At 42.8% G+C, this 1,063,863-nt stretch overlaps 5 protein-coding genes and 1 long non-coding RNA gene across 14 annotated transcripts in view; 2 read left to right on the top strand and 4 right to left on the bottom strand.

The window, feature by feature from the left end:
• EIF5B (eukaryotic translation initiation factor 5B) overlaps positions 1–56,849 on the top strand; it is a gene marked incomplete in the record, with an annotated part of 92,846 nt that extends 35,997 nt beyond the window's left edge. The window contains 19 exon segments of the mRNA XM_077482719.1: positions 4,782–4,880; positions 6,602–6,691; positions 8,733–8,792; positions 10,907–10,972; positions 14,137–14,432; positions 18,103–18,210; positions 21,141–21,251; positions 21,685–21,752; positions 22,844–22,985; positions 23,101–23,232; positions 23,371–23,553; positions 23,638–23,799; positions 23,913–24,044; positions 24,153–24,284; positions 35,494–35,570; positions 43,095–43,259; positions 44,733–44,871; positions 47,535–47,696; positions 56,152–56,849. Of these exon segments, the coding sequence (XP_077338845.1) occupies positions 4,782–4,880; positions 6,602–6,691; positions 8,733–8,792; positions 10,907–10,972; positions 14,137–14,432; positions 18,103–18,210; positions 21,141–21,251; positions 21,685–21,752; positions 22,844–22,985; positions 23,101–23,232; positions 23,371–23,553; positions 23,638–23,799; positions 23,913–24,044; positions 24,153–24,284; positions 35,494–35,570; positions 43,095–43,259; positions 44,733–44,871; positions 47,535–47,696; positions 56,152–56,259 (2,432 nt within the window).
• A 3,063-nt stretch (positions 56,850–59,912) lies between these two features.
• REV1 (REV1 DNA directed polymerase) lies at positions 59,913–159,844 on the bottom strand. The gene is made up of 23 exons (XM_077482718.1): positions 159,640–159,844; positions 153,529–153,595; positions 152,365–152,497; positions 143,142–143,310; positions 133,925–134,077; positions 131,365–132,032; positions 119,847–119,951; positions 119,388–119,510; positions 118,723–118,894; positions 117,099–117,227; positions 106,070–106,224; positions 104,338–104,457; positions 101,561–101,781; positions 95,785–95,957; positions 94,899–95,001; positions 94,217–94,376; positions 87,299–87,528; positions 78,234–78,458; positions 77,676–77,790; positions 75,811–76,028; positions 66,773–66,920; positions 60,962–61,064; positions 59,913–60,322 (listed from the first exon to the last, which is right to left on the bottom strand). The coding sequence occupies exons 2-23, from the start codon at positions 153,583–153,585 to the stop codon at positions 60,211–60,213; spliced, it is 3,792 nt and encodes a 1,263-aa protein (XP_077338844.1). The 5' UTR covers positions 153,586–153,595; positions 159,640–159,844; the 3' UTR covers positions 59,913–60,210.
• Positions 159,845–185,146: 25,302 nt separating this feature from the next.
• On the bottom strand, positions 185,147–683,656 carry AFF3 (ALF transcription elongation factor 3). Of its 9 annotated transcripts, none has more exons than XM_077482717.1 (20): positions 611,886–612,022; positions 564,782–564,895; positions 512,520–512,640; positions 511,240–512,034; positions 359,125–359,161; positions 344,192–344,243; positions 304,317–304,368; positions 260,484–260,524; positions 240,765–240,936; positions 235,720–236,751; positions 231,204–231,319; positions 229,821–230,007; positions 225,142–225,275; positions 222,188–222,251; positions 217,752–217,888; positions 202,662–202,733; positions 201,178–201,271; positions 199,070–199,119; positions 197,060–197,259; positions 185,147–187,514 (listed from the first exon to the last, which is right to left on the bottom strand). In XM_077482717.1, the coding sequence occupies exons 4-20, from the start codon at positions 511,972–511,974 to the stop codon at positions 187,390–187,392; spliced, it is 3,300 nt and encodes a 1,099-aa protein (XP_077338843.1). In that variant the 5' UTR covers positions 511,975–512,034; positions 512,520–512,640; positions 564,782–564,895; positions 611,886–612,022; the 3' UTR covers positions 185,147–187,389. The 9 variants fall into 9 exon arrangements, with proteins under 9 accessions (XP_077338843.1, XP_077338838.1, XP_077338837.1 ...); XM_077482712.1 differs by having other exon boundaries at positions 512,570–512,640; XM_077482711.1 differs by lacking the exon at positions 564,782–564,895 and adding an exon at positions 568,504–568,556 and having other exon boundaries at positions 512,570–512,640; positions 611,886–612,018.
• An 85,004-nt stretch (positions 683,657–768,660) lies between these two features.
• On the bottom strand, positions 768,661–882,502 carry LONRF2 (LON peptidase N-terminal domain and ring finger 2). The gene is made up of 12 exons (XM_077482707.1): positions 880,715–882,502; positions 808,979–809,097; positions 806,210–806,332; positions 800,556–800,708; positions 797,302–797,527; positions 796,875–796,977; positions 790,471–790,585; positions 787,522–787,643; positions 780,789–780,947; positions 777,438–777,600; positions 776,065–776,214; positions 768,661–775,852 (listed from the first exon to the last, which is right to left on the bottom strand). Exons 1-12 carry the CDS (start codon positions 881,472–881,474, stop codon positions 775,694–775,696), a joined length of 2,352 nt encoding a protein of 783 aa, XP_077338833.1. The 5' UTR covers positions 881,475–882,502; the 3' UTR covers positions 768,661–775,693.
• A 53,169-nt stretch (positions 882,503–935,671) lies between these two features.
• Positions 935,672–943,831, bottom strand: LOC143983245 (transcription factor 15-like). The gene is made up of 2 exons (XM_077482706.1): positions 943,173–943,831; positions 935,672–942,164 (listed from the first exon to the last, which is right to left on the bottom strand). Exons 1-2 carry the CDS (start codon positions 943,719–943,721, stop codon positions 942,132–942,134), a joined length of 582 nt encoding a protein of 193 aa, XP_077338832.1. The 5' UTR covers positions 943,722–943,831; the 3' UTR covers positions 935,672–942,131.
• On the top strand, positions 942,169–947,852 carry LOC143983246 (uncharacterized). Its single transcript, XR_013274587.1, has 3 exons — positions 942,169–942,213; positions 946,121–946,293; positions 946,674–947,852. It is a non-coding gene; the product is annotated as an uncharacterized LOC143983246 (long non-coding RNA).
• The last annotated feature ends 116,011 nt before the right edge of the window (positions 947,853–1,063,863 follow it).

The following is a 1,063,863-nucleotide window of genomic DNA, read 5'->3' as shown; positions in this document are numbered from 1 at the left end:
ACCCAGAATGTACAGGCCGGCAACCTCTGGTAACTGCTGCCAGCTGGTGTCTCCCTACAGACTTGCATGTGGGTGCTAGGCCTGATGGTGTCTACGTTCAAGGTGGTCCTGTTTGCTCAGTTCCATGCAAGACACCCTGCAAAAGGAGATCTTGTTAAAATGGGTCAAATGTCTCTGGACAGTCGGATTCGGCTTAGCCAAGGGAAAAAAAAGGGTCGTTGATCTGGTGGCTTCATTCCCTGGATCTTTGGCAGGGGAAATCCTTTCTCCCTCTGTACTGGACAGTGGTCACCACCGATGCCAGTCTGTCCGAGTGGGGAGGAGTCCTGAGCCTGAGCTCTGTTGCTGGAGGAATCCAGGCTACCTATCAACATCTTGCAACTCCGGGCGATCAGACTCTGTCTGGATCATTGGATGGATCAACTTCAGGGGCTCTCGAAACAGATCCAGTCGGACAATGCCACAGTGGTGGCCTATGTCAACCACCAGGGAGGAACAAGGAGTGTGTTTTGCGGGCCTGGAAGTAGCCAGCATTCTGTGGTGGGCAGAGCGTTTTGTCCCGCCCATCTCCGCCATCCACATTCTGGTGGTGGACAACTAGCAGGCAGATTACCTCAGTCAACAAGAGTTGGACCATCAGGAGGTATTTCAACAGATATGTCTGCGTTGGGGCTCTCCAGAGGTAGATCTGAGGGTCAACAGGAGGAAGGTGCAGAGGTTTGTGGCCAGGTCTTGGAACCCTCTGGCGGATGCCTCAGACGCTCTGGTGGCTCAGTGGAGCCAGTATTGTCTGATCTATGCCCTTCCTCCTGTCAAGCTTCTGCCTCGGCTGTTACGCAGGATCAAGGCCGGAATTCCGGTCATTCTAGTGGCCTCAGATTGGCCTCGTCGTTCCTGGTACGCCAACTTGTTGCATCTGGTTGCAGATCCCAAAGGCCGATCTTCCACCCTGCTTTACCATTGCTGGCTTTAATGGCCTGGCTGTTGAAAGCCAGGTGTTGAAGGATAGAGGCTTACCTGCGTCAGTGATTCCGACACTACTCAAAGCTAGGGAGTCTACTTCCAGGAAGGTATATCTTCGGATGTGTAAAGCGTACATTTCATGGTGGGGTTTCACTTACGTTTCTTTTCGGTGGCTCCGATTTTGAATTTGGCCTTGAGTACTATCAAGGGCCAGGTGTTTGCTTTGGCGGTTTTCTTTCAACGCCCCCTGGCTTTGTATTCCCTGGTGCGTACCTTCATTCAGGGGGTGTGACATGTGGTTCCAACGGTGCGATCTTCCTTGCCACTATGGGACTTGAATCTGGTGCTTTCGGTTCTGAATTTGAAAATATTAAAGAAATTCCCCTGCTCACTCTAGCTATCACTTCTGCTCGCAAGGTGATGAAAATGGCGGAGCTATCCTGTCACACGGCCTACCTGGTGATTCATAAGGACAAGGTAGTTCTTCGTACTTGTCCTTCGTTCCTTTCAAAAGTTGTTTATGATTTTCCATTTAAATGAAGACATTGTGTTGCCTTCCCTGTGTCCCAGGCCGCAAAATCCAAGGGATTGGATGTGGTTTGGGCGATCAGGGTGTATTTGGTGGTCACTGAGTCCTTTCGGAGGTCAGACTCCCTGTTTGTGATCGTGGACAGGCCAAAGAAGGGGTTGTCTGCTTCCTTTGCGACCATTTCTAGATTAATCAGACAGACGGTGACTCAGGACTATTCTGTCAGCGTTCAGGTTCATCTCTTCCCGGTGAAAGCAAACTCTGCTCGGCGCTGAGTGCTTTCTGGGCCTTCCATCATCAGACGTCAGTGACGCAAGTGTGCTAGGCAGCCACCTGGTCATCGGTGCATACTTTAACAATTTTACAAAGTGGATGTGCTGACATCTGTGGATGCCTCTTTTGGCCACAAGGTTCTGCAGGCTGCAGACTTTTCCCTCATGAAGGGGTTTTCTTGCTGTTCAGGTTGGGATCCAGTTCTTATTGAGCTCCAGGTTGTCTGGCTGGCCCATTTTTTTTTTTTTTTTTTTTTGGCTGCCCCACCCCTCATGTTTGGCACTGATTTGGGACATCCCTATGGTTCTGAATAAGGAAGTACTGTGTCTGTCAATGAACGAATGAGAAAATAGGATTTTTGACTTACCGTAAAATCCATTTCTCTGAGTTCATTGACAGACACAGCACCCACCCCTGTATGGAATTTGTGATGTTTCTGACACTGTTGTGACAAAACTGAAGGCCTATAGCAGAGAGGGGGGTGTATATTAGAGGTCGACCGATATGGGTTTTTCTCTGGCCGATGCCGATGCCGATATTTAGAAATCATGGCGGCCGATAGCCGATATATGATGCCGATTTTTTTGGGCCGATATGTTAGGCCGATTTTATTTTACTTATTTATTTTTAATCCCCCTTGATCTAACACACCTTGCCCACTGGGGCATTTTTTAAGGTGCTTTTGGGCTAAAAATAGCGCCTGTAAAGTGCCTGCAAAATGGCTCCCCTGCAGTCTGTGTGAAAGACAGAGTGCTTTCACACTGAGGCGATGCGCTGGCAGGATCTTAAAAAAAAAGTCCTGCAAGCAGCACGTTTGGAGTGGTGTATACCGCTCCTCCACCACTCCTGCCCATTGATATGAATGGGCACCACTGCCGAAGCGCATGCAATGCGATTTGGCAGCGGTGCTTCATGGGCGCATTTAACCTCTTCCTTGGCCGCTAGCTGGGTTATATGTGCCCCACTAGCAGCCAAATAGCACCGCTAAAATGATGGTAAAGAGCCGCTAAAACTTGCGTTTTACCATCAACGCCTGCCCGCTCCAGTGTGAAAGCAGTCTTCATAAGTGATACAGAAAATTTCTTACACTTAAACATTTATTAAACAAAACAAACCTCCAATCAGTTTACTTGTATGTATGATCTAGATAAAAAAAAAAAAACTATATATTAAATAAAAAACAGGTAGTCAAAACTTTTGGACAAAAAAAAAAAAATGGGCTAACTTTACTGTTTTTATTTTATTTTTATTTTTTAAATGGTGTATTTTTTTCCCAAAAAAATGCATTTGACCTCTGTGCAAATGCCGTGTGACATAAAATATTGCAACAACCGCTATTTTATTCCCTAGGATCTCTGCTAAAAATATATATATAATTTTTGGGGGGTCTAAGTGATTTTCTGGCAGAAAATACAGGATTTTTACTTGTAAGCAACAAGTGTCAGAAAAGATTTAGTCTTTAAATGGTTAAACTGAGAACTTTACACACTGAGATGACTTCATTCATTCAAGTGTAAACATTGTATCATTTAGTTCTTTTCTTGGCAGTCTGCCCAGAGAGGAGGAAAGTGTTGCTATGACGACTCAGGCAACTCACACTGACTTCTTACAGAAGTCATTTCAAAGTCCCGCTGTAGAATCGGCTTTTTATCAGCACAATCGGCCGATGCCGATTATTTAAAAAAGGCAAATATCGGCCGATATATCGGTCGACCTATAGTGTATATCACCCAGGACTGTCCAGGGAGTAGCCAAGTCTCTTTGCTGCCTAGTGTCCTACTCCTGTAGGGGGTGATATAACCCTATGGTTCTGAATAAGGAAACGCTGTGTCCGTTAGTGAACTCAGCGAAACAAATTTTACGGTAAATCAATATTAAATCTTATTTTCTTTTAGTTTTGGACAGTGTGCTTTTAGCAGTAGTTTCCATTTATTTGTCATCATAGGGACTATTTGCCCTAACTTCCTGTGTAGTCGCCAAGATAGCAAGCACATTTAACCAATTAGTGACTGCCTGCCCGTACTGCCAATGGGCAGCTCCTGCAGGCAAAGTGATGTACTCGTAGGCCACTGCCTACTTTTGGGTTCAGGGCACGCGCATGTGATTTGTAAATGGTGGGAGCCTCTCAGCAAGTCTAGGCCAATAAATTATGGCTGGAACCTGCCGATCGGCTGTGTACATTAACAGCCCAGAGCTCAGTACACAGGGCAAAGCAGGGATGAGAAACTTGGAGATCAGTTAGTAAAAGCAGCACACTGTACACACGTTACACATAGTTCAGCACATATTTAACCCCTTGATCACCCTAGATGTTAACCCCTTCTTAGCCAGTGTCATTAATAAAGTTCCTCCCAGTGTCCGTTAGTGTCAGATCGCCCACTGCACTATTGCAGTCCCGTTATAAGTTGTTGATCGCCCCATTAGTAGTATAAAAAAAAAGATTCCAGTATTTATACCATAGTTTGTCTACACTATATAACTTTCATGCAAACCAATCAATATACACTTATTGGGATTTTTAAGCAGAATACATTTTGGCCAACATTTATGAAAACATTAGATTTTTTTTTTTGTTTTTTTTTTTTTTTTGTTTTTTTTGGTCTTATTTTGTTTATATTGCAATAAATAAAAAACAGTGGTGAACAAATACCACCAAAAAAAAAAAACTCTGAAAAAAAAAAAAAGATATAAATTTTGTTTGGGTACAGCCTTGCATGACTGAGGAATTGCTAGTCAAATAATGCAGTGGCGAATATCAAAAAATTGCCTGATCATGAGGGGGGTTAAAATCTTACGGAGCTGAAGTGATTAAATCCTTTCAGTAGGGACACAGAGCATTAATACCTTTCCCTACTCTGGCCATACGTTTTTTTTATTTCCCCATTTCCTTGTAGTATTATGTTAAGTATCTACTGTTAACTTCTCAAAATCTTTTCTTTATTCCTATTTCTACAGACCTGGATTCTATAGCAAATGAGGTCCTGTGCTTGTTTTATCCTTACTTTTGTTTTAACAGGTGTTGAAGTGCCATCTAAGGATGCTCTGCCAAGAAAAAAGCCTATTTATGAAGACAAAAAGAAAAAGAAGGCTCAGCAGCAGACACTCAATAAAGAAGGTAATCGTTATTTCTTTAGTTGCCATGTTAGGGCATATATATACACTCACCGGTCACTTTATTAGGGGCACCTTGCTAGTACCATGTTGGACCCCCATTTTGCCTTCAGAACTGCCTTAATTCTTTATGGCATAGATTCAACAAGGTGTTGGAAGCATTCCTCAGAGATTTTGGTCCATATTGATATGATGGCATCACGCAGTTTCTCCAGATTTGTCTGCTGCAGATCCATGATTCAAATCTCCTGTTTCACCACATCCCAAGGGTGCTCTATTGGCTTGAGATCTGGTGACTGTGGACTCTATTGGAGTACAGGGACCTCATTGTCATATTCAAGAAACTAGTGGTGAGATGATTTGAGCTTTGTGACATGCTGCATTATCCTGCTGGAAGTAGCCATCAGAAGATTGGTACATTGTAGTCATAGAGGGATGGACATGGTCAGCAACAATACTCAGGTAGGCCATGGCTTTTAAACAATGCTTACTTGGTACTAAGGGACTCAAAGTATGCCAAGAAAACATCTCCACCATCCCAACTGCCGCTTGCTGGATATTTTCTCTTTTTTTTTTTGCCTATTCCCTGTAAACCCTAGATGTGATTGTGTGTGAAAATCCTAGTAGATCAGCGGTTTTTGAAATACTCTAACCAGACCCTCTGGTGGCTGGTTAGAGTATTTCAACCATGCCACGTTTAAAGTCACTCAAAGCGGAGTTCCACCCAAAAGTGGAACTTTGCGCTTACCTGTGACCCCCCCCCTTCCGGTCCACATTTGGCACCTTTTTCGGGGGGGGGGGGGAGCGAGTACCTGTTGTTTTTTTTTTTTTTTTTCCCCCCACTTCTATCGGCCCCCTCCTCCTTCCACTGCTGCCTGGCCAGTAAGAGAGCATAGCGCGCTTAATGCATGCACAGTAGGGTCCTGGCCGAATACATCAGCTGTGATGCAGAAATTGCTGGATTCCAGGACAGGTAAGTGTCCTAGTATTAAAACTCAGCAGCTACAGTTTTTGTAGTTACTGACTTTTTATTTTTTTTTGGGGGGGGGGGGGGGTGCTGCCATGTGATTGGCTGATTAGCAATTTGTTACTAAGCAATTGAACAGGTGTAACTAATATCGTGGCCGGTTAATGCAGACTGAAGGTGCTAATAGTCTGTCAGAACATACTGGCTCGCCTTCTGCACCCTAAACATAAAAATGTTATGAGACCTCTGATTATGTGGCAATCATTGTTGGCTTACACTCATCAATTCTTGTCAAAGTGTTGTCCAAGTCTCATGTTGTAGACGAGTCAGTTGTGTGTGGTGAATGCAGGTTTTTGTTGAGATGTAAAAATGAATGCAAAGACCTCCAATTGATCAGGAGAGTTGTGTGTGAGAGATAGACACAAATGGTACAATATTAGTACATATAAATAGGCGCAAATAGTAGGTTCACAAGTGATAAATTGATGTGCATAATAGCAATATGTGAAGATCATGAAAAACCACGCTGGTTTTCCATTGCGTTTTTGCCTATCTTGAGCACGCCCTTTCCATTTAGGCTTTTTAAACTTCATTTGTTTTGTCAGTTTCTTCTGCTAGAGCTATTGACAGAGCCTTAAGGTCTGACGCTACTCCAATGTATTTAAGAGTGGATTCCATTTATTTTGTTCACTTCAGTAGTACAGTTTCTTTTTAATTATGAAGAAGATTAGAATGTAAACTGTCTATATTCCGTGCAGAGCCAATGGAAGCAAGCTCTCCAGTTGAAGAAGTTGCTGAATCTCCAGTGCCAGAGAAAGAGGAGACACTGTTGCCAGAAGAGCCTGTTGGTAAGTAGTGCATCATTTTTTCTGGGAAGAGAAAACCAAAAGAGTATCTACCATAGCCTGCTGGTTACTATTTTACCATAAGGTTTTAAAGCGAGAAGCACTACAAAGCATTGCAGCCTTTGAGCAAAAAAGTATTAGATAAACCGCACATTGCTGTAAATCCACTGTAAAGGAGTATGTGGCACTTTTAGTCTCAGCCTGGGGGCATGGCCTCGTTGGAGCCCTTGCTAAGACTGCCGCATACTCCTTTTAGGCTCCATGCACGCTAGTGTAAAAATCGCAGCTTCTACAGGAGTTTTGTGTTTTACCTGTAGAAGCAGCTAAAATTTATCCTATGTGTCCATGCACATTAGGACAATTACAGGCATATTTTGAGATCAGCGTTTAGAGGCAGGGGGAAAAAAAAACCTTCTGTTTTTGCATTTCTGATTGGAGATTTCTGGCAGAAAAAAACCCACAAATCTAAACTCTGTACAAAAAATGCTTTACATGAGCGTTTTTGGGTTTTTTTTGTGCCAAGGGAACTGTCATTTTGTTAAGACCAGTGTGCATGGAGCCTTACAGTGGACTTGCAGTGATGTGCGGTTTATGGGATACTTTTTCTGCTACGTAGTAACATCTGGAGCTGAGACGAGCTGCATTCCCGACCAGCACTCCCAGCAGTTGACGTTGAATGAGGACCCTCTAAGAGCCTGAGCGGCACCTATACTTTTCATTTGATTTCAGCTATTGAGTTCCTTAGTTGCTTGCAGTTGGGTGCCAGGCGTATCCCAGGACCTTCAGCCAGCCTTCATGTGACTTGTGACATTTTTCATTTGTCATTAGTGGAGGACAGCTTGTGATGAGATGCAGGTAGCCGTAGCCTAGCATCAGCCTTGTTCAAGGATGGTAAGATGCTGCAGGGGCCAATCATGTGTATCAGTGATACCCTGCAAATTTGTTTCATACTTTAACTTGCTAGTCTGTTGATTTACCATCCCTAGCCATCCCATAAAGAAACAAAATAAAAACTTCCGCATGTATGAAGTGCATACACCTAGAAGTGTCCTCCTATGCATCTAGTACCTTGCTTTTTACAACTGTATCTCCAGCAGTTAGAGCGATCTGGCAACCGCCCTCCACATTCCTCTGAGCAGTTAGTAGGAATGGCTATTCCACTGGCCAAAAAGAATGTGCAGAAAGCTCGGAAGGAGAAGGCACTCTTGGCCATAAACAGGCAATACCTAAACTTTGCTTGCCAGAATGGCCTGCGATTCTGCTGTAAAAGCAGTCTTTTGGAGTGTGATGATGAGGTATGATGTATAAGCATATTTTTCTGTGTGCCTGCAGCAAGGCGTTTTGTTTCATACCAATTCTGTTTAAATTGACACAAAGCTCAAGCTGTATTTGAATTGAAGGAAAGGTAAATTGAAGTTACCACTTGTCTTCTGGTAAGTTATCTTCTAACTGCTAACAGTGGGCAAATGTTGGAAAAATGTGACTAACCAAAAAATTTATCTTGATTATTGGACTTCAATGATCACTGCAATTTCATCGACATGGATCATTACATCACTTTCTCCTGATTTTACACAGCTCGTAAAGTTTTTTAGATGGGTTATATTAACGGTCTAAAAACTGCGACCCTGGGGCCAGATTCGGTTCTTTGCTTGCCTTTATCCGGCCCTTTGTACACTATTCCGTCCACTGACACCAACAGTGGAGCATCATTCCTGGTGCTGACACTAACAGTGGGGCACTATTCTCCCTACTGACACCATCAAAAGTACACACATCCTTTCCGTTGACACCCAGGGTGGGGCACAAGTCCTTTCCGTTGACACCAATATGGCATTGTTTACTTCCACTGGACAGGGGACATTTTCTACCCCCAATGGCCCTAGTCTGCCCCCCCCTAAAGTCCGAAGGACAGTAAACTGGCTTTTTGTTTAGAAAGTTTGGAGACCCCTAGGTTGTATACTTATGTATAATATGTTTGCTTGTGTGTAAGTAAAGTGTAATGCAATGTTATTTCTGGCTACATCTGAAATATTCTTCACAGACTTTACAGAGACATTTTGTGCGGCTGACATAAATCAGGATAGTGACACAGATAAAGAAGGTATTTTGTTGCAAGCTATTGCATGGCTGTGTTTTTTGCTAAGGTTTTGAAGAGGTTTGCTGTAAGCTTTGCTTGCATTAGTTTACAAGTTTTTAGCCTTTGGCTGCAGTTTAGATATCTTATAGTGCTCTAGTAAGTGAGTGAGTTGCAGTGTGTTCTAAAATTTAGCACACATTTATCTTGCATCTTGGATTCTTTTGATATATTTTTTTGTGTGAAGTTTTTAGAATGACTTTTATATGCTTATTAGAAATGAGTTGGTTCTTTTTCAGGCATTTAATACTTGTCAAATGTAGACAAGTAATCGTTGACAAATCTAGAAAATGATATTCTTAACAATAGACAAATGTTGAAAACTGCATTGTAAAAAAATAAAAAATAAAGTCTCAACATTCGAGTGCCAGTGGCTAATGCAGTTTCATTATTGCAGAATATTTACATTATTTTTTGCAGATTTTTCACATGGACCGCTGTTTTCTATACCACAAATTATATGTAAATAGTGTGACATTATGGATGATTATTGTATAGTCGTTCAGCCGTACTATTCTTGTATTAACTGAAAAAAGTGCCAGTGAATGCTCCATCTTTTACAGATACTACCACTCTTTTCATGCCTGAAAGATAGCAGTTTTATTCTGCGTGCATTATGGTTTTGTTTGATTATAGATTTATTCTGCACAAAGGCTTTTATTTGGACACTCTAGAACATAATGTTTACAGCTTCCATGAATAAAAAGTTTTTAGATTGAAAAAAAGAAAATGGCGCATCAACTTCTAGATGGCGTAATCCTGTTACTGTATGATAATAGTTAAAGGGAACCTATCAGTATTGAAACAAGGGGGCTACTATTAAAGGCTTGCTTATGAATGATGACCCAGAACAAGTATATATGTATACAGTATGCCTGACATTCAGACACCTGATATGCTTCTTTCCGGGTCACCAAGAAGTCAATAAAGGATGATGGCAGCCCAGGTTCATGCACCTTAAAAAAAAAAAAAAGTATGGCTAGAGCTTTTTTGGCTGGGGCTTCAGTGAGCGCTGGAGGGGCAGAAAAGAGAGTGGTGATTGACGGTTACCGCTCTCTGCTCGGTGAAGTTCCCGGCGGGGGACAGCTGGAGCCACATATGTGAGTATTCTTGTTGGTTTTTTTGTTTTTTATTTCACACACTTCCCCTCCAAAGTAACTCCGTGATGGCAGCTCCCACTTATTTTTTTTTTTTCTAGCAGGTTCCTTTTAAAAATCAGGGCCACGTTGTTTTTTCTCCAATGCAGAAGGTAGAACAAATAGAAACGCCAAATATATAATGAGTCAGTTGGCTGTAAAGTAACAAGTTGATACTTCAAATATTTATTTTATTTTATTACGTCTCCACTAACAGAACTGGGGTAAATATAAATGTGATTATAGAAGTAGAGGAAGAAAATGTTTGTTCTTTTACAGGTACCCATTTCTAGATGAAAGGGGGAATAGTTCTGTGTACCTCTTGACGGCCTGTTGGGAAATTGTGTTTTATTTAATTGTTCTCGCACCTAGGGTATAGAGTAAAAAAAGTAAGGGCCCCATACATCCAGTGTATTTGATTAATATCCTGTTAAGAGGTTGGATAAAAAAAAGTATTTACACATCTTTGGTCTCCGCTTAGCAAGTGTAGGCTCTATCCAATACCAATTTTGGGTACCATTTTAGTACTCTTACCGTATTTTTTATTTTTATTTTTCTGACTTTTTAGGGCTTGTGCTTATTTTTTCTTTTAGCACCTGCTTGGTTAAAACTGTTTTGTTGCAGCAGCACTCATCAGTGTTGGCTCGCTATAGACTTTACACACATTATTGTGTGAAAAACTAAGGATTGACCTTATTTACAAAGGGGGAAATATTATACTGTCATGGTATTGAGGAGACTTGCTCTGTCAAGGCAGACTTCATCCTATCTATGTATATTTTTTTTTCATACCAGCGGGTGAGTTAAAAGTAAAAAGGATGTAACTGGCTTTTTTTTTTTGTTTTTTGTTTTTTTTGTTTTTTTGTTTCCCTTTAACTGCTTGGATTGGGGCCAATTCATTTTTATACTATGTTTCTAATTTAATGATATCTTTAAAACCTTTAGAAGCAGAGGAGGATGCTGGCGTGGATGACTGGGAAGCCAGAGTCAGTGATGAAGAAGATGAGAAAGGTCCGTGTTTACCTACAGTAACATTATGATGTTCTAGATAGATTGCTGTGTGTGTCACTGGATATGTAAAATCCGAAAATTTATTTTTACAAGGGTCTTAAAAATATACAGAAGTCTACGATGTGCATGGGGAAACTGATTTAGCCATTCGATATGTAGAATGTCTGAAAGTGTATGTCAAGGCAAAAAAAAAAGAAGAAAAAACATATTTTTCAAGTCTTTGCAACAATGGCACATTTAATTCCCACCCAGCCAATGTACAAAACAGCCAGCTGGAAGCTTTCTGAGTGGACGTACTCATAACTACCTCAGAGCAGGTGCATGCACGTGGCCCTATCCTGTGATGGCTGTGTCCTTTGGATACAGCACATCACGGATTGGGACATGAGCACTGTGATTGGCCCTCCCGATCACACGATGGCTGTGTGTGATCACAGCCATCTTACAGTGTAAACAGGGAGATGTCTCTGTGTTGGCTTTCCCTGCTGAGCTCCTTGCGGGGGGGGGGAGATGCTGCAGCCTGTGACAGCTCTCTGTGCAAATTATGTTTTTAGTGTTAAATTACACACAGACTGCAGCCACACAGTACACCAGGCACCAATGTCCCCGTCCAAGCATCCCATGAACATCTGTCCCAGTGCACAGAAGCATCTGTCCCAGCATACAAAAGCATCCGTCAGTGTACCACTGTCCCACCAATAATTAAGTAAAAAAATTTAGAGCACCCTGGTTCCCTTGTGCTCGTGTGAAAAGGCAAACGCATATGTTGGTCGTGTACACATACATAAACGGCGATCAGCGTGAACATCGGTGTGAGAGCAATAATGCTAGCTTTGGACCTCTTGTGTAACTCTAAACTGGTAAACCAGTAAAGGCTTATAAAGCGTTGCCTACAGAGATTTTTAAATTCCGAAGTTTGTCGCCATGTCACAAGCGCGTGCAATTTTAAAGCGTGACATGTTTGGTATCTATTTACCTGCCGCAACACCATATTTTATATTTTACCAAAAAATGTGGGTATTGTCTGTGTGCACTGAAAATCATTAAATTGTATTTATGCATTTAGTGTGCAAAATTGCGTTCAAAAAAATGATGCGCAAATACCATGTGCCATAAAAATTTACAAAACCCACAATTTTACTCTCTAGGGCCTCTGCTACAAAAATATATATAATGTTTGGGGGTTCTAAGTAATTTTCTAGCAAAAATACAGATTTTTGCTTGTGTCAGGAGAAGCCCTGGTCTTAAAGCGGTTTTGTACCTAAAAATTTAACTTCTTGTTATTAAAAGCACATGATAGCATACTTGCCTAAATGAACCCTGAAAAAAAAAATATTCAGTACTTACCTTATATTTCAGATGTTTATGCTGACTTCCGGGCTGTCCTCCCGTGGGAGTAGGCGTGGTTATCATCCTCGCAATGGTCCCTGGGAAATTTCTAAGCTATTTCCCAAGAATCCATGGGGGACAATGAAATTGCGAAATCTCGTGAGATTTCGGGAGGACGCCGGTCACGTGATGAGGGCGTGTCCGAAATTGCCATTTTTAAAGTGGGCAGACCGCTGTATCTGCCATTACCACCATTGCACACGAGGAAGGAAAACAAATACTGCGCATGCGTGAGATCGGCGCTCTAACGGGCGGTGCATGCTGGTCCATCAGCATGCCCATATCCCGGAAGAGGATGCCTGTGGGCTTCACATGCCCACAGGCAAAATGGAAACGATCGCGATGAAATTTTATAAGTTATCCAAATCGGACAAAACGGACAGATAATCGCGCTGAAAACAAAAGAAGTGAGTGCTATATTTAATACTAGTATTGATTGTCATATTGCCAACAAAAAAAATACTTGCAGACAGTGGAATCCCGCTTTAAGTGGATAATGCCCAAAGGTACTCTTTTGAAGTTGGGCCTCTGTATGTGGCCAGCTGTGAAAAAGTCTCACACAGGGAATTGCAATAGGAGTAGCAGAATGTGTTTTGGGGTATAGTTGCAAGTATGCCTTTACAGGGTGTGACAAATAACTTGTTAATATAAAGTTTTTGTGAAAAAAAACTAATTTTATTTAATTTCTTAATTTTCCAAAGAATTGTGGGAACAAATTACAACCTCAAAAAACTTGCAATGTCTCTTATTAAATACCCTGAACTGTCTACTTTCCAAAAGGGGGTCATTTGGGGTGTATTTGTATTTCACTGGCATATTAGGGCCTCGATAAATTTGATTTTCAATGATTGGCTCCATAGCTTGTAGACTGTATGGCTTTCACACAGACTAAATAATATACATTGATTTGTATTATTTTTACCAAAGAAATGTAGCAGTACAAATTTTGGTCAAAACTTATGATGACCAATTACGTATTTGCAAAAATTTATAAGAAAAACACATGCAAAAAAAAAAAATGTGGTCTTTGCTCATTTTATAGAGCAAGAAATAAAAAGCTCAGTGGTGATTGAATACCACCAAAAGAAATTTTCTATTTGTGCGAAATAAATGATAAAAATGTCATATGGGTACAGTGTTGCATGACTGAGTAATTATCATTCAAAGTACGACAGCACTGGAAGCTGCCTGGTTTTGATCTGACAAGAGGGTATATCTTCTGCACTAAATTCCAATCAACGTGATCAGCACTCCCTGCTAGATTGCAGCACTTCACCTCTTGCCCACCCCTCTCTGTCGCACTGCACTTGCATACATTTTTTTCTTTTACAGATAAAAAATGGGTGCTGCCTCGACTTCCAAGAGCCTGCCCACACACTGTGTGTTGGAAAAGGGCTCTTGAAAGTGTAGTCTGGGGTGTACAACTGCATACTGTGTATACAGAAAGGGCTCTTGGGAGATTTAGTTCTGGCGGTGTCCCTGCTTCAGGCTGCTGCAAGAATTTTACAAGCCTGGTGAGGAGACCAAAGGGAATAATATAAGTTGTTCTCGCTAAAGGAAAAAGGTAACAAAAATATTTAAAGCTGAGATGTTTTCTAGAGGGATAAAGGGAGGTTTAGCGGTAAATTTGACATGCACTTTAAGAGAGTGCAGATCAGAGCCAGACTGGCACATCCGTCAGAGCGATACCCCCAACTTAGCATGAACAAGGACCACACTGAACAGAATGTGCAGATATCTGGCATAATTGTTCTATATGTTGTTGTGCTCTTCAGACACAAAGAAAGTCCACATAGAAGTCCAGGAAAAAACGAATGAAGAGGAAGATGATGATGAAGAGGATGAAGATGAGGACGATGAGGCAGAAACTGAAGATGATGAAGAGGAAGAAGGGCAGAGCAGTGAGGATGAGAAATCTTCAGATGAAAAGCCAGTAGAATCTCAGCCTGTGGCTTCCAAACCAGCAGAGAAAAAGCCAGTGAAAGAACTGAGTTCAGATTCGGAGTCTGAATCGGATGATGATCGCACCAAAGAGGAGCAGGCGTATGATAAAGCCAAGAAGAGAATTGAGGTGCTTATATATTTTTCCAAACAAATGCCTAGCAGAACCTTTTTTTTTTTTTTTTTTTTTTTCTTTCCCTTTTCAAAAATTGCAGCATGCAATCAAGTTTTGAATTATCTTCATGTTTAGTGTAAAGCTGTGAGGATAGAAATATAGGAACAAAAATTGAGGTCTTGTTTTGAAAGGTCCATACATTCGCATGTTTGCTTTATTATCTAGTAAATCATTGACCAGACTTTTCAGAATTTATTGACTATATGTTTGCTTTATGTCAGTGACTGACTAGATAGAATCAGGATGGCAGCACCAGCAAATATATTCAAAAACAGTTAAAGTAATTGTATAGTCTCGTCTTGTTTTGTTATTAAAAAAAGTTATACTTGCCTGCTCTGTGCACTGGATTTTCACAGGAGAGCATGGATCCTTCTCTTTTCGGGTCCTCCTTCGCTGCTCCTGGCCCCTCTCTCCTGTCGAGTGCACCCACAGCAAGCACCTTGCTATGCTGCAGCTCCGTGTGTCCACTCACGCATGAAGCTGCAGTTCGGCCCTGCCCTCTCTCTCTCCTGATTGGATAACTGACTTTGACAGCAGTGGTAGCTAGTGGCGCCGCTGCTGTGTCTCGGCCAATCAGGAGGGAGAGTCCCAGATGACCGAGGGACTCGTGGACATCACTGGATAGATAGGGCTTTGGTAAGTATTTGGGGCGCTGCTGCACACAGCCTTTTATCTTAATATATAGAACGCATTAAGATAAGAAACCTGCCATTACAACCCCTTTAAGCAATTGCAGCTATTGATATACAGTGCCTTGAAAAAGTATGCACACCCCTTGAAATTTTCCACGTATTGTCATGTTACAGTCAAAAACGTAAGTGTGTTTTTTTTGGGATTTTATGTGATGGACCAACACAAAGTAGAACATCATTGTGAAGTGGAAGGAAAATGATAAATGTTTTTTTTTTTTTTTTTTTTTTTACAAATATCTGAAAAGTATGGCGCGCATTTGTATTCAGCCCTCCCTGCGTCAATACTTGTATAACCACCTTTCGCTGCAATTACAGCTGTAAGTCATTGTGGGAATGTCTCTACCAGCTTTGCACATCTAGAGAGTGAAATTTTTACCCGTTCTTGTTTGAAAAATAGCTCCATCTCTGTCCGTTTGGATGGAGAGCATCTGTGAATAGCAGATTTCAAGTCATCCCACAGAATCTCAATTGGATTTAGGTCTGGACTTTGACTAGGCAATTCTAACATATGAATATGCTTTGTTCTAAACCATTCCATTGTAGCTCTGGCTGTATGTTTAGGGTTGTTCTCCTGCTGGAAGGTGAACCTCCGTCCCAGTCTGAAGTCTTTTTGCAGACTCTAACAGATTTTCTTCTAAGATTGCCCTGTATTTGGCTCCATCCATCTTCCCATCAACTCTCACCAGCTTCCCTGTCCCTGCTGAAAAAAAGCACCCCAACAACATGATGCTGCCACCACTATTTTTCGCGGTTGGGATGGTGTGTTCAGGGTGATGTGCAGTGTGTTTTTGCTTTTAGGCCAAAAAGTTCACTTTTGGTCTCATCTGACCAGAACACCTTCTTCCACATGTTTGCTGTGTCCCCCACATGGCTTCTTGCAAACTGCAAATAGGGTGACTTATGGCTTTCTTTTAACAATGGCTTTCTTCTTGACACTCTTCCATAAATACCAGATTTGTGGAGTACACGACTAATAGTTGTCCTGTGGACAGGTTCTCCCACCTGAACTGTCGACCTCTGCAGCTCCTCCAGATTTATCATGGGCCTCTTGGCTGCTTCTCTGATTACTGCTCTCCTTGCCTGTCCTGTCAGTTTAGGTGGACGCCCATGTCTTGGTAGGATTGCAGTTGCGCCATACTCTTTCCATTTTCGGATTATGGATTGAACAATGCTCCGTAAAATGTTCAAAGCTTGGAATATTTTTTTTATAACCTGACCCTGCTTTAAACTTCTCCTTAACTTTATACCTGACCTGTCTGGTGTGTTCCTTGGCCTTCATGATGCTGTTTGTGCACTAAGGTTCTTTAACAAACCTCTGAGGGCTTCAGAGAACAGCTGATTAAATTACATGTGGTGAATTATATTCACTTATTATGTGACTTCTGAAGGCAATTGGTTCCACTAGATTTTAGTTTGGGGTATCGGAGTAAAGGGGGGGGGGGGCTGAATACAAATGCACGCCACACTTTTCAGATATTTATTTGTAAATAATGAAAACCATTTATAATTTTTCTGCCACTTTTGTGTTGGGCTATCACATAAAATCCCAATAAACTAAATGTACGTTTTTTTGTTGTAATGTGGAAAATTTCAAGGGGTATGAATACTTTTTCAAGGCACAGTATAGTAAATTTATGTTCTCACAGGTTCACATTTTAAAGTGACCCTAAATAATTAAATAATATCCTTATTCTTCAAAGATAATCTATACACGTGAAGTACTTATTGTCCATGCAATCTATTTTTCATGAAATTGTTTCATGTTCTGTTATTCTGCCTCCATGTAACATCCTCTGTGAACTTCCAAACCTCTCCTTTTCCCACTGCTATTTTGTGTACGGTTCTAGAGATGCTACATGCCCTACTAATTTATAGCCCCCAGACCATTTCGGGAACGAGCAAAAGAGGTTGGACCATGGGGAACAAACATAGCCACCCTCTGACAGAAAGTCAGATCACGACATCAAAAAAGAAAAAAACAATTTATAGATGTAGAGGCTGAGCGCAATGGAAGATACTTTTTTGAGTTAAGAATACATACTTTAAATATATATATATATATATAATATGTATTTTTTTTTTTTTAACCCGAGTTTAGTGTCACTTTAAGGCTGTCAAGTTTGGCATTGTACAGACTAGTGACTGGGGTTGATTTACTAAAACGGGAGAGTGAAAAATCGGGTGCAGCTGTGCATGGTAGCCAATTGGCTTCTTACTTCAGCTTGTTCAAATAAGCTTTGACAAAAAAAAAAAACTGGCAGCTGATTGGTTTCTATGTAGAGCTGCACCAGATTTTTCAATCTCCAGTTTTAGCAAATCCCTATATGTCAGATTTTTGGCCAAGGACCTGTTTCTAAAGTCCTTGTAATTGTCCTTGTCCTTGCATTGTAATTATTCTGCAGTTGCTCTATAATGTATGTGTGTGTTTGTGTAGGTAATAGTTTGCATGTACAGTGATTAAAATATAAATTACCATGGCCCTGTTCCAGGGTAATAATAATAAAAAAAAAAAAATAGGGTGTTTTTAACTTAGTATATAAGATATTGCGTTCTATTTTCACATAACATAAGCCACCAAGAGTTCTTGGGGAGTCTTGATGGAGATATAAATCACAATCGCTAAGCTAAATGCATAGTCTGTATATTTAGCAAGCAGTTTTGGCTGCTCATGTGCATATATATAATATAACTAAATCAACCTAAACCACGTAATCTGTGTGCATATATCAGATTTTTATATAATCTACATAAATTGTTTTGTGTTAATGATTTTATTATAAGTTTCAGGTACCATTACTGAAGTGCTACAGTGCATCTAGGCATAGGTGTTAATTATACGAACCTTGCATGTATTTGGCCAGTCGAGTGGTCCTAGAAATAGCAGTTAACCAAATGTAACTCATAATTTTGACGCATCATATTTTTTCTTTTAGAAACGACGTATCGAAAACCAGAAAACTATAAATTTCCAAGTCCTGCGCGCACCAGTTATTTGTGTTCTTGGCCACGTAGATACTGGAAAGACCAAAATTCTAGATAAGGTATACACGTCTCTGCATTTCTGTTTTAAGAGTTGAATTACAACCATTATGAAAGTGACTTTTTTTATTTTATATATATATATATATATAATATAATATATATATATATATATATATATATATATATATATATATATTTTATAAATGCTTTATTTTTAATAGAAACGGTACCACCATTCCAGAAAACAAATAACAATTAATGTCCAGTACAATTCAAACAGTACAGTGCAAGTTATTGTTTTTAGAGCCCACATATCGCACTCCTATTTACACTTCTTTCCTTAAATACAACCAGTATACAGGAAATTCTGTTGGACTTGTGCCACGTTCATTGGTGGGCAACCACATTTCTCACATTTTTATAATCGGATTAAACTGAAGCACCCAACCTGGTCCAAGCTCACTTCCAGGAAGTGAAGGAAAATCTCTCCAATGGTACATGGATGCCAAAAAATGTGTTTTATAACCCCACCTTACTCTATCCAAAATGAAAAAAAGTTTTTTTCATTTAGTTCTAATTTAATGTACAGTTAAATCCAAAAACAAAAATGTAACACATTGCAGCTTACCAGTCCTTAAGTGTAGTTGGTGCATTCATTTTTTATTTTCAACTTTGATGCTGCCAGTAAGACACTTCTTGTCCTAGGGTGACAATGCATGTCGGTGGTAAAGCGCCGCTAGTTTTAGAGGGAATTTACCATTGTTTTAGTGCCACACTTTTACCCCTGCTAGTGGCCGAAGAAAGGGTTAAAAGTGCCCGTGTTGAGGCGCTTCGGCAGCACTGCCCATTCATTTCAATGGGCAGGACATTTTGGGAGTGGTGTATACAACTTTCCCAAACCACACCAAAGATGCTGCTTTCAGGACATTTTAGAATGTCCCACAAGCGCACTGCCCCAGTCTGAAAAGTCACACTGAAATGAATGGTGAGGTGGTTTTCAGGCATTGGAGGCCTTTTTTAGCACTAAAACGCTAATGTATGTCACATTAAAAAAATGCAATGCAGCCACAATCTATGGACTGCAATTTATAACATTTATAATTTAGCTTTAGGCTCCATGCACACTGGGCCTAAAAAAAAAAACCTCCTGTTCCCTTGGCAGAAAAAACACCATATGGGACGTTTTTGTACAGACGAGTTTAGACGCGTTTAGTAGGTTTTTCTGCCAGAAAGCTCCAATCAAAGGTTTTTTTTTTTCGTGCCTCCAATCGTCCTAAAGGGCATGGACACATAGGATAACATTGAGCTGCTTCTACAGGCAAAACACAACTCCTGTAGAAGCAGCCAGTCCAATAACAACAATGATGTGTCCTCAACAAACTTTGTCCAATATCAACAATCTTGCAGTGCTAATAATGTACAAGAAACTTTGTATCGCAAAAACAAACTACGTGGAAGAGTACAGAGAAGATCCACTGTAGACCTGCAGAAGATTGCGTCCTGTAAAGGTATAATACCTATTTGCTGGTTCATTATTACCAGCCATTAGTGTCGGAGAGTGATCTCGATAATAAGTGGTGGTGGATTATTCACTTGGTGCAGTGATAGTAAGGAGAAAAAATACAACTGTCAAATTGCACTTAGAAGTCGGTTTTAGACCACACATGGAATTGGATGTATATGGGATTTGATCAGAAGGATTGGATCATCAATATATACATATATATATATATATATATATATATATATATATATATATATATATATATATATATATATATATATACATACACAAGTTTGACACATTGATGGACTTTTTGTGATACAAAGTTTCTTGTGCATTATTAGCACTGCAAGATTGTTGATATTGGACAGAGTTTTTTGAGGATAATATTGAGCACACGTCATAAATATAATAATTTTTTTATATTGTTTGTTTATTTCACACCTGTACACAGCGCTGTCTTTTTTTTTTTAAATATATTTTCACTTTGGTTGAGGTTCCTCAATTAGATAGCAGCAGGACAGGTTAAGCATACTGGTATCATCTTGGCGTGGTCATACTAATTCTTACTGCTTACTAAAACCTCTTTAGCAGTATACTTTTGGGTGTGTTGGATGCTGGTCCCTTGTTTCATGACTTTGGCTCATACTTCCCTGCAGTGCCCTTTTAGTGCAGTGCTCGAAGCAGGGAGGACCGATCAGGTGGGCAATGGAAGCACAGAGCAGCGTCGGCTAATCCCCCACTGCTCTCCTTCTCTTCTGCCAGCGGAGGATCTGGGGGGGGGGGGGGGGGCCCTCTGCGGTGCTCAGAGTGGGGAAGACAGATAAGGCAGGCAATGAAAGCGATGCTCTCCTCTTCTGCCAGCTGTCAACGGGGGATCTCGGGGGGGGGGGGGGGGGGGGGCCTCCCTCTGCAGTGTTTGGAGTGGGGAAGACCAATCAGGCGGGCAATGGAAGCGCCAAGCGGTGCTCGGCTGATCCCCTGCTGCTCTCCTCTTCTGCTAGCTGTCAGAGGAGGATCTTGGGGCCCCTCTCCCTCTGCAGTGTTCGGAGCGGGGAAGACCAATCAGGCGGGTCACGGAAACATTGTAAGACAGTATTTATCACAAATAGATTACAGGAACATGCAAAATTTACATGATATAATGCTGTTATACAGTGCATTTTATGATTTTTACAAGCACTTCAACTCCGTTCCACTGACCACTGGGGATTCCTCACAGACAGGCAGGGAGGGAGAGGGGGAGAGAAGACAGCACATGACAAGCCCCACCCCGATAATAAGCCCTACTGGGTCTTTTGTTGCCAAAATGAATATAAGACCCTGGCTTATATTCAAGAAAACACGGTAATAACCTACAGAGGGATAGTTCCTTTAGCAGATTTAAAAAAGTGACACCCACTTTATTGTCTTCCACTTTTTGTTTTGATTTGTGTTGTCCTCAGAATTTTTGGTTGATTTTTTTTTTCTTTTTTTTTCGAAAAGCTGCGTCATACTCATGTACAAGACAGTGAAGCTGGTGGGATCACTCAGCAAATTGGAGCAACAAATGTCCCTCTGGATGCTATAAAGGAACAGACTAAAATGGTTAAAAATGTAAGTATCACTTCGGTACAAGGTATGAATTGTTTAGTGGTTGCATTCTTATTCTCTGAAGCTGACTAGATTTGAGGAAAACATTTAAAGTCTTAAAGTTTAACACTTATCTTCTTCCTGGACTTTCAATACATAAAAACATAATTATAGTGTTCTACCTGCACATTTCCTGGTCAGTAGTCCATGCTGCTAAAGTGTGGAGCTATGCCTTTTCGGGAAACATATTGGGACACATTTCAGGACTCTGCCATTTATTGAATCTGTGCACATTTTAAAAAGGTTTTTTGGGCGATTTAATATCGAAGCGGCTAGGAACATTTTTGAGACTGGAGATTGTTGGCAGTGGAGGAGAGGGTACTTATAATATGGATGTGTTTTATCAGATGTTTTTTTCTATTACCAATGTGCTCATAGTTGTTGATATTTAATTCAGTTTGACAGGGAGAACATAAAGATTCCAGGAATGCTGATCATTGACACTCCCGGTCACGAGTCTTTCAGGTATTTTTTAGTAGCCATTTAAAAAGAAAACTTTACCATGTAGTTCAGTATGTTCTTGTAATATTGGCCTAGATGCTGTTCATCTATTTGGAAGCTATCAATTTGGGATGGGTTTAAAGCAATCCTTTGCTTTGCCCAAACAGTTTTACTTAACTGCTGCCCCCTTGGATTTGTAATTGGGATTGTAGCAAACAAAAGAAACTGGTTTCTTTCATGTGCCATACACTCCACCCCAGCAGCTAGCTGCTTATGCTTACCTTCCCTTTCCTATTCCACCACTCTTATTTGCTCACGGGAATAAAGAGAGGAAAGCCCTGTGTAAGCTCCAAGTCACCCAGAATGAAGATTATACAGGGTTAAAGAATATGTAAACCCAACATTTCATATTCCTGATATGTACTTGAAATACCTTGTGTTCTGCCAGTTCCTCTGATTTCCTGTCAAAAACTGACCACATTGGGCATGAGAGCACAGGGTGTTCAGTATTCTGGCTGTGTTGGGATATCAGCCTGCTGCTCTACTCTCAATGATCATACTTGTGCTGAGACCCCCCCCCCCACAGGCATTTTTTGGGAAGACCCATGTGCTGCTTTTTCTCCTCCATCTCTTTCCATCGTTCTTTATGAACAGAGATTATGTGATCAGTTATAAAAAGGAGGAAAAAGGTATTTATAATGTTTTTATATCTATACACAAATGTGTTGCAATTCATTTCTATTTTAAACTGAATGGGTTGTTTTCCAAGGTGAGAGTTTACATGTACTTTAAGCACTCTCTTCCCACCACTACTTGACAGTGTTGGAGATTGGCTGCTTAGGTACCTAGCACTACATTGTAGGAGGCAGGTGAGCAAGTCACATGTCCACACACCTGGCAGTGCCCAGCGTATTTCTCATTGCTCCGGACCACTGAACCGAATGCGATGGAAAAGTAAGTATGAGCAACTTGGGGAAGCCAAACGTTCATAAAGTGAGAGTTCTAGCTTCATGGTGAAATGTTTAACATGGTTTTGTGAATGTTTGCTGATCTTGCTGAGAGAATTGCATGACCATTCCTTTCCTGAGTATAGTTTTCTAATAATTATTCCCTAGTAACCTGAGGAACCGTGGAAGCTCACTGTGTGACATTGCCATTCTTGTGGTGGATATTATGCATGGGTTGGAGCCACAGACCATTGAATCTTTAAATTTACTGAAGAATAAGAAGTGTCCTTTCATCGTGGCTTTAAACAAAGTAAGGACCATTCTTTTTTTTTTTTTACTTCTGTTTGATATAAAGTGTGTCCATATACCAAGTGATCTAAAACAAAATTATAATTACTCTGCACTTGTGCATTAAATGCCATCAGGTTGACAGATTATATGACTGGAAGAAGAGCCCAGAGACAGATGTTGCTGCCACATTAAAGAAACAAAAGAAAAATACAAAAGATGAGTTTGAAGAGCGTACCAAGGCCATCATTGTTGAGTTTGCACAACAGGTAACAACTTCTCTGCTATAAAGAGTTTATGAAAATGATCTAGCTGTGTTTCTTGGTAATATGTTTGCATGCATGGGTGGTGCCATGTATCTAGGTTATAAATATAGCCTCATATCTTGTCATTTTGTTTTAATGAAGGGCTTGAACGCAGCTTTATTTTTTGAGAATAAAGACCCCCGCACGTTTGTGTCTCTGGTTCCTACCTCTGCTCATACTGGGGATGGTATGGGGAATCTGATCCACCTTCTGGTGGAGCTCACACAGAACATGCTTGGTAAAAGATTGGCTCATTCAGAAGAGCTGAGAGCCCAAGTAATGGAGGTAAGGGACACATGCAATTATACCATTGTCCTTCACGTTGCTTTTTTTTTTCCCACTGAGTGATTTATTTCACTTTTTCTCCAGGTTAAAGCGCTGCCAGGCATGGGCACAACCATTGATGTCATCCTTATCAATGGTCGGCTAAAAGAAGGTGACACGATTATTGTTCCAGGTGTGGAGGGGCCAATTGTAACACAAATCCGTGGTCTTCTTCTGCCTCCTCCAATGAAGGAGTTGAGAGTAAAGGTAAAGTGTCTGAGATGTTTGCTTTGGTCAGTTCTAAGTGGATAAGGCAATTTTACATTTGTAAGTATTGTAAAATAAACAGATGGCTAAAAACGTTCCCTTCCCATATTTAGAATCAATATGAGAAACATAAAGAAGTGCCGGCAGCTCAGGGAGTGAAGATTCTTGGTAAGGACTTGGAGAAAACATTGGCTGGTTTACCGCTGTTGGTTGCTCACAAGGAAGATGAAATCCCGGTGCTGCGAGTAAGTTGTAAATGTAATTTTTAAATTTTTTTTTTTATTTACACTAGACCGATGTAGGTTGCCTGGCAATCTCATATTGATTCAATTTATGTTTATGATTATATTTAGGATGAGCTCATCCATGAGTTGAAACAGACATTAAATGCCATCAAGTTGGAAGAAAAAGGTGTTTATGTGCAAGCATCTACACTGGGCTCTTTGGAGGCCCTGCTTGAATTCCTGAAGACCTCAGAAGTGCCAGTAAGTGTTTCATCTTTTTATTACTTCCATGACTGTGCTATTTTATGTCCAATCAGAGTTTAGTTTCATTATTGTTAGTTTATGTACTTGTCTACTGTATAGTAAGCTTATTGGCCCATCTACAGTGAGGGGAAGAAAGTATTTGATCCCCTGCTGATTTTGTGCGTTTGCCCACTGACAAAGAAATGATCAGTCTATAACTTTAATGGTAGGTTTATTTTAACAGTGAGAGACAGAATAAAAAAAACAATCCAGAAAAATGCATTTAAAAAAAAGTTATAAATCGATTTGCATATTTATGAGTGAAATAAGTATTTGACCCATTCACAAAACATGACTTGGAGGCAAAATCCTTGTTGGCAATCAGAGGTCAGACGTTTCTTGTAGTTGGTCACCAGGAGGGATTTTGTCCCACTCTGCAGATCTTCTCCAAGTCATTACGTTTTTTTGAGGATGCCATTTGGTAACTCGAACCTTCAGCTCCTTCCTCATATTTTCCATGGAATTAAGGTCTGGAGACTGGCTTGGCCACTCCAGGAACTTAATGTGCATCTTCTCGAGCCACTCCTTTGTTGCCTTGGTCATGTGCTTTGGATCATTGCCATGCTAAAATAACCATCCATGACCCATTTTCAATGCCCTGGCTGAGGTAAGGGGTTTCTCACCCAGTATTTGACGGTACATGGCCTTGAAGTTGTTCTGTCCCCTTAGAAGAAAAACGCCCTCAAAGATTAATATTTTCACCTCCACATTTGACGGTGGTGATGGTGTTCTTGGAGTCATGAGCGCCATTCCTCCTCCTCCAAACACAGCGAGTTGAGTTGATGTCAAAGAGATGAATTTTGGTTTGATCTGACCACAACGCTTTCACCCAGTTCTCCTCTGAATCATTCAGATGTTCATTAGCAAACTTCAGATGGGCCTGTTCATATGCTTTCTTAAAGAGGAACCTTGCGGGTGCTGCAGGATTTCAGTCCTTTACAGCGTAGTGTGTTACCAACTGTTTTCTTGGTGACAATGGTCACAGCTGCCTTGAAATCATTGACCAGATTCTCCTGCGTAGTTCTGGGCTGATTCCTCATCGTTCTCATGATCATTGAAACTCAATGAAAAAAATGACTGAAGTTCCACTTTAAGGTGCTACTTCCTGAATCTTCCACAAAATTGCCTGCTGTTGTGTCCTGGCGACTGCCAAGAAAATGTCAAATCCTTTCTAGTCCACCCTCACTTGCAGGAAATGTATTTATGCTGATTGGACTAACTTGGAAAAGGTGTTTTTGCCACCAAAATAGTTTGCTCGTCAGTACCCTATAGAGGGAGAACTTTGTAAAAATATCGTGTTTGCTGCCTGTTAACAATAATGTCCCAGTCATTACCGATGCCACAGATTAAAGCATGTAAGCCCTCTTCAGGGTGTCATTCTCTCCAGTGGGAGCGGCTCTGCTGCTTGCAGTGGCTGCTGTAGGAGCACGCCAAGCCTCCGAGGTCTGGGTAAAGCAGATGTTCTAATCCAGAGAATCTGATGAAGAAGATCCTGCCCTATTGCAGCTACTGGATGATTTTCCGAGAACCCTTAGTGTCTCAGATGCCTTGGAGGATTTCATAAGGCAGCTTTCATAAGTGGGCACTATGTCTGTCCACATGAGAAGGATCCTGTCTGCCTAGAGGCCCACAGTCCAGATTCATAAGAGTTGAAGCCCCCCAGTCACTGGAGCCAAATCCTCTCAGCATTTCATAAGTGGGCACTATGTCCACATGAGAAGAAGAATCCTGTGGCTTAAGTGTTGGTTGACAGAACATCTCTATAAGAAGTGGGGAATATTCTTCCAAGAGGACTTTCATGTGCAACCAGTCCCCAGGCTCCAAATAGAGGCCCACATTCCAGTTTCATAAGAATTGAAACCTCCAAGCCCTCCAGTCACTGGAGCCAAATCCTCTCAGCGCAGGAATGCCGACTTAATGGCATTTGTGGCCATTTGGATTCAGGAGATCTGGGTCCTGCAGCATGATATCAAGAAGATAGAAGTTGGAATTTAGCTGCTTTTCCCCATCTCACTTTATCTGCTCTTCAGTTCCACAAAGTTTTTTTGGTGGCCTTTAAAATTTGGTTCATCGTGGATTTCCTGGCAACAATTGAAACCAAGGATGCCTACCTGCACATGCCGTCCGGCCATCAGTTTCTGCACTTGTAGTGGACGATCGGCAATACCAATTTTTTGGGCATTATCCTTTTGTCTGCCTACAGGCTGTTATCGAGGTGTTAGCTGCAGTTCTGCAGTTGTTTAAAACCCAAGGGATTCCCACGATTGGATAACTGGATGTCTTTTTCCTATGAGCGCGATCAAACGGAAGACTGATGCAAAATGTCCAGCTGATGGCACAAGCCCTAGAGAGGTTCAGCTGGGTGCGAAACCTTCAGATGTCAGCCTTGGTTCCAACCCAACTCCTGGAATAGTTAAGGTTTAACCCTGAATATGTCTCTGACAAGGTAACTGCTGCTGCAGGGAAAGTGCTGGTCTCTTCGAGCACAGGTGGAGTCTCTAAGGACGTTGGATGATCCCTCAATATGGACATGCATGAGAGTGCTGGGGAAGATGGTATTTGCCTTCGAGGCAGTCCCCCTGTGCACAGTTTCACGGCAGAGCTCTGCCGTTTTAATATCCTGGCAGTATGGGACAAGAGTCAGGAGTCCCTGGATCATCCAATACATCGGACATCGAAGATCAGAGCATTTCTGGAATAGTAGAAATACATGCTGATGCTTCAGGCAGGGTAATCCTGCCTTCCAATGAAGTGAAATGTCTTGCTGACAGATACCAGGCAGTCAGGCTTGGGTAGTGTTCTGAAGAACCTCTTGGTTCAGGGAACATAGTTCTCAGGGGAGCAGAAGTTGTTGATCAACATATTGGAACTTTCGGCCAGTTCGGCTGGCTCTCTCACACTGGTTGGTCTGCCTTTTTAAGGGTGCGGTAGCATGTATCGACAGTCAAGGAGGGACAAGAAATCACTCTGCTTAGAAGGAAGTGGAATTGATCTTGTCTTGGACATAAATTTATGTTCTGGCCTTCTCCGCTGTAGCAGATGTTTTTTCTACTGTCAACAGCTGAATTGGGGGGAATTAGCTCTTCTCCCAAAGAGGTTCGCAGAGATTTTCTGTGGCAGGGGATGTTTGCGATGGATGCACTGGTGACTATCTGGAATCCATTTTCTCTAATCCATGCCTTATGCCGCGTAGACGGGCGGACTGTATGGCCTACTTAGTCCGTCGAAACACATTTCAGCGGACAGTCCGCTCGTGTGTAGGCTTCAGCGGACTTTTTCAGCGTGCAGTCTGGCGTACTAAGTATTTCGGATTTTTCGAAATTCTGTCTGTCATACTTTGGTTTGGTTTCAGCGGACAATCCGCTCGTCAGTAGGCTAGTTCGACGGACTAAGAATGGCGCATGCTCAGAAAGGATTTACACGGCGGAAGGGTGCTTTGCTGTATATTGGACTTCCTATTTCTAGTCCCGTCGTACGTGCTGTACACGTCATCGCGCAAGCTTTCGACGGACTGTTTGTGCATCCGTGTGTGGTCAAGTCCGTTCATTCGAAAGTATGACGGACTGTCCGTCGGATTGTATGACGGACTAAGTAGGCCATACAGTCCGCCCGTGTGTACGCGGCTTTACACAAAATAAATTTAGAGAGCCTTCCAGTAATTCTGATCGCTCTGGTCTGGCAAAGAAGAACATGGCATGCAAACCTAGTTGGACTTGTTAATAAATAGATGTGATGCGCTAATTACAAAACATTCAAATAGCCACGATAAAACTAAAATGGTGCAATTATAGAACTGTATAAAGTGCAACCGTGCATAAATACTGTACATATATAACAGTAAACTAAAGTGGAGTTATAGTAGACCATAAGGTGATTCCCTAGTGCAAAAATCCTAAAGTGACTCTATGTGCAAAAAAAACATGAGTTTAACGTATATGTCAAAATATAGGATGTGTGCACGTATTAAAACGTGTACAAATTAAACCAAAAAAAATATATATGAGCAAAGAAAAAAAAGATAAACAGATTTTAAATACAAGTGATGATTGTGATTGTATAGAATGTCCCATACACGGTCAAATCAAAACGTGCAATTCGATAGGCACACTAAATTAAACGTGCAATGTGCTGGGTAATAAATCCATCCGTGGTGGTCCGTGCAGGTAATGTAAATGCTATGCAATTACCTCACTGCTGTGAGTAACACAGCAAAATCAGCAATGAACACAATTCAAAACGTGCAATTCGGTAAACACACTGAATTAACCACTTTCAGACCGGACCATTTTGCTGGTAAATGACCAGAGGTCTTTTTACACTTTGGCACTGCGCTGCTTTAACTGGTAATTGCGCGGTCATGCAATGTTGTACCCAAACAAAATTTGCGTCCTTTTCTTCCCACAAATAGAGCTTTCTTTTGATGGTATTTGATTGCCTCTGCGATTTTTATTTTTTGCGATATAAACGTAAAAAGACCGCAAATTTTGAAAAAAAATGATATTTTCTACTTTTTGTTATTAGAAAAATCCAATAAACTCAATTTTAGTCATACATTTAGGCCAAAATGTATTCAGCCACATGTCTTTGGTAAAAAAAAAGTCAATAATTGTATATTTATTGGTTTGCGCAAAAGTTGTCACATCTACAAACTAAGGTACGTTTTCTGGAATTTACGCAGCTTTTAGTTTACGACTGCCTATCTCATTTCTTGAGGTGCTAAAATGGCAGGGCAGTACAAAACCCCCCCAAATGACCCCATTTTGGAAAGTAGACCCCCTAAGGAAATTGATAAGAGGCATGTTGAGCCCATTGAATATTTTATTTTTTTGCCTCAAGCGATTGAATAATGACAAAAAAAAAAATTTTTTTTTTTTTTTACACAAAGTTGTCACTAAATGATATATTGCTCACACATGCTATGGGCGTATGTGAAATGACACCCCAAAATAAATTCTGCTGCTTCTCCTGAGTATGGGGATACCACATATGTGGGACTTTTTGGGAGCCTAGCCGCGTACGGGGCCCCGAAAACCAAGCACCGCCTTCAGGCTTTCTAAGGGCGTAAATTTTTGAGTTCACTTCTCACTACCTATTACAGTTTTGAAGGCCATAAAATGCCAAGATGGCACAAAACCCCCACAAATGACCCCATTTTAGAAAGTAGACACCCCAAGCTATTTGCTGAGAGGCATGTTGAGTTCATGGAATATTTTATATTTTGCCACAAGTTGCGGGAAAATTACAAACTTTTTTTTTTTTATTTTTTTTTTAACAAAGTTGTCACTAAATGATATATTGCTCATGCATGCCATGGGCATATGTGAAATGACACCCCAAAATAAATTCTGCTGCTTCTCCTGAGTACGGGGATACCACATATGTGGGACTTTTTGGGAGCCTAGCCGCGTACGGGGCCCCGAAAACCAAGCACCGCCTTCAGGCTTTCTAAGGGCGTAATTTTTTGATTTCACTCCTCACTACCTATTACAGTTTTGAAGGCCATAAAATGCCAAGATGGCACAAAACCCACACAAATGACCCCATTTTAGAAAGTAGACACCCCAAGCTATTTGCTGAGAGGCATGTTGAGTCCATGGAATATTTTATATTTTGCCACAAGTTGCGGGAAAATTACAAACTTTTTTTTTTTTTTTTTTTTTTTCACAAAGTTGTCACTAAATGATATATTGCTCACGCATGCCATGGGCATATGTGAAATGACACCCCAAAATAAATTCTGCTGCTTCTCCTGAGTATGGGGATACCACATATGTGGGACTTTTTGGGAGCCTAGCCGCGTACGGGGCCCCGAAAACCAAGCACCGCCTTCAGGCTTTCTAAGGGCGTTACAGTTTTGAAGGCCATAAAATGCCAAGATGGCACAAACCCCCCCCAAATGACCCCATTTTGGAAAGTAGACACCCCTAAATTTAGGGGTACACTAGTGAGACTAGGTAATAAATGGCGGGTGCCCTGAAACTATAAAAAAATAACTAACCAACCAGCGTCACCTGTAACAGTTATATGGTGATCACTGGTGAAAGGGTTAACTAGGGGGCAATTAGGGGGCTTTATGCGGTAGTATATGGGGGTCCCTGGCGCTATAAAAAGCTGCAGCGAACCTAAATACCTACCTGCCTAACTAGCGTCACCTGTGACACTAATACAGCGATCAGAAAAACGATCGCTTATTAGGCTGGGTTCACACTGGAGCGATGCGGGAACGCCACGAATGCGCGGCGGGTTCCCGCATCGCATGCCTCCCGGCGGCAGTTCACACTGCCCTATGCGAACTGCTGGGAGTGTCAGTGAAATGTTACTGACACCCCCAGATCAGTTCGCATATCGCAGTGCGATCTGCAAACTCGGATCGCATGGTGTGAACACCCATGCGATCCGATTCTGCTGCGGGCCAAAAAAAGGGTCCCGTGCGAATTTGCGGCGGGTGCGGCGGGTGCGGCGAATGGCTGAACTCGAATCGCACAGAGATCGGATGTGATTTGCACTGCAGTGCGGTGCGAATCACATCCGTTCTCATAAACCGCTGCAATGTGAACCCAGCCTTAGTGACACTGGCGACGGGGGGTGATCACGGGGTTAAACCTTTATTGGGGGGGTTAGGGGGGTACCTTAGAACTAAAGGGGGCTAACCCTAACTGCCCTAACAGTTATTAGTCACAAATGACACCCGCCGGGTGATCAGGGGGTTAAACCTTTATTAGGTAATAAATGGCGGGTGCCCTGAAACTATAAAAAAATAACTAACCAACCAGCGTCACCTGTAACAGTTATATGGTGATCACTGGTGAAAGGGTTAACTAGGGGGCAATCAGGGGGCTTTATGCGGTAGTATATGGGGGTCCCTGGCGCTATAAAAAGCTGCGGCGAACCTAAATACCTACCTGCCTAACTAGCGTCACCTGTGACACTAATACGGCGATCAGAAAAATGATCGCTTATTAGGCTGGGTTCACACTGGAGCGATGCGGAAACGCCGCGAATCCGCGGCGGGTTCCCGCATCGCATGCCTCCCGGCGGCAGTTCACACTGCCCTATGCGAACTGCTGGGAGTGTCAGTGAAATGTTACTGACACCCCCAGATCAGTTCGCATATCGCAGTGCGATCTGCAAACTCGGATCGCATGGTGTGAACACCCATGCGATCCGATTCTGCTGCGGGCCAAAAAAAGGGTCCCGTGCGAATTTGCGGCGGGTGCGGCGGGTGTGGCGGGTGCGGCGAATGGCTGAACTCGAATCGCACAGAGATCGGATGTGATTTGCACTGCAGTGCGGTGCGAATCACATTCGTTCTCATAAACCGCTGCAATGTGAACCCAGCCTTAGTGACACTGGCGACGGGGGGTGATCACGGGGTTAAACCTTTATTGGGGGGGGTTAGGGGGGTACATTAGAACTAAAGGGGGCTAACCCTAACTGCCCTAACAGTTATTACAGTCACAAATGACACCAATGCAAAAAAAAAAAAAAAAAAAAAAAAAAATGACATTGGTGTCACTGTGACTGGGGGGCAGGGGTAATTGGGGGGGTGATCGGGGGGTAAAGGGGGGGTGTGAGTGTGCCTGGCATGTTCTACTGTGTGTGTGAGTGTTGGTGCAACTTACTGATCCGCTCTCCTCCGTGTCGGAACGAAAAATACCGACACGGAGGAGAGAATACATCACTTCCTCTCCTGTGTTTACATTACAGGAGAGGAAGTGATGTCACCGGGGATTTCTATTCGTCGGGAGCGATCGCGAGGGGGTGGCCATGAATGAATGGCCGTCCCCTCGTCCGGGATCGCTCCCGAACGAATACCGACCGCCGCAGGCACCGGGCGGGGGCCCGATCGGGCCCCCGACCCGCGGGAGGCAAGGGACGTACATGTATGTCCTTATGCCTGCCCGTGCCATTGTACCGACGTACATCGGCGTGCGGCGGTCGGCAACTGGTTAAACGTGCAACGTGCTGAGTAATAAATCCATCCGTGGTGATCCGTGCAGGTAGTGTTAATGCTATGCAATTACCTCACTGCTGTGGGTAACACAGCAAAATTAGTAATGGACACCAAGATGATTGCAGGGATGGCTGTATGGACAAATTTCTTTGGGAGACTTCTTTTAGCTTCCTCATGGATGGTGGGTAGACTCAGGGGAATAGATCAGAGAAAACCGCCATAGTGTAGTTGTTTAAAATATAACAATTTATTTAAAGAGTTTAAAACTACTCACAAGTGAAGCAAAAAAGTAGGCACATTTGACAGACAGCAAGCAAAACCGGATACGAACGTCACTTGGAACCCGGAAGTGACGTTCGTATCCGGTTTTGCTTGCTGTCTGTCAAATGTGCCTACTTTTTTGCTTCACTTGTGAGTAGTTTTAAACTCTTTAAATAAATTGTTATATTTTAAACAACTACACTATGGCGGTTTTCTCTGATCTATTCCCCTGAGTCTACCCACCATCCATGAGGAAGCTAAAAGAAGTCTCCCAAAGAAATTTGTCCATACAGCCATCCCTGCAATCATCTTGGTGTCCATTACTAATTTTGCTGTGTTACCCACAGCAGTGAGGTAATTGCATAGCATTAACACTACCTGCACGGATCACCACGGATGGATTTATTACTCAGCACGTTGCACGTTTAATTCAGTCTGTTTACCGAATTGCACGTTTTGATTTGTGTTCATTGCTGATTTTGCTGTGTTACTCACAGCAGTGAGGTAATTGCATAGCATTTACATTACCTGCACGGACCACCACGGATGGATTTATTACCCAGCACATTGCACGTTTAATTTAGTGTGCCTATCGAATTGCACGTTTTGATTTGACCGTGTATGGGACATTCTATACAATCACAATCATCACTTGTATTCAAAATCTGTTTATCTTTTTTTTCTTTGCTCATATATATATTTTTTGGTTTAATTTTGTACACGTTTTAATACGTGCACACATCCTATATTTTGACATATACGTTAAACTCATGTTTTTTTTGCACATAGAGTCACTTTAGGATTTTTGCACTAGGGAATCACCTTATGGTCTACTATAACTCCACTTTAGTTTACTGTTATATATGTACAGTATTTATGCACGGTTGCACTTTATACAGTTCTATAATTGCACCATTTTAGTTTTATCGTGGCTATTTGAATGTTTTGTAATTAGCGCATCACATCTATTTATTTACTTTTACCAGTGAGAAACAACTCATTCAGTGATTGCTGCTTTTTTCTCCCATTTGTTATTCTTGCCCTCTCCTATTTTTTCCCATAGAGCGCGGAAGTCTCTATACACACTCACTAGTTGGACTTGTTGTCTCAGGTTCCGATATTCCATCTTGCCTGATGGATGCTGACTTTGATGACCTCTTAAAGTGGTTCTAAAGGCTGAAGGTTTTTACCTTCATACATTCTATGCATGAAAGTAAAGAACCTTCTGTGTGCAGGAACTTGCATTCAAGACTGTTACCCCTTTTGAACTTATACCCATCCTTAATGAGGAGTTTTCAGTCTTTGAGTACTGTTGGTACCTTCATGGCATTTACTGTTAATCGGTCCTCTCCTGGACCCACAAGATTGTCTGGAATCCACTGTGACTGATTCATTTGCTGGTGAGCTTCTGCCCATTCAACAAAACCCAGAAGTACCTGCTCTAAGTAGTGGACCTTATGTCCATCCTAGTGATTTTTTTTTCTGGTATCCCCATTTCAGGAAACCCTCCCTGATGTTTTTTTTTATTCAGGACTCTTGCAGTCCGAATCCTCATGCTGGACTTCTCCTTACACCTGCAAGTCTTCTTTGCAAAAGAAGTTCATTCAGTCTGCTGTGCTCCTCCCGATGATGCAAACATAATAGATGTCAGAGAATTTTGAGCCTGTTCCACAGTGGTGTTTGCCTGTATAGTTGTTGCTGACTGTCCTGTGCTGCTGAGTGCATAAGACACACAGCATGATTTGGCCCCACCACCCACTCCCTTCTTACTGGCTGTGATTGGCAGCAGCAGGAGCAAATGGCATTAAGGTAAAAAAAAAAACTTCTGTCTTTAGAACCAGTGTAAGTAATTATGTTTTAAGCTCCTTTGTCTTTCAATAGACTTCAAGAAAAAAGTACAGCATTTTATTTTAATTACATTTGTGTCTTTTTTTTTTTTTAATGCATGTGGATCATGCATGCATTGTTTGTGTGCAATTTTTCTAGACGTAGGGGGCTTTTTTTCTTTTGTATGTGCTAATTTCCATGTAAAGTGTAGGTTATGCATGTAGTACTTTTAATCTCTATAGCAGTGGTCTCAAACTGGTGGCCCTCCAGCTGTTGCAAAACTACAAGTCCCATCAGACATTGCAAGGCTGACAGTTATAAGCATGACTCCGACAGGCAGAGGCATGATGGGACTTGTAGTTTTGCAACAGCTGGAGGGCCACCAGTTTAAAAAACCCTGCTCTACAGTGTTTGCGATTTTAAAAATACATGGCACACTAACCTATCAGTGATAACTGCACTGTAGAAAACAAAGGTATGAATCTTGCCCTGCTGATTAGGTTCAGTTTAAAGTGTCTAATGGAAATATGGAAGCTGCCTTTTATCTACTCCATTCTCATTCTGGTGCTGATTTCACAACCTAATGAGTGGTTGTCCTGGAGCAAGCATGCAACCTCTGAAATCTGAAATGTGTGAACTGTTGTCAAACATTTTTGCTCCAGGTCAGAGGCTCCATAAGCAGTTACAGTAGTAACAGGATGACAGTCTTTGAAACATCACCTTTACAAACCAAGCAAGTGCAGCTGTCACATGCAAATTGTCTTTAGAATGGTGGAAATCCTGCCTAAAATACAGGATAGGCAGGATAACATACTGTAGGAATGCAAGTGTTTTTTATTATATATATATATATATATATATATATATATATATATATATATATATATATATATATATATACACACACCAATGGTTCTCTGCTGCTGTTTTGGGCTAAAAGGGTGAGGCTTAAAATGTGGGTCGATGATGATTATTAAAACCCCACTTTATGCTAAAGTGACAGCCAAGTGGATACAGTAAACGTGCAAGTAAAAGTTTTTTATATTCTCCCAATTTTTGTATTGCTTCTTCACATACATGCAATATGCCATCTTAATTTTTTTTTTATTTTTATTATTCCTTTAGTATGCTGGAATTAATATCGGACCCGTTCATAAAAAGGACATTATGAAAGCTTCTGTGATGTTGGAGCATGATCCTCAGTGAGTACTTTATTTCCATCAGCCGTATGTTTATCTGTACGTTAAGCTTCCAGCATGTGCAAATTGTTAACGGAACAAGTCAGAACATGGAGAAATTCACTGATCAGTAAGGATGGTCTTGAGGTTGTTTGCAACGCCTCCTGCCCGTTCCCACCAAGAAGAGGACACTGAACAGCCCTAATCACAGGCAGGGAGACATTTCCCAGTCTGCAGCTGCACAGATCGGGGAATGTCTCCCTGCCTGGGATTAGCGCTCTGCAGTGTAAGCTTCTTGGAGGGAACGGCATGTGGAGTTGCGAGCATGCCCGAGACCATCCTTAATGATCATTGTAGCTGGCAACTGCTGTTTGTGGCCAGATTTTTCCACTTCATTAAGGGAAACTACTCTTACAGTTTTATGTAAATGTAAATTGAGATCTGGTGAATGCATTTTCATGTAAAAGTAAAATATTTTTTTACAATTTATAGGGCAGACAGCCCAACCATTAGATATGGAAAGAAAAAGGAGGGCACATAGCAAAATTTTGTATTGGAAATGTGAGTGTAACCTTCATATTTTCTGATTAAATTTCATTCATTCCATACGGAATTATGCTATATGACCTCCTTTTTCTTTCCACATCTAATGGTTGGGCTGTCTGTCCTATATATTACCTTATCTGCTGATATCCACTGATCTCAACACAGCCTGGAGATTGAGCCTTTCACTATGAGCCTGAATCATCTCTGGTACCTCACAAAAGCCTGATTGGCTCATTAGGTGTACACCTATTTGAGTTCAATCATTCCGGTAAGAGATTGGAGACTTTGGTGGATCTTCTATCAATTTTTTACTAATTATGTGACACTTCTAGTCTGATATATTATTGTTTTGATACACCTGGATTGTTTTTTCATTCCATTGGACTACTTTTTGGTTTATCACTACGTTGGTCCCCATATTTTCACTTATGGACATTTATTTAGTGTTGTACATTTTTGTACATTGTATTCAAAAGAATTGTACTCCTATTTTAGCGCTGAGCTTTACTTTAACATTTATATCTTTCGCATTTTGAATCACTGCTGTGCTGGCTGCTATCCTTGCACTTTTGGACAGCGCAGTATACGTTTGTATATTTCACTTTGCCGGTGACACCAACCCAGTACATGCCAGCAATATTGTTTGTTATCAGTGCCACACCTGTGTAAGTCAACAGTAGTGTCTCTGATTCCTGCCACACTAGTCCCATGTCACCAGACCAGTGCAGCCAGCAACAGTATTCCTGATCACTGCCACACCAGTGCAGTGTTTCCTCTGCCTGCTACCTGTACTAACAATGGCTTGTTTATTGACCACATTTCTGCCTGTTGCCTGAACCAATCCTTTGCTTGTTTACTGACCATGTCTCTGCCTGCGCCTGAACTGACCCATCTGCACGTCCGACTGATGATGTTCCTGCGAGACACCAGTCCCCGCCATCCTTTATGGACAACTGCACTCCTGAAACCACAAACTTTTTTGTTCTTCCTTTCTTTAGCCTCCTGTACTACTTATGTTTATTAAAGAAAACATAGACAGTATACAACCGGTCTACAATAGGTTTTGTAGACAGTATGACCAGTACGAATAAGCTGTATACAAGTGAAATTATGAGTAATACCACTTTGAAAATGACTCTGCTCATCAGATTATCAAGCCAGGGGTATATAGAGCAGACAACCCTGAGCAAAGAATTAATCAGATAACGGAGTGCGACGTATTTAAACTAGCCATAGCACATTATGGGTTAAGAGAAACTTATAAAGGGATATCACAAGAAAGATCGCAGGCATACTTGGCCATTGAAAAAGTAACGGGTCATGGGCCTGAATGTCAAGTTATGAAAGATGGGAGCATATATATATATATATATATATATAATATATATTTGTGGTTATCTGGGAAAGGAAGAGTAAAAAGAAGCTCCCCAGCCTGGCAGAAGGTGTGTATGGTGGTCAGCAATAAAGAAAAGAGTGATGGACGAGAGAGGGAATATATAGAGATAGGGAGGGGGGCAAGTAGGGGAAGAGGTAGGAAGGAAAAACCCCCAGAGGCGTGTGTCCTAAGTAGAATGGTTTATGGCATGTAGTTCAAAGGTCCAGAAAGCACACATAGGGACAAAGTATCCTGTAAGCCAGTCATTCGTGCTGTTCTTATCACCATTTTCGGAATTTCAGCATCTTTATCTTAGGGGTTATATCGCCCCTTTAGGAGGGGACTAGGCAGAAAGTGTTAAACAGCAAAACTGCACAGAACCTCCCGGGGGTGGTTCTACTGGCTATAACCCCCTCACACTGCATCCAGCAGCTCAGTTTTTGTCTGCATAGTGTAGGAGAAGGACCTGGCTCCAAGTGGGACCATTGGTCCTGGGAATCTTCTTTTTCTGCAATTTTGATTCCTGTGATCTACAATCAACAGCCAGGCTGGATATAGATCCTGGTAGTCTCCCCAACCTGGCCATCAAGCGTGAGCAGACCTTAGCTTCTCGCTGGGTTGGCCACGATATGCCCCATCTGATCCAGGGACGGCCGGGAGCTATATCCTCCGGGGCACACATATGACCGGGGCTACTGCTGTCCGTGTCAGTGTGCCGTGGCCAACAGCCACCCCGTACTATTTAGGTGATAGTCCTGTCCGTGGAATGCATCCAGCAGTCCCTACAGGAGAGGTAAGTATGGTTCCACCTGTCTCGGCAGGATGGAGCAGCTGGGCATTATCTGGGAGGTCGACTAGTGTGTCTCTCACTCTCCCTTTCTTCTCTCCCTTTGTTCCTCCCCATGCTATGGTCCCCTGTGTGACTGGGCACATGGGGGTGCGGTGCGCGTACCTGGCTGGGGGTCCTCGGGGGGGCTCCGGGTCCTGGTAGGGGGCTGCGCTGGGTGTTGGGTGTCCGCTCGTCCTCTTCCCTGTTTTCTGGGCCACAGTGGGGTGTTTTGGTGTGTATTCCATGTGAGGAGCCACTGCGCACTCCACGGACATTTTCTTGAGGCCTCAAGCAGTTTTTTTCCTTTCAGCCAAATTCCCGGCACCCTCAGACGTTTTTTGCTGGGGCAGTCATTTTCTAGTGGCCTCAGCTTGTTTTGCCTCTAGTGCTGGGTGCTTCTTTCCTTCTGGAACCGTGCGCTTTTTACACAGAACACCTCGTGGCTGACACGGGAGAGAGCGGACAGCAGTAGCACAGCGCAGTACCTGGGTCAGGGTGGCCCCTCAGTCAGTGGCAGTTAGGAAGGTGGACTTTTTGTGACTTGCCTTAGGTCCCTAAGTGTTGACAGGCAAGTGTGGGTCAGCATGGCGTCAGAAGCTGGCGCTTCTTCCCCAGACATCCCTGTTATGGCAACCGGTTCGCCTGCACCTGCGCTGCCTATGGATGCTCTTACGGCGGTCCTGGAGGCCTTTCTGCCAGGGTGGAAGCTGCGTGCGGGTGCAAGGGGGGGTAAAAAAAAAGCCCCCTTCCCCCTCCGTCTTCTGAGGAAAGCTCAGATTCAGACTCTGGCCCTGCTGTGGCAGGCAGCCCTTGTTCTGACATGGGGAAAAAAACAGAGGAACTCTGTATAGCCGCACTCCGGGTCAGGTAAAGTAAATTGTGCCTTTATTGTTTCCACTAAGAAACCTTCACATCATACAAGTCACAACAGCAAAGGGAAAAATAATATAAAATCCTTTTTTTTTTGTTCTATATTCTTTTTCCCTTTGCTGTTGTGACTTGTATGATGTGAAGGTTTTTTAGCATCAGAGGTTTCTGCGATTTGCGGTCGGGGATGAGCACTACCAATTTGTAGCTCTCCCTTTTGGCCTGGTGTCGGCACTGAGGGTCTTCACCAAGGTGCTAGCCCCGATTTTGACTTTAAGTCAGCAAGGGATCGCAATCTTGGGTTACCTGGAAGACCTCCTTCTGAGGGCAGCTTCCGCCTCAGAATTAAGGGAGGATGTGGCAATTGCCATGCAAACTCTTTGGAAGTTTGATTGGGTACTGAACCTACAGAAGTCTGTGTTGGTGGCGACTCAACGGACGCCAGCCAGACCGGTTGGGGGGGTGTTTGGGGTGTACAGTCGGCCCAGGGTCGCTGGATGCAGGAACAATCCCGCCTGCCGATCAATGTGCTGGAACTTCGGGCGATCAGGCTGTGCCTCTCCACATGGTCACAGAAGCTGCAGGGGCATCTGGTCAGGATCCAGTCAGACAACGCCACGGCGATGGCATACGTCAACCATCAAGGAGGAACCAGGAGCTCGGCTGCAGCACTGAGGTCGCTCACATCCTGCGGTGGGAAAAGCGGTGTGTGCCGGCTCTGTCGGCCGTGTACATTCCGGGTGTAGAAAACTGGAAAGCAGACTACCTAAGTCATCAGATGCTGGACCAAGGGGAACGGTGGCTACATCTAGATGTATTTATGCTCCTTTGCCTAAGGTGGGGCACACCAGATGTGGATCCCCTGGCTTCTCGACTGAATCGGAAGGTACAAAGGTTTGTGGCCAGGTCAAAAGATCCCTGGAGGCGGACGCGGCAGACGCGTTGGTGGCTCCATGGGGGAATCCCCCCCCCCCCCTCAAACTTCTAACACGTCTGCTTCAGCCTGGAGGCCTAGGAGATTCCCGTGATTGTGATTGCCCTAGATTGGCCTCCGCGTCCATGGTACACCAACATAGTACAAACAGTGGCAGCTGTGCCTTGGCGGCTGCCAATGCGAGAGGACTTTGTCACAAGGTCCAATACTTCATCCTGCTTTACCGTCACTGTCTTTAACGGCATGACTGTTGAAAGCCAGGTGCTAAGGGACCGAGGTCTGTTGGATTCGGTAATCTCCACTATTCTGAGGGTACGGAAGTCATCATTTGGGAAGATTTATCATTGTACGTGGAAGGCCTACATCTCCATGTGTGAGGAGATGGGGTGGCGTCTGCGCACATACTCAGTTTACAGGATCCTGCTGTTTTTGCAGCGAGGAGTGGATCAGAAACTTGCACCATCAAGGGGCAGATATCCGCTTTGGCTGTATTTTTTTTTTTCCAGCGACCCTGGCGACTCATTCGTTGGTGAGTACATTTGTTCAGGGGGTTTGACATGTGGCCCCTTCGGTTCGACCACCGCTGCCTCCGTGGGATTTGAACCTATGCTCTCGGTGCTTCAGAAAATGCAGTTTGAAAACATTAGGGAGATCCCCTTATTGACACTCTCTCAGAAAGTAGTCTTTCTAGTGGCTATTACATCTGCCAGGAGGGTTACTGAGTTGGCGGCCTTGTCATGCAAGTCTCCCTATTTGGTCCTCCACAAGTGATGAGCCCGCCGCCTTCGTTTTTTTTCAAAGGTTGTTTCGGCTTTTCATTTAAATGAGGGCATTGTGCTTCCATCCTTATGTCCTCGGCCGTCACACCCCAAAGAGGTTGCTTTGTATTCTTTGGACGTGGTCCATGCTCTGTGAGTATCTGTCTGCTATATCTCCTTTCCGGAGGTCGGACTCGCTTTTTGTATCGGTGGATGGTCCGAAGAAGGGACTGGAGGTCTCGTCGGCCACCATTTCTTGGTGGATCAGACAGATTGTGGTTCAGGCTTATGCCATAAGGGGGCAGGCACCCCCCCTTTCCTTTCATGGCACATTCTACCAGGGCATTTGGTGCCTCTTGGGCTTTCCGACATCAAGTGTCTGTTTCTCAGGTGTGTAAGGCGGCAACTTGGTCGTCCATTCACACTTTCACTAAATTTTACAAGGTTGATGTGAGCACATCTTCGGATGCTTGCTTCAGCCGCAAGGTTTTTCAGGTGCCTGTTTACGGTTGCAACTCCTCCGTTGAGGAGCTCAGGTTGAAATGGGTGAAGTTTTTTTTTTTTCTTGCTGTTCCCACCCCTTGTTTCTTTGACACTGCTTGGGGACGTCCCCAAGGTCAAGATGAAGATGCTGGATTTTTGTACTCACTGTAAAATCATTTTCTCTGAAGTTCATTGATGGACACGGCACCCCCCTCCTATCTATGTTTGTACTGCTTTTGACAAACTGAGCTGCTGGATGCAGTGTGAGGGGTTATAGCCAGTAGGACTGCCTCCTGGGCGATACTGTGCAGTTTTGCTAATTTTAACACTTTCTGCCTAGTCCTCTCCTAAAGGGGCGATATAACCCTAAGGTCAATATGAAGATGCTTTGTTTGTCAATGAACTTCAGAGAAAAGTTTTTTACAGTGAGTACAAAAATCCTATTTTTGCCAAGTGGCTGTTTGGGCCCTTACTGATGTATGCTTTGGCTGCAAGTTGATTCTGCTATCACCTGTCTGTCTGGGTCTGTTGACCCTTTCTGTTTTTTCCTGTGGGCCTGTTGCTGCCATTTTGGCTATTTTGTTATCCACCCCCAAGCTCATTGCTTTGGGGCGTTCCATTGGTCAAAGAATCTATTTCTGTGTCTGTACAATTTAAGATCATGGTAATTTTGTTGTACCTGTAAGTTCCATATTTTGGAGTATATTACAGGACATAGGTCCTTCCCCTCTTTCATCTGTGAGCTCCTAGCAGCTTTATAAAAAAACTTGAGGCTCAGAGTGGGCTGGGTTATACATATTAACTGGAGGAATCCAGTAGGGTTTTTTGCTTGTGTCCTATCACTTGACTGCATATAACCTATTGTCCAAGAATCAATTCCTGTGTCCTTTACTATACTCCAAAGATATGCAATTTACAACACCGTCAGAATTCCTATTTTTCATTGGGACAGACATATGGGGGTTTATTTGCTAAAGGCAAATCCACCTTGCACTTCAAGTGAACTTGGAAGTGCAGTTGCTGTAGATCGCTGCAGATCTGAGGGGAAGCTCTGCTGTTTTTATCATCCAATCGTGCAAGCAAAAATGCTGTTTATTTTCCTTACATGTCCCCCTCCGATCTACAGCGACTGCACTTCCAAGTGCACTTGTAGCGCAAAGTGGATTTGCCTTTAGTAAATAACCCCCATTGCCTTTTAGGCTTCATTCACATTGGCGTATTTATGCAAACCTGTGAGAAGTACTGTTAGTCCGAATGAGATGCAGAGATGTTCTGTGCATCTGCCTACAGGAAGTTTGCCATGGGTGCTGGTGTGTGTCCCCAAATGCAGACGGTGTGAGGTTGGGGACACACACCCACACAGATCTCAAACTTGGGAGCAACTGCTGTGTCACCAGTTGACATGAATGGGGACTGCCTGCACAAAGTTGCACAAAATACCTGTGCATCCTATGTGGGCAAACACGGCCCTTCGCACGGGTGTGTACTTAAGTATGCCCGTGTGCAGCCATATGCAGACTATGTCTGTTTAGCAGTGATACACACAAAAAATGTACCTCACTGCTGTTTTCTTTCAGTGCATACCTATAGGTAAGGTCTGACTTGATTAAAAAACATTTTATATAAAAATAATACAAGTGTTTTCCTTTTTTTACGTGTGTATATGTGTATGTATCTTAAAGAACACTCTAGTTGGCTGGTAGTCTCTGCTTGCCACTTAAGATCTATATTTTTTTCTTTCCCCCCTCCCTTTTAGATATGCTGTCATTCTAGCTTTTGATGTGCGCATTGAGAGAGAAGCTCAAGAAATGGCGGATAGTTTAGGTGTGCGGGTATTTAGCGCTGAAATCATCTACCATTTGTTTGACGCCTTTACAAAATACAGGCAGGATTACAAGAAACAGAAGCAGGAGGAGTTCAAGTAAGTGATATGTCTGCTGTTACAGCCAAACCTGGTTTGTGAAATACTTTTATAAAGGCTCGACTATTCAGAACTAATATTCATTGTACTATTACCACCACTGCTTGAACTATTTTCTTCCTTTTAACATGCACTTACATTTCCCCCTTTATGTACAGGAATTGTGTAGTTTTGCAGCCAAGGTACATAAGTACTAAGCATTAAATTGCTGTGGAACACAGATATATGTAAATAAGGTAGCCTGGAGGCCTCAAAGCAACTATTCTGTCTGTAAATTACATTTTCTGTCCTGCAGCAGAAAATTAACTAATTATTCTGGTTGCTGTGGACGAAACAAATGTTTCTCTAAAGTTCTTTTAACCATTTTGCATCCAGGCCAATTCTGACACTTCGCTCCTACATGTAAAAATCATCATTTTTTTGCTATAAAATTACATAGAACCCCCATCATTATATATATTTTTTTAGCAGACACCCTAGAGCAGTGATGGTGAACCTTGGCACCCCAGATGTTTCGGAACTACACTTCCCATGATGCTCCACTACACTGAATGCATCTGTGTACACTGAGTGCATGAGCATCATGGGAAATGTAGTTCCAAAACATCTGGGGTGTCAAGGTTTGCCACCAGTGCCCCAGAGAATACAATGGCGGTCATTGCAACTTTTTACTTAATTTTTGACACTTTAAAAAAAATAATAATAATAATAATAATAATTTTGATCACTTTTATTCCCATTACAAGGAATCAAATATCCCTTGTAAATAGGAATATGACATGACAGGACCTCTTTACAGTGAGATATGGGGTCAATAAGACCCCCACATCTCACCTCTAGGCTGGGAAGCCTAAAATAAAATAAAAACTATCCTGGCTTCCCAGCTGAGGCAGCGCCGTTTTTTTGAATGCAGAGGCCGAGCGTGATGTCATAACATCGCGCCCGGCCTCTGACGATCATAGAGACTCCAGCGACTATCTGGTTTGCCAGAAATCTCTATGGTGGACATCCGGGGCCGGTGGATCCATCCTCCGACTCGCCGACCGCTGCAGAGAGACGGTAGAAGCACCGGAGGGTGGTGGGAATAGCCGGCTGAAAATGCTGATATCTGAATGATACCTGTAGCCTCAGGCATCATTCAGATATACCACCGCAAAGTCGAGGCCGTCATATGATGGCCTGCCAACGGCAAGTGGTTGAATTGGCCTCATTGGACTTCAGGAATAAACATAGAAGTCAAATTAGCCATCTAAGTGTACAAGGAATCTATACTGATTAATTTATTTGTTTCTTCTTCTAAGTATAATGTTTGGTAAAAAAAAAAAATATATACCCACGGTGTGTGTAGATATGATATCTATATCTCTATATATATCTCTATATATATATATATATATATATATATATATATATATATTATAAAATCTCTGTTTGACTATATAAAACCAAAACCATTTTATGCTTTCATTTTAGGCACATAGCTGTGTTTCCATGTAAAATTAGAATTCTTCCTCAGTTTATTTTTAATTCCCGAGATCCCATTGTCATGGGAGTGATTATAGAAGCTGGACAAGTCAAACAAGGAACACCAATATGTGTACCAAGTAAAAATGTAAGTACCAATAGTTGTGTTGCTTTACTTTACATTAGTTTTTTTTATCTACATCTACTGATGTATTTATTGCTACATCATATAAATTTTATTGAATTTTATTGGAGCAAAATTTTAGGGCCAGTCTTTAAGTGAGTGCGTTATTTGAGACAAACCATGCCTTCTGTCTATATTAGTTGTCATTTGGGGAATCATTCAGAAATCAACAATTGGGAATCTGATGTAACTGTAAAGGACCTAGTGCCTTTAGTTAAATTAGAATGCGTCAGCCTGTGCTTGTGTTGCATATGACATGGTATATTCCTTTTGTACACCATACTGGAATCAACCATGTGATTAAAAGGGTGCTGCAACAACTCCTGAATAATCTCTGTATACAGCATGGATGGAATACACTGTGTACACAATTATAAGGCAAGTAAGTATCTTGACCAAGTCATCATTTCAATGCATATTGTTCAACTTCAAGCTGTATAAACTTGAATGTTTATTGGATTTAAGCATATCAGGTGATGTGTATTTGTGTAATGAGGGAGGGCTTGGCCTAAGGAGATCAACACCCTATATTATGGTGTGCACAATTATTAGGGGCTTCTTTTTCTCAGGCAAACCGGGCCAAAAAAGAGATTTAACTGACTCTGAAAAGTCAAAAATTGTAAAAAGTCTTTCAGAGGAATGCAGCACTCTTGAAATTGCTAAGATATTGGGGCGTGATCACAGAACCATCAAACCTTTTGTTGCAAATAGTCAACAGGGTCGCAAGAAATGTGTTGAGAAAAAAAAAAAGAGTATTAACTGCCAAAGATTTGAGAAGATTCTATCGTAAAGCTACCAGGAACCCATTATCCTCAGAGTGCTGTCATATTCCAAAACTGCAACCTACCTGGAGTGCCCAGAAGTACAAGGTGTTCAGTGCTCAGAGCCATGACCAGGGTAAGGAAGGCTGAAACTCGACCACTACTGAACAAGACACATAAGTTGAAACCTCAAGACTGGACAGATTTTTCAAAGGTTTTATGGACTGGTGAGATGAGTGACTCTTAACGGACCCGATGGGTGGGCCTGTGGCTTGATCAGTAATGGGCACAGAGCTCCACTTCAACTCCAATGCCAGAAAGGTGGAGGGGCGGGTTTTGGTATGGGCTGGTTTTAAAAATTAGCTAGTTGGACCTTTTGCAAGTGGAAAATGGACTCAAATCAACTCCCAAACCTACTGCTGTTTTTTTAGAAGACAATTTCTTTGAACAGTGGTAGAGGAAAAAGTCTGTATCTTTCAGGAAGACCATGATATTTATGCAGGACAATACTCTGTCACATTCATCAAAGTACTCCACTCTGTGGCTAGCCAGTAAAGACCTTAAAGATGAAAGAATAATGACATGGCCCTCTTCCCCACCTGACCTAAACCATTTTGAGAACTTGTGGGCCCTTCTTAAATGGGAGATTTACAGTGAAGGAAAACAGTACACCTCTCTTAGCAGTGTTTGGGAGGCTATGGTTGCTGCTGCACAAAAAATAGATCATCAACAGATCAAAAAATTAATGAATAGAAGACTTATGACTCTTCTTAAAAAGAAGAGTGGCTATATTGGTCACTTATATTCTATTTTTTTTATGTTTATTTTGTACATTTTGAGGTTTATTATTCTCACTTTGACAGATGAAAAGAAACAAGTGAGATGGGAAAAGTTTAATTTTTTATTTAGTTGCACAATAATCCTGCACACTAAAAGTTGCACAATAATTGTGCCTCACTTTTACTTTCTTAAATATTCAGGTTTGAGGGTTATTAACATTTTGGATTGACCAAGAGCACGGTTATTTGTTCAATGATAAAATTAATCCTCAAAAATACAACTTGCCTAATAATTGTGCACACAGTGTATATTGCCAGCATACAGCATTCCTGTATGATCCCATGGAAAAGCAATGTTTCTGGACCGCACAGGAACCCTTCTTTAGGCATGAGAATACAAGCTTGTTGGTGACATATTGCATTTATCTGTGCTGCGCATGAGTCACTTCAGGAGTAATTCTGTGTTGTGAACATGCGCAACACATATTATTGTGGCTAACCTGAATCTAAACAATCATAGCACTGGATGTATTCATGTAGATATTTGTTTTATAAGAGAGTAATTATTTATCAAGTCATTGAAGGGGAATACGCTGTAAAGATTTGTGCATAGTTGGTACATCCTCATCTCCTTTCTGCATGAACCCTTTACTCCAGGGGTCTCAAACTGGTGGCCCTCCAGCTGTTGCAAAACTACAAGTCCCATGAGGCATTGCAAGGCTGACAGTTACAAACATGACTCCCACAGTCAGAGGCATGATGGGACTTGTAGTTTCGCAACAGCTGGAGGGCCACCAGATTGAGACCCATGCTTTACTCCATTTATGGACAATTACACTCCTATTTGTTAATTTGTACAATATCACCAATCAGTGTCTCTCTGAGGCTCTCTTTTTTTTCTAGGCTTAAAAAAAAAAAAAAAAAAAAAAAAAAAAAGTCTGTTTCACCTTGTAGTAAAAAAAGTTGATTTATTGTTGAATAGCCTTTCCATGCAAAAATAAGAGATTGTACACCATGGGTACTTTATTCATGTAATAAAAATCTAATGGACTCAGAAAAATGTATTTGACGCATTTTGCACTTTCAGTTTGTAGACATTGGCATCATAACTAGTATTGAAATCAACCACAAAACTGTGGATGTGGCAAAAAAGGGCCAAGAAGTGTGTATCAAAATAGAGCCTATCCCTGGAGATTCTCCGAAAATGTTTGGCCGACACTTTGAGGCAACAGACCATCTTGTAAGCAAGGTAAGTAATTTGACACTTGTGTAGTTGTCTTATTTCGGCTTTACCTGTATTAAGAGAAGTACAGTGGCTGCTGTTTGTTGCCTTGCTGTTTCCAGGTTCTGTACTATGTATAACTGACCTGGATCAACAATGGCTCAACCAAATAGTGAAGCCATAACTCCTGACTTGCGTACTTGTGGGTCATTTTTTTTTTTTTTGGGGTCGCCTACTCGCATTCTTTCAGTACACATTTACTTTAACCACTTGCCAACCAGTACATGTACGTCCAGTGGTTATACTGGGATGATGATCATACTGGTATTGTTTTTTTTTCAGCCAGCAATGGGCTTTTACATAAAAGCAATCCAAGTAGCTAATTGGCCAAGGTGTTGGTTTTTACAGGTGATGAAAATGTGTCTAAAGCCCTGTACACGCGATTGGAAATCCCACTGGCAAAAGTCTGAGAGCTCCATCTGAGTTTTGCTGGCAGAATTTCTACCAGCAAAAGATTGAGAGCAGGTTCTCTATTCCTCTTATATTCACCGACACAGCTCCTCTCTTAGCCATTGGGTTGTTATGCCCTATTACTAGGAGATACTAGGCATTAGTTGTAATACAACACTCGGAACTCTTAGTTCCGCCCAGGGGGCGGTCCCTTGGGCAACAACCCCCCAGCCTGCCATGCAGTCATCAGTTTTATTTTGCCTAGTGAAGGAGAATGACCAAGAAACCCTGCGGGCCCATCAGTACGTGCTTTTTTTTCTGCAGAAGCGTGACTTTTTGCGCAAGATGATTGATCCTGTGATCTACTATATACAGCCGGCTGGGTGACAGGCTGGATACTCTTACCGTGGTAGTCTCCCCGGTCTGGCCATCGAGCGTGTGCAGGCTGCAGCTACACGCTAGGCAGGCCACGATGGAACCTCAGCTCCAGAGGTGGTCGGTGAGCTTTTATGCTCCAGGGCATACATATGACCGGGCTACTGATGTCTGCCTCACAGTATGCCAGGCCAGCAGCCACCCTGTACTCATCAGTGAGTGGGTCTGTGATGGAATGTGCCCCAGCTCTTCAGGACTGGTAAGTACAGCTCTCCCAGCCTTGGCAGGGCTGAGCAGCTGGGCATTCCCTGGGAGGTCGATTCGGGGGTCCCTCACCTCCCTCTCTTCTCTCCCTGTCCCTATCTTCCATCCCCCCTCCCTGTGGGGGTTGCTGCATGTGGCTGCTGAGAGGTGTGTGTGTCTATGCAGGGGCTCTCTGGGGGGGGGGGGGTGTGTTGCTCTGACTAGCTGTATCCTGGTCCTGTTCTGCATGCCCCTGGAAGGTGTCTGTGAGGCCATGCTGATGTCCTGCACAGCGCTGTGCTCACTGCCATTGATTTCTCCCTGTACCTCATGGAGCTGCTTTCGGTGGCCATTTTAGGTGTGGGCAAAGGCGGCATGCTCTCCTGGGCTTCAGCTGCCATTTTCCTGGTGATTTCCTATTCAGAACACCAGCGGGCATTTTCTTGTAGCCTGAACACGGTTTTTGAGTGTTCTCTAGCGGCAGCATGTGCTTCTGTGCCCTCACAGCTATTTTCCCTGTGTTTTATGTCGGTTTTGGTGCCATTTGCAGCTGCTTCCACCGACACAGCACTGTTTTCCCTCTGCACTTGGGAGCCAACAGGGACTACAGGCACTACCTGCTGAATAGCGCAGAACTCTTCAGGGTGGTGAGTCCAGCGGGAAAGAGCCCCTCAGCCAGCGTCTGTAAGGAGGGTCGAACTGTCACTGTCCTAAGTCCCCTTCGGGTGGCAGACAGGGTAGGGTCAGCATGGCTTCAGAAACTGGTGTTTCTTCCCCCAAAATCAAGGCCATTGCAACCGGGTCGCCTGCGGATTGCGCAGTGCCTATGGATACCCTGGCGGCAGTCCTCAATTCGTTCTTTGCCAAGATGGAGGCGGCACGTGGGCAAAAGGATGCAAAAAAACGGCCCCTGCGCCCCCCCCCCAGGGAGAACTCTGACGTAGACTCTGGTCCTACTGAGGCTGGTGACCCCTGCTCTGTCTTGTCAGATGACCAGGACAGCGAGCATGAGTCCCCGTCCGGGTCCGTGCGTGACATAACGCTTGTTGGAGCACTTATCACAGCTGTGCATGATACCCTGAAGATTTAGGAGCCAGCAGATCCCTCTGCTGATGTAGCGGTCCCCTTTGGGTCCCGCAAGCCAGCATGTTCACCTAAGGTGTTCCCGTATCTGACTTATTTTGACAAGTTAATTTACAAGGAATGGGGCCGCCCGCAACGGATCTTTTCGGTCCCCAAATCCATTGCGGTGCGTTACCCTTTTGAGGAAAGCCTTCTCAAGAAGTGGTCCCCCCAGTATCCAGGTTAAATAAAGTAACCACGATCCCGGTAGAGGGGACTCCTGTATTTAAGGATCCCACGGACAGGAAGGCCGAGGCAGTGGCTCATTCCTTGTTTACGGTTGTGGGGTCTGCCGTGCGACCAGTATTGATTTGGTTAAAATGCTGGTCTGCTGACCAGGCTTCCAAAAAAGCCCTGACGGATCTTCCCTTCCTTGGCGACCAGCTCTTTGGATGACATTATTAAAAATGCCACTGGCGGTAAGAGTACCCTACTCCCACAGGCCAGGAAGGCTAAGGAGCTTTTTCGCCTGCCCAGAGCTTCGGCTAAACGTTCCCAGCCCGACAGGACGACCACGAAGGGACAAAAATGTCCCTGGAACTGCAAGCCTGTGAACAAAAGTGCTACCGCATGAAGGTTTGCCCCCACCCATGTCTCGGGTAGGGGGGGGTCATCTTCGGGAGTTTGAAGCCCAGCGGCCCTCTCGACTATCCAACCAATGGGTCTGCGATCTGATTTCCTCCAGCTACAAGATAGTTTCTCTTGGCCGCCAAACAACAGATTCTTCCCCTTCAGCATACTCGTATCCCCGGCTTTCTGGGAGGCCCTCTTGGGGGCAGTCAGGGACCTGCTGAGTCGTGGGGTGATTGTACTGGTTCCGGAATCGGAACGTTTCTAGGGATTCTACTCAAATCTGTTTGTAGTTCCCAAGAAGGAAGGGGTACGTCCAATCTTGGACCTAAAAGCCCTCAATCACTTTGTGAAAGTGCAGAGGTTCAGAATGGAATCGGTTCACTAAGTAGTCCCTGCACTCCATCAAGGGGACTCCCTGGCATCTTTAGAGATCCAGGATGCTTCCTGCACATACCCATATGTCTTTGGCATCAAAAGTTTCTGCGATTTTGCAGTCCGAGAAGCCCACTACCAGTTTGTGGCTCTCCCTTTTGGTCTGGCATCAGCCCCCCGAGTCTTTACCAAGGTATTGGCTCCAGTTTTGGCGTTGCTTCGGCAACGTGGGATCACGATCGTGGGATACCTAGATCTCTTCTTGAGGGCATCTTCCGCCTCAGAATTAGAGGAGGATGTGACAATCGCCATGCAGACCCTGAAAGAATTTGGGCAGCTGTTGAACCTAAAGAAGTCAGTGTTTGTACCAACCCAGCGTCTGGAGTACTTGGACTTGCTGCTGGACTCCAGGGAAGCGAGAGTATTTCTCCCTTTAAACTGCAGACTCTTACAGCCGTGGTAAAACTGCTGATGAACCGCAAGTGGCCGTCGCTCCGCTTCTGCATGCGAGTATTGGGGCTCATGGTAGCCTCCTTTGAGGCAGTACCATATGCCCAGTTCCACACCCGAGTCCTGCAGAAGGAGATTTTGACAAAATGGGACAAATCTCAGTTGTCCCTGGATCGACAGATCCAGGTGATTCAGTCAGTGAGAGATTTATTGATCTGGTGGCTGAGGTCCCCGGTGATTCAGTCCGGGAAGTCGTTCCTACCTCTGAAGTGGACTGTGATCACATCCGGCTGGGGTGGAGTGATGGGGGTTCAGTCAGCTCAGGGCCTCTGGTCGGTGGAAGAATCCAAGTTGCCTATACGGCTGTGGCATACGTCAATCAACAAGGAGGAACAATGGAGAACTGGCAGGCAAACTATCTGAGTCGCCAGATGTTGGACTCAGGAGAATGGTCGTTGCATCTGGAGGTATTCAGGCTACTGTGCCTGAGGTGGGGCACACCAGACGTGGATCTTCTGGCCTTCCGTCTCAATTGGAAGGTGCTGAGATTTGTCTCCAGGACAAGAGATCCATGAGCAAACGCGCTGGTGGCTCCGTGGGATCAGTACCGGCTGATCTACGCCTTTCTTCCACTAAAACTGTTACCACTTTTGCTTCGCACAGTGGAAGTCGAGGGGGGGATCCCAATGATACAGATTGGCCTCAGCATCTTTGGTATGCTGACCTAGTGCGCCTGATGGTGGATGCCCCATGGTGACTGCTGTTGCGAGAGGACCTTCTGTCTCAAGGTCCGATTCTCCATCCTGCTTTACCATTGCTGGCTTTAACGGCATGGCTATTGAGAGCCAGGTGTTGAGGAACGGGGGTCTATCGGACTCGTGATCCCAACTATGTTGAGGGCGCGGAAATCTTCTTCTCGGAAAAGATATATCATCGTACCTGGAAGGCCTACATCTCCATGTGTGAGGAGAAAGGATGGCATCCAGGATCCTTTTCCATATCCAGGATCTTGCTGTTCCTTCAAAAAGGAGTAGACCAGAAATTGGCGTTAAGCACCATTAAAGGGCAAATTTCAGCCTTGACTGTCTTTTTTTCCAGCGACCCCTGGCATCTCACTCATTAGTGAGTACCTTTGTTCAGGGGGTTCAACATGTAGTCCCTCTGGTGCGTCCACCGTTACCCCCGTGGGATTTGGACTTGGTCTTATTAGCGATTCAAAAACCGCCATTTGAAAATAGCAGGGACATTCCCCTGTTGACTCTTTCCAAAAAGTGGTCTTTCTAGTGGCCATCACATCGGCCAGGAGGGTTCCGGAACTGGCGGCTTTGTCCTGCAAGTCACCTTATCTGGTTATCCACAAGGATAAGGTGGTGTTGCGTCCGCAACCGTCTTTTCTGCTGAAAGTGGTCTCGGCTTTTCATATCAATGAGGACATTGTATTACCATCTCTGTGTCCTAAGCCGAAACACCCTAAGGACGTGGTTTGGGCTCTTAGGGTGTATTTGTCTGCCACTGCTCCCTTTCGGAAGTGAGACTCCTTTTTTGTTTCGGTGGCTGGTCCAAAGAAAGGCATGGCGGTCTCGTCGGCCACCATTTCCAGGTGCATCAGACAGATTGTAGTGCAAGCCTACGCCTTTAAGGGGCAGGTGCCCCCCTTTCTGGTCACAGCTCACTCCACAAGGGCAATCGGAACGTCTTGGGCTTTCCGACACCAAGCGTCTGTCGTACAGGTGTGTAAAGCGGCGACCTGGTTGTCTGTCCACATGTTTACCAAGCGCATCGGCTGATGCCTATTTTGGCCGCAAAGTTTTGCAGGCGGCCTTATAGTTTCAATTGAATATGCAATATATATAATTTTTTCCTGGTTTTTCGATAAAAAAACGCAGTACCGTTAAGTTAATTCGCTGTTGCGTTACATTCCGCAGTTTTTTGGTGCGTTTGTGGGAAGTCTCTCTTGTTGAGGGTACCCTGGTTTTGTGGTGGATTTCTCCACGCATTGTTGTTTTTTTGTGGGTAAAGTTACACTAGTTCCCACTTGCCATGGTGGATGAAGTTTCTATGCTGTTTTCCCACCCCTCGTTGGCACTGCTTGGGGACGTCCCAATGGCTAAGAGAGGAGCTGTGTCGGTCTGTGAATATAAGAGAAAATAGGTTTTTTTTGTACTCACCGTAAAAATCCTTTTCTCTGTAATTCACCGACAGCACACAGCACCCCCCCCCCCCCCCCTCCTTTTTCTCTTTACCTTATACTGCTAGTTGACGTGCTGATGAATGCATGGCAGGCTGGGGGGTTGTTGCCCAAAAGACCACCCCCTGGGCAGAACTAAGAGTTCTGAGTGTTGTATTACAACTAATGCCTAGTATCTCCTAGTAATAGGACATATCAACCCAATGGCTAAGAGAGGAGCTGTGTTGGTTGGTGAATTACAGAGAAAAGGATTTTACGGTGAGTACAAAAAAATCCTATTTTTTCCGGCGGAAAAAGTTTTGATGGGAAATTCTGATTGTAGCAATTCCAACGGCCAAAATTCCTACGCATGCTCGGAAGCATTGAACTTATTTTCTCGGCTCGTCGTGGTGTTGTACGTCACCGCATTCTTGACAGTCAAAAATTCTGAACTTTTGTGTGAGCGTGTGTATGCAAGCCAAGCTTGAGTGGAATTCGGTCGGAAAAACCATCCAAGATTTTTCCGTCGGAAATTCCGCTCGTGTGTACGAAGCATTAGATGTCTCTACTGACCAGATTTGCCCCAATCATTTCTATGGTATTAGAAAGTGGATGAGACAAGTATTTTGGCATTTCTGGCTTCCCCAGAATGTAAACAAGTCGTTTTTGACTTGTAAAAAGGATCTGATCACACTGGTCTTGGTTTGATTAGATGCCGTTAACCTCCCTGGTGGTATTCCAGAGTCTGGCTCGGGGTGAGATTTCAGTACCAAAAGCGGTATTCCGTAACCAGCCTCCAGATCGCATCGCAGGTTCCATGTAGAGGTTTACTTACCTTGACCCCTGGATCCTACGATGTCTCCCCACTGTGATCTGCAAGCCGCCATGTCTCGCTCGATCTGTCGGTGCCGAGCTCCATTCCCTGCAAGCGTTGCGACGCACGGGGACGGAGTTCGGCGCCAAATTCAAAAAGTAAAAAACAGTATACTGTAATCTTACAGATTACAGTACTGTATCAAATAATTACACATCCCCTTTGTCCCTAGTCGTTTGTCCAGTGTCCTGCATGCAGTTTTATATTATACGATTCTTTATGCCAGGAAACTGGATATTGTCCATAGCAACCAAAAAATGGCCCTTTACATCAAAAGTGCCTTTAGACCAGCTAGAAAACAGTGATAATTTAGAATCACTTGCAGAATTTAGCGATGGTGATTCATGGGGAAATTCATCATCAAACACTAAAAGTAATGACTAAGGATGAGCCAAACACCCCCCCGGTTCAGTTCGCACCAGAACCTGTGAACAGACCTAAAATTCGTGTGAACTTTAGAACCCTATTAAAGTCTATGGGACTGGAATGTTCAAAATCAAAAGTGCTAGTTTTAAAGGCTAATATGCAAGTTATTGTCCTAAAAAGTGTTTGGGGACCTGGGTCCTGCCCCAGGGGACATGTATCAATGCAAAATAAACTTTTAAAACTGAAGTTTTTTCAGGAGCAGTGATTTTAATAATGCTTAAAGTGAAACAATAAAATTACACTTTCTGCAGGGACTGTTCTAAGCATGGGAAACATGCGCCCCTTTACAGGCATACTATACACCCCCCCCCCCCCCCCCTACGAAATTTAAAGGAATATCACACTTTTATTGTTTCACTTTAAGCATTATTAAAATCACTGCTCCTGAAAAAACGTCAGTTTTTAAAACTTTTTTTTTTTGCATTGATGCATGTCCCCTGGGGCAGGACCCGGGTCCCCAAACACTTTTTATGACAATAACTTGCATATAATCCTTTAAAATTAGCGCTTTATCTTTCTCCCATAGACTTCTACAGGGTGTTCCGCGGCTTTTCAAATTTGTCACGAACACCCCAAATTGTTTGCTGTTCGTTGAATGGGCAAACGGACATTTTTATTATTTGTTATAATTATTTGTAGTTAATTATTATATAAAATATATCATTATAATTTATGATTTCGTATTTCAAATTTTATCATACCCGGGGTGTCTATTAGACTCTTGTTTGGCTGGATTTAGGTGAATTATTTCTAAGAAAGAAAAAGCCTCCAATATAAAATTCCAAATTTCCATGCAAAATAATGGTACTTAAAAACTGAAATAATCATATCGCCAGGGAGGTTAAAGGCAGCGGAGATATCTGGGTTCAAAGTGACTCCAGATGTCTCCATAAAGAGAACCTGTTACTGCCTATTGTAGCGATAGCAATAAAAGTGATAAAGCACCCCCCTTTCCACCGTGCTCATGCACAAAGGCAATGCACGCATGCGTACACTCCTGTTTAACTCTAAACTAGTAGCTTGTAAAGGCTTTTAAAGAGTCACCTATTGAGATTGCAAACAGTAATTTGGCACCATTCCACAAGCATGTACAATTTTAAAGCATGACATGTTTGGTATCTGCTTAATTGATGTAACATCTTTTTATATTTTACCAAAAATTGGGTATTCTATTGTGTTTTTGTGCAATAAAATAATAATTTAAAGTGAATTTTCCCCCAAAAAATGCTTTTGAAATACCACTGTGCAAATAACGCGTGGTACAAAATTTAAAAACTCACCATTTTATTCTCTAGGGCCTCTACTTAAAAATGTATGATGTTTGGGGAGTTATAAGTAACTTTTATAGCAAAAAAAATACAGATTTTTACATGTAAACAATGTGTCAGAATAGGCCTGGTCTTCAAAATCTTGTTTTGCTTTTGTTTTAGATCAACCGGCAATCAATTGATGCTTTGAAAAACTGGTTTAGAGATGAAATGCAGAAATCAGACTGGCAACTCATAGTAGAATTGAAAAAAGTGTTTGAAATCATATAAAGCTTTTAAATGCTGGAACTTGCTTCAACTGATGTTATAATTTTGTAAAGAAATGAAGATGGAAGAGAGGGGAGAAACCAAGGATTGAACCTGTGGTTTGGAAGAAAAATAAAGTAGTTTTAAATTGTTTTCCATGGGAAACCAAGAATTTACACTGGTTTGACAGTGCTCAGTTTTACACACCGCCCCCCTCCCCCACCGGTTCCAATGTGCCTGCCCACTATCTCTCCACAACACTCGGATAACTGGCTTCTGTTTTAAATGATTGGCTCCATTTTTTTACTTACAAGATTCACACTGCAGCATTTGACTTTGCTGCAAAAATTTTGGATCACTTTAATGTAAAAACAATGAATTGAATGCATTATTTATGCAGTTTGTTTGCCCTGGCACTGTACATGTTCATTGTTCCCTTGTGCCTACAGATATTGTTTTTTTTTTTTTTTTTTTTTTTTATCGGTAATGAAATTTTTCTTTCTGCTTTATGTAAACTGATGTAAATTGTGCTTTGGGTATCATTTTGGTTGACACCACAAAGTTCTAATGTAATCCTCACACAGAGCCAGAAATAAAGTAAATGGACAATGTTATTTGTCTTGATATAATTGGATGTAATTTTAATCATTCTGTGCAGCATTCATTGGGGCTTACTTTTGGTCATGTTACAATAAATCTATTTTATGTGCATTTAAGCTCAATGAGTAAAAACAGCCCATTCATTTTCTCCAAGCAATACTTCAGTATGTGCTCTCAATATGGTTATAATATAGTTGTATGTAACTGCTAAGACAATACTGTGAACTGCATCCCAGATCTTCAGGAACTGCCTCCGGATCAGAGGGCTGGCAGGTGTTGCTTGAGAGAGAAATGGAAGGTCCTTATCTGGGGTTCTGGCAAAGAGGCACTGGGCTGCCTCTTTTGTGGAGCAAGCGGGAGGCCACCAACTTGGCCAGGTGAATTAGAAACCATGCAGCTGTTTTTCCTCTTCTGAACATTTCAGCAGAAAAAGCTGAGGTGAGGGGGCAGCAAGTACAAGCAAGGATGCCGGTGCCATCAGGTTTGTCAAGATCTATGACAGCTAAAGGAAGGCATACTAATGGACTGGTGCATGCCTCCCTTCTTTGTTGTATGGTGCAGGATGGCCTGGAATCTGGTGGGTTTTTCCCCCTTTATGGGAGCAGTAAATAGGCTCTGGCCATATAACTGGGTGCGCTACCGTGCATGCATGAGTGCCATATTTTGTCCCATTCACTTCTATGGGTTTTACTGCCCACCTTGCTTTACAGCATCTACCATGAATCCCAGCTATCCTGCCTTTCACAGCTGCTGATTGTGCTAAATTCCTGTCACAGGAAGACATGTAAAAGGGCACTTGTATTTTTGGAGGGTGTTGCCACCTTTAGTGCTTTGGCATTGACTGACGCAACTCACAGCTGTCGGGCCATTTCCCGCTGGGTTACAGGCTTTTCCATCCCTCGACAAATCATGGCTTCTTGTAAGCAGAAAGGTGGGGAATAATAGGACAGTGGGGGCTCCCAGATTCCTTTGCCAGATTGGGAGTTTACCTTGTAATGGCTCCCCTCTGGGTCCGATTTGGTCTGAATCCCTGCCCTCATCTTGTATCTGTTTCAGGGGCTCAATCCCCCACTTCCTTTCAGTCAAGGGAGGAACTCTCGAGTCATTCTTGGGCTGAGCAGTCAGGAGTTCGCAATACCTTGGAGCACAAGCGTGGGCGCTATCCTTTTCCTACTTCCTTTTTGGCTGGGGGAGGAAAAGTTGGTGGAAATTACTCTGGATAAGGAAGGGGAAGCTGTTGGGGCTGCAATCCTCCATAGATGAATCATTCCAAGTGGAATTTCATAGTCCAGGCTTGTCTCTGGTACAGAAGGTCATGGTGGACTTTATGGTGGAATACGAGTTAAGACTGTTCTTATGCTGCCACTACCAGAGCTTCTCGTTTTGGAATTTCTCTGACAAATTCCCTATTTGCTACATACACACAAGGTTGTATATTAATTGCTATTACCTTGGCTCGCAGGGTTCCAGAGTTGGCTGTGCTTTCCTGCAAATAATTTTTCCTGGTCCTTCACCAAGATGATGTGGTATTGAGACATCAATCCTACTTTTTGCCTAAGGTGCTTTCATTTCACCTGAATCAGTAGGACATTGTGTTTCCATTGTTTTGTCCTACTCTTAAGCACTTTGGAATGTGGACCACCTGAACCACTTTGGAATGTGGTTCAGGCTGATTTTTTAAGTCTATGGCTTTGTTTTGACATATTCCCTGTTTGCTCTGCCTGAAGGACCTCACAGGTCAGACTGCCCTAAATCGTATCTGTCTGCAAAATAAGCTGACAAATCTACTTAGAAATGGTGGATTTTGAAGCAAAGTTTTATTTTTCAGGCAGGTTGCCATGGTTGGGATTCGAACTGGAGACCCTAGTGCTGCCAGGTGGGAAGTGCCTTATGCCTGAAGGTGGCATCAGCTAAAGGCCACAACGCATGCCTGGTGTCCTGGGAGGAGGATATATGTCTTTTCTTTTAGCTCTATGTAAAAAAAAAAAAAACAACCTATTTTTGCATGTTATTTTCTTCTATAAAGACCCTTCTCTACACTGTGGGCAAAATTGATTGATCTGATTGCAGTTATCTGGCTTGGCTGTCCTCAGCCTGGCTTTTGGAGTGCCATGTCCAGACCCCATTGGAATGGATGTTGCTAGGATAGGCTGGAAGTGACCTTAGGACAATGTTCTGCATTGGGTGCTTTCCAGACTACGTTCTGGTAAAAAGGAGTCAGGAGTGTTTTCCAGATCCATAGCTGCTGGCATTGTCTCAACACTTGTCTCTGAAGATGCACTTGGTGAAAAGGCTTATTGGGCCAAGCTCAGGGAGCTACCTGAAGTACACAGGTCGCTGGGTGCCTTTTTAAAATGACTAATTGCCTAACAGTTTCCATCACAGAAGGGGGTGTTTATTCTGTGGGGGACTGAGCACTGACACTCCCATGGAGACCATTGCGTGCACTTTTCTGCTATAGTGTTACGAAACATCTCCCTGCTGCCATGCAATTGCAACATGTGTGATTCTAGATGGGGAAGACTGTGCCGCTGCACTGGGTACCCTCAGCTCACACTATACTATCTTCCCCAGTGCTGCTTTCAGAACACCTACTGATGCAGCCAGTTTCAGCAGCCTGGAATCCTGCTGTCTGTCTATCCTATCTTTGCAGTCTTCCTTTGCGCTGTTGGGTGTGATCAGCTACTCTGCCCTCTTGTCGAAGATTTTACTACAGCCATGCAAGACTTTTTTTTTTTTTCTTTTCTTAGGCCCCTTTCACACTGGGGCGGTGGGTGCCTTGGCAGTAAAACATGACTATTTTTAGTGGTGCTATTCGGCCACTAGCGGGATGCTTTTACCCCCCCCCCCCACAGCTGCCGAGAAAGGGTTAAAACCACAGCAAAGTGCTTCTGCAGCAGCACTATGCCGACGCTGTCCCATTGATTTCAATGAAATGGGTTCATGGTAAAACAGGTTTCGTCATTTTTAAATAAAGCAGTGCATCTGCACCAGCCTTATATTGGCTACTAATGTTCTAAAGAAGATTATTAAAACATATATGAATTCATTTTAGAATAACTGAAAAGCACCAGCTATGTAAGTCAGTTATTTCTTTATTAAACAACTGTGAACACTTCACTGTAAAAATCCATAAAACTCTTATAAACAAACATTTTTCAAATAGTCTATACTACAATAAAAGAATCTGGAACACAAATATTTACATGCAATACTGACAAATTTGGCACTTGAGAAAGAAAATGTACAAAAATGATTTATTCAAAGAAATGTAAAATGATTGAAGCTTTAAAATCATGCGTTTTGCAAATACTTCACAAGCACTTATGGTACAGGGAGGCAAGGGATGTCGGGCTCCTCTGCCAAGGATGAGGATCAAACAACTTTCAATGTGCTTCCATAGGTCTGATGTAAAACCACCTGGACATTGTCCAGAATAAAGTCAAATGCCATATTCCAAACAGACTCCACAGACTGCTGCATTAACCTAAAATGAAAAACATGGTAGCATAAGTGACAAGCTCAGGATCCTCGCTGTCTGCATGAGCAGTTGAAGCCCAATACTGTGCAGAGCTATTTTTACTGTTTTGTTATTGAAATTTTCACATTACAAGTGTTTCCCCCCCCCCCCCGTTCTGAAGTTTGGCTCCCACTATATAGCAGCAGGGTGTAGAGGGAGCTTCTAAAGAAATTAAAAATGACAATGAGATGCACGATGTTCGAATTAATGAATCTAAAACCGTACAAATGGCTCTACCTGGAGTTGGGCTGGCACCCATGAACATGCAACTCAAGGTAAGTGCTAAAACTGACAAAATGTACCAACAACTGTGTAGTGGGAGGGGGTCTACCCGAGTAGATGTAATATGAAGAAGATGCATTAGGAAAACCCTCAAAATAAAATGAAGCCGGATTCGCATTGTTCCCTGTGCTTGCAGCACACATGGTATTGCATGAAGCCAGCCTTACTCTTGCTTGTTTTCCCACTGTTTAACGCCCATTTTCATAACAACACAAAGTACTAAGTCACATATTCTGTTTTATAAACATTTTAGTTCTACATTTGTGATCACAACTGCCACATTACCCAGCTTAGCGTACGCTGTTTAATTAAAAGACAAGGTACCTTTTCATGTATTTCAAGACCAAATCTAGTTTCTCCAAGTCTTTTTCTTCTATTAGATCAGTGCAATATTTCACCACTTGTAATATATCTTCTTCCATAGGGTCTGCAGAAGAATAAGCAGGAGGAAAAAGGAGAGATTGAGGCCATCATTTCAATTAGTGACAATAACACTTTAGATTAAAAGCATAGTTGGCTATAGTCAAGCAGAAATCTGACCAAAAACGGGCAGCGAGGGATCTGCACACCTACTCTGACTTGGCCAATGGAAAATCTTAGTGAAATAACTAGTGCTTACTTCAGTTAGAAGGATTTGTTATTGTCCCATAGGGAAGCCCAAAAGTCAATCCTTTAAAGGTGTACTTATTATCCCAAACTACTTTTAAGGGAACAACAATAGGCCATAAAACAAATCAAAGCCAAATGACCTGCTTTTACATACAGTATATCTACGATGACTGGACAGAATACATGGGACACAACTTTAACTCAGCTTCAAGTGGATTCTCTTTAATAATATGTTTATGCAGGGGAATTATCAAAAACATGATATAGAGTAAAATGATGCTCCAGTTTTTCCACCATTCCTACACATCCCCATTTTGATCTCATCTTATAGGCCTAAGTATAAGCCCAGCAGAAAATGTACTTCTTTTACTGCAGAAGGATATTCTTCTTTGCAGAGCACCTTAAAATCTTTGAATTTCATAGGCTACTACATATCCCAAGAGCCCTCTGCCTAAAAATCATCCCCTAGACAAGCTTTTATTGAGGATGTGCTGTGGGTGGCAACAGAGGAACTGAGAGATTCTTTCATTAAAAGAACACCCTTGCAGGCAAACATCCCTTATGCTTGCACTGCACTTGGTCTATATGGCAGAAATTTTAAATTAATTAAGTGGCACTGAGGGATGCATAGCCAAATGTATAACCCTCAGCCACTGATAGGTTCCCGAGGTACTGGGTAATGATGAAGTGAGAAACAAAGGCACATCTAAGACTCTGCAGTTTGAAACCCAAAGCTGGAACGTGCTCCTCCAATTTGATGGCTGAATTAACATTAGACTAAGATGTGTGAATGATGATATAACATAAAACACATACAGTCATTCCACATCTTTGTCTGGCTGACATTTGTTGGATATCGAGAAAAGGAAAGAGAGAGCACAGATAATAGAAAAGGGATGGGTGTTGGTGTAGAGGGTCGGGGGGGGGGGGGGGGGTTTGATCTGTGGCCAGCGGAACAGTGTGGGCCATTACATATGTCTGAGGAGTCCACTTGAGAGAGAGGGTATAGATTGGTCAAAGTCTTGGAGTAGGTAATGACAGATCCATGGGCACGGTGTGCTTTTCAAGGCCATTCTGTTCGGTATTGTGGTTATCTTAGCGCATCTTAGGAAACACTGGACTTGACTTCCTGGGTATTGAAATCTGCAGATTTCTACTCCTTCTTTCTGGTCTGTCTATTTGTAGTAAAAATGCAGATTGCTCATTTAAAAATAATGCGTGTGAGCTTGTGTTGCATCTGATGTCTCTGACCTTTTGAGTAACCGGGCTTTGGTTAAGACAATTTTCAAAAACATTTCACCATTTAATCTGTCAGACCATAAGTTGATCACCACTGGGCATATCTACCATATATATTGGAAGATGCTGTCTCATTTCATCCCTTTGTGTATTGTCATGAGTAGTTTGGGGCAAATTTGGCTATGCATGTTTGGACTACCTGGATAGCAAGTTATAATCTGGCCAAAGGATGTATACCTTAGGATAGGCAAATTTTGTTGAGTGCCATTTATGTCCAGTCTTCCACCTCAAGTGATATACCCAGCTCCTGTTCCATTTGGAAGCATGAGTAGGTAGCGTGATAGATTTCAGAATTCGAAGGAGTACAAGAGAAATAAAATTTCTGCATCAAACATTTGGATTTAAAGCAGTGAATAAGGAATTGAAAGCAATAGTAAATTTAAGGTGGAGGAGATTGAATTACCCCTGAAGGACATTGCTGTTTTTAGTTCCAGACCCAATGCACAGTTTATGTAAGGGGTTATACCTAGGGTAAACAAGTTTCTGAAACTTTACAGATTCACAAGGCTTGGGGGTGAAAGATAGATTACAGAATGGGTAGGCATAGGTAGAAAATGGATTGTAGTGGTAAACGGGGAAGGGAATGAAGGCATAAGGTTTCCCATATATTTGATTCATCCCAAATTTTTAGGGAGTTGGTCGTGATGGAATGTCTTGTTTATCTTTAGGTAATAACCAAAGCAGCTTAGGGCAAACAGGGTACAGGTAATAATATTTAGAGATATGAAGAACTCCCAGGCCCCCAGAGATTTTTGGTAGGTATATTGTGGAATTAGAGTCTTGGTTTCTTATACCAGATACATTTATTGATCACCCTTTGTGGATTCTGAGAGGATGGGAGGGGGACATTGGGTGGACCCTAAATGGGTATTGTAATTTTGAAAGAAGTGTTATTTTAAAAACTGTTATACAGTCAAATCAAGACAATTTGAAGTGTCTCCAGGCTGTAAGCAGTTCCATATTTTTATTAGTGTTGGGTAGTTTTCAGTATACAGGGTGTCATAGAAAGTAGTCAGGAAGACTCCCAGATGGGGGAATTGAATGATTCCCAGTTAAAATCCAATTAATGCTTTAAAAGATTTGCCTTGAAGTCTGGGAGAAAATGAGTGCTTTCGATTTACTGCTCTTGATTTGCAGGCCTGAGACCTTACCAAACTCATTGAGGGTTTTTGGAATAAAGGGTATAGTAGGAATGGGGTTTGTGATGTGATGAGGAGCAGTGTATTGTCCACAAAGATGCTAAGCTTATAATGTGTGTCTGCCAAGTCTATGCCATTAATATCAGGGTTATTTCTAATTAGATGTGCTAGGGGTTCCATAGCTAGTGTAAAAATAAGGAGGGATGGTAAGATCCCTCATCAGGTAACTTGTGATATTGGGAATGGGGAATATTTTATATCCAGTGTACCTTAAACATGGTGAGGGAGATGAGTGGAGAAAGGAAATTCGCTTGCAAAAACAGATTCCAAAGTTCAATTTCTCCAATATATAGGAAAGGTATGCTGATGAGACAGTGTAAAATGATTTGCATATATCAGAATGAACGTAGCATGGAAGATTGCTCAGATTTCTAGGAGCATAAGTAAGAAGTGTGTGTATGTTGTTGCTTACCTACCGCATGGGCATACAATCAATCTGGTCCTTATGTATGCATGTGCCCTATAACAATGTTCTAAACATTATTTATTTTTTTTCCTATCCTAAGTAAATAGAATAAATTATTAAACAATTTAAGCGTACAACATCCACAACTGTGTTCTGCAGTAGATTCATGAATCGGGTGTTATTGACGCATTATTCCATATAAACAAGTAACAAAAACCTACATGTTCATTCCACACCAACACAAGAAATCAGTGTTACAGTGAGGGAAAAAAAGTATTTGATCCCCTTCTGATTTTGTACGTTTGCCCACTGACAAAAATGATCAGTCTATAATTTTAATGGTAGGTTTATTTTAACAGTAAGATACACCATAACAACAAAATATCCAGAAAAACGCATTTTAAAAGAGTTTTAAATTTATTTGCATTTTAATGAGCAAAATAATTATTTGACCCCTTTGCAAAACATGACTTAGTACTTGGTGGCAAAGCCCATGTTGGCAATCACAGAGGTCAAACTTTTCTTGTTGGCCACCAGGTTTGCACTCCTCTCAGAGGGGATTTTGTCCCACTCCTCTTTGCAGATCCTCTCCAAGTCATTAAGGTTTCGAGGCTGACATTTGGCAACTCGAACCATCAGCTCCCTCCACATATTTTATATGGGATTAATGTCTGGAGACTGGCTTCTTCTTGAGCCACTCCTTTCTTGCCTTGGCCATGTGTTTTGGCTCATTGTCAGGCTGGAATACCCATCCACCACCCATTTTCAATGCCTTGGCTGAGGGAAGGAGGTTGTCGCCCAAGATTTGATGGTACATGGCCCCGTCCCTGTGCTGCGGGGAAATTTTCTGCTAAGGGGACAGGACAAACACCCCAAAGCATAAGGATTCCACCTCCATGTTTGATGGTGGGGATGGTGTTCTCATAGGCAGCATTCCTCCTCCTTCAAACACGAGTTGAGTTGATGCCAAAGAGCTCGATGTTGGTCTCATCTGACCACAACGCTTTCACCTAGTTCTCCTCAGAATCATTCAGATGTTCATTAGCAAACTTCAGACAGGATTGTACATGTGTTTTCTTGAGCAGGGGGGCCTTGTGGGTGCTGCAGGATTTCAATCCCTCACAGTGTAGTGTGTTACCAATTGTTTTCTTGGAGACTATGGTCCCAGCTGCCTTCGGATCATTGAGAAGATTCTCCCGTGTAGTTCTGGGCCGATTCCTCATCACTCTCATGATCATTGAAACTCTACGAGGTGAGACGTTGCATGGAGCCCCAGACCGAGGGAGATTGACAGTTATTTTATGTTTCTTACATTTGCAAATAATCGCACCAACTGTTGTCACCCTCTCACAAGCTGCTTGGCGATGGTATTGTCGCCCATTCAGCCTTGTGTAGGTCTACAATCTTGCCCCTGACATCCTTGTACAGCTCTTTGGTCTTGGCCATGGTGGAGGGATTGCAATCTGATTGCTTCTGTGGACAGGTATCTTTTATACAGGTAACAAGCTGAGATTAGGAGCACTTTAAGAGAATGCTCCTAATTTCAGGTTGTTACCTGTATAGAAGACACCTGTGAGACAGAAATCTTGCTGATTGATAGGGGGATCAAATACTTATTTTCACTCATTTAAATGCAAATTAATTTCTAACTTTTTAGAAATGTGTTTTTCAGGATATGCATGTTGTTATTCAGTCTCTCACTGTTAAAATAAACCTACCATTAAAATGATAGACTGATCATGTCAGTCGGCAAATATACAAAATCAGCAGAGGATCAAGTACCGTATATACTCGAGTATAAGCCGAGATTTTCAGCCTCTTTTTTGAGGCTGAAAGTGCCCCCCTCGGCTTATACTCGAGTCATCGCTGTCTGCCCGCTCGATCAGCGTGTCGAGCAGACAGACAGCGGCCATTCTATAATTCAAAAGCCGCGCCTCCGCCTTCGCCTGTGATAGGCGGAACACTGAATTTCCCAGCAGCCTGTGTTCCGCCTATCACGGACATCGTATCATCCTCGTACTACGGACGAGGATGATACGATGTCCGTGATAGGCGGAACACAGGCTGCTGGGAAATTCAGTGTTCCGCCTATCACAGGCGAAGGCGGCGGCGCAGCTTTTGAATTTTACAATGGCCGCCGAGGCGCCGACGAAGAGGGCACGGGACGGAGGCAAGGCACGGCACGGGACGGGACGGAGGCAAGGCACGGCACGGGACGGAGGCAAGGCACGGCACGGCACGGGACGGGACGGAGGCAAGGCACGGCGGCGAGGCAAGGAGGCAAGGCACGGGACGGAGGCTCGGGACACAGGTAGGCTGGACACACACACACACACACACACACACACACACACACACACACACACACACACACACACACACACACACACACACACGGATGGATGGATGGACGGACACACAGGGATGGACGGACACACACACGGATGGATGGACAGGCATGTCTTACCCTCGGCTTATACACGAGTCAATAAGTTTGCCAGTTTTTTTGGGGGTAAATTGGGGGCCTCGGCTTATATTCGGGTCGGCCTATACTCGAGTATATACGGTACTTTTTTCCCTCACTGTATATATATATTTTTTTTAACATTTGGCAACATATACCAGAAATTGTAGTTATCCACTCTTTTAGTAGGGTTTTCACATCATTGAACTCAATGGCACCAGCCAAGTTGGGTGCTTTTGCTCTGTGGGGATTGCATCCTTCTGGCAGGGATCCTTGGGCATTTGAAGTTGTGGGACATAATTCAACCTAAAAAATAAAATATATGTTGATGCTTAAATTTCTGCTAATGAAAGGTGTTGCGAGGCTAAAAAAGCAAAGACACACATTGGGGGGAATTAAAGAGTTCTGTACAGTGCTTGCATGACTCTTTTAAACTTACAACACAAAGCAGATGCTGGTCCTGATTAACAAAGGGATGCAAGGATCAGGTCTCTGTTCTGTGGTTGTGACAGGTATAGCACAGCACAGAGCTGAAGCTGCACTGTTAATGGGGCACGTACACACAACTTCTGACAGTTTCCTGGAGCTTAGTTAATTTCCCAGATCGTGTGCACATGCGGTATATCAGATAGAATACTATAAACTCCCTTATTCCAATCTATTATTACAGCAACAGCATCAGAGCACATCTATATTGGAGGGTTCAAAAGGCACAGTTATTAAAGTAGATTACTAAAATCTCTTATAAGCTTTAACATGTTACTATGGTGTCAAAAGTCATTTTCAATACTTTAAAAAATATGCAGATTTCATTAAAATAATACCTGGCTATACTACCTTAAAAGTCCCTGTTCATGCACTTCCTATTATAGAATGATAAGACTCTGTCCCTTCTGAACTGTCACCCAGTCATACTGGCTGCTGGTGGTGACTACAAGTGGCAGTTTCAACACATATTACCAAGGCATAATTCATTGATACCATTAGGAAACCTGCCTTGACAAAAGCCAGTGTGTGTGTGTGTGTGTGTGTGTGTGTGTGTGTGTGTGTGTGTGTGTGTGTGTGTGTGTGTGTGTGTGTGTGCGTGTGCGCGCGCGCGCGTTTGTTTTCAGAAAGTGGCTGCAAAGAGGCCGCAGGAGATCAGCAACACAGATGCAACAAAGGATGAAAAATTTTTATTTTTTGTACTCACCGTAAAATCCTTTTCTCTGTAATTCACCGAACGACACAGCTCCTCTCTGTAACTAAATGGGTTGTATAGCCTGCCATTAGGAGAAACTAGGCAAAATTGTTACACAATACACAAAACTTTAATCCCGCCCCAGGGGGGCGGACCCTGTGCTACCAACCCTCCTCCTGCTCCCAGCAGCTTCAGTATGTCAACAAGCAGTATAACGTAGAAAAAAGGAGGGGTGGGTGCTGTGTCGGTCGGTGAATTACAGAGAAAAGGATTTTATAGTGAGTACAAAAAATTCCTATTTTCTTTTATATTCACCGAACGACACAGCTCCTCTCTGGCACTGCTTGGGGGACGTCCAATTTAGTTACAAACGAGGGGTGGGAAAAAAACAGCATAAAAACTTCAACCACCATGGCAAGTGGGAACTAGTGAAACTAAACACACAAAAAAACAGCAGTATATGGAAAAACTCCACCATATAACCGGGTATACTCAACAGGAGCAAACCCCAAGACCGCAACAGTGCGGAGGTAATGCAAAAGAGCATTAACAAAACAGTACTGCGTTTTTATCAAAAACTCAATTGCAACTACAAGGCCGCCTGCAAAACTTTGCAGCCAAAACCAGCATCAGCCGATGCACTGACGTCTACCTTGTAGAACTTGGTAAATGTATGGACAGATGACCAGGTCGCAGCCTTACACACCTGAGCGACAAACGCTTGGTGTCGGGAAGGCCCAAGATGTTCCGATTGCTCTTGTAGAGTGGGCTGTGACTGGAAAGGGAGGCACCTGCCCCTTCAATGCGTAGGCTTGGACTACAATCTGTCTGATCCACCTGGAAATGGTGGCCAACGAGACCACCATGCCCTTCTTAGGACCAGCCACCGAAACAGTGAGTCTGACTTCCGAAAGGAAGCTGTGGCAGACAAGTACACCTTCAGAGCCTAAACCACATCGAGAGCGTAAAGGGCCACCTCTTTGGGGTGCTTCGGCATAAGACACAATGATGGCAATACAATGTCCTCATTGATATGAAAAAGAAAAGCCAAGACCACCTTCGGTAGAAAGGACGGTTGGGGACGCAACACCACCTTATCCCAGTGGATGACCAGATAAAGCAACTTGCAGGACAAGGCTGCCAGTGCCGAAACCCTCCTGGCCAATGTGATGGCCACTAGAAAAACCACCTTCTGTGAAAGGGTCAACAGAGGAATCTCCCTGATATTCTCAAATGGTGGCTTCTGAAGTGCCGACAACACCAGGTTCAAATCCCACGGAGGTAACGGAGGATGCACCGGAGGGACTACATGTCGCACCCCTGAACAAAGGTACTCACTAATGAGTGAGACGCCAGGGATCGCTGGAAAAAAAGACAGCCAGAGCTGAAATTTGCCCCTTGATAGTGCTCAACGCCAACCTCAGGTCTACACCTTGCTGAAGAAATAGCAGGATCCTGGATATAGAGAAGGAGCGTGGATGCCAACCCTACTCCTCACACATGGAGATATAGGCCTTCCAAGTACAATGGTATATCTTCCTGGAAGAAGATTTCTGCGCCCTCAGCATAGTTGGAATCACCGAGTCCGACAGACCCCGGTTCCTCAATACCTGGCTTTCAACAGCCAGGCCGTTAAAGCCAGCGATGGTAAAGCAGGGTGAAAGATTGGACCTTGAGATAGGAGGTCCTCTCGCAACGGCAGTCGCCAGGGAGCGTCTGCCACCAGGCGTACCAGGTCTGTGTACCAGGCCCACTGAGGCCAATCTGGGGCAATCAGAATTACTGGATTCCCCTCGGCTTCCACTCTGCGAAGCAGACGTGGCAACAGTTTTAGTGGAGGAAAGGCGTAGATCAGCTGGTACTGATCCCACGGAGCCACCAGTGCGTCTGACGCGTCTGCCCACGGATCTCTGGTCCTGGACACGAATCTCGGTACCTTCTGATTGAGACGGGAGGCCAGTAGATCCACATCTGTTGTGCCCCACCTCAGGCACAGCAGCCTGAACACCTCCGGATGCAATGCCCATTCTCCTGGGTCCAGCATCTGTCGACTCAGATAGTCCGCCTGCCAATTTTCCACCCCTGGGATGTAAATAGCCGACAGGGCTGGCACATGTCACTCTGCCCACCGAAGTATGTGAGCGACCTCCAGAGCAGGGGCTGAGCTTCTTGTTCCTCCTTAGTGATTTATGTATGCCACAGCCGTGGCATTGTCTGACTGTATTCTGATCGGACGCCCTTGGAGGGTCATCAACCATGTGTGGAGGCACAGCCTGATCGCTCTCAATTCGAGCAGATTGATTGATTGATTGATTGATTGGAAACTTGGATTCCTCCGTCGACCAGAGGCCCTGAGCCGACTGAATCCCCATCACTCCACCCCAGCCGGACAGACTGGCGTCCGTAGTGATCACCGTCCATGTCAGAGGAAGGAACGATTTCCCGGACTGAACCGCCAGGGACCTCAACCACCAGATCAGGGAGTCCCTGACTGGTTGACTCACCTGGACCTGTCGATCAAGGGACAACAGAGATTTGTCCCACTTCATCAGAATCTCCTTCTGCAGGACCCTTGTGTGGAACTGGGCATAAGGTACCGCCTCGAAGGAGGCAACCTTGAGCCCCAGCACTCGCATGCAAAAGCGGAGCGACGACCACTTGTGGCTCATCAGTAGATTGGCCGCCGACCTGAGAGTCCTCAATTTGTCTGAGGGGAGAAAAACCCTTGCTTCCCTGGAGTCCAACAGTAACCCCAGGTACTCCAGACGCTGAGTCGGTACCACCACCGACTTCTTTAGGTTCAACAGCCACCCAAATTCTTGCAGGGTCTGCAAGGTGATTGCCACATCCTCCACTAATTCTGAGGCGGAAGAAGCTCTCAGGAGGAGATCGTCTAGATAACCCACGATCGCGATCCCTCGTTGTCTCAGCAACGCCAAAACTGGAGCCAGTACCTTGGTAAAGACTCGGGGGACTGATGCCAGGCCAAAAGGAAGAGCCACAAACTGGTAGTGGGCTTCCCCGACTGCCAAACGCAGAAATTTTTGATGCCGAAGGCATATGGGTATGTGCAGGTACGCATCCTGGATGTCCAAGGACGCCAGAAAGTCCCCATGATGGAGTGCAGCGACTACTGAGCGAACTGATTCCATTCCGAACCTCTTCACTTTCACAAAGCGATTGAGGGCCTTCAAGTCCAAAATTGGACATACCCCTTTCTTCTTGGGAACTACAAACAGATTTGAGTAGAACCCCTGAAAGCGTTCTGATTCCGGAACTGGTACAATCACCCCCTGATTCAGCAAGTCCCTCAGCGTCCCCCTAACAGGGCCTCACGGCAAACCGGGAACACGGGTATGCTGGAGGGGAAGAATCTGTTTAGCGGCCAAGTGAGAAACTTGTAGCCCATGGAAATCAGATCGCAAACCCATTGGTCGGATAACCAGGTGGTCCACCGGGCTGCAAACGCTCGAAGAGGACTCTCCCACCTGAGACATGGGTGGGGGCAAACCTTCATGTGGTAGCACTTTTGTTCACAGGCTTGGGGGTCCAGGGATGCTTCTGACCATCCGCAGGCGTCCTGTCGGGCTGGGGGTGTTTTGCCCAAGCACCGGGCGGACGAAAAAGCCGATTGTGAGCGGAAAAAGAGTGCCCTTGCCTATGGCGTGGCTCCTTAGCCTTCCTGGCCTGTGGGAGTAGAAAACTCTTACCACCCGTGGCATTCTTAATAATGTCATCCAACGAGGCTCCAGAGAGCCGGTCGCCAAGGAAGGGAAGATCCGTCAGGGCTTTCTTGGATGCCTGGTCAGCATTTCAGCCAAATGAGGCACCTCAGCACCACGGCTGACACTGAAGCCCTGGATAACAGGGGGAGAGTATCCAGGGTTGCGTCACAAAACGTATTTAAGGCCATGTACTAGTTGGTCTGCTAGCTCTACGCAGACCGGGAGGCATTCTGCTCTCCCAATTCACAGTGCAAAAGTTTTGCCCACTCAGTGTCTGCGACACCAGTGCGGATGCCAGTACAGGTCGCACAGCCGGCCCCACAACCGTAAACAAGGAACGAGCCACTGCCTCGGCCTCCTGTCCATGGGATCCTTGAATGCAGGAGTCCCCTCAACTGGAATCGTGGTTACTTTATTTAACCTAGACACTGGGGGGTCCACGATCGGAGGAGTCTTTTTGAGAAGGCTTTCCTCAAAGGGGTAATGCACCGCCAGTTTTTGGGGACCGAAAAGGACCGTTGCAGGCGACCCCATTCCCTGTAGATGAATTTGTCAAAATAAGTCAAATACGGGAACACCTTAGGTGAACGTTCTGGCTTGCGTGACCCAAAGGGGACCGGTACATCAGCAGAGGAATCCACTGGCTCCTGAATCTTCAGAGTATCACGCACAGCTATGATAAGTGCTCCAACAAGCGCCTTGTCGCGCCCGGACGGGGAATCATCCTCACTGTCCGAACGGTTCTGGTCAGCCATGTCTGATAAGTCAGAGCAGGGGTCTCCATCCACAGCAGGGCCCGAGTCTGCATCAGAGCTCTCCCCAGACATGCACCTTTCCTGCCACGTGCCGCCTCTTAGCAACATAGGAGTCAAGGACCGCTGTCAGGGTGTCCATGCGCACTGCGCTAACCGCAGGTGACCCGGTTGCTATAGCCTGGATTTTGGGGGAATAAACCCCAGTTTCTGAAGCCATGATGACCCTAGCCTGTCTGCCACCTGCAAGGGGACTTAGGACAGTGAAGGTCCCACCCTCCTGCTGCTGCCGCATGAGGGGGGTTACTTAGCGCTAGACTCACCACCCTAAGGGGTTCTGTGACAGCCACAGCAGTGCCTGTAGTACCTAGGAGGTTCCCAGTTGCAGAGAGGAGAAAACTGGGTCAGCAGCTCCAACCAGCGGTGCAACGATCTACAGAGCAGCTTCAGCGTTCAGCAAAGAGCCATCCAGCGTCCTGCACACACAGTGGACACAGGAAGCAGCAAGTGAAAGCACATGTAATGCTGCCACAAGAGGATAGCGGCGAAAAAGGCGATCAGGCCTTAAGAAAATGGCCGCCAATGTAATCAATAGGAAATCCTAAAGAAAATGGCTGCTAAAGCTCACCAGGGGAATTTATAGCTTTCCCAAATCCAAGATGGCTGCCGGAACGGCGCCATACGGTGACAGAGCAAAAAATAAAAACGTGCTGCCTGCTAACAGTTAGAACAACCTCCACAAACCTTGTTTAGGACCCCCAGACCTGGACCAGGACTAACGCCAGCCGCACAGAGCCCCCACAGGTGAGAAACAGTGACACACATACACCACCTGCAGCGCATGCAGACACCCCCCTCAGAGGGGGGGAAGGAGGGGTGATAGGGACTTGGTAGAGAAGTTAAGGAGGTGAGGTGGCCCCCGAATCGACCCCCCCAGGGAATGCCCAGCTGCTCATCCCACCAAGACAGGGAGAGCCGTACTTACCAGTCCTGAAGAGCTGGGAGACATTCCATCACAGACCTACTCCTGCGCAGTTACAGGGTAGCTGTTGGCCTCGGTATACTGTGATCCAGACAGCAGTAGCCCGGTCATATGTATACCCCGGAGCATTTAAGCTCACGACCACCTCTGGAGCTGAGGCATGTCGTGGCCTGCCGAGCCTTAACTGCGGCCTGCTCACGCTTGATGGCTGGACTGGGGAGACTACAAGGATATCATTAACCAGCCTGTCACCCAGCCGGCAGTTGATAGAAGATCTCAGGATCTTTCATGTTGCGCAAAAAGCAGCAAAAATATGGACTGAGAGGCCCGCAGGGTTTCCTAGGTCATTCTCCTTGCTAGGCAAAATAAAAACTGAAGCTGCTGGGAGCAGGAGGAAAGTTGATAGCACAGGGTCCACCCCCTGGGGCGGGATTAAAGTTCTGTGTATGGTGTAACAATTTTGCCTAGTTTCTCCTAATGGCAGGCTATACAACCCATTTAGTTACAGAGAGGAGCTGTGTCGGTCGGTGAATTAAAGAGAAAAGGTGAATGCAAGTATAGTTTAACAAAAAAAGGCAGTTTTTTTATACACAGTGCATAGAGCAAACTAAATGTAATTCAGTTAGAGTTTACATGTACTTCTGCCATTTTCAAAACCCTCCAATATAGATGTTTGCCACCAGCAATAAAATATGTTGTCACTACTGTGCCGAGTACAGGTGTCTACTGCTGTACCCAGCATGTTAGGAATGCTGTGTACCTTGAGCTCCATTACTACCTGCAACTTCTCCAGGGTCAAAAGACTGCAATGACCGTCATGGGAAACCTGACATAAGGAAAATAGGAAGGATGCAATTGCACTCAATTTACAGTGCCTTGAAAGAGTATTCGTACCCCTTGAAATTTCCACACTTTGTCATGTTACAAATAAAAACATAAATGTATTTTATTGGGATCTTATGTGATAGACCAACACAAAGTGGCACATAATTGTGAAGTGGAAGAAAAATGATAAATGGTTTTCAAAAATGTTTACAAATAAATATGTGAAAAGTGTGGCGTGCATTTGTATTCAGCCCCTGAGTCAATATTTTTTTAGAACCACCTTTCACTGCAATTACAGCTGCAATTCTTTTTGGGGATGTCTCTACCAGCTTTGCACACCTAGAGTACATTTCTGCCAATTTTTCTTTGCAAAATAGCTCAAGCTCTGTCAGATCAGATGGAGAGCATCTGTGAACAGCAATTTTCAAGTCTTGCCACAGATTCTCAATTGGATTTAGGTCTGGACTTTGACTGGACCATTCTAACACATGAATATGCTTTGATCTAAACCATTCCATTGTAGCTCTGGCTGTATGTTTAGGGTTGTTGTGCTGCTGGAAGGTGAACCTCCACTCAAGTCTCAAGTCTTTTGCAGACTCTAACAGGTTTTCTTATAAAAATGCCTTGTATTTGGCACCATCCATCTTCCCATCAACTCTGACCAACTTCCCTGTCCCTGCTGAAGAAAAGCATCCCCACAACATGATGCTGCCACCACCACGTTTCATGGTGGGAATGGTGTGTTCAGGGTGATGTGACATAGCATTTTTCTTTTAGGCCAACATGTTCAATTTCATCTGATCAGAGCACCTTCTTCCACATGTTTGATGTGTCCCCCACATGGCTTCTTGCAAACTGCAAGCAGGACTTCTTATGACTTTCTTTCAACAATGGCTTTCTTCTTGCCACTCTTCCATAAATGCCAGATTTGTGGCGTGCACCACTAATGGTTGTTCTGTGGACAGATTCTCCCACCTGAGCTGTCTCTCTGCAGATCCTCCAGAGTTACCATGGGCCTCTTGGCTGCTTCTCTGATTAATGCTCTCCTTGCCCGTCCTGTCAGTTTAGGTGGACGGACATGTCTTGGTAGGTTTGCAGTTGTGCCATACTCTGCACTTTGGGATTGAACAGTGCTCTGTGAGATGTTCAAAGCTTAGGATATTTTTTTTTATATAACCTAATCCTGCTTTAAACTTCTCCACAACTTTATCCCTGATCTGTCTGGTATGTTCCTCAGCCTTCATGATGCTTTTTTTTCCCTCCACTAAGGTTCTCCAACAAACCTCTGAGGGCTTCACAGAACAGCCATATTTATACATAGATTACATTTACAGACAGTAACTTCTGAAGGCAATTGGTTCCACTAGATTTTAGTTAGGGGTATCAGAGTAAAGGGGGCTGAATACAAATGCACACCACACTTTTCACATATTTATTTGTAAAACATTTTGGAAACCATTTAATATTTTCCTTCCACATCACAATCATGTTCCACTTTGTGTTGTTATATCTCATGAATTCCCACTAAAATACATTTAGATTTTTGACTATAACATGACAAAATGTGGAAAATTTCAAGGGGTATGAATTCTTTTTCAAGGGAGTGTATATCTGCTACATTAGGAGGTTGGTAGGCAATGTTATAATTAGGATGAATTACCAAATGTCTTTACCGATTCACCCTCATAAGTAGGCAAAATACACTTAAAAGCAAGCTAATTGTCTAGGTTACCTGAGATTGCCCAGGAGGTATGGCTTCTTGTTTTAGGGTCCCATTTTTAAGTTTCTGTGGACTTAAATTATATCCAAAGTTTTTAGCTGGGCTACCAAAAAGCTTATTCTTCAAGGGACTCTGTATCTTCTTTACAGGACTTCCTATATTTTTCTTTCTACCTTTTTTCTTTGACTTCAGAGGAGGCCGTTTTAACTGCAGTAAAGGATTTTTTGCAACTGAAAAAACAGAAATATTCCAAGGTTAAAATAATTGAAAACAGAAGCAATGTCCATACATTTATGCTTATGCTATAATGTTTCAAGCCACCTCCTAAAATATTTTATTCAACCGACACAGCCTTTTTTTTCAAAAATAGGCCTATTCCTTATTTGTGTAAGTACAACTTCAATCACAAATGCAGCATAACAGTAAACAAATAAAAAAAGCAGCTGACACTACTATATTGCTGGACACAATAACAGAAAAATTTAATAAAAAGGTGTAGTGCTCAAAATAATATATAAACGATAAAGTCCATCAATAATAAAACTGAGAAGATGATTGAATCAAGATCTTCATCTAAATCTGGATATAAATGGATAGAATAGCCATCACCAACACCCAAAACGACTGACCCTTACCGTCAGTGTGTAGGGTACACACAATGAATGAATTGGTTGCTGGCCCCAACGATCCTTCTACACCGATCAATCCACTCCACCGAGACTATAGGCTAATCCTCTCCCAATGGTCATAAGAACCCAAGAGCTGCTTCAATTATTAAAACTTCAACGGATAAGCTCCAGCATCCACAATTAACATGTAAGAAATAAAAATGCTCATTGTGCAGGCATCCAGATAACAAATTTATTAAATAAGGGAAGCTGGTGCACTTACATATTTAAAAATACCGCCAGCCACGTGGAAACCACCAGCGTTTCCAACTGACAAAATGGCCACCGTGTCCCTGGTCAGCGCCCCACGTCACATGTTCTTAGCACCTGGAGCTAAGGATGTGCGACGCTGACCAGGGACATGGCGGCCATTTTGTTAGTTGGAAATGCTGGTTGTTTCTATATGCCTGGAGGTATTTTTAAACATGTGAGTGCACCAGCTTACCATATTTAATAAATGTGTTTTCTGGATGCCTGCACAATGGGTGTTTTTATTTCTTACATATTGAATGTGGATGCTGGAGCTCATCCATTGAAGTTTTAATAATTGAAGCAGCTCTTGGGTTCTTATGACCAATGGGAGAGGATTAGCCTGATCAGCTCTGCAGCCATTGGCTGTAGCAGCTGATCAAATGCTGTTTTTCCAGCAGGATCATTTAACAGATGCTTAAGATGGGGTAAACACATACCAGTTTCTGCTGAACTGGCCGAATTTCAATACATGTATGCCCAACTTTATTTAACTGAGCTAATGGTCAGTGACAGAGATGGGATATAAACATTTCTAGCAAGACAAATACATTATGAATGTGGCACAGCTTATCACAAGAGGCAGACACTAAAGAAGGGGTGCTACACAAACCTGGAAAAAGGGCAGTATTGTGCAGTTTTCTGCCCTGATAAGTGAATACGAGCACAAAGTCTTAAGAATAGACAGTGCTAAAAAGGTCTGATCAATCATGCCTACAAATTTCTACAAATACGTTAATAAAATCTCCAATTTAATTCCCATGATTAGCATGCGTAGTCTGTAAGAAACATTTACTGCACATGAAAGGGAGAACTGAAGGTAGAGGAATACACAAAGAAATTAAATACAGAGAAAAGCTGCCAGATAGGACTTTGTATTAAAAAGTGTCAGTGGGCTAAGCATCCAACTTGGTGGAAGGAGAATATTTAAATATTGCCCTTTAATAAGTGATACCTTACCAAGTACAGAGTTTGCACCAATGCTACTGTCTGACTGCTTGTTCCTTTGACCATAAGCAGCTCTCAACTCTTCCTGAAGATCAGCGGGCAGAGCAGCAAACACATCTGGATCTACCTGTTAGCACAAACGAAACAACATATATGCATGCAATCAATAATCCCAATATATGTGACAATGACACAATGGTAAGACTTTTAAAAGGAGATAATGAGATCTGTTGCTTTTTCATTTTCTAACCTGGACTGCAGGGATGAAAGGGACAATTTGTTTAGTTGCTATGGATAACACATATTTGTTCTTTTAGATGCTGTATCTGATGACTATTATCATTTATCCAGAACTAACATACAGTATTTAGACAGGAATTCACACAAATATGTATGACATTTGGACAAGGGCAGAACAACCCTGTCCAAAATGTTTAAATCTAAGCATGGTGACATAGGTACTATTTGTGCATTGCTAAATCTCAGTTATCTCCCTGTTCAGCTGCCTGATGAAACAACCCATAGGGTCCAATAAAATTACTGTCTATAGTTGGGAGTGACAGCCCTCACCTGTGAAAAAGCGGGTAAGGCAATCACATTAATGCCTGCCTCTTCTCCTTGCTCTGACAACTGTGGAATCTGTAAAAGGACAGTTGCTACTGGCTGCTCAGTGCAGTAGTCATCTGAGGCCTCTCTCTTGCTCTCGGTAGGAGGTGGCCTATGCTGTGAAGCAAATGTCTGCTCCACCTGTTCCCTGATATCCAGAGGTAGAGCTTCCAAGACAGATGGGTCAATCTGCAAAAGAAACATCATCATTGATTAGAAAAACATGTCAAACTATACAAACTATCATGCCACACAAAGTTACAATAGGAAAATAATGCCCCTTATATATTCTATCCTATTGTTAAAGCAGTTGTATTGCTGCTTGGTTATTTTTACCTACAGGTAAGCCTATAACAATAAAAATGAAAAGTCAGGCTTATTTAACCACTTAATAACCGGCCTATAGCCGATTAACGGCTATAGGTCGGTTTGCTATCTCTGAGAGGCCGTTAATTAACGGCCTCCCGGAGAATCGTTCCTGCGCGCCCCCTGGGGCGCGCACGCCGGAACATCCGTGCTCGCCGAGTTCACGGGACCCGGCGCAACACGGATCGCGGTAAAGGACCAATGGCAGCGGTCCTTTACCACGTGATCGCTCCGTCCAATGACGGAGCGATCACAAATGTAAACAATTCGGCTTGCCGGGTCAAGCTAAGGTCATCAGTCTCCTCTCCTCACACCGATGCAGCGTGAGAGGAGAGGAGAACATTCCAGTGAAAATAAAAAATAACCGTGAGTGCCCAGCAGTGCCCAAATAGTGCCACAACAGTGCCAGACCAGTGCCATCTATCACCTGTGCCACATCTGTGCCACCTGTGCGACCTGTGCCACCTTTGCCACCTCTGTGCCAGCAGAGCCACCCCAGTGCCACCCCAGTGCATACCAGTGCCATACCAGTGCCACACCAGTGCCACCTGTGCCCATCAGTGCCACCTGTGCCCATCAGTGCCATCTGTGCCCATCAGTGCTCATCTGCGCCACTGCAGTGCCACATCAGTGCCGTCTGTGCCCACCAGTGCCGCCTGTGCCCACCAGTGCCATCTGTGTGCTAATCAGTGCCACCAGAGCCACACCAGTGCCACCAAAGTCACTATAGTGCCCATCAGTGCCACCTGTGCCCATCAGTGCCACCTGCGCCCATCAGTGCCACCTGCGCCCATCAGTGCCACCTGTGCCACTGCAGTGCCCCATCAGTGCCGCCTGTGTCCATCAGTGCCCACCTGTGCCCATCAGTGCCCACCTGGGTGTTAGCTTTCCAAAATGGGGTCACTTTGTGGGCGTTTCCATTGTCCTGGTGCTCCAGGGCCTTCATAAGTGTAATAGGTGGTTGAGGTATTAGATGTGTAATTTATGCTCCTAGAACGCCTGAAGTTGCTACTTCAATGTTGGACTTGTGTATGTGGCCAGGCTGTGTAAAAGTCTAACACATGTGGTATCACCGTACTCAGGAGGAGCAGCAGAATGTATTTTGGGGTTTCATTTGTGGAATGTATATGCCGTGTGAGAGAAATAGCCTGGTAAAATGACAATTTGGTGTGAAAAAAAATTAAAATAAAAAAAATCTTTATTTTGCAAAGAATTGTGGGAAAAAATTACAACTTCAAAAAACTAACCGTGCCACGTACTAAATACCTTGGAATGTCTACTTTCCAAAAAGGGGTCATTTGGGGGGTTTTTGTACATTACTGGCTTGTTAGGGTCTCCAGAAATGAGATAGACTGTCAGTACATCAGCTGTGATCAAATTGATACATTTTCAGTGATTGGCACCATAGCTTGTAGACCCTATAACTTTCACGCAGAATAAATAATATCCACTAATTTGGGTTATTTTTACTAAAGACATTTAGCAGTATACATTTTTGGCCAAATTTATGAAGAAAAATTACTTATTTGCAAAAAATTTTAATAGAAATGAAGAAAAATGCTTTTTTTTACAAAATTTTCGGTATTTTTTCATTAATAGCACAAAAAATAAAAAACGCAGAGGTGATCAAATACCACCAAAAGAAAGCTCTATTTGTGGGAAAAAAAGGACGAAAATTTCAGATGGGTACAGTGTTGCATGACCGAGTAATTGTCATTCAAATTGTGAGAGCACTGAAAGCTGAAAATTGGTCTGGTTATTAAGGGTGTTTAAGTGCCCAGTGGTCAAGTGGTTAATGAATGTGAATAAACCAAATATCTATGAATGAAAATGCTGATGATCAAAACATATAAAACACAATAAGTGAATACATGTGAAGTATCAAATAATCAAGTGAATATAAAAGGAGTGTTAATAAAAGGAATAAAGGTCTTTGAAAGATAAATGAAAAAGTAACAAAGTTCTGCAATAAGAAAGTTATAGCAGGATGGGATGTTCCAGGACTTTCACCACCACCAAGGGAAAATGGAGATCTCCATGTGGCAATCACTCAAAGAAGTGGGAACTCTTACTGGAAGGAGTGAACCTCCTGTAGCAGTGAGGTCACACACGCTAGCATATATAGCCCTCTATGGGGTCTAAGGATGGATCCTGGCTCAGGAATACATTGGCAGTCAGAGGCAGGCCTTCTTGGTAACCAGCTACCGTCTGACTCTCTTCCTCGAGATCCTGATATGTGGAGAAGATGCAGGCTGCAATGTGTCCTCTGAGATATTCAGTCAGCCCCAGGAAGAGCTCTGGAGTGTGCTGGGCAGGTGTCCGACGTTTACTCTTTTATTAACGCTCCTTTTATATTCACTTCTGTTATTTGATTCTACACATGTATTCACTTATTGTTTTATATGTTTTCATCGTCAGCATTTTGATTCATAGATATTGGTTTATTCATATTCATTAAATAAGCAAGACTTTTCCTTTTTATTATTCTTGTGTGCATGAATATAGCTCATGTTTGCTATTCTCACTTTTTTTTGTTATATTAGCGCCGTGCCGTATACCACTCAGATATTTTTAAGCCTATAATAAGGCTTACCTGTAGGCAAAATTAATATCTCCTAAATGTGCACCGTTTAGGGGATATTCACCCTGCATGCAGCCACTGGCGTCAGGGGTGCATGCGCTCTGAAGGTCTGGCGTATCATGCTGGAACTTTAGAGCTCCTTGCCAGAACAGAGTGCTCCCACGCACATGGGGGCTTTGTTCTAAGATAATTATTTCATAATGTGCTAGTATGCAATACATACTAGTACATTATGTTATTGTCTTACAGGTTTTTTATTTATTTTTTTCAGAGGTTTACTACCACTTTAATGGCAAAATAGCATCAGCATTGGGACACACACATACCAATGTAATTCAAAATAATATGCTTCTCAGAGAGATGAAAAGTGGTGCTGAGCCACTTGGCATGAGGAGAATCAACCCTCACAAACACGAAGATTAAGGATACTCTTTTCCCACATATATTCGCAAGTGCTAGAAATATAATGGACAGTTATTATGTAGCCCTAACATAAATTGCCTTATCTCTCTCTCTTTTTTATTTTTTTTAATCAAATACATTTTAATGAAAGTTTACCATGGTTTATAAACCACATTTTGCCTCAACAAAGAACCCCCACAACTTGCACTCCCCCACAGCTGGGCCAAACTTACAAAAGTAACTATTAGTACAAATACAAACAATTGCTGGTAGAATTCAAAATGGGATGAATGGAAGATTATTACTTATGAACATTGTATCCTTAAAGGACAATTACCATGATACTAAAAGCACAACTATACAAAAAGAAAGGATTTTGCGTCATGTTTAACATTGTTTAAGCTGTCTATACAAGGCGTGTCATCTAACATTTCTACAACCATATACACTAATGTCTTTACATACACTGGATACCATGAAGAAGGGACAAGCATTATGATACTGCTATTGTGTTATATGTGGTAAGAAAATGGGAAATATTTGCAGTTGGAGTTGTATTAAATTGCGTATCTAAGATCAGTGTTGTAGGTGCTATACGTGGAGTGCTGAGCCAATCACCCCGTAATTTACTAAACTTGGTCAGACAACCATGTTTGATATAGGACTGCCTTATCTCTATTTGTTTTGTTATCACTCTTCAGTAATACATACACATTCAAACAGCTCTCCTGCTGTCACTTCAATCAGTATATTAATAAGCAGTATATTTGCTGCAGCAATACTTGTTGATTATAGACATGTGCATTTGTTATCGTCCAAATGCATTTTCTACCGAATTTTGGAGATTTTCATGTTCGTTTTAACAAGAGAATCCGAAATCGAAAATAAACAAAATGATTTACTTTTGTATTGTTGCGATGACAGTTTGATATAGATAGAAGATTCGACATGACGGTGACAATAACGATCTGTGTCCATCAAACCTGTGGTCGTAAATACCTAACCTAACTATTAGTCCAAGTTTATTCGACAGAGAGAAAAGATTCGACATTATAGAGACAATAGTAAAAGAGCTGTTAGTGATCGCTACTGGAATGGGTGGGGGAAGTAAAATTAAGATGTTATTGGCTGATTGTAACCAAAGAGGAGGAGCAGTAAAATAGCTAGAACTTAAGTACACACATACAGCCAACTTACTTTCACTTATGACTGTTAACAGAGAGAGAGACACACTGAATAATTTCAGACAGTCAATCTTAGCTGGTCTGTTTGTTAACAGAGAACCTGAATTATTAAGCAATAAGCACAGCAGCAGAATAGATAGTGAAGCATGCTATAGTTGAATCAGCTTTTTAATTTCATCATATGCTTGAATTTCCATACAACGCAATTCCATTGGCTTTTGGGGTAGAACGTTCAACATGAATAGAAACAAATAAGTAACGTATTATTCGATACGATCAAAAATATGTATAATACTGTTCGATGTGAAGATTCGACGAAGCAGCTAAAAACATATGATCGCCACGAGTGGACATTTGCGGTCAAATGTTCCGCCCATAGGCTATAGAAGAATTCTGTTTGACTAGTAACAAAAATGAATAATTATAAATTACTACTAATCAAACAACATTAGAATTTTACTATAGCTTGTGGGTGGAGCATTAGACCGGAAATGTATGAACACTGCAGCGTCAAATCTTCTTAGAACATCCGACAGACACATAAGCCTCCAATTGAGATTCAACCTTAATCATTTCAGATTTTCATACAAATGCATTTTTAAGGAAACAATAAATAAAAATGAATTTCGGGAGTACCTAAATAAATTATTTTCCGGAAGGAACTGAAATTCTGAAACAAAATATTTCAGTGTGAACATGTCTAGTTGATAATACTAAGGCTGTATTTGATTATTATATATTATTATATTGCCATGCTGTTAAATCGCAAAATAAAAAATTCCACCCAAAATCGACATTTCTGAGCGATGCTGGAGAGTTGAACCACCAGATAGGTGGTTTTATTAACACTCCTTTTGGAGAAGAAAACACCCAAAACTCCCAGGTGGAAAGGAACAGATTTAGGAATTGCAGTGGGGAAATCTCACCGTTGGAGTATGCAAGCCCTATAAGAAGTCAGGGACTAATTGCCCACCAGGCTCCACCTGTAATTAAATTGTAACTTTGGGTGACCTGGCCCTTTAAAATATAACTGAACTATTTTTATTAGTTTTGCATCATCATACAACATTTTCCATATTGTTTACAGGTAAGGGGTACAGCATTTTTGTACAAATACAGTATATTGCCATGGAAATAGTATTTACAAATGACAATATTTTGTACATAAGTATTAGAAAATGTAAAGTATTTAGAAAAACAAACAATATATTTGTTGGGTTTTGAGTGAGAAATAGCACTTGATGCTTTGGATTGAGGAAGTACACACAATAGAAGGATATGCTTTGTTCATTTTTCAGATTAGTGGTTTACAACCAGTTTAAAGCTCATCTTCATGTTTCCTGACACCTTAAATAGTTAGTTTGGACCAAGCTGGTCCAAAGAAAGCATTCCTTTCACTAATGCCACATACATGCGATCAGACTTTCCTGCAGACTTGGTCCGGCGGACTTTGCAGCGGTGGACCGCTGGACTTTCCAAACGAGCGGACTTGCTCACACACGACCACACACAAACGGACTTTCCGGTGGACTAGGTCCGATGGACTTCCCGTCGGACTTTTGGCGGAGGTCCAACGGACTTTCCAAATGAACGGACTTGCCCACACATGGACTAAAGTCCGTTCATTTTGAACGTGACTTCAGGTACGACGGGACTAGAGAAGGAAGTCAATGTCGCTGCTTTCTTCGGCGAGATTGACACCTTGCGAGCCCTGTCGCCTGGTATGGGTTTTAAGGGTAACCCCCTACGGCGAAAAAATGGCATGGGGGTCCCCCAAGGTCCATGGCAGACCCTTATCTGAGCACGCAGCCCCGCTGGGACACAGTGCATGGTGACTTATATAGGAATAAGGGGGCGGGGTCACCGGGTGATGTCACATGGTGATCCCCGCCCCTTATGACGTCACAGCCCCAAGATGCCCTGGACTGTGATGTCATAAGGGGTGGGGTCGCCATGTGACATCACCCAGTGATCCCATTTCTTATGCCTATATAATTTGCCTCGCAAAAGAAGAAGATGGCGACGACAAAGAAGAAAGCCAAGGCTCCTCCGCTAGCAAAAGAGCGGCAAAAGAGCAGAAGATAGCGGAGGAGCCTGGCGAGAAGAACCGGAAAGCGAGGAAAAGTCGGAAGAAGACCCCCGAAGTCGGAAGAAGACCCCCCCGGAGCTGCCTAATAAACTACCTAAAAACCTGTGTAGTGTGTTTTTTTTATTGAAACTTTTCCCCCCAGGTGAATGGGTAGGGGTACGATGTACCCCATACTCACATAGGGTGGGGGGCCGGGATCTGTGGGCCCCCTTATTAAAGAGGTCTCCCGGATTCTGATGAGCCACCGCCCACAGACCCCGACAACCAACGGCCAGGGTTGTTGGGAAGAGGCCCTTGTCCTCATCAACATGGGGATAAGGTGCTTTGGAGTGGGGGGCACCGCAGAGCGCCTTCCTTCCCCAAAGCACCCACTCCCCCATGTTGAGGGCATGCGGCCCGATACGGTTCGGGGGGGGGGGGTGCTTGCTCGTCCCCACCCCCTTTCCTGACCTGCCTGCTCGGATAAGGGTCTGGTATAGACTTTGGGGGGACCCCACGCCGTTTTTTCGGCGTAGGGGATTACCCTTAAAACCCATACCAGGCAACGGGGCTCGCAAGGTGTCAATCTCGCAGATGAAAGCGGCGAAATTGACTTCCTTCTCTAGTCCCGTCGTACCTGAAGTCAGTGTGTGGGCAAGTCCGTTCATTTGGAAAGTCCATCAGACCAGCATACAGACAAGCAGACTTCCCGACAGGAGCTGGGTCTGGCAGACTTTCGGTGGAAAGATTTAAAACATGTTTTAAATCTAGGTCCGCCGGACTTTGGGGGAAAAAAAAGTCCGTGGTAGCCCACACACATTCGATTTGTCCGACAGACTCTGGTCCGCCAGAAAGTCCGATCATGTATGCGCGCCATAAGTGTTGCACTAGCTTCAGCTACATACAGTACACAGTTCTGGGTTCCAGCTGTGAGACAGAGACTTACCGTATCACACCCAGAACAAAATAGGAGTCGGTCTGAGTGGCGCTCAGCCATTCATAGTGAGCTTTATAGTCTTTAAATAAATATAAAGCTTCCTCTGATTGGCAGAGAAGCAGGTTGATGATGTTGCGCTGTATGATTTGGTTATTCACAGAATATAAAGCTGCCTATGAATGGCTGAGCGCAGCTTAGACAGACTCTTATTTTGTTTCGGGTGTGAGACAGAAAGTCTCCCTCTCACAGCCAGAACCCAGCACTGTGTACTGTATGTAGCTGAAGTTATATACAGTTTATACCATGTTTAGAGCCAGTGCAGCACTTCATGAACCGCTTCAATACAGGGCACGTTTACCCCCTTCCTGCCCAGGCCAATTTTTAGGTTTCGGCGCTGTCACACTTTGAAAGACAATTGCGTAGTCATGTAATGCTGTACCCAAAATTACATTTTTAGATTTTTTTTTTTCACACAGTTACCGCTGTTTTTTTATTTTTTGTGAAAAGAGACAAACTAAGAAAAAAATTTTGTAAATCATTTTTCTCCTTCACTGATGTGCACTGATGGAGGTAGTAATATGCAGCACTGAAATGCAGCACTGATGAGCACTGACAGGAGGCACTGACTGGCATTACTGATGGGCACAAATTGGCTTCATTGCTGGGCACTGTTGGGGTTGCGCTGATTATCAGTGCAGCCCCAACAGTGCTTGTACGGGTCTCCCCTGTGAGGAGATGCCGCTGATCTGCTCTCCTCTCCTCACACTTTGTCAGTGTGAGGCGAGGAGACTTGATAAATGGCATTTCCATAATTACAAGTGATCAGCTCTGATCGGAGACAGCTGATCACATGGGTAAAGAGCTGTGTCATCACCCGAGATTGCGACGCGGTGAGACTGGGGTGACATATGAGAATGAGAGAGGATCACGCCATCATTTGTCTAAATGGCGGGCAGGAGGTAGTTAAGGAAATAGTTTGATTGGACCAGCTTTGTCTAAACTATCTGACGTGACAGGAAATATGGAGATGGGCTTTAAGGTTACGGTGGGGTTGAGGGGTACGATTCCTAAATCTTCACCAAGCTTTTCATTGGTGATAAAATCATAATTGGTTGTTCTCTCTGTGCTATCAGTTTCTCAAAAGTATCCATCTACTGAAGAAGTGCAGACACCGTGAGAATTTTTTTTCCAATGAATTTTTAGGTAGGTTTAGCAGGCACTAAATAATGAGCAATTATTGAACAATAATTATATAGGAATAATAATAATTATATGGTAATATTTAGAATGGATAATTCTGTGGATTATTTTGTAATGTATCCAGAAATACAGGATATTATAAATAAACCATTATGTAATCATTAAAACATAAGAATGACCATAGCATAGCTAATATAGCCAAAACTATAGCTAACACAAATAAATAAAAAAGTCAATGAGAAAAAATCATTAGAGAAAGACAACAGTGGCCTTGTAGAAGAAATCACCAACCTGAGAAGGGGATGGAACTTCAATAGTGAAATTTACTCTTGATTTAACACTAAAAGGAGTGTGCAGGCCATTCTTTTTCACAGGGGAAGCTGCTTTGCTGGTACTTGGATCTTGGGAAGCTGCTTTGCTGGTACTTGGATCTTGGCTGGAAGCTTCACTCTTATTAGAAGTAATGGAAGTACATGTTCCAAATGCTGATGAAATCTGGACATCCAAAGCGCCAACAAAAACTGAGATAAAATTAAAATCATGTTATATGTGTATATAAGAATAGCCATGTAGACACATTTCTAGTAGAACATGTGCATCTGTGAACAGGTAAACATTTTATGACAATATTAAAATGACCTATTATGCTTAATTTTATAAAACAGACACACATGCTCAGCATTATCCTGCCAGTAACTCAACAGATCGGTTTCAGAAGATTTCAGTATAAATGTGAACTGCTAAACTTTTTGGCAAGTATCTCCATGTATGCTGAAAGAACATACAAAAACTGTAAAGTTAACTGATGTGTACAGCCTCAGAAAAAAAAAAAACATATTGCGGGACTTGAGAAATGGGTGGATCGCATGGAAATGCATTGCTTGATCTCCCTGCTCCCTAACTGTGTAGTGCTCCAGTAGATCTATATGGATCTCTGTGCACCAGTGCTGGCTTTGTCATTGACTGCCAGCCAATGCCAAGAGTCAGATTTCAGCTTCTCACGTTGCGGTCTCCCTTAAAGCCTTGTGACTGGAGCTATTACACCATTTCCTTTTGTGACTTGCTAGTTAATCTTAATGTTGGCATCTTCAGTTTTTACATGTAAGTGGATATTAATTTTACTTTTTAATAAAACATGTTCAATTTCACCAACATCTTGCAAGGGTTAATTGCTCATTTACGTCTGGGGAACAATAAAAAGGAAATATACTTACCTGATCCTTCGCTCCTTCTCACAGCTAGACTGGTGGTGCCACAGCTTTGCGATCCCTACACTCTCGTGGTCTAGAGTCTTTGTAACATCAAGACCAGAGCAGAGTCTATAGCCCTGCTCAGGATGTGAGGATCCAGAGGAATGGTCCACGGCCTGGTCATTGAGGAACGCCATCTGCTGGGGGAGTAGGGAGCAGAGGATCAGTTCGGAAAACTGTTTTTCCTCTCCCGTAGACAAAACAGGATATACGCCTTTGCAATGCGGGCACAGGATATTATTTTTGTATCTGCCTCAAGTTGGGCTTTACCATTTCAGCTTTCACACCTGTACACCCCAAATGGACCAGAGGATTTTTTATAATTCTGCTAGGAGCTTGTTTATTGAGCAACAAACCTGTCATTAATTACTTAAGATAACAAACAAGGTTTTATTTTTGTGATCTTGTCTTGCAAAAAATAGGAATTTTGGCTTACCTGTAAATCGTGCACACTCCCATAACTCTAGCCATTCCATTTTTAAGCAAGCAACAAGGAGTGTTCAAAGACACAGGGGGGAGGAACACGTATGCTGTACTGTACTCCAAGGTAGGGAATTTACAGGCAAGGTAAAAATCCTATTATCTTATTTGTTCAGTACAGGACACAGAACTTGTGTTCTTAGGCCATGGGATATGCCCAAAAAATACACTTAGGTAGGGCTGCAACTAACGATTATTTTCATAATCGATTAGTTGGCCGGTTATTGTTTTGATTAATCGATTAATCGGTTAATAACGTTAAAAAAAAGTGTGATGTATAATTTAGTTAATATGTAAAGTTTTAAAAGCAATTTATTCTTAAATATCTCTATGCAGTAGTAAATATAAATAACCAACTATATGGTTAGGGAGCAAAATATCTAATCCACTCTGAGAATAACAGACATAAGAGATATACTGTATATATATTAGAGGGGATATATACTGTATATACTATTAGAGGAGAGAGATACTGTATATACCGGTACTATTAGAAGAGATATACTGTATATACTGTTAGAGGAGAAATGTACTGTATATACTATTAGAGGCTATATACTGTATATACTAATAGAGGAGAGATATAATGTATATACTATTAGAGGGGATATATACTGCATATACAATTAGAGGGGATATACTGTATAAACTATTAGAGGGGATATACTGTATATACTATTATAGGAGAGATATAGTGTATATACTAATAGAGGAGATATAGTGTATATACTAGTAGAGGAGAGCTATACTATTAAAGGGTCAATCTAGTAAATATCATCAGACTCATTAACTTTAACCCCATTTTGTTACGGGCCGATTAATCGATTATAAAAATAGTAATCGATTAATTTCATAATCGATTAATCGATTAGTTGTTTCAGCCCTACACTTAGGCGTTACATAATTAGGTTGAAAAAGACATAAGTCCATCTAGTTCAACCAGTAGAATAAACAAATAGAAAAACTCATATGTACAATCCTATGATCACAGTGGATACAGAGGAAGGTAAAAAATAAAATAAAAAAAAGTATGAACCAATTTGCTCCAGCAAAAACAAAAAAATTCCTTCCTGATCCCCCCTCCTGGTGTTATTACCTATAAATGTTAGTATTTAGTCATATTTTGTGCAATTAGGAATGCATCCAGCTCTTTTTTTTTTAAATCTACTGAGCTGCCCAAAACTACTTCTTGCAAGAGTCTGCTCCACATTTTCACAGCTTTTACTGTGAAGAAGCCTTTCCGTATGGAGGTTAAATCTCTCTTTACCTGCAGGCATAAAGAGTGCCCCCTTGTCCTCTGTAATGAGCTGAAAGTGAATAACTCAACACCAAGTTCACTATTTGGATCACTTTTGTATTTATACAGGGACAAGGAAAAGTATGTGCACCCCGAAATTAACTGTAGTAATTTGCCATAAAATGTAGGATGTCTGCGCAGAGTGCTACACAACGTCAATTTTGTTATTGAAAGCCAGGAATCAGTGTTAACATACAGGGAAACCCTGTCCTACCTTATCCCTGCAATAAAAGCTTCAGAGCACAACAGGTCTATTACCTAAGGACACTAGCAAAACAAATAAAAAATAGAGTCTCATGAAGTGGGCAGGGTTATGCAAATGTGCACTAGGGGTGGCCCTAGCAAATTTTTGCCAGTGTCCAATTAAGGTAGCCTGCATATAACCCATGGACTAAGAATACAAGTTCTGTGTCCAGTACTGTACAATTAAGATATGATTTTTGGACCAGTGTTTAAAAATTTGTATTACGGTAAATAAAAAGTATAAATGTTATTCTAAAATGTGCCCGGCAAACTAAGAGTCCATTCACACAGGGGCAACTCCTGATCCGACTTCAGGTCGCCCCTAGTCGCCTCAGGTTGGACAACATTTAAAAAGCAATGTAAGTGAATGAGAGCCGTCTTAATGCACACTACTGAAGTCGCTCCGACTTCAGAAAAGGTTCCTGTACTACTTCTATCCGACTTGTAGGCGACCGGTACCCATTGATTTCAATGGAGATCGCCTCCAAGTCGGATCTCCGTCTATACGGAGGCGACTCTGACAGAATTATCAGCTCTCAAGAGGGAACTCCACGCCAAATTTCTGAAAAATTTTTTTGCCGTGGGTTCCCCCTCCGAGAGCATACCAGGCCCTTAGGTCTGGTATGGATTCCAAGGGGAACCCCCTACGCCGAAAAAACGGCGTGGGGGTCCCCCCCAGATCCACACCAGACCCTTATCCGAGCACGCTACCCGGCCGGCCAGGAAAGGGGGTGGGGACGAGCGGGCGCCGCCCCCCCTCCTGAGCCGTACCAGGCCACGTGCCCTCAACATGGGGGGGTGCCTTGGGGAGGGGGGGCGTGCGCCCCCCCACCCCAAAGCACCTTGTCCCCATGTTGATGAGGACAAGGGCCTCTTCCCGACAACCCTGGCCGTTGGTTGTCGGGGTCTGCGGGCGGGGGGCTTATCGGAATCCGCGAGCCCCCTTTAATAAGGGGGCCCCCGGATCCCGGCCCCCCACCCTATGTGAATGAGTATGGGGTACAATGTACCCCTACCCATTCACCTGTGAAATAAAGTACAAAAAAAAACACAACACAGGGTTAAAATATTTTATTGCACAGCTCCGGGGGTCTTCCGTCTTCGGGGGTCTTCTCGCCGGACTCCTCCGCTATCTTCTTGTAGCTCTTTTGCTAGCGGAGGAGTCCGGCTTTCTTCCTCGCCGCCGGCCTCTTCTTCCGACTTCGGGGGTCTTGTCCCCCTCTTCGGTTCTTCTGCCGGGCCACCGCGCCTTCTTATAGCTCTTTTAGAGGCGGTGGCCCGGTCTTCTGTCGCCGCCGCCGCCTTCCGTTCTTCTTCTTCTTCTTCTTCTCCAGGAGATGTTGACACGACGCTCTCTCCGGCCACAATGCCAGGGACGCGCTCCGCTGCCACTTATATAGGGACAATGGGGCGGTGTCACATGGGTTGATGTCACATGGGTTGGTCACATGGGTTGATGTCACATGGTGACCCCGCCCCCTTACCATGTGACATCAACCCATGTGACATCAACCCATGTGACACCGCCCCATTGTCCCTATACAAGTGGCAGCGCAGCGCGTCCCTGGCATTGCGGCCGGAGAGCTCGTCGAGTCAACATCTCCAGGAGAAGAAGGAGAAGAACGGAAGGCGGCGGCGACAGAAGACCGGGCCACCGCCTCTAAAAGAGCTATAAGGAGGCGCGGTGGCCCGGCAGAAGAACCGAAGAGGGGGACAAGACCCCCGAAGTCGGGAGAAGAGGCCGGCGGCGAGGAAGAAAGCCGGACTCCTCCGCTAGCAAAAGAGCTACAAGAAGATAGCGGAGGAGTCCGGCGAGAAGACCCCCGAAGACGGAAGACCCCCGGAGCTGTGCAATAAAATATTTTTTCCCTGTGTTGTGTTTTTTTTTTGTACTTTTTTTCACAGGTGAATGGGTAGGGGTACATTGTACCCCATACTCATTCACATAGGGTGGGGGGCCGGTATCCGGGGGCCCCCCTTATTAAAGGGGGCTCCCGGATTCCGATAAGCCCCCCGCCCGCAGACCCCGACAACCAACGGCTAGGGTTGTCGGGAAGAGGCCCTTGTCCTCATCGACATGGGGACAAGGTGCTTTGGGGTGGGGGGGCCGCACGCTCGTCCCCACCCCCTTTCCTGGCCGGCCGGGTAGCGTGCTCGGATAAGGGTCTGGTGTGGATCTGGGGGGGGACCCCCACGCCGTTTTTTCGGCGTAGGGGGTTCCCCTTGGAATCCATACCAGACCTAAGGGCCTGGTATGCTCTCGGAGGGGGAACCCACGCCAAATTTTTTTCTGAAATTTGGCGTGGAGTTCCCCCTTGAGCTCATTCTCTGCTTGGCCACGGCAAAAGTCGCCTGGCCTGGGGCGACTTGTAAGTCGTCCCAAGTCAGGCTGAAGTCATCACAAGTCGTGTTGAAGTCGTCCCAAGTCGCGCTGTGATCTTAACTCAAGTCGTGTACAAGTTGCCTCACTCAAGTCGCCTACAAGTCGTGTTGCCCCTGTGTGAACGGACCCTAAGGGTTAACTGGGGTTTAAAAACAAACCATATAAAAAACAAAAAAAAAACACATTATTAACTTGTTGGGTTGCTTTCTAAATGGACGTGGCAAAAGTTATCATGTTTACATCCCCCATACAGCAAAATAAGTCACCCCTAGGGGCATATGAGCACACTGTTCTCTTAGCCATCCTCATGTGCTTGCACATATATAAAGGTGGGAGACCCCCTAAAAGTAAAACCCAAAATTTAAATAAAACTCAGTGTGTTAAAGCACAAAGGTTCCAAAGCAACAAAGGGAAAAAGAAAACTGAATTCTCGCATGTATGTTCAACATATATATTCCTGTTCCCAGTGAAATGTCTGTGGCAAATTGTTAGCAGTGCACAACATTCCAAAAAAAGCCCTGTCATCCGTATTTGCCCACCATGCCCATGTCTCCCACCCCTCACAGACCGCCCACTGCCCATCCTTACTGCAAGGGCATTACAGTGGTCCGGTCCTCCCTACTGCTCGGGATCATATCCAGCTCCATAGCGAAGGGGGAGGTGACACACAAGGAGAATAGCTCCACCCACCAATCAAATGAACTACATTGTGTCCCAAAACAGAATAAATTCATTGCTGACACCTAATGAGTAAAGAATATATTTAAATATATGCATAAACAACAATATTGAAAGCTTAAAAACAGAGGGGAAACCCCAATCTAAACAAAAAAAGTTGAAGGGGGGAGGAAAACTAAAATTATTAATAAGAATAAATATGAAATTAAAGCAAATGGTTCCATCTTGTTTATTGACTAGGGAACCATACATTTTATTGAACAATCCAATTCTCCTCACGCTTACTTCTATAATATAGCACTTAACATAACTCTATATAACAGGGCCCTACATGAGGGTACCTCACAAGCACCATTCAGACAAAGACTCAAAGGCTAGACCAACCCCCGTTTCACGCCAGATGTGAAGGATATTGTAGGGAGGAACAGACCACTGTAATGCCCTTACAGTAAGCATGGGCGGTCTGTTGGGGGTGGGAGACAGAGGCATGGCCCGCCTATATAAGACATGCACAGACGGCCTTGGAGATACGGGGGGGGGGGGGGACATTTTTTGGAATGTCATGCACTGCTGACAGTTTGCCACAGATATCTCACTGGGAACTGGAATGGTACAGTAGGATGGACATGCAAGCAAGAATTCAGTTTTCTTTTTCCTGTTGAATTTAATGTACGTGGTGAATTTAGGTGGGTATTGGAACTGTGCCTAATCTCTCTCACTCCGTTGAGGTTTGCAACTTTTCTAGTTTTTTATGGCATTTAACCAGCCAGTCAAAAGCCATCCAAACTGCAAAAAATAGATAGAAGAAACCCTTAGGTAAATGCACCCTTTATAAACAACGCACATTATTACATAGCACTTGTTATGTACTAAATTACCTGTCTTATTCACGGGTAGTTCTTCAGCGGGCTTCTTTTTTCTCTGACCATGAAACATGTCAATCAGTGAGCGGGACCCTGGCATCGGGCCAGATTTAAGTGGCAAGGGGCTAAAATTAGACATGTTCGCTGGAACCAACTGGTGCATTTGAAGTCCCACCTTATTTAAAATAGAAAAGAAAAAAAACGTAACAGCTGATATTTTCTTCCAAGAAAAATAAATAAAAAAAAAGAGTAAACATTTTGAAATGTTTCAAATTTTGGGGGGGGGGGGGGGGGGCATGCATGTAGCAGACGAACATGGCTACCTAGAGACCTTGTTCTGTATTACCTGGGCACTTCTTCCCAAATAAAAGGATCCTCTGAACCTACAAAAGAACATCATCATGACCGACAACATGATGAAACGTCCCATCAGATATGAACTGCTAGCTCAAACCGTATGAAAAGCAGAAATCTACAGCTTTCTCTAATCCGACATTGCTAAGAAGATGCCAGAACCCTGCAGATTCAGTTTCTTCTGCACAAATTCAGATTTATTGCATGTGAAGAAATAGCAACAGCCTCCCATAACCTTTCAGAGGAACTTCTCCGTGCCAAGAACTGAGCCATCAAACTAGCTTTTTGTAGCAATGTGAAACAGTATTATAACAAATTAAATGATGTTGTTTAATCTACTTACCCCCCTCATATCGGAAACATCCAACTTCATTAAATTAAACATTTTTAGAACTTCTTTTCCAAATACTTTGGCATTATCTGTTGCTTGTTCTAGGGTTGCTGTCCTGTAAAAAAAAAAAAACATATTTTTCCATATTGTAACACACAACCAATAGAAGATCTGAGATAAAATAAGTAATATATGAAGCTCGATTTTATAACACCATGTTTTATTTAAAAATATGCACGTTCGGGGGCGCATGCGTGAGGCTGGACATGGTGGACGTGTCCCATTAGAGCTCCGCACTCCTCGCAGCATTGCCGGGTTACCGCACTGTTACCTGAACCGCCCGACACACTCGCTCACCCCATGATCACTCCCTGGAGCTCTGACTGCCCATCCGGGATAATTCTAACAGGTCATCAGGGAAAGAATAAACCAAAGCCCATCAATGAGGCCCTAGCCTGCGCCTCCTCCAAGATGGCGGCAAAGGTCGGGAGCCACATCTTTGTCAATATGAAAGTAAAGGTTGTTTTTTTTAAAAACAATCTCTCTAGATAGCAATACTGAAGCACTTATTTTCTTGAGAATTACAGCAATAATTGGCTAATATAGGCCTATCTTTCCTCATGCAAAATTGTGTTTTGTGGTTTAGGTACAGCATGGAGCATTTGTTGTTTATTTAAATCAGGAAAATTATGCAATGCTAATTTTTATTTTTTTATGTTGGTTTGTTCTGTATCCAGTAAACAGTGTTGCTCATAATAATTAGGTTCAACATAGAATGAGCAGTATAAAATGTTGAGAATATTACAGGCAGCATTACATAATGTGAAGAGATGTAAAACTGGAAAAGAACAGTCAAACATTACATTTTTTTTTTTATAATTAGTCACAGTGTATTCACCTTGCTATATTATCGCAGATTCCATGCCCCCCATATTTTGCAGGTTCTATGGGTGCTCCTGCTTTCCGCACCATGATTTTAAGTGTGAGTTTTCTTCCCTTCATTTTCACAGACTCGAGCCTCCTCTGGATCTCTTCTGAAAGGTTCATCAGAAAGGCCTCTGCCTCACTGACCTGAGGAAAAATGTTTTTTATCTTTAGGATCAGCTAAAAAGTGCAAAGATAATTCACCGGATATGCAACTTTGGAAAAAAAATAAAATTATATATATATATATATATATATATATACACACACACACACATACACACACATACACACACACACACACACTCTGTATATATTTTTTATATAGTATTTCAGATAATGCATGCTCAATGTATCTGTACTCGTGCAAATGCTCAGATACCCAAAACTGATACCATTTGGCTAGTTTCTTTCAAAAGGATTTCCCCACTAACAGCTGAAATGTAAAGAAAAGGATGCGAGCAATTATTGGATGTTAACCACTTCCAGCCCAAGGACGTCATATGACGTATTTGACTTTCAGTGGGGATATCTGAATGATGCCTGCAGCCTCATCTTTTTCTGCCGGAAATTCTGTGCACCATAAGAATAATCATAGCGGCAGTTTAGCCTCTTGATCATTCTTACAGCCAGTGGGACATTATTCCTCCCTCCCGCTGGTGCTTCCAGCCTTATAGACCCCACATCTTTCTATAAAGAGGAGCTGTCACGCACCATTCCTATTACAAGGGATGTTTACATTCCTTGTAATAGGAATAAAAGTGATCAAAAAAATATTTAAAATTAAAGAGAAAGTGAAATAATAAAAAAAAAGGAAAAGTAAAATATACAATAAAAGAAAAAAATAAAAGAAATGTAATGCATCCCCGTCACTGTGTGCTTGTGCACAGAAGTGAATGCACACACAAGTCCTGCCCACATATGTAAACGCCATTCAAATCACACGCGAGGTATAACCGTGTACATTAGAGCGAGAGCAACAATTCTAGCACTAAACCTCCTCCAGAGTTGGAGCGGGTGGGGACTCCAAAATCTGCAGCTATTTAAAAAGAAAATGAATCTCTGAGCCCCAGCTGCCCAGGAGGAATATATATATATAATATATTAGCACTGCTCAGCAAGTCCAGAGGATCCACCTGCAGGAGAAGCTGCATCCCAACCACCCCATCCCTCAACCCCTATCCTTCCCAACCCTAAACTACTCTGACCTCACCCCCCTACCCTGTCCTCATTTACCCCCCACCCCACCCTACTCACCCACTCCACACCCTGCCCTCCCTTAGCACCCCCCCACCTCCTAAACCACCTCTTTCCTCTCTACTCTTCCTAGGTGATAGGCATCAGTAATTGGTATCGGAGAGTACAAAAAAAGTATTGGTACATGTAGTTAAAAAAATGGTATTGGTGCATCCCTAGTCTTAATTTCCGTTTCACCCATTGAGGGACACAGGAAGCCTTGAATCTTTGGATTGAGGACTGGACTGGTAAAGTAAAAAAAAAAAAAAAATGGTATCCCAGCCTACTTAGACTAACTAACTATTTAACCAGCAATTTTTATTTTTCTTCATTTCTTTCTTCTGTCAAGACTGTCAACGTGTACACTGCTACCAGAGAATAAGTCTCCACTTTGAAGCTATCCAGAGTTGTTGCTCTCAGCCTGGCTTTCTGATAGTATCACATCCAGTTGGAGGGCTAGCCTGGACCTTCAGGAACTGGGCTCTGGGTTTTCCAGGTTCTGTTCTGTTAGCTGCTTTGCTTGCTCTGACTCACTTACAGAGTAGGCTGGTTGTGCTGAGCACTGGGAGTTCCTGCATATTTGCTGGTCACTGGGTACCATTGCTCCTTATTTTCTGCCAGATTACTCTGGGTTAAAGCTGTGAGACCAACAGCAAATGTCATTCACTGGGTGGAGCTGCCAACTTCTTACTACACAAGATAGCAAAAGCATATCCCTGCTGTGTTACCTGTCATGTGGAACTTTGATCTTTTCCTACTACACACCTACAGTGGTTTTAGTCACCTCTGGCCAGCCAACAATCCAGTTATAAACTCTCTATTACTCTGAGCCTGCATGTGGCCTATCCACTTTGTAGTAGCAATATGTCAGATTGTAGACACACAAGAGAAGGAAGGGGGAAGAGAACAGTTTCTACTAAACAGGTCAGAGAATGCTTGCACTGCACCCACTGATGGTGCAAACTGCTGCATCCTTGAATCACATTGTCTTTTGCTGTTAAAGTCTCTTCCGTCTTCAAAGTATCTGGCCTCTTTGGGTGTGTCAGGTGTAACGGGATTGTCTGCCTTCTTGACTGAGGTTTCTATTGTGGTCATGCAGGACTTTATGACCCAAGTTACCAGTTATTTTCTGACTCTGATTGCAGAAGCAGCAAGTATGCTCCCACTCCCTTCCCTGAAGGTTTTGCATCTGATTTACCCACCGTCTTGGCGGTTTCTGAGCCATCAACCACAGAGATTCTTGTATGATTCAGTGTCACTTAAATCGTTGTTGAATGAACTCAATGGGATGTCTAATGCAGATGTGGAACGCTAATTTCCAGCAGATGCACCAAGGGCAGAATGTCAGTCTCGAGGAGCAATTTGCCATCCTGCTTCTATCTTTAACACCATGGCTGTTGAAGCCCAGGTTGTAAAGAACATGGGCAACTGAGTCGGATTCCTTTAATGCTCATGTCCAGATAGTGCTTTAATGCTCAAGGCTAGATCTAGACCTATTTCTGCAAGGTCCATCATCCGATGTGGAAAGCATACTTTGCTTGGTGTTAAGTCTAGGAACATTCACCGTAAGAGTTTCTCTGCAAGATGAATCCTCTCCTTCCTGCAATTTGGTCTGGACCAGCATTTGGCTCTCAGCACTATCAAAAGGTCAGTTCTCTGCTCTTTCCATTCTGTTTCAAAGAGAGGTCTCTCATGTGACTCCAACCAGTTTATATTCTGTGGCATCTGAATCTGGTTCTCTCTGTGCTGCAGGAGCTGCCATTTGAACTGGGGTTGCACCGATACCAATGCAGATACTAAGCATTTGCACGAGTATCGGTACCCGTGCAAAGGTATCGATACTTAAAACCTGATCCATACTGGCTCGGTTCTTTCAGCTGTCAGCGGGATTCTCCCGCTCACAACTGAAATGTACACAAAACAATGCAACAATTATTGGTTGTTAAGGAGTGGGGCCGCCGCATCCTTAACAACTGATGACTCATTCATTTATCTGTCAGCTTTCCTGCTGACAGATAAATGTGATTTAAACCAGGGGAAGCTGCTGCTAGGGCTCCCTGTAGGATCAGAGCACTCTCCTGCTGGGTCTCCACTCCATCCCCAGCCTGCAGTGCAGCACAAGAGGAGCGACAGGACAGAGAGAAGTCAGCACCGACTGTGCAAAGGTTAACTGCAGGGTAAGTTTGCTCCCTTGCTGGGACTCCGCTCCATCCACTGCCCGCATTGCTATGAGTAGTACTCATAGCTAAAAAAAAAAAAAAAAAGTGGTATCGGTGCATCCCTAGTTTGACCCCGGTAGAGCCAGTCCTCTCACTAGTCTCAGCCACCAGGTTGTTTTCCCTGTAGCTAACCTCTCTGCAAGGTAAGTGAACTGGTAACCTTATTTGCAAAGACCCCTTTTTGGTCCTGTGTAGGAACAAAATGGTGTTGAGGCCCAGGACTTCCTGCTTACCCAAAGTAGTCTCTGCCTTTCATTTTAACAGGACATCGTCCTTCCAGCATTTGTCCAGCTTCAGTTCATCAAAAGAAAAATTTCCCTCCATTATCTGGATGTGGTTCGGGCTATACAAACCTATCTCTCTGCCACTGCTTCTTTCAGATAGATGGATTCCGATTTGTCATTCTGGATAAGCCCCAGATAGGCACCCCAGCTTTTCAGTCCACTAGGTTTCTCAGTAGACCGTTGTTCATGTGTATGGTCTCAAGAATCATGTTCTTAAGTTAGATCTGTGAGTGCCTCTTGGGCTTTTCTCATATCTGTAAGGCTACTATCTGGTCTTCTGTTCACATGTTCTATAAAAAGGTGGACCTTTCTGTTTCTGATTCCAACTTGGGGCATAACGATTGCTGTGTTGCCCACCTCTTAGTACAACTGCTTTTTTATGTTCTGAAGGTTTAAGATTCCCTGTGTTTCAAAAGAGATCAGAAAGAAAAGAAGATTTTTGCACTCTATGTAAAATCCTTTTCTTGGGAGGCCATTGCTCTTCATACTGCTTTGCTGCAAAATTGAGGCATACTTGTAGTAGGAAGAGTTAAACCCTGGGCGGGCCTACAGTTTTTTGTTTGGTATCCAATCCTCCTTTAGGCAGCAGTATAGTCCAAAAGTTTGAGACTTCAATAATCACCAAGAAATAGTTCTTTTTTTTTTTTTTTTTCCTTTGAAAACCTTTTCCCATGTACCTTGATTCAATGTTTGTGAAAACTTTTTGAAAACCAATAAAAATTTATTGATAAAAAAAAAAATAAAATAATAATCACCAAGAGATAGATATTATGGTTTGTACAAAAATCCTATTTTATCACATTGGCAGTGAATTCTTTTGAGTTTACAGAACATTTTGTCATTCACTCATGAACTGTCGATGTAGGGAAACCAGAGCATTGTTAAGGCTTTTAAAAGACTGAGCTTTTCTTCAACCACACAAAAGACACTTTTTTCCCCCCCAAACGACTGACAAATAATACAGTCCCTTAGACTCAAATGCCATTGCTGTAGTGTAGAGGAATGCTTATTTTACTCAGATAGCTGCTCTTGAAATTGCAGTCACTCTAAAATGGTAGATTTTTGAATCTTTAACCACTTGCCGACCGCCGCATGTATACGTCGGCAGAATGGCACGGCTGGGCAAATGGGTGTACAGGTACGTCCCTTTGTATTTTCCGTCATGTGGTCACGTGACCTCGGTGAGTAGAATCGCAGGTCCTGTGGACTCGATCGCCGCGGGGATACCAGCAATCGTCTCACGGAGCTGAGGAACGGGGATATGCTAATTAACAAAAATATGTAGAAGAATACGTATCGGCCTAAACTGAGGAAAAAAATTGTTTCTCCCATATATTTTTTGGGGATATTTATTATAGCAAAAAGTAAAAGAATAATGCGTTTTTTTCAAAATTGTCACTCTATTTTTGTTTATAGCGCAAAAAATTAAAACTGCAGGAGGTGATCAAATACCACCAAAACAAAGCTCTACTTGTGGGAAAAAGGACGTCAATTTTGTTTGGGAGCCACGTTGCACGACCACGAAATTGTCAGTTAAAGCGACGCAGTGCCGAATCGCAAAAAAGCACTCTGGTCTTTGGCCAGCAAAATGGTCTGGGGCTTAAGTGGTTAAAGTAGGAGTAAAAATGTTAAAATGTCCTACACTCTATGGTACACCAAGCTGAAACTGAGTTCTTTATCCTGTGCAGTGTGGTGTGCTAACATCTATTCTCCCAGGGGCAGGACTCATTTAACAGATGTCTGCTGTGCCCCCAATGAATTTTCAAATAAATTAGCCTTTCTATAGACAGTAATAAGCATTGTGCCTCAATCCCATGGCACAAAGCAAACCAAAAAAGGCAAAGGAACAGAAGATGGATGCAGAATTAAGATATCACTGTGAAACTGTTACCTCAATAAATACCGATTTTTTTCTCTCTTCATTCAATACTTGACAAAAAAAAGCTAAACCGTCTACAGAAGATTTTTCTCATCAGGAAGATGTGGCATTTCATTTTGAAGCATTATGTACCTGTTTGAAACGGATTCCGTAGTTAATCTCAGCAGATACAGATTTTCTTTCCTTCTCCTTTCTAATAGGCCGATCATCTAATCCTCTGCAGAATCGGTACAACATCTGACCTGTTTTAGGCCCAAATTCTTTCTGAAGTTTTGACATTGAAAGATTTTGAAGATCACCACATGTCTTTATGTTTAATGATACCAATTTATAATCCATAGACCGGCCAACTCCTAGATGGAGGAAAAGTATATTCATTAGAGTGTGAAAATGTAAAACACTATGGCTATGCTTATATTTCAAAAACTGAATGAATGCCATATGTTAGGCCCAGTAACCTGCAATAAAATTGGCTGTGAACTGCATTAACTGGTTCCTGACCGGGTCACGCAGATATACTGCGGCAGAATTTATCCCCTGGGTGAAATACCGTACAGATACGTCCTTCCCTTTGTTGGCCACCAGAGGGCGAGCGCACACCACCGGAAGAGCCGATGCATGTGGCCGTCGGCCATGATCGTCGCCACAGTATTTATTATAGCAAAAAAGTAAAAAATATTGTTTTTCAAAATTGACACTTTTTTTTGTTTATGTTGCAAAAAATAAAAACTGCAGAGGTGATCAAATACCACCAAAAGAAAGCTCTATTTTTGGGGAAAAAAAGGATATTTGGGTACAGCGTCAAACAACCACGCAATTGTCAGTGAAAGTGTCGCAGTGCCAAATTGTAAAAAGTGTTCTGGTCAGGAAGGGGGTAAAATCTTCCGGGGCTGAAGTGGTTAAAGCTGAATTCCAGAAATTCAGATACTTTGTAAAAAGTGCAGGCACACCATGAGTTAAGTTCAATGAGATGACTACGAAGGAGTAGGCATACCAGCTGCAGGGACTCTACTGTTGAAGATGCCCAGACCCCAAGGTTAGTGTCAGGCACCTGGAACTACAGCAGAACTACAGCAATAGCTGTCTTCTGGGAGCTCCATAAACCTGTCAGATGTAAATAATAGAGATAACTCCAGGAGGTGTCAAGCACCTCATTGAAGTTAACTTGTGGTGAGTCTTAATTTTTTTTCCAAAGGAACTGAATTCCTGGAGTTCAGATTTTATGTAATAAGCAATCTTAAACCAGTTCCAATCATGAAAATATTGTCCAACATTTTTAAAAACACGAGAAATACACATATATACACACTTTATGTGGACATCCCTCCAAATTATTACGTCTAAGTGTTTCCAGTACAGGGTACTGGTGATGCTACAGCATACAAAAACATTTAGGAACAATTGTGTGCATCAAAAGTAGTATCGGTTTGGGGAAGGCCCTGTTCTATTTGAGCCTGACTATTTCTCTGTGCACAAAGTCAGGGCAATTATGAGCAAGGTCATCTCCTGTAACTTCAGTAACTTTTGAATGAACAAAAGAATTAAGGGATTTTAAATGGCAACACACCTTAGAGTAGATTAAAAATAGGATTTTTTCTACTCATCATAAAATCCTTTTCTCTGTAGTTCACCGGCTGACACAGCTCCTCTCTTAGACAATTGGGTTGTTACACCGCCTTCAGGAGAGGACTAGGCATAACATTTTAACATGTGATATAAAAACTAGAACTTTCTAGTTCCGTCCAAGCTGCAGGCATCATTCAGATATACCAGCACAAAATCAAGGATGTCATATGACGTACCTTGGGTGGGGAGAGGTTAATATTGTTATAGGAGAACATATCCATCTTGACAAAATAGGGCTGTCACCCCTCTGCCTCCAAGCTGAAACACCTTCAAAACTTTTGGAAGTCTTTTTTTTCTCCAATTTGACTGTCCTTTAACTGTCTATATTTTCCTTACGTCATCATGCACGGTTATCCTGGTTTCCTAATATGTAGATATCCAATGGTGGCTACTACTACTATACTCTAAGGAGTGGTGCATATCAACGCAAGACCACTATGAGATGACATTTCTACGATTTATGAGTTAACTTCAGTAACAACACAAATTCTGATTTGGCATAAATTCTCCCAGGAAACTTGTTTTGAGGTTGGATAGAGTGAGAGTGGAGGAAAACATCTGCCAGTTTTTTTTTATTAGGGTTTATGTCCCCATTAGGGAGATGCACCCTTTATTTGTCCTATTTACCATTATGAGTGAAAGCACAAGGAAATTCCACAGTTTAAGTTGTCACCAGAAAAGGAATAGAGGGAAAATCTTCCAAAAGGGGACTCTAATTTTGGTGACCCTGGTCACAATAATGTATACCCTCACTTTGGAGGGATTTCCTCCCACCTCCTGGTTTAGATATGGGACATGAAGTGAAAGGGAAATCCCCAAATGGGGCAAAAAAGGCAAAAAAATAAATAAAAAATTGACAACATTTTATGTCTCCCTTACTGCCTTTCAGATTTAACAATATTGAAAGATGACAATTAAAACCTGGGTGATATAGTATAAGTTGCGTACTAGCATCCAACTGATTTTCATTCTAGTTGTTTCACAGAAGAAAATAAAACGGTTAGCTGCCTGCAATGTCAGCTCTCAAAAAGCAGTCACCTGCCAGAAAACCACCAGATTTGTCCAAAGAACAGACCAAATCTTGTCTAATGAACACTGCAAAGAAATGTCTGTTAGGCCCCAGTCACACCTGTGGATTTGTGGTGCAGCTGAATGTGTGGTAAACGCCACACAAAATGCCCATTGAGACCTTTAGTGGCTACCAAAATAATTTACTAAATTAACATAATTTTAAAGAGGATAATATAAAACAAACATTCACAGAAAAGACAAAAAGATAATACCTGGTAAAGTAGTGACTAGCTGACCTCTAATAAAATCATCTACTTCTTCTGGCTTTAAATGATACTGTCCATCAGGTTTAGCTTTCCTAGTTGCCATCCTCGCCAGAAGAATGTTAGAGCCTGGAAAAAAAAAAAAGATGCAACAATTACTTTTTGGTATGAAGTCACCATATCCAAATGTAAAAAAAAAAAAAAAAAAAAAAAACCTAGACCTACTGGCAACTGAATGTGTATTGGTTGGACCTAGATAGTCTGACTTCATCATCATTAAAACTTTTAAATGTCCTGTTTGCCAGGACAATGAAAATGCCACCCCACCCCTTAGACTTCATGATTTCAGTGTATCATTTTTCCACACTTTGAAAGCAGTATTAAACCCAAAAGCAAATGTAGCGCTGGCTCCTGAAGAGCACACGCTATGTTTTTTTGAAATTTAATGTTACACCTGAACTTCAGTTTGGTTTGGGTATAATTATTCTAAATTTGGACCTCAGCATCAGTCTGATTGGACTATAGGGTGTTCAGCCTGGCTATAGGGGGCACTGTCTCTTCTGGCAGACATGGAAACACAGTCTGGTTGGGTGCTTTAAGGTTACATTCTCTCTGAGCCAGCCCAGTGGGAGTGTCACTCTTGCTGTGCTTTCTGGGAGAGGGTACTTAAGATGCAAAGGTCACGTGGTTCAGGGTTTTCGTCCAGAATTATGTTCTGACTCCATGGTCCTGGTCCTCCTGACCAGCCCCCAGGAAGGCTATGGCCTGGGGTGCAGATCCAACTTTATGTCTCGGGGCTGGCTAGCCCGAGGCAAGGAAACTAAGGAAAGGATTTGGAGGTGGTCCGCTGACGTCTCCGGTTGTGGAGAGGCCCAGCGGCTTTGTGGCTATCCAGGGGAGGACTCTTCAGAAGAAGGCCACATATGGGTTGGCTTCTTAGCAGGAGCCTGGTGAGGCTGAGGGACCTAAGTGAATCGCCGAAGCAGCTGAAAGATAGTGGTACCACACGAGTGTAAGCAGCATTTTTGACAGCACTGATTTACACTGATAATCAGAGCACTGAGTTTTGGTCTTTTGTTTGTTTAGCAAAAAAATAAAAAATAAAAAAAACAGTGGTGATTAAATGCCACTAAAAGAAAGCTCCATTTGTCTCAACAATGTTTCAAAAATGGAAAATTTCATATGGATACAGTGTTTCATGACTAATTGTCATTCAAAGCGTGACAGCAGTGAAAGATGAAAATTGGCCTGGGCAGGAAGGGGGAGAAAGTGTCCAGTAATGAAGTGGTTATTTATTCATGCAAAATCTTTATCCTAAAAAGGTAAAAAGTGGTTTGTTGTAACTTATTTTCTTATAACATGTGATCTGAAGTTAGACTTCAATTTGTTAGTGGTTCTTAATCTGCAAATATATTTAATACTCACTCACCACCCCCCCCCCCCCCCCCCAACCGGAAATGCTGCGATCTGCTGTGCCTCCTTTTCTTATTCCTCCGGAGTTGTCTCGCACTAATACAGAGGGTGCATTCCTGGCCAGAACACCAGGTTAAAACAGAGGGGGGAAAAGCCAAAGAAAATAAAAAGAATGCAGCCACCACATCTAAGGATTGGTAAGCTGCAATACAATTTTGGTTTTGGGTTTAATACAGCTTGAAGTCTAAGACCAGCTTTGTTTGCAAAAGGTAAAACCAATTTTCTAATTTCTCAGTCACATAATGGAAATAAATATAATTATACAAACCCATTCCAACGGAAGCTGAGCACAAAGTTTTCTCTTTAATTTCAGCACGAATAGCACTAGCAACATCATCAGGGCTTAGTTTGGTCTCTGCAAGAATTTCTGTGATATCAACAAGGGCTTCATCACAGCTCACAGCTTCAATGTCATGAGTGTAACTGGTGAATCAAAAACACAAAGGATTATGGTATAAATTGCAATTTTTTTTTTTACTGTGTAATGTAAATTATCATAATTTTATACAAATTCACATAGTAACATATAATGCAGCAATTTAACCTTTTCGCTGCCGGGCTGTGCTCCGCTTTTAAACTCAGCTGACCAGACCATTTTTGTAATTTTTCCATTGCTTTATTATTTTTCCCTTACAGATTTCAGAGTTTGCTAAAAACTCCCCAAAGCCATATATTTTCAGAAAGCACATGACCAGTAGAATACAAATAAAGTGCTAATGATTTTTAGGGTACTATGATATTTGCGCAAATGTCTTTTAAAGCAATATTTTCTCAAAAAATAGACTAAAATCATTAAAAAGGGTAGAGTGTAAATCAATTCCTACCCTTAGGAGGTACCATCACTCAAAAAGCGAATACAAGGATACATAGTGGCTTTGGGACTTTGCATGTACCTCCTTGGGTATAATAAACACTGACCACTTATTTTAAAAACTATTTTACATATCTTTATTCAAACTTTTCCCACAATTTCTTAAAAAAAAGTTTGTTTTAAAAACAAATTATCACAATGGTTGTCCAGGGAGATATTGTCCTGGTCTTGGGATCCAATTTTTTTGTAGCCAGCGCGTTTCGCGGGCTAACTTGCTTCGGGAGGGCCTCAGATCCCGTTATATACTGTAGTGGTGTACAAAAAGAAATTACCAATACGACAATTAGCATTTAACAGCAAATCACATCATATATTATATCCAATCTCAAAGACACTTAACAAATGAAGTTAGAAAAGATTATATCCACTCGGGAATTTTACAAGGAAGGGTGAAATTATATGTAATTCCTTAGTAATATAATGATTAGCGTTAATTGTAATGAATAAAAAAAATAATAATTATACATACATACATACACACACACACACACACACACATACACACACACACACACACATATATATATATATACAAACACACTTACATACAAGTATTTAATCACCTGTGTGGTATTTGCAAAATAGTTGGTGAACAGCCTGGTTGGCTTGTGGGGTCTATCCTCAAAGACCTGCCCATGACCAAATAGAAGACAATACCGAAAATATGGGTTGTCACAAACTTGGGGCTGCAGGAAACCATTGTCCGTAAAACTCTGTGTTTTAATGTGTTCTTAAATTATCCAGAAGGAGCTGGTCACTAATTGGCTTCCTATTCATAATGTATTCCTAAGGGGGAGCCAGACTGTTTGAGGTGGCCATTGTCTATGATAATGGGAGTAGCTCTTATCTGATGGTTTTCTGTACAAATTCACTGGGGATTATTTACAAAAGACAAATCCACTTTGCACTGCAAGTGCACTTGTAAGTGCAGTCGAATTAAATCTAAGGGGTAGATCTGAAATGAGTGGAAGCTCTGCTGATTTTATCATCCAATCATATGCAAGCTAAAATGCGTTTTTTTAATGTTCCTTGCATGTCCCCCTCGGATCTACAGCAACTTTACTTCCAAGTGCACTTTCAAGGGGGGTGCGCCTGGTTATATCTCCTCAGCTATAGTGCCAGTACAATGTGAGTGGGGAATCCATAGAGTATTTACCCAAATGTAGCTCCACTTCCAGATTTTTCCACCACTTTGTTTGGGTGGTGGGAATAGTGGTGGAGGCCATGTTCTCCATCGGGGAAAGTCATCTCCCCTTGGAGAGAGAAGGGGAGTGGAGCTCCAGAAGGTATACTGGAAGTGACACGACCTGACGTCCGCGTCATTTCCGGGCCCGATGTGCATTCCACAGAATGGATGCACACATCAGAGATGATACAGCCAGAGGCCCACATCTCATCGGAAGTGAGGTGTGGGTGGTAGAGTGGATGCCAGCCTCTAGGGGCCACCCAGAACAGGTGTCCTCCACCTGACATTGAACTGGGGAGACACGGACCGGCTTTAATCCTCCAACTACAGTTGCAATAAAAGGATGTGAACCCCTTTGGAATTATATGGATTTCTGCACAAATTGGTCATAAAATGTGATCTGATCTTCATCTAAGTCACAACAATAGACAATCACAGTCTGCTTAAACTAATAACACACAAAGGATTAAATATTACCATGTTTTTATTGAACAGACCATGTAAACATTCACAGTGCAGGTGGAAAAAGTATGTGAACCCTTGGATTTAATAACTGGTTGAACCTCCTTTCTCAGCAATAACTTCAACCAAATGTTTCCTGTAGTTGCAGATCAGACTTGCACAACTGTCAGGAGTAATTCTTGACCATTCCTCTTTACAGAACTGTTTCAGTTCAGCAATATTCTTGGGATGTCTGGTGTGAATCGCTTTCTTGAGGTCATGCCACAGCATCTCAATCGGGTTGAGGTCAGGACTCTGATTGGGCCACTCCAGAAGGCGTATTTTCTTCTGTTTAAGCCATTCTGTTGTTGGTTTACTTCTATGCTTTGGGTCATTGTCCTGTTGCAACACCCATCTTCAGTTGAGTTTCAGCTGGTGGACAGATGACCTTAAGTTCTCCTGCAAAATGTCTTGATAAACTTGTAAATTCATTTTTCCTTCGATGATAGCAATCCGTACAGGCCTTGTTGCAGCAAAGCAGCCCCAAACCATACTTCACAGTTGGGATGAGGTTTTGATGTTGGTGTGCTGTGCCTCTTTTTCTCTACACATAGTGTTGTGTGCTTCTTCCAAACAACTCAACTTTGGTTTCATCTGTCCACAGAATATTTTGCCAGTACTGCTGTGGAACACCCAGGTGCTATTGTGCAAACGGTAAACGTGCAGCAATTTTTTTTTGGACAGCAGTGGCTTCCTTTGTGGTATCCTCCCATGAAATCCATTCTTGTTTAGTGTTTTACATATCATAAATTCGCTAACAGGGATGTTAGCATATGCCAGAGACTTTTGTTAGTCTTTAGCTGACACTCTAGGATTCTTCTTCACCTCATTGAGCAGTCTGCGCTGTGCTTTTGCAGTCATCTTTACAGGACGCCCACTCCTAAGGAGAGTAGCAGCAGTGCTAAACTTTCTCCATTTATAGACAATTTGTCTTACCGTGGACTGATGAATAGCAAGTCTATTGGGGATACTTTTATAACCCTTTCCAGCTTTATGCAAGTCAACAATTATTAAATCGTAGGTCTTCTGAGAGCTCTTTTGTGCGAGGCAGCATTCACATCAGGTAATGTTTCTTGTGAAAAGCAAACCCAGAACTGGTGTGTGTTTTTTATAGGGCAGGGCAGCTGTAACCAACACCTCCAATCTCATCTCATTGATTGGACTCCAGTTGGCCGACACCTCACTCCAATTAGCTCTTGGAGATCTCATTAGTCTAGGGATTCCCATACTTTTTTCACCTGCACCATGAATGTTTTTTCAATAAAAACATGGTAACATTTAATTATTTTTGTGTTATTAACGTATATACTCGAGTATAAGCCGAGATTTTCAGCCTCTTTTTTGAGGCTGAAAGTGCCCCCCTCGGCTTATACTCGAGTCATCGCTGTCTGCCCGCTCGATCAGCGTGTCGAGCAGACAGACAGCGGCCATTCTGATTCAAAAGCCGCGCCTCCGGCTCCGCCTTCGCCTGTGATAGGCGGAACACTGAATTTCCCAGCAGCCTGTGTTCCGCCTATCACGGGCATCTTCTCATCCTCGTACTACGGACGAGGATGATACGACGTCCGTGATAGGCGGAACACAGGCTGCTGGGAAATTCAGTGTTCCGCCTATCACAGGCGAAGGAGGAGGCGCGGCTTTTGAATTTTACAATGGCCGCCGACGAAGAGGGCACGGGACGGAGGCAAGGCAAGGCACGGGACAGGACAGGACGGGACGGGACGGGACGGGACGAAGGCAAGGCACGACACGGGACGGAGGCTCGGGACAAAGGCTCGGGACACAGGTAGGCTGGACACACACACACACACACACACACACACACACACACACACGGATGGATGGATGGATAGAGACACACACACACACAGGGATGGATGGATACACACACACACAGGGATGGATGGATGGATGGATGGAGACACACACACACAGGGATGGATGGATGGATGGATGGATGGAGACACACACACACAGGGATGGATGGATGGATGGATGGAGACACACACACACAGGGATGGATGGATGGACACACACACACACAGGGATGGATGGACGGACACACAGGGATGGACGGACACACAGGGATGGACGGACACACAGGGATGGACGGACACACACACAGGGATGGACAGGCATGTCTCACCCTCGGCTTATACACGAGTCAATAAGTTTGCCAGTTTTTTTGGGGGTAAATTGGGGGCCTCGGCTTATATTCGGGTCGGCCTATACTCGAGTATATACGGTAGTTTAAGCAGACTGTATTTGTCTATTGTTGTGACTTAGATGAAGATCAGATCACATTTTATGACCAATTTGTGCAGAAATCCATATTATTCCAAAAGGGTTCACATACTTTTTATTGCAACTGTATGTGGATATGAGAATGAGATAAAAATAAAGATAATACATGTAAAAGTAATAATAAAATTTCTGAGGCTATCTCCTCTCTGGCCACTTCTAAAGCACCAGGACTGGACGGTCTACCGCTTGAATTTTATGCCACCTACTCTGAAATTTTGACCCCTAAACTTCACAACTTATATAAATGCATATTTGACACGGGAATCCTACCCCCCTCCATGAGAGAAGCACAAATAGTAGTGATTCCCAAGCCAGGGAAGGACCCAAACTACCCGGAATCGTATAGACCTATCTCCCTACTACAGGTCGACATTAAAATACTGGCCAAGATTCTTGCCTCCCGCCTTCATCAGGTCATCCTCTCACTGATCCACCCTGACCAGACTGGCTTTATGCCAGGAACAAACACCGCCATGAATATCCGCCGCTTACTCATGAACATCCAGGGATCCCATGATGAAGTCGGCTCGCGGGTGGTGGCGGCCTTGGATGCTGCCAAGGCCTTCGACTCCGTGGAATGGAACTACTTGTGGGAATGCCTCTCGGGATTCGGACTTGGCCCCAACTTTATTCGATGGGTCCAACTCCTGTATCAATCCCCGAGGGCCAAGGTGTTTGTGAACGGCTGCCTCTCTGATCAGTTACCGCTGGAGAGAGGGACTCGACAAGGTTGTCCCCTTTCTCCCATGCTGTATGCGTTGGTTGTGGAACCACTAGCTATTATGGTTCGCGCAGACACCAGAATTCGTGGCATTAGGATAGGAGATCTGGAGGAAAAGATCGGGATGTATGCTGACGATACACTCCTATACTTAGCCGACTCGGGTCCCTCTCTCCTTGCAGCCCTTCACACCATAGACTGTATTGGTAGTCATTCGGGTCTGAGCATCAACTGGTCCAAATCCCAGATCCTTCCGCTTGATCATTTCCCCCCTGTACCCACGTCCCCTCCTCTACATCTCCCTAGGGTTTCCGTGATCAAGTATTTAGGAGTGCAGGTCACTAGATCGCTGACAGACTATATACCTCTGAACATTGAACCCCTTTTCACCCTGATCAAGAACAAGACTCAAACCTGGGCCAGACTACCTCTGGGTGTTATGGGACGCATCAACCTGGTCAAAATGATACTCCTGCCCAAGATACTGTATTTGGTGTGGCATGCACCCCTGTATATACCACACATTTTTTTCAAGACGATTGAATCAATTCTTAATTCATTTATATGGGGCCACAGCAGACACAAATTGTCTTGGAGACTTCTGAAGAACCCAGTGACAATGGGAGGGGCTGCTCTTCCAGATTTCCAGGATTACTATCTTGCCTCCCAATTATCCCATTTCTATCACTTTGATAAGAGCGAGCTACCAAGATACCAGACATTACTTTGTAAACGCCCTGACGACCCAGCCCACACCCCACTTCAGTCAGTCCTTAGGGCCCCACTGTCCAGACGTCCCCCTCATTACAAGGTAGACATGCTGACGCACCACCGGAGGATATGGCGGACAGCCCTTAACAAACTTGGGACCCCACAGGTTCATTCTTACACGCCTCTCTGGTTCAACACTCATTTGCCCGAATTGCTGTCCATTCCGGACCCCGCAGCCTGGACACGCTATGGGATCCTGTATGTGCACCAAATTATGACTAACACTGGGATTAAATCCTTTCAGTCGCTAAAGGAAGAATTCACACTCCCTAACCATCTTTTCTTCAGATATTTACAGCTCCGACATGCGCTACAGACTCAATTTGCCGGCTCCAACCCCACTCTGACAGTCCCTCCCATAGTGGATATAGTCACAGGTGCTGAGCCAACCAAGTTGATCTCCGCCCTCTACTCCGCCATCCGTCTCCCAGGTACCGGGGCATTGGCTTATGCTGCCAAGGCCAGATGGGAGCTGGATGTGGGAGTGATTGAGGATGAGGAGTGGGATGAAGTCTTGGGGGACGTGAAGAGAGTCTCCCCCAGGCTCTCGGACCGCCTCACACAGCTATACATTCTACATAGGACATACCTGACCCCCCAGAAGATAGCACGGTTTAAACCCACGTATAATCCAGGATGCCGCTTATGCGACCACACTCCAGGCTCCTTCTATCACCTCATATGGTCCTGTCCGGTTATCCAAACATACTGGATACAGGTAATTCGCTTTCTCCATGACCAGATGGGCTCTCCTGCTAGCCTTGACCCGAAGATGTGTCTGCTTGGTCTCTTACCAGAATTAGAAGCTGACAAGTCCCTTCGCACCTTCCTACATGAAACACTCTTCCTGGCACGAAGGGTGGATGCAGGCCCTCCCCCCCACGGTCCAGTGCTGGAAAAAAGAGGTTAATGATACCCTCCCTTATAAGAAATTGGTTTATACACATAGAGGATGTCCACTTAAATATGAGCGGATCTGGGGTAGGTGGTTGGGGGATGGGGAGACGTGTACTTGATATGCTGTTATATTGATCCCTTGTCCCCCTCCCCCCTCTGCTTATCCCCTTCGGTGCTTCCTCCACCATAAGGACCTACTCTTCTTATGTCCCCCTCCCCCTTTTATTTCTCCTTTTGCCTGCTCCCCCTCCCCCGGTTGACACACATTAGCTCTAATGCTGCATCTACCCATGATGGGTGTCGGACCCCTATATCGCGCAGCTAACCCAATGCTCTCATGTATGCAACACTGCCTTGGCCAGATTGGCCCATGTTATTTGATGCATCGTATGTATGCCTGCTATGTATGTTATCTTCTGTTTCTTTCTTTTCAATAAAGTTCGTTTTTCGATTAAAAAAAAAAGTAATAATAAAATACATTGAAAATGAAAAAAAAAAAATGCATGTCAGAAAAAGACAGAAAAAAAAAAAAAAAGATAAATAATAATGAAAATATCTGATTGATTCATTGGATTTACAATATGCAGACCAAAAATGACAGTTCACATATATCAAAGTAACAATATATAGCTGAACGTGGCAAGTCGATGATTCTAATGTTCTTTAACTATAAAAAGGAACAAAGCTGATAGCGTTGTTTAAACCTGGTGGGCTAGTTGCCTTTAAATTTGTGGATCCATTTAGCTTCAATTTGTAAAATCTTTTTATCAGTCTCCTCCTCTCTCGGGGGTGGATCTTTGACAAAGCTTGAAAATAAAGGGAGTTTTTATAATCATGATATTTGAAAAAGTGTCTAGCTATCGGTTTTTCCATAACTCCACCATGTATCTCCGTTACATGGTCTCTAAATGCATTTCCAAAAATTGTGTTTCGTTTACCCCACATAGTATCCCACACCCACATGAGAGTACTATGGCAATAGTTTTGCAATTTACAAAATGTTTCACCTCAAGGTTCTGGCCAGTGGGGAGTGTTCGGCATGGTCTAATAAATTGGCAGTAGGTACATTTGCTACGCTGATAGGTGGTAAAGATCCACAGGAGTATATATATATATATATATATATATATATATATATATATATATAAATATTATTTTTTATTTTTTCCCATCAGAAGCTGCACAATGCGTCAAGGAGGATGGAGGAATCATGTCAGCAACAGTGATGGTTGGAGTGCCTGGGTATGTCTTAACTGGAGCACCAGGTCTTGTTTAGCTTGCACCTCAGCTACATTAAGGATGCTAATCAGCATGACATTACGGTCATGGTTGCTGACCCCCATGCCTATAGGATGCCCCTAACCTTATTGACCACCTGTTTGTAAGTAAACAAACTGTATTGCGTTAATAACAAATATTTGTACATTTCAAATTGCACCCTTTTCTGAAAAGGTGAAAACTGAAGGTATGCAAAACTGTAAATAAAAACAATTTACCCTAAAAATCCAGGTTACCATTTTTCACTTACAGGTTTCAGAATTTGAAAAGACCCCCCAAACCATACAGTTTATGAAAGCACATGACCTATAGAATAAAAATAAGTGCTACTGATTTTTTGGCCCCGCAATAATTGAGCTAATGTTAATATACTATAATCAACTTACAATTCCTGCTAAATTACTACTAAAGCATCATTCACACGTGGCATACTAAAGTGTATGCCTATGGAGGGCCATATTTACCTGCATGGGGAGACACCGTTGTTCCGTGCATTTCCATACAGGCAGTCCCATTTATGTCAATTGGGAAGCAACGGCCGCACAGGCATAGTTGCTGCTCCCAATGACTTCCATGTGGGCAGGCGGATCTGCTTGACAGAGCCTGCTCCATATGAAAGGGGCCTTGCTACGTTTTTTTTTTACAATTATATATATATATATTTTTTGTATTTTTTGGGGGGGGGGGGTTGGTGACATATCAGAGGTCTAAATAGACCCCAATATCTCTTATTTGAGACAGAGAGAAGGAACTGAAGATAGTTTCTTTCACTTCAGCACATTTCATGAATGGCTAAGGAGTCTGTATACAGATTTCTTATCTATTCATAAACGGACACATAGTAAACACTGTTTACTATGCTCAGTTATCAGTGGGCACAGAAGCAATTGTAGCAATTGCTGCCCGTGTCCACTGTAATACAGGGAGGGGGCTGGTAAACACGTTTCTCATTACCGGCTTCTCTCGAACGAGCATGCTTGAAAACCAGCAGCCGATTAGCATCCGATTAGTGCTCTCTGCCTCCAGCACTGACCAGAATGTTTTAGTGTGGGGGTACCACTGTCAGAACACAATAGCACAGCAGGGAGAACGCTGTACTAATTTAGTTACTACCCTGAAAAGCTTACAATCTAATGCCCCTACTACCATCACAAAAAGATACTGCAATAAACTGTATTGGTATGAATGGGAAAAAAGATTTATATAGAAGTGTTAGGCAGTCTCCTATTTGGCATGGAGAAACCACTGCAAGACTCTTATAAACAATGCTAGTTTTGAGGCACAGCACATTTTATCTTCACTCTGTGGTGTGCTTAATCCAAGTGAACAAAAAAAAGAAGAAGAGGTTTATATTGCACAGAGGGTTCCCTTTCCTCTTCTTCAGTGGTCCCCCGCCAGCACTATCCATATCTTCTTGAGGGTGTATAGCAAGCCCTGCTGCCCGAGTCTCATGTTAGACTAGGAAGTGAAGGGAGAAGACCCTGCAGAGGAGCACAGTGCAAGATTGATCAAAGGAGACAGATAATTGTTGAGAGGCCCAGGGGTGGGGGGGATGGTATTATGAGTTCCTAATTGACAGCTAGCAGCTGATACTGTAAAAGGATGACAGCTGGTAGACCTGGCTGTCTTTGACTGCACTGGTACCAACTAATGAGACCCCATCAGAGTTGCTCCCAATCATGTAATAACCATATCGGGTATGACATGGTATTAACTTGGCTTTGTTAGTAAACAGCTACTTCTGACAGCAAAGTCCATAAAGACATGGACGAGTGAGTTTGGGGTGGAGGAACTTAATTGGCCTGCACAGGGTCCTGACCTCAACTTGATAGAACTTGTTTGGGATGAATTCGAGCGGAGACTGCGAACCAAGCCTTCTCATCCACATCAGTGCCCGACCAAATGCGCTTGTGGAAGAATAGTCAAACATTCCCATAGACACAATCCTAAACCCAAATACTTTTGGCAAAAAAAGTGTATATCCTTTAGCAATGTAAAAAAAAATATAGGTAGAAAAATTAGTCAACAGAGTTATTGTCAAGTTAACCAAAACATATGGACTCTGTTAAATTTGGTCTGGACATCTAGGCATCAGCGAGCTCTGCGAACAAAAAAAGTGTATAAAGACTGCACTCAGTACAACTTACTGAGTCGCCTGTCCATTCACGCTAAAGCACCGCTTTTTGGCCGCTAGCACAAAAAAAAAAAAAAAAAAAAAAGGTTATGGACACCACGCTGGTCCTGATGAGCTGCGGGCAGAAGTTTTTAGGCGGGGCTGCTTTAGCCTTGTCCACAGCGTCCGGCCTCACCTAAAAACTCCTGCCCGCAGCACCTCAGGACTGGAACGGTGGTGAAAAAAATAAAATCTAAAAAATTGATTTGCTTAAATTTTGAATTGATTTGACCTCTCAACTCAATTCAAGATTTAAATAGATTTTTTCTCCAGCTCTACCCCAAAGATGCTGCTTGCAGGACTTTTTTGGAATGCCCCACAAGTAACAAGACACACTGGAATAAATGGGAGGCGGTTTTCAGGCGCTTTGCAGAGGCCATTTCTAGCGCTAAAGCGCCTGAAAACCACCCCAGTGTGAAAAGCGGTCTTAGGTAAAACAAAAAAAAAAAAATCTGCAAATCTAAAACAATTAATTAGGCCTAAATATAATAGACTAAACAACCTGAGAGGACAATATGAGAAACAAAACAAATTTGCTCAATGATGATCAAATCATAATATATAGGTTATAGGTGTCATTCCAAGGAACCTTTACCTTGCCAATGTTCTATACAAGGTCATGGAAACGTCTTTGTATGCATCAAAATCATATGAAACAACTTGTAGATCAGGACACAGCTGCTTAGCTTTCCCAAACATCATTCCATTTCTCACGCCAGCCTGCCTGGAAAACAATGATAAAATCTGACTGAACAGCTACACAATCAAAATCACCTAATTAAAGGAGTTCCATAGTAACAGCATACACTTCCACTTTATAACTTCAGCATTGTAATAGCAATGCAAAGGATAGTTATTTTTGTCAATACAATATAAGCTTACTTGAAAAATCTCCTTTAATTCCTCGCTCTCTGAGCCATTTTTGTGTTTTTTGCACACATTCAAAAAAATAAATTTTAGACCTGAAGATTAGTTAAAACCCCCCAAACATTATATACAGTGCCTTGAAAAAGTATACATACCCCTTGCAATTTTCCAATTTTGTCATGTTACAACAAAAAACATAAATGCATTTTATTGGGATTTGTTGTGATAGACCAACACAAAGTGAATTGGAAGTAAAAGGATAAATGTTTTTCAATATTTTTTACAAATAAATGTGAAAAGTGTGGCGTGCATTTGTATTTAGCCCCCCTGAGACAATACTTTGTAGAACCACCTTTTACTGCAATTAGAGCTGCAAGTCTTTTTGGTTATGTCTCTACCAGCTTTATACATCCAGAGAGTGAAGTTTTTGCCCATTCTTTGCAAAATAGCTCAAGAACTGTCAGATTGGATGGAGAGTGTCTGAACAGCAATTGTCAAGTCTTGCCACAGATTCTCAAATTTAATTTAGGTCTGGACTCTGAGTGGGCCATTCTAACACATGAATATGCTTTGATCAATACCATTCCTTTGTAGCTCTGGCTGTATGTTTAGGGTCGTTGTCCTGCCTGAAAGCAGACACCCTGAGAGAATAAAATGATGGTAGTTGCATTTTTTATGTGACACGATATTTGTGCAAAGGTTTATCAAACACAAATTTTCAGTAAAAAATACACTAAATTAAATTTTAAGGCACACAAACGCAATATATTACCCGGTGTTTGGTAAAATAAAAGATAAGGCTTTGCCAAGTAATTAGGTACTCAAGATGTCAAGCTATAAAATTGCAGAACCCCATTTTTTCCCATAGGCAACACTTTAAAAGTCCTTACAGGTCCTCACTTTAGAGTAAACCATGAAAAATGGTCCTAGAATTACTGCCCTCATTCAAGCATGAGCAGCAATATGTAGCATATGTAGCGCAAGCAACACGTTTATAAAAAGGTGCCTTCAGATGGGTGCGCTTGTGTGTATGCATGTACATTAGGAGTGGGATCAAAATGGGGGGGGATTCCTAGCGCTTCGGTGTAACTTTATTTTTTTGACAAAAAGTCCCCTATGTGATATAATTTCTGTGTGTTGTGATAGGTTCTCTTTAATGAGACATCAGGGGTTTATTATGCCCCTGATGTCTCACCTGCCTTCCATTGAAGCCAATGGAGCTCAGATTACTCTCCATTAGCACCAGAAAGCAGAAGTTCTTTAATACTAGGAGAGATCAGCCTTTTATTTTAATACACACATGAACTGTATTTGTTAGCCATTATCATGCGGTAAATGAAGTCTGGCTTTACCTTGCTTCATAACTACAGGATGCAATTTCAGCCAATGACAGCTGTGAGGTATCCAGGTTCATATCATTCTTCTGCGTGGAGATTAGATTGTCCCGTGCACAACTACCCTGGTCCACTCCATTTATTTGGGAAACATTGCTTTGAGCAGATTGCTCTGCTGTATTGGGGTTTTCTGAAAGGGCATAGAAATGATACATTTACAGAAATAAGCTTCAGACTAATGTCTTCTAAACCAAAATATTCAATTATACAGGATGCTGCTTTAAAAAACATAAATAAAGCATTTTACAACACTTACTTCATCTGACATGTTTAAAACTGATTAACTTCAGTACAACCAGCCTGTTGAATTTTTTTGCATGCAATTACTGCTGCCAGTTATAGCCACCATCAGTAATCATTGTTTTTTGTCAGCAGAGCACAATAGCAGCATGGAAGGGAGGGACAGAACTAATACCCAAAGGTGGGCTGTGTAGCACTACAAATCATTATCACATGCATGCAGAGTCCTCTGATACAAAGTCATCCTTTTAAATCCTGTACAAACAGTTTTAAACTTTACAGTGGGTAACATTACTTCAAGAATATAGAATAAATAACACAATAGAGTTAGTAAATCAAGAGGATTTCTATTTCTAAATAATAGATAGATTATAACCTCATACCCTTTTCTGCTTTGCTCTTCAATATCCTATTCTGATAATACTCCATCTCCAACTGAGGATTAACACCTTCACGGGAAGACACTTTTCCACTCCCTCTATTACTTGTAACAGCTACTGGTCTTCCTACAGAGTGATGAAAAAAATAATAAACTCATATTAACCACTTGTACGTTCATTTTGTATATACATGGAAAGGTGGGTCTACATATTTATAAAATACAGGCAAAAGAGAATACCGAAGGTCAATTTATTATAAATTTATATAGAAATAAATGGATTTTTCCGATGTAGAAGATGATTCCTGATCCAATTAGTTATACTATGTAATCCCAACCATTATCAGATCAGCAACACTATCAAACAGCACGTTTATGTCGTATATCTTCCAGTTTCTGGTTGATGATCCTACTTCCCAACACATTCCTCTGGATTATTTATTATATATAGGCTCATGATTACCTTTCAAATCTGGTCGATGACGTATGCCAACCGATACAAAAAAGCAATCCATATCCACATGAATAATGCAGTTCTGGCACTTTGGAGGCCTAGAAGCACATGCACCTAATGACAAAGCAGAAGGGTATACTTTGAAATATTTACCACATCGGCATTTTTGTTGTAAATTTTGAAACTTTGAGAAAATTCTAATAAAATTCTTGAAAAAGAAAAAGCAGAAGGATAAATGTAATAGGTACAACATTATATTTCACAGCGCTTTAATCACAGAAATTGGCCATCTGTTTAATTTACAACTTCCATAAACAGGTTCCAGAGTTAGCAAAAAACTGAAGACATGAAGATTTTCCACAAAGAGCACATCCTTCTGTGTACTTATCTCTATCCAAAGCTCCAAGTGCAATTTCTCTCTGCTGCCTGATTCTTCTGTTATCTGCATGAATCACTTCCAACAGCTTTTTATGACACCAAAAGAAAAAGGGGTTGTGGGGACTCCTGCATACGGCATACTATTGATAGCCACAGCCATGCATGCTCTCCATAATGTGAGGAGGGGGATGTGTGCCATCACTCCAAATCAGGGCTCAGCATTCCTCTCCCTGAGCTGTGCAGTGTGTAAATTCAGATCCAGGCCCCCTGCTTTGTGTGGCTGACAGATTCTGTGTAAATTCTGTGTGTTGTAGAAGGCTATAGAAGACAGATGGCTGCATATAAACAAGTACAGCTTATGTAGGAGACTTTGCTTCATCTATGTGTCTCCCCCAAGGCCAGTTACTTCACTGGTTATACAGTAAGGGTTTTTCAACCACTTTAAATAACAGAGGCTAATATGTTAAAGTGGTTCTAAACACTAAAAGGTGTTTACCTTAATGCATTCTCTGCATGAAGTTAAAAAACCCTGCACTGCCTGTTACGCCCGTCCATAACACTTATCTGGGTCCTTTATCGATCCAGAGCTTACCCGGCAGCGCTTTACAAAATGAGGGCAGACAGTACAGTTACAATACAATTCAATACAGGAGGGATCAGAGGGCCCTGCTCGTCAGATTACAATCTAGAATGGGGGGGGGGTGTCAAGTGGAACAAAAGGTAATAGCTGTTGGGGAATGATCAGATGGAGAAAATGAAAATACAGTTGTTAGGTGTGGGTAGGATAGGCTTCTCTGAAGAGAAGGGTTTTCAGGGATCATCTAAAAGCTAATAGAGTAGGAGACAATCAGATTGGGGTAGAGAGTTCCATAGGATTGGAGAGGCTCTGGAGGGGAGCATGGGAGAGAGGAGGTAATGAGGGAGAAGAAGGTCTTGAGAAGAACAAAGAGAACAATTAGGCCGCGTACACACGGGCGGACTGTTCGCCCAACTTTATCCGTCAAACAGTTTCGGCAAACAGTCCGCTCAAAATTAGCATGGACGGACATGGCCACACACGACGAACGAACAGTTTGCTGAAACCGTGCGCGATGACGTGAACGGCACGTACGACGGGACGAAAAATACGACGTCCTATACACTGCATTATAACTTTCGGCGTGTTAAGCCTTTCTGAGCATGCGCGGAACTTAGTTTGTCGAACAAGCCTACACACGGGCGGACTGTTCGCTCAAACAAAGTTTCAGCGGACAGTTTTTCGGAATTTCCGAAAAACCTTGTTCGTCAAACTGTCCGCTGAAACTGTTCGCTGAACGCCCACACACGAGCGGACTGTCCGCTGAAACACTGTTCAGCGGACAAAGTTGGGCGAACAGTCCGCCCGTGTGTACACGGCCTAAGGTTGGTATTTTGAGACTAGGTCAGTGATGTAACTGGGAGCAGAGTTGTGGATGTTGTTAGTATTTTGAATTTAATTTGTTGGATGAGAAGAAGCCAGTGGGGGGGATTGACAGAGAGGAGTAGCAGACATATAGCGATTGGTGAGGTGACAGATATAGAACACACACAATCCTACTAGTTCTCTAGTTCTTGTTTATGAGGGGGGTGAGGAGCGGTGTTTAAAATAATAAAATTTTGTCTGTACTGTGTTGGCAGATATCATCTCATCTCAGTCGTAAAACAGATTGAACCCTTTCACTGCCAGTACTGTCCTTGCTTTTTTTGCACACGATTAAAAAAATGTAGGCCTGAAGATTACACAAAAACCACAAATATATATTTTCTGGAAGCAGTTACCCTAGAGAATAAAATAGCGGTAGTTCCAATTTTTAATTTCACACGATATTACTGCAAAGGTCTGGGTAAACATGACCAACGTGAATTTTAGGCTAAACAGATACAATACATTACCCACATTTTTGGTAAAATATAAAAGACGAGGTTGCAGAGTAAATAGAAACACAACATTCCAAACCTTCAATGGCGTCAAACTTCAGTACCCTATATTTTCTATAGGTGGCACTTAAAAAGCCCCCTATAGGTATTAGTTTAGTATTACAGAGGAGGTCTTGTGCTAGAATTATTGCTCTCGCTCCAGAGTGCACGGCGATATGTAACTTGTGTATAGCAATCAACGTTTTCAAGCGTAGGCGCCCCGATGCATGCCTTTACATTCGTGCATGTGTATATATGTGTGTGTGTGGGGGGGGGGGGGTATTTTACGTGCTTGGGTGCCACTTTTATCCTTTTTTACTCCATCACACAAACTGTCCCCTATGTGATTTTTTTTTTTTGGGTGACAGGTTCTCTTTATTGAGATATGCAGGGTCTAATAGACCCTGCATGTCTACCCTGTGCTCCACTAAATGTTTTGCAATGCAGATCGCACTGCAAAACATTATTTCCCGGCTGAGCTAGCCGGGGACATGGAGAGCTTGACCCGGAAGTGACATCAGAGATGAAACTTTCCAGGTCACAAGAAGAAGGGTAGGAGAGCAGCTCTTCTTTCCCCTCCAGCCGCCGGCACACACCATGGAGCTCTTGGGCCTACAGATGGCAAGCGGTGACCCGTAAACACGGAAGGGCGTGGTGGTGAGGGGTTGTGTCGGTACTGGGGGTGTGCGAGAGCAATCGAGCGGCAGCGATGCAGCACAAATGCTCTCACCCGACAGGCAGGAGCCTGCCTCTCAGTTTCCCACACAATCCTGTTCATCAGGTACATATGACGTACAGACGTACAGACCTGGCGGCGAAAGGGTTCAACACTACTTGTTCTAACAAAGGGTTAAACATTTAGAAGCATTGTAAAATTATTTAACCACTTGACGACTGGACCCCCCTCGTTACCAGACCAATTTTCAGCTTTCAGTGCTCTCACAATTTGAATGACAATTACTCAGTCATGTAACACTGTACCCAAATTAATTTTTTGTCCTTTTTTTCCCACAAATAGAGCTTTCTTTTGGTGGTATTTCATCACCTCTGGGTTTTTTATTTTTTGCGCTATAAATGAAAAAAGACCGAAAACTTTGAAAAAAAACAACGCATTTTTCTTTGTTTCTGTGATAAAATTTAGCAAATTATTAATTTGTCTTCATAAATTTTGGCCTCAATTTATACTGCTTCATATCTTTGGTAAAAATAACCCAAATTAGTATATATTATTTGGTCTTTGTGAAAGTTAGAGAGTCCAAGCTGTGGTGCAAATCATACAAAATGTATCACATCTGATGTACTCATGGCCTATCTCATTTCATGCGACCCGAACAAGCCTTTTGAAAGTAGGGTATTTAGTAAGAGGTATGGTGAGGTTTTTGAGGTTGTCATTTTTTCCCACAATTCTTTGCAAAATGAAGATTTTATTTCTTTCTTTATTTTTTCACAAAATTGTCACTTGGCATGGGTATACCACAGATGATGCCCCAAAATAAATTCTGCTACTCCTCCTGAGTATTACGATAGCACATGTGTGGGACTTTTACACAGCCTAGCCACTCAGAGAGGCCCAACATGCAGGGAGCGCCATCAGGTGTTCTAGGAGCATAAATTACACATCAAACTTGTTGACTAACTATTACACTTTTGAAGGCCCTGGAGCACCAGGACAATGACACATGACACTGACATGGCACTGATGACAGATGGCACTGATACGTGCCACTGATGACACGTGACTCTGATGTGGCACTGATGACAGATGCCACTAATACATGGCACTGATGACACGTGACACTGATTACAGATGGCACTAATATGTGGCACTGATGACCCGTGACACTGATGACACTAATATGTGGCACTGATGACAGATGGCACTTATACGTGGTACTGATGACACTAATACGTGGCACTGACACGACACTGATGACACGTGACACTGATAAAAGATGGCACTGATGACAGATGGCACTGATACGTGGCACTGATGACAGATGGCACTGATGACAGATGGCACTTATACGTGGCACTGACACATGACACTTATGACAGATGGCATTGATGACACTGATAACAGATGGCACGTTACACTGACAGGTGGCACTGATGACAGATGGCACTGATACGTGGCACTGATGGCAGATGGCACTAATATGTGGCACTGATGACGTGACACTGATGACAGATGGCACTGACAGGTGGCACTGGGGCAAATGGCACTGACAGGTGGCACTGGGGACAGGTGACAGTGACATTGTGGGACCTTTATTTATTTATTTTTACCTACTAACGGTCGCCCCAGCCGCTCATCTCTCCCTCCTCACACGCTGTCTGAGTGAGGAGGGAAAGCCATCTCTCATTGGGCACGCCAATCACGCTGTAAACGGTGATCTGTAACTGGCTGTGTCCAGCAGACACGGCCAGCACAGAACTTCCCCGATGCATGCTCGCGGGAGCGCGCAACACGGAAGTAAACAGCAGGATGTCCAGGGACGGCCTCCCGGCAATTGGCGTCCACGCTGCAGCTGTCTTTCGGCTATAGCGCAGACGCCTAGTGGTTAATTCGTTGGGTAATCAAGCCAGTTTGCAATTAGACCAGATCACAGGGATTTTCTTGAGAAATGCTTGCAGTCAGCCATGACACCTTCTCCTAAGAGACATCTAATGTTAGGAAATATAAATATTTTTTATCAATTTTGTTGTTAGGTATGCTGTGTGAATGGGAACACCTAACATATGGTGGAGTTTTTCAGCTTTACCTTCGGCTCCAGCTAGTCACAGAGCCGGAGTTCGCGGCCCAGGAAGGAAGAGGGGAGAGGGGCGAAGATGGATGCTTGCTGCTAGGGGGGACAGCTATGACATCGCAGGCTTCAGTTTCAGGTAAGTGACACATAATGGGCTTGCGATGCATACTAGCCCATTATGCTTTACCTTTGCAGGGAAAGAGGAAATAAAACCCATCAGGGTTTACTTCCTCTTTAAGGACCGAGCCTCTTTTTGAGATTTGTTGTTTACAAGTTAAAATATTTTTTGCTAGAAAACTACTTAAAACCCCCAAACATTATATATTGTTTTTCATTTCTAACACCCTAGAGCAGGGATATGCAATTAGCAGACCTCCAGCTGTTGTAAAACTACAACTCCCATCATGCCTCTGCCTCCAGGTGTCATGCTTGTGGCTGTCAGAGTCTTGCTATGCCTCATGGGACTTGTAGTTCTGCAACAGCTGGAGGTCCGCTAATTGCATATCCCTGCCCTAGAGAATAAAATGGTGTTCGTTGCAATACTTTCTGTCACACAGTATTTGCACAGCGGTCTTACAAGCACACTTTTTTTGAAAAAAAAAAAAAAACTCTACTTTTTTTAATTAAAAAATAAGACAACAGTAAAGTTAGCCCAATTTTTTTTATATTGTGAAAGGTAATGTTACGCCGAGTAAATTGATACCCATCATGTCATGCTTCAAAATTGCATCCACTTGTGGAATGGTGACAAACTTTTACCCTTAAAAAGCTGCATAGGCAACATTTAAAAATGTCTACAGGTTACCAGTTTTGAGTTACAGAGGTCTAGTGCTAGAATTATTGCTCTCGCTCTAACAATCATGGAGATACCTCACATGTGTGGTTTGAACACCGTTTTCATATGCGGGCGCTACTCCCATATGCGTTCTCTTCTGAGCGCAAGCTCAGTGGGTTGGAGCGCTTTCAATTTTTTTTTTTTCTCATTTATTTGGCTTTTTATTTTGACACTGTCCTTTAAAAAAAAAAAATGTTTGGGGTCACTTTTATTCCTATTACAAGGAATGTAAACATCCCTTTTAATAAAAAAAGCATCACAGGACCTCTTAAATATGAGATCAAAAAGACCTCAGATCTCACATATTTACACAACAATGCAATAAATAAAAAAACTCTCCTTTAAGAGCTATGGGTGGAAGTGATGTTTGATGTCACTTCCGCTCCTTCCATGCTATGGAGCTGAGCAGGGGCCATCTTCCCCTCAGTCGGCAGCCAGCCTAGCAGGCAAGAGGACCCATTCGCTACCGACGTCTCCAGCAAGTGGTGGTGAGATGACCAGATCGCGGCGTGAGGGGGGGGGCCCTCTTCCACCCCCTATAAAAGTGATCTTGCGGTGAATCCGCCACAGAGACCACTTTTATCTGAAACCAGACCGCTCACTGAAGAAGAGGATACCAGGGTTATGGCAGCTAGCTGCTGCCATAACAATGATATTCCTCTTCAAAGTGTCGCCGTATATCGTCGTGAGCCAGTCCGGAAGTGGTAAAGTTAGCCATATGTGGCTAAAACACCATATGATCACTTCTACACACTACAAGCAAAATTATTTTCATCCTATTCCCAGTTTTCACCTAGATCCTTTGGGAGCTTAGAACCTCAAACATCTGGCAATGATTATTTACATTTAAAAATCCGCACAAATGTAATACAACATTTGTATCTACGGACCTTAACGTCTGTTGCACTGATCACAAAGTATTTCTAGAGGAAAGTGGATCATTTTGGAGTCTTCATTTGAGTTCAACTCTAAGGCCGCGTACACACGGGCGGACTGTTCGCCCAACTTTGTCCGCTGAACAGTGTTTGGGCGGACAGTCCGCTCGTGTGTGGGCTTTCAGCGGACAGTTTCAGCGGACAGTTTGACGGACAAGGTTTTTCGGAATTTCCGAAAAACTGTCCGCTGAAACCTTGTTTCAGCGAACAGTCCGCTCGTGTGTAGGCTTGTTCGTCAAACAAAGTTGCGCGCATGCTCAGAAAGGATTTTCACGCCGAAAGCTATAATGCAGTGTATAGGACGTCGTATTTTTCGTCCCGTCGTACGTGCCGTTCACGTCATCGCGCACGGTTTCAGCAAACTGTTCGTTCGTCGTGTGTGGGCATGTCCGTCCATGCTAATTTTGAGCGGACTGTTTGCCGAAACTGTTGGACGGACAAAGTTGGGCGAACAGTCCGCGCGTGTGTACGCGGCCTAAAGTGATGTGGTGGAAAAGATTTCAAATTCTATACAATTTTTCAGACACGCAAATTGTTGCAGAGGATATGGTTTGTGTGCACTAACATTTTTTTCAGTGTATTTTTTATTTTATTTTTTTTACTAAGATAGCAATACCATACATACAGTTCCTTGAAAAAGTATTCATACCTCCTGAAATTTTTCATTTTGTCATGTTACAACCAAAAACTTAAATGTATTTTATTGGGATTGGGACCAACACAAAATAGCACATAATTGTGAAGTGGAAGGAAAATGATAAATGGTTTTCAAGATTTTTTTACAAATACATATCTGAAAAGTGTGACGTGCATTTGTATCCAGCCCCCTTTACTCTGATACCCCTAACTTAAATCTAGTGGAACCAATTGCCTTCAGAAGTCATCTAATTAGTAAATAGAGTCCACTTTTGTGTGATTTAATGTCAGTATAAATACATAAATACAGCTGTTCTGCAAGAGGTTTGTTAGAGAACCTTAGTGAACAAACAGCATCAAGAAGGCCAAGGAACACACCAGACAGGTCAGGGATAAAGTTGTGGAGAAATTTAAAGCAGGGTTAGGTTATAGAAAAAAGATCCCACGCTTTGTGAGAAGCCATGTGGAGGACATCACCCTGAACACACCAACCCCACCGTGACACATGGTGGTGGCAGCATCATGTTGTGAGGATGCTTTTCTTCAGGGACAGGGAAGCTAGTCAGTTAGAGTTGATGGGAAGATGGATGGAGCCAATTACAGGGCAATCTTATGCCGCGTACCAACGTAGCCAACTATCCGGCGGACTTAGTCTAGCGGACTTCCCGCTGGACTGTCCGCCGGACTTCCGAACGGGCTACTTGCCCACACACGGCACTTTTTCAGTGGACTAATACGGCGTACTAAGTCCGCCGGACTATCCGCCGTACCTTTGAAATGAACAGACTGGCCCACACACGCGGAGGAAAGTCCACTAATTTTGAGCGCGTCTCCAGGTAGCCAGGGCCAGCGAAGGAGGCGTCGCTGGCCTGGTCACCTGGTATGGACTTAAAGGGGAACCCCAACACCGAAAAAAAAAAAAAAAATCGGTGTGGGGGTCCCCATCAGACCCTTGTCCGAGCACGCTACCCGGCCAGCCAGGAAAGGGGGGGGACGAGCGAGCGCCCCCACCCCAAAGCACCTTGTCCCCATGTTGATGAGGACAAGGGCCTCTTCCCGACAACCCTTGCCGTTGGTTGTCGGGGTCTGCGGGCGCGGGGCTTATCGGAATCCGGGAGCCCCCTTTAATAAGGGGGCCCCCCACCCTTTGTGAATGAGTATGGGGTACAATGTACCCCTACCCATTCATCTGTAAATAAAAGTAAAAAAAAAACACAACACACAAGGGATAAAATTGTTTATTGCACAGCTCCGGGGGTCTTCTGTCCGTCTTCGGGGGTCTTCTCGCCGGACTCCTCCGCTATCTTCTGCTAGCTCTTTTGCTAGCGGAGGAGCCTGGCTTTCTTCTTCGCCGCCACCCTCTTCTGCCAACTTCGGGGGTCTTGTCCCCCTCTTCGGTTCTTCTTGCCGGGCCACCTCCTGTAAAAGAGCTAAAGAAGGCGCTGTGGCCCGGCAAGAAGAACTGAAGAGGTTTTCTGTCTTCTGTCGCCGCTGTCGATGTCTTCTGTTCTTCTCTTCAGATGTTGCCTCGTCGCTCTCTCTGCTCACAATGAGGGGGACACAGAACGCGGCGATTTATATAGGGACATCATCCGGTGATCCTCTGGGACTGTGACATACTGGGCGGGGACATCATCCGGGGATGTCCCTATATAAGTCACCGCGCGCCGTGTCCCCATCATTGTGAGCAGAGAGAGCGACGAGGCAACATCTGAAGAGAAGAACAGAAGAACAGAAGACGTCGACAGCGGCGACAGAAGACCGGGCCACCGCCTGTAAAAGAGCTAGAAGAAGGCGCGGTGGCCCGGCAAGAAGAACCAAAGAGGGGGACAAGACCCCCGAAGTCGGAAGAAGAGGGCGGCAGCGAAGAAGAAAGCCGGGCTCCTCCGCTAGCAAAAGAGCTAGCAGAAGATAGCGGAGGAGTCCGGCGAGAAGACCCCCGAAGACGGACAGAAGACCCCCGGAGCTGTGCAATAAACTATTTTAACCCTTGTGTGTTGTGGTTTTTTTTTTACTTTTATTTACAGGTGAATGGGTAGGGGTACATTGTACTCATTCACATAGGGTGGGGGGGCCGGGATCCGGGGGCCCCCTTATTAAAAGGGGGCTCCCAGATTCCGATAAGCCCCCCGCCCGCAGACCCCGACAACCAACGGCCAGGGTTGTCGGGAAGAGGCCCATGTCCTCATCAACATGGGGACAAGGTGCTTTGGGGTGGGGGGGCTGCGCGGCCCCCCCTTCCCCAAGGCACTCCATGTTGAGGGCACGCGGCCTGGTACGGCTCAGGAGGGGGGGGGCGCTTGCTCGTCCCCCCCCTTTCCTGGCCGGCCGGGTAGCGTGCTCGGACAAGGGTCTGATGTGGACCTGGGGGGGACCCCCACGCCGATTTCTTTGGCGTTGGGGTTCCCCTTTAAGTCTATACCAGGTGACGGGGCCAGCGACGCCTCCTTCGTTGGCCCCGGCTACCTGGAAACGTGCTCAAAATGAGCAGACTTTTCTCCGGGCGGGAAAAGTCCATTCATTTCAAAAGTACGGCGGACTGACATACACACGGCCAGATTGTCCGACGGAAAGATTGGAGTGCAAAACTACTTTCTAAGTCCGCCGTACTTTTGGGTAAAAAAAGTCCGCTGGAGGCTACACACGGGGGGGATTGTCCGGCAGACTTGAGTCCGCCGGACTTTTCCACCGGATTGTTTGATCGTGTGTACGCGGCATTAGAAGAAAGCGCCGTTAAGCCCCATACACACTGAGATTTTCTGCTGATTTTTGTCTTCAGATTTACCAAAACCATGTAGTGCTAGGGCCTGCCTGATTGCATACAAATTGAAACTCCTAAGTTTTGACCTCCTAATATATGGTTTTGGTAAATCTGAAGGAAAAACTTGGCAGAAAATCTGATAGTGTGTATGGGGCTTTAGAGTCTGCAAAAGACTTCAGACTGGGGCGGAGGTTCACCTTCTAGCAGGACAACAACCCTAAACATACAGCCAGAGCTACAATGGAATGATTTAGATCAAAGCATATTCATGTGTTAGAATGGCCCAGTTAAAGTCCAAACCTAAATCCAATCTCTATCCAATCTGACAGAACTTGAGCCATTTTGCAAAAAAGAATGGGCAAAAACGTCACTCTCTAGATGTGCAAAGGTAGTAAACATCCCCAAAAAGACTTGCAGCTGCAATTGCAGTGAAAGATAGTTCCACAAGGGATTGACTCCGGGGGGGGGCTGGGCTGACTACAAATGCACGCCACATTGGAAAACCATTTATCATTTTGCTTTCACTTCAAAATTATGTGCCACTTTGTTTTGTTCTATCACACAAAATCCCAATAAAATACATTTACATTTTTGATTGTAACATGACAAAAAGTGGACAATTTCAAGGGGTATGAATACTTGTTCAAGGTACTGTATAGTAAGAAATACAAAACAACCAACCATCTGCTCTTAAAAAGTTGTTCATGAGCACTTTAGCAGGTTCATGAAAAATAGAATAAATTGGTCATGCAATGTAAGACAAACAATGCAGCCTATGTTTATTTTAGTTTGTGGAGTGAATCCCCTCCTTTCTTTTTTGAGCCACAAGGCAGTAAAGAGTGCTTGCTTGCTGTACTTAAAAACAATATCACTTTAGCTCTTGCATGCAGTCAGCTTAACTAAAGCCAGCCATAGATGGTTCAAATCTCAGCCAGTTCAGCAGGGACTGGTCGAAAATCTAACAATGTATGGGCAGGCTGAACGTGCCCAAGTTGATCAAATCAACTTTGAAACAACCAGCCTGTCAGATTTTACATGCAATTATTGCTAGTGGCTAGCATAGCCGCACCCCCCAGGAGAACACAAAGGCTCTGAAGGAGGGATTCCCGCATCAACACTGAATGTCTTGATGGGGGGAATCAAGATTTTCTTGTTGGTATCTTGTGAGAATTACAAATAACAAAATGACAGAAGTAACAAAGAAGCTTTATAGCTGCAGCAGGGTAGAAACATCTTTTTTGTTTTTTTTTCTTCAAAATGCAAATGTAGCATACCAGACCTTTTTACAATGCATACATACCCGTTTTCATCTTTTTTAATCTCTCCCGACCAGGGAAAATGCCATTACTCTGAGTCTGCAGATCCCGGACAAATTCTGTGAACTCACACTTCCATGTTGCTATATGATGAAGCCGAGAATGAGAATAAAAGTCTGAAATAAAATTAGAGTCAGCCGTTTTAGGCAGCTGTGGAGAGGCCGCCTTGGTAGGCAAATGCATGGTAGTGCTTTTTGTGCTTGAAGGCCCCTGGAGAGAGTGGTGAGCACCATTGAGTTTATTATTATTGTGCAAATATGAGAATGAGGTTGAATTCAACACAGTTCTGTGAGGGTCACAAGGAATACTTGTGTGCCCATTGTTTGGTTGAAACTGCTCTAAAGTGCAGTCTATAGTGCCTGCGCTAGGCTTTTCCTGCTGCTGCAATGAGTGAAGTCTACTTGTGAAAGAGTTACTTGATTGCACTGAGACATCCAGTGACTTTAAGGCACCATTAGAGCTACAGCTATGTCCATTGAACACTGCCGTGTTGCCTTTGTGGTTCTGTAATCCATTAACCTGGGGATCACACGATTTTTCCTCCAGATCCCAAAGATCAAAATCCTCTTTTCCTTGTCCAAAGTTTTCTTCATCCTCTTCTACCAATTCATCCACTCCATTAAGTTGATCAGTTTTGATAATTGAATGATTTCTAGAGTGGGGCAACAATGGCAAAAATATAAAATGATTAAATTTACATATCAGAATTGCAAATTTGTATTACTCTACCCTTAATAACAACGTGAACATGTTCATTATTTTATTATAATCTCTTTAAATATCAACTAAGAGGTCATCTAATACACACTGGGGGTCATTTATTAAAGGAAAATCCACTTTGCACTGAAAGTGCACTTGGAAGTAAAGTCGCTGTAGATCCGAGGGGGACATGCTAGGAAAATAAAAAACAGCATTTTAGCTTGCACATGATTGGATGATAAAATCAGCAGAGCTTCCACTCATTTAAGATCTATCCCTTAGATTTAGAGCGGCTGCACTTTCAAGAGCACTTGCAGTGCAAAGTGGATTTGCCTTTCGTAAATAAACCCCATTGTTAAATAGTTGCATAGGTTAAAAAAAATATCCATCAAGTTCAATAATAATTTAAATAAATCATTGTAATCTGCCAGCAGGGGAAAAAACAATGGCTCAATGGAAGGGATTCCCTCATCCACATTAAATGCATGGATGGGAGAATCAGTTCCTTTTTGATCAATCCGCTGGCTGAATGAAAAAAAAAAAATGAATCAAGTATGACCTGCTTTAACCGCCCTCCTATCTTTTTCCTTTTTAAAGTGGCTCTAAAGGCAATACTTTTTGTTACCTTAATGAATTCCCTGCATTAAAGTGGAGCTCCATCCAAAGGCATCACTGTCGATTTCCCTTACAAGGAATGGTGGTGGCAGCACCCGAGAGGCAATTGGGCTGGAGCTCCACTTAAGGACCCTTTCACACCTGAGCGTTTTCAGCTTGTAAAACACTCAAAAGTTCCAAAAGGACCAACAAGCAAAATCGTATTAATTTACATGGCCCCTGTTCACAGCTAAGCGTTTTGTCGCCTGAAGCTCAAAAAAGTACATGAGCTTGCTTCTTTTCAGGCAGATTACAGGCGTTTTTCTGCTTTTTACATTGGGGACCTTTTGACCTGTACAAAAAACGCTAATCTAATTTTGCTACTACTATATGCAAACAGCATATATTGGGGACTGTTTAAATTCAACCCATCGCTTTCAAAAGCTATAAAACATTATCATAGGGGTCTCTATGGCAGTGATGGCAAACCTTGGCACCCCAGATGTTTTGGAACTACATTTCCCATGATGCTCATGCACACTGCAGTGTAGTTCAGTATCATGGGAAATGTAGTTCCAAAACATCTGGGGGGCCAAGGTTCGCCATCACTGCTCTATGGCTATTTAATAAAAGACAGGTCTGGTCTACTTTCATTAGTCTCTCAATAATAGTTGGCAGGGTTATCAGACCTCCAATATTTAGGCATCAATCCTTTAGCTCAGGGGTCTCCACACTGCAGAAGAATGCGGCCCTTTACATGCCTTTATCCAGATCTTGAGGCATCATTCCTCCCACTGATACCAGCAATGAGGCACTATTCTTCCCAATGACACCAACAATGGGGAACTATCCCTCCCACTGATACCAGCAATGGGGTACTATCCCTCCCAATGACTCCAAAAATGGGGAACTATCCCACCCAATGACACCAACGATGGGGCACTAATCCCCCAATACCAGTGACAGGGAACTATTCCCACTCCTACTGATCAGAGGTGCTATGTCTTTTCTTTTTTAGTCCCAATGGGCACAAAGTCAGAAGCACTGTTTACTCCCACAGCCTCTGGGCATTTGCTACTCTTGGGGGACCACAGTCCGGCCCCCCCAATGTATTAAGGGCAATAATCTGGCCCTTTGTTTAGAAAGTTTGGAGACCCCTGCTTTAGCTGAATCCAACAAATGTGGTAGTATTGAACTCCTGTAATTCACTCTTTAGCTGAGTTCCACCACACAGTTGTTGAAATTACTCACACTTTAAAGTCGAAGTCCTGTGTTACATTTCTTGACCCGGAGTGGGAATTCTCTGTCCTACATTTGAATGTGAAGTCCAGGCCTTTCTGAAGACTAGACTGCTTTGTGTAAAGCTGGTAGGGTACATAGGAAAGGAGGCGACCAGCTTTTATGCTGAAAAAAAACATAAGAGTATAAAACATTATGTTATGGACTTTCCATAAAAATGGGGCATATAACTCTGCATTCATATCAAGCAGCTATTTCTCTATCATCTATTAAAAAGACAAAGGTTGGTGATAATAAGCAGGATAAAGACACACTAAGAACATAGAAATGAAGGCCAGCCTCCTTGACGCTATAACCTTTACCAATTCACAGCTTGCATTTCTGTGAAAAGCATCTCTACAGCCTTTGCTACACTAATTGAGAATCTTGTCAGTGGACACATACACTTATTTCTACAATGCTGCTTGCAGGGACTATTGCTTTAGGCTCCCTTCATATCTTGGCGTATCTGGCGACAATCACAGTATAATCACACAAACAGAATCGTGGGATGCCTGTCTCCCAGAAGAAGCTCTTGCAACACTGAGCCGCATTTGGGGTGCTATTGAAAGCGACAGGGAATGCACGGGCATCGCGCAATTTGCCGCTAGTTTGAATCGCGGGACAGAATTGCAGCGCTTCTGCCCACAATTCGGAATGCAGAGATGTGAACAGAGACTTATTATTAATTATAAACTTTATGTTATATTAAGGTAGCTACTCAAAGTGCTTTACAAAGAAAACCACAAGAGATACACAGGATAAAACAAAGAAAAAGGGACGATTCTGTAAAAGTTTTTTTAAAGAAATATGTTTTTAGAATGAATTTGAATGAGTTTAGAGAAGATGAATCTCGGATGTTTTTGTTTTGTAACATAGAAGGAAAAGGCTCTGTCTCCCACCGAGTGTAGGTGAGTAGAGGTGACACACAGAAGACTGTGAGTTACAAGTGGGATAATAATTTGATAAAAGTTCAGATAGATAATGGTGTGCCAAGCCATGGAGAGCCGTATAGGTGAGCATGCGAAACCTGACATGTAGCCAGTGCAAGGACTCCAGTAAGGGGTAATATGTGTGTGAATGAACTACAAGCCCCGACATCCTTTGTGGTTGTCGACTTGTAGTTCACAATGAACTACCATGGCACTGTGGAGTGCCATTGTAGTTAATAATATTATTATTATTATAATACAGGATTTATATAGCACCAACTGTTTGCGCAGTGCTTTACAACATTAGGGCAGACAGTAAAATTACAATACAGGGGAAATCAACCTGCCTGTTAGAGCTTACAATCTAGGAGGGAGGGTCAAGTGATGCAAAAGGTTAATAACTATGGGGGATGAGCTGATGAAGAAAATAAAATGCACAGTTGTTAGGTGGAGGAAGGATAGGCTTCTCTGAAGAGAAAGGTTTTCAGGGCTCGCCTAAAAGTGGCTAGATTTGAGATAGTCTGACAGCTTGGGGTAGTGAATTCCAGAAAATGGGAGAGGCTTGGGAGAAGTCCTGGAGGCAAGTATGGGAGGAGGAGATGAAGGAGATAGAGAGCAGGAGGTCTTGGGTGGAACGAAGAGGACAATTAGGTTGGTATTTTGAGACTAGGCTAGTGAGTGGCAGTCAGTGGAGGGATTGTCAGAGAGGGGTAGCAGATGCTGAGCGGTTTGTAAAGTGGAGGAGTCTGGCAGCAGCATTCACGATGGACTGAAGAGAGATAGCCTATTTAAAGGGCAAGCCAATGGGGAGGGAGTTGCAGTAGTCGAGGCAAGAAAACCAGGGAGTGAACAAAGAGCTTTGTGGTTTCATTGGTTAGGAAGGGACACATTTTGGAGATGTTTCAGAGGTTAAGGCGGCAAGCTTTGGAAAGTGATTGGATGTGGGACCAAAAGGAGAGATCAGAGTACAGGATAACATCCTGGCATGTGGGGATGGGTGGATGGATGTGCCATTGCTCTTGACAGAGCTATTTCTGAACTCACCCCTTCCTCAGGTACTCACATTCCTCCCCGTCTAACTACTTCCCGCCCGGCCTATAGCAGAATGATGGCTGGGCCGTGGTTCAGTTATCCTGGGCGTCATGACATCCTGCAGGATAAAAACCACAGCAATTGGCGGTGCAGTGTGTCAGTCTGACACACGGCTATACCGATCTCGGTAAAGAGCCTCCACGTGATCAGCTGTGTCCAATCACGGCTGATCACGATGTAAACAGGAAGAGCCATTTTCCACACTCGCGTTTTACAGAGCCAGTCGGCGGCTCTCCTGACGGGGGGGGGGGTGGGGGGGTGCGCCTGCGATGATTGTTTGTCAGTGCAGCCCCCCCTCAGATCCCGCCCAGGACCATCATCAGACCGCCCGGACCACCAGGATGGCTATCCACACTGGACCACCAGGGAAATGCAAATCTGTGCCAAGGCAGCTGACAATCAATGCCCAGGCAGCTGCCAATCACAATGCCTACCACTGTCAGTGCCACCAGGGATGCCTATCAGTGCCCATCAGTGCCATGTATCAATGCCCATCAGTGCCATTCATAAGTACCCATATTTGCAGCCTTTCAGTCCCCAGTGTCGCCTATAAGTGCCCAGTGCCCACCAGTGCCACCTCATCAGTGCCGCCTTATCAGTGCCCATCAGTGAAGAAGAAAACATACTTATTTACAAAATTTTATAACTGAAACAAAAGCAAAACTTTTTTTTTTTTTTTTTGAAATTTTCAGTGATTTTTTTAAATTTCTTTAGCAAAAAATAAAAAACGCAGAGGTGATCAAATACCACCAAAAGAAAGCTCTATTTGTGGGAACAAAATAATAAAAACTTCTGTTTGGGTACAGTGTAGCATGACCGCGCAATTGTCATTTAAACAGCGACAGCGCAGAAAGCTGAAAATTGGCTTGGGCAGGAAGGGGGGTAAGTGCCTGGTATTGAAGTGGTTAAGCAGAAGTATTTCTTTTATGTGCAACACGGCACTGGACACAAGCCAGGTTATGTCTTAGGTATTCCTTTCTTCTGTCCAAATCCGCAGGGAAGATATGGCTTACACGTTGGTTGGAGCACTTAAGCCCGATAGCAAGAAGGCTTTGTTACAACTTTCATAGAAGATCTTCTTTTTGACTTTTCACTGGACAAAATCATTAAAAAAGGTTATGGAGTGTCAGAGTACTCATTTACCTTAGCTCTGTCCTTCACCTCTATTTTTTCCTTTCATCTTCCCAAGTCTCAGCAACATCAGATGAACCTTCTTTAATCCATTCAGGGATTGTTGAACCAGGGGGTTATCATTCCCCTTTCTCCAAGCAAAACATCTCAAGGTTTTTATTTAAACTGATTTACAGTTCTAAAAGCCAACAATCAGGCTTTTGTCCTATCTTGGACATAAAAGTTTTCAATGCCTTTGTTGATCTTCAAAAGTTTTGGAAGAAATTGATTGGTCAGTCATTGACTCCGTTCATCATTGAGAATTCTAAGCATTTATCAACATGAAAGATGCGTAAATACATATACTCATGTTTCCAGGTCATCAGTGGTTTCTTTGTCAAGGGTAATGACCACTATCAGTTTGTGCCATTCTCTTCTCCTCAGTTCAGAGAGTATTCACAAAGTTCCTCACACCAGTTTTGGATCTTCTAGAGATATTCCAGTCATTGAATACTTGGACGATCTGCTGCAGAACTCTCTAACCTTAGACTTGAATGTGTCATTCGCTATGTAGACCTTGAAGGACTTCAGATGGATCTAAAAACTTCAAGAAGTCATCTCTAATTCCTTCATTTACACCTTCTCCAACATATCTTTCAGGCCAAGGTTTTCCTGCCCTGGGAGAAGTTGCCAAAACTGCAGCATCAGTTGAGTGCACAGAGCTTTGGCTAACAAACATGGTTGGTGTACCATGCTCATAAAGCCAATCCGGAATGCCCTCAACTTCGATCCTTTGAAGTAGACAAAATAAAATTTTCAGCAGAGGACATACATAGATCAAGGTTGACTGATTACCGTATTTAATCGGCGTATAACACGCACTTTTTCCCCCTTAAAATCGGGGGAAAGTCGTGGGTGCGTGTTATACGCCGATCCCCACTGTCTGGGAGTCTAAAATACTGAGCGCTGCCGAAAAAGACCAAGCCGGGACTGCGGGACTGTGAGCCGAGCCAAGCCGAATACACAGTAGAGTCGGCTCTGTCTTTCGGCAGCGCTCGCTCCATAAACAGCAGGGAGGCAGGACTACAAGCGGAGCCGAGCAGACGGCTTGGTCTTTTTCGCCGGCGCTCGCTCGGTCTGTCTCGGCGGCGGGATATTTAAACATGGGCAAGGCTGCAAACGGCGCTGGGCAAGCTGGATATGACACTGGCAAGCTGCAAATGACATTCTGCAAGGCTGCAAACAGCGCTGGGCAAGCTGCAAATGATGCTGGGAAAGCTGCAAATGACACTGATCATTCTGCAATGATGGACAAGGCTGCAGATGCACACTGATAAGGCTGCATAGACGGGCATTTAAATGTAAGTTTTTTTTTCCTTAAACTTCCCTCCTAAAACTTTTTCCTTAAAATGCACTCCTAAACTTGGGGTGCGTGTTATACGCCGGTGCGTGTTATACCCCGATAAATACCGTATATTACACTGCCTCCCATCTTCTGCTCTCTGCCCTATTCTAAGTAGACAAGGTAAAAAGTTTCAGCAGAGGGAAATGCAGATGTGGTTTAAAAGTCATGAAAATGGCTAATTAATACCCTTGATTTCCTTTTTTTTTTGTTTTTTTCTTGTTGGGCTTGTTAGCCTGTGTTTGAGTGTTCCCTCTACTCCGTTTGCACTGGTTTTGGATAACTCTAGGTTGCCCATTTTCATCAAGCTGTGTCCCCTTATGGTGATAACAAGAATCATATCTTTGTAAGTAGATTCCTTTTTTGAATAGTATCTGCTTACAAAGATATAATTCTTGTTATCACCATAAGGGGTACAGCTTGATGAGTCCAAACTGAGCAGAGGAAACACTCAAGCTGCGTCCCTTATGGTGCTTACAAAAATCATATCTTTGTAAGCAGATACTATTAAAAAAAATGCCCCTTATCCATTAACCAGTGAAAGACGACTCAGCACATATATACAGTGGGCGTGCGTGCACCCACTGCACAGGGAAGTACACAGATATCCTCTGTTCGTTGTAAGCAGGAACCTCGATCTCAGTGTTCTTCCTGTCAGTCCATTCCCCACACAGTTAGAAAACACTCTCAGGGAACACACTCAACCCTTTTTACTCCCCTAATGTTAACCCCCTGCCTGCCAGTGTCATTTATACAGTGTCAGTGCGTTTTATTTTATTTTTTTAAGCACTGATCACTGTATTGTGTCACTGGTTCCGAAAAGGTGTCACTTCGTGTCAGATTTGTCCACCACAATGTTGCAGTCCCACCGCAAAAAAAAAAAAAGAAAGAAAGAAAGAAAGAAAGGGGGGGGGGGATATCTGAATCGCTGATCACCCCCATTACCAGTAAAAATAATTTAAAAAAAAATTTAAAGTCCATAAATCTACCCCATAGTTTGTAGGCGCTATAACTTTTGCGCAAACCAATAAATATACGCGTATTGGGATTTTATTACAAAAACAACATGTACAAGAATAGATATTGGCTCAAACTAATGAAGAAATTCAATTTTTAAAACATTTTTGGACATGTATTATAGCAGGAAGTAAATAATGATTTTTTTTTTTTTTTTTTTTATTGTTGGTCTTTTTTTGTTTATAACGAAAAAATAAAAATAAAACGCAGGGGTGATCAAATACCACCAAAAAAAAGCTCTATTTGTGTGAATAAAAAAAAGGGCATCAATTTTAACTTTCGACTTACTTATGACCATGCAATTGTCATTTAAAGAAACGCAGTGCCATATCGCAAAAAATGGCCTGGTTATCTAGGAGGTAACACCTTCCGGGGCTAAAGTGGTTAAAAAGGATCTACCCTTCAAGAATATAAGCCAAAAAAAAAAAAAACACATAACAAGGAAATCCTTAGTGAACACAATGTTTTCAGCTTATTCAGCCCACAAAGTAAATTCTTTGTGGGTGTAGGTGATATTTATTGCAAATAAATGAAGGTAGAGTATATACTAAACTAGGAAATTTTGCTTGAAACAAAACACGATTTGGAAATATTTATTTTCTAAGGCCATGATGGGTGCAAAGCCCTCAGAAACCCTGCTTTTAGATTTTTGAGCATCTCTGCTTTCATATAAACAGGCTATGTGTAGGAGTTATGATCAGATGTAATTTTATAATCAATAACAGTTAATCCATTAATATAGTACTACTGTAGGGCTGCAACTAATGATTATTTTCATAATTGATTCGTTGGCTGATTATTGTTTCGATTAATTGATTAATAACCTTAAAAAAAAAAATTGTGGTGTATAATTTAGTTAATATGTAAAGTTTAAAAAAAATTTATACTTAAATATCTCTATATGCAGTGGTAAATATAAATAACCAACTGTATGGTTAGGGAGTAAAATCTTTAATTCACTTTGAGAATAACAGACAGAAGAGATATACTGTATATACTATTAGAGGTTGAATCTAGCAAATATCAGACTCAGATCAATTTTTTTTTTTATATAAAAAAAAAAAAGAGATTGTTTTGCATATTTTCAAACAGAAGTGTAAAAATTATATTCTGGACATACAAAATCAATGTCTTCCTTCAAAATTTTTCATTTTAAGCACCTTGGTTCGATTTTCTAATCGTTAGTGGGGTCAAATCGAGATTCGTTTTTAACCACAGTGGCGGAAAAATGTTGAAATTCTAGAAAACTTCTTGGTTTTCAGATAGAGTGTGTGGTTTTCGCTCAGAAATTACATTTGTTTTAAAATAGAATGTTAAATGCAAGTGAAAAATTCAAACATTCTTTCATTCAGTGAATATGCAAAGATCTTTCGTATTAATATTCTCTTCTGAAAATTGATTCGTGTGGCCAGCATAAGGCTCGGTACACACCTATGCAGTTTGCTTTTGATCTGTTTCTGCAGTGCGTTTTGATTTTTTGGACATGTGATTTTGCTGCGATTTGCGTTTTTTTTTTTACACTTTTTTGGCCTATTTGTTGTTGGGCATATTAAAAAAAATAAAAAAAAATAAAAGACACAAATTGCTTCAAAAATGCCATTACATGCTTTTCTGCAGTTTCTCCATTGAAGTATATTGAACCAAAAAAAAAAAAAAAAAACACACACAACACAGTTGTTGCTTTGAAAAAAGTCCGACCCTTTCCAAATACGCAGCAGCTGAAAAAAAGCATAGATGTGAACATTAAATGAACTGTAGTGCATTTCTGCAAAAAACACCAAAAAAACACATAGGTGTGAACAAGACCCTTAGTAACATAATTGGATTAAGAAAAATAACCCTTTATAGTTCAAAAAGAGCAAACAATCGCTACTGTAAGTAATATTTACAGTAGCGATTATTTGCTATTTTTGTACTCTAAAGGGCTCATTTTATAATTTTTGAATGAAGTCTTCTGCTCCGAAAAGATTTCCCAGAAGGAAAAAAAAATAAGAAGACACTACCTGTAAACAAGACCATCTGAACCAAAAACCCTAATTACCCAAAAACCCTAAGTATTTATCAGCGTAAAACACGCACATTTAAGAGGGAAGTTTCAGGAAAAAAAAAAAAAATTTAAATACGGAACTTTGAAGCAAAATAAGGGTCAGTGCCCATCTGCAGCCTCACCATTGCCATCAATGCAGCCTGATCAATGCCCATCTGCAACCTCACAAGTGCCATCAATGCAGCCGCCTCACCATTGCCATCAATGCAGCCTGATCGATGCCCATCTGCAGCCTAGAGGGGACAGGGAGGGGGGCTGGACGAGCGCAGACAGATTACATACAGTGAGAATCTCCCATGATAGACAGAACAGTGGTCCAATGGCAGCCCAGGAGATGGGACTTCCTATTACAGAGACTGCCAAGTAAACAGGAGATTTAGCTAAAATTGAAGTTTGTGCGTAGAACACGCACACGATATTTGCACTCGATTTTCAGGGTGAAAAGGTGCATGTTATATGCCAATAAATACAGTAATTTTGTGTCTCTACCTAACCTCTCAGTATCATGGTCATAGCCCTGCTGTGTTCCTGCCTGCACGGACATGAAGTACTATTGTGAAAATAAAAGGCCACTCTCAAATGGTACAAGTGACAGGAGAGCTCAGAGAGTGATGTACATTCTGTGTTTATACCATCTGCCACATCTTAATGATTGACACCAAGATGCTGTACTTTCCTGCCCCTGCCCCATGATTGATAACAGAACACAGGAAGTGATGCAAGGAAACTGTCAGTCGGAGGTTCCAAAGAAGCAAACAGTAACCACATAAAACAGAAGGTCTTTCCTTACAGAAAGGTACATCATTTTTTCAAATTTGTGGACATGTACCCAGTGAAATGATCAGCATTAGGTGACACAAAAATGAAACAAATCCTTCTACATAAGATGTATCTATCTGCAGCCATTTCTTATGCAGATCACTCCGAATACACATAGAAAGGATTTTGCCCTGTAAACACGGACATTCCGAAGACAAAATCCGTCTGATTTTTTCCGACGGATTTTGGCCCAAACTTGTCTAGCATACACACGGTCGCACAAAGTTGTCAGAAAATCCGATTGTTCAGAACGAGGTGACGTAAACCATGTAAGACAGGACTATAAAGAGGCCAGTAGCCAATAGCTTTCGTCTTGTAATTTATTCTGAGCATGTGTGGCACTTTGTCCGTCGGAATTGTCTACACACCATCGGAATTTAAACGATCGGATTTTGTTGTCAGAAAATTTTAGATCCAGCTCTAAAACTTTGTGTGTCGGAAATTCCGACGGAAAAATTCAGATGGGGCCCACACACAATCGGATTTTCCGACAACAGGATCCGATTGCACATGTACCGTCGGAAAGTCCGACCGTCTATACAGGGCATTTCTCTTTAGTTGTAGAAGCAGGGGGTAGGGATCTTAAATATAAACACACAGCTCTGAGCTCTGACTGGAGGAAATGAACACACCCCCCTTCACACATTTCAGAGAACAAGCACAGCTGTGGATAACAACCCAAGTGCATAAAATGTATCAACATTAAACCTCATTTTCCACATATTTGCCCAATTAAACAGTGCATGTGATTAAAGAAATGAAAACAAATACCTATCTGTAATCCACTCAGGACGTACAACCTTCTCATCTTTCAGCTCCTTTATTTTGCTGTTGGGGAGATTTGTGGCAATAATGTGTGTTGTTTTAGAGCGGGAATAATAAATATGAAATTGACCTCCATGTAGCATCATTAGATGGCGCAGCTGATCTGCAGTAGGATCTGAAACAAGAAAAAGAAACAAAATTAGTTTTGCCTTTCAACAATGGTCTCTTAAAAAAAAAAAAAAGAAAGAAAAAAAAAAGGGGGAAGTATGGCCAAAGCTTTTTGGCCATACTTCTCTTCTGGGTCACAGGAGTGCACTTACTTTTATTCTCCAGTTACCCAGAATCAGCTGACAGGCTGTTGGCTGATGCCAGAGAGAGGCTCAAGGCTCTGGAAAGAACCCAACCCTCAACCATATGATCGGGCTTCACCCAGCTGCCTGATTGACAGCTGGCTCTGGCTTTCAGTGGATAAGAGCTGAAGCCAGCTGTTCCCACCCCTCACTAGCCAGATACTCCAGTGAGCACTGGAGGGGCAGAGCAGAGTGGTGACTGACATCAATCGTGTGCTCGCTCAGCTTTTTGTAGTGTCCATTCACCTGAAGGTAGTGGCATATAACGCATGGTCTAGGACTACAAGTCCTATGCCCTGTACTGTACTCCAAGATAGATGGCAAAAAAAAAAAAAACTGTGTCCAATTTTGGAGATTTCTCTTCACTTACTGTCTCATAGTCAAAACAGGAAGTGAAAGGAAATCCCTGCACATTAAGGCAATTCCTTGGGACCCCCAGTTCACCAGTACTAGTGTCCCCATTGGAAGTTTTACGTTCACTTTCAATGATAATGGTAAGCAGGATAAAGATAGAGGGTGAATCTCCCTAAAGGGGGCACATTAACATCAAAACCAAATACCGTATTTATCGGCATATAACACACTTTCGTTTTAGGAGGGAAGCTTCAGGAAAAAAACTTGAATTTTAAATAACTTTGAAGCAAAATAAGGGTCAGTGCCCATCAGTGCAGCCTTACCATTGCCCATCTGCAGTCTCAACTCAGATTACTGCTGCCTCTGAGGGGACAGGGAGGGGGTGGGACGAGTGCAGTCAGAACCTCCTGTTTAATCAGCAGCCTCCTTAATACAAAATCCTGCCTCCTGGACTGGCTTCTATGATAGACAGAACAGTGGTCCAATGCCGGCCCAGGAGACGTGACTTCCTATTACAGAGGCCGCTGATTAAACAGGAGATTCTCGCTGTATGTAATCTGATGCCGCTCTTCCCGCCCCCCTCCCTCCTAGGCAGCCCAAATTGCAGTATCGTATAACACGCACACACTATTGGCACCCGATTTTCAGGGTGAAAAAGTGTGTGTTATACGCCAATAAATACAGTTGTTGTTTTAATCCCTCTCTCCTCTATCCAAAATTTGAAAGAAATAAAAATTAAAAATAAATTACTGTTAGTTATACTTTAAAACGTATGTGGATTTGTTTATTTGTATTGCAGCTGGCCCTTATCTATAAGCATCACATGGAATACAAAGGTTATTTTAAACAGAGTAAAACAGGATGAGCTAGTATGAATGTGCACTTGATGCAGGAAAAATACAACCAATGTGCAACCGTGCACTTGATGCAGGCAAAATACGCATAGTAGAGCACTCTGAATTGTGTGAAAAATGTGAATGAAAACCTGCAAGAAAAGTTTGAGCTGGCTTGTAACATAGTACTTCCACTGGATGTACCCTCTTGATTTGTGAATTAAAACCTACTTGCAGAGCACCAGCCTATTTTTCAGCAAAGGTCATAATTATGTTGTAGTATCAAGGTGTTATCACGGGGTGGATAAATGAATTTATAATTTCAATAAGTGCACTATAGTAGCCAGGAGGCATCTTTTTAGTTTTAGACAGAGTGGAGAGGGATTAGAACACCTGTGTTTTTGCCTGGAATTTATCCTTAACCACTTCAGCCCCGGAAGATTTGGCTGCTTAATAACCAGAGCATTTTTTCCGATACGACACTGCGTCACTTTAACTGACAATTGCGCGGTCATGCGACGCTGTACCCAAACCCAAACACAATTTATGTCCTTTTCTTTCCCCACAACTAGAGATTTCTTTTGGTGGTATTTGATAATCTCTGCAGGTTTTATTTTTTTGCACTATAAACAAAAAAAAGCGAAAATTTTTACAAAATAAAAAATATTTTGGACTTTTTGCTATAATAAATATCCCCATTAAAAAAAAAAACTATTATAAATAATATCGCAATAAGCATATATTGATTAGTTTGTGCAAAAGTTATAGCGTCTACAAAATAGGGGATAGATTTATGGCATTTTTATTATTATTTTTTTACTAGTAATGGTGGAGATCTGCGATTTTTATCATGACTGTGATATGATGGTGGACACATAGGACACTTTTGACACATTTTTGGGACCATTGACAATTAAACAATCAGTGCTATAAAAATGCACGGATTACAGTATAAATGTCACTGGCAGGGAAGGCGTTAACACTAGGGGGCAATCAAGGGGTTAACTGCGTTCCCTGACTGTGTGTTCTAATTGTAGAGGGAGGGGACTGACTATAGGAGATGACAGAATGTGGTTGCTTGCTATTAGGAACGCACGATCTGCATCTCCTCCGCAGAACAGAACAAGGCTTTATATGTTTACACACACGTCCCTGTTCAGCCTCTCGTGCCCGTGATCGCCCGTGGCTGTCGGTCATCACGACCACCGGTTACGAGCATCGGCACCCCCGCAGTGCAGCGGGCGCTTGTGCCTGCTATCCCGCTTAAAAGGAGCAGACGTATAGCTACGACGGCTCGCGGGAACATGCCGACCTGCCGCAGTGTGACGATGGCGGCTGGTCGGCAAAAGGTTAAACTGTTTAAAGCCAACACATTGGGATTGATTTACTAAAACTGGAGAGGGCTGGGTAATCATCTCCTTAACATAATAACTTAGGCAGCTCCCGCCCTCTGTTCAGATGTTCAGATCTGCAGCTCCTTCCGCCCCATGCCCTGCTGATAAAATGCCATTGGTGGAAGGATGGGAGACATGGAAGAGGACACCGCAGGATAATTAGTGCCTCTGTCCTTCCAAAGGTCCCATAGGACTGTGCATCAAAAGGGGCACTGTGATGGGAAGGGGAATTGATGATCCTATGGGACTTTTTTATAGGGAGAACCGTGATGTAAAGCGGGATCGTGGACACTGCAATGTAACGGGGCACCACCATGGTCAGGAGACCCGGGAGAAGACACCGCAGAATGATTAGTGCCTCTGCCCTTCCAAAAGGCACCACAGTAGGACTGTGCAGGGGAGGCTTGCATTAAAAACGGGCCATGTGTTGTGTAAAGGGGCACTGAGGACACTATGGGACTGCTTTAAAAAGAGGGGACTGTGATGTAAAGGGGACTACGATGTGAAAGGCAGGCTGAAGACAATGATGTACAGGAGGACCATGATGTGTTCTAAAACTAACATGAGAAGAGATTTGGACCTCTGCTGGAAGGAAACTTTGCGGACTGGACCTCTGTAACTTTTAATTCAAGACCCCTGATCTATACAATGACATTGTGATTTATTGCAGATTTTACCTCTACTCTAGCTCCTGAGGAAGTGAGTCGAATGACCTAACAAACAAGTTGAAATCATCTATCAGCCAAAAATGGTCGATAGATTTTGCCCCACATATCTGTAAAAAGCTTTAATAGGAGTGCATGCAGGTGTTGTATGTAGTAGAGTTTTATATGTATGCAAACAACAGTGTATAATGTTTCAATATTGTGACAAAAATTCAGATTTTTATGAAGACATAGTTATACTAAGCATGATGTCCTTTAACGGCCAGTCGGTTTGGCCTCGTTGAGGTGTCTTTAACCACTTCAATACTGGGCACGTTCACCCCCTTCCTGCCCGGTCCAATTTTCAGCTTTCAGTGCTGTCGCATTTTGAATGACAATTGTGCGGTCATACAACACTGTACCCAAACATAAATAGAGCTTTCTTGTGGTGGTATTTGATCATCACTGGGGTTCTTTTTTGTTTGCTCTCCAAATAAAAAAAGACCAAAAACATTGAAAAAAAAAAGTTTTTCTTAGTTTCTGTTACAAAACTTTGCAAACAACTACGTTTTCTCCCTCACTGATGAGAACTCATGAGGCAGTATTGATTGGCACTGATGATGAGGCACTTATATGCAGCACTCATAGGTGGCACTGATCAGGAGGCCAGACAGGCATCACCGATGGGTACAGAGTGCCATCCTAATGGGTACTGATTGGTATCCCTGGTGGGCTCACCTGGTGGTCTCCAGTGGGCATTCTTGATGGGTCTGCACTGATAATCAATGTGCGGATTACCAGCGCAGACCCCCCTATCAGGAGAGCAGCCAAACGGCTCTCCTCTACTCGCGCCTCTCAGTGCAAGTAGATGAAAAGCCGATAAACAGCTCTTCCTGGTTACCATGTGATCAGCTGTGATAGGACACAGCTGATCACATGGTAAAAAGCCTCCATCAGAGGCTCTTTACCAGGATCGGAGATGCGGTGTGTCAGACTGACACACCACACCTCCGATCCCCACGCTGCTAACCCAGTTTTAACAGCATCTCCCATCGATCATGGGTACTCCAGGCTCCCTGCTCTCCCCACCTGATAGCTCCAGCGGGTGGGACTGATATTCCCCTGCTGATATCAGCGGGGAAGAAGGAGGAGGAGAAAGCATGAAGTCACGTGATCGCTGGAAGATGCTATTAAAACAGGTAGAAATCCGTTTTTTTGTTTTGTTTTTTTAAATAAAGCACAGGCACTAGGATACAGCTTTTTATCTAACAGTGGGGATGATATAAAGGTCAGATAGTTTTGAAGCAGCAGATGGAGGAGCAAAGCAGCACTAGTGAGAGCTGACAGGCAGGGAAGGGTTGGGCGAGGAGGACAGAGAAAGACACAGAAGAACTACAAATAGCAGTGAATTACGCAGGCATGTACTCTGACCACGGTGTCAGGGCTCAGCAGCCCTGATATTTTATGGTCAGCATACAGTGGGGAGGGTAGAAACTGGCAGGATCACCAAGGTGTTTCAGGGGGCCACATGACACAGCACAAGCACTGTGTCATATAACATACTTTAAAAAGTTACCAGGTTCCTTTTTTATTTATTTTTTTATTTTTTTGGGGTTAACAAACGCTTTAAAGCGGTTGTAAACCCTTACAACCAACTTTGACCTACAGGTAAGCCTAGATTAAGGCTTACCTGTAGGTCCAATAAATATCTCCTAAACCTACACGGTTTAGGAGATATTTGCCAAGACAGGCACCGCTGTCTATGGCGCATGCGCCGTAGACAGCCGCGCACAGGCGCACTGAGCGCGCCGCGGTCAACGGCGATATGCCGCGAGTTGCGGCTCCCATGCACATGCGCGGGAGTGATGTCATCGCGGCTTCGCCGAATGACAGCGGCGGAGCAGCGAGACCCACGGAGAAGATGGATGCGCTGGACTACAGGGGACAGCGGTGACTTCGCTGGCTCCTGTGTCAGGTAAGTGACACATAATGGACTACTATGCGAAGCATAGTAGTCCATTATGCTTTACCTTTGCAGGGAATCAAAAGAGGAAGTAAACTCATCAGGGTTTACTTCCTCTTTAATAGTCTTAGATGCAAGTATTCTGAGAAAGAGACCCACAGGAGGTTCGGATATTCTGTTATTTTACTACAATCTACTCTATGTTTTAGCTTTAAATTCCCTTTAACCTGGAGATAAATGTTTTTGTGTAAAGTTTTTGGTTGTGCTTATTTACCAATATTACAATATTACATATTAGATATATCTCATTAAGCACAAATTGCAGTGAAATTAGCCATAAACCTAATTGTGCTTTCTATTCCTCAGAATAAGTTTGGAATGATGTTATATACAGTCATGGCTGAAAATACTGGTACCCCTGCAATTCTGTCAAAAAAGGCACCACGTCGCCTAGACAATTGTTGCAATTGCAAATCTTTAGGCATTTTTTTGTTAGTATTGGTAGGACACAAAAAAGTGGAGAAACAAAAAGCCAAAGCCATATTTTTGTGTCATGCCAATACAAAATAAAGACGAGAATGCCTAAACATTTGTAATTGCAACAATTTTTTTGGTAAAATGTTGCATTATCTGACAGAAATGCAGGGGTGCCAATATTTTTTTCCCATGACTATGTTGAGAGGCTAAATTTATATGACCTTTCTCTAACTGCAGACAGATCTTTTAAAGATCGGTTTAATTACACTAGAAATGTATTATGCACATCAGTCTACAAATAGTATAGACTGTATAATAATATAGACTGCAAGATGACAATAAAACCTATGTCTGCAGGGAACTGGCAAACATACAAATGATGCACACATACTAGAGCTGCACGATTCTGGCCAAAATGAGAATCATGATTTTTTGCTTAGAATAAAAAGATCACGATTCTCGCGGTATAAAATCTTTCATATTATACACAAAAAAAAAGGGGGGGGGGGGCTAACTTTACTGGGTTTTTTTTTGTATTTTTTTTTAATTCATTAAAGTTACTTTACATTGTAGCAAAGTGTCATTTCTTCAGTGTTGTCACATGAAAAGATATGAACATGCTGTGGTGCTGTGTTTCACTGAGGAGCTTTTTGGCGGTAATTTCAAGGATAATCGCAAAAATAACAGGAAAACTTAGACTGAAGGTGAAACAAGCAATATTAAGTATCGATATGGATATATATCCGAGTCATTGCCGCACATTAGTGATGCATGTACTACATGCAGCCCGACTGGTCATAGCCTGCAAATGGAAATCATCGTCTCCCCCTTCAGTGAGAGAAGTATTAAAATTGATCAACGACTCCTATGCTTACGAGAAGACTATAGCCTGAAAGGAGGGAAATCAAAAGAAATTTACAAGCAACTGGACCCTATGGGAAAAATTCAGTGAGAGAAGTTGAATTCACAGCATGAGAGGAGTACAGATTTCAATAGGAAATCGGGGAACTAAAGAATTAAATAAATTTGATAGTTGATTAGTAAAGTAACAATATACACATAAAAGGCCTTGTCAATGACAAAATAGAATAATTATATTTGAATTATAGGTTGGAGACCACATAAAGGGTATTCCATTAGTTGTAAAGTTGAAGAATCCATTCGATTACGAGAGGTTGAGGTGGAGGGGTGAATAAGAGCTTTAGATTGGAACGAGAAGTTTCTTGTTCTTATTCTCATACCTAAAACACTGTTCTGATCATTATGCTCAGTCATGTGTAAAATACACCTTTATGTGAATAACACAGTTGGAGAGAAACTGTAACTATGTAAGAGATTTTGGATGTTGGAAATATTTGCAATCGAATGTATATGCTATATGCTGTCTGTTTATATTTTGAAAACTCAATAAAAAGTTAACTTGAAAAAAAATAAATAAAAAAGTTATGAACATGAATAGATATAATAAAACCTCACAGCACAGTGGTGTAATGTTAGCTCTTGACCTAGCAGCAAAAAAAGGATCGCTGGTTCGAATCCCAACCACAGCACTACCTGCCTGGAGTTTGCATGTTCTCCCTGTGCCTGTGTGGGTTTCCTCCCACAACCCAAAGACATGTTTGCAATTTAATTGGATCCTGTCTAAATTGGTCCTAATATATATATATATATATGAATGTGAGTTAGGGACCTTAGATTTTAAGCTCTTTGAGGGTAGGGACTGATGGGCTAATGTCCACTATATATGTAAAGCACTGAGTAAATTGACGCTGTGTAAATTCATGGTACCTGAAATAAATAAAACAAATAATCAACGAACCCCTCACATTTCTGTAAATATTTTATTATTTTCATTGTATTATTTTTTTATTTATTTCAAGCACCTTTACCCTCAAGCTTCTTTAGCAAGACAGTGGTTGTCTTGGAGGTGTGTTTGGGGTCGTTATTATGTTGGCAAAGGGAGGGGGATCATGCTGTGCTTCAGTATGTCACAGTACATGTTGGCATTCAAGGTTCCCTCAATGAACTGTAGCTCCCCATTGCCGGCAGCACTCATGCAGTGCCAGACTATGACACTCCCACCACCATGATTGACTGTAGGCAAAACACACTTGTCTTTGTACTCCTCAACTGGTTGCCGTCACACACACGCTTGACATCATCTGAACCAAATAAGTTTATCTTGGTCTCATCAGACCACAGGACATGGTTCCAGTAATCCATGTCCTTAGTCTGCTTGTCTTCAGCAAACTGTTTGCGGGCTTTCTTGTGCATCATCTTTAGAAGAGGCTTCCTTCTGAGATGACAGCCATGCAGACCAACTTGATGCAGTGTGCGGTGTATTATCTGAGCACTGACAGCCTGACCCGCCCACCCCTTCAACCTCTGCAGCAATGCTAGCAGCACTCATACGTCCATTTCCCAAAGACAACCTCTCGATATATGATGAGCATGTGCACTCAACTTTTTTTTTAGATCCTCAGAGAGTTCTTTGCCATGAGGTGCCATGTTGAACTTCCAGTGACCAGAATGAGACAGTGAGAGCGATAACACCAAACTTTATACACCTGCTCCCCATTCATACCTGAGACCTTGAAACACTAACAAGTCACATGACATCAAGAAGGGAAAATGGCTAACTGGGCCCAATTTTGACATTTTCACTTAGGGGTGTACTCATTTTTGTTGCCAGCAGTTTAGACATTAATGACTGTGTGTCAAGTTATTTTGAGGGGGCATCAAATTGACACTGTTATACAAGCTGTACACTCACTACTTTACATTGTCATTTCTTCAGTGTTGTCAGATGAAAAGATATAATAAAATATTTACAAAAATGGGGTATACAGAGCAGCTGGGAGGCTACAGGAAATACACAGAGCTGAAGTACAGTGTGTGTGCACGAGCACTGGGAAGTGTGTTTGACGGTTCAGGGGTCCAAAGCATGAGGCTTGAGCCGCAGCGCTGATAAAGAGCCAGGAGGTTGAATCCTATGTTTTGCTGCATCGATAGTGAGAAACCGCTTGTGTGTTAAGATATTTGTGACATTTTGCTTTGTTCTAAATAGAAGTGGGCAGAAAAAGCCATAAACATTTACTTCTGGTATGGAGTAAACTCACTGTTTAGCATTACCAATGAGCTCCAAGACCCCCAACTTGTCACATATAATACACAGTGGAGATATATATCTATATATATTAAAAAAATAACATACCTGTATATCCATTGACATAAATGGATACACCGTTAAAGATATTAGATGATGTTCCTTCATGCTGCTGCTGCACTGGGGCATCCAGACGGAACTGCTGATCTAATTTCTGCACCTTAGCCGAAATATATCCACCCTGGAAAATGAGGGTGCAACAACATGTTAACATACAGTAAGATATGCAGCATTAAGGCAGCCTATTCATTTTGAATGCGCTGTTCGAGCACCTTGCTGCACAGAAATATGAACACATTTTTTTTTTTTTTTTTTTTTTACACACATGGCAAATGAGCTGTGATGTGCTAAACCTTAGGTGTGATTTTTCTGCCTCTACACTCCTATGTGTGCAGGGACACCTAGGTTAACATGGGAGGGACATTTAGGAACAGAGAAAGAAAAAGCTCAGATGCCAGTAAAAGGGTATGCAACAAGGCCTTAAACGGCATAGTCGGTTATTATTTTACTGTACTAGATAAACAATGCTACATAGTCGATTATTTTTCACAATGGGGGTTATTTACTAAAGGAAAATCCACTTTGCACTGCAAGTGCACTTGGAAGTGCAGTCGCTGTAGATCAGTGGGGGACATGCAAGGAAAATAAAAAACAGCATTTTAGCTTGCACATGATTGGATGACAAAATCAGCAGAGCTTCCACTCAGTTCAGATCTACCCCTTAGATTTAGAGTGACTGCACTTTCAAGTGCACTTGCAGTGCAAAGTGGATTTGCCTTTCGTAAATAACCCACAATGCGTAATTTCAGAACATGTATACATTTTCCTTTCAACAAACCTAAGTTATATATCCCTTCTGATGATCAAAATAATAGAATAGTTTAGCATAATGAATTTCTAGCCTGAATCAAGGATCTAACTAATATCAGACGATCATCCAGCAGAAAGCTGCTATCGAGGTCAATGGAAGGGGATGAGTTGTCCTAGCAAACATTAGTGGTGCTACTTATATTATAGGGGCACAACAGCCATTTGGGCAGATTTTCTAATCTGCTTAACTAAATGTATTTACAAACAGGTGGTCAATAAGGTTAGGGGCATCCTATAGGCATGGGGGGTCAACAACCATGACCGTAATGTCATGCTGATTAGCATTCTTAATGTAGCTGAGGTGCAAGCTAAACAAGACCTGGTGCTCCAGTTAAGACATACCCAGGCACTCCAACCATCACTGTTGCTGACATGATTCCTCCATCCTCCTTGACGCATTGTGCAGCTTCTGATGGGAAAAAAAAATAAAATAATATTTATATGTATGTATATTTATATATATATATATATATATATATATATATATATATATATATATATATATACACACACACACACATATATATATATATATATATATCTCCATCATACATACATACACACAAATACATTAGTCGTTTCTCACAGTACTCTCAAAGTGTAACTAAAGGCATACATTTTTTGGGATAGAGGGGTGAAAAGGTATTAGAACCCCTGTCAGTTTTTATTGCTGTCTGTGCCCGTTACAGAAGTTCACCTCCTCTATTTGCCCTTTTTACCATTATCACCAAAAGTAAATGAAAATCAAATTCTGGGTTGACACTGAGACAGTAATAGAAGTATATACTTCCAATCAGGACACTAGTTCTGGTGACCCTGCTGGCACTCCGCGGTGTGAAGGAATTTTTTTTCTCACTTCCTGTTTAGGCTATGGGACAGGAAGTGAAGAGAAATGGGACACAGATGGCAAAAAAATAAAAATACAGGTGTTATAACCCTCCCTAACTATATCCAAAACGTTTTGCCTTTGTTTTTGCTTAATTATTTTAATAGCAATAAATGTTTAGTTTCATTTTTTAACAGTGATAATTTTAAAAATGCTGTTCTATTAAACAATTAAGGCTACGGAATAAAAGCTCCACAAAATGACACCTTATTCAAGTCTATACACCTCAGCACGTTGCGATATGCTGAAGGATGCAGTAAGTTGCACTGTGTAAAAATGATGTAGGTTTGCATTTTAACATGATGCACTGTAACCCTCCTTGGTGCAATGTTATGGTGTGAACAGGGCACACAGAGACCAACTGATAATGGGAATGAGCCCTTAGGAAATAAATCCACATATACCCCATTAGGGGCCAAATCTTACATGGATACTAATTTTAACAAATATACAGGTAAGAATTTAATGTAGACACCTTCTTAAGCTCAGCATCTATGATAATAAATCTTCCCAACAACATTTTACCAGTAAAAGGTAATGAAATATTTTTATTCTGTGGTGAGAAAGGAAAAAGTTAAAAAACAGAACAATAACAGAATGAATCCAGTTGGGAAAATATATATGTTTTGTAAATCCGTTCAGCATTTGCACAGAATTGCTCTTCATTCTTCTACCTTTTTCACTTCTCTCCGTGGCACCTACACAACACATGCCATGGCTTCAAGTGAAATTTCAAGTTTGCATTTACGGTAAAAGGATTTGCATTTCTGTGCATTCAATTGAGTCACTTTACACAGTCCCCTACACACCATTTACACTCTGGATACAGTAGTGTCCCCTCTCTACCACCAGTCTCTTGACAGGACAGTGAAGGAGCAGCATCAGACCAAAGATGTCATACTTTTACTTCTGCACTTTGCCCTCTGCTCCTGTCAGCACATTTGCATGTAGCACACATCATTGTCAAGAGGCTGATGCAAAGTCTAATTCAGGTTTGTTTTTTATGTGTGCCTTTAGCTTAGGTTTAATCTGCACACTAGTATAATGTTGTTCATGAGGACAATTATTTTCAAATATATTTTATCATCATCTTTCATAGCAATTAATGTTGAAAAGTCATTCTAATATTTAAAGCGGAGTTCCACCCAAAAGTGGAACCTGCGCTCATTTGTCTCCTCTCCCCCTCCAATGCCATGATTGGCACCTTTTGGAGGGGAAGGGGGACAGGTATCCTGTTCCCACTTCCAGGAGTCCATGCCGTGGCCCATGACGTCACCGCAGGGCTCCTCCGTCGCCAGACCAGGAGGAGAGAGGAGCGGGGTCTCGCGCATGTGCAGTAGGGTCCCCAGCGTGAAGCCGTAAGGCTACACTGCCGGGTTCCCTTACCCGCAATGGCGGCGGCAGCACTCGACGGCTGATGGAAACATCAGCTGTGGTGCCAACATCGCTGGACTCCGGGACAGGTAAATGTCCTATTATTAAAAGCCAGCAACTGCAGTATGTGTAGCTGCTGGCTTTTATTTTTTATTTTGTTTGGGCAGACCTCTGCTTTAAAAATGTAACACGTGATTGAAAACCTTAAAATGTTTTTGCTTTAACCCTTTAAAGTCCACATTTTTCAATGAGTTAGCGTGACTCAAAATGTGCGCTACCAAATGGTGAAGCAGAAGGTTAAAGGGTTAAAATAACAAACATGTTATACTTACCTGCTCTGTGCAATGGTTCCTCCTATTCTCGAGTCCCCTGATTCACTTGCTATGCCGGCACTCATGCATGCTCGCTCCAGTGTCCATAAGACACAGAGAGAGCAGCACGGCCCCGCCCCCTGCTCCCCCCTCACTAGCTGTAATTGAAAACAACAGGAGCCAATAGCTCCCGCTGGTATATCTGAGCCAATGAGGAGATTAGAGCAGACAGAGCCTCTGCTCATGCACATCACTGGATTGAGATCAAGATCAGGTAAGATCAGGTAAGTATAATGGGGGGGGGGCTGGCGGGATCCCGAAGCACAGGTTTTGTCCTTAATTCAAAGTATTCATATGCATTATGTAAACCTGCACAGTAAGGTTTTTATCAAAATAGATTTGTTAATTACGGTGTTATTCTTTTAAAAGTCACTGGCTTGCTCTTACTCAGCAATGTTTCCTTTGAACATCCTGGGAAATGCCAACAACGATTGTAACTGAAAGGTCACCTGACTAATCTACTGCATTCCAATAAATAAAATAAAATGGAGTAAAAACAATCGTTATATGTGTTTTTTATTCCCTGCTAAACCAGCCGATATTCAATCTATGGCCGGTTTTAGTCCTAGCTATGTTTACTTTTGCCTTCTTTGCTGCCTCATTGTGAGAGCAGAAATATCTGTCTATTCTCTTTTTTCGGGATAGCCTACATATCATAAAAGCCAGCCATAGACGGATATAAAGAATTTCTATCCATCTTTGGGCAGGCTGGTTGTACTGAAGTTGATCTATCAATTAACTTCAGTACAATCAGCCTGTCTGTTTTTTTTAATTCGATCACTGACGGCAGCTATGGCAGCCAGCAGGAAACCTTGTATTCTAACGGTTGGTAAACCTCCCACTGTCAGAATACAACAGCACAACAGGAGGGATTTCCCCCATCAGCACAGTGAGTGTTGATTTTCTTATCTTCGTCCCATTGTTGAAAGAAAATTGCATAATTGTATGGCCTACCAAAAGATTCAGTGGGGTCGATTTACTAAAGGCAAACAGACTGTGAACTTTGCACATGCAGTTGCATTTACTTTCCACATAGCTTAGTGAAATTTCACTTTGTAAAGAATACCCAATTCGGTGCAAGGAAAATTTTTAAAAAACAGCAATTTTACTTGCACATGACTGGATGATGGAGATCAGTAGAACTTCACCACACATTAAGCTCTGGGAAAACTATTCCCCTTGCCTTTGCTAAATAAACCCCAGTGTAGGGTACACAAACATTGTTATAAGAGGCTTGTAATTCCTATAACTGTGGTCTCAGGCTAGGTTCACATCTATGCAGATTGTGGTTGAGGAGTTTTTTCAGCACATTTTGCAGTGTGTTTTTGTTGTGTTCTGCAGGTTTTTGTTTTTGTGGCTAATAGGAAAGTGTGACAGTTCTGTTCATGAAGTGTGACTTTACACTCTCTGACACTCCAGTAGCATCAAAGTAGTGCAGAAACCTTGATGTCTCCAAAGTAGCATGTAAGGGTTAGGGCCGGTTCACACAGGGGGCGATGCGAGGCGACACGACTTGCCGCGCCGCGACCTGCCGCGACCTCAGCGGCGACTTGCAAATGACTTCTGTATAGAAGTCAATGCAAGTCGCCCCGAGGTCGCCCAAAAGTAGTACAGGAACCTTTTTTCTAAGTCGGAGCGACTCGAGTCGCTCCTCTTAGAACGGTTCCGTAGTACAGAACGGGGGCGACTTGTCAGGTCGCGGCATGGCAAGTCGTGTCGCCTCGTGTCGCCCCCTGTGTGAACCGGCCCTTAGACTTTGATGTGACTTTATACTCCCTGGCATTCAAGTAGAATCAAAATAGTGCAGGAACCTTTATGTGTGCCAAAATAGCATGTTAGGTTTAAGGGTTAGGGTTAGATCACTAACCCCAACAATCACTGCTAAACCTAATGGTTAATGCTAACCCTAACATTTAGGGTTAGGGTTAGCATTAACCATTAAAGAGGGTGTAAACCTCAATTTTCAAGTTGTACCTATAGGTAAGCCTTGTTATTTACTTACCTATAGGTACAGTAAATATCGCCTTATCGTGCACCTTTTTAGGTGATATTTACTTTGTACTGCGCCAATGTCGTCACTGGAGCATGCGCTGTGAAGAAACAGCCCTCCGTGCCGTTTCTTCACTAGCGAGTGCCGTAACTTGTGGCTCTCGCAGGCATGTGCAGGTGTGACGTCAGACGACTCTGGCCAGTCACAGAGCCGGAGTCTGCGGCCCCTGGAAGGAAAAGGGGCGAACATGGATGTGGCCTCCAGCTGGGACTTTGCTGGCAAGTGTCCAAGTAATGTGCTAGCATGAGATGTATACTACCACATTATGCTTTTACTTTGCAGGGAACAAAAAAGGGAAGTAAAACCCATCAGGGTTTAATTCCTCTTTAAGGTTAAGGGTAGTGATATAACCCCTAACATGTAATCCTAACCCTATACCTTAACCCTAACATGCTACTTTGGACACATAAATGTTATTGCACTATTTTGATGCGACTTTGATGCTACTCTAGCGCCAGAAAGTGTAAAGTCTCAAAATCGCACTCCATGTAGAAAACTGTCATAATTCCTATTAACCAATCCCCTCCTCCCGCTGCAAAATGCATAAAAATTGCAACACTTGCGTTCTTGCTGCGGGTCCATTGAAGTCTATTACACACAAAACGCAATCTGCTGCGGGAAAAAAGCCCCAGCTCAGAACGCACAGATGTGAACTAGATCCATAGGAAACCACGTTAAATGGACTGCAGTTTGTTTCTACAGAACGCACTAAAAATAAAAATAAATAAATAAATAAATGTATAGGTGTGAACCAGGGGTCTTTGCCTGATCTTACTGTGATATTTCAGAATCTTTATTGTCAAACTGGCATTGACACAGAAATGGCGGATGGATGTAATTGACATGTTTGTGCCAAAATCAATAACAACAGATTGCAATAAAAAAAAACAAAAAAAAACACACACTGTAAAAAGGGAAAGAGTTGCAGCAGATGGAGGGTATTACCAAATAAATAATAAAGTGTGACAAATGGCTTTAGAGGCCTCTAATCTTCTCATGGCGGAGGGTTGGGGCAACGCAGCTGCCAGCAAACCAGGGCACTACAAAGCCTCTGAGAGCCGGATGAAGACGTGTGTGTGTGTGTGTGTGTGGTGACATCCCCCATGTGATGTGACACAATAGGAGGGGGTGCTGTACACTATCCATGCACACCTTAGAGAAAACACAAAGGGATTGTGAACTAAACAGAAAACAGCCAGTATAAATCAAAGAGGTCTGACAGATGTAGCAACAAAAAAAATAAAAAAAACAAATCAAGGTTTATTACAGTTTCAACGTGCAGAGCTTATACACAGTAAATTACTGTTGGGGGAATCATAAATCTATGTAAAGGAATGACATGTCATTGTTAAATCACTACAGCAATGGAAGTGGGGGGAATAATATGGAAAGCCCCATAGAGATCAGGCGGTGTAGATGAGTTTTGCGGTGTCAGGAGGCCGCCCTGTGCCGGGTCCGTGCGGTGCATGCCGATGTCAGGCCTGGCTGAGCGCTTAGCGGCACTTGTCATTGTTTTTAGCCCTGCAGCAGGCTGAGTGGGCGGAGCCGGGGGAGGATAAGAAGGTGGGTGGGTGTACCCCCCGCCCGCGGTGTCTCCTCAGTAACACAACACTCCCTGAGAGAGTGGGTCATCCCAGGCCACCTCCTGCAGTATAACGCTAAGCAGACGTGCTCCTCCGCTCTGCTGCATCATGTGCGCCTCTACCTCCCGCACTCCCCTCACGCCGTACACCGCGGGACCGTGTCTGTGACACGTCGGTCAGTGCGCTCACCTTCCTCCCGGTGTGTGCCCAGCATTCCCGGAGTGACAGCAGCTAACACGGTGTGCCGGCTGGGGTCATGGAGGAGAGAGCCCGCCGTCGTCTCTTCAATGCGGCAGTGTCCCCAGCGGCCGGTCCCGGGAGGTGTGTGTCCCCCTTCAGGCAGCGCTTCCTGTGTGTCACTGGAGCCGTCTCTCCCGCCTTCTGTCTGCACCTCCTACCAGGCCCTGCCCGCTCTCCCTCCCAGCGCTGCTCTTCTTCAACCAGCTTTATTCCGACTCCGCACAACGAACACACACTCTCTCACAGGCTAGGCTACATCTAAAGCAGGCATGCTCAACCTGGGGCCCTCCAGCTGTTGCAAAGCTACAAGTTCCAAGAAGCATTGCAAGGCTGACAGCCACTGTTTAGTCACATATGGCTACCTGCTGGACAGCGCATGTGCGACGCCGCCATATGCGTTCCACCCCTGAGTCCAGGTTCAAGCCCAACCATCCAAGTGCACATAGAGTTAGATTATAATTATGCCGAGCAAAGCAAGGCCTTGCCCGAAGCGTGGCGAGTGACCCTGTGTTGGAACGCATATGGCGCATAGGCACTCCAGTGGGTAGCAAAATGTGATGTGTAGCCAAATGTGCATGACTCCCAAAGGCAGGGGCATGATGGGACTTGTAGTTCCGCTACAGGTTGAACACCCATGATCTATAGCAGGGACGTGCAATTAGCACTGCAGACCTCCAGCTGTTGCAAAACTACAAGTCCCATCATGCCTCTGCCTCTGATTGTCATGCTTGTGGCTGTCAGTCTTGCTATGCCTCATGGGAGTTGTAGTTCTGCAACAGTTGGAGGTCCGCTAATTGCATATCCCTGATCTAAAGCCTAGTACACACTATAAAAAAAATCAGGCGAAAGATTGGCCAGTGTTCTGTCAAAATAGCCAATTCATCAAGATCTCCAATTACATCACTTCTGGTTAGTGTAAACCATCATTAACCGCTTGCCGACCGCCGCACGCCATTTTGCATCAGTAGAATGGCGTACCTGTACATCCCTTTGAATTTGACGCCTAGAAGCAGGAGTGTGCCCCGCAAACTTGATGTTCGCCAGCAGCCCGCGATTGTGGTAAGGAGAGGCAGAACTGGGAAATCCCTATGTAAACAAGGCATTTCCCTGTTCTGCCTAGTGATATGACCGGGATCTAGTGCTCCCTGTCACTGGGAGCGATGATCATTGTCATGTTGTAGTGATCCTAACCCCTCCTACAGATAGAACACATCCAGGAAACACACTTAACTCCTTGATCGCCCCCTAGTGTTTAACCTCTTTCACTGCCAGTGTCATTTATTACGTAATCAGTGGCTATTTGTATTTCTGATCGCTGTATAAATGTCAATGGTCCCAAAATAGTGTCAAAGGTGTCCTATCTGTCCGCCATAATGTCGCAGTCCCGATAGAAATCGTAGATTTCCGCCATTACTAGTAAAAAAATTATAATAAAAATGCCATAAATCTATCCCCTATTTTGTAGACGCTATAACTTTTGCACAAACCAATCAATATACACTTATTGTGATTTTGTTTACCAAAAATATGTAGAAGAATACCTATCGGCCTAAACTGTGGAAGAAATTTGTTTTTTATATATTTTTTTGGGGATATTTATTATAGCAAACAGTAAAAATCATTGCTTTTTTTTTCAAAATTGTCGTTCTTTTTTTGTTTATAGCACAAAAAATAAAAACCACAGAGGTGATTAAATGCCACCAAAAGTAAGCTCTATTGGTGGGGAAAAAGGGATGTAAATTTTGTTTGCGTACAGCGCAGCACGACCGTGCAATTGTCAGTTAAAATAACAGTGCTGTATCCAAAAAATGGCCTGGTCATTAAGGGGGCAAATCCTTCCAGAGCTGAAGTGGTTAACCAGAATTTACGTAATTGGAGATCTTGATGAATGGGCTATTTTGACATAAAACCAGTTTTCCTCAATGTTTCACAGCAAGTCGAAACCGAGGAAGGAAATAATGTACGAAAATTCATGCACGACAAAGGTTCTTTTTTTTTATTTGCTTCAGAATATGCGCAGTCTTTCGTATGTAATATTTCTCGTAAGAAAACAGTATACGTGAAATGAAAATTGTTAGTTCTGTTACCATATGATAACAATTTTAAAAGTTTGTCTCTTTGGAAATTTTAGTTCGGAAGGTCAAAATCGGCTGTCGCAAGTTGTGTACACGCTATCAGAAAATCGTACGACCGTTCCTCGGACCAAAATATTTCTTGTGTACGAGCTATTAGGTAAGTAGCACACTATAATAAAATCGGGCGAACATTTTCGTCCAAAGAACGTTCGTACAATTTTCTGATAGTGTATGCACAACTTTCGACAGCCGATTCCAAACGAAAATTTCCAAAGTGACAAACTCCAAAATTTTCGTCATATGGGAACAGAAGGAACGATTTTCGTAATGTGTACCCTTTTCATACAAGAGAAATCAGAAATGAAAGACTGTGCATGATCACAAACAATAAACTACAAAAAAAAGCAATTTTCGTACACTATTTCCATCCTCGGTTCCGACTTGAAACGATGAGGAAAATCTAAGGATCGTTGGGCTAGTTTCCTTTTAGTGTGTACCCCACTTAAAGCTTAGTACACACAATGAGATTATCAGACAAATGATCATCAGTTTTGTTTTTGTTTTTTTTTGCATGCTAGTCTCCATATCGAAAATAAAGAGGTACTAAAGTACAAAAATTCTCATACAACAAAATAAAAATTCGAAAGTGATGTAATGTATTTGTATTGTATTTTTGGATGAAAACTGTACTGATTAAAAGAAAACCATACAATCTAGTATCGTACGAGGAAAATTTTCATGTTTGTCCCATCAGAAAATTTCTGACGAAAGCTCTGTACTAACAATCAGTTTATCGTAAAATCGTTTCGAAAGCGATATTTTTTTGGATGATATTCTGATCGTGTGTACCCGGCTTAATATAAACCTATTAGAAAACTGGGCAAGTACTCTGCTTTCAAGATATGGACTGTTCAGATGAAATTTTTGAAGGAACATGTTGGAAAATATTTCCCATTGGCGGCCATAATGTACAATTTGCATTTAATTAGTGCAGTGTTTGTCCTATACAAATTGAATTAGCAACTCCAAGCATGATCAGAAACAAAGCATGACCATAGGCTAGACAAAGGCCATATTATAACCAGTGTTGGTCATCTTACTTTAAAAAAGTAATTAGTTAAGTTACAAATTACTTCTCCCAAAAAGTAATTGCGTTAGTAACTCAGTTACTACAATGGAAAAGTAATTAGTTACTTAGCAAAATAACTGTGACTTTTTTTTTAATATTCTAAGGGGTGGGTCTAGTATTACTGTAAGCAAGGGTCGCGTTCCTCCCTGCACGTCTATTTGCCCTCTGTACCCCCCTGCACGTCTATTTCCCCTCTGTACCCCCCTGCACGTCTATTTCCCCTCTGTACCCCCCTTCACGTCTGTTCCCCCCCCCCACATATATCTGTTCCCCCTCTGTACCCCACTACACGTCTGTCATCCCCCCACAAACATATATCTGTTTCCCCTCTGTACATCTGTCCCCCCAAAACTCACGGATCGGAGCATTCCTCAGATCAGAGTCACGGATCAGATCATTTTTCGGATCAGCAAATAATAATTGAATTTGCAAAAACCTGTGAAAATTCCACCACCATATAGTCCCCACTGTAATATCTACAATCTCCCCACTGTAATATCCACGTCATCTCCCCCACTGTAATATTGGCTGAGTATGGCTGGGTACGGCTGAGCACAGCTGGGTATCGCCGAGTATTGCAGAGTATGGCTGGGTATTACCGAGTATTGCAGAGTATGGCTGGGTATTACCAAGTAGGGCAAAGTATGGCTGGGTATGGCAGAGTATTGGTAGGGTATTGCAGAGTATTGGCAGTGTATAGGTAGGGTATTGGCAGGGTACTGCAGAGTATTGGCAGGGTATTGCAGAGTATTGGCAGGGTACTGCGGAGTATTGCGAGGTATTGCAGAGTATTGGCAGGGCATTGTAGAGTATTGTCAGGGTACTGCAGAGCATTGGTAGGGTTTTGGCAGGGTACTGCAGAGTATTGCATGGCATTGCAGAGTATTGGCAGGGTATTGCAGAGTATTGGCAGGGTACTGCAGGGCTTTGCAGAGTATTGGCAGGGAATTGCAGAGTATTGGCAGGGAATTGCAGAGTATTGGCTGGGAATTGCAGAGTATTGGCTGGGAATTTCAGAGTATTGGCAGGGTATGGAGACCATCCGATTTCTCCCCTCCACTGTACAGATCTGTACACAGAGGGGAGAGAGGAACCAGCGTCACCATGACGCCGGTTTGTTTACAAGTAATCGCTCCGTCATTTGACAGAGCGATCACATTGTAAACTGCTGACGGGTGCACCAAGATGGAGCTAGGCAGAAGCCGCGGCCTTTCCTAAGACGGAGGCCACGGAGCGCTCCGGATCGCGGCGCGTGATGATCCGTTGTGCCCCTAGTGACGGTAGATGTAATTGCCGTAATGCCGCAATTACATCTACCGCCACTAGGGGCACAACGGATCATCATGCGCCGCGATCCGGAGCGCTCCGTGGCCTCCGTCTTAGTGGCGGTAGATGTAATTGCGGTAACGCCGCCCAAGTAATGGGAACGGCGTTACCATGAGGGGAAGAGTAATCAGTTAGATTACTCGTTACCCTCTAAAGTAACGGCGTCAAGTTACTCAGTTACTTACATCACTGATTATAACCGCTGGGTTAACCCCATAGGGATATTTGATGGTGTTTTGTTGCAGCTTATTTCTTGACATTTTTTTCTAGTGCAGTATTTTACCCCTTTTTTCTTAGACAAAGGCCATAGCTACATACGTGGGAAGTTGTCTTTTCTCATTCCAGAATTTTTTTTAGAATTTTAAAGTGAATGTAAAATCTTGTTTTTTTCTATAAAAATAACAAAAATGTCATACTTACTTGCTCTGTGTAGTGGATTTGCACAGAGCAGCCCAGATCCTCCTCTTCTCGGGTCCTTCTTTGCTGCTCCTGACCCCTCCCTCCTGTTACATGCCCCCACAGCAAGCGGCTTGCTACAGGGGCACCCGAGCCGAGTCACAGCTCCCCGTGTCCAGTTAGACACAGAGCTGTGGTTTGGCCCTGCCCCCTCTCTCTTCTTGATTGACAGCAGCGGGAGCCGATGGCGCCGCTGCTGTGTCTCAGCCAATCAGGAGGGAGAGTGCCAGACAGTCGAGGGACTTGTGGACATCGCTGGATTGAGATGGGGCTCAGATAAGTATTAGGGGGTATGAGGGGGGCTGCTGCACACAGAAGATTTTTTTTTTATCTTAAAGCATAGAATGCATTACGATAAAAAAACTTCTGCCTTTACATCCCCTTTAAAGTGGATGTAAACCCTCACATATACCCAGTGAAGTGAACAGCCTCAGATAATACACAGGGATGAAACAAATCTCCCTACATAAGTACAATGCTGTGAAAAAGTATTTTCCCCTTTCTGATATTTTATTTTTTTGCATATTTGTCACTTAAATGACTCAGATCATCAAACAAGTTTTATTATTACACAAAGATAACCCAAGTAAATACAAAATGCAGTTTTTAAATGATGGCTTCATTTATTAAGGCAAAAAAGCTGTCCAAACCTGCCTGGCTTTATGTGAAAAAGTAATTGCCCACTAAACCTAATAACTGGTTGTGCCACCCTTGGCAGCAGCAACTGCAATCAAGCATTTGCAATAACTGGCAATGAGTCTTTCTCATTGCTATGGAGCAATTTTGGCCCACTCTTTGCAGAATTGTTTTAATTCAGCCACATTGGAGGGTTTTCCAGCATGAATGGCCTGTGTAAGGTCATGATAGAGCATCTCAATTGGATTTAAGTCCGGGCTTTGACTAGGCCACTTCAAAACCTACATTTTGCTTTGTTTGAACCATTTGGAGGTAGACTTGCTGTTGTGTTTCAGATCATTGTCCTGCTGCATAACCCAAGTGCACTTGAGCTTGAGGTCACGAACTGATGGCCGGACATTCTCCTTTAGGATTTTCTGGTAGAGCTCAGAATTCATGGTTCCATCAGTAATGGTAAGTCGTCCAGGTTCTGAAGCTGCAAAGCAGCCCCAAACCATCACACTACCACCATGTCTGACTGTTGGTATGTTGTTCTTGTTATGAAATGCTATACTAGTTTTATGCCAGATGTAATGGGACGCACACCTTCCAAAAAGTAAAATTTTTGTCTCATCAGTCTACAGAATATGTTCATAAGTAATAAGTTAATATTCATCAGTTTAACTCTCCAAATACAGTGCTAGTGTGCAGAGAGGGTATACTAAGAAATTCTAAATATTACCATTCATATTAGAAATTAATTAGCATACATGTTTAGAAGGGATATGAGCATTCACCATAAAAAAGTGCTATTGTGCAATAAGAAATAGTACTATTAAAAAACATACATACGACATGTGCAATATTACGCAAAGAAGGTAAGTATTATTACTATGTGTAATCTAAAAATGTGAAAAGTTTGCAGAGTGTGTGGATAATTAGGAACGTGACTATCCAACATAGACAAAATAAAATAAATAAATAAACAAAATTAAATTAACAGGCTGGGTTTATAGAGTCTCTAGTGCAATATTGGACGCTCTTTAAAGTCCAGTGTGCAACAATAGTGCAAATGTGCAAGTGTTTCACAGGAACACTGTGTGCTGATATACTGATATCCAGTGTCACTGTGCCGTTAAAGCGGGACTGTCCTGCGGAAAAAAATATTAAAAGCCAGCAGCTACAAATACTACAGCTGCTGACTTTTAATAAATGGACACTCACCTGTCCCGGGGTCCAGCGATGCCGGCAGCCGAGGCCGATCGATCGCTCAGCTCTCGGCTGCTGCCGCCACCATTCTATGTGAGGGAATCAGGAAGTGAAGTGAATCGGCTTCACTTCCCGGTTCCCTACTGCGCAAGCGCGAGTCGCGCAGCGCAATAGGAATTGTCCGCGCTGTCTCTGGGACCCATGTGTGTCCCAGCAGACAGTGCGGCAGGACAGGAAATGGCATAGACTCCCACGGGAGTCTATGCCCAGAAGTGGGTGTAAATACCTGTCTTTGACAGGTATCTGCACCCCCCTCCCCCCTGAAAGGTGCCAATTGTGACACCGGAGGGGGGGAGGGTTCCGATCAGCGGAAGTTCCACTTTAAGGTGGAACCCCGCTTTAAGTGCAAGGAAGTGTCTTCAGTGTCACTGACACCCGTGGTTGTAATAAATTATTACCTTAGTGCTGTAAGGTAAACAGCATGTAGCGAAGTTAGGGGGAGGGGTGGATCCCTTCGGATCGGTCTGTTCCTGGGCGTTCACACTGTGCATGGGGTAAAGCCAGGGGGATCCTTTCCTTTCCTTCCACTGGGCGATTGTTTTCTGATCGATTGGATCACTTACATCGCTTAGATACTCAATATATCAGGGTATAAAAAGGATAAAAGAGGCCTACCATGGTGCAGTATATTTAAATAAAAAGGTTGTAGTTTATTTAAATAAGACCATAAAAACTCACATTTCCATGTGTAAGTTGGACAATGTAAAAACGAGCACCGAGCTCGTACCTGGGTGTCTTTTCCGGTGTCAATTTGCCTCTCGTATCCTACGGATTACGTCACAACACACGTGACTTCGACTGGGATCCCAGCCTTTGTGTTCTTTTTGGTCAGCAGTGGCTTTGGCCTTGGAACTCTCCCATGGGTGCAATTTTTGCCCAGTCTCTATAGTTTAATCATGAGCACTGATCTTACCTGAGGCAAGTGAAGCCTGCAGTTCTTTAGATGTTGTTCTGGGTTCTTTTATCACCTCCTGGATGAGTTGTCATCATGCTCTTGGAGCAGGCCGGCCACTCCTGGGAAGGTTCACTGCTGTTCCAAGTTATCTCCATTTGTGGATAATGGCTCTCCTGTGTTTCACTGGAGTTCCAAAGCCTTAGAAATGACTTTGAAACCCTTCCTAGACCAATACATGTACATTACTTTGCTTCTAATTTGTTCTTGAATTTTTTTAGATTGTGGCATGATGTGTGGCTTTTTGTGATCTGTTAGCATGCTTCACTTTGTCAGACAGCTTCTATTTATGTGATTTCTTGATTCAACAGGTCTGGCAGTAATCATGCCTGGGCTTGGCAAATTAAATTTAACTCAAAATTGTGGTTAATCATATTTCACTCATGATTCAGCATGGGAGGGGGCAATTACTTTTTTTTGATTTGCGGTGTGCAGTAACGATTTCCTGGCGGGTTTGAAACTAACGCACTTGGATCCGTCACTAGCTATGAGTAAAGCTCTGTACACATGGGACAAATGTCGGGGGGGGGGGGGGGCGGAATTTGCCAGTTCAAAAAACGGACGATATTCGGCCCATGTGTATGCCACCCTGTCCAACAGAACCTGGCCGAGCATGTTGAAAAAGCAGCAGCTGACAGACTCCCGGGAGATCAGTGCTCTCAGCCAATGGTGGAGAGCGCCAATAGGAGTGTTCTGGCAGGGATTGGGGGGGGGGGGGGGGCTGTCAGAATGCAACAGCTCAGTGGGGGAGATTGTTGTACTAACTTTGCATAGTTAGTACAGTGGCTCTGACCGGAACTGACAGTTTGTTTTCGTTCAATCTGATGGATTGACCATGAAAAAACAAATAGTGTGTACTAGGCTTTAGGCCACAGTGGCCCAAATGCGTTAGCAATGTTTTACTAGATGTACTTGTTTAGCCAATAAAGGTTTTCAATGTTTGAGTCCAGCAAGTTGCTGGCTTATTTCCATCAATGTTAAAAGTATTGAGGGACTGCACATCTCATACATGAGCACCAGTTTTCAGCCTTGGATAGCATCACCAGCAGTGGAGCTTGGGTATTGTATTCAGTGATTCTGTTGGACAAATGATTGCCTATTTTTTGGGGGTTTTTTGCTATTGAAAATTAGGAAAATTCTCGTACAACAGAATACGAATTCGGGAAGTGATGTAATGTTTAGTATTGTAATTCAGTGTTTCTCAACTCCAGTCCTCAAGGCGCCCCGACAGGTCATGTTTTCAGGCTCTCCATTTTTTTTGCACAGGTGATTTGATCAGTTTCACTGCCTTAGTAATTACCATGGCCCTTTCATCTGAGGGAAATCCTGAAAACATGACCTGTTGGGGCGTCTTGAGGACTGGAGCTGAGAAACACTGTTGTAATTCATCCTTTCCTTTCCAAGTGGGTGGTCTTGCTCTTTAGATTTTTTTTAGACAAATACTGTACCAATCATTTGTTCTGGTATCTACAATATAATTTTTCGTCATAACAGAGAATTCACACTTTATTTAACCATCTGCTGAGTTGGGTGAAGAGTTTGAGCTGGGCAAAAGTTCGGCCCAAACATTGCCTGTTCGCTATTTTGCAGGGTGCTTAGTGAGATGTTTGCCCACCGAGCGCCCCACAATCATGCGCCACAGTGCATTCTAATATCTTATTGGGCAAAGGAGCGGGTCGGGAAGGAAACACGCCTCTGAGTTTTAATACAGCAGCCTTTTTATCCAGATAACCCCACCCCATGGAGACTGCTAGCCCCAAAAAGAAGTTTTTCAGAGATCTTCTGTCTTCTGTCTTCGTCGCGGCGTCTTCTGGGTAATGAGTCGCGCTGTGTTCTGGGAACTGTGTGTTCCAGAACACAGCGCGTCCCATTCAGAAAGCGCTGCGGGACTCGCGCATGCGCAGTAGCTGCGGGACTCGCGCATGCGCAGTAGGAAACGGGCAGTGAAGCCATAAGGCTCCGCTGCCTGTTTCCCTTACAAGGGATGGCGGCGCCGGGACCCGAGAGCCGAGGGACGGGTCGGCCTCGGGCGGCCGACATCGCGGGCGCCCTGGACAGGTGAGTGTGTTTATTAAGTCAGCAGCTGCAGTGTTTGCAGCTGCTGACTTTTTATTTTTTTATTTTTTTATAACTGGCCCTCCACTTTAATGGCCCGCTGACAACTGACAACAGATTCTGAATTGGCAAAGTGACGGAGTCACTTTAAATATATATGCTATATGTTTACTGTTCTACCTGTCAAATTACTTGTAATATTGTACAGGCAGTCTTTTGATTTACACTCATCTGCCACACTTCACAGTCAGGCAGCAAACACAGTTACTTCTGCATAAGCAATATGTTTCACATGTCAAACCTTCAACTCCATTCTGCTCACTGGGCACAGAATCAGCATTGCTATCACCACATAATTAGCAAGGAGTTAAATTATAACTAAAGGCAAAACATTTTTTTTAAATTTGTATAGAGTGGAGAGGAATTAGAACACTTATCAATTTGTATTACTGTCTGTGCCCCCATTTCGGAGACCCACCCTCTCTATTTGTCCTGTTTACCATTTTCATTAACCACTTGCATTCCGCCTACCACATATATACAGCCACAGGTCGGCTCTATTGAGCAAAACGTAGTACTTGTACGTCATTTGGTGCAATAGACACTGGGGGAGCATGCACCAAATGGACAGAGGGAGCACCAATCAGTGGGACCGGCAGACCCGATGTCCACCGGCCACCAGCGATCATTCCCCAGAGAGGCAGAGCGGCGATCTGCCTATGTAAACAAGGCAGATCGCTGTACTGACAGGGAAGAAGATGGAGATCTTGTGTTCCTGCTAAGCAGGAGCACCGATCTCTGTCTTTATCCAGTCAGACCATTTTCCCACGCAGTTAGCAAGCACCCCCTAGGGTAGTGATGGCAAACCTTGGCACCCCAGATGTTTTGGTACTACATTTCCCATGATGCTCATTTTATTATTATTATTATTATTATTATTATTATAATACAGGATTTATATAACACTAACAGTTTACTCATCACTTTACAATATAAAAAGGAGTTATAATACAATAAAAATACAAGAGGATTAAGAGGACCCTGCTCAGAAGAGCTTACAATCTAAAGGCTCATGCAGTGTAGTTGAGCATCATGGGAAATGTAGTTCCAAAACATCTGGGTTGCCTAGGTTCACCATCACTGCCCTAGGGACACACTTAACCCTTTGATTGCCCCTGATGTTAACCCCTTCCCTGCCAGTATCATTAGTATAGTAACCATGCATATTTTTAACACTGATCACTATAATAATGCCACTGGTTCCCAAAAAAGTGTCAGTTAGGTGTTGGATTTGTCCGCCACAATGTCACAGTCCCGCTAAAAATCGCTGATCGCTACCATCACTAGTAAAAACAATAAATAAATAAAAATGCCATAAAAATATTCCATAGTATGTAGACGCGATAACTTTTGCGCAAACCAATCAACATACACTTATTGGGATTTTTTTTTTAACAAAAACATGTAGCAGAATACATATTGGCCTAAATTGATGAAGAAATTAGATTTTTTTCATTTTTTTTTTATTGGGTATGTTTTATAGCAGAAAGTAAAAAAAATATATATATTTTTTTCAAAATTGTTGCTCTTTTTTGTTTATAACGCAAAAAAACAAAAACGCAGAGGTGATCAAATACCACCAAAAGAAAGCTCTATTTGTGGGAAAACAAAAGGGCATGAATTTTATTTGGGTACAGCGTCGCATGATCATGCAATTGTCAGTTAAAGTAACGCAGTGCCGTATCACAAATAATGGTCTAGTCATTAAGGTAGTAAAACCTTCCGGGGCTGAAGTGGTTAAAAAGTTAAAGTAAAAGTAATTTCCCAAATTTTTGGTTGTGCCCAAAAAAAGTAATAGAGGGTAAATCTTCCAATGCGGACACTAGTTCTGGGTCTATAAGGAATTTCCTTCATTTGCAGGGATTTCCTCTCATTTCCTGTTTGGCTATAGGACAGAAAGTGAAGGGAAATCTTCGAAAAGGGATACAGATGGCAAAAAAAAAATTTTTTTGCCTATAGGTCTACTCTAATCTAATTAGCTGTAAGGCTGAACCAAGAAGCAGTATTCTTTAAAGAGGAAGTAAACCCTGATGAGTTTACTTCCTCTTTCATTCCCTGCAAAGGCAAAGCATAATGGACTACTATGCATCGCATACCGTAGTAGTCCATTATGTGTCACTTACCTGACACAGGAGCCAGCAAAGTCACCGCTGTCCCCTGTAGTCTGGCACATCCATCTTCTCGGTGGGTCTCGCCGCTCCGCCGCTGTCATTTGGCGAAGCCGCGATGACGTCACTCCCGCACATGTGCACGGGAGCCACCACGCGTGGCATATTCGCCATTGACAGTGCCGAGGTCAGTGCGCCTGCGCGCCGCTGTCTACGGCGCATGCGCCGTAGATAGCGGTGCCCGTCTTTTGGCAAATATCTCCTAAACCGTGTAGGTTTAGGAGATATTTCTTGGACCTACAGGTAAGCCTTAATCTAGGCTTACCTGTAGGTCAAAGTGTGTTGTAAGGGTTTACAACCACTTTAAACTCCACAAATTCTTGTGAAGGCCTATCTAAAAGAAAAGACAATGGTTACAATGGTGTAAAATCTAAAACCTCTATTTCACTTCCTTATACTTGATGTTTAGAAAACAAAGGCTTGACAATTGCAGATGTTTTGGCTGCATCAGACATTGAGTCTTAAAATGCTGGTTGCCATAGAAATGTTAATATTAGTGGTGTGAGGCCTGTGATGTAGATGTAATATGACAGAAGTACCATTCTTATGGCTACAGTGACTAATGTATTGTATTTTTCTATCATTGTTCTTCCAGCCATAGCATTCCTAATATAATGCAGGGAATCAGAGAAAAAGAATGCACATATGTTGTGTTTTACAGCTAGTTTCCAGCTATAATTTTCCTAGTTTAGGACAGCAGCTACCACCTGATACCCTCCTTGCCTGTGTTCCAGTGTAAGGTGGGGCCATCCCACTGCCCCACGTTTCCTATTTCAGGGTGTCTCCTTTCTCTTGCAGCAACCTGTTGAGTGATGAACAATGTCAAAAGACTGTTGACATACCGCATTTGCTTGCAGTTATATAGGTTGCAGGGGTAGGATTCATAAGCATATTGAGGCGTCATTAAGGTGGGGCTATTGAGGCTGGATGGAGCTAATAGCCCAGAGTGTCTAAGTGTCAGTGTTCTGTCAAGAAGTGTTCAGCTATCGAATAGTGCCCGGGGGTTTAACTGCGCATGCGTTGCATGGAGCCTCAGAACGGCTTAGTTTACGATCAGCTGCTGTTTCGTGTTGCCGGGGCACGTTCATGTAGGTGAGGGACGGCTATTTACATGAAGGGAGTGGAAATTTCAATGATGGGCAGAGCAAGGGGCCAAATTTGTGTTGATGGGCAAAGCCTGAGGAAAGCAGCAGGAGAACGCCAGTGTTCTGCCATATAGTGTCCGGCCATCATATAGTGTCCGCACCGTACTGTGCATGCGCAGTACGGAGCAGACAAAGCTTCGGAAAATCTCAGAAGCTGAACGGCGCCTGCGCCGTGAGTGGAGGTGGTAGCCCCACCATCCATGCGGACATAGGGTTGTGAATATTAGAGGGCCCCTCGCGGGCGAGCTTCGCTCGCCACGCTTTGGGCTCGGCCTCGCTGCGCTCGGCTCTTTTATATTCCTACTCTATGTCCACTTGGATAGTGGGGATAGAACCTGGACTCACGGCACAGGCGCTGTTCATCCTCGGCAATTTTCGGAATCTGTGTTGCTGTGTACTGCGCATGCGCAGTATGCAGCGGACACTATCGGATGGAGGACCTTATATGATAGGACACCGGCGCAGTGACCCCCCCTTCTCCCTCAACCTCCAGAGTCACGCTGAATAATGGCTGTGGTGGCTGTGACTGGGAGTGGGACAGAACGAAGATTAAAGAAAGGTGTCACTCTCTCTCTCTCTCTGTCTCTGTGTTTTTCTCTCTCTCTTCTCCCTCTTTCTCTCTCTCTCTCTCTCTCTACCTCTCTCTCCTTCTCTCTCTCTCCTCTCACTCGCTCTCTCTCTATTCTCTCTCTATCTCTCTCTATTCTCTCCCTCTCCCTCTCTCTATTCTCTCTCTCTCCCTCTCTCTCCTTCTCTCTCTCTATTCTCTCTCTCTCTCTCCCTCTCTATTCTCTCTCATCTCTCTCTCTCTCGTCTCTCTCTTTTGATGGGCACAGTGACTGCAATTGACAATTAACTGTAACACCCCAGTGCTGGCAGCACTCATGCAGCCCCAGACCATGACACTCCCACCACCATGCTTGACTGTAGGCAAAACACACTTGTCTTTGTACTCCTGACCTGGATGCCGCCACACACACTTGACACCACCTAAAACAAATAAGTTTATCTTGGTCTCATCAGACCACAGGACATGGTTCCAGTAATCCATATCCTTAGTCTGCTTGCCTTCAGCAAACTGTTTGCAGGCTTTCTTGTGCATCATCTAAAGAAGAGACTTCCTTCTGGGACAACAGCCATGCAGACCAAATTGATGCAGTCTGCAGCATATGGTCTGAGCACTGACAGGCTGACCCCCCACCCCTTCAACCTCTGCAGCAATGCTGGCAGCACTCATACATCTATTTCCCAAAGACAACCACTGGATATGACTCTGAACACGTGCACTCAACTTCTTTGGTCGACCATGGTGCGTACCTTTTTCTAGCTCCTTCAGCTATGGCCATGGGTGTCTACAATGTTCATTATGAGTTTTTACCATATGTATGTGTGTATATACATTGGTATATATGTACCCTATGTCCACCTGATCTTAATTTAATATAATATATTAAGGGGTGTGTGTGTGTGTGTGTGTATTTTGATGAGGGCATCTATTGAGAGTCGCCTATTTTGGCGATTTGATCCCAGAGGGGCTCAGGGATCTTTTTGGCTGGTACCCTAAGGGCGGTATGTGCTCCTTGCGAAGAACCGGTCTCCCTCTCTTGGTTGGCTTGGGCTAGCATTGGCCTGTACAGAGAGTGGCAGACATGTCTGCTTTGCCCTCTATGGGATAGTCTACAGCAAAATGGCGGCGGCTGAGTATTATATCTTGCGTCAGCCCTGCGCGAAGGTGGATGTGCGGGAAGTGACGTCTGGTCCGCACTTCCAGTTTTTTGGATCGCAAACAATACAGCATGCGTTCCAGACATGTGTCCGGTCATGATGAGAGGTTAATAACGCCACTGATGTGGCAGTTACCACATCTATTGGTGGCACATAGCACTGACATGTTTGCCCACCTTTTGACCTTTGTTGTTTGACCTTTGTCGTTTGATTACTTTTTCTGCATATGTACAGATTTTTTTAACTACTCACTGTGGGTACAGATGTTTGTAACACCATCCGCATTGCTCTATGGGTACTTAGTCAATCGATTGTATAGGTGTATGTGTGTATGTTTACTTATGTAGATGTGTGCATGGATGTATTCCTTAATTGTTAATTGGGCGTTGCCCTCTTGCGGGACCTCTGAACCCCTCTGGGAGGTGTTCTAGGAATGCACACTTGCGTATATATATATATATATATAAGAAGCTGAAGGAGACAACACTGCTGGCCTCTGAGGAAGACTCTGAGGCTCCCCAGCACACAGGAGCCCCGGGGACTTTTCTTTTCCTTCCCCGGGGCATTACTTTTGTAGGGTTGCAATATCTTGCGCGGCCACCTGGGGGTGTCCACAATAATCGGCTTTCACAGTACTTTTCCACACTTACAGCTTCCCTGTATTGGCTGCGCAGCTGTGTGGGGATATTATTATGATTATTATTATACAGGATTTATATAGCGCCAACAGTTTGCGCAGCGCTTTGATATTCCCCTGATGAGCTTCAGCAGCCATTTTCCTAAGGATTTCCTATTACTTGCATTGGCGGCCATTTTCTCGAAGTCTGAGCGCTTTTTTTGCCGCTGTTCTCTTGTGGCAGCATTACATGTGCTCTCACTTGCTGTTTCCTGTGTCCACTGTGTGTTCAGGACGCTGGATGGCTCTTGCTGAACGCTGAAGCTAGCTCTGCAGATCGCTGTACCGCTGTTTATAGCTGCTGCTGCTGACGCGGTTTTCTCCTCTCTGCAACTGGGAACCTCCTAGGGACTACAGGCACTGCTGTGGCTTTCACAGAACGCCCCAGGGTGGTGAGTCTAGCGCTAAGTACCCCCCCACACACAGCAGCAGCAGGAGGGTGGGACCTTCACTGTCCTAAGTCCCCTTGCAGATGGCAGACAGGCTAGGGTCAGCATGGCTTCAGAAACTGGTGTTTCTTCCCCCGAAATCCAGGCTATAGCACCCGGGTCACCTGCGGTTAGTGCTGTGCGCATGGACACCCTGACGGCGGTCCTTGACTCCTATGTTGCTAAGATAGAGGCGGCACATGGCAGGAAAGGTGCACGTAAGAGGCCCCTGCCCCCCCCCCCCCTGTGCCCTGGGGAGAGCTCTGATGCAGACTCAGGCCCTGCTGCGGCTGGAGACCCCTGCTCTGACCTATCAGACGTGGCTGATCAGGACCGTTCGGACAGTGAGGATGATTCCCCGTCCGGGTTAGGCGCTTGTTGGAGCACTTATCACAGCTGTGCGTGATACCCTGAAGATTCAGGAGCCAGCGGATCCCTCTGCTGATGTACCAGTCCCTTTTGGGTCCCGCAAGCCAGAACGTTCACCTAAGGTGTTCCCGTATTTGACTTATATTGACAAATTCATCTACAGGGAATGGGGTCGCCCGCAACGGATCTTTTCGGTCCCCAAAAATTTGGCGGTGCGTTACCCCTTTGAGGAAAGCCTTCTCAAAAAGTGGTCAGCTCCTCCAGTCGTGGACCCCCCAGTATCTAGGTTAAATAAAGTAACCACAATCCCAGTTGAGGGGACTCCTGCATTCAAGGATCCCATGGACAGGAAGGCCGAGGCGGTGGCTCGTTCCTTGTTTACGGTTGTGGGGTCAGCCGTGCGACCTGTACTGGCATCCGCACTGGTGTCGCAGACACTGACTGAGTGGGCAAAACTTTTGCACCGCAAATTGGGAGAGCAGAATGCCTCCCCTGTCTGCGTAGTGCTAGCAGACCAACTAGTGCATGGCCTTAAGTACATTTCTGACACGGCCCTGGATACTCTCCCCCTGTTATCCAAGGCTTCAGTGTCAGCTGTGGTGCTGAGGCGCCTCATTTGCCTGAAATGCTGGTCTGCTGACCAGGCATCCAAGAAAGCCCTGATGGCTCTTCCCTTCCTTGGCAACTGGCTCTTTGGAGTCTCGTTGGATGACATTATTAAAAATGCCACGGGTGGTAAGAGTACACAACTCCCACACGCCGCAGGCAAGGGCCCTCTTTTTCCGCTCACAAGTGGCTTTTTCGTCCGCCCGGTGCTTCGGCAAAATGCCCCCAGCCCGACAGGACGCCCACGAACGGTCAGAAGCATCCCTGGAACCGCAAGCCTAACAAGCCTGCAAACAAAAGTGCTACCGCATGAAGGTTTGCCCCCACCCACTTTTCGGGTGGGCGGTCGTCTTCGGGAGTTTGCAGCCTGGTGGACCTCCCGGTTATCAGACCAATGGGTCTGCAATCTGATTTCCACAGGCTACAAGATAGAGTTTCTCTCTTGGCCACCAAACAGATTCTTCCCCTCCAGCATACCCGTGTCCCCGGTTCGCCGGGAGGCCCTGTTAGGGGCGGTGAGGGACTTGCTGAATCAGGGGGTGATTGTACCGGTTCCGGAATCGGAACGCTTCCAGGGGTTCTACTCAAATCTGTTTGCGGTTCCCAAGAAGGAAGGGGTACGTCTAATATTGGACTTAAAAGCCCTCAATCACGTTGTAAAAGTGCAGAGGTTCAGAATGGAATCAGTTCGCTCAGTAGTCGCTGCACTCGATCAAGGGGACTTCCTGGTGTCCTTGGACATTCAGGATGCCTACCTGCACATACCCATATGCCTTCGGCATCAAAAGTTTCTGCGTTTGGCCGCCGGGGCAGCCCACTACCAGTTTGTGGCTCTTCCTTTTGGCCTGGCATCAGCTCCCCGAGTCTTTACCAAAGTACTGGCTCCAGTGTTGGCGTTGTTGAGACAACACGGGATCGCGATCGTGGGTTACCTAGATGATCTCCTCCTGAGAGCTTCTTCTGCCTCAGGATTAGAGGAGGATGTGTCGATCACCTTGCAGACCCTGCAAGAATTTGGGTGGCTGTTGAACCTAAAGAAGTCGGTGGTGGTATCGACTCAGCGTCTGGAGTACCTTGGGTTACTATTTGACTCCAGGGAAGCAAGGGTTATTCTCCCCTCAGACAAATTGAGGGCTCTCAGATCTGCGGTCAATCTACTGATGAGCCACAAGTGGTCGTCGCTCCGCTTTTGCATGCAAGTACTGGGGCTCATGGCGGCCTCCTTCGAGGTGGTACCTTATGCCCAGTTCCACACAAGAGTCCTGCAGAGGGAGATTTTGACGAAGTGGGACAAATCTCCGTTGTCCCTGGATCATCAGATCCAGGTGAGCCAACCAGTCAGGGACTCCCTGATCTGATGGGTAAGGTCCCCGGCGATTCAGTCTGGGAAATCGTTCCTTCCTCTGACTTGGACGGTGATCACTATGGACGCCAGTCTGTCCGGATGGGGTGGAGTGATCAGGGCCTCTGGTCGGCGGAGGAATCCAAGTTGCCAATCAATCTGCTCGAATTAAGAGCGATCAAGTTGTGCCTCCACACATGGTCGATGAGTCTTCAAGGACGTTCGATCAGAATACAGTCAGACAACGCCATGGCTGTGGCGTACATAAATCACCAGGGAGGAACATAAATCTCAGCCGCTGCTCACATACTTCGGTGGGCAGAGCGACACGTACCGGCCCTGTCGGCCATTTACATCCCAGGGGTGGAAAATTGGCAGGCGGACTATCTAAGTCGACAGATGCTGGACCCAGGAGAATGGGCATTGCATCTGGAGATGTTCAGGCTGCTGTGCCTGAGGTGGGGCACACCAGATGTGGATCTATTGGCCTCCCATCTCAATTGGAAGGTACCAAGATTCGTGTCCAGGACCAGAGATTCGTGGGCAGACGTGACGGATGCGCTGGTGGCTCAGTGGGATCAATACCAGCTGATCTACGCCTTTCCTCCACTGAAACTGTTGCCACGCCTGCTGCACAGAGTGGAAGCCGAGGGGATCCCAGTGATCCTGGTTGCCCCAGATTGGCCTCAGCGGGCCTGGTACGCAGACCTAGTGCGTCTGGTGGCAGACGTTCCCTGTCGACTGCCGTTGCGAGAGGACCTCCTATCTCAAGGTCCAATCTTTCACCCTGCTTTACCATCGCTGGCTTTAACGGCATGGCTGTTGAAAGCCAGGTATTGAGGAACCAGGGTCACTCGGACTCGGTGATCCCAACTATGTTGAGGGCGCGGAAATCTTCTTCCAGAAAGATATACCATCGTACTTGGAAGGCCTATATCTCTATGTGTGAGGAGAAAGGGTGGCATCCGCGCTCCTTTTCTATATCCAGGATCCTGCTGTCTCTTCAGCAAGGTGTAGACCAGAAGTTGGCGTTGTGCACCATCAAGGGGCAAATTTCAGCTCTGGCAGTCTTTTTACAGTGACCCCTGGTGTCTCACTCATTAGTGAGTACCTTTGTTCAGGGGGTGTGACATGTAGTCCCTCCGGTGCGTCCTCCGTTACCTCTGTGGGATTTGAACCTAGTGTTGTCAGCGCTTCAGAAGCCGCCGTTTGAGAATATCAGGGAGATTCCCTTGTGGACCCTTTCACATAAAGTGGTCTTTCTAGTGGCCATCACATCGGCCAGGAGGGTTTCGGAATTGGCTGCCTTGTCATGCAAGTCGCCTTATCTGGTCATCCACAGGGATAAGGCGGTGTTGCGTCCGCAACCGTCCTTTCTACTGAAGGTGGTTTCGGCTTTTCATATCAATGAGGACATTGTATTGCCATTGTTGTGTCCTAAGCCGAAGCACCCCAAGGAGGTGGCCCTTCACGCCCGCGATGTGGTTAGGGCTCTGAAGGTGTACTTGTCTGCCACAGCTCCCTTTTGGAAGTCAGACTCACTGTTTGTTTCAGTGGCTGTTCCTAAGAAAGGCATGGTGGTCTCGTCGGATACCATTTCCAGGTGGATCAGACAGATTGCAGTTCAAGCCTATGCCTTGAAGGGGCAGGTGCCCCCCTTTCCAGTCACGGCCCACTCTACGAGAGCAATCGGAACGTCCTGGGCCTCCCGACACCAAGCGTCTGTCGCTCGGGTGTGTAAGGCAGCGACCTGGTCATCTGTCCATACGTTTACCAAGTTCCACAAGGTAGACAGACGTCAGTGCATCGGCTGATGCTGGTTTTGGCCGCAAAGTTTTGCAGGTGGCCGTGTAGTTGCAATTGAGTTGTTTCCTGTTTTTTTCGATTAAAACGCAGTACTGTTTTGTTTAATGCTCTGTTGCATTACCTCCGCAATGTTGCGGCCTTGAGGTTCGCTCCTGTTGAGTATACCCGGTTATATGGTGGAGTTTTTCAACATACTGCTGTTTTTGTGCGGGTTTAGTTTCACTAGTTCCCACTTGCCATGGTGGTTGAAGTTTTTATGCTGTTTTTTCCCATACCTCGTTTGGCACTGCTTGGGGACGTCCCATTTAGTTACAGAGAGGAGCTGTGTCGGTCGGTGAATATAAGAGAAAATAGGATTTTTGTACTCACCGTAAAATCCTTTCTCTGTAATTCACCGACCAGCACAGCACCCACCCCTCCTTTTTTCTACGTAATACTGCTTGTTGACGTACTGAAGCTGCTTTGAGCAGTGGGGAGGGTTGATAGCACAGGGTCCACCCCCCAGGGGCGGGATTATAGTTCTGTGTATTGTGTAACAATTTTGCCTAGTTTCTCCTAATGGCAGGCTATACAACCCATTTAGTTACAGAAAGGAGCTGTGTCGGTTAGTGAATTACAGAGAAAAGGATTTTACGGTGAGTACAAAAATCCTATTTTTTTACTCTATATTTATAGATACCTTTGTTTTTCAACAAATTAGAATAGATATACACACTCACAGTCTTTTTACTCTTAAGGCTGGGTTCACACTGAAGCGATGCGGGTTCTCGCATTGCATGCCTCCCGCTGGCAGTTCACACTGCCCTATGCGGACTGCTGGGAGTGTCAGTGAAACCTTAATGACACCCCCAGATCAGTTCACATATCGCAGTGCGATCTGCAAACTCGGACAGGAATCGGATCGCATGGTGTGAACACCCATGCGATCCGATTCTGCTGCGGACCAAAAAAAGGGTCCCGTGCGAGTTTGCGGCGGGTGCGATGCGAATTCAGCCATACTATCTGTATGGCTGAACTCGCATCGCACAGAGATCGGATGTGATTTGCACTGCAGTGCGGTGCGAATCACATCCGGTTCTCGTAGCCGCTCCAGTGTGAACCCAGCCTTATACTTGATTGGTGCTGCGCTGACGCTGTGGCTGTTTCTTGTGAGCTTTGATCTGCCGCTCAGGGCTGTGGGCATTAGTCACCGCAAAACCACATATATAGGAAAACAGAGATTTGGGTTTTTCCCAGCCCCATTTTCTTCTTGAAGTTTATTAATCTTCCGATCCATCATTCAATAAGATTGAACTCTGTGCCTTTTATTGCGATGCAAAAACGGTTTTAAGGTTGGAAGCCTCGTCTCTCTTCATGCTTGGTCTGTGTACTATTTCTATTGAATATTATTGTTGTAAGTACTATTCTTATTTTTTATTTGGTATTTTATGTGATGCTTAGATTGAATTCACACTGTTAACCACTTTCAGACCGGACCATTTTGCTGGCTTAAGACCAGAGCACTTTTTGCGATTCGGCACTGCGTCGCTTTAACTGACAATTGTGCGGTCATGCGACGTGGCTCCCAAACAAAATTGGTGTCCTTTTTGTTCCCACAAATAGAGCTTTGGTGGGATTTAATCACCTCTATGGTTTTTCATTTTTGCGCTATAAACAAAAAAAGCGACAATTTTGAAAAAAACACATTATTTTTTACTTGCTATAATAAATATACCCTAAAAATATAAAAAAAAAAAAAATATTTTCCTCAGTTTAGGCCGATACGTATTCTTCTACATATTTTTGGTAAAAAAAAAAATCGCAAAAGCGATTATTGATTGGTTGGCGCAAAAGTTATAGTGTTTACAAAATAGGATATAGTTTTATGGCATTTTTATTAATATATATTTTTTTACTAGTAATTGCGGCGATCTGCGATTTTTTTTTCTTGTTGTGACTGCAACATTATGGCGGATACATCAGACATTTTTGACACATTTATGGGACCACTGTCATTTATACAGCAATCAGTGCTATACAAATGCAATGATTGCTGTGTAAATGACATTAGCAGTGAAGTGGTTAACCAGGAGGTGGCAGTGTAGGGGTTAAGTGTGTCCTAGGGGTGTGTTTCTAACTGTGTGGGGCGTGGCTGTGTTTTACAGATCACTGATCTCTGCTCCAATCACAGGGAGCAGAGATCAGTGTCACTTGTTGCTAGGCAGAACGGGGTGATGCTGTTTACATCAGCTTCTCCCCATTCTTCCTCCCCGTGAGATAATTGCGGGTGTCCCTGCGGCAATCGAGTCCGCGGGACCCGCGGTCGGAATCACGGGGGTCCCGACTGGTACACGAGAGTGCCGCCTGTGGCGCGCACGCAATGGCATGGCTGCAAATTCAAAGGGACGTACCTGTACGCCCTTTTCCCTGTCTGTGTCATCGTCATGCGACGGTCGGGAAACGGTTAAACAAAGTATAGTGATATACAATTTATATTGTACGTTGTATGATATCACAATGTAATTCCTCCTTTTCTCTTGTTTATTAGACATATAACAGTTTGCTTCTATCTGAACCCTGAGGAGGGAAATATATTTACCCTTATTCCCTCTGCTTTTCCGAAACATGTTGGGATTTTTTTGTGATCACATCACTTCCAGGACTCCCTCTGTGAAGTTCATTTGTTGATCCAAGAACTTAGCAACATTATATGCATCAATGTTCTATTAAATGATTGTAGGAATATTTACAGTATTTGTTATCATTATTATTATTATTTTATTTTGGAATAAAATTGTTTACTTTTATATATATTGTTGTTATCTATCCCTTACTTATACTCCCACCCGCAAAATCCCTCCCAAGGGCACTATTTTTCCGCTTAGTTCCAGTGAAGGGAACATTTAAGGCATCAGCATGCCAAGACATGTTGGACAATTTCATGCTCCCAATTTTGTGGGAACAGTTTGGGGATGGCCCCTTTCTGTTCCAACATGACTGCGCACCAGTGCACAATGCAAGGTCCATAAACACATAGATGAGCGAGTTTGGGGTAGAAGAACTTGACTGGCCTGCACAGAGTCCTGACCTCAACCCAATAGAACACCTTTGGGAGGAATTAGAGTGGAGACTGTGAACCAGGCTTTGATGCCCAACATCAGTGCCTGAACTCACAAATGCACTTCTGGAAGAATGGTCAAACTTTTCCATAGACACACTCCTAGACCTTGTGGACAGCCTTCCCAGAAGAGTTGAAGTTGTTATAGCTGCAAAGGGTGGGCCAACTCGATATTGAATCCTACAAACTAAGCCTGGGATGCCATTAAAGTTCATGTGCGTGTAAAGGCAGACGTCCCAGTAATTTTTACAGCATAGTGTAGATTTATTTCACTTCAGGAGATGCTTTTTGTACTGGGGGATTCATTAGCAGCCTGTTGTTCCACTTTTGTCTGTTATGCAAATTACTCTTACTCTATTTCAGTCACTGAGCTATATTAAACAACATTCATTTCCTCTTGGATTTAGAGCCTGTTCACAGGTGACTGGCATTTTCTGCACTGCATCAATGTCAGTCACAACAAGGGCACATAGAAAACAATTATTTTGTATTTGCCCTGCTCACACCTAAGGCACCAAAATGGACTAAATATCATGAATGCAACATTTTCTTTAGCGCATCACATCATCACAAGTGTGTTGCCACATAGTGGACTGCAACACACGTGCACTGGAAAGGTGTGTCAGGCTGCCATTCAGCATGAATTGAACCAAACTGCACCAACATCCATTAGCATGTGTTATGGTAATGTGCGTGTTACCACAACAGAAGTCATGTTAATAAGCAGAATAGAGCCATTTTGTGGTTATGGTAGTTACATCACCAAACCATAATCCACACTTCCTTAGACTAGCAGTCAGAGGCAGCAGTGTCTTAAATCTGTAGTGCCTTAAATCTTAAACCTCTGTAGGCAGCGGAGTGCCTAGGCAGCCTCACATACCAGGAAGTGCACCGATATTTTCAGTAGAAATTCAAGACAAAAGATAATTTTTTTTAGGGCAGTGCTTAAAGGATAAGTTCACCTTTCTGAACATATATGTTACACCCTACATATGGGTGGAACATGTAATAACATGTTCAGCATCTGACCCCTTTCCCCCAATACCCCCTTGTGACAGCAAGCCAGGGATCTTTTTCTTGCACTCCCTGTCACAATTCAAAGAGAGCACTGCCGTGTGGGGCTCCACCCACTTGGCCGCGTCATTGATTCACAGATCCCTGTGAATCAATGAACTACAAGTACTAGCTGCCTTTGTGGTTGTCATCTTGTAGTTCTCTAGGGCACTGTTGAGCTCTCTAGGTAGTTCATTGAGCTTCTTGTCATTCTGTAACTGCCTGCCTGTATCAGAGCTATGGGCAAACAGCTACACAGACAGTCTGCAAGAGCTTGGCATTATACCCAGGATCTGCTGTTCGTGGGTGCAATGCTTTACAGCCTCCTAACAAAATAAAAAAACAAATGCATATTTTTTTTACCTGCAAAAAAATGTGCATCTATTTTTCTTGTTTGTAAAGGTGAACTTATCCTTTAAGCATATTTCTAAAGACTCATTTGCACTAAATTCTTTGTGGAGCGTTAAAATCACATGTGTTAAGGGGTGTTATATTAAAGCAGCTGTATTCATTGTGGTGTGGTGCGTTGGGGTCTACTGTACAATGCATTGGCTGTGGTAATGGGTGTGTTTTAGGGTGCATTGTCGCAACACTTACTGTATGTGTGAATGGCCCTATGCAGGGGCGGACTGACAACTCATGGGGCCCCCGGGCAATAGGAGATCATGGGGCCCCCAGGCAATAAGAGATTATGGGGCCACACAGTAGACACAAACACACAGTATACACAGACATGTTTCTATTGGCGGAGAAGGTACTGGAGAGGTGGGGCAGCTATAATCTCAGGATTTTTAGACCAGAAGGATGTCAGCAAGGGACATTTCAGAGACAGATGTAAAAAAAAAAAAAACACAAGTTTTTACATACTGTCCCTGGTTTTACTGAGGCTGGCAACCCCTAGTGGCATGGGGCCCTCGGGCAGTGCCCGAATGGCCTAATGGTCAGTCCGCCCCTGGCCCTATATGTTCCCTACAACATAACAAATGTTCACTTTTTGAGTTCTGTTCCTCTTTAATATGGTACACAGCTGTTGGTAAGTCCTGTCAAACCGATCATGTGAGTTTAGAAATGACATAAACTATAAACATGAAATCTACACACAAATTGTGATTATAGAGTTTTTATTTTTAATATCACATATAAAAGTATTGTACAGAGTAATGAACATTTATCTCTTAAATATAAAAGTGCTTCTGGATATAATAATAATTAAGGCCCTTTTGTTAATTATCTAGAAAGTGTGCTACATTGGGTTATCATGTTTTGAGAAAACACTGAAGCACTAGGCAACACTTTATTCCTCTTTTCATCAGCATTGTAGACCATCCTATTTAATATTGTACTGTAAAAATGTGAAAAGTTTCTTGATATAAATATAATGTTGTCTTTCACTTAAAGCTCCTGCACATTAAATTGAAATATATTTATTTTGACGTCAAAAATTCACAAATATGGCACAGTTGAGTAAAGTACTTTGTAAAGGATCTTCAATTCAAAATGACTTGCCAATAACGGAAGAAGATGCATTGAGATATAGTAAACCATGTAAGGTTGTATATAGAAGCCATTTGTGTATCAGTTCAATGTGCTATTTGTAAGAGGAATGACACAAAGCAGTAAGCAATACCAGGAAGAAGTTTACCTTGAATGGAACTTTGCTGCCAGGCTATTCAATTCAACAAAAATCTCACCGTAAAATGATGTGTGCATTTGCTGTATTTTATGCTGTATTTTTTACCTGTGTTGACAATAAAAAGCCCTGAGGCTGTTGTTGGGTACAGCCATCTTGCTTGTGATGTCAGCAGCCCCAGCAGACTCGGCGCTGTCACTTAACTGACCCTCTATAATTTCCCCTTCGCTCCTCCTTCAGCTGCTACATAAAAGGTTTTGTTGGGAGGTAAAGGAAGGGGCGGAGATGCTGGGCCAGCAAAGGGTTTTATTTAAATACCCCCAGATGTGTAGAGGTCTATCATGTGCAAGGAGGGAGGGGTGTGTGAAAAGGAAATTACTTTCTGAAGTGGTCTGATTTTCTCGCAAGTTCAAAGGCACATTGCAAGTGAATAAAAAATAATTTTTGGAAAGGAAAATACTGCAAACAGTTTGTTTCAGTGCTTTAAAGTGGTTGTAAAGGCAGAAGGTATTTTATCTTAATGCATTCTATGCATTAAGATAGAAAGCTTTCTTTGTGCATCAGCCCCCCTAAAACGTACCTGAGGTCCATCTAGATCCATCGATTCTGCAGGAAAGACTCAGTTCCTCATTGGCTGAGAGAGCAGTGGGCGCCATTGGCTCCTGCTGCTGTCAAACAAAGTCAGTGAGCCAATGAGGAGAGAAAGGGGGGCGGGCCGAGCCACATCTTCATGTCTGAATAGACACACAGAGCAGTGGCTTGGCCCTGATGCCCCAGAGCAAGCTGCTTGCTATGGAGGCACTCAACAGGAGGGAGGGACCAGGAGCACCAAAGAGGGACCCAAAGAAGAGGAGGATCTGGGCTGCTCTGTGCAAAATCACTACACAGAGCAGGTAAGTATAACATGTTTGTTATTTTTAACGAAAAAAAAACAGAGGCTTTAGTATTACTTTAACATGCATTTTTTTAAGCTGGTGAAAGGGTCTCTTTAAAGTATACATAAAATGAAAATATATTATGCAGCATTTTGAGCATCTCAGTATACAGTTTTCTAAAGCAATTTTTTTTTTTCAAAGTGGTTCTAAAGTCAAAACATTTTTAACCTTAATGCATTCCTTGCATTAAGGTAAAAAAAAGTTTTACATTTTTCTGTCCCCCTTTCCCTGTGTGAAGGGGTAGAAAGCGTAGACGAGATTCAGGCTATGCATCTCTTCTCCCCTTGCTTACATTTCACACAGGGACTTGGACTGTCAATCAAAGGAAGTGGAGAGGAAGAAGGGGCAGGGCTAAGCCCTTCTGTGTGTGTCTATTGAACAGGTATATATATATATATATATATATATATATATATATATATATAATTTTTTTTTTTTTAATCTGGAGTTTAGTGGCCTATTCTTACAATGTTCTACAGATAAGAAAGTGACCCTTGCATGTGAAAAGAGAATGTTTGGTACGTTATTATTGTCCTGAATTTCCAAAATAAACCATTTGGGGTGCATAGAACAGATAATGTAATGCATTTACAATATGCAAAGTTTTGCCTATCTGCATGGATTTAATATAAATTATTACCTGCATAATAACAAGGAGTTCATGAATTTTGGCCAATGCTGGAGAAACAGATATTTAAACAAGTGCTGCCAGTGATAGAACAATGCTCAGTACTTGGAGTTCTAGCAGTCCAGTGGAAATAAAACCCAGTGACCAGAAGCTGCTACAATACATGATGTGACCTCTGTCGAATCCATGAAAGTCCTTGACGAGTGTATTGAACCAAGTGCTCCATTGAACTGTGCAGTGTGATTGGTCCCATTAATGCATCCAACTCCTTAAAGAATTCTGTTAGAGGAATATGAAAAAATGTCTTGTTTAGAATACAAAAGGAAAAAACATATCCACAATATATCCTACAACTTTACTTGCAATTAGTGTCTTAAGGGCCAGTTCACACTGCAGGCGAGGCGACTCCGACTTGCCTCGCCGCGACCTGCCGCGACCTGCCGCGACCTCAGCGGCAACTTGCAGATGACTTCTGTATAGAAGTCAATGCAAGTCGCCCCGAGGTCGCCCAAAAGTAGTACAGGAACCTTTTTTCTGAGTCGGAGCGACTCGAGTCGCTCCTCTCAGAACGGTTCCATTGTACAGAACGGGGGCGACTTGCGAGAGCGAGGCGAGGCGAGTCGTGTCGCCTCGCATCGCCCGCTGTGTGAACCGGCTCTTACACAGGAGCAAAGTGCCCTCTGATTTTTTCAGTTGACAATTGTAACATGTCCTATACATTTACACAATCAAAATTTAGAGGCACTGTTAGATCCCTTCAGATACACTAAGGGGGTTATTTACCAAAGGAAAATCCACTTTGCACTGCAAGTGCAGTTGAAAGTGCACTTGAAAGTAAAGTCACTGTAGATCCAAGGGGGGCATGCAAGGAAAATAAAAAACAACATTTTAGCTTGCACATGATTGGATGATAAAATCAGCAATGCTCCCTCTCATTTCAGATCTACCCCAGATTTAGAATGACTGTACTTACAAGTGCCCTTTCAGTACACTTTCAAGTGCACTTGCAGTGCAAAGTGGATTTGCCTTTCGTAAGTAACCCCCTAAGTGCTAACTCACTAAGAAGAGAGACACAATGGAAAACCAAAAGCAGTAAATCTTCACAGAATGGCAAAAGTACATTAAAGTGTGTGTGTGTGTGTGTGTGTGTGTGTAAAGGCATTTTTTTGGAATAGTTGACCAGTGGAGGTCAACATATTTGGCAAACCGCCATGGCCAACAAACTGGAAGATCTTGAGTCCACCAAACTCTCCGACATGAACAAAATACTCTCTACACATGTCCCACTGGCTTTGCCCTCAAAGTACTTTATAAAGTGGATCATGCCCACCATCTTGTTCCACCACATCATATTAGAATAATTCCTAGACCAGCCATCTTGAAATATCATAACTGTGCTTAAAAAAACGAATCTTGCAAGCATTGTGCATAGAAAAAAATGATAGTTCAATCTACATAAAAACATCAAACCTGTAGAAAAATAGTGAGCAAATAGATAAAACTAACTAATTTCTACCAGGCAACCTTAAAAAAATGATTGCCTGGGATGGAAGAGAGCTGCTCCTTCGCTGACCATCGGGCAGCAAAAACCTTAACTAACTAGATCACAGGCCTGTGACCACAGAACAGCCCTGAACTTAGCTTTTGGTATATTGGATGACTATCTGGGCACGGGGCATGGATAGGACAGCAACATAGATGACCATGAACTGAGATGATGGTAAAACCCTTTAGGGACTTACCTTTCTCCTTCACACACACTTACCATATTTTTACTGGAAGTTACAACATGTATTTACTTATCACAGGAGTACTACCCCCAAACCAGTTGCCGCAAGGGAGCTGTCTTACTTATTAACCTACCTGAAATTTTAGTACCATGAGAAGGTTTTATTTTTCAGAAAACAACTTAAAATAATTTTCTCTGTACTGTGGCTTCTTTAGGGATTCAAAAGTGCTTTACATAGTTCTCTAAAAATATGCTCCCAGTATCATTTGCACACACACAAATATTATTCAGAATGCCTGTTTATGATGTAATTATGAATGCTACGCTATTGTGAAGCTAATGTGATGCTACTGTGTCAAAAATGTCAACAACTCACATTTACTGTCTTTTCAGTTCTAAACGGGCAGGAGGTATACCTAGAGCCCAAATATTCCCTAATTTATTATAAGAATCTGCCAGGGTGCTCCCTTACATAAACTGTGGCCAATGGTCATCTTTTCGAAGGTGTTACAACCCTGGGGTTGAAACAAGGGGGTAGGATTTGTAGCAGAGCGTTCCAGAGCCGGGAAAAGTCCTGTTTGGGGGTTATACGTCTCCCAGGCTCCTCTCATACATGTTCAGGGATCTCTGATCCATGGTCCAGTTCAGGTCTTAGTCCTCTCTCTCAGGCTAACTTAAACTCGCCTTAGACAGACACCAAGTGCTCTTGGCCTGGGAACCTCAGACAACTTCTGTCTAGGAGAGAAAAAGGTTGGTAAAAGCGATTAAGCTGTGTATGTGAAAGCTGACAAGCTGTAGGCTTGCTCAGCCTGGTAGTTAGGATCTGTAAATATTGTAGTTAGTGCCGAGACACGGCTATGTTTTTGTTTGGCTATTTTTGTTCCTATTGGTTTTTGGAACACTGTACAGCACCCGTATATAGACTTGTATATATCACAAATAAACACTGCACTGTTTGTCACTACTTCACTGGATTTGTTATCTGTGTCTGAAAGACTGATCATTCCAAGGAGCTATGTACCTGCTACCTGTCCCCTAGGTTACATATGCTGGAGGCTGCGACCAGCAGTAGTAAGTTACTACTTAAAGGGCTAGTACCTAAAGTGACTAAACATGGAGAAAATCCTCAAACAAATGCTGATATCCAATGCTGCACAACAGCAAACTAATGCTATTATTCAGGAGCAATCACAGAGGCTGTTTGAACAGCCACTGAGGCAAAAGCAGATAGGAAAACCCTGACTAAGATTGTGGAGATGCTAGCACATCTCCTAAAATGAATGATGTTGGAGACAAGCCCTCAGTCATCCATGTGGGTCGATTTCTTTCCAAGATGACAGCAGATGATTATCCAGAGGCCCTTCTGCTAACGTTTGAACGCACTGCTGAGAGGCAATGTTGGCCTAAAACCCAGTGGGCAGGATTGATCGCCCCCCTTGCTTTCTGGACAATCGCAGAAGGCCTACTATGATCTGGAGTCGGCAGAAGCAGGAGACTATGAAAAGGTCAAGCAGGAAATCTCAGCGTGACTTGGTGTCACCTTGGCAGTTTGAGCACAGCGGGTCCACAGCTGGTTCTTTCAAGACAAGAAGCCCCCAAGATCAAAGCTGTTCCACCTAATCCACCTGGTGTGGAAATGGCTACAGCCGGAGTCCCTCTCTGTGCCACAAATAGTTGAGCGTGTGGTCATGGAACAATTCCTCGGATCACTACCAGTTCCCCTGCAGAAGTGGGTGAGTCAAGGAGGCCCCAGTCGGCAAACAACCTGGTGGAGCTCATGGAGAGATACTTTGCTGCAGAGAGACTGGTCACCACCCCTATGCCTGCATGGACTTTCCACTCAAAGCCACGGTCTCCTCAGGCAACCGGTAAGACTGTTTCAGGGGAAGTAGGTGGTAAGCATGGCAAGGAGATGGGTGTTGGATTTTTTGTGCCAGGACTTACAAACAAAAGAAGCCACTGCCTGTCAGCAAACCAAACTGGGGCAATATCATGTGTTTCTGTTGCCAAGAACTGGGACATGTGGCAGCAAACTGTCCACTGACAGATGAACCCATGCAGTGTGATGTATCTTATAGAATTCAGTCTATGTTTGGTGCTGTTTAATGCTCTGCAGCGCCAAGTGTAGAAAAACACATGAGCCAAATGACTGTGAATGATAAGCCTATTATGGCATTGCTGGACTCTGTAAGTCTAGTGCCTTTGGTTAAAGCTGAGATGGGTGAATGGGGAGCAGGTGTATTAAATTTGGTATTATTACTCTCACTTTCTCATACTGGTCACTGGAAGTTCAACATGACACCTTTTGGCAAAGAACTCTCTGAGGATCTGAAAAAAATAATTTTTGCTCTACAAAAAGATGGTCTAGGCTATGAGAAGATTGCCAAGACCCTGAAAACGAGCTGCAGCATGGTGGCCAAGACCATACAGTGGGTTAACAGGACAGGTTCCACTCTGAACAGGCCTCAACATGGTTGACCAAAGAAGTTGAATGCACGTGCTCAGTGTCATATCCAGAAGTTGTCTTTGGGAAATAGACATATGAGTGCTGCCAGCATTGCTGCAGAGGTTGAAGGGGAGGGGGGTCTGCCTGTCAGTGCTCAGACCATACGCTGCATAAAATTGTTCTGCATGGCTGTCTTCCCAGAAGGAAGCCTCTTCTAAAGATGATGCACAAGAAAGATTGCAAACAGTCAAGACAAGCAGACTGAGGACATGGATTACTGGAACCATGTCCTGTAATCTGATGAGACCAAGATAAACTTATTTGGTTCAGATGGTGTCAAGCATGTGTGGCGGCAACCAGGTGAGGAGTACAAAGACAAGTGTGTCTTGCCTACAGTCAAACATGGTGGTGGGAGTGTCATGGTCTGGGGCTGCATGAGTGCTGCCAACCCTGGGGAGCTACAGTTTATTGAGGGAACCATAAATGCCAACATGTATTGTTACACACTGAAGAAGAGCATGATCCCCTCCCATCAGGGACTGTGCGGCAGGGCAGATTCCAACAACATGATAAAGACCCCAAGCATACTTCCAAGATGACCGCTGCCTTGCTAAAGAAGTTGAGGGTAAATTTGGTGGACTGGCCAAGCATGTCTCCAGACATAAACCCTATTGAGCATCCTCAAATGGAAGGTGGAGGAGCGGAAGGTCTCTAACATCCACCAGCTCCGTGATGTCATCATGGAGGAGTAGAAGAAGACTCCAGTGGCAACCAGTGAAGCTCTGGCGAACTTCATGCCCAAGAGGGTTAAGGCAGTGCTGGAAAATAATGGTGGCCACACAAAGTATGGACTCTTTGGGCCCAATTTGGACACTTTCACTTAGGGGTGTACTCACTTTTGTTGCCAGCGGTTTAGACATTAATGGCTGTGTGCTGAGTTATTTTGAGGGGGCAGAAAATGCACGCTGTTATACAAGCTGTACACTCACTACTTTACATTGTAGCAAAGTGTAATTTCTTCAGTGTTGTCACATGAAAAGATATAATAAAATATTTACAAAAATGTGAGGGGTGTACTCACTCTTGTGAGATACTGTATATATACACACACACACACAGATTTTTTTTCCAATATTATATGTGTTACCTCCCACTAAGACTCTTTTGCAATTTATTTTAACCATTTAAAACTGTACATATACAACACATACACAAAAGAACGGTAGGTAAAGCCTTCGTTTAATCACTTGCTTACTGGACACTTAAACCCCCCCTCCAATCCAGACCAATTTTCAGCTTTCAGTGCTGTTGCACTTTGAATGACAATTGCGTGGTCATACAACACTGTACCCAAATGAAATTTGTATCATTTTTTTCCCCCAAATTGAGCTTTCTTTTGGTGGTATTTGATCACCTCTGTGATTTTAACTTTTTGTTAAAAAAATGTAAAAATACATTTTTTCTAAATTCTGTTCTAAAATTTTAAAATGGGTAATTTTTGTCCGTCGTTGATGTATGCTGATGAGGAGGCAGTGATGGGCACTGATGGGTGGCAGTGATGGGCACTGATCGGTTACACTGATTGGCAGCACTTCTATGTGGCATTGATTGGCAGCACTTCTATGTGGCATTGATTGGCACCACTAGTGGGCATTGATAGGTGGCACTTGTGGTCATAGATAGGTGGCACTTGTAGGCATACATAGGTGGCACTTGTGGGCACTTTCAGGTTCAATTTATGAGGCATAAATTGCCTGTTCGTTTTGGGACCATTGTCCCTTTAAGCTGAGCTGGTGATCGGCTTTTTTTTTCTCCTCCGCTGTCAGCCTGAGGAGAAAAAAAAAACGATCACTGAACTTTTTGTTTTGATCATGTGATCAGCTGTCTTTGGCTGACAGCTGATCACATGGTAAGGGGCCGGGACCGGCCCCTTACTCAGATCGGTGATCACCCGAGTCTCAGTGACTCAGTGATCACAGTGTGCTCCGCACGTACCCTGCAGGGCGTGCGCAGGGAGCGTGCACAGGGGAGGCCGTCATATGATGGCCTCCCGGCAATTCACATCTGCGATGTGGCCGTCATTCGGCCACAGCGCGGATGTCAGATGGTTAAACCATCTGGGTTTACAAGTCCAAAGTAAAAATTTTGCTTTCAAACAGAATAGTTCAGAATTTAGCATTTTTCTACGGCCAAATTTCTCCACTTGAAGGCTCCAAACTTTAAGACCCTGGGGGTTATTTACGAAAGGCAAATCCACTTTGCACTGAAAGTGCACTACCAAGTGCAGTCGCTCTAAATCTAAGGAGTAGATCTGAAATGAGTAGAAGCTCTGCTAATTTTATCATCCAATCATGTGCAAGCTAAAATGCTGTTTTTTATTTTCCTTGCATGTCCCCCTTTGGATCTACAGCGACTTTACTTCCAAGTGCACTTTCAGTGCACTTGCAGAGCAAAGTGGATTTTACTTTTGTAAATAACCCTCCGGTGTCCTTCCTTTAGGATTGGTTTCTCCCTTTTTAAAACTGTCATTTAGATATTCTAAAATTCTCCTTTTTGGGTGTCTTATGTTTTCACCCATATAAAAAAGGGACATGGACATTTGACTACCTTCCATAATCCCGTAGTGCTACAATTTATGAAAGACTGGATTCATATTAGTGAACCATCTTTTGGATTTATAAAATTAATTTACTGTGGGCCTTGTAGTGTTTGCAGTGATGCAACCTCCTTGGTGGTTTTGGTAACCAATTTATGGTCAACTTCTCTTATTTTTTTTTTTTTACTTTACTTCAAAGTGGCTATGCACCAACTTTTCTCTCAGATTGCTTCCTCTGTGATATGTTATACTCTGGTGGCCATTTAAAACAATTTTCAGATCCTTATCTTGTGTCAGAATTGCCCAATATTTATTCAGAATCTAGTAGCTCTAATCCAAATCTTCTGAATAATTTTCTATGACACGAAGGGGGTTATTTACCAAAGGCAACTCCACTTTGCACTGCAAATGCACTTGGAAGTGAAGTCATTGTAGATCCCAGGGGAAATGCAAGAAAAATAAAAAACAGCATTTTAGCTTGCACGTGATTGGATGATAAAATCAGCAGAGCTTCCACTCATTTCAGATCTACCCCTTAGATTTAGAGCGACTGCACTTCCAAGTGCACTTTCAGTGCAAAGTGGATTTACCCTTCGTAAATAACCCCCATATTTTATTTTCGCCATCTACCTCTTTGTTACCCAACAGCAACTCATTTTTTTGTTTTTTTTATTTGGGAGATTGCAGTGCTCAATGTCCTCTCTGGATATCCCCTTTTCAGAGGAGACTGTATTCTCTTGTAAAAACCTTATTTGAAGATCAGTTTCTCTTAAATTGTCCCATTTTTATTATATGCTTTTAAGAAACAATGGTGGCAGAATTTTATTGGAACTAATACGGCTACAATCACATTAAGTATTGAAACTTAAGAAATTAGTAAAGATTGAATTTATAGTCTCTAATGGGGTTGACATACAGTACATATTGTAATGCATGTTACTTCCATTACACCACTTATATTATTACTGATATTATTTTATTAACCTACCTGATTGTTTTTTTTTCCCTTATAAATGAGTCATGTGTGGCTGTGATTGTTGTGCACAGTTGTTAATTGCACATACAGGTGCATATGCAAGTGTCCTTTAGCATAATACTATAACTTCCACCTCCCGGCATAGGGAAAACTACCAGTTACTGTTTCTTTTCATGTTCTATATTTTATCAGCTATGTTCTAAGTAATGACTGTTGCTATAACTCCATGGTAATTCTAATCTTTCACTGCTATCCATCTCCAGAGACTGGATTCTTGGGCTCCCTGCTGGGGTATTTTGTTAACCCCCCCCCCCCCCCCCAAAAAAAAAACCCTGATCCTGTTCCCTTAAAGCATGTTATACAGCACAGTGATTGTGCTGTATCATTTGGCCCCCTGTATACCCAAAGAAACCTGGCTGATCCTGCCTGACTATGCCCTCCCCTCTGTAAACAGACCATGACAATCATGGCTGCTGAGCCCTGATACCGTGGTCTATTTGCGTGATTCCGTCAGCCACAGCTTTCTCTGCAGCTCCCCCTGTCTGTGTCCTCTGTCCTCCTCCCCCCCTCCTCTCCCTGCTTGTACCTGGGCCCCCCCCTCCGCTCCTGCTCCTCTCTTACCTATCATAAACCTTCTTATCCTCTCTGTATCATTAGAACATCTGTCCCTGTGCCCCTGTAATGTAAAAACTACACCGATCTGTACCTGTATAAATGTCTCCCAGTGCCCAGCTAATCATCAGCTCTCTCTCCTCTCTCCCCCGCCTCACCAGCTGATGTCAGCGGGATGGCTCCGCCCTGCCCACTGCAGCTGTGAGCCGAGACAGAAGAGAGGAGAGCAATAAGCTGTGTGCCCGGAGCGGGGCTTATATCATTACAGATCAGTGGATTTTTTTATATTACAGAAGCAAAGGGACACTGGTTCTTATGATACAGAGGGAATAGGAAGATTATATTGCAGTGGCTTAACAACCACTTTAACTCCTCGTTAGGAAGATTCACCTCTCTATTTGTCCCGACGACTCATGTCACCATAACACAAAACGTAAGGGGAAATCTAACAATATTAGAGTTGTCATTGAAACAAGTGCTGAGGGTCTTCCAATGGAGTATACTTGATCTGGTGATGACTGTATAGAAGGGGAATTCCATTTATTAAGTTTAAGTTTGTTGCATCTTTGGGAAGTAAATGGAAAACTCCTCAATGGGCCACCGGTGGCAAAAAAAATCTGACAGGGTTTTTAACCCTTAATTACATAACCACAAAAAACAAAAAATGATATAGATACACTTTAAATGAGCTATGCCATGCATGGAGTTATAATTATTTAGCAAGTTTGTCATATTATATTCCTGTTCTTGCCATCAAAGTGATTGTAAAGGCAAATTTTTATTATTTTTCAAAATAACAAACATATCACACTTACTTCCACTGTGCAGCTCGTTTTGCACAGAGTGGCCCCTATCGTCCATTTCTGGGGTCCCCCGGCGGCTCTCGCAGCTCCTCCCCTGTATCAGATAATCCCCTAAAAGAAGCGATCCCCCAAGGGGGTTACCTTGTGGGCACGCTCCCCACTCCAGCATTTACGTCCATAGACATGAATGCCGGACTCGGCCCCACCCCCCCCGGTGCCCGCGTTATTGGATTTGATTGACAGCAGCAGGAGCCAATGGTTGCGCTGCTATCAATCTATCCAATCAAGACCACATGTAGAGAGGGACAGCGTGTCCCCACTGAAGAAAATACAGGGCATGAGTTAAGTAAAATGGGGGGCTGGGGGGCCGGTCACTGCCAGGTGTTTTTTCACCCTAATGCATAGGCTGCATTAAGGCTGCATTAAGGTGAAAAAACAAGCCCTTTTAAAATATCATGTATTTGTACATTTCTTCCAAAAATGTTTAATTATTCATATGATGTTGTCAAATCACACCTGTTTAATAAATCATGTGTACCAAAATATTGAAATGTTCTGGAAGAATGGGTTTTTAAAAAAATATATTATTTTTGAGGCAGGTATATTAAAGGACGTGACAATGTAATATTGTGAAATAAGCAGTGACAAGAAAGATGACCAACCTGCATTATCTTTGGCGAGATTATCAGCAATTTCCCAATAATCGTAGCTGTGCAGTATACTGTTAGTAATACTGACATGATTGGCTGCCATCTGGTGGATTCGCTGAGGGATGCTGATAATAGAAGTACTTGTTGTAGAGTTGCTTATGACAGAGTTCACCAGAGGACTGGTAGATATGGGTGATGAAGTAATTGTGGTCCTGAATAAAACATAAATACTAATTAGCTATTATTCTCCTAGTATCCATGTAGTTCATAATTTAATTAAGAATGCCATTGTACTAAATAAAAAATATGATTGATACTTATAAGTGAAGCTAGCAGATTTTATTAAACTAAGCCAGTTAATTAATAGTGTGGACTATGTCATATCCCTGATTACTAAAGTGACTTGTTATGTTCTTGCACACCTAGAGCTGTGATACGTATAGTATTAAAAGATATGATTACATACCTCCCAACTTTTTGAAATGGGAATGGGGGACACCTATTGGAAAAAGTATGCAGCCTAAGACGAGCAAGAAGCCTTGCAGGCCAGCAAAGGATAGGGGTGGGGGAGCTAGCAGACAGTTCTCCTCCTGAACCTTACCAAACCACATGCCCTCAATGTGGGGAGGTCTTTGCAAGTGGGAGGGGAGCCCCTAACAAAACACAATGTCCCCATGTTGATGTGGACAGGGGCCTCTTCCCCACAACCCTGGGGCTTATTAGCAGGGCAGGGATGAGTCACTGGTTGTTGGTACACCGGTGGATGCTGGCTCCCCAACAACCAGCATCCCTTACCTGGAACTGTCACAGAAGTGGCAGGTATACTACTGCCAAATGTTTCAACTCTTAATGAAACATTTTTTTAAACAGCAAGAAAATTAATGAATAAATAATGAATGGATTATTTTTTTGTGAATGCGGTATTTATTGGTAGAGAATTGGAAGTTTACATATGGCATGAGATATTTAGTATAAAAAACAAATTTCTCATGTGATGAGCATTAATGAATTGACTTCATTGCTGTCTTGTTTATTCAGGGTAAAGTGACAGGGTCTGTGCAAAGCCACCTCTACCCCAACGTACAGATATTTATCTCTCCTGTGTTCCCACACAACTCTTTGGCCAGCTTGAATACATATGCAATATACACAAACTAAGAATCCCTGTTTTAATACAAAAGTTTGCAGGAAGTACTGTATATAAGGATCTACAGCAGTATGCATAGGTCTCAAAAATTGTTTGTATTAACATGTAGTCACACACCTCTTACGGTATGTTTTAAATATACTATATGGCCATTTAGATTTAACTACACACAGTTTATAATTGGAATTACTTTTGCAGTGTTCAGTTAGGTGACCAGACCTGTGAGAAAGTAGCTCTTATTCAGCTGTGTTAGTTTACGCCATATTGGCACAATGGACTTGATTGACTGTATGTGTTAAAAGGAAATTTGCACCTTGCAAGGCCATTTTCCCAACAGCTTATTTTATTGAGGTGAAACATTTCTGATTTCCAATCCTGTGCAAGCATACAGCTGTTTTTTTTTTTTTTTTTCACAGCATTCACTAAGCACTGAGGAACATTATATAGCAAAGTGTAACTTTCCTTGAAAAGTTAGCCTATTTTGCCTTTAATAAATCAACCCCTATGTGTCCAATTTATGGCCAATACATTTTCCTATAAGCAACTAAGTATTTGGAATTGTGCGCTGTAAAGTAGGGACTTGCCAAAGAGGGCTCAGTTTGACTCAGCTGGCCAGCTAGAAAATGTATTACAGTATGAGCAAACTAATGATCACTATTTTTAAGCAAGAGTTTGCTAAAAATATGTAAAGGTGTATAGCAGTGTGCCAAGAGTAGATTGGGAATTTGGTGTGTTAACTGATAACTAACAGTTAATACCTCTCAATGGGCAGACAATATTGCATTATCTCCATTTGGTTGAAACATTTTCAATCTTTTCTTTCATTATTTAGAATACTATAGGAACATTTTCCAAGCTCTAATCTAGATACTTACTTTTCCTTGCCATTCCCTGGTGATGATATTCGAGATGTTTTTGATGAATTCTACAAAACAAAATAAAACATGCACACTGTTTTACACAAGTAAGAACTATGATACCAGTCAACTATATAATTACCAAATACAATTTGGATCCCAAACATCTCCATTTCAGCGATATATGCAATAATAATTCATTGTTACCTCTTAATGAATATTCTCATAAATGTACCACATTTCAACCCAAAAGTACAAAAAGAGCAAACTCATACTCACTCAACAGATATACTTTTCTAAAAGGGAGACTGATCATTTCACTGGCAAAATTTTTCAGAATGCACAAAGTCCTAGTAATGTTGAGATATGTTGTATGTAGTAGAATCCTAGCCTCTGACCTTCAGGCCCTTCCTTGGATTGATACCATACACAGGGATACCCCAACCTCATACTTAGTTATTACCTGCCACCTCCTGGAAGTGTGGTATGGGGCCTTGTTTAAATTTCACATCTCCCTACCATTGGGCCATATGACCCCCATATTTGGGACCCCAGCATTTTCTTGTTTTGTCATTCAATTCTGAATATAACACATTTGTTTATGGATCTGTCACAGTTTGAAACCCTTTTACTCCTTTACTTCTTCATTCAATTCCAAATTGAACAAACTTGTCTATGGACTTGACACCATTTGAGATCCTTTTATGCCAAGACTCTCCTCCTTGCACACTCCTTTATATTTACAACATACTTTTGTCCCTTGTGCATCCTGGTCTCTCTATGTGGAAAAATGGGCCTCAGAATTGGCTACCTTCTATTCTCTGGAAGAATGGGGTTAAACCTTTACATTAAATCACCATTTATCCCTTGCCTGCGGGGCTCACAAGATCAGCTTCCAATACTTTCACACTGGTATGAGTGCCCAATTACTCTCCACTGTATTTACCCCTTGGTGTCAGATCGATGTTTAACTCATCCAATTAGAGTCACTGAAATTGTAACAATTCCCCTCATGTGGTATTTCTCTTTATGATTCCTGGCTCAAAAAACACAGCAAAGAGAGCCATTCTTAGACATTTTCCCAAGAGAGCTATGCTTAGACATTTCCCCACTAGCTCAAAAAAAAGACAGCCAAGAGAGCCATGCTTAGACATTTCCTCACTGCAGCCCATGTAGTTATCCCACATCATTGGCAGTCGCTACCGAGGAGGAGCAGTACATACATAACTGGGCCACTTGGATGATTTTTAGAGAATTTATAGACCAGAAGACCTTTATTTTTTCTACTGCAATACATAATGATCTTGTCCTTCCTCCAGCCTGTGACTGGACAGTAAAAAGAAAAACATCAGACTGATTAGTTCACCTCTCTGTCACTCTGCTGTCTATTCCTATTAGCATGTTCCTTGTTAGAACATGAGTACTGCATCACAATTAAATGGCTAATCTGCTTCTCCCTCACCAAGAGTAAACTCTGCTGTGCAGGGTATCACAAGAGGTTGAAACTTGAGGCATTAAAAGCACTGCCTGCATGTAAAGAATACATTTATCTATATGTTAATGAATAAAGAATTGTGTAGTTTATGTAGTAGCAACTACACTTTAATTCTTTTAGACTGTGGTATTATGAGAAAATGTTTCCAAAGCTGCAAGATAGGTCCATTTGAATAATAATTAAAGCTCAACTCTAAGCAGGTATAACATGCATTATTAAAACTCTGTTAGCATTAATACAAGTAATATTAAATGTGTTTTTAAATGCATGCAATGCAAGTACCTGAATTAGGGAGAAGAAGTACAAGAAGTCAATCAGTTGATGGGGTAACAAGAAGGAAATGAAAGCAGAGACACAGAGAGTTGAGCTCATCGCTGTGCTCTCTCTCTTTTCACCGACCAGTCATAATCTGGGGCTGGTCAAGGAAAACCTAGGTATCTAGCAGACGAGAAAGTACTGCTGGGGAACTATCTGGACTAAAAGTGAATATTGCGGCATAAGCTGTTTTATCATTTTAGCTTTTGAAGGGCTACTTATTTTATCTTGATGTTTTGGCTGGAGTTCTGCTTTAAGTTGTTCTATAAACCCTGCCATTGTGCATTTTGAAATTATACCAGCTATTTGTGCCTACCTTAAAATAATCAATGAGTGCTTTAGAATACTTCACCGCATGATCTCTTTTGAGGCGGAACATTCTCCAGTACAGAAGTGCAAGACAACGATAACTGTGAGAGAATAAAAAATAAATAAATAAATAAATATGTATATATAAATAATGCTCAGTCGTGTCATATTTGGCAATATACCTGCCATATGGAAAGAAGTTAAATGATGACAAACCATCAGCAGGATGTATTTTTGTAGAAGCAGTAGAGAAAGTACTAAAGTACAGGCATACCCCACTTTTAAGTACACAATGGGGTTTATGTACTAAAGCTAGAAAGTGCAAAATCAGGCTCACGTCTGCATAGAAACCAATGTGCTTACAGGTTTTATTACCAAAGTTTAATTGAACAAGCTGGGGTTAGAATCTCATTGGTTTCTATGGAGAAGTGAGCCTTATTTTGCACTTTCTAGCTTTAGTAAATAAACCCCATTGTGTACTTAAAAGTGGGGTATGCCTGTAATGCATGGTGGTAGAAGAAGTACAACACCAGGTAATAAAATAACATTTAGTTTTTCACTGTTCATTTTAATGCAGAAGTGCACTCTGAAGCAATGAGTTGAAAAAGGAACAAATAGACCCTGATTCACTAAATTGCAATGTGTTAAAAAAATACTCAACCTATTATTTGCACCTGAATATTTCATTCAATGCACCAATAACAATCAAAACATCAAAACATTGATGACCAAACATTTTTGTTATATTTTAGAAAAAAATTTTTTTTTGGCTTATCAAAAAAAACATGACAGTTTATTATACATAACCACTTGTTGAGCTTGTGCCCCAAATATAACCCCGAAAAAATATCTATGAAAGTTACACATAAATGTATGAGAATTTGTAAAGCCAAATCAATTTAATAGTAAACATTTTTTGGGAAACCTACCAAAATAGACAATCCTCATCAGCAACTAAGCAACCTGATTTCAGCAGAAGAAATTAAGCTGTTCCAGTTTTACACTTAAACATTTAAAAATTCTCGTTGCCTGCTAAAATTTTTTTTTTGCATATGCAAAAACTGTAGTTATGATATCCTCTAACAGTTTAGTGAATCAGGTTTAACTGAAAAGTTTACAATGTGAAAACAGGCCAAAATAAGATGCGTGACCCTTATTTCACTGTTTAGTGAATCAGGCAACTTTATTGCTATGCCCCACATGGACAATGCATTGGGTCAGTACAGGACATTTCAGACAAGTTAGCTAGTTTATTGGTTTTAAATATAAGTACTGTACTGTATACTACCTCCAATATGAAAATGAAAGACTCTATGAAAAAATGATTAAGTCATTTAATTGTACCCAAGGGAAAGTTGTTTGAAGTTCAGTAATCATGCACATATACAAGCTTCATCATCCTCCACTCTGTGTATTAATAGCAAATGCATGTAGAAATACAGAGTGGAAAATAGGGCGGGTGGGGGGAATATATCAGAGAAATATACAAACCATAATGCTGTAATTTTCTTATCCAGAGATGATCCACTATGACCTGAATGGGATTTTAATCTCAAAGCATACCTGCAATAAAAAAAAATAATTTATTGATTTTTATTCCTAATTTTGTAGTTGTCTATGCTATATAAACTTTTTTTGTCTAAAGAGTATGCAAAAAAGAGCATAAATGTTAAAGCAATTACTTATAAATACAGTGGTGCCTACTCAAAAAGAAATGATCAACAGGTACAAATAAAGATGTCTGTGTAAAACAACCACAGTATGAGATAAAGTATAACTTTTAATTACATAGATCAGTAAAAGATTGCATTATAACAAATGCTGGGGGGCAGGGGCGAAACTATGGGGGGGGGCAGGGGGAAAATGCCCGGGGTGACGCCAGGGGTTCCGTCACCCCCATCCACACTGGGAAGAAATGCACTAAGGCTGTCACTGCTGCCTGATCAAGTTTAATGGACAGGCAGCGTCCTCTGCATAGTTTGTCAAATACCAGACAACCAAATAGGAGGGAGACTGCACAGGTGCACTAGCGCTAAATCACTCTTCTCCTCCCACCCTCCAGCACTATAAAAAGGCATTCCAGAGTGACTCTTCAGCATGGGAGAGCCTTTGTGGAACTGGAAGGCATTTATTAGGACAAGGAGAGGAGTTTGTGTGCAGAAGTCACTGGACTAGCAAGTTGGGGTTGTTATGGCAAAGAATTGGGGGGCCTGTGGGGGTGCAGAGAAGACTCTGGACTGAGGGGGGAGTACAGTGGAGGCCCTGGACTGGGGAGGTGCAGAGGAGGCACTGAAGTGGGGGGAGGGGCCTGGACCAGAAAAGGGTTGGTGTATCAAAGACCATGGATTATTAGGGGATGCAGAAGAGGCCCTGTAATAGGAGGGGAGTACACAGGAGGCCCTGGACTGGGGGTGTAGAGGAGGCCCTGGATTTGAAAAGTGGCGTTGGTGTGGCAAAGGACCCGGATTCGGAGGGCTGAACTTGGGGGGGGGGGGGGTGCTGTAGAGGAGGCCTTGGACTAGAAGGGTAGTTGCAAAGGAAGCCTTAGACTAGAGTGGGGGGTTAGAAGAGGCCCTTGACTTGGAAATGGTGGTTGGTGTGGCAAAAGCCCCTGGATGGGGGGTTTACAACATCATTAGGGACATTTATCAATTGTTGCAAGTAACGTCAAACAGGATCAGAGAGACAGGTACTGTGATAGATATATTGCTTGTTTGGCTGTACTTTTCCTGGAGATTACAGCAGTGCAGATTGTTTTGCAGTCCTGTGACCCCCTGTGACCGGTCTTCATTTGACAGCGGGCTGTAGGCTGACGTCACAGAGCCTGTTCAGGCATGTGAGTGATTCCTGACCATATAGTTGTGATCTTTTACAAGCCTGGACTGGCTCCATGAGGTCAGCCGACAGCCCACTGAGCTAGCCGCCCCCTTCCCCTCCACAGCCCAGTTTTTCAGTGAACGTGGGGGGGGGGGGAGGCGGGGCAGAGCAGAGAGCTAGAGACTGACAGCCACCAGCTCTCTGCTCAGGGAGCACTGGGAACTGAGTGATCAGTTTGATTACTCAGGTTCTCAGCCTGAGAGTCGGCGGGGGGACACAGATGCAGCATCCACCTATGTAAGTATGATAAAAATAAAAATAAATTCACATACCTGACATCTTCTCTTTCCTGCTATCACACATGACAATTAGGCTCATTCACATGGAGCATATGCGACCATGCCCAGGGTGATGGTTGTGTACCATGTGGGGATACTTGGTGTTCTGTGCATCCCTATGCAGGTAGTCCATTCAAAGTCAATTGTGACACAGAAGCTGCATGGACATAGTCGAATGTCAAAATTTGACATGCAGACATGAAGGGATGCATGTATCCAGTTGCACAGTGTCTGCATTTGAATCTGTGCACCCACTTCTATAGGTGAAGCTCTCTGGTGGATGCAGATGCAGCAAATAGTGGCTCAGCATACAGGACCTGTCTCAGCACCTGTCTGAATGATTTTCTTAGGGGAATTGATCAAAACTAGAACAGACACAATATGGAGCAGCTGTGCATAGCAACCAATCAGCTCATAACTTTCATTTTCAAAGCTGAACAAGCTGAAGATAGAAGCTGATTGGTTGGTATGCGTAGCTGTTCCAGATTCTGACTGCACCAGTTTTAATAAATTCCCCTCACTGTGTTTTCCATTTCTTACTCCTGACTACTGCATTCTAAGTACAGCACATGTTTTGGTAAAGTGGTTTTAAAGGCACAAGGTTTTTTACCTTCATGCATTCTATGCACGCAAGTAAAAAACCTTCCGCATGCAGCGGTCCCCCCAGCCTCACCTAATACTTACCTGAGCCCAATCCAGCAATGTTCACGAGAGCCTTGGCTCTCCAAGGACTCACACTCCTGATTGGCTTTTGGTAGTAGCGGGAGCTATTTGCTCCCACTGCTGTCAATAAATGCCAGATACCATTTTTCTTGGGGGGTGCAAAACAATGACCAGCCCCAGGTGCCAGATGTGCTAGCTACACCACTGCTGTGGGGCCTCACAAAAGAAAATTGTAATATTCAAATATTCCATATATTACTAATTTCATTCATAAAATATATATCTCCTGGACCCCTTATAAAATAACATAAATATTGGACTTCAATAGAGAGCTATACAAAGTCCTCCTTGTTGTGAAATGGGGAAACACCCAAGAGTGTGACAATTGTATTGTTGTGGTCTCCAAATGTTCTAAAAAGTGTCATCTATAGCATCCTCTTGGATGAAGATTTAAATAGGTCCCAAACAAGCCCTATATTTGTATGTAAATCCCAGCATGATTCAAAACAACTCCTGGAGACAATTGAAAAAAGAAGTGTATCCAGGTAAAATCTTTGCTCATATAATGCAGCCTGTAGTCAAATAAACAATATAGTCTATGTGTTATGTAGGTGTAGTGGCCATAACCCTCGATAGGGCGGCCTTTACTTTTGGGCTTATCGGTTACCTCCGCTTGGCTTGTTCTTCCATGTCTAGGGGTTCCCAGCGTTAGTACCCAACAACTTTGGACACTGACACCATAAAAGTCCTTTAGAAAGGTTTTTATTTGCAGGGGTAACATCCAACAAACACAGTGTCGTATGGGAAAAGAGGGCAAGGGTGAATAAACTCAGGCACCTTGAACTGCTAATCACCAGAAAGTCTCTAATATGACCCAGAGAGTAGCCACTCGCAGCTGGGCCCTTCAAGGATGAACAAATCTCTAGCCAGAGATTATGGCAGTCAGCACTTTGATCCAGAATTTACAAAGTCTTTGACCTTGAATAAAACTTTCAATCGAAAATGAACAGGAAGCATTTCCTCAGTACGTGGAACGTTCTCTGTTTCCTTGGCAGTACTGGAAAAGCGTGAATTCATTAGTGTCCTTGACAACACAGCAACCAGGCACCTCTTGGGATGGCAGCTTGTTGGCCCTCCCCCGATCGCTTACACGGGCTGCGGTGCCCCTCCAAGTTGAGAGCACACCCGGACGCATTGAATCCTCCTTCAATTACTGTGCCTCGGACCAGCCGGTTCCGAGACTCAGGAACAGATGGATCCTTACCCCAGACCATACTGGTCTAATGGGGCTAGTCACACCAACCATGTTGCGGGGCGGCACACGCCCCAATGACTGGGACCCCTCGCGTGGCTCCAGCTCCAGGAACAGGAACAGGCAGCTATCGCCTCATGAACGAACCCTGAACACGTGACTTCAACATCTTAAGTACCCTTCCCCAGACTCCTCAGCGGGGCCAGAAGCACCCACTGATTGGCTCAGGAACGCCGATACCCAAAACGTCCAACCAGGCCTGGTTCTGGGCCTGTCATGTGCACCTAACTGTACACATGACCAGGCAGAACTCTAACCCAGCCCAGCCAAACTGAGGCCAAAGTTAAACCTACATAATCAGCCCTCAGAATCCCTTTACTGTTCTGAGGAAAAAACTAAATTTGTACATGGCAGACACCTTGTCCAAAGTGTCGCCGCTACATAGGTGTATGGATGTCCACATGGTACAGATGTCCCAGCATATGCAATAAGACATAGGCCAATCAATATGGCCACTAGGCCAGAGCATTCGGTAAACAGAGTATGTAAATAAGTATGTATATTAACCACTTCCCATCCCGCGTATTGTAATATGACGGCCTCAAGGTGGCTCTGCCATCCTGGGTGGACGTCATATGACGTCCCCAGCTTCCCGGCAGTCTAGGGGCGTACGTGCGCCTGCCTCGTCACTCAGGAGCCATTGCATGTGCCTGGTGCCCGCAATGTCCGCCGGGCACCCGGAATTGCTGGTCACAGACAAACACAGGCCCACATCCTGTCAGAGGAGAGGAGACAGATCGTGTGTTCCTAGTATATAGGAACACCAATCGGTCACCTCCCCCAGTCAGTCCCCTCCCCCCACAGTTAGAATCACTCCATAGGGAACACATTTAACCCCTTGATCGCCCCCTGGTGTTAACCTGTTCCCCGCCAGTGACATTTATACAGTAATCAGTTCAAATCTATAGCACTGATCTCTGTATAATTGGCAAAGGTTCCAAAATAGTGTCAAAAGTGTCTGATCTGTCTGCCCCTTTGTCACAGTCCTGACGCAGATAACTGCCATTACTAGTAAAAAAAAATAATAATAATAAAAATGCCATAAATCGATAACCTATTTTGTAGGCACTATAAAAAGCTCAAAGCAAGGCCCATAATGATGCGGATGAGCGAGCTTGGGGTGGAGGAACTTGACTGACCTGTGCAGGGTCATGACCTCAACCCGATAGAACACCTTTGGGATGAATTCGAGAGCAGACTGTGAGCCAGGCCTTCTCATCCAACATCAGTGCCTGACCTCACAAATGCGCTTCTGGAAGAATGGTCAAACATTCTCATAGACATACTCCTAAACCTTCTGGACAGCTTTCCCAGAAGAGTTGAAGCTGTTATAGTTGCAAAGGGTGGGCCAACTCAATATTGAACCCTAAGATCTAATACTAGGATGTCATTAAAGTTCATGTGTGTGTAAAGGCAGGCTTCCCAATACTTTACAATATAGTGTAGATGTTCTACAAAGCAGGGCCAGGACAAGGGGTGGGCAGGAGGGACGGCTGCCCCTGGCGCAATGGTTTATTTCAGGGGTAGGGGGCACCCTGACCCTAACCCTAAGGGAAAGGGGGGCGCAGTTTGGCATCTTTGCCCTGGGTGCTGGATGGCCTTGTCTCGGCACTGCTACAAAGGGTCCAGCTGCAAAAAATAGTAAACGTCCAGTTCCAGTATACAGACCAGCCAGTTGAAACGTTAGAGAGCTCCACAGTAGGTTTCCACCAACCCCTTAAATGTTGGAAAACACTGCAAGTGGTTTCCTCAGAGGATGTAGTCATTATTAGCAGTTGTATTTTATCTCATACTGTGGTTGTTTTACCCAGACCTAATTTTCAGGATATTTATTTTCTTTTTTTTAATTTTGCATATATATTTTGCTTTACTTTTATACATAAAAATGTTTTAATTTCTATTTTTGAAATACATCAAGCTTAAAAACGAATTTTACTTCAAAACTACATTAAAAATATAGTACGTGATAAATATTTAACACGCATAAATATTTGATATAGTAAAAAATGATTGAAATAACTTAATATATTCGTCTTGGTTCTTCTATAATCTATATCTATATATCTATATCTATATCTATATCTATATCTAACTATATCTATATCTAACTATATCTATATCTATATCTAACTATATATATATCTATATCTATATATATCTATATCTATATATAACTATATCTATATATCTATATATATCTATATCTAACTATATATATATATATATATATATATAATATATATATATATATATATATATATATATCTATCTCTATATATATATCTATCTATCTATCTCTATATCTATCTATCTATCTATCTATCTATCTATCTATCTATCTATCTATCTATCTATCTATATATATATATATAAAATGTATATGTATGTTTTATGTGTTTATAGGCCATCTAGTTCCACAAATAAAAGGGGAAAAAATGACAATCCTATATACACAATCTTATACCCACAGTTGATCCAGAGGAAGGCAAAAAAAAACAAACAACAGCAAAGCATGATCCAATTTGCTCCAGCAGGGGAAAAATTCCTTCATGATCCCCCAAGAGGCAAATGGATATTCTCTGTATCAACTTTCCCTATAAATGTTAGTATCCAGTTATATTGTACATTTAGGAAATAATCCAGGCTTTTTTTAACCACTTAAGCCCCAGACCATTTGGCTGGCCAAAGACCAGGGCACTTTTTGTGATTTGGCACTGCGTCACTTTAACTGACAATTGCGCGGTCGTGCGACGTGGCTCCCAAACAAAATTGATGCCCTTTTTTTGCCACAAATAGAGCTTTCTTTTGATGGTATTTGATTTTTTGCGCTATAAACAAAAAATAGTGACAATTTTGAAACAAAACATATTATTTTTTACTTTTTGCTATAATAAATATCCCCCAAAAATATATAAAAAAACTTTTTTTCCTCAGTTTAGGCCGATACATATTCTTCTACATATTTTTGGTAAAAGAAATCGCAATAAGCGCTTATTGATTGGTTTGCGCAAAAGTTATAGCATCTACATAACAGGGGATAGTTTTATGCTATTTGTTTTAATATTTTTTAATTTTTTTTTTACTAGTAATGGCGGTGATCAACGATTTTTATTGTTACTGCAACATTATGGCGGACAGATCGGACACTTTTGGTGCTATTTTGGAACCATTCACATTTATACAGGGATCAGTTCGATTAAAAATGCATTGATTACTGTGTAAATGTGACTGACAGTGAAAGGGTTAACCACTAGGTGGCACTGCAGGGGTTAAGTGTGTCCTAAGGAGTGATTCTAACTGTGGGGGGGATGGGCTACGTGGGTCGCGACACTGATCACCGCTCCTGATCACAGGGAGCTGTGATCAGTGCCAGTGTCATTAGGTAGAATGGGGAAATGCTTGTTTACAGCAGAATTTCCCTGTTCTTCTTCTCCGTGAGACGATCGCGGGTATCTCCTCGGACATCAAATCCGCGGGACCCGCGATCACACTCACGGAGCTCGTGGCAGGCGCGTGCGCCCGCAAGCTGCATCTTGAAGGGCAATGCACAGGTACACAATTCGGCTTGTACATGCCCTTCTGATTAAATCTCTTTTCCTTGGGACATAAAGATAGCCCCCTTGTCCTCTGTAATTACCGTAAAGTTAATAAGTACTGTGCAAATGTAAGTAAGTAAGACTGCTTTTAGCAATAGAAGTGTTACTAGTTCATTTTTTCCCAGTTAACAAAATAGACAGTAAATGAACAGAAGGGAATCCAACTCAAATCAATATTTGGTGTGACCGCCCTTTGTGTTCAAATAACATTAAAGTGGTTGTACAAACCTTCTACAGGTAAGCCTATAATAACCTGCACAGATTAGGAGATATCCTCTGTATCTGCATGTGCTGACATCATCGGCACATGCGCACTGAAGCAAATGGGCCGCCATGTGCCGTTACTGGTGGCATGCAATCACAGCGGCGGTACCCAGAAGTAACTCCGGGGAGAAATGTCGCTGGCTGGTGCTGTGTACGGGAACCACAGCGGGGGGCTTCGATCTCAGGTGAGTATTACATAATGAGCTAGTATGCTATGGATACTTGCTCATTATGCCTTTGTCTTGCAGGTCTTTTTTTTTTTTCATGTGGGTTTACAACCACTTTAATTGTTCCAGGTACACTTGCACACAGTTTTTGAATGAACTTGGCCAGTTGGTTGTTCCAAACATCTTGGAGAAGTAACCACAGATATTCTGTGGACATAGGCTGCCTCAAATCCTTCTGCCTATTCATGTAATCCCAGACAGACTCAATGTTGAGACCAGGGCTCTGTGGGGGCCAAACCGTCATTTCCAGGGCTCCTTGTTCTTCTTTACACTGAGGATACAGTATTTCCTAATGACATTGGATGACTCCAGGTAGTTACACTGCATAAGCAAGGTTTCTCCCAGCCAACATTTCCAAAGCAGACTGGGATTTCAAGATGTGCTGTTCAAGCTCTTTGAAGAAGCACAAAGAAATGGACAACGTTGAGGATTGTAGATGCAGTGGTCAGCCAAGGAAGCTTAAAGTTATACTAAAGTCAATTTTTTTTTCTCTTTAAAAATAACAAACATTTTATACTTACCTGCTCTGTGTAGCGGTTTTGCACCGAGCAACCCTGATCCTCCTCTTATCTGGTCCCTCGCTGGTGCTCCTGGCCCCTCCCTCCTGTTGTGTGTGCCCACAGCAAGCAGCATGCTATGGGGGCACCTGAGGCCAAGCCGCAGCTCTGTGTGTCCATTTGGACACAGAGCCACGGTTTGGCCCCCCTCTCTCTTCTGGTAGGCTAACTGACTTTGATTGAGAGCAGTGGAAGCCAATGGACAAGAGTGGGTGTCCCAGGCAGCTGAGGCATTCGTGCACATCACTGGATAGAAATGGGGCTCAGGTAAGTATTAGAGGGGCTGAGGGAAGCTGCTGCACACAGAAGGCTTTTTATCTTAATGCATAGAATGTATTAAGATAAAAAAACCTTTTGCCTTTGACATCAGAAGATATCCAGCAGTGCTATCAGCATAGAACTGGCAGAAACCAGTCGGACACAAGTACATCCATCTACTGTATGAAAACATATGAACTGAGGTGCAGAAAAATAGCATAGCAAGTGGCGGCCCGTCCATAGGGGGCGCCCGGGCACCGCCCCCCTTGCTGTAGTCACAAAAAAAATATATATTAATAAAAAAATATATATATATTTTTTTGAAACGACCCCTTTAAGAAAAAAAAAAGCAATGTCCATTAAGTAAGTGCACTATGTCCGGGCGCCACGTCAATGCAATCAGGAGATTGCAGACATGACGCTTCATTGGCGGGGTTTGGAGATGCTTTGTGGCGCAATCGATTGCGCCACCAGCGTCCGCCCGGCTGAGTGCTTTGTTCTCCATATGAGAACAAAGGCACCTCCGGTGGGCTTCAAAAACATGGCCGCCGTGAGGACTAATCCCGTGTGTTCAGTGAAGAGGGGAGGCCCCTCCCCTCTCTACTGAGCACACAGAAAACCAGGAAGTAATGGACTGGCCACTGCTGCCTGAAGTGCAGGCATTCCCCTTGCTGTGGGGTTTTCTATTGGCAGGTGGGCGGTGATGGAGAAGCCACACTGACAGAGGTATGTAGATCTACCTGCCTGCCTGGGAGGGTGTTCGGCTTCACCTCTGCCCCCCCCCCCCCAGCTATTCACTCACAATCTGCTGGATCAGACAGAGTGAAGCATGTGCAGGAGAGGGGGGGGGGTGAGTGCTGATCAGAGCAATGCTTCTCTTATTCACCACTAAATTCCTCCCTCTTCTATCCTGTCCTATCTCTCTCTCTATATATATATCTCTCTATCTCTCTCTCTATCTATGTCTCTCTCTCTCTATGTATGTATCTATCTCTCTATCTATCTCTATCTACAGTGCCTTGCGAAAGTATTCGGCCCCCTTGAACTTTTCAACCTTTTGTCACATTTCAGGCTTCAAACTTAAAGATATAAAATTTTAATTTTTTGTGAAGATTAACCAACAAGTGGGACACAATTGTGAAGTGGAACGAAATCTATTGGATAATTTAAACTTTTTTAGCAAATAAAAAACTGAAAAGTGGTGCGTGCAAAATTATTCGGCCCCTTTACTTTCAGTGCAGCAAACTCACTCCAGAAGTTCAGCGAGGATCTCTGAATGATCCAATGTTGTCCTAAATTACTGATGGTGATAAATAGAATCAACCTGTGTGTAATCAAGTCTCTGTATAAATGCACCTGCTCTGTGATAGTCTCAGGGTTCTGTTGAAAGCGCAGAGAGCATCATGAAGACCAAGGAACACACCAGGCAGGTCCGTAATACTGTTGTGGAGAAGTTTAAAGCTGGATTTGGATACAAAAAGATTTCCCAAGCTTTAAACATCCCAAGGAGCACTGTGCAAGCGATCATTTTGAAATGGAAGGAGTATCGGACCACTGCAAATCTACCAAGACCTGGCCGTCGCTCTAAACTTTCAGCTCAGACAAGGAGAAGACTGATCAGAGATGCAGCCAAGAGGCCCATGATCACTCTGGATGAACTGCAGAGAACTACAGCTGAGGTGGGAGAGTCTGTCCATAGGACAACAATCAGTCGTACACTGCACAAATCTGGCCTTTATGGAAGAGTGGCAAGAAAAAAGCCATTTCTCAAAGATATCCATAAAAAGTCTCGTCTAAAGTTTGCCACCTGGGAGACACAACAAACATGTGGAAGAAGGTGCTCTGGTCAGATGAAACCAAAATCGAACTTTTTGCCCACAATGCAAAACGATATGTTTGGCGTAAAAGCAACACAGCTCATCACCCTCAACACACCATCCCCACTGTCAAACATGGTGGTGGCAGCATCATGGTTTGGGCCTGCTTTTCTTCAGCAGGGACAGGGAAGATGGTTAAAATTGAGGGGAAGATGGATGCAGCCAAATACAGGACCATTCTGGATGAAAACCTGTTGGAGTCTGCAAAAGACCTGAAACTGGGACAGAGATTTATCTTCCAACAAGACAATGATCCCAAACATACAGCAAAATCTACAAAGGAATGGTTCACAAATAAACATATCCAGGTGTTAGAATGGCCAAGTCAAAGTCCAGACCTGAATCCAATCGAGAATCTGTGGAAAGAGCTGAAAACTGCTGTTCACAGACGCTCTCCATCCAACCTCACTGAGCTCGAGCTGTTTTGCAAGGAAGAATGGGCAAGAATTTCAGTCTCTCGATGTGCAAAACTGATAGAGACATACCCCAAGCGACTTGCAGCTGTAATCGCAGCAAAAGGTGCCTCTACAAAGTATTAACGCAAGGGGGCCGAATAATTTTGCACGCCCCACTTTTCATTTTTTTATTCGTTAAAAAAGTTTCAAAAATCCAATAGATTTCGTTCCACTTCACAATTGTGTCCCACTTGTTGGTGATTCTTCACAAAAAATAAAAATTTTATATCTTTATGTTTGAAGCCTGAAATGTGGCAAAAGGTTGAAAAGTTCAAGGGGGCCGAATACTTTCGCAAGGCACTGTATGTATCTATCTCTCTCTCTCTATCTATCTCTATCCATCCATCCATCTATCTCTCTATCTCTCCATCTCTCCATCTCTCTATCTCTATCCATCCATCCATCCATCCATCTCTCTCTCTATCTATCTCTCTATCTATGCATCTATCTGTCTATCTATCTCTCTCTCTAGCTCTGTATCTCTGTATCTCTCTATCTCTGTATCCATCTATCTCTGTATCCATCTATCTCTGTATCTATCTATCTCTGTATCTATCTATCCATCTATCTATCTATCCACCCATCTATCCATCTCTCTCTCTCTATCTCTCTATCTATGTATCTATCTGTCTATCTCTCTATCTATCTCCCACCCAACATCCATCTATCTATGTATCTCTCTATCTATCTCCCACCCAACATCCATCTATCCATCTCTCTCTTTATCTCTCTATCTATCTCCCACCCAATATCTGTCTGTCTGTCTGTCTATCCCACCCAATATCTATCTATCTATCTATCTATCTATCTATCTATCTATCTATCTATCTATCTATCTATCTATCTATCTATCTATCTATCTATCTATCTCTCTATCTATCTCTCTATCTATCTCTCTCTTTATCTCTCTCTTTATCTCTCTCTCTATCTATCTCTCTATCTATGTATCTATCTCTCTATCTATGCATCTATCTGTCTATCTATCTCTCTATCTATCTCCCACCCAACATCTATCTATACATCTATCTATCACCCAACATCCATCCATCTATCTCTCTATCTATCTATCTCCCACCGAATATATATCTATCTATCTGTCTGTCTGTCTATCTATCCCACCCAATATCTATCTATCTGTCTGTCTGTCTGCCCATCTGTCTATCTATCTATCCCACCCAATATCTATCTATCTATCTATCTATCTATCTATCTATCTATCTATCTATCTATCTATCTATCTATCTATCTATCCCACCCAATATCTATCTATCTATCCCACCCAATATCTATCTATCTATCCCACCCAATGTCTATCTATCTATCCCACCCAATGTCTATCTATCTATCTATCTATCTATCTATCTATCTATCTATCTATCTATCTATCTCTTTCTCTATCTCTCTCTTTATCTATCTCTTTATCTCTCTCTCTATCTTTCTCTCTATCTATATCTCTCTATCCATGTATCTATCTCTCTATCTATGTATCTATCTCTATATATGTATCTATCTCTCTATCTATGTATCTATCTCCCACCCAACATCTATCTATCCATCTATCTATCACCCAACATCCATCCATCTATCTCTCTATCTATCTATCTCCCACCGAATATCTATCTATCTATCTGTCTGTCTGTCTATCTATCCCACCCAATATCTATCTATCTGTCTGTCTGCCCATCTATCTATCTATCTATCTATCTATCTATCTATCTATCTATCTATCTATCTATCTCTCTATCTATCTATCTCTCTATCTCCCACCCACCATCCATCTATCTAACAATATCTGTCTATCTATCTATCCCACCCAATACATATCTATCTGTCTGTCTGTCTATCTGTCCATCTATCTATCCCACCCAATATCTATCTGTCTGTCTGTCTGTCTATCTGTCTATCTATCTATCCCACCCAATGTCTATCCATCTATCTATCTATCTAGATATCTATCTATCTATCCCACCCAATATCTGTCTATCTATCTATCTATATCCCGCCCAATATCTGTCTGTCTGTCTGTCTGTCTGTCTGTCTATCTATTTATCTGTCTGTCTGTCTATTTATCTATCTGTAGGTTGGTTGGGGTTTTGTTTGCGCCCCCCCAAAAAATAGAGCACCAGCCGCCACTGGGCATAGCACTATTATAAAATCATCCGCTTATGTCCATATGCGAAAATTCACATACATATACAGAAGCACTAAACAGAGAATCAATTATTCTGACTGAAAAGTTAATGATCAAAACGAATGCCGCATACACACGACTGGACTTTCCAGCAGACTAGGTCTGATGGGATCAGTCCATCGGACAATCCGATCATTGTGGGCTAATCAGATTGTTTTTCGTTATAAAAATCAGACGGACCTAGAGATAGAACATGTTTCAAATCTGTCCGATGGACTCAATTCCTATCCGGAAAACCGTTCGTCTGTATGCAGGTCCAACGGACCAAATGCGACGCAAGGGAAGCTATTGGCTACTGGCTATTGAAATTCCTTTTTTAGTCCTGTCTTACATCATCAGGTTCAAAACGAACGGACTTTCGAATGGACTTAGTCCGTTCGTGTGTGACCAAGTCCGTTTGTTTGGAAAGTCCGTCGGAACTCCGCTGAAAAGTCAGTCGGGAAGACCGTCGGACCTAGTCTGCCGGAAAGTCTGTGTGCACGCGGCATAAGAGACATCTAAACAAGGCTCTGAAGAAGAGGGAAATCTTGAAGCGCATTAGCCGATGTGACTACAAGTGTTGTGAATTTGCGCATATGGACATATAAGCGGATGATTTTATGATAGTGCTATGACGCAAGTACTGGTTTGTGAGTATATCCACCTATTTTTTATTCAATAAAAACATGTACTGAGGATAATGCGCTAGGCCTATGTGCCCTCTGTATTCCTCTTTGCTTTCAGTTCATTTGGACTTCCCCAGTCTTTGGAAGGCAGCGAGGTGTGCATTATCCACATATACTAACATGTCAAGATAAGTCTGATAACACATTGGGACTTACCGCACAGAGCAGGAGAGTGAACATTGTGATATGCTCTGCAGAAAAATGGCAACATTTTAAATATTTGGCTGTAGCAGGAGGAAGTTTGTTCACAAAAGGACTGGAGAATGGTACAATAAGGAGTGTCTGCAGGCAACAGTGAAGCATGGTGGAGGCTCCTTGCAAATCTGGGATGACAGTTCAGCAAATGGAGTTGGAAATTTAGTTAGGATCTAGGGTGTCCTCAATGCTGAGAAATACAGGCAGATACTTATCCATCATGCCATGCCAACAGGGAGGCGCGTGATTGGTCCCAAGTTTATTCTGCAGCAGGACAATAAATCCAAACATGCATCCAATGTCATTAAGAGCTATCTTCAGTGTAAAGAAGGACATGGAGTCCTGGAAGTGATGGTTTGACCCCCACAGAGGCCTGATTTCAACATTGAGTCTGTCTGGGATTACTTGAAGAGACAGAAGGATTTGAGGCAGCCTACAGCCACAGAAGATCTGTTAGTTCTCCAACATGTTTAGAATAGCCTACCTGTTGAGTTCCTTCAAAAGCAGTGTATCTGGAAGAACTGATGCTGTTTTGAAGGCAAAGCATGGTCATACCAAATATTGATTTGGATTTCTCTTCTGTTCATTTACTTTCCACTTTGTTAATTGATAAAAAATATTGACACTTCTATTTTTGAAAGTATTTACTTTACAGCTGCCTAAAACATTTTCGGTTACATATATATACACACAGTATATATTCTTATGGGACATACACATGATAGGATGTTCCAACAACAAATGTTCCGACAACAAATGTTGGAGGTGAGCTGGATGTCGTAAAGTCCGTATGTTCCATAGAAAATTTGTTGGCGGAATTTCCGCCAACAAATGTTTGAGAGTAGGTTCTTAAATTTCAAGCGTGTGTACACAATTCCAACGCACAAAAATCCACGCATGCTTGGAATCAAGCAGAAGAGCCGCACTGGCTATTGACCTTCATTTTTCTCAGCTCATCCTACGTGTGGTACGTCACTGTGTTCTTGACGTTCGGAATTTCCAACAACATTTGTGTGACCATGTGTATGCAAGACACGTTTGAGCCAACATCCTTTGGAAAAAATCCACGGTTTTGTTGTCGGAAAATCCTGTTGTGTGTACATAGCTTTACTGTTCCTTATTTATAGACATACACATACTCAATCAAACAAGTTTTCAAAACTTACCTTATCAACTCCACAGTCTCTGAATACATTGTGTATGGAGATTTAGCTTCCATCGGTCCATGTTCCATTGCATTCCCACACTCAATGAAAGAAAGGGCCGCTTCTGTGTAGTTCAGAACTTTGTCAAATTTGTCCATCTTGCAAAAAGTAGAAACATAATCACAGAAAATTAAAATAAATTAGATTATAAAATATTTTGTATAGTACAGCAATTATATTTTTCAGTCAAGTCTATTTTCTTTTTATAAAGGTACGGCAGGTTTTAACATAATGAATCCACCTTTGTGGGCAATACTATTCATTTTACAATGTCCTAAACATTTTAAATTATGATAAATTATTTATTTTACTAAATCAAACAGAAAAACATGACATGGTTTTGTTTCCCAACCTCCTTCCCAAACTAAGATACTACCTGTAGTCATGCATTTGATAGAACCAGCTCAGATCTGAAAAACAAAGTTGGGTGACACGATTGGTGTGGATCTGTACATTGGACATGTCCAATCAGTTCTACACATCTAGGAACTATCTTAAGTTTGAAGAGAGAACTTAATGGGGGGAATTTACCAAAACTGTAGCAGCCAGAATCTGGAGCAGATGTGCATGGCAACCAAATCAGCTTCTATCTTCAGATTATTTAGTTAAGCTCTAAAAATGAAAGGCTGAAGCTGATTGGTTGCCATGCACAACTGCTTAAAATTCCAGCTGCTCCAGTTTTTATACATTTTCCTCAGTCCTCAGTGTGGCATGCTTTATGTGAATCTAGCAATGAGTCCTGAATATCTTGAAAGCGGTGTCATTGGTCATTTACCTTCCTCGTTCCTGTACCACCATGCATCTCCCCTCCAAGGGTGTGCATCTTTTAAAGAGACTGTATCATTTAAAATAACCTAGTCCCAGCTTCCAGAGGCCGAGCAAAGCTTTTGTTTCCCCCAAACTCCTGCCTGTGGCTTCCCTTGCAGCCTGCTGATCCTCTTGAATTGATATCTGATGTACCAACCTTGGCTTCTACTCTCACGGATTTGTTTGTCTGCCGCAGGCCCTCTTGCATCACTTCCACTCCTGCTTACAAGGGTTAGTCTCTGCACATTGAGCAGGGTGAACCTGGTGGTCGTGATATGACACCAGATTACAGGAAAACACATCTCCTCCATCAGGAGCTCTGGTCAACCAGCTGTTGCTTAGACTCCGCACCTCTGGGGTACCTACGCTACCTCTTCACACATGGGCTCACTTTCTAAGGCCTTGTGACCAGTGGCAACTGGTGCAAATTTTTTTTTGGTGGGGTGCAAACAAGCCACTCCAGGTCTGCACTCACCCAACAAATGAAGCCCTCCAGTGGTCACAGCTCCCCTGATACCTAGCGCTGCGTCTTCTGTGTTAACCCGGTCTTCTTTCTGGGTTCTAAATCTTCAGCCTACTGTCCTGATTGGCTGGGATGAGAAGCCGGAAACCGATGGAGAATATTGATTCGCTAATATCACATAGTGGGAGGGTTCAGGGAGCAGAGCACAAGGACAACATAAAACATGGCAATTAGAGCCTCAAGCTCTAATCATATGCTTGTAAAAAAATTAGGGATCTAAAAGGAAACCTATTAGTCCGTCGTCCCGCACAGTGAACAGACACACACATAGAATGACTGATTTTTAATTAAATGATAATATGACTAACTTTTTTATTTTAAGATTTTAAAAATGTTAGTTATATTATTAGTCATTTAAAAAGAAATTGTTTTAATATTTGACTATGCAAACTAGAGGGCAGCGCCCCTGCTCCCCTTAAGGACTGGCCACCACTGCTTGTGCCATCATGTTGAGTGTGAATCCCATCATCAGTTCTGATTTTTTTCAGATTTAAGAAGGCCTAGTCACAAGTCTTGAATATCTTGTAACTCGTTCAGATTTTATGAAAATTGGGTGGTATGGTTTGTGTTGATCAGGTTCAGATGCAGAGTCCTGAAATGTTTGGAGCTTTATCAGGTTTAATGGGAGAAGGTTTGTTGGCTTGCTTTGTGTGGATTTTGTTATGAGTTTTTAATCTTCTTGGTTAGTAGAATTTAGTATCCTGGTTTAGTGACAGGAACATGTCCATACACAAAATCATCATTTTTTTATTTCTGTTAGATACAATTGTAACTATCAATCAACTTAGCAAAAAAGCAGTCACAAGCATAAGAATAATTTAATTAAAATATCAATTAACCTCAGAATTCTGATGACAACGCTTTCAGTCCAATGAGTAAAAAATGTATTGAAATATGGCACATCCAACTGTCAATATTTGTAAGATATGATTATTATATCAGCTAGACTATGATCCAAGCAGCCAAAAAAGAAGACTACAGTGGGTTTTTATGTAAGACTTGCAATCTAGGCAAGAGTAAAGAAAGTAGAGAAAAGTACTGAAACAAAGGGGGCTTAGAAAAATTATGTGAAAAATGCTTAGCTATTTTTTCATAGAAAAGTATTAGAAGTTGCATTTAAGTAGAAAATAATAAGCATATGACTGGAATATTGTCACCTGTATGGCACCAATTCCCTTCTGATAATATAATCAGTTAAGCTCTAGATGGCAGCATAGTCCTATTTTGTGATTCATCTGTGTACCTAGGAGTCTGAAATAAACATGCCTACACTGATGGGAAAAATTTCAATTTCAACAGTGCCTTTGCTGAACTCCTTGTGAAAATGTGACTTCCCTGCCTGTTATGCTGATCCTCTGCCTTAACGTCAAAACTTTTGGAATCACTTAACCAGAACAAGTATGCATCCATGAGTTTAGGAATTCTGCATATCTGTTTAATAATCAGCATGACAGGCAGACAACTAGCTCATTCAGAAAGAGGTCAGTGACCCATATACAGGCATACCCCACTTTTAAGTACACAATGGGGTTTATTTACTAAAGATAGAAAGTGCAAAATCAGGCTCACTTCTGCATAGAAACCAATGCGCTTACAGGTTTTATTACCAAAGTTTAATTGAACAAGCTGGGGTTAGAAGCTCATTGGTTTCTATGCAGAAGTTAGCCTTATTTTGCACTTCCCAGCTTTAGTACATAAACCCCATTGTGTACTTAAAAGTGGGGTATGCCTGTATTTTTGTCATGACAACAATATGTTGCTAAGAAAAGTAGAGGGGTACATATGTAGTAACCTAACATTTTTAGCATGACAAACATATAGCTTTGATTCTGAGAAAGATAAAATTACCTATAAGCAATATCTTGCTTATGATACAATGGCATGTCTGCTTTAATCACAGTTCCCACCCACCAAATGCATGTTGCCTAAAAATGGCTGTAAAAAATTTAAATTTGTAAAAAAAAAAAAAAATGAAATACATACTTTACTCCCCATTTTAACAGGAATGCAAAAAAGTGTAGCTGCTGGTGTAAAAACAGGGCATTGGGTTCCTTATCTGGTAGTCTCTGTAAAGGGAAATATCTCTCTTTAGGTAGAGTATCTGTAGTGCTCCAAGTCCCTTTGGAAGAAATTACTGACTACTGGTCACATGGCCAGTGACGGGAAGGAACCAATAGTCGCCATATGACACAATAGGTAAAGCCAAGTACTTTACACGTTGTATTGTTAGTGGTATATATTGATCATTCATAGGAATGACCTAATGTATAAATAACTCTGGACACATTACATCTTAATAGCCTAATCTGCTGTTTTGTTTATGCCTTGTATGTGAAACGTAATATTTAATGTAATGTAGTCCTAGGTTTATTTCCCACCAGAGAAGCTATATGCAAGGAATTTGTTCATTTGCTACAATATTTAGTAGTCCAGGAGCTCAGGGTTACTCCTACAGCTTAATATGTACTGGCTGGTTGATTGGCTTCCATCCAAAATGGCCCTCGGCAACTGTGGGTCTGTATTCCATCTGTAGACATTAGATTATAATTTCCTTTGAGGAATTAAATTATGTACACTGTTCAGCGTGTGATGTCTACAAAGAGTTGTGGAATATGTTTTTTCATAATTGGCATTAAATTAATGAATAAACTAAAATCACCTATTGTATAACCTTACTCAATGCTCACCTTACTGAAAAAAAAAAAAAAAAAGCAACATCACGTAATCTTGCAATGTGAAAGGAAGGAGGACTGTCACCACTGAGACTTTAGGGAGAGTGATTCAATCCCTTTAAATAAACCAGAGCAGTTCTTTCAAATTGTATACTATTCATTATAAATCCATCTTTTAACAAACCTCTTATCCTGAGATTACTAGATTGCTTATTTTTGGGATATTGTTTAGCAAAACACCTAACAATACTGGCATTTCTTAAATTAACCACGCTAGTTCTAATTGATTTTATAAGTATGTTTAGCAGTTGTGCTGATTATAAGTTCATGCACATAAAATGCTAGTACAGAATTCATTCAACATACATAATATCTAAAGAAGATATTGTTCTTACCATAGCATCTGCTTTATGCTTCATCCGTTTAGCTTCCTGCATAAAGTAATCAGCATTGCGAGGTCTTCAAAAAGAGAATAAAACGATTTTTGTCAAAAAAAATCTGTATATCTCAGTACATATGCTGCAATCTATCTATCTATCTATCTATCTATTTATCTATCTATCTATCTATCTATCTATCTATCTATCTATCTATCTATCTATCTATCTATCCAGTATATACAGTTTGTTAGTATACAATTACAAAATAACAAATTTGTGACCTTCAGGCTATTAATAAAACTAAAGGGTTTTCCAGTAAAAGCAACCCTCTATAAATGCAACCCTATGATCAAGCACTGAGAATTGTCAGGCCTTATCAGTGCAACTAATCTCAGCATGTAAGCCCTTGTACACACGGTTGGAAATTCCGGGCACAAAATGCGCCGGATTTTTTCAGACGGATTTTGTCCAAAACTGGTGTTGCATACACACGGTCGGACAAAGTTGTGGAAAAATCCGATCGTTAGGAACATGATGACGTTCGTTCGTTCCGACTGGATCACATTCAGCCTAGTAGCCACTAGCTTTGCTCTCGTACTTTGATCTGAGCATGCGTGGCACTTTGTCCGATTGGAATTCTCTACAAATGATCTGACAAAGTCCGATCGGATCATGTTGTCTGAAAATTTTATATCCAGCTCTCAAACTTTGTTGGTCGGACATTCCGATGGAAAAAGTCCGATGGAGCCCACACACAGTCGGATTATCCGACAACACGGTCCGATCGGAAATTTTCCATCAGAATGTCTGACCGTGTGTACAAGGGCTAACTCTATTGGGAGCAATAGGCATCTGAGCTAGGGCCAAGCAGCTAATATGTGTTCTGATGTTATAGGGTTCTGCTGGTCAACACCTGTAGCAACGCCATGGGTTCTCCACTTTCCTGTTGAAACGTTAAAACTACTGAATAAGGAAGTTTCCACAATCCACTTTTAGAACGTATTGCCTTTAGAAGATATTGGACTGCCTTTCCTTGGTAGATTGCAATAGAGTTACGTTGGCAACAAACTAGAGTGCTCAGACAAGACAATTTTTCTGCTGGCCTAGGTTAGGACATGATCTCTGATTTCAGGCTTGGTTTGTGTTCCAGGGCAGTCAGAATAAAATGTTTGCATACAGAAATACACATTTAAAAGTCAGATGTATTAGCTAGAGGGTAAAATAAACCTTGAAGCTGAACATCCCAAGCGTTGACTCCACTATCTTTCCACTCTTCACCTCTGCTGTATGCAGAGGAGATTAAATAGCAAATCCAAATAGTAAACTATCATGGCAATCAACAGAAATAACCAAACAGCAAATCCATGTTTTTGTTTGTTATAAAAATGATTTGTGAGAATTTTTTGTTAGCTGGGTTAAAACAACAACTATAAACTAAACCAACACATCTGTTTTTTTTCCATATTATTTCTTATTTATTGCTCTATAATCTGAGAACAAATAAAATATTTTAATGCACACATCTTCCTTTTAGATAACTGTATTAATTTATAATTTGTCATGTGAAGGTTTTATGTGGATAACCAGCTTCAGGAATGGAACAATGTGAATTTACCATTTGCCAAAAGGCAAAAGTGGCATTTGCACAGGTCCACAGAGGAATGGCAAACTGATTTAGCTTTTAGGGTTGAAAATGTGTTTATTGTCAGTTTTACAAGTATCACAAAGAACAACATTAAAATTCCAATTTAGTGTCAACCATTAGTAGACAGGGGTAATGAGTCAGCTCGATGGCTATTGCCCATAGCTTGACTCCCATTAGCAAACAACGTATTTTAAGGGTTGTCAACTGTCACCTCTGCAAATCTTCCAAGCCGAAGATTCTTGTTGTTCATGATAAAACTACATGGGAAAATGATGGAGAGAAAGGGAGACCAAATCAAATAAGAAGGAAAGGGGAAAAAAAAGGAAAGAAACCCAAGTAAGGGCACAGATAGCGTGTGAGTGGAGCAAAAAGATAGGAAAAGGGGTTATAGAAGGGAGAGAGAACTACTGGAAAGACACTCCAAAACAAATAACTATTTCACCATATGGTCCTAGAATTCCATAATTAAGAGAAAACAAGAGCAGATATCTGAACTCAGATATCAAGGATTAAAAGAAATGCCTTATGATTAAATACCAGGAACAGCACAGTCAATAGCACACAGTTGCCATCACCTTTCCTGAGTAATGAAGAAGTCAAATGTAATGCCAGCCATAGACAGAATAAAGCCCCGTACACACGAGAGGACTTATGTCCGACAGACTTCCAAAGGAGTTCCGCCGGAGTTCCGCTGGAGTTCCGCCGGAGTTCTGACAGACTTTTCGGCCGAACGGACTTGGCCACACACGATCACACTAAACTCCGACGGATTCGAACGTGATGACGTACGACCCGACTCGAATAAGGAAGTTCATAGCCAGTAGCCAATAGCTGCCCTAGCGTCGGTTTTAGTCCGTCGGAGTAGCATACACACGAGCGGATTTTTCGAAGGGGACCGGGTCCGGCGGAGTTCCGTCGGGAAAATTTGAAGCATGCTTCATTTCTAAAGTCCGTCAGACTTTTGCGAAGCTAAAGTCCGTTGCAGCCCACACACGATCGGATAGTCTGACGGACTCGGTCTGACGGACTTTGGATGTTGAAAAGTCCGCTCGTGTGTACGGGGCTTTATTGTGTTGATGGGGAAATCAAGCAATGATTAAAATTGGTTAATGTATGGCCTGCCTAAGTAGTAAATTCAGATTAATCTTCTGTTCAGTAGTGAATAATCAGATCAAACTATACCACTATTATGCAAATTCACAGTCCCCTGTTCCCTATTTCCATAATTTTAAGGTGAGCCTTAAGCAATTATGTAGTAGATTCAAATAGCGGATGGAATTAACTATAGATAAAAATAAAATAAAATTGTAATGGTTATCCCCACCTTGTTTTGTCCACAGACTGTTTCGTTTTCCTTATGTCTTTGTGTCCATTTAAACCAGATGACCACATTTCTGACTGAGGGTCTTCTCTGTAGCTAACAGTGATGTTGCTCTCTGAGGGAAGAGGAAGTGACCTCTAAAAATAAAGGTATAAATACTAGACTGTTATTTAGTACACACAACTTACTTAAAGTGCAATTCTAAATAACAAGTGAAATCAAGCAGTAAAGTGCTGCTGCTACTCCAAGAGTACAGGGCAAACAGTTAAATGTCCTGATAGAGGGGTTAGTTTAAGATTAGAGATTAGGCTATGCTTGTAACACCACAAAACTATAGGGTCGTGGTAGAGTGTGGGTTGAGTGACCTCAATAAATCTGACACCTCATCCCTGAATCAGGGACCCCGATTTAAGAGGATATAGATATAGGATTCAAACTAGGGATTATAACGGTGCCCAGCATATGATAACAAACAATTCTAATTTATAGTATAAAATTATGTTTTATTACATATAAACAACAGACAAAACAATTCATGGGTACATAAAGTACAGAGTATTTCAAGTATTAAAAATACTGGCCAAGGTATCCATGTGTCAATGGCAATTACTGGTAGCGATCTCTATGTTTCACCAATCATTGGTGAAACATGTAGGGATCGCTACCAGTTATTGCCATTGACACGTGCATACCTTGGCCAGTATTTAATACTTGAAATACTCTCTATTTTATGCACCTATGAATTGTTTTGTCTGCTGTTTTTATGTAATAAAATGTCATTTTATACTATAAATTAGAATTGTTTGTTATCATATGCTGGGTACCGGTATAACCCTTAGTTCGAACCCTATATCTATAACCACAAAACCATAGGGATTTATCTGACTGTTAAGGTTATAATTAAATTTGTGAAAGTCCTGTGGAGAAGTTGTTAAATGTTTTGAGCTAATACCAAGAGTGGGCTAAGTGTAAATGAGAGGAACTACTAGGTTTAAGTGAAGTGTTAAGAGGCAGCTATGTGTTAAAGGTAAAGTACAGTGGTTTGGAAGATTGTTACTTTATTTTAAAAAAACGATTTCTGGGCAGCTAAATATCAAACATTGCAAGTTAATATTTTGCATTTTTTTAACCAACTGATTGAGCATTAAGCTAATTTTTAGCCTCCAATTTAGCTTCTTTGTTGTAATGCCTGTTTACAGCTCGAATTTACACAGACAAGTGCGTGATTTATCACAGTGATTTATCACTTATTAGATGGCTTAGGCCAAGGTTTCAACCAGACAAACTGAAACTTCAGATCATCTACTGTGTTGTCTGTTTAGCTATTCCATAATGCTCAGATAATCAATGTTTAAAAACTTGACCCCAGTTATAGTAACCTTTTAAAAGCTCTTTATAGGGGTTAGCTGAAGTTTAAAGGATTTATGGGTGTGTTTTAGTGTAAGTAGTATGATTTAAAGTTCAAGGTAGTCAGGGGAACATTACGATTTTCACTTGTTCTTGGCTTTAAAATACTAGTGTTAGGTAAGCAGTGTTGAAAACGATCGTATCATTTTGCAGCTCTGCTCAAGTCAGAAACCCTACTTACAGCACTGCAGTCAGACATTTGTGTAATTCACTGCATTCTGATTTTTGAGTGCTTGTCACATATGGGGTGGGTGGTTTTGCTTCCATAATAAGTGCTGTGTAATGTGCTTTTTTTGTACTTGACTAAACTTCCAAGAAAAATTTAATCTGACAGGCATGTAGGCAGGGGCAGTCTATGTTCTCCACTGCAGGTGGTGCTTGATTACAGAAGTGACGCAGGTGGGGAAGTTTAGAGGCACTCTATGATTTCCTTGGTCACAGGGAGGCAGCTATCCGATTGGATGCTGGTGCCCCACGTAACTCTGGTGGCCATCTTGGGTCAGGCAGAGTCTATTTAGGATGCCGCGCTTTTTGCGAGTTGTTAGCATAGGGAAAGGAGCCCCGCCAGGTAGGGACAGTGTTAGAAATAGGGAAAGGTTCCAGAGGAGTAGGGACAATGCAGAGACTACATCTATCTTCCAGGGAGCCTTCTCTTTTGGGTATGAACTGGCCAGGCAGCATTTCATCCCTCATGTCAGATGCTCTCGGGATCTGGCATTATGCATCTCATGGGTTCACCACTGACTCAGTTTTCGGGCCTGTTGTATTTGCTGAAATTTTCTACCATACACTAGTACTGTCTGCCACCCACATAATGCTGCACCTAACACAGAAGTGGCTGTGATGAAGCAGCTCCATTGAGCCTACAATTATATGTTTAATATCTTTTCTTCACGTGTGAAACAACCAGGAACCTGCAATTTGTGTTTGGGAATATCTATCCTGTGTAAGAGAAGAGTAAGTGAAAGGGGTTTCCTGGTCAACAGATTACTAACCGAAGGGACTGGAGTGGACTGATGAAATACAGTCATGGCTGGATGAAAAATTGAAACCCTGAGCATAAATGCTCAGGACCTCAATTTTATTTTAATTCTAGTTTTACCGGGAAGTACCTTTAGGTTAGTAATTTTAGAAAAAATATTGTGCCAAGCTTAGATAGGGCATATGAATGTAAAATGGGTTTCCCTCTGCATGCACACTAGGATTACAATACGTTACAACCTGATATAAGTAACGAGTATCTGAGGCTCATTTGTTCTGATATATAAGGACACTCAGGAATAAAGCCAGGTCTGTTTCATATACTGTATCTGTAAAAGTAATAATAAGTACTCATTGTTTTTGTATGTAAATATTTTTCCTTATGTACGCATTACATGCTGCTAAAATCCAACAAATATTAATAAAAAATGCAAGCATAACCTTATAAAAAGAATGAGAAAGAGAGCTCTCCCATATTGGAAAAATTACTGTGAATGTCTGTTACATTTTTTTTTAACTAATTAAAATGTGCATTTTCCTTCCTTTTTAATATTGGATGCCACTTTTGGGCTAGCCCCTTCTAGGTTATAAATTAAAAGTAAAAATACCTGCACTTAGTGAAAAATTACTAAAAAAATTATTACAAACGATTAATATTGAAGGATTATTAAAGTGAAGCCTCTTGGAAGAAGTCTGTTAAGATGAAACGTACGTCAAGCAAGGCACGGGCAGTGACATAAGCATGCCCGTGAAGGTTGTAGGATAGATTGTGTCTATTTTGAATGCTTATTTTTATCCCCGCTGCTGTAAATAGCTTTTAAATAAACCCTCTTTGATTTTACTGGATGTTGTGCAATGAGCTTCTTTTCTCATTGTTATGTGGAATCATCTGGTCTGAGACTGTCCTGGTTGAGCCTGGGCGTCCATAGACTCCAAATGTAGGACTCGCCCCCATCCCCTGGTGCCGGCGTCATTGGATTTGATTGACAGCAGTGGGAGCCAATGGTTGCACTGCTATAAATCTATCTAATCAAGAGTCGAGAACCCCAGGTGGAAGAAGAGTGAGACTCCACCGTGGGAAATTCAAGGGCTCAGGTAAGTAAAATGGGGGGGGGGGGGCTGGGGGGCCGGTCACTGCCAGGTGTTTTTTCATCTTATTGAATAGGATGCATTAAGGTGAAAAAACACAAGGGTTTACAGCCCCTTTAAGGCTGGGTTCACACTATTGCAAATTAGATGCGGCTCTTTCCCCAACCAATTTGCATGTCAGGAGATTATGATCGGCTCTCTATGGGGCCGGTTCACACACCTCCAGCGGCTCTGGTGTGAAGTGCACAGGAGCCCTGTGCATCTTCTGATCTATTTGAGGTCAGAATACAGACAAAAATTCAGACCGAAATTGGACCTGAAATGGTGAACAGGGACGCACAAGGCCCCTGATGTGAGCCGCGCCGTGCAGCAGTGTGAACCCAGCCTAAAGTACCATTGGAGAAGGGAAAGTTAGCTCAAACCTAAAGTGAGATTCTGGTAAGAGGCTATAGTGTGCCTGAACTGCAAAGGGAGCACTGGGTGTCAATTCACTGAAATTATAATAAGAGCCACCTGGCACTGTGTGGATCACATCTAATGGATTTTTGTTTTTTTGGACTCAATCTTTATGTGAATAAATTTTTTTTTCTATCTTGTGCACTACATTCTTGCACTCACACTGCATGACTGTATATGTTTTGTGGCATTTGAATAATGTTATAATAATTGGTTTAGATAACATTTAAAACATGTTTACGTTGTGTATTATACATATATGGCAGTGCAACACTGTTAAATTTCACTTTGTAGCTTATAGGTTTTACATGAGTGTGCTTGGCTGATGTTACTCTTTAGTTATAACTTTAAGGCCTCATGCACACGGACGTTTTTACAGCCGCTTTTTTGAGCTTTTTTTGCAGCTTAAAAACGGCTGTCCATGTTAGTCTATGGCTTCATGCCCACCTAGACGTTTTTGAGCTGCAAATGGCATAGGCGTTTTTAAGCTGTAAAAAAAACCCAGGACCAGTGCGTTCCGTGGCGTGGAGCTAGAGCTGTAAAAACGCGAATCGCGGGAAAACGCGCAAAAACGCGCACAAACGCGCACAAACGCGCACAAACGCGCACAAACGCGCAACATATTTTCTTTGTTTTCTGAGTCCTATAGCCAAGAGATGTGCTTCTTAAAAAAAGCTACTTAACGCTAACGCATAGATAGGCATAAATAGGTGTCCCAAAGTTTACATGGTTCCTACAAACAATCCTACCTGCTCAATATGTGAATGGCTCTCTGGTCTGTGGTGCTGACTGCAAGAGATGTAAGAGTTTAAGTTATCCCCATCAGTTTTTGTTGCAGAAGAGAATCCACCATTTGAAGTTTTAGATGGTTCATCAGAAAGGCAAGGTAAAGGTAACAGGCTATTCTCACTTCTTATTTGGTGAGACATGTTAAGACTGAAAAAGAAAAAGACAAGTCAACAACTTTTGGTCCGATTTGATGATGTATCACAATTAGCTCATCCTGCCACAGCATACAATTAGTCACAAATAAATGTGAAAAAAAAAAAAAATATATATATATATATATATATATAAAATAAATTACGAAGTATGCTGCTGCATTAATCCTTCTAAATAAAATGTAAAATGTAAACAGAGAACCCATCACAGTCCACAATGCAGTGCCTAACATCAATAATATAAATATCTATACAAAGTGCTGATGTGATTAAATACTGACATATTACAACAATAAAAAATTCTCAATACACAATGCTCCCAAATGAGTTTAATGTATTGTAAAACAACATTTATTAAACCCCTTGACAATTTCTTTATCCTCTTTGTCTCCAGAAAGATGGAGCCATCTTTGTTTTGCCATTATCGAGGGCCAGAATTTACTATATGAACTGAAATGTTGGCTCAGAAAGATGGCACAATCTGGTTAATCCCAGGACATGCTCATTCTTTGGCTATCTACAAATATTTGATCTATCAGATCAGCCCATGCTTTCACCATGTGACTTGCTACAAAGTCTCAGTCTTGTACTGTAGTTTGATTACTAAGGAGGAAATTAAAGAAATGTTTCCTCCTACATGTAGCATGTTGGTCTCATAATCTAAGCCTAGACAAAAGCACATGGATAAAACTCAATGGGGGTTATTTACTAAAGGAAAATCCACTTTGCACTGAAAGTGCACTTGGAAGTAAAGACGCTGTAGATCCGAGGGGGACATACAAGGAGAATAAAAAAATAGCATTTTAGCATGCACATGATTGGATGATAAAATCAACAGAGCTTCCCCTCATTTCAGATCTACCCCTTAGATTTAGAGCGACTGCACTTCCAAGTGCACTTGCAGTGCAAAGTGGATTTGCCTTTCGTAAATAACCCCCAATTGCTGCTTTCTATTGATAAAGCATAACATTTTTTTTTAAAAAGTATATATAATGTGACATATCAAAAATTTTTAAATGTACTGATAGGTTCACTTTAAGGGGCAGTGACTGATATCACCTGTTACATTTAAAACACTGTCCAATTTTTACAATTACTTTTTGGGAATTAATGAACAATAAGAAATAAATGTAAGCTACACAGTAAACTTTTATATACAAATTTGTCCCACCAAGGTGGGAAGCACCATACCTGTTGATATTTGTGCTGTCTCTGTTAGTCACATCGTAGCTGCCTAGAGGGAAGGGTAATCGTTCTCTGTTTTCCATGTGGTTCCTCTTTGTATCCCGAGACTGTTCACATTCAAACTATACAACATAGACATCTGTTTAGATAATACAGGGCTGCACAAATGCTTCAGTATTTTTTTCTAAACCCCCCTTTAATAGTTTTTGTTCAACATATACTATATTAGCAAAAGCTTTACACACACATGAACTTTAATGGCATCCCAGTCTTAGGCCGTGGGGTTCAATATTGAGCTGGGCCACACTTTGCAGCTATAACAGCTTCAACTTATCTGGGAAGGCTGTCCACAAGGTTTAGGAGTGTGTCTATAGGAATGTTTGACCATTCTTCCAGAAGTAAATTTGTGAGATAAGGCACTGATGTGGACAAGAAGAAATGGCTCGCAGTCGCCACTCTAATTCATCAACTCTGTGCAGGCCAGTCAAGTTCCTCCACCCCAATATCACTCACCCATGCCTTTTTTGGACCTTGCTTTGTGTACTGGTGTGCAGTTATGTTGGAACAGGAAGGGGCCATCCCCAAACTGTTCCCACAATGTTGGGAGCATGAAATTATCCAAAATGTCTTGGTATGCTGACACCTTAAGGGTTCCCTTCACTGGAACTAAGGGGCCAAGCCCAACCCCTGAAAAATAACCCTACACCATAATTCCCCCTCACCAAATGATTTGGACCAGTGTACAAAGCAAGGTCCATACAGACATGGATGAGCAAGTTTGGGGTGGAGAAATTTGACTGGCCTGCACAGAGTCCTGACCTCAACCTGATAGAACATCTTTGGAATGAATTAGAGTGCAGACTGCAAAACAGGCCTTTTCGTCCAAATCAGTGCCTGTCCCCACAAATGCGCTTCTGGAAGAATGGTGAAATATTACCATAGACACACTCCTAAACCTTGTGGACAGTCTTCCCAGAAGAGTTGAAGCTGTTGTAGCTGCAAAGGGTGGGCCTACTTAATATTGAACCCTAAGGAGTAAGACTGGGATGCCATTAAAGTTAATGTACGTGTAAAGGAAGGTGTCCCAAAACTTTTGGTAATATAGGGTGTGTATGTATATATATATATATATATATATATATATATATATATATATATATATATATATATATATATGTGTGTGTGTATAAAATTAAAGGAACACTTTGAAAACACATCAGATCTCAATGTGGAAAAATATCATGCTGGCTATCTATAATGATATTGACTGGGTAATGTTTGATGGAAAGAAAAATGATCAACCTACAGAGGGCTGAATTCAAAGACACCCCGAAAAACAAAGTAAAACAAATGATGCAGCAGGCTAGTCCATTTTGCTGAAATTTCATTGCAGCAACTCAAAATGGTACTCTGTAGTTTGTATGGCCCCCACTTGCCTCATGCATGCCTGACTGAGCTCCTGAACTGATTGAGGTGCAACTTGGGGGCGGCGGATGAACCGAAACCTAATGTCCCAGAGGTTTTCTCATATTCTCAGGATTTAAGTCAGGCAAGCATGGGGGGGCCATTCAATTCCTTCATTCTCCAGGAACTGGCTGCATTCTCCCGCCACATGAGGCTGGACATTGTCGTGCACTAGGAGGAACCCAGAACCCACTGCACCAGTGTAGGGTCTGGCAATGGGTCCAAAGATTTCACCTCGATACCTAATGGCAGTCAAGGTGCCATTGTCTACCCTATAGAGGTCTGTGAATCTCTCCATAGATATACCTCTCCAGACTATCATCAAGCTGCTCATGCTGAACGATGTTACAGGCAGCATAACGTTCTCCACAGCACAGGGCGCCAGTGGCGGACCTGTCAATTTTGGTGTTCAAGGGTAAATGCCAATCGAGCTCCGCGATGACGGGCAGTGAGCACAGCTTCCACTAAAAGATGTCGATCGCTCAGGCCACCCACATGAAATGTGTTTCTGATTGTTTGGTCAGAGACGACCACACCGGTGGCCTCCTGGATGTCATTTTGTAGGGCTCTAGCAGTGCTCTTCATGTTCCTCCTTACACAAAGGAGGAGAAACCGTTCCTGGTGATGGGATAATGACCTTCTATGGCCCTGCCCAACTCTCCTAGAGTAACTGCCTGTCTCCATGCTCTTGAGACTGTGCTGGGAGACAAAGCAAACCTTCTGGCAAAGCCACATTTTGATGTGCCATCCTGGAGGAGTTCAACTGACTGTGCAACCTCTGCAACAGTCAGAAAAGATCTGTTGGAGGTCATCTCATTGTTGCCCATCTAGTGCACCTGTTGTTAAAGAGTTTTAGCTGCTTTGGTGTTAATGAAATTAACAACCCCCTTTGCTACTTAACTGACCAGATCAATATCCCAGGAGCTTAACTGACCAGATCAATATTCCAGGAGTTTAACTGACTTGATGCTATACTCTGATTAAAAAGTGTTCCTTTAATTTTTTTTTGAGTAGTATATACACACTGCTCAAAGCAAAGCGGCTGAAACTCATTAACAATTGGTGCACTAGATGGGCAACAATGAGACGACCTCAGCAGATCTTTTCTGACTGTTGCAGAGGTTGCACAGTCAGTCCAACTCCTCCAGGAAATTTTAAAATAAGTTTGTCCACCCAACTTTAGATCATCACTATTCAGGAACAGAGCAGCCAAGGTTTCAGCCAAATCATGACAGTTGAACATTTTCTCTTACTTTAGATTTAGGGGAAGGGGGAACTGTTCAAGGACTTAAAATCTGACATTACACAGCATATAACACAACAGGAACCTTCCTCTGGATTAACAAAGATTTATACAGATTTTGTTAATACATAAAAATCCCTTTTTAATCTAACCAAAGAATACACTTTCCAAAAATTGCTGTTATTTTGCAAATTACATTTAAGGCTCCAGGCAGATATATTAAAAACAACTAGGTGCGTCTTATGTATCCTAGTGCACATGAGCTGTATTTTGAGGAGGGGCAAAGTGATCACTCATTACTGTACTGTGCGACTGTTACTTGACTTCATTACTGTACAGTGAGACTGTTACTTTACTTCATTACTGTACTGTGCGACTGTTACTTTACTGTCCAATCAGAGGCAGGGGATGGGGAGTTTACTAGGCTAGTGTTTCTCAACCAAGGTGCAAGAACACCCTGGGATGGTGTCTGGGTTCCTACAGGGTGCTGCAAGTAAGGTACCCAGTCTGCCTTGGATCAGCACCATAATTTTCTATGGTGCAGGCTGGCAGGCTGCCAGCACAATAACAACCAATGACACTTTCAGTCTAGGACACACAGCATCATTCATTTCTATGGTGATGGCAGTTGGCACCATGGCAATGCAGGAAACTGATCCAGGTCAGGTTGCATGCAGGGCTGCACCCAGCATTCCAGAGAAGATAGAAGTCTGCTTCCTCCAGGCCTCCTCCACCTGCCACCCTCTGCCAATGCCGCTGGAGCCAAAAAGAAGGGCTCTTATGTAGACAGGGATCTGTGTGATTGAGGAACTCTGTGATTGGGGGACTGTTTGGTTAAGGGGTTCTGTGATGAGGAACCTGTGTGACTGGGGGCTCTGTGTTGGGAGCCTATGTGATTAGAGGGTTCAAAGATGGAGGGACTCTGATGTGATGGAACCACTCTGTGGTGCTGAGAAGACACTGATGTGATGTGGAGGCTCTAATGTGAAGGGGGGCCTCATGTATTGGGGGGCCTCTGATGTATAGGGGGCTCTGATATATGCGGGGCCTCCAAGGGGAAGGAGTGACTCTAATGTAAGGGGAACTCTGATGAGACTGGGGCTCTGATGTGATGGGGGAATCTCTATTACATTCGGGGACCTCTAATGTGAAAGTGTGAAGGGGGACTCTGATGTCAACGGGGCTCTGCTGTGATGGAGGGACCACTAATGTGATGGATGGACCTCTGATGTTAAGGAGGCTTCAGATATGAAGGTAATTTCTTTAAGGCTGTTGTGTGCATTGTCTCAGGATCAGATTTCCCATTGATAAGTAACAATTGCATTCTTTCCATTTTAGACGAGGGGAGCTTTGAAATATTGCATAAATTTAAATATTGCATAATTTTTAACCGTTCCTGAAAAAACAGAAAAGAGTTTAGAAATGCTAGACTAGGCTATATTGTTGAACTGCAGTAGAGAAAAGTAAAATTGTCGACCTGACTCTGCTGTCTGATAAGGCTTTTTATATCTCAGCACTAGATGGACATAAATACAAAACCTTTTGGAAGTAAAACATCTCCCATACACCGTAGCTGCTTGCCTAAAATCTAACTTTAATTGCATTATCATCTGAAACATTGTTCCACATTAATATATATATATATATATATATATATATATATATATATATATATATATATATATATATATATATATATATATAATTATATATATTTGTACACAAGACTTTGGTGAATAGAATTGTATTATAATATTCAGATTAAGCGAAAAGAGCTATTTTTTTTCAACAATTTGCATCACCGTGTATTCCTACCTTACGTTTCCGACGCATTTTGGAAGCAGCGTTATCTATTGCTGGAGATAATTTTTCACTCCGAGATGCTATGAGTGTCTTGTCCATGTTGGAATTGTTATTGTGGTTTTCCTGGGACATATTTTGTGGAATATTGTCCAAAAATTTTAAATCAATCCTGACCCACAGTGATTTGATTTCCTCAATACCCTTCAAGGAGCACACATTGTCATTTCTCCCAAATGGAACTAGTGTATAAAACTGTTCTTCGCACTCTGGTGCAATGTCATTTCTAGTCCTTGCATTGACACAGCTGTGTGAACTGTACGTATTAGCCCAGGCACTATTATTTCGCCCACACTCTTTGATCCTGTGGTTATTTTCTGATGGGGAAGCCGAGAAAGTTTTAGAAAGCTGTGATGTATCTGCTTCTGTTTCTGTGCCAAGTTCTTCAGGTTGCACGCAAAACTCAGTGACCTCCTTGAATTTAGGGGCGGATCTAGTAATTCGAGTCCTTCTGCGTTCACAACTCAAGAAACCCAATCTTGGTTCTTTTTCTTTTCTAGGAAATCCTTTGCTATTGCATGTTAACCTATCTTTAGCCTGTTCAGTTATTTCATTCTCTGGGATTCCTTGGCTTACAGGAATCTCATCAAGCTTGTGGCAGTTCAGCTTCTCATCACTAGATGTCCTCTCTGCCCTCCTTGTTAGTTTTCTGCATACAGGTCTCCTACAAGAAGTGCTTTCAGCAGGAACAGCAAGAACAATTGTAGCAGCACGCACAGCATGTGGAGATGGCTGCAGCTTCACATTTCTGCTTCCATGAACTGCACAAACTGCTCCCAAGGTTCGATCCTCTCTGATGGGGCTCTGGTCATCCTTAGGATTTGGACTTGTATGACAAATTTTGGATACTTCTGTGTGGCTTGGCTCTTTTGGGTGGACTCCGCTGAGATTCAGGCCCTGTGCATGGCTAAGAATGGTGCTTTTGTTTGGATTTACTTTATTCAACCATTTATCCAGCTGCCATTTGTTTGAAGTTGCTTGTTTGGGCTGCAAATCAAAAGATTTAAGTCAATGCTTCTATTTTAATAAATACCAAAAGAAAAGACAATTTGTCATCAAGTACAATAAAAAAAAGGTAGACGACACCTATAAGATCAGTACCTGAATGTACTTTTAATTTATTTTAAGGCTCCATTCACATTTGTGCAACTTGTCATGCAACTTTGGACATCAAAGTCGCATGAAAAGTATTTCCTCGTGTTTTCCAATGATCATTCATATACGGCAGGTAAAATAAAGTATTGAACACGTCACCATTTTTTTAGGTAAATATATTTCTAAAGGTGCTATTCGCATGAAATTTTAACCACATGTCGGTAACAATCCATAAATACAAGAAACAAGTTCAGAAGTGAAGTTATGTGTAATATATGGAATGACACAGGGAACAAATATTGAAAAAGGGAAATGTATTTAATACTTCGTACAAAATCCTTTGTTGGTAATGACAGCTTCAGGATGCCTCAGTCTTCAAATCTTGAAGGATCCTGGGCCTCTTCTATGAACTCTGATCTTTAGTTCTTTCCATAGATTTTCTGTTGGATTCAAGTCAGGTGATTGACTGGTACATTCTAGCAGATTTATTTGCTTTCTTTGAAACCAGTTGAGAATTTCCTTGGCTTTGTGTTTGGGATCATTGTCTTGCTGAAATGTCCACCCTCATTTCATCTACATCATCCTGGTAGATGGCAGCAGATTTTTATCAAGAATGTCTTGGTAAATTTTTCCATTCTTCATTCCTGCAAAGATATGAAATTTGGCAATACCGTATGATGAAAAAAAAAAAACCCCGCAGCATGATGTTCCCACCTCCAAACTTCACTTTGGTATGGTGTTTTTGGAGTGATGTGCAGTGCCATTTAAACTACAAACATGGTGTGTATTATATCATCCAAAGAGTTCAATTTTGGTCTCACCTGACCAGACTATACTCTCTCAGTATTTCACAGGCTTGTCTAGATGTTGTGCAGCAAACTTTAAATGAGTTTCAATGTGCTTTTTCTTCAGCAATGGAATCTTACGTGGTGAGCGTGCATAAAGGCAATGGTATTTGAGTGCATTACTCATAGTTTTCTCTGACACAATTGTACATGCTAATTCCAGGTTTTTCTGAAGCTCTCCACAAGTGGTCCTTGGCTCTTGGACAACTCTTCTGATAATTCTTTTCACTCCTCTGTTAGAAATCTTGTGAGAAGCATCTGTTAATGGCTGGTTTATGGTGAAATTATGTTCTTTCTACTTCCAGAGTATGGACCCAACAGTGTTTACTGGGACATTGAGATGTTTAGAAATCCTTCTGTTACCAATGGCATCATTATGTTTTCCAATGAAGGTCTTGAGAGAGCTCTTTGCTTAATCCCGTCATGAGATATTTCTTGTGTGACACCTTGGTAATGAGACACCTTTATATAGGCCATCATTTGAGACTGAACCAGCTTATATTAATTTGCACTGACAAGGGGCAGGATTGCTTTCTAATTACTGATAGATTCCAGCTGATGTCTTGGCTTTCCATGCCTTTTTGTACCTCACTTTCTTCATGTGTTCTATACTTTGTGTCATTCCATTTTATTACATATAGCTTAATTTCTGAACTTATTTGTTTTGGTTCCTTTGTATGTATGGATTGCATGGGTTGTTACTGACATGTGGTGAAAATGTAATGTCAATAGTAACACCTTTAGAAATATATTTACCTAGAAAAATGGTTATTTGTTTAAAGCCCCATTCACACTATCAGATTTTTTCCTTCAGATTTACCAAAACCATGTAGTGCAAGGGCCTGCCTGATTGCATACAAATTTAAACTCCTAAGGTTTGACCTCATATTACAGGCATACCCCACTTTTAAGTACACAATGGGGTTTATTTACTAAAGCTAGAAAGTGCAATATAAGGCTAACTTCTGCATAGAAACCAATGAGCTTCTAACCCCAGCTTGTTCAATTAAACTTTGGTAATAAAACCTGGAAGCGCATTGGTTTCCATGCAGACGTGAGCCTGATTTTGCACTTTCTAGCTTTAGTAAATAAACCCCATTATGTACTTAACCCCCCTGACGGTTTTCCCGAGTCTGACTCGGGGTGGATTTTTTATACCATTAGCGGTATCCCCGAGTCAGACTCGGGACTGCATCGCTGGATCCAGGAGGGCGCTTACTTACCTTCTCCCTCGGATCCAGCGTCGTCTCCCCGCTGTACGAGCGAGCCGTGTCTCGCTCGATCTATCACATCGGCGATCTCCGTGCCCTGCGAGCGTTGCGACGCACGGGCACGGAGATCGGCGCCAAATTCAAAAAGTGAAACACACAGTATACATACAGTATAATGTAATCTTACAGATTACATTGCTGTATGTAAACATTTCACATCCCCGTTGTCCCTAGTGGTCTGCCCAGTGTCCTGCATGTAGTTTTATATAATAAAAGCTGTTCTTTATACCTGGAAACTGGAGATTGTCCATAGCAACCAAAACTGTCACTGTACATCAAAAATGATTTTAGAGCAGCTAGAAAACAGCGATAATAAATTAGAATCACTCGCAGAATTGAGCGATAGCGATTTGTGGGGAGATTCGTCATCAAATACTGAAAAGTAATGACAGTGACAATTCTGCAACTGAGCAAATTTCAGTGTTTTTGATGTGATTACATTATTGAATAATTTTTATTATTGTTATATTATTATTTGGTACAATTATTTATAATTATTTCTTATATTATAATTTATGATTTAATTTTTCAAACTTTATCATACCCGGGATGTCTGCTAGACTCTGGTTTGGACAGATTTAAGAGAGTTATTCCTAAGAATTGCAGGACTACAATATAAAACGCCAAATTTTCATGCAAAATAATGGTACCGCTTTTAGCACCTAAAATCCGAAATAATGGTACCGCCAGGGAGGTTAAAAGTGGGGTATGCCTGTATATGGTTTTGGTAAATCTGAAGGAAAAAATCATCAGAAAATCTGATAGTGTATGTGGGGCTTAATACTTATCTCACCTGCTGTATGTGCAACTTAAAGTTGCAGCAACTTCAAAGTAGTTCATGCACTACGTTGGCCCAACTTTCATGCAACTTGAGGGCCATAGACTTCAAAGTTAACCCTCAAAAGCTGCATGTAATTCATACCTGAATGTTATACAATACAACAGCTGTGCAACAGTTGTCCATTATCACTGGTCAAAGCCAAAGTCGTATCCAAGTTGCACCCATCCAAAGTTGCGTCAAAGTTGCACTCCAAAGTTGGCACAACTTTGGAGTTGTACAAGTGTGAATGGAGCATGAGAACTCTGACCTACTCCCTAGTGGCCCATAGAAAGGCTCGGAGACTGCATTTTGAAAGGGTGAGGGGTGATAAGGCAGAGTTCCAACTTGGATTAGAGTTGGAGATGGTAGGCAATAAGTACCCAGATATACAGAGCACAGATACTCCATTGTTCTTCTACATTAGTTCAGGGGTGCAGCATTTCATAGCCCAAATTTATTTTAACAGCAGGTTACAGTATATATATATATATATATATATATATATATATATATATATGTATATTATTAGATATTTAAAAAAATCTACAGACGATAATGACATCTTTTACACATGCCATGTATAACAGGGTTACCTAGGTCTTGATTTTTTTATCTCAAAAATAGTTTAATTATTAATTAACATTATCAGAAATGAGCTTATTGTTGAGCAGCACAGCTCATAGGAAACATGCGTAAAATAAACCTGGGCTTTTACTGGTCTCCGTACAAAACTTTTTGCACATGTAGCGACCTATTAAACGGACAGCAATTCCCTGATCTCTTATTAGTGAGGTGACTCCTCTACAGCAATGCAAAACTTTAGAACCACAAGCACTAACCAGGACATTTCATACGCTGGGTAACGATTTATCACACTCGTATCGCACAGGCACATACTCGGCCAAAGCAAAAGAAAAATACACAGAGATTTTTCATGACTTGATGACAGAACTCCAAAGAATTCCTTACCTCAGGACTAGTACAGGCAGATGGCGTGCTGCTTTCACTGTCACTGGAACTGCTCTCGGTCTCAGAGTCTGATTCAGAGCTAGTGTCAGATTCACTTGAGCTGCTGCTTGACCCTTTGATGGAGATTCCTGAGGCTGAACTACCGCATTTCTGAGTATCACCACTGGGAGCACTAGAGAGAGACACATTTTATGCTATGTTATACAGTATTATAGTGTTCTCTAAAGTTTTACATACCCTACTTATCTTTCTACAGTTATCACAGTAAAGTAAATCAGGAAGCATAGAGTATTATGTGAAAACAACATTTGTTTTTCCCACGGTTACTTTAAAACTAAAGTCCGGCCCGTTGTAAAATCAATAAAAATACAAATAACACAGTTTTGTATTCCATAAAGAAAATTCCTGCACTCCAGGAATGATCTTTTTTGCAAACTGGTCCAGCTTGGCTCGATATAAGTATCTATATCTGATATCCAGAGGGCCACTGAGGATGCTAAAAATGACTGTTCTGTGCTGCATATCAACGATGGCTGTGATCTTCTGGGTGCTGCTCCAGCAGCTTTCTCCCTGCAAACTGACCAAATCACCTCCATTCATAGAATGCTTTGAAGTATTTAAATGAATACAAGGCATTCTCTGATTGGACAAGGTGGTGATCAAACTGTCAACCCCTCCTCTTATCCACCTCGTTCAGTTAGAGAATGCCTTGTATTCAGAAATGGATATTTACATCAAGCTAAGCTGGACCATGTAAGTTTGCAAAAAAAAGATAATTCCTGGAGTTTTGCTTTAACGTGTATGTGCAGGCAAAATCTAAAAGCATATTTAGCACTGCTGTTCCCTGGGTTATTTCTCTTTAAAATACTTGATGATCCTGCCAGAAATGTATTCAGCTCATAACATCCTGTAGTGAGCTACCAACACTTCCTAGGCTGTACTTAATAGGAACCATTACCCATTAATATCTATATAACACTTCTTGAATACCTTATCTATATTCTAAGGTTAACCTTGCGTTGGTAGCATCATACACAATGAAGTCGGTAAAGTGCTTAGCTTTTATTTCCGTGTTTGATCTTTTATAATAATAACATTACAGGATATAATGATGCACAGTATAGGATATCTTGATATAAAAGGTGGTACCCACTCATAGTATACCCCTAAATATTGCATAATTCCCTTCTTATGGGTGGGTGCATTTACCCCCAAAATACCATTACATCTATGTCCATATTACCAGAAATCTCGTTATGTTGATAAACATTTATTGCTTACTAAACATATTGTGTAAGTTTGTTGTTTTGTGGTTAGCTAGCGAGAGAAGACACTTCCTCTTTCCTGAGTTAAAGAAAATAGCATTTAATATTTCTGCTTACTGTGAAATGACTGTGAAATGACGGAAGGACAGCGCAGCTCTCATTCTGGGAGGACGTCATATGACGACACCCCAGAATGGCCAGGGGTGCGCATCACACAATCATGACCGTAAGTGCCCATAAGTGAGGCCAGTTGGTGCTTCCCATAAGTGCTCATCAGTGCCTGCTCATCAGTGCTGCCCATCAATACCCATCAGTGCCTCCCATCAGTGTCCACCACTGCCGCCTATCAGTGCCCACCAGTGCCACCTATCAGTGCCCACTAGTGCCACCTATCAGTGCCACCTATCAGTGCCCATCAGTGCCTCTTTGTCAGTGCCACCTAATCAGTGCCCATAAGTGCTGCCTCAGTGCCCATAAGTGCCCCCTCATCAGTGCCAGCCTATCAGTGCCCATCAGTGGAGCCTCATCAGCATGCATCTGTGAGGGAGAAAAATTACTTATTTACAAAATTTACTGACAGAAAATAAGAAAAACTTTTTTTTTCCAAATATTCGGCCTTTTTTTTTTTGTAAAAAATTAAAATCCCAGCAGTGATTAAAGACTACCAAAATAAAGCTCTATTGGTGTGAATAAAAAGATTAAAAAATCATTTGGGTACAATGTAGCATGACCGTGCAATTGTCATTCAAAGTGCGACAGCACTGAAAGCTAAAAAATGGCCCGGGCAGTAAGAAGGTGAAAGTGACTGGTATTGAAGTGGTTAAACAAGCATTCTTGCCTTTTTCATAAGAGCTGCAAAATAGCTATTAATATTAATACCTTTGCATTATCAATATTATTTAGGAAAGCAGATATCCAATCAATGCAGAAATGGCAAAAGGGAGGGACCAGCAGGCAGCTGTTTTAGGAGAGGAGGGAGAATGAAAAGGAGGAAGTGTTATAGGGATCAGTAGATGACTACATTCCTGGTATAGGCATTAGGTATTTTTCAGTACTTGCAGACATTTAAACAGACAAAACATGAGAGTATGTGCATGTAGGATTGCTGTGCTAAATATGTGTAGCGGCCATAACCCTCAATGGGGCGGCCTTGACTTTTGGGCTTACCGGTTACCTCTGCTTGGCTTGTTATTCCATGTCTAGGGGTTCCCAGGGTTAATACCCAACGACTTTGGACGCTGACACCATAAAAGTTAGGTTTTTATTTGCAGGGGTAACATCCAACAAACACAGTTTTGTATGGGAACAGAGGGCAAGGGTGAAGAAACTCAGGCACCTTGAACTGCTAATCACTAGAAAGTCTCTAATACAACCCAGAGTAGCCACTCAGATGGGCGTTTCAAAGCTGAACAAATCTCTAGCCAGAGATTATGACACTCAGCACTTTAATACAGAACTTGCAAAGTCTCTGACCTGAAAACTGAAAGTTTCTCCTTGGCAGTACTGGAAAAGCGTTTCATTCGTTAATGTCCTTGACAACCCAGCAACCAGGCACTTCTTGGGATGCCAGCTTGTTGGCCCTCCTCCGAAGAGTCCTCCCCCGATCGCTTACACGGGCTGCGGTGCCCCTCCATGTTAAGAGCACACCCGGACGCCTTGAATCCTCTCTCAGTTAATGCGCCTCGGACCAGCCGGTTCCTAGACTCGGGAACAGATGGATCCTTACCCCAGACCATGCGGGTCTAATGGGGCTAGTCAAACTTACCATGTTGTGGGGCGGCACACACTCCTGTGACCAGGACCCCTCACGGGGCTACCCCGGTCCAGCTTCAGGAACAGGCAGCTCTGGCCTAATGATCGAACCCCGAACACGTGACCTCAGCCTCTTAAGTACCCTTCCCCAGACTCCTCAGTGGGGTCAGACATACCCACTGATTGGCTTCGAGGAACACTGATACCCAAAACGTCCAACCAGGCCTGGTTCTGGTCCTGTCATGTGCACCTAACTGTACACATAACCAGACAGAACCCTAACCCAGCCCAGCCAACTGAGGCCAAAGCTAAACCTGCACAATCAACCCTCAGAACCCCTTTACTGTTCTGAGGAAAAAAATAAATTTGTACATAGCGGACACCTTGTTAAAAGTGTTGCCGCTACATATGTTTTTTAGATTTAGTCCAGGCATACAATTTAAATGCAACCAGTGTAAATACATAAGTACATAATTGCAGCTTCCTGAACACACAGGCTAAAAAAAAGAATGGGACAGCTCTGGGAGTAAATCAGGTTTGATACAAGTCTGTGTTGAAAGTGAACACGCTGACAGAAGTAGAGAGCAGAGGAAGCAGGTGGTTGCTCAATTTGTGTACTGCTTCAGTGGAGGCCCTGTATCTGTATGGGTGTATGACTACAAGGGCACCATTTACAGATCATAAGGAGTGCAGTATACTGTATGTATTTGAGGCTGCAAATAGGTTGGTACTCATAGCATATTTGACACTGAAATTCTAACAGGATTGGAAAAGGTTTCTTTTTGCAGCAAAGTATATTATGGATTAATTTTCCGCTAAGATTCATGCTTTACCTTTTAATTAAATTGTTCTCTTCATTATTATGCTATCTCAGTAGCAAATAACCTGATTGTTCAGCAGTTCTGTAGTGTTTTTACTGCTAACCTATAATAACAGTATTTTTCACCTCGTTAAGATTCATGCTTAGAGCAACTGCTGAAAGGTATAATCTGTGTTTTCACCATATACAAAAAGAATAAAAACTGAAATGTGCATAGCTCTGGTATATATAAAAACTAATCAAATAATTATACATCAATGTGTGAACCTGTATGTATTCAGAAAAAATGCCCCCACACCACTGCTCTCTTCAATTAAATCAACAAGTGTGCACCTTTAAGATAAAAATCAATATCCAAAAGAATGCAAACAATTGTGATGTTGTTGGCTACATTCACACTGGCGATTTTGGGGGGTTCCACCAGCCCGTTCACTATAATACCAGGTTGCCAGCATGCTGGTGGGTGGAGTTGCTGGTATTCAGTCAGAGATCAAAACTCAGAGGATATGTAAATAGAGGCCAAATGGTCTACATTTAAAGAGATTGTTTTATTTGACATATGTGAGTAGAATTTTATTATATACAATAAATATGAATAAACAGTGAGCACTAGATGGTTCTCTTCTTGTATCTGGGAGTTTACACAGCCCAAGCTCCCCAGAGAGTATTATCAGCGGGATTCGAGCATTTCGAACCAGAAGGAGGTTTTGTGGCTAGCACTTTCTAATTGTGAGGATTTGATCGGATAGGCGGATGAAGGGGATAAACGTCCAACTATTTCTATCACGAGTGGAGGTGTATTCATTATTGACAGTGGTATAAAAGGAAGGGCACATGTCATTTTGATTCACTATAAAAAGTTGCTGAAGGTGGAGGTTTTTTTCTTTTTGGAGGTGGAGATGGAAAAATACAGAGACTTTTAAACATCGCAATTGTTTTAATTTTTTTTAGATATTGATTTTTATTTTAGAAGTATGGATTTATTTGAATACAGAATTTGGGGCATTGTTTCTGGACCCATACAGGTTCACATATTGTTTGTAAATTGATATATAATTATTTGATTTGTTTTCATGGTTATTTTTCATATGTACCAGAACGCTGCACATCCCACTTTTTATCATTTTTTTTGTTTTTCTGCGTGATAGGTGTGACACACACAACAGTGTGTGCTGGCTCCATTTAAATAAATTTGGTGGAGCGTATTTACTTGTTAAATATGTATAGAAAAGACATATAGGTCTATTTTACAGTGTTCATACTTATGTTTGTATTGAATCAATCCAGTCAGTTAAAATATCCAGCTGGGCGCATTTGTGTGATTGCTGATGGCAGACGCACGCACATGGACTGCTCTATGCACCTTCTGAGTACAGAATGCTACAACACTTCCGGTTTATACATAGTTACGTTGATCCAGCCTGGACCAATGTAACTATATGTAGCATCCTGGAGTTTAGGGAGGGTTGCTCCTCACAAATTTACTTGCCGGGAGTAGTTATCCTGGATGATTTGTAGAGATCTATTGATTTCTCCCTAAGTTAGGCTTTGTTGCATTTTTCTTCTACCACTAGGTGGCTGAGTACTTGATGGTACTAGGTACGAGAAGGGTAATGCAAGGTCAGGTTATGGGTATATGGGGTATCTCAGCCAATGGGCAGGAGTTTTCTAGGATTCCTTTGGCCTGCTGGGAGAGCCTATATATTCAAGTGGAGTCAGGTGATCTATGTTCTGTGCCACCTGGATGGCTGTCTGGGTGGACATGTGTCATGTGCGCCGGGCTGCTAGGCCGGAGATTGGGCTTATCCCGGGGGGCGTCTGGCTGCTAGGCTGTCTGAGGGCCTATCCAGAATCAAGAGAGCAGCACAGGGTTGGGATTGCGGCTTGCAGTCCAACCAGAAGTGACGGTTCTGCCGGCCGAGGAATCTGTCAGTGGTCTGAGGTAGAGAGAAAGCTGTTGCCACTATGAGGCCAACCACCTTATTACCAGGGACCATGGTGAGTAACTAAAGAAAGTACCAGAGCAGTATTCTCACTGAACAGGCAAGGAGAATCGGGAAATTTCAGGCGGTGATCAAGTCAGGGACCCAGCCAGCGGAGTTGATGCTTGCAGAGCAGCCTTGTGTGTCAAACCAGGGACCAAGCAGGCCAGGGGTGGAGCTTGGTAAGTATTGGGAGCTCCAAGCTAGGGACCCAGCAGAGAAGTGGGGGTGTCATTTGAGGAAGATACCACCATGAAGATTGGAGGAGTTCAAGGGATTTAGTGGCAGTGAATCAGAGGGTCTGGGAGCTCAGTGTATGGAAGAACTACAAGGAGAAGTTGTAGTGAAGGTGAAAGAACTGTTACACCTTGTGTTAGGAACTGTTAAAGACTGTTGCCATAGGAGACAGACAGCACATTCCTGCACGTACAGATGTGGCTTCTTGCTGGAGGCCTTTCCCTGCATGGCTGACCTACTGAAGTCTCGGAGTCTGCTAATTGAACTGCAAATTGCTACTACTCAAGGATGTCCTGGCCATAACCCTCTTTCCCCCATAAAAGTTTGTAAGAGAAGTAAACATCTTTTTTCCATTCAAGAAATTTCTGGTTCCCAATAACTTTATCCACTTTGCACCCACTATGCCTCACAATCCACCACATACAGAAGGATGTCAGCCATCTTTGGCCCTGGAGGTTCTTATCAGACTGAAGGAGGCAGGAGACCTTGCTACATATGCATATACCATACCAGACTGATTCCCCTGGAAGCTGGAAATCTCTGAAGCAGACATTGCTACTGTAGTGATCTCTACTTGCTTCTGAGTGGCCACCCTGCTGCATTCTGAACACAGGATATTGACCACTCGGCACAGACACCGCTCAAAGAATGCTTCGCATTGTCTGAATCAATGCAAAGTGTTCTCTGATTGAGTAAAGAGTGTGATGTCACCGCCTCGCCATCTTGTCAAATCAGAGAGCGCTTTGTATTCACTCAGAAAGTGCAAAGCATTCTCTGAAAGGCACATGTACCTATGTATATAATATGCGTACCTGAAATTCTGAGAGAGATGCCTGCGTTGACGAGGAACCTTGGAGACCATTGGGAGGAAGGTAAATATTTTTGCCTTTAGTTCTGCTTAAAGTCTTTGAAGGCAAAATATTGGTGTAAATACTGGCCAATTCAGGCTAATAGCCAAACTCCTTTAAAAAAAGGCATGGATGTACCAATCCAAAATCTGTTGTTAAAAAATACCATACAGTGTCTTTTGATGCAGCTTTGAGGTCAACATTGAATAAATACAGACCTAACCTGAAAATAAGACCTACTGTTATTTTCAAAGAGGGCTGCAATATAAGCCCTACCTCGAAAATAAGCCCTATTTTACAGTGCTTGTAAAATGCTATAATCCACTCTATTACAGTAGTATATAATGTAAACTGTGTATGATTCTGTAATATACAGTGGTGTATTTTAGTTTTGTGGTGCTCTAGGCAAGACTAAAATCAGGCGCCCCTCATTTTAATTTGCCACACCCCTTCCTGTTTAAGACACACCCCTTCATGTGTAAACTCCACCCCTTCCTGTTTAGGCTCCACCTCAGGAGTTGGTCAGAGACAGCGGACAGGATACAGGAGATGGTTAGAGACTGCAGACATGATCAGAAGCTGGAGACATGGTCAGAGGCTGGGGACGTGGTCAGAGGCTGTGGACATGATCAGCTGAGACCACCCCTCTGCTCAAGCCCAGCCGAGTGGAGGCTGCCCCCCACCCGAGCACAGCCGAGCCGAGGTGAGCTGATACTGCCCCTCTGCTTGAGCACAGCCAAGCCCAGCTGAGTGGAGACCGCCCCTGCCAGTCACTTTATGCTACTTTATGGGGGACTGTATTTGTGGGGCCGTTGGGACTCGGGAGGAGGTGGGGGGCTTTTTTCATGTGAGGATGGCTTTTTTTGCAAAGTGCTGCCCTAGTACTGGGCCTTGTCGGCCTAGGCCAAGACACAGCGCTGGTAATATAATTGTGTCAAATACCTTCGGTACAGCGCTGCTCAGCACTCAGCTGACCTCCCACTGCTCTGCTCCTCTTCTCCCAGCTATCAGCGGGAGATCTCGGGCCCCCCCTACAGTGTTTGGAGCAGGGAAGAGAGCTCCGGTGAGTCACGGAAGCACAGAGCGGTGATATAACAAGGTATTTGACACAATTATATTACAGAAACATACACAGTTTACATTATATAATACTGTAATAGAGTGGATTCTAGCATTTTACAAGCACTTTTACTTGGTTTCACTGGGGATTCCTGACAGGCAGGGAGGGGGAGAGAAGACAGCACATGACATGATAAGATCTACCCTGAAAATAAGCCCTACTGTGTCTTTTGTTGCCAAAATTTATATAAGATCCGGTCTTAAGCTTCGTACACACAATGCGATTGTTGGCAGGGGATTGTATGTTGACAGACTGTTGTTCTAAAATCTGACCATTAGTACGCTCCTTCTGACAACTGTTGTCCAACTTTCAGCAATGTTTGATGGCAGGCTAGTAAACATTCTGTTGTCCGATTTTTGTATGGTCAGTACACAATTCCGTCACACACAAAATTAGCAAAAGGGGCCTTAAGAGTGACACTCAAGAGCTGAAATTCCTTTTAGTGCGTCATTAAGTTTGTGTTTGTTGCACGACAATTGTGTACCGTTAGTATGCAAGAGAAGATCCTGGCACACGCCCTTAAGACAAAAATAAGACACTCGGTTGGCCAACAATCGCATCATGTGTTCGAGGCTTTATTTTCGGCCAGTAGCAGTACAGTTTTAATGAGCAAGGTTAGGTCTAAATTTACTAGCGATAAAGAGCACAGGCAGGCGTTTTACAACATGCATTAAGATTTATTCAAGGATTATAGTCCTAACTTTTATTTTATCAATAGCGATAGCTGTCTGAAGTGAATGTGAGTGATGTAAAGTAAGATGGTTTAGGTGCATACTGTTTTTTAACTTATTTTTTTCTCTCAAGCAATGCTCCAGCTTGCTGCGAACAAAAGGCACTTCTAAGATCGGTAAACATTTAATGCTCTATTTTGAGCACCCCTAACATAAAAAGGCACTATCATACATGCATAAAATATATATATATATATATATATATATATATATATATATATATATATATATATATATAATCATACATAAGATACATATATTATGTATAAAATAAAATGTATGTCACTGACCAAAAATGAGCCCTGATGTCACTAGCTTCCCAGTCCCTTTGGTACATGTGGCTGCAGGATGGGTAATTCCATGCCTACATCTGAGCCTGCTATCATGTGACAGTTTCCCAAAACATAGCCAACCTGAATCTTAGCTCAGTTTTATTAGCGAACCTCATCTCTACCCAGACATTCCAAGTCTTCTGCGAGGTGCAGGAGTCTCCCGCATTTCTTCTGCGGCTCCCGAACACCTGGCAGCGCCTTGCGATATCCCGGGAATAATTGGTGCAGCGGGAGAAACAGCTGTGAACACCAATGTCCCTGTATAGCTTTTTAGCCAACAGTCACTTCTCCTTCTCTCCTTCCCATGGCTGTTGACTAGAAAGCTATACAGGGAGATCAGTGTTCACAGCTGTTCCTCCCCTTGCACCGATCATTCTCAGCTGCTCCCTGTGTGCTCCTCCTCCTGTTATGAATCGAATGCGGACATGGATGTCTGTCTACCCCTAATCAAAAACATACAGTAGGGTTTACTAAAATTGGAGAGTGCAAAATCTGGTGTAGCTGTGCATGGTAGCCAATCAGATTCTAACTTCAGCTTGTTCAATTAAGCTTTGACAAAAAAACTTGAAGCTGATTGGTTTTTATGCACAGCTGCATCAGATTGTGCGCTCTCCAGTTTTAGTAAATCAACCCCAGTATGCGCTGCACTGTCCTTTAAGTGAAATATTGCTTTGGGAATTATTTTATTGCCAGATTAGAAAGCAATAATGAATACAAATGAAATTCTGAGCAGTAGAAAAAAAAGTTGACATTTATTTGATTATGTTGGTGATCACCTGTTCTTTCCCTTTTCCTACTAGCTTTCACCTTTTTTAAAGGTCCACTTTATATGCATTATTTGTTCTCCTTTAAAACCAATAAAAATGTAATTAAATGTTACATATGCATCTCTTATATAAAGCAGATAGGCAGAACTATAAATATGTTAGGATTTGTAAAGCTAAACTCCAAGCATATATAAAAGCATATATAAAAACACAAATGAAAGCAGCTGTGTAATCATTAATATATAATTAAAGAGATTTAATTTAGTATGAATACATACCAGCCTGCCCATATATGAATGCGGAACCAACCAAATGTCTATCCATGTATGGCTAGATTAACTGCAGCAGAGAAAAATCAGACAGAGCTGTGCTGTGTGGCAAAGCTTTATAAATCTCAGAAATCAAATATATTGGCAGGTAAAACAACTCCCATATATTCCGTATATATGTATTTAATCTGTGTATTTAGCTGCGCGCTTTGGGTTTACCTTTAAATGACAATATTAGTAGAGGAAGTTACTGGCACTACTCCTCACACTGACTACTGGAGGACATTCTTTTCAGTACTCAGGGCTAAACTGTTTACTCATTTTGTATGTGCTTAGTAATATAACATTTATGGTAAAATATAAAATATGAGACAGAGTTGAGTAACAATAACAGAGCTGAGGCTGTCAGTCACCGGCTGTGTGCTGGAGATCCCTCCCTTGTCATGCTTTTTTTCTCTTGGTGTCAGGAAAACTTGTCAGAAATGTCTCATGCAGATAGCAGAGGAATTGGCCAGCAGGCAGAAATGACACGTACTGCTCTGGATTGAGACAAGCACACACTATAGAGGGAAATGCTTTGTTGTTACTTCATTTGAGTTTACAACCACTTTAATAACAGTGACCATACCAGCTGAAATGCGCTGGGAGCTAAAGCTGACCATATGCTATACAATCAGATTGTACAATTTCTGTTGTTCTGTTCTGCCCTTGTATTATTATTATTATACAGGAGTTATAAAGCTCCAACAGTTTGCATAGCGCTTAACAAAATAAAGGCAGACATTACAGTTACATTACAATTTGGTAAAACAGGAATCAGAGGGCTCTGTTCATTAGAGATTACAATCTAAAAAGGAAGGGTCAATTGATACAAAAGGTAATAGCTGTGGGGGGATGAGCTGATGGAGGAAGTAAAACAGTGTAATAGTTAGAAGCAGGATAGGCTTCTTTAAAGAGAAGGGTTTTCAGGGATTTTCTAAAGATGGATAGATGAGGGGACGGTCGGGCAGATTGGAGTAGGGAGTTCCAAAGGATGGGAGAAGCTCTGAAGAACTCCTGGAGGCGAGCATGGGAGGAGGTAACACAGGAGCTTGAGAGCAGAGGAGGCTCCTCAAAGGTTGTGCCTCCCACGATCTGCGTGTGCATCTTCATGCTGTCACAACAGCTGATCGGGAAATCAGCTGTTGTGTCGTTCCATTCCGTTCTGCACATGTGCAGCCCTGAGCAGGCATTTTTCGGCAGAGGGCACTATTTGATAGAACACTGGCCCAGGCTCGGAAAAGATCCAGCCATAAGATTGGGATCTTCCCACATGCCTGGACGACACAGCAAGCTTCTAAGAGGCTGAGCCAGCCACTCCTGCCCCCTCCACAGCCCAGCACTCCAGTGATTGACAGTCACCAGCTCTCTGCTCTCTGAGCACCTTGTACTACATAGTTGATGGCAATCTGAAAAATGTTCCATGTCATGGCACTCAATATATTACTGCTGGGCATTTGTGGCATACTTATGACAGTATCAGAGCAAAAGTCTGCCTCAAAGAGTATTCTCAATAAAAAAGCCACAGGTATAAAGTGTATGCACCTAAATGTGCATGACCATATCTTCATTATCTTCCTAAACACTCTTTTCCAAACCAAATTATGTTATGACAGTCAGAGCTTTTCAAAAGGAAGAAAAGAACGGCTGCACAGCACAGGAACGTTCCAACGATTTTATCTTAAAAAAATAGCAATAAACAGCCAACAAAGACAAAGTGTCAGAACCCAGGAGGTGACACGTGCGTTTCACACTGACCTCAGTGATTTTTCAAAGCTTGCCCACCATTAAGGCCTCCTGTACATTCCTATTGACTAGTGAGACTACCAGTCATAGTGGTGGGCCTGTAAGAATGTGGGGAGGACAGGGGCTAGTAGCAGGCTACTCAGAAGTGTCAAACATTTACCTGTCAGGATTGGTCAGAACTGGGCTATGGCAGGAGGACTTGGGAGGATGCTGCAGTTATGCAAGATACCTCTAGGTGGCCGCACTTTAAACCTGCACCATTTTTTAAAGATTTTCTTAATTTAAATTAAATTAAATTTATTTAATTTAAACTGAGTCTCAAGGGAGACAAGAAGTAAAGATCCACTAACGATTGCAGGTAAAATCACCCCATGATGTTATTTGAACATTGAAAATAAAATTCACGTAAAGCTGCACCCCTGAGTTTATAATCAGATAAGAAAACAATTCAGCAGCAAAAAATGCTTTGCTGGTATACTAAAGGATATCCTCATTGTATTTCCTCTAAAATACTAACTTAGATAAAAAAAACAATGGAAAGACTGCAGAGAACTTCTTTTTGCAACATTCCAAAAGATTCACGAATATAAAACATTCATAACTTTCATATACTGATAGGCTGTAGGACTGATGGAGAAAAAATATCACCAATCTGACAGGTGATTGATATACCACTGCTCTGTTCTTGCAGTGTAATCCAATATATCTTCCCAAGTTAAATATGCCTATTTGCAATTTAATGGAGAGCACATAAACAGTTTAGCAGGTGTTCGCCCTCCCCGAAAGAGCCTGAGCTCCAATATTATATTTAAAAAGATTCCATCAGCAGTTATGCAGTTTGAAGACATACTGTCCACAGCTCTAATGGATTATTTCAGTCTGCTTGAGCTATTTTTATTTCTTCTGCAATGTCTATCCAGCATAATATGTAGTGCACTGCTGTGCCAAGACATGACTGAAACATCCGAAAATAACTAGAAGATTCCAGTTAGAAATGTATTAATCATAATATTGCCTGACTTGTTTATTTTCTTTAAGCAAAGAAATAATGAATGCACACAATATTGCCATATTAGAGTGGAATATATATATATATATATATATATATATATATATATATATATATATATATATATATATATATATATATACACACACACTATATTAACAAAAGTATTCAGACTCTGCCTTTACACGCACACATTTTAATGGCATCCTAGTTTTAGTCTGTTGGGTACCATATTGAGTTGGCCCACCCTTTGCAGCTATAACAGCTTCAACTCTTCTGGGAAGGCTGTCCACAAGGTTTACGAGTGTGTCTGTCTATGGGAATGTTTGACCATTCTTCCAGAAGCACATTTGTGAGGTCAGGCACTGATGTGGACAAGAAGGGCTGGCTTGCAGTCTCCACTCAAATTCATCCCAAAGGTGTCCCATTGGGTTGAGGTTAGGAGTTTGTTCCTCCACCCCAAACTCCTTTATCCAGGTTCTCTAATATATTCACAGTAGGTGTTTCTAGTCTGTTCAAAAGTGAATCTGACCTTAGAGTCTCTGTTGTGATCTATAAAGATATCTGAGAATGAATTACTTTACGTTACAAACAGCTAGACAAATCAAAACGCTCTTGAAGTGAAAAAGGGGGCGGGCAATCAGGGCAACTTTTCAGACTAAAAGCACTAGTTAACTGTCACAGTGTTGGAGGATAACTACTCAGGGCAATATACAGAGGCTATGAAAGTAGGCATTGTACAAGATGCAGCAGCCTTGCAGGTAAGAAAATACACACCATTACACATAATTAACGTGTTTTTTATCCCCCCCCAAAAAATACTAAACTTTAGCTTCAGTGTTCACAGTCTGGCCAGTGGTTTGCTTTAAGCCCTGGTACCTTATATATATTTTTGTATATACTATATATTCTTTTTTTTTTTTTTCTTTAGTCGTCACTCTAAATTCAACAAATCAACAGTAAATCTACCTAAAATTTTATAGGCACACGCAATTAGTAAATAGTGTGAGTATGTATTCTTTTTTAAAACCTGTGCAAGGTTATTAAAAAAAGTCGATTTTTTTGTGGTGTATGACTAGGTTAGCCATTCTCAACCTTTTCAACACAGTGGAAGCCTTGAAATAACTTTCTGGTCTCAGGGAACCCCTGCTAAAATTACTATAGCTATGACTCGTGATACATTAATGTGATGGTCAGTGGGAATTCTCCTTACATTTGTGGTCATTTGGAAAAATTCCGGATAGCTAAAAAGATCAATGGTGTCAGTATGAACCTGAGAGGCAGGAATTGCTCAAGGAACCCCTAGCAGCCTCTGGAGCAGCCTTTCTCAACCTTTTAACCCTGGAGGAACCCCAAAAATAATTTTCAGGTCTCGAGGAACCCTTACTAAAACCAATTTATTAAGGATCAATAGGAACAATGCCCCTTATACTGGTGGCCAATAGGAAGAATGTCCCCCTTAAAGTGGTGCTCAGAATGCCACCTTTAAAAACAGCTAAAAAGATATTTGGTGTCATGCTGCTGGCTTTGCTAAGTGATGTTGAACCTCAAACTCTGTAAGCATCATCAAATGGGTGATTCACAAGCCACAGCTCAAGGAAACCCTAGCAACCTCTGGAGGAACCCCAGGGTTCCACAGAACCCTGTTTGAGAATGGCTGCTCTGGAGTAACCCTAGTTGATAAACCTTGCACTAGATGAATACAGCATCACCTTATCCAATCAGCTAAATCAGGGGACTCCTAACTTTCAAAACAAAGGGACACCTAACTGCCCATCGAACTTTAGTGGTGGACAGTGGGAGTAGAAAATACTCTAGCATCAGTGGGAGTAAACAATGCCAGAGGCTTAATGGTAAGAGGGAGTAAAAAAAAAAAAAAAAAGTGTCAAAAGGAGGAATAGTGCCACAGCAAAGGGCCACAGCTGGCCTGAGGCCACAGTTTCTCAACCCCTGAGCTAAATAAACAACAAGTTTGAAAATTTTTATTCCTTTGGTAAATCACCCCAACACACATACCTATGAAAGAGCTGTCTGTGATTGTAAAAAATGTTAAATGTGTAAAATACAGAAATGTTATTTTATTTTAACCTAACCCTTGTTACCAACAAGATATTCACTTGATGCATTGAACCCAAATCAGTCCTGGAAAACTTAGTACTACATACTACTCAAACATTTAAGTTTATTTATACAGAATTTATGGACAAAAAGGTGTGTATATGCACAAAAAATACATTGTCCTTGTGCATTTACTGTAGCAGTTGGATCATTATAATGCATGATGGATTGTAGGAACTGTGTAACACTGGGCTTCTGCTGACATAGGCTTCAGCAGTTTAACATCAGCAAAATTGCTCAGTATGTCAATAGGTTTGTTATGCATGGTTTACTCAGAGTAATTGGATGTATAAAATTCTTGGTAATACAACTTTTTATGGGAAATTATTATTTCTTTACGCCTGCAAAACCAAGGTGCTGCATGAACAGGATGGGGATCAGTTAAAATGTATTTTGTAACCAGGGATATTTTTAGAATTCTAATACATTTGGGGTAACCATTTTGGCTTAAAGGTGTTAATGAAATATATGCTTCAAATTAAACAGATGGATTGGTTTTTTAAAGTGTATGTAGAGGCAAAACTTTTGTTTTATTTTGTTTCAGACACAGCGGGAAGGGTTAGAGGTTCTGTGAGGTTTCCATGGCTGTCTTGTCCCAGCTGGGGAGATTTACTGCTGTAATTGCCTTAGCATTTATTATCACTTACAGAAACCAAGAGAGAATCCAGAATTTTAGTGTCACCAAAACAATTCTTTGGGAAATCCTATTGCTGTCAATCATAGCCAGTGAGCCAATGAGGAGAGAACGGGGGGGGGGGGGGGGGAGCAGGACTGAAACACGGCTCTATATGTCTTATGGGTGCATAGAGCAAGGCTCGGGAGTGAGCACGCATCAGTGCCCCCATAGCAAGTGACTTGCTATCAGGGGCACTGGTCAAGGGGGACGAGTCAGGAGTGCTGGCCGGGAACCCGAGAAGAAGAGGATCAGGACTGCTCTGTGCAAAACCACTGCAGAGAGCAGGTAAGTATAACATATTTGTTATTTAAAAGAAAAAGCCAAACTTTTAATACTACTTTAAAGTCCTGTTGTTGATGAAACGAACAACAACCAAAATCACAAAAGGACAACACATTCCAAAAAAATTATCCTACATAGTTTCTATGTCCAGCAATGGATGCCCAGTCAGGTAAAACTTTGACAGTATATACCAATTAATATTTTATATGTGCTTTGTAAAAACTGGATGAGACAGGCCATGACAATATTACCAAATGTATCAGTGCAAAGACAGTTCTGGCATTCAAATATGGAATAAATTCACCTAAAGAGTCAGTGTGCTTTTTTTGCCATAAGGTGTTTACCATTTGAAGTGACCCAAAACCAGCTAAAGCCAAGGATAAGGTGCTGAGAACGCCCCTGATGTTATCCCTCCTCAGGCCAATTTCATTAGTACAGTGATAGTGCATATTTTTTTAGCACTGATCACTGTATTAGTGTCACTGGTCCTCGAAAAGTGTCAGTTAGGTGTCCGATTTGTCTGCCGCAATATCGCAGTCAGCTATAAGTCACAGATATCCGTTATTACTAGTAATAATAAAAAAAATCCCATAGTCTGTAGATGCTATAACTTTTGCGCAAACCAATTAATATATGCTTTTTTGGATTTTTTTTTACCACAAATATGTAGCAAAATATTTTATTTTTTTTACTTTTTTATTGGATATGTTTAATAGCACAAAGTAAAAAATATATATATTTTTTATTGTTTATAGTGAAAAAAATAAAAACAGCAGAGGTGATCAATTACCACCAAAAGAAAGCTCTATTTGTGGGAAAAATAGGACAACAATTTTATTTGGGTACATTGTCGCACAACTGCGCAATTGTCAGTTAAAGTAACGCAGTGCAGTATCACAAAAAATGGCCTGGTCATGAAGGGAGGTCAAGTGGTTAAGATAGGAGATCTTACAAGAATCTCACTTTTTTGTATTAAGATTTAACATACTATAGAAACATGGAAACAGAGGAGTGATGGCAGGACAAAACAAAAGGGGTCTGCCCTCCCCTCATTTTGTAAATATACTACATGTATACAGTACTGTGCAAAAATTTTAGGCAAGTGTGAACAAATACTGTAAAAAAAGGAATGCTTTCAAAAATATATATTTAAATGTTTATTTTTATTAATTTACAAAATGCAAAGTGAGCAGAGAAATAAATCGAATCAATATTTAGCGTGTGCATCAATTCTTCTAGGTACACTTGCACACAGTTTTTGAAGGAACTCTGCAGATAAGGTCTTATGCCGCGTACACAAGATCGGAATTTCAGCCAGCAAAAGACCGATGAGAGCTTTTCATCGGAAAATGTGATCGTGTGTATGCTCCATGGGAATTGAGCGGGCCAAATTCCCGCCAGAAAAAATTTGATAGCATGTCCTCAATTTTCCTGATGGAAATTTCCGATCGTGTGCATGCAATTCCGACGTGCAAAAACTCACGCATGCTCAGATTCAACTATGAGATGGAAGCTATTGGCTACTAGGTATTGAACTTCCATTTTCTAGTTCTGTCGTACGTGTTGTACGCCACTGCATTCTTGGCGGCCGGATTTGGTGTGACCGTGTGTAGGCAAGACAGTTTGAACGGAAAACCTACCTGCCGAGTTCCTTCAAAAACTGTGTGCAAGTGTACCTAGAAGAATGGATGATTTTTTGAAGGCAAAGGGTGGTCACACCAAATATGTATTTGATTTTGATTTCTCTCCTGATCATTTACTTTACATTTTTAAAACCTCTAATTCTGTAAGCATTCTTAATTTACAGCATTTTCACATCTTTATAAAACGTTTGCGCAGTATTGTATATTTAAATATGTTTTTTTTTTTTTGTCTATGTTTGTCCCAAGCATGTCTAAATCCAGGCTGGCCGATGCAAGCACGCTATGAGCCACAGATTTTTTACTATACATCATGATGCCTGTAACTTTCTACTACCTGTAAGTGGACTACAATAAATCATTGTTTTTATATTTTATGGACTTCACTATTGCTGCCTTATTTTCTTTCCATTTGGGTAACATCTTATTGGTGAGCTTATATCATATGCATCCCTGTTCTGGAGTGTGATGAGCTGGTGGCTATATGTGGTCTGGATATTGAATTCCCTGTGATCAATCGGCAGTATTTGGAGTGTGGCACCCTGCTCCTCTGAGATTTATGATTACATGCGTATTTATCATTACTTTCTGGTAAACAGATTGGATTCACTTGGGTGTGGTGTGCTTTTTCAAACACACTGAAGCTGGTGAAGGGTCCATCATATCCTCTATCTCTTCATTGACAGAACTGTTAAATGATTATTTGAAGCACTGCATTTTGGACTTTTTATGTTTAAATCCACTTACTGTTGACTGACTCACTACCTATGCTGAAAATCTATTTAAAAAATCAACTACTATTTCAGTAAAATAATACTTTCTAAGATTAGTTTTGAACTTTCCTCCTGCTAGTTTGAGGTCATGTCCCTGTGTTCTTGATCTTGGCATCATATTGAAAATCCTGCCTTCCTGAACCTTATTCACACCCTTGATGTATTTAAAGGTCTCAATCATGCCTCTCCTTTCCCTTTCCTCCAGACTGTACATATTAAGGTCCTTGAGTCTCTTCTGATATGTTTTATACTTCAGACTTTTCACCGTTGTTATCCATCTCTGGACCCGTTCTATCTTATCAATATACTTTTGTATATGAGGTCTCAGGAACTGGACTCTGTATTCTAAATGAGGTTTAGCGAGGGCAAAATTGGGCAATCATGACATATTTTCTCCTTCTACTGGCTGCTCTAGTGATGCATTTCAGAATTCAATTTGCTGTATCCACTGCAAATATGCAAAGAATAAGGGCTCCTTCACACGGACGTGTCCGTGTACGGAGCCCGCTCTGCTCAGTGGGTGATCGCTCTGTCGATCCCCACTGAGCAGGAAGATGACAGGTCCGTATCTGCACATTGTGCAGGGATGGACCTGTCAGAGCGGTGCATTCCTCTATGGGGCATCAGATGAGGACGGACCTGCAGAGTCCATCTTTACCCAATCCGATCCTCAGACGGATGGAAAAGTAGGTTTTTCCTCCGTTACACTTTTTCGGATTGGAGCGGGTCGGATGTCAGCGGACATGTCACCGCTGACATCCAACGCTCCATAGAGGTCTATGGAGCGTACATTCAGGTCCGCCTAAAAAAACTGACAGGCAGACCTGAACGGATCGTTCATGTGAAAGAGGCCTTAGAAGAATTCTTAACATCAATAACATAAATACTATAAATAAAAATATTTTATAACAATCCTTTTAGGATATGTCAACACAAAGACTGAATTACTACAGGAGTAGTTTATATCCTAGTCTGTGATAAATTCAAACACATAGTCAGGCTTATGGCAAAAGTCTATAAAATCCTCAGAACTTGATTGGGGATTGGAAGTAAACACAATATTTGAGAACCACCCCAAAATTATACTGATGAACAAATGCCTAAATACCTTGACTAAGTTCACCCCTTTGGTACATTATGCTGTACCTTCCTAAAGTAAATTGTCTTCTAGTTGCTCTGTGGTTTTGAGTCAAATAATAATTTAGCAACAGAGGCACTTTAGCTCACAATTTGACTTTGAGTTATATACCGCAGTAAATAAGTCCACATGCTTCATGAAACAATTTATGATTTATAAAAATGATAAAAGGTACCTTTCGCTTTGGACTCCGATGGCTTGTCCCTGGGCTGCTGGCTGAGAAAAAACAGACAAGAAAAATTTACTTCACATCCAAAAAGAAGCTGCAAGATCATCAGACTTCCTATCCAAACACAAAAAAAAAAAAATCAACATTCCAACATGAATAGCAGAGGTGCAGACAGAAGCTTTCTATTTAACATTTGCACTTGGTAAGTATGTCTATGCTATGTAATATAAGACAGTGAATGTTCTTGAGAATTTACTTTCAGCAAGCTTTCATTGATATTCAATGCTATTATGCTGATAATACATAAGTCAAAGCTTTTTCTAAAGGACAAAGTATAATATTTTTAAATATATTTTTCTTTTTTTTAGACGTACAATTTTAAAAATTGACATAATAAATTAAAAAAAATAAAATAAATTACTACGTTTTGTGGAGCAAGCTGTAAGTAAAACAGAATTCTATTATCTTTTGGTAAAAGTAAAATATAGTTTATTCCTTAATTTATCTTCATACACTGTGCCCATATTATTAATATTATTATTAGTAGTAATTCATTGTTATAATTATTTTTTCAGGATTTATATAGTGCCAACAGTTTCTGCATCATTTTATAAAATAAAGTGAGACAGTACAGTCACAATGCAATTCACGATAAGATGGTTAGGGTGCCCTGCTCGTGAGATGAGCATTTTCAATCTAAAGGGATGGGGGAGTAATGCAAACAGTAGAATGGGATGGGGGTAAGTTGATTGAAAAATTAAATTGCTAGATACAGGCAGGATAGATTTGTCTGAAGAGATTCATTTTTTAGGGATTGCCTAAAGGCAGACAGAGTGGTAAAATCACCAGAAAGGTATGGGTGGGGAGTTCTAGAGGATGGGAGATGATTTGGAGAAGTCCTGGATGTGGGCATGAGAGAAAGTCACGAGGGAGCTAGAGTGCAGGAGGTCTCGAGGGAAGCAAACTGGATGGATTGGCTGATATCTTTAGATGACGCTGGGGCAGAATTGTGGATGGCTTTTGTAAGTTGTTGTTAAGATTTAGAATTTTTTCAATCCTGGAACTTCACGTGAAATTCCAGCAGTGACTGAACATCACAATTATACTATCATGACTCCAGCAGTGTGTACTATTGCATTGTGCGCTAGCATTGAAACCATGTGATTTAAGTAGTTCACAGGAAAAGGTGACAATGCTACAATTAAAGTAAGCATTGTCACCCCAGCAAACATTACTGGGAGGTAAGCAAAAATCTCTCACACACGATCACATTTACTGATGTACTTTGCTTACTTTGCTAGGTGAACTTTCACTACTTCATTAGTATATTAACCCATAATATGAAGCAAGAGCATCAGTATGACGATCAGGCAGTCAGCATTTGCATATTGATAAGTCAGCAAAGGCAGTTTCCATGTCAAAGCTTGGGCCAAGAACTGTTTAAAGTGATTGCAAAGCTGGAGTTAGGCTTTGATCACAGGACAGGTCCTCTTTGCCTTTAGGGCCCATTCCCAATTTTGTGAATCTTTTTTTTTTTTTGCATAGTCATTGATTGTATTATGGCAGTTTATTCATTTGAATGCGCTGTCAACACAATTGAGCACACAAAAAATAAACCTGTATTATTTTTGGGAATGCAGTGCAACATATGTGTTGTGGTAACGCACGGTAATACTCATAATAATGCAATGCACATATGCAAATGCAGACTTAATGAAGAAAATTATGTAATCTATTTTAGACTTTAGGATTGTTCTATCTGTTCTGTGATGATAATATTCTAAATATAAAGAAAACGACGCTTAGTGCTTAATCAAAATATAAATAACCAAGTTTTCACAGCTGCACTCAAAAGCATGAAAAATACAAATGCCTAATGTACAAATTATTCCCAGTATAGTTGTGCTGTGTAAAATGAATCATCATAATTAGGTAAATTCTTAAGTAATCACAATGTGACACTTATATCATTAAATAAATGTGAAAATAAAACACCACAATTAAGTGACTAGCATAAAGTCCATAAGTAATAATCCTCATGAGCACTATATAATTATCAAAATGAGGTGCCCATATGCAAACAGTACATTCAAAATATAAGTGCCCATATCTTTCAAACCCAGCGATGTGTGACCAGTGAGCCCACCACCACAGAAACAAACAGCCTCCTACCAAATTGCTGGACCCCAAATTATAGGTGGTCTAACATGGGTCTTGTATCATGGATTATCCAGCACAGGGAACACGTGCGGTACCGTTGATAGTAACCTCCACTCTATAAGGCCACATATGCTAGCATTTGTTTCCACCAGTTTACATTTTCTATTATTAACCACTTAAGGACCAGAAACACCCAAACAAAATTTATTTCCTTTTCCCCCCTACAAATAGAGCTTTACTTTGGTGGTTTCTTCACCTCTGTGGTTTATATTTTTTGCGCTATAAACAAAAAAAGGCTGACAATTTTGAAAAAACGATATTTTTCCTTTTTTTTGTTATAACAAATATCCAAAAAAATGTAAAAATGTATAGCTTCTACAAAATAGGGAATAGATTTATGCCATTTTTATTATTATTATTTTTAATGGCGGTGATCAGCGATTTTTAGTAGGACTACTACATTGTGGCGGACAGATCAGACACTTTTGACCCTTTTTTGTGACCAGTGATATTTATACAGCGATCAGAGCTAAAAATAGCCACTGATTACTGTATAAATGTCACTGGCAAGGAAGGGGTTAACACTTGGGGGTGATCAAGGGGTTAAGTGTTCCCTAGGAAGGTGTTTCTAACTGTGGGTGGCGTGTACTGACAGGGAGTAGAGAGAGATCACTATTCCTGATCACTAGGAACAGCAGATCTCTCTCCAATCCCCTGTCAGAACGGGGATCTGTCTATTTACATTGACAGATGCCCGTTACGGCACTCTGTGGAGTGATCATGGGTGGCAGGAGGACATTGTGGCCCTTGGCCATGAGCATCGGCTCCAGTATTGTGTGCCTGCCTACAATAGCTCTTAAAGCGGCAAACTTACAATGACGGCGGTTCGTGCAGCCGTGTCAACAGTACAACTGCAGTACAGCTGTAGTACAACTGCAGTGGCTGGTCAACAAGTAGTTAAACAATATTTACAAAAATGTAAAATATGGTCTCTAATGCAGAACTTAAAGAAACCCTGTCTCTTTAAAGAGCACTACTATGAGGTAAATCTCAGGGTATACCTGTGTGTGGTGACATTGTGTATAACATACATTAATTTAAAGTCGTAGTCGTTATTGTTAATATTATGCACGGTTGATAGGCCAAACCCTATCTGGTGGCAGTGTGATAAATCTAAACCCAGTTACGATTGCTCTCAGTCTGCTGGCACTTGTGCAGGGTGAAGCTGTGAGTGGTATTGTCGCATACCAGTGACAGTGTGGCGTGAATTGTACCAGCTATTTGTCACAGGTGGGTGAGGGTGGTGGTGGGATAGGGGATGAGATGGGGGGGGGGGGGCGCCGTGTTCGTCACACTCCAGATTTTGGCGGCTCCAGCTTTGATAAATTTCCCTCTTTGTTGCTTGTGAGACCTCCAGCTATCATAAATATGAATAAGAAAAATAATATTTTGATAGGGGTTTAATATTTAGGACAGGCCAGGGGACAATAGTGTTAGAAAGGACAGGAGCATGTCACTCATATATTTGCAATATCTTTAAGGATAACAACGTTAGTGCAATTTTATAGCATTTTGATGATAAAGTGCCTTTACAATCAAGACCTTTTTTTAGTTTATTTTGAAAGATTGGAAAGAGAAGAACCATATTTCATTACTGATGGCTTCTTATTTGCAAGGGTGATGTCTCATGTTGGTGCTCGCTACTTGACACTGCTATGCAATTTCCTCTCCAGCTCTAATTTAAACATTTATCCAGCAACATTCAGCAGCACATACCAGTGCTTTGACTTTTATGAATCCCTGTGGATGCTGTGTTCAGGCCATACAGATGAACATGCTCTACAAATAACAACCAAGCACAAAGGTCTATTTATTCACACTTGGCAGACTGAATACAGATTGACTGTCCCGCCTATAAATTTTCACATCATTTCAAACAAGGTAACCCAAGCCAAAAGAAGAAAAAAAATCATGTCATAAAGTACTGAACACAGTCCGTTAGATTATGCTTCCATTTATTTACACAGGCCATCAGATGGGCTTCTCTCATTGCATTGCCTGACACTACACAATTATACCACAATACAAGGAAGCTTTGTCAGATGTCCCAGTTAACCAGTTTTACACTAACATTTATTCCACTTTATATAAATGTACAACTATGTCACCAACTATGCTTAAATTCTTGAGAAAATGTATATATATTACAGATTTTTCCCTCGAAACTACCCTGGAAAAAAAAAAACACAGCAAAAAAAGTATACTGTAGTTGTTGACTCCATCAAATGTTTCATATTCCTAGAGAACAAAGAAACTCATTGGTTTGTATGGGTCATTCTTTGAAGAATTAAGAATGACTAAGGGCAGCAACCAAACAGCTAGTCAATTGAAATGCATGTCTGAAATGCACATCAAATGTAGGTCAGCAAATTGGCAATTACTTCAATGGTACAACATGGATGACAGTCCTGAGGTCGCATTTAACCTGCTTTGTGTTTTATTTTATTTTTAGAGTTGGACGAACGGTTTGGGTCATGCAAAAGTTCGACCATAACATTACCTGTTCACCCGAACACCCGAATTTGCGGGGCATTTGGTGGGATGTTCACCCGCCGAACGCCCCACAATGCACTGCATGCTGCACAGTGCATTCCAAAGCTTTCCCTAATTAGGGTACAGTGAATAGCTGTTGTTAAGGAGTGTGGTCGGGAAACTGACCCACTGACAGCTGAATGGAAAAAAAATATTGCCGGCAATAGAAAAATAAAAATAAGAAAATATTGCCAACTATAGAAAATAAAACTGGAAAATCTCATGCCAAAATTGTAAAAAAAACAGTGTGGGGCCCCCGAGCATGCAGCCTGGAAGGCCAGGAAAGGGAGAGTGCTAACTCCTGAATCATACCAGACCACATGCCCTCAACATATAGGGTTGCTTTGGGGCCTTTTTGGGACAAGGGTTTCTTCCAGACAACCCTGGGCTGTGGTTGTGGGGAGTCTGCGGGCAGGGGGCTAATCGGAATCTGGATACATTGTGCCCCTACTCATTCACCAAAGAAGTATCAAAGGAAAAAAAACGTTTTTTGACAACTTCTTTATTAAAAAGAATGTCCCCCCAATGTAGATCCATCATCAATCATGATGCCAGCACCACTGTCGGACCTGAAAAAAGAAAAAAAAAAGCTTTCCCTTCTGATAGTTCTAATATAGGTAAGGGACGAGGCCACCTTGTGACATCACCGACCAGTGCAGTTTTTTTTTCATTAGTGCATGTCCCTCAGGGCAGTACCCGAGCCCCCATACCCTTTTTATGGCCAATAACCTGCATATAGACTTTTTATTTTTCCATGTTCGGGTCCAATAGACTTCAATGTGGTTCGGAGTTCGGGCCCAACTTTTTCTATGTTCGGGAGTTCTGGTGCAAAACCTAACCGGGGGGTTGTTTATATGGATGCAGTATGTCCCTTGCACTTGTAGCACCCTCGTCCTAAAAGAGGGTTACTGGTAAATTTAGCTTTGCTAGGTGGTATCTAGGCTTACTAATTTGTGGTGTTTAATGGTCAAATGGCTTCCTTCCTAATCGTGTTCCAGTTGGTGCTTCTCCCTTTTTTCAGTAGGTGTTACCTTTGACATTAGTATGATGAGCTACAGTGAATTCAGGTTATGGATAAACATACTTTGTCTCATCCAATCAGATTCACTGCTATGCATGCTGGGAAAAGCTATTTATTTAGAAGTCAGGTGATCTAGGTCTTTCCAGCCCAGACTGCAGTCTGGGTGGATGTGTGTGTGAAACGGCTCTTGAATGCTAGGCCTGAAGCCTGAGGCCTATCCAGGTGCTCACCTACCTGAGACCTATCAAGGTGTTCAAGATTATGCGGAGAAAAGCCTGCTAAATATCCGGAAGCATGAAGGAAAGGATGAAGACCTGAGATGAAGTACCAGAGGTGACTTTTGCAAGAGGGGACCCATAAAGAGCCTGGGAAAGCATCAAGACAGAATCATCCATAGAATCCCTACACCTTCCATGAGTTAAGTTCAGTTACCATAGAAAACAGCCTATCCTACGAAGTACAGATGTGCTGGTTGAGCTTAAAGGCTCTTTTGCTGTACTCACCATTTTTATCTAAGGAGTTTGCCAATCTGCTTGGTCTGCTGATCGTTACTATTTTTGGCTAAGGGTGTCCTGTGCTCTATCCCTCCTCTCCCGCATTTTTCCCGTTGTGAGAAATAAACTTCTCTTTGTTTAAGCATAAAAGGGACTGGCGCCCAATTTCAATCTTGTTCATCAAGTATGTCAGCCCTCCCTGCCTCTGAGGGTCACCATCAGGCTCCTGGAAAGTTGGGGTAGACACTACACACTTAACTGCAAAAGCCAGTACTTAACAGCAGCACCCATGTACACAGATCCTAATCAGACCCAAAACTGATCTATCACTGTAATGCTATGCACACTAGATGGGTCCCTTTACATTGAAGAACTGATGTATTTGATATAGCCCATTTTTGAACTGACAATGTGCAATAGCTCACAGCAACTAATCAGACCCAAGCGTGAGCGAAAAGATGAACCTGGATTGGTTATAAGTGTTCACATACTAATTTTACATAAATATATAAAAAGTTTGTGAATCTGCACTAGGTAACACTTTTGGAGTTGATTTACTAAAGGCAAATAAGCTGTGCATTTTGCAAGTGCAGTTGCACCCTGCAAATGCATTTGCACTTATTTCCCCCCGAGCGTAGTAAATGTGGTAAAGCTCTGCTGATTTTCATCATCCAATCATGCCTTTTTTCCTTGCATCTGGATTTTCATTATAAAGTGAAGCCTTGCCACATTTAAGGCCCGTACACACGGTCGGACTTTTTGACAACAAACATGCAAATTAGCTGTTTTGGAGCAACATCCGACTGTGTGTACGCTCCATCGGACAAACTTTTTCTGTTTTCATCGGACTTTTGTTGGCTCTGCGAACGGACAAACTTTTTGACAACAGAAGTCCGATGGAGCAAAGTCCTACCGTGTGTACGCAAAAGCATCGGACTTTTGTACAAGGTACAAACACGCATGCTCAGAACCATTGCAAACGATCAGACTACAATACAGAAGTTGACCAAAGGTGGCGCTGGAGTCATTGAACGTCCTCTTTTGAAGCGGCGTCAGTACGTTGTGACGTCATTACGTTCGTGTTTGTTGTCAAAAAGTCCGACCGTGTGTATGCAATACAAACTTGTGGACAACACACTTTGTACAAAAGTCCACGGAAAAGTTTGTACAAGTCCGACCGTGTGTATGGGGCTTTACACTTACTGAGGAAAATGAGCACAACTGCACTTGCAGAGTGCTACTGCACTTGCAAAGTCTATTTGTCTTCAGTAAATCCACCCCTATTTTAACTAATGCATAAAAAAAACGAATTGAAAATACAAAAGAATATGTGACATGGAAGCAGCACTTAGTAAATCAACCCCCTTGAATTTAGATATTTACTAAGGGCACATATACTGTGAACTTTGCTCCAGAGCTTAAAGTGGAGCTCCACCCTAAAGTGGAACTTCCGCTCATTGGAACCCTCTCCCCCTCCGGTGCCACAATTGGCACCTTTCAGGGGGTGCAGATACCTGTATACTACAGGTATTTGCACCTACTTCCGGCATAGATAGCCGCAGATTCTGCGGGTATTCACGCCACTTCCTGATCCCAGAGACAGCGGGGACCATCCTTATTGCGCAGCGCGACTTGCGCATGTGCAGTAGGGAACCCGGAAGTGAAGCCGCAAGGCTTCAATTCCTGATTCCCATACTTAAGATGGCGGCGGCAGCACCCGAGAGCAGATCGAGAGATTGGCTTCAGGTGCCGACATCGCGGGCGCGCTGGGCAGGTAAGTGTCCATATTTTAAAAGTCAGCAGCTGCAGTATTTGTAGCTGCTGACTTTTAAAATCAAAAAACGGGGGAACTCCCGCTTTAATAAATGAGCTGAAGCTTCACTTTGCAAAGAATACCCAATCACATGCAAAGAAAATAAAAGAAAATACATTTTTGCTTGTACATGATTGGATGATGGAAGTAAGCGGAGCTTTCTCTCATTTATGAGGTTCTACAGCAGATGCCCTTGCAGAGTACAACTGCACTTGCAAAATGCACAGTCTATTTGCCTTTAGTAAATCAACCCCATGATATCTATAGAAGCTATAAACACAACCTGTTGTGCGTCTCCTCTAAATGTACATTCAACATCAATAGTAATGCAAAACAACAGTTCAAGTGATACCAAAATCACACAATGTGAAAAATCCATTATCCAGTAGCTGTGCATTATAATGTTCACATGTTCTTCAGTGCTCTACCACCAAGACAAATACAAATCTCTTACCAGAAGCCAAAGACCTTTTGCATTAGGGTCATAAGTGGACTAGCCAGGACAACTGCCCAGTGGATGGCCACAGTTGGTAAAAAAACACCTCTCCAGCAATATCATAAACGGGCCATAGAAGAGGAAATGTGCAAGCATGTAGCATAATAGTGTCAAATAAAATTTATTAATATAGAAGAACCAGTAGGTACTTACAAAGGAAGAAAACATAGGCCGGTAACTAAAGAACATCGCCCGGCATGTGTGATGATGTTGGCCTGCTAAGCTCCATTTGATTTCATCACAAGGGGTCGTCATCAGGGGCCAGCGCATAAACATTTGTCACTATGTAGTTGAGAAATATTTAAACTAAAGACACATATTTGTAAAAAGAGTGTATGTGCCCTGTACAATAAATGTATGTTTTATAGAGGAATTTGCTACAATAAAAAGGTACAAAAGTAGGACTTTGATAGAATAAAGTATTACAATTACAATAGCAGCACATTAAAGCCTCGTACACACAATCGGATTTTCGGCAGACAGAGCACCAGACTTTTGTCCGAAGGGCGTGTGCTTGAATTTTGTCTTCCATACTAACAGTACACAATTGTCGGCCAACAAACACGAACGTAGTGATGTACAAGAAGTACTACGAGCCGATAAAGAGGAAGTTCAATTGTCAGACGCCACCCTTTGGGCTCCTTCTGCTAATTTTGTGTTAGTAGAAGTTTGGTGAGTGTTGATTTGCGATTTTCATTTTGTGCTTTTCAATTTGGGCTTTTCATTTCATGCTTTTCAGTTTGTTTCTGAATGGTCGTTAGACAATCAGACATGCTGTGGAATCGGAGGAGATAACGTGTTTGTTATTATTGGACTTGGAGTTATTGTTTTGACCCAAGTCCAGTCTGAAAGGAAATAGTAGGTATTCTGGATAATCACCCTTCTTGTAGGTACACCAACAGGGCCCTCAGATATCTATAGACACTGAGTGAACGAGAGGCAGGTTGTGTATTCATAAGATGTCTGAGTTTATTGAGCGCAAAAGTAGCTTATATTCAGTATAGAACAAAGGAGGGGGAGTGGTTAATTTAATGCATACATGTCTAAGGTTATACAAGTTTGTTACTTGATATATATCTACCACAAGTTAGATAAGACATCTGGTCATTAGTCACATATCTTGGCTGATTGCTTAAAGCTAAACAGGATATACATTACGAGAACAGGTTTGACTGCTGTGAGCACATAAGGGGGGGATGCTGTGCAAACATTCTTGTAAATTCTGAACTTTTTTATTGTGTAAGTTTGACCTTACACAATAAGCGACTTCATACAAAATGGCGGGGGGTATACAAAATGGAGTCATGATGATTCATTCATATTATTACAAAATAGGTAGTTTGTATATTAGATCACAAAACACAAGGGGCTTTTTACATGATACTTTCAATCCTCTCTTTTGTCACAAACGTGACAATCACAAACCCTGTTGTCCCCAATATGCCCAGTGATTTACCTGGACTACTTTCCCACAAATTTACCATTATCCTAAGCATATAAAAATAGAGAACAATAAACACATAATCTCACGCATAGCAATTGTCGACGAAATACAAAGGAGGAAAGGGCGTGACGGTCCATAAAAGCAAACGAGAGGGGCGTGACAACCTTTAGGCCAAATAAAAACAGTCCCAAAGAAAAGCACAAAAAAAATCTCTTGTATGGCTTCTGCGTCATTTGGCTAACCCCCAAGGTGTCATTCCCAGGAACATTTTCCAGCAGGAGTCTGCCTTTACTCATCTCAGCACCTCCCATGGCATTTGAACAACAAAGATGAACAGCAAAGTTTTCCATATAAAAACTGTAGTCATCTCTTCATCCATATAGGGTAGGGTATGAATGGGGTATAGGGTATGAATGGGGTATAGGGTATGAATGGGGTGGGCATTTCTTCATGTGCATGGGGCTAGGAGTGAATGCTGGCTGGCTGGGGCAGATACACCTCAGCCAACATGAATAATCACAGAATTTACCTGATCAATTCAGGCCTTAACCATTGAAGGTATTAAAAATAATATTCCTCATTAACTCAAACATAAGTAAAACATGCAGAAATAAAAATGTTTCTCAGCAACAGTCTTCATTATATAGATTCAATTTATTTAACTAAACATTTTTTATTTCAAATCCAGTATTTCAGCAGGATTTTAACAAAACTTAAACACCTTTACTTCCTTCTATCCCCGGGACCCAAGTGGACCCGAGGGTCTCTGAACAGAACATTTTACCCAAACACATATTCTGACTCAGAAGTCAGCCTCCCAACTTTGCAAATATATCTGATCATCAGCAACAAACAAAATATTAATGGATAAACAACATTACATCATTAACACATCACGATTGACACTCTGGGAATTCAAAAGGTAAATATATCCAGAATAGTCACTGACTGTTATTCAAACAAACTTTCCCCTCAATAGTATGTCATGGACTCAATAAATGCAGCAATTTATTTTGGTCCTGGTTACTTGATTTCAGTAACTCTTCAAACATTTGTAGTTTCACCCTTTTTTTTGACCAAAATCCCATTATCAATTTTAATTTAACCCCAAACTTTTAGGGAAATATATATTATCAGGAACATGGGTCTAATGACCTCTACTCCCAAAACAAGAAAACACAATATGAGACAACTCTTTGTGTACATTTTAAACAAATACTTAAGATAATTTACTAATAAGATAATACCCTGTGCATTCATTAAGCACAATACAACCACTTTCTTATTCCACATTCATTTGTCCATTCCATTCATTCTTCTTTAGTACTGTTTTCCATATTTTCCCTTTGAGCACCTTTTCCAATTTTCATTTCTCAACATCAACAAAATTATTATTATTTTATTATTTTTTTTTATAACATATTTTTTTCCTACATAAAACACCACTCTAGGTTCTTCTGTAACACTATAATGCCATTTACTGAATGCTTCGGAGCCCAGGGCAATTATATCAATCCGAAATATAGCACATTTGCTGATATTTAAAAAAAAACCCACCTTTTAACTTCAATAATGTAAGGAAAGGCAATGACAATTAAAACAGTCCTTAAAGTCAGACTCTAACTGAAATACCCTATACATAAATTGAAACGCTACTCTTAAAAATTTGTATCTGTTCAGATTCCTCAAAAAAAAACAAAAAACATTTGGTACCCGCGCATACATGTAATTTATCAGTGATGTGTCACATTCCCCCTTTACTGTTTCCAATTAACTATGCATTGGACATGGGCTTAACATGTGCCCAACACATTTCATGAATAGACTGACAATAGTTGCAACATTTTAACAATAAACATGTATTTTTAATCTATATAGATAACTTTTCTAAATTAAATCCTTCTTTAACATTCACTCTCCACCTCAGCAAGTCTCTCGGACCCGCTGGATATGGAATGCATATATATAGCAGTATGCTGTGCGCAAAAGCGGTGGCGATTGCATGGTCGGTGGTTTGATCCCCTTTTTCACTTGAAGCAACATAGAAGATCTTTGCAAGCGGATATGTACCTCTGTTTATTGTGCTAAACAATACTTTGGATAGGAGGAATCTCTCAAATAGTAACTTGTCCTTGTTCAAATCCACGAGTCAATTCTCTTAAAGCACCACACACAGATGAGTACCCTACTCTGTCTCTCTCACCTGCCCACTTTAGCAATGCTCTCCGTCTTGGCAGGATCATAGGACATATATCAACTGCCTAACAATCCATTTGCATTCAGAAGAAAAAACAACTTATACTCTGAAGTGGAATTCCAAGACAGGACAAAAATTCACATGCACATAAAATTAAGCACTTCTCTATGAGCAGGTGGAAGAAAATTCCCTATACTAATAACAACTTCCCCTTAACTAATAACCAGTAATCCACCTTTTAGCAGATTTATATAAACATACATACAAAAGTACTTACCACTCTCACGATATTTGGATATAAGCAAGGGAGATTTCTAATTATTTTGTCCCTATTTCTGACTAAAATTACTGATCGATCATCTTTTTTTTTTCAGGAGCACCAAGCTACCAATGGGCATGTACACTTTTCCACAGCATTCCCAAAAACGCTTAAAGCCAACCTAGGCATAATATTATAGAAACCCCAAGCTGCTACAAAACATGCAAGTAATCTAGCAATACCAACCAGCAATCATAAGTTAAGTTATCAGTGTAGCAATACTAATTTGCACAAACTTCCTACACTGAGGCGTTTATCCTATAAATCCTATAAGGATAAAATATTTGGACCTGGATTTGGTGGGGGGATAGCTTTCCTTTGTCTTTCATCCATAAAGAAAAATACTGTAGACCACTTTGACTGTCCTACCTTACAGCCAGTGTATCTACACAACAAATTATCTTATTACTTCTATGCAACAGAAAGAGAAGCAAAGATTTAGCGGGCGCTGTTGGTTACCTAAATACCCTTTCCAAAAGGATACTGAACCGCAGTTTCTAGCGCAAAAGTAGCTTATATTCAGTATAGAACAAAGGAGGGGGAGTGGTTCGTTTAATGCATACGTGTCTAGGGTTATACAAGTTTGTTACTTGATATATATCTATCACGAGTTAGATAAGACATCTGGTCATTAGTCACATATCTTGGCTGAATGCCTAAAGCTAAACATATATATATATATATATATATACATACATATACATTCCAAGAACAGGTTTGACTGCAGTGAGCACATAAGGGTGGGGGGGGGGGGGGGGGTTGCTATGTAAACATTCTTGTAAATTCTTATGCAAATTTGAACTTGCACAATAATGGACTTCATGCAAAACAGCAGGGGTATACAAAACTGAGTCATGATGGTCATTCATATAATTACAAAAGGCACAGTTTGTGTATTAGATTACAAAACACAAGGGGCTTTTACATGATCCACAGTCCAGGAACAGGAGGAGGATTTCTTGGACCAAAAATTGGTTGCTTTATTAATCATGACCAATTATGTCATATGCCTTTGCTGTGGGAGCTCCAGGGTTATAATCCGAATGATTTTTGAAATTATCTCAGGACGATGGATCCCTGCTTTCACCAACTGTTGACCCCCTATATTAAGAAGCAGGGCACATGCATGAGGCTTTTATTTTATTTCTTGGTTGAATAATTATTTGATTTGGTATATTTTGTATATATTTTTGGATGCACAGAATGCACTTTTTGGTTAAGTTCTATTGACAGATAGCATGTCTAATTTTGCACAATAAAAAAATGTGGAGAATAATACTTGGCTATGTGCTTTACTTCAAATGACAGTTTGGGAGTAGGCAGTTACATTAAAAAAAATACAATGTAAAATTAACAAGAGACACCAACATAGTTGTATCTTTGATCTTAAAAACTACGGGATAATGGTGTTGTGGTAACTTGCCCAAAAAAAAAAAAAAAAAAAAAAAAAGCATAATTATATTCTTGATATCACTAGAAAAAAAGTATTTTAAAATATGTTTGGCAGAACTCCATCAGTATCACCAGCAAAGCAGCTTCATTATTGTCCCATTATAGAAGAAGAGAATGTGCGATGCATTTTGAGATTTCATAATTTGCCACGTCACGAATGTTAATTTTCCATTACGAACGCTAGGTTACAAGACTGACGGCTTCTGGCTTGTCCTTGCTTCAGATCATTTGGACTTTTATCTGATGGACTTGTGTACACATGCTTGGAAAATCCAATACCAGACATTTGTCCGTGGAAAATTTATAAGCTTATCCGATGGATTTGAAAATCCAACAACAATTGTCCGATGGAGTGTACAAATGGTCAGATTTTCCGCCAACAATTCCTGGCGGAAAATCCGATCATGTGTACAAGGCTTAAGATTTATGCAGGTTTTTTTTTTTTTTTTTTTAAATTATTTTTATTAATTTGCAAGTAAAACAATAAAACAACCTACAGCCTATTGGGCATACCCAGGCTGATTATTACAAAACCCCCCCTGAGTCAAACAATCAGGGAACAACCAATGAACCCTCCCCCTCCCCCCACCCGATACACCGCCACCGGCGTGTGCATCCAAACAGAAAAAAGAAATACCCCCCCTCCCCCTGTACGCTCCAGCACCACTGCACATTACTCAGGACAGTTACTTAATTCGCCCATGCTCCTCCGCAGTCCACACTCAGACCCAGGATAAAATATGCATGCATCACCCTTCACCTACCAATCCCCTATTGCCCACGTAAATAATGACCCAAGGTTACATGAATAGCACACAACTTAGAACTCTTCCCCTAGTCACTAATGAAACTCCATCAGTCCGGATTCAAGTCAGCGTTGGTGTCGCGCGACTCCGTCCAAATGCCCCATACTTTATGAAATTTAGTGCCACACCCTCGCGAAAGGTAGGTGGCCCTGTAAAGAGGGAGAGCCGTATTCACTAAGTTCTTCCAAAAATTAATAGAGGGGGCTACCGGGGCCTTCCATTTGAGAACAATCGACTTACGGGCATAGTACAGCAATAAGCCCAGGAGTGTTCTGAGCGCTCGGCGTGTAGCCAGCGGCTCGACCAGTCCTAAGAGGCATATCTCGACCGATAAAGGTACGTTAACGGTGGTAACCGCCAGAATAAAATTAGTCACCTCCACCCAGAACCCAGCTATCTGAGGACAGCTCCAGAACATGTGTATGAAATCCGCCGAAAGTGAGTTGCATCTCCAACAAGAATCAGGGACAGATGGATAGATTCTGTGAAGACGTTGCGGAGTGTAATATACCCTATGCACTATTTTGAATTGCACCAATCTATCTCTGGCTGACACTAACTGTAGGAAAGGATACTCCCATACATCTTCCCAGTCCTCCGTGTCCAAGGAGGGAAAATCAGCTTCCCACCTTGCCCTTTGGAGTTCCAGACCGGTATGGACACCTGGGAGTAATACCTTGTAGATAGCAGACAACGGTTTGGACAGATCAACATCTCTGAGCAGAGATTCCAACCTTGAGGTGTAAAATGCGACGGGGGCATTTCCAAACTGCGATCGAAAGGCATGATTAAGTTGTAAGTATCTGAATAAGTGTGAGTTGGGCAGTGTATACTGTTGTTTCAGCCTGTCAAAGGTCTGAATTTTGCCCTCAACACAGAGTTGATCAATATATTTAATACCCCTGCTTGCCCATACACTAGGGTCGGGAATAGAGCCAAACTCCGGTAAATTCGGGTTGAGCCAAAGAGGACTATGCGGGGAGATGTGTCCCGAGGGTACAGGGCGCATCAGATTGGCAGCCTTCCATGCCCTTATAACCGCCCTCATTGCAGCAGTAAGAGGAAAAGGGGCTCGCAGACCGCGATACACCAAGTGTCTTAGTGCCTCATACGACCCCAACCACGCCGCTTCCAGGACCACCGCCGCATTGGACTCGTCTGAAACCAGCCAATTATGAGCATGGGTCAGAAGAGCCGCCACATAGTAGGAGTACAAATCCGGGCAAGCTAATCCACCCTCCCCCCAAGGCCTCTGCAATACCGTGAGCTTAAACCGTGGCTGACCAGCGCCCCAGAGAAAGGACACCAAAAGAGAATTTATCGTGCGAAATATTTTTTTAGGAATCCAGACTGGAGCATGTCTGAGAACATAGAGAAAAGCAGGCAAAAGCTTCATCTTAAATAAATTAATTCTCCCAATCAAGGTGAGAGGGAGATGCGACCATGCCTTCAGTCTAGTCCTCATCCGCCGCACCAGTGGATCCAGATTGAGGGAACAAAAATCAGAGGTAGAGGGGGAAATGTAAATCCCCAAATATTTCATAGTATCTGTCCACATGAGTGGCAGGTTGGGATCCGCAGCTGCCTTGGCTTCCCTATCTATTGACATAATTTGAGATTTATCCCAGTTTACCTTGAGCCCTGAACAGTCAGTGAAGTGAGAAAGAATAAGTAGCGTCTCCCTGAGAGACTGGGCCGGGTCACTTAAAAAGAGTATGAGGTCATCCGCATATAAGGCTACCTTCTCCTGTATGGAACCCACCTGTATCCCTCTAACTCCCTCCGCCTTCCTGAGGGCCGACGCGAGTGGCTCCATTGCCAGGGCAAACAGAGCCGGTGACAATGGACAACCCTGCCGCGTTCCTCTCCTAACAGCAAAAGGCTCTGACAAGGCGCCACCCATCTTAATCTGCGCCAGGGGCTCCTTATATAAAATATGTATCCAATTACAAAATCCCACTCCAAAACCCATGGCCTCCAAAACTAAGGACATAAACTGCCAGGCCACAGAGTCAAAAGCTTTTTCAATATCTAGTGTAACTATGACCCTCGTAGAAGACTCCGTGGCCGGCAACTGCAAATGTGTAAACACCCGTCGTAGATTTATATCAGTGGACTTCCCTGGCATAAATCCAGTTTGGTCCATCTCAATCAGGGATGCCAGGACCGTCCGTAACCTGGTGGCCAGAATCTTCGTCAAAATTTTCAGATCGTAATTTAGCAGGGAGATCGGTCTATAGGAAGCACACAGGGAGATATCCTTGCCAGGCTTAGGGATAAGCACTATATGTGCTTGATACATGGATGGGGGAAGCCCCATCCGAAGTTTGCTATCGGAGAACACTTTTAAAAACTTGGGAGCAATCAGGGGGGCATACATCCTGTACCAGTCGCCAGGTAGACCATCGGGTCCAGGAGTCTTCCCACCAGGGAGTGAGCGAATTGCCTCCTCCACTTCCTCCAAGGTAAAATCCTTATCAAGGAATTCCCGGTCCTCCTGTGATAGAGCGGGCAAATTTAAGGAGGAAAGAAATTCCCTCTGCGCTTCCACCGACCCCCCTGGAACCTCAGCATACAGTTGTTCATAGAAGGCCCTGAACTCAGAAAGTATCATGTCAGGCGCGGACACCAACTGACCATCCGATCCATAGATCTCCGAGACAACTGTCTGCATTTTAGAATCAGCTACTAAATTTGCCAGAAGCTTACCATTTTTGTCCCCGGATTCGAAGATTTTCCCTGCCAGAGACTTCAGATCTAAGTGTGTGGCCTCCGCAAGATGAAGGGATAGGGCCCGCCTTGAATCAGCCAGCCGAGTAAAGCGCTCCGGGGTCGGCGAGGCGGAAAAAGCCTCAGCCGCCTCGGCCTCGCTCCCCTCAAGCTGCCGCATCCGAGATGACATCTCAGAGCGGACTGCCTTGATAGCCGAAATATATTCCCCCCTGGTATTGGCCTTAAAAGCATCCCAGACCATCTGTACCGAGGCAGAACCCTCATTCAGATCCCAATATTGTTTCAGCTTAGGAGCGACCTCCTCCCCCACCCGCAAGTCCTGTACCCATTTGGACGCCAGACGCCAACAACCTGTACCCCTGGTGTCCGACAACTGCAAGGTGACCTCCAAAGGTGCGTGGTCAGAGAGGCCTGCAGGCAGGTACAGGGCCCCCCTCACCGACGTCAGGGCCCCAGAGTTGCCGAAGACCAAATCAATCCGAGAGCCCGATCTATATGTGGAGGAGTGGAAAGAATAGGCCCGTACGCCCACATTCCTCCATCTCCAGATCTCAGTGTAGTTAAACGTTTGGGCCCACTGCAGTAGATCTGGCGAATAAGCCCTGTTCGGGTTGGATGAGTCCAGGGACGGGTCTATAATAGAGTTAAAATCCCCAGCTATGTACAATCTGGAGAACTGTAGGGGAGCCAGCAGTTCAGCAATCTTATACAGAATATGTGGATTGAAAGGAGGGGGCACATATACGTTGACCAAAGCGTAAACCACCTGGCCGATCTCTAACAGTAGGACAATAAATCTACCCCCTTGGTCAGTATGCAGGTGAACAACTTTGTAAGCTAGTGATTTGTTTAGCAAGATGGCCACTCCCCTCGCATAACTAGAGTATGTGGCATGAAATGCCTGTCTCACCCAGGGCCTGCGCAGGGCAAGGATTTTATTCCCCAGGAGATGAGTCTCCTGAAGAAAAAGTACATGGGGTCTGTGATTATTCAGGTATTTAAACATCAACGCCCTTTTTACCTTATCATTAAGGCCCCGCACGTTCCAAGACACTAGTCTTAACGCCATGGAAGCAATTAATAATTATGATAGTACAGTAATACACATACAATATCCCAGTATCCTGCCAGCGAGCATGGAGCAAGGCAGCACAACATTCAAAACAAGTGCATTTATCAGTGGAGTCAGAGCGCACAGTGAAAAAAAGAAAAAAGAACAAGGAAACAGCAACATAATTAAAACAACAAAAAAGAAGAAAAAAAGAAAACCCACAACTCCCTACCAGCCAAGAGTGCCCCAATTGGTGAAAAACAAAAAACAATCGGGCACTAAAAAACATGACCAGTTTGATACCCAAAAACCTAACCAAAACTTAAACCTCCAGACTTTAGTCACAAAAAAAAGTTCCGAAGCAGCGGCCGCTCAAAGCCGCTTATTCTTGTCAGGGCAAAAAACCTGAAATGAGGGAAAAAACTAATAAGTCCTTCAGTGTCCCACGTCCGGGGAGCTCCGAGCTAAAGGAGGCAGTTAAAGAACCTATAAGAGGGAAAAAAAAAAAAAAAAAACAAAAAAAAAAAAAACAAAGCAGAGTCAGGCAGGATCAACTGGAGAGATGGCAAGGCATCGCAGCAGCCCTAGGAGAGGCGGAGATCCATACGCCGTCCGCCGGCAGGAAGGATGAAACAAAGGCGTCCACCCATCCGTTGGGAAGTAGCATCCCGTGAGTTTCGCAGCTGCCGTGACAGCAAGCCGCCAGGAAAAACACAAAAAACAAAAAACAAAAAAGGCCAGGAGCCCACAGCAGGATAACAATGCAGGCAAGTAGTAGTACCCCCCATTAACGTAGGGAAAGCTGTAAAAGATTAACGTAGAGTGATCAGCCAGTCATTTGCTTCCTCCGGGGTGTCGAAGAACTTCACTGATCCGTTATAAGGCACCCGAAGGCGGCTGGGGTATAACATGCTGTATTTAATATCCTTGTCCCGTAGGCGTCTGCGGATATCATTAAAGGACCTTCTCTTGCGCTGCAAATCTGCCGAAAAGTCCGGGAACAGTAGGATTGAGGAGTTGCCGTATGGTAGAGAAGGGAGCCTACGGGCTGCGGAGAGGATCCTATCCCGGTCCCTGAAATTCAGAAAGCGGACCAGGAAGGGTCGGGGAGTCGCCCCTGGGATGTAACGTCCTGTAGGAACCCGATGAGCACGCTCGACCACATATGTCGGGGAGACTTCCGGGAGGCTCAACAGCTTCTTGAAAAAATCTTCAGCAAACTCCGCTGGCCGATCACCCTCCTCCCCCTCCGGCAGACCTATGACACGGATATTGTTGCGTCTTGCTCTATTCTCCGCATCATCAGCCTTAGCGACAAGCAGTCGCACCGTGCGTTGCAGGTCCGCTATGTTGTTGGTATGGGTAGTCGTGAGGTCCTCAGCTGCAGAGATTCGTGATTCTGATTCAGTCAGCCTACCCCTGATCTTGTCCAGGTCATTCCTAATAAAGGTACATTCTTCTGCAAGGCGGTCAATGCGTACCAGCATAGAGGCTTTACTCTGCTCGATGGCGGCCAGTATCACCGCAGTGCTGTCCTGGGAGGGAGGGGTAGGCAATGCTGCCCCAGAGGGGGAACCGGACTCCATGGCTAATTCCGCAAGCAGCGACTGCACCCTCCCAATAAGAGAGGGATCTGGTTGAGCAGGCGGATCAGGAGCAGGACAGCTCGACGCAGAAGAGCTCTTGGGCCGATGTTTAGGGCCCATGAAGGGGTGCGGGCCGCAGGCGCCCGTGAGCCTCCGCTCCTCACAGCTGCAGTCCCTAGGTAGCGAGGCTCAGGCAGTGACTCAAAATGGCAGGGCCCAGGGAGCTGGATGGATGGATGCAATGTCCGTCAGCAAGGGAGGATAGTCAGGGCCCTCAGTCAATGCACCAGAACAGCCCCCCCTGCAATGAGAAGCAGTGTCCAGAACCAGATAAAAGGAGCAGCTACTAAAGCACAGAGGCCAGGCCGACCACAGCACATCCCCCCCAGCCACTGGGTGCAGGCTGCAACTGATGCCCAGGCTACGTTAGGCCGGACCAGGCCGGGGCAGTCTTTTTAAGGCTCCACAGCTTCCCCACCAACTCCTGCCAGGCCTGTAATGTCAGCCTCAGCCCCCCACCGGCCGACAGCCGCCGCCGCCGCTCCGCAGGCCGCTCGCGGTGCTCGCTCGCCGGCCGGCCGGCCAGGAAAGTCCGGTCCGCGGCAGGCTTCACTAGGCCGCGCTAGGCCTCAGGCCCGAAAATCACTCCAGCGGCCCGCGGAAGGACGGGACAGCCCAGGGGGACAAGGGGGGGCAACGGATGGATGAAGAGGAGCCCCTTACCTCTCCCACGGGCCCCGGATTAGCTCCGTTTGCTCCACACAGGCTGGGAAGATGGCGGCCGGCTCGAGGAGGATGGGCGGTCGTATCTCCGACTCCACGGTCCCCCACTCCACAATAGCCTCTCCGGACACCTCACGGCAGGGCAGCGGATCTTCTGGGCAAAAAAACACTCCTTTTGGGCCAAGGACTTAGCAGGATGGCACAGGATTCATATGCGGATGGCCGGAGCTCCCCAGACACACGTCCGCTCCGCTTCACATCCGGACACGCCCCATTTATGCAGGTTTTTAAGATACAATAGACTGAAGTACCCTAAAACTGAATTGCAGCCAAAACCCTAGATACATTGTTAATATATGCATCCTGTATGTAAACAGTTTTATCTCATCTGAAATCAATAGCCTGCCTGCTCATAAGCTGTTAAAGTTGGACTTTAGTTTTGCTTCATAGGCAAATATAAAGATAAAGCTTAAAGCGGAGCTCCAGGCTTCTTCAGAAAAAAAAGTCAGCTACAAATACTGTAGCTGCTGACTTTTAATATTAGGGCACTTACTTGTCCACAAATCCAGTGGTTTTCTCACCCGAGCAGATTTTTTAATCAGCTCTCGGGAGCTACCGCCACCATCTCGGCTAAGGGAAAGCAGCAGTGAAGCCTTGTGGCTTCACAGCCAGTTTTCTGCTGCCAGGTGAATGGCCTGGCGGCGTGGCGAGGAGGAGGGCTAAGCTTCCGGCTGAGTTTGCCGCAGCATGTCACCCAGAAGTGGGACCATATCAAAACCAGGTAACCGCTCCCCCCCGAAAGGTGCCAACTGTGGCAGTGGAGAGGGGGGAAGGAGGCAGACAAGCAGAGATTCCCCTTTTGGGTGGGGCTCTGCTTTAATTCAGTTATGCATGTATTAAAATAAATTAAACATTTTTACAGAACACTCACGTACTGTATGTATTTGAACCAGTCTTAATATCAACCTCTTGTACCGCCTGCTTAGCCCTTTAACGCTCTGCTCTGCCGTTTGGTAGCACACATTTTAAGTCACGCTAACTCATTGAAAAATGTGGACTTTAAAGGGTTAGCAGCACTCAGATTCACAGATGTAGGATTAAAACAGGACTTGCTGATAATAAACATACTTCTTTTGTTTCATATGGACAATAAAGAAGTAATGCAATCAATGGAGTTCCCACATTTGTAATCATTTTAATTTATATGTCATTCATAATTAATCATAATTTTGCATTTGTCTGCTGTAGTCTGGTAGACAGGTCGCTTTTCTTATATAAATGTTATATGTACAGTAGTTCTTTGCATAAAGTTACTTTTTAGTGCAACTTTGTTTATATTGTAAGTAGAACACCTAAGATATTTGTTCTACAGACAAAGCATCTGCCTTCTTGTCAAGGCAAAAGCTTTTAAGCTTTAGCTTTAAATCATACATTTCCTGCCAATGTTTTATATGATATATATGCCATAATTCATCATAATGATCGCACTAAAGAGGAGTACAATGAAAAAGGTAACTACTGTTCTGACATACTGATTTTCATGGTGTACCCACGACAGAGTTCAATCACTGGTGACCTTTTATAAAGTACTAGTCTTTAGCACAATTCATGGACTCAGAACTTGTTACCTTCCCTGTAAAGAACAGAAGGGAACAATCAAAAGAAGATCTCTTGCCTAATGCTGCAGGGCTCCAGGGACTCTTAGAGTAGCAATGACAAAGTTATAGTCATGAGTGGCTTTTCCACAGGTCATATTTCTGTTGCCTCTATAGCTGTCAGTTTGCCCTTGTGGTTTCTCTACCATTCTATTGTCAATTAGTTGCTTTGTCCTTTTTCAGTGTGGTTGAAATATTTCCAAAAGGAACATTCTAGCTGATTGATTACATGCCAGATAATTGAAATCGGCTTCTAAGAGAACTAAAAAAGAAAACTCAGTTGAAACTATAGAATGTGGACATTACTGTGATAAATTGTGTTGTATGGAATGGTGTATGGAATGGAGTATATCAAGCCAAGAGGATCTTTAAAAAAAATACATTATATACTTACTATTATTTTCTACACAATAGTTGGGGAATATGAATATTTTTGGGATTTTGCAAATACTTTTTACAGACATCTAATTTCCCATCCATAAATTAAAGTACACAAGAGAATACCATTAATTAGTTCTATAAAACAATTCTGTGCGTAGTACTTTCTGAATGCCCTCAATCAAATTAAATTAACGTTAAAAAAAAAACACAGACACACACATTCCATCTGAAAATGAAATAAGAACAAGGCACGCCAGCCTAGTGCATTATTGTAGAAGCTTTAACAAATAATAAAAAAATCCATTATACTCACATAGAGAGAATAGTAACAAGCATTAAGATAAGAACAAAACGCCACTAGACGTGTTAAAAAGAAGGGGGGGGGGGTAACAAATCCCAGGACTTTAACGGTGTTCAGTATGGAATCAGGGTAAAGACACAATAACAGCATCAGTAAAATTGAGATATTTTATTATAAAAGTAAAAAACATGAGGAAATTGAACCATCCTTGTCAAGATTATAAGTTCCACTAAAAGGCATATATACAGACAATACCACTCAACATGTTTCACTCTTGGAGCTTCTTCAGGAGTTTCTAGTAAGAGGTATATTATAATAGGGATAACAAAAAGATAGGAATGAGATCTCATGTTGATTGTTTGATTCAAATAAACAAACAAGAAACAAATAAATTATGGTTGGTGTATTGACAAATTACCAATACACATCCAATCAATGCAAATATACAGAGTCACATGGGTGGAAATACAAAAAAATATATAGGTGTAGGAAGGAGGCGACTCTCATCTAGGCTGCTGAAAAGCTGAGTATAAACTTGATTTGGAAATGGAAAAATTATACGTCCCATATGTGTTCAGAATACCCCACCTGAGTGCCCGATTCCAAATGGTCGCAGGAGAATAAGAATTTGGATATCCCTAAAGGAAGGAAAATGAGGATCAATTGGGAAATAGAGTCAAATGTAGGCCACTGATAGCATAAGATGCCAAAAGCCAAAAACAACTGTGTTCAGACAAAAAAGTTATTACCTCTGAGGGGATAATGCAAAAAATGGAATCAATTCATATCCTGCTGATTCGGAACAAATCCAACGCAGGTCTGAGCATTAGAGAATTGTCCAGCTGAGATATGAAATTGTATCAGGCTACCATTTTAGATTTATCTGAATATTAAGGAAATATACATGTTGTAATTATTAAAAATTCAACATTGTGATCTATTTTGAATCATTCATTTTTTTAAACCCAGAACGTGGCCAATGGCGGTCTATCTATGTACAGGTTTTTCTAAAAGTGGTGTTGCCACCCAAAAATTGCTTAAAATTCATAAAAAAAAAAAAAAATTTAAATTTTTTTTTTTTACTCACCTCTAAATGCCTGTTGCTAGGGGGTCCCTCGTAGTCTGCCTCCTTCATTGCCAGGGCTGGTGACATCACTTCCCCTCGGTGCCGCACAGTCATCTAGGACCTGTCACGTATCCCAGATGACTGTGCGGCGTATCACGGCGGAGCTGGGAAAGAGGGGGGGCTACGTATCGCTGGACTCTGGGACAGGTAAATGTCCGATTATTAAAAGTCAGCAGCTGCAGTATTTGTAGCTGCTGACTTTTATTTTTATTTTTTTTAGGGGGAAAACCACTTTAAGGTTGCAACGTATGTTAGAGAAAAAAATCAATGCTATACTGGAACAAGTGGTACTTTGCAAAGTATATGGAGGATAGTGTCTCCCCATGGGGCCTTAGGATACAAATCTTCCCCACAATAAGTAAATTAGACCCTGATTTTAAATTAGAATGGGAAGACAACCTCCAGTCATACTCCATCAAGATGATGGATTTGCTTTGTAACCATTATACCACTGAACTGATATCCTTTGACAAGGAGATTGAAAAACTCTATGAGAAGAACGAATTGATCACCTTAAATGAACTTTTCTCTTCCTGAGAAAGTATATTGAAGGCCAATCTCGAAATATATGTTGCAGAAATACTTAAAATCAAGGAAAAAAATTAATTAGGGACAAGTTGTCTTATGACAACAATCAGGCCTACAATTGGGCCCAAACCAAAAACCTAAGGCACAACAACAAAACACATAATCTTAAAGTGTCCACTAATGAACCAAACGATTCTGACTCTTCTGCTTCTTTCGCTTCCTCCTCACAGACACTGGATCACGCCCGGATCGCCAGAACCCAGGGATCCTTTAAATTAAAAAATGGTAAAGACACTGCACAATCAGGTACCATGAAGCACACCCCTTGCACTAAAGCACCTATGAACACACGGACCACTACCGCCAAAATTTCTTCTTCATCGGCTAACGCAACGGGTCACCCTGAATCGGTATCTAGCTCTGGCACTATAAATTCCCCACAAACACTGTCTTTTAATTCTCTGGTAAGCAATGCTACCTCCACTTTGTCCCAATCGGATTTTCGTCCAGCACCGATTTTTTTTTTCTTCCTAGCCGGTGCTAGACCAAAAGATAATAGGAAATGCAGAATCTCAAAATCTGAAACAATCGAACAAATTTGAGGTGATCAATTTATCCTCTTCTCCACTTACAGAAGATCAGATTTCTGTCTTATGCCTTGGTCTAACCTTCTGCCCCACACAGAGGGTGGAGCAATTTGAACTTATAAAAGATCTCAATCTTTTTTCCCGTAAATTTATGTTCATGATTCTGCATGATAAGCCTGAACCTTTGATTCAAACCCAAACATTGGATAATTCCTTTTAGAAACAAATGACCATTAGTGACATCAAGGCCATGGAGGACCTTATGGAGCTGTGGGAAGAGGGCAACATAGATGAGACCGAGTACTCGGAGGCTGAGCTTATTTGGTTCAACTTTGATGACCCATTTCCATCTCCTCCTCCACCTGCGATAATATCTACTCCTAAAGACTACAACCCCAAATCTAGAGTCTTTCAAACCCTTCAGGGAAATCCCAATGTTTGGGCATTTACTAACCAAGTAACCAATGAAATCTGTCAAACCAAATGGCGAGGTTTATCCCAATCAAATTTAACTCAAAAAGATGCCTTGCCTTCATTACAACAAAACAAACAAGTAATTATAAAACCTTTCCGATAAGGGAGGAGGCTTGGTGGTAATGGACAACAGAATCGGGAATGGTACTGTAAAGTTTCAGAAAGCCATTTAAAGAAAACCACTATTCGTTACCAGCAACTTATTGGTTCGGCCTATCATCAAGGCTCAAGGCTCAATAAGAAAACCTTGTAATTTCTCAATTTATCATCACCACAAACACCAACCCTGTATGCACTTTCTATCTCCAGGACACCAGTGATCTCCTCAGGATCCTACATGGAATTACCATTCCAAAAGGATCCTGGTTGGTTGCTCTTGATGTAGAGGCCCTCTACAACTCCATCCCCCATGACATGGGGGTGGAAGTTGTAGAGGGCTTCATTTCTGAGAACAGTGATGCGCCAAAACTGTACAAGAAATTTATTTTGGATCTGCTCAAATTTATTTTAACCAACAATATTTTTCTATTTGGAGGCTCCCACTACCTCCAGATATGGGGGGGTTGCTATGGGGACCAAGTGTGCCCCCTATTACGCCAAATGGGGGGAGTTGGAGCATAATCGCTTTTTTAGAGATAAAATACAGTCATTATTTGAGCAGATACCAGTTTGGAGGCTCTTCATTGATGACATCTTCTTTGTCTGGACAGGGACTAGGGACAATCTCCTTGTTTTTCTGGACAGCCTTAAAATCAATCACTACAATTTAAAATTCACATTTGAATTAAATCAGCAGAGATTGACATTTTTGGATATCCAAATACTGGTCAATGATGATGGCAGCATCGGGACAACCCTTTTCTGCAAACCTTCTGTGGGAAACTTTTTGCTCCATGCTGCTAGTTTCCGTCCTGCTTCCCTCATAGCTAGTGTGCCCTATGAGCAACACTTGAAATTGAGATGTAACTGTAGTGAAGACTGTCATTTTGAAAAAGAAGCAAAAGAGCTACGGCTGCATTTAAAACAACACGTATATAGTAGCAAATGCCATAAAAAGGCCTACACTAGGGCCAAAAACAAAATTAGAACATCTTAAATTAGATGATCCCAAATCTGTCAAAGCAAATCCAGGGCTCTGGATTATTACTCGCTTTTCGGGTCAGCACCGTCAGGTGCGCGATATCCTGCAAAAACATTAGTATCTCCTGATGGGAGATGACAATGTTTCCAATCATCTTAAAAAATACCCTGAGATCACCTTTAGAAGATCCCGATCACTTTGCGATAACTTCGTACACAGTCACTACACCTCCCAAACAGGTATCCCCAAGGACACTAAGGGTACTAGGCCTTGCCATAAATGTAATTTCTGCCGGTACATCTGTGTCACATGTAGTATTACCCTCCGAAATGGGAGTCTATACAAACCCAAATTCATGGCAACCTTCCAGTCAATTGGAGTGGGTTATATAATGCTCTGTGAATGCCAGCCATTCTTCGTGGGCAAAACCAAACAACTGTTTTTCATTGCATCAGGTAACATGTTTCCCTGGTCTCTAAAAAATAATGGAAACACTAATAAGTTGCCACATGGGCTTGCTCCATAACTTTGACTGCTCAAAGATGCATTTTTTGCCTTGGAGCACATCCCCCCAGGAGACAGAGGCGGTGACTACGATAAAATGCTTTTACAGCGTGAGGTACGATGGATACATGAATTATCTGCCCTTAAGTATCCTGGTCTGAATGATGCTTTTAGTTTCAAACCTTTTCTTTAGTGACTATTTCATGTCTTCTTTCTTCCCAGTTTCATTTTTTTCTTCTTCTTTATTTTTTCTTCTTCTTTATTTTATTTTTCCACAATTTTCATTTTTTCTTTCAGTTTTTTTTTCTTTTTCTGAACGATTAAATTCTTCATTACATTGTTGACTGTGTATTCAATATTGATTACATTAATTGAACAAATCCTCGTTAGAATTTTGCAACATTTGTTGTCATGTATATTTATACATTTTTTATTTTTTCTCTTCGTGTGGGTGGCTTACAAACCTCCCCTGGGCTGCAAATTAATTAAACACAAGTAGAGAGGTGACTCTGGGTGCAATAGTTTGAAGAAACGCTTTAATACTATATATATAGGTCAACTCACATTTAGTAGAGATAAAACAAGCATGGTATTGGTATCACAATGACGTGTTTCCAAATCCTAAACCATGTAGGTTCCTTGATGAGGTCATCCAGGAACCTACATGGCTTAGGATTTGGAAACACGTCATTGTGATACCAATACCATGCTTGTTTTACCTCTACTAAATGTGAGTTAAGCTATATATATTATTAAAGTGTCTTTTCAAACTACTGCACCCAGAGGCGCTTCTCTATTTGTGTTCTGTTGCAGCTGTGGAATTTGGTTTCTACCCTACCATGACGGCAGCCCTGCTTGCATTTTTTTGGATGCTTTTTCACCTTTGTCATCAATCTCCAATAGACGCTCTTAGCCTGTATATACTATATGGACTGATCAGATTCTATTTTATTTTTCCTAAAAATATCCGTTCCTAGCAGATTTGTATCTGAATGCGTATGACCTCTGAGTTGATTGCGCCTACACTTGTTATATTGTTTGCAAATTAATTAATCATTTATATTCGTTATCAATAATATCTTCTTAACTTCTTTCAGGTAGTTCTATTTTATTGATTTGAGTATTCAAATCTTTTTCCCATAATGTGTCCTACTAGGTTGCCCTGGCCTGTTTAGTCTTCTTCCTTAGTAGCCGTACGGACACCCCGGTCACAAGTGTGGTCCTATGCAGAATCAATCATTCGGCCCATTTGAGCCCTAGAGATTTAAGTCCCTGGCCTGTTGCGTTTGATCTTTTCTGTCTATTTTCTATCTATTATGCTGTAAAGTGATTAGTTTTTGCAGTTTTCAGCTGCCACTCTTTTCACATGTATGGTCATATCCTTGACTGGATTAAATTACTTCTTAGTAGCGTTTTCCCTCAACTAAAATGGCGCTGCTGTTTATGGCATCTATGGCGTTATATTGTGCGTGCTATCCCACATCTGGCACATGCGCACTGATGACTGTAACGCAGTTGACGTTGCATCACACGCACCATATTTTGACCTCGCACATGCACACAGCATCCTCGCTATGCGTCCACCTCCCGGCAGTGATGTCAGACGCTGCCGGGAAGGGAGGATTATATGAATGCAGTTCCTCCTTTTTTCTTTTCTGTCTGCATGATTCTAGATTTTCTCCTTGGCAGAGCACAACCTAAACCAGTATTACTAAATACTGAGTTAGTCCAGGCTCACATGTGTTTTCTCATATCTCAGCTGGACATTTCTCCAATGCTCAGGCCTGTGTCGGATTTGTTTCCGAATCAGCAGGATATTAATTGATTCCATTTTTTGCATTATCCCCTCAGAGGTAATAACTTTTTTGTCTGAACACAGTTGTTTTTGGCTTTTGGGACGTATAATATTTCCATTTCCAAATCAAGTTTATACTCAGCAGGCTAGGTGAGATTCGCCTCCTTCCCACATCTATATTTTTTTGTATTTCCACCCATGTGACTCTGTATATTTGCATTGATTGGATGTGTATTGGTAATTTGTCAATATACCAACCATAATTTATTTGTTTCTTGTTTATTTAGTGCAATCAAAAAATCAACATGAGATCTCATTCCTGTCTTTTTGTTATCCCTAGCATAATATACCTCTTACCAGAAACTCCTGAAGAAGCTCCAAGAGCAAAACATGTTGAGTAGTATTGTCTGTATATATGCCTTTTAGTGAACTTATAACCTTGACAAGGATGGTTCAATTTCCTCACATTTTTTACTTTTATAATATTAAAATACTAATATTATAAAATATTAATATAATATTTATATTTATTTATTTATTTTTTAGGTAAAAGTTGGGAAGTTTAACCATTTTACATATTTTTTTGTCTCTTAGGGCATCTGTTGGAGAGGTCTCTGTATGTTGATTCCCCATAGTTTTGTCCACATACCTACAATGTCCCTACCTCCCTGTTAGTTTTTTTAATTTATTTTATATTATGATGATTGCAACAGAAGGAGTGGGCTCCAAGAATGTCCATTATGTAGGAGGAGAGGCTGGACCAGCAGCTCAATTAGATACATTCTGTAGATAACTGTTACTAGTATGATGAGATAACTACTTACTTTGTCAATCAATAGCCAAAGAACTAATAGAAAGATGTGGAAAAACATGATGTAGGGTAATCATTTCCAGCAATCAACACACTCATCATTGGATTACCTTTGTTACCAGTGTACCCATTGATATTTAAAATTTACACATCAAATGAAAATTTTTTTTTCCTTTTCTCAGAAAAAAAAAGTTTATTAAAGAACAGAATTACAATTATGTCATGGATTCCAGATTCAAAAAAATCTCAGTTTTCTTATCCCTACACCTCCGCCAATGACATGGTAGCTTCAACATGCATTTTTCACCCATTATCTTATATGGCCTGCTGCACTGGTCAGCATCTACCAGTGAAACCTGGTACTAATCCTTATGCGGCTAGCTTAGCACAATAGCCTGCCCAGTACAAAAGGCCTGGGGTACTCAACCAGGGTGACCACTGTGCATCAAATTTGCTAGGGCATTCTCTGTGTTGAAAGATAAATCTTTCTAGCTGTAAAGTGTCCTCCCCCTGGTCAATCCATTCCTTGAGCGAGGGAGGGTCGGCCACCTTCCATTTCCAAAGGATGAGCAAGCGAGCCTGAAATAGGACTCTTGCAATAGGCGGTTTAAAGCTATCCTCCAGGGGGAGATAACCTATTATGCCCAGAATGCATGGTCTAGGGTCAGTCGGGATGTTAATTGACAAGGCTTTTTTGATAGTATTCAAGACCCCTGTCCAATATAGATGGAGCTTGGGGCAGCACAACAGCATATGGGTCAAGCCTCTTTGTCCTGTAGCAGCAAGTGGGACAGCCCGCGGCTCCGGACTGGTCCCCGGAGAGGCGGCCATCTTGCTCCACCCAGTGGCGGCCCTTACAAGTCTCTCTGGCCTGCCTGACTGCCCCGAGACCAACCTCTGCTTGCCACGGCCACCAGGCCACCTGCAACTGATAGTACAGCGCCTCTTCATCCTGCAGCAGCCAGTGGGACAGCCCGTGGATCCAGCCTGGGCCTTGGAATGGCGGCCATCTTGCTTCACCCACTGTGGACCTGTGCAGGTACTACATGACTCCCTGACCACCCTGAGCCTAGTTTTCTCCTGCTGCAACCACTGGCCTTCACAGCTACTTGGCCACTACTTATAGACACCATTGTGACACTCTAAAACTGTGGAGAGAGGGGACATTGAAAATCCAGCCTAGTAAACATATTGGTACACCCCAGAACTCCCCAGACCAACTCCAGAATATGTCTCCACCCAAAAAATGCTTCCGAGGCTGCCAACAAGCTTGCCAAGTACCGCCGCTTTCAGGAGGACCATCAGGCCAAAGATGGTGCGGGTGCCTCCTCGAACACAGAACACTCTGTGACGGCCACTAACAAGGTACTTGATGCTATTGTCCTGTGCCAGAGCACGTTCACCACCAAAATGGAGGAGGTCAAAATCTACGTTTCCCTTATCCGGCAATATCCCTCTTCCCTGTGGGACCGTGTGGCAGAGACAGAGACGAGGTGCGCCGCCAGCTACAACAGATTAGCGCAAAACAGGATGATATGGAGAATCACCTCCGGAGATGTAATCTCCACTTTATCGGACTCCCTGGGACAGCTCGGCCTCCCTGAGGGCAATGACCTGGCGAGTTTCCTTGAAAACCTCCTGACATCCACCTTTGGAAGAGATGTATTCTTGGTAATGTTTGTTGTGGATAAATCCATGGATTGGGCAAGGCCAGACCTGGGTTTCTGCAGTTGTTTCAGCTTGACTGTGGGAGGTTTGTCCTGCCACAGGAAGGCCCTAAAGATAGAGTTCATAATGCAAAATATTTTAAGGGGATTCACCATTGGGGTGTTATGTAATAAATACAGATGTTGTGGCATGAAAATCATTTTTATAAAGTCTCGACCACACTTTTATTGTATTGCAAATGCGACCTAGCAGGGGTGACAGGTTGAGGGAGCTATAGTCTCGTATATCTGGGGTGAGGTGTAATCAAACCATTGATGGGGGTGGCTCGGGGACAGTTGTTAGGTGGGTGTGGGATAGGCTTCCCTGAATAAATTAGTTTTTAAGGATCTCCTAAAGGTGGACAGGGTAGGGGCTGATCGGACATAGTGAGGCACGGAGTTCCAGAGGATGAGAGAGGCTCTGGAGAAGTCCTGAAGGCGAGCATGGGCGGAGGTAACAAGGGAGCTAGAGAGCAGGAGGTCCTGGGAGAAGCGTAGGGGACGATTTGGGCGATATCTGCAGATGAGGTTGGTGATGTAGATGGGGGCGATGTTGTGAATGGCCTTGTATGTTATGGTTAGCATTTTGAATTTTACACGGTGGGGTAGGGGAAGCCATTGAAGGGATTGGCAGAAAGGAGCAGCAGTCATGGATTGGTTAGTGAGGTGTATTAGTCTAGCAGCAGAATTCATAATAGACTGAAGGGGGGATAGCCTACTTAAGGGTAGGCCATTAAGGAGAGAGTTGCAGTAGTCAAGGCGGGAAATAGTCAAGGAGTGAATAAGTTGCTTTGTGGTGTCATTAGTCAGGAAGGGTCAAATTCTGGAGATGTTGTGGAGGTTAAGGTGGCAGGATTTAGCCAGTGATTGGATATGGGGGCTGAAGGAGAGGTCAGAGTCAAGAATTACACCCAGGACCCTGGCATGTGTGGAGGGACCAATGGTTGTGTTGTTGATATTTATGGTGAAGTCACAGGGAGGGGGCCGCGAAGGAGGAAATCTAACAAGCTCAGTTTTAGAATGATTGAGTTTGAGGAAGTGGTGCGACATCCATATCGATATGTCATTCAGTAAGTTTGAGGTCCGGTAGGAGATCAAGGGGGTGAGTTGAGGAGCGGAGAGATAGATCTGGGTGTTGTCAGCATAGAGGTGGTATTGGAAGCCATGGGAGGTCATCAACTGGCCCAGGGAAGAGGTATAGAGTGAGAATAGGAGAGGCCCAAGGATGGAGCCTTGACGTAGAACAGAAAGAGGAAGGGGAGTGGAGGAGATGGACTTGTAAATGACAGTGAAAGTGCGCTGAGATATTTAGGAGGAGAAACAGGATAAAGCAAAATCACGGAGGCCAAGGGAGTGTAATTTGCTGATGAGGAGCAGGTAGTCAAAGGCAGCAGAGAGGTCTAAAAGTATGAGTATGGAGTAGTGCCCATTGGTTTTAGCAGTTAGTAGGTCATTGGTGAGTTTTAGTAGGGCAGTTTTAGTAGAATGTTGTGGGTGGAAGCCAGACTGTAGGGGGTCGAGAAGGTTGTTGTCCGTGAGGTAGCGACTCATTCGGTCATGGACAAGGCGTTCGATGAGCTTGGAGGCAAACGGGAGCAGGAAGATGGGTCTTAAGTTATTCAAACAGGTGGGGTCTAGTAAGGGTTTTTTTTTAGTATGGGGATAACCAGTGCATGTTTGAGCAGGGAAGGAAAGGTGGCAGAGGAGAGGGAGAGGTTGAAGATGTGGGTTAGGGAGTTGAGGATAGAGTGGGAAGGTGGTCGCAGTAATTGAAAGGGGACAGGGTCCAGGGGACAGGTAGTGAGGTGGGCCATGGAGAGGAGTTTATCAAGGTAATCTGTGGTAACTGGGCAAAAGGAGGAGAGTATTGAGTGTGGTGTTAGACCCGATGTGTTGGATAGGGGAGGAATTTGAATTCTGGATACCTTCTTGTGAATTGTGTCGATTTTGCTATTGAAATGGTTGGCAATCTGTTTAGCGGTACGCATGTTGGTGGGTGGGGATAGTGAGGGGTGAAGTAAGGAATTAAGAGTAGAAAATAGTTGACAAGGTTTGGATGAGAGGGTTTTGATGAGAGTGTTGTAATAGGTTTGTTTAGCAGTGTGGAGGCAGGAGTTGTATTTGAGAAGGGCAGATTTATAGAGGGTAAAATCTTGTAGGGATTTAGATTTACACCATGCTCCCTCAAGAGCACGGCTGTGTCTCCTGAGACTTCTGGTGTCATCTGTTTGCCAGGGTTGTGGCAGATGGGGCCTGGTTCTGCATGTAAAAAGAGGAGCAAGTGTGTCTAGGGAGAATGACAACGTGGTGTTGTAGATGGAATTGGTTAGGTCTGGGCCGGACAGGGGTGCAATTTTGGCATAAAGTGAAGAAGGGAAGGGTTGAGGTTGCAAAGGTTTCTGCGGGTAGTGGGTTGGCAGCATGGGATGTAGGAGACAAGAAGAGTGTGAAATGGATAAGGTTGTGATCAGAGAGAGGAAAGGGTGTGTTAAAGAGATTGCAGGGAGTGCAGCGATAGGAGAATATGAGGTAAAGAGTGTTGCCATTGGAGTGAGTGGTGGTTTGTGTCCATTGTGTTAGGCTAAAAGAGGAGGTTAGGTTGAGTAGTTTAGAAGTGATAGCAGTATTAACATTGATTGGAATGTTAAAGTCACCTAGGATGATGGCACGCACTTCAGATGAAAGAAAATAGGGTAGCCATGCAGAGAAGCGGCCATCTTGCTCCACCCAGCCGCGGCCCTTACAAGTCTCTCTGGCCTGCCTGACTGCCCCGAGACCAACCTCTGCTTGCCACGGCCACCAGGTCACCTGCAACTGATAGTACAGTGCCTCTTCATCCTGCAGCAGCCAGTGGGACAGCCCGTGGATCCAGCCTGGGCCTTGGAATGGCGGCCATCTTGCTTCACCCACCGTGGACCTGTGCAGGTACTACATGACTCCCTGACCACCCTAAGCCTAGTTTTCTCCTGCTGCAACCACTGGCCTTCACAGCTACTTGGCCACTACTTATAGACACCATTGTGACACTCTAAAACTGTGGAGAGAGGGGACATTGAAAATCCAGCCTAGTAAACATATTGGTACACCCCAGAACTCCCCAGACCAACTCTGGAATATGTCTCCACCCAAAAAATGCTTCCGAGGCTGCCAACAAGCTTGCCAAGTACCGCCGCTTTCAGGAGGACCATCAGGCCAAAGATGGTGCGGGTGCCTCCTCGAACACAGAACACTCTGTGACGGCCACTAACAAGGTACTTGATGCTATTGTCTTGTGCCAGAGCATGCTCACCACCAAAATGGAGGAGGTCAAAATTTACGTTTCCCTTATCCGGCAATATCCCTCTTCCCTGTGGGACCGTGTGGCAGAGACAGAGACGAGGTGCGCCGCCAGCTACAACAGATTAGCGCAAAACAGGATGATATGGAGAATCACCTCCGGAGATGTAATCTCCACTTTATCGGACTCCCTGGGACAGCTCGGCCTCCCTGAGGGCAATGACCTGGCGAGTTTCCTTGAAAACCTCCTGACATCCACCTTTGGAAGAGATGTATTCTTGGTAATGTTTGTTGTGGATAAATCCATGGATTGGGCAAGGCCAGACCTGGGTTTCTGCAGTTGTTTCAGCTTGACTGTGGGAGGTTTGTCCTGCCACAGGAAGGCCCTAAAGATAGAGTTCATAAAGCAAAATATTTTAAGGGGATTCACCATTGGGGTGTTATGTAATAAATACAGATGTTGTGGCATGAAAATCATTTTTATAAGGTCTCGACCACACTTTTATTGTATTGCAAATGCGACCTAGCAGGGGTGACAGGTTGAGGGAGCTATAGTCTCGTATATCTGGGGTGAGGTGTAATCCTAGATATTTAAAGCTTGAGGTAACTGGTACTTGGAGTGCTGCAGGGCCCTCGGCATCAGGATCTGCATCTATTAGCATTAGTGAGGATTTAGTCCAATTGATCACCAATCCAAATTGCTGTATGACGGACATCACTGGTCTCAAGGAGTCAGAGGTGTCTCCCAATAGTGGCATGGTGTCATCTGTGTATAACATGATGTTTTCATGGAGTTGCCCATACTTGAAGCCGTGAAAGTGTGGGTTAGACTTGATCAGGACGACCGCTGGCTCAAACGCAATAGCAAACAATAGCGGGGACAATGGGCAGCCCTGTCGGGTCCCCCTGTGGAGACTGAAGGGTAAGGAGATATGGCCCGCCTCTCTTATAACCACCTGTGGGCAGTTATAAAGCAGTCTGACCCAGGACAAGAACGTGTCCCTAAATCCGAACTAAATCCAAACTTGCCCATAACTGTCCAGAGATATTTCCACTCTATGCTGTCGAAAGCCTTGTGGGCATTCAATGACAGAAGTGCCCTGTCTCCCACCTTATCTGACTGGGCTTGGAGATTAAGGAAAAGTCTGTGGAGGTTTATGGCAGTGGCAGGGGATAAATATGGACTCTTCTGGATCGATGATGGAGGAGATAACCTTATTGAGTCTCAGGACTAGTACCATGGCTAGGATTTTAATATCGCTCTGCAAAAGGGATATTAGCCTTTACGAACCCGGGTCCAGAGGGTCCTTACCCAGCTTCAGTATAAGTGCAACATTTGCTCTCGTCATGGTTGCTGGTGGACACTGACAGGCCCTGGCTGAGTAAAGCACTCTAAGGACATGGGGTAGAATGGATCCCCTAGTATTGCTTATATATTTCGGTTGGGAGGCCATCCTCCCCCAGAGTTTTAGAGTTAGGTGAGAGGCTGATCGCCTCCTGCAAGTTCTTTATGATAATAGGTGTGTCCGGCAGTGCTTTTTGGGATACAGAGAGACTAGGCAGCTCCTCGGCCTGTAAATAGCCCTGTAACTCTGCATCTGTGTATCCCGCTCTGGACTGGTAGAGATATGAGTAATACTCCACCAGCTCCTGCATGATTAGGGTAAGGGTGTTCACCACCTTCCAATGTTTGGTGCAAAGAGTGCCAATAGAGGGAGAAGTCTGGGAAGACTTCACAATCTTTGATAGTAGACGGCCTGTCTGTTCCCCCTCCTCATAGAAAGCAAGCCTAGTGAAAAATCTCTTTCTATCAGCTTCAGACCTGGTAATCCGATCAACTGCCTGCGCCACTAGCCAGGCTGCTAGTCAGGCCACTAGCCAGGCCTCTCTGTTAGAATCACTAGCGCTATCAATAAACCTTTTCTCAAGCTGACGCACCAGGTGCTCCGCTTGCTCCTTCTGTGCCCTTGTTTTGGATTTAATGTTCGCAACTGCAGTGATGAAAACACCCCTCAGGAATGCTGTAAAATCATCTCAGGCTGTATTAAGATCAGGGCAGTCCGCATGGCATTCCCAAAATTCCTCAATTGCCTCTGGTAGACCATCCTGAGAGGGAAGCAGGTTTAACAAAAAGGCATTGAGTTTGCAGTGGGCTCTCAGCAGGGTCATGTCAGGCTTAGAGATCAGGTGGATCAGGAATGGGGAGTGATCAGTGATGCCCCTGACAAGGTATTGGATGTCATGAAGGAAGCCGGAGGTTTGGGATGTGTATAAGCACAAGTCTATTCTAGAGAGGGATAGGTGTGTCTGTGAGAAGCAAGAGAATTGTTTTTACTGAGGGTTGTGGTCCTGCTAGGGGTCCAACCATCCCACCTCCTCCTGGGGGGGCAGCATCAAATGTTTCCACAGGCAAAAGTGGACGTGGGCAGTCCTCATTTGTTTAGTGAGTTTGCCCATGCTATCCAGCCACAGCATGCAGAGGAGGTGGTGGACTGGCTTACTAAACCTTCCTAACCCTCCTCATTCTCTGTCACACAAGCAGAGACAAGTGTGCAGTGCCCTGCAGTTGCCAGAGTGGATAAACCTGCCTCCTTGTCCACATCTATTCCTGCCATAGCCCCAGCATCAGCCATTGATGAGTTATTTGACCACAGCTTCAGCCACTTGCCCCTTGATGATGCCCAGCCATTACTGGATTCAGATGTTGGTTCTGAGGTCGAGGATGATAAGAACATGAGCCTAGAGAGAGGGAGGAACACTGGTAGACAAATTGGCATTCATGTTCCCCAAGCGGCAGTGTATTGCCAAGTTGTCTCCAGTGGTAATGATGAAGGTGGAGGAGATGGAGATGATGATGATGAGGTCACTGATGCTACTTGGGTGCCAGATATAACAGAGGAGGAAACTGAAGGTGAGGCGGCACAACCCCAAGGAGGCCAATATCAAGAAATAGTAGAGAGCAGTCACCCTATTCCAACACATTCTGCATCTGTTATCTCCCGGCCCACTCCTCAAAGCTCAGCCGTCTGGGCCTTTTTCATCTGCACATCTGCAGCAGATCCCACTGTTGCTCTCTGTAAACTGTGTCTCAGGCACATCAAACGTGGAAAAACACCAACCATTTGGGTACCATATGCTTAACAAGGCATTTAGCATCCAACCACTCAGACGATTGGCAACAGCACCTAAAAGCCACACAAAAGGGGCACAAATCTGTCCCTCCTCCTCCTTACCCACTTCAGTCTGTCCCTGCTATACCGAGTCATTACCTTTCAGCAGCCTCCACTGGCAGGGATGATGGTATAGCACAGGGTGTCCCAGGTTCTAGCAGCTCATCTGCCAGCAGCACACCACCAGCTGTAGACTGTAGCCGGCAAATTTCTCTGCCCCATCTGCAGCAGTGGAAAAAATACAGTCCCTGCTACCCACATGCCCAGTGTCTAAATGCAAGCTTTTCAAAGCTCTTGGCTCTCCAACTTCTGCCTTTCAGCCTAGTGGATTCTGCCGCCTTCCGTGTATTCGCAAATGTGCTGTTCCATCGCTCTACCTTCATGTGGAAGGGAATGTTCTGGCATCATTGGGCAAGGTAGTCAGCCATAAAATCCACCTTACTGCTGACATGTGGTCCAGCAAGTATGGGCAGGGATGATGTATTTAGTTCACAGCACACTGGGTAACGCTGCTTGCAACTCTAAAGGATGCAGGACAAAGTTCAGTGCTGCAGCTTGTTGTGCCCCCACATCTCCATACAGCTGGTGATGATGATGCCAGACCTGTGAGCTCTACCTCCCCCTCCTCCTCCATGCCCTAGTCTGCACTATTGTCCTATGAACATCAGGTACCCCCTGACCCTGAAGAAGACATGCGTCAATCTGTAAGCGATGGCTTTCCAAACCCAGGACCCTTGGGAGTAGTACATGGCTGGGAGAAGGAAATTACAGATACTGTCATCCTGAGTGACCCAGAGGAGTCTGCTTCTCAAGCCTTGGCAATTTGGAGGCGCATGGGCAACCTCATGCTTCATATGTGGCATAAAGGAGAAGGATGATTACTGGTTGGCAACCCTCCTTGACCACCGTTATAAGGGGAAGGTCTCAGAACTGTTTTTCCTGACTCCAGTAGGTTGTAGTGTCGTGGAAAACGTAGTTTTGAGTCTTCTGTTGGTCAAGAGAGGAGCGTTGGAGAAAGCGTTCGCCTAAGTGAGGCATTTCGGAATTTTTTAGTCCTCGCCGCCCAGGGCTGTCAGCTTTGACATCCCATCGGCAGCGGCTGCATTAAATGGTGGACGATGACGTCGGGGGCCAAAACAGAGATGGAGAGCTTTCCAGCTGACCATCCACTGACTTACTGGGTCATGAGAATAGACCACTGGCCAGAACTTGCCCAGTATGCTATTGAGTTGTTGGGCTGCCGTGCATCCAGCGTGCTTTCAGAATGGGCAGTCAGTGCTGCAGGAGGTTTTGTTACTGGTCATAGAATGTGTCTGTCCACAGACTCCGGAGACCATTTGACTTTTATAAAAAATGAATCAGTCCTGGATTTCCAGCTATGAAGCCCCTAATGTCAATGTCACTGATTAAGTCTTTTTGGGATGTGGAATCCCTGCAGGACTTCGAGGCTGCCTAGCTTTGAGAGTGTTCAATCATTTCATGTGGAAGAATGTTTTTGGTATAGGTTTCATGGGCACAATTAACACCCAAAGACAATTTTTTCAGCACCTATTTGACAGGTGCATATCATTGCAATTTTTTTTTTCTTCATCAAGAGCACCCCTATAGGGTTATGGTAGGATGGCATCCCCGACACCCAAAGAGTAATTTCTCTGCACCTGTTTGACAGGTGCATAGTATTGCATTTTTTTACAGCAAGGCCAATTCTTGCTTTCATTAAGAGTACCTCTATAGGGTTACGGTAGGAAGGCGTCACTGACACACAAAGACCAATTTTTCTGCACCTGTTGACAGGTGCATATCATTGCAATTTTTTACAGCAAGACCAATTCTTGCTTTCATCTATAGGGTTACAATGGGAAGGCGCCCCCAACACCCAAAGGCCAATTTCTCTGCACCCGTTACTTCTATCCAAAGTCAGTGACACCACAATGTATCCAAAAAATCTCTAATCTTGTTCCTAGTGCACCACATTGTGGCCTCATTGTGCACACTGGCTCCCCAGCTTTTGCTGAGCAAAGTAAAGGCAACTTGCAGGGAAAATTGAATTTTTTTGGGCTTTATAAATGCATTTATTGCTGCAGAATATTCTAGACATGGTACAGATCTGCCACTTTACAGGTAGACTAAGGGGACCCCCAGGTACTATATTTTTATGCTTTCACTTTAAAAATCAAAAAATTATTATTATTATTCACGATCTATTCACGATTTATATAGCGCCAACACTTTACACATCGCTTTACAATGTATAGGGGGGACAACACAATTGCAGTACAGTTCAATACAAAAGGTACAGGAGAGCCCTGCTCATGGAGCTTACATTCTAGAGGAAGGGGGTGGTGGTGGTACAAAAGGTAATAGCTGCATTGATGGGGGTGGCTCGGGGACAGTTGTTAGGTGGGTGTGGGATAGGCTTCCCTGAATAAATTATTTTTTAAGGATCTCCTAAAGGTGGACAGGGTAGGGGCTAATCGGACATAGTGAGGCAGGGAGTTCCAGAGGATGGGAGAGGCTCTGGAGAAGTCCTGAAGGCGAGCATGGGCGGAGGTAACAAGGGAGCTAGAGAGCAGGAGGTCCTGGGAGAAGCGTAGGGGACGATTTGGGCGATATCTGCAGATTAGGTTGGTGATGTAGATGGGGGCGATGTTGTGAATGGCCTTGTATGTTATGGTTAGCATTTTGAATTTTACACGGTGGGGTAGGGGAAGCCATTGAAGGGATTGGCAGAAAGGAGCAGCAGTCATGGATTGGTTAGTGAGGTGTATTAGTCTAGCAGCAGAATTCATAATAGACTGAAGGGGGGATAGCCTACTTAAGGGTAGGCCATTAAGGAGAGAGTTGCAGTAGTCAAGGCGGGAAATAGTCAAGGAGTGAATAAGTTGCTTTGTGGTGTCATTAGTCAGGAAGGGTCAAATTCTGGAGATGTTGTGGAGGTTAAGGTGGCAGGATTTAGCCAGTGATTGGATATGGGGGCTGAAGGAGAGGTCAGAGTCAAGAATTACACCCAGGACCCTGGCATGTGTGGAGGGACCAATGGTTGTGTTGTTGATATTTATGGTGAAGTCACAGGGAGGGGGCCGCGAAGGAGGAAATCTAACAAGCTCAGTTTTAGAATGATTGAGTTTGAGGAAGTGGTGCGACATCCATATCGATATGCCATTCAGTAAGTTTGAGATCCGGTAGGAGATCAAGGGGGTGAGTTGAGGAGCGGAGAAATAGATCTGGGTGTTGTCAGCATAGAGGTGGTATTGGAAGCCATGGGAGGTCATCAACTGGCCCAGGGAAGAGGTATAGAGTGAGAATAGGAGAGGCCCAAGGATGGAGCCTTGACGTAGAACAGAAAGAGGAAGGGGAGTGGAGGAGATGGACTAAGTGCGCTGAGATATTTAGGAGGAGAAACAGGATAAAGCAAAATCACGGAGGCCAAGGGAGTGTAATTTGCTGATGAGGAGCAGGTAGTCAAAGGCAGCAGAGAGGTCTAAAAGTATGAGTATGGAGTAGTGCCCATTGGTTTTAGCAGTTAGTAGGTCATTGGTGAGTTTTAGTAGGGCAGTTTTAGTAGAATGTTGTGGGTGGAAGCCAGACTGTAGGGGGTCGAGAAGGTTGTTGTCCGTGAGGTAGCGACTCATTCGGTCATGGACAAGGCGTTCGATGAGCTTGGAGGCAAACGGGAGCAGGAAGATGGGTCTTAAGTTATTCAAACAGGTGGGGTCTAGTAAGGGGTTTTTTTAGTATGGGGATAACCAGTGCATGTTTGAGCAGGGAAGGAAAGGTGGCAGAGGAGAGGGAGAGGTTGAAGATGTGGGTTAGGGAGTTGAGGATAGAGTGGGAAGGTGGTCGCAGTAATTGAAAGGGGACAGGGTCCAGGGGACAGGTAGTGAGGTGGGCCATGGAGAGGAGTTTATCAAGGTAATCTGTGGTAACTGGGCAAAAGGAGGAGAGTATTGAGTGTGGTGTTAGACCCGATGTGTTGGATAGGGGAGGAATTTGAATTCTGGATACCTTCTTGTGAATTGTGTCGATTTTGCTATTGAAATGGTTGGCAATCTGTTTAGCGGTACGCATGTTGGTGGGTGGGGATAGTGAGGGGTGAAGTAAGGAATTAAGAGTAGAAAATAGTTGACAAGGTTTGGATGAGAGGGTTTTGATGAGAGTGTTGTAATAGGTTTGTTTAGCAGTGTGGAGGCAGGAGTTGTATTTGAGAAGGGCAGATTTATAGAGGGTAAAATCTTGTAGGGATTTAGATTTACACCATGCTCCCTCAAGAGCACGGCTGTGTCTCCTGAGACTTCTGGTGTCATCTGTTTGCCAGGGTTGTGGCAGATGGGGCCTGGTTCTGCATGTAAAAAGAGGAGCAAGTGTGTCTAGGGAGAATGACAACGTGGTGTTGTAGATGGAATTGGTTAGGTCTGGGCCGGACAGGGGTGCAATTTTGGCATAAAGTGAAGAAGGGAAGGGTTGAGGTTGCAAAGGTTTCTGCGGGTAGTGGGTTGGCAGCATGGGATGTAGGAGACAAGAAGAGTGTGAAATGGATAAGGTTGTGATCAGAGAGAGGAAAGGGTGTGTTAAAGAGATTGCAGGGAGTGCAGCGATAGGAGAATACGAGGCAAAGAGTGTTGCCATTGGAGTGAGTGGTGGTTTGTGTCCATTGTGTTAGGTTAAAAGAGGAGGTTAGGTTGAGTAGTTTAGAAGTGATAGCAGTATTAACATTGATTGGAATGTTAAAGTCACCTAGGATGATGGCACGCACTTCAGATGAAAGAAAATAGGGTAGCCATGCAGAGAAGTCATCCAGAAAGTGCGACACTGGTCCAGGAGGCAGATAAATATCCTCAGACAAGCTGGAGAGAAAAGACGAATGCAGTGCATTTCGAAAGAGCAGGGGGAAAGAAAGGGAGGTGTGGGAAATACCTGGAAGGTGCATTGTGGGGAGAGGAGAAGTCCGACACCACCTCCTTTTTGTCCAGTGGGTCTGGTGGAGTGAGTACAGAGGAGGCCACTGTGGGACATGGCAGCTGGAGAGGTAGTATCAAATTCCTGGAGCCAGGTTTTGGTTATAGCAAATAGTTTAAGGGATTTGGAGTTTGGATTTGGGATTTGAAAAAATCACTGCTCATTTAAAAATTACATTTTTCACAAACTTTTTTTTATTGATACATGTCCCCTAGGGCAGGAACTGGACCCTATAACCATTGTATGCCCAATTACTTGAATATAAGCCTTCAAAATGGGCACTATTGATTTTTGACATTCGGATCCCATTGACTTTAATGAGGTTTGATATTTGGGTCTGAACTTTCGTGGTGTTCCAAAGTTCTGGTGCGAACCAAACAGGGGCCTGTTTGGCCCATCCCTAGTTACAACCAAGGGGTCCAGCTGAAAGACAGCTGTCACTCTATAACAGGTTGTGTCTAAACAAGAACTAATAGGTAGGATACCCAGGGTTTCTTTTAATAAAAGTTACATATTTATAAAGTTGGAAAATTTCTTATTTCACTTTAATTACAAAAAGCATATTTGTAAGAATTGCTCTCATAGAGGAGAATGACATTACCTGCTGACAGTCATCTTCATCGCTGCTTAGCTTCAGGTCATCTTCAAGCACTCTAATAGACACAAACATAAAATGATATGCTTAGTTCATTTTTAAAATAAAACATAAACAAGCAACAGTAATGTTACCAAACATCCCACTACAAATGCTATTGTGCCACTGTGTCTCCTAATTAGTAGAGCGCAAAATGATTGTTGTTGGCTTTGAAAAGTTATAATTACCTAGGAAAACAAATGTTGGCCTTGATCTGGCATCTGAGCAAATTATTACAGATCAGGCAACATTTATGAACCGCAGTGAGAAACAAAGCTTAATTATCTTTATAGATTGTTTAATAGTTCCAATTACCATTCAATGCAAATAGCATATTTAAAAGACTCTGACAAACAATTCCAGTAACAATATAAGAACTTGTGTCAATGAGCTTATGTTTGCTTTAAGTGGGATTTGCATACCTATAGAAATCTATATGAAAGAAAAATCCACTGAAAGCAGCTCAACTGCAGGGTAGAAGGAGGTCAACTGCAGGTCACATGCACCTGTCAATGAATATTGAAAGATCTCAACCTGAATATCTCAAAGTGCTTCAATCTGATGTCAAACGGATGCTATCAAGCTCAAAGCTAACAGACATGCTAAAAACCATTGATGAACTGCTTGTGGGAATCAGTAGTCATTTTTTGATTAATATTTTTTCCATTTTCCATTATGTGGAATGCACACTGGTCAGGAATTACCTACCAATACTGTCCTTACACCTAAAGAAAAATGATTGACATTAGATTTAATCATTTGCAACAATCTGCCTTCAAAAATAAGCACCTGACACAAAAAAAGCAAAACATTTGGTTGAATTCAACTGAATTTTGCACCAGGGTATATACCATAATTGCTTTGTCAACCCACCAATAAATGCAATCAACTTGTGAAATCCTGCAATTCAAAAGTGATTCCGTTATCGTAATGATCAATTTTATAATATTAGGTGAATTTTCATTGTGACGGAAACATATCTGCTATATTTAAAAGGCATAACCAGGTAACGATGAAGTGGCTAAGAGAAACCAAAAGGTCCTACACTATACAATATACCAATACGTGGTATGGAGCCTTCTAAAAAGATGGTATCTACTTGCCAGAGGCATAAAGGAATGATTTGCATACCTCAATCCACTGTCCTGAAATGAGTAATGTATGACTTATTCTTGGGATTTGTAATGGAAGTGAGACAGGCAGATACCTTCTATTTAAAGAAGGCTCCACTGTGCTTCATGAGTGCAAAGAGTGAGATTATAAGAAGAGAAGCTCTATCAGTAATTGTATAAAAACAGGCAGTTCTTAGAAGTTGAATAAATATATATTTTGAGCTATATAACAATATAACAATATAACAATATATATATATATATATATATATATATATATATATATATATATTGTGTATCTATATATATATATATATATATATATATATATATATATATATATATACAGTATACATACAGTATATTAACCTCAAGCAGCCTGTACTTGGCATAAAACATGAAGGAAGAAGAGTTTTATTCAAGTGTGTCCCCAAGGCATCGTAAAGCAGTTGTTAAAGTGCACTTATACAAAGCCATAAAATAAAGTACCAAGTGTCTCGGTCCTCTTAGCAATACAAAATGTACAGTGACTGTTTATGGCATTTTCTCCTGTTATCTGTAGTCAATCGTATTGTGTCCTCAGTTGTATTGCAATAAACTATACAACCAAATTCTAATTTGATTTTTTATCACTTAGAAATACTAAGGAAATTATTACTGTATTGCTGTTGAATTAAGTCTACACAGTGCTACAGTGGCACTGTCTACCAAGCATATCTGACACAAAACATCAATGCTAAGCAACCATTTCAGTGAAGCATGCCACATCATATTATATAAATCACGCCATGTAATTATAAAATAAGGGGATGATTTTCTAATAGTTCAGTAACCTAGCAAAGCCCTGTTCACTTCAAACATCCAGTCCAGTTTTAGCATGAAAATCTATTTTGGAATTCCTTTAGACAGAGACCTAAAAAGACCTAATCAATGTAAGGCTGTTGTTGCCAAAGTAAAAAAAAATATATACTTAAATGTACAGTGTATACTGTAAATAAGACAGGCTCAACTGCTATCTGCAGTGGTAAACTATGCATGAGACAGGGACAGCCAAGAACATACCATGTGACCTGGAAAGGGAGTGTGCCGCTCAAGCTCAGTAGAGAGGGGGGATGGGAACGGTGCATCCGCAACTGCTGTTAGAGTGCTGACAGGGGATGGAGCCCGTCCTGGCTCCGCAAGGGTTCAATAAAAAAGGGGCTGCCCCTGGAGGTCACACATTTAAGATGTCTTAGAGAAGTGAATGGAGTGGTAACCTCAGCCTGGACTCCAACCAGGTCACGCCCCAATGCGTTTCTCTCCACCCTCGGAACTTAGTCATGGGGAACCACAACTAAGCTCTTGGGGGCAGAGTGAAACGCATTGGGGGTGTTGCCTGGTCAGAGTCCAGGCTGAGTTTGCCACTCCATTCACCTCTCTAAAACATCTTAGATGTATGACTTCCAGGGGCTACCCCTTTTTTTCAAGAACATACCAAGCAGGTTTGTCCTGCACTTTTACTCAGCAAGACAGCAAGCAGTTTCAATGCAGAAAGAATTTGTACAGAAAATCTATAGTATGAAACAAAAAATATCTGTTTGTCTGAGCCACTAACTAAACACATTCTTGACATGGTGCCCCATAATGGGTTCCCTAAAAAGGTATAGTATTCTGTCAGCAGTCAGCCTTTTTACCCAGAAACAGGCTCCCCACAGCAGAGAGAGCTACAGAGAGCCCTGAGTCAACTCAAATATATAAAATCATGTGGACAGCTAAGACTAATAAGGTCTGGCTACCAGGTAATATAAGGGCCTAGTAATGGAGGCTTTATTCTACTCAAAACTCTACGAAGACCCTGGGCTCCATGACACAAAACATAATATATTATGAGATAAGAAAACAAATTTGTTTTCCCCATATCAGTCATGAATCCTGGAGCTCTTCACAATATGTGAGGAACCTAGTTGACACACATACACAGATTACAATCTTGCCAGCCAGTGCCCTGCATAACATATAAACATAAGGCTCAATTCATGAAGATGGATGAGTTATTAAAACACCACTATTTATTTTATCTCATGATCACTTTCTCCTAAAAATTTAAAATTTACAAACATAAATGTCACAAAGATGTGATGGAAAACACAAAACAAAAGATTTGAAGAATCTTGGTTAGCGAGTAACGCGGTTAATGAGCGGTTTGAAAGACGAGCAACTTTTTTTTAAATCCTGACTCGGTTTGTGAGTGTTGTCTTGCAAAACCAGCAGAATTCAAGCTAATGGGGTGTGCAGTACCGCATTTGGCCAGAGGTTCGGGAGTGCTGGTGACACTCAGAACGTTTCGGAGCCGTTCGGAAATACGCGGAACCACTCAGAAATACTCGTAAACACTCGAAAATACTCTGTTCCCGAGTGTTTCTGAGCCTTTCCAAGGCTTTGCGAGTTCAGCAGAGCTGTCCCCGAGTATTTCCAAGGCTCTCCGGGGGCCCCCCACCTCTGGCCTCATGCGGTATTGCATGAAATAAAGTCAATGCGGAACTAATTATCTTCATTTCCACTGACTTCTATGGGGAAACTCGCTTTGATATGTGAGTGCTTTGAATTACAAGAATTCTCCTGGTACGGATTATGCTCGTAATCCAAGGTTCCACTGTAATTTTTATTTTTTCACCAGAAATGAACTGAATCCTTAGTTTATCTCATGAAGTGTTATTATTTTCACTGCCATTGAATTTTTTATAAGTATCAAAAAATAACACTAACCATAGTATAATGGCACTGGTAGTTACAAAATACCACTTCTTACAGAACTAGATGGAGTTTAGTATTGTTTTAGAATGATAGTGGGATTGATGTAGCAACAAATGTCTCAGAGTTTGGGAGATGGATGTCATCATGGTGGTAAATTTTTATATATACAAGATTTTCTTTGTTAAGGTATCCAAAGATACCAAACAACTTTGTAAATATACCCTCAGATTTTTCATACTCCAGGAAGTCAGACATTTTGTAAAGTCTGCTGGATTGCTATGGGTTAAGGCCCCTTTCACACGTGTGGATCCCGGGAGGATCTGTTTTTGGACATCCGCTTGCTCGGCGGGGATCGCTCCGCTCTGCACTGTGCAGAAATGGACCGGTCAGATCTCCACTTTCCTCTATGGGGGGATCAGATGAAAACGTACTGTCTGTCCGTTTTCTTCTCATTCGATCCGCAGACGGATGGAAAAATAGGGATTTCCTTCATCAGTTTCGGAGCATAGCAGAGACTGATGTCATCGGATGTCAACGAACGTTCATCCGCTGACCGTGTGAAAGGGGCCTTAGTCTAATGAGGTTTATCCCTCCACATGGACTTATCTATTTAATTTACAGTTTATGATTTTAGTGGAGGAGTGCAGCTATCTCTATAGTTCCAATGCTCTGGTACTTGACCTTTTGGTCTTATCTCCAGCAACTGTATGCAGCTGCTGTGCCTGCCCGTTCCCTTTTCCTGCCCAACAAAACAGCACTTTGTATTATATGAAGCCTTTTGTGAATGAACAGCAGGGTTTAAGGGTGGGCATAAATCTTCTGTATGAGAAAGCAGCGCCCTCCTGGTGGACCGCCAGGAGTGTAGTGGCAGCTGTACTCCTGGTGCTCCATAAAACTGTCAGATTTAAATAACAGAGCTACATCCATGAGGTGGCGTGCACCTCTTTGATTTTAACTCATAATAGGACAGCAGATTTTACGAAGTTGCTAAATTCCTGGAGTTCAGATTTAAGAGCTGTCACCATAGGCCTAGGGCAAAACAGACACTACATCACTTATGTGCTGCTTTTTTGTGTTTGCTGTGTAACCACAGGCAAGAACTATGAATAGAATACATCTACTTCTCATACAGTATATATTTGATTCAATATAATTAGTGGAAGTAGCCAATAATGATGATTACTGTGCTGCACTGCATTTTTGTAATCACTGGAGATTACAAACTGCTGCTGGAAAAATGCAGAATAGACCCAAATTAACCTTTTTCTAGATGCAAGATGTAAATATTGAAATAAGAAATGCTGTTAATTTATATTTTTCATGATAAAAAGTAATTCTGGATACACATATATATGCAACCCAGGTTTCACCAGTAGTTTAACTGATTAAGGATCTATTCTTCCAATTACTTAGAGGAATCAGAGAGAGTTTTCACTACCTGCCTGAGCTGGTTTCAATCCTCTGTTTCTGTATTTCACTTTTCTTTAGAAAACGATGGTAACATGTTAAGGATGAATGATCTTATAACTGGAGGACCTAGAATAATAAGGACACAAGCAACTTGACCTTGCTCCAGTTACATTCCACTGTATAAAGAGAACTGTAGACATAATAATGTTACAGGGCACAAGAATGTTGTTTGGTTATAGAATCTATGAGGCACATTTTCCATTTTCTAAGCTCTGGAAAGTGTCTACACAATTACACGTGTTTGGTTTGGCTATGTCCCAGCTTCTGCATGCATCTCATTTTTCTTTTCTGTGAATGAGCAATTTTTCTGTGGAATAACACAGAGGCTGAACAACATAGTAATGGTATAAAGGGAAAGAGGAAATGTATTTTATTAAAGAAGAATAATACCAGAATATTTTTACAATTTTCGTAAAAAGTGGATTTGATATTCCAACAGTGTATTTGGTATTAGGTTTATAAAAAAGTTTTCCAACTCTCTTGTTCTGTCTATCCAAAATGGAATACATTTTTTGTTGGATGGCAGCTAGTTTAATTACTTACCAAATCATGTAATTTATTTCTTGCGGATTTGAGTGGTAAGATATTTTCTATACTTTCCTGCCACTACTTCCTCCACTTTGGAGTCTAACTTCTGTATACGGTAATTGCATTCCCCATTTGAAATAAAGAATTCCATAGGAATAAATAAGCTACCATGTAAGGGTTTTGGAAGCTAGAAGTTAAAGACCAAATATTTTGTTACCATTGCCCCCTTCTGATTTAAGAAGTCAGAAGGTAATTCAGGTCACCCAGCAGCTACCTAAAATTTTTTTAGTATTAAATGAATTGGCCCTTTAAATATTTGCATATTATTTCTTTACCATTCAATTAAAATTTATGTTAAGAATTGGCTTCTGCCAAGTGCCAAGTGACGGGCTGAATAGAAATACAGGCATTGGAGGAGGATTTAGGAAAACGTGCTACTCCCACTCAGTCATACCCACTACATCTACAAATGTGATGTTGCTATGGAGGAAAGGTAATAGATGCATTTCACAGCATCACTAGACATCAGAAATAGGACTCATTTTGGATGGCTTGTAAAGCAAAAAATTCTCCATGCTACCCAAAAGATAAACAATAAGTGATAACAATATATTATATTAAATCATTGCTGTGTGTTCCCACACCAAAAGTAATATGTTAGATCCAAAGTGCAGCGCAACGATACAAAACAAAAATAAATCCACTTCATTCAACTGATTTTAGTGAGCAAATATAAAATATGTATATTTTATATTTATTCACTGAAATTAGTTTAATTAAGTGTTTTTTTGTTTTGTTTTTTTGTTTTGTATTGTTGTGCTGAATTTAGATGGGTATAGATCAACTATGTACAAGCATGAAATGTTACAGTTAGTGAGGTGCTTGGTGGGAACAAGCATAGTTTGCAGCTCATCAAAAAGGTGACCTAAGCTTTTGAAAATTTACATCAATAATGCTTTTATTTCATCTTGCATGGAGGTGCCGTAGCAGTTATTAAATATGTTGTACACCATGTATTTTCCATAAAGACTCTAACTCTTGTTGATCCAATGATGACAGACTCAAAAGATGCAGAATATGTCAAAGACACTGCTTGTGCTTATTTAGGTTATTTTAGAAATCTCTCAGCTTGTAGAGATTGAATCAGTCCTTTGACTGAATCCCTCACTGATTCATGGAGCCGTTTTAGTTATCCAAGACTGTGTTAAAAGTAAACTGATGCATGCACAAGACATTATTTGTCTGCTGTCAGGCAGATAGTGTGTGATTAAAGTGTCAGACTTTGGCTCACATCGTTTCTCAACCTCTGCTCCTAACTTTATTCATAACTAAACATTTTTTTTTTAAAGGACATCTTTGCAAAAAGATAAGCAGACTGTAGAAAAGCATGCCTATTCCAGTGACTTAAGAAGCATTATATGCTGGAAAGTAATATAATTGTATTGCCAGCAGGCAGTATGTAGAAAAGAGTATTATGGAGGGTATGACAGTGGGCAATATATGCAGGAGTAGAGTGTGACGTATGATAGAGGGCAGTATGTACAGGTGCAGCACGTGGTGGAAGTAACAATAGGCATTATGTGCACAAAGGGTATGATAATATTTGTATGAATGGAGTGTAGATGGTATGATTGTGGGAAATATGTGCAGGAATTCAGACAAGAGGGTATGGCAGTTGGCAGTATGTGCTGGGTGAGTGCAGAGAGTATGGTAGCAGGCAATATATATAGAAGAGGCCTGAAGAGGGTGCGGCAGTAGGCACTATATGCAGGAGGAGCATAGGAGCAAAAGGAGCACAGAGGGTATGACAGTAGACAGTATGTGCAGGAGAGGAATGCTAATGGTATGACAGCATGCAGTTTGTAAAGGAATTCAATGGAGTGCAGATGGTATGACACAGGGAAGTATGTGTAGAAGAGGAATGCTAATGGTAAGCAGGCAGTTTGTGAAGGAGTGGAGTGCACATGGTATGACAGGTCGAAGTATGTGCAGAAGAGGAGTTTGGAAGGTTTAACAGTGGGCAGTATGTGCAGGAGAGGAGTGCAGAAGATATGACAGTTGGCAGTATATGTAGGAAGGAAGTGCAGAGAGTATGACAGTGGACAGTATGCGCATGAGAGATGTACATAGGGTATGACAGTGGGCAGTATGTGCAGGAAAGGAGAGCAGAGAGTATGACAGCCATCAGTATGTACAGGAGAAGCCTGCAGAGGGTATGACAACAGACATTATGTGCAGGATGGGAGTGCAGAAGGCAGTTTGTGTAGAAAAGGCATGCAGGTTTCATTACGGGGGGGGGGGGGGGGCATGACAGTGGGCAGTATATGCATAACAAGTGTGTGATGGGTATGACAGCAGGCAGTATGTGCAGGAGAAGATTGAAAGGCGTTGATATTTGGCATTGGCAGTATATGCAGACGGTATGATCATGGGCAGTATGTTCGCAAGACAGATTGCAGGGGGTACAGTATGACAGCAGGTAGTATGTACAGGAAAGCCCTGCAAAGGGTATGAGGCAATTTGTGCAGGAGAAGAGTGCAGGTGGTATGATAGTGTTATCTTTGTCACTATTATAATAATACAATACACCACAACAACATTAAAGCGGAGTTCCACCCAAAAGTGGAACTTCCGCTCATTGTACTCCTTCCCCATCTGGTGCCACATTTGGAACCTTTCCAGGGGGGCAGGATACCTGTCTTTCACAGGTATGCTGTCCTCACTTCCGGGTGCCTCAGCTGCGTGTATTGACATCACCGCAGGGGCTCCCTCCTCCTCCTTCCCCAGCCATCGGGCCAGTAGGAGAGAGGAGCGGTGCCTTGTGCATGCACAGTAGGGTTCCTGGCATGAAGCCGTAAGGCTACACTGCCGAATTCCCTTACTTGCAATGGAGGCGGCAGCACCCGACAGCTGATTTTTTAAAATAAGATGCAGAATACAAATTTCCCAACCCACAAAGGGGAGGTCACTTGTTGCGGTGTTCCATTGGGAACTAATAAACACCCAATGCAGTTTGCTCATGCACTGTAGTAAAGGAGTTCAGACAGGAGGAAAAAAATCCTATATTCTTTCCATTTCCCAACTTAAAACGGGGGGGGGGGGGGGGGGGGGGGGAGTGGGTCCCGAGCATACTATGGCTCAATAATGTCAAAGGAGGGTAAATAGATTAGTTATTTAGAGTAGACTAGTCATCCAAATCCTTGAACTGATAAACATTATTGTTATTATTATTGTGTAGGATCTCAGTATTAGTAGATTCCTGGTCACCTGCTGAAGGTTCAGTGCTGTGTATAGAAAATTAAGACATCCCGCTGACATTGCTGTAAGATGATTCTCTGATGTAGACTTGATCACTTATGAAGTCCTGTTATCAGAGGTAATAACAGTTTTGAGTCTGCATAGCATAAATTTTGAGAGGTGAAATGGGTTCTTAAAAATTCTAGCTTTACAAGCAAGCACACTATTTGAACTCTGAGCTTTAAACTTCTAACTGGAGCAAGCAGCACCAATAATAACCCAACCTAGCCATTTTTTGAGTGTAAGAATTGTTACAAAGATAACCTTTTCACTGTTCTTGTATCATTGAAAGGTGGTATGTAGTTGGTAGAATCATGCACATAACACATTTTCTGGTACAATAGTCAACACGTTGTATTTAGTTATTTGATTGCTCTTGGATGTAAGAAGATACAATCTTTATGAATATAAAAAGATACAGTTCCTTTTAAGTCTGATATAATACATTCTTCTGCAGGGGTAATACTTTCTGTGTTGTTTTCTATTGTGCCAGCACATGTGTTCAGTGTGTAGGACAATACTTCTCCCTTTAAGTAACCGTGTCAGTACTATGAAGTGGCAAATGAATGACTACTTTGGTGATCTAAAACAGCATACATCCTGACAGATTTATTTAGTTGATCTCAAAGAACCACCCAAACCAGACATATTTTACAGTTTTTTTTGTTGTTATCTGGAAGTCTTTTGTTATGTAGTTCATTATTGGCCAGCATCGCGTTAGGTTTATTTTTCTGCCAATAGCTTATGGTTGGTGGGAGTAGGGGACTGTTTAAAGGATGTTGACGTTGAGTCCAGGTGCTGCTCCAAAGTGCACCAGGCCATCAGTCGCTCTTTTTTACGTTTCGTCACCAGTTGGATTACATGGCCTCGAAGGACCGCTTTATACAGTATGCTTCCCATAGGGTCACGCCAACTTTCTAAATTATAGAAATATTTGCTTCTAATGAGTGAGAACAAGCACGTCAAGAATGATACAGCAAACTAATTTGATCCTCAGTTAACTAGAAAAACAGAGTCATTTCTACAAAGATTTACTCGGAGTGTAGACGCTGGACAGTGACTATGAAGTTTCAGTGACAAAAGCAAAGCTTTTCAGCACATAGAACAGAGTATATTGAAGACTTAAGAAATCTGTCTTCTTACTGTTTTATTTCAATTGCTCATGACACAACTAGACCAAGTCTGTAGGGATAGTGTGGCCAGTTTCTGACTTAGCAAGGATCCACAGGCAGCTTATCTCTTCAGAAAGACACGAGTTGAATCTAAGGTAGTTTTACTTAGGAAAGGTGGAATACAAATTATGTTTTTCTGGTCTTTTGAATTTTAAAAAGACAAGGACTTTCCTAAGTCTTGTCTCTGCAGCGGTGACATGAAACGAACTGTACAGCAAGGTGAGACTCCCTGTCTAAGTAAAGATGGTGCCAATGTGCAACTAGACACTACCATTAAACCAGAGTCAGATGAGAAGAATTAAAACTAATATCAGACAGGTTTTTGTTGAACATCTGGATTTAAAAATGACAATAATTTAGAATTATTCCAACAAGCTACCTTCACCTTCCTCCTAACGTTATCTTCACCCCAACTACAGACCTCAGATCAGTGTGTAACCAGGACTGGGATCTGCAGCCTTTGCTCGTCCAGGTAAAAGGTTGTCCTCCTACAAGCCAGTGGTCAATGTGCCGACATACATGGTTAAGGTACATCGATGATGTGCTCATGGTGTAGAAAGGTACCTTAGAAGATCTACATGTGTTCATCGACCAACTTAATCAAAATGAGTGCAATATACATCTGACATGGACCTCTGGATAACAGTTGAGGATGGACAGCTATACACCCGTAACTTTTGGAACGGCTGCTAACACTCTCTTATATGCTGACAGCCACCATCCACACTGGTTGAAAAATGGTAGGGAAATTCCTAAGGATTAGAAGAAATTGCACAAAAACAAATGATTACAGACGAGAGGGTACTGAGGTGTATAAAAGATTTTGAGAACATGGATACTCTCATGGACAAATTAGGAAAGCCAAAAAGAAGGTAGCTGGTAGAAGTAGGGAAAGCCTACTACATACTGATACCAGTAGTGACGATAAAGGTTCCCTGAAAAATAGTGGCCCAGTTATAATCATAACGGCATTTGGAGCCCAATGGAATTCAGTACGTAACATTCTGAAAAGACACAGGGGGATACTGACAAACAGCCCGGGGCTAACAGATATAGTCGGTACCTCACCCAAGATGGTAGCACGTTGCGCTAAAATCTGTGCGACATGCTAATGCAGTCTGAATTCATTATGGAACTGGACACAACCTGGCTATCGACCTACCCCAGGACATGTTTCCATGCAATAAGTGTCAGATCTGTCCCTTTATAGATAGAACAAAGACCTTCATGGACTTTTAGAACATGAGAGGTATGAGACCAGTAACTTAATTAACTGCTCCACAGCAAGGGTGATCTACATGATCACCTGTCCATGTCCAAAAATTTACATTGGAAAAACATAGAGGATGCTAAAAGTGAGGATATGTGAACATCTAAGAGAAATTAGGGAAATATAATCCAGAGAAACCCTTAGCAAAACATTTTTCCTACTGCCATGGGGGGAGCTCCATGGGTATGAAGGTAAAGGGTATTTACAGTATGTCCTTAAGTTACCCACCAGACGAGGAGACTTTAAACCGTAAACTCCTTCAAAAAGAAAAATGTTGGCTATATAGGCTAAAGTCTCTCATGCCAGTGGGCCTCAACACAGAACTAAATCTGCAGGTGTTTTTGGAGAGCTAATATAGCCAGACCTTTTCTCTGAGCTACCTACACAGCCTGAAAATTCAGGTGGATTGACCAGTACTTATTAATTATTACCTTTCGAACGATCTGAGATAAATTTATCTACTATTGTCCTCTTATTTTAAAGTGCTTTAAATTATGATGTCCTGATGTGTTGTTATATGTATGTATCTCCCATTCCCCTCCTCTTTTCTCTTGTCTTCTTTTTATTCCTTTCCCTCACTTCCTTTTGTCTCTTCCTTTGTTCTTATTTTCCTTTCAATCTTCTTTCTTTTCCTTGCTTTTTTACCCCTTTAAGTAGAAAATCTATATCAGTGAGGCTGACGGAATTATGGGCCAAGCTGACAAGAACTCTTCTGCTTTGATTGGCTACCCTGAAGTTCACCATGCATCACTTTGATAACTAGACACCTATCCCTTTAATACATGCAGATGGGTGGCGTCCTCAAGAAAAAATTATTATTTAAAGGGAGTGAGGCCCGCTGTCCAATGATCGTCCAGATGAAGCTACGTTATCCTTTCTAGCAAAATGCATTGACATCACAGCCGTTCCATCACGTGACGCTGCTCTCGTGATGCTCTTGGATATAGAGGATGCTAGATGTGCATAGGAGATCCCTGATCATGATCGGCATGTAGCCGAATGTCCAACTACTGAAAGTTCCGGACCACAACCCCATCAGTACTAACTGGCACCAACGTAAGTGATGAGACTACACTAAAATCCCAAACGGGACTCAGAAGGATGGAGACAAGCCGACATCCACTACATAGGATGGTAAAGTACCTCTACTATAGGGTGACTAGTGAGCCCAAGGATGTTTTGGGCTGTCTGAACTCACTGTATGAAAGAAGTCTCCCCCTATTGTGTTACCTTGCCATACCGGGATGAACATCGTTGCGCCACCCCTGTGGATTTAAGATTAATGGTAGGCCAAGTGCATTCACTGCCAGGCGTGTCTGTTTCCAACTTAATGATCTACTCAAGATACCCACCCATAACTAAGGCCGCGTACACACGCGGGGACTGTTCGCTCAACTTTGTCCGTCAAACAGTTTCAGCGGACAGTCCGCTCAAAATTAGCATGGACGGACTTGCCCACACACGACGAACGAACAGTCCGCTGAAACCGTGCGCGATGACGTGAACGGCACGTACGACGGGACGAAAAATACGACGTCCTATACACTGCAATGCAAACTTTGGCGTGTAAATCCTTTCTGAGCATGCGCGGAACTTAGTTTGACGAACAAGCCTACACTCGAGGGGACTGTTCGCTGAAACAGAGTTTCAGCGGACAGTTTTTCGGAATTTCCGAAAAACTTTGTTCAGCAGACTGTCCGCTGAAACTGTCCGCTGAAAGCCCACACACGAGCGGACTGTCCGCCGAAACACTGTTCAGCGAACAAAGTTGAGCGAACAGTCCCCGCGTGTGTACGCGGCCTAAGGGTATATTTGACATTGATACTGGGGCCTATATGAGCTAATGTTTAAATACAATCAGGACTTCCGTTTGAAAAAATAACTTTTTCCTTTGTCTTCTGAAGATCATTATAAGGTGGTCATGATTACTTTCTGAATGGACCAATCAGGACTAAAACCTCCAACTATTGTGACAATTTGAGCAGGTTAAGCTCTTTGAAACACTACACCAATACTTACTAGCCTTTTTCCTTTCCTCTATTGAGATCTCTCCTGGGGCCACACGCGGCTGAGCTGTCATTTACTGTTATAGCCATTCAGGCTCCTTTCCCTCTTTTAGGAATTTAGGAACCTTTACGATGATTTTTTACACCGGACAGTTTGCCCACGTATTGTCACACATGGTGCCCGGACGTTTTCTTTTTAATTGTTATAATTGTTGTCTTGTGTATGTGTCTTTTTGTGTGGCGATTACTTCATCATAGTGACTTCCTATAGGCCAGCCTTGGTGAAGCTGTATTTTTCTACATTTGGGCCTGAGATTGTGCCAACTTTTTTGCAATATAATAAAAACCTACGATTTTGATTAAAAAGTCGTGGTATGGATAGGTGACAATGTCAACAAAATGGCACCAACATCCCTGAGAATATGAGTAGGCAAGGGGAAGTTTTTTGGTGGGATTTTAAGGGTGACAAATAAAAAAGTTAATTGCAATATTCCAGGAGATAAAAATAAAACTGAATTTATTACATGAAAGACAAGTTAAAAATATTGTCTGTACATATAATACGCAGATGCAGATGCAAATCTTTAAAGTTGTGGGCATGTTCTGTAAATTAAATCACACAAATCCTTAAACAATCCATGTTAATTCCAGGTTGTGAGGCAACAAAACATGAAAAATGCCAAGGGGGTGAATACGTTTGCAAGGCACTGTTATACATACTTGTTCCATGTCAGTGGCTACTGGCTAATGGTATTGAAACTAGTGGGCTAGGATAACTGCCAAGCACTTAGCAGTTTTGGGAGGAGGCCACCTACCACATGGAACAATGGGCTAACATCTTAAAGTATACAACTTGATGGGACTTCTCCTTTTGCTATGAAGTTAACTTTTGCACATTCCTAAGTATACCTGTTGTTCTGCCCAAACCTTTTAATATTGTAGCTATATAATAACATGTGTCTAATATCTAAATGTATTTTTACAATAAAAATCTAAATGCAAAGGCACCATTATCAAATTAAACAAAATTTAATTTTTCCACATTTATTATCTTTCATGTGTACCAATATCTTAGCTATTTAAATGTCCATAAAAACTATTAATGATTCTAAAGAGAGGTCTTTACACTTATGGGCAGAGTTTCCTCTTTCCGCATATGCCTCCAGATGGCAATACAGCTCTTCCTTACAGTTCATATTTGGTTGTTCAAAAGAGTCATTATATCATACTTTGTAAATGCTGTGGCAGCAAAGTACCATGTAGTAGGAAATTATCTTGCCTGCCAGGTTTTCTGATAACTCTTTCAATATATGCCAAGACATAATTATATCTTTGACTAAATCTTTAAAAAAAACAGGGCAATCGTGACATTTATATCCGCTGATAGCCCATTATACCACCAATTTATTGGCGGTATCAAAGTCATTGACATTGTGTTTTCCTTGCTATGCCTCGTTAAAATACTCTTCCTGAATATATGACAAAGACCAAATAGTTTTTGAGTCATATAAATACCTGGGTATTACAGTAGACCTGCAAATGCATACTACACAAGAAATCTGACTATAAGTAAACACTGATGCCAATGACAACTGTTGCTACATATTCACACAGAATAGAAGAGGGTTATATCTTAACCCTTGTCAATTCCCAGTAGAATTAGTTACATCAAGCAAACTGCTACAAACTGTCCTACTAATTAGGTAAAGTGTCACTAAACCCACTGTGGCAGCAGGCAGGTAAAGTCACCTGGTTGTATCCAGGATGGGAAATATGTGTGCCCTAGATTCAGGCTTTATGCAGACTTGTACAACTAGAGGGGAAGAGTTAATGAGCCCAGCTGAAGTAAGTGGGCTCATTAAGACCTCTACAAAAAACCCCAGCATGCTTAGGGAGATGCTCCATCCTGGAACCAGTTTTGTGTTGTATAGACTGGGGAGTGTGACACCTGTTCTGTGCGGTGAGTTAACGCCTGTGTGGCAAACCTCTACAACAGAGACAGGGACTGGTGCAGCACAAGGCTGCACTCAGTTGTTAGACAGGGAATCTAAGTGTGTAATTAGAGGTCAAGCTGACCAGGATTTATTTTCATGTTTTATTTTTGTTTGGCTGTTATATGTTTCACTGCATGTAGCATAAATAAACCGCATCTTTTGTTTTTTGCACCTACAACGCTGTCTGCTGTGCCTGATTTTGTGTTGTGAACCCATCCAGGGGGTCACACACACCCGCTGCCGAGCTAACCCCTCACAGTTGGAGAATTTTGGCAGTTTTTTTTTATTTTTTTGTTAAGGCCAGCATGGAGGAGATACTGAGACAGCTGGCTCTAGCAAATGCAAATCAGCAGCAAACAAATGCAGGTTTACAAAAGAGCCTTGCAGCCCAGCAGCAGACAAATGCAACTTTGCAGCAGAGTCTGGAAGCTCAGCAACAAGCCCAGCAGCAATCTGAAGCCCGCTTTATAGACCTGTTGCAGAAGCAAGAGCAGAGTTTTCAACAGCAAATAGAGACATTAATACAGCAACGTCCGCAGACCAATGAAGCAAGTGGTTACAATAATACCGCATCCTTTGGTGTGAGCCGTTTACTGACAAAAATGTCTGGAGAGGATGATCCGGAGGTGTTTTTGACCACATTTGAAACGACTGCTGAAAGGGAAAAGTGGCCTAAGGAGCAATGGGCTGGACTGGTGGCCCCTCTGTTAACTGGGGAATCGCAGAAAGCTTATTATGACCTAGAGCCTGACCAAGCAAAAGACTATGTGGTGCTAAAAACAGAAATATTGGCACGGCTGGGTGTTACCCTGGCCGTCCGGGCTCAGCGTGTGCATAATTGGACTTTTCAGGTTGGAAAACCACCCAGGTCTCAAATGTATGATCTCATTCACCTGAGCAGGAAGTGGCTGCAGCCAGAGATTTTGACTGCACCAAACATTGTGGAACGTGTTGTTATGGATCGTTTCCTGATAGCTCTTCCTACTACCATCCAAAAATGGGTAAGCCATGGAGATCCAGAAAATGCAGATAAACTTGTGGATCTGGTTGAGAGGTACTTGGCTACAGAGAACCTGACCACCTCTTCCAGGGACTCACGGACTTTCCACCCTAAGACCAGATCATTCCCAGTGGCGGGTAAGATGACTCCAAGGGGTGAGGGTGGAGAGAGTGGGAGTTCTACCTAAGGTCTGGCGGGAGCAGCCCGGGAAGCCCAGGCTGCAAGAGGCAGCGAAAAAGATTATTTGCTACCGCTGCCGCCAAGAGGGACATATTGCAGCCAATTGCCCAGTTGTGGATGAGCCTATGCAATGTGACTTTATAAGGGAGAGACGTCAGTCGCTGTTTGCGACAGTTGCATGCACTGCCATTCGGGGACCTGAGAAACATTTATGTAAAATGTGTATTAATGGTAGAAATGTTGATGTGTTGCTGGATTCAGGTAGCCTGGTAACATTGATAAAAGCTGAATTAGTTACTACAAAGTTCTCTGGGAAGAACAAGGTGGCTGTTATTTGTGTGCATGGGGACACCCGAGAGTATCCTGTAACTTCAGTGTTTTTTTGAGACTCCCAAAGGTAACCTCTCTCATCAGGTGGGGTTAGTGTCTCACTTACCACATGATGCTATTGTGGGAAGGAATTTTCCAAAGTTCTGGGAACTCTGGGATTGTCCTGAGCCCCCCACTGGTGCCCCTATAAACCAGGAAGATGACCAGAATTCCTCTGGGAGTGGTGAGGACTCTCCTGAATTTCCCTTGTCGGTATTGGCGGGGGAAACTCGAGAAACTGGGGAGGAGCCAACATCCTCAGATGAAAACATGCAGTCTGTGGAGTTTTCGGATCTTGAGGTTCACAGGGAAAATTTTGCCACAGAACAGTTAAAAGACCCCACCCTAATAAAGGCACGGGAAAATGTGGTGAAAATAGATGGCGAGTTAGTGAACCCAGATAAGACTTGCACTTATCCTTACTTCACTATAGAAAGGGACCTGCTGTATCGAGTGGCTCAAAGGGCAGAAGAAACCATTGAGCAACTTGTAGTGCCCAAACCTTACAGGAAGTTGGTGTTAGAATTGGCCCATGGGCACATTCTGGGAGGTCATCTGGGGGCCGAGAAAACCAGAGAGAGGGTACTGCAGAGATTCTATTGGCCTGGGGTCATGAAGGAAACAGAAAATTATTGTTCCTCCTGACCTGTGTGTCAGAAGTCGGCACCTATGCCACATTTCCGTAACCCGCTGGTACCTCTTCCTATCATTGAGGTCCCCTTTGAGAGGATCGCAATGGATTTGGTAGGTCCGATAATGAAGTCTGCTAGGGGGCATCAGTACATTTTGGTTATATTGGACTATGCCACCCGTTATCCGGAAGCAATTCCTCTTCGAAATACCTCGGCCAAAACCATAGCCAAAGAGCTATCTCTTGTTTTTAGCCGCGTGGATATTTGTAAGGAACTGCTTACGGACCAAGGTACACCCTGTCAGGTCACCTAGAGCCCAGGTGACAGGTGCACACCGTAGGGTTGGGGATGCACCGCAAGGCTGTGGACCCTACGGCTGACGGCTGCAGACGGGGGACAGATCCCACTGGGGTAAGAGCGTAAGATTCCCCGGGGCGCGGAGTCTAAGAGCCAGCTGGTGTTCACCAGAGCTTCGAGTGGTGAAGATGGTCTTGGCTGCAACTGGCTCCAGGTCGCGACCCCCAGGGTCCCCCAGCTCACACCCACAGTAGGTAACAGGAGGATAGGGATGGTGAGGGACAAAGCCAAGGTCGGGGCCACAAGCAGAACAGAATAGTCGGGTACACGCCAATAGGTCAGGGTCACAGGCAAGCAGGGATGGTCAGAACACGCCAAGGTCGGTAACGGAAATCAGAAGCAGAGCACACGACAGGAAACAGGAAGCTAATACACAAAGGTTGATCAGCAGGATAGGCTAGCAGTGCAAAGGTTAATATAGTGTAGTCTGATAGGGGCTAGGGTGGAGCCATTCCAGAGGAAGGAAATAAAAGCAGTCAGGTGAAGCTCGGCTGGTCTCTAGAAATGAACACATGCAGACAGGTAAGGAGAACAACTCTAATGCATAACCATGACAGTACCCCCCCTCTTACGAGGCCTCCCCCTCCCCCGCCTGGGACCAGGTTTAGAGGGGAACTTCAAATGAAACTTCCTCAACAGACGAGGTGCAAAGACCTCGGAAGCCGAAATCCACGACCTCTCCTCAGGACCAAAACCTTTCCAGTGCAGGAGGTACTGGAGAATGCCTCTACAGAGTCGGGAATCCAAAATTTGGCTAACCTCGTACTCCTGATCATCCTCAGAGACCGGTGCTATGGTAGGGGAAGGACGAGAGAACTTATTGAGGACTAACGGCTTTAGAAGGGCAACATGGAAGGAGTTAGAGATTTTGAGGCTTTTGGGAATCTGGAGCTTGAAACAAACCGGATTCAGTTTAGAAATTATGGTGTATGGACCAATGAATCTTGGGGCAAATTTGAGGGAAGGAACCCGGAGTTTGATGTTCCTGGTGGAGAGCCAGACTTTGTCTCCTGGCTGAAAAGAGGGTGGCTTACGCCTGCGACGGTCAGCAAAACTCTTGAATTTGTTGGCAGCTTTCTGGAGGGAATCATGAACGTCAGCCCACATGGAATTGAATGATTCCTGAATAGTAGCCAAAGCTGGAATGTCAGAAGAACAAATCATAGGAAGGGGAAGCTGAGGATGTCTTCCATAAACAGTGAGGAAGGGTGTTTTCTGAGAACTGACGTTAACATGATTATTGTGGGAGAACTCAGCCCACGGTAATAGTGATGCCCAATCATCATGATGGGCAGAGACCAAGGTACGGAGAAAGACCTCTAACTCCTTAATTAACTCTCTCAGTCTGGCCATTGGATTGGGGATGATAAGAAGAGGTAAAATCCAAGGTAATGTCGAGGGATTTGCAAAAGGCTCCCCAAAAACGAGAAGTAAATTGCACACCCCTGTCCGAGACGACATGCGAAGGAACACCATGAAGGCGGAAAATCTCTCGTACAAAAATGGGAACCAAGGCAGGGGCAGAAGGGAGACCAGGAAGAGGAACAAAATGAGCCATCTTGGAGAACCGATCGATTACTACCCAAATGGCCGTATTATTCTCCGATAGTGGAAGATCAGTGATAAAATCCATGGCGATATGAGACCAGGGCTCCTTAGGAATGGGCAAGGGCATGAGAAGACCAGCAGGGGCTTGAGTGGAAGATTTAGACTGAGCACAGACGTGACAAGCCTTAACATAGTCTTTAACATCCGAGCGGAGATTAGGCCACCAGTAGTGACGACTGATAAGCAGGAAGGATCGGAGGAACCCAGCATGACCTGCCATCTTGGAATCATGTCCCCAACGAAGGATCTTGGTTCTTAGCTCCGTGGGAACAAAGGTCTTACCAGGAGGAATCTTTGATTCCAGGGTGGTAGAATGGGCAACAATGCAAGAGGTAGGAATGATCGGCTCAGGATCAGGGTTGGACTCCTCGTCCAAGGTGTCAAATGACCTAGAGAGCGCATCAGCTCGACCGTTGCAGGAACCAGGTTTGTACGTAATCGTGAATTTAAAACGAGAAAAGAAGAGACTCCACCTGGCCTGTCTGGGGTTCAGACGTTTAGCATTCTGTAGGTACTGTAGATTCTTATGATCAGTAAAGATCGTTATGGAGTGAGGGGAACCTTCCAAGAGATGACGCCACTCCTCCAACGCCAATTTAATTGCGAGAAGTTCCCGATCACCAATGGCATAATTTCTCTCTGCCTGAGAATTTTTTTTGGAGAAGAACGCACATGGTTGACGTTTCTTCTCAAAGTCCTGAAGAAGCACAGCTCCCACCCCCATCGAAGAAGCGTCTACTTCAATAAAAAATGGGTCTTCAGGATTTGGTCTCCTCAAGAGGGGTCCAGAGACAAAGGCCTGTTTCAGATCGTGAAACGCAGAGACAGCCTCGGAAGACCAGTCTTTGGCATTAGCACCCTTCTTGGTCAAAGCGATAATAGGCGCAGCAATGGAAGAGTAATTCCTTATGAACTGCCTATAATAATTTGTGAAGCCAAGGAAGCGCTGTGTGGCCTTGAGGCTAGCAGGAAGGGGCCAGTTGGTAATGGCAGAGACCTTTCCGGGATCCATGCGAAGACCCTCATTAGAAACAAAACATCCCAGAAACAGGACCTCGGAACATTCAAAGGAACATTTCTCCATCTTGGCATAGAGATTGTTCTCTCTAAGGCGCTGAAGTACGGTGCGTACATGGTTTCTGTGAGCAGGCAGATTTTGGGAAAAGATGAGAATGTCATCCAGATAGATGACAACAAACTGGTACAGTAGATCCTTGAATATTTCGTTGACAAAGTTCTGGAACACAGCTGGAGCATTACACAAACCAAAAGGCATAACCAAGTACTCGTAATGCCCGTCCCTAGTGTTAAATGCGGTCTTCCATTCGTCACCTTCTCGTATTCGAATGAGATTGTATGCACCTCTGAGATCCAATTTAGTGAAAATGGAAGCCCCCTTCAACCTGTCAAATAGCTCAGATATTAGAGGTAAGGGGTAACGGTTTTTAATAGTCACAGCGTTTAAACCTCTATAGTCAATGCAGGGCCTGAGGGTGCCATCCTTTTTGGCAACGAAAAAGAACCCTGCTCCTGCAGGCGATGAGGATTTCCGGATGAAACCTCTCTCCAAATTCTCAGTGACATACTCAGACATGGCTTGGGTCTCTGGAATGGATAAAGGGTAGGTACGACCCCTGGGCAGGGTTGCTCCAGGGACAAGGTCAATAGCACAGTCAAAAGATCTGTGAGGAGGAAGTACCTCAGCAGACTTCTTACAGAACACATCCCGGAAATCGCTATAAGCCGCAGGAAGATCGGACGAGACAGATGTGGTAGCAATGGGAAGTTTCCTCTTGGGGGTCACCTTGGAAAGACAAGACGAGAAACACGAAGGACCCCAGGCCAGGATCTGCCCAGATACCCAGTCCACATGTGGCGAGTGGAGCTGCAGCCAAGGAAGAGCCAATACAATGGGGGTAGAGGCCTTGGGTAGGATGAGGAAGGAGATCCACTCCTGGTGGAGTATCCCTACCGACATCCTAATAGGTAGCGTCTGGAAATGGATAGGACCCCCTGGGAGCACAGTGCCATCAATTGCCGAGACTACTAGTGGAGTAGCGAGGGGAGAAAGGGTAAGCTTCATAGAAGAGGCAGTTCTCCAGTCCATAAAATTGCCGGCAGCCCCGGAGTCCAGATATGCTAGGACTGATTGGGGAGAAGTGCCTACAAGAAGGAGACGAGAAGGTGATGTTTCTGGGTCCAATACTCCACCTTCCAAATGTATTAGACCCGAGCGTTTCCCGGACGGAGCGAGCAGGAGTCACGAAAATGACCCTTTCCCCCACAATAAAGACACAAGCCCAGAGTTCTGCGTCTAGCACGTTCTTCGGGGGTTAGTCTGGTCCGGCCCAGCTGCATGGGCTCCTCAGCAGACGGAGGATGCTCCACACGGCGACGGGGAAAAAGCTCAGGCTGACTAGAACCTGGGGGGTGCTGGCGTCTTTTTTCTAAGGACCTCTCCTGGAAGCGAATGTCAATTTGATTACATAAGGAAATGACTTCGTCTAGACCGGCGGGGATAGCTCTTCCTGCTAATTCGTCCTTCACTCGGTCTGAGAGGCCATGTAAAAAGGTTGCGACCAGGGCCTCATTGTTCCAGCTCAATTCCGCTGTAAGGATACGGAACTGAAGTGCATATTGGCCCACTGAACCAGATTCTTGGCGAAGGCGTAAAAGGGCACTAGCCGCAGAAGAAACCCGAGCTGGCTCCTCAAAGATGTTACGAAAGAGCTTCAAGAAGTCGGACAGGCTGGAAACCACTGGATCATTTTTCTCCCACAGGGGGGCAGCCCAGGCTAAAGCTTCACCGGAGAGGAGGGAAATGATATAGGCTACCTTTGCCCGATCGGATAGAAAGTTTTGAGGCTGGAGCTCAAAATGAATGGTGCATTGGCTGAGGAAGCCCCTGCAGGCCTTGGAGTCCCCAGAGAAACGGGACGGAGCAGGCAGTACTAATGAATGCGTGGATGCGACTGGTGCGATAGGTGCAGTCGCAGACTGTACTTGAGGCTGCGGGTTCGGGGTTCCCAAGGAAGCCTGTAGCTGCTCGAAGCGAGAAGCCAGATCCTGGAGGAATCGCATCACCTGAGTCTGATTAGATTCCTGGGTCTCGAGTCTCCGCACTATGCCCTGCAATGGATCGACTGCAGGGAGCGGCACGTCAGCCGGGTCCATGGCTGATCAAACTGTCAGGTCACCTAGAGCCCAGGTGACAGGTGCACACCGTAGGGTTGGGGATGCACCGCAAGGCTGTGGACCCTACGGCTGACGGCTGCAGACGGGGGACAGATCCCACTGGGGTAAGAGCGTAAGATTCCCCGGGGCGCGGAGTCTAAGAGCCAGCTGGTGTTCACCAGAGCTTCGAGTGGTGAAGATGGTCTTGGCTGCAACTGGCTCCAGGTCGCGACCCCCAGGGTCCCCCAGCTCACACCCACAGTAGGTAACAGGAGGATAGGGATGGTGAGGGACAAAGCCAAGGTCGGGGCCACAAGCAGAACAGAATAGTCGGGTACACGCCAATAGGTCAGGGTCACAGGCAAGCAGGGATGGTCAGAACACGCCAAGGTCGGTAACGGAAATCAGAAGCAGAGCACACGACAGGAAACAGGAAGCTAATACACAAAGGTTGATCAGCAGGATAGGCTAGCAGTGCAAAGGTTAATATAGTGTAGTCTGATAGGGGCTAGGGTGGAGCCATTCCAGAGGAAGGAAATAAAAGCAGTCAGGTGAAGCTCGGCTGGTCTCTAGAAATGAACACATGCAGACAGGTAAGGAGAACAACTCTAATGCATAACCATGACACACCCTTTATGTCCAGGGTTATGAAAGAATTTTGCAAGTTGTACAAAGTGACACAATTGCGTACATCTGTGTATCACCCCCAAACAGATGGGTTGGTTGAAAGATTCAACAAAACCCTAAAACAAATGTTAAAGAAGGTGGTGGATAGAGATGGAAAGAATTGGGACTGTCTAATACCCTATCTGATGTTTGCCATTAGGGAGGTACCCCAATCCTCTATGGGTTTCTCACCCTTCGAGTTGCTCTATGGGAGACACCCAAGAGGGCTGCTGGATATCGCCAAGAAAACTTGGGAAAATGAGAGTTCTCCTCACAGGAGCGTGATTGAGCATGTCGCCCTGATGCAAGATAGAATTGCACAGGTAATGCCAATCGTAAAGGAACATTTGACCCAAGCGCAGTTAGCACAGCAGAGAGTGTACAACCGTGGGGCCAAGACCCGTACTTTTTCCCTGGGGGATAGGGTCTTGGTGCTAGTCCCTACGGTTGAAAGCAAATTTCTGGCCAAATGGCAAGGTCCATACGAAGTAATTGAAAAAATTAGTGAGGTGAACTACAGGGTTAGACAGCCAGGAAGGCGAAAGCCGGAGCAGATCTATCACGTCAATCTGCTGAAAGCCTGGAGGGATAGGGAATCCCTAGTCGCAGAGACTTTGTCACAAGCACAGCCTGATTGCTTAGTTCCTGAGGTTGGAATAGCAGACACCTTATCGAAAGCCCAACAACAGGAGGTTAAAGAGTTTGTACTTCGTAACAAAGAGATTTTCTCTGAGCTGCCGGGACAAACATCTGGCGTAGAGCATGACATTATCACCCCGCCAGGAGAAAGGGTAAAACTAAAACCTTATAGAATACCAGAGGCCTGACGGGAGGCAATACGTGGGGAGGTTCAAAGGATGCTGGAATTGGGTGTGATAGAGGAGTCCCAGAGTGACTGGTCCAGTCCTATCGTACTAGTGCCCAAACCTGATGGGAGCTGGCGGTTTTGTAACGATTTTCGACAATTGAATAAAGTTACAAAATTTGACACCTACCCCATGCCGCGTATAGATGAGTTGATTGACCGGCTGGGAACAGCCTGATATATGACAACTCTTGATCTCACCAAAGGGTATTGGCAAATTCCCCTGGCTGAGTCGGCCAAGGAGAAAACTGTGTTTGTAACCCCAGATGGGGCATTCCAATATAAGAGAATGCCGTTTGGGTTACAGAATGCACCGGCAACATTCCAGCGGAAAATGGATAAGATTCTGAGGCCCCATCAGAAATATGCTGCAGCTTACCTGGATGATGTGATTATCCATAGCACAGACTGGGTCTCACATTTGCCAAAAGTACAAGCAGTCCTAGACTTTATCCGGGAAGCTGGGTTTACGGCCAATCCAAAGAAGTGTACCACTGGACAGGAGGAGGCCAAATATCTTGGGTACACTATTGGGAGGGGGGTGATAAAACCCCAAGTCAATAAAGTCGAGGCCATACAGAGTTGGCCACGTCCCAACAGCAAGAAACAGGTACGAGCCTTTCTGGGAATCGCTGGCTATTATCGACGATTCATTCCCCATTATGCTTCTCAGGCTGTGCCCCTCACCAACCTGACAAAAGGGAAAGAGTCGGTCATGGTTAAATGGTCCCCAGAGGCTGAAGAAGCATTTCAGTCCTTAAAAACAGCCTTATGTAGCCAGCCAGTGTTGTACTCACCAGACTTCTCTAAGGACTTCGTTGTACAAACTGATGCATCAGACGTTGGGTTAGGAGCAGTGTTATCCCAGGTCTGGAACGGGGAAGAGCACCCAGTCATTTACCTCAGCAGGAAGTTGAAGTCCCATGAGGTAAATTATGCCACGATTGAGAAGGAATGTTTAGCAGTGAAGTGGGCTCTAGATTCCCTTCGGTACTATCTGCTAGGTAGGCACTTTGACCTGGTGACTGATCACGCTCCTTTAAAGTGGATGGCTCAAAACAGGGAGACCAATAGAAGGGTAAATAGGTGGTTCCTGGCCCTACAGGAATTTAACTTTACAGTTAAGCATCGCCCTGGTGTTAAAATGGGGAATGTGGATGCTTTGTCTCGGATACATGCGTGTCTGACTGCTTGTGTTACAACCCCAAGGTTGAAACAAGAGGGGGGGGGTATGTGGCAGCAGGCAGGTAAAGTCACCTGGTTGTATCCAGGATGGGAAATATGTGTGCCCTAGATTCAGGCTTTATGCAGACTTGTACAACTAGAGGGGAAGAGTTAATGAGCCCAGCTGAAGTAAGTGGGCTCATTAAGACCTCTACAAAAAACCCCAGCATGCTTAGGGAGATGCTCCATCCTGGAACCAGTTTTGTGTTGTATAGACTGGGGAGTGTGACACCTGTTCTGTGCGGTGAGTTAACGCCTGTGTGGCAAACCTCTACAACAGAGACAGGGACTGGTGCAGCACAAGGCTGCACTCAGTTGTTAGACAGGGAATCTAAGTGTGTAATTAGAGGTCAAGCTGACCAGGATTTATTTTCATGTTTTATTTTTGTTTGGCTGTTATATGTTTCATTGCATGTAGCATAAATAAACCGCATCTTTTGTTTTTTGCACCTACAACGCTGTCTGCTGTGCCTGATTTTGTGTTGTGAACCCATCCAGGGGGTCACACACACCCACTGCCGAGCTAACCCCTCACACCCACATTATAAAGAACTATCAATAAATGCTGTATTACATGCTATTCATACTCACAAAAAACCTGTCTGAGCCTGCTGTTCTCTTCTGTCCAAGTCCCCAATTCAGCTAGAAATTTTGCAGAGCAGTGTTGGCAACTCTGTTTATTTGCTGAGCATTTCCTTCCTATTACATGTGAGTAGCCCATGTGATTTTAGAGTCATGCATGTGGGTTTATACTGTCTGGTAAATAATAGCCCACTCCCTCCCTCCTCCTCCATGCCCACTAACCAGCTAAACACAATGGGGGGATATTACATGTACTGTAGATTGATGGAGGCTTCAGCCTTATTTTAAGACACAGGCTGGAGGAGTGGCCTGTGACTGGCAGAAATCAAGTGGTGAGGAGGCAACATATCTCCACCTCACCGCCTGTCAAACACACTCAGATTGCTTTTCAGAGGAGCAGTAGTATTTGACTTGTGAATGAGACCTTAGTTGCATTTGGCAGCGACACTCTTCAGGCTCGTTCACATGTAAAACCCTGCAATTGAGTTGCGGTTTTACCGCCCCAATACCTACCCCCTTTAGATGCTGAGGCAGCAGCCAAAAAGTGTACACATGTTGCAGCAATAATTAAGCCCCCTGTTGTCTTTGGTGCATGCTACCGCCTGTCAATCACAACCTATTCAAGTAAATAGGACTCCGCATGGAACAGGAGCCAGCACTACAGAGGAGTCATCGGCTTATGCAGCTCTTGCTCCCTTACTACAGCTCCAACTTTACAAGTAGTCCTTCTGCATTGCACTCTGTTTCATGTTCTGGAATGGTGGGACAGCCAGCAATCTCCCAATCTGCCAGTCACCAATCTACAGGCTGCTGACCCCTGGTGTAGTGGAACGTTTCGGAGTCACATGAGACCCCCTCATCAGGAATGTGATGTCATGCCACATGCCTGACAAAGGGGTCCTGCGTGACTCAGAAATGTTGCACTACACTGTTCTGTGATGTGATCTTTCTTTAGATGAAATAGAAGATCCTTGGTGCGCTGGCGAATATCTACATTAGAATACCTTTAAGTCTGTATATGCCTCTGCTCTACAATGCATTGCCTTATAAAAAGAGATATTGCAGTATAATGCATGAGAGGCACATTTAACCACATGACCAGCAGACATAATTTATTTTTTTAAAGAAACGTGCAAAAAAACAAACAAACAGACTTTAATAAAGTGTATGTTACTCCTAAAATTATTATTTCATAAATGTGTCTGTGCTTCCTTCTAGGAGTATATATCTGTAGAAACCACAAAACAAAACAGAGGGCGCACCAACTTAGTGCATTATCCTAAAAACATAACTTTATTTATATAAAATGTGATAAGTATTATACTCACAAAGTGACAGTTGCATTAAATCTCGTCACAAAGAACAGCACCATCCAGACCACAGTACATAATAACGTGTGGCAGGACAGTTAGGGATCCAATAGGTTAATCACATTCCAATGACTAACCTCTTCCTCAGAGCCACCACTTGTAGCCTGTTCAAGTTTTATTTCTTTCTTTTATGTGAAATTCCTGGTGATCTTGACTGGCTATCATCTTTGTTGTTCCAATCTGACCATGGCAAGAAAGCAAATCCGTGCTAGCAAGGTAAGTCTGTTTCTCAGTGCCTTTCTGTCGGAGTCAAAAGATTCTGTGCCAACACACAGCATGCCTATATCTCTGTGGTCAGTTCAGCCATCATGCCCCCTTTGTCCAGCCTTGCTAGTTTGACATACAACAGAAACGAGCAGGAGCCTCATTGTCAGACTGCATTCTAAAGCACAGTAAACACAGGCTTCATTTTGAAGAGCAGTGTACGTAAAGTACTTCTCCCTCTGTGTGTGACAATAAAAAATCCTGCCTACTTTCTAAACTTACATGTTTCTTGTTTTATGGAAGAGGAGGTGAAATGAATAAAAAATAACATTTTAGAAAAAAAGGTAAAAATATTTAATAATGGTGAATATGGTAACCAAATAATGTTTACTGTTTTACAACATGTGATTGTTGCAATGCATTTTCCATTTACTTTAACACACAGAAATACAAATTAAAACATGTTAACACACTCAACCACATGTTTTTTTGTTTTGTTTTTTCTACAAAGCATGTATCCAAATATAAACTATATCTAAAATCAAAACCTTTTAATATTCGCAGTGAAGGGATAAAACTACTGTCAGTTTTTTTTTATGTTCATTGGATTTTTATTGAAATTATATTAAATGGTACATAGTGATAACAACTTCTGTCTTATAGTAACAGTACAAGAGTCAAACACTTAATCAGATAAGAATGGCAGAAGACAGTAGTATCAAGCAAACTGTATAAAATGTTATTGCTACTACTCATCGGACAGGGGGCTGTTCCTCCCCCCCCAACACCCCATATGGGATCAAGCTGTGTCAAGGAAGTAAACAGCGCCCCGCCTGTCGAGGAGGTTTGGCTTTAATAAAGATAAAATAAAGTAAGACACAACAACAATAAGGATGAATTATCTTTGAGAACAAAAACAACAAGAGACACCTGTTAGAGATAGCAGTAATTAAACCTATAGGACATATGGCTTTTCTTGCATGGTCGATAAAATTGTACTAGAATGTTCATTCAAGCACTTATAAGGATAGATAAGATGCTCTAGAGGGGGTGAAAAGAGGGGGTAAGGGGAGAAGGGGATTGGGAGAAAGAAAATAAAATAAAAAGAGGAAAGAGGGCAAAGATAGGGTAGTCACCACAAGGTGGGTATGGTGATGTTAGTGTCCGGGCTGGGTCACAATAGGGTCAGATTGTGTGAGTTATCAGACTTTGACTGTACATTTAGGATTGGATAGCCAAACATCCCATGTGGTTCTAAATGGGGTAAGCTTAAGATCGATAATTGCTAGCAGTTTCTCCATTTCACACTGATGGTTGAGAGTGGAGATGGCATCTTTAGAAGATGGAGGTTCCATAGTGTTCCATAGTCTGGTGATTGCTAGTTTTGCTGCAAGCAAAAATTGTGTAATTACCACTCGTAAATTGAGTGGAAATTTGTGGATATTTAAATGCAGTATGGCTAGTTGGGGGTTGGGGTCTATTCTCTGGTTGCATATATCTGACAATGTAGAGAAGATTTTATTCCAAAAGGATTGTACAGATCTACACGACCAGAGGATATGGTATAAAGTACCAGGTTCTCCACATTTCCACAAGCACAGGGCTGATTGAGTGGGATAAAATTTAGAGTTTGTAAGGAGTGTAGTACCAGGAGTGTATAACTTTCTGGTAGTTCTCCCAATGATCTATACATCTAGAAGATGAGTAGGTGGTGGAAAAGGCTTTATTCCAGCAGGTGTCCGTAAAGTTCTCATCTAGGATTTTTTCCCATTTAGCCATAGTTTTGGTCTTAGAAAAGGAAGTCTGATCATTGTAGCGGTTATAAAATAATGTAATTGCTTTTATCGGGGAGGCAGGTTGTTGGAAGAGTGCATATATTGCAACTGGTAGCTCTAAATATAAGGGTAGGGGGTGTTTCAGTTGGTAAGATCGAATTTGTAAGTAAGGGAAATATGCCAAGGGAGGGAGGTATTTTGATATAGATTTTCCAGGTAAGGCCAGGTATGAACTGCTGGAAGACTGATAATGGAGTGGGGAGTTTCAGAGTGGTCCAGTGGGAGCCAGGGAGAATGGTTCTTCTGTCCATAGCTTTGCGGAACTACTGAAGGAATAGATGAAGTTGGTGTTGGGAATCCTGTTTTTATGGCTATGAGTGCTAGTTTAAGGTCTCTGTGCAACATATCTGCAGATTCCAATAAAGTCCAGGTTTTGTGTTTGGGAGGGGTCCACCAATATTTAATTTGGTCCATTACGCGCGCTTTGTAGTACACTTGGACATTGGGGACTCCCATTCCTCCCTGTCTCCTGTGCTTAAACATAATAGCAAGGGAGCATCTAGGAGGTTTATGGTTCCAGATATATATATAAAGAGCCTTTGTACAGAGGAGAAGAAGGTGGTCAGTAGTGGGATTATTAGGGTATAAAAAGTAAAGGAGCTTGGGAAGAATCAACATTTTTAGGGTCGCTATTCTCCCTGCAGTTGATAATTCCTGTGATTTTAGGTAGGATAATGTTGGGGTAGAAGTATAAGGTATTCTCGCGCCAAACTACATGCCCTAAAGTGAAATAAAATAAATAAAAACTATGGTTGCAGCAAAACACTGGTATGGGTGATAACCCTCCCCAAAATAAGTGATAATAAGTAGTAATTGGTGTTGCGCTCCAAATAAACAGAGAAAATAACGATGTAGCTATATAAACTAATTATAATGCCTAGATACCAATAATAAGCTAAGTGTCTTCATAGACTCAAACAGTGTATATATCAACTCAGGTGCAATACATCAAACTGTGCACCTAACCCAGTGCTAACAGTATCCAATCAAGTGCTATGTGCAAAGTCAGTAATTCAAAAAGGAGTTCAAATAAAGTCTAAAGTAAAATAAAAAATATATTAAAAAAATATATAAATAAAATAATAGAAATATTAAAATTAAATAAAAAATAAAAATAAAATAAAATAAAAATAAAAATAAAGTGAAAGTGAAAATAAAAATAAAAATAAAAAGCTGGTTTCCCAAAATATACAACAGGATAAAACTTGTAAAACACTTAATAGTGCAACTTAGTGCAGTGCAATGACATCCAGTGTATCTTGATCAAAGTGCATCTAGTGCTAAAAATAATAATCAAAATCCAAGCGCATATCCAGAATGTGCTCTAAAATATAAATGTCCAAAATGTGCTCTCGAGTATCACATTAACTATAGTCATGCAAAAAAAGTGAGTCCATCCAGTGATAAATAAATCAATATGCTGCGTGACCAGAAAAAAGAAGGCAGATTCCACCGGTGCTACTGTGAATCTTGTGTTCACACACTAGGTGCAATAACTACCTTACCTTACTGCTGTAAGGTCAATAGCATTCCAATAAACACTTGCTATCCGTTGGTGTGGGTGTAGGTTCAGTAAATGGTTTACTCTGGACACTCAGTCACCATGCATATGTAATTCGCATAAAGGGAAGAAAGGGGAACACTCCAATGGTGAAGTAAGTATAGAAAAGTTTCTATTTATTCAATAGGCAAAAGTCTTGGGTACTCACATTTAAAAAACATAGGATGCACAGTTTAAAATACGAACGAACGCCGCGCTCGTACTCCGGACGTCACTTCCGGTGTCCTCACTCTCCAATAGCGTTCCTACGTGTATCGTCACCAGTCATGTGACTTCATCAGGGAATAACAGCTAGGGTGAGGACGAACGTTTAAATAATGTCAGTGATTAGCGGCCATTTTCTCGTAGCCCGCAACTCTCAATCACGTCAGTAGTAACCGGCCTCGGCCATTTTCTTGTAGACGAGTGTAGCTATAGTAAGGCAAAACAGCACGCCGATCTACGGCCGCCATTTTCTTGTAGCCAACAGACATAACAGTCCTAAACAACCATAGACTACACTCGCGGCCATTATACCAGGGATAATTAAGATGTTGGCATAATCGTAACCAAGGTTACACTCCTAGATATCTACTTGTGCACAATATAAACTGGCTAGACACACAGGTACCTGCTGAAATAGCAGGAAGAGGTTCCTGATTCAAAGCTATATTAACTATAGCGCACCTCTAACTAGTACACTGACACTTATGGCATGATCTTACACAATACTATGTGACATCCGACAACAATCAAAGAGACACGTATAGACCAATAATTAATGATAACACTGAAAACTACAAAATCTTAAAAATATATTACAAATATTAAAAAATCCTAATTATACTTAACCTTAATATACACAATATAAAATTGATTAAAAGACATCAACCATAGGGTGATGTACATATAAATAACCACCAACTACCATCAATGTAAACAACCAAACGACCATATATTACAAGGTGGGAGCGATATAGGGATCCTACAGCCTATATTCTGGACCATCATAAATACCCATGGTCCTCACAGATGCTCCCCCCAATCCGGAGGGACTGTGAACAACAAACAACCAACCCATCAAAAATTGGACATAGAAATAGGACCTAGTTCCCATTCTAAGTGTACGCACAATCCAAAGACAAGAGGAATAGATAAAAATATGTAAATTTAAAATAAATCTCCAATTTAAAGAGGACACCGGAAAAGAAGTCAAAAGTTCACATAGTGTCCGTTTACAAAGCAAGGTAATGGATACAACATCTAACATTACTATTAAAATATATTAAAACAATAATTAAAAATCACTAATAAAACAGTTGAGGTCAAAGTCGATATTAAGCCCCTGAGGTGCAAAAGTATCTAAAGTGAAGATCCACTTTGACTCTAATTGGCTTAATGTCCTAACCTTATGGCCGCCTCTCCAGTGTTTTTTATAGGGTTCAATACCCCAGAAAGTGAGCTGGGTGGGGTCCTTATTGTGATGTGTACAAAAATGTCTTGAGACGCTATGTTTGTCAAATCCATTAATAATGTTTTTGACATGCTCTTTTATCCGTACTCTCAGTGGTCTTTTAGTGCGGCCTACATATTGCAGGCCACAACTACATTGTAGCATGTACACAGCTCCCTCTGTGTTGCAGCATATAAAATCTTTTACCTCATAAGAGTTCCCAGTACTCGTAGACGTAAATTTAAATTTCTTCTCAACTGGACGTTTAGTTTTCAAACACGCAAAGCAGCGTTTGCACGGAAAGAAACCTTTTCCCGTGAAAAAAGTCAGACCTCTAGATGGAGGATCAGGGACATTCTTAATAATCTTATCCCTCAGAGTCAATGCCCTTTTATACACAAATTTGGGATGTTCAGGTAGTAGTTCCTGTAAGTGTACATCTGAGCGCAAAATGTGCCAATGTCTTCTAATAATTTTTTCAAGTTTCCTATATTGGACATTATAATTCAATATGAGCGGTACCCTATTATCTTCTAGACCCGGAGTTTGTTTGTCTTTAATCAGATTTGCACGATCCATATTTTGCACCTCTATAATTGTGGTCCTAATTTCTTCATCTCTGTATCCTTTGTCCATAAACCTCTGGCCTATCTTCTCAGCTTGTATGAGGTAATCTTTAGTCTGCGTACAATTTCTACGTAGCCGCATGAGCTGTCCTTTTGGTATATTACAAAGCCAGTTGTTGTGATGGCAGCTCCCTCTTGGTAAATAGCTATTCTTATCAACATTTTTGAAATGAGTCTTTGTGTACAGTCTATTGTTGTCTTGTATAATTTCTAAATCTAGGAAGGATACTGATCCCGTACTCACTTCCCATGATAGTTTAATATTCCTATTATTAATATTCAGTGTTTCCAGGAACCTTACTAAACTAGTAGTGTCCCCTTTCCAAAATATAAGAATATCATCGATATACCTCTTACACACGGCCAGTTCTTTAGGTCTATTAGTATGTACCATTTCTTCCTCCCATTGGGACATGAATAGACATGCCACACTGGGTGCGAATTTAGCTCCCATCGCTACTCCGGTTATTTGATGGAAATATTCTCGATCGTACCAAAAATAGCTATTTTTTAAACAAAAATCGAGACATTTGACAAGGTATTTGCGCTGGAAGCACGGTAACGTACTATATTTTCTCAAGCCCCATTTTACAGCTTCGCAGGCTTGGTAGTTTGTAATTGTTGGGGTAATGAGTCTAAGAAGGGCTTAAATTTATATTTATAAAGCTGTATATGTGAGGTCAGTTGGATTCCTAGGTATGCCAGGGAGTGAGGAGACCAATAGCTTGGTTAGATGGTTTTGCTTATTGGTTGGGATGTTGATGCCTAAGATTTGGGATTTAGTGGCGTTTAACTTGTAGTGTGAGACGGCGCTAAATTGGAGGGAGCAGGTGCCATTGCTTAAAAAGTTGTATGCCCTTTTCCAACGAATATATTGGGAACCATTTACCATTCCAAGTGACGAGTAGTTGCACAGGAAATCCCCAGCGATATATTACATTGTTGTTGCGCAGGACTTTTGTAAGCGGAGTAAACTTCTTTCTATTTACTGCCATTTGTTGAGATATATCTGCGTACAGTGAGATACTGGCGAACTCATCTGGCACTACGGGGTTTTTCTTAGCCGCCGCCATTACTCGTTCCTTTGCATGGTAGTAGTGGACATGCGCCAGAGTATCTCTGGGTGCTGTGTTAGGCAGAAATGTTGGTTTAGGGATGTGGTGAGCTCTAGCGACACATAGTTTGATATCGATCAGAGAGGGTACGAGGGCTTTCATGAGGCGCTGGACAAAGTTGGTTAACTCAGCAGGTGGGATCGATTCGGGTATCCCTCTAAACTTAATATTTTTTCACCTGGAGTGATCCTCTAAGTCCGCAATTTTGTTTTGAGGCACTGTATTTCAGAGTGCTGGTCAGTGTGTGAGTCAACAAGGTCATTATGCGTGGCATAGAGATCTGTCATTTTGGATTCCAAATGGTGTATCTGGGTGGTGTGCGTTTACACAGTGTCATTCAATGGGTTAAACATGTCTGAGAAGTCACTGAATAAAGTTCTCCTAAGGGACAGGAGCATATTTTTTATAGTGTTCTCTGAGATGTTTTGATCCGATCCTGGGAATGCATCTATCAAAGTTTCTGTGTGCTGTCTCTGTGTGGAGACTTGATTCAGGGTATGCTGCTGCCCAGGGGAAAGTTCATCTGTTTCCCTACGCTGCCTGGTTTTAGCTGGGCTGCGTGTGGTAGAGGGGGGCAAGATCTCTGTCATCTCTGCCTGCGGTTTTGTAATGTGACTCACCCCTGCATGCTGACTGTAAGGAGAGTGGAGGGCATTGCTGGAGCTGGAGCCAGCGCCATCTTGGCTGTCTCATGGACCGGCCGCCAGGTAGAAATCTGTGAGTCACTGAGGCTGTTTAACCTGTTTCCTCCTCTTAGACATTGTTGTGGCAGGTGTTCGGCAGTCCCGCTATGCGATCAGGAGTTTGGAGCCCTCTCCCATGGTGCGCTGTGTTGCTGTATTGAGCGTGAGGCAGTGGGAGCTCACAGTTATGCAGCCATTTCCATCGCCGGCCGGACACGTCCCCCCAGTTTTTTTTTGCAGTTGTGTCTCATTAGGGAGACTTCCCTTCATAACCTGTCCTGAAGAGTCAGAGGATATTACTCCTTTGTGAGGGACATCCCGAGATTGGGGAATTTTCCTAAAAAAACGGTGTCCTTTTCTCCGTATTTAAATATTTGGTTTAAAAAATACTTTATTTAGTGCCTACCATAGAAAAAGTAGAACAATAAATGTACCGGAGGAAAATATACATTTTTACTACATCATGCAACTGTTTAACCTCTCTGGCTGTACGATTATGTCATATGTGGCGTTTTACGTATCTCACAAAAGTGAGTACACCCCTCTTATTTTAGTAAATATTTTATTATATCTTTTCATGTGACAACACTGAAGACGTGACACTTTGCTACAATGTAAAGTAGTGAGTGTACAGCTTGTATAACAGGGTAAATTTGCTGTCCCCTCAAAATAACTCAATACACATCCATTAATGTCTAAACCGCTGGCAACAAAAATTAGTACACTACTAAGTGAAAATGTCCACATTGGGCCCAAAGTGTCAATATTTTGTGTGGCCACCATTATTTTCCAGCACTGCCTTAACCCTCTTGGGCATGGAGTTCACCAGAGCTTCACAGATTGTCATTGGGGTCCTCTTCCACTCCTCCATGATGACATCGTGGAGCTGGTGGATGTTAGAGACCGTGCGCTCCTCCACCTTCCGTTAGAGGATGCCCAACATGTGCTCAATAGGGTTTAGGTCTGGAGACATGCTTGGCCATCACCTTTACTCTCAGCTACTTTAGAAAGGCAGTGGTCGTCTTGTAGGTGTGTTTGGAGTTGTTATCATGTTGGAATGCTGCCCTGCAGCCCAGTCTCTGAAGATGATCATGGTCTGCTTCAATATGTCACAGTACATGTTGGAATTCATGGATCTCTCATTAAAATAAACTGTAGCTCTCCAGTGCCTGCAGCAATCATGCAGCCCCAGACCATGACACTCCCACCACCATGCTTGACTGTACGCAAGACACACTTGTCTTTGCACTCCTCACCTGGTTGCTACCACAAACACTTGACACCATCTGAACCAAATAAGTTTACTTGGTCTCATCAGACCACAGGACATGGTTCCAATAACCCATGTCCTTAGTCTGTTTGTCTTCAGCAAACTGTTTGTGGGCTTTCTTGTGCATCATCTTTAGAAGAGGCTTCCTTCTGGGATGGTAGCCATGTAGACCAATTTGATGAAGTGTACGGCGTATGGTCTGAGCGCTGACAGCCTGACCCTCCACCCCTTCAACCTCTGCAGCAATGCTGGCAGCACTCATATGTCTATTTCCCAAAGACAACCTCTGGATATGAAGCTGAGCACGTGCACACAACTTCTTTGGTTGACTATGGCGAGACCTGTTCTGAGTGGAATCTGTCCTGTTAAATATTTGTATGGTCTTGGTCACGGTGCTGCAGCTCAGGTTTAGGGTCCTGACAATCTTCTTATAGCCTAGGCCATCTTTATGTAGAGCAACAATTCTTTTTTCTTTGCCATGAAGTGCCATGTTGAACTTCCAGTGTCCAGTATGAGAGAGTAAGAGAGCGATAACACCAAATTTAGCACACCTGCACCCGATTCACACCTGAGACCTTGTAACACTAATGAGTGACATGACACAGGGAGGGAAATAGCTAATTGTGCCCAATTTGGACATTTTCACTTGCGGTGTACTCACTTTTGTTGCTAGTGGTTTAGACATTAATGGCTGTGCGTTGAGTTATTTTGAGGGGACAGCAAATTTACACTGTTATACAAGCTGTGCACTGACTACTTTACATTTTAGTAAAGTGTAATTTCTTCAGTGTTGTCACATGAAAAGCTATAATAAAATATTTACAAAAATGTTTGAGGTGTACTCACTGTGAGACACTGTATATTGTTGGCCTGCAATTCTTAGTAATAACACACTTAAATCTGTACAAACAAGAGTCTAGTAGACATCCCGGGTATGATAAAGTTTGAAACACGTAATCATAAATTATAATATACGAAATAACTATAAATAATTATAAATAATAATAATATAATAATAATAAAATAAATTTCCCCACGATTCACTATTGCTCAATTCTGCATGTGTTCTAATTTACTATCGCTGTTTTCCAGCTGGTCTAAAACCACTTTTGACATAAAGGGACACTTTTTGGTTGCCATGGACAATCTCCAGGTTCCAGGCAGAAAGAACAGTATATATAATATAAAAGTGCATGCAGAGCACTGGACAAAGCACTAGGGACAAAAGGGATATGAAATGATTTGATACAGTAATGTAATCTGTAAGAGTACAGTGTACTTTATATGTTATGTTTTTTATACTTTTTGAATTGAATGCTTTGCAACACTCGCAGGAAACGGACCCCGGCACACAGAGCATTGGGTGGATGATCCGGCGGATGACACAGCGAGGGGGCATCACAGGATCCTGGTGACAAGGTAAGTATGCTGTACCAGGATTCTGCAATGAATCCCAAGTATGGCTTGGGGTTACCGCTAATGGTACTGAAGTTTAACCCCAAGCCACACTCAGAAATACCACCAGGAAGGTTAAAAGAGGCTCCTTTTAATTAATTTGACTGTAGAGCACCCCCTAAGGAGCCACAGATAAACTGGGATCCCTACCCTGCACAGCCAGGCACGCTGATTTTCTCAGGCATGCCAGAGACAGAGAACAGTCTGTGACTTTGTTTTGTGGTTTATTAATGGGTTAATAACTTGGATGGGGATGGGAGGTTATGGGAAACCCACTTGACTTCAGCAACAAAACTTTGGCAATGACGTCAGGGACATCTTCCTATACACAGTCTATACACAGTCTCATTGACACTCCTGCACTTCACTTTATTGCAGACTCCAGCTGGGTCTCTGTTAATGGATCTGAAAGGCACAGTCAGATTTAGCAATGGTCCTTTGCAGGCAGGAACCTGAAGCTCCTTGTTGTGTAGCAGAACACAGTGATAAGCTTGTACTTTTCATCTTCTGGCTATTGGTCCCAGCACCACCTCTTCAGGCACTGCCAACCCACCTGCCTGAAGCTGCCCCTTTCATTAGCCCTCCTGGCCTCTTTCCTCCACAGTCCTCCAGACTGACTCACAACAGCTAACCCAGCTGACTCTGCAAGAGATCTCCCAGGATAGGGATGACAACACACCCCTGTGTTTAGGGAGAACTGGTTACATGTGACAGTCTGTAAATCCCTAGTAGTGCTGCTCCACTCACACGTTCCTCTATCTTGCTCCCATGCCTCCAGGAAGGGCTTCCTCCCATGTATTGTGGCAGGATCCTTCCAACACCCAAGCCCCGGTACAAGGCAGGACACCCCCCAGAGTAGGGGGTACCCCAGAGGGCCACTGACAGCCTCCTCAGCACTTTATCTCCATCTTCCATACAAGTGCCCCTGATAGCATGGCTCATGCCTATTTATGAGGTAAATTTTGCCTCCTGTAAGTTCTTTACTGGGGATTGGCTGAGGCCCTCATAAATATTCTAGACAGTTCCTCCTAACCACCACCCAACAGTTCTAGAAGTTTCTACAACATTCTACACCGCGGGGAGACACCAGCTGTCATGATGAGTCATCCAGCCCTGACTCACTGAACCCTGACCCAGATTCACAACTCAGGCCTAGCCCTGAGCTGACTAAATTTACCTATACTAACAAACCCACACTAACAAACCTACACTAACAACTAGCACACACTAGAGGGGGCTACATGACATTTAATATGATCAACTATTTTATAAAATACACGTTGGTTACACAAAGTTATAAGCTAAGACTTACTGTACAAATGCAAAAATAAGATAAGTCCCAACAACCTTATTTATTAGACAGATCAATTGAAAGTGCTCAAGTACATCTTATCACCAGACCCTGAAAAAGCTGTGGAGGACTGTGAAATGCAGTACTAAATATGGGTGTTGAGATTAATCTTATTTTTGTTTTTGTGATCTCTACAATAAGGCTAGGTTCACATCTTCTTGTTTCCTGCACGTTGTGTTTGCTCAGGCATTGCAGCTAATTCATCTGAATGGGCTGCTATACCTGTGGGGCATGCAGGGAAGGTCCCTGAACCTTTTTCCAAAACTCACCTGCAGGGCACCTGCTGCAGCATTGTGTAGTTTCACACACCCAAAAACGTCTTACATTTTTGGATGCGTGACGGTGCCATACACATTCCTGCACCTGCAATAGTGTGAACCTAGCCTAAGTCTTATCTTATGATTTTATGTAACAGATATGTATTTTATATAATGGGTGATCACTTTTAATGATGAATAAAATAAAATATTTTTTTTTTAAACAGATCCATGATGTAGTGGCATCCGATTACTATTTTCCTCTTGGATACATTAAAAGTTCTACTTGTTGTGTGGTTGAGTACATGTAGTATTTTTTTATATATTTGTGATTGTACCTTTGAGGAAATAAACTAGGCTATTCTGTGGCTTCCACTCTCTATGTGTCTGTAGTCTTATTCATTGTGATAAATTGAAAAAAACGAACAAAACAAAGGCACTTACGATGTTTGAGCTGAACAATCAGCTGGGCTTCTGATCTTCAAATCACCATGTTCTTGAAAAAATAAAATAAAGGAAGGGTTAATATTTCTTAAACAAAACCAAAATATGAACGGATAATTTATTACATTGAATTTTTTTTTACAGTTTTCTGGGAGTAAAATATATTGCAGCATGGATAGGATAGTGGAAAACTGACCTGCCACCAAAAAAAGAGCATTTGTAAATGCAGCAGTTTACTAATTAATTTAGAGGAAACATGAAACGAGTATGTCCCCTCCTTCTGAAAATGCTAGATTTCTTGTAATTATGTTTACCCTCTGGCTTCAATACAATACTGAGTCAGTTTCAAGATTACAGCCAGACAACTAGCATTTTCAGAAAGAGCACAGCAAGGACAGCCCCCATATTGATTTAATGACTGGGTTACTGAAAAATGTGAAGCCAACAATGTGATTTTTTTATTTTTTATTTTGGATAGAGCAGGGAATTTTTAAAACCCATAAGTGTTCTTAAGCTATACAATTTTCTGCATATTTTTTCCTTTAGATTTACCAAAACCATATAATATGAGCTCAGACCTTAAGAGTTTCAATTTGTATGCAATCAGGCAGGCCCTTGCACTACATGGTTTTGGTAAATCTAAAGGTAATCAGACAACAAAAGTTGTATAGTATGTCTGGGGACTTTACCATTGGGTGGATTCCTACTTTCTTGTAGATCTCTGCAATATGAATGAAATCTACAGTGCCTTAAAAAAGTATTCACACCCCTTCGGATTTTATGTGCTAGACCATAACTCAAAGTGACAAGTGGAAGGAAAATGATAAATGGTTTTCAATTTCTTTTACAAATAAATATGTGAAAAGTGTGGCGTGTATTTGTATTCAGCCCCCCCCCCCCCCCCCCGAGTCAAATCTTTGTAGAACCAACTTTGGCTGCAATTACAGCGGTAAGTCTTTTTGGGGATCTCTCTACCAGCTTTTCACATCTAGAGAGTGACATTTTTGCCCATTCTTCTTTGCAAAATAGCTCAAGTTCTGTCAGATTGGCTGGCGAGTGTCTGTGAACAGCAATTTTCAAGTCTTACCACAGATTCTCAATTGGATTTAGGTCTGGACTTTGACTGGGCCATTCTAACACATGAATATGCTTTGATCTAAACCATTCCATTGTAGTTCGGGCTGTATATAAGGTCGTTGTCCTGCTAGAAGGTGAACCACCATCCCAGTCTCAAGTCTTTTGCAGACTCTAACAGGTTTGCTTCTAAGATTGCACTGTATTTGGCTCCATCCATCTTCCCATCAACTCTGACCAGCTTCCCTGCTGAAAAAAAGCATCCCCACAACATGATGCTGCCACCACCATGTTTCACGGTGGGGATGGTGTGCTCAGGGTGATGTGCAGTGTTAGGGCCCTTTCACACATGCGTGCCGTTCAGATCCGCCTGTCTGTTTTCTCAGGTGGACTTGAATGGTCACTCCATACATCTCTATACGGACATGTCCACTGACATCCGATCTGCCTCGATCGTATCCGCTCCGCAAAATGCAGATAGATGGAAACCCTATTTTCCATCTGTCTGGCAGATCGGATGAAAACGGACAGGTGGTCTGCTTTCATCTGTTCCCCCCCCCCCCCCCCCATAGAGGAGAGCGGAGATCTGACAGGTCCGTTTCTGCACAGTGTGCAGAGACATACTTGTTATCCGCTGGCTCAGCGGGGATCAACGGATTGATCCCTACCGAGCAGGTGGATGTCTTTTAGGGCAAAAAGTAAAATTTTGGTCTATTCTAACCAGATTACCTTCTTCCTCTTGTTTGCTTTGTCCCCCACATGGCTTCTTGCAAACTGCAAACCAGAATTATTAAGGCTTTCGTTCAATAATTGGTTTATTCTTGCCACTCTTCCATAAAGGCCAGATTTATGGAGTGCATGACTAATAGTTGTCATGATTACAGATTTCCCCACCTGAGCTGTGGATCTCTGCAACTCCTCCTCATACTCTAGTAAAATGGAGGTAGAAGTACCATCTCAATAGTATTTAGGCACTTTTATACTATAATTATAGTTAGCTCTAGCAGCAATTTATACTGTTTAAAAAAGACTTGTTTATGTTGTCCTCTACTCGGCCTTCTCACCTGCATTTCATTAAAAGAAAATGTGGGTCAAGAAGAAAAATACTTACCGTATATACTCGAGTATAAGCCGAGATTTTCAGCCTCTTTTTTGAGGCTGAAAGTGCCCCCCTCGGCTTATACTCGAGTCATCGCCGTCTGCCTGCTCGATCAGCGTGTCGAGCAGACAGACGGCGGACATTCTACTATTCAAAAGCCGCGCCTCTGTCTGTGATAGGCGGAAAACACTCAATTTCCCAGCAGTCAGTGTTCCGCCTATCACGGACATCCGCTCATCCTCGTACTACGGACGAGGATGAGAGGATGTCCGTGATAGGCGGAACACAGACCGCTGGGAAATTGAGTGTTCCGTCTATCACAGACGGAGGCGCGGCTTTTGAACAGAGGAATGGCCGAAGAGGCGCCGATGAATAGCGGCGATCCTGGAAGGACGGAGGCTCGGCTCGGCACGGGACGGAGGAGGCACGGGACGGAGGAGGCACGGGACGACGGAGGCACGGGACGACGGAGGCACGGGATGGAGGCTCGGGACACAGGTAGGCTGGACACACAAGGCTGCACGGACACACACACAGGGATGGATGGACACACACACAGGGATGGATGGACACACACACAGGGATAGATGGATGGACACACACACAGGGATGGACGGACACACAGGGATGGACGGACACACAGGGATGGACGGACACACACACAGGGATGGACGGACACACAGGGATGGATGGACACACAAGGATGGACGGACACACAGGGATGGACAGGCATGTCTCACCCTCGGCTTATACACGAGTCAATAAGTTTTCCAGTTTTTTTGGGGTAAATTGGGGGCCTCGGCTTATATTCGGGTCGGCCTATACTCGAGTATATACGGTAACTGTTATTCGCAAAATGTGTTTAGTCTCCTGTACTGTATGTGATAGTTTTATATAATACTTGTGTCTATGGGGCAGGCAATTAAAAAAGCTGAGAGAAAGGTGAGTGCCTAGGTATATTAGCATGTAAACATTGTTTATCACTGAAAGCAGAGGCACTTTTAGCACTTTTATACCAATACTACCAAGAAGTGTATAATTGTATAACTGGAAACACAATGGCCTTCTGAAGGTAGCAATGTCCAATTGTAGGTTGGAATATTGATAAAACTCTGGACCATTGTCAATCAGGTTCTGAACTGTGTATGTTAGATTAGTTGCACCATGAATTTAGAACACTTGTCATCAGTGCAGTGAGTGAAGTCCTACATCTTGGACTTCACGTGTCAGATAATGCAGGCCAATAATGGAAGTATAGGATGGAGATCTTTTCTTATTCCACCAGGTCAGTGTCCTAATGTTCCCAGGTCTGAATGGGGAAAAGGGTTTACATGCACAATGTCAATAAGGGTAATAAATGTAGCACAATTCAGATCCAAGCTGTTGTTGATCTAGAAGTCGCCTGGAACAAAACGAAATGCAATTCTTTACATGGATTGATGGCAGTTGGATTGATGGCAGTTGAATTTTATTCAACTTGCTAGAATGTGACTGTCTTATGACAAAAGCAAATTTTACTTTATGGTGTAAGGATTTAAGGATGTAGCAAGGAATATCTTGTCTCACCTACATCAAGTGTTGGTTAATAAAGGGGAGGGTGGAGGTGTTTAGCAATCTCTGAATTCTATTGTAACCAACTTGTAGAGTTTTGAGTGCAAAGTTAAAGAGGAAGTAAACCCTGATGAGTTTACTTCCTCTTTCATTCCCTGTAAAGGTAAAGCATAATGGACTACTATGCAACGCATAGTAGTCCATTATGTGTCACTTACCTGACACAGGAGCCAGCGAAGTCACCGCTGTCCCCTGTAGTTCCAAGCGTTCATCTTCTTGGTGGGTCTCCATGGGTCTCGCTGCTCTGGCGCTGTGATTCGCCGGAGCAGCGATGACGTCACTCCCGCGCATGCACATGGGAGCCGAGACTCACAGCATTGCCGTCATCGACGATGCCCCGCTCAGTGCGCATGCGCCGTAGATAGCGGTGCCCGTCTTCGGTCAAATATCTCCTAAACCGTATAGGTTTGGGAGATATTTCTTGGACCTACAGGTAAGCCTTAATCTAGGCATACATGTAGGTCAAAGTGGTTTGTAAGGGTTTACAACCACTTTAAGGTCACACTCCCCTTTTTAGGTGGAAACTTCAACAAGTTATTAGGCCAACTCTCTACATCAATCTGTCCGACTATCTCCTACTCCTATAGCTGAACTTTTATCTCTTCCATCAGCTCAGTCCTGCCCAGTTATAACCTTTTGTACCACTTGCCCCACCCTATTAGCTTGTTAGCTCTTATGAGCAGGGCCCTCCTAACCCTCTTGTATTTTATTGTATTGTAACTGTGCTGTCTCCCTATGTATTGTAAAGTGCTGCGAAAACTGCTGACACTAAATATATCCTGTATAATTAAAAATAAAAAGTATTTCCACGAAATGTAATGATTTCAACCTTAGCCCTTGTACACACGGTCGGAGAATCCGTCGGAATGTGTCCTATCGGACCGCGTCGTCGGATAATCCGACTGTGTGTGGTATGCATCGGACTGATTCCGTCCGAATATCCGTTGGACCCAATTTTCCAACATGTTGGAAATATTTCCCGACCAACTGGTTCGATTGGACATACTCCGATCATGTGTAGCGAATTTTGATCGGACCAAGTGCCACGCATGCTCAGATCAAATTCCTACATCAAAGCTATTGGCTACTAGCCTGAATGTAGTCCCATCGTAACGAAATTACGTCATCACGTTCTGAAAGATCGGATTTTTCGACAACTTAGTCCGACCGTGTGTATGCAACAGTTTCGGACACAATCCGTCAGACTAAATCAGGCGGACAAAATCTGACGGATTTGGTTGGCAGAATCTCCAACCGTGTGTACAGGGACAGTTATCAATATGGTGAGACCCCTTACAGCTCTTACAAACAACAGCAGAACCTTGATCTTGTTGCTCACATGATCCAATTACCTTAAATCTGTACAAACATGAATAATATTTAACTAAGCTTTGTATGAAGACTTTCTATGTCAAATACGCAAGTTGCCTAAATATGAACAAAACTATTTAAAATTACACATAGAAACAGAGAAAATGCTGTTGTGTTTGATTGTAAATTGTCTTCAAATGCTAAATTCATCTTTGTTTACATGGGTTTCAGAAGGTAAATTTGAATCTGAAGGGCAGTGTTTACAGCAAGCTTTTACAAAACATTTGCAAAGTTATCACTATCTGAAACTGAAGAGTATCAACTCCCAGTAAGGCCTCTTTCACACCGACGTCCCGTTCAGGCCCGCCTGTCAGTTTTTCAGGCGGACCTGAACGGGTGCTCCATAGAGGTCTATGGAGCGTCGGATGTCAGCGGTGACATGTCCGCTGACATCCGACCCGCTCCGATCCGAAAAAGTGTAACGGAGGAAAAAGCTATTTTTCCATCCGTCTGCGGATCGGATCGGATGACGACGGGCACTGCGGTCCGTCGTCATCCGATCTCCCATAGGGGAGAGCGGCGCTGTGACAGGTCCGTCCCTGTGCAGTGTGCAGAGACGGAGCTGTCATCTCCCTGCTCAGCGGGGATCGGCGGAGTGATCCCCGCTGAGCAAACGGACATCCACGGGGCGGATCAGAACTGATCCGCCCCGTGTGAAAGGACCCTAAATCTCTGTAAATAAAGATATATCAATATGCTGTATGTTCATAGATGACAACACTTTTCACATTTAATTGGTTAGCACCTTAGCAAGGCTCAGGGTTACTGAGCTTCTTACTCAGTGCCTGAGAAAAGGTTAGGGTGGGAGAGCTGGAGGGTGGCAGTGCAAAAATGTGACACCTGCCCCTAGCACGCACCTGTGTGTATCCTAACAAATATAACTGAATTGGTATACATTGCTATTTCAAACCAGTGTCCATGCTTGTGTAAAACAAAACCCAATGTACTTTGTAAATATGCCTTTATACACATCTTTTTTCCTAAGGGGAAAAGTTTAAGCGAAGCCACAAAGATTAATTAGCACTGCGATCTAAAGTTACTTTATAAACTTGGTAATTTTATATCATTTTAAATCAATATCTGAAATCCATGTCTTTTTATGAAACAATATGAATCAGCATGTATACCACATTGCATTTTAATGATCAAATACATGAAATTACTGCCCATGTTATAAATCCAGTTTTACAACAGGCTGCATTCTAAATTAGTCATTATATCAACACAGTGTAAGAGGCCTTTATATTTACAGCTAAATTCCCATTTTTACGTTACACATAAACAAACTTTAAATTGGCCTTAAAAAGTGAATGTGTTATGGATGGGGCTCTTATATTTCTCTTCACTTTTTAATATCCACAGAAAGTAAACTGCCTCTTCATCCCAGGGAATAATAGCTCATTCTGCTGATTCTTTATTGTTGTTTACCAAAGAAATGTCCTACAAAAATTACACCAGAAACTAGTTCCTCCCAGGCATTGTGGTTTACAGAGATATAGTACATCTATACATATGCCATTTAAAATGGCCTAGTTTTGGTTTGGTTACTACTATGTAAGTCATGTTTTTCACATTTTACATTTTTAACTCAAATAATATAGCAGGCTATCATTACAAAGAAAGACTATCAAAGTTAATGACCACATCATGACACCCTTTCCCCCACCCTTGTCTAGCCATTCTGTCAATAAAAATAAAAATAGACTTTTCGTAGACTGGCTCAGGTGGGAACCCAAAGGTGTGCCAAAATAGGAAGTGGCTTTCTGTGGGGGTGGGGGGGGGGGGGGGGGGCACAGAGAAAAGGAGCAGTCAAGAGTGCTGGCAGCAATGTTACTTTTGTTAACTAAAACATTTTCGTTGACTAAATTAGTACTATTTTAGTAGACTAAAATACAACTAAAACTAAAACAATTGAGATGACTAAAATACAATTAAAACTTAAATGGCATTTTAGTCAAAGGACTAAAATACGACTAAAATGGCATTTTAGTCAAAAGGGTATGACTACAACTAAATTAAAATTTGATGTCAAATTTTACACTGGTCTGTAGTGCAGGTTCAAACCATAATACCATAAATAATAACATATTCGATTTTTCACTCCAGCAGTATATAATGCGTTCGGAAATTGTAGAGAAATGCTTAAATAATGCACTACAATTTAACCACACCAATTCGATTTTAGACAACTAAAATGAGTTTAAGTTGACTAAAATGATTTTAGTCAACTAAAATGTACTGGAGATTTAGTCAACTAAAATGGGACTAAAACTAAAATACCATTTTAGTCAAAAGATTAAGACTAAAACTAAATCGAAATTTGCTGCCAAAATTAACACTGGCTGGCAGGGGACCCCAGAAGAGAAGGTTTGGATCGCTCTGTGCAAAAACCACTGCACAGAGAAGGTACCATATTAATCGATGTATAACACGCACTTTTCCTCCCTGAAAATCATGGGGAAATCATGTATGCGTGTTATACGCCGATCCCTGCTGCCTCGGAGTGGAAAGAGGGGATGAGCGCCTCTGGACTTTGTCGCAGTAAGTGGGCTTAGCACTATATGACCATATAGTGTGACCAAACCCCCAAATTTTTTAATATGTTCAGGTGTTTTTAACTAGCCTTGCAGGATAAATGTCATTTTTGTATTTGTTTTTACATGCACATTTTGGATTAAATGTTATTTTATAATATAATGCTTATGGATGTATGTTCTTGTTATACATATATTTGCATGTATGCATGTTCCTCCCTTTCATCCATAGAGTTTCTGACAGTCCCGGTATGTTATGGCTACAGGAATGCATATTGATCCGATGACGTTTGCTTCATGCATGCAAGTGTTTTGCTCTTACCATCGGACAATGTTTTTAAGTGCCTGTTGTAGGTATGTGCTCGTGTCGGCATCATGGCACGCACTCTGATTTTTTCCGAGTGTCTCTGTGTTGAGCGGTGCTTGTGCGAGTGCTATATGTGATGGTAGGCATTTTTAGGTGCATGCAGCTTGCATGTTTTGTGCTACTATAGACTGATACTCATTCTAGCTTGGCGCAGTGATGTCCGCACTGACTGCCTTATGCTTTGGCGGATTGTGAGTTAATCTTCTGCTCACGGGCGTATTTAAGTGATGAGCTGTGCTGCGTGACCACGCCCTCTGAGAAAGACGTGATTACGAAACGCGTTAGAGCGTGTCCACACAGCTCTCCTGTTTGCCAGCCTCAGCTTCTGTCATCATGGGTCTCATCGTGTCCAAACACCTAGTAAGCGGTGAGAATTGACATGTGCTGTGTGGTATTGACTTAAAAGTCTCCAATGCTGTTTTATCTGATTACTATTGTAAGCATATTTTTATGGGTTGCGGGTATGTTCCCAATTTGGTGAGCAATCGTGACATATACAAGAACAGGATTTCCATTCACATCATAAAGGAGAGACCAGGTTCACCCACATTATTATTGCTGTCCTTTGAAGGATTCCATTCCAGAATAGTGGTGTATTCAATAGTACCTGGAGATAATAAGGCTTGTTCTTCCCATATTTTTCATAGTAATATGTGCTATGTGCTGTTACAGATTATACTGCAATGTTAGTTTCACGTTACTGCCATCTAGCAGTCAGAGTTAGTTATTATTTTGCCACAGCTTGACAGGAAGTGGTATTTTTTTCACAGTAAAAGGTAGTAACCTTTAACCTGGAACTGTATTTCCTTCATGTCTGCTCCCTGATCCAAGCAGCAAAGTTATTCGGAAAAAAGAATATGTACAGATCTGATGTCTCACGTTTCTTGACTTCGGAATTATTGTTAAGCTGTCTGACTAGTTTTATACAACAATTTAATAACGTGAAGCAGAACAGTAAAAAGACACCCACGTGGCGGTCTGGAATAAACTGAGACACCATTACTGCAGCATGAATCTAAGATCAGGAACAAAGTACCAGGCTGATGACACGCTACCGCCGACTCAGCAAGGCAGGGAGAACATTCCCAGTGCCCAGCAAGACGATGCACAATCGCATGTGTCCAGATCTTCACGGGCTAGCAAGATGTCCTCAGCAAGTTCCACAGCAGTCAAAGCTCGTGCCAAGGCAGAAGCTGCCCACATCCAGCTACAGTATGCAAAAAAAAGAAGCAGAATTAGAATCAAAATTGCTCATCCTGAAGCGACAGACGACTGCTGCAGCTGCTGAAGCATAGGCCCCTGCCTACATGGGACCAAGTTGGTCAGGAAGTGAAAAATCATATAAAGACTCAGAAGTTCCAGAAAAACCTCTATTCTCTGCAGATCGTACAAGTGAGTACATCCAGAACCTTACTGATGCGCATACAAAGGAACAGTCTCTTAAACCTGAAGCAAAGGAATTCAGGCCGAGATCAACATGCCCCCTGAGCAGGCCGAATCAACCACATGAGATCAGCTGTTGCCAACAAATCAAGAATGAAGCACCAGAAACCCCTAAGAACAAAAAAAAAGGGGTTCCCATCACCTCAACCTATAGATTACATGTGCGAACAACAATGTCCAGTGGATGTCACCAAATATCTAATCTGCAAAGAAATGGTTAGCTCAGGCTTTCTCCAATTTGATGACCGTCTTGAAAACTATTGGGCATGGAAATCCTCCTTTCTGAATGCCACTGAAGGTCACTAGCAGAAATGCTTAATTTAATGATAAAATGGCTTGGTACTGAGTCAGCAGAGCATGCTAAGAGGATGAGAAGCGCAAACCTGTTCAACCCTGCAGCAGAACTCAACATGACCTGGAAATGACATGAAGTAACGTATGGATCTCCAGAGGTAATAGAAGGCGCACTGTTGAAAAAACTTGAAGTCTTTCCCAAGGTGGGCTACAGAGACAACGTGCGGCTACAAGAACTAAGTGATCTTCTACTAGAGATAGACTATACCAAATAGGATGGCTACTTGCCAGGACTTTCATATCTAGATACAGCCAGAGGCACTAATCCCATAGTAGAGAAACTACCCTCAAATCTGCAAGACAAGTGGATGTCTGTGGGAGGTAAATTCAAAGAAGATTATGGTGTCAATTTCCCCCCTTTCTCTGTGTTTTCTAGGTTTGTCCGACATCAAGTGAAAATCCGAAGTGATCCCAGTTTCGCCTTCACTACCAGCGGCAATCACACAGACCTGAGAAACCTCACAGACCTCACGGTAGGACTTCTGTGTCCACACACAAAATAGCTGTACCTTCAGAAGTGACAGAATATTAAAACACCCACAAGGTACACACCATAGAAAACCCTGATAGACATTTCCCAATACACAAAAAAACACATCCACTAAAGAAATGCAAAAGCTTTAGAAGCAAACCCATTGCAGAGCGGATGTCCTTCCTTAATCAGTTTCAAGTGTTGTGGATCTACTTATCACGTTGCCAAAGACTGAAAAATACCAGTATAATGTACAGAATGTGGCAGTGAGAGACATATTGCAGCTTTGCACCCAGGCCCTGCTCTTGTCCCACTAGAGACTGTAGAACCCAGGAAAGATCAGGGCAGGGAGCAACAAGAGACCCCACTCCCCTCAGTATTGTCTAATTGCACTAAATTATGTGGACAAGGCAAGAGTGCACGTTCATGCTCTAAAATATGTTTAGTGATTGTGTATCCCACTGGCAAGAGAGAAAGGGCGGTGAAAATGTATGCAAAGCTAGATGAACAGAGCAACAGATCCCTTGCAAAGTCAGCATTCTTTGATACATTTAATCTTAAGGCAAGTGCAGTTCCATACACTCTAAGGACATGTGCAGGGACAATTGAAACCACAGGGAGGAGAGCTTTTGACTTTACCATTGAATCCTTCAATAAGAAAGTGCAGTTCCCACTTCCTACCCTAATAGAGTGTGGCATGATACCTCACGACAAAACTGAGATTCCCTCTCCAGAAGTTGCCCATCACCACCCTCACCTCAGTTACTCACCTTATCCCATATGTTGAGCCAGATCTTTCTATCCTTCTACTTCTTGGGAGAGACATCCTTCAGGTACACAATCAATGGACCTTATAATGCCCCCTATGCACAGAGACTGGACCTGGGATGGGTCATTGTAGGAGAAGTTTGCCTGGGGACAGTGCACCAGCCTGACAATATTACCACTTTGAAAACGTCTATGTTAAAAAATGTACACGCATCCCTTCTCAGTCCCTGTCACAACAGCTTTTTTGTCAAGGAAAGCTTTGGCAGGTCAACACACCACTATGAAAGAAGTCAATTCCAACATTGAGACAGATAATCTAGGGATTAGAGTGTTCCAGAAAACTAAAGATGATGATAAACAGGCCCTCTCTATAGAGGATCAGACCTTCTTGCAGATTATGGATAGAGAGGCTTACCAAGATGACAATCACAGTTGGGTAGCCCCTCTCCCCTTTCACACACCCAGACGTGTTTTGCCTAGTAACAGGGAGCAAGCCATGAAGCGTTTGCATTCACTCAGCAAAACTCTGCGGAGAAAACCAGAAGTGAAAAGAGATTTCACTGAATTCATTAAAGGGATGCAGACAACGATCACGCTGAAGTTGCGGGACCACTTGAAACAGACAGGGAACACTGGTATCCACCAATGTTCAGTGTTTAGCAACCACACTGTGAGCAGATAGACACTGCTAATGTTTATCCACTCATAGAGCCCAAAGCTAACCCTGAAATCAGATTGGAAATTATGGGTTTCAGTACCAAAGCTTCTGAAGCCACACTTCACTCACATTGCTTTGATAGATTTTCTTGCTGGAAGATATTAGTTAAGACCCTAACCAGACTTATCCATGTCGCTAAAACCTTCCGGAGAGAAACCAATAGCGAGTAGGTCAGAAGGTAGGGAAGTTTCCATGAACAGGTCAATCTAGTAGAACTTGCTCAGGCAAAGTCTGTTATAATTTCTTCTGTTCAAAACAAACATTTACAGAAGTAATCTGACTGCATCAAACAACAAAAGACATTCCCAAAACAAAGCCGTCTTAGGAAGCTTAGCCCCTTTCTAGACAAGAATGGGTTGTTGAGGGTAGGTGGGCGTTTGTCTTTTGCTGAACTTTCAGAGGAAGAGAAACAGCCTGTCATCATACCTTATGATCACCACATTGGGACACTGCTTGTTAGGTACTATCATGAACAAGTAGTTCACCAAGGGCGACACATCACAGAAGTTGCAATTAGATCTGCAGATTTCTGGATTCTTGGTGGCAAACTCTTGGTATCACCTGTTATACACAAATGTGTCCTCTGTGGCAAGCTACGAGGAAGATTACAAGGTCAAAAGATGGCAGAGCTACCAGAGCACAGAGTAATTGCTCAACCACCTTTCACCAATGTGGGCTTAGATGTATTTGGTCCGTGGTCTATATTAACCCGTTGCACTAGAGGAGGCAGTGCGGATAGTAAACGATGAGCAGTCCTTTTCACTTGTTTGTCCACCCGAGCTGTACACATAGAGCTACTTGAAGCCATGTCAACATCATGCCTTGAGGAGATTCTTCTCAATTCGTGGCCCAGCAAAACTGCTCCGTTCCGACAGGGGAACAAACTTTGTGGGAGCCTGCAAAGAACTGACAGCGAATCACAATTGCAAGACTTTCTCCAAGACTTTCTCCATCCAGTACATGGGTCTTTAATTCTCCGCACTCCTCACATATGGGTGGCGTCTGGGAGAGACTTATAGGTATTGCCAGGTGAATCTTGGATGCTATGCTGCTACAAAACAAACCTGCTCACTTGACCAATGAGACTTTAAGCACCTTTATGCCCTTGTACACACGGTCGGAAATTCAGACGGAAAATGTCCGATCGGACCGTGTTGTCGGATAATCCGACTGTGTGTGGGCTCCATCTGACTTTTTCCGTCAGAATGTCCGACCAACAAACTTTGAGAGCTGGATATAAAATTTTCCGACAACATGATCCAGTAGGACTTTGTCCGACCGTTTGTGGAGAATTCTGATCGGACAAAGTGCCACGCATGCTCAGATCAAATTACGAGACCAAAGCTATTGGCTACTAGCCTGAACATAGTCCCGTCATAACGTACAAACATCATCCTGTTCCGAATGATCGGATTTTCAGACAACTTTGTCCGACCGTGTGTATGCAACACCAGTTTCTGACAAAATCCGTCTGAAAAAATCAGTCGGATTTTGTTGTCGGAACATCCGACCGTGTGTACAAGGGCTATGGCAGAGGTTACGGCTATTATGAATGCCAGGCCTATAGTTCCTGTGTCCTCAGACCTGGATACACCTATGGTTCTTATTCCAGCAATGTTGTTGACTCAAAAGGTGAACTCTTTGTTTGCTCCATCTGGAACCATAAGTACAACACAAGTTCATGCAAAACAATGGAAGCAAGTACAATGCTTGGCAGACACCTTTTGGAAAAGATGGAAGAGAGAATATCTGTCAAATCTGCAACGCTGTAGGTAATGGACTGAGGATCGCCCAAATGTAAAAGTGGGCCATGTTGTTCTGTTGAAGGACAGCCAGGAGGGCAGGAATGAGTGGCCCGTAGGACTTATTGTCAATGCTCTACCAAGCAGGGATGGCAAGGTTAGAAAGGTGGAGGTCAAGACTGTAAAAAAATGAGACCACCAGAATTTATCTCAGACCTGTAACTAACATTATAAATTTGATTTCGGACTAGCTAGGATTCCATTTTCCTGTTTATGTTTTTTCTGCATAGCAGTAGTTATTTAGGCAGTGACATAATAAATTATGCCAGACAGGGAGTGTTCTGCCCATATTTTTCATAGTAATATGTGCTATGTGCTGTTTTTATTATATTATACTAATATACTATAGATTATACTGCAATGTTAGTTTCATGTTGCTGCCATCTAGCGGTCAGCGTTAGTTATTATTTTTCCACAGCTTGACAGGAAGTGGTATTTTCTTCACAGTGAAAGGTAGTAACCTTTAACCTGGAACTGTATTTCCTTCATTTCATGTCTGCTCCCTGATCCAAGCAGACTGCATGCAGAAGAGCTCTTATCTATTCCTGGACTAATGGTGGAATTTTCTGTGAGTACTTTTACTGATAGAGTGAGGCTGCTGTATAATGTTTTAATGTACTAAAAACATGTTTTTTTTATGCTTAGGTTGTAGTTTTACAAAGTTATTCGGAAAAAAGAATATGTACAGATCTGATGTCTCACATTTCTTGACTTCTGAATTATTGTTAAGCTGTCTGACTAGTGTTATACAACAGTTCAATAACGCGAAGCAGAACAAGGCTCTTTATTAGTCCATTTGTGGTAAGTGCATTACCAAAGGGGACCACACTGAGCAGGGGGTTTATTTTTTGCGGTGATGGTGTATAGACTTTGAACCTAAGCTACGTTTCTGAGGGGTCATGGAGCACTACATCTACCCTAAGGACTTTTGTTGGGACTCTTTTCTTATGGGTATATGAGAGGGTTTACGTCCACTTTAATGTACAGAACCCTGCTGTTCTGTAACTTGAGTGGATTTAGGGAAACAAAGCCTTGAGGACTGAAGTGGATAAGAACTATGCCAGCCTTTTTTTTTTAGTTTTAGGTGCTTTATTGTAGAATTTATTGCCAATTGTTTTTGTTTGTGACCAGAGGCATATACCTTTATTTTGTCACAAACTAACATACCAGTTTCGATTTTTCAGATTTGCAGTCCCAGTTATACTGTAATGAAACACATAAAACTAAATCGAATGAACGCATATCAGCAAGCTCAGAACATCTGCCAACTGCCTACGTACAACATATGCAATGAAATATATATAAGAAAAAGATTCTTACTTGGACTGCTAAATCCCATGTCACTGTGATCATTATCCTGTAATGAGCAAAAAAAAAAAAAAAAAAAAACACATTCTTATTACATGAACATATATAATTTTCTCATTTATTTTCATAGAATGCAATACTGATTTTCACTATTTTGCATCCTATATTTATTCTGAATTCATAAATGTATGTAATACTATATCAAACAATTTTTTACTATAGCATTATCAGTAATAAACTAACAAACTTCACACCCTTGATGTGTAATATCAACAACATAGCAAAAGTTGTCTCTTCCAAATCCATCAACTCTTCTCAATAGAGGACATCTGGAATTAAATGATTAAATTTTAGGTGATTAATAATACCCTGGGTATGTTTATTTTTATCTTATTTTTAAGATAAAAATAAATATTTAGATTTTAAAGTGTTTAACCAGAGGTGTAGCTTGAAGCTTGTGGGCCCGATGCAAAAGTTGACCTGCCCCCCCCCCCCCCCCCCCCGCATCACCCATAACACTAATACGGTGATCACTGGTGACAAGAGGTGGTCAAGGGGTTAAACCTTTATGGGGGGTTGGGGGGGTACCCTAAAGCTACCTGGGCCTACCACTAACTGCCCTAACATTGATTAGTGTCACAAATGGCACCAGTATAGTGATCAGTGAAAAATCTGACAACTGCACTGGGTGACACTGTGAAAAGGAGTGAAGGGGTTAACTGGGGGGCAATCGGGGGGGGGGGGGGGTGGGGGGAACAAGTGTACCTACGTGTACTGGTGTTAGTGTAGTGTTGGTGCAACTTACTGTGAGATGTCTCCTCTCCTCTCTCTGGAATGAAAAGAGTTCCAGGAGGGGAGATGACATCACTTCTCCTGCTTGTGTTTACACTTACAGGCTGGGGAAGGATTTCATTCGCCAGAACCGATCAGCAGACCCAGGCCAGGATTGATCACTTATGGAATGAATCCGATGGTCCAGAGTATGGTGGGGGTGCGTGGGCGTGCCCTCTGGTGGCGAGAGAATGCGGGCGTGCTCCCTGGCAGTGAGAGCTCGCCCTGTACAGGTATGGGATTTTATGCAGTGGTGCCATTGTTCTGCAGTAAATGTATGTGACACGGTCGGCAAGCCGTTAATAAATTCCTATTAAGGTTTGGATCACACCTTTATATTTTAGACTGCATTCCCACTTATCTGTTTTTAGGTACATGCATTTTCTGTAAAAATAGACACATGAAAATTCACATTGACATGTGATTCAACACACATTGAAAAGCATTTTGCATTGCATATCAACATTTGCATGTGCATTGACATACAGTGACATGAAACATAAACTGGGGCTATCGTGCTATCATGTAAATTTCATTTTTGGCTGGGCTGTAGACAACTCAGACTGATTGTACAGTTTATCTAGTCTTTTCCTAATCTCAATTAGGTTGTGCATTTCTCACTGTCACAGGTAGATATCACTGATACCACAGGACAGTATGAGATAGTACAACTAGGTTGAGTTATGAATACTTATTTTTCTTCTAGCCAGCCCAGTAGGAGGTTCTTGGCTACTGGTCTATTCTGGGAGAGGATATATATTTGGGTGGGGCCATGTGCTCGCTCTCTTGTTTCAGGCCCTCCTGGACTGGGGGTGTGCTGCTGAAGTGAGCTCTTCAAGTAGGCCCAGAAGCCTGTCTGGGGCCTACTAATCCTGAGGTGGTCCTTAGGCTGTCTTGCCCGGAGTGGGAAAAGCCAAGCCAAATTGAAAAGACCCAGGGGAGGACCTTTGCTGGAAAGAGCCAGGATGAAGGCTGATCTCTCAGGAGGGCCTGGTGACTCATTTGGAGGATGCATCTACATCTAAAACATACTTACAGTGTTGCCGAGTCAGATTAAAGGTTCTGAAACCATGAAGCTGTACTTTTTCTGGATCAAAGGAGTATGTAAGTGATCTGCTACTGGTATCTGAGACCCCTAACCCTCTCTCCTACTACCTTCTTCTAAGGTCCACATTAAAGCTTTGAAAAGATCAAAAGTGACTGGCGCACAATTTTTGTTGAAAATGCCCTATTATAGCCATTGATTTAGCCCTGGGGTAAATGCTAGCTCACTCCCTGACTCTGGAGGTGTTATCCTGCCCCTAGAAGACCCAGGGGGGCACTACATACTTTTAAAGGACACGTGTGACAGAGCAATAAAGCATGTCTTGATGAACTGAAGTGCGCAATAATGCATGTAAAATACACCAAATGCATCCAAAGAGCATCAGAGTGAGCACTAAAAAAAAGTGAATACTGACAGTGTTGCAGCAAAAGGGGCAAATGCCAGACTTCCTTTATAAAAAAAAAAAAAACTTATTTTCCATCAAGACTTCAGTAGTGTTGTCAAGTTGGCAGCCTTTGCCAAGCTCTGGTCATGTCTCACTTCATCCGTCACGATCAAAGGTCGGGCTCGAAGACCAGTTTCTGTAACAGAAGTGGAACTACCTCTGACCAGCAGGATAGGTACACAGGCAGTTACCCTGGTGAATGAAACAGTCTTATTAGAGGTGTGGAGTCTAAGTACTAACTGGTGTTCACCAGAGCTCCTGATGGTGGAGATGGATTTTGCAGCATGTTAGTACTAAGTCACGGTCCTCGGGACTGCCCCACTAGGAGGTGAGAAAGCCAGGGTCCAGTACTGGACAAGCAGGTAGGAACCAAACAGAATTGTATTCAGTAAACAAGCCAAAAGGTCAGTAACGTGTAGTTACAGGTTGTGATCAGGCAGAAGAATAGTCAAGGAACAAGCCAAGGGTCAAAAATGAATGGTAGCAAAATATGGACGGCAGCAGGGAAGACAGGAGCAATATACTGGCTGGAGAGAGCACAATATTATAGCAAACAGGAAGTGCAGAGACATGGTTTAAATCAGGAAGTTCATGGGAGGAGCAAAGAGTTCTGGTTTCAAGACAAATAAGGTTCAAAATCATTCAAGGAATTGTCCCAAGAACTGTCCAGCATTCCTGTTCGCTCAGCAAGAAGTGGTATTGCCTGACAAGTGGTATTGTCTGACAAATCCAGGCCCTAACACCATCTTAAGAGACAGTTTTATTATATAATGAAGGGATTGCTGATACCAGGTGTGATTATACCTCTTAGAATATATTTGAGCATGATGGTCACTAATTGTTCGCTTACCCGTGAAAGACAAAGTTCTCTGTGCCTACCGGCTGTGGAGAGCAGTGTCCTCAAGATGATACAGTTTGATGATTTTGTTAAAGATTTTTTCAGATGCTTAGTGTAGGTAGAAAGACTTTTTGTAAATATTGTAGTGTGATGCATAACTGTGATGTATGACCTGCCAGTTCCAATTACCTGTGTAATGTGTACTCTTACATTCAATAAAATTGGGGGAAAAAATCAGACAGGTGTCTTCTTCTAAAGATTTTTTTTTCTTCTACTTTTTAAATAAATGCGGCTTATCATTCATTTCATTTCATTTTTTTATTTGTCATATATTTTAATTTATATGTTGAGGGGCCCCTGAACTTGAAGTGCCCCAGGACCTCCCAGGTCTAAGCTCAGGACTGGGCCTTCTAAACTAAGTGCCAAGAAATACTGCATACTTTTATAGGATACATGTAATATATTACTATCAGTGGTCGGAACTACCACCATAGCGACTCACGCGGGCGCTATGGGACCCGCAGCCAAGTTGGGGCCTGGTGAGTGGTGTTAGTAGGCGGGTGCTGGCCACTCCGGGTGACACCCGCGAGAGGGGTGACACGTTGCGGTAGCGGCAGCCATCCGCACCGCTAACACTACTCTCTGTAGTACCTCGTGTCGGGACAGGGACACAGCAGCACGGACCGCAGCCGCCTCCTCCTCCTCTCTGTTTACATCCACAGAGGAGGAGGAGCCTGCGCTCGAGGGATACACACGCCACTGTGTATCAGCGCTGTTCTGAGGTATGTAGGGGTGGTCTGTACTACTGAGGGGGTCTGCACTGAGTGGGGGTCTGCTGCACTGAGGGGGGTCTGCACTACTGAGGGGGGGTCCTGCACTAAGGGGGTCTGCACTACTGAGGGGGGGTCTGCACTACTGAGGGGGTCTGCACCACTGAGGGGGGTCTACACTATTGAGGGGGGTCTACACTATTGAGGGGGGTCTGCACTACTGAGGGGGGTCTACACCACTGAGGGGGGTCTGCACCACTGAGGGGGGGTCTGCTGCACTGAGGAGGTCTACACTACTGAGGGGGGTCTGCACTACTGAGGAAGGTCCTGCACTGAGGGGGGTCTACACTACTGAGGGGGGTCTGAACTACTGAGGGGGGGTCTGCACTACCGAGGGGGGTCTACACTACTAGGGGGGTCTGCTGCACTGAAGGGGGTCTGCACTACTGAGGGGGGTCCTGCACTGAGGGGGGTCTGCACTACTGAGGCGGGTCCGGCACTGAGGGGGGTCTGCACTACTAGGGGGGTCTGCACTGAGGGGGGTCTACCCTACTGAGGGGGGTTTGCACTACTGAGGGGGGTTTGCACTACTGAGGCGGGTCCTGCACTGAGGGGGGTCTGCACTACTAGGGGGGTCTGCACTGAGGGGGGTTTGCACTACTGAGGGGGGTCTGCACTGAGGGGGGTCTACACTACTGAGGGGGGTCTGAACTACTGAGGGGGGTCTGCACTACTGAGGGGTAGGGTCTGCGCACAGGGGGGTCTGCACTACTGAGGGGGAGGGTCTGCGCTGAGGGGGGAGTCTGCACTACTGAGGGGGGTCAGCACTACTGAGGAGGAGGGTCTGCACTGAGGGGGAGTCTGCACTACTGAGGGGGGGAGTCTGCGCTACTGAGGGGGGGGAGTCTGCACCACTGAGGGGTGTCTGCACTGCTGGGGGGTGTCTAGACTGCTGGGGGGTCCTGCACAGAGGGGGTCTGTAATGGGGGGTTGTCTGCACAACTGAGGGGTGTCTGCACTGAGGGAGTGTCTGCAATGCTGGGGGGTGTCTGCAATGCTGGGGGTATCTGTAATAAAAGGGTGTCTGCACTGGGGGGTGTCTGTACTGCTGGGGGGTCCTGCACTGAGTGGGGGTCTGTAATGGGGGGTGTCTGCACTACTGAGGGGGGAGTCTGCACTACTGAGGGGGTGTCTGCAATTCTGGGGGTGGTCTGCACTGGGGTCGATCTGTACTGAGGGGGTGGTCTGGACTGGGGGGGTGTCTGCACTGGGAGGTATTTGTACTGCTGGGGTGGTCCTGCACTGAGGGGGGTCTGTAATGGGGGGTGTCTGTACTAAGTGAGGTGTCTGCACTAGGGGGTATATGTACTAAAGGGGGTGTCTGCACTGCTGGGGGGTCTGTACTACTGAGGGGGGTCTGTAATGCTTGGGGGGTCCTGCACTGAGAGGGGTGTCTGCACTGAGGGGTGTCTGCACTGAGGGGGGTCTGCACTGAGGGGGGGTCTGCACAGGGGGTATCTGTACTGGGGGGTGTCTGTTCTGCTGGGGGTCTGCACTGAGGTAAGGGGTGTCTGTACTAAGAGGGTGTCTTTACTGCTGGGGGATCTGCACTGAGGTAGGGGGTGTCTGTACTGAGGGGTGTCTGTACTGCTGGGGTGTCTGCACTGAGGTAGGGGGGTGTCTGTACTGAGGGGTGTCTGTACTGAGGGGTGTCTGTACTGCTGGAGGGTCTGCACTGAGGTGGGGTGGTGTCTGTACTGAGGGGTGTCTCTACTGCTGGGGGTCTGCACTGAGGTAGGGGGTGTCTGTACTGATGGAGATCAGCAATGTGTGTCCTTCAGGGGCTGCATACAGTATACTGCATACTCTGTTGTTCGAAATGAATATAAGCTGTTGCCTGGGTACTGTACCACATGGGTCTGGTAATCTGTTGTTCAATGGCATGTTAATTTTTTTTTGTGGGGGGGGGGGGGGGGGCATACAACATTTTGCTATGGGGCCCTGTGATTTCTAGTTACGCCCCTGATTACTATGCTTTCTTAAAATGTCTTTTAGAAGTCACCTCTTCTACATTATTATCCAACTTTCTATGTAGGCCCCATTTCTTCCTTACATTACTGGCTGTGCCAAAAGTTAAAAGATATGCATCCCTATGGGGAGGAAAATAGACCCTCTCTGCCATTCCCAAGTAATGTATTGCGACTTTTCCCAAAACCATACTCACTTAGACTGCGAATAAAGTATATTTTGGATCAAAAAAATTGAAAAAAATAGAGATTCTTTATTTTTACTCAAAGGCAATCCAACAATGTCAAGTCTTCATGAGTCTTTTTGGGTTGCTTAGATGGAGCAAGATAAATTAAGATTGCTAAGACCATTTGCAATAAATAATTCCTTTGACATATGTTTCACATTTTAAGTACACTTGTAGCTTCAGGGTAATCAGAAGAGGAAAATTTGTGAATCCAGGACAGAGCACAAAAGACTTTAAGTATTATATGATGGTTTTAATTTGGATCAGGATCTGCATTGCAATTATAACATTTCAAAAACAGTTTTTCATACATTGCATATGTGTTTAACCAGAACTCCAGAAAAACAAACAAATATACATTTAAATGGATATACCAGATTTCTTTTACCTGCCAAAATCATTGTAATTTTAACAAATCATTCTAGGGACACAATCACTCTTGCAACACTAGTGTATATATATATATATATATATATATATATATATATATCTCTAGAGGGTGACAGCACTTACTTTTTTTACCCTAGAGAAAATGTTGAAAATTATTATACCTACAAATTATGGTACATTGACATGATCAATAATTGTGGAAAATTTTAAATGAAAGAATAAATGTGGTGTACCTATCGTAGTTTTTTTTTTTAACCCCCTGCTTTCTACAACAACATTATTTTCAGTAATAACCTTGAAATAAATGACATTAATAAAGAAATAATGATTGACATTCCCTAACATTAGTGGTTAGTGTAGAAGTGCTCCCTTTCATTGGTGGTTAGTGTAGATGAGAGATTAACTTGCCATTACTCACTGTTTAAGGAAGCCCTCGCAAACTGACAAGCAACCCTGCTTGAGAAAGGCTGGTTTGGAGACTACTGCATTTTAACCATTTAAAAAAACTTCCTATCCTGCTAACATAGAACTTGATTTTCTCACAATACTGGATCTCATACTACTAATCTAATTTATGACTTATGGAAAGTTAATAAATGAAAAACTCTGATAATTATAGTAAAATTTTTCAAAACACTTTTAATGATTTTTAATGAATACATAAGTGGACAAAAAAAGGTGAGAATTAACATTCAAATTAGAATTACATAGTTACATAGTTAGTTACATAGGTATTCAGATTGAAAAAAGACACAAGTCCATCCAGTTCAACCAATAAAAATAAAAATAAAATCATACAATCCTATATACACAATCCTTCACCTACAGTTGGTCCAGAGGAAGGCTAAAAACCCCAGCAAAGCATGATCCAATTTACTACAGCAGGGGAAAAAATTCCTTCCTGATCCCCCGATTGAATTTTCCCTGGATCAACTTTACCTATAAATGTCAGTACCCAGTTATATTATGTACATTAAGGAAGAATCCAATTTTTAAAGCAATCTACTGGGCTGGCCAGAACCACCTCTGGAGGGAGTCTATTCGACATTTTCACAGCTCTTACTGGGAAGAAACCTATCCGTATTTGTAGATTAAATATTTTTTCCTCTAAATGTAAAGAGTGCCCCCTTGTCCTCTGTTATGACGTGATGACCTTAACCACTTGCTTACTGGGCACTTAAACACCCTTCCTGCCCAGACCAAATTTCAGCTTTCGGTGCTCTCACATTTTGAATTACAATTACTCAGTCATGCAACACTGTACCCAAATGAATTTTTTGACCTTTTTTTTCCACAAATAGAGCTTTCTTTTGGTGGTATTTGATCACCTCTGGGGTTTTTATTTTTTGCGCTATAAATGAAAAAAGACCAAAAAACAAAAACAAAAAACGCATATTTCTTTGTTTCTGTGACAAAATTATGCAAATTATTAATTTTTCTTCATAAATTTTGGCCACAATTTATACTGCTACATAGTGATGGCCGAACGGTTCGCCCGGCGGTCGTTTCGCGGCGAATTTCCGACTTTCGCCGTCCGCGGGTTCGAACGCCTTTTTCCGTCGTTCGCCCCGGCGGACTTACGTGTTTAATGTATACAAGAACTTTAACCTTTCGTGACACGTTTATCATGTGTTACAGGACAACCAATTGAGACATGACAGCTCATGGACACTTGGACATTCCCCCTAACCTATAAATACACCCGATCCGGTGGCCATTTTACATTCTTTCTTCTGTCACTGTAGGGAAAGGATCCTGTGTGGAGTAGGGACAGAGAAAACGCTAGCTATTTGGTACACAAAAGTTCTTTTCAGGACTGGTATAGGTGTTAGGTCAGCAGCCTGAGTTTCTTTTGTCAGTTTAGATAAAGGGACAGAGCGCTGTATGCTGCTATTTTAGGGACAGCTCAGCCAGATTAGTCTTTCTTCATCATCATCATCATCATCATCATTAGCTGTTACTATCAGGTCCACAAAAGAGCTGTTCCAGCTAATCGTTCCAGCCTACTCTTTTTTGCCAATTTGTATAGGGACAGGCAGGAAGCAGTGTGTCAGGCAGTGAGGATAATTTTAAAGACTTGCTGTTACTATTAGTTCCACAAAGGTTCTTTTCAGGACTGGTATCAGTGGTACGGTAATAGGCTTGTACACGTATAATATTCTTTCTTCCAAATATAGAAAGAATATTATACTTGACTGCTGCCCTTCTGCTGCAGTCTGCTAATCATTCACAACTCACTTGTTCCACAAAGCTCTTTATCAGGACTGGTAACTTGGTCTGTCTAGGGTGCTACGGTACATAGGCTTGGGTGCGGTACAGTCTGCTGTTCTGTAAGGACCGCTATCGGTCCACAATACATAGGGTTGCCGTGCACTACTGCTGACCGCTGCCCTATACTGCAGCAGTCCTTCATTGGTATAGGGACTGACGTACAGTCTGCTAATCACTAACACACAACCTGCTTGGTCCACAAAAGTTCTTATAAGGACTGGTAACTTGGTATAGGGTGCTACGGTACATAGGCCTGAGTGCGTTACAGTCTGCTGTTCTGTAAGGACCGCTATCGGTCCACAATACATAGGGTTGCCGTGCACTACTGCTGACCGCTGCCCTATACTGCAGCAGTCCTTCAGCGGTATAGGGACTGACGCACAGTCTGCTAAACACTAACACACAACCTGCTTGGTCCACAAAAGTTTTTATAAGGACTGGTAACTTGGTATAGGGTGCTACGGTACATAGGCCTGAGTGCAGTACAGTCTGCTGTTCTGTAAGGACCGCTATCGGTCCACAATACATAGGGTTGCCGTGCACTACTGCTGACCGCTGCCCTATACTGCAGCAGTCCTTCATTGGTATAGGGACTGACGTACAGTCTGCTAATCACTAACACACAACCTGCTTGGTCCACAAAAGTTCTTATAAGGACTGGTAACTTGGTATAGGGTGCTACGGTACATAGGCCTGAGTGCGTTACAGTCTGCTGTTCTGTAAGGACCGCTATCGGTCCACAATACATAGGGTTGACGTGCACCACTGCTGACCGCTGCCCTATACTGCAGCAGTCCTTCAGCGGTATAGGGACTGACGTACAGTCTGCTAAACACTAATACACAACCTGCTTGGTCCACAAAAGTTCTTATAAGGACTGGTAACTTGGTATAGGGTGCTACGGTACATAGGCTTGAGTGCGGTACAGTCTGCTGTTCTGTAAGGACCGCTATCGGTCCACAATAGATAGGGTTGACGTGCACCACTGCTGACCGCTGCCCTATACTGCAGCAGTCCTTCAGCGGTATAGGGACTGACGCACAGTCTGCTAAACACTAACACACAACCTGCTTGGTCCACAAAAGTTTTTATAAGGACTGGTAACTTGGTATAGGGTGCTACGGTACATAGGCCTGAGTGCGTTACAGTCTGCTGTTCTGTAAGGACCGCTATCGGTCCACAATACATAGGGTTGCCGTGCACTACTGCTGACCGCTGCCCTATACTGCAGCAGTCCTTCATTGGTATAGGGACTGACGTACAGTCTGCTAATCACTAACACACAACCTGCTTGGTCCACAAAAGTTCTTATAAGGACTGGTAACTTGGTATAGGGTGCTACGGTACATAGGCCTGAGTGCGTTACAGTCTGCTGTTCTGTAAGGACCGCTATCGGTCCACAATACATAGGGTTGACGTGCACCACTGCTGACCGCTGCCCTATACTGCAGCAGTCCTTCAGCGGTATAGGGACTGACGTACAGTCTGCTAAACACTAATACACAACCTGCTTGGTCCACAAAAGTTCTTATAAGGACTGGTAACTTGGTATAGGGTGCTACGGTACATAGGCTTGAGTGCGGTACAGTCTGCTGTTCTGTAAGGACCGCTATCGGTCCACAATACATAGGGTTGCCGTGCACTACTGCTGACCGCTGCCCTATACTGCAGCAGTCCTTCATTGGTATAGGGACTGACGTACAGTCTGCTAATCACTAACACACAACCTGCTTGTTCCACAAAAGTTCTTATAAGGACTGGTAACTTGGTATAGGGTGCTACGGTACATAGGCTTGAGTGCGGTACAGTCTGCTGTTCTGTAAGGACCGCTATCGGTCCACAATAGATAGGGTTGACGTGCACCACTGCTGACCGCTGCCCTATACTGCAGCAGTCCTTCAGCGGTATAGGGACTGACGTACAGTCTGCTAAACACTAATACACAACCTGCTTGGTCCACAAAAGTTCTTATAAGGACTGGTAACTTGGTATAGGGTGCTACGGTACATAGGCTTGAGTGCGGTACAGTCTGCTGTTCTGTAAGGACCGCTATCGGTCCACAATAGATAGGGTTGACGTGCACCACTGCTGACCGCTGCCCTATACTGCAGCAGTCCTTCAGCGGTATAGGGACTGACGTACAGTCTGCTAAACACTAATACACAACCTGCTTGGTCCACAAAAGTTCTTATAAGGACTGGTAACTTGGTATAGGGTGCTACGGTACATAGGCTTGAGTGCGGTACAGTCTGCTGTTCTGTAAGGACCGCTATAGGTCCACAATAGATAGGGTTGACGTGCACCACTGCTGACCGCTCACCTATACTGCAGCAGTCCTTCAGCGGTATAGGGACTAAGAGTTTTGTCACAGGGTCATTTAAAAAATGACATGCAGAGGAAGAGGCAGGCCCTTCCGCAGGGGTGGTAGGGGTAGGGCAGGAGCAACAGGCTTGAGCCAAAGTGGGAAGTTGCAGAAGGTGCGTTCAATTACTTTAAAGGATGCACCAGACTTGGTTGAGTGGCTCGCTCAGCCTTACTCTTCTGCACCCTCCTCATCCTCTCGATCTGCACCCTCTTCTTCACTCTCTGCTATGTGCACCCCCAAAGACACTACCACCAACAACACGACCACCACCACCACCACCACATACCTTCCGCTTGAGTCACTGGAATTATTTTCCGATCCATATCAAGAGGACATTTCTGATGCGCAGCCACTCTTGGTATTGGATCAGGAAGAGGAGGTAGCAACAAGCGCTACTCAGCAGTCTGACGCCAGTACCCAGATCAGCCCAAGGAGGAGGTTGGTCCCCGGTGTTGCTGCCTACTCTACTTATAGCGGTGGGGAAGGTGACGTTGATGATGACGTGTCTAGTGATGTCACGTGGGTGCCCACAAGAGAGGAAGAGGAGGGGAGTTCAGAGGGAGATATGGACCAGCAGATAGGGAGGAGAAGCAGCAATGACTTACATTGCACAGCAGGGACAAAGCAGACTGCAAATGTATCAGGAGCGAGTCATCGACCATGTACGGTCACATCTGGCGCTCCCAGGACACCGGCACATGGCTCCGCAGTGTGGGCTTTTTTTAACGTGTCCGCTGCTGACAATAGCGTTGCCATCTGCAATCTTTGCAGTCAACGCGTTAGTCGCGGTAAGCCCAATACTCACCTAGGGACGACCGCCTTAAGAAGGCACATGAGCAGCCATCACCGAGCCCAGTGGGAGCAACGGAACACACAAAGCCACACTGCAGGCTCTCACCGTCCAGCCTCGTCTTCTACTTCTCCTTCTCCTCTCTCCTCACAATTGTCCTCCACTCCACCTTCCATCACGCCAAGCTCACATTTTTCTGCAAAAAGGCAGGCTTCCGTGGGCCTAATGTTTGAGCGTAAAAAAATGATGACGCCGGATAACCCTCTTGCCCAACGGTTGGCGGCTGGCTTGTCAGAACTCATAGCCCGCCAACTACTGCCATATAAACTGGTGGACTCGGAGGCCTTTCGCAAATTTGTGGCCATTGGAACACCACAATGGAAGGTCCCAGGAAGGAAGTATTTCTCAGAGAAGGGCATCCCAGAGCTATATGGCCATGTTCAGCGGCAAGTGAATGTATCTCTGGCACACAGTGTCGGTGCCAAGATACATCTGACCACAGACACGTGGTCTAGCAAACACGGGCAGGGAAGGTATATCAGTTTTACTGCCCACTGGGTGAACCTTCTGACGGCCGTCAAGCATGTAACCCGTGGCACCCGTGTAGATTTGGTTTTACCGCCACGGATTGCATGCAGGCCTGACTCTTCTTCTCCTCCTCCTACTCCATCCTCCTCCCTCTCCTCCTCAGCTGCCTCCTCCTTTTCCGCTGCTAGCGTCTCTTCCACTGCACCGCCCAAGCTCCCCAGAACCTATTCCACATGCCAGGTGAGACGTTGCCATGCCGTGCTGCGTCTGTTGTGCCTGGAAGCAAAGAGCCACACTGGCCCGGCACTCCTTTCAGCTTTGCGTTCACAGGCAGATGAGTGGCTAACACCGCTCAATTTGACAGTTGGTAAAGTGGTGTGTGACAACGGTGCCAATCTGCTTAGCGCATTGAAACAGGGCAAAATCACGCACGTGCCGTGCATGGCACACGTCTTAAACTTGGTCGTGCAGCGATTCCTTGTCAAATACCCTGGGGTCCAGGACATCTTGCGGCAGGCAAGGAAAATCTCGGCCCATTTCAGAAGATCTTACACGGCCATGGCTCGCCTTGCTGACATTCAGCGGCGACACCATCTGCCGGTCAGACGTCTTATTTGCGATTGCCCGACGCGATGGAACTCAACCTTCTATATGCTTGATAGGCTGCTCCAGCAGAAACGTGCAGTTAACGTCTACCTGTATGAACTCTGCGAAAGAAACGGTTCTGGGGAGCTGGGTTTTTTTTCACCGCGCCAGTGGCTGCTCATGCGCGACACATGCAGACTTCTGCGGCCATTTGAGGAGATCACCAAACTGGTCAGTCGCAGCCATGGCGCCATCAGTGACATGGTACCTTATGCCTTCTTTCTGGAGCGTGCATTGCGTCGTGTCATTGATCAGGCTGTGGAGGAGCAGGAGCGGGAAGATGAGGAAGTCGCAATGCTGGATGAATTCCCAGGGGGGGCTACTCTATCTGAGACAAGTCAACAACAGGAGTCTGATGAGGAGTCAGAGGAGGATGGTGCCGGGGCGGATGAGCAGGAGCAAGAAGAGCATGCTTTAAACCTTTCTGGGATCCCTGTTGTGCGAGGATGGGGAGAGGAGAATGAAGAGGACGACATTATCCTGGATGATGAGCAGGAGCCAGGCCACCACACCGCTTCCACTTTAGTGCAAATGGGGGCCTTCATGCTCCAGTGTTTTAATAGGGACCCCCGTATAAAAAGCATGAGGGTCAAGGACCAGTACTGGGTGGCAACGTACTTAGACCCCCGGTACAAACACAAAATGGCGGAAATGTTACCGCCGTCGCAGAGGGCTGTCAGAATGCAGCACTTCCAGGCCTTGCTTCGAGAAATGCTGCATTCTGCTTTTGCGTGCGCTGGCAGAGGAGCAATTCCCACTCCCAGAGAAGGATTTGCGGGTACCAATCCAACAGCGCCTGCAAGAAGAGGCCGGTTTGAAGATGTGTTGGTGACTTCGGATATGAGGTCATTCTTTCAGCCGACCCATCGACAGGTGTCATCCGGATCCAGCATCAGGGAACGCCTAGACCGTCAGGTGTCCGACTACATTGGGTTAACGGCCGATGTGGACGCTCTGAGGAGTGATGAACCCCTAGACTACTGGGTGGGCAGGCTTGACCTCTGGCCAGAGCTTGCCCAATTTGCAATCGAACTGTTGGCTTGCCCCTCATCCAGTGTCCTGTCCGAAAGGACGTTCAGCGCAGCAGGGGGGATTGTGACCGATAAGCGTACTCGCCTAGCTCACCACAGTGTTAACTACCTCACATTTCTAAAAATGAATGAGGCATGGATCTCGGAGGAATTCAACACATGTGATCAGTAGACCATGTATATGTCTATAAACAATTTTTGGAATCAAGCACACAGACCTTCTTAATTCATTTGGCTCACTTCCCTGACCCAAAAAAGCACACCGTACTATATGCCCCTACCCTCCTCTTTGAAGAGGTTGAGCGGTGTCATATTTCTACTGGGGCTGCTTATTATGAGGGGTTCCCACCATCCCTGTGCTGTGCTGACTTCCTCCTGGGTGTTCTTATTATGAGGGGCTCCCACCATCCCTGTGCTGTGCTGACTTCCTCCTGGGGGTTCTTATTATGAGGGGATCACACCATCCCTGTGCTGTGCTGACTTCCTCCTGGGGCTGCTTACGGTGCTGCTGTCAGCGCTGTATGTCACGGAGCTGCTGTCAGCGCTGTATGTCACGGAGCTGCTGTCAGCGCTGTATGTCACGGAGCTGCTGTCAGCGCTGTATGTCACGGAGCTGCTGTCAGCGCTGTATGTCACGGAGCTGCTGTCAGCGCTGTATGTCACGGAGCTGCTGTCAGCGCTGTATGTCACGGAGCTGCTGTCAGCGCTGTATGTCACGGAGCTGCTGTCAGCGCTGTATGTCACGGAGCTGCTGTCAGCGCTGTATGTCACGGAGCTGCTGTCAGCGCTGTATGTCACGGAGCTGCTGTCAGCGCTGTATGTCACGGAGCTGCTGTCAGCGCTGTATGTCACGGAGCTGCTGTCAGCGCTGTATGTCACGGAGGTGCTGTCAGCGCTGTATGTCACGGAGCTGCTGTCAGCGCTGTATGTCACGGTGCTGCTGTCAGCGCTGTATGTCACGGAGCTGCTGTCAGCGCTGTATGTCACGGAGCTGCTGTCAGTGCTGTATGTCACGGAGCTGCTGTCAGCGCTGTATGTCACGGAGCTGCTGTCAGCGCTGTATGTCACGGAGCTGCTGTCAGCGCTGTATGTCACGGTGCTGCTGTCAGCGCTGTATGTCACGGAGCTGCTGTCAGCGCTGTATGTCACGGAGCTGCTGTCAGCGCTGTATGTCACGGAGCTGCTGTCAGCGCTGTATGTCACGGAGCTGCTGTCAGCGCTGTATGTCACGGAGCTGCTGTCAGCGCTGTATGTCACGGTGCTGATGTCAGCGCTGTATGTCACGGAGCTGCTGTCAGCGCTGTATGTCACGGAGCTGCTGTCAGCGCTGTATGTCACGGAGCTGCTGTCAGCGCTGTATGTCACGGAGCTGCTGTCAGCGCTGTATGTCACGGAGCTGCTGTCAGCGCTGTATGTCACGGAGCTGCTGTCAGCGCTGTATGTCACGGAGCTGCTGTCAGCGCTGTATGTCACGGAGCTGCTGTCAGCGCTGTATGTCACGGAGCTGCTGTCAGCGCTGTATGTCACGGAGCTGCTGTCAGCGCTGTATGTCACGGAGCTGCTGTCAGCGCTGTATGTCACGGAGCTGCTGTCAGCGCTGTATGTCACGGTGCTGCTGTCAGCGCTGTATGTCACGGAGCTGCTGTCAGCGCTGTATGTCACGGAGCTGCTGTCAGTGCTGTATGTCACGGAGCTGCTGTCAGCGCTGTATGTCACGGAGCTGCTGTCAGCGCTGTATGTCACGGAGCTGCTGTCAGCGCTGTATGTCACGGTGCTGCTGTCAGCGCTGTATGTCACGGAGCTGCTGTCAGCGCTGTATGTCACGGAGCTGCTGTCAGCGCTGTATGTCACGGAGCTGCTGTCAGCGCTGTATGTCACGGAGCTGCTGTCAGCGCTGTATGTCACGGAGCTGCTGTCAGCGCTGTATGTCACGGTGCTGATGTCAGCGCTGTATGTCACGGAGCTGCTGTCAGCGCTGTATGTCACGGAGCTGCTGTCAGCGCTGTATGTCACGGAGCTGCTGTCAGCGCTGTATGTCACGGAGCTGCTGTCAGCGCTGTATGTCACGGAGCTGCTGTCAGCGCTGTATGTCACGGAGCTGCTGTCAGCGCTGTATGTCACGGAGCTGCTGTCAGCGCTGTATGTCACGGTGCTGCTGTCAGCGCTGTATGTCACGGAGCTGCTGTCAGCGCTGTATGTCACGGAGCTGCTGTCAGCGCTGTATGTCACGGAGCTGCTGTCAGCGCTGTATGTCACGGAGCTGCTGTCAGCGCTGTATGTCACGGAGCTGCTGTCAGCGCTGTATGTCACGGAGCTGCTGTCAGCGCTGTATGTCACGGAGCTGCTGTCAGCGCTGTATGTCACGGTGCTGCTGTCAGCGCTGTATGTCACGGAGCTGCTGTCAGCGCTGTATGTCACGGAGCTGCTGTCAGTGCTGTATGTCACGGAGCTGCTGTCAGCGCTGTATGTCACGGAGCTGCTGTCAGCGCTGTATGTCACGGAGCTGCTGTCAGCGCTGTATGTCACGGTGCTGCTGTCAGCGCTGTATGTCACGGAGCTGCTGTCAGCGCTGTATGTCACGGAGCTGCTGTCAGCGCTGTATGTCACGGAGCTGCTGTCAGCGCTGTATGTCACGGAGCTGCTGTCAGCGCTGTATGTCACGGAGCTGCTGTCAGCGCTGTATGTCACGGTGCTGCTGTCAGCGCTGTATGTCACGGAGCTGCTGTCAGCGCTGTATGTCACGGAGCTGCTGTCAGTGCTGTATGTCACGGAGCTGCTGTCAGCGCTGTATGTCACGGAGCTGCTGTCAGCGCTGTATGTCACGGAGCTGCTGTCAGCGCTGTATGTCACGGTGCTGCTGTCAGCGCTGTATGTCACGGAGCTGCTGTCAGCGCTGTATGTCACGGAGCTGCTGTCAGCGCTGTATGTCACGGAGCTGCTGTCAGCGCTGTATGTCACGGAGCTGCTGTCAGCGCTGTATGTCACGGAGCTGCTGTCAGCGCTGTATGTCACGGTGCTGATGTCAGTGCTCTGTATTACGGTGCTGCTGTCAGTGCTCTGTATCTCCTGCACCCTCTTGTTTGCCTACCCTGGTCCCTGACCTTCCCTCTCCTCCATTGCCTTCATTAGCTCCATAGTCCTGAATTGTCAGAACAATTTCCCAAATAAAAAAAAAATGCTTGTAGTTATCGATCCCAAATTCACCTCATACATGTATTATGCTATTGTCCAGGTGGTGGGACTACGTGCTACCCCCTAATAATTACCCCGTGGCCGCAAATTCGACCTAAAGGTTTGCGAAATTCGCCTCCCATTGAAGTCAATGGAGCCCGCGGCGAACGGTCGTTTTCGCGAACGTTTGTGTCCGTTCGCGTTTCGCGTTCGCGAAACGTCCCGTCGGAAGTTCGTCCATCACTACTGCTACATATCTTTGGTAAAAATAACCCAAATTAGTGCATATTATTTGGTCTTTGTGAAAGTTAGCGAGTCTACAAGCTGTGGTGCGAATCATACAAAATTGATCACATCTCATGTACTGGTGGCCTATCTCATTTCTTTTGACCCGAACAAGCCAGGAAAGTACAAATACCCCCCAAATGACCCCTTTTTGGAAAGTAGACATTCCAAGGTATTTAGTAAGAGGCATGGTGGGCTTTTTGATGTTGTCATTTTTTTCCCACAATTAAGATTTTTCATTTTTTTTATTTTTTCCACAAAATTGTCATTGTAATAGGTTATTTCTCTCACATGGCATGTGTATACCACAAATGACACCCCAAAATAAATTCTGCTACTCCTCCTGAGTATTACAATACCACATGTGTGGGACTTTTTCACAGCCTGGCTACATAGAGAGGCCCAACATGCAGGGAGCGCCATCAGGTGTTCTAGGAGCATAAATTACACATCTAACTTGTTGACTACCTATTACACTTTTGAAGGCCCTGGAGCACCAGGACAATGACACGTGACACTGATGACAGATGGCACTGATACGTGGCAATGATGACAGATGGCACTTATACGTGGCACTGATGACAGATGGCACGTATACGTGGCACTGATGACACGTGGCACTAATACGTGGCACTGATGACAGATGGCACTAATACGTGGCACCGATGACAGATGGCACTAATACATGGCGCCGATGACGCGTGACACTGATGACAGATGGCACTGATAAGTGGCATTGATGACACGTGACACTGACAACAGATGGCGCGTGACACTGACAGGTGGCACTGATGACAAATGGCACTGATACATGGCACTGATGACAGATGGCACTAATATGTGGCACTGATGACAGATGGCACTATGTGGCACTGATGACACGTGGCACTGATGACAGATGGCACTTATACGTGGCACTGATGACAGATGGCACTGGGGACAACTGGCACTGACAACAGGTGGCATTGGGGACAGATAGCACTAACAGGTGGCACTGGGGGCAGGTAGCACTGGGGTGGATGGCACTGGGGTGGATGGCACTGGGGTGGATGGCACTGGGGTTGATGGCACTGGGGGAGCATGGCACTGGGGAAGCATGGCACTGGGGCGGATGGCACTTTAAATTTTTTTTTATTTTTTCCCACTTACGGCCGCTGCAGCCGTTCATCTCTCCCCTCTCACACGCTGTCTGTGTGAGGAGGGAGAGCGGCGCTGAGAGATGATCTCATATGTTTACATATGAGATCATCTCACATTGGACAGGCCGATCGCGCTGTAAACGGCCAATGTGATTGGCTGTTTACAGCGATCTGTGTTTGCCTGTCTCCGGGGGACACGGCAAACACAAAACTTTCACGATGCGCGCCCGCGGCGTCGCGCATTGCGGAAGTTAACACGAGGACGTCCAGGGACACCCTCCCGGACAAAAGCCAATGATGCCTTCATCTTCTTTGAGGACCTGAAGGCAAGATATGGTGTGACGAATAAATTATTTTTAAAGTACCTTCTATTACGTCACACGCCATCAGTGCACAGTTTAATAGTCTGACCCAGGAGCTCACTGAATTGCCCATGGAGGTGCTGTTGTCGTACCCAGATATTGCAAAATTAGTCACGACCATCTACTCCCATCTGCAGACGGCAGGGGTTAAACCCTTTCAGATTGCGCAATGGAAGTGGATGGTAGACATCCCCTAGGAGGGATGGGAGGAGGCCTTGGAGCTCTGTTTTTTGGACTTTATTGGGTCTAACGACCAATATGTGCAGTTTAACCACTTTCAGACCGGACCATTTTGCTGGTCAATGACCAGAGGTCTTTTTACAATTTGGCACTGCGCTGCTTTAACTGGTAATTGCGCGGTCATGCAATGTTGTACCCAAACAAAATTTCCATCCTTTTTTTCCCACAAATAGAGCTTTCTTTTAAAGGTATTTGACTGACTCTGCGATTTTTATTTTTTGCGATATAAACGTAAAAAGACCGCAAATTTTGAAAAAAAATGATATTTTCTACTTTTTGTTATTAGAAAAATCCAATCAACTCAATTTTAGTCATACATTTAGGCCAAAATGTATTCAGCCACATGTCTTTGGTAAAAAAAAAGTCAATAACTGTATATTTATTGGTTTGCGCAAAAGTTGTCACATCTACAAACTAAGGTACATTTTCTGGAATTTACGCAGCTTTTAGTTTATGACTGCCTATCTCATTTCTTGAGGTGCTAAAATGGCAGGGCAGTACAAAACCCCCCCAAATGACCCCATTTTGGAAAGTAGACACCCTAAGGAAATTGATAAGAGGCATGTTGAACCCATTGAATATTTTATTTTTTTGCCTCAAGCGATTGAATAATGACATTTTACACAAAGTTGTCACTAAATGATATATTGCTCACACATGCCATGGTTATATGTGGAATTGTACCCCAAAATACATTCTGCTGCTTCTCCTGAGTACGGGGATACCACATGTGGTCGACTTTTTGGAAGCCTAGCCACGTACGGGACCCCGAAAACCAAGCACCGCCTTCAGGATTTCTAAGGGCATACATTTGTAATTTCACTCCTCACTACCTATCACAGTTTTGAAGGCCATACAATGCCAAGATGGCACAAAACACCCACAAATGACCCCATTTTAGAAAGTAGACACCCCAAGCTATTTGCTGAGAGGCATGTTGAGTCCATGGAATATTTTATATTTTGCCACAAGTTGCGGGAAAATTACAAACTTTATTTATTTTTCACAAAGTTGTCACTAAATGATATATTGCTCACACATGCTATGGGCATATGTGAAATTACACCCCAAAATAAATTCTGCTGCTTCTCCTGAGTACGGGGATACCACATGTGTGGGACTTTTTGGGAGCCTAGCCGCGTACGGGGCCCCGAAAACCAAGCACCGCCTTCAGGCTTTCTAAGGGCGTAAATTTTTGATTTCACTCCTCACTACCTATTACAGTTTTGAAGGCCATACAATGCCAAGATGGCACAAAACTCCCACAAATGACTCCATTTTAGAAAGTAGACACCCCAAGCTATTTGCTGAGAGGCATGTGGAGTCCATGGAATATTTTATATTTTGCCACAAGTTGCGGGAATATTACAAACTTTTTTTTTTTTCTTTCACAAAGTTGTCACTAAATGATATATTGCTCACACATGCCAATGGGCATATGTGAAATGACACCCCAAAATAAATTCTTCTGCTTCTCCTGAGTATGGGGATATCACATGTGTGGGATTTTTTGGGAGCCTAGCCGTGTACGGGGCCCCGAAAGCCAAGGACCGCCTTCAGGCTTTCTAAGGGCGTAAATTTTTGATTTCACTCCTCACCACCTATTACAGTTTTGAAGGCCATAAAATGCCAAGATCGCACAAAACCCCCCCAAATGACCCCATTTTAGAAAATAGACACCCCAAGCTATTTGCTGAGAGGCATGTTGAGTCCATGGAATATTTTATATTTTGCCACAAGTTGCGGGAATATTACAAACTTTTTTTTTTTTTTACAAAGTTGTCACTAAATGATATATTGCTCACACATGCCATGGGCATATGTGAAATGACACCCCAAAATAAATTCTGCTGCTTCTTCTGAGTACGGGGATACCACATGTGTGGGACTTTTTGGGAGCCTAGCCACGTACGGGGCCCCGAAAACCAAGCACCGCCTTCAGGATTTCTAAGGGTGTAAATTTTTGATTTCACTCCTCACTACCTATCACAGTTTTGAAGGCCATAAAATGCCAAGATGGCACAAACCCCCCCCCCCCCAAATGACCCCATTTTGGAAAGTAGACACCCCTAAATTTAGGGGTACACTAGTGAGACTCACAGGTAAAAAAGCACCTAAGCTGTCAGCGACTGTATCAAAACGCTACAAAAAAAACTGTTAGCGATCGCAGGGATCAGGCCTGACTCTGCGAACGCTGCAGTTATGTGTGTTGTGTTTTGTAAGTGACAGTGATCGATCGATACTGCACTTTGGTGGGCTGGGCTGGTATTGGCGGAGGGGCTAAACACAGGTGGTAGCAGGTATCTGGGCTGATCCCGCTAACAATGGGTTTTGGGAAACCTAAACTGCTGGCGACGCTAATATAGATCTGATCAGATACTATATTACTAAGGGAGGTGTATGCTTTGCGCGTGGGTGTTAGCGGTACTGGCACTAACCTGACGCTGCCTGGGGCGACGCAGACCTTATCTGACCCTCAAACTTATATCACCTGCCGGGTGATCAGGGGGTTAAACCTTTATTAGGTAATAAATGGCGGGTTCCCTGAAACTATAAAAAAATAACTAACCAACCAGCGTCACCTGTAACAGTTATATGGTGATCACTGGTGAAAGGGTTAACTAGGTGGCAATCAGGGGGCTTTATGCGGTAGTATATGGGGGTCCCTGGCACTATAAAAAGCTGCGGCGAACCTAAATACCTACCTGTCTAACTAGCGTCACCTGTGACACTAATACAGCGATCAGAAAAACGATCGCTTATTAGGCTGGGTTCACACTGGAGCGATGCGGGAATGCCGCAAATCCACGGCGGGTTCCCGCATCGCATGCCTCCCGGCGGCAGTTCACACTGCCCTATGCGAACTGCTGGGAGTGTCAGTGAAATGTCAATGACACCCCCAGATCAGTTTGCATATCGCAGTGCGATCTGCAAACTCGGACAGGAATCGGATCGCATGGTGTGAACACCCATGCGATCCGATTCTGCTGCGGACCAAAAAAAGGGTCCCGTGCGAGTTTGCGGCGGGTGCGATGCGAATTCAGCCATACTATCTGTATGGCTGAACTCGCATCGCACAGAGATCGGATGTGATTTGCACTGCAGTGCGGTGCAAATCACATCCGTTCTCATAAACCACTGCAATGTGAACCCAGCCTTAGTGACACTGGCGACGGGGGGTGATCACGGGGGTTAAACCTTTATTGGGGGGGTTAGGGGGTACCCTAGAGCTAAAGGGGGCTAACCCTAACTGCCCTAACAGTTATTGCAGTCACAAATGACACCAATGCAATAATAAAAAAATAATAAAAATGCAATTGGTGTCACTGTCACTGGGGGTGCAGGGGTGATTGGGGGGGTGATCGGGGGGTGAAGGGGGGGTGAAAGTGTGCCTGGCGTGTTCTACTGTGTAGTGTAGTGTTGGTGCAACTCACCGATCCTCTCTCCTCGGTGCCGGAACGAAAAATACCGACACGGAGGAGAGATTACATCACTTCCTCTGCCTGTGTTTACATTACAGGAGAGGAAGTGATGTCATGCTGCAATTCCATTCGTCAGGAGCGATCGCGAGGGGGTGGCCATGAATGAATGGCCGCCCCCTCATCCCAGATCGCTCCTGAACGGATTCCGACCGCTGCTGGCACCGGGGGGGGGGGCCCGGTCGGGCCCCCCACCTGCGGGAAGGCAGGGACGTACATGTACGCCCATATGCCTGCCCGTGCCATTCTGTCGACGTACATCGTCGTGCGGCGGTCGGCAACTGGTTAAATTTATACATCAGCTGCATTATACTCCAGCCCAACTTGCCCATATGGGATATGAGTCCGGGGCCTCCTGCCCCAGGTGTGACTGCACTGATGCTTGATACCTGCACATGTTCTGGTCTTGTCCAGTCCTGTCGACGTTTTGGATGGACGAATTCTCCTTTCTTGAAAACACCCTACAGCTAGCGGTCCTCCGCACTCCAGATGTCTGGCTTTTGGGTGTCCTTAATGACTTCCTACACAGGACCCATAAACGAACCCTGGAAACCTTGAGGTCCTGTCATGGACAGACCTTAGGTGGCGTTGTTTCATCTCAGTTATCCAGAAGGATAAGCCCCTGGATCCGGTTATCCTTTTTTTTGGGCTGAGTCATCTGTCAAGATACAGGCTCTAATCGACTCTGGGGCTGCAGGTCTGTTCATTGATGCTGCCTTTGTATTGAAGAACTTGATTCCGCTGCAGCTGTGTGACAGTCCACTTACCAATGAGGCTCTTGATGGGAGACCTCTACAGCCTATCCATGTGACTCATGAGACTGTTCCGATGTCCATGGCCATAGGGACTGGTTATCCTTGGTTACAGAGGCACAACCCCTCTTTTGATTGCCTTCATGCTGAAGTTCTCTGCTGGTCGCCACAATGCAGTAAGACATGTTTCCAGAAGGCACCTCTCCACTCTCCTCCCTGCTGGAGGAGTACCACGATTTAAGCGATGTTTTTTACAAAGGTCAAGCCAGTAGTTTGCCTCCACATCAGTCGCATAATTGCGCAATTGACCGTCAACCTGGTGCTATACCCCCTCGTGGCTGGGTTTACCCTTTGTCGGTCTTGGAGGATAAGACCATGGAGGAGTATGTTTCAGATGCACTTTCTCGAGGTTTCATCTGCAAATCCTCGTCTCCTGCTGGTGCTGGTTTCTTCTTTGTGAAGTGAACTGAAACCTTGTATTGATTATAGGGGGTCTCACTCGTTTCACGATTAAGAATGCCTATCCGATTCCATTGATTACGGAGTTATTTGACTGCCTCAAGGGAACAACGGTTTTCACGAAGCTTGATTTGAGAGGGGCATACAATCCCGTTAGGATTAAGGAGGGCGACGAGTGGGAAACTGCGTTTCATACCAGAACAGGCCATTATGAGTACCTCGTAATGCCATTTGGCCTTTGTAACGCTCCGGCAGTTTTACAGGAATTTATTAACAATGTCCTCCGAGATTTGTTGCAGTTATGTGTGGTGGTTTATCTCAACGATATCCTCATATTTTGCAAGTCCCTGGAGAGCCACCACACAGATGTCTGTCGTGGGCTTCAGAAACTAAGAGAGAACAATATCTATTGTAAATTGGAGAAGTGTGAATTCCATGGTAAACAGGTTAAATTACCAGGTTATGTCATTTCCACTGCTGGTTTTTCGATGGACCCAGAGAAACTTTCAGCAATCCTACATTGGCCCCGACCAGTGGGTTCAAGTCCTCTGCAGCATTTTCTTGGCTTTGCCAACTATTATCGGAAGTTTATTCATAACTTCTCGTCTCTGGTCAAGCCCCTGACTGATATGACCAGAAAGGACGGTATCCCACAGAGTTGGTCTTTGAAGTCCATTAAGGCCTTTGAGAGTCTCAAGGCTGCCTTTGTTTCCTGTGTTGGTACATCCTGATCCAACGTTACCTTTTATTATTGAGGTTGATGCTTCTGAGACTGGAGTTGGTGCCTGTCAGAGAAGGACTTTGACCGCCCATGCTATAGCGAGCATGCGTGGCGGATTAGCTCTTCGGTGCACGCACGTGCGCGGCCCAATGGTGCAGCGTGCATGTGTGCGCAATAGTACGTGTGTGCACGCAGTGGCCCGTGAGTGTGCGCCATGGCGCACACACTATGGCGTGGCTATTTTAGGCAGCTCTGGCGTCCAAACAGGTTGCTGGTTTGTTGTCAGCTTCCCGTTTGTGCCCGTTACCCGCTGTTTGCCTGATTACCTGTTTTTGACCCGGACCATCCCTGACTACGCTGCTCTCATCCTCGATTGACCCTTTGCTTGCTTAACGGACCTCTCCTGATCTGCCTCTCTGTTTGTTTACCTGCATTTGACCCTTGGCCTGCTTCACGGACTCTCTGATTACCCGGATTTGACCCTTGGCCTGCCTCACGGACTTCCTTGCTTGATTTCAGGGATCTGACCTTTGGTCTGTTTCACGGACTTGCTATTTTGTTACCTGATTCCCTGTTACCTCCGCGACTGTCTACTAACAAGCACAGGATCATCAGCCAGTTCCTGATTCCCAGTAAACCCACCTTTCAACACCTCAGCTTCTTCAGGAACCTACACCTGCTGGTGGCCAGTGCTTCTGTGTGCCACCCGCTCCCTGTATCACCTCTGGAAGACAGAGTGCGCGTAGTTGCAAGGGCTAACCGCTCTCGGCATCTCGGCCTCGGTAAGTACTTGTTGTGACAGCGCCCTTCTCAACGTCCTACCTCTGAGAGCACTATGCATGCTTGTGGCTACTTTTCCAAGAAATTGTCACCTGCAGAGTGCAATTACGAGATTGGGGACAGAGAGCTGTTAGTGATCATTTTAGCCCTGAAAGAATGGAGACATCTCCTCAAAGGTACCACTATGCTGGTTCTGATTCTTACTGACCATAAGAATTTCACATTCTTGTCTGAGGCTAAATACCACTCTCCCAGAAGGGAGCGATGGACTCTTTTCTTGTCAAGTCTCAATTACATCCAAACAACTCTGGTGGCCTAGTCTATGTGCTGATGTAGCTGCCCATTCCGTGTGTGCTCAGAGTAAGACTCCACGACACCTTGCAGTGTGGCTCATACAACCCATACCCAATTAAGAGAGGCCCTGCACCCACCTGTCTATGGATTTCATTGTGGAGTTACCCAACTCCCAGGGCAACACAGTTGTCCTTATAGTGGTTGACCGATTCTCGAAAATGTCTCATTATATTCCACTTAAGAAGTTACCTACTTCTAAGGAACTGGCTTCCATTTTTGCTTGTGAGATCTTTTGCTTACATGGGCTACCGAAGGTGATCGTCTCGGACAGGGGTAGTCAGTTTGTGTCTCAGTTCTGGCGAGCCTTTTGTGCACTGTTGTGAATTCAGCTTGCTTTCTCTTCTGTGTATCACCCTCAGTCTAATGGGGGCTACAGAACGAGCCAATCAGTCCTTGGAGCAGTTCCTATGTTGCTATATTTCTGACCATCATAACAACTCATCAGACCTCTTACCATGGGTGGAGTTTGCTCACAATAGTGCCTTGAATCCTGATTTCCGATTGTCCCTGTTTATGGCGAACTATGGCTTCCAACCTTCCATGTTGCCAGATTTATTTGTTCCGCAGAGTATTGCTGCATTGGAGGAGCATCTCCGTGGTCTTCGTTCCACTTGGGCACAAGTCCAGGAGGCTTTTTGACATGCTAATGATAGGTACAGACTTCATGCTAACCGCAGACGCCTGCGCCTTCCTACCAGGCCGGGGACAGGGTCTGACTGTCATCTTCGACTTAGTGTTCCCTCTCTGAAGTTCGCACCTTTCTGTATTCTCCACAGGATTAACCCAGTGGCTTATGCGTTACACTGTCCTTCTAATATGTGTATCACATATGTATTTCATGTCCCCTTATTAAAACCTTTGTTCCGCAACCGCTTTACCACCTTCGTGCCATGTCCTCACCCTGTACAGGTTGAGAACCATGAGAAGTATGAAGTACAGTCCATTGTTGACTCCTATAGGTTCCGTGTGCGCATACAGTACCTGGTGCATTGGAAAGGGTGTGGTCTGGAGGAACGCTCTTGGGTCTTATCCTCAGAAGTACTTGCCCCGTCCTCAATGATTTCCATAGAAGTTTTCCCCTCAAGCATGGTGGTCCTCCGAGGGGAAGGGGTCGTTGAGAAAGGGGTACTGTCAGGGCTCGGCTCAGCCCTTCTGCTCAGCTGTCAGCTAATTGCCAGCTCTCATCTCTCCACAGTTACTCACCTGTTGATGATATCCTGCTCGTCATTCCTGGTTACTTAAGCTGTCCAGTTCATATCTTCTCTGCCTTCGCCTTGGTCACATCTTTAGAGACGTTCTCCTGTGTTCCTCTCAAACACTTGCTTGGTAAACGTTACCTTCTGGCTCCAGATCCTGCTTGCTCTTCTACTACGCTGATCTCTGGCTCCCTAACTTTTTGACTTGTCTGATTACCCGTTCTGGTTCCTAAACTCTGGCTATGTTTTGACTATGTTTACTCTGTTTACCTTTTTTTAATAATATTAAACAAGTGTGATTTAGCTGTACTTCTGTCTTGGTCTGATTCATGGTTTCTGACACTTTAGCACCGTCTTATAGAAAAAGTGAATCCTGAGAACTAAGGTAATATTACCATAAGATGTACTTTGTAGAAAATATGGCTCACTACAGTATGACTATTTAAGAAGAAGCAACGTTTCCATTTTGAAAATACATTTTATAAATCTCACAGTATCTACAGTATCAAATCTACAGTATACAAACTCTGATTGCTCCAATAATGGATCAGTGCACATAAAGGGAATATAAAGTGGTTTTGTACAATTATATTTATCTATTTTGTTCAGTACATTAAAAAATAAAAGCAGCTTCAGTTTTTGTCTGGTAAATATGAAATGCCACATATTAATTATTTTATCTTTAACTATTTTGCATTCTCTTTTTAAACCAGCAGGTTAAGCTGCAGCATACTTTTCATGTTTTCTAGACTCTCAGCATGCTTCTTTGATGTAAAGGCTGTTTTTGGCAAGATTCAATCATTTAAGGTGAAATTTACATATACAAGAGTCTTGTCTCTTTAGCCAATCATGTTGGAACAGGAAGGGGCCATCCCCAAACTGTTCCCACAAAGTTGGGAGCATGAAATTGTCCAAAATGTCTTGGTATGCTGACGCCTTAACAGCCCGTTCACACCTGAACGTTTTGTAGCCCTACGCCTGAAGCTACAAAACGCTGGAGGGGAAAAAATCCATTATTCTCAATGGAGATGGTTCACATCTCCACTCCATGTCGCCTGAAGCCCTACGCCTGAAGCTCAAACAAGTTCCGGACCCTTTTTTGTCGCGTGAATTGGGCTGATTTTGGCGTTTTCATTCCCATAGAAACTAATGGAAACGCTCGATTCGAGCGTTTAGCGCGACAACGAGCGTTTCTACGGGCGTTTTGACGCTGTATCTGCTCAAGAAAAAATAAGCAGATAAAAAATATTTTTCCTATTGGCTGAAAAAAAACGCCGAAGTTAAAAAACACTTGTTGTCGTGCATTGTAGTGTGACAAAATGCTCGTTGTCGCGCATTGTAGTGTGACAAAACGCTCGTTGTCGCGCGTTGTAGTGTGACAAAACGCTCGTTGTCGCGCGACAAAACGCCGGTAAAAACGTTCAAACACGCTACGCTCACGTGTGAATGCAGCCTAAGAGTTCCTTTCACTGGAACTAAGCGGCCAAGCCCAACCCCTGAAAAACAACCCCACAGCATAATCTCCCCTCACACTGTCAGCGCGAGGAAAAGAAAGCCGATAACCAGCTTGTGTTTGCATCCAAAATCAGCTGTCATTGGACACAGCTGATCACGTGGTAAAGGGCCGCTGATCACGGGAGAATGTCCATAAACGCCCCTCCGCCCCGGCAATGTAAGCACGAGCTGTAGCCATCTTTCAGCTATAGCATGGGTGGGGTTAAGGAAAAAAAACTTTTTTTTGTTTAACTCCCTAGGGGGCCAAGCACATATAGCACTTGTTCTCCTTATGATTGGTGGCCCTGTTGTCCCTTAAACACACTTTTTATATTTTGGCTGTAGCTCCACACCCTTGTGAAGCCTAAATTATGGACGTTCTTGTGGGGGGAGGTACAGTCAGTACAGAACCATGGCCCCTCACTAAGCTGAGTAATCTGTCACTATTATGAATGAATATTCAGTGCCATGTGTTCATTCATAATAGTAAAAGATCATGCAAAGTTTGGGTTCTGTGTAAAGTATCTGCAGGCTGGGTGACCTTTTTGTGAATGGCAATGCTGGTCTCTGAAGTTGCACCAAAGCTTTCAATCACAAATCTGTCTCCATCCTAGCAGCTTTGTTGCATGGGGATGGGGGGGGGGGGGTCAGTTTGGGGGAGAATCCGACTGCTTAGAAACAAACTCGACTGAGTACTACATGTATGTTTGTTACCCTAGGGAGTTAAAAATAATAAAGATATATAATGATCTTCTTTAAAGTGTATGTTGAGCAAAAATAATTTTGCTAGTTTTGGATAGGGTGGAAGAGGATTAGAACTCATGTCATGTTTTAACTGCAATCCATTTAAATGGTGAGAAGCACAGGCAGATACTTATCCATTATGCCATACCATCAGGAAGGTGTGTGATTAGCATCAAATTTATTCTGCAGCAGGACAGCAACCCCAAACATACAGATAATGTCATTAAGAACTATTTTCAGTAAAAAAAAGAAGAACAAAGAGTCCTGAGAGTGATGGTTTGGCCCCCACAGAGCTCTGATCTCAACGGCATCAAATCTGTCTGAGTTTAAATGAAGAGACCGAAGGTTTTGAAGAAGCCTACATCCACAGAAAATCTGTGGTTAGTTCTTGCAGATGTTTGGAACAGATCCCTCCACTGCTTCAGAGGCCTCTTAGTAGATCCCAATCACGAAATAGCTCCCAAGCAGGTGCCAAGTGTACACAATGAATCTATAATGTGTTACCATGCCATGTACAACTGTGCATAGCACCACCTCGTGACCCAGCGAACTGTGCCGCTATAACCACTATCATAATATGTATTTCATACCTGATGTCAATGTATGATAAAGTAATAGCGTGATTCCTGCAAGGATCACATTGACACCATATAAGACCAATGTATGTTTGAGTGTTTGTTCTTATTTTTGTTTCTCTTTTTGAAAATCAATAAAAAGACTTTACACCTACAAAAACTTTATGTACAACAAAAACTGTGTGCACCTAAAGCCAAAGGGTAGTCACACCAAATATTGACTTGATTTGCATTTCTATTCTGCTCATTTACCTTCCATTTTTTTAATTGATGAAAATAAACGAATAACACTTCTATTTACATAGTAGGTAGGTTGAATAAAGACAACAGTCCACCCAGTTCAACCTGTGTAGGCATTTGTGGGGGACTGTATCAAGTGCTTTTGCAAAAATCCAGATACACCACATTCACCTACCTTTGTCCAGATGGCAGCTCACTCCCCCGTAGAATGTTAATAGGTTGGTTTTGCAAATGCGACCTTTCGTAAACCTATGTTGATTACTGCTCATTATACTGTTTTCAACAGCAGATTCTTGGATATGGTCCCTTATCATCCCCTCAAATAGTTTATAAAATCCCAGATGTTAGACTGACAGGCCTATAGTTCCCAGGAATATATCTCTGCCCTTTTTTGAATATTGGTACCACGTGAGCTTTTTGCCAATCGGCTAGTACCAATCCTGTCAGCATGCTGTCCATGAAGATTAGGAATAGTGTGGCTATAACCTGACTGAGTTCTGTAAGCCATCTGGTCCTGGTGATTTATTTCTGTTAGGCTTCTCTAATCCTTTCCAGACTCTTGCCTCTGTTAGCCACAAGGAAAGCTCCTGTGGCATGTTGCTAACAATAACGTTGTGGTTGTTATACCCATCCTTTTCCTGTGTGAAGACTGAGGAGAATAAAGTATTTAGTACAGCTGCCTTCTCCTTATCATCTGTAACTATCTTCCCTTCCCCGTCCTTTATGGGGACTATGTGTTCCAACCTCACGTTTTTACCGTTAATATATTTAATAAACTTCTTGGGATTATTTTTACTCTCCTCCATTATGTGTCTCTCATAGTCTTTTCTAGTCACCCTGATTGCGTACTTACACTCCTTACTGCATTCCTTGTAGTGTTGGAATGCTGACACTGACGCCCTGCTTTGTACTTTTTAAAGGCCATTTTTTGTCCTTAATGTAACATTTTACAATTTAGTTTAGCCACCCAGGTTTAACCACTTCAGCCTCGGAAAATTTTGCTCCTGAATGACCGGGCCATTTTTTGAGATTCGGCACTGCGTTGCTTTAACTGACAATTGCATGGTCCTGTGACACTGCACCTAAACAAAATCGACGTCCTATTTTTCCCATAAATAGAGCTTTCTTTTTGTGGTATTTGATCGCCTCTGCGGTTTTTATTTTTTGCACTATAAACAAAAAAAAAGAGCGACAATTTTGAAAAAAAAACAATATTTTGTAATTTTTGCTAAAATAAATATCCCCATTTTTTTAAAAAGCTAATTTTTTCTCAGTTTAGACCGATATGTATTCTTCTACATATTTTTGATAAAAAATTGTAATAAGCGTATATTGATTTATTTGTGCAAAAGTTATAGTGTCTAAAAAATAGGGGATAGATTTACAGTATAGCATTTTTATTATTATTATTTTTTTACTAGTAATGGCGGCAAATTTTTAACATTATCCAACATTATGGCGGACACATCAAACACTTTTGACACATTTTTGTGACCACTGGCATTTATACAGCAATCAGTGCTATAAAAATGCACTGATTACTAAAAAAAAATCACTGGCAGGGTAGGGGTTAACTATGTTCCCTAGTACATGTTTCTAACTGAAGGGGGAGGGGACTGACTAGAGGAAGTGATGGATCGTGGTTCCTAGCTAATAGGAATATTAGGAATATTAATAATCCTCTCAGAACAGAATAGGGAAGTGTGTGTTTACACACACTCGTCCTGTTCTGTCTCTCATACTTGTGCTCGCTTGTGGCCGACGGGCATCGCGACTGTCAGCCATGAGCATCGGCACCCCTGCTGTGCAGCGGGCATGTACACGCCTGCTATCCTGATCCTGTGAGCCGATGTATAGATACGATGGTTCGCGGAATAGTGCCGACCTGCCGCAGTAAAATGACGGTATCTGGTCGGCAAGCGGTTAACCTTTGTTCTTCTATATTTATTACCTCTTGGAATGCACTCGGTGATACTTTTATTTAATATGTTCCTAAAGCATTCCCATTTTTCCTCCATGTTCAATGTTTCAAGGATGTGGTCTCACTTAATTTCCTGCAGCATTGAGCTCAGTTTAGAAATGCCCCGATGTCATTCCGCTCTTCTCCCTGTAAATCATTCCTGACATATAGACACACTCTTCTCCCCTCCCTGTCCCTCCGATACAAGGAATACCCTTGGATGTTTGCCAGCATATCATGTGAGTTGTCAAACAAAGTTTCTGTTATTCCCATGAAGTCCACATCTTCTTCGTGTACAGTGCCTTGAAAAAGTATTCATACTCTTGAAATTTTCTACATTTTTTCATGTTACAACCAGAAATGTAAATGTATTTTATTGGTATTTTATGTGATAGTCCAGGGGTAGGCACTCGACTCCCTCCCCACCAGCAGAGCAGCGCTGGTACACCTTTAAGTGAAAATGTCCAAATTGGGCCCAAAGTGTCAATATTTTGTGTGGCCACCATTATTTTCCAGCACTGCCTTAACCCGCTGAGCATGGAGTTCACCAGAGCTTCACAGGTTGCCACTGAAGTCCTCTTCCACTCCTCCATGACAACATCACAGAGCTGGTGGATGTTAGAGACCTTGCGCTCCTCCACCTTCCATTTGAGGATGCCCCACAGATGATCAATAGGGTTTAGTTCTATCACCTTTACCCTCAGCTTCTTTAGCAAGGCAGTGGTTGTCTTGGAGGTGTGTTTGGGGTCGTTAGCATGTTAGAATACTGCCCTGCGACCCAGTCTCTGAAGGGAGGGGATCATGCTCTGCTTCAGTATGTCACAGTACATGTTGGCATTCATGGTTCCCTCCCCTGTACGGATTAGGAGATATTCCCTTTGCATGCAGCCGCTGACTTCAGCGGCGCATGTGCTCTGAGTTCCCGGCTGAAGGTCCGGCAGATGCTGCCGGAAAGAAGTCTCCCGCGCACATGTGTGGGAGTGATGACGTCGCGGCCCTGACCACTCACAGTGCCGGAGCCGCAATTCCCAGAAGACAAGCTGAGGGAAAATGTCAGCTCCCTCGGCGTGGAACGAGATCACCTGCCAACACCTCATTATGCCCTTTGCCTTACAGGTTTAAAAAAATAAATAAAAATCTGCAGGTTTACTACAGCTTTAAATAAAGTCTACCTTAAAATACACAGTATATAAACTCTACATTAAAAGCTCTGATACATTTTAAATTGTTAATGTATTAAAAATAAATTTCAATATATTGAAGGCATTCTCTTCAAACATTTGCTAATCAAATAGCATAGTCAAAAAGCAGGATGCATATTGTGGGTGGAGCATTGTGGTGTGTGGGCATGGGCCATGCAGGCAGGAGAAATTTAAGGCTGGAGATTCAGAAGTATTCATGGGTAACAAAGTATACCCACCTGGTGGGTAAAACATTTGGAGCTGAACTCAGGAGGAATGAGTACCCCTTTATACCCTGTGGGATATTACCCACTTTTTGGCACTGGACTTGCCTGTGTCTTGGATACATTTTGTAGCTTGACATTGAAGATCTTTTCCTATCCTGGAATATTGTGTAAGGGCATAATGGGAGTGCATGTGTGAGGGGAAAAGGTCCTGCCAGGAAGTGAACAATATTCACTATTTGAAGTGACAGGGATAAGGTGGGTTATTTTTCCTTCATCCGCTAGCCTATCTATCCTTATTGATTCACATAATCTAACTTTCCCTAATCTCTTTTTCTACATATATTTACATGTGTAGCATTCCTAGCTAGTGACCTATTCTGTGATTTCCCTTTGGGAATTTTTGCATTATCATATCAACGAATGCGTCTAAAATTTTTTTTTTTCACAACCAAATTATAATACTATGCTATGCTAGTAAGTTTACTTTTTGCCTCTCCATATGTATGCGTTTGAGCAATTTATATATTTGTATTGATATAGATGTCCAGCTTCCTTGCTCCTCCTGAGGAAGTAGACCGTTGGTCTAAGAAACTCATAGAGGATTGTATACCTTTCTACTTTAGTGATTTTCAATGTGACCAGGAGATAATATGACTAATAATATGTCAATATAGAGGTAAAAAACAAACCTGAATGAACAGAGATATGATTGCTTCCGAGTTGCTGAAATATACAACCCTTTTCTGTTATGATATATGTATCTTTGTTATATAAATATTGATAGCTCTTAACGAATAGCATATGCTCACCAATGTGATTTTTAGCTGAGTTTAGAATAAAGTGATATTTTTAATAATTACTTAGTTTGTTTTTTTTGTACTCCAGAAAGTCCAATTTATTTGTTATATCTTTGTTGTTGTTTTATGTTCACTGGGATGTGAGTACAGATATATATATATATGTATGGCTATCTAAATCCGGTCGTGTGTACGTGGCATAAGAGTCATTTGGTTTTATCTTCAACATACAAACTAAATATTGGTATATTAAGAAAGAATTATATAAATAATCAAACCAATTCAAATTACCTTGAAAAAGGGTAAATAATGCATTTCTACTTGACAGACACTGATTACTAATAGTAAATAAACCAGATGATCTGTTAAAAATATATCCTTTTTAAATAGAGCACTTAAGAGTATGTAGTCTAGGAAGAAAGCTACACTAGCAAGCACTTTATTCGTTAACATAGGAATACAGAAAAAAAGGCAGTATGTATATATACAGTATATATATATATATATATATATATATACACACACCCACACCCAGTACATACATACATATACATTTTACCTAGAGTACACTTTGGAATAGAAGAAAAGCTGAAAATAGGAGTTGCTGATTCTGACTTTAATTTGAGATTCTATTTATTGGCTTAGTAACCAATGCCTACATTACCAGCTTACCTAAGCACAATTCATTGTAACTCCATATACAGCAATATTAACACAGTCAAGTACCTGTGTCAGTACTGTAGGGCATCGTTAAATTGAACTGCTGTGTGCTAGAAGACTTAATGATGGATTTAATAGTTGTAAATTAGAAAAAATGCCTGTGGCATTTACAGTCTCATTTAAAATATATATCTAAAAAGTACAATAATTCAGTAAGGTCTGTTTCATTAAAGGATCAGACCCTAAATCACTAAAACATTAGTGACATAGAAGCTCTCATTGTAAATGTTAAGACCTTGCAGTAAAGTTCAGCAAGAGCTCATCAGTAAAATTTGTCTTCATTCATAAAAATGGGCACAGCTGATAATATAGTACTCCTATAAAAGGGTTCATTATTAACACTCACACAATAATTCTAAAAAACTCATGGCAATGGTAAAAATAGGTAACCAAACTTTGTAGATCTCAAACAGGGAAGGAAAAGGGGGGGGGGGGGGGGCAAATCCCAAGTAGCATGCAACAAGGTGTCTAACGAAGTAGCATGAAGCACTCATGGTCAATCAGGTAAATCATCAAATTCAACCCTGCAGTGCATGATGATGATAAAAGTCTACAAATTTAGGTGGGGGATTTCTTGGATTATAAAGTACTAATTTACATTAACAATCAGTGCAGTGCCCCCTACACCAATTACTTTGATTTGTCAGAGATAACGTTCCCATTACTTTGATGGTCAGCTGTAACGTGCTCCCTTGCATTGCTGGTCAGTGGCTGGAAGTTGACATCATTGTTGCTTAACTGAACACTCATCTTGAGCTACTGACTTTGCTCCAAACAAATATTAATGCCAGTGTTGGAACAATGTACTAAATGTAGCCCTGCACATCAGTTGGGTGGCGTATTACTCTATAGCTCCAGCGTGGAATTGTGCAGTTGCAGTTTTCCATTAAAAGGTGTTGTTTACGAAAGGCAAATCCACTTTGCACTGCAAGTGCACTTGAAATTGCACTGAAAGTACACTTGGAGGTGCAGTCGCTCTACATCTAAGGGGTAGATCTAAAATGAGTGGAAGCTCTGCTGATTTTATCATACAATCATGTGCAAGCTAAAATGCTGTTTTTTATTTTCCTTGCATGTCCCCCTCGGATCTACAGCGACTGGACTTCCAAGTGCACTTGCAGTGCAAAGTGTATTTTCCTTTAATAAATAACCCCCATTGCTCTTTATATTGTATCCTCTGCAAAATGACAGCGGACAGTGCCTTCTTTGGTCTTTTCCTTGTCCTTGGTGTTTTTAGCTGCTTTGTAACCAGAGCCAGAGTCACATTAGGAGTCCCACTCACTCTTACTCCCTTGATTTTAATTCCAATACTAATATGGGACTTAAAGGGCCACATTGAAATTTACACTGACTACTAATGTAATGGGTTGATTTTACACAACAATGTAGTGGGGACTGCTACACTCTGTGGGGCTATTTACCAAAGGCTATTGGTTGTTCACTTTTCAAGAGAATTTACCCTTAGTAAATGTTGTGAAAATTCAATATACATATGATAGGCAAACACATACAAGGGACGTTTAAAAAAACAAAATTTTAACTTGTAAATTCCTTATTTTGGAGTACAGTACATGATAGAAGGCTTGTATTCATAGACCATGGGTTATATGCAGGCTACATTGAGGTGATTGGACACTGGAAGAAACTTGCTAGGGCCACCCCCAGTGCACATTCGTATAACCTCACCAACTCTGTGAGATTCCAGTTTTTTTTTTGCGAGCAATTAGGAGAAATCAAGACACAGAGGGGAGGAGACCGTGTCTTGTACTGTAAGGAATTTACAGATAAATCATTATTCCTATTATCTTGCTCCAACAGTAAAGGACATAGGGCTTGTATTCATTGACTACGGGTCATTTCCAAGCAAAAAAATGAGGACTAGGCAACACCATACAGAACTGCCAACAGACTCACAAAAACAAAGGATTAAAGCCCTAACCCAAACACTCAGATAAAAGCTTGAAGCACCTTGCAGCCATAACTTAGATCAGCCAAGACTTGAACATCCATCTGGTAGAACTTAGAGAATGTGTGAACAAAGGACCAGGTGGTGGCCTTGAAAATCTAGAATACAGATGCTTGAAGATGAAAATCCCAAAATACGCCAACAGCCTGGGAAGAATGAGCTCAATGGGAAAGGGGTCAACCCTTTCATTAAGGTTTCATTAAGGTTGAAGGCCCTAGAAACACTTTGTCTGATCCACATGACAATGGTGGATCAACAAGCAGGATGCCCTCTACAAGAACCTCCTAGCAAAACAAAGTAAACCTGATGAGCCTGACCATATCCGGGCATTGTAAGGCAACTTTCATGTCACATTTTGCAGCAAGACATAACTGAAGGTAGGATAATTGTCCTCATTGAGATGGGAAAAAGCGACGACCACCTTAGGTAAAAAGGAAGTTTTGGTCTTAAACCACTTTGTTCCTGTGCTAAACAAGAAAAGGCTCTTTACAAGAAAAACAGAGCAAAAAAAAATGTGAGCATGACTAGGATTATGAAAGGCCTGAGGCTCCCTGGGATAAAACAGAAAAATAAGTTCTGCGGTATGCATACAGTATCAGACAACATCAAATTATATATTTTGCCTAACAGTAATGCCGCGTACACACGACTGGACTTTCCGGCAGAAAAGGTCCAACGGTCTTCCCGACGGAGTTCCGACGGAGTTAGGAAGTTCATTAATTTCGAACATGATGATGTATGACGGGACTAGACAAGGAAGTTCAATAGCCAGTTCAATAGCCAGTAGCAAATAGCTGCCCTTGCGTCGTATTTGTTCCATCGGACCAGCATACAGACAAACGGTTTTCCCGATAGAAATCGATTCCATTGGACAGATTTGAAACATGCTCTATTTCTAGGTCTGTCTGAATTTTTGAAGAAAAAAGTCAGATGAAGCCCACACACGATCATAATATCCGACGGAATGATTCTTTTCTGCCGGAAAATTTGGTCGTGTGTACGCGGCATAAAGGTGCCTAAAGGAGGACCATTAAACAAACGCTATGCCTAGTTGCTGTCTACACAGCTCACACAAACAGGATCTGCACCAGATGGAAAAATTAAGCAATATTCTATATATTGAGCTGCAGTTACTAAACTTGATATTTAGGTAACCACGTTGTACCACCCTAGTATATGCTCACATAAATATGGAACTGATCAAAACAAACAAACTAATTGTGTATATAACCCAAGTGTAAAAATCAATTAAGACATGCTGGTTTCTATGTGCAGACAAATAATTCATATATTCCAAAAATATATAAATATAATATATAAATATTCATTAACCACTTCAGTTCCGGACCAATAAACACCTTAAGGACCAGAGGTCTTTTTGCAATTTCGCACTGCGCTGCTTTAACTGGTAATTGCGCGGTCATGCAATATTGCACCCAAACGAAATTTGCGTCCTTTTCTTCCCACAAATAGAGCTTTCTTTTGATGGTATTTGATTGCCTCTGCGATTTTTTTTTTTTGCGATATAAATGGAAAAAGAGCGAAAATTTTGAAAAAAAAAGATATTTTCTTCTTTTTGTTATAAGAAAAATCGAATAAACTAAATTTTAGTCATACATTGAGGGCAAAATTTATTCAGCCACATGTCTTTAGTAAAAAAAATGTCAATAAGCGTATATTTTTTGGTTTGCGCAAAAGTTATAGCGTCTACAAACTAGAGTACATTTTCTGGAATTTACACAGCTTTTAATTTATGACTGCCGATCTCATTTCTTGAGGTGCTAAAATGGCAGGGCAGTACAAATCCCCCCCAAATGACCCCATTTTGGAAAGTAGACACCCCAAGGAAATTGCTAATGGGTATGTTGAGCCCATTGAATATTTATTTTTTTTGTCCTAAGGGATTGAATAATGACAAAAAAAAAAAAAAAAAATTTTTTTTACAAAAAGTTGTCACTAAATGATATATTGCTCACACATGCCATGGTTATATGTGAAATGACACCCCAAAATACATTCTGCTGCTTCTCCCGAGTACGGGGATACCACATGTGTGGGACTTTTTGGGAGTCTAGTCGCGCACGGCACCCCGAAAACCAATCACCACCTTCAGGATTTCTAAGGGTGCAAATTTTTGATTTAACTCCTCACTACCTATCACAGTTTCGAAGGCCATAAAATGCCAAAATAGCACAAAACCCCCCCAAATGACCCCATTTTGGAAAGTAGACACCCCAAGCTATTTACTGAGAGGCATGTTGAGTCCATGGAATATTTTATATTTTGCCAAAAGTTGCGGGAATATTACAAACTTTTTTTTTTTTGCACAAAGTTGTCACTAAATGATATATTGCTCACACATGCTATGGGCAGAAGTCAAATTACACCCCAAAATAAATTCTGCTGCTTCTCCCGAGTACGGGGATACCACATGTGGGGGACTTTTTGGGAGCCTAGTTAACTAGCTACCTAGCGACACTAGCGACACTGATGCAGCGTTCAGAAAAATTATCGCTTAGTGACACTGGCAAAAGGGGGTGAAAGGGTTAACTAGCGGCAATCAGGGGGTTAAAAACATTATTGGGTAGTATATCGGGGTACCTAGCGATATAAAAACCTGGCGGTGAACCTAAAAAAATAACTAGCTACCTAGCGACTGTAGCGACACTAATGCAGCGATCAGAAAAACGATCGCTTAGTGACACTGGCAAAAGGGGGTGAAAGGGTTAACTAGCGGCAATCAGGGGGTTAAAAACATTATTGGGTAGTATATCGGGGTACCTAGCGATATAAAAACCTGGCGGTGAACCTAAAAAAATAACTAGCTACCTAGCGACACATGCAGCGATCAGAAAAATGATCGCTTAGTGACACTGGCAAAAGGGGGTGAAAGGGTTAACTAGCGGCAATCAGGGGGTTAAAAACATTATTGGGTAGTATATCGGGGTACCTAGCGCTATAAAAACCTGGCGGTGAACCTAAAAAAATAACTAGCTACCTAGCGACTGTAGCGACACTAATGCAGCGATCAGAAAAACGATCGCTTAGTGACACTGGCAAAAGGGGGTGAAAGGGTTAACTAGCGGCAATCAGGGGGTTAAAAACATTATTGGGTAGTATATCGGGGTACCTAGCGATATAAAAACCTGGCGGTGAACCTAAAAAAATAACTAGCTACCTAGCGACACTAGCGACACATGCAGCGATCAGAAAAATGATCGCTTAGTGACACTGGCAAAAGGGGGTGAAAGGGTTAACTCTAGGGGCAATCAGGGGGTTAAATCTTTATTGGGGGGTGATAGGGGGCTACCCTGGACCTAACACTAACTGTCCTGACAGTTTTTACTGTCACAACTGACACTGAATGCATTGATCAGTAAAGAAATGATCAATGCAATCAGTGACACTGTGACTGGGGGGGGAGGGGGGGCGGGGGGGGGGATCGGGGGGCGATCGGGGGGGGGATCGGGGGGGGTTTGTGTGCCTGTGTGTACCTACATGTCAGTGTAGTGTTCGTGCAGACTTACTTTTACTCTTCTCCTCGTAGTCCGGTCAAAAAGACCGCCCCGAGGAGAATGACATCACTTCCTCCTTCCTGTGTAAACAATACACAGGGGAGGAAGCTTCTCATTGGCCAGGAGCGATCCAGAGGGGGTGGCCGAAAACGAACGGCCATCCCCTCATCACGGAGCGCTCCTGGACCGAATCGGACCGCCGTAACCAGCGGGAGGGGGTCAGATGGGACCCCCCCACCCGCTGGAAGGCAATCACGTAGATGTACGTGATTATGCCTGCCTGTGCCATTGTGCTGACGTACAATGGCAATACGGCGGTCCTCAAGTGGTTAAAAAGTTCATATCATGTGCAAAACAAGTTAAAAAAGAAGCTGCAGTACAAACAATGCAAAAATAAAAAAATAGAAATATATGCAAAAATTTAAAATATATCATAAGATGAAATAAAAGTGTAATCCAAATGAATCACCTCGTAACCCTCTTTGAGCACACCACATACTCACCAAACCAAAAACACCCAATCTAAAAATCAGTTCATGAGGTAAAGTGTCTCTTTAATTGAATAGATAAAGCTACTTCTCTTGACAAACAGAGAATACTCTCCAGTACATAAGGGGTTAGTCTTTATCATCGGTCTTCATCACATTCTCTCACTTATATGCGGAGGAAAAGAGAGGCATTCATAGTGTAAAAACATCTTGATGTGTATTAAACACAACAGAAAGTATTGCACTTAAATTTAATAAGTGTCAACCAAGAAAACACTAATGCACTCTCAAACTCATTAGGGCTGTCAGCTTCGGTTCTCTAACTGAAGCCACAAACTGGAAAGGCTGTGAGGAATGACATCCCACTCCAAGCCATAACTTATGCATTTCGGCATCAAGCTGTCACTCCCTATGATGGCTTGATGCTGAAACACGTACGATTTGGCTTGGAGTGTGACGTCATTCTGCACAGCTTGTCCAGCTCGTAGCTTCAGTTAGAGAACTGGAGCTGACAGCGCTAAAGAGTTTGAGCGCGCATTCTTAGTTTCAGATTGACAATAATTATGTGAGCTTAAATTAGGGTGGTACAGCACGGTTACAAATATATACATATTTAAACTGAACTATACTCAAATTCTACTGTACAGCAATAAACCAATCACATGCTGTCTATAACTCACGATCAGCTCCTGTCACTGCAATTATTTCTGAGTCTGCCATCCAAAGTCACCCTTATACAGCCCTGTGATCTTCTCACTTCCCCAGCTCAGTGCCTCTGTATACAGGTGTGGGTGGGGTCAGGTGACATTTTGGAGGGTGATGTCAGTCTCTTAAAAGCAGAGGTGTGTTTAACCCTTCATCTCCAGGTGCAACCACTGCCAGGATTTCAGGACGCCCTGTAGAGCACTGAAAACTGGCTCGGGCTTAGACTGTTAGTGCAGCTTTCACTTACACGTGAAAATAGCAGACGAGGAACTGGCAATAGGTCTGGACTCTGAAATAGGAAGTTCTGTCTTCCTTGTCTGACTGGGGCAGAGTAAGAATGTGGTTGGAACTTTACCAGCAGGAGGGAGATGGAAATTTAGCGGTGGATGGGTGCAATAAGAAAGCGTCAACTGGGCTATGTAAGATGGATAGATCGTTTGACCCATCCATCTCCTGGCAGCAGTGTTTTTACTGACAGTTTATATCCACAATAGACATGTGTAAAAAAAATCACTGATTCACCGCCTGAATTTACTGATGTTTGGCCACACAGGTTCCTGCATGGGTGTTCTCTAAACTCCAAAAAACGTGCTGTTAGTTTAATCATCTCCTGTTGAAATTTGTCCCATATATATATGCATATGTATGCATGTAAGGTAGGGACCTTAGATTGTAAGTTACGTGAAGGCAGAGACTGATATAAATATACAATATGTAAAACCCTGTGTAAAGGGTTGGTAATATATATATATACCTGTTACAAATAATAGTATGATATAAAAGTTGTTGCGCTGTCCACAAAGTCAGTTAAATATATTTTCCATAGTGCATATCATGTTACTAAAGTGCAAAGATGCTTCAAAACATAATTAGTGCATATCATAGTAAACAAAGCACAAAAGTGCTATAAACCATGTATAATTTTAGTTCATGAATGGTCACCAGAATGTGCTCCACTCTAATGCCGCATACATACGATCAAACATTCTGACAACAAAATCCATGGGATTTTTTCCGATGGATGTTGGCTCAAACTTGTCTTGCATACACGCAGTCACACGATGTTGTCGGAAATTCTGAATGTCAAGAACGCGGTCATGTAAGACGAGCCAAGAAAATTGAAGTTCAATAGCCAGTGCGGCTCTTCTGCTTGATTCCATGCATGGGTAGAACTTTGTGCATCGGAATTGTGCACACACGATCGGAATTTCCAACAACAGATTTTGTTGTCAGAAAATTTGAGATCCAGATCTCAAATTTTTTGTGTGTGAGAAATTCCAATGGAAAATGTCCGATGGAGCCTACACATGGTCAGAATTTCCGACAAAAAGCTCCCATCGAACATTTTCCATCGGAAAATGCGACCGTGTGTCAATGTTTCCCTATGAGAGCTGTCTTAACTGATACTACGCAAGTCTGTATGACTTTAGAAAAGGTTCCTGCACTACTTTGGTCTGACTTTGATACGACTTCTATGCTACAGAGTGTAAAAAGTCATATCAAAGTCGGACTCCACAGTTGCACTGAAAGTAATGTAACTTCGGAGTCGGGCTAGATCATATGCTCCAATTCAGATACGCTCTCTCCATCTCCTCAATCCGACATCATGTAAGAAGGGTCAGTTTTTTTGGTAAGAGGCTAATCTCTTTTTACCTTGGATTGGAGCACATGGGGGTGACCATTCATAGCACAAAGTTTACCTGTAGTGCACCTGTGGAGCACCATCTGTTTCATCTTATTGGTTTCTGGGACCATTTCATTTGCACTCTAACTGGTATACAGGACTCTGCACCAGGGATGTGCAGTCAGGAGAGGCAGGTGAGGCAGAGCCTCACCTATCATGAACATAAACCAAACCCCCCCAAAAAAACAACATAAAATCATGGAGCTTCCAGGGTCGGAGCTTTCTGAAGTCCTACCCCACCACTGGTCAAAATTTGGGGCTCCTGGGACCTATGGTTCCATAGATACGGTGCTCCTTGTGCACTCTGTCACTCTGCTCTCCTCTTACTGCAGTGTCATAAAAGGGGGCATGTGTCTAAAAGACACATGCTCCCTTCCAGCCCAGCCCTCTTAACTAGAAGGAAAAAGCATAGGTTTATGGGTATACGATTTACTCATAATCCCATGTTTTTCTCACACAGTTAAGAGCGAGAATGAGAATATGTTGCTGAAAAAGTACTGCTTTAATTAAGCTAAATCATATATTATTATGTTATATGTTATAACATAATAATGTATTATTTATCTATTTACTGTGAAATTACTTGTTTAAAGTTATAACTTCAAACTTTAGTAATTTGTCTGTTAAGCCACCTGCTCAGTACAGTTTTTGAAAATATAGTAAATTACCTTAAAAACAATATATAATAATTATTTGTATATTACTTATCACTTAACCACTTGCCACTCTGGCTAATTCTGACACTTCTCTCCTACTTGTAATAATCATAATTTTCTTGCTAGAAAATTACTCAGAACCCCCAAACATTACATATATTTTTAGCAGACACCCTAGGGAAAAAAATGGTGGTCGTTTTTCAAACAACTGAAAAAAAAACTGTTTCACAAATATAAAATAAAAAAAAACACTAAAGTTAGCCTGATTTTTTGGTATAATGTCAAAGATGATGTTACACTAAGTAAATAGATACCTAACATGTCAGGCTTTAAAATTGCGCATGCTTGTGGAATGGCGCCAAACTTCGTTAATTGAAACTCTCCATAGGCAACGCTTTAATGTTTTTTACAGGTTACCTGTTTAGAGTTACAGGGGAGGTCTGGAGCTAGAATTATTGCTCTCGCTCTAAGGTTTTGTGGCATATGTAATTGTGTGTATCTGGCTCTGATACTAGCCAGTGCCTCGCCAGCCACTGACCTCACCGCACGTCTCTGCTCTGCACTATATTATTTACCGGTCAGCATAGACTATTATATTTGTTGATTACATGAACTATAATTATTCATGGTTTAGAGCACTTTTGCACTTTGTTTACTATGGTATGCACTACTTATGTTTTGAAGCATATTTCAACTTTAGTAACATGATATGCACTAAGGAAAATATATTTAACTGACTTTATGGACAGTGCAGCAACTTTTATATCATAATTTTTTTTTTATATTGGCATGTGCAATATTTTTGGAGTGCAGCTGCCATTGTTGTTTTCTTCTGATTAAGTCTGAATATTTTCACCACTTTTTCACTAAGCTCAGAGATTTCTTTATTAGACAAATATTGGTAGAGTTAATTGTATAAGTCAAAATAACTGTTTAGGTGAACAAAAAAACATTATATATGTACAAAATTTAAAAAAGCAGAAATGTTAATGCACTTCTACATAAAAAATGAACCTTTTTGGACCTACAATAAAGAATTACTGTAAAATAAATTATATTGAAGAAAAAACAAAGTACCAATAATAAACACTGCAATTGCAACAATCTCTGTTTAAAATGATTGTAAATTGTAATTTGTTTTTCTAATTAAAATAACAAACATGTCATACTTACCTGCTCTATATAAGAAAAACAATGGGGGTAAATAAAGATTGTTGGAAATCAATTCAATGTCTCTACCATGTTAGGTGTTCAGTCCTCTAACCAAATTACCTGCTCTATACAATGGTTTTGCACATAGCAGCATCCTCTTCTCAGGTCCCCCACCAGCGCTCCTGGTTTCTAACCTCCTCCGCTGAATCCCCCCACAGCAAGCTGTTTGCTACAGGGGCACTCGTGCATGCTTGCTCCCAAAGCCATGCTTCATAAGACACAGGGATCTGGGCTCAGCCCCACCCCACACTCCCTTGTCACTGGCTCTGATTTACAGCCAATGACTGCCGCTACTGTATCTGAGCTTATGAGGAGTTAGAGAGCCAAGAGAGCCTCACCTCACATGAACATTACTGGATCGAGATCGGGCCCAGGTATGTATTTAAGGGGGCTGCAGGGGTAGCTGCATGTAGAAGGTTTTTACCTTACTGCATAGAATGCAGTAAGGTAAAAAATAAACTCCTGCCTTTGCAACCATTTTATTCTGAGTTCCATAATAATCGTTATCTTTCTGTTTACAGTAAGTAAACTGTGATGATCCATGAAAGGCCTAATGATTACTGCTAATGATCTAAGTTACAGACCCTGTTTTGTGTTATAAATATTGCAACTGTTTATTTCCTGGCAAGCTAATGGCAAAAGCCTCAGTCAATAAGCACATAAAAAAAGAACTGGAGATCAATAGGAGAACTAATTTAACACAATTCCTAAGAAATATGTGCCACCTAGGGACTTAACAGATACCTTTGTTATATGTTAGTTAGCTGATGTGATGCCTGACAATAGACATAGAAAATTAATATTGCTCATCTCGTCTTTCTTGTTATGTATAGATATAAGCTATCCACTGAGGACTACAGGTGAGATAATGAGGGTAAGGATTACTGCCAAACTACACAGCTCACATTCATTAAGCAATCACATGCTGCTATGGACCCTTGAGAACAATGGGTTTAATTTAATGGCTTCTGAAGCTTGAGACGCAAGTGCATGGTGCCTCCTAACTGCATAATCTCAACCCTGGAGGAGCTCATTGCTTGTCTCTATAATATTTCATCTTTGCAGATTGACACAACCAAGAAAATAAGCAGTGCAAAAATGACTCGCAATATGTATAAAAAAATCTTTCCATGCTTTGTTTAACCACTTAAAGAATATGTATCTAGCAGTGGCTAAAATACACATATTTCGGATTTATCATTACCAAGTATAACATGGTTTACTAAATAGGATTACCAGAGACTATTTGATTTTAAATCAAAGAACATATGTTGCTTATTAGCTACTGTCAATGCAAAGGTCCTTGTACAAAAACACGAGTGAGCAAATGTAATTAATAAAATTACTGGTTACAGCAACCAATTCCAAGGATTCCACCTATAACGCTTCAAGTGCAGGTTAGAAAATGAAAATGGAAACAACTAATTGGTTGGCCACGGAAATTACTCCAGAATGTAGCCCATAAGAATCCCATAGCAAGTAAAGGTTCTGGATGTTATGAGCATAGGCATAATGCTTGTTGTTGAACCCGGAGGCTAGGATGTCCACATCGGAAATCTCTAATTTCTGACACAGGAGATCTCAGAAGAAGAGATAAAGGAATTCCCCTTGGTCCAGGCAGTGATGACTGTGGTAATCCACCTTCCAACATGTGATTAGATTTACTTTAGGTAATGCTGCCTGTCTCCTGATACTCCCCTGGTGGTTAATATAGGCCACAACTGTGGCTCTGTCTGATTGTACTCTGCACAGGTGATCTTAAAGAAGGAGAGTCTGGCGATTCAGAGCTAGTTCCAAAACTCCAAGCTCCAGGATATTGATGGGGATATTGGCTACCTTAGGTGACCATGTTCCGTGAACTGTGAGAGATTGTGTCAGAAACCATGAATCAGACTGAGACAGAAGTACAATTAAATCACACTTGTTTATTAATAAAAATAAAAAGGTAAATAGAAAAAGCGTAGTCAAGCATAGCCAGAGTCCAGTAACCAGATCGAGTAGTCAGCCAGTCCAAAGTTCAATAACCAGATAGGGTAATCAGCCAGGCCTGAAGTCAGGGATCCAAGTAGAGCAACTGCAAGCAGGATAAGGAGCCAGGAGGGATGTCAGCAAGCCAGTCTTGAAACAAACCGCAGGAGATGGTTCCTTGTGATGTGACCAACACGAAGGCAAAGGTGAAGTGAGCTGGAAGGCTTTAAGTAGGCAGGTCAGACGAGCATCATCGGGAACAGCTGGTAACTGTGGAGAGAGAAGAGAGCTGGCAATTAGCCGACAGCTGAGCGGCCAGCCCAGAGAAGGAAGGGCTAAGCCAGCCCTGACAGATTGGAACACTTTTTCACAGCCTCTGATGCTGGCATCTGTTTGTATGACCCTCCTTAAGTGTGGTAGAAATGACTTTCCCATTGTCATGGCTGAATTGGAAATCCAACAAGCTAGGGAGGTCCTTGCTTACCTGGAAAGGAGCATAGGGAGTTTAAGAGAAGGGGCATGCTCATGTCATGTCAACAAGATGTTGCATGGGAAAGGCCTTGGTTGAAATTGAGCAAAGCAGACAGCATTCAAAAAGGCTACCAGTAGGCTCAGAACTCTCTAAGATAATCTCACTGAAGGATCTCTTATTTATCTTAATATCCATGTATGAGATCTTAGGGAAGGATTTTGTGTAGTCTAAGGAAGACTTTTGCCGGGGTTGTGTCCAGGATGAGGTCTAAATATTCTAGTTGAAGAGAAGGTTGGAGAACAGACTTTTGAAAGTTAATTACTCAGTCCAAGCCTGAAGCATCTGAATAGTCCTATGGATGTTTTCAGATAGTTGAAGGGGAGATGAATCTTTCTGACTTCCTAGAAAGGCAAGAAGGATGAAAGTACCGTTGTGAATACTTTTGGAGCAGAGCATAGACAAATTGCAGTGTAACACATTGTATGTGTTTGTCTCCTAATGCGAAGTGTAGGAATCACTAATGAGGCAGGTGAATGGAAAGCTAAAATTAAACATCTTGGAAGTCTAATGATGCTAAACATTGCCCTTGTCTCAGAGGGCTAATAATTGACCTTGCAGATTATATGCAAAAGTTTGAAACGTGAAGTTACTTGTTTAGAGATTTTAGGTGCAGGATAGGATGAAAACCCCTACTGGATTTGACACTGTGAACATGTTTGAATAGAACCCTTTGAACCTTCAGGGCCCCTGTGCAAGAAACCACGAAGGGTCCTCCTAACCCCCAGCCGGGGGCACTTCCCACTGACCTTTGCGATGCTGGTATAGTATCCCCTATGTGGTGGGAAAAAAGTTAAGTAAAAAAAAAATTATTTTAACTGTAAAAAATTTAAGTTACACCCAAGCACATAAAATTCCCCCCCCCCAAAATGTTGACCCCTCCGCCCTCCCCCATATACGCACATACAAATGTAAACACATGCATCGGGGTGCCTATGCCTGAAAATATAGATTGCAATACATATGTTATATATCGCTGCACACGCCGAAATTAGAGCAATAATTCTAGCACTAGACCTCCCCTGTAATACTAAACTGATGACCTATAGGCGGCTTTTAAAGAGTCACCTATAGAAAATATAGGGCACTGAAGTTTGTTGCTATTTCACGGGTGCACACAAATTTAAGGTTTAACATGTTGGGTATAAATGTACTCTGTGCAATCTCAGCTTTTATATTTGACCAAAAATTGGGTCATTTATTGTAGTAGGGTATGAATTGAGTGATCTCATGAGATCCGGCGCCTCATCCCTTGTATTGATGGAATAGCTGTAAAGGGATTTGAGTTTGGGATTATAACGGTGCTGAAATACATTTGGAGATACAATTTTACTTAAAAGATACCATTTTTATTACATGAATATACAACAAGAACAATCAGGGGTGCATAAAAGATAAACAGAGTAAATGTATAAACATTAATGCTGGCCAAAGTATCCATATGCATGGGATGGTTACTGATACATAGCAGGTCCCTACATGTTTTGCCAATCAATGGCTTCTTCAGGGGATTATGGGATCACCAGTATTCAGCAATGGCTCTAGTAACAATGAATATAGAAACAGCATTTCAATATTCAAACATAACAAATTTATACAAAAAAAAGAACAAAAAAGATAAAAGAAAAAAGGAACATAATAAAGAGATTGTGTATTATGGCTCATAGCTTACCCCACCCTACTTACCAAGGAGACTCCCACAAGGGGTGTGCACCTGAGCAGGATGGATGAAGCAAAGGAGAACCGGATAGTGAGCCAAGGTCAGGGCAGGCAGACAACGTAATCAGAACAAGCCGGATCGGTACACAAGAGATCAGTTCACGAGAAGTCAGATAAAACAGGTTACATGAAGGGAGCTCAGAAACAAATGTTGCTCAAGCAACCAGTAGCTGGTTTAAAAGGGATTTAAATAGAGAAGCACACGAGGGTCTGGACAGGAAGTAGCAGGAAGGAATCATATATTAGGCAACAGGTGAGGGGCAGCGACACCCATAGCTGCAGAGTGCACAGAGCTGAACACCAGCTAGTGGAACAACAGGTGCCAGTCGACCTACAGCAGTAAAGGTGAGACACAGATCAGCTCCGCAGCTGATCTGTGACAGTACCCCCCCTCTTATGAGGTCCCCCTACACGTCTGGGGGCTGGCTTGGCAAGGAAATTTCCGATGGAATCTGATCACCAAGCGTGGGGCTGAGACATCAGTGGCATAAACCCAAGACCTCTCCTCCGGACCATAGCCCTTCCAATCAATGAGATAGAGTAGCCTCCCCCGGGAGTACTTGAGGTCCAATATTTCTTTAATCTCATACTGATCCAAGGTATCAGCCACAAGAGCGGGGTGAGAAGAAGGGCAAGAGAAGCAATTGAGGACCAGTGGCCAGAGCAGGGAGACATGCAAGGCGTTGGGTATCCTGAGATGAGAGGGTAAAGGGAGCTTGAAAGCAACTGGATTGATCTGACAGAGAATAGGAAATGGACCAATGAAGCGAGGGACACATTTCATTGAGGGCACACGGAGTCGGATGGGCTTGGTAGAAAGCCAAACTCTATCGCCAGGCAGGAACTTAGGAGCCGGACGGCGATGATGATCTGCTGCCGTTTTATGCCTGGAAGCAGCTAGATGAAGATTGCCAGAGACTTCTTTCCAGACTGAGTTGAAGGACCTTTGGGTCTCAGCTGCTGCTGGTACAAGAGGAGAAATGGGAACAGGAAAGGGAACAGATGGATGCTGCCTGTAAACAGTGAAGAAAGGAGATTTTTCCAGAACTGGCATTGGAGTGATGGTTTAAGGCAAACTCTGCCCAGGGCAAAAGGTCCACCCAGTGATCTTGGTGGCTGAGATGAAGGCACGGAGAAAACGTTCTACATTTTGATTGACACGTTCCATTTGCCCATTAGACTGGGGATGAAAGGCAGATGAAAAATCCAATTTAATCCCAAAGGAGCTGGCCAAGGCTCTCCAAAACCGAGCAGTAAATTGAACTCCTCTGTCACAGATGATATGCGAAGGCATCCCATGAAGACGAAAGATCTCCTTAATGAAAGTTGTGGTAAGACTGGGAGTAGAAGGTAGGCCTGGGAGAGGAATGAAGTGACACTTTTTGGAGAACCGATCCACCACTACCCAGATGACTGTAGAATCTGTTGAGGGAGGCAGATCTGAGATAAAATCCATGGAAATACAACGCCAAGGTATATCGGGCACTGGTAAGGGCAAAAGCAACCCAGCAGGGGCAGACATGGAGGATTTAGACACAAACCGTACAAGCTTGAACATATTCCTTGACATCCTTACGAAGAGAAGGCCACCAGTAATGACGCTGAAGAAGATCACAACTACGAGGTATGCCAGGATGTCCAGAGAACTTGGAGTCATGTGCCCAAGCAAGGAGTTTGGGACGAAGTGCGGGAACTACAAAAGTTTTACCTGGGGGAGGCAACGTAGATTGGAGCTGAGTAGTGGCTAAAATACGATGCGGAGGGATGATGGGACCAGGATCTAGGTGATTCTTAGAATCATTGAAATCAAACGATCTGGACAAGGCATCGGCTCAAAGGTTTTTGGCACCTGTCAGTATAGATCGTAATACAATGGGGAGAACCCTCTTGAAGATGTCGCCATTCTTGAAGAGCTAGTTAATAGTGAGTAGCTCACGGTCCCCAATGGTATAGTTTTTCTCCGCATCAGAAAACTTCTTGGAAAAGGCTGAGACTTGCCTTGCTGAGCTTGGAGTAGGACGGCACCGACTCCTACTGAAGAGGTATCTACTTCCAAAGAAAGGGGTTTAGTAATGTCCGGATGTAGAAGAATTGTGGCGGAGAGGAAGGCTGCCTTGAGTTTGAGGAAAGCATCAATGGCTTCAGGGGACCAGAGTCGAGCATTGACACCTTTGCGGTTGAGAGATGTAATAGGGGCCACTAAGGTGGAGTAGTTACGAATTAATTGGCGATAGTAATTGCTGAAGCCCAAAAAGCACTGGGTGGCTTTAAGTCCAGAGGGCTGGGGCCACTCGGAGATGGCTCGAAGTTTGGCTGGGTCCATGAGGAAGCCTTGTGATGAGATTATGTAGCCCAGAAATGGCACTTGTGTTTGCTCAAATAGACATTTCTCCAATTTTGCATATAGACAATTGTCCCGTAGATGCTGTAGCACAGCTTTCACATGAAGACGATGGGTAAGTAAGTCTGGTGAGAAAATAAGAATGTCATCTAGATATATAATAACACAGACATACAGAAGGTCACGAAAGCTCTCGTTAACAAATTTTGGAAGACCGCTGGGACATTGCTTAAGCCAAAGGGCATCACAAGATACTCATAATGTCCGTCCCTGGTGTTAAAGGTGGTCATCCATTTGTCTCATTCCCGGATTCTTATTAAATTGTAGGCCCCTCTAAGATGCAGTTTAGTAAAAACATGAGAACCTCGCTGTCTGTCAAAGAGTTCTGAAATTAAAGGAAGAGGGTATCGGTTCTTCACGGTGATGGTGTTAAGACCCCTGTAGTTGATGCATGGACGGAGTGAACCATCTTTTTTCGCTACAAAGAAGAACCCGGCTCCGGCAGGTGAGTTAGATTTCCTGATGAAACCCTTTTGCAGGTTTTCCCAAATGTATTCCAAAAAGAGCTGCAGGTCCAAGGTGATAAAATTGTGTGATTCCCAGAGTGGAGAGGCCCAAGCTAGAGCATCATTGGAGAGGAGAGAGATGATATATATACCGGCTGTCTGGCGACGGCAGATGCAGGCAGGGATTGCCAGGTGTAGCAGGTAAGACGGGAGCAACTGAAGTAGGAGCAGGAGGAGCTGAAGTTGCAGCGAGTTGCAGACGATCCAGACGGGAGGCAAGATCCTGAAGAACCAGCATTATTTGCTCTTGATTTGCTTGAGCAAACTGTCACGGTATACAGGCGAGCAGCAGGTGGCACAGGATCCCCCAGTGCATGGAGTCTAAGAGCCAGCCGGTATTCTGCCAGGGACCCCCCCCCACGAGGGTTTGGGCTTAGCTGCGTGCTGACCCCAGGTTACAACCCCCAAGTTCACCCTGCTCGCTAGGGAAGTACCAGAAGACACTGTTAGACAAGGATGGATGGATGGATGAAGCAAAGGAGAGCCGTACAGTGAGCCAAGGTCAGGGTGGGCTGCAGACAACGTAATCAGAACAAGCCGGGTGGGTACACAAGAGATCAGTTCACGAGAGGTCAGGTAAAACAGGTTACACAAAGGGAGCTCAGAAACAAATGTTGTTCAAGCATCCAGTAGCTGATTTGAAAGGGATTTAAATAGAGAAGCACATGAGAGGCTGGACAGGAAGTAGCAGGAAGGAATCATATATTAGGCAACAGGCGAGGGGCGGCGACACCCATAGCTTCAGAGTGCACAGAGCTGAACACCAGCTAGGGGAACAACAGGTGTCAGCCGACCTACAGCAGTAAAGGTGAGACACAGATCAGCTCGGCAGCTGATCTGTGACACATAGAGTTGGACTTTATGGCAGAATGACCAGAAAAAAGCCATTACTTTCAGCAAAAAAACAAAATGGCACGTTTTGAGTTTGTGAAAAGGCATATGGGAGACTCCCAAAATGTATGAAGGAAGGTGCTCTGGTCTGATGAGACTAAAATTGAACTTTTTGGCCATCAAAGAAAACACTATGTCTGGCGGAAACCCAACACATCACATCACCCAAAGAACACCATCCTGCTGTGGGGATGTTTTTCAGCAGTTGGGACTGGGAAACTGGTCAGAGTTGAGGGAAAGATGGGTGGTGCTAAATACAGGGATATTCTTGAGCAAAACCTGTACCACTCTGTGTGTGATTTTCGGCTATTACAGATGTTCACCTTCCAGCAGGACAATGACCCCAAACACACTGCTAAAGCAACACTTGAGTGGTTTAAGGGGAAACATGTAAATGTGTTGGAATGGCCTAGTCAAAGCCCAGACCTCAATCCAATAGAAAATCTGTGGTCAGACTTAAAGATTGTTGTTCACAAGTGCAAAACATCCAACTTGAAGGAGCTGGAGCAGTTTTGCAAAGAGGAATGGGAAAAAATCCCAGTGGTAAGATGTGGCAAGCTCATAGAGACTTATCCAAAGCCACTTGGAGCTGGGATAGCCTCAAAAGGGGCTCTACAAAGTATTGGCTTTAGGGGGTGAATAGTTATGCACATTTACTTTTTCTATTATTTTGTCCTATTTGTTGTTTGCTTCACAATAAAAAAAAAAACATCTTCAAAGTTGTGGGCGTGTTCTGTAAATTAAATGATGCAAATCCTCAAACAATCCATGTTAATTCTAGGTTGTGAGGCAACAAAACACAAAAAATGCCAAGGGAAGGTGAATATTTTTGCAAGGCACTGTAGAATCAGTAATGTGAAGGAAAGCTGGACAAGCTGGCCCTATTTCATTATTTTTTATTATTAATTCAATCCTAACTTTATTTCCCTTTTTTTATTCATTTATATATCTACAATTATTCCATAGGCTCCATGCACACTGAAGCTGATAAACTGCAGTTTATTGGCGTTTGGGCGTTTTTTGTAAAAGTCCATAAACTCCACTCTATGTTAGCCTATGTGTCCATGCACACATGGACGTTTTTCAGCTTTAATGAGCAGTGGAGTTTATGGGCTTTTTTCTGAACGCCAGAAATTCGCGTTCAAAGTGCCGTTTTTCAGCGGCAAAAAACGACAAACGCTCATTAACGCTCATTAACGCTCATTAACGCTCGTTCATTAGTGTTCGGCATTCTATTTTTCAATGCATTGTGGGATTTTTGGAGTGTCCTCTGTGTATTTTTATAAAAAACGCCCATTAACGCTAACGCTGTAAAACGCTCATTAACGCTCATTAACGCTAGTATAAAACAATCTGGCGTCCAGAAATAGCTTTTTTGAGCTTCAGTGTGCATGGAGCCTTATAAACCCTTCCTATTCACCATGTTTACCAACATTTCATTTTGTTATTATTTATTTTTTTTACCCTCCATCCCCACTCATTGACTGATTATATTCCTCTTATCTAATTTTTTTTTCTTACTCATATCCCCTCTTTTCTTTTTTCTTTTTTACATAGGGTTTTATGATGATGTCATAACCCTAATCTTTGTTATTTTGGTTTCGGTGGAGCCCCGTACCTATATTTTTCCATAGTGGAGCTTATGTAAGTATCGAGGCTATGTTAGCCCACAACACTGGACTATGTTATGTCCATTAATATAGACTGTCTTCTCCTTTTCCAATTTTAATTTAGACTGGTCCCTGTTTGCCCCCTGTAGCTACATGACTACATGATTACGGCTGCTAGACTGCTCGGGTGCACATAAGTAGGGTGGGATTTGCGGGGTGGGAGAAGTTATGAACCATGACACATGATCTGTTTATTATGTACCTTTTTACTTTTCTTTTTTTGTTATTCTTTGATATAAATTTGTTATGTTTGATTATTGAAATGCTGTTTCTGTATTAATTGTTACTAGAGCCATTGCTGAATACTGGTGATCACATATCCCCTGAAGAAGCCATTCATTACGTACCAGAAACCATCCCACGCATATGGATACTTTGGCACTTTGGCCAGTATTAATGTTTATACATTTATTTTACTATACATTTTATCTTTTATGCACCCCTGATTGTTCTAGTCTAATATTCATGTAATAAAAATTGTATCTCCATATGTATTTGGGCACGGTTACAATCCCAAACTCAAATCCCTTTACATCTTGTGGGTCATTTATTGTGTTTTTGTGTCCCCTAAAATTAACTTTAGTATAGTTTTTATGGAAATGTTGTGGATATATCATGTGAATAACACTATTTTATTCTCTAGGGTATCTGCTTTCAGAAGATATATAATGTTTTGGTGGTTTTATTTAATCTTCAGGCCTCAAATTATTTTTTTTAAACACGTGTGCAAAAAAACACAACCTTCGTGAACATATTACATGTTCCACCCACACAGCCATGTGCGGCTCTACCCGCGCAGTTGTGTCATTCGTGTCATTCATTCACAGTTGAGTTCTGTGAATTAATTAACTACAAGTACGGACAATGAACTACCATGGCGCTGTTGAGCGCTTTGGTAGTTCATTGATTCTTCCTGTCAGTGTGAAATGGTCAGTCCTGTTAGTCCTTGAGAAGATTTTGGTTGCTTTGACAGAAGAAAACAAAATGTCTCCCAGTTTTTAGGAGTATGGTTGCCCCTTCATTGTAAGGAGAATTTTGGGGTGAGCTTGGTAGATTTTGAGTTTCAGGTCGTTTGCTGAAAGGAAGGACTGTGTTTTGGCTTTGAAGATGAACTGATGGGACACTCTGGTTTTTGAGGAGGCAGAAGTGGTTTTGGAACCTTTCACTGTGGGAGACAATCCTGTGACAGCTTGCATGCTTCTGTGACAGCTTGGATGAATAGGTCAAGAGTAGGGATGAGCTTGGTGTTCGAGTCGAATGCATGTTCGACTCGAACACCAGCTGTTCTCCCGTTCTGCTAATTCTGAACTTTATGTTCCGGATGCCTGTGGCCAATTATAGCTCAGTGGGCTTAGTACACGCCCCACACTATATAAGGCTGCCATCGCGGAGGCCTTGTGTAGTGTGTTGCGGCATTCAGGGAGATAGCAGGATAGGCAGGGACAGTGTGTTCTTTTCTTGTGAACCTAGCGCTGTTAAAGTGGGTGTTGTGTGCCTCAAGCACAGTATACACCTGAGGATACCTATTATTGCTGGTGTTCTGTAATACAGGCATCTGCAGGAGTTCAAGTGGGTGTTGTGTGCCTCCAGCACAGTATACACCAAAGATACCCCTTATTGCTGGTGTTCTGTAATACAGGCATCTGCAGCAGTTAAAGTGGGTGTTGTGTGCCTCCAGCACAGTATACACCTGAAGCTACCCTTTATTACTGGTGTTCTGTAATACAGGCATCTGCAGCAGTTAAATTGGGTGTTGTGTGCCTCCAGCACAATATACACCTGAAGCTACCCTTTATTACTGGTGTTCTGTAATACAGGTATCTGCAGCAGCTAAATTGGGTGTTGTGTTCCTCCAGCACAGTAAACACCTGAAACTACCCTTTATTACTGGTGTTCTGTAATACAGCCATCTGCAGCAGTTAAATTGGGTGTTGTGTGCCTCCAGCACAATATATACCTGAAGCTATCCTTTATTACTGGTGTTCTGTAATACAGGCATCTGCAGCAATTAAATTGGGTGGTGTGTGCCTCCAGCACAGTATACACCTGAAGATACCCCTTATTGCTGGTGTTCTGTAATACAGCCATCTGCAGCAGTTAAATTTGGTGTTGTGTGCCTCCAGCACAGTATACACCTGAAGATACCTCTTATTGCTGGTGTTCTCTAATACAGGCATCTGCAGCAGTTACATTGGGTGTTGTGTGCCTCCAGCGCAATATACACCTGAAGCTACACCTTATTGCTGGTGTGGTTCTGTTTCTGTAACACAGGCAGGCAGCTGCAGTAATTACAGTCGGTGTACTGTGTCATCTGCTCAGTGTGCACCTAAAGCTACCTATTTGCTGGTTTTCCCATCTCCCTGCAGGCCATTACTATGTCTGGAAGGCCAACAAGAAGAGGCAGACAGTCACAAGCCAATAAAAGAGGGCAAGCAGGCTCTGTGTCTAGAGACAACAGTGCTGCTCGTGGATGCAGTGCATCGTCATCAGCACGTGGCCATAGGACATGCTTGTCCTTATTTTTGGCAGCTGGACGTGTTGAGCTGCATCATGCCGAAGACTTGGTAGAGTAGATGACCAAGCACTCCTCATCCTCCTCATCCTCTCTCACCCAGGCTCAGGGTACTAGCAAAGCAGCTGCCAACGCGTCCTCTTCCCTCATCTCAATGTCATCAGTTCCTCCTTCCCTAGACCCACCATGTCCTTCTGAGGAGTCCCCCAAACTGTTTGAGCACAGTGTTGGGTACAAGCTCCAGGAGGATGCCCAGTGTTTTGAAGGCTCTGATGATGATACCCAGCTAGAGGAAGACAGTAGCGTGAGCGCAGAGAGAGGGGATGCTCAAGAAAGACAGAAACCTGGCAGTCATGTTCCACCAGCTGCAGCATACTGCCAGGTTTGCTCCAGTGATGAAGAGGGAGAGGATGATGAGGTCACTGACTTCACGTGGGAGCCTGATAGGAGAGAGGAGGAGGAGGAGGCACATCTCCAACAAGGCAGAATGCCTTCTGGGGGCCAGCTTAGGGGCAGCCCACCGACTGAATCACACCGCAGAGCTCCGCCTGTTCAGGGCGCTGCCTCTGCGTGTTATTCCAAAAGTAATTTGGTGTGGGCTTTTTTGAGAAGAGTGCATCAGATCGCACCGCTGCTATCTGCAACATATGTCTCAAGCGTATCTCACATGGCCAAAACATCAGCCGCTTGGGCACCACATGCTTGACCAGGCATATGTTGACCTGCCATGCAGCTTGTTGGCAAGCGTACCTTAAAGACACACACTAAAGAACAAAGCGAACCTCTCCTTGCTCCTCATCAGCTGGGATCTAAAGGAACATCTTTTATAGGCACAGTAAGATGTTTAAGACTGAGACAGCAGGGGCTACTACCGGAACAGACCACTTTTTAGGTTAACCCATAAATTGACTATTCTATTTGTTCATAAATGGTCTCTTAGTATCCAAGGGGGCATGGCAAGACAGAGGAGAATCGAGTCATACTATGCTGAGGCTTTTTCGCACTGCACAAGTGAGCATACCTACATTGTGTGAAGCCATACTATAAGCCCCCGTACACACGGTCGGACATTCTGACAACCAAATCCGTTGGATTTTGTCTGACGGATTTTGTCCGAAACTGTTACATACACGCGGTCGGACAAAGTTGTCGGAAAATCCGGTACATAACGTGATGACGTTATTTCGTTATGACGGGACTACGTTCAGGCTAGTAGCCAATAGCTTTAGCCTAGGAATTTGATCTGAGCATGCGTGGCACTTTGTCCGTCGGAGTAGGCTACACATGATCGGAGTATGTCCAATCGGAGCATTTTGTCGGAAAATTTTACGGGCAAGTTGGAAAAGTTGGTCCGTTGGATATTCCGACGGAAACAGTCCGATGGAGACCACACACAGTCGGAATATCCGACAAAACGGTCCGATAGGACACATTCCGTTGAAATCTCCGACCGTGTGTACAAGGGCTTAGAGGTATAGGAACTTGGGGGAGGGAAATAATCTGCAGCCTTCTGTAATGCCATCTCTGGGTTCCCTTCATTGCCTTCAAAGTCTGTGCCCTCTAGAGGAGAAAATTCACGACTCCAATAGAGACTGCAGGGGTGGAGAAGGATCTTGGGGCTCTTGAGCTTTGGACAGTAATGGCTGTATTAAATCCATTAGCTGTCTAAGAAAGTCTGACATAGTTACAGAAAAATCTGCCTTGGTCAAGTAGGCAGCTTATTGGGTGCCTGATATAGAGCTAGAATCAGATTTAGAGATTAGTCTTAAAATAGGATCCTACTCCAATGCAAGGGAAGCAACAACACTCTCAGTGGTTTGAGTGTTTTGCAGACTTTTGGCAGAGCGAATGTTTGCCTGAGCTTTTGTTGCGGTTCCCTTGCACCTGGTTTCCGCCATAACTATCACTGAGAGTATTCCTCTGTAGGGTACTTATGGAGTTAGGGTATTCAAATAAGGTAAAATAAGGTAAGCATGTCCATAAAGAAGTACACACCAACCCAGGTGTCGACCATCCTGTAGTCCTTGTGTCAAAAGGGCACTGGGAAGTGCCTGAGTACCGTATAACGAACTCTAGGCAGAGATAGTTTTAATTAAAAATGTAACACTCCATAAGTGAATCATTTCCAAACACAATTTCTGGTTTTTGGATAGTTCTTTTAGGCAGAAACAAATAAAAATTCAGGAATAAGTGGGCCAGCATTATTGATTCAATACAGGGTGAACCAGTCTTATTTGGCCATGTCACTGGTTCCTATTTAGGGTCTAAATATATAGCACCCACTACAGGCATTGTCTGAAGAGAACACTTAGTCTTTAACCCAGGGTCTATGAATATGAAGCCTGTGTCCTGTAATGTGCAATTAAAATAATACATTTAGATCTGGGTTTAACCTTCAGTATGGCTCTTTGTAAATTATAACAATCCTAAGACAAACAATTACTACACCTGCCCATTATTAATTATTTCTTTATTTATTTTTATTGAAAATATTTTCATTAAATAAGATATAGAATTTGAAAGGTGGTAACATAAATTCACAAATACTTGATATCATCAACATATAGCTAAACCACTAAAAATAAATATAATATTTAGACTGTAAAACATATATGTGAATTTTTTGAATGCCATCACTATTTATGATTATTTCAACTCTTTTCTTGGAATCATTCTGTCTACTTCAGCTGCTGAGTAAGACCCCTGTTTAATTAAAAGATCAACTTTGCAGGGTTTCCATAGCAAGCATTATTTTTCTGCCAGGGTTAAATTCACAGGAGTATGCAATTTCTTATTTTTCTTTTTGCAAGGTATCTCTCATTTAAGATCTTAGTTTAAGCTTCTTTGCTAGTCATTGGTATCATCCTGGAATTGTCTGCCCATCTTATTGTACCATTTTCAGATGTCTTTCTATTTAACTGAACTAACCAATAGGATGTACTTTTTGAGACATTCCTGCTGTGTATATAATTACTTTTGTGCTCACATTAAATATTTTACTTTTGTGCTGGTGTAATTTATTTGAGAAAGTATACACGTTTCCGCTGCAATTGCAATGTGTCTCATCTTCTACCCATCATAGTGAAGTTCATATGCAGGGCCTTTATTTATCTCACAGTGGGAGCTCTGTATCAGAGAATACGACAAAGGCCAATAGCTGCTTAGTGCTTTGTGATGCTGTTCTGTTGGTGTGCTGCAATGGAAACTAAGTCAATATGATAACATTTACAGATTTCTAGTTTCTATGCCTTCTTCCCCACAGAGAGCCTTTGATTTATCATTTTTACCTTCATGCTTGCCTACCATTATAACTCTTCTTTTCAAAATTGTTGAAAAAAACTATAATTTTTTCTGTATATTACAAGGGATTTAACTTACTACTGTGACTGTAGATAAAGTGTCAAATCTATTCCTAGCATACCGCACAAGACTTTTTTGAGGGCAGTAGAAGAAGTAGGGAAAGTAATTTTTACAACCAGCTTTACCAGCTTAAAAAAACTTAAATGGCTTCTTAGTCAGTCAATCCAATGACCTAGAACTAGGGATGAACTGATTGTTCGGTCCAAATGTAAGTTTGGACCAAACATTCACTGTTCATATATACGTCTGAATGCTGAACGTTTAGGGCATTCAGCATGGACTACCATGACAGCTACCTGCTGTCAATGACTGTTAAGAAAGGAACACGTGTCTGCACCTGCTGCATTTTTAACAACCACTAACATCACCTAGTCAATTCTCTTACATGGCTGGGAATCTAATAACTCCATATATTAGAATCCAACATTAACAAAAAAGACATAACCCTTATGCCGCGTACACATGACCAGTTTTCCTGTCAGAATAAACTCCAAAGGTTTTTCCAACGGAGTTCCAACACCAAAGTCGGATCGTTAAGAATGATGTGATGTACAGCACGTACGATGGGGCTAAAAAAAAGGAAGTTCAAGACTTAGTGTGCCACCCTTTGAGCTCCTTCTGCTGATCTTGTGTTAGTAGAAGTGTGGTTAAAGAAGATTCGCACTTTTCAGACTCCAGCTTATTCCGATCGTTTTACTGCTGTTCAGTTTGTGCTTGTGGTTGTGCTTTGTATCTGGTTTTCAGTGCATGTAGTCAGTTCGTATCAGTTTTTCAGTGCGTTCTGGTCTGCTTGTTACTGATCTTCAGCTCGCTCTTCACAGGCCTTGCTGTTTTTCAGTGCGTTCTGTTCATTCTGATAAGCCAACCGTTTTGAAACCATTGTTCGGATATGTACTCATTGTAGAGTTCGTGCTGTGTGGGGGCTTGGTGTTGGGGTTCATACTTTGACCCGAGCCCAGTCCATGAACAGGGCAAGGAGGAGTTCATGGACCAAGAATTGGTTACTCCAGCGTGACCGGTTCTCAAACATGCCTCTGCTTCAGGAATTATCTCAGGATGACGGACCAACTGTTGGCTTTGCTGAAACCTTATATCAGCAGGCAGGATACCTGCATGGGGCAACCCATCACTCTGGAGCAGAGGGTAGTCACCACCTTGCGGTACTTGGCGAGTGGGAGAAGTCTACAAGACTAAAGTCACCTCAAACCCTCCCCATACAATTTTATCAGTGGGCCATCAGAGGGGCTGAGGAATCTGATAAGTGGGCCTTATATTTTTGTCTTTTTAAATACTCCTTAAAAGAAATGTTATACTGATGTTGTGCAAGAATGTTTTTGCGTAATCTGCTTGCAATGTTATGTGCAAAAGTACTTATATTTTTTTTCTTTGACTTTAACTGTTTGACTCCACAGTTTTCTTCAACGCCACAGGAATGGCACACACTGTGGCCTCCCATTTTGCTAACCGTTGGGACTTTCCCAACTGTGGAGGGGCTATAGATGGGAAGCATGTCCACATTGTGCCACCACCCCATTCGAGGTCTTACTATTATAACTATAAGGGGTTTAATAGGACAACGTGGAAGGACTCCCCTTCATCTTTATTGCAGATGAAGCCTTCGGTCTGGGCAAGCATCTGATGAGGCCATTCCCCCATAGGACCTTCACCTCAGAGAGGAGGGTTTTTAACTACCGGCTGGCCAGAGCAAGAAGAGTCGTTGAGAATACCTTCGGGATAATGGCCAGCCAGTTCCACCTGTTTTTGACAGCAATCCATGTGGTGGACTAAAAAAAATAACCATATAATCCTGTGCTGCTGCATCCTGCACAATTATTTAAGGAAATAATCTCTGAATTATCTAGCCTCAGTTGTGCCTGAGGCCGAACTTATTACAGACAATTCCCTGATGGGCTTGGATACTGGCCGTACTGGCTTGGCACCCCAAAGCACCGTGAAGTTCAGGAGAAATATGTTAATTATTTTATGGGTAAGGGGACCATTGCAATGCCAGACAATGTCTAAAATTTTTAGTAATTAAAAATACATTTCAGATAAAATCTAGAATTTTCTTTATTGCTTGCTTTTCTTTTTGTCTGTCTCCTAGGTTCTCCTAGTGCACTTGAAGTACCAAGTGGCCTTTCCTTTAGTAAATAAGCCCCATTGTCACTGTAAACACAAAATCACTTACAAAATTGGTATTGAGCATTGAAAGAAGAAGCCACACATTGTTGTATTTAAAAATGTTTACTCTGTGCACATTCACACATGTGCGTTTAGAAAATTTGTTACAATTTTTTTTCTTATATATTTTTTTAAATATTTTTTTTCCTCAATATATATATATATTTTTACAAACAGGCATGTTTTAAAACATAACATACACAACTCTGGAACTTACAAAGTTCAACGTATAAAAACTGAAGGCAATATCAGACATTATAGTGTCAAAAATGTCTTGATATTGCCGTAAGTCTGATAGGATGATGTCACCCCTGTAATTTTAAATTTTTAATTTTTTTTGAAGATGTACACAAATTGGGAGTCCAAATGGGTAATGTCAACATGTGCTATCTCCCATCATGGGGGATCAATGGATGTGTTTTGGGGGGTGCAAACCCTTCCTCTCACCTACTAAAGTTATGAGGAAGGGGTTGCACCCACAAAATGCGTACAATGAGATCTCCTGATGGCAGATAGCACATGTTGACACACCGTGTGCATCTTCAAAATTTGGCTTTTAAAATGTACACAAAAAACTTTTTGGGGTAATATAAAAAAAAAATGTGTTCAGATTCAAGGGAAAAAGGGATTATATTCTCCCCAAAACATCGATCACGTTCTTCATTTCCTGTTGCATAATGTTAAGGAATTTCTTCTCATTGCGTCTATTTCCCCATTCCACGTCATAATTTGTTGGATGAGGGTTTGGGCGCTGGCCCTACTGAAACGTTCCGCAGCTTCTTCTTCCACAACCAGCATATCACCTAAAATTGTTGAAAAAATATGTTTTTAGAAATATGCAGGCATATATATATTACCTGAAGAAGGGGTGTCAGACACTCACCTGGTGGGATGCCCATCTCGCCCCCTTCCTCCACCTCTCCTTCCTCCAGATCCTCGGGGGGCTCGGGCTAATTTGCCAATCAGGCCGGTGAGGTCAGGGGTCCTCTGACTGTTGTCTGAGTCTTTTCTCGCCTATGAGAATGAAACAAAAGGTATACTTAGCACACAGATATTTGAGTCCAGAAATAGGAATATGAAACATTGCTTTGAAGTGGGGTACAATTGTCTGTTTGGCAAGAGATCCAAGTTGAAGACATGATTAAAATCCCCTTTTTACCAAAATTGAATACTTACCTTTTTGGGCAAAGTTTAACAGATGGAGACACCCCAAGTGTCCACTGGAGCACCTGTGTGGGTTACCCTAAAAAATCCTTACATTCCACTGAATCAAGTTTGCAATTCATTCCAGTTTCAAACACATCTAGACAACAATGTCCTAAACTTCTTTAAATAGGATAAATTAGCATGACCAAAATGTAGGTATAACCCTGTACCAGCTAAATACATCGTATTTATTGGCAAACTAACAATGTTTCCTACGATCGATGTTTCCTATGAACGATTACTGTGCCCACGAACATGAAAGTAGCCATTTAAAACTGTGCAACAGTAAAGAAAAGCATATGGAGCGGCATGCATGTTAATAATCAGAATAGGAATACACAAGTACTTACTTTTTTGAAGCACCTTCATTATTTTGCGATACTGGCCGTCTCCCTCAGTTTTATCTCAGACCAGCGCCTCCTTAATTAGTCTTTGGACCATTGCACCCCAAACTTGTGCTCCAGGGTGTTCACAACAGTCGTCATGATCTGGTCCTTTCGCAAATTGGGATGGGTGTACGGACCATGTTTTCCATCCTAATCCTCCCTGCGCAAAATCTCAACCATCTCCACCATTTCATGAAACGCCATGTTGGTGGCCTTAAATCTCCTCCTGGATCCGGACGTATGGGGCTCCGGGCTTTCCTCCTCACTGGTGGAATAATTTGTCTCCGCTATGTTGCTCCTACTGCTTATCAAAGAGAGAAGGGGAGGAGAATATTTGTGAAAAAGAACGTCATGGGCGGGCGACACGGGCAGAGTTTGACACATGAGCAGTGTATATAAAGCTAACACGCATCTGACGTACATACGATCTGTGTGTGTAGGACGAACGAATGGAAGTGGTGAACCTGCTAAATGAAGGTAAAATTGGAACTTGGCCCATCACGGTGGCCTATACTGCTTCAAGATTGAGGCCTATATTGGGATAAGATTTTAAGTTAAGGCTGACATTAGTGTTTTTGTCTTGTGTATCGTCTTACAGAAAAAATTAATCAGTTTAAGGACCCAGAATTTCCAACCACTTAGCACGTTGGCAAGATCTGTCCCTCCTCCTTACCCACTTCAGTCTGCCCCTGTTATACCCAGCAGCACACCACTAGCTGTAGACTGTAGCCGGCAAATTTCTCTGCCCCATCTGCTGCAGCGGAAAAAAATACAGCCCCTGCCATGGACATGCCCAGCATCTAAATGCAAGCTTGTCAAAACAGTTGGCTCTCCAACTTCTGCCTCTCAGCCTGCTGGATTCTGCCCCCTTCCGTGAATTCACACAATATGCTGTACCCCAATGGCAGGTTCCCAGTGTCTACTACTTTTCACATAAGGGTGTTCCGTCTCTCTACCATCATGTTTAAGGGAATATTCTGGCATCATTAGGCAAGGCAGTCAGCCGTAAAATCCACCTTACTGCTGACACGTGGTCCAGCAAGCATGGACAGGGATGATATATTTTGTTCACAGTACACTGGGTAATGCTGCTTACAACTCGAAAAGGATGCAGAACAGGACTCTGTGCTGCAGCTTGTTGTGCCCCCATGTCTCCATACAGCTGATGGTGATGATGCCAGACCTGTGAGCATTTCCCCCTCTTCCTCCTCTTCCTCTGCCACCTCCATGCCCTCCTCTGCAGAATTGTCCTATGAACATCAGGTACACCCTAAGCGTTCAAAGGGCTATTCCCAGAGTCGGGCTAAAAGGTGCCATGCAGTGCATCAGTTGGTGTGTTTAGGGGACAGGAACCACACCAGAGCAGAGATTCTTGCAGCTCAGGCCCAGAGGTGGTTCATACCACGCCAGCTGGAGACAAGAATGGTGGTGTGCGATAATGGCTCAAACCTCCTGTCTGCCCATAGACAGGGAAAGTTGACACATGTGCCATGCCTGGCACGTCCTCAATTTGGTGGTGCAGCATTTCCTAAATATGTACCCAGGGTTGCAAGATATGCTACAGCTGGCCAGAAGAGTCTGTAGCCATTTAAGGCGGTCATACAAAGCCAGTGCTCAGTTGGCTGAAATTCAGTGGGAAATCCACCTGCCCCTAAATCGCCTGATGTTTGACATGCCCACCAGGTGGAACCCCAACTTTGTAAATACTGTAGCGGCTATATATGCAGCAGAGGGCCCTCAACGAGTACCTGTGCGAATATGGCACGACAGGCTCAGGCTGTTTTCTTGACACACCAATAGCTGATCATTAAGGATGCATGTACTGTATTGTTACCATTTTGAGGAGCATCAATCAACTAGAAGAACTGGGTCTACAGCAACTGATAAAGACTCCCACGCATGGGTCAGGACACACCCTGGACCTAATTTTCAAACAGAACATCGACGTCAACATACTCGACAACATAACTCTACCATGGACGGATCATCACGCCATCAAATTCAAAATCACTACCAACATCACCAACGCAAAACGGAAACCTGTAACAACGCACTGGACCAGATCGCATAAAAAACTGTACTCCGAAGCCTTCAAAACCACTCTGTCCAAAAAAATATCTACAATAACCTTAAACCACTCTACGGAGGAAACACTCAACTCCCTGAACAAGGCATTACTGCAATCAGCAGACTCGGTAGCACCAAAACGCAGGGCTCTCATCAGGAAGAAAAATGCTGGATGGTTTAATAGCTCCCTCTCCGTACTAAAGCAAGAACGCAGAAGAGCGGAAAGAACATGGAGAAGAAATCCCACCGAGGAAAACCTATTTAACTACAAAGGTCTGACAGAGAATTATCGGAAAGCAATCTTCAAAGCCAAAAAGGACCACTTCTCATATACAATCTCAACGGCCGCAAACCAACCACGGGAACTGTTTAAACTGGTTAATCAATCAATGAATCCGGTGTGCCTAGAACCCCCAGAAAGCGAATCCCAGGATTACTGTGACAAACTGTCAGATTTTTTCATCGATAAAGTCAAAACCATCAGGGAAACAATTTGTCAGAAGAAAACATCCGACCTCAGCCAGCAAATACATAAAGAGGATGTCCGCACCAACATACCGCAACCGCCAAAATTTTCACTATCCCCAATTACCGTAGACACCGCAAAAAACATCATTAATAAACTGCGTGACAGTACCTCACCTATTGACATCATCCCCACAAAACTACTGAAAGAATGCTCCGACATCGTGGCTCCAACCATAACCCACCTCATAAACCGATCATTCCACGAAGGGATTGTTCCCAGCATCCTCAAACAAGGCATCGTCAAACCTCTACTCAAGAAACCAAACCTGGACCCTCAGGATCCAAACAACCGTAGGCCAATTACAAGCCTCAACACCATTTCTAAGATCATGGAGAAAGCTGTAGTACATCAGCTACAACTTCACCTGGATACTCACAAACTCCTGGACCCGCTGCAATCAGGCTTCCGCCCGGGTCATGGAACAGAAACAGCTCTCCTCAAGATTTGGGATGACGCCCTCGAAGCGGCAGATGACGGAGAGCCGTGTCTCCTCGTACTGCTAGACCTAAGTGCAGCGTTTGATACAGTAGATCACAATACTCTACTCGTCCGCCTCACAGAAGTAGCCGGAGTCCAAGACATAGATCTCCATTGGTTCGCGTCCTTCCTAGGAAATCGGTCACAGACAGTGAAACTAGGAAAATTCCTCTCCGAAACTCGGGCAGTCACCTGCGGAGTCCCTCAAGGCTCTCCGTTGTCACCCGTTCTCTTCAACATTTACATTCGCCCACTCCTTCAAATCATCAGATGCTCAGATCTCTGCTTCCACTCTTACGCTGACGACACGCAACTTTATTTCCGGATCAATGGAAAAAAAGATCACCAACAACAACTTGAAAACTGCCTCAAATCAATAGAGGACTGGATGACCACCAACTCCCTCCAGCTGAACCAATCAAAGACAGAGCTTCTTATCTTACACCCAAATCATAAGCCCGCAACCAAAACCTCCTGGTCTCCACCAACCGTCTTTGGGCAGACTATCTCCCCAAAGACCAAAGCCAAGAGTCTCGGGGTTATTTTAGACGCACAAATGTCAATGGATGCGCAAATAGGAGCAGTAGTCAGTCGATCTCACCATCTGCTGCGCATGCTTCGCAGACTCATCCCTTTTATCCCAAAGAATGACAAAGCAGTGGTAGTTGGAACAATCATTAATTCACGACTGGACTACGCAAACTCGCTTTACATAGGATTACCACAATATCAACTTGCGCGATTACAACTGATCCAAAACACGGCGGCAAGGCTGATAACAGGGAAAAAACCCTGGGAATCCATTTCTCCTTCACTGAGGAGCTTACATTGGCTAACCGTAAAAAATCGGATCACGTTCAAGACCCTTTGCCTCACCCACAAATGCGTGCATAGAGAAGCTCCGCAATACCTAATGGAGAAAATAAATCATTACACACCAAACCGCAGTCTTCGATCAGCCAACAAAAACCTCCTCCTCGTGCCCAAAGCCCGGTATAAATCCAAGGGGGATCGGAGATTCGCTGTCCAAGGGCCTCGGCTATGGAATGCTCTACCAATAAACATCCGCCTGGAAGAAAATCACCTGGCTTTTAGGAAAAAACTCAAGACCTTCCTCTTTTAGCAGATGATCAAAGCTCGCCACAGCGCCTAGAGGCGATTCAGTTCGCATTGTGCGCTATATAAGTATTTCATTCATTCATTCATTCAGGAGGCCACAAGGATGGTGAGCTGTGACAGTGCATGCATCAGTGACACAATCCCTGTTGTGTTCCTGCTGGATCAGACTCTGCATGGCATTATGGACAGGGCACTGGAGGCAGAGCAACAGGAGGAAGAGGAGGACTTCCTTTCCTCTCAAGGCCAACTTTATCCAGATACTATCATTCCTATGTCACAGAACACACAGGAAGAGAGAGGGGAGGAGGATGAGGAGGAGGATTCTCATAGGCTTTGAAGAAGAGGAAGCGACAACGCTTGTTTATCAAGTCAAAAATTATTTCAAAATTTTGCTTGTCTTGCAAAACACTCTCAAACCAAGTTATTATTATTATTATAATACAGGATTTATATAGCGCTGACAGTTTACACAGCGCTTTACAACATTAGGTTATTCTCAAACCAAGGTTTTACTGTACTTACATATAAGCCTTCAAAATGGGCACTTTTGATTTTTGACATTCGGGTCCCATTGACTTTAATGGGGCTCGTTATTCGGGTCCGAACTTTTGCAGTGTTCGGAAGTTCTGGTGTGAGCCGAACAGGGGTCCATTCAGCCCATCCCTAATAATGATTACATGCAGTAGAGGCACATGTATTGTATCTATGATATTTTGTTTACAATGCTTTAATTGTGAGTTGTAGGTGGATGTTTTCTATACAGTAAAACCTTGGTTTGAGAGCATTTTGAAAGACAAGCAAAATGTTTAAACAAATTTTGACTTAATATACAAGCGATATCTTGATATACAAGTAGCGTCATGTCACAACTGAGTATAAAAGAGAAGAGAGACAACTCTTATAAGTACCGCTCGCTGACCGATTGCGCCACTGGAGCAACTAAGAGAGACGCCTCTAAGTGTAGCAATATGGTTCCATTTATTGAAGGTACAACATTTAGCAACTCACGTAGTTGATGATTAAAAGAGGCACACCTATGTATGCAGGCATCTGGGGCAAAGCCATCCCTTCCACGTTGCACTCTGAGCGGTTCAAGCTCACTCTCAAGTTTCAGATCACTCTACTGCAGGGCAATTTTTTAGTCATGATTGCAGACTAACAGAGGTGAGAGCCGGTGGTGTGGAGGACAGTCTATGTGGACAGCTTTACCCCGGGTGCCTGCATACTTAGACGTGCCTCTTTTAATCATCAACCATGTGAGTTGCTAAATGTTGTACCTTCATTAAATGTAACCATATTGCTACACTTAGAGGCACCTCTCTTCTCTTTTATGCTCTGTAGCTCCTGCTGGATTTTCCTTCGAATCCCCTTGTGGAGGCTGCCATTTGTGGATGGACATTTTGTGGTTAAACAACCTGGTCACATTGCTATAATTTTTTTATATGGACTATAAATGGAAGGACCTTTGAATAAATGGTTGTTGAAGGAATCATTTGAATTTCCATTATTTCTTATGGGGAAATTTGCTTTGATGTAAAAGTGCTTTGGACTACAAGCATGTTTCTGGAACGAATTATGCTCGCAATCCAAGGTTTTACTATATATGACTGCAAAGTATACATGTGCCTGCTGGGTTTTAATTCATGACCTGGAGCATGGTTATAACAAAAGGAGAATATACATGATAGCCTGTTTATCTTTATTTTGAATATTTATACAACATTATTGAGATGGGGTTGTATTGTGGAATTGACTTAGATATTTTCAAAGATAAGTGTTTTTTTATTTAATTATTTGTGATTGATAGGGGGGACATTTTTTCTTGAATCTTTTTGGTTTTGGATGTACTTTATAAAAATTTTAGTTGCACAATTAGAGCGGAACTCACTCTAAGGCCGCTTTTACACTATACGCCCACTCGGATCTGCCCGTTTTTCAGGCAGATCCGAGCGGGCCACCCATTGACTTGTATAGGCAGGCGGATGTCCACTGACACCCACCTGCCATCTGATCCAATAAGATCTGCTCAGAACAGACATATGGCGATACGTTCACCATCCGTTGAGCAGATCAGATGGGATCGGATGAAAACGGACAGGCGGATCCGTTTTCGTCTGCTCTCCCATAGAGGACAGAGGGGCTCTGACAGGTCAGTCCCTACACAGTGAGCAGAGACAGACCTCTCATCCGCTGGCTCAGGAGCGATCTCCTGCTGAGCTAGCGGATTCACCCATGTGAAAGTGGCCTTAGACAATATTGTCTATTTGTGATCCTTATGCTGCTAGCATTAGTAAATACATAGGAAAGTACTGGATACCATATTTACTTGTTTTATTTTATTTTTTTACATTTCTTCAGTTACTTCCTGGTTTCCAGGTGTGTAGATGAATGATGTCATACAACCTAGTCTTCAGGAGGAGTTTTCTTAGCTAAGCACACCCTCCTGCCTTGATGTCTGAGCTAAGGATGGATTCCAAGAAGTAAATGCTACAGGAATCGTCTGCCTTTACTCAAGATGGCCAGGGTCAGAAATGCTAGGCGGTGCTTTTCAAAGTTATTTCTCAGCAAAATAGAGCATGGAGACATAAATGGATGGGTGAGTTTTATTTGAATATTAAAAATGATTTAAATAGTGTTTTTGTTTTATGGTGCTCAGATGCAGCATAGTTCTGCTTTAGTGATGCAGGACATTTTTGTTTTGTGGTGCCATCTTTTATTTGAGACAAGTACATAAGTCTAGGTTCAGTTGAGACACGATCATTATCTTGGGGAACAGCTATCAACCAGGATACTTAAATTTAGTAGACAGACTTTCTCTCAAGATCTCTTAGCTGAGAATGTTTGCTGAGGTGTAAAGCTGCCCACTGATGCTCACTGATTTTGGAAAGAGTGGTCTATGATTATTATTTTTATTATTTTTTAAGGGATTTATATAGGGCCAACAGTTTGCGCAGCTCTGAACAGAATAAAGGAAGACATTACAGTTTTATTACAGTTTGGTACAAGAGGAATCAGAGAGCCCTACTCATTAGAGCTTACAATCTAAATGATTATCTATTGTCTATGCTATAGAGACCATGAAGCCTCCTTCCTTCCTTCTTTTTGACAGACAATAAACACACTGAATGTAATTACTTTTAAAGAGATCCTGTCACCACATTATTAATTTTAACAATATTTTCCCATAAGGTTTTATGTGCATTGATGCATGTCATTACCTGTAAAAGCCTCCCTTTAGTTACTCACAGAAGTGGAGTGGGCTATAACATGCGAGGAGGGAGGGATGTGAGCTGGGAAATTGGCTAGTCAATTATGGCAAGGCAGAAAAATCATTTAGTCTTCACTTCTCAGGTGTCCTAGCCGGTGGCTTTAATAAACTACCCAGGCACCTGGGACTTGAGCCCTGGAATTCTGGACAACTGCTTTAGGTGTTGTCCAGAATGTGTTGATCTGGTAGGTTGAGCAGTGATGTATGTGGTGATGACAGACAAAGTAACTACCAGCCCCTGGTGTCTGCCTACTATGAATAAAACTTCAGGGGCAGGAAAGTGACCAGAGACTGAATAGTGCTGTGGTTGGCTAACTCCACAGTTAACCTTTTACATACAGTATATGAACAATAGTTAAAATAACAATGGTTTAATGGAAACACGCACTACTCAGAGAATCTACTGTAACAATTCTGACCTTTAAAAAATGTTTGACACCAACTGCCACTCCAGACAGGGTTGAAGCAAAAATTAAATATGGTAGCTTTCTTAAAAAAAAAAGGCAAGCACTTGAAAATTTCTAATCTAGAGCATTAAAGATAAAGTTTAATGATGTTTAAATGTTGTTTAATGAAAAGAAAATGATTCAAGTAAACAGAAAAAGAAAAGAAAATTATATTACAAAATAGAATATAAACAACAGCAAACTAAATGGGAAAAGGGAAAGTACTTAACAATGTTTCACCTAGTCTGTGTTCCTGACAGAGTCCATTACAATATAGCATAAATCCCATTCTAGGCCTCAGAGTGATTTTCAGCATGGGTGCACTGTTGGGTGTTGGGTTTGGCGAGTGCGTCATTGGTATGAAAAATGAGAGCTGTCAGGTGTTAATGCAGTCATTTTATCTAGTTCCTGAGAAACAGTGTTTACAGAAATGATTCAGCTAATCAAAGGATCTGAGGGATGTGAGGTAGTAGTGCTAAAATGTTTAGGATATTTCCAGCAGACCCTCTCTTTTCCAGCTAAATTTCTACATGCAGTGATTTTTTCATAGTGTTACAGTCGGATAACTAATGTAGTATTGAACAGCATGAAATCATGGTTCAATAGAGACTAACCATGATGTAGCTCTTATGTGTAGCTTCCTCATAAAGGATAATGTGTCTTATCAACTATCTGCTCCTCATAATATGAGGGTGTCCAGTAACCAATCGATTGTTATTTTTTTTTATACATTTATGTAGATTTTTATTATTGATGTACTGTAACTTTATCATTACAGGATTTGTGAAATATGACTGGAGTTTATCCTAGCAAAGATAAATCCCTAGATAGGAACATGGACTGTTCCTTAATTGCTTCACAATGGCCAATCAAAGCCAGTTATAAAAACAACATACCAAAGAATGTTTTGATACTTTTTTTACGACAGAAGTTACTGTCCCTAATTACAATGGCTTAATTAAAGTCTTTCAGGCTTCACAGATTCTGGACCGAAATGTGTTTATTCAACTTGATCTGCTTAATAGATACCTTGCTTAACATATTTTCATGACCTAGGCCTAGGTGTCACCATGCTGCTGTGAAGTAACTGCAGTAATGTGATGCACGATAGGCCTAATTTAAAGGTCTCTGAATATCAGTGTTCGGCTAAGTAATGTTACTCCTAGAAATGTTAATGTCCATGGTTACAACTGTCATTAGCAGGCTTGACACTGGGCTAAGGTCATCAGCTGAACTGCTTAACCTTATGATATGATCACTGAATATAAATTTAGAGTACCACATCCCAATCCCTACTCATTATAAGGTCTTTAGAACTCATTAGCTTCACAGGCCTCCTTAGGGCTTCTTTGTAGGAAGATCAAGCAACACTGGAATGAAGGAACAAACACCCTTATGAGTGAGCACTGCTCTTCATATTTATTAATTTTATTGCTTGGAATACTGTTTTTGTGTGAAAGCAATCGCTTGAACATTGAAGCAGGTTCCAACACTCATTTGGAACATGGCAGCACTATTAGTGGGTTTTCTGGTACAGCAGGAATCCTGTTACTGGAAAATGTTATAAAAATGTATTCTCTGCAAACTTTCTCATTAGAAAATTAGGCCTTTTTTTAAACTACACGTGAAAAAAAAAATGACAAATGAACTTTTATGACTTCCTATGAGCAGCTCAAGGCTTTTAAATTATTTTAAAAAACATTAAAGTGAAAATATTTAGTCCTCTTTTCCTGGAGTCCCCCAAATAGCTGAAATAAACCGAATAGTTAAATGTGTAAACCTTTGATAAATCTAGGTCATAGTATTGTGCAAATATTGAGAGGGAAGCAATAACCACAGGAGCAAAAAACCTTATGTGAGTATTTTGTTTCTGGCAATCACTTACTGCAGATTACATTAGTGCCAAGCTAATGATCATTTCAAGATCTCAGAAATAGTTTCAGATGTGATTACACGTCTAAAGCAATGACTTGAAATATGGTAATGTAACTCTGGAATGGAAAGTAAACACAGTAATTGTATTTTCTTCCTTACCCAAATAAATAAGTAAATGAAACATATAAATAAGTAATCATTCTTTTCCTCTGCACCCAATGTAACCTTTTGTTCAAGCACAATACAGACAGACCGTTCAAACAGGCAAGTATGGCACACTGCAAAATGTACTATAGTCGTAAGGAGATTAATACATTTGAATATTGCCTTAAACATTTGTAACTTGCAATTTGCTCAGATTAAGTAGTCAAACAAGTCAACACACACAATACTCTAAAGTTACCAGTATGCTTAATATTTAAGCCAAGTTTACACTAGCTTCAAAGTTGGCATTTCATAAGCAATTTTTGAAGCTCCACAAACACCTGTGAAAACAGTGTGCTTCATTCACATGATCACATTAGCGTCATATCTCATTGCACCCTGTTGTGTTGTATCAAAATTGACTCGACATGAGTTGTTTGCCAGGCTGTATCACTCTCCAAATGCAGTGTATGCATTTAGATAGGGTTGCTAGCTGAGATAATACAAAAATTCAACACTGAGGCGGTCTATCCTACAATGATAAGACTTGTGCCAACACATCCCCCTGCACAGCTAGTCACTGGGAAGATCAGTGTACTGTTGTTTCTTCACTCCTAGCTCTTCAAGCTCTTTATGCAGCTGAGAGCACAGATTTTGTGATCAACACAAAATGGAAAAAAAGGTATTTATAAATTTTTTATATAAATCCACAAATGTTTTCCCTCTTTAATTCCTATTTCAAGCTGAATGTGTTGTTGTACAAAGTGAGGGTTCACATATACTTTAAAGAATAAGCACATTTAAATTGTTTTTTTTTCTACTGTCGTATGAATGAGGCCTAAATTCAAGGTATCTGGAAGGTCCAACATCAGTTGAGTTAGTATTGAGGTATAACCTGCACATGAAGACAAAAGGACACTTCAAGCAACTTAGTCAGGGAGTCAGGGGATGGATCCGAGAACATTTTCAAGTCAACTAAGATAATTTAGCGTATAGTGAAGTCAACTAATAAAAAATGTAAAGAGTATGGCACGGTTGTAAATCAAGAACAGGCAGTCCACCAAAAGGAAGTGACTGTCCAGAAGGAGACTGGTGAGGGTGGCCACCAAGAGACCAATGACAACTAAAAGCAATTAAAAGCACCCATGCCTGAGATTAAGGAGACTATGCCTGCAGAAACTGTTGCCCGGGTACTTTTCCAGTCACAGCTTTATGGGAGATCAGCAACTAGCAGCAGTTTTTTTGTATTTTGTTGAAGTTTGATCTTATTGGTGGACTCCTATATATCTTACCTTACATGATAAATTTCTTTGTCTCCATACTAGGATTGGATTGGGTATCTTTTTACTTATTGCTTAATGGAGGGTGCATTTTAACCCCCCTTTTTTATGAATTATGTTTTATATTGTATATCCAATAAAATGTGTTACTTTTAATACCTACTGCCTCATGCTGTGTCCATGTTTTGAGAAGCTGATTTGGCTTCTCCCTTTTCTTTCTCTAAAAAAACCTACAAACTTTCAACTGCATAAGTATTGACCTCCTGTGCTGTGAAATAAGGTCTTGTGCAGATAATTGCCTTCAGAAGTGAAAAATTTAATTGAATGGCATCCATATGTGCACCGTGCACGATGAATGTGCCAAATGATCTCAAAATAAAATAAACATATCTGGGATTATGTCCTGGAGAAGCACTGGATTTGGTTTATATTGAAAACTTTAAAAATCCACCAGAGAACTGCTAAATTTATTATTAAAATAGAAAGAATATGGCACAACTGTAGCTATGTCTACAAAGAACCATCCACCAAAACTTGGTGACTGGGTATGGAGGGCAAAGGAGGGCTTTGAGATACAACAAACAAGTTGTGGGGAGGCCTTTCAACAGCAGGGACCTAAAAAAACAAGACCGATGAAAAAATGGATTGAGACACAGGCAGGACAGTTATAAAGAAATTCTAGAGAAACATCTATTTCAGCCTATATAAAATGTCTGAGATTAAATCAGAGCTTCACTTTCCAGCAGGAAAGTGACCCCAAAAATGTAGCTAAATTTATACTGGTTTAATTAATATTTGTGTCACAATAAAAAATACTATGCACCTTTGAAGTATATTGTGTAAATCAAATGGTAAAAATGCCATTCAAAACCATTTTTGTTCATCCAAGTGGCATCAATGATGTAATGATGATGAAGTAATTTTAAGCCCTCAATTTTTTTAGGCAGTTTCAGCAGCTGATTTAATCCCTAAGGCCCCGTTCAAAAATCATGTAGTGGGAACGTGCTCACAAATTTTTTAGTGCAATTTATATTTTTCCATGTGTCCCACATAGGGCAGCCCATTCACTTGAATAGGTTGCCCTATGCACATTTTTTCCTGCAAAAGAAGCTCATGTACCTTTTTGCAAGCTTTATGCGATTTTGTCAAGCATGTTTTGTCATGATTGCCATGCATTTTTGATGACCGTCAATCATGGCAAAATCACACCATGTCTGTGGTGCCATTAAGAATGAATGACACCCAAATGCGCATCACACATTTTGCTGTGATTTCAGTGCAATTTTGAATCTTGGGCAAAATCTCACCGATTTTGTCTGCGATTCCAAATCGCTAGGTGTGAATGGGGCCTTACTGAGTATGCAGCTTCTTCAAATTTTAATCCTGGCCTATGTTCCTGTTTAATTTGGTGTTAAAGAGGAGTTCCACCCCTTCACGAAAAAAATGTAATGTCTGCAGCTACAAATACAGTAGCTGCTGGCTTTTAATATTAGGCCACTTGCCTGTCCAGGGTTTCTGCAATGTTGACTCCCCAGACGATTTTTGGATCACCTCTCAGGTGCTGCCATCGCCATTCATGTTAAGGAAAACTGGCAGTAAAGCCTTTTGGCAGAAGGAGTAGGGGGCCAAACTTACGAGGGACAGTGCTGCGGCCCTATGTCCCAGAAGTGGAAAAGGGTACCTGTTAAAAACAGGCACCCGTTCCCCTTCCCCCTGAAAGGTGCCAAATGTGGCACCGAAGGGGGCGGGGGAGGAAGCAAATAAGCGGAGGTTGCTCTTTTGGGTGGAACTCCGCTTTAAGATCGCTGCTCCAAGTTCCCCGTTTCAGGGTGACTCCTTTCTGTTGCAGCATCCTATGGAGCCAGCCTTGCATACAGAGACTGGCTGTGTCTCTCTACACTGAGTGCGTTAATAGAAACTCATACACCCGTACCTAGGCAACGTACTCCCTTGCTCTGCCTTCAACCTCTCCCTTCTCCAAGATAATAGCCTGACAGTCCACAGTTATTTGTTTCCTGTGAAAATTGGAAGTTTAGCATTGAAAGTTGTAAACTGTGAGTGCAGGGGTAAGAGTTGTAACAAATAGTTTGTAGGGGAGACTATTTTTATTATTAATATTGTTAATTTTATTGTGCTCAATGTGTTAAGCTAAAAACCACTGAGGCTGTGATACTACATTAAATAAGTTACCGGAAAATACATTATTGAAATGCCTGATCATGCATCTTTATGTCTTTGGATGAGGAGGGGGGCATGACCAAAAACCTCCAGTTCCATCCTAATTCTAAATAAAAAATAGTACAGTAAAACCATGGTTTGAGAGTAACTTAGTTTGAGAGTGTCTTGCAAGACAAGCAAAATTTTTAAATAAATATATAATATATACAAGTAGCATCATGTCACAACTGAGAATAAAAGAGACGAGAGGTGCATCTAAGTGTAGCAGTATGGTTACATTTCATGAAGGTACAACATTTAGCAACTCACATTGTTGATGATTAAAAGAGGCACATCTAAGTATGCAGGGTAAAGCTGTCCAAATAGAACGTCCTCCACACCAGCATTAACATCTTCCCTTCCACGCTGCGCTCCACTAGTGGTTCAAGCCTCGCTTTCATATCGATCTACTGCAGAGTGGTCTTCCCGGTCACAATTGCAGACTGAGAGCGGTGAGAGCCCGTGGTATGGAGGATGGTCTATGTGGACAGCTTTACCCTGCATGCCTGCATATTTAGATGTGCCTCATTTAATCATCAACCATGTGAGTTGCTAAATGTTGTACCTTCACTAAATGTAACCATATTGCTACACTTAGAAGCGCCTCTCTTCTCTTTTATACCTGGATTTTTCTTCTAATTCCCCTGTGGAGGCTGCCATTTGTGGATGGACATTTTATGGTTACACAATCTATTACATTGCTATAATCTTTTCACATGGACTATAAACTGAAGCACCTATGAATAAATGGTTGTGGAATGAATCATTTGAGTTTCCATTATTTCTTATGGGGAAATTTGCTTTGATATACAAATGCTTTGGATTATAAGCATGTTTTTGGAACGAATTATGCTCGCAATCCAAGGTTTTACTGTAGCTATATTTAGTGATCCTAAAGGCTCAATTAAAGGAAAAGAAACATTAACAAACATGTTATACTTACCTGCTCTGTGCAATGGTTTTGCATGGGGCAGCCCCGTCTTCTTCATCTTGGGTCCCCTGCCGGTGCTCTGGGCTTCTCCCCCCTTCTGAGTGCCCCCACAGCAAGCCGCTTGCTATGGGGGAACTCGTGTGTTGCTTGTTTCTGAGCTGTGTGTCCATAACGTGCCTGATGAAGGCGCCCTGCGTGGCTCTGAAACGTTGCTGTATATCTATCATGTGACCACAAAATAAAGCTTTGGACCCTTTCGGGAATCCTTGGTGTGCTGATGACATTTTCTTCACTTTTATTATCCATGATTTCCAGCCCATGGTCATTACAGCAACCTTCATCACTGAACAGCCGGTTTTCTTGAATGTGTGCGTGGGGAACATTGCGTTTGCATAAGACACAGAGTGAGGCCTGGCCCTGCTCCCGTTCTCTCCTCACGAGCTGTGATTGACAGCAGCGGAAGCCAATGGCTCCTGCTGCTGTCTCTGAGCCAATGTGGAGGCAGAGAGCTGGGACAGCAGCCACTCTCATGCACATCATTGGACTAGGATCGGGCTTGGGTATGTATAAGGGGGGCTGGCGGGGAACTGCATACTAAAGGTTTTTCACCTTCATGCAAAGAATCCATGTGGGTAAAAAACATTCATAACTACTTTACAGTATAAGTGGAAGAGATTGGAATAAAGGTGCTGGATCGGGAAATGCTTTTAATTGCATGATACAGTTCTTTTGAAGGAATACAATTATTTCAGCTAGGCTGGTCATGAGATAGCCTCCTAGGATGTGTTGGAAGGAATCCATGGGTTGAGGGGTGATGAAAATCACCATGCCATAAAATAGTCCCAAGTGTTTTAACCTAAAAAAACAACATACCAAAATATTTTGGGAGTCAAGTTGTTTCCCCATAGCAGGACTGCTGTTTATAGTGTTAAAATTATGAATCAGGTTGGTGAAAGTATTCTGAAACATTTTTATTATGAGGCACTACTGAGAATAATGTCAGCAAGTGAAGGCTTCAAACCACTGACTGAGCAATAGGCACTAGAGTCAGACATATCCCTTCGATTCCTTTACATTTTAAATTTGTGTAATAAATCCTATTATGGGAGTGTGTCTGTTACTCAGCTATGTCATCATACAGCACCAAAGTAGAAGGGCAGGAAGCCATATTTTCAGGTATTTTAAGGGATTTCCAACCAAGATCATTCACAATCACATATATGTACAGAACTATAAAGACCTCAAGTCTGAGATTTCTTTTGGACTTTAGTTCACTTGCCTAAAGTGGTTCTAAAGTCTAAACATTTTAGCCTTTCTTACCCCAACACTTTGTATTCCTGATTTGTACCTGCTGTACCATATACTTGTATGAGAAAGTATCCTGTTATCTTCATATCGCTTCCTTTATGTGAAATCCCTGGTGTTCCTGCCAGCCTCTTTGCTTTCCTATTAAAAACTGACCATGCTAAGCAGGAGGACACATCATGGTCAGTTCTCTAGCTATGTTGGGAACTCAGTGTACTCTCCTCCCATGATCAGAATTGTCCGGACACACCCCCATTGCACAGCCATTCACTGGAAAGCTCAGTGTGCTGTTGTTTCTCCTCACTGGCTTTGCTGGGGCACCTGGAGCCTTTGGCTCCTAGTGCTGTTAATCAAAGCCACGCATAAGTGCTCCCATACGAAGTGACTTCTGGCAGGGGACCCGAGAAAAGGAGACTAAGGGCCGCTCTGTGCAATTTCCATTGCACAAAACAGGTAAGTATAGAGATGTTTGTTATTTTTATTGAACACATTTTTTTTTCCTTTACAATCTCTTTAATGCTTGTTCTGAGTTAGAAAATGATGATGATATAATGCTAAGCCTATAATGATGACAACCTGATAACTAGTATTTTCAAAAGGAAAGATCAACAGTGGCAGCCAGCATAATTTTCTCAGTGTAGGTTTCCCTAGGCTGGCTAGAAGTAAATAATGCATTTCCTGTAAGAAATAAAAAATACTATGTCACACGCACACACAAGAAGCTTATATCAGTTTGAACTATGAACTTACAATCAATTAAAGCACAAAACAGAACAGCGGAATAATTTCTTGGTCCTGCAAAGGTTAAACAAATTTCCTTAAATAATAGACTTAATCTGGAAAATATTGATAAATGGATTGGTTTTACAATATCACAGAAAATCATTCTCAGTGATTGATGGCAGACAGTGGAATTGCTGTGACATCTATATAATATATAGCATATTCAAATGAAGTGACACACAGCTTTCAAGAAAATCATTACTTGTTTGGATAATAAACATTTGCATTAACAGCAAATGATATGATGTCAATTTGTATTCCTTAGAAAAGTTGAAACTATTTTTCAGAGTTGTAGAGTACAATAACGCCATTGTGTTACAATTCTCACAGTTAGAAATAGGCAAGTAAAGAATCAAAAAAATTTTGCCATCTCAGGAAACATGAAAATGAAAAAAGCAGCCACCCTAGGCATGATTAGGGATAACAAATCGCGAGCAGTGGAAAACCATAGGCGAGGTACCTGGCTGTTACATAAATGTAGACCTGACCTGCTCAAGACCTGCCCATTGATATAACAAATAAAAATGTATAAAGTAAGAACATATGGACCAATAGCCTGTGGCCCTGATCTAATAACACATCGAAAAAAGCTACACTCATGCTATAGTAACCAACAATAAGATGAAGAGAAAAAAAGATAGAAAGTAGAAAATGTAAGTAAGATATAGAAGAGAAGGTTAGCAAGCAACTGCAGGGGGACGGGGGTGGGATTACAGCTTTCAGACAACATGGGCAGGGCCTCAAAGTGGGCCCATGGCTCACATATTCATTCATATGTAAAAAGTGTATTATTCAATCAGCCACAAGTGCTTCAAAGAGGTTGCTCTCTCGACTGCAAAAGTGGAGTTCACTTGTGGCTGGTCCTTGTACCTGTCGCTAGTGAGAGGTAGTCAGATATCTTGCATCTGTTAACACAGGAAAGATCAGTCTTTTATCATCCTTAGGCCTAGGGTGGACCAAAGACCAAACAAGAATGCAGCCACACCAAGCTTAATGTGTATCTGTAAGAGAGTATGTAAAAGGGCTTTGACTTCTACCCAAAATGGACAAATCCTTAGGCAAGTCCAGTATATATGGAATAATATTCCAGGATGTTGTTTGCATCCCCAGCATTAGGCTGGGTTGATGTTAATTTTATAATTATCTGCTCTTCACTATTTACTTGAATCTTCATAGAATCAGACGTTAAATTGTCCCCTCTATGGCCTAACTATAAATATGTACAGTACAACATGGTAAAGCAAGAGCTACACCAGTCAATGGCATATGGCCACTCAATATGAAGACTAAATGAACACTGGGAAAAACTGAAGTTATAGTTAACAGACACTAAGGCACACTTTCTGACCATGTAAGTTGATGTTCCCACTCATTGTAATTGTAACGGGCCGGGGGCCCTCACAAAGCTGTGCCTGTGGCAGCCAAGATGTTCAGAATTCACCCATGACAGTGTGTAACACAAGGAGGCCTAATAGTAGCAGTGGTCTGTTTTTACATCCCCCAGGAAGTCATCTGGCACAATACAAAACTGTTAACTAATGCCAGGACTTTCCTATCAGTCCATTGATTGGACACACAGACCTCTCCATTGACCAATACACAATTTATTCTAGGTACCCTTATAAAACTGTCCAATTCACAAGCTTGAGTGACTAGAGCGTTAATAGTCATTGAGTCATAAATACCTTAGTTGGAATCCACATATCTGTCTTTGGGTAGAATCCATCATCCCAATAAATGTCATAACTTACAAAATCATGAGTCAGCACATCAGTATAGCCAGAATAAAGTCATATTTATCTTTATCAGTTATTGGGTAGCATTTTGAACCCAAACACCCCTATGCTATGGGGTACCAGAGTGGATTAGACCCCCCACACCCCTCCTATGAGAAATAGATATAAAAAAGACCTGTCATATTTATATTTGTTTCAAAGCTAATTTCATGCTGGACAATAATAGGCAGGGTAGCCGACTGTAACCTGCAGATATTTAGAGATATTAATACTTATAGAAAACTGTATCTGGGACTTGGTCATAAATGTGGTGACATCCCAGTATCCACCCCTTAGACCAAATGATTGGTCAGATGGTCTCTGTCAACACCCCCCTTGATGTGAAGAAAAGTGTAATGCATTCACATTGGGACAGCTCTAATGTACCATCAAGCAAAATAAGACCTGTCAAGTTAAGAGAGCCAATCACTTTGCTCATGGACTGAAATCTGCTGAAACAGGATTTACAAATATTCATCATTTTCAACTGCTTTTTTTTTCTGTTGCTTTATTGTCGTTTTATTTCTTTGTAACACCCTTTTTGGGTAAATATTTTCATTGACCTTCTCATTATTAACCAATTCAGCCCCGGAAGGATTGGAAGGATTTACCCCCTTAATGACCAAGCAATTTTTTGCTATACGCCACTGCGTCGCTTTAACTGACAATTGTGCGGTCATGCGATGTTGTACCCAAACAAAATTGATGTCCTTTTTTCCCCCCACAAATATAGCCTTCTTTTGTTGGTATTAGATCATCTCTGCTACGTATATTTTTTGCGCAAAAAAGTCTGACAATTTTGAAAAAAAAACAAACAATATTTTGTACTTTCTGCTATAATACATATCCAAAAAATAAATAAATTAAAAAAACAAATGTATTCATCAGCTTAGGCCAATATGTATTCTGCTACATATTTTTGGTTAAAAAAAAAAATCGCAGTAAGCGTATATTGATTTGTTGATTTGCACTTCTGGGTCTGGGGCACGCATGTATGCTGCCGGTGACCTGCTTCCGCTGTGATTAGACACAGTGGGAGCTGATCTGTGGGTACCGTAAACTTGATATCCGTCGGCATCCACTGATCATTAGGCAGAGAGCCAGAACAACGATAAGGCAGATTGCTGTTCTATCAGTAGGTAAAGTCTTGTTTATATTCCCATCGCACACATTCCTGGAAAAAGGCTCCTCTGTAGTGGGTGCTGCAGCGATCACCAGCTGGACAATGGATTTATCACAGAAAATGCATGTATGCCAGCAGACCATGGATCTTGAATTTTTTTCAGTCCAAAAACTTTTATTGCAGAAAGATCACATCACAACGGGATAAGTGCAACATTTCCGAGTTACGCAGGACCCCTTTGACACAGGCCTGAGGAAGGGGTCCTGCGGGACTCAGAAATGTTGCACTTATCCTGTTGTGTGGAGGGCCGCAAGACGTTAGGCATTACTATATGAAGCTGGTCACACCACACATTGAGGAACTAGACACCAGAGCGCAGGAGAAATTCTTTTTTGTATTTTTAGCACTGATCACTGTATTAGTGTCACCGGTCTCCAAAACGTGTCAAAAGTGTCAGTTAGTGTCTGATTTTCCCCTGCATTATCACAGTCCTGCTATAAGTCGCTGATTGCCCCATTACTAGTAAAAAAAAAAAAAAAATCCATAAATATATTCTATAGCTGGTAGGCTCTCTAACTTTTGTGCAAACCAATCATTATATGCTTATTAGGATTTTTTTTAACCCAAATTATGTAGCAGAATACATATTGGCCTAAATTGCTGAAGAAATTTGATTGCTTTACATTTTTTATTGCATGGGTGCTGAACATGAAGCCCTCCAGCTGTTGCAGAACTACAAGTCCCATGAGGCATTGCAAGGCTGCCAGTTACCAGCATGACCCCCCAAAGGCATGACATGATGGGACTTGTAGTTCCGAACCTGCTGGAGGGCCACACGTTGAGCACCCATGTTTATATTGGATATGTTTTATAGCAGAAAATAAAATTTAAAAAGTCAAAATTTTCATTTTCGCTTATAAATAAAAAATGCAGTGGTGATCAAATACCACCAGAAGAAAGTTCTATTTGTGGGGGAAAAAAGGACATACATTTTATTTGGGTACAGTGTCGCACAACCGCACAATTGTCAATTTGGACGTGTCACAAAAAATGGCCTGCTCATGAAGGGGAGTAAATCTTCCAGAGGTCAAGTGGTTAATGAGTTGCTACATTTTCCAAGATGATGGCAAATTCATGTCCATGTGAAGGAACTGAATTATGTACTGTATGCGTTGTTTGTTCAGATGTACTGTAGGTTAACGTGTTGTATCTGACCATTGATCAGCAGCCTAAAGGTTAATAAGAAATTGTTCTGAGGTTTACAGCTTTGTAGAATTAGAGGCATCTGAAGGTTATTATGTTATATCCTTTGCAAACAAGGCTGTATATAAACGGTGATTATGCTTGTAGCTTCCAGCAATAAAATCACAACTGCTGAGAATAATGTAAATACCAGAGGCCCCTGCACTGCATACTTCATTGAAGTTAATAAGTGTGTGTCATAGACTGAATTACTATTCCCAGCTGAGTGCGTGGAACAAAGCACAATAAAAACGATTTTTAACAAAACCACAGAGATAAATGATGTTCATTTTTGATAAATGTCTAAGCAGTTAACAAAAACCAGGTTATTATAGTGCAGGCGTTATTCTTTCAAGCAGTTTGCTTACTGGAACCTTATTTCTTATTTTAATAAGCTTTCAAAATGTAAATAATATGGGAAAGGCTTATTAATCTGGAAAACAACTCCTTTAAATGTAGATTTTTACAACAAATTCATGAAGTGTCTGCTGCAGATAGTTAATACGTGGAAGTAAAATCGAACTATTGTGGTTGCAGGTGTAGCTACGATAGCATAATATTTTTAAACAACGTACAAGATTTAACCACTTCAGTCCCGGAAGATTTGGCTGCTCAATGGCCAGAGCATTTTTTGCGATACGGCACTGCATCGATATAGCGGACAATTACGCGGTCGGTCAAACAAAATTGATGTCCTTTTTTTCCCCACAAATAGAGCTTTATTTTGGTGGTATTTGATCACCTCTGCGGTTTTTATTTTATTGCGCTATAAACCAAACATTTCGAAAAAAACAAAACACAACATTTTGTACTTTTTGCTATAATAAATATCCCCAATTTTTTTTTTTTAAAAAAGCTAATTTCTTTTTCAGTTTTGGCCGATATCTAGTCTTCTACATATTTTTGGTAATAAAAATCGCAATAAGTGTATATTGATTGGTTTGCACAAAAGTTATAGCGTTTACAAAATAGGGGATAGATTTATGGCATTTTTATTATTATTTTTTTTTTTTACTAGTAAAGCCAGTGATCTGCAATTTTTATCGTGACTGTAACATTATGGCGGACACATCGGACACTTTTGACACATTTTTGGGATGATTGACAATTATACAGCGATCAGTGCTATAAAAAGTCACTGATTACTGTATAAATGTCACTGGCAGGGAAGAGGTTAACACTAGGGGGCGATCAAGGGGTTAACTGTGTTCCCTGACTGTGTGTTCTAACTGTAGGGGACTAACTAGAGGGGATGACAGATTGTGGTTCCTAGCTATTAGGAACTCTCGATCTGTCTCTCCTCACAGAACAGAACAGGGATTTCTGTGTTTAAACACACACGTCCCTGTTCTGCCTCTCGTGCCCGTGATCGATTGCATCGGGACCCCCGCATTTCAGCCGGCATGTGTGTGCCTGCTGTCCCACTTAAAGGAGTCGACGTATAGCTACGACGGCTCGCGGGAATGTGCCGACCTGCCGCAGTATAATGATGGCGGCTGGTCGGCAAGCGTTTAAAGTGTATGTCAAGACAACACTTTTTTTTCCCAGTTTAAAATGGTTCTAAAGGCACAAGGTTTTATCCTATTTTTTTTATTCTATGCATGGAGATAGAAAACCTTCTGTGTGCAGCAGCCCAGCCAACTTTGACGGCCTTTCCGACAGAGTTCTGATGGAGTTCCGCTGAAACGGACTTGCCTACACACGATCACACCAAAGTCCATTTGTTTACAACGTGATGACGTACGATGGGACTAGAAAAGGGAAGTTCAATAGCCAGTAGCCAATAGCTGCCCTTGCTTAGTTTTTGGTCCGTCGGAATAGCATACAGACAAACGGTTTTCCCGATAGGAATTGATTCCGTTGGAAAGATTTAAAACGTGTTCTATTTCTAGGTCCATCAGAATTTTTGAAAAAAAAGTCAGATGAAGCCCACACACAATCGGAATATCCCATGAAATTATTTCATCTGACCTTTTCTGCTGGAAAATCCGGTCGCGTGTACGTGGCATTATTAGAAAAAGGAAACACATGTAGCAGGAGATGATGGCTTGACAAAGAGGCAGATGCCTCAAAATGCATAGCTATGCCAACTAGAGAATCCTTAGCATGTGATGTCATTTGTGTTTCACAGACCTCCATATTCCCAGTCCTATCTCTGCCCTGTTACATGGAACAAACCACTACTCAGCCTGTGGCTGTGTATTCAGATAACATTTGTAAATGCATCACATCCACTACACTTAGATTGCATGCTCTTCTGTTCTCTTTTGCTATTTAGAGATTCCTTCAGTCTCCTTGATTTGCTGCATCAAGGTGTTTTGGAAGTGTTGACTGTCATTGTACAAAACCGATCTATTGGGGGAGATTTACTAAAACCGGTGCACACAGAATCTGGTGTAGCTGTGCAAGGTAGCCAATCAGATTCTAACTTCAACTTGTTCAATTAAGCTTTGACAATAAAACCTGGAAGCTGATTGGTTTCTATGCAGAACTGCACCAGATTTTGCACTCTGCAATTTTAGTAAATCTCCCACCTTGTGTCAATTTATAGATCAATTTTATGGACTTTTGCTGAGCTCACATATATCAAAGTATTGCAGATCGCTACAGAGTATTCCTGTTCATCCTGACATAAATGAAGTGTCCTTGTACAGGGTGCAGGATACAGAGGACTGTGTGTTGTTAACCAAGAACAGGAAGTGTGTTACTGGCAGGGTCAGCTTTTGAAATTAAAGAGGAACAAAATCTGAAAAATGTAAACTATTGTAGCCATCACACCTACAAACTGGTATTGTTTTTGGGATTAAATACACTTAATCCAATTTAATGTCAGTCAGTAGTATAAAGAAAACATACTGTAGTGGTGAAAAGTGTATTTAATAGATTATATTTGCTCTTATTTAGCAACAAAAAACACACTACCAAAAAGGTTGGAGAGTGCTGATCACCCCTAAAAGGTTGCGGTGGCGTTTGGGAGCGTCGGGGCCCCACGTGGGGGGAGAGACAAGCGGTCTATTTTTGAGAAGGATTTCCACTGTGAATGTTTTCTCCATTTTTCTGGATGTACAATACCGGGTAATTATGCTAAGGTATTAGGTACCTATACTGTATTGAAGTAATTTTCAATGTATACACTTATGGTATTCTTTTTTCATAGCAGACCATCCCTCTGAAGAAGACCCGTATAGCGGGTTGAAACACGTCAGGGTTATATTCCCACTGTCTGTAATTCTTTACACTGCTTGTATGAAATCTTTGTCTGTATATGTACATCTTTTTCTCATCATTGTTGCTTTCTATTATTATTTTTTATCATTTGTCCAGTGGAGTTCGTTTTTATGTATTAATAAACACTGAAATCTTTTTACATAATATTTTCTTACATCTATTTCTTGCTGACTAAAAACCCCACTGTAGGGGAATTTGTTCCTTTTCTATTTTTGTATATGTGCTCTTATTTGCATTTCATGGTCTGCATGATAGGGAGCGTGTGAAAAGGCTGCAGCATTTGAGCTAATATTTTGTCCTAGAAGGTGTTTTTTCTCATCGAAGAGAGTTGAAAGGTATGATCCTCACTTTCTACCTGGTAAAACTTTGCCAGCAGGACAGGAAGTGAGATTTCCGAGGTGATCTGGAAAATACTGTAAAAATTTAAAAAGAACTATATTATATTACCCCAAGCTAGTCTAAACATTAGAACTGGATGGTAATACAAAAACAAAAAAATTGTACAAGGGAGAGGTATCAAAATGAAACTTTTTAGTCCATACAATCTAAAAAATGCATTAAATGTACATTCCCTAGTCAAAAATCTATCTGCTGTGCTATTGAAATATTGTGACAAAGTTACCACCACCCCCAGACTGGAGCACTACAAATACCAGCTGCACTATTCATGATTGCCTGAACAGACGAAAAACTGCCCCATATAATATGAAAGTCAACAAGGTCCACAACAAAGTTGGTAAATATATCGTCCATATACAGCAAGCGTGCATTTGAGACACATGCTGAAGCATAGAGCAATAGCAAGCTAAAAAATATTTTCCACATAAAAGCAAACATTTAAGCATAACCAGTCTTCCATGAAGTAAAGTCAAATACTTTATATGGGGATCTGTATTAAATATTGAGCCCAGGTCTACTGTAGTGGTCCCATCCTATTGTTTGATTGATAGGAAGCCTGATAGAATGTCTGGGTAAGTAAGTAAATGCCACTTGTATATCAATTACTTTTAATTATTTTTGATACCGGTGATGTGTTACAACATCTGGAGGAATTCCACATTAAGTAAGGAAGGCAACTTGTTGTTTGCCATTTACGTGAAATTGTTCTATACTTCATTTCAGCACAAAGTTGGTCTGGACTCTGGAGCCAGTTAAACATATCCTGGTACTTTATCTAAAGAAAAGGAAGACCATTATGATCTTATTCTAGAGATGTTGCAATTTATACTATTATTTATATATATATATATATATATATATATATATATATATATATATATATATATATATATATATATATATTCATCCACTACAACTTGTTTGTTTTTGGAGAAAAGTTATTTTTACCAGAAATGTAGAGGCAGCGCATGCTCCCTCCTATGCTTGCCTGCACCTTGGTTGGTGGGAGCAACAGGAGGCACAATAATGCAAGATAGTATTTGGAGTACTGCACTATAGGGGTGAAAATTTTGTTACAGTATTTTTACTAACACAGTGGGATAGATTTTTGGCTAAAGGACGTAGATTCAATACATTTTTATACTACGTGAATTAATAAAGTGTAGTTTTGATGATACCTACAGGTATATAGCATTTCTTACCTGAGAACTTATCTCAGAGGCAGAAATAGCCAATTTCTCAAGGAACCCCTAGTAACCTCTGGAGGAACCCCGGTTGAGAAACTTTGACCTAGAGTGTAAGCACTAGCAGGCCCAACACAGCAGCCGCAGCATGGCTTTGGAGCTTGATTTATGCAATGACAATCCCTAAAATGGGGCAGAGAAAGGAGGGTGAGCCAGACTCGATATCATCTAAAAAAACTTGCCTACATAAAGGATTTTCAGCATTTTGTCACAAAATATAAAACATCTTACATTAAAATGGTTGTAAACCCTCACATATACCGAGTGAAGTGACTAGTTTCAGGTGATACACAGAAATTAAACAAATTCCCCTACATAAGTTGTACCTGTTCATCTGCTGCCCTCTCTTCTCTGCATCCTCCTAAAACACACAGATCAAAGGCCTTTTCTCAGCTCCAGCAAGCAAGGGATAGGGATCTGACATCACTGCATAGCATAGTGAGGAGAGCTCTGTGTAATCTGAGACCTAAGTGGAGGAAATGGATACACCACCTTCTATAAACTCTCATAGGAAAACATGTACTACTGAGACTGTCAATCACCCGCTGTGAAGGGGCCATCACCCAAAATTCTGTAATGTCCAGTTTGACAGTCAGAAGTGAGTCATGCAGATAGCAAAGACAGGAGAGATCAGAAAGGAGCCTGACTGGATGCTTTGGACTGGGACAAGTACACACTGCTTTTTTTCAGTTTTAATTTCAGAGGTTTACAACCACTTTAAGTGAGTGATACAGTACCAGAAAGTCACAGCCAATGATGCCTACTATGTGTTCATGCTAGAGTTCCTTTCTATGCAAGCATCTATTGTTTGACATATAGCAAACAATTGAGCAGAATTTTCCACTTAATTAATCCATGCCCTAATTTTTCTTTTAAGTAGAGCTCCCAAGTGCAACAGTTGAACAGGTAAACACACAAATTATATTTATAATGTAGCTCAACTTTGTTTTTAATTCATACGTCTTGCCACACTACTTAGCCATTAGGGTGACACCACTATTCACTTTTGAAGTTTTGCTACTTCAGGTGTCACTTGCCATTCAATGGACTATAAAATAGCATGATCAAATCTCCTTGTGCTCCCTCTTCCTTCTGTAAGCTGCCTAAATACTTCCAAATTTGGCATACAGTGCCCATAAATGTTAAATTGACAGCATTGTGCAATGCAATAGAGGGTAGTTTGTTTTCACTTTCATTGTTAGGATGGCCATGGATCAAGAAATATTCTGATATGAAAATAATATCTAGGAGATATTCTTATGCTCAAATGAGCAGCTTAAACATAAGCACCCACCACTGGTAGGTTATTTAACACTTGGATTTCTCCCTCTACTTCACAGCAGAAAGACGGATGCCTAACGCTGCAGGAATATTTTCTAACAAGCTGGATAATAAGCATTTATGACAACTGTAAAGGCTCATTATGACCCCCGGAAAAACAGCCCATAAATTACAGACAAAGCTCAAAATTGAAAGCATCACTTGTAATTATCACCCACCTCATGTCAGAAAAATAACAAAACCGGGGCTTGGCAGTACTGTCACTTTGCTGCGTGCATGCGCGGTAGAATGGCGCTCAGACGCATGTGGGTGCGCGATACAGCGCATGTGCCCACACCGTTCCACATAATGTGAATCTCCTTGCTGGCCTATAAAAAACAGTTTCTTATGTTTAATTGCTGGTTTGTCTCTCAGCTTCCTATGTTCCTGCCTCAGCACTCTGCTTACTTCTGATTACCTGTTGTGATCCAGATTGACCCTGACCTTGTCTGATCTTTTCCAGTACTTTGACCTCGGCTTGCCTAAGGGCTCCTCTACTCTACCTGACTTCAGTGTTTTTGACCTTGGCTTGTTTAAAGGACTTTCTCCTGTCTCACCTGCTTGACTTCCTGTGTATGACCCTAGTACTAGGACTTGCTTCTACTTGAGTATCTGTGTTTACACCCCATCTTCCTCCAAGGACTTCTCTACAGTCTCTACTTATCGGATATGCTGGGTTTGAGCCCCGGCCGGGCATCTCACTCCAGACTCAAGCCTAACACAGCACTGTGTACCAGCTCTACCTGTAATCATCACTCAAGTCCTACTTAGCCTGCTGGTGACTCAGGCCTCTTTGTGTCCTATACCCTCTGTACCACTTCCAGGGGTAGCGTGCACTCAGCTGCCAGGGAAGCTGCTCTCAGAATCTGGGACTAGGTGAGTACCCTGATACCTCATATACATCTACTTTTAGTCTAATTTCTGCTGCACAGGAGACTGTGGTAAGGTTAAGTAAGAAAGATTTCACAGTTTTGCCAGCTAAAAGCTTTTAGGGTGACTCTTCTCCCTAAGCTTCTCTACTATTTTAGAGTGCTCTGAGTTAAAGCCCAGAAATTCACATTTCAAATCCTCCAAAAATCTATACTTAAATTTATCTGGGACCCAATCCACCTGAGATTCAAAAGAGTGACCCTTTACCACCACATGCTTAATGGTGGCCTTTGAGTTCCCCATCTTGGCATGTTACTATGAAGTGGCAACTATTCTCCCCTTGACATTTCTGTGTGTCAAACAGAAAACTCCTCTTTGGATTCTTTTTGACATGCTGAAATGTGACTCTTGAGTTTCTTTCAAATTCTCATGGGGACTTATTTCCCCCCACTTACCCCTCATGAGTATTGTGAACTGCCCCTTGTTCCCTCCTGATGTGGAATCCACAGCTAGATTCCGATGGTGGCTCAGTAAAGGCTTTACTGATGTATGTTTATTCCTCATGTTTGGCAAGATCAAACCCTTTACATAGTTCCAAAAAAAGCATTCTGTCCCTGGCACAGAATTTTATCAGTATATGCAACTCTGTCATTATATTTAATCCTTATTAAAAAACGCCCTAACCTCTGCCACCTTGACAGGCTTTAAATGCACATGTTGATCCGATCCCACTCTCTAGGCCTCATTACATTGATACTTGCTACAATCCACTTCTCTACAACATACCCTAAAACACGTTTCGCTGGGTGGAAGATCTTGTTAAGTCCCTTTCTGATGAAGATTGAGGAGCTATATGGGAGACTACTGCAAAAATTTCATGCAACATATTAGCCACAGAAAACTCATACAAAGTGCTTTTCAGATAGTATCTTACCGCAGCTCGTATTGCCACATTTGCACCCCAATACCCTCTGGCTTGTTTCCAGGCCTGTAGTCAGGAAGGAATAATGCTACATATTGCATTTGGTGGGCTTGCTCGAAAGTACATATGCTATGGATTAGTACCTTTACCTTAATCTATACCATCTGCAAAGACCTGATAAAAGTGTTACTGAACAAACCCCTTGAGGGAGTTAAGAGCCCAGCAGCAAAGCTTATCTCTTTTAGCTTTGCTGCCACAAAGCAGACGATAGCTGTTTCTATGAGGTTCCCTGTACTTAATCTCTCTGAGGTGCATTCGCTGTTGAACAGAACTGTGATTAATAGGTTATCGGCCATTTCTTTGGATACCTATGAGAGATTCTGGAAAATATGGTCTCCATGTATTCTGTATACCCAGTCGAACCTTGATGCCCTAAACCCTAGATTACCTGCCACTCCCCTGAGACACATGGGGGGAGGGAACCCTTATTCCTCAACTCCCATCTCTCCTTTCTTACCTTCCCATTGCCCAACCCCCCCTTCTCTTTCCTCTCTTTTCATTTTCCTCTCTCTGTCTCTTACTCTCACCCTTTACTTCCCCCTTTTTTTCTAATTGTAATTGTGCCACTATATTACAACACCAGTTGATTATCACTTATACCTTCATGAGTATTATTTTTCCCAGTAAACTTTGTTTTCTCTATGGTAATTGTCACTTTACCATAAGCAATTATAATTTTTTCTTTCTTTGATGCTTTTATTTGTCCACAAAAGTCTCCAACCATGTTGTCAAACAGATATACTTTTTAACCTACCTAAATGTAATGCTTAACCTTTCTAGTATTCTGCACTGCAACATTCTGTCACAGGGTCCGATCCCGAATTTTTCTTAGATTTAAAATAGTTAATAAAAATGATTGAACATGACAAAGATTTCACAGTATTTAAAATGCATTTTATGTTGTTTTTCTTTGTTTTTTGTTTTTTTAAGGAATGTAAAACTGGGCTAAAATATGTTTTATATTTCTGGAGTTTTAGCCATGCTTCTGACGAAATCCTGTTGGATGAAACATGTCAGGCGGGCTGCGACCGATCGATTTTTTTGATGCATCTGTTTCTGTACTAAAATGTAGGTTACTACAATACATTTTTTATATTTAATGCTACGGGCTTCACTATTGGCTGCATTTTTTTCTTCATTGGCCACTGATGACCATTTATGGGGATTGATTTACATCTTGTGTGAGAGTCCTAAGAAGTTGTGACAGTGTGGAAAGGTTTGATGATTAACTGCAACCTGGGAACGGAGCTGTTATTGTAGTTTATCCACTACATGCCTGCTTGTTGTAGCTATATGGTAAGCAGATTGAACATCCACGTGGTGCGGTGTGCCTTTCTATAGACACCGAAGTTGGTGATGGGTTTATCTACTCTTCCCCCTTGGATGTTTAATTTCAGCGCTGCATGTGGACTTTTATATGTTTAATTTTTGCTGCTCAAACGAATTATGCTGGCTGCTTAGAAAATGACTGGCTAGCGTGGACACTTGCTTGTTAGTTTCTGGAGTTTTACTTAAAGAAATGTATTCTGTATTATCATACATTTACAGTAGAGATATTAGTAAATGGCTTTTTATTTGGAAAAACAGTGATGCTATGGAATTCATATCTTTGACACTACCATCTCCAAAAATCTTCTCAAACAACAAGTCATCACAGCTACAATGTAGTTAGCTTAAAAATGGCAAAATGCATGATAAAAGTGTGAGAAGTTAAAAAATATACAAAATAAGGTCCATTACTCAACATACGCATTTATTCAAAAATAATCTGAGTAGTTATCTGCTGTCCCCTGCTGCCACAGTTTAGAAGCACAAGCAATATTGAAAACTCAAAGGACCTTCCTTGCTGCATCTTAGGCCCAAAGTGTCTTTACACATTTTTTTTTAGTTAATGTTCAAAGCTAGAAGACAATGGTAAGTCATTTGTAAATTTGATCAAACTGGAAATTTAGGGTAAAATATTTAGCACTGTAAAAAATGTGGTTTAAAACATACAACCTACAAGAACATATGAAAAGATTCTCACAGATAACTACTGACTTTCACTACCATAAATGCTAGTACAAATGCAACTGTCATTGGGCACAATAACCTCGCGTTACATTCAAAGTCTATACACCTGCTGTTTTTATCATGATTCCTTGCTTTCATACATTTTACATTATGTAAAATGAAAGTATTTTGTAAGCCAAAACTTTTTTTTCTTTTTGGATAGAGCAGGGAATAGTCAAAATTCAAATCAGATTTTTTTCTGCCATTTATGTTTAATTAGGGAGATGTATCTTCAACTTATGCCCAATCAAGACAGAAGCACCTATCTCAAGTAGGTATAATAGCCACTGGCTACCTATATCCCATTTATTCTGTATGGAATATAGCTGTTATTAAGTTTGAGACTGACATTCTCTGTGGCTACAATTATCTAGAGCTACAGTTGTACGGATTTTTATCTTAAAGAGGAACTGCAGTCTGCTCACATAATTTGTAATAAAAACATCTTCGCCATTCTGAAGCTTCCCTCCATCCACTTTGCATATTATTTTATATATACCGTACTGTGATTCTGTACTTGCCAAATATGCTGCAGAAATCTCCTTCCACTAAGTTTGGCTGCAGCCATTGTAACTGTGGGCAGCTGAAGCCACCGCCTGTTCACTTCCTGGAATTACACAGACACACAGAGGCACACCTCCAGCATTTCCGCTCTCATTGGCCCTCTTATGACTCACTCCCCTCCCTTCCTGACAAATTCTCACAAGAATTGGAGAGAGAGCTGTGCATGATGTCATAAGCCAAGGCTTTTTACCAGACAACAAACAGGAAGTGGGGCTGTATAAGATATTTACTAGCAGAAAAAAGTGTTTTACTATCCAAAGTTAAAGATTTAATGGAAAGATGAAAAAATGACTGTAGGTCCGCTTTAACAAACTGAATAAAGCATGTTGTGATGTGGAACATGACATGACCCAACATGCCCCATGATCATTCTCTAATAAGGGGCAAGAAACCCTCGTATACTGATTCTTTTCACAATGACGTTATGAGGTTAACTACTCAAGAAAAAATAATTTTCAACATATCTTTTCATGCATATGTCAAAATCAAATGTCTAAACCTTTTGATATATCACACACACACACATATATCATAGAATTATCACAGAGGCAATGCTGTCATCTTTGCAAGTCCAAATAATTCACTTAAGATGTGTCAACAATAAACTTTTTACATTTTTTGCCAACTGGGCAGCGTGATAAAATGAAACCATAAAAATGGTGTGGGTGCAATGAAGCTGAAATCTGCAGTATCTCATATTTTTACTAAAGATGCGTTTCTAACCATGAGTTACAATAGGATTGCCTTCTGGCTTGCTGCTGAGCATGACAGATCATCTGTTCTATAAATATTAAAGCAAAAACAAAGCCACTGATATAACAATGTGATATAGTACACTATAAAGATGGCATTATATATAGATCTGACACGGTATTTAAAAATAATATCTTTGTGTGAATTATTACATTTGTGTTGTACATTCGTAAAGCTGAACTTTTCTAAAGCAAAGGTCACTGGGTTTACCTCAGATAAATAGAAATCCACAGTCAGACTCAGTGCAATCGATAGAGGTAGTAAAAATCTAAACTGATAATGAATTCTTGTTCAGCTTGCACAAAGCTTGGAGTTGTTAGTATTTACTAGAAGCCACTGGAGGATCAGATATTTCAGGAGGATATTGATTTTACCACTGAAGTGTGACTAAAGGGATAAATAAACTGCTTCTGGGGTCAATTGATCCATTCATCTTTTCTGACAATTTAAAAGCAAAAAAACAAAACAAAAACAAAATAAAGTTTGCTGATTTAATGCTAACACTACAAATATATAATCGCTGATTTTGTGCTAAAGGAAACACAAGAAGTCTAATTTGATGATATCTTAGCTAACCATGGCTAGATTAGGCTTTACAGACTCAGTAAGTACAAATGTGTAACTGGCTGTTACAGTGGAGTTAAGTAGAAGCCGGAAAGCCTATTTCTGAATAATGTTCACTGTTTTCTCACGTTAGATTATGAAGTGAATTAGGCTTTATTAATTATTCCCAAACATCTATCAACAAATCACAAATGTGTAAATATAAAATAAATGTGAAAAATAAGGTTAATGATGAATAATATCAAAGATATTTTACAGAAAGGAATTTGAGATATTAAATAATCATATATTAAAAATAATAATAATAATGGAAAAAAAAAAAAAATTTGGGAAATGAGGGAAAATTCTCTCCTTTCACTCTCAGAAAACAGGCCCAATAAGGGGCTCACAGCGGGGGAAAGAGGAAGGCCCCCATGAAAGACAAGGGCATCAAACTATAAGAAAGATCTATAGCTTATATTTTCATTGAATCCAGGATGTTTTGTAGCTTTTAAAATAAAGATCCACTTGGCTTCAATTTGTAAAAGAAATTTATCTACTGAGCCACCTCGTGAATTTAAAGGTATATGAGCAAGGGCAGTGAAATTGATCCAATTGGGATTAAATGCATGATAAGTACCGATATGCCTACTAATCGCTGTAATTATTTTCTTGTTGAGAATTGGTTTTATGTGATCTTTTATACGAATGGAAAATGATCTCTTTGTCTTACCGACATAAAACCCTCCACAGCGGCATTGGGCTAGATAAACAATGCCTGGAGTGGAACAGGTAACATGGAATTTGGGCACAAACCAACTGCCATTAGGCAGTTTAATCTTACGAGAGTTGTTAATGTAGGGGCACATGTCACATTGACCACATGAGTAAGTGCCTGGTCGTTTAAACGTATTTTCCTCTGAAACATTCTGAAAATGGCTACTAACTAGATGGTCCTTAAGTGACTGGGGTCTCATATATGTGATGGATGGTACATCGTTTATATATTGATTAACGATGGGATCAGCTTTTAGGAGCGGCCAAAACCTCTGAATTATGGTTTTGCTGTCTCATATTGCTTGGCCCACGTTTGGGACTCATGTTCCGCATATGTTGGGATCTCTGTTGCTCTCTATGAGTCCCATTCATATATAGGAGCCTTGCCCCTCCTTTATTCAATTTATTTTATGTCACAATCATTGGCCGATTCAACCTGTGGCGCCGGAGTGGATCTCTGGTTTTCTCTCCCTCCGGCACCAACTATGCTAGGGCATATGGACACCCAAGGGCGCCGCGGGGTTGTTTCACCCAGGTGGCGCCCGAATTGGGGTGGCTGTGAGCACGCAATCCCGCAAGGGTTAGAAGCCCAAGGCGCCGTTTTTACATCTGCTCCTGCAATGGCTTTTCCCTTTCCCGCCCCCTTTTTGGGCGGAGAGCCTCTACAGCCCCATCTCCGTAGTTGTCCATCAAATCTGACATTCATGTCAGCACTGGGGAATTGTGGGGATTGTAGTATGGAGGCCGACGCTGCGGACTCTACGCGTGCGCCCTGGCCTCCCCCCTGTTTGTCCGCATCGAGCCGGTGACGTCAGACGCCGGCTCGATGGATGGAGGAAATAAAAGGCGGCGCTGTCGTTTTCACACATAGACTACAGACACTATACAGGCAGCGTATCCACGCCGGATCTCTTGGCTCAGGTATATACTAATACATTTTCTCAATAGGATTTTATGCTTACCATATGTCCAAATACTTCTATTCATTCTCTTTGCATTCGTTCTTAGGTTCAGTAGGCTCTGAGGGGCAGTAGCAAGCTGCACTCTGCAGCTTATAAAAGGCAGTCCAACGAATTGGCTAACCTGCCTTTGGCGATTCACTGCATATGTACAGCACTTTATTATCAAACAAACAATCCCTTGATTCTTCATTTCCTCTGCAGGTAAAATTATTTGAAACAATGTATTCACTTTTCTGTTATACATCGGTTCTATACAATATAAAATACATGCTTAATTTAGATAACTTAAAATTCAAAATTCCAAATTCATATGTATAGCTGGTTTTATTTAACCATAATGCTAATTTAAAGGCGCATTTCATAAATTATCAGAAATATTTATTCCCAAAAAGGAGGCTTTTCAGCCCCGACCCTCTTATGTCATAAAGGACTTCTTTATTATTATTATAGTAGAATTAAATATTAATTATTACCTTTTTTTTAAAACTGTTGTATTATTTTTGTAGCGTCCGCTTTCCTCCATCTGTGCCCTGCATTGGGCCTGGGAGGTTTTCAATTGATCCTACTCCAATTATTTCGCCATTTTTTACCATACTTTGGAACGGCCTCTGTATTGCGTTGCCTATATTCCTCCATTTGGGTAAGCATTGCTCCTTATTGGTCCAAGCATACTGAGAACATCATGTATTATAAATTTTGTATAGCATTGACTTTTGTATTTGTATATTTTATATGCACATATAAAAATTCTCTTTTTTTGTATGTTATTGCTAGCTGCACACTCCCCTGAAGAAGCACACAGCGAAACATGTCGGGATGAAGTGCAACCAACTAATACTTTTAGGATCCCTTATATCTTGTAGCTATGAATGTGCAAATTTTGTACTATCCGTGTAGTCGTGTTTAATGTATTGATATAATATTTTTAATATACCTGAAATAAAATTCAATGAATTTTTATAAATATTTTTTTTTTGTAAATTGTACCGCACAAAAATCCCCTGCTGCATTTTTCCCTCTTTCCTTCCCCTTTTCCCGAATATAGTATTTTCAAAATATTAGGGGATGAGGTACCTATAACATGAATGTGTCTCTGGGATAGTGTGGACCACCAATTTCTATAAAATAAATGTGATAGCCAGCTTCATATGACTAAAAGTTTCAATACATAGTGCAATATCATAAACAGTCCCAATAAGTCCAACAATGTATTGTACAAAAATTTCCATCACTGCGTGGGGGAGATTTAGAGCCGGTTCACACAGGGGCGACTCAGATCCGACTTCAGGTCGCCCCTAGTCGCCTCAGGTCGGACAACATTTAAAAATCCATGTAAGTGAATGAGAGCCGTCTTAATGCACGCTACTGAAGTCGCTCCGACTTCAGAAGAGGTTCCTGTACTACTTCAATCTGACTTGTAGGCGACTGGTACCCATTGATTTCAATAGAGGTCGCCTCCAAGTCGGACCTCCATCTATACGGAGGCGACTCTGACAGAATTATCAGCTCTCAAGAGGGAACTCCACGCCAAATTTATGAAAAAAAATTGGCGTGGGTTCCCCCTCCGAGAGCATACCAGGCCCTTAGGTCTGGTATGGATTCTAAGGGGAACCCCCTACGCCGAAAAAACGGTGTGGGGGTCCCCCCAGATCCATACCAGACCCTCATCCGAGCACGCTACCCGGCCGGCCAGGAAAGGGGGTGGGGATGAGCGAGCGCCCCCCCTCCTGAGCCGTACCACCTCAACATGGGGGGTGCCTTGGGGAAGGGGGGGCCGTGCGCCCCCCACCCCAAAGCACCTTGTCCCTATATAAGTCGCCGCGCACCGCGTCTCTGGCATTGCGGCCGGAGACAGCGTAGAGTCAACATCTCCAGAAGAAGAAGAACAGAAGGCGGTAGCGACGGCGGCGACAGAAGACTGGGCCACCGCTAGTAAAAGAGCTGGAAGAAGAAGCGGTGGCCCGGCAAGAAGAACCGAAGAGGGGGACAAGACCCCCGAAGTCGGAAGAAGAGGGCGGCAGCGACGAAGAAGAAAGCCGGGCTCCTCCGCTAGCAAAAGAGCTAGCAGAAGATAGCGGAGGAGTCCGGCGAGAAGACCCCCGAAGACGGAAGACCCCCGGAGCTGTGCAATAAACTATTTTAACTCTTGTGTGTTGTGTTTTTTTGTACATTTTTTTCACAGGTGAATGGGTAGGGGTACATTGTACCCCATACTCATTCACATAGGGTGGGGGGCCGGTATCCGGGGGCCCCCTTATTAAAAGGGGCTCCCGGATTCTGATAAGCCCCCCGCCCGCAGACCCAGACAACCAACGGCCAGGGTTGTTGGGAAGAGGCCCTTGTCCTCATCAACATGGGGACAAGGTGCTTTGGGGTGGGGGGGCCGCGCGGCCCCCCCTTCCCCAAGGCACCCCCCCATGTTGAGGGCCACATGCCCTCAACATGGGGGGGTGTCAACACTAGGTGTTATTGTCAAAACGTCATTGAACAAGCTGAATGTAGAAACTGATTGGTTACTATGCACAGCTGCACCAGATTCTCTGGACTCTACTTTTAGTAAATCTCCGCTCCTCAGCTCCAGATGGACATATAAATGCCAAAAGTAGACTCAGATAGTGTGCTATTGTCTACACAATTTAATTCAACACAATAAAAATAATACTCACATTAAATTAACTAGTTGGCGCTATATAAAACCTGTATAATAATAATAATAATAATAACTACTAGAGCCCACTAGAGCACTAGTTAGGCAGAGGGTTGAAGCGATCATCCAGCCATTAGCTGCTCAACCCCTTTACCGCTCTCTCAGCACTCACAACTACACGGACACAATCCATTACTACCGCCAGTGTCAGGCTGCACCCCCAGGGAAGGTGGAAAGAGCAGGATATTCTCCTCCACTGTCAGATAATCTCCTCCACTGTCAGAATACACTGACCCATGCTGCAGCTGATTGGTTGCATGCACTGATCAAATGAAAATATACCAACATTCCTGTTCGAAAGAAGCAGGCCAAATTTTGATCCATCTTTGGCCAGCTTTAATCTTTCAAGATGAAGTTGACCCATACAACTGAATAAATCAGATCAGTGGTTTGGCACACTCCTTGGCTCTTTTTTTGATCAGGTTATGCAGGGTTTCAATCAAAGTTAGAGAGTTTAAAGGTAAACAGCTTCTGTTGTGCTGCCTCTGTACAAAACCCATAATCGTCTGTTAAGTCTGTGTCATGGGTGCACCCTATTAAATGTTGATTTGTAAAACAAATAACTTATATAAATAGAAAAAAACACAGGCAAACAGCTTAAAAATCCAACAATAAAATTGATCCAAAATCATTATAGTTTCTTTTAAAATTAAGTGCTATAATACATCAGTAGTAAAAATAAAAAAATATCTGAAACTTTCATTCGTACTCTGACTCCTTTCTGATTTATACATTTAAACTTACATATACCCTAGAAGAACCTTCAGATGTTAATAAAGGAAATTGTCATTTAAATATATCAGGGGCTAGAATTCATAACCGGAGCATGAAAAGTCTGAGCCTTGCTGTGGGCATTTAGGAAGATTGTGCAGCTGTAACCGTCAATGTGTTTTATGCTGATAATAGCAGAGAAGTAATGAGACCTGTAGAAAAGCACTATTGAATAAGAAAGACTAATCCTCATGTTTTTATACCAGTTAAAGCATCTGAAAGGACATTCTAAATAGGAAGAAAATGGGCACAATTAGTAAACCAGATTTATGCTTGCTACTATGAAAGCTAGACTGCTTTACTTTTTGATTAATTAAAGAAAATGGAAATCATAACATGTAATAAACATTATATAGTAATGCAACAGTATAATTTTGCATTATATCTAGAAATAAATAGGAATGTAATAGTCCATTTTAAGTAAGGTTTTATATACTGAATGACAGTAAAACACATTTTAAGATTTTATTTATAGATGTACAGAATTGTTCAGAACCCTATCCTGCTTGATAAAACAAAGTTACTTACTGGGAGAATGTAACCTGCACATTTCCTCTGACCAAAGGCATACATTTCCCTTACAGTAAACTTAAATGCCCATTGAAAAAAACTAAGAAAAACTGCATAGCAAAGTAAAATACTGAGCCATTGACATTGTATTAAAGCACATGTGCAAGGTGAAGGAAAGCCTAAAAAAAAATGACCTGTTGGGGTTATTTGAGGACTGATGTTGGCAACCACTGTTATAGGAGAGTGATTCAGGGAAAATTATCATTATAAATTACTGTTATCAGTGGGGTAATGGATGCATTTAAAGAACCTAAATACAAAGTATTATCAAGCTGGTATATGCAACTGTTATCTAGTATGACCCTCTTTATATTTCCACCAGTATGGAGAAATAGGTACAGCATTCCATACCTGATTGGTCATGCCTAAAACATAATACTTTTATATTATAATTCATTCATTAAAACCCATTAAAGTCCATATTTTTTTGTATAGTCATGCACTGCTCATGTTATGTTTTTAACTGACTTGGAAATGCCTTAAAGTGTTTGTAAAGGTAAAAATAAAACACACTGCACTGTCTCTTTAAGATTAGCTCAATGTGATTGTTCATATCTGTATTTTATTTCTGGCTGCATATGCTCTGATTCACCTGGTTAATCCTGCCCATGCAACTCCTACAAGTAAAGTGACCACGGTAGCCGATCCATGTTACCGTGGTCAGTTTACGTCTTGCGTCATCCTGCTAACGTTACAGGGGCACTGTGCAAGAGCACAGCGTGCCTGTATCTTTCGTAGTCAGTGCAGAGCCACCACTGCCCATCTCTGCACTCGGCTAGGGAAAGGAGGAAATTACATCTGCTGCCATATCTGAGAGGGTTCCACTGCCATGGAAAGGCAGACACTGGGTCAATCAATCAATTCCAGTCGCAATGTAAATGCTCTGACACTGAACATGAACACCGGCAGGTTCATGCATTGGTTTGGAACCGAGAACATTCACGTGACCTGCAGGTATGAGGCCGCAAAGTTCAGTAAGGGCTCTTTAAAGAAACAAAAAAAACAAAGATCACAGCACATTCAAACTTAACTGGATTTGCTGAAATATGGTATTAGTACTAGCAAGGTTTACAACCACTTTAAAATATGTTTTTCAAATTCTTATTGCTGGCATTAATGAGTAATAGGCTATAGTCCTCAGTGCAGACACCCCTGCTTACAATTGCAGAGAAAGAATAGGATGTGGCTCCATAATGGTTTTGTATCAGAATCTTCATGTTCATTAAATCTATACCACAGATTAAAGTCCAACCTCAATCATCCATTTTTCATGTTATATTTGGATAGAGTGGGGAATAGTTACAGCTGCTGTCTCATTTTTACTGTGGTGCAGTATATGACATCTTAGAACACCTATGATTTATAACAAAATGGTAAATCTTGATAATGTGTGATTTATATTGCAAAACCTTCTGGTAATCCAAGAATACATGGGAATCAATAATTACGGATCTGGTACTATAGGGACTGACATCATATACCTTGTGCAGCAACCAAATTGTCAGTCTAAGTAAAGTAGTAAAGGACAATAAATTAATTGAGAAAACTCTTTTCCTGTACTTAAATGGATGAATTAAATTGTGTCAGACAAGAGAGAGGGCAATTTGACTTTTGTCCTATATTTTATATCTTCCAGTGGATCTACACTTTCTCATAACCCTCTGGGCTAGAACAGAGAATTGGGTGTCTGGAGCCTTTCTAGTCAGTTCTTATTATGCTCCTCAAACAAGAAAAAGGTAAGCACTGTAGTATTTCAGGATATGTTTTATTTGTGCTAATGGCCCTTTTCTGTATTTCTTTGTGAGGCAAAAAGGACTAAGAAACACATTACAAATAATATAAAATGTCTATCTGCGGCTCAAGAGAACGGTTTTAAAATTTTCTCTAAATGGTATAAAACTCAGACTAAATTGAACAAGATCTCCCCATCTATTCCGCCCAACTGTTGGAGATGCTCTGATGGTATTGGTTCAATGTTACACATATGGTGGTCCTGCCCTAAAATCCAACCTTTCTGGCAAACAGTTCATCGTATTACTTCTAAGATCACGACTTACCTTATAGATTACACCCCGGCCCAAATGTTATTACACCATTCCTCTATCCCTTTTAAACATTACCACCACTCGCTTGCTCTACATCTAATTAATGCGGCAAAGATGTGCATTCCCACCCTTTGGAAATCCCCGAAAATCCCCACAACAGCAGATTGGCTCAGACGCATTTCTAAAATTGCAGAGATGGAAGAGCTAATTCATCAAGCCAAAGACTCAGCTTCTAAATTTACAAAAGTATGGTCCTACTGGAATCACTTTAAATTGTCAGATGAGTATAAACTTCTACTCGCCCGATGAAGGGAGGCAGCCCCGGACACCAAAGCAAAGGTTTAGCATACCCCTTTATCTTCTTCAGAGGTGATTCATACACATTTGGTTACCCCAGGTTTTACACCATACACTACATAGACATGTACGAGTTGGGCACATGTACCCGATCATAGGGGATTGCCCCCCTTTTTTTTTATCAGCCCCGATTCATCCCTTGTTCCTCCCTTTCCTATATCCCCCCCCCTTTTTCTTTTCTTTGAACCTGGATAAAGTCACAGATGCAGGTAGATGTTTTTCAAAGAGGGGCCGCTAGTGGTCCGTGACCGCGCCCCCACATCCTTCCCAACACTCCAGTAGCTATTAGGTTAAGTTCCTACACCCTCACTCTCTACGTTACTTTGGTTTCTGTTTCTAAAGGTTACATTCTGAGTATAGCAGGCAGACCCATTACTTTGTTCACTACAAGGGTCTTAGCCTGTACTGACATTGTTTTGCTGATTGCAGTAGTTTATATTCAAATCTAACTTACAAACAATTCATCCAAGCCTTACTGACTATGGGCTTCATCTCCCGCTATGTTGTTAGCTCTACTTTGATTGTATGTTAGTTATTTACCTACATTGTTACTCGGTCTTTACTCCATTGTATCATTATCGCACTGTACTGCTATCTTGTACCATGAGTTGTATGCGATATTTACAATAAAGCTTTTTTTGGAAAAAAAATAAATGTCTATCTGCTTTCAATTAAATACATGTTCTGCCAAAACCATTTTTTCTCCAAAGAAAATTATCAATAAAATACTTTAAAAACCAAAATGTTTTCTTTACACAAGTGAACAGCTATGGATAGAGGTTCTTTTCTTTTTTACTGTTACTCCTACTGCTACTCCTATATGGTGTTTCTGTGTTACTTTGGAAAAATGAACATTCGTAAACATGTGCACAAACACATCTGTACTTGTACTTGAGTACATGTTACTCATTTGTTATATTTCTCTGTTTCAATACATTTTTATTCAGAGAGTTATAAACATACAAGACAATCGGCACAATTCCAGTCAAGGATGTTGTAGAATGTACTCTGTTTGAAGGACAACTTGATACCTAAATAAAGATTGGGTTTATGTACATGGATATATATATATATATATATATATATATATATATATATATATATATATATATATATATATATATATATATATATATATATATATATATATATATATATATATATATATATATATATATATAAATAAATATATATATATATAGATTGTAAATACATATAGTGTTATACATACATTATAGTTACAAATAGGGAAATAAGATAAGATGACAGGGAGATAAAGGGAGATGGAGAGGGAAAAAATGGGTCTTCTCTAGGCTAACACACAACCATTGATCCACCTTAAAGAAATCTTGCACCAGAGGTCACAAAGCAAATTTTTGTCCAAGGCTCAGAGTTTACTTTTTGAACAGATGATTATACAGGATGACCATAATGTTCCTACCCGCAGCAAGGATCCTGCAATACTAAACAGGTATGGTCAGTATATACCCCAAGGGCTCCTGCTGGTGACAATATCAGACATTATTCTAGTCATTTTGGTGATGGTGGTTTTACAATCTTCACCTGCCTTAATACAGAACCATTTGCAAGTTTCTCTTCCAGGAGACAGGTTTTAGTTAATATCACAGCTGCATGGATATAATTTTTTTATCAGTTGTAACAGGGGGTGTTAAAGATCAAAGTACAGTACATTGAAAATTTGTGATAAGAATGCTGTGACTATAATCTATGCTCATAATACCCTTTAGCAGAAAATCCCAAAAAGCATCTAAATTGTGCTTTAATGACCAATGAAAAGGTAAGAAGTTGAAAGAATCAAGGAAAGAGCAGTGTGGCGAGGCAGAGTGGGTAGGGGGTGAAGGGGTCAACTGAGGGTGGACATGAATCGCTCTTTAACCACTTCAGCCCTGGAAGGATGTATCCTCTTCCTGACCAGAGCACTTTTTGCGATTCGGCACTGCTCCGCTTTAACTGACAATTCTTTGTACAGCGTGGCTCCCAAACAAAATTGCTTTTTTTCCCCACAAATAGAGCTTTCTTTTGGTGGTATTTGATCACCTCTGCGGTTTTTATTTTTTGCGATATAAACAAAAAAATATCGACAATTTTGAAAAAAACATTATTTTTTTTAATATCCCCCAAAAATATATATAAAAAAACATGTTTTTTCCTCAGTTTAGGCTGATATGTATCCTTCTACATATTTTTGGTAAAAAAAATATCACAATAAGCATTTGATTGGTTTGAGCGTCTACAAAATAGGGGATAGTTCTATGGCATTTTTATTGATAATTTTTTTTTACTAATAATGGCGGTGATCAGCGATTTTTATCGGGACTGCGACATTATGGCGGACACATCGGACAATTTCACTGGCAAATTCACTAGCAGTGAAGGGATTAACCACAAGGCGGCACTGTTGGGGCTAAGTGTGTCCTAGGGAGTGATTCTAACTGTGGGGGGGAGGGGCTGTGTGTAACACGATTACAAGGAGCGCTGATCAGTGACAGTGTCATTAGACAGAATGGGGAGATGCTTGTTTACATTAGCATCTCCCCGTTCTTCCTCCCCGCGAGATGATCGTGGGTATGCCCGCAGACATCGAGTCCACGAGACCCGTGATCATGGTCATGGAGCTTGCTGCCTCTTAAAGGGCAAAATACAGGTACGTTAATCTGCCTGTACATGCCCTTCTGCCACAGTATATAGTATATCTGCGTGAGGCAGTTGGGAAGCGGTTAACCAAACAGATTGGCCTAGATGAAATAGTCAGAGAGACAGGAGCAAGTGGTCAAAGTCCCTAGGTAAATAATGTTTAATCTAGGAAATCCAGACCTGGTCAAATTTACACAATGGGGTGAGATTTACTAAAACTGGTGCACAGTAACCAGTCAGCTTCCAGGTTTTAGTGTCAAAGCTTAACCAAGCAAGCTGAAGCTGATTGGTTACTATGCACAGCTGCACTATAATCTGTGTGCTCCAGTTGTAGCAAATCTCCTCCAATTTATCCTTAAGGATCACAGACATATTTTCATTCAAGAGGTACCATGCTATTTTATTCTTAAGTTGAGCTACCATGGAGGTGTGGGGGGATTTGTTTACTGCTGTAAAAAAAAAGTAACAAGAAGAAACTGGGTATTTGTCTACTGCCTAGGTTTCAAATTTAATAGGCCTTAAGGTCTTTTGGAATACTTTTGTGTATACCATCTGGCATACTCTGCTCCGAAGTCTCCTAATCCTAGGACAGGTCCACCACACATGGCAGAGCATGCCCCGAGTCTAGTAGCATCTTAAGCACAATCCCAATATTAAAAGGGTACCTTTTACCAGTTGTCATGGGACAATCTCTTAATGCATAAGTAGTTTAAAGGATAAGTTCACCTTTCATAACATGTTACACATATTCAGGGTGTAACATTTTATGAATACATCGACTTCTATGCCCCCCCCCATCCTCACTGTGACAGCAGACTAGGGATCTTGTCTTCGTGTCTGCCGCCACAATTCAAAGAAGACACGACTGTGCAGGGCTCCGCCCATCTGGCCACATCACTCATTCACAGTCCTCTGTGAATGGAAAACTACAGGGACCAGCAACCTTTGCAGCAAGGTACAAGCAAGCTGATACACTGACAGATTTGCAGGAGACATGCAGGCATGGTGCAATGCTTTACAGGCTCCCAAAACAAAAAATAATAAATGCACATTTTTTTATCTGCAAAAAATGTGCATTTATTCTTTTTTTTCAAAAGGTGAACTTCACCTTTAACCGGTTCCTGTGGCAGGATGGCTCCCCTGGGCGAGCCATCGTAGCTGTACATCGGCTCTTTAAGATGCTGTAGGAGGCATGCGCACCCACAGCGTGTCCCTGGAGCCGATGCGAGTGCCTGGCGGGCGTGATGACTGCCAGGCATTCGCAATCACTCGTGACAGAGCAAGAACCAGGATCAGTTAAATCCCAGTTCTGTCAGGGGTGAGGAGACCGATCATGTGTTCCTACTAAGTAGAAACACCAGTCGGTCTCCTCCCCTAGTCAGTCCCATCCCCCCAAAGTTAGAACACACCTAGGGAACACAGTTAACCCCTTGATTGCCCCCTAGTGATAACCCCTTCCCTGGCAGTGACATTTATACAGTAATCATTGCATTTTTATAGCACTGATCACTGCATATATGTCACTGGTCTCAAAAATGTGTCAAAAGTATCCGATTTGTCCGCTGTCCCAATTAAAAATCGCTGATCATTACTAGTAAAAAATAAATAATAATAATAATAATAATAATAAAAATTCCATAAATCTATCCCCTATTTTTTTTATAACCATAGATTTTTATTAATTTATGCAGCATACACGTAACATATGAAGCATTGTATACATCACAATCCATACATAGTTTGCTTATCAGTTATCAAACTTACAAACATAGAAAGAAGTAGTTTTTATGTGAGCTACTTATATTCCAATAGAACAGTGATGGCAACCTTGGCACCCCAGATGTTTTGGAACTACATTTTCCATGATGCTCCACTACACTGCAGAGTGCATGAGCATCATGGGAAATGTAGTTCCAAAACATCTGGGGTGCCAAGGTTTGCCATCACTGCAATAGAACATGGCCTCCTCAGGAGGTAAAGCCTGTCACCCCTTTTGGGAACACACTGTGATCAGGATCTGCAAAAGTACATTCATAAAGTAGCCCTCCTTGGACCTTGTTGAGGGTCTCTGGAGATGGGGCATACAGTAAGTTTGGTACGTGCAGTTCTGTTAATCTCTAAGCAAACTTTGAAATCCTGTTGATGCTGAGTAAAACACATATGTAAGTACAGGAGTGGTTGCATATGTGTAAGTAGACTCTTTGTGTGATCACTCTCATTGTTAGGTCCCGCCACTGGCTGGCCAGGTGCTTGTAATAAATATCATCTATCCCCTATTTTGTAGACGATATAACTTATGCGCAAACTAATCAATATACACTTATTGAGATTTTTTTTTTACCAAAAATATGTAGAAGAATATATATTGGTCTAAGCCGAGGAAAAAATTAGTTAAAAAAAATAAATGGGATATTTATTATAGCAAAAAATATTGCATTTTTTTCAAAATTGTCACTCTTCTTTTGCTTATAGTGCAAAAAATAAAAAGCGCAGAGGCGATTAAATACCACCACAACTAAGCTCTATTTGTGGGAAAACAAGGGACGCAAATTTTGTTTGGATATAGCGTCGCACCACCGCACAATTGTCAGTTAAAGCGACACAGTGCTGTATCGCAAAAAATGGCCTGGTCAGGAAGGTGGTAAATTCTTCCGGGGCTGAAGTGGTTAAGATTAGATTTCTATAGCTGTTGTGTTTATTGGACAGTAGTGCATGGTATACCAGATCTGTCCCAAATCTTCTTCGTCTATAATTTTGTTAAAATCTCTTTCCCAGAGCTTGACATATTGTAGAGGCTTGAAGGCAATTTGTTTTAGTTTTCAATAAAATACATGTATGTGGAAATGATTATCCGTCTATTTAATTACTGTATTGTGGAGATGAGCACAATTCAAAAGCAATCCCAATCATTTCAATTGACTAAAACCCCATACCATCAGATTTTCTGCTAATCTGCTTTTGTCAGATTTACCAAAACCATATAATATGAGGTCAAACCTTAGGAATTTCAATTTGTATGCAATCAGGCAGGCCCTTGCACTACATGGTTTTGGTAAATCTGAAGAAAAAAATCAGCAGAAAATCTGATAGTGTGTATGGGGCTTTAGAATAAATACAGACATAAACTACTGAGCTTAGCTCTGCTCTCACAAAATAGCAGCTTTATTTTTGGATACTAAACAGATCATTAACAAACAACTCATAAAATGTAGCGACATTTACATTTAATGGTTGATAAGTTACTAGTTTTTGCTTATAAGGCCATGATCTCAACAAAAACACATTTTATGACGATGCAAAAATATTATATGGCGGTAAACACTAGGGTTCACTTAATGGGAAGACAGATGGCTCACATGGCAAAGTTAAAGGCACATTGGAGGATGGAGGATTTTTATGTTAGGGGTATAACATGAATCATGAACTGAAAGGTGGAATTAGCCTTTCATTTTCACTTTTAAAATTGTATGTTCATTGCCTAAATTATTATTTTATTTCAGAGCTTTACCATTAATAATCCCTAAATCCACTCTAGACTCTCTTCAAAGAAACATAAACAAATGTATTTGGCTTGATAAAAACCCCAGAAGCGGTAAGTCTCTCCTGCACAGACCTCAACCTTCAGGGGGTCCAGGCCTGCCTAACATATGGTCTTATTACCTAGCAGCAAGATTTACACAACTTGCCCAATGGTTTGCTTCAGATAGCAATATTCCATGGCTCTCCTATGAAAAATACTCCCGCTACAAAGATAAGCTAAATTTTGCTTCCACCACTCCTCCTTTGGCCTCATTTCTAGATGATCCTCGTTTCACTTATGCTTTTAGAGACAGGAGTCCTGTTTGCTACATGGGAGTTACATAACCTTACTCATTTAAAATCTCTCACCAATAACTGATATCAATTATTGGTAAGATCAAATCAATTTGGTTCCTTTGCTCATTTGCAGTCAAAATATAACTTACCATTAACAGAATTCACTCACTATACACAAATCTAAAACATTTTTTCTAGAACATTATTCTCTAACCCTTCGACCCTCCTATTCTCAGTTTGAACAAATTTGCATTTCATCCCCATGAGATAAAGGTCTGATCTGTCGTTTATATCGCTACATAAACAAACTTCCTCTCCCTAAAAAATGAAAACCCATGCTTCAGCGAGAGTCAGATCTAGACTGCTCCTTCCCAATTAAAGAATGGGACACCATGATTGATAACCTACGTAAGTGTACCTGCATAACGTCTATCAGAGAAACATCCTTGAATTCATACAGGATGGTATATGACCCCCTCCATGATATGATCCTTTTACCCATCAGCATCTCCCTGTTGTTTCAGGGGTTGCCCTGATCAAGGTGCATATTTTCTGGAGTTGTAAATGTTTGCAACCTCTATAACATCTAACTGCAACAAAGACATCACAGTTAGCAGGGAAAATAATCCCTCTAACTCCTCATTTATTTATTTATTTATTTATTATATATGTCTTTTATTTACCTCCATCCCTAGTATACCCACTCCTTGCATTAGATTATTATACACCCTTTTTAGTTCTAGCCAATGGATGATAGCTTATAATCGGTGCTCTACTTCTCTCCCATGGCCACAAGTATTAGCAAGAATGCAAATGATTAAACTATCTGAACGCATTTATCGCACACTTAATGATTCAATGCATATTTTCAATAAAAAATGGGATCAATGGGACAGGTCTATGTCTTCAACACCTTAATATCATATTATACTTTTCCCTTAACCCTTATACTATTGTTTCATTGTACATTTTACGTAATAGTTTATCACAAATTTTTGGGGGTTAAAGCTATTCATGTTTAATAAGTTTGGAATTATTATATATACTGCCCTCATTCAATACCTTAAGACTTCAGCCTTTTCTTGATATATGCAATATAATTTTATTGTACATCTTTATATACATTTGTACATGTTTCTGACATTCCTAATAAAATCGTTTGTAAACAGAAAATTGTATGTTCATTTAGATTAGTAAATTAGGTGAAGCTGAGCTCTCTTCAAACATCCAATTAAGTGCAAGTAAACTCCTGACTTTTTTTTTACTTTCCTTGCATTAGGTACTAAGGTTTCACCTTATTTACAAAGTGTCACTTCCCTATTTGCTAAGACAAGGTTAACACTACTGCGATCCGTTTTTGATCTGATTTTTAGTGTGAATAAGTAGTTCTACTTGGTTGCAACATGGTTGTGTTTTGGATATGGTTCACACATTCTATGGGGCCAAAATTGCACTAGAATCGCACCAAAGTAGTGCAAGACCCTTTTCCAAATACGTGCAATGATATGTTGCAATGAAGTTAACAGGCACCATTGAAAACAATGGGATTTCTATTCTCATGCAATTCTGTGTGACTGAAATCAAATGTGAAATTGCACTAGTGTGAACCAAGCCTAACTATTATGGATAATTTTTGCAAATTTTTGTCACATTTTCCTATAGTCCATAACACTAATGAAGTGCAAAACAAAAACAAACATCTGCATTGTTTGGCGATATGTATGTATTCAAATTTAGTTCTCCCTTTCCTGATACCACAGATTTGTTCCAGTTTAGCAGGTGTGTTTACTTTTTTAAACAAAACATATGCCATTTTTTATGAAATCCCTGCAAAATAGTCTCCAAAAAACGGTATATAAGAAAATAGTATACACATCTTAGTGTATTTATTCTTAATAAATATTTATTTCAAGTCAAGTTTTGAGACTTGAGGGTCAGTATAGTAAAAGAGATCTGAATTCTCTTTCATACTACACAATAAAAATATACTAAAGTTTGTAAAAATAACTTTCATTTTGCTCAGAACCTAGCTGGAATGCTGTTATGCCAGATAATTGCATTGTAAGAAGTTCATATCCCTTGGCTTAGTATGCTTTGATATGTGCTTGTATTTTTATTGTAGAAATCGTATAATACAAGTTCAGCCTTAGGCTTCAGAGTGTGTGTGTTTTCTTTTTTATCTCCAACCATTAATAAGCTAAATATTCCTTTGAGGTACAAAAGATCTGAAAATACTGAACCTCATGCAGTATGCACACATTTTACTGAGTTATAAGTAGAGATGGGCGAACGGTTCGGCCCCTGCATACGTTTTGGGTAAACTTTGGTTGTTCGGATGTGCGTCGAACAATGAACATTATGTGGTGTTCGTGGCAAATTCGAAAACCGCAGAACACCGTTAAAGTCTATGGGACGCTAACATGAAGAACCAAAAGTGCTAATTTTAAAGGCTTATATGCAAGTTATTGTCATAAAAAGTGTTTGGGGACCTGGGTCCTGCCCCAAGGGACATGTATCAATGCAAAAAAAGTTTTAAAAACTGATGTTTTTTCAGGAGCAGTGATTTTAATAATGCTTAAAGTGAAACAATTAAAATGAAATATTCCTTTAAATATTGTGCCTGGGGGTGTCTATAGTATGCTTGTAATGTGTCGCAGTTTTCCCATGTTTAGAACAGTACCACAGCAAAATTACATTTCTAAAGCAAAAAAGTATTTAAAACTGATTGCAGCTGTAATGGATTGTTAGGTCTCGGCAATATAGATAAAACTCATTGAAAAAAAAGAGCACGGGAAATCCCCCCCAGTCCATTACCAGGCCCTTTGGGTCTGGTATGAATATTAAGGGAAACCCCGAACCAAAAATTTTAAAAAAATGCGTGGGGGTCCCCCCAAAATCCATACCAGGCCCTTCAGGTTTTAAAGGGAACCCTGCGCCAAAATGTAAAAAAAATGGTGTAGGGGTCACCCCAAAGCCCATACCAGACCCTTATCTGAGCACGAAACCTGGCAGGCCACAGGAAAAGAGAGGGAGTGAGAGAGTGCCCTCCCTCCTGAACTGTACCAGGTCACATGCCCTCAACGTGGGAAGGGTGCTTTGGAATAGCCTACCAAAGCACCTTGTCCCCATGCTGATGGGGACAAAGGCCTCATCCCCACAACCCTTGCCCGGTGGTTGTGGGGGTATGCAGGTGGGGGTCTTATTGGAATCTAGAAGCCCCCTTTAACAAGGGGACCCCCAGATCCCACCTCCCCATATGAATTGGTAATGGCTACACTGTACCCCTACCATTTCATCAGAAAAGTGAGAAGGAGGCATCATTGTTGTTAAATAATACATAGCCTATTTCCATTTGGGGCAGCCTAGCTTTGACAGCTGTCATACAGCTGCTGAGGGCGGGGCCACTCGGTTAAGTCACTGAATGTCCCCACTCTCAGCTATATAACAGTTGTCACCGAGAACAAGCGTCACTCGGCAGGAGCCTCCCATAGAGGCAGGGCTGTTGTGTTTTTTTTTTCTTTTTTCGGTTTGTCAGGCGGAATGATAGAAGATGAATAGACATTGCTGGACATTTTTATTTTTTTATTTTTTTAATAAAGGACTTGTCCCAAAGTGTCTCCTGTGTTTTTTACAATTTTTTGACACTTTATTTGATTAAATGGTAGGGGTAAAATGTGCCCGTTACCAATTCACATAGGGGGCCAGGATCTGGGGGTCCCTTTGTCAAAGGGGGCTTCCAGATTCCAATAAGCCCCCAGCCCGCATACCCCCACAACCACCGGGCAAGGGTTGTGGGGATGAGGCCCTTGTCCCCATCATCATGGGGACAAGGTACTTTGGGGGGCTACTTCAAAGCACCCACCCCATGTTAAGGGCATGTGGCCTGGTACGGTTCAGGATGGGGGGGCGCTCTCTCATCCCCCTCTTTTCCTGCAGCCTGCCCGGTGGCGTGCTCGGATAAGGGTCTGGTATGGATATTGGGGGGGACCCCTAGGCCATTTAAAAAAAAATTTGACACAGGGTTCCCCTTAATTTCCATACCAGACCTGAAGGGCCTGGTATGGATTTTGGGGGGTCTGCCACAAATTTTTATTTTTTTTTGGTTCGGGGTTCCCCCTAATATTCATACCAGACCCAAAGGGCTGTTTTTTTCAATGAGTTTTATCTATATTGCCGAAACCCGACAAATCATTACAGCCGCGATCAGTTTTAAATTACTTTTTTCCTTTAGAAATTACATTTTGCTGTGGTACTTTTCTAAACACGGGAAAACTACGCCACTTTACAGGCATACTATAGACACCCCCCAGCTACGATATATAAAGAAATATTTCATTTTTATTGTTTCACTTTAAGCATTATTAAAATGACTGCTCCCGAAAAAACAGACGTTTTTAAAACTTTTTTTTGCATTGATACATGTTCCCTGGGGCAGGACCCGGGTCTCCAAACACTTTTTATGACAATAACTTGCATATAAGCCTTTAAAATGGGCACTTTTGATGTTTCATGTTTGTGTCCCATAGACATTTGCATGTTCTGGTGCGAACCGAACCGGGGGGGGGGGGGGGGAGGGGGGGTGTTCAGCTCAACCTTAATTATAAGTAAAATACTGCTTTCTGTAAGTTGTTACTAAAATAAAGGCAAGACATATTATTCGGGACATGTCAATAACAGAGCACGAAATTAAACATTTCAGAATTAAGTGGCTTTCAAAACTTTCACTTATATTTTACATTAGAGACCAAAACTTTAGATTGCATCTGCAACTCTCAGCTCGGCAAAGCAAATTATCCAGTTCATTTTATTTCTTTTAAGATGTTGCTTTATTCTTTTTGCATGCAGAAATATGTATTTTATAGAACAAATCATCCCATTAGGCTGCCACAAATGGAAATAGGCTATGTATTATTTAACAACAATGATGCCTCCTCCTCACATCATAGGTAACTGTTATAAATTAAGTACTATGATTTTTAATTTACTCTGTTTTGCCAGTGAACAAAGCCCCACGCCGTTATAATGCTTGCAAGCAAGCCACTCTTGGTTTAATCAATCACACTACTTATTCTTTATCTTTCCCTTACATTTCGCTGCCAGACGTGCACAAGGGATTTCTTACCTACTGCCAGCCATACACTTTAACACAAAACAATTTAATGAAAGTGATGTATCATTGCTGGGAAAAAAGATAATATTAATTTAATGGCATAAATACACAGACTTTTTTCCTAAACTACTTCAAATTGGCTTCCAAAATGATCTATTTGTCATGTTTTTAAATATATACAAAACAATATACATTTATGTTCAAGAAGGAACAGTAACAGAAAATCTTCAGACATACAATGTTTAGAGTAGTGAAAACTAATTTGGCTGCTCTTCAAGGAGCTGTCAATAATTCATGTATATGTATGTATGCATACGTATATGTAATAAAGTGGTAAGATAATATAGCGAGGGTTTACATTGACGCTAAACTTGGTTCTTCAATGGCAAATCATTTGCTGAATTTTGGAAAAGCACTGTAGATTGCACATGTTTAGATTGTCACACAAGTGTCAAATAAATAGTGCACCTAGCATGGTTCTTTTAAATGTTTTAAACTGGCTTATTCACAATTGAATAAATGAATTCATTTAAAATTTTCACAATGAATTGTTCAGGATTACAGGAGAATGGTGTTGCGCACAAGCAGAAAAACTGATGCAAATCCTTTATAGTCTGCTTTGCATTATATAGGCACCTGACTCTAACTTACTTGATACAGGCATACCCCAATTTTAAGTACGCAATGGAGTTTATTTACTAAAGCTGGAAAGTGCTTACTTCTGTATAGAAACCAATGAGATCCCAGGTTTTATTACCAAAGCTTAATTGAACAAGCCGAGGTTAGAAGCTCATTGGTTTCTATGCAGAAGTGAGCCTGATTTTGCACTTTCCAGCTTTAGTAAATAAACCCCATTGTGTACATAAAAGTGGGCCTGTAAATGCTTGTAACCAGCCCTCACAGTAAGCAGAGAGGTAAAAATTTATGGCTTTTCCTGCTTTTCAGCATTCCACACACTTGTGTGTGTCAGAGGCCTAGTCACCTACTGTGTGCTATAGTTCTATCCACCAGCCTTTACTACAGGAAACTATATGCCGCAGGAAGCTTTCTTGCCTAATAAACATAATAAAAGGAGTTATCGTGTGCTTGATGCTCTTATCAAGAATCTTTATTTTTAAAAATTAAAATGGAGTAGATGCTATATTATAAGTGGCAAAGGCAGTGATCACGCGGCCTCCCAGCTGGACAATAACAGAACTCTCCTGTTCTTATTTACAAACCTCTGCACATTCATTTTACTTCTTTTAAGATGGACTTAGACTACAGGGGTCCACTGTAGATTCTATGGGGATAGCTTTAATAAGGAAATTAAATTAAACTCATTTTAACCTAAGTCCTAAAGCCTACTTTATTGTTTCATGCTGAATGTTGTGCCTGCTGCTACTGCAGAAGCAGAAACAGGGCAGCCATCAGAAATTTTTGGGCCCCTTACACAGCTTCAGGCCTGCCCCCCCCCCCCCCCCCCCCCAAGCCTGACCACCAACATTCCCCAGGGCTTGCCCACGAGCCATCCTACTGAATCCGCACACCGGCCACCCTACCTGTATGCACTCAGCCCCCCCCCCGCATCCTGTATATATGTCAGGCCCCCCACCTGTATATATGTCAGCGACCCTCACACACCTGTATATATGTTAGTGCCCCCCCACACACCTGTAAATATGCTAACCTCTGCACACACCTGTATATATGTCATAGCCCCACCCCCCCAAACACACCTGTATATATGTCAGCCCCCCCACACACCTGTATATATGTCAGTGCCCCATCCCCCACAGACGCACCTCTATATATATCAGCCCCCACACACCACCTGTATATATGTCAGCCCTCCACACACCTGTATATATGTCAGTCCCCCACACACCAGTATATGTGCCAGCCCCTCCACACAGATGTATATATGCCAGGGCCCCCACACATACACAAAACTGTATATATGGCAGCCACCCACACACCTGTATATATGTCAGCACCCCTCCCCCCACACACGCACCTGTATATATATATCAGCCCCCACACACCACCTGTATATATATGTCAGCCCCCCACACACCAGTATATGTGCCAGCCCCTCCACACACCTGTATATATGCCAGGCCACACACACACACACACACCTGTATATACACCAGCCATACACAAAACTGTATATATGGTAGCCACCCACACACCTGTATATATGTCAGAGCCCCCCCACACACCTGTATATATGTAAGCGCCCCACACCTGTATATATGTCAGCCCCCACACACCACCTGTATGTCAGCCCCCCACACACCTGTATATATGTCAGCCCCCCACACACCAGCATATGTGCCAGCCCCTCCACACACCTGTATATATGCCAGCCCCTCACATACACAAAACTGTATATATGGCAGCCACCCACACACCTGTATAAATGTCAGCGCCTCCCCACACACCTGTATATATGTCAGCGCCCCCCCACACACCTGTATATATGTCAGCGCCCCCCCACACACCTGTATATATGTAAGCGCCCGACACCTGTATATATGTCAGCCCCCCACACACTTGTATGTATGTCAGCCCACCTCATACACTTGTATATATGTCAGCCCCCCTGAGCCTGACCACCAACATTCCCCAGGGCTTGCCCACAGGCCATCCTACCTAATCCGCACACTGTCCACCTCCCCTGTACGCACTCAGCTCCCCCCACACACCTCTATATATGTCAGCCCCCCACACACCCGTATATATGTCAGCGCCCCCCCCACACACACCTGTATATAAGTCAGCACCCCACCCACCCCCCACAGACCTGTATTTGTCAGCCCTCCCACACACATACACACCTGTATATATGCCAACCCCTTACATACACATACCTGTATATATGGCAGCCCCCCACACACCTGTATATATGTCAGCGCCCCACCCTCCCCCCACACATCTGTATATGTCAGCCCTCCCACACACACCTGTATATATCTCAGCCCTCCTACACACACACACACACACACACACACACACACACACACACACACACACACACACACACACACCTGTATATATGCCAACCCCTTACATAAAGTGATGCGTAAACTGTTGGTGCTATATAATCGTGTATAATAATAATAATAATACACAAACCTGTATATATGGCAGCCCCCCACACACTTGTATATATGTCAGTGCCCCCCCCCCACACACCTGTATATATGTCAGCCCCCCTACACACCTGTATATATGTCAGTGCCCCCCCCACACACCTGTATATATGTCAGCGCCCCACCCATCCCCACACACCTGTATATGTCAGCCCTCCCACACACACCTGTATATATGTCAGCCCCCCTCCACACACACACACCTGTATGTATGCCAGTCCCTTACATAAAGAGCTGCGTAAACTATATAAATCGTGTATTATAATAATAATAATCATAATAATAATCATAATAATACACAAACCCGTATATATGGCAGCCCCCCACACACTTGTATATGTGTCAGTGCCCCCCCACACACCTGTATATATGTCAGCCCCCTACACACCTGTATATATGTCAGCCCCCCCACACACACACACGCCTGTATACATGCCAGCCCCTCACATATACAAACCTGCATATATGGCAGCGCCCTGTTAACACACCTGTTTATATTTCAGCCCCCTCCACACACCTGTATATATGGCAGCGCCCTCTTAACACACCTGTTTATATGTCAGCTCCCCACACACAAAAACTTGTATATATGTCAGCCCCCCTGAGCCTGACCACCAACATTCCCCAGGGCTTGCCCACAGGCCATCCTACCTAATCCGCACACTGTCCACCTCCCCTGTACGCACTCAGCTCCCCCCACACACCTCTATATATGTCAGCCCCCCACACACCCGTATATATGTCAGCGCCCCCCCCACACACACCTGTATATAAGTCAGCACCCCACCCACCCCCCACAGACCTGTATTTGTCAGCCCTCCCACACACATACACACCTGTATATATGCCAACCCCTTACATACACATACCTGTATATATGGCAGCCCCCCACACACCTGTATATATGTCAGCGCCCCACCCTCCCCCCACACATCTGTATATGTCAGCCCTCCCACACACACCTGTATATATCTCAGCCCTCCTACACACACACACACACACACACACACACACACACACACACACACACACACACACACACACACACACACACACACCTGTATATATGCCAACCCCTTACATAAAGTGATGCGTAAACTGTTGGTGCTATATAATCGTGTATAATAATAATAATAATACACAAACCTGTATATATGGCAGCCCCCCACACACTTGTATATATGTCAGTGCCCCCCCCCCACACACCTGTATATATGTCAGCCCCCCTACACACCTGTATATATGTCAGTGCCCCCCCCACACACCTGTATATATGTCAGCGCCCCACCCATCCCCACACACCTGTATATGTCAGCCCTCCCACACACACCTGTATATATGTCAGCCCCCCTCCACACACACACACCTGTATGTATGCCAGTCCCTTACATAAAGAGCTGCGTAAACTATATAAATCGTGTATTATAATAATAATAATCATAATAATAATCATAATAATACACAAACCCGTATATATGGCAGCCCCCCACACACTTGTATATGTGTCAGTGCCCCCCCCACACACCTGTATATATGTCAGCCCCCTACACACCTGTATATATGTCAGCCCCCCCACACACACACACGCCTGTATACATGCCAGCCCCTCACATATACAAACCTGCATATATGGCAGCGCCCTGTTAACACACCTGTTTATATTTCAGCCCCCTCCACACACCTGTATATATGGCAGCGCCCTCTTAACACACCTGTTTATATGTCAGCTCCCCACACACAAAAACCTGTATATATGGCAGCCCCTCACATACACAAACCTGTAAACACACAAGGCTCTGGCCCCCTCGCTTACACAAACAGCCCCCCTCCCTTTCCCTCACAGTCCCTACTTGTAAAGAAGGTCCTCCTACTTAGTCCCGCCCATTTTCACAAAGCTGACATGTTGCTGAGAAGCATAGTACAGATCACACGAGGGGTGCACATACACATAGTAGCCAGAGGTGGCAGTAAAGAGCTCATTGTTTGACTGAGCTCAGTGACATGAGATAATTTCTGTAATGCATGGCTCCCCTTCACCCGTCCTGCCTCCTTCTGGCCCGGGCAGGCCCCTCGGGCCCCAGGGCCCTTTACAGTTGTGATGGCTGTATCCCCCTGATGGCGGGCCTGAGCAGAAGATTACTGTAATGTACAGTAATTCAGTATATCAGAACATCACTGTGACACCATATATTTTAACAGCTATACTCCTTGCAATTTATGCACATATTATGTGAGCAGCTTCAAGTGTAACCGTACTTTTATATAAAAATGCAGCATACAGTACATCCCCAGCTCCTCATCTGAAAAATTATATAGCCATGTAGTCCTTAAATTCGCTCTCTTTGCACTGCCCTGTGCAGTGCAAGACAGTGTTTTAATCAGAAAGCGTGAAAGATTCCTTTGCTGTACTGTGCATGCATGGTACCTAGCTCAGTGAAACTATTGGAGGGGCCATCTATAGTAGTAAAAGCAGCCAATAAGAATAGGAATGATGAGCGGAGATTTTTTTATTTAAAAGGCAGTGTGGGGTATACATAAGTTGTCTCCAGGGGATTAGGGGGGGCACAGAGGTATCAGTGTGAGGTACAGGTTAAATCATTCCATAGTGGGTGGCTTATGGATGTCATCGGTCCCAAGGGAAGGAAGGAGAGGCAAAGGCATCATGTTATCTGAGATAGGCATTCATATATGGCATAAGTCTAGGAGGAAACTACAAGGTTTTGTTCATGGAAGTTATCAATATAAAAAAAAAAAACAGATTAGACAGTCTGATATTTGAAAAGTAATACATATACCTTATACTGCTACTCAAATATTGCATTGCACCATACATAGAAACATTTCATGCAGAATATATAAATTCATGTGGCTTAAGTTAAGCAGATGTCTGCATACCAGTAATGCGTGAAATAAATATACAGTAAAGCAAATCTTTGGCCAAACTAAGGACTTTACAATATTTACATATTTAAAATAAGTAGTAAATGACTTTTGAAACAAACCATCCCTGACCTCTCTAGCTGCTTGTAGTGTAGAGTAGTTTAGTTTCAGTCTGTTTCTGAACAGCTTACATCACCTGCTGCTTGTTAAAATTAGAATGCTGGTAGGTTGCCAAGACCCTCCTGCCAGTGGAAATAGGAAGACATATGCTGGAATATCCTTTATAACCTGTGAGAATGCATTTTTCCAGAATGCCTGCAGTTACAGAGGTCATAGATGGTTCGTTTTAAAGCTTTTTGTACTGTTTTTTAAAGCTCCACGAATAGTGAATGAGAAAAAAAAGTTTTTTTTAAAAATCCTGCAGCAGCTATATGGTATGCTGTGTGTGTAATGCAGCTATATAGTAGTAACCATACCTTGTTGCAAGCCAGCTCCACTGGATTTCTGTGTGCTGTGGGCATGAGAGTAGTGGCTAACAGCAGAGTGTTTTTTATTACAGAACACAAGATCTGTGATTGGAGAAAAATAAATTGCGTGCATACTGTCCCTCCTTTCTTACCCTCCAATTGAGGTATGAATTTACTACTACATGGCAGCACCATATACACAGCATTAACTCTCTTATATAGCTGGTGCAGGATTAACAATACATTTTTTTCTTGGATTTGAGATGTAAGAAGAATATGTATACACTGGCTATGAATTCTGCCTGTGGGCTTGGTACCTCTTTCTCAACCTGTTCCTGTACCCGACTTGTTTCTTGGCCTCATCTTTATTGGTGTAACCTGATACTCCAATCTGCTTGAAAAAACATCAGTCTCAGTTTCTAGCATCATCACCCTCACAATATCAGAAACTGTGCTATACCATATGTTAAATGCCGATATATGTAATGGCATACTTTCTAGACCTGCTGATGGCATCATCCACATGCAGCTGAAATAATAAATGGGACACAAAAGTTTCATCCAATGCAATGTTATTTAAGATAAAAGCAGTACAGAGGACGTTTATCCAGTCTATTGAAATTACTTTCCTAAGCCACGTCTTTGCAATGAAACTATCGTAGGGAATATGAGTAAAACAGTGAGGGTCTGTGCTATTTAACACAAAACAAGAGTGTGGGGGGGAGCAAATTGAATAAAATTACACCATAAACAAGTTGTACTGGCACCACTGTACCACTACCACACTACCACTAGGTATAAGTACTACAACCAATGGCGTAGCTTCAGGGGTCCATGCGACCTCCCTGTCACAATCTGTTTTACACACAGGAGAGGCAATTGTGGCGGTGTACATAGGAATCGATCCCTCCATTTTCCTCCTACAGCTGCTTATAACCTGCTTCTCCTCCTCTTCTGCCAGCATTCATCAGCTGTAGGAGGAAAATGGAGGGGATTGGTTCCTATATATATGACCCCCAAACCACCCCTCCTGTCCAAATTACTCTTATTTCTGCTGCTTTGGTTCCCTGTGTTTTCCCCTCTCCACCCCCGCAGTAATGCCAGCCCCCCCTCCCTCCAGTTGCTGCAGGGGATGTTTCAGCTAAGAAGGGACTGGTAAATATGTAATCCATGATACAGTTTACTATTCTTCAGTTTATGAATGAACAGGAAGCTCTGTATAGACCTATTCCTGCTCGTTCATTCTGTGCAGCTGAGGCTCAGGATCTCCTTTCTCCGTCTCAAAAGTGAGACATCAGGGGTCTGTTTAGACTGAACAGGGTTGATAAAATACAAAAAGTATTAAAATAAAATATAAAAAATTAAGATTGTAAAATAAATATATAAAACAATAAAATGTAAAAAATATTAATAAAAAAACAGACATAAAAAAACTACTGACACCGTCCACTAGCCTACTGACCCCATCCTCTGCCCTACTGACAAAGTCCACTGCTCTACTGATTGACACTGTCCACTATTCTACTGGCACCAGCCTCAGCTCTACTGACATGTCCACTGCTTTACTGACACTGTCCATTTCCCTACTGGCACCATCCACTGCTCTATTGATATCATTCACTGCCCTACTGGCACCATCCACTGCCCTAACACCATCCATGGCTCCACTGACACTGTCCACTTATAGGGTAGGCTAAGTCTATGTTTTCAAAGTGACATTTTTTTACCATATTTTCTAAGTTTTCCTGACTATTAGGTCTTGCTAGTTAACTTCTTTAAAAAAAGGGCACCAAACCCTTATGAAGGTAAAAGTCCCGGGGGGGGGGGGGGGGGGGGGCAAAAACTGAATAGACGTTTTTTACTATTCATAAAATATCCAAAACTAACTTTAGTTTTCCCAAGAGATTTGTTTCCAAAGTTATAGGAAAGTAGCCAAGACTGCAGGCATTATGTATTCTCCCTCACTTGATAGCTGCCTCAGCTCCTCTTTTGCCATCATGTAGGAGGCATTTAATTCTCTAAAGACCATCTAAAGAGAGATTTTATGGTGCATGAAGAGTCTGGTTTTAACAGATACTACTGAGGCAAATTGGGACTAGGTGTAAAGTGGAAAATCTATTCATGTGTCCCCTGACAAGCATTGACCAGGCTAACATTGCTCAAAGACCTGCTTTGGCATCCCTTGAAACAACAGCCTGCCTTAAGAACTCTATTACATTTCAAAGTGTACTGAGACCCACATGTAGGCAGGTGACTTACTGTATGTCTAGTTAGCACCTGGCTGCCCAGATCAAGGGAAGGGGTTAATGTTTTTCCACCTTTCCCCGGTGTGTGCGCAGGATTTCGCTGTAGTCCAGCCTCCCTCCCATGTAATATAAAAGGGAAAAGGTCCAGATCCTATGGGGTTCCGGGGAACACTTGGGGAAACTCATGGTGGAACCTATGCTAAAAACTTGCCTGGACCTATAGTCTGCTCTTTTAGAGTACTGCCAAGCATGGACTTTCCTCTAAGAAACTTAAAAAAGTAAAAGCACTTTAAAGAAAGCTCTCATTCACCTCTCTACTGATAAACATTGTAGAGAAATTGTCAAAGTTCACAATACAAACATTGAAATCATTGAACGTTATGTTCTATGAGAATATATCTTGACAGTCTGCCAGACGTATAATGTAATAGACCAGCAGATGTTGTTAGGTTTTTATAAACTCACTAAAATATGACTTTAGAGTCTTTGTTGTGATTTTTGAGAATAAAAAAGTTTACATTAAAAGCAGATAGAGAGGTTGGGGTTAGCTTTAATTTAAGCTCTTTACTGCTTGTTGAGAATATTTAAATAATTCACTTTAAAGTGGACCCGAGTGAAGATTTGCTGTCTTCTAGGTTACATCCAGAAATGTTAATTATGTCTAAGCAGTAAAGCAAACCATTATTGTTTTGTCCTAAATTGCTCCTGAAAAATAGCAGTGCACTGTACCTTAAAGGTGATGCATTTTAAGCTTCATAACTGTATAGACACAGTGCACTTAAGGCAGTGTTACCTCTGATTGCTAGACTTACAAGGTTTAGAATGAAATTTGGTGATGTTACTATTGTGTTTCTCAATGTTCTCCTTGCTAGAGAGGAAGCTGCACCTGTAGTGCAAGCATTTCCCTGCTTCTGCTTCCCTACGTCCAATATTGCACAGAGTAGGTAAGTATAACATGTTTATTATTATTTTTTAAATGACCCTTTACAATCACTTTAATTATTTGCCATTTACTTTCCTTTGTTTGGGAGAGAGCATCTACAGTTTAGGTTTGTTTTAAAAACTATGTTTGACACATCTGAAACATTCTGGGCTTGTACTTCATAATTCAACTAAATATAGAATTTAAAAGGATAGTTGTATGATATAATTTAGAGATGACCTTCCGGGGGAATCCTTTTCACCACATTTCACCTAGGCTTTCAGGTCTCCTACTTCAGCCTTGTTTCTTTTTTTATCTATCAGGATATTTGTTTTTACTTCAACAAATAAACCATACAGGGCCAATAATCCCAAAAGTCACTCTGCCAAGCATTGTAGTTTACTAGCCTTATTTTACTTTGGGTTTTCTACTTTCCAGTACAGCATGAAACATTTGTTATCTTGGAATTAGCTTTTAGAGGGAATACAGTGATATATTTGTTGAGGTCTCAACTTGTGAGCATTTTGATAAATCTGTTTTCTTTAGGCATTTTTCTCTTATCCTTCCTTCCCTTTGATGGTGTAAACTTGTTTTGATTACCAACATGCATCATTTATTCCTGCTGGAAATGTAATATCTTTGGAAACGAAAAGTGAAAAAACATCTTCAGACAAAAATAAAAGAAATAATCCAAAAAGTCTGTTTTCAGTCAAATCCAATTGTTTCCCTATAATTATTTCCTTGAGGTTTAAAATAGAAAATGAACCGGTTTCTCAAAAGCCAACTTTAAAAAGGAAGAAGCGTTAATTTGGCATGAATGAATGCATAGCAGTAAGTAACAATAGAATTCATTGTTGCTAATAGCATATTAATATGCTGTAATCATTTTAAATTTAACATTATTTTTTTATCATTTACACTCTCTTATTTTGCTGGATTGTGAATATATCATTTAGCTTCTGATGGTATTATGATAATGAGGTAGTTTCTCTTAATTTCCTATTTCAATAGCTATGACTTGGGCCTTGTGCTGTGATGTGCTGCGGGGAGGAGTAGACGCCTGCCGTGCTTTCTGCCAGGGCCTTGAAGCAGTGCATTAATGAGGCACTTTGCTAATACGAGTGTACATCAGGCTTATAACCAGAGGAAAGAGGCATATAAAGAGACAGATACATTCATTAATTTCATGAACTGTCATTCCTAATCTTCATCCAAACAATTCCCATAGGAGCCAAGGCTTCGTGCTGGGATAGAAAGAAGTATTTTGCTTACAAAAATACAAATTATTCAAAAAATATAGTGTTAAAAAATGGTATGATTGTAAAGGGCAAACATGAACCTGTTAATTGTATTTATTCACCAGTTCTGAAGTTTTAAATGTTAATTTTTATTTTATTTTGTAGAGAATAATTGTTTTTTTACTTTCGTGTTTAGTTAGCTTTGCAAAGTTGTAAGGATACTACTAATTGCCACCCTCCATTGCTATGTCACCACTCTTTGCATAGCCTCCCACTGAGACAGACAGTAGTGACAGCAGGAGTCGCATGCAGATAATAAACTATTATGAAACATTTTTCATCCTGCGCTCCTGACACCTTCAGAGAGATTCTCTTTGGAGCTGTCAGGGTCACAGTTTGCAAAGCACACTGGGATTTCAAATCGGAAAGCCCAGCACTATCTTATTTTTTTTTTTTAACTGTGTTAATCCAGTAATAAAGATGTTGCCAATACATATAGTGAAGAGGGTTTGTGTTTCTCCTACAAAGCTACAAGGCAGTTTAGCCATGGATAGTTTGCTGCAGAGGTGGCTAAACACTGGCTCTGGACGCAACAAGAGTCTGTGCTATGGCCACATACAGTGTGTGCAAGTAGTGTTTACAGCTGCCAGCAAGAATATACTGATTCTTGCCAGCAGCAAATGCTGGCCACAGCTAAACTCCCATGTGGATGTAGCCTTAGTAATTTAGGTTTCTATATAACATGCCAGCATCTGGCAGTTTCTAGAAGTGATAAATATAAAATATGTATAGTACATGCAATGATTAAAATGTACCTAAAGTGTAACACATTTTTAGTATTTTATTATCCAGTAATAACAACTGTAAAGAAACAAAATCTTTAAAAAAAACACAGATGTTCTTTCATTTTTTTTTATAGAACTGAACTTTTTTTATAGAAATTCACTATTTTGGCTGTTAAATATAACATTGGAAAAAAAACTGGTAATTGCAAAAATCAGGTGACCCTACCAGAAATCCATTGAACTGTCAACTTCTTCTGCTCCTCCATAAATACAGCACAATATATAATATTTAACATCCTAGGATGTCGTAATACAGCTTCTATGAATGAAACAGGATCTAAAGCCGCGTACACACGGGCGGACTGTATGGCCTACTTAGTCCGTCATACAATCCGACGGACAGTCCGTCATACTTTCGAATGAACGGACTTGACCACACACACCACTTTTTGAGCGGACTAATACGGCGTACTAAGTCCGCCATACTATCCGCCCTACTTTTGAAATGAACGGACTCGCCCACACACGCCGAGGAAAGTCCGCTCATTTCGAGCGCGTCTCCAGGTAGGCGGGGAGACGTCGCTGACCCCGCCGCCTGGTATGGACCCTTGTCCGAGCACGCTACCCGGCCGGCCAGGAAAGGGGGGCGAGCGAGCGCCCCCCCCCCTCCTGAGCCATAGCAGGCCGCGTACCCTCAACATGGGGGGGTGCCTTGGGGAAGGGGGGGCCGCGCGGCCCCCCCACCCCAAAGCACCTTGTCCCCATGTTGATGAGGACAAGGGCTTCTTCCCGACAACCCTGGCCGTTGGTTGTCGGGGTCTGCGGGCGGGGGGCTTATCGGAATCCGGGAGCCCCCTTTAATAAGGGGGCCCCCGGATACCGGCCCCCCCACCCTATGTGAATGAGTATGGGGTACAATGTACCTCTACCCATTCACCTGTAAAATAAAAGTACAAAAAAAAACACAACACACGAGATAAAATACTTTATTGCACAGCTCCGGGGGTCTTCCGTCTTCGGGGGTCTTCTCGCCGGACTCCTCCGCTATCTTCTTGTAGCTCTTTTGCTAGCGGAGGAGTCCGGCTTTCTTCCTCGCCGCCGGCCTCTTCTCCCGACTTCTGCGCGGCCACTTATATAGGGACAAGGGGCGGTGTCACATGGCTTTATGTCACATGGGTTGGTCACATGGGTTGATGTCACATGGGGACTATGACATCGTAAGGGGGCGGGGTCACCATGTGACACCAACCCATGTGACATAAAGCCATGTGACACCGCCCCTTGTCCCTATATAAGTGGCCGCGCAGTGTGTCCCTGGCATTCCGGCCGGAGAGTTCGTCGAGGCAACATCTCCTGGAGAAGAAGAAGAAGAAGAAGAAGAACGGAAGGCGGCGGCGGCGACAGAAGACCGGGCCACCGCCTGTAAAAGAGCTATAAGAAGGCGCGGTGGCCCGGCAGAAGAACCGAAGAGGGGGACAAGACCCCCGAAGTCGGGAGAAGAGGCCGGCGGCGAGGAAGAAAGCCGGACTCCTCCGCTAGCAAAAGAGCTACAAGAAGATAGCGGAGGAGTCCGGCGAGAAGACCCCCGAAGACGGAAGACCCCCGGAGCTGTTCAATAAAGTATTTTATCTCGTGTGTTGTGTTTTTTTTTGTACTTTTATTTTACAGGTGAATGGGTAGGGGTACATTGTACCTCATACTCATTCACATAGGGGGGGGGCCGTATCTGGGGGCCCCCTTATTAAAGGGGGCTCCCGGATTCCGATAAGCCCCCCGCCCGCAGACCCCGACAACCAACGGCCAGGGTTGTCGGGAAGAGGCCCTTGTCCTCATCAACATGGGGACAAGGTGCTTTGGGGTGGGGGGGCCGCACGGCCCCCCCCTTCCCCAAGGCACCCCCCCATGTTGAGGGCACGCGGCCTGGTACGGCTCAGGAGGGGAGGGGGCGCTCGCTCGCCCCCCTTTCCTGGCCAGCCGGGTAGCGTGCTCGGACAAGGGTCTGTTGTGGACTTGGGGGGGACCCCCACGCCGATTTTTTTTCGGCGTTGGGGTTCCCCTTTAAGTCCATACCAGGCGGCGGGGCCAGCGACGTCTCCTTCGCGGGCCCCGCCTACCTGGATACCCGAAATGAGCGGACTTTTCTCCGGGCGGGAAAAGTCCGCTCATTTCAAAAGTACGGCGGACTGGCATACACACGGGCGGATTGTCCGCCGAAATGCGAGTACGACGGACAGTATTTCGAAAAATCCGAAATACTTAGTACGCCGGACTGCACGCTGAAAAAGTCCGCTGAAGCACACACACGAGCGGACTGTCCGCTGAAATGTGTTTCGGCGGACTAAGTAGGCCATACAATCCGCCCGTGTGTACGCGGCATAAGAATGGAGGATGATCAGATGATCAATATGTCTACGCCCTGAGTTCAGATACTGTATGCGGTTTCATTCATAGAAACTGTAGTATGACTTCTATGAATGGAGCAGGTGGGTGGAAAAGATGGGCATAGTGAGGCTCTCTTGATTGGAGCCTGTGACAGTTCCTTAGTTGTATTAACCCCCAGATGCTCTGGAAGTTAATGACCAGGGCAGGGTTGGAGTTTGGGGGGAGGAGGGGGATGAATGGAGTAGAATTGTAACTAACATAATAGGCAAAGGGGAGGGGATTATTTGGAATTTTAAATGAGGCACATAACTAGATGCGCCTTCATTCCTAACTATGTATGAAAACAAGAGGTTTGGGACTTTAGATGAGGTGTGCAACTAACAACTGGTACGATGAAACATAATAGTAGTACATAAACAACAGAAGGATTATAAAAGCAAAGTATTTATTAAATAGCCTCAACAGCAGATGGTAAAAATTATAATATATCATGATTATAATTGCAACGATACATATGATGGGACATATACATCACAATAAGTAGATTCATAACAGCTCTAAAATCTACATCCCCATGTTCATGTGTTATGGATCTACTTATTGTGATATGTATCTTTGCAATTATAATCATGATGTATTATCATATTTTAACATCTGTCTTTGAGGCTATTTAATAAATACTTTGCTTTTATCATCCTTCTGTTGTTTATGTGCTACTATTATGTTTCATCGTATCAGTTGTTAGTTGCACACCTCAGCTGCACACCTCATCTAAAGTCCCAAACCTCTTCTTTTCATAACAGAATAGGCAAAGCAAAATAACTTAGTTAGTTAGTATTAGGTGTCCTTGTGCTAAAACATATTCTGTTCTAACAAACCCCCTATCCCTGCCATCATAGTCTTCCGGTGCAGTCGGAGTTAATAAAACCAAAGGGCTGTCAGAAGTTCTCATCAAGAAATCTTAGCTATGCCCAACCCTTTCCTGCCAGATTCACCATTCCTAGAAGCTGCACCACAACGCTGCCCTCTCTATTCATAGGTTCTGTGTCATTCATAGAAGCCGTATATAACTGTTAGGTTTCTCGTGTTGATTTTTATGTTTTTGATTTTAGCTAAAATAGCTTTAACAGTGCTGTTTGACAGTTTCTATAAATGGCCAAATAAGTGCACCAAAATAATGAAGCACTTGAGCCATGAGAATTATCAGCACAATGATTTAATTTGGATATGGATTTTTGGTGTTAAAATGTTACACTATGTTGACTATTTTTACAGTAGTGCAGCATATTTCTTGATGTTCTAGTTCTACAATATACATGATTACTAAAGTGGTGTAATTACTTTACTGAACATAACTTGTTTTTCATCATAATGTTATCCCATGTGAAGTAAGCACACTTGAATCGAGTGCAGCACCTTGGGATAAATGTACAAATTGGTGTGCGCCACATTTATTAATTTGTGACAAAAAGTGCTAATTGGGCGGGGTGTAGAAATTAGTCCTTTTTTGTACAGCAATAGTTGCCCACATAGGAGCCAAATACTGTGGTGGATATAATTAAAAGTATAGTGCATATAGAAAAAAATCCAGCTGTATTTACTCAACTTATAACATTCATGTGAAAGATATAACGCCAAGGTGTAGCTAATCACCTTTTCAATGACACACAAAGCCATTTGACTTTCAACTGTGATCAACTGTTGTCATTTTGGTTACCTCAGCATGAAAAGTTTTCCTGGAGCAGTCTCTGATAGTGCAACTGAAGCAAACAATCAACTATTAATGGCAAGGCACCCTCAAAAGATCTCCGGTATAAATTTGTGGACAGGAACAAGTCAGGAGATGGATGCAAAAACATAGGCTTTATCAATGCTTAGAAGCACAGTGAAGTATATTATTAAGAAGTGGAAGGTATTTGGTACAGACCCTCCCTGGATCAGGACGTCGCTCCAAATTGGATGAAAAAGCCAGGAGGAAACTGGTTAGAGAGGCTACCAAAAGGCCTACAGCAACTCTGAAGCAGTTGCATGAATTTATTACAAAGAATGGTCATTGTGTGCATGTGACAACAATATCACACATTTTTCACAAATGTGGCTTGTATGGGAGGTTTACAAGAAAAAAAAACACTCCTCGAGAAAGGCCACATGCAGTCGTTGTAGGTCACATGAGACTAAAGTTTAATTATTTAGCCTTAACAACAAACTATATGTCTGGCAGAAATCCAATACAGCTCATAATCCAAATAACACTATTCCTACAGGAAAGCATGGAGGTGGTAATATCTTGTTATGGGGGTGTTTCTCTGCAACAGGGACTGGAGCACTTGTCAGTATAGAGGAAAAAAATGAATGAGGCAACAAACTGTCCAGCTGCCCTCTGCCAGAAAGTTGTCAATCAGAAGAAGGTTTACTTTCCAAAATGACAATGACTCAAGGCATACAGGAAAATAACCGCACAGTGGTTGACAGAGAAAAAAGGTGAATGTCCTTGCATGTCAGAACCCGGACTTAAAACCCAATGGAAATCTGTAGAATGACTTGTAGACTACAGTCCACAAACGGTCACCATCAAATTAAACTTAACTTGAATAGTTCTGCAAAGAAGAGTGGGCAAATATTGCAAAGTCTAGATGTGCAAAGTTAGTAGAAACATATCCTGACTAAAGGCTGTAATTAAAACAACAAAATACTGACACAAGCGAGTGATCCTTTTTCAAAACAGTGATTCTGTTTTTGAATTTTGAGTTCCTCCCTGCAAATGAAAATCTGCAAATACTGGGCCTACATTTTTACAAACTAGTACAGATAACAGCAGCCATTGAAATATAGCAAGAAGGATGGTGACAGCATTCGATACAGGGGGATATAAAAAGTCTACACACCCCTGTTAAAATGTCAGGTGACTAAGGCCCCTTTTCCAACTGAAGAAAAAAGTGACAAAGCATGATCCGATTCCTGACACCACCATGCTTCACGGTGGCTATGGTGTTCTTTTGTTGATCTACAGTGTTGTTTTGCGCCAAACATATCTTTTGGAATTATGGCCAAAAAGTTCAACCTTGGTTTCATCAGACCATAACACATTTTCCCACATGCTTTTGCGAGACTTCAGATGTGTTTTTGCTAAATTTATCAGGGCTTGGATGTTTTTTTTGTAAGAAAAGGGTTCCGCCTTGCCACTCTACCCCATAGCCTAAACATATGAAGAATATAGGAGATTTTTGCCACATGTATCACACAGCCAGTACTTGCCAGATATTCCTGCAGCTCCTTTAATGTTGCTGTAGCCCTCTTGGCTGCCTCCCTGACCAGTTTTCTTCTCATCTTTTCATCAATTTTGGAGGGACATCCAGTTCTTGGTAATGTCAGTGTTGTGACATATTTTCTCCACTTGATGATGACTGTCTTCACTGTGTTCCATGGTATATCTAATGCCTTGGAAATTATTTTGTACCCTTCTCCTGACTGATACATTTTAACAATGAGGTCCCTCTGATGCTTTGGAAGCTCTCTGAAGACCATGGCTTTTGCTGTAGAGAAATATAAAACCTAGAACAGCTGAACTTTATTTGGGGCTAATCAGAGGCCCAAGAGGGTGTGCACCCCCCCCCAAAAAGGTTTTAGTTAGTTTTTCACTTGAGTTGTACAGTTTATATGTCATATTAAAAGTGGAAAAAGTTCTGAAATCATTAATCTTTGTCTCATTTTTTTACATCACAGAAACCTGACATTTTAACAGGGGTGCCTTTTTATATCCACTGTAGATGCCACCATAGAAACCAGAGACATTTGGTAGATAGGCTTTTTCACCTGGTGTATTTAAAAACAAAATATTGATGTATGATTTGGCCTTTGGAAAGTAAAATGATATCTCTGAATTTTAAATGCTACTGAATTCTTAGACACATTTTATAGCTATGCATATGCCACAAATATACTGTACATAGAAATTCTGATCATTAAATAAATGCTAAATATATAAATTAAATTAGATAAATGCTCAAATCCTGTATTTACACAGTGCTAGTGTTGTAGTAATCCAAATGCACAGAAAAATTGCATTATAAAGTGTTAATTCAGACAGTGGTCATTTTGTAGGACCAAATAAATATGAAAAAAAAACATTGATTCTCTGTTTGCCATATATTAACTTTTTTCTTTTTATGAAACATCTTTAGCATAGAATTCAAAATGCAAAAAGCACACATTAACATATAATTTCAACTAATTTCAAATTATAATGGCAATACATTTAGCCTGTGTTGTAATGGCAGTGCTCCGAAATACATGGGCAATAGCACAATCATAAGACTAATGACAACTATCCAACAGCTGCTACCATAATTAGGGACAGATTTAATCCATTAACATAGCCTGGATTTGTTTAAAATTAAACAAATACACAGATGTACTGCATTATCATATAAAATTGTGCTTATTATCAGGGTCATCTTTAATATTGATTGAACCCTGAGCAAATATTTTCTTTGGGCTCCCCATCTACCCCCCCCCCCCCCCACTCAAAATCAGTTTGCTGTAGCAGATCAGGCAGTGATTGCGACTGGTTGCCTGAGGCTACAGCATATCATTACCACTCACTGACTGGATGCTATACAGCACACATTACGACTCACTGATTAGTTACTAGGTTACAGCACTTCATTTCTGCTTGCTGATTGGTTGCTAGAAGATACTGCACATCATTACTGCTAACCGATTAGTTGCTAGAGGTTACATGCTTACTGCTCACTCATTGGTTGCTAGAGGTTACTGCACATTATTCCTGCTCACTCATTGGTTGTTAGAGGTTACTCTGCATCATTACCACTTATTGTTTGCTATAGGTTACAGCACATCAATACAGCTCATTTATTTGGTTGTTAAAGGTTACATCACATCATCTCCCCAATGCAGTTAGAGAATTAGACAGGATCAAAGGATGAGAAAGAAAAAGCAGAACTGAAAAGCAGAACAATGACGGAAGTCCCATGACCATATAAGGGTGACACAGTGGTGTAGTGGTTAGCACTCTTGCCTAGCAGTAAAAAGGGTTGCTGGCTTGAATCCTAACCACGACACTACCTGTCTGGAGTTTGCATGTTCTCCCTGTGCATGTGTGAGTTTCCTCTGGGTACTCCGGTTTCCTCCCACACTCCAAAGACATGCTGGTAGTTTAATTGGCTTATGTCTAAATTGGCCCTAGTATATGAATGTGAGTTAGGGACCTTAGATTGTAAGCTCTTTGAAGGCAGGGACTGATGTGAATGTACAATGTATATGTTAAAGCGCTGCGTAAACTGACAGCACTATATAAGTACCTTAAACAATAATAATCTATCACAGATAAGTCAAATAAAAAAATAGGGATCTGTTTAAGTGTCATTTAAACATAACAATAGCAAGTGCACTATGTGGTCCTTAATTACATTTTCTTGGCGCATGATTGGGTATCATTCATTTTGCTAAGTGAACAGCCACTACTCTGGTAAATCAACACCTGTGTGTTTGAAAACAATTTACCAGTAAAATGGATTACTGTACTTTTAAGGTTGTTACATTATCAAGGTGGTCATGTATGGATACAATGAGGCTGCTTCACCAAAGGAGTCGACAATTTGTCCATTTACAATTGCAAATATTCACTATTCACAGTTATCCAACCATGTGAAAAGCATAATCCTGTTCACTTTAAATAAACACCGATATACAGACGCATTTATTGGATGATTGAAATAAAGATTCTCATCTCATTTAGTATAAGTTATGTTCTACAATTTAGCAATATAAAACCAATGGGAACTTTGAGATGAGCTTTGGTGTAATATGGTTATTTTTTTAGCACATACTAGTTGCAACAGAAATTGTCTGCATTGTTTTGGTAAACCCACCACCCCCATATACTATTTCTTTTTGTTTTTTTTTACTTTATTCCTCAATGTAGTTGAGTTTCCCTACAAACCATACTTCACAGAACTATGGCAGCAATTCATCAAAGCATTTGGAACACTTTTCTGGCATTATGACCATATATGACATATTATGACCATATTCGAAAAGACCTGTGTTAAAATCTTGATACCGTGATACAGTTTTCTTGCTATTTCCTTTTTTACTTTTACATTTTGGCACTATGGCTGCAACAGAATCCTTAAAGAATATGTTACCCCAACATTTCATATTCCTGATATGTGTCTGTTGTACCTATGTTAAAAAAAAGTATCCTGTTCTCTTTGTATTGCTTCCTACGTGTGAAATTCCTGATGGTCCTACTAGGACCCCTACTTTCTTATTGCAAATTGACCACACCAGGCATGAGAGCACATCCTTTCCATCCTGGACAGTTTTCTGGCTGTGCTGGGAGAACAGTAACAAACTGCAGATAATACAGGGTGCCATGAAGGGGCAATGCAGCTTACAAATGCGTTTGCAAATGTGTGCTAACTAAATCCCTATTTTTAACGCATACTGTTAGACAGGTCAATTGGGTTGGTAAGCAGACTGGTTGATGAGCTGGGAAATTTCTCTGGTTTGCATTTTGTGCTGGGAGAACAGTCTGCCTGTCCTCCAATCATCAGACCTGTACTGACAGGCCCCTCCCCTACACAACCATTCACTGGGAAGATCAGTGTACTGCTCTCTTTCTCTACCCCATACTCTCTAAACCCCTTATGCAGCTGAAAACTGAGATTTGATAACTTGCAAAAAAAGGATATATATATATATATATATATATATATATATATATATATATATATATATACATACAATATATACACAAATGTTTTGCCTTTCTTTTCTAGATTAAATTTAATGGGTTGTTTTACAAGGTGAGGGCTCATGTATGCTTTAGGAAACGCCACTATAAGTAAAGTGGAAGTAATACGTGTCACCCATATCAGTATTGGGCCGAAAACAAAATTCTGTCCGAGGCAACAGATTCATATACACCTTATAGACAAGTACATAAATCTGTCACAAGTTGCTTCATGCATTCCATGAAAGGGAGACAGATTTCTAGTAAGTATCTATATGTTTTGTGAATTCCTGGATATGTCTTCTATATCTTCCACTTACACAGGTATTTCTGGATGTACAGTTCTTGACAACTTGGCATTAGCAGGATTGCTAAAAAACAAACAAAAAAAACCCACTAACCTTCTCCTATAGTGTTGCTCTGTTTCTGGCCAAATCATAGACTTGTTACGCTGTCTCTGCTTCCTCGCTAGCATGAGAGTGTTTTTTTCCCTTTAAATGGCAATTTTATTTAAAGGACATTTTAGGTATGTTTATTTTATTTTTATTTTTTTTATATTTTTATTTACAAAAATACATTTAAGATATAAATAGGCAATTAGGATAAAATGTATAATTACAAGTTAATTAAAAGTTATAATTTATTTTATAATGTAGTGTTATTATGAACATAATAACCCAATATTATTAGTATTGTTATTATTATTATTGTTATGAATAATGTACTAGTCTTATTTTTGTAGTTATGATTACTTTTAAGGAAAGAAAGTTATAAATAATTGTAATTAAATTTACAGTATGTGGTTAATTATAAGGTATAATCTAAATAGACTACCAGAAACATTTATTTTTTACCCCTTTTCACACCCTTGAACTTAGAATTGGAGTATATCAGTATATCCTAATGCAAATGATGCATATACTTATTTTTATTCTTTTTTATATGATGACAGCACTTTAGATGGGCTTGTGCAGTCTTTGTATGCCTGAGATTTAACCTTTGAGATGGATGGCTCCCATACTGTGATATATAAGGACGTTTGGTCCCAAGATCTTACTATAAGTGCTATATTGTAGGATTGCTTTAAACTTGTTAGTAAGCATTTTCAGAAAAATATATCTACAATGTTGTTGTCTCCCTTTTCCAGAGTGGTACTTTACCCCAACGAAAGATACTTAAAACTTAAAGATTCAAAACGCGTTGGATTTCTCAGTCTATGGAACAAGCTGTCAATTAAGAAGTGGTTGTACAGTGTAAACTAGAACTGGAAGTACCACTGGAGCTCATTAATACTATTTCATATGAATATGTCATTGTGAACATTTTGCTACTGTGGATTTTAACTGAGGTGGATTTTATGATATTTCTTTATATATAAAAATATTTTCCAATTCCATTGATTGCCTTTAAAATCCTATTTATCAGCTTTGTGGTCATAAGGATGCCACGGGGCTATCACAAAGAGGTATGTGTCAAACATTTTTTCTTATAAAATATCCTAAAAATCTTCACGTGAACAAAAGTTCAAAAGCCAGAAAACAAGCGTATAACACAATAAGATCATCCTGTACTACACACAACAGTGTAGATTAGCAAAATTGTATTCAGTAGCTCAACACTTGTAGCTACAGCACACTCAGCATTAAAAATCCCATTGTTTTAAATGGTGCCTGGTCACACCCGAGTGTCCAGGTATCTGTCGCTAAACACCTGTCACTTAAAAAAGTACAGGAGCTTCTTTTCTGGCAGATTTTGTCATTTTTGGCCTCACAGAGTTCATTGAGAGCACCTAAAAAAAAGGCATTGCACGCGTATTTCAGACGCTCCAATAATAAAAGTCTCTGGGGACACAAAGAATTTCCTGTATGGCACATTGCTCCTAAAATGCACAAACAAAGCACATAAAAAGCTTTTAAGTGCCGGTGTTCTCCGAAGATGAGGGGACTATCTATTATAGGACACCGGCTCACACAGCGGCAACATGACTTTGCAAGGCGACCTGGACGTGGCCTGAGCGCGCACCACAGTGCGAATTACAAGGCGACTATGGCGACCCTCCAGGACAGGCGACTTTCCAGTGGCCAATCAAACAATCAGCTCTGTGGGAGGGAGGATGGGGGAGGGAGGGGTTTGCCTGAGAATACAATTTTCTCTTCCTGTATTGTTGCTTCATTTAAGACACAATTCGACTTTGGAGGCAACTTCCATTGAAATCAATGGGTACAAGTCACCTAGAGGTTGGATTGAAGTAGTACAGGAACCTTTTCTGAAGTTGGAACAACTTCAGTAGTGTACATTAAGATGGCTCTCATTCACTTCAATGGAATTTCTGATGTCAAGCGACTTGGGGCGACTTGAGGTCTGACAAGTTGGATCCCAAGTTGTGGTAGTGTGAACCACCACTAAAGCCATCTGAATAAGCTATGTTCAACATGAATGTAGCCTAACGTCCAAAATGTAACAACTAAAAACTGTTACATTTGTTTTTTGATTCTGTCTTGATGTGTTACTTTCATAATATCAAATGTTTTACAACAAATGATGTTCAAATTTACCTTACAGATAAGACTATTGCATAAATTGTTTTGTGCAACTGCTAAGCCAGCATTGCATAGCTTGTTTCCTGAATAGGTATGTTATGAATCCTGAACCATCTGTACATCAATAAAACACAATATTAACACAGCACGCTTATACTGAACAAATAGTTACTGTGCACCATGGGAAGCCAACAAAAGTATGGCATTACAGAGTGAAAACGATTATTGTAAGCATTTCATATTTTTTACTTGCTAATGCTTGGACACAATTCCCCACATACAGTACATGCATAAAGACTTCTGCTATGCAAACAGATCTTAGCATAAGTTCTGATTATCAGTGAAATACAGATTTGAATGAAAACTAGGACAAACATGTTATTATAAAGATAAGAACCTTTCTTCATGCCCAATTAAATACTGTCACCAAAAGAACCTGACAACTTCAAGAAAGACATATCTGTATGTGGATAAATTTAAGAAGGTTAATCTATTCTATTTCAAGCAAGATTCAGAGTGTCATGAAAAGAGCTCATGAATTTAGATAGGAATCCACTTATTATCCAGAGATATTCATGGGTAGAGGAGGTAGATGTTCTAATTTTCACACTCTATTTTAGTGTAGTTCAATCACATGTTTTTCTTTCAGCAGTTATGGCTGAATTTGAGCAATGATGCCCAAGAGATTCCCTAAAAACGTTGGTAATTTACAGCTGATAGTATAACCATCCAATGATGTCCAAAAGAAGTAAGGCTGCCACGGTAGATCATCCACCAAGAACCATAGGAGGTGAGATATTTGTCTGTTATTGTCTTGATTACACATCTTGATTACACACTGTATCTTTCCAAACTATCACAATTGGCTGCTCAGGATCAAGTTGTATTGGTCAAAAAAATACGCCAATATGTAAAAAATACTTTGTTAATATGCAGCCTAAGTTGCTCTAATGGAACCACCGATTTTGCCTGTGCATTGCTTATTTATTATCTCTTTGTGACATTTCCCCAAACCAGGTGACTCTAAAATGCAGCAAAGATTACTTCCCAAGAATTTTGTATGTGTGTCCTTATAAACTATAAATAATTTATAAATAAATATTTGTTGTTACTTTATTGCTTTATATGTTTACTGAGTTTTAAAAATGCAAAATGGAATGGTCTGAACTTGCTTTCATTCTGTTTAATGTAACATTAGGAATATCGTCTCCAGCCTCAGCTATCATTGAGGCTATCTCTCTGCAGTGATTGAAATGTCTTTCTTAATGCATGGGCACCCCTGCGCACTGGCCAGGGGCCCCAGGTGCATGTATAGGGGACCTATGATGGGGCCGCTGATAAGGGGGGTACAGCTGTGTCTCTTGTCCTCCTTTCTCCAGTACAGGCCCAGGCCCCATGAGTTGGGGGTGGGGGGGGCTGGCAGCAAAGGGTATCAGTTTATGGACAGAAGCGGGTGATCGGTGCAGCGGAGGACAATTGCAGCCAGCTAAGAAAAGCTAGCTTTCTTGTGCAACAGGGGATTGGTTCCTGTAATTGCCCCCCCACATTCCTGTCCATGATCCAACCCCCCCCCCAAGGTAGCACTGCTGGCTTTCCTCCTCTCCTTCCCTGCTGGCTTTTGGCAGCTGCAGTGGGGAACTACAAAAAGATTGGCTCCAGTAAAAGCCCCCACACCAGCACCACACCATCCATCTATTCTCCCCAGGATCCCCTTCCCACTGCTGGCTGAGTCCCCTGGTGTGCCCCTCTGGCAGCACTGTTGGCTTTACCTTCTCTCCCTCCTGCCAGCTGATGCAGGGGCTTAGGTGATTACTTCACGATGGAGAGCAGGGGAAGGGACTGGTAAATATGTCATATTTACCAGCCCCTTCTTTTTATGACTGAACACAGTGAGTGATCGTTAACAACATTTTGAAAATCCTGTGCTAAATGAGAGGTAGCCCGAATTGCAAAAGATGTGTGTTGATTTTCTCATACACCTGTTTGATAAATTCCCCTGTCCAGATTTTTGCTGGCTCAGCCATGCACACCACTGACAAATGTGAAGACATATAAATTTACATTGGACATATACTGTAAGTATATTTGCCATTTAATGTAATAGGGGGGTTACAGGGATAATACAGAAGATGAATAAAAAACAAAACACATGGCATTGCAGAAATGTCTGGCTCCAGCACTGATTGGATTTACATGAACATGAGACTCTTAATGAAAGATTAATAAACTTAGATTTGCAGTGTATGAACATCCGCTGTTATGAATGTTATCTACATATGGTGTTATTTGACTATTAGGTGTTAACTCGTGTCATCTATCTCAGTAGAACTACTCCCTGTTTGAATCTATTCCAGGAAAGCTGTCAGCATCTTATTGCTGAAAAATGTATTTCTGCTATTCTTATTACCAGAATCCAAGAAACCATCACTGTACTGTTTGCTAATGTGAATCATGCCCTAAGTGACAAGAAGCAAACTTGCCATATGGGCCTATATTAATGGAGACAACTGCTGTGAAACAAAATTACACTGAAGAATAGGATTGTTGCATGACAAAATCATAGAAAAAATGTTGGCTCTCACATTCTATCACAGCAGTAAGATTGTATACTTAAGATAGAAAAAGTCAGTTATCGGGGAAATCAAAAAATGATATGCTTATCTAGGGGATAATTAAGTATCATAAAATAAAATGCATTATATATGCTTAACGCATCCAACTAACTGCATTAAATAAACCTGTCATCATTTTGTATGGCAGCATATACTTACATTATTGGTGTACATATTTCTATAACATTCAACTATAATTTTGCATTTCCTTGAAATAATTTGTGTAAACAAATTAGTTACAATGCAAACAAGCATTGCCATAGCACGGTACATTAACCCAATGCTGCATGTGAACGCTACATTTGTAGAATATAGCAGGTGTGTGTTTTGCAAAGATTTTTGTCCAGTGTAAACATTGTTGAAACGTTTGCATACTTCTTTATACATAAGTATGCAAACATGATTTAATAGATAACCTTTAAGAATGTATAAACTGAAAGATTATGTCAAGGTGGACCAAAAGTGTGAAGAGCATGTGCATGCCTGACTTCCATCACCAACCCCAAAAATAAGGGATTTATTCCTATTGTAGGAAACTTGGCAAAGCCATGCAAATCATTCTCTTATGCCCCTAGTCCAAATGTAGTAATATGTAAACTTTAAAGAACCTCACTTTATAACATTTCTGGTGGCTCCCCAAGTTCTAGTCCATAAAAGCCATTTTTTTTTTTTTTGCATGCACTGCACTGACACAGTTAACAAATCTGAAATAGCTGTATGTATTTAATAAACTGCCAGGAGACACCTGCTGGTGGACCTCAGTACTGCACGCCAAAGGATAGATATTACCAGCGGATGGAACCTTTCCTGACACCATTTTAACAACCAGAATGGCAGATTTTTTAAGAACATAGTACACATAGGCACAGTACTGGTACAGCATGTACCAGAATAATCAAACATATAAACAGAATAATCGTAGCAATATAGAGTCACAGTAATTAACTTTTTGTTTTTAGACCATGTCTGTGCTATAAACCAGCATTTCTGAATGTGCAATTGGCCAAAAGGCATAAAATAATTTTTTGCATGACTACACCCGCTATCTTAAATTAAGTATTAATACCCTTATTTATTTAATTGATTATGGAAAAAGATTTGTAGATACATTCTATCCTAAGAATACTCTACCATGCTTCAAATAATAAAAAGTCAAAATAAGTGTCTATTTTGTGAATATTTTCAGAATTTCCATTTTTTATCTTCTCCATGTAAGCAAAGACAGGTCCAGCACTTCAATCAACAAGTGTGCCAATGCTTGCCATACACATGCAGTTTTAAGGCAAACAGATACACAGTAGAAAGTCAAATATGTATACTGATTTGCACATCTCTGCTACATTGCACAGCCAAACTGTTTATACCTATATTTCCTATTTCAGCTTTGCAGCTTCTTGTGTCACATACAGTACAAGCTCAATGGACAATGATTAAGTATCATTGTCCAGCAAGCAGGCAGGTGACACAGACAATTGCAAACCTAAAACATAATAGGTATGTAACCTGAGTAGTACCAGTGTTACAGGGGTCTGTGAATTATAATTAGAGCAGCTGAAAAGAACTGCAAAGCCAACGTCCTGAAGAGTAGTACACATGTACGGATTTTTATTGGTTACTTAATAGTTCGCCCAAGGTGTCATTTCAAATCCTGCCTTACCACAAAATCAATGATTTAAGCAAAATTAAGCACTAACTTAACATGTTAGAGGATCATATTATTAATTATAAAGTCTATGTATATTACATATTTGATCAAACAAACAATGTACAGACATCTCCCAACTGTCCCTGAGTTCGAGGGTCTGTCCCTGATTTGGACTGTCCCTCTGTTCCTCATTCCTCCTCATTTGTCCCTCATTTTGGTCTGATCTATATAGATGTATATAAAATGCACTTTTTTATCTATCAAGAAGTGTTTTCCAGAGCTAAACTTTTCATGTGATTTCTAAATTGCTGCATTTGTAAATTCCAAATGCCAATATAAAGGAATAGTAGTGGTAAAAAATCCCTGGGTTTAACCAATCTTGTTTTTTTTGTACAATTCTCCTTTAAGGGGGCGTGGCATAGGGTGTGTCCTATGCCTGCCTACTTTTGCTGATGGGTGTCCCTCATTCCTATCTCAAAAAAGTTGGGAGGTATGTACAGAAAATGTTTTGTTTATATGTCACAACCTTTTGCACTGCAATAAGGATAGGAGAAGATATAATTTCATGATAGCTTGAACATTCATAGAGAGATGATTTTTTTACCAACAGTTATTGTGGTTAACCACTTGCCGACCGCAGCATGAACATTTACATCGGCAGAATGGCACGGATGTACATGTCTGTCCCTTTAAATTTGTTGCCGCGTGGTCGCGCACGTGCTTCTGGCGACATGCACGCTACCCTGCCGCGAGCTCCGTGATTGTGATCACGGGTCCTGCAGACTCAATTTCCGCGGGGATACCCATGATCGTATCAAGGAGAGGAAGAATGGGGAAATGCTGATGTAAACAAGCATTTCCCCATTCTACCTAGTGACACTGACGCTGATCACCGCTCCCTGTGATCGGGAGCGGTGATCAGTGTCATGCCACACATAGCCCCCCCCCCCCCCCCCCCCACAGTTAGAACACATCCCTAGGACACACGTAACCCCTGCAGCCAAAAATATGTAGAAGAATACGTATCGGCCTAAAATAAGGGAAGAAAATTGTTTTTTATATATTTTTGGGGGATATTTATTGTAGCAAAAAGTAAAAAATATAGTTTTTTTTCAAAATTGTCGCTCTTTTTTTGTTTATAGCGCAAAAATTAAAAAACGCAGAGTTGATCAAATACCACCAAAAGAAAGCTCTATTTGTGTTTAAAAAAGAACGTCAATATTGTTTGGAGTCACGTGTCACACGACCGTGCAATTGTCAGTTAAAGTGACGCAGTGCCAAATCGCAAAATATGCTCTGGTCTTTGGTCAGCCAAATGGTTTGGGGCTTAAGTGGTTAAAACACCTGTCCCTCATCAAATAATATGTGTATGTCCAGATCCTACTGCTCTCTTCCTGCTGTGGCTGGAAAGTGGAAGCATTCAGTAATGTACAAACTTATAATATAACTATTGTATGCACTGCACAAAACAGGCACAAAATAGACCATACTGTTAAAAAATAAAAGTACCTGTAAATGTCATATCTTGTAGTACAGTACAGGACACAGCCTGGATATTCATAGACCCTGGGTTTTATGAAACTACCTTAAGGTGAGTGGACACTGGCCAAGCTTTTGGATACACACCCCTTGGACGTACCCCCTTAACTCCCATTATTAAGCAATGCAGAGTACCCGGAAACAGAGGGGATGGTGGCCTATATCCTGTACTATACTTCAAGATATACATTTTACAAGTAAGTCAAAATCCTTTTTATCCTAATTGTACAGCACAGGTCACAGACTGCATACTCACAGACCCTGGGGCATCCCCAAATAATGAATCATAATTGTGGGCAACAACACGGCAAGATGTTAACAATGTGCTAACAGGCCCAACAAAACAGAAAGAGGGTCAAATACTCAACTTAAAGTGCCACTGAAAGAACCTCTGCAGACCTAGACATCCACCTGGTGGAACATGGAGAATGCAAACTGAAGACCAGATAGTGGTCTTACAAAGCTGAGAAACAAACACTTGATAGCGGAATTCCCAGAACTTCCATTGATCTGCTGGCATGAGCATGTAAGGAAACTGGAGGTAGGCGATACTCTGTAAGTGGAGCGCACCCTCCCTCCCATCCCCCCATCGGTGGTTTCATGGGAAAAACTCAATACTATTTTACCCACAGTATGTATAAACTAACACATATTATTGGAATTGTCCCAAAAAGTATGATAGGGCTTGGCAGCCATGGACAGCGTAATAGAAGCATCTACCTTATTGGCTGACACCACTTTATAGCTACCATTTACTGGTTCCTAACCCAATTCTGCTGTTAATGTTATTTGGCCCTCTGCGATTTTGTTTTTTTCTTTCTTTTTTTTCTTCTGTCTGCATTGTCTGTATGTCCAGGACTTTACTGTACACTACTATGACTCTATATTGCTAAGATTATTCTGTTTATCTGTTTGATTATTCTGGTACATGCTGTACCTGTACTGTGCCTATGTTCTTAATAAACTACCATTCTGGTTGTTAAAAAATGTGTCAGGAAAGGTTCCCTTCGCTGGTAATATCTATAATTTGGTGTGCAGTACTGAGGTTCACCAGCAGATATCTGCTGGCAGTTTGGAACTGTCAGGAGAGCTTTCCCCTGCTGGTGTTATGTCATCTTTGGGCCGCAGTACTGACATCCTCCAGTGGATGGATCCTGGCAGTGTGGAGCAGATATTAACTTCTGCAGTCAGGCATCACCTAAGCTTGATAGCAGGTAAAAATAGTATAAATACTCGGCAAGTGAACACACACCTTGCCCTGGTATTGTCCTTGTGCCCTGACCTGTATCCTGTTTACCTGTTATCCTGATCCCTGATTCCTGTATCCTGTACCTGTTTGTATCTGTTCCTGTATCCTTGCCCTGCAGCTTGATCCCTTCTATCTTGTCCCTGTCTGTTTACTCCTGGCCCTCCATCTTCTGATTTCCTGTTTATGACCCTGGCCTGGCTTGAGTACGATTCTGGTATCCCTTTTTCTATATATATATATATATATATATATATATATATATATATATATATATACTGGTTGGTTTGTTGTCACCATTTTAGTTATTTCGTTTTCTCACTCTGTTTTGTATTGGTGGTGTATTCACATGTATATGCATTTATCTTAATAAAATCACTTACTTTCACCCCCTTATGTTTGGTTCACTCTATCACAGTCACACAGTTCTTGTCACATCTGATTTATGACAAAATGATACTGGAGGTACCATATTCTATAGGTACCATATCCTATAGAGTAAAAACTTAGTAAAACTTATAGAATGAGTTATCTTTCCACCTGACAATAGAGGACTTGGATGCAGGGTGCAATTTTCAAGACCCTGTTGGCAGGACCAAAAGAGAGTGTTTTTTGTATAGAGGCTGTGGCTTTCAGAGAGACTCTGACAGCCTGACAATGTCCAAACAATGAAGAGCAATTTCCTTGGGATGCTTTGGAGCAGGGCTCAAGGAAAGTAGGACATTGTCTTAATTACGATTGAAGGCTGATACCACCTTAGGGAGAAAGGTAGTGTTTTCAACATAAGACTACTTTGTCTTTGTGAAGGAATAGGAAGGGCTCCTTACAAGATGGGCCAGTAGTTCTAAAACACATCTGATAGATGCAATAGCCATTAGGAAAGGCTACTTTGCAGGAGACATCACCCAAAGGTAGTTCTCTAATTCAGAGGGAACTAACCTTGGGTAGTTCAAAGGTAGTTTCTAGGGTGTTTTTTCCAAGGCAGAGAGGACCTGTCTGAGATGCCAAGGAAGCCCAGAGTGCTATCATGGGGCTCGGATCCATGAAAGACCTTGGATAAAAGCTTTTACCAGTGAGAGAGAAGCTAAAGGCTTGGATGGAGAAGGCCACAACCTTAGAGCCAAGTTTTGTCAAGTCTCAACTAAAAGAAAGCCAGAATATGAGGTACTGAGTAATCTTTGGGTTTGAAATGTCTGTTTACATATGGCGAAAAAGGATCAAATTTTTCTCAAAGTGGCTTTTCTGCCATTGAGGAATGTGGTAATGACAGATATACTGTACTCCTATTATTCAGGACCTGGGCTTCAACAGCCATGACATTAGAGCCCGTGACTGAGAAGCAAGATGCTACAAGGACCTTAGGACAGCAGGTGTAGTCTGTTTGGCAGAAGAAAGGGGTCTTTTCCTAGGAGTTTGAGTGTATCTGTGTACCAGGTTCTTCTGAGCAAGTTTAATGCAATGAGAATCACCGATTCCTTCTCTTCTTTTGTTGCAGAGCACTCAAGGAAAAATCCACACTGGAGGTAAGGCATAAATTAACCTGAACTGTTCATAGGATTACCACTGCATTGGATGCCAATGCTATAGGATCCTTGGTCCTGGCCACAAACCGGAGTAACTTGCTGAACCTGGATGACACAATGTCCACATCTGGAGTACCCCATTTCTGACATAGAAGATTGAAGACGTCTAATGTAGAGACCGCTCCCCTTGGTCCAGGCGATTATAACTGAGGAAATCCACTTTTCAATTGACAACTCCTAGGCTATGAACAGCAGAGATTGTGGGCAAGTGCTTTTCAATTCAGCAGATAATCAGACTTACTTCCATCAAGGCTGCCTAAATCCTGGTTCTCCCTTGATGATTGATATAGATCACTGCCATGGCATTGTCTTTGTCATGATCAAGGGACAGGCTGGAAGACCATTTGCTATAGCATTAACGGAACTACCACCAACCAGCAGCATGGCCAAGGGTCAATAACGAGTGGTAGCAAAATATGGACAGCAGAAGAGAAGACAGGAGTGAGATACTGCCTGGAGAGAGCACAATAATCAGCAAACAGGAAGTTCAGAGACATGGCTTAAATCATGAAATTCATGGGAGGAGCAAAGAGCTTAGAGTTTCACACAAACAACGTTCAAGATAGGATCATTCAAGGAATTGTCCAGGGAACTTTCCAGTATATCAGGTAGGTCAACAAGAAGAGACATTGCCTGACACACCAGAGATTCTGGATTCAAATCCAGGTCCTGACAGTCTTCTTGCACCCTGATTGAGTGTACCTGAAGAATGAGATTGCAATGGTGCAGACTCAACTGTATTGCTATAAGCTCCAAAATGTTATTGAGGAACTTTACTGTGAGAGATTAAAACATTCTTCCCCAGCCTGTGAAGCTGGTATCTATCTGTTGTTGTCACCTTCAATGCAGGTGGGAGAAATGACTTTCCCATTTCCAGTGCAAGCTAGAGAGTTCCTTGCTTAGCTGGAGAGAAGCATAGGGGAGTTGAGAGATAGTATTGGTTCCAGGCCAAAAGAATGTAGTGTTTGAGGGACCTTGAGTAGAAATGGATGAAGGCAACAGCTTCCAATGAGGCAACTTTGAGATCTTGAACTCTCATGGAGAATATCACAAAGGATGCCTTTTTGAACTTAAGGTCCAAGCGTGCAACCTTAAGCCGGCCATACATGAATCTAAATTTGCCTGGTTCAGCAGCAACCAGACAAATTTTGACCCATGCATAGACAAGCTGATTGCACCCAGAGGTGTGTCCAAAAGATTTGCCAGTGTCTAATCACCTGAAGGTAGCAGCCTATAACCCAATATCCAGCCTAAGGCATATATGAATATCCAGCCTAAAGCCTATACTCTATGATTAAGAAATTCTTTTAAGTATTAGCATCTTTCAGCAACCCTTCTTAACTGATGGATGATGGATTTTGCATTGCCTTCCAGTCCCCCGTTTATACTGTACAGTGAGGCAGTCCTTCATAGTGATAGACCAATAACAGGGTTTAGGGGAATAAAAGGGAGTGGGCAAGCTCCCGTACTAATTGAACTTAATAAAACTTTGCCTCTTCCGAAAGGCCCCACATTCAGAATGGCTTCCTCAGTGGAAGAACTAAGTGAAATGTCTACCTACCCTTCTCATTCAGAGCATTAGATTTACTATTAAATGACATGTATTTTAAATAACAGTCTTTTTTTATAGAAAAGCTGTAACATTAGCTTTGTTCTGCCAAGTCTGATTCCAAAGGTTACCCTCAATAGCCTTTGAAGAAATATATCACAGAATGGGCCAGTGATTACCTAATGAATTTAATACAGCCTTCCATTTTTGGAGCATAGAGACAAATATTTTTTTCTTTAATCCTGCTTCAGGATGTCTAACACCCGTCAGTGTAGTAATTAAACTATATGTCAGAGCAGAGTAAATTAAAGTGCTGGCCATCTCTAATATAATTTAAACGTATTGGGTCACATGAAAATGGAATGCCTTCTAGAAAATACACTTTGAATGCATTTTCTCCAGACAGGCTGGTGCCGGCTTTCATTTGAAAGTTATCCGTTTTCATAGAAAGGTAACCAAGAGTGACAAGGAATCAGATCTCAGACGTTTCTTTGCTCTTCTTTTTCTTCTCATTCTGTTAAATTGTTTTTGTGTGGTGCTCTGGAAGCTGGGATTCCAATATCTGCAGTAAGTTATGAGAGTGTCAAGTAAATGAAGCAAGTGTTATTTAAATGTCATGGCACTTATATACTGCTGTGTAATCCATGCTAATTAAAAGTGTGATAGAGCAGTACTCAGGGAATGTGCTACCATGATGTATTGCTGTTTACAAAAGCTCTTGTACTGTTGCCCCAGCTATGTACATGAAACAAATGCAAATAGAATTGTTAAAAATCTTTAGAAACACATTTCATTTTCATCCGTTATTTATTCAAGGTACCACTGAGTAATTATTTGTGATTAAAGAGTATGTCTAGCTCAGTGAGGTCAGACTGGTTGTTAAACCTACCAGAGGATCCTTTGGCTGGTCTTGACCTGAACTGAGCCCCCAAGTATGAATTTCATTAAAAATGTTGAAAAACATATTTAATTGATTTCTTATATCTCATAGTCATGAAAAAAATACATGAATTATAGAAAGTATTGTGTATTAATAGTATCATTTGAATCAGAATATATCCTCTAAAATACTCTATGGCGTATTAATAGCTAAACAACTTAAGTCTATAAGGTGTATGAATCATATGGATGATAATACTGGCCTGTCAAACCAACCCATCTATGAATAATTTTAGAACAGGCTGGAAACCACATTTTTTGCGCTTTGAATATTTTTGTCAAGGCGCAATATTAACATGGAACTCTGCTCATTTTAGTATGTTGCAAGTAAAGCAATAGGAATAATATGCATTTAAGTTTTTTTAACTTTTAGCAACCACATATGTAGCATTTATAAATGCCTCAACTGCAAAGTAGTTATCTACAGGGAGTGTAAAGAACAGTAGTGTTTATAAAGGTCTGGCATGCAATGAAAGTACTTTACATAGTTAAATAGTCACATAGTTAGTCAGGTTGAAAAAAGGCACTTTGTGCTACTGCTCTTATATACTTTAAATTATCATATGAAATGTTTTGAATAATAGCCCTTACAATAATATTAGCAAATTTTCTATCACATCAAACCCATAGGAGCATATACGAATTCACAGGTAAATATTTATGTTGCCACCAAATGTACTGCTATGAACCTAAACAAGGTTGTAAGAGCCAAAGACCTACCTCTGCTTGACCGTGGTCTGCAAATGTTTCTGTTTTCTCATCCTGTAATTTGTCTGACTCAGCCATATTAGAAAGTTGCCTTGGCAATATTAGGCTCAGCTCGTTTGGTAATTTCAATTTTGGTGACTCATTTGGTGCCTGATCCTGGCCATCCATGGGACGTACATATGCTGTTGGCTTTTGCTGAACAGTGTTTTGCTTGGACACGATTGAAGCAGGGAAGTTCTGCAAAGAATTTAAACTATTGCTATTCTGGCTACAAGACTTCTTTTTAATGGGTAGATCCAAGTCTATGTTGCATTTCAGTTTTGAATGTGTTATCCTTCTACTAAGGGGTTTGTCAAATCCACATATTAACAGGTTGCGTTGATGCTCATTAGTTGCCGATGATTCTGGACTCAACATGTAGTTTTTGCTTTTGTCAATGATGTGTTGTCCACCCTTAAAATCACTACTGGGAGTAATCTTTCTTTGGTCAGTCTTGCCTTCTACCTTCTGCCCCTCCAGGGAGTGTCCAGCTATTTGCCAGTTCATGTTGGCTTTGTTGTTCAGTTGTACAGATGTTGCTGAAGACGTTATACCTGTTTGCACAGTGTGACAAACCAAGTAATGGCTTTCTATGGAGTTTTGAGGAAGATGGTCCTCTGTCTTCCCAAGGGGTGTGTTTCCTGGATCGGTCTTTGGAATGCCAACAAAATTACTTTGGTGGGATCTTTCTGTTAACAGCTCCTTCATTTCATCATAGCTTCCAAGTGTACTTTGGATACGAGTTGAAAGCTCATCTCCTTTGTTAGTCTGAAAGAGTAAAAATACAATAAATACATAGCACATTAAAATTTTTCATTACAGTGTGTAGCTACTAGATGAAATACCAACAATGCAAGAAAAACATGGCTTCCAAAAATGTGCTCCAGCAATTTCAGAAAATTTTTACCTGAGAAAAGTTGATTGATAGGTGTCTTACTGAATGAATGACATCATTAACTGACTGATATCAACAAAAATGTGAAGAGGTCCCCCCACTTTTTTCTAAATAGCCAAACTATTCAGTAAACAATTGGGAATCTTACATGAATATCAAAAAGTAAGAGAAAACCAGTAGGAAGCCTATAAACAAGGCAAATCCTCCCCATCACTTGCTGAGTGGCCTAAATGGTAGGATAGGCTCATTATTAGCATTTACAAGTATGTGGTGGAAGCAACACTAAATCAGACAAATTACAGTAGGACAATCCTAATGTAGGTCCTGACTACATGTATTACAGTACAATACATATTACCTTGTATGGCTCACTGAAGAGGGGGTAATTGACAAGAAAAATATCCTCACTTGGCTGGACTTCTTGACTCCTCCTTTCCCATTCCTTTCTGCGCAGAACACTTTTATCTTGTTCATATCCACTGTAAAAAAACAAACAAACACAACATTAGCTTGCAATGTTTCGAGCATAAATATGTGGCAGCTGGACATAATCCTGAATATAGAAATAATAGAACCCAAAATTTCATTGCAGCATCCCAATAGAATGTATAAAATGTATAATCAACGCTGACCGGATGTGGCTGTGATTGTTCGAGAATCAAACAACCTTTCATATTTTGAAAGCAAAAACATACATCATTAGACTGGATCAGCATGTTCTGAGTTCCATCCTGGTACAGAAGGGCATTTACAATATACAGTTTAGTCATAGTAGTTAGAATGGTTGACTTGTTTCTTAAAGTAGAGAAAATGAGAAACCACATAAGAACTACAACATGTCCTAGAAAAACAATTACTATATCTATATGTAGCACCCTGGGGTTTAGTCAGGGAGCTCCTCACCAAATAGTTTGTCAGGAGTATCTACTGTAGTTAATTACTAGGGATCCATTGACTTCTCCCTACGTTTAGCCTGGTTGTACTTTTGCCTTCTACCAACAGGCGGCCAGGCACTTGGATGTATTAGATTGAGAAGGACAACTCAAGGTCAGGTTATGGGTATATGGGGTATCTCAGCCAATGGGCAGGAATTTTGTTGAATCCATTGGCCTACTGGGAGAGCCTATATATTTGATGAAGTCAGGTGATCCAGGTTCTTGTGTGCCACCCTGACTGTTGTCTGGGTGGACATGTGTTGTACTCCTCGGGCTGCTAGGCCGGATATTGGGCCTATCTTGGGGGCATCAGGCTGCCAGGTTGTGTGGGGGCCTATACAGAAGTAGAAAAACGCAAAACCCCCTTGGTGGGTGGAACTTTGAAAGTTACCAGAAACAATGATTATATCGTATAAGAAAGCTTTTTCTATAATCTTGGGATTTGGTGACCTCAAACATTTGATCCTTTAGATCTTTGATTTTCTCTTTATCTATCCAGAAGTAGGAGGGCAGTGCAGGGTTGGGACTGCATCTTGCAGTCCAACCAAAAATGATGTTTCTGTCGGCCGAAGAACCTGTCAGTGTTCGGAGGTAGAAGGGAAGCTGTAGCCACGAAGGGTCCCATCGCCTTTACCAGGGACTATAGTGAGTAACTGAAGCAGTATTCTCACTGCACTCGCACGGTGGAGAATCTGGAAACTTCAGGAGGTGATCAAGACAGGGACCCAACCAGCGGCAGTGATGCTTGCAGAGCATCCTTGCATGTCAAGCTAGGGACCAAGCCAGTCAGCAGGGGTGAAGCTTGAAGGTATCTGAAGTACCAAGCTAGGGACCCAGCAGGGAAGCATGGGTGACACTTGAGGGAGATACCACAGCAAAAGACTTGAGGAGCTCACGGGATTTAGAGTCAGTGAATCCGAGGGTCCAGTGAGAGACCAGAAGCTCATGGGCTGAAGAACTACAAGGAGAAGTTGTAGTACAGCTGAGAGAACTGTTACTTTGTGTTAGGAACTGTTTAATTACTGTTGCCATTGGGGATAGCAATCCTGCACCTGCAGAAGGGGCACCTTGCTGGGGCCTTTCCCTGTATGGCTGTTCTCCTATTGAAGTCTCAGAGTTTTCCATTTGAAATTGCAACTACTTAAGGTTGTCCTGGCCATAGCCCTCTTTCTCCTACAAAATATAAAAAGGACTGTCAAAGAAATAAAACCTCTTTTACATCCAAGAAGTGTCTGGCACCCAATGACGTTTACCACCTTTGCACCCACTATGCCTCACAACCCACTACTTATTGAAGGATGTCAGCTATCTTTGGCCTTGAAGGTTCCCATTAGACTGTAGAGGCCAGAGATTCTGCTATATTTTGCGCCCAATGTGGAGCTAGGGTGTTGTCCTTGCAGCATTCACCCATAGCAACAGGCTTCAGCTCCAACGGGATTTTGCATGGCTCCATTGGAAGTTGGCAAGTAAGATCTACCCCTCTTATAGACTGTGTTGTTGTGTGTACTGTTAGCGTGGGGACGAGCCAATGAGTCTCACTGCTCATGGGAAAGAATCAGCCTGGTCTTTTGACACTTCCCATCAGCATTGCAAGGGTTAATACAGACCCCAAAGTGGACACCATTACAGTTTTGGCACACTGCAGCAAGAAGGAGGTGGGTGCCACAGTTCCTGAGAAACAATTGGACAAATCCGTTCTCCTATTGAAGTCTAGGAGTCTGCCAATTAAAATTGCAACTACTTAAGGGTGTCCTGGCCCTAAACCTCTTTCCCCTCCAAAATATAAAAAAGGACTGTCAAAGAGATCCAAGAAGTATCTGGAGCCCAATGACTTTTATCACTTTCGCACCCACTATTCCTCACAGCCCACTACTTATTGAAGGATGTCAGCTATCTTTGGCCTTGAAGGTTCCCATTAGATTGGAAGAGGTCAGAGATTCGGCTACATATAGTTTCTATTTTAGGGCCTGTATTGACGGGTTCTGTTTGCTTCAATTGGTTTTAGCATTCCCATACAAGTCCCAGACTGATGTCAGTATGATGCCATCAACACAACCCAAGGCCTCAGTGTGCTCCATGTTGTAACTTCCTGCTTACAGTCTCTGAATACTGTATGTAACAGATAAACAACAGAAATACAGACATTTATGGACTGTGACTCCTAAACCCTCAGTGCTACAATTTTCCTATAGGCTTTTGTTTATAGCCAGTAGTAAGTTAATAATACTAACATAGTTCAAGAAGATGTGCTTAATAGAATTAATCAGAAGACCTAAGTTGTAATACATGCTTCTAAATGAAACTAAATGTACTACTTCAAATTGTTTTATATAAGAACCCTTTTCAAATTCTGCACTACATACAAATCTATCCCTGCAAGTAATATTTAGATTTTGTTCATTTCTAAACATAAGCTTCTCCTTACTAGGGAATATTTAGAAGCATTGCATTAATCCACAGAAACAATTCTATGTGTTAATGACCACAATATTTCTTTTAGTGCTCTCAGACATTTACAGATTATGAGATACTACAAAATGTAAATCACAAGCAGATATTTCCTCATAAAATGTCCTCAGCATGATCTACGTGAGGCTGCTGTCTTTTTGTGGTGAATCTCTTATTAGCTCATTCCCTGAAGAGCTGTTCAAACTGTGTGTAGCACTAGATTTCTTTACAGCCATGCTTTTGTATTGTGATCTCTGGTAATAAGCCAAGTCGTCAAACTACTCCCTAATCAATCCCCTTTTCTCTGACTGATGTGACATGAGCACAAGTTCGGAACATGAAAAATGCATGGGGACTGAATTGTGTCGCTGCACATCTGAGTGATTGCGATCAAAAGAGAAGGAAATGTGGAGGTTATTTAACTGAAGGAATAGCAAAAAAAGGCTGTGATTTATCTACACCAAAAGCTGTTTAAGTTTGATGGGGCTTGATATTTTGCATGCTTCTTCTGAATGTCACCTGGAGATGCAAATGCACTGTAGCGGACATCTTAAACTGCTTGCTTCCACAGTTTAACCTCACCTATTTCTGTAAGATGGTTATCACTGTCCTTGTTTATTCAACCCTCTATTTTTTCCTCAAGGAAAATTCAAGCATAGCTTAATTTTTGTTTTGTGTTCTTACAGTATACCCAACCACATGCCATTCTTGGAAATGTTATAAACAACAATTCAGTATATAACTGGTAAAAGTTTAGGACAAACGCTAGCTGCATCAAGCTAATTTTGCCAATATCATAGTACACCACATACTACAAACACAACTGTTGCATTATACAATGTATTCCCCAGACGACTGAACTTTATTGACCGTACTATACTATACATACATACACTATATTACCAAAAGTATTGGGACACTTGCCTTTACACACACATGAACTTTAATGGCACCCTAGTCTTAATCTGTAGGGTTTAGTATTGAGTTGGCCAATCCTTTGCAGCTATATCTCCAGATACGGAAAGGCTCCTTTACAGTAAGAGCTGTGAACTTGTGGAATAGACTCCCTTAAAAGCTGGAAATATCTGATTGCCTCTTGGAGGATCAGGAAAGAATCCCCCCCCCCCCCCCCCCCCAGCACATTTGATCATGCCTTATAATTATTATCTTTTTGCCTTCCTCCCTTCTGGATCAACTGTGGGTATAAGATTGTGTACAGTGCCTCGAAAAAGTATTTATACCCCTTGGCATTTTCCATTTTACAACATGTTACAACCAAAAACGTAAATGTATTTTATTGGGATTTTATGTGATAGACCAACATAAAGTGGCACATACTTGTGAAGTGGAAGGAAAATTATGAATGGTTTTCAAAATTTTTTACGAATAAATATGTGAAAAGTGTGGTGTGTATTTGTATTCAGCTCCCCTGAGTCAATACTTTGTAGAACCACCTTTCGCTGCAATTACAGCTGTAAGTCTTTTTGGGGAGGTCTCTACTAGCTTTGCACATCTAGAGAGTGGCATTTTGGCCCTTTCTTCTTCGCAAAATAGCTCAAGCTCTGTCAGATTGGATGGAGAGCATCTGAACAGAAATTTTTAAATCTTGCCACAAATTCTGAATTGGATTTAGGTCTTCACTTTGACTGGGCCATTCTAACACATGAATGTGCTTTGATCTAAACCATTCCATTATAGCTCTGGCTGTATGTTTAGGGTCATTGTCCTGCTGGAAGGTGACCCTCCTCCCCAGTCTCAAGCCTTTTGCAGACTTTAACAGGTTTTCTTGCATTTGGCTCCATCCATCTTCCCATCAACTCTGACTAGCTTCCCTGTCCCTGCTGAAGAAAAGCATCCCCACAACATGATTCTGCCACCGCCATGTTTCATGGTGTGTTCAGGGTGATGTGCAATGCTGACAGAGCTTGAGCAAAGAAGAATGGACAAAAATGTCACTCTCTAGATGTGCAAAGACTTGCAGCTGTAATTGCAGTGAAAGGTGGTTCTACAAAGTATTGACTCAGGGGGGCTGAATACAAATGCCCGCCACACTTTTCAGATATTTATTTGTAAAACATTTTGAAAACTATTTATCATTCTCCTTCCACTTCACAATTATGTGCCACTTTGTGTTGGTCTATCACATAAAATCACAATAAAATACATTTATGTTTTTGGTTGTAACGTGACAAAATGTGGAAAATGTCAAGAGGTATTAATACTTTTTCAAGGAACTTTACAAAATCCTATACCCACAGTTGATCCAGAGAAAACAAATATAAAGCATGCTTTCCTGATCCCCAAGAGGCAATCAGATATTTCCTGGAAAGACTTTACCTATAAGTTTTAGTATCCAGTTATATTATGTGCATGTAGGAAAAAATCCAGGCCTTTCTTAAAACAATCTACTGAGCTGGCCAGAACCAGCTCTTGAGGGAGTCTATTCCACATTTTCACAGCTCTTACTGTGAAGGAGCCTTTCTGTATTTGGAGATTAAATCTCTTTTCTTCCAGACATAAAAAGTGCCCCATTGTCCTCTGTGGTGACCTTAAAGTAAATAACTCAACACCAAGTTTACCATATGGACCACTTAGGTATTTATACACGTTGATCATATTCCCCCTCCCACCCAATCTCTTCTTCTCAATGAGAGAATAAATTCAGTTCCTCTAATCTTTCCTCATAGCTGAGCTACTCCATGCTTCTTATCAGTTTGGTTGCCCATCTCTGCGCTTATTCCAATTCCCCGATATCCTTTTTGTGAACCGGTGACCAAAATTGAATTGCATATTCAAGATGAGGTCTTACTAATGATTTGTACCAGGGTAAAATGATCTCTCTATCTGCAGTCCATACCTCTATTAATAGAAGAAAGGATTTTGCTCACTTTGGAAAACGCAGCTTTGCATTACATGCTATTATTCAGCTTATGATCTACCAGAACACCCAGATCCAGATGTATAAAATGTATTATTTTATTTCATTTAACTTTAAAGGAATCATCAGACCAGCCAATCAGAAACTGCCAGTAACCGGTGTATGAAGGGAAGGCTACTTAATATAGCGTATACAGGTATGAGGGTATATGGATAAATGCACATTCATAGAAAACACAGGTGCATATAATCAATATATGGTCAGTATGCAGGGTATCTGTATTCATACTAAAATAATAATAGGAAGAGCTTGAAATTCAAAAGGGTCTATCATTTTTTTTACAAATTCAATTAGAATATGTATACTCTGTTGGACCTGTCATTCATTTTTGGGACTGTATATCTCTCAATAAAAGAACTTGATTAAATGCATCCCATTGGATGAAATTCAATTAATTGGACTTTGACATGAATAGGCAACACCAACAGAAGACCATGTTCCATTGCTATTAGATGAGAACAGTCAACAAAAGCTACAGTGGACACATAGTACCAAAACCTAAATGACTAAATATTGGAAAAACTTTGCCCATACTAAAATTCTTATTTATGCTGTGACATACAACTAGTAGGGTCACAGTTTGGCATACACTGTGTGAAACCATCGTGTCTTCTGTCCCAATCTTAAAGGAGTGATGGAGTAATGGTTTACCTATTTTTCGGCGTATAAGACGACCTTTTACAGTAAAATAAACGAGCAAAAAGCAGGGGTATAAAGCTGGCGTTGTCATATGCCAGCCGCCCGCTGGATGTTAAGCCCTCTGGATGCTTGCTGAGTGTGTGGTAATACTGTATACATACAGTATACACCACTGAGCCAATCCTGGCAAGCAATGTATTTTATTAACGAATACAGTAGCCTGCTTGGATTGGCTGTGAGAGTCAGGGGCGCGGGCTGATGATGGTACAGCCTCTGCCAATCTGAGAAGGCATTGTATTCAATAATAGAATGCATAGCTTGCTCAGGGTGGTATACTGTATGTATACTGTGAGACAGCATGTTACCCAGTACCGAAGTGCGGTATTAACGCACTCTTATACATTAAGTATAGCACAAAACCAACATTTAAATTGAAAATTAGGGGGCCGTATTATATGCCCAGCTGCCTTATATGCCGGCAAACACAGTAGGTAGTACACCATTACTCCCCTATATAGAGCTATAGTTAGACCTCACCTACAAAAAGATATTGATAAGAATGCCAAGATTGAACAAGTCCAGAGACGGGTAACAAAAATGGTGAAAGATCTGGGGGATAAAACTTATCAAGAGTGACTTCAGGAACTTAAAATGCACAGTCTGGAGGAAATAAGGGAAAGGGGAGGCTGAAACCTTTAAGTACATCAAGGGAGTGAATAAGGTTCAGGAAGGCAGTATTTTCAATATGAAATCAAAATCAAGAACACGGGGATATAACCTCAAACTAACAGGAGGTAAGTTCAAAACTAATCTAATGCCGTGTACACACGACCGGACTTTTCAGCAGACTAGGTCCGACGGTCTTCCAGACTGACTTTTCAGCGGAGTTCCGAAGGACTTTCCAAATGAACGGACTTGGCCACACACAATCATGCACGTGATGACGTACAACCGGTCTAGAATAAGGAAGTTCATAGACAGTAGCCAATAGCTGCCCTAGCGTCAGTTTTCGTCTGTCGGACTAGCATATAGATGAACAGATTTTTCGACCGGACTCGAGTCTGTCGAAAAGATTTGAAACATGTTCTAAGTCTAAAGTACATCTGATTTTTAGACAGCAAAGGTCAGATGAAGCCCACACACAATCGAATTGTTCGGCGGATTCGTGCCGTTGGACCTTGTTGAAAAGTCCAGTTGTGTGTACACGGCATTAGAAAGTATTATTAATAGTTGATGCTTGGAATAACCTTCCAGCAGAAGTAGAGACAGTCAACAGATAATTGCTTCAAAAATGCTTGGGACAAACATAGATCTATACTCAGAAAAAAATTATTATAATAATAATAATAATTCCAGCTGAGCATAAAATGAATGCCACAGCACACCTAGTTATTGTTACTGATTATATACATATATATGCCTCCATAGATACTAGGTTCTGTTGTTTGGTGAATTTTACAAGCCATCCAAATATTCATATCAGGTGAAAATTTTGAAGTATATGACCAGCACTATTCAACAAGCTTAATAAAGGACTGCAAATATAAAATAATGTGCAGCGCTCAGAAATGAATATACAAAATCATTGAAGTGATGAAATGTGAATGACCACAAAAAATAAAATAAAATAAAATGATGTGCTTCTACACATTTTAAGTAATGTAAATAATCACATACAATATATGGAATAGTGACATGAAAGGACAATATTGAAATGTCTATAACTACAAACAGTAAATATAATGATATAGAATAGTGACATGAATTTCAAAAAACATCTAGTGTTCGGTAAGTCCATATGTAATCATACAAAAATTTGTATGATGTGAAAAAAAGTCCATAAAGAAGTGATAAAAATAGAATGAGTTCTAAACCAAGAAGGATATATCCACGTGACAACAGTATTATGTAAAACAACTGTGACAAAACCACCACAGGTTGTAAGGAGGCTTACTGGAGTAAGAGGACTCAAATGTTGATAAAGCTTGTGGTGTAAAAGCATCTAGGTATGTATCTAGGTATGTAGTCAGGATCAGAGTGGAAGATGGTCCATCCATCCAGAGATCAACACAAAGCAGTAATCTTTAGAAATGGCCAGCATGATGTACTGGATCCTTGCGTGCAGTCAAACAGTATAGCCAAGAAACGAAAAAACTCCACATAGTGTGAACCATTAAAAATATAATAAGTTTAATAAAAATGAATGGAACACTCACATTTAGTAGGTGTATAAAAAGTGCTTAAAAATGTACAATGTGACCAATGCAATGGCATCCGCAGGGCTCGTCCTGACGCTTTTCATCTAAAGAGACATCATCTGGGGTGTGAGCCTGCGCAATCTTGTAAAAACCCACCAGTGATTGTAATCTGTGATTCTGGCTTGGTAGCATGGCACTTCCTGGTTGTCAAAAGGCGCTGGGGTGTGCGTTCCAAGCCTCATTTTGGGTTGAGTGGAATATCCCTTCAAATACTCTAGGGGCAGGTCGATGCTGTTCAAGCCTCGCTCTGATAACCAGACTGAGTGTACAAGATCAGCTGACACCCAGAGAACCCTGTATGGATGTCGGCGTTAACCCTGCCTAGATCTCTCCTACCATGCCATCTGCAGTTCAAGTCTCTCTCTGAAACAACCAGAGCAGCTAATATGTCTGCTGCATCATCAACAGGAAGTTAGAAGACAGTGGCACTGTCATGTAATTTTTAAACAAAGAAAGCAAACTAACACATATAAAAGGTTTTTAAAAAATATATAAAGCCGAATATAAGAAGGATGTAAAGTGGAAGCATTCACAGGACTGTTTTAGATTCTAAAGCAAAAAACAATTTAATACAATCCATTGAACAATAAGGGAAATAAATACAGTCATAATTATACTGATCATTAAAAAAATCCAAATCCTAATAATTTACTCTTTGTACTTTATTTTCTTAAATTATTTTATATCTCACAGAAAAATCTTATAAAAAAAACCCAAATCATATAAAAATATTAGCAAACAGAGAAATTACATAGTTAGTTCTTAATAAATGAGTTGATATCCCACTAAGGGATATTACACATTAAGGGGGAGTGGCATTGAAGCTCATAAATCCAAAATGTTTTGAGGTGTGACACGCCCCTAGTATATGCCCCACCCCTCCAAGGGGGAATGTACTTGTTAAGTAGACATTTGGTGCCCTTAGAGTCTCTATTAGAAAACTACCGATAATATCTGGGGACATTATGTTTAGTGCCCCCCTTTTTAACCACTTCTGGACTGCCGCACGCCAATATTTGTTCTCTCATTGGAGAGGGATATCTTTGTTATGGTAGCAGCTAGCTGCCATGACCCTGGTATCCTCTTCTTCAGCGGGCTTCCAGTTTCGGATATTAGTGGTCTCTGTGGCGGATTTGATTCAAGATCACTTTTATCGGTGGCGGGAGAGGGGCCCCCCTCCTGTCACTCTCCGGAGGATTCTTCTCCTTCCTAGTTATGGAGATGAGTGAGGGAAAGATGGCTCCCACCCGTCTCCATACCATTGCAGAGCGGAAGCAACGTCAAAACGTCACATCAGCCCGTAGCGCTTAAAGAGAATTTTTTTTTCCAAATACCAATTTTTTTATTGCATTTTAGTGTAAATATGAGATCTAAAGTCTTTTTGACCCCAGATCTCATATTTAAGAGGTCCTGTCATGCTTTTTTTCTATTACAAGGGATGTTTACATTCCTTGTAATAGGAATAAAAGTGACACAATTTTTTTTTAAAAGAACAGTGTAAAAATAAAAAATAAAAAGTAAAATAAATCAGAAAAAAATAAAAATCTTTAAACGCACCTGTCCCGCCAAGCTCGCTCTCAGAAGCTTGCTCGTAAGTGAGTAGCGCCTGCATATGAACACGGTGTTCAAACCACACACGTGAGGTATCGCCACCATCAGTAGAGCAAAAGCAAAAATTCTAGCCCTCCTCTGTAACTCAAAACATGCAACCTGTAGAATTTTTTAAACATCGCCTACAGAGATTTTTAAGGGTACGACGCCTATGGAGATTTTTAAGGGTAAACGTTTGTCGCCATACCACGAGCGGGCACAATTTTGAAGCGTGGCATGTTGGGTATCAATTTACTCGGCATAACATTATCTTTGACAATTTAAAAAACTTTTTTTTAAAGTGCATTTTTTCCCCCCAAAATTTTTTTTAAACCGCAGCGCAAATACGGTGTGACAGAAAGTATTGAAACGACTGCCATTTTTTTCTCTAAGGTGTTAGAAAAAATATATATAACGTTTGGGGGTTCTAAATAATTTTCTAGCAAAAAAAATGTTTTTATCTTGTAAACAGCAAATCTCAGAAAGAAGCTCAGTCCTTAAGTGGTTAGAGTTATGTGTTCATTAACCCTGACCGAGAAAGTATGAATTGTTCTCCCCACATATTGCTTGCCACAAGGGCAGGTAAGCAGATATACCAAATTTTGGTGCCACATGTACAGAAGTTTTTGATGTCACATGAGCAATTTGTAGTGGCAGATTTAAACTGTAAGGTCGTATGTCGTCCTCATGTGTTATACTGACATACGTTACACTTCTTGGATGGAAAGTATCCAACTACATGATGGATAAAGGATGCTCTCACGGGGTAATTGATAATATTGGGTGCAATTTTACTTTGTAGAGATGGAACACCGCTATATACCACCCTGGGTTGATCTGGTAATAACGAACTCAAAACGTTATCCTTTTATAGAACATCCCAATGTTTATGACAGATAGACTTAGCCCTTGTACACATAGTCGGAAATTCCAACCACAAAATCCATCGTATTTTTTCAGACGGATTTTGTCCGAAACTGGTATTGCATATACACGGTCGGACAAAGTTGTCGGAAAATCCAATCGTTCGGAACCTGATGATGTTCGTTCATTCCGACGGGACTACGTTCAGCCTAGTAGCCAATAGCTTTGCTTTCATACTTTGATCTGAGCATGCGTGGCACTTTGTCCGATTGGAATTCTCTACAAACGATCGCAAAAAGTCTGATTAGATTTTTCTGGTAGTGATGGACGAACTTCTGACAGGACGTTTCGCGAATGCGATCCACGAACGTGCCCAAATGTTGGTGAACCCCATTCACTTTAATGGCAGGCGAACCTTAAAAACCTCCAGGTCATATTTTCAGCCACACAATGCTTACTAGCTGTGCACACATAGTCCCACAACATGGACACTGACATACCAGAAGTATTAAGTAAATCTGGGATCGACAACGACAAGCATTCTTTTTTTATCTGTGAAATTTTGTCAATTCAGGAGCACATGAATGCCATGGAGGAGAGGCAAGCTTAGGCCAGGCTATGAAGGGGGTGCAGGAGATGATCAGTGCCACAGTCAGGGCAGTGCAGTCCTGTGCCAGTGTCCCAGTGTGCCAACCTGTGCTTGAGCTCCCGACCCTTCCCTCTGCCCGGCCCTTACCCCCACCTATGCAGGGCTCCACTGCAGTGGTCTGGAGGTGCCAGTCCAGTGCTGATCCTCAGCCATGGTGCTGGCACTGCCTGCCTATTGGCTTCTCCACTGCTATCTCCCTCACTGACACCAGCACTGAAATAGAACACTGACACCAGCACCACGATAGAGACTGAGCACTGACACCAGCACCGAGATAGAGAGCACTGACACCAGCACCGTGATAGAGAGCACTGACACCAGCACCAAGATAGAGAGCACTGACACCAGCACTGAGATAGAGAGCACTGACACCAGCACCGTGATAGAGAGCACTGACACCAGCACCGAGATAGAGAGCACTTCTGAAATTTCCCACTTTGGCTCAAGCCTGTTGCTCCTGCCCTACCCCTACCACTCCTGCGGAAGAGCCTGCCTCTTCCTCTACCTGTCATTTTTTAAATGACCCTGTGACAAAAGTCTCTAGAGAAGTGCAGTATATGTGGAAGAAGGTATATAACACGCCGCTTCGATCTGTCGTTTTGGGGGGCCACTGGTCTATCACACCAGTTATAATACTTTTTTCTAATTGCGTTTGTCACTCTTTGTAGTATCGCTGCAGAACCACTCAGCAGTCACAATGCTGCACAGTGGAAATGCACTATACTATGTTTTCTATATTTGAAAGTATTTTATACGTGTATTACACCCCTATATACTGCAAACCAAATAGTACACCTATACCAGTCCTTAAAAGGACCTTTGTGGACCTAATAGTAGCTAGCTAGTAGCTAGTGAATTGCAGACTGTCCCTGCTCCAAACACCAAACTGTCCCTGCACTGAGAAACGACAGCTGCAGAATCGGTCAGCAGCACTGCAGTGCACTATAATATGCTTTCTATATTTGAAAGAAAGTATATTATAAGTGTATTACAACCCTATATACTGTACAACTATACCAGTCCTTAAAACAACTTTTGTGGACCTAATAGTAGCTAGCTAGTGAATTGCAGACTGTCCCTGCTCCAAACACCAAACTGTCCATACACTGAGAAAAGACAGCTGCAGAATCGGTCAGCACTGCAGTGTACTATAATATGCTTTCTATATTTGAAAGAAAGTATATTATAAGTGTATTACAACCCTATATACTGTACACCTATACCAGTCCTTAAAAGGACTTTTGTGGACCTAATAGTAACAGACTGACTGTCCCTGCTCCACACAGCGTCCTTTCCCTACACTGACAAAAGACAGAATGTAAAATGGCCGCCAGATCAGGTCTATTTAAAAGATAGGGGTATGTCCATGTGCTGAAATGTCTCAATTGGCTGTCCTGTACCCCATGATGGATGTGTCATGGGTCAAAGTTCTTCACAATGTAAACGAATAAGTCTGCCACGAACAGCCTCAGAAGTCCGCCGGTTTAGCGAATCGCGAATGAGCAAAGTTTGCCGCAAACCGACCGCGGGACGAACCGCAAAGCCATCTCTAATGGCTTGAGCCATTTGAACTGAAGGATTAAACAAAGATGGGTTTGGCAAGCCAGAATGTACAGTACCCGAAGAGGCTGCTCTGGATACGTTTCTAAATGTATTGGTAATTCGATACCGCTGGATATACATTTTTCTTATACTTATGTATATCGATAAATTTGCCAAATTATTCAGATTTTTTTGGGGAGCAAACTTGAGACCTTTATCGAGAATAGTTTGTTCTTCTCTACTTAGTTCCTTGGTGCTGAGATTGAACACTCCTTGTGCAATTATTCTCTTTCTTTTTCCGCTGTATTCTCCTCCCTCCTAGGGAACCTCTCTTGGGTCTGGACCCCTTTTTCTCCGATTTTGGATGGTCATAATGACGTTCAGGGGAAGATCTATGAAATTGTCCCCCATGGCCATATGACTGGTGGATTTGGGGGATTATAGTGTTGCCTCTAAAATGCCCCCTGCCACCTCTTCCATTGGGGTAAGAACCTCTCCCACTATATGAATTAGTCAGAGAGCTCTGATGGTTTTCCCGACGGAATTCCGGCGGGATTTCGCTCAAACTGTCTTGCATACACACGGTCACACAAAATTCCGACCATCAAGAATGCGGTGACGTACAGCACCTATGACAGGACCAAAAAAAGGAAGTTCAATAGCCAGTAGCCAATAGCTTCCATTTCATAGCTGAATCTGAGCATGCGTTTTTGCATGTCAGAATTGCATACACACGATTGGAATTTCCAATAGAAACTTTTTCCGTTGGAAAAATTGAGAAAATGCTCTCAATCTTTTGCTGGCGGAAATTTCGTCAGCAAAATTCCAATGGAGCATACACACGGTTGCATTTTCCGATAAAAAGCTCTCATCGGTCTTTTACTGGCCGAAATTCCGACAGTGTGTACGCGAATGTGTAGAAGCACATCATTTTATTTTATTTCATTTTTTGTGGTCATTTACATTTCACTTCAATAATTTTGTATATTCATTTCTGAGCGCTGCACATATTTTTATATATGTTTTTTGTGTTTACACTTGTTAGGTGTTGTGCTGGCTGCTATTAGATTTCTCTCTTCGGGGTGTTAGCGCAATATATATACAATTTTTTTAATAAAGGACTGCAAAACCATGCTAGTTCTGCAAATACATAAATCAGTGGTTTCTGGCAATAAATACTTTAAAATAATTGTCTTTTGGATACTTCCAACGTTTTTCCACCCCAGGCAAAAAAGCACAGTAAGACTTTATTGAAAATATAATAATCTTTACAACTGAACATTTAATAACATGAATTCAGATTATAGCTACTATAAAAATAAAAATGATGGCATTCTCATATATTTTACTATCACTGGAACTTAAACAATTACAGTGACAATTTCATTTTTGTAGCCATATTAAAAGGTAAACTTGTCACGAACCTGAACTATTCAAACTGAGCATATGATGGCAAAGCATAAGCACAGGTTATGTACAGTGAAATAATATGTCAAAATGAGTAGTAGATCAAGAGACACAGGTATATGGAATTATATGGAAAATCTTGATTTATCCTGTAACTCAAGCTTAGCCTTGCATGCTCCTGATTCTCAAATCTCTTTATTGGTCAATGAATCTACCTGACATATTAAAGGACCAACGGGGAGACACAGAATAAGGAGCATAGGACTAAACTCAATGTTTACTGGAAAAGTCAGAATTTGCATGCAACTTTCACTGCCTACATCTTTGGGTCTATTAACTGTACTGATATATTTACTGAAGGTAACCTCTGCTTATGCATTTTATCATCATGGCCAAGGTTTATGACAGGTTTACATTACAGATGCCTTTTAATGCATATGTCAAAGAGAATTAGGTACTGTATACAAGACAGAGTACATTCATAACTGACTTTTAACTGGCATTGTCATTTCCATCTTCTTTACTGAGCAATTTATTGGTGCCAGTTTCATTTTCACACGCCACAAAAAACAGTGATGGATTGAGACTCAAGGTGCTAATGACTTATAGCACGCTCTTCCATGTGACAGTGTTAGGTTTCACAGGGGGAAATGCTTCTTTTAATGAAATGTAAAACCACTGTGCACTTAGAACATGGTGTCACTCCTTAATGAGTTGTAGCTTGATCAATAATGCTGTGCATAGAAAGAGCTGCAGCAACGCAATACTACGAAACAATTACAGGATAAAAAAAAAATACATCCTGTTTTTAAATCAAATTGTTAATGGCAGTGTGTACGTACATATTATTCTGTTTACACATGGAGAACACTCAGGGTAAAGCTATTACTCAGATTTACAACTGTCACTGTGATTGAATAGAATGTCGCAGCTGAGCCTAAACAAGAGCTGTGACTTGAAAAACTCTTGGAGAGATAAAATACAGTGAATGTTTTTTTTTGTTTTGTTTTTTACAGTTTACCAGAAGGCAAGAGCTTACAGTGCACATCAATCTGTGACACAGACCTGAGATGAGATGGATGTTTACTCTCAGTTTTTTATCCTGCATCTAATAAATTAAGTTCTATCGCAGAGATACTGTGCTGTACTTCACCTAAATTCTAACAATGTTGTTTCTAAAACTTTCACTGTAAGGCCGCGTACACACGCGGGGACTGTTCGCCCAACTTTGTCCGCTGAACAGTGTTTCGGCGGACAGTCCGCCCGTGTGTGGGCTTTCAGCGGACAGTTTCAGCGAACAGTCCGCTGAACAAGGTTTTTCGGAAATTCCGAAAAAACTGTCCGCTGAAACTTTGTTTCAGCGAACAGTCCCCTCGTGTGTAGGCTTGTTCGTCAAACTAAGTTCCGCGCATGCTCAGAAAGGATTTACACGCCGAAAGTTATAATGCAGTGTATAGGACGTCGTATTTTTCGTCCCGTCGTACGTGCCCTTCACGTCATCGCGCACGGTTTCAGCAAACTGTTCGTTCGTCGTGTGTGGCCATGTCCGTCCATGCTAATTTTGAGCGGACTGTTTGCTGAAACTGTTTGACGGACAAAGTTGGGCGAACAGTCCCCGCGTGTGTACGCGGCCTGAGAGTGATATAAGCTCCTCCTGAATAATATTTCGCGTATTCTCAGGGACTGGTGAAAATATGATTATGGCCAATCATAAGTTACATAGTTAGTAAGGTTGAATAAAGACACCAGTCCATCCAGTTCAACATGAGTAAGTTTCTACAATTGTCCCTATCCCTGTACATTGCACATTCACATCAGTCCCTACCCTCAAGGAGCCCACAATCGAAGGTCCCCATTCATATACTAGGGACAATTTTGGACAGAAGCCAATTAACCTACCTGCATGTCTTTGGAGTGTGGGAGGAAACTGGAGTACCCGGAGGAAGCCCACGCAGGCACAGGGAGAACATGCAAACTGCAGGCAGGTAGTGTCATGGTTGGGATTTGAACCAGCGACCCTTCTCACTGCTAGGTGAGAGTGCTAACCACTACACCACTGTGCCGCCCATGCATGTGTAGTTTGGACCTCTTCTTCTTGGAGTTTGCACTTTGATAATCAAACTTGGCAAAAAAAAAGGCAGTCTTGGTAGATGCTGACTACCCAATAATTCTGGGGTACAATGAATTACATGATTCATCCTGACTGTTAAATATTATAGAGAATATACACAAAATAATAGGTTGCATTAAATCTAACTCCTAAACATATTCTACAACTCTAATTAGGAATGCTGGGATAAAAATCGATGTGTTTGTGTGTGTGTGTGTGTGTGTGTGTGTGTATGTATCTATATTTTAGCATATCTCACAAAAGGGGATAGTTTGAGAACCACTAGTTTAAACCCGGGGTCTCCAAACTGCAGCCTAAGGGCTTTTATTTGGCCCTTGGGGCACTATTTTTGCTAATGATATAAGTCACTATTCCTCCCACTGACACCAACAATGGGGTACTATTACTGCCACTGATACCAAAGATGGAGTAATAGTACTCCCACTAATACCAATGATGGGACACTACTCCTCCTCTTACTGATCACAAACCCTAAGGCCAGGTTTATTCTTACTGATGCTGAGCCTTGGACATTTTATACCCTCGCTTGTCATAATTTGGCCCCCTAAAGTCTGAAGGACAGTAAACTGGTCCTTTGTCTGAAAAGTTTGGAGACCCCTGGTTTAAACAAGAGATGAGTTCTAGTTCTGCTCACAATTTCCTTTAGTTTAACATGCAGAGTACACAAGACAACAAAGTATTTCTCACACAGTGTTAGAGTAATCAATAGGCAGACTAGGTACTTAGCCCCACAATGTTTAAGGGCCCCACAATGTTTAAGGGCCCCATGACAATGGATCAAAATAATATTAGTTTGATCTTGAAAGAAAATGACAATGAAACATTCTTAAATTGTTTACAACAGATAGAGAAAATGAATTAAATTTGTTGTAAAGGCAGAAGGTTTTTTTTTTTTTAATGCAGTCTAAGCATTAAGATAAAAATCCTTCTGTGTGCAGCAGCCCCCCCCCCCCCCCCAGCCCCTAATACTTACCTGAGCCCCGTCTCAATCCAGCGATGTTGGACAAGAGACTCAGCTGCCTGGGACTCCCATCCTCATTGGTTGAGACAGCAATGAAGCACCATTGGCTCCCGCTGCTGTCATAAAAGTCAGTGAGTCAATGAGGAGAGAGAGGGGTAGGGGCCAGACCATGGCTTTGTGTCCGAATGGACACATGGAGCTGTGGCTTGGCTCGAGTGCCACCATAACAAGCTGCTTGCTCTGGGGGCACTCAACAGAAGGGAGGGGCCAGGAGTGCTGAAGAGGTACCTAAGAAGGGGAGGATCTAGGCTGCTCTGTGCAAAACCAACTGCACAGAGCAGATACGTATAACATGTTTGTTATTTAAAACAACTAAAAAGAGACTTTAGTATCACTTTAACTCAAAGAAATGTAAAATTTACATTAAAGACTCCATAGAGAAAATACTGTATGAATGTAATATACCCAATAATAAATTAATGTACATAAACCATAAACATCAAGTTCACATACCAGTCTATCTCCTAAAAGCTCATCTTCTTTCAGCTGTCAGTTTGCAAAAAAAATGTCGGTGCAACCTACGTACGTGCAGTGATGGTCAATGTGCACACTACTTAGTTCAATGTTATCCCACTTGACCGTACAGAAGAAAAAGATCTAGAAACTTGCAAGGGGGAGGGGGGGGGGGGGGCGGCCAGGTTTTGACTACCTAGGGGCCTCTACAGTGTTTAATGCAGCACTGCTCTCACTGTGTTATATTTTGTCTAAACTAGTTAGATATTCAGCTGCAGTTACATTAAAAAAAATTTATGGTGGTCGTAGATATCATAAGATAGCCTCCTGGTCTTTCTCATTTCTATCACCTATGAGCTTCCTGCAAACACCACTGGTCATGCCTTATTATGGTGCATAGGAACTGGCCTTGTCTGACTGCTATTTTTTTCCCTGAGATAAACTGCTCTCTACTGTCTTTGTTCACCTTTAAAAATACTTAATCAGCCAATAGATCCAGATGCTCAGCTAAATTGCCACCGGTAGTCTTAACACATCTAGCAATGAATACCTGATATCTTTAGGCATAAAAATTCTTGGCATCCCTAGCCAAATTTAGAAAAAGACAATTTTATTACAGGCATTGGATGATTATCTGCAGATTATGCCTGGTCTTCCACATACAAACGCATATGGACAACATATTTTTATCTTTATTAAATAGTATTATTTAATATTTTTCTAAGGCTTCATTAATCTTTCAAAATATATCTGCAATACATATTAATTTTTAAAGTCATAAGATTTTCAATTGATGTACAATAGCATTCGAAGTAATATTGACAAAATGACATTCATCCAAGGAAACATTAACAGAAATATTAAGCTCCAATGAAAAATTGTTACATATCACTGGAAGCTATTAGATGGTAAGGACCAGAGTTACCAAAGAAAGTACTAATATTTTACCAGTTACCTTATATAGTACTATTAATTAATGGGTATATAAATGTAAATATTATGCCAATATATACTCCTGCCCTAGTGGATAAGAGAATTATAAATTGTGAATAAATACTAATAAATTGTCAACAAATTAAATAATAAATAGGTTGCTGCTCTCAAAGTGCATGTGCCTTTAAATATGAATCAAAAATTTAAGAGTGCTACCCAATGTTAATGCTAACACATCATTATCACAGTGCAATATAAATAGCAATCCATAATCGTAATTAATAAAAGTCCATAAGTTCATAAATCTTTCAAAAGTTTAAATTTTCATGTCATAATCTTCCAGTGCAGCTTCAAATTTTCAATTGTGCAATATAAAGTGCCAAGTGCTGGAAAATAAATAAATCACAATCTGTGTGATCCGTGCTCCCCTCTACGTGCCCTCACTCACCAGATATATATGACTCCCATGAAAGAAGTCATAAGTGCTTGTAAAGATGGCTGGGCTCTGTAGTTCCATGGGCGATGTCTCAGTTTACAGCATAGGTGTGCCATCATGCGATGTAAACAAATGGCAGAGAAAGCAATATAGTGTAATTCAGTTTATTGGTTACATAGAACAAACAATATCCACTCATAAAACACTGTAATGCCCTATACACCTAACTGGTTTTAATGTCTGAATAAACTCCGAAAGGTTTTTCCGACGGAGTTCCGCTGAAACTGTCTTGCGTACACACTGTCACACCAAAGTCCGATCGCTAAGAATGCGGTGACATACAACACGTACGACGGGATTAGAAAAAGGAAGTTTAATAGCCAGTAGGCAATAGCCTCCGTCTCGTACTTGCTTCAGAGCATGCATCGTTTTTGGTCCGTCGGAACAGCATACAGACGATAGGAATTGGTTCCGTCGGAAATATTTAAAACATGTTCTATTTCTAGGTCCGTCAGAATTTTCGTTAAAAAAAGTCAGATGAGGCATAAACACGATTGGAATATACGATAAAAAGATTCCATCTGACTTTTTCTGGAAGTAACCATTGACTTGTGTCTCGCCGGCTGGAAATTACGTCATCACCCACAGTTAACTAATGCGCTTCGTCCCCCCCACAAGACGTTATTAAAGGATATCACATTTGTTTACATTGCATGACGGCGCATTGAGAATTACTTATGCTGTAGACTGAGACATCGCCCGTGGGAACTACAGAACTTATGAACTTTTATTAATGGATGATTATGGATTGCTATTTATATTGCAGTGTAATTATATAGAACTATGTTTCTATCCATTAAACCACTACTTATTGTAAGTAGTAAGATAGTAAATTTTGGTATGATGTAAATAATTTATTGATAGCTACGTCCAGCAATTAGCAATAACAATAACATCAGAAAATAATACTCAACACTACGGATGGGCGAACGGTTCGGCCCAAGCATAAGTTTGGGCCAAATCTTGGCTGTTCGGACATTCGGCAAACAACGAACATTATGCGGTGTTTGCGGGAAATTCGAAAGCCAGGGAACACCGTTAAAGTCGAAAACATTTTTTTTTTAAATTGCCATTTTTTGGGAGCAGTGATTTTCATAATGCTTAAAGTGAAACAATAAAAATGAAATATTCCTTTAAATATTGGGCCTGGGGGTGTCTATAGTATGCCTGTAAAGTGGTGCAGTTTCCCCGTGTTTAGAACAATACCACAGCAAAATTACATTTCTCTTTCATTCAAAATTGATTGTGGCTGTAATGAATTGGGTTTTGGCAAACGCATTGAAAAGTATTTAATGCCGCTTTAAACCTTTAAGGGTCAAAGACATTAGAGAGGTAAGCTTCCCATGCAGGGACTTCCAGCATATGTGTTTTGCTGAATAAAGATTTGTAAATATAAGTGATGGCAACAGTGTACAGAGTATACATTGATGGACAACAGGCTCCTTTGGTCTATACCTGGTACAGAAAATAGGGGGGATTGGAGTTTGGAGCGGTGGGGTTCTATTAGGATTGACAGAGTTTAGGCTTAACAAATGTAACGACTTGATTACTATACCTTTTTTTTACTATGTTTACCAAAAAAAGGTACCACTTCCTTCCCTGTATAAAAAAACAAGAATCCACCCTAAAAACTGAAAATGGATTTTGGCCACATTGTCTACACTGATGAAAAGAAAAAAGACTTCCATTTCCTTTGTAAAAATGTTCATAGGAATGCAACCATTGAGCAGTTACAGCCTTTTTGATACACATTGGAGTAAAGTTGGATTCACCACACTTCACGTTTAAGCAAAATATTAATGCTAAAAATATCTCAAATGTGTCAAAACATTTCCGGGAATCCACTCATGGTAATCTTGACACTTTTTCCTTCTTTTTTGGTGCTGAACAGGTTAAAAAAAACTCCAAGAGGAGGTGACACTAATTGTATTTTGCTTAAACGTGAAGTGTGGTGGATCCATAACCTCAATACTAGAAAACTGTATGGTTTGAATGATAGGATGGACATAAATACCCTTAACATAATCACATTTTTTAACAAAGTCACATTTTTTGATACATTTATTGTACCATTTGAATATGCTTTATTTGTTCATATGTCCCTCATATGCCTACTGTGCTTCCTTCTTTCTTTTCTCCATGTGTTTTTAATTGTATTGACTGCTCTGATTAGGATGCACCCACCCCATTTGGAGTGCTTACTCTGTTATAAATATCCATTTTTAAATCAAACATGTATGCTTTGTTGAAGGCTTCTTAGCCAAAACGCGTCAGTGTAGCTTGTACCCGTGTACCCATGTAACCAAATAAAGGACTTTTATTCAAGAGCATCTGAGTCGCCAGCCCTTTTCTGATTTAAGTACTGCATTTTGGGGCCTGAATGTCCTGGTCAGAGCACTGGTCCACAGTTCATAGATAGTTCACAATTCTCTTCTCTTGAGACAAAATTAATTGTTTTAAATCTGCTGTGTAAAAATAAAATAATCACCCACATGAGGTATATGCCACTTTTAGGATAGCTGCCCTTTCTTTACTACATGCAATATTATTCATGCCAGATACTATAGCTTTCACTATACTTCCAGAACTGCAGCTCTCAACACAACACCTGTACTGTCGCTTAACACCAACCTCATCTTCCATTACCCATTCACAGAACTCCTTGTATTTTGTGAATCGTTCACGAGTACACTTTTTTTTTTTTTTTTATACAGCGGATTTTAAAATGTTTGAGTTGAGTTATGCTTTAATTGCAGAGGGAACTGTTTGTCCAATAAAAAAAATGCATGGACTAAAATTAATTACTCACACTGACAGTATATTTCTAAGTGGCATGGCTTAATTCAAATACTTTAATTAAATGTTTGCCTTACAGAGGCTCAGAAATAGTTTACTCTTTGCTACAGTAATTTCCAGAGCTAATAGAAAGTTGATTTTATTTATTTGATCCATTCAGTAGAAAATGACTTTTGGCTGGGTTTTTGTAATATATTTTGGTCTAAATCTCACCAATAAATTATGCTTTGACAAAAAACTGTTTTATTTGGATTCGCTTTCTGAACAGCGGTTTTTAAAATCTACAGTGGCCAAGCTGTGATTTTTTTACAGTTGAGAGTTAGGATATGAATATACTTTAAGTACCTATAACATTTTTTTTAATTCTACGTTTCAAAACTGGCCTGTGGTCCTCCATTCTTAGGGCTAGATAAATGTCATCCCTTTACATTGGTTTATTGTGTTCTTCACAGGCATGCCATTAATTAAACAGGGTGCCAAAGACACATTAACTATGCCTTTGGTGCACCAGAGCCAAATACAAATTCTCCTTAGTCCTTTTGAAGTGTCAGAGCAAAAAAAGAAAAAAAAAGTTCCTCTTTTCTGGTATTTTTATTTTAATCTATGATTACACTGGTCATTCTGTAACTTCCCTTGCTATAACCTTGCCTCTGCTACAAATCCTGATCTTTACATACTGTAGGGCAGTGGAGTCGGGACCCCCTCGGAGGTCGAATTACAATTTGCCAGGGGTCATTGAATCCTGGGCTGTTCCTGAAGCCCACGCTGCCCTCCCAGCCTTTCTTGCGGCCACCAGGCAGTACTGTCCCTGGAGCCTGTGGCCACCCAGCTGGGCTGTTCCTGGAGCCCGCAGCTGCCCATTCAGCTGCCCATTCAGTTGACGGCATGGCTGGGGGCAGAGACTAGAGGTCAGCTGTTTGGTGAGGAATGAGAAGTGGGAGGGGCTGGAGGAGACCCTATCTCCTGATTTTGACATAGATGTCACTGCTACAAGACACCACAAAGTCGGAGGTAACACTACCTGTGATTAGAGTTGCCATTAAACGTCCCCACTACAGTTCTCAGATCAGCAGATAACCTTGATCAAGAGCACCTAAGTTGGCTGACCAGAACTCCCCCCAGCTCTGCCACTGATCCCACCTCTCACCAGCACTGCCACTCACCCCAACTCTCCGCCAGCACTGCCACTTATCCCATTACCCCCAACCCCCCCCCCCCCCCCATCAAGGAGTAAGATAAGGAATAAACATAGAGAATACATGGAAGGGAGAGGAAAAGAGGGGGAGGAACAAAGAAAAAGGGAGATTAAAGAATAAGAGAAAGAACAAGAAAGATGGCTTGAGAGAGGGATGAGGAAAAAAACAAGAAATTAGGATAGAGATAGATAAAAGGAGAACAAAGAGAAAGAGTGGTACATCCTAAAATGTACCATAAAGGGGTTTTGTCAGGAACCAGATGTGACCAGAACTGTGTGACTGCGACAAAGTGAACCAGACACAAATAAGTGAAGGTAAATTTATTAAGCAAACGCATATAAATGTGAACACACCACCAATACGAACCAAGTGAACAAACCAAACAACCAAACAGTAAATAAACCAGTATATGTAACAAAAGGGAGTACCGGAATCGTAGTCAAGCCAGGCCGGGGTCATAAATAGGAGGTCAGCAGATGGGGGGACAAGGAGAAGGGAACAGGTACAGGAGGCAGGATGCAGGGATCAGGGATGCAAGGATCAGGTAACAGGGATCAGGTAACAGGGATCAGGTATCAAACAGGCTGCAGGTCAGGGCTCAAGGACAATACCAAGGCGAAGTGTATATGAACTTGCCGGGTATTTATAATGGCTTCTGTCAGTCATGTGACGCCTGACTGCAGAGGGCAATACCTGCTCCATACTGCCAGGATCCCTCCGCTGGTGGACAACAGTACTGCGGACCAAAGATGACATAATTCCAGCAGGAGACACCTGCTGGTGGATCGCAGTACTGCATGCCAAATGATTGATATTACCAGCGGTGGGAACCTTTCCTGACAGTACCCCCCCTCAAAGGAGCGACCTCCGGACACTCCAACTAGCAGTTGCTGGGGAAAGTCCACTGCGTCAAGCTGGGCTATGGGCAAAGTCACATTAGGTTGGGTAATGGACACTTCAAGCAGGGCAGCAGACAGAACCACATCGGACCGGGAAGCTGGCACATCGGGCTGGAAGGCGGGCAGCGGCACGTCAGGCTGGAAGGCGGGCAGCGGCACGTCAGGCTGGAAGGCGGGCACATCAGGCTGGACAGCAGGCACATCAGACTGGAAGGCATCGGACTGCAAGGCCGGGACATCAGACTGGAAGGCGTCGGACCGCGAGGCCGGGACATCAGACTGGAAGGCGTCGGACTGCAAGGCCGGGACATCAGACTGGAAGGAATCAGACTGCGAGGCCGGGACATCAGACTGGAAGGAATCAGACTGCGAGGCCGGGACATCAGACTGGAAGGAATCGGACTGCGAGGCCGGGACATCAGACTGGAAGGAATCGGACTGCGAGGCCGGGACATCAGACTGGAAGGAATCGGACTGCGAGGCCGGGACATCAGACTGGAAGGAATCGGACTGCGAGGCCGGGACATCAGACTGGAAGGAATCGGACTGCGAGGCCGGGACATCAGACTGGAAGGAATCGGACTGCGAGGCCGGGACATCAGACTGGAAGGAATCGGACTGCGAGGCCGGGACATTAGGCTGGAAGGAATCGGACTGCGAGGCCGGGACATCAGGCTGGAAGGAATCGGACTGCGAGGCCGGGACATCAGACTGGAAGGAATCGGACTGCGAGGCCGGAACATCAGACTGGAAGGCATCAGACTGGAAGGCCGGGGCATCAGACTGGAAGGCTTCAGACTGGAAGGCCGGGACATCAGACTGCAAGACGTCAGACTGGAAGGCCGGGACATCAGGCTGGAAGGTGTCTGGCTGGAAGGCCGGGACATCAGGCTGGAAGGCGTCTGGCTGGAAGGCCGGGACATCAGGCTGGAAGGCGTCTGGCTGGAAGGCCGGGACATCAGGCTGGAAGGCGTCTGGCTGGAAGGCCGGGACATCAGGCTGGAAGGCGTCTGGCTGGAAGGCCGGGACATCAGGCTGGAAGGCGTCTGGCTGGAAGGCCGGGACATCAGGCTGGAAGGCGTCTGGCTGGAAGGCCGGGACATCAGGCTGGAAGGCGTCTGGCTGGAAGGCCGGGACATCAGGCTGGAAGGCGTCTGGCTGGAAGGCCGGGACATCAGGCTGGAAGGCGTCTGGCTGGAAGGCCGGGACATCAGGCTGGAAGGCGTCTGGCTGGAAGGCCGGGACATCAGGCTGGAAGGCGTCTGGCTGGAAGGCCGGGACATCAGGCTGGAAGGCGTCTGGCTGGAAGGCCGGGACATCAGGCTGGAAGGCGTCTGGCTGGAAGGCCGGGACATCAGGCTGGAAGGCGTCTGGCTGGAAGGCCGGGACATCAGGCTGGAAGGCGTCTGGCTGGAAGGCCGGGACATCAGGCTGGAAGGCGTCTGGCTGGAAGGCCGGGACATCAGGCTGGAAGGCGTCTGGCTGGAAGGCCGGGACATCAGGCTGGAACTCCGGCTCTGGCACTCCGGGCTGGGACAGATTGGTAGGTGTGGAGGCAGGTTGGGTTAATGGTAAGATCATTTTGGTTGGGAAAAACTTTCGCTTTTTCTTTGGCTTAGCTACTGAAGCTCTGTAGGTGACTGCAGGACTGTAAATAAGGGGTGCAGCAGACTGGAAAGGAGGATTGTGATATGGCAGAGAAGAGGTACCAGTAGCTGGGGAAAGAACTTGTGGGTTAGTAGACAGCGGAGAGGAGGCAGGTGAGTTGAATGCAGGATAAGTACAGGGAGCAGAGACTGGATAGGAGTATTTGGTTGGGAGCAGCGTGTACTGGGCTGCAACTGCGGTTGACATGGCTGATGGGGAAACATACTTTTGGGTAGGCTCATATCTGATGGCAGAGGTGGATTGTTTGGCTGGGGCTGATTGCACCATGTCAGACCATGCTGAAAGTAAGGGTTGTACAAACTGAAGTTTTAAGCCTCCCTGTTTAACAAAAGACTGAGCAGATACAATGCACTCAGCAATCACCTGTGGGGAACAGGCTGAGTAGTGTTCACAAAAATCAGAAGGATCATCTTCAAAAAGCCACACTAAAGATACAACCTGATTCATATCAAAAGGAGGAGTGAAATCATCACGGCCATCTGGGATACAGGGCAGGGCTAGCTCAGTACAGATCTTTATCAAAGGCTGCACCTCCTCAAACAATATATAACCCTGATCAACCAGGGAGTGAGCCAAACGCATAGCTGCAAACAACTGGTCACTAGACCATCCTTTCAAAGCCTGGCGGCAATAATCACCACTCTCAGATGCCAGCAGAGAAAGATAAATGATCTCATCAGCATTCATGTTTGCAACCAAACTGAAGCAAATGGTTCCCCTGTGCAGCCACTTCTGGTCAGGAATGGCCTTGGTATTCTGTCAGGAACCAGATGTGACCAGAACTGTGTGACTGCGACAAAGTGAACCAGACACAAATAAGTGAAGGTAAATTTATTAAGCAAACGCATATAAATGTGAACACACCACCAATACGAACCAAGTGAACAAACCAAACAACCAAACAGTAAATAAACCAGTATATGTAACAAAAGGGAGTACCGGAATCGTAGTCAAGCCAGGCCGGGGTCATAAATAGGAGGTCAGCAGATGGGGGGACAAGGAGAAGGGAACAGGTACAGGAGGCAGGATGCAGGGATCAGGGATGCAGGGATCAGGTAACAGGGATCAGGTAACAGGGATCAGGTAACAGGGATCAGGTAACAGGGATCAGGTAACAGGGATCAGGTATCAAACAGGCTGCAGGTCAGGGCTCAAGGACAATACCAAGGCGAAGTGTATATGAACTTGCCGGGTATTTATAATGGCTGCTGTCAGTCATGTGACGCCTGACTGCAGAGGGCAATACCTGCTCCATACTGCCAGGATCCCTCCGCTGGTGGACACCAGTACTGCGGACCAAAGATTACATAATTCCAGCAGGAGACACCTGCTGGTGGATCGCAGTACTGCATGCCAAATGATTGATATTACCAGCGGAGGGAACCTTTCCTGACAGGTTTTAATACTGTATGAGTGGAAAGAACTTAGTGAGCACTAAATGTCCGTGGGTTAGAGGCACAAATTACTTGTCTTGCCTTGAGTTCTGACAACTCAGGCTATGAAAATTATTTTACTGGGTCCCCACAACTTGGGAAATTTTATCAAGTAGTCACGACACTAGATGTTTGAGAACCTCTGCTGTATGGCTTTGTCTGAATGCCACCTCCCATGACCACTGCTTATTTCATGGACATCATCACTGATACACTATGCATACTTGCACATTTTGATAATTTCAGCTCCTGGACTTTGCAATGGTTCCAAAATGTCAGGGATAGCTGGTGCTTCCAGTGTAAAAGCTGCCAGATCTGCTGAATCTGGATATGGTTTAAAAAGCCACTGATACAAACAGGCATTATCCGAGCACCATTTTAGAACAGCATAAACAAGTTAAGTGATTAATAGAGATGGGCCAAACACCCCTCTTTTCGATTTGCAGCAAAACTCCCAAACAGGGGAAAAGTTGTGCCCCGAACAGCAAACTCCATTAAAGTCTAAAGGAACCGAACATAAGAAATCAAAGGTGCCCATTTTGAAGGTTAATATGCAAGTAATTGCCCATAAAAGGGGTATGGGGGTATGGGGGTCAGTTCGCCCAACACTAGTGACTAACAACCCTTTCTTTTGAGGTTAAGCCATCCTTATTTCCCATGCTGGATTCCTTGTAACTTTCAAATGAGGAGTTTTAAAATTCCCCTTTTCCTATAGTTTATGGCTTTTTTTCGACATTTGAAGTAAGCCAGATAGGGTCGATTTTTATCTTTTTAAATGTATTGCCCTTGGGAATCAATTTTGCAATGTGTTTGAAACAATCCCATTTCTTTTCTTTGTTCAATTAAGTATACGTAAAATCTCACTTTGTAAAACAACCCTATACAAGCAAAGCTGCTCCAGGTGAGTGATAAGCAGTCCACCTACTAACAACGCATGGTGAAGGTGCTAGAGCAGCTCATCTGTAAGCCACATAGAAGAAAAGGACCTGAAATCCACTGTACCTCTTCAATTATTAAATTTTTCAATTTTCTTTACAATCATCACAGACAGTGCCGGGTAAAGCTGAGTTAACATGTTTTGTGCTACAGTTAGTGCTTACTCATAACTCATAACCTCCATAACCCGGAGGTTATTGCGTAATTGCTAACTGTTCTAAGCACAGATAGAGAACTGACCATGCTGTGCTCTCATGCCTAGTGTGGCTAGTTTTTATTAAGGAAAGCAGAGGGTCTGGCAGAGACACCAAGGATTTCACACAAAGGAAGTAATACAAAGAGAACAGGATCATTTTCATACAAGTGTATGGTACAGCAGGCACATATCAGGAATAAGAAATGTTGGGTTGACATATTCTTTAATGACAGTATTTCTTCCAAGTCTAAGTTCTGGAGAGCAGTCCACGGTATTGGAAAGTCTCTCTTAACATTAAGGGACATACATACTTGTCCGTTACTAAAGCATGCTGCATGCAAACGGAACACTATGAATCTAGCCTAAGTGTTTTTGTCTATCCTGTATGTGTTTGCTGTTTATAATATAAATAAAATGATGTTACTGCTACACGAATTTTCTGTTATATGAACATTATTTTACGTTTCATTCAAATGTGTATATTCTTACATACTAGTTAAGACACAAAAAAGGGAATTAATTTGAACTTGCATAACCTGCTACAGTGAGCTGTGTACTTGGAATACGTCACACAAAGCACGATAGCTCTAGATCCCTTGAGCAAAGTGGTGATTACCGCAGTGTAGCAGAAAATAAATACTGAAGAGATTAAATTTGACTGTGGCATGTCAGCCTTTTTATTTAATGTTGCCTTATCGCACAGTGAAAATGCATCCTTGCTCCCATACTGAAACTGCTTGCAAAAACCCCAGTAGCATTTGAGATGTATTTAATAGTCCCTTGAGATTATACATGCAAAAATACTACATTAAAATGTTTAATTGCAAAGCAGTTTACAGAGCAACTGTAAAAGCAGCAGGGACAATTTACATATTGCTCAAGATGGAATACATACTGCACACTGTAGCAGAGTGGCAAATCAAGCAACAGATTTGCATATGTTTTATGAAATTATGTAACATAAACAGATCACCGAAAAGCACTTCATTTTTATCATGTTTGTGGAAATAAAATCTTTGGATGTTGGATCCAAAGACAAATCAGAGAATATTTTTTTTAAAGGAAACGGTTTAATGATAGCACACACACACACATACTCATACCCCTTTACACGCACATGAACTTTGGTCTTAGTCTATAGGGTTCAATATTAAATCGGCCCACCCTTTGCAGCTATACCAGCTTCAACTCTTCTGGGAAGGCTGTCCACAAGGTTTAGGAGTGTGTCTATGGGAATGTTTGATCATTCTTCCAGAAGCGCATTTGGGAGGTCAGGCATTGATGTTGGACAAGGAGGCCTAGCTTGCAGTCTCTGCTTTAATTCATCCCAAAAGTGTTCTGTTGGGTTGACTTTGTGCTGGCCAGTCAAGTTTCTCCACTCCAAATCCGTTCATCCATGTTTTTATGGACCTTGCTTTGTGCACTGGTGTGCATTCATGCTGGAACAGGAAAGGGGTCATCCCCAAATGTTCCCACAAAATTGGGAGCATGAAATTGTGCAAATTGTCTTGGTATGCTGATGCCTTAAGAGTTCCCTTCACTGGAACTAAGGGGCCAAGCCCAACCCCTGAAAAACAACCCCTCACATAACCCCCCTCCACCAAATGATTTGGACCAGTGCACAAAGCAAGGTCCATACAGACATGGATGAGCAAGTTTGGGGTGAAGGAACTTGACTGGCCTGCACCTCAACTCGATAGAACACCTATGGGATGAATTTGAGCTGCGAGCCAGGCCTTTTCACCCAACATCAGCACCTGACCTCACATATGCATTTCTGGAAGAATGGTCAAACATTCCCATAGACACCCTTCTAAACCTTCTGGACAGCCTTCCCATAAGGGTTGACGCTGTTATAGCTGCAAAGGGTGGGCCAACTCAATAACTCAATATTGAACCCTACGGACTAAGACTGGGATGCCATTAAAGTTCAAAGTTGTGTGTAAAGACAGGCATCCCAATACATTTGACAATATAGAGTGTATAGATATCTATCTGTATATATATATATATATATATATATATATATATATATATATATATATATATATATATAGTATGTTTACTGTATATACAGTACACGCTAGTAGACTATCTACATTTTCAGACAGTGGTCTAAAAAAAATGAAATGTATACAGTAAGCATGCAAAAGGAAAAGAGAATTATTAGTAAATTACACAACAGGACCATAATGCCAAAGAAAAACCTAATTCTAATTTTTTTTTATTAATATTGAAAAGTAGTATCTAGGAAAAGAAAAAAGAGGGTGAAAAGAAAAGGAAAAAAGTAAATGAAAACTAAAATGTCAGTGTAATCAATTCTCCTCTAGATCTGAATGTTTCTTTATCTGCCTGAATCAGCCCAATTTAATTATTTAAATATTTATTTTAACCACTTGCTTACTGGGCACTTAAACCCCCCTCCTGCCCAGACCAATTTTCAGCTTTCAGCGCTGATGCACTTTGAATGACAATTGCGCGGTCATACAACACCGTACCCAAATGAAATTTTTATCATTTTTTTCCCCACAAATAGAGCTTTCTTTTGGTGGTATTTAATTACAGCTGGGAGTTTTATTTTTTGCTAAACAAACAAAAAAAGATGCAAAAAAAAAAAAAAATTATGTTTAATAGTTTCCTATAAAATTTTGCAAACAGGTAATTTTTCTCCTTCATTGAAATGCACTGATGAGGCGGCACTGGTGGGCACTGATAGGCTGCACTGGTGGGCACTGATAGGCACGGTTAGGGTGGCACCGATAGGCACAGATAAGGCAGTACAGATAGGCACAGATAAGGCAGCACTGATGGGCACAGATAAGGCAGCACTGATGTGCAAAGATGGGCACAGATAAGATGGCACGGATGGGTGGCACGGATGGGTGGCACGGATGGGTGGCACGGATGGGTGGCACGGATGGGCACGGATAGGTACCACTTATACATGGGACTGATGGGCACTCATAGGTGGCACTGATAGGTGGCTCTGATAGGTGGCACTGCTGGGCACTGATGGGCACTGGTAGATGACACTGATGGGCACGGATATGTGGCATATGAGGTGCAGCACTGTTATTGAGGCAGATTGTGCGCACTGATAGGTGGCAATGTGGGCACTGATAGGTGGCACTATGGGCACTGATGGGTGGTACTATGGGCACTAAGGGGTGGTACTGATGGGTGTCACTTTTACTATAATTAGGTGATCGTTTTTTTTTTCTCCTCGCGCTGTCAGCGCGAAGGAGGAAAAATAGCCGATTACCGGCTCTGTTGGGATCACATGATCAGCTGTCATTGGCTGACAGCTGATCATGTGGTAAGGGGTCGGGATCGACCCCTTGCTCCGATCTGTGATCAGGCGAGTCTCATAGACTCGCTGATCACAGAGCGCACCGTGCGCGCCCCTCGGGGGGCGCGCAGGCTGCTCGTGCACGGGACAACGTCAATAGATGTAGACCCGGCAAAGCAGGTCCGCGCTGTAGCCATCATTCGGCTATAGCGCGGATCTCAAGCGGTTAAAATAAACCTACCATAAAGCTTTTGTATACCTCTATAAAGCTTCTGTTATCAACAAGTTCCTTTTCTAACTTCTGCATGCCATGGTAGTTGCATGGAACTAAATATACAATTCTAAGCTTCACACTCCCTGGCGGTCATAACATTTTATGTCTAAGGTCCCCAGCCTCTTTCGTGTCTGGGCTTTTAAAGAGTATATAAAGGCGTTTTTAAACTGTAAAAAGAGTGGGGAAGAATTATGACTCCACCCACCCAGTTTTTATTACTGTCCATGCATCCGCTGGAGAGATTCACCTTCATGTTTGTACTGGTGACCATTGTAAATGAGACAGAAATGATGAGAAATCCAAACGTTTGAGCTTCTCACCAGAGAAAATCCTCCGATTGGGATACAAGTTCCTATGGGTGTTCTGTTCCCTTAAGAAAGATTTCTACTGATTTCCTGTTATATTTCCAGGATGGGAAGCAAAGGGAAATCTCCCTTAGCAGGACTTTTTATTTAAAGTTTTGGTTTTAAATACATTCCCAAGTGGAATTCAAGCCTAACGCTAATATTCTTAAAAATTTCCCCCTCTCCTCCTACTTATCCTGCCTACCCTGTGTACAAATGATCTGTATACTTACCTTTCTTTAGTCTGCTCTGGTCCAGTCACGTGATCTTGTAGTTTCAGCTCCCCTTTGGCAGTGAGCAGTGGCTGTAGGTGAAAGGAGGGGGAGTCAACAGTGGGCTACGGGAGCCTATAGGTTAGTGGTCATCAACCCTGTCCTCAGGGCTCACTAACAGGCCAGGTTTGCAAGATAACTTAAATACATCACAGGTGATATCATTTACTTCTCAGTGATTGCAGTATTGTAGTCTGCATCTCCCCAAGGTAATACGTAAAACCTGGCCTGTTAATGGGCCATGGGGACAGGGTTGATGACCACTGCTATAGGTGACACCACTGCTCCCGAAATTCCCAGTTGTTGGATATTGATTATTATTCCTGACAATCTCACCTCACTTCAATACTAAAAGGCCTCCAAACATAAGCATTTCATCAATGGGAAGTGATTTTGTTGGATACTGAAGACTGTCATCTGTGGATACCTTTAATTTTTAATGCTTGAGAAATAGAAGGATGACTGATATTTTAGGAGCACTTCCAGTATTATTTTAGAAAAGAATAAACAATTAGGGGGACACCCCACCATGAACCAAAATTAATGGTATTTAATTGGAAGGTAATTTAATTTGACCTAGCTTTGGCCTATAGTAAAAGAATACAATTTAGCATATCAGAGCCTGAGCCTCTGGCTCTTAATACAGTAGTTATAAAGTTAAACCCCCTACTGTCAAATGCCTTCCTGACCTTTGGGTTTATAACCTAGTTTGATAGGCAGATTCTGCTTATTGTTATCTCATGCAACAAAATGCAATATAAAACCTACATTCCAGGGGGTATTGTTGATCTGTGATTTTTCTACTAGCTATTCTACTAAATGCTTTGACATTTTTTCTATCCATATCCTGACTTGTGCTTGTCCTTAACTTTATCTCGGAGATCTTTTGACAGTGCCTTGCCACCCATTGTTTGCTTCAATTGCACTACCAGGGACTGAAATGCTCCAGGAAAGCTCTTTTCATGCTGAGATTATCAAAATGACCACGGCTGATCACAGTTGAAAGTCAAATGGCTTTGTGTGCCATTGAAAAGATAATTTGATACACCTGATTGAGTTTACAAGTAATTTTCAGGAGAGGGTGTGAACCTTTTTTCCAACTCAGTGACTCTGTTTTTTAATTTTTTTTGTCAGAGGGTGTGACTCTTTTTCCAACTCAGTGACTCTGTTTTTTCATTTTTTTTATTTATTTTTTGACAAGTTGGTGTTATATCTTTCACTTGGATGTTATAAGGTGCACTGAGTAAATACAGATGGATAAAACAAAAACTGTATCTGTCTTCATTTCAGGCTGCAAAGCAACAAAATATCATTATTTAAAAGGGAATGATTTTTTTCTATACCCACTGTATATGTAAGTTTGTATTTCTGTCTGTTCATACATAAGATTTACACAGCTCTGTCACCTAGTGTGGCCCTATTTGGTAGGGCATGTGATCTACATTTCCTCTGCTGCAGTTTACTAACAATAAAGCCCCACACACTATCAGATTTTTTGCTGATTTTTGTCTTCAGATTTACCAAAAACATATAATATGAAGTCAAACCTTAGGAGTTTCAATTTGTATGCAATCAGGCAGGCCCTTGCATTACATAGTTTTGGTAAATCTGAAGACAAAAATCAGCAGAAAATCTGATAGTGTGTATGGGGCTTTACAGTTATTTTCCCTTCCCCAGCCCATGAATGGACAGTGAAAGCTGAAGCAGCATACAGATAAGCTCATCTCTCCTTCATTCTTCTCTTTCCTTCTAGCATATGACAGCTTATGAGCAACTGACTGTCTTTGTGTTGTTTCTCCATTTCCCAGTGTTAGTTCTGCTGTACAACAGCCTACAAGAGGCTGATTGTCAGATTCAGGTACTTACTGTTTGCATTTAAAAAACGATTTAAGGATACAGAGCTGCATGAGTAATGCCGCGTACACACGACCGGACTTTTCGACGGACTAGGTCCGACGGCCTTCCCGATGGACTTTCGGTGGAATTCCGACTGACTTTTCCGAATGAATGGACTTGGCCACCCACAATCACACCAAAGTCCAATGGATTCAAAAGTGATGACGTACGACCGGACTAGAATGAGGAAGTTCATAGCCAGTAGCCAATAGCTGCCCTAGCGTCGGTTCTCATCCATCGGACTAGCATACACGAGCGGATTTCTCGATAGGAACTGGGTCCAGCGGAGTTCCGGCGAAAAAATTTGAAACATGTTCTATTTCTAAAGTCCGTCAGATTTTTGGACAGCAAAGGTCCGATGGAGCCCACACACGATCGAATTGTCCACCGGACTCGCTCTGTCGGACCTTTGCTGTCGAAAAGTCCGGTCGTGTGTACGTGGCATTAGTATTTTATATTTGCCTGGAGTTTGGCTTTAATTCGACTATAACATATATTTGGTGCATATGTGGTTAGCGTAAAGCGGATTTCCACCCAAAAATGTTTTTAACAGGTACCTTTCCTCACTTCTGGGAGATGGCGCCATAGCGCTGTCCCTCGGAAGTTCAGCCCCCTCCTCCTTCCTATGCCGCCGGGCCAGTTAGAAAGCGCAGAGTGCTTTGTGAATGCGCAGTAAGGAACCAGCTGTGAAGCCAAAAGGCTTCACTGACAGTTTCCCTTAGTGAAGATAGAGGCGGCAGCACCCAACAACCGATCCGAAAATCGGCAGGGATGCCAACATCACGGGATCCCTGGACAGTAAGTGTCTGTATATTAAAAGTCAGCAGCTACAGTATTTGTAGCTGGTGACATTTAATTTTTTTTTCCACAGGCCGAACACCACTTTAACCACTTCCCGACCAGCGCACGACGATGTACGTCGACAGAATGGCACGGGCAGGCATATTGGCGTACATGTACATCCAATATTCGTTGCCGCCGTGCCATCGGGAGCGCGCCGCCGGCGGTGCGCTCCCGCGCTGGTCGGGACCCCCGTGAGTCCGGTCGCGGGACCCGCGGACTCGATCGCCGCGGGCATCCCCGCGATCGTCTCACGGAGCGGCCGAATGGAGGAAATGCTGTATAAACAACATTTTTCCATTCTGCCTAGCAACTAGTGACGCTGATCTCTGCTCCATGTGATTGGAGCAGAGATCAGTGTACACTAAATGAAAGCCCAACCCCCCCACAGTTAGTAACACACCCCTAGGAACACTTAACCCCTACACTGCCACCCACTGGTTAACCCTTTCACTGCCAGTGTCATTTACACAGGAATCACTGCATTTATATAGCAGTGATTACTGTATAAATGACAATGGTCCCAAAAATGTGTCAAAAATGTCCGATGGGTCCCCCACAATGTCGCAGTCACAATAAAAATCGCAGATCGCCGCCATTACTAGTAAAAAAAAAAATAATAAAAAATTATTAATAAAAATGCTATAAAACTATCCCTATTTTGTAAACGCTATAACTTTTGCGCAAACCAATCAATAATCGCTTATTGCGATTTTTTTTACCAAAAATATGTAGAAGAATACGTATCGGCCTAAACTGAGGGAAAAAAATGTTTTTTTATATATTTTTGGGGGATATTTATTATTACAAAAAGTAAAAAATAATGCGTTTTTTTCAAAATTATCGCTCTATTTTTGTTTATAGCGCAAAAAATAAAAACCGCAGGGGTGATCAAATACCACCAAAAGAAAGCTCTATTTGTGGGAAAAAAAGGACGTTAATTTTGTTTGGGAGCCACGTCGCACGACCGCGCAATTGTCAGTTAAAGCGACGCAGTGCCGAATCGCAAAAAGTGGTCTGGTCTTTGACCAGCAAATTGGTCCGGTCTGAAAGTGGTTAAACAGGAGGTTTTCACATATTAGTATTAAAAGAAATGCTACATCCCTGTAACTCCATTTGAAACTTCTAGTGTGCTAAATCTAGGAAGCTGTCATGACATTGACATAGATAACATAATTCATGCATAAGGTAGCCTCTAATTTAAAAGATGAGATTGAGCCAAAAAAAGAACGAAAAAAAAAAAAACCAGCATAGAAAGTCACAGCTGGTGTAGTGTTTTCTAAGGTAGTTGAGTATCTGTCGCCCGCAATGTTTTGTCATTTAAAAGTGGTTACTCACATCTGTAGGGTTGCGAGAAACCCCATGTTGGGATCAGTCAACCTTGAGATCAGCTTGTGGAGAATGCTTCTGTTTCCAAGCAGGCCTTTTGCGATGGGAGATTGCATTTGATGCTGGTCACGGTTCAAGAGCATTACCATACATTGTATGAGTGGTCAAGCAGATTTAGAAATAAGTATGCTTTAGCCCTGAAAGGGATATGAAGATATGCAGAATTGCCTGTACAGTCGTGGAATCATTAGATCAGTATCATAAAGGAATTTTGCCATTAAATGCGTTATTGGTTCGCTGTATAACTTTTTAAATAATATACCTTTATATACTCATATATAATACTCATCAGATGAATTCTTGACTCTACAGATGCTTCTGAAAATAATAATATCTCTTTTGGAATCACACCGTACTCGCCCATAATTTGTCCTTAGGATTCATGCGGTCTTCTGGAAGAGTAACCTAATTATGAGGAGTACAGAGCCAGGGAAACCCTAACTGTAAAATCAATGTAATTTCAGCAGTTACCACAAATCAGAGTCATTTCTAATATTATTAACTTACTTATTAGGTGGCTTATGTAGAAAATATATTTATCTATAATAGCAGTGGTTGTACAAGAAGTTCTGATTTGTAGAACAGTATTCTTGTAAAGGTGTCTGATGGTCTGACAAGTTTATAAACTGTAAGAGTAATAAAAAAAAAAAAAGAAAAAGAAAGAACAAAGGAAAACACAAGCAATAAAAGCAAAGAAGCAATCAATGAGCAAATGATTTGCTGCCATCAGACGTGTCAATACAGGATACCTGGATACTTTGCGGTAGCCAAGTTGTACACAATAAATCTGTCAACTTCACAATTTATTTATAATGGCTTAAAGATATATATTTTTTTCCAATAAAATATATCCTATTAAACACACACCACTACAATAGTTGGTTATGTGTATATAGTCTTGCTCTCTGAGCTTCCAAAATAGTAAGGTAGAGCTTAGAAGAACCTTAAAGTGCATGAAAACCCCAAAATCTATTTTTCAGTATGCAGGGGTATTCAATTAAAATTCACAGAGGTCCAGTCAGTAACATTTTCTTCCAGCAGAGGTCCAGGTCTCATGTTTGTGCTATAACCCAAATCTTTAATATCACAGCCCCTCCCTACCCCTTACATTACAGTGTTCCCTTTACATTAGTGTCATCAGTCCTTCCCTTTGCAATAAAGCCCTCTTCACTTCACAGTCCTCCTTTACACCACAGCACCCACTTTAAACATCACAGAACCCCCTTCTTCACATCACAGCACTCCTCTTTACGATACAGCCCCCCTTTACATTACCCCCCCCCTTTACAACACATCCTCCTCTTTAAAATTACACTGCCCCTTTTACATCACAGCCCCCCTTTGCATCAAAGTCCCCCATTTACATCACAGTCATCATTTATATCACAGAGTCTGTTTTACTTCAGTGTCCTCAGCCCTCCCTTCACATTACAACCCCTCCTTACATTATAGGCCTTCCCCTTTACATCAGTGACCTCAGCCCCCACCTCACATCTCATACACCCTCCTCTTCACATCAGTGTGCTCTGTCACCTCTTCACATCACAGCCCCCTCTTTACGTCCCAGTTCGCTTCACATAAAAGCCCTCACCTTACATCACAGCCCCCCTTCTTTGCATCCCAGTGCTCTTCACATCCTCCTTTTCTTGCATCCCAGTCACCAAACTTTTTGATGGACTTGGTCCGGCGGACATTCAAACGAACGGACTTGGCCATACACGATCACTCCAAAAGTCCGACAGATTCAAACGTGATGATGTAGAATAAGGAAGTTCATAGCCAGTAGCCAATAGCTGCCCTAGCGTCGGTTTTAGTCCGTCGGACTAGCACACAGACGACCGGATTTTTCGACCGGACTCGAGTCCGTCTGAAAGATTTGAAACATGTTTTATTTCTAGGTCCGCCGGACTTTTGGGAAGAAAAAGTCAGCTGGAGCCAACACACGATTGAATTGTCCGTCAGATTTCAGTCCGCCGGACCAAGTCCGACGAAAAGTCCAGTCGTGTGTACACGGCATTACAGCCCCCTTCCCTGTATCCTAGTCCCCTTCACAACCTCCCTTCCTTACATCCCATTCCCCTTCTGATCCTCCCTTTCTTACATCCCAGTCCTTGTCACAGCCCCCCCTCCCCCCCCAATTTGTATCCCAGTCCCATTCACAGCCTCTCTTCCTTGTATCCTAGTCCCTTTTACAGGGAAGGAGGATATTACCCGGCAGAGGATCCTGATAGAACTGTCAATCAGTCCGGGTCCGGACTATGGTCCACCATTTAGTGATGCCTGCTTTAATGTCTCAATGTGTATAAATGTCAGCCTGCACTGGGAGCTCCTTGAGTTGGCTTTTGGGCGGCTTCTTTAATCTAACAGACCTGATAGGCAGGCCAATAGTCATCTGAGGGAAGGCACACTGGCAGTAGCTTAGTACTGTCAGCCTGTGATAGGAAATGCTGTTTCTGACCAGATCTCCACATAAGAATAACAAATTTGGGGTTTAAATACTTTTCAAAGGCTGAAATAAATGAGTTTGGCTTGACAAATCAGACATATTACTTGGCACAGATCAACAGCTAAGGCCAATGGTCAAAATACAAATTCTGCACTTTTCCTGATCTGAGAAATAGCATAGCAGTGCAAGCTAAAATTCTTAAATAGAAGAGTTCTTAAATAGAAAAATGACTGGGCTTACATTTAGACTTAAATCATCATACAAGCAGTGGCTGCTGGTGCTCAAAATTTTTTTTGGGGGTGCAAACAAACAAAACAAAAAAAAATCAATTACAGCCACTGTGCCATCAAACGTAGCGACTGTGCCCATCAATTGCCGCCATTGTCTGATCAAGCGCAGCCACTGTGCCCATCAAGCGCAGCCACTGTGCCCATTGAGGACAGCCACTGTGCCATCAAATGCTGCCACTGTGCCCATCAAATGCAGCCACTGTGCCCATGAAGTGCAGCCACTGTGCCCATGAAGTGCAGCCACTGTGCCATCAAAATGCAGTCACGGTGCCCATCAAACGCAGCCACTGTGCCCATCAAGCGCAGCCACTGTGCCCATCAAATGCTGCCACTGTGCCCATCAAACGCAGCCACTGTGCCCATCAAACGCAGTTACTGTGCCATAAAAACGCAGCCACTGTGCCATAAAAACGCAGCCACTGTACCCATCAAACGCAGCTACTGTACCCATTGATTGCTGCCAGTGTGCCCATCAATTGCCGCTACTGTCCCCCATCAAATGCTGCCAGTGTGCCCATCAATTGCCTCTACTGTGCCCCATCAAATGCTGCGAGTGTGCATCGCCCGGCACTTACCTGTTTCACAGCGGGTCAGTGGTGGTGTCCTCCACGTTCCTCAATGTCTTCTTCTGTCCTCTCTATCAGGTGTTTCAGCCAATCAGGTGACAGGAAACAGACCCGAGCACCTGATTGTCTGAGAGGCGGTCCAGTGTGAGCAAAGTGAATTCCTTCGCTTTGGTAACACACAGCTGAGTGAACAGTGAACGCGCAGAATTGCGCCCGCTGTTCACCTTTTTTGGGCGCCTATTAGAGCCTACGGTTCTAATCAGTTGCTTCCATAAAACACCTCTGCCACTGTCATTTCGGTGCCCATCGCTCGAAAAGGGGATGGACACCTGAATAGGGGGTGTCAGTGGCGACCATAGATAGATTCATGCAATGCATGAATCTATCTATGGTGATAGAGCGGTGCCAGGAGAGAGGGGGTGGCGCTCCTGTGCCCTTTATGGACGCACCGCCACTGGATGTGGTGCTTCCCATGGTGCACTGTATCCGGCGCCAAAACACAGTGCACTTAAGTACCTTTTTTTCCATTTTTTTTATGACCATTTTTTTTTTAAATGCATTTTTTTAATCTTTTTTTGTGACTGCCTGGAGGGGGGCGTCGTCCGTGCGCCCCCTATAGACGGGCCGCCACTGCATACAAGTGCATGATTACCTAGGAATGTTTCATATTTGCCTTTAGTTGCTCTTTATTCTGTATAAAACCTCAATTTCAGGTACATATCCAACAACATTTAACTGCTGTCTGCTTCCTCATCTAGAAGATTTTTTATTACTGCCTGCTTATTTGCTGGTTGTCAGATAGTATAGGAAATCAGACAAAAGTTAGGAGGTGAGAATTCACATAAAATTGAATGCCCTGTACACACGGTTGGACATTCCGATGACAAAACATTGGCACAAACTTGTCTTGCTTACACACGGTCGCACAAACTTGTCGGAAAATCCGATCGTTCAGAATGAGGTGACGTAAACCACGTACGACGGGACTATAAAGAGGGCAGTAGCCAATAGCTTCCGTCTTGTAATTTATTCTGAGCATGCATGGCACTTTGTCCGTCGGAATTGTCTACACACAATCAGAATTTAAAACGATCGGATTTTGTTGTCAGAAAATATTAGATTCAGCTCTCAAACTTTGTGTGTTGGAAATTCCAACGGAAAAAGTTAGATGGAGCCCATACACAAATCAAATTTTCCGACAACACGATCCAATCGCACATTTTCCGTCAGAAAGTCCGACCGTGTGTACAGGGCATAACAGTTGCTGCTCTGCCACCTACTTGATTTATTAACCAGCTTGAGTTGAGTCGAGTTGAGAGGAATCTTAATATAGAGTGGTCTTACCCCACCACTTGAGGCATTCTGGGAGAGCTATTAAACATCTGAACCACTTCGTCACCTGTCTATTCCCTCTTGGGCCTTTGCTCTGTGAGAATGTCAGCTTAGAGGTCAGTCTCTCCTATTCCTTGGACCTAGGCACATCTAAAAATGCCGGGAACTCCTGTCTGGGGAAACCTCGGAGAGGCCTTAAGGTTGACTGCTGGAAGAATAAAGCATGAGGCCTGGGGGAAGTAAGCTGCAACTCTCCCCCACATATGGAAATGTAGGGAATAGTTGAATGGAAAGTTTTGCACAAGAAGTTTCTCCATGCTATCTTTCCCTGGCATTGAAGACTGAGCTATTATCTGAACCTAGATTGTAAAGGAAGCCCGAGCTCTAACACAGTCTGTGATTTTGGTGATAATCATCTGATACAATGAGAGAGATATTAAGAAAAGATCTAAAATAGATTGAGGCCTGGTTTAAGATCCAGTGATCCTCATCCACACCTCACCCTCCCTGTCAAATTGCCTTGTGCAAAAAATTTTTATCCTATTTTAAAAGTCTACTAAAGTGACTGCCACCCATTTTTTCTGAATATCTAGAGAAAAGAACCACACCTGAAATGAATTTTTGTGGGGTGGACTTACTAAAGGCAATTAAGCTGTTAACCTTGCAAGGAAATTTCCCTAAACGTAATTAATGTGGTGAAAGTTCACTTTGCAAAGAATATCCAACCACATGCCATATGCTTCTGCATATTTGGATAATTGAAGTCATCAGCCATTCATCTAATTCATTAAGCTCTGGGAAAATGATCTTGAAAAATTAACAGCCTATTTGCTTTTAGTAAATAGGCTGTAATTTGAGCACCCACATGGCTCTGTGTTTGGTACTGTTAGCCTATTGATTATTGATTTATTATCTATTGATTTCCCTGAATGGGCAAAAACTTTATGTGTTTGGCTAGCCTTACTATGAGCTCCAAACGTCATACACAGGCAAACTTATTATAGCAAATAGAGGTTACATTTAAGTTCAATGAGGAAGAGTGCTTTCTAAAGTACAACTCCAGTAAAATGTTTTTTTGGCTGAACGTGTGTAGTGTTATTACTTTTGTCATGTTTTTATTTGTGTGTCCCTGTTGGGAAAATTTCCTGTACCAGTAACTGTCTCCAAAGGGAAAGCCAGGGGAAATTTCCCAATGAGCATAAAAAGTTTGCATTTTAACCTTTGAGCAGAGTTTCCTTTAAGCAAAAAGAATCCTTTTTGTTAATTGGGATCCGAGATGGACGGGACCAGCACCTAGTCTGTGTGTTATTGGAGGTAGAGATGGGAGACTGACCTAGAGTGGTGTTCACACACATTTAGAATTTCCTTTAGTTCTCCTCCAAAGGATTAGCGTCACTGGGAAAGAAAATAAAGGTAAACAACAAAACTCAGAACACAAACAAGACAGAATTGCTCTTTATATTGTCAATCAAGATATGTTTGTAAAGAGCAGTTGGGTAAAGTCAAAATATAATAAGTTTACGGTAAATGTCTAAATGTGAATCCAGGCAGAATAGTGGCTAGTTGACTAGCACTCTAACCCAGACTGAATATACTGGCTCTAGATTATGATTCCCAGACAAAATAAAGTCCTGAAAAAGCAATTTTTATATCCAGCAACAAAGCTGAGTGTAGTTTCACAGTAGGATCATTATAAAAGCAATGATTTATTAGATGACATCAATTCAAAGTTAGATAGATGGACAGATGTGATAACCAGGCACAGACAGTGATATTCTATTTTGGCCATCAACTTCTGGTGCAAGCCTAGGCAACTGGCGCATCATCAATTCTGGTTATTAGAGATTAACTTAATTCAATAATTAACATTTTGTAGTAAGTGAGCTTTTTGATACTACACATTCTATTGTTTACCTATTGTTTTCTATGTATTGTCTATCACATCTTCTGCATTAGGTAATACATAAAAGCATTATCCTACCTGTCAATTCATCCTGTGTAAATTGTAAATTGCAGAACATGAGCAAAACAGAGTTTGCAGACCTGGCAGAGAAGGACAAGCATAGTTTGGTGGAATTTGTCTTTAGTGTTTACATATTACACAGACATGGGTAATCTTCAATAGCAAATCGTGGGTGATATCATTTTTATCTTCTTTGAATTTGTATTTTATTTACTGTATATACAGGAAGTAAATTATGTATTTATCTTTACAAACATTTATTTTGAATTCTCTTTATTAAATAGTACCTTGAGCTGTATGATTTCAAACAGCTTACAGGTCATTAACCTACATCTTAAGTGTATGCTATTTGTACAGAGTGTTTCAGGTCCACTACACCTGCTTTGGTGGGTAAGTACTACTCTTACATTATAATTTTCTTAATAGCATCTGGTCGTTAACTGTAACATATAGAAAGGACAATCAATAAAACACTATAGATAGCACTGTTCCACACAAAACGCCAGCCATTACAAGATCAAGAGCCAGATTTAACTCATAGGTTTGCAGACTTTATCAATTAGCACAACATCCACTTTACATTCAGTTTAACATGCTAACATTTCTGGGACTTTTACATCTAAAGAGCTATCTTTTGGCATGTGAAAAATGATACATATAGTAAACCATGAGGTTCTTCCTGTCATATGCAGCTAAAGAGCAAAGAAAAACCTTTGACTGTATAGAGGAGACCCCTGGGTGCATCATCTTACTCTTACCCTGCCACCTGCCTATCATGCAGCCCCCTTAAAAAAAAATTGATTTTGGGCTATGAGACAATTGTGAAGGGTCCTTACACTTATGCCCCGTACACATGATCGGAAATTCGGCTGGCAAAAGACCGATGAGAGTTTTTGGTTCGGAAAATGTGACCGTGTGTATGCTCCATTGGACTTTTGCTGGCCGAATTCCTGTCAGCAAAAGATTGAGAGCAGATTCTCTAATGTTTGGTCAGAAAAAGTTCTGATTGTAAATTCCGATCATCTGTACAAATTCCGATACGCAAAATTCCTACACATGCTCAGAAACAATTCGACGCATGCTTGGAAGCATTGAACTTCATTTTCTTGGCTCCTCGTAGTGTTGTACGTCACCGCATTCTTGAAGGTTGAAAGTTCCAAGAACTTTTGTGTGACCGTGTGTATGCAAGGCAAGCTTGAGCGGAATGCCGATGGAAAAACCATCCAAGTTTTTTTCTGACAGAATTTCTCATCGTGTGTATGTGGCATAACTCACAATGCAGTACACAGTACTACCACAGTATTACCCTTCCCAAGCACTGTCACATGGATAGTGAGAGTAAAGCCTAGACCTGTGCAATTTTGACCTATGACTTTTTATGTAGTGTTATCTATAAATATAGGTTACACATACTGTATATTTTATATAATGCACAGCTTTGTACATTAGAGAAGACTGAATCTGAGATTCAGGACTATGAAAGTTGATATTCCTATTTCTGTTTAGAAACAACTACTGAAGGCATAGCACTGTGACGGCAGGCAACTGTGCTTTTCTTTTATTGTACCATTGTCTTGAGAAAGATGGGATCGCACCAAAACACCTGTTCACCATGCCAAGGGTATAATCTACAAATTGGATGCAGTGTCAAGTTGTTTGGAATCTTATAGAGTCAGTCTTCAAGATGTTCATATTTACAAGCTCCACCTGTTGCACCCAAACTCATAAAATTACTGTTATATTTGATGATTAATTTGGGCAATATGCATTTATGTCTTCATAAAGATGATAGTTCTCTAAAATTAACACGAATGTCCAAACCCATACTGCCACTAGAAAAACCTTAAATGCCTTAAGCAGTATTGTTGGTTCATCTAAGTAAAATGCACTACGTTTTTTTACCTATTACCATACCAAGAATTTGAACAAGGTAATGATTTCAATAATGACAAACACATTGGAATGTTCAATTTTAGAGGAAGGAAAAAGTGACTAATACTCATGACTTTAACCACACACACAACAGTTATTTAAAAAGAATGTGCCTGGATAAAAAAATGGGAGCTTATATAGGTATGAGGTTTATACAATTGAAAAAAGTTCTTCCAGTGCAACCTATGTGTGTGTGTGTGTGTGTGTTTGTGATTTTTATTCTTCAACAATTTCCAAAGCCCTGAATATTCAGCTTCCTAAAGAAGACGCATATTTTGATTATCAATTAGTACAGGTTCCAGGGTAGGGAGTTTCAAATTTTTACTGCTCTAACAGATAAGATTAATTTCCCCAGCCTAAGGTTAAACCTTTTTTCTTCTAACGTCTTGTAACTTCTATTAGTGAACTGTTTTTTAAGTCAGTGAACCAGAGCAAGCACATTGTTGTTACACAGTTGTTACACTGATAAACATGTACTTGCTCTGGGGCAGTAAATCATCAAGAGTACGGTCCAAAAACATGCATCTTGAAAAACAGGTCAGTAGAGCTGCATGATTAATCGTTAAAAAAATCGCAATCTCGATTCCACCCCCTATGCAGAATTTCCCGATTCATTCATGTAACAAGTGTAGAGCCTTCTCTGCTCACTCAGCTGTCAAAAGAAAAAAAACGGACAGTCTGCCAAGATTTTCACAACATTGTCCAAGCTAGTAGAGTACTATTACATTGTAACTTTTCCTTCTTAGATCAAAGGGATGACCTTCCGTGTGTAAATGAAGGAAGTTTAACCACTTAAAGTCTAAACCTTTTTCTGACACTTGTTTCTTACAAAGTTAAAATCAGTATTTTCTGTTAGGAAATTCTTGGAACCAAACATTATATATATATATATATATATATATATATATATATATATATATATATATATATATATATATATATATATATATATATATATATTTTTAGCAGAGACCCTAGGGAATAAAATGGCGATCCTTGCAATATTTTATGTCACACTGTATTTGCACAGTGGTCTTTCAAATGCAATTTTTTGGGAAAAAATAAACTTCAATGAATCAGAAAAAAACTAAACAGTAAAGTTAGCCCAATTTGTTTGTATATGTGAAAGATGATGTTGCGCCGCAAGAATCGTGATCTTTATTCAAAGCAAAAAATCGTGATTTTCATTTGAGCCAGAATCGTGCAGCTCTGCAGGTCAGCAAGAAACGTTTTCATATTTTCATCCTGAAAGATTTCTTGTAAACATAACATCAAACTGTGGTTCATGACCAGCATTTTTTAAGATGGTATAATGCTCATTGAGGGAGGTAATAGAGAGCAATACGTACCTTAAAGTTGTTGCAGAGTCAGAAGTTTTTTTATCTTAATGCATTCTAATACTTACCTGAGCCCCCTCTAAATCCAGCAATGTCCATGAGTGCCTCAGCCATTCGGGACTCTCCCTCCTGATTAGCTGTGACACAGCAGAAGCACCATTGGCTCCCGCTGCTGTCAAAGTCAGTTAGCCAACCAGGAAAAGATGGGGTGGGGCTGAACCATGGCTCCATGTCTGAATGGACACAGGGCACAGCTCGGCTCGGGTGCCCCCATAGCAACCTGCTTGTTGTGGGGACACTCGACAGGAGAGAGGGGCCCCGAAGGGGGACCCAAGAAGAGGATGGTCTGGGCTGCTCTACGCAAACCCCTACACAGAGCAAGTAAGTATAACATGTTTGTTATTTTTATAGAAAAAAAAACGAGACTTTACCATAACTTTATTTCACTTTCCCATGGCAGACAATGCCTCTGGCCTTCTTCTGTCTCACCTAGGAACATGGTTAGGCCCTTGACTACATGCACTGTAAGCAATGGCATTGGCTAGAGTGATGGTGGAATGACTGGAGAAGAATAGGGGCCTTTGGAGACAAGTCATTCCCATGGTTATAATCGGGGAGGATGTATGCAAGGTAAGTATTATTCTCTATTAGATCATTTAAAGATAAATTGAGCATTCTAGCCTTCATGTGCTCAGGTGGGGGGGGATGGTTCATCCCAGTGATCCCCACATTTATTGTTTATTGACTGCCTGGAACTGGGCTTTAAATCTTACTGTAAGCATAGAAAATAATTACTAATATGAATTATACCAATCATATAACAGATTTAGGCAACTCCATACCATTTAAAAAAAAACACACAAAATAGTAATGTAGAGTACATTTGTAAAAACTATTAAATAAATAAAAATCCTGCTCTTTAAAAGAATGGTCCTGCACTCCAGAAAAAAAGCAAGCCACGGATTATTAAAATGCCGTAATATAGTGTTACCAATACCAACAGGTAGACAAATGCCATCACTGCAGAGCTTCAGGGAACCTTCTCCTTATGTTCATCCAGCTGTCATTCAGAGCCTTCTTCATGAATTATTCTTATTCCAAGTATTAAACCCAGCCACCCTCAATGCTTTTCTATATAATTTTATGTATTTTATTCTACCATTCTATGCCTCATGGTAAATATAAAGAAGGCCAACAGCTGAGGGTGGGGGTTGAGCTCCTGTTCCATTTTTCTTTTCTAGACTTAACAAAGAAAAACTATAGGCATGGCCATGTACACCAATTTATTGGTAATAGTGTCCTGAATAAACACACCATACCCAGAGTTCATCAATAAGGGTATGTATAATTTTATTCCTATGTTTATATAGTAGTGTCACTGCTATGATAAAGGAGTCTGACAACTCAAAAACTGCAGAGAGAATAGAGAAATCATGTTCCACACACTGCCATGCTCAGTAACAGAATAGTTATTATTATTATTATTATTAATATACAGGATTTGTATAGCACTGACAGTTTACGCAGAACTTTAAAACTTGAGGCAGTACAAACACTTTACTACAGGAGGAATCAGCTCATTAGAACTTGCATTCTAAGAGTAGTGATGAGCCGAACCCCCCCCCCCCCCCCCCCGCTTCGGTTTGCAGAAGAACATGCAAACAGGCAAAAAATTTATGCAAACACATGAACATCATTAAAGTCTATGGGACACGAACATGAAAAACCAAAAGTGTCAATTTTAAAGGCTTATATGCAAGTTATTGCAATAAAAGGTGTTTGGGGACTTGGGTCCTGCCCCAGGGGACATGCATCAATGCAATAAAAAGTTTTACAAATGCCTGTTTTTTCAGGAGCAGTGATTTTAATAATGCTTAAAGTGAAACAATAAAAAGGAAATATTACTTTAAATATTGTGCCTGGGGTTCCCCTTAGTCTGTCTATAAAGTAGCGCATCTTTTCCATGTTCATAACAGTACCTCAGCAAAATTATATTTCTAAAGGAAAAAATTTAATTGAAAACTGCCCGCGGCTGTAATGTATTGTCGGATCCTGACAATATACATAAAAATCATTGAAAAAAACAGTGAGTCCCCCCCCCAGGTCCATTACTAGGTCCTTCAGGTCTGGTATGAATATTAAGGGGAACCCCACACCAAAAAAAATTGCATGGGGTCCTCCCTAAAATTTATACCAGACCCTTATCCGAGCATGCAACCTGGCAGGCCGCAGGGAAGGGGGGACAAGAGTGTGCCCCCCTCCTGACCCGTACCAGGCCACATACCCTCAACATGGGGAGGGTGCTTTTATGACACTTTTTGGTGAATGAGTAGGGGTACCCGATACCCATTTACATGAGATATGGGCTCTGGGGGCCCCCTTGTTAAAGGGGGCTTCCAGATTCCAATAAGACTCCCGACCGCAGACCCCCACAACCACCGGGCAAGGGTTGAGGGGATGAGGCCCTTGTCCTGATTAACATGGTGGCAAGGTGTTTTGGGGGGACCCCAAAGCACCATCCCCATGTTGAGGGCATGTGGCCTGTTCAGGAGGGGGGTGCTCTTTCGTCCCCCCTTTTCCTGTGGCCTGTCAGGTTGAATGCTCAGATAAGGGTGTGGTATGGATTTTGGGGGGCTCCCACGTAATTTTTTTTATTGTGGTGCTGGGTTCCCCTAAAATCTATACCAGACCTGAAGGGCCTGGTATGGATTTTGGGGGGACCCCCACACCATTTTTTTTATTTTGACAGAGGGTTCCCCTTAATATCCATGCCAGACCTGAAGGACCTGGTATGGATTTTAGGGGGGCCCTCATGCCATTTTTTTCACATTTTTGCACGGGGTTCCCCTTAATATCCATACCAGACCTGAAGGGCCTGGTAATGGACTGGGGGGGAACTCATGCCATTTTTTTCAATTATTTTTATGTATATTTCCAGAATCCAACAATACATTACAGCAGCAAGTAGTTTTAAATTACTTTTTTTCCTTTAGAAATGTAATTTTGCTGCACTCATTAATTACACTGTGTACTGTTGCTATGTAAGCAGCCTTACATAGTGTGGGGCATGAGTTTAGAGCCCTGAGCCATGATTGACCAAAAGCACCTTGCCTTTGGCCAATTATGGCTCTCTCAGCAGAGCACGTTATGATTGGCCAAAGCATGCAGGTCAGGTGCAAGCTTTAGCCAATCATATGACGCCAATGCACTGCGATCTCGCAGTGCATTATGGGGTGTTCTGCAGCACTCAAATTTGCCGTGAACGGCACATAATGTTCTAAATTCGGTAAACGGGCAAACACCCAATATTCGAGTCAAACATCGGGCTCATCCCATCTAAGAGATTGTAATAATCAGATTTAAATCTCATAGCTACTCTATTTTAGGCAGTAGAGGAAAAAATATTGAGGAAAAAATTTCACAGTTTAGGACACATTGCCACAAGAAGGATCATTTAGATGGAATGCAGGTGGGTCAATAAGCCTCTAGCATAATCATAAACAGCATTTAACAGAGTCTGAAAAGTCTCTTAATGCAGCCCTATGGTAATGTTGTAAAACAGTCTGTTGAATAGTTTGATCAGATACACATCTTTGAGTCAGTTTTTTTAATTGAGACTAAACAAGCTCTCAACTATTCCATAACTCCTGCTGTGATAGAGTTACCAACACAAAAAGTGGATACACTAATTTTTAGGACATTAACAACCAGTTAGAAACCAAACACACCTACATTACAAGGTTCAAAGAGCTAATGGGATACACTGGACCTTCTAAGTGATATGTGCAGAATATCCACTCCCACATCACTCCATGGGAGCATTTGATTGGGTGGGGGTGGGCTCTGCAACTAGATGGTCAACAAAAGCTCCTACAATTGGCAGCTGCAGGTCTTGCTTACCTTTAAAAAATTTGTAGCACTAACCCCAGAGGGGCAGCTGAAAATATACCCAGGTCTGCCTTGTTAGTTCAGAGGCTGTCTGCCATAGACACAGTTACATGCACACTGACAATATAGGCTCAGCGTAGGATTGTGGATTTTATTGCAAAACTTAAACAGGATAGGATTCAGGGGATCAGGATACTCCAAAATGATATCAGAAATCATAATAATAAATATATATAGAATATATATATATAAATATATGGATTTGCATCATGAGCCTGCTCCTGAAGAGTGGCTACAAAGTCACAAAACACGTTGAGCTATAGATGTCATGTCCCAGATCCAATATGTGTAGTCAAGAAGTTTATGGAATTTGCCCATTGAACTAGCTTTTATTGGTTTTATATGACTTTTTGCAGCATACCATGCTATTTAATTTTTTATCACTAACGATGAAGATTAGAGATCTAGCTCAATTGGGTATTAACTTGCAATACAGTTGTGTGTATATATAAGAAATTTATCGGATTGTGTATCATCATTATGTTTGAATTAATTTGGATTCTGATATACATTATTTTGGTTGAACTGGATGGACTTGTGTCTTTTTTCAACCTGACTAACTATGTAACTATGTAAAAATAATATATTTTGTTTATGAACCAATAAATATCAATTTTCCCAATCTTATTATTCACTTATTTGCACCCACATGCTTCATTTAAAGTCTCATTTCCCCCCTTCTCCCTGTACAAGAGATTTTAGTCAACTAAAATATGACTAAATCTAAAACAATTCAGATGACTAAAATAGAACTAAAAGTAAAATCACATATTAGTCAAAAGACTATGACTAAAACAAAATCTGATGTCAAAATTAACACTGCCACCTAGATCATATTTTTTGCGGTTAGTATACTCACACTAACTGGTTACATTGTAGGTATCAGTCTCTTTAATGTTTAAGATAAACAATCCTTTGGATCGATGCCCATTGTCTGAAAATGTTGACCAACAGTTTGGCAGTGATTCTTAATATACGTAAAGGTGCCCTTCATATGGTGTTTTACATTTCTTTACTTAAAGTGATTGCAAAGCTTTAATTTTTTCATTAAAATAATAAACTTGTTATCCTTACCTGCTCTGTTTAATGGTTTTGCACAGAGTGGTTCAAATCCTCATCTTCTCGGGTCCCACGCTGGCACTCCTGGGCCCCTCCCTCCTGTCAGGTGCCCCCGCAGCAAGCAGCGTTCTGAAGGTAATGCGATAAAGGTAAAAAAAAACTCGTGCCTTTACAACCACTTTAAAGTGAAAAACACATAAGTGCAGCGCTAAATAATTCCTAAAGTTATCATATATATAAACATATGTCAAAAGAAAAGTGTATGAAAAACAAACAAACATTAGTGCAAAATGAAAAGTTCATAATACAAACAGTCCACAAAAAGCCATCAATGCTGTGTCTATATAATCAAAATCCACAATGGTGCTTAGAGTGATAGTCCACAGATATCGATAACCACCAACGTGACAAGCCCACCAACATGGATTGTAATATTGCGCTTACCAGAGAGTGTGGACTCAAATACCCTACGGCAGTGAGTCACACAAGCAGGGATGATTACAAATCACATAAGGAATCAAACACTAATCAAACACTAATCAGATGTGTTTAATCTGAGACACAGGGTCCATTCAAGTAGAGGGCCATTCCTACCAGAACCAAGGGGATTCGTGAGATCCATCCATATATGTGACACCTGAGCAATTGGGCTTCCTTATGTGATTTGTACTCATCCCTGCTTGTCTGACTCACTGACAGTATTATCATATTCCAGACAGGTAGTAAAACACTTTAAAACAAGCCATCTTTCACCTCTGTAGCTGTACGCATTGTGGAGTAATTCATCTTCTAAGCCCTCTAGGAACTTTAGGCAGTATGGAGAATGCCTGAATTACTGGATTGCTAATCTGGTAATTCATTTTATAAGCCCTCTAGGAAGTTTAGGCTGTATGGAAAATCCCTGAAGTAGTGGATTGCTAATCTGGTAATTCATCTTCTAAGCCCTCTAGGAACTCTAGGCTGTATGGAGAATGCCGGAAGTACTGGATTGCTAATCTTGTAAATCATCTTCTAAGCCCTCTAGGAACTTTAGGCTGTATGGAGAATGCCTGAAGTACTGGATTGCAAATCTGGTAATTCATCTTCTAAGCCCTCTAGGAACTTTAGGTTGTATGGAGAATGCCTAAAGTACTGGATTGCGAATCTGGTAATTCATCTTCTAAGCCCTCTAGGAACTTTAGGCTGTATGGAGAATGCCTGAAGTACTGGATTGCTAATCTGGTAAATCATCTTCTAAACCCTCTAGGAACTTTAGGCTGTATGGAGAATGCCTAAAGTACTGGATTGCTAATCTGGTAAATCATCTTCTAAACCCTCTAGGAATTTTAGGCAGTATGGGGAATGCCTGAAGTACTGGATTGCTAATCTTGTAAATCCTCTTCTAAGCCCTCTAGGAACTTTAGGCTGTATGGAGAATGCCTGAAGTACTGGATTGCTAATCTGGTAATTCATCTTCTAAGCCCTCTAGGAACTTTAGGCTGTATGGAGAATGCCTGAAGTACTGGATTGCTAATCTGGTAAATCATCTGCTAAAGCCTCTAGGAACTTTAGGCAGTATGGAGAATGCCTGAAGTACTGGATTGCTAATCTGGTAATTCATCTTCTAAGCCCTCTAGGAACTTTAGGCTGTATGGAGAATGCCTGAAGTACTGGATTGCTAATCTGGTAAATCATCTTCTAAAGCATCTAGGAACTTTAGGTTGTATGGAGAATGCCTGAAGTACTGGATTGCTAATCTGGTAAATCATCTTCTAAAGCCTCTAGGAACTTTAGGTTGTATGGAGAATGCCTGAAGTACTGGATTGTAAATCTGGTAATTCATCTTCTAAGCCCTCTAGGAACTTTAGGCTGTATGGAGAATGCCTGAAGTACTGGATTGAAAATCTGGTAATTCATCTTCTAAGCCCTCTAGGAACTTTAGGTTGCATGGAGAATGCCTGAAGTACTAGATTGCTAATCTGGTAATAATTATTACTAAAGGTACAGAACAGCAATAGAATTAATGGGAGATACTTATAAATGTAAATTTTCTATAATGCATGTTATTTACAGTGTACACTTGCACAACATTTTCTATATGGTTAAGTAAATAAAATTTCACTTTTTTTTTTAGACAGTGCACAATTTTTTTTTATCGTTCTATCTATATTGATTCTAGAAAACTCTCTGTCTCTCTTTCAACACTGTATACACACAGTTAATGTATATGTACCTCTTAGTATCTGATTGGAAAATGACAGTCCTTTCTATAATGCATGTGGAACAATAAGATTGTGTTTTTTTATATCCTTTTGCACTGGCTCCATAAAGTGCAAACGAGTGCAGCATTTACATGTAAATCCATCAGCTTTATTCTTTTCTAAGGAGCAGTGCATTTGTCCAGCAGCTCAGGAAACACTTTAGTAATATACATTTGTTCAGACAAACATCAATGGCGAGCACTTAGCAGAGCACACAGTGAAGATACTCTCTGGGGAACATGATACTGTACTGAACAGACTGTACCTGTTCTTTTTTTTTTCCCCATTTAGCCATGTTACAATATCATAATTCTACATTTACAGCAGCGATGTAAATCATAAACTGTAAAATGTGTCTTACTGTCTCTTTATAATGGAAATCATTGTATCCAAAACAATTTTGCACTTACCGTTGTGCTCTGATACCGGTTGACATTTTAGATATAAACTATAGCAGTGTTGTTAATTAGGAAACGAAGTGATATGGAGAGATAACACTAATAGCGGTTTGAGTAGTGTGTTTACTATATGGGGGGGGGGGGGGTGAAGATGTAATTACTCTGTATTTATGGATATAGCTTTCATAATCGACGTTCACCTTGAAATCAACCTCTGAGGCTTGCCATTTAGTGAACTGTCTCTGTTTACACCTGCTATGTCAGCTTCCTTTATTGTTAGAGAGATGTTAAAACGGCAATCAGCTGCCTGCAGAATGTGCCTCAAACTGCTCTAGCAATTGCTAATTAGAAGGGAATGTTTACTTTACATCCTGTTCTAGTTTCATATGTGACACGCCATCAAACTGCCTAATTAAATTTGCCATACCCTTTCATTCAAAGCAATGTCTTCGAGTGGCACCGAGCCTAAAAAAAAATGCAGCTACTTTTGCCATCCGCGATCGGATTGCAGATCCATTTGCTTTGGGTTGCACGCCTCATCCCTTTAAAACGGAACACATATTATTTACACAGGTTCTGTGGCTAATTAAGGTGGTAATGAAAACTCACGTGGTGTCTTATCTGCATTTAATTAGCCTCAGAACCGGTGTAATGACTATATGTTGAGGTTTAAAGGGATGAGGTGGCAACCCTAGGCACATGGCAAAAAAAAAAACGACAAATGAACTTTTAACATCTTCAGCAATTATGCCCCACATATACATGATGAGTGCCAGCTTCTAACACAAACATCCTCATCACAAATAAAAGCATTTTAATTACAAAACATACAATTCATTTTTTTTTTGTCATTTAAATTGGTATTTTATTATTACTATATAGTTAATGTCAGAGGCACTGCCAGTGCTGAAAAAAAAAAAAGTTTTCTTTCCAGAAATAGTGAAGATAAGCTCATAAAAATGCAATGTGGCACATTCCTTTTAAGTGATGGATAACAATGTGAGCTGGTACAAAGCATTGTAAATAAACCTATTATGGCTGCACTAATGATAAATCCATTTGATTTCCCATAAAGAAGCAAATAAAAATGTGCTCTTACCAAACATAAAGGGATCTTCAGCTCCTGTGATATAATGTATGCCATTCTGTAAGCTGGAAGGTGTAAACAATCCTCCTTTGAGTGTCTTGCTGCGTGAGCACACATGCATAGCACAACAGAAAGCACTTATATAAATAGGGCAGCCACTGCTGACAGTGGCTACGTATTGCTTGGCTGATCTCGGTTATGTGGCATGCGCCTGCAGCTCTACCCTTGTACTGAACAGAGAAAGCTGCAAGTATATCACCATCGTCACAACATACACAGGGCTTGCATGCTTTAATGTATGCTGGGATTACTACACCAACTGTAATGCAGTGCATTTAGCTGAAGATTTTTTTTTTTTTAATTTAGAATCCTTCGCCTACAATAAAAAGGAAAATGTAAAAATAATAATAATAACATTCTGTTATACATTGCAGCAATTTATAGGAAGGCGATGTAATTGTGCCGTCAGTAGGATGCATGTTGAAATCTGTATTAAATGATGTATAAGGCAACATGCAATTTTATAATACTGATATTGTACAATATAATGAAATGTAATGGAAAGTCAGACTTGTTACAATCTTTTTCCAGTTGACCACTGTGAGTCTGAACATATTGTGGGGTAGATTTACTTAGGCTGGCCATACATGTTCAATTTTCTTATACAATTTTCCTTTAGATTTACCAAAAAACATATAATATGAGGTCAAAACGAAACAACTTTTAATTGTATCCAATTAGACAGGCCCTTGCAATACATAGTTTAAAGCTGGCCATACATTATACAATTTTCTTCTATAGATTTCCTTTAGATTTACCAAAACCATATAATATGAGGTCAAATCTAAACACTTTAAATTTGTGTGCAATCAGGCAGGCCCTATGCAGTTGAAGGTAAATCTAAAGGAAATTGAATAATAAAATTGTATGGTGTATTGCCAGCTTTAGGTAAATCTAAAGATAAATTGTACAAGAGGATTGAACATGTTTGGCCAGCCTTAAGCCCCATACACGCTATTTTCTGCAGATTTTTTCCTTCAGATTTACCAAAACCATATAATATGAGGTCAAACCTTAGGAGTTTCAATTTGTATGCAAACAGGCAGGCCCTTGCACTACATGGTTTTCGTAAATCTGAAGACAAAAATCATCCGAAAATCTGATAGTGTGTATGGGGCTTAAAGCGGAGGTCCACCCTAAAATGGACCTCCGCTCATCGGAATCCCCCCCCCTCCGGCGCCACAATCGGCACCTTTCAGGGGGGAGGGGGGTGCAGTTACCTGGATAATCCAGGTAACTGCACCCACTTCCGGGCTAGCTCTCTGCGGAACGGGCCGTACGTTACGCCCCGTTCCGCAAGCGCCCGCCTCCTTCAGCAAGTGCCCCGCTGCCTGCTGGGAAACACACAGCTCCCAGAGGCAGCGGGGACCGTCCGGATTGCGCCGCGCGGCTCGCGCATGCGCAGTAGGGAACCGGGAAATGAAGCCGAAAGGCTCCATTTCCTGATTCCCATACCCAAGATGGCGGCGGGACCCAGCAGCCGAGCGAGCGATCGGCTTCGGGTGCCGACATCGCGGGCGCGCTGGACAGGTAAGTGTCACTATTTAAAAGTCAGCAGCTGCAGTATTTGTAGCTGCTGGCTTTTAAAAAAAAAAAAAAAAAAAACGCGGAGTCCCGGTGGACTCCCGCTTTAAGACTAGTGCACTCAGAATCTGGTGCAGCTGTGCATGGTAGCTAATCAGCTTCTAAGGGATTATACAATTATACATTATACAATTTTCATGCACAATTTTCCTTTAGATTTACCTAAACCATATAATATGAGGTGATACTTAAACACTTTCAATTTTCACACAATCAGGAAGGCCCTTGCACTACATAGTTGAAGGTAAATCTAAAGGAAATTGAGTAAGAAAATTGTATAATGTATGACCAGCTTTATGCCACGTACACACAACTGTTTTTTTCTGTCGGAATAAACTCTGACGGTTTTTCCGACGGAGTTCCGAAATGGTCTTGCCTACACATGATCACACCAAAGTTCGACTGTCTAGAACGCGGTGACGTACAACACGTATGACGGGACTAGAAAAAAGGAAGTTCAATAGTCAGTAGCCAATAGCTGCCCATGCGTAGTTTTTGGTCCTTCGGATCAGCATACAGACGACTTTTTCTGCCGGAAAGTCCGACCGTGTGTACATTCGTTTAACTTGTTCAGTGAAGGGCAAAGAAAGTAGAGCACTTCAAGGCAGAAACTCTATATTTTCCTCTCCTACAAAATGAACTATTTTGCTAAGGGGCATTCTATGTAAGCATGGTGTAAATAGACCACCCACACTTCTGATGGTTTTACCTCTGAAAGGATCTTTTAAAGTGTTACTAACCCAGATAGCAAACAACTGTGCTGAAAGTTTGAAAATTACATGCTACCATGTTTGCCCGAAAGTAAGACCTACCCTGAAAATAAGACCTACCCTGGTTTTCCAGGAGGGCTGCAATATAAGCCCTGCCCCGAAAATAAGCCCTAGTGTGTGTGTTTCTGTAATTTAATCTGTAGCCAAATACCTTTGGTATACAGCACCGCTCACCTGATCTCCTCCTCTTCTCCTGCCTGTCAGGAGGGGATCTCACCCCCCTTCCTTCTGCAATGCTCTGATCATGGAAGAGAGCTCCGGTGGGCTATGGAAGCACCGAGTGGCGCTATAAGAAGGTATGTGACACCATAGATTACAGAAACACACCTTTTTCATTATATACTACTGTAATAAATGTATTTTACTTCACTTCACACTGGGGATTCCTGCCAGGCAGGGAGGGAGAGGGGGCGAGAAGACAGCACATTAAATGGCAAGCCCTACCCCAAAAATAAGCCCTTCTGTGTTTTTGGTTGCCAAAATTAATATAAGACTCGGGTGTCAGGGCTGGCTTAGCCCTTCCTTCACTGGGCTGGTTGCTCAGCTGTCGGTTAATTGCCAGCTCTCATCTCTCTCCACAGTTACCAGCTGTTCCTTATCCAGCTCTGACCTGCCTACTTAAAGCTGTCCAGCTCACTTCATATCTGCCTTCGCCTTGGTCACATCACAAGAAACCATCTACTGCAGTTTGTTTAAAGACTGGCTTGCTGACATCCCTTCTGGCTCCTTATCCTGCTTGCTGTTGCTCTACTTGGATCCCTGACTTCTGGCCTGGCTGATTACCCGATCTGGTTATTGAACTCTGGCCTGGCTGATTACCCGATCCGGTTATTGAACTCTGGCCTGGCTGACTACTCTATCCGGTTACGGACTCTGGCTATGCTTTGACTATGCTTTCTCTATTTACCTTTTTATTTAATAAACAAGTGTGATTTAATTGTACTTCTGTCTCGGTCTGATTCATGGTTTCTGACACCGGGCTTATTTTCAGGGAAAAACAAAAAACAGGGGTGATCAAATACCACCAAAAGAAAGTTCTCTTTGTGGGAAAAAAAGGACGTAAATTTAGTTTATGTACAGTGTCGCACCACTGCGCAATTGTCAGTTAAAGTGACGGATTTACAAATACTGTATTTAAGCATATAAACTCCGTTTTGTGTTGAAAATAACTGTGAAATCTAAAACTCCAGTGGGTGTAACAAGATTTGTCTTTTCTTTTTTTTTTTTTTTTTTTGATGATCCGAAAAATGGTCCAGTCCATGACTCTGATCCCAGGAACGATGGGATCCATGAGTTTTTTTATTCGTTGCACCCCTATAGAAGTCACAAGACTGCTATATTCTGCTGATGAGAAAAGGTAATTAGCAGTTTATAGTTACTAAAATAATTGCATTTCCATGTTCTGTGTACTGTGGGAGACCAGATATAGTAAATGCGGGGTCCTGGGTTTAGTAACACTTTAACCACTTCAGTACTGGGCCATGGTCATATGACATCCACAGATGGGATCTCCCATCCTGGGTGGGCGTCACATGATGTCCTTGGTATCTTGCAGCTCCTGCGGGCCCCTGGGGGCCTTCCTCGAACACAGCCCATCCCCGATCCGTGTGATCTGCCTCCCCGCTCCACCCCCGATCCAGGTGACCGGCTGTGTCCAATCACAGCCGGTCACATGTACTGGCTACATGCACGGCCCACATGCACGCCCCTAGGGCACGTGCAGAGCAGTGATCGGGGACGAGGCTTGTCACCCTGACACAGCCCAACCCCGATCGCAGTAAAGAGCCAATGAAATTGGCTCTTTACCACATGATTGGACACAGCCAGTCAATGAATGTAAACAAACCGTGGTAACGAGATGTTACCGGGTTCTCTTCCTCGCTAGATTACGGTAACATCTCGTAATTGCTTAGTGTACACCAACACACACTGATTACCCCCTAATAAAGAGGACCTGTCACCAGCCATCAAAGTACCTATCATCACCCATCAAAGCCCATCTGAGTACCTGAGTACCTGTCACAGCCAATCTGAGTACCTGAGTACCTTTTACAGCCCATCTGAGTACCCAAGTACCCGAGTACCTGTCACAACCCATCTGAGTACCCAAGTGCCTGAGTACCTGTCTCAGCCCATCTGAGTACCCGAGTACCTGTCACAGCCCATCTGAGTACCCAAGTGCCCGAGTACCTGTCACAGCCCATCTGAGTACCCAAGTGCCTGAGTACCTGTCTCAGCCCATCTGAGTACCTGAGTACCTGTCACAGCCCATCTGAGTACCCAAGTAACCGAGCACCTGTCACAGCCCATCTGAGTACCCGAGTACCTGTCACAGCCCATCTGAGTACCCAAGTACCCGAGTACCTGTCACATCCCATCTGAGTACCCAAGTACCCGAGTACCTGTCACATCCCATCTGAGTACCCAAGTACCCGAGTACCTGTCACAGCCCATCTGAGTACCCGAGTACCTGAGTACCTGCCACAGCCCATCTGAGTCCCTGAGTACCTGTCACAGCCCATCTGAGTACCCGAATACCTGAGTACCTGTCATAGTCCATCTGAGTACCCGAGTACCTGAGTACCTGTCACAGCCCACCTGAGTACCTGTCACAGTTCATCTGAGTACCCGAGTACCTGAGTACCTGTCACAGTCCATCTGAGTACCTGTTACAGTTCATCTGACTACCCGAGTACCTGTCCAAGCCCATCTGAGAACCCGAGTACCTGTCACAGCCCATCTGAGTACCCGAATACCTGTCACAGTCCATCTGAGTACCCGTATACCTGTCAAAAAAACACTTTGGGGTATTTGTTTTCCAAAATGGGGTAATTTTTGGGTAATTCCATTGTTCTGGTGCTCCAGGGCCTTCAAAAGTGTAATAGATTGTTAGGAAATTAGAGGTGTAATTTATGCTCCTAGAACACCTGACGGTGCTCCCTCCATGTTGGCCCTTTGTATGTGGCCAGGCTGTGTAAAAATCACACACATGTGGTATTGCCATACTCAGGATGAGTAGCAGAATGTATTTTGGGGTGTCATTTTTGCTATGTACATGCTTTGAGTTAGAAATATCTTATAAACTGATCACTTTGTGTAAAAAAATATATATTTTCATTTTCTTTCCACGTTTTCCGAAGATTTGTGGAAAAAAATTAACTGTTCAAAAGACTCATTATGCCTCATAGAATAGACGTTGGGGTGTTTGCTTTCCAAAATTGGGTCATTTTGTGGGTAATTCCACTGTCCTGGGGCTCCTGGGCCTTTACAATTGTAATAGGTTGTTAGGAAATTAGAGGTGTAATTTATGCTCCTAGAACCCCTGACGGTGCTCCCTGCATGTTGGACCTCTCTGTGTGGCCAGGCTGTGTAAAAGTCCCACACATGTGGTATCATCATACTGAGGAGGAGTAGCAGAATGTATTTTGGCGAGTAATTGGAAGTATGCATATGCTGTGTGTGAGAAATAACTTGTTATTATGACAATTTTGTGGGGGAAAAAAAATCTTAATTTTCCCAAGAATTGTGCGAAAAAATGACAACTTCAAAAAACTTACCATGCCTCTTACTAAATACCTTGGACAGTCTACTTTTCAAAAGGGGGTCATTTGGGGAGTATTTGTACTGTCCTGACGTTTCAGAGCCTCAAGAAATGAGATAAGCTGTCAGTGCATTAGGAGTGATCAGATGTGATCAGTTTTCAATGATTTGCACCATAGCTTGTAGACTCTATAACTTTCAAAGAGACTAAATAATATCCACTAATTTGGGTTATTTTTACCAAAGAGATGTAGCAGTATAAATTTTGGCCCAGATTTATGAACAAAAATGACTTATTTGCAAAAATGTTATCATAGAAACTAAAAAAAGTGTTTTTTTTTCAAAATTTTCGCACTTTTTTCACTTATGTAGCAAAAGTGATTAAATACCACCAAAAGAAAGCTCTATTTGTATGAAAAAAATGATAAAAAATTTATTTGGGTACAGTGTTGCATGACTGAGTCAAAGTGTGAGAGCGCTGGAAGCTAAAAATTGATCTGGGAAGGAAGGGTGTATAAATGCCCTGTATTGAAGTTGTTAAAGATTGGACTCTGATACGGCTCAATGTTATCCTACATTTCCATGCACATTAGGATAATTAAGGTATATTTTAAGCTCAGAGTTTAGAGACACAAAAAAAATTCTTCTGGTTTGCGTTTTTGAGTGTGAAGAGGCCGCAAACCTTATCCGGTTCCCGAGCTCCGCCCAAGCTGACGTCACTTTCGGCATCGGTTTCTGGTATCAGTGCATTTTCACGAGTATCAATACCCCCAAAAATGCCAAGTATCGGCCCCGATACCAGTATCAGTATCTGTGCATCCCTATTTTAAACAGTTAACTATTTTGTTAGAACTGTCTTCTTTGCAAATTAACTATTTTGTTAGAACTTGTATTTAGACAACAGAGTCACTTTAAATGCAAGGTAATATGAAGAGAGAATCAGGACCTAGCTTTACTGCTTTAAGGATGTGCAATTCATAAGACCAGTTGAATACAGGTGCATCTCATAAAATTAGAATATTATCAAAAAGTCATTTTACTGTACTTCAGTAATTTAATTCAAAAAGTGAAACTCATGTATTTTATATAGATGTGTTACACACAGATTGATATATTTCAACCATTTATTTTTTATTTTGATGATTATGGCTTACAGCTAGTGAAAACCCAAAAATTCTGTATCTCAGAAAATTTGAATATTACATAAGACCAATAAAAAAAAGGATTTTTTTAATACAGAAATGTTGGCTTACTGAAAAGCAGGAATTACTGAATCAATGAGGCATGGCATGGAGGAAATCAACCTGTGGCACTGCTGAGGTGTTATGGAAGCCCAGGTTGCTTTGATAGCGGCCTTCAGCTCATCTGCATTTTTGGGTCTGATGTCTCTCTTCTTCCTCTTGACAATACCCAACAGATTCTCTATGGGGTTTAGGTCAGGCGAGTTTGCTGGTCAATGAAGCACAGTGATACCATGATCAAGAAACCAGGTAAAGTTGGTCAGCAGAATGAAGTATGAAGTGCTCTAGAATTTCCTGTTAGGCCGCGTACACACGGGCGGACTGTTCGCCCAACTTTGTCCGCTGAACAGTGTTTGGGCGGACAGTCCGCTCGTCTGTGGGCTTTCAGCGGACAGTTTCAGCGGACAGTTTGACGGACAAGGTTTTTCGGAATTTCCGAAAAACTGTCCGCTGAAACCTTGTTTCAGCGAACAGTCCGCTCGTGTGTAGGCTTGTTCGTCAAACAAAGTTGCGCGCATGCTCAGAAAGGATTTTCACGCCGAAAGTTATAATGCAGTGTATAGGACGTCGTATTTTTCGTCCCGTCGTACGTGCCGTTCACGTCATCGCGCACGGTTTCAGCAAACTGTTCGTCCGTCGTGTGTGGCCATGTCCGTCCATGCTAAGTTTGAGCGGACTGTTTGCCGAAACTGTTTGACGGACAAAGTTGGGCGAACAGTCCGCGCGTGTGTACGCGGCCTAAGAGGGCTGCACTGGCTTTGGACTTGATAAAACACAGTGGACCAACATCAGCAGATGGCATGGCTTCCCAAATCATCACTGACTGTGGAAAATTGTGCATTTCATTTGAAAATCAAGGTCCCAGAGTCTGGAGGAAGAGTGGAGAGGCACAGAATCCAAGTTGCATGAGGTCCAGTATGAAGTTTCCACAGTCAGCTGGCATAGTGATAACATGGTTGGGGACTCATTGTCAGTAAGAACCAGGGCTGTTAGTCACAGGGCATTTTAAGGCAGTATTAAACCCAAAAGCATACATTTATCAAGTTGCATCTTACCGAATCCTAAATGTGATGGCTGCATTCCTTTTTTTAAGCTTTCTTTCTTCTGTTTTCATCTTGTGATCTGCCTAGTAAGTAAGTTGTTTTTTTCCAGAGGTTTCAGTTTACAGGGGAGAGGAAAAAAACAGTTAACACTGGCAGGGCTGCTTACAATGATCAGTTTTAGTTATTTAAACCTTTATCCCAAAAGAAAAAAAAAATTGATTATAAAGTGTTAGCTGAAGTTTAGCTTCAAATGATTAAATAGTGTTTTTAATCTTCTAGCACATCTAAAGCCGCGTACACACGTAGCGGTATGTCCGATGTACTTAGTATGGCGGACTTCCCGCCAGACTGTACGTCGGACTTTCCGAACGGGCTACTTGCCCACACACGGCACTTTTTGAGCGGACTAGTACTAAGTTCCGCCTTACTATCCGCCCTACTTTTGAAATGAACGGACTCGCCCACACACGCGGAGGAAAGTCAGCTCATTTCGAGCGCATCTCCAGGTAGGCGGGGCCCGCGAAGGAGACCTTGCTGGCCCCGCCGCCTGGTATGGACTTAAAGGGGCACCCCAACGCCAAAAAAAATCGTCGTGGGGGTCCCCCCCAAGTCCACAACAGACCCTTGTCCGAGCACGCTACCCGGCTGGCCAGGAAAGGGGGGGCGAGCGAGCGCCCCCCCCTCCTGAGCCGTACCAGGCCGCGTGCCCTCAACATGGGGGGTGCCTTGGGGAAGGGGGGGCCGCGCGGCCCCCCCACCCCAAAGCACCTTGTCCCCATGTTGATGAGGACAAGGGCCTCTTCCCGACAACCCCAGCTGACTGGGGGCACTCTAATACAGGAGGTGTGTTACTGTCCAGATCATCAGGTGAAAAGAGAGAAAAAAGACTAAAAAGAGGAAACTGATGCAGCCACCACATCTAATGATTGCTAATCTGCAATATATTACATTTTTGATTTTGAATTTAATACTGCTTTAACAGCTAGCAGCTGCGCACAGTTTTGACAGATAGTTGTCAAAAATAAGACCTAGATAAACATGCCTTTAGTGCAGTAAACTGCACATGGAAAGTTAATTAACAGATGGTAAGCAAGGAGGTCATTTTTTACTTGTAAATGACCACCAACAATCATCATTCATTGCTATACTGGTCCTAATAGCCAATATGAAAATGACCTTTGTGTTTAATACATTTCTGTAACAGTAAATTGGGTAAATCAGAAATAGTTGTAAATATAATTTCACTATAGTAACAGTCTTTTTGACCTATACTGTATAACTACAAAGTGCATTTCTAAAATGACTAAGGTCAAGAGGTATGCAGTTTTTATATTATGTATCAATATATCACATCAGTGACATTTCTAACCACACCCTGTACTGATTTAAGTATCATTACCAGGACTCAGAAACCTCAGAAAACCGGAACTCCATAGCCTTAAAGAAGAACTGAACTTTGGAAGTTGTACTCCAAAAAAGGAGTAAATTGGCAAAAGACTAGTCGTGTGCATTGCCTGTGGTCTCCCTGAAGCTGATTGTGTCCCTATTACTAACTTACCATGCCTAATTTTGAACTGTGTCTCTGTGTGGAGGTAGCCATTTTGGTAGGGGCAAGCAGTGGTGTATTTTAGTTTTGTGCTTCCCTAGGCAAGACTAAAATCAGGCACCCCTATCTAAATTTGTTCCACTCCTTCCTGTTTAAGATCCATCCCTTCATTTGTAAACCCCACCTCTTTCTCTTTAGGATCCACCACTTCCCATTAGAGCTCTAAATCTTCAGAGGTGGGGGGAGAGAGAGGGGGGGGGGCTGAGAGGGGGGTGAGAGGGGGGTGAGAGAGAGAGCGGAATGAGAGGGAGAGGGTGTGAGAGAGAGTGAGTGAAAGAGGGGGTGAGAGAGAGAGAAAGGGGGTGAGAACGAGAGGTAGGGGGAAAGCAGTGGGGGAGAGAGAGAGATGGGGTGAGAGAGAGGCAGAAGAGGTGTGTGGAAAGAGAGGGGGGAAGAGAGAGGGTGGGAAAGGGAGGGAGGAGTAGTGAGACAGAGGGAGGCTTCCCTATCCCCCCCCCTGTGGATTTAGTGTACCTGGAAGGTTCTCCCATTCCCCCCAAAAAACTACACAAACTCTCACCTTCCCGCAGCCTGCCAAATCCTTTTTACCTGCTGTGTCTAGCAAGGCTGCCGAGGCATGATCTCAGCCTGGGACTCCGACCTGCTCTGCCAAGTGAGCTACTTCCTGGTTTGGAGGCTGTAGCCACCCCCACCTCCTGCTTCTGGTTTGCTCCCCTGTCACTCTCTAGTGGGTGGTACCTGGGTGTAGCCTGCACTCCCATAATAACGTCATTACTTGTGGTGTCTCTTCTGCTAGGGGGCAGAACTGCCACCCCGAAAAGTGTCACCCAAGGCAAACGTCTCGCTTGGCTCTTGGTAGATACACTCCTGGGGCCAAGGCAGTGCCTCTTAATTTCAGTGCCTCTAGCAAGGAGAACATTGGGCAGCACAGTAGTGACTTCACCAAATATCACATTCAATCTCCTAAGACTAGTAGTGAGAGGCAGCAGTGCCTTAGATCTTAAACTGAGGAGATATATAGCTTTCAGGCTACAGAACAAGAACACCTAGGTGTACACACATACTACATTGAAGCAGAATGCTTTTTTCAGAAGTAAAAAGCATAAATTATTCAGGATACTGCTTAGGCACAACTAACAGTTGGGACCAAATCCTAGATACATAGAACACGGAAGAAAAATGGGAATGCTTTAGGAGCATATTAAACATGGGTATCACACAGTACATTCCAATGGGCAATAAATATAGAAGAGTGAAGGTTAAACCTGAGATAATGTAAAAGCCCTACTAAGGAAAAAAAAAAGGCCTTTAAACAACATAAAGGGGATGGGTCACTGTCAGCATTTCAATACTAAAAGGAATGCAATAAGAAGTGTAAGAACGCAATCAGGGCAGCCAAAAAAGATTATGAGAGACACGTAGTGGAGGAGAGTAAAAAAAATCCAAAGAAATGTTTTATATATATTAACAGTAAAAAGGCAAGATCAGAACTCGTTGCTCACATAAAAGACGAGGATGGGAGAATGGTTATGGATAACACAGAGAAGGCAACTGTACTAAATGTCTAAATGATTCAGTCAGGTTATAGCCAGACCATTGTTCCTAATGTTCCTAATCTGTGGACAGCATACCGACAGGATTGGTACCAGCTGATTGGAGAAAAGCCAATGTGGTACCAATATTCAAAAAAGGCCAGATGGCCTAACATCAATCGTTGGTAAATTATTGGAGGGGATGATAAGGGATTATATCCAAAAATTTACTGAAGAAAAAAATATTATAATTAGTTATCAGCATGGGCTTATGAAAGGTCGTTCTTGCCAGACCAATCTGTTAACATTCTATGAGGAAGTGAGCTGCCATCTAGACAGGGGGAGGCCTGTGGATTTAGTGTACCTGGATTTTGCAAAGGCGTTCGACACAGTGGCCCATAAGCGCTTAATCTACAAGCTGAGGTCTGTAGGTTTGGCCCATAAGGTTTGTTCTTGGATAAAAAATATGGTTACAGGGGTGTGTCCAAAGGGTAGTGATAAATAACGTGTACTCAGACTGGTTTGGAGTGGTAAGTGGGGTGCCCTAGGGTTCTGTCTTGGGATCAATTCTATTCAATTTATTCACAAATGATATAGAGGATGGGATAAATAGCTTAATCTCAGTTTTTGTGGACAACACAAAATCAAGCAGGGCAATAACTTCATATCAGGATATAGAAATTTTACAGAAAGACCTGAACAAAATAATGGAGTGGGCAAATACATGGCAAATGAGGTTTAATGTGGAAAAATATAAGGTAAAAAACATAAATGCAAACTACTCCCTAGGGGGAGAACCTCTGGGGGAATCAAGGATGGAGAAAGATCTGGGGATCCTAGTAGATGGCAGATTAAGCAATAGTAAGCTGCTACAACTACAGCCAGCAGAACATTAGCATGTATAAAAAAAGGCATATACTCCAGAGATAGAACAATAATCCTCTCAAAAAAAAGAAAGAATAAATAAAATAAATTATATATCGAAAGAACTGTATTACCGGTAATTAGAACAAAAACATAAGAAGGAAAATGGTAATGAGATAAAAGATTTGATAGGGTTAAAGAAAGACGAACTGAGTAGTATACTGGAACAGGAAATAAGACAAACTTTCAATAAAGTAAATAAAGAAAGATACCGATGGGGAAACAAACCGGGAAAACATCTAGCAAGAATATTGAAAGAAAATAAATCAAAAACCTATATAGAAAAAATAAAAAATAACCTAGGAAACTCAGTACATGCGACATCAGAAATAGCAAAAGTATTTCTAAAGTTCTATAAAGTATTATAGCCAATAACAACAGAAGAAGAGCAAATAAAAGACATAGAAAGAAAGGGAAGAATGCAAAGAAGCTAAATTACCTAGGTTAGAAGAAGAAAAGTTATCATAGTTTCAGAGACCCATAACTCAAGAAGAAATTCTACTGGCATTAAAAGGGGTGGTGACAGGAAAGAGCCCAGGTCCAGATGGCTTTTCAGCCATTACTATAAAAAGTTTAAAGACACACTAGTCCCAAAATGATGCTTGTATTGGAACTCACTGGAGAAGGGGAGGGGGATGAGAAAGGAAACACTGCTACCATATATTAAATTAATACCAAAGGAAGACAAAGATATAAAAAAAAAAATCCAGCTACAGGTCAATATCGCTATTGAAGGAGGACATAAAGCTATATGCCAAAGTCTAATGCCACGTACATGCAAGCGGAATGTCTGACAGAAAAAGTCAGACGGGAGCTTTTCATTGTATATTCCGATCCTGTGTATGCCCCATCGGACTTTAAACTTTGGAAATTCTGACCTAGAGATAGAACATGTTCTAAATATTTTGGACAGAACCAATTCCTACTGGGAAAACTGCTCGTCTGTATGCTGTTCTGACAGAGCAAAAACGACGCATGCTCTGAAGCAAGTACGAGACGGAAGCTATTGGCTACTGGCTATTGAACTTCCTTTTTCTAGTCCCGTCGTATGTGTTGTGTGCCACCGCATTCTTGATGGTCAGACTTTGGTGTGATCGTGTGGACGCAAGACAGTTTCACTAGCAGTGAAGGGGTTAACACTAGGGGCGATCAAGGGGTTAATTGTGTTCGCTAGTGTGTGTTCTAACTGAGGGGGGGAGGGGACTGTGTAGGAGAGATGTCAGATTGCTGTTCATACTCTGTATGAACAGATGATATGTCTCTTTTCCCTTCAGAAAACTGGAAACTGTGTGTTTACACACATAGATCCCGGTTCTCAGTGTGTGCCCCATAGTGGCCACAGGGCGAAGCGACTGTGGCGGCTGGTTGGCAAGTGGTTAAGTATGGGTGTAAATTATTAATGGTTAAGTATGGCTGCCCTGGTAAATATTTTTCAGTGCTTAGGTTAGAGCTTCAAGGTGAGTGGCTCATATACATTTGTGATAGAGTGCCCCTTTATCCACAGTCAGGTACAGGTCCCTTTAATTCAAACTCCCACAATCCTCTTGGCTCCCAGCATTCCCTGAGCTCTTGCACTCGCCCAGGGGATATAAATTCCGGCTCCTTCCTGTGCTCGAAAAGACGCTGCCGGATGGCACAGCAGTGACTGGGCAAGTGAACTGTCACCAGGTGCTGGGTTCTCCCTTGTTAAATCTGGTGTGCAGGCCACCAGCAGTGAGCACAAGAGCATGCAGCATCTATCTAAACCCCAGTCACTGAAGAGGACTTTGCTACAGTCTGTGTGGAGAGGCTGTCCATGCAGTTGGGTGGCCCTATCTTCAGCCACCAGAACCTCCTGACCAAAGACAGCAGCAGCAGTGCCAATGCGAAAAAAATTGAAGAAATGGCCGTACGCCACTATATTGATCCAACATTTTTTATTAGGACATCCCATAAGACACTGCAGAAACAGAATGCTTGGTAGATGAGTTTTACACACTTCAGGTGCGCTTAATCATTACCAATTACCACTGCCAGTGTGAATCCTGTGCCAGCCACAGATGCACCCAGCCATGAGCTTCTCAGAACCTTCCTTCATAAGGTGGACATGTGAGAAACATTGTTTTCTTTCTCTTTCAGAAGCTGAACTAAACTCATGAAATCTACTGCCATCTAGTGGTCATTTGTAGAATTGTTCTCATTTCTTCCATTCCTGGTTTCCCTACTGTTAATATTAAAGGGTTTGTAAACCCTCGTTTAAAAACAAACAAACAAAAAAAACCCCAAACATGTCTTCCCTTTAGTGTGTGGTACGTTTTGCACAGAGTGTCCCCGATCCTCCTCTTCTGGGGTCCCTGGTTGCTCCTCCCCGCATCGAGTGCCCACATTGGAGAAGCTCTCTTCTTGGTGGACGCCCATGCGGGCGCACTCTCGAGTCCTGCATCTGTGTCCATTCACACAGAATGCAGGACTCGGCCCTGCTCAATGGCACTGCATCATTGGATTTGATTGACAGCAGCAGGAGCTAATGGCTGCGCTGCTATCAATCTATCCAATAAGGACACGAGACACCAGCTAGATCTGGTGTGCTCGTTCCCGGCTTCAGAAATATTGGGGTAGGTAAGTAAAACAGGGGCTCGGGGGGGGGGCATTCATAGAATGCATTAAGGTGAAAAACCATGAGGGTTTAAAACCCCTTTAATGTTCTATACTGCTCTCCTCTGTTCATATTATTTCCCCTATGCAATGTCATGTTGACCTGCATTGTTTAGTAAAGTAGAAATTGCATATCACCACTGGTCTGATCATTTGACTGATACCATTGCACAACTCATTAAAGTATATCTATGGTAAAAATGTAAAATCATATATTCATTTTCACATTGTGTTTCAATTATTTGTAACCTTTTACGCTGAATGATCTTGTTGTTTGTAAACTTATTCTGAGATGATCCCCACACATTTACTTCCTTGAATTTAGTGACACATACACTTTATTACCAAACGTACCCCTGCCTTTACATGCACATAAACTTTAATGGCATTCCAATCTTAGTCCTTAGGGTTCAATGTTGATTTGGCCCATCCTTTGAAGCTATAACAGCTTCAACTCTTCTGGGAAGGCTGTCCACAAGGTTTAGGAGTGTGTCTATGGGAATGTTTGACCATTCTTCCAGAAGAAAATTTGTCAGGCCAGGCACTGATGTGGACAAGAAGGCCTTGCTTGCAGTCTCCACTCTAATTCATCCAAAAGGTGTTCTATCGGGTTGAGGTCAGGACTCTATGCAGGCCAGTCAAGTTCCTCCACCCCAACTTTGCTCACCCATGTCCTTATGGACCTTGCTTTGTGTGCTGATGTGCAGTCATGTTGGAACAGGAAGGGGCCATCCCCAAACTGTTCTCACAATATTGGGAGCATGAAATTGTCCAAAATGTCTTGGTATGCTGACAGCTTAAAAATTCTCTCCACTGGAACAAGCCCATCCCCTAAAAGAGTGGAGACTGCGAGCCAGGCCATCTCTTTCACACCAGTGCCTGACCTCACAAATGCGCTTCTGAAGGAATGGCCAAACATTCCCATAGACACACTCCTGAACCTTGTGGATAGCCTTCCTAGAAGAGTTGAAGCTCTTATAGTTGCAAAAGGTGGGCCAACACAATATTGAACACTACGGACAAAGACTGGGATGCCATTAACCACTTCAGCCCTGAAAGGTTTACCCCCTTCCTGACCAGCCCATTTTTTTGCGATACTGCACTGCATTGCTGACAATTGAGCAGTCGTGCGACGCTGTACACAAAAAAAATTTGATGTCCTTTTTTCCTTTTTTTGGTGGTACTTGATCACCTCTACGGATTTTTATTTTTTACGCTATAAACAAAAAAAGACTGAAAATGTTGAAAAAAAATGTATATTTTTTTATTTTCTGCTATAAAACACATCCAATAAAGACATTTTAAAAAATCGAATTTCCTCATTATTTATGCCAAAATTATTCTGCTACGTGTTTTTGGTAAAAAAAATCTCAATAAGTGTATATTGATTGGTTTACGCAAAAGTTATCGCGTCTACAAACTATGGGATAGATTCAAGGACTACTTTTTTTAATTGTTATTACTAGTAATGGTGGTGATTGCGACATTTCGGCGGACAAAACTGATACCAAGTGACACTTTTTTGGGGACCAGTGACACCAATACAGTGATCACTAAAGAAATGCACTATTACTGTATAAATGACACTTGCAGGGAAGGGGTTAAGATCAGGGGCGATCAAAGGGTTACTTGTGCTCCTAGGCAGTGCTTTCTAACTGTAGGGAGAATATTGTGACTGGAGGAAAACAGAGATCCGTGTTTCTGCTTAGCAGAAACACAAGATCTCCATCTTCCTTCCTCACAGAACAGTGGTCTGCCTTGTTTACATAGCAGACTATTGTCTCCTGCGAACGATCTGCAGGTCCCAGGGGCCATTATGGCTGCCACACCTGCCGATTGGCTCCTGCTGTGTTAAATCACAGTGGGAGCAAGGCTCTGGAGGCGCACATGCGCCCCAGAGTCGAACAGAGGATTCATATACAGGTACGTGATTTTCCACTTAAGGCCCGCCCTGCCGCACTATATGTATGTGGCGTGGTCCTTAAGCAGTTAAAGTTCATGTTTTTGTAAAGGCAGGTGTTCCAGTACTTTTGGTAATTCAGTGTACTCACTGCTGATAGGCACTTCTGTGTCTCACACGTCACCGAGCCTGTGTTTGATCAGATTAGGTGACCCATCAGAATTTGTAATGGAAGTGACGTCTCATCTCTGCCATCTTGCTAAACCCCACACTTGTCCACAGTAAGGATACAGTGAGAAGGCAGCAAGCTGACATCTTATTACACCCACTGGCGTCTTGCATTTTACACTTATTTTTAGCAGTAAACAGGAGCTTACTATATAAGCTTTGTATACTGTGTGTAAAATGAAGTGTGTAATTAAAAACTCCGGACGGTGTAACAAGATGTCTGCTTGCTCTCTTCTCACTGTATCCTTACTGTCAACGAATGCGGGGTGTAGCAAAATGGCGGCGACCATTATAAATTCTGATGGGTCACCTAATCTGACAAGCACCTGCCTTCTGAACTACAGAGGTACTGAAAAGAGATGTTTCAGGAATCAAAATCAGTACTGGAATCACTGCATGCAGTCAGCAAGGTACTATGGGATATGTAGTCCCTAGAAGCAAAAATTAAAGGAGCTTGTTTGCCTGTACTTCTCCTATGGATCGCAGGAGTGCAATTTGTTTTTCTGTGACTGAAGTCTGCTCTCTGCTGATGACACCAATGTCAGTCCAGGCACTGCATCATCTCGCACACGGGATGAGCCTGGATCTGCCAGGTTCCTGGACTGACACCCATCTCAGCCTCTCAGTGAGCCAATGAGAGGCTGAGGCGGCTGCTCCCTGTCCCTCCACAGCCCAGCGCTCCAGTGAGCGATAAGGGAGAAGAGCAAAGAGTGGTACCCGATAGTCTGCAGTTCTCTACTCGCAGGGCTGTGAGAACCAAGTGATTGGCGATGTTCGATCGCTCGGTTCTCAGTGTAGAGGCGCTGGGGACAGATGTAGCATTGGACCGATGTTGCATCCACCTAGGTAAGTATTAATCAGGGGAAAAAAACTTTCCTTTTTGATCCCCATGAAGAAGTCACGTGGCATGACGTAACGCGTAGGGAGTGGCCGTAGGACAAACCGGAAGTAGAGTAAGACTGGCGGAAGACGCCAGACAACCTTCTTCCTCACGGTGATTTTTATTTTATTTTAAATGTGAGAGTCTTGGATATTATTTTAATAAATATATCTGCTTATCTCAAATTACTAAACCATTGGAGTCCTCTCTCTCTCTCTCTCCTTCCCCTCTCCCTCTTGTTTTTGAGCCATACACGGAATAGATTGGAGAATCTACAGTGCAAAGCCTATATGCTGGGATTGGCCCTCTAGTGGCGGAAGTTTTGTATTACATCCCTCACCTGCATTTCCTTAGTGGCTTAATACAGTGAACCAAATGAGAGATTCCTGGGGTTATATTTGATCTGCTTGTTTATTCTATCTCAAGGTGAGAGTTCTGAGAGCCTGGACTAGTGGACTTTGCATCATTGGTCCCCTTTTTCCACATTTTATCCTTATCCATTTGTGTGCTTTTTTTGGACACTTTTTTCTTCTTTTACATATATTGACTGTTTCACATTTTTATTATCTTTATATTTTCTATTATATTATATGAGTGGCACGATTTGCGCAGGACTCCTTGTTTTACCATTAGAACAATTAGCACTAGCCATTACCTTATAATTTTGGGCACTTTTGATTAATAGGTTTATGCCCTGTTATTAGCAAAATGTTTCTAGAAGATTTGTGCTATATGGAATACAGCTGAATAATGAGACAGCCATGCAGCAGAGCATGCTAACTAAAGGCCAACTAAACAGCTTCTATAAATAATCACATTTATTGTCTTTTAGCAGAAAGCAATGGTATAATAGGAAAAACATTGCACAGGGAGGAAAATCTTCTTGTATAATTTTGTTTGCGATATGTAGAGTTCACAGCAAATTAGTTCAAAGATTTTGCATTATATGATTACAACATTGCTTAGAAGTGGAGTTACAGTGACTTACAAAAGTATTCACACCCCTTGGCTTTTTACCTATTTTGTTACATTACAGCCTTTAGGTCAATGTTTTTTTTAATCTGAATTATATGTGATGGATCAAAACACAATAGTCTAAGTTGGGGAAGTAAAATTTGAAAAATAGATACATAAAACAAATTTTCAGAAATAAAAAAATGATAATTGGCATGTGCGTATGTATTCACCCCCTTGTTATGAAGCCCATAAAAAGCTCTGGTATAACCAATTACCTTCAGAAGTCACATAATTAGTTAAATGATGTCCACATGTGTGCAATCTAAGTGTCACATGATCTGTCATTACATATACACACCTTTTTCAACCACTAAGCAAACACTGCCATGAAGACCAAGGAACTCTCCAAACAAGTAAGGGACAATGTTGTTGAAAAGTTCAAGTCAGGGTTAGGTTATAAAAAAATATCCAAATCTTTGATGATCCCTAGGAGCACCATCAAATCTATCATAACTGAATGGAAAGAACATGGCACAACAGCAAACCTGCCAAGAGACGGCCGCACACCAAAACTCATGGACTGGGCAAGGAGGGCATTAATCAGAGAGGCAACACAGAGACCTAAGGTAATCCTGGAGGAGCTGCAGAGTTCCACAGCAGAGACTGGAGTATCTGTACATAGGACAACAATAAGCCGTACGCTCCATAGAGTTGGGCTTTATGGCAGAGTGGCCAGAAGAAAGCCATTACTTTCAGCAAAAAACAAAATTGCACGTTTTAAGTTTGCGAAAAGGCATGGGGGAGACTCCCAAAATGTATGGAGGAAGGTGCTCTGGTCTGATGAGACTAAAATTAAACTTTTTGGCTATCAAAGAAAACGCTATGTCTGGTGCAAACCCAACACATCACATTACCCAAAGAACACCATTTTTCAGCAGTCGGGACTAGGAAACTGGTCAGAGTTGAGGGAAAGATGGATGGTGCTAAATACAGGGATATTTTTGAGCAAAACCTGTACCATTCTGTGTGTGATTTGAGGCTAGGACGGAGGTTCACCTTCCAGCAGAACAATGACCCCAAACACACTGCTAAAGCAACACTTTAATGGTTTAAGGGGAAACATGTAAATGTATTGGAATGGCCTAGTCAAAGCCCAGACCTCCATCCAATAGAAAATCTGTGGTCAGACTTAAAGGTTGCTGTTCACAAGCACAAACTATCCAACTTGAAGGAGCTGGAGCAGTTTTGCAAGGAGTAATGGGCAAAAATCCCAGTGTAAGATGTGGCAAGCTCATAGAAACTTATCCAAAGCGGCTTGGAGCTAAAGGTGGCTCTAAAAAGTGTTGACATTAGGGGGTGAATAGTTATGCACATTGACTTTTTCTGTTATTTTGTCCTATTTTTTGTTTGCTTCACAATAAAAAAAAAAATCTTCAAAGTTGTGGGCATGTTTTTTAAATTAAATGATGCAAATCCGCAAACAATCCATGTTAATTCCAGGTTGTAAGGCAATAAAAACGCTAAAAATGCCAAGGGGGTGAATACTTTTGCAAGGTACTGTATGTAACTAAAGTGCCTCCAATGGTAGATCAGACACTCTTTTATAGGCAGAGTTTACATAACATCGATTGTTTAAATGGTAGTGAGATTTAATGAGCATAGGGTTGTCAATGGAAGTAGCTTTAGGGCGGCACAGTGGTGTAGTGGTTAGCACTCTCACCTAGCAGTAAAAAGGGTCACTGGTTCAAATCCCAACCACAACACTACCTGCCTGGAGCTTGCATGTTCTCCCTGTGCCTGCATGGGTTTCCTCTGGGCAAAGACATGCTGGTAGGTTAATTGGTTTCTTTCCAAAATTAGCCCTAGTATATGAATGGGGGCATTGGATTGTGGGCTCCTTGAGGATAGGGAATGATGTGAGTGTGCAATGTACAGGGTTAAGGACAATTGTAGACACTCACTCAGGATAGACTGGTGTCTTTATTCAACCTCATTCACAAACTGAAGCATAGTAAACACAGTTTACTGTGATGAATTGGCACAGGAGTGATTGATACCAAACGCTCATTCAGGAAAGGAAGGGGCCAGTAAATGACACCCCCCTGTGTGCCAGCAGGAGAGGAGGGAAGCCAGCAGTGCTGTGGGGGAAAGGGGAACACAGGGGTACCTGGACAGCAGAATGGGCGCATGTGCTAGTACCAATCCCCCTTGCAGTGCAACCAGAGAGAGGGAGAGGAGGAGAAGCCGTCAGCACTGCAGTGGGAGACAGAAGAGGATTGGTGTCTACAGCAAGACAGCATAGCCAGCCCTCCTGCTCAGCAGGTGCCTGGGCCCTCCTTTTAAACTGAAAGGGCCCAGACCCAGTACATGATGGCTGACTGTATTGCCTTATCAGCAGCCCTGGTCGTATAGGCTGTGTCAGCATTCATCCCTTTAGTGCAATGGTGGCCAGATAATGCTGTTAGAAATGCAGCGTGCACATTAAAATCTAACCCTACAACCAGAAGAAAGATAGAGACTGGCAGGATCAACTTGTACTTTTGACAGCAAAGAAAAGGAGAAGTTAAGAAGCACTTTACTCACTGAAGGGGAAATGCTTTATAATTTGATTTTTTTTTTCTCTTTCTCTTTCTTTTAATAATTCATGTTGATCATATAAAGTCAGTGGGTGGCATTTAAACTGTGAAAGATGGCAGTGTTCCATTTTATAATCATGCCATCTTTATTGCATCCTGAGTCACATCAGCAGAATATGACTGTGCATTTACATTTTGTGCTATACAAGGTCTTGCTTATAGCAACCTATGAGTAAGTGCTTGCATAGACCAAAAGATTGAAACAACAGGATGTGTGGGTAGGTTTTTGAAACCCCAAGCTGTCATACAATACTATATAGGCTATGGCTTCTGTTGACTAGGCAAAAATCAAGCCTTGGTGTATGGCTACTGGTGAGGAAAAATACACAATGAATACAGCAGGTCTAGAAAACCTGTTGAAGGAATTTTAGCATGGGTTCACACATATGCGATGTGGGAAAAGCGTGATTCCAGCGCCGGTTCCCGCACTGCATCTCTCCCGCAGGCAGTTCACACTGCCCTCTGCGAACTGCTGCAAGTGTCAATATAATGTTATTGACACCCCCAGATCGGTTTGCAGATCACAGTGCAAACTCGCACAGGAATCAGATCGCATGGGTGAGAACACTCATGCGATCTGATTCCAGTGTGGGGGGAAAAAAGCCCCTGCACTATTTTCCTGCAAATCCAATGTGAGTTCAGCCATACAACTGTACAACTCACATTGCATAGACATCGCATAGTACGGGTGCGAATCACATGCAATGTCTGTGTTCCGCAAGAGCTTAGCGAGCTCTGGGAATCTTAAAGTGGAAGTAAACGATCAATTAAACAGTTTAAAAAAACAGTTACATTATCGGCACGTGTAATTGTCACATTGGTTGCGTTTCTCAACCATACTGTCACACCATCCAATGGCTGGTGTCATAACTGATCACATGTGCAGCATCATGGCAGTTGTAGAATAAACAGAGACCAAGATGGCAGCTTCCTTGGCTGAAATTGATAGGAGGGTTTACTTCCACTTTAAGGATAATTTGACCTGCTGCCTCCACCCAGTACAAATATCACATTTTAAGTTTGATTTGACTAATTCTTCCATACCTACAGTTTTTATTGTACCCAGTTTATTTTCAAAAAGTGTTATTTTTTTTTTATAACATTACATTTTTATACATTTTAACACCAGATGCATTCAATTCACACCCATTTTATCAATCACCACAACATATCAATTTATATAACACAGATGGCTCTAAAGGGCTACTTAAGAAATAAGCACAGGCAATACTGAAAATTCATTATTGGGTGATCACCGCTATGGTGGAAAATATGCTGCTAGGCTGATGGCAAAAGACTATTAATGTAATCAAAGAAAAAAATCTTGTAACACTACTGGTGGCTCACTTTAAACTAACTTGTGGATCATGCAAGCAAGCATATTGGCAGGCTTTGGAATACCCCCTAACATTCCCATCAGCTCTTTTACATGACACGGCAGAAGTATGACCAGAGGATCTTTAGCCACGCCTCTCCTTTAAGACTCCCCCTGGACTGACAATACTGCTGTCTGCTGTGCCCCTTGTGCTTCTTCATCCAGAGTGGAGGCACTTCATTACAGAAGATGCGTTACTAGCCAGATCAAGTGAAAGTATAGAAAAAGAAAACCGGCCCCCCACGGATCCCCCTTTCCTTTTTACTCTGACATGGTCACATGGTTAATTTTATGCATTGTTATATTGTATACCCTCAATATTATATCTTTAGAATAGGTGGTTTGATAATACGCTGCATGCAAAAACCCATGAGAGCATTTTCTATCTACACAGTGCTTTTTACGGAGCTTGTCGTGTTTTTTGGACACATGTTTTTTACCCTGATTTTACCGTGATTTTGACGCGATTTGCATTTTCTCTTTTTTATACTGTATATAGCTGGTTCCTAAGGAGGGGGCCGGGAAGCCGGCCACAGCGTCTTTAACAACCGATGAGTCATCAGCTGTCAATGGGCTTCCCTGCTGAATGTAAAAAAAAAGGAAGAATTGCTGATTAAAAAAAAAAAAAAGAAAATAAAACAGTGTGGGGTCCCCAGGCCCTTGGGTCTAGTATGGATTCGGAGGGGACCCCCCCATGACGTGGGGTCCACCCAAATATCCATACCAGACCCAAGCATGCAGCCCGGCATGTTCAGAAAACCCCTGCTCAGGAGCGTCTGCAATTTTTTTTGTACATTCAGCGGGGAAGCCCGCTGACAGCTGATGACTCATCAGTTGTTAAGGATGCAGCATCCAGCTTCCCAGGCCCCTCCTTAGCAACCAGCTATATACAGTGTGAAAAAAAAGAAATTTAAAAAAAGCAAATCGCAGCAAAATCTTGAAAAAAATGCGTTTGGATGCGGGTCCATTGAATTCTATTACATGCAAAACGCTGCATTTTGTGGGACCCCCCTTTCCAAAAACCCCCCGACCCCCCGACCCTTTCCAAAAACTCAGAGGCACAAAAATGCATTGATGTGAACACGTTCCATAGGAACCCATGTTAAAAAATGCATTAAAAAAATGGATTAGTGGGAGGCGTGGCCTGAACCTGCATGGAGTAGGACGCGTGTCTCCGGAGCTCCGCCGAGGAATCCTGTTTCCCACGCTGATCCTGTGATACCACAGCACCGATACTCACCTTAATACATCTGGCAGGCGTCCCTCTAGTCCGGAGCATATGTCTCCCTCAAAATCTCAGCGCTCAGCGGCGGCACGGCTGTCCCAATACCGCCGACATGTGAGTGAGGAGGGGGAGGAACATGGCGGCGCGGAGGAACCGGGAGGGCCACGTGTGGCGGGAGACACAGACAGGCTTCTTGAAGCAATTACATTATGCCGCACGTCCCTTACATCCCAGATTGAGGAGGTGCAAATGGACATTTCTTTATTAAGACAAGATTTCCAGAAGCTGCGGGACCGGGTGAGGGACACTGAGAGCCGTATCAGCCATGTGGAAGATGCTCTCTCACCTCTGCAAAATGACACCGACCACATGCAGAAGCAAATAGACCTCCTGATTACTAAACAGGACGAAATGGAAAACCGCATACGCAGATGCAATATCCGTCTGATTGGTCTTCCGGAGGGGGCTGAAGGTAAGGACCCCACAACTTTTTTGGAGCAATTGCTGATAAGTACCTATGGCAGAGAGTCTTTCTCCCCCATGCTGGCGGTTGAACGCGCGCATCGCATGCCTGCCAGGCCTCCACCTCAGGGTGCACCTCCACGCACCTTTATTGCAAAACTCCTGAACTATAAGGAGAGAGATGCTGCCCTACGCATGGCCCGGGAAAAGGATAATATCCCGGTGGGCAATACTAAAGTTGCAATATTCCCTGATTTTTCCGCGGACGTCCAGAAACGCCGGCAGGGTTTCATGGAGGCCAAACGATTATTGCGTGCACAGCAAGTGAAATACTCTATGCTTTTCCCTGCACGCCTCAGGGTGGAGGCAGGGGACCGGGCGCTCTTCTTTGAACAACCCAGAGAGGTCATAGCATGGCTGGAACACAGGGCGCCTCGAGATGGAGCCGCCTGAGACTCCTTGGGACATGTAAGCTACCACTTTTCTTATCTCACCCCTGGGATCCTGGTACTGTGACAGATTGCCTGATCTTTTTGAACTGTTCTATTTTTGCTCAGGGTGCCTGCATCCGGGGCGTATGTTCTCTCTCTTTAAACTCTTACTGCTGTGTGACATGCTGAACTTCTTGAATCTGGAACATATGCACATGCTGCTGGTGTCAACGTATATGCATCAACTTTTTCCCCTTTTTTTGTCTAGTGTCCCTGTTGAGGGACCCTTTCTGCAGTACATTCCTGTTTGCTTTGTTTCAAAACTTTTTTTGGTTTACACTTTTTCTTTTCTTATTCTTTTTTCTCCCGGAGCAAGGGGAGACATGTTGGACCTACGGTCTAATTGCACGGTGCAGCGGAAAACTGCTCCATTGTCTGCTGGGCCTTTTTTTTGCTATGAGGGAGATGGTCACCGGGGCTGGACAGCAACAGACACTTTTTCTTGTTCAACACTGTGTACCACTATACAGGGGGTTCTACTTTACCTTGCCCTCTGGTACCGGTGGCCACAGCCCTCTCTCGGACTTAATGTTATTGATTTCATGAAACTGGTTTTCCCAGCCAGACGTGTTTGGTTTTTCAGGGAATATACCCGCACGAGTTGGGGTTGGTGCAGGGTAGGGTGGGGGGAGGGGGGTGAGTTGGTTGGGGTTTCCATGCAGAAGGTTACTATAAATGTGTTGGAGTATGTATCTAAACTAAGTGTTGCTTTCCCTGAATGTTTTTTACTGCTGCTGTCTATGCAGCCCCTGATCGGGCTTGACCTAGCACAACTGTTTTGGGGTGTGTCTATGGGAGGGCTGTTTGGAGGTGGGTTGCCTGCACTTGTTACTTTCTATGTATCCATATGGCGTCTATACGGTTTCTTACCTGGAACGTGAGGGGCCTGCACGACAAATTTAAGCGCGCGGCAGCCTTCACGTTCCTCAAAAAACAAAGGGCGGAGGTGATGGTTCTGGTTGAGACGCATGTAGAGGGTGGACTGCAGATGGCCCTCAAACGCCCTTGGATTGGGTGGGCATTTCACTCCACCTACACGTCTCATTCGCGGGGGGTTTCGGTACTTGTAGCTAAGTCTGTCCAATTTGAACTTTGCGAAATTCTTACTGACCCACAGGGCAGGTTTGTTTTTTTACATGCTAAACTGTATGGGGAACCCTACCTTATTATGGCTTTTTACATCCCCCCCCCATTTACCATGACGTTGGTGGTTGAAGGACTGTCTTTTATGTCCAGACACCAGGCGGTTCCTGTTATCTGGTTGGGGGATTTCAACACTACGATTAACCCTTCTCTTGATAGGCTCAAGCCCCCGGAACTGATGATGGGGCAAGCTGGGTCCACTAGGCTGTCCAGGCTTATAACCACCGTTCACCTTGTGGACACTTGGAGATACAAATTTCCTCAAAAGAAGGAGTATTCATGCTTCTCACCCACACACGGCTCTCTTTCCCGGATTGACTTTATACTAATATCTAAACAACTCACTCCCAGACTTAAGGAAGTATTGTTCTGCCCCAGACTACTTTCGGACCATAGCCCCTACTCTGTAGTGCTTGACGTACCCCTAGGTAGACCCCCGCGGGCGTGGCGACTGAATCCGTTCTGGCTGACATTACTGCCCGATGATGACACTATTGAGACGGAATGGAAAACGTTTTTTGAGGATAATGACCACACGGCATCAGTTCCAGCAGTGTGGGACACGTTTAAATTACACGCCCGATCGGTACTGACTGCCCACATTAATAAACTCAAGGCTGACTCGGCCACTGTTATTGTTGAGGCTGAAGCGGAATTGAGCCCCAGGGAACGCACCTACGTCGATGACCCGTCTACGGCAAATGCAGATGCCCTTAGATTACAGTCGAGAGTGGTTTCTCAGCTGCACCAAGACAAGGCCCGACAGAAACTTTTTTTTTCCAAACAAAAATATTTTGAATCCGGAGAAAGGGCTGGTAAGTTGCTGGCATACTTGGTCCACAGGGAAGACAGACCCCCGGTTGTTATTTCTTTGCGGGGCCAGGGTGATGAGATCATCACGGACCCTTCTGCGGTAACAGAGAGGTTTCGGGACTTTTTTGCGGACTTATACACCACTACAGTCTCAAACGACACCACTCCGATGGACCGTTTTTTGGCTCAGGTTTCCCTCCCTCAGGTTACGGAGGAGCAGGTGCAGGCTCCGGAGGCCCCCCTGACCACCGATGAAATAGTAGAAGCTATTGCGGGATTTGCAAAATCCAAGTCACCAGGGTCAGATGGTCTTCCCATCGAATTTTATTCCCGTTACCAAGACGTGCTGGTACCTAGGCTTCTCGACCTTTATAGGAATCTTTTTGACACGCTAACATTGCCTCCGTCTATGCGCTATTCCCAAACCTGGAAAAGATCCGGGTTTCCCGGAATCCTACCGCCCAATATCCCTATTACAGGTAGATGTTAAGATTCTGGCCAAAATACTTGCTACCAGATTGAACGTAGTGATCCTCAGCCTGATTCAGGCTGACCAGGCGGGCTTTATGCCGGGGCGGAATACGTCGTTCAATCTGCGTAGGCTGTATATAAACCTTCAGGCAACACATGAGGAGATGGGTGAGCGCGTGGTGGTGTCACTTGACACGGCTAAAGCATTTGACTCAGTAGAATGGGAGTATTTATGGAAGTGTCTAGCGGGGTACGGCTTCGGCCCGAACTTTATTCGGTGGGTGAGACTGTTGTACCATCACCCAACGGCTAAGGTGGTGGCGAATGGATGGTCTTCCCGGTAATTTGGCCTCGGTAGGGGTACCAGACAGGGGTGCCCACTGTCCCCGCTACTATATGCCTTGGCAGCTGAACCTTTAGCGGTGGCGATTCGGGCCGACCCTGAGATCAGGGGACTGGCGATGGGTCGACTTACTGAGAAAATCAGTCTATATGCTGATGATACACTGCTATACCTAGCGGACTCTGGCCCTTCCCTTGCAAAGGCCCTTCACATGATAGAATGGTTCGGTAGTTTTTCCGGTCTCCGCATAAACTGGAAAAAATCCCAAATTTTACCTATTGACAGTTTTCCACAGTCAGAGTCTCAGGCCAGTCTGCCTCTTCAGCGAGTTGGCACTATTAAGTATTTGGGTGTCTATGTCTCTAGGAACCCAGCTGATTACATTGTGTTGAATGTAGAACCATTGTTTGCCCTGGTACGTACCAAGATTCAGGCCTGGTCCCGCCTCCCCCTAGGGGTTTGGGGACGAGTTAATCTGATTAAAATGGTCCTATTACCTAAACTATTGTATGTGTTGTGGCATGCCCCGGTGTATTTGCCATTGAAATACTTTAAATCCCTTGAAAGTCTCCTTAGGCCCTTTGTGTGGGGAACTGCTAGACACAAGCTTGCTTGGCAGGCTTTGAAAAGCCCGACTGATATGGGGGGCATGGCTCTTCCAGATCTGAATCTTTACTATGTTGCCTCACAACTGTCTCAACTCTTCCACATAGACAAGACTGATAAACAACGTTTTCTAACTCTTCTATGCCCCACTTGGGCACAAATTGCAGATGACCCGATTGCTGCTATCTCGACAGGTGCGGGGAACTCTGCCATGGGGCCAGGTAAACATTCCATGCTCTTTCATTACAGAAGGATCTGGCATCCACTAAACTGAATGTGGCATCGCCGAATGACTATACCCCACTTTGGCATAACAAACATTTGCCGGAACTTCAAAAGCTCCAGGGTATACAGCTATGGGTATCGAGGGGAATATACTACCTACACCACCTAATTCACCAGGGTGTTATTAAAACGTTTCGGGCACTGCAGGAGGAATTTAATGTTCCAAACACTATGTTACTTCAATACCTACAGGTTCAGCATGCACTTAGAGCACAATTTTCGCAGTCATTGCCGCGGCCTGCTCCCAATCCTATTGTCGCCATAGTGAAGGATACTGATCCCAAAAAGCTAATCTCGTGCCTCTATGGTATGCTTACGGCCCCCGTCTCGGCGAGACTAGCGTATGCTCTGAAGTCCCGCTGGGAGGGCGATGTGGGTGCGCTGACAGACGAGGAATGGGAGGAGGCTCTGGAAACGTGCAAATTGGTGTCCCCTAGGCTCCAGGACAGGCTCTCTCAGATCTACATAGTACATAAAGCATACCTCACCCCCCTCAGGACTGCTAAATATAATGCGAATCAATCTACGCTCTGTTCAATGTGTTTCCTTGAGACTGGGACGTTTTTCCATCTTATCTGGGCTTGCCCCAAACTGCAGGAACTCTGGAAGCAAGTTGTGTCATTTCTTCATGATGTCATGGGCTCCCCTTTGGCCCTCGACCCCAAACCCTGTCTACTAGGGATATTTCCTGACGTATTGGATAAAATTACTAGCACCTTCTTACAGGAAACTTTGTTTTCTGTTCGAAAGGTGATAGCTAGACAGTGGATGAGGCCCCTTCCACCCCGAGTTGAGGACTGGAAGCGGGAAGTTAATTTTACTCTCCCATATAAAAAAATTTTGTATAAAAACAGGGGTTGTCCAGCTAAATACCATAGAATCTGGGATAAATGGTTGCAGGAGGTTGCCACGTGTGATGAGGAAATTTGATGTTCTGTTAAGATGAATAACATGTCACTATTGGGACCCTTTGTTCTTTGTCTGTGATGTATGGTGACTACTGGTTTGGAGAAATGTATTTCCTTTACTGTTAAGGCTATGATGCAACACCTCTTTAATGGTTGATATGTACCTTTGTGACTGTACTCTTGCAATAATGTTCAATAAATATTACCTGTTTGAATGGAAAAAAAAAAATGGATTAGTGTGAATCGAGCCTTAATGCAGCTGTCATAGTTTGAGCCTAGCATATCAGCTGAGCTACCATTGCCACCTATGGAAAATCCAGAATAGCTATTTTGCACCCCACGCGAGCTTGTAGATTCTGTATAATAATATACCAAGTTATGCTGAGGATTGAGGAAAAACATTCCATGTGCCTGGGAATTTCATACAAAGTGAATTTTCAAGCTAAGTGAAAATTCTTGTACAAAGTGAAAATCCTATTTGCCTTTAGTTTAACTGAATGACTCCTAAAAGTGCATTTTCACTTTCTGTAATGAACATCCACTTATGTTATCATGGTGTAGATACTGAATATTATTCTGATGAGATCACTTTCAAGGAAGAATACCATGGATGACAGTCAAACACCATCTTGTCTGTGTTTTATCTTTACAGCTTTTATGGTACGTTTCCAGAGCATTGTAAAGCCTATAAAACAAATCTGTGAAATCAACGGTAATGGGAGTAATTCTTACAAACAATGCACAATAAAAATCACTCAAGTTTTGCTTGCTGCCAGGGTATAACATTTACACAGCTTCTTAAAGGTATCTAAAGTCTACAAAGGGAGTTTTCATAGACACAGCTTACTATGATTCAAGCGTGTTTACATGCAAGTAAAAATCTGAAACTTTAAACAGTGCATAATTAATATACTATAAAAATGTATTTAATATAATATATAATATAACTATAATAAATACATTTAATACTCATCAAACTGCTGCTCTGTCTTGCAAAGTGAGCCCTGTTAGAAGGATGAAAACACAGACTGCTAGTCCAATGGTAACCATTTCACTAAAGCCTATGAATTACATTCCAGAAAAAGGATGCATCTAGTTATTAACCATAAGAATTGCATATTCTTCTCCAATAATGAGGTTTCCTATTCTGTTTATTAATATGTGCAGTAACCTATACTAACTATTAATGCACAAAAAATGCATAGGTGTGAACTAGGCCTTATGGAAGATAATTCATGTAGCATTTACTTCTTGGAATCCATTTGCCCTTAGCTCAGGCATGCAGGCAGTAGGGCATGCTTAACTGACCCCTCTTTCCCCCCTGAAGACTCCTGGGATGTATGCCATATCATTTGCCTTGACCTGGACATAAGAACGTAACTGAAAAAATGTAAAATAAAAGTTTAAAAAAGTAAATATGATATACTTTCCTATCTATTTATTAATCCTAGAAGCAAAAGGATTAAAATTGGTCAGTGTTGACTGAGTATAGTTTTGCTTTAAAGAGACTTTCATGTTTTAACCACTCTAATACAGAGCACGTTTCTCCCTTAGTGCCCAGACCAATATTCAGCTTTCAGCGCTATCACTCTTTGAATGATAATTGTGTGGTCGTGCAGCACTGTACACAAATAGAGCTTTCTTTTGGTGGTATTTGATCACCTCTGGGGTTATTATTTTTTGCGCTACAATGAAAACAATACAGAAATTTTTTTTAAAAATGTGTTTCCGTTACAAAACTTTGTAAATAAGTAGGTTTTCTCCCTCCCTGATGGCCACTGAGGAGGCACTGATGGGCACTGATGAGGAGGCACTTATATGCAGCACTGATAGGCGGCACTGATAGGCGACACTGATATACAGCACTGATGGGCACCGATAGGTGTCACTGATGGCTGGCACTGATTAGTGGCACTGACAGCTGGCACTTATGGGCACTGATGGGCAGCACTGATAGATGGCACTGTTAGGCAGCACTAATCAGGAGGCACTGGCAGGCATTACTGATGGGCACTGAGTGCCATCACTATTGGACATTGATTGGCATACCTGGTGGTCCTGGGTGGGCATCCCTGGTGGTTATGGGTGGGCATTCTCATGGGGGTTCCACTGATAATCATTTAGCACTCCACATGTCAGGAAAACAGCCAACCAGCTCTCCTTTACTCCCGCCTGTCAGTGCGAGTGGAGGAAAAGCTGATACACTGCTCTTCCTATTTACACTGTGATAGGCTGTGATTGGACACAGCTGATCACATGGTAAAGAGCCAATGTCAGAGGCTGTTTACTAGGGATGAGCCGAACACCCCCCGGTTCGGTTCGCACCAGAACTTGCGAACGACCCCCGCGTTCGGTACGAACGTTAGAACCCCATTGAAGTCTATGGGACTCGAACGTTCGAATTGGAAAGTGCTAATTTTAACGGCTAATATGCAAGATAGTGTGCTAAAAAGGGTTTGGCGACCTGCCTCCTGCCTCAGGGGACATGGGTCACTGCAAAAAAAAGTTTTAAAAACTACCGTTTTGGCGGGAGCACTGATTTTAATGACGATTAAAGTGAAAAAAAAAAGTGAAATATTCCTTTAAATATGGTGCCTGGGGGGTGTCTATAGTATGCCTGTGAAGTGCCATGTGTTTCCCGTGTTTAGAACAGTCCCTGCACAAAATGACATTAAACGGAAATAACACCATTTAAAACTGCTTGCGGTTTTAATGTTATATCTGGTTCCTGCAATATGGTTGAAAATCATTGAGAAACATGGCATGGGTAGCCCTCCCTGCCCATTACCAGCCTATTTGGGTCTTGTACACATATTAAGGGGAACCCCGTACCCATATTAAAAAAAGGAAATGCGTGTGGCCCCCAGGCCCTATATACTCAGAACAGCAGTATACAGGCGGTGCAAACAAGACAGGGACTGTGTAGGTTTGTTGTGTTAAGTTGAATCTGTTTGTCATTTTCAACCGGTACATTTTTAAAGTGTAGCTCCAGTCAAAAAAACTATCTTTAAGCTTTTTGGAAAACATAGGGAAGGGTTATCACCCCTGTATAATTTGTTTTGTCGTCCATCTTTTTTCATCTCACTTGCTGCTGTCTCCTTGCGTTTGCAAGTAGGAGATGTTTGTAAGTTGGATGTTTGAAAGTAGGGGCCTGCCCTATATTATAGCGGTATGTACTGGGTACAGAGCACGCAGACAGCACGCACTATCTCCTAACACTACTGACTGCAAGCTCTATTATTAACCACTTGTTAGCCCAATGTTTGCATAAAGTGAAAGATGAAGTTATGCTGAGTAAATAGATATCAAACATGTCACTCTTCAAAATTGCACATGCCCGTGGAATGGCGCCAAACGTCGCTACTTAAAAAATCCCCATAGGCGACGCTTTAAATATTTTTTTACTGGTTACATGTTTTGAGTTGCAGAGGAGGTCTAGGACTAGAATTATTGCTCTCGCTCTAACATTCTCGGCGATACCTCACATGTGTGGCACATGCGAGCACATGGGGACATGGGCGCTTTAATTTTTATTTTATTTTTTTTATTGTTCATTTTACTTTATTTTAGTTTGACATTTTTTTTCCCAAAAATATATTTTTGATCACTTTTATTCCTATTACAAGAAATGTAAACATCCCTTGTAATAGGAATATGGGGTGACAGGTCCTCTTTACAGTGAAATCTGGGGGGGTCAATATGACCCCACATCTCACCTCTAGGCTGGGAAGCCTGAAATAAAAAATAAAAAAAAAGATTCTGGCTTTGATCGTACTGGCGAGTTGGTAGAAGCACCGGAGGGCGGTGAGGGGTGGGGGGCGTCTATGGCTGGGTACTTCAGGGTATCACCGAGTATGGCTGGGTATCTCTGAGTATGGCTGGGTATGGCAATTTATGGCAGGGTATTACAGAGTATTGGCGGGGTATTGGCGGGGTACTACAGAGTAATAGCAGGGTACTGCAGAGTATTGGGGGTACTGCAGAGTAATGGCGGGTACTGCAGAGTATTGGGGGGTACTGCAGAGTAATGGAGGTTACTGCAGAGTAATGGGGGGTACTGCAGAGTAATGGGGGGTACTGCAGAGTAATGGCGGGGTACTGCAGAGTAATGGCAGGGTACTGCAGAGTAATGGCAGGGTACTGCACTGCAGAGTAATGGCAGGGTACTGCACTGCAGAGTAATGGCGGGGTACTGCACTGCAGAGTAATGGCGGGGTACTGCACTGCAGAGTAATGGCGGGGTACTGCACTGCAGAGTAATGGCGGGGTACTGCAGAGTAATGGCAGGGTACTGCAGAGTAATGGCAGGGTACTGCACTGCAGAGTAATGGCAGGGTACTGCACTGCAGAGTAATGGCAGGGTACTGCACTGCAGAGTAATGGCAGGGTACTGCACTGCAGAGTAATGGCGGGGTACTGCACTGCAGAGTAATGGCGGGGTACTGCACTGCAGAGTAATGGCGGGGTACTGCAGAGTAATGGCGGGGTACTGCAGAGTAATGGTGGGGTACTGCACTGCAGAGTAATGGCGGGGTACTGTACTGCAGAGTAATGGCGGGGTACTGCAGAGTAATGGCGGGGTACTGCAGAGTAATGGCAGGGTACTGCAGAGTATGCACTGGTATTGCAGAGTATTGGCAGGGAATTGAGGGGTTAAATTCGGTGAGCAGCGATGTGGGCACTGCAGATGCAGCCCACATCGCTGCTGACACCGATCTCTTTCCCCTCCGCTGTACCGATCGGTACAGAAAGGGGAGGGAGGAACAGGCGTCATAACATGATGCCGGTTTGTTTCCAAGTGATCACTCCGTCATTTGACGGAGCAATCACGTGGTAAACGGCCGCTATGAGCGGCCGTTTACCGTGATGCGCCGGGTCCTATGGACCCGGCGGTCACGGATGCTCTTGAGTGCGCACACCTCGGGGCACGCGAGAGCAGAATTCTGGGAGGCCGTTAATTAACGGCCTCTCTGAGTTAAACAACCGCCCTGAAGCCGTTAATCGGCAATGGGCAGTTGTTAAGTGGTTAAAGCTAGATCACTAGCTATATAGGTGAGGTGAATATAGTGGTGTATACTGCAGTCAGGGCACAGACAACAACCACTACACAGCAGCAAGATAGGAAATCAGCCAAAAACGATTGGTGTGTACTGTGTTGAAGGTACACAGAACACCCACTGCTTCAGATGCAAAGTAACACACTACAGGAGGCCGCCTTAAAGGCGGCCTTATATAGTGTGGGGCGTGCACTACACAGTCTGAGCTATGATTGGCCACAGGCAGGATGCCTGTGGCCAATCATGGCTCTCCTCGCTGCCGGCGCTGCGATTGGCCAAGCATGCGGGGTCACAGTGCATGCTTGGCCAATCATCGGACAGCAATGCACTGCGCCAACGCAGTGCATTGTGGTCCGCGCGCGCGTCACTCGAATTTTGACGCGAACGGCCAAAACGTTCGGAATTCGCCGAACGCACGAACAGCCAATGTTCGAGTCGAACGTACGTTCGACTCGAACACGAAGCTCATCCCTACTGTTTACTAAGATCGGAGTTGCCATGTGTCAGACTGTCACACCACCAATTGTCGCTCTACGCACCCCCGTGGGCGCACATTAGCTTGTTATCCTGCTGGATGTCATATGATGCCCAGTCAGGATAATTGAACCACTTTACGGCCATCTTTCTGCATACAGCAGGCGGAAAGTGGTTAAAGTGGTTAAAGTGGTATTATGCCCAAAAGGAAACATTTTTTATATTGCAGCTTGCTGTGTTAGCATACATGCCAACTGTCCCAGATTTGCTGGGACAGTCCCGTATCTCAGTAAGCTGCCCCATCACAGCTACAGTGTCTCTTTTAAGTAAATACATCTCTGCTAAGTAAATAGACTGCCGCTAAGTAAATATACTGCCAGTCTGAATCCCCCCTTTGTCTTCACTCATATGTGTCCTAGGGACCAGGCAGAGACTGCAGTCATGTAAAAAATCTAACATTAAGGCAGTTCCCTGACGTAGAGATAAGCCTTCACTGTGTGCAGTAATAAAGTACAGAGTTCCTCTGAAAAGTACTGTCCTGTGCCACTACACACTGTAACTTGGTAGATGTTGCATTAGGAGGGAGGTGAGCCTGTGACAACTTCACCAGTCCAGTGTGCCTCTGTTACCTCGCTCACAGTAACAAAATGTGATCCCGCCATGCACATAGCTACTGGAAACTAACTGCGAGGGAGGGAGCCAGACTTCGACCCCCTCGCTACCAGGGGACCTGTCACTCTTAACAGGTACAACACCTAACGACTGGTTGCCTGTGTTGGTTACTCATAGTAACTACATTCCTCTTCCTTGTCTTGCCAAGTTAACCCTCTCTGTAGCAGCTGAGCTTCATATCCCTCTTTGCTTTACAGACCCCGGTTCTTTAGGTACGCCAGAACTAACATGCATCCCTTTGAATAACTTCAGACCAGGCTCAGAACAGTTGATAAAACTTTATTTGAAAGTCTTTTAGTAATACAGTCCAACTGTGAACAGTGTCCATTTCCTAACCCTAACTACAATTGAGTGGCTGCCCAGGCATAACTCTGCCAGGCAGCAGTCCGCATTGGCATTCTTAAAGTGTTGGCCACTCTCAAGAACCCCCCTGGTGCCTCAGACGGACTGCAAAGCACAGCAGCCTTCCTTCACAGCATATGCAGTCAAGAGCCCTGAACCCAGTTTTCTCCCATATTTATATCATTGTGGAGTAGGCTTGATCTAAAAAGCCCGGGATGTGAGGATATATACATAACTCTATATTTGGGTGGAGTCAGGTGTTCAGTGTTCTGTTCCACCTGAGCTGTCTGGGTGGATGTGTGTTGTTTTTCCCAGGCTGCTAGGCTATTAGACTGTGTGAGGGCCTATCCAGAAGCAAGAGAGCAGTGTAGGGTTGGGTTTGTGACAGTTCTGCTGCCCAGAGAATCTGTCCTGGTCAGAGGTAGAAGGGAAGCTGTTGCCACTAAGGGACCAACCACCTTATTACCAGGGACCACAGTGAGTAACTGAAGCAAGTACTGGGGCAGTATTCTCACCAACCAGGGACGGTGAAGAATCAGGAAACTTCAGTGAGTATCAAGCCAGGAACCCAGCCAACAGAGGTGACACTTGTAGAGCAGCCTTGTGTGTCAAGCCAGGGACCGAGCAGGCCAGTGGGGTGAAGTTTGAAAAGTATCTTGAGTGCCAGGCTAGGGACCCAGCAGAGAAGAGGGGGTGACGCCTGAGGAAGATACTACTGTGAAAATTGTAAAAGCTCAAGAGATTCAGTGCCAGTGAATCATCTAGTCTAGTGAGAGAGAGAGACTGAAGAATTGGTGATTGTAGTGGAAGTGATGGAACTGTTACACTTTGTGTTAGAAACTGTTAAAGACTGTTGCCATAGTAGACAGCACTCCTACACATGCAGATGTGGCATCTTGCTGGATGCCTTTCCCTGCACAGCTGTCCTCCTGTTGAAGTCTCGGAGTCTGCCAATTAACATTGCAACTACCTAAGGGTGTCCTGGCCCTAACCCTCTCTCCCAAAGTTCTGTTAGGAGAAATAAAAATCTATTTGCATTCAGGAAGTGTTTGGCACCCAGTGAATCTACCTTACATTACACCCACTATGTCTTACAACCCACCATATACAGAAGGAAGTACTCTATCTCTGGCCCTCGAGGTCCTCATTAGGCTGAAGGAGGCCGGAGACCTTGCGACACACATACTACCCACTGTCATTTACTCCGCACTCTAATTGGAGGAACAGCAAAAAAAAAAAAAAAGAGTTCCTGGAAAGAATTTTTGAAATGTTGGCAACTATGCATTTGTTTTCTTTTTTAGGCTTCCTTTCTTTTATTTTCATCTGGTGAGCCAGCCTGTAAGTCTGTTGTTTTTCAACAGAACACGCTCTCTTGCAAATGTAGCAGTTAAAGTGCTGAGACAAACCATTAACACTGACACAGGTGCTTACAGTTATCAGCTTTTTTTTATTTATGTAGAAACTTTATCCCAAAAGAAAAAAAAAAACAGTTGTAACTGCTTTTATAACCACAATGTGAGTGTGGCTTCAATGTGTCAGTGTGTCTAAATCTGCTAGTACATCTTACCCTCCCCCCCCCCCCAGACTGACAATGTTGCTGTCCATAGGTGCCCCTTGGGTTCCTTCATGCAGAGTGAGGGCACTCTAATAAAGGAGGTGTGTTACTAGCTAGATCACTAGGTGAAAATAGAAGAGAAAAAAAGCTTAAAAAAGAAAACTAATAAAGCCATCACATCTAATGGTTGGTAAGCTGCAATATATTACATTTTTGTTTTAGAACTGATTTAAAGTGTATCTTTAAATCCTACCCTGACCCATTTATATTTATCTTTCTTATGCTTCCTCTGCTCAGAGCTGCTGTAAAATATCCTTTTGGTATGGTGGATCATTTCCCTTCATCGATGGATGCTGATCCAACCCTGAGTAAGTTCTAACACCATTTATCACATAGGTGATTCCAGAACGATGGAGTAGCAGGGAATGGCAGAGAAAGTAAATAAAAGTGAGTCAGGGGGTAGGTTCATACAAAACCCAACTGCTGAAAGAGTATTTGCAAAAATCCCCTATTAATTAAGGACTTTTCCCTCATGGGGAGTAGGGTCCCACCTCCCACATTCTGTAACGCCCCATAGAAAATCGTTTTTAATAAACATACTACGAAATCTGATGGCAAGTGATATATACAATGTTTCAAAACCCAAGTACAAAAATGTAACATATTGCAGAGTACCAGTCTTTAGATGTCCAGGATGCATTTACTTTATACTACAGTGAATGAACCCTAACTTGATCAGTATATTTTATCTTTGGAGGTGTAGCATTGTCACTCGGGGTTGATTTACTAAAACTGGGGAGTGCAAAGTCTGGTGCAGCTCTGCAGGGTAACAGCTTCTAACTTCAATTTGTTCAATTAAATCGGATGTAAACCTGACCTGACCGATTCATGATGGGCACATATATCTGCAGTGTTTTCTTATCTCTCTTCAAAGCACTGTGTCCAGTAGCTGTCTCCTGCTCCATTCTTCTGTTATCAGCCTGATAACCCCTGACAAGTTTTCCATCACATATCACAAAGCAGCCTGAGTTTTGTGTTGGGGATTGATGCAATAAATAGATTAGCAGTGTGCTGAACTATTCAACAAACAGAGCTAAAAGAATCTACCTATAAGGAGAGGGAGTGTATGCCTTTCCTCCATTCAGCTGTCTTGGCTGTATGCCCAGGTTTCACTGCAGTGCTAACCAGGAAGGGAAAATCTCCTAACATGATGTGAACTTTCTAAAGAATATATAAAGATGAAGACAGCAGATATACAAGTAAACCTTTTGTAGGGAGATTATGCTAGAAAAAATGGCCTGGTGCGACAGGCACAGCCGGTACCCCTGGGGATGTTTGAATGAGATAGACCAGTCTGTAAATTAAGTATAGCACCATCATTTATTAGTGGTACATATTACATATAATATATGGTAAAAAACGTTATTGTGGCAACATATGTAGAGAAAAGGTTACTAGGCAAAACTTTAATCAAGTTAGCAATAGACTTGCAACATATGTAAGCTTTGAGAAAAATGCCGACATGTTTCAGATCATCCGTCCTTTTTCCTAGGCATATATTGTATCTCGCATGTACATAGTCTAGAATATCAGTCTTATCATATTAATACAGATATATCTGAAACAATACGTGCAGAGCTTGTATGCTAATCATAAATAATAATGGGAGACATGTTCCAAAAAATAATAAGCCTCACCTGTATAGGCGGCTCACTGCCGCCTATCCACAGCTGAGAATTATAACCCTCATGGGTTATTTAAACCTCACACAAACGGCGTCCAGCACGCTGTTTGCTGCACGCCGCTGTGTACTACTTTCATCATTTGACTGAGGTGAGACACACATATAGACTATTTATGTCCTTTTTTTAATGGTTATTAAGCCTATACTCTACAATACTCATTGGTCCTATGTGTTTTTCTCATCACTTAGATGCAAAACTTTCCTCAAGGTCAGCTGATGTTATACTGTGGAGGCTAATTATTTGGCTTTCCAGTGGAGACCTTGTAGCCACAGCAACCATGGACGTTCTGGCTCAATAGCCTTACTTTCTGTATTGCAGCATTCCCTGCTCGACCAAGGCACATTTAAAATATTGTGGCACCACATACTTGCTCTTTTCGCCGTCACTCTAATACTGTCGCCCCCTGCTGGCTACTACTGGTAACAGGTCTTGGCTGGTATGTACCATTATTATTAATTTTTGGAACATGTCTCCCATTATTATTTATGATTAGCATACAAGCTCTGCACGTATTGTTTCAGATATATCTGTATTAATATGATAAGAGTTATATTCTAGACTATGTACATGCGAGATACAATATATGCCTAGGAAAAAGGACGGATGATCCGAAACATGTCGGCATTTTTCTCAAAGCTTACATATGTCTCAAGTCTATTGCTAACTTAATTAAAGTTTTGCCTAGTAACCTTTTATCTACATATGTTGCCACAATAACTTTTTTTACCATATATGTATGTAATATGTACCACTAATAAATTACGGTGCTATACTTAATTTACAGACTGGTCTATCTCATTCAAACATCCCCAGGGGTACCGGCTGTGCCTGTCGCACTAGGCCATTTTTTCTAGCATTGTTTCATTGGGATGTGATTGACCAGCCATATGTTGACCGCCACCCTGCAAGAAATATATCGGTCTCAATTATGTAGGGAGATTTGTTTCATCTCTGGATCATCTGAGGCTGTTCACTTCACTGGGTATAGGTGAGGGTTACCCACTTTAAGCTTTGACAAAAGACCTGGAAGCTGACTGGTTTCTATGCACAGCTACACCAGATTTTGTACTCTCCAGTTTTATTAAATCAGCCTCTGTAGGACACAAAGGGTTGGTTATTTACAAAAGGCAAATCCACTTTGCACTGATAGAGCACTTGGAAGTGCAGTCGCTCTAAATATAAGGAGTAGATCTGAAATGAGTGGAAGCTCTGCTGATTTTATCATCCAATCATGTGCAAGCTAAAATGCTGTTTTTTATTTTCCTTGCATGTCCCCCTCAGATCTACAGCGACTTTACTTCCAAGTGCACTTGCAGTGCAAAGTGGATTTTCCTTTAGTAAATAACCCCCAAAGTGTATTACCACTACAGAACACTCCCCCTTTTCATCACCACATAATGGATAAACTGGGCTGGGCTCATAACAATTCTTTTAATGACATTTATTTTGCAACTATCGAACAGATAAGAATATGTTTTAAATGGCATTTGTAACCATAATTTTTAGGATTTACATTGGATTACTGGTAAATCACATGGGTCTCTCTAATTGGATTACAAAAAAATGATACGCTTTGCACAATTGGACAATTTTCCTGGAATCCATTCATACCTGAGCAGATAATAAGCACTGAGTATTCTAGGTGATTTTGAAGCACGCGACCCATGGCTGGGAACTTAAAGGGCAACGTACCTGTACGTGCTTGTGCCCAGCCGTGCCATTCTGCCTTACGTATATCGGAGTGAGGCGGTCCTTAAGTGGTTAATTCCCTCCCACTCCTTTCTTCTGCTGCTCTGCCAGAATTGGATGTTCCCCGCCTCAGCATGATTTGGCATGCTGGAGTCATGTGGTTACTTTCCTGTCTTTTCACTGGATGTTAGAGATCATAGCAGAAGTTCAGTGTAAGAAATGCACAGGAGAAAATGCATATTGATAAGGGGAGTGTAGACGTGGGCGGGGAGTCTACTGACATCACGACTCCACCCACCGAGTTCAAGACAACAGACCCACCCACAGAATCTACAGTTTTTTGGGTCTCATAGCAGGCAGAGGGGAGACATTTGACAGGTAAAGACACATGCAGGAGGCATCTATATCCTTATAGATAAGCCCTATGGCAGTAGTTTATGACATTGGGTTTACATCCACTTTAAAGGGCAGATGCTCCAAAATGATCAAATATTTGTTAAAAATAAAATTGTATTGAAAATTATTTAAACAGGAAATTTCAAAATACATAGTCAAAAAAAGAAAGAAATAAAAAACCACAATGGATGCAGTTACAGTATGCTTACACAAAAGTTGAACACATATAACCACTTGCTCTGCCTGGTGGAACACACACATGTAAAGAGTGTACCCAACGCATTTCAAGATATAGCGTTAATCCTTCTCTTCAGGGGTAAGCGGTTATGGGTGAAGCAATAGTATCATGTGGATATTCTGAAAAATCCTGAACAACCACATCATTTAAAAACAAGGATTTTTTGCTGCCATACACCAGCCAAGAGTCCAGAAGATGGGGAGCAGGTCCAGCCCATATCACCCACAAAGGGCACACAAGCCAGCCCAAAAGGAACACCACACCAGGGACCAGTGGAAAAAGTAAATCTCTGCCTTGGGGTATAAACAAAGAGGACTAGACTTGAAGCTCCGAGGTACCCAGAAGAGATACCTCAGATAGACAAGGTACATCCAATTGTTGTATTCACTTCGGGAGTGTCATCCACAAAGGAACTGGTAAAAATGATTTTTTAAACAGAGGCTCAATATAAGAGATCTGCATTGCATAGATGGAGATAGCCAGTTGTATAAGTGTAGGGAGTCTCATAGGCAGGGCTTTTTTTCTCAGAGAATAGGTGCAGGAACTCCCCTCATCTGAGTCACCCCTTTTCTCTGCCCCCTACCCACCTCTGACCACCGTCCCTTGATTCTATCCCCTACCCACCTACCAGTACTGCCCCGTTTAGAGAATACAGAACCAAGTATCATTTTGTGGTGCTAAATCATTTGTATGGAACATGTTGATGATAAAAAGAAAAGCAGTAAAATAGATTCCCTGCAGCCAGCAACAATAAAATCCCAGCAATAGATCCCCACACAACAATAGACTCCCCCAGCAACAATGGACTCCACCCCAACAACAATAGATTCCCTGCAACAACAGTGAACTACCCACAATAAAATATCACACCCAGTAACAAAATATCCACCCAAGCAACATTAGATCTCCCAGCAGCCAGCATCAATAGATCCTCCAGCAGCCAGTAAAAATAGACCTCTCCCTCAACAGTAGATCCCTTCCAGCAACATAAGACCCCCCATCAACAATAGATTCCCCATCAGCAACAATAGACCCTCACACAAAATCAGATCCCCACCAGTGACAATAGATTCCCCAGCAGCCAACATCAATAGACCCTCCAGCACACCCCACACCACATGCTATTACATACATTCAGTGCTGGAGGTGCCAAAACTGCGTTCCCCCACGTTCCCGCTTAAAAAAAGCCCTGCTCCTAGGCTTATACGATCCATCACGGGTGACAATACCGCCCATCTCCATATATGCAATACAGATCTCTTATATTGACCCTCTGTTTAAAAATAATTTTAACACATTATTACACATCATATTACTGGAAATGCTTACGGTGTATACCTATTGCTTACAATTATCATTATCAACACCCTTTAAAATACTTCTAAAAGCTAAAACAAATGTGGTTTCTCCCCCCAAAAAATAAAAGCTCATTGTTTTATTTTGTATGCCACCATTCTGCCACATTTGATGCAGTTCAATTTAAAATACTAGAAACAGAGAAAGAGCAAAAGAAGAAAAAATGCAGAAAGCAAAGTTTCTATTAAAAACAAACAATATTACCTATCATAATAAAAATGAATTAAAAGTTCAAATATGCCTGGGACCTACTTGATTTCTTAGCAATCCATCCTTCAGAGGGAGAAATGTACCATGTAAACAGTTTAACAATCGTTGGTATGAAAGCCACATGCTGCTTATTGAATGTGCAGCTGCGATGGACTGAAAACTGAGCCATCCTGTTAACTGCCACTTGCATCATCCACGTGTAGCCTATGGGATTTCTGTACTGTACAGAAAACAGAAAACTGAACAGTGACTCAGTATTACATGGGGTGACACAAGTTCCATTATGGAATTTTAAACAAGCAGGGACTGATTTAATGAGACTGAAGAAAAGGACACAAACAAAAACGTCAAGCTGTTTCCAACAGCAACCAAACAAGTTTCACCTTTCATTTTCTTGAAGAAAATAATTATTCTGATTTATTATTGTGTAAAAGAAAAAAAAACTAATTTTTTTTTCTTTCTTCACCTTAAAGAGGATATCCACATCTGCTGTAAAAAATAAATAAATAAATAAATAAATAAAAGTCAGCAGCTACAAAAACTGTAGCTGCTGACTTTTAAAAAACAGTCACTTACCTGTCCCATGATCCCCTGATGAGCTCATCCCAGCGGGTTTCACCTGCTGTCTGTCTTCTTTCCTCAGTACTGGCATCTTAAAGTGGAAGCAAACCCTTCTATCCTTTTCAGTCAAGGAAGCTGCCATCTTGGCCTCTAATGATTCTTCAACTGCCATAATGCTGCACATGTGATCAGTTATGAAACCAGCCATTGGATGGTTTGAAATTTTGGTTGAGAGCACAATCAATGTGAAAGTTAGCATTTCCGGCATGCCGGGAATGTAAGTGTTTTTTGGAACTGGGTTTACTCCCGCTTTAACTATGGGCACCTGGCTGTGACAGCTTGCTGCTTTACAGTCAGGTGTCCACTGCGCATGCGTGACCAGCACTGCACATTGTGAATGGTCAAGCAGTCTTCTGGGACACGTGCAGGGGGGAGGGAGGAGAACTTCTGCTTTACCTAGGTGGTTGGAGCGGAAGTAGTAGCCAATTCTTCAAGAGGAGCAGGGGGTGAGTCCTTAAAGCAGAACTTCCCCTTTCCCTTCTTGGGTGGAGCTCCGCTTTAAGGGCCCAAGTACGGTAGCACCGTGGCTAAGTTGTTTGCACTTCCACCTAGCATCCCTAGGGTTGTCATTTTGAATCCCAAACATGGCACTACCTGGAGTTTGCATGTTCTCCCTGTGCCTGCATGGGTTTCCTTCCACATTGAAAAGCAGGGGCAGCCCATCCATTAAGAGCGCCCGGGTGCCGCCCTTTCTCTCCAGGCCACCTCCTATAGGCCATGGATAGATTCATGCATAGCATGAATCTATCTATGGCCGCTGCGACCACCCCCTATCCATGCATCCGGCCCCTTTCAGGGCACCGAGCACATGAATTACAGCGGCCAGGTTTTTTTTTAAAGCACCTGATAAGAGCCAGAGGCTTTAATAGGCTTCCAAATATGGTGGGCTCGGGTTGCAGAGAATGCGTCTGGAGCCCACCTAGGTGTGTTGCAACAGCGAATTAATATTCGCTGTTGCAACACTGATCCTCCTCCCGGCCAATCGGAAAGCGGGTCTGATGCCCATCACCCGATTGGCTGAAAGGACAGGCGATCCTATTGGATGCCAAGGAGGAGGGGAGGTGACACACAGCAGAAGCAAGGAGGAGAAGAGCCAAAGGGTGATGCCTGGATGCCCAATCCCTGACGCCGCTCCTCGGATGCTCGATCCCCACTGCTCCTCCTTGGATGCCCACCACCTACACGGGGTAAGTGCTGGTGGAGACCGACTGGCAGACAACAGGGGGGTTTGCATTTCTGCAGGGGGGCTCTGTATGGGGGTTCGGTTGTTTGCCGCCCCCCAAACAAAAAACTACTAGCTGCCACTGTTCCAAAGACATGCTAGTATGTAATTGACTCCTGTCTAAATTGGCCCTAGTATATGTATAAATGTGAGTTAGAGACCTTTACTTAATTTTAGGGACTGATATAAATGTACAATATATATGTAAATTGTCAGTGTTATATAAATACCTGGGATAATAATAATGTGGTATTGCAGTAACACATGATAAGGATAACTAGACCCAAGAACAAAATGTAAAATATCTCAGTACCAGTCCTGAGATGTGAGGCCTGCAATAATTACCACTTTTTAGACTAAAAACATTTTTAGCAAATACAGAAAATCACTGTAAATCTTGCCAGACATGCTGTATCATCGTCACTTCTGTGAGCTGAACTGGAATCAGTAAACAATGTTATCTTACTTTCAGTGGTGACCACTATGCCTCCCACATAGATACATTGGAGAAGTGAGCATAGATAAGTAAAAAAAAATAAAAAAAAAATAAAAAAGGAAAATCAATGCAGCTATCACATGAGTGGTAATATGCAATATATATATATATATATATATATATATATATATATATATATATATATATATATATATATATATATATATAAAATTTTGTTTTGGGTTTAGATACACTTTAAAACATGAGTTTTGATGTGCGTTATTGCAACACAAAGGTTTGAATCAAGCTTAAGCTTCTTTCACATGGGTGGCCAGGGGCCCTTCCAAATAGGGGGTTAACCTGTGTTTTTAAGAACCCATGCCTACCAACCTACAATCAGACATGGCAACCCCAGGGGTCTGTACACATGCTGTAGGAGATTTAACTTGGCGTGCAGAGTTTGCTAGGGGGCACCTTCTGTCAAACTCACTTATTGGCGTCAATGGGAACACGCTTAAACTGGCGGCTGTGGAAGCCAGTTGAGATTTTAGACTTGGTTAATAGCTAAATACACAGATGAAATACAGCTGTTTTACCTGTCAGGGATTTGCATTTTTGTCCATCCAGTTCTACAATTTACACAGCTCTTTGCATAAAACAGTCCTGCCTGACAATTGAGTGAAGCTAATTTTTCACTTTCACTTACAGGTCCCCTCCCCACACCCACCCTGTGACTGGACAGTGAAAGTAGAAGCAGTACACGATGAGATCATCTCTCTGTCATTCTGCTCTCTCCTATTAGCCTTCTCCTCACACTGTAGAACACCTGACTAGCTCTTTGTGTTGTTCCTCGTTACCTCTTTCTCAGCTCTGCTGTACAATCGATTGCAAGAGGCTGATACCAATTCAAAGTCAGGTTCCTATACAGCTCGCATTTAGATAAATACATTTAATATTGCAATAATGATTACATGCTGCATTAGTTTGTGTACTCTGTATCTGCCTGGAGGTCTGCTTTGCATTGAACATATTTTATCTGCCCAATGAGCCAAAGACTAGTGGGACAATCAGCACTCATCTTGTATTGTCATTGCTGCTCTAAACTAATGGAAAGTGAAAGTGAATATATTGGCAGCTTGCCCTAAATACATGTTAATCATTCCAATGCCTTAAAAAGATAGCTTGATATAAATTATTTTACAGTTAGGAGTGGGCTTTTGCATCCCAGTATGAGGAGCCATTGTCTACTTGTCACCAAACAACACCAGCCACAGAGATATGCTATACTATCAGTTGTACCAGCTGATTTAAAGGTGTGATAATGAGGTGTCAATGATCAAAAGTAGAAACAATTCACAATTTTCAAGACTAAAAACGATTCCTCAAGAGTGGGAACACTTCACAAAAATGTCCAGGGAAAAATACAAAAGTATAAATGACAATCAATACGACAACAAAATTCATTTGAAATATATAGTTAAACAACTGGAGTATTTTAACAGTAATTAACAGAACTGAATTGTATTTACCTGTTGCACCCTCTAGTGTGCTACTAATGTTAGTAGTGGCAAATTTAAGTTATGACTCATAGTTAGTTTGTGAGCCAGTAATTGGGTCAGGGTTACTGCAGGTCAGGCTGTGTGGCTCCACAGAGGTAGGTCTCTGGTACCCCGCCCCCCCAGTCTAGAAGCTTGGTGAAACTTCTAGAACTTAGTGGGCAGATGCTAGGAGGGTCTGATCTGTATGCTTGAGGGAACTTGGCCAATCCCCAGGCATAATATCCTAGCAGGGTGGCTGAGTCATCCCTTAGATATGGTGGAGCCATGCCAGCAGTGGAGTCAGGTGGAAGTTGGGGTGCTGAAGAAGCTTTCGGTGGCCTAGGAGGGGCTCAGCCTCCAGGCTGGGCTTGGGTTGGCTTGGGAAGATCCTATCAGCATCTTGGTTTGAGGAGGAATCTTGCCTAAGGAGCAGCAGGGAGCAAAGAGGACAGAGTGAGTACATCAGCATACCCAGGGATTCACAAGGGGTGAGACTGCCACATGTAACAAGCTTTCATGAGAACAGCGATAGAAGTTGTTGTGATCTCAATTTCAATCCTGCTAAGACAGTCCCTGTTTCCCTTCCTGGTAGGAGTGCTCTCTAGTACAGTCTTTGTACTCCAAAGAGGCACTGGATTGTTCCCAAATAAAGGGGAGTTAATGCAACCCCACTGCACTGGATAGTTCCCAAATAAAGGGGAGTTAAGGCAACCTCACTGAGGCATAACTATTTCACAAAAGTAGGAAACATGAAAAGTCAGTGGCCAAGAGGTCTGTCTCTACAGTGGGCATTGTTTAAACTCCAGGTGTTTCCACATAAATTTGCGAAAGGGTCCTCCCTCACAAGCTAGAACTTAGCAATAGTAGCCAGTGGTCCTCTCCTGATGGTCAGAGGTCAGCTGATGGTCACTGGCCTGCAAGCTAAATACTGATCCCCAGTGTGTGCTCTCAGGATCCAGATCCCCTCACAAATAGCAATGCACAGTATATAATAGCAGCAGCAGTCTCTGATCAGCACTTTTCTCCTGGGCAGCATAGCATCAGATAGCTCCACCAAACTCTGGCCAAACATCACTGTTTCCCCAACCCTGTGGCGAGCTCTGTCAGCTCCCCTTCTCTTCTTTTTTTCTGTACTCACATCACTGCTTTTTCGGATCAATCCAGACCCAGCCAAGATAGCTGCCCCCTACACTGGAGACACTCCATAGATGAACATTGCAAAGTTGTCTCCATAAAGATGGCTGCTGCACCTCTGCATTAATGAATATTCAGTTTAACCCCATACACATTGAAGAAGGATGATACAGCAGGAACAAATTTTACAGCAGCTATCAGAAACAGTCCAGGTTACACTGAAAAATCTCAACTTCTGATGCAGTTAGATTAATGGAATCCAAACATCAGACCCAGTGGGAAAATACACTTTCTACTACTTGATTATTCAAATCAGTCTTATTGTACTCAAAAAACAAACATAGCATATGAATAATACACTAGATATGCAACAAACGTTTACCTTGTTTCTACTGTTTAAGTGCTGCTCATATTTCCCATTGCCTGAGGAGTATTTTATATTGCACTTGAATCTGTCTATTAACAAATGTGCCAAGGTAAAGCAACATATTCACCTAAATGCTGACACCTCAGTTGCTTATTCTCACCTTTCCTTTTCTCTCTGCTGCTTCATTCACCCACAGGAGCAAAGAGAAGGCACATGTCTAAGCATCAAGTGGCTCTGGTCACAAACATGACTGTCTAGCTACCCCTATATGAAAGCACTGGTGCCTGGCATTGGACTACTCGGGCACCCAGTGCTGCATTGCGGGAAGAAAAGGAGAGTGACTTGTTCATTCCATACTCCCCATACCTGGAATTAGCAGGTATTTCTCTTCGCTCCAGGTGGGCAAATAGTGTGGCAAGGGAGAGAGGGGAAGGCAAGTATTTGCAAGTGACAATTCACAGATGAAACAATTCACAGATTTTTTTCTAATTCCTGGAGTTGGGTTTTAAAGTTTGCAAAATCCTGGCAATATATGTAGCAGAACTGATTTTTTTTTTTTTTTTTTTTTGTGATAGTGTGGTGATAATAAAAATTGATTACTGCGTTCCAATTACATAAAAAACAGGAGCTGTTCAGTTCCAGGTTTAATTATGGGTGTTAAGAGCTATTAATTTTACTCAGTTACTGTCATGCCAGCATTTATTAGATCCTTGCACTTCTCACATTGTCTTCATTTCCCGAGAGGAACATTTCAAACTGTTAGAACAACAAGTTATTGTATTGAGAGATTTTTAACTGTGAATCACTGAAATATAATTAGCAATTATTTATACACAGTGGTGCTTTAGCAGGCCCTGTACACTGTAGATGTTTTGCCTTACATTATTAAAATTTAGAGCAGCTTATCGGTAGAGCTTATAATACACACATAATGCTTGCAAACAAACAATGGAAGATGATTAAAATGATTCAGGAATTAAAAGACAGCTGTCAGTCACTCATACGAAAAGGTTCTATTAAATGCCATTCCCGTGGTTAAAAAAAGGAAAATATAGTAGTTGCTTCATATTTATTGTTCCCCACACTTCTTCATTTTAGGATATCATAAAGTTCAGCTTGAGCTGTCATAAAGCTGACATAAACCCTCTCAATAAAAGCCATCTCATGCACAAACCCTTCTTGCCAAAGGGAATACTTAGGGTCTAATTGTTGATCTCTGCATTCTTAATCATACCATTTAAAAGTCTTACCCACACATGGATGTCAAAAACTTTTTCTAAACACTCATTAATACTGACCAAAAAAAATGATGAGTCCTATGGATTAGTTCATATGGATGCTATGTGAATCATTGAGACACAACAAAAAATAATTTTACATTTCTCATTATGTCTACGTTGAATTATTTACCTTATTCCCTCCCTGCAGCCTTTTCTCTAACCTGCTCTTGGCAGCGGTTGCAAGCTTGCCTCCTCCACATTAAATGCAGGGTTAATAGACCTACAATCTACAAGATAAAGCTGAGGAACCACCCACAGATAAGAGCTTCAGGGAAAACAGGAAGTGTACAGGAAGCAAGGGAAAAGTTAGTATCAATGCTCAGAGGCGGCTCTTTAATTAGGCAAATTAGGCGATTGCCTTAGGCCTCGCCCTCAGAAGGGCCTCGCGGGCCGCGGCCGCCTAATTTGCCTGACAGGAAACAGTGTGCGGACTCGGGAGTGGAACGGTCAGTGTGTGTTGCGGGGTGAGCGAGCGGGCGGGTGCTGCACATAGACGCCGCGCCGCCTGTCTGAGCTGATGAGCCTCCGCCGCCGCCATCGCGGACGAGTTAGATGACATCAATCATCTCGGCTCAGTCAGGCTGCATCCAATAACAGGCTCCACCGCTGCGGCGCTGTCCTCCTAGCCTTTCCCCAGTCGTCGGCCCCAGTGCATGGCGGGAGTTGTAGTTCTTCACAGCACAGACAACAGACTTCGGCCTCTGGTGCCTGTGCTGTGCAGAGACTACAACTCCCAGATTGCACTGCATGAGGCCAGGGAGCGCAAAGACAACATCACCTGTCGCCGGCTTCGTTCCTATGCTGCCTTTAGTAGTGTAGAAGACTGAGGAGCAGGTACAGTACATACATCATCATGCTGTCAGCTGTCTGTACATAATACAGTACCCGGTCTTGCTATGGTCTCATGGCCAGTACCCTGACTGTCACAGTCTCATGGTCTGTCTCTGTCTCACAGTCTGCCCCCAGTACCCTGCCTGTCTCACTGTCTGCCCCCAGTACCCTGCCTGTCTCACTGTCTGCCCCCAGTACCCTGCCTGTCTCACTGTCTGCCCCCAGTACCCTGCCTGTCTCACTGTCTGCCCCCAGTACCCTGCCTGTCTCACTGTCTGCCCCCAGTACCCTGCCTGTCTCACTGTCTGCCCCCGGTACCCTGCCTGTCTCACTGTCTGCCCCCGGTACCCTGCCTGTCTCACTGTCTGCCCCCGGTACCCTGCCTGTCTCACTGTCTGCCCCCAGTACCCTGCCTGTCTCACTGTCTGCCCCCAGTACCCTGCCTGTCTCACTGACTGCCCCCAGTACCCTGACTGTCTGCCCCTAGTACCCTGTCTGTCTCACAGTCTGCCCCCAGTACCCTGTCTGTCTCATGGTCTGCGCCCAGTACCCTGTCTGTCTCACTGCCTGCCCCTAGTACCCTGTCTGTCTCATGGTCTGCCCCCAGTACCCTGTCTGTCTCTCACGGTCTGCCCCCAGTACCCTGTCTGTCTCTCACGGTCTGCCCCCAGTACCCTGTCTGTCTCTCACGGTCTGCCCCCAGTACCCTGTCTGTCTCTCACGGTCTGCCCCGAATACCCTGTCTGTCTCTCACGGTCTGCCCCCAGTACCCTGTCTGTCTCTCACGGTCTGCCCCCAGTACCCTGTCTGTCTCACAGTCTGCCCCCAGTACCCTGTCTGTCTCACGGTCTGCCCCCAGTACCCTGTCTGTCTCACGGCCTGTCCTCAGTACCCTGTCTGTCTCTCACGGTCTGTCCCCAGTACCCTGTCTGTCTCTCACGGTCTGTCCCCAGTACCCTGTCTGTCTCTCACGGTCTGTCCCCAGTACCCTGTCTGTCTCTCACGGTCTGTCCCCAGTACCCTGTCTGTCTCTCACGGTCTGTCCCCAGTACCCTGTCTGTCTCTCACGGTCTGTCCCCAGTACCCTGTCTGTCTCTCACGGTCTGTCCCCAGTACCCTGTCTGTCTCTCACGGTCTGTCCCCAGTACCCTGTCTGTCTCTCACGGTCTGTCCCCAGTACCCTGTCTGTCTCTCACGGTCTGTCCCCAGTACCCTGTCTGTCTCTCACGGTCTGTCCCCAGTACCCTGTCTGTCTCTCACGGTCTGTCCCCAGTACCCTGTCTGTCTCTCACGGTCTGTCCCCAGTACCCTGTCTGTCTCTCACGGTCTGTCCCCAGTACCCCGTCTGTCTCTCACGGTCTGTCCCCAGTACCCCGTCTGTCTCTCACGGTCTGTCCCCAGTACCCCGTCTGTCTCTCACGGTCTGTCCCCAGTACCCCGTCTGTCTCTCACGGTCTGTCCCCAGTACCCCGTCTGTCTCTCACGGTCTGTCCCCAGTACCCCGTCTGTCTCTCACGGTCTGTCCCCAGTACCCCGTCTGTCTCTCACGGTCTGTCCCCAGTACCCCGTCTGTCTCTCACGGTCTGTCCCCAGTACCCCGTCTGTCTCTCACGGTCTGTCCCCAGTACCCCGTCTGTCTCTCACGGTCTGTCCCCAGTACCCCGTCTGTCTCTCACGGTCTGTCCCCAGTACCCCGTCTGTCTCTCACGGTCTGTCCCCAGTACCCCGTCTGTCTCTCATGGTCTGTCCCCAGTACCCTGTCTGTCTCACGGTCTCATAGTCTGTACCTTGTCTCAGTGCTGTGTCTTTGCCTAGGCCGACAAGGCCCAGGCCTAGGGCAGCACTTTGCAGGGGCACCAAAATAGCCGCCCCGCACAGTGGCAACATTTGATGGGGCACAGTGGCGGCTGCATTTGATGGGGCACAGTGGTGGCTGCATTTGATGGGGCACAGTGGCGGCTGCATTTGATGGGGCACAGTGGCGGCTGCATTTGATGGGGCACAGTGAGGCTGCATTTGATGGGGCACAGTGGCTGCATTTGATGGTACAGTGAGGCAGCAATTTGTTTTGTTTTTTTCATTTTTTTTCAAAAATGTTGAGCACCAGCCGCTACTGGGTGGGATCATCATTGTGCCGCTTCTCCTTACTCACACAGTCTCTGACCGTCTCCTGTATCATTGTCTGCACAGTCTCTGACCGTCTTCTGTATCATTGTCTGAACAGTCTCTGGATGTCTCCTGTATCATTGTCTGCACAGTGTCTGACAGTCTCCTGTATCATTGTCTGCACAGTGTCTGACCGTCTCCTGTATCATTGTCTGCACAGTGTCTGACCGTCTCCTGTATCATTGTCTGCACAGTGTCTGACCGTCTCCTGTATCATTGTCTGCACAGTGTCTGACCATCACCTGCATCTTTGTGGCGTGATTGTCTGTCAGCACCCTGTCTGTGGCTCCAACGTTTGTTACCGTGTTAGCCAGGTAAGAGTTTACTTGTCATTACCATAATAAAACCGTCTCCTGTATCATTGTCCGCACAGTCTGTGACCATCTCCTGTATCATTGTCTTCAAAGTCTCTGACCTTAAAAAAGTTTACTACTGTTAAAACCTCCCAGGAGGTTTGTGTATGAGCCTCAACTATAGTTAGCACATATATTGTGGTATTGTATTAATATTGTTGTATTTTTTATTTTTTTTTGTTTTGGTTGGCTTTCAGTAAGTGCCTGAGAAAGGACCCTGGCTTAAGTCTTACACCAGGCTGTTTTCCTGCAGGCACCCTAAATAGACACCTGTTCAGAATTGACAGGTATTTGTTGGAGCAGCACCATGGTATTTGTAGATCAAACAGAAGCATCTTCCTTGGCTGTAAAGGATAGGAGAGTTTAATTCCACTTTAAGGCTGTCAGCAGATTGGCCTCTACAAACTGTAGAGTGAATGGGGCCTCATGCCTAAGTTTTGCCTAAGGCCTCACAAAGTCTAGAGCCGCCTCTGTCAATGCTTGATCTTCTACTCCCTATACATATCAAGCATATAACCCTTTCAATTTCCCAGAGCCCTACTGCAAGGGTACATTTTTTTTCTCAATTCTGAAGTTGGTCTCCAAAGTAATTGAGACACCACACAGAATCATTAAAATATAGCAAGATCAAAACCAACTCCCTTAGTTTCATTGATCTTTATTAATATAGCCTCTGAGGAAGTTGAAATACCTACTAAACTGGTTATACTATAGTCTCTCTCCTATTACTCCTGAGGTGGTGCTCTCTACATCTCTTTCTGATGGATGGACTTTTGCTTTTACAACTGGAATGAAGCTCCTTCAACTTGAAGCCTCATGAGATTGAGTTGACGTTTATGTTTCTTTATGGTCATCTACTTAATGGGCTCCTAGTAATATGCGTGACATCCAAGCCATGCATATATAGACCTAGTGGTCCCTATAGAAATCTGTCTGTGGACATTTCTTTGTACTATAGATTACAGGTTAAATACACCTGGAGACCTCAGGATAATGTGCGAACCATATACAGCAGGGGTCTCAAACTGGTGGCCCTCCAGATGTTGCAAAACTACAAGTCCCATCATGCCATTGCCTTTGGGAGTCTTGCTCTTAACTGTCAGCCTTGCAGTGCCTCATGAGACTTGTAGTTTTTCAACACCTGGAGGGCCACCAGTTTGAGACCTCTGATATACAGTATATGCAGTCTCGGTAGTAGCTGTAGAAGTTTGTGTGTGGACACTCCTTTTCTAGTGCAGATTACAGGCTAAGTCCACTTTGACACACTGATGGTTCTAATCTATGGCTATAACCACGATGTTTGAAAGATATTACCGGCTAAGGGCCCTTCTTGTAAATTCACATGTGTGCCTTTGAGGATTATTCTATCTTTCCAATTATACATGAAGCCATTCATGAGCCCTTCCTGAGTGGGATCTGGAGGATTTATAATTGTAGTGCTTCTATGGATGAAGTGGGTGACCTAGTATTTTTATGATTTATCACTCTACAGCTGTTTCTATTCACTCTCCAGTTCAACCTACTCTCTTTATGCAAGGATTCACAGAACTGTTGTTACTTTGAGAGAGCACCGTCACTATTCCCACGTGAATATTACATCCTTGTTCTTTTTTTTATGTTACATATGCCTAACATGCTCATTATAAGAAAGTATATATATATATATATATATATATATATATATATATACTGTATATATACAGTATCTCACAAAAGTGAGTACACCCCTCACATTTCTGTAAATATTTTATTATATCTTTTCATGTGACAACGCTGAAGAAATGAAACTTTGCTACAATGTAAAGTAGTGAGTGTCCAGCTTCTATAACAGTGTAAATTTGCTGTCCCCTCAAAATAACTCAACAAACAGCCATCAATGTATTAACCGCTGGCAACAAAAGTGAGTACACCCCTAAGTGAAAATGTCCAAATTGGGCCCAGTTAGCCATTTTCCCGCGTGTCATGTGACTCGCTAGTGTTACAAGGTTTCGGGTGTGAATGGGGAGCAGGTGTGCTAAATTTGGTGTTATCGCTCTCACTCTCTCATACTGGTCACTGAATTTTCAATATGGTCCCTCATGGCAAAGAACTCTCTGAGGATCTGAAAAAAATTTGTTTTGCTCTACATAAAGATGGCCTAGGCTATAAGAAGATTGCCAAGACCCTAAAACTGAGCTCAGCATGGTGACCAAGACCATACAGCAGTTTAACAGTACAGGTGGTTCCACTCAGAACAGGCCTCACCATGGTCAACCAAAGAAGTTGATTGCACGTGGTCAACATCATATCCAAAGTTTGGCTTTGGGAAATAGACAAATGAGTGCTGCCAGCATTACTGCAGAGGTTGAAGGGGTGGGGGCGGGGGGCAGCCTGTCAGTGGTCAGACCACACGCTGCACACTGGATTAAATTTTTATGCATGGCTGTCATCCCAGAAGGAAGCCTCTTCTAAAGATGATGCACAAGAAAGCCTGCAAACAGTTTGCTGAAGACAAGCAGACTAAGGACGTGGATTACTGGAACCATGTTCTGTGGTCTTATTAGACCAAGATAAAGTTATTTGGTTCAGATGGTGTCAAGCATGTGTGGCAGCAACCAGGTGAGGAGTACAAAGACAAATGTGTCTTGCCTACAGTTGAGCATGGTGGTGGGAATGTCATGGTCTGGGGCTGCATGAGTGCTGCCAGCACTGAGGAGCTACAGTTCATTAAGGGAACCATAAATGCCAACATGTACTGTGACATACTGAAGCAGAGCATGATCCCCTCCCTTTGCAGACTTGGTCGCAGGACAGTATTCCAACATGATAACGACCCCAAACACATCTCAAAGATGACTACTGCCTTGCTAAAGAAGCTGAGGGTAAAGTTGATGGACTGGCAGGGCCGGTGCTACCACTAGGCGGACTAGGCAACCGCCTAGGGCGCACTGCCGCCTAGGGCGCCCAGCCGCTGGTTATTGTACTCCTCTCCTGCACAGTGCACTGTCCTTGTAAATATCCTGCCATGTCAAGCAGCGCCGCCACCAACCCCCGCCCCGCCCCCCCTCCGTTCCGCTGATGTAAACACACACTGCAGGGAGCCAGCCAGTAAACCTCTGGGCGCTCTCTGAGTGTGTCACTGTGTCAGGCAGCAGTAGCGCCCTCCACCCCCCCCTCGCTCTCCTCTCTCCGCTCTCTGACTGTCTGTCAGTCTGTCACATGACACATCTCGCCGAAGCCACTCTCCAGACTCCAGCAACACAGTTCCCCCGCCCCCCCCCCCCCCCACGCGCTCCTGGAACGGAGTAAGTATCATGGATGGATGGAGGATGCAAGCATCGTGGGATACATGGCTGCGTGGCGCCTGGCGGCAGCTCTCTCCGGGCTTTGGGACAGGTGCATCCTGGGCTGGCTGTAACAGGAAGAGGCACCACAGGACACAGAACAGAACCAGCAGGTACACTGTACACAGACAACACAGCAGAGTGGGTGCCAGTGAGAAACAGGTGTCACTGGTGGAATAAGTAAAAACTGTTGCTTTCTCTCATAATGAGATTGTATATGAAATGTCATTTTAAAATGTGTATGAGTGTATATGTATTATATATTGACTGATCTGCTAAAATGTCCCCCCCCCCCCGAGTCTGTATTTTATGGGCATTGCTGAGTCTCTATTGGATCATGGGCTCTGGTGACATGGTATTTGACGGGCGCTGGTGAAGCGGCATTGATGGGCGCTGATCCGTCTGTATTTGGTGGGTGCTGGTGAGTCTGTATTTGATGGGCGCTGGTGACATGGTATTTGACGGGTGCTGGTGAAGTGGCATTGATGGGCGCTGATCCGTCTGTATTTGGTGGGTGCTGGTGAGTCTGTATTTGATGGGCGCTGGTGACATGGTATTTGACGGGTGCTGGTGAAGTGGCATTGATGGGCACTGGTGAGTCTGTATTTGATGGACGCTGGTAAAGTGGCATTGATGGGCGCTGGTGAGTCTGTATTTGATGGACGCTGGTAAAGTGGCATTGATGGGCGCTGGTGAGTCTGTATTTGATGGACGCTGGTAAAGTGGCATTGATGGGCGCTGGTGAGTCTGTATTTGATGGACGCTGGTAAAGTGGCATTGATGGGCGCTGGTGAGTCTGTATTTGATGGACGCTGGTAAAGTGGCATTGATGGGCGCTGGTGAGTCTGTATTTGATGGACGCTGGTAAAGTGGCATTGATGGGCGCTGGTGAGTCTGTATTTGATGGACGCTGGTAAAGTGGCATTGATGGGCGCTGGTGAGTCTGTATTTGATGGACGCTGGTAAAGTGGCATTGATGGGCGCTGGTGAGTCTGTATTTGATGGACGCTGGTAAAGTGGCATTGATGGGCGCTGGTGAGTCTGTATTTGATGGACGCTGGTAAAGTGGCATTGATGGGCGCTGGTGAGTCTGTATTTGATGGACGCTGGTAAAGTGGCATTGATGGGCGCTGGTGAGTCTGTATTTGATGGACGCTGGTAAAGTGGCATTGATGGGCGCTGGTGAGTCTGTATTTGATGGACGCTGGTAAAGTGGCATTGATGGGCGCTGGTGAGTCTGTATTTGATGGACGCTGGTAAAGTGGCATTGATGGGCGCTGGTGAGTCTGTATTTGATGGGCGCAAAAATTTGTTTTGAATTATTTGATCCAAAACCTGGTTCGGGGCAAAACTGTAAAATTTAGTTGGTCTAGCAAAGTGTTGCATGCAAAATAGTAGCGGCCATTAAAAAGGTGGGGATTACATGAGCAGGGCAAAGGGGGTGGAGTCAGGGGTGGAGCCAATGGGGGGGGCGGCAAAATGAGGTTTCGCCTAGGGTGTCAAAAATCCTTGCACCAGCCCTGTGGACTGGCCAAGCATGTCTGCAGACCTAAACCCTATTGAGCATCTGTAGGGCATCCTCAAACCGAAGGTGAAAGAGCACAAGGTCTCTAACATCCACCAGCTCTGTAATGTCATCATGGACGAGTGGAAGAGGACGCCAGTGGCAACTTATGAAGCTCTGGTGAACTTCATGCCCAGGAGGGAAGATAATGGTGGCCACACAAAATATTGAAGCTTTGGGCCCAATTTGTACATTTTCACTTATATGTGTACTCACTTTGGTTGCCAGCAGTTAAAATATTATTGGCTGTGAGTTGAGTTATTTTGAAGGGACAGCAAATTGACACTGTTATGCAAGCTGTACACTCACTACATTACATTGTAGCACAGTGTAAATTTCTTCAGTGTTGTCACATGAAAAGATATAACAAAATATTTACAAAAATGTGAGGGGTGTACTCACTTTTGTGAGATACTGTATATATATAAAATATATATATACACACATATATATATATATATATATATATATATATATATATATATATATATATATATATATATATATATATACACATTTATGTTTTAGGATGTATTTATAAATTTTCCTCACTAGATGGATTTGTAAAAGGTATACCTTGGTTTTCACTTGTGTTATGTGTCTTTAAGATTTCTGTTAAGCAGCCAGCTGCATTAAAAAAAAAAAAAAATTATATATATATATATATATATATATATATATATATATATATATATATATATATATATATTGTCTTCTATATTTAAACTTATGTGGTAGCCCTGCAAAGCAGCTATTTTTATAGTTGTGGCCCAGATGTGTAATTTCGTTTTTTTATTAGTTTACTCTTTATGGTATGGGCTTTGAGGTCTGTTCACAATTTTAGTTGCTGTTCTTTTTATATCCCCTAATGAAAAATTAACTCTTACAGTGAGGGCACATCCCCACTGCAGGGGTAATGTTTATGTTTCCCAGAGTTTGTCTTTAAGCCCTCGGTCACACTGGTGTGACTTGCCACGCCTGAAGTAACTACTTTGAAATCATTCCACTTTCAGTGAAGTAGCACAATTTTAATGTCGCAAGGCGTGGGGACAATCTTCCTGTCTATGTACAAAATCCCTGAGCTGCTTCCTTCTGTATAAACTCACAGTCTTTTTTAGGGTAATAGCAAAAGTCCATTACAGACTAAGGAAGCTGGGCCCTTTTGAAAAGTAGCACAAACTTGAGGGAACTGCTTGCAGGAGTGTATCCCCTCCCTTTGTGGATCTGATCGCAGCTCCACTACACAGCAGGTCCTACTAGCCCTCCTTGCTACTTCAGAGATCTCTCAGGGTCTCAGGGTAAAGATGAAGCACACCACTGTCCCTCCAGAAAGCTGACTACATATGGCAGACTTTCTCCTTGTAGTATCCCTGAATGTGCTGATGTACTCACTGTCCTCTACTTGCTCCCACTGCTCCCAGATGGTGGTTCCATTCACACCACACTGCTGACGGGATTTTTCCTGAGTCAGCCCAAGCCTCTGGCCTATAGGGCCCCCCCCAGACCTAAACCCACTCCATCTTCATTTTCCAACTCCCCTTTGCCAGCTCATTCCTATTTAACGACTCACTTAGTCCCAGTCCCCTGCAAGGAAACTCAGATGATTAGTTTCACAACAATTGATTCATAAGTCTTTCAATTTATAGTCCATATAAAGAGATTATAGCAATGTGCTAGGTTTTATAACCATAAAATGACTATTCACAAATGGCAGCCTCCACAAGGGGATTAGAAGCAAAATTCAGCAAGAGCTGCAGAGTATAAAAGAGAAGAGAGGCGCCTCTAAGTGTAACAATATGGTTACATTTAATGAAAGTACAAGTGCAACACATATGGTTGATGATTAAAAGAGGGATATTCAAGTATGCAGGCATCTGGGGTAAAGCTGTCCACATAGATCATCCACCGCATCACCGACTCTCCCCACTGTCAGTCTGCAGTCGTGACCGGGAAGACTACCCTGCAGTAGAGCGATCTGAAAGTGATGCTGGAAGCACTCGAGGAGCGCAGTGGGGAAGGGATGGTATTGATGGCGGTGAGGAGAATGGTCTATGTGTACAGCTTTACATACTTAGATGTGCCTATTTTAAACATCATTAACAATAAACAAAGGTGTGTATCTATCACAGGGTGGTTTCTGTGGATACACTCAAAAGTCAAAAAAACAATTGCCACGTCCTTATCATGACTACATTTTTTTTTTTTTCGTTTGCTAGACCCCTAGATGTCATTATGGGTATTAGGATATGTAGATATTGTCCCCTAACCCTTAGCGGCTGTATATGACATCAGGGTTTATTTTAAATTTTATATATGTATATGTGATATGAATTCATGTTTAACCACTTCCCACCCGGCCAATGCACATATACGGCCGGGTGGGAGCCGTCTACTCCTGATAGGACGTTCAGGAACGTCCATCAGAAGTAGCGGGATCGCGCGTGCGCGCGTGCCTGCGCAGCAGCGCAATCCCGATGCGCCCGTGTCACCCGGACACGGCGCATCTCAGATCGGCAGGAGGGCTCTGTGATTGGCCCTCCTGATCACACGACGGCCATGTCCAATCACGGCCGTCATGTGATGTAAACAAACAGCCGGTTGCTAGGCAATCGGCTCCTCCTCTCCTCACACAGAAGTCATCGCTGAGGAGAGGAGAGCAGATCGCTTCAGCCGGCTGATGATCAGTGAGTATGAGCTGTTTTTTACAGCTTTTTACTCACTGATCACCAGTCTAGTGTACACACAAATCACCACACAGTAAACACACCACACAGTATAAACACAATGTCCCCACACATGTCCCCAAAACATACATGTCCCCAAATAATAAAAACACATGTCCCTAATAATAAAAACATGTCCCCCACATATGTCCCACTAAAATCACATGTCCCAATGATTATCTGCACACATATGTACGTGATCACCTGCACACATATGTACATGATCATTTGCATACATATGTCCGTGATCACACAAACCAATTATTATACACTTAACAGAATTTTTTTTACCAAAAACATGTGGAAGAATACATTTTGGCTTAAATTTATGACAAAATTTGATTTTATTGGATTTCTTTTAAAATAGAAAAAATAAAATATTGTTTTTTTTTCCAAATTTCCGCTTTTTTGCGCTTATATCGCAAAAAATAAAAAACGGAGTCGTGAATAAATACCACCAAAATAAAGCTCTATTTGTGCGAACAAAATGATAAAAATTTCATTTGGGTACAGTGTAGCATGACTGCGCAATTGTCACTGAAAACGCGAGAGCGCTGAAAGCTGAAAATTGGGCTGGGAAGGAAGGGGGCGAAAGTGCCCTGTATTGAAGTGGTTAAATATAATTATCTTTAGTTGTTATGTCCCCAATTACAGGAATGATTTTGTGTTGATTTGTCAAACCACTCCCAGACGTGTTTTTTGTCCATTCCTCCCCCTCCTTAATTTAATTAATTAATTCATTTTTTTTGTTTTTTTTTTGTTTGTTTGCGGACTGATTTGATTGCAATATGCGGCCACAAGAGCGCCACCCATGTTGACCCATTATCTAATGTCTTGGGTCTATGGGATGGCGCTGCCAATAAACCGAGGCGAACCCCACGGGAGGGTAGGCACATACCAATTTCCCCCGTGGGGTTCGCCTTGGTTTATTGGACCCGATGGACTTGGCGGCAGGGAGGTGGTTGTGTGGCACCCCCTTCTCATTCGGCGTTTTTGATTGGCTGGGGGGCGGTACAATTCCTCTGCCCTCTTCCAACCTATACGCCGGCCATGGGGACCCTGCACTTCCTGTCCGCGGGGTTTGTGGTCGATCGGTGTCACCCGAGGGGGCGTGGTCGGGTTGGTGAACGTCACTTCCGCTGGCCGCGGAGTGACGTCACTACCAGGACGGCTGTGCATAAGTCAGACGCACTGAACCGGCGTCCATGCACATCGGTCCTATCTCCCGACAGAGGAAAACACTGAAGGGGCTACAAGGTACCCCTCTAAACCTTGAATTATTTGGGATAGGTCGCCTTCATTCTACCCGCTTGGAGAAGTTATAGGAACAGGCTATTTGTATCCAAGAGGTGATATACAACATATTAACTCCTTCTTTTTGTTTCCTTATCACCATGTTGTGACTAGCACATGTGAGCACAATTTAAACTGCGCACAATTTTCTTTCTAATTATTAATTACACTCTGATACTTAGAATTTGTATTAACTTAATGTGTCTTTTACTGATTATAAAAGCCCCATTCAAATGACGGACAATCTGTATAACTATGTTATTGAACTCTTCCACATTCTTATACTCAAAAATTACACTTCCTTATATAATGTTTAATACATATATTTTTATATACATAAATTAAGACACTTTCATTTTATATCAACAATCTAGAAAAATGCTTTATTTGATTTTGTTCATTTTTATTTATGCAGAATACGGTGCAATATCACCCCCTTTTTTTGCTGCCTCACACTACAAAATATCTGAAGCCCTCATGCCAATCGCAGGCTCCTATACATATGAAAGTGTGATATCGAAGTGAAAATAGTTTTATCTGCCTAGAAAAATAGTTTCTTATTGCTTTCCTTCTCCTTTCTACATATTTCTCTTGGGGTGCCCCCATGAAGAAATGTAAGTAAATCTATTGGAATATATACATTTTTTGTACGAGAATAAAATGTCACACCCGTTCCCATATTGCTACAAATTATAAGAGTCCTCACAACACACCCTCTACCAAACCCCTCCCCCCCCCCTTTTTTTGGGGGGGGGGGGGGAAAGGTTTAGTTTATGGTTTTTATTCCTGCAATTATATTTTTTTTTGTTTTTTTCTGTTTAGTTTGTAAATAGATTACAAATGTATGTGAAGTAATTTATGACTTTGATCTGTATTGTAGAAAATTGCTAAAGCTCCTGAGGAAGCGTTGCCCAAAACGTGAAACATGTAGAATATATTTGAGATCAGTTCTGTAATTGATACCTTGTCTAGTGTAATCCTTTTTATTTTGAATATTAATGTACAATTTGTCATCCTTTGGGTATATATAACTAATAGAAATGGATATGGATATTGTCTAGAATGTATTAACACAGACAGGATATAAAGCAGCACTTGATATACTTTTACTCTTTTTTCGTTTTTTATTTTATAAAAAAAATTTTTATAAATAAATATTTTTGAATATATCTTTTTTCTTATTTTCCTTTTTGGTATATGTAATTATAATTTTGCCTAAAAAGTCCAATATAACCAACACTTTTCCTTGAGGTTTTTTGTGTGTAGGTTTTACTTTTATTTTAAACATCAACCATGTGAGTTGCTAAGTGTTGTAACCATATTGCTACACTTAGAGGCGCCTCTCTTCTCTTTTATACTCAGTTGTGACATGATGCACTCTTGTTTATCAGGACATCGCTTGTTTATCAAGTAAAAATTAATTCAAAAATTATGCTTGTCTTGCAAAATGCTCTCAAACCAAGATTTTACTGTATATGTATACACTGTATATGTGTTTTGCCTTATAATTACTCATTTAGGTATACAAAGTGTGTCCAAAAGGTTTAGTGAATGGTATCAGAAAACAAACAAACAGAAGATACAAAACAAATTCTGTTTATTAACCTTCAAAATAATCGCCATTTTTCACATTACACTTTTGGCAATGTTTATGAAGCTTCTAGAAACTGTCAGCAAAGGCCTCTTTAGGAATGAGGCAACATTCCATCAATTGTCACTTGGATTCTGGATCAAACTGGTAGCACCTGTGATTCTGGAGCACCATTCCCTGTGATGATGGTTTGCAGAAAGGATGTATCCTGGTCACACATGGTAATTAAATCTCCAGAGGTTTCCATTCATTTTGCTTTTTGTTTGTCTGTCAGTTTGTGTGGCACAAACCATTGCCATTTTCCCCAATTTGTAGCAGAACTTGATGTTCACTTGTTGCTCCATGACCCTAGCTCTCACATATGTTTGACTGCCCACAGCAGGTTTACCCTGACGCTCATGTGTACTCCGTGCTAGGTGGCGCTTCTTGATGTGTTTCTGGGTAGTCATCTGTATGCCTGCACACCTAGCCCATGTTGCCACTGAGATATCGGCCCACTCACCAAACTTTTTAGATACACCTCATATATCTTCTTGCTGCTAAATAATATGTCCTGAAGGAAAACTAAAGCTTGAGCCTCCACAAGGTGGGAGATTGGGACTTCATTGAATAACTTCTCTGAAAGTGATTCCATTCCAATGAGCCTTGTGGGGGGAAGTTGGATCCCCAACTGAGAAAATATTGTTTGCAAACGTTGTTATAAGCTCAAACTCCTATCTACAGAAATTTCCATCTGTATATCATTGTCTTGTAGACTTGTAGAGTATGGGATCTGGAGCCTTGATTAGCTTCTCTTTGACATCTGTTATAATGATGCTTCTGAGAAACTAGGAGTACCACCTGTAACAGGTACATGCTATCGACGGGATGCTTGTTACTCTTTCATTACTCTAGGTAACCACTTGTTTCTCCACACTATTTCATTCTACATCAATGTCTTAATACCCCAATGTGTCAAGACACACTTGTTAACCTTGTTAACTGTATGTGTGGCGGTTATTTGCAATATACCTCTTTAGCCAATTCAGACCAGGCATGGAAAAGCAAAACTAGAACATAAAAAATGAGACGTAATTTTTATGTTCTAGTTTTGGTTACGCAGAACTGAAGAAGGCAGCAAGGCTTTTGTGTACATTTTAATGGTTCCAGTCAGTTTACTTATAGTGGTCTATTTGGTGATTTAAGATGCTAGAAGCATCTTTTGGTCGCATGAGGCTGGACTGCCATGAAGAGCAACATACCTGTAGTGTGGATGTGATTTACACTTAACAGTCATGGACAACGTTTTAATACATTACTTGGCAGATAGAAAATAGACATTTCACAGTCCAAATAGTATAATATTCCTACACCCCTACTCCTAGCTGCTGGCTTTTGTGCTTCCCCGGCATACCTGAAGAAGTATAGTCCATCAATCATAGTCCTTCTATCAGGGCTGGGCTCAGCCCTTCCTTCTCTGAGCTAGCTGCTCAGCTGTTGGCTAATTGCCAGATCCTATCTCTCCACAGTGACTCACCTGTTGATGATATCCTGCTCGTCAGTCCTGCCTACTTAAGCCATCCAGGAAAGATGATCTCTGCCTTTGCCTTGCTCACATCTCTAGCCGGTTTCCGACCGGCGCACGCCGGTGTACGTCAGCAGAATGGCATGGCTGGGCAAATAGGTGTACCTGTACGTCCCTTTAAATTTGCCGCCGTGCCGGCTGGGACCTCCACGAGTCGGGTCGCGGGTCCTCTGATCGTCTCACGGGGAGGAAGAACAGGGAGATGCTAATGTAAACAAGCATCTCCCCCTTCTGCCTAGTGATAGTGTCACTGATCTCTGCTCCCTGTGATCGGGAGCAGAGCTCAGTGATGTGTCACATGTAGCCCCGCCCCCCCACAGTTAGAAACACGCCCCAGGACACACTTAATCCTTACCCTGCCCCCTAGTGGTTAACCCCTTCACTGCCAGTGTCATTTACAAAGGAATCAGTGCATTTGTATAGCACTGATTGCTGCATAAATGACAATGGTCCACAAAATGTGTCAAAAATATCCAATGTGTCCCCCATAATGTCGCAGTCATGATAAAAATCACTGATCACTGCCATTACTAGTAAGAAAATAATAATAATAAAAATGCCATAAAACTATCCCCTATTTTGTAAACGCTATAACTTTTGCACAAATCAATCAATAAACGCTTGTTGTGATTTTTTTTACAAAAACTATGTAGAAGAATAGGTATCAGCCTAAGCTGGGGGAAAAAAGATGTGTATTTTTATATATATTTTTGGGGGATATTTATTATAGCAAAATGTAAAAAAGAATGCATTTTTTTCAAAATTGTCACTCTTTTTTTGTTTATTAGGCAAAAAATAAAAACCGCAGGGGTGATCAAATACCACCAAAAGAAAGCTATATTTGTGGAAAAAAAGGATGTAAATTTTGTTTGGGAGCCAAGTTGCACGACCGTGCAATTGTCAGTTAAAGCGACACAGAGCCGAATCGCAAAAAGTGTTCTGGTCAGGAAGGGGGTAAAATCTTCCGGGGCTGAATCAGCTAGAGACGCTCTCCTGTGTTCCTATTAAAGAGTTCCTTGGCTGACATTCCTTCTGGGTCCAGATCCTGCTTGCTGTTCTACTACTGTCATCTCTGGTTACCTGACACTTTGGCTTGTCTGACTATCCGTTACGGTTCCTGAAATGTTTGGACTACATTTACTCTGTTTACCTTTTTTTTAATTATTAAAACAAGTGAGATTTAACTGTACTTCTGTCTCAGTCTGATTCATGGTTTCTGACACCTTCAGAGGCATTTCTCCAGCACTTGTGTCTTCAGGGTAAACCTCAAGCTAAAAGTCTCTATGAGTAGGCCATGACAAGATATTCTCCTAATTCTATGGGTCTCTTGTCCTTCTCCATCCCTTACTGGTCTCACAGCTCAACCCTCCAAACTCTACTCAATGAATTCTGTTCCAACTCCCACTCTTACTCTCTGCTGTGCCAGACCAATCATATCTCACATGGCAAGTGGGCAGGACCCACCAAAAGCCCCAAAGAACCGGGAAAGGCATTAACTCTTAACCTCCTGGCCGGCAAAACAACTATCCAACCATTTCAACCTGCCTACAAGCCCCACATTTCTTCCACATACCAATTATCTCTTGCATTTTCAATCTCATCCATAATTGCTACTGGCACATAAGGATACTCTAAGCCATGGTAGGCAATCTTCTTGATAACTATCCATCAGAGTCTGCAACATTTGTCAGAGTAGCAATCTAGTGACAAAAAACACATTGGACATGTTCTGGACTAATGCATGGGAAGTGGCGTGCAGGGGGAAAGTCAGTCAGATAAAATGTAATATATTTTATATCCAGCCATATCCAGACCTTACACACTCTCTCCTCAAACTGCACACCTAACACTAGAACTGAATCAAAGACTTCTCTAATGGGATAGGGGAGATCAACATCAGGCATTTGAGGGTTGGTAATATTGGTGATAGAATCCTCTTCTTTCACCTGCTAGCTCCAGGTGCACACTTGTTGGGGTATGGCACTTTCCTCCTCCTTCTCAGATGCAAAGTCTATTTCAAAGACATCTTTCACATAGATATCCACATCAGGCTCTAAGTCACCAGCCAACCCACTAACAATCCCTGATATCTCAAAATGAGATATGGAGGGCCTTCCCAGCAAGTTGGTGGTCAATTGGTCAGTGGCTCAGTACTCCTCTGACAAGGCCTCGCTATACACAGGGGTACCTTGATGTTTTAGTGGTGGTTGCAGGTCTACTATTGCAGGCAGTCGGTCTCCTATTAGGTGTAAAAAGTGGCCCAATCTACTCTCAGCATACTTGGTAGCTGCGCGTCTCACAGCCCAATGAGTATAACATATCCACAGTTGCCATATTTGCTTCAAGCATTGATGGGGAGAGATATCTTCCCATATTTGTCAAAGGTAATTCCAGTCAGCCAAGAAGTTCTTACCTCAGCCTGATGTTAAAGATAATGTTCCTGTCCAGTATGGTATTGATGGCAATTCTTCTAGAAGACTTCAGTTGAACAGCCAATGATCTCTGGACCAGCCAAAAGCCAGGGTTAAGAACTAAGCAGCAGTGCTGCTTGGTATTTTCTCTTAGCTGTTTTGATGGTGCAGATCCTCAGTGGGCAACTATTTTGTGAACTTTGAGTTGTTTTAATAAAAGTGGGCATACAAGCCTTAAAATCACAGTTTGGACTCACTAAAAATGATTCTACCACTCAGCTAAAAATCCCCCAATATCACAATATATATAATGAATTAGTCCACTTACACTACAATAGGAAATTAACACAATATGCTTGCATTCATACAGTAGCATGCAATTGGATATGCTGGCCAAAGTGTCATAAGACCCCTCTTGTAACCATACCTGCTTGCATTTAATATGTGTTCCCATCATTTGAGCAGACTTTACTTGAGCATCTTTTGACACTGGAAAGTGTCTGGTTGGATGCTGACTGTTTAAATTATTAACAATCCAGCTAAAGAAGAAAGCCAAGAGGCAAAGCAAGTGTGTGTAAGAAACATGAAAAGACTTAAAAATGTAAGCTTACTGATGTTATTTTTTTCACTTTTGGAACAATTAAAATTCACTAGAACCCCTGTTTAATGCTGACCAAGCATACATTGATCTTATTGTTTTATGAGTTCATTGTTTTGAAATGTAAATTAAATCTAACATATATTGTTAATTTCTAAGACTATTTCCATCTTTAATTTCCAAGACTATTTTATTATTATAGTGAGTAATCAATCAAAGTATTTGTGCAACCATTATCAAGATCAATTTCAACCAAAAAAATCACAAAAAATGTAGATCTGTTATTATAGGTAGTTGATTGGTATTTGGACCATTCGATAACTATAACATTAAAAGTGATCAGATGAATCAGACAGGATCCTGTAAGCTTGTGACTGCCGATAAGGGATGGACAGTACCTAACAAGCCATTAAAACTATCCACCAGACGTAGTGACTGCAAAGTCAGTAGGGGAGGGAGGTCATCATATATTGGAGGCACCACACAGTCTGCTGTCATTGCTCATTTTCTTAGATCAGATGGAATATGTTTCATCGCTCTTGAGTTCGAAAATAAAAGCAGTGTGAGATGAGAGTTTTTTCCTGATAATACTGGCTATGAACTGCATGTGGATACAAACTGGTGATTGGGATAACACTCTGGTGTCAGAAAATGTAACTCTGACCTAGCCATTAGCTGGTCTATTTAACCTACAACCACTTCAGAGGCAAAGAAATGAACTGCCAACTGATGGGGTACAGACCCCAAAGGTAACTGGTTGAGGGGAAAGAGTCCATTGAAAATCCCTACCTCTATAAATTAGGTAGGAAACAACCAAACATAGTAATCTGTCTGAAGCATGTTTGAAAACGCAGTGATTACTGAATGTTCAGAGTGCTCTTACCACTGTGTAAAATAATACTACCTAATGGATAAAGTTTATTTCTTTTTTTCTCCCTTTATTTTACAGCAAATGATCAATATTGCTGTATTTCATCTTCTTTTCTGTTTTTCTTGCAAATACTCCTTCTGTATATATTTCCATGCACTGCCCGCCTAGGCATATTAAATATAAAAAAATAACAAGAAGGCTTCCTGTATACTAAGCTAAGAACTCATAACTATCTCCTATGGAGATTATTGCATTATAATACCAGTGCCTGTATGCTTAGATGTAAGTTTGCTGCTAATAGGTATGAGAATGCATTGTGTGGCCTTGTGTTCTCTGTAGTTGCAGCAGGTGGCTGACAGAGAATGTAATGGCCAATCTGACTGTGTATATGGTAGCCTAACTGTTATCTGATTAACTGCAGGTGATGACCAAGCTACCCCGAGCTGTGTGTCTGGTGTGTGTGTGGGCAGTTGGAAAAGTGAGTACAGGGATTCCAAGGATAGCTTGGGAATCATCTACCAGCTACACGACCCTTAGGTCCCTTACACACAGTGTAGGCTCAGTTGGAGTCCACCTGCTCAGCGGGGAACCTGTCTGCTGATCCCTGCTGAGCAGGTGGAGACCACCTTTCTGTTTACACCTGATGGGCATTTGATCCGATCTGTCAGACAGATGGAGAACAAATCCCCATCTGTCTGCTTTTAGTGGACAGGATAGGATCAGATGTTGGTGGGTGTCAGCGCTCCATAGAGGAGACTGGATGGTCTGGTCAGGTCTGCCTGAAAAACTCACAGGCGGACCTCATCGGTTTGCCCATGTGAAAGGTCCCTACAAGTTCTCCCAGTTGTATGCAAGATTTCTATCTGCCTGGTTTCTGCCTGTTTTACAGTCTTGTTTTACCTTCCCAGGGCAAGCTCTCTCCACATCCCTCTTCCCCCAAATAAATATAATAAAAGTGCTCATTTTAAAGGCTTATATGAAAGTTATTGCCCGGGTCCTGCCCCAGGGGACATGTATCAATGCAAAAAAAAGTTTTAAAAATGTCAGTTTTTTTCAGGAGCAGTGATTTTAATAATGCTTAAAGTGAAACAATAAAATTGAAATATTCCTTTAAATATCGTTCCTGGGGGGTGTCTATAGTATGCCTGCAAATTTGCGCAGTTTTCCCGTGTTTAGAACAGTACCACATCAAAATTACATTTCTAAAGGAAAAAAAGTCATTTAAAACTGACTGTTTGTTGGGTCAAGGCAATATAGATAAAACTCATTGAAAAAAAGGGCACCCCCCCCCAGTCCATTACCAGGCCCCTTGGGTCTGGTATGAATATTAAGGGGAACCCCCAACCAATTTTTTTTTTTTAAATTGCATGGGGTCCACCCAAAATCCATACCAGTCCCTTCAGGTCTGGTAAGGATATTAAGAGGAACCCTGTGCCAATTTAAAAAAAAATGGCGTAGGGGTCCCCCTAAAATCCATACCAGACCCTTATCCGAGTATGCAACCTGGAAGGCCACAGGAAGAGAGGAGGGGACAAGAGAGCACCCCCCCCCTCCTGAACCGTACCATCCCATATGCCCTGATGGTGCTTTGGGGTCCCTACCAATTCACAAAAAAGTGTCAAAAATAGTAAAAAAGACAGGAGACACTTTGGGGCAAGTCCTTTATTAAAAAATAAAAAAGTCCCGCCATGTAAATCAATCTCACACTGCCAGTGGACAGAAGAAAGAAAAATAAAGCAACAGCTCCGCCTCCATGGGAGGCTCCCGCCGAGTGATGCTTCTTCCCGATGACAGCTGTTATATAGCTGAGTGCGGGGGCACCTGGTGACGTAAATGGGAGACCCCACCCCCTCTGACGCCATGTGATGTCAGAGGAAGGTGGAGTCACCAGTTTACATCACCGGGTGGCCCTGCCCTCAGCGGCATGAGATGGATTTACCTCGCTGGACAATTTCATTATTTTATTTCTTAATAAAGAAGTTGTCCCAAAGTGTCTCCTGTCTTTTTAAATATTCTTGACACTTTTTTTGTGAATTGGCAGAGGTACAATGTACCTGCTACCAATTCACATGGGGGGTCGGGATCTGGGAGTCCCCTTGTTAAAGGTGGCTTCCAGATTCCGATAAGCCCCCTGCCCACAGACCCCCCCATCACCGGGCACGGGTTGTGGGGATGAGACCCTTGTCCCCATCAATATGGGGACAAGGTGCTTTGGGGACCCCAAAGCACCCTTCCCATGTTGAGGGCATGTGGCCTGGTACAGTTTAGGAGGGGGGCGCTCTCTCATCCCCCCTCTTTTTCCGTGGCCTGCCAGGTTGCATGCTCAGACAAGAGTCTGGTATAGATTTTGGGGGGACCCCTACGCCATTTTTTTTACATTTTGGCACAGGGTTCCCCTTAAAATCCATACCAGACCCGAGTGCCTGGTAATGGACTGGGGGGGACCTATGCCAGTTTTTTCAGTGAGTTCTATCTATGTAGAGACCCGACAATTCATTACAGCCGCGATCAGTTTTAAATTACTTTTTTCCCTTTAGAAATGTCATTTTGCTGTGGTACTGTTCTAAACATGGGAAAACTGCACCACTTTGCAGGCATACAATACACCCCATACACCCCACAGGAATTATATTTAAAGGAATATTTCATTTTTATTGTTTCACTTTAAAGAGGAAGTAAACCCTGATGGGTTTACTTCCTTTTTGATTCCCTGCAAAGGTAAAGCATAATGAACTACTATGCATCGCATAGTAGTCCATTATGTGTCACTTACCTGACACAGGAGCCAGCAAAGTCACCGCTGTCCCCTGTAGTCCGGAGCCTCCATGTTCTCAGTGGGTCTCGCTGCTCCGGCGCTGTCATTCATCAGAGCCGCGATGACGTCACTCCCGCACATGTACACGGGAGCAGCCACTCGCGGCATATCGCCGTTAACTGCGGCACGCTCAGTGCGCCTGCGCGACGCTCTCTATGGTGCATGCGCGGTAGACAGCGATGCCTGTCTTTTGGCAAATATCTCCTAAATCGTGTAGGTTTAGGAGATATTTATTGGACCTAGAGGTAAGCCTTAATCTAGGCTTACCTGTAGGCCAAAGTTAGTTGTAAGGGTTTACAACCACTTTAAGCATTATTAAAATCACTGCTCCCAAAAAAACATCAGTTTTTAAAACTTTTTTTTTTCATTGATACATGTCCCCTGGGGCAGGACCCGGGTCCCCAAACACTTTTTATGACAATAACTTGCATATAAGCCTTTAAAATTAGCACTTTTGATTTTTCATGTTCGTGTCCCATAGACTTTAGCTGTGTTCGTGTGTTCATCCATATTTTTTGCCTGTTCGCAAGTTCTGGTGCAAACCGAACCGGGGGGTGTTCAGCTCATCCTAACCAATGACTAATAAAAATACCATTTGTTCAATTAAGCAATTTCAATGAAGTAAATACATAGAATCTTTATTTAATCTTACATCTGTATGAACAACATATGACTAGGAGCACTATACAACTTTTTTGCAGTTGTTCTCCCCAGAGACTGTTTAGACTCACTGTGTAGACTCCATGAATACACATGCATGTTTGGACTAAATGATTATGCATGAATATGTCATTATTATCCAATAAAACAATTATGCAGGGTGGATTTTCAAACCACCATCTCCTGTTTATAGGTAGCCACATCATATAAGACCAAAAATCTGAAGATTTCTGTTAAACGAAGATCCCATTCATACTTACACATTGCAATAATGTTTTACCATGCATTGCGATAACTTTATTTTATTTGCACCCCAAAAAACCCTATTATAGTACTGAGCACCACACTCGCACTGAAATGTACCACAGGGCACACGTGTGAGAAAACAAAGCAGATATGTTTTTTTTGTGTGGAAGTGTATTGATTTCCCATTCAAAAATCAATATACAAGGCATAAAAAAGTGCCTTTACCTTTGCATTAATGCACAAGGCAAGGTGCAAATGGGCCCTAAAGGATTATTATACTTTTGAAAGTAAATATATAGGACAAAGCAATAGGTTCACTTTATTACAGGTCTCCACAATCACTTTACTTTCCCTCTCCCGTCACTCCATTCAGCCCCCAGGCTTTTTATTTAAAGGGACGCACACCCATTTGCCTGCCATTCTGTGGCACACGTATACGTGTGTGCCGCGGTTGGCAAGTGGTTAAAGTGAAACAATAAAAATGAAATATTCCTTTAAATTTCATGCCTGGGGGTTGTCTGTAGTATGCCTGTAAAGCCGCTTGTGAAAGCAAAGCCCTATTAGAGTCTGACACACTTGCCCTGCATGATATAAACAGTTGTCCTGTTTAGAGAGAGTTGCCCTGAGGGAGTACAGAGAGTCATCAATGGCCCTGTTAGAGTGACCTAGTGAGTCGTGAGACCCATAGAGGATGGAGACAGAAGAAGAGATTCATAGGAGTAGGAGAATGTCACCTGTCATGGTCTGAAATAGAGATTTTTGGCTTGGGGTTCGCCTGAAGACACCAGTGCTGGAGCATGCCTCAGAAGGACTTACACTTGCGTCAGAGAGCCTATGAAGGACTATGGGCACTGGAATGCACTTTCACAGGTATGCCAGCAGCACACAAGCCTATAGTTATAGTTAGGGAGTTAGGAAGGAATAATGCCATTATCTGTTGGACTGTAAATGTGTGTTTTTGCACATTTGTCAAGTAAAGTGTTTGTCTCTTGCCTGGTCTAAAGTTATTAACCCCTTCCCACCGGCCTCCTCACAGCCCTTTAATGGTTTTAAATGCCAGGGGGTGGATGCAGGCATTTGGGTCACGTGACTGTTGTGATTGGCTGTCACAGCGCTCACATGATTGAAAAGCTCCCAATCTCAAGTATGCATTGGGAGCTTTCTGGTAACCACTGGCTACTGTGCTGGGAGCGCGCAGCAAGTGCCCTCTCAGCACAGTAATGCCGCATACACACGATCGGACTATCCAGAGTCCGCCGGACAATTCGAGCGTGTTTGGACTCCGACAGACTTTGAAAGAATACTTGACTCAAAATTGTCCGCTGGACTCAGCTTTCCGGCGGACAATCCGCTCGTCTGTGTGCTAGTCCCCCGGACTTTTCAAATTAATGGACTTGCCCACACACAGAGTAAAGTCCATTCATTTTGAACATGACTTCTGGTACGACGGGACTAGTGAAGGAAGCCAATGTCGCCGCCTCCATGGGCGAGATTGACACCTTGCTAGCCCTGTCACCTCGTATGGATTTTAAGGGGGACCCCTATGCTGAAAAAACGGTGTGGGGTCCCCCCAAGTCCATACCAGACCCTTATCTGAGCACGCAGCCCGGCTGATCAGGAAAGGGGGTAGGGATGAGCGAGTGCCCCGCCCTGCGGCCCCCCACCCCAAAGCACCTTGCCCCCATGTTGATGAGGACAAGGGTCTCTTCCCGACAACCCTGGCAGTTGGTTGTCGGGGTCTGCGGGCGGGGGGCTTATCGGAATCCAGGGGCCCCCTTTAATCCCCACCCTATATGAATGAGTATGGGGTACATCGTTCCCCTACCCATTCACCTGGGGGAAAAAAGTGTAAATAAAAAAACACACAACACAGGTTTTTTCTTTTACAAAAGGTTTATTGAAAAATTTCACATCAGTGAGACAATACAAAGATAGCATAAATCTGCCAATAATAGTACAAAGACATGGAAAGCGTTACATAGGGACAAAACAATGGTGGACTCGTGTCCGGCCTAAAATAGTCACATAGAAACTTTTAAGTTGGTCGCGACTCGCAACCACACACCATAGAGCAAAGCTAAAGGGGGCATAGGGACGGACAGAGTTCGATTATGCGATGAGGTGCCAATATCTGAAAGCCACATAACAGGTAAAAAAGCGAGCAAAAGCTCTTACACCGCAAACAGACGGAGTTGGGCTGCTTTGAGAAGGGGAATAAGAATAAACCCCCGCTAGTGGACATAGATGCCAGTGAGCAGCCTGAGTGTATTGCGAGACAGATGTGATAAGAGAAGGGAAGAAATGAGAAAAGAGATAGCAATAGAGAAATAGAAAAGAGAGAGAAAGGGGCAGAAAGAAAGAAAAAGGGATAAAGAAGGGGGGGGGAGAGAAAGAGGAAGGGAAGAGGGGGGGCGGGGGGGGTCCCCTGGAGCGGGGGAGACATCCAACGATCAAAGGGAGAGGAGTACCGGATCAAATCTGGATGGGCGGGTATAAGCCACCCAGGGCTGCCAGACCCGAAGAAATTTAGCATGGGTGTCTGATGTTATCGCCGTCAATTTTTCGTTCACCATTATGTCATTCATGCAGTTCTTAACCGCCTCATAGCTAAGAACCGGAGTCTTCCAGGCCCTTGCTATGGTGAGTTTGGTTGCAGTAAAGAGATGCGCAGCTAGCTGACGCTCCGTACGCAGGAGTTCTGTAATCGGTTTCCACAAGAGGGCCTCAAAAGGGTCTCTCCTAATATCTACATGAAAGAGTGTACGGAGTAGAGCATTTATTCTGACCCATAGTCTAGTCACCCTGGGGCAGGTCCACCAGATGTGAGCCATAGTGCCCTCCTGCGAACATCCACGGAAACATAGGAGGGAGCAAGACGGGATAAACGCCGCCAGCCTCGAAGGGGTGTAATACCACCTATAGAATACCTTATACGCATTCTCCAGAAAAAGAACATTTCTAGAACATGTAGGCAGCGCCCTGGTCATGGCCTGCCAGTCCTCCGGGTCTAGCTGTTTACCTAGGTCAGCCTCCCATTGAAGGTGATAGGGTCGGAGGGGCGGCTTTGTAGATGTTAAAATAGCTGTATAGATGAGGGAGATCAACCCTGGAGCGTGGGGCCGAGATCTACAAAGGCTCTCAAAAGGGGACAGTGTGTAGGGAGCCGATTGGGGCCCAATCAGTTGGCAAAGGAAGTGCCTAATTTGGAGGTAAGTATAAAATTCCCTGAGGGGAATATCATGGGATGACCGGAGGGCTGCAAAAGGGATAATTTTAGTCGAGGTGAGCAAGGAATGGACATCTACAAAACCATGATCCGTCCACCACACAAACTGACTGGGATTATCACAACCTGGCGGGAATAGGGGGCAGTGTAGAAAACGAAGTAACGGGAGATGGGGAGATTGGAGACCTGCAGAGTATTTCACCGAATCCCAGAGGCGAAGAGAATGGGCCAAACCGGGGCCTATGTTCGGTGGGCGTTGCACTTTCGGGAGCCAGGGAAGGGATGCCAATGGAATCGGATGGGAGTCCACCATATCAAGAATTGCCCAGAGGGGCATCTGATGACGTTCATGTAGGCGGGTCAGAGGGGCGATACCCGCTGCCGTGTAATATGCATACAAATTAGGAACAGAAAAACCACCATTAGCCTTACGGGCATAAAGAACCTGCTTTTTAATCCGAGGCTTCGAAGAGCCCCAGATAAAGCACATGATTTTGCGTTGGTGGATTCTAAGTACATGAAGGGGTACGGGAACCGGCAACACCCGAAAATAATATAATAATTTTGGAAGATAAGTCATACGCACCGCCGCTATCCTGCCAAACCATGAGATTGGGAGAGTTGACCAAGAGTCAAGCAAACCCATCAGTTTCCGAAATAAAGGGGGGTAATTTGCCTGGTAAAGATCTGAGTATTTAGGTGAAAGTCTGATTCCCAAGTACGGCAAAGTGGATGTCCACTGAAAAGGGAATGCGGCCTGTAAAGATTCCATTTCAGCGGCTTGTAGGTTGATGGACATCGCCCTAGATTTCGCTGGGTTAACTGCCAGACCAGACAGCGCAGCGAAGGTATCCAACAGTGAAAACAAATTGGGAAGGGAAAGCCTGGGGTTCGTGAGCGTCAGCAGAATGTCATCTGCGAACAGTGACAGTTTATGCATTGTGCCCGCAACCTCCACCCCCGAAATGTCCGCATGTGACCGAATCGCTTCCGCCAGGGGTTCTAATGCTAAAATAAAGAGTAGTGGGGAGAGTGGGCACCCCTGGCGAGTGCCCCTACGTATGGGGAAGACCGGTGAGTCATAACCATAATAGCGCACCTTGGCCTGTGGAGAGTCATAGATAGCCGAAATCCAGCCCATAAAGGACGCCCCAAAGCCATAGTTGGTAAGTACCCGCATCAGGTAGGACCAAGACAGGGTATCAAAGGCCTTGGTCACGTCTAAGGAGAGAAACATGGTCTCCAGAGACCTAGTGTGCGCCAGATGTTAGACTTGTACTAGCCGTCTAATGGCATCACCAGCCTGTCTCCGGGGGACAAAACCCACTTGATCTTTTTTGATGAGTCGGGGTAGGAAGGAATTCAGACGAGTAGCTAGGATTTTTGTTAATATTTTCACGTCAATATTGATCAGGGAAATTGGCCGGAAGTTGGCCCAAGAAGAAAGGTCCCTATCCGGCTTGGGGATCATTACCACATTTGCCGTTAACATCAGTGGTGAGAAAGAGTGACCTCCCTTCACCGCATTATACACAGCCGCCAAGTGGGGGGCCAGCACCGCAGCCAACTTGCGGTAATACAAAGCGGTGAAACCGTCCGGGCCCGGGCGCTTCCCCACCTTCAATTCTTTAATGCAATGCAGGACCTCTGAGACCTGTATGTACCGGTCCATAAGCGACATCTGAGGATCCGTTAAGGAAGGCAAGGATAACTCCTTTAGGAAAGCACCCAGGTCCAGAGCGGAGGTTGAGGTCGGGGCGGAATAAAGTTTGGCCAGACGATATCGAAATTCTTCTAATACTAGTCGGGGGTTACCCGTCAGAGTGTTATGGCGGGTGCGCAGAGTGATGGGCTGAAATTTCGGAGTGAAGGTCCGCAACCTCCTAGCCAACATAGCATTGGGTTTGTTTGCCCTGGCGTACCACCTCTGACGAGCCCAACGGAGGGTGGGTTCTGCATCATCCGTGAGGCATAGATCCAGGTCCACACGAGCTTTGTCCAATAGCCTACGGTTTGCTAGAGAGGGGGAGTGTTTAAAAGTTGTGGAGAGAGCCTCCAACCTTTCCTCAAGCCTACAGCGGGTCTGGACCCTCTCCCTCTTCCTCTGGGACGCTATGCGAATGACCTGTCCCCGAAGGACGGCTTTATAGGCCTCCCAGAGCACCACCGGGGAGGACACTGAGCCAACATTCGTTTTAAAATAATCCTCAGAAGCTTTGTGGAAGCTCTCAAGTATTGGTTCCAGAGAGCACAACACAGGTTTTTTAAAGTAGTTTATTAGGCAGCTCCGGGGGTCTTCTTCCGACTTCAGGGGTCTTCTCACCGGGTTCCTCCACTATCTTCTGCTCTTTTGCTGCTCTTTTGCTAGAGGAGGTCCCGGCGTTCTCCTTCGGGGTGGGGGCTGGGATCTGGGGGCACCCTTATTAAAGGGGGCTCCCGGATTCCGATAAGCCCCCCACCCGCAGACCCCGACAACCAACGGCCAGGGTTGTCGGGAAGAGGCCCTTGTCTTCATCAACATGGGGACAAGGTACTTTGGGGTGGGGGGCCACAGCGTGCCCCCTTCCCCAAAACACCCACCCCCACATGTTGAGGGCACGCGGCCTGGTGCGGTTCAGGAGGGGGGGGCGCTCACTCGTCCCCACCCCCTTTCCTGACTGGCCAGGCTGTGTGTTCGGATAAGGGTCTGGTATGGTCTTTGGGGGGACCCCCACGCCATATTTTCGGCGTAGGGATTCCCCTCAAAATCCATACCAAGCGACGGGGCTAGCAAGGTGTCAATCTCGCCGATGGAGGAGGCGATATTGACTTACTTCGTTAGTCCCGTCATACCTGAAGTCACGTTCAAAATTAACTGACTTTATTTCGTGTGTGGGCAAGTCCGTTCATAGTCTGATCGCGTGTACGTGGCATACGTTTTTTACACAGGGCCGCATATATGTGGCCACTCTGCATGAAGGCGCACACGCTAAGACTCTGCATATGTGTGTTTGGCCAGCGTGAAGAGGTTAAAGAGGTGTATCACAAGTGACTGACACACATATAGTTCACCGAGTGGGTCTTTAACACATTGGGGTATGAAGACACCAACATGGTGTAGAGTAATGTGAAGATATAAGTAGTTACCTAGAGCAACAGAAGTGTAACAAGCAACTGGTCAATAGTGTGTACCTGTTACAGGTGGCATAGCTTCTAGCAGCTAGGGAAATATTATCGGCACTCCTTCCGCCAGCAGTCTACCTCCCATAGCAATGGGAGCAGATTGCACCATAGAGGTTCCCCATACTGTACAATGGTGCAGAAGGTTTGAGAGTTGAGTTGAGAGCACGTGTGGCGCCCCGTGCAGAGTGCACGGTGGGGCTCACTCCGCTACTAGGGATTTTAGTGGAAAATGCTGGGCAGGTGGCTTTAGACACTGGTTCATTGTGTCCTTCCAAAATGCAAGTTGCTGTGAAGGTGCACATGGTCATGGTGACTTGAGAGTTAACAGAAGGACCATTACAGTGCCAGTGTGCATGGTGTATTTTCATCTCTAAGTGTGGAGGTCTGCCTGAAGACTGAGTATTGTCCCAGGGTATTGATGAAGATGGCACAGGGTAAAGGTACCCCATCTGTGTGTGTAAAGTGACCCTGTAAAAGTGCCTAGCTTAGCCCAGAAGAACCCACCCCAGGGTAGGTCTCTCATGTGACCCACACTTGGCACCCAACAAGGAGGGGAACATGTGGAAAGTGTCACCCACCTAACCTACATGCATAGTATAGGTTAACTTAAAGCTGGAAACTAGGGGGACTGGAAAATAGTCCCAGCATGTGAGCAGGCTCTCGCAATCTTCATGAACATGCAATACTGTAGGACCTGCATTGTACAGGATGACACCAGAGACCATGTGACCAGGCATGCCGTAATGAAAAGTGCAGAGGAAGCGATTAGTAACGTAAAGATTATGGCCTATTTCTATCCCTCTAGCCAACATTAGCATATAACCCATGTAGTTTTAGAGGGTGGGGGGCAACTCTGCATGGGTATATTTTACAGCAGGCTGGAGTAGGGCTTCATCTCCGTAAACCGTTACGCTTCTTTCAATATATTGTTGTTGGCAATGTCACATCTGCTCTTTAGGCTTTGTTTGATGTGTACGATTTAAATCCATCCAGGTGATAATTGGGAGAGACAAAGTGCAGAAATAAAACCCACTCACATTTATTTACTTTCCCATTGACAGACTGCAAGATCCTCTTCAGAAACGTGAACCTACAATTACCTCCTACCATTTCAGTAACTGGATCATATTCCAGACTCCCAGAATCGCTTTTTTTGATGTTAATATGAGACTTGTAGAAAATCGTACACAGAGGTACTGTGAAAATGTGATTGAAGTATAATTATCCAGATACTCCGTGGCAAGCAGAATAATGTAAGTGAGATATGCTAAACCCAAGTCTGCAGTAAATTATTTTTGGACTGACAAAATTGTGCCAGTTATAATGAGTTTGAAAATTGGTTTCCCTTAAGTGGTCTTGTGGGAAATACTGCAATAAAAACACAAGCACTCTTAAGCCATAAGTCTTTTGGAGATGAAATGTGAATATTATGTCAAATTGGTAACTTTTTCTAAAATACTATTAGCTAAATAGTTCATTTGTTTTTTTTGTTTTTTTGTTGTTGTTTTTTTTTGTCTTTAGCTATCAGACAAATTAAGTTCTTGAGAAAGTTTTAGCATTGTAAATTGATCTGAAGTAGCAGAGGTGTCTCCTTAGCAAACAGCTATTTCCCCAAATCCCTATCCTATATCGAAGAAATCTGTCTGGGCGGAAGCAGTTGGCTGCTCTGCAATTATTACAGTAAAAACAAAGCCCACTGACTAGAACATGCACACAGCCATCTGTTTTGGTTTGTATTCAGTTACCATCGTGTCTTACAGAACCTTCCAAACTAGTAAATAGGCACATTGTGAGATCTTTACATGGTGCAAATGGTACAGTGCATTACAACGATTATACAACATAACAATTCATACAGTCTGGAAGATATGAATATGTACTTTGGGCACAAACAGAGATGTACAAGGACTCCATGTCTGAAACAGACTAGCAACTACAGTACGCTTAAAGCTGTATTAAGCCTAACACCAAACAAATTTATAAATTGCACCTTACTAATCCTTAAATATTGTGGCTGCTTTAGTTTTTCTTTCTTATTTTTTTTACCTGGTGATCCAGCCAGTAACACATTTCCTGCCTTAGGGTGTCCCCACTCTGGATAGAGATGCAATGGAGACACCTCTGGACAGCAACATTCCCAATCTGGAGAGAGGGTAGTGTTATGCCCCATACACACTATCAGTTTTTCTGCTAAATTTTTCCTCAGATTTACCAAAAACATGTAGTACACGGGCCTGCCTGATTGCATACAAATTGAAACGCCTAAGGTTTGACCTCATATTATATGGTTTTGGTAAAACTGAAGGAAAAACTCAGCAGAAAAACTGATAGTGTGTATGGGGCTTTAGATGTCCAACAGATTTAGACGGACTTGACTAACGAATGAAAGCTGACAGGTTTAACACAGTTACAGCAAAAGTCCTCTTAGAATAAAGGTTTTTATATAAATGAATGAAAGGTGACCCATCCGCTCGAATTCATCCCAAAGGTGTTATATCATGTTCAGGTCAAGACTAGAGTGGAGACTGCGAGCCAGGCCTTCTCGTCCACATCAGAGCCTGACCTCACAAATGTGCTTCTAGAAGAATGGTCAAACCCATTCCCATAGACACACTCCTAAACCTTATGGACAGCCTTCCAAGAAGAGTTGAAGCTGTTATAGTTGCAAAGGGTAGGCCAACTCAACATTGAACCCTACGGACTAAGACTGGGATGCCATTAAAGTTCATGCCCATGATTTTAGTAAAGGGTGGAAGTGATTATTCAGCTTTACAGCAATCCAAAGCACATCCACTAAACAGCTGGCTGAAGAAATGTAGGTTCATGTGAGTCTCTCAATTACTCACAATAATTATCTAGTATGTTGCGGGTAGAAGGACTGCAGACTGTGCACAGGTGTAGGCTTAGATTCTAGTAACCATGCTCCTTTAAGCCTAGGGCCATGGATAAGTACCACTAGTCCTCCTGTATGGGGCCTTGATCAGCAAGGGGACCCAGGCAGCAGGGTGAATCGGGTGGGGGGCAATCCCTGGAACCAATCCCCTCTATGGCTCTCTCTGAAGCATCTGGAAGCTGGCTTCTTCCCCTGTTCCTCTCTTTGGTTTTCAGCTGCTGCAGATAGAGCCATACAAGTGATTGGTTCCAGTAATTGCCGCCGCCACACTGATCACCCTCCCTGTGCACCATGCATTTTACCCTGCTGCCCAGGCCCCCCTGTGTGCCCTCTCTACCCCCCAGTGCTTCTGGCTTCCCTCTTCTCCTTTCTGCAGCAAGTACACAATAGGATCCTTCAAGATGGAGAGTGGGGAAGGGCTTGGTAAATATGTCATATTTACCAGATCCTTCCTTTCCTGAATGAACACTATGAGTGATCGGTATGGTCACTCACTGTGTTTATTTATAATTGAAGCAGTGGCAGTATCAGGTTGTCTGTATGGTGGTTTTTTAACAGTAGCTCTGTTTAAACCATTCACAATATTTAGTGCAATTTAGCATCACTTACTTGCACTGCAGCTTGTAGAATATGCTCTATATCTTCTCTGTCCAGGATGTCCCTCATTTTTAAGTCACAAAGTTTGGAGGTATGGTTTACAGGCCAGTGACGCACATCTTATGTTACTGTCAGCTTTAAAACTCTTGCCAGGACCTGAACTCTAAAAGTGAAGATTTCGATTCATATTTACACACCCTGGTTGTTCACAAGTCGATCTATTGATTGACTTGTGTACAACCCAACCAGCCTGTCAGGTTTTTCCCGAACGAATAGTGCCACCGGCTATAGCTGGCAACATTGATCATTATATTCTGCCGGTAGGGGAAGGTTCCCTGCTCTCCCCACTGGCAGAACACAATAGCACTGCAGAAGGGATTCCCGAATCCATGGTGGAAGAAAGAAAAAAATGAATAGTCTATGGCCTGCTTTAGTATTACCTTAAAAAACGTGCCTGTATTTGTCTGGAATACCTCCAAAAACAAAAATAGTATTTTCAAAAAGAGAACGTTTTTCAACCAGACAGGCTCTGTCCAGTAAATCTGTGGTGGGAAGAGAAGAACAAGGCATAACCATTGTACAGCACTATAGAGAATGGAGAAGAACCTGAAAATGTTCTATTTTCTATTCTATTCTAATCTATTCTTTTCTAGTTTATTCAAATTTGAATTGATTCTATTTGAATTGTGGGAAATCTTTATATTCTTTCTATTCTAGTCTATTTTTTTATTCTTTTCTTTTCTATTCTATTATAGTCAATTTTTTGCCTATTCTATTCTTTTCTTATGTATTCAAATTCAAATTTATTCTATTTGAAATTCGAATTTCAGAAACTGTTTATAGTCTCTGTTATTCTATTTGTTTCTACTATATTCTAGTCTAGTCTTTTATTTTCTATTCAATTTTGTTCTGTTTTACTCTGTATTATATTATATTCTTATATTTTCTGTTATATCTTTTCTATTCTATTTTATTCTCTTTGGAAATTCTAAATTCTAAAACGAATCGAATTCAAAAACGAATCGAATTTTAAAACTAGTCAAATTTGAAAAGTATTCGAAAACGATTTGAATTAGAATTTCATCCAAATTTCTTTTTCGTTATTTCGGATTTGTTTAAATTTGGTACTATTGTAATTCGGAAATTCGGATACATCTGAATTTCTGAAAAACTACAATTCGGCCGAATTTCATTTCAGAATGAAGCAAACTGCACATGTCTAGCTGCCAATCAGTTCCTCCATATCAGTGCTGCCTATCAGTGCCCATCAGTGCTGTTTATCCGTGCCCTTCAGTGCTGCCTATTAGTGCCCTTCAGTGCTGCCTATTAGTGCCCATCAGTGCCACCTATTAGTGCCACCTATCAGTGCCCATCAGTGCTGCCTATTAGTGCCCATCAGTGCCACCTATTAGTGCCCCCTATCAGTGCCCATCAGTGCTGCCTATTAGTGTCCATCAATGCAACCTCATCAGCGCACATCAGTGAAGGAAAAAAAATAACCTGTTTGCAAAATTTTATAACAGAAACTAAGAAAAACATATTTTTTCAAAATTTGTGGTAAAAAAACCCAGTGGTGATTAAATCTGGATCAACAGATGAAACAGAAGAAAAAAAGCCTAAAAAATAAAACGAATGCAGCTATCACATCTAAGAATTGTTAATAATGTTTGCTTTTTGGGTTTCATAATGCTTTAAGATACTGTATAGCAAAAGGAATAATATGTCATGTACAATATTCATGCAAACAGTAGCAGTACAAACATGACTGCATTGCAGCTTCTGCTCTGCCCCCATGTAAGATACAATGACATGTCAGATGACTTGATATGATCTGAAATGAATCAGACACTATTTTTCAGTCCGCATTGACCAGACTGCAGAACGTTCAGATGAAAGCAGAAGCTAAAATTAGCAGGGAGATGAGGTCATTCCAGGACCCTTGTAGTGTCACCTGTGTATTATTCCAGAGATGATGTACATACACAGTATGATCTGCAGGAAAGAAACATTTCTACTCCATATGTTTGTGAAATGTCATGAATGAGAATACATTGTGCACTAAATACACTACAAAATATTTTTATGATGGAAAAACTAAACACCAACATTTTTTATTACTATATCCAAATGACATTCAATCTCTGTAATTAACAAGATCATTTTACAGATATATTCTCTACCTAGCACTCAATGTTCAAAATAATTCTAATGTATACATTGTTTTAACCACTTGCAGACCGGACCATTTTGCTGGTCAAAGACCAGACCACTTTTTGCGATTCGGCACTGCGTCGCTTTAACTGCCAATTGCGCGGTCGTGCGACGTGGCTCCCAAACAAAATTGACGTCCTTTTTTTCCCCACAAATGGAGCTTTCTTTTGGTGGTATTTGATCACCCCTGCGGTTTTTATTTTTTGCGCTATAAACAAAAATAAAGCGACAATTTTGAAAAAAACACATTATTTTTTACTTTTTGTTATAATAAATATCCCCCAAAAATATATATAAAAACATTTTTTTCCCTCAGTTTAGGCCGATACGTATTCTTCTACATATTTTTGGTAAAAAAAATCGCAATAAGCGATTATTGATTGGTTTGCGCAAAAGTTATAGCGTTTACAAAATAGGGATAGTTTTAGAGCATTTTTATTAATAATTTTTTATTATTTTTTTTTACTAGTAATGGCGTCGATCAGCGATTTTTATTGTGACTGCGACATTGTGGGGGACCCATCGGACATTTTTGACACATGTGTAGGGGTTAAGTGTTCCTAGGGGTGTGTTACTAACTGTGGGGGGGTTGGGCTTTCATTTAGTGAACACTGATCTCTGCTCCAATCACATGGAGCAGAGATCAGTGTCACTAGTTTCTAAGCAGAATGGAGAAATGTTGTTTACACAGCATTTCCTCCATTCGGCCGCTCCGTAAGACGATCGCGGGGATGCCCGCGGCGATCGAGTCCGCGGGTCCCGCGACCGGACTCACGGGGGTCCCGACCAGCGCGGGAGCGCGCCGCTGGCGGCGCGCTCCTGATGGCAGGGCGGCATTGAATATTGGACGTACCTGTACGCCAATATGCCTGCCCGTGCCATTCTGTCGACGTACATCGTCGTGCGCTGGTCGGGAAGTGGTTAAATCAGATACTTAATGTATTATTCATATGATAACTGCTGAATGCAGAGCTCACTGGCATAATATAGAGTATAACTCATTGTCCACTTTGATTATGATAATTGTTATGTACATCAGTGCTTCTCAACCTTTTTTTCAGTCAAGGCACCCTTTAAAATGATGCACAATCTCGAAGCACCCCATTCTAAAATGTAAAAAAAAAAATATTTTACATATAGCAACAAACATCGAGATGCATAGGACACTCAACGTTGGAGGTGTTTTATTCTTCCAAATAGCAAATTCACCTTTGCACACTTTCACTCCCTCAGTGTGAGCCCAGTGCTGATGGAGAGGACAGAGGAGGGGCAAACAAGGATACTGTGCAGGTGCCCGAGGTCCTCCTTATCAACCATTGACATCATTGTTTGTTAGGACACCAGCGACTAGAAGGTTGTAGTGGTTCACAATAAAAAACTGGCTTTGTGTAACTAGAAGGCAGGTTTGATTCGCCCACTGGCTCGCATACAATTTTTGGGCAATTTTGGGACATTTTGAAGGTTGTAGTGGTTCACAATGAAAAACTGTGGCTTTGTGTAACTAAAAGGAAGGTTTGATCCGCCCACTAGCTTGTATACAATTTTTGGGCAATTTTGGGACATTTTGCCAGGGCACCTGAAGGCAAAGAAACCTGAAGGCACCCTGGTTGAAAAAGGCTAATGTACATACAAGTCTGAGCACCCCTGACTTCTATGTATCTTCAGTCAGTAGAGGTAATTATATTGCTCACAAGTCTATTGTTTGTTGCTTTGGCATTGACAATTTCCATAAGCTGGAGTTGCATTGGCACCCCATTATAAAATGTAAAAAAAAAAAAATATGTTACTTATAGCGACAACATCGACATGCGTGGGACACCCAATGTTGGAGGTGTTTTATTCTTCCAAATAGCAAATCCACCTATGCACACTTTTTCTCCCTCGGTGTGAGCCCAGTGCTGATGGAGAGGACAGAGGAGGGGCAAACAAGGTGTCCGAGGTCCTCCTTATCGACCATTGACATCATTGCTTGTTAGGACGCCAGCTACTAGAAGGTTGTAGTGGTTGACAATGTAAAACGGTGGCTTTGTGTAACTAGAAGGCAGGTTCGATCCACCCACTGGCTTGTATACAATTTTTGGTAAATTTTGGGACATTTTGCTAAGGCACCCCAAAGAAACCTGAAGGCACCCTGGTTGAAAAAAGGCTGATGTACATGTCTGAGCACTCCTGACTTCTATGTATCTTCAGTCAGTAGAGGGAATTCTATTGCTCACAAGTCTATTGTTTGTTGCTTCTGCATTGGCAATTTTCATAAGCTAGGCCAACTGAACTCCAGCTCATCCTGAAAGTTTTGTGTTTAAGGGTCCATTTATAAAAATTGAGAAAATCTTTAACAGTGATTATAAGGGTTTATCTCTGGTTTTGAGTAGTTTATGTAGTTGCGATGAGAAGCGAAGATGATGTTACCCACTTCTTATACCATCCCAGTGAGAAAAGGCTGAATACCAATGGCCAGTTTATTATTTTGTTTCCTATGGTGGAACACTGATCATGGCTGAGCAGTGGTATTCAGCTAAAGCTCCTAGCTGAATTCTATTGATCCCTGCTAGTGTGCCTTGTGGTTCCTAATGCTCGAGGAGCTATACTGTGAAGATCATCAGGAATTTACCTTGAACATGAATTTAACACTTATATCCTGAGGCCTTTTCATTTTGGCAAGGGGTCATATATTTTATTTATTGGTGGTGGAATCACAAAGGATCTAGGAGAAGTCCTTAGATCAGCCTTTCTCAACCTTTTCAACACAGAGGAGCCCTTGATATAACTTTCTGGTCTCATAGAACCCCTGCTAAAAATGACTATATCTACAACTCATGATACATTAGTGTAAAGGTCAGTGGGAAGAATGCTCCTTACACTTGTAGATACTGGTGGCAGTGGGAACTTATCTAACTGCTAATTTCTCAAGAAACGACTAGCAACCACTGGAGGAACTCTGGTTGAGAAACCTTGCCTTAGATCATTGAATCACAATCATATTAAATGTTTAATGGACTTAGTCACATATTTTTGCACTTATGAGTGATATACATGCTTAATGTGTTTAAAGGTATAGCGCAAGAAAAGTTTTCTATTTAGATATTTACACAGTTGTATATATGTGTTTTTGAGTGCTGCTGTACAGTTCACTTTATTTTTATTTATTTTTTTCACGTTTATTTTGCACCAAGCACAGTTTTTTTCATTTTTTTCTGTTACCCCTGCTTATGATTAACAGTAATGGTGAGCTATGGTTTGGGCCAAAATGTACCCGTGGGAAGCTGTAATGTGCCAGCAGGCCCAAACAGCTACAGCTGTGGAATTTCCCCTCCTCGCAGCCACATGTAACAAAGGGACAGGGACATCATTGACCTAATATAGCCAAAAGGCATTCAATCATTGACAACTTTACCTCATCAATAATTAACAATACTCAACTACAGCAAAATAAGATACACCAGGGCTATTACATCAAAACCACAAAGAGGTGCCATCAAAATTAAAAAAATAAGAAGCAATGGAACCAGATTTGAAAAGGCTGCAAACAAGCTGGTATATGGCTTTAAAGCACAACTCCGGGAATTATTTTTATTTTTATTTTATTTTTTTACAAATTTACATTGCGCCAGTTTGGCTTGATGTAAGCATCCATATCTAATATCTGCAGAGCTGCATCTGATGCTGAAAATCACTGTAGTAATCCATGCTACATACAGTGAAAGCTGTGATCTTTCAGGTGTTGCTCCAGCACACTAAACTCAGGGCTTGCCATCACTGCCATTCATAGAACGCCTTGTCATTTTTTTTCTATGAATAAAAGATGTTCTCTGACTGGACAAGGTGGAGATTAGGGGCAGATTACGTCACAATCTCCAACTCTTCTAATCAGAGAAACCCTTATATTCACTGAAAAACAAACAAAGGTGTCCTCTAAATTGCAGCAGTGCAAGCCAGCAACTCCCGTAAGATCAGCTTTTGTCAAGCAGAGGGATGGCGACAGGACCACCCACAGTTAAAATTTCAACCGATTTAGCAGACATTGCCCAAAATTTGAACTGTGTATGGCCGCCTTATGACACGAAAAGTCCTGAAAAGGATTTACTTCACTCCCAGGATGTTGTTGTACACCCTCCTGCTGTATAGTTCCTTAAAGTGGAAGTAAACCCTCCTATCGTTTTCAGCCAAGGAAGCTGCTATCTTGGCCTCTGTTTATTCTAGAACTGCCATGATGATGCACATGTGATCAGTTATAACACCAGCCATTGGATGGTTTGACAGTTTGGTTGAGAGCACAACCAATGGGAGTGTTACATTCCCGGCCGGAATGTGCCGGAAATGTAACTGTTTTTTAAACTGTTAAATGGATGGGTTTACCTCCACTTTAATTCTCAGTGAGTGAAACTGGCAGGCATTATGCCTGGTTGGTTGATGATAAGGGAACACTTTAGATTGTTAGTAATTTGAGTGGTAGAGTTTATTGGTGGCTTTTCCTCACTGCATTTGTAAATACCTGAATAAACCTCACAAAGATTGGACTTTTATGGAGACTGCTGTGTGTTTATTCACATGGACACATCCAGGGAAGCCGGACGCACTCTACTACCTATCCCTAGTTCACAGGATATTTTCACAAACATTTCATTCTTATTTGACAACCATGACAGTGATAGACTAGTATAATCATTATACCTTGCTACCTTTTTGTCCATGTTCTCACACTTTGCACAGAAGCTACCATCTGGGTACCTATTTGCAAAGGTCAGTATTATTATGTTGCCATGTCTTTTTTTTTTTTCTATGATATGGAAAAAGTGTCAGTTTAGAAAGCTGCTCTTAGCAATCTCATTGTTGCTTGCCATATTTGAAGAATACAATGACCCAGGAACCAGGGTAATCTCTCTTTTAGAAAACCTTTCAGCCTTTTACTACTCTAAAGCACATATAAATTCTTATTTTCAAAGAAGGACAAGTTAGGGAATGTTCCTGAAGATGATGTGCTTTTATTTATGCTTCTTTTATTATTATGCTTTTAATCTCCCTATTTGGTTAACATTTTTCACAAATCTCTTTACTTTTTAAAATGTCATCAACTTCACATTGGTAATGAACTTGTCAATTACAAAGGTATGTCTATTTCAGGGAATGGGCATAAGTGTAAAAATACAGGGTTGATTTACTCAAATAAAGACAGTGATTTTATTAATTGTTATACATGAGCCCTTTATTGACTTTTAGACTCCACTATCTAAAAAAGTAAAATTACAGCTTTTCATTATCAAAATTGTTTTAACGGGGTTGATACAGTGGCATAATTAGGGTTGGTGTCACCTGGTGTGGTAAAACAAGGTGTCACCCCCTTCCCCCTGCCCGGGGAATGGATGGAGCTGGGATGGAAGTATGGGAATGAAAGGAGCCGGGATGGAATCAGGGGAATGAAAGGAGCCAGGATGGAATCAGGGGAATGGAGGGAGCCGGGATGGGGTGGTAGATGGAGCCAGAATGTAATCGCAGGGGTGGATGGAGCTGGAATAGGATTGGGGGGGTTGGATGGAGATAGGATGGAATTTGGGGAATGGATGGAGCCGGAATGGAATCAGGGGAATGGATGGAGTTGGGATGGGGTGGTGGATGGAGCCGGGATGTGATCAGGGGGTGGATAGAGCTGAAATAGGGATGGATGGAGCCAGGATGGGATCAGGGGAATGGTTAGAGCAAGGATGGGATTGGGTTGTGAATGGAGCTGGGATGGGATGGGGGTGGTGAATGAAGCTGGGATGGGATCGGGGGATGGATGGAGCTGGGATAGGGAATGGAGCTGGGATGGGATCGGGGGATGGATGAAGCTGGGAGGGGATGGGGTGGTGGATGGAGCCAGGATGGGATTGGGGAATGGATGGAGCCAGGATGGGATCAGGGGGATGGATGGAGTCGGGATGAGATCGGGGCATGGATGGAGCTGAGATTGAATGGGGGTGGTGGAGGAAGCCGGGATGGGATCGGGGGATGGATGGAGCCAAGATTGGATTGGAGGATGGACTGAGCTGGGATGGGATCAGGGGGATTGATCGAGCCAAGATCGGATGGGGGTGGTGGATGGAGCTGGGATGGGATCGAGGGGTGGATGGAGCTGGGATGGGATCAGGGGAATTGATGGAGCTGGAATGGGATGGGGGTGGTGGATGGAGCTGGGATGGAATCCAGTGGTGGATGGAGCTGGGATGGGATGGGGGTGGATAGAGCACCCAAAACACAGCATTCCCCTAGTACATATACTCAACCCTCCCCTCCGTAAAATGACTCTCCTGGCAGCACAGATGTCCCCCCTCCTCTGCAATACCTCGGCCCTGGGCAGGTGCTGTAGCGAGCTGTCACACTTCCTCCTCCTTGGCTCCTCACCCGAGGAGGAGGAGGCTATAGTCTGGTCTGCAGTGAGTGCAGCCAGCGGGGGGGGGGGAGATGTGATTGTGGTGTGTGGGACAGTGTCAGACTCCGGGCACCTCTGTCTCTGCCTCACTCCCTCCTCCCCCACTCTCCCCGCACATTGCATGCAGCTGAGGAGATCTATAAGTTAGGGAAGGAGGGAGCCTCGGCGCTGGTGCCAGACTGCCAGTCTCAGCTTGGTGTCACCCTCTGGTAAGTGTCACCCAGGTGTGGACCGCCCCCCCCCCCCGTGACTCCACTGGGTTGACATACTAAAACTGGAGAGTACAAAATCTGGTGGAGCAGAAGTATAGTGCCGGCTGTATGTTCTGGTAACAATGAAGCTAGTATTTTACTATTAATAGCAGCAAGGTAGACCTAGGATAAGAATTATTAGCGGTAACTATTTTGTACTGTAGAGAACAGGAGTAGGAAAAAATAAAGTTTGGAGTTCTGCTTTAAGCCACCTAAAAATTTCTAATGTCCCTTGAAAAATCTATTATAAGATATTTGTGTTTGAGTTGCTCTGGCTACCTTTATTGGTTCACCCGTTCTCTGGTATATTTTTTAGGTTCAATAAGCTTTTATTAATCTTTTTTATCAGCATATAGGCAATTAAAGAATGTAAAGTCAATAAAAAAAAAACATAAGGTAGGAACAGGGCCAGGCGTCCGACAATGGACTGTCTGGTCCAACAATATTAAACACAGTATATACTTTACAGGTAATGATAGGATAAGGCATACTGTTACAGTCATGTAGCACATTGGGGTTCCCCTCTCTGTTCACAGTAGAAAGCGTGTAAATTATACAATACGGATATCCTACTCCCTGGACTGGGCACCCCTATGGGAACCTGCTGCGTCCAGTACCAGGGAAGGGTGGGTATTAACGCTAAGTCTGCTACGCCGAGCCTGATCGGAAGGACAAGGTCCATATGGAACCCTTAATGTGCAGCAGTTACAAATTAGGGAATCAGGATGCCTGTAAGCACGTAGGTAGGCCAAGAGAGGCCTGATAGGATAGGAAAGAAGAAAAGAGGTGGGGAAAGTAGTGGGGGGAAAGGCAGACAGGGGGGAAAGGAGGGACAGGAGGGGAAAGGGGCAGGGCAAAGAGACAGCGAGCTTCATTGAGACTGAGAGTTTCAGTGTATAAGACCTAAGGTCTTCCAGAAAGATTAGATCAATAGCTCAGGTGGATGTGAATGCTAAGAGTCTACGTTTTAATGTGTCTGCAGTAGAGTAATGCCTCCATATACTCCAGGTAAAGGAGAATTTAGCCTGTTTATCAAGTACATTTGCTTGCATGTCTTCCATGAGCATCAAGTTGTTAATTTCACCCACCTGGTATATTTTTTAAATCTATTTTACACTATGAAAAATACGAGTACTAGAACACACAAAAGTCAATCAGAACCCAAAAACCCCACAGGAACACAACTGCCAGTTATGGCAGGGAGATTTCACTGGGACTGATTCGACAAAACACATGCCACCTATAATTAAAATACACTTTTGGGTGGACCGGCCCTGTCAAGTTAACAAATGAGTCACACAAAATATCACATCAAAGTACAGTACAATGTTTAACCCCAATTTCACCTAACATGTGACATACAACTGTCATATATGGGTGTCGGAATCCTTCCTTAGATACAGATATCCAAACCTAATGCAAAGAGGCATTAAAACGCTCACAGGTTTAAATATTGGAGATTTCTTAATGTTTCCTTTACTCACCCTGCAATCCGCTCCGCTCAACAAAAGCTGAAATCTACACGAGGCTTGTTTTTGGCAAAAACTATCATCCATTACATTTGTGGAACACCTGGTCGAGGTTTTGTTAGTGCCTAGGGCACAATCACTCCAAAAAAGCCATTCTGATGTGCTCTTTGCAGATCTGCACTGCTTGTAGATCTCTATAATTAGTATCAGGCCACGTAAATGTGCATGCAAAACATGTATGCAAAAGTATCTGCTGTAGAAGCTAACATCTGAAAGTATACCTGATATACTATATATTGCATTGTTATGGAATATATTGTTTCATAAACATGTGTCTGTATAATAATACTGATCCACAGGCTATAATAAGAAAATTTATTATACCCTTCACTTGGAACAAAAAATAATAATAACTAAAATAATCAATAAAACCGCCCAACATATGTAAAAGTGACACGGCTGCTGTATGTATATAACCGGCCCACAAAGTAAAGATCAAATACACAAAATACAGCGCTAAAAACAAATAGATAATAAATAAATCAGTGCTGACATAATCCACTCTTTAAATAATGTGCTCATTAAAATGGCAACAAAATGAATTAAAAAATTCAAAAAATGTCCAAAGCAATACAAAGTCCAAAGTTCCCTCTTGAAAAAGTTTATTAGGGAGGGAGAAGGCGGAGCCTAGCCGATAGGTAATGCTGGCTTAGAGCTCCATTCTCAGCAGGACAACGGAGCCATATAACGGCGGAGGTAACTTGACCCTCCGCATATATATCATACCAAACGGTAAATAAATATCCCTACCTTACATTGGTGACATTTGGGGGGGGGTCAGAAGAGACTCATGAGGCAGAAAATTAACAAGAAAGCGCCGCCTCACACACACAGCAGTATGGCACTGAAACCCTCCCCCTCTGAGGGGAGACACAGTGAGGAAAACAAACATGCAGCCCCTTCTGCTGCTTTACATAAAGATATTCTCTCATTAAAAGCACATAGTCTCTCTAACCAAATACCTGAGAAAAATATGTCAGTTCTGGAGAATTTAGAACTTTCCACACAAAAAGACTTATCCCCTCATGTAACGCTGAAACAAATAGAAAATCTGCTTCAAAAATCACTAAAAACCACTGCAGATATCATCACCACAAGCCTTACCAAAGAAATTAGAATACTTGGTCAGCGTACATCAGCACTGGAAATTAGAGCAGACGATCTGGAAAATTATACATCTAATATTGCCTCAGAAATTGATTTTCTTAAAGAGGAAAATGACATATTACAATCCAAATTGGAGGATTTCGAAAATCGTGCAAGACGCTCCAATATACGTATTAGAGGAATACCCGAATCTGTGACTGATTTAAACGGTGCTATTACTGCACTTTTTCAAGAATTACAACCAGCTATCCCACTAGAGCGTCTTGAAATGGACCGGGTTCATAGAGCCCTAGCAACAAAGAAAACAGATGGTCCTCCCCGTGACATTATTGCAAAATTGCATTTCTACCGCACTAAGGAACTACTGCTAAATACAGCTAGAAATAAAGATCCCCTAATTTTCCAGGGTCATAAATATCAATTATTCACAGACCTCTCACAGATTACAGTCAACAAAAGAAGAACCCTGAAACCACTACTGCAAATATTACAGCGAAATGACATAATCTACCAATGGGGCTTTCCTTTCTCAGTGCGTTTTACTTTGCAAAGTCGCAAATATATGTGCCGAACAGCTAAGGACCTGCAAACTACTTTACAAAAACTAGGGATGATAAACACTTCAAGAGATGCTGCGGACACTCGCCAAAAATCATCCTCATATGCTGATACTCCCTCCTCTGCTTCCAGAAGAGAAGAAGACTACAATCCACAGAAAAGAAGTCGCATACAATCTCCACCTCCAGATCTGGCTGACACTATGGACTGATAAACACTTGTACTGAGGCTACTATCTTGCCTTTTCAACAGAATGGCTACTGCCGAGTTTTTTCTCTGACTTCCAATCAATATTTTTATCATAATCTTATTTAAGAAATGTTCCTAATAATTTAGGCACCTTATTATAACTTTTTTTCTCTCTCTTCTCTTCTTTGTTTCTGAGGTTGCCTTAATCTTACATTTTTATTTTTTGCTTGAAAAATGAAATTATATGATTGGCTCTTGGTGTCCTGCAGGGAAGTTCCTTGCACCCTCTCTTGCTACCCTCAGCAGCTCGGTGCACACCGGGCAGTTGACAGTGGCTCATGTACCCTTGGAGGGAGAGTCTTTCTCCTCCCAACGGACACATTAAGAACATAGATATGTTAAGATATATTTCAATATTGTATATTAATTGTATTTTCTTTTTCAGTCATTATCTCCTTTCCCCTCCCTCTCTCCACCCCTATACTCTGGAGACAAATAATTTCTTATATGACACACGTTCTAACATAAACACCAACACATATTTACTTTTCCCAACTCCATGGCCCCATTAAACATCATATCATTAAATACTCAGGGACTAAACGTTCCACACAAACGCACTAAAGCCTTCCGCACATTTTCATCCAAGAAAGCACATATAGTTTGCCTCCAAGAGACTCATTTTGCGTCACAATCCACTCCCAAATTTTTCAGTAAAGACTACCCCCAAGTATACACAGCTTCGGCCTCCTCTAAAAAACGAGGTGTGCTTATAGCTTTCCATTGCAATACACCATTTTCACTAATGAAGGAAATCAAGGATCCAGAAGGTCGTTACTTGATTCTTAAAGGACACCTACTTGATACCGCTATCACCATTACATCATACTACGCTCCTAACAAAAATCCTATTTCTTTTCTTTCTCATTTATTTCAAACTATAGAACACCACAAAATAGGTACTACAATTCTATGTGGAGATTCTAATCAGACCATATTCCCATTTTTGGATAAATCACCAATCCCACAGTCACATACAGCAGACAAACAACTCTTATCAAAACTAATTACAAAACATAACCTAGTAGATACTTGGAGAGAATTGAATCCAACCAAGAGACAATACACACATTACTCGTTCCCTCATCGCTCATTCTCTAGGATAGACCATATATTTATGTCCATAGGGCTAATTCCAGAAATAATATCTACAAAAATTATTCCCAACCCATGGTCCGATCATAGTGCAGGCTACATTACTGTTGCCTCTATAATTCCCAAAAAAAAAGATCCAACATGGATATTAAGAGATTTCCTACTCAAAAATCCAGCTCCTAAAAATAATATTGAAATTGCGCTCAAAGATTATATAAAATATAACTCCACACCTGACGTCTCTCCGACTACATTATGGGAAGCACACAAACCTGTTCTCTGTGGCATATGTCTACAGCAAGCAAACATATTCAACAGAGAGCGGAAAATCCTTTGTCAGACTTTAGAAACAAATTTCAATAAATGTCACACAGCATTCCAAAATAACCCTTCTTCTTTATCTAAAATAAATTTTGACAAAGCTAAATTGGAATTTGATCTATTCCTTACTGAAGCAGCGGATAAAACCATCAAGAGATCACAACACAATTTCTATATTAATGCGAATAAACCTCACACACTATTAGCCAGGGCATTAAAATCCTGCCAGAACCCAACGAAACCGATACGTCTGAAAATCTCTAGGGGGGTATACACAAATAATCCTTTAAAAATATTGCAAAAATTCAAAACACAATTAAAAAATTTATACTCTTCTAATAATGAGTTGGACCCTTCTAGAGCAAATTATTTTTTCTCTCATATATCTCTACCGACACTATCTAAAACACAAATGGAAATGATGGAGGAACCAGTGTCAATTATAGAGGTATCTGAAGTTATCAAAAATCTGAAACTAAATAAAAGGCCAGGTCCTGATGGTTTTTCTGCGCTGTATTACAAAACGTTTGTAGACACCCTATCTCCAGTCTTGACAAACACTTTTAATTCCCTTTTGGAAGATCATTCTTTTAGAAGAGAAACCCTAACTGCAATTATCTGTATGCTCCCTAAACCTCACACAGACGATTCAATATGGTCTAATTATCGCCCTATTTCGTTATTAAATTTGGACATAAAAATTTTAGCCAAAATTCTAGCTAACAGATTAAATACTATTATAGGCAATCTAATACATCGTGATCAAGTGGGCTTCATTCCATTACGTCAAGCAGGAGATAATATTAGACATGCAACACTCCTGTCACATGCCGCTAAAAAAAGATGTATTCCCACTTGTTTTCTTTCTTTAGATATTATGAAAGCTTTTGACACAGTATCTTGGTCATATATGAACTATACCCTTTCCAAATGGGGATTCGGCCCTCATTTTTTACAATGGATCTCTAGTTTGTATCAAGATCCCAAAGCTTATATCAGATATGCAGGGTACAAATCGGACGAGTTTAATATACTGAGGGGGACTCGTCAAGGATGTCCACTTTCGCCATTATTATTTGCTTTACTCATTGAACCTTTAGCACAAAGAATTAGGATGGAACCCACTATAACAGGTATTGAAATGGGTGGCTTTCATCATAAGCTCTGTTTATTCGCAGACGATATTCTCCTTTTTCTATCTTCTCCACATGTTTCGGCCCCAAATCTTATGGTTGTACTACAAGAATTCTCATTTATTTTGGGCCTTAAGGTCAATATTCAAAAATCTTCAGCATTAAACATTTCACTTGTCGAAAAAGATAAACAATCTTTACAAAATTCACTACCCTTTAAGTGGGTAGATCATAGCCTCCCATATCTGGGTGTGCAGTTTACTCCTAACCCCTCCGATTTATTTGCAGCTAATTACCCAGCTCTATTAAAAAATATTACAAGGTCGTTATCTAATTGGTCATCAATGCCGATATCATGGTTTGGGAAAATCAATATCATAAAAATGTCTGTTCTTCCGAAATTTTTATATTTATTCAGAACTCTCCCGATTCATATTCCTGCATATTTTCTTAGGCTGATTCAACAAAAAGTAACAAAATTTACTTGGGGGAAAAAAAAACCCAGACTTCACAAAAAAACACTTGTTCTCCCCAAAGCTTTGGGTGGTTTGGGATTCCCAGACTTTAACATATATTATAAGGCAGCTCAATTATCTCAATTAAAAAAATATCACTCTTCTACAGAGATTCCTTTATGGGTCCTCATTGAAGCTGTAGACTGTGATCCTCTTCCTATAAACAATATATTATGGTTACAACCTGCAGATCGTAAGTCTATAAATAACCCGATTTTTAAGCACTCTCTATCTATATGGGATAGGTATAGAAATTCACATGGTCTGCAATCTCCACAAAATCCGCTATTATCTTTCCACAAGAATCCGACTTTTTACCCAGCCTGGAAATATCCCAAAACCTTTAAAGCTTGGTCTAAGGCTGGTATCACTTGTCTATATAATTTAACTTCAACTACATCAATAAAATCTTTTACAGATCTATGTGAATTATATAAGCTTCCACAATCAGAAATATTCAGATATCTCCAAATCAAAGATTTTTATACTCCTCTTCTCAATTTAAATGTAAACTTACATAATATTTCTCAATTTGAAAGATTTTGTCTCAAGGAACCACATGCTAAAGGTCGTATTACATCATTGTATACACAATTGATATCTAATTCTAATACTGTTATACCTAAATATGTGGGGAAAAGATTTGGATTGTACGATCGATTCTAGGTCTTGGTCCAACATATGGTCTTTCACAAAATCTTCCTCTATAAATATTTTGGCGTCTGAATCATCATATAAAGTTCTCACACGCTGGTATTTGGTTCCTGCGAGAATCGCCAAATTCTCAACAGACAACACTGGCCTCTGCTTTCGTGGCTGTCCAGAAAAAGGTACCTATATACATACCTGGTGGCATTGCTCAAATGTACAATCATTTTGGAAAAAGATCTTTCTGATAATTACAAAATTTTTTGATCGTCCAATTTTTCCAGACCCAATTATAGCTCTCCTTAATTTAAAACCAGCCTTTCTGAATCAGAAACAATTCAAATTAGTTCTTACACTCCTGATAGCCACAAAGCAGACTATAGCCAATGCGTGGAAAACAGATGTGGTGAATATTGCAGAAACCAAACGTAGAATGAATCAATCTTTCATCCATGCTAAAATGGACGCTATAGATAAAAACCAGATGACAAAATTTGATATCATATGGAAACCCTGGATTAAATATTATACGTCAGATAATATTGACAACCGAGTTTTTTTGTTATGGTGATTACGATTTTTTATAGAATTACAACATTAGATGATATATAAAACCTCCTCCGGAGAATTATTCCCTCCCCTTCCCCTCCTATATACCTTTTATGTTCTTCCCTTACTATATAATACTTACTATAAACATACTTTAGAAGTTATGGTCAAAACTTTAAAATCATATATTTTCTTTTAGACATATTTATATTTTCTTGGGATTAAAATGTTTAAAACTCAGCTATAAGAATGTTTTCAAATTCTAAAATATATAAAGGCCATTTATTGTCATTCCCACGAGAATATCTTGAAATTCTTCTTTGCTTTGTACATCCGTACTTCAATATGTCTACTTTTTATTTCTGGTATCACATAATTTGTCTTATATTCTGTACATGTAATTTATTTTAACATAAAATAAAAAATTTTGAACGAGAAAAAGTTTATTAGAGATGAAACGTTGGGAGTGGAGACTGGAGAGCTTTGAATCTGTGTCTTTTGAGCAGTGGAAAGGTTGTGAATAGTCTGGGGATTTGAGCGGTTGGCTGGTGTTCCATCAGAATTGGCAACCCTTCAGATTAGACAGAACACCTGCAGCCAGAACAAGGTGGCAGTGGACATCTTACTACACTCAGCTACATCTTGAATTTCAGAGTAATTTTAGCAATAAAGTGAGTCTGGTAAGTGCAACCCTTGATTGTGGTGGAGGGAGCACTTTTTGATGTAACTAATTCAAGCAGAAATACTTGGTGGAGGAAACTTTGGACTCCATTGGACTTTGCAGGTACTGTTTTGGACATTTGTTAAAAGTTTTAACCTAATTTTTTCACTGTGGATTCTTTGAAGAATATAAAATGACAACACTGATTTATTACCTATATGTTTTTAGCACTGTATTTTGTATATTAAAGCGGGAGTCCGCCGTTTTTTTAAAAGCCAGCAGCTACAAATACTGCAGATGCTGACTTTTAAAATAATGACACTTACCTGCCCAGCGCGCCCGCGATGTCGGCACCCGAAGCCGATCTCTCGATCGTCTCTCGGGTGCTGCCGCCGCCATCTTGGGTATGGGAATCAGGAAGTGGAGCCTTGCGGCTTCATTTCCCGGTAGCCCAAATGCACATGAGCGAGTCGCGCTGCGCAATAAGCATGGTCCCCGCTGTCTCTGGGATCCGTGTGTTTCCCAGCAGGCAGCGGGGGACCTTCGGAAAGGGGCGTAGATTCTGCGGAAAGGGGCGTAGCTTCTGCAGAATCTACGCCGGAAGTGGGTGCAGATACCTATACTGTACAGGTACCTGCACCCCCCCTCCCCCCTGAAAGGTGGCAATTGTGGCGCCGGAGGGTTCCAATGAGCAGAAGCTCCACTTTAGGGTGGACCTCCGCTTTAAATATGAGGATATATGTGGAGATCTCATTTCACAAAAATAGCAACAATGGCTTTGCCTGAAAGTGTCTGTGAGAAAGCCAGACAACGCTTTCTATGGCAGACAGTCATATTCATTTGTGTTCTAAGGCTGAAAGCACATGGGCAATTTTTAGTCACTTGATCGCACAACTAAAGCCGCTAACAATTGCATTCATTGGAACATATAGCAGGCAATGGAAGCATGGACATGGGTAATTTTAATGGCCAGTCAAGCAATTGATTGCAGGACAGTAGCTTATGCTCCAAATCAGTTTTATCAAGATCGATTGCAGCATTTTTTTTTGTTCATTGATTGAGAGGATGCAATTAATCACAACTTGAAAAAGAGGGCTTAAAGGATAAGTTCACATTTAAAAAAAAAAATGCATCTTCGCAGGTAAAAAAAATGTGCTTTTACTATTTTTTAACATAGGATCTGCAGTTCACGGGTGCAATGCAGGGCTCCTGCAGACTTTGTTTGGGCAGGGAGCTACACAATGACAGGAGAAATCAATGAACTACTAGAGCACTCAACAGCATTGTGGTGGTTCATTGAGAACCACAAGCCATCAACCGAAAAGGCTGTTGGTACATGTAGTTCATTTATTCACAGAATTCTGAATGGTGCGGCTGTGTGGGCAGAGCCCCGAACAACCGCCCTCTTTTCAAATAGTGACAGCAGATCCCTGACCCACTGTCACAGGGAGAGGGGGACTGCAGGACTGGGAACATATTACATGTTCCACCCTAAAAACAGGTAGAACATGTAACATATTCCCAAAGGTGAACTTATCCTTTAATTCACCTGGGGTGTGCCAGCGAGCATACACACAGTTTGTGTAAACAGCCATTGGCAGATTTGTACCCTATTGGTTACATGCGAATAGAGACTCTATGCAGCATTTCAGGTTGAATGCAAAATGTCCACAGCTACAGTGTCTTGCAAAAGTATTCACCCCCCCCCCCCCCCCCCCCCCTGGCATTTTTCCTGTTTTGTTGCCTCACAACCTGGAATTAACATGGATTATTTGAGGATTTGCATCATTTCATTTACAGAACATGGCCACAACTTTGAATATATTTTTTTTATTATGAAGCAAACAACAAATAGAGCAAAATAACAGAAAAAGTCAATGTGCATAACTATTCCCCTCCCTAAAGTCAATCCTTTTGTAGAGCCACCTTTTACGGCTATCACAACTCCAAGTCGCTTTGGATAAGTCTCTATGAGCTTGCCACATCTTACCACTGAGATTTTTGCCCATTCCTCCTTGCAAAACTGCTCCAGCTCCTTCAGGTTGAATGGTTTGGGCTTGTGAACAGCAATCTTTAAGTTTGACCACAGATTTTCTATTAGATTGAGCTCTGGGCTTTGACTAGGCCATTCCAACACATTTACATGTTTCCCCTTAAACCAATCAAGCATTGCTTTAGCAGTGTGTTTGGGGTCTTTGTCCTGCTGGAAGGTGAACCTCTGTCCTAGCCTCAAATCACACACAGAGTAGTACAGGGTTTGCTCAAGAATATTACTGTATTTAACACCATCCATCTTTCCCTCAACTCTGACCAGTTTCCCAGTCCTGACAACTGAAAAACATACCCATAGCATGATTCTCTCACCATCATGTTTCACTGTGGGGGTGGTGTTCTTTGGGTGATGTGATGTGTTGGGTTTGTGCCAGGCATAGCTTTTTCTTTAATGTAAAATTAAGTAAAATTTTAGTCTCAGCAGACCAGAGCACCTTCCTCCATACATTTTGGGAGTCTCCCACATGACTTTTCACAAACTCAAAACGTGGCATTTTGTTTTTTGCTGAAAGTAATGGCTTTCTTCTGGCCACTCTGCCATTAAGCCCAACTCTATGGAGCATACAGCTTATTTTCGTCCTATGTACAGATACTCCAGTCTCTGCTGTGGAACTCTGCAGCTCCTCCAGGGTTACCTTAGGTCTCTGTGCTGCCTCTCTGATTAATGCCCTCCTTGTCTGGTCAGTGAGTTTTGGTGTGCGGCCACCTCTTGGCAGGTTTGCTGTTGTGCCATGTTCTTTGCATCTGGTTATGATAGATTTGATGGTGCTCCTAGGGATCATCAAAGATTTGGATATTTTTTTATAACCCAATCCTGACTTGTACGTCTCAACAACATTGTCCCTTACTTTTTTGGAGAGTTCTTTGGTCTTCATGGCAGTGTTTGGTTAGTAGTGTCTCTTGCTTAGGTGTTGCAGCCTCTGGGGCCTTTCAAAAAGGTGTGTATATGTAATGACAGATCATGTGACACTTAGATTGCACACAGGTGGACATCATTTCACTAATTATGTGACTTCTGAAGGTAATTGGTTGCACGAGAGCTTTTTATGGGCTTCATAACAAAGGAGTTGAATACATACGCACTTGCCAATTATCAGTTTTTTATTTCTGAAAAATAGTTTTATGTATCTATTTTTCAAATTTTACTTCACCAACTTAGACTATTGTGTTCTGATCCATCACATGTAATTCAGATAAAAAAAAACATTGAACCAATGGCTGTAATGTAACAAAATGTGTAAAAAGCCAAGGGGGGGGGGGGAATGCTTTTGCAAGTCACTGCAATTGTCCAATTGTATGCAAACATAGCACAGTGAGGCCATATCAACTGATTTCATGTAGTTATTTTGGCATGACCTTTTTTTTTTGCTTAAAGCCTCGCAAAACACAAAGACAGTAATGACAACCTTGAGATTTCTCTTAGGCTACTTTCACACTGGGGCGTGGGGACGTCGGCGGTAAAGCGGCGATATTTTTAGCGGTGGTTTACCATAGTTTTTGCGTCACTTTTCGGCCACTAGCGGGGCACTTTTAACCCCAGCTAACAGCTGAAAAAGGGTTAAATGCGCCTGCAGTGGCAATACCTCGGCTCCAGGCAGGTGCTGTAGGGAGCTGTCACACTTCCTCCTCTTTGGCTCCTCACCCGAGGAGGAGGAGGCTATAGTCCGGTCTGCAGTGAGTGGAGCCAGCGGGGGGGGGGGATGTGATTGCGGTGTGTGGGACAGTGTCAGGCTCCAGGCACCTCTGTCTCTGCCTCACTCGCTCCTCCCCCATTCTTCCCGCACATCACATGCAGCTGAGGAGATCTATAAGCCAGGGAAGAAGGGGGCCTCGGCGCTGGTGCCAGACTGCCAGTCTCAGCCTAGTTTCACCCTCTGATGGGTGTCGCCAGGGTGGGGACCGCCCCCCCAGTCTCCCCTATCGACATCACTGGGTTGATAAACTAAAACTGGAGAGTACAAAATCTGGTGCAGCAGAAGTATACTGCCGGCTTTATGTTCTGGTAAAAATTAAGCTAGTATTAAAAATGGTAACTACTTTGTACTGTAGAGAACAGAAGTTGAAAAAAAAAAAAGTTTGGAGTTCTGTTTTAAGCCACTTAAAAATGTCTAATGTCCCTTGAAAAATCTATTATAAGATATTTGCGTTTGAGTTGCTGTCGCTACCTATATTGGTTCCCATATTCCCTGGTATATTTTTTAAATCTATTTTACACCATGAAAAGTACAAGTACTAGAACACACAAAGTCAGTCAGAACCCCAAAACCCCACAGGAACACAACTCCCAGTTATGGCAGGGAGATTTCTCTGTTGTAGTATCAAAGACTGGGACTGATTCAACAAAACACATGCCACCTATAATTAAAATACACTTTTGGGTGGACCGGCCCTGTCAAGTTAACAAATGAGTCACACAAAATATCACATCAAATACAGTACAATGTTTAACCCCAATTTCACCTAACATGTGACATACAACTGTCATATATGGGTGTCAGGATCCCTCCTTAGACACAAATATCAAAACCTAATGCAAAGAAGCATCAAAAAGCTCACAGGTTTATATATTGGAGATTTCCTGCTAGGTCTTAATGTTTCCTTTACTCACCCTGCGATCTGTTCCGCTCAAGAAAAGCTGAAACCTACACGAGGCTTGTTTTGGCAAAAACTATCATCCATTACATTTGTGGAACACCTGGTCGAGGTTTTGTTAGTGCCTAGGGCACAATCACTCCAAAAAGCCATTTTGATGTGCTCTTTTCAGATCTGCACTGCTTGTAGATCTCTATAATTAGTATCAGGCCACGTAAATGTGCATGCAAAACATGTATGCAAAAGTATCTGCTGTAGAAGCTAACATCTGAAAGTATACCTGATATACTATATATTGCATTGTTCTGGAATATATTGTTTCATAAACATGGGTCTGTATAATAACACAGGCTATAATAAGAAAATGTATTATACCCTTCTGCGCTTAGAACAAAAAATAATAATAACTAAAATAATCAATAAAATCGTCCAAAAAATGTAAAAGTGACACGGCTGCTGTATGTATATAACCAGCCCACAAAGCAAAGATCAAATACACAAAATACAGCGCTAAAAACAAATAGTTAATAAATAAATCAATACTGACATAATCCACACTTTAAATGAATGTGCTCATCAAAATGGCAACAAAATGAATTAAAAAATGCAACAAATGTCCAAATCAATACAAAGTTTTTGAGTGGTTGGCCGGTGTTATAGCAGTAAAAAAAAAAAAAAAAAGTTACAGAAACTCTAAATAACAGCAGGTTACCAGTTCAGTTCCATAAAATGCAATATTTACTACAGCAGGAAACCGGAAGCATGACCCTTGCCCTTTTGCAGATTTTTTTTTGGATTAAAAGTTTTCAATCCTGTATACATGGAATCACTTGATTGTGGAACTTTTTAAACTACCCAACTAACAATTGCCCATAAGGAAATAAATCACTAAACTCTGGGCTACAGCAATGTTTATTTTTACTGATATGTTTCACGCTGAGGACAAAACATTTCACAACTGTCCCCTTCTACCATTTAATAAAAAATAATAAAATGTTACTAAACCCAGGGCCCTGCATTCACCATATCTGGTCTCCCACAGTACACAGAACATGGAAATGCAATTATTTTAGTAAATATAAACTGCTAAAAAACTTTTTATCATCAGCAATATATAGTAGTCTTGTGACAGTGTCCGGCCGAGCACTGGTTAAAGCTTGTAGGAGAAGCTTTCATTCTCCTCTGACTGTCCTTCGAGGCTGAATGACCCCTGAATCTCTGGACAGTGCTGATCACAAGCACCGTTCCAAGAAACTCTCTAGCAATACACACCAAACTGAGCATGTGCTGAGTACCTCCAAGGCTCTGTACTATCAGCAGATGGATTGGGGACCCTAAAAGAAGGTAAAGATCAGAGAAGACAGGATCAAACAGCCTTTTTACTCAATGTGGAGGGTTAACCCATTGGGTTCCACAGTAAGTATAACAAGCATACTTTACTGCATATACTGTACAGACTGATTTCACTGTTGTGAGTTTAGTAACACTTTAATAGCTGTAGCCCAGATTAGATATAAATTTCAAGATTCTGACCAAACCTATTTCCTGACGATTACAACCTATGATGTCTAGCATTATTGATCCAGACCAGACAAGGTTCATGGCCGGTAGAGCCACTGATGTGAATCTGCGAAAATTATATACTAATATCCATGCTTCACATCTTAATATAGGCTCTAGGGTGGTTGCCCCTCAAGATTTAGAGAAGGCTTTTGATACTCTTGAATGGCTTTCTGTGGGAAGTCCGCAGAATGGGTTTTCCAATGGTATTTATAAAATGGTTGCAGGTCCTGCATAGATATCCCAAAGCTGCAGTGAAAATGGGGGGAGGATTGTCAGCTTCATTTTTGTTATTTAGGAGAACACTGCAGGGCTGCCCTCTGTCTTCAACCCTCTTCGCTATTGCTATGGAACCTGTGGCGGAAGCTCTTACAAACTTCACCCAATATTAGAGGGTTGTGGATTGGTTGGTTGGTTGAAGGAAAGGGTAGCACTGTAGTCAGACGATCTTTTATTATTTTTGAATGATGCTGGACCCTCTCTTCAAGGAACTTTACAGATATTTGATTCCTTTTCAACCGTCACTGGGCTGAAGGTAATTTGGGCGAAGTCCCTGCTGTTTCCAATAATTATTGAGGCCTGTAGTATGGCTTCAAATTATATTTCATTGCAGTGGGTGGAGAACTTCAAGTACTTAGGAGTGAAAATCTCTTGTCTCCTTGAATTTGACTCCCATCCTAGCAGATATCGAGTTAAAGGTGAAAGTGTGGAAGTCTCTACCATTATCCTTATTGGGACGTATTAACCTTTTAAAAATGAAAATGATGCCAAAACTTATGTACCTTTTTAGACACTCTCCTCAGTGGCTCCCTTGCTCCTTTTTTACAAGATTAAATCAACTTCTTTCATCCTTAATATGGGGATCAGCGAACCCCAGATATAAATTAACCACCCTGATGTGTCCTTGTGGTGATTTAGCATTTCCGAATCTATATAAATATTATTTATTTTTTTTGTTTCACAAAGGTTTTTATTGAGAATGAAAAGAGCAAAAATTACAACTTGTAACAGTACAGTTTCAGTATCGCTTACATATAATACATAGGGTATTTGTAGAATTATACAGAATTACAATTAATCTGGCGGGGTACAGATAAGTGCACAATATCGAAATACTAAAGTAAGATATCGATTTTATAATTGACTCGACTTTTGCAAGCGAAACATATATAACATTTCTTCAAGGTTTCTCTGGGAAAGGAGGGGGGGGGGGTGATATTCATTGAGGGTTAGGGGAGAGAAAAAATATATATATATAAAAGGAGGGGGGAGAGGGATATTTGGCGTTTAGAGGGCCAGTGTTTCTTGTCTTTCTGGACCTTCACAGCATAACTGCATGACAAAGATTTTTTACTTGGTTACAGTATGGATGCTTTGTAATCCAGAGTATCTTTATATTCTATCCATTTGACCCAAGTTGAGGTAAAATTAGTCATTCTTTCCTGTGAGATACTTATGAGTTCCTCAATGGATTCTATGGAATTGATTCTTCTGAACCATTCCTTCTTTGACTGCGGTGAGGTTGATCGCCAATGGCAGGGAATACAGTGTCTTGCAGCATTTGTCATAAACATGGTTAAGGATTTTAAATACCTTTTTTTGGGGATTGTGTTATGGTGTAGTAAAAAGTGTGCTGGGTCAAAGTTTAGTGTTTCTGAGGTTACTGATGTGATGGTTTCATGAACCATTTTCCAGAACGTCTGAATTTGTGGACAGGACCACCAAATGTGTATCATCGAGCCCTCCTCTCTGTTACACCTCCATCATCTGTCAGAGACCTGAGGGTAGAATTTGTGTAAGATGTTGGGCGTTCTGTACCATCTTGATAAAATCTTAAAACCGCATTCTTGGGTGGCGACATTAAGCGAGCCTTTGTGAGCATATGTGTAGATGGTTTCCCAGTTATCTTTGGTTAGAGATGAGTTAAGGTCATGTTCCCATGCTAGGCAAGACGGGGTGGAGATCTCTGAACCACTCATAAACAGTGAGTTATAAAGAGTGGAGATGTTGTGTCTTTGTGGGTGTTTTTCTGAACATAGGATCTCAAGGGTCGAGGGAGTTTTGGTCCATAAGTCGGTCATTTCAGCTCTGGTGAGATAATGTCTTATTTGGCGGTAGGTCCATTGTGAGATCAAACTTGGGTCTTTATCTTTGTTGATTTCTTCAAGTGATAAAAGTTTCCCATTTCAGAAGAAATGTTTGGCTACTACTTCTTTGTGTGGCCATTTGTCCAGGAAAGTTTTTTGTTCATTTCCTGGGGGGGAAGTCGGGGTTATTTCTGAGTGGCGTTAGAGGACTAATCCAAGGGGTAGGGTCATTTTTTTTATAAGTATCGTGGAATGTTTCCAGAGTGGGGCCTATATGGGGGTGAGATTTGACTTCTTTTGAATGGTGTTTGGGATTTATACAAGGTAAATGGCTGATTGGGTAGGTAAATTGTGTTTGTTCTAATGACACCCAGTCCTTAATTGGTTGGTGTATGTTCCAGTCAACTATGCGTGTCAGAAGGGCTGCCTGATGGTATTTTCTTAAGTCTGGGAGTGCTATTCCACCTTTGTTTTTGGGGAGATTTAGTCTCGTGTATTTGATTCTGGGAGGTTTACTTCTCCATATAAAGGTGGAGCATGCTTTGCGGAAGAAGGCAAAAAGGGAAGGTGGCAGTCTAATAGGAAATGTTTGCATAGCGTAAAGGAATCTGGGCAAGATTGTCATCTTTATTAGCGATGCCCTGCCAAACCACGATATGTTAAGAGAGTTCCATCTTTTAAGGTCTTCCTGAGTTTCTTTTAGTAAAGGCAAAAAGTTAAGTCTGAAGACATCATTTAGGTTGGATGGAATTTCAATCCCTAGATAAGTGATATTTTGTGTAGATCATGTGAATGGGAAGTTTCGCTTGCACAAATCTACAACACTAGAAGGTAGTGATATGTTTAAGGCTACGGATTTGGAATGGTTGATTTTTAAGTTGGATAATAGTTGAAACGTTTCAAGTTCTTGAATGATATTGGGTAGGGAGATATGAGGCTGTGATAAAAAGAGTAACATATCGTCTGCGAATGCAGCAACTTTATAAGAATGATCTTGTATTTCAATACCCTTTATATCTGCGTTGGATCTGATTTTGTTCAGGAGTGGTTTCATTTGAGGAATATGACACACCTTGTTTATCTCTTATCTGATGTATAGTAGAAGCAACTTTCTTATTTTGGACCGCCTTCGCGAGTAGTCTTCCCCTTTTGTTTCCTTGTTCATAATATATTTTGTGTCTCAAAATATATTGTCTTTTAGCTTTCAAATTCAATTACTCAGTGAGTAGAGCTCTTACTTTTGTTAATTCCTCAAACGTAGTGACTGCCACAGTTTTTTTGTGTAATAGTTCTAGTTTGTGTATTTGATCTATTAGGGATTTGATTTTGGTCTGTTTTTCTTTTTTGAGTGCAGTCAGTTTCTTTATAAATTCACCTCTAATGACACACTTATGAGCCTCTCATTGGATGATACGTGAGGTGTCTTCATTTTCATTTCGGGTAAAGTAGTCATTCAATACGTCCTTGAAGTGAAGTATATCTATGGGGTCTTTTAGGACAGTGGTGTTCAGTCTCCAAGTTTTAGTTGTGGTATTTTTTTCCGGGAATGTCAGGGTTACTGTAATGGGATGATGGTCAGAGATAGTCATGAGCTCTATTGTTGAATTCTGCAGGAGTGCTAGGTCAGGTTGGGAAATGAAAAAGTAATCAATTCTTGAGTATTTTTGGTGGACTGTAGAAAAATAGGTAAAATCTTTGGTTTGAGGGTTGAGGGTTCTCCACGTGTCATGCAGCATTAATGCTTGTATCTGAAGTTTTATTTGTTTTAGGGCCCTATAGGGAAGGCTCGAAGTACCATTTGAGGTATCGGCGATGGGATTGAGGGGGACGTTAAAATCGCCTCCTAGCAAAAGAATGCCTGAAGCGAAGTTTGTTAATAAATCTTTAACTTTGTGAAAGAAAGCAACCTGTTTCAAGTTAGGGGCGTAAATATTGGCTATTGTGATGGGGTGAGAGCACAATCTACCTTTTAGGAAAACATATCTCCCCCACGGGTCTATCATTGTATCCTGGATCTGTAAAGGGGTTTGTTTTGAAATGAGAATAGAGACCCTTTTCGTTTTATATTTTTTGGCCACTCAACTGTTTACGGCCGCACGGTGGTTGAGTCCAGATTTAACCAACTCCTCCACTCGGCTGGAAGCAGCAGTGGTAGGCTCTATAGAGGCTCTCAAAGTACTAGTATTTAGGGGGCATATGGCACCCTACCAGTTGACTGCTTCAATGCTCAACACTATTCGAACTTGGGAGGCTGGCCTTAGATGTGAACATTATCCCAAAGAAGCGATTTCTCCAAATGCCCCTTTATGGTCTAATCCTACCCTTCCCCATTTTTATAAATTACCAGAGCCTATCACATGGACTAAGTACGATGTCAGACTATTTCTCAGGTGATTATTGATCAGAAAATATCCCCTTTCTGTACGTTTGCCTCGACTTTTAGCTTGCCCGGCTCTCACTTATTTAGATATCTTCAGTTTTCTCATGCATTTCATGCTCAGTTTCCACAAGATTGTTTAATGGTTACACAATCCACTCTAGAATCAGTGTTTAGGTCTGAATGCATGGAGAAGTCGCCCCCCCCCCCCCCCCCCCCCGAGGTTGTATTCTCATCTTAATCTAATTTCCCTATTGCCATTGGAGGGTCTTAGAGATAAGTGGGTGCGAGACATACCAGATCTGGACATGGAAGATTGAAGGAGTGTGTGGGATTTTCCTTTGCAATCTTTGGTGTCTTTGAGAGACTGTATGATCCAATATAAACTGGTACATAGAGCTTATCTTACACCATTCAGACTCCGGAAGATAAATCCTGAGTGTTGGCGATGTGGAGCCGTTAATGAAGATTTCTCACATATCTTTTGAACCTGTCCATATATAGCTATCTTTTGGGAAGAAGTGGTAGATTTGTTAAATTCTATTACCTCTGCTCCCTTCCCAGTTTCAATGCCTGTATGTCTGCAAGGTCTGGTGGAGCCTATTCTTCCTACAGTGTCAGAGCAAGTGTTTGATAATGTTACATTCTTTTCTAAGAGAAAAGCTATTGCTTTGTATTGGAAGAAACCTTCTCCTCCTATGCTCTTAAATAACTGTTAACAACTGTTAAATAAAAATTTCCCATTGTATAGAGATACCTACATGGATAGGGTTTGCCCTAGTAAGTTTGATAAAGTCTGGGCAAAGTGGCTGGATAAGCCATATACGGCATCTAATCCTTATGGGGGAACTTAAGTTTATTGTTGAATGGTTAAATTGATAAATGGTTTGGTTTAGATAATTAGCATATATATATATTTTTTTTATTTTTTTTTCTCTTCTTCCCTTTTTTTGTTGCTCCGATTTACTATTTTGAATTGATGGTATATTATACCATGTATGTAATATGATTTGAAGCTGCTTAATTTTTTCTCTTTATTTATTTATTTGTCTTTGATTCAATGTGTATGTTTTATTTTGTCTTGTTGTGACTGTTTGTTTACTAAGAAAATAAACAAAAAGATTTTGGAAAAAAAAAAGCTTGTAGGAGGAGTTTTCATTCTCCTCTGACTGTCCTTCGAGGCTGCATGACCCCTGACTCTCTATCTGGACAGTGCTGATTGGCCCTCTGCTGATCACATGCACCCTTCCAAAAAACTCTCTAGCAATACACACCAAACTGAGCATGTGCAGAGTACCTCCAAGGCTCTGTACTATCAGCAGATGGATTGGGGACCCTAAAAGAAGGGGATGATTAGAAAAGACAGGATCAAACAGCCTTTTTACTCAATGTGGAGGGTTGACCCATCGGGCTCCACAGCGAGTATAACAAGCATAGTTTACTGCCTATACAGACTGATTTCACTATTGTGGTTTTAGTAACACTTTAATAGCTGTAGCCCGGAGTGTGGGGATTCATTTCCTTTTCTGACTCTTTGCCGAAGTGCAATGAGCCAAAATAGCACATAAGGGATAGGAACTTTGCAGCATACCCTGTGAAAAGCTTGTTACCTATAGAAGTGAACACATCTTTACTTGGAACTAACAATCACCCATGTACAGTATACACAGCCTAGCACATAATAGGAAATACATAGGAAAGTCTGTTAATCTGTTAGGCCTAATTCACATGGGTGCAGAGGATCATACAGCTTGAATGAGGCATTTGTTTGCACATTAGGAGCCGCATGGAGCTGCTAGCAGGCAGCATATGTAAGTGAATGTAGATGCAGTGGCGGCATCTTCTTCTCAGGCATCACTGGGAGCTGGCTGTCTCTTCCAGGCCTTTGCAGTTGGACTACTGATAACCCCATGAACTCAGGTCATCAGTGGGCCAGAAGCAAGAACCAGGAATAGACAGCCAGCCGTTTGATGATGCAATGGATACGCTGAACAGTACTCAATTGCCTCTGGGGATGCATGACATGAGCATCCCTAAAGCTGTTGGCAGCTGACGATGTTGTTCTTGCAATGGTAGAATCCTGGGATTTCAGGGAGGGTTCCCCAAAAAAAAGTATAAAAAAAGGGGGAAGAGTGAAATACCAAAAATTGGGTGGTAGTGTTAATGGGCTTTCACTATGCAATCACCCTTTTTTTATTTTCACCACAACCGGCCCACATATATGTGAATCGGCTCCATTGAAAGTCATGTTATGCATATCGGATGCTGTTCAAAATGCATCCAATTTGCAAATATGTGAACTGGGGCTTTAGACTTTGACAGGTGCATTTAACCTGTGATTGGCCTCCTTCTGACCTGCTTTAATTGGGTTTTGCATTCCCATAGACTTGTGTAGGGATGCAAAACCCACTTCAAGAGTACAAAAGCCTGTTGACAATGGCCCTAATACATTATCCTGGAACATAATTTTTATTTTCAACTTGTCATGGCAAAGGGCTCATTCACATGGGAACCTGAAATTCAGAATTAAAATGTGTATAGTTTTGTACACATCTAAATGCAGTGTTATATGAAGCAAGGGGGTATACAGTACACACAGCTGCATTCAGAAACGTTTCATGCAGTGGCGGCTGGTGCTCAATATTTTGGAGGGGTCAGGGGCGGCAAACCAACGCAACTTCCCATCCCCCTCTCCGCAGGAGATGGACGGGAAGACAGCTCTGATCCTGCTGAAAAAAAAACCCTGTTAAAATCCATGTGTCTGGTACCCAGTATGTACCGTATATATACTCGAGTATAGGCCGACCCGAATTTTACCACAGAAAACTGGGAAATTGTATTGGCTCGAGTATAAGCCTATTGTGGCAAATGCAGCCTGCCAGTGCCCATCATGTACAGCCTATCAGTGCCCATGACATGCAGCCTACCAGTGCCCATCAGGTACAACCTATCAGCGCCTGGTAATGATATGTCACAATGTCATGCTGTGTGCCAGAGCTGGATCTGAATCACCGTGCAGCCGCGCTAACGATGTCCCACCTCCTATGACACACGGCATAGTAATTCCTAGCATTGGATCAGTGTGCCGTCTATCATAAGAGGCAGTCTAGGAGATGGGACAGCAATTGGCGATTCATATCTCTGACACGCAGCATGGAGGGAGAGGAAACTGACAGGCGCGCCTGGCGGATACATGCGCGGAACCCAGCGGCCCTTTTTCGGCTCCATTTTTGGTACTTTTTTTCTTAAGTGGGACATTCATTCGAGTATAAGCCGAAGGGGGGGTTTCAGCCAAAAAAATGTGCTGAAAAACTTGGCTTTTACTCGAGTATATACGGTAGATTAGGACGGGCTGCCACTGGTTTCATGTTTAAAGGTCTACAAAACAAAGTAGATTTTATGCATATGCAATTGGACATAAATACATGTAAATATGCAAATGTGCCAAGCTATTGGGAGAATTGTACTCATCTAAGAGCTGTATTGTCTAAACACATTGGATGAAAGGCAAATGCACTTTGCACTATAAGTGCCCTTGGAAGTGCAGTCACTGTAGATCTGAGGGGTAGATTTGAAATGAGGGGAAGCTCTGCTGATTTTATCATCCAATCATGTGCAAGCTAATAGGCTGTTTTTTATTTTCCTTGCATGTTCCCCTTGGATTTACAGCGATTGCACTTCCAAGTTCCCCCTTCGTAAACAACCCCCATTGAAACGTATCTAAACAAGTGTACTTTAGGTGCGTATTTTATGCAGGACCTTCTGCTAACTCTGCAAGCAAGAACCTGTGTCCTGTGCAGAAAATCGGCATATGCCGTGTGAATGAGCCCATAAAATACACAAACATACCCACAGCCTATCCAATCTTAAATATTCCCTATGTTCCACCAAGCTGTTGTCAGCTAAACAAATCTTTTAGGATTATGCTATTGATATGATAGCTATTCTAGTAATAATATTGGTGACCTAATAAACCAGCTTTCATATGCACAGCGTCCTCTGCCAGCTGACATCAGGAACTACTGGCATTCTTAGCACAGCACGCTTCTATACAGCCGCACCAATGGCATTTCTAGAAGTCTATCTGCCTGCCCCTAGGGCTGCTCATTCCTCTTCTGCCAAAGAATAGTAAGGCTCCCGGCAGCGCAATACAGACAAGGAGCCACTCACAAAGCTTTTGTATTGTATAACACAAGAAGCATGCAGACTGACATAGCAGGCACTCACCAGAGGTCATCCAAGTCCCATTCTTGCAGAAGAGCAAAGTCAAAACTGTCCATAGCTGTGCTGGCCACAGTCCTCCTCACATGCCACCAGTCCCTCTCACAAGGTATGAGCACTTTCTTGCTCCCTGCTGAACAGTGCTCATGGACCCAGTGCTACCTTGCTTGCACTTTCTTGTGCTTTGAGATGCAGCATACAGTGCTGATGCTCCTGTCTTGCTGTTAGCTGTGCTCAGTCTTTCTGTGCTTGCAATAAAGCTCCCAGTCCCTCCCTCTCTCCCTATGCTGAACTAGAAGCTGCTACCAGACTGCCAGGTACGACCTATCAGCATCTTATCCTCTAATGCCTCCTCATGTGGAGAAGAATAACACTTCATTTATTGTATGGAAGCTAGGCAAGAAAAAGTACTCAACACACTGATAAGTTACTGCATGATAAATTGTTCTAGCAATGGCAGTACCGCACACCGTGGATTTATCCTTTTTTTATGTGTGTGTCTAGCAAGAGACACTGCTTAGATCCATACGTTTGAAATATGCATTATATATTCTACATCCCAAAGAGACACAAAAGACATAGAATTTATACCTCTGCATATGTATAAAGACACTGCGGGGGGTTATTTAATGGGAGATGTGGATCCTGCATGGATAACTACTTCCCCTGGGAGAACAGGTGCAGCATGGATCATTTTAGAGTTCATGGCATTACCATGTGCGCCATTTACCTTTTTCACTGATCTGTCAGCAAATGAAATGATCAGCACTTTTTTTTCTGGAAGAAATAGACTACATAAGAAATGGCTATATATCTTAACTACTTCAGCCCCGGAAGAGATTTTACCCCCTTCCTGACCAGAGCATTTTTTGTGATTCGGCACTGCGTCTCTTTAGCTGACAATTGCACGGTCGTGCGATGTTGTACCCAAACAAAATTGACGTCCCTTTTTTTCTACAAATAGAGCTTTCTTTTGGTGGTATTTGATTAACTCTGCGGTTTTTACTTTTTGCGCTACAAACAAAAAAAGAGTGATAATTTTGAATAAAAAGCAATATTTTTTACTTTTTTCTACAATAAATATCCCCCAAAAATATATAAAAAACGAATTTTTTCCTCAGTTTAGGTCGATATGTATTCTTCTACATATTTTTAGTAAAAAAAAATCACAATAAGCCTATATTGATTGGTTTGTGCAAACGTTATAGCGTCTACAAAACATGGGATAGTGTTATGGCATTTTTATTATATATTTTTTATTAGTAATGGCAGCGATCTGCTATTTTTATCATGACTGCGACATTATGGCGGACACATTGGACACTTTTGATGCTATTTTGGGACCACTGTCATTTATACAGCGATTAGTGCTAAAAAAATGCACTGATTACTGTGTAAATGACATTGGCAGAGAAGGGGTTAAACACTAGGGGGCGATCAAGGGGTTAAGTGTGTCCTAGGGAGTGATTCTAACTGTGGGGGGGATGGGCTTCAACTCACATGACAGCGATCACCGCTCCCGATGACAGGGAGCAGTGATCTCTGTAATTTCACAAGGCAGAACTGGGAAATGCCTTGTTTACATAGTCATCTCCCCATTCTACCACTCCAGACTGCAATCGTGGGCCGCTGGAGAACATTGAGCTCCCAGGACCTGCGGCAAATTTAAAGGGAATTACAGGTATGCCTATTTGCCTGCCTGTGCCATTCTGCCAACGTACATCTGTGTGTGGCGGTTGGCAAGTGGTTAATACCATATAGAGCATGGGAAGGATGCATATATCAACAAACTTTTTAGCATTTTTTACCATTTGAAGATTTTTTTTGGAATTAAAGGTGTATTACACATATTTACACAGCACCAGTGTTTTACATAATATACATTAGCAAGCTTACAATCAAAGGTCCCTAGCTCACATGTATACATATACAAAAACATTTAGACAGGAACCAATTTATCTACCAGCTTGTCCTTGATATTTCAGAGGAAAGAGAACCAAGAGAAAACCTATGCTAGGACAGGAGTTGAACCAGAGTAATGCCCCACACACACACGGTCGGACATTCCGACCACAAAATCCGTCAGACATGTCTTGCATACACACGGTCGCACAAAGTTGTCGGAAAATCCGATCGTTCAGAACGAGGTGACATTATACACGTACGACGGGACGATGTAGAGGTCAGTAGCCAATACTGTATTTTCTGGCGTATAAGACTACCTTTTACACTTAAAAAAAATGCCCAAAAATCGGGGGTCGTCTTATACGCCGGGTATACAATGCTGCCCGATGGATGTCAGCCCCCAAATGTCTGCTAATACTGTATGTGGCTTCAGCTACAAACAGTATATGCTGTTGAGCCAATCCCGGCGAGCGATGTATTCTATTAATAAATACAGAGCCTGCTTGGATTGGAGTAACAACCTCTGTCAATCCGAGCAGGCTACGTAAGTAGCCTGCTCGGATTGGCTTTGAGAGAGAGAGAGAGAGAGAGAGGCAAGGGCTGATGATGCTACAGCCTCTGCCAATCCAAACAGGCGTTGTATTCATTAAAATAATACACCGCTCACCATACTTCCCTGGGTAAATCCATTCACTGATCTCCTACTACTATACATCCTGCTGTTTGCCTTTGAGGTCCCAGGCACCCAAGAGGGACAGGTAAATCTGGGACATACGACAGGGGGTTTATTAAATGCATTTTGGTGGACAATTCCCATAGAATGTAACCCAAAAGTGGTATAGGTTTGGTTAGTGAAAAATTCTACTTTCCAGAGTTGTGGCATTCAATAGATCTCTGTTTGTGTTATTATTGTTTGATTTACTTTATGACATATCACAGCATGTCTGATGAGTAGTTGGCATTCTTGCTTTGTGTTTTTTAATGGTTCTAATGTTTTTTTAAAATAGTGTTGCCTCAGAAGGGGGGTAGTCTTATACCGCGAGTATTGCTCAAAACCTATGTTTTCACTTGAAAGATAGGGGGTCGTCTTATACGCCCAGTCGCCTTATACGCCGGCAAATACAGTAGCTTTCTTCTCCAAATTTTTTCTAAGAATGCGTGACACTGTGTGCGTCGGAACTCTCTACACACCATCAGAAAAAGCCAGATTCGATTTTGTTGCCGGGAAATTTTAGATCCAGCTCTCAAACTTTTTCCGTCGGAAATTCTGATAGAAAAAGTTTGATAGAGCCCACATACGATCGGATTTTCTGACAACATAATCCGATCTGACTTTTTCTGTCGGAATTTCCGACCGTGTATATGGGGCATAACTTTTTGGCAGAAAAAATGCATGATATGCCTTAATATGTATAAATGTGTCTAAACACCAAGCATTTTTTTTTTCAGGGTTTGGAGCTAGCAGCAAAATTGCCAGCTTCTGTATCTACTTACTGTATGTTATCCTATTGCAACTTCTGGTGATCAAGGCACACCACTGACTCACACTGGTGCGGCTTTGCAATCATGTTACTTCAGTGTGATTTCAAAGCCCCACATCAGTACTCTTGTTATCCAATGCAGCTTCTTGGCAGTCATGGCACATCAACTTTAAGACAGAGAATCAATGGCTTAAAACGGAACATCTGCCAATAGGGAGAATTCCACTCCTCCTCCTTCAAATTTGGCACATGTTTTGGGAGGGGAGCAGATACCTGGTTTAGACAGGTACCCGCTCCCCCACTTCCAGTCAGATCACCACACCCCTCCTTCCCCCGCAGTCTTCTGGGACATGTCACAGGTCCCAGAAAGCTGCAGGATCAGATAGAGCAGTGTATGTGCAGTGAGCAGCCGGATGTAAAGCCTGAAGCAGTCACAGTCGGCTGCTCATACCTAATATGCCAGCGGGGGCAGCTGAAGCCTGGTAAAGAAACCAGCTGGTCTTTGTAGCTGCTGACTTATAACTTTTCAAAATATGACTCAAGCAGCTCTTCAAGTAGCTACAGTCAGGTCCATAAATATTGGGACATCGACACATTTCTAATCTTTTTGGCTCTATACACCACCACAAAAAAGTAAATGTGCCTCCCACTTAAAAAGTGGGAGGCACATATACAAACTGTTGTAATTCCTACACCTTTTCACCTGATTTGGATGTAAATAGCTTCAAATTAAAGCTGAAAGTCTGCAGTTAAAGCACATCTTGTTTGTTTCATTTCAAATCCATTGTGTTGGTGTATAGAGCCAAAAATATTAGAATTGTGTCTATGTCCCAATATTTATGGACCTGACTGTACTCATGTAGTAGCAAAGTTGACTAGTGATCATGGCACACAATTGATTTGTAGCTACCTAGATAAACAATGTAGTTAGCTAAAACAGAAACTCTGTAGCCAGCTGCAAATATTCAGGGAACACAAGCAAAGAGAATTGAAGCTGGTTTAAATCTCTGCTACAAAGTTGATCTAACATGTATCTGATAAAGGTTGGACAGCACAGAACCATATAAAAAGCTGCTACCCAGTTCTATCCAGAATCACTGACTTTCAAAAACATCCTAAATCTGGTTGCATGGAATTCTGACTGTAATATTAAAGCAAACGTGGGTACTTTTTTTGCATTAGCATTCATCCAATATTTCCCTAATAAAATTAGCAATTTATTTACCGTATTTATCGGCGGGAAGAGGAGCAAGCGCAGCTGAATTACATAGAACCACAATCTCCTGTTTACCTAGCGCTCCGTCATTCACAGTCATGCCTCCTGGCCCCGCATTGGGCCACTGTTCTGTCTATCATATGTGCAGGGTGAGGAGGCGTGGCTGTGAGTGAGGGAGCGCCGGGTACACAGGAGATCACGGTTCTGTGTAATTCAGCAGGACTCGCTCCTCCTCTTCACTATGAGACAGCCAGGGTAATCCAACACTGAAGAGGTTGCAATAATCGGAAAATCGTGAGGCTGCAGATGGGCACTGAACAGGCTGCATTGTTGGTCAATTTAATGGCTGCAGATGGGCACTGAGCAGGGGGCATTGATGGGCAATTTAGAGGCTGCAGATGGGCACTGAACAGGGTGCATTAATGAGCTGTGACTCTGATTTTGTTTCAAAGTTCTTTATTTAAAATGTAAGTATTTTTTCCTTAAACTTCCTTCCTAAGATTGGGGTGCGTATTATACACCGATAAATATGGTACCTTACTTACTGTCTAGAATTGGCATTCTGGACATCCTTTTTGAAGTTTAGCACCCCTGTTTGGACTTAACATTAAGGACTGTTCATACCTATGAGATACCTGTGTTGTGTTGCTGTGTAATTTAAATATAAAAATTCTCTGCACATTTTTTAGCACACCAATGCACGTGAAAGGTCTGTTAAATCAAGACACATGAAAAATGGAGGTTACAATACTTTTTATGTGATTCTGTAACTTTTTTTTTTTGAGAAAACGCACACAAACAAACGCACCAATGGCTTGTGTAAGAACATATGATGAGACATGCATACAAATGTGTGATAATGCACATGCATATACAGTATCTCACAAAAGTGAGTACACCCCACTAATTTTTGTAAATACGGTATATGGTGGGACCTAAAGTTCTTCTGCCAGCACCACACTCCGTTCCTGTCAACCCTACCTTCTTGGCCTATGCAAAATCCAGTTGGAAAACAGCTGGAGTCAGAAAGCATGAAGTTCACCTGTTAGAATTTATATTACTGTATACAACAGGACTGCAAATGCAGCAATAGAATTTTGTTCTCAACATGCCCTCATCACTCACTCAAAGTGAAGTAATTGTTTCAGGTAGAGGCCTAAGCCTATAGAATTCTTTAAGTGTCTGTGTCGATGGTCTTGGAACTTGTGTCACTGTCAATGACATAATTTAACACCAATTTGAGATTCTTCTGAGATCATTCAAAATTCATTGACAGGTATATTTGACTTGCAATTGCTCGCCTTTTGATCTGCACTGACCTTCTTCAAGCAGGTTTTACATTCCTGTAGAGCTGTTCTGGAATGCAAAATGTGATTGAGGTGAACAAAAACTCATTAACAGAAGCAGCTAATGTAATCACTGATCCACTAGGCTTAGCCAAAGCAACACACCATTCTCCTTTTGACAGTGTCCCTACTTTGGGCTGGTAGGAGCAATGGCAGGCCCCCCAACAAGTTCTGCAACAAATCATTATAAAGGCATCTGGAGGAGGCAGCAGTACGTAATACACTATGCTCTTTGCTGCTCAAATGCTGTTCGGTACATTTAACCACTTAACAACCGCCCATTGCCGATTAACGGCTTCAGGGAGGTTGTTTAACTCTGAGAGGCCGTTAATTAACGCGCACACGAGATCATCCGTGACCGCCGGGTCCAGTGGACCCGGCGCATCACGGATCACGGTAAACAGCCGCTCGTCGCGGCCGTTTACCACGTGATCGCTCCGTCAAATGACGGAGTGATCACTTGTAAACAAACCGGCATCATGTTATGACGCCGGTTCCTCCCTCCCCCTCTCTGTACCGATCGGTACAGCGGAGGGGAAAGAGATCGGTGTTAGCAGCGCTGTGGGCTGCATCTGCAGTGCCCACATCGCTGCTCACTGAATTTAACCCCTCAATTCCCTGCCATTACTCTGAAATACCCTGCCATTACTCTGCAGTACCCGCCATTACTCTGCAATACCCTGCCATTACTCTGCAGTACCCCCCATTACTCTGCAATACCCTGCCATTACTCTGAAGTACCCCCCAATACTCTGCAGTACCCCCCATTACTCTGCAATACCCTGCCATTACTCTGCAATACCCTGCAATACTCTGCAGTACCCTGCCATTACTCTGCAGTACCCCCCAATACTCTGCAGTACCCTGCCATTACTCTGCAGTACCCCCCAATACTCTGCAATACCCCCCAATACTCGGCAATACCCCCAATACTCTGCAATACCCCCCAATACTCTGCAATACCCCCCAATACTCTGCAATACCCGCCAATACTCTGCAATACCCCGCCAATACCTGCCAATACCCCGCCAATACTCTGCAATACCCTGCCATAAATTGTCATACCCAGCCATACTTGGAGATACCCTGCAATACCCAGCCATACTTGGAGATACCCAGCCATACTGGGTGATACCCTGCAATACCCAGCCATAGACGCCCCCCCCCACCCCTCACCACCCTCCGGTGCTTCTACCAACTCGCCAATACGATCAAAGCCAGAATCTTTTTTTTTTTTTTTTTTTATTTCAGGCTTCCCAGCCTAGAGGTGAGATGTGGGGACCCCCAGATTTCACTGTAAAGAGGACCTGTTATGCCATATTCCTATTACAAGGGATGTTTACATTCCTTGTAATAGGAATAAAAGTGAACAAAAATGTTATTTCTGGGGAAAAAAATGTCAAACTAAAATAAATAAAGTAAAATGAACAATAAAAAAAAAAAATGTAAAGCGCCCCTGTCCCCATGTGCTCACATGCAGAAGCGAACGCATATGTAAGCCCCACCCACATATGAAAACGGTCTTCAAACCACACATGTGAGGTATCGCCGTGAACGTTAGAGCGAGAGCAATAATTCTAGCCCTAGACCTCCTCTGTAACTCAAAACATGTAACCAGTAAAAAAAATTTAAAGCTTCGCCTATGGGGATTTTTAAGTAGCGACGTTTGGCGCCATTCCACGGGCATGTGCAATTTTGAAGAGTGACATGTTCGATATCTATTTACTCAGCATAACTTCATCTTTCACTTTATGCAAAAATTGGGCTAACTTTACTGTTTTTTTGTTTTTTTTAAGCACAAAACAGTTTTTTCCCCCAAAAAAATGCTTTCAAAAAATTGCTGCGCAAATACCGTGTGAGATAAAAATTTGCAACGACCACCATTGTATTCTCCAGGGTCTTTGCTAAAAAAAAAATATATATATAATGTTTTGGGGTTCTGTGTAATTTTCTAGCAAATAAATGATGATTTTTACATGTAGGAGAGAAATGTCAGAATTGTCCTGGGTGCTCCAGAACGCCTGATGGTGCTCCCTGCATGTTAGGCCTCTGTATGTGGCCACGCTGTGTAAAAGTCTCACACATGTGGTATCGCCGTACTCGGGAGTAATAGCAGAATGTGTTTTGGGGTGTAATTTGTGGTATGCATATGCTGTGTGTGAGAAATAACCTGATAATATGACAATTTTGTGGAAAAAAAAAAAAGTCAAAAAAATCTTGATATTGCAAAGAATTGTGGGAAAAAATGACAACTTCAAAAAACTCATCATGCCTCTTACTAAATACATTGGAATGTCTTCTTTCCAAAAAGGGGTCATTTGGGGGGTATTTGTACTTTTCTGGCATGTTAGGGTCTCAAGAATTGAAATAGGCCATCAGTACTTTTCAGATATTTGCACCATAGCTTGTGGACTCTCTAACTTTCACAAAGACCAAATAATATCCACCAACTTGTACTTATTTTTACCAAAGATATGTAGTAGTATAAATTTTGGCCAAAGTTTATGAAGAAAAAATTACTAATCTGCTAAATTTTATAACAGAAAGAAGAAAAAAATCATTTTTTCACAGAATTTTCGGTCTTTTTTCTTTTATAGCACAAAAAATAAAAAACTGAGAATTGATTAAATACCACCAAAAGAAAGCTCTATTTGTGTGAAAAAAAGGACAAAAATGTCATATGGGTACAGTGTTGCATGACTGAGTAATTGTCATTCAAAATGTGAGAGCACCAAAAGCTGAAAATTGGTCTGGTTATTTAGGCCGCGTACACACGCGGGGACTGTTCGCTCAACTTTGTCCGCTGAACAGTGTTTCGGCGGACAGTCCGCTTGTGTGTGGGCTTTCAGCGGACAGTTTCAGCGGACAGTCTGACGAACAAAGTTTTTCGGAAATTCCGAAAAACTGTCCGCTGAAACTTGGTTTGAGCGGACAGTCCGCCCGTGTGTAGGCTTGTTCGTCAAACTAAGTCTCGCGCATGCTCAGAAAGAATTTACACGCCGAAGGTTGCATTGCAGTGTATAGGACGTCGTTTTCTAGTCCCGTCGTATGTGCCGTTCACGTCATCGCGCACGGTTTCAGTGGACTGTTCGTTCGTCGTGTGTGGGCAAGTCCGTCCATGCTAATTTTGAGCGGACTGTCCGCTGAAACTGTTTGACGGACAAAGTTGAGCGAACAGTCCCCGCGTGTGTACGCGGCCTAAGGGTGTTTAAGTGTCCAGTGGTTAAAGACCACCTGAAGTCTCACACCTTTTTTTGTTCCATTTAGCCCCGTACAACCTCATATCATGATTAGCAGGTTAATAATAAGGGATGACGGAAATTTCGGTGAAAATCAGGAGATTTTGCCTTAAATTTTGCAAATGAGGGAAGGGAAATTAGGTTCCTTATGGTGGTGTTTAATGGTCCAATGGGCTTTTATTGCTTTGACTGCCAAGGATGTGTCCTACATGTCATGACAGTCAAAGGGTTAAAACAATCCAATTTTTTTTAATTATGGAACATCACCAATGCCCTATTCCATACATATCAGCTAGAAGATATCTGTTCCATTGTTCTGCATTTTTTACCATACAGTTTTTTTCAACGTCTTTGCACTTTTAAGAATTAAATAGAAACAGCAGATTGCATACTTATATAAATAATAAAAAGATAATGATTTGTAGTTTGAAAAAATGGTACCCACATAGGGGCTAATATATGAAAGTGGAATGAAAATGGTGGTGTTTTCTATGACAACCTATCAATTTTTTTTTTTTTTACTTTTCCAAGTGAATACAAAATTAAAACAAATGCATTGCTAACTCTGCTCCATTTTCATCACTCCAGAGTAATGTTAAAATAACTCTGTAAGAATATCTGTGTCCATTTTTAGGTGGCAGGTGTACTGTTTACCCGTGTGTATCAACATACACATAGAAAGAAGGAGAAGAAAGAAGGAATGAAATCATTTGCATGGTATTTGGTGTGCAAGAACATCTCTCTGCATGCAAATAGCCACAAGGTCTAGTGACAATTAGGGGTTATACAAAACAATAATGTAAGTTAGACGTGCAATATATTCTGGGAAGGATGGAAATAAGTTTGCTTTGCCAAGATGCAAATAAATCGGCAAGAAAGTGATGACACGGTCACAGGGATCAGACAGAAACCGAGTCAAAAATGGGGTGACATACAGCAATGTACTCATGACATAGAATCCAACCCTTCCCCACTCTGGCCAAAACAGAAAAAAAGACTTGATTTGAGTACCATTTTTTCTCTAAATAATAAAATAAACAAAAAAAAAAAAAACACTATGTACAAATTTAAATGTAATTTGTGCACTATGTATACATTAATGATCATAACATTTTCATGTACATAATACCTTTTTATAAGGACAGGGCACAGGCAAGTACAGAGTCACTTGCAAATAATAAAGTCCAAAAGTCAACAAGCATCCAGTAACAGAATGTGCATTTACATGGAAACATTGGTACAATAAAAGCCTATTTTGTGGTCATTTTCTGTGAATTCAAAATGTAATCATACATCTTTCAAAATATCATACGCTTAGAGTTAAGATTGAAGTCACAAAACCTGTGAGACACATAATTATCTCATGCATATTCTGATTGTGGATCCCATTCACCTTCATCATATGGGTAGGTTAGAGAGTAGGAGGAGGAATAATTATTTAAAGGTACTTGGAAGAATAAGATTGATGAGCAAGAAATGCTTATGTATTATGGCAAAAAAATGTATTTGTATTTCTGTATTTACAGCATATTTAATAGGATACTTTGAATTAATTTTTATCAAAGAAATGGACAGAATAAAAAAAAAATGTAAATAAATTAGTTCTTTCATTTATTCATATGATTTTTTAAATTCCATTTTTTTCTGATTAATATAATGTTTTGAATATATACGTTCCTATGAAATAAATAATTATTGCATAGATATACAAATAATAAAAAACTAGCAAATAATATAAATGGCAGGAACAATAATAATAATAATAAGAAGAAGAAAACAATGTTGAAGAATAAGACTAATCATTTAAAACAATAAAAAGAAACAATTGTTTCTTAAAAGAAAACGTTTTTTTTGTGAAAGAATATGACTATTCAGCTGCTTGCACTTAGCACATTAACAAACCATTGAATAGTGCTCCATTTGTGTGCTATTTCCACATACCTTATCAACATTTATAACACTGTGATCTTAGACATAGATTTTTCTGTGATTTAAAAAAAAAAAAAAGTTGAAGTGTATACTTTGAAGTGGCATTATTAGTCATTTTCTGATAGGCTTTACTATGCCAAATCAAGTCCGGCCATATGGCATTCATATTTCTCTTAAGAAAAGTTGACTTTAAAACAGAAAGATACACATTATTTTTACTCTGCTCCTTTTCATGTGGATATATTTCAAGCTCTAGATTCAATTAATAACTGATTTCATAATCAGTTGACATTTTATTACAGGGTTTTGAAACCAAAATGCATGTTCACTTTCCTAATAACAATTCTACTTTTCATGTCATTATGAGACATGACAGCCAACAATTTCAAAGTAATCTTTCAGTGTTACATTATGCTTCTAAATAAAGAAAGATAGAGAGACAAAAGATAGCAATTTAAGCATATTTCCACAACTGTAATTATAAATATATTGCAATAAATATATTTAATAACTAAATGGACTATTATATTTGCATTATGTAAGGAATTAAAATGATGCTACTGCTGCTTATGAAGCAGACCAGCAGATCTTTTGGAGCTGTTCAGGGTGCTGATTTCAGGGAATAAAGTTTCAAGCTAAAATACAAATGTTAAAGCAATTTTCCTTTGCCAATGTTTGCAGAAACTGCTGCCAAATATGAACTAATTACATGTATATACACAACTTCCTAATGTATAAGCAGTGAATAAAAAGTCTGCCTAAATATTATCCCCAAAGACCTGGGTATTACCTCATTGGGTGCTTTCAATTCCCTTTTGTACAGAATGTCCCGTTCACACCGCCTTTGAAAAAGGTCCCTGGAACACTTTTTTGCCGATTTATTTGCAACTTGCATAGACTTCTGGTAAACAAAGTGGCAAGCCGTAATCGAAATTTGGTAGTGCAAATCGCACTGGTCTGTGACTTTGAAGTAGCACGATTTCAAAGCTGCGCCAGTGTGAACAAGGGCTAAAGAGAGGATAGAGTCAGGCATTCAATTACAGGCCACACCAAAGACATCTCTCTACTTTTTGTGTGACAGCCTGTCTGCAACTATCATATGAAAGGTCCTGCAGAAGATGAAGCACTTAACTGAAAAAGTCTGAATTTGCACATCAGCAACAATCTGCTTTGAAATGATGTTATGATGTTTTAGAAAAAGAAAGAGTGCGCTTGAAACAGCTGATGAAACACTTGGAGGATCACTTTAAAGTGCTTTAACTTGAAGGTTCACTTTAAAGTGCTTACAAAGTACACTTGACCCTCTTGTATGATTAGGACTATGATGTTAAATGTTTGCTAAGTAGTTTTTCCTGTCATCCGCATTATTCAAGTAATTTTGTCTAGTAAGATAATCTTTTTACATTCTCAGTATTACAGTTTAATTTTTATTTATTAACCTCCCACACAGGTTACCTAGGTCCAATGGGATGCTAGATTTTCTTTTTTTCACCAATTTTTTTTTTTTGTTCATTATAGAGTAGGTAATTGGCATTATAGAGCAAAAGAGCAGCACCAATCTAAGTTCAGTAGAAAATACACCAGTTTTGATATAAGTAATACACTCACAGGATAAAAGAAGTAGTAGGCATATACAATAGATTTGTAAGCCCCACTGCAGTGGTCCCATTCAGATGAATGGCCACGATGCAAATTTCATCTATCTCCGTCTGATCGATGGACAAGCAAGCAGCCAAGACATCACTGGAAGGAAGGCAGGAGGCGTGGCAATGGCATGCGTTTTGAGCATGTGTACTCCTTCGTCAGGCTTAGTCTACTGCACTTACATTGGCATTGCTTTTTACCTCTTGAACTACCCACAGAGCGGTTTTTTACTCTGACAGCTGACTGCCTCTTCCCCTAAGTGTCTGCCTCTAGATTCCAGCATAATAGTACTATTTTTGCTATGCATGGACTGCCTATTTAGTTCTTTATCTACAAATTTTAATGAATATAAACCTTTTGAACTTAAAAAAAAAACATTGGCCATTGGTCACTGGCTCCTACGATTCCCTCCTCCCAAAAGCTTTGCAAATGTATTGTCTTTTGTTGGTTATTGAAATTGGAATCTCTCACAGACTGCTGCTGGTTTTTCCACTAGTTAGTATTTGTTTTCATTGCTGGTTGGGAGAAATGTCTTTAGCATGATTTTTTGAAGCATGGGGATGGGTAAGAACCTCTGCCAGCTTTTTTATGATTGCCTATTTCCTGTGCCACTATTAATGTTGGAAGTCCACATGGATGAAACATGTCAGGGTGTGACTGCATACTGGATCAAATGTGACACAAGCATGATAACCCAGAAGTGACATTGTCTTTGGTTAATGCAACCACGAGGTGGTGAGATGCTGGAATTCTGGCTGAGATACGGGAAGTGGGCATTTTGATGAATGAGTGCTTGATAGAAGGCAATGTTTTATATAACTTTTGTTAGTGGTTTTAAAATAAATTAGTTGTTGTTACGTTACGGCACTATTGTTAGCCTTTCTTTTTTTTATGGGCGAGTGTTGGATGGAGAAACTTTAAGGAGATGTGAATGCCTCAAGTAGGAGGATCCTGGGAAAGCTGGGAGATAATTTTCATCACTTAAAGCCTTATATGCCAATCATCTTTAACATGATGCATTGGTAAGTTCATTGAATCTACACTATGGGAATGGTTGTCGCAATTGATATTTATCAGTGAAGATATATAATACTATTGGTGATTTTTAACATACACATATGTGTTTTTTGGGACTATTTATGTTACTTTGAACTGTTTTTGATATTTGGTCAAATTTTTTACTTTAAAAAAATTTGTAAGAGGATATGATGTGTAGCACCACCTAATGTTTGTATATATTTTACTTTAACAGACACTTTAAGAAGTTACAGTCCCTAACAAAAGAAGCAAGGGGGATTCTCACTAACGGGTACACAAAATAGAAAAAGATTAGGCTGATATTTAAAATGGAAGTAAACCCTCCTATTGTTTTCAACCAAGGCAGCTGCCATCTTGACCTCTGTTTAATCTTCAACTGCCATGGTGCTGCACATGTGATCTGTTATCACTTTGTTCATTGGATGGTTTGGCATTTTGGTTGAGAGCACAAACAATGTGACAGTTACATTCCCAGCATGTGCCGGAAATGTAACAGTTTTTTGATGGGTTTAATTCCGCTTTAAAATTAATTCCCCCAACATTCTGAGCTGCTACAGCCTGCTGGACTTCAGTGAAAGTTTGTTAGGTGTATTTAATAAGGTAGAGGATTGCGTTAAGTGTTAATTAAACCAAATCACCACAATGTCATAAAGACTTTAACGTGTATTAACGAAATTTCAAAAGTCAACTTCAATGCTTATAAACCTGAGGGCTTTCAGTAAATAACACCTAGTATTCCTGCCATAATTGCCCCTTTTCTTGTCCTTTGAGTTACAGTACAGGGTGATTTGTCACTGTATTCCAATTGGTCTACTACATTGTCATCCTATTACATGAACTTTTACAAGAGATTGCAGCACGCATCACATAGACATGGTCCACTGTTGTCATCATCAGAAAACTCAAACTGGGAAATGCCTTGCGGCCATCACTAAGAATATGCAGGAGTTTAACAATGCTGATATATGTAACAAAGGATGAATCTTTATATCTTATTTTCAATAAATGTTGTATTCTATTAAACAAAAATTGTATTTGTCTATGATACATAATTCTTAGGCAAATGTATATAAGGGGTTGCCTCAAACACATTAATTTAGGGACAGAAGTGGGTACCATCATCCTTACTAGTAGGATATTGGGGAGGAATACCTAGGGTTGCCCAAAGTATGCCACCAGTGTATTTTTTTTTTTTATAAATCCAACTTTATTAAACATTTTCTATCACAATACATACATATTTTCATCTCTTATATCTGACATACTATCAACTGTTCTTTTCTTAAAATTAACAATCTGGAGATTGGCTCCCTCCACGTCTCTTATCCCCCACCGGCATCAAAAAAAAAAAAAAGGACCCCACCAGTGTATTGACAATAACAGGACTATCTCGGTGCCCAAGGTTTAAGCCAAACTTATGATTAAAATGACAAATTATTAAGAAAAAAAATGTTAAAATTGGTTTGTACACAAACTAATTTGGAAACAGTTGACTACAACCGTGCATAGTTAATACAATTGATTCCAAGAAAATAGATGAACACCATAAATGCTGTGTGGAGCTGAAATGTAGATCGTGACGGATTCCCCTACATGTTTCCCAACTACAGCCACTTTTTCAGGAGGAGTCAGAAATCTCCTGAAGAAGCAGCTGTAGTCGTGAAGCAAGTAGAGGACCACGTCACAATCTACATTTCAGCTCCCTGCAGCATTTATGGTGTTCATCTATTTTCTTGGAACCTATTATAGTGGAACCAATTGTAGTGGGAAAAGTGACAGTCTGAGTACTGAGATCAATATCAAATCATATTTCACAGCTTTTTTTGTTTAATATATAAGAGCTGTTTAAAGCTGAATTACAGGTATGCATATTTTGCATAGTTATATTGATCCAGCATTAACCAAAGTAACTATGCATGTGCCATGTCTGGCCAATCCATGTGTAAGATGGAAATCACAGTGCTAGGCACTGCTTCTATACAGTAATACCCACTAGCATTCAGGTTCCATGCCAAGTTAGTGAACACAGGAAGTTGCATACTTGGCATTGGCACCATTAAGTGAACACTGCATTTTTTCAAGGCATTCTCTGATTGGAAAAGATGGAGAGGGGGGCAGTGACATCAGGAAAGGACCTATTTGTAATTTTGTAGCACAGTGCCGGCATACTATATATGCATTAAATCTAACGGATACATTTTCCATACTAATATCTTAGACATGGATAAACACTAAGCTTAAAGTGATACTAAAGTCTTGTTTCTTCTTTCTTTAAAAATAACAAACTTGTTATACTTACCTGCTCTTTGCAGTGGTTTAGCACAGAGCAGCCCAGATCCTCCTCTTCTCTGGTCGCTCGTCAGCACTCCTGGCCCCTCACTCCTGTCCAGTGCCCACACAGCATGCAGCTTGTGTGTCAATTCAGACACGGAGCCGCAGGCCGGCCCCACCCCCTCTTTCTCCTGATTGGCTAACCTGACAGCAGCAGAAGCCAATGGCATCACTGCTGTGTCTCAGCCAATGAAGAGGGAGAGTCGCGGATGGCTGAAGCATTCGTGCAACATCGCTGGATAGAGATGGGCTTAGGTAAGTATTAGGGGGGCTGAGGGGGGCTGCTGCTTACAGAAGGTTTTTTATCTTGGTGTTGGTTTACTAAAGGAATGCAGACTGTTCACATAACAAAATGAATGTGGTTGCAAACGCTGGATGTTTTTTACCTTAATGCATTCTATACATTCGGGTAAAAAAAACCTTCCTCCCAGCCCCCCTGTATACTTACCTGAGGCCGATCTCAATCCAGCGTTGTGCATGAAAGCAGCAATTCTCTCCGCTCTCTCCCTTCTCAATGGGCAGATTGATTGCCATAGGCTCCTGCTGCTGTCAATCAAATTCTGTGATAAGGGATCTGGGTTTGGGGCTGAGATACCCCGTCTGTGCCCATATGAGTGCCCGCAAAGAAAGCTTCTTTCTATGAGAGCACTCATTGAAAAAGTGGAGCCAGAAGTGCTGGCGGGGGACCCAAGAAGAGGAAGATTAGGGCTGCTCTATGCAATACAATTGTAAGTAAAACATGTTTATTATTTTAATTTTAAAAAATGAAGCTTTAGTATCACTTTAATGTTCGCTTCGCTTAGTGAAGGTATACAGTATACTTATTCAGTTCACTCATCCAAACACTCACAAACAAAGTGTTTTTGTAACTTGCTGCTGATCGGGTATTAAAAATGAATATAGCTACAGCTTATTCAATAAGCTAAGTAAACATTCACTTTGTTATGTGCACAGTCTTATTCCTTTAGTAAATTAAACAAAATGTCTGTGGCAAGTGGGTAGAATTACAGGGTGAAGAGTTATGCAAAGCTTTATTTTTATCATGAAGTGTCAGTAAACCAGTATATTGTATTTCTGCATTAAAGTGTCATTAAACCCAGACTATGAAAAAATGTGATCTATAACAGACTGTTCATAATCACAAAGCCACTAAAGCATTTGCTTTGTGTAGAGTGAAACATACCTGGTTGATCCTGCCTTCAGCTATCCCTCCCATATTCTCTGTGTCACCATGGCAGGTTGAGATTGTGTAGCGCAGCTGCTGTCCTCTATGGAGCATGCTCAAGTACAGTTCCCATCTGAGCTCGTCATGTCCTTTTTCTTATCTGTGCAGCCCAAGTAACTATAGAGTTACATATGTGGGCATATACAGAGTGGTAATTGACACTGATTCCTGCAATTACTGGATGTATATTCTACCCTTTATGTTCCCAACCTACAGCATACAATATGCCTAGAGGGATGTGGAAAGGTTTATAAATACTTATGTAATTTGAAAATTTTTAGGCAGGCTTACCCTTCTTAAAGGAGTTCTATAGTCACAGCATACATTTTATAACATCAGAATTGTAAGAGAAATACAAACAATTGTTAATTTTGACAATCCACTATAGGCTTACGTGAAAAATCTAATTTTCTCATTTAATGTTGTGAGTGCTGTCTGCTGGCCATCTCTTTCATCAACTTGCTGCTTGCTTTGCAGCTTCTCCTGCTGTTTAATTTCAATTTATAAGGATTACATATCCCATGGTTCCATGCTCCTGAAACGCCTCCTCTCAGCACCTCTTTAGTTCAGTAGACAGACTTTGTGAATTCTGTGACACAGCAGTGCCTATCAACAGGGCATGTTTACATACATCCCAACTTCCTCAGATGGGAATGAGGGACACCTATTAGCAAAAGTATGTAGGCATAGGGCACACCCCCTGCCACACCCTCCTTAACCACTTTCTTACTGGGCACTTAAACCCCCTCCTGTCCAGACCAATTTTCAGCTTTCAGAGCTGATGCACTTTGAATGACAATTGCGGGGTCATACAACACTGTACCCAAATGACATTTTTATCATTTTTTTTCCTACAAATAGAGCTTTCTTTTGGTTGTATTTGATCACCTCTGCGTTATTTTAACATTTTTGTTAAAAAGACAGAATTAAAAAAAAATGTTTATATTTTTTTATATTTTGTTATAAAATTTTGCAAACAGGTAATTTTTCTCCTTCATTGATGTACACTGATGAGGTGGCAGTGATGGGCACCGATGGGTGGCAATAATGGGCACTGATCGGCACTAGTTGGTTACACTGATAGGCAGCACTGCTAGGTGGCACTGATTGGCACCACTGGTGGGCATTGTTAGCTGGCACTTGTGGGCATTGATAGGTGGCACTCATGGGCATTGTTAGGTGGCACTGGTGGGCACTGGCAGGGGGTACTGGTGGCACTGATGAGGCAGAATTGCCTCTTCCTCTTTGGGACCGATGTCCCTTGCACATAAGCCAGTGATCATCTTTTTTTTCACCTCACGCTGTCAGCGCAAAGGGGAGGACGTCATATGACGGCCTCCTGGAAATTCAGGTCCGTGCTGCAGCCGTCATTCATCTATAGTGCGGATGCCAAGAGGTTAAAGTAGAATTGTGCAAAAAAAAATAAAAAAATTGGTTAAACCCACAAGTGCTTTTTTACCACTCCTATTCCTTTATATTGGCTTTTGGCATTTACAAATGCAGCAATTTAGAAATTGGATGAAAGGTTTAGCACCGGGAAACACTTTTCGATAGGTAGAAGTAGTAGTGCATTTTATAAACAACTATATAGATCAGACCAAAATCAGGGACGAATGAGGAGGAAAGAAGGACAGAGGGACTTTATTCGGAAAACTCAGGGGCAGTTGGGATCTATGTATTAAACATATGTCAAAGAATTCAAGGAAGTAAATGTGTGGGGATCTTCATAAAGTAAGTTCAAAATCATTAAAAGAAAAAAAAATTCATCATACGATTTTACATTTTGACCATAGATATTTAATATATTTAATATAAATTTTTTAGGCAGACTGGCCCTTCTTAAATGCCATATGGACTCACCAATCCACCCTAATTATCCCAATTTTCACTAAACAATGTTGCATTAACGTTAGTACAAAATGTTTGTTAATAAATCATCTTTACTCAGCTCAGCTGTTAGCTTCCTTTTTTATGTTTTACAGTTTTGTGGATGAATAGTTTCCTTATCCCCCTACGCATATTTCTAAGTGTGTATTTATTTGCGTTTTGCCTAATTATGCTTAGACTGGGTAATTCATCAGACTCAGTCTTTAAGAGGGCCTTTCGTATAACTATTCTTTGTGTACAATTTCTATTCCAGAATTAAATTATACAATATCTAACAAGAGTGTTGTGTATTCAACTTTTTTGGGTGATTTGCAGCCATAGTTCCTCCTAATGCCCCAGCATTATGTTTTGTAATTGCCAGGCTGCGCTAATCTTCTGTTTTTGAATATTCTAGCAATTTTTCAAGTATACAGGCACCCCCCCAATTCCCCACCCCCCCCCCCCAACCTTTGCGAGGACCTGCACCGGCACGGCCTGTGCTTTCAAAGTCAGCATGTCGTCTGGAGTTGCCTGAAAAAAGAACTGCAATCTCATCCTAATTAAAAATGTCCCCAGGCTAACACTACAACAGTTCAGACAGGACATTCTTTACCAGCATCTCTGCTCAAGCTTTATCTGTATCATTTTTCTCATCATGACACTTCCTGGAAAATAAAAGAAAAAAAAAATCTTTGCAGTTATTTTCTTTTTTTTTCATGCACAGATGCTCATTTGTACTCAGGGAACATCTTGGGCCTTTTCCATCTCAATTCATTCTGTGTTATTCCTCAGCCCTTTGAATCAGTTTCTTTTGTACAGTGCGAACTGAAAATAGAAGTATTACATATGGTACCAAAGCAGCAATCTGCTAAGGCGCTCTCAAAAGGGCAGGCAGGACTATTAGACGGTAGACCCTAAAATGTGGTAAGATTTTCATTTTGTTTCTCATGGCTGGTTTTATTTTATTTTTCTTGACACTGAGTAAGGATAATTTATCAAACGCAGTGATGTGCTGTAAATTTTTTTGAAGAGTAAGTCAGTTTTTATATTGCTTTACGTGGTTGTGTCACCTTTCCAGTGAGCGTGAACAAAAACCTTTGGATGAGAAAACGGGTTAACCAAGTAAATTGTGATTCCACCTATATGTACTTTAACATGTATGATATGCCAGACAATTTTGCCTAGATGTGAATAATATGTCATTAATGGACGTTTGACTTAACACATTGATTATTTTTTAAGGGGAAATACGAGCGAAACTATCAAACAAGGATATTTCCCATTTACATTCTGTGGTTCAACATTTAAGATTTAATATGATTGTAAAAGATAACCTTGTGAAACAACCCATTCAGTTTGAAATAGAAAGGCAAAACATTTGTGTATAGATATAAAAAATAAACATAAAAATATGTTTTATTCTCTTTTTTATAAATGATCACATTCCATCTGTCCTCAACTGGATAAGAGCTGGGGTAGGAAAAGCAGCAGCACACTAAGCTTCCCAGTAAATGGCTGTGATGGGGGGACAAGTCTGACCATTCAAGGAGAGCAGTATAGCAGTATAGCTAGAGAACTGACCATGCTGGGAAGAGTGTACTTCTATGCCTATGGTCAGTTTGAAATAGGAAAGCAGAGGGACTGGCAGGAATACAAAGTATATCACATAAAGAAAACAATACAAAGGGAACATGATACTTTTTCATATAAGTATGTGGTACAACAAGCACATATCGGGAATATGAAATGTTGGGGTGATCAACGCCTTAACTACTTGAGAGCCCGTAAAACCTCTATATTACCAGGCTATTTTTGAGTTTCCAGTTCGGTGATTCTTTGACTGAAAATAACTCTATCATAAATATAAATATATATATCTAGTAGGAGAGAAAAGAAAAGCCCTGATTAGATTATTATCTTGCTTGTCCCAGTGTGACTTCCCCCATCCAGAGGGAAAAGAAGACCACCACTCATGACTGAAAAAATACTGCACTCACGACTCCAAAAGCTACAAAATAGCGCACTTATTAGACAACACAGGTCAGCGCCCCTTTAAGGACATCCAGGCTTCAACCATCCACTTACAAGGGTCTTCAAACTATGGCCCTCCGGTTGTTTAGGAACTACAATTCCCATCGTGCCTAGTCATATCTGTGAATGTCAGAGTTTTTCAATGCCTCATGGGATGTGTAGTTCCGCAACAGCTGGAGGGCCATAGTTTGAGGATCTCAGACTTAGGGTCTGTAACTATGTATCACTAGGAGGAGAGAGCATGCCACTTTGCCACTTTATGGTGATAAAATGCTGCCCCTTCTGGTGTCTGGCTCCATGTGGTGAGCATTTTCTCCCCATAAAGTGGCATTATCTCATTCATTGGCCTCTGCCTTGTGTATGGTTCACTTATTGTGAAAACAACAAAAACATTCAGGGCACATTTAATTAATGATCTGAAAGAGAATGGGATATCTGGTGCTACCTAATATGGAAAAGATAATAATAATAAAGTGATAAACCCTAATGTTTCCAACAGTCCCAGTGTCGCATCTAATTGATGAATTTGACCTTTCTATGCCAGGTATAAATATTTAGGCTAACGTATCCCTACTCTGTAAGGGTATTCACTTATGTCAAAGAAACAAGGGTGTAGATATCTACAAAAAGTGCGTAGTGCAAAAATCAGTGCAAAGTAATAATATAATACTCTATGCGATTTATGCTTGAAATCGCATAAGTACTGTTGCGTATTAAATTTCCCAACAACTAATAAGCTTCATACATTAAACTCATCAAGTTATAAAGTGCAAATATGTGACAAATTATAAAGTGCAAAATATGTGACAGATAGATCAAATATAATATAACTGTGAAATCTGTAAACAAATACTCCAAAATACATGTATATAGTAGTGCAAAAAACGCAAGATAAAAAGAGAGAGAAACAAGCCAGCCCTATATGGGTATATGTACGTGGGATATATAAAAATTACCAAATACCATAGACAGGAGGAAGTATCTCACAGGGTATATATATATATATCTCAGAACTTGAGTGTATGTAAAAAATAGAAATAGAAATCAAAATAGAAATAAAAATAAAAATAAATATAAAATTCAAAACAATACAGCCAGATCAACCATCAAAAAATGAAAAAAAAGAAAAAAGAAAAAAGAAAAGAAAAAGCAAAAGAGAAAAAAACAAGAAAAAGTCTTTAATGTCCACAGTTGAAAAAAATCCTCTATTGTGCAAATCCAGCAAGAAAAAAATCCAGCAAGAAAAAAGTATTCATAAGGTGACTTTAGTGCTTGTTGTATATCCTTCGAGTGACTTCCGTTCTCCCCCACAAGGTTCCCCACTCACCAGAAGAATACACCCCTACAGGGGTACTGTGCCTTTAAAACAGCCTTATGCAGTTCCAACTCTCTGGCCCATATACGTTGTAGTCCTTTGTATCCAAAAAGATTCCGTTTATACCTCATGGGAAAAAATAGCCTCCATAGTGTAGTATGTATATAGTTCGTTAAATGGGAGCACTAGTAAATTGCTTTAGCACAAAAAACGTATATTTCCACAAAAATATATATATGACAAAGGCCATACAAAAAACAGAGGACAAAAATATATATATGTATATGTAAAATAAGAGGGAGCATTGGACGGTTTTATATTAGTTTATATGAGTATTATATTATTACTTTGCACTGATTTTTGCACTATGCACTTTTGGTAGATATCTAAACCCTTGTTTCTTTGACATAAGTGAATACCCTTACAGAGTAGGGATACATTAGCCTAAATATTTATACCTGGCATAGAAAGGTCAAATTCATCAATTAGATGCGACACTGGGACTGTTGGAAACATTAGGGTTTATCACTTTATTATTATTATCTTTTCAATATTAGGTAGCGCCAGATACCCCATTCTCTTTCAGATCATTAATTACTTGTGAAAACCCCTTGTGGGGATTTCTTGGCTGGGGGCTGCATACTATCTTATCCTTTTGTCCAATTTTTTATTATATTTTTTATTTATTTCTTCTACCCCTTGTATCACATTAGCGCGTTTTTTTCAATATTTATAATTCAGGGCACATTTGTCCATTGTTTTGAAAGATGCTAGTTTAAATCTGTGGAATGAGTAAACATACATGTCTGTTTTCGTGATGCCTAAACATGCCTTATATGCCCTATTGATGACAGAGTGAGCAAAAGAATCACATGATAGTTGATAATTCACTTAAAAAAAAGTATAAAAACATACACAGAAAGATGTGAAATCAGCCTTAGAAGTTAGCCTGTTAAACATATTTTTTTTTTAAATCAAATAAGTTTTTATTGTAAAACACTTATGGTACAAACCAAACATAGGAGTAAAGTACAGTCTTACAGTAGCATTGGTTTTTACATCCAAAAGTATACAGAGAATATAGAAATACAAATAGGTTCGGTTTGAAAACTGTTGAGACATGGAAAATATCAATAAAACCAAAAAAAATAAAGAAGAAAGGAGGTAAAGAAAAAGAAAAAAGGAACCAAAAGTAAAAACAAAAGTATCGTTCTCTCATAGACCACTCCGCATCAGGAAACAGCCGCATAGGTACCTTACATATATACTACGGCCCACAGCCCAGCACACAGTCCCATTGGTGTCTCCCTACACCCCGTACAATTACCGGATAAGGGAGAGACATAGAGTTAGACCCATCCTGGAAACATGACCATTTATGTACCTCCATATACCGGTCCTAGGACCTTCAGTTAACCCTGTAAAAGTCTGTCCTGTATAAGTTGGTGGGGAGCTAGTCCCGGGACCTCAAGCCACCCCCCCCACATGGCATTAAATTTGTGCGGTGCGTTTCTGTGTTGGTATGTTATCTTTTCTCTGATCAGCATCTGGTTCACCTGTTCTATCCATTGCTGCCTGGTGGGAACCCTGTGGGTCATCCATAGTCTCGCTATCAATTTTCTAGCTACATATAGTAACCTGATAATGGCTGTATGGGCCGAGGGTGTCAATGATTCCTCATCCAGGGCCCCCAGCAGGCAGACCAACGGACACCGCGGGATACCAACAGAGAACACTGAGGATATAGTGTCAAAAATTCCCGCCCAATATCGTTTTAGTTTCGGGCACCTCCAGAACATGTGCATAAGATCCCCATGGTCCCGCATACATTTAGGGCAAAGGGGAGACCCTCTAACACCCCAACTGTGCAGTTTAACTGGAGTTCTATAGGTCCTATGTAGTAAATATAGGTGGGAGAGCCTATGGGAGGCCGATACCGACACCAACGGAGCGGAGGACAAGCAGAGGTTCCAGGTCTCCGCGTCCATGGGCCCCAGGTCCGCCTCCCACCTCTGCCGACATGGAAGACGTGCCGGGTCCTGCACCGCGTCAAGAAGCATAGCATACCCCCTAGAGATCATGCCTTTACGGTCAATCTGCATAAATATCTCCTTCACCACAGGATGGTCTGTTAGGGAGAGCTGCACACTCCGTGCCTGTGTCTGCAACGCATGACGTAACTGTAAATATTTAAAGAAATCCCTACGAGGGATGTCAAACTCCGCTTGTATTTCCATAAAGGACTTCAGTACCCGTCCACTATACAGTTGCGAGAGATACTGAAGACCACTCCCACTCCAGTTACCAAATCCCTTGAGCTTAAAAAGTTCACCATAATTAGCGTTCCGCCAAATAGGGGTGAGGGCAAGGAAGCCACGTATTCGTAGCAGTTTTTTAACATGAGACCACAGTGTATTCAGCAGTATAACAGTCGGGGAACCCCTGTTCATATGAGGGAAGCCTGCCTCCAATCTAGACAATGCTGTGTCCGAGGCGACCGTGTCAGCCAGTATCCTTCGGATCGGGTCCAATGGGTCATCCAACCCCCACCCACCCAGGTGCTGGAGCTGCGAAGCAAAAAAATACATCCTAGCGTGTGGAAGTGCCAGCCCCCCTTCGTCCTTATTATATTGCAAGGTAAGTAAACTAAGTCTGGCCGTCTTTCTACACCATATTAATTCCCTAAACTGAGAGTCAATTTTATCGAACCAACGTTTCGGGATCCAGGTCGGGGAGTTATGACAAATATAGAGCAACTGCGGGGCCCACACCATTTTAATGAGGTTTACCCTGCCCACCACCGATAACGGTAGTTTACACCAGATCTTACATTTATCTCTGAACTTAAGTAACAATGGCATAAGATTCAGTTTGGCATATTCCGTCACCTCGGGGGATATCTGCACCCCCAGATACTTAAAGGATGTAACCGTCTGGATCATGTTTGCACAAGGGGGTAAGGGAGCCGTTAGAGGGGACAAGGGCATCAGTACAGATTTGTCCCAGTTAATCTTAAAACCTGACAATGTACCAAATAGGGTAATCAGGTTCATGGTGGCCGTAAGGGAGCCCTGGGTGTCCCCCAGGTATATAAGCGTGTCATCAGCGTAGAGCGATACCACATCCATTCCAGTGGGCCTGCAGAAACCCACAATATCCTGAGCCGATCTCATTCTGGCTGCAAGTGGTTCAAGCGCCATGGCAAAGAGCAGGGGCGACAGAGGGCACCCCTGTCTCGTGCCTCTGTGCAGCACGAATGGGTCGGAGAGCTCCGCATTAGCTCTGATTCTAGCCGTAGGCTTGGCATATAACAGTCGGACCCAACTAATAAATGTGCTGCCCAGCCCCATCCGCTCCATCACTTTCCACAGATAAGGCCACTCAACACTATCAAAGGCCTTAGCCGCGTCCAGCGAGAGGATGGCCTGATTACTGGGGTTATCCACAGGAACCTGTAGGTTCAAGAATAAACGGCGAATATTTAGGGCAGTGGAACGTGAGGGAATGAATCCTGATTGATCCCTATGGATCAGTTTGTGTATTACCAGAGATAATCTCGTTGCCAAGACCCGAGCTAATAGTTTAACGTCTGTCGTGAGCAAGGAGATTGGCCTATATGCGTCCGGTGATGTTGCTACCTTACCCGGTTTCAGAAGTACAATTATGATTGCTTCATTCATGGAGGCAGGTAGGACCCCCGTCTCTAAGGCGTTGTTAAACACTTTTAAAAGGGTTGGCAAAAGAACCCCGGCATAACGCTTGTATACCTCGGATGGGAGACCATCCGCCCCCGGAGCTTTGTTATTATGAGAGTGTTCCAGTGCAGAAGCCAATTCCTCCTCCTTTAAGGGGGCGTTCAACAGCTCTCCGTCCGACGCAGACAGGCATGGAATATCACACCCATTTAAAAAGTCCCCAATCTCCCCATCACCGGGCTGCACCTTAGAGGAGTACAGGTCTGCATAGAAGGATCGAAATACCCGCAAGATCCCAGGGGTGTCCGAATGGGTCACTCCCTGCGAATCGCACAGTGAGTGAGTCATAGGCGCGGAACCCTGGGTCCTCGCCAGCAGAGCCAGCATATGGCCCGTCGATTCCCCCTCCTCAAAGTGTGTTTGTTGGAGGAAAAACCTTTTATTTTCTGCCAGTTGTAAAGTTACTTGTCTAGACATAGATTGCGCTCCCAACCAAGCCCTCTTAGTGTCCTCCGAGGGGTTGTCAACATAGGCCTGCTCCGACTCTCTAAGTGCTCTACCGACCTCCATTTCCCAAGCTTTAGTGTTCCGTTTTATATCAGTTATAGTAGTGATAAATTGTCCCCTAAGGAAGGCCTTAGTTGCATCCCAGACTACATCTATAGCTGCCGAGCCTAAATTGTCCTGCAGGAAAAGTTTAAGAGCACTTGTAATGGGGTCAGGCTGCGGGAATAATGCAAGCCAAAAGGGGTTAAGCTTCCAACTCCTAGGTGCGTGGTCAGTAGATAGGGACATCTCAATCCACAAAGAAGAGTGGTCGGATATATGTCTAACCCCATAACCAGAATCTCTAATTAGGGGGAGGAGGGCGGAGTTTCCCAGTCCCAGGTCTATTCTGGACAAGCTCCCAAACGCTGGAGAGCAACAGGAATATAAACGGGAGTGGGGGTGGGCTTTCCGCCAGACATCCACCAGCCCGAGTTCAGCTAACAGAGCTGCAAAAGGAGTATCGCCATTAGGGCGTGAGGGGACTACCGGAGGAGTTGGAATCTTATCCCACAGACCGTTGACATAGTTGTTAAAATCACCCATCGCCAACAGGGGTATGCCAGGGAACTGTGCCATAAACCCAGCTAGGCGCCTAAGAATCTCTGCCGAATACGGCGGCGGGATATAAACATTGGCAATAATGCATTGTATAGTAGCAAGCTTACACAGCAAAAAAATGTACCTCCCCCCCGGATCAATAACCTGTTGGGAGCAGGAGAAACGTACATGCTGTTTAATTAGGATACTCACTCCTCTTGCATAGGCAGAGTATGTGGAATGGTATTGGTGGATATACTGTCTAGAACCCAGGCTAGGAGTACCAGCAGGAGCAAAATGTGTCTCCTGCAGACACACAATGTCAGCCTTCATATCTTTAAGGTGCCTAAGCACCGCCAGCCTCTTCACCGGCCTGCCCAGTCCCCTAACATTCCAAGAAAGAAATCTAATCTTAGCCATCAGAAATACAAAACATAAGTGCAAGTAGGAGTAACCATAATAACAGTCGTAAACCACCAGGGGGGAAGAAGGCAATTAACACACATTTATCAGCGACTAGCGACTGGGAAGTCGCATCACCTGAGATGTCCCAAGACTGGAGAGAAAAAAGTCCGACAGGAGCTGTCGCAGCTAGGAAGAGGCGCCCAGATGGGTGCAGACAGGCCGGAAAATAGTCCTTGTCCGTTGCGATCCTGAGAGAGAAAAAATTAATCAAAAAGAAAAAGAAAAGAAAAACAGTTAAACAGCAAAAAAACGTAGCATCTTCTGTATTAAAGCCCATGGGGCTCACACACGGGGAAGATAGCAGAATAATAGGCCCCATCCGAAACTTGGGGGCTGGGGGAAGGCCATGGAAACACCCAGAGAGGACTCTCCCAGATGACAAGCGGGGTTTCACATATGCAGACATGTTGTAGTTCTAGTAGGGTTACAGTGGAACCACAAACCTCAGCCTTCTGCCGGTCTTGTAAAAGTGGAAGTCCAGTCAGCCTGTTTAAATGTGCCGTTAGCGTGGAGGAGATCTTTGAAGTTTGGCGGCTTTGAGTGCGTTGTACTCCTGGTCAAGCCACTGTGCTGCCGCCGCGGGGCGATCAAAAAAGTGCGTTGAACCCAGTGCCGTAACTCTGAGTCTGGCTGGATATAGCATTCCATATTGAACGTTAAGGTCCCGAAGGCGTCTCTTAACTTCAAGAAATGTTGCACGCTTTTTCTGGAGCTCTGCTGAAAAATCCGGAAATAGTGAAATCCTGGAATTCTCAATCTCCATCTTGTCCGATAACCCCCGCGCTTTAGAAAGAATGGTGTCTCTGTCTTTATAGTTGAGGAGTTTAAACAAGAAGGGCCTGGGACGATTGCCCGGAGGTAGGGGGCGAGACGGCACCCGGTGGGCACGTTCCACTGCAAAAAGCGGTGACAAGGCTTCTTTACCAAAGGTGGCAAGCAACCAATTTTCAATAAAGTCTACCGGGTTTTTACCCTCAACACGTTCCGGAATCCCCACAGCGCAAATATTATTGCGTCTCATGCGATTTTCCATCTCATCAAGTCGCATAGCGTGCTGTTCAGTAAGATGGCAATTATATTTTAGATCCCTTTGCATGGGGGCCAGGTCATCCTCTACTGTGCTCAGTCTGCCTTCCAATGCAGCTGTTCTCTCCCTGAGCTTTTGCATGTCATGGCGGACAAACGTTATTTCAGCTTTAACCCCTTTAATGTCCTCAGAGAGGGCTGCAATAGAGTGGTTACAGGAGGTGACAGCAGTGAATATGTCCCTTAGTGTAGGCTCATTTTCCAGCGCTGGGGAGGGGATGGTCTGTGTTTCAGGCCTAACACTGTCCCTGGGTGTACTCACTGTTTGCCATGCTGCAGACAATCCATCCTCATCCTCCAAGGGAACTGTGTCATCCGCCTCAGGAGAGCCTCCAGGGGTAGCTTGAGGAGAGGGCTGGCCCGCCAGGGCATCCTTGTATGATTTACCGCCATAGAGGAGCTTCTGTGCTGCTTCCTTGTATTGGTCTTTGGCTGCGCGCCGCGCACCGGCGCCATCTTGGCCTGGGGGGTCCGTCAGCCCCTTCCCTCCGGTATGGCGTCTGGACATCACAGCGAGGGTCCCGGGATGTACCGCGGTGGTCCGGGATGCTTCACCTATCGTGGCAGGAGGTAGGGGCCCCGAAAACGGCGTTTCAGGGCAGACTGGAAGGATGGAATCACGGATGGCCGGCGGAGCTCAAGGTAAGCACGTCTTCCTACATTCGCCGCTAAGCCACGCCCCCAGCCTGTTAAACATATTAAAAAAGGAGCCTCAAGCACCATGTTCACGTAACATATAATGGCAGATCTTTGGATTTCCAAAAATCCTATATGGCTGTAAATATCAGCAAAGCTACAGGACAAGTGTTTGTTCATACAATATTAGAAAAATAGTAAGGGCCTTCACGTTCTTCGCTCCTCCGGATAGAAGTGGCTGTGATTACCCTCCCCATCGCTATATTTTATGCCTGACTACTATGCCATTTTGTGAGTAGCCAATTGGCTATGTGCTTTTATCATATTAAATGGTATTTCTTTTATATACTACACTTAGTTTGGCGCACTTCTTGTCTTTTCTACTTCATACAATATTAGCTGACAAAAACAGGTACTAATACCTTAGTTCAAGTTGTGACCCTACAAAAACTCAGTAAGCAAAGAACTTCCCAAGTACATACAGTACATACCGAGATTCCTTTTTACTATCATGTTGATACTTTGCTTTCAGAACACTTCAGGTAATCTATTGTTGTAAGCTCTTTATTGCTTTCAATAAAGCTTGACACATAAAAAGGTTTACATCAAGAGACATCAGAATTAAACACAAATGTGTGGGCGTATATATCTATGTCCACCTTTACCTTCCTCAATTTACTAAAAGCCCTTTCTTTTGTTCACAGATTACAAGGATCTATGTGAATGGACAAGGGGAGATCTGCTATTTACCTGCCCCTCATCTCACCTTGTTCAATCACAGAACTCTTCTAATGGATTATTAGTTTTTTTGTGAATGGACAAGGAGAGAGGAGGGGGTGGCTACAGGACACAATCCCTACTTCGTACAAGAGTAGCACCTCTTAGTCAGAGAGTCAGAAGAAGAGGACTGACACTAGTATCTAACAACATGAAGCTATCATTTTTACACTACACAGCAGCAAGCAGGACCTATGATTACCATTAATGAAGGTAACTCTTTTTTACAAAACTACTAGGACCCAGTTTTAAGAATTGTTTTACTTCACTGGAGTAAGCATCTAGGTAGGAAAAAAATACTGTTTACATAGTGCCCAGAGGGCTGTGCAATGAGTCGGGAATGGTTGGATGTGGCCCCCAGGCTGTGCAACAAGGAGCTAGGGAGTAACTACAATGGGTGCATAAAGGGTAAGTGCAATTGTTCCTGGGCCAAAAAGGTCAGGACAGCAAACCATGACCCTTTGTTTACAAGATATCACTTCCATTTTGCTATAACTGTTCTATGACTTTTACAAAAACTCTTGTATCATTCCATATTGCCGAAGAATAGACACCTCCATGGCTTTATGGGATTGAAAATATTTATAAGCCAATAGTCATCTTAGAAATTTGTGAACAATGACCCTGTGGCTAGTACTTACATCAGTGCTGATGGAGCTTGAATATTTCCCAGACAACTTTCACAATAGACATTAGTAATAATGCATTCAGCAGAATCATTGTTGGGATGAAAAGATAGGTGTGTTTGAAATAATGTTTAGTACAGATTGATGATGAAAAATAGTTTTTCTGCTAGAACACAGATTAGAACATTTCCTTGCAAGGAAAACGGTTTGTTTATGAGAAGTGAAAGGATGTACACTTCAATTTTGTCTACCTAGTTTAAAACCAATCTCTGATAAATACCTATTTTATATGGAAAGAAACAGACAAACAGACCTTCTGTTTTCAAATAAATAACTTCATAGCATAAAAGAATATTCTGAAACAACACAGTTGTTAATAAATCTCTGGGCACAATCTTGCAGTCTCTATGCTCCACTTGTTCTCCTTTTTTTTGAAATTGCAGTTTTTACTATATTAACACTTGGGTATGCTGAGCAAACAAAATGTACTTGTAAGTATGTTGGACATTATCCAAGAACTCTGCCTTCAAGTTGATTTTTAATATCTTTACAAAAAAACAAGGTTTGGCAATGCGTCAAATTTATTTATTGTTCTTCACCATTTGTTAGTGGTAATTTAGAATATTGTTGAAAAAGCAAATATTTAGTGATTCATACAGAAAAATCAATGGTTCTGGATGTCTAGAGAGCAAATTAGACAAAAATCACTATGTAAGTACTATGTTAAATTGATATGTCTGTGTTTATGACATTTTATAAAATTGAAAATAAGGTAACAAATATTAAATAATTCAGCATGTGATTGTATTTGTTTCTTCTCTAGCTGAAAATCTAATAAAGAGTAAAGAATCAATTATTTAATAATAAAAAAATAACAATGCCCATGCTGGAGTCTTTCATAGTAACACATTATGGCCTGTTAAATAAACAGTGAAGGGAGCATAGCTGTAATTGAAAAGTGCTAGACCCAGCTGGAAAAAAACTGCTCCCCTTGCTGCACACTGTCAAAAAGTTAATAAATATACATACTATGCTTTTACAGCCCAGGGTTCTTTTACAAGCGACCCTGTGGTGACAGTTGAAAGCAGAAGCTGGAAATGGACTGGGCCTGGCAGGAAGAGGCAAAGTGTTCTTTTAAGCGCTCTGACCTACCCGAACATGAGACCTAGACTGGATGAACAATTCCCAGTAATGATCACATTGGCAAAGGCCAATCTGATCTTTAACCACTTGCCGACCGCCGCACGACGATATACGTCGACAGAATGGCACGGGCAGGCATATGGGCGTATATATACGTCCCTGCCTTCCCGCGGGTGGGGGGCCCGATCGGGCCCCCCCCCGGTGCCTGCGGCGGTCGGTATTCGTTCGGGAGCGATCCGGGATGAGGGGGCGGCCATTCATTCATGGCCACCCCCTCGCGATCGCTCCCGACGAATAGAAATGCTCCGTGACATCACTTCCTCTCCTGTAATGTAAACACAGGAGAGGAAGTGATGTAATCTCTCCTCCGTGTCGGTGGTTTTCGTTCCGGCACCAAGGAGAGAGGATCGGTGAGTTGCACCAACACGACACTACACAGTAGAACATGCCAGGCACACTCACACCCCCCCTTCACCCCCCGATCACCCCCCCAATTACCCCTGCCCCCCCAGTCACAGTGACACCAATTGCATTTTTTTTTTTTTGCATTGGTGTCATTTGTGACTGTAATAACTGTTAGGGCAGTTAGGGTTAGCCCCCTTTAGTTCTAATGTACCCCCCTAACCCCCCCAATAAAGGTTTAACCCTGTGATCACCCCCGTCGCCAGTGTCACTAAGGCTGGGTTCACATTGCAGCGGTTTATGAGAACGAATGTGATTCGCACCGCACTGCAGTGCAAATCACATCCGATCTCTGTGCAATTCGAGTTCAGCCATACAGATAGTATGGCTGAATTCGTGCCGCACCCGCCTCACCCGCCGCAAATTCGCACGGGACCCTTTTTTTGGTCCGCAGCAGAATCGGATCGCATGGGTGTTCACACCATGCGATCCGAGTTTGCAGATCGCACTGCGATATGCGAACTGATCTGGGGGTGTCATTAACATTTCACTGACACTCCCAGCAGTTCGCATAGGGCAGTGTGAACTGCCGCCGGGAGGCATGCGATGCGGGAACCCGCCGCGGATTCGTGGCGTTCCCGCATCGCTCCAGTGTGAACCCAGCCTAATAAGCGATCATTTTTCTGATCGCTGTATTAGTGTCACAGGTGACGCTAGTTAGGCAGGTAGGTATTTAGGTTCGCCGCAACTTTTTATAGCGCCAGGGACCCCCATATACTACCGCATAAAGCCCCCTGATTGCCCCCTAGTTAACCCTTTCACCAGTGATCACCATATAACTGTTACAGGTGACGCTGGTTGGTTAGTTATTTTTTTATAGTTTCAGGGCACCCGCCATTTATTACCTAATAAAGGTTTAACCCCCTGATCACCCGGCGGGTGTCATTTGTGACTGTAATAACTGTTAGGGCAGTTAGGGTTAGCCCCCTTTAGTTCTAAGGTACCCCCCTAACCCCCCCAATAAAGGTTTAACCCCGTGATCACCCCCCGTCGCCAGTGTCACTAAGGCTGGGTTCACATTGCAGCGGTTTATGAGAACGGATGTGATTCGCACCGCACTGCAGTGCAAATCACATCCGATCTCTGTGCGATTCGAGTTCAGCCATACAGATAGTATGGCTGAATTCGTGTCGCACCCGCCGCACCCGCCGCAAACTCGCACGGGACCCTTTTTTTGGTCCGCAGCAGAATCGGATCGCATGGGTGTTCACACCATGCGATCCGAGTTTGCAGATCACACTGCGATATGCAAACTGATCTGGGGGTGTCATTAACATTTCACTGACACTCCCAGCAGTTCGCATAGGGCAGTGTGAACTGCCGCCGGGAGGCATGCGATGCGGGAACCCGCCGCAGATTCGTGGCGTTCCTGCATCGCTCCAGTGTGAACCCAGCCTAATAAGCGATCGTTTTTCTGATCGCTGTATTAGTGTCACAGGTGACGCTAGTTAGGCAGGTAGGTATTTAGGTTCGCCGCAGCTTTTTATAGCGCCAGGGACCCCCATATACTACTGCATAAAGCCCCCTGATTGCCCCCTAGTTAACCCTTTCACCAGTGATCACCATATAACTGTTACAGGTGACGCTGGTTGGTTAGTTATTTTTTATAGTTTCAGGGCACCCGCCATTTATTACCTAGTCTCACTAGTGTACCCCTAAATTTAGGGGTGTCTACTTTCCAAAATGGGGTCATTTGGGGGGGTTTGTGCCATCTTGGCATTTTATGGCCTTCAAAACTGTAACGCCCTTAGAAAGCCTGAAGGCGGTGCTTGGTTTTCGGGGCCCCGTACGCGGCTAGGCTCCCAAAAAGTCCCACATATGTGGTATCCCCGTACTCAGGAGAAGCAGCAGAATTTATTTTGGGGTGTCATTTCACATATGCCCATGGCATGCATGAGCAATATATCATTTAGTGCCAACTTTGTGAAAAAAATAAATAAAATAAAAAAGTTTGTAATTTTCCCGCAACTTGTGGCAAAATATAAAATATTCCATGGACTCAACATGCCTCTCAGCAAATAGCTTGGGGTATCTACTTTCTAAAATGGGGTCATTTGTGGGGGTTTTGTGCCATCTTGGCATTTTATGGCCTTCAAAACTGTAATAGGTAGTGAGGAGTGAAGTCAAATATTTACGCCCTTAGAAAACCTGAAGGCGGTTCTTGGCTTTCGGGGCCCCGTACGCGGCTAGGCTCCCAAAAAATCCCACACATGTGGTATCCCCGTACTCAGGAGAAGCAGCAGAATTTATTTTGGGGTGTCATTTCACATATGCCCATGGCATGTGTGAGCAATATATCATTTAGTGACAACTTTGTGAAAAAAAAATAAAAAAAAATTAAAGTTTGTAATTTTCCCGCAACTCGTGGCAAAATATAAAATATTCCATGGACTCAACATGCCTCTCAGCAAATAGCTTGGGGTGTCTACTTTCTAAAATGGGGTCATTTGTGGGGGATTTGTGCCATCTTGGCATTTTATGGCCTTCAAAACTGTAATAGGTAGTGAGAAGTGAAATCAAAAATTTACGCCCTTAGAAAGCCTGAAGGCGGTGCTTGGTTTTCGGGGCCCCGTACGCGGCTAGGCTCCCAAAAAGTCCCACATATGTGGTATCCCCATACTCAGGAGAAGCAGCAGAATTTATTTTGGGGTGTCATTTTACATATGCCCATAGCATGTGTGAGCAATATATCATTTAGTGACAACTTTGTGTAAAAAAAAAAAAAAAAAATTAAAGTTTGTAATTTTCCCGCAACTTGTGGCAAAATATAAAATATTCCATGGACTCAACATGCCTCTCAGCAAATAGCTTGGGGTGTCTACTTTCTAAAATGGGGTCATTTGTGGGGGTTTTGTGCCATCTTGGCATTTTATGGCCTTCAAAACTGTAATAGGTAGTGAGAAGTGAAATCAAAAATTTACGCCCTTAGAAAGCCTGAAGGCGGTGCTTGGTTTTCGGGGCCCCGTACGCGGCTAGGCTCCCAAAAAGTCCCACATATGTGGTATCCCCGTACTCAGGAGAAGCAGCAGAATTTATTTTGGGGTGTCATTTCACATATGCCCATGGCATGCATGAGCAATATATCATTTAGTGCCAACTTTGTGAAAAAAAAAAATAAAATAAAAAAGTTTGTAATTTTCCCGCAACTTGTGGCAAAATATAAAATATTCCATGGACTCAACATGCCTCTCAGCAAATAGCTTGGGGTATCTACTTTCTAAAATGGGGTCATTTGTGGGGGATTTGTGCCATCTTGGCATTTTATGGCCTTCAAAACTGTAATAGGTAGTGAGAAGTGAAATCAAAAATTTACGCCCTTAGAAAGCCTGAAGGCGGTGCTTGGTTTTCGGGGCCCCGTACGCGGCTAGGCTCCCAAAAAGTCCCACATATGTGGTATCCCCATACTCAGGAGAAGCAGCAGAATTTATTTTGGGGTGTCATTTTACATATGCCCATAGCATGTGTGAGCAATATATCATTTAGTGACAACTTTGTGTAAAAAAAAAAAATAAAAAATTTTTTTTTGTCATTATTCAATCGCTTGAGGCAAAAAAATAAAATATTCAATGGGCTCAACATGCCACTTATCAATTTCCTTAGGGGGTCTACTTTCCAAAATGGGGTCATTTGGGGGGGTTTTGTACTGCCCTGCCATTTTAGCACCTCAAGAAATGAGATAGGCAGTCGTAAACTAAAAGCTGCGTAAATTCCAGAAAACGTACCTTAGTTTGTAGATGTGACAACTTTTGCGCAAACCAATAAATATACAGTTATTGACTTTTTTTTTACCAAAGACATGTGGCTGAATACATTTTGGCCTAAATGTATGACTAAAATTGAGTTTATTGGATTTTTCTAATAACAAAAATTAGAAAATATCATTTTTTTTCAAAATTTGCGGTCTTTTTACGTTTATATCGCAAAAAATAAAAATCGCAGAGGCAATCAAATACCATCAAAAGAAAGCTCTATTTTTGGGAAGAAAAGGACGCAAATTTTGTTTCGGTACAACATTGCATGACCGCGCAATTACCAGTTAAAGCAGCGCAGTGCCAAATTGTAAAAAGACCTCTGGTCATTGACCAGCAAAATGGTCCGGTCTGAAAGTGGTTAACCGCTTACTGGGCACTTAAACACCCTTCCTGTCCAGACCAATTTTCAGCTTTCGGTGCTCTCACATTTTGAATGACAATTACTCAGTCATGCAACACTGTACCCAAATTAATTTTTTGTCCTTTTTTTCCCACAAATAGAGCTTTCTTTTGGTGATATTTGATCACCTCTGGGGTTTTTATTTTTTGCGCTATAAATGAAAAAAGACCGAAAATTTTGAAAAAAAAAAGCATATTTCTTTGTTTCTGTGACAAAATTATGCAAATTATTAATTTTTCTTCATACATTTTGGCCACAATTTATACTGCTACATGTCTTTGGTAAAAATAACCCAAATTAGTGGATATTATTTGGTCTTTGTGAAAGTTAGAGAGTCTACAAGCTGTGGTGCGAATCGCACAAAATTTATCACATCTGATGTACTGGTGGCCTATCTCTCTTCTTGTGACCCGAACAAGCCAGGAAAGTACAAATACCCCCCAAATGACCCCTTTTTGGAAAGTAGACATTCCAAGGTATTTAGTAAGAGGCATAGTGAGGTTTTCGATGTTGTCATTTTTTTTCCCACAATTCTTTGCAAAATTAAGATTTTTCATTTTTTTTATTTTTTTCCACAAAATTGTCATTGTAATAGGTTATTTCTCTCACATGGCATGTGTATACCACAAATGACACCCCCAAAAAAATTCTGCTACTCCTCCTGAGTATTACAATACCACATGTGTGGGACTTTTTCTGATACGTGGCAATGATGACACTTATACGTGGCACTGATGACACGTGGCACTGATGACAGATGGCACTAATATGTGGCACTGATGACAGATGGCACTTATACGTGGCACTGATGACACGTGGCACTAATACGTGGCACTGATGACAGATGGCACTAATACCTGGCACTGATGACAGATGGCACTAATACGTGGCACTAATACGTGGCACAGATGACAGACGCACTAATATGTGACAACGATGATGCGTGACACTGATGACAGATGGCAATGATAAGTGGCATTGATGACATGTGACACTGACAACAGATGGCACGTGACACTGACAGGTGGCACTGATGACAGATGGCACTATGTGGCACTGATGACATGTGGCAATGATGACAGATGGCACTTATACATGGCACTGATGACAGATGGCACTGGGGACAAATGGCACTGACAACAGGTGGCACTGGGGACAGATAGCACTAACAGGTGGCACTGGGGACAGATAGCACTAACAGGTGGCACTGGGGGCAGGTAGCACTGGGGTGGATGGCACTGGGGGAGGATGGTACTGGAGTGGATGGCACTGGGGCAGGATGGCACTCGGGGAGCATTTTCACACTTACGGCCGCTGCAGCCGTTCATCTCTCCCCTCTCACACGCTGTCTGTGTGAGGAGGGAGAGCGGCGCTGAGAGACGATCTCATATGTTTACATATGAGACCATCTCACATTGGACACACCGATCGCGCTGTAAACGGCCGCTGTGATTGGCCGTTTACAGCGATCTGTGTTTGCCTGTCTCCGGGGGACATGGCAAACACAGAACTTCCCTGATGCGTGCCCGCGGCAGCGTGCATTGCGGAAGTAAACACGAGGACGTCCAGGGACGGCCTCCCAGACAAACGCGCCTGCTCTATAGCCGTCATTCGGCAATAGGGCGGGCGGGAAGAGGTTAAACATAACATAATCGTTATATTGTTTTTAAAGCAGAAGTTGGATTTGGCACCAAATGTTTAGTGTGGAACCAACATTTGGCACAAGCACTTTCAGCATTGATCTTTGATTCTTCTATGTGGAAAACTGAAGGATCAGAAATTCAGAATTAAAGCTTGCTGCACTTGGTAAGGTTTGGAATAAGTTCTAGTGCTCCTGTGGCCCTGGTTTATGTACACTCACAAGTCTGTCCACCCATCCAGCTATGGTTACAGACCCCTCCCCCCCCCCCCCCTGATACTTTTGCTGGGAGTCCATAATTGTTTGACCACATACTCTGAACCCACAGGGGGATCTGCCTCTGATCACTGGTGTATTTGGCACTGCATATTATGTTCTTCATAATCATTGTGAAATTGTGTGCTATATATACATCCCCAAAATGTGCAAAGCTCCACCACTGATCAGGACAACAATATTAGCATACTTTACATAGAATTCTGTATTTGTTGATGCTTTTTCATAGTTTGATTTTCACAAAAGAAATATCTTTAATTCCATGTTTCAGATTGGAGTAAAAATGAAATATATTGTCTAGTGCAATATCCAGCCTACAGTTCATATTTGTGAGAATCCAGACCAGTGGTTAAGCCACCTTGCCAAAATACTTATTCCATTTGTATTCCCTTAAACCTGGTCCGAAGGAAGCAAAGTAAACAGTATTAAGCTTGAGCACATGTGCTGGTAGATTCGTCATTCATTAAAAGATCTCTACATGACCACAATAAGGTACACTGGGGTGCCATGAAGTGGCTGCTGCAGTTTATGCATATATTTGCAAACTCATTGTTTTTAATGTAACTGTTAGACAGAGTCAATTCGCTAGTTATAGATTGAGGTGGTTGCCATGTGTTTGTATTGTTGGTGAAATGGTGAGGGGATGCACTAAATACCTTCGCTGCCATTGTTTTGCTGGGAGTCCAATGAGTTCCAATACCTTTAAGGAGGGGTGGGCTCCAAGTATCCAAGCATACCTGCCCTTAATCTATGCATTATTGTATATTTGCTCCAACTTGGGAGACTCTCAGAATTATAGTTAGGACTGCAGTACACTGGGGTGCCGTGACTCGGGTGCTGCAGCTTATGCATATATTTGCAAATGTGTGCAAACTAAACACCTTGTTTTTAACACAAACTGTTAGCCCTTGTACACACGATCGGAGATTCCGACGGAATGTGTCCGATCGGAGCGTTTTGTCGGATGTTCCGACTGTGTGTGGTCTGCATCGGACTGTTTCCGTCTGAATATCCGTCGGACCAAATTTTCCAAATTGCCGGAAATATTTTCCGACAAAATGCTCCGATCAGACATACTCCGATCATGTGTAGAGAATTTCGATCGGACAAAGTGCCGTTGCATGCTCAGATCAAATTCCTACATCAAAGCTATTGGCTACTAGCCTGAATGTAGTCCCATTGTAACGAAATTACGTTATCACGTTCTGAAAGATCGGGATTGTTGCAGTCTGGCTGGTAAGTGAGCTGGGAATTTTTGTTTGTTTTTTGACATGTGTCACCCTTTCATGTGCTCATTGCTGCTAGCTATAAGCTATAAGGCTAGCTATAAATCGGAGTGATTACCATTTGTTTCCACAATAAGATACATCTGGAATGTATTGTGCAGAAAGTAAACTATTGGACTTTCATTTGTTTAACATGTGAAAATAAATGTTACCCCCCTGTGTTTCTGAAAAGTTCTTTAGAGCCTAAAAGCATACTAGTGAATTAATTCCTTTTGGCAAAAAAATGCCCTATATTGGGAAAATGTTGGCTTATATGAGATAGTAAAAACGTAGACAATGCATATCAGGCTGTATGATATGCATTGTCCAAGTTTAACAATGTGAGTTGTTTATCTTGTGACTTACTCAAGTACTCCCCTTAGATAGCACTGCTCTTTTCTACTTTTGGAATTTTCTTTTTCTCAGCTGGCAGCTGGCAACCACTGTTTAATATTGTGTTAGCCCTTCACTGACTATTCTTCCTTTTTGATCTTTAATGACTGATCATTTTAAGGACTGTTTGATAGTATTTCAAGAGATTGTTTTCACGGGCACCAGTTCCCCATTTCCCCTGCTTAGTGCGCCACTTTTTTCTGTTTGGTTTTATATGAGAATAAATTAATAATTACAATGTGGGTACTGCAAAATATATGAAAAAAAAAACAGAAAGAAGGAGAGAAAAGCACCTCTATCTAACTGTAGCATTTGTTAAAACATATTTCTGAAATGAAAAACAATAAATATGCACTAACATTTTCAAGATATTAAAAAGCACATCGATACGTCTCCAGCAGGTGGCAACTGCGGTTTGATAAAGAGGCCACACCCCAAAACTCGTAATCATGCCCATTTATGTCACATGACATTATCATGGCCATCTTGTGGGCCTACAACACTTCCTTGCTGACCAGAGTGTTTCCCATCCACGTGATACACACAGACAGTCTGCCGCTTTTGTTGACTCTTCCTGATGTTTCCCTAGTCTACTTCCTAGTTCCAAGCACCAGTCTTAATTCTGGCATCAAATTTTTATTTGGTTTTAGTCTTAGGACTAAGATGGCATTTTAGTTTTAGTCCCATTTTAGTCTTATTTAGTCGGCTAAATCTCCAGTACATTTTAGTCAACTAAAATCATTTTAGCCGCCTAAAACCTAATGGGTGTAGTTATATTGTAATGCCTTATATAACCACTTCCCACCTGGCCAATGTACATATACGGCCAGGTGGGAGCCGCCTCCTTTTGACTGGATGTTCAGGAACGTCCTTCAGAAGCGCTCGTGTCACCCAGACATGGCGCATCTCGGATCGGCAGGAGGGCTCTGTGATTGGCCCTCCTGATCACATGATGGCCATGTCCAATCACGGCCATCATGTGATGTAAACAAACAGCTGGTTGCTAGGCAATCGGCTCTCCTCTCCTCACCCGGAAGTCGTCGCTGAGGAGAGGAGAGCAGATCGCTGCAGCCGGCTGGTGATCAGTGAGTATGAGCTGTTTTTACAGCTTTTTACTCACTGATCACTAGTCTAGTATAAACCTACAGTGTAAACACACATGTCACCAGAATACACATGTCACCACAACACACATGTCCCCAAATAAAAAATTTCATTTGGGTACAGTGTAGCATGACCGCGCAATTGTCATTGAAAGTGCGAGAGCGATGAAAGCTGAAAATTGGGCTGGGAAGGAAGGGGGCGAAAGTGCCCTGTATTGTAGTGGTTAAGCATTTCTCTACAATTTCCAAACTCATTATATACTACTGCTGAAGTGAAAAATAGATTATGTTATTATTTATGGTATTAAGGTTTGAACATGCACTAAAGACATAGATTTAGTCATTACATAACATCTTTATTTAAATAAAACCGTTTTTGGGTCCATGGCCAGGAAACTCCCCAGACCTTAATCCCATTGATAACTTGTGTTCAATCCTCAAGAAGCAGGTGAGTGAACAAAAAACCCCCCACAAATACTGATAAACTCCAAGCATTGATTATGCAAGAATCAGTCAGGAATCAGGAAGTGGCGCCGAAGTTGATTGACAATGACAACATGCCAGAGCGAATTGCAGAGGTCTTGAAAAAGAAGGGTCAACTCAAGTCAACATTGCAAATATTGACTCTTTGAATAAACTTAATTAAATTGTCAATAAAAGCCTTTGACACTTATGAAATGTTTGTAATTATACTTCAGTATACCATAGTAACATCTGACAAAAAGATCTAAAAACACTGAAAACACTGAAGCAGCAGACTTTGTGAAAATTAATATTGGTGTCATTCTCAAAACTTTTGACCACAGCTGTACATGTACAAGGCCAAGCACAGCACACACAGACAGCGCACTGCACAGGCACTGCCACTGCCAGTCTGGCAAAGGCACAGCATAATAAACCAATACTTGAGGGTACTGTTTATTTCTACAAAAAGAATCATTTTACTGTCAGTTTATTATTTCAACAGTTCTAATTTTCAGTTACATTCAAATAAAAAGTGCACAGTCAATAATGCCATTAGTGTGTGGATTATAACAGTCACCACTTTTTATCAACTCCTCTCCTCTCTCTCTCAGCATTTGCAATGACAATAGAGGTAAATATCACACTAAAAGGACTACTGGGGCAGGACCCCAACATAAGACTGCCCTTTTTGACCGTTACTGATCTATTTTTCTTTTTTATTAGCGTGATATTTGCCTTGACAAATTTGACAATAGAGGTAAATATCACACTAAAAGGACTACTGGGGCAGGACCTCAACATAAGACTGCCCTTTTTGACCGTTACTGATCTATTTTTCTTTTTTATTAGCGTGATATTTACCTCTATTGTCAAATTTGTCAATGCTAAGAGAGAGAGAGGAGTTGATAAAAACTGGTGGTTTTTATTGTTCCACATACTAATGGCACGTGTAGCCTCAGCCTGTGCATTTTTCCTATGAATTTAATTGACAATTAAAACTGTTGTTGAACTCTTGATTCTTCCTATCACAATAAGCACAAGCCACAAGTATTAGGTATGCTCCTTATGTTAGAAATATAAATACCTGTAGAATACAACACTTCTATTTGTTTTGATCTATTTTACAGAAAGCACTTTGTGCCAACATGACCCTTGCATGACCCTTTGGCCAGCCTTTAGAGATGTCACCTATGCCACTGAATACCCTCTCTGCAAAGGCTTGAGAAGCTGGCATAGCCAGCATTTCTAATGCAAAAGGTTTTAGCTGGTGACAAAAAGCGTCACTCTTTGACAGCCAAAAATCTGTTGTGGTGTCCTCACTGATGGTGGCAACCAGCTCTTCCTTATATTTTATGATCTGCTGCTCTATGCTGTTTTGGGAGAGCCTCTGCCTGAGTCTTCTGCCTTTTTAAGCAGTTCCTGAATATTCTCTTCTGCCACATCAACAAGGGTTTCACATACAGTAGAGTTTACAAAACAAGCAGTTGCTGCAAGTGTCCAGAACATTTCATCAGTTGGATCTAAGAATGAAGCAAAACATTGGTTCACACTCGCTTTCATTTTCTTTTTCTGCCAATTGTGGCAAGGTCTTGGTAGCTAGTGTTCTGTTTAAAGTCCTCAAGGTGGCTGAGCAGATCAAAGAGGGCAGGGACAGCCAGAGACACAGAGATGGTGTCGCTCTGGAGGGTTTTAGGAGTTTTAGGAAGCAGCAGTATGTCATGCAATGATGTGAGCTTTTGCCATTCACTAGAGAGCAAGCTGTCCCATCCCATGTTGTTTGCAATTTGGCAGACTGGCTTTTTCAGTTTGAGGAGTCTTGTGATCATGTTGAATGTACTTGACCAGCGTGTGGGGCAGTCATTTAAGAGAGTAAGGCCACAATGCTCCAATATCTTCGGTGTTGCAATTGAAGACTTACGGAAGAGGTTCACTATTGATCTTGTGTTATCCAGTATTCTCTTCACACTTGCCTCCTTCTGTACCATGTGCACCACAAGTTGCAAGGTATGCACCACACATGGTGTCCGGTTCATGACGATCTGTTGGTACCTAACAAGTGGAACGCAAAATATTTCTTAACATCTTATGGGAATACTTTTACACAAGCCTACAAATAAAGTGGAAAAATAACAAAGATGCATCTGTAGAGTAGAGCAGATAGCACACCCAAATCAATCATCTCATATCCATGTGATAAATGACTTATGTCAACCGTGTCATCATGTAAAAAAATAATAAAAATGGCTCACCGTAGATCATCAATTTCAGACTCAGAGTCACTTTCCGTCATGGGGGAGTCTTCCTCACTAGGTAGTTCTGCTGCTGCTGTGGTTTGTTTAAATGCTGCCACCATATTGTTGTCTGTTATCACTGTAAGGATCTTTGGTATGTCCCACTCTTGCAAGCATCTGTCCACACATGATTTGATTGACTGTGCAATGTGTGGGTGGGCTACTTGTTCAAGGGCCAACAATATGTGTTCAGGTTTGTGTTGTTCAACACAAAAGTAGCATGTAATTATAGCAAGGAATCAACAGCCAGGCTCTTTTAAAATTTTAGTTTTTCATCTTCATACTGTTTGTCAATCAGATTGCTTATTTTCGTTTTCTTTGGAATGGTCAGCTTGCTATCTACTGTCTCCATCATGCTAACAAAGTCCTCATCATCAATCGTTCTGACTGCTAATCCAGTGTGCCGAGTCCATCTTGCTATGGCCACCTCCCTGGCCTGTTTTTCTTTAGAGTTCATGTTGTATTTTGAAGCACCTAAAAAGAGCAGTGTAAGTAGTTTTCTCTGGTGCACTGGCTTGACTTGGCCTATCATTTGAGGTCTTCTGTATCTGTGGGGTTGAATTAAGGGGAAAAATTCAAGTTATTCTGATTTCATGTTCTCTCTCACCCCACACAGCCCTGTGCCCTATCTGAAAATTGACAGTGCCCCAGCCCCTTCTACATATATTTTGGTGAGATACTTCAATTCAGGGAAAGCAGCAGCTGATAGATATTATGAAATAAAATAAAATCATTCCTTTTAAAATTCAGTGTCTAAAGTGCACAACATAGACAGACAAACAGCTATTACTTCAGATTAACAAAGGGTATGAAATCTGACTGCAAGAAAGTTTGTTTAAAAAATCACTTTAATGTACTTATGACTGTTCCTAAGAATCCCAACAAAAATGGAGTTAAGTGCTGTGCTTACCTTTGTATGAATTTCAGGATGAGTTGCCCGCAAATGATGCTTCAAGTTTGTAGTATTTTTTACCAGCGAGTGTTGCTCACACATGGTTTGCAAAGTTACTTGTTGTCTTTAAGGTCTAATGTAAAATACATCCATAGATATTCTCTTTTCTTTCTACCAGTCACAGATGCCAACATTTCCTGTATACTTTGTGCAGCAGTACGGATAGAAAATGTTTCCCAAACTCCCCAAGTTATGAGCAAATGCAAAAGTAAAATCTAGATTTTGACAATTCTTTCTCAGCTCACTAAATCTGGTAGTTCCATTGGCTCCTGCTGCTGTCAACCACACCCAGTATGCCACTTAGGAGAGGAAGGGGGTGGGGCTGAGCTGCGGCTCCGTGTTTGAGCATACTGTGAGCGTGTGTAAGCGTACTGTGGGGGTACCCAGCAAGAGGGAGGGGCCAGGAGTGGCAGTGTGGGACCTGAGAAGAGGAGGCTCTTGGCTGCTCTTTGCAAAACCAGTGCACAGAGCAGGTAAGTATAGCATGTTTGTTATTGTAATGAAGAAATAAAGGAGGGTTTTTTAACACTAATGCCACGTGCACACAATCGGACTTTCTGGCGGACCAGAGTCTGTCGGACAATTTGATCGTGTGTGGGCTCCAGTGGACTTTTTCTACCCAAAAGTCCGGACCTAGAAATAAGACTGGCTTCAAATTTGTCCGCCGCTATTGGCTACTGGCTATGAACTTCCTTATTCTACGTCATCACGTTTGAATCCGTCTGACTTTTGGAGTGATCGTGTGTGGTCAAGTCCATTCGTTTGAAAGTCCGGCGGACCTCAGCTGCAAAGTCTGTCGGACTGTCCGCCAGACCAAGTCCATCGAAAAGTCCGATCGTGTGTATGCAACATAATACATAATTCTCTATTTCAGCTCAGGCTGATTATAGCCATGCAACATTACATTTAAAATGCCACTTGCTTAGAAAATAACAATAGGACAGAGATTTGTCTGTCACTAGGATCAAGAAGTTATGGGCAGCTAAAGTTAAACAGCCAGAATACAGGAACAATAACCTTATAGTCTCTGCTCCTGGTCTGGATAAAATAAAGTATTTCAGTGATGCATGTGGTGTCAGCTCCTCTCTCTCTCTCTCTCTCTCTCTCTCTCGCTCTCTCTCTCCATTTCCTCCTTCTGGGGTTTTAATCCAGAGACAGGAAGTGCAAATACAAAATTATACATAGCAATGTTTTATTAGCAGCTAACAGTAGAGGGTAGCAGATGCCTACATATACATGTGTGTAGCAAAAACTGAATAAAATAAATGTGTATACATTTCAAGAAATCATTTGACTCCAGTGAAAACTGTTTGTTTGTTGGATTGTTATTGTAATGTAGCAACAGAGGTTTTAGCACTGACTTTATTTTCAAATAGGAGTCAGATGTCCAGTGGGTCCTTAACCCCTTCAGCCCTGGAAGGATTTACCCCCTTCCTGACCAGAGAATTCGGCACTGCGTCGCGTTAACTGACAATTGCGCAGTTGTGTGACGTTACTCCCAAACAAAATTGACGTCTTTTTTTTTTCACAAATAGAGCGTTCTTTTGGTGGTATTTGATCACCTCTGCGGTTTTTATTTTTTGCACTATAAACAAAAAAAGAGCGACAATTTTGAAAAAAAAACATTATTTTTTACCTTTTGCTATAATAAATATACCCCCAAAATATATAAAAAAACATTTTTTTCCTCAGTTTAGGCCGATACGTATTCTTCTACATATTTTTAGTAAAAAAATCGCAATAAGCACATATTTATTGTTTTGCGCAAAAGCGTCTACAAAATAGGGGATAGTTTATGGCATTTTTATTAATATTTTTTTTTTACTAGTAATGGTGGCAATCAGCAATTTTTATCATGACTGCGACATTATGATGGACACATCGGACAATTTTGACACATTCTTGGGACCGCTGGCATTAATACCGCATTCAATGCTATAAAATTGCATTGATTACTGTAAAAATTTCACTGGCAGTAAAGGGGGTAACCACTAGGCGGCGGGAGGGGTTAAGTGTGTCCTAGGGGTGTGTTTCTAACTGTCTGGGGGATGGGCTGTGTGTGACTTGACACTGATCGCTGCTCCCAATGACATGGAGCAGACGATCAGGGTCCTGTTATTAGGCAGAACGGGGAGATGCTGTTTACATTGGAATCTCCCCATTCTTGAGCTCCGTGACACGATCGTGGGTATCCCTGCAACGATCAAGTCCGTGGGTCCGTGGGTCACGCGGGCGCGGTCACGGAGCCTCCAGGCAGGCGCACGCGCGCACAGTGGGAAATTCAAAGTAACTTATGGGTACGTTACTTTGCCCAGCCATGCCATTCTGCCGACGTATATTTGCCGACAGCGGTCAGCAAGCGGTTAATGATTTTCTATGGCACCCAGGTAACATAGTTATAGGTAAATTGTTTTCCTACGATATATAAAATATCATCATGCAATACCAATCTGCAGCTTCTAGAGGGATCAAGACCTTTTCTAATATCTAAAGAGGAATTCAACTCTACATTTTAGTTTCATTTTAACAAATGCAGGCTGCAGTGTGAAGCCTCTATGATTTCACTTAGCACATTCTCTGCATTATCACATTAGATTGAATGGGGCTTAATTTGTTTCAAGAGTCCAGAAACAAGCAAAGTGGAAGTCACATTCAAAAAATACATATTAGTGCTTTACAAATGTGTCAGTGTAGCTTCTAATGCCGCATACACACGATCGGAATTCTGGTCGGAAGAAGCTCTGATGATTTTCCAGACGGAATTCCGCTCAAGCTGTCTTGCCTACACACGGTCACACCAAATTCTGACCGCCAAGAACGCGGTGACGTCCACCACGTACGACGGGACTAAAAAAGGGGAGTTCGGCACCACGTACGGAACCCTTTGGGCTCCTTCTGCTGATCTTGTGTTTATCGCGTGTTAGTAGAAGTTTGGTTAGAGGCGATTTACGCTTTTCAGACTTGTGCTTCAGATCGTTCCTGCTCTACAGTTTGTGCTTGTCGGTGCATATCTGCCTATCAGTGCGTGTAGTCAGTTCACATTTGTTTGTCATTGTGGCCTATATCTTTGATATAGTACGCTTTGATTTTCAGTGCTTATTGTCCGCTCGTTGCTGATTTGCATTTAGTTCTTTCAGGCCTTGCTGTTTATCAGTGCTTTCTGTTAACCCGTTCTGACCAGCCTGACCGTTTTGAAGCCATGTTGTGTGTACGTATTCATCGTAGAGTTCGTGCTGTGTGGGGGCTTGGTGTTGCAGTTCTTACTTTGACAGTCCATGAACAGGGTAGGGAGGACTTCATGGACCAAGAATTGGTTGCTCCAGCGTGACCAAGTCTCTCACATGCCTTTGCTGAGATTCCTGAGAATAATCTTGATGATTTCAGGAATTATCTCCGGATGACGGACCCCGTTTTTTCACTGTCTGTTGGCTTTGCTGACCCCTTATATCAGCCGGCAGGCTACCTGCATGCGGCAAGCCATCACTCCGAAGCGGAAGCTCATCGCCACGTTGCGGTACTTGGCGACTGGGAGAAGCCTTCAGGACGTCAAGTTCTCGATAGGCATCTCCCCCCAGGCTCTGGGGATCATTATCCCAGAGACCTGTTCTGCCATCGTCCAGGTCCTGCAGAAGGAATATATTAGGGTAAGTTTTATCCTTTAACATCACATTATATTTATTTACTGTTTGCTAATGTATTGTATTTCTTTCATCATTCTATAATTAACATAATTGTAATAAGCTGAGAATTTCCTCTTTGTTCTCATGCATGTTGGATTTTTGTATGCTCCTTTTTTGTCCTTCATGCATATTTGCCTTCACTAACCCCCCCAGCATGCTATCCAGGGCCCATATACTCCTAGTCTAGTCAATTAACAATGTATTTTGTCAGCTCCATTGTAATGCTTTACCCTAAAGACCCCCTAAAATGTGTACAAATGTTATTGTTGTCCTTAAATTCATGCAGAGTGCCAGAGGCTTTTTTTGGGGGGCCCAAAATCATTTGGAATCCCCCTCCCCCAACCGCTAAGTCAGCTGATAGCAATCCTCTATGTGCTGACTTTGCCAAACCCAATACACACTATACCTACCTCTTTTGTGGTCAGATTTCGTAGCAAATGAGGCTTTCGGTCTGGGAAACCATGTCATGAGGCCATTCCCCGGAGGACCCTCACTCTGGAGAAGAGGGTTTTTAATTACTTATAATAATTATGTAAAAAAATCATGATAACCCAAAATTATTAATAATATGCTATAAGAGTAGAAATGATGCCACTAATTAACAATATATACAAAGAAATAAAAAAAAATAAAAAAAATATTGATATAAAAATTAATCTGTAAAGAAGTAATAGTGAAAAAACTCTGGTGAAAAAAAACAAAGGCAGTCACCAAATACTCTCACCCAACAATCACTAAACCAATATATAAATATATTATCCAATTAAGTGATATATGTGCATAAATCAAATATACCAAACATATAAAACACCTAATATGAAATAGTGCATTAATATGTCTCAATATTATTGAACTAAAATCCATAAAATGCTGATGCATCAAAGTACATCAAAATAGAAATCCTTAAGGTGCCAGTGTTACTCCAAAGGAAACGTCAGTGAAAAAGCGCCACATCCAGAGTACTTTACACCCGAGAGTATATTAAAGCCTCTTACCAGCTTCAAACGACTACCATAAGGATAGTCTCACCAAGCACGGGGAAAAATTCAGGTCTCCCCACAACCTATAGCGACTCTCACCATCACGAATATACTGTAGAACTCATAAAACAGAAACAGAGATGGCTCCCATAGTGTAGTATTTCTTTAAAAAGTTTTAATAGTAAAATGATTTGCACTTACAGGATTATTCTTCCAAGTAAAGCATGGTATAATCATATAAAACAAATGATCGTAGCGTCTCCTCTCATTTCCTCCCGCCACCTAACTGTGTCCCATCAATCTTCGAACAAACAAACATAATAGTGTCACCGCCACAAGGCTCCCCCTATGCGTTTCGTCATGCTAGGACGTCGTCTGGGGATTGGCCAGTTAATTACCGGCTGGTTCCGCCTGTTTTAAACGGCCATTAATATGGCGGAATACAAACTTAATACCATTGTGTTATCTTGTTGCATCCTGCATAACTTTTTGAAAAGAAACAACCCAAATTATGTGGTCACAGTTGGGCCTGACGCCGGACTTCAGCAAACAATGACGTCCCTGGAAGCGGCCCGTCCTGGCTTGCCCCCCCAAAGCGCCTGTGAAGTGCGACATTATTTTAATTGAAATTATTTGAACTATTTTTCGGGGAGGAGGGCCGTTGCTTTGCCAGCACATGTTGAATAAATTTTACATTTAATCTGCAAAAATCTGGATTTGGATTTCCTGCTTGTGTCTCCTAGTGCACTTGTAGTGCCAAGTGGTTTATGCATTATTATCTAACACCCATTGACACTGTAAACACAAATTTAAACACAAAAAATGGTATTGATCATTGAAAGAAGAAGCCACACATTGTTGAGTAAAAATCTTTTTACTCTGTACACATTCACATGTGCGTTGTAAAACATTTTTTGTAAAAAAAGTATAAAATTTTGAGTTATCTACATTTTTTTTTTTTAAGGTTACATAAACAGCCATGTTTCAAAACAGAGCATACACAACTCTGGAACTTACAAAGTTCAACATTGAAAAACTAAAGGCAAGATCACACATTATATTGTCCAAAATGTGTGGATCTTGCCTTCAACAGATGGGGTGAAGTCACCTCTGTAAAAGCCTAATTTTGAAGATGCACACAAATTGGAAGTAAAACTGGGGATTTACATTCTAATCCCATGCCTAATGTCAACATGTGCTATCTTCCATCATAGGGGATAAATGGATGTGTTTTGGGGGTGTAACCCCTTCCTCTCACCTACTTGAGTTTTGAGGAAGGGATTGCAGGCACAAAACGCGTACATTGATATCGCCTGATGGCAGATAGCACATGTTGACATACTGTGTGCATCTTCAAAATTAGGCTTTTTTTAAATGTTGTCAACATTTTAGAAAAAAACACAGAATGGTGCCAATTTTTTTGTAAATTAAATTCTTCCAAGGACATCAATCATGTTCTTAATTTTTACTTCAATATCAATAGTTTTTTGTTTGATAATGTCTAAATCCTGACGACACCACATGATGTCCTGGATTAGCCTTTGGGCACTGTCACTGGTGAAATGATCTGATTGTTCTTCCACAACCTGTACATCACCTAAAAATCAAAAAACACACCATGTATTAGAAATATGCAAGCATGCATCTCTTATTAACTGAAGCTGGGGTGTCAGACACTCACCTGTTGTGGTCTCAATTTCGACCACCTCTCCTTCCTCCAAATCCTCTGGTTGTGACCTCTGTTCCCCTTATTGAGGAGGTGAGGGGTCCATGGTGACCTCATATTTCCTGATTCTTTGCTCCCCTATGAGAATGAAACAAAAGGTATACTTAGCACACAGATATTTGAGGCAACAAATATGAATGATAAACATTGCTTGGAAGTGGAGTACAATTGTCTGTTTCGGGAGAATTCAAAGCTGAAGACATGATTTATTCCCTTACTAAAGCTGGAATACTTACCCTTTTTGGACCCCCAAGTATCCAATGGAGTAACTGTGTTTGAGACCCTAAAAAGTTTGTTCTTGTGTCCCACACACTAGTGCACTGGATGTGTAAACAGCTGCTGAGTGTCCTCTCCATACATTACACTGAATCTAGTTTGCTATTCCTTCTAGGTTCAAACACATCTAGACAACAATGTCCTAAACCTCTTTTGTTAAATTCAAAATTAGTATGAACAAATGTATTTCATCGGGTATCTGGGAAAACATTGTATTTATTTGGGAAACTAACGATGTTTACTACGACCAATTACTGTGTGTATGAACATGAGAATAGCCATTTTTAAATGTACAACACCATAAAGAAAAACACATGGTGCAACATGCAATATTAATAATAATAGGAACACAAGACAAATACTTAATTTTTCGAAGAACTTTCTTGATCTTTCTATACTGATCCTGCTCCCTTAATTTGAGGTCCGACCAGTGTTTCCTCAATTGATCCTTGGATCGTCGTACCCCAAAATTCCTGTACAGACTCTTCACAACTTTAGTCATGATCTTGGCCTTTCTCAGATTTGGGATTGGGTGTGGACCATAGTTCCCATCATAGTCGTTCCTCCTCAAGATGTCGACCATCTCCAACATCTCAGCAAAGGACATATTTGTGGCCTTAAATCTCCTCCGGGATCGGGACGTTCCTGGCTCCGGGCTTTCCTCCTCCTCGTTACTGCTATTATGCACCTGCTGTGTCTTCGCCATGTTCCTCTCCCACTGTGACGAAAGAGATGGGGCAGGGAATATTCTAGAAAGAACGTCAGGGGCGGGCGATGGGGGCAGAGTTTCACGCATGCCCAGTGTATATAAAGCTTAAACACGCGTGTGTCGTAACTACGTTCTGTGTGCAGAGGAAGGAGGAACGGAAGCGACGAACGTTATAACGAAGGTAAGATTTTAACTTTGATGACATGAGCGAACTATACTGAATCTAGATTGATGCCTATATTGGCTTAAAAGATTATCCTGAGATGAGTGTTTTTGTCTTTTGTTTAGTCTTGCAGAGAAAATGTATCCATTTAAAGACCAAGAATTCCTGGGCAAATTCCTGGAAAAATATTGTGATACGCGCAATTTCTGGGAGGTGAAAAACCCGTTATATCACAATAAAGCAGCTAGGAAGGCAAAAACTGCTTGAATTTGTAAAGACCTGGGCCCCCAATGCAGACATGAGGTCTCTGGAATACAAAAATTGGTAGCTTGGGAAGCACCTATAGAAAGGAGTATCAGAAGGTCCAGCAGTCCCTGAAGTCAGGAGCAGCAGCAGATCAGGTGTATGTACCCAGTATGTGATACTATAACAGGATGCATTTTCTTGATGACCAGATTGAGAGCAGGGAATCGCTTTCAACTCTTCCAGCACCCCTTCCCTCCAGCCTTCCATCCAGCCTTCCCTCAACCCCAGCTAAAGCTTCCGTGGACCAACCTGGGCCTTCCATCCAGGAGGAGATTGAGGAGCCCAGTTGGAGCTAGGTATAATATTTTTATACATATTTTTTATGTGAAAATTATGGTTGTTAACTAGATGTTATTATTGATAATAAATTAATGATTTAACAAAAAGTGTTTTACATATCAATAGACAGTAGTGGGCAAAAATTTAAAATGCTGGGCTCAGAATGATAGTCTTTTCTATTTAGTAACATTAAATTTGCAACAGTCATGAGCTGAAAATTGTGTGTGTTTGATGAACTAAAAACTAAAACGATGTCTCTTTTTCATACACAGGCTCTGGCATGTGGCACACAGGAGGAGGCGGGGGAAAGTGTCAGCCAGGAGGTGGCAGGGCCCAGTAACACCCAATCCCAGGTGCCTCACCTCCTCCTTCCATACAAAAGGCCCAGGAAGGGTACGAAAGCAGAGGAGGCAGCACTGGCCCTCATCAAGGAGGCTAATGACGCCCTGAAATCCCCCCTCGATGCTGTAGAGGCCTATGGCATCTACATAGCCTCCAATTTACAGCAAATGGAGAAGGGTCAATGCGCAAATGTGAAAAAAAAATTTTTACAACCATCCACAAGGTTTTGAGTGGCGAACTAACTGACGACGACCACCTGTGTGCGCTCCCCCATCCTCCTTCTCCTGCCACAAGTCTACCTCCAGAGCCACAGCCTCCAGGAAAGGCTGCAGGGAAGGCTGTACAGAAAACAAGAAAGTGATTGCCTGTCTTCAGTCTCGTCTGACACAACATGCAGCCTGTTGTAGTACCACAGCCTGTGTACATATGTCATCTGCTGCTGTTCCTGTTCTCTGGGATTCCTGGACCAGATTGACCTCCTTGCTATATGGACTTCTCAAGCTACCAAGTTTTTGAGTCACAAAGTTGATGTGTGCCTTGGGGGCCAAAGGCTTCGCAAATTCAAGCACTTTCTCCAGCATTGCCTTCATCTTTATTTTATTATGATGTTAAATAAATTGTGATTTTTTTTTTCAGAAAATACTTGCCTATGTGTTTTTCTTCAAATAGCAAATATAACATTTTTTGGGTGAGTAGACAGGTACATTTCAAAAATACAATGTCAAAACTAACAAGGGACACCAACAACAAACAGGTTTACAAATACAACATAATAATGGTGTTGTGGAAACGTGACATAAAAAAATAAAAAGGAGAGCACGAGAAAATAATAAAATAATCCAAAAATGTATATTAAAGAAAAAAAAGGACTTTAAAAAAAAAAAATATATATTATGTAGATCTGGCTTAAATTCAAATAAAGATTATTCAGGAGATACCTAGAAATAATAAAAAAATAAGTTTGTGATAACTCTGTGTGAATATGAGCAGCAAAACAACTTCATTCTTCTAGCATTATATAAAGAAGAGAATGCGCGGCATTGAACAATTAAAAAATTTGCACTGTGAAGAATCTGCTATCTCCATTACGAACGCTAGTTTTACCAGACCGATTGGTTCCGTCTCGTACTGGATTCTGAGCATGCATGAATTTTGGCATGTCCGAATTGCATACACACGATCGAAATTACCGATAGAAAGTTTTTCCATCGGGAAAATTGAGAACATGCTATCAATTTTTGGCTGGCGGGAATTTGGACAGCTAAATTCCGATGGAGCATAAACACGGTCGCATTTTCCAATGAAAAGCTCTCATTGGTCTTGGGGAACTGGCAGGAAAGCCGATCATGTGTACGCGGCATAAAACCTCTTTCACATTGAGGCACTTTTCAGGTGTTTTAGGTCTAAAAATAGTGCTCATGCCTCCCCAGTGTGAAAGACCGAGTGCTTTCACACTGGGGCAGTGCGCTTTCGGGACCGCTCTCCTCTGATGTAACGGAAGCCTGCCTGTGTTACATCAGAGGGGGGCGGGGTCACCCATACGTCATGGGGAAGCCCGAGTTTCCCCTTGCGTCAGAGGGGGGCGGGGTCTGGTGATGGGTGGCCCCGCCCTCCGCATATAACAAATGTCAGGCCGCCGGAATCCCTGCAGTGTCTCCTCCGTGGAGACAGAAGATGGATGGATTCGCTGCGCTCATACAGATCAGCCATCGCTGGACCCTGGAGAGATGATCCTCCATTGCTGGATAGCAAGAGTGGATTACCACCGCTGGAATCTTTTTTTTTGTGTTTTTTTATTTTTAATAAAGGAATTTTTCAAAATTTATTTTTTACACTTTCTTTGTGAAATGGTAGGGGTACTTTTGTACCCCCTTACCATTTCAAACAGGGGGGGCGGGATCTGGGGGTCCCCTTGTTAAAGGGGGCTTCCAGATTCTGATAAATCCCCCGCCCGCAGACCCCCACAACCACCGGCCAGGGTTGTGGGGATGAGGCCCTTCTCCACATCAACATGGGGACACGGTGCTTTGAGGGGTCACAGACCCCCAAAGCATACTCCCAATGTTGAGGGCATGTGGCCTGGTACGGTTCAGGAGGGAGGGGGGCCCCTCTCTCGTTCCCCCCCTTTTCCTGCGGCCTGCCAGGTTGCGTGCTCAGATAAAGGGTCTGGTATGGATTTTTAGGGGGACCCCCACATCAATTTTTTTTTAATTTGACGCAGGGTTTCCCTTAATATCCATACCAGACCTGAAGGGTCTGGTATGGATATTTAGGGGGAACCCCACGTAATTTTTTTTTTTTTTTAATTTGACGCAGGGTTCCCCTTAATATCCATACCAGACCTGAAGGGCCTGGTAATTGAATTTGGGGGACCCCCACGCTTTTTTATTTATTTATTTATTTATTTATTTTATCAATGAGTGTTCTCTGTATTACGGAGCCGACAATTCATAATAGCTGCGAGTGATTTTAAAGGACTTTTTTTCCTGCATAAATAACACTTTGTGCAGGGACAGTTCTAAGCACCAGAAACATGCGCCCCTTCACAGGCATACTATAGACACCCCCGCCCCCCCCCCCCACGAAATCTAAAGGAATATTACACTTTTATTGTTTCACTTTAATCATTATTAAAATCACTGCTCCCGAAAAAACGGCCGTTTTTAAAACTTTTTTTTGCATTGATACATGTCCCCTGGGGCAGGACCCGGGTCTCCAAACACTGTTTAGGACAGTAACTTGCATATTAGCCTTTAAAATTAGCACTTTAGATTTTGAACGTTGGAGTCCCATAGACTTTAATAGGGTTCTAAAGTTCACACAAAGTATGCTATATACTAGCTCCATCGAATCTTCTTTATAAATTCAACAGACACCATAAGCCTTCAAAGACAGATTCGACCGTAATTCATGTGGATTTTCAGACGAATGCAATTTTTGAACGAATAACGAAATAAATAAAAACAAATTTTCGGGAGTAACTAAATAAATTAATTTTTCGGACGAAAACGAAATTCCGAAACGAAATATTTTACTCTACACATGTCTAATAAGCATATAAATGGTGCATATAGTAAGGAGTGGAAAGCTTTTACAGTACCTTTAAAGTTAATACAAAAGATACAAGGGAACCTTTTGAGACAGGAGGAAAATAGGTTTACCCTCTGCGTATAGAAAGGGTTATTTACAATAAAAACAGGGAAAATGCAGAATAGTTCAATAATATTCATCAGCAGAAGGTTCTAGCTGGCTCTGTAAATAAAAAAATAAAAAAAAGAGCTAGATATATTTTTTTTATGCCCAAAACATAAACAGATACTCATATGATTGAATTACTAATATAGTGGTTTATGACTGTAACATTATGGAATCTTGATCAAGGCAGTTAGTTGATTGTCTGTTGGGATAAAAAATAAAATATTTCCCTGGAGCACGTTGGCTCACATTTTATAAGGGTTTTTTTTTTCTTTTTTTGGCCTTTCTTTGAATCAACTGTGAGTTTTGATTTTTGGGGGAGTTTGAACTCAATCGATATATGTCTTTTTCATCCTTGCTATTTAAACTGAATAATTGCTATATTTACCATGAAATAAATTTTTTCACTGAAAATTTAAATCCATATAAGCATACCTAAGGGATTGCTTTAAAGAAACTACCGTGGAATATATGAAAATGCATCTACAGTGTGAGTGTAAGAAGCAGTATTGAGATTCTGTGCATGTTTTAAGGATTTTTCTGAAAAATTTATTTCTTGTTTGTGCATTTTATAAACAGCTTGGTGTACTTACGGATTTTCTGAGGATTAATGAGGAGAACTGCTGGAAAGCCTCACTTGTCAATACAAACTGCTGACATTTTTCAACTCTGTCTGTGAAATCATCAATGTTTCGGAGCATCTTGTTCTTTTGTATAAGAAAGGGAAAATCCATTAGACACTGCATAAAATTTGTAAAAGAGAGTGAGTGTTTGCAAACACACACACACACACACACACACACACACACACACACACACACACACACACACACATTAGAAACATCTACAAAATCCAGAGATAAATATGCAATGGGCATGCTTACTATATTAATAATATTCCACAATGTTTAGGGTTTTTTTTTTGTTTTGTTTTTTAGAAAATGATTTCTTTCTTTCTGTCAATACACACCATGTGCTTCAACTGCAAACCTGACACTGCCCATCATTCATCCTATGCTCTAATTAAAAACCTGCAATCACTTCCTGGGAACAAATTTAACTTGATCATGGGCTCTTCTGAAGCTCACTATTACCTTAAATGCAATAAAAGAAATGTAAAATGTACAACTGACATAATGTAAGTATACTGTCAGTATAGTTTAGATTTTTTGTGGGTTTCTCATTTAAAAAAATGCTTTGCATAATGTATACAGTGTATAAAATGGCACCATTGTTTGGGTTGCCAATGTCTGTATTGGATTGTGACCCAGCTGACAGTGGATGCACAGAAAAGTATAGCACAAATTTTATATTGTATTATATTTATATTTTTACCAAGACCAAAATCGCTGTGATAGGGTACGATGTTATTTAAAACCTAAAAGGAAACTATAATGGCTTTGGGTCAAATTTTTAATTGAGTAAATATTCTTAAACTGGTGTTTTATTTTTGTTTACTTCAAATTTTTTGTGCAAGGTTTATTTTACAAATATATTTTCATTCTGGGTACACATATGATACTGTATTCACAAAAGTATTTAGAAAGTATTATGGGTTTTTAAAGAGAATGCACACAATAAGCTGTTTTATTTCAGACTTTTTCTTTTTAAGTGAAAGTGTGCTTGGAGGCCTGCAGAGCTGAGAGTGTGGTAATGCCTCTGATCATTAGTTTGCTTCTGTAAATTGTAACTTTAAGCATTTAGGTGGGAGAACTTGTTTTAAACTTGTTTTAAATTCTGGCACAATCCCCAAAAAGTAATAGATCAAAAGGGAAGAATCCCTGTGCCTCCCGAACTGGGAGGCTATTGGAATAGGGATTTTCCTTTAAAAACAATTTTCATAAACTTTTGTAGCTAATAAGCGATACAAACAATAAGCTATAACGATAAATCAAATATTACAACCACAACAATAAATTGTACAACAAGCAGAAGAAATATATATAAAAAGTCAGGAATTAAATGTATCTCTCTGAAGTTGCTGATAGGGAAAGAAAAAAAAAACAACTAAAAAAAAAATCAGGAGGGGAGGGGGAAAGGGGAGGGAAAGGGGAAGGGCATGGCCAAACTGTTCCTAAGGCAGAGCTGGGGACATGTGGCAATACAAAAGAAGTAGTCACTCATAATATATTTACAGAAGAATTGGATAAGCCAAAAAGTGCAACAATGGCAATGACGGATGTTCTAGATGAGAATATGATATGAAACAATCATAGCTGTTATGTTCACCAAAAGATACTAGAAAAAAACCTGGCTACAAAGGGTTATAAAAAAAATAAAAGTGGATCCTGAGGAAGCTCCTCTGAGGCAAAACACATTGATCCATGTGTCCTTCATTGTTGCTACTTGTTGGTGTAAAGATATTTCTTGCCAAATATTTGTAGCTGTGATTTAATTTATTTTATATTTTGATTTAAAAAAATGTAAATGTGTACAATAGAGACAAAAAACATTTTATCTATATTTTACGGATGTGCCCATTCCCATAGCCCCCCTTTTAGGGAGACATGGGGATTTTTCTCTTTACATTTTAACATTAGTTATTAAGCTCTTTAACTATTAAGCTCTGTTAGCAGCAGACAGGAGGAACATGAGATATATATGTTTTTTGCCTCAGATAAATATGTTTTTTGCCTTTTTGCCACATTTCATCTTTAGCTATTAATCTCTGTAAACAATAATGAGGAGGCATAGGACATGAATAATTCTTCTTTTGCATATGATCGTTTGGTTTGTGTGTGTGTACATTAAAGCTTTAGTTATTGAACTCTGTAAACAGACAAGAGAATGGGGAGGCATATAACTCTTCTGCCTAATTTGGTTGTGTTAGCATATTTCAGCTTTAGCTTTGGAGGTTTGTAAGCAACATTTTTTTCAGCAAATTGTCTCAAGTTAGTCTACTTAACCTTAACCCTGCTTGTTTGTGCCTGACCAGGTCATCAGTCTGCTGAGCTTCCTGTTTAAAGGAAATTTAAGAAAATAGAAAATGCCTAAATGAAACACTACATAACCATGAAAATGTCTTTGTTTCTTGATAGCAGCCAGCTGAATTAAAAAATGCTTGAACCTGATTTTGGCTTTGAGGAAATGTAATAAGTATAGCCATAGTTTTCATTTAAGAGTTGATAAAAAAAAAAAAATTTGATTAAAAAACAAACTGATTCTTATTAGATCAATTTCAGCTACATGCTTAAAATTTTTATTGCATTGGTTGTAGTATATGGAACAGCGGGGAATACACAAGTCTATCTTTATCTTCTTCTTTATTCAGAGAACAAAACTAACTACCAATGTCACTGTTCTTTTTCAAATGCAATTCTTTTTTAATGACATACCTCCTTAGACCTAGTCTGTCTGGACAGTATGGTCACCTGATGACTTGGCACCATCCACAGGCAGCTTTACTCTTCAAAAAGAAACCCAAGTTGAATCCAATGCAATTTTACATCAGCTAATTGCAGTATAGTAGCTTTTCCAGTATAACTGACACTGACAGAGAGAACTTTGAAGAAATGTAGGGGGAGGGGGGTCTAGCAAGGACTAAATTAGGGGCTGCTGCACACAGATTTTTTTTTAGAATGCATTAAGGAAAAAAACTCGTGCCTTTATAAACCATTTGTGGTTAGTTGCAGTGATAGTTACCACCCACCCCCCTACATTGGTGGTCAATGGCAGTGAAAATGTACCCCCTACCTGCATTAGTGGTCTATGATAATGGAAGTTAACCCCCTCACACTCTCCTGAATTAGTGATCATAACAGCAACACCCCCCCACCCCCAAAAGAGTGCAATAGCCATCAACGTTGAGGTCAGCTAGTGCAATATTGAAACTCAACATCCACGTCAATAATAGCCCTGTCAGAAACTATGAATCAGACTGAGACAGAAGTACAGTTAAATCACACTTGTTTAATTATAATAAAAAAGGTGAACAGAGTAAACTTAGTCAAAACATAGCCAGAGTTCAGGAACCATAACGGATAGTCAGACAAGCCAAAATGTCAGGGAGCCAGAGAACAGCATAGTAGAACAGCAAGCAGGATCTGGAGCCAGAAGGAATGTCAGCCAAGCAAGTCTTTAACAGGAACACAGGAGAGTGTCTCTATAGATGTGACCAAGGCAAAGGCAGAGATCATCTGGACTGGACGGCTTAAGTAGGCAGGACTGGCCAGCAGGATATCATCAACAGGTGAGTCATTGTGGAGAAATAGGAGCTGGCAATTAGCCGACAGCTGAGTGGCCAGCTCAGAGAAGGAAGGCCTGGGCCCAAATCTGACAAACCCCCAGCACTGGTGTAAGTACTATTAACTCCACCAACATTGGTTGACACTGGCAGTGAAATTGAATCCCCCACCCCCTTTATGGGTGGTTAGTGGCAGTAAAATCACCGCCATCCCCTAAATTTGTGGTCTTGGCAATGAAAGTTAACTCCCCCCTGCATTGGTGGCCAAGTGACAGTGAAAGTTAACCCCCCCCCCCCTTACCTGCCTTGGTGGTCATGACAGTGTAAGTTAACTGCTCACCCTTCATTGGTGGTTAATGAATGGCATTACAGTGAAAGTTAACCTCCATCTCCTCATACATTGGTGGTCATGGCAGAGAAGATTACCCAATCCCGCATTAGTGGTTAGTGACAGTGAAAGTTATGGCTTCTATGCTCAAAACTCAAAAAGTGCCTTTTCTGTCACCTTGCTGGCTTGCTCCATCCTGCATCCCATTTTACCACTGCTGGGTGGATCAGACAACTTATTTCTAGGTCCTGCACCCTAAGAAAATAGATCTTCCTTTTCCTTTTAGAGCTCACTCCACCAGCACTCTATTGGGGTCTCTTGAGCTTTTCTGCATCAAGCATCTCTATCCCAGATTTGCAAGGCAACCACCTGGTCCTCCTTTCACTCTTTTTCAGGTTTTACCAGAATAATGTTCTGGCTGCAGCTAAGCGAACTTCAGCCACAATGTGCTTCAAACTGTCGTCTGAGTGTTTTTATTTTTTTGGGTGGGGGGTTTTAACACTTGTTTCATTGTGGGCATGTTGGCAGTTCTATTTGCTATGTTGTTGCCCACCCTTTAGGTTTATTGCTTTGGGATGTCCCGTGGTCTATAACCACTTAAGCCCCGGACCAATTTGCAGCCAAAGGACCAGGCCCCTTTTTGCGATTTGGCAATGCGTCGATTTAACTGACAATTGCGCGGTCGTGCGACATGGCTCCCAAACAAAATTGGCGTCCTTTTTTTCCCACAAAGAGAGCTTTCTTTTGGTGGTATTTGATCATGCCTGCGTTTTTGTTTTTTGCGCTATAAACAAAAATAGAGCGCCAGTTTTGAAAAAAATTCAAAATTTTTTACTTTTTGCTATAATAAATATCCCCAAAAAATATATAAAAAAACATTTTTTTCCCTCAGTTTAGGCCGATACCTATTCTTCTACATATTTTTCGTAAAAAAATCACAATAAGCGATTATTGATTGGTTTGTGCAAAAGTTATAGCGATCACAATATAGGGGACAGTTTTATAGCATTTTTATTTATATATTTTTTTTTACTAGTAATGGTGGTAATCAGCAATTTTTATTGTGAATGCGACATTATGGTGGACACATCGGACATTTTTGACACATTTTTGGGACCATTGTCATTTATACAGCAATCAGTGCTATTTAAATGCACTGATTCCTGTGTAAATGACACTGGCAGTGAAGGAGTTAACCACTAGGGGGCGGGGAGGGGTTAAGTGTGTGAGTGTGTTTTTTTTAACTGTAGGGGGCGTGGCTTGGCATCTGATGTCACTGATCGTCTTATAACAGGGAACAGACGATCAGAGACATTCTCAGTAGGAAGCACGAGGAGAGGTTTGTTTACACATACCTCTCCTCGTTCTTCAGCTCTGTGACCCGATCGCGGGACACCAGCGGCAAACGGGTCCGCTGGTCCGGCGGCCATGGTCATGGAGCTCAGGACCGGGTCGGGAGTGCCGGTGGCGCGCTCCCGACCCACAGCTGGGCACTTAAAGAGCAACGTACAGGTACGTGCTTGTGCCCAGACGGACCATTCTGCCAACATATATGTGCAGGAGGCGGTCCTTAAGCAGTTAAACACAAGCCCTGTATGTCCTGTACTGTACCATTAAGATAAAGGAAATATTGACTTACTTGTAAATTTACAGTACAAGACACAGGTTTCTCCCCTCTGTCTTCCGTAGTCACTCCTTATTGCTTGCATAAACACTGCTTTTTGCCAGTGTCCAGTAACAGCACGGTGAAGGTAGGCACATATCCCCATGGCCTATGAATACAAACCCTGTGTCATGTACTGTACATCTATATAAGGAATCTACATGTAAGTCAAAATTCAATTTTTTTCCCACCTCATTTGTAAGGGGTTTCCCACCTCTGACTTGAGTATACAAGTCTGCTGCAGGGATAAACACATCAATTAAATATATTATGACTTTTTTTACTCCATTTAGAGTGAAAGCACATCCGAATACTATTTACACTTTATGTGGGTCTCTGATAGAGTCTGTGCTTTACAAGATTCCAGCAAAACACCTCACAGCGATAGGTATGTGCACCTTGATTTATTTGGTTTAATGGTTACCTCTATTGAGTTTTTCCTTTATTATATGCATCAATTTTGTTTTGGTTTGTATGTTTTGTCTAATTTGGTATTTTATTTATTATTTTTTACCATTATGTCCCATATTTAGGTCCATGCTGGTACACAAGCTGTGAAGGCTTCATTCCCCCTACCTCCCCTCTCTGGTTTTCTCCATACCCCCTTTTTGGGAGGTATTCCTTTAGCACGGGGGTGCTGCACTCAGACATGAAATTCTTTCATCCCATTTTGGCTTGCTTAACGCCTCTTTGGGCGCTCCTGTCGCCTTCTTCTTTGTTGAGTATATGATCTCCAGTGCTTTAAACGTTTAACACATGAGGTCAGTACTGATATAGATGTTTACTTATACTGATTTAGCTGTTGTATCTATTGAATATACAATATCTTGCTATTCTATGTATAATCATGATTATAATATTATATTTATATTAATATTATAGATTGTCCTTATTCATCTGGAAGCTTTCAGTCCATTCATTTTTCCCTGAAGAAGACCCTTACCTCACAAGTTGAAACGTATTGAATTTTATCTGTCTTTTTGACAGTTAGTTTGTGCCCTTTCCACCATTCATGTATTCATTTGTTGTCTGGATCATTTCATTGTTATCGTTTTTGATGAATAATGCTATTTATCTTTTGTAATAAATGTCTACTATTTTATATATAATCTTTATTTTTTGAGAGTTCATGGTCCTCTAAAGTTCCACTTTTGAGGAAAATTGCTTTTACATATTGTACCAGGGATGCAGAACTAAACATTTTTCTTTTCCAAACCAGCAAATCCAAATTGTTTCTAGCTTAATTTAAAAAAACACTGTAGAAATTCAGTCTTTAAGATCACAGACGATCACTATTTTTACCCAGTTGATATACACCTTGGCAAAAAGCTGAAATCTATTTTAAAGAATTCAATTTATCATGCCAAAACGTGACAACAATGTTAAAACCAGGTTTAAAGGTGGATGCAACAGCCAGAGATGTTCACAATAGGGGGGAACATTTTCACTCTCACTTTGAAAATGCTATGTCTGTTAGTACATACCCCTAAGAATGCTAGTGGCACAATTAGATATTGTTCAGCGTTATATTTTGTCTGACCTTGTTTAAACTGGTAGTTAATTTTTTCTACATTGAGGCATATTACTAAAGATTTCAGGAGTTTGTGATATTTATGTTACAGTCCCTTTGTCTGGTGTTTGCCCTTCTGTTATTCTCCAGCAGGTAACAAAGGTAGTATCTCTATACAGAGCAGCTGCATCTGTTCTCCAGAGAACTCATTAGTGTCCATGTCTGAAGCAAAGGCCGCATATATTGGAATCTGATTACCGTTTATATCTACACTCTACAGCATAACGTACAATAAACTGCTGTACCTTAAGCAAATGGCACTGAATTCCTCATAACGACGTTATCATCGATCTCCTGTTTATATTTAAACATATATATAATTATAATTAAAAACTATTAAAAACCTCCCCAAATACCCACAGCTTCCGTATCATTTCAACCTCCGATTGGCTGGTGTGTTTTTTGGCACTTTGTAAATTGCTAGGTTGCAAACTCCTATTTTCTTTTCTGATTGGGACGTTTAGGGGGTCTTCTTTAACTCAACACACATCAAAATGAACCTGTCACTTTGCGCATTTAGAGCAAAAGTATGGCTACTTGTGCTGATGCCACTATTCCTTTTGGCTGCCAAACCCAATGGAGATGCATAATACTACTGGGTATGGAGAGGAATATGGCCTACTCCTCTTCTACCCAGGATGTAGTGCATGAGCACGCAGTCACCAGGGCTGAACGCTGTCATGCATGGATTGGGTGGTGGTCATAGCAACATAACGTATAGTGCCCACACTACACTGGTGTTGGCAGCCTAGTACCCCCATTATGTTGGTGTCACTGGTGTAAGGCCGCCATTATACTAGGATCTCTGGTGTATTTCCCCTAATACCTTGGCATCAGCTGAATAGTGGGTGTAGTCTAAAGAGGCATGGTTAAATAGAACATGAGCCTATACACTGCATATATATATCCCGCAGCTCTTATACCCATCCCTGGAAACCCAGGGGTGAATGAGACATTTGTGATAAAAGTGTGTTCTGAACCATCTTGCAACAGACACAGTTCCAAACTCCTTTGGGCGGAGGATAGTACAAGATAGTGTATGGTTTTATCTTTGTTTTGCTCTTCATGTTTAAACATTGTTTGACCTTCTTTGTAAAAAAAAAGGTCTTTCTGTTTGGTAAGGAAGGCTTTGATTTGACAGAAATACCCCCCATTTGCCTTTTGGACTTCTATTAAACAAAAGTTGGGATTGGAAGTGTTGCTTGATAATATTTTAAACTTTTATGAAAAGTGTGCAGTTTTTAACAGCTGGCTGCGTCTGATTCTTAATTGGATTTTCTGTGTGCTGATAGCACAGATTTGCATACTAATTTAAGGCATCTCCACACTTCCATCTCTTTTTTACTTCCCCCTGTCCTTAATTAGGTACCAAGCTGTCTGTGTCTTCACCCGTCCATGATAATCTGCTTTCTGCCTTCTTGCTTCCTTTTCACCGGGTACTTGATTGGCTTAGGTTCTACCACCTCTCCTTTTCCTTCCCAGTCATCCTAATCCTCTATTGATCAACTTCTGCTGTGCTTTCTCTATGAACTCATAGTTCTGAGCCATTAGTAATTCTCTATTCTATAACTGCCACTCCAGGTCCAAATTAAACTGACTTTCTACCTCCTTTTTCTTCCCTCACCAACTCCCTCTCTGCCTGTTCTCTGACTGACTTGTTATCACTTACTTTACTGCACTTTTCTGAGCAAGGAAATAATGTGATGGGCAGAGCTGGGGATAAAACTCCCTCTAAATCAAAGCTCCTGTTCCTGTGTGGACACGCAGGGAGTGCTTCTCAGTATTCTCATGGAAAAAAACACTCCTGGGGTGGATACATGAGAATCCTGAGGATACATGAGGATACTGTGAAGCATCATTTGACTCACAGCTCTTGATTCATGCAACTATATCATGGTCACCATGATTGCCTACCTATGTTGAGTCTGCTTCCTGTTTGTCAACTTACCCCAGCTTACCCCAGTGTGTGTGCGCGTGCGCGACTGTTGGCGCCAGACGGGCTATTTAGTTCTGTCTGTCACACTGAGATCTTTCTGTCTGATCAACAGCGTGCGTGTATCCTGACTCTCAGAACCTGTCTCCCGTGATCACTTACCCGGCTTGTCTACCTACCATCCCTTATCCGCCTGCACCTGATCTCGGCCTGCCTGACTACCCTTCTGCTCGACCCCCTGGTACCTCTGCTGTCCTCCGGATTACCGACCCGGCTTGTCCGACTACCCTCCTGCTTGTTCCTTTGGTAGCTTTGCTGACCACCTGATCACCGACCCAGCTTGTCTGACTTCCCTGCTCTCAGCATCCTGGTTCCTGCTGCCTGTCTGCCATCCAGCTCCTGCCTACAGTCCAGTTTCAGCCAGATCTCCTGCTCCAGAGTCCTAGTTCCTGGTTCCTGCTGCCTACCTGCTGCTCTGTTCCAGCCTGCTGCACCCGCCTGCTGAAGCCGCAAGAGAGGTCTCTCCCTGCAGGTCGGGCTCTTCCACTAGGTATGTAACAGTATCAGACAGCTATGACCGAGCCCGCGCAGGGATCTCTCCCATGGAGGAACTTTGTTAGCATCTGGCAGGCCTTACCCAGGCTGTCAAGAGTCTCCAGGAAGGATACACTCGTCTGGAAGAAAAAGTCCAAGCACTTTCTTCACCCACTACCTCTCAGGGGCCTCCTCTTCCATCTACTTCTGCCTCCAGCACCCCTTCTCCAACAGTAGTCATGTTGCCTCCAGAACCCAGAGTTCCCACTCCTGAAAAGTTTTCCGGGGAACAAAGTAAATCCAGGGCATTCCAGAACTCTTGCGAACTGTACTTTGCCCTACAACCTCGCACCTTTTCACTTGAGGCCACCAAAGTGGGTTTCGTGGTGTATTTACTCCTGGGAGACCCTCAAGCTTGGGCTCATCGCTTACTGGAACAGAAAGCCGAGGTGTTAACTAACCTGACCACCTTCTTTGACACGATGGCCCAGCTCTACGAGGACCCTCAACTCTCCACAACTGCAGAAGCTGCCCTGCATACCCTCCAGCAAGGGCGTAGGGCTGAAGAGGACTATGTCACTGAATTCCACCGTTGGAGTACAGATACGGACTGGAACGATGTGGCCCTCCGTTACCAGTTTCGTATGGGGCTCTCTGACCCCCTAAAAGATGAACTGGCTCGTGTTGGAATTCCAAAAACCTTGGATGCTTTGATTAACCTTGCCATTCAAATTGATCGGCGGCTGAGGGAGCGAAGAGCTGAAAGAGGTGCTGGGTCTACTCGCCCCTCCTGGATTTTGCCTAGGGTTCCTAACTACTCCCATCCGGCTTCTACTCCTAGTCCAGCTCCGGCACCTGACACTCCCGAACCCATGCAGTTCTTCTCCCTGCTCTCAAGATGGAGGAAAGCCAATGTTGTCGGGTCAACAACTTATGCCTTTACTGGGCACTATGTCAGGAACTGCCCTACCAAGCTCCGTAAGTGCATGTCTGTCTCTTCTGGTGCTACTACTGCTTGGCTTAAGACCTCCTCTCACCTCATCATTTCTGTCTCGTTGCAGTTCCCAGGAAGGACTTTGCAAGTCCCCGCTATCCTTGACTCCGGGGCTTGTAATTGCTTTATCGACTCTTCTTTTGCCAGTAAACATCAGATCCATCTGCTGTACAAGGCCCAAGGACTTTCTATCCACCTGGCCGATGGTTCAACAATAAAATCTGGATCTGCTCCCCTTTCAGTTACTATCTCCAACCTGCACCAGGAACTGCTTTGTTTGGACATTATCTCATCTCCATTGTTCCCTATCATTCTTGGCATGCCATGGCTGCAGGACCACAACCCTGCTATAAATTGGCTCACCGGGGAAATCACGTTCCTCTCTCCATATTGGCAGCAGTTCTGTATCCTAAAGAGTTCTGGTGAACTTTCTGCTCTATTATGTCTGGACTCTGATTCTGAGCTTCGCCAGGCAGTCCCTGAAGTTTATCATGACTACCTAGACATCTTTAGTAAAAAGGGGGAAGAAGCCTTGCCACCCCATCGGGCATATGACTGCCCCATTGAGCTTCTTCCCAGAGTCGAAGTTCCCTTTGGCAGGATTTTCCCACTGACCGAATTGGAACAAGAGACCTTGAAAATTTACATTGACGAAAACCCAAAGAAGGGTTTCATTCCACCTTCCACTTCCCCAGCAGGTGCGGGCATCTTTTTTGTGGAAAAAAAAGACCATACCCATACCCTTCGGTCCTGTATAGACTATCAGGAACTAAATAAAATAACAGTTAAAAATCGATACCCACTTCCTCTGGTACCAGAGTTATTTCAGAGATTGGGAACTGCCACTATTTTCACTAAGCTGGACCTTAGAGGGGCCTACAATCTGGTCCATATCAGAAGCGGGGATGAGGGGAAGACGGCATTTTGCACCCGCTTCGGGCCCTTTGAATACTTAGTGATTCCCTTTGGGTTGTGTAATGCCCCCGCTACCTATTTCATAAATGATGTCTTCCGGGACTATTTGGGTTTGTTCATCATAGTCTACTTAGATGACATCCTCATTTTCTTCCCTTCTCTGGACTCCCACCGTAAACATGTTCAATTTGTCCTAGCCTGGCTCCGACAACACGGACTGTACGCTAAGGCTGAAAAATGTGCCATTGAGCAAGAAATCATCCCATTTTTGGGCCTAATCATTTCTGTAGAGGGAATTAAGATGGATCCACAGAAGATTTCCACAATTCTTGACTGGCCAGCCCCCCACAGACAAGAAAGGGGTCCAACGTTTCGTTGGCTTTGCCAATTTTCATAGACAATTTATCAAAGGGTTCTCTGCTATCATCTGCCCTAAAACGCAACTAACCAAGTAAGGGGTGCATTTTCATTGGTCCCCGGAAGCTCAGGCCGCTTTCTTGTCCCTCAAAAGATTGTTCACTTCCGCTGATGTCTTGAAACATCCTGATTCTTCCTTGCCATTTTTCCTGGAGATAGACTCCTCAGAAATTGCCGTTGGAGCTTTTCTCTCCCAACGACAAGGGACCAAAGCCTTGCTATTTCCAGTTGCCTTCTTCTCCCGCAAACTTTCCCCTGCAGAGACGAATTATGATGTAGGTGATCGGGAATTACTGGCCATAAAATCTGCCCTGGAGGAATGGCGATACCTTTTGGAAGGAGCTGCTCATCCTATCCTGATTTACACAGACCACTAGAACCTGGAATACCTGAAGTTCGCAAAGAGACTGAGACCGCCACAAGCCAGGTGGGCTCTGTTCTTTTCCAGGTTCTCGTTCCATGTCACCTATCGGCCAGGCTCCAAAGACACAAAACATGATGCCCTCTCCAGGATGTTCCACAAATCCAAGGAAACTTTGCCTCCTGACACTATTCTGGCCCCAGGAAACTTCCTCCTGCTACAGGAAGATCTGCTCACACGGATTAAGCAAGCCTCATTTAGATTGGCACCCGCCATAGGAGCAGAACTACAGGCTAGGGATGGACTGTTTTGGTACGGAAGCAAAATCTTTGTACCTGAAGGCTTACGGATGTCAATTTTAGAACTTTGCCATGACCATGCACTGGCAGGGCACTTTGGTGTCACTAAAACTGCTGATCTTGTCCAACGCACCTTATGGTGGCCTCAAGTACTTAAAGACTGTAAGAGTTACGTAGAGTCCTGCACCACCTGTGCTCGGAATAAGACCTGTAGATCCAGAGCCTGGGGATTATTGAAACCCCTGCCCATTCCGGGCACGCCATGGAAAATGTTGTCTATGGACTTTATTGTTGTCTATGGACTTTAGGGTGATAGATTCTGGTGTAGCGCCGGTACTCCTGAAGAGTACACGCTATGTCTGTAAATTTAGTTTTTTCCCAAGACTATAGTTGAGTCCAGGGGTTAATTGCTCTAAATTGTGGTTTTGGCATCAGTTTGGCTGGGCTGTACTAATGTTCCACCTGGTCATTGGTGTAAGTAGCACCTTTGACAGGCATTGGAACGCAGTCTGGTTGGACGCATTGGGTACCAATATCTCTCTTGGAGCCAATCAGTGGGTGCGTTGTCTCGCTGTGTATTCTGGGAGAGGGTACTTAAGGTGCTGAAGTCACGTGCTTCTGGGTTCCGGACCAGAAGTATGTTCTGACTCCATGGTCCTGGTCCTCCTGACCAGCCCCCAGGGACCCTCATGGCCTGGGGTGAGGATCCATCCGTTTCCGAGTCTCGGAACTGGCTAGTCTGAGGCACAGTAACTGGAAGGAGTATTCTAAAGTGGTCCGGTGCCATCTCGGGTTTTGGAGAGGCCCAGCAACTCGTCATGCAACCAGGGGAGGATTCTTCGGAAGAGGGCCACACACAAGGCTGGCTGCTCGGTAAGAGCCTGGCTGCTGAGCTGTATGGACACTAATTGAATCCACATTTCTTACGGTATCACCGGATCGGCGGCAAAAATACTAGTACTGTAAGAAAGTTCCTATTTTCATCCTTTGGTTACAACTAAGTTCCTGTGAGAGACTTTCTGTGTTCATCTAAAGTTTGCAACCAAGTCTATGGCAGAGACTTTGCTATGTTTGAGTCATTTGTCGGCTGCTAAATCCCTAAACCAGGATTTATCCGACAGTGGAAATATCCAGTTGCGAGTGGCTATTCCCTGGATTACCTAGAGAGAGACATTTATTAAGTGTCAGCAGTTTCCAAAGTGCCTGAGCTTCCATACCTATACCCTCTATTCCCAACTGAGAGACTGTGTTTCTGTTCAACGTTTTAAGCAAATAAAAATTCCTAAAGGAATTCAAGTGTCGGTCTCTGCAGTTATTGGGCTATCAACCTCGGGGACCCCTAGACAAGAACAAGGAGTTACAAGGTGGAGGAGGTAAACGGTAAGCCCAAGAAAACCAGCCGTTCCTTCAGGGGTCAGTGCTACACTGGCAAAATAGTTAGGGTTGATCGAGTCAAACTCACGTTTGACTCAAACATTTCCTGTTCGGTGAACAGTGAACAATTTGGGGTGTTCGCGGGAAATTCGAAAAACCGCGGAACACCCTGTACAAGTCTATGGAAGAAATCTAAAGTGCTAATTTTAAAGGCTAATATGCTAATTACTATCCTAAAAAGGGGACCTGGGTCCTGCCCCAGGGGACATGTTTCAATGCAAAAAAAAGTTTTTAAAACGGATGTTTTTTCGGGAGCAGTGATTTTAATAATGCTTAACTACTTTCCGACCGCCAGCTATCAAATGACGGCCAGGCGGCGAACCTATTGTGGCGGGAGGGCGTCCTATGACGTCCTCCTGTTTAAACAGGGAATGCGCGTGTTGCATGACTGAGTAATTGTCATTCAAACTGTGAGAGCGCTGAAAGCTGAAAATTGGTCTGGTCAGGAAGGGGGTGTAAGTGCACTGTTTTGAGGTGGTTAAAGTGAAACAATAAAAGTGTAATATTCCTTTAAATTTTGTACCTGGGGGTGTGTATAGTATGCCTGTAAAGGGGCGCATGTTTCCTGTGCTTAGAACTGTCACTGCACAAAGTGTAATTTCTGCAGGAAAGGGGTGCACAGGAAACATGCGCCCATTTACAGGCATACTATACACACCCCCCAGGTACGAAATTTAAAGGAATATTACACTTTTATTGTTTCACTTTAAGCATTATTAAAATCACTGCTCCCGAAAAAACGACCCCTGGGGCAGGACCCAGGTCCCCAAACACTTTTTAGGACAGTAACTTGCATATTAGCCTTTAAAATTAGCACTTTAGATTTTGAACGTTCGAGTCCCATAGACTTTAATAGGGTTCTAAAGTTCACACGAAGTTTAGGTCTGTTCGCAGGTTCTGGTGCAAACCGAACCGGGGGGTGTTCAGCTCATTCCTAGCTGTGAACTCTGCTACTCTACCCGTATGTTGGATCATATATTTTATGTATTTGTAGGAGGCACTGTTATAAGAGGCAGCAGCAGACTACACATTGCATTATAATACATAATAAGAATATAATGCTGTAAGGGATGTGCTAGAAATGCATTTTTTCAACAAATTACATTTTCTATAATAGCATTTGCAAAGATTGGCACAGCTGATTGATTAGTACCATGTAGAACTGTAAACTACAATATGGATTTTGACACAATATTAGATCTGTTTGTATAATAGTGGTATTACTGCAATGTTTTAAAAGGTGTGCCAGTTTTTGTATAAGTCTATGTGGCTATTAGTACAAAAATAAAAATTGTATGAAACTGCCCTCTTGTGGGCATAGCAGTAAACAACAGTGCCATGTATGTTGGCTTGAGTAATACATTATAAGAAAACCATAAAATTGATGTTAATTATCATAACTTTTCCTTTTCTGAGAATCTTTAAGACAGTATATGAGTAGGTAGTAGTAGACTCCCACACCCCATAGGACCAGATATCCATAAATTTGACCGCCTTCCTGGACAGAGTTCCAAATTTTTTTTTGTTTACAAACGATTTTTATTATGGAAAAATCCAAGGTATAAAACTGTTACAATGATGGTACAAGTGAATAAACAAATATCTTTGACATTATATGATGTACAGGAAGTGTAATAGGGTTATGGTTAGTCAGATAAACAAGAAGGAGAGAGAGAGAGAGAAAAAAAAAAGATTTACATGGTGTTATGATCAGGCCAATCAAAAGTATTGAAGTAGGGAGAAGAATTATTATTTTTTTAAGACAAGAAAACAAAACTGAAATTTGCTTAATCTCTTACCCCCCCCCCCCCCCCATGCCTCCCTTCCGTCCTCCATGTCTAAATCAGAGAGGTATCCCAGAGGATCTATTTCATTTAATAGAGGGGCATTGTGTCATATAAAGTGTGGTGAATTCTTTCCGAGAGTTTGATGTGCATCATGCGGTTGAGAATTTGTGGCCAAGGTACCGTAGTAGAGCGCCAGTTATAGGCTATAGCCCAATGAATAGAGCTGAAGAGTGTGTGGATTAGCTTTGTGGTAATCATGGGGATATCTTATATAGGGAGGCATATTTGTGAGAGGAATCTTTCTGCTGGATATTTTTTCTATGATAGTACTGGCCTTATGCCAAGTGTTTTTTATGTGGGGACAGTCCCAAAAGATATGTAGAAGTGTTCCCTGTGAGGGGCAACCCCTAAAACAAAGTGGGGAAAGTGAGGGATAAAATGTGTTTAGTTTAGTAGGGGTGAGATACCATCTAGAGAGTAATTTGATGGCAGATTCTCTAATTGAGGTTGTTTTGGTACATTTATGTAGATTTGTGAAAATAGTATCCCATCAATCAGGGGTAAATGTGGTATTTAAATGTAATTCCCATTGTAGCATGGGGTGTGATTTCTCAGGCATATTGGTCTCGTTTAACCATTTATAAATTCTGGAGATTAAGCCCCTATCACGAGGGGAGGAGATACAGATTTGTTCAAATTGTGAATAAGGTGGGTGGAGTGTAAGCGAATGATATTTCTGATAGAATTGTCTTATTTTTGTATAGTTTTCCAGTTCGGTAGATGGGAGATCATAGTTTCAGAGTTCCAAAATGAACCAACTTGTAACAAGGTGAAGGAGGCGGGAGTGCTCTCTGCTGCCTGAAGTTTGTTAGGAAAGGAAAAGTATGGTAAAGTATTTTACATAAATTTTCTGCTTTTCTGACAGCTCCATGTCAGCGTACAAGTAGGCAATAACTAGAATGTGGGGGAAATGCTGTGAAGAAAAAAAAAAACATGATTACAGGACATGGATCCTGTCTCTGCTAAGCAATGATCCATGCCTTCTCCTAGTACAAGCACCTACCCCACAGTAGTAAAGCACTGGTCAGGCAAACATTTAACTCTTTGATCGTCCCTAATGTTAACCCCTTCCTTCCCTGCCAGTATCATTAGAACAGTGACAGTGCATAATTTTTTAGCACTGATCACTGTATTAGTGCCACTGGTCCCCAAAAAGTGTGCCGACTGTCCACTGCAATATCGCAGTCTCGCTATAAGTTGCTGATCATCGCCATTACTAGGAAAAAAAGAAATAAACACAAATATCCCATAGCTCATACACACTATAACATTTGCACAAACCACTCAATATCTGCTTTTTTGGGGGGGGGGGGGGGGGGTTCTACCAAAGATGCAGAATAGCCTAAATTGATGAATAAATTAGATTTTTTTCTACTTTTTTTGTTGGATATATTTTATAGCAGAAAGTAAAAAAGTTTTTTTATTTTTCAAAATTGGCAGTCTATTTTTGTTGATAGCACAAAAAAAAAAACAAAAAAAACAAAGGTGATCAAATACCACTAAAAGAAAGCTCTATATGTGGGAAAAAAGGACATCAGTTTTGTTTAGGTACAGTGTTGTACAACCACACAATTGTCAGTTAAAGTAACACAGTGCCGTATCACAAAAAATAGCCTGGTCATAAAGGGGGTAAACCTTCTGCTGGTCAAATGGTTAATACGTTTTTCAAAATTTATGAAGAAATTCGATTTTTTTTTTCTTAGTTATGTATTATAGCAAAAAGTCAAAAATATATACATTTTTTTCAAAATCTTTGGTCTTTTTTCATTTATATTGCAAAATATAAAAAAAAAAAACAGTGGCGATCAATTACCACCAAAAGAAAGCTCTGTGTGTAAAAACAGATATAAATTTTGTTAGGGTACAGTGTTGCATGACCACGCAAGTACTAGTTAAATTAGCGCAGTGCTAAATAGCAAAAAATGGCCTGGTTATAAAGGTGGTAAAATCTTTTGGATCTGAATTGGTTAAAACCCAACTCTGCACTTGCCAGTTCTCCATCCCCAGTTTGCCCCCTTCCCACTTTGAAGGACCACTGAAACCCTAAAAAAAACACTATTTACATAATATTTTTTCAGGTGTCTTTGGTCCGGTCACATCACAGGTCCTTCTTACCTTCTTCTTCCTCTGGCGTTGGATTCCTTTAGGACTACAACAGTTCCTGAGCCATATTCTAAAAAACCTTGAGACTAAGGGATTGTGTGCTGACAGTTTTAAAGAATGTGGTAAAATATTGATTCTTGACTTTATGAAAAGTCTTGGAAGGCCTTGTGTATGAAAACTAGAGCAACATTAAGCGTGAGTGCTGTCCACAGAAACCAGAAATTACTTCCTTTATTTTCTAACTTACATAAGAATGTCGACTTAATGGTTAATATTGAAAAGCGCAGCATCTATCTTCTTCCAATCTATTATTGGGACAATCATTGGCTCTCTACTCACTGAAGACTGAGAACAGTCTTATGCTGCGTACACACGATCAGACTATCTGGTGGACTTAGTCCGGCGGACAACCCGTCGGACTTTGCAATGGAGGTCCGCTAGACTTTCCGAACGAGTGGACCTGCCCACACACAACCAGACTTTTCCGGCGGACAATGGCGGGGGTCCGCCGGACTTTTGAAATGAACGGACTTGCCCACACACGGAGTCCGTTCATTTTGAACGTGGCTCCAGGTAGATGGAACTAGTGAAGGAAGTCAATGTCGCCACCTCCATCGGCGAGATTGACACCTTGCTAGCCCCGTCACTTGGTATGGATTTAAAGGGGAACCCTACACCGAAAAAACGGCGTGGGGGTCCCCCCAAAGTCCATAGTAGATCCTTATCAGAGCACGCAGCCTAGCCGGTCAGGAAAGGGGTGGGGACTAGCAACCCCCCGAGCCATAGCAAGCAGTGTGCCCTCAACATGTGGGGGTGCTTTGGGGAAGGGGGGCCCTGCGGCTCCCCACCCCAAAGCACCTTGTCCCCATGTTGATGAGGACAAGGGTCTGCGGGTGGGGGGCTTATCAGAATCTGGGAGCCCCCTTTAATAAGGGGGCCCCCAGATTCTGGCCCCCTACCCTATGTGAATGAGTATGGGGTACGATGTACCCCTACCCATTCACCTGGGGAAAAAAGTGTACATAAAAAAAACACAACACAGGTTTTTAAAATACTTTATTAGACAGCTCCAGGGGCCTTCTTCCGTCTTCGGGGGTCTTCTCGCCGGACTCCTCTGCTATCTTCTGCTCTTTTGCTAGCTCTTTTACTAGCGGAGGAGCCCGGCTTTCTCCTTCGTTGTCGCCGCCATCCGGGGGTCTTCTTCAGACTTCGGGGGTCTTGTCCCGCTCTTTGGTTATTCTTGCTGGGTCTCCGCTTTCTGTTTCCAGCTCTTTTACTAGCGTTGGCCCGGTCTTCTGTTGCTGTCGCCACCACCTTCTGCTTCTTCCTTCTTCCAATGTTGACACAATGCTCTCTCTGGCTGTAATGGCAGTGACGCGTTGTGCGACGACTTATATAGGGATAAGGGGCGGGGTCACCGGGTGATTCGCTAGTCCCATCTACCTGGAGCCACGTTCAAAATGAATGGACTTTTCTCTGTGTGTGGGCAAGTCCGTTCATTTCAAAAGTCCGGCGGACTAGCACACAGACGGGCGGATTGTCTGGCAGTTTTGAGTCAAGACTTCTATTTAAGTCCACCGGACTTTTGGGAAGAAAAAGTCCGCCGGAGCCCACACACGGGCGGATAATCCGATCGTGTGTACGCAGAATTAGAAGCAGTGGGGGACAGCTGTAACATCGGACCGATGCTGCATCCACCTAGGGGAGTATCGTTTTTAGCTTTTAAAGGACCCATACTTCTCTTTTAATTTGACTTTTCATTTGACTTAATTTAATTTAAATTACATACAGAAAAATAAAATCTGAAACAAGTTAATAATTTGACAGCCTTTTTATTATTGTATGCTACAGATGTACTGAACACCTTTCTGCCTTCCATCTTGTGTTTTTTAGTGAAGACAGTCAAATGTTCCCCAGTGTTATTATCAAGCAAATTAGCAATTTTTGTAGGTACTACATGGAGAAGAATGCTTTAAAGCTGGCCATAGATGGACAGGATTTCAAATGAAAATTCTTAGGAAAAGAATGTTCTGAGAATGTTTGTTCATTTTACTAATTATTAGTGGGTAAAAACGAAATTTGTTTCGACCGCAGTGATGAGAAAATTCAAAGGAGCAGGATGAAACTTTTTTCTCGAACAAACGATGTTATAACAATGTATGTGGCTTTCATTCAGTAAAGTTCAATCACTCTAATTTCAAATGTTAAAGGCAAACAAAATCTTTCCAACGACATCTGAATGTTCTCAGTTTTTTTTGCACAAATTTTCCTAAGATATTTCCTACCATTCCCCTCCATTCTTAGAAACTTGAATCCAACATAACCACTCATGGTAATCTTTCCCAACAAATGGCTAGGCCCTGGCTGGGCAATAGCTACAGGCACATTTTATCTGGGAGTCGGTAAGCGCAAAATTCAGATGGTGGTGGGATTCACCGAACACAAGTCACCTTTACTTCTGTGGATTTTGTTGCAATTTGAATCATCATTTATCAATTTGGAAATTAATATAATTCTGAACTGTCATTTTATATTGTACTACGTACAGGACATTCATGTTTGTTTTGTGTTTTTCTTTTGGACTTTATTTGCAGTGGGTTAATTATTTTTCACTAGATGTTATACATGTTTTTTTAACATGTTTCACATTAAACATTTGTTTTTCTATAAATCTATTTAGGTTAAAGCGCAACCTTTTGTTTTTTATTGTATTTTGTGTATTATTCCACTTTGAGTTGCAGCTTTATTTGTTTCTTTGATCCATCACAATTTTTTTCTTGGTTGTTTTTCCCACCAAATAGTATGCAGTAACAGCCCTGGAGAACAGGGAGTCTACTTCCCCGAAATGCGTTTACTTTATGTACGTGTTGCTAATTTTTATTAAAACTCCATGAACCGGGGGGTGTGGCTTGATACTGCATGGAGTAAGATCCTGCAGCTCGAAGCTCCGACCATTGATCCTTCTCCCTTGTTAATCCTGTGACTCACCGGCACTATTTTTGACCCCCACTTACCTGGAACAACACCCTGGCACACCCACACCATGTCCTCGATAAAAGCATAAAAAGCTGCAGCGGTAAAGCTCAAGCAGTTTAGCCGGCTGAACAGAGAGGGCATGGAGGAAGATGGTAGCGCCGCCGAGAAGGCGGGGGGAGAGAGAAGGATGGGAAACACTGATTGTTTACTCAAGGCAATAACACTCTGCCGAACCTCCCAGACGGGTCAAATAGAGGCGGTCAAGATGGATATTTCCCTCAAGCAGGACTTCCAGAAACTCTGTGACTGCGTTAAGGACACATTGACCAGGCTAAGCACAGTGGAGGACACCATTCCACCCCTGCAAACATCCTCAGACTTCATACAGCAGCAAATACAACTCCTCACCAAACAAGATGATATGGAGAACAGGCTGAGGAGATGTAACCTGCATTTTATAGGACTACCTGAGGGGGCTGAAGGTAGGGACCTGACCATGTTTTTGGAACAATTTCTTATTTCCACATATGGCAGGGAAGCCTTCTCGCCCATGCTAGCGGTGGAGAAGGCACATTGTATGCCAGTCAGACCGACCCCCCCCCATGGGAGCCCCCGCGCACATTTATAGTCAAGTTCCTCAATTATAAGGACTGGGACACAGCCCTGAGAATGGCAAGAGAAAGAAAAAGGGAATATCCTAGTAGGAAACAATAAAGTTGCCATCTTTCCAGATTTCTCAGCAGAGGTACAGCATCGCCGACAGAGTTTCATGGAGGCCAAACGCAGGTTGCGCAACCAACAATTCAAGTACTCCATGCTTTTTCCTGCCCACCTTAGAATAAAACATAACGCCGTCTTCTTTGAAGAACCTGAAGAGGTAATCTCCTGGCTAGAACGCTAAGCTGCCTCAAGGAGAGCCGAATGACAATGGACCAGGTATGAACTACTGAATTTTTGTGCTCACAAAATTGCATAGCAATATTCCTCTTCAGAGTCGCATAGCCACTTTGATGTTTGAGGTTACACGGCACTTGATGTAGATAATTAGAAGACTCTGGTTGGCCGCACTCCAAAACAAATTCAATGTCTTTTATTCGTAAAACAGGAACACACCAAATTAATCACAGCAAAAGCGAAAACAGCTAGCTGTTGCCGCTTTTGCTGTGATTCATTTGGTGTGTTCCTGTTTTACGAATAAAAGGCATTAAATTTGTTTTGGAGTGCGGCCGTCCAGAGTTTTCTAATTATCTACATTGTCTGCATGCCGTTGCCTGCAGGTCTCTCTGTTCCTGGAGGAGCTGCCCTTTGTCTCGTGGACCTGCTTAGAGCGGTGGTGTCTCTGTTACACGGCACTTACCATGGACTTACACATATCAATGTGAGGAATACATTATGCCCCACACCGCAAGTTAACCTAAATTATATGACCCCGACTATGCTTTGGAGTGAGTACATAATGGAATAACGGACACCTAATTTACAAAAGTCAAGTTAACCCTATTTTTTACCCCTTTGCGTCCCTGTATAGGTTCCCAATTTATGTTGAACATTGGGGCTGTGGAGATGTAGGAGTCCTACAAGACACATGCACTGTGCAGCGAGACTTTGCCCCACTCACCACTGGGAATCACTACCATGTTTATTGGTGCTGTCTCTGGGACTTAATCGTCACTCCCAGCAACACGCAAGAGGAGCATATAACTTTATCTTACACTGGTAACCAGGAGTGGGAGATTCCCTTAGGCCTATGTAGGCCACAGAGACTTCACCAGCTCTATCTCCTTCTCTACACACTGTGGCGATTAGTGTGTTTCTCAGCTGGCACACTCAAGTTAAGGGATTATGCCCGCACTGGTTGGGAAGGGTGGGGTGGGGGGAGGGGGTTAATCAATTTACTGTTTTGTTTAATCTAATTGTGCATAACAAATTCTGGTTACAGGTAACATGGCGAGGTATACACTCATGTGGGTCTATGTATTTTATAAGTATGATGATAATGCTGATAACAAGCATGAAACTCAGGAATTTAAAAGCTCTACGTACAGAAAACAGACTGTTTGATATGTATGGGTTATGTAATTTGAGGATGTTTTACTAATGGCATCTTCAAAAGTTCTCAGTTGGAATGTGAGGGGCCTTTGCGAGAAGATTAAACGTGCGGCGGTCTTCACATTCCTCAAAAAACAACGTGCAGATGTGATGGTCTTGGTTGAAACACATGTAGAGGGGAGACTCCAGATGCCACTTCACCATCCATGGGTTGGGTGGGCATTTCATTCTGCCCACATATCTCATGTCAGGGGGGTCTCAATATTGATAGCCGAGTCGGTACATTTTGAACTATGTGAGCTATCCACTGATGTGCAGGGAAGATATGTATTCCTATCTGCTAAACTTTATGGGGAACCTTTCTTCATTCTGGCCTTCAATGTCCCCCCTCCCAATTTGTACTCCTAGCTCACAGTCTGACGCCACGACCTCTGGAAGCAGTATTCTGCCCCAGATTGCTATCAGACTACAGCCCCTATTGGATTACTTTAAGCATCCCTATTGACAAACCCCCATGCTCCTGGTGTTTAAATCCATTTTGGCTCTCGCTCCTACCAGAGGATGATGAGTTGACAAACAAATGGAAACTATACTTCGCAAGAGAAGGAGTATTCTGTATCTCTCTCTGCAGTATGGAACTCCAGTAAACTATTTGTCCCCTCAACGCTAATTTCGCACATTAATAAAATTATGGTGGACTCTCCTCCTCTGAACATGATTATGCTACTAACCCAACCCCAGCAAAGGCGAACCTACTCAAACTGCAAACCAGAGTAGTATCCCAAATTCAATTCCAGAAAGCAAGACAAAAACTATTCATCTCTAAGCAAACAATGTTCGAGCATGGGGAAAAAGCAGGCAAGTTGTTGTTGTATTTAGTGCACAGTGAGGATAGATCCCCAGTTGTCATCGCGCTACGTGGTCCGGATGGCCAACAAATTGCAGACCCTCCCAATGTGACATCTGTATTCAGGGATTTCTTTGCTGACATATATACAACGACAGCTCCAATTGAAACAGAACCTCCTCCTTTCTTGAAGGGGTCGTCTTTCCTCAGTTGACAGGCATCCAGGTAGATCTCTTGGAGACGCCTCTCACCACAGACAAAAATCACGACTGCCACTGCTAGTTTTGTCAGGTCCTAATCCCCGGGCTCTGACAGACCCCCTATTGAATTTTATTCTCAATTCAACGAGATACTCACCCCCAAACTACTTGCCCTACATAACCACCTCTTTGAGTGCTTCGTATTACCCCCCTCTATGACAGAGGCGATAATAGTCCTTATTCCTAAATCAGGAAAAGACCCAGGTTTCCCCGAATCATACCGCCCCTCCTCCCTATTACAAGTTGATATCAAGATACTAGCCAAAGTACTCTCTATTAAACTCATTTAGGTCATACTATCCCTTAGCCCTTGTACGCGCGGTCGCACATTCCGACAACAAAATCCGCCGGATTTTGTCCGAAACTTGTGTTGCATACACACGGTAGGACAAAGTTGTCAGAAAATCCGATCGTACGTAACATGATGTTATTTCGTTAGGACAGGACTACGTTCAGGCTAGTAGCCAATAGCTTTGGTCTAGGAATTTGATCTGAGCATGCGTGGCACTTTGTCCGATCGGAATTCTCTACACACATTCGGACAAAGTCCGATCGGATCATGTTGTCGGAAAGTTTTATAGCCCAGCTATAAAACGTTGTCCGTCGGATATTCTGACGGAAACAGTCCGATGGAGCCCACACACAGTTGGATTATCCGACAACACAGACCAATCGGACATTTTCCGTCAGAATGTCCGATCGTGTGTACAAGGGCTTATACACGCAGATCAAGCATTCATGCCCGGCCGTAATACCTCATTTAACCTTAGAAAATTATACATGAATTTACATTACATGCATGCAATTTGCATGCAGTTACTTTAGACACAGCAAAAGCATTTGACTCAGTGGAGTGGAGATATCTCTGGAGATGCTTGGAGAGATAAGGATTTGGTCCCCTGGAGTCCCAGGCTAGATTGCCACTACAACGCATCAGCATTATCAAATACCTAGGGATACATATATCCAGATCCCCTGCAGATTACATTTCTCTTAACACTGAACCCCTCATCTCCCTTGTTAAAACTAAAATATTCCTCTTGGGATATGGGGCCGCATAAATTTAATTAAAATGGTCTTACTACCCAAAATCCTATATGTACTATGGCATACCCGGATATACATACCTCTGAAACACTTTAGATCCCTAGAGGCCCTACTGACACCTTTTGTCTGGGGAACTGGCAGACACAAACTGGCATGGCAAACACTCAAAAACCCAACTGATCTTGGAGGCACAACACATGGCACAATCTCAATTTCCACATTCCCTCCCACTCCCTACCTCTAGTGTTTTCATGGCAATCAAGAGCACAGACCCTCACAAACTCATCTTGGCTTTCTATAACATGCTCTCCACCCCCGCTTCTACCAAACTAGTGTATGACCTGAAACCCCGATGGGAAAGAGAGGTGGAATCAATGGAAGATGAAGAATGGGAAGAGACATTGGAATCCTGTATAGCAGTGTCCCCTTAGGCCGCGTACACACGCGGGGACTGTTCGGCCAACTTTGTCCGCTGAACAGTGTTTCGGCGGACAGTCCGCCCGTGTGTGGGCTTTCAGCGGACAGTTTCAGCGAACAGTCCGCTGAACAAGGTTTTTCGGAAATTCCGAAAAACTGTCCGCTGAAACTTTGTTTCAGCGAACAGTCCCCTCGTGTGAAGGCTTGTTCGTCAAACTAAGTTCCGCGCATGCTCAGAAAGGATTTACACGCCGAAAGTTATAATGCAGTGTATAGGACGTCGTATTTTTCGTCCCGTCGTACGTGCCGTTCACGTCATCGCGCACGGTTTCAGCAAACTGTTTGTTCGTCGTGTGTGGCCATGTCCGTCCATGCTAATTTTGAGCGGACTGTTTGCTGAAACTGTTTGACGGACAAAGTTGGGCGAACAGTCCCCGCGTGTGTACGCGGCCTCAGATGCGGATAGATTATCACAGATCTACATTATTCACAGGTTATAGCTAGGTTATAGCTAGGTACAAACGCAGCCAGTCCATAGTATGTTTGATGTGCGGACAAGAGAATGGGCACATTCTTCCACCTAATTTGGGCATACCTCAAAATACAAAGTCTATTGAAAGAAAGTTGTAACCTTCCTGCATGACACCATGGGTTCACCCTTAACACTAGATCCAAAGCAATGCCTTCTGGGAATATTTCCTGACACAACAGATACATTTATGAAAATTTTCCTTCATGAAACATTGTTTTTGGTTAGGAAGGTTATAGCAAAAAAATGGATAAGGCCTTCACTTTCCCGGATTGGGAAGTGGATGACAGAAGTAAATAACACCTTACCATACAAAAAATGCATATATATTAATAAAGGATGCCCAACCAAATACAACAAGATACAACAAAATATGGGACCGATGGCTGCAGGAGTCTAAAACTTGCACATGATGACAGCTAAACAGCTTGAAATAATCATAGAGAAGAGTGTTTTGTTGAATATCATTTATTAAAACGTCTGTACCCTAAGAAATGTACCCACAGTAAAGCAACTCATAATATACAATGTACCCACAGGAATACATAGACTTGTATGTAATATTTACCGAACGTATATGGATGTAAACATGAAGTGTATGCACTAATTGATTAATAAAACTTTTGTTCAAACGTTAAAAAATCTATGAACCATATTTTATCTAAGTCTAAGCCCTTGTACACATGGTCGGAGATTCCGTCGGAATCTTTCCTATCGGACCGTTTTGTCGGATATTCCGACTGTGTGTGGTCTGCATCGGACTGTTTCCGTCGGAATATCCGACGGACCAACTTTTTCAACTTGCCGGTAAAATTTTCCATCAAAATGCTCCGATCGGACATACTCCGATCATGTGTAGCCTACTCCGATGGACAAAGTGCCATGCATGCTCAGATCAAATTCCTAGACCAAAGCTATTGGCTACTAGCCTGAACGTAGTCCCGTCGTAACGAAATAACGTCATCAAGTTATGTACAATTGGATTTTCCGACAACTTGGTCCGACCGTGTGTATGCAACATCACTTCCGGACCTCTTCCGGAATTAATCTGTCGGAATAACTCAGACGGATTTGGTTGTCGGAATCTCCGACCGTGTGTACAAGGGCTAAGATTTTTTCTAAGAATTTTTGTTCAAAATTCTATCCATCTATGGCCAGCTTTAGGATATGGCTGGGATTGAAGAAAATAATCCGATGTGAAACGATAAGGTAATTTGAATTACATGTTTGCCACATAAATGGATGACATAAAGTTTAGGCAATTTATTTAATATGGAAAATGTTTACATCTCCGTTTATTACTACTGCAAGACCCCTTTCACACTGGGGCGGTACGGGCGTTAGCGGGAAAGCACCGCTAGTTTTAGTGGCGCTTTACCGCTGTTATAACAACGCTTTTAAACCCCAGAAAGGATTAAAAGCGCTAGTTTAGAGCTGCTTTCAAAGTGCTTTTAAGGCACTGTAAAAGCGGGGCCCATTCATTTGAATGGGCAGGGGCGATACGGGAGTGGTGTATACAGTGCTTTTCACTTAGAGGTGTACTCACTTTTGTTGCCAGCAGTTTAGACATTAATGGCTGTGTGTTGAGTTATTTTGAGGGGACAGCAAATTTACACTGTTATACAAGCTGTACACTCACTACTTTACATTGTAGCAAAGTGTAATTTCTTCAGTGTTGTCACATGAAAAAGTATAATAAAATATTTGCAAACATGTGAGGGATGTACTTTTGTGAGATGCTGTAGCTAAGGCTTTACAAACCAGCAAATGTACGATTTTTGTTTTCAGTTTTATTTGAGATGCACAATTTTGTGACCCACAGAACAAAAATGGTGACCAAAAAGACGTATAACATTCCATGGTCAGACAAGAACTCTGCATGTGGTGTGATGAGAGATTTTTTTCAATCAGAATAGTTTAACACAAATAATATCCAAACAAATTGTAGACAGTTTCAGTCCTTTACAAAATAAAGGTGCATACATGCAAACCATTCTGACATATGTTTATAACTTTAGAGGTTATATCCTTATCAAACACAGCAGGTTCTACGACATGAAATTATGTTATTTAAAATATAGTTAGAGAGTTTGGGCTGTCATCTCATTACAGTTTTTGTTAAGAACAAATTGATTTTAATGTGTATGAAAAGGCACACATGCTATCAGACATTAGGCTTTATAAATTTTACCCAAAAGTCAATGCATTGTGCAGAGCCCTTCAGCTGGCTAAATCAACATTCATAAAAATGCAGCATATTAACTGACCAAGAAACAGATGGATCACTTGTAAATTATTCAATTTTAGGAGTCTAGAGTAAAATGCAATTAGCCATGGTAACCAGATTTTGCTTTTTTAAATCATATCAGATTTTTTTTTAAATAATATCAGCGAATTTAACTTAGCAAAACACATGTGAAACACAAGGCCGTGGGCAAAATTCGGCCCACCAGGCCATTTCATGTGGCTTTTGCACCTTTGCAACCTTGTCTCAGCTGTTGGCGGCAGAGAGGACAAAACTCCTCCTACAAATCCTGCACCTCTCTGTGCAGCTGCAGCACCCCTTCGTCTGCGCCTTCCCTGGTCTCAGGGTAGAGCAGACTCTTGCAGCTGTCTCCAGACCTTCTCTGCTCCTCCTCTAAACCTTGCACTTTCTGCTTTCCAGCTCGGCCCCAGCTTCTCTCCGGCAGCAGCTCAGGGTAAGGGGAGTGCAATGTAATGTAAGGAAGGATGGGGGACTCTTGACTTCTGTTTGTGGGGGGCAGTTGAACTCTGATGTAAGGGGGAGATGGGGTGCTCTGGACATCTGCTTATAATTATTATTTGAAGATAATACAATTCTATGCCAGCTGAAAAGGCTGGCATTATACTATATTATACACTGCTGTTATAATCAACAAGAGACTTTATTGTATACTGCTCAGACAGAACACCATGGCAGAATTATGCTCTGTCTGAGCAGTCTCTAATAAAGTTTAATGTGGATGATACCAGCAATGTGCAACCATCCTTTTCAGACTTGCATCATCTTCTACATAGTATGAGTGGGCTCTGTGCTGGCCTGCAACTGCCCTTTACAGCTTAAAGGAGAAATATATCTAAAGCTTTTTTGGCTGTACTTCTCCCATGGATCACACAAGTGCAGTTTGTTCTGCACTCCGGTGACCCGTTTTCAGTGACTGATGTCACAGAGCTAGTCCAGGAAAAGATTCTGGACATATGGTTGGGATCCACCCAGATGCTTTGACTGACAATCACCAGCTCTCTGCAGCTTGAAGACTGAGAGCTGAATGATCAGCATTTTTTGATCGATCAGTTCTTGGTCTTAGAGCCAGCAGGGAACAGCTTCATCCACCTAGGTGAGTATGATTTTTTTTTTTTTTTACTGAAACCCATACTTCTCTTTTAAGTCTGAAGTTATTACTAAAAACAGTAATAATCAAAAGTAGAGGCAATTATTTAATGTGATAAAAAGTAGATACATTTAAAATAGTCATACAGATACAACTGGCCCTTTGAGGGCAACCAAAATGCTGATGTGGCCCATGATGAAACTTAGTTTGACACCCCTGCAATAGAGCATCACTATACATTAGATTACATTTTTATAGCAGGTCCTGAAGAGAATAGGCTGGTGACACAACAATCTTCTTCCATACATTAATATATTAGGCCAATTGACATCAATATCCCTGTGCTCATCTACTGACATATTTAACAAAATATTAAAGAGGAACTTCACCCCCTTATGTGTTTCCATTTTAATCCCTTCTTAGATTTTTTGCTGGTTTAACCACAAAGAACAAACATACGCACATTCCCAGCAATTCCAGAACTTTTTTATAGTCATCTGCTGTTAATCCAGTCCCACACCATCATCTGCTTTTTTTACATCTTTAGATGCTGGCTGTCTCTTCCTAGTTTTTGCAGCTAGATCCGCTGAAGAATCACATGAGCATATACTATGGATTGCCTTGAAGCCTCCTAGGATGCTTAAAGCAAGTATCCAGGTCGAGACAGTCACTCCCTGATGACATGCTTTAGTGCATACACATACGCTGTCGATTGTCTAAAATCCTCTTGGGATACCTACGTCACACATCCCAGTAAAAGTTCAAGAAATACAGAAGTATGGGTCATGAAAAAGTATTTACAGAAAGAAAAGTCTGTGATTGTGTGAAAGGAGGTGGGAGTAATTTAATGGAAAGTGAATGAAGAGGGTAAAGGTCCACTTTAGGCTATACAGAACATGAATGTCTGCAGTATTTTCATTCCTCCAGTACAGTTTTGCAACATTCTGTGGCATTTACAGATATTTTTGCATAGTCTGAACTTATCTGTTCTCTAGTCAAACAAACATCATTGTACAAAATATAACAAAAAATCATTTTAAATAACATTTTCAAATTCGGACAAACAACTGCAGGTGTGATTTCTTTAGATTCTCTAAAATCTCATGATAATTCCATAATCTGTCCAGTTCCACTTTGATTAGCAGTGTTACCAGGGCATAAATGTTATCAACTCTACTCCCTCGAGAGGCAGTGTGGGACTTGGTCTTGTATTTGTGGAGACTTCTGGTGAATCCCCATAGCTTTATCAATGTCATTAGGACAATCCCAGTTTACATAAATGCAATGATGAGGCTCTTTTTACACACTTGTGATGTCTTATTAATGATGCAACAGCTTGAGGCCATTAAGCTTTTAAGAACATTATCACAGATTTTAGGCTTGTCAAGAGGAAGGCCTGCCAATATATGCATTGCTCTATGCATGTACGATCTCCAGTTGCGTAACAATTTTGTTCCCGTGAAAAATTTGATGACAACTCTGCCCAAAAAAACATTTGCATATAAAAAATAATATAGTCAAGTCTTCCTAATTCTCTTCTAAGAACACAGCAGGGAAGACATGTAGATATGGTCAAAGGACTGCAACAAAGACTTTAGCAACTACTATAAAACATCCATAGGATGTGGATCTTCTTGCCAGTGGAACTGTGGTACATGTGACAATCCTATAAAATGATGCATGTAAACAGAATTAAAGTGTATGCAGACTTGTGTATTTCTACACTATATTGTCTAAATGTATGGCCGAATGTGTAAAATTTATAAAATGATATCACTACAGATGTAGAAAGAGGCTAAAACCATTTTAAACACAGGCACCAAGTGTTGGGAAATGCTGGTTTTCAGAAAGGTCTTCACAATCTATTTAAGAGCTACAACAAGAACAATAGACAACATAGAAAAAAGCTCTGTAAACCCTAACAACCAATGAACAGTAATCACACTTTTCTTGGGTAATACAGTACCTAATGGCCTAATGGTATTCAGGTAAAAGAATGTCCATCCTCATTGGGATTTTACAGTTAGCAATAGCAACATGGCACAAGAGGCTAATTCATATTTGTTGTGGAGGAAAAACAATGTTTTAGGATTAGCTTAGAAGCATTAGGTGTGCACATACCCTGAAAAAAGGAAACAGCTTCTGGTGACTGTAAAAAGATATCCAACGGTTTACCTGTTACGTGGTTCGTAATATAGGGTCAGATATCAGCAGAAAAAAATGTGAATGGTAATGCTCTCTAGCAAAAGAAACACATTTAGCACTTGTTGTTAATATTTTATATAAACCATTCTTTCAAATTATTTAACCATTCGAGGGACAGATCTGCCATATTGCCTGAAAGTCTCCACTCAACACAAGGCATCGAATATTCATGAACTCTCTAGCTAGTTATAGGTCAAGATAATAAAATGGCAAAAAAAGGGATATCCTAGGTAGGGCAAGGTCAGACAGGCTTCCTGGACAACAAGTTTAGCACCGGAAAATATGTACTAAACATAATATCTAGAGGACATTTACTAGAACTTAGTCTAGGGATCAGATATTTACCTAGTCAATAACAATGAAAGACTGAATATCCGTTAAGTTCAACCTCATAACTCTAGCTCTGGTCTAGATGAGGGCAAAACAAATCCCCTGGGAATAAATCCACTGAGCAAAAGAAATGCTTCCATGTCAGCTTAGTTTTTTCTGCACCATTTTTTTTAAAGTTTGGTAAGAGGACCCCTACTGTATGTTTCATTTTCAACTTTACAATAATCTAACATAAGAACAATGTTTGAACACTGTATCAGTTAAAGTGGTTCCAACGTTAAGATGCTTTTTTACCTTAATGCATTCTTTGCATTAAGGTAAAACCTCCCCGATATGGAACAAATCCAGGTATCTACAGGGGGCAACAGATATTAATGAGTTCAGCCCTATTTGGGCAAATGATTCTTATCCCGAGCTAGCCAAACTACAACATGCAGAAAGGTGGAAAAAATATGGTATTGTCTATCTGAGACAATTTATTAGCAATGGTACATTACTGCCCTTTGAAATTCTCAAGGAGAAATATAAGCTACCAAAATATATTCACTTTTACTATATGCAATTCAGACATGCATTCAAGGCTCAATCGAACGCCTCTGAGCGGCACATGGACTCTGTGTCCCTCTTCATTCAGCTTAAGACAGCAGAGACTTCTAAAGGATTTATTTCTCAGAGCTATGGTACACTACTCCGCCAGTACCGCACAAAACACCCTCTGACAGTAAAAAGGAAATGGGAAGTGGATGTAGGACCCCTAGATGAGGACCAGTGGGAGGAGGCTTTACAGTCAGTGGCCATATGTTCCTTAAACGTGACCCAAAGGCTGACACAACTATACACACTCCTGAGAGTATACTACACACCGAATAGATTGCATAATTTGGGACTGCTGCCCACACCAACATGTACTAGGGACTATGGGGACTTGATACCTATGTTGTGGCGTTGCCCCAAACTGCATGTAAATTGGAAGGGGATGGCAGATACCCTAGGCACAGTGTTTCGGGTGTCTGTCCCATTAGACCCCAAATACTGTATACTGAATCTGCTAGACGAGCTTCAATGGGAACACCATACCAGAGAAGTCCTTATGAGGGCCCTCTTTCTGACCCACAAACTGATGTTACATTGGAAGTCTGACTCACCCCCCACCTTCAAAAAATGGATTACTGCACTAGGTAATGCACTGGGAATGGAAAAAGTCATATCAACATAGGGGATGCTCTGGAAAATTTGAAAAACTATGGGACCCATGGTTGGGAACACCGGGACTTGCCTCGGGTGACCTGATCATGGATCGTCTTTTGAGACTCAATGTGGGCTAAATGCACTGGTCTTACTGAACTACCAATAGATCATGGTGGGCGCGGTGAACTGTCCAAGATTTTGGGTGTAAGGTACTATGGGATCTGACCTCAGGATGTATGATAAATGATGATGATGACCATGGTGAAAAACAAAATGTTTCCATTTTATACTGGAATATATATAATTGTTGTATATGGACTAATTGTTGATCTTTGGACTGTATGTATTCAATTCTAAATAAAAGCTATTTCTGTTTGGAAAAAAAAAGGTAAAACCTCCCCACTACATGTTTCTGCCTCCAATGCCATAACATTGACCTGTTCCGCCCCCATTCCTAAACATTGACCTGCCTGCTTAAACGATCCAGCACTGTCATGTCTGCAGCCCGCTCTCCTGTCTTTGTGGCCTTACAGGAAACTCTCCTGGAGAGCACTGGCGGGGGATTCCAGAAGAAGAGGTAAGGGGCCACCCTGTGCAATAATATAGCACAGAGCAGGTTAGCATAAAACATTTTTTTTTATTTACTGATAAATAACAGCCTTTACAACCACTTTAACTGAAGAAAATCTCAGGGCTCAAAGTGCCTGTCTGACTTTACCCTAAGAGACATACTGTGGTGTAAAATTAAATCCCCCAAAAGGTGAAAACACCCTTCATTACTTTCAATGGTGGGAGAGATCAAGTTCACAACAGTGACAATTTAAAAAAAACATAAAAAAAAAAAAATGAAATAAGATGTGCTACCAAAACTTAAACATTACTGTTCCATTCACTATCATTTCCCCCAGCACGATCAAATAAGCCTGATATTTTTATCCAAAAACCATAAATTACATTCTTGGTTTTGGATGGTGCATACTGTAACTGATCATTTAATTATTATGTATGTACAGTATATCACCAAACACCTACCTATATATATTTCTATTAGTTTTCACTGTGAAGCGTGTCAAACAGATCCATTTAGTATGTTTGCCTATATTTATACTTGCATTAGGTTGTGTCTTCTACTTGTGTATCTGATTCCACGATACAGGCAGATTGTTGAAGAAAGTGAAATGTTTTGTATTCTTAAACAGACTTTAAGAGGGTAATAGGATTTTCATGAATATATATCTGTGTTTTTAGATGTTTCTTCCTTGTCCATTGTGTTCAAGCATATAGGATTTTTTGAATGCCTGACTTTTTCTATTGTCACTAACTCTGAACTATATAATACTCTGTTCAACCCAATCATGCCTTTGAATATTCATGGTCAAGTATTTTTCCTGTATAACTGGGGATATTAAATATTTGATCTCTAAACAAAAAGTTTATACAACACATTATGAAATACAGAATTTGACAGAAAAAGCACTTTAGGAGATGGTTACCAACAAACATTTTTTCATGAGATGATGACCTGACGGTAACCAAGTACCGGCTTAGTGCCTGGAGGCTAAATATAAACCAGGTAGAAGTGTTGTTCATTCATTGACACTGCAAGGTATTTTCACAAAAATATCAAAGGAAAATTCCCAAAAAGTCATAAAAGTGTCTCTCAGTGCAGAGAAAGTCCTTTTTTTAAGGAAAAAAGCATAAGTTATGGCATCAGATGGAAGCCTCTGTCATCTGGGTCTTTTGTGGGTGACAAATAATAAAACACGTCTGATGGCATGCAGGCGATCCTTCAAAGATGTCATCGCTAGTATGGTTAGCTGTGCCTTGTTTTCTAGAGGCAACACTGCCAGCATCCACCAACACCAAGCTGGGCCACTTGGACTGCTCTGAAAGAGAAACAGATATCAGTTGATTCTTCCCACAATACTTGCTACACCCTTTGGACACTACTGGACAAAATATGTACCTACAGATAAGGGTTTGTCTATATTGTATTGCAAAGGATTACCTATATAAAAGGCTGTATGATTTACCTAGTGCAGTCATACAATGGTACAATTTTTCCATGTGCACATTTTGTTCATCACTATACACTTACCTGTGGATCAGATTCTTTGCTTGGTATGGGCCCAAAATGGTTAAGGATTTGTGCTTTGAGATTGTCCTTTAGAGAGGTAAACCAGCCAAAAGCTTGATCATAGACAGCATTGTGTAACAGAAGTAGCGCCTCATATTCCTGTCCTTCCACCTGTGGGACATACACAAACAAAAAGAAAAATATGACAATAACCTTCTGTAAAAGGGGATAAATATTCTCATGAATTTAAAAGCTGATTTTGCATAGTTCTGGAGCCAGTTGATCAAACCTAGAATATAACAGCAACCAATAATGTGAACAACCTCCAAAGCCCACACCCTTGAAAATGAAATAACAAAATAATATAGCTCACATCCAGAACCCAAAGAAGAATTCTACAAGCCACTACTGTAAAAATAGCTTATTTATAGCGCTACCATGGAGGTTTAAATATAAAAAGAAAAAATATATAAATTCTATGCAACCAACTGCTTGATAAACAATGTTTATTATTTAAAAAAACCAAAAAAAACCCCACAGAAATCATGCTAAAAACAAAGAAATACCTATTAAAAAAAACACTACCCAAAAACAATCCTTCTGGTGAACCCTGAGAGAGCACCACCCCTATTCCTATGTGATTACTGCATGCTTTTTGTTTATCTTGTATGCTATATATGCCTAACATGCTTATACATATATTTATTTTCTAGGATGTATTTATGCATTTTTTCACCAGAAGGATCGTTTTTGAGTAAAATTTGTTTTTAATTGGGATACCTTTGTTTTCCGTATATGTTCTGTGTCTGATTTTCCTACAAATAATACAATTTGTTTGTTACACAGTTGGTTGCATTCTGTACTGATATTGATTGTAAAAAAATATATATTTTTTCTTTTTATATTTAAACTTCTGTGATAGCCTATGAAGTAGATATTTTTTACAGTAGTTAAAATTTAGAAGCTAACTTAATAATTTAAAGAGTGGAACAAAACAATGGCATGCTGACCTAACTCAAGATCAACTCTGTTCCGCTCTCTCTGTCGGTCCATCTCCGCTCTCCGCCTTCCACACTCAGCCGCTCCAGCCCCGCCCACCAACTGCGCCTCTACTTGTCCTACCTCTAGGACCTGAATCTACAAATAACCTAAACGAAATCTTAACACAGAACTAACTCCTTGTTGTATATACTATCTCCCTTGGTGTGAGCCCATACTTAACACTGCTACCACAGTGTATACACCCTCTTCAGTGATACATTCAGAGTAATATATCTATTATTTATTCTTTCTAGCCAATTGTTCATTTTGGAGTTTGAGTCAGATAGGGTAATCAAATGGATATTTAACATCTGTATGTGAATTATTTTTAGAATTATTTTTAGCTGTACTACCTTTTTGTCTTCTAAATATTCAATATTTGCAGTGTTGTAGCCATCTCTTTGTCCATGACTCAAGACTTTAAATCTACTCAGGCCAATGGTATCAACTACTGAGCGACCATCTGGAAAAAACTTCACATCCCTCACTTGTAACATGCATCCATAGTCTGCAAACCTGAGAATGACAAGAAGAATCTTAGTGAATCTTAGTGCAAACAGAACCCATCTAAATTACATTTAATGTTAAAAATGTAAGGTTGCCTGCCCAGCAATAGCATTACCCATTAGGTATGTTGTTGGGAAAAGCAGGAATGAATACTTAATTAACATGGTAAATATGTCCAAGGCCAGTATAATGATTTGTCAAATGTACTTTTCATTTGCAGAATTATAAAGGGCAAGGAGACTTCAAGTGAACGTGAAAAAAAAAATTCTTTGATTTTAGGAAGAGATTCTTTACAGTAAGAGTGGTTAATCCATACCCAATAAGGTAGTAATGGTGAACACAATGGGGGTTATTTACGAAAGGCAAATCCACTTTGCACTGATAGTGCACTTGGAAGTGCAGTCGCTGTAAATCTTTCCCTGTGTGATAGTGCCCCAAGGTAAAACATTTTTTTAGCTTTAGGACCACTTTAAGAATTATTTATAATTGTGTGTTTACTCAACACTCTATGGAATTTGAACTTTTGACAGGTGGTTTTCTTTTTTCCTTAGACTAAAGCTTTATTATCAGGATCCCTGCAGAGCCTGGACCTGCTAAAGCCTGCTGTCGGCTGATTCTGGGTGACAGGAGTGCAGAAATAAGTGTACTCCTGTGATCTAGAAGAGAACTTTGGATATTTCTCTTTTAATGTAAATCTATTAAGATATTTTCACACTAAGGTGTCAACAAGCTTACTTAACATACTACTTATAATAAAATTATAGTAAACATAACAGTTCTACTCTCATTAAATCATGTAAAAGCATCCTAAATCATCTCTGTTTTGACAGGTGAATAACAGATGTCCTTGACTGCAGATATACTTTCCACCAGTTTCAAATATTAATGTGTATCTAAACCAAAGAAAAATATTGAATTACCTACTGCCTATCATCACTTAGATGTGGTGACTGAATTAGATTATTCTTTAGGCTTTTTTTACCTTTATTTTCATCTAGCGATCCTAACAATTGCACACATCGTCTCCTAGGATGACAACGTACAGTGGTGTGAAAAAGTGTTTGCCAGCTTCCTCATTTCCTGTTCCTTTGCATGTTTGTCACACTTAAGTGTTTCGGAACATCAAACCAATTTAAACAATAGTCAAGGACAACACAAGTAAACACAAAATGCAATTTGTAAATGAAGGTGTTTATTATTAAAGGTGAAAAAAAATCCAAACCATCATGGCCCTGTGTGAAAAAGTGATTGCCCCCTAAATCTAATAACTGGTTGGGCCACCCTTAGCAGCAACAACTGCAACCAAGCGTTTGCGATAACGTGCAATGAGGCTTTTACAGCGTCCTGGAGGAATTTTGGCCCACTCATCTTTGCAGAATTGTCCTAATTCAGTTACATTAGAGGGTTTTCGAGCATGAACGGCCTTTTTAAGGTCATACCACAACATCTCAATAGGATTCAGGTCAGGACTTTGGCTAGGCCACTCCAAAGTCTTCATTTTGTTTTTCTTCAGCCATTCGGTGGTGGACTTGCTGGTGTGTTTAGGATCATTGTCCTGCTGCAGAACCCAAGTTCGTTTCAGCTTGAGTACACGAACAGATGGTCGGACATTCTCCTTCAGGATCTCTTGGTAGACAGCAGAATTCATAGTTCCTTTTATCACGGCAAGTCTTCCAGGTCCTGAAGCAGCAAAACAGCCCCAGACCATCACACTACCACCACCATATTTTACTGTTGGTATAATGTTCTTTTTATGAAATGCAGTGTTCCTTCTACGCCAGATATACTTGGACACACACCTTCCAAAGAGTTCCACTTTTGTCTCATCGGTCCACAGAATGTTGTCCCAAAAGTCTTGGGGATCATCAAGATATGTTGTGGAGAAATTGAGACAAGCTTTGATGTTCTTTTTGCTCAGCAGTGGTTTTCTCCTTGGAACTCTGCCATGCAGGCCATTTTTGCCCAGTCTTTTCCTGATGGTGGAGGCATGAACGCTGACCTTAACTGAGGCAAGTGAGGCCTGCAGTTCCTTGGACGTTGTTGTGGGGTCTTTTGTGACCTCTTGGATGAGTCGTCGCTGCGCTCTTGGGGTAATTTTGGGCGGCCAACCACTCCTGGGAAGGTTTACCACTGTTCCATGTCTTCGCCATTTGTGGATAATGGCTCTCACTGTGGTTCGCTGGATTCCCAAAGCTTTGGAAATGGCTTTATAACCCTTTCCAGACTGATAGATCTCAATTACTTTCTTTCTCAATTGTTCCTGAATTTCTTTGGGTCTCGGCATGATGTGTAGCTTTTAAGGATCTTCTGGTGGACCTTACTGTGTCAAGCAGCTCCTCATTAAGTGATGCCTTGATTGTGAACAGGTGTGACAATAATCAGGCCTGGGTGTGGCTAGAGAAATTGAACTCAGGTGTGGACAACCACAGTTATAGTATGTTTTAACAAGGGGGGCAATCACTTTTTCACACAGGGCCATGATGGTTTGGATTTTTTTTCACCTTTAATAATAAACACCTTTATTTACAAATTGCATTTTGTGTTTACTTGTGTTGTCCTTGACTATTGTTTAAATTAGTTTGATGTTCCGAAACACTTAAGTGTGACAAACATGCAAAGGAACAGGAAATGAGGAAGGGGGCAAACACTTTTTCACACCACTGTATGCATTCTACTATACAGTATTTTGTCATCCTTGGATAGGACTACAGAACACTTTCCCCTCATATCCACCTAACATAGGAGAAGATGTTCTCTAATTCACATAGTATTAGTGGGCGGAGCTGATAACATTGCTTAAGAGGAAACTACAAAGACCTAAGAAACCTATCAGCTTACTGGATTTATGGTAGGGTCAACAGGTATTTTTTTGCATTTATCAAACACATACAATAAAACAACTGTATAATTAAGAGACCAAAATAGAAGCACATAAGGGAAGCTCATTGTTAGGGTTTATATACTGCACATTTTAAGTTCCTAGTTACCAATTTTTTTCAGTATCTAGTTTCTAAATATTTTTTTGGATCATTAGAAATACATTTTGGGGAAACCTGACATCTGCAATGTTTTCCCCAAAAATAGTAATGGCCAATAAAAGAAGAGGTTGATGAATCTAATGTTCTATTTACATATATAAAAGGCCGTCAATTTTAATACAAAATATGTAATCACATTCATACACAGTAAATACACACCCCTTTAATTCATCAGCTATGCACATTCCAAATTGTTTTGTTCCAGTCTCCATGCTCCTCCTGATCATCAAGCGATATCGTGGCTCAAAAACATGCAGCGGGCAAGGGATTGTTGGAAAGGCAATGGTGCAAACAAATATAGGGACATCCTTATTTAAGCTGTATTAGAAGAACAGAAAATAATCAGTTAATCTTTAGACAGAATAATACATCCATGCTAGTATGGTAATGGAAAATTATATGCATACAGCAGCAAGAAAACGTATATAAACCCCTTGGAGTTAGCTGGTTTTCTGCAGTAATCTGCTATAACATGTGATCTGATCCTCATCTAAGTCACAATAGACAAACACACAGTGCTTAAGCTGATAATACACAAACCATTCTAATTTCTCGTGTCTTTAATGAACATACCCATTAAATATCCACTGTGCTGGAGGAAAAAGTAAGGGAACCCTTGGAGTCAATAGCTGGCCGAACCTCTCTTGGCAGCAATGACTTCAAGCAAACGTTTTTTAGTAGCTCTGGATCAGACTGGCACCACATTCAAGAGGAATTTGTGACCATTCCTCTTTACAAAACTGCTTAAGCTCAGACACATTTGTAGGATGTCTGGTATGAACGGTTCTCTTGAGGTCATTACACAGCATCTCTTTCGGGGTTAAGGTCTGGGCTCTGACTGGGCCACACCAAAAGGCGCATTTTCTTTTTCTGCAGCAAGTCAGTGGTGTATTTAATTTGATGCTTAGGATAACTGTCCACACTATGCATTTAGACAGAAGTGACCTCATCAGGGGTACGCACACACATCAAGGTCTGCACTTTAAAAAAACCCTCGGGCGAGGACGTCACTTCTGACTAAATACACCAGTCGGAGCTACGCACAACGGTTACTACGAATGTGCGACTGATGTTTGGACATTTTGGATATGGGAGATCTGTTTACAGCTTTTGATATGATTCATGCCTTTTAAAGTCATTAAATGTAATTGCACTACTTTTTACAATAAGTGATATGTTTGAACAGTACTGTACTATGTAGAGGTTTGTATTTTGCATATACTCAGTTAATTAAACATGAGTGAGGATTTGTTGGTACAACTTCCTGGAGTACTTTCTTATCTTCTGTCCTTGTACTGGTCCACCTGGAGCTACCTGAGGAGATACCTAAGCCTTTTCTAAGTGGATTGAAAGTCTGTTTGAGCGCTTATTGATCTTCCTGAGTAAGGGAGAAGGGGTTGCTGATTTTCTGGTAAGCCTCCAGTGTGATCTTACCTTGGGTGTCACATTTGCTGTCCTTGGATTTTTCCTTACTCAGCACAGATTCTTCTGTGGGGCTTTCCTTTATGCACACTTTATAATTTTTACATTTATCATCATTTGTTAATACTAATTTGCTACATTAGTAATTGATTTATACAATTCACTATAGGTATTTATAGCACTGCACTTTGTTTTAACCATTATTATACCTGGTATATAGGTTATAGTATTCAGCTACTAATTTAGGATCCTTGCGCAAATAAACTTTTACTTTTTTTTATCACCCAACTTCTAAACTTTATTTGGCAGAAAACCACCCAGATATTATCCTGTAGGATATTTTGGTGAACTTGGAATTCACAATGGACCACCTCCCCAACCCCCCTGATCCCACCAGGGCCGCTGATAGGCCAGTACAACTGGCCCTGCTGTACCGGGCCTGACCAGCAGGGGGGGCCCGGGCAACCTGAACTGCAAAGTCAATTTTTAATGAAAAAAAAAATATTCTCCTCCACCGATCACCGTCCGCACCCCCCCCCCCCGCCATCAACACAGTGCTGACTCTGCTCACCGCTACATGGAGAGATAGCGGGTTGTTTACTGATTGATCGGAGCTCACTGATAGCTCCGGATCACAGCCAGGGACAGCTGCTCAGAGCCAGCGCTGACACTTCCATCCTCCCCTCACAAGCAGGAAAGGAGAGAGAGCTGCTAATGCTGCTGCTCATCCTCCTTCCGCCCACTTCTCCTGTCTGCCCCGCTGACCCATCAGGGGATGGAGCCAGTGTCGGACCAAGTCCCGAACTTCCGGCACTGCGCTCCACTCAAGGAGGATTCTTAGCTAGGCCAGTCTGTTCCTCCGCTCGGTGCCTCTCTCCCCGCTCCACCTCTCAGCCCCGCCCCCCCATCTTCGGCTCTCACGGTACCTTATTCATGCCGGTAAGGCAATACAAATTATGTGGATCTTAAAGAGGGCAAGGGGTGCTGCTATAAGGGGGGTCTCTAGGGGGGGTACTCTGATGTAATGGGTATCTTTCTTTCCTTCCACTCCCCCTGTACCACCCTCCCTCTGTGCTGTGCCCTCCAGTTCCCTCCTTTAACTTACTCTTTTGTCCTGTGCCCACTTACCCTCCCATGTACTGTACCCTCCTGCTGCTCGGTCCTGTGCCCACTTACCCTCCCCCTGTGCTGTGCCCTCCTCCCCCCTGTACTGTGACCACTTACCCTCCCTCCTGTGCTGTGCCCACTCCCCCTCCCCCTGTACTGTACCCTCCTGCCCCCTGTACTGTGCCCACTTACCCTCCCCATGCTGTGCCCTCCTGCCCCCTGTACTGTGCCCACTTACCCTCCCCCTGTGCTGTGCCCTCCTGACCTCTGTACTGTGCCCACTTATCCTCCCCATCTTCTGTGCCCTCCTGCTCCCCTGGTACTGTACCCTCCTGCCCCCTGTATTGTCCACTTACCCTCCCCCTGTACTGTACCCTCCTACCCCCTGTACTGTGCCCACTTACCCTCCCCCTATGCTGTGCCCTCCTGCCCCCTGTACTGTGCCCACTTACCCTCCCCTCTGTGCTGCGCCTTCCTGCTCCCCCTGTACTGCCCCATCCTGCCCCTGTACTGTGCCCACTTACCCTCCCCTTGTGCTGTGCCCTCCTACCCCCTGTACTGTGCCCACTTACCCTCCCTCCTGTGCTGTACCTTCCTGCTCCCCCTGTTCTGTACCCTCCTGCCCCCTGTACTGTTCCCACTTACCTCCCCTGTTCTGTGCCTTCCTGCTCCCCCTGTACTGTACCCTCCTGCCCCCTGTACTATGTCCACTTACCTTCCACTGTACTGTGCCCACTTACTCTCCCCCTGTGCTGTGCCCTCCTGCTCCCTCCTTTACTATACCCTCCTGCCCCCTGTACTGTGCCCACTTACCCTCCCCCTGTGCCGTGCCCTCCTGCTCCCCCTGTACTGTTCCCTCCTGCCCCCGTACTCTGTCCACTCCCCCCCCCCCCGTTCTGTGCCTTCCTGCTCCCCCTGTACTGTACCCTCCTTCCCACTGTACTATGCCCACTTACCTTCCACTGTACTGTGCCCACTTACCCTCCCCCTGTGCTGTGCCCTCATGCTCCCTCCTTTACTATACCCTCTTGCCCCCTGTACTGTGCCCACTTGCCCTCCCTCCCTGTGCTGTACACTCCTGCCCCCTGTACTGTGCCTGCTTACCCTTCCCCTGTGCTGTGTCCTGCTCCCCCCTGTACTGTGTCCAATTACCCTCCTTATACAGTTATTTATCACTTGAATTATTTTCCCATTGTGGGTGTGAGTGGGGCCTCATGCCTAAGTTTTGCCTAAGGCCCCACAAAGCCTAGAGCCGCCTCTGCCCTGCCAATACACCTGAAAACTATCTACAGTAAACTATCTTTAACGAGACCTGGCTTGTTGTTTTTTTCAACCTTTGTCATTTGTTTAATATCCCTAATTCAATTTCAAAATACCATTTTATTTATTCATTAATGGTTTGTATTACATATAGATATTAACGAGGTCTGTTCTCATCTGAAAACAGTATTTCTTTTGGATAATCAAACCTATAACTGGCTGGAGAAAAACAAATATTACTTGTAGACAAACCTACACTTTGTTTCAAGGCGGGGTCTGGGGAGGGGCTGAAGGAGGGACCAGGGGCGGGGCCAGGGTGGAGCTGAAGGGGGCCCCATCAAGTAGGCTGTACGGGGCCCCATGATTTCTATCAGCGGCCCTGGATCCCACTGTACCAGTGTCCCATGATCCCTCACTGTCAGGCATCAGGATGCAACTTCAGTCCTCGGCTTTGCAATCCCAGCGGCTTACTCTCAGATCCATACCTTTCAGCGCGTACAGACAAGAGGCATTCAAATTGGTCAGCACTGGCACATAAACGGTGCTGACCAGTAAAAATCCGTCTAGCCCATCTTGTCAGCACTGCGCTGCAAGGAGAGAAAGCCAAGTGGATTTCAAATCCCTGGACCAGTAAAGCAGTATCCTGGTGCCTGACAGTGGGGGATTGTGGGACACTGGTACAGTGGGATGGGGGGGGGGGGGGTTGGGAGGGGTTCCAGTGTAAGTTCACCTAACAGATTTTTTGTAAAGGTGAGCTTACCCTTTAAGCACATTGTGTTTGTTATATTGTTGTAACTTAGATAAGGATCAGATCACATTTTATGGTAAATTACTGCAGAAAACCAGTTCATTCTAAGGGTTTTTTACACTTTTTATTGCAACTGTATAATAAATAATCAGATTAGATGGACATGTTATATTAATAGTTCAATAAGCCCATTTTAAACTTAATCTAATTATTTCTATCACATTCTGTATACTAGCAGACCGGAAAGAACATCCATAAACAAACTTTTCCAAAATGTATAACTAGTTTACTAATGCCGCGTACACATGACCGGACTTTCCAGCAGACTAGGTCCGACTGTCTTTTGGTGGAGTTCCGACGGACTTTCCGAATGAACGGACTTGACCACACATGAACAGAATAAGGAAGTTCAATAGCCAGTAGCCAATAGCTGCCCTTAATTTTCCTTGTTGTGTCTAATGGTGGCCATACAAGGAACGCTTTTATATAATTATCTTGTGGATTGATTTACTTATGGAATAGTAGTTACTTATAGAAAACTTATTTGTTGCTACACCACAAGTCCAAAAAAATAAAAACAATGCTGGCACATGTTATATGCTGTATGCTCCATTCCCCTTCAGTATGTTATGTACTCCATGATGCTCCAGTCTGTACACTGTACAGTACAGTTACATTCTGTGTATTCTCCTGTATGTCCTACACTCGATTCTGCTACATTATACACATTCTTAGTGCAAAAAATACCCTGTCATTGTCTTTTGCCCTTCCTCCCTATTCATCACAGTCCTTCTAGTACCCAGAAAAACCACACCTGTTAGAATCATAAGAGCCTATATGTAAAGTTGTGTAGTACAACCCCAATTCCAAAAAAGTTGGGTTGCTGTGTAAAATCTACATAAAAGTAGAATGCATTGATTTGAAAATCTCATAAACCCATATTTTATTCACAACAAAAAAAACATATCAGTTGTTTAAACTGAGAAAATGTACAATTTTAAGAAAATACGTTTTGAAATAAAAAGGTTAGGACAGGGCCATGTTACCAGTGTAGCATCCCCCTTCTTTTAACAAAGCTGTAAACATCTTGGAACTGGAAGAGGAATATTGTCCCATTCTTGCCTGATATAGGATTCTAACTGCTCAACAGTCCTGGATCTTCTTTGTTGTATTTTTCGTTTCAAAATGAGCCAGATATTTTCACTTGGTGAAAGGTCTGGACTGCAGGCCAGTTAAGCACCTGGACTCTTCTACTACAAAATCATACTGTTGTCAATGATAAAGTGTGCAGTTTAGCACCGCCTTGCTGAAATATGCAAGGCCTTCCCTGAAAAAGAGGTTGTCTGGATGGGAGCATATCCTGCTCTAAACTGGATAAATCTTTCAGCATTTATGGTGCCTTACCAGATGTGCAAGCTTCCCATTCCATACACACTAAAGCACCCCCCATGCAAGCTTTCGAACTGGGAGCTGATAGCAAGAACGTCATATTTCAAACTGTCTGACCACATACCAATTTTCTACTAAAAAAATGAATTAAAGTCAGCAGCTACAAATACTGTAGCTGCTGACTTTTAATATAAGGACACTTACCTGTATCCTGCTAAATCGGCACCCGAGCTGATTATTCAATCAGCTACGGGTGCAGGTGCCAGCATTGCAAGGTTCGCTACTGCGCAAGCGCTAGTCACGATGTGCTTTCTGAATGGATTTGCTGTCTTCTGGAACCTGTGTGTGTCCCACCTGTGTGTGTCCCAGAAGGTAACGGGGGAAGGAGGAGGGGCCAGAAATTCTTAGGGTTTTGACCCCCCCCAAAAAAAAGTGCCCTTCCCCATTTGGGTGGAGCTACGCTTTAATCGTGTTACTGACCTGTTGCCAATGAACTTAATTAGCTGTGAATTGTTCTTTCAGCTCTTCCTTGTTAGTACCACTTACTTTGTCAGCTTTTTGTTTCCCTGTTCCAACTTTTTTGACACATATTGCTGCCATCAAGTTCAAAATGAACTTATTTTTTCTTTAAATGATACATTCTCTCAGTTTAAACAGTTGATATGTTTTCTATCTATCTTAAGTGATTTTGCACTTAAGAGCCGACCTGCCGCAGTATATGTACGTGGGGTGGTCCTTAAGTGGTTAAAATCTAAACATCAGTATATTACAAAGATGTGAATAAGTCTCAGATATATGTTGGTTTGTATGCAAGACTAAACTAAAATATCAACAGTCGATACTAAACTTTTGGGGATTGCACTAAACTGATGTGAGTGGCGTAAAAACTGACCATGTGCTTTAATTATTTAGATGACTTTCCCTTTTCTGTAAACTGTGGGAAGGCACCCTGAATTAGCAACTTACTTTGATAATTCTTTCATTTCCTCATCATATAATTTCTTTCTCTCAGTTACTTCTTCTGGTAGGTATCGATAAATAAGTTCTTCTGTCAGAAGTGTCTTCTTATATGCTCTACTTGCAAGGTACTAGAGATTAAAAAAAAAATAATGTCAGGGTCAACATACTACTTCCAGTGAAATATTTTTAATTTTTTTGTGGTTAAAATTGCAATAATTACAATAACACTAGCATGCAACACAAGAGATTTTTCAGGATTGTTGAAAACATACTGTATTTATACTACACAGGTTTCAAACAAAACTATTCCAATTAGAGCTCCAACTTTAGCTGTAAGGGCTGGTCAATAAAGTACTTTTCAGCCTGTGTAATTACCGGTGGTCCACCAGCTCTTTTAAGCTTTTTTTTTTTTTTATATATATATTTTTGGTGACATATCTGTGCTCAAGCTCCCAAGCCTGCACATCTGCTGCACCAATTATTAAGGGCCCCTAGAGGATTTATAATACATTTTAGATTTGAAAAATGCAACAAGACTGTGGTAACACTTCTGTTGTGGCAGCAGAAGTGAAGCTTTAATCCAGGGGTGTCCAACCTGCGGCCCACACCTCGTATGCAGCCCAAGACAGCTATGAATACGTCCCAACACAAAGTTATAAACTGACTTAAAAATTTAGATTTTTTTGGGGGGGGGGTTGTAAAAATGCTTTTACACCTAGTGCACACATGCGGCCAAAGAAAAATTTGACAGTGCCTCTTTACTGTACTTTTATATGTTTTATCTTTCCAGTGAAAAATATCCCACTCTTCACAATCACACTTTATTCATGTCATCGGTTTTCGGCAGCACTGATATTGGTGAGCAACTATTTTCATGGATGAAGCACATGAAACGCAAAATTAGAACCAAAATTTCTGATGATCACTTTGAGAATTCACTGAGAATTGCTATTACATCCATTAAACCAAATATTGATGCATTAGTTTATCTATATAAGTTATAGTTAACTTGTGATCTGCCTGACTTTTTCTGCTTATCAGCTATCTATATTAGTGTATTTTATGTGTGGCCAAGACAATTTCTCTTCTTCCAATGTGGCCCAGGAAGGTCAAAAGGTTGACACCTGTGCTTTATGCCTAGTATATACGATCAAAAAAAAAAATCGATCGACAAATACTGCTTTCAAAGTATGATCATCTGATTGTTAGTACACAGCTTTCGAGAGCTGATTATGACAGTTCATGCAAAATATCCAAAGGGACTAATGAAAAAAGTTTCTTGTACGATACCAAAACAACAGATTTTCATTCAATCAGTACAGTATTCACCCGAAAAAAATCAGAAGACCAAGACCACACATGCTTGGAAACCAAAGAATATAATGCAATACAATACAACTCATTACATCACTTCCGAAGATGTATTCTGTCGTACTAGAATTTTTCGTAAGTTTAGTAACCTATTGAAATTTCTCAAATTGATATTGGAGCTTGGGGACTCTAAGCCCTTGTACACACGGTCGGAGATTCCGAAAACCAAATCCGTCGGATTTTGTCCGAATCTGTTGCATACACACGGTCGGACAAAGTTGTCGGAAAATCCGACGTGATTGCGTTATTTCGTTACAACGGGACTACGTTCACGCTAATAGCCAATAGCTTTGGTGTAGGAATTTAATCTGAGCGTGAGTGGCACTTTGTCCGATCGGAATTCTCTACACATGATCAGAGTATGTCTGATCGGAGCATTTTGTCGGAAAATTTTACCAACAAGTTGGAAAACTTGGTCCGTCGCATACTCTGATGGAAACAGTCCAATGTAGACCACACACAGTCGGAATATCCGACAAAACAGTCCGATCGGACACATTCCGTCGGAATCTCCGACCGTGTGTACAAGGGATAATAGATGCACCACCTCCTTTAAATATGACCAAACAATATATACCCAAAGAGCACAAAGTTGGAGTTTTAAGGTGCAGAAAGATTAATCAAGAACAAAATTTACAAAAAAAATAAAAAAAAATTTATTACATAGACAATATAAACAATTTATAAAATTTAGGCCATAATGACCCAGTGGTCAAGGTACAAAAGTGTGATTGCCTCTACATGTTTCACCATCATCAGCCAAACGTTGGCTTCTTCTGGAGCTTTTGTAGAACCTTGTTATTTAATATTTGCCACCTTTCAGATTGGTCATGATTCCAAATGATCCCCTAGACCCATCAAAAGTTTTGGCACAGACGTTCCCCATAAAACCTTTTGATGGGTCTAGGGGATCATTTGGAATCAAGACCATTCTGAAAGGTGGCAAATATTAAACAACAAGGTTCCACAAAAGCTCCAGAAGAAGCTACGTTTGTGGTGAAATATGTAGAGGCAATCACACTTTTGTACCTTGACCACTGGATTGTTATGACCTAAATTTTATAAATTGTTTTATAATGTCTATGTAATACAATTTTCTATTTCTATGTAAATGTTGCTCTTGATTGATCTTTCTGCACCTTAAAACTCTTTGGGTATATATTGTTTAGTAACCTATTGGTTTTTGATATAAGCCTACATGTAAAAAATGATGATCATTCGTCTGATATTCTTATTGTGTGTATAAGGCCTTAATCATAGAAAATATCACTGAAACCCAAGTACATTTTTGGAGATTGGTGTGATAATGGTGGCTGTTACGTGACAATAACCCACATCCTCTCATTCTGAAACTGCTTTATAATAAAAAAAAATCTGTAAAATGACTGGTCCAAAGAAACAGTTTGAACCACCCCTCAAATTCCCAACTAAAGAAATACGGAATATATCAATTCTCTGGGATGCTGAACACTAAGAAAACCTGATTTCGAGGAAGATAAAGACTACTTGCCACAGTACTGTATGACCATGTAACAGTGACATGTTAATACATAATATCTTATGGAATAACATCAATCATCTCACCTGAGACAGGTTCTCTTTGCAAAGGGGGCAATGCGGATTGTGGTCCAGGCAACGCTCAAGGCATTTGAGGCAGAATGTGTGTCCACATGGAGTGGCTACAGGCTCATAAAATAGCCTGCAATAGATAAAAGAGCATATTTTAATGCAAGGTGGTACTTTGGTTTCTTTTTAGTTTTATATATGCCCTGTAACTAAAACCAGTTTTATAATACACATATTTATGAAACCACACCATATAACATTTTGTCAAAAGATCCCAAGTATAAGCCACTAACTATATATAATAATGTCCGCTATGTGTCTACACATGTTTAGAACTAGGACTGTCTGTGTAACTTCCCAGCATGCAATCGGTTTTCAATGTAAGCCGAAGTATGAAAGGAAAATCTTTTTGGCTGCTAGGAAAAATGACAACCAGTTATCTTTTAGTTCTTTAGAAGCTCTGAAAAATAAGGCCCGCTACTAAGAACAAAGCAGCTTGGTCAATAGTGCTAAATAAAAGGAAACATGTACTGGAAAAATGGTATAGACTGCAATTGTTGACCTGAAATGCTACTTGTCTGGCTGGTTATGAATTCAGTATCAACTGTCTAACAAACCCAGAACAAGTATGCAATATGTGAAGTGATCCACATACCCATTATGGATCAGTAACTCATGGAGGTTGATTTACTAAAGGCAAAAATACTGTGCACTACAAGTGCAAATAGAAGTGCAGTTGCTTTAGCTTTGGGGGGAGCTCTGAAATGAAGGGAAACTCTGCTGATTTATATCATCCAATCACGTGCAAGCAAATTTTCCTTGCATGTCCCCCACGGATCTAGAGCAACTGCACTTGCAGCACACAGACTATTTGCCTTTAGTAAATCAACCCTAGTGTTTTTAATCAACTGGATAATCATGATAGCCATGCAATTAGTACCTCCAAAAGGTCCACCATGGCAGTCTGTATATTTCCTTCAGTATAGGTTTCCAGATTTTTCACACCAACAGATTTCTGCTTATATAAAGCATATCTGGCACAGTTATACATGAGTGCTTACATATATGGTTAAATCAGAAGGTGGCACTGTTGTTTCACAAACAAACCGGATTACACAATCACTCATCTGGTAATGTATTAGTGTCTCATAAAAGTAACTTGATGGATTCATTTAAAGGCAATCTTTTTTTTATATAATTGTGCTATCAAGACAACAGCTTTCAAATATGGGACAGGTGCCTGTTTTGCTTTAACTTTAGCCTAATAACAGATTGCAGACTTTTCCTATTGGTGACTCATGCAAAATCACCCTGACAGTCGTGTCATCCTATTTTCCCATGAGATTAAAGCCTCCAGAAACAAGCAATTATCCTGTAAAGACCGAGCCAAGCTATTACACTTTTTATTGAGCAAAATACTCTACTGATCATTGGAATTCAGTTTGTGAAAGACATAGTAAAGATACCTGTAATTCACATATGGCACTACAGTATATTGGGCATTCGTGAACATACCAATCAATTTATCCTGTAGGCCACTGCATGGTGTAGGGTGGTATCTATGTGATGCAGAATAAGTTCCTCTGAATTACACAGGTTTCCACACACATGCCATAGCTGTGCTCAGTAAGCATTAACCTACTAATAGACTAAACCTGCTAAACATTTGAAACGTGTATTTATACTTTTACAGCCAAATTGGAATAAAACGTACTTTGTATTTGTTACATGTTCCTATTCACACAGCATACCATTTTAAAAATGCAGCCTACATTTTTACTTGCTGAAAAAATTCTAACTAGCTTTCCCCTATGTCTAACCTTGTCTATGCTGTGCTGGAAGATTTCATTATCAATTGTATGCTAGATGTGAACACTGTGCACACTGTCTTAACAAAGAGGTAATAGCAAGGTTTGGGTGGTACAATGCATGTCGATGCATATTAACCACTTCAATACTGGGCACTTAAACACCTTCCTGCCCAGACCAATTTTGAGCTTTCAGCGCTGTTGCACTTTGAATTACAATTGCGCAGTCATGCTACACTGTACCCAAATTAAATTTTTATCATTTTTCCCCCACAAATAGAGCTTTGTTTTTGGTGGTATTTGATCACCTCTACGGTTTTTATTTTTTGTTTTAGTTTCAAAACTTTGTAAATAAGTATGTTTTCTCCTTCACTGATGGGCACTGATGGGGCTGCACTGACGGGCACTGATAAGGCGGCACTGATGAGCTGGCACCAATGAAGTGGCACTGATGAGGTGGCATTGATGGGCACTGATAGGTGGCACTGATGGGCGACACGGGTGGACACTGATAGGTGGCACAAATTGGCACTGATAGCTGGCAAGGATTGGCATGGATAGGCGGCATGGATGGGCACTGATAGGTGGCATGGATGGGCACTGATAAGCGACATTGTATTGCATTGTTTTTTACTGATGGATGCCAATCAGTGCCAAACAATAATGCATGCCAATCAGTGATGCCCATTGTGGGCACTGATTGGCATCCATTGTGGGCACTGATTGGCAGCCATTGTGAGCACTGACTGGCATCTCTGGTGGTCTAGGGTGGCATACCTGGTGCTGGGCATCCCTGGTGGTCTGGTGGCGTCACTGGTGGTCCAGTGTGGGCATCCTTGGGGGGGGGGGCTGTGCTGATAATTGATCAGCACAGACCCCCCATCAGAGGAGCAGCCGATCGGCTCTCCTCTACTCGCGTCTGACAGATGTGAGTGAGGAAAAGCCGATCACCAGCTCTTCCTATTTAAACTGTGATCTGCCGTGATTGGACACAGCTGATCACGTGGTAAAGAGTCTCCGTCGGAGACTCTTTAGCGAGATCGTAGTTGCAGGGTGTCAGACTGACACCCTGCAACAACGATCGCCGCGGGGGCGCGCAGTGGCTCAAAATCCTGAGGACGTCCTATGACGTCCGGTCAGGATTTTGAAACCACTTTGCAGCCGTCATTTGACAAGTGGCAGGTGGCAAGTGGTTAAAATAAATCTCTTCCTCAGTCTGTCCCTTAATTGCACATTTAGTTGTCTAAAATGCAACATGGGCGGCACAGTGGTGTAATGGTTAGCACTCTCACCTAGCAGTAAAAAGGGTCGCTGGTTCAAATCCCAACCACGACACTACCTGCCTGGAGTTTGCATGTTCTCCCTGTGCCTGCGTGGGTTTCCTCCGGGTACTCCGGTTTCCTCCCACACTCCAAAGACATGCAGGTAGGTTAATTGGCTTCTGTCCAAAATTTCCACTAGTATATGAATGGAGACCTTAGATTGTGGGCTCTTTGAGGGTAGGCACCAATGTGAGTGTGCAATGTACAGGGATAGGGTAGACACTCACTCAGGTTGAACTGGATGGACTGGTGTCTTTATTCAACCTTACAAACTATGAAACTATGAAACTAAGAAGCTGCCCATAGAGTCTATATAAAATTTTGCTCCAAGGAAACAACTAAAAAAGGTAAGTACGATTAAAAAAAATAATAATAATTATATTTAGATATGCTATGTGAATAGAAACACGTAACAAACACAGTGGGGGGGGGGGGCAGTTCCCAAATTGAACTGCAAATGTGGGAATAGAGTTTAAACATTGTTCATTTTCCTTTTTAAAGCAAGTCTGTTTTAATGTAAATCACTTTACTGATGTGTATTCCTAGTGTGTTCTACAGTATATAATTATCTATGTACAAGGGGCAGGATCTTGGTCGACTTATCTCACTACTGAATTAAAAAGCACATGAAGCATGAATTTTGATGACCAACCATCCTGGAATTAATATGTCTCTGGAAGTGAAGAAATGGCAACTCTAGTACTGCTTGCGCCATCAATTCATAAAGCAACAGGACTTGTATTTGCAAATGGTTCAAGTAAGTACTAAAATCTTGCCACACAAGTGGGAAAAAAAGTTTTATTTCTTAATATTAATTGTTCATTATCCCCTTGGTAACCCTCATGCTGGGCATACATTATGCAATTTCCTTATGATTTACCTTCAACTACGTAGTATAAGGGCCTGCCTGATTGTATACAGATTGAAAGTTTTTAGGTTTGACCTCATATTATATGGTTTTGGTAAATCTTAAGGAAAATTGTACAAGAAAATTGTATAAAGTGTGGCCAGCCTTAGTTAAAAGCAGACCTTTTATGGAAAGCAGGCAATCCATTTTTTGATAGTCCCCCAACACAAAAAACATTTGTAAACATACTGCTCATGCAAGTCTCTCTCCCAGCCTCCAATGTTTCCAGGAGATACAAGTGGCGTCACAAGAGGTTTAAATTCCTTGAGAATGGACGGTGAGATTGATTGGTTTATTTACAAATGTTTTTTTAAAGTCTTTTGAAATGGCTATTTGGAAGGTCGGGAGCGGGCAAAACAGTAGACCTTCCATGTGTATTTGAAGGTCTGCTTTAAAGTGTCACTAAACCCTCCAGCTAAAAACAAATTTCCAATTCTCAATTTCTCAAAGTGAGAAAACAAAAAATGTAATCGCGCAAAATTCATATCCCTTGAAGAAGTCACATGATCTGTGACACAACGTGTCGGAAGGAGCTGGTGACATCAATTCCAGTGTCTCTGTAACCGGCAATAGCGGTGAGGAGGAGAGCCTCTTGTCCCTCTTGGATGTGATGTATACACTGTCTTACCATGCTTTATACAAGTTGTGAGCAGGAGCATTGTTTTTTTTATAAATTCATACCTCTAATATACAATTTTGCACAATGAAATTGTTATTTTAAACTAAGCTAGAGAGCAGCTGTTATCTCCATAACCCAGGATTTCTTTGGAAAAAGATCTGTTACCACAGCACAGTCCAGACGTTCTGAGATTGGGAAATCTCTAAAAGCACGATTAGACCCATTGAGGTCACCCCCTAAGGTGAGCAGGCATTGCACCTAGTGATGGAGGTGGTGTCACTGAAAATGTTCCCAATTCGTTTGTTGGATGAGCATGTTGATTAACACTTCAACAAGTCACTCTTATCATCGAAGAAGACTTTATTAATTTCTTTAGTTATTTCTGCATTTATTATATAATAATTTCTTTATTTTTTACTGATGGGATTCTGTGCAATATATCTTTGATACACTGTGCATATGCATTTTTTCACATCTGTATTATAGAAGTGTTTTGGACCTGGGTTGGAACAAACGCACTATTACTCAATTAATTCCCTCATACTATAACTCCCAGGATTTTTGCGCTTGCATATCCAATTCACAAGCATGCCTGTTAGATTTTTTTCTATGTTCATACATGGGAGGGCCAGTGATGAATGGGCTGGATTACAAAATTGCAAAGATTTTTATGTGCCGGCGCTGAGTGTGTAAACATGTAAGTATGTAGTCCAAAGCAGGAACACACGGATGAGGTTGGCTACATTCAACACAAAATAGGATCATGAAGAGCCAGCATAGCCACCCTCAGAGAGAAAATTTAGCTAAGCAGAGTTTTACATTTATCTAAAACTGTTATCCAAGCGTATTCAGAGGACCACTTATGAACGTAAAGAATATTATTTTATTTTTTTGGATTGGGTTTAGTGACACCTTAACACTAACCAACCTTCTCATTTTCTTTTTTACAATTCATACATGTTTTTTTTTTCTTTTGCCTCTTTTGGTGGCATTGCATTAATAAAAAAAACACGTTAAAAACATCTATTACATCTGGAGATTGCTTTTTACCATCATTTTACTGTCATTATAAAAAGAACAACTTACACAATACAATTATTTTTTAACCACTGCTGTAGAACAAACAGAAAAAAAAGCTAAAACTGTTTATATTTTTCATGCTTTTTAGATGACATAGAAAACATAATTTTTGGAAAAACAAACCGACATTCCTACTAACTTTAATTTCTATCAAATCAAAGCCTCAGGTGATCCGAGAACAGTTGAAGTGTTTGTAAACCCAGCATTTCATATTCCTGAAATGTGTCTGTTGTAGCATGTACTTTTGCTAAACAGTATTCTGTTCTCTTTGCATTGCTTTCTTTCTGTGAAATAAATGGTTATCCTGCCATTTCCCCTGCTTTTCTATTTCAAACTGACCACACTATGCATATATATATATATATATATATATATATATATATATATATATATATATATATATATATATATATATATATACACACACACAAGTGTTTTGCCTTGCATTGTTATTTTAATGTAAATGGGTTGTTTTACAAGTTAAGGATTTATTAATATGTTAAGTATTTCTAACAATAAAATATAGGATTATTGTATTGTACATTACTGCTATATTATTGTTGAAAAATTACCAATAAAAACCATTGGAAAAGAATAGCCTATAGGCTTAACATGTTATTCTGTACACTTTACATGTACTTTCCTCACCACCAAGATTTCAAAAAGAAATAAGGGTTCAGGCATACCTCATACAGAGGGAGCACTCAAAATCAGAAGCATCCACCAGATCCAGAGAGATGGTTCTCACTTGTGACTGTGAGGCAGACTCTTTCCAACGGGACTCAACATCTGGGAATTAAAGCATCAATTAATAAAAAACAACTTTTATTTTCAATAGTTCACATGTTCACTATAAACTCGCTGCAAAGCTTATTCTGTGCTCCTAAACTTTGTGGTGTAATATCAGGGATAAAATGTGGCGCTAGGCGTCTTCTTAACAGTGTCCATACTGTAATATTGTTAAAGTTTTCAGCTTCCTGGCTAACATGTTATATTGAAAAAAAAGGTGAAAAGATATGTTTATTGGCAGCTTAGTAAGCCCATACAACCATGTTCAATGCTCCTTGGCAGACTAATATGAAGTTAATTACTACAGGTATTTCTGTTTCTTACCATTTTTGATAGCTTTGGCAGGGAGCTCATTTTGGTGAAGGTCCTCTGAGGTGCTGAGACGCTTCCTCTTCAATTCTACTTCCGGAAGGCAAGAGAGGACACTTCCCAGAGTCTTTGTTACCTTTTCATCAGGCAGGTCACATATTTCAGGACTGTCAGTGAAATCTTTTATTGAAAACTCATCAGACTTTGGAAATGTAGCTTTGGTTAGTCTGAACACTGAGTCCTGCAGATAAAACAAACTTTGGACGTTAGAAGCACTATGATCATAAGGCCTCATGGACATTCATGGACACTGGACTCTTTCTGCTGCTCCCAGGGGCGTTTGGCATTTTCTTTTCCTGCTTTTAAACACCCTTACATGTTAGCTTACATGTCCATGCACACATATGCATGTAGAAGAGTTTGGAGGCAGGGGTGTTTAAAGGCAGAAAAACCCCCACAAGTGCATCCACAGCAGCAGAGTTGACACACCTAAAAGCACCTAACACATTACACAAGTTTACAAACGTCAATTGTTTTTTCTGACAAAACTGTGTTGCCAGGAGGAAAGACGTCAAGGAGCGCTAGCAAAACATCCAGTGTGCATGCGGTGGTTTGCCAATCCCCAATAACAAAACATGAAATATGCTCATTATAAATGCACATTGCTGACTTGGTTATATATCATTTACAAAATGTGCCAAGTAATGAGGTGCTGCAGTGTACACGTCAAGGCAGAAATCCTTTTTTGTTCTGAGTTTGGATAGAGTGGGGATGGATTGGAACTCCAGTGAGGTTTAACAACTAAACTTAGAAAAAAACAGCACTCCAACTCAACTTCCAAGATGAATGTTTGCTGAAGTCTCATATCAATAATGTTTTAGGATAAAGCAGATACAGCGGGTCTGTGTACACTTGAAACATTGGTGTATCTACTGATATGGAACTTCAGCAAACAGTCATCTTGGAAGTTCAGTTGGAAGACTATTTTCTATGTTTGGATTTGAACTGTTTACTGTTTAGTCAAGCACCCACCCCTACAGATGTGTTATACAAGGTTTATGCAGTGTGGTTTTATGTAGTAGAGGTTTTTTACTACTATCTGGGGTTAATGTTAAGCTAGCCATAGACAGTTTGAATCTCAGCCTGTTATGCAGGGACCGGCCAACATTTGAGCCATGTATCAGCAGGATGATTGTACCCAAGTTGATGCTTCGCTGGACTTGGGTACAACCAGCATGTCAGATATTTCATGTGATTACTGCCAGCGGTGGCAATAGCTGCTAGCAGTAATTACTGTGTGCTCTCCTGGCAGGGATGGCTCCCCGTGTATATTCACCGGGAGAACACAATGGCTCCGCAAGAGGGATTCCCCCATCAACATTGATTGTGTTGATGGTCAAATCAAGCAATTTACTTTCCTGGAACCAATGGTTGCAGGAAAGAAAATCAAACCATCTATAGCCGGCTTTAGTTTGTCAGAATGAGATTTTTCCTCACTCTCTGATTTTCTGGTAATAGTTTCTACAGAGAAAATAAACACAGAAATGATAAGTGACATCACTTTAGAATTTTTCTTTAGGTTAAAAGTCCACTGAACAATTAAAAAAATTAACTGAAATATATACACCCCAGCAAGGTGACCCCACTTCATATGGGTCAGTACTAGCTATGGACTGGCAATAAAAAGTAGCCCTGCCACATAAAGCACATCAGCCCATGTCTGTGGGTGAGACAAACTCTGCTGGTAATTATTATAGGGTTCCCACTACCACTACCCACTACCAACCAGTACACCATAGAGGTCAAATAAAGAAAATGTTTAAGCTGCAGACAGTTCATTGTTGAATGAGGCTAAGCCTGAGCTTATGGCATCTATCAAGAGTTGCCAGACTACCAAGTCCGGGGCTTGTTCCAATGTATTTTACTTTTCCTAAGCTGGCCATACATGGATCAAACTTTGGTTAGTTCAGGAAGGGCCCATGTATGGGCATGTATGGGCAGCAAAGGAGCCATGTATGGGCAATCTGGCTGTACACAAGTCGATCAATCGACTTGTATGCAACCATTCTGTCAGCTTTTTCCCAAATGATCAGTGCTGCTGACTATAGTTGGCAACACTGATAATTGGATTGTGATGGAGGGGAAAGCTCCCTGTTGTCAGAATACAATACCACAGCAGGAGCGATGCCCCCATCCCTATTGAATGAGTAGATGGAGAATTGAGATTATTTTTTTCGTTCAACCCACTGGTTGAATAAAAAAAAAACAATCAATGTAAGAGCTGCTTTAACTACATAGCTTACATTTATAAAGGTAAGCATTGTAAACAGCATGTACAATATTTACAAGCGATCTTAGGGAGAGAAGTGTAAAATCAGTAACAATCATGAGATGTCAGTCTGGTAGTAATGTATTAACGGTCTTCAGTGCCCCTTGACAAACTGACATAAGGTGCCCCATTATGGGCATTTTTAATTCCTAGCATGCATCACGGCTTTGGCAGGGATTTCAATATTATGAAATTATCATGATGTTATTAAAAAAAAAATTATAAACCCAATACCAAAAATGTAACATATTGCAGCTTACCAGTCTTTAGATGTGATGGCTGATTAGTTTTCTTTTTTCAGGCTAACAACATTTTCTGCAAGTATAGAAAAATACCTGTTGATCCTGTGCACTGAACTGAAATCCCAAACAATGCTTTTAGCTTTTCAAGCTATCTCAGTAAACTACACAACCCTTCCTCCTAGGTTATTAAAATGAGAAGACAGGGAGGTGTTCTGTAGTTATAACACACTGCCTGTTCTAGGGTGACAACATGGCTTCTACACAGATACAGTACAGTGAGTGAGTGTTGTCACCCTAGGACAGGAAGGGGCATTACTGGCAGGATCACCAGGTAAAAATAAAGGGAAAGAGCCTAAAAAAAGAAAAGAAAACCAATGCAGCCACCACATCTAAGGACTAGAAAGCTTCAATATATTACATTCTCTGCTTGGGTTTAAAAACAATTTAATTGTGGCTAGTCTCAGTTACAGAGCTAAATATTTGCCAAGAAGAGGGCGAAGATAAACCCATGCAAAATGTGCAACTTTGTGCATATTTTTCACTAATTGAATCCAAATGCAATTTGTGTTAGGTGGATTTATCAGAGGGTTCATAGTAACAAAATACATAAAAATCAAACAAAGGTAGACTAGTCAGTTATATCAACTATTTACAGATACAATTTACAATATTACATATTAGGGAAAACAATACTCTACCTTAGACCCTCCTGGCAGAGGCACATCATCCAAAGAAGAAAAGTTGGAGCCATTTAAGAAGACCGGCTTCAGTCTAGTGTAAGGTGTGGGGGCGCGGGCTGAGAAATTGGCTTGTACATTCTCAAAGGCTGGAAACAGCATCTCACACATTAACTGTAAAAATAATAAATTAATTTTAATTAGTAATATTTTATTTTATTTTTTATTATTTACAAAAAGATGCTTGACCACGAGAAAAACCTTAGTGAAGTATATTCCAGGTTCTATAGTTCTTATTTCTTTAAATGTGTAGACCAATGGAGCAGGGAAACGTGAAAATAGTTTTTAAACTACAGTGAATACTGCCTTCAAATTATCAGGGTACGTTTGCCTCTGCTTCATTCTCCACAGATGTGATCAAGTTTCCCATAGACTCGACTGGAGGCAGTAGCTTAAGAAGATTACTTCAAAGGCCAGAGGTCCAAGAAGTGTTACAGAAATCCCAAACAGCAGCTTAAAGGATCTGGGACTGGAAGTGTGGCGTGATTTCCATGTTTCACTCAGTTCTCCTTGCTTGTTACTGTCACCAGTGGAGCGGAGCTGTAAAAAAAAAAAACATCACCAACCACAAAACCATCTGTTCCTCACAGAGTAGTTCCTACCTACAGGCTCTTAGAACCTATTATCCTGCTAATATGTCTGCTTTATTTACCAACTTCTTCATTATGCATATCCCTACTTCCATTCATGATTTCTACAGAAGTATATTTGTATCATTGTATACAGTGTAAAGCAGGGTATACATGGGCCGAAAGTTGGCCGGTTCAACAGGAACTGGACTAATTCTGCTCTGTGTCTACTGCTGCCTATTCAACAGAAGCCTGTCTAATAACTCACTTTTGTTGAATGGTCCTGCTGGAAAACCAGCATTCAATGGAAAACCAGCATTCAATGGAAAACCAGCATTCAATGGAAAACCAACATTCAATGGAAAACCAACATTCAATGGAAAACCAGCATTCAATGGAAAACCAGCATTCAATGGAAAACCAGCATTCAATGGAAAACCAGCATTCAATGGAAAACCAACATTCAATGGAAAACCAGCATTCAATGGAAAACCAGCATTCAATGGAAAACCAGCATTCAATGGAAAACCAGCATTCAATGGAAAACCAACATTCAATGGAAAACCAACATTCAATGGAAAACCAGCATTCAATGGAAAACCAGCATTCAATCAATGCTTGAGCGCCCACTGCTTGAACAAAAAAAACTCAAGCTGTATACTCTGCAATAGTTTTATGTCAATTTCCTTTTTTACTGCATTCAACTGCATTTCTGGCAGTAGAAACATTTGTATCTTTTCAGCCACATTTCATCCAGCCACAGATTAGCTGAGGTATTTTTGGTTACATTTTGGGGGGACACTGTGATCTTTGTGATAGCATCTCTGATCTTGTGTTTTTCAAGGAAGCCAGCAGCATCTTTGAATGACTATTGCCTGTGTAAGCACACAGTTCCATTTGTGGTTTTTAGTGTGAAATGTGGCTTCCTTTTATTCTTATGTTTTTATTTAGTCAGACTGCATTGCACTCTAGTTTTGAAGAAAAAGAATTTCCCCACAATGGAAGATGGAAGGTTGTTTAATTTTATGTTATACGTGTGTATTTTTAGTAGCAACCTCTTCTTCATAATCATTTTCAAATGTGTTATTTTACACTTCTACTCCAGCAGTGGCGTCCCGTCCATTAGGGGCACAGCCCCCCCCCATCCATGCGTCTGCCCCCTAATCTACATGCGGGGTGCTGGATGCATGGATTTCAGTGGGGTTTTTTTGCTTTTTTTTTTTTTTTGAAGCAAGTAATTAAAGCCAGAGGCTCTAATAGGCTTCAAAAAAGGGTGGGCTCAGGGAGCAGAGCACTGCGTTCTGAGCCCGCCTAGTTGTGTGATAATAGCAAATTAATATTTGCTATTGTCACACTGATTCTCCTCCCAGCCAATCAGGAAATGGGTCCTGCGACCCGTCACCCAATTGGCTGAAAGGACAGGCAATCCTATTGGAGGAGATGCACGGTCGCCGTGAAGAGATGAACGAGAAGCTGCCACCTGTCGGGAAGCGTTCCCCACTTGATGGGGTAAGTGCGGGGCAAACTAGCTGACCGGCCATTGGGGGTGCGAGTGACCTGATCGACTGGGGGGGGGGGGGGGCTTTTGGATGTAGGTACATTGTTTGTTGCCCCCCCCCCCCCCCTCAAAGAAAAAAATACCAAACAGTACCATTATGGCTCAGATGAAATGCTGCAATACTAATTTTTAGCTGCAGTGTTCCAGTTAAAATTGGACATTTAATCTAAAGTAAAAGGGGTGGTGGGGGCAGGTGCTTCTGTATAGCTACAAGGAAATGTCTCCTATAAAACCTTAGATCATCTGTGTAGAGGAGCACAGGAATGGATTTGAAAAAAAATTCAAGTTGGCAGCTACAGATGTATTTTTCACACATCAAAAGGCACAGTATGACAATATGGTAAGCCCCGACTGTGCCCTTTCATGTAGGCATAAACAGAACCCTTGAAAGGTAAAATAATGGGCAGACATGCAAGACAATCAAAACATCTAGAACAGGTTTGCATGGAGTTACTGGTGTTTCTTCATCAACTACATTTTCCAATAATAAAGCTTACTTTGAATTGTGCAAGAAAAGTAAAGACATCATTGCGAATCATGAAGAAAGCAAGGAAAGAATTTTACTTCATATCTATAAACCTTTAGCTTTACATTACTGAATAAGCTATATACAATTTAACCTCAATATACAGTATAAATGCAATAAAAATACTGCATGCAAAATTAGACAAATTACAAATATACACCAAAATGATATACAATAAAAAGATGTTTAAATGTACACTTCTGCTTGTACAGAGTAGGTGCTGACGATTTACATCACTAAAAAAGCACCATCTGAATGGCAGAAATGCTCCAGATAAACATGATCTAAATATGCTTTTCTGGCCATTAAAATATAATATCATCAGCAATTTAGGGATGAACGCTTTTTTCCCCCCTCAAATACCTTTTTGACTGGGACACTTTTTTATCAGACAACAAGAAAATAGAACTATTCCACTTAAGGGTTCCATCAGCATAAACATACAAGAAAAAGTTGTTGACTAGATGCCACCTAATATTGTCTCTTGCTTTAGTTAAGATCACTGCGTAAGAACTGTACATTAGCTCTGCTACAAACAGTCTACCTATAGGGGCTCAATACATTTTGGTTTTACTGGCTTCCTAAAACCTCCTTTTGGGAGGAAACAAGGGCAAGCTGGGCATTGACTGGTTGCATGTAAGCTGGTAGAGGCATTTATCATAAAAGATTTTCAGGGATTTGATGTCAGCTAGCAAATTCCTGATGCCACTCTATAATTTAAGGGACAAACCATATTCCCTTTGAACATGTTCTTGGAGTAGGCTGAGAAACCAATCTGTGCTGCAGCTACAACCAGCTGGGAACTAGTGACATCACTGATCAGTGTACATTTTTGCCAACATACCATGGATCCTCAAAATAAGGACCTAACCCTTTTTTCAAATAAGCCACATCACAATGATAAAGAACAATGTTTCGTGACATGCAGGGCTGCTTCATCATCTAATGCCTGATGAAGGGGTCCTGCGCAGTCTCAAAATATTATCATTTTGATGTGATCCTTTTGAGTGAAAGCGTTTGCCCATTATTTGAAGATTCATAGTATGATGGTAAATATGTACAGTGATCTATAATTTAACCACTTCCCGACCAGCGCACGACGATGTACGTCGACAGCATGGCACGGGCAGGCATATTGGCGTACATGTACGTCCAATATTCGTTGCCGCTGTGCCATCGGGAGCGCGCCGCCGGCGGCGCGCTCCCGCGCTGGTCGGGACCTCCGTGAGTCCGGTCGCGGGACCCGCGGACTCGATCGCCGCGGGCATCCCCGCGATCGTCTCACGGAGCGGCGGAATGGTAACACACCCCTAGGAACACTTAACCCCTACACTGCCACCCACAGGTTAACCCTTTCACTGCCAGTGTCATTTACACAGGAATCACTGCATTTATATAGCAGTGATTACTGTATAAATGACAATGGTCCCAAAAATGTGTCAAAAATGTCCGATGGGTCCCCGACAATGTCGCAGTCACAATAAAAATCGCAGATCGCCGCCATTACTAGTAAAAAAAAAAAAAGATAAAAAATTATTAATAAAAATGCTATAAAACTATCCCTATTTTGTAAACGCTATAACTTTTGCGCAAACCAATCAATAATCGCTTATTGCGATTTTTTTTTACCAAAAATATGTAGAAGAATACGTATCGGCCTAAATTGAGGGGAAAAAATGTTTTTTTATATATTTTTGGGGGATATTTATTATAACAAAAAGTAAAAAATAATGCGTTTTTTTCAAAATTGTCGCTCTATTTTTGTTTATAGCGCAAAAAATAAAAACCGCAGAGGTGATCAAATACCACCAAAAGAAAGCTCTATTTGTGGGAAAAAAAGGACGTCAATTTTGTTTGGGAGCCACGTCACACGACCGCGCAATTGTCAGTTAAAGCGACGCAGTGCCGAATCGCAAAAAGTGGTCTGGTCTTTGACCAGCAAATTGGTCCGGTCTGAAAGTGGTTAAGGGGGTTGGAGACAGTAAGAATACAGATATTCTGGAGCCATCTAGGAGGGCTCATAAAAGGGGCACTACATCAGCACTACATCATTATATGTACAGTTGAGTTGCCTAGGTCTTCTGCTGGATTCTTAAACATTATGGGAACTTAGCTGGTGATATCATTCTGCAAGAGGTCTTGGCACTGTTCCCAGCCATCTTGCAGATTGCAGTGTTCCTATCCACTTTGGGTTGTTTCCACTCCACCTCTTGCATTCTCCATAGTATAAAATATAACAGAAATGCAGAAGGAAGAGTGGGATCTCTTACAATTCCTGCAGTAGGTATGCTGACCTGGGAATTTAAGCAAGTAGATGTCACTGCTAGCATCCCTAAGCCCTTGTACACACGGTCGGACATTCCGACAACAAAATCCATTGGATTTTGTCTGAAACTTGTGTTGCATACACAAAGTTGTCGGAAAATCCGATCGTACGTAACGTCATGACGTTATTTCGTTAAGACGGGACTACGTTCAGGCTAGTAGCCAATAGCTTTGGTCTAGGAATTTGATCTGAACATGCGTGGCACTTTGTCCGATCGGAATTCTCTATACACAATCGGACAAAGTCCGATCGGATCATGTTGTCGGAAAGTTTTATAGCCCAGCTCTAAAACTTTGTCCGTCGGATATTCCGACGGAAACAGTCTGATGGAGTCCACACACAGTCGGATTATCCGACAACACGGTCCGAACGGACATTTTCCAACAGAATGTCCGACCGTGTGTACAAGGGCTAAGAGATACAAGAAAAAGTTAGATTTTCTAACACCCCAGCATCCACTGAATGTCACTTTTGTGTAGACAGATCTTTTCCTTTAACATTTTTCAAAGAACAAGTGGTAAAGAATAAGTCAATTCGTTAAAAAGGTAAAAATAAAGAAGGGAAACATGGTTAAAATATGCACTGATATATAGATCTATATAAAGCACTGATATGAAAGGATGTATAGAATAATACCTTTTGCGCTTCTGACTTTACTGAGCTCCATTCAGGATTTAAGGCAACACAATACAGAAACTCCTTCAAAGACTCCTCCATCATTCCCAGTCCAGACAGAGCTTGCGCTTTCACGTAATGCCCCTATACACACAGCAAAGTGACATACTTTAGAAGCAATTAACCAAACATCTTGTACCATGCTTTTTAAAAATAATCCTGTTAAACTGGAACACAGGATTACATTAACGGTAAACTAAATGATGTTTTCTAGAGACATAAAAAGTACTAATGAGCTCTTGCTTTTCAAAGGATATATGTCTCAGAAAATAAAATGAAAATGTGGCATGTGGTCCAGAGGAAGAGCAGGAGAATTGGTATTGGCATCAACTATATGCATACATTATACATGACATTAGTCATGTATAACTCGGCTAACTAGTTAAAATAGTGTATGTAACTATGCATGCTTTCCCATAGAATTTCCTACATGTTGTGCCAGACAAGCTGTAGGACCAAGATTCCTCTGTGACCACCTAGGTTTCCCAGCTGCTGTGCAGGCCACACAGCAGGGCCTAGTATTATCTATGACCAACTGACTTGATCTCTGATGGCTGCACATAGAATTTCCACATCCCCTTTAATTATGCAATCAGGGCTTGACAATTTTTCTTTGAATCTAGGAGCCAGCTAAAAAAGTTAGTTTTTTTAACTAAAATGTTTTATTTATTTGGAGGTCGGGCAGCTGTCTCATTCGGTTGTGGTGCTGCTGGGAGGGACAGCTTTCTTACTGGGTGGTGTCAGGATATACGTGTCCCTTCGGGGGGCTTGGGCTGTGGGCATTTGACACTTGAGGTTGTTGGGGCTGGAGTTTTTGATTTGTGTTGTGGTGTGTGGCCTACTGTGTGGGCTGGGCTCTGCTCACCTCCTTGCTGGCCTCCAGCACCGCAGGGGGCGGGGTCTGGCGGCGAAGGGTGGACCATGGTGCAAGTGGATTGGCTGGTGTGTGGGGAGGAAAGGAAAAATGTTGGCCCTGCTGCAATTAAGCAGCAAAGCAGGAGTTTTTCTTGTTTGTTTTCAGATGTTTGAACTGGGTCGGCTGCTGGGGCATCAGGCAGTAGGGGTTGCTCGCGCCTGAGTGGTAGGTGGGCTGGTGGGGGCTCAGGCGCCATGGCAGTTTCTAGTCACCGTGGTGACCTGGCACCTAGGATTTGTCAAGCCCTGTATGCAGTTATGCTCTTATATGTCAAGTATATCATTATGCTCCTTATGCAAATATGGGGCAAAGCACATCAATGTACAGGACAATGTGGCTCCTCCCAGTTCTGCCCCATACTCTCCAATCTCATTTGATAACCAGCTGCATGTACTAAAACAAGTGACAAGTGGCTGAAAAAACAGCAGGAGAGAGTGAAAATTGGAGTCAACTACATGTTCCACTCCAGACAAAGAACAAACGTAGTTCCTGCAGAGAGTTTCCTGTTGGGGAATAATTAAATCACTTCCCTCAGGCAGTAGTATTGCCTTTAGAATATGGATTATATCAGTTATGGATAAAAAAAAAAAAATCTAACACACATTTGAAAGTGTATGTGCACGCATTATTTATTTTTGACTGCCAGCTTTGCAATGCCAGTTTTGCAATGCCAGTTTTTCAGGGCAATTGCACATGCGTGGCTCATGTCCACACATGTGTACAAATGCCATGGGCACTACAGTGCCCATATACCGGAAGCAGGTGGCGTATGAGCATACACTAAAAACCCACCAAGCAGATGAGCCACTAGACTCTGTCTGCTCCCAAATACCTGGAAGAGTCTGCAGTGCATCTGTGCACACATTGTTTTTTTTTTTAAAATGGCAATATGGAAGAGGGGCAGGGGAGAGCATTCTTATGCAGTTAATTTCACCTTTAACTTTATTCCATGTCACAATAAATATCCCCTTGACAGCTTAATTTACAAAACATCATAGCATTCAGCATTTTATTTTTTATGACCTGCATGAACCAGTCCAGAAATAAATGTCTGCTATAAGTGGTTCTATACTTAAACTTTATTTTATTATTTTTATAGAAAAAAAAATATTAGACTTTACAATCACTTTAACTTCTTCAGAAGAGCTAAGGGCTGTTCAGAGTACCGATCCTTAGGCTGGGTTCACACTGGTATGACACGACTGTTATCCTACTTTGCCCTGCAACATTGGTCCTACTTTGGTCCTACTTCCATCATTTTGCTCCGACTTTGAAATAGTCTGACTTGTCCTTTGACCAATCAAAGCAATCCCAGTGTGATATAAATTCCTTTTCCTGCTGCTGTAATCACCATGTCGGATGTCACAAGTCAGATGTTTAGGACAAGGATCCAACTTCAATGATATTCAATGGGCTGAAATAGGACCAAAGTCAGACCAAAGTAGTGCAGGAACATTTTTCACTTGTGTCGGACCAGTTAAGACGGCTCTCATAGGCAATCATTGATTTACACACATCATGCAACATGTGCTCCCTATGTCAGAGTGTTTGTCATACAAGTGTGAACCTGTCCTAATCTGAGATCTGCCTGCATAAATAGACTTCTTATAGGACTTTTACTGCGGCTTATCTTAAAAGGTGTGACTTCAAACAGCCTACAGCTTTCCTGTAGTTCATAAACTGATGGGTATAAACCCATGAACAATCTCCTTCTATAAGTAAGTAAAAGTCTGGAGTCTCTTCAGTGCAGTAAAGGGCTCATAAATGCCTAAATAAAAGTATAAATGCTTTTCATAGTGAGCTCCTCGTTTTACCTTAGGCCAGAGAGGTTGTTTTCTACAGACACAATCCGCATCATTAAAAGCTTGCTTGAAGTTCTTCATGGCTGAGTGGAGCTCGGCTCGCTGTACTTTAAGTAATGAATCATTGGGAGCTGTGGTAAAAAAAAATAAAAAAATCACGTTAAACTTTTTCTACCAAACAAAACATTCAAACCTTGCAGAAAAAAAGCTCATAAACATATTAAATTGCAAATCTCCACTAATGATTACCCTTTCCAAATCCATTTCAAATTCATCCCAAGTACATTTTGAAAAGTTAACAAAACAGAAAAATAAATAAAAAAGAAAATGAACATGTACTTAATGATAGAACACAATGCATAAAAGAATATATACACCACCTAACCTTGAATTACGTTACTTAGGCTACGCAATATGTGCTCTACTACACGGGACTGCAGGAGGCTGATACAAGATCAAATTCAGGTACTTAGCTTCTCCCATTTAATTATATACCAATGAATATTTTGCTGTATTAATCTCTATCTGTTAGAACTGCCTGGAGTTCAGCTTTAATATGAAGAGGTTTGGCATAACCTACAATAAAAAGAAATCCAGAGAACATCAACATGAACAAATAGAGCATTGCTCCACATTTGCCAGTTCACACTCTTTCGTCCAACTAAAAATAGACTCACGATTCCTTATTATGAGGCAGAATCAATAGGCTCTCTCCAGGCAGGGCTGCCCTATATTTAGAACACTCTGTACTAGGTACACTAGCAGCAGCAGGATTCCACATAACCGCCAGCCAATAACTTGGCCTACTTATATATAGTAGGTGAGGTTGAAAAAAGACACAAGTCCAACAGGTGTGTGAATACATGTCAGTATTACATTGCATATCCCTGTATGTTGTGGTCGTTCAGGTGCTTATCTAATAGTTTTTTGAAACTATCAATGCTCCCCGCTGAGACCGCCGCCTGTGGAAGGGAATTCCACATCCTTGCTGCTCTTACAGTAAAAAACCCTCTACGTAGTTTAAGTCTTTTCTTCTCATTTTAATGAGTGGCTTGTTAACGTGTCTTGTTAACCGCTTGCCGACGATATATGTCGGCAGAAGGGCTCGTACAGGCAGAATCACTTACCTGTACATTGCCCTTTACGCAGAGGCCCGCGGCAAGCTCTGTGAGTCGTGTTGCGGGTCCCGCGGACTTGATTGCGATGCGGTTACATGCGATCGCCTCACGGGGAGGAAGAACGGGGAGATGCTAATGTAAACAAGCATCTCCCCATTCTGCCTAGTGACAGTGTCACTGATATCTGCTCCCTGTCACACACAGCCACGCCCCCCACTGTTAGAAACATGCCCCTAGGACACACTTAACCCCTACACTGTCACCTAGTGGTTAACCCCTTCACTTCCAGTGTCATTTACACAGGAATCACACAGTGCATTTGTATAGCACCGATTGCTGTATAAATGACAATGGTCCCAAAATGTGTCAAAAATGTCCGATGTGTCCGCCATAATGTTGCAGTCACGCCGCCATTTAAAATATATATATATATTAATAAAAATGCCATAAAACGCTATAACTTTTGCGCAAACCAATCAATAATCGCTTATTGTGATTTTTTTAACCAAAAATATGTAGAAGAATATGTATCGGCTGAGGAAAAAAAAATGTTTTTTTATATATTTTTGGGGGATATTTATTATAGCAAAAAGTTTAAAAAAATGCGTTTTATTCAAAATTGTCGCTCTTTTTTTGTTTATAACGCAAAAAATAAAAACCGCAGGGGTGATTAAATATCACCAAAAGAAAGCTCTATTTGTGGGGAAAAAAAAGACGCCAATTTTGTTTGGGAGCTACGTCGCATGACTGCGCAATTGTCAGTTAAAGCTACACAGTGCTGAATCGCAAAAAGTGCTCTGGTCAGGAAGGGGGTAAATTCTTCCGGGGCTGAAGAGGTTAAACTCCCTTCCATGTAAAAGTTTTATCCCTATTGTAGGGTCACCAGTACGATATTTATACATTTAAATCATATCCCCTTTCAAGCGTCTCTTCTCCAGAAAGAATAAGTTCAGTGCTTGCAACCTTTCCTCATAACTAATATCCTCCAGACCCTTTATTTGCTTTGTTGCCCTTCTTTGTACTCGCTCCATTTCCAGTACATCCTTCCTGAGGACTGGTGCCCAGAACTGGACAGCATACTCCAGGTGCGGCCGGACCAGAGTCTTGTAGAGAGGGAGAATTATCGTTTTATCTCTGGAGTTGATCCCTTTTAATGCATGCCAATATTCTGCTTGCTTTGTTAGCAGCAGCTTGGCAGTGCATGCCATTGCTGAGCCTATCATCTACTAGGACCCCCAGGTCCTTTTCCATCCTAGATTCCCACAGAGGTTCCCCCTTCCCCCAGTGTATAGATTGTATTCATATTTTTGCCACCAAAATGCATTCGTTTACATTTTTCTACATTAAATCTCATTTGCCATGTAGTTGCCCACCCCGTTAATTTGTTCAGATCTTTTTGCAAGGTTTCCATGTCCTGCAGAGAAGTTATTGCCCTGCTTAGCTCAGTATCGTCCGCAAACACAGAGATTGAACTGTTCACCCCTTCCTCCAGGTTGTTTATTAACAAAATAAATAGGATTGATCCCAACACAGAACCCTGGGGGACCCCACTACCCACCTCTGACCATTCGGAGTACTCCCGATTTATCACCACCCTCTGAACTTGCCCTTGTAGCCAGTCTTCAATCCATATACTCACCTTATGGTCCATGCCAATGGACCTTATTTTGTACAGTAAGGGGAAGTGTGTCAAATGCATTTGCAAAATCCAGATACACCACATCTACAGGCCTTCCTTTATCTAGATGGCAACTCACCTCCTCATAGAAGGTTAGTAGATTGGTTTGGCAAGAACGATTCTTCATAAATTCATACTGATTACTTCCAATGATACAGTTCTCGTTACTAAAATCTTATATATAGTCCCTTATCACCCCCTCCAAGAGCTTGCATACTAAGGATTCCACCTCCTCCCTTGCTCCCTTAGTGATGTCATCTCTCACATTCACTTGTACATTATTCTTGACATATAGGCATACCCCTCCCCCTTTTTTACCCTCTCTATCCCTGTGATAAAATGTATACCCTTGAATGGTTGTCAGCCAATCATGAGAGCTGTTGAACCAGGTCTCTGAGATTCCCACAAAATCCAAATCCTCCTTGTACAACAGTATCTCTAGTTCACCCATCTTGTCCGCCAGGCTCCTGGCATTGGTGAACATGCCACGTAGTTTAGACTGGTCACATACTATGCTCTTATTGGGTATTCTGAGATTGAAACTAGGACTGGTTACAATACTTACTTTGGGTTTATGTGTTTTAGTCAACCTACCACTAAGGCCCCCAATACTACCCTCTGGAATATGTTCCGCGCTGACTATCTCTACCTCTTTTTGCTGTTATGAAAAAAAAAAAAAAATGACTGAGACATATATATATCTCAATATATATATATATATATATATATATATATATATATATATATATATATATATATATATATATATATATATATATATATATATATATATATATATATATATATCAATCATACCAGCGTGAACCAGGCCTGAGGGACCTTATACACAGGCTTGCCAATCCTGTCAGTTTTTCACGCAGACCTGATCGGAAACTCCATGCAGCTCTATGGTTCTGATGTATACTTTTTTGTTTTTCCGGACGTAATTATTTCCATCCAGCCGCCCATTGAGCTATCATGGGTCTGCCCCAGTCCACTGTTAGAAAAACTGAATGGGTAAGGATGTAAAAGAAAAACGTATCTCATTCAGCTCTGATTCAGCAATGAATCATGGATCCCCTGCTACATGTGAAAGAACCCTGAAAAAATACTGTCTGACTCACGTGTTCATGTTTATTTGGAGAGAACAAATGGATATAAAAAGCATAAAAATTATAAACGTTTTAAAAAAAGCCGAAACAGAATTCAATAAAGTTAAGGCAAAAGGATTATAGCTGCTATTTAAAGAGACCCTGTCATCAACTTCAAAAAAAAAACTGTAGGCAAAAGAACATAAAAATCAAGTATTCTACATGTTTTCTTATAGAGGTTCTCTTTTCCATATACAGTATTTTTTTTTATTCACTTGAAATTGCTACTATTCAATTCCCCAGCACAGCCCCCTCCCTCCTTGCATACAATAACTCTGTCCTCTTTTGAAAGTGTCCATATGATCTCTGTGGCTAAAGTGCTCCACCCCTCCTTTCAACAAGATGGCAGTGCCCAGCAGTAGAGGTCTAGGGTTTTTGGATGTCTACACAAAGAAGGCTTTTATAGGCAAATAGTCATAAAATACACTAAATGCACATATAACTTTATGGTAGTGCTGGGCGATTTTCACCAAAAAAAAAAAAAATCTGTGTTTTTTTTTTTTAAAAACTCGATTCATGATTCGAATCAAGTTTTTTTTATGGTAACCAGGGTCCTGATGAGCTGTGGGCAGGAGTTTTTAGGTGAGTCAGCATCGTCCGGCCTCGCAAACTAGGCCGAAGCCACGGCCTTACTAAAAAACTCCTGCCCACAGCTCCTCAGGACCCGCACAGTGTCAGCGCCGGTCCTGGTGAAAAAATAAATAAATAAAAATAAATCTAAAAAATCGATTTGCTGAAAATTTGAATCGATTTGACCTCTCAACTCGATTCAAGATTCAAATCGATTTTTTCCCCAGCCCTACCTTATGGGAATATTTGTGTTAAAATGAACAGTCTGGCAACAGGGTCTCTTTAAAGATTCTACAGTCACATGACCAGTGTGCACCTTCTCCAGCCCTTATTATATATTTGAATCTCTCTTGCTATATCATTATTTGTATGTTTTAATTAAAGAAACAAATTTTCTGGTAATTTGAGAAAAATGAGCCCCCAATATACTACCTCTCATAGAAAATATCACAAATAATATTATATTTTGTACTACTATAATGTGTTTTTATTTCACTTTTTTAAAATTATATGTACAGTAGTTACCTTTAATACATTCTAAGAAAAAATAAATAAAGAATCTACTTTGAAAAGCTTGCATGGTTTAAATGTGTTACATTTGTGACTTATTAAACTGTTCTAGCGCAAAGCTCTGTTTCCTCACGTATGCACATTAAAATTACATTTGTTCTACAGAAGGACAAATCACAACCTGCAGGTGCCAGTCCCCCACCTTAAATTACCTCAGCACTGAGTAAGAACTTGGCTGACCTTTATGTCTCCCTTGCGGGCTAGGTGAATAATATAAATGACTGTGTTATAAACCTAAACTGTATCAAAGTTATCATAGAACAAACATTCTTTCCAAATGCCAGACAGAATACCATAACTAGCATCAGCAAAATGCCTTATTTGTTGCTTGTTCTTGCCTACAACTAGAAAAATTGTGTATACAACTGAAGGATTAAAAACATTTAGTGGCGTCAACAAGTAATAATGCATAATGCAACGTCCTTCTATAATGCATTCTTCTTTAGGGCCCATTCCAACCTGTTCCATGCACATTTAGGTGCATGTTTTTGGTATATGTGCATGGGTCCTTCCTATGGGATCTTTACTGACACCCAAATTTAAAAAAAAGCATACCTGCCTTAATATTTTGACAACACTGTATATTACATGCATGCGTATTCAAATCTGGGCTTTTTGGAGCACTTAAGGCAGGGGTAGGCAACCCTGGAGAAGTGGACACCTACGTGAAATCTGAAGGAGATCAAACAACAACAGGTTGCAACATGCTTTTTTTTTAAGGAGATAACTTAGCAAGCCCTATTAAAAAGTAAAGAGGGTTTGAAGAGTTCGGATTCCAGTAAGTAAATAATGCAGGGGTCTGGAATGAGTATGGCAGAGTTCAGTAGTATGTAATGTAGAGTTCAGAAATCAGTAGTATGAAATGTAGAGTTCAGAAATCAGTAGTATGCAACCCAGAGTTCAAAGGTCAGCAGTATGTAATGCAGAGTTCAGAGGTCAGTGGAATGTAAAGAAGGGGTCAGAAGCAAGTGACGCACAATGCAGGGGATAAGGAGTAAGTAATCCAGAGTTCACAAGTCAGTAGTATGTAAACCAGAGTGTAGTGAACAGAAGTATGTAATGCAGAGTGCAGGGTTTGAAAGTAAGTCAGAGTGCAGCGATCAGAAGTAAGAAATACAGAGTTCAGAGCTCATTAGTATGTAACAGAGTGCAGCGGTCACGATTAAAAGGTCAGTAGGATCTAATGCAGTGTTCAGAGGTCAGTAGTATGTAATATACATACACTATATTACCAAAAAATATTGGGACGCCTACAATTACACGCGCACAAATTTTAATGGCATTCCAGTCTTAGTCCATAGGGTCCACAAAGGTGTTCTAGCGGGTTGCTCAAAATGTCTTGGTATGCTGACACCTTAAGCATTCCCTTCACTGGAACTAAGGGGCCAAATACAACCTCTGAAAAACAACCCCACTCCATAACCCACCCTCTGCCAAATGATTTGGACCAGTGCTGAACAAGTTTGGGGTGGAGGAACTTGACTGGTCCTTGTAGAGTCCTGACCTCAATGAGAACACCTTTGGGATGAATTCGAGTGGAGACTGCGAGCCAGGCCTTCTCGTTTACATCAGTGCCTGACCTCACAAATGTGCTTCTGGAAGAATGGTTAAACATTCCCATAGACACACTCCTAAACCTTGTGGACAGTCTTCCCAGGAGAATTGAAGCCGCTATAGCTGCAAAGGGTGGGCCAACTCAATATTGAGCCCTACAGACTAAGACTGGGATGTCATTAAAGTTCATGTGCGTGTAAAGGCAGGTAAACTAATACTTTTGGTAATATAGCGTATGTGCACTGTATAGCACCCAGAGCACCCTTGCCTTCTGCCCCCCCTGCATAGTACCCAGGCTTCCATGTCTTCTGCCTATCCTGCATATAATTGGCTCAACACTGCCACTGCTCCATGCACTTAGAAGCATTATACATTAACTTCATTCTGCCCTCCCTTAGGGTATGATGAGAGGATGCTGAGGATAATGAGGTACAATCTGGAAGGAGGCCCTGAAGTTAACTGGAAACTGGAAAACAGAAACTTGTCTATCTCCTGAGTCCCCTATAGCTCTTGTTGATTCCACCTGCTGAACTCCACATTAGTGCAGGACATAGTAGACATAATAGACATGTGCCCTGCTGCCTAGTAAACAAGGAAAACAAGGGCAAGATCATTTCCTTCTTGCCAATCGCCTCTCGGTGTGTTAAGTGTTCTAAAAGCCAGATGGTGGGGACGGGCATTCTGGTCATGTGACTGCTGTGATTGGCCGTCAGGCAGGTATGTATTGGGAGCTTACGATCCCTGCCAGATACCGTGTTGGGAGCATGCAGAGAGTGTGCTCTTAGTATGGTAGGTGGTTTTCACAGGGCCAAGAGGCCACATATATGCATATGGCCGGAGTGAAGGGCTTAAAGTATAAGTGCACCATTTGGAGTATTTTACACGTTACACCCATATTTAGCCCATGTCCTCCTCACCCACCCGATTCCCTTTGTGACAGCAGGCGGGGGTTCTCCCTGCACTCGCTGTCAAATTTTGAAAATAGTGCATCTGTGTGGGGTTCTGCCCATACAGCTGTATTAATCATTCACAGGAACCTGCGAATAAGAAAACTGTAAGTCCCTTCTTCCACCGTGGCAGACAGCTTGTAGTTCTCAATAAACTGCAAGGGCACTGATAAGCATGCCTGTAGTTCACAAGTCCTGCAGCTTTCAGCCCTCATAAACACTGAGGGGGGGTTTGAAATTGCGCGAGTTCAGCTGAACTTGCACGATTTCAAACAGGAATTTCAGTCCGACTTTGGGGGCGACTTGACAGACATCTGCACAGATGTCTACTGAAATTGCCCCCAATGGCGCCAAAAGTAGTGCAGAAACTACTTTTGGGAATAGATGTGGCGTCGCAAAGTTGGCAATTAGCTCCAATTTGTCATGCTATTTGACATGAAAAAATTGCATGCCAAAATCGGCCCAATGTGAACGTGGGCTAAAACTTACAGACCGTACAGAGGTACAGGGTAAAAGCTGTAGGGTTTGCCCACAGAAACTGACATTTCACCCTTGATCCACTGATCACAGGTGCAATGCTTTGCAAGCCCCTGTGGGGAAAAATGTGTGTTTATTCTTTTTCCCAAAAGGTGAACTTAGTCTTTAAGACATGTCGTGGGAAGGGCTGCTTAGATGTCACTATGTAATTACCTGGCCAGTTAGAGTAACTGCTGCCAAGTACTGATCTGCTAATAGCACATCTAGGTCAATAATGGAATCGCAAATGTATCATAGGGCAATATAATGTTATGCTGCGTACACACGAGCGGAATGTTGGAAGACGGAAGCTTTTCATCGTATATTCCGATCGTGTGTATGCCTCATCTGACTATATTTTTGAAAATTCTGACGGACCCAGAAATAGAATATATTCTAAATATTTCTAACGGAACTAATTCCTATCGGAAAAACCGTTCGTCTGTATGCTGTTCCGACGGACCAAAAGCTATGCATGCTCTGAAGCAAGACGGAAGCTACTGGCTACTGAACTTCCTTTTTCTAGTCACGTCATTTCTAGTTTCTAGTTACATCACCACGTTCTTGACAGTCAGACTTTGGTGTGATCGTGTGTACGCAAGACATTTTCGGCGTAATTCTGTCGGAAAAACCTTCAGAGATTATTCCGAGGAGAAAACCGGTCGTGTGTACACAGCATTAGAGTAACAAAAATCTGATGGCTGGCTTCAATCAATTTCCTCCCATAAGACACACCCCACTAATGCATTTCACCCAAGTAGGGCTTAATCATAGAGAAGCAAGACTTTGGCTTATGTTTAAATGTATGGGAAAAATAAACCGCATTCATACGTGTGAATTTATCTTTAAATGGCATGAATAAACAGAACTATTGTCTGGTAGTGTCAGTTAGGTTTAAATGTATGATACATTTATTGTATTTTAAAGCTTTTCCTATGTACTGAACCTTTCATTTTATCTTATGAAATGCACAGAACAAAAAGACAACCACAAAGCAGTACTATGACACCAATGTGTAGTGTATTAAAAAAAAAACTGTGTATAGTAGTTGCGCTCGTCCTAGTAATTTATAGCCATACCCCTAAATGCTTATAATAAATAATAAACAGTGATTTGTAAATTCCATTACTCCTCAAATCCAATAAAGTGCATTAATCATCAAATCCAATAAACACAAATGAACATTTGACATTTATGTGCTTATAATAGTCCATCAATTGTGCTCTTCTCATAATATCCACCGCGCTGTGCATCCAAAATGCTATTGTGTGTTGTGATGTACCACCAACTTCCAAAAAAGGCCGCTTACCAGAAAGCAGAAAATTAAGCTCCTGTATGTGTATCTTAACATCCAGTTTGGTCTCGGATCCATTAGGTAGAGTGGGATCCCCAAATTTCTCTAATGCGATACTCATGTAAAAAATAAAATGGCCATCACTGCGCAAACTCCTTATATAAACCTTTTATTATAACAATTAAAAAACGCTCAATCACGGAAGCCTCAGACCGGCACTGAGTCTGTCCGGCATTCACAGTAATGGCCTGCAATAGCCGCTCTGCATACAAGGAGCCAGCGTGCGGTCCAAGCCTCGATCTGAGTGTAGCCAGTGGGCAGGATGTGATGTCAGCGTCGCAGGGAATCAGCGTCAATGTGTTTCCCACCGGAAGTGCATCCTCAGGAAGCTCAGCTTTTCAATCTTTCTCACCCTAGTGGTGTTTTTTTAGTTGCAGCACAACTAGTTTACACAATTTTGATCATTTTATTTTATTTTTGTTTTACGCCAGTGACACTTTTTTCTCAATGTGTAGTGTATTACCTTTAGGGCTGCAACTAACGATTATTTTCAAAGTCGATTAGTTGGCCGATTAGGGCCGGTTCACACAGCGAGGCGCGGCGAGGCGTCTCCGACTTGCCTCGCCGCGACCTGCGGGGAGCTCAGCGGCGACTTGCAGAGGACTTCTGTATAGAAGTCAATGCAAGTCGCCCCCGAAGTCGCCCCCGAAGTCGCCCCGAAGTAGTACAGGAACCTTTTTTCTGAGTCGGAGCGACTCGAATCGCTCCTCTCAGAACGGTTCCATTGTACAGAACGGGGGCGACTTGCGGGAGCGAGGCGAGGCGAGCCGTGTCGCCTCGCCTCGCCGTGTGAACCGGCCCTTAGTTGGCTGGCTATTGTTTCGATTAATCAATTAATCGGTAAATAACCTTAAAAAACAAAAGTGTGGTGTATAATTTAGTTAATATGTAACATTAAAAAAAAAGCAATTTATTCTTAAATATCTCTATGGAGTGGTAAATATAAATAACCAACTATATGGTTAGAGAGCAAAATCTCTAATCCACTCTGAGAACAACAGACAGAAGAGAGATACTGTATATACTACTAGAGGAGATCTTCCCTCAAAAAAATTTGAAAGTTTGTTTGATTTTCTAATCGTTAGTGGGGTCAAATTAATGTTAATTTTAAAGCACAGTGACGGGAAAATTTAAAAATATAAAACTGCTTGGTGAAAGGAATTTTCAGATAGTATTTGTGGTTTTCGTTCAGAAATTACATTCATTTTAAAAACAGAATGTTAAAAACAAGTGAAAATTTCAAAACAACATTCTTTCATTCAGCGAATGTACAAAGATTTTTCGTCTGATCCGTGTGGCCAGCATAAGGCTCGGTATGCAGTTTGCTTTTGATCCTTTTCCGCAGTGCTTTTTGCTGTGCGTTTTGATTTTTGCGCATGTGATTTTGATGTGATTTGAGTTTTTGCATTTTTTTGGCCAATTTGTTGTTGGACAGATTAAAAAACACAAATTGCTGTAAAACCCATTACATGCTTTTCTGCAGCTTCTCCACTGAAGTACATTGAATATAAAAAAAGCATTGTTTTGCGTTAAAAAAAAGTCCCTGACCGTTTCCAAACACACAGCGGCTGAAAAAAGCACAGATGTGAACGTGTCCCATAGAAAACCATGTAAATGAACTGTAGTGTGTTTCTGCAAAAAGTACCAAAAAACACATAGATGTGAACCAGGTCTAATACGTTTAGTAACATAATAGGGTTAAAAAAAACTAAAAGTAGCCCTTTATACTACAACAAAAAGCAGATAATCACTACTGTAAGGGGTTATTTTTTTTTACTGTAGAACTGTGAAAGTGGTATTTACAGTAGCGATTATTTGCTATGTTTGTACTATAAAGGGCTAATTTTTGTTTTTTTAACCCCATTATGTTACTGACCGATTAATCGATTATGAAAATAGTAATCTATTAATTTCATAATCGATTAGTTGTCGATTAATCGATTAGTTGTTTCAGCCCTAATTACCTTAGCAACTTGCCACCTGCCCAGCGTCAAAAGATGGCTGAACGGTGCAGCTCTCGTTCTGGGTGGACATCATATAACGGCCTCCCAGAATAACCACTCTCGGGCTTGCAGCATCGCGATAGCAGCCACATCGGGTTGCTAGGACAAGGCACGACTGCGATCTGTGTAAAGAGCCGCGGCCCTTTAACCATGTGATCGGTTGTGTACAATCACAGCCGGTCACATGTAAACACAGAGATGCCGTAATCGGAGCTCCTCGCCTCAGAGTGTGAGGAGAAGAGAGACGATCAGTGGCATCTCCTCACAATGGACATCTAGGGATGTAACCAGGGCACTGATAATCAGTGCCCTGATTACAATTAAGTGCCCACCAGTGCCAGCAATGCCACTGCCAGCAATCAGTGCCAACCAATGCCCACAATTGGCACCAATCTGTGCCCACAAGTGCCAGAAATCAGTGCCCACAAGTGCCAGCAATCAGTGGCCATCAGTAATGCCAGTCAGTGCTGGCTATCAGTTCTGCCCATCAATGCTCATCACTTCTGCCCATCAATGCTGTCTATCTGTGCCCACCAGTGCCACCTATCCATGCCCAGTGCCATCCATCAGTGCCACTTATCAGTGCCACCTATCAGTGCCCATAAGTGCGGCATATTTGTGCCTCATCAGTGCCCATCAGTGCAGCCCATCAGTGCTGCCTCATCAGCACCCATCAATGAAGGATAAAAATTACTTATTTACAAAATCTACTGACAGAAACTAAGAAAACCTTTTTTTTTTCTCAACATTTTTGGTCTTTTATTTTTAGGAAAAAATAAAAAACCCAGGAGTGATTAAATAACACTTGTGTGAAGAAAATGATAAAAATGTCACATGGTTACAGTGTAGCATGACCGCGCAATTGTCATTCAGCGCTGAAAGATGAAAAATGGCCTGGGTAGGAAGGGGGTGTAAGGGGTGTAAGTGCCCTGTATTGAGGTGGTTAAAGAACTAAGAATTTCAGAATGTGTTGTTGGCTATAGATCGAATATTACTATCGGGGAAGATCTGAAAAGAAATGTAACATTTATCCAAGCGTATATGGCCACCTTTAATATATTACTTTTGTAGCAGTATATGAATTATTCATTAGACTTGGGGTGTCTACAACCATTTAGTCTCCAGCCGCTATCAGAGCACTTTTCCCCAGTACTTTTTTAGTACTTGCACCAGTCAATGATCATCAAAGAATTAAAATAATGATGAAAATCACGGCTTGGCATTGCACAGGAGAAAAAATGTGATCCCTGGGTCATGTAGGGAAATACAGCCATCTGCTATGAATGTAGAAATATTGTTCAGAAGAAAGAAAAAAATATATACAAGAGAAGACAGTCACATGGAGCACATTAAGAAAAAAGCATATGACTGTACGCCACAGCACATGACATGAAGCCATTCTTACTTTCTCGATAAATCCCACTGTAAAGCCAACAAGAATAAAAACAAAAGATATGCCCCCCCCTCCCCACAGTAAGAAGCTGTGAGCATGTGCAAGCAATATTCTAGATTACAATGATGTTGACAGCCCGGCAGCTCAGGCAAAGCCCTGACCAATGACTAAGACTCTTAAGAGGCTGTATCTAGGTAACAGGGCCAAGCCGACTCTTTTGTTCCGAAGACACGTGTGGCAGATGGAACAGCAGGATAGAAAATCATGTTTCCAGGCAAAACGTGAACACCAAACTATCATCTGGAGTGGAAGAAAAAAAAAATACACATTATATCGAGTGGTCATTCTAGATACGAAATAGGCAGAGTTACGAATAAATTGCAATGGATGAGCACTTTCAGCTTTGTAGAATGTGGTATATAATGCACTGAGACAAACCTATAAAGGAAAATAGCAAACATTATATATTATGTGCAAAATATGAAGCATTACACCTGCCCTACTTAATAATTTTTAGATACATGAAGTTAAAATATATGGCCAAGTTTGGGTGGATGAGAACATGGATTAGAGCAGGAGTGTCCCTTTTAGACTTTCCTGGGTCACATTGACAGAAGAGGAATGGTACTGGGCCACACATAAAATACCCAATGCCGCGTACACCCAATCGGAATTCTCATAACCATCATAGCTTTTTCCGACGGAATTCCGCTCAAGCTTGGCTTGCATACACACGGTTACACAAAAGTTTGCTGAACTTTCGACCGTCAAGAATGCGGTGATGTACAACGCTACGACGAGCCGAGAAAATTAAGTTCAATGCTTCCGAGCATACGTCGAATTGTTTCCGAGCATGCGTAGGAATTTTGAGCATCGGAATTGCTACAGGCAATCGGGATTTCGGATCGAAACTTTTTCTGTCGGAAAAATTGAGAACCTGCACTCAAACACTCAAAAGTCTGGAAGATCACAAGTTACCTATTACTGATATAGATAAATGTACCTGAGTAATAAAACTTCATTTTTGTAATATTGTTTATTATAAAAGTAAAAGAAGGCAACATAAAAGGATATTTGACACAGTTTTTCATAAACTAAGGCATCAATATCAGGTTGGATAGATGGAGTAGCAATTTTCAATCAATTCTCAAGGTGCTCATCAGATATTTTGGTTCTAATTTTGCCCTCCGTGTGCTTCATCCTTAAAAACAGTTGCTCACAAATATAATTGCTGAGGAAAACAGATTGCATGAATAAGTCATGATTGTGAAGTGGAATATTTTTCTTTGGGAAGATAAAACTTATATAATAAATATAATATATTTATTATTTATAATATAAATATAATATAAGTAAAAAGTCCAGAAACTGTAAAATTTTTAATCGGCTGCACAATTTTACTAAGTGTAAACACATTTATATATATAAAAAAAAAAATCAGGAAAAAAGAATTAAAGTAAGTTTATAATATTGTGTTGAGCCGCATTCACAGTTGTCATGTGCCCCTTGGGCTGCAGGTTGGACCACCCCTGCCTTAGAAAAAACAGAAATGTGATTGAAAAAACTTGCACACAGCACAGGATTGTAGTGCAAGTGCTTTTTTTGCTAACGAATCAAAGAAAGATGATCACACAGAGTTAAAAGGAGAAATAAAAAAGTTTCCTAAATGTGTGATTAATCATAACCATTTTAAGCCTATAGATGTGATTCATCATATATGCAATCCAATTAGATTGCTGACTTGTCATGTAACCAGCAGGGAAAGAAGTAGAGAAGCTGCCACCGCTGACCTGGTTTGCAAAGGTACAAGGTCTCGCACGTAGGAAGGATCACCAATTCACAAGATCATCAAATGCGGAGAAACATGACAGGCTAGAGAAAAATGCATCCTCCGTGTTTCTCTAAGCAGGTCCAGGATTTGTAATTCGTACAATAGGTTATGGCCGTTTTCTCAGTGGCCTTGGAAACAAGCTGATTCTGAACGGCAGCCTTGTCATAAATTCCAGTTCACTGAATCTTAAAACATTCCACTATTCTTTTGTACTTTTGGAGAATGTGCTTTTGTATCGTTTAGCAACTATCCTGTTTAGTATATGCTTATACTTATATCCTTGATCAGCTTTGACCTGTGGCAATTGCTCATCTTTTTCAGGGCAGTCTATGTGCATCAGAAAGAGTTAGGCCTAGTACACGCGATTAGAAATGCAGACAAATAATACCACTTTCAAAGCGATTGTACGACGATCTGATCATTAGTACACAGCTTTTGAGAGCCAATCATGACATTTCATGCAAAATTATCAGAAGGGACAAACAATGTTTGTTTAATCAGTACAGTATTTGTCCCAAAAAAATATATAAAAAAATTGGAAGACCAAGACCACGCATGCTCTGAAACTAAAGAATACATATTACATTACATCACTTCCAAAGTTGTATTCTGTCAAACGAGAATTTTCATAACTTTAGTAACCTTTTCATTTTCAATATGAGACTAGCATGCAAAAAAAAACAAAAACATTTGTCCGATATTCTCATCCCGTGTACAAGGCTTTACAGTCTGAAATGTACAGATGAGCTGGCAAACTGCGCAAGCACACTAGAAGAAGCTTTGGCTGGAGGGTTTAACCACTTGCCTACTGGGCACTTAAAGTGGTTGTAAACCCGTTTTAAAAAATCCCCTTACTCCGATCTATGATCAGTCGAGTCTCATAGACTCGCTGATCACAGAGCGCACCACGCACGCCCTGCAGGGGGCGCGCAGGCAGCTCATGCACGGGACGTACATGGACGCCCTCCTGGCAATTTAGGCCCACGCTGTAGCCATCTTTCAGCTATAGCGCGGGCGTGAATAGGTTAACGAGGAGGTGTCAGGAGGTAAGCAAGGCGTGAGCAGGCAGCAGAAGGTTAACCTCTTCCTGCCTGTAGAATGTCATATAACGTCCTTAGGTTGAAGTAGTGATTTCTGAATGATGCCTGCAGCTACAGGCATTATTCAGATATCTTTGTTTTCAGCCAGAGCTTCCTTGTAATGTAGAAGTCACCCCAGTGACTATTCAGCTGCTGGATTGCTTTACAGAGTGGGAGGGGATGTCCCACCCTTCCCGTTGCCCTCCAGTGCCTTTCTGGGCTCTCCCATGTGATCTGGAAGCCATATTAACAATCAAGGGGCAGCACCAGATTACTATAGAGCTGACCAAAGAGGACCGGTCATGCCTTAATCCTATTACAAGAGATGTTTACATTTCTTGTAATAGGAATAAAAGTGATCAAAAAATGAAAGGGACAGTGTAAAAATAAAAAAATATAAATAAATGAATACATTTAAAGTACCCCGTCCCCACATGCTCGGACGCAGAAGTGAACACATATTTAGGTTGCACCTGCATATATAAATAGCATTTGAATCACACATGTGAGGTATCACCATGATCGTTAGAGCAAAAGCAATAATTCTAGCATAAGACCTCTGTAACTCTAAACTGGTAACTTGTAAAAAAAAAATGTAAGCGTAACCAAGGTAAGTACTTTGGCACTTTTAAGTACCAAAGTTTGATGCCATTCCACAAGTGTGCGCAATTTTAAAAATTACATCTTAGGTACCTTTTTACTCGGTGAAACATCATCTTTCACATTATACAAAAAAATTGGGGTAAATATCGTTTTGTGTTTTTATTTCACTCATTAAAGTGTATTTATTCCAAAAAAATGCATTTGAAAAATTGCTGCGCAAATACTGTGTGACATAACAAATTGCAACAATTGCCATTTTATTCGCTAGGGTCTCTGCTAAAAAAAAATATTTATATAATGTTTGAGGTTTCTTAGTAATTTTCTAGCAAAAAAAAAAAATGTATGATTTTTACATGTAGGAGAGGAATGCCAGAACTGGCCCGGTATAATTAGGGGAGTGCAAGAAGAATAAAACCATAAACACAGCAAGAATGCCTTTGTGATAAAGCCAGAAATAGGCTCATAAGATCAGGTTGTTATATACAGGATTTAGTTATTTCAAACTTAAATTCTTTTTTTACATATTTTTCTCTTTAGTTATTTTGACCACTTCCTACAACTAACCTGGTAGTTTATATATTTTTTCTTGTGTACAAGATATTCTAGAAAAACAGGCTTCATAGTATTCAGTACTTTGAACGCGCAGTTCTTTTCAATGTACATTTTGTTTCTGACTGAATAATCAAATGGAAAAGATTACAATCACTTGGCAACAGCTCCTGAAAAACAACATTCCCTCAATTATCAAATAAGGCAACATAAATTCAACAAATACAAAGACAATCTACACATAAAAAAAATGTGGTTGCGTAGTGCACTTACAAGGTTAATAAGCTTTTGGTACTCTATCCACATCTAAATGAAAAAGATGCAGTACATTATACTACCCATAGTCATGCATAAGCCCATTTTGTAATAATACAAATTATACTTTGTTTTAACTTCTCATGATAGCACCATACTATTGCCCATGCATTCCATAGATTGTTCCTGACAGTTAGGTTGTGCCCCTTGTTTTTAGTTCCGATCAGCTGCACCAAACTCTGTCATGCAGGCTACAATCAGTTCTTGCTTTATGTTGATATATTGTGAACTATGTTAATTTTAACAAAAAAATCTAAATGCATTTTTATTTCAAGTAAATGTTAAAATGTATGCAGCGCTTGCTATGGGGTGCCAGTTGACCAGAGTAGCTATGTGAAATGAGTAGCACACCAACACAGAAGAAGAAGCTCCGATCTCTCTGGTTCCCCCCTCCTAACCCCCTGCCTGGTTGGCTCAGAGCAGGAGGGAAGAAAAGGGTTGTAACCCTGTAGGCTCTGCTCATGTAGGGAAAGTCACTGCTCATGTAGATAGAGGGACTACTGAAAGCTTACAACCCCTATAACAAGTTCACAGCTGGTGAGAATCTGTGGCAGCTTCTTATATGGAAAACTGCCATATTCCCTCTGTTAGGGCAGACCTCCGCTTGTTTATATTTCTCTCTGAAATAGCAACTGGCACAGATGACGCAGATAGACCTGAAACAACTTAGGTCATGTGTGTTCAACCTGTAGCCCTTCAGCTGTTGTGAAACTACAAGTCCCATGAGGCATTGCCAGGATGACAGTTACAAGCATGACTCCCAAAGGCAGAGGCATAATGGAACTTGTAGTTCCACTACAGCTGGAGAGCCATAGGTTGGGCACCCATGGCTTAGGTAATGTGGCGCACGCCACTTGTGGCAATTTCCTGCACCATTATACCGTATATACTCGAGTATAAGCCGAGATTTTCAGCCTCTTTTTTGAGGCTGAAAGTGCCCCCCTCGGCTTATACTGGAGTCATCGCCGTCTGCCTGCCCGATCAGCGTGTCGAGCAGACAGACGGCGGCCATTCTACTATTCAAAAGCCGCGCCTCCCTCTCTGTGATAGGCGGAACACTCAATTTCCCAGCAGTCAGTGTTCCGCCTATCACGGACATCCGCTCATTCTCATACTATGGAGGAGGATGAGAGGATGTCCGTGATAGGCGGAACACTGACTGCTGGGAAATTGAGTGTTCCACCTATCACAGAGAGGGAGGCGCGGCTTTTGAACAGAGGAATGGCCGCCGTCTGCCAGGAGGAGAGCGTGGCACACAGAGGCTGCAGATTGGCACAGGTAGGCAGGGATGGACGGACAGCACAGCACAGCGACGGACGGGACACAGGGACACAGCGACGGACGGGACACAGGGACGGACGGGACACAGGGATGGACGGGACACAGGGACGGACGGGACACAGGGATGGACACAGGGACAGACGGGACACAGGGACGGACGGGACACAGGGATGGACACAGGGACGGATGGGACACAGGGACGGACGGGACACAGGGATGGACGGGACACAGGGATGTCTCACCCTCGGCTTATACACGAGTCAATAAGTTTCCCAGTTTTTTTGGGGTAAATTGGGGGCCTCGGCTTATACTCGGGTCGGCCTATACTCGAGTATATACGGTATTCATATATTCATTTCCAGTATGTGTCTAAAACAAAGGCATAATACTGAAACCTAGGTTTTGCGGCAGAGCCTAGCCCTAACTTGTGGCATATCCACATGAACATGTTAACCCTCTATATACTGTACAATAAAGAAAACTTGAGAAATGACAGGATATGCAATATATTGTCATGACATAATTACTGCCTGGAAAGAAAGGCAGAGAGACTTCTTAGCCCTTGTACACACGGTCGGACATTCCGACGGAAAATGTCCGATCGGACCATGTTGTTGGATAATCCGACCGTGTGTGGGCTCCATCGGACTGTTTCCGTCGGAATATCCGACCAACAAAGTTTTAGAGCAGGGCTATAAAACTTTCCGACAACATGATCCGATCGGACTTTGTCCGATTGTGTGTAGAGAATTCCGATCGGACAAAGTGCCACGCATGCTCAGTTCAAATTCCTAGACCAAAGCTATTGCCTACTAGCCTGAACGTAGTCCCATCATAACGCAATAACGTCACCACGTTCTGAACGATCGTATTTTCCGACAACTTTGTCCGACCGTGTGTATGCAACAGTTTCGGACAAAATCCGTCGGACAAAATCCAACGGATTTGGTTGTCAGAATGTCCGACCGTGTGTACAAGGGCTTAGAAGCTTCTAAACCACAGTTATTTTGCTACGTAATTTTGTTTTTGTAAAATAGGTAAGAGTAACAATTTCTGGCTTTGTGAACAGCATTGGAAAATTAAAGTATAACTAAAGGGAAAACTTTTTTTTTTTTTTGTTGAAGATGCACCCTCTTTATTTGTCCTGTTTACTGTTATAATTGAAAGTGAAAGAAAAAGTAAATCCCACATTTTGTATTGTCCCCAGAAAAGGAAATCTTGCAATGGGGACACAATATCTTGTGACCCCCAAGGGATTTCCTCTCACTTTTTGTTTTGGCTATGGGACAAGGAAGTGAACGTAAATCTCCCAAATGGGGGACACAGATGGCAGAAAAAATTGACAGGGGTTATGACCTTGCCTTACACTATCCAAAATGAGAAAAACATTTTTGCCTAGAGTTCTACTTTAAAACCAGCGTAGATATGTCTACAGTAAAAGTTACACTGCATTGTACTTTTCCTTGTACTTAATACTTTACTTGATAGCATCTGGGACAAGCAGATTTAGCTTTCAGTGCCCCAGGGGAGTAAATTCTTTTCTCACATGTGAGCACACATAAGAAAACATATTAGAATGTATAAAATGTCTACTGTAAATTGACACGTGAATTTTTGTAAAATGCAATACCTAAGCTTTCTAAATGTTAGTTCATAGTTACCCAACGTTTCTCTACAAATAAAAAAAGGTGAGGCTCCATGCACAGTAGCGTTTTTTTTTTTTTAAGCTCCTGAAAGCTATTAGCATTTCTTTCTGCTCTTACAAGCTAAATAGCATTATCCTATGTGTCCATGCACACTACTTTAGGCTATTGGCATTTTTTGATCTTCAGCGTCTAGGAGCAGAAAAAAATTGTCTGTCGAGTTTTTTGGAGGTTTTTTTACAGCAGAAAAAAAAAATGCTTCTTTAAGCTTTTTTCAAGCATTTTTTTTTTTTTAAACTAAAGGGAAAAATACTGCGCTAATATAAAAAATAATAACTAAACTAAATATCTAAAAGCAGCGATTAGTCTGGTGTGATATATATTTTTTTTAACTTTATGTACTGTAAAAATGTGAATAAAAGCTGCTAAAATGCTACTATAACGTGGCACAAAAATGCTATTATCAGCATTTTTCATCCAGCATTTTTTCTAGCGTTTTTTTTAGCTTAAAAAACACTAGTGTGCATGGAGACTTAAAGCTGATCTCCAGGTTTCCTGTCAATTTAAATAGTTCATATGGACCAAGCTGGTCCAAACAAACTATTTCCTTCAATAAGCGCTGCATTGGCTCTAAGTGCTGTATGAACTGTCCATACAGTATCTCATAAAACTAAGTACACCCCTCACATTTTTGTAAATATTTTATTACATCTTTTCATGTGACAACACTGAAGAAATGACACTTTCCTATAATTTAAATTAGTTGAGTTTACAGCTTGTATAACAGTGTAAATTTGCTGTCCCCTCAAAATAACTCCACACACAGCCATCAATGTCTAAACCGCTGGCAACAACAGTGAGTACACCCCTCAGTGAAACATGTCCAAATTGGGTCCAAAGTGTCAATATTTTGTGTGCCCACCATTATCTTCCAGCACTGCCTTAACCCTCTTGGGCATGGAGTTCACCAGAACTTCACAGGTTACCACTGGAGTCCTCTTTCACTCCTCCATGATGACATCAGGGAGCTGGTGGATGTTAGAGACCTTGTGTTCCACCACCTTCCATTTGAGGAGGCCCCACAGATGCTCAATAGGGTTTAGGTCTGGAGACATGCAAGGCCATTCCATCATCTTTACCCTCAGCTTCTTTAACAAGGCAGTGGTCATCTTGGAGGTGTGTTTGGGGTCATTATGTTGGAATACTGCCCTGCGGCCCTGTCTCCGAAGGGAGGGGACCATGCTCTGCTTCAGTATGTCACAGTACATGCTGGCATTCATGGTTCCCTCAATGTAATGTAGCTCCCCAGTGCTGGCAACACTCGCTCAGCCCCAGACCATGACGCTCCCACCACCATGCTTGACTGTAGGCAAGACATACTTGTCTTTGTACTCCTCATCTGGTTGCCGCCACACATGCTTAAAACCATCTGAACCAAATAAGTTTCATCAGACCACAGGACATGGTTCCAGTAATCCATGTCCTTAGTCTGCTTGTCTTCAGCAAACTGTTTGCAGGATTTCTTGTGCACCATCTTTAGAAGAGGCTTCCTTCTGGGACGAGAGCCAATTTGATGCAGTGTACACCAAATGGTCCGAGCACTAATAGGCTGAGCCCCACCCTTTTAACCATGCTGGCAGCACTCATACGTATATTTCTTAAAGACAACCTCTGGATATGACGCTTAGCATGTGCACTCAACTTCTTTGGTCAACCATGGTGAGGCATGTTCTGAGTGGAACCTGTCCTTTTAAACCATTGTATGGACTCTGCTACAGTGCTGCAGTTCAGTTTCAGGGTCTTGCCAATTTTCTTATAGCCTAGGCCAGTTATGGTGAACCTTGGCACCCCAGATGTTTTGGAACTACATTTCCCATGATGCTCAACTATACTGCAGGGTACATGAGCATCATGGGAAATGTAGTTCCAAAACATCTAAGGTGCCAAGGTTTGCCATCACTGGCCTAGGCCATTTTTATGTAGAGCAACAGTTCTTTTTTCTCAGATCCTCAGAGAGTTATTTGCCATAAGGTGTCATGTCGAACTTCCAGTGACCAGTATGAGAGAATGAGAGTGATAATACCAAATTTAACACATCTGCTCCCCATTCGCACCTGAGACCTTGTAACACTAATGATTCACATGACACTGGGGAGGGAAAATGGCCAATTGGACCCAATTTGGATATTTTCACTTAGGGGTGTACTCACTTTTGTTGCCAGCGGTTTAGACATTAATGGCTGTGTGTTGAGTAATTTCGAGGGCAAAATTACACTGTTATACAAGCTGTACACTCACTATTTTACATTGTAGCAAAGTGTAATTTCTTCAGTTTTGTCACTTGAAAAGATATAATAAAATATTTACAAAAATTTGAGGGGTTTACTCACTTTTGTGAGGTACTGTAGCTTCATCTACAGTACACAGTGGTGGGTTCTGGCTGTGAGACAAACTTACATCGGTAACAAAACTGAATCAAGATGTGCGGTGCTCAGCCATTCAGAGGCAGGTTTGTATTCTTTGAACGAATACAAAGCTTCCTTTGATCGGCTGAGGCGGAGAGGCTTGCTGAAGATGAGCTGCAGTGTCTGGGAAGGGAAACGTGAGATGAGGATTTAGTTCTGTTATGGAAAGTAAAGAAAGTTATTCGTTTAATTTCTGAGGCTTGTGCATCACATCGTAACTGGATTTAGTTTATATTTTAGACATCCAATACAAGAGATTTCCGTTGTACTTTAAATGGTAAGTGAAAAGGGTGAAGGCAAAGTTTTGTGGTACCCATGTACAAATTGTTTTAATGTACTGTGGCCTGATAAATCAAAGATAGATTTGTTTACCCACAGAAAAAGTTTACATGTTTGGAGCAAACCGAAGACAGCCTTTCAGAAGTACTTCATACAAAGTGTAAAGCATTGTGATAGAAATGTTATAGTTTGGGGTTGCTTTGTTATTCAGGGCCTGGACAGCTTGCAGTCAATGAATCAATGAAAGTTGAAGTTTAACCGGAAATTGATTTTTTATCATGATAATGATCCTTAATACACCAAATATATAACCTTCTATGAGGAGGTGAGTTGCCATCTAGATAAAGGAAGGCCCGTAGATGTGGTGTATCTGGATTTTGCAAATGCATTTGACACAGTTCCCCATAAATGTTTATTGTAAAAAATAAGGTCCATTGGTATGGACCATAGGTTGAGTACATGGATTGAAGACTGGCTACAAGGGTAAGTTCAGAGGGAGGTGGTAAATGGGGAGTACTCGGAATGGTCAGAGGTGGGTAGTGGGGTCCTGTGTGCTGGGACCAATCCTATTTAATTTGTTCATAAACAACCTGGAGGATGGGGTAAACAGTTCAATCTCTGTATTTGCAGATGATACTAAGCTAAGCAGGGCAATAACTTCTCCGCAGAATGTGGAAACCTTGCAAAAAGATCTGAACAAATTAACGGGGTGGGCAACTACATGGCAAACTACATGGCAAATGAGGTTCAATGTAGAAAAATATAAAATAATGCATTTGGGTGGCAAAAATATGAATGCAATCTATACACTGGGAGGAGAACCTCTGGAGGAATCTAGGATGCAAAAGGACCTGGGGGTCCTAGTAGATGATAGGCTCAGCAATGGCATGAAATGCCAAGCTGCTGATAAGAAAGCAAACAGAGTATTGGCATGCATTAAAAAGGGGATCAACTCCAGAGAAAAAACGATAATTCTCCCGCTCTACAAGACTCTGGTCCGGTCGCACCTGGAATATGCTGTCCAGTTCTGGGCACCAGTCCTCAAGAAGGATGTACTGGAAATGGAGCGAGTACAAAGAAGGGCAACAAAGCTAATAAAGGGTCTGGAGGATATTAGTTGTAAGGAAAGGTTGCGAGCATTGAACTTATTCTCTCTGGAGAAGAGACGCTTGAGAGGAGATATGATTTCAATATACAAATACCGTACTGGTAACCCCACAATAGGGATAAAACTTTTTCTTAGAAGGTAGTTTAACAAGACTCGTGGCCACTCATTAAAATTAGAAGAAAAGAGGTCTAACCTTAAACTATGTAGAGGGTTTTTTACTGTAAAAGCGGCAAGGATGTGGAATTCCCTTCCACAGGCGGTGGTCTCAGCGGGGAGCATTGATAGTTTCAAGAAACTATTAGATAAGCACCTGAACGACCGCAACATACAGGGATATACAATGTAATACTGACATATAATCACACACATAGGTTGGACTTGATGGACTTGCGTCTTTTTTCAACCTCACCTACTATATAACTATGTAACTATACACATCAATGACATAACTGGTTAAAGGAAGAAACGCCCAACGTTAACTATTCTTAAAAATGTTCCCTTTTCCCTCCTTCTACCTATCCTTCCTACCCTGTAAAAAAAAAAAAAAAAAAAAAAAATCTGTGTATTTACCTATTTTCAATCTGCTCCAGACCGGTCAAATTCTTCTTCAGCTCTGGCTGTCCTGTGTCAGTGAGAGGCTGCTGCAGGGGAGAGGAAGGAGGGCCGACAATGGCTGGGCTATGGGAGCCTATAGGTGATGCCACGGCTCCTGTAATTCCCAAATGTAACTTTTATGCAGTGCTGCCTTACATAGGAAAGCTGGAGCTGCAGGATCACATTAATGGATGAAAGATAGGCGGGTACACATATATTTTTTAAATAGAGTAAGCAGGATAGGTAGGAAGAGGGGGGAGGAAACATTTTTAAGAACCGTTAGTATTAGGCTTTTCATCCACTTTAATCAAACTGATACTAAAGTCACATTTTTTCTGTTTAAAAATAACAAACATGTTATGCTTACCTGCCCTTTGCAATGGTTTTGCACAGAGCAGCCCAGATCCTCCTCTTGTTGGGTCTTTTGCCAGAACCCCTGGCTCCTCCCTCCTGCCAAGTGCCCCCCAGCAGCAAGCAGCTTGCTATGGTGGCACCTGAGCCAAGCTCTTACTCTGTGTGTCTACCCCTCTCTCTCCTCATTGGCTCACTGACTTTGATTGACAGCAATGTCCCCAACCAAACAGGAGCAGGAATCCCGGACAGCCGAGTCTCTCGTCCAACATCGCTGGATCAAGATGGGGCTCAGGTGAGTGTTAGGGGGGCTGCAGTACACAGAAGGTTTTTTTTGGGAACCACTTAAAAAATAAATAAACATAATTTATGTCACACAGGAACTGTCGCTGACATACTTTAAACAGGCTCCTTACGTGATTCACACAGTACAACAGGATTTCCAAAACTTTGTGCCATTTACTTCCAATATTACCAAATATCCTTGTTCTTCAACAATTATCCAAGCACATCCACCTCTTAAAGGATAAGCTCACCTTTAGGGAAAAAATAATAAATGCACATATTTTTGCAGAAAAAATGTGCATTTAATACCCCCCCAGCAACCTGCAAAGCATTTCACCTGCAATCTGCGGGTCACAGGCACAAAGACAGGCTCCTGCAGACAAATCCCCCAGCTTTCTTGCCCATGACTCTGTACAGCCTTTCTGTTTTAAAGATGGAGGAAGTGTCAGTGAACTATTAATGTTCTCATCAGCTCCCCAACTGTCCACTGGGATCAACAAACCGCCTTTCGCAGTGGATGATGTGACTTGTAGTTTCTTAATTCACAAACTGCTGCGCCGATATTAAATATGACAGCAGGTGGGGGGAGAGCAATGCCCACCCTCTGTCACATGGAGGAGGGGGGGACTGGGAGGTGAGGGGGGTATACAGTTGTCACCTGTAGCATGTTCGAAAACTGAATTTAACCCTTAATGGACCTTTAATGTATGGTTTGTAAAATAATTTCTCAATGTGTTTTTCTGCCTCCTTATATTTGTCCTTGAGCTCCGAACCTCTCCTTTTCTACTCACTTCCATTTGTTTAGAACAGGCAGAGTACTTTAGTTGTGGTCAACGTGCATCACTGCTCTATGCACACTACAAGTCCCATAGGAGTGAGGCTACAGAGGGTGGCCATCAGTCGTAGCCTGTCCTAATCCATGTGCCTGGCTCGTAATCTACATGCAGGGCACTGGGCGCAAGGATTCCAATGGGATCTTTTTTTTTAAGCACATGATTAAAGCCTGAGGCTCTAATTGGCTTAAAAAAAGGGTGAACTCGGGGTGCAGAGCACTGCGCCCCGAGCTCACCCAGTTGTGTGGCAATAGCAAATTAATATTTGCTCTTGTCTGCCTGATTCTCCTTCTGGCCAATTAGGAAGCAGCTCCTGAGACCCAATTGGCCAGGGAGTCTTAGGATACACTTCCTGTTCAGCCCAGAGGAGAACGGAGAGGGCAATGGCCCGGCTCTTCATTCCCCCTGGCTCTTATGTTAAGGTTAGTCTCCGCCACTGCCTCTCGTCTGTCTAACGCTGGGGGGGGTTGTTGCTAGAAGTGATCGCTGCCTTCCTGTCCTTCCGATGGGGGAGTGGACGGCGTTAGTTTGCTGCTCTGTCCGAAATATTTAGCACCAGCTGCCACTGGTGGCTATGTTTCCACATACAGTGTAAGTCAGGAACTCAGATCACAGCGGCAAAAAAAGGAATTTGGAAGTGGCTGGAAACAACAGAAGGTACATACTTGAATGAATTTTAATTTCTTAAACCGGAGTTTAGTGTCACTTTAACTACATGTCAAAGAGCCATTTCACTAGTCGATAGTCTACTTTTGCTTTTTACTGAAATATTTTTTTTCTTTTAAGCTGAACAATGTCCAGCCTTATAAACAGGGATAAGCATTTCAAAGAATAATCCTTTTTACAGTGTCTGACATCCAGCAGGGATTGTGACATTAAAAGCGTAGAGGCCAGTGGAAAATTGGGATGCGGGTCACAAGTCTCCGATGCCCTAAACAGCAATGCGCACTGTTACCCATATACTATATTTGTGATTTAATATCTCTCAGATATGATTTGGGTTAAATGAGAGTTCTTTGACCAAGAGTGAAAGCTTTAACATAATAACAAAAATGTATTGGTATATAGTAAAGTAGGCCTAGACTAATAGACAGCAAGCTATCTAATTGTACAGGAAAAGGGTAAATCATGGATTACATGAAGGAATACAGATAATATTCCTTAGTACATTAATCTACAAACAGTAGGACAGAAAATACATAGTTTCATAGTTAGTAAGGTTGAATAAAGACACCAGTCCATCCAGTTCAACCCGAGTGAGTGTCCACAATTGTCTCTATCCCTGTACATTGTACACTCACATCGGTCCCTACCCTCAATGAACCCACAATCAAGGCCCCCATTCATATACTAGGGCCAATTTTGGACAGAAGCCAATTAACCTACCTGCATGTCTTTGGAGTGTGGGAGGAAACCTGAGTACCCGGAGGAAACCCACGCAGGCACAGGGAGAACATGCAAACTCTAGGCAGGTAGTGTCATGGTTGGGATTTGAACCAGCGACCCTTCTTACTGCTAGATGAGAGTGCTAACCCTTACACCACTGTGCCACCCTGACATAAGACCAACATATTTAGATACAAGTACAAGGAAGATTTCCCATACTTACCATTTCCATACAGGTTCCATTCATGTGACTGCTCTGCCATAGAGTGTATGTTTCCCTCCCATCTAGTCTGTGTATATCATTACAGGCTGATGCCTCATTGGTTGGCATGGCGTGGCTCTGATTGGTGGGCTTCCCTATTCCTGGGTCAAGATTGACTACATCTCCAATCCCTATACTTTGCATAAGTCAGCCACCTTTAATGCAAATCTTTGGCACCAACTATTTTGAGTGGGAGACTTAAAGTGGTTGTAAACCCTTACAAACCACTTAGATTAAGGCTTACCTGTAGGTCCAAGCAATATCTCCTAAACCTATATGGTTTAGGAGATATTTGCCCGAAAACGGGCACCGCTGTCTACGGCGCTTGCGCCGTAGACAGCGGCGCGCAGGCGCACTGAGCGCGGCATTTCCAAGAATGGAGCTGCCGCGCGTGTCGACTCCCGTGCGCATGCGCGGGAGTGACGTCATCGCGGCTTCGCCGAATGACAGCGGCTGAGCTGCGAGACCCCACCAACAAGATGGATGCGGCAGACTACAAGGGACAGCGGCGACTTCGCTGGCTCCTGTGTCAGGTAAGTGACACATAATGGGCTACTATGCGATGCATAGTAGTCCATTATGCTTTGCCTTTGCAGGGAATGAAAGAGGAAGTAAACTCATCAGGGTTTACTTCCTCTTTAACTTGTAGGTACATGACCTTTAGGAAAGTTAAGTACTGATGACGGTTGACCCTCATTGCATATCTAAACATGGGATCCTTTGAAGTGAGTATGTGTAGAACAATGAGGTTTGGGTCCCATTGTTTGTAATGACAGGCTTAGGCACCGAATTGTCTGTCTAGTGTCTAACAGACACTTCTGTGAAGCAATGTTGCACGTCCTCCATAGATACAAGCTAAATGAAATATATTTATAATTACAATATTTTACAGCTATTAATGGGGATTTAACATAAACTCATAAGGCAAGAGCACAGTATGGTGACCATCAACAACCTGTCAGTTATTGGTTATCGACGGCTGTAAACTGAAAACCTGAATGGTTATGTGGATGGAGTAAAGCCCTTCGAACACCATTGCTATTTGTACTAATTTACCACATAAAGCCGCTAGACAAAGCGCGTGGCATACTAAAAGAGATAAACTGGAATATTACACTGGTGTCCCAGTTTTCTGCTTCTAAGGCATGGATTTCATGTGTGACATATTTACATGGGGAAATGACTTGTTGTCTATTCAAAACGGTTCACAAATGTATCTCACCCTTCATCATAATTATAGCTAAATGAGTCAACGCTTCTAAAACACTTTGCAGTGCTGCTTTACATTAATTACAAGGATGCTAAACTTAAACATTAAAGCGCTAAACTGGAATAACATGAAGCAGACACATTACGCAGTCTCTACGTAGAAGCTTCATAGTGTAATTAACACTAGTATTCGTCGCTGCGGATTAGGAAGCTCCTGTGACCCAGTCATCATTCATGAAACGCAGCATGCATTTAAAATCTGATTACATAAAAAACACAGTATGCATATTTAATAGGCTATGACCTAAATAATTAATGTATGAAGAAATGTTGTGTACAGACTAGCATACAGACGTCAGACTAGCATACAGACGAACGGATTTCTCGGTCCGGTGGAAAAAATTTAAAACATGTTCTATTACTAAAGTCCGCCGGATTTTTGGCAAGCAAAGGTCTGATGGGGCCCACACACGATCGAATTGTCTGATGGACTTGTTCCATCGGACCTTTGCTGTCAAAAAGTCAGGTCGTGTGTACGCGGCATAAGCCTTTTTCTGACTTGTGTTGCTTGCAAGTTAAAATCAGTATTTTTTTGCTAGAAAATTCCTTAGAACCTCTAAATATTATATATCATTTTTATGAGAAACCGTAGAGAGCACGGAGGGATGGGGCACTTTAAAAAAAAAAATTTTCTTATTTAATCTTTTTCTCTTTTTTTAACTCTGCTCCTTTTAAAAAAATAAAAAATAATCAATCACTTCTATTGTTGTCACAAGAAATGTAAACATCCCTTGTGACAGTAATAGGCAGTGACAGGTAAACTCGGCTCTAAATAACGGTACCGGGGTAATGCTTGTAGCTGCAGGCATCACCCCAATACAACCAACTGAAGCCAACGATGTACTAGGTATGTGAGTTGGCGGAAAGTGGTTTTAAAGGTGTAGGTTACCATAAGTCTTTACTTTTTTCTATGTGTGTGTTCACATAAGTGTATTTTATAATCCAAAAGTAAAGCTGTGCTAGAACTTATAAAGTGGCAGAATAATAATATGACACAATATATCCTGTTTAAAAAATTAATATGACCGCAAATAGTGCAAAAATTAATCTAAAGTTAATTTAAAAAACATATAAACAGGAAAAAAGGAGGGAGAGAGACAAGGAGATGAATTTCAGTCCATTAAAGTGACTCCGTAAAACACCCTTCAGGTATATAGCAGGTGCACCCAGAGAGAGAGGTTCATCCACCACCAGATTCAGTAAGGCTTACCAGCTGACAAGATCTCTTTTTAGGGAGATCATACAAGCTTGCAAACAAGACAATCACTCCTGGTCCCTTTAATAGGCTCTGCTGGTGTCTCTAACTCCTGTACCCCCTTCTCAGAGCGTCTCCCGTTCCACCATAATCATTTAGTAAGATAAAAGAGAAAGGCTCCCATAGCGTAACTCCATATAAAATTTTAATTCAAACACAGTAAAATAAAAATAACAAACTCACAGATTTCCAGCTGAATACAAGCGTGTGTATAATCACGAGCCGGCTGGCTCACCCTGTTTACACTGCCCGCCCTTCCTGGTCAACGGGGAATGGCGGTGACGTCAGCACGCCGCTCACCCTACGTTGTTTAGTCAAAAGTGACTTCTTCCTGGGGTACGGGTGGCGCGCTGATCCACCGCCATAAATACTCACTGGCAAAGAATGTAACCGCCCACTTCCGAGCTCCTGGTTACAGCTCCTAATCCACCATTTTGAAACAGGGCAATATTGATCGCTTGCCCTTATCTTTACTCCTGAATAATAAACGTATTTTAAAAGGGAAAGGGGACCATTTCCCAAACAGGTTCACATTTACAAACTCCGCTATATCCTTTAATTGCTCCATCAGGAGCATATATTCGGATAGAGGCGTACCTCCATGTTTAATCGCACAATTCCATTATATGCAATCCAACACGAAAGGACCCATACCCGTTCCACCAATCATACTTTCCTTCATAGATAAGAGATACATGCCCAGAACAGGTGGTCGGGCCATTTTATAAAATCTAAAAACTTATAAAATATATATATATATATATATGAAGAAAAGGAACCTTCTTATTTACAGGACATTATTCCAATTAGCCTTATAAATAAAAGGTTATTGGAAAAGGTATATTCCTGCATTCTAGGATATATGTTAAATAAAGCAAAAAACCCCAAGGGGAGATCAATTAACCCTAATCACAAAAGGGATCAATATTCCATAATCTACCATGGGTCGCCAACAGACTGAATTAGATTGAAATAAAAATTAATCAACTCGAGGAATATTAGTTAGATTAAGCAATATGTGGGTTAACCCCTCACACCAAAATCACAAACCATACCCCAAGAAAATATATTATTATTACTGGCTCATACACCCCCCTCAAAAAATGATAAATTCATTATAGGGACATATCGGGCCACAGACCATAACCAAAATTTATAATTAACCTTTAAAACATCTAAGGGGTTCAATATGATCCCTATGTGTTGGATAATGGAAGGGCATTCGGACACACCTCATCTCCCACCCAAAGGGTAAACAACCTCCTTGGGCAGCATCAGATGATGTCATGAATGGCCAAAACCCTCAGCAAGGCGCAACGAGTGCCAGAATGCAATTATCTTATTAATTGGAGCAAACGCTCCACATTGGGCCTATATTAATAAAATGTCTACCCCTGCATACCTAGAAGAATGTGCATATATAAATCATATTCAATGCGCATACGCATCGGTATCAAACGAAATATACCCATCACATCTCCTCAAGGGAGATGATGTCGGTTAGATAGATATATTCTCGCAGGACATTTAAGTGATTCAAATTAACCACACATAAAGATTGTCAAAAAAATACAATTAGATCAAAACCATTGGACCCAAACCAGGAATTCGGAAATGGTTCACAATATAAGGGTCTAACCGTTATCTATAAAAGCGTTCACATCAACATCCACATTAAGACCATAAGGTGTATAACATCGTGTTTTGTGTATCCACATCATTTCTAGCCTAGACAAGTCACGCACCAGGAAACTACCCCTCCAGTGCGCACTGAACTTGTCAATACCTAAAAATAAGGTGTTTGCTGGATTACGGCCATGATGTAAATCATAATGTTTGGATACAGAATTACATTTATACCCATTCTTAATGTTTGTGATGTGCTCTCCCAAGCGAACCTGCATGGCTCGCTTGGTTCTCCCTATATACTGGAGCCCACATGGACATTGTAAAAGGTATACCACACCCTTAGAACTACATGTTATGAAAGGTTCAATTTTGTGCTCCCTTCGAGTGCTGGTAGAGACAAACAACTCTGTTTTTCTCTTTTTACTATTTACTAGTAAAAAGTTAACTATTATTTACTAGTATTTTATAAATCATAGTCTCTGTCATTTTCCTGTAATTCTTCCATCTGAAGTACCTGGTAGATCCTGCCAGACACCTTTCTTCTAAGTTCTAAACTGACCATACAAAGCACAGGAGCTGATCTGTGTTAGCATGGTCAGTTTGCATCCTTTGGCTGTCCGTTCAGATGTAGTGGATAGTGTGCAGACACACAGTATACCTATACTAGGTAGTCTGTTCCACCACCAAACCCTCTGTTCCTCTATCTCCTCTTTGTGAAGCAATCCAGGCCATTTCCCAGAACACATGTGCCCAGGAACCACCATGGACAGCAGCAGTAGAAGGTCCTTCTTAGTACTGTAAAAGTGATTGGACAGCTGTAGAGCCGCCCAATCACTTTTACTAAACAGCCGATAAACGGCTGAAAAAAATTACACCAAGCTCATGAGCTTGGTATGACCACTTGCTGACAGGATGTACAGTATATGTGCGCATGGTGGTCAAAGGAGAACTGTAGCATGTAGAGCACCTCTTTCCATAATGTGTAATCATAGATAGCATACTTACCACTGGTTCTGTCCTTTAGCCCTGACAGTAAAATAAACACTATTGCTGGACCATTGCCACTGCTACCATCTTCTACACCATTTATTCCACTTTTGGTGTCTTCTCCTCATGGGTGGCCACTGATATAACTACTGAGCATACCTGCTGGAGTTACATCATCCTTGTACCCAACTCCATTCTTCAGAATCTGCAGGCAATATACACTCACATAAAAAAAAAAAAAGCTAGAGGAACAGGAAAACAGTTAATAGTTTTTTTCATGTTTTTCTTTTCAACAGAAGAGACATGCAAAGTCAAAGATCTACCTCCTAGCAATTTTAAAGCTAATGTGCTTTGACCATGCAGGTTCTCCAGCAGACAATAGTCAGCGTTTTTCATTTAGCTGCTGGGTGCAAAGAAAAATACCTGGCAGGGCCAGCATGCAACTCATTCCTCTTTCTGCTATTAGCGGATCAGCGAACAGTACAGTAAGATATGAATAGGGAGATAAGCCTGAGCTCTGCATAAGATCTGTACAAAGCAACGCAGTATTTATACAAGGCTTTCCCCTCTGCTTTATAGCAGTTGGTTAGAACAGCAGGGGAGAAAAAGAAAGGTGCTACTTTTTTTTTTCTTTTTGCCAAAATTTAGAATTCATCTTTCCTAATGCATACTACTCCTGACCAGGCTCCTGTCTTCAGGTGACTCCACTTCCTTATAGGGATCCATTTAGTCACATTTACATTTGCACTCCCACCTGGCTACATGAACAAATCTCATTATGCCCACTAAAGCTGATGGCCCAAGTGTCAGGACATTCCCCTGATTGACAGCGGCTTGAGCCTTCGCTGTATCTGCTGTACTGTGCATGTGAAGGGCACTAGCCGGAAGTTATTGGCAAGCGGCAATGGACTTTAAGGACTGTGTCTCAATAACCTCTTTTACATGCAACATTGATTTTGAAGAGAAATTCAAAGTTAGAAGTTGCAGCACTAAATGCAGCTTGTTTTTCGGCTCTTTTACATGTTACTAAAGTACAAAAATGTCAGTTTTTTTTTTTGGTCCTAAATTGTCATTAAAGTGATTGTAAACCTTTATTTTTTAAAAATAAAATAAAAAAGAAGTTAAGACTTATCTGCTCTGTGCAAGGGTATTGCACACAACAGCCCCTTCTGCGGTCTCTTGCTGGCACTCTCTGCTCCTCTGCTTCTGCGTGTGCCCCTGTCCCCTGCTCCTTCCTCACAGCATTTGGATCACAATGGCCCTCGCTGCTCAGCAAAGCCTGTGAGAGCAAGTGGACAGAGAAGAGCTGCAGCTGAACACAGCCTTGGATTGATAGAGGACTAAATGTTGGGAAGGGGAGGGGCATTCTCTACCTTAAGGCAGAGAATGCCCTAAAGCAGTATTGAATTAAAAAACAAACATTTATTTTATTGCAGCTTACCAAGTCCAGGATGTGATAGCTGTATTTGTTTCCTTTTTTAAGGCTTGCTTTCTTCCATTTTCATCTGGTCATCCAGCCAGCAAGTCTGTGTTTCAAAAGCCCAGGCTCTCCAGCAGAATGTACCAGTTTACATGGATGGGATACACAATGTTGGCTTCTATTTGTTAGTGTATCTAAACCTGCTAATACACTGAACACTACCCTCCCCCAGACAAGGCTGCTGTCTGCTGTGACCCCTGTGTTTCTTTATCCAAAGTGTAGACCAGCCTTTCTCAACCTTTTCAACACAGAGGAACCCTTGAAATAGCTTTCCGTGTCAGGGAATCCCTGCTAAAAACTATTATAGCTACATCTCATAATAAATTGTTGTGATAGTCAATGGGAAGAATGCTGCATACATTTGTGGACATTGGGAAGAATTACCCTCTCACAGATAGCTAAAAAGATCATTGGTGCCAGTGGCAACTTATCTGAGAGGCAGAACTTGCTCACTGCTCAATGAACCTCTAGCAACCTCTGGAGGAACCCTAGGGTTTCATTGAACCCTGGTTAAGAAACCTTGGTGTAGAGCAGCCTTTCTCAACCTTTTCAACACAGAGGAACCCTTGAAATAGTTCTCCGGTCTCAGGGAACCCCTGCTAAAAATTTGAAATCTACAACTCATGATACATTAGTGTGATGGTCAGTGGGAAGAATGGTCCTTACACTTGTGGTCATTGGGAAGAATTACCTCCTTACAGATAGCTAAAAAGATCAGTGGTGTCAGTGGGAACACATCTGAGAGGTAGAAATTGCTCAATGCTGAAGGAACCCCTAGCAACCTCTGGAGGTAACCCTGGTTGAGAATCACTGGTGTAGACACTCTAATAAAGAAGGTGTGTTACTGGCCACATCACCAGGTGATCACTACATGAAAACAGAGGGACAAAATAAACAAAAATACAACAAATGCAGCTACCACATCCGGTAAGTTCAAATATATTACACTTTTGGATTTGTGTTTTATTCTACTTTATGGTTAAAACAAAATACTAATAATAAAACCTTAGAGTTTAGAACCTTAAATTTGGGGTGATTTAGGAAAACTGAAGAAAATGTTATGCCATTGTCAAGAACGCTCAATCATTTCATAGTTTCATAGTTAGTAAGGTTGAATAAAGAGACCAGTCCATCCAGTTCAACCTGAGTGAGTGTCTACCCCTATCCCTGTACATTGCACACTCACATTGGTCCCTACCCTCAAGAAGCCCACAATCTAAGGTCCCCATTCATATCCTAGGGCCAATTTTGGACAGAAGCCAATTAACCTACCTGCATGTCTTTGGAGTGTGGGAGGAAACCGGAGTACCCGGAGGAAACCCACGCAGGCACAGGGAGAACATGCAAACTCCAGGCAGGTAGTGTCGTGGTTGGGATTTGAACCAGTGACCCTTCTTACTGCTTGGTGAGAGTGCTAACCACTACACCACTGTGCCACCCAATGTTTCATCATTAAAAAAAAAAAAAAAAAGAATCTCATCAATAGACAGCTCTACTTCTTTCATAAAACTGCGGCACCTTTAGGTTAACTGTTAAGATAAACTGTGCCATACACTGTCTATTTGTCTAAAACAAAAAAGGTGAAAATGCTGATATGGTGGTTCGAAATGTTTTCATGGCACTGCCATTTGTCAGTAAAAGCTATTCAGGGATCTCTATTTTATATATTTAGCAGACAATAAAATTAATTATGAAAAGTTCTATCTTTCCAAGGGGAAATAGGCACGGCTGAAAGAGAAGATTACGGATTAATTAAACTCCTGGATGACTTCCAAGCCTAGAAACTCCCACACAAAACTGCTTGCTTTGGAATTATAAGTAATGCAGAGGTTAAAAAGCCAAATGATGTACGGAAAATAGAAATAATTGTCTAGTTAAACAAGCCAGTTGAATTACCAGTGCTTAAAGCTGAACTCTGAGCAAACAGCTAACTACACAGCTGATTTACGTAAGCATGAACTGTCTTACCTATCTAGTGGTTCCTGCACCCATTCCAGATACCTCTGTAAGTCCCCTGGCCTTCAGTGTAGTTAAAGTAGTAATCTAGGTAACTAGCACTGTACACCCTCACCGGTCCCCACTGTAATTGCCCCGTCCAATGTCAGTTCCCAAACAGCCGGTTCAGCAGTCCAGGAATTTAATACCCTTGCTCTTCTCCCAGTGGAATTTCTATAGGGAAATTTTCTTTACTCTAATGCCGCGTACACACGAGAGGACTTATGTCCGACAGACCTCCAAAGGAGTTCCGCCGGAGTTCCGACGGAGTTCTGGCGGAGTTCTGGCGGACTTTTCGACCGAACGGACTTGGACACACACCATCACACCAAACTCCGACGGAGTCGAACGTGATGACGTACGACTGGATTCGAATAAGGAAGTTCATAGCCAGTAGCCAATAGCTGCCCTAGCGTCGGTTTTAGTCCGTCGGAGTAGCATACACACGAGCGGATTTTTCGAAGGGGACCGGGTCCGGCGGAGTTCCGTCGGGAAAATTTGAAGCATGCTTCATTTCTAAAGTCCGTCAGACTTTGGCGAATCAAAAGTCCGTTGCAGCCCACACACGATCGAATAGTCTGACGGACTCAGTTCGTCGGAGTTTGGATGTTGAAAAGTCCGCTCGTGTGTACGGGGCATAAGAATTCGATAGTAGTTTACGGAAAATTTGCAATTTACAGTCAGTGCTTAAAGGAGAAATGTGGGAATACAAAAAATAAATGTAATATACATACTACAATATAAAATAAACATACATACAAAATAAAAAATAAAAGAACCATACATACTTACCTACTTGCTGCAGCATTGGTTCTCTGCTCTGCCTCTCCAGCGCTCACTGGAGCGCCGGGTAGTAGAGTGGGTAGTAGAGTGGGCGGCAGCAGCTGGCTCAGGTCAGTCAGTGGCATGCTGATAGTCTTCACTAGCTGCCTGCAAGGCATCTGGGTGGGCCGTGACGAACGCTCACTGGAGAGAAAGAAGGACGCTCTGCCTATGTCAACAACGCAGATCGTACTTCTGTCAGACAAGAAGAGAGACATTTCTGATTCCTGCTAATCAGGAACACAGATGCCGCTCTTCCTTGAGTGCATTCGTCCCCCACACAGTAAGAAAACACTGTTAACACTTTAATCACCCCTGATGTTAACCCGTTCCCTGCCGGTGTCATTTATATAGTGTCAGTGTATTTTTTTTAGCACTTATCACTGTATTGGTGTCAAAGGTCCCCAAAAAGTGTCAGATTTGTCCGCCCACAATGTCGCAGTCCTGCTAAAAATCGCTGATACCCGCCATTACTAGTACAAACATGAAAAAATATCCCTAAATCTATCCCATAGTTTGTAGACACTATAACTTTTGTGCAAACCAATCAATATACGCTTCTTGGGATTTTATTTTACCAAGAATATGTAGCAGAATACATTATTGGCTTAAATTGATGAAGAAATGTGATTTATATTTTTTTTTTATTGAGAATGTTTTATGGGGCAGGAAGTAAAAAATATATATATATTTTTTCAAAATAGTCGAACTTTTGTGTTTATAGTGAAAAAAATAAAAACTCCAGAGGTGATCAAATACCACAAAAAAAAAAGCCCAATTTGTGGGGAAAAAAAGGACATCAATTTTATTTGGGTACAGTGTCGCATGACCGTGCAATTGTCAGTTAAAGCAAAGCAGTGCAGTATCACAAAAAAAATGACCTGGTCAGGAAGGGGGTATAACCTTCCGGAGCTGAAGTGGTTAAACACTTTAGCAGTTTGGAGTACTGACATATAAAGCCTGATTTTGGGTTTACAGTTGCTAAACCAATCATGTTTATAGATGCAGAGAAAGATGAAATAATGCCACACTATATAACTGCTTGGCACATGCTTATTAATTTATTATGCAAGTATGTAACTAGAGCCAACTGCAAGGCATAGTTATAAATCTCTATAAACAGCCAGCACAAAAACTAATCCAACACCCACCTTTAGCTATTTCACTCTACAGAAAAAATGTGGAAAATCTTCATGCCAACATGGCGGCTGCCTTTTTTGTGCTCATTTTCTGAAAATGTAAGTTGCCTGAATGTTATGCTAACTCTTTTTCCTCAAACTCACTAACCAACACATACAAGAATCAAGTATACTTTTCTCCAACTTACTGATCTGGATTCTTGGTCTGGGTCAGTGATTGAGAAAGTATTATAGGGAATGCATCCAACAGTGACTAATTTTATTCTCTCTCTCCCTGTTAAAAGCAGAGTTTCAATCAGAGAGAGAGAGATTTTGGAAAGCCAATAATGCTCCAGTAAAAATATATAAAATATCTAGAGATGCACCGAAATTTCAGCGGCTGAAACATACCGGTGGAAAATTGTTGTTGCCATTCTGGCGATAAAGAAAAATCACGACGCGGAAAATGCATGCGTTTTTGCTGCGATTTTACCTTGATCTTACTGTGCTTATGGTGTGTTTTTCATAGGTCATATGACTCTAAATTATTGATGCGTTCTTGCTGCGTTTTCAATGCATTTAAACGGGGAGGTGTGTTTTTGGTGCATTTTTTTCAACTGACCAAAAATGTAGCAAGCAAGATTTTTAACACCGCAACAGAAGTGCAATGGACCAGTGTGAAGACATAGATACTATAAGGGAATACTTATTAAGGTTGCCAAAAGATATACGGTACTAGGTTAAAGGTCTAAGATAATATGCTTAGGCGTGCATTTCACTAAGTTCAGAATTAAGATGCAAGATGTTGACATATTAGGATGCATCTGTCTGCGGTAAGAGGTACAAAGCTAAGATAGGACTGGTTACGCAAGAATATGGTCAGTCAGCAGATGTTGAAATGACGAAATAACTATCAGAAGACTGTATTTCACCTTTGACTTAGATAATGTCATGAGTTTAAGAAAAATGTCGATGTATGTATGAATTACCTGATTGGTTAAACCACAGGGCTGTCCTTCTGTTCAAACTAAATAAAATTGTTGTGTGTGCTTCAATAGGCACATTCATTATTCACGTACAATAGCGTGTATGTGTAATGTTTTGTCCACCGGTGAAAGGGACCTCCGCCCTTCAATCCTAGCCTAGGCTACCAGGGGTTACTTACAGAAGACGAGCAACCTAACAGTTTTGGTACCAGCAAAGTGGGGTTCGTCTCGTCTTGCGACAGGTAAGTCACTTTACTCTTTTTTACCTGATTGGTGAATGGTGTAAACACTTACTCTGTCCGGGCGGCCGCTACGAACTTAGTTTAAAATTAAAAGAAGTAACTGTGCCTTCGCGATGGACTAGGCTGGTCACTCGGGAGGTGAAAAGGGCTCGCAAGGAATTTATAGGTTTAGGGGAGTCCGACTAGGTTGGTCTGACTTAAAACTATTGGTGATAGTATTTTTAACACGGGAAGTAGTAGATTACGCCCGTGACAAAGGGATTGGTGGAGTGGACGCCCATTTGAAAAAAATTTTTTTTTTAAAAAAAAAGTGCACTATAAATTGATAAATGTATTGCAATACGGTTATTTCATGTCTTAAAGTATATTAAGAATATGTCTGTTTCTCTCTAGGTACACGTGTAAGTATATAGAGTATAAGTTTTAATATAGAGTATAAGGAAAATAATTGTTGTTGTTTAAATGAGTGCAGAATATGAGGAGCCCTCTTGTAGTGACATAGCATCCGCCTGCCCCCATTGCACGTTAGGTCTACTCTTCCTAAGAATAGATGACAAGTGGATTTGACTGACCACCAGACCAGGGGGGTTCTCTTGCAGACTTGGTGTAAGAGGGGTAAATACCGCCACCAGGAAAAATTTACCCTTCATCGTATATTAAGGGTAAATCTTCATAGTTTTATATAAGTCCATCTGCCCCAAAAAAGATCAGGGATCCTACTCCCAGACCAGAGACCGGATTGTTGGACAAACCGGGTGTTATCACCTGTGTCCTGCCACTAGACACACACTGCCCAGACTACTAGATGGGGAATTCTGCAGCAACCCAAGCCATGGCCACCCCATCACCCTATGAATTTGTCAGTAATATGATCCCTGGCCCCCAGGTAGAACCATTTTGGACACAAGTCCGGGAAAGGTGTCACCAATTGGGAATCCATGACCCAGGACCCCAAGGTCCTTGTTCAGAGGAAGACTGGCAAGAAGTCAGTAAAATTTGTCAGGTACTTAAGCATTCTTATCCTCCCTGCAAAGGGGCTGACCCACAATACATGAAGGATTGTTTCTGTGCATGGAACAAATGCCTTGGAAAATATAGGCAATTGTGGACAGCAAGGACATTGGAAATCCCAGTGCCCTTATAGGACTGGACAGATTAGAGCAAGAGGCAGAGGCAGGGGATTTAACCCCCAGACCCGCCCACAGTATCCCCGTTATCTGCCATACCAGAACCCTCGTCAACCACTACCCCAATATCCTACACAGCCACAAATAATGCACCGAGGGAAACTCTGTTGGTATTAATGGGACACCTGTCACCCATCCCATCACTCCACCACTGACTGTAGCCACTCCAGAAGGACAGAAATTATGTACCCAAACTTTTGCCGTCTTGTCCTCATGCCCTGTGCCCCTTATGGGACGGGACCTCTTGGCACAACTGTGTATTACCATTAAGTTTAATAAAGAAGGTTCCCTTACCGCTAGTTCACCATTATGTGACTTACATGGCCCTAAGCGACATGCACACAGAGGGTTCCCAAAAAGACATGCACACAGGAGTTTCTTTCTAATGATACCTTCCTCCCTTGACCATCACACAATTTGGGCAGAAAACAAAGGTAGTGTGGGCTTTATTAATTGCACACCATATGCACCCCAAATGCGATCAGATGCAGGGATACAATATCAAAAACAGTATCCCCTACCCCCAGAGAAAGTCAAAGGCATCTCCCCTCAAATTAATGATTACATATCAAAAGGTATCCTGAGACCAATCATCAGTCCCTGGAACACACCCATTTACCCTGTAAAGAAGGCCAGTGGCGAGTGGAGACTCGTCCAAGACCTCAGAGCAGTAAACAAACAAGTGATTCCCCTCCCACCCCTAGTCTCAGACATCACTTATTTTTTCATGCATACCGGCAGACTCTCTATGCTACACAGTAATTGATTTAGCGAATGCTTTCTTTAGCATTCCCATTGCAGAGGAAGCCCAACCTATGTTTGCTTTCTCCTGGGCCGGGGGCCAACTAACCTGGCAAGGGTATGTAGACAGTCCAGCCGCCTTCTCTATGGTACTCAACGAGACTGTCAAGTCTTGGACTTCTGAGCGTGGGTCGGTACTAATACAGTATGTGGATGACCTGCTCCTGTGCAGTCGAACTGCTGAAGATTGTGCGGTCGATTTAACATCACTGTTACAACACCTAGCTCACGCCGGGCATCTAGCCTCAAGGAAGAAAATACAATGGTGCCAGCCACAGGTAGAATACCTAGGGTGCATTCTAAAGGAAGGGACAAGGCTAGTGTCCCCCAAACGTGCCGCAGCCCTTCGAGCTCTCAGTCCCCCAAAAGACAAGGCCGCCCTACTCTCATTTTTGGGTGCAATTGTATATTGCCGCCAATGGATCCCTGACTGTTCTCATTATGATAGTATCCTAAGAGAGGCTACTGGCTCGACAGCCCCTAAATTAATAGATTGGACTGAAGACAGACTACAAGCTTTTCAAGCTCTATTAAACAGTCTGTCAAATGCTCCCGCCCTAGGGTTGGTAGACTATGGTAAAGCTTTTCAACTATACTGTGTAGTCTCGGGGACCTCTTTTGCCGCCGTGCTAACACAACAGCATGGAACAGGCTACCGCCCTGTCTCCTACCTATCTAAAAAAAACTCCCCATCCAAGTACAGGGAATGCCATTCTGTCTCCAAAATCTTGCTGCCTGTGCAATGGCTGTACAAGATGCAAACAAATTAGTGCTAGGTCACCCATTGACTCTCTATACCACTCATTCAGTCACGCATCTTATTCAGAACATGAATACCCAACATATGACCTCGCAAAGACTTAGTGGTTATGAGATAACACTGATGAACACTGATAACCTCACACTCAAATATGTGCCTGCCAGCAACCCCGCTGTGCGCCTTTTGCATTCCATGTTGCGTTTACCACATGACCCAGACATTATACATGACTGTTCGGAAAAGGTTGCTGCTATTACCAGTCCCAGACCGGATCTCACTGACACCCCTATCTCAGGTGCAGAGGATGTTTTTGTGGACGGTAGTTGCTCCCGTCCCTCTGATTCCACCTTCCAAACAGGATATGCAATAGTCCAGTTGCCAAACAAGGTATTAGAAGCCAAACCACTGCCCCCTCTTCGGCTCAGGTGGCTGAACTGGAAGCCCTCACTAGGGCCTGCATTCTATTCACCGGTAAAGAGGTGAACGTCTACACAGACAGTAGATATGCTTTTGGAGTGGTGCATGATTTTTGGTGTGATATGGGCCAATAGAGGTTTTAAAACAGCAGACAACAAAATAATTGCCAACTCCACACAGATTAGTGCTCTCCTCCAAGCCATTCTTCTTCCAAGAAAGGTAGCCATAATTAAAGTAAAGGCACACTCCTCTGACAGCAGTCGTGTTTCAAAAGGGAATGCTCTTGCTGACAGAGAAGCTAAAAGAGCTGCTGCCTTTTCCCCTAACCCACCTGCCCCCACAACAATGTTTTTCAAGGAACACTTCGCAGCACCTAACTTTAAAACTGTCATAGCACAGATGCAATCAATGGCCACAGAAGATGATGTCCATTTTTGGACAAAGGAAGGATTGACCAAAGACCCTGAAGGTCTTTGGTCAAAAGAGGGGAAGATCCACATGCAAGAACAAAACTATCACCCTTTGAGGTCCTCATGGGAATCCCCGCAAACATAGAATTACCCCCATTAGACCAAGACACTGATATTGACATTTATTCCCAACAGGAAATGTACGTGAAAAACCTGGTAAGTATGCTTCATGAAATGAACGAACACGTTTCTGTCACCTTTTTTCCCTCTTCCCACAGAACCAACGCATCCCTTCATCCCTGGGGATAAAGTGCTGATCAAACAATTAGCACAAAGAAAGAGTATCGGACCGGCTTTCTCAGGACCATGGAAGGTGGAAAAGGTATCCAGGACCGCAGTGTTAACAGACCTAGGAAACACCTGGATCCACGCCAGCCGTCTTAAAAAGTGTCCCCAGCTTCCCTCGACTCCAGAGCCCCTGGCAGTGACAGAGAGCAGCAACTCCCAAGAACAAGATCTACAAGAAGTTCAGAGAGGCATAGAACAAATTTCCCTGGAAGATCCCACACCCCTCAAAAGGACAAAACAGAGCCAACAACTGCCGGGATGAGAAACGAAGAAGAAGAACAGAACTCTTAGATAACAAATAATCAGAACTTTAAAAAACAAAGATGCTTTCTCCATCAGTGTCAGGGAAGGCTGTATGCCTTTGGGGTAGTCTGGTACTATTTGTATTCCTGCCCACATGGTTGATAGCTAACTGTATATATCATCCAGAAGACTTAGGTCTATTAAAAGGGATATGTGGACCACCTAAGATGAATAATACCCCCGGCCAAAGACATAGTAGAAGTATTGTACCCGTTAATGAGTCACCTAAGGGACTGACTAACAAGATGTTACTACTAAAATTCAAATATAGCTATGCTCAAAAATCTGGTTTTGAGAAATGCTGGATTTGCAGCAAGCTACATCCCAGTACAGCTAGAATCCCTCTCATGGCAGTCCCCTTGAATTTTACCCCCCTCCTTAATGGAACACCCCCTATCGTCCTAACGAATGTTACTAGGACCCGTCCAAATAAAACCCTCACTTTCCAAATTATAGGTAGAAGCCACTTCCCAGACTGGTGTTTCCGACTGGGAAACACCACAGATGGAGCCGAGGTTTGCAAACAAGCAAAACTTAACATTTCAATGACATCATTTAACAGTCCTTCTTTCTTCCATACTTCAGATCCCACCCTAAATGCCACCTTTTTAGACTTTCTTAGCTCCAGTACCAAGACTACAATACACCAATTAATGTCAATTCTGGTGCTCTCTGGCCTTTCTGATACTCTTAGGAACGTGTTCCATAAACGACCCCTAGCTCTAGGAAATACCATATATATATGCTGCGGCAAACTCTGTCACCCCTGGATCCCAACCAAACCCCAGGGGTGGTGTTACCTTGCAGCCCTGGTTCCTATCATGGGGGTATTAGGGGATAACAAGGGAAGTCACCTCCTTGAAGCCAGCATGCATCCTAGATATCCCCTTAGACACCGTAATAAACGAGAATTGTTTTTAGGAAAAGATATGGCCTGGGCATGGTTCCCTTCCTGGACAGGGTGGGGAATTGACCTAATGAAAAGATTAAATAATTACACTGGCATAATTGATGAGATTCTGGAGGAAAATTCTGATGACATAACCAAACTAAATCTAGAAACTAGGGCAATTAGGAAGCAACTAGAACTACATGAGTTGGCTATAGAAAGTATGAGTGCAGCCCTTACTGGCCTCTGTGAGACTACTGAGGATTATGAGTGCTGTACCTGGATTCATAATACCAGCATCGAAGTCCCAGACTACTATGACGTTATTGCCCAACACAGGGAAGAGGTAAATAAACTACAGAAAGAGGCAAGGAACATAGGAAAAAACTGGGATCCCTTCTCGAGCAGTTTTAGTTTTGGGGGATTAATATCTTGGCTCCGAAATGCTGCCATGACAATTGTCACTGTGATTCTCTTCATTCTATTTTTATATGCCTGTTATAAGATAATCAAATGTTTATGTAAAAAGGGAAACACGGTCGCTCCGAAGGATCTGAAACTCACTTCCATTGTTAAGGATCCAACGGTATGGTATAGAAACCAAGAGCACAAGGGTTCGGAGTATGAAGCCTGTGCTATTAAATTAGAAAAGGAATGATCATTATGTAAATCACAGAATGATCAAAGGAAGGATTATAAGGGAATACTTATTAAGGTTGCCAAAAGATATACGGTACTAGGTTAAAGGTCTAAGATAATATGCTTAGGCGTGCATTTCACTAAGTTCAGAATTAAGATGCAAGATGTTGACATATTAGGATGCATCTGTCTGCGGTAAGAGGTACAAAGCTAAGATAGGACTGGTTACGCAAGAATATGGTCAGTCAGCAGATGTTGAAATGACGAAATAACTATCAGAAGACTGTATTTCACCTTTGACTTAGATAATGTCATGAGTTTAAGAAAAATGTCGATGTATGTATGAATTACCTGATTGGTTAAACCACAGGGCTGTCCTTCTGTTCAAACTAAATAAAATTGTTGTGTGTGCTTCAATAGGCACATTCATTATTCACGTACAATAGCGTGTATGTGTAATGTTTTGTCCACCGGTGAAAGGGACCTCCGCCCTTCAATCCTAGCCTAGGCTACCAGGGGTTACTTACAGAAGACGAGCAACCTAACAGATACATAGAAAGGAATGCATTTTTCTTGAGCTTTTCTTGCGATAGAGGTGCTGATAATGGTCAACAATGAATTCAGATTCATTAAAATTCATGGCATTAATTAAAAAGTCGAATATAATACAAGTATATATACACAATGTATTATATATATATATATATATATATATATATATATATATATATACACACACTTTTAAAACTGTAATTTTTGGTACCGAAATTTCCATTTGGTGCACCTCTAAAACTATCAGTGTAAAAATATATAAAACATTTTAAAAACAATTAATTATAGTTTCCATAGAATGTGAACATACTAGCCAAGTAATGAGCCTTTTCAAAACAAGTTTAATGCCTCGTACACACGTTCCGATTATCATACGTTCCGATTATTGTACGACGTATCATTCAGGTTTTGTTGCATAAAACTAATATCGAATACAACAGTGCAAAATGTGGGATACGAAAAGTTCGATTTTTGTTGGAAAAACCTTCCTCTGTGCGTAGCTATGTATTTGAAATGATGTCAAATACGTGTCACCCCTGTGTCCTTCTGATTTATTTTCATGTTTCCCATCATGCGTGGTGTTCGTCTATCAATTTTTAGCAGACGCATACTGTATTGATTAAATGATGGGCTGTCGTCCGAGCAAAATTTTTGTGTTTCTCCCTTCGGATTTTGTTGGACGGACTGTCGTGATCAGCTGTCGAAAAGCCGTGTACTATCCAGATTATAGAACGCGCATAGTGGAAGATTGTGACCGACTCTCTATGGAACTGGTTCACACATCTCTGCAGCGGCTCCGGTGCAAATTGCACAAGAGTCCTGTGCATCTTTTGGTCCATTTGAGGTCCGAATTCAGCCAAAAATTTGGGCTGAAATTGGACCTGAAACCATGAATGGAGACGCACCGGACTCCTGCTGTGAGCCGCTGCATTCTCCAGTGCGAACCAAGCCTAAAGCTGGCCATAGATGAATCGAAATTCATCTGGTTCAGAAAAGACTGGCCGAATTTGAACCAATCTGTGGCAGTCCCTTTTCAAGAGAAGCCAAAAGTTAGATTGACATCCGAAAAATTGGAATGTTGGAATACGTTTCTCAATCATTGACTGCAGTCAATTGCTGATCAGTGGGCATCATCAAGAGTCCCACTGTCAAAATGCAATAGGGGAGATTTACTAAAACTGGAGCATGCAAAATCTGGTACAGCTCTGCACAGAAAGCATTTAGCTTCCAGGTTTTAGACCCCTTTCACACTGAGCTGCCACCGGCCTCTATTTTTAGCGCCGCTTTACCGTCGCTAGAGCAGCGTTTTGCCAGCGGTATCGTAGCGATGCCCCATTGATTTCAATGGGGAGCAGCGGTGGAGGAGCAGTGAGTTCACCGCTCCAAAGAAGCTGCTGGCAGGACTTTTTCTGACGGCCTGCCAGCGCACAGCTCTTGTGTGAAGGCCCTTGGGCTTTCACACTGGAGTGAATGGAGCAGCTGTTTTAGTGTGTTTTGCAGGTGCTATTTTTAGAGCTATAGCGTCTGCAAAATGCTCCAGTGTGAAAGGGGTCTTATTGTCAAAGCCTAACTGAAAAAGTTAGGTTCCGAGAGGAGGTTTCCAGGGTAATTTATGCCCATATGTGTGTACACATGTCTAAAGATGCAATTTTACGTGAAAATTTATTTGAGTGGCTAGTGGCTAGAATACAATTAACATTTTAGCCAATAGAATCAGTTTACACCCATACACATTTAAATGCAATACACGTGTAAACGTGTTTTTACACATATACATAGACACGTATAGAAACACAGCATTAGAGGCGTTTTTTTCTGCCAACTTCTGGCAGCATATTTGGAGCATTTTTTTATTGGTCTGTGTGCCTTAAATTGTTATTGTGTCCTGTAGTGACAGAGGCTGGCATGTGGAACCACAGCATGTAGTAGGGAACTGGGCATACAATACTACAGTGTATCAAATGCGGAACATTTTTCAGGAGCGTCAGCTCCTCAAGAGAGCGAAGACTGGCGTGAGTGTTGGGATAGGTAAGAAGAACTAGGGCTCCTTCACCCCAGCATGTTACAGTGAACCCATGGCCACTGGTGTGCCCTGGAAGACATGGGGGTTGATTTACTAAAGTCAAATAGACTGTGCACTTTGAAAAGTGCAGTTGCTCTCTACAAGAGCAGTTGCTCCAGAGCTTAGTAAGTGAGCAGAAACTCTGCTGACTTCCATCATCCAATCATGTGCAAGCAAAAATCCTGTTTTTTTTGTATATTTTCCTTGCACATGACTGGGTATTCTTTGTAAAGTGAAGCCTTACCTCACTTACTAAGCTCTACAGCAGCCTTTCTCAACTTTATCAACACAGAGGAACCCTTGAAATAGTTCTCATACATTAGTGTGATGGTCAGTGGGAAGAAGGGTCCTTACACTTGTGGTCATTGGGAAGAACTACCTCCTTACAGATAGCTAAAAAGATCAATGGTGTCAGTGGGAACACATCTGAGAGGCAGAAATTGCTCAATGCTGAAGGAACCTCTAGCAACCTTTGGAGGGACCCTAGGGTTCCACGGAAACCCTGGTTGAGAATCACTGTTCTAGAGCAACTGCACTTGCAGAGTGCAAATTCTCATTGCCTTTAGTAAATCAACCCCTTAGTGTTGATGTGCCGATCCCATCCCATTGCAAATGTACTTTTTTTTTACTGAGTCCTTATTTACAGGAGGCACTTTATTTTTGAGGCGTCTGTTTTTGAGAGTCCATTTAAGGCCCAGCTCTAGACAACCCTTTTAGTTTTTATTGCAATCTGTTTCCCCTATATGACCAGGGAGCGCTATGGTCAAATCCTAGTCGTTCAATATTAGAATGCTGATGATGAAAACCCAACTACATAGCGAGTCATTTTCACCCCTTACAAATGTCTATTGGCATACTACATGATCCAGTACAGATGGAAATCGACCTGATCGTGAAAAGCTCTTATATACTTCAATATTAATAAGATTGAACAAAGCCGCGCTTATGTAGTACAGGAAGTAGAAGGAATATGAAAAAATAACAAAGAACATATATATATATATATATATATATATATATATATATATATATATATGCGCGTATATAGGTTGCAGCCCCCCAACCAAGAAATCCCCACAAGGGGTTTTCACAATAATTAATAATCTCCAAAAAATGTGGGGTATCCGGCGCTACCTAATAAAAAGGGGAGGACCACCCTTGTTTCCACCAGGCTAAGTGTCACCTCAAATCAGTAGATTGTTAATATACATAAACTTTTCTAAATTAGTTGAGAGTATTCGAATAATCGCAATATAAATTCAGTAGGTTGTGAAGAAAGGCCTACAAATACCCATATAAAGTGCTTTTGTGCAAAAATAAGTGTCACCTATAATACTTAATGCGACTTACGCTAAAAATTCCCACAATTCCCACTGTGTGTTGAGTTAATTAACACTAATGAACTACAAACAATCAAATAATCAAATTAAAGTGCAAACGTATGAAAAACCACACAGTATGGCTATAAAATTTGTAAACGTATACTCCAAACCTCATATATCTAATTGTGCAAAATCGCAAAAGAAAAACACCCAAAATGGATGTGTGTGCGTGGGATATGTAGCAAACAACTTTCTTATATATCATAAACAAAACATATAATTATGTGCATAAAAAATAAAAATAAAATTATAATAAAAATGAAAAAAAATAAATAAATGAACAATAAAACCAAAATGAAAGAAAACAAAAAAGAAGAAAAAGTAGAGCAAAAAAGTATATTAATGTCCACATGTGAAAAAAAAAAAAATGGAAAATCAAAAAAATCCTCGATTGTGCAAATCCAGCAAAACGAAAGTGACTTTAGTACTTGCAAATATGTTCTTCAGGTGACTGCGTGCTCCCCCACAAGGTTCCCCACTCACCAGAAAGATACACCCCTACAGGGGTACTGTGCCTTCAGATCAGTCTTTGTGCGATTCCAATATCCAGGTCCATATGTGATACAGTTCTTCCAAGAGATACACCCCTACAGGGGTACTGTGCCTTTAAGGCCTCATGCACACGGACGTTTTTACAGTCGCTTTTTTGACTATGGCTTTGAGCTGCAAATGGCATAGGCGTTTTTAAGCTGTAAAAAAACCCCAGGACCAGTGCGTTCCATGGCGCGGAGCTAGAGCTGTAAAAACGTGAATCACGGAAAAACGCGCGAAAACACGCACAAACGTGCATAAACGTGCAACATATTTTCTTTGTTTTCTGAGTGCTATAGCCAAGAAATGGGTTTCTTTAAAAAACGCTACTTAACGCTAACGCTAAAAAAAACGCGCAAGAACGCCAATGCAAAACGCGGTAAAAATCGCATTTTTAACGCTGATTTTTCCAGGCGTCGGAGCTAGCTTTGCAGACAGTTTTTTAAAACGTCCGTGTGCATGAGCACTTAATGCGATTCCGGTTCTCAGGCCCATATACGATATCCAAAAAGAGAGTCCAGTTTAATCCTCAGGAAAAAAAAGATAGAATCTCCATAGTGTAATATGTAATTTGTATGCGATCAAATGAAAGCACTACTTAAAGCGGGAGTAAACCCGCAGATGTTTTTTTTTTTCTACCTGCAAAGGAAAAGGCATAATGAGCTCATTATGAAATACTTACCTTAGAACGAGGCCCCGACATCTGGTCCGATCCACGCCGAGGGAGCTGATATGCTCCCTCAGCGTTTCTTCCGGGTATAGCGGCTCTGGCGCTGTGAGTGGCCGGAGCCGAGATATCGTCACTCCCGCGCATGCGCACGGGAGATTTCATCCCGGCCGGGTCCAGCAGCTGCCGGGCTTTCAGCCGAGAATCCCCTTGTGTGCATGCGCCGCTGCAGTCAGCGGCGCATACCCAGGGGAATATCTCCTAAACCGTACAGGTTTAGGAGATATTTTTTTTACCTACAGGTAAGCCTTATTATAGGCTTTCCTGTAGGTAAAAGTAAAAAAAATGAGTATACAACCACTTTAATTGCTTTGGCAGAGAAAAAAACTTTTATTCTTAAGAAGCATGTATGCCAGAGAAAAAAAAAATATATATGTATTTATTTATATTTATTTTGGTTTTATTATTCATTTTTTTTTTTTTTTTCATTTTTTATGCACATAATTATATGTTTTGTTTATGATATATAAGAAAGTTGTTTGCTACATATCCCACGCACACACATCCATTTTGGGTGTTTTTCTTTTGCGATTTTGCACAATTAGATATATGAGGTTTGGAGTATACGTTTACAAATTTTATAGCCATACTGTGTGGTTTTTCATACGTTTACACTTTGATTTGATTATTTAATGGTTTGTAGTTCATTAGTGTTGATTAACTCAACACACAGTGGGAATTGTGGGAATTTTTAGCGTCAGTCGCATTAAGTATTATAGGTGACACTTATTTTTGCACAAAAGCACTTTATATGGGTATTTGTAGGCCTTTCTTCACAACCTACTGAAATTATATTGCGATTATTCGAATACTCTCAACTAATTTAGAAAAGTTTATGTATATTAACAATCTACTGATTTGAGGTGACACTTAGCCTGGTGGAAACAAGGGTGGTCCTCCTCTTTTTATTAAGTAGCGCCGGATACCCCACATTTTTTGAGATCTCTTATATACTTCAAACATACTCAGGCAAGCAAACATTTTGGGTGTACATGGAGGGACCTGGTAGTTCAATTATGCGGAGTATATAACCAGTGCTTTCTCTATTTCTCACTATTCAAATGGAAAACTTCAAAGATATAAAATATTAATAAAACATTTATATGTAAGCTGGCACTGGTTGCTCATTTTTTGAGAGTGCCAGCTTCAAGGCTGTCACCCTTATCCTGTGTTTCCTACTTGTAGTACACTGACCTCAGAACATGCTTAAATATACATAAATACTCCACTGGCTTACGTTAGCAACAAATCGCCTCACAGTCGCATGGTCTAGAAAGAACCAATCACAATTTTATTTGAGTGATCAGATATGTTGTTTTTAAGCTTTTATTATTTACACTTCAGATTAGAAAGTTGAACAGAGTTTTTTTTCATATAGATGTTCAATGTTGATGTAAATAATTCTGCTGTAATCAGTGATTGTGGAACCTTTTATCTAGTATGTACAATGTTGTTTACCTTACAGCAAGATTATTCTCAAAATCAGGTGACAGGTTAAAAAGAGTCATTGTACTGAAAAAGCACATAACAGGTTAGGATTAAACACAGTACAGTAGGCTATGTATAGAAGTCAGTTTGAGCAACAAGAAAATCTACAAGCGGCAAGCACACTTAGTGTACATAACAAAAACAAAGCATAGGTTTGTAGTGTTGTGCTATGTATGTGAACAATATTACTCTTAGTTTAATATATGGAATAATATTAATATATAAAACCCCTTTCTGACAAGGTGCAAGAAAGATGTCACTGAGTTAATAAAGTATACATACATTTTTTTTTTTTAAAACAGTCCGTGATTATTAAAGTCTCTTTCTACAAAAAGCTGCAAATCAAGCCATAGTAGCTAAAAAATAATCCACAAAGACGATTGTATAGCATGTCGGGAACATCCGTGAAGACCACCACAGGGTGTCTCTGATGATGTCATAACAACGAAACGCATAGGACGGAGCTTCATGGAGTTAGGTGAGAGACAGAGCATTTTCTAGTATTTTTCCTGGCTTCTTCTGATCTTCCTATGGTGTGGTTTGCAAGTCTTACTGGGATGTGAGGAGAGGTGGAGGCTTGGTACTTTGATGTGCCTGCTACTCTGAAATGTATTTATGAAAAAACATATATGCACTCATATTTGCATTTATTTTACCGGTGTACACTATGAGGCTTTTTCTCTCCTTTTGAGCTGGGCTTAAAGAGGAAGTAAACCCGTATGGGTTTACTTCCTCTTTGTCTCCCTGCAAAGGTAAAGCATAATGGACTACTATGCATCGCATAGTAGCCCATTATGTGTCACTTACCTGACACAGGAGCCAGCGATGTCACCGCTGTCCCCTGTAGTCCAGAGCATCAATCTTCTTCCGGGTATCACTGCTCCGGCCACTCACAGCGCCGGAGCAGCGATGACGTCACTCCCACGCATGCGCACGGGAGCCGCCACTAACGGGATATCGCCATTAGCAGCGGCATGCTGCTAACGGCGATAGTGCGCCTGCACGCCGCTGTCTGCGGCGCATGCACCATAGATAGCTGTCACTGTCTTTTAGGCTTACCTGTAGGTCAAAGTGGTTTGTAAGGGTTTACAACCACTTTAAACTTGAGGCATCCACTTGCAGTTGTTATTCCAAATACCTGACTCTTATTAAAAAAAAATGTTTACATTACGGTTTTTATTATTGGCCTTTGTGATGAGGGCCCATCTGCGAGGTGCACATATTCCATTGGCGGGGTGTCCAACCTTGACCTTCCTGGGCCACATTAGAAGAAGAGGAATTGTCTTGGGCCACACATAAAATACACTAACAATAAGGATAGCTGATGAGCAGAAAAAGTCCGGCAGACCACAAGATACCTCTCTGAGTAATAAAACTTCATTTTTTTTCTCAGATCTAGTGCAAGATTTGACACTGTTTTTGCAATTCTCAATGAATTCTTATGGTGCTTATCAGATATTTTGGTTGTAAATTTTGCCCTTTGTGTGCTTCATCCTTGAAAACGGTTGCTCACAAATATAGTTGTTGCTGAAAACTGATGACATAAATAAGTCATGATTGTGAAGAGTGGGACATTTTTCTTTAGGAAGATAGAACTTTTAAAAGTCCTGTAAAGAAACACTGTAATTTTTTCTCTGCCCACATGTGTTCGCTAAGTGTACATGCATTTTTACACAAAATATTTTTTTTAAATCAAAAATTTTACGTAAGTTTGGGGTTTTGAGTTGGGTAACATTCGTAGCCGTCTTCGGCTGCGGGCCTCAGGTTGGGTACCCCTTCCCTAGGGGGTCCTTAATAGCGATCTGGACAGATGTTCCTGAATGCTACACAGTCGTTTAACAATTTTTTTTTTTATATTGTAACTTGATTCACTGATTTTTTTGCACTGGGATTTCAATAATCACAGATTCGGAAATTGTGTTTTTTCTATATACAGGAATACCTTTGATTGCATGCAACGTGGTTTACGAGCGTTTCGCAATACGAGCTATTATTTTTTGCGTTGCCTCGCAAGACGAGCAGGATTAAAGCCAATGGGGTGTGCATTAACATATTTGGCCAGAGATGCGGGTGGGGGGGCGCCGGTGACAATCAGAGCCCCTCGGAGAGTCTCACAAACACTCTGAAACACTCTGTTCCCGAGTGTCTCCAAGGGCATCCGAGCGACTCTGCGCGGTCTGAGTGTTTAGGGCGCCCCCACCTCTAGCCACATGCAGTACTGCATACAATAGTGGTCACTGTGTAACAAATTATCTGAGTTTCCATTGATTCCTATGCGGAAACTTGCTTTAAAGAAGAAGTAAAGCCTCTTAAAAAAAAAAAAAATACACCCAGCAAAGGCAAAGGCATAATGAGCTAGTATGCATAGCATTATGAATTACTTACCTGAGATCGAAGCCCCAGCATTGGCCCTCGTTCGCCTCTTCCGATGCCGCCATCTATCCCGGAGTGACTTCCAGATATCGTGGCTCCAGCCAGTCACAGCACCAGACTCCCACGCATGCGCACTGGTGCTGCCACTAACGGCATGATCGCCATTAGAAACGGTACGCTCAGTGCGCTTGCACCCGATGTCTATGGCGCATGCGCTGTAGACATCGTGCCACTATTCCTGCAAATATCTCCTAAACCTTTTCGGTTTGGGAGATATTTCTTGCACCTACAGGTAAACCTTAACCGGTTCCCGACCAGCGCACGCCGATGTACGTCGGCAGAATGGCACGGGCAGGCAAATGGGCATACCTGTACGTCCCTTTAAATTTGGCGCCATGTCATCGCGAGCGCGTCGCGGACTCGATTATCTCACGGGGCGGCTGAATGGAGAAATGCTGTTGTAAACAGCATTTCCCCATTCTGCCTAGCAACTAATGACGCTGATCTCTGCTCCATGTGATTGGAGCAGAGATCAGTGTTCACTAAATGAAAGCCCCCCCCCCCAGTTAGTAACACACCCCTAGGAATACTTAACCCCTACACTGCCACCCACTGGTTAACCCCTTCACTACCAGTGTCATTCACACAGGAATCACTGCATTTATATAGCAGTGATTGCTGTATAAATGACAATGGTCCCAAAAATGTGTCAAAAATGTCTGATGTGTCCGCCATAATGTCGCAGTCACAATAAAAAAAAATCGCTGATCGCCGCCATTACTAGTAAAAAAAAATTACTAATAAAAATGCCATAAAACTATCACTATTTTTTAAACGCTATAACTTTTGCGCAAACCAATCGATAATCGCTTATTGCGATTTTTTTACCAAAAATATGTAGAAGAATACGTATCGGCCTAAACTGAGGGAAAAAAACGTTTATATATTTTTGGGGGATATTTATTATAACAAAAAGTAAAAAATAATGTTTTTTTTTTTCAAAATTGTTGCTCTATTTTTGTTTATAGCGCAAAAAATAAAAACCGCAGGGGTGATCAAATAACACCAAAAGAAAGCTCTATTTGTGGGAAAAAAAGGACGTCAATTTTGTTTGGGAGCAACGTCGCACGACCGCGCAATTGGCAGTTAAAGCATCGCAGTGCCGAACCGCAAAAAGTGGTCTGGTCTTTGACCAGCAAAATGGTCCGGTCTGTAAGTGGTTAATCTAAGCTCACCTGTAGGTTAAAGTGGTTGTAAAGGAATTACAACCACTTTAATATACAAGTGATTTGGCTTGCAAGCATTCTTCTGGAGTGAATTATGCTCGTAATACAAGGTACCGCTGTATTGACTCAGTGACATCTTTCATGCACTTAATCATCACAGGTTTTTATATTGTTAATATAATTCCATATATTTAACCAACAGTGATTTTGCTCACATTTATAGTGCAGCACTATACACATAAAGTAAACTATGTAATAATGGTAGTTTTTAAAAGGGTGGTAAAATATGAATGCACAAGGGGCAGAGCAGTAAATCTTAACTACAGAGCAGTCTATAGACTTGCCAACTTGGCTTTGGTAGGAAATGTGGATGGAGCGAAGTTTTGTGGTGCAAGCAGATGGTGGTAATGTAAGAATATAGTTACAGGAATAGATGTCTGATGTCTGCTAAACATGATATGAAATTGTCTTCCAAAATGGACAAAAACATAGGTCGCGTTGAAGGAGGAGCCAACGGGAACAAGGGTTTAGATATGTAAAAATGATTTTCCTGATACCCTAGGCAAAAAAAAGCATGTAATCACCACAATGCCAGGGGGCGCTGCAAGGGTATTTTATTCATTTTCCCCAGAGTTCAGCTTTAACCACTTCAATACAGGGCATTTTCACCCCCTTCCTGCCCAGGCCAATTTTCAGTTTTCAGCGCTGCCACACTTTGAATGACAATTGCGCAGTCATTCAACACTGTACTCAAATTAGCTTTTTTTTGGTGGTATTTCACCTCTGCGGTTTTTATTTCTTGCGCTATAAACAAAATAAGAGTGACAAGTTTGAAGAAAAACATAATATTTTTTACTTTTTGCTATAATAAATATCCCACTTTAAATAAATAAATAATTATTTTCCTCAGTTTAGGCCAATATGTATTCTTCCACCTATTTTTGGTAAAAAAAAATAATAATAAATAAATCTCAATAAAGCGTATATTGATTGATTTGCGCAAAAGTAATAGCGTCTACAAAATAGAGGATAGATTTGTGGCATTTTTTTTATTTATTTTTATTTTTTTACTAGTAATGGTGGTGATCTGTGATTTTTTTCGTGACTGTGACATTGTGGCGGACATATCGGACACTTTTGACACTATTTTGGGACCATTCACATTTATACAGCGATCAGTGCTATAAAAATGCACTGACTACTGTATAAATGTCACTGGCCAGGAAGAGGTTAACACTAGGGGGCGATCAAGGGGTTAAATGTGTTCCCTAGGGAGTGATTCTAACTGTAGGGGGAGGGGAATCACAAGGGGAGGAGACCGATGGGTGTTCCTCTGTACTGGGAACACATGATTGGTCTCCTCTCCCCTGACAGGATGTCCTGCTCTGTATAACTTGAAATCGGAGGTCCTCTGTAGACATCGCAGTTACCGGGCATGCTCATCGGCTCCCGAGTGAATCGCCATGCGCGTGCGGGTCGATCCCTCCTGGAGACGTCAGTTGAGTTGGACGGGGAAGGAAGTGGTTAAAGTGGATGTAAACCCAATTCATGAAATTTGAGCTGGGTACACATATCTGTAGTATTTTCTTATCTCTCTTCAAAGCTCTGCGTCCCGTGGCTGTCTCCTGCTCCGTAGCTCTGTTACCAGCATGATAACTTATATTAAGCTCCCTGACCCAGAAGATAAAAGCAGCCTGAAATGTGTGTCGTGGGAGGTTGCTATGAATAGATTAGCAGAAAGCTTGATTTGTCAGGGCAGAGGTCCAATGTGGAGTGGGGGTGTGTGCCTTTCCGCCAATCAGCTGTCTTGGCTGTATTCCAATAATCCACTCCCAGTGCTGAACAGGAGGAGAAAAATCTGTAACACGATATGCACTTTCTAAAGGATGTATACAGCTGAAGACAGCAGATCTACATGTAAAATTTACAAGGAGATGAAACAAATCTCCCTATATCTGAGGCTGTTCACTTCACTGGGTATATGTGAGGGTTTACATCCGCTTTAAATATCTGAGTAGTAACCAGTGTAGCTGTAATACCTGGACTCAGACCTCCCTCTGCTCATAAGCTGTAACATAAGCCACAGTCCTAGTTATTGCCGGAAATGGGACTGTTCTTGCACACTGGAAACCTTTGCAGAAATTTCACCACGTGGCAAATAGCTAAATGCTGGAGACATGACAAATACCTAAAAGAAGTAAGATTGCAGTTTTCAAAGCATCAGGTAACTTTTAAAGCAGTAACCTAGAGATCAGAAAAAGGAATCATTGTGTGGCAGGGGTACGCAGTCTTCCAAATGCCTAAGAGGCTTCCAGAGGCTGCAGCACTGGAACCAAGGAGAGGTAAGAAACACAGGCTACACTAATGCCCTGTACACACGGTCGGACATTCCGACAACAAAATCTGTCTGATTTTTTCCGACGGATTTTGGCCCAAACTTGTCTTGCAGACACACGGTCGCACAAAGTTGTCGGAAAATCCTACCATTCCGAACACGGTGACATAGAACACTTACAATGGGACTATAAACGGGCCAGTAGCCAATAGCTTTTGTCTCGTGATTTATTCTGAGCATGCGTAGCACTTTGTCCGTCGGAATTGTCTACACACAAGCAGAATTTAAACGATCGGATTTTGTTGTTGGAAAATTTTAGATCCAGCTCTCAAACTTTGTCAGAAATTCAGACGGAAAAAGTCTGATGGAGTCCACACTCGATAAGATTTTCAGACAAAAAGATCCGATCGCACATTTTCCATCAGAAAGTCCAACCATGTGTACAGGGCATAAGAAATAGTATGCCTTGGGGTTAATCCACTTATGCTATGTACACACGATAGGATTTTCCGACAACAAAACCGTGGATTTTTTTCTGGAGGATGTTGGTTCAAACTTGTCTTGCATACACGGTCACACAAATGTTGTCAGAAATTCCGAACGTCAAAAACGCGGTGACGTACAACATGTACGAGAAAAATTAAGTTTAAAAGCCAGTGTGGCTCTTCTGCTTGATTTCTGAGCATGCGTGGACTTTTGTGTGTCGGAATTGTGTACACGCGCTCAGAATTTGTGAATCTGCTCTCAAACAGTTGTTGTCGGAAATTCCGACAGCAAATGTCCAATGAAGCATACACACGGTCGGACTTTCTGACAACAAGCTCACATCAAACATTTGTTGTTGGAAACTCCTATCGTGTGTACGGCCCATGAGTGATAAATACAGCATGAATTTTTGAGTAAAAATAACTTATGTGGTATTTATCTCAAAGGTTGTCAATTCATTAAAAAACATGTATTATTTTTTAATGAATGTGTGAAATATTTATGTTTTGCGATATTTAGTGCTTAAATTTAGCAATATTTTTTGGCGTTTTTTTCACAGTTTTTATTTTTTATTTTTGCAGGCTAACACTGCACCAGAAGGTACACAAGAATATTGTGAAACGATTAAAACATTCTAGTGTGCTTTCATTCACACAATAATCTCTCGATGATGAAATGTTACAATTTATTTTGACACCTGAGCTCAGAGGAGAACATTTTCACACCGATACATTGTATACTTTTCACTTCCTGGCCAGTGCAGAGTTCCTCCAATTGTTATTTTGTACATTTCTGAAATACCGCCAGCAAACACCAGGTGACAAATAATGAATGTGTGCGGGTTTTAGTGAATTGACTTCAATGATTTATCTCACTATTTTAACAATGTGCAGTATTTACCTTACATTCAATAGTTTACTTTGATGAATTGACTCTTTTATTATCGCATGCGATAGTTCAGAAAAACAAGTCACGTGACCTTCATATCACATGCAGTAACCTTTATTGAACCTTTAGGAACTCTCTTTAACCCCTTTGCACTGGCGCCTCCCTGCCATTTAAGAGGTTTTGGATGCCGAGAGGTGGGGTGCGGTTTATGATTATGTGACCATCGTGATTGGCTGTCACGTCAATCACATAATTGGAAAGTTCCCAATTGCAAGAAGTGATCAGGAGATTTCCGTTAACTGGCGGTAACTGTGTCGGGAGCATGCAAGGTGCATGCTCTCGGCACAGCTGTGTTGGCTATTTGGTATGTAAATATGCAGCCGCTTAGTGCCAAGGTCCACCTGCGAAGAGGCTGCATATTTGCATACTGTCAATGTCTAGGGGGTTAAAATGTATGCAAACCCAGAATCTAAAAGTATGTTCTGCATCAGGTATTTGTGCATACAAATTGCACGCTATTTTCTCCTGCAGTGATATTTTTAACGTAAATCCTACCTGAAGATCCAGCCACATGCAGTGTCCCCAGTCGCAGAGTGACAACGCTAAGCCACTGCCTTCAAAAGCAGCAGTGGCATTCTCATCCTGCCTTGTGCCCACCCTGAGAAATGTCCAACTACCAAAACAGGGTTCCACTGCAGAAAAATCCTCCCCCAAAATCTTGCAGAAACTGACCCTTCTGGAAGCTTTGATTTGCTCTGCCACACGCTGACTTCCACATCAGGGGGAATAATCACTGAGTCAATGACCTGGACAGGCATGCAGCAAATGAAGTCTAAGCCCTTGTACACGCGGTCGGATATTCCGACGGAAAATGTCCGATTGGACTGTGTTGTCGGATAATCTGACCATGTGTGGGCTCCATCGGACTGTTTCCGTCGGAATATCCGATGGACAAAGTTTGAGAGCTTGGCTATAAAAATTTCCGACAACATGATCCAATCCGTTTGTAGAGAATTCCGATCGGACAAAGTGCCACGCATGCTCAGATCAAATTCCGAGACCAAAGCTATTGGCTACTAGGCTGAATGTAGTCCCGTCGTAACTAAATTATGCCATCGCGTTACGAACGATCGGATTTTCTGACAACTTTGTCCGTCCGTGTGTATGCAACACCAGTTTCGGACAAAATCCATCGGGCAAAATGTGACGGATTTTGTTGTCGGAATGTCCGACCGTGTGTACAAGGGCTAAAAGGTCTAATGCCACGTACACACAACCGGACTTTCCATCAGAATAAACTGACGGTCTTTCCGACGGAGTTCTGACTGAACAGACTTGCCTACACACGATCACACCAAAGTCTGTTAGTTTCAAACGCAATGACATGCAACGGGACTAGAAAAGGAAGTTCAATAGCCAGTAGCCAATAGCTGCCCTTGCATCGGATTTGGTCCGTTGGACCAGCATACAGACGAACAGTTTTCCCCACAGGAATTGATTCCGTTAGAAAGATTTAAAACATGTTCTATTTCTAGGTCCGTCAGACTTTTTGAAAAAAATAGTCAGCGGAAGCCCGCACATGATCGGAATATCCAATGAAATGATTCCATCCGACCTTATCTGCTGGAAAGTCCAGCCGTGTGTATGTGGCATTAAAGGTCTAATACTTTCCCCAGGTCACAAGAATAGACATCCTTGAAGTCAGCAATGGTAGCATTAACATTTCTGTCCATAAAGGTTCTCTTCCAGCAAAATAGGTTTTAAAAACAACTGTCTAATGCAGTGGTTCTCAACCGGGGTGACTGTCAGTCAGGCAGCTGACAGGAGGATCACACAGGCAGAGATAGGCAGGGAAGCGGCTGGGATCCTATTGGCTGGAGCGCGCTGTTCCCTGCAGGTCCCTCCTCCCCTCTTGTCCTTCCCGAGTAAGTGACATAATCTGCGGTGGACAGGATAGGAGGCGGAGGGGCAGAGGGGGAACAGTGCGCCACTGGAGGAGAAATTAAATGTGCTCTGAAGCCAGAAGAAGTACTGTGCCCAGCTGTGTCCCCTCCCTCCCACAATGTGCCCATTAGTCTGCCTCATGTAATGTCCCATGTCATGTCCCCCACCCCATGTAATGTGTCCTGTCCCATGTCCCATGTAATGTCCCCTGTCATGTGCTCTGTCCCATGTAATGTGCCCTGTCCCCATGTAATGTCCCATGTAATGTGCCCTGTTCCAAGTAATGTGTCCTGCCCCATGTAATGTGCCCTGTCATATGCTCTGCCCCATGTAATGTGCCCTGTCCCATGTAATGTGCTCTGTCCTGTGCTCTGCCCCATGTAATGTGCCCTGTCCCATGTAAGGTTCTCTGTCATGTCCCCTGTCCCATGTAATGTCTCCTGTCCCATGTAATGTCCCCTGTCATGTGCCCTGCCCCATGTAATGCCCCATGTCATGTGCTCTGTCCCATGTAATGTGCCCTGCCCCATGTAATGTCCCATGTAATGTGCCCTGTCCTGTGCTCTGCCCCATGTAATGTGCCCTATCCCGTGTAATGTGCCCTGCTCCATATAATGTGCCCTGTCCCATGTAATGTGCTCTGCCCCATGTGCCCTGTCCCATGTAATGTGCTCTGCCCCATGTAATGTCCCATGTAATGTGCCCTGACCTGTGCTCTGCCCCATGTAATGTGCCCTATCCCATATAATGTGCCCTGTCCCATGTAATGTGCTCTGCCCCATGTGCCCTGCCCCATGTAATGTGCCCTGTCATGTGCCCTGTCAAGTGCCCTGTCCAATGTAATGTGCTCTGTCATGTGCTCTGCCCCATGTAATGTGCCCTGTCTCATGTCTCCTGTCCCATGTAATGTGCTCTGCCCCATGTGATGTCCCCTGTCCCACATCAAATAGGTACAGGGCAGCACAGTGGTGTAGTGGTTAGCACTCTCACCTAGCAGTAAGAAGGGTCGCTGGTTCGAATCCCAACCACGACACTACCTGCCTGGAGTTTGCATGTTCTCCCTGTGCCTGCGTGGGTTTTCTCCGGGTACTCCAGTTTCCTCCCACAATCCAAAGACATGCAGGTAGGTTAATTGGCTTCTGTCCAAAATTGGCCCTAGTATATGAATGGGGACCTTGGATTGTGGGCTCCTTGAGGGTGGGGACAGATGTGAGTGTACAATGTAAAGGGATAGGGACAATTGTAGACACTCACTCAGGTTGAACTGGATGGACTGGTGTCTTTATTCAACCTTACTATGTATGAAACTAGGTACCGTATATACTCGAGTATAAGCCGAGATTTTCAGCCTCTTTTTTGAGGCTGAAAGTGCCCCCCTCGGCTTATACTCGAGTCATCGCTGTCTGCCCGCTCGATCAGCGTGTCGAGCAGACAGACAGCGGCCATTCTATAGTTCAAAAGCCGCGCCTCCGGCTCCGCCTTCGCCTGTGATAGGCGGAACACTGAATTTCCCAGCAGCCTGTGTTCCGCCTATCACGGACATCGTATCATCCTCGTACTACGGACGAGGATGATACGATGTACGTGATAGGCGGAACACAGGCTGCTGGGAAATTCAGTGTTCCGCCTATCACAGGCGAAGGCGGCGGCGCAGCTTTTGAATTTTACAATGGCCGCCGAGGCGCCGACGAACGAAGAGGGCACGGGACGGAGGCAAGGCAAGGCACGGCACGGGACGGGACGGAGGCAAGGCACGGCGGCGAGGCACGGAGGCAAGGAGGCTCGGCACGGGACGGAGGCTCGGGACAAAGGCTCGGGACACAGGTAGGCTGGACACACACACACACACACACACACACACACACACACACACACACACGGATGGATACACACACACACAGGGATGGATGGATGGATGGAGACACACACACACAGGGATGGATGGATGGATGGAGACACACACACACAGGGATGGATGGATGGATGGACACACACACACACAGGGATGGATGGACGGACACACAGGGATGGACGGACACACAGGGATGGACGGACACACAGGGATGGACGGACACACACACAGGGATGGACAGGCATGTCTTACCCTCGGCTTATACACGAGTCAATAAGTTTGCCAGTTTTTTGGGGGGTAAATTGGGGGCCTCGGCTTATATTCGGGTCGGCCTATACTCGAGTATATACGGTACGTTTTAATATTAATTATTTTATTTAATGCTATTTCTACAAATATTTTGTTGTTATCAACAGCTCGCTGATCATATCAATGTTCCGTGAGCTGTAGATGTGAACATTATTTCAGGGGTTCCTCGAGATCTCAAACTTTTTGCCAGGGGTTCCTCCAAAGTAAAAAGGTTGCGAAACACTGGTCTAATGGAACAACACTTTCTGTACCAACAGTGGAAACAACTGGCATGCTACAGTGGCCTATCCAAGAAACATATTACGACAGGCTCTTGTGTTCTGCTGGAGGTGACTATAAATATGTACTTTCCTCTGAGGTAGTACTTTCCTAACAGGCAATAGGGTTTTTGGTACTACAGCTTTGGGATATTAAAAGTGTACACCTGGATCAGTAGCAATACCTGCCAGGACCATTGGATGAAGGAGGTGCTATGGGTTGGTTGCAGAAACCCAGGGGTCAAATGTGGTCCAGTGTCTGTGCTCAGTCATGTATAAGGAGATTCAGAGTTGCAAGCTGAAGGATATGTATGGCATTGATACCTATACTTATGGTATGGCAGTAACTGAAAGCTCATCAAGGAAGTGCTCCTTACCAAGATGTCCTCACTCATTAAACCTGAACCAGCCATAGTTTGTACCTGTCCCATCCATAGTTTGTACCTGTCCCAAGCTCCTGTCTACACTGCATGTTAAACAGTGTGCAACACTTCTCATCATTCTTGTCTATTCTATACTACCCACCACTCTACCCTGTACTGTACACTGTGCTGTACATTATATATTCCACAACTCGCCATTCTGCACACTGTGCTGTACAATATATATCCACAATACTCCACTCTATACAACGTGCTGTATATTATATATCCACAAGGCTCCACACTGTGCTGTACAATATATATCCACATTGCTGCACTCGATACAACGTGCTGTATATTATATATCCACAAGGCTCCAGACTGTGCTGTACAATATATATCCACATTGCTGCACTCGATACAACGTGCTGTATATTATATATCCACAAGACTCCACACTGTGCTGTACATTTCAGACTTAAAATCACTCCACTCTGTACACTATGCTGTGTGTTCTGTACCCAACCCCCCTCCACAATGTATGTTGTATGGTTATACTGTGTGCCACACCTCCCCACACTCATATGTTCTATACTGCACATCACTCCATTCTGTATGTTGTGCTGAACATTATATATAACAGAACTCTCCACTCTGTACACTGTGCTGTACAGTATTATATTCCACAGTGATCCACCCTGTACTGTACATGATATATTCTATAAGCCTCCACTTTGTACACTGTTCTGTACTTTATATATTTCACATCGTTCCTCTCTGTACACTGTTCCGTACATTATATAACACCAGACTGCACCCTGTACTGTACATGATATATTCTACAAGGCTCCACTTTGTACTGTGCTGTACTTTATATATTTCACAACGTTCATCTCAGTACACATATGTTCCACAAGACTCCATTCTGTACACTGTGCTGTACAGGATATATTCCACAGTGCTCCACCCTATTTCACAACGTTTCTCGCTTTACACTGTGCTGTACATTATATATTCCACAAGACTCTATTGTGTACACTGTGCTGTACAGTATATATTCCACAGTGGTCCACCCTATACTGTACTAGTACTAGTCACTGCGACTTGCATAGACTTCTGTTGTATGACGTTGCAATGAAATCTGCAGTGCAAATCACACTGATGTGCGGCTTTGAATTCACGCAAAAGTTGCGCAATTTCAAAGCTGCACCGGTGTGAAAGGGGGATATTGTACATTATATATATGCTACACCACTACTCTGTGCACACAAAGCTGTACGCTGCTGTGTAGTGCAGTGATGGCGAACCTTGGCACCACAGATGTTTTGGAACTACATTTCCCATGATGCTCATCTACAATGCAGAGTGCATAAGCATCATGGGAAATGTAGTTCCAAAACATCTGGGGTGCCAAGGTTCGCCACCACTGGTGTAGTGCATTCTCTGCCAATGTATGGTGTCCCCAATCAAAAGAAGAATGCTACTGTTAGTTAATGAGTCAAAATTCTCCCCTTTTCTTTGTATGTTCAATTTGAATATAAGCTTACATTAACACTAATGCCCTGTACACACAGTCGAAATTTCCGACGACAAAATCCGTCAGATTTTTTTCCGACGGATTTTGGCCCAAACTTGTGTTGCATACACACGGTCGCACAAAGTTGTCGGAAAATCCGATCGCTCTGAACGCGGTGACATGGAACACGTACGACGGGACTATAAACGGGCCAGTAGCCAATAGCTTTCGTCTTGTAATTTATTCTGAGCATGCGTAGCACTTTGTCTGTCGGAATTATCTACTCACGATCGGATTTTGTTGTCGGAAAATTTTAGATCCTGCTCTCAAACTTTGTGTGTTGGAAATTCCGACCGAAAAAGTCAGATGGAGCCCACACACGATCGGATTTTCCGACAAGATCCGATCGCACATTTTCCGTCAGAAAGTCCGACCGTGTGTACAGGGCATAAGAGCAAGGTTTCAGTTCACAGACAGACTTTAGCCTTGACATTCTCTGGGAGCTGGAAAACAATTTTAACTGCTTCTGCCAAAAACAACTGAAGAGAAAAAGAAAACTCAGCACTGGAAAACATGTTCTTTGACTACTTAATAATTACCCATTTCTTACGACATCAAGATTTAACATAGCAAAAAATGTTTTTCTTGCAGTAAAGCAGTCTCAAAATATTTGATAATTGTTTAAACTGCACCTATGTCCAGTCTATGGTCATTAAAGTATTTACATATTCTTCTAAGAAGTGAAAGAGCTTTAAAGCGGTGGTCCAGCCGCAAAATTTGTTTATTTTTTTTTAAAGTCAGCAGCTACAAACACTGTAGCTGCTGACTTTTAATAAAGGACACGTACCTGTCCAGGGAGCCCGCGATGGCGGCCCCCCGAGGCCGATCTGTACATTGGATCGGGTGCAGACTGCCACCATTCTAACTAAGGGAAACCAGTAGTGGAGCCTTGTGGCTTCACTGCCCATTTCCTACTGTGCATACGTGAGTCGTGCGGTAGGTAGGAAGGAAAAAAAAAATATTTTAATATCCAAAAATGAGGGGTGGTCTTTCGTTTAAGACCACCTCTCAAAAGTGGGTGGATCTCCGCTTTAAGGTCCTTCACATTGTCGTTGTGGTAACACATGCTAAGAAAATTGGTGTAACGCAGTGTGTTAGGGCAGTGGTCATCAAACCTGTTCTCAGGGCCCACTAACAGGCCAGGTTTTATGTATTACCTTGGGGAGATGCAGACTAGAATGCTGAAATCACTGAGCAGCAAATGATATCACCTGTGATGTATTTCAGCTATCCTCAAATCCTGGCCTGTTAGTGGGCCCTGAGGACAGGGTTGATGGCCACTGTGTTAGGGTACCATTCAAATGGCGCTGCATCACAAAAATGCATGCAATGTGCATTACCGCAATGATATTGTGTTAATGGACCATAAAGTGCATTCTTGCCCATACCGGTGTTTCTCAACCAGGTTGCTATCTGTGTTCCCTGGGGTGCTGTGAGTATGGGACCCAGTTTGCCCTGGATCAGCGGCATGAGTTGTCATGGTGCAGGCAAGATGGCCGTCAGCACCATAACAACCAAAGCTTCTGTAGTGGGAGGCCTGTGTGATTTGGGGGCTATGTGATGATAGGTGAGGGAGGGTGCTGTGTGAATGGGGCCTTCTGTAATGGGGGAACTGTTTTGCCCCGTACACACGAGCGGACTTTTCAACATCCAAAGTCCGACGGACTGATTCCGTCAGACTATTCGATCGTGTGTGGGCTGCAACGGACTTTTGATTCACCAAAGTCTGACGGACTTTAGAATATGGAACATGCTTCAAATTTTTCCGACGGAACTCCGCCGGACCCGGTCCCTTCGAAAAATTCGCTCGTGTGTATGCTATTCCGACGGACTAAAACCGACGCTAGGGCAGCTATTGGCTACTGGCTATGAACTTCCCTATTCGAGTCCAGTCGTACGTCATCACGTTCGAATCCGTCGGAGTTTAGTGTGATTGTGTGTGGCCAAGTCCGCTCAGTCGAAAAGTCCGTCAGAACTCTGTCGGAACTCCGGCAGAACTCCTTCGGAAGTCTGTCGGACATAAGTCCTCTCGTGTGTACGGGGCTTTTGATTTGGGAGCTTTGTGATGGGGGAATCTGATTTGATGAGAGAACTTTGGAGCCTTTAAAATACAGGGGTGACTGATGTGATAAGGGGCTCTGATGTATATGGAGGCCCCCACTGTGATGGGGACCTCTAATGTCCAGAAAGAGCTTTGATGTGATGGGGGGGACCTCAGGCATGATTGGGGACCTGTGATGTAATGTGGGCATCTGGTGTGATGGGGAAAGCTCTGATGGGAAGGAAGGCTTCTGATGTAAAGGTAATTTCATAAAGGTAGTTGTGTTTATTGTCCCAGGTTTAGGTAATATTTTAGATTGAGGTTCCTCAAGATTATGCATACTTCTTAAGGGTGAATCAACGCACAAAAAACAATAGCCACACTACGGCTATTAAACTATTTAGAATATTACCATCAAGCCGCAAAACATTTGATAAAGCCACCCTAAAGGCCCATACACACGATCAGACTTTTTGACAACAAACATGTAAATTAGCTGTTTTGGAGCAACATCCGACCGTGTGTATGCTCCATTGGACAAACTTTTTCAGTTTTCATCTGACTTTTGTTGGCTGTGCGAACGGACAAACTTTCTGGCAACAAAAGTCCGATGGAGCAAAGTCTGATCGTGTGTACAGAAAACCATCAGACTTTTGTACAAACACGCATGCTCAGAACCAATGCAAAAGATCAGACAACAATACAGAAGTTGGCCAGAGGTGGTAGTAAAGAGCAGAAAAACCACGTGATTTAGTGAAAGTTGGCTGAAAAAGTCCTGTTGTGTGTATGCAATACAAGTTCTCGGCCGACGCCCTTTGTACAAAAATCCATGGGAAAGTTTGTACAAAGTCCGATTGTGTGTATGAGGCTTTAGACTGTCTAACTGCTTGTACTATGAAGTTATTTATTTTCAACAGAGGTTTGTTTAATAAGAAACTCAAGTTGTTTAAAAAAAATAATAATTTCAGCAGCTACAATTACTGTAGCTTTTGACTTTTAAGAAACAGACACTTACCAGCCCAGGAGCCCAGTGCTGTCTTTACCGGGGCCAGTTCTTTGCCAGTCTTCACATCCCAAGCTGTGGGAGCCGGCTGTGACTTCATGTTGTTTCACAGTTGGCTCCCTACTGCACATGCATAAGATTGCACTACAATGTGAGATTGGTCCTGCAGCCTCCTGGGACATGTGAGATGTCTCAGGAGGTTGCGGTGAGGGGGGGGGGGGGCAGAGATGGGCGAAAAGGAAAAAAGAAAATAAATCAAAAAAGTAAGAAATGCAGACAGTAAAAACTGGATTGTTCTCCAATTAGTCAGAGAAATTGCCCGCTTACATTAATCGTCACTGGGAAAAGTGCCCCCCTTACATAGGTGATCAGTGGAGAAGGGTCCCCGTTGATTGACGGTCAATAGTAGAAAGACCATCTTGAATTGGTGGTCATTGGAAGAAGATCCCTTAACATTGATAGAAAATAGGAAGGGTGCCCCACTTACAGATAGCTAAAATAAAAATAGCATTAATGGTGACTTATCTGAGAAGCAGAAATTGCTTCTTAATCAATGAACCCCTAGCAACCTCTGGAAGAACCCTAGCATTCAAAGGAACCCTGGTTCAGAATGGCTTTTTCAGGTTATCCAAAAGTGTTGAGGCATGAGGCTGTTAACCTTTATGACAAATTTAGAGAGATATATCACAATAAATGACATACAATTAAAAGTGAAGTATTGATGAAGCTTTTTTTGGCCATACTTCTCTTGTGGGTCACAGCAGTGCACTTTCTTGTGCTCTCCTGTGACACAGTATCAGCCAACATCAGGCTAAAGCCATTCCAGGCTCTGGAAGGATCCCGACAATAATGCCCTAATAAGGCCCTGATCACAACACTGACAGCATGAGCCTGCCGCTCCTGCCCCCTCTGCATCTCCTTTAACAAAAGAAGATGCACTGTTAATTTATGTAGTAAAGTACCAAAAACAGTTAAGGTAAAACTAAAGTTTAAAAAAGCTTGTCTGCAATGTTGTATTGAATGTACACTGAACTGTGGATGCACAGCTCAGCATACATTCTCAGTACAGTTCCCTTGTGCCTGCTTTGACAACTCATGTGCAGTGAAGGAGTCACATCATTTCTGCTGGCAAATCAGGAGGCCAAAAACAACGCATCTGGAAGAAGCCTGAGGAGAAGGGATCCAACGCTGGAACAGAGATGGATATTCTGAATACTTTATTTCCACTTTAAAAAAAGGCTCTATCTAGGTAACAAAAATAAAATCTACACATTCTTACAGCACTGTCCAAAACATTTCCGTCACAACTGAATCTTGGGCCATACTGACACTTGGCACTTTCTTGTAGCTCAAAAACTTGCCCAATCCCTTTATACCACATTTCTACTGGCCACTGAGCCTGTCTATCATTGTACTAGTCCATTAGAAAAGCACTTAGCCACAAGCTTTGATTCTACCCTAAAGTGTTGAAGCTTTACCTGTCAGGATGCTGAAATTCAGCTATGACAGGGGAGTGTTGGAAGCTGCCGTAAAAGTAGGCTTGTCAAGGAGGCAACGCTTCATACCTGCAGCAGTTCCCTCCTGCTCAAAAAGTTCCTTATAAAATGCACTACAGTCAAACTTTTCTATCTACTTTTTGGATACAGTTGGGAAAGTTTAGAATTGACTTGGTTCCCGTTTCCTTTGATGCCTAATGATGGATATCAGAGAGATTAGGAATTGAGAGTAAACTAATAGTAAAAAACATATGTTCAGTAGAGTGAGGACATTTTATGATTTTTTTGCGGTGTCTGCAATAGGGCAAATTTCCACTTACTTACTGACAGAACAGGAAGTGAGCGGGAAGTATATACAGTATACACAGCTAAGAATGTAAACATCCTTTGTAACAACAATAGACAAGTGACAGGTACTCTTTGTGGAGTGATCTGGGGTCTATAAGATTCCAAATCCCTCCTCTGGCCTAGCATTCAAAACAGCAAAATCTGTCTTTCTGAATACTTTCGATTTTTTTTTAAATAGTGTCATTGACAACTGGGTAAACCTGAAGTGATGTCATGTCATCGCTTCCCGAGTTATAATAGTGGAGACCCAATCAAAGCCAATCCCAGCTTTGTATAGGTCTCCAACAAGCCAGCGGATGTCCTGGATGGTAATTTGGATCTCCCGGTGTTATGCGAGAGCCTGAAAAAGCCACAAAGGATGTCTCGGCTGGTAGCTTGGGTCTCCCGTGGTAATACATGTGCTGCCATAAAACACTAGAATGGAGAAGTATGAATGGGTCCCTAAAGCAGACCTTTCCCTTCTTTCACTAAAAACGACATCAGTATGCAGCTCTGCAGATTGTTATGAAATCACCTCATATTTATTAAACAAACATTTTTGCTTTTACTTATAATTACTGTTTTTTCACTTCCTGCTTGAGTGAGGCACTGGTGATTTAACCCTGGCCTTACTAATGCATCCTTCCCACTCAGATAATGTGCATTGCCTGTTTCAGGAGGCATACCCAGGACTCCAAGCAGTTTTAAAAAGTAAAGGAAGATGCACTCATCTGCCTTTAGTGAAAATGGTTATCGTGAGAAGAATAAAGAGGAACAGTTACGTAAAGAATAAAGGCTCATTCACACTGGTGGACTCCGCCTGCTCAGCAGGGGGCCGCTCCGCTAAGCAGGTGGATGACGGCTCTGTGTCCACTTGGACCATCCAAGTTAGAGGGGATCTAAAAAGCTTGCAAAAATCTAAAAGTTTCTGTTTGTAGATTGCCCTTATTCAACATTTCTAATACCTTTTTATATTTTTTTTATGATGAAGTGATAAAGTTCCTCTTTAACATCTAGCAAAGGTTCCAACCCTTCTGTACTCTATCCAAAACTGAAAGAGTTTTTAATGTCATTTTTTTATTTTAAGAAAAGTGTGAGGAAAGAAACAAAAATTTCGCCCATAGCAGCAAATCAAATACTTGCTTTCTTTTTACAACCCATGAAAACAAAATTAAAGTTAAAAAAGTTTTTTTTGCTATGACACCCTTTCTTCAGTTTGTATCCTCCTTTAACGAATACCCCAATTTTGTGTCCAGTATCTGTGTAGGCCACTTACCCAGCTCCAATGCCGTGTTGAATTTCTCTAATGCACCTAAGAAATTGCTGTCCTGCTGTAAGAAATCCCCTTCCACAGACAATCTCCGTACCTTGGTCTCTTCACACAACCACTTTTCTAATAGATTTCCAAGCACCACGTTTACCTTCAAATCCATTAAAGAGGCTTCATGTCCCTCTTTGTTTGGAGCCCTGTTGTTGCAGCAGTGGCACTGTGGTGGCCTCTTTTCACACAAGCATCTTTTACAGAAAGTGTGTCCACAGACCAAAGAGACAGGGTCCAACATTAGGAGCTGACATACCGGACAGGAGAAGAGGTCAATGTCTTGGGATGGTTTACGAACCTCTGGTGGGCTTAAATTGCAGGGGGCTTGTGCACCTTGACCTTGTCCACTACTATGCAAAAGGTCGCTCTTTGTTTTGGCAAAGGGCAATTTCAGTTCTTTTTCTCTAATATTTTTAGCAATACTTTCTACTAGAACTCCAAGCTCATCAGGACAAAGCTGACCTAACATTGCTGCCTTGGTGTAAGAGTCCAGTGCATCGGTCACTCGCCCTGCCAATGACAAGGCATCCCCCTTCTTTAGATACAAGAATCTTTGAGGCTGAGGCAGCTCATCGAGCTGAGAACCATAGATCTCTGCGGCCAATTCAAAATTGCCAGCGTTGAAGGCCTCCTCCGCCACCCCCAGCATCTCCGAGCACAGGCCAGGGAGGTCAAAGGAGAGCATCTCAGAACGTTGCAAAGATCTCACCTCCATTTCTTGGAGAGTTCAATATGTGACTTTCTACATTATGAGAGAAAACCCAGGAGTTTACTATTAGAAGTGGAACAAAAGGATCCCGGAGGTACGTGGTCCATCAGTCTTGCTGTACTGGTCGCCGCGACCGCCGTTTACCCATAATTCAATCATAAATACTGTAACACTAACGGAGGCTTAAGGGTCGCACTGCAACATTCTTCCCCGTGATGAGTTTCTTTGTTACAAGTCTATTGTTAGCAAGCTCTAGTTCTTTGTTACCTGTGAGAAGCCAAAAGATGGATCACTGGCACAGTTCATGAGTTGGTGTTACATCCCAAGTCCCTAAAACCCACTGCACACTGTGGGTCAGGGCCATCCCAAGGCAGGCTGTTGGCAGGGGATCCAGGTTGGTGGCACGCTGGCATTGTGTTGCTGGAAGAAGTGTGTATGAAGAAGATCAGCTAAGCTCTTCAGGATTGCAAGACTAGATGAGGAGACAAGTCACTGAAGCTGCAGAGAGGAGTCAGATGGGGATAGCACTCCCTATACCATAGTCTCCTCCTCTAGAGGCACTCAGTTTCCAGGTCTGATGTATGATGGGCAGTAGATGGGTACTATGTGTGTGCCCCATAGAGATCCCTGCTCGCTCTGCTCCACCAATCCCCCTCCCCTCCCTTTCTGTGAGCTCATCACATGGGAAGGGCAGCCCGGACATCACAAGGACTGCCTTTTAAAGACACCACTACCATATTAGCACATGTCATTCACATACAGTACTGCTGATCGGTCATACAATGATTGCAGCTGTATTATATACGCGATGGCCGGAGAAGTGACCCCCAGCCGCGCCATTCTACTGAATAACAGTGCTGCTCCTTCAGCGATCCTGTTCATTTAAACGTGTGTTCCAGGGCAACCTGCTGCTGTGTGCCAGCCCCGCCGATTACATACAGATGTCCCGTACAGATCGCCCATGGCGGGTCACTTACTGTCTACACGTGGTGGGTGGGACACTGATGATGACAGGACGGGCAGGCTGATGTGCAGAATAATAATAATCAATGTGCTGCCCCCTGGTGGCCGCATAGGAAGCTCAGCTACAAGGGAATGCTATGGGAACACGTGAGGTGATCGGCTATTGGCTGCCCCCAGCCTGCACTGCCTTATATAAGCGGCTCGGAGATGTTATACAACGCGCGCTTCACACTCCACGTCATGGGGCTTAGGATGATTAGTAATGGCTGGCCATAACAAGCCTGTTCTGTGTGACTGCAACGAGGACAGGAAGCATTCTGTGCTACTGCTCTACGGTCTATGTTTGCTACCTCACAGAAAAAACATTCCAAATGGAAGCCCCTTCCTCCTTATCATGTACAGTGTACTTAGAAAACGCGGCTACTATTGGAGTTTAGCACATAGAAGCAGCTCATTGTTCTCCTATGTGTCTGTGCACTAGGACTCTACAAGAAGGCTTTACCACCTCAGTTCTGGAAGGTTTTACCCCCTTTATCACCAGGCCATTTTTTGCTATTTAGCACTGCGCTACTTTAACTGGTAATTGCGCAGTCATGCAACGCTGTACCCAAACAACATTAAGACCCCTTTCACACTGAGGCGGTTTTCAGGCGCTATAGCACTAGAAATAGCCTGTAAATAACGCCTGAAAGCTGCCATGTGTCTTTTCACACTCGAATGGTGCGCTTGTGGGTCGTTCGGAAAAGTCCTGCAAGCAGCATCTTTGGGGTGGGTTGGGGGGTCGTGTATTTAGGGCTCCCAAAACGCCCTGCTCATTGCAATGAATGGGCAGCGTTGCATCTGTCATTCCACAAAACCATGTGTGGATCAACATACCAGAAGGACAATATCGCAAAAATATTGGGCAGAATTCCCAAAAGGTTGGTATACAGTGACCCCAGACAGTATGCTATCAAAATATATCATTTATTGGATATAAAATGTTAGTATAAAATAAAACAGTCACATCAAAACCTCAACCAAAACACTGCAAATAACATACGTCTGGGGTCACTGTATACCAACCTTTTGGGAATTCTGCCCAACCTTTTTGTGATACTGTACTGGGGGGGGTTCTACTAGTAAGGATAAGGGGGTTCTGTGTTGAGGGTAATGATGTCCTTACTGAGGAGATGGACTGGGAGGGGGATTTAGGAGAGGGGTCTGTGCTCAGGAAGTTATGCTGGGGGGGGGGGGGGGTCCATCTGTACTAAGACATCTGTGCTGATGGGGTCAGTGGTCAGTCTGTGCTGGTGGGGGTCTGTCTGTGCTGGGGGTACATCTGTACTGAGGGGTCTGTGCAGGTGGGGTCAGTGGTCAGTCTGTGCTGGTGGGGGTCTGTCTGTGCTGGGGGTACATCTGTACTGAGGGGTCTGTGCTGGTGGGGTCAGTGGTCAGTCTGTGCTGGTGGGGGTCTGTCTGTGCTGGGGGTACATCTGTACTGAGGGGTCTGTGCTGGTGGGGTCAGTGGTCAGTCTGTGCTGGTGGGGGTCTGTCTGTGCTGGGGAGTACATCTGTACTAAGGCATCTGTGCTGGTGGGGTCAGTGGTCTGTCTGTGCTGGGGGGTACATCTTTACTGAGGGGTCTGTGCTGGAGGATCCGTCTGTACTGGGGGGTGGTCTGTGCTGGGGGGGGAGTAATTTCAGGTGGGGTGGTCTATGCTAGGTGCATAGGAAGTCTGTACTGAGGGGTTTGTGCTGGGGTTAATCTGCCATGCAACTGGACCTGTAACTATCTATTGGTCGTCTGATGCTGAACCTAGCTCTAGCCCATGGTGGTTATTGAGCCCCAAGCTAAACTTAGTAGGCATGTGCAACTTGTTTCGTAACAAATCGAAATTCGGAGGAATTTTGCATCTTTCGGACATTCAGATGCATCCGACTGTCCAAAGATTAATATAATGAATTTTAACTAATATGACAGAAATTATACCAAAAATAACGAATTCATTCGGCATGATTCTTTAATTCGTTAAGGTCTAATGAAACAGCAGGTCAACTCGGAGTAAATCTTACCGTCCAATCAGCTGATTCATTTTGTGCTGAAGGTTGGATTACTGGCAAAGTGTGTTCCTGAGAACTGAGTGAGTAGAGTGTTGTATTGTATTTAAGCAGAGGAGATACGTTTTAAAAAGCAGCAGAAGAGATATTTTCATTGTGTGTGTGTTAATGGATTCAATAAACAAGTGACTTTCCGAATTACGAATCCTTATCACCATAGGTGTGCGCAGCCTATAGCATTAGGGTGTGCACCACAAAGCTCAAACACAAATGAACACCACCTGCTATCACAGGGAGGGAGCATATTGCGTTACACCCTAAATACGTGTTCCTAAAGTTGAACCTAGCATTTAATATAATGGAATATTATAGAATAAATAATAGAAGTTCATACACGTTTTGTGGGTTTAGTTTCAAGAATATTGATTGGCTTGTTTCAGATAGGGGTGGATATTGTCCGAACATGTGAGTGACATTGTCCTATCAGGGAGGATGTTATTGATGAGTGTACAACCTGACTCGTTATTGGAATTGTAATTTGTCTAATAGTTTATATATTTATGGGCAATACAGGGGAACAGTTAAATGCCCCTGTTGAAGTCCTATGGGACGAAACGCGTAGGGCGTGGTAGTCATGTTCCCTGTATTGCTTGTTTTTATGTGATCACAATTTTATTTTATTTTTGAGAAACAATTTTTTATATTGCGTTTTGCTGATTTCATGCCAATAAACAGCCATCCGTTATTTTCTATCTACACCATGGGAAGCTGTTTTTCTTTTTTGTCCCCTATATGATTTTGTGTATGGGATTAGATTTTTCCATCGCCTTTGGTCTTTTGCTGGAGCTACGTCTTCCTTACGTCCATTCCCTTTGGACTCTGGAGAAGTGGGAGTTCTGGAGACATTACCGAATATTCCTCCTTGGATCGAGAGGGTTCACAGTCACCCCATTGGCCATTATCGTGGCAGCGATCCATTCACTTCTACATGCATGCTTAATGTTCTGTTCTGGTAAGAGTATCCACCTTATCTATTTTTGGAAGTCACTACGTTTGAAAGTTTTCAAGAACACTTTCCAGCCTTCACATTGTGTGCAGAATCACATTGTATGTCTTACAAAGATTTGGAAGACTCTTTCTATTTACTTAATATTGGGACTTTGTTTCCTCTGCATTTGTCACATTATTTTTTTTCTTTCTTCACAAGTATATTTTAGCGCTACATTTTATTGTGTTAGTTGTATCTAGGGATTTGGTTATATTCGTATGTAGCTGCTGGTTTATATACTTAATTTTTTGGGTTAGCGCAATATTTGACACCCCCAACCGCCTTCCTGCTGGCGTCCCTGGATAATGCTAAAGCACATGGTGTGAATAGGGTGTGCCCAGGCACATCCGGAACGAATTATCCAAAAATGAAATAATCAAACAAAAAAAAAAATTGATTCATTGTAACAAATATCTATACTAACTAATTAATGTAACATAACAAATATAACAGAATGCAATTATGTATTTTACGAATCAAAACAAAACAACATTTTCCATCGTACACAAGTCTAAAAACTATCAATAGAATCCTAGATCAGAAGGGACAGGGTTAACTAAAATAACAGGAGTTGCATATAAACTCTATTGCAATAAAGAGGTTCACCTACTGACATTCAGGGCTCTGGCTGGCCCCAAATTGTGCTCTATGCCCTCCTGCTGTGAGTAAATCCCCACTGCCCCCCCCCATTCTTTACTATGTTGTATAAAAAATGTTACATGGACTTTTGTAATTGCATTTTAACCACTTCCCGCCCATCCTATAGCAGAATGATGGCCGGGCGGTGGCTGCGTTATCCTGATTGGATGCCGTGTGACATCCAGCAGGATAAGCCGTGAAGGATGTGCCAGCAGGGGACCGCAGTGCGCCAATTGGTGTTGTGGTGTGTCACTCTGACACACTGCAACTCCAATTTAGGTAAAGAGCCTCTGACGGAGGCTCTTTATCACGTGATCAGCTGTGACAATCACAGCGTTTAACCAGGAAATGCCAGTAAAGGGCTTTCCTTGGTTCCTACTGACAGGGAGAGCCGATCACAGATTCAAGTCTTTAAACCCTGTGGCATGATCGCCAGGTTGAAAGGCTTTCATAACAGCAACACTATTTGAGGCAATCTTGTGTAGTCTGAGGTTAGCCTCAGAAAGCATACCTTGTGTCTTTTGGAGCAGGTCTATGGCTTTTTCGTCTGTAGGTAAAGATTCAAGTCCATCGTCCACATAGAAGTCTCTCTCAATGAAGTGTCGAGCATCCATGCCATACTCCTTTTCTCCGTCAAGGGTGGTCCTTCGTAAACCGTATGTTGCAACAGCGGGTGAGGGACTATTTCCGAAAACATGTACCTTCATGTGGTATTCAATCATCTCATTGTCCATGTCACGGTGCCACAGAAACCTTAGGAAGTTCTGATGGTCTTCCCATACAATGAAGCAATGAAACATTTGTTTAATGTCAGCAGTTATGGCAACTGGCTCTCTTCTGAATCTCATAAATACACTTACAAGGTTGTTTGTTAGGTTCGGACCAGTGAAAAGAACATCGTTCAGGGATAAGCCTTGATGCTTGGCACTGGAATCAAATACTATCCTGATTTGCTTTGGCATACGTGGATGATACACTCTGAAGGAAGGCAGGTACCAGCACTCATTATGTCTTTGAAGTGGTGGAGCTGGTTCGGAATGATCATTGTCAAAGATCCTTTTCATAAAAGCAATGAAATGGTCCTTCATTTCAGGCCTGTTCTTTAGTGTTCGTTGAAGCGAATTGAATCTGGATAGAGCCTGTTCATGATTGTTTGGGAGTTTAACCCTTGCAGCACAAAGAGGTAATGGTGCAATCCAGCTGTTAGAGTCCTCTTGGAAGTATTCTTTGTCCATTATTTTGATGAACTCTGTCTTCGACTGACAAGAATATTTTGTTGTCATCGCTTGTAGTACAAAACACTGTGGTACCTAGGTTGTCATTACAAAGGTACTTGGATGATGTCAAGAGGCTTCTCTTTTACTTTGTAATGGGGAGAGCACTGTTTGAAGTGGGATGCACGTCCGTTTCCTAACATGTAAGTTTTGAAGGAGTGGATCTCGGATGATGTGCTCCTTCTATCCAAGCATACGTTGCCCACGATTACCCAGCCTATAGCAACCTTTTAAGGGGCATCATCAGGTCCATTACACTGCTTGCGTACCTTGTGTACTCAAAGAATGTCTCTTCCTAGCAAGATCAAGATTTCAGCATTCATGTCCATTGCAGGAACAAGGTGCTTCAAGTGAGGATGGTGATATGCAGCCTCTGGAGTAGGAATTTCTTCCCTTTTTTCCCTTTCTTCCCTCTGGTATCTGAAACACTTGACTAATGTTGGTAGGGGTATGCCCGCTCCCTTATTGATATGAGAGACCATGAACCCATTGGCCCTTCTACCGAAGGTCTCTTCACAACCAGAACAGGTTCTGAGAGTATACGGGAATGCGTGCCCCTTTATACCAAAGATCTCAAAGAATTTAGGCTTAACCAGGGATCTGTTGCTCTGTTCATGTATTATGTCATACATCCTGATACCTTTGTTGATTTAGTGCATCAGCTCTGGTCAGTTCTGCTGAAGAGTCCTCTATATTACAGTCCTGCAAGAAAGCTGTGTATTTTGCAAACAGCCATCATCATTCGTACGCGGCAGATAAGCGATCTATAGAGTCTTTTAGTTCAGCTGGTTGATCATTCAAGTGTGACAAAACTGACACACAGTGTGAAGTTCTGTCTCATAAGTCTGACAAATTGCTGGAGTACAGAGGGTGGTTCAGCCACAGAAGGGTGCTCAGAGTCTTGTCTAGAAATTTTTCAAGTTTTTGCAAGAAATGGTACTGTCTCTTTAAGAAGATGAACAGCAGCTTAGACAGGTGGGGTAACACAGTTCAATGTAGTGAAACAGGTTTTAACATTCACATGAGGTGCAGTAAACTCGTGCGACCATGTGCTTCACAAAATGGCGGATGGCACTGAGCTTGATTGCAGATCAGGCGCACACATATACGCAGCAGGCTGTGGGAATTCTATACGATCTATCCCTTGTGAGACCTCTATGCCTGGCCTGTATAAGCAGATATAACCACTGAGGACAGTCCTCATCAGTAGGGATGAGCCGAACACCCCCCGGTTCGGTTCACACCAGAACTTTCGAACAGACCGAAAATTTGTGCGAACTTTAGAACCCCATTGAAGTCTATGGGACTCGAAACGTTCAAAATAAAAAGTGCTAATTTTAATGGCTAATATGCAAGATATTGTCCTAAAAAGGGTTTGGGAATCCGGCTCCTGCTCCAGGGGACATGGGTCAATGGCAACCGTTTTTTTTAAAACTGACATTTTTCAGGCACACTGATTTTAACCACTTGAGATCCGCGCTATAGCCGAATGACGGCTACAGCGCGGATCTCCTTTTCCGGGACTACGTCTATTGACGTAGTCCCGTGCACGAGCGTCCTGCGCGCCCCCTGAGGGGTGCGCACGGCGCGCTCTGTGATCGGCGAGTCTACGAGACTCGCCTGATCACCGATCTGTGCAAGGGGTCGATCCCGACCCCTTATCACGTGATCAGCTGTCAGCCAATGACAGCTAATCATGTGATAGAACGGAGCCGGTAATCGGCTATTATTCCTCCTCGCACTGACAGCGCGAGGAGAAAAAAAAAAGCAGATCACCAGCGGCCATGATCGGGACATCCCTGCCAGTGCCCACCTGCCCCCTGCCAGTGCCCACCTGCCCCCTGCTTTGCCTGCCTAAATAAAAAATGTGCCCCCCGTCAGTGCCACCCAGCAGTGCCCATAGTGCCACCCAGCAGTGCCCACAGTGCCACCCAGCAGTGCCCACAGTGCCACCCAGCAGTGCCTACAGTCTGCCTCAACAAAGGTGCTGCACCCCAGTGCCACATATCCGTGCCCATCAGTGCCCAGCAGTGCCGCCCATCAGTGCCCAGCAGTGCCACCTATCAGAGCCACCTATCAGTGCCACCTATCAGTGCCCATCAGTCCCATCTATCAGTGGTACCTATCAATGCCCCTTAGTGCCACCCATCCGTGCCATCTTATCTGTGCCCGTCTTTGCCCATCAGTGCCGCCTTATCTGTGCCCATCGGTGCCACCTTATCTGTGCCTATTAGTGCCGCCTTAACTATGCCTATCAGTGCCCACCAGTGCAGCCTATCAGTGCCCACCAATGCAGCCTATCAGTGCCCACCAGTGCAGCCTATCAGTGCCCACCAGTGCAGCCTATCAGTGCCGCCTCATCAGCGCACTTCAATGAAGGAGAAAAATGACCTGTTTGCAAAATTTTATAACAAACTATTAAACATGATTTTTATTTTATTTTTTTGCATCTTTTTTTGTTTGTTTAGCAAAAAATAAAACTCCCAGCTGTGATTAAATACCACCAAAAGAAAGCTCTATTTGTGGGAAAAAAATGATAAAAATTTAATTTGGGTACAGTGTTGTATGACCGCGCAATTGTCATTCAAAGTGCATCAGCGCTGAAAGCTGAAAATTGGTCTGGGACTGAGGGGGGTTTAAGTGCTCAGTAAGCAAGTGGTTAATGACGATTAAAGTAAAAAAAAAAAAAAAAGAAATATTCCTTTAACCACTTGACCACTGGGCACTTAAACACCCTTAATAACCAGACCAATTTTCAGCTTTCGGTGCTCTCGCATTTTGAATGACAATTACTCAGTCATGCAACACTGGACCTATATGAAATTTTTGTCCTTTTTTTCACACAAATAGAGCTTTCTTTTGGTGGTATTTAATCACCTCTCAGTTTTTTATTTTTTGTGCTATAAAAGAAAAAAGACCGAAAATTCTGTGAAAAAATGAATTTTTCTTCGTATCTGTTATAAAATTTAGCAGATTAGTAATTTTTTCTTCATAAATTTTGGCCAAAATTTATACTACTACATATCTTTGGTAAAAATAAGTACAAATTGGTGGATATTATTTGGTCTTTGTGAAAGTTATAGAGTCCACAAGCTATGGTGCCAATATCTGAAAATTGATCACACCTGAAGTACTGATGGCCTATTTCAATTCTTGAGACCCTAACATGCCAGAAAAGTACAAATACCCCCCAAATGACCCCTTTTTGGAAAGAAGACATTCCAAGGTATTTAGTAAGAGGCATGATGAGTTTTTTGAAGTTGTCATTTTTTCCCACAATTCTTTGCAAAATCAAGATTTTTTTTACTTTTTTTTTTTTTTTCACAAAATTGTCATATTATCAGTTTATTTCTCACACACAGCATATGCATACCACAAATTACACCCAAAACACATTCTGCTATTACTCCCGAGTATGGCGATACCACATGTGTGAGACTTTTACACAGTGTGGCCACATAGAGAGGCCCAACATGCAGGGAGCGCCATCAGGCGTTCTGGAGCACCCAGGACAATTCTGACATTTCTCTCCTACATGTAAAAATCATCATTTATTTGCTAGAAAATTACATAGAACTCCAAAACATTATATATGTTTTTTTAGCAAACACCCTGGAGAATACAATGGTGGTCTTTGCAACTTTTTATCTCGCACGGTATTTGCGCAGTAATTTTTCGAATGCTTTTTTTTGGAAAAAAAACAGTTTTGTGCTTTTTTTTTTTTTTTTGTAAATTTGTTTTTATTAACAGTTTTTCAACACAAACAACACATACAAACATATGACCCAAACCCCCCCCCCCCCCCCCTCCCACCCATACCCCTGTGCAGCCCCCCAGTCAATTACAAATCACAGAACATATTCATCAGCCGTATCCCACAGAGAAAAACTGGCTCCCCAAAAAGTAACGATGCACCCTGACTCTGAATGCATAACAGAAAGACCCATAGAGCTCATAGCATCAATCTGCCCCGTGCACCCATTGGCTATCCAGGAGTCCACTCCCCACTCAGCAAACTAATTCAAAGTATCTTTGGCGTCTAGCCAGCCCTGCCAAACTTTCTCAAATTTTTTGGAGCATCCCCTACTAAGGTACGTGGCCTTGTAAAGCGGAAGTGCTTTGTTAATCAGGCTTTTCCAATAGGACACAGTAGGTGGTTCAGGCCTTTTCCAGTATAGCAGGATGGCTTTACGCGCATAGAACAAAGACAGAGATATCATAGTTCTTTGTGCCCTTCTAGGAGCCAACTCCTCCACCAGCCCCAGCAAACAAACCGCGACCGTAAGAGGAATCGGCACCAAGAGGACTGTTTGTATGGTGTCCGTCACTCCCCTCCAAAAGTCCCTAATCTGTGGGCACTGCCAAAATATATGGTCAAAGCCAGCTCGGTCCTCCGTACACCTCCAGCACCCCGCCGCACCCGTACCATACATTCCAGCTAGCCTTACAGGTGTGTAGTGTACCCTGTATAGAATTTTATATTGAATAAGTCTATCTCTGGCCGACACCAGAGTCTGGAAAGGATAGGCCCACATGTCGTCCCAGTCCTCCCCCCAAAAGTCTGTCACCAAAGCGCTCCATGTATCCCTACATTTTTGTACCACACTGGGTCTATCAACGAACAGCTCTTTGTAGACCGCGGACAAGGGCTTCAAAAGGTCCCCCGTCCGCAGCACCCTCTCCAGGGGAGACACACCCAGCTCCAAAGCAGCAGAACCGAACTGGGTGAGGAAGGCGTGTCTCAACTGGAGGTAGCGAAAAAAATACCAGTTCGGTAGATTGTATTTCGTTTTCAGTTGATCAAAAGTGTATAGCCTACTCCCCCCCATTATGTGCGTAAGTTGTTTGATGCCAACCCTGGCCCATATCACCGGGTCAGGAATCGCACCAAAATGCGGCAGCCTGGGATTAAACCAGAGAGGGGCATCCGGCGACCAGCACCCCCCTCTGTTCTTCATCAAGACTTGCGCCCTGTCCCAAGCTCGCACCGTTACTCGCATGGAGACTGTCAGGGAAGGAGAGGCCCCTGGACCCCTATACACCAAGTAGGATAAACTCTCATACGAGCCCATAAGGGCTGCCTCTAGTACCGTGGCGGAGTCCCCATCATCCCTTGTTAGCCATCTCCTGGCGACCACCATCTGTCCAGCTATGAAATACTTAAAAAGATCCGGTAAGGCCAAGCCACCTTGACCCCAGGGCTCCTGTAAAACACGGAGACTTATCCTGGGATGTGCAGCGGCCCACAAAAACGAACTGAACAGACTGTTCACCCTTCTGAAAAAGGAGCAGGGGATCCAAACTGGCGTGTTTCGCAAAAAGTATAAAAACACTGGTAAAACTTTCATTTTCAGTAGGTTAACCCTACCAATCAGGGACAGCGGCAAATGTTTCCATGCATCCAGTTGTACCTTCACCCTGGCCAGCAATGGAAGAAGATTGAGAGACATATAGTCACCTACTCTTGGGGACACCCTCACACCCAAATACCTGAACTCCTGCACCCATGCAATAGGGACCTTAGTGGTCGCCAAAGCACGAGCCCCCCCGTCAATAGCCATAACGTTTGACTTCTCCCAATTAACCCGAAGCCCGGAGTATGTGGCAAAGGTGTCAAGCACCCCAAACACAGCCTCCAAGGAAGGCCCTGCGTCCCGCAGGAACAGAAGCATGTCATCCGCATACAACGCTAAGCATTCCTTGATACCCCCCACCTCGAAAGCTCCAACCTCAGGGGACCTCCGCAAAGCTATAGCCAAGGGCTCTATCGCCAACGCAAATAAGGATGGAGACAGCGGGCACCCTTGACGCGTGCCCCTGCCCACTCTAAACTGAGAGGAGATCAAGGCACCTATTTTGATAACCGCCTGAGGGTTGCTATAAAGTAGAGAAATCCAAGTAACAAAAACCTCCCCAAAACCCATGTGCCGCAGAACCGCTAGCATATACTGCCAGTCTACAGAATCGAAGGCCTTAGCCATGTCAAGGGAGACCACTACTCTCTCGCCCGTCCTGTCATGTTCGACCTGCAGATGAGTAAACAGCCTGCGCAAGTTGGTATCCGTAGACTTCTGCGGAATAAATCCCGTCTGATCTATGTCCACCAAGGTAGTGATGACTTGGGAAAGTCTGGTAGCCAAAATTTTGGTTAAGATTTTCAAATCTTGATTCAGCAGTGCTATTGGCCTGTACGATGAACATGACAGGGGATCCTTACCTGGCTTTGGCAGTAGAATAACCTGCGCCTCTAATAGGGAGTCAGGAAGACACTTGTGTTCAATACAGTAGTGAAAGAGACACTTTAGCCTGGGTACTAAGTCCTCCAAATGTGCCCGGTACCATTCAACACAAAAACCATCGGGACCCGGAGACTTATGTGGAGGGAAGGACCTAACGGCCCTCTCAATGTCCTCCTCAGTTATATCAGCGTCCAACATGTCCCTGTCCTTTTCAGACAGCACCGGGACATCCAGGGATGCCAACAACCCGTCCAGCTCCAGGGAACTGTAAGCCGGGAGAGGAGAATACAGGGTTCTATAGAATTCCACAAAAGTGTCCAAGATAGCCACAGGATCTGTGAGAATGTCCCCCCGATCGTTTTTAATGCAAGGTATGTTAGTCTGAACTCTCTGTTCCGCTACCAACATAGCAAGCAACTTGCCATTTTTGTCCCCCCGCTCAAACAGGGATTCAGCCAGCTTTGTCCTAGACGTGTGAGCTAATTCGGTATAGTGGAGTGCCAAAACACGCCTCGCCTCCAGAAGTTCACCATACGTGACATCCGAATGGCTATTAGCATGTGCCAAGGCACACACCTTCTCCCTGTCCTGCAATTCCTGCTCTTTCTGATTATGAGACCTGCGTGCCTGCTTAATAGCCGAGATATAATGACCGCGCATGCAAGCTTTAAACGCATCCCACACCACGGTTGGGGCGGCAGTTCCCACATTATCCTCCCAATACTTACCAAAGTGTGGCGCAACCTGAGTGGACACCTCCTCCACCTCCAGCCAGCCAGGGTTGAGCCTCCAGCCCCCCCCCCCCCCCCCCAGAGCCTGAGGTGAGACCAATATGTATTGACAGGGGCGTATGATCAGACAAACCACCCGCTAAATATGTAGCTCCGCCCACCAGCTGCAACATTGATGCATTTGCGAACGCCAAGTCAATCCTCGAAGAGGATCTATGCGTTTTGGAAAGATGCGAGTAACCTCTAGTAGTAGGGTTCTTCCACCGCCACAATTGTGTCAGGGAAGCCGTAGCCGCCCAGGCAGAAAGGTCAGCCGATGCCACTCTAGACGCATTAGAGGAGTCCAGAGCGGTAGAGAGTATGGCATTGAAATCCCCAGCAATTAGGAGAGGGAGGTGCATATAGGGCGCCAATCTACCCAAAATATCATACAAAATCTGAATCTGGAAAGGAGGTGGAATATAAACATTAACTAAGACCACCTTGTATGTGCCAATATCAGCAACTACAATCAGATACCTTCCCCCAGGGTCTGAGATCACATGATGTACAGTGCAGGGTACCGCCTTACTGATTAAGATTGACACTCCCCTGGAGTAAGTAGAGTACGTTGCATGTATCGCCCGTTGTACCCAGGCTCTGCGTAAGGCCAGCACCCTGCTCCCATCCAGATGCGTCTCCTGCAGGAACACCACATGAGGACTAAGCGGTTTTAAAAATTGGAACATTAGAGCTCTACGGAATTTGTCATTCAGTCCTCGGACATTCCAGGAGACACAGTTTTGTGCTTAAAAAAAAAAAAAAAAAACACAGTAAAGTTAGCCCAATTTTTGCATAATGTGAAAGATGAAGTTACGCTGAGTAAATAGATACCTAATATGTCACTCTTCAAAATTGCACACGCTCGTGGAATGGCGCTAAACGTCGCTACTTAAAAATCCCCATAGCCGACGATTTAATTTTTTTTTTACTGGTTATATCTTTTGAGTTACAGAGGAGGTCTAGGGCTAGAATTATTGCTCTCGCTCTAACGTTCGCAACGATACCTCACATGTGTGGTTTGAACACCGTTTTCATATGTGGGCGGGACTTACGTATGCGTTCGCTTCTGCATGCGAGCACATGGGGACAGGAGCGCTTTAAAAAAATCATTTTTTTGATTGTTCATTTTACTTTATTTATTTTAGTTTGACATTTTGTTCCCCAAAAATAATTTTTTTGATCACTTTTATTCCTATTACAAGGAATGTAAACATCCCTTGTAATAGGAATATGGCATGACAGGTCCTCTTTACAGTGAGATGTGGGGTCAATAAGACCCCACATCTCACCTCTAAGCTGGGAAGCCTGAACAAAAAAAAAAGATTCTGGCTTTGATCGTATTAGCGATTCGGTAGAAGCACCGAAGGGTGGCGGGAGGGGGGGGAATGTCTATGGCTGGGTATTGCAGGGTTTAACCGACTATGGCTGGGTATCTCAGAGTATGGCTGGGTATCTCAGAGTATGGCGTTGCAGAGTATTGCATTGCAGAGCATTGCAGGGTATTGGCGGGTGTTGCAGAGCATTGCAGAGTGTTGCAGGGTATTGGCGGGTGTTGCAGAGCATTGCAGAGTGTTGCAGGGTATTGGCAGGTGTTGCAGAGCATTGCAGAGTGTTGCAGGGTATTGCAGAGTGTTGCAGAGCATTGCAGAGTGTTGCTGGGTGTTGCAGAGTGTTGCAGGGTATTGCAGAGTGTTACAGGGTGTTGCAGAGTGTTGCAGGGTATTGCGGAGTGTTGCAGGGTATTGCGGAGTGTTGCAGGGTGTTGCAGAGTGTTGCAGAGTGTTGCGGAGTGTTGCAGAGTATTGCGGAGTGTTGCAGAGTATTGCGGAGTGTTGCAGGGTGTTGCAGAGTGTTGCAGGGTGTTGCAGAGTGTTGCAGAGTGTTGCGGAGTGTTGCAGAGTATTGCGGAGTGTTGCAGAGTATTGCGGAGTGTTGCAGAGTGTTGCAGAGTGTTGCAGGGTGTTGCAGAGTGTTGCAGAGTGTTGCAGGGTATTGCAGAGTGTTTCAGGGTATTGCAGAGTGTTGCAGAGTATTGCGGAGTGTTGCAGGGTATTGCAGAGTGTTGCAGGGTATTGCAGAGTGTTGCAGGGTATTGCGGAGTGTTGCAGAGTATTGCGGAGTGTTTCAGGGTATTGCAGAGTGTTGCAGGGTATTGCAGGGTATTGCAGAGTGTTGCAGGGTATTGCGGGGTGTTGCAGGGTATTGCAGGGTATTGCGGAGTGTTGCAGGGTATTGCAGAGTGTTGCAGAGTGTTGCAGGGTATTGCAGAGTGTTGCAGGGTATTGCAGAGTGTTGCAGGGTATTGCGGAGTGTTGCAGAGTATTGCGGAGTGTTGCAGAGTATTGCAGAGTATTGCAGAGTGTTGCAGGGTATTGCAGAGTATTGTAGGGTATTGGAGAGTAATGGCAGGGAATTGAGGGGTTAATTTTCAGTGAGCAGCGATGTGGGGATTGCAGATGCAGCCCACATCGCTGCTGACACCGATCTCTTCCCCCTCCGCTGTACCGATCGGTACAGAGAGGGGGGAGGGAGGAACCGGCGTCATAACATGACGCCGGTTTGTTTACAAGTGATCACTCTGTCATTTGACGGCAGGATCATTGAGGAGGAAGAGGATAGTCAGTCAACATAACAGGACATTTCAAAAAAAATATATTCAGTTACATCAGCTTCAGGTGCTTGATAGCTGGTGGTGATCCAAGACTAATTCATCTTTATGAAGGTCAGTCGATCAACCGAGTCGGTGGACAGGCGCACCCTGTGATCGGTTACAAAGCCTCCAGCAGCACTGAAGGTGCATTCCGAAAGAACGCTGGATGCAGGACAGGCCAGTAGCTCAATTGCATACTGTGCAAACTCTGGCCAGTGATCCATCCTCAAGACCCAGTAAGCCAGAGGATTTCCGGTGGGAAAGGTGTCCAAGTCTGACCTTGCCCCTAGGTATTCCTGCACCATGTAAATCAGACGCTGGTGATGGTTGCTGGAACCGATCATACCTTGGGGCTGCGGACTAAAAAATTGTCTGAATGCATCGATCAGACGGCCACATTCTCCACCGCTCCTTCTGTGACTGACCGAAGCCTCAGCAACACGTTGTCCAGGACCAGGAGTTTGTAACCTCCCAGTCTCTGGGAACGCGTTGCACAGACCTTTCTGCAAGGCCTCCTGGAGATGTCTCATCCTCTGCTCCCTCTGCGACAGCAAGATAAAGTCCACAACCTTACCCTTGTACTGTGGATCAAGGAGAGTGGCCAGCCAGTAATGGTCCCTCTCCTTGATCCGAAGAATGTGAGGATCCTTCTGCAGGCTTTGCAGGATCAGGGAGGCCATGCAGCATAGGTTAGCTGAGGCATTCAGCCCGGAGTCCTCTGGGTCACTAAGGACAACATGACCCGCAGCCATGTACAAGTCCATGGGTTGCTTGGGACTGTAAATCATCCCTAAAAGACTGCTGATTCTGAGTGCCAGGCTCCACCTCCATGCTGACACAAGCCTCCTCCTCCTCCTCTTCTGGTGTGATGGGTGGGACAGCAGGAACACTGTCTGGATAAAGGGGGCCTTGAGAGACAAGGATGTCCTCCTCATCCTGCCTCTGTCCTGCCTCAAGTGCCCTGTCCATTATTCTATGCAGAGTGTGCGGTGGACACGAGGTACAGTGTCACTGAGGCATGCACTGTTACTGCTCACCATCCTCGTGGCCTCCTCAAATGGTGACAAGACAGTGCATGCATCCCTGATCATGCCCCACTGACGTGGTGAAAAAAACCAAGCTCCCCTGACCCTGTCCTGGTGCCGTAGTTGCACAGGTACTCATTGATGGCCCACTGGTGCGTGTGCAGCCGCTGCACCATGGCCAACATTGAGTTCCACCTGGTGGGCATGTCACATATAAGGCGGTTCTTGGGCAGGTTCAACTCCTTTTGGAGCTCAGCCAGCCGAGCACTGCCATTAAATGATCGGCGGAAATGCACACAGACTTTCCTGGCCTGAATCAGGACATTCTGTAAGCCCGGGTACTTGCCCAAGAACCGCTGCACCACCAGGTTAAGGACGTGAGCCACACAGGGCACATGGGTCAGTTGTCCCTGTCAGAGGGCAGAGAGGAGGTTGGTGCCATTGTCACAAACCACCATTCCTGGCTTAAGCTGGCGTGGCATCAACCACCTCTCGGCCTGCCCCTGCAGAGCTGACAAAATATCTGCCCCAGTGTGGCTCCTGCCCCCCAAACAAACCAGCGCGGCATGGCATATTTTTGCCTGTGTTCTTGCGTATCCCCTTGAACACCTACGGAGCACTGCTGGTTCTGAGGACAAAGCACTGGAAGAGGCCATGGAGGAAGAAGAAGAGGAGGGGTGGAGGAGAGAGGTGTGTCACAACCAGTAGTAGCATTTTGGAGGTGTGGTGGCGTAACAACCTCCAACACTACTGCACCTTGTCCTGCATCCTTCCCAGCTGCCAGAAGAGTGACCCAATGGGCCGTGAAGGATAGGCAACCTCCCTGTCCATGCCTGCTGGACCATGAGTCATCGGTGATATGCACCTTTCCACTGACCGCCCTGTCCAGCAAGGCATGAACATTGCCTTCCACATGCCGGTAGAGAGCCGGAATTGCCTTTCTGTGAGAAAAAGTTGTTGGGGACCTGCCACTGAGGAACCACACATTGCACAAACTCATGGAAGGGGGCCGAGTCTACCAACTGAAAAGGCAGCAGTTCAAGTGCTAGCAATTTAGCCAAGCTAGCATTCAACCGCTGGGCATGTGGATGGCTGGGAGTGAACTTCTTTAGACGGTCCAGCAGCTGGGGCAGGGAAATTTTCCTGCTACAATCGGACGTGGGTGTACTGCTAGCAGAGTGCCCGCAAGTACTTGGCTGTGACACACTTAATTCTACACCTTCATTCCTCTCAGTGCAGGTCTCAGAGAGGACTGAAGGTCTAGTGGGGTTGGAGATCCCAGCTGATGAGGAGCAGGGAGAGGTCCGCTTTGTTCTTTGTTGTGGGTCTTTAAGGTACGCTTGCCAATGAGCTGCATGGCAGGTCAACATATGTCTGGTCAAGCATGTGGTGCCCAAGCGGCTGATGTTTTGGCCACGCGAGATACGCTTGAGACATATGTTGCAAATAGCAGCGGTGCGATCTGATACACTGGTCTCAAAAAAGGCCCACACCAAAGAACGTTTGGAATAACTGCGGTGTGATTCAGTCGGTGTGCTTCCCCTAAGCTGGCCCTCGGAGGGCATCCTGCCTTGTTGGAGATGTGCCTCCTCCTCCTCTCTCTTATTAGGCACCCACGTGGAGTCAGTGACCTCATCATCCCCTCCCTCTTCATCACTGGAGCAAACCTGGCAGTATGCTGCAGTTGGTGGAACGTGACTGCCAGATTGCTGTCCTTCTTGAGCATCCCCTCTCTCTGTGCTCACGCTACTGCCTTCCTCTAGCTGGGTATCATCATCAGAGCCTTCAAAACTCTGGGCATCCTCCTGGAGTATGTACCCAACACTGTGCTCAAACAGTTCGGGGGACTCCTCAGGAGAACATGGTGGGTCTAGGGAAGGAGTGACTGATGACATTGAGACGAGGGAGGAGGACGCATTGGCAGCTGCTTTGCTAGTACCCTGAGCCTGGGTTAGAGAGAATGAGGAGGGCTGGGTCATCCACTCTACTAAGTCTTCGACATGATGCAGCTCAACACGTCCGGCTGCCAAAAATAAGGACAAGCGTGTCCCATGGCCACGTGCTGATGACAATGCACTGCGTCCACGACCAGCACTGTTGTCTCTAGACACAGAGCCTGCTTGCCCTCTTTTATTGGCTCGTGACTGTCTGCCTCTCCTTGTTGGCCTTCCAGACATAGTAATGGCCTGCAGAGAGATGGGAAAACCAGCAATTGGGTAGGTTTAGGTGCACACTAAGCAGATGACACAGTACACTGACTGTAATTACTGCAGCTGCCTGCCTGCGTTACAGAAACAGAACAACACCAGCAATAAGGGGTATCTTCAGGTGTATACTGTGCTGGAGGCACACAGCACACACTTTAACTCCTGCAGATGCCCGTATTAGAGATCACCAGCAATAAAGGGTAGCTACATGTGTATACTGTGCTGGAGGCACACAACACCCACTTTAACTGCTGCAGATTCACAAGAAAAGAACACATTGTCCCTGCCTATGCTGCTCTCTCCCTGCACGCCGGAACACAGTACACAAGGCCGCTGCGCTGGTGGCCTTATATAGTGTGGGGCGTGTACTAAACACCCTGAGCTATAATTGGCTCTCCTAGCTGTGTGTGCTCGAACACCGAACTCATCCCTACTCATCAGGTAGCTTGAACTCACGAATACCGATTTCCATCCACAGACGCTTTATTCTGAACATCAGATTACAGCAGATGACAGGATACAAACAGATGAACAGGTTGTGGTATTGTGCGGTCAAAAGATGATATTGTCTGTAGCTAACAATGTAGAACACATGTGCTCTGTTACATCATTGATGACACAGGAAGTACGAAACACAGGAAGTACAAAACAGAAGAAGAAGGGTGGAGCATTACATACAAAGGAAGTATGTCATAACATAATGGAAAAAATAAGCTTGAGAACACAAGTGCATTACCACAAAAGGTCACTAGATGGCAGCATGTTAGACAAACAATATATATATAAATTGTATGCCCGTTGGGGTAGCACAATGGACATTTAGCTACTAATCTGTACCGTAAACCCACAGCAGAGAATACCCTGCTCCACACTTCTAGCTCACATCCCAAATCACTTAATTAATGTATACCTTCTGCTCAATATTTATGGTTAGAGATGAATTGTACAAAGAAAGAAGATTTTAGGATTAAGTCTGATAAGCTTCGGCAACACTTTTTTGGCATGTGGGTAAACCAAAAGTATTTTGAGGAAGGCCTACAATTGAGAGGGTTGGTTTTACCACGGCATCTCTATTATATGAGGCCTCATCCAAAAAACAAAGAGGGTTGAGAGGGTTGGTTTTACTACGGCATCTCTATTATATGAGGCCTCATATAATAGAGATGCCTTGGTAAAACCAACCCTCTCAATTGTAGGCCTTCCGCAAAATACTTTTGGTTTACCCGCATGCCAAAAAAGTTAAACTGACACTCGATTTTCAGCTCAACATACTATTCTATACTATTCAACATACAGACAAACACTGGCATCTTTTAACAGATGAACACATCTTGACCAAATATTTTAGGCTTGCACCTGAATTGGTTTTTCATTAGGCCACGTCTATACTTGACAGGATTACATCAAGCCATTATATACATCTCAGGGACCAAGGTTCACCTAATGGTTCGGGGATTGCCCACTGATCCATTTGGATCTGGAAAAGTAGCCGTTTCACATTACCTAATGGAGAGGTTTTTGTCCATGAGAGTTATGCTGATTGTGCCACGCATGGAGTCATTTATTTGATGACCTGCAAGTGCAATGGCTTTTATGTGAGTAAAACTATCTCAATTATGACAATGAATTAATGACCATCTGTACTATTTAGGTAATGGTAAAGTTTTAACAGCCATTATACTGGTCTTAGACATTATTTAGATTTTTCAGTTATTTACTACAGGTACTCATATAGCACTGTCAAGTCATTTAGCGTTTACATATTTATTATACATTCACATCAGTCCCTGCCCTTATATTCCCCAACTCACATTCAAACATACTAGGGCCAATTTGGACAGGAGCCAGCTAACCTACCAGCATGTCTTTGGAGTGTGGGAGGAAACCCATGCAGGCACAGGAAGAACATGCAAACTCTGTGGTGTCATGGTTGGAATTCGAACCAATGACCCTATTGCTGATAGGCAGTAAGTTTAAAAAACCTTCTACCTTTACAACTACTTAAATCTAAAATGATATTACAGCACATGCTTATCAGACACAGATTTTTTTGTAAAAAATATATATGTTAATTTTAGTGCACAAAAACAATATATTAGTAGAGCCCCGAAGCAAAAAATAAATAAAATGAGCATAGGGCTAGCATGAACAGGAGCACAGGGAAGCTGGGCAAGTTAGGGTTAATATTTTTGTCAGGCAACTTGGGGCTGCAGGGGATTGGGCATCCAGCCTGGGGGGGGGGGGGGGACTTCAAAGCTAGAAGTGGGGGAGACAAGTGGAATTGGACATTCGGGGTAGGACACAAGTAGGAGAAGCATTCCTCTGCAGATCCCTCATGGCAGAATCTCAGCATCTGACAGAGCAGCTCCACTCTATGGCGAATTCAATGGGGACTGATTGGCTGCAGAGCCAGATCTTAGCCATGCTAGGGAAGTCTGACACAGATGAGCCGCACTCGGTGGGCACACCCCCCCAGAGTGCTTTAGCCCCTCACATTTCCCGCAAGCTCAGCGCTACTCAGGGAGCCCAGGCTCGGATCCTCCAGCCCAGCCAGCTCAGCCTTCCCTGGCTAGCTCTAGTGCAGGCACTGGGAGGATTCCCTGTTGGGGGCGGAGCTCTGTGGGACAGGGACACAGCCCTGCACTGTCCCCGATCCCAGTGAGGCGCAAGAATCTAGGGAGTGCAGCCGCCTCCCAGGCGGGGGCTCATGACGGGAGTGGCAGCTCAGCGTGGGAGGAGTCGCCTTATGGGTTAAAGCCAGTTGGGCAGAGCCAGGCGGGATAAACAGAGCTCCGATGTCAGAATGGCAGGGCCCCTCCAGTGGGGGGGGGGGGTGAAGGGGAGCCACACAGCAACGGCCAGGCAAGCCAATCCTGAAGGGTAGAGGCGCAGGAGAGACAGTGAACTGCCGGGGCCATCTGCGGATGGCATATCTTCGCCAGTCCTGACTCCAGATGATCACCAGCATTCCTTGTGCTCCTAGGGAGAGCTGTCTAGTGCGGAAGATGGGTTCACTCCGCTGAGGTTGCCAACGGTGGATTCCGGAGGCTGTGGGATCTGGTCTTGGTTGGCCTGGTAAATCCATTTCTAATGTTGTCTCTTCTTTGCAGCTTTCTGTGTCCCCTGTGTCGGGTGTTAGGTGTGGGCAGGATCCCGGGGTTGGTTCTGGTATCCCGACTTCTCTAGTGGGCAGGGCCTCTTCCCTACCACGGCTGGCGGGCCCAGTGCCTGCGGTGATGGGAGATTCTGCAGCTGTACGTGACCTTTTAACTGGGCTGCGTTCTTTGGTGCTTTGACGCGGATTTGTCTGCGAGCTCTATGCCGGTGTCAGCTTGGGTTCCGGACTCTGGGGGCGAGCGGGGCGGTGACCCAGGTTCCAACAGGTGCAGGTGGCTGGAGTGACGTTGGGAATACGGCTGCTTAGGGGATGAGTGTTGCTGCCTCTACAGACCCCACCGAGGGATGCTAGCAAAAATTTGCTCACTTCGCTTGGCCGATTCAGCCAAATGTGAGATATATGTCTGTTTTGAAGGTCCTTTGGGTGCGCACCTCAAATCTGAGATGCAGGAAAAAAATTGGTGGGACGAGTATGTGGAGATCTTCACATTGTTGCCCCTTGAAAAGTTTAACATGGATAGGGTAAAACCGGAAGAGTCCAAGAAGGAGGATGAAGAAAAGCATCATTATCGTCTTATTACACAGATTTTTAGCAATTGGCTCCAGGCCTTTGCCATCTTTGCAAGCGTTATTGGGAAGAAATCCCCTAAGAATTGTTCCCCTCTCTTTTGTTACCTGGATTCCATTAGCGAGGCCCAGAGGCTTTATGGGGGTGTTGCTTGCTGAGGTATGACAAACAGTTTAGTCAACGTAAGGCGATGCGGCCCTCGTTACGCTGGGATCATAAGGACATCAGTTTATGGATAAAACATATGTCCTCTGCACGGGCCTCTACTTCGTTTTTTCCAGCGGGGGCCGGGAGTCTGACCTCCCCCGGACAACTGGCTGCAAAAAGGCAGGGACAATGTTGGCAATTCAATGAGGGTTCTTGTAGGTTCTGCAAAAGCACAAATGCTCTCACTGCAGGGGGGCTCACCCCCTGTCATGCTGTTTTAAGGCTGGCAGGGCCCATCCTGGCGATACTGCTGGAAAAAGTGAGAGTGGACAGAATGTATATATCCTGATCAGCCTGCAGCTCTGTTGTTTCACGGAGGGCTTTTTGATCCCTTGCTCCCTTCCTCAGATTTCCCCCATGGCTGACAAAATGCGGTCGGCTCTTTTACACTCCAAAGTGGTTTCCGAGAAGCTCTCTAAGGAGGCGTTAATGGGCCGCATGTGCACCCCTTTTGCTCACCCCCCCTTGGATAATTTGGTGGTCTCGCCTTTGGGTGTCGTTCCAAAGAAGGAGCCCAATAAGTTTCACCTTATCCAACATCTTTCCTTTCCAAAAGGCGGTCCAGTTAATGATGCTATTGATCCTGAGGCGTGTGCAGTGTCTTACACCTCGTTTGATGCTGCTGTGTTTTGGGTACAGCACTACGGTCAGGGTACCCTTATGGCTAAAACTGACATTGAGGCTGCTTTTCGGTTACTATCAGTTCACCCGCGCAGCTTTCATCTTTTGGGTAGCAAATGGTTGGCGCCTTTTATGTGGATCACTGCCAGTCGATGGGTTTCTCCATCTCTTGCGCCTTTTTTCGAGACCTATAGCTCTTTTCTTGAATGGGTAGTGCGGGATGTAGCGGGGGTCAATTCAGTGATTCATTGCTTGGATGACTTTCTGTGCGTTGGCCCTCCCTCTTCGAATTTATGTGGTATTCTGCTGGCTACGGTTGAGCACCTCGCGGGGTGTTTTGGTATTCCTCTCGCGGCGGACAAAACAGAGGGCCCCACGTCATCCATCAAGTTTCTGGGTATAGAGATTGATTCTCAGGCAATGTAGTGTAGTCTGTCTGACAACAAGTTACATGCTCTTAAGGATGAGGTTTGTTTGGCCTCCAGCAAACACAAGATTCAGCTCTGAGAGCTACAGTCGCTTCTAGGTAAGCTTAATTTTGCATGCTGTATCATGCCGATGGGCAGAGTTTCCTGTCAGCGGCTATCGGCCGCCACTGCTGGGGTTAGTTCACCCAGGCATTTTGTTCGGTTGAATAGGGAGCATAAGGCAGACCTGTTGGTGTGGCATGAATTTTTGGGCACTTTCAATGGTCGGTCCATCTGAATGGAGGGGCCAGTCAGCAACTATGATCTTGAGCTTTTCACAGATGCTGCCGGCTCTACTGGCTATGGAGAATTCTTAGGGGGTCAGTGGAATGCCAAGCACTGGCCCGCCCAATGGCGGGAGGTGGGATTCCTAACGAATTTGGTGCTGCTGGAACTTTTTCCAGTAGTGGTCACCATATCACTGTGGGGGGAAACGTTTTTTAACAAAAAGGTTTGTCTCCACTGTGACAACCTGGGTGTGGTGCAGGTTATCAACTCTCTTTCAGGGTCCCCTCCCCCCCGGTTATACATCTTTTGCAATATCTGGTTTTGTGTTGTTTTCAGCGAAATGTGTTTCTGTATGCTGTGCATATTACGGGAGTGGAGAATACATTGGCTGATGCTCTCTCTCGCTTCCAGTTGGACAGGTTCCAGGAGTTGGTACCTGGCGCGGAACAATATGGAACCCCTTATCCTCTTTGGCTGTAGCGCATTATGTCAGAATCGCCTCCGGTTTGATAGAAAGCTCCTCGAGTGAGTCAACGTGGTCTTTCTACACTAAGGTCTGGAGTGAATGGGGGGAGCTGTTACAGCGAATGGGGGTTGACATGATCAGTTCTGAGGTCAGACATCAGGTTATTTATTTTGTTTTGTCTGTGTTTCGCAGCCAAAGTGTCCATTTCTGCTATGAACTGGAAGTTGGCCGGCCTGGCCTTCCTGTTCAAATTGTGGGGCATTCCCGATTTTACCAAAGATTTTCTGGTAAAACGGGTCCTGAGAGGTAATCTAAAGTGCCCATCACTTTTGACGTGATATAATCCTTGTTTCTGCAGATGACTGCAGTGTGTTCGTCCAGATTTGAAGCTTTGTTATTCCAGGTGGCCTTTGGCTTTTTATGGAACCCTCAGGGTGGGTGAGTTGGTCAGTCCATCCAAGGCTGCCCAAGGGGGCTTGTCGACAGCAGACGTCCGCTGTTGTACTGTTAATCTGTCAATCTAAGACTATGGGGGTACAGTAATTAGTGATACAAAAGAGTCAGGATACATCTGGGGTACCTTTTTAAGTAATTTTTCAATACAAAAGATGAGGTTTCCACAAGTAAATAGGTACGCAACATGTCAGTCTTAAAATTGTGTATGCTAGTGATATAGCAACAAACTTTTGTAGACAAAATTGTCCATACATGTCACTATAAAAGCCTTTACGTGTGTTTATGTTCTTATGTGCATATGTGGGGTGGGGCTTCTTTTTGTGATTTTTTTACATTTTTTATGTTACTTTTTTTTTTTACAATTAACTTTATTGCTATCACATAGGGGCCTATTGGAGAACATTTTCTTTCAATAGATTTTTATCATTTTCCATTCAAAATACAGTCTCAACAAGAAAACGGCATGACATAAAGCAAGATATAAAACGGTTGAAACATAAGTCAAGCAAAACATTGTGTCAGCAACAAGGCCCCGTTTGGTGTTTCAGGATGCCACAGTGGGCTGAGTAATATAGATTGTGGTCTTTCCCCTGGCTAGAAGGAGATAAGGAGGTACAGATGTAGACTAAGGGAGTCAGTCGGTCGGGTGAGTTAAACCTTACCCGGGCACCCCTAATGGGTGCCCTGGCCATGCGCCCCCCAACCACCCTCCGCTCTAAAGATATCTAGCAAGGAGGTAAGTGGATCCAAAGGTGATTCCCTGTGCCTCTGGCTTGGTATTACAGACTTAGCCAGGCCTTCAATGTTGCTGAAGTGATCGAAAAACATATAAACAAGCTTGACACTAATGTAATTCCTACTAACCTAGGTGAAAGAGAAAGTGAAAAGGGGGGAAAAGGAGAGAACAGGGAACATTTGCCTAACTAGAGCTTGAAGATGTGGGGTGAACAGGGTGAACCCCAGCAATTAGGGAGATACCACAATGAGAAGCCCAGGGTTTCCACTCTGTTTCAAATTTTTGGGCTGTGTCCGATAAGATACTAGCTAACTTTTCTTGAGCCATAATCCATGAGATCTTGTTTTGTACTACTCTAATGGAAATCCTGGGCTTTTTCCATGCTCTTGCGATAGTGATTTTTGCCCCGAGGAGCATAAAGGGGATCAGCTTCCGATTGGGTTTGGAGATATGTGGAATATGGGCATTAAGTAGGGCTACAGATGCGGACCTGGGGACCGAAAACTTAGTGACCTTGGAGATGAGGTTAAAGATTCTCTTCCAGACCAGTCTGATTCTAGGAGATTCCCACCAGACGTGCACCATAAAGCCCAGAAGTTGGCAGCCTCTAAAGCATATTGGGGATAGTGGGCATCCCTGTCTGGTACCCCTGGCTATATCTATTGGGGAGGAGTAGTGTCCCTACAGGCGGATTTGGGCCTTGAGATGGGAGTAAAGGGCTTGTATCACCCCACATGAAACGTGGGCCAAAGCTCCAACGCTCCAGCAGGGAGAATAGATATGTCCAGGACACAGAGTCAAAGGCCTTCTGCAGATCAAGTGTGAGAAGAAAACCCTGTTGTTTCGGACCCCCGTCCCAGTTGGATTGCAGGATGGAGACAATGTCCACTGCCCTTCTCACTTGATCTGGTCCTTGTTTGCCTGGGATAAACCCTACCTGGTCCTTGTGAATATATTTACAAATGAAGGAAGAGATACAGTCCGCTAGGATTTTAGTTAGTGTTTTGAGGTCATTGTTTATTAGGGATTGGGCGAAAATTGCAAACTTCTTCTGGGTTTTTGTCCAGTTTTGGAATGACCGTAATGTATGCAGTGTTAAGTTGGGCACCCAAGGGGCAGCCTTGAGTTTTGGAATTAAAAAATGTTGTCATATGTGGTACTTGGGTATCTGCGAAGGCCTTATACTATAGGACCAACAGGCCATCAGGTCTGGGAGCGGAACCCTTTTGGAGGCCCGATTACTGCCGCCACCTCCTCAACCATAAATGGTGCTTCTAGGATGTCTCTATGTTCAGTGTCTAGGGATGGGATGGGCAGGCCATCCAGGAATGAGGAAATTGCGTCCCTGGGCAGTTGTGGAGGTGCGCTATAAAGGCTGGAATAAAATTTCTGAAACGCCTCCAGGATCTTAGCCGGTTTGGCCGTGGGCTCTTGGCTAACTATGCGTATCTTGGGCAAGGAGTATGTCCGCTTTCTAGGGGACAGTTTAGCTGCTAACATCAGGCCTATCTTTTCTTTTTGAGTGTAAAATTTGTTATCACTCCAGCGGAGAGATATCTCTGCTTTTGTTGTAAGGGCTAAATTGAGTTCCAGTCTCAGCTTATTAATTTGAACTAGTATGTTTGGAGATAGGTTCTTTTTGTGTTGTGCCCTCAGGGTCCTGTAAGACTCCTCCACTCTCATAATGTCAGCTCTGTGTTCTCTTTTGAGTTGCGTGGCTATCTGTATAATCTTACTTCTGATAAAGGCCTTATGGGTTGCCCACAAAAGTTTTTTTGAAGTATTCCAAAAGTGCGATATTGATTTCTGTTGTTTTGATTGGGTTGGAGAGGATGGACTAGTTTAGTCTCCAATGTCCCCTCTTTGCCATACTGGCATTAGTGTGGATGGACATGATCACTATCGAGTGGTCAGACAAGATTGTGTCTCTGATTTGGGACTTGAGAACTGCCGGAAGCACATTTGAGGGAACTAGGATATAATCGATCCTGGCATAGGTATTATGGGGGTCTCTCCTGGAGGTATTAGATTCTCGCCATACATCTGTTAAACCACAGTCGTGGAGTAGCTTGGCTATTTTCAGGCTCACCCTGGTGGGTTTGGTAAGTTGGGCCGAGGGGGGCTTTGATTTGTCCAACCCCTGGTCAAATGCCACATTGGAATTCCCCCCCAAATGATTGTCCAAAAGGGGAGTTAGAGTGAGTCCAAGATGAGTCGGAAAAACTTGTCTTGCCCTTTGTTGGGAGAGTGATATGAGATCAGGGAATATAGGTTTCCCTCTATTGCCCCCTTGACTTAGAGAAACCTGCCTTCCAGGTCTTTAAAGTTAGAAATGTATTCAAAGTTACAGGATTTGGAGAAAAAAAATTGCGGCCCCTCTTGTTTTATTGTCAGAATTAGCAAGGTAGAATCTGGGAAGTTGAGGGTGGATGAACTTGGGACTGTACCGCCTAGAAAAGTGGGTTTCTTGGATCATGAGGATGTCGAGTCTAAGGTATTTGTAACAATCAACATTTTTCCACCTTTTGATGGGGGAGTTTATGCCTTGTACGTTATGTGTGGCGATATTGAGGGAGCTCTGTGCGGGGTCAGCCATGGGCTCAGGAAAGGTTCTGTGTCTGTATCTACCATCACTCACCCTTTGACGACTGCTGTCCTCACTTCCCTGCCAGTTATCCGACCGGACATTAGGTAGCTGGGAGGTCCCCCTTCGTGCAGGAGCAAAGCACGCTGTAAAATAAGAATAGGTTAGGCACATGTGGAATAGGTAGTGAGCAGAAAAGGAAGGAACAGTTAGGAAAGGTAAAGAGGCAAGAAAAAGATCTCCTAACTGAAAAAGAAAAAAGCTTTCTTGGGGAGGGGAGACGCCCCTCAAGAACCTCTACAAAGGTAGAACAGGTGAGTCCTATTCCAATAGGGAGCAGGCTACCACGCCCCCAGAAACTTTCTGGAGTCTGAGGGAGAGGCGGAGGCACATGAGGCCCACCCCAGCCAGGGCGCCCCTGAGAAAGATAAAAACAATCTGCAAAGCAGTTTTTGGGAGTAACAACAAAAAAGAAAAGTCGTAGTCCAGCCCGACAGGAGCTAGGACCTTTACAGGGGGCCACCCGTCCTCACCCCATAGGGAGTCGGGGAGGGAAGGACCCAGGTTTGCAGGTGGGGAGCTCCCCCTACAGGTGGGGGAAACTTGTTAAAAGTGTGGGGGAAAAGCATAATTTCAACCTGCTAACAAAATTTAAGGTAACGTATGACTGATATTCAAGTCCTCTGGTACAGATTCATCCAGGACCCTTGAAAGTTCAAGGTGTATGGGACAGTTCATGTTGGCCGGGATCCAGTCAAGTAGGTCCGTTGTCCTTAACCTTCTTGGTCCTCAACCTGTTCCAGAGCAGAGATTGAGGACTGGTGGGGTCGGTCTCTTGGAACATTATGGGAAGTGTCCATGTCTGCTTCTTGCAATATGAACTTGAGGTGCAGGAGCAATCTTTCACCATCAGGGAAAGTGGAGAAAATGTAATTCTTTCCGTTATGTGAGAACTTTACTTTATGTCCTTTTGGGTCAGGACTAGGAGTAGTGGCTTCAGTGAACGTCTGCATTGCATCGTGGAGGGAGAGAGGTCTGCGTAGATTTGGATGGGATGTCCTTGGCACATCACCTTGGACGCGGACCGTGCTTGTCTCATGACTTCTTCCTTCACTGCGTAGAAGTGGGGTTTATCGATAATTTCTCTAGGGGAGCCGTCCTTTCTCGGGGGGCCCCGGTGCTCTGTGGTCTCTATACAGCTCTCGGCGATGTTGTGGGTTATTAGGGATCAGATTCTGGATTACGTTTTGCACTGCTGCTGGGATGTTTGTGATGGATTCAGGCAGGCCTCTGATCCTGACATTATATCTACTTGACCGATTTTCCAAATCATTGATCCTGGATAGGGCCATATCCAATTGTTCCTGTATTGTGTGTATATGATCTGAGTTCTGGTTTGTAGTACCCACAGTTTGGTCAGTCTTGTTTTCAATTGTCTCAATTCTGGTGCCCAAATTCTGTAAATCAGCTTTTAAATCTCCTGTTATTTTAGCTGCAGTTTGAGCAAGCCCCATGTCAAGGAGTTCTGACAGTTTCTGATATAAATCTGCAACTGAGAAGGCAGAGGCTGCGGTCTAGGAGTTGGTAGAGAAGAGGTCAGCATGACTGACTGTGTTAGGCCCTATGGGGGAGAGGGCATAATCCTCCATGGTGCAGCCGATCAGGGATTCTGTGGAGGCCGGGGATGGAGACATATTCTGCTGGATACTCACGTGTACCAGTGGGGTATAGTGCAGGATAGCCGGTGTTATCTTCGGCCTGCCGCCTGGAGTGTCTTCGGCACTGCTAACATGAGGCCTCGCTGCAGCCGGCATCTTGGATTTGCCGGCTGGCACTAATGCGTCAAATTGTGGCCCGAGGTCCCTTCATACTGCGGTACTGGGCATATGGGGGTACCCGGGTGTCTAGGGGTGCCATGGGTATCAATGGCTCCGCTTCCTGGCTGCTGTGTGAGGACTTACGGGTGTCGCTGGGCTGTGGTGGTGTGAAGCTCCTGGCTCAAGCAGCCATCTCCTGGGCTCCGTGCATGGGCTGATTGGAGAACATTTTAATGTGACAGTTTCTCTTTATCATCAGAGACATTATTTATCATCAGAGACATCAGGGGTCTTTGAGACTGGGAGTGTGTTGAAAATCTGTTTCCACCAACCACTGTTTATAAACAGCGCTAAAGGAACAGCCCTTGAGCACATTGAACATTGTAGGTTCTGCACACTGAAAAGTACTGTTCATATGGATACTTTGAGGTTATTAAAACATTGTTGCACTGTTAATTATCCATTACACTACCTGGAAAATTTCTAGAAAGCATTGGTCCCTTTAAAATACTGCCGCTCAGTTAGCCCCACCTACATCATAGTTTCCAACGTTGTAAAAAAAAAAATCGGGACACTTTTTTTGCCTGTAGGTGGAGTATTGTTATAATTAGGGGCGGGGCATGCATTTGTAGGGTTGGCATGGGAAAAAAGAAGCACGTTGTGGCAAAAACGGGCGTGGTTTATGCAAAACAGTGGATGTGGCTTAAATGGGCGTGGCTTAAAAAGGGTGTGGTCAGAGTCTGAGAATGAGGGATGAGAGGGAAAGGGGGAGATGCATAGAGGGACAGCAGCCTCAGATCCTACACAACAGTAGAAATATGTGTATTCTAGAAACTTAAACAATCAGCAGATAAAGATACTCCAAACACCTGGTGTTAGCACTTCAATCATCCCAGAACCAGGGTTGTTACGGTGTCAGGATGATTGACGTGCATTATTTCTATTATTCCATTGTAATATAGAATGAAATCATTCAACTCACCATAATGCCGAATCAGTGGAATCTCTGAGCATGTCGCCTGCCACCAGCCGTCTGTCCTTGCATCAGGTGTCCTCAGCAGAGTCTGTCTTTGCATCAGGTGTCCCCAGCAGAGTCCGTCCTTGCATCAGGTGCCCCAGCAGAGTCCATCCTTGCATCAGGTGCCCCAGTAGAGTCCACCCTTGCATCAGGTGTCCCCAGCAGAGTCTGTCCTTGCATCAGGTGCCCCCAGCAGAGTCCGTCCTTGCATCAGGTGCCCCCAGCAGAGTCCGCCCTTGCAACAGGTGTCCCCAGCAGAGACCGTCCTTGCATCAGGTGCCCCCAGCAGAGTCCATCCTTGCATCAGGTGCCCCAGTAGAGTCCACCCTTGCATCAGGTGTCCCCAGCAGAGTCTGTCCTTGCATCAGGTGCCCCCAGCAGAGTCCGCCCTTGCATCAGGTGCCCCCAGCAGAGTCCGCCCTTGCAACAGGTGTCGTCAACAGAGTCTGTCCTTGCATCAGGTGCCCCCAGCAGACTCCATCCTTGCATCAGGTGCCCCAGTAGAGTCCACCCTTGCATCAGGTGTCCCCAGCAGAGTCTGTCCTTGCATCAGGTGCCCCAGCAGAGTCCATCCATGCATCAGGTGCCCCCAGCAGAGTCCGTCCTTGCATCAGGTGCCCCCAGCAGAGTCCTCCCTTGCAACAGGTGCCCCCAGCAGAGTCCGCCCTTGCAACAAGTGTCCCCAGCAGAGTCTGTCCTTGCATCAGGTGCCCCCAGGAGAGTCTGTCCTTGCATCAGGTGCCCTCACCAGAGTTTGTCCTTGCATCAGGTGCCCCCAGCAGAGTCCGTCCTTGCATCAGGTGTCCCCATCAGAGTCTGTCCTTGCATTAGGTGCCCCCAACAGAGTCCATCCTTGCATCAGGTGCCCCCCAGCAGAGTCTGTCCTTGCATCTGGTGCCCCCAGCAGAGTCAGTCCTTGCATCAGTTACCCCCAGCAGAGTCCCTTCTTGCATTAAATGCCCCCAGCAGAATCAGTCCTTACACCAGTGTTCCCAGCCTCAGTCCTTACATCAGTGTCCCAGGCAGAGCCATAGTTACCCCCCTGTACATAGTTTCCCCTCTCCCCAGTTACCCCCCTGTGCATAGTTACTCCTCTGTACATAGTAACCCCCGTGCATTGTTACCCCCCCTGTACATAGTATCTCCCCCGTGTATAATGCATAGTTTCCCCCGCTGTGCATAGTTACCCCCCTTGTACATAGTAACCCCCCATGCATTTTTACCCCCCTGTACATAGTATCCTCCTGTGCATAGTTCCCCCCTCCTGTCCATAGTTAACCTCCCTCCTGTGCATAGTTAAAGCGGGAGCCCGCCCGGAGTTCCGCCGTTTTTTTTTTTTAAAAGCCAGCAGCTACAAATACTGCAGCTGCTGACTTTTAAAATAAGGACACTTACCCACCCAGCGCGCCCGCGATGTCGGCACCCGAAGCCGATCTCTCGATCGTCTCTCGGGTGCTGCCGCCGCCATCTTGGGTATGAGAATCAGGAAGTGGAGCCTTTCGGCTTCATTTCCCGGTTCCCTACTGCGCATTCACGAGTCGCGCTGCACAATAAGGATGGACCCGCTGCCTCTGGGATCTGTGTGTTTCCCAGCAGGCAGCGGGGGACTTTCGGAAAGGGGCGTAATCTACGCCCCTTTCCGCAGAGAGCCATCCTGGAAGTGGGTGCAGATACCTGTACTGTACAGGTACCTGCACTTCCCTCCCCCCTGAAGGGTGCCAATTGTGGCGCCGGAGGGGGGGAGGGTTCCAATGAGCGGAAGGTCCACTTTAGGGTGGACCTCCGCTTTAACCCCCCTGTACATATTTAACCCCCCTCCTGTACATAGTTAACCCCATCGTAAATTATAGTTTACATCGCTGCCTGGGCTTTACACTGAGGGAGAAGAGGGCTTTACACTTTACACTGAGAGAGCAGAAGAAACTCCACAAGAGGCCGACGCCATGTGTTCAGTGCAGAGGGGAGGGGCCGATCCGTGCAGCTATCCCCGGATTCAGTATTGTGAAGAGAGATTCATTGGCTGCACGGACCGAGTCCCCTCCCCTCTCCACTGAACACAAGGGGAATGATCTAGCAGCGGCGCCTGCGGCCACTTTGTTGGAGCCAGCTGCTGCAAAAGCAAACATTCGCGATTTCCCTGCACAAAAAAGGCAAAATCCTGAATCGGAATGGCCTCCGATCGGGATGAGGGTCCCAAAATCGGGATTGTCCGGGGAAAATCGGGACTGTTGGCAACTATGCTACATATATGTTCCTCTGTAGAGCTCTGGAGTGGATATAAGCTAAATGGACCAGACTGAAGAATGATACAATTATGTCTGGTACACACTATGAGTTTTTTTTAAAAAAACAACAACTGAGGAGCCCGCGAGGAGGTCTCTGTACTAACTATGTGATGTGTGCAGATGGGACCTGTAACCTTAGCAGTTTTAGCTTTTCTGTGGGCAGAAAGACTTTCAATGACTAGCTATGATGAGGCCTATGTACTCAAGATGTTATGTTGTAACCCGGGAGGACTTCTGGTGATTTATCAGCAATTAGAAACTCTCAGGAAGTGTAGAATGATTGGCAGGCTTTGCTGCAACTGAATCAAACCAATACAGCTTTAATATATAGGTCTTTGAGAAAGGCTATTACGGATTTGCCCCTGATTTCTTAATCCCATCAGGAGTGGGGCTAAACATTCATAAAGACTCTTAGCGCTGGGTCCAACCCACTAAAGACTGAAAGTGCTGATCCCCTATTTTAGAGCGCAGAAAGCGTTGGTGCAGAGAAAAGATGGGGACATGAAGATGAATGAATGAAGGATTTGTATAGTGCTGCAATGCAAACTGAATCGCCTCAAGGCTTTCGATCTGTCTTGTGTTGTCTAGCTTCTTAGAATAGGTAGGTCTTACGTTTTTTCCTGAAGGCCTGATGATTTCCTTCCATGCGGATGTAAGTCGGAAGAGCGTTCCATAGCCGTGGTCCTTGCACTGCGAATCTTCGTTCTCCCTTTGATTTGTAGGGGGATTTGGGAATGAGGAGGAGGTTTTGGTTAGGTGATCGTAGACTGTGATAGGATGTGTAGTGTTATCTTCTCGCATAGGTATTGAGGAGCGTTTCCTTGTATGCATTTGTGGGTGAGGCAGAGGGTCTTGAATGTAATCCAATTCTTTACAGTTAGCCAATGTAGGCTCCTCAGAGCGGGGGAGATGGACTCCCAGTTTTTTTTTCCTGTTATCAGTCTTGCCGCCATGTTTTGGATGAGTTGTAAGCACGCAAGATGATATTGGGGTAGTCCTATGTAAAGGGAGTTCGCGTAGTCAAGTCGGAAATTAATGATTGTTCCAACTACTGCTGCTTTGTCCTCAGTTGGAATAAAGGGGATTGATCTACATAGCAGGCAGAAGAGATGATGAGATCTGCTGACTACTGATCCAATTTGTGTATTCATTGACATTTCTGAGTCAGACTCAGAGACTCTTGGCTTTGGCGCTTAGAGAGATGGTCTGTCCAAAGATGATGGGAGGTGTCCATGGAGTCTTAGTTTTGTAATTTTGTTTTGCGTGTAGGAGGAGAAGCTCTGTTTTTGATTCGTTGATTTTGAGGGAGCTAGTGGTCATCCAGTCATTTATCAAAGTGAGGCATTTTTCTAGTTGCTGATGATGGTCTTTTTGTCCGGTGATGCTAAAGTACAGTTGAGTGTCATCAGCGTATGAGTGGAAGCAGATGTCTGATATTTTGATCATTTTGAGGAGTGGGCAGATGTAGATGTTGAAGAGCACTGGTGACAGTGGTGAACCTTGAGGGACTCCACAAGAGATTCCTCGGGTTTCAGAGGTGAAGACTCATAGTTTCACTGTTTGAGAACGATTTCCTAAAAAGGATGCGAACCATTGTAGATCTGAATCTGAGACTCCAGCTACTCCACGGAGGCCATAAATTCTCCCTGTTAAAAAAAAGCCACACCAGAGTGAAAAGATTCCTTACCAGGATTTAACTCTAAGTTGTTGTGTATGGAATGCATCAAGAAAGTAGTAGAACAGTCCAATTTATGATGCAAAACCAGATGAATTTTTGCAAAACAGAAATCTTTAACTCCCATTTCTCCCTACAGATGGTACATAGACTAACTTCTTATCATTGTGTAGCCCATACTTGAAAACATTTTTAGATTGTTTACCACAGTATTTGGCACATTTATTTATGCTATAAATTTCTTGAGCTAGGTTTGATTTTCACCATAATAGCAAACGTTTGTTTATTCCACCGATAAACAAAATGTCAGATCAATTTCATTCATAGTATGTAAGGATTATAGATGTCTAACAGCAAATCTAAGTTAACGGGAGTCAGCTATCATGAAAGCATTTCAGATAAATACTGTTCAATGAAGTGAGAACATTTGGTCCTAGAAAGCGGTAGAAAATAGTAGCACCCCTGCTCCTGTCAATCACAGGTTTTAAATACCCCAGATCACAAGCTGTGTCCGTTAGGAGCTACAAATTAATTTAGCATAGTTTGTAATTAATGCACACAGCACATCCAACTTTACAGGGATTGCTAGTTACATCTAATATAGGAGGAGTACAGTATTTCACCTGGTTCACACAGTTGACAAGTATTTACAGATACATACGTGTTTACAGGACATGCTGGTTTGTGTTATTAAGGAAACTAGGGCACTCAACCATGTTGTTTCCATTATTACAACAGGGCTAAGCAGGAATGGCTTAACAGAATGTAGAGTCTACAGTGTATATGGAGCTTAAAGAGAAGCTTCAGTCAGGTTCCAAAAAGTCAAAAGTTACAAAAACTGTGGCTGCTGATTTTCAATAAACAGACACTCACCTATCCAGGGATCCAGCAGTGTCCTCACCGAACTGGTTCTTTGCCAGTCTTGGTGCCAGCATGTTAAGTGTGGGAAGTCGGCTGTGACTCCCTGTGTCCCTGTGACATGGCAGGGAGGGGGGCTGAGCTTGTATATCTGCCAAAACTAGGCCCCCCCCAAAAAATATATATATATATTAATCCAAATATGGTAGGGAGGGGGTAGGAGGAGGAAGAGCAAAACTTCCCCTTTTGGGTGAAGTTTCATTTTGAGTTGTAACTTCAGCATCTTACTGCTTTGTGTAAAAGTCTTGTACCACGTATTTTATTTGTTACTGCAAAGCACAGTAAATGTGTACAGTACAGTTAATGTGTAAACTAACTCAAAGCAACTGCATTTAATCTATTTTGTCAACATTTTACAGTACTTTGAATTCTGATTAGTTAAAGTGGGCTACTATTTCCACTGCACTTTGCACCTAAGAACGCATTAGGGATGATTTACTAAAACTAGAGAGTGCATAATACTGGTCTAGCTCTGCACAGAAAACAATCAGCTTCAAGGTTTTTTTTTTGTCAAAACCTAATTGAACAAGCTGAAAGCGGAGTTCCACCCAATAGTGGAAATTCTGCTTTAAGCAATCCTCGCCCTCTTACATGCCACATTTGGCATGTCATTTTTTTGGGGGGTGGGGTGGGTGCTTAGTTTTGAGTGGGACTTCCTGTTCCACTTCCTGCTTAGCTTACGGGCCGCCCAGGCAACTCCTCCTCCCCCCCTAGGTGGCCCCCCTTCTCGGCAATCTTCTGGGACGTGTCACAGGTCCCAGAAGATTGCTTGTCCACTGGAAGAGTGCAGCGTGACTCGTGCATGTGCAGTTTATGCCTGGCCGCGAAGCTGCAAGCTGCCACGGCCGGGTGCCCACAGTTTCAATGGAGGCGCTGTGGAGAGGAGGGGGAGAGGAGCGAGGCTCCATGCAGCCGCATTGGTGGACTGTGGGACAGGTGAGTGTCTGTTTATTAAAAGTCAGCAGCTAAACTTTTTGTAACTGCTGACTTTTGATAAACAAAAAAAAAAAACGTGGAACTCCACTTGAAGTTAGAAGCTGATTGGTTACCATGCAGAGCTGCACCAGATTTTGCACTCTCCAGTTTTAGTAAATCAACCCCATTGTCTCCTTGCCGTTTTTGACAAAGTGACAGGGTCTATGCAAATGCCTCTTCCCCCCCCCCCCCCCCCCCTCCCAATCCACCCCAGACCCACTGATAAAATGACAGGAGTAGGGTGAACATTCATGCATTTTTTCAATGTTTTTTTTCTGTAATGCAGGGTTTTGTGAACATGGAGCAGATCAGCCACATATAATGATCCTGTATTTTAAATCACTGGTCCAATTTAAAGTGTTATTACATCCCACGTTTTTAATAATAGTTATAGCAGCTGATCTGGGCACTTACCTTGTATGCTGCTTATTCTTCTTAGGAGCCCAAAACTATCCATTGCAGTGGGGCTGTGCCTACACTGCAAGGGTAATTGCTCCTTTTGTCTAGGGAAGAAGAAAAGTGTTTTTACTTACCTGAAGCTCTGCTCCTCCTAGTAGATGGAGCTCCCCCATGCTCCAGCAGTGGACTGACCCTCGATGTCAACACAGGGCTATTGACCCTGCATGGATCTTGATGATATCAGTCCTTAGGCCACTGGGTCTAAGGACTGATATCACACACGTAGGGGAGAAGACACTGGGTGGACTGTTGGGGAGGAGCAAAGAATTGAATAAGTAAAAATTATTTTATTGTTCTCCTGGACCTAAATGAGTAAATAACCCTTGCAGTGCAGGCACAACCCCACTCCAAGAGATACTTTTTTAGTTGTCTGAAGTTGGACTTTTTTCTTGAGCTAGTCCAAAGGTTGATGCCCCAGGTTTCCTCTTCTCGGGCAGGTTATTTCTGTTGCAGTATTCCATTAGGAGGGAAACTCTAAGCCTACGCTACCTGCGCTGACATCACAGACAGCCAGAGATGGCTTGATAAGCCACACAAGCACAGTGGCATCATGGGACATGCAGTCCCTAAGAGGCAGATTTGGGACTTTGTATAAAGTTATAATTGTGCTCACCCAGACCAGAAGTTTATGGAATCAGCACACAGCAAATTGCGTTTCTACAATTGTCTTCTTGAATGAAACAGTTGCTGTCTTCTCAGCTGTCTCAAATATACTGTATATCTAATTCTGTGAAAAACGAAGGCTTTAATGCTAGTTTGGGGTATACAAATGCTTCTTAGGGTCGTTACATTAAAGTAAAGTATTGTGCCCAGTAAAAAAATACAGTATAGGTTTACTTTAATGTAATCATTTCCACTGGAAAGGTCTTATGAAAAGAGTTAAGGGCAAGCACCGTCATGGTTCTGAGGCACTTGTGAAGCTGAGAAGGGTAAATCCTGGCACCTGATAGAGCTATAGTTCATTTACTTTATAATTTCTTGAACCTTCACAAATGGAAATATTTGTCATAAAAATTGGTGTAAAAAAAGAGTATAAAATACACCACATCCATATAAGTAAATATATCAAACAAAAATGTAGGATACAAAATGGGACTTTCAAAAGGTGCAGACACTTCAGCAAAGAAAATCACAAATCAAGAATAAAAGCAATATAGTTTATTGTACATGGTTAAAACACATCAACACACTTCATATGAAACTACAAGATCTCAAAATGAAAGAATGTAACTCACCACTCACAAAATGAACACTACATTAGCATTATTATAAGTCAGCCTATCAAGGCAAAAGAAAAAAATAGTTGGTGATTTAAAATAACTTCCAATGATCAGGGGAGTACGGGGTAAGGGACACATTCCAATGCATTTTGCAAAGATCTTCTTTGGGGATCAGGTAGCCACTAGTGATGCCGGCCTCTTAAATAGCTATGCTTAGTGGGTCTTGGTCTACCTAAGGGATTCTTCTTTAAAGCGATGTAACACAGTAGGGGAAGTCTGGACTAAACTCCTTGATGCTTGTCCCACCCTTTGGGATCTGCCCTCACCTGACAGATCCCCAACTTCCCTTCGGGCCTTGCATTACACAGCACCGACTCACTTTTGAGTCACATATAATATTATGCTCTTCATAAAATGCATTGGAACATGTCTCCTGTACTCACCTGAAAAAGGCTTGAAATTTCCCTCCTAGGTAAGAGGCCAACACCTCTAGTGGCTACCTAATCCCCAAAGAAGCTCTTTTTGAAACACATTAAGACTGGATCTTACCCTATACTCACCTCATCATTGCAAATAACTTTTAATCAACAACTATCTTCCTCTTTTGCCTACATATACTGACTTATGATATGCTGATGTAATTTTCATCTAGGTACAATATATAGAGGTTGTGTTGTGAGAGTTACATTTGGGGTACCTTCATGTTGCATTTCTTTATTTTGAGATCTTGTATTTTCATATGAAGTGCACCAATGTGTTTTAACCATGTACAATGAACCATGTTGGTTTTTATCCTTTTATGATTTTTGGTTTTCTTTGGGGAGGTGTCTGCACCATTTGAAAATCCCATCTTTTGCCCTACATTTTTGTTTGATATCTTCTCAAATGGAAAGCACTAGTTTAACAGAGTTATTATACTACTATATCTCTGCAGAAAAATTACGTAGCTGCTTCTATTTATAAATCAGTAGGATGTTCCATATTGACAATAAATATTAACTATTTTAGTAGCTGCTGACCAGATTTTAATGGCAGATTGGAGAATGGAGATATTTTGGCTAGTTCCTTTTATACAAAATTGCTTTAATTTATGTGGGTTTCCTCAGGGTACTCAGGTTTCCTCCCATGCTCCAAAGACATGCTGGTAGGTTAATTGATTCCTGTCTAAATTGGCCCTAACATGTGTATGCATGAATGGGAGTTATGCCACGTACACACGTATCAGACTATCCGGCGGACTTAGTCTGGCGGACAAACTGCCGGACTGTCCGCCGGACTTTCCGAACGAGCTACCTGCCCACACACGGTACTTTTGCGGCAGAATAGGTCCGGCGGACTATCCGCCGTACTTTTGAAAAGTACCTGGAGCCGCGCTCAAAATGAGCGGACTTTTCTCCAGGCGGGAAAAGTCAGTTCATTTCAAAAGTACGGCGGACTAGCATACACACTGCCGTATTGACTGCCGAAATGTGAGTCCGGCAGACATATTTAGGTGCAAAACTACTTTCGTAGTCCGCCGAACTTTTGGGTAAAAAAAGTCCGCCTTAGCCTACACACGGGCGGATTGTTTGATCGTGTGTACGCGGCGCTCCTTGAAGGCACGGACTGATGTGAATGTATACATGTAAAGCACTGTGTAAATTGTCGGCACTATATAAATACTTGTACTAAATAAATAAAAAATAAATGTATAGTTTTGGTTGTCTTGTTTGAATGGCCAACATGGCAATGTAAAATTCTTTAGGAAATCTTACAATTACAATCGCCACTACCAAGAATACTTGCGATCTTTGGATAATTTTAAAACTGGAACCTTAGCCCTTCCATTGCTTTCTATCTGACCTTTTGTTTCCCAGGTTAATATGCAGGTTAAGGTGCAATAACATGGCCATATTTGGGCATTAATGTCACCACTATCCCCGTCCCTTCCTGTTTATTGCTGATGGCAACTCAGGGAGCTGTAATTCGGCGAGTGGCCATTGTTGCGTTAGTTTTTTTTTTTTTCAATGAAAAGAAAACCAGGACACCATGTAAATTATGAAGCAGGATTTACTGAATTCCCATATCATTGAAAAAGTTAGAACTTTTTTGATGATATGAGACTTCAGTTAATCCTGCTTCAGATTTGGTGTGATATTTTTTTTACATTGCAGGATTCTGTATAGTACCACTAGGGATGAGCTTCGAGTTCGAGTCGAACTCATGTTCGACTCGAACATTGCCTGTTCGCCTGTTCAGCGAACAGTGAACAATTTGGGCTGTTCGCAGCAAATTCGAAAAGCCGGAACACCCTATACAAGTCTATGGGAGAAATCTAAAGTGCTCATTTTAAAGGGTAATATGCAGGTTACTGTCCTAAAAAGTGTTTGGGGACCTGGGTCCTGCCCCAGGGGACATGGATCAATGCAAAAAAAGTTTTAAAAACGGCAGTTTTTTCAGGAGCAGTGATTTTAATAATGATTAAAGTGAAACAATAAAAGTGTAATATTCCTTTAAATTTCGTAGCTGGGGGGTATCTATAGTATGCCTGTGAAGGGGCACATGTTTCTGTTGCTTAGAACTGTCCCTGCACAAAGTGTCATTTGTGCAGGAAAAAAAGTCTTTTAAAATCAGAAAGAAGCGTCAGCACTGGGATCTCTGCAGTGTCTCCGGAGTGGAGACAGAAGAAGGATGTATGGACAGCGCTGGACTGAGAGATCCCCCATCGCTGGATATGATCATCCATCGCTGGACCCCGGAGACCCGTCGCTGGATAGCAAGAGTGGATTAGCACCGCTGGAATCTTTTTTTTATTTTTTTCATTTTTAATAAAGGAATTTTTCAAAAGTGTGTTTGTCTTATTTAACCATTTTGACACTTTCTTTGTGAAATGGTAGGGGTACTTTTGTACCCCCTTACCATTTCAAACAGGGGGGGGCCGGGATCTGGGGGTCCCCTTGTTAAAGGGGGCTTCCAGATTCTGATAAGCCCCCCGCCCGCAGACCCTCACAACCAACGGCCAGGGTTGTGAGGATGAGGCCCTTGTCCTTATCAACATGGGGACATGGTGCTTTGAGGGGTCACAGACCCCCAAAGCATCCTCCCAATGTTGAGGGTATGTGGCCTGGTACGGTTCAGGAGGGAGGGGGGGCCGCTCTCTCGTCCCCCCCTCTTTTCCTGCGGCCTGCCAGGTTGCGTGCTTGGATAAAGGGTCTGATATGGATTTTTAGGGGGACCCCCACGTCAATTTTTTTTAAAATTTGATGCGGGGTTCCCCTTAATATCCATATCAGACCTGAAGGGTCTGGTATGGATATTTAGGGGGACCCCCACGTCATTTTTTTTTTTAATTTGACACGGGGTTCCCCTTAATATCCATGTCAGACCTGAAGGGCCTGGTAATTGAATTTGGGGGAACCCCCACGCTTTTTTTTTTTTTTTTCTTTTAATCAATGAATGATGAATTGTCGGCTAATACAGAGAACACTCATTGAGTGTTCTCTGTATTACGGGACCCGACAATTTAGCCGCAAGTGATTTTAAAAGACTTTTTTTCCTGCACAAATGACACTTTGTGCAGGGACAGTTCTAAGCCCCAGAAACATGCGCCCCTTCACAGGCATAATATAGACACCCCCCAGCTACGAAATTTAAAGGAATATTACACTTTTATTGTTTCACTTTAATCATTATTAAAATCACTGCTCCTGAAAAAACGGCCGTTTTTAAAACTTCTTTTTGCATTGATCCATGTCCCCTGGGGCAGGACCCAGGCCCCCAAACACTTTTTAGGACAGTAACCTGCATATTAGCCTTTAAAATGAGCACTTTAGATTGTGAACGTTCGAGTCCCATAGACTTTAATAGGGTTCTAAAGTTCACACGAAGTTTAGGTCTGTTCGCAGGTTCTGGTGCGAACCGAACAGGGGGGTGTTCGGCTCATCCCTAAGTACCACCGTAAAGCCATGCACCCAACTTTTAGGAGGGTTACCGATGGATGTCTGAAGTATGGTTTGATGAATTATTATGCTAAGGTTTTTTTCTTTCAGAGGATCGGCCAAAAATAGATCCACCTCGCTGGAAGACATGACTGACAATGGATTTGTAAAAAGGGTTTGCGTGGTTTCTGTGAGCGGGGTTTTGGCGCCAATCACTGGGTGATCAATTAACTTGGGTGCGGACACCTCTGCCCTCCCACGGGCTCAAGTACGTGGCGTTGGTGCCACGTATTTACACATCTCCCAGTTGGAGTGGGCTGTTTACACAGCTGGTCTCCTCCTGGGGTTTCTGCACACTAGCTCTTTTTACGCTGTTGTTGCATGTCATGCCGCATTTGGGTAAGTGTCTCTGAGTTTAGGTTTACCCTGGTTGTCATGTTTTTGTTTTGTTTCATTGCACATTTTATCTTTTTTTCATTTAGTTTTATCCATTTCATCACCTTTCACTAGTTTAATGTTTGCACATATCCAGGCCTCTGTCAATCACGTTTCATATATAGGTCAGTCTATTATATTTCTTATTACAACACTCATTTTCACTTTATATGTGGGTTTACTGGGTTGATTATTTGCATACTACTTCAAAACTTATTACTGTTTCAAACTATATATATATATATCTAATATGTGTTCCCAGATACCCTTGTCTGATGAGCTATACACCGTCACTGTTGTTATATGGAGACTATCCTCATACCCAGGCACTTTCTAACATCACCCGATGCTGCAAATACATATCACGCCGCCTCAGCTCCCGCGGTGGTGTTTATGCCTCTTGCTCACTTGCCATTTACCACGTGTCGCACTCACTGCCAGGGTTGGTAAGTGTGTTTGGCCAACTATTTTAAGTACTATTTTTCTCTATCCCCCTCTGTACAGAGTTTGGTTTACTATGTGTATATTTCACAGGAATCTGTCGCATCTGCTCCTGATGCGTGGAGAAACATCCACGAAACGCGTTGAGAAATATTTGATGCTACAGTTATACCATTTACGCCTTGCTGATGTCATCAACATTATTTTAGTACAATTATACCTATATATACCATGCAATTACCAATACATTTACCGGGCATGGCGCCCTTGCAGGCCATATTGCTGTTTTACATATTAGTACTCTGATTATTATGTATTCATTATGATTATGTGTTCATTTATATATACTTTTTTATGCATCATGCCTAACCTTGTGCTTATTATATGTGTATGTATATATATGAAGTCATTCTTCTATTATACTTGTTATGAATAGAACATTTTTTACTTTCACCTCCGCATTTTAACTTCTTCATCTAAAGTCCCAATTTCCTTTTGAATGTACCTGATACAGGGATGGAGGCACCCAACCGTGCCTCATTTAAAGTCCCAAAACCCCCAGAACACATAATCATAATGAATACATAATGATCAGAGTAGTAATATGTAAAATAGTAATATGGCCTGCAAGTGCCAAGGGCGGCATGCCCAGTAACTGTAATTGTAATCGCATGGTATAATGAAATTGGCTGTTTACCATGTGATTGGCTGTTTACCATGTGATTGGCTGTGTCCAATAACAGCTGGTCACATGTCAAAACAAATCGTGTTTGCGCCTAACACGCGCCGCCGGGGGCATGCAGCACACCGATCGGAGATGGCATGTGTCTCTTGGACATAGCCCCATCCCGATAAGGGTAAACAGTTAGATTGTAAGCTCTAGCGAGCAGGGCCCTCTGATTCCTCTTGTACCAAATTGTAATGTAACTGTAATGTCTGCCCTCATGTTGTAAAGCACTGCACAAACTGTTGGCCCTATATAAAACCTGTATAATAAAAAAATGTGTCCAATCACAGTCGGTCACAAGTATATACATTGTGGCGATTTCCAGGGATCTCTCCTTCTCTCTCCTCACACTGATCATGTGAGGAGAGAGAAGGAGAGAGAAGGAGAGAGCTGATATCAGTGAGTGAAACCTTTTTTTTTTACATTCACTGTCTGCACAACACGCATCCCCCCACCAATAAAGAGAACCTGTCACAGCCCATCAGAACCTGTCACAGCCCATCTGGATCTGTCAAAGCCCATCAGAACCTGTCACAGCCCATCAGAACCTGTCGCAGCCAATCTGGATCTGTCACATCCCGCCATCGCTACCACCATCAGCACAGTCACCGCCATCAGCACCACCATCAGTACCATCTGGATCTGACAGCCCATCTGTCACACAGGCCACCATCAGTACCACCATCTGTACCATCTGGATCTGTCACAGCCCATCTGTCACAAAGGCCGCCATCGGTACCGCCATCGGTACGATCTGGATCTGACAGTCCATCTGTCACACAGGCCGCCATCAGTACCACTAACGGTACCGATATCAGTACCGCCATCAGTACCATCTGGATCTGACAGCCCATCTGTCATAGCCCATCTGTCACACAGACCCGCCATCACTACCACCACACAGTCCCACCATAAGTACTGTCACACAGGCCATCAGTAACCTGTCATTACCATCACACAGGCCCGCCATCAGTGGGCTGTAAGTAGCACCACCAGTTCCGTCACACAGGCCCACCAAAAGTACCGCCATCATATCTAGAAGAGTTTATACAGCTGAGGAGGCATATAACATCCTTACCATGCTGGATGATGAGAGCAACGGGGAGCTCTCATTATCCGATTCTGGTTCGGAATATGAGCCAGTGGAGGATAGTGGATCGGATTTTGAGTCAGTGGACTAAACCACCAGCAGCGCTAGACCCCAGGAAGAGGGGCCCAGTACAAGTACTGGAATTGCACATCCAGCAAAAAGAATCCGGGCCCAGTCCTACCTTCCCGATGCCCTTGCCAACTCCTTATGGTTGCCTGCCAACCGCTACATCCGCTACAATCCCCCCTTTCACTGCACAGCCAGGTATTATTTGTTTTTCCTCAAAGATTTGTTGCAGTACACAAAATCTCTACAAATCTACAAATCTCTATGCAAAGCAATTTATTGCTGCCAACCCCAATTCGTCCTATGCACGTATGTTCCATTGGCGGCATCCCACACTAGATAAATTCAAATTGTTTTGTCAGGACCGCAATATCGCGGTCCTGACAAAAATCCCAGATCGCCACCATTACTAGTAAAAAAAAGAAATACATTTTTAAAAAGGCCATAAATCTATTCCCTATTTTGTAGGTGCTATAACTTTTGCGCAAACCAATTAATATACGCTTATTGCGATTTTTATTTGTAGAAGAATACATATCGGCCTAAACTGAGGAAGAAATAGAGGAAGAAATATGTTTTTTTTTTTTATTGGGATATTTATTATAGTAAAAAGTAAAAAAATATTGTTTTCAAAATTGTCAGTCTTTTTTTATTTATAGCTAAAAAAAAAAAAAAACGCAAAGGTGATCAAATACCACCAAAAGAAAGCTCTATTTGTGGGAAAAGATGATCAAAATGTCATATGGGTTGTATGGCCGCGCAATTGTCATTCAAAGCGTGACAGCGCTTAAAGCTGGAGATTGGCCTGGGCAGGAAGGGGGTGAAAATGCCCTGTATTAAAGTGGTTAAAGGGATTCAGAAGACTAGCCCTCCTACTGTGGTTAACAGACTTCCCATCACAGGACACATATTTTGCGACATATCCGATATACTCATCAGGTCTCCTTTCGGGTTGCTTGGTGCATAAGGCAGCCATGTATTTGGCCTTTTATGGTTTCCTGGGGCCTGGGCAGTTTAAACGTACTGGTACAGGGTTCCGTATACTTATGGCCAATCAGCTAGTTGGGTATCCTGACCACTACTGGTTGTGTCTGCACGCTTGCAAGACACAGCAAACTGGAGTCGGCACTGACATCAGATTCTTTGAGACCAGTAATGCTTGGTGCCCGATATTGGTCTTAGACCAGCTCGTGAGGGCAACAAGGACAAGCCCAGGGATACACTGTTGCCTTTCCCTAGTGCTCCCTCTCTACAGCTCAGTTCATGCAACATTGCCACACCCTACTATCTAATTTGGGTTTGGACCCAAAAACATATTCTGGCCATTCATTCAGAATAGAAGCAGTTTCCCTTTTAGGCATACTGACCACGTGACCATGGCACACCCCAGGTCAATTTTCTGTTTCTCCTTCCTTTTCTAAAACAATCCACTAGAAGACTCCGAGTACAAGTGTAAGGCTGACAGCAGGAGAAGTAGTCAGGATGCATAAAGCCTGCCATCCCTTCCTCCACCCACTCCCTTTCTTTCTTTTATTTTCACTTCCATTTAAACTCATACTTGGGTATGCCCCCTTTTAGGCATACTGACCATGGGACCACGGCACACCCCAGGTCAATTCTCAGTTTCTCCGTTAGAAGACAAAGGGTGTTATACTCATCTGCCATAAGTTTGTAATTTACGCATATTTATAATTGAGGAGATTTGATACGTTAAGGAAATCTATCTTTCTTTTTTCACATAAACCTGGGGATTTGAATAGTTCTGAAAAGGAGGACTGAAGAAACTAGAATGGAGCAGAGCTAAATATAGCTTTTCTGTTTCAGTCAAACTATTAGAGAGTTAGCCACGGTGAAAGATGTTGCACCTATACAGTGGGGAAAATAATTATTTGATCCCCTACAGATTTTGTAAGTTTACCCACTCACAAATAAATGAAGGGTCTATATTTGTTATCATAAGTATAATTTAAATGATAGAGACAGTATATCAAACAAAAATCAAAAAAACACTTGATAAAATTTTGAGTTGCAGTTCAGTGAGTACCATAAATATTTAATCCCTTACCAACCAACAATAATTTTGGCTCTCACAGACTGGCTACAGTATGTGCTCATGTGGTACACAGATTAGTCCTGTCAATTTAAGAAGGTGCTCCTAATGACAACTCGTTATGTGTATAAAAGACACCTATCCACAGAATCTTTCTTCCATTCATATCTCAACATCATGGGCTAGACCAAAGAGATGTCAAAGGACGTCAGAAACAAGATTGTAGACCTGCACAAGGCTGGAATTGGATACAAGACCATCAGGAAGAAGCTTGGTGAGAAAGAGATAACTGTTGGAGCGCTTATTTACAAATGGAAGAAATACAAAATTACAAAATAACGATCAGTTGCCCTCAGTCTGGAGCTTCATGCAAGATTTCTCCTGATGGGGTAAGAATGATCATGAGAAGAGTGAGGGAGCAGCCCAGAACTACATGGGAGGAGTTAATGAATGATCTCAAGGCAGTTGGGACCACAGTCACCAAACAATGCCCGCAAGGCCCCTCTCCTCTAGGAGGCACATATACAGACCTGTTTGAAGTTTGTCAATGAAGATCTAAATGATTGGGAGAAAATTATTGGGATGAGAAGGATTGGGAGAAAGTGCTGTCGTCAAATGAGATGATAATTTAGCTCTTTGGCATTAATATGTTTGGAATAAGAAAAATGCTTACTATGACCCTAAGAACACCATCCCTACAGTCAAGCACGAAGATGGAAAGATTATGCATTGGGGTTGTTTCTCTGATAGAGATAGAGGCTGACTTTTCCGCAATGATGGGCCAATGGACAGGGCCATGTATTGTAAAATCTTGGATGAGAACCTTCTTCCCTCAGCCAGAACACTGAAGATGGGTCGTGGGTGGGTCTTCCAGCATGACAATGACCCAAAACATACCCTCAAGGCAACAAAGGAATGGCTCAAGAAGAAGTGCATTACGGTCATGGCGTGGCCTAGCCAGTCTCCAGACCTTAATCCTAAGAAAATTTTTGGAGGTAGCTGAAACTTTGAGTTGCTCACATCAGCCAAGAAACTTTAAGGATTTAGAGAAGATCTGTAAAGAAGAGTGGACTAAAATCCTTCCTGAGATATGTGCAAACCTGGTAACCAACTACAAGAAATGACTTACCTCTGTGCTTGTCAACAAGTGTTTCTCTGCCAAGTAGTAAGTCATGCTTTCCTTGGGGATCAAATACTTATTTTACTCACTGAACTGCAACTCAACTTATAACATTTGTATCACGTGTTTCTGGATTTTTGGTTGATATTCTGCCTCTATCATTTAAAATACACCTATGATAAAAATTATATACCCTTCATTTATTTGTAAGTGAGCAAAGTTACAATATCTGCAGAAGATCAAAAAACTATTTTCCCCACTGTATAAACTCACATATAGCATATTATTCCCCTTCCCCTGACTTCTCTGTCAAGATCGATGGCACAACTATGAACCCCTTACCCCATGGAATCTAAACTATTCTTTCCGCCTGACATCCAATCACTGTCCAAACCTACACAACATCTCCCAAATACCCCCCCCCCCCCCCTTCTAACCAATGACACCACAAATCTTCTAATTCACTCCCTCATCATCTCTCACTTTGACTACTGCAACCCCCCTCATCGGCTTACCTTTATATAGGCTATTCCCTCTTCAGTCCAGCATTAATGCTGCTGCCAGGCTCATCCTGCCTAACAACTGTACTTTTATTTTCTCCATCAGTTCAACCCTCACAGGTATTACCTTTTGTATCACTTGACCCTCACTCAGTGGCATAACTAGAACCCTCAGGGCCCCGATGCAAGAAACCATGGTGCGCCCCCCCCAACCTCCGGACAAAGCTCTTTTCTCCGAGCCCGATGGCGGAACACCAGGGCCCGGTCACAAGTGGGTGGTTGCATATATAGGAACCGATTTCTCCATTTCCCCCCGCTTCTCCTCCTCTCTCTCCCCCAGGCATTCAGTGGCTGCAGGAGGAAAATGGAGAGATTGGTTCCTCTATGTCAGTGTTTCGCAATCTTTTTCCAGTCAGGGCACCCTTGAAGTATACCCCTAGGTCAGTGATGGCGAACCTTGGCACCCCAGATGTTTTGGAACTACATTTCCCATGATGCTCTGGCACTCTGCAGTGTACTGGAGCACCATGGGAAATGTAGTTCCAAAACATCTGGGATGCCAAGGTTCGCCATCACTGCCCTAGGTGAATGGGGCTGCACTCCAACCCCCCTGCAACTGTGTGCATTGCATGCAGTTGCAGCATAGTGATGATGCATTTAAGGGGTTAACACAGGTGGTCAGTAGGCAACATATTGCCTCTCTACTGGCTGTCAAATGCCTCTGAAAATCGATCTGAGCATGGTTAGCTTTTCGGAGGAACAGCGTTTTACATAAAATGTGCATACATACATGTAAAAACACACACACACACACACATAATACGCACACATATACTATATATTATATATACACATACACACAGATATATAAAAACACACACACATATATATATATATATATATATATATATATATATACATATATATATATATATATATATATATATATATATACACATATATATATATATATATATATATATATATATATATATATATAAATGCACATATGCACGCACATATAAACCAGCGACAGCTGGTGCTCAAAATTTTTAGGGAGGCGCAAGCAAACTAAAAAATTCTGAAAAAAACATCAATTACAGCTACTGTGCCCATCAATTGCAGCCACTGTACCCAAACTCTGCCACTGTGCCCATCAAATGCCGCCAGTGTGCCCATCAAATGCTGCCAGTATACCCATCAAACACTGCCAGTGTACCCATCAAATGCTGCCACTGTGCCCATCAAGCTCTGCCACTGTGCCATCAAATGCCGCCACTGTGCACTTCAAATGCTGCCACTGTGCCCATCAAATGCTGCCACTGTGCCCATCAAGCTCTGCCACTGTGCCATCAAATGCCGCCACTGTGCACATCAAATGCTGCCACTGTGGACATCAAATGCTGCCACTGTGTCCATTAAATGCTGCCAGTGTGCACATCAAATGCTGCCGGTGTGCCCATTAAATGCTGGCAGTGTGCTATCAAATGCTGCCACTGTGAATCCCCACCACCTGCTCGCCGTCTGCCCGGCACTTACCCTGTCTTGGTGGGGCAGTGGGTGACGGCCACGAGCGGGGTTCTCCATGCATCTCCTGCCATCCTCATCTCCCGTCCTCTACTCCTGCTAGGCATCCAATAGCTGCGCCTATCGTTTCAGCAAATCAGGTGACGGGTAATAGACCCGCACACCTGATTGGTGGAGAGGCGGTTCAGTGTTAGGAAAGTGAATATTAATTCACTTTTCTAACACACCTTGGTGGACTGTGAGCATCAAGCACTATGGCTCTAATCAGGTGCTTCGAAAAAAACACCTCCCGCCCCCCGCCGCTGTTATTAAGGTGCCCAGTGCCCCCAAAAGGGGCCGGCCACCTAAATATGGGGGTGGCAGCTGTGGCCATGGATAGTTTCATGCTATGCTACGCATGAATCTATCCATTGGTCATAGAGGGGGTGGCTGAAGAGAGAGGGTGGCACCTGTGTGCCCTTTTGGATGCACCGCCACTGAAAAACACATGCACATTCACATACATACATATGCATACATGCACACACACATGCATACATACATATATGAACACACACACACACACACACACACACATACATGCATGCACACACACACATACATGCATGCACACACACACGTGCATGCACACGCACACATGCACACCCACGCACATGCACACCCATACACACACAGACACACACACATACATGCACACACACGCACACACACACGTACATGCATACCCACACACACATGCATGCACATGCACACCCACGTACACACACATGCACACCCATGCACACCTGGGTGGACTGTGAGTATCAAGCACTATGGCTCTAATCAGGTGCTTCAAAAAAAACACCCCCCGCCCCCCCCACCGCTGTTATTAAGGTGCCCAGTGCCCCCAAAAGGGGCCGGACACCTTAATATGGGGGTGGCAGCTGTGGCCATGGATAGATTCATGCTATGCTATGCATGAATCTATCCATTGGTCATAGAGGGGGTGGCTGAAGAGAGAGGGTGGCACCTGTGTGCCCTTTTGGATGCACTGCCACTGAAAAACACATGCACATTCACATACATACATATGCATACATGCACTCTCACATACATGCACACACACATGCATACATACATATACATATATGAACACACACACACACACACATGCACACCCACACACATGCATGCACACACGCACACATGCACACACACATGCACACCCATGCACACACACACACACGCACACATACATGCACACCCACGCACATGCATGCACACACATACACACGCACACACACACGTACATGCATACCCACACACACATGCATGCACATGCACACATAAACACCCACGTACACACACATGCACACCCATGCACACACACATACATGCATACCCACACACACATGCATGCACACACACCCATGCACACCCATGCACACACACATGCATACCCACACACGCATACACACACATGCACACCCACACACACACATGCATACACACACACACACATACACATGCACGCACACATACATGCGCACACACACACATACATGCACACCCACATACATGCACACACATATAAACACACACACAGTAGTCTTATAAAAAAAAACGGCAGTGCTTTACCTTGGCTCTTCCTGCTGGGTACTGCACTGTAGGGGGAGACAAAGAGCACACTGTGCTTTCACTAAAGTCTAATGTGAGGAGCTCCCTGCACCATGCCGATTACAGCTCCTCTCAGCTTCCCCTCCTATCGAAGAGTACAGGGGGCCCTCAAGGGCCCCCTGCAGCAAGGGGCCTAGTCGCCATGGCGATCTCGGCAACCCCTCTAATTCCGCCACTGCCCTCACTCCTAGATTGTAAGCTCTAACAAGCAGAACCCTCTGATTCCTCTTGCATTGAATTGTATTGTAACTGTACTGTCTGCCATCATGTTGTAAAACGCTGTGCAAACTGTTTGTGCTATATAAATCCTGTATAATAATAATAATGTTATTCAACTGCACCAATAGGTATGGAGAAAAGGGAGGATGCGTCATTCCTTTGACTCATTCCCATGCCCAATATTTTAGTAAAAATAGACCATAAAATGGCAAATATTAATACAATGTCAATGTAGCACAATACTCTGTATCAGGTAAAGAATAAAAAAAAAATCCCTACATCTGTAAAACCATGTAACTAGCAGTTTATTAAACGAATGCTGTTCATGCATGCATCACTTTTGTCATTGAATGATTTGTTTATTCTAAGTGTTCATTAATTAGATTATTAAAACAATTCAATATGAAATATCTGATTGCTTTTAATTGCAAAGATTTCTGGTGAGAAATCAATTAGTGCTTCCATCAACTGTTTTATTCAAGGGAAAAGGAATCAAAAATATTTGAAATTGTGTTGATATAAATGCTCTCTCTTGAGTGATTATTATTTGTCTTAACAATCAAAAATGAATTTGTGACTGGTACAAAGCAGGGAACACTTTTACATTTATAATAATATTCGACTCACTCAGGCTAGGGTCACAAAACAGCCAGTAATACTTGTGATTGTTGTCAAATGAAAGGACTTTTCCATCAAAATTGTTGCATGTCTGATAGGCTCAGAGCATTTCCGATTGATATACGGATTGGGATAATAAAGTGATCATAAATTCAGTAAGGAATTTCTGCAGTATAACTTTTGCTTTAAAAAATCACTCATATATTGCTCATTACCTGCAATAAAGGGGTGGATTTACTAAAACTGGAGAGTGCAAAATCTAGTGCAGCTGTGAATGTTAGCCAATCAGCTTCTAACGTCAGCTTGTTCAGTTAAAGCGGTTGTATACCACCAACCATTTTTTTTTCTACACCTGTAAGGCAAAAGGCATAATGAGCTAGTATGCACCGCATACTAGCTCATTATGAAATACTTACCTTAGAACGAGGCGTCGGTAACTCACCTGGTCCACGCTGAGGGAGATGACATGTTCCCTCGGCGTGTCTTCCAGGTATCACGGCTCCAGCGCTGTGAGTGGCTGGAGCCGTGATGTCTTCATTCCCGCGCATGTGAGCAGGAGACTTCTTTCCAGCAAAGTCCGGCATCTGCCGTGCTTTCAGCTGAGAATCCCCGGTGCGCATGCACCACTGAAATGTCAGCGGCTCATTGCAGGGGGAATATCTCCTAAACCATACAGGTTTAGGAAATATTCTTTTTACCTACAGGTAAGCCTTATTATAGGCTTACCTGTAGGTAAAAGTTATACAATTGACTAAAGTTTTGACAAAAACAATCTGGAAGTTGATTAGTGCAGAGCTACACCAGCTATTGCACTTTCCAGTTTTAGTAAATCAACCCCACTGTGTCCACCCCATGTATTATAAGCATGAGAGGATGACGAGCTTATAGGGCAGTGATGGCGAACCTTGGCACCCCAGATGTTTTGGAACTACATTTCCCATTATGCTCCACTACACTGCAGAGTGCATGAGCATCATGGGAAATGTAGTTCCAAAACATCTGGGGTGCCAAGGTTTGCCATCACTGTTATAGGGGCTACAGCTTGGTCTCCATCCATTCTCAGGGCCTTTGTGCAGCCATACCTGTTTCCAGCTGATGTGAGAAAATACATTTCTTTCCTTTGTAGAGAGTATCATTTCAGGATTCACTAAACACAAATATATTTAGTTGATTTCTTTAATAAAATAGCTTTTAGTACATATAAATACAATAGAAGTTTTACAGCATGAAAATATCACAAAATAGATTTTATGTTATAGGTAGGTAACGAAGCTTTAAAACATCAAGAAACTGGTGTTCCAGCTTATGGTATCTCAAGTTGTGTACACCGAATGTAGAAAAATAGAATTTATTTTGTACTACATTTATATTTATATTATTTTGTATATTATTTAATGTATTATATTGCTATTACTGGTATTTTAACACTTGTTAAAATACCAGTAATAGCACCCGTTAGCACCCGTTTTTATCCTTGGTAGGAGTAATTTACAATTGAGTGTCAGTTTTAGACAAGCCATGCGGAAGTGTGTTGAATCCAAAGACGCCGTTATGAAAATATGACATCTTCTTTAGATTAATCTTACAGTGTTACTAAACTCAGGACCCTGCATTCACTATATCTGGTCTCCCACAGTACACAAAAAAATGGAAATGTAATCATTTTAGTAGATATAAACTGCTAAATACCTTTTCTCATCAGCAGTATATATAGCAGTCTTGTGACTTCTATCAGTGCCTGGTTAAAGCTTGTAGGAGGAGTTTTAATACAAACACTGGGCCACTGACCCTCTGTCTTGACAGTACTGATTGTCCCTATGCTGATCACATACACTCCTAGATTGTAAGCTCTACCGAGCAGGGCACTCTGATTCCTCCCGTACTGAGTTGTTTTGTAACTGTACTGTTTGCCATCATGTTGTAAAGTGCTGCACAAACTGTTGGTACTATATAAAATCCTGTATAATAATAATAATAATAATAATGCACCCTTCCAAGAAAAAAAAAACTCTCTAGCAATATACAGCAAACTGAGCATGTGCAGCCTGACTCCAGTAACTCCGTCTTATCCAGACATGTTATGGGGACAATACAAGAAGAGGAGGATCTGTGCATACAGCATCTAACAGTCTTTTTACTCAATGCAGAGGATTAACTCCTTAGGTTCCACAGTGAGTATACCAAGCATGCTTTACTGCATATACAGACTGCTTTTACTGTTGTGGGTTTAGTAACACTTTAAGCTAGTTGGGTCTATATTAGTATCCCCAGCTGGGTCTTTGAAGCTTTGCTTGCATAAACCCACACTCTTTAAGGGCCCATTCACACCCATAACTTTGCGAGATCTCAGAAAATAAATGTGTTGCTATGATGTGTGGTAACGAACATTGTGCATCGGTGAACTGTGGTGCCATTTGTTTTGGAGGTACTTTAGAACTCACTGCAGGGAAGCGCAACACACAGTCCTGTGCATCATGCTGAATTGTAAAAAATGCATCTGTTTTTCCTGCTTTGAGGCACATTGCCATTTACTTATTTAGTGCATGCATCAATGTGTTAAAATGCATGTGCTGCATCATGAATGGACCCTTAGTAGATTATGCCAAAAATACTGGCATGCACACTGGATGTGCACTATTTAAACTACTATGTAAACATTATGTGGAACTGTCACTTGGTATTCTTCTGAGTCAAACTGTCTTCAATGACCTTTCTGTCAACTAGGTCAAAAACAGAATTAAGTATGTATTCACTCACTCGTCAGTCTATTTCAAACAGCATATAATGTGGCAAGATCAGACTGACTGAATCATAGAGTGTTTGAAACAGGCCCTACTGTGTTTTCATGTACATTAAGTACAGTAAAGTGCACTTTTCTACATTTTTTGAAATGTAGCAGACTGCCTATGTTGTCAATGGTTAGAATTTATGTGTGCAAGGAAATGTTTAATACAGTACATTGGATACTTTATACTACTAAATCCATTTTGGAGTTAATAGCAGATATTTATGTGAAAAATGTTTCAAAGTAGACCTTCTTAACTGTATTAATTGTGTGCTTAGTAAATATAAGTGCTGTGGTTATCCATGGTTTCATTATACTAATTGTATCATAATAATCATCACCGTTGCAAAGCTATTTGGGTTCTAAAAAAACATTTTTTCTTTTTTAATTACCATTTTTAGCAGCATAAAAAAATTACTGTCTTATCCAGTTGAACCCCACATCAGTGGCTGCTGTACAGTATATACTACTAAGGCCCCTTTCACACATGCGGACAGTATGTCCGTATTTCATCCATCCGTTTGCGGATGAAATACGGACATACATGCATTCCTATGGGATAGCGGGTGTCTGCGGAAGAACATCCGCAGACACCCACTATTGTCCGCCTCCGCAATTGTCCGATTCTGCAGACGGAGGAAAATCCTATTTTTCTATCCGTCTGCAGAGCGGATCGGATGAACACGGACATACGGTCCGTGCTCATCCAATCCCCCATAGAGAGGAGAACAGAGAGCTGACAGGGCGGTCCCTGCACAGTGTGCCGGGACCGCCCTGTCCGCCGCCGGCTCAGTGGGGATAAGCGGAGGGGATAAACTGAGCGAGCGGATCATCACGGGGCGGATCATTACTGATCCGTCCCATGTGAAAGGGGCCTTAATGATTTACTCAACATAATTAGTGATGTTCTTGCATTACACAATGCATCATGTATTAATAATATATTACATTATTCCTCATAATTGAGACTTTTGTTCATAGTATTTACTTTGAATTAGAAACTGTTTTTTTTTTCCCCCGAACAAGTCATTGGGATTGCAAATGCAGTTTTGAAGCAAGTCCGAAGTACTTCCAAAGGAATCATCTTAAATTGACCTCAAATGCAAGCTGATTGCACCTGAAACACACTGCACTTTGGGATAGGATGCATATGAAGACTTATCCTTTCTAAGCAATGTGTCTACATAGTGTCTTGCCAAAATATAAAAAATATTAGGTCTTGTTCATACAGGTTTACATAAGCATACACCTTGTGTGAGGGTCATGTTTGCGTTCACAGGATGCACACTGCTGCATCCCAATTGACATGAATGGGACTGCCTGGATGCGGATGCACCGACACAATAGCTGCTCCCAATTGGACATCTGTGTGGGTGCAGATGTCTAAATCCACACTGTCTGTATTTAACCCCTTGGAGTCAGCGCCAGCCAGCCCTTTAAGGGGTTTAGAATGCCAAAAGGTGACTTATGCTCATGTGACTGCTGTTATTAACTGTCACGGCGGTCACATAAACAGAAAGCTCCCAATCGCAAGCAGCGAACAGGAGCTTTCCGCTAGCCTCCAGTAACTATGCCTGGAGCACGCAGGGCACACATTCTCAGCACAGCTCTATTTGCACTATTGCACGCAAATATGCAGCTAACCGTCCCCAAGGCCCACAGAGAGGCCGCTTATTTGCGTGGGTTAAGGACCCACACCTGCACCCATACACCTGACAAATCTGGAGCAGCTGCTATGTCTGTGCAGCAGCTACCTCCCAATTGACATGAATTGGACTGTATGCAGATGCATGGAGCACCTATGTATTCCATGCAGGCAAACCATGCAAAACATGACCCTCACACCAGTGTATGTGGTAGGCTCCTTTCACATGAAGCAGAGTCTGCTCCAATCAGTAGGGGATCTGTGAGTAGACCCCCTGCTGAATTGGAGCAGAATAGGAATTGGAGCTGAATGGGATGGTTTTCAGTTTTGTGACATGTGTGCCTGTTCAATTTGTGCCCTGTGGACACAGGCAGACCCGTGTTGGCTTTATGTGCAGCCGGATGGAAATGTTGTCCATTTACATCAGGCTATCTCCACTCCATCACATTTAGGTCAAGAAAAATGGAAAAGGATAAAGTCCTTTTCCCTTTTTTTTCCGGTAGGCGGTTTTAAATGGACACCTGTTTACATCCACTTGTTCATAGGACTACAGGGAGCTTTTGATTGGGTCCACCTGAAAAACTGACTGTCAGACCTGATCTGAATTCCCATGTGAAAGGGTCCTATGTACACTCATGTGAACGAGGCCTAAATGCTGATACATTTTTCTAAAAAAAAAATAGAAAAAAAGGTCCTCAAAAATAAAAAAATATAAACCGTTTTTGGAGTTTTACTTGATCTCTTACCTGAGCCATAAAATAGATCAATTCTAATAGCAGCACTTTAAAAATTGAGGTATTTGGGAATCCAAAATAATGGTGTTAGGAACCAGCCCATAGAGTCAGTTCTACTGAAGAACAAAAAGAGAGTTTTGAGGATTTGAAATAGAACTGAAATGTGGTACATTTTTGTAAAAATTGAATACTGGGTACTGGGCAATTAAATTGCACCATTTTTTTTCTTGATTTTCCTAAAATACAATGTTCAATGAGACATTAAAAATTAAAATGCATAGCAAATGCAAAGAGTCTATTGCATTCACTTGCAGTGTGTGTTATATACATACATACTTAAAGCTTAAGTAACTCCGCTCATTGGAATCCTCCCCCCCTCCGGCGCCACAATTGGCACCTTTCAGGGGGGAGGGGGGTGCAGGTACCTGTACAGTACAGGTATCTGCACCTACTTCCGGGATAGCTCTCTGCGGAAAGAGGAGTGAATCTACGCCCCTTTCCGAATGTCCCCCGCTGCCTGCTGGGAAACACACAGATCCCAGAGGCAGCGGGTCCATCCTTATTGCACAGCGTGACTCGCGCATGCGCAGTAAGGAATCGGGAAATGAAGCCGAAAGGCACCTCTTCCTGATTCCCATACCCAAGATGGCAGCGGCAGCACCCGAGAGACGATCGAGAGATCGGCTTCGGGTGCCGACATCGCGGGCGCGCTGGGCGGGTAAGTGTCCTTATTTTAAAAGTCAGCAGCTGCAGTATTTGTAGCTGCTGGCTTTTAAAAAAAAAAAACGGCGGAACTCCCGGCGGACTCCCGCTTTAACTTACTATTATATTGCACGAATGCAGTCACACCAAACAGATGCTTGATGTGACACAGTAGTGCTCAAAACACTTCTAATCTAATGCCTGTGTGTGAGGGGGAAGAAAAAGGAAGAAACACCTTTACGTCCAAAGCGGCATTAACCAAAGTAATTTGTATCCTTTTATTTATACCTTATTTGAGAATGTAAGGTATAGGAGACCACCCACCATAATTAATGGCTTTTATATTATTAGCTGGGCAGGAATTGATTAGAAAAAGAAAGAATTATCACTACTATTAAGTATCAAACGACTGTCAGCAAAGAGTTTATCAGCCACACCATACTGGGTCACTGTTGCTTCCAGTGCAGAAGTGACCACTGCAGGGCAGTGGCTGTGTGGGGGGTCTAAAAGTTGGCATACTTGACAGATATTCAGATATGCATTTTAAAACCCAGCCCTTTTCAAGAAAAATTAAGGAATTCTAAATAAAGTAATGCCTTGTATAAAAATGTTTGACATACATGAAACAATTTTTAGTACTTTACAAAAACTTGAGATTGCAAAAAAAAAACAAGTATTTCCTTGTAATTTAATAACTATGATTTCTAAGATTCTATGGGCGGATTTATTGAAAGCAAATGGACTGCTCATTTTGCACAAGAATTTTCAGTTTTCAGTGGAATTTACCCGTGAGTTTGTGAATGTGGTAAAAATTAAATTTGCAAATATCAAATCATGTGCAAGAATAAAAAAAAAATAATAATAAAAAAAATGTATATATATATATATATATATATATATATATATATATATATATATATATATATATACATATATACATGATTGGAAGATAGAAATTGGTTTCACCCCTCATTTATTAAGCTAAGGGCAAACGCCCCTGCAAAGTGAACAGTCTACTTGCCTTTAGTAAATAAAAATCTATGGGTTTATCTTCAATGGTACTGAGACATTAAACTCACAAATTCTACCAATATAATATTTGCCTGTTCCTGATCTTAGCACTTGCATTTGTATCAAATAAATTAGGCCTAACTGATTTAAAGAGCTGATTGTTTTTATAGATGAAATAATCTTGCCCAGGTTCACTTGAGCAAAAGAAGTGATGTGAAGAGTGATGTGAATTTAGCTGTGCTTCAGTAGAAAATACAAATGATGTCCCAACAACAACTGGCATCCTTATTTGGCCTGTACTACATGTCATCATACATAAGTCTGAAGATAATAACTAGAAAGGAGGCTGGTGTTGAGAAGCACAGGTGAAAGTGTGTTATGACAACATGCTCTGATGGAAGCATTGCGTGTCCAGGATCGAGTTTCATCATGTGTCGTTGGTTTAACCACCGTTGGTATCAGGCTTGGGTTTAACATTTCTCGCGCAAAAAATAGCAACAACACCAGGTGCAGCTTTCCATTTTGACTTCGATTTCAGCCACAAAGCATCCTAAATAAAGTTGTTCCAGTGTAAAATAAAGTGCACACTATGATGGGGTTTTGACGTTTAGAAGTAGTGTTCATAAGCTGCGTTGCATAAGTTCAATGTAAACAAAAGAGTGTCGAGTGGGTATATTTAGAACAGGTCTATATTCAGTGCAAGTATTGTGCAAGCTGCTCATCTGAGTGAATGTCCACATGCACCTTAAATAGACAAGTGCTTCTCCCCTTCTCTGTGCTGCAGAGAAAACACAGAGATATTAGAAGGCATGCTTCATAAGGTCACGGTGAGCAAAACATCTACAACTACAACAAAGCAAAGAAGCCAGATGAGGTTTCAACCCTCTAACCTTTAATCTCTCTACCTATACCATGCATTGGTAATCCACATATGGATTTCATGAATAGTTCAGCCTAGATAAATAAATCAATACATCGATAGATACATGCATACATACAATTTAATAAACTAGACAGATATAATTTAATAAATAGTTCAGCCTAGATAAATAAATCAATAGATAGATAGATAGTTCAGCCTAGATAAATAAATTGATAGATAGATAGATATGTGTAGATAGGTAATAGATAGATAGATAGACAGATATAATTTTATAAATAATATAATTTAAAATATAGTACAGCTGTAAGGTCCTCATCACTGTGACTACATCATTCTTGTCAAAGTACATTATGGATGAGGATATTTGAGACCCATGGCCTTGTAAAATGAATAAAATATGTAACACTGTACACAATTCACAGTTCAAGGTCACCAAAAAACTGCATTTTTTATTATTATACATGCAAAATAGAGAAAAGCTTTTTGCAATGGTAAACAGGGTCACCACATAACTCCTAGCATTATCAGCCTGTGGGGGGGAGATTTATTAAAACTGGTGCACACAGAATCTGGGGCAGGTCTGCATAGAAACCAATCAGCTTTCAGGTTTTATCGGCAAAGCTTAATTAAGCAAGCTGACGTTAGAAGCTGCTTGGTGACTATGCACAGCTGCACCAGATTTCGTGTGCACCTGTTTTAGTAAATCTCCAATAAATATTAAAATATTAAATGTGAAGATTTTTATCATTGTAGCGTCTCTGCTATTACAGTATAATATCATTTTCTGTAATGACTGACTGTCATTGCAATGATACTGTCACAGCAATGACTATTGACTGTTTGGCCTATCAATGACTTGCACCATGCAGCATGAGTCACATAATGTTAGTATATAGTACTTACTATCTTCCTTTGATTGCTGAGGCAGAAAGTACAGATAGGTCTGGGTGCTGAGCTGGCCACAGAGGCTCTGTACTGGAGACATGGCTGTTCATCCATGCAGTCCTCTCCTATCAGCAGGATGTTAGCTAGATGTGAAATGTAGCTGGAAGCCAGCCTCAGGGTTTCTATTTTGGACAGTTTGCGGTCTGCAGGCTCTGTGGGGATTAGTGTCCTGAGGGCAGTGAAGGCTGTATTCACACTGTGTGTTCTGTCTCTCTCCCGGGCATTGGCAGCTTGTCTCTGCTTGCTTACTCCAGACAGTCTGCCCTTCCTCTTCCTTTTACCCCTGTTGTCCCCATTTGAGCAGCTGTAGCCTCCATCGTCCCCTCCACCTAGAGATTTATCTGAGCTGTCGCTTGTGCTCTCAAGATCTTCAGCATCGGAGAGTAGGCCACCACTGCAGTCAGTAGGTTGCCCAATGCCACCACCCACACACTTCATGGTCCTGCAGTCCACTCCTGTAGCCTGTGACTCTGTCCTCATAAGCAGCACCATCCCCCGGGCTCCCATCACTTTTATGCACAGCAGGCAAACAGCACCTGTTAGTAGCGAGCAACTCCACTTGATCCACTGACACCTCAGCAAGTCATTTTTTGAATGGTTGCTCCATTTAGACTGAGCATGTGGTTGCTCCGTAAGGCAAGAAAGGTGGGGTTGGTTGAGAGTTATGGAGCTTGGGGCAATGGCACCATCCTAAGCAGAGCACCTGTTCATGTTGTCATGTTGCGGGTAACAGCTAAAGACAGAAGCCCAGCATCAAAAGAATGAAATGGGACAGACAGTATGTTACCCAGCATGACAAGTTTGCTCAATAAATCTAAGTAAGGTGTGTAGCATCATACTGACCTGCCTTTTGGTTTACCTTTCTAATATTTTAACTTTGTACCACGCATATCTGTATCACTACATAAATTACTGTACTCTATGCAACTTTACATGGTTTACGCAAATTTTTGCATGTGCTTCAAGGGTATAACAAATGAACCAATTTTCATTTTTTTTATGGTTCTTGATCATAATGTACATATGTACTATAATTCTAAATATAAAGACAATAACTCCACACCAAATACTGACAGTTTTGAATCTCTTTATATTGTATACTGAATTTGCATTTTTGAATTTGTTACAGCACTTGCATATCCAATATCAGTTTGTTTAGTTGTAAGACAATGTGATACATAATTTAAGCTGCAGCATTTGGACAGTGGGACTTCACCAGGGGATATTTCTAAAGATACACTGGAAACGTTATATGACCCTAATCCCAGGGTAACAAAAAAAGACATTCATAAGTATCTATATAAGTAGCTATAGTGTACACTATAGCAGGGGGGTCCTCAAATGTTTTAAATAAAAGACCAGTCTACTGCTTGACAGACTGTTCGAGGGCTGGACAGTGGCCAGCAGGAGTTCAAATTATCCTTAGCAAGACAGGTAGACCTATGATAGCTATCATTTTAGGACCAACTAAAGATCTCTTGCAAGTAAATATTGGCAGTAAAAGATGCTCCAGCATCAGTGGGAATATTAAATGCCCCAGCATCAGTGGTCAATAGCAGTAATGACTATTGACTACCCCAGCCACATTGGACTTATTTAATAGGAAATGTCTCCAGTTCAGTCATATAAACTTTTATATAGAGGGAAGAGTACTTATACATGCATAAATTGATTCATCTGGTAAAGTACCAAATTTATGTTACTTTACTTTAGCTGTGACATCATCTAAATTAAATTAGAACTTTAAACAGACGTTAAAATCTATAGAAGGACTAAATTTACTCCCACTATTTGATATCCCTAAAGCCCCATACACACTCAAATCAATTTTTCTGCTGAGTTTTTCCTTCAGATTTACCAAAACCATATAATATGAGGTCAAACCCGATATATATGCATGTATGCATGTATGTATACAATCAGGCAGTCCCTTGTACTACATGGTTTTGGTAAACCTGATGGAAAAACTCAGCAGAAAAACTGATAGTGTGTATGGGGCATAAGGATCCGTTTACACCTAAGAGTTTTGGAATAGTGGACACAATCATGTGATTCTGCAGCAAAATACAGGATTTGTTTGTGATGTCTTTATTTCTTAATGGCACTTCAAACACGGTGGGATTTTGCCACGATTACATCAAAACACACGGAAATCGGGCCAAAAACGCAATGCCAAATAAATAAGTGCACCAGAGCCAGTGCACTGAAAAAAGTTGTTACTTTTTAAATATTTTTTATTAAAGTGTTTTTAACCACTTCCCGTCTGGCTTATAGCAAAATGACGGCCAGGAGGTGGTTCAGTTGTCCTGACTGGGCGTCATATGATGTCCAGCAGGATAACTGCCTGTGCGCACCCGTGGAAATCGGTGGTGCTGCGTGTTAGTCTGACACACCGCGACACCAATCTCTATAAAGAGCCTCTGACGGAGGCTCTTTACCATGTGATCAGCCGTGTCCAATCACGGCTGATCACAGTGCAAACAGTAAGAGTGACTTATTAGTGTTAAAATATGTCTCAGGTGTGAATGGGGAGCAGGAGCAGGCTTGGTGTTATCGCTCTCTGACTCTCTCATACTGGTCATTGGAAGTTCAACATGGCACCTCATGGCAAAGAACTCTCTGAGGAGACCTAGGCTATAAGAAGATTTCCAAGACCCTGAAACTGTGCTGCAGCATGGTGGCCAAGACCATACAGAGATTTAACAGGACAGATTCCACTCAGAACAGGCCTTGCCATGGTCGTCCAAAGGAGTTGAGTACACATGCTCAGCATCATATCTAAAGGCTGTCTTTGGGAACTAGACGTATCAGTGCTGCCAGCATTGCTGCAGAGGTTGAAGGGGTGGGGGGGGGGTCAGTCTGAAAGTGCTGTGGGGTGGATTAATGAATGGTGTATTTCTTTTTAGAGGAAAGTGAGTGTGGTCAGCTGAACCAGGATGCTGGTTTTAAGGTATGGGATCTGACACCTGGACCCAGCACAGACCTTCCATTTGATGTAACCTCCCCTGACGCAAGTCAAACAGAGGGCCAAAGAGACCCAGAAGTGGAAGAAACTATTTGTGAGCCTCTTGTGTGGCAAGTAAGTATTCTTTGAATCTGGCTTCAAATGTATATACATGTCAAGTGTTTCGCTGTCCAAACCAAACATCCACTCCACACATTAACAAAGTATGTAGTGCATTAACATTAGCATGGAGAAGGAAGAGGTGGAAGGAGCTGGCAGTGTTGCTAGGTACCCGAGTTTTTTAGACACAGGCACCAGGGCCAGGATTACATAGTAGTTGCACTGTGTACATTCCTAGTAGTGTAGGTGTCTGAAGGGCAAGCGGGTTGCAAGCAACAATAGATTGGGTAGGTAAGTATTTATACAATTTGACTAGTAAGTTGACCATATTTCACTATGTAGGGCTTCAGCCATTTGACCATCATTGCCTTAATCCTTTTTTCTCTTCTTACAAGGTCATGAACTTCCAAGATACACAATAGGCTGAATGAGTGCAGTGTTTAAATTATCTTGAGCAAATAAAGGAGGCTGCCACTGCTTTACAGAGAAGAATACGTGATTATGTCGACATGCTTGCCAAATTTTGTTTTGTTCCACTTGTTGGCTCCTGTTTGCACTTTTCATATTTCACATGTTTTTCTGACTTTTAAGCCCTGGTTCACATTGATGCTACTTGGCAACTGCGCTACTTTATTTGAAGTTGCCGCGATTTCTAAGTAGCAAGGTTAGCGTGATTTCAGGTGCTACTTGATAGACATTTGTGTGGCTTCGTGCACAGATGTCTATTGAAGTCGCACCTGAAATTGGCAAAAGTAGTGCAGGAACTACTTTTGCAAATTGGTGCGGTGCCGCTAATTCGGTGTCGCAATGATTGGAACAGTGCCATTGCCTCCAATAGGCTGTGACTTGTCATGCGATTTTATCTCTCAAATCACATGATAAATCCCTCCAATTTGAACTTAGGCTTTAGTGTTTAATGACTGTGTGAATTACTAACCTTGAAAATTACATCATCACCTGTGACAAAAGCAAAAAATATAGAAAACATGACCTGGGAATGCACTTGGAGAAGTAGAGTTGGGAAACACTGCCCTCAGTAATGTTAATTGTAATGTTGTGTTTTTAAGAATCGCAAAGCCAAAATTTGAAGATGCACACCAGTTGTGCCAAAAGATTCTTATTTCCCTCATGATCCCATGCCTAAAATGTGTTTCTTTCCCTACACCTAAAGCCCCAAAACACACAGTGTGTCAACATGTGCTTCCTCCCATTACGGGGTATCAATGTACGCGTTTTGGAGGTGCAACCCCTTCCTCATAACTAAAGTAGGTGAGAGGAAGGGGTTGCACAACCAAACACGTCCATTGATACCCCGTGATGGAAGTACATGTTGACACACTGTGTGTTTTGGGGCTTTAGCAAACTAGATGTAGGGAGACACACATTTTAGGTCTCATATGGCCTTCACTTTACCAAACTTGAACTTTGTAAGTTCTTGAGTTGGGGATGTGTATCTTATGTTTTCAAACATGCCTGTTTAGCCCCAAAAAGGTGAAAAATATTGGCAAATATATATGTTTATACACCAAGATGTTGGTTTGTTATAAAACCTTAAAATGCACATGTGAATATGCTTTGAGTAAAATGTTTTTTACAATGTGTGGCTTATTATTTCAATGCTCAATTCCAGCATATTTGTAAAATGTGTGTAGTTACAGTGACAATGTGTTCTAAAATGTGGCCAACTCAGGCAATTTTATGGTCTCAAAGAAATTAAAGGAGTTGAAAAGGCATAATGTTTTCGAACTTAATGCATTCGATACATTAAGAACAAAAACATTGTGTGTGTAGCAGACCCACAGTACAACATAATAGTTAGCTGAAGAAGAGATTGTCACCTCATAGAGCAAATAAGGTACGTTTGCACTATTGTATAAAATGGCCAAAATACAGGCCATTTGAGAACCAATTATACAGATAAGAAATACAGACAACAGTAGTTCAAACGAAAAAGGAGTTTATGATAAAATAATATTATTAGTCTGGATCAGCTACAATGCTAAGCCACTGCCCCTCTACCCACAAAATATTCCATGTATTTTTGCCTGATATCTCTGGAATTTTGGGAAGGCAACCTAGCACGGTTCGAGAGCCATCATGTTGCCCACTGAGCAGCAGCCTCTTCAGCTGGGCCTGACGCTGCGGGGTCCACATCAGTTGGCACTGAGCAAAGGTATCTGATAGCATTCCTCCGTAAAAAATTGTGGAGGATGCAGCAGCACAAAACAACATTGTTTATTTTATATTGTGCCCGGATGATATTTGTTAAAAGCATTCTGATGCTACGGGAGAGGATGTCAAAGGCATTTTCAACCACCCTTCTGGCACAAGAGAGCCTTTAGTTAATCATTCTCTGCTCTGGGGTGAGGTTCCTCATAGGCTTCATAAGATGTTCCCCCAGAGCAAAGGCCCCATCTGCCACAAAAACAAAATTGAGGCCCTCAACATTGTCCACAGCAGGTGGCAAATTTAAGGTGCCATTCTGGAACCGATGGTAGAGCTCAGTCTGCATTATGACACCTCTATCCGAGTTGCAGCCATTCTTCCAAAAATCCAAAAAAAGGAACTCATACGTTGCAGAAACAACAGCTAGTCTGGACTTTGCTGCAAAAACCCTTGTAATTAAAGTATGAGCCCGAGTTAGGTAGTGGGACAAGCCTGACATGTTTCCCATCAATAGCCACAGTTACCACAGTTGGGAAATACCACAATTGGGAAAATCCCACTGATGCTGGAACTGGCCTGCAACATCCTGCCATTGCTGTGGGTTGGAAGTAAACTGTGGAGTCAAAAAAGAAAGAAGAGATTACTACTTCTGCACATAACATTGCAAGCAGATTTGACACAAACATTCTTGGCCAACATAAGTATAACATTTAATGAGTATTTAAAGACAAAAGTGTAAGGTCAACTTATCTGATTCCTCACTAAATCTGGTGGCCCATTATAAAAATGTTATTGTGGGGGGGAGATAATGGGTAGATGCTTTGGATAGGTAACCCTCTCCACTTCCATGTGAGCTGAATGCATAAATAATTGCGATACCTTGCCCACCGCTCCTACTTATTAGCAGCCCAGTGGACAGGTAAGAAGTGTCCTAATCTAAAAATATGGATACACACTATCCAAATTGTAGCACATTTTTCCATTCATAAATTACCTATCAAGATAATAGGATACAAAAACTTTCTATGTTACAATTTGAAGGTAATCAGGCGGGCCCTTGCACTACATGCTTTGGTGAATTCATCCAGAAATATGACCACAAAAGAAGTATAGTGTGTATGAGTTTTGCAAAGTCAGCAGATTAGTATTTGTATCGGTTGACCTATCATTTTTGGGGAGGGGTTTCAAATGAGTTTGTGCCCCAAAAAAATGGCCTCTTGCACTTTGCCTGAATTTGAGGACAACAATAACATTTGTACGCATTTTAAGGGGGTGTTTAGGATAAGCACAAAAATGTAGCTGACAAAATACATTGTTAAGTTACTAGGCTAGGTGGGTATGGGCACAGGATAGCATAGATAGCATGCTGGGGAGGTTTGCAAAGGAAAATATGCATGAAGGACAAAAAAGGAGCATAAAAAGCTTACAGTATTCAGCTTACAGCATTCATGAGGACAAAGAGGACATTCACAGCATATTACAATAATGGTAATTATGGAACTTAACATTGTTAAGTTACTAGGCTAGGTGTGTATGGGCCCAGGATAACATGCTGGGGAGGTTAGCGAAGGAAAATATGCATGAAGGACAAAAAAGAGCATAAAAAGCTTAAAGCATGCATGAGGACAAAGAGGATATTCACAGCATATTACAATAATGGTAATTATGGAATCATGAAATTAATACCATACATTATCAAACATTAAATACATAGAATGTGATGTTAATGGCTAAAATGTATCTGAATATAGTCCTTCTGCAGGACTTGAATAATGGCAGAACTGGTCTCTGGAATTATGAGTCCCAGAGCCTGGGGGGAGATCCCAGTCGTAAACTTGAGGTCCTGAAGTCTTCTCCGCGTCGCCAAGTACCTCAAGGTGGCTATGAGTCTTTGCTCAGGAGTAATGGCAAGCCGCACGCATGTGTCCTGCTTCTTAATAAAGGAGGTCAACTACCGTATATACTCGAGTATAGGCCGACCCGAATATAAGCCGAGGCCCCCAATTTACCCCCAAAAAAACTGGCAAACTTATTGACTCGTGTATAAGCCGAGGGTAAGACATGCCTGTCCATCCCTGTGTGTGTGTCCGTCCATCCCTGTGTGTCCGTCCATCCCTGTGTGTCCGTCCATCCCTGTGTGTCCGTCCATCCCTGTGTGTGTGTGTCTCCATCCATCCATCCATCCCTGTGTGTGTGTGTGTATCCGTGTGTGTGTGTGTGTGTGTGTGTGTGTGTGTGTGTGTGTGTGTGTGTGTGTGTCCAGCCTACCTGTGTCCTGAGCCTTTGTCCCGAGCCTCCGTCCCGTGCCGAGCCTCCTTGCCTCCGTGCCTCGCCGCCGTGCCTCGCCGCCGTGCCTCGCCGCCGTGCCTTGCCTCCGGTCCCGTCCCGTCCCGTCCCGTGCCGTGCCGTCCTGTGCCTTGCCTCCGTCCCGTGCCCTCTTCGTTCGTCGGCGGCCATTGTAAAATTCAAAAGCTGCGCCGCCGCCTTCGCCTGTGATAGGCGGAACACTGAATTTCCCAGCAGCCTGTGTTCCGCCTATCACAGACGTCGTATCATCCTCGTCCGTAGTACGAGGATGATACGAAGTCCGTGATAGGCGGAACACAGGCTGCTGGGAAATTCAGTGTTCCGCCTATCACAGGCGAAGGGGGAGCCGGAGGCGCGGCTTTTGAATCAGAATGGCCGCTGTCTGTCTGCTCGACACGCTGATCGAGCGGGCAGACAGCGATGACTCGAGTATAAGCCGAGGGGGGCACTTTCAGCCTCAAAAAAGAGGCTGAAAATCTCGGCTTATACTCGAGTATATACGGTACTAACACGAAATTAGCAGAAGGAGACCAAAAGGGTGGAGCATGACAATTGAACTTCCTCTTCATCGGCTCGTAGTACATCTAGTACATCACTACGTTTGGGTTTGTTGGCCGACAATTGTGTGTCATTTGTATGCAAGACAAGTTTGGGACCAACACCATTCGGACAAAAGTCTGAGTTTTTGTCGGCGGGAAAATCCGATCGTGTGTACGAGGCTTTAGGGTTTGCCATAGTGCACAATGTATATACTAACTAAAGATACATCTACCCACCAGAGGTTTTTTAAGCCCCTTAAAGGGGATGGTGCATGTTCACCTGCAGAAGGTCACAGATAGAGGTGAGTGCATAATTTGGAAGGTGGCATGCACTGCAGGTTTTTGTGAACGGAATAGTTTCTTCAGTATTTTGGACTTTGCACATTATATTTTAACAAGTATATGTAACATCATTGGATGTGTACATCACAGTTTATCACTGTTATTTGCATCACAGCGGTGTCTTGCTTTATAGCATTGATTGTTTTGGTCTGCATGATTTATTTACCCAGTTCAATATATTTAATTTGTTTGAAATTATATATAGGGCCTCTTACATAGTGTGCTTTCATTGCGGCAATATATATACTAACTATAAGGGGGCGCTATAGCACTGAATGTAATGCTGCTTACTTTCATTAGGCCCTCCTCTTGGGGTTTTGTGTTTTTTCATATAGAACCTCTGACGCCGTTTGGTCTATGTATTTGATAATTCGTTAAACTCTGTGACATATTGGTGTTTCCTTGCATGTTCTTTTGGCTACCTGACCTGTCACTGTTCATTGGATAATCTGCATGTCTTGCTTATCTGGGAAGGGGTTGATACTTCATAGGGGTTGGGGGGAGAGAGAGGGCAAGGAGGTGTCGCGTACCTTGGTTGGAGGCCGAGTTGGCAAGAGGGCTTCCTTTGCGTCTCTGGTCTGAGCATCCCTGAGTGTGGTGACAGAGGTACAAGGCTCAAAGAAGCACAAGTGGTGGTAGATTGATAGCAGGTGACTGCCACAGTCAGGGACATAGCCAAGTTGAGCTGGGGGTCATACACCGTGAGACAGCAGTGTGGTCAGGAGGCAAGCCGGGATTGATACCAGGGAAGCAGGCAGAGCAAGTTCCAATAGTAAGCCCAGGTCAACACCAGGAGACCAGGCAGAGAATAGTCAGAGGCAAGCCGAGGTCAGAATCCACAATCCACAGAGCAAGGTCAGAAACAATACAAGATCAGCAATGGAAGATCAGTCAGCACAAGTAGGAACACAGGAACATGGATCAGGGGAAGCTGAAGAACATCTAGCAGTTAACATCCAGCAGGGTCTCCTTTAAATAGGCCATTTGGTGCCAATGCACGAAAACGTGCGCTTGTCTGTGTGCTGGAACATGTGCATGAGCAGTAGCTGCAGGAGAATGAGCATTAGCTGCATAAGAATCAGAATTAGCTGTATGAGAATTAGCATTAGCTGAACTAGCTTCCCGACTGGAGGTATTTTCTAGTGTTGACATTGTTGTTAGGCAAATTTCGATCACCTGAAATGGGAGGTCTGGTTTCGTTTGCACTATGGTATTTTCATGTTTGTTTTGTTTTGATATTTTTGGGGGATTTTTGCACTTTGTACAAATGTATTGTACCTTTTATACTCCTAGTATTTTTGAAACTACTGTATTATTTTCTATATTATGTAATATGTTAATAAAAAAAAAGAAAAAAAAGGATATACTTACCATTAACCTTGGCTTTCTGCCTACTCATCTAGTCATAGATGGCATCACTCAGCTCAGATCTTGGAAGCGTTAAGGAGTCAAAATCTCACAAGAATGCACTCACAGCTGTGCTTCTGTGTTGTCCTCCTGTAACATGTGGCTCTTGTTGGAACTACAAGTGGCCACTTTGACATACATTGTGCAGAAATTATTCACATTTTCAGAGAGGAAGTGGATAAAAAAGGGCTTTAAAAAGGCTGGAGGACATCAATAATACTGAGTTGAAAAAATAAAAGTGAAAGCAGTATTTTATGGAAATAAAATGGTAATTGTTCATGATATATTCTATAGGATCTATAGAGTTTAGATCTACTTAAACCCTATAAATCTTGAATCATATAGCGCTACCACTAGAGGAGCTGCTGGATTGTTTGGACCCTTCTGTCTTGCCCAGTGGGGACCTGCCCTGCACCTGCACCCAAGAAACACAGACACACCTAAAACTTCTAGAACAAGTAAACAAAAAGGCCAGGAAAATGTTAAATATAATGCTCGCTGGGCTACTTAAATCCACCCAGCAGTGCAGCACACCTCACCTGCACAGGCATTGTTTTTCCTTTCTCTTTCCTAATGTGGTAGACAGCACAAGAGGGCGCAGAATTTGGAAGACTGTTGCTGCCATTGCAGCCTGGACAAGCCAGCCTCTAGCAGCACAAAAGATGAATTCCCATTGTGATTGGCTGCTGCTCCAGGACTGGTTTGGAGAGTGGGCTGCCTGGGAGGTGTGGGGTCGACCAAGACCCCCCCCCAAAAAATTAGGGTGCCCAGAAGTGCTGTAATGAGCCTGGGAGCCTATGGACAAGTCTTGGGCTTGCCTATGTACAGGGCTTGGGGGCTATAGTGTTGCAGAGAGCCTGGAAATAGAGAGCTGTGGAGCCCAGCAAAGAGGGATGGAGAGGTCAGGAGCTGGAGTCAGTTGCCATGAAACTGGAGGGTGTGCTGTCATGCTACTTCTGGGGTGAGTGTGGTAAAAATCCCCAAGGCAGCATGGGCTATTCCCGTTCTATTGCTGCAGAGTAAGCTGCTATTTCTATGTCAAGAGAGACTGTTTGCTGCTGGAAGAGCCTATGGGCCTGCTGCAGCCTTGGACCACATGATTGCTGTCACTGCTGCCAGAGGATCTGCTCTCATTTGGCAACAGATGATTATGCCAGGCCTTCCAGAGCTATTCAAAGGATGCTACAGTCTACATCCATTGTTGGCTTTAGAGAGGGACCATTTTCTGGCTAATTAGGGATGGCTTGAGACCAACAGCCAACTCTGTCAGTCCTTTTGGCCTCCATCCTATCTCAATTGAATGCTCGAACCTAGGATAACCGTCCCAGTGATGGCAGAACTGGGTTATAGATGTTGTTCCAATGGCTAGTGGAGAAGGCATGGTCTCTTGTTCATGAAATAGCTTTTTTTAAGCTAATTGCGTTGCTGTATTGTATACTGTTTGACATTGGATCCTACTTGTTTAACAACTTACGGATCACCCACCGTTGTTATACGTCAGTACTTTGAAGAGGGATATCATTGTTATGGCAGCAGCTAGTTGCATAACCCCGGTATCTTCTTCTTCAGTGGGCGGTCCACTTTCGGATAAAAGTGGTCTCTGCAGCGCATTCACCGTGAGATCACTTTTATCGCAGAGGGATAGGGCCCCCTCACCACGCTCCCGTGCCCTCCGCTGCTTACCGGAGCCGTCGGTAGTGGTGGAGGTGATCGGGTCCTCTTCCGTGTGTGGAATGGAGAGGAGTGAGGGGAAGATGGCCCCCACCCATCTCTATACCATTGTAGGGTGGATGCGACTTCAAAACGTCACTTCCGCCCATCGCTCTTAAAGAGACATTGGAAAAAAAAATTATTGCATTTTAGTGTAAATATGAGATCTGGGGTCTCTTTGACCCCCGATCTCATATTTAAGAGACCCTGTCATGCTTGTTTTCTGTTACAAGGAATGTTTACCTTCTTTGAACAGTGTAAAAATAAAAAAATAAAAGGTAAAATAAATAAGAAAAAAATGTAAAATGCGCCCTGTGCCAAAGCGAGCGCATATGTGAGCAGCCCCCGCATATGAAAATGATGTTCAAACCACACATGTGAGGTATTTCCGCGATTGTTAAAGCGAGAGCAATAATTCTAGCTCTAGACCTCCTCTGTAACTCAAAATATGCAACCTGTAGAATTTTTTAAACATCGCTAATGGAGATTTTAGATGTCTACATTCCGCGAGCGGGTGCAATTTTGAAGCGTGACATGTTGGTCATCAATTTACTTGGCATAACATCATCTTTCACAATATAAAAAAAATTGGGCTAACTTTACTGTTGTCTTATTTTTTATTCAAAAAAGTGGATTTAAAAAAAAAAAGTGCAACAACCGCCATTTTCTTCTCTAGGGTGTTAGAAAAATATATATATAATGTTTGGGGGTTCTAAGTAATTTTCTAGCAAAAAAATGTTTTGCAGCAATCTGGAGCAATAAAACACCTTTATTAAAAAGTGTTTTATTTTGCCAGATCACTGCACTTTTTCTCTCTCTTTTTTTTGGATAACTGCGAATGATTCACGAAGTCTTCCCTTGAATATCCTCAATGTATCTCACTATTGACAGCCTACTCTTAGCGCAGAAGTGATGCCAACATGTACTATGACATACTGAAGCAGAACATGATCCCCTCCCTTTGGAGACTGGGCCGCAGGGCAGTATTCCAACATAATAACGACCCCAAACACACCTCCAAGATGACCACTGCCTTGCTTAAGTAGCTGAGGGTAAAGGTAATGTGCTGGCCAAGCATGTCTCCAGAACTAAATTCTATTTAGCATCTGTGGGGCATCCTCAAATAGAAGGTGGAAGAGCTCAAGATCTCCAACATCCACCAGCTCGGTGATGTCGTCATGGAGGAGTGGAAAAGGACTCCAGTGGCAACATGTGAAGCTCTGGGGAGCTCCATGCCCAAGAGGGTTAAGGCAGTGCTGAAAAATAAATGGTGGCCTCACAAAATATTGAGACTTTGGGCCCAATTTGGACATTTTCACTTAGGGGTGTACTCACTTTTGTTGCCAGCAGTTTAGACACTAATGGCTGTATGTTGAGTTATTTTGAGGGGACAGCAAATTTACACTGTTATACAAAACTGTGCACTCACTACTTTACATTGTAGCAAAGTGTAATTTCTTCAGTGTTGTCACATGAAAAGATATAATAAAATATTTACAAAAATGTAGGGGTGTATTCACTTTTGTGAAGTAATACTTCATATTTCCATCTCACACGTTCCCGAATAAGCTCTCAAAGTTTGGCTGTTGCAGCAACAACCAGCTGGATACTGATTCAATTCACAAAGTAGATATTTGCCAGCACACCATGAATCAAGTGGCGTCCAAACGGATTATTTATTGCATGATCACAACACAAGGAGAGTGCAACGTTTCGGAGTCACACAGGACCCCTTCATCAGGCATTCGATAAACGTGGGGTAACAGTGGAAAAAATTTAAACAACCATCAACCAATCAGAAAAGAGCAAGAAACAAAGCTCCACCCACCCCTTGACAGGTATGACGTCACAAGTCCCACTGAAGGCTTAGAAAGATGAGCACAATATCACAGGTTTAAGAAAAACCTGCTTTACTAATCCATATTTATTTACATTGTTTTTGTTTTCCATTACTCCTTGGTCCCAAATTTTTCTTCCATTCATGTTTTTCTTTCTTTTTTCTTGTGTCTTTGGGACCTTATGCACACACCAAGAGACTTGAGGCACATACCTGGATTGTCCGGTGCTAGTGACACCCATGGTTGGGGCCAGCCTGAGGATCCTATGGCTATCCAGTGGGCCAGTCTGAGCACCTGGAATTTCTTTTAACTTGCACATTTATAGGGAATGCTTCAATTCCCAGTAGCTAGCTGCAAATCTAATAGTTAATGGCACTGAGATATAAAAGAAACCTGTTATGAGAGAAACATGGAGGCAATCATTGCTGCAGCCTCATTCTAAAAATGCTAATTGCCTGGCTATCATAATGACTTGCTTCAATGGTCTGAGTCATGAAAGGTATGCTGACTTGAAGGACTTCTTAATATAATAATCTGCATACTTGTTCTGGGCCATTGACTCAGAAAGTATTAAAGCTAGGGGTTAGAATAACAGTAAGTCAGCTAGAATTTTCATTTAACAAAAGTGCAAAGTGTGAGTTCAAACCATAACTCCAGGAAAACAAAAATAAATCATCCTTGCAGCAGGACCTCCCCTGCACTGTAAGAGTTAATTGCTTGTTACAATATCTCTCAAAAGTGAGTACACCCCTCACATTTTTGTAAATATTTTATTATTATTTTATAACATTGTAAATTTGTTGTCCCCTCAAAATAACGCAACACACAGCCATTAATGTCTAAACCAGTGTGTTTGTCTTATTTAACTATTTTTTATACTTTCTTTGTGAAATGGTAGGGGTACTTTTGTACCCCCTTACCATTTCAAACAGGGGGAGGCAGGGATCTGGGGTCCCCTTGTTAAAGGGGGCTTCCAGATTCTGATAAGCCCCCACCCGCAGACCCCCACAACCACCGGCCAGGGTTGTGGGGATGAGGCCCTTGTCCCCATCAACATGGGGACATGGTGCTTTGGGGGGACCCCAAAGCATCCTCCCAATGTTGAGGGCATGTGGCCTGGTACGGTTCAGGAGGGGGGGCACTCTCTCATCCCCCCTTCTTTTCCTGTGGCCTGCCAGGTTGCGTGCTCGGATAAAGGGTCTGGTATGGATTTTTAGGGGGACCCCACGTCAATTTTTTTTTTTAATTTGACGCAGGGTTCCCCTTAATATCCATACCAGACCTGAAGGGCCTGGTAATTGAATTTGGGGGAACCTCACGCTTTTTTTTTTTTTATCAATAACTTTCAATGAGTGTTTTCTGTATTACGGGAGCTGACAATTTATTATAGCTACGAGTGATTTTAAATTACTTTTTTTCCTGCAGAAATGACACTTTGTGCAGGGACAGTTCTAAGCACGGGAAACATGCGCCCCTTCACAGGCATACTATAGACACCCCCCAGGTACGAAATTTAAAGGAATATTACACTTTTATTGTTTCACTTTAATAATTATTAAAATCACTGCTCCCGAAAAAACTTCAGTTTTTAAAACTTTTTTTTGCATTGATACATGTCCCCTGGGGCAGGACCCAGGTCCCCAAACACTGCGGGCGGGGGGCTTATGGTAATCCGGGAGCCCCCTTTAATAAGGTAGAGGTCTTTTTTGAGAAATAGGTGTATGAGTGCTGTCAGCATTGCTGCAGAGGTTGAAGGGGTGGAGGGTCAGCCTGTTAGTGCTCAGACCATACGTTGCACGCTGCATCAAATTGGTCTGCATGGCTGTCCCAGAAAGAAGCCTTTTCTGAAGATAATGCACAAGAAAGCCCCCAAACAGTTTGCTGAAGACAAGCAGACTAAGGACATGGATTACTGGAGCCATGTCCTGTGGTCTGAGACCAAGATAAACTTATTTGGTTGAGATGGTGCCAAGCATGTTTTGAAGCAACCAGGTGAGGAGTACAAAGACAAGTGTGTCTTGTCTACAGTCAAGCATGGTGGTGGGAGTGTCATGGTCTGGGGCTACATGAGTGTTGCCGGTGGGAGCTACAGTTCATTGGGGGAACCATGAATGCCAACATGTACAGTGACATACTGAAACAGAGCATGATTCTGTCAAGTATCAGATAAGACCAGAACTGTGTGGACTGCAACAGAGGAAACCCAAACGTGTATAAGTGAAATATGATTTATTAAAGAAAGTGAATAATATAAATACAACCACACAGTGCAATAAACCAACCAACAAAGACCCCCAAACAACAACAGACAGATATGTACAATAAATGGGTAATGCAAGGACCGTAAACGATAGCCAGGCCAGGGTCATACACAGAGGATCAGCAAATAAACAAGGGCAGTCCAGAATCAGTCACAAGCCAGGCCAAGGTCATACACGGGGGGATCAGCAAATGGGGTAAGGAACACAGGACAGGGAGAGGATGGTCGGATCAGACTGCAGGACAGGGATAATGGTAACAGATGGGACAGGGTAGGGACCAGGACAGGGAAACAGGATCAGGACCACAGGTCACAGCTTCAGGGCACAGGAACAGGTTCAGGATCACAAGCAGCAGGTCAGGGCACAAGGAACAATACCAAGGCGAGGTGTGTGTGCACCTGCCGGGTATTTATAATGGCTGCTGTCAGTCATGTGATGCCTGACTGCAGAAGGCAATACCTGCTCCATACTGCCAGGATCCCTCCGCTGGTGGACACCAGTACTGCGGACCAAAGATGACATAATTCCAGCAGGAGACATCTGCTGGTGGATCGCAGTACTGCATGCCAAATGATTGATATTACCAGCGGAGGGAACCTTTCCTGACAGTACTCCCCCTCAAAGGAGCGACCTCCGGACGCTCCAACTAGCAGTTGCTGGGGAAAGTCCATTGCGTCAAGCTGGGCTATGAGCAAAGTCACATCAGGTTGGGTAACGGGCACTTCAAGCAGGGCAGCAGACAGAAGCACATCGGACCGGGAAGCTGGCACATCGGGCTGGAAGGCAGGCAGCGGCATGTCAGGCTGGAAGGCGGGCAGCGGCACGTCAGGCTGGAAGGCGGGCAGCGGCACGTCAGGCTGGAAGGCGGGCAGCGGCACGTCAGGCTGGAAGGCGGGCAGCGGCACGTCAGGCTGGAAGGCGGGCAGCGGCACGTCAGGCTGGAAGGCGGGCAGCGGCACGTCAGGCTGGAAGGCGGGCAGCGGCACGTCAGGCTGGAAGGCGGGCACTGGGATGTCAGGCACATCAGACTGGAAGGCGTCGGACTGCAAGGCCGGGACATCAGACTGGAAGGAATCGGACTGCAAGGCCGGGACATCAGACTGGAAGGAATCGGACTGCAAGGCCGGGACATCAGACTGGAAGGAATCGGACTGCGAGGCCGGGACATCAGACTGCGAGGCCGGGACATCAGACTGCGAGGCCGGGACATCAGACTGCGAGGCATCAGACTGCAAGGCCGGGACATCAGACTGGAAGGCATCAGACTGCAAGGCCGGGACATCAGACTGGAAGGCATCAGACTGCAAGGCCGGGACATCAGACTGGAAGGCATCAGACTGCAAGGCCGGGACATCAGACTGGAAGGCATCAGACTGCAAGGCCGGGACATCAGACTGGAAGGCATCAGACTGGAAGGCCGGGACATCAGACTGGAAGGCATCAGACTGGAAGGCCGGGACATCAGACTGGAAGGCATCAGACTGGAAGGCCGGGACATCAGACTGGAAGGCATCAGACTGGAAGGCCGGGACATCAGACTGGAAGGCCGGGACATCAGACTGGAAGGCCGGGACATCAGACTGGAAGGCATCAGACTGGAAGGCCGGGGCATCAGACTGGAAGGCATCAGACTGGAAGGCATCAGACTGGAAGGCCGGGGCATCAGACTGGAAGGCATCAGACTGGAAGGCCGGGGCATCAGACTGGAAGGCATCAGACTGGAAGGCCGGGGCATCAGACTGGAAGGCATCAGACTGGAAGGCATCAGACTGGAAGGCCGGGGCATCAGACTGGAAGGCTGGGGCATCAGACTGGAAGGCCGGGACATCAGACTGCAAGACATCAGACTGGAAGGCCGGGACATCAGACTGCAAGACATCAGACTGGAAGGCCGGGACATCAGACTGCAAGACATCAGACTGGAAGGCCGGGACATCAGACTGCAAGACATCAGACTGGAAGACATCAGACTGGAAGGCCGGGACATCAGACTGCAAGACATCAGACTGGAAGGCCGGGACATCAGACTGCAAGACATCAGACTGGAAGGCCGGGACATCAGACTGCAAGACATCAGACTGGAAGGCCGGGACATCAGACTGCAAGACATCAGACTGGAAGGCCGGGACATCAGACTGCAAGACATCAGGCTGGAAGGCGTCAGGCTGGAGCAGGTTGGTTGATGTGGAGGCAGGTTGCGTTACTGGCAGGATCAAATGGGTAGGAAAGAACTTCCGTCTCTTTTTAGATTTAGCTACTGAAGGCCTGTAGGTAGCTGCAGATCTATAGGTAGGGGATGAAGCAAACTGGAGAAAAGGGTTGGAATATGGCAGGGAAGAGGTAACAGTGGCTGGGGGAAGTTCTTGAGGGATAGTGGGCCATGGGAAAGGGGCAGTTGGATTAAAGGCAGGATATGTGCAGCAGGAGGAAACAGGGTATTGATATTTGGTGGGGAGTAGAGTATATTGGGCTGAAACTGAGGTTGCCATAGGTGATGGAGGAAGAGACTCTTGGGCAGGCAGGTGTTTTGTAGCAGAGATGGTTTGTTGTGGGCTGGCTGTGGCTGATTGCAAAATACCAGACCATGCTAAAAGTAGTGGTTGCACAAACTGCGGGTTATATACTGCCTGTCTGACAAGGGATTGTACGGAATCAACACATTCTATTATCATCTGTTGGGAACAGGCTGTGTAATGCTCAAAAAAGTAAGGGGAATCATCTTCCAGAAGCCATACCAGTGATGTGACTTGATTAATACTGAAAGGGGGAGAAAAATCATCCTGGCCCCCTGAGATGCAGGGCAGGGCCAGCTCTGTGCAGATTTGAATTAACGGCTGAACATTCCCAAACAACATACAGCCCTGATCAACCCAGGAGTGAGCTAAACGAATGGTTTCCAACAGCTGATCACTGGTCCACCCTTTCAGTGTCTGGCGGAGATAGTCACCACTCTCAGACGCCAACAAAGCATAATAGCAAATCACTTCTAAATTCATTTCAGTAAGCAACCTGAACCAAGATGGTTCCTCTGTGTAGCCACTTCTGGTCAGGGATGGCCTTGGTATTCTGTCACGTACCAGATAAGACCAGAACTGTGTGGACTGCAACAGAGGAAACCCAAACGTGTATAAGTGAAATATGATTTATTAAAGAAAGTGAATAATATAAATACAACCACACAGTGCAATAAACCAACCAACAAAGACCCCCAAACAACAACAGACAGATATGTACAATAAATGGGTAATGCAAGGACCGTAAACGATAGCCAGGCCAGGGTCATACACAGAGGATCAGCAAATAAACAAGGGCAGTCCAGAATCAGTCACAAGCCAGGCCAAGGTCATACACGGGGGATCAGCAAATGGGGTAAGGAACACAGGACAGGGAGAGGATGGACGGATCAGACTGCAGGACAGGGATAATGGTAACAGATGGGACAGGGTAGGGACCAGGACAGGGAAACAGGATCAGGGTCACAGCTTCAGGGCACAGGAACAGGTTCGGGATCACAAGCAGCAGGTCAGGGCACAAGGAACAATACCAAGGCGAGGTGTGTGTGCACCTGCCGGGTATTTATAATGGCTGCTGTCAGTCATGTGATGCCTGACTGCAGAAGGCAATACCTGCTCCATACTGCCAGGATCCCTCCGCTGGTGGACACCAGTACTGCGAACCAAAGATGACATAATTCCAGCAGGAGACATCTGCTGGTGGATCGCAGTACTGCATGCCAAATGATTGATATTACCAGCGGAGGGAACCTTTCCTGACAGATTCCCTCCCTTTAGAGAATTTGCAAAGAAGCACAGGCAGTCTCCACCCCAGGGAAAGGATCAGTCCGTTGAACATCACTGTCGCCACTAAGCATCCAGAAATCATTGTAGGATCATGTTGAGGCAGTGAATGAACATTTCCCGTGGGTCGCCCCTCCGACCCCAGGAATCTGTAGTATAAAGGATGGTTTTGTACATTCTTGGCTCCCCGTCTCGCACAATACCTTGCGACGTGGCCTAACCGTCCACACTGCCAGCAATTTTGGTCAATATCGGAGGGGGTTGATCACCGCCTGGGGTTGTTCGGACCCGCGCTGCAGAGCAGCCACCTCTTGCCTGAGGGAGGAGAGCCTGTCAACTAGGTCTCGTTCGACCTTTTCCATTGAGGGCATCCCTGCATTTGAGGCGGTGGCAGGGCATGGGGCAGTAGCTTCCTTCTGCTCCACTGGTCACCTGGCTCCATGAGTGAGGGTAACCTGGCTTCTGGCACCAACCCGTTCATGGTCCAGCTCTTCCTGTTCCCTCTCAATGGCCTCTTGTAGGATAGCAGTGAATTTCACCATACCATCAGCCCTCACTCGATACCTTAAGGCTCTCTTTAATGAAGAGGACCATACACCAGCGAGGAACTGGTCCCAGATAAGCTGATCGGGGTTAGGGACCTCAGTTTCGGCAGGGGGCCATTTTTTCCTCCAACCAGCACCAGATTTCCTGTAAGGCCACTGCAAATTGAGGGATGGTCTCTGGGTCGTGCTGCTCCCGACAATAGAAACTTTTGCGGAGTTCGGCTATGGAGATACTCTCGCCATACAAGCATTCTAGGCAGCCCACAATAGCTGTTCTGCAATCTCTTTCCTTCTTGGGCAGAACCATCACAGCCCGGCGGGCTTCTCCTTCTATCGCATTAACTGCCAAATCTGCAAAGTGTGCTGCGGGTATAACGAACAAGTGGACTGAACTGTCCAATCTCTCCACCCAGTCTGTCAGGGGAATATTCATGCCATTAAATTTTGTAATCAGGGTCAAAGCTGCTCCCTATGGTGCCATGATTGACCCTATAGCTACTCCCCCACTTGAGGACGATGGTTCTGACATCCTGCCGACTATGCCAAAATGTAAGTGGATGTAGGGTGTAGCGGCTTCACTGAGAGAATCACACATACTTACTTTATAAACCAGGCAACATTTATTACCCGTGAGACGGTAGTAGAAAGATTATTTACAGCAGTAATGTAAGTAGTTTCACTCCAAGCATGGAGGCACAGATGCACAGCACAGTCACTTCTGATTTAAGCGGTAGTTATATTCGTCAGCACTATAGGCACTTTCCACCGACTGACAGCATAAACCCAAGCACACAATGCGTATCAGTAGAGGTAGATATTTACACACGTTACCCGGTAACATTGGTATTCCTACAGCAGATAGATATATACATCTGATACACTTGTCCCTCCCTCACAGCGAGGACACCGGTTTTATTATCTGCAATGGGGAGTCTTTCATCTGACCAAGATTGCTGATACAGGACTCCGTAGGAACCTCAAGCTATCCCTCACAGGCCGGGAACACTCTCCCTATCTTCTCCTAACTCTCTCTCACAAGAGGATCTCTGTCCCTGTCTATACACACACGTGTTCTGTTCTCAAGGTGGCTGGACTTTCCTATATAAGATAGCCACCCAAAAATGGCCGACCAAATCTCCCGAGATTTGCTTGTCCTATCAGGACACCAGGCTTCTCCAAAATGGTGCTAGAGACAATTATAGAGGCCAAACAGCTGTGAACATATGTGCACATAAACATATCAAATCAGCTGAAAAGTGACTATATACACTTACTAACCCACTTCCTCTTGCAGCCAGCTAGGCTGCCCTGCACTACAGCTGCCTACACACAGATCACAGGTAGCTGAATATCATCCAATGATTATCAGTCACCATTCCTTCCTATAAATAGTGCACTTGGCATCTGTTTTGAGATTTGGTGTGCTCAATTGCGCATTGGTGCGTGCAGCATTTTCAGAATGCATGTATACATGTTGATGCACTCATGTGCATACCCATGCAGGTTACTGGCAGGAATTCTCTGCCTCCATGCTGGTGCATTCATACTTCTGTTAGCTTCCTGACACTAGGATTTTAGAAAGAAAGTTTACGTCTATATTCAGTAAATAAAGTAGACTATATTTATGAGGGTCCAGTGTGTCTTTGCTAGGATTTGTATTCATGGTAATATGGGTCATAAGAGAAGAGGATTAAAGGTCTGGGATTTTGCATTTTGTTGGATTGAGTATATTTATTGTTAAAGTTCTTCTGGGTTAGTAATAGCTTCTAACCCAGGGGTGCCCAACCTTTTGAAGAGCAAGGGCCACTTAAGTGAATTGGCAACTGGTCGTGGGCCACAATGAGCGGAGCGGGAGGGTGACAGGTCCGCGTCCACAGACACAGCCCACTCTACTCTATGGGCCCTCTGCTCCAATCCGATTCGCCCAGACGGTAGGTGGGTGTAAACAGACAAGTCCGTTTACATCTGTTGCTCAATAGAGGTGAATAGTAAGTCCGATTGGGTCGGACCAATCATGTGAAAGGGGCCTAAGGCTGCTTTCACACTGATGCTCTGCGATTTTCCCAAAGCGTGGGTGCAGCGCAGTTTGCCATAAACTTCTATTATATTCTGCAGGTGTGGCGCACTTTCTGAAGGCGCAGCAAACCTGCAAGTAATAACAGAAGTCTATGGCTCAATGCAGATAACCCGCAGCTGCACTGCACCTGCGGATCAGTTTGAAAGCAGCCCAGTAACCACTGCAAAACAGATATCTCCATGTATAATGTGAATTTAGTAGTAAACTTACCTTTAATAACTGTCTTCCATTCTGGTATCACTGGCTGTTGTTGTCCCAGGCGGAGTGCATTTGGTATCACTCCGCCTGTGACAGGAGCGGGCACCATACACGAAGCATTGGCTTATGTGGCTCTGCTCCTCAGCCACTTGCTTCCACTACCAGTGGCTTCATTCACAAAACTGCTGCACTGGGATGGATGGTTGGCAACCCGTGATCTGAGCTTGCCAGCCTGCCATCTTAGAGTAGGAGGTCGAGGGCATCAGAGGGCTCCGCAGGCCACATCTGGCCCCCGGGCCACTGGTTGGGCACCCCTGTTCTAACTTTTAAACACCAAGTCCTCTGTCAGAGTTGGTAAGGAAATTTTGCCTAGAAGTTTGTCTGCAAAGTGAGGATGAAAGGTTGAGGGTTTTTGATAAAGTTTTAGAAGGATGTTTCTAAATTGGAACTTCACTTTCACATTCAGCAATTACTTTTTTTTTTTAATCCCATGCTGCTAGCATTAGTAAATTAATAGAAAAGTACTGTATATCATATTTACCTGTTTTAAACTTTTTTTTTTTTACATTTCTCCTGTTACTTTCTGGTTTTCGGGCCTAGGCAAATTATGTCATACATCCCAGGAGTCTTCAGGAGTGGAGGAGGAGTTTTCTCAGATAAAAACACCTTCTGCCTGCATGCCTGAACTAAGGACAGATGGATTCAAGGAATCATCTGCCATTACTGAAGATGGCCATGGGCAGAGTGTTTTTCAAAGTGATTTCTCATCAAAATAAAGCATGCAGACATGGATAAATGTGTGAGTTTTCTTTGAATGATAAAAAATGAATTAAATAGCCTTTTTGTTTGTGGTGTTTGGATTCAGTGTAGTTCTGCTTAGGCAGTTTGGCATAAATAGTGGCATCGGGTATGCAAGTCTGATTGGTGCCGTTTCTTTTGGCTTTGCGTTACATAGATTAACTAACATGGTGGTTCTGGCATAGAAGTTACATTTTGTCGACTAGATCCTCTTTTTATTTAAGAGTATATGCAGTTCAACTTTGAAGCAGTAATAAACTCAAAAGCAAACATTTTAATGTAGCACTAACCCCCAAAGGAGCTGCTAGAATTTGATTTGGGCCTGCACTCTGCTAATGAACCCCCCTGAATTGGCTCAGTCCCCTTGACCCAGCTGTGGTGCAATACAGTACAGTACAATACAATATAATACAATATACCTGTATTTAACCTCAGGATCTACTGGATCCATCTGCTGGGAGAAAACAACACTCCACACACTTGGATACTTAACCAAATATATTTTACTGTGAATATGTTCCAAAAGGTGGTTACAGTAATTGTACTGTCATCCCAACATAGAACAACAGTACAATGGATTTCAACATAAACAATTGCAAACAATATATATATATATATATATATATATATGTGTGTGTGTGTGTGTGAACACACATGCAATCCGATTCTGGTCCGAACAGAAAAAAGGGTCCTATGCGTGTTTGGACTGAATGCGGTGCGATATCAGCCATACTATCTGTATGGCTGACATTGCACCCACACAGACATCGCATGTAATGTGAACAGCCATGCGCTGCGAATTACATGCGATGTCTGGCATCGTGCTAGTGTGAACCGGCACTTAAGGACCTAGTCAGGGGCGTAACTAGAAATCACAGGGCCCCATAGCAAAATGTTGTATGCCCACCCCCCCCCCCCCCTCACCCAGGGGCAGATCCAGAGTCTAGTCTCGGGAGGGGCACTGATAGAAAATACTTTTTTGGGGGCAATTTATTGGGGCAATGGCTGATATTGGCGCTTCAATTATCACGGCAACATTTGTGTTATGGTGTCAGGATGATTGAAACACATTATTTCTATTATTACATTGTTATAGAAAATTAAATAGTTAAACTCACCATAATGCAGAATCAGTGAGAGCCCCGAGTGTTTCACCTGCCACCAAATGCAGATTGTCACTTGTTACAAGTTGCGGATTGTCCACCTGCCACACATTGCGGATTGTCCACTTGTCACGTCACCTGTCACCCATTGTGGATTGTCCACTTGCCACATCACCTGCCACACGTTGCAAATTGTCCACTTTCCACCTCACCTGTCACCCATTGTGGATTGTCCACTTGCCATGTCACCTGCCACACATTGCGGATTGTCCACTTGCAACGCGACCTGCCACACATTGCGGATTGTCCACTTGCCCCGTGACCTGCCATCCATTGTGGATTGTCCACTTGCCATAAGTTGCAGATTGTCACTTGCCACACATTGCAAATTGTCCACTTGCCATGTCACCTGTCACCCATTGTGGATTGTCCACTTGTCATGTCACCTGCCACCCATTGCGGATTGTCCATTTGCCACGTCACCTGCCACCCATTGCGGATTGTCCATTTGCCACGTCACCTGCCACCCATTGCGGTTTTTCCACTTGCCATGTGACCTGCCACACATTGCGGATTGTCCACTTGCCACGTGACCTGTCACACATTGCGGATTGTCCACTTGCCACATCACCTGCCACCCATTGCGGATTGTCCATTTGCCATGTCACCTTCCAAAAATGCGGATTGTCCACTTGCCACGTCACCTGCCACCCCTTGCGGATTGTCCATTTGCCACGTCACCTGCCACCCATTGTGGTTTGTCCATTTGCCACGTCACCTGCCACCCATTGCGGATTGTCCATTTGCCACGTCACCTGCCACAAGTTGCAGATTGTCCACTTGCCACAAGTTTCATATTGTCCACTTGCCACGTCACCTGCTGCACATTGCGGATTGTCCACTTGCCACTTCACCTGCCACAAGTTGCGGATTGTCACTTTTCTGCTAAGGTGGGGAATAGGATTGTCACGTATGATGTAATCTCTCTGCTGCCTGCAAAGTGAGTGAGGGCGGAGCTGGCAGTTTGCAGGGCGGGCGCCGGGCAGTGAGAGATGATGTCATCTCTCTGCCCCGCTACCCACTGATTGGCCACCCACTGAGCCTCCCCGCTGGCAGCTTCCCCGACAACCCCTCGCCCCCCCCCCCCCACCACCGCCGAGTCACCCGGCTGCGTCCGCTCGTATAGACAGTGAGACTGTACGAGTGCCGTGCGGACAGGCGGCTCGGTAGCTCACCCGCCGCCCGCTCACCGGGCTCTCCTCAGCTGCGGGCCCCATAGCGACCGCACGGGTCGCTATGGTGGTAGTTCCGCCACTGGACCTAGTACAGCGCTTTGAGCCAAGCACAAGGGACAGTCCATCGCCGGCGCAGGCGCCAACACAAGGTAAGGATCATGTGACGACTGCCCCACCACTGTCAGTGGCCGCTGCGCAGATTTGCCTGTGACAGCAGCGGGAACAGTTACGGCGGTAGTCGCTTATTCTGACTTACCGGCCAGCGTTTCAGCTCCAGACAGCCAAGGAAAGGCAAGTGAGAAAAAAGCAGATTCGGTTAGGTTGGCAGACTCCACAAAAAGCGACGTTTATGCCTGTTTTGAGGGCCTCCTGGGTGCCATCTTAAAACAGAGGTAAAAGAAAAAATCTGGAAAGGGGAATATGTGGAGATCTTCACATTATTGCTGCTAGAAAAATTAAATCTGGACAGATTGAAGCCAGAAGAAAGCAAAAAGTAGGACAAGGAAAAAACGCAGGTATCGGTTGATTCCTAATCCTTTTTCGAACTGGTTACAGGTGTTCGCCATATCAGCAAGTGTGGTAGGGGAAAAGACAATGAATGGCTGTCCAACCATCGCTACTCTGGGACCACAAAGACATCAGCCTGTGGATGAAGCTTATGACAAAAGCGTGGGCTCCTTTTTCAGGCAGGGGTCAGGGGTACCGCGGCCTCAGGACAACCGACCAAAAAAAGGTGGGGCTTCTGTTGGCAATTCAACTAGGGCACGTGTAATTTTGGGGCAAACTGTCACTTCAAACACACATGTTCTGGCTGCGGGGGATGTCATGCACTGACAAAGTGCTTCTGGAGTACGGATGAGCCGAACACCCCCGGTTCGGTTCGCACCAGAACTTTCGAACGGACCGAAAATTTGTGAGAACTTTAGAACCCCATTGAAGTTTATGGGACTGAAATGTTTGAAATAAAAAGTGCTAATTTTAATGGCTAATATGCAAGATATTGTCCTAAAAAGGGTTTGGGGACCTGGCTCCGGCCCCAGGGGACATGGGTCAATGCCTAAAATGTTTTTAAAAACTGCAGTTTTTTCGGGAGCACTGATTTTAATGATGATTAAAGTGAAAAAAAAGTGAAATATTCCTTTAAATATCGTGCCTGGGGGGTGTCTATAGTATGCCTGTGAAGTGGCACGTGTTTCCCGTGTTTAGAACAGTCCCTGCACAAAATTACATTTAACGGAAAAAACGTCATTTAAAACTGCTTGCGGTTTTAATGTAATATCTGGTTCTGGCAATACGGATGAAAATCATTGAGAAAAATGGCATAGGTAGCCTGTGTAGGTTTGTTGTGTTAAGTAGAATCTGTTTGTAATTTTGAACTGGTACATTTTTAAAGTGTAGCTCCAGTCAAAAAATCTATTTTTAAGCTTTTAGGAAAACATAGGGAAGGGTTATCACCCCTGTATAATTTGTTTTGCCGTCCGTCTTTTTTCCTCTCACTTCCTGTTGTCTCCTTCCGTTTGCAAGTAGGAGACGTTTGTAAGTTGGATGTTTGAAAGTAGGGACCTGCCCTATATGCTCTGCAGAAATGGGGGCCTAAGGTGTTGGTGATGCCACAACACTGTAAGCCCTCAAAGTGACTCTTGCTGGAGCGCCCTGCTGTGAACGATTATATCAAGAATTGTAATTGCATGCCATTGTTGAACAGTGGTAGAAAAATTGGGCCTTTGGTGGTTGTGGTGATGGTGCTGGTGCCACAACACTATAAGTCCTCACAGTTACTCTCATTGAGCACAGGAACGGGCCCTGCTGTGAAATATTATATCAAGAATTGTAATTACATGCCCCTGTTAAACAGGGGCTGAAAAATTGGGCCTTAGGCACTGCTTGCTGGTTCCACAACACGGCAACCTCTCCCAGATACTCTAGTTGGATTGCAGGAATGAGCCCTGCTGCAAAGCATTGCATCAAAAATTGTAATTACATGCCCCTGTTAAACAGGGGCTGAAAATTGGGCCTTAGGCACTGGTGCTGGTGCCATGACACTGCAACCTCTCCCATATACTCTATTTGTAGTGCAGGAATGAGCCCTGCTGCAAAGCATTGCATCAAAAATTGTAATTACATGCCCCTGTTAAACAGGGGCTGAAAAATGTGGCTGGTGGCACTGGTGCTGGTGCCACGACACTGCAACCTCTCCCATATACTCTATTTGGAGTGCAGGAATGAGCCCTGCTGCAAAGCATTGTATCAAAAATTGTAATTACACACTCCTGTTAAACAGGGGCTGAAAAATTGGGCTGGTGGCATCACCCAGAACCAAAAATGTTCTTTCAAGATATCAGCGGAGGAGGAAGAGGATAGACAGTCAACATAATAGGACAGTCACTCAGCATCAGCATAGGCAGTCTTGAATGTGATATTTTAAAAAAAAAATTATTCGGTTACATCAGCTTCAGGTGCTTGGTAGCTGGTGGTGATCCAAGACTGATTCATCTTTATGAAGGTCAGTCGATCAACCGAGTTGGGGGACAGGCACACCCTGTGATCGGTTACAAAGCCACCAGCAGCACTGAAGGTGCTTTCCGAAAGAACACTGGATGCAGGACAGGCCAGTAGCTCAATTGCATACTGTGCAAGCTCTGGCCAGTGATCCATCCTCAAGACCCAGGAAGCCAGAGGATTTTCGGTGGGAAAGGTGTCCAAGTCTGACCTTGCCCCTAGGTATTCCTGCACCATGTAAATCAGACGCTGGCGATGGTTGCTGGAACCGATCATACCTTGGGGCTGTGGACTAAAAAATTGTCTGAACGCATCGGCCAGACGCCCTCCTTCTCCACCGCTCCTTCTGACCGAAGCCTCAGCAACACGTTGTCCAGTACCAGGAGTTTGTAACCTCCTAGTCTCTGGGAACACGTTGCACAGACCTTTCTGCAAGGCCTCCCAGAGATGTCTCATCCTCTGCTCCCTCTGCGATGGCAAGATAAGGTCGGCAACCTTACCCTTGTACCATGGATCAAGGAGAGTGGCCAGCCAGTAATGGTCCCTCTCCTTGATCCGAAGAATATGAGGATCCTTCCGCAGGATTTTCAGGATCAGGGAGGCCACGCAGCGTAGGTTAGCTGAGGCATTCGGTCCGGAGTCCTCTGGGTCACTAAGGAAAACATGATCCGCAGCCACCTCCTCCCAGCCACGTACAAGTCCATGGGTTTTTTGGAACTGTAAATCTTCCCTACAAGACTGCTGATGCTGAGTGCAAGGCTCCACCTCCATGCTGACACAATCCTCCTCCTCCTCCTCCTCTTCCTGTGTGATGGGTGGGATAGCAGGAACACTGTCTGGATAAAGGGGGCCTTGAAAGGCAAGGAAGTCCTCCTCTTCCTGCCTCTGTTCTGCCTCAAGTGCCCTGACCATTATTCCATGCAGCGTATGCTCCAACAGGTGGACAAGAGGTACAGTGTCACTGATACGTGCACTGTCACTGCTCACCATCCTTGTGGCCTCCTCAAACGGTGACAGGACAGTTCACGCATCCCTGATCATGCCCCACTGGCATTGTGAGAAAAAAAAACGAGCTCCCCTGATCCTGTCCTGGTGCCGTAATCGCACAGGTACTCATTGATGGCCCTCTGCTGCATGTGCAGCTGCTGCAGCATGGCCGATGTTGAGTTCCACCTGGTGGGCATGTCACATATAAGGCAGTTCTTGGGCAGGTTCAACTCCTTTTGGAGCTCAGCCAGCCGAGCACTGCCATTAAATGATCGGCAGAAATGCACACAGACTTTCCTGGCCTGCTTCAGGACATCCTGTAAGACCGGGTACCTGCCCAAGAACCGCTCCACCACCAGGTTAAGCATGAGCCACACAGGGCACATGGGTCAGTTGTCCCTGTCGGAGGGCAGAGAGGAGGTTGGTGCCATTGTCGCAAACCACCAATCCTGGCTTAAGCTGGCATGGCGTCAACCACCCCTCGGCCTGCCCCTGCAGAGCTGACAAAATAACTGCCACAGTGTGGCTCCTGTCCCCCAAACAAACCAGCGCAAGCATGGCATGGCAAAGTTTCCCTGCGTACTTGCCTTGCCCCTCGAAAACCTACGGAGCACCACTGGTTCCAAGGACAGAGCACTGGAAGAGGCCATGGAGGAAGAAGAAGAGGAGGGAGTGGAGGAGAGAGGTGTGTCACAACCAGTAGTAGCATTTTGGAGGCGTGGTGGTGGAACAACCTCCAACACTACTGCACTTTGTCCTGCATCCTTCCCAGCTGTCAGATGAGTGACCCAATGGGCCGTGAAAGACGGGTGACGTCCCTGTCTATGCCCGCTGGACCATGAGTCAGCGGTAATATGCACCTAACCACTGACCGCCCTGTCCAGCGAGGCAAGGACATTGCCTTCCACATGCCGGTAGAGTGCCGGAATCGCATTCCGTGAGAAAAAGTGGCATTTGGGGACGTGCCACTGAGGAACCGGACATTGCACAAACTCACGGAAGGGGGCCGAGTCTACCAACTGAAAAGGCAGCCGTTGAAGTGCCAGCAATTTAGCCAAGCTAGCATTCAACAGCTGGGCTTGTGGATGGCTGGGAGTGAACTTCTTTCTACAGTCCAGCAGCTGGAGCAGGGAAATTTGCCTGCTAAAATCAGACGTGGGTGTACTGCTAGCAGAGTGCCTGCAAGCATTTGGCTGTGACACACCTAATTCTACACCTTCATTCCTCTCAGTGCAGGTTTCAGAGAAGACTGAAGGTCTAGTGGGGTTGGAGATCCCAGCTGATGAGGAGCAAGGAGAGGTCCGCTTTGTTCTTTGGTGTGGGTCTTTGAGGTAAGCTTGCCAATGAGCTGCATGGCAAGTCAACATATGTCTGGTCAAGCATGTGGTGCCCAAGCGGCTGATGTTTTGGCCACACGAGATATGCTTGAGACATATGTTGCAAATAGCAGCGGTGAGATCTGATGCACTCGTCTCAAAAAAGGCCCACACCAAAGAACTTTTAGAATAACGCGCAGAGGCAGTGCCCTGTACAGGTGGAGCTCTACGTTGTGATTCAGTCGGTGTGCTGCCCCTAAGCTGGCCCCGGAGGGCATCCTGCCTCGTTGGAGATGTGCCTACTCCTCTCTCCTACCAGGCACCCACGTGGAGTCAGTGCCCTCATCATACCCCTACCTCTTCATCACTGGAGCAAACCTGGCAGTATGCTGCAGCTTGTGGAACATGATTGCTAGATTGCTGTCCTTCTTGAGCATCCCCTCTCTCTTTGCTCATGCTACTGCCTTCCTCTAGCTGAGTATCATGAGCCTGGGTTAGAGAGGATGAGGAGGATAAAGAGGGCTTGGTCATCCACTCTACCAAGTCTTCGGCATGATGCGGGTCAACACGTCCAGCTGCCGAAAATAAGGACAAGCGTGCCACGTGCTGAGGACGATGCACTGCGTCCGCGACCAGCAGTGTTGTCTCTAGACAGAGAGCCTGCTTGCCCTCTTTTATTGGCTTGTGCCTGTCTGCCTCTCCTTGTTTGCCTTCCAGACATGGTAATGGCCTACAGGGAGATGGGAAAACCAGCAATTGGGTAGTGTATATTGTGCCGGAAGCACAAAACACCCACTAACTCCTGCAGATGCCGTTATTATAGAACACCAGCAATAAAGGGTAGATACAGGTGTATATTGTGCTGTGCTGGAGGCACACAACACCCACTAACTCCTGCATATGCCTTTATTATAGAACACCAGCAATAAAGGGTAGATATAGGTGTATACTGTGCTGTGCTGGAGGCACACAACACCCACTAACTCCTGCAGATGCCTTTATTATAGAACACCAGCAATAAAGGGTAGATGCAGGTGTATACTGTGCTGGAGGCACACAACACCCACTAACTCCTGCAGATGGCTGTATTAGAGAACACACAGGTGTATACTGTGCTGTGCTGGAGGCACACAACACCAACTAACTCCTGCAGATGGCTCAATTAGAGAACAGCAATATAGGTAGCTACAGGTGTATACTGCGCTGGAGGCACACAACACCCACTAACTCCAGCAGATAGCTCAATTAGAGAAGAGCAATATAGGTAGCTACAGGTGTATACTGCGCTGGAGGCACACAACACCAACTAACTCCTGCAGATGGCAGATGGCTCAATTAGAGAAGAGCAATATAGGTAGCTACAGGTGTATACTGCGCTGGAGGCACACAACACCAACTAACTCCTGCAGATGGAAGATGGCTCAATTAGAGAACAGCAATAAAGGGTAGATACAGGTGTATTCTGCAGTGAAGGCCCACAGACAACACCCAGTCACCCACTAACTCCTGCAGATGGCAGATGGCTCAATTAGAGAACAGCAATAAAGGGTAGATACAGGTGTATTCTGCGGTGAAGCCACACAGACAACAACCACTAACTCCTGCAGACGCCGAAACACTACACAAGGCCACCGAGCTGGTATAGTGTGGGGTGTGTACTACACAGCCTGAGCTATAATTAGCCACAAGCATCCTGCCTGTGGCCAGTCATGGCTCTCCTCACTGCTGGCGCTGGGATTGGCCAAGCATGCGGGGTCACAGTGCATGCTTGGCCAATCTTGGCGCAGTGCATTGTGGGCCGTGAGTGCCACGTGAATTTGGCGTGAACGGCCCACAGAGTTCTGGCTTCGCCGAATGGGCGAACAGCTGGTGTTCGAGTTGGACATGCGTTCGACTCGAACACCAAGCTCATCCCTATTCAGGAGAGGAAAACGGCATGCCAGAGAGTCTGCGAGTAAGATGGACGATCCCGGTGCGGATGAAAAGGATGCTTCCTTTCCTCAGTAGGTACCTCGCTAGCGGTTTCAAAATACCATGCTCATTGGTAACCGTCCCACCCGTAGCACAGAACTTACATTTGGCCCTGCTAAATCCGGCAGTGGTTTTTGGAAAAACAGGGGAAGGAAGTCAATCTGTGGACCCTTTTAGTAAGGTTCCTCTTCCGGATCTGGTGGTCTCTCCACTGGGATTAGTTCCCAAAAAAGAGCCAAATAACTTCAGATTGATTCACCCCCTTTCCTTTCCGAAGAGAGGGTCAGTCAATGATTCGATTGCTCCCGAGGAGTGTACGCTAACATACACTTTGTTTAATGCAGCAGTAGCATGGGTTCGTCATTATGGACAAGGGTCGCTGGTGGCAAAGCGGATATTGAATCGACTTTCCGGCTCTTGCCGGTTCATCCAGACAGCTTTCGGCTGCTGGGCTGCTCATGGAATGGGGCATACTATGTGGATCGTTGTCTACCGATGGGATGCTCCATATTATGTACCTTCTTCCAAACGTTCAGCTCTTTTTTGGAATGGGCAGTACAGGACGTTTCTGGTATCAACTCGGTCATTCACTATCTGGACGACGTCTTATGTGTTGGCCCGGCGGGTTCCAACATTTGCGCCGTCCTGTTGGGGACTTTACAACATATAGCGGAACATTTCGTGGTCCCTTTAGCTCCGGGAAAAACAGAGGGTCCCACCTAATTCCTTGTTTTCCTGGGCATTGAAGTGGATTAGATTGGGATGGAATGCCGGTTGCCGACAGACAGGCTGGAAAAGCTCAAGGCAGAGGTGTGCGGGACCATCGGAATACGCAAGTTACAGTTGTGTCAGCTACAGTGTTTGTTGGGGAAGCAAAATTTTGCTTGCCGAATAATTCCCATGGGCAGGGTTTTTTGCCACCAGCTGGCTGAAGCAACCACGGGAGTCAGGGCGCCCACTAACTTCATGAGACTCAACAGGGAACACAGAGAGGATTTGCGGGTGTGGCAGAACTTTCTGGAGTCGTTCAATGGGCGCGCTCTATGGATGTCGGAACCTGTCAGCAACTGCGATTTGGAGCTATTCACTGATGCTGCGGGCTCCACAGGCTATGGTGCCTTGTTCAGGCTACAATGAAGCACAGCTCGTTGGCCCCCAGCAAGGCTGGTTTCTTGAAGAACCTAGTCCTCCTGGAACTGCGTGTTTGCAATTGAATGCGTTCATTTACGCTGTACACTTACCAGGAGTTGAAAACACCTTGACTGACACTTTGTCTCATTTTCAGTGGGACAGGTTCCGAGAGTTGGCACCAGACGCGTAGCAGCACAGGGTCGCCTGTCCCAACTGGATGTGGAACATTGCTATGGGAACGCAGCACGATGGATTCAGCACTACCTGAGTACGGCTACTTGGAATGCCTACTCTAAGGTATGGCAAGAATGGTTGGCTTGCTTGCACAGGCTTGAGATCGCCCCTAAGGGTCAAGAGGTAGCCCAAGCAGTCCTCTATTTTATTAATATGGGATTAGAGAGGGGTATCTCTGCAGCTGTCATTGATTGCAAGTTGGCAAGTTTGGCCTTTCTTTTTAAATTACAAGGGCAATGGCACTATACCAAGGATTTCTGGGTGAAACAAGCAGTAAAGTGGTACAGGAGATCGCATAAGAAGAGGGAAGGGCGGCGCCCAGTTTCGTTTGACATGCTACAAGTTTTGTTTTCAGGTTTGAATAACGTCAGAGTATGAATGTGCTCTATTCCACGCGGCCTTCACACTGGCTTTCTTTGGGGTGTTACCGATAAGTGAGCTAGTCAGTCCTTCGAAACAGGTTCAAGGGGGGCTGCAGATAAGGGATATAGATTATTTGCAGGATTCAATCAGAATTTGGGTCAGACGTTCAAAAACTGACCAGACCGGCAAGGGCATGCAGTTCGAAGTGTTCTGGATTACGGAGTCACACATTTGCCTGGTAGGGGCGGTAGGATCTTTCTGAGACATGCGACCTTGGGTTCAAAGGTTCTTTTCTAATACATAGTGACGGGTCGTCCTTGTCAAGGTTCCAGTTCATAGCTGTGTTGGCTGGCTACGACCCAAAAAGTTACTCTTCCCATTTTTTCCGAATAGGGGCAGCCACAGAGGCTTCTGGGGGGTGGTCTTAGTCAGGAAGCAGTTAGGCGTATTGGTAGTTTAGGACTCTGAGAGATTTAAGCTGTATATTCGCCCACATTTGATACAGAATTAGGTCTCACATGGTTTTTCAGGTTTTTTACTGTATTGTAGTAGTTATGGGGGAGTTTACTGTTTTGTGTTGTAATTTTTCTTGTTCACAGGTGGAGAGATGGGCCTAGTTTGGATCCTGGGTCACTTCTACATTTATTAGGGGGGGGTGGGGGGAGACAAGCTGATGTTCGGCTGAACGGTAGGCAGTTGGACATCCCTTAAATTACAAGGGAGGTGGGACTTTAAATGCAGCACATGGAAGCAAAACAGTAAAAGGGCGAATGTAAAGGAGTTCTGTTAATACATCATAATAGTACAAATAATTCAATATAGAGTAGTAATGCAAAGTAACATTAGATATAATAATACATATGATAATAAATTCACTAAATACACTCCAATTAGATGTATTAATAATATAAAATGGCCAAAACAATATAAATATAAATAAAAATAATAAATTCATATGATGTAGACAATAAAACATTCCCTAATTCGCCTCAAAAAGACATGGTATATGACAGTACTTAAGAGGTAATATCTGCAGGACCTCACTAAACCTAAAGGGGGAATAAGAATTCTATAATGACATAAAGGTCTTAATACGATTTGGTAAATACACGGAAACCGGTATCTCTATGCGTTTCGTGGCTTAACCGCCACTCATCAGGAGAAAGCATGTGTGAAATCTATAAAAAATATATATTATAAAAATAGAAAAATTATAAAAAAATATATGGCTAAAGAAGCAAGTGATCACCCCAACCAGGGCTAACTTACTGGAGTTCGCTGTGTAGCTGATGTGGTAGTGGGACTGAAAAAGCGGTCCGGGAAACAGCTCACACCGGGAGCTGAGGTGGACAAACACCCAGCACCGATATGGACGATAGGGATGGCCGAACGGTTCGCCCAGCGGTCGGTTCGCAGTGAATTTCGGCTGTTCGCGGTCCGGCCGTTTGGTGGACTATTGCCGCTGTACGCCCGGCGGACTTGCGTGTTTACTGTGTAAAAAAACTTTGACCTATGATGACACATCCATCATGTGGTACAGGACAGCCAATTGAGACATTACAGCACATGGACACTTGGACATTCCCCCTAACTTATAAATAGACCCGATCCGGCGGCCATTTTACATTCTTTCTACTGTCACTATAGGGGGAGGTTGTTGTGTGGAGCAGGGAGAGACTGCAGTGACCCAAATCGCTAGCTATTAGGTCCACAAAAGTTCTTTTAAGGACTGGTATGGTATAGGTGTAGTTCAGGATATAGGTTTGAGGCACTGCTATTCAAGTCATTGTTGCAGCAGATTGTCTTTTCTCAGTGCAGATAGGGACAGACAGGACGCTGTGTGTTGCAGAGAGGGACAGTCAGTTTAATCATTAGCTGTTACTATTAGGCCCACAAAGGTCCTTTTCAGGACTGGTATGGTGTAGTAGTACAGGATATAGTTTTGAGTGCTATTCAAGTTATTGTTGCAGCAGCCTGTGTTTTGTCAGTTTAAATAGGGACAGACAGGAAGCTGTGTGTAGCAGTGAGGGACAGTCAGTTTAATCATTAGCTGTTACTATTAGGTCCACAAAGGTCCTTTTCAGGACTGGTATGGTATTAGGGTTGTACACGTATAATATTCTTTCTTCCAAATATAGAAAGAATATTATACTTGACTGCTGCCCTTCTGCTGCAGTAGTCCTTTTTTTGAGTATAGGAACTGAGGTACAGTCTGCTAATCACAACCTACTAGTTCCACAAAGGTCCTTCTAAGGACTGGTAAGGTATAGCGTTCTACAGTATATAGGGTTGAGTGAGGTACAGTCTGCTAATCCTTAAGGACTGGTATAGGTCCACAATATATAGGGTTGAGGTGCACTACTGCTGACTGCTGCCCTATTCTGCAGCAGTCCTTTATCAGTATAGGGACTGAGGTACAGTCTGCTAATCATAACCTACTAGTTCCACAAAGGTCCTTCTAAGGACTGGTAAGGTATAGCGTACTAGAGTATATAGGGTTGAGTGAGGTACAGTCTGCTAATCCATAAGGACTGGTATAGGTCCACAATATATAGGGTTGAGGTGCACTACTGCTGACTGCTGCCCTATTCTGCAGCAGTCCTTTATCAGTATAGGGACTGAGGTACAGTCTGCTAATCACAACCTACTAGTTCCACAAAGTTCCTTATAAGGACTGGTAAGGTATAGTGTACTACAGTATATAGGGTTGAGTGAGGTACAGTCTGCTAATCACAACCTACTAGTTCCACAAAGGTCCTTCTAAGGACTGGTAAGGTATAGCGTACTAGAGTATATAGGGTTGAGTGAGGTACAGTCTGCTAATCACAACCTACTAGTTCCACAAAGGTCCTTCTAAGGACTGGTAAGTTATAGCGTACTAGAGTATATAGGGTTGAGTGAGGTACAGTCTGCTAATCCTTAAGGACTGGTATAGGTCCACAATATATAGGGTTGAGGTGCACTACTGCTGACTGCTGCCCTATTCTGCAGCAGTCCTTTATCAGTATAGGGACTGAGAGTTTTGTCACAAGGTCATTTAAAAAATGACAGGCAGAGGAAGAGGCAGGCCCTTCCGCAGGGGTGGTAGGGGTAGGGCAGGAGCAACAGGCTTGAGCCAAAGTGGGAAATTGCAGTAGGTGCGTGCGATTACGTCAAAGGAAGCACCATAATTGGTTGACTGGCTCACTCAGCCTTACTCTTCTGGACCCTCCTCATCCTCTCGATCTGCACCCTCTTCTTCACTCTCTGCTATGTGCACCCCCAAAGACACTACCATCAACAACACCACCACCACCACATACCTTCCGCTTGAGTCACAGGAATTATTTTCTGATCCATATCAAGACATTTCTGATGCGCAGCCACTCTTGGCATTGGATCAGGAAGAAGAGGTAGCAACAACCACCACTCAGCAGTCTGACGACAGTACCCAGATCAGCCCAAGGAGGAGGTTGTTCCCCGGTGTTGCTGCCTACTCCGAGATCTCTAATTATAATGGTGGGGAAGGTGACGTCGATGATGATGTGTCTAGTGATGTCACGTGGGTGCCCACAAGAGAGGAAGAGGAGGGGAGATCAGAGGGAGATATGGACCATCAGATAGGGAGGAGAAGCAGGAATAACTTACATTGCACAGGAGGGACAAAGCAGACTGATAATGTATTAGGAGCGAGTCATCGACCATGTACAGTCACATCTGGCACTCCCAGGATGCCGACACATGGCTCCGCAGTGTGGGCTTTTTTTAACGTGTCCCCTGCTGACAATAGTGTTGCCATCTGCAATCTTTGCAGTCAACGCATTCGTCGCGGTATGCCCAACACTCACCTAGGGACGACTGCCTTAAGAAGGCACATGAGCTGCCATCACCGAGCCCAGTGGGAGCAACGGAACACACAAAGCCACACTCCAGGCTCTCACCGTCCAGCCTCGTCTTCTACTTCTCCTTCTCCTCTCTCCTCACAATTGTCCTCCACTCCACCTTCCATCACGCCAAGCTCACGTTTTTCTGCAAAAAGGCAGTCTTCCGTGGGCCTAATGTTCGAGCGTAAAAATATGATGACGCCGGATAACCCTCTTGCCCAAAGGTTGACGGCTGGCTTGTCAGAACTGATAGCCCGCCAACTACTGCCATATAAACTGGTGGACTCGGAGGTCTTTTGAAAATTTGTGGCCATTGGAACACCACAATGGAAGGTCCCAGGAAGGAAGTATTTCTCACAGAAGGGCATCCCAGAGCTATATGGCCATGTTCAGCGGCAAGTGAATGTATCTCTGGCACACAGTGTCGGTGCCAAGATACATCTGACCACAGACACGTGGTCTAGCAAACACGGGCAGGGAAGGTATATCACTTTTACTGCCCACTGGGTGAACCTTCTGACGGCCGTCAAGCATGTAACCCGTGGCACCCATGTAGATTTGGTTTTACCGCCATGGATTGCATGCAGGCATGGCTCTTCTTCTCCTCCTCCTCCTACTCCATCCTCCTCCCTCTCCTCCTCGGCTGACTCCTCCTTTTCCGCTGCTAGCGTCTCTTCCGCTGCGCCGCCCAAGCTCCCCAGAACCTATTCGACATGCCAGGTGAGACGTTGCCATGCCGTGCTGCGTCTGTTGTGCCTGGAAGCCAAGAGCCACACTGGCCCGGCACTCCTCTCAGCTTTGCGTTCACAGGCAGATCAGTGGCTAACACCGCTCAATTTGACAGTTGGTAAAGTGGTGTGTGACAATGGTGCCAATCTGCTTAGCGCATTGAAACAGGGCAAAATTACGCACGTGCCATGCATGGCACACGTCTTAAACTTGGTAGGCAAGGAAAATCTCAGCCCATTTCAGAAGATCTTACACGGCCATGGCTCGCCTTGCTGACATTCAGCGGCGACACAATCTGCCGGTCAGACGTCTTATTTGCGTTTGCCCGGCGCGATGGAACTCAACCTTCTATATGCTTGATAGGCTGCTCCAGCAAAAACGTGCAGTTAACGTCTACCTGTATGAACTCTGCAGCAGAACAGGTTCTGGGGAGCTGGGTTTTTTTTCACCACGCCAGTGGCTGCTCATGCGCGACGCATGCAGACTTCTGCGGTCATTTGAGGAGATCACCAAACTGGTCAGTCGCAGCCATGGCGCCATCAGTGACATGGTACCTTATGCCTTCTTTATGGAGCGTGCATTGCGTCGTGTCATTGATCAAGCTGTGGAGGAGCAGGAGCGGGAAGATGAGGAAGTCACAATGCTGGATGAATTCCCAGGGGGGGCTTCTCTGAGACAAGTGAACAACAGGAGTCTGAAGAGGAGTCAGAGGAGGATGGTGCCAGGGCGGATGAGGAGGAGCAGGAAGAGCATGCTTTATACCTTTCTGGGATCCCTATTGTTGTGCGTGGATGGGGAGAGGAGAATGAAGAGGACGACATTATCCTGGATGATGAGCAGGAGCCAGGCCACCACACCTCTTCTAGTTTAGTGCAAATGGGGGCCTTCATGCTCCAGTGTTTTAATAGGGACCCCCGTATAAAAAGCATAAGGGTCAAGGACCAGTACTGGGTGGCAATGTACTTAGACCCCCGGTACAAACACAAAATGTCAGAAACGTTACCGCCGTCACAGAGGGCTGTCCGAATGGAGCACTTCCAGGCCTTGCTTCGAGAAATGCTGCATTCTTCTTTTGCGTGCGCTGGCAGAGGAGCAATTCCCACTCCCAGAGAAGGAGTTGCAGGTACCAATCCAACAGCGCCTGCAAGAAGAGGCCGGTTTGAAGATGTGTTGGTGACATCTGATATGAGGTCATTCTTTCAGCCGACCCATCGACAGGTGTCATCCGGATCCAGCGCCAGGTGTCCGACTACATCTGGTTAACGGCCGATGTGGACGCTTTGAGGAGTGATGAACCCCTGGACTACTGGGTGGGCAGGCTTGACCTCTGGCCAGAGCTTGCCCAATTTGCAATCGAACTGTTGGCTTGCCCCTCATCCAGTGTCCTGTCTGAAAGGATGTTCAGCGCAGCAGGGGGGATCGTGACCGATAAGCGTACTCGCCTAGCTCACGACAGTGTTAACTACCTCACATTTCTAAAAATGAATGAGGCATGGATCTCAGTTGAATTCAACACATGTGACCAGTAGACCATGTATATGTCTATAAACGATTTTTTTTAATCGAGCACACAGACCTTCTTTCTTCATTTGGCTCACTTCCTTGTACAAAAAAAGCACACCGTACTATATGCCCATACCCTCCTGTTTGAAGAGGTTGAGCTGTGTCATATTTCTACTGGGGCTGCTTATTATGAGGGGCTCCCACCATCCCTGTGCTGTGCTGACTTCCTCCTGGGGCTGCTTATTATGAGGGGCTCCCACCATCCCTGTGCTATTCTGACATCCTCCTGGGGCTGCTTATTATGAGGGGCTCCCACCATCCCTGTGCTGTGCTGACTTCCTCCTGGGGCTGTACCTCTGCTGTGCATATTATGAGGGGCTCCCACCATCCCTGTGCTATGCTCATTATGAGGGGCTCCCACCATCCCTGTGCTGTGCTGACTTCCTCCTGGGGCTGCTTATTATGAGGGGCTCCCACCATCCCTGTGCTATACTGACATCCTCCTGGGGCTGCTTATTATGAGGGGCTCCCACCATCCCTGTGCTGTGCTGACTTCCTCCTGGGGCTGTACCTCTGCTGTGCATATTATGAGGGGCTCCCACCATCCCTGTGCTATGCTCATTATGAGGGGCTCCCACCATCCCTGTGCTGTGCTGACTTCCTCCTGGGGCTGCTTATTATAAGGGGCTCCCACCATCCCTGTGCTATGCTGACATCCTCCTGGGGCTGCTTATTATGAGGGGCTCCCACCATCCCTGTGCTGTGCTGACTTCCTCCTGGGGCTGTACCTCTGCTGTGCATATTATGAGGGGCTCCCACCATCCCTGTGCTATGCTCATTATGAGGGGCTCCCACCATCCCTGTGCTGTGCTGACTTCCCCCTGGGGCTACTTATTATAAGGGGCTCCCACCATCCCTGTGCTATGCTGACTTCCTCCTGGGGCTGCTTACGGTGCAGGTGTCAGTGCTGTATATCACGGTGCTGGTGTCAGTGCTTTATATCACGCTGCTGATGTCAGTGCTCTCTATCACGGTGCTGGTGTCAGTGCTCTATATCACGGTGCTGGTGTCAGTGCTCTATATCACGCTGCTGATGTCAGTGCTCTCTATCACGGTGCTGGTGTCAGATCACTCTATCACGATGCTGGTGTCAGTGCTCTATATCACGGTGCTGGTGTCAGTGCTTTATGTCACGCTGCTGATGTCAGTGCTCTCTATCATGGTGCTGGTGTCAGATCACTCTATCACGGTGCAGGTGTCAGTGCTGTATATCACGGTGCTGGTGTCAGTGCTTTATGTCACGCTGCTGATGTCAGTGCTCTCTATCAGGGTGCTGGTGTCAGATCACTCTATCACAGTGCAGGTGTCAGTGCTGTATATCACGGTGCTGATGTCAGTGTTTTATGTCACAGTGCTGATGTCAGTGCTCTCTATCACGGTGCTGGTGTCAGATCACTCTATCACGGTGCAGGTGTCAGTGCTCTATATCACGGTGCTGGTGATCATCTCCTGCACACTCTTCTTTGCCTACCCTGACCTTCCCTCTCCTCCATTGCTTTCATGCGCTCCAGAGTCCTGAATTGTCAGAATTTCACATATTAAAAAAGAATGCTTGTAGTTGTCGATCCCAGATTCACCTCATACATGTGTTATGTCATTGGCCATGTGGTGGGACTATGTGTGCACAGCTAGTAATTATTTGGTGGCTGCAAATATGACCTGTAGGTTTGTAAAGTTCGCCTCCTATTGAAGTCAATGGGGCCCGCCGCGAACGTTACGGTTCGCGAACTATCAGCCGCGTTCGCGGTTCGTGAAAAACGTCCCGTCGGAAGTTCGTCCATCACTAATGGACGATACCCAGGGTGAGCGACTCGCAGGGACATTCTAAAGGAAAGGAAGTGAGAATAAGAAAAGGGGGAAGGGGGGAAGGAAGGGAAGGGGGGTTAAGGAAAACCTGAGCAAGAAAATTACATAAATATGTACAAAGATATAAAGATGGGGGCTTAAAAAGAATATAGGTGAAAAACAAAAAGGAGAAGAGGAGGAAAGGCCAGCAAAGGGGAGGGGGGGGAGGGGAAAGAAAAGTGAGAGGGAAGGAGAGAAGGAGTAGGAAAAGGGGGAGGGGGGAAGAAGAAGAGACGAGTGAAAAATGTATGAGTGATGGGTAAAAACTAATGGTGTACAGAAGAGGGGAGTAATAATCATACGAATGTGAACTGCAAGAAAAGGGAAGAGGAAAACGATTGTGCGCGGTGGAATTGAGGAATCAAAGTGATAGTATTGGGTGAAGACAGGTTACCTGGTGAATATGATGGTCCCAGTTAAGGGGAGTCAAAAGAGTCAGATGCTGACTGAACACAGTGGAAGTGAGCATAAGGAACGCCATGCCTGCTGGAAACACCTGGGGAACATCCCAGAAAAAACATCGGTCACAGGGGAGTCCACCAACGCCATGCCGTTTGATGAAGGGGAAGGCGCCGCCCACCGGGAACCGGAACCTCCGGTCTGTCAGCGCACGGCCCAGACACCCATCGCCAATGAGCATGGTATATGCAGGCTGTGCGGGATGACGTCAAAAAAGACGTCACGCCCACAACGTGCAATGCGTGACGTTGACACGTGTATACAGCGCCTCCAGCTGCCCTGTACACAAAACTTAAAGGAGAGGGAGGAGGCCCGCAAGACGTGTAGCAGCACCCGGGATAGGAGCAAAGCCAGACCACAATGCAGCCCAAACCCACACCAACCAACACAGCGCAACCTTAACACAATACCAGCTGAAGTAAGGGAGAAAAAGAAAAAATAATAAAAATAAGGGGCAATTAATAAGATAGTAAATAATTAATAAAATAAAAAAGTAACATAGGATAAAGATAAATAAATAAATCAGGGGAGGATCAACATAGGTCATAATGTGCAGGAGGGGTACTATGGCTAAACTAGTAAGAGCTAAACCATGTGGTGTCATCCCGAATTACTAAAGACATTTTATAAAAGATAGGGACTTTAAGGAAAACATGGCCTGGTAAGGCCCAATAATTCCATCCCTAGGGACTTTAAATGATAACACGGCCTGGTAAGGTCATGAATATCCATCCCAATTACCTAACCAAAAAAGTGGGGGGGGGCATAAATTACAAGGGAGATGGGACTTTAAATGCAGCACATGGAAGCAAAACAGTAAAAGGGCGAATGTAAAGGAGTTCTATTGATACATCAATAAACATACAAAGATACATAATAATGGTACAAATAATTTAACTCATCGCCACTCATCAGGAGCAATTTTTCTAATTTTCTATTTTTATAATATATATTTTTATAATATATATTTTTTTTATAGATTTCACACGTGCCTGCTCCTGATGAGTGGAGGTTAAGCCACGAAACGCGTAGAGATACCGATTTCCGTGTATTTACCAAATCGTATTAAGACCTTTATGTCATTATAGAATTCTTATTCCCCCTTCAGGTTTAGTGAGGTCATAGGTCCTGCAGATAATACCTCTTAAAGTGGTTGTATGGTCAATTTTTTAACTTTTACCTACAGGAAAGCCTATAATAAGGCTTACCTGTAGGTAAAAAAAATATCTCCTAAACCTTTACGGTTTAGGAGATATTCCCCTCGGTATGCGCCGCTGACTGCAGCGGCGCATGCGCACAAGGGGGTTCTAAGGTAAGTATTTCATAATGAGCTAGTATGCGGTGCATACTAGCTCATTATGCCTTTTGCTTTGCAGGTTTAAAAAAATAATAATTTGCGGGTTTACTACCGCTTTAAGTACTGTCATATACCAAGTCTTTTTAAGGTGAAATAGGGAATGTTTTATTGTCTACATCATATGAACTTATTATTTTTATTTATATTTATATTGTTTTGCCCATTTTATATTATTAATACATCTAATTAGAGTGTATTTAGTGAATTTATTATCATATGTATTATTATATGTATGTTAGTTTGCATTACTACTCTATATTAAATTATTTGTACTATTATTATGTATCTTTGTATGTTTATTGATGTATCAATAGAACTCCTTTACATTCGCCGTTTTACTGTTTTGCTTCCATGTGCTGCATTTAAAGTCCCACCTCCCTTGTAATTTATTCCCCCCTCTTTTTTGGTTAGGTAATTGGGATGGATATTCACGACCTTATCAGGCCGTGTTATCATTTAAAGTCCCTAGGGATGAAATTATTGGGCCTTACCAGGCCAAGTTTTCCTTATCTTTTATAAAATGTTTACATTCTTTGATATTGGTTATTTATTGTGGAGCACACATGTTTGATAAGAGTGTTATGTACTGTATATACTTGAGCAGCACAGGTTATGATATTATTTAAGGCAGGACTATTTGCTTTTCCAGGTAGCACACAGTAGTTACTTTCACTTAATAAAGTAATAATAAAGTAAAATTTTTTATCTTTAAAAATAACAAACATGTTATACTTACCTGCTCTGTGCAGTGGTTTTGCATAGAGTATCCCAGATCCTCCTCTTCTCCCCTGCAGGCACCAGGGGCGGATCCAGAGGCTAGTCATGGGTGGGGCACTGCCAGAAAATATGTTTTTATTGTGGGTAATTTATCGGGGGCAATGGCTAGTGTTAGCGCTTCCATCATCACTGCACCATGGTTGTTATGGTGTCAGGATGATTGAAGCTCATTATTTCTATTATTACATTGTAATATAAAATGAAATGGTTCAACTCACTATAATGCAGAATTAATGGGACCCCCCGAGTGTGTCACTTTCCATCACGGCTGCCTTCAGATGCAAATTTTCACTTGCCACGTCGCTGCCACAAGTCCCAGATTGTCACTTGCCACGTCCCTGCCACAAGTTGCGGATTGTCACTTGCCACGTCCCTGCCACAAGTTGCGGATTGTCACTTGCCTGCCACCAGATGCGGATTGTCACTTGCCACCTCACCTGTCGCACGTTGCGAATTGTCACTTGCCGCGTCACCTGCCACATGTTGCGGATTGTCACTTTCCACAAGTTGTGTATTGTCACTTTCCACGTCACCTGCTGCATGTTGCGGATTGTCACTTGCTGCGTCATCTGCCACCAGATGCAGATATTCATTTGCCACACGTTGCTGATTGTCACTTGCCACACGTTGTAGATTGTCATTTTCCACATCCCCTGCCACATGCTGCATATTGTCACTTGCCACAAGTTGTGGATTGTCACTTGCCACATCACCTGCCACCAGATGCGGATTGTCACTTGCCCCACATTGCTGACTGCCACTTGCCACCTCACCTGACACACGTTGCGGATTGTCACTTACCACGTCATCTGCCACACATTGCATATTGTCATTTGCCACATCACCTGTACACATTGCGGATTGTCACTTGCCATGTCACCTGCTACACGTTGCAGATTGTCACTTGCCAGAGCGAAGACAGGCAGCAGACAGATGAAGTAATCTTTCTGCTCCCCGCGGCTGGACAGTGAGGGTGGAACTGCAGTGATGCAGGGTGGGCGCTGAGAGATGATGTCACCTCTCTGCTCCCCCACCTGGCAGCTCGCTGACTGGCCAGCACATATACTCACCTGCCAACCACCCTACCCGCCTGCTCACTTACCTGGCAATCTCCCCTAACTCACCCGTTGACCCACCCGCTCACTCACCTGTCAACCCCCGCTGACTGGCCCACTCGCTCATTAACCCACCCACACACTCACCTGCTGACTGGCCTGCCCGCTCACCAGCCAGCCCATCACTAATTTCTTGGGGGGAAATTACCCCATTGCCCGTCTGATCCGTTCACACACAGAGCTGTGGTTCGGCCCTACCCCCTCTCTCTCCTGATAAGCTAACTGACTTTGATTGACAGCAGCAGGAGCCAATAGTGCTTGCTCCTTTGTTTCAGCCAATAGGGAGGGAGAGTCCCGGATGACTGAGGCACTTGTGCACGTCACTGGATAGAGATGGGGCTCAGGTAAGTATTAGGGGGGCTGAGGGGGGCTGCTGCACACAGAAGGTTTTTTATCTTAATGCATAGAATGCATTAAGATAAAAACCTTCTGCCTTTACAACTACTTTAATAAAGGTTGTACGTATGACATTCTAACTAACAGGATTATGTTGTAACTAATAGGAATATTCAGTATTCAATTTATACAATGTATAGTCTCTTATGGCATGCAATCTAAATTAATTTTTATTTTGTCTGATTCAATTAAACTGAAAGCTGATGTGATTGCTGATGAGATTGCTATGCTCTGTTGAATAGACTGTTGTACATGCATTAGTTTTTAAAATATCTGCCATTCAAACCACCTTGGAGAATGGCAAATGAATGCTTAGGATTCTGACTAAATTCAGGTAATATCACGCATGAGGGTTATTAGGTTTTTCTTTGCCTGATACCATTCAACACTTGCCTCTTCAGAGTAATGAAGCTGCTCTATGATCCCAGCTGTTGTGTTCTGCACAAGTTATAACAACTGTGCATAGTTGCCTTAGACATCTCTGACATGAAGACTTGATCAAAGTAGCAACCATTCTATAAGGACTAGTATACAGAGCATGCAAAAGGTTAAATAAAGAGAAGAATTGGCTATCAGCTAAAAATGCATCTGTTGGAAACATAGGACACCAAAATATGACATCTTTGAACATGTTCTATAAACTTATAGTGCCATTTCATCACAATAAAAACTTGGACGAAGTCTATATTTTCATTTTTAAGGCTGAACTCAGGCAAACAGCTACAGTTGCCTGAAAAAGTATTCATACCCCTTGAAATTTTCTACATTCTGTCATGTTACAACCAAAAACGTAAATGTATTTTATTGGGATTTTATATGGAAGACCAACACAAAGTGCCACATAATTGTGAAGTGGAAGGAAATGATAAATGGTTTTCAAAATGTGTGTGGCGTACATTTGTATTCAGCTCCCCTGAGTCAATACTTTGTAGAACCACCTTTGACTGCAATTAAAGCTGTAAGTCTTTTGGGGGATGTCTCCACCATCTTTGCACATCTAGAAAGTGACATTTTTGCCCATTCTCTTTGCAAAATAGCTCAAGATCTTTCAGATTGGATGGAGAGCATCTGGGAACAGCAATTTTCGGGTCTCATAGACTTTAATAGGGTTTGCCATTTGGGTCAGAACTTTTTCTCTGTTTGGGAGTTCTGGTGCAAACCGAACAGGGGGCTGTTCGACCTATTTCTATTATTGAGATTTAAACAGCTCTGCCTTATAACACATCTCTGCCTGGCAGGGACCTGATTTTACTCTGCTTCTGTTAAATAACACTTAGGCCGCGTACACACGAGAGGATTGTCCGTCCAACTAAGTCCGTCAGACAATCCGACAGACAGTCCGTCCTACTTTTGAATGAACGGACTTGACCACACACGATGAACAGACAGTCCGCTGAAAGCTTGCGCGATGACGTGTACAGCACGTACGACGGGACTAGAAAAACGACGTCCAATACACTGCAATGCAACCTTCTGCCGTGTAAATCCTTTCTGAGCATGCGCCATACTTAGTCCGTCCAACTTGCCTACACAAGAGTGGACTGTCCGCTGAAACCAAGTTTGGACGGACAAAACCAAGTTTGGACGGACAAAATTACGGAAATTCCGAAAGACAAAGTCCGTCAGACTGTCCGCTGAAAAAGTCCGCTGAAGCCCACACACGAGCGGATTGTCCACTGAAACACGGTTCAGCGGACTAAGTTGGGCAGACAATCCGCCCGTGTGTACGCGGCCTTAGTCCGCCAGACTGTCCGCTGAAAAAGTCCGCTGAAGCCCACACACGAGCGGACTGTCCGCTGAAACACATTTCAGCGGACTAAGTTGGACGGACAATCCTCTCGTGTGTACGCGGCCTTACAGGTATTGTCCTTCACCCACTCTGTGAGTGGACAGCAAATGGAGAACCAAAAGACAGATGAATCAGATCAGATGAGATTGTGTCCCTTGCTAGCACATGAGCATTAGTGGACAACTGACTGGCTCCATGTGCTGTTTCAGCCTCTCTCAGTTTGGGCTCTGCTGTACAGGGGATTGCAAGAAGCTGATTATTATTATTAGTGTAGCGCCCTGGGGTTTAGTCAGGGAGCACCTCACCTAATTCCTTGTCAGGCGTAGCTAGATGAGGCTGGAGATTAGGCCTATCCTGGGGGCATCTAGCTGCCAGGCTGTGTGAGGGCCTATCCAGAAGTAAGAGGGAAGCTCAGGGTTGGGACTGTGGCTTGCAGTCCAACCAACAGTGACCGTTCTGCCAGCCTTAGAAGGGAAGCTGTCTCCACTAAGGGACCAACCACCTTTACCATGGACCACAGTGAGTAACTGAAACAAGTCCCGGAGCAGTATTTGCACCAAACGGCATGATGGAGAATCAGGAAAATTCAGGCGGTGATCAAGTCAGGGACCAAACCAGTGGAGGTGATACTTGCAGAGCAGCCTTGTGTGTCAAGCCAGGGGCCGAGCTGGTTAGCAGGTGTGAAGCTTGAAAAGTATCTGGAGTACCAAGCTAGGGACCCAGCAGGGAAGCGTGCGTGACACTTGAGGGAGATACCACCGCAAAAGCCTTGAGGAGCTCACGGGATTCAGAGTCAGTGAATCAGAGAGTCCAGTGAGAGACTAGGAGCTCAAGAACCTGATGTGCTACAAGTGGACATTGTAGTGAAGCTGAGAGAACTGTTGAACTGTGTTAGGAACTGTTAGATACTGTTGCCATAGGAGACTGCAAACCTGCACATGCAGATGTGGCACCTTGCTGGGGCCTTTCCCTGTACGGCTGTCCTCCTATTGAAGTCTCGGAGTCTGATTTATCAAAATGATATAATATGAGGTCAAACCTTAGGAGATTCAATTTGTATGCAATCAGCCAGGCCCTTCTACTACATGTTTTTGTTAAATCTGAAGGAAAAAAATCAGCAGAAAATCTGATAGTGTGTACGGGGCTTCACCCTCTTTCCCTTGCTAAATATAAAAAGGACAGTAAAAAGAAATAAAACCTCTTTTGCATCCAAGAAGTATCTGGCTCCCAATGACTTTCACCATCTTTGCACCCACTATACCTCACAACCCACTACATATTGAAGGATGTCAGCTGTCTTTGGCCTTGAAGGTTCTCATTAGACTGGGAGAGGTAAAAGACTATGCTTCCTTAGCATTATACAAGATTTTTGCACAGTGCTTTACAATATGAGGGCAGACAGTACAGTTACAATACACTTTAATGCAGGAGGAATCATAAAGTTAAAGGAATACTGCACTGTGATCCTGCAACCTAGCAGCCAACACAGCTTGTGGACAAAAAGCAAAAACTATGAATAAATAAGTGCAGCGTTCAGGTTGTAAAAAGCAAATTTGCATAAACAAATTATATACATGTGACATAACATAAATATATCAAATAAACAGAGATTCATACATGGTGAAATGTGAATCAAACGAAGAAAAAGTGAAATTTCTGAAAAAAATGCAGGTACGGTGAAAAAATTTGCTAGTATAGTGACTATACCATAAATAAGGTGAGAGATAGAAATTAGGGTGCTAATATTGAACAGAAACACATCAAATAAACAAGGATTAACACATAATGAATGTGAGTCCAAACTCAGAAAAAATTTGAGTAATTTCTGAAAAATGTGCTAGTATAATAATGTGCTAGTCAAATAACTGCACAATAAACAAAGTCCAAAAAACTAAAATGGTGAATTATGAAGTCCAAAGAAATCCAATTAGATCTGTAGTCCCGTTAGAAAAAAAACATAAGAAAAAAAATGCTGGTATGGTGAAAAATGTGCTATCATGGTGACTATACCATAAATGAGGGGAGGCATAGAAATTAGGGTGTTAATATTGAACATAAACACACCAAATAAACAAGGATTAACACATAATGAATGTGAGTCCAAACACAGAAAAAAATTAAGTAATTTCTGAAAAATGTGCTAGTATAATAATGTGCTAGTATAATAACTGTAAAACAAAGTCCAAAAAATGAAAATGGTGAATTATAAAGTCCAAAGAAATCCAATTAGATGTGCAGTCCCGTTAGACATTTGGGGTATTCCAATCACCGGTATGAACTGTGAAGGGAAAAACAGAAGTACCACCACCGTGAACAGGAGGAGGCTTACCAGATCTTATTGACTTGGCGAGGCTTACAGCACCCAAGTCTGCAGAGCTTATTAGGTTGAACACATGTGTTGGAAACAACTGGTCCTAGATCTGTATCAATCAATCGACCTTGGACTGTCACTGAATAGTGACCTGAAGGCTCCAATCATCGTAAGGAGGGTGGAAGGTAAATGCCAGGAGGGATATATCATGCAATGAAAAGATGGGCTAACATATCATGATACCGTATAAAAAAGGGAATTTATTAAAAATAGAATAAAACACTCACTTTTGGAAGAGTAGGAAAAAGCATGTATATAACAATTGCGATGCAAACAGGAGGTCCACCCGACACGTTTCGACTCCACGGTCGTCATCTGGGGTGTGGACCCCCTGCAACAGCATCGCTTATAAACTGAAAATGACCCCAGAACCTGCTAAACACCGGAAATGGCTCCACATGACATCACTTTCGGTTCCTGTGTTGGGATCCCGGAAGGAAATGGATACCTAGATATTTCAGGTCAACATTATGTGCATGTCTCCATAGTATATGATTTACATGACATAAAATAAAAGACGGATAAATTAAATGCTTGATGGAATAAGATCGACCAGTTGCCTTAGAGATAAATTCCTTGGTTGCTCTACAACCACAGGCAGGGCCGGTGCTAGACTATTTTGCACCCTAGGCAAGACCAGCTACTTGCGCCCCCCCCCCCCCCCCCCAAAAAAAAAAAAAAAAACATACCCTGCATGGCTTTGTGATGTGTCATTAACCACTTTCAGACCGGACCATTTTGCTGGTAAATGACCAGAGGTCTTTTTACACTTTGGCACTGCGCTGCTTTAACTGGTAATTGCGCGGTCATGCAATGTTGTACCCAAACAAAATTTGCGTCCTTTTCTTCCCACAAATAGAGCTTTCTTTTGATGGTATTTGATTGCCTCTGCGATTTTTATTTTTTGCGATATAAACGTAAAAAGACCGCAAATTTTGAAAAAAAATGATATTTTCTACTTTTTGTTATTAGAAAAATCCAATAAACTCAATTTTAGTCATACATTTAGGCCAAAATGTATTCAGCCACATGTCTTTGGTAAAAAAAAAAGTCAATAATTGTATATTTATTGGTTTGCGCAAAAGTTGTCACATCTACAAACTAAGGTACGTTTTCTGGAATTTACGCAGCTTTTAGTTTACGACTGCCTATCTCATTTCTTGAGGTGCTAAAATGGCAGGGCAGTACAAAACCCCCCCAAATGACCCCATTTTGGAAAGTAGACCCCCTAAGGAAATTGATAAGAGGCATGTTGAGCCCATTGAATATTTTATTTTTTTGCCTCAAGCGATTGAATAATGACAAAAAAAAAAATTTTTTTTTTTTTTTACACAAAGTTGTCACTAAATGATATATTGCTCACACATGCTATGGGCGTATGTGAAATGACACCCCAAAATAAATTCTGCTGCTTCTCCTGAGTACGGGGATACCACATATGTGGGACTTTTTGGGAGCCTAGCCGCGTACGGGGCCCCGAAAACCAAGCACCGCCTTCAGGCTTTCTAAGGGCGTAAATTTTTGAGTTCACTTCTCACTACCTATTACAGTTTTGAAGGCCATAAAATGCCAAGATGGCACAAAACCCCCACAAATGACCCCATTTTAGAAAGTAGACACCCCAAGCTATTTGCTGAGAGGCATGTTGAGTTCATGGAATATTTTATATTTTGCCACAAGTTGCGGGAAAATTACAAACTTTTTATTTATTTATTTTTTTTTAACAAAGTTGTCACTAAATGATATATTGCTCATGCATGCCATGGGCATATGTGAAATGACACCCCAAAATAAATTCTGCTGCTTCTCCTGAGTACGGGGATACCACATATGTGGGACTTTTTGGGAGCCTAGCCGCGTACGGGGCCCCGAAAACCAAGCACCGCCTTCAGGCTTTCTAAGGGCGTAATTTTTTGATTTCACTCCTCACTACCTATTACAGTTTTGAAGGCCATAAAATGCCAAGATGGCACAAAACCCCCACAAATGACCCCATTTTAGAAAGTAGACACCCCAAGCTATTTGCTGAGAGGCATGTTGAGTCCATGGAATATTTTATATTTTGCCACAAGTTGCAGGAAAATTACAAACTTTTTTTTTTTTTTTTTTTTTTTCACAAAGTTGTCACTAAATGATATATTGCTCACGCATGCCATGGGCATATGTGAAATGACACCCCAAAATAAATTCTGCTGCTTCTCCTGAGTATGGGGATACCACATATGTGGGACTTTTTGGGAGCCTAGCCGCGTACGGGGCCCCGAAAACCAAGCACCACCTTCAGGCTTTCTAAGGGCGTTACAGTTTTGAAGGCCATAAAATGCCAAGATGGCACAAACCCCCCCCAAATGACCCCATTTTGGAAAGTAGACACCCCTAAATTTAGGGGTACACTAGTGAGACTAGGTAATAAATGGCGGGTGCCCTGAAACTATAAAAAAATAACTAACCAATCAGCGTCACCTGTAACAGTTATATGGTGATCACTGGTGAAAGGGTTAACTAGGGGGCAATTAGGGGGCTTTATGCGGTAGTATATGGGGGTCCCTGGCGCTATAAAAAGCTGCAGCGAACCTAAATACCTACCTGCCTAACTAGCGTCACCTGTGACACTAATACAGCGATCAGAAAAACGATCGCTTATTAGGCTGGGTTCACACTGGAGCGATGCGGGAACGCCACGAATGCGCGGCGGGTTCCCGCATCGCATGCCTCCCGGCGGCAGTTCACACTGCCCTATGCGAACTGCTGGGAGTGTCAGTGAAATGTTACTGACACCCCCAGATCAGTTCGCATATCGCAGTGCGATCTGCAAACTCGGATCGCATGGTGTGAACACCCATGCGATCCGATTCTGCTGCGGGCCAAAAAAAGGGTCCCGTGCGAATTTGCGGCGGGTGCGGCGGGTGCGGCGAATGGCTGAACTCGAATCGCACAGAGATCGGATGTGATTTGCACTGCAGTGCGGTGCGAATCACATCCGTTCTCATAAACCGCTGCAATGTGAACCCAGCCTTAGTGACACTGGCGACGGGGGGTGATCACGGGGTTAAACCTTTATTGGGGGGGTTAGGGGGGTACCTTAGAACTAAAGGGGGCTAACCCTAACTGCCCTAACAGTTATTAGTCACAAATGACACCCGCCGGGTGATCAGGGGGTTAAACCTTTATTAGGTAATAAATGGCGGGTGCCCTGAAACTATAAAAAAATAACTAACCAACCAGCGTCACCTGTAACAGTTATATGGTGATCACTGGTGAAAGGGTTAACTAGGGGGCAATCAGGGGGCTTTATGCGGTAGTATATGGGGGTCCCTGGCGCTATAAAAAGCTGCGGCGAACCTAAATACCTACCTGCCTAACTAGCGTCACCTGTGACACTAATACGGCGATCAGAAAAATGATCGCTTATTAGGCTGGGTTCACACTGGAGCGATGCGGAAACGCCGCGAATCCGCGGCGGGTTCCCGCATCGCATGCCTCCCGGCGGCAGTTCACACTGCCCTATGCGAACTGCTGGGAGTGTCAGTGAAATGTTACTGACACCCCCAGATCAGTTCGCATATCGCAGTGCGATCTGCAAACTCGGATCGCATGGTGTGAACACCCATGCGATCCGATTCTGCTGCGGGCCAAAAAAAGGGTCCCGTGCGAATTTGCGGCGGGTGTGACACTAATACGGCGATCAGAAAAATGATCGCTTATTAGGCTGGGTTCACACTGGAGCGATGCGGAAACGCCGCGAATCCGCGGCGGGTTCCCGCATCGCATGCCTCCCGGCGGCAGTTCACACTGCCCTATGCGAACTGCTGGGAGTGTCAGTGAAATGTTACTGACACCCCCAGATCAGTTCGCATATCGCAGTGCGATCTGCAAACTCGGATCGCATGGTGTGAACACCCATGCGATCCGATTCTGCTGCGGGCCAAAAAAAGGGTCCCGTGCGAATTTGCGGCGGGTGCGGCGGGTGTGGCGGGTGCGGCGGGTGCGGCGAATGGCAGAACTCGAATCGCACAGAGATCGGATGTGATTTGCACTGCAGTGCGGTGCGAATCACATTCGTTCTCATAAACCGCTGCAATGTGAACCCAGCCTTAGTGACACTGGCGACGGGGGGTGATCACGGGGTTAAACCTTTATTGGGGGGGTTAGGGGGGTACATTAGAACTAAAGGGGGCTAACTCTAACTGCCCTAACAGTTATTACAGTCACAAATGACACCAATGCAAAAAAAAAAAAAAATGACATTGGTGTCACTGTGACTGGGGGGCAGGGGTAATTGGGGGGGTAAAGGGGGGTAAAGGGGGGGTGTGAGTGTGCCTGGCATGTTCTACTGTGTGTGTGAGTGTTGGTGCAACTTACTGATCCGCTCTCCTCCGTGTCGGAACGAAAAATACCGACACGGAGGAGAGAATACATCACTTCCTCTCCTGTGTTTACATTACAGGAGAGGAAGTGATGTCACCGGGGATTTCTATTCGTCGGGAGCGATCGCGAGGGGGTGGCCATGAATGAATGGCCGTCCCCTCGTCCGGGATCGCTCCCGAACGAATACCGACCGCCGCAGGCACCGGGCGGGGGCCCGATCGGGCCCCCGACCCGCGGGAGGCAAGGGACGTACATGTATGTCCTTATGCCTGCCCGTGCCATTGTACCGACGTACATCGGCGTGCGGCGGTCGGCAACTGGTTAAATAATAGCACAACACACTCTTTGATCACAGATCCCAGTGTGTATTGTGTGACAATCTGTCAGTTTTAATTATTTAACTGTGAACACCAGGGCCAATTGCAAGTGCGACTGCTCAGCCTGGATTACGAGCATCATGGGCCTGGTGCTGAAGATTTTGGTGGGCTCTGGATTATGAAGCCCCTTGCCCTGAATTATACATTAAATTTTTCTTTATAGGCCCGCCTTAACCATCACTTGTGCCTAGGCATGCTTTTTATCCCCACCCACTGCATCTGGGACCCCTTTCTTCATCATCTACTGTGCCTGCAGCCTCCCTTGCTTTACCACCCACTGCGCCCACAGCCCTCTTCCCTCACCACCCAACATACCTATAGCCCCCCTTGATTGCAGAAATACTACAGGAGAGGGTCAGAGACTGCCGACAGGGTACAGGAGAGGGTCAAAGACTGCAAAACCTGCTACAGGAGAGGGTCAGAGACTGCGGACAGGGTACAGGAGAGGGTCAGAGACTGCGGACAGGGTACAGGAGAGGGTCAGAGACTGCGGACAGGGTACAGGAGAGGGTCAGAGACTGCGGACAGGGTACAGGAGAGGGTCAGAGACTGCGGACAGGGTACAGAAGAGGGTCAGAGACTGCGGACAGGGTACAGGAGAGGGTCAGAGACTGCGGACAGGGTACAGAAGAGGGTCAGAGACTGCGGACAGGGTACAGAAGAGGGTCAGAGACTGCCGACAGGGTACAGGAGAGGGTCAGAGACTGCCAACAGGGTACAGGAGAGGGTCAGAGACTGCCGACAGGGTACAGGAGAGGGTCAGAGACTGCAGACAGGGTACAGGAGAGGGTCAGAGACTGCAGACAGGGTACAGGAGAGGGTCAGAGACTGCAGACAGGATACAGAAGAGGGTCAGAGACTGCCGACAGGGTACAGGAGAGGGTCAGAGACTGCCGACAGGGTACAGGAGAGGGTCAGAGACTGCCGACAGGGTACAGGAGAGGGTCAGAGACTGCAGACAGGGTACAGAAGAGGGTCAGAGACTGCCGACAGGGTACAGGAGAGGGTCAGAGACTGCCGACAGGGTACAGGAGAGGGTCCGAGACTGCCGACAGGGTACAGGAGAGGGTCAGAGACTGCAGACAGGGTACAGGAGAGGGTCAGAGACTGCAGACAGGGTACAGGAGAGGGTCAGAGACTGCCGACAGGGTACAGGAGAGGGTCAGAGACTGCCGACAGGGTACAGGAGAGGGTCAGAGACTGCCGACAGGGTACAGGAGAGGGTCAGAGACTGCCGACAGGGTACAGGAGAGGGTCAGAGACTGCCGACAGGGTACAGGAGAGGGTCAGAGACTGCAGACAGGGTACAGGAGAGGGTCAGAGACTGCAGACAGGGTACAGGAGAGGGTCAGAGACTGCCGACAGGGTACAGGAGAGGGTCAGAGACTGCAGACAGGGTACAGGAGAGGGTCAGAGACTGCCGACAGGGTACAGGAGAGGGTCAGAGACTGCGGACAGGGTACAGGAGAGGGTCAGAGACTGCGGACAGGGTACAGGAGAGGGTCAGAGACTGCCGACAGGGTACAGAAGAGGGTCAGAGACTGCCGACAGGGTACAGGAGAGGGTCAGAGACTGCCGACAGGGTACAGGAGAGGGTCAGAGACTGGGGACATACCGTAGTACAAGCATTTCCTAGGCTAGCAGTGACCAGTGTGGAAAAACATTGATCACTGCAATATGTGTAAACAGGAGTTTACAAGATATAACAATGTGCCAAAAAACAAAAAAAACTAACAGTAATTTCTCAAGCAAAGGAGGACAGTAAATGGTTAACAGGTCTGAGACGCTCCCAGCCTGACCAACCTAATTCCTTCAAAGATAAATAAAAGGTCAAACAAATCATGGATGGACACATATAGCTATAGAAACAGCAGTTGTTGCAGGTCTTGCAGAAGTCTAATCAGCATTCTCCTGTCCTGTGTTCAGTGTAAATAAATAAAACCACAGATAAGAAGCAGCTTGAGAAGACAAGGGGAAGTCATCCCGATCAGTGTGATCTCTGCATATCCTAAACACAGCACAGGAGAAGGAGAACACTGATACGTTTCTGCAGCCAGCATTGGGACAGGTTTTATCTCATACCTTCCCCATGCTCAGGTATGTCGGGTCCTCTCCATCCCGCCCTGCTCTGACCAACATCTTCTGGTCAAATGTGGCAGGCTGGACAATACGATTGGCTAAGGAGTTAGTGGGAGGCGGAGCAACTCAGCAGTCACGCCCTCCCACTCAGAAGAGGAGCGCTATTGGCTCCCTGCCTTGTTACACAGACGTCCCTCTCTCTCCAGCATTGTGAAATCCTGGGAGGGAGAGGGGAGAAGCTGCACACCACAGCGCTCGGCTACCACCCTCCCGCCGCACTGAACTCCTTGCTCCCCGGGTCCCCTGTCAGTGGCTCTGCTGGGAGCTTGGGGGTGGGAGAAGAGGAAGAAAGGGGAGGCAAGGGTCGGCTGCGCCCCTAGGCGGCAGTGCGCCCTAGGCGGCTGCCTAATCCGCCTAGTGGGTGCACCGGCCCTGACCACAGGAGTAGTGATGGCAGACCAGACACTTTTTGCAGTGCAGTTGTGGAAAAAAGTGGGCCTAACTGGGGGATTGATAATAGATGGTGCAATCTTGCTTTTAAGTGAGGGTGCACCCCGGTAAATTACCTTGGGTCTCTCAGGTAGAATAGGACCAAGTATTTTGTAATTCCTCAAAATTCCCCAGTGCCATTCAAAAATGTCTTTAATCTGTTTGTATTGGGTTGAGAACCCAGTAAGGAATGACCATTTAAAATTGTCCTCACCTTCTCGCTGAGGTTTGTCTGCCAGCAATGAAACTCGATCGGTATTTAAAAATGTAGAAAGATCTCTATCTACGTAGGCCTGATCATAAACTTTGTCCAGGAATCTCTCCCTTTAAGATGTTGGCTTGGGACTTGAAGGTGGCAGTATCAGTGCAGTTTCTACGAAGACGCAGAAACTGGCTTTTAGGAACTGAGCTCAACCACGATTTGTGCTGGCAACTGTCTGTAGGTATAAACCCATTCCTATCAGTAGGTTTAAAATGGGTACTGTTGTTCCATTCTTTTGATCCTTCAATTGCAAGATCCAAAAAGTTGATTCTGGAAGAACTGGATTGGTAAGTTAAAACAATACCTTGATCATTATCATTAAGAGTCAGAAAGAATTTTTCCAATGATTCTGAGGTGCCAGTCCATAGGAGGAGGACATCGTCAATGTACCTGGTCCACAAAACCAAATGCGGGTGGGCCAGGGCATAGACAACATCCTCCTCCCACTTGGCCATAAAAAGGTTGGCCACACTGGGAGAAAAATCCCATCACCACACCCTTGAGCTGTAAATAAAATGGCCATCAAACCAAAAATAATTGTGATTTGTGGTCAAAATCGAATAACTCCAAAATAAAATCAACCTGCGGGGGTTGACGAGAGTGACGTCTCTTTTCAAAAATTCCTGTGCAGCCTCCATTCCTCTCTGATGGGGAATGCAGGTGTACAAGGAAGGGACGTCAGCTGTAGACATAATGAGGTCACCTTCAATATTGGATTGGGATAAAGACTAATCACATCCTTGGTGTCCTTAAGATAGGATGGTGTTTTTCTAACTAGTGGTTGCAGAAAATAGTCAATGTATTTTCCAATTCGGGAGGTAGTGGAATCTATCCCGCTAATGATAGGACGTTCAGGGGGATGGAGGGGGTTTTTATGGATCTTGGGCAAATAATAAATGATAGGGATTTGTGGGGCCAACGGAGCAAGAAACAATTTTTCTTTATGGTTTAAAATCAAAGAGTCAAACCCTTTGCAGATAAGACTGGTCAATTCCTTTTTGTATTTGGATGTAGGGTCATTAGGTAGTTCAATATGAGTGGAGTGGTCACTTAGAATATTATACATTTCCCCCATGTAGTCGGCTTTGTTTAAAAGAACTATACCCCTACCTTTGTCGGCGGGGAGAATAACCAATTCCTTGTTATTACACCAGGATTTGAGACCTGACTCTGGTAAGGGGTTAAAAGTCAGTTTAGATGGTAATTTAGCTAGATCTTTAAGTGCAAGGTCTTTAAACATGTTTAAAGTCGGGCCAACTGAGTCGGGGGGGGGGGGTTAAAAAGAGAAGGGTTAGATAACCCTGAATGGACAGTTCCTGACGTAACTGTCCTTGCAACATTCCTAGTAGGGTTGGAGGTGATATAACGTTGTATATTGACTTTTCTAATATATTTGTGAACATCCACAAAAGTATCAAAACTTATTTAACTTCCGTGGAGGGTCGAATTTAAGGCTTTTATCTAAAACAATTTTTTCTTCCTGTGTTAATACTGTACTACTTAAGTTAAAAATGCCTTGACAGCTTATGTTCGCCTTCTTTTTTCGCTTCTGGGTCCTCCTCCCTCCTCTGGACCCTCTTTTGGTCCAGGGCCTCTTTTTCTGCCCTGGGGGTCCTCGTGAAAACCCTGATTATAACGAGGGTTAGAGTTAGGTTGTTGGTAACCATAAGGGGTCTGATTGTGCTCAGCCCTAGGGAATGGTTACTTTATAATTCACCATTTTCGTTTTTTGGACTTTTTTTGCAGTTATTATACTAGCACATTATTATACTAACACGTTTTTCAGAAATTACTCAAATTTTTTCTGAGTTTGGACTCACATTCATTATCCTTGTTTATTTGATGTATTTCTGTTCAATATTAGCACCCTAATTTCTATCTCTCACCTTCTTTATAGCATAATCACTATACTAGCACATTTTTCACCATACCTGCATTTTTTTCAGAAATTTCACTTTTTCTGTGTTTGATTAACATTTCACCATGTATGAATCACTGTTTATTTGATATATTTATGTTTAAGTCACATTTATATAATTTATTTATGCAAATTAGCTTTTTGCAACCTTAGCACTGCACTTATTTATTCACAATACAGGAGAAATAATTGCGCCTTGCTTGTTAGAGTTCATTAAAGCTTACAATCAAGTGATACAAAAGGGAATAGCTGTGAGGGATGAGCTGATGGAGAAAATAAAAGTACAGTTTTTAGGTGGGGGCCAGATAGGCTTCTCTAGTATTTAAATTAATAAGGATGTGTATCTATCACAGTGTGTCTGTCTATCTGTGGATACCCCAAAAAAATTAAACAAAATGCCACGTCCTGGTTATCACTTTGTAAATATAGACATTGACAGGAAATGGGGGGGATTAGGGAGAAAAAAAAAATAAAAAATAAATAAAAGATATATGGATGAAAGAACCTTCACATAAAAGACCTCAAGAGAAAAAATGTGGGTTCAGTTGGACTTTTTAGGCATAAAAGAAATTGTAAACACAACCGATATATTCAAGAGAACTTATCTCTATTTATTATCAAAACAAAAAACCAAAGATAAAAATTTTTTTACAAACACAAAGAAATTTTTTCCTCCTTATACATACACATTTAAGACCTAATTGATATCCTATCAGAGGTAGTATAGTCCACTCAAAATTTCCAAAAAGGAAAGACAAAATACATATTTATATAGATATAAAATAGAGGATATCAACCATACAGTCAGAAAGAACATATGTAATTTGTAGATTCTGCGGAAAGGGGCATACCTTCTGCAGAATCTACGCCGGAAGTGGGTGCAGATACCTGTACTGTACAGATACCTGCATCCCCTCCCCCCTATTGTGGCGCCGGAGGGGGGGGGGGGATTCCAATGAACAGAATGTCCACTTTAGGGTGGACCTCCGCTTTAAGGACCGCCCCACGTACATATGCGGAGGCCCTTAAGCGCAAAATCACGCGCCTTTATATGATTTCTTTCTTCGGCTCCAGGGTGCATGTACGCGCTGCTGGAGCCCCCATCCCTCTGTGATTGGACACACCCGGAGGCAATCAGTGGGTCTGGCAGATGCGATGTCTGCCAGGACCCACAATTGTTCTAGGGAGAGGCAGAACGGCAGTCTGCCTGTGTAAACAAGGCAGACCGCTGTTCTGCTAGAGGTGAGAATGGAGATCTTGTGTTTCTGCTAAGCAGAAACGTGAATCTGTTTTCCTTTAGTCAAAGCACACCCCCCACAGTTAGTAAAACACCCCTAGGGACACACTTAACCCTTTGATCACCCCTGATGTTAACCCCTTCCCTGTCAGTGTACAATAACAGTGCGTTTTTGTTTTAGCCCTGATCACTAATGTCAGTGGTCCCCAAAAAGTGTCAGGTAGGTGTCAAATTTGTCCCCGCACTGTCACAGTCCCTCTGAAAATCACTTATCGCTGCCATTACTAGTAAAAAAATTAATAAATAAAAATTCCATAAAATAACCCTTAGTTTGTAAAACTTTTGTGCAAACCAATCAATATACATTTATTGGGATTTTTTATACCAAAAACATGTAACAGAATACATATTGACCTAAATTGATTAAGAAATTAGATTTTTCAAATTTTTTTATTGGGTGAGTTTTATAGTAGAAAGTAAAAAAATATAGTCTTTTTTTGTTTATAGCGCAAAAAATAAAAACCGCAGAGGTGATCAAATACCACCAAAATCAAGCTCAATTTGTGCCAATGACTTTAAATTGGCTTTCCACAGAAAAAAATAAATCATTAAAATTCCTAAAAACAAACAAACATTTGGAACTTTTTTTTAACTCACCTCTAAATGCCTGTTGCTTTGGGGTCCCTTGTAGTCTGCCTTCTTCAGTGCCTGGGCTGATGACATCACTTCCCCTTTTATCTTATTTTTCTTAAGGGGAACTCCTATTTAACTTTATTTGGGTACAGTGTTGCGCGACCACGCAATCGTCGGTTAAAACAATGCAGTGCAGTATCACAAAAAATGGCCTAGTCAGAACGGGGGTAAAACATAGAAACAGCCTCCTTCAGTCTAATGAGAACCTTCAGGGCAAGAGATAGCTGACCTCCTTCTGTATGTAGTGGGTTGTGAGGCATAGTGGGTGCAAGGTGGATAAAGTAATTGGGCTCCAGACACTTCTTGAATGCAAAAGAGATATTTATTTCTCTTACAAACTTTTTTGTGGGAAAGAGGTTTAGGGCCAGGACACCCTTGAATAGTTGCAAGTTCAATTAGCAGACTCTGAGACTTCAATAGGAGGAAAGGCCTCCAGCAAGAAGCCACATCTGCACATGCAAGAATGCTGTCTCCTATGGCAACAGTCTTTAACAGCCTGTAACTTCTCCTTGTAGTTGTTCAGTACACTGAGCCCCCAGTCTCTCACTAGATCCACTGATTCACTGCCACTGAATCCCTTGAGCTCCTCCAATCTTCACGGTGGTATCTTCCTCAAGTGTCACCCCTGCTTCTCTGCTGGGTCCCTAGCTTGGCACTCCCGATACTTCTCATGCTTCACCCCACTGGCCCGGTTGGTCCCTGGCTTGACACACAAGGCTGCTCTGCAATTGTCACTACCGCCTGAAGTTTCCTGATTCTCCACCGTGCTGTTCAGTGAGAATACTGCTCCAGTACTTGCTTTGGTTACTCACTGTGATCCCTGTTAATAAGGTGGTTGGTACCTTAGTGACGACAGCTTCCCCTCTACCTCTGACCACTGAAAGGTTCTCCGGCCAGCAGAACCGTCACTTCGGGTTGGACTGCAAGCCACAGTCCCAACCCTGCACTGCTCTCTTGCTTCTGGATAGGCCCTCAGACAGCCTAGCAGCCAGATGCCCCCGAGCAGGGCCATCTTAATAGTATCATGGGCCCCTGGGCAAAGTAATGCTCTGGGGCCTCTATAATGGAGGCAGTGCAGGTAAACAGACATCAAGTAGGTAGGAGGCAGACAAGCGGAGCTTCCCCTTTTGTGTGGAACTCCGCATTAACTACATGAGCAATCATTCTGTACAGCAAAGAAACAGTGGTAAAATACTACATACATAAAGTAACAAAGCTGTACTGTGCATATAGCTGCTAGATTTATGCCTCCCCAGCACTATGGCCCCTCTACACCCCCAATATCCCCCCCAGCACTCTGACCCCTCTACACCCCAGATATCCCCCACACTCTGACCCCTCTACACCCTAGATATCCCCCCAGCCCTCTGATCCCTCTGCACCGTAGATATCCCCCTAGCACTCTGACCCCTCTACACCCCAGATATCCCCCCAGCACTGTGACCCTTTTACATCCCAGATATCCCTCCAGCACTGTGACCCCTCTACACCCTAGATATCCCCCCAGCCCTCTGACCCCTCTACACCCCAGATATCCTCCCAGCACTCTGACCCCTCTACACCCCTGTTATCACCTCAGCACTGTGACCCCCTATACCCTAGATATCCTCCCAACACTCTGACCCCTCTGCACCCTAGATATCCCCCCAGCACTGTGACCCCTTTAATCCCAGATATCCCCCCAGAACTCTGACACCTCTACACCCTAGATTCCCCCCCCCCCCCAGAACTGTTACTACATCCCTGATACCTCTATCACTATAGCCACCCAAGCTACCCCAAGCATTGCTAACCCCTATACACCCCAGACCCCCCCTCAGCATTGTTTTCCCCCATACACCCTTGATATTCCCCAGCACATTATTCCATCCATGTAGTACCCCTTTTTCCAGTGGAGATACAGTACATGTAAACTTTTGGCTATGTACCCACCTCCAGCAATGGAATCACCTATACCAATCAAGCAGGCAGAAGGAGGGGTGGAGGTGGGAGCATCCCTCTGGGCATTCCAAACCCTTTGGTGCAAACAGTGCTGGACAACTGGGCATACCAGGACACCGTTCACAATGCTACTTCTGCAGGTGGGATTTCAGTGCTGCCGACTCCAGTTCCTACCCCACAGCCATCGATTCTCAAGCATTCAAGCTGAATGGGGAGAGGTCAAACCATCACTGGTGCTCCGGCCCTGCCGCTCCCTGCTGGCTGTGAAATAATAGGTATCATTCTGCACAGCATGGCGCACCCCTGCCAGCCTGTCTCCCCTGTGTATCCATCACTCTCAGTGCCATCATGGGGCCCCCAATTTCAGGGCAGCGTGGGCTCAAGGACCAGCTGCTTTGGGGAAAGTGCACGGGCCCCCCGTGCCCACTCATTAAGACAGCCTTGCCCCTGAGTTAGACCCAATCTCTGGCCTAGCAGCCCAGGGAAACACGACACATGTCCACCTAGACAGCTATCCAGGTGGCACAGAACATAGATCACCTGATTCCACCCACGTATGCAGGCTCTCCCAGCAGGCCAAGGGATTTAAGAAAACCCCTGCCCATTGGCTGAGATACCCCTTATAACCATAACCTGACCTTGAGTTGCCCTTTTCATATCTAGTACCACCAAGTACCCGACCACCTAGTGGTAGAAGAGAAAAGGGCACTAAGGCCAAACTTTGGGAAAAATTAATAGATCTCTAACAATCAATCAGGACAACTACTCCTGGAAAGTGAATTTGTGAGGTACATCCCTGCCTAAACTCCAAGGTGTAGCACATAGAAACATAGAAAAGCGACAGCAGAAAAACACTGAGTAGTCCATCGAGTCTGTTCATTTTATTTTTTGTGTTTTTTGTGTTTTTTTTTTTTTCATTAACCTTGTCATCTGACTATAGATCTATATTTATCCCAAGCATGTTTAAAGGTGTTTACTGTTGACTGTCTCATTACCTCTGTTGGTAGTTTATTTCAAACATCAACTACCCTTTCAGTAAAATAATACTTTCTAAGATTTGTTTTGAACTTTCCTCCAGTTAGTTTGAGGTCATGTTCCCTTCCGGAGCTGAAGTGATTAATGTGTAATATGGGCTTTGTGGTTGGCTAAAGTGGAAAGAACACAAGTCCCTACCTCCACTGCTGTCCTGTTAGAACACTGTCATCCCCTGCTAGGGCCGAAGCCTTCGCCATCTTATGCCCCACTCCATGCTAGAGGCCTCCACACAACATTCCAGGTCGTTGACCTTTACATCCCCAAAGGAAGGAATGTCCACACATAAAGTAGTTTGCTGCACTTTACTGATGGAATTCTAGAAATTACATAACAGTCACATCACATCAACATACAATCTGGAGTCACTTGACATAACATAGTCAATCACATTTGATGAAGGTTCTGCAGTAGTCACATGTGAAAGCATATGCATCACTTTGACAACCATCTCTTTTTACAATCTCACCTTCACCTAGGGGTCATTAGTACTCACTGTAGTCATCTCCTCTTTAGATATAGCTCTCCTGGGATCCTCCAGGGGAGCAGCCTCACACACGGAACTCCTGGCATGGCCCGAAAGACCTTTTGCAATCTGCCATAGCCCCCACCTCCATAAGGAACAGAAAGACTACAGCCGGCTGTTCCTGCGTGCATGTCTACGCCTCTCAACCTCCTTTCCTATCCAGGGGCTACATGTGCTGGTTACACCTACATAGGTGTGAGATGTTTAGCTCCCATGCTTCAAGTACTCCTAGGGCTTCTCCCAACCTAGTTTATAACAGGGCACTTACACACCAATACCATCATTGCAGGAGGGCTCTAACTAAAAGGGGCCTAGCACCTTATGACCCTTTTTTGCTATAAGCGGACACTACTCTGGTACAGAGCCACCTAGTGGCAAAGTAGCTACCTGCACCTACCTACAAATGTGTATTTTATATCTGCCTACAGTTCAGTTTTAAGGGCTCATTTACCACTTAAGACGTGTGTCAATGCACAATGAATGCATATGCACTGACATGCTTTGTGTTCATTCATTAGAACCCACCAGAAACTGAAGAGGGGAGGTTTGGCTTGAATTAGACCAAAGTTGTAATACCATTGGTAGAAAGAACACACCATTATTGTTGTGCTAAGCGTTTAGTATGTATACGATCTAGATCCATCATCCCACCCATCAGTGAATGTTTTTGAATCAGATAATTTTACAAATTTTTAACTTTGACACATTAAAAACAACAAACACAAATAACATCCCATATTACAGAACAAATAATACAAATAATAAAAAAAAGTGGAGCATAAAGCATATAAATAATAAACAATTAATGCTTACTAAATAAAACAGACTAAGTGTGACTAAGGGCTCACCTAAAGTAAAAAAAAGATATGTACATACTTGGTCACTCACAGCCATACATTCATATAGAGCAATACTTATGGTGCAGAGTGATCTATACTTATGACATAGACTCAAGCCATTGGCACCAGATAACTTCTTCATGGAGTTCCTTAAGAAATCGGTATGTTTTTCAAAGGAGATAGTCCTATTAAGATCAAAACTTCAATCTGATAGAGTAGGGGTATAGGGGGGATCCATTTAAGAGCAATCTGTTTGCGCACCACAAAAAGGGCTTGTCTAATAGTTAACAATAGGAGGTATATATATATATATATATATATATATATATATATATATATATATATATATATATACACGAGAGTCATGGTAGCCCAGTAGGCTCACAATTGGTTAAACCGATTAGTAGTCATGACCACCTCTGACAAATAGTTTAGGGCAGCGCCACAAAAGATGTATCAGTGTACCTGTATTACCACAACTAGCACAACTTGGCTCAGATCTCAACCCTATATTGTACAGCAGTTGAGGAGTTCTATATACCCTGTGAAGAATAAAGATCTCAGGTAGTCTCTATTAGTGATGGCCGAACGGTTCGCCCGGCGGTCGTTTCGCGGCGAATTTCCGACTTTCGCCGTCCGCGGGTTCGAACGCCTTTTTCCGTCGTTCGCCCCGGCGGACTTACGTGTTTAATGTATACAAGAACTTTAACCTTTCGTGACACGTTTATCATGTGTTACAGGACAACCAATTGAGACATGACAGCTCATGGACACTTGGACATTCCCCCTAACCTATAAATACACCCGATCCGGTGGCCATTTTACATTCTTTCTTCTGTCACTGTAGGGAAAGGATCCTGTGTGGAGTAGGGACAGAGAAAACGCTAGCTATTTGGTACACAAAAGTTCTTTTCAGGACTGGTATAGGTGTTAGGTCAGCAGCCTGAGTTTCTTTTGTCAGTTTAGATAAAGGGACAGAGCGCTGTATGCTGCTATTTTAGGGACAGCTCAGCCAGATTAGTCTTTCTTCATCATCATCATCATCATCATCATTAGCTGTTACTATCAGGTCCACAAAAGAGCTGTTCCAGCTAATCGTTCCAGCCTACTCTTTTTTGCCAATTTGTATAGGGACAGGCAGGAAGCAGTGTGTCAGGCAGTGAGGATAATTTTAAAGACTTGCTGTTACTATTAGTTCCACAAAGGTTCTTTTCAGGACTGGTATCAGTGGTACGGTAATAGGCTTGTACACGTATAATATTCTTTCTTCCAAATATAGAAAGAATATTATACTTGACTGCTGCCCTTCTGCTGCAGTCTGCTAATCATTCACAACTCACTTGTTCCACAAAAGTTCTTATAAGGACTGGTAACTTGGTCTGTCTAGGGTGCTACGGTACATAGGCTTGGGTGCGGTACAGTCTGCTGTTCTGTAAGGACCGCTATCGGTCCACAATAGATAGGGTTGCCGTGCACTACTGCTGACCGCTGCCCTATACTGCAGCAGTCCTTCAGCGGTATAGGGACTGACGCACAGTCTGCTAAACACTAATACACAACCTGCTTGGTCCACAAAAGTTCTTATAAGGACTGGTAACTTGGTATAGGGTGCTACGGTACATAGGCCTGAGTGCGTTACAGTCTGCTGTTCTGTAAGGACCGCTATCGGTCCACAATACATAGGGTTGCCGTGCACTACTGCTGACCGCTGCCCTATACTGCAGCAGTCCTTCATTGGTATAGGGACTGACGTACAGTCTGCTAATCACTAACACACAACCTGCTTGGTCCACAAAAGTTCTTATAAGGACTGGTAACTTGGTATAGGGTGCTACGGTACATAGGCCTGAGTGCGTTACAGTCTGCTGTTCTGTAAGGACCGCTATCGGTCCACAATACATAGGGTTGCCGTGCACTACTGCTGACCGCTGCCCTATACTGCAGCAGTCCTTCATTGGTATAGGGACTGACGTACAGTCTGCTAATCACTAACACACAACCTGCTTGGTCCACAAAAGTTCTTATAAGGACTGGTAACTTGGTATAGGGTGCTACGGTACATAGGCCTGAGTGCGTTACAGTCTGCTGTTCTGTAAGGACCGCTATCGGTCCACAATACATAGGGTTGCCGTGCACTACTGCTGACCGCTGCCCTATACTGCAGCAGTCCTTCATTGGTATAGGGACTGACGTACAGTCTGCTAATCACTAACACACAACCTGCTTGGTCCACAAAAGTTCTTATAAGGACTGGTAACTTGGTATAGGGTGCTACGGTACATAGGCCTGAGTGCGTTACAGTCTGCTGTTCTGTAAGGACCGCTATCGGTCCACAATACATAGGGTTGCCGTGCACTACTGCTGACCGCTGCCCTATACTGCAGCAGTCCTTCAGCGGTATAGGGACTGACGCACAGTCTGCTAAACACTAACACACAACCTGCTTGGTCCACAAAAGTTCTTATAAGGACTGGTAACTTGGTATAGGGTGCTACGGTACATAGGCCTGAGTGCAGTACAGTCTGCTGTTCTGTAAGGACCGCTATCGGTCCACAATACATAGGGTTGCCGTGCACTACTGCTGACCGCTGCCCTATACTGCAGCAGTCCTTCATTGGTATAGGGACTGACGTACAGTCTGCTAATCACTAACACACAACCTGCTTGGTCCACAAAAGTTCTTATAAGGACTGGTAACTTGGTATAGGGTGCTACGGTACATAGGCCTGAGTGCGTTACAGTCTGCTGTTCTGTAAGGACCGCTATCGGTCCACAATACATAGGGTTGCCGTGCACTACTGCTGACCGCTGCCCTATACTGCAGCAGTCCTTCATTGGTATAGGGACTGACGTACAGTCTGCTAATCACTAACACACAACCTGCTTGGTCCACAAAAGTTTTTATAAGGACTGGTAACTTGGTATAGGGTGCTACGGTACATAGGCCTGAGTGCAGTACAGTCTGCTGTTCTGTAAGGACCGCTATCGGTCCACAATACATAGGGTTGACGTGCACTACTGCTGACCGCTGCCCTATACTGCAGCAGTCCTTCATTGGTATAGGGACTGACGTACAGTCTGCTAATCACTAACACACAACCTGCTTGGTCCACAAAAGTTCTTATAAGGACTGGTAACTTGGTATAGGGTGCTACGGTACATAGGCCTGAGTGCAGTACAGTCTGCTGTTCTGTAAGGACCGCTATCGGTCCACAATACATAGGGTTGCCGTGCACTACTGCTGACCGCTGCCCTATACTGCAGCAGTCCTTCATTGGTATAGGGACTGACGTACAGTCTGCTAATCACTAACACACAACCTGCTTGGTCCACAAAAGTTTTTATAAGGACTGGTAACTTGGTATAGGGTGCTACGGTACATAGGCCTGAGTGCAGTACAGTCTGCTGTTCTGTAAGGACCGCTATCGGTCCACAATACATAGGGTTGACGTGCACTACTGCTGACCGCTGCCCTATACTGCAGCAGTCCTTCAGCGGTATAGGGACTGACGCACAGTCTGCTAATCACTAACACACAACCTGCTTGGTCCACAAAAGTTCTTATAAGGACTGGTAACTTGGTATAGGGTGCTACGGTACATAGGCCTGAGTGCGTTACAGTCTGCTGTTCTGTAAGGACCGCTATCGGTCCACAATACATAGGGTTGCCGTGCACTACTGCTGACCGCTGCCCTATACTGCAGCAGTCCTTCAGCGGTATAGGGACTGACGCACAGTCTGCTAAACACTAACACACAACCTGCTTGGTCCACAAAAGTTTTTATAAGGACTGGTAACTTGGTATAGGGTGCTACGGTACATAGGCCTGAGTGCAGTACAGTCTGCTGTTCTGTAAGGACCGCTATCGGTCCACAATACATAGGGTTGCCGTGCACTACTGCTGACCGCTGCCCTATACTGCAGCAGTCCTTCATTGGTATAGGGACTGACGTACAGTCTGCTAATCACTAACACACAACCTGCTTGGTCCACAAAAGTTCTTATAAGGACTGGTAACTTGGTATAGGGTGCTACGGTACATAGGCCTGAGTGCGTTACAGTCTGCTGTTCTGTAAGGACCGCTATCGGTCCACAATACATAGGGTTGCCGTGCACTACTGCTGACCGCTGCCCTATACTGCAGCAGTCCTTCATTGGTATAGGGACTGACGTACAGTCTGCTAATCACTAACACACAACCTGCTTGGTCCACAAAAGTTCTTATAAGGACTGGTAACTTGGTATAGGGTGCTACGGTACATAGGCCTGAGTGCGTTACAGTCTGCTGTTCTGTAAGGACCGCTATCGGTCCACAATACATAGGGTTGCCGTGCACTACTGCTGACCGCTGCCCTATACTGCAGCAGTCCTTCATTGGTATAGGGACTGACGTACAGTCTGCTAATCACTAACACACAACCTGCTTGGTCCACAAAAGTTCTTATAAGGACTGGTAACTTGGTATAGGGTGCTACGGTACATAGGCCTGAGTGCGTTACAGTCTGCTGTTCTGTAAGGACCGCTATCGGTCCACAATACATAGGGTTGCCGTGCACTACTGCTGACCGCTGCCCTATACTGCAGCAGTCCTTCATTGGTATAGGGACTGACGTACAGTCTGCTAATCACTAACACACAACCTGCTTGGTCCACAAAAGTTCTTATAAGGACTGGTAACTTGGTATAGGGTGCTACGGTACATAGGCCTGAGTGCGTTACAGTCTGCTGTTCTGTAAGGACCGCTATCGGTCCACAATACATAGGGTTGCCGTGCACTACTGCTGACCGCTGCCCTATACTGCAGCAGTCCTTCATTGGTATAGGGACTGACGTACAGTCTGCTAATCACTAACACACAACCTGCTTGGTCCACAAAAGTTCTTATAAGGACTGGTAACTTGGTATAGGGTGCTACGGTACATAGGCCTGAGTGCGTTACAGTCTGCTGTTCTGTAAGGACCGCTATCGGTCCACAATACATAGGGTTGCCGTGCACTACTGCTGACCGCTGCCCTATACTGCAGCAGTCCTTCATTGGTATAGGGACTGACGTACAGTCTGCTAATCACTAACACACAACCTGCTTGGTCCACAAAAGTTCTTATAAGGACTGGTAACTTGGTATAGGGTGCTACGGTACATAGGCCTGAGTGCGTTACAGTCTGCTGTTCTGTAAGGACCGCTATCGGTCCACAATACATAGGGTTGCCGTGCACTACTGCTGACCGCTGCCCTATACTGCAGCAGTCCTTCATTGGTATAGGGACTGACGTACAGTCTGCTAATCACTAACACACAACCTGCTTGGTCCACAAAAGTTCTTATAAGGACTGGTAACTTGGTATAGGGTGCTACGGTACATAGGCCTGAGTGCGTTACAGTCTGCTGTTCTGTAAGGACCGCTATCGGTCCACAATACATAGGGTTGCCGTGCACTACTGCTGACCGCTGCCCTATACTGCAGCAGTCCTTCATTGGTATAGGGACTGACGTACAGTCTGCTAATCACTAACACACAACCTGCTTGTTCCACAAAAGTTCTTATAAGGACTGGTAACTTGGTATAGGGTGCTACGGTACATAGGCTTGAGTGCGGTACAGTCTGCTGTTCTGTAAGGACCGCTATCGGTCCACAATAGATAGGGTTGACGTGCACCACTGCTGACCGCTGCCCTATACTGCAGCAGTCCTTCAGCGGTATAGGGACTGACGCACAGTCTGCTAATCACTAACACACAACCTGCTTGGTCCACAAAAGTTCTTATAAGGACTGGTAACTTGGTATAGGGTGCTACGGTACATAGGCCTGAGTGCGTTACAGTCTGCTGTTCTGTAAGGACCGCTATCGGTCCACAATACATAGGGTTGCCGTGCACTACTGCTGACCGCTGCCCTATACTGCAGCAGTCCTTCAGCGGTATAGGGACTGACGCACAGTCTGCTAAACACTAACACACAACCTGCTTGGTCCACAAAAGTTCTTATAAGGACTGGTAACTTGGTATAGGGTGCTACGGTACATAGGCCTGAGTGCGTTACAGTCTGCTGTTCTGTAAGGACCGCTATCGGTCCACAATACATAGGGTTGCCGTGCACTACTGCTGACCGCTGCCCTATACTGCAGCAGTCCTTCAGCGGTATAGGGACTGACGCACAGTCTGCTAAACACTAACACACAACCTGCTTGGTCCACAAAAGTTTTTATAAGGACTGGTAACTTGGTATAGGGTGCTACGGTACATAGGCCTGAGTGCAGTACAGTCTGCTGTTCTGTAAGGACCGCTATCGGTCCACAATACATAGGGTTGCCGTGCACTACTGCTGACCGCTGCCCTATACTGCAGCAGTCCTTCATTGGTATAGGGACTGACGTACAGTCTGCTAATCACTAACACACAACCTGCTTGGTCCACAAAAGTTCTTATAAGGACTGGTAACTTGGTATAGGGTGCTACGGTACATAGGCCTGAGTGCGTTACAGTCTGCTGTTCTGTAAGGACCGCTATCGGTCCACAATACATAGGGTTGCCGTGCACTACTGCTGACCGCTGCCCTATACTGCAGCAGTCCTTCATTGGTATAGGGACTGACGTACAGTCTGCTAATCACTAACACACAACCTGCTTGGTCCACAAAAGTTCTTATAAGGACTGGTAACTTGGTATAGGGTGCTACGGTACATAGGCCTGAGTGCGTTACAGTCTGCTGTTCTGTAAGGACCGCTATCGGTCCACAATACATAGGGTTGCCGTGCACTACTGCTGACCGCTGCCCTATACTGCAGCAGTCCTTCATTGGTATAGGGACTGACGTACAGTCTGCTAATCACTAACACACAACCTGCTTGGTCCACAAAAGTTCTTATAAGGACTGGTAACTTGGTATAGGGTGCTACGGTACATAGGCCTGAGTGCGTTACAGTCTGCTGTTCTGTAAGGACCGCTATCGGTCCACAATACATAGGGTTGCCGTGCACTACTGCTGACCGCTGCCCTATACTGCAGCAGTCCTTCATTGGTATAGGGACTGACGTACAGTCTGCTAATCACTAACACACAACCTGCTTGTTCCACAAAAGTTCTTATAAGGACTGGTAACTTGGTATAGGGTGCTACGGTACATAGGCTTGAGTGCGGTACAGTCTGCTGTTCTGTAAGGACCGCTATCGGTCCACAATAGATAGGGTTGACGTGCACCACTGCTGACCGCTGCCCTATACTGCAGCAGTCCTTCAGCGGTATAGGGACTGACGTACAGTCTGCTAAACACTAATACACAACCTGCTTGGTCCACAAAAGTTCTTATAAGGACTGGTAACTTGGTATAGGGTGCTACGGTACATAGGCTTGAGTGCGGTACAGTCTGCTGTTCTGTAAGGACCGCTATAGGTCCACAATAGATAGGGTTGACGTGCACCACTGCTGACCGCTGCCCTATACTGCAGCAGTCCTTCAGCGGTATAGGGACTGACGTACAGTCTGCTAAACACTAATACACAACCTGCTTGGTCCACAAAAGTTCTTATAAGGACTGGTAACTTGGTATAGGGTGCTACGGTACATAGGCTTGAGTGCGGTACAGTCTGCTGTTCTGTAAGGACCGCTATAGGTCCACAATAGATAGGGTTGACGTGCACCACTGCTGACCGCTCACCTATACTGCAGCAGTCCTTCAGCGGTATAGGGACTAAGAGTTTTGTCACAGGGTCATTTAAAAAATGACATGCAGAGGAAGAGGCAGGCCCTTCCGCAGGGGTGGTAGGGGTAGGGCAGGAGCAACAGGCTTGAGCCAAAGTGGGAAGTTGCAGAAGGTGCGTTCAATTACTTTAAAGGATGCACCAGACTTGGTTGAGTGGCTCGCTCAGCCTTACTCTTCTGCACCCTCCTCATCCTCTCGATCTGCACCCTCTTCTTCACTCTCTGCTATGTGCACCCCCAAAGACACTACCACCAACAACACGACCACCACCACCACCACCACATACCTTCCGCTTGAGTCACTGGAATTATTTTCCGATCCATATCAAGAGGACATTTCTGATGCGCAGCCACTCTTGGTATTGGATCAGGAAGAGGAGGTAGCAACAAGCGCTACTCAGCAGTCTGACGCCAGTACCCAGATCAGCCCAAGGAGGAGGTTGGTCCCCGGTGTTGCTGCCTACTCTACTTATAGCGGTGGGGAAGGTGACGTTGATGATGACGTGTCTAGTGATGTCACGTGGGTGCCCACAAGAGAGGAAGAGGAGGGGAGTTCAGAGGGAGATATGGACCAGCAGATAGGGAGGAGAAGCAGCAATGACTTACATTGCACAGCAGGGACAAAGCAGACTGCAAATGTATCAGGAGCGAGTCATCGACCATGTACGGTCACATCTGGCGCTCCCAGGACACCGGCACATGGCTCCGCAGTGTGGGCTTTTTTTAACGTGTCCGCTGCTGACAATAGCGTTGCCATCTGCAATCTTTGCAGTCAACGCGTTAGTCGCGGTAAGCCCAATACTCACCTAGGGACGACCGCCTTAAGAAGGCACATGAGCAGCCATCACCGAGCCCAGTGGGAGCAACGGAACACACAAAGCCACACTGCAGGCTCTCACCGTCCAGCCTCGTCTTCTACTTCTCCTTCTCCTCTCTCCTCACAATTGTCCTCCACTCCACCTTCCATCACGCCAAGCTCACATTTTTCTGCAAAAAGGCAGGCTTCCGTGGGCCTAATGTTTGAGCGTAAAAAAATGATGACGCCGGATAACCCTCTTGCCCAACGGTTGGCGGCTGGCTTGTCAGAACTCATAGCCCGCCAACTACTGCCATATAAACTGGTGGACTCGGAGGCCTTTCGCAAATTTGTGGCCATTGGAACACCACAATGGAAGGTCCCAGGAAGGAAGTATTTCTCAGAGAAGGGCATCCCAGAGCTATATGGCCATGTTCAGCGGCAAGTGAATGTATCTCTGGCACACAGTGTCGGTGCCAAGATACATCTGACCACAGACACGTGGTCTAGCAAACACGGGCAGGGAAGGTATATCAGTTTTACTGCCCACTGGGTGAACCTTCTGACGGCCGTCAAGCATGTAACCCGTGGCACCCGTGTAGATTTGGTTTTACCGCCACGGATTGCATGCAGGCCTGACTCTTCTTCTCCTCCTCCTACTCCATCCTCCTCCCTCTCCTCCTCAGCTGCCTCCTCCTTTTCCGCTGCTAGCGTCTCTTCCACTGCACCGCCCAAGCTCCCCAGAACCTATTCCACATGCCAGGTGAGACGTTGCCATGCCGTGCTGCGTCTGTTGTGCCTGGAAGCAAAGAGCCACACTGGCCCGGCACTCCTTTCAGCTTTGCGTTCACAGGCAGATGAGTGGCTAACACCGCTCAATTTGACAGTTGGTAAAGTGGTGTGTGACAACGGTGCCAATCTGCTTAGCGCATTGAAACAGGGCAAAATCACGCACGTGCCGTGCATGGCACACGTCTTAAACTTGGTCGTGCAGCGATTCCTTGTCAAATACCCTGGGGTCCAGGACATCTTGCGGCAGGCAAGGAAAATCTCGGCCCATTTCAGAAGATCTTACACGGCCATGGCTCGCCTTGCTGACATTCAGCGGCGACACCATCTGCCGGTCAGACGTCTTATTTGCGATTGCCCGACGCGATGGAACTCAACCTTCTATATGCTTGATAGGCTGCTCCAGCAGAAACGTGCAGTTAACGTCTACCTGTATGAACTCTGCGAAAGAAACGGTTCTGGGGAGCTGGGTTTTTTTTCACCGCGCCAGTGGCTGCTCATGCGCGACACATGCAGACTTCTGCGGCCATTTGAGGAGATCACCAAACTGGTCAGTCGCAGCCATGGCGCCATCAGTGACATGGTACCTTATGCCTTCTTTCTGGAGCGTGCATTGCGTCGTGTCATTGATCAGGCTGTGGAGGAGCAGGAGCGGGAAGATGAGGAAGTCGCAATGCTGGATGAATTCCCAGGGGGGGCTACTCTATCTGAGACAAGTCAACAACAGGAGTCTGATGAGGAGTCAGAGGAGGATGGTGCCGGGGCGGATGAGCAGGAGCAAGAAGAGCATGCTTTAAACCTTTCTGGGATCCCTGTTGTGCGAGGATGGGGAGAGGAGAATGAAGAGGACGACATTATCCTGGATGATGAGCAGGAGCCAGGCCACCACACCGCTTCCACTTTAGTGCAAATGGGGGCCTTCATGCTCCAGTGTTTTAATAGGGACCCCCGTATAAAAAGCATGAGGGTCAAGGACCAGTACTGGGTGGCAACGTACTTAGACCCCCGGTACAAACACAAAATGGCGGAAATGTTACCGCCGTCGCAGAGGGCTGTCAGAATGCAGCACTTCCAGGCCTTGCTTCGAGAAATGCTGCATTCTGCTTTTGCGTGCGCTGGCAGAGGAGCAATTCCCACTCCCAGAGAAGGATTTGCGGGTACCAATCCAACAGCGCCTGCAAGAAGAGGCCGGTTTGAAGATGTGTTGGTGACTTCGGATATGAGGTCATTCTTTCAGCCGACCCATCGACAGGTGTCATCCGGATCCAGCATCAGGGAACGCCTAGACCGTCAGGTGTCCGACTACATTGGGTTAACGGCCGATGTGGACGCTCTGAGGAGTGATGAACCCCTAGACTACTGGGTGGGCAGGCTTGACCTCTGGCCAGAGCTTGCCCAATTTGCAATCGAACTGTTGGCTTGCCCCTCATCCAGTGTCCTGTCCGAAAGGACGTTCAGCGCAGCAGGGGGGATTGTGACCGATAAGCGTACTCGCCTAGCTCACCACAGTGTTAACTACCTCACATTTCTAAAAATGAATGAGGCATGGATCTCGGAGGAATTCAACACATGTGATCAGTAGACCATGTATATGTCTATAAACAATTTTTGGAATCAAGCACACAGACCTTCTTAATTCATTTGGCTCACTTCCCTGACCCAAAAAAGCACACCGTACTATATGCCCCTACCCTCCTCTTTGAAGAGGTTGAGCGGTGTCATATTTCTACTGGGGCTGCTTATTATGAGGGGTTCCCACCATCCCTGTGCTGTGCTGACTTCCTCCTGGGTGTTCTTATTATGAGGGGCTCCCACCATCCCTGTGCTGTGCTGACTTCCTCCTGGGGGTTCTTATTATGAGGGGATCACACCATCCCTGTGCTGTGCTGACTTCCTCCTGGGGCTGCTTACGGTGCTGCTGTCAGCGCTGTATGTCACGGAGCTGCTGTCAGCGCTGTATGTCACGGAGCTGCTGTCAGCGCTGTATGTCACGGAGCTGCTGTCAGCGCTGTATGTCACGGAGCTGCTGTCAGCGCTGTATGTCACGGAGCTGCTGTCAGCGCTGTATGTCACGGAGCTGCTGTCAGCGCTGTATGTCACGGAGCTGCTGTCAGCGCTGTATGTCACGGAGCTGCTGTCAGCGCTGTATGTCACGGAGCTGCTGTCAGCGCTGTATGTCACGGAGCTGCTGTCAGTGCTGTATGTCACGGAGCTGCTGTCAGCGCTGTATGTCACGGAGCTGCTGTCAGCGCTGTATGTCACGGAGCTGCTGTCAGCGCTGTATGTCACGGTGCTGCTGTCAGCGCTGTATGTCACGGAGCTGCTGTCAGCGCTGTATGTCACGGAGCTGCTGTCAGTGCTGTATGTCACGGAGCTGCTGTCAGCGCTGTATGTCACGGAGCTGCTGTCAGCGCTGTATGTCACGGAGCTGCTGTCAGCGCTGTATGTCACGGTGCTGCTGTCAGCGCTGTATGTCACGGAGCTGCTGTCAGCGCTGTATGTCACGGAGCTGCTGTCAGCGCTGTATGTCACGGAGCTGCTGTCAGCGCTGTATGTCACGGAGCTGCTGTCAGCGCTGTATGTCACGGAGCTGCTGTCAGCGCTGTATGTCACGGTGCTGATGTCAGTGCTCTGTATTACGGTGCTGCTGTCAGTGCTCTGTATCTCCTGCACCCTCTTGTTTGCCTACCCTGGTCCCTGACCTTCCCTCTCCTCCATTGCCTTCATTAGCTCCATAGTCCTGAATTGTCAGAACAATTTCCCAAATAAAAAAAAAATGCTTGTAGTTATCGATCCCAAATTCACCTCATACATGTATTATGCTATTGTCCAGGTGGTGGGACTACGTGCTACCCCCTAATAATTACCCCGTGGCCGCAAATTCGACCTAAAGGTTTGCGAAATTCGCCTCCCATTGAAGTCAATGGAGCCCGCGGCGAACGGTCGTTTTCGCGAACGTTTGTGCCCGTTCGCGTTTCGCGTTCGCGAAACGTCCCGTCGGAAGTTCGTCCATCACTAGTCTCTATGATGGAGAGAGAGAGAAACAAGAGGTGAGGACCAAAGAATATTATCCCAAACCTCCTCAGAAATAGGGCCCATATCTTGTTCCCACCCAACCCTAGAGCGCATGGGAAAATGTAATAGAAATTGATCCAACAGCACCCTATAAGTCACATAGGTAAGACCCTTGGTTGAACTTGCTTTTACTAGTTTATCCATAACAAGGATGGGAGAGAATATTATCTTACCCAGTGGCAGAATTATAGGGGTCACTGAGATCGCCGTGGGGACAGGGCCCCTTGCTGCAGGGGGCCCTTGAGGGCCACCTGTACTCTTTTCGATTAGGAGGAGTGGCAGGGGAGGCTGAGAAGAGCTCCCCAATCATCAGGCAAACTGTAATCGGTGGCACTGTGCAGGGAGCTTGTCACATTAATCTAAAGTGAAAGCACAGTGCTGTGCTCTTTGTTTCCCCTTACAGTGCAGTACCCGTCAGGAAGAGCTAAGGTAAAGGTGTGCCGTTTTTTATAAGACTATCTATCTATCTACTGTATGTGTGTTTATACAGTATGCGTATGCATGTATGTATATACAGTACATGCATATGTATGTACATGTGTATGTATGCATGTGTGTGTGCATGTATGTATGCATGTGTGTGTGCATATGTATGTATATGCATGTGTTTATCAGTGGCGGTGCATCCATAAGGGTACACGGGCGCCGCCCCCTCTCTCCAGCCACCTAATCTATGACCAATGGATCGATTCATGCATAGTTTGAATCTATCCATGGCCACCACTGCCACCCCCATATTTAGGTTTCCGGCCCCTTTTCGGGCGCCGGGTGCCTGAATTACAGCGGCGGGGGTGTTTTTGAAGCACCTGATTAGAGCCATGGGCTCTAATAGGCTTCAAAATAGGTGAAATGCGAGTGCCATGCTTGAAAGTCTCAGTCCACCCAGGTGTGTTAGAAAAGCAAATTAATGTTCACTTTCCTGATTGGCTGAAACTATAGGCATGGCTATTTGATGCCTATCAGGAGAAGAGGACGAGAGATGAGGACGGCAGGAGATGCATGGGGGACCCTGCTCATGGCCGTCACCCGCTGCCCCACCAAGACAGGGTAAGTGCCGGGCAGTGCGAGGGGGAGCAGACGGCAAATGAGCGGGGGGGGGGGGATTTACAGTGGTGGCATTCGATGGCACAGTTGCAGCATTTTATGGCACACTGGCAGCATTTAATGGGCATACCGGCAGCATTTGATGGGCACACTGGCAGCATTTGATGGGCAAAATGGCGGCATTTGATGGCACAGTGGCAGCATTTGATGACACCATGGCAGCATTTACTGGGCACACTGGTGGCATTTGATGGCACAGTGGCAGAGTTAGATGGGCAAAGTGGTGGCATTTGATGGGCACAATGGCCACATTTGATGGCACAGTGGTGGCATTTGATGGCACAGTGGCTGCATTTGATGGGCACAGTGGCGGCTTTTGATGGGCACAGTGGTGGCTTTTGATGGGCACGGTGGCTGCAATTAATGGGCACAGTGGCTGCAATTGGTGTTTTTTTTTCAGAATTTTTCAGTTTGCTTGCGCCCCCCCCCCCTAAAAATTTTGAGTACCAGCCGCCACTGGTTTATATGTGCATTTATATATATATGTGTGTGTGTGTGTGTGCGTGTGTATATGTCCATGCTCAGATTGCTTTTCAGAGGCATTTGACAGCTGGTAAAGAGGCAATATTTTGCCTACTGATCTCCTGTTTTAACCCCTTAAATGCATCATCACTATGCTGAAACTGCATGCAATGCACACAGTTGCAATGTAGCCCCATTCACTTAGGAGTATACTTCAAGGGTGCCCTGACTGGAAAAAGATTCAGAAACACCGACGTAGAGGAATCCATCTCTCCATTTTCCTTCTGTAGCTGTTGATTGCCTGTGGGAGGGAGAGGGGGTGAAGCAGGGGGAAATGGAGAAATCGATTCCTTTATATGCAGCCACCCACTTGCAACCGGGCCCTGTTGTTCAGCCGCCCGGCTCGGAGACAAGAGCCCTGTCCGGGGGTCAGGGGGGCCCTTCATGGTTTCTTGCATTGAGGCCCTGAAGGTTCTAATTATGCCTCTGATCTTGCCCATGGAAAATTTGGCCCCAAGGCATGACGCAGTTGGTGAAATTGATAAAACCAATTTGAGTGCAAAGGAAATTCTCCGCTGAGCTCCTCAAAGGTTTTGAGGAGACCATTCCTATACAGTTAAGTTAGAGTGGCTAGTCCAGCTTTTTCCCATCTCTGAAAACCCTTCAGGATTAAAATTTCCAGGAATCGATCATTACCCCATATAGGGGTATATCTAGTAGGATTAGAAATACCCATCCTTTTTTTACTGAATCCCATATTTTGCACATTAACCGAAAAGTGGGCATAGCAGTAAGCGAAACACCCCCCTTGCCCCCTCGAGTACATGCAATGATAGGTGACCAAACACATATGAGAATAGACTCTGAGCAGAATTTACCCACTCAGAATTCCTTCCCGCATAGTGCTGTAATTGAGATGCAAGAAAATATATCCTTGGGTTAGGGACTGCTAGACCCCCTGATTTTTTGGAATGTTGCAATACTTACAGTTTAATGTGAGGAGTTTTATTTTTCCATATTAAGCACCTAAATATAGTGTTAAACTTATTAAAGATCTATAGGGGTAGCCAAATAGAAGCATTATGTAAAAAATACAGAAGTTGAGGCATCCAAATCATCTTAATTAAATTAATACGGCCTACTATCAATACAGGCAACTTATTCCAGGTTTTACTTTGGGCTTGAAAATAGTGGAAGAATATTGTATCGGATATATGACTGAGGAGATGCAGAAATAATAACACCCAAATATTTTATAGAGGACACTACCCTAGATGTGAGACTGTATGTGGTAGAGAGTCCGGTATAGGATCTAGAGGCAATAGCATAGATTTCTCCAGTGGCGTAACTAGAACCTTCAGTGCCCCGATGCAAGAAACTATGAAGGGCCCCCCTGAACCCCAGCCAGGGCCCTTCCCTCCGAGTCTGGTGGTGGAACTCCAGGGCGTGGTCACAGGTATGACCTTTGTGAGCCCTGTAGTTCCACCACTGGCATCAGTAGTTTTATTTTTATTATTTATTTTTATTTTTAGGTGCCCCATTGGGGGACTGTCCCTAGGCAGGATGGGGTCCCCATCCTCAGAAGAGATGAGGTCCTTTTCTCCAGGGCAGATGAAGTTACTGCCCCCAGGTGAGAAGGGGTCCCTGTCCCCAGGGGAGATGGGGGTCCCTGTCCCCAGGGGAGATGGGGGTCCCGGTCCCCAGGGGGAGATGGAGGGGGTATGTAATGGTGTGTGGGGGATGGGGTCCTCTCACTCACCATGACCAAGGTGCAGGCCGCGCACTCATCCATGTTGGCCTGGGCTCCATCCAGTGTGCTGGACTGGCGATCAGCATATCTCCCAAAAAGACCTTTCATCATCTGTGTATGACGGGGGAGGAGGGGGGCTGGCAGACAAGCCTTCAGTGTCCTCCGGGGAGCCAGCTCTCATAGGGCTGCACTGCATCTGTGTGCTTAAAGTTTGTTTACCCGGGAGAAGTATGCAGTGCAGTGTGGGCCGGACTCGGGGGGGCGGGACTCTGGCTGGGGAGAACAGACATCGGACTGAGCAGCAATGCATGGAGCAGGAGAGGAGTACTCTAAGGGGCCGGCCGAGGACACAGGTCATGCGGGGAATGCACAACTAAAGAGCAGCCAGTGTGATAGTCGAGCATGGAGCTCTGCTAGTCACCCTCCACCTCCAGCCACCCGTGTGCATGGTGCACTGGTACCCCTAGCTGCCTATGCTGCTGCCGGCCATATGTAGAGGGGGCTGCATGGGCCCCCTGCAGCACAGGGCCCAGTTGCGGTCACGACTGCTGCACCCCCTATAGTTACGCCCCTGGATTTCTCCCAATTTATACCTAGCCTAGAGAACCTGCCAAATTCTTCAATGTATTTCATAGCTGCCAGCAGAGATGAGCAAATATTAGTTAAAAACAGGAGAACATCATCTACAGATAACAATATCTTTTCCTCCATAGCACCTCTGATCATACCAGTAACGTTGGAAGAAGCCCTTAAAAGGCAAGCCAGAGGCTCTATGGCAATATAAAAAAAAGCAGAGGCAACAATGGGCACCCCTGCCTGGTGACCCTAAAGAGTCTAAAATTAAAAGACTGTAGGATGTTGACCCTAATTGACTCCCTAGGAGCAGTATATAACAACCACGCCCATTGGCCAAAGATAGAACCAAGACCAAACTTTTCAAAGAGGGCCCACAAGTATGTCCACTCAACACTATTGAAGGCCTTAATGGCATCCAGTGTTAAAAAAACATGGTCTGAATATTGCAAGACCGGACCTCCATATTTAAAAAGGCACGTTTAGTATTCATCGCCGTTGACATGTTTGACATAAATCCAGCCTGGTTTGAATGGATAATATGCTTAATTACCTTTTTTAGTCTAAAAAAAGAGTTCTTTAGCCAGAATTATAACATCTGTAGGTAATAAAGAGATTGGTCTATAGGATTCAGGATATAGCGGATTTTTATCTTTCTTACGTATGACTACTATAACAGTATCGGTCCTAGAGTCTGGCAGCCGTCCCATACCAAAGGTCTCATTTAGTGTGTAAAGAAGGGCTGGAAGCAGCCCCTCACTATATATTTTTTTTATAGATCTCAATAGGGAGACCATCAATCCCTGGAGCTTTAGAGTTATGCCGCCTACACACGACTGGACTTTTCGATGGACTAGGTCCGACTGAATAAATCAGTCGGATATTACGATCCTGTATGGGCTCCAGCGGACTTTTTTTCCCCAAAAGTCAGACGGACCTAGAAATAAAACATGTTTCAAATCTTTCCAACAAACTCGAGTCCGGTGGAAAAATCCGTCCATTCGTCTGTATGCTAGTCCGACGGACAAAAATTAACGCTAGGGCAGTTATTGGCTACTGGCTATGAACTTCCTTATTCTAGTCTGGTCGTATGTCATCACGTTCGAATCCGGCAGATTTTGGTGTGCTTTGTGTGGCCAAGTCAGTTAGTTTGGAAAGTCCATCGGAACTCCACCGAAAGTCCATCGGGAAGACCGTCGGACCTAGTCTTTCGAAAAGTCTGGTCGTGTGTACGTGGCATTAGAAAAACTAGCTGCTTCATTTTCAAGTTCTTGTAAAGTGAGTGGAGCATTAAGAATTTCCTGATCTTCCACTGAGAGAAGCGGGAGATTAAGAGTATCCAGATAAGTAGACAACTCATCCGGAATATAGTCGACTCTAGAGGTATATAGATCCTGATAGTACAACTGAAAGATGGATAGAATGGAGCTAGTCTCATTAGTAATCTCTCCTTCTCCATTCATCAAAGCTGAGAAATGAGTAAGATTAGACTGAGGCCGCACTATTTGAGCCAGCACCCTGAAAGTTTATAGGTATGTTTTACAAGGCTTCACATTTGTACAAATAAAAAAGTGTATCCTTTCAGTATACTGGACCCTGGTAATATAATCTGGAAAAGGTAAACAATTCTTAAACCTGATCACATCTTTAACATAATAGCTAATATAAACAATTTTAACTATGATATCACATTTTATCTAACTATAGTTATCACACCAGGTTTTAGACCTCTTGACATTTTGCAGTACCTTTGGTAGCCAGGACAGTTCATAGGCTAGAGCTACATATGCTGATTTTACTGGTTAGAAACAGATTTTAAATAATTCTTAAAGTGGTAATAAATCCAAAACAAAAAAAAATTCACATAATAAGGATTAGATGTGGTGGCTGTATGAGTTTTCTTTTTTTAGTGCAAATAAACGTGGGGCTTTCAAAATGCGCAGTGTTTGCGATCTGTAGCAGGTGCCAATGTAAAGTTAATGGCACCCCAAACACAGATAGTAAACACCGTACGTTTGCCTGCACTGGATCGGATGATACTAAAGTACCATGAGATCAGGTTGCAGTGTGTGTGATGCAGTGCATTTTTTTTCTATTTGAATAGGCTGAAGATGCACTGCACTCAAATCGCACTGCAACTGCACTCCTGGCGTGAACCAAACCTTAGGCTGTTCCCCTCTGTTTTCAACTGGTGATCCAGCCAGTAATAAACTCCCTATATTAGAGTGCCCCAACTCTGGACAAAGGAGCAACAGAGGCACCTTTGGACAGCAGAAATGTCAGTCTGGGGGAGTGTTAGTGGTAAATGGTTGTCTCAGCCCTCTGACTGCTACATTTACCTCCTATACTCCGTACACATGACTGGACTTTCTGGCAGACTAGGTCCGATCTTTTTTGAAAAATAAATCTGACGGACCTAGAAATAGAAAGTGTTTTAAATCTATCCGACTGACTCAATTCCAATGGACTAAAATCGGGAAAACCTTTTGTCTGTGTGCAAGTCCAACAGACCAAATACGACGCAAGGGAAGCTATTGGCTATTGAACTTCCTTGTTTAGTCCCATCCTACGTCATCACGTTCAAAACGAACAGACTTTTGAGCGGACATAGTCCTTTCATTCGGAAAGTCCTTCGGAAAAATCCACTGAAAGTCAATTGGACCTAGTCTGTCAGAAAGTCCAGTCGGGTGTATGCGGCATTAGTGGAAAATGGTTGTCTCAGCCCTCTGACTGTTACATTTGCAGGTAGCTTTTTCTGTTGAAAAAAGCCAGATCACCAGGTGAAAATAAAAGAACAAAAAGACTAAAAAAGAAAAGGAATGCAGCCATCACATCTAAGACCTTGTACACACGGTCGGAGATTCTGACGGAATGTGTCCGTTCGGACCGTTTTTTGGGATATTCCGACTGTATGTGGTCTACATCGGACTGTTTCCGTCGGAGTATCCGACGGACCAAGTTTTCCAACTTGTTGGTAAAATTTTCCAACAAAATGCTCCGATCGGACATACTCCGATCATGTGTAGAGAATTCTGATCGGACAAAGTGCCACGCATGCTCAGATCAAATTCCTACACCAAAGCTATTGGCTACTAGCGTGAACGTAGTCCCGTCATAACGAAATAATGTCATCACGTCGGATTTTCCAACAACTTTGTCCGACCATGTGTATGCAACAGTTTCGGACAAAATTCGTCGGACAAAATCAGACGGTCAAAATCCGACGGATTTGGTTGTCGGAATCTCCGACCGTGTGTACAAGGGCTTAGAATTGGTAAGCTGCAATGTAATAAATGTTTGCTTTTGGGTTTAATACTGCTTTAAACAGCCGATACATGAGGAAATAATTATAATCTGATTATTTCTACACCTTGTTAATAAGGTTAGACAGTATATTGGCTAAAGCAATCACAAGAGATTAACTTGGGATAACAAAAGATGGCTGAAAACTAGTCAAGTAAATTCAAATAGTTTCTTCTAATCACACATTGTTCTTCGTTAATCTACACACAAAGTTCCTATCCTCTGAGAGGCTTATATGATCATAAATACTAGATGGCAGAGCTGAGTAAAAAAGCTTATAAAATGATCTGGACTGACCTCCAAGTCCCATGTATGGTCAGTTAGAGGCAAAGATATATCAATGTAGCAGTAAATTCATAATAATCCAGCAAGATAATACAGCAATTTACCAAGTCAGAGTTTTTAGAGCACACCCCTAAATTCAAAGACAGATGTGCAAGAAGAGAAGAGATTACAAGATCATGAAGCATTATTTTTTTTCAGCCGCTTGCACACACCTACTGAAGCCCCATACACATTATCAGATTTTCTGCTGATTTTTGCCTTCAGATTTACCAAAACCATGTAGTGCAAGGGCCTGCATACAAATTGAAACTCCTAAGGTTTAACCTCATATTATATGGTTTTGGTAAATCTGAAGGAAAAAATCAACAGAAAGTCTGATAGTGTGTATGGGGTTTAAGAGGTAATGCTGGATCTCAGATCTATATTTCATGTATAATTCATTGTATAATTTAGAAAAAAATGTTTTTGCAAGAAATAATTAAATGCCTTTTGCGTTCATGGTTTTGGATATGAATATTCTGTCCGGAACTGTCTAATAAGTCTTTGCAGTGGCAGTTACAAGCGTTTCAGAAAATTTATTTTGTGTTTCTGAAATTTATTTTGCACTATTAACAACCCAAAGCTATTACTCTCCATGAAAATATTAATTCTGTTGGGTAGCACAGTCCATTACTTAGTAATTAATGAACTTTACAGCATCATGCTAAAATACAGTATATATATATATATATATATATATACACTAAGCAAACTCAGATGTTTAGCTCTTCTTTAGAATGTGTATTGTCTTTGGTAGTTACCTAGGCCTTTTTTTATTACTTGAAAATGACAGTGTGATATTCCCCGAAGCTGTAAAGCTATATGTAAAGCAACTGTGAGAATCCATTTTAACATTCTGAGCTGTGAATTCTCGTGCTCTGCTCGGGCACAGCTGATGCACATACATGGTATCTTGGCTGCATGTACACACGTGCAGCTGTTGGAATGACCTTGCACCTGTAAATGACCATCGCACCAAAAATAAAGTGGCCAGGTGCACAAGATTAAAACAGAATAGACTGGTAATTCATGGCTGACTCGTTTGTTGAAATGAAGGGGAGCTAGAATTAAAAATTCTTCTGTTACAATAAAGACAGTTATTTTTTTTTTTCTTTTTCCTCAATATGTTATTTATGCATTTTTATTTGGCAGTTCCATGTGTTCAGCAGTCTGCTAGGAAGAAATATGCCATGAAGTGAAAGGAAAATATAATTAGTTCTCTAATTGGTTCTAAATATGTTAGAACACAACAGGGATCAGTCATAAAAACAGCTGCACAGTATGAAGAGAGATATTTTAATGAAAATGTCAAAGACCCTATAAATACAAGCCACATTTACATACGATATAATTGCTACTAAATTGATGTGGTTATTGTCAGTCTTTATTCTTGTACCTGTGAAGCTAAAATGAATGTGGTTAATGCATCAGTTTTATTCTACTGGAACAGAGCCAAAAAGCCACCTCTATTTAAAATCACCTCTGCAAATTGAGTTTTTATTAATCACGAAGGATCTTTCTGGGTTTTTTTTTTGCATTATAAAAAAACAAAAACGTAAATTCCAATACTGAAACTGCTTCAAAGTAACAATACAGATTGGTGTGCCCCACATTTTGCTGAAAATGGGAGCCGTCTATTAAAAACACATCTCAAATAATGGTGTCTTTTCACAAAACTAGGGGACCTGAGTAGGGGTCAACTATTTTTCAAGTGGAAAACCATTTAATTCATTAGTGGGCTAGGGGCAACTTTCTTATATAGTGGCCCCATCATCAATCCTTTTGGGGGGGAGGGGGAATGAAATGTGTGTGTGTATATATGTATATGTACAGTAGGTAAAATATGTATTGAACACATCACCATTGTTCTAGGTAAATATATATTTAAAAAGGTGCTATTGGCATGACATTTTCACCACATATCAGTAACAGCCAATGCAATCCATACATACAAAGAAACTAAAACAAATAAGTTCAGAAATTAAGTTATATGTAGTAAAATGGAATGACACAGGGAAGAAGTATTGAACTGAAATGTATTTAATACTTCATCCAAAATCCTTTGTTGGTAATGACAGCTTCAATACGCCTCCTGTATGGAGAAACTAGTGGCATGCATTGCTCAGGTGTGATTTTGGCCCATTCTTCCACACAGTCTTCAAATCTTGAAGGTTCCGCAGGCCTCCTCTATGAATCCTGATCTTTAGTTCTTTCCATGGATTTTCTACTGTATTCAAGTCAGGTGATTGACTGGGCCATTCTAACGGTTTTATTTTCTTTCTTTGAAACCAGTTGAGAGTTTCCTTGGCTTTGTGTTTGGCATTCTTGTCTTGCTGAAATGTCCACCCTCATTTAATCTTCTTCATCCTGGTAGATGGCAGCAATTTTTTTAAAACTAATGTCTTGGTACATTTTAATATTTATCCTTCCTTTACCGATATGAAGTTTGCCAATACCGTATGCTGCAGAACAGCCCCACACCATGATGTTCCCACCTCTAAACTTCACTGTTGGTATGGTGTTTTTGGGGTGATGTGTAGTGTCATTTGACCTCCAAACATGGTGTGTATTATGGCATCTGAAGAGTTCAAGTTTGGTCTAATCTGATCAATCTATATTCTCCAATTATTTCACAGGCTTGTCTGAATGTTGTGCAGCAAACATTAAACAAGCTTCAACATGCTTTTTCTTCAGCAATGGAGACTTGCGTGGTGAGCGTGCATACAGCCCATTGCAATTGAGTGCATTACTTATTGTTTTCTTTGAAACAATTGTACCTGATAATTCCAGGTCTTTCTGAAGCTCAACACAAGTGGCTCTTGCCTCTTGGACAGTTTTTCTGATAATTCTTTTGACTCCTCTGTCAGAAATCTTGCAAGGAGCACCTGGTTGTGGCCGGTATATTGTGAAATTATGTTCTTTTCACTTCTGGATTATGGCTCCAAACACTGCTCACTGCATTGAAGTTTAGAAATCCTTGTGTTACCAATGCCATTAGTATGTTTTGCAACAATAAGGTTGCAAAGGTCTTGAGAGAGAGTGCTTTTACCCACCATGAGATGTTTCTTGTAATACACCTTGGTAATGAGACAACTTTTTGTAGGCCATCAGTTGAGACTGAACCAGCTGTTATAAATTTGCACTGACAAAGGTCAGGATTGCTTTCTAATTATTGATAAATTTCAGCTGGTGCCTTGGCTTTCCATGGCATTTTGCACCTCCCTTTCTTCATGTGTTCAATACTTTTCTCAGTGTCATTCCATTTTATTACACATAACTTAATTTCTGAACTTATATTTTTTTCGTATGTATGGATTGCATTGGTTGTTACCAACATGTAGCGACAACCTTTAGAAATATATTTACTTGGTGACGCATTTAATACCTATTTTACCTGCTGTGTGTGTGTGTGTGTGTATGTATATTATATATATATACATACATATATATATATACATACACACACACACACACACACACACACACACACACACACACACACACACACACACACTTTATTAGATACACCTTGCTAGTACTAGGTTGGGCCCCTTTTTTTCTTCAGAACTGCCTTAATTCTTCATGGCATAGATTTAACAAGGTGTTGGAAACATTCCTCAGAGATTTTGGTCCATATTGGTCCATATTGACATGATGGCATCACGCAGTTGCTACAGATTTGTCAGCTACACATCCATGATTGCAAATTTCCCATTCCACCACATCCCAATGGTGATCTATTGGATTGAGATCTGGGGACTGTGGAGGCCATTGGAGTTCAGTGACCTCATTGTCATGTTCGAGAAACCAGTTTGAGATGATTTGAGCTTTGTGACATGGTGCATTATCCTGCTGGAAGTAGCCATCAGAAGATGGGTGCACTGTAGTCATAAAGGGATGGACATGGTCAGCAACAATACTCAGGTAGGCCATGATGTTGAAATGATGCTCATTTTGGATTAAGGGGCCCACAGTGTGCCAAGAAAATATCCCCCACATCATAACACCACCACCATCAGCCTGAACTGCTAATACAAGGCAGGATGGATCCATGCTTTACTGTTGTTTACACCAAATTCTGTCCATACCATCTAAATGTTGCAGCTGAAATTAGACCAGGCAAAGTTTTTCCAATCTTCTTTTTGTCCAATTTTGGTGAGCCTGTGCAAATTATAGCCTCAGTTTTCTGTTCTTAGCTGACAGGAGTGGCACCCAGTGTGGTCTTCTGCTGTTGTAGCCCATCTGCTTCAAGGTTTGATGTGTTGTGCATTCAGAGATGGTATTCTGCATATCTTGGTTGTAACGAATGGTTATTTGAGTTACTTTTGCCTTTCTATCATCTCAAACCAGTCTGCCATTCTCCTCTGACCTCTGACATCAACAAGGCATTTCTGTCCACACAACTGTCGCTCACTGGATACTTTCTCTTTTTTGGACCATTCACTTTAAACCCTAGAGATGGTTGTGCATAAAAATCCCAGTAGACCAGCAGTTTTGTACATACTTAGACCAACCTGTCTGGCACCAAGAACCATGCCACGTTCAAAGTGTGTGTGTGTATATGTATGTATGTATATATGTATGTATGTATGTATGTATGTATATTTATGTGTGTGTGTGTATATATATATATATATATATATATATATATATATATATTAATGTATTACAGTGCCTGTTGTGCTGCCACACTCTTCTTGAGCCTAAACGAACAAGAGTAAGGAAGGTGAGGATTTACAGCTTGAGTCAAGCAATTTAAAACAAACAAAAACATTCATCAAGGCAGCGCTACATAAACACACAATCCTACTATTATGGGTGTGCTGTCATGCAAGTGCATATAAATTAAGGTCCAAAAATAATTGTTGCAGAGATGTGATCACTTCACATTAAGATTTAAATAGAGTCCAACAAAGAGTGCTTGATTACGTCCTAGATATAACTATTTCACCATCACCTCCACATGTATAGAGTTGGGGGGGGGGGGGGTAAAAAATCCCCCTATGAATCAGACTCTTATCGGACCGTGCTAGGTAACAGGCACAGAAAACAAAATCTTATGTTCGATCCTCTCACTGTATAATTGATCACGAATCATGTTGCAGCAGGTAAGACGGGTCATCCACTAATGAGCTTCTCTGCTGCCACTTCCAGTAATGTCTTTTATTTCTTGTAAACTGAACTTCCTGTGTTTGTTCCAGCAATGCTTCTGATGTGAGCATGACGTTTTGCATTGTTCATCTCAATAAAGTGCACCTATGACAATTGGAAAGTGCTTTCAACTTGGGCAATCTCAAAATGAGCAGGACCCAGTTGCTGCAACCAGTGCTGTCATCACTAGCCTAGTAGCATGGTACATTCTTGTATCCAAGCAGCTTGCTTAAAGATAAGCATTTATCTCCAGGTACATTATACTTAAACAAAATAATTTAGATATGCAACCTGTGGGGACTAGGTACTGCCAGTGCAAAAAAAATTAAAAAGACAGTAAAGTGAAGGAACATCTGCAATGGCAGTAAAAAAAAATGACTGACGTTCTAGCCTTCTTCTACTAAAAAAATGAATAAATTGTCTGGAGCCATTGGCTCCCGCTGCTGTCAATCAAGGCCAGTTAGCTCCAGGAGAGAGAGGGGCGGGGATGAACTACGGCTCTGTGTATGAATGGACACACAGAGCTGTGGCTCGGTTCAGATGCATAATCTGTATATTTGCATACTTATTGGATATGGAGATTACTGCGTTAACTTTAAAAAGGAAAAAGCAGCTACAGCTGCATATGCCCCAGTTGAAGTCCATTGGAATGAAACTTGGTGACCTTGGCTTATCACTCCCCACATTGCTCTTAATGTTATCCTATGATCACTGTTTTTTACTCTTATTGCTGTATGCTGGTTTTTAGAAATAAAAAACCCAATTTTTTGACCTACACCACATGGAAGCATTTTTTCTTTACATAACCATCTGGATGAGAGTTGCCCTGTGATCCAGCCGGTCTCTCCACACCTAAGGTCCAGCCCTGGTGCTCCTTCCATCGGAGGTTCATTTGGTGGTTATCCACAACACCCCTGGATTCCTGCTTTGAGGTTCGGGATCCCTTGGAGTTCCGTTTATCCACCAATTTCGGCAACCTTGCCTTTATGACTCGTTGTCGCTGACACTCGAGTCCATCTGTTCCGGTAAGAGTATATATACTTCTCTTTTTTTCTATCAAAATAATAAATACTCTTTATGCTTTTAGATTCATGTCATCAATTAAATATTATGTACTTTCAACTTACCTCCACTATCCAATCGCTTCATTTAAAGTCCCAAATTACCCTCTAGTTTGTATACTCTTTTTGGCTGAAGATGTACCATCTTTGATGCTTCCCATGCCGGACAGTGCCAGCTTATTCCATCCTTGATTTATCATCATTTGACACATAAGGCCTCTTTTAAAGATTTCCCCATTCATTGGACTTTTTCACATTTCTATATATGTTACTTTTGTATATTCAATTTTTGCACTGTTTCACTTATATATCAATATATGTGTTCACTTGTTAGGGCTACAATATCTACCATCCATTTATATACTTTAAAAATTGGCAATAAAAATATATTGTGAAAAAAAAAATAGATGCTGGAATAAAATATTTGCTAGTAAATCTTTTTAGGACTAGATTCATGGTTAGCCCAGGTGTATATTCTTCTTGGTAGCATAGCTTATAGGCTCCAAAGCTGGACACGCATGGAAATAATTTTGAAATATTACTTTTACGCATTCATAACATTGACAATTGACATTGAGAATTTATGACAAAAAATAAAAGCAAGAGAAAACTGCAGAACATAAAATATCTTCTTACTTGGTCAGAGTAGTCCCTATAGTCAACAATCCCAGATAACCTTTAGGTAAGCCCAAATAGTTTATAGAGTTATTTTCCCAGCAGACTGTTATAAAGTGCATTTAGCACATTTGCAGACTATCAACAGTGAATATGAACTTAGCAGGTATGCTTTATGGTTATTAACGATGTTCACATTTAATGACATTAGCAGTACTCTGTTTCTTTAAAACGATATACAAAAAAAGAAAATACAATTTACATTTAACAATTGTATGTCTTCTTTGCAGCACTAATAAGCTAATGTTACCTTCTTGTTTATGCTACTTGTGTGGCCCTTGCAAAAGTCTGTCAATTGATATATAGTGAAATTCATATATCGAAATGGATGAACCACATGCATTCTACCTGCATCGACACTGAATTTGAGACCTGCATCCAAGATTGCTGCTGCTATCTTGGAACAAAACATGGTATGGTGTCTCTATATCACCTATAAACACCATTAAAGCTAACACCTCATTGTTCTGTGCATGGAAGTAGGCACAGCTGGAAAATTATGTGTGGAGGTAGCAATCACATCATCAATAGGCAAAAGAGTGCACAATATTGAATACACCTCTAGAAGTCTTACTAATATTTTCTCCTGGTTATGGCCCGTACACAATCCAAAAATTGTATGACAGATTATACATTTTATTTTTGGTTGATAGTCTCATATCGAAAATTAGGAGTTTACTAAAGTGACAAAAAATTTTGTAGGACAGAAAAATAAATTGAAAGTGATGTAATCTGTTGTAGTGTATTCTTATTGTATTCTCTAATGACAACTGTACTGATTAAACTAAATTCGTACGATCTGGTATCGTACGAGAAAAATTTCCGTGCTTGTCCCATCAGAGGAACTGTCGTGATTGGCTCTCGGAAGCTGTGTACTAATGATCAGATTATCGTACAATCGCGTTGAAAGCCTTTATTTTCCATACAGTTTTCATTTTTTACAATTTTCGTGTGTATGGGTCATTAGGGTCTGCTCAGATTTGATATGTATCTTGTGAAAAGTGGCCTCATTCTCATATCCTTTGTTTGGTACATGCTGTATATAGCAACCATTATCTCTTTGTATTGAAAGATTGTTTTAAGACTTTTCTAACACAATGGATGACCTGGTTATATGCTGACAACTTTGCCATTAGAGACATTTTTTACAGATACATTTGAATCAATCCAGCACAAGTATGGTATACTACAGAATATGTTGTAGAAGAAGCAGGAAAGAACTGGCTACATTTTTTCATACAAAGAAGTGGATCGTACACAAGAAACGTTGGAATAAGGAATGGGTTGGGAGTGGAGGAGAGGTTACACATTACTGAAATTCCTTTGTCAGAGCAAATGAAAACAAAAAATAAATAAAATAAAAATAAAAAATAGGGGCTTTCTTTACTGCCCCTTCTCTAAATTATAGTCTTTTGGGTGTCACATTGATCCATTGGTCATTAATATTTGCAGAATTACTAACCTAGACCAAGTACGTAGATTAGGGAAAATTGGAGAAAAGCCAGACATTCTGATCTTACATACTTGTTCAGGCTTAGTGGCTCATAATATTAAAACAGAGACGTCAACATGACAACCAAATAACATTTTCAGAATGAAAAGTCAGAATTAACAGCCTCAGTGTTTTTTTCAGGAAAGATTCCCTTTAATAAAAACAAACTCTTAAATGACTGTGTAATGCTATGTAAAGCTGTCTAAAGGTTATGTCTTGGTGGACTGTGGTTATCTATCACTGATAAACTTTTGGGGAGACTGTATGTTCTGTACAGGGAATGTATAGGATTTACAATGATCTTGCACAGTACTTTTCAAGTGAACCACTAGAGGGCAATACACACCACTTTAAAACAATTTTATAGAAGACAATCTTAAACTTCATAAGCATACAGAAATACTTTTGAACAGTGTGGCATCAAATTCAGAGATCTGTATAACATAAATGCCTTAACCTCCCTGGCGGTACCATTATTTCGGATTTTAGGTGCTAAAAGCGGTACAATTATTTTGCATGAAAATTTGGCGTTTTATATTGTAGTCCTGTAATTCTTAGCAATAACTCACTTAAATCTGTCCAAACCAGAGTCGAGCAGACATCACGGGTATGATAAAGTTTGAAAAATGAAATCATAAATTATAATATATTAAATAATTGTACCAAATAATAATATAACAATAATAAAAAATATTCAATAATGTAATCAAATCAAAAACACTGAAATTTGGTCAGTTGCAGAATTGTCACTGTCATTACTTTTCAGTATTTGATGACGGATCTCCCCACAAATCACTATCGCTCAATTCTGCGACTGATTACAATTTATTATCGCTGTTTTCTAGCTGGTCTAAAATCATTTTTGATGTAAAGGGACAGTTTTGGTTGCTATGGACAATCTACAGTTTCCAGGCATAAAGAACAGTTTTTATTATATAAAACTGCATGCAGGACACTGGACAGACCATTAGGGACAAAGGGGATGTGAAATTATTACATACAGCAATGTAATCTGTAAGATTACATTATACTGTATGTATAGTGAGTGTTTCACTTTTTGAATCTGGCGCCGTTCTCTGTCCCCGTGCGTTGCAACGCTCGCAGGGCACGGAGATCGGTGATGTGATGAATCGAGCGAGACACGGCTCGCTCATACAGCGCGGGGACATTGCTGGATCCAAGGGAGAAGGTAAGTAAACGTCCTCCTGGATCCAGCGATGCGGTCCCGAGTCTGGCTCTGGGGTTCCTGCTTTTGGTATAAAAATTCCACCCCGAGCCAGACTTGGGAAGACCGTCAGGGGGGTTAAAGCTAAACTCCAGTAATTATATTTTTGCATACTTACTGTACATATGGCCAGCTTGCCTCAATGTAAGTAGCATGGTTTATATCTGGTGAGTCGCTGAGTAATGCTGTAAATCACTGTAGTAGTCTGTGATACAGTGAGAGCCATGATCTTCTGAGTTCTGTTTAGTGTGGCCTTTATTGTGTGCATTGACCACAGGGGATAGCTTGCTCAATACCTTCACCATTTATACAATTCCTTGAAATTTTTTCAATGATTACAAGGCATTCACTATTAGACATGATCAAATTACAACATCACTACCCCTTCTCTCCACCTCATCCAATTTTCCTGGAGGCAGAAGCCATTAAGAAAAAGGGGTTTTATTCTCCTAAAGGCCTGAACCTAAGCCTAAAGAAACCAAAGCAGGCCTGTGGCAGAGACCTAAAGAAACCATTCTAAGCCTGTGGCAGAGACCTAAAGAGCCCAAAGCTGGACTGCGGCAGAGGCTCATGGAATCCAAAGCTGGCATGCAGCAGAAACCTAAAAAATCCAAACTGGCATATGGCAGAGAGCTAGAGAATTCAATATAGCCTGTGGTATAGGCCTAGAGACTTTAAACTTGGCCTGTGGCAAAGGCCTAAAGAATTCAAAGCTGGCATGTGGCAGAGACCTAAAGAATTCAAAGCTGGCCTGCTTCAGAGGCCCAGTAAATCCCAAGCTAGTCTGTGGCAGAGACTTAAAAAATTAAAAGTTGGCCTATCTCAGAGGCCTAAAGATTCCAAAGCTGACATGTGGCAGAGGCGTAAGGAATCAACTGTGGGCATGTCACTGAGGGCAACTTTGGATTCTGAATAGTCTGCTGTGTTTCTACAGTGTTCACTATCAGTTTACTTGTAATTGCAGGTATGGGATAGTTTTGCTTTGTCTTTTGGGTATCCTGTACTAGACATGGGCGCCGTCAATAAATTTGTTTCGTTCTGTTCCGTTACGGTTCGTATTAAAATTAATTCGTACTTCGTATTTTGTGTCTGAATTTCAATCTGTACGAAATACGAATTGTCGTTAGGTTCGTTAACTTGTACGAACGTTCTTTAAATTGAATTTGATTAATTTAAAGGCAAAAATATACCTCAATATGATGGTCGATGCCGATGGAAGTTTGGTTTTTATCCGAAATACGAAATTCCGTTGAAGAATTTCCTATCCGAAATACGAATTTTCGTTAGATGAGGGGCTCCCACCATCCCTGTGCTGTGCTGACTTCCTCCTGGGGATTCGTAAACAAAAGTTCGTATTTCGTACAAAATTCGGACGCATGGCAATTCGTATTTCAGATCCTCCCGAACGTACTAATTTAAGGAAATTCGTACGAATTTGAGATTCGTACGAAACTAATCGCACATGCCGATCCTGTACCTTAGCCCACACTCTACAAGTTATTTAACCAAAAAAACCTTTAAAACTAGGGAGCCTGAAGTCTGTTTGTTGGTTGGATTGCTGGTGGATTGCTGTGTCACTGGGTGCAGCTTCAGGGCAGGTCACCATCAAGAAGGGCAAGAGAGCCAGTTAAATTCATGCAGCTTCTACAGGGGTGAGGTCTACATCTGTAATAAAATTCCACCTGCTAATTCCACTCACTGCTAGGTTGGTGTGCTGTTGGGTGTAGCTTCAGCGCAGGTCACACTTAGGAAGGCTAAGAGAGCCATTTCAATTCCAGTAGCTCCTTCAAAGTTAGATACTACATCAGTTATCAGATTCCACTTGCTGTTTATGTGGTTCAGATCTGAGAATGACACAATGTGTCCTGGTTTTTATGCAGGAAACCTACTACATGCAGGTATATTCTATGTGATTAGTATCAGTTAAAAGCACTCAAATGTGTGTGAGTTGGTTGTATGGCTTAGCACTTGAATTGTGACCCAAACTAAATTTACAGATGTCACTCAAGGCTCCAATGGGTCCTCTTATGTAGCAATAGCTTGGAGTGCAGGCAAGGACAAAGCTCATCCCAACTCTAGACATCTAATGGAAAAGGGAAAATTCTTGGAAGTCTGCAAAATCCTCAGCCCAGGCTCCAGCGAGGCCCCGCTCCCAACATGTTTCAATTTGCTTAGGATAATGGCTATGACCATGACTAATCTCATTGTGCGAAGTGAAATCCATTGGAGGCATAACCTGGTTGGAACCTGGCTGATGCTGTCATACACCTTCTAATTGGGTTTTGAAAAGATATTCATCTTCTAGGACTTTTCCAATTTCCAATAGCACTTTATATTATATTATGGTTAAAGTGCAGGGAAAGGTTGGCATTTTGAAAAGGGATATAATACAGTACTTTGAAAAAGTGTTCACACCCCTTGAAATTTTCTACATTTTGTCATGTTACAACCAAAAATATAAATGTATTTTATTGGGATCTTATGTGATAGACCAACACAAAAGTGGCACATAATTGTGAAGTGGAAGGAAAATGATAAATGGTTTTCATTTTTTTTTTTTTTTACAAAAAAAATCTGAAAAGTGTGGTGTGCATTTGTATTCAGCCTCCCTTACATTGATACCTCTAACTAAGATCTAGCGGAACCAATTGCCCTCAGAAGTCACCTAATTAGTAAATAGAGTCCACCTGTGTGTAATTTAATCCTAGGATAAATACAGCTGTTCTGTGAAGCCCTCATAGGTTTGTTAGAGAACCTCAGTGGACAAACAGCATTATGAAGGCCAAGGAATACACCAGCCAGGTCAGGTATAAAGTTGTGAAGACGTTTAAAGCAGGGTTAGGCAGTGGCGTAACTAGAACCTTCAGGGCCCCGATGCAAGAAACCATGAAGGGCCCCCCTGAACCCCAGCCAGGGCCCTTCCCTCTGAGTCCGGCGGTGGAACTCCAGGGCGTGGTCACAGGTATGACCTTTGTGAGCCCTGTAGTTCCACCACTGGTATCAGTATTTTTTTAATTTTTAGGTGCCCCATTGGGGGACTGTCCCTAGGCAGGATGGGGTCCCCGTCCCCAGAAGAGATGAGGTCCTTTTCTCCAGGGCAGATGAAGTTACTGCCCCCAGGTGAGAAGGGGTCCCTGTCCCCAGGGGAGGTGGGGGTCCCTGTGCCCACGTGAGAAGGGGTCCCTGTGCCCAGGGGGAGATGGAGGGGGTATGTAATGGTGTGTGGAGGATGGGGTCCTCTCACTCACCATGACCATGCTGCAGGCAGCGCACTCATCCATGTTGGCCTGGGCTCCATCCAGTGTGCTGGACGGGTGATCAGCATATCTCCCAGAAATACCTTTCATCATCTGTGTATGACGGGGGAGGAGAGGGGCTGGCAGACAAGCCTGCAGTGTCCTCCGGGAAGCTCTCATAGGGCTGCACTGCATCTGTGTGCTTAAAGTTTGTTTACCCGGGAGAAGTATGCAGTGCAGTGTGGGCCGGACTCGGGGGGGGGGGGACTCTGGCTGGGGAGAACAGACATCGGAGTGAGCACCAATGCATGGAGCAGGAGAGGGGTACTCTGAGGACACAGGTCATGCGGGGAATGCACAACTAAAGAGCAGCCAGTGCGATAGTCGAGCATGGAGCTCTGCTAGTCACCCTCCACCTCCAGCCACCCGTGTGCATGGTGCACTGGTACCCCTAGCTGCCTATGCTGCTGCCAGCCATATATAGAGGGGACTGAATGGGCCCCCTGCATCACAGGGCCCGGTTGCAGTCGCAACTGCTGCACCCCCCCTAGTTACGCCCCTGGGGTTAGGTTATAAAAACATATCCCAAGCTTTGAACATCTCACAGAGCACTGTTCAATTCATCATCCAGAAATGGAAAGAGTATGACAACTGCAAACCTACCAAGACATGACCGTCCACCTAAACTGAAAGGCCGGGCAAGGAGAGCATTAATCAGAGAAGCAGCCAAGGGGCCCATGGTAAATCTGGAGGAGCTGCAGAGATCAACAACTCAGGTGGGAGAATCTGTCCACAGGACACCTATTAATTGTGAACTCTACAAATATGGCATTTAAGGAAGAATGGCAAGAAAAAAAGCCATTGTTTGAAAGAAAGCCATAAGAAGTCCCATTTGCAGTTTGCGAGGAGCCATGTGGGGGACACAGAAAACATGTGGAAGAAGGTGCTCTGTTCAGATGAGACCAAAATTTAACTTTTTGGCCTAAAAGCAAAATGCTATTTGTGGCAAAAAACTAACACTGCACATCACCCTGAAAACACCATCCCCACCATGAACATGGTTGTGGTAGCATCATGTTGTTAGGATGCTTTTCCTCAGCAGGGATAAGGAAGCTGGTCAGAGTTGATGGGAAGATGGATGGAGCAAAATACAGGGCAATCTTTGAAGAAAACCTGTTAAAGTCTGCAAAAGACTTGAGACTAAGGCAGAGGTTCACCTTCCAGCAGGACAACGACTCTAAACATACAACAAGAGCTACAATGGAATGGTTTAGATCAAAGCATTTTCATGTGTTAGAATGGCCCAGTCAAAGTCCAGACCTAAATCCAATTGAGAATCTGCTCTCCATCCAATCTGACAGAGCTTGAGCTAATTTGGAAAAAAGAATGGGCAAAAATTTCAGTCTCTAGATGTGCAAAGCTGGTAGAGACCTCCCCAAATAGACTTGCAGCTGTAATTGCAGTGAAAGGTGGTTATACAAAGTATTGTCTCAGGGGGGCTGAATACAAACGCCACACTTTTCACATATTTATTTGTAAAAAAAATTCAAAATGATTTATCATTTTCCTTCCACCTCACAATTAAGTACCACTTTGTGTTAATCTATCACATAAAATCCCAATAAAATACAATTACGTTTCTGGTTGTAACATGACAAAATGTGGAAAATTCAAGGGGTATGAATACCTTTTTCAAGGCACTGTAGGTGCCTGGTACTGGTCTCAGGTATTTTGGGGAATAACCACATGACTGAGGATTATTAAACTTTGTATTACCCCATTGAATTATAGAATAAAAATTAAACATGCAGAGTACCCTCTGTAAAATGTCATCACCCCTATCCCATTGTATAATAGTTCATGCAATGTATATCATTGTCAACATTGACTGTTGACTGAATTGAGCTGGTAGTTCTTTGTTGTACTATGCTGTAAGCATCCCAGCAGTTAAGGATCTTACAGGTTACAAACCTTCATTGCATACAATTCCAGAAGGCCTTTCTTTATGTAACACTTACTGTATGTCTTAAAGTGGATGTAAACCTGATTCATGAATTTTGACCTCAGCACATATATCTGTAGTGTTTTCTTAGCTATCTCCAAAGCAAGTCCTGTGTCTTTCTGCTGTTTCATTGCTCTGTTATCAGCATTATAACTTTTTAAGCCCCATACACACTATCAGTTTTTCTGCTGATTTCAATTTGTATGCAATCAGCCAGGCCCTTGCACTACATGGTTTTGGTAAATCTGAAGGAAAAACTGATAGTGTGTATGGGGCTTAACAAGTTCTCTGTCAATCAAGATAAAACCAGCCTGAAATTTGTATTGAGGGAGGTTGCTATAAATAGATTAGCAGAGAGCTTGAGTTGTCACAGCACAGCTCTGAAAGTCTCTGCCAGTGGGGGGTGGGGGGTGCCTTTCCTCCAATCAGCTGTCTTGTATGCTAAGAAGCCACTCCCAGTGCTGAACAGGAAAAGAAAATATCTAACACGATGTGCATTAAAGAATATATAAAGCTGAAGACAGCAGATATACATAAAAAACGTATGTAGAGAGATTTGTTTCATCTCTATGTATCATCTGAGGCTATGCGCTTCACTGGGTATATGTGTGTTAAAACTGAACTCTGGATGCAAAAAAATTATTTTAAATATTCTTAAGCATAAATTATTATTATTATTCAGGATTTATATAGTGCCAACAGTCTGTGCAATGCTTTACAATATAAAGGGAGACAATAGAGCAACAATACAATTCAATACAAGAGGGTTAGGAGGGCCCTGCTCCTGCAAGCTTACAATCTAACAGATCCACTTTGTGTGCACCAAATGTCTTTGAAAACCTACATATTACCTTGTAAACGTAGCAGTGGCCTCATCACTGTCCCAAACAAACCTGTGCAGAGAGCAGGGCTGTGGGAGTGGTCCATCATGCTCCACCCACTACAGGCTGCCTGAAGAAAATTATAGGAGGGGGCTGGTACAAGACCAGTCACCCTGCACAAGGAGAAAGAGCAGAAATGGCTGGTCTGTATTACAGGTAGGGATGAGCCGAACACCCCCCGGTTCGGTTCGCACCAGAACTTTCAAACGGACCCCAAATTCGTACGAACGTTAGAACCCCATTGAAGTCTATGGGACTCGAACGTTCGAAATTAAAAGTGCTTATTTTAACGGCCAATATTCAAGATACTGTCCTAAAAAGGGTTTGGGGACCTGGCTCCTGCCCCAGGGGACATGGGTCAATGCAAAAAAAAGTTTTAAAAACTGCCGTTTTGGCGGGAGCACTGATTTTAATGACGATTAAAGTGGGAAAAAAGTGAAATATTCCTTTAAATATGGTGCCTGGGGGGTGTCTGTAGTATGCCTGTGAAGTGCCACGTGTTTCCCGTGTTTAGAACAGTCCCTGCACAAAATGACATTTAACGGAAATAACGTCATTTAAAGCTGCTTGCGGTTTTAATGTTATATCTGGTTCCTGCAATATGGTTGAAAATCATTGAGAAAAATGGCATGGGTAGCCCTCCCTGCCCATTACCAGCCCCTTTGGGTCTTGTACGCATATTAAGGGGAACCCCGTACCCATATTAAAAAAAGGAAATGCGTGTGGCCCCCAGGCCCTATATACTCAGAACAACAGTATACAGGCGGTGCAAACAAGACAGGGACTGTGTAGGTTTGTTGTGTTAAGTTGAATCTGTTTGTAATTTTCAACTGGTACATTTTTAATGTGTAGCTCCAGTCAAAAAAAAATTTTTTAAGCTTTTTGGAAAACCTAGGAAAGGGTTATCACCCCTGTATAATTTCTTTTGTCATCCATCTTTTTTCATCTCACTTGCTGTTGTCTCCTTCCGTTTGCAAGTAGGAGATGTTTGTAAGTTGGATGTTTGAAAGTAGGGGCCTGCCCTATATGCTCTGCAGAAATGGCGGAACAAGGTGTTGGTTTTGCCACAACATTGTAAGCCCTCAAAGTGACTCTTGGTGGGCGCTGGAGCGCTCTGCTGTGAACGATTATATCAAGAATTGTAATTACATGCCATTGTTGAACAGTGGTAGAAAAATTTACCTTTGGTGGTTGTGGTGCTGGTGCCACAACACTATACGTCCTCACAGTTACTCTGGGTGGGCACAGGAACGGGCCCTCCTGTGAAATATTATATCAAGAATTGTAATTACATGTCCCTGTTAAACAGGGGCAGAAAAATTGGGATTAGGCACTGGTGCTGGTGCCACGACACTGCAACCTCTCCCATATACTCTAGTTTTATTGCAGGAATTAGCCCTGCTGCAAAGTATTGCATCAAAAATTGTAATTAAACGCCCCTGTTAAACAGGGGCAGAAAAATTGGGCCTTAGGCACTGGTGCTGGTGCCACGACACTGCAACCTCTCCCATATACTCTAGTTTTATTGCAGGAATTAGCCCTGCTGCAAAGCATTGCATCAAAAATTGTACTTAAACGCCCCTGTTAAACGGGCAGAAAAATTGGGCTGATGGCATCACCCAGAAACAGAAATGTTCTTCCAACATATCATCGGAGGAGGAAGAGGATAGACAATCAACATAACAGGACAGTCACTCAGCATCAGCATAGGCAGTCTTGAAGGGATGTGATATTTCAAAAAAAATTATTCGGTTACATCAGCTTCAGGTGCTTGGTAGCTGTGGGTGATCCAAGACTGATTCATCTTGATGAAGGTCAGTCGATCAACTGATTCGGTAGACAGCCGCACCCTGTGATCGGTAACAAAGCCACCAGCAGCACTGAAGGTGCGTTCCGAAAGAACGCTGGATGCAGGACAGGCCAGTAGCTCAATTGCATACTGTACAAGCTCTGGCCAGTGATCCATCCTCAAGACCCAGTAAGCCAGAGGATTTTCGGTGGGAAAGGTGTCCAAGTCTGACCTTGCCCCTAGGTATTCCTGCACCATGTAAATCAGACGCTGGCGATGGTTGCTGGAACCGATCATACCTTGGGGCTGCGGACTAAAAAATTGTCTGAAAGCATCAGTCAGACGGCCACCTTCTCCACCGCTCCTTCTGACCGATGCCTCAGCAACACGTTGTCCAGGACCAGGAGTTAGTAACCTCCCAGTCTCTGGGAACGCGTTGCACAGACCTTTCTGCAAGGCCTCCCGGAGATGTCTCATCCTCTGCTCCCTCTGCGATGGCAAGATAAGGTCGGCAACCTTACCCTTGTACCGTGGATCAAGGAGAGTGGCCAGCCAGTAATGGTCCCTCTCCTTGATCCGAAGAATACGAGGATCCTTCCGCAGGCTTTGCAGGATCAGGGAGGCCATGCAGCGTAGGTTAGCTGAGGCATTCAGTCCGGAGTCCTCTGGATCACTAAGTACAACATGATCCGCAGCTACCTCCTCCCAGCCACGTACAAGTCCACGTGTTTCTTGGGACTGTAAATCATCCCTACAAGACTGCTGCTGCTGCTGCTGATGCTGAGTGCCAGCCTCCACCTCCATGCTGACACAATCATCCTCCTCCTCCTCTTCCTCCTCCTCATCCTCTTCCTGTGTGATGGGTGGCACAGCATTAACACTGTCTGGATAAAGGGGGCCTTGAGAGGCAAGGAAGTCCTCCTCTTCCTGCCTCTGTTCTGCCTCAAGTGCCCTGTCCATTATTCCACGCAGCGTATGCTCCAAGAGGTGGACAAGAGGTACAGTGTCACTGATGCATGCACTGTCACTGCTCACCATCCTTGTGGCCTCCTCAAACGGTGACAGGACAGTGCATGCATCCCTGATCATGCCCCACTGGCGTGGTGAGAAAAATCCAAGCTCCCCTGACCCTGTCCTGGTGCCGTAGTCGCACAGGTACTCATTGATGGCCCTCTGCTGCGTGTGCAGCCGCTGCAGCATGGCCAACGTTGAGTTCCACCTGGTGGGCATGTCACATATAAGGCGGTTCTTGGGCAGGTTCAACTCCTTTTGGAGCTCAGCCAGCCGAGCACAGGCGTTAAATGATCGGCGGAAATGCACACAGACTTTCCTGGCCTGCTTCAGGACATCCTGTAAGCCGGGGTACCTGCCCAAGAACCGCTGCACCACCAGGTTAAGGACGTGAGCTACACAGGGCACATGGGTCAGTTGTCCCTGTCGGAGGGCGGAGAGAAGGTTGGTGCCATTGTCGCAAACCACCATTCCTGGCTTAAGCTGGCGTGGCATTAACCACCTCTCGGCCTGCCCCTGCAGAGCTGACAAAACATCCGCCCCAGTGTGGCTCCTGTCCCCCAAATAAACCAGCGCAAGCACGGCATGGCATCGGTTTGCCTGCGTACTTGCGTAGCCCCTGGAACGCCTACGGAGCACCGCTGGTTCTGAGGACAGAGCATTGGAAGAGGCCATGGAGGAAGAAGAAGAGGAGGGGGTGGAGGAGAGAGGTTTGTCACAACCAATAGTAGCATTTTGGAGGCGTGGTGGCGGAACAACCTCCAACACTACTGCACCTTGTCCTGCATCCTTCCCAGCTGCCAGAAGAGTGACCCAATGGGCCGTGAAAGACAGGTAACGTCCCTGTCCATGCCTGCTGGACCATGAGTCAGCGGTGATATGCACCTTACCTCTGACCGCCCTGTCCAGCGAGGCAAGGACATTGCCTTCCACATGCCGGTAGAGAGCCGGAATCGCCTTCCGTGAGAAAAAATGGCGTTTGGGGACCTGCCACTGAGGAACCGCACATTGTACAAACTCACGGAAGGGGGCCGAGTCTACCAACTGAAAAGGCAGCAGTTGAAGTGCTAGCAATTTAGCCAAGCTAGCATTCAACCGCTGGGCATGTGGATGGCTGGGAGTGAACTTCTTTCGCCGGTCCAGCAGCTGGGGCAGGGACATTTGCCTGCTATAATCGGACGTGGGTGTACTGCTAGCAGAGTGCCCGGAAACACTTGGCTGTGACACACCTAATTCTACACCTTCATTCCTCTCAGAGCAGGTTTCAGAGAGGACTGAAGGTCTAGTGGGGTTGGAGATGCCAGCTGATGAGGAGCAAGGAGAGGTCCGCTTTGTTCTTTGGTGTGGGTCTTTGAGGTACGCTTGCCAACGAGCTGCATGGCAGGTCAACATATGTCTGGTCAAGCATGTGGTGCCCAAGCGGCTGATGTTTTGGCCACACGAGATACGCTTGAGACATATGTTGCAAATAGCAGCGGTGCGATCTGATGCACTCGTCTCAAAAAAGGCCCACACCAAAGAACTTTTAGAATAACGTGCAGAGGCAGCGCCCTGCACAGGCGGAGCTCTGCGGTGTGATTCAGTCGGTGTGCTGCCCCTAAGCTGGCCCCCGGAGGGCATCCTGCCTCGTTGGACATGTGCCTCCTCCTCCTCCTCCTCCTCTCTCCTTCCAGGCACCCACGTGGAGTCAGTGCCCTCATCATCCCCTCCCTCTTCATCGCTGTAGCAAACCTGGCAGTATGCTGCAGCTTGTGGAACATGACTGCCAGATTGCTGTCCTTCTTGAGCATCCCCTCTCTCTGCGCTCACGCTACTGCCTTCCTCTAGCTGAGTGTCATCATCAGAGCCCACAAAAACACTGGGCATCCTCCTGGAGCATGTACCCAACACTGTGCTCAAAGAGTTCAGGAGACTCCTCAGGAGGACGTGGTGGGTCTAGGGAAGGAGTCACTGATGATGACATTGAGAGGAGGGAAGACGATGCGTTGGCAGCTGCTTTGCTAGTATCCTGAGACTGGGTGAGAGAGGATGAGGAGGATGAAGAGGGCTTGGTCATCCACTCTACCAAGTCATTGGCATGTTGCGGCTCAACATGTCCAGCTGCCGAAAATAAGGACAAGCGTGTCCCATGGGCACGTGCTGATGACAATGCACCGCGTCCACGACCAGCACTGTTGTCTCTAGACACAGAGCCTGCTTGCCCTCTTTTATCGGCTCGCGCCTGTCTGCCTCTCCTTGCTGGCCTTCCAGACATGGTAATGGCCTGAAGGGAGTTGGGTAAAAAAGCAGTTGGGTAGTGTATATTGTGCTAGAGGCACACAACACCCACTAACTCCTGCAGATGCCTTTATTATAGAACACCAGAAATAAAGGGGTATATACAGATGTATACTGTGCTGTGCTGGAGGCACACACAACTTCCAATAACTCCTGCAGATGGCAAGTGGGCTCAAATAGAGAAGAGCTATGTAGGTGGATATAGCGGTATGTACTGGGTACAGAGCACGCAGACAGCACGCACAAGCTCCTAACACTACTGACTGCAAGCTCTATTATAAAAGATAGATCACTAGCTATATAGGTGAGGTGAATATAGCGGTGTATACTGCGGTCAGGGCACGCAGACAACAACCACTACACAACAGCAAGATCAAAAATCGGCCGAAAACGATCGGTGTGTACTGTGTTGAAGGTACACAGAACACCCACTGCTTCAGACGCCAACACACTACACAAGGCCGCCGCATACAAGTACAACAAAATTCAAGTACGAATATACATGTCTGAGCTTTAAAAGATTGATTTTTAGGCTGCCCTTTAGCAGCCCTAAACCCAGGGAAGTTTACATCCCTATAGGGCGGCCAACAACCGTCCCTGAAAATCTGGAACAAGTGGCAACTATGTATGTGACAAAGATGCATCCGTCCATATAAGATTCAATCAGTGAAATAAACTAGCAGTGCAGTACAAAGTAACAAAATTGTAATACAGCATACACAATGTTACTGGAATATTCCAGTGGAATTTTCTATTGCTCATGCAAATAATTTTTTAGAAAATTCTGCTTGGTCAAGACAGGTGAAAAATTTAATTTCTTCGTATTCAATGTACTCTAATGTACACTGCAGCAGAACTAAGCATTTATCTGCTGTTGCCCTAAGTGATTAAAAAATATGCTGTTATGGCAAAGGCTACTGTCTTTCCATTTGTTCAGAATTACATTTCTTCTCTTTTCCCCTGTTCATTTTTGCTAAGAAGTTGCAATAGAGAAAACATTGACACCGATGCTCAGTTATGTATGATTATCCTTATTTATATGTGAGGAAGAGCATATTTTCCCTTATCCACCTCTTTGCGATTTAATGTATACAGTATCTCACAAAAGTGATATTATTGTAAATATTTTATTATATCTTTCATGTGACAACACTGAAGAAATGACACTTTGCTACAATGTAAAGTAGAGAGTGTACAGCTTGTATAACAGTGTAAATCTGCTGTCCCCTCAAAATAACTCGACACACAGCTATTAATGTCTAAACCGCTGGTAATAAAAGTGAGTACACCCCTAAGTGAAAATGTCCAAAGTGTCAATATTTTGTGTTGCCACATTTATTTTCCAGCACTGCCTCTTGGGCAAGGAGTTCACCAAGCTTCACAGGTTGCCACTGTAATCCTCTTCCACTCCTCCATGATGACATCACGGAGCTGGTGGATGTTAGAGACCTTGCCCTCGTCCACCTTCCGTTTGAGGATGCCCCACAGATGCTAAATAGATTTTAGATCTGGAGACATACTTTGCCAGTCCATAACCTTTACCCTCAGCTTCTTCAGCAAGGCTGCGGTCATCTTGGAGGTGTGTTTGGGGTCGTTATGTTGGAATACTGTCCTGCCGCCCAGTCTCTGAAGGGAAGGGACCATGCTCTGCTTCAGTATGTCACAGTACATGTTGGCATTCATGGTTCCCTCAATGATATGTAGCTCCCCAGTGCCGACAGCACTCATGCAGCCCCAGCCCATGACACTCCCACCGCCAAAGTGCTTGACTGTAGGCAAGACACACTTGTCTTTGTACTCCTCACCTGGTTGTTGCCACACATGCTTGACACCATCTGAACCAAATAAGTTTATCTTGGTCTCATCGGACCACAGGACATGGTTCCAGTAATCCATATCCTTAGTCTGCTTGTCTTCAGCAAACTGTTTGCGGGCTTTCTTGTGCATCATCTATAGAAGTGGCTTACTTCAGAGAAGACAGCCATGCAGACCAATTTGATGCAGTGACAGGCTGACCCCACCCACCCCTTCAACCTCTGCAGCAATGCTGGCAGCATTCATATATCTATTTCCCAAAGACAACCTCTGGATATGACACTGAGCATGTGCACTCAACTTTTTTGGTCGACCATGGCAAGGCCTATTCTGAGTGGAACCTGTCCAGTTAAACCTCTGTATGGTCTTGCTCAGTTTCTCAGTTTCAGGGTCTTGGCAATATATTTATGTAGAGCAACAATTCTTTTTTTCAGATCCTCAGAGAGTTCTTTGTCATGAGGTGCCATGTTGAACTTCCAGTGACCAGTATGAGAGAGAGTGAGAGCGATAACACCAAATTTAACACACCTGCTCCCCATTAACACCTGAGACCTTGTAACATGACACCGGGGAGGGAAAATGGCTTTTTGGGCCCAATTTGGACATTTTCACTTAGGGATGTACTCACTTTTGTTGCCAGTAAGGATGAGCTAATCACCCCCAGTTCGGTTCGCACCAGAACCTGCGAACAGACCTAAACTTTGTGTGAAATTTAGAACTCTATTAAAGTCTATGGGACTCGAACGTTCAAAATGTACAGTGCTAATTTTAAAGGCTAATATGCAAGTTATTGTCCTAAAAAGTGTTTGGGGACCTGGGTCCTGCCCCAGGTGACATGTATCAATGCAAAAAAAAGTTTTAAAAATGGCAGTTTTTTTCGGGAGCAGTGATTTTAATAATGCTTAAAGTGAAACAATAAAAGTGTAATATTCCTTTAAATTTCATACCTGGGGGGTGTCTATAGTATGCCTGTAAAGGGGGGCATGTTTTCCGTGCTTAGAACTGTCCCTCCACAAAGGGTCATTTCTGCACGAGAAAAAGCCATTTAAAATCACTCGCGGCTATAATGAATTGTCGGCTCCTGTAATACAGAGGACAGTCATTGAAAGTCATTGTAAAAAAAAAGCGTGGGGTTCCCCACATTCAATTACCAGGCCCTTCAGGTCTGGTATGGATATTAAAGGGAACTCCGTGTCAAATAAAAAAAAAATGACGTGGGGTTCCCCCTAAATATCCATACCAGACCCTTTATCCAATCACGCAACCTGGCAGGCCGCAGGAAAAGAGGGGGGGGATGAGAGAGCACCTCCCCTCCGTACCAGGCCACATGCCCTCAACATTGGGAGGATGCTTTGGGGGTCACAGACCCCTCAAAGCACCTTGTCCCCATGTTGAGGAGGACAAGGGCCTCATCCCACAACCCTGGCTGGTGGTTGTGGGGGTCTGCGGGCAGGGGGCTTATCAGAATCTGGAAGCCCCCTTTAACAAGGGGACCCCCAGATCCCGCCCCCCCATTTTAAATGGTAAGGGGGTAAAAAAGTACCCCTGCCATTTCACAAAGAAAGTGTAAAAGAATGTTAAAAAAAGACAAAACACACTTTTGAAAGAGTCCTTTATTAAAAATAAAAAAAGATTCCAGCGGTGGTAATCCACTCTTGCTATCCAGCGACAGATGATCATCTCTGCGGGGTCCATCTGGCTGATCTGATTTGCTTACTTCAGTAAAAGCTGAGACAATACAAATACTTTGACTTGTGTGACGTGTCATTTAAAGGTGCTTGTGAAAGATGTCTGAACCCAGAGTGTCGGTGGGTTGGAAGGTTCACAGGGTCATGGCGATGCAGATAAGCAGGTAAATCCAAACAGTCCTCAAGGGGACCGTGCTACATGCAAATACACTACATCTGAAAGGACTGCCCCTCCCGTAATAATATTTCTGCAAGTCCTCTTTGTTCCCTTGCCCCCTCCACTACCATCCTCTTTTTCTTTTAGAAACATTGTGTAAAAAGCCTGTTTGATCCTGTCTTCCCTGATCCTCCCATTTCCTCCACAGTCCCCAATCCTTTTCATGATAGTACAGAGCCTTGAGGGCACTTTGCATATGCTCGGAGGCTCAGGGTTCATGCAGCCTCAAAGAACAGGCAAAGGAGAAAGAAAACTCCTCCTACAAGCTTTAGCCAGGACTTGGCAGGACACTGATAGAAGTCACAACACTGCTATATACTGCTGATGAGAAAAGATATTTAGCTGTTTATATTTACTAAAATATTTGTATTTCAATGTTTTGTGTACTGTGAGAGACCAGATACAGTGAATGCAGGGTCCTGGGTTTAGTAAAACTTTAATTCAATTTATGCTTGCCTAGTTACCAACCATATTGGATGACAATATATTAAGTCTAGAAAATAAAAAAAATAAAAATCATGTAGTTTGTCTATGTTGCCCACCACAGTAGGCTGCAAAGACAAAGTGTGTGTGTGGTGTATTGGTGTGAAGGATAGTTAGTTAGTTAGATAAGCTGGTTGTCTAATTTGGTGGTGTAGTGGTTGTGTCTGTCGAGCCATACAGCTGCTTTATCAATCCTGTAGAGTTTGCTAGGGAAGAACAACAAAAACATTAGCTTGATGTGGCCTTAATCCCCACAGAACCCCACCCAAGTTCCCTTCCCCATAGTAACAGTCACATAAACAAAATAGACATTCCAAAATAGGCTTCTATACTTACCAGAGGACAGGGCAACAAGAAAGGAATTGGGCTGGCTGGTCAATAGTGGGTGGTGTCAGTCCAGGAGAACAACACTGCTCAGGGCGAAGGAGAAAAACAAACATGAGACAATAGCAGATAATTTTTTTGAGAAGTCAAACTGCGAAAACATTTTCTATTTGCTTACTGGATTCAAGCCAAAGGGAATGCTTCAGTACGGGAGTTGCAGCAGGCAGGCAGTACTTCTTGGAGCAGAAAAGAAAACATGATAGTGACCAGTGGCCACTGGGCCAGGCTTAGTGTTCACAATTATGTTTGCTTTTCTCCTTCACCCTCCTGACCAAGCAAACTAAATTTAGTGCACACACAATGCCCCAAATCATCTCAGTGCTGCCAGTAGTAGTACACATTCACAAACACATACTGTACGTGTGGCCTGTGCCAGCAGACATTGGCTTAGGCAGTCAAATGGTGTGAACTTTTTTGCTCTCTCAAACTGGCCACAGTTGTGTTTGCTTTTCTTCTTTTCCCTTCTGGCCAAGCAAACTGAGATTAGTGCACACAAACTGCCCAAAATATTCTCAGTGGTGGTGCCACTAGTGTAGTAGTACACATTCACAATCACATACGTGTGGTCTCACTGGCCTCTGCCAACAGTGTTAGGCTTGGGCAAGGCAGGCAAGCATCATGGCATTTTTGCATTCTCAAACTAAACTTAGTGCACACAAAATGGCCAAAATAATCTGGTTAATAATTAGTGGATGAGTAGTACCAGTGTACATACATTCTGTGGCTTGTGCAAGTTACGCAAAAAATCTGCGGTGACAGTAGTGTAGTAGGACACACATTCATAATCATGTACATGTGGCCTGTGTGAGCAGAGGTACTGTAAGTCTTAGGCATAGGCACAGGCAGGCAAGCGGCATGGCTTTTCCGCACTCTAAAACTGAACTTGGGGCACACAAAATGGCCAAAATAATCTCTGTGGCAGAGTAGTACTAGCAAACATATCGATTCTGTAGCCTGTGCGAGAGAAGTTAGGCTTAGGCAAAGGCAGGCAAGCAGCGTGGGCTGTTTTGCAGTCTTAAACTGAACTTTCATGCACACAAAAATGTCTGTGGCAGAGTAGTACTAGCAAACATACCAATTCCGTGGCCTGTGTGAGCAAAGTTCTGCAGGCAAGCACGCTAGTGGTGCTGGAATGGAGTGGCAAGGGGATCCCCCTAGCTCAAATTCCGTCTGGAAATTGGCGGCGGGCGGGAAACGGGCAAATTTTTTATGGATCCCGATCACTGTGTGTGATGTCATGAAAATGGCCACTGTGCAAGCACAGACCAGAATATGACTTTTTTTTATGGATGGCTGAAGCCTGTAAATGAACAGACTTTCCGTAAATTTACAGACGTTTGGCAACCCTGATAACCAGTCGACATAGGACTAGTATCGCCACTATAAATGTGCTCTGGCAGTAAAATTACAGCTCTCCATAGACTAAACTTTACTACTGCTCACTGCTACACTTGAGGTGGCCTTGCTACTGTTTATGCTGATCTGTACGCCAAATGCGATGTTATGCCTAGTCCTTACTGTTTATGAATTTGTATGCAAAATTGTGTTTTCTTGATGATACATCACGGGACACAGGAGCTTCATTACATAGTGGGTTATATAGGCACCTCTGGTGATTGGACAATGGTTAACCCTCAATTAAGGAGAATTCCTCCCCTATATAACCCCTCCCATATGGGAGACACCTCAGTTTTTTTGCCAGTGTCTATGGTGGTTGGTCACGTAAAACATGTGCTATGAAGAAAGCTCTGTGCAGGTCCCTGCGGGGCCTAAGGGCTACAACAAACTGAATCCATATCTCGGGCCGATATTTTGACTCCCAAGATGGTATGGTACCCGGGCCTCGTCATCCAAAGAAACAAGGTTTTGCCTATAAGTCCTCTCCTATTGGAAGACTGGGCTCTGGGAAAACCAGACTTGGTGTACAATTTACATAGTGGCACGAAAGTTTCTGGCAGAGTCTTTTACAAGGCCCAGGAAGGAGGTTCCTCTGAGAAGGAACCCCAAAAAATCCTGAAGGTTGGCACAACTCTGCCCGCTGTGATGGGTGAAGGCTGGAATCTGTCTGTTTTCAGCAATTCCTGCTGCGAGGACAGGTAAGGGAAGTTAATCCTATATAAATTATATATTATGGATTTCTTCATTGAGTAGTTGTATGTCTTACCTGGTTTTCACCACTAGAGGGAGTAACAGCAGCCTGATGCATACTTACATGCCTTTCAGATACACACGCTCAGTGAAGCCTGGTTCCTCCAGATGACTCACGTTTCCACTGCACTCTCTGCCACAATAAAGGTAATACAGGGGTCCCACGTAGTCTGGGGGTCCCGCGCAGCTCCGATGGTGGTCCCCTTACCCCCTGGACATCCGGTGGTCCTCGTGCACACATGCTAAGCGCGCGCCCATGCAAATGGAGGGGGGAGTGTGGTTGCGAGCCGTGCACGTTGCTGTGCACGGCGCTGTACTGCGCAGGCGCCAGGCGGCAATTTTAAAAAGCCCAGAGCGCCAGGGGGCTGTAAGTGGAGACACAGGAGCTGTGGGCAGTAAGCATCCTAAGGGATTGGATCCAGGCAAACCTAAGACACCTACTCAGCATCAGGTTGTGCAGTTTAAGCATATATATTTATTGTGAGACTTTGAGCACAACAGTGATTGCACTTTGTACTAGTACCTCTGCTTTGTAGCTTAGGACTATGTCTCCTCGTAAGAGGGTCTCAGGGGGAGGTAACAAAGGCACTGGTAAATCACCGCCTAGGTCTAGGGGTTCTAAAAATGCCTGTAGGTTACCACCCCCCCCTGCAAGACTGGAGCCAGCCTCACACGATGAGTCAGTGCCCCTGTCAGGTTTTGCAGCCTCTCCTAATATTTCAGCCCCGGTATATGTCACTGAGGACTCCCTTAGGGCTACATTGGAGGGTTTTGAAGGGAGAATCATGCATTTTATTTCAGCTTCCCTAAAAGATAGCAGGAAAAGGGGTAGATCCCCTCCCTCTGCTGAGATTCCTCTTTCAGATGACACCTCTGACAATGAGGAGAGATCCCTATCTTGGGACAGGGATCATGAGCAGTCGGATGAATCAGAGGAAGATGAGAGAGTCCCCTCCTCCTAGGCGCTCAGAAAACAGGTGCAATATTATACTGAATTGGTGCGTGCCACATTCAGAATGCCTGCTGCTGAGGTCGCTACGTCCTCTGTTTCTTCCCTGGGAGTCAGGAAAATCCCAGACTGCCTTTTCCTTTCCAATTCATCCCTAAGGCCGCGTACACACGGGCGGACTGTTCGCCCAACTTTGTCCGCTGAACAGTGTTCTACCCCCGAAGTCGGGAGAAGAGGCCGGCGGCGGGGAGGAAGAAAGCCGGACTCCTCCGCTAGCAAAAGAGCTACAAGAAGATAGCGGAGGAGTCCGGCGAGAAGACCCCCCGAAGACGGAAGACCCCCGGAGCTGTGCAATAAAATATTTTAACCCTGTGTTGTGTGTTTTTTTTTGTACTTTTTTTCACAGGTGAATGGGTAGGGGTACATTGTACCCCATACTCATTCACATAGGGTGGGGGGCCGGTATCCGGGGGCCCCCTTATTAAAGGGGGCTCCCGGATTCCGATAAGCCCCCCGCCCGCAGACCCCGACAACCAACGGCCAGGGTTGTCGGGAAGAGGCCCTTGTCCTCATCAACATGGGGACAAGGTGCTTTGGGGTGGGGGGGCCGCGCGGCCCCCCCTTCCCCAAGGCACCCCCCATGTTGAGGGCACACTGCCTGGTACGGCTCAGGAGGGGGGGGCGCTCGCTCGCCCCCCTTTCCTGGCCGGCCGGGTAGCGTGCTCGGACAAGGGTCTGTTGTGGACTTTGGGGGGACCCCCACGCCGATTTTTTTCGGCGTTGGGGTTCCCCTTTAATTCCATTCCAGGCGGCGGGGCCCGCGACGTCTCCGTCGCGGGCCCCGCCTACCTTGACACGCGCTCGAAATGAGCAGACTTTCCTCCGCGTGTGTGGGCGAGTTTCAAAAGTTGCGCGGACTTAGTACGACCAACTTAGTCTGCCGTATTAGTCCGCTCAAAAAGTGCCGTGTGTGGGCAAGTTCGTTCATTCAAAAGTTTGAGCGGACTGTCTGACGAACTTAGTTTGGGCAGACAGTCCGCCCGTGTGTACGCCGCCTTAATGGATAAATTGTTGTATGAGGATTGGGGACATCCCGATAAACTGTTTGCTCCTCCTAAAAGGTTTTCTATGCTTTATCCTCTGGAGGAAAGTTTCGCCAAGAAATGGGGGGTCCCATCTGTCGATGCAGCTGTTTCTTGCATGAATAGAAACCTGACCTGGCCTTTGGATAATGCTCAGGTATTTAAGGATCCAACTAATAAGAAGCTGGAAACCTTATTGAAAGCCTCCTTTTCCATGACTGGTGCAGTAGTGCAACCCACAGTCGCAGCCGTGGGGTTGTGTCAGTTCCTCAAGGAACAAGTTAAGACGATGCTTGACCTCCTTCCCAGTGAGGAAGTGGAGAACTATGCAGAAATACCTCAAATTCTGTGTTTTATGATTGATGCGATTTTGGATTCTGTCCAACAAGCATCTCGTTTTGTCTCTCCTTTTTGTACACATGCAAAGGGCCCTATAGCTAAAAAATTGGGCAGCTGAGCTATCATGCAAGAAGCATTTGATTGGGTTCCCGTTTAAGGGGGAACATTTATTTGGAGAAGAATTAGACAAGTTTGTCAGAAGAATTTCAGGGGGTAAATCTACTCTCCTTCCAATCAAAAGGAGCAAACGTCCATCATTTAGGTGTTCTCTCTCTCCTGGAGCATCAAGCTCTAAGCAGTGGCGACGGCCTTCCCAACCTCCCTCTACAGGAAAGGCTCAAGGCCGGGCCCAGGGGCAGAAAAAGACTTGAGGCGAAAGCCTGCCAAGCAGAGCCCAAAAGCTTCCTTGTGAAGGGGCGCCCCCGCTCGGCCAAGTGGGGGGAAGGCTACTGCAGTTTGCAGAAGCCTGGCGGGAAGAGATCCGGGACAAGTGGGTAGTCTCCTCAGTATCTCTGGGCTACAAGCTAGAGTTTCAGGAGATTCCACCTTCTCGCTTTCTAAGGTCAAGGATCCCCAGGGATCCAGTAAAGCAAAGACCGCTATTCCTGGCCTTAGATCACTTACTATCCCAGGGGGTGATAGTGGAAGTGGACCCAAAAGAGCAGGGTTCAGGCTTTTACTCGAATCTCTTCACCGTTCCAAAGCCAAATGGAGGTGTCAGACCTATCCTGGATCTGAAGGATCCAAACCGGTTTTTACGCATCCGGTCCTTCCGAATGGCCGTTCCATTCGCCCAGTTCCACTCAAGGCCTCTGCAAAGATGCATCCTTGCGGCTTGGAACAGGAAGCCCCAGGCCTTGGATCTTCCTATGTGTCTGTCCCCAGGGACACGCAAGAGTCTCATTTGGTGGTTACAAACCGAGAATTTGCTGAAAGGCAAAACTTTTCTTCCTCTTCCATGGAAGATTATTACGACAGATGCCAGCCTGACAGGCTGGGGAGCAGTGTTGGAGGAGACGTGCTCGCAGGGGAAATGGTCTGCGATCGAGAAGCTATTGCCCATAAATGTCTTGGAGATCCGGGCAGTTTATATGGCTCTCATAAAGTGGTCTTACAGACTACGGGGTCTCCCTGTTCGGGTTCAGTCCGACAATACCACAGCAGTGGCCTGTATCAATCACCAGGGTGGTACCAGGAGTCTGGTTGCACAAAAAGAGGTGAATCGCATACTTGCTTGGGCAGAAAGGCATGTTCCATCCCTTTCTGCAGTCTTCATTCCAGGAGTGGAAAATTGGCAGGCAGATTTTTCTGAGCCGCCAGCAGTTGTGCCCAGGAGAATGGGCTCTGCACCCCGACGTGTTTCAGAACATATGTCGCAGGTGGGGTACTCCAGACGTAGATCTGTTTGCGTCCAGATTCAACAGAAAGCTGGACAAATTCGTGTCAAGGACAAGAGATGTTCTTGCTCAGGGGTCGGATGCTCTGTTGGTTCCCTGGGATCAGTACAATCTAATTTATACCTTCCCCCCATGCCCGCTTCTGTCACGGTTCCTGGGAAGAATCAAGAGGGAAACAAAGTCGGTGCTTTTGGTAGCCCGGCTTGGCCCAGGCGACCTTAGCACGCAGAGATCATGAAGTTGGCAGTAGGCAGGCCATGGATCCTTCCTCTCCGGCCAGATCTGCTCTCACAGGGTCCAATTTTCCATCCTGCTTTACACAGTCTGAATTTGACGGTTTGGCTGCTGAGACCCACATTCTGAGGGATCGTGGGCTTTCGGGGCCAGTCCTTTCTACTCTGGTCAATGCCAGAAAGCCGGCCTCCAGGCTTATTTACTACAGAATCTGGAAGGCATATGTTTCCTGGTGTGAACTCAGGGAATGGCATCCTAGAAAGTATGTCATTAGCAGGATCTTGGCCTTTCTCCAGTCAGGCCTAGAAATTAATTTGGCCGTAAGCACTATCAAGGTGCAGATTTTGGCCTTGTCAGTGTTTTTTCAGAAGCCACTTGCATCACATTCCCTGGTGCGGGCTTTCATCCAGGGGGCCATGCGGATAAGACCGCCAGTCAAACCACCGGTATGCCCACGGGATCTGAATTTGGTTCTCTCAGCTTTGCAGGGGCAACCATTTGAACCTTTGCATCTGGCTTCATTAGTTCTTTTGACTAAAAAATTGGTTTTCTTGGTAGCCATTTCCTCGGCTAGGAGAGTGTCAGAGCTAGCAGCTCTCTCCAGCAAGGAACCGTATCTAATTATTCATAAGGACCAGGTGGTAATGCATCCCAACAGGTCCTTTCTGCCTAAGGTGGTTTCGGGATTCCATTTGAATCAAGATGTAATCCTACCATCCTTTTTTCTGGATCCACAGTCCGCAGAAGAAGAATCTTTGCACACTTTAGATGTGGTAAGGGCAATCAGTACCTATCTTCAGGCAACTGCTCAGATAAGATATCTTATTTATTTTGCCGGAAGGCCCTAGGAAGGGCCAAGCGGCATCAAAATCCACTCTCTCAAGGTGGATTAGACAGGTTATTTCTCAGGCCTATAGTGTAAAGGGGAAGATTCCTCCTTTTCAAGTGAAAGCGCACTCAACCAGGGCTGTAGGTGCTTCTTGGGCAGTGCATCACCAGGCCTCCCTGGCTCAGATCTGTAAGGCTGCACACTCCACACATTCACTAGATTCTATCAGGTGGATGTCAGAGGGCAAGAGGTACTGCAGGCTGCGGTTTAGATCCTCCGGTCCATGGCTGTCTATATTTCTGATCTGTGTCTCCCTCCCCTCAAACTGAGCATTGCTTTGGGACATCCCACTATGTAATGAAGCTCCTGTGTCCCGTGATGTATGATCAAGAAAATAGGATTTTTATATACAGCTTACCTTTAAAAACCTTTTCTTGAGAAGTACATCACGGGACACAGGGGTCCGCCCCTCTTGGGTTTTACGTGGTTTCTTATTGCTTTTCTACAAAACTGAGGTGCCTCCCATATGGGAGGGGTTATATAGGGGAGGAATTCTCCTTAATTGAGGGTTAACCAGTGTCCAAATCACCAGGTGCCTATATAACCCACTATGTAATGAAGCTCCTGTGTCCCGTGATGTACTTCTCAAGAAAAGGATTTTACAGGTAAGCTGTATATAAAAATCATATTACCATTGGTAATCCATTTTATGCTTGCCTAGTTACCAATCGCATTGGGTGACAACATATTCAATTTGCCCTTGTTACTTGGTTTGATGTCTGTGTTCTTTGATTTTGAACTCCTATTAGTTACAAAGTTTTACTTTCAGTGATTTCCTGTGATATATTTTGTATGTGGTACGTTTTGTTTTCAGTGACCCTGTATGTTTGTACACTAAACCTGGTATGTTAGAGGGGCTGCAGTTCTTGAGAAGGCCAAGACAAAAAACAGAGGACCCATCCTAATCAACAACTCCTGTGGGGGTAAAGCTACATATGCAAGGAATAAATGTATTTTTGTTGTCGTGTATGATTGAATGATGAAAGTCAGTAGAACTTCACTTCATTCACTGAGGTAAAAATTATTTTGAATTTTCCCTTAGTTTAGTGAATGGGGTGTAGTTCTGCTGACTTTCATCATCCAATCACTTGCAGCAACTTCAATACTGTTTTTATGTTTTCTGTATATTTATTTATTGCATATTATTGAGTATTTGCCTTTTGTAAATCAACCCCACAACATGAAAGGAGGGGGACTGGCAAAAATTTGTATTTTATATTGTGTCATTTGTTTGTGGTACACATAGTGTACTGACATAGTTATCGTTAAAAATAGTCAATGTTGATTGAGAAAGTGAAGTTTCTCTTTAAGAATTGGATATCGTACATTTTAAATGTGTTTGGTAGCTTTGGAGACTTTATGTTAAACAACCACATTAGCAAAGTAAACGGGCACCTTTTCATGGATTTCATAAACCGCCAATAGTATTATTCTCAAGAATAATGTTCCTTGTGGAGCCAGTAATTTAATTACTTTCTCTATAGTTTCCCAATTGAATTCATGTAATTTTCACTGTCTGCCATGACCAGATGCTTGAAAACAAAACATTTGTCAAATACAGGATATAACAGAGACCACAGGGTGCCTGTAATACGTCCTGATGGTTGTTTATGTATAACAGACCTATCATTTGCAAGGGTGTCACAGCAAGTGGAAGAGAACTATAGACAAGGACAAGCATCTACCCTTAAAGTCTCACAATAAATATTGCAAAAAATATTTGTGAGAGATGATCTGCTATTATTTTTAATGCAATAAATGCTTTTAGTCAGAATTGTATTTTCATTACCCAAATGAACCTTGGTTTGCTGTTTGTTTCATTGTTGTTGGTAAATGTTAAACCTAGGGGTGCAAGCTGATTTGCCTAAAATTAGTAAATCGGCAGTGAATATGCAAAATATGTACAATGCCTTGCAAAAATATTCACCCACTTGCCATTTTTCGTGTTTTGTTGCTTCACAACCTGGAATTAACATGGATTGTTTGAGGATTTGCATCATTTAATTTACAGAACATGTCCGCAACTTTGAAGATTTTTTTTATTGTGACCCAAACAACAAATAGGACAAAATAACAGAAAGAGTAAATGTTCCTAACTACCCCCCCCCCCCCCAAGTCAATACTTTGTAGAGCCACCTTTTGCGGCTATCACAGCTCCAAGTTGCTTTGTATGCTTACCACTGGGATTTTTGCCCATTCCTCCTTGCTCCAGCTCCTTCAAGTTGGATGGTTTATGCTTGTAAACAGTAATCTTTAAGTCTGACCACAGATTTTCTATTAGATTGAGGTCTGGGCTTTGACTAGGCCATTCCAATACATTTACATGTTTCCCCTTAAACCACTCAAGCGTTTCTTGAGCAGTGTGTTTGGGGTCATTGTCCTACTGGAAGGTGAACCTCCATCCTAGCCTCAAATCACACACAGAGTGGTACAGGTTT

Source organism: Lithobates pipiens, unplaced genomic scaffold (genome assembly GCF_037356315.1).
Source record: "Lithobates pipiens isolate NorthernLeopardFrog02 unplaced genomic scaffold, aLitPip1_a1.2 Scaffold_16, whole genome shotgun sequence".
NCBI lineage: Eukaryota > Metazoa > Chordata > Amphibia > Anura > Ranidae > Lithobates > Lithobates pipiens.
Note: the sequence above shows the minus strand (reverse complement) of the source record. Positions and strands in the feature narration are given on the sequence as shown.

Bases quoted from the DNA above. Each gene is read 5' to 3' on its own strand.
- REV1 (XM_077482718.1), bottom strand. From the start codon at position 153,585: ATGCGTCAAGGAGGATGGAGGAATCATGTCAGCAACAGTGATGGTTGG. The intron at 119,952-131,364 runs GTATGTATGCAT...CTTTGTCATTAG, and splicing joins ATTAAAAAAGATGAAAACGG to GTGCATGTGCTTCTAGGCCT. The intron at 104,458-106,069 runs GTTTGTATAATT...TTTTTTTTCCAG, and splicing joins CTCAGCTTCCGTTGGAATGG to GCTCTAACATTCTTCTGGCG.
- AFF3 (XM_077482708.1), bottom strand. From the start codon at position 612,036: ATGATGCAAGTGGCAGTTAACAGGATGGCTCAGTTTTCAGTCCATCGC. The intron at 240,937-260,483 runs GTACCTTTTATC...GTCTCTCTCTAG, and splicing joins ATCGGAGTCCAAAGCGAAAG to TGCTCCCAGTGGTGATACTC. The intron at 230,008-231,203 runs GTATGGTGCTTC...TTTCTTTTTCAG, and splicing joins GACAGCACAAATATCAACAG to TCTTAACATGTCTCACCAAA.
- LONRF2 (XM_077482707.1), bottom strand. From the start codon at position 881,474: ATGGAGGTGAGATCTTTGCAACGTTCTGAGATGCTCTCCTTTGACCTC. The intron at 809,098-880,714 runs GTAAGTGGCCTA...TTTTTACCACAG, and splicing joins CAACACGGCATTGGAGCTGG to CTCCCAATGATTCATTACTT. The intron at 787,644-790,470 runs GTGAGATGATTG...TTTAATCTCTAG, and splicing joins GCAAAGAGAACCTGTCTCAG to TACCTTGCAAGTAGAGCATA.
- LOC143983245 (XM_077482706.1), bottom strand. From the start codon at position 943,721: ATGGGAGCCCGGGGGATGGTGCTGCTTATGAGGACAGAGTCACAGGCT. The intron at 942,165-943,172 runs GTAAGTACTATA...TTTTCTCTGCAG, and splicing joins TCAGCAATCAAAGGAAGATA to CACAGAGAAGGGGAGAAGCA.